Source organism: Pleurodeles waltl, chromosome 9 (assembly GCF_031143425.1).
Source record: "Pleurodeles waltl isolate 20211129_DDA chromosome 9, aPleWal1.hap1.20221129, whole genome shotgun sequence".
Taxonomy (NCBI): domain Eukaryota; kingdom Metazoa; phylum Chordata; class Amphibia; order Caudata; family Salamandridae; genus Pleurodeles; species Pleurodeles waltl.
Window position 1 is genome coordinate 1157723613 of NC_090448.1, and position 1153433 is coordinate 1158877045.

The window sequence follows — 1153433 nt, forward strand, 5'->3', positions numbered from 1 at the left end:
CTCCCTCCTAAATTCCGGCAGATGTCCCCTGCCGAAAGGCACCTGTGGAAAATTGTGAGGCTTGTGATAACTACCCACAAAGCTCCTACTCCTAATTCCGATTCCTGTACAAACAGCAAGGGGATTGGAAAAGAACAAGCCACTCATAAAAAATTGGGGATTTGCCTACCTACCAATTCTTGCAATCTTTGAATAGTGTTTGGTGCTGCCACAATCTCAAGACAGCAAACTGCAGTAGTCCAATGCCAACACAGCCGCAAAGACCAAGTGGTGAATTAACTCCACAGCATAAGGAAAGATCTTTTCACCGTCGAACAAGGTGCAGATGTAGAGCGCATCTTGGATTGGGGCACAAATGCCCCTCTGAGGTTCATTTTGTTACGTGGATGATAATCCTGCTTCCCAGATTAAACTTTCCCCATTACTTTTTACTAAAACTCTTCAAACTATGTTAACACTATGAACAGACGCACTGTTTCAGCGGTCTACACAATTTTATATGCTGACCCCATTAAAAAAAAAAAGTTGGATGGAAAGCGCCCCACCGTCCACTACTAAGTGGTGTTTTGATATTACGAATGTGTAAAATCAGAGGAGTAGCTTTCAATAGTGGCAGAGGTTCCGTGGCACTTAGGCTCAGGGCCTCTTGAACCTCAGTTATGGCTGAAGAATACGCAGTGCTTAATTTGAGCCGGTGGTTTCTGGTGCTCGTCACTAGCGGAATTTATGACAGTCTCCCACGTGATGCAACTGTTTGTTTAATTTAGAGACCAGAACAACAATTGTTAGTTTATTTAATTTACACTATGAATGACACCTGCTGCCAGAGATATTGTTTTAGCTTTTAGAGCCCTGAGCTGTCAGAATTGACACACGTGTACGATTGTGAGGGTTACTGGTTGTCTTGTTACTGTAACTGGCAGCGGCAATGGCCGGTGCCACCAAAAGTGGCCTCCTGAGTAGGGCCCTGCCACTTATTCACAAATTAAGCACTGAATACCTCCACGTCGAGTGGAGTCCCTTTGATTTGCTTACCCTGGAGTCCTGGGCACCCTTGGAGCGCACTGTGTAAAATATCAAACAGGCTCCTTCTTGCCAGCGCCTCCACCCCCCCCCCCCCCCTTGATGCCACCAAATGAGGGCCAGCCCCAGACTCCGATGACCACTTCCCTCTACGGAGGTCAGCGGGATCCCCAGAAAGCCTCTGTTTCCCCCCGCGGGCAGAGGTACTCTCTGGTCCACGTCCTCCAGCGCAGGCATGTGACGCCTCGCCCGGCCTGCGTCGGACTCCAGGGCCCCGGGAACGCCGAGGACAGGGTGTTAATCCGCTAGAATCCCTCGACTCCCTTGGAAATGCGTTTAGCAGCCTTTTGAAGTTCCCCCGCTCGGGCCTTTGAGGAGCTTAGCGGCGGCCATTGTGCGCCACATGGCCCTTGGCGGCTGACCTGGCCCGCTCCCTGCGCCAGGGCGCGCCGCCAACAATGGCAGGAAAGTGCGGGACACGAGCGCAGCTGTGCCCGGGCCGGCCTCGCCTCCAGCCGCAATTACACCTTCCGTGTTTTAAACTTCGGAGCCCTGGACGCGGTGTCCATAAACCCAAGTTTACATAATATTTCCTCTGCTCCGGGCGGAGGGTTAGTTTGGGGTAAAGCGTCGGACGTGCCAAGTTTTACGCAACGAGACCTTTGCATAACCCCGGGAGGCGGCTTCCAGGGTTTCTTTTTCCCACACCAGCCGTCCAGACAGGCGGTTCACGGAGAAGTCAATGGCTGGAGTTTAGCCTTCAAGCGGAAGAGCCCGCAAAGTGCGCGTCCTGGCGACGGACAGGTCCAGGGAACCCGTCCCTCTTTTTACCCAACCAGCCAGATGACCTGGTCTCTGAGCTGGCCAAACACTTTTTAAACAAACTTAATCTGTTCGTTAAATGTTTTTTCATGGTAAAGTTCCGTGATAGCAGACCTCGGGTGTTATCTCTGGGCCTTTCTGCGCTTGGAGCAACTATGCAGGACTCCGTTTTAAACAATAAGCAGTTAAAACGGTCCTGGCGACTTGTCCAGCTTTTGGTTTTCACCGCCTAAGGAAGGAACTTTACAAGTTTGTATTGGGTAGGGTGACTAGATATATTAAAAAACAAAACCGGGACATTGACCTAAAATAGAAGGATTACACTTTTTTTCATCAGTCAAGGGACACAGACTGACAGCACGCACAACCTAGAAATGGAGACGAGGCACTGAACCTAGAAAAACAGGCGAGGCACTGAAGAAATAAATAAAGCGCAATGTTTTAACGCACTATCACACCTGTTAATTAAAAGGCTTCCTGAGAACAGCTGCTAACTAGTCCTGCTTTAGAACATATCAAAACGTGCCTCCCTCGGTTTTCACTCTTTGAAAACCGGGACGAGCCAAATTTGCTAAAATCTGCCTTAAAAAAGGTGCTTAAAAACCAGGACTGTCCCTGAAAAACCAGGACACATGGGGGCATCTCCAGGTAGTGGCATTACCTCAGCATAGGGCTATCAGTGCTGTTGGTAGGGGAACCCAGGTTGACGCAGCCTAGAAAGAACTAGTCATGTTAAACAGTCCCTAGATAAATAAATACAGCAGATGCTTTTGCACTGAGTATGGTCATAAATGCATTAGTAATTTTTTTTTTTTACTTTGAGGCTGGAGTTAGACACGCATCAGCTGCTAGTCGGAGCCCAAAGTCTGTCTTACATAGTCCTCCAGTAAGCGTTACGTTGTCAGATGATGTCTCAAAGGAAAACTGCTAGCCCTTCCAAGGCACATACACCGGAGGCAAGTCTGTTTCTTTCAGGCCTGAGGTCCACTGAGATGTTCACTAATGATCAACAGAGTATGTGGTCCAGAAGGTGATGGTTGGTTGGATGTTGGTCCCACCCATACAGCATTTAACCTAATGGTGATTAACTACAAACTAGCCCAGGTTAATAGAAAGTCACACAACATTTTTGGTCACATTTGTTGGGTTAATTAGGGTGGGCAAAAAATTCTGCTCTGTCTGTGGAGTTTTGCCCACTCCACGTTCCACTTGGACAGCGGTGCTCCATCTAAACTATGCCAACTGTTGCATAATAGTGTTTTCTCAGGGCTGGCTTGCCAACGTTAAGTTGGTGAGCGAGAATCTGCATCTCCTTAGTGATTTTCAAGCACTAGAACCTTCTCTGTTGACAATTCTCAACATGGGTGGTTGCATACTCAAATAGAAAATCTACTTGAAGGGCAGAAAAAAGTAGCACCCTCTAGGGCACCACGGGGTGCAGTTCGCGATGAAGTTATAGTGCAAAACAAGCTCCCGGCGCTAAAAATCATCACTGAGCCTGAATTCTGCCCACTCATGGAACTCTGCGTAATCTTGCAGACTTTTTATGTAAATCTGCAGAATTCTTCGCTCAGGCCTAGTTTTAATCCACTGAAGATAAAGGAACACTTCTGACTGATGAGAGAAAACCAGGAAACAAAACACAAGTCCTTGTGTGATAAGAGACACCAACATTCATCCCCATGAGTGATAGCAAGAAAACCCACCTTTACCGAATGGGAGTTGAAATCCATATCAACCTCAACCCCTATGAGGAAATATTAGAGAAACTAATGCTAAAAACACCTGCGAGAGCAGGGATCCCCGCGTTCGATACAATCAGTAAAAGGAAACATCTCCAAACTCAAAGAAGTCAACAGATATCCACTTGCGATACCAAGAGCACGATCATGGAAATCTACTCTACTTCTCAGGGGAGAGAACAGGGTACCACGAAAACACAACCCCCAAAGGCATTCACAGACACCTCAGATTAGATGGCAATATTACAACCATCCTCTTCAGTGTTATGGGAGAAAAGACATATCAAACACACAAAATGTGATGACAGGTAAACTTGCAATAAGTCTAATCACCGACAATCGCTTGTGGTAGCATTACAACGCAATGTTTTTCTGCCCATCATGTCACCTTAGATTAGACCCTGCCATATGCAAATCTGCCTTAACCCTGCCTCAACAGTAACAGTGCAGACCCAACCTGCCAAGACAGGTTATCCCGAACCAGAACACCAACAACCTAGGACTCCTCTTGTCCTGTTTGGGGCTCCTCAGTTGGATGTAGCACGATTCTAGTGGCATAGTGACCAACGGACTCTCATCTGGCCATACCTACCCATTTATGGCAGCACATAAAACACAGAAAAGGTGATGGGAGAGAAGAAATACCCATCTTCAAACTCACAGAGAAAGGGAGTTAACAAGAGCTGCAGCCTACCTCAAACCCAGGGGAGAGAAAGTAACCAAGAGCAAGAAGCCTACACCCCGACCCAGGGGAGTGAGTAAACAACCAGAAGCCCACCTCCAAACCCAGGAGTAAGGGAGTAAAGAAGAGCTGAAATCCTATTAAACCAGGAGAGACGGAGTGTACAAGAGCCAGAAGCCCCCCCTCCAATCCAGGGTGGAAGGAGTTAACAAGAGTCAGAAGCCTAACTCCAACATTGGGGAGAGAAAGTCAGCAAGAGCTGGAAACCCATCGCCAACCCAACAGAGAGGGAGTTAACAAGAACTGGAAGCCCACCTTCAACCCAGCAGAGAGGGAGTTAACGAGCACCCACATCTAAGCCAACAAGACACAATAGACACCAAACATCTGAATCCACGGAGGACAACAAGGAATCTGCCTCATCCATCATGAGAGTGAACAGGTGCTCCCCTCAGACTAAATAGGTGATAACAGACTCCTAGAGCCAAACTTTAAGATAACACGGAAATACATTTTCAAATTTATGGCAGTATGCAAAGACACCCATATAAAACCAGATGGAAAATATCAAATCTACCTACTTCCAATCTTAGGTGAGAGAACGGAAATCACCATTAACGAACTGCCGGAGAAAGAGCAGAGAGCACCACCACCATGAAACCTGGTGGAGAGAAGAGGAACACCAACCTTCAAATCGACTGGAAGGAATCCACAAACCAGCTGGAGAGAACAGAAACAACACCTTCAAAGCCAGTGGAAGGAACTGGAACCCTCAACATCAAACCCACTGACGAGAACAGGGGTCACCACCTTCAAACTCCTGCGTATAAAATGGACTGATCTTTGGTGAATGAAAAATAGGAAGGCAACTCATATCAATGCACTGTGCAGGAATCTGCATTGCACCACTAATGCAACCGCTGTGGGGTTGCAGCTGATGCCCTTTATCACCGGTATCTCCACTTGACACCTATTCATTAATCTGTGCTGTCTTGGCTTGCAATCTGCCACAACCCATTTACTGCATCTGCCATTCATGCTGTGGTTGCCCAATCAGTGCTCATACTACCCATGCACCCTGTTGCCATCACCAAGCATTGCTTCTGGCACCAGTGCACATAGAAGGCACTTCCAAAGGCAGTGCTTTAGGTATTTGTGCATGCTGTACGCTATGCAGATCTGTAGAGCGTACTATCGCCCAGTAAGGTATTCTGGTGCTGAGCCGGTTTGAGTCTAGTCAAACATAGGGCCTAATGGGATTACTTGAAAAGCCAGGTCTTCAGCTACACGCAGAATTGAGTAAGTGAGGAGGAGGCACTTATGGGTAGCTGCAGGTCTTACTACACCTGGGGAGCTTAATTGGAGAAGGCTGAACCCCCGGATCTGGTTTTCTGTATCTGTGGGATGCGTTTAAGTAAGACTCCAGACGAGAGGTGGTGTCTGGAAGGTTTGCAAAAGCAGATGCGAATGTTGAGGCATGCTATGCCAGAGTTATGTAGTGTCTTGAAAGTGTGGGTGGGGAGTTTGAATTGTGCTTGCTACTGTAGGAGTACTCAGTGGAGCTCCTTCAAGTGTGGTGTGATGTGAGTGGGCCATGGGAGGTTGAGAGCAATGCTGGCCCTTGAATTCTGAATGGTCTGGAGGCTTCTGGTGATTTTTTTGTTGATCCAAGCATAATGGTTTTCTCGTAGCCCTGCTTGCTTGTGACAAGGGAGTGGGTGACCTCGTTCCAGGTGCTGAATGAAAGCCATTTGAAAATCCTTCTCAGCATCATCATGATATGGAAGCATGAGGCAGTGATGGTGTTGACTTGGGCGGCCATGTTGGGTTTGCTGTCAGTGATGATCCTGAGGTTCTTGGCGTGAGTGGTGGGGGTGAGCGTTGGTCCTAGCCCTGTTGGCCATCAGGTGGATTACGACAGTGAAGTACTTTTCCTGAAGATCACGATTTTGGTCTTGTCAGCGCTCAGCTTCCGACAATCGGTTTTCATCGAGTGGGTGTTTTCAGTCAGGCAGGCGTTAAACTTGATTTGGGTACTAGGCGTCTTGTCCGTGAGAGAGAAATGAGTTGTGTGCCGTCAGCGTAGGAGAGGACGTTTATGTTGTGAGAGTGGATGATGCTGGCTAGAGATATCATGTACGCACTGAAGAGGATCGGGCTCAGGGAGGAGCCCTTGTGGAACTTCACAGATGAGGTTGTGGGCGTCCACGGTGTACAGTGCTGAGCTGACTGACTACATCCTTCCAGTCGGAAAGGAGCAGATTAATCAGAGTCTGTGTCTTTGGGTTCAGAAACTGTTTATGCATTGAATGAGGATGGGGTGGGAAACACTGGCAAGCACTGCAGAGAGGTTCAGGAGTGAGAGGAACGGTGTGTCCCCTCGACCCAGTGTCATATGGATGTAATTTGTGGTGGTAACAGGGCAGTTTCTGTGCTATGGTTGGACCTGAAACTAGAGTGAGTGGTGTTGAGGAGTTGGTGGTCATTGAGGTATGCTGCTGTAATCACACATGCACTGCCACAGCTACTCATGCACATGGATATCATTGCGACTGCAACACTCTTGCTTGGTACCTTTGCACACTGCTCTCACCCCTCATGCACTGCTCTTGTGACTAAGCTCAGTGCAATGATTGCTGCTGTCCTGGAGTTTATTCTACCACCACCCACAACCAACTCTTGCCAAAATTCCATTGCATCCAGCAACCAGCTCAATGTGGATATGACCATCTTCAGCACACCACGTCTGCTACACCGATGCACAGCTCTCATTACAGCTAGCCAATGCTGCATCCTGTAACCCTCACCCACCACCACAATCTCTCAATGCACTTCTTTCTTGCCCGATCCATGCTGCCTTTTACTACAGGTTTGCATTACCAAAGCCACAAGGTTTTATGCTTACGCTTAAATTATGACAAATGCAATTAAAAATGTCTTTTGCAGTGCAAAACAATGAAAAGGGATTGCTTTGTGTATACAATGCATGAAGTTAAAGAACTACAGGTGTGATGTCAGTGTGCTTTTCAAATATAAATAGTGCCTCGTGCATACCAGTGGAAAAGAAGGATCCACCTCAATGGCCAACAGAACAAGTTGAGGCTAAAATACCCCTGTGAGCTGACCCAAGTAGTGATTGATAGAATCTCTAGCCCAATGCTTTAAATGGAAAAATAGAAGTGCAGGTACTCTGTAACAGAGTACCTGCTTGTTTCTGAGAAGTGCCGGTACTCTCCAATTAAAAGTATTAAGTTTTTTTTTTAGATATGCCGGTACTCTCCCTCTCAAAATAAAAAAGTGCCGGTACTCAGTACCGGAGAGTACCGGCCCATTTAAAGCACTGCTCTAGCCAATGACCAAAGATTCCTGAAACAAAGAAGCTAACGGCTGACGGAGGCATCCCAATGTCCCTTAGAATGTGTATTGAATACAATATGTTTGGCACGAATATGCAAGCTCATTTTAATGTCAAACCTAATAATGGAGGGCTTCATCTCCCATTTGCAGACTTTCCTAAAACACTACAATCACAGCCCAATGCACTTAAGTCCATGATTGCACATAAGGCAGACACTATCACTATAAGGCATGCCCAGTAGTGTCAGCAAATGTTTATAGGTGAACAAGGGTAAAGTCCAAGTCACCTTCCTCGTCGAGAGGTACAGTCAAACTTAGGCATACACCACCTCTGCCTGTGAGGTACTTGCTCTTGTGGATACAAGGAGGAAATCAATTTTCAGTGCTTTCAATTTGGCCTTAGCATTAAAATCACATAAAAAATTATTTAAGACCAATGTTGATGGACGCCCGGCGCTACCAGCCTCCTTTAAGTCTACAGCTCAGCCAGGTCTACTGACCGGTTCCCATAATGAGCCCTGGCGAGGCTGGCACGTCCTGGTCTTATAAGTAAGCCACATGAAGATGACTATTCTTGGCACTTTCAAAACCTACAAAAGAGTGAGCTTGATGAATGGGGTTAATCCCTACTAAAGAGCATTGAGGCCTCGATAAAACGTGTCAATGGTAGATCTACCTAGAAACGTCAGACATTCCACGTAAAGCAACAACAGATAATAAACTCAAAGTCACTGAATGTGTAACTGTTACAAAAAGTATTTAAAAGGGGACAAGACCAATGCTCTAAATGGGCAACACTCAGTGGGGGCTGCCACTGAACGGGGGTGTTGTTCTCTCCTCCGTCCTCGCCCTCTTCCCAGCACTACACCATCGTCGCGATTGGTGTAAGCGGCCTGGTTTGGTGCTCACACAGGGAGTGAAGGCCTGTGCACTTTCTCCTCCCGGCTGTGCAATACAGCCAGGTGGAGAAATGAAAAGTGCCCATGTGTGTTTTGCCAGCCCAACACAGCCGGGCAGACATGCGCACTTGTGGTGCACATACCCCTCCTCCGGCCCCTTCCAGCCCCGCACACCCTAACATGGCTCACAGGAAAAATAAAATGATAATAACTTAGGGTTATTATCATTTTATTTTTCCTTGTACTCAATGCAGAGGGGCGACGCTCCTCCACCGGTACTGCCTGGTGCCGAGTACCTGCACTTCTTTATTTTGAAAGGGAGAATATCTGCCCTTCTCAGCATGGCCGCATTACTTTTAATGGGAGCATAGTGACACTTCTCATGAGGGAACAGGTACTCTAAATAGCGAGTACCTGCACTTATATACAGTTATTTAAAGCAATGGACAAGACTATCCTTTGAGCCCACCGGTTATAGACCAAAGGCTGATGTACAAACTACCACAAATGTTTCTGTGAAATGTTTGAGCTCTGCGCTACGGGTAGTGACATGTGTCCATTACCCCTCACAGAGCAAACCACTGCAGACATAGCTGTGCTTTCGTTTCATGGAACAACCTAGGCCTAACAATGGACTCCTTGAAAGGGGAAGGGCTTCTGTCAATTGCACAAGATGTCCCTCCCTTGTGCTCTGTCCACCCCTGGTAACTGTCGGCGCAGGGACATTTTAAGGATTTCGGGGGTCCTGGGCCAAACGTATTTTTTGGGCCCCTGTTCAGAACAGCGTTGAATTTATGACCCACTTTGAGCTCTTGCATGCCCTCTTTGGCCAGGTCACTGCCAATGCACATGCACACCTGTGCAAATTCTTTGTGTGTTACAGCTAATATTTAGGGATAGTGTTTTTCCAATATTGTAACAGCAGCAACTCACTAATCTTACTGCAAATAATCTCTGTGACCCCCTCCCTGGAAAGACTCTATGCAGAACAGAATTGGCTCAAGCAAGGCCCCCCTCAAAGGTCGTGGCCCTGGGCCAGAGCCCACTTTGCACATGCCTTAGGACGCCTCGGTGTCAGTGTGGTCTGGATTCTGCCTGTAGAAATAATCTTGGCCCCCCTCTGGACCAGTGGCGAAAGGAACCTGGAAGGGGTCCCTCTGCACATAACAAGGTGGCTCTGGATTCACTCAGACCAGATGCTGTTCTGAGCAGGCCCCCTGGAATGCAGGGCCTCACACACACTGCAGGAGCCCTTGTTACGCCCATGCTCGGGCCACCTCATGGTTAACATATGTACAACAAACTCATTGAGCTTGGCTGTGCCTTTTTGTGTGTTTAGGTGGAAATATCTGGTGAAAACCGACAGACACCTCACCATACCTGGCTGAAAGCACCTGTACCCAATTATTAGCTAGAAAATGCGTTTATTGGGGGGTGTAACACCCCCTCGGAAGCTACGCCCACGGGCACCCCTTGAAATCAAAACACGCAGGTGGCTTTCCCTGCAGAGATAGTGAAAACAAAAAGTTACACTAACGCCGAAGGCACGGGACGCTCTGCTGAGAGCAGTGCTTTTGACAGCGCAAAACCCTCGGTTTTATGGTATCAAAGTTGTGGGGACCGCGGGGAGAGATTAGCGAGTTATATCTCGGCAGATAACCGGGGTAAGCATAGTTCCGCGAAGCTGCTCCTGGCTGCGCGCAGAGACCCGCCAAGCGCCGGCTCTTGCAAGCACCGCCCTGGGCCCGCTTTGAGCGCACGAACTGCCGCCGTCGTGCGCTTTGGGCCCAGCAGGGACTGTGCGGGTCACGAGATGTCGCGACTCAGCAGGACGGGGAGGGGATGGTTGCTTTCGGAGGTGAGAGGTGTCCGCTTGCTGTTCGTTGCTTCTGCTGCCTCTGCGCCGTGCGCAGTCCGAGGACAGATGCGCACAGATGCGCCAGGGACGAGAACCGGCGCGCCGAGGTGATCTCAAGCCTTTCCCGGTTACTGCACACACGAGACGACGTTTTAATTACATTTTCTTTTTCTGCCACTTGGTGGGACGCGAGCCTGGCTCCAAGGAGCGATGGAGCGAGAAAATAGAAACATTTTTAGCATCTGCGGCGCGCAGCGCGCTTCACGGAGCTGCACCGTGTGTGGAGTGCGGATGAGAGATACTGGGGTGCAGTGGGGACAGACTGGAAGCTGGCAGGAAAACGGGGTTCAAAACAATTTGGGGATGGGTGACTCAGTGAGAAAGCCCCGAAACGGGAGGTGGAATGGGACAGTGGGGACAGATAAGGCAGGGGTCTCTTCTGTTGGTGGTAGTGAGTGGGCTTCGGGTACCCCACAGCAGGGAGGGGGCATGAATGTCATATGAGCCCCAGTGTGCCTAAATAAAGCTCAGGAATCAATACTGCATCATTACTCTGTACCATCCACAATACTTGCGCAACAGTGGAGCAGCAAGAAAAGCACCGAGAACACACACCGAGTGCCTAAAACTGGAAGAAAGATAGCGGTGAGCGGGACAAGGCTGCGATACAAACCATCACCGGAGGTGAAGCTCGGTGTACCGAGACTACTGGGAGAGCTCTCCTACATAGTAATTAGCCTTCTTGGAAGGCAGCAGACGCCCCGGTGCAGACCATGGTGCCATTGTAAGGCCCCGGGAGCAGATCATGGTGCCTGGGAGAGGCCCTGGGCACAGATCATAGTGCTTGAAAGAGGCCCTGGGAACAGATCATGGTTTCCTGGGAGAGGCCCTGGCACAGATCATAGTGCTTGAAAGAGGCCCTGGCACCGGTAATGGTTTCCTGGGAGAGGCCCTGGCACAGATCATGGTGCCTGGGAGAGGCCATGGTCCAGATAATGGTGCCTGGGAGAGGCCATGGGTCCAGATCATGGTGCCTGGGAGAGGCCATGGGTCCAGATCATGGTGCCTGGGAGAAGCCATGGGTCCAGATCATGGTGCCTGGGAGAAGCCATGGGTCCAGATCATGGTGCCTGGGAGAAGCCATGGGTCCAGATCATGGTGCCTGGGAGAGGCCATGGGTCCAGATCATGGTGCCTGGGAGAGGCCCTGGCACAGGTCATGGTGCCTGGGAGAGGCCATGGGTCCAGGTCATGGTGCCTGGGAGAGGCCATGGGTCCAGATCATGGTGCCTGGGAGAGGCCATGGGCACAGATCATAGTGCTTGAAAGAGGCCGTGGGCACAGATCATGGTTTCCTGGGAGAGGCCCTGGCACAGATCATGGTGCTTGAAAGAGGCCCTGGCACCGGTAATGGTTTCCTGGGAGAGGCCCTGGCACAGATCATGGTGCCATGACAGAGGCCCTAGCACAGATCATGATGCCTGGGAGAGGCCATGGGTCCAGATCATGGTGCCTGGGTGAGGCCCTGGGCACAGATCATGGTGCCTGGGAGAGGCCCTGGGCACAGATCATGGTGCCTGGGAGAGGCCCTGGGCACAGATCATAGTGCTTGAAAGAGGCCCTGGGCACAGATCATAGTGCTTGAAAGAGGCCCTGGGCACAGATTATGGTTTCCTGGGAGAGGCCCTGGCACAGATCATGGTGCCTGGGAGAGGCCCTGGGCACAGATCATGGTGTCTGGGAGAGGCCCGGGCCCAGATTATGGTTTCCTGGGAAAGGCTCTGGCACAGATCACGGTGCCTGGAAGAGGTCACTGGTGCGCATCATTGTGCTTGGTAAGGGCACTGGGCGCAGATCTGGGTGCCCAGGGAGAGGCCCTGGGCGCGGATCACAGTGCCATGGGAGACGCCCTGGCACAGATCATGGTGCCTGGGAGAGGCTTTGGCACAGATCATGGTGCCTGGAAGAGGTCATGGGCGCGCATCACTGTGCTTGGTAAAGGCTCTGGGCGCAGATTCGGGTGCCCAGGGAGAGGCCCTGGGCGCGGATCACAGTGCCATGGGAGAGGACCTGGCACAGATCATGGTACCCAGGAGAGGCCCTGGGGCAGATCAAGGTGCCCTGGGGGAGGCCCTGGGCCCAGATCATGGTGCCCTTGTAGATGCCCTGACAGATCATGGTGCCCTTGGAGAGGCCCAGACCAGATCATGGTGCCCTGGGAGAGACCATAGGCCCAGATCATGGTGCCCTTGTAGATGCTCTGACACAGATCATGGTGCCTTGGAGAGGCCCTGGGGACAGATCATGGTTCCTGGTAGAGGCCATGGGCACAGATTATAGTGCCTTGGAGAGGCCCTGGGGACAGATCATTGTGCCTGGTAGAGGCACACATCATGGTTCCTGGGAGAGGCCATGGGCACAGATTATGGTGTCTTGGAAGCAGAGAAAAACTGCACAGGTGTTCTGAACCCTAAAGCTGCAGAACCAGCAATAAAAGCCACACAGTGGTTTCTTATGAAAGCCACGAAGGCTGGTGACATCCTGCAGGATAGAAGGACAGTGAGGGAAGCAAGGGCACGCTGGCTACCACAGAACGCCATGCACGACCTCTGCAGGAGGAAGGTACTCCAGGATGCAAGGATCATCATCACTACAAGCTGAACAGACACTCCAAGTAAAGCTCTGGGCAAAAGCAAGCCCTGAATAATCTCTTAACACAGATGACCTCTCCTCCTAAGGGTGAGATGGTTTAGGGCATCACTGAGTAGAAAACCTGCTGGGAAATGTTCTCTGCTGTCATCAATTTCTAAAATACTACACAGAAGGCCTTTCCTTCTTCTGAGCGGATACGCTTACTGTAAAACAATCTCATGTAGTGTTACAACCAGGTACTGTGCTCTCTTCCAGATTGAACTTCAGGATGGTCACTAGTGAACATGGTTATTCGTGAACAGGAGGTTTACCTCCACCCAAGGGTTAAACCCACACGCTGAGGCACATTATACCACGGCTACCCGTAGGAAGCATGAAGTAGGCCCTGGAGCTATGCTGGAGGACGGGGGAGGTGGTCCAGGAGGTGGACTTGTTAGTGTAGGCCTGCAGATGGGGAAGGTTCACAGCTAATCACTATAACTCCTTGGAAATGTAGGGGAAGCGGCCACTAGATGCCTTGGGGGAGCGTAGAAAGGGGATGCTGTCTTCCTTGTATGAGTCTCAGTCACCACTGCCTCCACCACTAACACGTTTATCCCACGTCTTACCTGGACTGGACGGTACCTAGCACCGGCCTGAGCCATAGAGAGGTCAGAGGACCATGGTGTATGTGCCCACCATCGAGATATACTTCACCACAGCTCAGGCAATGCCAGGAGGCTGGAGTTCAGCTGGAGAGGGGGAGCGTCCGCTTTGGGGAAGCTCTGGTTATTATCCAGGAGGATGGGACACAGCCACACGTCAGGGTACCAACTCGGGCAGTTTGGAAGACCAACAACGGCCCTGATCTGGGACAGGGTCAGTGACAGGCAGACATGAAAAGGGGGCAAGGTAGCTGGACCTGGTAGGCTCCTACTTCCAGGTGGTCACTTGAAATCAACAGAAGGAACCAGAACATTGCAGAATAGAGGAAGCTCACTGCAAGGAACTCCACTCACCAGCTGGGGCTATTGTCCCCACCGGCAGTCGTAGCAGCCAGAGGATATAAGAGCCTTCAAAGGGAGTGGTAAAGGCAGTGGTGTAACAAAACTTAAGATGGCTCCCCTGAAAAGTACATGGAGGGTGGACCCCACATTCTGGACCTAACCGGGAGCTCTCAGACCAGGGGCCAGCTCACTGTGTACACTGCTAGAGGTGGCCTCCATGGAGCTTGGGCCCGCCCAGCATCGCGGGGGCTATTTTTACACCAATGGGTGAAGGTGCTGCAGGCCTAGAGGCCTAACTCACGCTACCAATCCAGAAACCTGAAGGGTCCTTGGGAACGATGGAAGTCCATGGGATTGGAAAGACATGACCGCCACCAAACCATCTTCATCTGGGAAACCTAGAGTCGGCCAATATCCGCAATTCAATGTACGCTGCTGCTTGCGCCTTCCTTCAAGCCGGTCTTCATCACATGCGGATCATCAAAAGCAGTAAGAACTTCCTGAATTCCTACTGCGTTCCCAACAAAGAGTATAAGGTTTTGTATAAAACACATTCTACAATTATGTTGTGTAATGTCTTTGATTAGAAACGAGAACACCAGTTTCACAATCCATATCTTGCCCGACTAGTTACTGGCAATCTTCATTACCACTAGTCTTGGTAGTACTCGACCCAGTCATTACTTTTGAACTGGATCCACTTCAGAAAGGATTAAGAAACAGGAAGTGAAGTCATAACTCCGCCCACCATCTAAGTGCCACAGTCCGTAGCCTACAAAGAACTTCCTGTGTCTTTCTCCTGTCTTATAGCCGAGACAGAGTTGGGTCCAGACTTTATTTGAAACAATTTTACCCATCCTTTAAAATATTGGAACCCTTCGAAGACATAGGAAGAAGATATCCCTGACACGGATCAGCTAAACGGACAGTTGCAACAATGGTTGAGTGTGGAATCCCCAAAAATGGATTTCCTCATCTTGCGTCTCAGGTGGTGGTAACAACGGAGAAGGATGGGGAGCAATCTCTGTGACGGGGAAGTCCCATGGAAGATGGTGTGTTAAACAGAGTCAGAGATATTCGACTTGGAGAGAATTAACATTGATCCAGAGGCCATGGTTACATTTTCTAGCATGCATCACCCAGCGCATGTCTTAATTCGAATGGACAATACAGAAGTGGTTAAGATCTATCAACTGGGTCTTCAAGGCGGTTGACTCCAATCTTCGTGAATATTTTCCCATTAGTGTTTATTGGCGCAACCAGCCTGTATAAGGTGCATTCTTCTGGGTCTTTCCATGCTTTACGTATTAGCAGGAGGTTGGCTTAAGACATTGTCAGGGTGAGGCCCAAAGTCTGGTAAAGGTGCTTAAGTGATTTGCTTAAGTGTGGGAGGAATGTTTTATAAAATACGACCGGGAACCCATCCGCCCCTGGAGCCTTGTCGGGGGGCACAAGCTTAAGTGTTTCTTGGATTTGCAATACTTCTACGGGTAACTCAAGGGTGCTGTGATCCTGCGACAGGGTCACCCGCATGCACAAGTCCAGGTAAGCATCCCTATGCTTTCTGGTTTCTTCCCACCTCTGGTAGAGAGCTTGCTAGTATTCCCTCAATGTGTCCTGCTTTTTGTGGTCTCTAATAACCCATCCTCATCCTCCTAGCTTTTTCTAGCTTTGTAATATGTGCCTAGTCCTTTGGAAGTGCAGCCTTCTAGCTAGTAGAGTTATTACCGTGTCTCCCTGGTCATAAAAACTGGCCTCTTTTTAATAGCACAGTCTCAGCCGGGTTGACTCTATGCTGTCTAGTCCCGTAACCACTGGCAGTCCTTGTTAGTTTCTAGTCGGGCCTCTTATCAGTCTGGCTATTTTCTCAGATCTTCTTAGTAAGTTTTCCCTACTTCAGTCTCCTCTCCTGTGTCTATCTCACCACTATGCTGACAGCTGTGCCTCTCAGGGTAGCCTTAAGTGTGTCCCATTTCTTGTTGGGAGACAGTACGGATGTGGTTTTGGTGCCAAAAAGGCCTGTATCCCTTTGGCCATGGCTACAATACGTACTGGGTCCATGAGAGGACCTTCCTGTTGCCTCTACTGTGTTGACCTGGTGGGGCGTTTTCTCTGTCTCAAGCCACCTCTAGGTGTGCATGGTCTTAAATGGAGATCTTTGGGATGTTTGCTCCCGTGAATGTGTGGAAGAGGGATTGAAAAATAAGCAGGTATCCCATATGTGTGGGAATGTGCATCTGAGAAAAGAATAATCTTTTAACCTGGGGTGGCATCTGTTCCAGTGTATGATTTCCTATCCGTGTCCAAGGAGGGTCCCCAGACGATGCTGAAGTCCTTCCTGTTACGAGGTCTCCCTTTGGGGCTCTCATTTGCTTTTGGAATAGTTGTCGAAGGAAGGGGTCATGGGCTGCACGGGGGTCATATAAACTGAGGAAGGTGTAGGGAGTGTTATGCAAGATGAATTGAATTTTGATAAACCAACCCTCCTGATCCTTTTTGACTTTAACTTCCATTCCCCCTCTTGTTTGTACAAAGAATTGTCGTCCCTGATTTATTTCAATTCCAAAATTGGCCTTGCAGTAAGAGGTATGTCAATCAATCAGAGAATTTGTAAAGCGCACTGCTCACCAGTAAGGGTCTCAAGGCGCTGCCAGCTGGGGAAAGACTACATCAGGTCATGTATGAGAATATAGCTCCCAACTTGTTGGCATTAGCTTGGGGAGTTTAACACCTTCACATTAAGAGAGTCTAGCTTGAATGTGTGTGAGATGTCTGAGGGGTTTGCTTCTTGTGCACTTGTTCAGATTCCTCTGTCCCGGGTTGGGTGCACCCGTGACCTCCTGCCTTTTCTCTCCCCTCTAACAGGCCAACATGGTCTAACATAGTCCTCACTAGAAACAATCAGGCCAGTTACATAACTGACCATGGGGAGACCTCCACAGACCTTCACACTATTTGTCCCTACTCCCTGGAGTAGGGACCTATAGTGATGTGGTCTGTGGTGGGCCGGCCAACAGGACATGTTCACCCCAACTAAATAAAATTCCTGGGGGTCCGGACTCTCTGGTTTGCCCTAACTCAGACTACTTTCCCAACCCAATCTGACACTAACCCTTTAAAGCTGTTGGCTGACCCACCACAGACCACATCACTATATGTCCCTACTCCAGAGAGTAGGGACATATAGCAGGGAGGTCTGTGGTGGGTCTCCCCCATGGTCAATTATGTAAGGAGTTTAGAAAAGTTGACGGTTTGTTGATTGTTTCCAGTTGTGACGGTTCCTGTGCAGGTTCCCCCGCTGGCCCCATTGTCTTGAGATGTTGAATCACGTCTTCCTTCGCCTCTGTGGAACCTGGTGGAAGTACTCTCCCCAGTTTGGTCTTGTTTTGTGATGTTCTCTACAATGAGCATTACTTCTTTCTTCCTGCGGGGGACCTGTCCTCCATGTCTTCTTCAACTTGCAGTGCCCTCTGTTTGCCATTCCGATGAAAAATGAGACTCAAGAGATGCCCCCATCGGTAGGAAGACTTCTGGCTGCGGACTAAGCTTGTTACTGGATGGAAAAGAAATTTCTGTCAGCACCAATAAGTCTAGTAGAGCTCATTTTTTAAAATGTTTTAATTACATTTGAGTAGAACGGCTTCATTTTCCATGACTCGTTTCCTTTTGAGTTTGTCAAAGTGTACCCTTGTAAAGACGTCAGGGTGGAGTCCTTAAGCTCCTACTGTGTTCTGTCCAGTTTGATCGGGGTACGTCTGCCTGGTCTCTGATGGTCTGTCAGAGGTTTTGGACAAATCCCTGGATTTCTTCCACTTCTTGGTACTCCTCTAATTCTACTGGTGTTGTCTTGTGTGGTCTGGACATAGATATTCTTCTCCTCTGGCATCATAATCCTGACCCGGAGATGTACCTGCTAGTCGGATCTTCCATCGGCTGTACGTTCCAGATCATCTTACATGTTCCGTGATCACCCCCCACCTGCACCTTTCCTAGATGAATGTCTTCAAGTCTCTCTTGAATTACCTATCGTCTGAAGGAATCTCATTTAACAAGTGTTCCAGGTAGTCATGCGTGATGCTTGGGTATTGTTGCCGGAACTGTTTGGTGCAGACAGGTGGGTCTGGCTTCCAAGGTTTCTCGCAACCCCTTAATGGAGCAGAGAAAGACCACATGTCAGCTGAGTGCTCTTCTAATTCCTACCATGGACTTTGTCTCTGAGCTCCGTGTGACTTTACTTTGTTCCCAAGGGAGGCCCTGCTGCACCACCCGGTTCGGGTTTTCACTATTTGTATCACTTATTTGTATTTTCAAGGACCATTCCTGTAAGCCTAACAGTGTAAAGTCATGTGTCAGTCCTGTCAATCACATGTTTGAAATTTAAGACAATGTGATTGGCTGCATTGGGGCTGAAATATTTTTGTTTACACCACCATGTGCATCTAACTCCAAAGATGGTAGATCCCAAGGCAGTGGTCATGGATACCCATGTGTGTGAAAAATTCACAGCGCATGTGAAACAGAGGTGTCTTTTGCAGAATGTGGCTCATATCAGAGGCAATTCGGATGCTCGCCAGTAGCCATTTTAGATGCTGAAATTGACGGACATTTTGCTGAGTGTCATGCACGTTGGGTTTCGCGGCCATGGCGGGTTGAACCAGACTAAACACCACACGCTACAAGGGTTTAAAAATAAGTAAATCACAGTAAAAACTAAGGTCACCCACTATGAACAAAACATATATTTGGCAACGGCACAGATACCAAAAAACACCAAAGCAAACTCGACAACATGGCTGTTAACCATGATATACGTTGTATGCGTTCCTATATAAATAACCGGCTAATTGTGGCAATTGCATCCCAAACATAACTCACTTTTTACCTATTTTGTAACAGAAATATATCACGTAATTACATATACACACGTTTGAACATACCTTAATTGTCATGTAGTTGTTCTCTTCTTTAGAGACTCTTAGTGTTAATGTTCACCAGATGTTGTGCCTGCGGTGTTATGCCATAAGGAGGTTGCACCCACATTTCAGTCCATGGTCATCTCTTGCAATCATTAGGGTTATGTGCGAACCCTACAGCAGTGCACACTTTGCCATTCGGGGGCTGAAACGTGTCTACAAGCAGCATGAAAAGGCAGGCAGGTACCCTTATGATGTCTTGTAACCAAAAGGACAAGCACATCACACAACCCTACAAGCACTACAGGACACGACTATCCGTCTCTTCTGTACTGGTGTCATTTCTTGCCTTTGATGTAGTGATCTCAGTGAATATTGATGTTGACAAACAGGTCTGCTTGTACCCCAACTGATTACATTTATCAGGGATCCAGACCTGCCAACTTAAAAAAATATATCCCAATGTGGGAGGTGGGCCGGAGACAGAGGGGATGTGGCCTCGAGCTGAGAATTAATTAAGAGGCACTTCTGTTGCTCCCACCCACCAACCTCCTCAAAAAGCTTGCAAACTTAATGGACATTGCAGTGACTTCCAGTCAAGATCGGGCTGCCATATACAACAATCAGGGATCTGGGGTCTGCCACATCAATTTGTGGGTGGTTTGTGGACCTATTTATCGCACCGTGGGCTTGTTTTTACTGTTGATTTTGCTGATATTACAAGAAGCATTGCCTGCAGCAAACACAAAAGCATGCAGTCTCCCATACCTTGCAAAATACCCATACAGCATGCCTTTACAGGTTAAACCTGGCCTGTAAACGCCCGCCATGTTTTCAGCCACGGGTTCGCAAATGGCATCACTTTTTTTGGTGCACGAGCAGATTTTTTGGTCGCAGTCCAACGCAGTTTCCAGATCGTCTTCCCTGCCACTGTGAGAATTCGGCCCCTCTGCAGATGACTGGGTGAAGGGAGCTGATATCCCGAGACACACTGTGGCACCATCTGGGTTGGTAGATTCGAGGATGTCCCTACGCAGCCCTCCACGTGCTCTCCGCCTCTCCGTATCTCCCTTTGCTGCTCCCAATCTACATCCGTCTCAAGTCTATTCGTTTTTCCCTGTGGATCTCTTGAACATCTTCCTGTTCCCGGAACTCTCTCTGGTTTTCAAGTCGGTCTTCTCTCCCATCCTCATGCTGTGCTAAACTGTCTTCATGGACGTAGATTCAAGTGGGGTGTTTGGGGTGTTACACCCCTCCCCAATGTATAATTTATTAAATAATTGGGTACAAGAGCCTTCATTTGGGTATGGTGCAGAGGAGGAGCATCCCCTCTCCCCCCACAGCAGCTGCAAAACTTTTATGATAAAAACATAATAAAATATGATTATTAAGGTTTTATTGTTAAAAAAGAGGGGCACAGGCAATGACAGGGGCAGAGGGCCCTCAGTGCACATGTATGTTTGGCCGGCCGAACATACATGCGCACTGTGCTCGGGTTGGAGACAGCAGGCAGAGGCTCCCGCTCTGCCATGGAGCGCCCTGGCTGGGTGCTCCGTCCAATCCTAACGCTGCTTTCATGTTGCCAGCAGCATGAAAGGAGCATTAAGATTGGTTCCAGGACAGGCTGAGAGCCTGTGCCTGCAGTGAGGACTGCGGAGTGGTGAGTCGAGTGGAGGAAGGTAAGTTTTTTTATAATATTTTTTTCGTCATTCCTACCGCCACAGTCCTCAAGTCCGTTATGTCCCCTACATTTCCCGTTTCCCCAAAGTTGTTCCTCTCTGAGAAGCTCACACACTGTGTTCTAACACTGATACCCAGTTTCAGCTCTGTTGCCAGCCCTCTTACGTCTCCAGCAAGACTTATGTAGTCTCCTTCCTCTCGCTGTGCTGTCTGATGGCTCCAGTTGTACTGTTCTCTTGTCTCCTCCATCACCCTCTAATCTCAAGTGTATCCTCTCTCCCTATTCGGTTCTGAAGCCTCCCTCTCCCTATGTTGTTCTGAAGCCTCAGCTCTTCCTCTGATGTTCTTGACTTCTTCATTCTTCCTGTACCACTGCAGAGTCTGTCCTTTATCTCTATCTTCTGTGACATTCAGATGTCCTCCCTCAGATCTCTATGCTGTAGCATAAGGGAATACAGCCAGATTTCTCCTTCCTAAAGCATCGTCAACTGTCTAACCTCCTCTCAAGCCTCACCACGCTCCCTATGCTGCTATTTTATTTGGTTTTATTTAAAAAAAAAAAAAACGTTATTATGGTGCCTATACTTGAGTCTTTTTTTAATTCATGTGCTGTTTTATAATCTCTCGCTTCTCTTCCAATGTAAGTATCTTTCAGTTGTATTCACTCGTTTCTTTGGTTTTATTCTGTCTCCTTGGGTTCTTCGAGTGTCTTTTTTCACCTGACCGGGTTAGGGGGGGGGAGGGGAGGGGAAGAGTTCAGTTATCACATAACATGGTGCTTTTGTTTCTTAATTCAAATCAGATATCGAACTCCCAATTTTAATTAATACAAAGCAATTATAACAAAAATACACTAACATTGTTTTCCTTTGAACAGAATTTGTTTTTTTTTGGGGGGGGGGGGGGGGGAGTTAAACAGGGGTGTGCCCGGCTCACGCTTTATAGTCTTGAGATTAATTTTCCCACAGAGTTAAAAACTTTGGAATATCACCTCATGCTGATTGTGCAAGTTCTGACTGGAAGCTATTACTGTGTATTGATCCTCTATTGCTGACCTGAAGAAATGAGGATGGGTTTTCTTCCTCATACAAAAATATTGCTGTGTGCATGTGCATACTGATGGTTAATTGTATTTTGCACGTTTTTCAAGTATTTTGCGTTTGCAGATGGATCCCATTTCCCTAAAGACTAGACCGTCCATCGCTCCCTCGCCACTGAAGGTGGGTCTCGCGCTTCCACAGCAGAATCTTTGGATTGCTTGTAACTGTAAATAAAATGTCATCACAATAGGATCCATGTTTTTATTTATATTAACCTTCAGGTTGTTACTGAGTTACTTCCGGTCCTTCTGACACAAGGATGCACCACCGGGGTCAGGTCCACACTTCCCAAACTTGTCCATCTGCAGGTGGTAGACGGTGGGCGCTGGGCAGCAGTGGGCAGGTGTTTAATAGGTTCAGCTTTGATTAAGCTGGCAGGCGTGGCACAGGGTATATACCTGCCCCTTGGCATGCTTCATTCTTGAAACAGGTGGGCGCCCTGGGACAAATGACAGGCTTGGTACAGAGGCATAAGGGCGCAAAGGACTGAGGCAGGGCACACCTGGAGCTGACCAAGGCCTATTAATAGTGTGGCACTGACGTCAGCTTTCAGGGCCAGGAGAGTCTGGTCAGTGCACGGTAAGTGTGAGCTAGACGAGGGATGGGCATTAGAGGAGTGATATCTGACGACCCGAGGTGCTTGCAGTGAGCATCGAGGAGCTACAATGTGGGACACTCAGAAAGAAGGGAGAGACTGGAGAATCAAGGTCGCTTCAAAGTCGGAGCAGCAGTGACTAGAGGTGCTCCGGAAGAGCCATGCGAGGACTGAGTGCAAAGATACCAAGGAGTGAGGTGCTCCGGAGCCATGCGAGAACTGAGTGCAAAGATACCAAGGAGTGAGGGGCTCCGGAAGAGCCATGCGAGAACTGAGTGCAAAGATACCAAGGAGTGAGGGGCGCTGAAAGAGCCATGCGAGAACTGAATGCAAAGATACCAAGGAGTGAGGGGCTCCGGAAGAGCCATGCGAGGACTGAGTGCAAAGATACCAAGGAGTGAGGTGCTCCGGAGCCATGCGAGATCTGAGTGCAAAGATACCAAGGAGTGAGGGGCTCCGGAAGAGCCATGCGAGAACTGAGTGCAAAGATACCAAGGAGTGAGTGGCGCTGAAAGAGCCATGCGAGAACTGAATGCAAAGATACCAAGGAGTGAGGGGCTCCGGAAGAGCCATGCGAGGACTGAGTGCAAAGATACCAAGGAGTGAGGTGCTCCGGAAGAGCCATGCGAGAACTGAGTGCAAAGATACCAAGGAGTGAGGGGCGCTGAAAGAGCCATGCGAGAACTGAATGCAAAGATACTAAGGCGTGAGGGGCGCTGAAACAGCCATGCGAGAACTGAGTGCAAAGATACCAAGGAGTGAGGTGCTCCGGAAGAGCCATGCGAGAACTGAGCGAAAAGATACCAAGGAGTGAGGTGCGCTGAAAGAGCCTTGCGAGAACTGAGTGCAAAGATACCAAGGAGTGAGGTGCGCTGAAAGAGCCTTGCGAGAACTGAGTGCAAAGATACCAAGGAGTGAGGTGCTCCGAAAGAGCCATGCGAGAACTGAGCGCAAAGATACCAAGGCGTAGGGACGAAGCCAGAGGGAGTATCTGCCGAGGGTTCGGCGGGCGAGGTGCACTGAAAGAGCCATGTGAGGACTGAGTGCTAAGACAGCAGGGGGGAGTGAGGTGCAGGGGAACGGGGTGTCCCACTCTGGAACAGGAAGGTGTGAGGTACACTACATCAGGGGGTGAGGTGCACTGAAAGGGCCACGTGAGGACTGAGTGCTAAGACAGCAGAGGTGAGTGAGGTGCAGGGGAACGGGGTGGCCCACTCTGGAATGGAAAGGTGTGAGGTTCACTACATCTGGGGGTGAGGTGCGCTGAAGGAGCCACCTGAGGACTGAGTGCTAAGACAGCAGGGGTGAGTGAGGTGCAGGGGAACGGGGTGTCCCACTCTGGAATGGAAAGGAGTGAGGTGCACTACAACAACAAGGGGTGAGGTGCGCTGAAGGAGCCTGGGTGAGGTGCACTGAAAGGGCCATGCGCGATCTGGGCGCTAGAATAGGAAGGCGAGGGGTCTCAGAGCCGGGGGTCCTCTCTGCGACAGGCAAGTGTGAGGTGCACCGAAGAAGTTGCTATGAGCTCCAGTGTTGAGGGGGTAACACACGTGGCGCCTGACCGAGCTGCACATTTGACATTCTTTTATTTTTTTTTCAAAAGGTTAGCAGGAGTCTCAGCCGGGCTATCTCTTCCTTTTGTTTCTGGAGGGCCGGGGAGGAAAGAGTCGGTCCGGAAGGAAGGCCGCTTAGGGCTCCGTGTGCACGGGCTGCCTGGCACCGGGGCCCGGGATGAGAGGCCGCGGGTCCCGCTGCGCGCTTCTGCCCCGGCCGCGGGGGTTCAGCCCGAGTTCAGGCCGGCTCTTGGCAGCAGAGTGCGGCGGGGAAAGGCCGGATTGCTTCCGGACCCGGCTCCCTCTAGGCCTCGGGGCTGGCCGCCCTGCTGGTGCCCAGGGTGACGATGTCGGTGGGGAAGCCGTCCTTCAGCAGGATGCCACGCTCCCGGTGGCAGTCCAGCTCCTCGATGAAGCCGTACCAGTAGATCACCAGCCCGGGGCCGAACCTGCGACGAGAAGGAGAGGGTTAAAAATGGCACCTGGCACACCACCAGCTCAGAGTAAACAAACTGGTACCAATCCAACACCAGCCCGAGACCCAGTGCCAGTCATTAAGCAGACCCCTGCATAATGCCAGTCACGAACCAGGCCTCGGCTCAGTGCCAATCACAAACCAGGCCCCAGCTCAGTGCCAGTCCCAAACTAGGCCCAGCCTCAGTGCCACCCACGAACCACTGCCAATCACAAACCAGGCCCCGGCTCAGTGCCAATCATAAACCAGAACATGGCTCACTGCCAGTCACGAACCAGGCCCCGGCTCAGTGCCACCCACGAACCACTGCCAATCACAAACCAGGCCTCGGCTCAGTGCCAATCACAAACCAGGCCCCAGCTCAGAGCCAGTCACAAACTAGGTCCAGTCTCGGTGCCACCCACGAACCACTGCCAATCACAAACCAGGCCTCGGCTCAGTGCCACCCACGAACCACTGCCAATCACAAACCAGGCCCCGGCTCAGTGCCAATCATAATCCAGAACATGGCTCACTGCCAGTCAAACCAGGCCCCAAGCTCTGTGCCAATCATGAAGCACTGCCAGTTACAAACCAGGCCCTGGCTCAGTGCCATCCACAAACCGCCAGTCAGTGCCAACTGCACTCTAGCCTGCAGCTCAATGCCAATCACGAACCAGCCAGCTATTTAGTGGCCACCAGTAATAAGTCCCAGCTGAGTACCATTCACAAACCACCCCACTGTTCACTGACAACCACAAACCATCACGCAGCTCAGTACCAGTCACACAGTAAACCCCTGGCTTAGTGCCGTCCACAAACCACCCAACAGCTCGCCAACAACCGCAAACCTTCACACAGCACAGAGGCAACCACAATCTAGCCCGTGACTCAGTGTCAGTCACAAACTACCCCTCGGTTCAGTTTCAACCACCCCATTCGGCTCATTCCCCACTACAAACCACCCAGGCCTAATTTCAATCATACACCAGCCATGAAAAACACATCTAGAGTAGTACCAACCACAAACAACTTCAATCCTTTGCCAACAAGAAACCATCCTGGCTCACAGCCAACCACAAACCAGCTGCACCTCAATGCCCACTACAAACTGCCCAGGTCAAATTTTAGTCACAAACCAGTCCAGAACAAACCACCCCAGCCTAGTGCCAACCACAAACGTCTACAGTCCATTAGCAACAACAAACCAGCCCTCGACTTAGTGCTAATTACAAATTAGCCCGCAACTCAGTGACAACCACAAAACACACCGGCTCAGTGCCAACCATAAACTACACCGCTCATAACACTACAAACCACCCTGACTCAGTGGCAAACTGCAAAGCACCCAGGCCAAATTTCAACTACAAACCATCCTAAAACAAACCACCCTGGACTAATATCAACCCCTCTACCATGGCTCATCACCACAACAAACCAGCTGGCTCAGTGTCAATTACAACTGCCCAGACCACAACCCATTTCAGCACAAACAACCCCTGCCCCAAAATAACAGCCACCCACCTCTTACCAAACACCATAGCCTAGCATCAACCAAAAACTCACCCTAGCCAGTGCCGCAGAAAAAAATGTTTGCCCTGCCCCCAGCACAAACCATTCCAGCAAATTAACTACAGGCCACTTTAACCTGGCCCAAACCATGCTGGCCTGCTGCAGCTGAAAACCAGCCTGGCCAAGCAACAACCCCAGTGCCATACCAATCACAAACTACCCTGGCAGAACCAAGCCATCTCACGGAAAGAACAATGGTATCCAGGAGCGGGTGGACAAGTGTGAATGAGGGCCCCACTGCACCAGGGACACTGCAAGAGCACTGCACCCATGAAACCCTGAATGAGAAGCATCCATGCACTGCTCAAAATACACCAGGTGCCAGAGTACTAGTTCAGCCTTCTTACTGGGAGTGCTGGCTAAGGGCATCAAGCTCACCGAAATTATAGAGGTTATACCAAAAAAACACTAAAGCACTAAATAACCCAAAAATGTCAGGTGGATGAGACAGTAGTCGAAGATATTTCTTATGAAAATGTGGCTCAATGTGGTTTGATGCAAAATCGATACACATGGGGCTAGTCACAAAAGTAATTTACACTTTTGAGCAATTTACATGTGTAATTTACACTTCCAAATCTCCACCTCCTGAAAAAGGGGTGGAGACAAATTTATGAGTGTGACTATAAAAAAATGTTAAGTCCATCACCGTACTTGGCCAAACACTGACACTACAACATCCTCCCGTATAAAACAAGAGGGTTATGGACTTAAAATAAAACCAATGGGAAACGATGTTGGCATTAAATGCCATTTAATTAAACAGTTAAAAATATAAATAAAATATAGTATAATTTAATATTAGGAAAATAAAGCAATGATTTCACCATACAATATTTTGACAATCTTTTTCAGATTTATAAATTAATGTCACATTAATATTTACTTATAAGAAAAAATAGAGAGTAACCCCTCAAACAAAGGGGAACGGGTTATGTAAACCAATATACCTAAAACATTCCAAATATGTTTTTATCAATCCCAAGGACCCCAAGAACCCAACCATATGACCAGTCTAACCATTCTCCTCATGTGTCCCATTACCAACAATTACCACAATAGCTAGTGTCTTGCCGTTACAGTCATTAGACTAAACCTGCCCTCATTTCAAAATTGAAAAAAACATATATTTTGATATTTTTTAAGTGATTGAAAGTGAAGTAACCTGACACCAAAGAGCGAGATGCGTGGATTTTCCCCAGAATAGGATAGACGACTACGCTTTAAAGGTAAAGGCCTTAAGGGGCATATATGGAGGTGACTGTGGCTCATATTGCCTCATAGGGAACATGTTTATCTTACAGGTTTATCTTATATTAAGCCAATACACCTCTGGATGTGTGGAACAGAATGGATTATTTGAGTGGTTTTATGCTGTTTTGTAGGGCTCCACTGAGGCACAGCCACCCTGTGACTGGATACAGAGGATCATTTGGGGACTAATACAGCTCCTGGGGGAACAAAGCGGATCCGAAGTATTATTAATGAAACTCATGGACACCGAATGACGTAAGTAATAGAGGTGCACTTACTAAAAGACAAATTGTATGGTCTCTGAATATCTCCCTCTGTCCTTGTTTATATGTGTTTTTTCATATACGTGTGATTTTAAGATTTTATTAAATATGTGATAGGATGGAAGCAAGATATATATATATATATATATATATTTTTAAACCTTTGAAGTACTCAGTTTATGTGTGTGTATGGATGTGTTTGAAGAAAGACTGACTCTGGAGTGTTCATGATATTGTATTTTAATATCAACTAAGGGGAGTTTTTTTCAGGTATTAGATTAATTTTTATTAAGTCATAATTAAATTACCTTTAATTGTGTGTATATATATTTGTTTTTTACTAATTTATCAATGTGTAATAAAATACTTGGGAAATTATTTTTTAATTTAAACTTCAGAAGATTATTATTTCATTTAATGTATTGTATTTAAATTAAATAATTAAAAATTAAGCTAATAGTGCTGTAGAATGTTTTATTTTGTTCTACATTTAAAATAAATATAAACAAGAATTTACATCAATAGTTGGAAAAAAAATATTTTTTAATGTTCGAGTTTACGGAGCATCTCTTCTGTGGGCACCAGGACAGTGTAATGTTCCTAAGCAGACAGTGGTCAGCAGACAACAGCTGGTTTCGCTGACGCAGAAGGCGACAATATCCAGTAGATATGCATTAAAAAATAACTACAGTTCTCCAGCTTTGGTATCTTTCATACACTCACAAGCTTAAATTATATCCCGACATCAAGTTCTCAATTCTAGGTAAAGAATAGCAAAAACGCTGGGTAGAGAAAACAGTGATTAACACTGCACCTTGGTTGGAACAGTTTAAGCTCCTGCATTGCTCTCTTCAGGAGGGAATTTCCAAAGTATGTGACGGTATAATTGTGAAGAATAAGTGTGAAAATCACAAACTTTTTTCCCCCGACCAATTCTTAATTCCTTCCAGGCCAAATAAATACATGTTACTGTGTTGTGTCTGCTAGACATTGTATGCGGTTCTACAGAGCAGGATTACCTGATGGAGTGCTCTATTATCAGCAGGTTAATGCCAAATGCCCTTGTAATGGTGACAGAGCTAAAAGCTATAGTGCCTTGGATGTCTCATGGCAAATCCAGAAACCGGCAAATCAACCAGCCAGGCTAGATATGCATGGAAAAGGCCTCCTTAACTTTACACAAGAGAAACCTATGGAAATGACAATGCACCAGGTGATGCTAACCTCCAGGAGCACTGCTGTGCTGCAGACCACAACTGATTACAGCTTCTTCTAATGATGGACACTTTGGACCTCATTAGGAGCTCGCAGACGGTTTGCACTGTCCGCTAAACGTGCGATGGGGAGGTTGCGGCCACACTGGCTACCTCCCCGGTGGACCCAGTAAGCTGTTCCTGCTGGGCTGGTGAGTGGAAACCAAGGTTTTCGCCCGCCAGCCTAACGAGAAACAGGCAGCAGCATTGTCTCGGGCTCGTAATCAAACCGGCGGCAATGCTGCCGTCAAAGGGTGCACCAGCACCATCGCATTGTTCACTGTCTGCACAGCAGACAGTTAACATTGCGACAGTGCTGGGCAGGGGGCACCCTGCTCTGCCCATGCCAAGTGCATGGGCAGTGCACGGCCCTCCCGAGGCTCCCTGTACCGGTTCTCTACCAGCCTTTTCATGGCTGTGAAACCACCAGGGCCTTAATGTGGTGGTCAGACTGCCACCGTGAGGCTGTCGGTCGTCAGACCGCCAACCTCACAATGAAGGCCTTTGCATGGTACGAGTACTCTCACTTGGTACAACCACTTGATGGTTGTTAACAGGAGTCATGGGCAGTGCTTACTTTGTCAAATAATACCTGCTGGCACCCACAGTCTTCTTCAGAAGCCCGCAAAGCCCATGCTGAATGTTCTATGCTGAATACCAAGGTTGTCTAGTCTTGATTTCACCTCATACCTCCTTTATCCACCATCACACTCTCCCTGCCCTTTTAACTCGCTAGTGCAGGTTCTTTTCCATTCTTGCTTTCTCCCTCTATCACAATTTTCCCAGATTTTGCTTCCTCCGACTTTCTCTTACTTGGTATAGGTCAAATGTTGATGATTTAAAATAAATATCAGTTAAAAAAAAAAAAAAGTGACCATGGGTCTCACCTGCAACCTTAGGCTCAAATTAAGCACTGGTCATGGACCTGTGGAGCTTCCTCAAGGAACATTGGGTGGTACATCTTAGAGGAGTATTGGGTAGTGCATCTGGGGAACACCAGAATGATACGCCTTTGGGGAGCACCAGCAATGGTTGTACAGGGGAACCCTGGGAAATGCGCATATGGGGAGTACTGCACGATGTGCATGTAGGGAGTAAGTGCATCAGGGTGAGCACGAGGTGGAAGAGCACCGGGTGAGCACGAGGTGGAAGAGTGGAAGAGCAGCAGGAGAGCACGAGGTGAAAGCACACCAGGACAGCATGAGAAGGAAGAGCACCAAGAAAGCACAGGGTGGAAGTACACCAGCAGAGTAAGAGGTGGAAGTGCACCAGCAGAGTACAAGGTGGAGGTGCACCAGCAGAGTACAAGGTGGAGGTGCACCAGCAGAGTACAAGGTGGAGGTGCACCAGCAGAGTACGAGGTGGAAGTGCACCAGCAGAGTACGAGGTGGAAGTGCACCAGCAGAGTACGAGGTGGAAGAGCAAGAGTACCATCTGGTGGAGAAGCACAAGGTGAGCACGAAGTGGAAGAGCATCAGGAGAGCATGATGTAGAAGAGCACCGGAAGAGCACGAGGTGGAAGAGCACCAGGAGAGCACCAGTTGGAAGAGCGCCAGGAGAGCACCACGTGGAAGAGCGCCAGGAGAGCACCACGTGGAAGAGCGCCAGGAGAGCACCACGTGGAAGAGCGCCAGGAGAGCACCACGTGGAAGAGCGCCAGGAGAGCACCACGTGGAAGAGCGCCAGGAGAGCACCACGTGGAAGAGCGCCAGGAGAGCACCACGTGGAAGAGCGCCAGGAGAGCACCACGTGGAAGAGCGCCAGGAGAGCACCACGTGGAAGAGCGCCAGGAGAGCACAAGGCGGAAGAGCGCCAGGAGAGCACAAGGCGGAAGAGCGCCAGGAGAGCACAAGGCGGAAGAGCGCCAGGAGAGCACAAGGCGGAAGAGCGCCAGGAGAGCACAAGGCGGAAGAGCGCCAGGAGAGCACAAGGCGGAAGAGCGCCAGGAGAGCACAAGGTGGAAGAGCGCCAGGAGAACACCAGGTGGAAGAGCACCAGGTGGAAGAGCGCGAAGAGCACCAGGTGGAAGAGCACAGGGAAAGCACCAGGTGGAAGGGCACCGGGAGAGCACCAGGTGGAAGGGCACCGGGAGAGCACGAGGTGGAAGAGCGCCAGGAGAGCACGAGGTGGAAGAGCGCCAGGAGAGCACGAGGTGGAAGAGCGCCAGGAGAGCACGAGGTGGAAGAGCGCCAGGAGAGCACGAGGTGGAAGAGCGCCAGGAGAGCACGAGGTGGAAGAGCGCCAGGAGAGCACGAGGTGGAAGAGCACGAGGAGAGCACAAGGTGGAAGAGCACGAGGAGAGCAGGAGGTGGAAGAGCACCGGGTGAGTGTAGGAAAGTACCATCTTGCCTGGCATGTTACCCCCATATTTCACTGTACATATGTTGTTTTAGTCTGTGTCACTGGGACCCTGCCAGGCAGGGCCCCAGTGCTCATAAGTATGTGCCCTGTATGTGTTCCCTGTGTGATGCCTAACTGTCTCACTGAGGCTCTGCTAACCAGAACCTCAGTGGTTATGCTCGCTCTGCTTTCCAAATTGTCACTAACAGTCTAGCCAAGGTGCCCCCACATCGTTCAGGGCAAATTCCCCGGACTTTGTGAGTGCGGGGACACCATTACACGCGTGCACTGTACATAGGTCTCTACCTATGTACAGCGTCACAATGGTAACTCCGAACATGGCCATGTAATATGTCTAAGATCATGGAATTGTCACCCCAATGCCATCCTGGCAATGGGGGGACAATTCCATGATCCCCCGGGTCTCTAGCACAGAACCCGGGTACTGCCAAACTGCCTTTCCGGGGTTTTCACCTCGCGCAGCTGCCAACCCCTCAGACAGGTTTCTGCCCTCCTGGGGTCCAGGCAGGCCTGGCCCAGGAAGGCAGAACAAAGGACTTCCTCTGAGAGAGGGTGTTACACCCTCTCCCTTTGGAAATAGGTGTCAAGGCTGGGGAGGAGTAGCCTCCCCCAGCCTCTGGAAATGCTTTGATGGGCACAGATGGTGCCCATCTCTGCATAAGCCAGTCTACACCAGTTCAGGGATCCCCCCGCCCTGCTCTGGCGCGATACTGGACAAAGGAAAGGGGAGTGACCACTCCCCTGACCTGCACCTCCCAGGGGAGGTGCCCAGAGCTCCTCCAGTGTGTCCCAGACCTCTGCCATCTTGGATTCAGAGGTGTGCTGGCACACTGGACTGCTCTGAGTGGCCAGCAGGTGACGTCAGAGACTCCTTCTGATAGGCTCTTACCTCTCTTAGTAGCCAATCCTCCTTCCTAGGTAGCCAAACCTCCTTTTCTGGCTATTTAGGGTCTCTGCTTTGGGGAATTCTTCAGATACCGAATGTAAGAGCTCACCAGAGTTCCTCTGCATCTCCCTCTTCACCTTCTGCCAAAGGATCGACCGCTGACTGCTCAGGACGCCTGCAAAACCGCAACAAAGTAACAAAGACGACTACTACAACCATGTATCGCTTCATCCTGCCGGCTTTCTCGACTGTTTCCTGGTGGTGCATGCTCTGGGGGTAGCCTGCCTCCTTTCTGCACCAGGAGCTCTGAAGAAATCTCCTGTGGGTCGACGGAATCTTCCCCCTGCAACCGCAGGCAACAAAAGACTGCATCACCGGTCCTCTGGGTCCCCTCTCAGCACGACGAGCGTGGTCCCTGGAACTCAGCAACTCTGTCCAAGTGACTCCCACAGTCCAGTGACTCTTCAGTCCAGGTTTGGTGGAGGTAAGTCCTTGCCTCCCCACGCTAGACTGCATTGCTGGGTAAAGCGTGATTTGCAGCTGCTCCGGCTCCTGTGCAATCTTCCAGGATTTCCTTTGTGCAGAGCCAAGCCTGGATCCCCGACACTCTAACCTGCAGTGCACAAGCTTCTGAGTTGTCCTCCGGCGTCGTGGGACTCCCGTTTTGTGAATTCGCGTGGACCCCGGTTCACTCCTCTTCTAAGTGCCTGTTCCGGTACTTCTGCGAGTGCTGCCTGCTTCTGTGAGGGCTCCCTGACTTGCTGGGTGCCCCCTCTGTCTCCTCATCCAAGTGGCGACATCCTGGTCCCTCCTGGGCCACAGCAGCATCCAAAAACCCTAACTGCGACCCTTGCAGCTAGCAAGGCTTGTTTGCGGTCTTTCTGCGTGGGAACACCTCTGCAAGCTTCTTCACGACGTGGGACATCCATCCTCCAAAGGGGAAGTTCCTAGACCTCTTCGTTCTTGCAGAATCCACAGCTTCTACCATCCGGTGGCAGCTTCTTTGCACCCTCAGCTGGCATTTCCTGGGCATCTGCCCACTCTCGACTTTGTCGCGACTCTTGGACTTGGTCCCCTTGTCTTACAGGTACTCAGGTCCGGAAATCCACTGTTGTTGCATTGCTGGTGTTAGTTTTCCTTGCAGAATCCCCCTATCACGACTTCTGTGCTCTCTTGGGGTTGTAGGTGCACTTTACACCTACCTTACAGGGCCTTGGGGTGGGCTATTTTTCTAACCCTCACTGTTTTCTTACAGTCCCAGCGACCCTCTACAAGCTCACATAGGTTTGGGGTCCATTCGTGGTTCGCATTCCACTTTTGGAGTATATGGTTTGTGTTGCCCCTATACTTATGTGCTTCTATTGCAATCTATTGTAACTTTACACTGATTGCATTACTTCCTTTTGCTATTATCTGCATAATTTTGGTTTGTGTACATATATCTTGTGTATATTTCTCATCCTCATACTGAGGGTACTCACTGAGATACTTTTGGCATATTGTCATAAAAATAAAATACCTTTATTTTTAGTATATCTGTGTATTGTGTTTTCTTATGATATTGTGCATATGACACCAGTGGTATAGTAGGAGCTTTACATGTCTCCTAGTTCAGCCTAAGCTGCTTTGCCATAGCTACCTTCTATCAGCCTAAGCTGCTAGAAACACCTCTTCTACACTAATAAGGGATAACTGGACCTGGTTCAGAGTGTAAATACCCCTTGGTACCCACTACAAGCCAGGCCAGCCTCCTACAGTGAGCACGAAGTGGAAGCGCACCGGGTGAGCACGAAGTGGAAGCGCACCGGGTGAGCACGAGAGGTGGAAGAGCAGCAGGAGAGAACAAGGTGGAAAAGCACCAGGTGAGCACATGGTGGAAGAGCACCAGGAGAGCACGAGGTGGAAGCACACCAGGACAGCACAGGGTGGAAGAGCACCAGGAGAGCACGAGGTGGAAGCACACCAGGACAGCAAAGGATGGAAGAGCACCAGCAGAGCATGAGGTGGTGGAAGAGCACCAAATGAGCACCAGGTGGAAGAGCGCCAGCAGAATACAAGGTAGAAAAAACCAGGTGAGCACGAGGTGGAAGAGCACAAGGAGAGCACGAGGTGGAAGAGCACAAGGAGAGCACGAGGTGGAAGAGCACAAGGAGAGCACGAGGTGGAAGAGCACAAGGAGAGCACGAGGTGGAAGAGCACAAGGAGAGCACGAGGTGGAAGAGCACAAGGAGAGCACGAGGTGGAAGAGCAAGAGTACCATTTGGTGGACGAGCATCAGGAGAGCACGAGGTGGAGGAGCATGATGTGGAAGAGCATCAGGACAGCACGAGATGGAAGAGCATCAGGATAGCAGGAGAAGGAAGAGCATCAGGAGAGCAGGAGAAGGAAGAGCATCAGGAGAGCAGGAGAAGGAAGAGCATCAGGAGAGCAGGAGAAGGAAGAGCATCAGGAGAGCAGAGGGTGGAAGCACACCAGGGAACTATAGGGGGATGAGCACCAAGACAACCCTGGGGATGTTTCTCAGAAGTGCAGGCTAGGGTGCCACTGGGGAGCGCTGCTTCAAGCGCCCCCCGGGAGTCCGGGGTGGTGTGTCTCAGGGCAGCAGTGCTTGCAGTGCCTCAGCGGAGACCTGGGTGGTGTGTCTTGGGAGCACTGAGGCTGCTTCTCATGGGAGCACTGGTGGCTGTGCATCAGGGTATTCCTGGATGATGCACAATCTAGGAGTTGGGGGGGGATCAGTGAATCATGTGGCAGAAAGTGAGTAGCTGGGGGCAGAAGCTGCGGGTGGGGGGGGGGGGGCATGTTGATATGCCACATGTCATGGCCGACTGGGCCACTTGGCAGCTATGCACATGGTGGGGTGGTTTGGAATGTAAATGTCAATTTCCTTTTCATGACAATTCGAGATGTTTTTGTTTTCCTCTTAGTTATGTCTGCTTTTACTCCATCCACCCTCCCAAGAGAAGATTACATCCTAAGTAAAAATTGCTCCATTTTGCATTTACATTGCTCCTCTTAAACGTTTTCTAGTCCTTATTTACATTTCACTGCAAAGAGAAGCCAGTGGTACTCTGGCAGTGGTACTCTGGCAGTGGTACTCTGGCAGTGGTACTCTGGCAGTGGTACTCTGGCAGGAGTGCCCGGGTGCACAGAGGAGTAGGGGTAAAACCGCAATGCAATCCACGGGCTTGTTTCCTATCCCATAGAGAGCATAATCCAGAGGGAAGGTCAGTGAGTTCATATCATCCCACTGCATGCCAGAAGGGCTGGGGTAGGACAGGTCATATCATCCCACTGCCAGTGGAGCTGTGGTAGGTGAGGTCATATCATCCCACTGCCAGGCCAGCAGAGCTGGGGTAGGTGAGGTCATATCATTACTCTGCCAGGTCGGGTGAGCTGGGGTAGGTGAGGTCATATCATCCCACTGCCAGGCCAGCAGAGCTGGGGTAGGTGAGGTCATATCATTACTCTGCCAGGTCGGGTGAGCTGGGGTAGGTAAGGTCATATCATTACTCTGCCAGGTCGGGTGAGCTGGGGTAGGTGAGGTCATATCATCCCACTGCCAGGTCGGGTGAGCTGGGGTAGGTGAGGTCATATCATTACTCTGCCAGGTCGGGTGAGCTGGGGTAGGTGAGGTCATATCATCCCACTGCCAGGCCAGCAGAGCTGGGGTAGGTGAGGTCATATCATTACACTGCCAGTAGCAGGCCAGCAGAGCTGGGGGAGTTGAGCTCATATCACACCCTGCTGCAACCAGGCGAGCTGGGTTAGGTAGGCGAGTTCATATCATGCCCTGCCTGCCACCCAACAATCTCTGCCCCAGCCCAACTAACTTTTCATAGGTGCACCTGCAGGAAACCTTGCGCACCGACATACCACCGAGTCCACACTATCCCTCCTGGTCTTTCAGAGGTACCTGCCTGCCATTAAACCTCAGTTTTGCCAGCAGGCTAATATGGGGTGTAGCTTCCGTTCGTGCAGCGGCACCGTGACCCAGAGACCTGAGGGACCACTGAATCCTGATTATTGCTGTATTTTACAGTTCGAACAGCAGCCATGGGACCTACTACCTTCCCCCCACTAGGGCCCATGGCACACCGGCTACGCCACTGAGGCCAGCCCTCACTCACTGTGCTCACTCACACTTGGCCTACACATCCCCAAACTCTTGTCCTTCTCACGTGTGACCACCCCGAGGTGACTCACAAGAGCACGCGCTCGGAGGAAGTCCCTGCACGAAAACCAAAGATGCCACAATACAACACGGTTATTTCAGGACCGCCTCGACGGAGCCCCAGGGGGACACTCAGGAAGCGCCTTGCGGGGTGACGGGCAGTACAGGAAGTGCAGGCACTAGGCCGCAAGTTCATAAATACGTAATCACCATCCATCACTTTCTGCAGCCCTAGCAGGGTCCCCACCTCCTGCAGAGGGCACTTCATTAAGGGTAACCCTGCTTCTGGTGTCCTCTTGCAGGAAATTTACAATGCAGTCGTAAATCACCTAGTGCTGGAGTAGGAGGGGCTGGCAGGGGGCGCGCAGAACCAAACTTGTGCAAGTTCAATGTGCCAAGAAGCCGCCCGGGCCGCAGGCTTCATCAGCCAGAGATTCATGGGAGGACGGCGGAGGCCCTGCCAACAATAACACGGCAAGTCCCAGGCACAGGTTCATCGCCATGTCACGGGAAGGGAGCTCTGGGGCCCTGCCCGGCTGATGTCACGCGCCACTGGCGCGAGGAGGCCTCAGCAGCAAAGGGGCGTGTCCCGTGCACACCTACACCTGGCTGCTTCAGCTCTTGGCGCTCAAGATGCTGCGAGATCCAGGGGTGTTCTTTCTGTTTAGAACAGTGGTTGGTTCCCAACCTGTGGTCCGTGACCCCTGGGGGTCCTCGAAGCATCCTCTGCCCCCCTCCCCCACTGCTTAGAAAATTAAGTAATAGTAACAGATTAGTTCTCAAGTTACAGTAATGACTCAGTGGGGGGGTCACACGAATTCCAATAATGATTCAGTGGGGGTCCTGGGTTCCAGTGATGATAAAGTGGGGTCCACAGAAGTCAAAAGGTTGGGAACCACTGGTTTAGAAAATACTAAGAAGATTGTTACATCTAGGTGTTTTATTACTGGCTACAAGATACTAACAAGATTGTCACATCTAGGTGAGTTATTCCTGGCTACAAGATACTAACAAGATTGTTAGATATAGGTGTTTTATTTCTGGCTACAAGATATCAACACGTTTGTTAGATCTAGGTGTTATCTACATGTTTTATTCCTGGTTACAAGATACTAACAAGCTTGTCACATCTGGGTGTTTTATTTCTGGTTACAAGATAGTAACAATACTGTTAGATCTAAGTGTTTTATTTCTGGCTACAGAGACTAACAAGATTGTTACCTCTAGGTGTTATCTACGTGTTTGATTCCTGGCTACAAGATACTAACAATATTGTTACATCTAGGTGCTATCTAAGTGTTTTATTTCTGGCTCCAAGATACTAACAAGATTGTTACACCTAGGTGTTTTATTTGTGGCTACAATATACTAACATGATTGTTGGATCTAGTTGTTTTATTTCTGGCTACAAGATACTAAAATGATTGTTAGATGTAGGTGTTTTCTGGGTGTTTTATTTCTGGCTACAAGACACTGACAGCATCTTGAGTGCAGACAAAAACAAACATGCTCAACAAACAGTATCTCCCATGTAGAAAAAGAAAACGCCTGCATGAAACAGACTCTTGAGTGAAATGAAAACAACATGCTCAAACAAACAGTATCTTGCAGAGAGAAAAATAAACACCCGCATAAAACTGTATCTTGAGTGAACAGGAAACAAGCATGCTCAAACAAACAGTATCTTGCAGAGAGAAAAATAAACACCCGCGCAAGATAGTATCTTGAGTGCAGACAAAAACAAACATGCTCACCCAAACAGATTCTCGCATACAGAAAAAGAAACCACCTGCATAAAATAGAATCTTGAATGGAGGCAAAAGCAAACACGCCCGAACAAACAATAGCTTGCAGACAGAAAGAAAACACCCAGCTCTAATGGCATCTCGAGGAAAGCAAAGATGCTCAAGAAAACAGCATTTTGCCTACAATACACACTGGCATGTTCGCCTTGCACAGAGGAACATGGTCGCCTGTATACTCTGATAAAACCCAGAAGTATTTAATCTGTGGTCTGGGGACACCTGCGGGTCTGCGATGCCCACTCAGGGGGTCTGTGACTGCTTAGAGAGTTACGTAATATTAACAAATGAATAGAGTGTATATGAACAAAGAAGCAAACTCCCGCTCGGTAGAGGATGACCAATGCTAGTTGCTTTGAAATAGGTAAGTATTGTCCTCATTTAGGAGTTCTGATTTCTAACAAGTTATCATTGCGCAGCCACACAAATTCAGTTCTGTAGGACGGGAGTTATTGCAATACTTCATAGCTTTAGGAAAAGATGTGATTTGGCTACTAAAAGTTAAAATTTCTAAAATTCTACCCATCAACTTATACACTGTACCCCTGTGTACTATCAGTAAAATGCACAAGGTAGGATCACCACCTTTCGGGTGAGTCAGTCTATTCCTGTTGAGTGTCTGTAACTGGAACTTGAGATAACCTTGGTTAGTCCGTGAGGGTTCTCTCTGGTGGATCACCATTTTCATCATCTCTTCCAGGCTTCGCCATCAGCCTTACCCCTTCGGAGAGAACGGGGTTTGTGGTGTTGTTGAACCTGAGAAGGGGTAGTGTTGAGAAATACTTGGCTGGTGATGCCATCCTCTAGGCCTGGTAGATTTGCTGTACGGTACACCCTAGGCCTTTTTGTGCGATCTCAACCTTAGTACAGAAAGTGACTTGTGGGTCCCTGAGTTTGTGCTGTTTATTACTCAGACGGGTCCAAAATCTATTTGCCAGTTTCTAGTTGTATAAGGGGAGCTGGTTCTAGATGTCTGGGTGGAAACACAAGAAGACATTAAGTGCTGGCACAAACTGTGAAGACTGGGACCTTCTGAGCAAAGTGTTCCCCAGATGCAGCAGCACAGCACAATATGAGCACCTTTTTCTATTTCGGAGGAGAGCGGTCGCCACTTGGAGAAGGACAGTGCACCAAGAGGCCATTTTCTAATTCAGAGGAGAAAGGTCACTCTATGGAGAAGGACAGGGCACCAAGAGCCCCTTTTCCATTTCTGAGGAGGGGAAAGGTCACTCTATGAAGAAGGACAGTGCACCAAGAGCCCCTTTTCTAATTCTGAGGAGGGGAAAGGTCACTCTATGGAGAAGGAAAGGGCACCAAGAACCCCTTTTTCTATTTCTGAGGAGGGGAAAGGTCACTCTACAGAGAAGGCAGTGCACCAAGAGCACTTTTACCATTTCTGGAGAGGAGAGCACTCACCACATGGAGAAGGATTGTGCACCAAGAGCCCCTTTTCTATTTCTGAGGAGAAATAACACTACACGGAGAAGGTGAGTGCACCAAGAGTCTCTTTTCCATTTCGGAGGACAGCTGTCCCCATTTAGAGAATGCAAGTGCACCAAGAGTCCCTTTTCTAGTTCTGAGTGAGGGGAAACAAAAAGAGGACTGTGGTGAGCAGCCTCCACTCAGGGAAAGCCCTGCTGCAGGCACTGGGCGCCAGAGACACTACCGCCTGGCACCAGGTGCTGCCCACTGAAGGTCGGTGCTGACTTTGTCAACAGTGATAGTCTTTCATCAATCTTGTACAAGAACTTATCACCGCCTCAGTGCCTGCAGGCCAGGTAAAGGCTCCATCAATTATAACTTATTATTTTGTTTCTGGGGGCAGCTTACTTCAAATGGCAGGATGGAGCTAGGAAATCTCTCTCACACACAGAGCATCCGACCGAACAAAGGCAAAGACATCAAATGGGCAGCAAAGGGAACAAAGAGGCTTTTGCGTATATGTTATGTTTCCAATGCACCCAGTGACCGACCCCATCACCAGCCCATCTGATCTGGCCTGTTATGGGAACTCGACATTAACATAAGCCGGGGTACAGCTCACCTGAAAGTGTGATTTCCCGTACGAGCTGAAGGCAGTCAGCTTTAAGGAACATATTGTCTTAAACACTTGTCCATTCTGGGCTTTTACTGGCCGTATACCTCTGTCTGGCATCCTGGCACTTGTTAGGACCCGAGTTCCGATTCGAAAACCTTCAGAAATAAAATCGACTGCCCTTTCGGATCTTCTGTAAATTAGAGTACACGCCTCTCCTCTGAAGTTGTGTGTTGGCTGTTTGCTCCAGGCTGACATCTTGAACGCGCCTCTCCCCTACCCCTATCCCCCCCACCAAAAAAAACACTGCAAAAGACCTATGCAGTGACTTGTGCCCTTTCATATATTTTTCTCAACTTCGCCTCTCGGGTCTCTTTGGCACGCGTGGGCCCTCCTGCCAGCTCCTGTGCTGCCCTCCGTGTGCCCCCTGCCTCGCCTTGTTGGGAGAGGGGCGCCACGCCTCCTTCCCTTGCACGTCGAGCCTTGCATGTGGCTTTGCCAAGAATGCCTTCTTCAAACACTGGGATGAAGGGCAGGGGAGATGCAAAGCATCCCTGAATTGTCTCCAAATAAACAGTCTAGCTGTTTATTTACCTTTCAATCGCTAGTTGGCGATTGGTGGCACCTCTTAGTCACTTCCGCGTGGACGAAGGGAGAGCTGGGATTTATAGGGGGTGTTTCCGTTCCATGTGTGTTTGGTGCACCCTAACTCCGTCCGTCCGCGCCCGAGGGATGCGCAGCGCGGCTCTCTTGCTCACTCCTTCGCATTTCTGCATGCTCTGTGTTTGCGTTGCGCTGTAGATTGTATACTGTGCTTACTCCACCTATGTGGTGCGAGGCATCCATCTGCAGCACGCTACGTATGGCAGGGTGTGTGGTTGGAACGGTGTTGTCTGTTTTTTGATCCTATGTGGGAAGTGTCTCCATGCTGTGCATGATGGCCACCGAGGTGCGGGTATCGTGATATGCACAGTGCTTAGCAGTGTGGTGGATAAATGGGTGGACACAGCGCGTAGTAGTGTGGTGGATGAAGAGGTGGACACAGCGCGTAGCAGTGTGCTGCATGAAGAGGTGGACACAGCGCGTACCAGTGTGCTGGATGAAGAGGTGGACACAGCGCGTACCAGTGTGCTGGATGAAGAGGTGGACACAGCGCGTAGCAGTGTGCTGGATGAAGAGGTGGACACAGCGCGTAGCAGTGTGGTGGATGAAGAGGTGGACAGCGCGTAGCAGTATGGTGGATGAAGAGGTGGACACAGCGCGTAGCAGTGTGGTGGATGAAGAGGTGGACACAGCGCGTAGCAGTGCGGTGGATGAAGAGGTGGACACAGCGCGTAGCAGTGCGGTGGATGAAGAGGTGGACACAGCGCGTAGCAGTGTGCTGGAAGAAGTGGACAGCGCGTAGCAGTGTGCTGGAAGAAGTGGACACAGCGCGTACCAGTGTGCTGGAAGAAGTGGGCACAGTGCGTACCAGTGTGCTGGATGAAGAGGTGGACACAGCGCGTAGCAGTGTGGTGGATGAAGAGGTGGACACAGCGCGTAGCAGTGTGCTGGATGAAGAGGTGGACAGCGCGTAGCAGTGTGCTGGATGAAGAGGTGGACACAGCGCGTAGCAGTGTGCTGGATGAAGAGGTGGACACAGCGCGTAGCAGTGTAGTGGATGAAGAGGTTGACACAGCGCGTAGCAGTGTGGTGGATGAAGAGGTGGACACAGCGCGTAGCAGTGTGGTGGATGAAGGTGGACACAGCGCGTAGCAGTGTGGTGGATGAAGAGGTGGACACAGCGCGTAGCAGTGTGCTGGATGAAGAGGTGGACACAGCGCGTAGCAGTGTGCTGGATGAAGAGGTGGACACAGCGCGTAGCAGTGTGGTGGATGAAGAGGTGGACACAGCGCGTAGCAGTGTGGTGGATGAAGAGGTGGACACAGCGCGTAGCAGTGTGGTGGATGAAGAGGTGGACACAGCGCGTAGCAGTGTGGTAGATGAAGAGGTGGACACAGCACGTAGCAGTGTGGTGGATGAAGAGGTGGACACAGCGCGTAGCAGTGTGCTGGATGAAGAGGTGGACACAGCGCGTAGCAGTGTGCTGGAAGAAGTGGAGGACAGCGCGTAGCAGTGTGGTGGATGAAGAGGTGGACAGCGCGTAGCAGTGTGCTGGATGAAGAGGTGGACACAGCGCGTAGCAGTGTGCTGGATGAAGAGGTGGACACAGCGCGTAGCAGTGTGGTGGATGGAGAGGTGGACACAGCACGTAGCAGTGTGGTGGATGAAGAGGTGGACACAGCGCATAGCAGTGTGCTGAAAGAAGTGGACACAGCGCGTAGCAGTGTGCTGGATGAAGAGGTGGACACAGCGCGTAAAGAAGTGGACACAGCGTGTACCAGCGCGGTGCATGAAGGGGTGGACACAGCGCGTAGCAGTGTGCTGGATGAAGAGGTGGACACAGCGCGTAGCAGTGTGCTGGATGAAGAGGTGGACACAGCGCGTAGCAGTGTGCTGGATGAAGAGGTGGACACAGCGCGTAGCAGTGTGCTGGATGAAGAGGTGGACACAGCGCGTAGCAGTGTGCTGGATGAAGAGGTGGACACAGCGCGTACCAGTGTGGTGGATGATGAGGTGGACACAGCGCGTAGCAGTGTGCTGGAAGAAGAGGTGGACACAGCGCGTAGCAGTGTGCTGGAAGAAGAGGTGGACACAGCGCGTAGCAGTGTGCTGAAAGAAGTGGACACAGCACGTAGCAGTGTGCTAGAAGCAGTGGGCACAGCGCGTAGCAGTGTGCTGGAAGAAGTGGACACAGCGCGTACCAGCGCGGTGCATGAAGGGGTGTGACAGTCAGACGCGCAGTTTATGGTTTTCAGTGCGCCGGCAGCTTGGAGCAGCTCTCCAGGTGCTCTTACGGTACTTCTTGTTTTCATAGTCCACATAGCTGGTTGCGGCATGGTGTTGTCCAAGCTGATATTTTGTTTAACTTTTTTGTTCCTGCGCAGCATGGTTGGTGAGAGAAGTGGGGGGTAGAGCTGCTGGATGGACTTTGTTGCCGTCATCCCATATCGGAGTGTCATTGTGAGATGTAAAGAAGTAGTGGTCGTGTGTAGCTAGTTGGGACCTGCAGTGGTGGATTAGATTAGAGTCCTCCGACTGGCTTGCAGTGAGTAACAGATCTCGTCAGTTTTTCGATGACTGATCGTTAGGTCATGGCTGGTGTATTGGCTGGTACAGTATTGGGTGATATACAAGACCCGCAGCAGATGTGCCTTATGTGACTGCAAGATGATCAAGCTATAATTGGCTGCCGGTGGTTGACTGCTATGGTATTAGCATTAGTGTGGGTCAGAAGGGTTATATATGAATCAAAATTACTATACAGAATCCAGCCTAACCATAGCTCAGCCCTCAATCAATCAATCAATCAATCAGTGTATTTGTAGAGCGCACTACCACCCGTGAGGATCTCAAGGCACTTGGGGGAGGGGGAGTTGCTGCTACTGCTCAAATAGCCAGGTTTTGAGCAGCTTCCTGAAAGTCAGCAGGTCTTCGGTCTGTCGTAGGGGCAGGGGAAGGGTGTTCCAGTTCTTGGCGGCGAGGTGGGAGAAGGATCTGCCTCCGGTAGTCGCTCTTCGGATGCGGGGGACAGTGGCGAGGACGAGGTCGGCTGAGCGGAGTTGGTGGGACGGGGTGTAGAAGGTGAGTCGTCTGTTGAGGTACGCTGGACCGGTGTTGTGGAGCGCCTCGTGTGCATGGGTGAGGAGCTTGAAGGTTATCCTTTGGTTGACGGGGAGCCAGTGTAGGTCTCTCAGAAGGGGAGTGATGAGGCTGTGGCGGTGTGGCCTACTTAGTTCACCTGGTTGTAGAGAGTAATGTGCTAGCTGGTTGTTCCATAGCAGTGGGTTGTAAACTGTCGAATGAACTTGAAGGTATGAATAGCTTTATCGGTTCAATTTCAGGGTTGTAGGATGATCTAGTTACCTTGGAAATAACTTAGGAGCCGATAGGAAGCCAAGCCTTAAACCCTACAACCAATAGAGACCCTAGTCCTAGGTGCTAATAGGAAAAAAATCCTTAACCCTTACAATCAATAAATGCTCCAGCTTTGGGAACAAAAAGGAGGCCAAGCCATATACCCTAAAATCAATAGAAACCCTAGCTATGGGAGCCAATAAGGAACCAAAACCCAAGGCCTATAACCAATAAAAACCCTAGCTCTACAGACCAAGTGACCTTAAACACAAGGGACTCTGCAAGATGGGAGTCGAGGAGGAAGTCATGGTCGGATGACGCAGGGTCCAGCCCAATCACTTAGCCTGTAACTGGTGTGCTAAGGAGGAAAAATACTGCTCTGCTCACAATCTCCTTGGTTGTAGTCAGGCCCGATACATACTTTCAGTTCCTATTCAACACTGCAGGTAAAGCCCCATATTCAAAGACACTTCAAAAAGCTATTGCAAACTTTAAAATCCTTTTCTAACCACCCCAAAAAGAGTGATAAGCAAACTCGTAAAGATAACTAAACACAAACAAAAACAGAGTAAGCTGCTCAACTGGGCTGTCCACTTAGGCTAGGTTTCAGAATATCTTCTTTTTTGAGGTTTGTATTTGGACCCTTCAGTACAGTTTTTAAAGCAAAAACTCTAACAAGGTGCACACGTACGCACAGATTCAAAGTAAAATTCCACAGCAGAAAGCCACCTGCTATTACCAACTTTGATCTGGCCTTGCTCTCTGGCCTGATCAGGGATTACAAAAGCTTGGGGGACCAACTGAAGATGGCTACCTTGGGGTTCCCTTTCAAGCACAGCTACAGCGTGCTGTCACGAGGCTGGAGCATCCCCTAGCACTCGCTCATAAGTCAAGGCTCTTGCCACACAGGCCGCATTATCAGCCCACTTTGCACCAACTACGCACAATGAACAGTTCTTAAATAAGGTCAGCCAAAGAAACTCACCTTGCTCTTCACGCAACAAGGTTATAACACTTTGGTGGTAGATCATTTCATGTTCAAGGCTCCTCCTTCTGGATCATGAGCCCAACTGCTTCTCAAACTGAAGGCAGCTTTCTCAAGCTCAGGAATTCACTTAAGATTTTTGGTCTGTACCCTTGTAGGGAGGGGAATGCCGCGGGTATGGAAAACGGACATACACTCCTTTTCTGAATGCAGATGAAACTAGTAACCTGACCTATTTTAGCAATAACATCATACACATCTAGCATGTGAGCAGACGTCCAGCCTTTCCCCTGACAATGGGGGATCCAGGACCTGTTCTGCGACCTAGAGGGGCCCACGAAGCGTGCCGTTATAGTAGTCAGTGGACTACTGTCCATGTCCTGAGTGCATTACGTTAGGCGGATGATGGCAGCATACCGTGTTTTCAATCTCTTGTGTGACCATTTTCTTGTGCCGCAATGAAGATCTGCTGTGGTTTGAAACCCAGAAACACTCCAGACCTGGCTCAGTGACATGAACCTTGACCGTTTCAAATACCAAATTGCAACCAGTGTCAAGTGACTTGGATTCACACCACCATCACCATCAAGTAACATACTGCCAACAATATAACAAAAACACGGCCTGGTACCAGCTCTCTCTTCCAAAGAAATTAAACCCTTTCTTCTAGACAATGACTTTAGAACTGCTGTTCAAGCCCGCATACTTTAATTTAGATGGTGGTAATGACCTACTGCGTGGCATCCTAGACTCCACAATGGCATCCCTTAAGGGCGTGCTGCAGCTGTCTCATCCAGGGCCTGAAGTCATGTGATCACATCACCCTCACCATCGTAATGGAACTCCATTGGCGCCCCTTGCCAGCCTCCACCATCTTCAAAATCAGCCGTATCATTTACAAAGCTATCACAACCTGCACCACGCCTATTGTGCAGACAAGCTCACGATCTCCGGTGTTTCTTGGCACATCAGTATCCAGGACACCATGAGATTGCAGGCTCAGAAGTGTAAAAAAGAATACACAAGGCAGTAGGCCTTTTCCATCTGTGCACCCAGGATTTGCTAGAAGTGGAGGTCGCTCCTTCACCTGTCTTGTACACAAACTCTGGAGCTCCTGAGAATGGAAGATAATTTCTTAAGTTTCAGAAAGCAACTAAAACGTATCTTTCCCCCTAAATAGTTTATCTACCCTCACTCTAGCTAAAGTAAATAGCGCTGGGAATCCTGTTGCCAGGTAGCCATGCGCTTTACCAAACAGGTGAATAAAACAGAATTTGGTGCAACATCATAGTATCTATCTGAACCGCCCCAACACTGCTCCAGTTTAGGAAAGAGTGGCAGATGCCCCTCTTTAAACAACACTACATCACAATGCATTATCCATCTGCAATGAGCGACCTCACCTATAACTCGCTGACTTGATGCTTGTCCTTCTCCCAGTGCAATGCTTTGCTGCCTTTGGTTTAGGGTTGCGCTATAGAAATGTCACATGCATGCGCCCTCTTTTGCTGCGTTGAAGCAACGTTTGGGCTGCCCCAACACTTTGTAAATACATGAAACAAAAGATTGAAGAAAAGCACTTCCAAAAATGATACATTTGCTGACTGCTCTTCATCGAGGCACATGCAAGTGACCCCATCACCCCACACACCAGTGCCAAATCTCAGGCTGGAACCCATGAACTGCATGGGTGGCAGCAAAACAGGTTCTGCAACAGGTGTCAGCTGGGGGACAAAGGCGACGGAAAGGGAATCGGTCCAAGTATAGCAAGGAAAATTGGAAGGCGTCCTTGGCAGCAGGCACCTAGGTTCCTGGCCAGGTGTGGTTTCCTAATACTCCTTAATTTATACACAAATTACACGGTGTGCATGTTGCGCTGTGGCTTGATTGCATGCTGTGGGTCTGAATGACACAGGGGCCAAGCAGCTTTTCATGCCCACGTTTTCACTTTTCATAGAATTATGAAAAAAGACCCTGCAGCTTCATGAATCTGCTAGTAAAGTGAGCTCTGATTACCTGTGGAGCATGTTTTTCCAGAATACCTGGTGCAGTTGCTAGAAAAACATGTCTTCCTTGGCTAGAAACAGGTGCCAGTTCAGTAGCAGCCTTTAACATGATCCTGGTCACAAAGGACCATCGATTGGATTATAACTCTGGAAAGGAGTGTGGGAAAGGACTTCCCTAGCTGGCTGTCCCCAGGATTGGTTGATCCTATGTCTACTTTACAGGAATCTGCCGGTCGTATGTAGATTTTGGTGTCTGGCCAGTCTTTCTACCTCAAGGGGTTTCGGTCTAATGCCACAATTGAATGATGCCTCTTCAAGAAAACGGAAAGATATAACAGTGATTCCCAACCTTTTGTGGACACCCCACTTTGTCAATACTGAAACCCGGTGACCCCCACTGAATAATTATTAGAATCCAGGGACCCCCCCAGTGAGTCATTACTGAAAGCTGGGGACCCAATCTGTTAATATTTAATTATCAGTCTGACCCCCTGAGGAGACTTCGTGGACTTCCAGGGGTCCCCGGACCACAGGTTGGGAATCATTGATCTAAATATCAACCATTCAGAAGATGTCAATTAAAATATGCCGTACAACACTGCATTGTAAGAAAATACTAAACTGAGAAAACGCTATTTTTCACTTTCTGACTTTCAGTCATTGGGCCTCTCTTGTGTGTTGCTTACCCAACTGCATTTACTTAGTTTAAACTAGATCACGAGTAATGTCCATTTTTTTTTTTAATTAAAGAAAAAAATCTTAATTGGTTTTTAGAGGAAAATTGAAACCAACAGAGATATTACAGCAAAGTAAAATCAAACAAAAACATTAAAGAGAAGAGTAAAAAGAAGGTTCAGGATATCGGAGCAAACATCCGTGCATCCTACATCAAATCTCTCTTGATGAGGCAAAGGACCAGGAAACCGGTATCCATGAAAGGTGAGAACCAGAAAGCAATATATCCATGAAGTTGCGTCCCTGTGTTGATATACTACAATCTACATTCCCAGAAAAGAGTTAGGAGGGAACAGAAGAACATAAAGAGAAGAGTGGAAAGGAGAGAATGAAGATGGAGACTATATGACTCATGTTGCGATGTGAGAAGGGGGCCCTCGATCCAACATAAGCAGGCTTGTACCAGTGTAGTATTGTTGCGTTTATGGGGTTGGGAACACTTCAGGGGGGTTTTGTGTTGCAAAATGGTTGTCTAATGCAGTGGTTCCCAACCTGTGGTCCGGGGACCCCTGGGGGTCCGTGAAGCCTGCTCAGGGGGCCCACAACTGCTAAGAAAATTAAATAATATTAACAGATTAGATCCAACTTTCAGTAATGACTCAGTGGGGTGGTCCCCGAATTCCAATAATGATTCAGTGAGGGTCCCGGGTTCCAGTAATGATAAAGTGAGGGACCACAGAAGTCAGAAGGTTGGGAACCACAGGTCTAATGTTTTCCACCTAGGTCTTGGATGTTCCAGGGAGAGTGTTGTAGGTGCAATGTTATCTGCCCCTCTTATGTGCATTATCCAATTTAACCATGCCTTGAAGGAGGCAGTGGAGGATTTTTTCCAGTTACTAATCACAGACTTACAAGCTGCTGTCAGAAGACCCAACAGTAGTCTACTATTAGTAGATCCTATTTGTGGATCTAAGAATCCATTAATGAGAAAGGAGAATTCTCTTTTGGGCTGGAAGCCAAATAGTGTTGAGATAACTTTGAACACCTTATCCCAGAATGGGGAGACTAAAATTGCAGAGGATCAAAAGATATGCAAGATAACTGGTTTCTTCTTTGCAGTTCCAGCATATCGTATCCTCTTTTAGAGTCAGTCTGCGTAGTTGTGAGGCTGCCCAACATGTTCTGTGTAGCAGCCAATGTTTAGTCTGGGACAAGATGGGAGTGATTTTGTGTGATGCGACCAATTTCCATATTAGATTCCAATCTTCAATCGGAACTCTATTTCTGTCCGATTTCTTCATTATCTCATGATTAATGTGTGTAGTTTTTGGTTGTAAGAATGTATAAAATTTATATATTTGGTTTCCGGATTTAAAATTATAAGGACAGGTCGGCTTGGATCCGTAAGGTTAGTTTTGGCTTTGGAGATACAGGCTTTGAGTTTGAGGAAATCATAGAAGTCAATATTGTCCAATTTATATTGGAACTGGAGATTATTTAAAGTGAGTGGTCAAGTTTGTGTGCCAAGTTGTCATATAAAATAAATGCCTTTAGTGGGCCAAGATTTTCAGTATAGAGGGGAGCCTTCTATTTTAAATTTTGGATTCTTCCAAACTGAGATTAGATTGGAATGTTTTATCGGAATATCTACGAGGATGTCTATCTGCATGTTTATTATTTTTTAATATGTATTTAGAGGGTTCTGACTGGTTAAATTTAGTATATAGTAGCATGATGGGGTCTATATCTTTCAAGATAGCTCTTTCAACCGAAAGACAGGTGGGAGCCTTAACTTCCAATGAGGAAAACCAAGGGGTCAATTGTTTGGCCAGGAAGGCACTCTGATAAATTCTAAAGTTAGCTAGGCTTACTCCACCAAAATTGATTGGAACACAAAGTTTTTTATTGATATTCTAGGTCGTTTATTTTGACACAAAGTTCACCATAAGCTTGTCTATTTTTTTGGTGAAAATCATCTGACAGTGTAAAGGGGGGTTATGCTGATTAAGTAGCGGACTAAAGGCGCTACCATCATCCTAATTGTCTTAATACTTCAAAACATCCAATCGAATGCCCACATTTCAGGTATTCATTTAAATAACGCTGCAGAAGTGTCAGTATGTGCAGATGACATTTTGATTGTTACGGAGAATGCCATCTCATCTATAAATCCCTTATAGACACGCTTGACAACTATGCCTCATTATCACGCTACAAACTTAACAGAGATACATCAGAAGCCAAAGGCTCCATACAGAGAGTGATACCACAGGTAGTCGTGACTCCATTGAGGAGTGATACCAGTCGGTCATAGCTCCATCAAGGAGTGATACCACAGGCAATCGTGGCTCCATCTAGGAGCGATACCACGGTCAGTCACAGCCCATCTAGGAGTGATACTACAGGCAGTCACGGCTCCATCTAGGAGTGATACCATCAGAGTTACTTTTGGCAGAGGGACGGCACCGGTCCCTTGATGAGTGTGGGACTAAGGGGAGGTGCTCCCACGAACTCCAGTTTTGGAGGTTGACAATGATAACTCAGTAATCCTGAGTGTGTACAGTAAAAGAAAGGGGGACAATTGAACCCAAACACATTATTGATCATAAATTGAGTGCACTACAGGTAGGGTATGGAATATTAAGGGGATCGATGGTCCTGATGAAGGCCGAGCGACCCTTATGGGCGATGGAAGTGGCCGAAACATGTCGACCTTTGAACGGATAATTGGGGTGATCACATCCCCATTTCACCACCATCTCTCTATTTCTTTTAATCCTATCCGGTGAATCTGGGAATAAAGATTGAGTATGGATAGTTTTAACTATTTGAGTGAAGTGTTCTATATGTGGTTGGTCCCCATTTCTTGTTTTATGTTAATTGTTTTCCCTCCCTTTTGCTCCATTCCTTAAGTTGTCTAGGGTGGGAATGTGTTAGCATAGCCCTATGATGAAGCATGCCACTATTATTGGGTGAGGGCTGTTTTTTCTAAACTAATATGCTGTATCTCTAGCCGGTGGGATCGTTTCTGGGGTCTCCACTTTGATTTCTTGCCCTTGGAGTGTTATTGATGCCACAGGGAGTCATGACTCCATCAGGGAGTGATACCACAGATGGTCATAGCTTCATCAAGGAGTGATACCACAGGCAATCATGGCTCCATCTAGTAATGATACCACAGTCAGTCACAGACCATCTAGGAGTGATAGCACAGGCAGTCACGACTCCATCGAGGAGTGATACCACAAGCAGTCACAACTCTATCGAGAAGTGATGCCTCAGACAGCCATGGCTCCATCGAGGAGTGATACCACAGGCAGTCATGTCTCAACCTAAAAGTGATACCACAGACAGTCATAGCTCCATCTAGGAGTGATACCACAGGCGGTCACTGCTCCATCAAGGAATAATACCACAGGCAATCCTGGATCCCTCTAGGAGTCATGCCACAGACACTCATGGCTCCATCTAGGAGTGATACCACAGACAGTCACGGCTCTATCAAGGAATGATATCACAGCCAGTAATGGCTCCATCAAGGAATGATACCACAGGCAATCCTGGATCCCTCTAGGAGTGATGCCACAGACACTCATGGCTCCATCTAGGAGTGATACCACAAGCACTCATGGCTCCCTCTAGGAGTGACACCACAGACAGTCAAAAGTTATTACCCACTGTTGCTTCATCATAGAGGCCTTCTGGGCCAGACTGACAGGACTCTCGGGGAGCCTGTGAGCGCAGCTCCACCTGTCTGCTTTGAATGAAGGATGAAAGCGCAGCTGCAGCGTAGGGAAGGAAGGCAGGAAATGTGGTGGGGGTTGGTCAAGGATGGCAGATAGGTTTTTATTTATTTTTTTACCTTTTGGACAGGGTTGCATAACAGAGGCCAGTTTGTGTATGGCTCACCCATTAGTCCTATGCCCCTACGTAGCAGCTGGAAGCAGGGGTCGAAGATCAGGGGCGGGCGGGGGGCAATATAGCACAGAAAATTAAAGGTGGTAGAAAGTAAAGTGCAGTGATGTTTTTCCACTCAGTGGTCTGATTGTCAAAGTCAACTCGAGCTTCGCTCTAGCTGTCTATTGGTGAAAAACATCCCCGTCATTTACTGTTACCCATCTATAATTCTATATGTTATGTACGGCTCTCATCGTTTCAGTTTCTGAAAGTCATAATTACTTGCTATGACATCACAACTGTTGATCACAAAACAGGTTAGCAACTGTTGTGATGTCCTAGTCCGGCCTGCAGGGCCTTTATGACATCACAACAGCTGATAACCTGTGATGTTATCAACTGTTGTGATGTCCTAGTCCGGCCTGCAGGGCCTTTATGAGATCACAACAGCTGATAACCTGTGATGTTATCAACTGTTGTGATGTCAGAGTCCGGCCTAGAAGGCTTTTATGATTTCACAACAGTTGAGAACATCACAGGTTATCAACTGTTGTGATGTCCGAGTCCAGCCTGGAAGGTATTTATGATATCACAGCAGTTGATAACATCACAGGTTATCAGCTGTTGTGATGTCATAAAGGCCCTGCAGGCCAGGTGAGGGGGCTCCCGAGAGCCTGGGAGTGCAGCTCTGCTTGTCTGCTTTGACTGAAGGATGAAACCACAGCTGCAGGAGGGGAAAGGAAGGCCAGGACAGTAGTGGGGTTTGGTTAAGAATAGCAGGTGAGATATTTATTTTTCACATTGGCGCCAGGGAGGAGAGGGCATGTTAAGTATGGCTCTCCCATTTTCTTCTGCCCCTGAGCGGTAGCTGAAGCCAGGGGCAGATGATTTTGGGGCCCTTGCATAGCATAACATTATATATAGGTGGGTAAAAAGTGAATTACGGGGTTCTGAGTGAAATCATGACATCATTCGCAACCCCTCTGTGAAAAACATCCCATAACTCACGGTTACCAGTCTCTAACTCTATATGATGTATTTTGCAGACCACGGTCCACCTTGGACAAACAGCTCTACGGTGTGCAGTCGGCTTGCAGGAGCTTGGCATCAGCACTGGTGCCAGGGCCTTTCCAGGGCACAGCAGTGCTGGGTCAGCAGTACGACACAGGGGGGCCTATTCTGGGATACCTAGAGGTGCCAGTTTAGCAGCAAACCCCAAGATTACTATTTTATGTCCTGTATCCAAGTATTATTGCATAGTCACATTGGTCATTGTGTTAGCAACTTTGGAATAATGAAAGCATGAGCTCGGCTGGCTATGACAAAGACCTGTGGGTCAGAGAAAATTAGGAGCTGAATCACTCCTCCAGAAATCTGCCAAAATCCACAGCACAGGGAGGCTTGTCCCAAGCCTTTAAGTGGGCTGGGTCCCTCCGGGTCTCAGACCCGGTATTAATTAAACAAATGGACATTGAAACGAATCCCTATTAGGCCCTATATTCATATCCTTACCATTAAAAGCAAAAAAGCTGATCGATTCCCGAACAATGAATATAAAATACAGCAAGGTAATCCTTTTCTGCGATTTAGTTCCTGTTTATATTTCACATTTTACTTAATCATGCATTCTCAAAAGTATTAGCTGTTTCCAGGATGTTGTGTTCTGTTTTGTATTCTCGTTGCACAAGAACACTGCTCTTCTATAGTGCATACCTGATCTGAGTCTCCTCCAGGTGTTAATACTAGGCCCGATTGAGAGCTTTGGAGTTGAGGCTAAAGGCAGCGCAACATTGCCTTCCAGCTTCTGAGCACCTCAGTTCACTCATTCACTCAGCTGCCCATCTTTGGAAGGTTACAACACCCAGTCCTTAATGTGTGCTTGTTGTTTCCAGTGCGGCGCAACAGCACTTATTTTTGAGGGCCGGCACTTATTTTTCTGCCTCAAGCATTTGCTGCGAGCAAAAGACACATATGGGAAAGACAAAGGGAGAGAAAAACGAAAAGGCGTCACAAAGGGAGAGAGCAGAAAGCTGCAAGTGTGATCTGAAGGGGCAGAGAGCGGCTGTAAATGGATTAAAGAGGCCCGAGATGGCTCCAGCATTACGCTTCCTCAGTATTCCCTGCTGGCACATTTAATTGCAGCAGCCGCGTGTTTAAGAGGCGGGCTTTGACCACCAGCACGTTTTTATTTACAAATTAAGCACTCTACAACACTTAATGTTTCTGAAAACCGTCTTAAAATCCAACTCTTCTGCAAAGCCGTCAGAAAGACACCTCCTCTGTTGCATTTTCTCCAACCCCGTCTCAAGATGGCGGCTCGAAGAGGCACCAGGGAACTTTTCCAAAGTCCCAGCGAGGTGCCCCGGATGGCAGAAAATGCATAAGCATTAGAAGCTAGGCTTCTCTTTCCTTCCAGAGAGGTATGGCTTGAAAATTAAAGTTAGTCAAACAAAGTAGGGGGTTAGATTCAGTATGGTCAGAAAATTATATATAACCGAGCACCTTTTTAATTAAAGGCTCCAGGCTATGAAGTAATTATTTTTATTATCAAATTTCGGTGTGCAGTTATCCATATTCATTTTTTTTCTTCATTTTATTGTATTTACCAATATTTATTTTTTGACAATAAAATAATGAAGTTGCATCTATTGTGTGTTCACACTTCTTTATCTATCTACCAGATAATCACACGTGATGTCCATAGGGTTTTAGTGTGCTGAATCGTGATATTTATATTAGGCAGGCTCAAAAAAACACATGAAAGTGCCAGCACATGTGAACACCTGCAGCTGGTTATGGGTCATTAGAAAAACGCCTTTCTTTGTTGTCAACGTTCTCAGCTTGTATCTGGTTAGTCATGTCCGACAGCCTGGACAGACCATCAAAAGGAGACCTAACTTCTATGTTTTCTGCTTGTGAAATAAATACATGCATGGATACTAATCACTTTCCACCTGTATTACAAGTAAAAACGGATAAAAATGGCAAACTATCAGGATAAGTTGCAATCTATATTTACTTGTTATAACAGTAATTGAACAATAAAGAAACTTTACGTTTATCAGAAGGCAGTCTTGTAGGGACCGGTCTACCTGGACTTGACTGTCAACCCATCTCATTAAGCACCAGTTGAGCATCATGGGATATCAAGCTGTGTTGCGGATACAAGATCATACAAACTTGTTAGGCACCAAAAGGACATGGCCGGCTTGCAGTCAGCCACTCCCGAGTACAGCTGACGCTCCTACCCCGATTTCATGCTGGGAAGAGAAAGCGACGCACATTTCCAGTTTTCTCGCAGATGATGGACAGCCAATCTCAATTTTTCGAAGACCATAAATTATTGCACTCAATAAAAGCCTCTACAAGCTCGTTTGGCTGCTCCTAAAATAGGACTCGGTCCTTAATGCAGGGAGGGGAAGAGCTATGGCTTCCTTAATGTGCCCCCGCCTCCTCCCCGCGCGGCCCCCACATACATTAGTCTATGTGTGGTTATCGGAAACAGCGCGACTGAAAGTTACAAACGACGGCCCTTCCCGTAGACTGATCATACACGCGAGATGTTAATAACCTCTTTCCACGATTAAACACATCAGGGCTCATCTGGCCCGCGAGAGAGGACGGATCCCGCTTGTCAATGGTGCTCAGCGGAAGGGCGGCCATCTTAGCTGCTCAGCTCAAGCTTTCTGGTGCCATCTGAACTTTCCAAGACGGGTTGGCTTCACTGCAGTCAATTGTCCAATAGCAACAAGACATGTTATGTAGGTTTATTTACAAGTGATCTACAACGCATCTGGGCTGTCCTAAATGCTGGTGGCATGCCTTGTTCTATGCGTGGTCACATTCTAACATTTGGTAATTGAAACACGTGTTGATATAAAGTTATTTCAGAGACCACAGTGAAATCAAGTGGGAAACAAGAGTAAAACTCGAGAGATTTTGCTCCAAAGTCGACAACGAAGCGGCAACACCTCGCCCCTGAAGGTGATCAGGCCAGGAAGACCCGTTGTGCCTGAACCTTTTGTGTAAAGTGTGTGTGAGAGGCGTCCCGTGTTATTACTTTTACAAACCCGTTTATAATCCTGGCTAGAAAATTAACTCTGATTTATTTGTTTGAAGAACCACACAGAACTCCTAAAACACAACCCATGCATGTGGAAGCACGACAATGACGTCATCACCCAGCGCCTGCTTTGGGACCCGATGAGTGTCATGTTGCAAGGTCATGTTATGGTGACACCAGCACCCTGGGGGACAGTATCCTCCCGGGACTTTAGACAAACTTCCAGTGAGGGAGATGCAGGGAAGAGTGAGGAACAAAGGCTATTCCAGTGAAGAATAGCAAAGGAACAGCACGTGCAGGGGCGGGGGTGCAGCCGCCCCCAGAAGTCAAACAAGAAATGTAAGGAGAGGATATCCCAGTAAAGAACAGTTGAGTACCTTGAGCGGTGTCCATGTGTTCTATTCATCCAAAACCCCAAATACAACTGGTGACAAAGGAAAGCAACTTATTTACCCGTGTGGCGAAGATGGCGGACATTTGCAGTAGCTCCTGACACCCAGAGTACGCCTCAGTCTGAGACCTCAACCTGCATGATGAACCCCTCAAGAAAAAAATCAAGGCCTAAATATCCCATAATATGCTGTACTCCATCTTACAATGGGAACATACACCGTCATGCCAGGATCGAGACGGTCTTCCCTAACAGCAGTACCAAACTCAGCAGCTAGATTAATCACCAGGGTAAAAAAAACAGACCACATCTCACCAGTCCTAAAATCTCTGAACTGGCTCCCAATGGAGAAGCGCCGGTTACTCGGGACAGGGTGCGTAACCATACATCCTCACACCGTAAGTCCCTGAGCTACCTAGAACAGAAACTGAAAACCCTAGGGAGAGTGGGAACTCCAGAAACAAAGAAGACTTGGTTTTGAAATCCCAGCAGCCATCAAACAAAAAAACAATAAATCCTTCTCAGGGGCAGCACGGTGGAATGGCAAGAGTAAGAACTCAGGAGGGCCCATCATATATCCCCATCACGAGAGGAAGGAAGGAATTACGATCTAATATAGCCTTAGAACCCGCCGTAGTGGGATCTACCGGCCATTAAAGGCCCGCTCCCACGTTAAACGCTGAAGGCGAGGGCCTTTTGGCTCAGGCCTTTAACGCTGGAACGGGCCTTTAATGGCCATTATAGCCCCCTTCAGCGGGCTACAAAGCTATAATATACACAGTAAACTTACAAACCAAGATATCTAGCCACTAGGAGCTTACTTCCAACCCCTTAAAGCTCTACCCCTACCTGCAATGTAACTAATTCAAGACCCAAAACACTACACCCAAAACCATCTTCTTGTGCTAAGCAGATGTGATCCCACAGGCTAATCACAGATGCCAAAGGTTTCTCCGTGAGTGACAGCCAGAGCCACTATTTGCAGGTGAATAACATCTTTCCTCAGTATGATTGTAATTTTATGTCAAATGTAAAGCACTATGAGGTCCACGTGAGGTGGTCCCCACTACATAAAACCTCAAATGAAAAAAATGTCAGATCAATTTGTGGCATTCCAGGGCTAGCCCAGTCCAGGCACTGAGGAGTGGAAAGGGGAGGCTGGACATGGCTGAGAAGGACTCTCCGAGCCAGCACAAAAGAAGCACTCTGAGCTCTCAGTAATGTCTAAAAGAGAGAAACACAAAAATCAGGCTTTACACTTCCAAAGCCTCCTGCTAAAAACCAATGGTCTCTTTTTCTTTTTTACCAGCACATGTGCACTTATCTACCCAACAATAGTGATGACAACCGAAGTGTGCACCCGTGTGCATCCACCACTAACAAGACCAAATGCACCAAAGGGCCTGTTTTGCACAAGAATGGATTAAAGGGTCTCCTGAACTGGAGAATGCATCCAGTAGCTCAAAAACAGCTAAAAAAAAGAAAAAAAAAGAAGGGTGTGCGAAATATGCTTTTGCGTAACTATGCAAGGTGATCGCAAAATTGCGTATAAATCCACCAAACGCAAATTGGTTATTTTGCACTCTATTTTGGAACAAAATGCATCCTCGCATCACTTTCTAATTCAAAGATATGCTTAAAATGCCATGAACAACAGCCACTCTTGATTTGTTTTTCTTGTGTGCTCACTGTAAATGTTCATAGTCAATCGTTTGATGTAAATTTTTACTGCAAATGGTGCATAATTGCGCAAAGTGCCGTCATTTTGAGAATTTAGGAAACCATGAAATTCTTCAAATTACGCGAATTACCCAGCATAGTCTACATTTTGAAGGCCTACTGAAAATCTAGCTAACCAGGCTCCAGGTGGGCTTGAGTAGTGCAGGGTCCACAGCAGCCATCGGTAAGGAGCAGAGCATCTCCACAAGTATCGATTCTGACCATGGACTACATAAACTCTCTACTCAGTGGCTCTAAGGATCATGGGAAAGAAGGTCAGACCTGGTGTATGACCTCCCTGGCCACTGCACTTGATGGAGGGTGGGTCCGCCACCACTTTAGTTAGTTATACACATAGAGGAGAATAATCTTTGTCTGATGTGGCACCCTTTCCTGGACAAGGCTGAGGTTCTGCCCCTGAATGCCACCTTCTATCCTGGACTCGAGGGAGGTAGGACAGGTCTGCCATGTGCTGTTGTGCAATGTCAGATGGACTGACGAGAATGGAATCAATCATTGGGTCAATGAACAGAAAGCGAGGATGTGAAGGTGTGGAGTCATTGCGGAGAGGTGTTGCATGCATGGGAGATGTAGTAAACCACTAAGGAGGCGCGTGCCTTTAGGGATCCAGGTTCCAGCCCTGCCAGCTGCTGCATCTCCAGGAGGCTCGGCTCAGTAAGCCTGGTCTTGGTTCAGTAGTTCCTGTTGCCAGAGAGCCGATCCTGTTACTGTGCCGGGCCAGATGACCTGTGGTGTAACCTTGCTGCTGAATGGTTCTCTCTGCTGATCCCTTCGAGTCCACGGCACAGGATCAGCCACCGGTCTCTACAGTTGATACCAGCCTAAACCCGGCTTCCACTGGACCAACTCCAGGGGCTACGCCACGGCCTAAACCTTGAATCCCCTGGAAGAACACAAAGCACTGTTCTTGACACAGCATAAACCCTACTTCCAGTGAAGGAACCCAAAGCCTTAATCCACAACCTAAACCCTACTTCCACTGGAGGAACACCAAACCTTAATCCACAGCCTAAACCCTATTTCCAGAGGATGAACACCAAGCCTTAATCCACAGCCTGAGCCCTGCTTCCAGTGGAGGAACACATAGCCTTAATCCACAGCCTGAGCCCCGCTTCCAGTGGAGGAACACCTAGTCTTAATTCACAGCCTAAACCCTACTTTCAGAGGAGGAACACCAAGCCTTAATCCACAGCCTGATCCCCGCTTCCAGTGGAGGAACACCAAGCCTTAATCCACAGCCTGAGCCTACTCCTTTCAGTAGAGGAACACCAAGCCTTAATCCACCGCCTGAGCCCTGCTTCCAGTGGAGGAACACCTATCCTTAATCCACAGCCTGAGCCCTGCTTCCAGTGGAGGAACACCTAGCCTTAATCCACATCTTGAACCCTACTTCCAGTGGAGGAACACCAAGACTTAATCCACAGCCTAAACCCGACTTCCAGAGGAGGAACAGCAAGCCTTAATCCACAGCCTGAGCCCCGCTTCCAGTGGAGGAACACCTAGCCTTAATCCACAGCCTAAACCCTACTTCCAGAGGAGGAACACCATGCCTTAATCCACAGCCTGAGTCCCGCTTCCAGTGGAGGAACACCTAGCCTTAATCCACAGCCTAAACCCTAATTCCAGAGGAGGAACACCAAACCTTAATCCACAGCCTGAGCCCCGCTTCCAGGGGAGGAACACCAAACCTTAATCCACAGCCTAAACCCTAATTCCAGTGGAGGAACACCTAGCCTTAATCCACAGCCTGAGCCCCGCTTCCACTGGAGGAACACCAAGCCTTAATCCACAGCCTGAGCCCCGCTTCTACTGGAGGAACACCAAGCCTTAATCCACAGCCTGAGCTCCGCTTCCAGTGGAGGTACACCAAGCCTTAATCCACAGCCTGAGCCCAACTTCCACTGGTGGAACACCCAGGCTTAATCCACAGCCTAAACCCTGTGTCCAGTAGAGGAATACCTAGCCTTAATCCACCGCCTGAGCCCCACTTCCAGTGGAGGAACACCTAGCCTTAATCCACAGCCTAAGGCCCATTTCCAGTGGAGGAACACCTAGCCTTAATCCACAGCCTAAAACCTTCTTCCACTGGAGGAACACCAAACCTTAATCCACAGTCTAAACCATACTTCCAGAGGATGAACACCAAGCCTTAATCCACAGCCTGAGCCCTGTTTCCAGTGGAGGAACACCAAGCCTTAATCCACAGCCTGAGCCCCGCTTCTGCTGGGCGAACACCAAGCCTTAATCCACAGCCTGAGCTCCGCTTCCAGTGGAGGTACACCAAGCCTTAATCCACAGCCTGAGCCCTACTTCCACTGGTGGAACACCAAGCCTTAATCCACAGCCTAAACCCTGCGTCCAGTGAGGATCACCAACCCTTAATCCACAGCCTGAGCCCCGCTTCTACTGGAGGAACACCAAGCCTTAATCCACAGCCTGAGCTCCGCTTCCAGTGGAGGTACACCAAGCCTTAATCCACAGCCTGAGGAACACCAAACCTTAATCCACAGCCTGAGCCCTGCTTCCAGTGGAGGAACACCTAGCCTTAATCCACAGCCTGAGCCCCACTTCCAGTGGAGGAACACCTAGCCTTAATCCACAGCCTAAGGTCCGCTTCCAGTGGAGGAACACCTAGCCTTAATCCACAGCCAAAACCCTTCTTCCACTGGAGGAACACCAAGCCTTAATCCACAGCCTGATCCCTGTTTCCAGTGGAGGAACACCAAGCCTTAATCCACAGCCTGAGCCCTGCTTCTGCTGGAGGAACACCAAGCCTTAATCCACAGCCTGAGCTCCGCTTCCAGTGGAGGTACACCAAGCCTTAATCCACAGCCTGAGCCCTACTTCCACTGGTGGAACACCAAGCCTTAATCCACAGCCTAAACCCTGCGTCCAGTGGAGGAACACCTAGCCTTAATCCACAGCCTAAACCCTTCTTCCACTGGAGGAACACCAAGCCTTAATCCACAGCCTGAGCCCCGCTTCCAGTGGAGGAACACTTAGCCTTAATCCACAGCCTGAGCCCCACTTCCAGTGGAGGAACACCTAGCCTTAATCCACAGCCTAAGGTCTGCTTCCAGTGGAGGAACACCTAGTCTTAATCCATAGCCTAAACCCTACTTTCAGAAGAGAAACACCTAGCCTTTATCCACAGCCTGAGCTCTGCTTCCAGAGGAACACCAAACCTTAATCCACAGCCTGAGCTCCGCTTCCAGAGGAGGAACACCTAGCCTTAATCCACAACCTGAGCCCCGCTTCCACTGGAGGAACACCAAGCTTTAATCCACAGCCTGAGCCCCGCTTCTACTGGAGGAACACCAAGCCTTAATCCACAGCCTGAGCTCCGCTTCCAGTGGAGGTACACCAAGCCTTAATCCACAGCCTGAGCCCTACTTCCAGTGGAGGAACACCTAGCCTTAATCCACAGCCTAAAGCCCTACTTCCAGTGGAGGAACACCTAGCCTTAATCCACAGCCTAAACCCTGTGTCCAGTGGAGGAATACCTAGCCTTAATCCACAGCCTGAGCCCCACTTCCAGTGGAGGAACACCTAGCCTTAATCCACAGCCTAAAGCCCATTTCCAGTGGAGGAACACCTTGCCTTAATCCACAGCCTAAACCTTTCTTCCACTGGAGGAACACCAAACCTTAATCCATAGTCTAAACCATACTTCCAGAGGATGAACACCAAGCCTTAATCCACAGCCTGAGCCCTGTTTCCAGTGGAGGAACACCAAGCCTTAATCCACAGCCTGAGCCCCGCTTCTGCTGGAGGAACACTAAGCCTTAATCCACAGCCTGAGCTCCGCTTCCAGTGGAGGTACACCAAGCCTTAATCCACAGCCTGAGCCCTACTTCCACTGGTGGAACACCAAGCCTTAATCCACAGCCTAAACCCTGCGTCCAGTGGAGGATCACCAAGCCTTAATCCACAGCCTGAGCCCCGCTTCTACTGGAGGAACACCAAGCCTTAATCCACAGCCTGAGGAACACCAAGCCTTAATCCACAGCCTGAGCCCCGCTTCCAGTGGAGGAACACCTAGTCTTAATACACAGCTGAAACCCTTCTTCCACTGGAGGAACACCAAGCCTTAATCCACAGCCTGAGCCCCGCTTCCAGTGGAGGAACACCAAGCCTTAATCCTCAGCCTAAAGTCTGCTTCCAGTGGAGGAACACCTAGTCTTAATCCACAGCCTAAACCCTACTTCCAGAAGAGGAACACCAAACCTTAATCCAAAGCCTGAGCTCTGCTTCCAGAGGAACACCAAGCCTTAATCCACAGCCTGAGCTCTGCTTCCAGAGGAACACCAAGCCTTTATCCACAGCCTGAGCTCTGCTTCCAGAGGAACACCAAGCCTTAATCCACAGCCTGAGCTCCGCTTCCAGAGGAGGAACACCAAGCCTTAATCCACAGCCTGAGTCCCACTTCTCCTTGACGGGCAACAAATACTATTGTTGGCACCACCCTAAACCCTGCTTCCTGTGGACAAACACAGAGTCCTGATCCACAACCTAAGCCCCACTTCCACCAGGTGAACACCAGGCCCTGATCTGCAGCCTAGCCCCACTTCCACCGGGTGAACACCAGGCCCTGACCTGCAGCCTAGCCCCATTCCACCGGGTGAACACCAGGCCTTGAGCCAGAGCCTAAACCCCGCATCCACGGGGTGAACACCAGGCCATGAGCCAGCGCCTAAACCCCACATCCAGTGGACAAACACCGGGCCCTGATCTGCAGCCTAAGGCTGGCTTCCACTGGACGTGTACCAAGGCTTGATCCCATAAAACAGGACCAGCTCTGGAGGACGCCGCGAGCCCTGCTTCTCATTAGGCTCGGATTCCGCGGGTGCGAGGGACTCACGCCATGCCCACCAGGAATGTTAAATATTTATCCCGCAGTATTTGTAACATCTTCATCGGCTCCGTAAACCGAGAACGTGTCCCCCTTGCACCCGCGCAGGAGAAGGCTCCGTGTGCGTAAAGTCAGGGCGAGGGGGGACTATTTCTGGAGCGGGCCGAGGATGGATACATCGTAAGGAGGGTTCTCTCACCGGTGACGCGCCTTCCTGCCCCCTGCTGTGGCACGACCTGTGAGGGGGGCCTCGGGAGGCTCAGTCTCCAGGTCAGATATTCCCCACCTTATAAAGGAAAAAAACGAGTTTTGGGACCAGGCAGTGACTGGGAGATGGTGACGGCTCTGTAATCAGAAATTTAATAATAGCTGTTTTTATACAGCGCCTAGTGCTGCTGCCAGAGTGCGCGGCGCTTCACTTACCCCTAACAGAAATACCATTATCAGTAAGTGGGATTCTTATCGACCTCTGAAGCATGTGAGACAGAGCCAGCCCGACCTGACCACGGGCAGTGCTCGGATTGCCCCAGCAGCGGGTGCATGAACCCACTGAGCCACCCATCCGCTGATTGGCTCAGAGCATTAGCAGCCGCAGTGCAGGGCTTGTCCCAGAGGGCCAGGAACCCTCCAGGGCAAGAACACGGACAGCACCCAGCGATGGGTCGGGTTCAAAGGTCAGGGCGGCGCTTTCTGCGCAGTGTTTCCATAGAAGACTATTGAACCCAGTAGTGGAGCCACGACTGACTATAGAACGAACTTATGATGCCGGCATCGCGAATGTCCGAGACTGGAAATGGCCTAAAGTTATCAAGTTACTTTCCTCAGTGACAGGTTTTACCCCCACCCCATCCCCTCACCCCCAGTCATACCTAGTGACTCCCAAATCAAGGCGTGGAGCCCAGGGTTCCACTTTACTCTGAGCGGACCTGGGGGTGGCAGCCGAGCATATTGAGAGATAGCACTGCTTCCTACTACCCCAGCTCACCCATCATAGCGTCCGATTTATTGACCGCGTCATCAAGCAGGCGGGTGTGCAGTCCGGGATGCGGGTTGCTGCTGGTGCAATTCGAGCTCAAGGGTCAGTGTACAGGCTGCTGGTCCTAAATATCAGGCTCGGGGCTCTCTGGACAGGCTGCTGGTCCTCAAACTCGCGCTCATGGATCTCTGGACAGGTTGCTAGCCCTGAAACTCGCGCTCAGGGTTCAGTGGACAGGCTGCTGGTTCTAAACTTCGCGCTCCCTGGACAGGCTGCTGGTTCTAAAACTCGGGCTCAGGACTCCGTGGACAGGCTGCTGGTTCTAAACTTCGGGCACAGTGGACAGGCTGCTGGTTCTAAACTCGCGCTCAGGGCATACTGGACAGGCTACTGGTCCAAAAACTCGTGCTAATACCTCAGTGGACAGGCAGCTGGTTCTAAACTTCGCGCTCACTTGACATGCAGCCAATTTTAAAACTCACACTAAGGGCTCAGTGGACAGGCTGTTTCTAAAAGTCGCGTCCAGGGGTCAGTGGACAGACTGCTGCTTCTAAAACTCGCGCTAAGTGGTCAGTGAACAACCTTCTGGTTCTAAAACTCGCGTTCAGGGGTGAATGGGCAAACTGCTAGCTCTAAACGTGGTGCTCAGTGGACAAGCTGCTGGCTCTAAAACTCGCGCTCGGGGAACAGGATGGTTCTGAAACGTCATCAGGTATCAGTGGACAGAATGCTGGTTCCAAAACTCACGTTCGGGGCCTACAAGACAGGCTGCTGGATGTAAAATACGCACCCAGGGGTCAGTGGACAGGCTTCTGATTCTAAACATCGGGTTCACTGAACAGGCTGCTGGTCCTAAAACTCGCGCCCGGGCTCTCTGGACAGACTGTTGGTCCTCAAACTCGCGCTGAGGGCTTTAGGGCTCTCTGGACAAACTGCTGGTCCTAAAACTCGCGCTCATGGTTCAGTGGGCAGGCTGCTAGCCCTGAAACTCGAGCTCAGGGTTCAGTGGACAGGCTGCTGGTTCTAAACTTCGGGCCCAGTGGACAGGCTGCTGGTTCTAAACTTCGGGCCCAGTGGACAGGCTGCTGGTTCTAAACTTCGGGCACAATGAACAGGCTACTGGTCCTAAACTCGCGCTCAGGGCATACTGGACAGGCTACTGGTCCAAAAACTCGTGCTAATACCTCAGTGGACAGGCAGCTGGTTCTAAACTTCGCGCTCACTTGACATGCAGCTGATTTTAAAACTCACACCTAGGGCTCAGTGAACAGGCTGTTTCTAAAAGTCGCGTCCAGGGGTCAGTGGACAGACTGCTGCTTCTAAAACTCGCGCTAAGGGGTCAGTGAACAAGCTGCTGGTTCTAAAACTCGCGCTCAGGGGTGAATGGGCAAACTGCTAGCTCTAAATGTGGTGCTCAGTGGACAAGCTGCTGGCTCTAAAACTCGCGCTCGGTGAACAGGATGGTTCTGAAACGTCATCAGGTCTCAGTGGACAGAATGCTGGTTCTAAACCTCGCACTCAGGGCTCAATGGACAGGCTGCTGGTTTTAAAAGTCGTGCTTAGGGCCCAGTGGACAGGCCGCTTGTTCTAAACACGCCCAGGGCTCTGTGGACAGGCTGTTGGATCTAAAACTAGTCTGAGTGGACAGGCTGCTGGTTCTAAAACATGCGTGCAGTGGGCAGGTTATTGGTTCTTTAACTTGCACACAGTGGGCAGGCTGCTGGTTCTCAATCTCGGGCTCAGGGGTCAATGGACAGACTTCTGGTTCTACAACTCGTGCTCAGGGGCGGCCAGTGGACAGGCTGTTGGTGCCAAAACCTGCTCGGAGCTCAGTGGACAGGTAGCTGGGTCTGAAACTCGTGCTCAGTAGACAGGCTGCTGGTTCTAAAAGTCATGAACAGTGGACAGGCTGCCCATTCTGAAACCCACACTCAGGTAAGTGAGCAGGCTGATGTTCTAAAACTTGTGCTTAGCGAACAAGCGGCTGGCTCCTAAACTTGCCCAGGGCTCAGTTGACAGACTGCTGATTTTAAAAGTTGCGTCCTGGGCCTAGTGGACAGGCTGCTGGTTCTATGGGATGCGCTCAAGTGGCAGCAGACAGGCTGTTGGTTCTAAAATATGCCCTCAGGGGTCAATGGACAGGCTGCTGGCTCTAACTCATTCAGGCTGCTGGCTCTAAAACTCATGCCCATGAAAAACTCACGTTTAGGGCTCAGTGGGCAGGCTGCTGGTTCTAAAACTTACGAGCCGTGGACAGGCTGCAAGTTCTAAAACTCGCACTCAGGGGTCAATGGAGAGGTTGGTGGCGCTAAAACTCGCGCTAAGGGGCCAGTGGACAGGCTGCTGGTCCTAAAACTCGCATTCAGGGGTCAGTGGACAGGCTGGTGGCGCTAAAACTCGCACTCGGGGGTCAGTGGACAGGCAGAGGCTGCAGAATTCCAGATTCACAGAAGAGAACATGGTCGGACACCACAGGAGTGGACTAGCTGTGGCCCAACCAACCGTCAACAAGTGCCTTTCCAGGGATGTTAACCAGAAACAAGGCGGAGCTTTCTTGGCAGAATTAATGGTGGACCTGAGCTGCAGGGGGGCCATTTGATTTTACATAGTAAAGCACACTATCGGCTGCTGAGGCAATGCCTGGACCTGAGGGCCTGCCTCTGGGCGCAGAGCTCTGGATGGGAGCTCCGGGTGTCAGGCTAACATGGCGGCTCTGGTTTTCCTTCGGGCCTGAAATCCCACCAGCTCCTGGCAGTGATGGGTGGCTGGCCAGGGAGTGCGGGCGTCTGTGTCCCCGTGGACTGAACACAACAGGTTGTCAAATGAAAGTTCAGCACTGGCATTAAGGTGTTTTTCTTAGAGATTTATCTTCTACCCGCCTACAAAAAAAATCTACCTCCCTCAAAAATTAGGTTCTTCACAAGTGCTTTTACAAACTGGGAGTCACAATACCCACATAATACTGTCTCCTACACGGGAAAGATACAACTCAACGCATTATACAAAGATTCCTGCAAACCAAGACACTGACACGTACTCTGGATACGTGAAAAGGTTCATGATCATTAAGAGCTCTGCAAGCGCCATCCAGCCACCCGGTAAATGTTGATTTCACTGGGTCATTTCTTTGGGCGTGATTTACATTTAGGCAGACAAGTTACTCAGTCACAACGGTGACCACTATCTGGTGAAATACAAATCCCATGGGAAATAATGGAATTTATATATCAGCGGACGGGATATCCATCACTGGCCAGATGGGTAACTCATCCGCCATAATATAAACCAGGCCCTGAGTAGATCAGACAGCCCAGAACAAGAACATGCACATGTATGCATGCGCAACCATGCAAATGCATAAGCATGGAGATATACGCAGGCATGGCCGAACAAGCGTGGCCACACACATGTGCATGCATGCTTAGCATCTGGCTCCTGGCATGGTGATATACGCAAGCATGGCCGAACAAGTGTGGACACACATGTGCAAGCATGCTTAGCATCTGGCTCCTGGCATGGAGATATACGCAGGCATGGCCAAACAAGCGTGGACACACATGTGCATGCATGCTTAGCTTCTGGCATGGAGATATACGCAGGCATGGCCGCACAAGCGTGGACACACACACACACACACATATATATATATATGTACATGCATGCTTAGATACTGGCTACCGGGCATGGAGATATACGCAGGCATGCCCAAACAAGCGTGGACACACATGTGCATGCATGCTTAACATCTGGCTCCTGGCATGGAAATACACGTAGGCACGACCAAACAAGCGTGGACGCACACATGTGTATGCATGCTTAGCATCTGGCTCCTGGCATGGCAATATACGCAGACATGGCCGAACAAGCATGGACACACACATGTACATGCGCATGCTTAGAATCTGACTCCTGGCATTGAGATTTACACAGGTATGTCCGAACAAGCGTGGACACACACATGCATGCTTAGCATCTGGCTCCTGGCATGGAGCTATACGCAGGCATGTCCGAACAAGCGTAGACACACACATGTGCATGCATGCATAGCATCTGACTCCTGGCATGGAGATAGACATGGCTGAACAAGCGTGGACACACATGTGCATGCATGCTATCAGGCTCCTGGCATGGCGATATACACAAGCATGGCCGAACAAGCGTAGACAAACACGTACATGCATGCTTAGCATCTGGCTCCTGGCATGGAGACATATGTAGGCATGGCCGAACAAGCGTGGACACACACACACACACATATGTACATGCATGCTTAGAATCTGGCTCCTGACATGGAGATATACGCAGGCATGCCTGAACAAGCGTGGACACACACGTGCATGCATGCTTAGAATCTGGCTCCTGACATGGAGATATACGCAGGCATGGCCAAACAAGGGTGGACACACACACGTGCATGCATGCTTAGCAACTGGCCCCTGGCATGGCAATATATGCAGACATGGCCAAACAAGTGTGGACACACACGTGCATGCATGCTTAGAATCTGGCTCCTGACATGGAGATATACGCAGGCATGCCTGAACAAGCGTGGACACACATGTGCATGCATGCTTAGCTTCTGGCTCCTGGCCTGACTTTCCCCTAGGGGAGACTTCACACAGATGCTGGGTCCCCTGACCTCGCAGGGGCCTAGCCGAGGCCTGCTACTGCCTGAACCCCACACCAAGGACAAGCGCCTGGAGTCAGTAATACTTGGGGATCACTAACACCCCGGGGCTGGGATGTGACATGCTCGAAGCACAGGTTGATGGGCTGCTGCAGGATATTGAAACAGCTTAAGAAGTCCAGAATGAGACAAGGTTGGCTCAATCCAGCCGCACATCCTCGCCCCCCTTACCCCGGCACCCGCGTTCTTAATTTTACCAGACAAATTCAATTGTATTCGATTTCAGAAAAATTGCTAGAAAAACAAAAGGTGCAATGAGTGATCTCATGGCTGCCTGGTCCGGGGAAGCCCCGCGGTGTACATTTCCTTCCTACACGTGTCGCACATTAGGGAGGGACCGGTCTATGATTGTGCAGCAAACCTGAGCGGGGCTCGAGCAGAAGTTTATACTTGTGAGTTACCCTATCTGGGGGCAGATCAACAAGTGAGGTGAGGGGATACGCGTCCCTGATAGGTGACCCCGAGTGCGAGGTTACCAGGGGCGTGGCTTAGTCATTATAATTGTGGGGGTTTAAGATTTCCAACAATCACGCTGGGACATCTTGTTAAAACACAAGTTATGAGAAGCAGGACACGAGGGGGCTTAAGGAGCAGCGGAGAGAGAGGAGGGCGGATTTTTAGGGGTACTTAAAACACAATATTTTTCTAACTAATCAACATTTTAAGGGGTTCAAACAGGGATATGTGTGTGTGGGGGTTTTCTTAGGGTGGGCAGCTGAAATCCGCAAGACTTCGCATTACCCTACTGAAAGCACTTCTATCAAACCATGTAGCAAAGAATGCATCTTTTAGGGAAGTGTAACACACCAAACACCCCCATGAGGCTGCGCCACTGTTCTGTCCCTGATTTAGAGGGGATTAGGAAGGTTTACCCCTCAGGGGCGACGGGTGTGTTGTGCTCTGGTCTGCAGGGGCTGCTGGGAGGCGTACGATTGTAGCACAATTCTAAAGTCTGGCTAAGGGAGCGTCTCTCCACAGCACTGAGGACCTCTGTGCGCCTTCGTCCTACCCTCCATTGCACTATGGACTGAGTGACCTCGCTTCTCGGCACCAGGGACACCTGTGTGTCTTCTCCACAGCACTGAGGACCTCTGTGCGCCTTCGTCCTACCCTCCATTGCACTATGGACTGTGTGACCTCGCTTCTCGGCACCAGGGACACATGTGTCTTCTCCACAGCACTGAGGACCTCTGTGCGCCTTCGTCCTACCCTCCATTGCACTATGGACTGTGTGACCTCGCTTCTCGGCACCAGGGACACATGTGTCTTCTCCACAGCACTGAGGACCTCTGTGCGCCCTCGTCCTACCCTCCATTGCACTATGGACTGAGTGACTGCTTCTCAGCAAAAGGGACACCTGTGTGTCTTCTCCACAGCAGCCAGGGCCTCTGTGCGCCTTCGTCCCACCCTCTAATGCACTATGGACTGAGTGACCTCGCTTCTCAGCACTAGGGACACCTGTGTGTCTTCTCCACAGCAGCCAGGGCCTCTGTGCGCCTTCGTCCTACCCTCCATTGCACTATGGACTGAGTGACCTCGCTTCTCAGCACTAGGGACACCTGTGTGTCTTCTCCACAGCAGCCAGGACCTCTGTGCGCCTTCGTCCCACCCTCTAATGCACTAAGGACTGAGTGACCTCGCTTCTCAGCACTAGGGACACCTGTGTGTCTTCTCCACAGCAGCCAGGACCTCTGTGCGCTTTCCTCCTGCCCCTCATGGCACTAAGGACACCTAAGGTGCCTTCCTACAACCCTACATTATCATAGGGACCTTGTTGGAGGCAGCACGCTCTGCATTGGCAGCTGCCACTGAACAGGGGTGGCAGGGCGGCATAGGGCACGATGGGGTGGGGGCAACAGGGCATTAAAAAAAATCCATAAAAAAAATACTTACCTTCGAGGGGTGACGTGTTCATCTTCCCTCCATCCTCTTCCAGGCTGCACAGGCTCCCAGCCAATAACGAAGCTGCTGACAGCAGCGGTGTGATTGGTCAGAGCAGACTGCTTCGCCGCTCAGAATGGGAATGGGAGCCTGGGCATGTTCTCTACTGGGCTGTTCTATACAGCCGGGTAGAGAACATACAAAGTGCGCATGTCTTTTTGGCAGGCCGAACATGGCCGGCTAAACAGGTATGCACACTTTGTGTGCACATAGCCCTACTCCAGCCCCCTTCCTCCAGCCCTGCCCCACCCCACCCTACAAGGAAAAATAAAATAATAACAGTGTACATTATTATCATTTTGTTTTTCCTTTTTGGGAAATCCACTGGGGCAACACTCCTTCACCTTAGCAGATGAGCCGTCCATGGCACTCTGGTTGTCCAGAGCGGCCTGGCTCCGGCATGTAGGTAACCCCCATGGTATTCCCTTTGGAGTGAGTGTGACTACAAGGGAACCCCCCCCCCCCCCGGCACTAGCCAGACCAGAAGCAAATCGCCCCCAACTCTGGGCTATTATAGACCTACCACACCGTGAACTACTTGTTCAGGTAGGCCATACATTATTCACTTTGAGCACCTCACTTACTGCGTGTGCTCCGACCCTGACAAATGCCCCTGACCTACCAGCACTTTGTGAGGGCAGAAACATGTTGGTCATACGTATTTCTTTTTAGACTCCAAGAGACATTATCCTCTAATGAGCCTCTCCCCACCTGTTCTTAGCCTTACCAGCATGCACCCCCATTAAAACTAGCAGTAGCAACTGGTGACATGCTTGGTCATTTTATTTTCACCCCTTCTGGATCTCTGTAATTATCCAGTCAGTCTCATTTCAGCACTCCCTCTGGTTCTTTTAACCACGAGGTTGAGTCCGCCCAAGTAGTATCATCTTACTTGGGTGGGGCTAGGTGGTCAAATGATGAAGCAAGACACTATTATGTGTGTGAGACCACCTAGTCCGTAAGGGAACTGCCCCCTCCCCTGTAGGACAACATAGCACCCCCTTGCTTGGACATTTTCCAACCATGCCTTCCCGCTTTAGAACCTAAAGCGACTTAACTGACACCGCCTACTGAGGGAATACTGACCCAGTCCTACCCTCAGTTCCTACTACCCCACACCTTTAGTGATTATATAGATTTCTCTTGGGAGGTGGTGTGGGTTAGCAACACTCCCAGTGCTCTCCTTTTGTGTATTAATGGTTAAAGCGGGGCCCCAAGCCAGGCAGATCCCGCCATGGATGGGTGATTACACTCACTGTATAACCTATGCTCACCCTTGGGTGGCTTGGCACAGAGAAGTCAGGCTGATCACAGACGCAATGTGTAAAGCAAAGGCACAGCACTTCCCCACCACAACCACGCTGAGCAGCACAAATGAGACTTCACACACAGTGTATGTATAAAAAGATTGTATTAAACACACGTTGTCAACACATGATTATCAAGTAAATCTGGGCCTATACCCCAATGAGTAGAAGTCACAATACGAGGCCCCACTGTGTTACACGCAAGCTACTGTATGTACGCCTGAGGAAAACAGTACATTCCCTCACCGCACCCACGTAAGGTGCCAAAAGTTGTTAGCACGAGACCCACCCTAGAATTCCTCACAATCAGAGGAACACAAATTCAGGGTGCACCCAGTCCCTAACATTATCAGCAAAATGTACATACAAGGTTTACAATACTTTCGCCTAGTGTTGTAAAGGCGAGGCTGCACTAGTAAGATGTAATGCCAACTGCAAGAACTCTGACAGAATAAACGGGACCAGCAGCACCCACTTCCGCATTCACCCCCATTCACTCCCGCACATCCATTCTGCACGGTCGTGCAGTGCCACAAGTATCTGTCGGCGCAGGCACACACTCATTCCTGGCATCCTAATGCGGTGCTCTGATATCCGGATAGTGGATGCCACTGTGTTTGCAAACACCCTGGGTGCCAATCTGCCCTTCGCCACCAACCAACTTCGGCTATACATCCCCTCCACGAACCAAAGATTGCATTAACCTTTCCCTGGTTACTAGGCTACTTGCAGCTACGTCACACTTCTCAGGGTTCAAGGCTCAAGGTAGGGAAAAGGATAGACAACAGCTGGTAAACAAGTAGTAAGGAGATGCTCAGGCTCCCCACAGGAATTTCACTAAGAGGTCTGCAAAACACAGGGGTAAGGTCATAGGGGCCACCGTTAGAAACTGAGGCGTCCAGTTCAGGCAGTTCAATGTTACCAAATAGTTGCCAGTTTCAGCATCTCCACAACGGAGAGGTGCCCTTGGGGGTGTTGACTGGAGTAGCCTTGACACTTCCAGTTGCACATGACAAGTTACTAGGGCCGCACCTCCTAGACCAGGGGATAGCACTTCTGGGGCACAAACACTCAAGTGACACCAGACTGATACGATCCACATGATAAGTGCTTAGTGCTGTACCGCCACAAAAAGGAGGCGCAACGCCAGGGGTCCGATGATGTGAGCCACCTTGAATGTACATTCACTCACAAGCCCATTCCCAACGTGGGACCTCCTTGGAAAGAGGCACTAGGCTGGTGCGTGATGACTTGAAACGTACTAGACGATCCCAGACACCCCCGCGAAGGATGTAAATCCCACACACCTCTGGAAGGCACAACGTCTAGTACGCGATGAATTGAGTAATACTAGACCATCAGGTCACACTCAGAACTTGGTTTGTGTACTGCTCTGGAATGAGGCACACTTTCTAGTATGCACGGACTGTAGTCGCACCAGACTCCCCTCACACACTTCTATGCAAATTCAGCTGTGCCATTTGAGGCCAAGTACAGCACAGCTCAGGTTGCACCCCCACCTCAGAGTGCCGCAACCAATGAACAGGGCACCACAAGCAATGAGCGTGCAACCGAGGCTCACACAAGAGAAATGCGACACACTCAACAATAGCAGGCCCCACAGGGTCCCACATCGGGTGATCCTGTTTACACCAACAAGACCAAAAAGCATGCCACATGATTTTGTGAGGTTCACTTTGAAGCCTGAAACTTCTGAGAAGGATTCAAATTACTTCCACAACGCTTTCGAGGAAGTAGAGCGGTTGGATGGAGGAAATTAAGAACATCATCGGAGAAGAGAGCTAGTTTATGTGTCCTGCCCCCTACCTTGATACCCTGAATTTCAAGATTATTCTGGTTTCTAGCCAGCAAGGGTTCCATTGACAACACAAATATAGATGGAAGGGGGCAACCCTGGTGAGTCCCCGTCGCAAGGGAGATGGGCGGAGAGAGAACACCATTGATCTTTATTTTCACTGAAGGTCGATGGTATTTGGCTTGAATAAAAGTTAGCAATTTGGGGCATATTCGGAGTTTAGTGAGATTTGCCCAGTCCATCCTGCTGAATACTTTCTCAGCGTCCAAAGAAAGAAGAAGTATGGGCTGGCAGGTACACTCCACAACCTCGAGGGCCACCGGTAGACATGTGTTATCATTAGCTTGCCAGTTGCGAATAAAGTCTGATTGTTGCAGGGCTAGGATAGTGGGTATTAAGCACTGGAGGCGTCTGAGCAAGATAGATATAAAAATCTTAACAACACAATTAAGGATGCTTATGGGGCGATAACCGGTAAAACCGGTAGAAGGTTTATTCATCTTGAGAAGTAGCATAATACGCAATTCCATTATAGTATCTGTAAGTGAGCCAGTGGTTAAACAAATAATTAAAAACGTGCCAGCTGGCCCAACAAAATGTGGACACATGCTTTGTAGAACGAAGCCGGAAAACCATCCGGGCCTGGCGCCTTGTGTGCGGGCAGTGCAGAGATAGCAGATCTAACCTAGTCTGGACTGATATCAGACTCAAATTGGAGTAAATACTCACTACAACCCAGGGGACTATAACTATCCAGATAAGAGTCTTGCTGACTGTCTGACAGGGATTGTAACTTATACAGAACTGAATAGTAAACGTGGAAGATTTTATTTACGTCCGGTGTAGTGTAAAAGGAACAATCGTCCTCATCCTGAAGCTTGTGAATAGGATTACGAGTGGAATGGAGTCGTATTTTGTGCACGAGCAATCCGTCCGCCTTGTTTCCCTTTTCATAATAGGTCTGACCAATATAGAGTCATTTCTTGGCCGCCTCCTTCATTAAGAGGTGTTCTAATTCCCCTGTAAGGTTACAGAGTTCTCACAGTGTGCGGACTGTGTCTTGATGTTTATGGTGTGTTTTCTCCGCAGCTAGGTTAGCTTCCAATTCCGGTGTACGCTGCTTAGCCGCCCGTTTGAACGTGGCCGTATAAGATATTAGTTCACCCCGGAGCACTGCTTTTGCCGCGTCCCATAGGGTTGCAGGCGATACATCGCCAGTGTCATTGTCAATAATATGGTGGTCAAGGGCGTCTCTTATCCTATCATAGAGAGAAGGGCCATGAAAAGCCTCCATGTTTAGTATCCAGGGGCGTGGGAACCAAGGCAAAGCAGTCTCCGCCCCCTTATCAAGCAGAACAGGTGCATGCTCTGATAACACTTTTAACCCAATTACATAGTCTAACAGCTGGGGAACCAATGTGTTAGAGACCAGAAAATAATTGATTCGGGAATATGTTTTATGAACATTGGAATAGAACGTATAATCTCATTCTCAGGGTGTAAATGTCTCCAAATGTCAACAAGTAAGAGGTCGGATAAGCCTTGAATCAGGACTACTGGTGAGTTTATGTCATCCCGACGTGTACCAGAGTGATCCAGACTGGGTTCAAGTGCAGCATTAAGGTCCCCTCCCAAAAAGAAGACCCATCGAGTGAAGTGGGAGAGAGCTGGGAAAAGTACATCATAGAATGGAGTACTGTCGGACTTCGGGCCATAGACAGACAGCAGCATGATTGTAGACGGTCCCAGGGTGCCCCAACCCCCTACTACACATCCCTCTGTGTCTCTATGAATGGCATTGAGGTGAAACGATAAGTCTCTACATAGTAATAGGGCCACCCACCGCGTTTTGGAAGAGTGATATTGGGTGGGATACCAGTAGGAAAGTAAGTAGCTGGTATCCTCCTTAAGGAGGTGCGCCTTCTGCAAGAACGCAATACTAATCTCTTGGCAACGTAGCCAATTGGTTAGTGCCCTACGTTTTATAGGGGAATTGAGAGACCCTGTACATTTAGGGTTACTAGTTTAAGTATCATGAAAACAGTAAAAGACAAAACACTGCCTGCCTCAAAGATAGTGCTCAAAGATCCTATTGTATTCTCATCAACCTGCTGGTGTGTTTGTGGCAATGTGTCACGCAACTGATAAAAACAGATAACTATTACAAAAATTAGAAACCAATCACAGGCGTCAAGCACGCCAAATGTGACTGCCCAGAACTGGCCCCCTGCAAAGGGAACTGTGTGCGACAATACGCCATTAAGAGAAAACACATTAGTAAAAGAAAAATTCTCCAAGCAAGAAGGAGAAAAACAGGAATCTGAAGACGAGCTACTATTAAAGACAACTCAATCCCCACCTCCCTCCTATTGTAAATATATGTTGAAGTCACTGGAAGAGGAGCTGCAGCCACGTATAACGGAATAGCAGTCTAACTGCCGCCATCGGCCACAGTCCGACATAGCCTTGTAGGAAACCATCAAGTTACGCTGGGGTTTCATCATCCCAAATAGGGACTCGGCATCACTCTCTTGTTTTCTGGCTTTCTTCCTCGCAGATTTGTGATTCGAGAATCTCCATCCCAGCCGCGGTCCACCAAGGAGTGCTTCGTCGCCTCTGGAGAGGTCTCCAGGTCTCGAGAGAGTGATAAGCCAAGTGCCGCACTGGCCTCTTCCGGCGTGTGTGCCACAACCCACCTGTCCTGAAAGGTAAAATGGAAGCGCAGAGGAAAGCCCCAGTGGTATGGGATCCCTCGATCCCGCAGGTGAAGAGTTGCTGCCCAGAACTCTCTGCAGCATGACAACATGTAAGCGGACATCCTGGAAGATGGAGACACTGTCATCTCTGAAGACAATGGGTTCTTGCTTTCTAGCTGCTTGCATTATTATCTCTTTGACGTGGAAGTAGTGTACCCTAGTGAGAACATCCGGGAGAGGTTCTTCTGCTGTTGAAGGGTCAAAAACACCCTGTGAGTTTGATCCAAAAGCACTGGTTGCTCACAGTCCGGATCCAGCAGGTGGGCGAAGAGGGCCTCGATACGAGTCTCGAGCTCTGCTGCAGGGACGGCTGTGCTGATTCCTCTAATACGGATATTATTCCACCTTGAGTGATTCTCTTAGTCATCCAGCTTATCTTGGAGAAGATCATAGTTCTTTTCAAGTTTCTCTATATGCGTAGTCAAGTCTACATTTTCCAAGGCCTGTTCAGAAGAATACACCTCAATGGTTGTTAAACAGGAATCCAGTTGGTGGGCCGATTCATGAAGATCGGAAAGAGTGTGCATAAAATCTTGGCACAGCTCACAAAACTCAGTCAGCAAAAGGTATATGTCCCACTTAGTATCTGGTGTTTGAACATCTGTTGGCGGTTCGACTGATGGGATTAAGGGATGAGCCTCTGCCCCCTGTGTTGGGCCGCGGAATACATTTTTTGTTGCATGTCTTTTAAAGAAGAGTGTTGGGGAGCCTTTGTACTATTAGTCGCTCTTGTTGATGGGGGAGACCTGTAGGTTTCAATTACGGCGTATCAAAGAGTCACTATCCCCAACAAGGGACCAGAGGATCCGACAATGACTGCTTACGAGTATAGGAGAGACCCGTTCATCCCCCTCAGTCGGGAACCAGACAAACAGGCAACTAGGCACTCAAAAAAGTCACAGTCCATAAACAAAAGTACGCAATGGTCAATATTCTCTGTAGAGGTATGCAGTGATGTCAAAGGGGGAAGGCGTAGCTTGCAGAGGCTGGTCGAGGCGTAGGCAGATTTCCAGGGTCAACGACCACCCTAGGTGTCCGAGTCTAAGAAGCAGGAGCATGCCTGATAAGAGTCTGTCCATAAGTGCAGAACCTCCGAACAAGGTATCCTCTAGAATCCCCCTCGAAGGGTTATAAGCACAAGCATGCAGGTCGATGGAAGTCAAGCCTCCCAGCTTGCGTAACTGGACCGAAGATGAACCCAATCATTGGGTAAGGATTATGAGCCAGGAAGCGGGGCACGCTGCTCTATTATGCCAAGAAAAAATAATGTACCTCTATGTGTCCACTGCACGGTGCTGCCATGCCGCCGGTAAATGTTATAATGCGGTAGGTCTGGGTCTTCCGAGGGTGCCCAGATTCTTCTCATGTGCCACCTTGAGCCGCAACAGGCCTCCAAGGGGTCCCAGCAGGAGACCAACTCTAAATGCGAAGTATAGGGCACGCTGCAACTCCTCTACATGGCCCACTCCGTGCCAACATTACACCCACAGCCCGTCGTATCGTTCGACCCGCCGACGATCTCAGCTCCTCTGAACCTCACCGTGGAAGCTGCCCATGGACCTCAAGATGCCTGCTGCGCCTTCAGCCCTGGCAGGCTCGCAGAACGGGTCCGGCACAGTCTCACGGCAGGATGACCGGCCGACCGCTCAACTCTCAGCGGCCTCCTGGGGGGTTTAATTTCTGGCCCCGGGACATTTGGGGCTGATAAGGCACCCCCTCCATGATTTTATGAAAGGAAGTGGGGGGGGGGGGTGGAATCAAGCACGAACTCAGGGGAGACACGTCTTGTGGGGTCTACCCCCCGGCTACGCCCTCGCCATCTGATACCTTTAAGTATAAATACTTTAATAGCCAAGCACCAGTGTTCAGATCAGTCAATCAGAGTATTAGTAAAGCGCACTACTCACCCGTGAGGGTCTCAAGGCGCTGAGGGGAGGGGGTGGCTGCTACTGCTCAAACAGCCATGTCTTGAGATGTCTCCTGAAGGTAAGTAGGTCCTGTGTCTGACGCAGGTGGGTGGGAAGAGTGTTACACGTCTTGGCTGCGAGGTGGGAGAACTATCTGCCACCGGCGGTCGTTCTGTAGATGCATGGGACGGGGGCAAGGGCAAGGTCGGCAGAGCGAAGCTGTCGGGTCAGGTGTAGAAGGTGAGCTATCTGTTGAGGTATTCTGGCCTGGTGTTGTGCAGTGCCTTGTAAACGTAACCTTTACACTTGTATAGCACACTACTCACCCATTAGGGTCTCAAGGCGCTGAACGCATACCGCTGTGGAACCCATCCTGGCTTTTCCCTGCAAGGCCCCCACTCCTGGGCAACCCCCAGGGTGAAGCCAGGCATCCAAGCGATATTAGGGCCGTTGTGGAGATTAAGCAAGCTATTGCCCAGAGTTACAGAGTGGGACCCATTAATTAGATTAGGCACCGAGGCGACAATTATCTGGTCCAAGGGAATTGAGCCCAAGACCCGCCGAGGCGGGAATTGAACCCGGGTCCCGGGCCAGATCTCTGCATCAGGGTCTGCCGCTCTAACCATTGTGCAACACCTTGTGAGCGTGGGTGAGGAGTTTGAACGTGATTCTCTTGTTGACGGGGAGCCAGTGCAGGTCTCTCAGGTGGGTTGTGACGTGGCAGTGGCAGGGGATGTCCAGGATGACGCATGCGGAGGCGTTCTGTATGCGTTGCAGTCTTTTCTGGAGCTTGGCTGTGGTTCCTGCATAGAGGGTATTGCCACTGTCCAATTTGCTGCTTACGAGGGCTTGGGTGACTGTCCTAGTTTCAGTGGGAATCCTTTTGTACATCTTCAGAAGCATGCGGAGGGTGTTGAAGCAGGAGGAGATGGCGTAGACTTGCTGGGTCATTGATAGTGATGAGTCCAGGATGAATCCCAGGTTGTGTGCGTGGTCGGTGGGTGTCGGTGCGGTTCCCAGTGTGGCAGGCCACCAGGAATCGTCCCATGCGGAAGGGGTGTAGCCGAAGATGAGGACCTCAGTCTTGTCAGAATTCAGTTTCAGGCAGCTGTACTTCATCCATTCGGCGATGGCCTTCATTCCTTCATGGAGGTTGGTCTTGGCGATGGCGGGGTCCTTGGTGAGGGAGAAGATCAGCTGGGTGTCATCGGCGTATGAGACGATGTTGAGGTTGTGAGATCAGGCGATGTTAGTGAGCAGGGCCATGTAGACGTTTAAGAGGGTCTGGCTGAGGGATGATCCCTGGGGTACGCTGCAGATGATTTAGGTGGCTTTAGAGCGGAATGGAGGGAGGGGGACTCTGAGTTCTGCTGGTGAGGAAGGAGATGCTCCAGTCAAGGGCTCTGTCCCGGATTCCTATGTCACTGAGGCGTGTGCATAGGGTATGGTGGCAGACGGTGTTGAAGGCGGCTGAGAGGTCCAGGAGGATGAGGGCCTACAGCTTCGCCGTTGTCAAGTATGGTCCTGATATCGTCAGTGGCAGCGATGAGGGCGGTTTCGGTGCTGTGGTTGTTGCCGAATCCGGATAGGGATGGGTCCAGGGTTGTTCTCCTCGAGGAAACGGGTCAGATGAAGGGCATTGCTGATTTTAAGATAACACAAGTTCTGCCCATCAGTTAATTTTATATTGTATCTCTCTGTTGAAGTTCCAGAAGTCAAATGTAGTCCCAGGTTCAGTCCTGAGGTGCCCAGCAAGCCTTTTCTGGTTAGGTCATAACACTTGGAATTATGTTGCCTCTAACTTTTTCCCAAGGCAAAGCTCAGGATTGGCTGAGGGGTAACACCTAGGGCAGTCTGAGATATACCCTGCCTCTAGGCACGTGCTCCTCCTAGCAAAGTCAATCTTGAGAGGTGCAACCACACACTGGATGGGCAGTGAGCCGCAGGGGGAGTTTGGGGTGTTACACTCCATATTACATTTACTTTTTTTAATATAAATAGTTGGGTAGAGGGGCTTTCAGTTGGGTATTTATTTGTGAGGTGTCAGTCGGATTTCCCCAGGGATTTTTACATAGGCGCAGACAAAACGCACACACACAAACACACACACAAAGTCTTTGTTTTCAAAGCCCTCAAAAATATTGGTTTTTTTACAAACTATTGCGTTTTCTCTTTTAGTACACCTACCAGTCCGTGTTCCTCTCCCCTTCCACTGCCCCGTAGTGCTCTCTCATGCGCCTTGCTTGTTGTATAACGTACACACAAACGCCCCCCACCTGACCAAGGAAGCCCCTGGTGGGCCCGTCCCTCTACGAAGGGGCCATGCAGTCCTTCTCTCACCTCGGGTCATTCAACAGAAACAGGAGACCCCCCCCCTCTAGTGATAAACTGCTCTGCACCTGCCTCGCACACCCACAGCCGAAGCCACTAGAGAAAGGCGGGCTCCGGCTCCGAGGTGCAGCCCTTGACAGGTGCCCTGCGGGCGTCACCTCGCCCTCTCGGTAGCAGCTGAGTTTTGGGTACAGATGGGTGTTGATGGGGTCGAGTGGCCGAGGCCTCCACCAGGCACGTTGACGGGAGCGACACCCGCCCAGCCTCTCCCGGCCACGGTTCACCGGGGCACGGCCGGCTCCCTGCCCTTGCGCAGTCCCCGGTTGTTTCATAGACTTGACGAACCGGAGGCCTTTTCACTTTCCAGCCGAAATTGCCCCATCTCCCTGTCAGGAGCACGGTGGGGGAGTCCATTACTCGTCGCGACTCCTTCTCCCGGCTGACAAGTCGTTTAAGCGGCTCTTGTCGTGAAGGCGGCCCCGCGTCAAATTAGCCGGGCCCCCCGTTGTCACCATTACGCGCGGTGCGCCATGATGGCCGGAGCTCGGAGGGTCCCTGGCGTGTCACCCCTCGTCAGGGCGGAAGGGACTGTGCTTACACATGGCTGACAGGTAATCTCCCGTCCGCAATTAGCCCAATTAGCCCTGTCATAAACAATGCGGTGGGCGCGCAGGCAACACAAACAGACCAGCATAGCCAGGCCTCGCGCCATTAATGGCGGGTAATGGGCACGTCGACTGATATCATGCCTGCCCTTACTTATTTGTTGATTCTGAAGACCCCCGGCTCAGCTGGGGCGCCTGTCAGGGGTACCTGGCCGGCACAAATTGTTCCCATCCACTTTCATTAGCTCGTGGATGTGGGAAGAGCGGCAAAATCAGCGAGCGCGCACCTGCTCGAGCAGAGACCGAACAGAGGCCTGCGCAGTGCTCAGCCGTCGACAGCCTGGGCAAGTGCTCCTTGTGTGGTTGTTCATGGACCAACTGTCCTCGAGCCACTTGCTTAGAGACAAGCTGGTCTTGGGCTGGTTGCTTATAGGCCAACTCTTCTTGGGACACTTAATTACAGACCGGCTAGTCTTTGGACGGTTGTTCATGGGATAACTCATCTTGGGCTGGTTGTTCATAGGCCATCTCGTCTCTGGTTCCAGTTGTCATAGGCCACCTCGTCTTGGGCCGGTTGTTAACAGGCCATCTCGTCTTGGGCCGGTTGTTAAAAGGCCATCTCGTCTTGGGCCGGTTGTTAAAAGGCCATCTCGTCTTGGGCCGGTTGTTAATAGGCCATCTCGTCTTCGGCCGGTTGTTCATAGGCCATCTCGTCTTCGGCCGGTTGTACATAGGCCATATCGTCTCTGGTTCCAGTTGTCATAGGCCATCTCATCTCGGGCCGGTTTAAACAGGCCATCTTGTCTTGGGCCAGTTGTTTATAGGCCATCTCGCCTCTAGTTCGTTGTCACAGGCCATCTCGTCTTGGGTCGGTTTTTAATAGGCCATCTCATCTTGGCCTGGTTGTTAATAGGCAATCTCATCTTGGGCCGGTTGTTAATAGGCCATCTCATCTGGGGCCGGTTGTTAATAGGCCATCTCATCTGGGGCCGGTTGTTCATTGGCCATCTCATCTTGGGCCGGTTGTTCATTGGCCATCTCTTCTTGGGCCGGTTGTTCATTGGCCATCTCTTCTTGGGCCGGTTGTTCATTGGCCATCTCTTCTTGGGCCGGTTGTTCATTGGCCATCTCTTCTTGGGCCGGTTGTTCATTGGCCATCTCTTCTTGGGCCGGTTGTACACATGCCATCTCATCTCTGGTTCCAGTTGTCATAGGCCATCTCATCTCGGGCCGGTTTTAATAGGCCATCTTGTCTTGGGCCAGTTGTTTATAGGCCATCTCGTCTTGGGCCGGTTGTCACAGGCCATCTCGTCTTGGGCCGGTTGTCACAGGCCATCTCGTCTTGGGCCGGTTGTCACAGGCCATCTCGTCTTGGGCCGGTTGTCACAGGCCATCTCGTCTTGGGCCGGTTGTCACAGGCCATCTCGTCTTGGGCCGGTTGTCACAGGCCATCTCGTCTTGGGCCGGTTGTTAATAGGCCATCTCATCTTGGGCCGGTTGTTAATTAGCCATCTCATCTTGGGCCGGTTGTTCACAGGCCATCTCGTCTTGGGCTGGTTGTTCACAGGCCATCTCGTCTTGGGCCGGTTGTTCATAGGCCACCTTGTCTTGGGATGGCTGTTTTTAAGTCAAGAGGTCTTGGGCCAGATGGAATTAAGGAAACAGGACTACAGACCCAGACATGTTTGAGGTAAGTAGGGATGACAGGCTAACCAGCCATAAACTAGTAACCAAGGCCTAGTTTTTTTTTTAGAATTATAGTTTACAAAGGGATAGTCCACCTATATAGATGAATGAGAGTCATCTAAGGTACTAGCGAGGTGGGTCGCCAAATTTCAGAAAAAAATACAATCAAACAATAGAGGAAAATGGCGGGGCGCGTATGCGTTGCAAGGAAATGCCTCTTTTTGCACATTTAACCCCATATTTTGGACTGATGCTGCTGTTTTTTTCCACTCAGTGTCCACTGAGGCCTGCTAACCAGACCTCAGTGCCAGTGTTGTGACTCTATACAAGTTACACCCAATTGGCAAAGACTGACTTAATTATAAGCCCCTAGTATTTGGTACCCAGGGCATGGCAACAGAGTGCCCACTCGGGGCTGCAGCACTGTTTGTGCCACCCCGTGTGGGCCAAAGTACAAAATGGCCCCCAGCTGCCACTGCAGACTGGAAGGACAGTGTTTACGCTGCCAGCTGACTTTGCCATTCACACCAATGGCAAAGCCACCCTAACCCATTACAATATAAATAACCCTTCCCTATGGCAGGGAGCTGTATATGTTAAGTAGAACATATATTATATAAGTATGTCTTAATAGTAACACTGCCAAATTGTTGTTTTGCTGTAAATACGTTAGCAGCGCCATTGACTAACACGGGATAACCTGATGGCACACCAAACTCAGTTAACTCCTAAATGGGACTATCTAACTGGGTCAAGTAAGGTATAAAATTAATCATGGCATTAAACTGACCTGATGCCCAGGTTGCATTTAATACCACAATTAAAGTTAAGCAACATTTAGAAAGTTGCGACTCTGTACTCTAGCTAGTCCAGCAGACTCAAAGGCCCTGGCACACAGATAGCTTTCCGACCACCTGGGGAGACATGTGAATGACTCCCAGGAACAAAGCAGCTGCAGCAGAGGGAGGTGTCACCTCCTCCACCAGGACGGCCACTCGGGTGTCAGCCCAAAATGTGAGCGTCAAGGGAGAAGCCGCCTTTGTAAGGGAAGTAGCACCAACATCCCTGAGCAGGAAGCCTTATATTCCTGCAGACAAAGTGGAGACAGGGCCAAGGAGGGAAAACTCATCCCAAATAAATTTTTTCATGGGCATGTAAGCCCTCTGGTAGCCAAACCTCGAGGGTGAGCTACTAATTTCCTGATGACCGAGGAAGGGGCTTGCCATCTTGAAAGGGGCAAGAATGTGGCACTCTGGGAGAGCCAGATGCCATACATCACAGGAACCTCATCACTAGGTAGGAGGGGACCCTGAAGCACATTGGCTAGTGACCGCGTGGTCCCCTCAGAGCACTTTCCTGAGCTAAATATGGCACCCCTGACCCGTAGACCACATTGGATTTGGTAAGAGGATCTAAGAAAGACTGCCAATCTGCTTCTGAATTTGCACAAAGGCTGAACTGTCGGAAGGACTGCACCTGCTGCACTTTGGGCTAATAAAGATTAGATTGTGCCTGTGGCTCCTGACTCAGGTGAAAAGTTGATTCCCGGACCCACATCAAAGCAGTGACTCCAAGGATCTGTTGGCTGCTCTCCTGTAACCATTTCCAGGGACATAGGAGCTGAGAAAGCCCAAAACAAAAAGTTTGTAACCACCACAGACGTTCTGTTGCTACCAGTTGCTGGGCATCCAAGAGGACAAATCTGAGGTAGCCAAAAGTTGCACATTAGTCTGCCTGACCCGGTAGTTCTATCCAAGTCTGAGTTTGTTGCACCCAAGGGACACTAGTCCCCACTTAAGGATTTCGCCCCAACCATGGTGCAGACTGACCAGCACTGAAGAGCCCAGCACCAAGGAGCAACCACATCAACTGCATCACAGCCAGAGTGTCCTTTCAGTATCTTTTGCCTATATCCTCAGCATCAGGACCACTCTTGATGTCTATGGCGGTCGTCCTGTAAAGTATGGAACTTGCCTTAAAAATTCTCTGGTGGCCAGATAACTGTCCCAAAGTGTCCATTGTGGCCCTCTAAACCTCTGTCCATTAGGAATTGGTTGCCAGTCTGGGACGGAATAGTCAAACTAACTGTTCCAAACTTTTCAAAAGTTTTCAACGTTTTTGTTGACCAACGCTTGTTTGCAGTTGCATTTAAAAGTGATCTTCTAAAACCTGTATCTTCAGAACCCTTCAGTGGATTTTGCTCATCAAGGTCTCTAAAAAAAAAAATCATAAAAATATAATCTATGTTTATAAATTGGTGTCTTCTTTCTTTGTGTGTTGAGACTTTATTTCATTATTTGGTGCTGTTAAATGCTTTACACAGAGTTCCTTTGCAAAGGTTTATTGCTCACAGCCACAGGTACCCGGAGTTGAGCTTAAGGTTAAGTAAACAAGCCTGACTGGACCACAGATTGTATTTGTGAGTTTACTGGAAGATAAGCCCCCCAGCCATATTGTAAAGTACACCCAAACCCTCACCTGGAAGGCATGCCAAGGGTGCAATTTGGTGGCAGCTATTCTGGTTTCTCTAAGTTTCTCCTGGTCAATTCCAGCCCTTACACTAAGCAGATTACACATGAATTCATTTTTGTTTTAAGTAGCGCTAAAAAGCACACCACCAAAATTGACAATCCAGTTGAACTGGAAGGACTTCTGAAAAATACTGACAATTATAGATCACACAACAATCTGTAAGTGTGCCATTGTATGGTACCACATATAACCAGAGAAGTTTACAGTGAGGGTAAACTGGCTTTGCCTTAGGCTGAAATCATATGATGTTTTAAGTTGGCAAAGTAGCTTTGCGGGTTAATGCAACGGCTGCAGTGTTATGCATGTGGAAAGTGACTGCCACAAGACTGAAATCATACAAACGTTCCACTCTTCACAGAAACGACAAACTAAGCATCATGGAGTTTTGTATAGCACAAACATAGCCAAAATGCAGTGGAGCATTGAAGAGGGTCAGACGCAAAAATACTTCCAATAAGTCATCTGACTGACAGAAGCTCTTATTAATCATTCTGCTACCCAAAGTGGGTATCATTACGCTAAAATCATGTAATGCAGAAGCAACAATAAGGAGAGAGGCAACAGAATTAAGAAAAGAACAGTAACATTTTAAGGTATTTTCTGAAAGTCAAATAAGAGGAAGTGGATCACAATGTGGGAGGCAATTTATTCCAGAAGGAGGCAGCCAGATATTGTAAGGAATTGTCACCCATCCGGACTGTCTCAATGCGAAAGACAGTAAGTAGCCTAGCTGACACACATCTTGGTATCAGAGAGTGTTTGTGAAGGATATTGTTAAGATATGAAGGACCTTGCTCTTCACAGGCGGGATAACAAAAACAGAGCGCTTGAAAGGTGCATCTTTTATTTACTGGAAGCCACTGCAGATTACATGAGCGTTGAAGATTTTCTTGCATTTCTTCAGACCTAAGAGTAGTCCAGCTGAAGCACTCTAGACAGCCCATAACCTGTGAAGTTATTTACACAGATGCTCAATAAAGAGAATTACAGTAATCAACACTGCAGAGTAGGGTTGCCTGAAATGTTTTCGTTAGTAGCTCAAACCGATCAAAAGCTACTAAAACATGGGTTTGCGCCTAGTGGAAGGCCCTTTGCAAAGGTTAACTGGTGATCTTTCATGTTATTTCCATACCTAGTTTTTAAACTGACACTAATGAGGTGAAATCTTTGCCCAGACAGTATTACCTTGTGTAGAAATATCAAAATTACAAACAAAAAATGTGTTGCATCGTGCAGCATAATTTGGTGCTCCCCTGACGCATAACTGCAGTGCCCTGTCTACAAAGTACTAAAGAGGTGAAACTTTAGCTGCAAAAGATGTAATTTGTATGGAAATGACAAAATGGCTAGATGATACTGCCCCAGAATAAGTAGCATCATTTTCCCATTTGTCCCACATAGTTCAATCATCATGGCTCATAATCTGGTCCTCAACTGGTGTACAAATCCAGCAGCCCTGTATATACTGCATGAAGTTACCACCCCTTTAAAGCAGCAGTGAAAGCGAGGGAGGAGGGCAGCTGACATTTAGTGGGCAAGGCCTGGTAGGTGCTCATGCCAGCATAAGGTCTATATTTTGAAATATAAAGTGAGAAATGTAAACTTTGAAAATAAGAGCTAGAAAAACTTAAATAAAATATTTTTTTTAAAAACATTTAAATTGGGTTAAGGGAGGGTTAGGGCTAGCTTGACGGTAAGGGTCAGGATGCACGTTAAGGTTAGTTGAATATGTGGGGTGAGGGATAGAGACAGGCTGAGGGTTAGAGATAGGAAGATGGCATGGGATAGGTTAGGACTTACTGAAGGTTAAGATTTGAGAAGGTTAAGATTTGAGAAGGTAAGGTAAGGGCAGGTGATGGGGTAGAATAATGGAAAATGTTAGCGCTGGGAATGGACAACTGAGGTTTCTAGAGATTAAGCACGGATAAAAGACAGGGTTAGCACAATGGGACTGTTTGGATTAGGTTCAGGAATATGGTTAGGACTGTTTTAGGGTGAAGCATAGCGAAAGGGTAACATTTAGGGATAAAGATGGGTAAATATTGAGGTGACTGTTAAGGGTTGGGGTACATAACAGTAAGGTGTTAGTGATGGGGTCAGTATTAGGGTCTCTGTGGGTGAGGGTATCGTCTATAAAGGGTTACATCCTCAAAAAAAGATTGAGAAAAACTTCAACTTTTGGCTTTCAAACAAGTGTTAGACACATGGACTGAATTCAAATTCTAAATGTTGATTCTGACTTTTATTTTCAGAAAGGAGTTTTCTCACTTCTTAATTTTGAATTGTCAACATAGATTCATTCTGTCAAAGCCTGTCCGGGGCCTGGAAAGCAGCAACACCATCTTAGAGATGCCCCCTGTATACCTGTCCAAACACCAGTGTTAGGCTGACCAGTTCCTGCCAGCCTGCCACAACCAGACGGGTTTCTGGCCACATGGGGTGAGTGCCTTTGTCACTCTGTGGCCAAGAACAAAGCTGCTTCTCACCACCCCCTGCATGAACTAACACCTGGCGGTAAGCCTCAAAGGCTCATGCCTGTTACAGCGCCCCAGGGCATCCTAGCTAGTGGAGATGCCCAACCCCTCCGGACACAGCCCCCACTTTTGGCAGCAAGTCAGGAGGATATAATGAGAAAAACAAGGAGAAGTCACCCACCAGTCAGGACACCCCCTAAGGTATCCTGAGCTGAGGTGACCCCTGCCTTAAGAAATCCTCCATTTTGGTTTTGGAGGATTCCCCCAATAGGATTAGGGATAGGGATGTGCCCCCCTCCCCTCAGGGAGGAGGCACAAAGAGGGTGTAGCCACCCTCCAGGACAGTAGCCATTGTCTACTGCCCCACAGACCTAAACACACCGCTAAATTTAGTGTTTAGGGACGACCCTGAACCCAGGAAATCAGATTCCTGCAACCTGAAGAAAGAAGGACTGCTGACTTGAAAGCCCCGCAGAGACGACAACTGACTTGGCACCAGCCCTACCGGCCTGGCTCCAGACACAAAAAACCTGCACAGCAACGCATCCAGCGGGCCCAGCGACCTCTGAGGACTCAGAGGACTGACCTGCACCTAAAGGACCAAGAACCTCCCGAGGACAGCGGCTCTGTCCAGAAACAACACCAAAGAAAGCAACTTTAAAGAGACTAACTTCTCGCCACAAGCGTGAGTCTTCACACTCTGCACCCGACGCCCCCGGCTCGAGTTCAGGACAACCAACACTGCAGAGAGGACTCCCAGGCGACTCCAATGAAGTGGACACCCTGAGTCAACATCCCTGCACCCCCCCACAGCGATGCCTGCAGAGAGGATCCAGAGGCTCCTCCTGAGTGCGACTGCCTGGTAACAAAGGAACCCGACACCTGGACTAAGCACTGCGAGAGGAACCACCTACCTGTGCAGGAGTGACCAGCAGGCGGCCCTCATCCTAGCCCAGTCAGTGGCTGGCCTGAGAAGCCCCCCTGTGCCCTGCCTGCACCGCCAGAGTGACCCCCGGTCCAATCCCTCCATTGTTTTCTACGACAAACCCGACACTTACTTTGCACACTGCACCCGGCCTCCCTTGTGCCACTGAGGGTGTGTTTTGTGTGCTTGTGTGTTTCCCCCAGTGCTCTACAAAACCCTCCTGTCTGCTCCCCGAGGACGCAGTTACTTACCTGCTAGCAGACTGGAACCGGAGCAGCCCTGTTCTCCATAGGCACTTGTTATTTCGGCCCTGCTTTGACCTCTGCACCTGACCGGCCCTGTGTTTCTGGTGCTGTGGCTTTGGGGTTGCCTTGAACCCCCAACAGTGGGCTGCCTATGCCCAGGAGACTGAACTTGTAAGTGCTTTACTTACCTGAAAAAACTAACCATTACGTACCTCCCCCAGGAACAGTTGATTTTTGCAGTATGTCCACTTTTAAAATAGCTTAATGCCATTTTAACCAAAACTGTGTGTACTACTGTTTTAAACCAAAGTTCTATACTTACCTGTATGAAGTACCTTACAATTGATGTACCTACCTAAAATGTGAATCTTGTTGTTCTAAAATAAACTAAGAAAAGAATATTTTTCTATATAAAAACCTATTGTCCTGGAATTAAATCTTTGAGTGTGTGCTCTCATTTATTGCCTGTGTGTGTACAACAAATGCTTAACACTACCCTCTGATAACCCTACTGCTCGACCACACTACCAGAAAATAGAGCATTAGTGTTGTCTAATTTTGCCACTATCAACCTCTAAGGGGAACCCTTGGACTCTGTGCACAGTATCTCTCACTTTGAGATATTATATACAGAGCCAACTTCCTACATCTAGCATGCCAATGCTTCTGATAAAGACAGTGGTAGATGTACCAACTATGTGAAATGTCCCTTGATGACACCAATGACAGGTCTTTCAGCTTCCTTAGAACAGAAGACCGTGAACAGCACAATTCACCTTCAGTACATCACATCTGGGGTTGGTTCTGACCTCTTTAGGATTCACTCCTTCCGTAACGCGAGCACCTCATGAACAGGGTCGTGGTGAGCAGGGGCAAGTGTAGGCAGGAAGTGATGGTGGTTTCATGAGGAATGTGCAGAGATCTGCCCAGCATGAGGCTACAAGTGACAGGCAGGTTGCGTGCCACTGGTGTGAAGTCTGATGGCACCTCTGAGGTATGTGTTTCGGATTAGCACAGCTTCTCAGCACTGATGGCAAGTTGTGCTTGTGAGGCATACAGGCCATGTGGTTCTCTAATGGTGAGCTGTGGTGCTCCGGCTACCTGCTGGGCAGAACAGGGCTGCCTGAAGATTACTACATTAAAAAGGGGGCAGAATATTTTGTTGACACCCACAAGGTATCCAGGAGCGGCTCGTGTGGCTGGGGAGGGCGCTTGGGGCAGGAGAAAATGAATTAAAAAATAATTTTTAAAATCGCTTATCTGCTTTGCTCCCGCCACAGGCTCCCAGCTTGCTCAGAGCAGCATCAGGATTGGCTAGGAGCACCCAGCCAGGGCGCTCCCTGGCAGACTGGTGGCCTGTGCAGGCTCTCTCCAGCCCACCAACCGTGTTGCTGGGCTGGAAAGAGCCCTGTGCGCCTGTGTGTTTGGCCGCCCGAGACGGCCGGCCAAACACACATGCGCACTGAGGGGGGTGCGCAGTGCACTCCCCTCATCAAACCCCATGGCCCGCCCCTTTTACATGGAAAGGATAATAAACAGAGTTTATTATCCTTTCCATGTAATAGGATTTGCAGTGGTTGCTGCTGGCGGGGGGCGACGCTTCTCCGCCCATACGGAGGCATCGCGCCTGAAGACATCGTTTAAAACCGTCTGACTTGGGAAAAACTTTCATGCCATAATGTCCTCACAGCATCTTCTTGAATGTGTTGTTGTGGCAATGATCATGAAAGACTTGGCCTCTTGGCACTTTACATTCTCGTGGGCAGTCACGTCTGCGATTGTGGATTTACTTGGCATAAGGCATGTGTGGGCGGTGGGTTCAGTCTTCCAATGTGGGTGAGGTTGTCAGGATGATTTCCATCATGGCCTTTCTTAGGGTATATACTGCGCTCCTTTAACCAGAATGAGAGTTTTTGGGGAGGGGTTGGTGGGGTGGAGGGAGCTGTTGAGCCTTCAAGCATCCCTTCTAACCCGTGCCACTGAAGGTGTTGCTGTCTGTAGGGCAAGCGACATCTGGGCGCGCATCAAGGACAAACCACCCTCGAACAAGGTCAATGCACGGTAGACATGCGGAGCAGGCGCCATTTTATTCTCCCTCTCTAGGTTGCTCAAGGTCACAGGCGGACATGACCTCTGCAGCACGATGACCTCATCAGAGGCTGAGGGCCCTGGCACCACAGACCCGGCTGCTGGCACAAAGGCGCCCCAGCGGGCATTAGAGCAAAACTGCTCATGGTGCAGGGAGTGGCTCCAATGGAGCGGTTCCCTCTCGTGAGGAAGTGTGGGAGGGCGGGAAACAATAAACAACGATGAAAAATAATAATAAAAAAAATGAACAACAACCTTCAGGAGGCGGCAGAAAAACAGGCCCGTCCCTCCCTGGTGGCTAATCTGCCTGGCGCGGCCTTGTCGAGGCATGACAGTTTACTGAGAGGCGCGGCACAAAAAAAGCGGTAATTACCAGAGTTACAGGGCAATTAATGTATATTACACGCCAGCACTCGTGGCAGGCACTGTCATCCGCCCCACAGAAATGAGCACTCTTCAGCGAGAGGTGACGTTAATTGGGGTGTTAATGATTGCGCGGAGGGGACGGGGGCCCCCCGATAGGAACAAAACCACCACTCGCGCTGAGACTTCAGAAAACCAGAAAATTGGACTAAAAATGAGATTAATTGCTGTTTAGAGAAAGGAGAGAACCTAAAAAGCTATTAAATTGCAGGGTTTGGGGCGCCCGGGTGACGGTTCTGATGGTAACACTGCCCGCCCCGCGGCGGGGAGGGAGACGTGCTGGCTTCAGAGCCACTTGGCAGCGGAGGGGGGCAGGATGCTGGCACACTTGAACCCCAGGCTGGCATCAGAATATCTTCACACACCCGGGGACGAGCGGGCCAAACGCGAACCTCGGGCTGCCTCCAAACTGTGCACATAAATACCTCCAGGACGTTAAAGGGCCATTTCATTGACATCCGTGAGGTGAGGTGAGGAGAACACGGCGCGTCGGCGGTGGAGCCGTGCTCTACAGGCTGCTGCAGCCTCTTGCTATAACACTCAGGGAAATCACACTCACCGCTGGTAGAATGCAGTTTACATTGTTAAAATTATATTTTTATAGAACATACAAGTAAATACAGACTTATATCGTCAAACTGTGTTTTTTGCCCGTGAAGTACGAGTTGGCCCTCATTACTTTCAGAAGACCTTTTCATGGCATGTTCCCAGGCGTGCATGGAGATCATCGGCTGACAGTCCAGTAATTATTCCTAAAATTACGAAGGCTCAGAGGGGTGGCAGAAGCTTCTCCTGGCCTGTAAGCTTTGGAGCTCTATGCCTTCCTCATTCAGGTCTCACGTGAATAGGCCTCTTTTTAGGAAGTCTTTGAAGGCGTGGCTATGTGTCTCCAGCATTAAGTAGGTCCCCTTTGTTCAACCCAGCACTAGGATGTTAGGCTAAAACCCCTAAGCATTTCCGCGCTCTACAAAATTTTACTCACTTACTAAAGGGTCCATCTTCTGTATAGAAAATGACAACCTGGATAGGTGAGGACCACCCTCCAAACCCCCGAAGAGGGTGCAGCGAGCCAAGGAACAACAAAACACATTGTAGGAATAAACCTCCCTGCCCAAAAGGACGAAATTATTAGCCAGAGACCCATCTTATTGGTTCTTAGAAAACACCTCCTCTGATCGTACAGATTATAAAACAAGAGAGAAAACATAAAACACTGCATATACAAATCAGTGACAATACACAACAGTGATGTGAAGCCTGCACAAATAGAAAGTAATCTCCTGACTTTTACTCCACCCAGAGTCTTGGTCAAACACCCAGCCAGACCTTCTCGCACTGGAGATTAACGCATAGGGCCCCTTACTTAATTCAACACAAGGTAAATTCATCTGCTCCCCAACACCAGGAAGCAGGGCAAACTAAAGTAAAAATCCACCGCTCCAAAGATGACCCTAATGTGGGATCTTCTGGCACCCTTTAGGAAAAGGGCCTAGGCAACGGGCCATAACATGGTCTCCTGGCACACCCAGCATCTCCCCACCTCCCATAGCGAACAGTCATTTCCAGTTCTAGGTCCTTCCATGTAGCCTAATGTTATCGCCATTAACATTTTCCAAATGTATGGCAGTGGTTGGTGTGTATCTCAAAAAGCAGAGGATATTTGACTGTCCCCATCTAGACGATTGGTTGATCAAGGCTGCTATGTCAGGGGAAGTCTGAAATAATTTACGGGCGGCATCAGAGACGCTTTACTGACTGCGGCTTCACACCAACCTCAAGAAGTCAAATGCAATATGGTTCAAAGAAGACACTTTTTGGGGCTCAACTATGGATATTCAGGCAGGGAAAGTGTATAGTTTGGATTAGCGTCTGTCATCTGTCCATATGAACTGTCGGAATTTGCAACTAACTTGTCATCCAACGGCACACTGGAGCGCACCTTCACTAGGACTCATGGCCTCTTGTATCTCTGCGATTTCTCATGCAAGTCGCACATGAGACTCCTACAGCAATGTCTCTTAGACCGACGCTGCTACCTAATGGGCAGCTGGGAACACACGTTTACCCTATTCCACTTGTAGACTTAATCATTTCGCTAGTCGTGGTGGTCTCATCTGTTGAAAGGACTTTTTTTCAACAGAAGATTCCAACGCAGACAATCTGCACAAATGCTTCTTTACAGGGAGGGGGTGCTCGCATGGGCCGCCTTCAGGGTCAGAGGACATTACTGGAAAAGTTGAGGTCTTACCATATCAACTATTGGCATTGACAGCAGTCCGCCTGAGATCTAAAGTATTCCCTTCCATTCTCCAAGTCCCCTTCTTGTTCTGAAGGACAACACAACATCAATGTACTATCTGAACATGCACAGAGTGACACATTCCAGCCCACTGACCCTGAAAGGACAAAATCTGGAAATGGGTCAAAGCCAAGACCTTACAGGTAACATATTTCATGGGTTCAGAACGCAGAACTCGCACAGCACGTCATTTAAAAAAAACCTACAAGTGGGTCTCAATAACAAAGGTCTGCAAGAGTTTTGCTTGGTAGCGCTCTCCACAGCCAGATCTGTGCATACACAGGGAAACGAAGAAATACCCAGTGTACACCTCCAGGTAGTATCAATCAGGGTCAAAGGAGAATGCCAGTTTGATAAACTGTTCAGGGACTTCATTATGCATTTCCTCAGAACCCGCTAATTCTATCAGTACTGTTCCACTTCAAGCCAGGATGATCTTGATACCTACTGAGCGACTACACAGGAGGCCGCTGTGCAACTGCATCCCCTTTACAAACTCGCTGGCCAGGCCCTGTGTCCTGACCGTCCATCGCTGAACTTAGCAGCCTGGCTCCTGAATTCATGCAATATAGAAATTTGAATTTGCCAGAAACAGTAAGGACATTCTGAAAGAAGCAAAGCGCCCTTCTACCGGGATATTATAGACAAGGTTCACAGGTTTCTGTTTTTACTAATTTTTACAGATAAATACAGACAGAAAACATTGTGTTTCTTGTCTGTATTTATTTTCAAAAGTGGAAAGACACTGATGTAGGAGGCTGGACTGGTTTGTAGTGAGTACCAAGGGGTACTTACACCTTGCACCAGGCCCAGGTATCCCTTATTAGTGTAGAGGGGTGTCTAGCAGCTTAGGCTGATAGAAAAGGTAGCTTAGCAGAGCAGCTTAGGCTGAACTAGGAGACGAGTGAAGCTCCTACAGTACCACTAGTGTCATATGCACAATATCATAAGAAAACAATACACAGATATACTAAAGATAAAGATACTTTATTTTTATGACAATATGCCAAAAGTATCTCAGTGAGTACCCTCAGTATGAGGATAGCAAATATACACAAGATATATGTACACAATACCAAAATATGCAGTAATAGCAATAGAAAACAGTGCAAACAATGTATAGTCACAATAGAATGCAATGGGGGCACATAGGGATAGCGGCAACACAAACCATATACTCTAGAAGTGGAATGCGAACCACGAATGGACCCCAAACCTATGTGACCTTGTAGAGGGTCGCTGGGACTGTAAGAAAACAGTGAGGGTTAGAAAAATAGCCCACCCCAAGACCCTGAAAAGTGGGTGCAAAGTGCACCTAAGTTCCCCAAAGAGCACAGAAGTCGTGATAGGGGAATTCTGCAGGAAAGACCAACACCAGCAATGCAACAATGATGGATTTCCAGACGAGGGTACCTGTGGAACAAGGGGACCAAGTCCAAGAGTCACGATCAAGTCAGGAGTGGGCAGATGCCCAGGAAATGCCAGCTGTCGATGCAAAGAAGCTGCCACCGGATGGTAGAAGCTGAGGATTCTGCACGAACGACAAGGGCTAGAAACTTCCCCTTTGGAGGATGGATGTCCCACGTCGTGAAGAGTCGTGCAGAAGTGTTTTCCCTGCAGAAAGACCGCAAACAAGCCTTGCTAGCTGCAAGGGTCGCGGTTAGGGTTTTTGGATGCTGCTGTGGCCCAGGAGGGACCAGGATGTCGCCAATTGCGTCAGGGGACAGAGGGGGCGCCCAGCAAGACAAGGAGCCCTCTAAGAAGCAGGCAGCACCCGCAGAAGTGCCGGAACAGGCACTACGAAGTGGAGTGAAACAATGCTCACCCGAAGTTGCACAAGAGAGTCCCACGCCGCCGGAGGACAACTCAGGAGGTCGTGCAATGCAGGTTAAAGTGCCGTGGACCCAGGCTTGGCTGTGCACAAAGGAAATCTTCGTGGAGGGCACAGGAGCCGGAGTAGCTGCAAAACACGCGGTTCCCAGCAATGCAGTCTGGCGTGGGGAGGCAAGGACTTACCTCCACCAAACTTGGACTGAAGAGTCACTGGACTGTGGGAGTCACTTGGACAGAGTTGCTGAGTTCAAGGGACCTCGCTCGTCGTGCTGAGAGGAGACCCAGAGGACCGGTGATGCAGTTCTTTGGTGCCTGCGGTTGCAGGGGGAAGATTCCGTCGACCCACGGGAGATTTCTTCGGAGCTTCTAGTGCAGAGAGGAGGCAGACTACCCCCACAGCATGCACCACCAGGAAAACAGTCGAGAAGGCGGCTGGTGTCGCAGTAGTCGTCTTTGCTACTTTGTTGCAGTTTTGCAGGCTTCCAGCGTGGTCAGCAGTCGATTCCTTGGCAGAAGGTGAAGAGAGAGATGCAGAGGAACTCTGATGCGGTCTTGCATTCGTTATCTAAAGAATTCCCCAAAGCAGAGACCCTAAATAGCCAGAAAAGAGGGTTTGGCTACGTAGGAGAGAGGATAGGCTAGCAACACCTGAAGGAGCCTATCAGAAGGAGTCTCTGACGTCACCTGCTGGCCCTGGCCACTCAGAGCAGTCCAGTGTGCCAGCAGCACCTCTGTTTCCAAGATGGCAGAGGTTTGGAGCACACTGGAGGAGCTCTGGGCACCTCCCAGGGGAGGTGCAGGTCAGGGGAGTGGTCACTCCCCTTTCCTTTGTCCAGTTTCGCGCCAGAGCAGGGCTGGGGGATCCCTGAACCGGTGTAGACTGGCTTATGCAGAGATGGGCACCATCTGTGCCCATCAAAGCATTTCCAGAGGCTGGGGGAAGCTACTCCTCCCCAGCCCTGACACCTTATTCCAAAGGGAGAGGGTGTAACACCCTCTCTCTGAGGAAGTCCTTTGTTCTGCCTTCCTGGGCCAAGCCTGGCTGGACCCCAGGAGGGCAGAAACCTGTCTGAGGGGTTGGCAGCAGCAGCTGCAGTGAAACCCCGGGAAAGGCAGTTTGGCAGTACCCGGGTCTGTGCTAGAGACCCGGGGAATCATGGGATTGTCTCCCCAATACCAGGATGGCATTGGTGGGGCAATTCCATGATCTTAGACCTGTTACATGGCCATATTCGGAGTTACCATTGTGAAGCTACACATATGTAGTGCACGCATGTAATGGTGTCCCCGCACTCACAAAGTCCGGGGAATTGGCCCTGAACAATGTGGGGGCACCTTGGCTAGTGCCAGGGTGCCCACACACTAAGTAACTTAGCACCCAACCTTTACCAGGTAAAGGTTAGACATATAGGTGACTTATAAGTTACTTAAGTGCAGTGAAAAATGGCTGTGAAATAACGTGGACGTTATTTCACTCAGGCTGCAGTGGCAGGCCTGTGTAAGAATTGTCAGAGCTCCCTATGGGTGGCAAAAGAAATGCTGCAGCCCATAGGGATCTCCTGGAACCCCATTACCCTGGGTACCTCAGTACCATATACTAGGGAATTATAAGGGTGTTCCAGTATGCCAATGTAAATTGGTAAAATTGGTCACGAGCCTGTTAGTGACAATTTGGAAAGAAATGAGAGAGCATAACCACTGAGGTTCTGGTTAGCAGAGCCTCAGTGAGACAGTTCGGCATCACACAGGGAACACATGCATATAGGTCACAAACTTATGAGCACTGGGGTCCTGGCTAGCAGGGTCCCAGTGACACATAACAAACATACTGAAAACATAGGGTTTTCACTATGAGCACTGGGCCCTGGCTGGCAGGATCCCAGTGAGACAGTGAAAACACCCTGACATACACTCACAAACAGGCCAAAAGTGGGGGTAACAAGGCTAGAAAGAGGCTACTTTCTCACAACTGAAAATTGAGCTTCTTGTGAGTGACTCTCCATGCTGTTGTTCATGAATTACGGGCTAATAGCTGGGCAGATATAGAGCATGGGGAATTAAAAAACTGGATAAATAGAGGCATATGCTAATTTATAATGGTAATATTTACCTGTGGGTGTAGTGGTATGGAATATTTGGCTGCTTAATTTGCTAAAATGTGACAAGCATTAAAGTATGAATGCATGTTTATCAGTTAAATAAGTGTGGAAATGCACAATTTGTGACACCATTTATTCCATAAACACAAAATACATATGAATAAATACCACTAAGACAGCCAAGAAAATAAATATGGATAAATACAGATGGAAATGTTAAAAATAAAATACCATAAAACTGGAAGCTCTAATTATAGATACTGCCACAGTCCACCATCTTTAGAACTAAGCAGTTTCTCAGGATTAGAGGGGATCCCAATAGTTTAAGGAATAACTCCAGAACATGCAGGAATGTAGAATCCCAATTGGGCTGATATCAACCAGTTACTGTCTCTGAGTTTAGGGAGTGGCTGATAGCAAAATACATCTAAGCTTGATGCTTGCTTTAAGAGAGAGAGACTGTCAATGCACATATGTCCAACAAAAACAGACTAGACAAAAACAAACAAGTGCAAACAAAATAAAGGGGAATAACGTGCTGATTGAAAGATATTTGTACCCACATTTTGGTATTCAAAATGTGTCTGAGAATTGCTCTCAAGCCATGGAGGCTGCTTTGTTCATGGGCAGCTCTATAATATTCAAGACCAATTTCATCTCATTTTCACGGCTGGGCAAACGAAAGGCCTGTCATAATTCTTTGCTGCACCTAATAACTTTTTAGCAACCAAAGACACAAAGGAGAAAAAAGCTGCAGAAACCAAATTACTGTCTCTTCAAATGCATGGATTCCAGCAATAAGGAGAGGGAGGAATTGTACTGGGAGGTCGGCAGGGGAGACATCGAGGGGGAGGAGGCGGTGGGGTTGCCCCACGGAAACTCCCTGTTTCAGAAGTGGCCAATTAGGTCACTGGAAAAGAGACTGCCCAAAATGGCATGGCTAAGCATCACATGGGCAACACAACAAACAAGTTTACACCATACAAAAGTTTTCTCTAATACTTTGTGCAAGTTCTGCATTGGCAAATAGCAATGTGAAAAAGAAAATCACAGCATTGCCAGTAGTAAGTCTGCAAGCCTGTGACCAGCCCATCTTACCAAGAGCGCCACTTCACATTTTTGTGAATTACAGAAAGTTGTAAATCTGATCTTGTTTTTAGAAGTACCACTCAAGTCAAATTTACAATGTTTTTTGTGTGAATGTGGCCCATTATGCATAAAGTGTAAAATGTAGGACTGCCTGCCACCCCAATCAATGCTGCACTTCCCTTGAGGAGTACCTGGCATCTTACATCAGTCTGACCAGAGAGCCTCATAGACCAGCCACGACTGCATGAAGGCACGCTATGATGTTGCAGAAAATGAAGGGAGCGGTTCTACAATTGGCACCGCGTAGTGTCTCAATAACAAAAAACACAAGCAGAGTCTCCAAATAAGCTGGAATACAGAACAAAGAGCTGCGCATGACCACCCAAAAAACGCTGACCACATTAGAAACAAAGCACAACTAACAAATCAGTCAAACATCCACTCAACCGTAAGCGTGATTAAGATTAAACTGATGCCAGGATGCCCACCGTGTAAGTATAGCTTTATAAATAAATACATTTTTAGGACGTTCACTGGCCGCAGCACAACCAGCACCAACAAACACCCATGGAATCTTAATGAAACACATACAAGGAAATCTACACGCAAAGCACCAAGAGAAGCAGACAAAACAGCACTAGACAAAAATGGTAGTGAATCAAGAAACATAATAAAAATATTTCCCCGAAGTACAGACATTCACTCAAATCCCACAATCTACTCCAAGCAAATCATAACATTGCTAAAAACGAACTCCATTCACCAGAACCTCCGACCGGCACTTCTATAACTGATGCCCGCAAAAAATGTTTTTACATACCTGTTACTAAAAATATATATACAGGCTAATCCTATGCTTAAAAAGTTTGTTAGAAAACCAGACATTTGAGGTGAGCAAATCTAGAGTGTTGATGGTGTTGTAGGGTGCTCTATACTGGACCGGTTCTCCACCTAAACTTGGGAACTACCCAGAGTGAGGTGAGTGTGTGAGTGTGAGAGTGTGTGTGTGTGTGTGTGTGTGTATATATATATATATATATATATATATATATATATATATGAAATTGACAGATTTCAAGAAATTAAACATTGATAGAATGCATGTAAGGGAGAATGTCTGTGTTGCAGGAGCCAGGGACCATCTTTTTCTTTAGTTTCAGATTCTGACAACCTGATATGTTTTACGGTGCAGGATACACTACATCGGTACTTTAAATGGACAGGTACTGAGTACCTGCACTTCTTTAATTTGAAGGGGAGAGTACCTGCACTTCTAAGCACAGGTGCAATATTTATATTGGGAGGGTACCAGCACTTCTCTGTAGCAACCAGGTATTCTGGACTAGTAAGTACCTGCAGTTTCAAGCACTGCACTACATATTTTTTCGATGTTGTGGATCAACCACGCTGGGGAGCCCTTAGGGACAGCTGTTGGCGCTTTAAAAATCATCTCATTCATTAATTCAACAACAAGAGGCTATGTTGAGTAACAAGGTTACAGCTAAGATGGCAGCGTGCTGCAGAGGTGAGGCGTGTTCATCATCATCTGTCTGGTCCTAACCGGCCACCCCCAGAGCGGTGTCGGTGAACTTGGGGCGGGAGCAGCCACGGTGGCCGCTCCACCCCGCACTCTGGCACCAGCACCCAGGCCGGAATTCGTGGAGGTGGAGCTCGGTGCTTGCTGGAATGTCACACCCACCGAATCCTGGTGCTGTGATTATCACCAATCCTAACACCCCACTCTTTGTTGAGATTCCCTTCCTCGCTTTGCCCCAACTCTCGCCGCAGCAACCAACCTCAATGAGAATTTGTGTTTGTGGCCCCCACTGTACCTACCCCTGCTGCACAACCCGATAGAGCTGGGTGTGCTGCAGACCCCCGTCCGATCTCTGTCGTACTTTCATCTTCTAATGCCGATTAATACAGACTGTGTTCCGATCTTTGCAACAGGAAGAGTCAGCAGGATGGGATCAAGTGCCTAAAAACTAGCAAGGCTAGCCCGAGACACTGCAACCAGACTTAAAGAAGTAAGTGGTAGAAAGTGGCTATATGGCCTGAATCTCCAGAAACAAGGCAGACAAGGCTTCCGTTCGCTCAGAGCAGACTCAAGCTACAGTATTCAGTTGACTCCACGCTCTCTGCTGACTGGGGCCGGCATTCACAGAAGATTAATTATAAGACGTCTAGAACAGGGAATGACACCTATGGGTTACTACTATTGTAGGTCAATAGCCTATTGCTAAAGAGAAGTGCCACAGTTAAACGAGGGGACAAGGTGAGCGACCAGACAGACAAGATCCCTTAATGCAGGCCAATGTATGCCAGTTAAACAATGTTTTCATTATTGATAAGAGTTCTGGACAGTTTCATGCCTTCCGCTTCGAGCCCTTGACTCAATATTAATCTAATTACATTCTATTAGTTCATAATTAAATTCTCAACCCTTTAATTATGCTGTGCTTGACTTACTTGAATCACTGATCATCTAATTACAAAACAATTGTTTATTTTTTCACATTTTCCAGTGAGTTTAACTGGGATCCATTGGCCCACAGTAGGTTTTTCTGTACTGTGATTTGATTTTTGGCAATAACAACTCACACTTTTGGAAGCCTTTATCCAATAATTATTTAATTATGTTCTATTACAGTCGCTCTTAATTAATTCCTCAACTCATACTCTAACTACAGAGTCCTCACCTTTAGACTATTCCCCAGGTGCCAGACTGGGCTCAGAAGATTTCACTGCAGTGCTCCCACATGACACTAGGTGGCATCATGCAGCTCCGCGTTGGCCTTGTTCCTCCCAAGAAGTGACGGAGCAGAGCCACATATAAGGGCTACTCGTACGTGATGTCAGTTTCTGGCTTGACTCTTTCTGTGCCCTTGGACGTGAAACACAAAACAATCGGGGGTACCAATGTGCAGATTTCTAATATGGGACTTTTTAAATGTTAAAAAACACACATGGAGGCCACTCCACAGAATGTGGAGCTGGGTGAGCAGGGAGAGATCTGCCATTAGATAGAGTATCCACCAGAAAGAGAGTTACTGAAGGTAAGTAATATTTTTTTTTGGTGGCGGGTCTGTGGAGTGGGGTCAGACAAACTCATGCAGGACTAAACGGGTGAAATGCTCTCCCTGTCAGTCTTGGCACTCAGGACAGTAGTGCTGCGCGAATGTGTGCACAAATGTCCATGTGGCGGCTTGGCAGATGTGAAAAAAACTGGCCAAAGTCATGCCAGCACAGTGCTGGCAGCCTTGGCGCTGATGAGATGAACCCTCAGTCCTTCAGGAGACTGCTTACTGGCCAGTGTAGAGCTGATTGTAATACAGAGGACAGTTCACCTTGTACAAGTCTGTTTCTGCACCGACTTACCTTTCTTCGCCCTTGAGAACCACACAAAAATTTGATCGTCCACTCGATGGTCACTGGTAGGATTAATAGGGAGGGTGATGGATTCTCCAATGGGGAAAAAGGCTACCCTGGCCCTCAACACTAGTTTGTCCGGAAAAAAGGTGGTGTAATTGTAAGGTGGCTGCACCGAGGCAGCCTGGAGCTCAATCACACAACAAGCTGACGTGAACATTTTAAGAGAGATTTTTGAAAGCCACATCTTTAATAAAACACATCACAGAAGGCAATTTTAAAAAGGATGACTGGTGGAGCAAGTGCAAAAAGCCCAAGAGGGCTGAGAATTCCCTTTTAACAGTGTCCATTGCAAAACCTTGCTGTGCAACACTCCAGCTTCTCGGAGGTCTGTAATGCGGTCCCCACACCAGGCCACACATTTGTCCCAGTATCCAGCATACATGGACTTTGTAGAGGGACACTTGGCTGTGAGGATGACATCTACACCCCTCTGGGGGAAGAGCAAATGTGTCAACTCCCACAGCGCACGCATGGAAGTGTTTACTGCGCAGGTTTGGGTGCATAACCCTACCGTGCTTCTGCAACAGAAGATCCTCCCAAAACTGTAGACTGATCGGAGGACAAATGCTCAAGCCCAGAAATTCCTGGTACAGCACTCTCCTAGCCCAGTTCAGAGCCACTAGGATGACTTAGGTCCTGTTGTTCCTGATGATCTTCAGACTTAAAGGCAGGGGTGGAAAGGCATACTGGAGTCCTGAGATCCACTCTAGCCTAAGTGTGGCTCCTATGGACAGCGTTCTTGGGAATTCCAACATGCAGAAGTTTTGACTCTGTGCATTCGACAGTGGTGAAAATATCCAGACAGGTCTCTTCCCACTGCTGAAAGATGCCCTGCACCACCTCGGGTTGCAACCATCATTTGTGATCTGTCTGGCATAGCCAGCAGAGCTAATCCACCATGGAGTTTAAAGATCCTGCCAGGTGGTTCGCGATCAGGGAGATTCCCAGATGCTCCAGCCAACTCCAAAGATGTAGTGCCTCATGCACAGGACCACACTCCACCCTGATTGATGCAGTACGACATGGCAGTGGTGTTGACCTTGAGAAACTCTACCAGCCTTCCCTTGAAAGCAGGAAAGCCTTCAAAGCCAACCACTGTCAGCTCTGGGTGGGGAAGGGAGAGGAGTCTGCCGCTGGTCAGGTTACGGTTGAGCAGCCACGACTGTAGATCTTTTGCCGACTCCTCCGAAACCTGGATTACATCAAACAGGTTTCCTTGGTGCTGGGCACTCAGACTTCGGGTCACATGGCACAGCCCACAAATATCACGTGGTGGGTGGACAGGCAGGATGCTTGAGGCCAGCAAACCAAAAAGCCTCCAAGCGACTCTCACCAAGAACCATGGCTGAGGAAGAAAAATCAGGAACACAGCCCAAATGTTCTACTTATTGCAACAGAGGAAAAGGCTTCGGATTGAATTGTGTCCAGGACAGCTCCTATAAAAGGAAGCCTCTGAGACTCAGGTATGACTTTGGCTCATTTATCAGAGAACCCTAACAATGGCAAGAAAGTCTCTGTTGTCTGAAGGTGGTCTATGACTAACTGTGGCAAGTCTGTCTTCGAAGTAGAGGAAAACTGGCATCCCCAATCTGAAGATGGGCCGCTACTAGTGCCATCGCTTTCAAAAACACTTGAGGGGTGCTGGTATGGCAGAAGGGGAACACAGCAAACTGAAAATGCTCTTGGCTAACCTTGGACTACAAGTAACACCTGTGAGACTGCAGGATATGGTCCAAAGCAACAATCCAGTCCCCCGGATCCAGGGCAGATAGAACTTGGGTTACTTTGAGGAATTTTAATTTATCCTTCCCTAGGGATGCACTCAGAGGGCTAACATATAAAATACGACTAAGGCCTCCATCCTACTTCAGCACAAGGAAGTAGCAGGAAAAACAACCTTCCCATACTTCTGCAGTTGCCACCCTCTCAGTGGCTCATTGGCCAGAGCAGCCTGCACCTTCTGCTGCAAGATGGATAGGTGACCCTCTCAAAGCCACTCTGATGTGGGAGGAAGCAGTGGTGGGTTGAAAAGAAACAGGCGGGCGTAACCCTGCTGGAGCATATGAAGGACCTGTCAGTCCAATGTGATGGACTGCCATGCTGGGAGAAAATGTCTAATCCTGCCTCCGACAGGGTGGTTTTCCACCGTTAACATAACAAATAAAGCAGCTTGGGGCTGATGCTGCAATCAATCAGAATTTATGAAGCGCACTACTCACCCGTAAGAGTCTCAAGGGACTGAGGGGGGATCGATCCCCTGTGCTTCAGTCAAAAAGCCAGGTCTTAAGGTCCTTCCTGAATTGAGGTAACAATGGTGACTGCCTGAGGCGCAGGGGCAGAGTGTTCTAGTTTTTTGCTGTGAGGTAGGCGAAGGATCTTCCTCCAGCCGAGGCCTTCCGTATGTGGAGTATTGTGGATGGTGCCTGTAGAGCGGAGGTCTGGCGGGGGAATAGAAGCTGATGCGGTGGTTGAGGTAGATAGGTCCTAGGTCGTGGAGTGCCTTGTATGCGTGGACGAGGAGTTTGAAGTTGATCCTTTTCCAAATGGAGAACCAGTGGAGGTCTCTCTGTGTTCGGTGACGTGTTCGTGGCAGGGATGTTCAGGATGAGTCCGGTGGAGGCATTCTGAATGTGCTGTAGTTTCTTCAGATTCTTCTGGTTGGTGCCGGCATAGAGGTGGTTGCCATAGTCGAGCCTGCTGGTGACCAGGGCATGGGTTACGATCTTGTGGCAGTAGTTTTGGATCCATTTGAAGAAGTTGGAGTATGTGGAAACAGGAGGATGCAACAGATTTGACATGGCGTGGTGGTGGACCGAGAAAAGCGGTGTGCCTGGTGACCTGCACAATAGTGATGTTGACTGTACCCCCTTCCCAAAAGGACCAGGGTGACTTTTGCAGTGGTGGTGAGGCCTCGCACTGTCTAAGCACAAACCTTCAAGACTAGCCTTGAAAGAGTCGAAAGTGGTGAGGAATTTGTCGTGCAGGGGTGGAAAGCCCAAAGAAAGACTCCATGGCTCTGATTTCTTTAAAGCAAAATTGGCTGGATCCATCTAGAGGCATACCCATAAAGTATGTCTACATGTTGCCAGAAAAGCCAGTGGATTACACTACACTAGTGTCTACCTCATGCCCCCCCCCCCCCCAAAAAAAAAAATCTGTAGTATCCAGGCCAGCCCTAATTACATATTTGGTTGGCCAGCATGAATCATCTGACTCAGAGGCCTGAAATGTTTCTGGGGTGGCTAGCAAGATCTTACTGGCATGTCCCATAGGGGGTTTGTACCGCATTAGCTAACCACAATGGCAATAGATGAGCGTTCCATATAGTCAGAGTAAAGTCGGAGGCAGCACAATACATGCGCCGGTGTCAACACAGAAGCCTGCAGCAAGGCCTTCAGTGGGTCAAGTGGAACAGGCAGAACACAAAGCCAGAACAGACCCGGGCACCGACATCAGGCTCATGACCACCAGAGTAGGACATTGCACTGCAACTAATGCAGAGATTGGGGCTGTAGAGAAGCCTCTGTCGAAGCTTGTTGTGGTCTACAGGCACGGTCGGGAGCAGGCCCTGGTGTGTGCACTAAGACCAGACTGCAAACAGAGACACATAACCCAGGACAAAAGTCACGGGAAAGCAGAATAGGCACCTATGGCGACCTGGCCTCTTCCTTGGTTAGGGTGACCAGATGTCCGGGATTTCCCCGGACAGTCACGGTTTTTAGAGGACTGTCCCAGTATCCTGACTCTTCTCTTAATTTTAAATAAATGTCCCAGTTGTTGGGACAAAGGTCATATTATTAAATAAATGTCCCAGTTTTTGGGACAAAGGTCAGATTATTAAATGAATGTCCCGGTTTTTGGGACAAAGGTCAGATTATTAAATAAATGTCCCGGTTTTTGGGACAAAGGTCAGATCATCTAGGGAAGCCTAAGTTAAAGACGGCTACAAAATATGCAATAATTAAAGTATTTTATCTGTTACTGTCAGGCAACACAGTCCCCCGTCTGAGTAGGGGAGCAGAGAGAGGTGGGTGGTGGCGGGTTGGGGGTGCAGGGTGGGAGGTCAACCCATAGCTCATTTTATATATGTAGTCTTGGAAATGTTTTCATGTGTGTACACACACTCTGTATCTCCTCTCCTCCGCCCCCCCCCCCTCTCACTCACAGAAAGCTACGCAAACAAACGGAACAGGACAGATATATAAGTGAGAGTAATTTAGTTCTTCTTTTATGTCTGACCTGTCCCGGTTTTTGCTCCTCAAAATCTGGTCACCCTACGACCTTGGTGGCAGTCTTCCTAAGCACTGCAGCATAGAGAAATGCATAGGATAATTCTGTAACAGGGAGCAGCTCCAGATCTGCATTGAAGAGTGCATAAAAAATGGTACTGATGTCAGAGCAGCGGGGAGACGACATGCACAGCTCCAAGAAGTCACAACCAGAGCAGGACTGGAACTGTGACACAACAACCCAGCACAGGAGAGCCATGTCCATTCTTTCAGAACCTCTCTGGTGCCTGGGGTGGGATTCAAGAGGTGAGAACGTGCAGGTAGATTTAGCCATCAAGGCATTTTTGCTGCTCATCTTTGGATCCAGCTGAAGAATCTGGCAGTGACTTAGCATGTTCAAAGTTTCACCGGTCAATTTTGCAAGCAGATTAATTGAGGTAGCCAAAGTGATCCCGGTGGATTTAAAAGATCCACTTTCCATATTAACTATAGAACGTTTTCCTCTCCAATAAGGTAGAAACTGGAGTTTTTTTTAACCAGAACTGTAGTCGTCTTGCAAAATTACTCGGAAGAAATTATTTTTTGGTTTGGGGTAATCTGCAGTTCATAAGATACAGGGAGTGCAGAATTATTAGGCAAGTTGTATTTTTGAGGATTAATTTTATTATTGAACAACAACCATGTTCTCAATGAACCCAAAAAACTCATTAATATCAAAGCTGAATATTTTTGGAAGTAGTTTTTAGTTTGTTTTTAGTTTTAGCTATGTTAGGGGGATATCTGTGTGTGCAGGTGACTATCACTGTGCATAATTATTAGGCAACTTAACAAAAAAAAATATATACCCATTTCAATTATTTATTATTACCAGTGAAACCAATATAACATCTCAACATTCACAAATATACATTTCTGACATTCAAAAACAAAACAAAAACAAATCAGTGACCAATATAGCCACCTTTCTTTGCAAGGACACTCAAAAGCCTGCCATCCATGGATTCTGTCAGTGTTTTGATCTGTTCACCATCAACATTGCGTGCAGCAGCAACCACAGCCTCCCAGACACTGTTCAGAGAGGTGTACTGTTTTCCCTCCTTGTAAATCTCACATTTGATGATGGACCACAGGTTCTCAATGGGGTTCAGATCAGGTGAACAAGGAGGCCATGTCATTAGATTTCCTTCTTTTATACCCTTTCTTGCCAGCCACGCTGTGGAGTACTTGGACGCGTGTGATGGAGCATTGTCCTGCATGAAAATCATGTTTTTCTTGAAGGATGCAGACTTCTTCCTGTACCACTGCTTGAAGAAGGTGTCTTCCAGGAACTGGCAGTAGGACTGGGAGTTGAGCTTGACTCCATCCTCAACCCGAAAAGGCCCCACAAGCTCATCTTTGATGATACCAGCCCAAACCAGTACTCCACCTCCACCTTGCTGGCGTCTGAGTCGAACTGGAGCTCTCTGCCCTTTACCAATCCACTCTCATTTCATCAGTCCATAAAACCTTATAAAAATCAGTCTTGAGATATTTCTTGGCCCAGTCTTGACGTTTCAGCTTGTGTGTCTTGTTCAGTGGTGGTCGTCTTTCAGCCTTTCTTACCTTGGCCATGTCTCTGAGTATTGCACACCTTGTGCTTTTGGGCACTCCAGTGATGTTGCAGCTCTGAAATATGGCCAAACTGGTGGCAAGTGGCATCGTGGCAGCTGCACGCTTGACTTTTCTCAGTTCATGGGCAGTTATTTTGCGCCTTGGTTTTTCCACACGCTTCTTGCGACCCTGTTGACTATTTTGAATGAAACGCTTGATTGTTCGATGATCACGCTTCAGAAGCTTTGCAATTTTAAGAGTGCTGCATCCCTCTGCAAGATATCTCACTATTTTTGACTTTTCTGAGCCTGTCAAGTCCTTCTTTTGACCCATTTTGCCAAAGGAAAGGAAGTTGCCTAATAATTATGCACACCTGATATAGGGTGTTGATGTCATTAGACCACACCCCTTCTCATTACAGAGATGCACATCACCTAATATGCTTAATTGGTAGTAGGCTTTCGAGCCTATACAGCTTGGAGTAAGACAACATGCATAAAGAGGATGATGTGGTCAAAATACTCATTTGCCTAATAATTCTGCACTCCCTGTATTTAATTACAAACAGGCGTTTGGGGGGGGGGTAATTTTATCTATATCTTGACATCACTGCCCATTTTTGAACTGCAGTCAAACATATGAAAGGTATCCGATTCACTGGGAAAACATGGACATTTTTGCTCATAGACATGAGAAGATGTCACTTTGCGAACACTGGTTTGGGAACTAGAGTTGCAAAAAAAAAAAAAAAAGCTGCTGAGAGCCACTTGGAGAAACAGCCTAACAGCAGAGAGATGTTTCTCTTCAGAAGCCCCACAATATTTGGTAAGAGGAGTCTGCAGACAATTAATATGTTTTTTCTTTAAAATTAAACTTAGGGTGAAGTGGCATTAATGGTTCTCTTCCAACTCTTCAATGGTGATAAATGGTATTTATTGCTCAGAGAGCCAACCTTGCACATAATGTTGGAGGATACCCTTGCATACTGGTATCGGGTGCAGCTGTAGAACAAAAAAATGTTGCTCATAACTTTGGCCGTGTATGAAAAACCTGCTCGAAACTTTCCAAAATCAAAATATTTCCACTTTAGTTTGATCTTGCAAAGTGGGATACAGACTGGCCAAGCCAGCGGAGAACCGGGTGAAGGCCCTGGCTGGAAGCCACATTATGTTGTTCGAAACACCTGGTAGTGCCTAATATAGTGGACTTTGGGGGGTGGGGGAGGGGAAGATAAGGTGAGGAGCTAGGATCAGGGCAACTAGGTACAGCGAGTAGGTGAAGGGAAGGCTGTGTGCCAAGAATCTGCTGTGCATGTCTGTGCACACCATGCTCTGGGCAGGAGCACTGGCTGAAGGGCATCTCCGAGGGCCACATCTTACAAACTGAGCCTGCACAGAAGGCTGGGCTGAGCGGGGAACCACCAGCAGCAGAAGATGGCCGAAGCCCGTGTCAAGTAGATAGTCTGCAGAAGGGAACTTGTATTTAACAAAACAAAGTGCCTGAAAAAGATTTGGCTAAAGGAAAGTTGCTGTTATTTACTCACATAATAAAATATGTAATAAAAATACAAATTCCCCCATGACACTTCAGGTGAATGGATACTGTTATAATAAAAAACGAAAAAAGTACTGAGAATCACCGATTAGAGCGAGTTATGGAACCGTATCGCCTCCCCAATGTACTGATCGTGACCTTACACATCACAGATGACGTCATAAATGACATCAGCAATACTACATAGCGCATCGCCAATGCCATGATCAGTTACACGATTGAAGCTGTGAATAATATCTCTTACACATCTGTTGACTTGCAGTGCAAAAGCAGCCTTCTTTCAGTGGGCATCCTTTGCCATTACAGATACTGAGCAGCAAAATCAAGAACATCGTTCTGGAATGGACGATCTTGAGGACAAGGTCTCCCCTGTCATCTTACAGGAATGTGCTAAGACGTCTCCTCTAGTCTGATCACACTCTCCCGTCTCTACATCAAAAAACGCTTTGAAAGCTTTGAAGTCCTAAACCTTGATTCGGATGACAGTCTAATTAGGGGCGGCTCCTCCATAACGGAGGAAGAGCGTGTACCCACCCCCCCCCAAGCAGCATCAGCTGCAATCCGTTTCCACAAAAACAAACAATAACAAACTTTGTTTTTGTGGAAAAGGGGCGAGGCCTTGGGGTGATAAGTGTGAAGGGGAGTGCTCAGCACTTCCCCTCTGAGCACATGTGTGTTTGGCCGGCCAAACATAATACGCACAGGGCTCTCTCCAGCAACGCAGTTGCTGGGTTGGAGAGAGCAGGCACAGGCTCCCCAGTCTGTCTGGGAGTGCCTTGGCTGGGCGCTCCCAGCCAATCCTGACGCTGCTCATTGGCGCAGGGCAGGCTGGGAGCCTGGACCTGCAGGGAGAGAAGAGGGGCCTGCAGGCAGAGAAGAGGAGCAGCGCGGTGGCAAAGGTAAGTGTTTTTTAAAAATTATTTTAAATGTAATCCTCCTCCCTCCATCCCCCGTTAATTCCCCTCCCCCCACGCGCTGCCCACCCCTTCAGTGTCGCATGAGCCATGAATTAGTCTAATAATACACCTCATACAGCACTCATTACTTGGCGTCCTTGCCCCTCACTTGACAATTTCTGAAATGTGGATTTGACAAGAGATAGTCCTATCCAAGCCCTAGAGACCCAACTCTACAGTTTCTACCACGCTCCCTGATTCACTGGCAATGGTGAGACCTTCTTAAATTCATGTTTCATTCATGCTTTTCACTGCATCTGAGGGGTGCCCAGCCCCCACTGCATATTTAAGATTACTATCAACATCCCAGGTCTTCTATCACTATGCAGACACCACTGACAAACTCTAATAATTTTGCATTCGTCGTCAAATCAGGTGTGCCTTCCACCCATATTATGGTGCTTTGCAACCAATGTAACCTCACATCATTTTCAATCATCTACAAACCGAACATTCACTGCCCAATACACAAACGCCCCGCCCAATCCAATAGCAATCTCCTCGAGCTTTTTCTAGTCTCCGATTGGCTATCCTACATTACCCCATTATCAAGTTATTGTACTACTCCATTCTCCAAACATCAGTGCGCAAACCCTTGCCCCCATCTGCCCCTCCTCAAGCTCTTAATCCAAGCGGACAACCTCTGAACTGAATCCTGAAGCAGATAAACCAAAAGTCTGCTTGTCCGAGTCAATGCCCCGATAGCACCTCTTCTGACCCCCTCAATGCCCCAAAGCTACCTCCAAAGTCATCCTCTGTACTCCCTGACCACAGCCCTGGATTACACCAGCCAGCCATTGTGTCACAAAACGCTCATGAATATGCAAGTCCGAGACATAGAAGAATCATCACTCCTAGAAGGATGGATACTGTGCTCACACCTAATTCAGTCAGACTGACTAGACCTGATCTGATATCATCTTCCAATATCCTAAGAGCAATGCAAGCTAGCTCTTAGTCTATGCAAACAGCTCTTGCCAACATCTCAAATTTGATCATGCTGCTTCCTGAAAGAGGAGGTGTACTCTGCGCATTTCCCTGAGTTTTGGACAACACACCAATGAGCCCCGTGACGTTCAGCTGGTGCTGTTCCCTTGCCAGTGGGGATGCACTACGCGCAAAAGAGACCAGCGAAAGGTGAGCAGACATCCACAAAGCCCTCTCTACCCCACACCAGAGGAGGCTTCTGAAGAACCTACTCTAGGTGGTGAGGCGAGTGGTGATTCTGCCTGTCGAGCACACACTCCGTACCATTGCCTGCCTATTTTCATCTTTGTGAGCCTCCCTCTTTGGATACCTCTGTCTGGTGTAATGTTGGACACACTCCACTCCCACCCTTGTAGGATGAGTGCTGGAGGAAGTGTTCCCAGGTCTCTGTGGTTGTCTACCTGGCTGGGACGTGGTCAGGACCACTTGGCTTGCTTCTTAAACTGATCTAGAGGCAGCAGGAGTCCTTCATGGTCTATCTTTGTCTTCATGGCCTTTCTTTGCAATGTTCCTTCAGGGACAGTATACTTTGCATTATCAATCCTTCCTGGATACAAATCCACTGACTACAGGTCCCAATCCACTTACTGATTTATTCAACTTTCACTGCAGTGTGCCAATTCTGATCCTAAACCTCTGTAGCAAAGGCTCTAATTAAAAACTTCTGAGATCTCTGATAACTAATGTGTTAATGTGTTGTTTAAATTGTCTGCAGGGTGCATGGATTACATTGTTTCCAAGTATAACATTACTAGTGGTCACCCCCACTTGTTGCCTGGTAATCGATGCAAATTTGACTGAAAGTGCACTGGGTTCCAGCTATCCAGATCCCCAGTGCCAGATCTCTTTCTGTAAATCTTTGCAATTGACCCCAGTTGACACTACCTTTGGCACCCCTATAAGTCCCTAGTAAATGGTACCTCTGGTAACTAGGGCAAGGGTACCAAAGAGGGTCCCCCGAGGGCCGCAGCATGTATTAAGCCGCCCTCAGGGACCCCTCATCTAGCACATTCAGGCTGCGTGTCTTGGTTCAACTAAAAGTGAAAACACAACATGGCACACAGCCTGGGTGCCACGTCCCCAGACACTGTGTGCAATATGTGTAAGTCACCTCTAAAGGGTGCATCCCCCAGGAAGGGTGCATTATATTACATGTGAGGATAGATCTGCATGAGCAGATGTGCCCCTGATATGTCCTTGTTGATTCTCAGACATAGCGAGTGAACAGGGAAACCATTTTAAGTACATGTGCTGGACACTGGGCCTTCGAGTTCCCCAGCAACATGATGGCTTCAATGAAAATAGGGATGTTTGGCATCAAACATCTCATATTTATAAACCCTCACTGATGCCAGTGATGGATTTATTAACACATGCACCCAAAGGGCACCTTATGGGTGCCCCCTAAAAACCTACCATCTACCAGTGTGCTGGCTGACTAGTTTGAACTGGCCTGCCACCACCAGACCACCAGCTTCAAAGAGGCCCACCGTCCTTGGTATGCAGATCTGGCTTCACTCACAAATGCTGACTTTCTCTGCCCCAGGGTCCATTTGACACTGGGACAGCTTGGAAAATTAGTAATCAGAGAGCTCCGGCCGTCTCTCATACGAGTCCCACCCCTAAAGTGTGCTTCCAGATGTGGACACAACTTTTAAAAGACTGCCATCTTGGTGATCCAGTGGGACAGGGTTACATCCACTTCCCACAGAAAGTGGTCATTATAGGGGGTGCAGTGACCCCGGGGTAAGTAGCCCACTGGCTGCTACTGAGAGCTCACCTAAATGCCTCCAAAATTAGTATTTAAGGGAGCCCCTGGCACCAGGGAATCAAATTCTACTGACCTGAAGAAAAAGGACACTGCAGAGACGCAAAAGTGAGCACTGAAGACCAGTGACGGACTCACCACCAACCCCGCCAGCCTGCCTGCTGACTTCGACAATCGTGCCAAGGCCACCTTGTCCTGCAGCTGCTTGTGCCTCCAAACTCCTGGGAGGACCAGCAGCCTTCAACTAAGTTGAAGGCTCATGCTATTAAATGCCTGCCTTCCTGCCAAATACGAAAGCTGCGTAGTTTTGAATCCATCTCACGCCTCTTTAACCCAGTACCAGACACTCCCTGCCTCTTTACCTCACACTTGTAGGTTCCTGCTTTCTCCCCTGGTGACAATTTGTTCTATCTTTTTCTTCCTCCTCTCTCCCCCCCCTTTGTGCCAGATGCGGACTGCAGTGGAAAGAAAGGAAATAGCGCAAATTTGTGAGATTCATGTGTGGCTCTTGCGTCACATCCGGGGCGGGCGGGGTCGACAGAGCCACATGATGCCACATGCTGGCATGCAGAAGCAATGCTGAGAAAAAACTCTGGATCCAGTCCGCCACTGCGGGTATTCAGGAGGTGAGGTATATCTGCAATAAGAAGTATGCTTCAGAAAGAACATACGATCAGTCAATCAGGAATTAGAAAGCGCAGCAAATCACCTGTGAGGGTCTCAAGGCGCTGGACTTGCTAGCTGCTTTGTGGTGCTCTGTTCATTGGAACACACGTCTTAAGTCCTTCCCTGAACTCCCAGAGTGTTGTGGCATTACTGAGGTGCAGGGGGAGGTTGTTCCAAACTTTGGCTGTCAGGTAAGGGAAGCAGCATCCACCTAGTTTGATTGGTGGATCCCGGGGGGTGGGAGGGAGGATGTCTACGTGGAAGAGGGGGGCAGATCGCAGGTATCTGATGGGGTAGTGGAAGGTTATTCATTTGCTGATGTATGCCAGCTTCTTCTTACCAACGCTCTAAACCAGTGGTTTAAAAAGACCAGTACTGCAAGGTACTGAGCACCGGCACTTTATTGTGAGCAGGAGAGTACCTGCACTTCTCAGGGGAGGTGCAATACTTGAACTGGAGGGTACAGCCACTCCTCAGGAGCAAGCAGCTCCTCTGACACTGGCACCTGGCTTCTATGTCTCCATTTGCAGCATCCCTCCAAACACTGGCACAATTTCCAAAATGCATCTCCAGCCCCAGCTGCCATCAAGCAAACTGCGGGGATTGGTTCAAGAGACAGGAAACGACAGACTTTTCTCAGCTTCAAATGGGCCTTCATGTGAGAGTCGGGCGGCCTGGGGGCGGGAAAGCACCTGATCAGGGGAGATGGGGGAATAAGTACATACATGCGGAAAAGAAGAAACCAAGGGCCCAGCCCGGGCCCAGGCTCGCGGACCCCGGGTAGCGGTCCGCGAGCCTGCGCGATGCTTTCTTAATTGCACCTCGCACGTAATCAGCGAGAGAGGTAATTACAAGTTCGGGATCGGCAGCTCTTAAAAGCATCTCTCGAGCTGCCTAATTCTCTCAAGCAATTATATAATTGCTCCCCCTTTTAGCCCTTTCCACTGTCACTGAGGCTGTACACATAAAACATCGCCTTAAACCCCTGACATGTTAGACGGATAAACATGCGCTTTGAAGTCAAGTTGCTGCTGCCAGCCAGAAGCATCGGTCGTTTTTTTGCCTCTTTTATTTAGAATTGTTCCCCCTCGTTGAAGTCCTGCCGCTCCGCTGATGCCATGGAAGCTTAGATGCTGAGCCCACAGCATAACACGTGCACTTAATTTGAGGGGGGTGGGGTTAGGGAGTCTGCTGACTTATGGGTTCAGTGTCTCCATTATTGTGTATTTTAAGTGGTAAAAGTAAAATAAATTGGCTGCCTAATGGAAAGCGGGGAGTCCCTTCCGCGACCCCATCTCGAGTGCCCTCTGCGCGCTCTTCCAAACGTGATTCGGCGTCTTAAGTGTGTACATTTGTCATTGTGTTAAAGGCAGTGCTTGAAATGGAAAAACAGAAGTGCCGGTACTCTGTACGGAAGTACCTGCTTATTCCTGAGAAGTTCCGGTACTCTCCAATCAAAAGGATTACGTTTTTTTCTTGAGAAGTGCAGGTACTCCCCCTCTAAGAATAACAAAAAGTGCCGGTACTTCGTACCGGTCAGTACCGGTCCATTTAAAGCCCTGATTAAAGGTGCGCACCGTTTATTCTTCGCGGGGCCACCTGGGCCTAAACTGTCGTGGCTCTGGGGTGTTTGTTGTGTCACGATTTTCACAAAGTACTAGTATTCACATACTTCAGACGTGTCATGACATCTGGATGTGGCTTCATACCGCTGAGAAACAAGATGGCTGCTGCGGGTCAGCGAGGATGGTTTCATAACATAACATAGCACCAAACTGGCTTTCACCCCCCAGGGGGTCTCTAACCCCTCCTGAAGATAACAGATCGACTTTGGAAGGTTGAAAGGCTGGGTGAACTCGCCTGAATTTTTGCTTTTGATCATACGGTCAAAGGTCTCTGCAATAGATGCATTAGTGCAATGACCCAACAGGCCCGGGTCCTCATGGGTAGAGGGTGTGGGTGGGGGGGTGCTGGCATACGGCAAAACCAGAGGCACTGAGGAAGGGAATGACATCTGAAGATGTACCAGTCACTGCTATCTTGAACTAGGTAAAATGACTGCCATTAATAGGGTAATAGAAACACGTCTTGCTCAAAGCGCCAGACATAGCAAAGCGCTATAGAAAAAAAAGTTAGAGTCAGTTTAGTGCATGTGATGTCACAATAAACCACAAGCCCAAGCAGACGTCATCAGACATTCTATAAAGGCTATTTGCTGGTGACTTAGAGATGCAGCACTGGGCGAAGAGGTCCCCCCCCCCCACAAGGTTCAAGTTACCATCTCTCTTGTCCTATCAAATCTGGCTCAAAGGTCTGTACCATGGCTCACCTTTGCCGACTATGAGAAGACATCAAAAAATCCTGAACGCTGCTGCAAGACTCCCCCTACATGAAATGGCACAAGCACACTTCTCTTCTGCTTTGAGGGCACTACACCAGTGACCAGCTGCAAGAAGATCTCCCTTCAAGGTGCTTTGTATCACACACAAAGCAAAGGACCACTCTACATCAGGAAGAAAATCAACAAATGCATACAAGAAAGGAACCCACACTTGAGACTCCCCACTGCATAAATCCTAGCTGAAAAAAAAAACAAAAAACACACAAAACCATGGAATTCTCTACCCATAAACTTAAGACCCACAGAGCCATTTCCACTTCAGACGATTAGTTGAGAGCTGGCTCGTCCTCACATGACGACTACACTATAGCACAACAGTCACTATAGCACAACAGTCACTATAGCACAACAGTCACTATAGCACAACAGTCACTATAGCACAACAGTGCACCACAACGGTATGCTCAGGCATGTCAAACTATGCTCCTCACAGTATGGAAAAGACTTATCGTTATCCAAGTACAGATCATTCTACCTCCTGTGATAACCACATACAGTTATATAATGGAAAAGCTATGTATTACGCTACAAAATACATGATAATATCTACAAGGAGCATGAGTATACATATGTACATATAAGTTTATTACAGTTATTTGAAACCACTAAATAAGTACCACATGCTAAATGTGGACAGCAAACCACGTAAATATTGCCACTTCAGTGTACAAACGGGTGTTTATTTAAGCGTTTAATCAAGCAAACATAAGTTTACCAAGTGTCACGTGCACACATATGTATAAACTATTTATATTTTGCTATTAAAAAAACACACAACCAAAAATTGTTTCCTTCAGCCCCTCTGATCCCTTCTACCTCTGTCAACCCCAACCTTTCTGACTACTATGAACTCCCAAACATCCTCAAACTTTCACCCCTCCTTTTTAGCCACGCCACCCAGCAAGCACACACAACCACTACTTACAAAAAACATAACAACCCCCCTTTTCAGCTCCATCCCTACACTCTATCCCTACTCCAACCCTCCCCCGTTTCAAATCCACTCCTATCATTGTGTCCCTGCTCCAAGCTCTGCTAAACACACACAAAATCAAGAGCACAAACCTAACGCAACTAATGCACTAGACCAGCCCCCCAAAATTGTACTAACCTACTAACTACCAATTTTGGGTTCAGGAGTAGTGTGCTACTCCGCCAAAAAGCACTTTAATGACTCCTCAGGGTTAGTAAGCATATAAATATGAATAAATACATTTACAATGCTTTTACAAAGATGAGTGCATTTTTTTCAAGACTGGACGGACCTTTTAATATCCCCTTAAAGGCCCTGTGGGTGGACTTGAATAGTGAGGAGGCACCCTGGTAGTTAAGAGACCTGATTCTTCTGCAGGTTGTTGGACACTGGCCTGGAGTATGTTAATAACCCTGCATATATGCCGTGACCACCACTTCCGCACAGCATGCTGGGCTGCTCAGAAAGCTGGCAGGGGAAGATGTGAAAAATCTGTAACCCAGCCAATGCAAGTGCCTAGAGCAGGAAGGTTTTTTTTTATTGCAAGTGCCTAGGGCAGGAAGTTTTTTTTTATTGCATGTGACTAGGGCAAGAAGTTTTTTTTTTGGAACTTGCAACGTGCATCTCTGCTCACACACAGAATAACAACAACACAAGGCGTCAGGGCACAATTTGGTCTCAGTTACTCTAGTCTAGGCCTTCACAACAGTAGCTTGCTGAGAAGCAGGGTCTCTGTCTAACCAAGTTAGGCCGCATGCAAGTTACATAATGGCACAGGACATCAAAGCGCATTAAATCACACTGTAGCATCACAGGAAGTGGCATCACAACCCATGACCTCACAGGAAGTGACATCAGATCATAACACCACACGCAAATGCTTAGTGGGTCTATCATGAGTACATTTGAGCACATTACAAGATTTAACAAATTAGATTTTGCGTCAGGGTTGTGCCAAAAAAGTGACGCAACCCCAACGAAAAACCTGAGCTTCAACTTAAACATTTTTTTTATTTTCAAACTCTGCCATAAAGAAATTGGCAACAAGGAGAAACATGGCAGTAAATCTGTTCTTCTTAACTGGTTGCAAAGTCTGCTTTTTAATATATCTTATGGGATAAGGCATGTGCTGCTGAGATCTTTGTATGACGAATAAGTCTCAGGGAACAATAATAATGGTACGATAACTGTGGAGATTAACACATTTACTGGAAAGATCTGACTTTGTATAGTCCCAGTTTTGAATCAGTGTAGTAAACAGGGTTAATGTGTCTCCTGCCAAGCAAATCATGTAACATGCAGGTGACAGATTTTCATTTGACCTAACTATGTAAGTGAGTTACTGCTTTTAACACAGATCTTTGTTACTTGCAGTTTATACATTGTAATCATTCTAATATAGCACAGTGAGCTATGCAGGACGTATGACTCCTACACACTGAGACCCTCACTGTCCTATGTAACATAGACTGTACAGTGATTTATAGACTTATATCATAGGCTGTCCACATATAATGTGTATGTGTGACGTAAAGTGCTCCGACACCCTGCATTGGGATGAGTAGCGCAATAAAAGGAATAAAACAAAATAGTGGTATTTAAATTGTTATTTGTGTAAATACTGGAACAGACCATCGCATCCGACATTCCCACAGCTCGAGCATATCTCTTAAATACAGGGAGTGAACAAAGTCAAAACCATTCCTTAGTTAAGTACAGGTGAAGTAATAAGCTGTGTGCCTTTGTCCCCCCCAACTGTATTTTCCATCTAGGTGTGAGATAGCTCCCACCCACGATACTTGAACACCTTAACTTTCAGCCTTTGTTTTGGTCCCAGCTCGAATATAGCATAACGAAGCCCTCCTCACCCGGCACGTTGCTGCGCCGTAGGAAAGCAGACAGGGCGCAGGTGCTGTGGTCAGGGTGGACAGGGTCCATCCTGTGAAAACAATGGATGGATGGATGGATGCGGTCTACCTGCGTGCACCCCTGGACTTGAACCTTGTCAGGGCCGGACTGGGAACCCAAAGCAGCCCTGGCAGTTTGGTAAGCGCCGGCCCCTGCGGGAGAGGGGTGCAGAGTGGGCGCGGCTGGGGGTGAAGCACTGTTGCTTCTGTTACTGGGGCTGAGTCTGCAGCACTGACGCAGAACCAGGCCTCACCCTGCCAGCCCACCGGGAAAATGCCCGATGCCCGCTACAGTCAGTCCGGCCCTGAACCCGTTCACAGCTATGAAAGGACTCCTTAAGGGCAGTGTAAGGAGGTACCCGAACTTCAGAAGCAGTGCAAGGACACAGAAGCACTATACAAACCTCTAGTATACCCTGACCCTCTGGAGGCAATCACCATGTGGCGAGTTACAGTATAGGAGGATTCTTCAATGTGCAGCTCGAGGCCTTACTCTGAGGTGTACTGCACCCGACCTCTTTCAATGCTGTGCCGTATTGTGTGTTCAATCTGTGGTGTGTTGTACCAAGCTCTTTGAATGCTGCGCCGTATTGTGCATTCAATCTGTGGTGTGTTGTACCAAGCTCTTTCAATGCTGTGCCGTATTGTGTGTTCAATCTGTGGTGTGCTGCACCCGACCTCTTTCAATGCTGTGCCGTAATGTGTGTTCAATCTGTGGTGTGTTGTACCAAGCTCTTTCAATGCTGTGCCGTATTGTGTGTTCAATCTGTGGTGTGTTGTACTGAGCTCTTTGAATGCTGCGCCGTATTGTGTATTCAATCTGTGGTGTGTCGTACCCAAGCTCTTTCAGTGCTGCGCAGTATTGTGTGTTTAATCTGTGATGTGCTGCACCAGAGCTCATTCAGTGCTGTCCAATATAATGAGTTTAGGTTGGGCCTTACTGGACATTCTGTGGTGTGCTGCACCAAAGCTCTTTCAGTGCTGTGCAGTATTGTGTGTTCAATCTGTGGTGTGCTGCACCAAAGCTCTTTCAGTGCTGTGCAGTATTGTGTGTTCAATCTGTGGTGTGCTGTACCCGAGCTCTTTCAATGCTGTGCAGTATTGTGTGTTCAATTGTGTGTTCAGCTCTTTCAATGCTGTGCAGTATTGTGTGTTCAATCTGGGGTGTGATGTACCGAGCTCTTTCAATGCTCTGCAGTATTGTGTGTTTAATCTGTGGTGTGCTGCACCACAGCTCTTTCAGTGGTGTGCATTATAGTGTGTTGAATCTGTGGTGTGTTGTACCAAGCTCTTTCAGTGCTGTGCAGTATTGTGTGTTCAATCTGTGGTGTGCTGCACCAAAGCTCTTTCAGTGCTGTGCAGTATTGTGTGTTCAATCTGTGGTGTGCTGTACCCGAGCTCTTTCAAAGCTGTGCAGTATTGTGTGTTCAATGCAGTATTGTGTGTTCAATTGTGTGTTCAGCTCTTTCAATGCTGTGCAGTATTGTGTGTTCAATCTGGGGTGTGATGTACCGAGCTCTTTCAATGCTCTGCAGTATTGTGTGTTTAATCTGTGGTGTGCTGCACCACAGCTCTTTCAGTGGTGTGCATTATAGTGTGTTGAATCTGTGGTGTGTTGTACCAAGCTCTTACAGTGCTGTGCAGTATTGTGTGTTCAATCTGTGGTGTACTGCACCAAAGCTCTTTCAGTGCTGTGCAGTATTGTGTGTTCAATCTGTGGTGTGCTGCACCACAGCTCTTTCAGTGGTGTGCAGTATTGTGTTCAATCTGGGGTGTGATGTACCGAGCTCTTTCAATGCTGTGCAGTATTGTGTGTTCAATCTGTGGTGTGTTGTACCAAGCTCTTTCAGTGCTGTGCAGTATTGTGTGTTCAATCTGTGGTGTGTCGTACCCGAGCTCTTTCAGTGCTGTGCAGTATTGTGTGCTCAATCTGGGGTGTGATGTACCTGAGCTCTTTCAGTGCTGCGTAGTATTGTGTGTTCAATCTGTGGTGTGCTGTACCACAGCTCTTTCAGTGGTGTGCAGTATTGTGTGTTCAATGCAGTATTGTGTGCTCAATTGTGTGTTCAGCTCTTTCAATGCTGTGCAGTATTGTGTGTTCAATCTGGGGTGTGATGTACCGAGCTCTTTCAATGCTGTGCAGTATTGTGTTTTCAATCTGTGGTGTGCTGCACCACAGCTCTTTCAGTGGTGTGCATTATAGTGTGTTCAATCTGTGGTGTGCTGCACCAAAGCTCTTTCAGTGCTCTGCAGTACTGTGTGTTCAATCTGTGGTGTGCTGCATCCGAGCTTTTTCAATGCTGTGCAGTACTGTGTGATCAGTCTGTGGTGCACTGTCCTACCTGTTGTGTTCTGCACCACAGCACTTTGTTTCTCTGCAGTATCATGTCCGACCTGTGGTGTACTGCAGCAGAGCTCCTTCAGTGCGGTTCAGCATCATGTGCCCAGTCATTGGTGTCCTGCACAAAAACTCATTCAGTCCTGTGCAGCGTTGTGTGTTCAGTTTGTGGTATGCTGTGCCAGAGCTTTTTCGGTGCTGTGCAGTACTGTTCACTCAATCAGTGGTGTGCTGTACCACAGCTCTTTGGGTGCTGTGCAGCATTGTGTACTCAATCTGTAAATACAGGTCTGGGGCTCCTGTGGTACACAGTATCGGGGATCATTATTTTGTGTACAGGCTTCGTGTCGGAGTCGGGAATTATGAAGGGAATGGCGCCGACGTCCCACGGTGGTGGCAATGGAGCGGGTGCCGAGAAAGGGTCGGGTCTGGCCATTGGTTCCGCTCCGTAACCAACATGGGATCCATGGGCCCCAACTGGTGCAGAAGACAAATCCACCGGTGGGGATCCAGTCAGGCCCTTCTTAAACCGATGGCGCCCAAAGGGGCTACAGAGGGACAGGGTCGCCCAAATATGAGGTGCATTGCCTCATAAAATTCTTTAACCTGGGTGGGGGAAGCTCCGGTTCCAGGAAAGTCAGGGAAGAGTGGAGCGGACCCTGACTGAGGCTCCGCTGAAGAGCAATGCCTAGAGTACCAAGGCTTCCACAGCTAGTTAGAAGACAGCTTTGACTTCTTTGATTTTTTTGTACTTTTGAAACATAACAGACTTCCCTGATGACTTTGAATGCGATGACGAATACAGGGTGCGGCTCCGCGAACGCTCCTAGGAACCTTTCGCGCGACCGAGATCTTGAGCATCCTGGAGTCGACTGACATTGGGCGGCGAGGAGCTTGAGGGATCACTTCTTCAGCACCTTCAAATGCATGGTGTGGTAGTTCTTGGAGTTGTGGTCCCTCTCTAAGCACCATAAGCACACCAAGTGTGGGCCTGGTGTCGACAGCTGCCTGCGGCTGACAACATGATAGGGGACATCCTGGCAAACCATGAGAGACTATCTCTCAACAAATATGAAGTCAAAAAGTCAAGAAAAAAGTCAGTCAAAAAACACCTGAGGGCAGCTCTGAGCGGATCAGCGATATCTGGCACAGGAAAGAAAGAACTGACGTCAGCGTGCTGGGGTGGCACCTATAAAGGTATCGCGCATGTCACTTCCAGTGCGGCCAACACAGAGCCAGGCGATGACACCTATCAGCGCGCAGGGGTACTGCTAAAAAATGTCTGGATCCAGTGTGACGCCTAGGGAATATTCTAAGGTAAGGCATATGAGTCTAGAAGTCTCTATCAGATCAACTAGTATTCAAGATTCATCCCAGGAGTACCATACCGAAACACCACAGAACCAATTAAACCAAACATCACACACGTCAACACAGCAGAGATGTGCCACAGTCTACTATGGTGTTACTCCCAACACTTCCAAACGCCAAGATGCACTACACAGACGGAAATGAAATTATTAAAGGTGTCACAGCACACACAACAGATCACACCAATGCAGCCCAGATACGCATTATAGTCAGCTGTCACAAAGACACCACTACGTAACCAGTGAGCCAGAACATTACCACCCGTCTACAATTCACAGATTGCAAGTAGGAAGCAACAAATCCTCAGATGTCTCCCCATTGCAAAGTTTTAACACTTCTCTCCAAAAGAAATCTCATCTTGGCAGCTTCAATAGCTTTGCCCTCTGCTGACCAAGTTATACCAAACCTGGGTAAAATGGCATTCAAATTTCATGTTCAACCTTCCAGCACGCCCCCTTTGCTGCAGATTGGTGAAAGAGGTCACACGTTAGAAAGGGGTCCAAAATCAATGAGTTTTTACCTGCAGACCAATCCCTATGAGAAACGTGCTATAATGGAGTCCACAACTGCTGAACCAAAACACACCAGAGGTTTGCAAGCACAGTGCGTCGCTCCATTCGGTGCTGGTTCTTGGTTTGGGGGATATTAGCTCACGTGGTTTGGAGTTATTACACAAAATCCATGCATTTAGTGCATTTGTCCCAGTACAGTACATATACCCTTGAGAAAACACAAATAATCCCTGGCAAAGGCCACAGTATGTCACACACACACACACTCACACACCAGGTGCATGCATGTTTTTGCACACGCCATTGATGGTGACGGAACATACAAATGACACCGTGCCATCTGTGGGGCAACATCTCGCTGGGAGATTTGTTTCCATTGTTATATGTTATGAATGGTGTTATATCTTTGAAAGCCACAACAAACAGATGCAGTAAAAACACCATACCAGCGCGCGCCGGGCTCTGCTTTTGCACCTGTCCGTGCACATGCCACAAACCATACTTGGGCTGTAAACCACGCATGCATCAATGCACTAAAACCATGAAATAAACCACAGCGGCAAAGTAGGTGTGGGAGACACTCATGGTCTGATGAACCCAACTATCACCCCATCCGTCATACAGGTTGTATGTTACATTATGAAACATGCAGACTAGAAATCAAAACATTGCCATGGCAAAGCCCACTCCTGGGTGAGCCACTTTCACATCTGAACACACATGACACAGGTTATATTGAGATTCATAAAGAAACGACAAATAGATCAGAAAGGAGGTGCTAATATTACTGAATTTAATCCTACTCGCTTCATTCACCTTACGCAAAAGCAGTGTCTGGGATTTGAATGAGTGACCTGCAGATTACGCGCACAGACGTCAGAAGTGAGTGCTTAACTTAGAGAGTCAGTTATAGGCTTCTGCTCAAAGAGGGAAGGGTAGAAACAACCAGGACTTCTGCCAGGGCAAGGTCTGTCCTACATGTACACGGGGTGAAGAAGGAGGAGCCCACTTCTTTGAGTACAATATAAGTACCTATTCAGCGCTCTACAGGATCACCGGCTACTGTGGTATATGTACAGAAGGGGTTTGTTGCGGTGATGCATAGTACAGGGAGCTCTTTATTCTTTGCACAGTGCTGTACCGGCTACTGTGGTATATGTACAGAAGGGGTTTGTTGCGGTGATGCATAGTACAGGGAGCTCTTTATTGTTTGCACAGTGCATTACCAGGAGCTTTGCCCTGGTCCACTGTTCCTCTTTCTGTGGCGGTGCAGTATCGGGGGGCTAGTCTCCTGTTGTATAAGACTGGCTACTAGTTTGGTAGTTCTGTGGCTGTCAGAAAGAGGGGTTCACTGCACCGGTGCACAGTACAGGATCCCTTTCCATTGCTGGACATGCAGTGCTTATTCTAGGGCTGACATTACCAGGAGTCTAGGCCAGGTCTACTGTTGTTCACTCTGTGGCGGTGTGGTATCGGAGTCAAGTCGCCTGTTGTACAGGATGGCTTGTTGGTCCTGTAGATGTACAGAAAGAGGGGTTCACTGCACTGGTGCACCCCAAAAGGACTTTTTTTCCCATTGTTGTGACACTGCTGTACATTACCAGGAGCCTAGGCCTGATCCACTGTTTATTTCATGGCGGAGTAGTATCGGGGTCTAGTCTCCTGTTGTACAGGATGGCTTGTTGGTCCTGTAGATGTACAGAATGAGGGGTGAACTCTTTCCATTGTTTGGACATTGCTGTACATTTCCAGGAGCCTTGGCCTGGTCCACTGTTGTTCATTGTGTGGTTGCACAGCACTAGGGTTGCAATCCACTGATGAACAATGCCAAAGTAACGTGAACTGCCTAAGTCAGCTCTTGAGGAATCATCTTTTGTTCACCACGAAGGAGCCGCTCCAACAGCACAAACACACACCGGCTTGGCAAAGCTGCTGTTGCACTGGGGAGCGATGAGGTGTAGGAATGGCCTGGACAGCCCTTCCTTGCTCCACTGCAAGTGGTCGTGGTGGAGTGTCAGAGGAACAGAGGAGAAGGAGCCTTCCTTAGGCCAATCAGTGTGGCCCGCCTGCTCACGTTTACAAGTATACCTTTTGAGATAAATCACATCAAAGTGTGAATCCCAATGCATGGGACCGACCCGCTTCTGAATTTAAAGGGTGTTTCTACGTCAGTGGGCACACACGGGTAAAAATACGGTGCTGCAAAGTATTGCACCAACATGGTTATCAACAATGGGGCAATTATGAAGACAAAAAAGTAACTTTCCTCGATCTCTCTGCCACCAAATCAAGTGGATTATGGAACCTTTTGCAAATGCGGGAAAACAGGATAATTTCTCAGGCCCCACCTAGGCACAGATGCAACCTTATCTTCCCAACCACGAGGAAACAGGAATTAGATCTTCGAAATCAGTCTCTCGACTAGCATCAAGCACTGTGCCCCAGGGACCACCGCTCTCCTGACAGCTCTACAGCATCTATGTTTGCCTCGTGGTGCAAGTCCTGGAACAGCACCAGGGGAACCTTCACATAAATGCCGACGGCATCCAAATACGATTTAGGCTGGAGAAGGGCCCAGAACTCTAAGCTACCGCTTCATGCCCATCACGCCTTTCTCTGGTTGAAGAACACTTTCCCCTTTGTGAAGGAGAAGATTGAAATCATGGCAATGGGAGTGACTGAACTGCCCTTTGGCCTTGGCACAACCCCAACAACTGCATCTAGATGAAGGAACAGTCCTGCACCAAGTTAGCGTAGTGGCCAAAGAAATCACAAGGCGGCACTCCCTCTGCTGTAAAAGTTTATTTTATTCCCCTGCTCTTTGCATGGAGCTCAGAAGAGCAGTGGTCATGGCATGCCTTGGCTACTGTTATATGCTCAAGGCAACCTGAGAAACTCATGGGCCGTCAGATTGTGAATCAAGGTGGCGAGAGTAGTCTGAACCTCTGCAAACCTGATCACATGAAGCCAACGCTAAGGACACTTCACTGCTGTCCAGAAAATGCAAGGATTAAATTCAGTCTTTTGTGGTCTCCTGAAGGTATCCTAGGGAAAGTTCCAAAGTACCTACATTATCTGGGAAACCACTGATCACCAACCAGGAGTGTGCTCTCTTCCTCCACAGACTTCGCCACCCAACGACCCTTCAAGCAGCTGAAACATGGATGCAGATCCTTAGCAGTTCTGGGCCCTTGGGTAGGTAATGCCCTGGGCCCAGACTTAAGAGTGGAATCAAGTTACATGTGTTTCATACAACTAGTTAAAACTGAACTTTTCAAACATGGATCCAGGGGACTCTAGGCAGCACAGGGGTCTAGACTGAAGAACAGAGAGTGTACTCCCTTACTAGTCAGACTAGCAACACTTTATACTGAACAAGACCAACACAGTAGGCACCCCGTCTCTGCAAGAACTTTCAGCCACGGCAAGTAAGCTCAAAGAGAAACAGAGCATGTGAGAACACTCAAATAAAATTAATAAATACATTGAATGTTTATATCCAAGACACCATAGATTACAGAATAGGTATCAAACGCAATAAAGAGAAAGGTATCAGCCTGAAGTTTCTACCCAAATAACTTGTGCTGCCTTTTTTAATGACCGCTCCGCTATGTTCATGCCATTTTTGCGAAGTAATGTGAACACTGCAAAACCTAATTGTTTTTAGGAACTGAAACACACACTGGCATGCATGAGGGATGGATCTAACGGCGGGTACAGTGATCAGAGCCAGAATTTGGCAGGTCCAGGATATCCTGCTCATGTCCAGTCGTCGTTGGCAATACTTAGAAGCTGGCACGCATGGTGGATTGGTGTGATTCTGGGTACAATCATCGGGATTCGATTTGTTTAGTGCCAGGTCTAGGCATGTCGGGTTTACATTGACCGTGCTTAATTGGCATGAAGGAAGCATAAAACAATGACAAATATTGTAGGTGGGCCTCAGCTGTCAGTCTCCAGTCCATTAAGTGCACCGGCTCAGCCAGTCTCCGTTACCCTGGCCTTGTGTTCTTGGCATCAGCAAGACACGGGGATCTGTAGAATGGATGAAGGAAGGGCTAGGAACCCCTAGCGCCTAGAGGGGATTCCACCAGCTTAAATCACTGTCCAAGAACAGTTATTGTCTCAATAACATACCCTCTAGAGCAAGGCTCTCCAACCATTTTGTTACTGAGAGCTACTTCTGATCAGTGAAAATAGTTCCAAGCTACTAATTACCTTCATCATTGTTATAGTAGGGACTATATCAGGTACAGCCACAATAGTGACCACACCTTGCAGGATCATAGCAGCAACCCCCTGGATGTATATCAATAACTAAACTATTCTTACATGATATACTTTCCATCATGATGTACTGCTTATCAATATTCTGGATAACTGGATATATTATGTTAGAACGCCGGCTAACCCAACACATAGTACAGGGTTACCAACAGCAATGCTGGGAAGAACGTCATCAATTTAAAAGCCTCCACATGCCTACTGAAATAACAGTCACAGCCCACTGGCACAAAATAAATACTGACCGCTATAAACAGCCCAAACACACAAGAATTATCATTCAAAAAGCAGCTTTACATTTAAATGTGCTTTTTTATATCAGCATGTCATTATCTCAAATTAAACAGTTTTCTATCAAATATACACTTTCCATTTTGAGTTAAACACTCCAAGAACATCTAGCGTTTTTCCCACACTCTATGACTGATAGAGTGGGGCTTGCAGAATCACAAACCTCCATGTGACTTTGCAAATAGAGAAAGGAGACAGGTGATTATATTTCAAGTCCCGCAGGATGTCACAGTGTGCAGTCTGCAGATGTATGCAGCTGTCTTCTTCAATGTGGCTGGACCCTCTAAATGACATACTCTGCTGGGCTGAACCTCAGGGAGCTACTTACAGGGTACTGGTGAGCTACCGGTAGCTCCTGAGCTACCCGTTGGAGATCCCAGCTCTAGAACATTATTTGCACTTGCAAAGGAAATCTCTTCTAGGAACTATGGTCAAGTCAATCTTACAAGCTCAGAAATGGCAAACTTTTTCCAGTTACTCCGGGCTATATTCAGGCTATGAGGCCAGAAGCTGGTTTACCTGTACGAAGGGCCACTTTTATTATGCGATTGTGTGGGCACTGCAAATTTGCATATTTATAGATTTGCCTCATTTACCACATAGCCCCCATCATCTGTCCCATAATCGGCAGATTTTAGCAAAAAAAATAGTTTCTAGCTCAAGCGGTTCAAAAGTTATGAAAAATGCAGCAACACGTGTTGCTGCGCGATGGAAAGCTCTTTAGCAAAGTGTGAATGTGTCACCTTTTTGACGCTCATTGCTATATTTGAGTGATAAACGGGTACTAATGAGGTGCAACAATACCCAAGACAGTGCTACCAAGTTTAACAAGCATTTGCAATGCAATGGGTCTCGCATTACGTCGAGTTAGAGCTATTAGCGTTGCAAACTCCTAACCGGACTTTTCTTGCTACATTAAATGAAAAAAAAAAACGAGCGCAATTTACACAGCGCGATCGCGCTGCGAAATAAAGAGAAAAAGTAGTCCAGAAACGATACGGAAAACATGGAGCCTCGTATGTTTCCAGTAGTTCACCGGTGCTCTCGAGGAGGGATAAACACCGGAGAAGGCATGACGTATGCATGCCTTTCACGAATGAAAGCAAGCAGATTTTAAAAGGCAAGCCCACGAACCAATGAAAGTGACTGATGGGCGTGGTTAAAATCCCCCTAAAGCAGTGGTTCTCAAACTTTTTTATGCCACGCCCCCCAGGTGCGGGAAAATAAATCTCCGGGGCCCCCCCTAAAAATTGTTCACAATTATTCAATTAAGTTGGTAATGTTTAAATATGTCTAGAGTTATTTAAACATTGCAGTTAAGTTTTGTTACCTTTTTAAAAATGCAAGAAGTGTTTTTTACTGCTTAAAAAAAAGCACTGTCCTCTCCATAATGCCCCTTTTGGAAAGAGTCTGGTGCCCCCCCCCTCGGATTACCTGAGGCCCCCCCGAGGGGAGCCCGCCCCTCCAGTTTGAAGACCCCTGCCCTAAAGAGAGATTAGAAGAGGGACGGAGCGCTTTGCGCTCACCCCTAAAAATGTAGAAATAATGGAGTAATGCTATCACAAAAAGTGCCCTATTTGCACATTTTGCCTTTTCTTGCCACATCATTTACTCAACACTGCCGCATAATTTGACCATCTCCTCCCGCATAATCCCAGTGGACCTGCCTATATGGTACATTCGAAGTTACCTCGCATCTGCATCTGAGATTGCATTACTTCTACCCTATTCCCTTGTTATTTCGGGGGCGGGGGCATAGCTTCAAGTCTTATAACTTCCATGTCTGATTGCTTGCTTTCAGTGTCACTGGCCTTTCAGAGACCTCCATCCTCAGACAGGCACATGTCCCGGCTGCCCACCCAGGCCAGCGCGCTCCTGCGCCAGGGCAAGGCGCACGGGCCCCTTTCAAGTCAAGGGACCCCATCTGGATCGCTTTAATGACGGCTGAGCGCCGCCCTGTATACAAACGCCCTGTTTATATCAGTATTGCATGGAGCCCGTTCCAAACATCAGATGTGAAACGAGGAGAGCGCAGGGCCCCGTCCGAGGCGGCCCGTCACCCAACCACCAAATTCCGCTTGTCAAACACAATTTGGCCTGTGTACTCCTCGTGTCTGAGCGCGTTTTCGATCCTGTAAAAACAGCAATTACCCAAAACGAAAGCGCTTGGGGTGGAGGCTGCCGAAGTTTGCCGCGGAGGCGCCGGAAAAGTTTATGCTTTAGGTGGCAGAAAATGGCGCGGAGATGCCCGCCTGATGGCCCCCGACTCCCACCCCCTGTCAGGGCGCTGCACTTTCATTTGCGGTGATACATGGCGGCAAGGGTCGGGGGTCAGGGTTGATGGGAAGGCCAGCAGGAAGGCGGATATCTTACAAGGGGGGCTTAGCCTTATGCATTGGGACCGGGCCCTGCCTCAGTCTTTCCCGAGCACATGGCGGCCTCCACCGGTCAGCACTGCAGGCGTGATACTCAGTGCTGCAGGACTCCACTGCCCCAGAAAACCTTCAGCCTGTGATAAGGGATGGGGTGTTTCTCCATCAAGGCAGCACGCGGAACCAACCTGAGGAGGTGGCCATCTCTGCCAGTGTTTGGATTCCCAGTGGCCTAACTGGTTGCTAATGTGTGCTCTTTCTGGCTACTTACTTTCTCACAACTTTGTAACAGTTATGGAGAGGTAAAGTGACTTTCACAAGTTTCACAGGTCGCTAAGGATAAGTTCATTATAGGTCTTTGATCGACAATCGGCCTAGTCACACAGGGTGCCGTCAATCTGAATCTTCGATTGATGATCAACCTAATGGACAAAGATTATGGTCAAGTCAGTCTGCAAAGACTAGGGTCAGTCTGAACCCGCGGTCGATGAACAACCCAGTGGACTAAGATTAGGGTCAATTTGAGTCGTTCTTCGATGATCAAACAGGTCTGAACCTTCTGTCGATAAACAGAGGACAAAGATTAAGGTCAATCTGAGTCATTCTTCGATGATCAAGCCAGTCGGCAAAGGCTAGGGTCAGTCTGAACCCACTGTCGATGAACAACCCAGTGGACAAAGATTAGGGTCAATCTGAGTCATTCTTCGATGATCAAGCCAGTCGGCAAAGGCTAGGGTCAGTCTGAACCCACTGTCGATGAACAACCCAGTGGACAAAGATTAGGGTCAATCTGAGTCATTCTTCGATGATCAAGCCAGTCGGCAAAGACTAGGGTCAGTCTGAACCCATTGTCGATGAACAACCCAGTGAACAAAATAGAGGACAAAGATTAGGGTCAATCTGAGTCATTCTTCGATGATCAATCCATTCGGCAAAGACTGGGGTTAGTCTGAACCCTCTGTCGATAAATGATCCAGTGGATTAAGATTAGGGTCAATCTGTGTCATTCTTCGATGATCAAACCAGTCTGAACCTTGTGTTGATCAACAACCCAGTGGAAAAATATTAGGGTGAACAATTCTATGAAGATAAATCCAGTCGGCAAAGACTATGGTCAGTATTGAACCTTATGAAGATGAAAAGCCAAGTGGACAAAGATTGGGGTCATTCGGAGTCGTTATTCAATAATCAATCGAGTCAGCAAAGACTACGGTCCATTTGAACCTTCTGTAGAACAACCGAGTGGTCAAATAATATAGTCTGAGTTTTTCCAATAGAAGAAAAACCCAATGGACGAAAGTTACAGTCAACCTGAATCTTCTGCCAATGAGACTCGGCGGTAACAGACGATTGTCTTTCTGCGTCTTGTGTTGATGATCAACCTAGTGACTAATCATTACTGTCCATCTCAGGATTTCTTTGACCATCAATGCAGAAGGCAAAGACTATGGTCAGTGTGAGTTTCCATCAATTATCAACTAAGAGGACAAAGGTGAGCCTTTGGTTAACGATCGAGCCCGTGAACAATGACTATGGGCAAACACTCTTTCACTGGTGATCGAACCACAGAAGACAGACTATGGTCATTCTGAGTCTTTCACTAATGATCAACCCAGTAAATAAATACTATAATTATTCTGGGAGGGCCTTCAATGATCAAGACAGCGGACAAAGGCAATGGTAATTTTGAGACTGTCACAGATTAAAAGCGCGGTCGGAGAAAATGGTCATTCTGAACAATCCACTGATGATCAGTGGACTAACACTACTGTGTTTCTGAGTGTTCCACTGATGAGCAACTGAATTGACAAAGACTACTGATATTTACCAGTCTTTCTGCAATGATAGCTATTGCAACAGGACTATCGTCATCGTAGGCTTCCATTGATGATCAAGCCAGTGGACAAAGACTATGGTCATGTTAGTCTTCCACCAATAATCAATGATTAAACAAAGCATTTGCGCCCACTACTGTAATATCAAAAGCCCGTTGAGCCCCCCGGGCACTTGCGTAATACGTCCTGAGGTGTCCAATATACATAAACAAGTCTTAAACTAAGCCCGAAGCACCTGCTTGACCTCATCTAATCTAAGGATGGTTGCAGTGTCATCAACCAATATGGTTAGCCAACGGTGAGTCATATAGATTAAACAGCACAGGACTGAGAGCCGAGCCTTGGGGAACACCCAAAGTAAGGCATTTGGCCAAGGAGCAAAGTTACCAAGGGAAACAGCCTGGGAACGGTGAGACAGGAAAAAATGGAATCAGTTCAATACGGAGCCCTTAATACCAATGTAAACACGTTTTTACCAAATGCACCGATAAATCAAGAATAATTAACTCAGACACACACCTCCAGCATCCAAAATCATGCAGATACCATTTCTGGCCTATGCAAGTATGTGTTCAGTGCTTGGACTTTGCAGCAAGCCAGATTGAAAAGGATGCAAAAAGGGGTTGACTTCAAGTTACGAAGACAGATGACCAAAGACAAGATAGTCAGTGAGCTCAGCTGTCAATGGGATCAAAGAAATAGGCCTAGAATTCCTTGGCTTTGCAGGGCCAGCACCTGGTTGTCTCAGCGATGGGACAATCCAAGCAGCTTTCTGTCAACCACGATTCCAGAATACAAAGAGCAGTTAATTACACAGTACCGTAAAAAGAGGTGCAACTACCTGATCTATAGGTTTCAAAGAGATGACTGGACAAAGGGCCTAGCGAGAACTGGAGAAGCATGCAATAAGCTTTGTAGTAAACTGCCGCAGAGTGGGAGTAAAGAATTCAGCCCAACTTGTACTAGCAGGTAGAGGTTTCGCAAAGTCAGCCTCAGCTACCAAATGAGTTGAAACTGTAGGATAAGGATTCAAAAGACTAAATGGCAGTCCCATAGGGGCCAAGAGGGCCCTTCATGACGGGGTTGCACAATACCACTAGGCACTACATTAAAGTAAACTGCAGATTCATAATCTCTTAAATCCCAATGAGCATCTTGTGAAGGAGTTCTGTAAGCGGGATATCGGCCCAGGAGATGGACACTCCATCCCATAGTCAATCAAGAGACAGGAGACAAGCTAGGGCAGGGGGTGATAGCTGTGCAAGAAACTTCTATCACCGCAAAGTAAAGGACGACTGAAGACGTGGATGATCAGGTGTAGGGCTGGAGCGTTGGCACACCTATGCATTTTAAGCTTTAAAACCGCTCTGTGCAGTTGGAAATAGTCACCTGTAAGTGACCTCTGGCTCCCATCCTAATGGTAGATATCCCAAAAGATGACAGACATCCCAGTAACTACTTACCTTTTGCACAGCATCCGAGAAAGATACCCCATCACTTACTGTGCTACGCACACAAGCCAGGCACTTCTTTGCTCTTGCACAGCATCCGAGGAAGGTATCCCATCGCTTCTTGTACTACGCACACAAGCCAGGCACTTTTCTCTTGCACAACATGCGAGGAAGATGCCCCATCATTTCTTGTGCTACACACACAAGCCAGGCACTTTACTCTTGCACAGCTTCCGAGGAAGATACCCCATCACTTATTGTGCTACACACACCTGCGAGGCACTTCTTTACGCCTGCACAGCTCCTGAGGAAGATCCCCCATTATTTCTTGTGCTGCGCACACAAGCCAGGCACTTCTTTAGTCTTGCACAGTATTCGAAGACACCACCCCATCGCTTCTTGTACTACGCACACAAGCCAGGTACTTTACCCTTGCACAGCATCCGAGGAAGATACCCCATCACTTCTTGTGCTACACACACCCAGGCACTTCTTTACGCTTGCACAGCATCCACTGAAGGTACCCCATTATTTCTTGTGCTGCACACACAAGCCAGGCCTAGCTCTTCTGTAATATTTCTAAAGAGATGTTCTTCTCCAGAAGTACCCACCTCCTGAAGAAGTAACAACTATGAAACACTTACCGTCTTACTAGCTTCGCGTGCTACAGAGCGCAGTGGTTCGTAAGATCCACTACTTCGAAGGTTCGCCCCCACAGCGAGCTACTGTGCGTATTATACACATAGATTATTAATGATGAACACTGAGGATTTGGATTTTGTTTAAATGTGGAAACAACGCCGGATGATGGACAATTCTTGATTCACTCGTTTTTTCGTCTTCCTCCCTCGTCTCATCCCCCTCCTTCATTTGGCTGCCATCATCGGTGATGTCCTCGCCTCATCCTGCTTTTCCAAAGAGCAGTCTCCAAACTGAGCCTAAGAGGGTGGCCTCCTTGGTGCTTCTGGGGACACATGAGTACCTGGAGGAGGCTTGGACCAGAGCCACCTCTGGAAAGGAGTTGGGTCAAAGTGTCTGCAGATGTAGAAGAGCCAAGAGGAACTGACAAGACTTCTAATTAATGCACATTTAATGTACAAAGCTGCAGGCTCTTCCTCAGCAACACAGTGGAACAGTGGGTAGATGTTTATGTTTCAAACCCTTGTACAACACAATGCTTCTGGTACTCAAATGGCCAAAGAAAGGGTGGGGTTGAAAGAAGAGGAGGCCCTGCTCGAAGTGGTGCTTTTCATAGATGGCCTTACTCTTGGAAGTCATGTTTTGCGATGATAACCGGGAAGGGTGTTCAAGGCTGGAAGGGCACTGCACTGAATCGGAATCCGTCATTGTTGCAGAAACAGGGAACAGTATTTTTTCTGGGGGACCATTTTTTTTTTTTTAAACCTGTCACTACATCACGAAGTTAATAGTACACAATATCAGTACACCGGATATAAGGAGAATCCCTGTATATGTCTCAGAGTTACAATACATTTTACAAAGTTATCATTTAATGACCTACTCACAGCATCATGAAAGCATTGGACAGTATATCAAGCCTGGATTCATCTCTGGGACCAGGGCCTATCTAGGACAAACCAACAAAAGCGAAGAGAATCCTGGAAAAAAACAGGGAGAGTAGAAGGATTCAAAGCAAAGGAGTAGGACAGGGGAAGTCTACATGTAGGAGAAGCCCAAAGGGACTTCCATTGCGAGCGTGGGGATAGTTCCCCTTCAGGTAAGTCTGACACCGGAGTGTTCCCTTTGTCATCTACACCTACGGGCTCGGTTTGAATCGAGGGCTATTATGTGCAGAATCCCAGACGCTAGAAAGGAACCAGTAGTGTGGCATATTTCAAAGCAGCAAAGGTCTAGCACATTTCAGTAAGGCATGCTTCCCAGAGAAAAGAGACACAAGTGTAGGCAGGACCAAGAACAATCATTACACAATGCAAACATGACCAGCATCCCCCACTTATCTTTCAGACAAGCTCAGCACCTCTGGTGTTTCTTGGTACACCCACAACCAGGACACCTTCAGACTACAGACTAAGAAATGTGAAAAAAACAAGACAACAGGTCTATTCCATCTATGCTTCCAGCATTTGGAACAACATTCCTGCGTCCATCAGTTCTGCTCAAACACTTTCCAAATTAGGAAAAAGTTAAAGCTGCACATCTTTAAGGAGACCTACATCACAACGCATTAACTGTACTGGTCTTTGACCATGTACAGTATTCAGCTGCTTTTTGGCTCTGTTCATGCTACAGACATATCACATACATACACTGAATAGACCCATCAAACAGTCTTTTTCTGTTTTCCAGGCCCTATTAGGTGCTCCAATATGGTCTTGCAAACCAACAGGTCTCTTTGTCTATTTCTTAAAGGCGTTCAGGTAGGCCTCCCCATCCATATATATGTTGTCCTCATTCTTGGAATGAGAGGACAGGAAAAAGGGTTGAGGCTTGGACCCCATCGGCAATGCCACACTCTATAAATTTTGCATAGTCTGCCTGTCTTTTTAGGTAATGGAACTCAAGACCGGGCAGGACCCCTTGTAATTGATCATCTTCAAGACAACCTTCTTCAAGATGTATTCTTGCAGAAACTCAGTCTCATGTCATCAGCACTGTGCTGCCTTAACTTCTACCATCCTTAGCCTTCCACGACAATAGCTCAGCGAAACAGTGGTTGGGTCCCATCCATGTCTGAGATAACTTCCTTAGAAATAACTCCCCAGCACCATTAGATTAGATCCATCGTCGGCAGTGAGATACCTCACTTCTATTATCACACCAGAGTGCCTTGAGTTTTCAGGCGCTCCACTTGCTCTTCAAAATGAGTTACGCTTTTTAGTGCCCAAGACACAAATTGTCAGATCTCTATGCCTCCACCATTAAAGTGCACACAGAGCGGTCTACTGCCCCGCTGTCGCTTTGTAAAGTCAATTTCTTATCGGATTCATCCAAATGAGCCTCAATTTTTTCAAATCTTCCTCATTTGCTATCATTCTTCAGACGATGGTCTCCAACTCTTACATTTTGCTCATTGTCACCATGAGCATTTGTTACCCCCATGGACAAATCCTGTGTACCCCTCGGCTCTTTGGGAGGCCTCTCTTCAGCCCTCAGCTAGTGGGTGTCCTGTGCACCAATCATGAAGCCACTCTTGGAGAGCCAGCATAGCCCTCCTGTGGATTCTTCCCCCGTCTTCCTCTCTTGTGCCATCATCACAACTGCCTGGCTAGCAGGGGCCGGCAAAGAACAGTGATCACACTTCTCCTGTTCCAGGAAACCCTGAAACTTATGGTTCGTGCGTCTGCTGGGGAGGGCAGTGGGGGTAAAGGAACACAAGGCTCTCTGGTCCATATGCCACTCGGCGACCGCCAGCCCAGCTGCAGAACTCCACTAACCACTAAAACCTCACTTACAGTTTCCAACTCTTTTATTTGTCTGGAGGTCAAACTCAGCTTGTTCACCACAAGGACGACACCTTCTTGGATTCAGTTGATACAGGAGGCCGCATTTTCCACTAAATACTCAGAGCCCCGTGCTGCTTTAGTACTACATGCAAAACCTGTGTGTCTGCTCAATCGAGGATGGTAGTTTTTTTTTTTTTTTTTTTTTACTAAGAATTCAGCAAAAGGGCCGTCAAGGTCTTATCTGTATACACCAGTAGGGAGACAGAGTGAATCATATGTGCCACTGCTCCCTATGGATATTCACACAGATTTTCTCTGCGATAGGATGCCAAGTCTCCCCCCGGGCCACCCAGAAGAACGTCAGTGCTGGGCGAAGAGGCTATGTTATGGATGATCCCTTGACTTGAGTGTAACCATAGTTCGAACTGTCCTTCAGTTTCTGCTCTCAAAGGGTACAGTGCACCAAGAAGCTGCTCAAGAGGACTCCCTCTACTGGAATACAATTTAAGGCAAGGGCCATGCACACATCAGGGCTCCAGTCAATCTGACCTTAGATTACCCACAATTTGCCTGGTAACTGCTCGAGTTGCTGAGTGCAGAGGTGCCATCAGCTGTCAGGGCTAGTCAGGATGCAACCTTTCTCAGACACCCATGCTCCAATCAAGGTGACCCCAGGAATTCCCTAAAATGCACCAGAGTGCTCATCAAGATGGTTGCAGGCACATGCCCATCACAAAAGCAATCAATATAATATAGCGAGTAGCCCAGGTCGCCAAAGGCTTTTCTTCTGACGGTGCACGGCAGCGCCTCTCGCAGTGAGCGCACAATTTACATCTGAAAAGACAAATGGCGCCTCCTCGGTTCCAATCTTCTGCGAATCTGCCCCGGAATCAAAAAGCAGAGGAAAAATATTGATATAAACCTCTGCTCTGTGGATCAAACATAATGGCTCACGGGTTGACTTTCCCCTATTCTTGGGAACGCACAGCAGTCTCTTATGAATGTATTAACATTATGAAATTCCTCCCATCAGTTGAGATAGCTCGCAGAATGAAGAGCCTCTTTTGCTTTTCAATTAAATCTGTTTCCATGAAAGGTCTTTCAAGGCTGCGCAAAGTGCTGTGCGCTCCCATTACTGCTGCCAGTTATCGCGGGCGCGCCTGGGCGCTTCCTTTATCCTCCTGCTGAACAATTGGAAGATTGTGCGCTGGGGGGGCCGCGCATCCTCCCGGCCCCGCAATTAAAGGCCTTCCGAGCTCGTCTTCCCTCGGAGATGTTAATGGCGGAGGCGCGGCTTCCGCTGAGAGGGCACGCGGCCGGAAGTGCACTTTATGGCGGCAAACAGGGCCTGGCCCCGCCTTCTGCCCCAACAAGAGTGCTTACAGGTGAGGGGTGAAGATGGGAGCACTGTGAGGTCCAACAGTGTGGTGAAAATCAAGGGGACGGGTGGCACACGTCCCCAGTGTGGGGTGACCACCAGCAGACCTGCCAACTTCACCAAAAAAAAACCTCACAGTGTGAGGAAGGGGCGGGGCCCTGGAGGGGGCATGGCCTCGTGAAGAAAAGCACCCAAGAGGCACTTTTACCCCCACCCTGAATCCTAAGCCCCCTCCTCAGAAAACAAAATAATAATAATAATTTTAAAAAAAAAAGCTCACTGAGGCTGCTGCCACGTTTTCACACCCATCAATAGACATCCACAGTTAACAGCCTCTGTGTGATATTGGCCCCTCACCGGGAGGACGTGTGAGGGGAGCCAATATCATGTGGCACACGATGGCACCGTGTGAGTTGGCAGGTCTGCACCAGTGGGGTGTAGCCAGTGCATAGCTGCCAAGTTTCCCAGGTCCAGGAATGATGCACTGCTCCAGTCCAGGTTATAACCTAAGAATTCTGGGACTTGAAGTCATGTGTTTATAATGAAATTAACAAGACAATTCGTAGAATTCCAGTACAAATCCTGAACTAGAGCAACACATCATGCATGGATCTGGAAAACTTCCATCATCTGTTGTTTTTGGACCTGGGAAACTTGGCAGGACTGCCAGTGTGTCATAGGCCATAGGGGAAGGAAGGAAATGCTCCCCTGGCCGTGTTCAGCGGGCCCTCGGGTATCTGGGCCATGGTGCCACTGCACCTGCTGCACCAACGGAAGGTACGCCCCTGGTGACCACCGCATGATTTGTGCAAAAATGCTCAATGTTATCTCCTTTGCATGAATAGCAAGTGCTGTATCTGCAAACTACATGTGTGTTGCACTTTACCTGCAACAGTAGTGAGCTGTGTGCAACCCCCTGATGTGTGCACACCACCATGAGTTGCATGTACAAGCTGAACAATAGTATAAACATGCCAACTTACTGCATGAAAAATCAATAGCTGGGTCTATCAATGCCAAGTACAGTGTGGCTATTATGTGGGATGCGTGTGAACATGAATGTTTTATAAGGATGCCAGACCCCTCATGTGTCACCAACATGCCCTGCGTCACATGCCACATTTTATGTATGCAACCAGCAACAGAGCATGTGCACATACCATGTGCTGTTCTGGTAACCCTGACAACCTGATGTAATTTTGTTGTTGCAAAACATCACCCTCATGTTGCTCTTTCAGAGCACAAAGCATGAAATCCACCTTCATCACCAAGAAGGGCGCCCTGAGACCCAGTTCTTAGCTGTAGGTAATGAGGGACAGTGTATATGAGTCACAGTTTGTCCCCTTTTATAAGCTCTGGAATCCATTGTGATCAAGGATCCTTGATTTGTAAGGTAACTGTAACCATTTGTAACCAGGGTGATCTCACTGGACCCTCTTCCACTGATGTGGTTTATTCTACAAAGAGTTTCCACATGGACTGAGGGGCTCTCCTGTTTTCCAGGACTGTGACAAGTGAAGCAGAGTAGATACTATTCCAAGTTTAACCTGGGGAACAACGGAATGGAAGTATTGCTGCACTCTGGAGGGAGGCTCACATCAAACTGCAACCTCTGGATCATATATTTCAAGTTCCTGCAAAAACATGTACTACACAACCACCAGACTGCTCAGGTGGGGCCCGCAGGACTGATAACTGTAGCAGGCGCGGGTCTTCGGGAGAGGATTTCCTGCACTTGGCGTGAAACCGCCAATGTCTATAGTTTTTGGACAAAAGTCAGAAAAGGTTGTGCCGGAACTTATTCCCTGCACCCCACACACGTCTTTTGGGATATGTTAAGCCTTTACAGCCAATGAACCGCAAGCTAGCAGCAGTCGTTTTATTGCTGGCCAAGAGGCAAGTGGCCATTTATTGGGGCAAGAAATCACATCCTCAGCTCCAACAATGGTTCCAGGACATTGCCTATTGGAGAGATCAACTAGAGACAGATGCTAAGGTACTTCCAAGACCTTCATAGCCCAAAGACTTTGGGGCACCTATGTCCACCTATCTGTTATCAGATCCCTGCGAGGAACACGGAGTACTGTGACTCATGAGTATAGCACACGCAATATATGTTATTGTCTAAGCACCTTGACATTACATCTGCACTGTCTAGGAAAGTACCATCTTGCCTGGCATGTTACCCCCATTTTTCACTGTATATATGTTGTTTTAGTTGTATGTGTCACTGGGACCCTGCCAGACAGGGCCCCAGTGCTCATAAGTATGTGCCCTGTATGTGTTCCCTGTGTGATGCCTAACTGTCTCACTGAGGCTCTGCTAACCAGAACCTCAGTGGTTATGCTCGCTCTGCTTTCCAAATTTGTCACTAACAGGCTAGTGACTAAACTTACCAATTCACATAGGCATACTGGTACACCCATATTATTCCCTTGTATATGGTACTGAGGTACCCAGGGTATTGGGGTTCCAGGAGATCCCTATGGGCTGCAGCATTTCCTTTGCCACCCATAGGGAGCTCTGACAATTCTTATACAGGCCTGCCAGTGCAGCCTGAGTGAAATAAGGTCCACGTTATTTCACAGCCATTTCCCACTGCACTAAAGTAACTTATAAGTCACCTATATGTCTAACCTTCACCTGGTGAAGGTTGGGTGCAAAGTTACTTAGTGTGGGGGCACCCTGGCACTAGCCAAGGTACCCCCACATCGTTCAGGGCAAATTCCCCAGACTTTGTGAGTGAGGGGACACCATTACACGCGTGCACTATACATAGGTCACTATCTATGTATAGCGTCACAATGGTAACTCCGAACATGGCCATGTAACATGTCTAAGATCATGGAACTGTCCCCTCCCCAATGCCATTCTGGCATTGGGGGGGGGGGGACAATTCCATGATCCCCCGGGTCTCTAGCACAGAACCCGGGTACTGCCAAACTACCTTTCCAGGGTCTCCACTGCAGCTGCTGCTGCCAACCCCTCAGACAGGTTTCTGCCCTCCAGGAGTCCAGGCAGCCCTGGCCCAGGAAGGCAGAACAAAGGATTTCCTCTGAGAGAGGGTGTAACACCCTCTCCCTTTGGAAATAGGTGTGAAGGCTGGGGAGGAGTAGCCTCCCCCAGCCTCTGGAAATGCTTTGATGGGCACAGATGGTGCCCATCTCTGCACAAGCCAGTCAACACCGGTTCAGGGATCCCCCAGCCCTGCTCTGGCGCAAAGGAAAGGGGAGTGACCACTCCCCTGTCCTGCACCTCCCAGGGGAGGTGCCCAGAGCTCCTCCAGTGTGTCCCAGACCTCTGCCATCTTGGAAACAGAGGTGTCCGTGGCACACTGGACTGCTCTGAGTGGCCAGTGCCAGCAGGTGACGTCAGAGGCTCCTTCTGATAGGCTCTTACCTCTCTTGGTAGCCAATCCTCCTTCCTAGGTAGCCAAACCTCCTTTTCTGGATATTTAGGGTCTCTGCATTGGGGATCTCACCAGATAACGAATGCAAGAGCTCATCAGAGTTCCTCTGCATCTCCCTCTTCACCTTCTGCCAAAGGATCGACCGCTGACTGCTCAGGACGCCTGCAAAACCGCAACAAAGTAGCAAGACGACTACTAGCAACCTTGTATCGCTTCATCCTGCCGGCTTTCTCGACTATTTCCAGGTGGGGCATGCTCTGGGGGTAGCCTGCCTCCTCTCTGCACCAGGAGCTCTGAAGAAATCTCCCGTGGGTCGACGGAATCTTCCCCCTGCAACCGCAGGCAACAAAAGACTACATCACCGGTCCTCTGGGTCCCCTCTCAGCACGACGAGCGTGGTCCCTGGAACTCAGCAACTCTGTCCAAGTGACTCCCATAGTCCAGTGACTCTTCAGTCCAAGTTTGGAAGAGGTAAGTCCTTGCCTCCCTATGCTAGACTGCATTGCTGGGTACCGCGTGATTTGCAGCTGCTCCGGCTACTGTGCACTCTTCCAGGATTTCCTTCGTGCACAGCAAAGCCTGGGTCCCCGACACTCTAACCTGCAGTGCACAACCTTCTGAGTTGTCCTCTGGCGTCGTGGGACTCCCTTTTGTGACTTCGGGTGGACTCTGGTTCACTCTTCTTCCAAGTGCCTGTTCAGGTACTTCTGCGGGTGCTGCCTGCTTCTGTGAGGGTTCCCTGACTTGCTGGGCGCCCCCTCTGTCTCCTCATCCAAGTGGCGACATCCTGGTCCCTCCTGGGCCACAGCAGCATCCAAAAACCCTAACCACGACCCTTGCAGCTAGCAAGGCTTGTTTGTGGTCTTTCTGCGTGGGAATACCTCTGCAAGCTTCATCGTGACGTGGGACATCCATCCACCAAAGGAGAAGTTCCTAGCTCTCTTCTTTCTTGCAGAACTCCAAACTTCTTCCAACAGGTGGCAGCTTCCTTGCACCCTCAGCTGGCATTTCCTGGGCTCCTGCCCACTCTCGACACTGTCGCGACTACTGGACTTGGTCCCCTTGTCTTACAGGTACTCAGGTCCGGAAATCCACTGTTGTTGCATTGCTGGTGTTTGTTCTTCCTGCAGAATCCCCCTATCACGACTTCTGTACTCTCTGGGGGTAGTAGGGGTACTTTACACCTACCTTTCAGGGTCTTGGAGTGGGCTATTTTTCTAACCCTCGCTGTTTTCTTACAGTCCCGGAGACCCTCTACAAGCTCACATAGGTTTGGGGTCCATTTGTGGTTTGCATTCCACTTTTGGAGTATATGGTTTGTGTTGTCCCTATACCTATGTGCTCCTATTGCAATCTATTGTAACTTTACACTGCTTGCATTACTTTTCTTGCTATCACTTGCATAATTTTGGTTTGTGTACATATATCTTGTGTATATAACTTATCCTCATACTGAGGGTACTCACTGAGACAGTTTTGGCATATTGCCATAAAAATAAAGTACCTTTATTTTTAGTACTTCTGTGTATTGTGTTTTCTTATGATATTGTGCATATGACACCAGTGGTATAGTAGGAGCTTTAAATGTCTCCTAGTTCAGCCTAAGCTGCTTTGCCATAGCTACCTTCTATCAGCCTAAGCTGCTAGAAACACCTCTTCTACACTAATAAGGGATAACTGGACCTGGCACAAGGTGTAAGTACCTCTGGTACCCACCACAAGCCAGGCCAGCCTCCTACACACTGTATATCATATTTGATGGCAATGCTGTTTTGTTGTTTCTTGTATTCCACAAGTTGAAGATGGCCAATAAAAATAAAGTTAAAATAAATAAGAAGTCTTTAAAAAAAATGTTTTAAAAAAGTTTAACCTAGGGAACCGCATGACCAGGGTTGAGACAGGAATGTCCCTACATGGTCGACAGGCATGTGCCCCTGCCCTCAGTGACTGACTGCATGTCAAGCTGTTATCATTTGGCCATGGCATCATGCTAATGCAGCGCGTGCAAAAAGGCCTAGGCCTGTGTCTGATAATGCGAGGTTCAGAACTGTTCTGACATTAGAAGCTTAAATGCCTTCATAGTGGGCACAGAACTACGATCCTTGTGTTGGGTGCATCCCAGAGGGTGGTGGCAGCGCTTTGGGTTTTGTGAATCAACAGTATGACCAGACTTTCTCTCTGTGTCATGGAGAGGCAGCCTACCGGCTTATCTTGTGTTAAGGTCTACTGGTAAGTGAAACGCAGAACCCTGCGCTGACATTCTGTGTGTGGGTCAACTGCATGTATGTGCAGTGGTCGTGTAGAACACGTATGGCAGTAAAATGCTGTGTGTCCTGAGAGTCTAGAGTACTAAGACCAGTGGTATTCATTTCAGATGCCCCTGGTTTAGCAATGCACTCGACCGAAGATGGACATACCTGCACTGAGTGTGGAAGTGTATTCCGTACATTTGTGTGGGTGGACACTCAGTCACTGAAGTGAGGGGGATGCAGGTAGGGCCATCTTTAGAAATTCCTTGAGGTTCCTATTATCAAAAGACAACTGATTGGTTCTTTGAGCATTGCCGTTTGGTAGAAGATACTGGTGGGGTGAGGACTGCAGTTTCTGTTGTTCAAGATGAGAAGTTTCTAGGCAGGGCTTGCCCTTTTGCCAGTGTCTGATTGCTGTTTCAGGAAGGCCGATGACAGCCAGGTGCAGAGATCTCATATTACATTGTGCCCTTGGTTTGACACCCCTTCTCTGAACCAAGCCCACTGTACCCTGCTGTGAGTGCCACCACTTAGAATAAGGCTGTGTCTAAGGAGTAGCCTGAAAGTGACATTTGAAAGATAATCACCCCAAACTGATGCTGAAGCCTTTCCAAGTGGATCCACATTTCCTGTCTGGAAAATGTGCATCAAGGTGGGCTCCAACCAACCCACTTTATTCACAGCTCTTCATAACCAGAGAAGGGGGTGCTCTGCAGAGTACTTGAAAGACTACCGTGTAATCAAGGCTGGTATCTGCATGACAGCCAGTCTCCTAGAGATGAGGAGACATCACCTAAAACCTGCAATTTCTCCTGAATGAGTTGAGTGTTACTAGTGACTAGAAGTCTGTCATCCTGCTTGGAGAGGGACGGGACGTGCCTGGCCCTGAAGGAGAGCGAACACACACTGCAGGAGTAGAAGCCAAGTGTTTTTCTGGCATGGGGAACACCCAAAGAAAGCTGACTTCCCTAGAGAGTGAAAGCAGAAACGAAACATACTGTGAGGGTGCCCCGGTCTCTCTCTGTGCTTACTGTTTGAAATGCACTAGGACATTTGCACAACCGTGTCATCTGGCAGCTTACCAGGGGTCTGAAAATGGGTGCTAAATCCGTGGGTCTGAGAAGCAAGGGCACTGCTGATGCAGGAGCTTAATGGATGCTGCAACTGCTGAAGACATCACTGCTTAGCAAGTGGCCCACAAGCCACAATTGCATTTCATGGGTACCAATCTGCACTCTGCCTGGAGGGCCGCAATATAGTTCTATTACACAGAACCTCCATGACACACTGCAAAAGGATTGGGTCCCCCTGCAAAATGTGATGAAGGGCTCCTACATCTCCCACATCTCACAGATATTCCTTGGCCTTGGGCCTAATAGGGGTTGGCTGAAGGTTTGACACCTCTTCTCTCCCCCCCCCCGCTGTGACATGGACATGCCTTACGACCCTGCAGGACCTGCAATCCTTATTTTATTCAGCGATTTCTGTTCCACAGGGAGGTCGCCACGGAGACCCCTGTAAAAAGAAGCTGCAGCTGTGAAGAGCAGGGAAGTAAGCGGGATCCGCTCTGCCACTAGATCCGCCACAAAAAAATTGCAGATAAAATGGGGCTCAACCTGGGAACCCAAAAAGGACTACATGCATGCAGAGGAATCTGGCACAAGGACTTAAGACTTAAGACTTTTCGCCTCATTGAGTGCAGAAAGCATAGCAGTAGTCCCAGTTTAGAGAGTCATAGAGGAATGGACCTTTGGGCGCCAGTGTCAAATTCCCTCACCCACCACAGTTGTGGCTCCATAGCTCCCTCTCTGCCCAATGGTAGAGGAAGATTAGCAGACGTAGTCAGAAACACCTGGAATTGCAGGAGTAGTGTGAAGTAAAACTTTGTTGCTGCTGTATCCTACAGTACCCCAAATGAACAGAACCTCCTCCATAAGAATCAGGGAAGGCCTAACTTTATTCAGTCGAGGGAGAGTGAGAGAGATTCTGAGAAAGGGGTAGAGAGAGAGAGAGAGAGATAGATAGATAGATAGATAGATAGATAGATAGATAGATAGATAGATAGATAGATAGATGGATGCTGCAGAGAGGTGGTTCTCAACTTAGGGATTCCAGGAATGGTTAAATCCACAACTACTGCAAAATGGACAATATCATGACCATCAGCGATGAGCTAAGCCCAGAGGGGAGAACCTTATGTTTATACTGGTCCCCACCAGCCAAACCATGCTGGTAGCTCCTGTGAAGATGTTTGAGGGGAAAATGAAGATATATAATTGTCATTTATGGCATGAAGCCAGCCAATCACACTACGTTTATGGAGCAAGCCGACAATGCTGAATGACCCTTTGGCAAGGAACTCTTATATGGGGTGATTGTGTCCTAATATTTGAAGATGAAAAAAGTGCTTCAGTGCACTGCAATAATGCAAAGAAAATACTTTATATGCTAATAAAATATATGTCTATGGTATTATAACATTACAATCATCTGCACTGTAACGAAGTCACAAACAACAGACCGTCTTCATCCGGTGTTTACTTTCTCTCTTCCGTATGGGCCCACACCTAGAAGAGCAGTATTTTTGGGTCCTTCATCCGCTATGTGTGGTGTCACGCCCTACACGGCAGCACGCTTGTTTACCATGTAGCATAACATGCATTTGCAAAGAGCACATTCACTGATGGGGTATACAGGATTACTGTTCCCTAAATCTCCACTTCTCATTGTATCAAGCTCAAAATGATTAATGGCTGAGTGGGCCCACTAGACCCGAGTCCGTGACCATGAAGTCAAGCATAGACTCCTGAAGTGCAGGCATTAGTCCACTGGGTCATCAGACCCATCCACTGAGCCAACAGGCATGGCTGTACTTGTAAAACCCAAAGCCTCTCCTCCAGATCACTCCTTGTTGAGAGCAGGCAATCTCCTACAGGTGAGCGGTTTCAGGGACTGAGGGCAAGGACAGTACTGTGGGCCAGCTGGGGCCACTTACTTTAAGGCAAAGAAGAGTCACCGCCAGTACTCTTGCGTATTATGGTGTGCAAGACTTCAATCCTTGTATGGGATAGAGTTCACATGTAACAGTGGTGCTTCAGAGGTGGCAAGTTGCACCATACTCCCTGTGCTTACTACAGACAGAGCAGAAAGGTGCAGACCTTCCTGGAGCAGGGCTGAATGCACTATCAGCTCACCAGGCTCTGGAAGACTGTCACTGGCAGCAGCAACTGATCACAGTGGCATGTCTGGACTTTTTATTTGTTGCCTGCCAAGCAGAGTTGCCCAGTGGCCTGTCCTGTGGTTTAAATTGGATTACTAGTCCCCTGCAAACAACCTCTCACTCATCGAAGCTGAGGTTACCAATGGATGAAGACCAGGCTGCTTACAAAGGATGAACTGTGGAAAGTGGGGTAAGGCGGAACTAAAAGTAGCCCGCTACAATCAAGGAAGGATCTGTTCTGCCAGGGTGGGTGGCCTTGAGACCCTGGTCCCACAGCAGCGTGTCAAGAGCCAAAAGCGCCTCTGACAGCTTAGCATTCACAAAATATACAATCATATCCTGCAGTTTCACCAAAAGAAAACAAAGTATATGTGCTGGCGTGGGGCTGGGAAAATCACAACTGCATTCAGTGGTCTTCTCAGAGGAAACCAAAGCACCCGGGCATGGTTGCTACTAACGCCACATCACTTAATGCAATTGACAGGGGCTTCAACCTCTGCTTTTTGATCACTGCTGCGACCCCAGGTGCACGGATGACTTTGCTTGGATGATGAGTCTGGATGAAAAAAGAGAATCCAATTAAGATCCACTTCACTGTAATAGGAGTGATGGAAGTACAGGTCCATTTGGAAATGGTCAGCTAAGTAGTTGTAGGAAAGCTTGTAGTTTGTTGCATATCTACAGACTGACCAGTCAGCCTTATGACCCTTGAAGTCCATTTCTTTGTCCTGGGTAAAAGATGGAAAGCAGGTCCAGTCTTCGAGGCTCTTCTCAGGTCCCAGACAACAGGTCTAGTCCCTTCCTTTTTCTTCCACAGGCCCAGAAAGTACACTGAGAAAGGTCATTGGGATGCTAGGTTTATGCATGTCTCCAGCCTGTGAGTGGGGGAAACTCCTGGCAACTCACTAACTAATGGGGTAAAAGTTCCCAAAGGGAATCATCCCCACTTTTGCAGCATTTTCTGTGTCCTCTCTACCTACCTAAAGCCAATATGGAAGCACCATTCTTCCCCTGTGCAGAGCTCCTGTGCCCAACCCAGAGACGTGGCCATGAAAATTAGCAGCACCTCCTCTGTGGTCACTCTGAACCAGTTCTGGGGGCAGCTCTCCTCTCTCAGATTAGTGCATGTCTGGCTGGGTAAAAGTGGGGGGACAAAGGAAGGGGCAGGCTTTGTGTCAAACATTTGCTTATAACGGTAGAGGACTCTTTGAAGATAATCAAGTATCCGGGCACAGGCATCCTGTCAAGAGGACACAACACATCCCCACACCCAAGGCCTTTTGTCCTTGCTTTGAGTGCAAGGTCACACCTCTCGAATGGGCTATTCAGCTGCTAGATGACAGCTGGAACTCATGCAAACTGACCTCCAGAGCCTTTAGGCAGAGAAAAGAAGTTTCTAAAAGTACCTATTTTAAATCTTTTATAACAAATCTTGACTTCACTAGGGAATTGAGCTTGTAATAAACATTTCAAAAAGTCAAAGAATTTAATTTGTAGCAGTTTCCTACGTGAATATAACATGATTAAATGTAATTTTGTACCGCAGTGCTTTCTTATGGAACAGCCAACCCCACTACAGTAAAAATAGCCTTCTGGACCTTTTCACTGTAAGGACATGCTTAACATTTAACTTTTACATGTCCTACTTTTAAATACCATACATCCTGCCTTATGGACAGCACAGCCTACTCGGGTGATTTATTAATAGTTAAAAGGAGGGTTTAGGCCTGTCCAAAAGGGCTGGTCTGACAGGTCGAATGTGCAGTTTACCATCACAGCCAAGACATAGTGGATGGGCCTGCAGTCATGTTTACACTGTAATGGATGGCACAATGGGTGCTACAGTCCGTTGGTCACATTTAACTTACAGGCACTGGGGACACTTTTGTAACCATATGCTAAGGTCCTATTGGTAAGTCAAATATGGCAAAGAGGAATGCGGCAAGGGCATCGTGTTGAAAGGGGGCACACAAGTACTTTACGATTGGTTAACAGGGGTAAGCAAAAAGAGCTCTACAACCAGCAAAAACAGTCAAAGCAAAAATCAGCTGGCACATCACGCAAAAGATGGTGATTCCCAACAAATGCCTTTCCAACTGAATCATAAAAACAAGGCAAAACCCGTGCAAATATCGCACAGCTCATGAGTCAATTACATAGTACAAGAGTCCACTTACAGCACTGGCTGTGGTGGCTACACCATGAACCACCCCAAATACTTCATGCTGGCAGCTCCTACTGTGTTGAATGTACAGCTAAATTCCAAGTTAGGCATCAGGATAGAATACAGGACCAGATCGGACGCTAAATCACACACTCCAGGCTTGGTTAAAAAGGCTACTTTCTTCAGTTCCCTTAACAAGCCTTAGACCTGCCACTAGTAGCAGGTTTTGTGTCTGTGGTCGGTGCTGTAGTTAAACTAAAAGCTAGACTGGAATAGTGGTTCTAATAGCAAGCAGCCCTTTTGAAAACCCAAAATGCTCAATAGCTACAATTTACATACCTGTTTTAACAAATAAAAAAAGCAAACGACAAATGGTGAAGGTTTACACTGGCTGATGATGAAACTCGAAAAGGAGGGGGGGGGTGGGGTTTATATCGCACCACAAGACAACCAAACCTCTGGAAGATACAGTGACTCCCAACTAAATCTACCACGGCGTTTGCTCCATTCAAAAGGCGACTGCAAACTCTAGACTGATATATATGTTGCTATGAAAAGTCACTTGGCACCATCCCTGATACACAATTTTCTCCTCCGACTGGCTTTACTCACTGCGAAACCAACATACGTTATGTGTATTTGTAAAGCACGTGATCTCCTGCAAGGGTGTCCTGTTGCTGAGCAGGTGTCTGCGCCTCGCCCGGCCTAAGGAAGGTTGGTTAATGGAAAAGCCGGTCTTCAGCTTCTTGTGGAATTGAAGAAGGGAGGAGGCGGCTTTGATTTGGAGTGGGAGGCCATTCCACTCTTTAGGAGTGAAGTAAGAAAACGCCCGTCCTCTTGATCTGGTTCTGTGTATGCGTGGGATGTGTGCGAGCTGGAGGTATGCAGAGCAGAAGTGTACGGGTGGTTGGTGGAAGGAGGCGAGACTGTTCAGGTAGGTGAGGCCTCAGTTGTGTAGTTCCTTTAATATGTGTGCGAGTAGTTTGTAATAAGATTGCTTCTGTATTTGAAGCGAGTGGAGTTCCCTGAAGCGTGGTGTAATGTGAGTTCTGTGTGGGAGGTTGAGGATGTGTCTAGATGTTTTGTAGCCTTCCAGCGAATTGCTTGATGATTCCAGAGAAGTGGGTGTTCCCGTAGTCCAACTTGCTTGTGACTAGGGCCTGATTGACAGTTTTTCTAGTGTTATTTGGGAGCCATTTGAAGAATTCCTTCAGCATCTTCAGAGTATGGAATGAGGACGCAGTGACAACGTTGACTTGTGCGGTCAAGTCGGGATGTTGTCATATTCTATATGTGATGGTCAGTGACAGATGACGGACGCCGTATGCTAAGAGAACAGCACCATAAGCTTTTACTGCCCGCTGGTGAGCTGTGATGAGTTTGATGCCCCGAGTTTGTGAGCAGGTTGAACCGTGAAGCAGGTATACCCACAATAAGGATGACGTCACCTGCAGACCCCCAGATCGTTTTTTACTTATGTTCAATATAAGACAGATCAAAGTGAAAAACTTAAGGTAGAAATATCTGTCAGCCACCGGTGATTACAGTGAAGATAACCTATGTAAGAGAAATATTTAAAATAGAATTCAGTAATATGCACAGGCCAATAGTTGAACAAGTGCAACTGAGAGATTTTTTTTAATGCTATGGTTATGTAATTTTTTGCCTTCGGGAACAGGCTTTTTTCAGGAATCCTGGTGGAAATGATTTCACAGTTCTGCTATTCATAAAGTTTCAAATTTAATAACGAGTGCTCCGCGCTGCCAGGAGGGTAGACAGAATTGGAAGTGCCTGAATGAGTGATCAGGTTGGCCCAGTGAGTGGCGAACGAATGCTGGCCTGCATTTGGGAAATGCCATCCCAGCTGCTCTTCGGGTCCCGTGTTTCAAGGACCCGCAGCCAGTAATTCCAGCTTAATCTATGTGGGTCTATAAACAGTTACTCCCATTACCGACCTTGTAAACAAATTTACGGCCTGTGAAATTTGAAAACCTCACGTACCAAGCCGGGGATGGTAGAATAACAAAAAATTAAGCGAGCAGGGAGCAGGGCGGGGGCACGTTTACAAAGATGCCAAGCACCAATGACGACAATCTGGAGAGCAAATGCAAACCATTAAGCACCCCCCACCCCTTGCACTCTGGGTCCAAGCAGAACCAGGCTGCAAATTTATAAACAATAAAAACAGCGAGCACTGCAGAGGGCGAATCCGCCCCGCCGCCCACCCGCCCCCCAACGCACAGCTTTAGCTAATAAAACTTCAAACGGATCAGAAACGTACACCCCTCGAAAGGCTCTGAATAAAACCATACGAAAAGCCGAAAAAATGAATCCGCGCTAAAAACGGGGCCAAAGAATTTCAGATGAAAGTAATTCGAAGTGAGAGCCATAAAGGGCTATTAAGGCGGCTATTGTGACAATTTTAAGTGGCCCTTTCGAGAAAGGTAGGCCGCGAGACGCGTCACCCCATCTACATAGCGGTGATAAATGAAGCGTGCCGCGTCATTACATGGCCATAAATCATAGCGCTCAACTGCTGACGGCTTGCATCGCGGCTAACCTTTTCAGGCGCCTCGCGCGCGGCGGGCTCGCGGCTCTGGCACGTGCGCGCTAACATGCCCTCCGCTGATTGGCTGGTGGACGGTGCGGAGGCGCGCGGGCCGCGTTGTTTGCGCGCCAGAAAAGGTGTGACTCTAGCGCCGCGTGGCCCTGCAGAGGCGCGCGAGCCGCGTTGTTTGCGCGCCAGAAAAGGTGCGACTCTAGCGCCGCGTGCCCCCATCTTTCTCTCCTTAAATATTGATTAACAAAGTTCCAATATAATGGTGAGAATGTTTTTTTGTCAAAATAGGAAAGATGAACTATTAAGGATGTTACAGCATTATTTAACAGGTATTTGCAATATTCTGTTTTCGATGTTAATTCCAACAGTCGTTATCTCCAAAGGTTCCCTGGTTGAAGATCTTATTTCAAAACAAAATGCAAGCGCTGCATGGCATAAGGCGCTTGTAAATATATTCTGTCACAACCAGGAAGAAAGATGCATGGGTACAAGCAACAGGAGCGTGTGGCTAGGTGCCCACTGCAAGTGAAAGGGACAGGCAGTGTCAGACACTCAAAATCCAAAAGGGAGCATGCACTGCTCCCTGGAACAATAGTCTGAAAAATAATAGAGGATATGAGATCAGGAGAGGAGCAAATAGTTCTAATTAAAAAAAAACAAAGCCACCAGTGAACTGATCACAAGTTTGGGGCGGTGGCATCTAGAAACATTTCCTACTCATGGTCGGGGCAAAGACTCGCACATCATGTTTCCTAGTACAAAAGTGAACTCAAAGGCAGTGAACCCAGTCTTCGGTTTTGCTACACTTTATGGGGTGTTGGTTAAGCACTGGATTAAAAAAAAAATCTGTTTTATTAGTTTCAAAATAACTAATTTATTAGTTTCAAAACATATTAACTGCAGCAACTACAGAATTTATGCATCACAGTAAAATATCATTGTCCAGGGATCTTGATACATGACATATAACATTATTACCATATATTACCATATGTTACATTACCCTAGGAATATCTAATGTGTTGTGAGCCATGACACCAATCTCATCTGCTGGGTAGCACCCCAGGAAGTAACATTTACACATGCATTAACATTTGTCATTACAAACCTTTGTTTGATCAAATCTGCAAGTGGGCAGATTTGAACATCTCGCCTTAGATGTCCCCCGACCCAAATTTGACAAGCCAGTCCTAACAATCCCCTATTACGATTCAGATCAATGTAAAGCGGTCTTTCAAATAAAGGACACTGAAAGGTTTCTCCTATTGCAGGAGTGTGCATAGCCTAGTAGTGATCAGACCACCCTGGGTACGTAAGGGGTGGCTATGTATAATGCAATGATCCGGTTGTCCATCGGACTTTATACTGTGGGCGGTTGTCATTTTTGGCCTCTAGTTTTGTCACTAGTGCTTCCCATGTGTCATAGCCTGTGCTTAGCTGGCCCTGTCGTGGAGGGATCGAAGTATGTGTACTTCTGTACGTGCCCATTTTAATGTTACGTGGCGCCAGCTGGAGACCTCTGGAGGCATAGGTGCCTTCCATTTAATAGCAATTCATCTTCTGTACATGATCAGCAAACCTGTGGATATGTATGTGCTTTTTGGGTCTAGAGCAAAGTCCCAGAAGGCAGGACTCTGGGGGTCGGGGCTAATGTGTAGTCCGTAACATCTGAGATGTGTGCTGTAGGAGGCTGGCCTGGCTTGTAGTGGGTACCAAGGGATACTTACACTTTGTACCAGGTCCAGTTATCCCTTATTAGTGTAGAAGAGGTGTCTAGCAGCTTAGGCTGATAGAAAAGGGTAGCTTAGCAGAGCAGCTTAGGCTGAACTAGGAGACATGAAAAGCTCCCACTATACCACTGGTGTCATATGCACAATATCATAAGAAAACACAATACACAGATATACTAAAAATAAAGGTACTTTATTTTTATGACAATATGCCAAAAGTATCTTAGTGAGTACCCTCAGTATGAGGATAGCAAATATACACAAGATATATGTACACAATACCAAAATTATGCAGTACTAGCAATAGAAAACAGTGCAAGCAATGTATAGTCACAATAGATTGCAATGGGAGCACATAGGTATAGGGGCAACACAAACCATATACTCCAAAAGTGGAATGCGAATAACGTTTGGACCCCAAACCTATGTGAGCTTGTAGAGGGTCGCTGGGACTGTAAGAAAACAGTGAGGGTTAGAAAAATAGCCCACCCCAAGACCCTGAAAAGTAGGTGTAAAGTGCACCTAAGTTCCCCAGAGAGCACAGAAGTCGTGATAGGGGAATTCTGCAAGGAAGACCAACACCAGCAATGCAACAACAATGGATTTCCTGATGAGAGTACCTGTGGAACAAGGGGACCAAGTCCAAGAGTCACGATCAAGTCGGGAGTGGGCAGATGCCCAGGAAATGCCAGCTGTGGGTGCAAAGAAGCTGCCACCGGATGGTAGAAGCTGTGGATTCTGCAAGAACGAAGAGGACTAGGAACTTCCCCTTTGAAGGATGGATGTCCCACGTCGTGAAGAAGCTTGCAGAGGTGTTTCCGTGCAGAAAGACCGCAAACAAGCCTTGCTAACTGCAAGGGTCGCGGTTAGGGTTTTTGGATGCTGCTGTGGCCCAGGAGGGACCAGGATGTCGCCAATTGCGTGAGGAGACAGAGGGGGCGCCCAGAAAGAGAAGGGGCCCACTCAGAAGCAGGCAGCACCCGCAGAAGTGCCGGAACAGGCACTATGAAGAAGAGTGAACCGGAGCTCACCCAAAGTCACAAAAGAAGGTCCCACGACACCGGAGGACAACTCAGGAGGTCGTGCACTGCAGGTTAGAGTGTCGGGGACCCAGGCTTGGCTGTGCACAAAGGAAATCCTGGAAGAGTGCACAGGAGCCGGAGCAGCTGCAAATCACGCGGTACCCAACAATGCAGTCTGGCGTGGGGAGGCAAGGACCTACCTCCACCAAACTTGGACTGAAGAGTCACTGGACTGTGGGAGTCACTTGGACAGAGTTGCTGAGTTCCAGGGACCACGCTCGTCGTGCTGAGAGGGGACCCAGAGGACCGGTGATGCAGTCTTTTGGTGCCTGCGGTCGCAGGGGGAAGATTCCGTCAACCCACGGGAGATTTCTTCTGAGCTTCTAGTGCAGAGAGGAGGCAGACTACCCCCACAGCATGCACCACCAGGAAAACAGTCGAGAAGGTGGCAGGATCAGCGTTACAAGGTTGCAGTAGTCGTCTTTGCTACTTTGTTGCGGTTTTGCAGGCTTCCAGCGCGGTCAGCAGTCGATTCCTTGGCAGAAGTTGAAGAGAGAGATGCAGAGGAACTCTGATGAGCTCTTGCATTCGTTATCTAAAGAATTCCCCAAAGCGGAGACCCTAAATAGCCAGAAAAGGAGGTTTGGCTACTTAGGAAGGAGGATAGGCTAGCAACACAGGTAAGAGCCTATCAGAAGGAGTCTTTGACGTCACCTGCTGGCCCTGGCCACTCAGAGCAGTCCAGTGTGCCAGCAGCACCTCTGTTTCCAAGATGGCAGAGGTCTGGAGCACACTGGAGGAGCTCTGGGTACCTCCCAGGGGAGGTGCAGGTCAGGGGAGTGGTCACTCCCCTTTCCTTTGTCCAGTTTCACGCCAGAGCAGGGCTGGGGGATCCCTGAACCGGTGTAGACTGGTTTATGCAGAGATAGGCACCATCTGTGCCCATCAAAGCATTTCCAGAGGCTGGGGGAGGCTACTCCTCCCCAGCCCTGACACCTTTTTCCAAAGGGAGAGGGTGTAACACCCTCTCTCTGAGGAAGTCCTTTGTTCTGCCTTCCTGGGCCAAGCCTGGCTGGACCCCAGGAGGGCAGAAACCTGTCTGAGGGGTTGGCAGCAGCTGCAGTGAAACCCCGGGAAAGGCAGTTTGGCAGTACCCGGGTCTGTGCTAGAGACCCGGGGGATCATGGGATTGTCTCCCCAATGCCAGGATGGCATTGGGGTGTCAATTCCATGATCTTAGACATGTTACATGGCCATGTTCGGAGTTAGCATTGTGAAGCTATACATAGGTAGTGACCTATGTATAGTGCACGTGTGTAATGGTGTCCCCGCACTCACAAAGTCCGGGGAATTTGCCCTGAACAATGTGGGGGCACCTTGGCTAGTGCCAGGGTGCCCACACACTAAGTAACTTAGCACCCAACCTTTACCAGGTAAAGGTTAGACATATAGGTGACTTATAAGTTACTTAAGTGCAGTGGTAAATGGCTGTGAAATAACGTGGACGTTATTTCACTCAGGCTGCAGTGGCAGGCCTGTATAAGAATTGTTAGAGCTCCCTATGGGTGGCAAAAGAAATGCTGCAGCCCATAGGGATCTCCTGGAACCCCAATACCCTGGGTACCTCAGTAGCATATACTAGGGAATTATAAGGGTGTTCCAGTATGCCAATGTAAATTGGTCACTAGCCTGTTAGTGACAATTTGGAAAGAAATGAGAGAGCATAACCACTGAGGTTCTGGTTAGCAGAGCCTCAGTGAGACAGTTAGTCATCACACAGGTAACACATACAGGGCACACTTATGAGCACTGGGGCCCTGGCTAGCAGGGTCCCAGTGACACATACAACTAAAACAACATATATACAGTGAAATATGGGGGTAACATGCCAGGCAAGATGGTACTTTCCTACACAACCCCCCCCCACCCCCAGACGAAGGACAATAAGACTAGCCATGACCTGATGAGTCTTCATTGTCTAAGTGGAAATATCTGGAGAGTCCATCTGCATTGGAGTGGGTACTCCCAGGTCTATGTTCCACTGTATAGTCCATTTCCTGTAGAGATATGGACCACCTCAACAATTTAGGGTTTTCACCTTTCATTTGTTTTAGCCAAAGTAGAGGTTTGTGGTCTGTCTGAACAATGAAGTGAGTGCCAAACAGGTATGGCCTCAACTTCTTCAGTGCCCAGACCACAGAAAAGGCCTCCCTCTCTATGGCAGACCAACGCTTTTCTCTAGGGGTCAACCTCCTGCTGATAAAAGCAACAGGTTGATCCTGGCCCTCAGAATTAAGTTGTGATAAGACTGCCCCTACCCCTAATTCAGATGCATCAGTTTGGACAATGAATTTTTTGGAGTAACAGGGGCTTTTTAGGACAGGTGCAGAGCACATGGCCTGTTTCAGCTCCTCAAAAGCTTTCTGACAGCTAGCTGTCCACAATACATTTCTAGGCATCTTCTTTGAAGTGAGGTCATTAAGAGGGGCTGCTATGGAGCCATAGTTCTTTATGAACCTCCTGTAATACCCAGTGAGGCCTAAGAAGGCTCTCACCTGGGTCTGAGTAGTAGGGGGAACCCAATCTATGATAGTTTGGACTTTCCCCTGAAGTGGTGCAATCTGTTCTCCACCTACAAGGTGTCCCAGATAAACCACTTTCCCCTGCCCTATCTGGCACTTTGAAGCCTTGATAGTGAGGCCTGCCTTCTGCAGGGCATCCAAAACTTTCCATAGGTGGACCAGGTGATCATCCCAGGTAGAGCTAAAGACAGCTATATCATCTAGATATGCTGCACTGAAAGCCTCCAACCCTTGCAGGATTGTATTCACCAACCTCTGAAAAGTGGCAGGTGCATTTTTCAACCCAAAAGGCATTACTGTGAATTGGTAGTGCCCTCCAATGGTTGAAAATGCAGTTTTTGCTTTAGCATCCTCTGATAACTTGATCTGCCAATACCCTACAGTCAAATCAAAGGTGCTTAGATACTTGGCAGATGCCAGTGTATTTATTAGCTCATCTGCCCTGGGTATAGGGTGAGCATCAGTTTTAGTTACCTGGTTGAGACCTCTATAATCTACACAAAATCTCATTTCCTTCTTTCCATTTTTGGAATGAGGTTTTGGTACAAGTACCACAGGAGAGGCCCATGGACTTTCAGAGTGCTCAACCACTCCCAGTTCAAGCATTTTCTGAACCTCTTGTTTTATGCAGTCCCTGACATGGTCAGGCTGCCTATAGATCTTACTTTTGACAGGCAAGCTGTCTCCAGTATCTATAGTGTGCTCACACCAAGAAGTGGTGCCTGGCACAGTAGAAAAGAGTTCAGAAAACTGACCTAGGAGATTTATGCAGTGGTCTTTCTGCTCAGCAGTAAGACAATCTGCCAAAACTACACCTTCCACTAGAGCATCTTGTTCTGATAAGAGAAGAGATCAGGGAGAGGGTCACTCTCTTCTTCCTGTCCTTCATCTGTTGCCATGAGCAGGGTGAGATCAGCCCTGTCATAGTAGGGTTTCAGGCGATTGACATGGAGCACCCTAAGGGGACTCCTGGCAGTGCCTAAGTCAACCAAGTAGGTGACTTCTCCCTTTTTCTCAACAATAATGTGGGGACCACTCCATTTGTCTTGGAGTGCTCTTGGTGCCACAGGCTCCAAGACCCACACTTTCTGCCCTGGTTGGTACTGAATCAGAACAGCCTTCTGGTCATGCCATTGCTTTTGGAGCTCTTGGCTGGCCTGAAGGTTTTTACTGGCCTTTTTCATATACTCAGCCATTCTGGATCTTAGGCCAAGTACATAGTCCACTATGTCTTGCTTAGGAGCTTTTAAAGGTTGTTCCCAACCCTCCTTAACAAGTGTTAGAGGACCTCTTACAGGGTGTCCAAATAGGAGTTCAAAGGGGCTGAAGCCCACTCCTTTTTGGGGTACCTCCCTGTAAGCAAAAAGGAGGCAAGGTAACAGGACATCCCATCTCCTCCGGAGTTTTTCAGGGAGTCCCATTATCATTCCTTTGAGAGTTTTATTAAACCTCTCAACCAGTCCATTTGTTTGTGGATGATAGGGTGTGGTGAACTTGTATGTCACACCACATTCCTTCCACATGGCCTTTAAGTAAGCAGACATGAAATTGCTTCCCCTGTCTGATACCACCTCTTTTGGGAAGCCCACCCTGGAAAAGATTCCCAGGAGGTCCTTTGCCACTGCAGGAGCTGTAGTGGTCCTTAGAGGAATTGCTTCAGGATATCTGGTGGCATGGTCCACTACCACCAAGATAAACCTATAGCCTGAAGCAGTAGGAAGGTCAAGGGGGCCAACTATGTCAACCCCTACCCTTTCAAAGGGAACCCCAACCACAGGCAGTGGGATAAGGGGTGCCTTTGGGGTGCCACCTGTTTTGCCACTGGCCTGACAGGTTTCACAGGACTTACCAAATTCCTTTGTGTCCTCTGACATTCTAGGCCAATGAAACAAGGGAACAAGCCTGTCCCATGTTTTCATCTGCCCTAAATGTCCAGCTAAGGGAATGTCGTGGGCTAGAGTTAGGAGGAACTCTCTGTATTGCAAGGGAATCACCAATCTCCTGGCTGCTCCAGGTTTTGGATCCCTTGCTTCAGTATACAAGAGGTTGTCCTCGCAGTAAACTCTGTGAGAGTCACTGACATCCCCATTTTGCTGTTTGACAGCTTGCTGTCTTAGACCTCTAGTGTGGGACAGGTGTGCTGTGCCACACTCAGCTCCTCCCTGGCCGGCCCCCCTTCACCCAAAAGCTCAGCAGTGTCTGCTTCCAGCTCCTCTGGTGTAGGTTCTGCACAGGGTGGAAATTCTTCTTCCTCAGAAGTTGAATCCACTGCAGAGGGAGGGATAGTAGGTAGTGTTTTACCTTTACTAACCCTAGCTTTAGGGAGCACTTGGTCCATTGTTCCAGGATCCAAGTCGCCCTGTCCTTTTTGCTTTTTGGCCTGAGCCCTTGTTAAAGCAAAAATATGCCCAGGAATGCCCAGCATTGCTGCATGAGCCTCCAACTCCACTTCTGCCCAAGCTGATGTCTCTAAATCGTTCCCTAGTAGACAGTCTACAGGTAAATCTGAGGCAACCACAACTTTCTTTGGACCAGTAGCCTCCCCTCCCTCCCCCCCCAGTTGAGATTCACAACAGCCATGGGGTGGCTAAGAGTGTTGTTATGAGCATCAGTCACTTGGTACTGGTGACCAAGTAGGTGTTGTTCAGGGTGGACCAGTTTCTCTATTACCATGGTAACACTGGCACCTGTGTCCCTGTAGGCCTGAACCTCAACACCATTTATTAGGGGAAGTTGCTTGTACTTATCCATATTAAGGGGACAAGCAACCAAGGTGGCCAAATCAATGGCACCTTCAGAGACTAGTACAGCCTCTGTGGTCTCCCTAACAAGACCAACCCCAACTAAATTACCAAAAGTGAGCCCAGCTACTCCCTTGGATTGGCTATTAGTAGGTTTGCTCCCACCACCAATGCTATTACTAGGGGCACTAGGTGTAGCAGTAGGGGTTGTGGTAGTGGGAGGCTTGGTGCTTTTCTTTGGACAACTGGCATCAGTTGTCCAATGGCCTTTTACTTTACATAAATAGCACCATGGTTTCTTTACTTTATTAGAAGAGGATGTGGACCCACCACCCCCACCAGAGTGTTTTTGTGGGCCTGATGAAGACTCATTTTTAGATTTGTCCCCACCCTTGTCTGAAGACTTACCATACTTCTTCTTGCCACCCTTGTCACCCCCTGTATGCACTTTTCTGTTCACTCTTGTTCTGACCCATTTGTCTGCCTTCTTTCCCAATTCTTGGGGAGAGGTCAGATCTGAGTCCACTAGATACTGGTGCAACAAATCAGACACACAATTATTAAGAATATGCTCTCAGGATTAAGTTATACAGGCTTTCATAGTCAGAAACGTTACTGCCATGTAACCACCCCTCCAAGGCCTTCACTGAATGGTCAACAAAGTCTACCCAGTCTTGTGAAGACTCCTTTTTGGTTTCTCTGAACTTGATCCTGTACTGTTCAGTGGTTAAGCCATAACCATCTAGGAGTGCATTCTTAAGAACTGTAAAATTATTGGCATCACTTTCTTTTACAGTAAGGAGCCTATCCCTACCCTTTCCACTGAAAGATAGCCATAGGATAGCAGCCCACTGCCTTTGAGGGACCCCCTGTACAACACAGGCCCTCTCAAGTGCAGCAAACCACTTGTTAATGTCATCCCCCTCCTTATAAGGGGGAACTATCTTGTGCAGATTCCTAGAATCATGCTCTTTCACAGGATTACTATCTGTAAAACTGCTGCTGCCACCATGGGGTCCAAACCCCAACCTCTGCCTTTCTTTTTCTAAGTCAAATGCTTCCCTGTCTAGATCCAGCTGTTGCTTTTTAAGCTTCAGCCTGGACTCTTCCACTCTCAATCTATTGAGTTCCCTTTCTAACACTCTGTCATCAGGGTGGGTGGGTTGGGCATGCCTAGACACAGAAGAATGGTGTGAATGGACAGAGGGAGACCTGTCCCTTACAGATGACACTCTAACAACCTGGCCTAAAGGAATAACCACCCTACTGTGATGGGAACTCACATAAGTACCAGCCCTGCTAGGTGGCAGGTTGGGAAGGTCCCCATCTAACACTTTTACTGGGGCTACCCCAGAATCAGAGTGTGAACCATCAGCTAATCTGTCACCTGATGTGCCAGCTATGGCCTTATCATTTTCTATGAGCATATTAACTAACAGTTTTCTAGAGGGATTCTTCCCTACCCCTAAACCTCTATCAAGGCAGAGACTCCTTGCACCTTTCCAGCTAAGGAGGTCATAAGCAGAGCTGGTCAGATCCAGAGTTTGATCTGTACCAGACAAGATAGAAAAAGGTTTAAGGGACAGAAAAAGGAAGAAAAAGTTTCAGAACTTTTTAAGGAACAGGAAAAAAAACTTTTTCAACTTTTAAGAAACTTTTTGAATGTTTAGAGGTACTTTTCAGCACTTAGCAATAGAGTAAGAGAAGAAAAGCAAAACCTTTTGGTTAGGTAAACATACACTGAACTTGTTTTGTATATTTTTCTCTTATGAAAAGTACAATACGACAAAGTGGCAAGTAGTTGCAAGTACTTATCCCACCGCTGCACAACCAATGTAGGAGGCTGGCCTGGCTTGTAGTGGGTACCAAGGGGTACTTACACTTTGTACCAGGTCCAGTTATCCCTTATTAGTGTAGAAGAGGTGTCTAGCAGCTTAGGCTGATAGAAAAGGGTAGCTTAGCAGAGCAGCTTAGGCTGAACTAGGAGACATGCAAAGCTCCCACTATACCACTGGTGTCATATGCACAATATCATAAGAAAACACAATACACAGATATACTAAAAATAAAGGTACTTTATTTTTATGACAATATGCCAAAAGTATCTCAGTGAGTACCCTCAGTATGAGGATAGCAAATATACACAAGATATATGTACACAATACCAAAAGTATGCAGTACTAGCAATAGAAAACAGTGCAAGCAATGTATAGTCACAATAGATTGCAATGGGAGCACATAGGTATAGGGGCAACACAAACCATATACTCCAAAAGTGGAATGCGAATAACGTATGGACCCCAAACCTATGTGAGCTTGTAGAGGGTTGCTGGGACTGTAAGAAAACAGTGAGGGTTAGAAAAATAGCCCACCCCAAGACCCTGAAAAGTAGGTGTAAAGTGCACCTAAGTTCCCGAAAGAGCACAGCAGTCGTGATAGGGGAATTCTGCAAGGAAGACCAACACCAGCAATGCAACAACGATGGATTTCCTGACGAGAGTACCTGTGGAACAAGGGGACCAAGTCCAAGAGTCACGATCAAGTCGGGAGTGGGCAGATGCCCAGGAAATGCCAGCTGTGGGTGCAAAGAAGCTGCCACCGGATGGTAGAAGCTGTGGATTCTGCAAGAAAGAAGAGGACTAGGAACTTCCCCTTTGGAGGATGGATGTCCCACGTCGTGAAGAAGCTTGCAGAGGTGTTTCCGTGCAGAAAGACCGCAAACAAGCCTTGCTAACTGCAGGGGTCGCGGTTAGGGTTTTTGGATGCTGCTGTGGCCCAGGAGGGACCAGGATGTCGCCAATTGCGTGAGAAGACAGAGGGGGCGCCCAGCAAGACAAGGAGCCCACTCAGAAGCAGGCAGCACCCGCAGAAGTGCCGGAACAGGCACTACGAAGAAGAGTGAACCAGAGCTCACCCGAAGTCACAAAAGAAGGTCCCACGATGCCGGAGGACAACTCAGGAGGTCGTGCACTGCAGGTTAGAGTGTCGGGGACCCAGGCTTGGCTGTGCACAAAGGAAATCCTGGAAGAGTGCACAGGAGCCGGAGCAGCTGCAAATCACGCGGTACCCAACAATGCAGTCTGGCGTGGGGAGGCAAGGACCTACCTCCACCAAACTTGGACTGAAGAGTCACTGGACTGTGGGAGTCACTTGGACAGAGTTGCTGAGTTCCAGGGACCACGCTCGTCGTGCTGAGAGGGGACCCAGAGGACCGGTGATGCAGTCTTTTGGTGCCTGCGATTGCAGGGGGAAGATTCCTTCAACCCACGGGAGATTTCTTCGGAGCTTCTAGTGCAGAGAGGAGGCAGACTACCCCCACAGCATGCACCACCAGAAAAACAGTCGAGAAGGCGGCAGGATCAGCGTTACAAGGTTGCAGTAGTCGTCTTTGCTACTTTGTTACGGTTTTGCAGGCTTCCAGCGCGGTCAGCAGTCGATTCCTTGGCAGAAGGTGAAGAGAGAGATGCAGAGGAACTCTGATGAGCTCTTGCATTCGTTATCTAAAGAATTCCCCAAAGCAGAGACCCTAAATAGCCAGAAAAGGAGGTTTGTCTACTTAGGGAGAAGGATAGGCTAGCCACACAGGTAAGAGCCTATCAGAAGGAGTCTCTGATGTCACCTGCTGGCCCTGGCCACTCAGAGCAGTCCAGTGTGCCAGCAGCACCTCTGTTTCCAAGATGGCAGAGGTCTGGAGCTCACTGGAGGAGCTCTGGGCACCTCCCAGGGGAGGTGCAGGTCAGGGGAGTGGTCACTCCCCTTTCCTTTGTCCAGTGTCGCACCAGAGCAGGGCTGGGGGATCCCTGAACCGGTGTAGACTGGCTTATGCAGAGATGGGCACCATCTGTGCCCATCAAAGCATTTCCAGAGGCTGGGGGAGGCTACTCCTCCCCAGCCCTGACACCTTTTTCCAAAGGGAGAGGGTGTAACACCCTCTCTCTGAGGAAGTCCTTAGTTCTGCCTTCCTGGGCCAAGCCTGGCTGGACCCCAGGAGGGCAGAAACCTGTCTGAGGGGTTGGCAGCAGCTGCAGTGAAACCCCGGGAAAGGCAGTTTGGCAGTACCCGGGTCTGTGCTAGAGACCCGGGGGATCATGGTATTGTCTCCCCAATGCCAGAATGGCATTGGGGTGACAATTCCATGATCTTAGACATGTTACATGGCCATGTTCAGAGTTACCATTGTGAAGCTATACATAGGTAGTGACCTATGTATAGTGCACGGGTGTAATGGTGTCCCCGCACTCACAAAGTCCGGGGAATTTGCCCTGAACAATGTGGGGGCACCTTGGCTAGTGCCAGGGTGCCCACACACTAAGTAACTTAGCACCCAACCTTTACCAGGTAAAGGTTAGACATATAGGTGACTTATAAGTTACTTAAGTGCAGTGGTAAATGGCTGAAAAATAACGTGGACGTTATTTCACTCAGGCTGCAGTGGTAGGCCTGTGTAAGAATTGTCAGAGCTCCCTATGGGTGGCAAAAGAAATGCTGCAGCCCATAAGGATCTCCTGGAACCCCAATACCCTGGGTACCTCAGTACCATATACTAGGGAATTATAAGGGTGTTCCAGTATGCCAATGTGAATTGGTGAAATTGGTCACTAGCCTGTTAGTGACAATTTGGAAAGCAGAGAGAGCATAACCACTGAGGTTCTGGTTAGCAGAGCCTCAGTGAGACAGTTAGTCATCACACAGGTAACACATACAGGGCACACTTATGAGCACTGGGGCCCTGGCTGGCAGGGTCCCAGTGACACATACAACTAAAACAACATTTATACAGTGAAATATGGGGGTAACATGCCAGGCAAGATGGTACTTTCCTACATGTGCCACTACTACCTGCCATTCCTTCATTAGCAGGGTACATTCCCATACCATATGGTAGAACCGAGCTGCCGGGAGCCCACCATGAGGACAGCCAGTGCTTGAAGCAGGGTACATGCGTTGGATACGATATGGGGATAAATAAGTCTGGTGAACAAAACTGAACTGTGTAATGAAATCTAGGGTTACGGGATACCCTCTTTACCTGTTGGAGAACTTCCGCCCACATTTTGGGTGTCAGGGGCTGTGGGAGGTTTGCATTCCATCTATTAAGTGCCGCCTCTGGCTGATGGCTTCATTTCCCGATAATGCTCTATACAGGGTAGTTATTACCTTTAAGCCGATGTTTGTCAATAATTTATGAAGGGCAGGAGAGCACGGAGATTCCCTATCTCCTTGTCCCCAGGCTGTTCTGATTAAATGGCATAGGGCGTGATAAGTGAGAAAGTGTCCCGGGCCCAGAGAAGTAAGTTCCATAATAGCTTCAAGTGACATTAATGCTCCATCTTTGAAGTATTCTCCTACCGTCTCCATCCCCGCCTCTACCCAGGGAGTAGTGGAATGAGATTTGAGCAATTGTGTACCACCAGGTATTTCTCCAATCGGGATTAGGGGTGAGTATGGGGGGGTGGGGGGAGATTGGGGGAACTTTCCACTCTGTATATATCGTCACCAGCTTGAATGAACAGCTCTCAGTAGAATGTTGTCTCGCATTTGTGTGAGTTCAAATAGCCAACAGTATAAGGGAGTATCTCCCAGGTATGTCCGCACCCATGTTGCTTCCGTGTTCTTAGGAGCACCCAACCAACACACAGGCCACTTTTGTTGAGCTGCAGCGTAGTAAAGTTCAAAATTTGGTGCACCCAGGCTCCCGCCCTGCAGTGGGCGCTGCAGGGTTGTGAGTGGCACTCAATGTCTGTCTTCTCCCCATATGACTCCCAGTAGCAAACTATTAAGTTCAAGAAAGAAATTCTTGGGAACAATTATGGGCAGTGATGCAAAGTAGTATAATAACCTTGGTAGGATCAGCATGTTGGCTATTGCCACTCTACCTAGGGGTGAAAGCAGTAATGAGCTCCAAAATTGGAGCGATCCTCTCATTGATCGAAGCGTGCGACCCAAGTTAGTGTCTCTCAAGGCATCCGTCTTGTGATACACTTGAATGCCCAGGTATTTAAAGGAGTCCAAACACCACTCCAATCGGTAGGTGGGAAGTGCAAGTGGTATCTCATCTAGAAACAGCTCTAGCTGCTGGTTTTCATGTGCCGTTTGCGCTTGGTATAGCACTGTGTAATAGTTTCTGACTGCGTCGTTAACGGCAGCCTGAGAAGAAACCATTGTGCCATCAGCTAGCCTGATCGCTCCTATTGGGGTATGTTGCCGTTCTTCACGGACTAGCCGGGCCAAAAGTCTGCCAGAACAGTCATCCGCATGTAGTCGAGTTAGATAATATTGGTAATCATAACGACGTAGGCGCCAATCCGCCACATCATATAATTTGCGCATATCACAGAGGCGCTCAAATGGCACTCTACGGTTCGCCATATCTATTTCCAGGGCCTGCATATCCCTTTCCAGTGTGATAACTTCCCTGCGTAATGCACGGCGTACCCCCCATGTAGCCGATAGACAGTGGCCCCTCATCACCTTATGACCGTCCCATTCCGTGGCCCTCAGAGCATTGGAGCCATTGTTTAGCTTCAAGTAGTGTGTAATACAACTGGCTAATTCCTCTCTAAATGGGGCATCTGATTGTGCCTCATTTTGCAGTCGCCACGTGGGTATGGTAGTTTGCCCCACTGTATAATGAGCAATAGCGGGGAATGGTCAGAGATCGTTCTTGTGAGATATTTTGAGTGTATTATTATGTGGCCCACTGAGGTGGTTTCCCAAATCAAATCGATCCTGGTGTGGAGATGGTGTATTGGGGAGTAGAAGGAGTATTCCCTGTGTGTTGGGTGGCCAATACGCCACATATCATGTAATCCATTGTCCTTAGCCCAGGAATCCAAGTAACCAGAGGTTCTCCTGCTTATTGCACCATCTAAGTGAGGGGATGACCGGTCTAGTTCGACATCAGGTACACAATTGAAGTCACCGCCCCAAAGGCCAGGGGCCAGTGGGTCACCTAGGAGGGAAGTGGTGAGTGTCTTAAATCAGTCAATCAATCAGGAATTTGTAAAGCGCACTACTCACCCGTGATGGTCTCAAGGCGCTGGGGGAGGGGAAGGGGGGGACTGTGCTGCTACTGCTCGAACAGCCAGGTCTTGACAAGCTTCCTGAAGGTAAGGAGGTCTTTGGTCTGGTGCCGGTGGGCTGGAAGAATGCTCCACGTTTTGGCAGCGAGGTGCGAGAATGATCTACCGCTAGTTTTAGTTCTGCGGAGGCATAGGATTATTGCGAGGGCGAGGTCGGCAGAGCAGGGATGCCGGGTTGGGGTGTAGAAGGAGAGCCGTCTGTTCAGGTATTCTGGTCCGGTGTTGTGCAGTGCTTTGTGAGCGTGGGTGAGGAGTTTGAAGGTGATTCTCTTGTTGACTGGGAGCCAGTGCAGGTTTCTCAGGTGGTCTGTGATGAGGCAGTGGCGGGGGATGTCCACGATGAGGTGTGCAGTGGCTTTCTGGATGCGTTGCAGTCTCTTCTGGAGTTTGGCCATGGTTCCTGCGTAGAGGGCACTGCCGTAGTCCAGTTTGATGCTTACGAGAGCTTGGGTGACTGTTCTTCTGGTTTTGGTGGGTTTCCGTTTGTAGATCTTTTGGAGCATTGAGAGAATGTTGAAGCAGGAGGAGGAGATGGCGTTGACTTGCTGGGTCATGGATAATGAGGATTCCAAGATGAATCCTAAGTTGCGTCCGTGGGAGTCGGAGCAGCTCTGAGAGTGGCAGGCCCCCAGGAGTCATCCCATGCAGAGGGGGGTGGAGCCGAAGATGAGGACTTCCGTCTTGTCAGAATTGAGTTTGAGGTAGCTGCTCTTCATCCATTCAGCGATGGTCTTTATTTCTTCATGGAGGTGGCCTTGGTGGAGTCCTTAGTGACGGAGAGTATCAGCTAGGTGACATCGGCGTATGAGATGATGTTGAGGTTGTGGGTTTGGGCGTTGTTAGCAAGCGGGCCATGTAGACATTGAAGAGGGTCGGGCTGAGGGACGAACCCTGGGGTACTCCGCAAATGATTTTGGTGGCCTCCGAGAGGAATGGGGGGAGGCAGACTCTCTGGGTTCTGCCAGTGAGAAAGGAGGTGACCCAGTCCAGGACTCTGTCGCGGATTCCTATATTGTTGAGGCGTGAGCGTAGGGTGTTGTGGCAGACTGTGTCAAATGCAGCAAAGAGGTCCAGGAGGATGAGGGCTGCGGTTTCGTCGTTGTCCAGTATGTTTCTGATGTTGTTGGTGGCGGCAAGGAGGGCGGTTTCGGTACTGTGGTTGCTGCGGAACCCAGATTGGGAAGGGTCCAGGGTGCAGTTCTCCTTGAGGAAGAGGGTTAGTTGTCTGTTGACAGCCTTCTCAGTGCCTTTTGCCAGGGAGGGGAGCAGGGAGATAGGCCGGAAGTTCTTGAGGTCCTTTGGGTCCGCCTTGTTTTTTTTTTTAAAGAGGACGTTGATCTCAGCATGTTTCCAGCTCTCCGGGAAGGTGGCAGACTTGAAGAAGCTATTGATGATCTTCCGTAGTTGGGGTACGATGACCGAGCTTGCTTTGTTGAGGATGTGGTGAGGGCAGGGGTCAGCTGGAGAGCCGGAGTGGATGGTGTTCATGATTTCAATGGGGTCGTTGTCGTTGACGGGGGTCCAGGAGAGCAGGAGGTTGGTCGGAGGTGAATCTGTGGTGTTGGTGGCTGCCGGGGGGTCTGGGTGCTGAAGCTGTTGTGGATGTCTGCAAACTTGCGATGGAAGTAGGAGGCTAGGGAGACGCAGAGGTCTTTGGATGTCGTTGGCGCTGGGGTTGGAGAGTTCCTTTACGACGTTGAAGATCTCCTTGTGGCTGTGTTTTGTTGTCGATTTTGTCTTTGAAGGTGGTTCTCTTGGTGGTTCGGATGAGTTGGTGGTGTCGGCGGATGGCGGTTTTGAAGGCTGTGTGGTTATCCAGAGTCTGATCTAGGCGCCACTTTCTTTCGAGTCTTTGGCAGATTCGTGGAGGTCGGCAGTAAACCAGAAGGCCTTGATTTTTACATAGGAGTGTCGTTGGCATTGCACCTCCGCCATAATATCTGGGTAGGCCATAATGGAAGCCCCCTCACAATGCTCAGAAACACTGTTCCATGAAACATTGCAGTATCATGTCCGTATCTCTGTAATTAGGAAAGCATGCTATAAGCGGGGAGGCGATCCTGGGGGCGGCAGCCTTCCTGGAATCCTAGGAGCCCGTTCTATGGAGAACATTTTTGGTATTGACCCTTTCAGCACTGTGTTCATGAGCCAATATTCTAGAAATAGTTCTGCGCTCTGACCTTCCACTTTTTCCAGGAATCCCATGAATCGTGCATTATTACAGCGAGATCTCCCTTCAGCATTCTCAGCTCTTCGGTGTAGAGTTTTCACAAATTAACATCTTGGGAAACAGTCTATTTCATTCTCCAGGGAGAGTTTGGTGTCCATGATGGCTTGCAGTATTTTCTCGAATTGTCCAGAGTGCGACTGTAAGGTGGCCTCCAAGTGCTGTAGAGTCAGTGGGGCCAAGGTCATCGAAGACAGCTCAGGTGATCCCTCCCGATCACACTGTGAAGACAATCTGGCAGCTTTAGTTTTCCCCATCATGTCTTCCACTCAGCTCACTCTACCAATATTTGTACATCAAGTCTTTGCCTAGAGATCTGAGTCTCAAGACTCCGCAGCAGCAACACACCCTAAGTGGTACCCTTTGCCACTCAGATGTTTGTCTCCGGCTGTTACCTCTTTGATCCCCCTTTACAGTTTGTTTCTCGTCCGTCAGCAAGCCCCGTCGGTTGTGGCCACCAATGTGGGGTACATTTCTCAACTACCATGGTGAGCACCTCTTAGAGGTGAGGGGAGGGCGTCCCGTGCTGTCCCGAGTCAATGTGGTAGGAAGGGTGAAAGCACGGCCAGGGGTAAGGGTGCCAGGATTGGGCTGTTCCCTCTTGTCCGGTCTGAACTTCTGCCACCCCCTCGATGTGACTGACTATTATCCACTCACCCTCCCAAGCTCCCCGCATGGCCTTGTTATTCCAGCGCCGGTCTTTGCACCAGGTTCCCATGCGCAAACGTAGCACGTAATGGCCGCCAGAACTCCTCGGCGGAGGACCCAGAGGGGATACCGGGGCAGTAACAGGAGCGCCGACGAGACCGCCGACCCCGACTGCCACACAGTCCTGCTGTAGGCGGTATCACCTCACGAATGAGGGCCGGACCAGCGCTACCCCTGCCCAATCCGATGTTCGCCAATAGCCCAGGCCTAGATTGCGCTCCACGGGCCCCGTGCATTCTGCAGCTCGCCGTCCGTTCCAGCAGCCCTAGTGCCCTGATAGACGTCCACGGCTACAGTCCACTGCTGCTCGGCTCCCACTGCTGTGTGGATGTTCGTGGCTGATGGATGGGTGACGTCTGGCAGGATCTTTCTCGGGCCTGAGGCAAAGCTGTTCTCTAAGCATCCGACTCTGCTGCCATCTTGGCCACGCCCCCTCAAGCCCTGGATTGTTGCAATGTTGTGAGAATGTGCGAGTGTGTGTGAGTGTAGTTATTTAATCATGGTTCTGCTGTAGCACAGTACCCCAACAAGAATGTCATAACTAACAGGATATGTAAAGACATATGCACCATGTAAAGTGACGCCCGACATCATGGTGTCCTCACCTACACCGTAGGACAGGTACAAAATACCTAAACTTTTTGTTGAACTGCGACAAATCCATTCCTCTGGCTTTGAGTTTTGCCTGCGTTTTCCAGGAAACAAGTCACAAGCCCAGGCGGTTGAAGGGTTCCATCTCGAGTGGGTATTTACATGTGACATGCGCTCTCTTTGCTTGTTTGCATCGAGGACAGTCCTTACGGCTCTGTTCTTGCTATGAGTACCAGACCACCTCCAAAAAGGAGCAGTGTAATGGGCAGGTCCCACACTTTGATTTACAGTAGCTGCTGTAAAAAACGAGAATGCACAGCACCAGAATGATGCCTTTGTGGACTATGGAAAGGCGCCCCCCCAACATGGGGGGAGCGCAGCCCCTTAGGGGTCGAGGATGCCGGGGCCCAGCCCTCGCACTAGTTGTGCGCGGGCTGGCCTACGGGCTTCCGCTCGCGCGAGCGGAAGTCCGACGTTTCGGGAACGGCGGCGGCAGTGCCGGACCGGTTTGGGCCGCAGCGCACCAGTGGGGGGGCATAAAAGCTTTCCCCCCCCCCCCCCCCCCCCCCCCCAGAAGGCTCAGCCGCCTTCTTCTTCCTTGCACGGTGGCCCGAACAGACGGGCCTGTTATCGATTCCCACCCACCCACTCCTTAGTATTAGGCTTGGAGGAAGAGAGAATAAAGTAACCGGAAGCAACAGAGGGGACCCCAAGGGTGGGGCCCCGGTATAACAACAGAGATAGGCTCCTGAAGTCCTGGACCAACCTGCGGATGGACACACCTGTTTGGGGGTAGGGAGCCCAGATCACTGGGGTGGTCACAGGGCTCATGCCCTGGGCCGCCCCGGTACACCCCTTGGTTGATTGGTGTTTGTAGAGGGGGCGGAACCCTGAGCATGGGGGTAAGAAACAGAGGAAGCAGGGGTACCGCCCGCCGCCCGCCCCCGCCCCCCCCCCCTCCCCCTCCCTCCCTAAGGATCCAGGTGACGACCAGTCCCTGTGTGGTCCAATGGAGGTTCAGGACAGGAAGGGAACCTGTCAAAATAATTTATGGTTACTAATGAAAAAGTATCGTCTATAACAGTACATATATTAAGTTTGCAGTGAAATGTTTTATTTGAGTAATGTGCATATGTTGACTTGCATAAATTGTTTCTATGAATTTTATTGAAAGTATATATCAAAATAAATACTTCTTCCAATCAAACTAAACTGTCTTGTCGTTTGGTGTATGACCGGTGTTGGGGGGTAAGAGCCTACTGGCGGCTTCCGGTGAGGAAGGATCAGATCCATTCCAGTGCTTTGTCGCGGATGCTGGCGTCGCGGAGGCTGGTGCAGAGGGTGGAGTGGGAAACTGTGTTGAATGCGGCAGAGAGGTTGAGGAGGATGATGGCGGCCGTGCCTCCTTGGTCCAGTATGGTGCATTTGTCGTTGGTGGCTGCTAGGAGGGCTGTTTTAGTGCTGTGATTGTGCCTGAATTTGGACTGGAAGGGGTCTAGGATCTGGTTGGCCTCGAGGTACTCCGTGATTTGCAAGTTGAGGGCCTTTTCCATTACCTTGGCTGGGAAGGGGAGCAGAGAGATGGGTCTGTAATTCTTCAACTCCCTTGGGTCCGGCAGAGGGTTTCTTAAAGAGCAGGTTGATCTCTGCACCCTTCCAGTCGGCTAGGAAGGTGGTGGTCTCGATGGAGCGGTTGATAGTCCGGCAGAGCTCTGGCACGATGGCGATGCTGACCAGGTCGAAGATGTGATGTGGGCACGGGTCTGAGGTTGCCCCTGAGTGTATGGAATTCATGAGTTTCTGGGTGTCTTCTGTGGAGCTGGTTCATGGACTTGTACTGCCTGGGCTCCGTAGGTATGCTGGTGGGTGGTTCTTGAATCATTTGTATATGTCCTGTATTTCCCTGTGAAAGAAGGTGGCAAGGTCTTTGGGGGGTAGGGGGAGGAGGTGTCTGACGAGTCTGTTCCAGGGTTCGTGAATTCTTTGACTAATATGAAGGAGCTCCTTGCTGTTGTGTGCGTGAAGCTTATGCTTTCTTTAATGGCAGCTTTCTTGGAGGCTATGATGCGCTGGTGGTGCATGGTGCCTGCGTTTTTGTAGGCTGTGTGGTCTTTAGTTGTTTTGCTGTTCCTCTGTTTCCGTTCCAGTAGTCTACAGGTGCGTTTTGACTCTTAGAGTTCTGTTGTGAACCAGCTTGGTTTATTGCTGTGCTAGTTTCCAGTGGGTTTTCTGAAGGGGGCTATGATGTTGGTGCATTCTTTGATCCAACGGTGCATGTTATGTGCTGAGTCGTTCGCGGCGTCCAGTGGGGGAGGGAGGGACTGAATGTTTCAGTGAGTTGTGCTTCGGCGGCTTTGCCCCAGCTTCTGCCAGGGGGGGAGGGGGCGTGGTGGCGTGCAGTTGTCTTCGTGAAGGCAAAATGGAGCCACTGGGGAGGGGTTGCAGTGGAGTTCGGAGGTGTGAGAGATGGTGATGTTGTTCCCTGCCGAGAAGACAGGGTCAAGGGTGTGATCTACTATGTGAGTGGGGTGGTTCACTAGTTGCTTGAGAACAAGGGTTCTGAGGTTGTCCAAGAGGGTTATGGTGTTTGGGTCATCATGGATATCGAGGTGGAAGTTGAGATTACAGAGTAGGATGTAGTCAGTGGAGGCAATCACGTGGGGGGGCGACTAGATCGACGATTACTTCTCTGAACTGGGGCGGGGCCCAGGTGGTATGTAGACAAGCGTGCCACAGAGGGGGGTGCTCGGATTGGTCTGAATCTGGAAGTGTAGGTGTTCAAGGGTACTAGGATGGTTCTGTGTCTCCATGGCAGTCGACAGACGGAGGGTGTTCCAGTGTATTCTGGCGATGCCTCCTACCGGTCGATTGACTCAATCTTTCTGGATGATTTTGTAGCAGTCGGGAATGGCAGTGGTGATGTCTGGGGCTGAGATGGGGGTAATCCAAATCTCTGTGAGGAAAGCGACGTCAGGGGCAATCGTGTCGAAGAGGTCCCAAACTTTTACTGTGTGCTTGACAAGGGAGCGGGTATTGAGGAGTGTGCACTTGAGGTGTTCGCCTGGGCCTGGTGCAGGGGCTTGTGGTGGGTGGAGGCAGGTGAAGGGAGCAGCAGCGTAAGAAAGGTCCATGAGTGTTTTTCGGGTCGGCTAGGTGGCAGGCTGAGGATCTTCCAGGGTTGAGGTCGTGTAAAGTGTTGGCTTCGTACCGACGGATGGTGTGGGAACCAGGGTCCATGGCACTGGGTGCGGTCCAGGCGCAGACGGACTTGCCGTTGGCGTACCAGCGGCATACCTGCACCACATGGCCCTTGCGCTGCTGCTTAGTGGCCGCATTAAGCAGAGGAGAGAGGTGGGAGGGACTGGTCAGCTAGGAGGACGGGAAAGTGCTTTGCAGGGAGGGGGCAGGGCCTTAGGGGCAGCAGCGGCAGGGAGGGAGCGCGGGGAAAACGGCACACAGTTAAAGCGCTGAAAAGTGCAAAAGAGATGAAAAGACAGACAAAAATAGTGGGAAAAAAGAGGCAAAAAGCAGGAAGGACAGACAGAAGCAGATGAGGTGCAAGCGGGCCTCAATCTCAGAGGTGGCAGGCTCTTGCTGAGATGGGACCCAGTGGCAGCAACTGGTGGAGCAAATGGTGGAGCTGTGCAGGAGGGAGCGAACAGACGCTGACCAGGTCAGTGGAGTCGCTACTCCAGTAGAAGTGGTTTGTCCTGATACGTGCTGGAATCTTTGACAAAGGCGCACAAGAGCACACAGCGTTCAGCTGCTAGAGCCATGAACTGCACACCTAGGAAGGTGGGAAGATCCTCCGGGCAAGGACAGGTACTAAGACCCACAAGGCCAGTCCGAGCTTGGGCGGAGGCCCCTACTTGTGTCTGCCGCTGTCGCCATGGATATTAGTCAATGGGGGCGCGCAGCCAGGACGGAGGGTTGCCTGCCGCTGCCAGCCTAGTGCTTCACAGGGCATTAGACTTGATATGGACTAACTAGACATCAGCATGAAATAAGGACAAGCTGAAGAGACAGGCCTGGTCCGCGCTCGCAGGAGCAGCCGGGCAGCCGTCCTCAGGCCATCTCCTCTCGTGGATCAACGTCAAGTTCTTGGAGAAATTGCCTGAGAAGGACAACTTGGGTTTTCTCCCCCCACCGCCGGGCGTATGCCTTGCTACGTCACCGTCAGGGCCGACCACGACCAACAGGGAGACCTCCTTCATCGGGGGTCATAACGCCACTTATGGCTGACCCCGCGCAGGCCAGGAGTGGCCCATTCATCCGGTGGCCCAGCAGCGCCTCCGAGAGAGCAAGGAAACGTGATAATTAAAAGAGGCGGGCTCGGCATCTGAAACCCAAAAAGACGAGGTGTCTGGGGCCCGCCTTGAACGGACAGTGATGGATTAGGGGGCGACGACGAGTCCCACGCAGGCAGGCCGAGGAGACAGATGTTTCTGGTGGGTTTATCTGAGGGAACTATTACCATTTCTGAGACGAGGCGAGCAGAAAATAGGAAACGGCCCCCAACATCATCTGCGCTCGTCAGCGCCCATCTGCGCCCCCTTTTTCAAGGGTTCTCGACCCAGGATCGTGGCACAAAGGCGCGCACCAGACCGGGTGCAGAAGGGGAGGCCCGGTCACTTTAGGGCACTTTTTGGGGGTTCCTCCGCGGGGGTCACGGGCCAGGTTGGAGTTTAGATTTAGAAATCTGCCTCAAACCTCTCCTTTGGGTACAATCTCGCCCCCCCTTGTCGGATGTGCCGCCCCCCCTGCACTGAGCCGTGTTTTCAAATGAGGGGTCTTCCCACGTTGGGGGGCGGGGAGGGCACACTTTATTTTTGTCGGTGGTTTGCTGCGCCGGGAACGTATTTATGGAGATGGGTCCGGATTTTTCCTTGGGGCGCTCGGACCCTGTAGCAAGAGAGAGGGGGGCTGCAAAAAAGGGAGAACACCGGAAAACAGCGGTGACAAAAGAGAAACCAAAGGGAGAAGGGGGTGATGGGAAAGAACCTCCAGGAGTGAGGCCACGAGACAGGAAGTGTAGGGGATGGAATGAGCTCTAGGCAGCCTTGGTACTCAGTCACCCCAGCTCTGGGCAGCGCTGGCGATGGGCTCCATAGAAAACAATCTGGGCCGTTCAATTAAAAAAACAAAAGAAGAAATTAAGCAACAAAAAAGCCGATTTTCGTAACTACACGCAGATATCTCAGGGGTTCGTGATCTTGTTAAATTATTAGCGGCCCGAATAGGTCTCCGGATCGGCCGAGAACTGTACACATCAATAAACTATATATGAGCACAGATGCAAGCATGGAAAGAACATGCAAAAGTTGCTTCATCTGTTGGAAAGGGCAGGTAAGACTGATTTGTGCCATTGAAAGGTCACTTTCTCTAGTTCTTAATTTTAGCCGCACTTGTTTTTGGGGCCAGCGCTTACTTTTCTGCATCAGACATCTACCGAGAGTAAGAGATGGGGTAATTAAAGCAGAAAGACGGAGAAAGCCATAAAAACCAGCATTACGGGGAACGCTGGGACCTGCAAGAGTGAAATAAATGGAGAGGGGGTGTCTGTTACTAGATGACAGAGTCATGAGGTGATTTCAAGCTACCAGCTGTGGTATTCGGTGCGCCGATATTTAATTCCACAAGCCACAGACTTTTGGGCACCGCCACTCATTCATTTACAAATTAAGCAGCGACTTTTTCAACAATTGAAAGAGACGGTCTGTCGTGAATGAGCTGAGGCTCACACACCATTCTACGTCGACTGGTGCACGGCCACACTTGTGTCCAAAAAACATTTCCTTCATTTTCATTTCAATTTATCTTTATTCGGTATTTTTAAAGCTAACCAAAGACCAATAATATCATATAAAAATGCAGTTAAATTACATTAATAAGTAAAAAACAGAATACATAGGACCTTTAAAAATTCACAGAATTACGCCAACATATTCCGTTTTGGAGGAAAGCCCCCACTGCAAGACACACAGTAGCATCTCTGAGGTACGAAGAAAATAAAAGTCTGGCCTAGATCTGTGACTGGGGGTGAATGTTTGATTGGTTCCCCATTCCGTCCATCTTTTGTGTTTTGTTTTGCTTTTGCCTACACTGTAAACACCCTTGCTTTTTTAAAATAGATAATAAAAATAAAAAAATGAATAATTGACGTACCCTGGATTGCTGCAGAGCTTGGAGGCGAAAAGGATGCTATAATTGAAATTAATACCTAAGATGAGCCAGTGAGATTCATTCTATTTCTAGACTGGATCGGCAGCTGGCGGAATCCACAGAGTTACAGAGGTGCAGGAGCATCGGGCAGTGACGATGCAGCTAAGGTTGCGATAAAGGCAGCACAGGAGATTCTCCATGACTGGGAGTTTGAGATGTGAAACATTCAGTCTCTGTAGCTTGTCATCGGGAGTGTTCACCTGTGCCTAGACGTCACCCGGCGCCCCCATCACACCCACACCACCGGGAGAGGCGAGCAGGAGTGCAGGGATAGTGGGTGTCTGGACAGGACTGCAGGGAGGATGGACAGGGCAAGGCGAGGAGGAGACCGGAGGACAGGGAGCGAGCCAGACGCACAGGAAAACAGAGGTGGAGAAGAGAGAGAGAGCTAGACAGGCAAGGGATAGAGTTAGGCACGTAAGGGATAGAGTTAGGCACGTAAGGGACAGAGTTAGGCACGTAAGGGACAGAGTTAGGCACGTAAGGGACAGAGTTAGGCACGTAAGGGAGAGAGCTGGGCAAGGGAGAGAGCTAGGCAAGGGAGAGAGCTAGGCAAGGGAGAGAGCTAGGCAAGGGAGAGAGCTAGGCAAGGGAGAGAGCTAGGCAAGGGAGAGAGCTAGCCACGTAAGGGTTAGAGTTAGACCGGTAAGGGAGAGGCCTAGACAGGCGAGCGAGAGGCCTAGACAGGCGAGCGAGAGGCCTAGACAGGCGAGCGAGAGGCCTAGACAGGCGAGCGAGAGGCCTAGACAGGCGAGCGAGAGGCCTAGACAGGCGAGCGAGAGGCCTAGACAGGCGAGCGAGAGAGCTGGACAGGCGAGCGAGAGAGCTGGACAGGCGAGCGAGAGAGCTGGACACGCGAGCGAGCTAGACACGCGAGTGAGGGCCACACGCACAGGAAAACAGGTAGAGAAGAGAGAGCTAGACACGTTAGGGATAGAGTTAGACACGTAAATGAGAGAGCTAGACAGGCAAGGGAGAGAGCTAGACAGGCAAGGGGGAGAGCTAGACAGGCAAGGGGGAGAGCTAGACAGGCAAGGGGGAGAGCTAGACAGGCAAGGGGGAGAGCTAGACAGGCAAGGGGGAGAGCTAGACAGGCAAGGGGGAGAGCTAGACAGGCAAGGGAGAGAGCTAGACAGGTAAGGGAGAGAGCTAGACAGGTAAGGGAGAGAGCTAGACAGGTAAAGCAGAGAGCTAGACAGGCAAAGCAGAGAGCTAGACAGGCAAGGCAGAGAGCTAGACAGGCAAGGCAGAGAGCTAGACAGGCAAGGCAGAGAGCTAGACAGGTAAGGCAGAGAGCTAGACAGGTAAGGCAGAGAGCTAGACAGGTAAGGCAGAGAGCTAGACAGGTAAGGCAGAGAGCTAGACAGGCAAGGCAGAGAGCTAGACAGGCAAGGCAGAGAGCTAGACAGGCAAGGCAGAGAGCTAGACAGGCAAGGCAGAGAGCCAGACGCACAGTAAAACACAGATGGAGAAGAGAAAGAAAGAGAGAGCACTAGAAAGGTAAAGAGAGCGCTATAAAGGTAAGGAGAGAGCTAGACAGGAAGGGGAGGCAGCTAGACAGGGAAGCGAGCTAGACAGGCAAGGTAGAGACCCTGCCAGGCTATAAGGGCGTGAACCGCACCAATAATTTAAGTTAAAAGCTCCAGGTTCAGGCGGGGCTTTCTCACTGTTTACTAGAAAGAGTTGGAGTGCAACAGCGATATCAGCACATCTAAGTGAGCAGGGACACAAGGCACTTCTCTCCCTTGTAGGACCCATAGCACCTAAGCATCACATCAGTAAACCTTTATAATATTAAGTAATTTATAAGGTCAACTACTTCTTCCCATTTGGAAAATATGCATCATTTAAATGTTCTTTTCACACTCCCATTTGTGCTAATATCTAGCTTTCTGTTGTAGAGTTCTCAGCCAATCAGGATAGCTCTTCAAGGCATGTTAGAGGAACAGAAGCCCATGATACGTCGGTGTGAATCTTGTGTATGAAACAGACTTTGTAAATTTGCTACATGCATTCATAGTACAAACTGCAAAGTTTTTACCAGACCTCTGGACTTCTTGCTTGCTTTTGGAGTTGGAGGGAGTGCAGTTTGGGGGAGCGGTGCTGGTTGGGTATCGTTAAACAAAATTAATAAATAAATGGCTTATTGACTGTTCTGGAGTCTGAGAGTGTCTGTTCAGGATGGGTCTTTTGCACAGACTGTCACACGTGGTGGTAAGGAAACCACAGGGGTGCACTCTGGATCTCACAGAAGGGGCTCTTACGGCCTGAACCCCACTAATCATTCACCGAACCTGACCCCCGTGGGAAGGAGGGAGCTATATAGGTAGGAAAAGGCAGACCGACACGAGAGAGGTCTGCCTGGACAGAAGAGACTCAAACAGGGAAAAGGCCAGAAGACGAGGAGAGCGCGAGAGACTCGGACAGGGGGGCCGGATAGGATAGAGAACAAGTGGATGAGAGACCGCCAGGAAGAAAGACGAGCTAAATGGATAGGAAAGAGCAATCCAGTCAGGAGAGAGAACTGGACGGGAATAGCGCGAGATAAGGTGAGAAGAGGAGCTGGAGATGTACATGACCGCTCGCTGGAATGAGGGGAGACGGGCAGAATGGGGAGCTCAACCGATAGTAGAAAAGGCCTAGACAGAGGAAAGTGAGAGGGCTAAATAGATAGAAGAGAGAGGTAGATGGATAGGAGAGAGAGGTAGATGGATAGGAGAGAGGTAGATGGATAGGAGAGAGGTAGATGGATAGAAGAGAGAGGTAGATGGATAGAAGAGAGGTAGATGGATAGAAGAGAGGTAGATGGGAAGAGACAGGTAGATGGATAGGAGAGAGGTAGAAGGCAAGGGGAGACAGAAGGATAGAAGAGAGAGGTAGATGGATAGAAGAGAGAGGTAGATGGATAGAAGAGACCGGTAGATGGATAGAAGAGACAGGTAGATGGATAGAAGAGACCGGTAGATGGATGGAAGAGACCGGTAGATGGAGGGAAGAGACCGGTAGATGGAGGGAAGAGACCGGTAGATGGAGGGAAGAGACCGGTAGATGGAGGGAAGAGACCGGTAGATGGAGGGAAGAGACCGGTAGATGGAGGGAAGAGACCGGTAGATGGGAAGAGACCGGTAGATGGGAAGAGACCGGTAGATGGATAGAAGAGAGAGGTAGATGGATAGAAGAGAGGTAGATGGATAGAAGCGAGGTAGGTGGATAGAAGCGAGGTAGGTGGATAGAAGAGACAGGTAGGTGGATAGAAGAGAGAGGTAGGTGGATAGAAGAGACAGGTAGGTGGATAGAAGAGACAGGTAGGTGGATAGAAGAGACAGGTAGGTGGATAGAAGACAGGTAGGTGGATAGAAGACAGGTAGATGGATAGAAGACAGGTAGATGGATAGAAGACAGGTAGATGGATAGAAGACCGGTAGATGGATAGAAAACCGGTAGATGGATAGAAGACCGGTAGATGGATAGAAGACAGGTAGCTGGATAGAAGACAGGTAGCTGGATAGAAGGGAGGTACAAGGGGAGGAGGGACAGGTAGATGGATAGAAGAGACAGGTAGATTAGATGGATAGAAGAGACAGGTAGATGGATAGAAGAGACAGGTAGATGGATAGAAGAGACAGGTAGATGGATAGACAAGAGGTAGATGGATAGAAGGGAGAGAGATGGATAGAAGAGACGGGTTATTAAACAGAAGACAGAGGTAGAAGGCAAGGAGAGATAGGTAGATGGATAGAAAGGTAGATCAGTAGAAGAGCCAGGTAGATGGATAGAAGAGAGGTAGATGGATAGAAGAGAGGTAGAAGGGAAGGGAAGACAGCTAGATGATGGAAAGAGAAAGAAGCAGAAAGATAGGAAAAGGGCAGGAAGGCTCGAGGTAGAGCAAGTTGGACAGGAGAAAGACTGAGCTAGATGAAGGAGAAAAAGCTGGATGGAAAGGGCTAGCAGGGAAGGAGAGTGAGCGCAGGAGGGTACGGATAGAGCACTAGACACAAGGAACAGCTAGGGAATAGGAGGGGCAGCTAAAGGGACAGCAGAAAACAGCTAGACAAGGAGAGAGAGAGAGAGAGACAGCCTGATGCAAAGGAGAGAAGCCAGAAACAGGAGAAGTAGTTAGGAAAGACTGGCAAGAGACAGTGCTAGACGGATGAATGCGAGAGGCAGGAGCAACAGCTAGGCACAGTTTGAAGAATAGCAGAGCAAGTGATAGCTGCTACCTCCTTCTGGCACCAGGTGACGTATGTGGCTCTACTGTGTCTAGCCAAAGCTTCCCTGGACTCTGTCTTTGCTTCAGAGCCTTCAGCTGGGTGGTTGCGGGATGCACTTGTACTGGAAGTTCTACACGCAGCAATCTGGAGCCAACTATCACAGAAGATGACACTGATGAATCTACATGGGGAGTTTTTCCTAACCTTTAGTTTCTGCTGTATAGCAAATTAGCGGTTTAAAAAAATATATTTTTCACAGTGATGACAAGTTATTCAAAGGGAGAGGGTGTGGCCTAGCGGCCTGAGCTGCTGGCTTTGGAGCAGGGGGACCCAGGTTCGAGTCTCTACGTCAGCTCAGCATCCTGTAATTCTGGGCAAATCACTTAATCTCCCTGTGCCTACAATTCAGCGCCTTGAGACCCTCACGGGTGATTTGCGGTGCTTTACAAATAATGAATTTATTTATTTGTCTATGTACATGCTGCCCAATACAGAATCTAAAAATGTTCTACAAATATTGGACTTGTGCTATCCATACACATAAGAGATTGTTGGAGAACACACTCCTTTATTAAGAAGAGAAGTAGCTGAAGGCCGTCACAGACAGGCTAATGTCTCAACCACTCAGGTAAGACTGAGTTGTCAACATTCCTCTCAGAGATGTGGCAAAACCAATGACCCTCAGGAAGCATTCCTCCTTAACGGGTTGTGATGGAGGGTAGAACCACCTACAATTTTCCAAAAAGACCAGTTGTTTAATGTCGTAATGGATAAATCAAGAGATCCAAGGTTTTCAAAGAAAACTGGGTGACTCAGAGGACTTCTGTGAGTGAAATGAAATCCCAGTGATGACCGTGAAGGGCTGTAGAACCCACCCTTACTAACAGAGAAATGGCTTCCTATTGGTCCTTATTAAAACGTACGACTGGAAGATCCCCGTGTACAATATGGGGTTTTAGCAATGATGACCGAACAAAGGAACCAAAAGATACTCATGTAGGATTGGAGGTTCAACGGTCCTCCTAGAACATTTTGGAGGTTAGAGGGTATCAAATGAATTTGGACGTCTCAAAGCCCATTGTGTGCGACGTGAGGTCTCAGCAATAACTATGCAGGTCTACATGTCAATTTGTGCTCAAAAAAGTCTAAAGTACTCAAAGGCCCTAAATGAAAAACGTATGGCTGAAAGTCACCATGCGTAAACTGAGGTCTGAAAGACCCTAATATACAGTGTAAAGACTCAACGATCATGATGGAGCGATGCAGACATAATGATGATTCGTGTGCAGAACTGGCGAGTTCAATGGCCTCACACATGAGTGGAGAGTTTCATACAGCCTCTGTGGACAACTGGATAGCCCGATGCGATGAAGCAATGGTTGAGTTGGAGGGCATCAGAAACATTTCCTCCTCATGCAGAAGGTAAGAAACCACTGATGCTCATCTCAATGGCTTCAGAAAGACTCACCAGTTCTGGTGGGAGAGTTAAGAAACCATGGACTTCACAGACACTCAGGGGCCCTCAGACATTTGGAAGCCTAATAAAACCCTAAGATACTCACCAAGGACTGGTTGACTCTGTGGCTTTCATGGAGGAGCAGGGAGATAAAGCTTAATTCCAGAAAACTGGAAGACTCAACCTCTGTGCTTTACACGTCATCTCAACAACTTCTTAGAGTTGAAAAACACATTGATCGCCATACAGAAATAGACAGCTAAAGTCTCTGCCAAGAGCAGTGGATCACCTGAGCATCAGTGGAGAATCAGATGGCTCAAAGACCTCAGCGTATCACCTTAGACTTTAGGAGTGACCATGGAGGTCTGCAGTATCTCTTGTTTTTCAATGAGAACTAAATGGCTCAATGCTCTTTAAAAAGGGAATGAAAACTCAACTGCCTCACTTTCAAGGATAAATGGAGAAGTAATTGTCACACAAGGCTACAGAGCATCAACTTACACTTTCTCTTTCAGATTGTAGGTTTTTGGTTAGCCTACAAGTTAAACTGAAAACTGTCAACTGTACCAACAAAGTATAGCCCTGCCAAAGGAACTGTGTTTGTCACCAACTCTGATCACTTATATTGGAACAAAGCAGTGCATGAGTGGTACCAACTCAGCAAATAACCAAGCGATACAACAAAAAGGATGAAGGAAAGAAACCACACAAAGTATACAGAAATAAAAAAAAATGAACGAGGCCCATATAAGATGCATGATTTTTTTTTTTTTTTTTTTACTGAAAATGCTCACATTTCTTCTGGCATCCCCTTACCAAGAAGCACATTAAAGGTATTTACTTAAATATGTTTAAGCCCTCTTCTAGATCACCTAAAAGGCTCTGTGTCACGTGTCCATCCGGGAACAAATCGTTCATAGTGTTGGGGGGGTAATAGCTTTTATTTAACAAAATAAAATGATCTCCTAGAAGCATCAGCTTTCGAGACTGCACAAGTCCTGAAATCCAGGCTACTACCAATGTTATTGTTAGGAAGCACTTGTGTGGGGCACCCTCTTCCCCCAGTGTCACCATGTACCACCGTTCAGTAGCACCGGGTACAGCTTTCCACACATTTATATCCGAAATAGGCCTGTTTTGGTTTGTGAAGTTGGTGTTTGCTCAGTATAGGTTTATATAAGTTCAGTTTTTAGGTTAATGGTTGGGGGGGGGGGGTCATGTGTCAAACTGCCTAGGTAGGCCCTCTATTGGCATGCATGTCCACTGCCTGACAAATGTATATTACATTCAGCAGCTGACAGTAGCAAGTGGTGTTTGATGCCTGAGTAGGCAGCTGATGGTCTTCCGAGGTCTGTCCTAATGCATGGTATTCTAAGGTGTTGGGTGAGATGTGTTGCCCAACAGTGATGTTATGAGCACACTGACCCCCAACTATATAGCATAGCGGTGTGGAGTGGCTGGTTTGTACAGTTGTAGCTATTGTGTTCTGCAGGAGGTAGTGGTTTTGTCCAACTTTAAGACAGCTATTTAGGACATTTTTCAACTGTGTTCTGTTCCACGCAACTTTTATGCAAATGTTGTTGGTATAAGTATATGTAAAGCCTGCCCCTACTGAGATTTCAAAGTTTGGGTTTAAACAGAAAGTTAGTTGAATGACATTGCTAGCTTTGGGGGGCTCTGGGGAATTAATTCCAAACATCTGCTCTGGTCGAGATTATTCGAGGGGGCTGGTCCTTCACGAAAGGTGACACACCGGGAACTAGGTGTCATACATAGCAACCCAGGCTTTCAGTGTTCAGTCGGCTTCCTTGATTCTGCTAATGTTGGGCTGTTTCAATGCTGAGTTCCTGGGTGCACAGGAGAAGTACATTAGTTCAATTTGCAATTTCCCTACAAATTGTGAAAGATATCAGAGAAAAAAAACAGTGTTTCCAAGATTTAGCAATTTCAATGAGATACGTTCAAGCAGCGCGAAGAGGCGTTCGCGTCTACAGCACAATGTCCCCTGCGCTGCTGTCGTTCGCCTGCCATGGATAAATATTCCACACACTTCGCCATTTAATATGCTAAGAGCAGTTTAAATTCCAATAAATAAGGCCCCGTCATCTGGTGGCCTGGCTGGTGAAAAATGCACTGGCATCCCTAATACATTTAATATTCGCCAGCATGTGAGGATAATTTTTATGCAACTCTGATAGTTAGAAAGATAGATAACTCAATTATTGCCCCATCCATCAGGGGATTCGTATGCGGAAGAGGCTACTAGGATGATTGATGGCGAGGAAGGTCCACCCATCCTCGCGCCGTCATGTTCGCGCGGTCCCTTCCCCTCCTCCGCCACAGTCTTTTTGCATCCTTCACAAGCGATGCTTCATTACCCCTCAAGTTCTGTGAACCAAGGAGCCTATGATAAGGGGCGATACCACTCCAAGATGGCCGCTTCAACGACAAATGTCAGCTTATGGTGAGGAGGAAGCAGGCCGCGAAAGGGGGTAAATACATTTTTTTTTTGACAGATAAAACAAACAGCATTAACGTTACTAATGAACTTCAACTTGGCAGTTACAAATATGGGTGGAATCCCGCCTGCTCCCTGACTTGATTGCTTTCTGCGTGAATTTCGGCCTCCATTTATGAAAATGTAAATGAGCTAATTAGCAGGAAGGGGGCATTGTTTGAGAGACTCTGCTTCGCTTCTTCCCCGTCTCTTTTTGACATCCATGATCAATGGCGCCTTTCAATATACCACCCCTACCCTTTCCGTCTCGTTACCGGGCTTCAGAATTCAGCCTGGGTTGGTATTTTCGCAGCTATTTAATGCAAACGCGTCCTTGCAAGAGAAGTCCAAAGAAAGGTGCACAGAATTTATTCACTAATCATTTTCATGTAGGACCCAGCGCAGGAGGCTGAGGTCCCAAGTTCTGATGCAAACACATGAACCTAAAAATGTGATTAGACTCTGAGCAAGGAGAGAGTGAACGAGGCTAAGCATTGCAAAAATTAAAAACCTTGCAAAATAGTAGTCATGGGAGAAAGAGATACTATTCAGGAATACATGAATAACTTGCAACACATTTTTGTGTTCCCCATCAACCGGTCCACTCAGTGGTGATTCCACTGTAAGAAATGCAACTCAGCCTCAATGATTCACTGAAAACGAGGCCAGACTATCAGTTTCTGGAGCAAAGGCCCGGGACCTAATGGTTAAGAGACAAATGTCTACCTACAACTATAAGCCCAAAACATCCGTGTGCACTAAAAATTGACAAATTCGCCTTCATGCACAAAGGACACAACTTGGGAATAGGCAAAAAATCCCTCTCTGCTGGGTGAATTTGAGAAGTTTTGCCCACTGCGCAACCACCTGGAGTGTGGAGTTGTGGCAAAACTCCACCAATGGCCACATGACAAAGTGTTTTCTCACCAACGGCAAGTTGGCAACCAATTATTTGCATCCCTTAGAATGATTTTTGGGCGTTAGAATGCCTCCTGATGAGATTTCTCAACACGAGCAGTCAAGGCAGGCTGCAACTGTCCATGTTGAGAAAGTTGCCACTCAAAAAGAAAAAATACTTGAGCGGCAGAAACAGCGCCCTTTGGCACGTTGCGTGGTACCATTTGCACTGATTTTACAGCGTGGAACAAGCTCCTGGTGCTGACAATTAGCACAACATGCTCGAATTCTGCCCGCTCGCGGAACTCTGTGGAATCTCGCAGAATTTTAATGTAACTCAGTAGAACTCCGCAGGTGAAACTCTGCGAGTTCTGCCCAGGCATAACACAAAACAACCCCAAGCAATAAAAGTCACCCATCACACTTCCACAGGAGCAAGACACATCCTCATGAATGAATAACAGACACCAATCCTCATTCAAACACGAGGGGCATATATCAACCTTTAGGTTAAAAAGCACAAATGAACCCCAAGGCGTAAGGAACACACATTCACCTCCAGGAATAAGGGTCACATTCTTCTTGATGAATATGGGACACAAATCCTCCACAAGGAATACGTAAACAGCACAAATTCTCTTTCCAGACAGGGGTGTGGAATTTATTAAAATATCTACTTGTCCAGTGGACAGGTTGCTTCTCAAATCTACTTGTCCTGTAAAAAGATCTACTTGTCCCTTTGGTGCCATGTAGTGTGGCGACAAATTATGGCAGCAATCTCATTATGTAAGTGCTCTGATAATAGCCTCTCTGATTATGCCAGGGCTACTACCATAGTAGGGCTTAAATACTTGCAGTTTCAATCCCTACTGTAACAATTTCCTTATTTTGCCACCTTTCTGCAGATCTGCATACTGGGGCTGGAGGAAGCAGTAAGCAATAGTTCTAGGGCTGGAATGCCTTTGAGTCTGCAAACCTACTAACCTGCATGTTTTAAAGATTTTTACCAGCTTCTCTCTAATATTTTCCCATAATAAGAAAGGTTGGACATTTACTCCTGACAATGGCAGAATTAGAACTTCTTCCAGGGTTGGGAAGAAAGTGGCTGGAGGGAAAATGAACTTGCAAATGCTCAATAGATTTTTACATGAGCAAATCTACACATCGAATTTACCCATGCTAAAATACAGTTCACAAATATTTTATAGGGTACAACATATACCATGGGTGCACTTTTGTGACTTTCTTTAAGAATTTGGGGCCACATGTAGGTAGGTTCAGATTTGCGACCTGCAAATTGCGAGTCGCAAATCCGAATGTAGGATGGTGTCCCTGACACCAACTGTGATTCGCAAGGGCTTCGCAAATGCCCACCTCATGAATAATCATGAGGTGGGTCGCAATTTGCGACCCCCTCGCGAATGGCGGCCCTCACAGGGATGGTGGCCTGCTGGAGACAGCAGACCACCATGTCTGTGACTGCTTTTCAATAAAGCACTTTTTTTTTTTGTAATGCAGCCCGTTTTCCTTAAAGGAAAACGAGATGCATAACAAAAATGAAAAATGAAACGTTTTCGTTTCATTTTTTCAGAGCAGGCAGTGGTCCACAGGACCACTGCCTGCTCTGAAAAAATGCTTACAGTGACATTCACAATGGGGAAGGGGTCCCATGGGGATCCCTTCCCTTTTGCGAAAGTGTTAGCACCCATTTGAAATGGGTGCAAACTGCGATTGGTTTGCACCCGCGTTCGCGGTCACAAAACAATCCTACATTGCACTGCGAGTCGCAATTAGGAAGGGAACACTCCTTACTAATTGCGAGTCGCAAACCCGTTTTGCGATTCGGTAACCAGGTTACCGAAACGCAAAACTGGGTTTGTGCATCGCAGTGTGCTTTTTGCATGTCGCAAACAGCGAAAGTCGCTGTTTGCGACATGCAAAAAGCTACCTACATGTGGGTCTTGGTCCCTAATTAGGTCTGGTGTTAAAGACATTTTGTTTTTTATTAAACTTCTATTTCTCTCTCTTTCGGCCGGCTTTACTGTGAGTGATCGCATTCTGCTCTTCCACAAGGAGCATATTGCCACACAAAGTAGTTTTGTTCAGTGTCAGGAACTACAGTGGCAATCAGTGACGTAACTAAACTGGAGGGTGCCCCTTTGTAAAGAACATGGATGAGCCCCCTCTCCAGACTCACTCAGGGCAGGTGCTGTGCTGAAGGGGTCCCCTGGAGGGCGGCTGCGGGCCTTCGTTATGCCGCTGGTGTGCTTTTAGAGAGTTCAAAAACTTTTTTGGGGGGGTTTGCCAGTGTTTGTTACAATGTTGAGGGCCTGGTAGCTCCCACAACAATAAAGTGTTACAAAAGCCATGTCAAAACAAGACACGCATTGATGAAACTAAAAGACTTATAAAAATATGTCAGATCAGTTGGCTTTGTCAGTGTTTGTTTATTTTCATGCTTCCCATAATCGTGTTGAAAATGGTTACACTGATTTTCCATTAGAAATATTTTTGGGAAATACTAGCATGCACTAAATGACACTTCATTTGCATATAATCAGAGAGCATTCTGGGAGCATTATACTTAGCCTCATAGCCTAAACTTTTCAAACATGTGTATACACGTTTTTTTTTTTTTGTACTGGAACCAACGTCAGTAGTGAAGTGTGACCTTAGAACATTTATTTACAGCACTCACCCTAATAATGAAGACTTTCAAATAATGAACCATAAATACAAGTTCGAACAGCATTATCGTCAACCTCCAGTAAAAAGCCATCCACACGCATCCTCCTCAATGAATAAGGGACCCACATCTACCTCCATAAACAAGGGATACACCTGCCCCACCATAAGGAGCACAATTCTACAAACATGAAAAAGGGAAAGAAGTCCACCCCCAGCAATAATGGGCAAATCATATCTTCACGCGTACAAGACACATCATACTCAATAGAAATTGGAAATAATTACTCCTGCAGGTATAAGAGATAAATTCACTCCCCAGAATTGGGGGGTGGGGGTGGAGCACAATACCACCTCCAAGAATAAGGGCATAAATAGTCAATCAGAAAAAAAAAGTTATAATCACCAGAAATAACACAAATCCTCCTCCAGGAATACCATCGAGGTGGTAAGGGATATGCAGTTTCCTTCAGGAAAGGGGGACGTACATTCGTCCCATGAACAATTGACAAAAATCCATCTACACGAAAAAGGACACAATTCCCCAAGGATATGGCACATTTTCTTTAGATGAATGAGGGATGTAAATCTATCTAAAGAGATAAGAGGCACATATCCACCTCCAGTAACATTCTGCAGGACATAAGGGACATACATCAACCTTAAAGGACAAACAAACACACAGGGAACAACGTGCAAATACACAACTCTAGGAATAAGGGATGCACTTGCCTCTAGGATAAAGAGATACACATCAACCTCCATGGATAAGAGACACACAATCACCAACACAAAAGAGACTGCTCATCCTCCTCCAGAATGAGGTAGCAATTCCATCTCTAAGAATAAGGGACAAAAAAAGCACCTGGGGCTACGGAACATAAATCCATTCCCAGGAAGATGGACCAAAACAAGCAACCGGAATAGAGGAAAACCTCCAAGAACAAAGTACAATGAGCAGTTTGCTGGAGTCGGGCCTACCAACAAAGATAATGGGCATGGATCCACATTAAGGCAACAAGGTTCTGCCTTACCCGTAGAAATAAGAAACAAAGATCTGCCTGCATGGACACGGATTCAGCGCTGAGAATATAGGATGTAGATTAACTTCCAAAAATTAGGGCGCAACGCTACTCCACTGAAAAAGACCATTGATTCACCTACCAAAATATTGGACACATCCATCTACCCAAAAAGACGATTAGGACCCAGTTCCAGGAATAAGGCGCATGGGTTCTCCTCCAGGAAAACAGAAACAGGAAGGATATGTGTCTACCTCCAGGAATAATTTACTCGCAGGAATGAGGAAGACGGGCACAACTCAGTGGATATGTCTTTCACTTCAGGTACAAGGGAAATCCGCTGCAGGCACACTGGTGCCTCTAGAAATAGCAGAGATAGATTCACATCCAAGATAAGGGTGACCAATGACCATCCTTTCATAAAAGGTCATGGATTCACCTGGGATATAAATCAAAATTCAGAGTAAGGGAGGTGGATTCACTTCCAGAAATAAGGGAGGCAACTCCTCAACCAGAAATAACAACAATGGATTCACTTGCAGGTGTAAGGGAGACAAAGCCCTTCCAAAAATAAAGACCACAGGTGAACCTGCGAAAAAGATTTACCTTCAGGGATAAGAAAAGCGAACTTAATTACAGGAATCCTCAGCCAAGGTTAAATACCATGGAACCCTCCAGAATAAGAGCAATTGATTCAGCTAGAGGAATAAGGGGCAGAGAGCCGCCCATCTCTAGAAATCAGGGCTGCATGGGACACCATTGATTATTACATCCTTTTATATCGCCTAGGACTGGTGGAGAGGACATCCTCCGCACTCTCCTGGTTTAAGTCTTATCTTACAATCCGTTTTCACTGGGACCTTTTTTGTCCCTCTTTTTGTTGAGAGATGGGATTGCAGGCTCTGCACTTGATTGATTCAGGCCCTTTCAACCAGTTCTATTGTCGCTCTCTTCATTCCAGTTGTCTTTGAGCTGCAGCATCCCCCAGAAGTCCTTCATATCATCTGAGTCATTCACAGTCTACGCAGAGCCACTGAAACCTCATTTCTTCCAGAGGTGTTGACTTCTACATGCATCGTTGAAAGCGCCTACTTTATTAGTTCAGGGGTGAACCACTATCAGTGCCCTCGTTTAAACAAGGCATCCTCTGCCTTGGTTGAAAAGTGCATGACCTGCAATGCTGCATGCTGACTTCTGCAATCTTCCTCTGCTGTCAGGGCCAGTTGGCCATTCTGCCTCTCTGGCATTTCTCTGGTGGGCTGGAGGCCAGGGAGCAGCATACAGGGTAGGACTGGCTACCATGAATCAACCAAGCCCCCAACGCTCCATACTAACAGTAGTCTCTTGCTGACTGGGCCTCCTCCGAGCATTTTTGCAAGGGTTTATTTTGGTTTCCAGTCCGACTGTGACCATCTACTCCCCTTCGCCACACCTAGATGTAAAATATCTCGTCTGGGTGCCCATACGTTTTCAGTCATCACTCCCTCTGTTTGGACTTCCTGTTCTTTCAATCTTCGCTTCCACTTCCGACTTTCCATACAGCTTTAAAAACCGACCTTATTTTTCCAGAGATGATCTTTGAGTGCATCACAGTTTTTCAGGGATCTTCTCCATCAAGGGCCATGAAATCATTTAGTGTGAATCTGTGCTGTTTAAGTATTTATTAAAGTTGCCGAACATAACAACAGGAACTATGCTCAGCTATAAGGAACAAGAAACCACTGCCAAAGATAGAGACACTGTGGTTCGCCTTCAGAAACAGAAGCCTTTCACCCATCTCCAGGCAAACGGAGGCCAAACCAGACGCACAAACAGCAGGCATGAATCTGCCTCCAGAAATAAGAGCCACAGATCCAGTGTCAGGAATAAAAGTCACCAATAAGGAACAGGAAATCACTTCCATGCACAGGATACAGCTGTCCAATTCCCAGAATTAGGGCCAAGGAGCCATACCCAGGAAAAGGGAAGACATTGCTATCTTTAGTAATAAAAGACACAAAACACCTTCAAGGAACAATAGTCAAGCGAATCTCTAAGATAAGACAAGCAAATGTCCTTCTGGAATAATGGACTCAGGATCCATGCTAGAGAAATAAGAAGACATTATCTAATGACTGAAATCTCCGCCCTACCAATATTGCCCCTTTCCATTTTTAGCTCTAGCAAAATAACACCAAGTCCATGCTGAATCCACCAAAAAAAAAAAAAAACACACTGAAAAATAAAGTGAGCCACCAAATAAAGCAAGAGGCTTGAGCTAAAGAGGGGGTCACTAGGACATCAAGTGTTAGCATAATTAGTGCCTTAAAATGATGGATGAGGCTCATCACTGAAGGCTTCTGTAAACAGTGCAACAGGAGTTAGCGCTTTATGCATCAATCGATATGCTTAAAAAAGTCCAACCGGATGTCTCGAATTTAATTCAAGCTCTGGCCTAGGACAGAATCCATGAAGCCATCATTTCAGATGAAAGCTCTGCCTGTCTGGGGAGGAGACACCAGGCCAGGGGAATTATGCTGAGAGGCCTTCTCTCCCGGCAGCATCTTAAAGCTGGCCAACTTGATGGCAAACGGATCTCTCCTGAAAAGCGATCCTTTAGAGTGGATCCACTCACTGAAAGTCGTCCCAAAGGAAGCACAGATGTACCTGGGCTTCGTGGCACCAAAGTACTCGCCCACACAATTTAGCATTTTCAAATAATTAAAGGTGGCGACTGCTACACAAACAAACGTCAAAACCAGAGTATTAAAACTAGAACGTTTCCCTACTGGAAACTGTTCAAGATTTTTAAAAAACTCCTTGATAATGTGATCAGAATTATTCAACATTAGGAGGGCTGCAGCATTCTTCAATAAACTAACATTAGCCAGCAGTCAATCTCACAACGTCTCCTAAAGAAAGTAACAGCATTTTTAGCTTGGTCAAAGTACACTACCCAACTCCGAATGGAACCCGAGCTGTAAGGGAAGCTAACATGCGCTATGCCGGCAGGGGGTTTGTCTTTTTGCTAATACTTTTGACAATGATTCAAGCGGCAACATCTTGTGTTGTCTACGGATTGACCGAGGTGGTCCCAATCTCCCTGTGTCTTTGCTCTAGACGTAGCAACGCTAAGAGCACAGACTTCCAACCATGGACGCTAGATTAGATTCTGCATTGGTCGCACCTCCTCACACAGATCAATTTGGCTAGTTTCAAGATAGGAAATGTAATGTTAACTCACCAGCGATGGAATTTGTGTCACTTAGTGCCTTTAACACACAGCATTACATTAATGTAATTAGTGTGAAAAGTTTGAACGTTTTATTTAGCAGTTTTGGTGTGAAACGATCGCTGATCACAGCATAACTGACCATGCAACAACACCACAACGCACAACTCAAGTGATGCTAATAAGGATAAATATTCCCTCCAAAGAAATGCAAGAAGTTGCAAACGCACACATTGTGGAAGTGATTGGATTTACTAGATACAGTGTTAACAGTTTTTACCCTACCGGCGTACATCAGAAAAAGTACCACTGCTTTGGTGACCCTAGGCACATAGTCAGTTTCAATGTATTTCATGGCGTTATATTGACCACCTGCACGAGCCGATTCCCACACTGGAGCCAGCTCTTTCTCCATACGCATTGTATCCTGAACACAACCAGGCACAAGGACTCGGGTGGTCTCTTCTGTCCCACAGAAGGGACGTGCGGATGCCAGTTCGCTATGAAGCTGCTTCCACAAACAGCCCGCACCAGGATTCACCCTTCGCTCCCGAGCGATCCTGAGTTTGGACATCTACGGTTCCGGACCCTACACTTCCTGGAAGACATTGCACGATGGGATGCTCCCCCTGTTCTCCTTGCTGATTCACTGTTTTCTCTCCAGTGAAGATTTGTATAAGACTCCATGGAGGTGCCTCCTCGGTCGCACCCTGGATGAGGAGGGGGGGATTTTATTTCTTTTTTCATCAGATGACTTGGCACAGACATTGGCATGGGGGCACCCTCCACAGTTTACCCCTTCCAAAGCTGTTGGGAGTTGGCAGATGTGAAGCAGATTTTTGATTGAGCCAATACACAGATTTCCGATGCTGCAGCACTGGAGGATTTTTCGGTGGATACATTTATAAGGGAGCGGAAGGGTCATAAAGATGCAAGGTGACCACGTTGGTCCAGGTGATCACAGACACGGTCTCCAGTCCTGGACTCATCACCTAGGAATCACTTATTACAGGTACGTTAATGTAATTAGTTCAACTGAAGCAACTCACGGCTACAGCACCTGGAATACAGTGAGCTATCACCCAAAGGCCCAGAACAGGATACCGTGTCCGGAATGACCTTGGGGTTAGGTCAACCAATGAACATTACTGATGCACTCTTGGGAATCTATATGGGTGACCCATCGATGGAGATTATCGGGTACCAGTGTATTTTCTGTAGTCAACAGGCAGGGTGAAGGACTGTGGACAATGGGAAGATGGAGAATTCTCTATATGGAGAGTTTGCGTCGAAGGAGACCAAGTTAGCCTCGTTGGGATATGACAGTAGTCTATAATTAGACGATGTATCTTTCTGCGAGAAGTTGGAAAGCTGTGGTGCACCATATTTTGTCACAGTGTCAAGATATCCACATCGTGGGGATCTCTTGCGCACCAGGGATTGAAAGGTAAAGACCAATGAATCTCTTCCCACTGCAAGATCTCCCAAGCCAAGGAAGTGAAAGACATCAAGGGCCAGGATCACCCGCTTTAGAAGGCGCAATGAATGAGGAAACCTCACTGGCAATGAATGGAGAGGGCGTGGCGTAACACCCAGAGCTGCGGACTTTGCAGCAGAGGAACCAGGTTCCAGTGTCCGCTCAACATCGTATGATTCTGGGCGAATCAGTCAATCCAGTGCCAGTGTTTAAAGTAACTGATGCTCATGTAAAGCGTTCCAATACCTTTGGGTCGAGTTGGCACTACATAAAACTGCAAAAATGTTTTTTTTTAAACGAATGCAAGAGAGTCTCCGAACCATAAGCATGCAGTCATTTTTGTTTTTAAAGAAGAAGTCCTCCCATCATGTGCTTCCGCCCAGGCAGGCCCTCCCGGCAGTCCTTGCAAGAGGGAAGGAACCAGGAGGACTCTGGGAGATGAACTCGGGTCTTAAGGTGCCAGGCTGACCAGGCGGTCAGCTAGCCTGGCATGCACGTGCCCCCATGCAGATCGCCTCTGAACGATGAGAGGCGCATTGGAAATGTCAGCTGGAAATGTCAATTAAAAAAGTGCGGGGGGCGCGGGTGCGAGGTCTGCGGGAGGCTGACATTCTGTGACATCGCCGAGTGTCTGCGACCAGGCCCCCCGGCTTCCACAGCGGGGCCCGGGCTGTCAGCTCCGATTGCGCACAAGGCCAGACGCTTGTCGGATCCGGACGCGGGGGGCCGGGGCGATGTTGGCGGGAGCCTCGCGGGAATGTTGGGGGGCGCGGAGAGAGGGCCGCCTGCGCTGGCCGCTCCTCGGCGGTGACATGACAGCATCTGAAGGGGACGGGGCGACAGAAGGGGCTCGCTTTAATGAAAGGCGCGTCCAGGATCCAGCGTCGAGGCGCTTGGATCTGAGCGCGGGGAGCCCAAGGACACACTATGGAGCAGTACACCGTCCCTCGGCTGGTGCACCTGGCACACGCAGCGCAGAGACACTTCCAACATGTGCACGGGACATCGGGCTTCTGTCGGACCCGAGGAAGACCCCTCTATCGGCGTAGACAGGTTCAGAGGCGTTTAAGGGCGCCCCCTCCTGCCGCCCCGTCCACACGTCTCATTTATTCTACATCAACGCAGACAAAGGGGTGCGTCGTTTACGCGTAGTAACTCTGGTACTCACTAAAGGTAATGTCTAGCACTGCAACATGGAGAAAAGGGTGCGTCTCTCACTCGAAGTAACTCTGGTACTCACAAGGGCCAATATCTATCATGGCACCGTGTAGGAAGGGGTGTGTGGTTCACTTGTTGTAACTCTGGTACTCACTAGAGTTAATGTCTAGCGTAGCACCGTGTAGGAAGAGGTGTGTGGTTCACTTGTTGTAACTCAGGTACTCACTAGAGTCAATGTCTAGCGTGGCACCGTGTAGGAAGGGGTGTGTGGTTCACTTGTAGTAACTCTGGTACTCACTAGAGTCAATGTCTAGCATGGGAACATAGAGAAAAGGGTGCATCACTCACTTGTAGTAACTCTAGTTCTCACAAGGGCCAATCTCTATCATGGTACCGTGTAGAAAGGGGTGTTTGGTTCACTTGTAGTAACTCTGGTACTCACTAGAGCCAATGTCTAGCACTGCAACACGGTGAAAAGTGTGGCTCACTTGTAGTAACTCCTCGACTCACAAGGGGCAACTTCTAGCATGGCTACATAGGGAAAAGGGTGTGTGACTCGAAGTACCTATGGTACTCACTGCAGTCAATATCTAGCACAGCAATGTAGAGAAAAGGGCGCATAGTAACTCTGGTACTCACAAACAATGTCTGAAACAGCAGCATTGAGAAAAGGGAGTGTCGCTTACGTGTGACCCTGGTACTCACTAGAGTCAATGTCTAGCGTGCCAACGTAGAGAAGAGTGTGCGTCGCTGACTCCTAACCCTGGTACTCACTAGAGTCGATGTCTAGCGTGCCAACGTAGAGGAGGGTGTGCGTCGCAGACTCTTAACCCTGATACTCACTAGAGTCGGTGTCTAGCCTGGCAACGTAGAGAAGAGTGTGCGTCGCGGACTCCTAACCCTGGTACTCACTAGAGTCAATGTCTAGCGTACCAACGTAGAGAAGAGTGTGCGTCGCTGACTCCTAACCCTGGTACTCACTAGAGTCGATGTCTAGCGTGCCAACGTAGAGGAGGGTGTGCGTCGCGGACTCTTAACCCTGATACTCACTAGAGTCGATGTCTAGCGTTCCAACGTAGAGGAGAGTGTGCGTCGTGGACTCCTGACCCTGGTACTCACTAGAGTCGATGTCTAGCGTGCCAACGTAGAGGAGAGTGTGCGTCGTGGACTCCTAACCCTGGTACTCACGAGAGTCGATGTCTAGCGTGCTAACGTAGAGGAGAGTGTGCGTCGTGGACTCCTAACCCTGGTGCTCACTAGAGTCGATGTCTAGCGTGCCAACGTAGAGGAGAGTGTGCGTCGCTGACTCTTAACCCTGGTGCTCACTAGAGTCGATGTCTAGCGTGCCAACATAGAGGAGGGTGTGCGTCGCGGACTCCTAACCCTGGTACTCACTAGAGTCGATGTCTAGCGTGCCAACGTACAGAAGAGTGTGCGTCGCTGACTCCTAACCCTGGTACTCACTAGAGTCGATGTCTAGCGTGCCAACGTAGAGGAGAGTGTGCGTCGCTAACTCCTAACCCTGGTACTCACGAGAGTCAATGTCTAGCGTGCCAACGTAGAGGAGAGTGTGCGTCGCTAACTCCTAACCCTGGTACTCACGAGAGTCAATGTCTAGCGTGCCAACGTAGAGAAGAGTGTGCATCGCTGACTCCTAACCCTGGTACTCACTAGAGTCGATGTCTAGCGTGCCAACGTACAGAAGAGTGTGCGTCGCTGACTCCCAACCCTGGTACTCACTAGAGTCGATGTCTAGCGTGCCAACGTAGAGGAGAGTGTGCGTCGCTAACTCCTAACCCTGGTACTCACGAGAGTCAATGTCTAGCGTGCCAACGTAGAGAAGAGTGTGCATCGCTGACTCCTAACCCTGGTACTCACTAGAGTCGATGTCTAGCGTGCCAACGTACAGAAGAGTGTGCGTCGCTGACTCCCAACCCTGGTACTCACTAGAGTCGATGTCTAGCGTGCCAACGTAGAGGAGAGTGTGCGTCGCTAACTCCTAACCCTGGTACTCACGAGAGTCAATGTCTAGCGTGCCAACGTAGAGGAGAGTGTGCGTCGCTAACTCCTAACCCTGGTACTCACGAGAGTCAATGTCTAGCGTGCCAACGTAGAGAAGAGTGTGCATCGCTGACTCCTAACCCTGGTACTCACTAGAGTCGATGTCTAGCGTGCCAACGTAGAGGAGAGTGTGCGTCGCTAACTCCTAACCCTGGTACTCACGAGAGTCAATGTCTAGCGTGCCAACGTAGAGAAGAGTGTGTGTCGCGGACTCTTAACCCTGGTACTCACAAGAGTTGATGTCTAGCATGGCAACGTAGAGAAAAGTGTGTGTCGCTCACTTGTAGTAACTCTGGTACTCACAAGAGACAACGGGCCTGATTTATATGGCAACAGGTGGCCCATTTATCCACCAGGGTGATGGAGTAAAGGACTCAGTCGCCCTGATGGAGGTGCCGCCTGCCAAATTTAGACATTTCCGCTGGCCAAGTGTACATTTTTGGCACTGGCAGGAATGCCATCAGGGTGGCTGCAGTCAATGCACTGTAGGTTTGACGGACAGCTCCATCAACATGACAACGCTGTATGGAAAACTTAAATTTTTTTTATTTTCAAAAAGAAAAGCCCAAAGCTGGATTTTATTTTTTAAAATAATAATAAAAATTACATTAAAATCAATCCACTGAGCACTTTTCAAAGCCCTTCATGGCCAGGTTTTTCCTAGCGGTGACTGGCATTGAAAATCGGCTGTATGTCCGCCCATCTAAATCAGGCTGGCCGACATACAGGCAAACCTTGGACGGCCCTTACTCCATCGGGCGTTGGAGAGGTTTGACCATGACGGAGATGGAGTAGTCTTTGCGGCCATCAAACCTATGATCTGCCCAAGGCTACATCGGGTGGGAGGACTGCAATGTTGGCAGGGGATGAACACGGTCGCTGTTGCGATGGAGTGCCCTCTCTGCCGACATATAGTGGGCCTGATGTCTAAAACAGCAACGTATAGAAAAGGGAGTCTCGCTCACACGTAGTAACTCTGGGACTGACAACAGTCAATATATGGTGAAGTACTGGGGAGAAAAAGGAGCATTGCTTACTTGTAGTAACTCTGCTACTCACATGAGACGTCTCGGAAGGCAATGTAGAGAAAAGTGTTTGTCGCCTCCTTGCATTAACTCTGGTACTCACAAGAGTATGTCTGGGAAGGCAATTTTGTGAAAAGGACGTGTCGCTCAGTTCAGTAACTGGAACTCACAGAAGTCAATGTCTGGCATGGCCATGTGGAGGACATGAGGCACCGTTCATGCGTAATAACTCAAACCCACTTACTGCAATTCATCCTTTCTTCGCCCACTATCACCTACTGATACCACTAGAAATTAATTTGATTTTTTACTAAGTATCTCTAATGCACAGACTTACATGGCCAAACACATGATCCTTCCCTAGTTAAGGAAGAACAAATGTGCTGCACATGTGTTTTTGCATCCTGTATAGTGGAACACAAGAACAGCAGGAACGAATGCATGAATGTATTACTACTTATGTAGCGCCAACCTAGCTAGAAATCAACGGGGCAATGTATATTAGGTGGGGGAATGAGAGATGATTACAAGATCACCCATACAAGTCCCATGATGCACTTCACATGTTCTTCTCAGTCACAGAGAGATTAAGTGATTTGCCCAGAATCACACAATGCTGAATCAAGCACCAAGGCCAGACCTGCTGCCATAATGCAATTCTGCGGCTGCTGCTTTTTGCGTATAATTGTGATTTGCTCCATATACCACATATTCTATAACCTGCTGCATATTGTGCAGATTTTGATAAAAAAATGTTTCTAGCTCAAATGGAACAAAAGTTGATATAAACGTTGCAACGTGGCAGAGCGGAAGGACCTTGGCAAAGGTTTACTAGTCATCTTTCAGTTGCTTATTTCAGTTTTTCGTTGTTAAACTGGTATTGACGAGTAAAAATGATAAAATACTATAAAAAATAAAGTGCTGCGTTATGCCACATAATTTGCCTGTTCTTGCCGCGTAATGTAGTAAATCCTACACATAAGTCGGTGCTCTCCTGCTGCTTAATTCCAGTGGCCCCGGCCAAGGGCAGATTCAAAACTGGGTCCCCAGGGTCCGAAGTCGGCAGCTCCAGCTGGTAGGTGCTATACAAACTTGTTTTGTGTTCACATGTCAGAGGTACCACGCATGTAGCTGCTCACCTGGGGGCCTGGACCTGGAGAGGCTTAGTAAACCTTTAAACCTCTGAAAAGGTGGTATTTTTGTAATTCTAGGAATGGGCCACCTGTGCTGATTACACAAGATTACTCGGCCCATACAGCCAAAAGAGGACAGGGTCTCAGCTTTAAAAACGCCCAGTGCTTTAAATGGGCCGGTACGGAGTACGGCACTTTCTAATTTTGAGAGGGGAAGTACCTGCACTTCTCAAGATAAACGTAATACCTTTAATTGGAGAGTACCGGCACTTCTCAGAAGCAAGCAGGTACTCGGACCCAGATTACCTGCACTTCTATTTGACTATTTCAGGCATTGAAAACACATCAATGTTTGAGACTCCCAGCAGGATCGGTGTCTCCTGGTTTCAGCTAATCGAAAATACCAAAAATTATCAGACATACTGAAGCAATCGGTTCGAACAGATTTACGAATGAATCAAACGTTCACACAACCGATGCGTACAAACGGCGGACTGACAACCAGGGAACATGGATAAAGGTTAGATAAACATTTTGGGAGAAGGGGGGTTGGTTTGTTTGCGCTGCCGACGAGTCCTCGGCTGTTTATTATTCATTTATTGTCTTGGCAAGTGCGCCGATGAGTGGTAGGTGCTTTGGAGGACACAAAATCAAAGAATATTCAATGCAATCGTCCAGTGCTTAACTTGTAAATAAAAACGTGCCGGTGCCCAAAGGTCTCCTATGAAACACGCGGCTGCTATAATTAAGTGTACAAACACGCAATACTGAGGCAGCGAAATCCGGAAGCCCTCTAGGGGCTCTTCAATCAATTTACAACCACTACCTGCCCCTTCAGCTCACTCTTACAGATTTCCGCTTTCTCCCTTTGTGACGCTTTTACTTTTTTCTCTTCCTCAGTCGTTCCCATATGTGTCTTTGGCTTGATGTAAATGCCTGACGCAGAAAAATAAGTGCTGGTATCCCGCACCGGAAACCACCAGCTCAAATTAAGCATTTACCTCTCTAGCCCTGGCCACCCAATATTACTGCAATCATTTCCTACACAATCATCCAGAGAGGAGACGAATTGGCAGAATGCCGCTGTGCATCACGGGAATTATCACCAACACAAAGCTGGTGCTGACCAGGTCAAAGGGGAGAAAATATGCGTCCAGCCTGTCTTCACCCCTTAAAAGGCGCCTTGAACCACATTTCTTGCGCTGTGATGCTAGGTCCTGGGGTAACACTACACTTACCCCATGGAGTCCAATTATCTCGACCCCTGAATGTAGCATATTTTTCTAACTGGGCGCCTCTTTCTCCAGCAGTAATTATGTGATCTAACTCTACTTTTTAAAATAATTTTTTTAGCTGTTGGTTTTCCTCCGCTTCTGCAAGGATATTATCCCGAATTGTCTCCGGGTGTTAGCTAGAAGTTCGCAAAATTAGTTACCCGCAGGTTTATTGTGTTGCAAGGCGCTGTGCTTTTTTCAGTGGCTGTTCATTTTCGCAGGCCGATCTTGCCTTAACAGGTGGGGGTGGCCCAATTTTTGCTTGTGGGCAGTGGTTGGACAGGGACTCCGCAGGTGGGGCAGTGAGCGGATACTGGCGCACGGACTGGATACCCCAGCATGCTGCAGAGCATCAGCCTCCGATGCTGCCCCAGTGGGGAGTGGCCCAGTGCTTAATTTGAGCTGGTGACTGCTGGTGCTCGGCACCAGCACTTAATTGTCAGCACTGATGCTTGTGACAGTCTGCCACAAGGTGGTGCTGTCTGGGTAATTTAGAGATGACCACAACAACAATGCCAATCTTATAGCTTTGGGGGCCTGGAATAGTCTAAATTGCCACATTCGTAGGAGTGTGACGGTTAGTAGTTGTATTGTTACTATCATTGGCAGCATGGCAGGGGCAATGTGTGGTGCAAGCTGCAGTGGCCTCCTGATGGGAGCTCTGGCACTTTTATTTATTTTTATTTTGGCGTGCATGGCACACACACAGCAGGCGTCGGTGAGTGAGGTGTGCACGCGGAAGCACATGGTAGGGGGTGAATCTCCAAGGTCTGCGTCTGTCAGCCACCGAAGAAGCGAACTGCTCATGCGTTGCCCGCTCTGCTAGTCTTCCCTGGCAGCCCTGCTGCAGAAAGGTCAGACGGGCCCTGCCACGCCGCCATGCTCGGCTGACATCTTCTGACATGCCAGCACGACGTGGAAAGGTTCTGACCTTCTCTTCTTGGACCGGGGGACTTCATGGTCAGCTCCACCCCCTCCCCGCCATCATGTCCGCATAAACAACCATCTTCAGCAAGCGGGGCGGGCTCGCTGACGCGCGAGCTGACGAGCAGCTTTCTCATGTCTATCCAGTCCGCAGACGCACAGCCATTTGCAGACAGGATTACCACAAGCAAGAGAGAGGGGTCCACGGAGGCCGACTGCAGCCCTGGTGGTGGAAATAGGCCTATGCAAAGTATATGGAAAAGTAAAAATCTGTATTAGGCTTGAAAGAAATTAATAGCATTAATAACCTTTTCATGTTAAATATTAATGTAAATTTATTTTATGTCTATTTTAAATGCAGAACAAAATAAAAATGCAGCAGCACTATTAACTTCATTTAAACTTAACATTTAATTATTACGAATATGTTAAATGTAAATTATTTTTCTGGAGACTAATTATAAAATAAACCCTCCTACGGTATAAATATATTTTTATTATGTGTTGATAATGATTACAACTGATGTTTATAATTAAAAGTAATTTAATTATGTTTTAATAATTAATGTAACTTTTTAAACTACAAATCGTATTAAAATGTGTTAAAAAGTTTATTTTAGATGATTCCGTTAATATTAAAAACATTTAATTACATATATGAATATTTAAATAATTTAATTTAAAATTATTTTCTATGGGGGTTTATTTTAAGTCCCTACATCCATTATTTTCTATTGGAGGGTGTTGCCGAACCAGTAGTTGGCCATGTCTGGTGATGGACTTACATTTACAACTGTTTTGGGTCCTTCTGTGCAAGTTAGGTAACTTACGCACAGCTAGGCATCGACGCGACACACCTGGCTTGCTGTGCTCAGGCAGGGAACAAGCAATCACTGCATTGGAACCACAAAAACCACTTGTGATAAGAACCATTCTGTGCAAGTTAGGTTAACTTACGCACAACCACCCATTGACACTACAGACCTGTCTTGCTGTGCTCAGGGAAGGAACAACAGTGACCCCAGTGGAACCACACAGACCACAATTCATGAGAACCTTTCTCTTCAAGTTAGGTTAACTTACGCACACAACCCTCGTCGAAGCTACAGACCCGGCTTGCTGTACTCAGGCAGGAAACAGGCATTCACCCCAGTGGAACCACAAGCACCACCACAAGTCTTAAAAACCATTCTGTGCCAGTTAGGTTAGCTAATGCACAACCACCCCAGCTACAGAACTGTCTTGCTGTGCTCAGGCAGGGAACAAGCATTCACCCCGGTGGAATCACAAACACCACCACAAGTCTTAAGAAGCATTCTGTGCAAGTTAGGGTAACTTACGCACAACCACCCTCCAACGCTAGAGACCTGGCTTGCTGTGCTCAGGCAAGGAACAAGCGTTCACCCCGGTGGAACCACAAACACCACCACAAGTCTTAAGAGGCATTCTGTGCAAGTTAGGGTAACTTACATACAACCCCCCTCGAAGCTACAGTCCTGGCTTGCTGTGCTCAGGCAAGGAACAAGCATTCACCCCGGTGGAACCACAAACACCACCACAAGTCTTAAGAAGCATTCTGTGCAAGTTAGGGTAACTTACGCACAACCACCCTCCAACGCTAAAGTCCTGGCTTGCTGTGCTCAGGCAAGGAACAAGCATTCACCCCGGTGGAACCACAAACACCACTACAAGCCATAAGAAGCATTCTGTGCAAGTTAGGGTAACTTACGCACAACCACCCTCAAACGCTAGAGTCCTGGCTTGCTGTGCTCAGGCTTGCTGTGCTCAGGCAAGGAACAAGCATTCACCCCGGTGGAACCACAAACACCACCACAAGTTTTAAGAACCACTCTGTGCAAGTTATGATAACTTACATACAACCCCCCTCGAAGCTAGAGACCTGGCTTGCTGTGCTCAGACAGGGAACAAGCTTTCACTCCACATACAGCACCACAAGCCATAAGAACCATTCTGTGCAAGTTGGGTTAACTTAAGCACAACCACCCACTGACACTACAGACCTGACTTGCTGCGGCAGGGAACAAGCATTCACCTCGGTGGAACCACATAGACCACAATTCATAAGAGCCACTCTGTGCAAGTTAGGTTAACTTAGGCACAACCCTCAGAACTACAGACCTGGCTTGCTGTGATCGGACAAGGAACAAGCATTCACCCAGGTGGAACCACATACAGCAACGGACATGTTTTCTTTTTCACATTAACCAACAGTATTGTTCACAAATGGTACGTTATTCAAACCCATCTTCGCTATCTTTAACACAAGGCCAAGTGATGGATGAAAAAAACAAAACTCCAAAAAGCGCTAGGAGTCCCGTACAAATCCCAGGGCTGCACTGCAGAGACGGGGAGAAAATAAAATGCGTGTATAATTGAACAATTGGGATGATATAAAACTTAATGGCGACCCTGAGCTGCTCATCAGGGGCAGGCGACAAAAGACATTTACGCCCTGGAGGGTGCAGTACTAAGGACTCGGTGGTGGGGGCACCCCGGCAGCTTGTTAGTCCAATTTAAGCACCAAATGAAAATCAATGTGGCCCCCTCCCCTCTGTGCAAGGCCTGCGCACTTAGCCCCCTCCACGGGGGCCCGCGTTATGAGCCCAATTTACAGCAGGGCCTCGGGTTCACAGCAGTAGTTGCCTGGTTTGCTGCTGACCATAACATTTCAGTGATAAACGAGCCGGCAGAGTTTTGTTACCGGAGCATGGCGGCCTCTGGGGGACCCTGCGGTTTTCAATCACTTCCTCAGCCTGCCAGGCTCTTTATTTTTCAAGGTTTTTCTCCCGACCGTGCCCCATAAACTTTCAAGAGCCCCTTAATTAACCAACCTTTTAAATAGCCCCTTAAAAGGTACAATATAAAAGCTCGTGTTCTACAGCGCTTACTGCCACAGGTGTCACGCTTCTTGGCACTGTAAAAAGAGGTGTTAAGCCTTCCCTACACCTATTCTTTTGGTTGCTGGGTGCACCAAGGAGGGCCAGGCCTGGAAATGCATGTTCTTCCCTCCGGTCCTTGTGTACTGGCTCTTAGAAGAGGGTGTGATAGTCTGAAAGGAGAGATGTGAGTGGCATCCCTTCAGGAGTAAACTTGTGCATGGAGAGTTTAAAGACATTGCAAGAAATCAGTGCTTAATTTGAGCCAGGGGTTGCGGCGGGCAACACCTGCACTTATTTTTGAGGACCTGCACTTACTTTTCTGCAACAGACATTTAGGAGAGTAAGAGAGGGCAAAACACACACGGGAAAGACGGAGGAAGGAAAAGGAAATCTGCCTGAAAGGGAGAAAGCAACCACCTGCAAGAGTGAGCAGAATGGTCAGCAGTGCCTGGCAATGGGTTTAGGAGGGCCGAGGTGGCACTCTGTGCCAGCACATTCCACGCCACTAGCCATACGTTTCAGAGCATAGCTTAGGGTGTTGGCACCCTTTCATTTACAAATTAAGCACAGCATGGAACGGTCCTTCACCCCTACACCCCCCCCCGTGGCCCTCAGGCTAGGTGAATGAAGGCCTGGAGTCTGAGCAAGAGAAGTATAGCTCCTGGTGGTGCCAAGGCCGGCTCGAGGAGGTATCAGATACACTATAACACCAGTTTATCACACCCAACAAACGTTAGTGTTCGGTGGCAGGAATTTCTTTTAATTAAAATGTGTTTAATACATCCTCAGAGATGTTCAAAGAAAAACAGGTTTCTTACCTGTAACTACAGTTCTCCAGTTTTGGTATATTTTATAGATTCACGTTTGTATCATTCCACATAGTTATTTTGAGAGTTCCCTAGTAACTTTAAAAAGTACTAAGAGAATAACCTTACGCCAGCACCACGTTATCAGCAGACTTGCACCTTTAAAGAAGAAATTAACTTCAGCCTATAAAGTAACGGGGTAGTAAAGCCCACCCCTCGCACAAGTCACCTGCCCTCAGATTTCCAGCACGCAGGTGACAACGGCACAGCATGTAAAGGTAAGCCTTCACACTAAGGTTTTTCTTCTCTAGAATTTGATCTTTCATAGATTCACATGCTTGAATCAGATGAATACGCATGAAGCATGGCGCATAACGTGAAAGTGCGAATGGCTGGCAAAAAGTAAAAGAGCCCCTTATTGGAAACGATGACGCAGAACTGCCTGTCCCTGCTCTAACTCTTGATATGGTGCCGCATCAGGCAGTAATGCAGTGTAAATGTGCCACTACAAATATCAGCCAAGGCAGCCTCTACAGCTGTCGATGGTAACACTTCTAATATTGTGCGCACTGGCCGTCTTCGAAACCCACTAATAGAATTCACACCGCAAAAGGTAATGGCCACGGCCAACCACCCGGATATGCCCAGTTTGAACAAGGTAATCAGGAGCAGATCATAGGCTCTGAGGTATTTGGTTCTTTATATTTAAAACTTTAAACATCTGCAGACATCTACTGAGCTCAATTCCCTTTCTGATGCATCTGAAAAGTTTTGGGAACAAAGTTTCCACATGTCTGGCTCACTGAGATGAGTCAGTAAGCATTTTAGGAGTGAACTACGGATTTCTGCGTAATAAGACTCTGTCCTTGCTGAATCTACAAAATGGTTCCTAGACTACATATACTCATATTTCAGCCACTATCCTAGCAGATGTTTGAGCAAGGAACAGTGCTGTTTTCCACAATATGTTTTTGAGAGTTTATATACATACATACATATATATACATACATACATATATATATATATATATATATATATATATATATATATATATATATATATATATATCTCATCCAAAGCGGTCAGTGGGATGCGTGCTCCAATTTGCTGGTGCAAACGTCGGGGCTGCCCATCCCCATTCAGAATGTAGCTGCAACAAATTTGCCACACTCCCAGGAGTTCATTTTCATTGCTTTCATTGCCCAAATTGTTTGAAGTGCTCGATATCCAAATTGTCTCTTCTCATCACTAGCACGTTTCAACATCCGTCTTCTTCAGAGTGCTGAAGATGTCAACTGATGTAAGTCCCTTCTCTACCGTTCCTATTTATCCTTCCTCCTCCACGCAGGGCATTGTGGTTGTCATAGTCCACCCACTTATTTATAGGTGATTACACTCGTGTATGTATATCCATACGAGACAGCACATATGCTGGACGGGCCCCCGAATGCTGGGGGTGCTCGTAGGCAGGCTCGTGCCTGAGCGCCCGAGCGTGTAAGTATTCACAGTCATGGTCCCAAACAATCCAATGAAATGAGAACGGCACTCCTGGTGGTGTGTGCGACAATTCTTTAATGAATAGAGAGTGACGATACAAAGTTGCAAAAGTCAACGCGTTTGGGCGTGGAAGCCTTGTTTGCAACCTTGTACTGCCACTCTCCATTCCTTGAAGAATTGTCACGCACACCGCCAGGAGTGCCGTTCTTGTTTCATTGGATTGGAATGGTTTTCCATGCTTTGTGGTAATACTGTGCTCGGATCCTATTGTGTCAAGGATGTCTGACGGAGGAAATGCTCTGAAGAGTTTTTTAATGAATTCCTTGGTCACCCTTCTGGAATCAAGGAAGGGCAGTTTGATGAGCAAAGAAATCTGCATATAACCAATAGGTGCACTGTCATGCTTGTCCCAGCCTTGATTGCGAATGCTCAAGTGAGTGGGGCAATAGGCGACAAGGCTCCAGTGAGAATGAAACAGGCCTTTTCTAAGGGGATATTGTCAAAGGGAGGGTATTTGTTTGTTGTTTAACACTGAACAGTCTTGGAAACATGCAGTTATAACTGTCCAGATGACAGGGCAGTTGGTTATTTTCATTCTAACCGAACAGCCTTATTATTTTCATTAAATCAGAACAGCCAACATGTGTTTTGTACCTCATGGGACTTTTTCAAGGCTGCAGAGATTATTAACAAGCTTGGAGTATATAGCATTCAGAAGGTGAATTTGAGGAGAACTGTCTGATCAGTACCCAGTAGAACTTAACACAACAAACTTGAGAAAAAAACACAATCTTGTGAGAAGGTCAAACATAAACCCCTATGTATGTTTGCAAGTTAATCGCAAAAGTAACGTCCGGGGTGGTGGTATAGATGACAGAAGAAAAATTACCAATAAGAATGTCTTTTGGTTTCTGGAGTAAAGTGGTAAATAGTAGACTATCTATGTGGCGGTGCTGTAAAGGTTTGGATAGAATATATGGGAGCAGCACTAATGCACCATAGAGGTAGATGAATGTGTAGAGAGTGTGTACTTTTAGGCGCTTACAAGAGAAAGTAAAATGTATATCTTTCACTGTAGAACGCGAATCTTGTATATCCTACGTGTATGCATTGGGCAATGGACTTCTCATCTACTGCCGTACTGGTGAGAAAGAGCTCAGGCGGACATAGTGGTAAAGGTAATTAAAAGAAAATGGGGTAGGCGGAAAAGAGAATGATAATCACTGCAGTCCAATAAGTAGAAAGAGTCGTCAGTGTAGCTTGATAATTGTATATTAACTGAAGTATTCTGGTCTCTGATAGAATCAAACAAATTACTTACCTTCAGTAATGCTCTTTCCGGTAAATACTTTAAGCAAACACAGATTTCTCATATTCCCCAGGCACCAGTCTGAGTCGAGAAGCTTTTCATACTTGTGGACCTGCGCGCCACCAGCTGGTGACATGGTGCTCCACACAGGCTTCATTACCCTCCCCACAGAACCAGTGCACAGATCTCTAATTTAGGAACTTTTTAGATCAGTGGTTCCCAACCTTTTGATTTCTGTGGACCCCCACTTTAACATTAATGGAACCCAGGGACCCCCACTGAATCATCATGGGAATCCAGGGACCCCCGCCTGAGTCATTACTGGAAGCTGAGGACCTAATTTGTCAATATTTGTTAATATTTTGTAATTTTCTTAGCTCTCGCGGACCCCCTAAGAAGGCTTTGCGGACCCCCAGGGGTCCCCGGACCACAGGTTGGGAACCACTGTTTTAGATGGTATACAGAGTCCCCTCCACAGCACACCAAGGGCGGTGAGGAATCTACAGCTAGAAAGATTATCCACCAGAAAGAGGCAGCCAGCGAAGTTTGGGAAGACTGGTATCCCGACCTCCACAGATGGTAGCGACCACCACCATCACCTTTGTGAGCATTCAAGGGGCTTCATCGGCTCAAGGACATAGCAAGAATAGCTCCCGGTCCCCACTACAAAGACCGGTCCCCTTTCTGTTGCTTCTATGGTCAAAAGAGACTACATTTCCTGGCATTAAACACTAAAAGAGTTTAGAGGTTGTTGCTGCACGAGTCAGGGACTGGAGTGCAGGATTGGAAGTGCATTGCCCCTGATGGCCAGATCACTGTCTTTTATCCCACAGGCTTGTTGTGTGGGCGGCAGAGCTTGACACTGTCAATACACTAAGCCATTGGCATATCCCCAAAAAGGGAAACATTGTTGGGGAAATTGCCACACTGGTGCTTAAAGGCCCCAAAATCACGATGAGGCTCCCCAAAAATGCTATATGGCTGAGTCCACCTTTTCACCGAAGATGTGGAAACTGTCGAAAGGCATGTCCATTAAGGAAATTTGGACATATTCGGGGAAGCCTGTGGACCTTTTTCATGAGTAGTTCCAATAGCGCTTTGCAGGCAAGCTGTGGTGTCATGGCCTGAACGTATGACGTATTTGGCTGCATCGCGACCATCCTGAATGAGGCACATAAGTAGACTGTGACCGCTGGTAAGATCTCACCGACCATGTCCCAAAGTGTGTGGGTGTAGAGGCCGATTAGACAGCTTACATTATCCGACTTTGAACAAGGCTGGGCGTGGAAAACATTAGTTTAGAAAAGATATCCGCACGTTTTGACTCAGTGTCAGGAGTGGTTGGGAAGGCTTTAGGGTATACTCTACTCGTGGACGTCTGTATTACCAAGCTTTCATGAGCTGGGTGCTTGATTAAAAAAACTGGGTCGCCTGGAGCAGGTCTACAGCATCGGGCGACTTCAGCGGACTGTGGGTCCAGGGCATGGTTTAGCCAAAGTGTTCAACAGGGTGTCACTGAGTGCTTCACTGAAGAGCAAGAGAGGTTCAGTGGTTACTTAGCCAGGTTGCAGACCTCTGTCAGCACATTCTTTTTTACCCCCATAGTGGGGAGGTGGAGGTCAGCAGTCCTCCTAATCAGTGGCCAAAGATGTATTTTCTTCCATTGCATTGCGGACCAGGGGAATAACAATCCAGTATTGGCTGATGTGTCCAACCCACTAGTATCTGTAATCCCATGTACCAGTTATCATCACAGGGTGAGTCAAACTCTTCCCTATCACCACCACTGTCGTCTCTATATGGCTGGGTCTGGTCTGAGTCTAACAGCTTGTGTAGTGTCCGTGGATGACTGCACGAGAGCAGAATAATCTGTAAGTCTGATGGCTTCAGTATTGGGTGCAGATCATCAAAATCTGGACATGGTCTCGGTCGAGACAAAGCCGGCTCGAAGTTGGATACCATGATGGGTTGCCGCTCTGCTTCCAGCACCAGTGGTGTTGGGGCTCGAGGCCCCGATGCACATTTTGCTGCCAGTCCTGACACAGATACAGAGCCCAAAATGGGTCCAAGGGACACAGATGGCTCCAAGGGTGACACCGCCGGCAGTAATGCGATTGGCGGTCTATGTGCACAAAGGGATGCCAGAGGCGGCCGTAAGTGTGCCAAAGAAATGCAGAATGGCCTCCTGAAAGGCTTAGAGTTGCTGCAGCATCGCTGATGGACCAGGGACCCAGAAAGGAATCTGCTCCTCACTGTAACAGTGATATCCTTGTCCATTCTCTGGAGAACTAGAGGGGCAGGAAAGGGCAGAGTCCCACTTGAACTTCTTTTGTGTCCTCTTTGACTTATCCAAAAAATGTGATCACAAAGAAGATCTGTCGGAATAACTTCAGAAGCGGGAGCAGGTCTGCACCCTCTTCTTCGGCTTGGGGTGCAACCAGGGTACAGTCTTCCAGTGCTTGATCAGGAAAAGCTCTAAATTCTCAGATGCTTTAAGATTCAGCTAGGTGCAGTGGTCAGGGGTTGTTAAGTCTAGCATTGGACCTGGGCACCGGAAGCAAACCTCGTGGGGACCTTTCACAGACATCTGTTTGCGACAGTTCTTGCAAGACGTAAATCCCAGCATTTTAGAGGCTGACGTGCCCTTTCCGAGTGAAGAACGAAAGAGTGGAGGTCTAGATTCATGTCTGAACACACAGAAATATGCTTACATGGTGCTCTGTTTGTCACTTCCAACGCAAAGTCGCATGAGGACACCCACCTGCAAGCGGGAACACTGCTTTTGAGTGTTCGAATCCAGTCTGGTGCCTGGAGATACTCACAAGGTGAGGAATTAGCAATTATAAGCTTCCACCAATAATAACCAAATACCAAAGAGATGTATCATTGACTCAAACAAGACTCCCCCCCCCCCCCCCCCCCCCAAAAAAAAAAACTTTTACGGTATGGTCAACTTTTCCTAATGATGCCATTCTCTCAAAATAATGCAAATGTGCCATCCCCAAAAGAACGTCTAAAGAGGCTAGAGCAGTTGCGGCCCGCTTCGCTCTAAAGAAGGGGGGCGGGTGCAGCGCGAACGGGAGAGCCTAAAATTTAATAAAATGAATAAAAAAAAAAAAAAACTTGACTTGTGGTCCCGCGCCACGCTCCTCTTCCCTGCTGGCTGCAGACACAGGCTCCCATCCTGCCCTGCGGCCAATTCTGACGCTGCTCAAAGCAGGGTGCTCCCAGGCGGACTGGAACCTTGTGCAGGCTCTCTCCAGCCGAAGAGTGTTGCTCGGCTGGAGAGAGGCTACAGCGCATGTTTGTTTGGCTAGCCCGAGACGGGCGGCCAAACACACATGCGCTCTGAGGGTCAGTGCTGGGGCAGTGCTGAGCCCTTATGGAGGAGCTACTCGGGCATCTACCACAATAAGGACCTCCCCACTACTGCCCAATCCTCCGGGCTTTGGATATCCACTACATGTGCTTTTGTGTGTTATTGTAGACGGCTGTGCATGGAACAGCTGGCAAGTGCAGGGCACCAAAGGCAGGCAGCACCCTACCTGTTCCAGTAACTCCAGAACTGGTCCTGCAGGTAGGCCCGATGGCTGGCCTCATCGCCGAAGGAGGCTTTGCTTTCGATCCAGTGGATGACGTGGCCTTCAACAGCTAGAAAATAAAGAGTGACTCTGATAAGTACACAGACACCTGGATCCATTGCCTCTCGGTGCTTCTTTCAATTGTCACCCCACAACTTCCAGGATCCCCAGAATGCCCAATTACCCCATCGAGTCTAGCAAGGATCACAAGGAATTTTAAAAGCACAGTGCTGCGGACCATAACTTCCAGGCTAATGGCTGTGAAGATTGACAGACAGGTGAGCTAAAAGATGGATTCAGTTCCAGAATGGAGCTCAAGTATTTGCAAATGTGCACCTGTGTTTGCTCTGCAAAGGCATTCTTTCCAGGTAAGGGCAGCCATATACTACACATGGCTGGTTTAATTTGCTAAAATCCACCTGGCATCTAAGTGTGAGTGGACATTCATCGGATTAAATATAGGAATATACTAGAAGCAGCTTCATTTGTTCCCCCACCAAACCCAAAATGAACATGAATAAACTAAGATAAAAGATGCAAAAAATAAACATGGGAAAATACAGAGGGAAACATAAAATAGGACTACGACATAAGCTGATCTATAAATATAGGGCCAGAGAACTGTCCATCAACCTCCACAGAGGTGCCCTGCAGCACCAGCAGACCCCTCAGGCGTGGACCTGTGTGGAGGACACCAGGGGTCGCAGCTGTGACCCATAGCTTCCCCTGTGACCCCTGGCACTGTACCTGGCCACAGAGCTGCCCTGCAGCACCAGCAGACCCCTCAGGCGTGGACCTGTGTGGAGGACACCAGGGGTCTCAGCTGTGACCCATAGCTTCCCCTGTGACCCCTGGCACTGCACCTGGCCACAGAGCTGCCCTGCAGCACCAGCAGACCCCTCAGGCATGGACCTCGGGTGGAGGACACCAGGGGTCTCAGTTGTGACCCACAGCTTCCCCCTGTGACCCCTGGCACTGCACCTGGCCACAGAGGTGCCCTGCAGCACCAGCAGACCCTCAGGCGTGGACCTGTGTGGAGGACACCAGGGGTCTCAGCTGTGACCCATAGCTTCCCCTGTGACCCCTGGCACTGCACCTGGCCACAGAGCTGCCCTGCAGCACCAGCAGACCCCTCAGGCGTGGACCTGTGTGGAGGACACCAGGGGTCTCAGCTGTGACCCATAGCTTCCCCTGTGACCCCTGGCACTGCACCTGGCCACAGAGCTGCCCTGCAGCACCAGCAGACCCCTCAGGCATGGACCTCGGGTGGAGGACACCAGGGGTCTCAGTTGTGACCCACAGCTTCCCCCTGTGACCCCTGGCACTGCACCTGGCCACAGAGGTGGCACAATCAATGTCCAGAATCCAGGGGCATTGCAGCTCTGCCCCTCCCTTGCTTTCTCCCCAGTTTTTATCATACTAACAATGAATAAGTCTATTAGTTACTATTAGTGTAACAGAAAATGGAGCATATATGGCCTGTGGATGGGACCTTCGCGGGCAGGTGAGGTAAGTAACTAAATGTAGAATGAGTGTGTGTGCTCGGGCGAGAGTATGTTTGTGCGAGAGCTTGTACATGTGTGTACATGCGTGCCTGCTGATACGTGTAGGCCTGTGTGACAATGCGAGTGAGAGTCAATGACAAGCACTCAGTGAGAGTTAGTAAGGCTGAATGCCAGTAAGCGTATATGAGTAAGATAGAGGCAATGAGAATTAGTCAGTAAGACTGGCTGATTAAGTACAAATGAATGTGCGAGAGAGTTAGAGCGTGTGAGTGATAATGACTGAGTGAAAATAAATGAGTGACAGTGAGTGAGCATAACTAAGTGAGCAGGAGTGAGAATTAGTGAGTAACAGAAGCGTGAGGGACAGTAAGAGTGATTGTGAGCGAGTGTGAATGAATGAGTCAGTGAGACAGAGTGAGGAAGCAAGTGTTAAAATGAGTGCAAATGAGTGTAAGTGAGAAAGTATGAGTGAGTCACAGTAAGAATGATTGCAAGTACTTGTGAATGAGAGAGAAGGAGTAAATGAGAATAAGAGTGATTGCTAGAAGGTGAGTGAGAATGCATGAGTGCGAGTGAGTGAATAAGTGAAAGTGTCTGTAATTGATAATGAGCATGAGTGAATTTAAGTGAGTGTGAGTTAGACTGTGCTATGCTTGCAAGTCTGCTGTTGATCATGGCCTACTGACGGTAATTTGTTCCTTATAGAGGCACCCCATGGCAAAACACTGGCACTAGCATACTGGAGGCAATCACTGGCTTATCAGGTACCCATGGAAAAGTATTGATGCTGGCATACTGGAGGTAATTCTCATCATAGAGGACATCCATGGAAAACTGCTGGTGCTAGCGCACTGGGGGTTATTCTCATCATAGAGGAAATCCATGGAAAACTGCTGGTGCTAGCGTACTGGAGATAATTCTCATCATAGACGACATCCATGGAAAACTGCTGGTGCTAGCGTACTGGAGATAATTCTCATCATAGAGGACATCCATGGAAAACTGCTGGTGCTAGCGCACTGGAGATAATTCTCATCATAGAGGACATCCATGGAAAACTGCTGGTGCTAGCGCACTGGAGGTAATTCTCATCATAGACGACATCCATGGAAAACTGCTGGTGCTAGCGCACTGGAGATAATTCTCATCATAGACGACATCCATGGAAAACTGCTGGTGCTAGCGCACTGGGGGTTATTCTCATCATAGAGGACATCCATGGAAAACTGCTGGTGCTAGCGCACTGGAGGTAATTCTCATCATAGAGGACATCCATGGAAAACTGCTGGTGCTAGCGCACTGGAGATAATTCTTGGCATAAAGGAGTTTAACCGTAATATATGGGAGGGAGGCAACCAAGACAAAACACTGGTCCTGGAATAATGAAGTAATTTTTGACTTTATGATCACCCATGGTGTATGGAAACCATTAATGGAAAAATTCTTACACTGGCCTATTGTATGTTATTTTTCACATCCTTTGCACATTATGAAAAACAGAGGGTTTCATTGGCTTGTGGTGTTTAATGAGTGTCTCTGCAGAGGCTATGGCTCTTTAGCAAATTTAGGTGTACATTGTGCTTTAAAATACACTATTTGAAACCATATATTCAAATTTTTCTTGGGAGAAGGACCTAACCCAAGGCCCTTCACCAGCGGTCTAGCTCACATGCTTCACTCACTGGCAACAGTTAAGGGCGGTATTATATCCCAGCGCTTGCAAACATCCCTAATGTAGGTGGCATCGAAAACAGACATTTGTCTGTGCTGTGTTGTTCTATTAATCATGCAAATATTATGGAACGTCAGTGATGTCAATTACTGTGATGTCATCTGGGTTAAGGTCCTGCGACATGACGTTCTGGGAAGAGTCAGGGTAAATGGTCATATGATGTCACTTCCTGTGATGTCATTAGGATCAAAGGATGTGTGATGTCACTTCCGCTACCCTTGGAATTTTGGTGCATAACACCCATAACGTCAGGCACCATCCTGTGCCCAACAAGGCACCACAGAAGGTTAAGTGTTGCCACCTCAACAGCAAACCCATACACTCTAACAGACCTACAAATTAAACCTAACAGGTTTATGTTTTGTCCTGCACACACAGTACATATTAAACACAACTATTCGCACCACCAGATGCACAACACAGCAGCAAAGCCCCATAGCTGTCAAATCGCTGACACCTCCACTCCATAGCTTAATGCTCACACAACTATTCAGAACAAGTTAATTTAAACACACAACAAAGTCATATAGGCCCTCATTACAACATTGGCGGTAAATGCCGCTTACTGCCATGCAGAAGACCGCCAACACACCGCCGTAGCCGCAGAATTCCGCCACAGCTATTTACGACCCACAGCTCAGAATCTGCCAAAAGCTAGACACCCACACAAGTCCGCCACACCAAAGGTCAGTGATAAACTGGCGATAACAAAACCTCCACTGTCACACCAACAGGAATACGCCCACACTATCACGACCGCGATATTCCATTGGCGGTACACACCGCTGCGCTCAAAATACACACACATTTACAAATCACTACAGCATTGGACAAATCGAAATACAAACACCTGATACACATACACACACCACTCCCACACACCCGATACAATGTAAAACACACACTCACATTACCCACAAACCCTTACTACCAAAAAGTTTGAAGAAGGCCAGAGAGACAGCAAAGCAAAGACAACACCAGCATACAGAGGCACACAAAACCATCACACATACACATCACCCCACACCTCACACATCACCCACACCACCCCATGGCACCGCAAAGACAACCCAGGTTTTCTGAGGAGGAGATCAGGGTCATGGTGGAGGAAATCATCCGGGTAGAGCCACAGCTATTCGGATCACAGGTGCAGCACACCTCCATAGCTAGGAAGATGGAGCTATGGCGCAGAATCGTGGACAGGGTCAACGCAGTGGGACAGCACCCAAGAACACGGGATGACATCAGGAAGAGATGAAACGACCTACGGGGGAAGGTGCGTTCCGTGGTCTCAAGACACAACATTGCGGTTCAGAGGACTGGCGGCGGACCCCAGGTCTTGGCTATACTGCATCCTGAGGGCCTCGCAGGAGTAGCTGGAGGAATGGACTCTGGTAAGTTAAATCTTTAACTACTTCATCCCCCCATCCTACCTGCATCCTATCACATACCACCATCCTCGCCCTCACCCCCATCACTCCAACTCCTCACATATGTCCCACTATCACAAACCACACATCCCAACACCAAGCCCTGCATGCAACAACAAAGCATGGACACCCATCACCAATGCATGTCCACTACACATACCCACACAGACCCCTAAACAATTATCACACAAGGTCCTACACAGGAATGGAAGCACTGGGGTACAGGGTCACCCACCCATTGCACACCATGGCACACACAGATGTAATAATCATGCCTTTACACCCCTGCAGGACCCCTACCCAACGTCACGGACAGGAGGTTCCAGACATGTCCACTCCACCCACAGAAGAGGCCCACAGTGATGACAGCAGCTCTGTCCAACTGGATCTAGATGACCAGCCCGGCCCATCTGGGACCTCGGGACAGTCAGTTCCCCTGACACAGTCATAGGCCACCACAGAGCCTCCCCCCTCATGAAACACCAGCACAGCACCCACCCAGCGGGCCCACACCCCTGTCCCCAGGACAAATCAAGCAGCAGTGTGTCCACCACTACAGGGAACCCAGGCTAACCCACCACCCCAAGAACAGCAGGGACCTGGGGGCAGTGGTAGTGGGCACACGGTTCAGGGGACAGAGGCCCAGGAAAACCAGGGAACTGGGAGGGCTGCTGTGCGACAGGGGGAGGACAGGCCCAGGGAACCCACTCTCCACAAGGCCCTCTCCAACATCATGGGAGCCTACCATCATTCCCAGGAGACGATGGCAACGGTACTGGGCAAGTTTCAGGAGACCCAGCGGCTGCAGGAGGAACAGTATTTGGGGTTCAGGGAGGAACTCAAATCCATCAATACCACCCTGGGCACCATTGTAGGGGTGCTGAAGGACCTCGTGAACACCAGGAGGGACACTGTGGCACAACAAGGGCCCCTGACACTAGCCTGGACGATGAACTGCCCACCACCTCCGCCGGTGCTAGTGGACAGGAGACACCACCACAGGACCACGATACCAGCACCCCACCCCCTGCACATGGAGAACCACCCTGCAAGCAGTCCCTGAGATCCAGGACAAAGACAGAGAACAATGCCAAGACCCCCGCCAAGAAATGAGACCACCCTGAATGTCATCCTTCTGTCCCACTTTGTCACCCTGTCCATCCTTAAACTGCCCTAGCTCCACTTCCTATGCCCCTTTGGACAATGCACCTGTGAGACAAATAGACTGGACTCTGCCATGGACATTCCTCCACCATCACCCCTGACCATTTTACAACCCTCTCCACTATTTAGCACTTAAACACCCTTAAATCACAAAACAATCTGGAGACAGTCTGAGTTTTCACAATTGTGTATTTGCAATAATTGAGGGAAATATCAAAGTCCATTGTATTGTCAACATACCTATGTCACACAGCTCTAGTCCATGAGGTAACATAGCAGAGGTCACACAGTGGGACCCACATATGTGAAATCGAAAGGCAAAGTGACAAATCAGGGTCCATACACTGGGTGAAAGTGACAGACAGATGAGAGGTCGAACAATTTTATCAGATGTAGGAGGCAGTGATGACTTCTTACCTGTGTCTCACTGGAAGTATTGATGGATCATGGTGTTTCTGTTGTCTATGTCCTCTTCTTATCTCTCCTCTTCTTTACTGTCCACAGGCTCCACAGCTGCCACAACACCTCCTTCAGGACCATCCTCCTGCAGAAAAGGCACCTGTCGTCGCAAAGCCAAGTTGTGCAGCATAAAGCAGGCCACGATGATCTGGCACACCTTCTTTGGTGAGTAGTATAGGGAACCACCTGTCATATGGAGGCACCTGAACCTGGCCTTCAGGAGGCGGAAGGTCCCCTCTATAACCCTCCTAGTTCGCCCATGTGCCTCATTGTAGCGTTCCTCTGCCCTTGCCCTGGGATTCCTCACTGGGGTCAATAGCCATGAAAGGTTGGGGTAGCCAGAGTCACCTGCAAATGTCGAGGAACAACTGTTAGACACACACTAACCCTTAGGGACAACCCCAGACCCAGACAACTATTCACACTGTATAGGGTCCATTTCCTCACCTAATAGCCACACATGGTGCCTCTGGAGTTGCACCATCACATAAGGGATGCTGCTATTCCTCAGAATGTAAGCGTCATGCACTGAGCCAGGAAACTTGGCATTCGCATGGGAGATGTACTGGTCGGCCAAACACACCATCTGCACATTCATTGAATGGTAACTCTTCCGGTTTCTGTGCACCTGTTCACTCCTGTGGTGGGGGGGGAGGGGAACCAAGGCCACATGTGTCCCATCAATGGCACCTATGATGTTGGGGATTTGTCCCAGGGCATAGAAGTCACCTTTCACTGTAGGCAAATCCTCCACCTGAGGAAAAACGATGTAGCTGCGCATGTGTTTCAGCAGTGCAGACAACACTCTGGACAACAAGTTAGAGAACATTGGCTGGGACATGCCTGATGCAATGGCCACTGTTGTGTGAAAGGACCCACTTGCCAGGAAATGGAGTACTGACAGGACCTGCACTAGAGGGGGGATTCCTGTGGGATGGCGGATAGCTGACATCAGGTCCGGCTCCAACTGGGCACACAGTTCCTGGATTGTGGCACGATCAAGTCTGTAGGTGACTATTACATGTTGCTCTTCCATTGTCGACAGGTCCACCAGCAGTCTGTACACCGGAGGATGCCGCCATCTCCTCACCTGCCCCAGCGGATGTGCTCTATGAATGAGAACAGAGAGCAGAGGGTCAGCCAACACTGAGGTACGAAATAAACAACTTTATTGCACACATTTGTCAATCCGCTATGTGCCTGTCTTAGTGTGTATGCAAGGCCTATATATGTGTGACGCATTTAAAATTAATGCCATGTGGCCCCCTGAAATGGCAGCTGGCTGACCTGTAATGTGGGACAAGGGGATATGAGGTAACTGCACTGGCGTTGTACACCGTCGCGGTAGGCGGTCGAAGACCGCGGCGCAATCCTGCATTGGTTACATTGGACCCTATGGGTCCCAGGAGCCAATGACTGTACGCCGGCGGTGACGGTACGCACCGCCGCGGACGTGACCGCCATTTTCTCTCTGTTCACTCACTTGATACCTGATCTTCGATAGAAGAGGACCTACCCTGCAAGTGCTGCTGTGACCTCAGTCTGGAAGCAAAAATGGCTCAAGTGTCTGGGGAAAGGGCCCCTACCTTCACATCGGAGGAGTTGGAGAAACTACTGGATGGGGTCCTCCCCCAGTACACGCTACTCTACGATCCTCCAGACAAACAGGTGAGTACTCTGTGAGCATGCTGTATGGGCAATGCCTGCTTGGAGTGGTGTGGATGGGAGATTGGGGATGAGGGGAATGAGGTGTGCATGAAACAACGGTGAGTGGGTGTGCGTCAGGGCAAGGGTGGGAACGTGGGCCAATGATTGTGACGGTCCGGATGGTTATAGTTTTTCCTTTTTGCCCTGTACTATTCCTGTAGGTCAGCGCCCACCAGAAGAAGGATATTTGGCGTGCCATCGCCAAGGACGTCCGGGCCCTGGGGGTCCACCACAGACGGAGCACCAACTGCCAGAAAAGATGGGAGGACATTTGCCGCTGGAGCAAGAAGACGGCGTAGGCCCAGCTAGGGATGGCCTCCCAACGTGGGAGGGGTGCCCGTCGCACCATGACCCCCCTGATGTTCCGGATCCTGGCGGTGGCATATCCGGAGTTGGATGGGCACTTGAGGGCATCACAGCAGCCACAAGGGGGTGAGTATACTCACATCCATCTGATTCAGCGCGCATTGGAGGTGTCTGGTGGGGGAGGTGGGCTGTGGGTTCCCCTAGGCTAGGGTGAGCCTTGTAGGCAAGGACCCTTTGTGAGGCAGGCTCAGTGTCACCCCATCCCTACCAGTGGTAAGAGCCATCTACACCTAGTCAGGCTCCTGTGACTTGCATGTGTGCAGCAATCGGGCATAGGCCTTGTACCCCATGTCCCTGTGATCAATTAGGGAACTCAAAGTGCATGGCGTAGTGCAGAGGGCTGCTGTGTCTGTAGTGTCTGCCAACGGTAGTGGTATTGCATGCACTGAACATGTCTTTCTACTTTCTTTCCCCCCCTCTTTGTGGTCTCCCTGTTCTTGTGTGCATTAGCATCATCAGGCGGAGGAGCTGTGCCACCGGAGCAGGAGGGAGCTGCTTCCCACATGGCCCTGGAGGGCGAGACTACGGACTCAGAATTTACCTGTGGGACGGAGGGCGTGGGGAGCTCCACAGCGGGGACAGGAGCTGAGACCAGCAACTCCTCCTCTGATGGGAGCTCCCTTGCGGTGGCGGGCCCCTCTGTGCCCACCGCATCTATAGGTACAGCCGCCACCACCCCCTACCAGCACCGCCCTCCCAGCAGCCCCTCAGCGTGTGCCCCGTGGCCGCTCACCCAGGATGGTGGGCATCTCCTTCGCCCAGGCACCTCAGCCCCTGCCCCGGTCAGCCCTGCTGCCCTCAGTGAGGAGGCCATTGACCTGCCATTGACCTCCTCAGATCCCTCACTGTTGGGCAGTCTACCATTCTGAATGCCATCCAGGGTGTTGAGAGGCAGTTGCAACAGACAAATGCATACCTAGAGGGCATTCATTCTGGCTAGGCAGCCCAACAGCGAGCATTTCAGACTCTGGCCTCAGCACTGATGGCAGCCATTGTCCCTGTGTCCAACCTCCCCCCTCCAACTTCCTCCACCCAGACCCAATCCCCAGTACCTGAGCCTACCATCAGACCAGCATGCACACACCTCAACACACAAGGGTGGCTCTGGCAAACCTAAGCACCACACATCCCACAGGCACTCACACAAGCATCATACCCATGCACACATACTAACATCCACTGCCTCCACTGTGTCCCCCGCCTCCACGTCTCCCTCCCTCCCTGTCACGTCTCCACTCACACCTGCATGCACTACATCTTCAGCCACTACGTCCATCACCAGCACGTCCATCACCACACACCGCTCACATGCACTCACCACCCCCACTACCATTCACACATCCCGTTTGTCCTCTCCCAGTGTGTCTGTGAGCCCTCCTCCCAAACTACACAAACACAGTCACACACCCACCCAACAGCCATCCACTTCACGACAGCCTCCAGCCCATGCACCTACACCCAAAGTCAGCAAACGAACACCTCCTACAACCACTACCTCTTCCTCCACTCCCAAACCCCCTCCATCTACCCGTCCCAGTGTGTCTAAAAAACTTTTCCTGTCAAACCTTGACTTCTTCCCTTCACCTCCCCCACCCCTTCCGTCCCCTAGGGCCTGCCTTTCCAGGTCCCAACACAGCACCTCAGCCACCACATCACCGGGAACAGTGGTGCCAGCAGTAACCGGCTTCTGGAGTGCACCAAGCAGCAGGGCAGCCAGTGTCCCAAAGAGCGAGGCCAAGGACATTCCCCCACCTCCAAAACAAAAGAAGTTGCCCACATCCCGGAGGGAGAAGGCCAAAACACCTGCAACCAAGGGCTCAGTTGGGAGTGGCAAGACAGCTGCGCCACCATCCAAGGTGGGGAAGGGCCAGAGAAAGAAAGGGACGTCGCCGCCAACCTGCACCGCGGACAAGACGCCACATGCACCGCCACTCAGGACACCGCCGCCAGCAGCAAGCTCAGTGAGGCCGCCCCCAGCACTGCCGCTCAGGACACCGCCGCCAGCAGCAAGCTCAATGAGGCCACCACCATCATCGCCGCTCAGGACACCGCCGCCAACAGCAAGCTCAGTGAGGCCGCCACCAGCACCGCCGCTCAGGACACCGCCGCCAGCAGCAAGCTCAGTAAGGCCGCCACTAGCACCGCCGCTCAGGACACCGCCGCCAGCAACACGCTCAGTGAGCCCCCCACCAGCACCGCCGCTCATGACACCGCCGCCAGCAGCACGCTCAGTGAGCCCCCCCACCAACACCGTTGCCCAATGAGCGCCGCAAACACCACCGCTACTGAGCCCACCGCCAGCGGCCACGTCACATCCTGTGCCAGACATGGCTGCCATCCCCAGTGGTCATTCGTACGAGGCTGGTGGTCAGTTCCAGGGGCCTGGACAGCTTCCATGTTGCCCCACCGTCAGTGGAGTGTCAGATCCACTACCTCTGTCCTTGGCAGGATGAAGCACTCTGGGCACAAAGCCCCCTCCAGAACCAGTGGAGAAAGGCATCCACTACCTCTGTCCTTGGCAGGATGAAGCACTCTGGGCACAAACCCCCCTCCAGAACCAGTGGAGAAAGGCATCCACTAACTCTGTCCTTGGCAGGATGAAGCACTCTGGGCACAAAGCCCCCTCCAGAACCAGTGAAGACAGTTATCCACTTGAGACTGTGGCTTTGTCTTGGGGGGGGTTGGGGGGATGTAATGTTTCAGCATGTATTGGTGTGTATGTTCTTGTGTGTGAGGGTGGGGGTGTTGCGTGTGTGTGTCACTCTCTTTTCCCTCCCCCATCCCCCTCCCCTGTGTTGTAGGTGCAGTACTCACCGTGGTCGTCGCCGCTGTCGGTCGTGCTCCTGGTAGAGGAGCAGGAAGACTATCGCAGGGAGAATTTGGCGTTCCGGCTCCATGGCGTCCTGGTTCCTCGTGGGGTGTGTAGATGTGAGAGTTTTCCCTTCCAAGTCCTGCTTCTGTGTTTTTGTTCGCGTTGAATCCGCCCCGGAAAAGGTGGAGGCTTGGCCTCTCAATGGTGTGGGCAGTACACTGTCTTCCGCCTGTCTGTTGGCGGTGACTGCCATGCTGTTTGTTTGTACCGCCGGGGCAGTCGGAGTGTTAAAGTGGCTGTCTATGTTGGCGGTTTCCGCCGCGGTCATAATTCCATTTTTTTTTACCGCCGCTTTAACACCGACCGCCAGGGTTGTAATGAGGGCCATAATCTGTTATTAATGCTTCTCAACAGAAATGCCTTCTCTGACCGAGAGATGTAGAACCATATACTCCATCAGAAATAAACACTGAAGTCATATGGCACATGTATCCGTGCACACAATGTTTTAAGACCAACCATGGCAGAATGGCTCCCATCCTATACAGTTCATTTCCAACATGAAACATTACTAAACAATAACCTGAACAGAATGACTAACCAAACACAATGACAAGAGACAACCTTGACTCCTGTCAACAAGACACTGCGAATCGTAAAGAGCATCCAGTCACACAATCACTATAGAACCACGTAGGTCATAGACGTGTGCTAAATAAATGCTGATAAATTAACATGTCACTCTCCTGACCTAGGCCAGGTTTTGGAGAAGCCCCTAGGTCCGGTCTTGGGAGCCAGTCTTTTGGCTTTGTCAATGCTTGTTTTATTTTGTCATGTTTTCCTGAAATTTTATTGTTGGGGAATTTTTGGGCCCTTGCCATTATGACAAAAAAAAAAAAAAAAAAAAAACTAACAGCAAAATGTTTTGTGGGTTTTAGACTGCATGCATTTATTGCTTTAGTAGGTCTTGGCAACAAATGGAACTATTTTGTGTTTGATGTGTTCCTTGTGAAAGAGCAGACTACTGTCTGTCACAGCAAAGTTAGCCAATAGGTGAAGTGGGCTGGGCTAGTGTGCCATGCTGTAGTAGGCAGAAGACAAAAGTGATTGACAACAACAGACCAATGGATGAAAGCCATTTTGTGCAACTAGGTTACTTATATAATTTTATTCAAATCAAAAGGTCTAGGACAATACCACACCTAAAAAGAGAAATTACACTGTTCACTTGCTCCTCCACCCTGCCCTCTCAGGGAAATCAGTGGGCTGCATCTGCCCTCACCCTTGTGGGGACAGCAGTAGCGCTCTGAGGTCCGCGTTCCTGTTGTGTTAATTAACTCTGCTCAATGGGCGCACGCACTATAGGAGCACAGAAGCATCCATCGTCCATCCACACACAGGTTAGACTAGTCTCCCAGGAGAGACCTCATTGATACTTCTACTTACAGATATTTCAGATGCAGCAGGCACACAACTTGTTGGTATTTGCTCAATAAATAATTGCACTGTTTTTCCCTTTCTTTTGTTACTAATTTTGCATCCTTATGTTCAGGCAGCTACATAACACTTAGCATCTAAAGTGTTTAAATTCACATCCTACTTCTTAAGACAATTGCCTTTAAATGCACTTAAGCTTTTTATTTATTTACTTTGGTTCCCCCCAAACTCTCTAAAATGTATTATTTGACTACGCTTCTTTTCTTCTTTAAAGTGTTTTGGTTGTTTATATTTTAACAGTATTAAGGTTTAGAAAAGAAAAAAAAAAAAAAAAAAAAAGAAGGGAAAACATGTCTGCCTCAGAGTGCTGCAGAGTATCATGATGGGCTGTCGCTGGGTTTGATAACTCGTGTCCTCAGAAAAACTCTGCAGCTATGGAAGCTAACAAGGTCGCCTGCATCACTTGGGGAACTGGGTGCACTACCTCCTTCGCCCTGAATTAGGTTCCTGACAGCACAGCACAACTTCCTGGAGAGACTGCCGAGATACCAGCTTGAGCGACAGCCAGTGGCTGAGATTAATTCAACCATTTCGTCCATCACCTTGTTGTTTTGCATTTGCCGCCCGAAGAACACCACATATGCCCAGATGTGGGTCCCAGGCTCATTGCGTCACTGAATTCAAGCAAGCCTAGTTGATGAGGAGTGATACCCCGAAACCGGTCCCAGAATGCTTATTTCTGGTAAGGGGAGGACCTGGCTTGGCAGTTTGGACTGGACTGTTCCCATAGGTACCAGGGACAAGACTGATTTGCATATGGCTGGGTTCTGGGGTGACATGGTGGGCCAAAAAACGATGGATTGGCATGAGGCCTGGGCGACTGCCAGTGGCTCAGATTAATTCAAGCGTTCTATCCATCACCTTGTTCTTTTTGCAAACACCAGCCTTGTCACTAGTTACAGAATATCTGTTCCAGCAGTTAAGGTCAAAACCTAGGACAAAGGAATGAATTTTAACTCCTTCTCAGAACTACATCGTGTGATCTTGGGTAAATGGCTGTCAGTGGGTACCTCCAGATCCTTCAACTAGCAAAACTCAGCAATTAAAAATACGCCAACCCCTAGCATTAATCATATCACTTAAAAAAGTGAGCATTTCCATTTTGTGCCTAATCTAACCATTGATGTACCCATGGCAACAAAAACTAAACATCTGTGACAAAGAAAATAACTGAGCATCCTTATTCAACAGGTCAGAGCACCCAGAAGAACTTACCAACAGGGACTTCCAGGATGATGTCAGGAGTTTTGTCGTACCCCTTGGCCCTCAACTGGTCCTCTTCTGCCGAGAGAAAAAAAAGGACTGGTGTCATGATAATACAGGCCTCCGTTTCAGGAGCATCGTTTGTCAAAACGTATGGCCAAATAGGCACCGCATACAGGGAGAACAATCTGAGCTTGGCCGCCATGTTAGGGGCAGGCACACGCAGTCTGACACCAGCACAGGGTAACTTTCAGGTGTCGCACTGACAGGTGAAAAGTTACGGGACGAGGACTTCTAGATCCTAGGAATGGAGAGAGTAATTGTGACACCACCAGGAAAAGCGAACTCTTCAGCACTGTAACACTGTCATCCTCGTCAGCCTTGCAAGCACTGCACTGTCCCACATCACACAGAAAGGCCTCGCAAGCACTCCACTGTCCCACATCACACAGAAAGGCCTCGCAAGCACTTCACTGTCCCACATCACACAGAAAGGCCTCGCAAGCACTTCACTGTCCCACATCACACAGAAATGCCTTGCAAGCACTGCACTGTCCCACATCACACAGAAAGGCCTCGCAAGCACTTCACTGTCCCACATCACACAGAAATGCCTTGCAAGCACTGCACTTTCCCACATCACACAGAAAAGCCTTGCATGCACTGCACTTTCCCACATCCCACATCACACAGAAAGGCCCAGCATGCACTGCACTTTCCCACATCACACAGAAAAGCCTCGCATGCACTGCACTTTCCCACATCCCACATCACACAGAAAGGCCCAGCATGCACTGCTCTGTCCCACCTCACACAAAAAGGCCTTGCATGCACTGCACTTTCCCACATCACACAGAAAGGCCTTGCATGCACTGCTCTGTCCCACATCACACAGAAAGGCCCAGCATGCACTGCTCTGTCCCACCTCACACAAAAAGGCCTTGCATGTACTGCACTTTCCCACATCACACAGAGGCTTCCCACATCACACAGAGAGGCATTGCACTGCACTGTCCCACATCACACAGAAAGCTTCCCACATCACACAGAAAGGCCTCACATGCATTGCACTTTCCCACATCACACAGAAAGGCCTTTCATGCACTGCATTGTCCCACATCACACAGTAAGGCCTTGCAAGCACTGCACAGTCCCACATCACACAGAAAGGCCTTGCATGCACTGCACTTTCCCACATCACACACAAAGGCCTTGCATGCACTTCACTTTCCCACATCACACACAAAGGCCCTGCATGCACTGCACTTTCCCACATCACACACAAAGGCCCTGCATGCACTGCACTTTCACACATCACACACAAAGGCCCTGCATGCACTGCACTTTCCCACATCACACACAAAGGCCCTGCATGCACTGCACCTTTCCCACATCACACAAAGGCCTTGCATGCACTGCACTGTCCCACATCACACAGACAGCTGGATTTAACACAGGACACAGCCCTCTAGGGGGCCAGAACTGCTCTCCTGTACAGTACCGGGCACTGATTGACCTGAAGTGGCCCTTCCCTCACAGGCAGCTGGGTAGCAGAAGATCAAATCCTAGTCAAGACTTTCTCGGAAGTGGGAAGATAAGTTAACTTATGAGGCATAATAAATGATTCAAGTCAAATTATGCGGTACAGCCTGTTATCTTAGTAGATTAATACTTTAACACATTTTGTTTTTTACAGTAGAGGGAGCAAAAGGGTAGATATTCAACATGTCCTCCGACTTGTACTGAAGCAGATCAGCAACATTTTATTCATATTCAAGTAGTTCTTGGTGCAAAACTATATACTGTTCCACTCAGCAGAAAACAAGCCGGCATGTCCATACTTCATGTAGTAAATAGTGTGGTACTGTTTCACACTGACACGCCCTCCGGACATCCCTCTGACCAATGAACAGTCCTTCAGGGAGATACTGTACAGTTCATATTTGTGACTTAATTGCCTCACTAGAAGGCACGTTAAAATCAAGAGATGCAAAATATGCAGTGTTTAGCGAAACTGAAGATTCTCTTTTTAATTAACTGTCGCTATCAGGGCACTACAAGGAAAACAAGCATTTGCAATACAATGGGTCTCGCGTTTGCTCGAGTTAGAGCTATTAGCGTTGTAAATTCCTAGCTGGACTTTTCTTGCCACAGATTAAGAATGAAAAATAAAACAGTTGACATAAGCGAGACGATTCAAAGTGCCACGGCCGCAAAGGAGACACACAAAAGGAAAAAGAAGTTCGCTCGCAGTCAAACGTATCGGCAAATGTGCAATTATCCATGAAACAGGGGCAGTCTGCAAGGTAGTAACAAAACTGCCCCAAGGAGGGACAAGTGTAAAGCATCTGCCAATGATAACAAAGGATTTTTGAAAGGCAAGCCCAGGAACGAGTAATAGTGGTGGGCGTGGGTAAAAGCCCACAGATAGATTACAACACGCCAGAGCGCTTGCGTGCTCGACCTAAAAAACATTTGCACGAAGAGTGAAGCTAAAAAAAGTTGACACCAAAGAACCACCAACGCTCTAGTTTCTTTATGTTTCAATATGTACAGCTCTCATTCCTGCAAGAAAGAAATGTCCCTCCTCCCAAGCCCATCTAATAGTGACATTACCACCACATGCACAAAATGTTTACCTTTTAATGTCTGAATACAGCGGCCATAAACTGAAAGGTCACCACTTAACGTCTGCAGGATGTCGGGAGCTGGGCTGCAGTCTCCGTGCAGCATTTCAGCAGTAAGTTTTCACATGAGAAACAAATGATTTCTGCTGAAATCTGCAGGTGATACACCAGGCGGTACTGCAGCAGGTACAGCAAATGACCAGTGCTTAATTTGTGCTTGTTGTTTCCGGTGCTAAGCACCAGCACTTATTTTTGAGGGTGGGGCTTATTCTTCTGCCTCAAGCATTTGCAGCCAGCAAAAGACACATTTGGGAAAGAAGGAGGAAGAGAAAAAGGAAAAAGCGTCACAAAGGGTGAAAGCAGAAAGCTGCAAGTGTGAGCTGAAGGGGCAGGGAGTGGCTGTAAATGTATTGAAGAGGCCCGAGATGGCTTCAGGATTACGCTCTCAATATTCCGTGTTCACATTTAAACGGCACGTTTTCATTTACAAATCAAGCACTGCAAATGGCAAGGTTCCTTCTTGCAGTAACTTAAACTCCATAGTCACCATCCGTCTAAAGGAGGCGGTGTAAACATCCCTCTTCTAATCGACCTGCTTACACACAGTTGGGACCACAGGTTCGTAATAACTTCTACAACATCCGTGTGCTCATTTTTGTCAGTTTAACGCAGAATACTTTTTTGGCCTGACAGACTACAGCTCTGCACATTTCCCCGAAATAGGTAGTTTCGGTGCCCACACGGGTGGCAGAATCTGCTTCCCGGCTCTCAGAGGGATGCTGTACTTATTCTCTCGTGGTTCCTCTAAAATCCACCACCCACACAGCCAGCCTGGCCCTTCCACGCTTTCCAGAGTGCAGTAAGATGAGGAGAGAACATTTACCAGGGGGTGGTCAATCTTTGGAAGGGTGTAAACCAGGGAGTCCCTTCTCAGAGGACACTGCAGGCCAGTGTGGAATCAATCTTCAGATGGCACTTCTGTTCTGGAGTTTAAACTGTCTAGTGCTACGAAGTACGAGAATGACACTTTCACCACCCTCCCAAGGCAGAGGACGTGTGCTAATGCACTGTGATCTTTGTAAACGTCTCTGAATCCATCACAAGGTGGAAGGATGAACTCTGAGATCTGTTCCGCACCAGAATGTAATGTCGGGAGGTTTCACAGCATTCCCCAGGCCGAGGGTGCTCAAGTCAGCGGGAGACAACACAACAACAACAAACAATAGTGACCCTAACACAACTGCCAGAAAACTTCAGGGAGAAGTGTAATGAAAAATAGGAATCACGCTAGTGGAGTAATTTATTAGATTAATCATCCAGTATTGTAGACTCAGGTCTGGCAGCGGCGGTGCTGATGTCGGCTCGTACAGTGAAGAGCTCTGAGGGTCAGATACTGTTAACATGAGAAGCGGTGATGTAACCAAGCCCCCCGCAGGGTTACTTCAGATCAGGGTCATGTAGAGACATTAAGAGTTGGTCGTGAACTAGAGCCCAGTAAGATTAGAGTATCGGAAACCACAGTTGAATATCACCTCCAAAGCACAGAGTTGAACAGACGATCAGGTGAGATACGGGTGCCCTGGAAGAGCAATGCAAGACAAAATACATTACGGAACCCAGGGGAACAATTCATGCAAGGACCCAGAGAGCAGACGGAGAGAGACACACGGAGGGAAATGGAAGCAAAGACTGACTGTGATGGGGAGGGAACACCCAGGAAAGCATGCCGATCGCAAGAGGGTATAGGGGTCAGAACATAATAGGAACACAGGGAAATTTGGAGCACAGATTAGAGCAACTGAGAAATAATCTTTACACTCTATGGTTTTCCAACAAGAATATCCATCCATCTATCTATCTATCTATCTATCTATCTATCTATCTATCTATCTCGAACAACCTTAAAGAATTCAACCTCAAACAAAATGTTCCCTGCCCAACTCACTCCACAGACACACTCTGGATATCATATTTGTACCCTAAGGACAAGCCACAGTTATAGACAACTCCCTCATAAGATAGAGCGACCACAACATCGTCACCTTGAAGATCAACACTTCTATCAACAAGCGCTCTTACAGACAAAGGAAACAACTGAACACCCACCTTGAAAGAACTATAAACATGCAGCCAAAAGACACACACCTTCCTCAACCGGATCCCCACTACACCGGACAAACAGCCCCTCCACCTCTGCCCGCCACCCCGGAGGCACTGTGGCACACATGATCCGCCTGCTCAGAGCAGGCAGAAAAAGTCAGCTTTGTCTGGGCTGAAATCGTAAAAGCTGCCCAGTTAGGTACCAGGTATCTCTAGGATTGAACAGTTACTCCTCACAATAGCGGACATATTGGCCAGTAAGGTAGAATCTGGTCCCTCAGTATTGCCGCAGCAAAGACCAGCCGCCTCCTAAAGGTGGCCTAGCTGGGGCACCTAGGCACGAATGGGCATCAAGAGTGCAGCTGTGGAGGTAACAACTCAGAGACAGCTGGGGATGGAAACATCAGAAGTGAATGGGTCTCTCTTGCTGGTCCCTGTTTGTGGACCTTCTGCCATCAGAGCGCCATGCGATACAGAGTACACAAAATAGAAATGCAGGGAGCAGAACTCAAGAACTGTAAGCGCGGCAGTGAGTTAAGACTTTGTCAAGATGTGCCCAGATACACTCACAATTTACAAAGGCCAGATTTAAATAGATCCACTGTCTGCCTTGCCCTCAGAAGTACCCAGAACCCGTAGTCTACAGCTGTACCTTGGCTCTGTCCGAACCACTGTGGATTGGAGTTTTTTTTTTTTTTTTTGGGGGGGGGGGGGGGGGGGGGGGAGGAAGGACAAAAAATAGCCCCCCCCCCCCCAAGTTTTGCTAGAACTTTAAAATAGCATTCACTATTTAATGATTCCAAGGTTTCATGTATCAACATGAGGGAAATGGAAAAACTCCAAAATGGATACCACACACATATTTTATTTAATTTTTATTTATATGGCATTAAAATGTTTTTTGCTTCTTTACCTATAATTCATCAATAAAAAATATATGTATGCTAACTCACAGCAGAAGAATTTAAAACAGACTAATTCATCAACCTTTAAAAACATTCACATCTCAATTATTGGGAAACTGTTCAATTCTGAGCTACTTTCGAAAGTGAGATTGTTAAGTGCAGGTTGAGTGTGAAATATATATTAGCTAATTGTGAATTTGTGGACCTTTAAATACTACAGGGCAGTGAACAAGGGCAATGGGCGTAGGGTGGGTCCTTTGTGTCCTTTCAAGCTAATGCAATGTTTATATACTCAACACCCCTGTCCAGAAAGCATCAGATCCATATCTTTAGTAGTTTAGAGGAACTACTTTTTGTGGTGGTAGCTTGCTCAAAGTTATCTCCCCACGCTGAGTTGTTTTAAAAGACGCTGAACAGTCACCCACACGTGTGCCACGCCTTATGATGGAGATGGCTCCTAGCTGTGGAGATGTCCACTGTTATCAGAGGTGTGGGACCTCAGTACGTAGTGAGGGGACACTTCATAGCAAAGAAAAGTGTGGGACCCAGAGGGGAGTGCGGAGACACTACAGCGAGGGATGAAAGGGCGAATCTTTCACTCGCCGAGGGGCTCACACAGTTAAAACTGTGAAATCAAAGGGATGAAGTTTGATTTTAGTTTGTGTTTTGCCACCAAAGCATTTTTACTATTTCATACAGCATGGTTTGCCGGTGTATAGTACGCTCCACTGACGTTTTATGGTATGAATCTTTTTCTGCACCCCCACAGGCTAATGTAATATGGAATGGTCCACTGGTACCGTCACCAAATCACGTTGCTTGAGCCTCTTTTAAATACATTTTTCACACAACTCTTTCTAGACTTGGGAATGCCCTGAGTTTTTGACGACATACCTGTTCCCCAACTAGTTTGTCCTGAAGAATGTCCCTTACACTTGGTGGTGACTTTGTGATGGGCAGAAACATGTTGACACCGACTGTTAAAACTCAGCAGTGTTCTTCATTAATCCTTCAGTGCACCATTTGTTTTAAACCTTGTGTGAGGAAGGTGAAATAAAATTTCACTTCTTACTTTGTGCTGAAGCCTGTTTGTGTTCTAGTGATTTTAACACCAAAAAAAACACCACACACAATAGGAGCACTCACGAGAGCTGCACTGATTAGAGGGAGCCCATATCTGTGTAAGGTGAGCTGAACTACCACTGTGGCAATGAGGTTTTAAAGCCCGTGAAGGTTGTCCTAAAAGTGACAACAAATTGATGCCAGATTCCGGATCTGGAAAAGCTGGACAGGAGATGAGCAGAAATCTAGTCTTTCCAAAAAGGTAAAATTTACAAGAGCCTTGTTGGAAAAAAAAAAAAACACTCCTGTCTGAACGCAGGCTGCAACCCACATACCACCCTGATTAGTACGATTCTCCATGAGGGTATAGCAACTTTCAAGCCTAAATAATTCTGTTTTGTGGCTGAATGTTGGGCTAGTGTGTAGCTTCCTAGGACAGCACACATACTGAAGCCCCTGGTCAGAACCTAAAATCAACATGAGGACCCACCAGGACCTGTCTGAGCACAGACATGACTGATGCCCATTTTGCTTCTGGCTGGAACAAGCTTAATGAACAAGTTACTTACCTTTGGTAACACCCTTTCTGGTAGAGACATCTAGCCGGCGATTCCTCACCTTTTGAATATTCCCCAGGCGTCAGACTGGATCTGGAAACCTTTCAGCAGCACCTCTGGGCATCAGAAAGGGGTGCTTTGCAGCTCCACACAGATGCCGTTCCACTCTGGAAATGACGTGCGGGGCCTATGTAGGAGCCATTCTTGCCCCCTGACGTCAGATGCTTTCGAGACTATCCACACCCCCAGACGCAGAATCCCAAAAGCAAATTGGTAGTACGTGTGCAGATTCCTAGACTTGGGATCTTACTGAAGGATACAAACCAAACACAGAACGGGGGGATGGGAGGGTCGGTGAGGAATCTGCGTCTAGATAGAGTCTCTTCCAGAAAGAGCATTACAGAAGGAAGTAACTTGTTCTTCTGATACAGACTTCTAGCCACAGCTTCCCCACATTTTGAATGGCTACCAAAGCAGCACCTATTTGGAGGTGGGTCTGTGAGTGGACTCAGACTAGAAAGTGCTTCCGGACAGAGCAAGCAAAGGCCCCTCTCAGTGAACCCGACTATCCAGACAATAGTGATTCATGAGCGTGTGTAGGGTCGCCCACGTAGCTGTCTGGCAGATTTCTACAAAATGGACTTCAATTGTAATGCAGCGGTAGCAGGTTTGGACCTGCTAGAATGAACACACAGTACATCTGGAGGCTGCTTTTTAGCCAGTGCATAGTACATCTTCATGCATAGCATGATCCAGGGGGAAGATGGCTCTTTTCTGTGTTGCCTTGACTTTTTTCGCTCCAGCAAACTGCACAAAGAGCTGATACTGGTGTTCCTTGGCACGATCAATGTAGAAGCTCAGTGCTCACCTGGGGTCCAAGTGATGGAGTCTTTCTTCCTCCTCAGGAGCGTGGAACGCTGGCAGATTGATGGTTTGACCGAGCTGGAAAGGCATCCTAACTTTTGGCAGGAAGGACGCCCGAGTCTACAGAACCAGTTTGTCTCAGAAGAAGGCAGTGTAAGATGGATTAACACAAAGACCCTGAAGCTCACTCACTCACCCTCCCGAGGTGATGGCAAAGAAAAAAAACACATTTTGATGGTAAGAAGCCATAGGGACAGCTGTGAAGCGGCTCTAACAGCATACACCTCAGATAAGCCGGGGCCAGATTATGGTCACATTGGGGCATCGCGAAGGGAGAAGGGGTAAACAAGCTGTAGCCCTCTCAAAACGTGTGTCACAACTGATGATTTAAACAGTGAGGGCTGATCTGGCAACCATAAGAATCCGAAAGGGCAGAAAGATAACCCTTAACTGTGCCCGAAGCAAAGCCTTTACTGAGAAAGTGACAGTACAAACAACAGAACGTCAGATAACTTGGCATTATCTGGCGTGTGCCGCACCAAACCACAAATCTGTCCCAACAACAGGCACATACAGTTTTCGTGGACCAATAAAGGTCGAAGGTGTTCAACTGACTCGGCTTAATCTCCAAGCATGAAGTTGGATATTGCAAAGGTCCATGAGCAGAACTCTGCCCTGCCGCTGTGACAGCAGGTCCACCGGGAAGGGCAGCTTGATCGGAGGACATATGCTCTAGCCCAGGAGTTCTGGATACCATAACCATAAACAAGGAAAACCTCCCAAATCCTAAACTACCTACAGGCCTTCTTCATTGATAACTGCCGAGAGTCTCTCTAGTTGTTTGGTCGAAATGATTAGCTCACTAGTACATCCCGACCACAGTGATGTTATGCCAGGCAATGAGGCATAACATTTGCTGCTTACTCAATTGCTTTGGGTTTCTTGAAGAGGATGAAGGGTCTGGTGGTGCTGCTATGGTTGACTTTCAAATGGCATTTGATTCAGTGGAATGGGACCACTTGTTTGCTGTGATAGCAAAAATGAACCTTGGCCCTAATTTCCTACAATACGTTAAATCACTTTATACTCAACTTCCAGCCAGGGGGCCACAATGTTTTCATGGGCCATACAGCTGTTGGACGAACGAGTGAGGTTACACGGAAATACTCTCAGAAGCACTGATCCATTCCAGATTGGCCGAAGCACTCCGCAGCGCAGCCGATTACCCCTCTTTTGTTTCGCCTTCGAGCTGTCGGTGAAGTGGCACAGGGTTGATACCCAACTAGAGGGTTTTGTTTGGTCACCAGGAGGCAGAGGATAGGGTCTCATTATATGCACGCAACCCGCTGATCTACTTACAACATTCTGCTACATCAAGCTGAAGTGCACTGAAAATACTGAGCACTTCCGCAGATTCCCCAGCACTCAAGATTAACTAGTCCAAAACAGTGGGCTACAAGAACCAGAGAGGTGACTTCTAAATCGGTCTGGGCTCAAGACTAAAAAAAGAAACGAGCGACACACGGCTTTATACAACAAGCTGTGCACGTGTCCTTGGAGAAAACTGAGTGCATAGAAATATGGCCCTAATAATTGCTGGATTAAGGTGTAAATGTTTTGCTAACTAACATTATTAAATATTAATGACATTAAGTGTGAAGTTACTGTCTACCATATACCATTCTCGGATTCCATGCTCATCAAAGGGCCATTATCTTTTTAAAAGTTAAGTGTTTGAGCCAACCAACTGCTTGAGAAATGCCATTTTCAATTGTATTTTTTATTTGCAATAATCATACACAAAATGTAAATTGATTTTAACGCCTCTCACATTAATGTGATGTCAACATGTTTCTGCACCCTCCTCCTACTTACTGCACATTCCATAGGACTACACGTTTCTACGCACATTGCCGAATCAATTGCATTTTACGGTCCTCGTAGGATTCTACCGCCTTAGGATATTCTTTATATGTTTTAAATTCAACATCACCAATTCTTGATTAGCTTGCTGACTGTTTTCCCCTCTCAGTGAGCCTGATTGCCCAGCCAATAGTGCTACATTAACAGATGGATGGAAATCCACGTAGCTGCCCGACAAATGTCTAAGACCGAGACTCCGCATACGAATGCAGTATCAGCTTTGGCCCAGGCATAATGTCCTTGTGGAGGCTACTTTTATACCACTGCATAGCAGATCTTGATGCAGAGCACGATCCAGCGGGAGATGGTCTGCTTTTGCACAGTCTTGCCTTTTTTGCTCCACAGAACCCCACAAAGAGCTGATCATCTACCTGGTGGTCTTGGTATGATAGATGTAGAAGCTGAGCGCTCTTTTGTGGTCCAAGCGATGGGAGTCTCTCCTACTCCTTAGAGAGGTAAGCCATAGTATAGAACTCCAGCAGGGTGACGGATTAAATAACGTGGGACAGCATCACAACTTTCCGCAGGAAGGATGCCGGAGTCCACCAAACCATTTTGTCTGAGAAGTCTGAGAGGTGGTGTAAGGTGGAGTGCAACAAAAAGCCTGAAGCTCATTGACCTGTCGTGCTGAGGTGATAGCAATAAGAAACACAGTTTTGGTAAGGAGCCCTACATGACAGCTGTGAAGCAGCGCAAATGGGGTGCACATCAGATAAATCAAGACGCATAAGGGTTCTATTTGGGTGTGACAAAAGGAGAAAAGGTAAACATTTGTTGCAGCCCTTTTAAAAAAACACATCTCAAACATTGACTTAAACAAGGAGGGCTGATCTGGCAATCTCATGAAGTCTGTGAGGGCCGAAAGATAACCCTTAACAGTGCCCAAAGCAAGGCCTCGCTGGGCGAAAGACAAAACAAAAACAAAGTCAGACAGTTTGGCAGGATTGTGTCTATCTGAAGAGTGCAGCCCCAAGCCACAAATCTGGGTACGACAGGCGTATACAGTTTTCGTCGAGGGACACCTGGCTGCCAAGATAAGAAACCACCTCTGGAGGAAGGTCAAAAGTGTTCAGCTGTTGCCGGTCAATATCCACGGATGAAAGTGGAAGTTGTGAGGGCCCGGGTGCAGAACCGTGCCCTGTTGCTGCAACTGCAGGTTGTCCCAGAAGGGCAGCATAATCGGAGGACATATGCTCAAACACAGGAGTTCTGGATATCAATCTCTTCGTGTCCAGTCTGGAGCCACTAGAATGACTTAGGCCCAGTCTGTCCTGATCTTCTTGAGAACGCAGGGCAGGAGTGATATCTGTGAAAAGGTATATAGGAGTCCCAAACTCCACTCCAGGTAGAATGTGTCTCCGAACGTGGGACATCTTGGAAACTCCAATGCACAGAAAAGCAGACATTTTGCATTCTTGGCAGTGGCAAAAGATCAAGGCAAGGTTCTTCACATTCGCAGAAGAGACCATGCAGCACTTCCAGGTGTAACTGCCACTCATGATCTGCTAGGCACCAACAGCTGCAATGATCTGTCCTGGCAGTGAAAGAAACCCCAGGTGGTTCGCCACCAGGAAGATTCCTTTGCTGTACAGGCATTGTTAGAGGCACAATGCCTCCTGGTACAGGGCCTGTGCCACCACCCTGCCCTGTTTGCTGTCGTACCACATGATGGTGGTGGTGCCCAGGAGTGCCAGTACCAGGCTCCTCTTGTCAGAGGGCACGAAGAATTCAGCGCCCAATGGATAGCCCTCAGCTCCAGAAGACTGTTATGGAGCGGGACTCTGCCGGAGACCAATGGCCTCTGAACTCCACCTCTCCCCAGTGGCCACCTCAGCACATAAGTGACGCATCGGTCACCGTGGTCAGCTCTGGGTGGGCAGATGAGGTCTGCTACTGACCTAATCGTGGTCCAGTAGCTACCACTTCAGATCATTCGCAGTTCCCTCTGGAATCTGAAAGTTGTTGGAGATCTCCTTGATGTTGGGTCCACTCTGACTTCAGATCCCACTGCAGAACCCTCATATGTTACCTGGCGTGCTCGATCAGCAGGATGCAGGAGGTCATCTGCATGAGGAGGCTGGGGAGACCAAAGGGGAGCAAAGTAAACTGAAAATGCTCTTTTACCACCACACATCGCAGGTAGCACTGATGGGCCAGCAGGTCCAACACCACATCCATTCTCCAGGGTTGAGGAAAGACAAGACCTGGACCAGCGTGAGCATTTAGATTTTTTTCTTTCCAGAAGAAGGCATTGAGAGGGTGCAGATCTATAATAGACCAAAGACCTCCGTTCTTCCTGGACACTAGAAAGGAGCAGGAATAACAACCAAATCCTACTTCTGGCACTGGTACCCTGCCAACAGCCACTGTGGCCATAACATTTTGCACTTCTTGCTGTAAAGTGGAGACATGTTCCTTCGTCAGTTGCTGGGGGGATGGTGGAAGATGCGGCAGGCATGAAAGGAAGGGAAAAGCATAACCTCTGCAGTCAATATGGAGGAACCACTTGTCCGACATAATCGTTTGCCAACCGAGATAGAATTGGTGGATTCTGCCTCACACCAGGTGGCTGTAACCCATGGTACATTAAAGGGGTTTGATGATGGGGCTGCTGGGGGATATGGGTGGGGGTGGACCGAGTGGCACTCTGACCTTGGCAACTTGGGCTGTGAGCACCTTGGCCTCTCCCACTAAACTGCTGGATTCCCTTGCTGGGGCAGCACAGGCTGGTGGTAAGGAACACCTCGGCCAAAGCCACAAAATGACCAATGGAATTGGTGAGGTTGGCGAGCCTGGGCTGAAAGGCCCAGATAACGAGAAGCAGCCCTACTCTCCTTAAAACATTAAAGGGCAGAGCCAGACTTGTCCTTGAGCAGGTGAGTCCCATCAAAGGGCATATCCATCAGAGAGGGCTCAACGCCGCCTGAGAACCCAGTCGATTGCAGTCACACATGGCAACGAATGGCAACACAGGTGCCTATAGCTCACAAAATTAACAAATTGTGAAATATGCCACATCACCACTATATTAAAGGTGCTTACCTATCTTCTCCACTCGCCTTGATTGCCTGTCAAGGGGAGTGTTAGGAAAATGATTGGGGTTGGTCCGATTAGTAGAGGCCTGCACTTCAAGGCTCTCCGGAGAAGGATGTTGTGACAAAAAGGCCAGGTCGCCCGGAGCAGGACAATGGAGCCTGGCAGTTTGTCTGTTAACTGGGGGGCTAGTGCAAGGCTTGGCCAAATTCCCCAGAAGGGTATCTGTCAGAGCCTCAATGAAAGGGAGGAGGGGCTCAGAAGCAGTCTGTCCCAGTTGGAGCACCTTGTTCAATATGTTAGTTTTTACCTCCATCGTGGGAGCTGGAGATCATCACCCATCCTACGCACATAACCATAGCGTAATGAGGTAGGGTCTTCTGTGGCTAGGTTTGGAGGAGAGAAGAGGGCTGTCTCTGAGGAGATATCCAGTTCACTAGCCTCCTGCATGTCCCCATACTAAGCAAACTCATCACCCTGGTCCTAGTCATTATTAGAGTCAGTCACTAAAAGGGAATGCAAAGAATGCTGCTGGTCTTGAGGTAGTGCACGTGCAGAAACAGGCCCCTTGGATGGATCCAGGCGTGAAATTGGTCGAAGTTGGACCTGCGTCAAATCTGCCACAGAAAGTACAATCGGGGTCATTTCTTCGGGCGGCGAGCTCAGTGTCGACACCTGGCGTGGTTTTGGGCACCAGGGGCAACATTGGAACTGGAGACAAGGGCCAAAGTGACTTGAAGGGTCCAACTTGTGCTGAGGGCGAACCCGTCGGTGGTAATTCAGGTGGAGGGTCTCTTGGCTCAATGGGACCTGAAGGTGTGCCAGAAGGAGTCTGCAGAGATCTGAAGAGACAGAGCATAGGTGCTCCTAACTTTTCGATCCAGAGAAGAACAGCATCAATGCAGAGTGTATGGTGCCACTTTCCAGTGCGCAAAGGTACTTGGAAAAAAGTTTACAGATCCAGCCTGACACCTGTAAAATATTCAAAAGGTGAGAAATCTGCATCTAGAAATCTCTAACAGAAAGGTATCCAGTTACAGACACTACAAGTATATAGTGTGAAGCTTAAACGGTGTGGGGTTCATAGCCTCATCGTAATCCCCCCTTTCTCTTTGAATTCACCCGACTATGGCCTGTGCATGAGGTTAAGTTTCACTGACCTTTCTCAAATATGCCGGCTGTTGGACATGGCCCTTTTTGCAGGGTTATCCCCAAACTTTTAGCATTCCTCCTCCTGTTTTTCTGACCCTCCTTTTTTTGGCTTTAGAACTCTGGGCACTTTACCGCTGCTGATCGGTGCTATAGTGCATGTGCTCTTGCCTTTAAACTTGGCATGATTGGCTTACACTTGTTCGGCACATTTAATTTACATGTACATCCCTTGTATAGTGGTATCCCATATACCCAAGGCCTGAAAATTAAATGCTACTAGTGGGTGCTCAGCGCAGCTTGCACCACCCACAGAAATAGCATTTCAAACCTGTCTCAGGCCTGCACAGCAGGGCCAGCGTGTGCAGTTTACTGCCACACTGACTTGGCATTTAAAATTACTTGCCAAGCCTAGAACTCCCCTTTACTACATATAGGTCACCCCTAAGGTAGACCCTAGGTAGCTCTATGGGCAGGGTGCTGTGTAGGTAAAAGGTAGGATATGTGCCTTCATTGTTCAGCATGTCCTAGAGGTGACAAACAGCCTATTCGGTTTCTCACCTCTGTGATGCCTACTCCTCTCAAAGGCTAGCATTTGGAATTCCCTTAAAGGTACTTAACTGGTCATTTCTGATCTGGGAGGAGTAGTGTGGGCATGTTTGGAATGGTAGTGAGAAATCCTGTTTATTGGTGTAGGTGAAATTTTTATTACCATTGTAGAAATGGCACTTTTAGAAAGTGGGCATTTCACTGTTCTTATGACCCTTGAGCTTTGCAGCCTGATTCCAGTCCACGTCTAGGGTAGAACAACAGCTGGGCTTTCCGCATACTTTCCAGACAGCCATCACACAGGGAGGTTGGAGGTAGAACACAATTACATCTGCAAACTGAATGGTCTTCATGGGCTGGGAGAGAGGGAGGTGGGGCACGCTTACATTTGTATAGGCTGTGTCCTGCCCTCACACAAAGGGCTCTTTACCCCCTACTAATGTCTGGAGCCAGGGCTGGGGCTGAAAAGGGGTGTTGTGCACTTCTAAGGTTCTTTTGAGGTTCTCCCTAGATCAAAGAAATTTTGAGTATAAGTACAGGGGCTGTGACCCCACATTTGGAGACTCTGTGTGAACATGTAACCACAGACTGCACACTGCTAGAAGACACTGTTATGCTGTCAGGAGGAACCGGCATTGGACTGACTTGCTTGTTTTGCTGAGCTGTGGCCTGCTTGGCTACAAGAAGGACTGACACTCTGCTTCAAGGACCATGAGGTGCTGGCCTGCTGCTAGTTCCCTGTATATTTGTGTTCCCCAGTTGTTCTCCGGGGCTGGGTGGTGTGTCCTTGTAGGAAAGTACCATCTTGCCTGGCATGTTACCCCCATATTTCACTGTATATATGTTGTTTTAGTCTATGTGTCACTGGGACCCTGCCAGGCATGGCCCCAGTGCTCATAAGTATGTGCCCTGTATGTGTTCCCTGTGTGATGACTGTCTCACTGAGGCTCTGCTAACCAGAACCTCCGTGGTTATGCTCTCGTTGCTTTCCAAATTGTCACTAACAGGCTAGTGACCAATTTCACCAATTCAAATTGGCATACCCATATAATTCCCTAGTATATGGTACTAAGGCACCCAGGGTATTGGGGTTCCAGGAGATCCCTATGGGCTGCATCATTTCTTTTGCCACCCATAGGGAGATCTGACAATTCTTACACAGGCCTGCCACTGCAGCCTGAGTGAAATAACGTCCACGCTATTTCACAGCCATTTACCACTGCACTTAAGTAACTTATAAGTCACCTATATGTCTAACCTTCACCTGGTGAAGGTTGGGTGCAAAGTTACTTAGTGTGAGGGCACCCTGGCACTAGCCAAGGTGCCCCCACATCGTTCAGGGCAAATTCCCTGGACTTTGTGAGTGCGGGGACACCATTACACGCGCGCACTGTACGTAGGTCACTACCTATGTACAGCGTCACAATGGTAACTCCGAACATGGCCATGTAACATGTCTAAGATCATGGAATTGTCCCCCCAATGCCATTCTGGCATTGGGGGGGACAATTCCATGATCCCCCGGATCTCTAGCACAGAACCCGGGTACTGCCAAACTGCCTTTCCGGGGTTTCCACTGCAGCTGCTGCCAACCCCTCAGACAGGTTTCTGCCCTCCTGGGGTCCAGGCAGCCCTGGCCCAGGAAGGCAGAACAAAGGAATTCCTCTGAGAGAGGGTGTAACACCCCCTTTGGAAATAGGTGTCAGGGCTGGGGAGGAGTAGCCTCCCCCAGCCTCTGGAAATGCTTTGATGGGCACAGATGGTGCCCATCTCTGCATAAGCCAGTCTACACCGGTTCAGGGATCCCCAGCCCTGCTCTGGCACGAAACTGGACAAAGGAAAGGGGAGTGACCACTCCCCTGACCTGCACCTCCCAGGGGAGGTGCCCAGAGCTCCTCCAGTGTGCCCCAGACCTCTGCCATCTTGGATTCAGAGGTGTTGCTGGCACACTGGACTGCTCTGAGTGGCCAGTGCCAGCAGGTGACGTCAGAGGCTCCTTCTGATAGGCTCTTACCTCTCTTGGTAGCCAATCCTCCTTCCTAGGTAGCCAAACCTCCTTTTCTGGCTATTTAGGGTCTCTGCTTTGGGGAATTCTTTAGATAACGAATGCAAGAACTCAGAGTTCCTCTGCATCTCCCTCTTCACCTTCTGCCAAAGGTTCGACCGCTGACTGCTCAGGACGCCTGCAAAACCGCAACAAAGTAGCAAGACGACTACTATCAACCTTGTATTGCATCATCCTGCCGGCTTTCTCGACTGTTTCCAGGTGGTGCATGCTCTGGGGGTAGCCTGCCTCCTTCTTGCACCAGGAGCTCTGAAGAAATCTCCCGTGGGTCGACGGAATCTTCCCCCTGCAACCGCAGGCAACAAAAGACTGCATCACCGGTCCTCTGGGTCCCCTCTCAGCACGAGCGTGGTCCCTGGAACTCAGCAACTCTGTCCAAGTGACTCCCACAGTCCAGTGACTCTTCAGTCCAAGTTTGGTGGAGGTAAGTCCTTGCCTCCCCACGGTAGACTGCATTGCTGGGTACCGCGTGATTTGCAGCTGCTCTGGCTCCTGTGAACTCTTCCAGGATTTCCTTCGTGCACAGCCAAGCCTGAGTCCCCGAAACTCTAACCTGTAGTGCACAACCTTCTGAGTTGTCCTCCGGCATCGTGGGACTCCCTTTTGTGACTTTGCGTGGACTCCGGTTCACTCTTCTTCCAAGTGCCTGTTCAGGTACTTCTGCGGGTGCTGCCTTTCTTCTGTGAGGGCTCCCTGACTTGCTGGGCGCCCCCTCTGTCTCCTCATCCAAGTGGCGACATCCTGGTCCCTCCTGGGCCACAGCAGCATCCAAAAACCCTAACTGCGACCCTTGCAGCTAGCAAGGCTTGTTTGCGGTCTTTCTGCGTGGGGACACCTCTGCAAGCTTCTTCACGACGTGGGACATCCATCCTCCAAAGGGGAAGTTCCTAGTCCTCTTCGTTCTTGCAAAACACCAAGCTTCTTCCATCCAGTGGCAGCTTCCTTGCACCCTCGGCTGGCATTTCCTGGGCTCCTGCCCACTCTCGACACTGTCGCGACTCTTGGACTTGGTCCCCTTGTCTTACAGGTACTCAGGTCCGGAAATCCACTGTTGTTGCATCACTGGTGTTTGTTCTCCTTGCAGAATCCCCCTATCACGACTTCTGTGATCTCTGGGGGTTGTAGGTGCACTTTACACCTACCTTTCAGGGTCTTGGGGTGGGCTATTTTTCTAACCCTCACTGTTTTCTTACAGTCCCAGTGACCCTTCTACAAGCTCACATAGGTTTGGGGTCCATTTGTGGTTCGCATTCCACTTTTGGAGTATATGGTTTGTGTTGCCCCTTATACCCATGTGCTCCTATTGCAATCTATTGTAACTTTACACTGCTTGCATTACTTCCTTTTGCTATTACTGGCATAATTTTGGTTTGTGTACATATATTTTGTGTATATATCTTATACTCATACTGAGGGTACTCACTGAGATACTTTTGGCATATTGTCATAAAAATAAAGTACCTTTATTTTTAGTATATCTGTGTATTGTGTTTTCTTATGATATTGTGCATATGGCACCAGTGATATAGTAGGAGCTTTACATGTCTCCTAGTTCAACCTAAGCTGCTTTGCCATAGCTACCTTCTATCAGCCTAAGCTGCTAGAAACACCTCTTCTACACTAATAAGGGATAACTGGACCTGGCACAAGGTGTAAGTACCTCTGGTACCCACTAAAAGCCAGGCCAGCCTCCTACAGTCCTCCTTCCTATTCTGTCATGAGTTCTACTCCAAGCGTGTGGAGAGCTGGGCTGGACTGCTCCTTCACCCCCTCCCCGCCGATCAGTGAATGAACAGCGTTGTGTACCCTCCCTGAAAACAGCACGTGGAGAGCGCTTCAGGACAGGGAGAACATGTGGAGCCATGACCAGCGTGTACCGAGCACTGCTGCCCAGAGAAGCTAGGCAGCCTTCCTGCATTCCCTCGTGGTTGTGACTCTTTCAGCGACAACACTGGGATCGCCGCGTTGTCCCCCATCCTCTTGAGGAGTGGCCGGGGAGAAGGACGGAGGTGACTGCTGGCGATATCTGGCAAGCGTGGACAAAGCGCACACTATCTAATGCCGGGGCACAAGCAGGCATCCACTTTGGTACCTGAAGGCTTCCAACGACGGGGCACTGCCCTCAGCTGTTCTTCTTCAGGGAGTTTGCATTGCAGGGTGTTCTGGCCCTTCCAACAGGCCCCGGGAGGCCGACGTCCGTGCCCTAGGCTGAGGAAGCCTTGAGGCACTGGGGTAGGTATTGTGTTGTTAGAGCTGCACCGTGCATTTGTGGGTAGCCAGCCTCCATGAGTAGAGGTCCTGCTGATGACGTGGGCCGCGTGTGCGCCTCCCCCACTCTCCCTGTTATGTACATACCTACGGGGCATTCACTAATTAGCTAGCGGGGCGGGGTGGCAACCTTCGATGGAGGTCCTGATCTTTCTGATTCTCGTAACTCCAGTTGTGGGTGTGCAGGAGTTCCTGTGCCCAACATTATGTGTTACTTTACCGTATAACATGTAGTGGGAGCATAGGAGTGGTGTTTCTCTTAGCCTGATGGTGAGGCGGTCGATGGTGATGTTTTGGTGACTCATTTACGTTCTGCATTAACTCTGGCATTTTATGCCTTCAGTTTTCACTGTAATATGTTGTTTTATGCTTTGCTAAGGTAAACATGTAACATAGTGTGACGGTATAACATGTCCAGTAATGGTGTTTTGATGACCTTTGCAATGTAGAAATATTTCTTTTATTGCACTCATTGTGATGTTTGACAATTGCCTAGTTGGCAAGGTACTCATGGTTGTATGAGGTTTTGGTCTATGGTTTATGTATAATACATTTAATATTTTTATATATCATGGTGTGGAGCTTCTTTTGGTGGTGTATTTACTGTGTCACTGGCTTGAGTGTGTTGCGCAAACGATTTACACATGATCTCTGGGAATAAGCCTTTCTGCTCTGGCCAAGCTACCAACGGGATAAGCAGGGGTTATCTGGGGTGTGTAGCTCCATTACCCTGACTAGAGTGGTGGGTTCTGCCTGGCTTAGATGCATCCCCTAGCCAACCAGGAACCCCATTTCTAACACCGGCTCTTTATTCGATACACCAACCTGGTCATTTCTTTGCAAGGTCGGTGTAGTATGTCATGAAAATGTATTAGTTATACTTATAATATAACCTTTAGTTATTGTATATATTTTGTTGTTTGTATTCTATGGTTTGCATAGTAATAGATGGTATAGTCCGTCTTCCCCTCCAACTGAGAACATCTTTGTCTCTTCTGGACTGAGTGTTCCATGTGGATGACAGTTGGAGAGGCGTGAAGACTGGACCTACTGTGGATGGAGTTTCTTTCTCTGAGGATTTATCAATAAAACAGAAATTCAAGTAAATCATCTGCTGTGGATATCTTGAATTACGAGGAGCATACTTCAGTCGCCCATTTTGCCTGCGCTTTTCCTCAGCTAATGGTCGACCCAGTCATCGGGTAGGTTAATCGACATGAGGTGTCTGACAATGTTCGGAAACACTGCATCTGTCTCTGCTGAAATAAATGACTTGCTCCCTCCATTGAGCTGCTTCCTCTAAGCCACTGATGAGACCCGGGCAGTGGCTTCACGGAGGCTTCACAGCTGCCAGACTCTGAGCAGCCAGTTGTGCCCAGTGCATTCTAATTTGTTTAGACCAATAACCTCAAAAGCGCCTGTTCAACCTTTGTGTATAACACAAGGGTGTCAAACCAGTCGATCGCAAGCTACCAGTAGCTCACAGCCAGACTCAGAGCAGCTCACACACAATTGCCTGTCAATTGGCTTCAGACTACAAAACTGCAGACATTCTAAGGCAGCACTTAGAAATATTGTGCGCTCCATTCTGTGATGGCGAGGGAAATGTTCTTTCTCTTTCGTTCGCTGTTCCCTTCTATTGCACTGCCTTCTTTTCCATCTTTTTTCCTTTTGCCTTTCGTTACATCTTGGTGCATGTTTTTCTTCCATTACTTGTTTTTTTTTTCTTCCAGTCTCTCTCTCTCTATTTCTTTCCTTTGCCTTGCCTCTTTTTCCTTATTTTCTCGTTTCCATTTTTTTGCTGTTTTTCTCTCCACATTTTTCCCCTTTCTTCCTCTGGTTCTCTTGTTTAGCTTTCTTTATTCTCTTTTCAGTTTACTTCCATTTTCTTGTTTCTTTTTCATTCCTTTATATTTCTTGTTCACCTTTAACTGATTCCAATCTGTTTTCATTTTTTTAATTTTTTTTTACAGATTTACTATCTTTTGTTTTTCTGCTTTTCTTTTTCCTCCTTTCTTCCTTTTTTCTGTTACTGTCCTAAGTTCCTCACACTCCTTTGTTTTTTCAACTTTTTCTTTCATTCTCACTTCTTTTTTCATATTTCACATTTGCTGCTGCTGGTTTCTTTCTCCCTTTCTCTCTTTCTATTTTTCTGCTTCTCTTTTTTTTCTATTTCTTAATTTCTACCCCTTTTACCTTTCCTTTCTTTTTGCTCCCTACCTAGCCATCCTTTCTTCCCTTAGTCAGTATTTGGTTTCTTTCATCTCCTTCCTTTTGAATTTTGTTTCACCTTCAGCTTCCTTTCTTCCTTCCTTTTCCCTTCCACTTCCCTTTCTCCCTCCCTTACTTCCAACCCTGTGTTTATTCCTTCCCTTTCCTCCTACCTCCCTTTTTTCTCTCCCCTCTTATTTCTCTTCCCTTCCTTTACCTTGCCCATCCCTTTTTTCCCCTCATCAATCTTTCTTTTCTTTCGTGTTGGTCTTTCTTCCTTTCCCTTCATTTGTTTTGTACTTTTTTTTTTATTTTATTTTATTTTTTTTTACTTTCTGCTCCCTCCTTCCTTCCTTTTTTGGCGTTTATAGAGAAAACTCTTCATCCACTAATTTGTGTGGCATGACTACCGGGCCGGTATCTTCTGAGGGGTCACTGAAGAGATAGGATTACTTGTAGACAGCTATCAAGTGTGCATGTGCATTTCAAACTGAATTGTAGACAATGGTCCTAGTTAAGGATGCAATCTATATGTAAAATAATAACCTTCTGATTTACTTGTTTGTGGACATCAACCCATGGACCTCAGGATGATAAGCTAGATAGAGTGTTTCAAGCCATTATATGTATTGCATGACAACTAGAGCCCAATCCGCGGGGAGGCAATTCTTAACAACTGTACAAGTACATAACCCTTCTGGTGATATAGCTGTTGTGGCATCACTGTGTGCACAATGGAACAAACCCTGTGCACTCTAGTGGTGGTGTGTAAGCTGTGTATCCTCCTGGATCCTTGAGCAGTGGCTCAAGGAGGATTTCAGTGATAAGAAGCCGCTCTAACCATAGGAAAAGGTTGGAGACACCAGATCATACGCTCCAAGAAATGTATTTCAAGTGGGTGTTAGTTCATTCTTGGAAGTGGCATTTCAGGACCAGGTACTGCAGTCTGTTTTTAAGGAGGGGGAGATGGGTCTTGCCTGATGCCCTTTGGGATATTATTACTGCAGACCCTGGAAGTAAGATGGATATATCAGGCCCTTTCTTACTCTCAGTCTTACAAGGCAGACACCACTGGAGTTATGTACCTTACTTATCTGGGTGGGTTCAGGGCACTAAATACAATACACCCTACAAGTGCAACTGGCTTTGAGGGCGAACCGCAGAAGTTGTGTTAGCCCAGGCAGGTGGTACGTGGACTTCTGTGTGCCCCACTGCATGATAAGCCGCATTGGTGGGAGGCGGGCCTGTGGTAGGGAGCCCGCTTACGATGCATACTGTACTCCAGCAGAGGGTGGCCAAGACCTGAACAGCCTCCTCAAGATCCTCTGGGGATGGAGGGATGATGGGTGGGAGTAACCTCGACTGGCACTAAGCACTTTTTGCAATATCTGCGATACCCAAGTCAAGGTTTAGCTTGCTGCAAGTAGAAGGGATAAGATTTGCCATTATGTACCCCTTCTGATCAAGGCAGGGGAGATGGCAGTCAGGAGGGTGTTATGCTGCCCTCCAGGCTCTTAGAGTTCAGAAACAATAGCAAATGGACCCAAGCTGATAAAAAGCAAAACACACACAGTGCGGCACTGAAACATGCTTATTTCAGAGAGATGCTAGTAAAACCTTTCTCCAATTGAGAAAGAAGGAAGACATTTTTATCTTTTTAAATTAGTTTTGACTCACTCCACAGGAAGGGCACCAATGGTCGCGTTTCCTTTACACACATTTTTCTACTGATAAATTTCTGGAGAGGAATCTGGTGGCTGCAGGTATCAAAGGAATGGGTGGAGAGTTTGACTTAAGGAAGAGGTTTGACCCAGTCAAATCAGTTATATTTACTTTCTGACATCGCCCAACATTAATTGTGCAATTTGGGAGGAGGAGAAAAGAGCTCTCAGCTTAGAACCTTTCAAAGTTATTTAAAATATCCCAATATCCTTCCAGACATGCATAGGGAAAAGTAACATTTTTTCAACTGCTGCACCCCTCCCTGAACCTTAAACATGGTTAGGTCTGGCTGGTGCCTAATTTGAGCCAGTAATTGCAGATGGCCCACTGGCACTCATTTTTGGGACTTACATTCCATCACCGGACTTTGACCCATATGAAGAAAGCAAAGAGGATGAAGAAAAATATGGAGAAAAAAGTGACAAAGAGAGAAAGCAGAGGTAAGAAAAAGAAAACTGCAGAAGTGAAATAAAACAAGAGGGAGTGTATGGTGGTTGATGAAAGAGTCATGAGGTGGAATCAAGTGTCAGCAGCCGTGATATTCAGTACCGCAGACATTCAGTAACTGCCCGCGGGCGTCTGAGCAAAACTTTGGGCCCAGGGGTTATTCTTTTATAAATGAAGTACTGGGTCTGGCCTAGAAAGGGCTTTAAGTGTCTCGTACCTCAACCAATCAAAAATAATCCATGTATATAAAAAATATATCCACAAGTATATAATTGAGGTTTGAGTCAGCCCTATTAATCCATTGGTCTGTTCAGCTGCCATTTATATTTTTACTTCTGCTTACCGCAGCATCCAACATGGAAGAACTGGCCATTGATTCCCTTGTACTGTGAGCGACATCATCTTGCCTGATCACATGTGCACATCTGCCGCAAACAAAGTGCATTTTAGTGCCAAGGCAGATGGGCCAACACTTTACTTTGCCAATGCTTTTTTCTTTCCATTCTTTAACATTTTTGAGTCACCGTTGTGTGTCTGAACTATCCATTTAGGTCACAGTAACTGTAGACCAATTGTACCTTTGCTCCAATAAGAACCATATTCATTAAATATCCAGGACAGGTACTCTGTGTGTCAACTCAGTGGTAGCAGCCTTGGCCCTGATGGAATGGGTGCTCAAACCTTCTTGAGGCTGCTTCTTGGACAACACGTAGCAGATCTTAATGCAGAGGACTATTCGGCTGGAAAAGGTCAGTTTCCCTTCTTTCCCCAACAGAACCCCACAAAGAGCCGATTGTCCACCTGATGGTCTTTGGTACGCTAGATAAGGAAGCTCAGCGCCCTCTTAGGGGTCCAAACAATGAAGTATCCCCCTCTTTTTCAAAGAGTTAGGAGGGCATAGAACATTTGAAGCGTGGTGGACTGTCTGAACTGAAAAGGAGTCACAACCTTCAGTAGCAAGGCCGTTCTGGTAACATGGCAGGGCTGAAAGCTTGAAGCTCACTTATGCAACAATCTGAGGCCGTTCTAGACCTCAACACCAATTTGAAAAGAAGATGGTAAGATGGCACGGCTGAAAGCTTGAAGCTCACTTGTGCAATAATCTGAAGTTATTGCAGTGAGAAGGATCGTCTTCAGGGTCAAAAGTAGTAGAGGACAGCCGCGCAATGGCTCAAAAGGAAAGCATATAAGAAAAGGACCAAAGTGAGGTCCCATGTGACACCATGAAAGGTTTTGGAGGTTTAGGCTTGAGAAATCGCATCACAATGTGTAATTTGAAAAAGGACTGTCGTTCTGGTAAATGCAAAAAACAGATAACCTTTAGTTGTGCCCACGACCAGCCCTTGCTGGGCCAGAGACAAAAACAACAAGAAGTCAGACAGTTCGGCCTGCAACGGGTCTGTATTGCAAGTGGCACACCAAGACCCAAATCTGACCCAATGTCCAACGCACACAGACTTTGTTGAAGGACACCTGGCCCCAAGGATGCCAACTGCGACTTTGGAAGTAATATCTAATGTAGTCCACTGCTGCTGCTTACTCTCTACACATGGGGGTATAGATTTCACAGGTCGCTGCCCTGATACTATGGCAGAAGATCCTCCTAAAGCTGCGGCCTGGTCGGACGACAGATGCTCATGGACAGAAGTTCTAGGTACCACAATCTCCTCGCCCAATCCGAGGCCACTAGGATGATTTGGGCCTAGTCATTCTTCCGTGTCTTCAAAACGTAGAGCAGGAAATGCAGTGGCAGGAAAGCAAATAGGAGTTCCATGGTCCATACTAGGAAAAATGTGTCTCAGAGAGCAAGAGTGCCTTGTTGAAAATGCTGGCACGCTAGAGTACTGACATTGTGCATTCTCGATGGAGGTGAAGAGATCAAGCCAAGTTTCCCTCGGTCTCTGGAAGACTACCTGCACCGCCTCTGGGTGTAACTACCACTTAAACTACTAGGTGTCATCGGCTAAAATTGTCTGCCGTGTCATTTAAAGATCTTGCCAGAAGCTGCATGATCAGCCAAACGACCTGAGAATTCAAAGAGGTCAAAAGGCGCAGGGCCTCATCTCTGATGTTGTTCGTGAGGACCTGAACTAGCCTCCCCTTGATGGACAGCAGGAACATATCCAGTACCAAGTGAATCGCTCGCAACTTCAGCACATTGATGTGGAGTCGGGTCTCTACCAGATACCAGAGTGCAACGATACTCACCTCTCTCAGATGAACTCTCGAGCCCCGCAGTGACACATCTGTCACCACTATCAGCTACATGTGAGAAAAGAGGAGGGGTCTGCTGCTAGTTCAACTGCAGTCTCATCCAAAACCTGGGGCTGTGCCCACTGAGACTTTAGATCTCACTGCAGAGCCAAATGGCCAAGAAGCCTCAGAGCCGCCCTCACCGAGACCTGGACGGAGGCTCAAACATCAGAATCATAGCCGAATGTCCTGAGCTTGTTGATCTGGAGGTATGAAAATGCACAAAGAGTATCTCTATGGCTCCTTTCACTAAGAGAGCTTGAATGTCCTGCAGGAAAATGGACACACTGTCCTCTGAAAGGCACTTTGATGTGGGTGAGAGATTGGGGTGGGGGGTTGGGGGGCAGAAAGGAATGGATGCTATGGCTCATAACCCATGCAGGCAACTGATCCTGCCTCCCCCAGGGTTGTCGTGGGCCACCAAGGGGAAACTAAGGCAACTTGGAGGTTGTTGCTAGAGTGGCTATGAGGTTTGCTGTCCCTGGGATCCTGTTCATTATCTGATGGGTGGCCTACCCTGAAAGGACTGGTGTGCCTGCTGTTGGGGTGGTGGGCCTTGACGCTGTCTGCAGTTGAAGCTCTGAGCAATGCCTCAAAAGGGGTGAACGTTTTGGGGATACTACCTTGTGGGTGTAGAGAGATGGAGGCAGGGCCCGCTGTGGCCCTACTTTCTATTAAGCTCTCCAGGGCCAAGCAGACCTTCTTGCCAAAAAGGCAAGACCTGTCAAATGAGACATCCATGAGCAACTCTTTAACATCACCCAAAAAGCCTGGGTGTTTCAGCCACATGTGGCGTCTGACACCAGGCTAGTACAGACCGATGTGTCCAGGATATATCTGCCTGCATCCTGGCCATCTTGGATGCTCTATCCCAAGTTGGTGCAGAATTCTTATGAGACTGCTAGCAAGATCTCTGCAGCCATGTCCCATGACGCATAGATGCACCTACCTAGCAAACAGCTGGGTTGACCGACATAAGGTGAGACTACGTGAGGAAAACATCCTCTTCCTACAAATTTCAATTCTTTTTGATTCTCTGTCTGAGAGGGTTGTAGGAAAAAAGATAAGGGTTATCCATGCTAGTAGGTTCCTGCACTACAAGGAGGAGGGTGCTGCATCAGAAGGGCAGAGTCACCCAGAGCAGGTCTGTGGCTTCATGCCACCTGTCTGCTCAGAGGTGGGCAAGAGCAGGGTTTAGGCTCTGCTCACAGGTGGGCAAGAGCAGGGTTTAGGCTGACTGCCGATGAGGGTGTCGGTCATGGATTTGTTAAACACAATGATCAGCGGGGTTACCCGGTATTCCTCAGAGCCTGGGTAGGAAAAGTGCATATAACTTGTTTGAAATACAAATTAATTAATGGTTGGAGGGTAGTAAATGCCCTCACAAATGTGGTCGAATCTCTGAAAGGAATTTACACACAGTTGTAATGGTGGTGAATCTCAAAAGGTGAATCATATATTGTCTATAACAGTTAAACTCCACCTTATACACAATAAAAATCAACAAGGTACCTCATGCATATTGAAAGTAGCGTTGCAGCCAGGCCCTGTCAAATGTTATTTATTCATTATAAATTGTACATCTTGCATGGACTCTCACACTCCAGGAGACCTGTGTCACCTTCACTAAATATTGCATCCATTTATTAAATGCAAAAGAACCCAAGAGAGCCACTATTATATGTACTGTAGGTATTCATTAAATGGCTGCAAAAGGTTGGGTGACGTTCGAATGATGTCTGTCCGGGTGGTAAAACCTCCATGAGCCCAGGGGTTTTCATCTCAACAGACAGTACCCAGTGGTCCAGGGACCCCTGGGGGTCAGTGAGGTCTACTCAGTGGGTCCATGACCACTTACAAAATTAATGATCATCAGATTATTCCAATGTATATAAAAAAGAAGCAAAATGTACAATTGAAAATGTAAAAAAAAATTCTGTAAACGTGAATGAACTTGAAATTGGAAGCTTGATTCATGGAAGAAAGACAAGTCCATCAAACACAATATGGTATTGACAACAAGAGGCCTCAATTGAATATAGAAAAGCTCCAACCTTTCTATTGACATTTAGATTTTTTTTTTATATTTGTGAATTAAATAAAATATTTCATCATTTGTGTATTTGGTTGATGAATGCTTGTTGCTGTATTTTTTGTACATTGTTTTACGGTTCGACTCATCAAAAAAGCTTACGTTGGGGTCCTTTGCTTCCAGTAATGACTCAGTAGGGGTCACCGGCTTCCAGTAAGGATGAAGTGGGGGTCCACAGAAGTCAAAAGGGCAGGAACCACTGCATTATATGGGATGATCCCATATAGCATGCTTTTCGCAAACCTTTTGCCCACCTATTTATTGCACTGCAGCAACATTCAGCAAAGCTGACATACTATGTGGGCTGCAACCGCGGGTGCATGTTTTATACCCTCCTCATGAGGAATGGCGATGCACAACAAATTAATGTCCAGTGTACACATATAATAAGGGTGGTTCTTTGTAGATGCTGATCCTTCTAATTATCTGTATAAAGAAAGTGTCATCTCCTATATCAAAGCAGGTTTGTTGGACTGGATCTTGTACAAAGGAGTTAAACCTTCTTCCTGTTGCCCGATATAGACTCTGATCCAGAGATCTTAAGTCGAAATGGGAGACTGTGCAGACTCATTAATTTTTTTAAATATGTACAACCTGGAGCACCTCTAGGGATGCTCAGTGTTATTAATTTCAAGTTTTTGTTCAAATGAAAACACTTTCTGGTGAGTACTGAAGTTCTCAAATGTGTGATTGAACCAGAAAACCTATCACAAGTCATCCCAGGTTCAAAATATTTTTGCAGCATGCTTTCAGACTTTTTGTATAAAAAATTCAGAATATTCATGATGACACTGTTATAGCTAATTCTGGTCTGGAACCGATGTCAATATATAGTATCTCCTCCATGCTCTGTTTTTTCTCTCCTTTTCCTCATTGTCAAACAACTGCTGTAGCACCAGGATACCAGTTATGGTCACAGTGCACTTTGGAAGTGTCATAAATAAATAAATATCTCCCTATAGATATCCACTTGTTGGTCTTTCTACAGTATACCAGATTTGACGACAGTGGAGACCATTATTATTGGATTTAAAGTTTCTCCCTTAAACCTATGTCCACTTTGCATCTGGCATTCCGTTATTCTATTAGCTAAAACCACCTACAATTGCTTTAAAATGTTCTTGTCTACGGGTGTAGCACCCATTGCCTTGAAAAGAGGTACAGGATATCCCAGTTTAAAAAAGGTAACCAAGATCCCATCAGATCACTAACTATTGGCTTTTACCCTGCTTCCCGCCAAGGGCAAAGCTATAGAGAAATTAGCCAATAAACAATTATTGAATGTTGTTGTATTTTCATTAAAATAAAAATAAAAAAATACTGATGATTATCAATTTGCTTTCTGATCAAACTGAGGCACAAACTTTGCCTTACTTATGGCTCTAAAGAAATTCAGGTCGACTTTAGAAGATCATTCAGTAGACCTTTTTAGACCTCGCCGCAGCCTCCAACACTGTCCATCATGAAATACTCACCACCAGACTAAAAGAAATTGGTTTAGATGGCACCGTTCTTGCCTGGTTCTCTTCCTTTCATCAGGGAACACTAAAGGTTAGATTAACCATATTTTTTCTGATGACATCCTTGACTATGGCAATTCCACAGGCCTTGTCCCTGTAACTATAGATGTCCTAAGATGTACACATTTCTAAAAATTCTTGTCCTTAACTTTTAATGCGTACCTTTGGCCACTGACAGGCTTCATTAAATCTTATGGCTGTAAGACTTCCTCTTATGTGGATGACCCACAAATTCTGATGTGCTTAGACAAAGACTAGAAACCTTCCTTAAACTCTCTCCATGAACCCTTGATGGGGATTCAACGATGGAGGGATTTCATTTCCTGAAACTCAATACAAACAAAACTGAGCTAATTTAAAAAAAAAATACATATTCTGGGCCACAAATGCTGCCCTTATAGTCTTGCCACCCCCTCCTTGTCCAGTTCTTAAAGTAAAATCTCTAGACATTATCTTAGGCTCTCCTCTTGCACTACAATCTCAGACTTGTGCCTTGTGGAGCGCCAGCTATTAAATGCTATGCTCACTTGTTCGTCCTCTGGCGTTCACGTCACGTCATGGTAGTATCTGCTAGAGTATCCTCAAGACTTTACTGTTTTTATGATCTCTTTTTGGGGGTTCAATGTAAAATATCTCATGAAGTTTCAGAAAGGTCAAATTTAGCAGTTAGCCTGGTCTTCTCATCGAAAAGGCGGGACCATGTGTCTGAAGGTCAGCGAAGTCAAGAGTTAAAGCAACAAAACCAACTCAAATGCCTGCGTTTCCCTTATAAGGCTTTGTACCACCGGACCTTCCACGACTAATTCCTCTATCATCCTACCTTATAAACCAAGTAGGAGGTCAAGATAGTTCAAGTACAAAGGATAAGAAACTCATGAAGAGGCAGCAAATCTGTCAGATACTTGGGAGGAAAACTAAAGAAGACGTTAGTTCTATCATAGTTCTATCACTAAGCAAATCTCTCTTCTTTATCTATTTTTAGGAAAACACTGAAGACATATTTATTCGACTAACAACCCTCTATGCTGGTCTAATTCTGGATGTTTTCCCATTGCCAGGACACAAGTGGTCATAGTATGCTTTACATGTTTTTTCAAGCCTTCAAGTGTTCTCCACTTCTCTAGAAGGATATGTGTTAAATTCCAAGCAGGTATGTCTGTAAGAAAAGTGATCACTTTTTTTCTCTTTTTTTTTTCTTCAAACCTGTACCCCTAATCATCTGTAACCCCCTTCCATTTATCTGCAACTTTCAAGCTCACAGTTGGGCCTTTGGTTATTTCATTAAGATATGTATTTTCCCTTGTTGTTAAGTTGGAGTATTTATTTTTCTTATTTCTAGGTAAAAGTTGGAACTCAAACGTACCCTGAATATTTTTTAATGACCAGTGGTAAATGAGTAAATGTTGCTTTGAGCCCTTTATACATGGGTGGGTTGCTTACGTGGTTTTGTTCAGTGGCAAGTACATTCTTGAAAAAAGGGAACCCGTGAATCTAAACAATGAGATCACAATCTCTATGGCAGGGGCGGCTTCTCCATGAGGGCGGAGGAGTGTTGTACCCCCACCAGAAGTGGCAGCTGCAAAACCTTTACAAGGAAACAATAATAAAAAGTGTTTATTATTGTTTCTTTATAAAGGGGCGGGCCACGGAGGTGACGAGTGTGAGGGGGAGTGCTCAGCACTCCCCCTCAGAGCGCATGTGTGTTTGGTCAGCCGTCTCGGGCTGGCCAAACATGCGCAGTGGGATTTCTCCCGCCGAGCAACACAGTTGCCGGGCTGGAGAGAGCCTGCACAGGCTCCCAGTCTGCCTGGGAGCGCCCAGGCTTAGCGCTCCCAGCCAATCCTAACGCTGCTCTGAGCAACGTCAGGACTGGGCGCAGGGCAGGCTGGGAGCCTCTGCCTGCCAGCAGAGGAGCGGGACGCTGTGCGGTGCACGCAGCTTTAAGGTAAGTTTCTTTTTTTTTTTTTTTTTTTTACATTTTATTAATACACCCCCCCCCTGTTTACCCCCTCCCACGCACACTCTGCCCCTTCTAACACTGCGAGCCACGACTGCTCTATGGATTAGTGGCACCATGTTGGCAAAAATGAAGGTCCCTTCTGCAGTATTCTCTTGTCTGTTTCAGTTTGTCATCTCTTGAAGATGTTTAGGAAGAGACTTTGCTCTGACTTTTAGCACCCCTTCTTTGTTTCCCATGGATGGTCCTTTGTTTGGTCCTGGGCAGGTACCACACAAAACTGGTCCGCTAGGTTTTGGTTTGTGCTGCTCTTCTAGGAGTCTGCCTGTCTGTACTAATGTTTTCCCTATTTACATCGACGTGTGTCATATGCTTCTAGGATGCTTTATCACTACCACGTTTGGATGAACTGCTCTCCGCAACAGTACTGATTTTTTCTGTCCTATTCGACCACTTTGTTCTGCACACCTCCATGCACGCATGTCTTTTGCCAACTTAGTAGTCCATAGAGGGTAATTTAAATTTACTGATTTTTCTTTGATTACCTTCCTAAGTGTATGTTTCAATTCTCTTATTGATGACAGCCAACAGTTTATCTAATTTTGGTTTATCCATTGGTTTATGTATGCAACTGGATCGTTATATCCTTCAATTCAAGTTTCCAATGCTGTGATGATTATAAATAACTCAACTATTAGTAAATATCAAGTCTAGTAAGATGCACACCATTTTCAACAAATGTCTCGTCTTAGACAAATTCGCCTTTAGGCAATCCACTGTCCTGTGAGATCCCATTGACTTTGTGGTAATGAACAAATACTTTGATTTCTCTTTTGAGTAACGATTGTACGTGGTGAAGGTTTTTTGTGGGGCTCCTCCGATGTGGTTGACAGCTGCTTTGGTGTATATCATCAGCATAAAATCCTCATGGACTGAGCTCTATTATCAGTGGTATTTTCTATTTCTGCAATTTATATCACATAGGTGCACTCAAAACTATGCTTTTAACCCTCTTAGGTGCTTCTTAGCAGGAGATCAGGGTATTACCCACCTGTCATTGGTCCAATAATAATACTATGCAACAGATTATGGCAACTCCACAATGTCACCACGCGCATTACTTCTGTGCCCCTCAGGGGTACTGTAAATTATTTTTGTTACATCACTTGATTTAGTTCTCTTTGGTAATAATGTACCACGTTTGAAGAAATCAAAAACGAAAATGATGGTTTGAGCAAAGTTAAGTTCTAGGAAGAAATAAAGGTTAGTGTTAGGATTAGGGAATATGGGATGCAGATACCGCCAGGCTTCTGTTTAGGGCTAGCTGTAGGGCAGGACTAGGGTCTGGCATGTGCTTGCGGTTACTTTGGGTGAGGGCGACTGCAATGAATGTTCCATCTAATAGAATTTGTAACAACAGTTTCGATGTGTAATACTGACTCGTGATAGCAACCTTATTTGAGTGCTATTTCAGTTTTCCTTATTGAAGGATACATTAGAAGTGCACTCCTGACTCTTTTGCTCATTTGATGTTGGGCACTGAGCTTTGTATCCACCAGAAATCCTCATTCAATGCCATGACCTTGGCAGAAGGTCATCGCATTGACTGGGTGAGTAAAGGGTCCTTTAAAGCACTTATACAAAAACAGGGGGAAAATGAGTTAATTCCAAGAAACGAAGATTAAATGTCGGGGTGGTGGATAGGGTGACCGGACTTTCCCGGTTTTAGGAGGATTGTCCCGGTGTCCCGACGCTTCTCTTAATTTTAAATAAATTTCCCGGTTTCAGATCATCTGTGGATTTATGTTAAAGAGGCCTACAAAGTATGAATAATTAAAGTAATTTATCTGTTACTATCAGGCAACACAGTCCCCTGTCTGCTTCCAGCAGACACACACATGTATAGGCACACATTCATAAAGCTGCGCAAAAAAACAAAAACGGGACAGGCCAGATATAAAAGTGAGAGTAAAGTCTTTAGTCCTTCTTTTATGTCTGACTTGTCCCGGTTTTTGCTCCTCAAAATCTGGTCACCCTAGGTGGAAGACAGTGGGGCAGCAGTAAAGGGGGCTGAAAAGGAAGTCGGTGCCTCGGGGAAGTAACTCAAACTATAGAGTCCATGGCTCTGGTAAGTGGGGTGAAGTTCTGGCACAGAAAGGGGCGGGCCTGGAGGGGTTAAAGGACCAGAACGGAGCCCGCATTAAACCCTGCAAGCATAGGGTGACAAGACATCCCAGATTTCCCCGGACAGTCTCGGTTTTTAGACGACTGTGCCAGCGTCCTGACACTTCTTTTAATTTTAAACAAATGTCCCGGTTTTTGGGACAAGGGTCAAATTATTACATAAATGTCCCGGTTTTTGGGACAAAGGTCAGATTATCTAGGGAAGCATAAGTTCAAGGTATGCTCTCCTTTAACAAACGCCTACAGAGTATGCAATAATTCAAATATTTTATCTGTTACTGTCAGGCAACACAGTCCCCTGTCTGCACCCAGCAGAGAGACGAGTGTGGGCCAGAGAGGTGGGTGGGGGCAGGTTGGGGGCTCAGGGTGGGAGGTCAAACCATAGCTAATTTTTTATGTATAGTCTTGTAATTGTGTGTGTATATGTATATATATATATATATATATATATATATATATACATATATATATATATACACACACACACACACGTATAGGCACACATTCACAGAGCTACGCAAAAAAACGGGACAGGCCATATATAAAAGTGAGTGTAAAGTCTTTAGTCTTTCTTTTATGTCTGACCTGTCCGGTTTTTGCTTCTCAAAATCTGGTCACCCTATGCAAGCATGTAATGTCTGCTACCGACATAAAATATTCAAATGTTGTTCTGCCACCACGAAAATATAACAGAAACCAAAAACCTTTACAAAAAAAAGGAGAAAGCCAACTCTTGCCTCCGCTGTCTCCCTTCCAGGCTGATAACATCTCCTTCGCTTCCTTCTGGTCTCCTAAGCCCCAGATTAGGGCTAATATCTCATGACACCGCCAGCGACGCTGCAGCAGATATTAAAGCATTTTTTCAACTACTTTATCAAATATTAATTGCGGACCTGGGCCTGTGCGCTGCGCAGGGTATTAGGTATCAGAGTTCCTCGCCGGGCTTTAAATCAATAAAAGATAACATGTTCAGCATCCGTCACTCCTGACTCGGCTTGTATTGTGTGATGCCTCCCTAGTCCGTAGGGGGCACTCGCTTGTACCCAGGGTGAGCCACGGGCGCGCGCCTGGCATCACTAACCACTCCACTGTGGCTTCACCGGCACCCAGCCCGAGCCACGGGCGCGTGCCTGGCATCACCGACCCCTCTCCAGTGGCCTCCCTGCACCCATGGCGAGCCACGGGCACGTGCCTGGCATCACTGACCCCTCTCCAGAGGCCTCCCTGCACCCATGGCGAGCTACGGGCGCGTGCCTGGCATCAGTGACCCTTCTCCAGTGGCCTCCCTGAACCCCTGGCGAGCCACGGGCGCGTGCCTGGCATCAGTGACCCTTCTCCAGTGGCCTCCCTGAACCCATGGAGAGCCACGGGCGCGTACGTGGCATCACCGACCCCTCTCCAGTGGCCTCCCTGAACCCATGGAGAGCTACGGGCGCGTGCCTGGCATCACTGACCCCTCTCCAGTGGCCTCCCTGAACCCCTGGCGAGCCACGGGCGCGTGCCTGGCATCAGTGACCCTTCTCCAGTGGCCTCCCTGAACCCATGGAGAGCCACGGGCGCGTACGTGGCATCACCGACCCCTCTCCAGTGGCCTCCCTGAACCTATGGAGAGCCACGGGCGCGTGCCTGGCATCACTAACCACTCCACTGTGGCTTCACCGGCACCCAGCCCGAGCCACGGGCGCGTGCCTGGCATCACCGACCCCTCTCCAGTGGCCTCCCTGCACCCATGGCGAGCCACGGGCGCGTGCCTGGCATCACTGACCCCTCTCCAGAGGCCTCCCTGCACCCATGGCGAGCTACGGGCGCGTGCCTGGCATCACCGACCCCTCTCCAGAGGCCTCCCTGCACCCATGGCGAGCTACGGGCGCGTGCCTGGCATCAGTGACCCTTCTCCAGTGGCCTCCCTGAACCCCTGGCGAGCCACGGGCGCGTGCCTGGCATCAGTGACCCTTCTCCAGTGGCCTCCCTGAACCCATGGAGAGCCACGGGCGCGTACGTGGCATCACCGACCCCTCTCCAGTGGCCTCCCTGAACCCATGGAGAGCTACGGGCGCGTACGTGGCATCACCGACCCCTCTCCAGTGGCCTCCCTGAACCCCTGGCGAGCCACGGGCGCGTGCCTGGCATCAGTGACCCTTCTCCTGTGGCCTCCCTGAACCCATGGAGAGCCACGGGCGCGTACGTGGCATCACCGACCCCTCTCCAGTGGCCTCCCTGAACCCATGGAGAGCCACGGGCGCGTGCCTGGCATCACTAACCACTCCACTGTGGCTTCACCGGCACCCAGCCCGAGCCACGGGCGCGTGCCTGGCATCACCGACCCCTCTCCAGTGGCCTCCCTGCACCCAGGGTGAGCCACGGGCGCGTGCCTGGCATCACTGACCCCTCTCCAGAGGCCTCCCTGCACCCATGGCGAGCCACGGGCGCGTGCCTGGCATCAGTGACCCTTCTCCAGTGGCCTCCCTGAACCCATGGAGAGCCACGGGCGCGTACGTGGCATCACCGACCCCTCTCCAGTGGCCTCCCTGAACCCATGGAGAGCTACGGGCGCGTACGTGGCATCACCGACCCCTCTCCAGTGGCCTCCCTGAACCCATAGAGAGCTACGGGCGCGTACGTGGCATCACCGACCCCTCTCCAGTGGCCTCCCTGAACCCCTGGCGAGCCACGGGCGCGTGCCTGGCATCAGTGACCCTTCTCCAGTGGCCTCCCTGAAACCATGGAGAGCCACGGGCGCGTACGTGGCATCACCGACCCCTCTCCAGTGGCCTCCCTGAACCCATGGAGAGCCACGGGCGGGTGCCTGGCATCACTAACCACTCCACTGTGGCTTCACCGGCACCCAGCCCGAGCCACGGGCGCGTGCCTGGCATCACCGACCCCTCTCCAGTGGCCTCCCTGCACCCAGGGTGAGCCACGGGCGCGTGCCTGGCATCACTGAGCCCTCTCCAGAGGCCTCCCTGCACCCATGGCGAGCTACAGGCGCGTGCCTGGCATCAGTGACCCTTCTCCAGTGGCCTCCCTGAACCCCTGGCGAGCCACGGGCGCGTGCCTGGCATCAGTGACCCTTCTCCAGTGGCCTCCCTGAACCCATGGAGAGCCACGGGCGCTTACGTGGCATCACCGACCCCTCTCCAGTGGCCTCCCTGAACCCCTGGCGAGCCACGGGCGCGTGCCTGGCATCACTAACCACTCCACTGTGGCTTCACCGGCACCCAGCCCGAGCCACGGGCGCGTGCCTGGCATCACCAACCCCTCTCCAGTGGCCTCCCTGCACCCATGGCGAGCTACGGGCGCGTGCCTGGCATCACCGACCCCTCTCCAGAGGCCTCCCTGCACCCATGGCGAGCTACGGGCGCGTGCCTGGCATCAGTGACCCTTCTCCAGTGGCCTCCCTGAACCCCTGGCGAGCCACGGGCGCGTGCCTGGCATCAGTGACCCTTCTCCAGTGGCCTCCCTGAACCCATGGAGAGCCACGGGCGCGTACGTGGCATCACCGACCCCTCTCCAGTGGCCTCCCTGAACCCATGGAGAGCTACGGGCGCGTACGTGGCATCACCGACCCCTCTCCAGTGGCCTCCCTGAACCCCTGGCGAGCCACGGGCGCGTGCCTGGCATCAGTGACCCTTCTCCTGTGGCCTCCCTGAACCCATGGAGAGCCACGGGCGCGTACGTGGCATCACCGACCCCTCTCCAGTGGCCTCCCTGAACCCATGGAGAGCCACGGGCGCGTGCCTGGCATCACTAACCACTCCACTGTGGCTTCACCGGCACCCAGCCCGAGCCACGGGCGCGTGCCTGGCATCACCGACCCCTCTCCAGTGGCCTCCCTGCACCCAGGGTGAGCCACGGGCGCGTGCCTGGCATCACTGACCCCTCTCCAGTGGCCTCCCTGAACCCATGGAGAGCTACGGGCGCGTACGTGGCATCACCGACCCCTCTCCAGTGGCCTCCCTGAACCCCTGGCGAGCCACGGGCGCGTGCCTGGCATCAGTGACCCTTCTCCAGTGGCCTCCCTGAAACCATGGAGAGCCACGGGCGCGTACGTGGCATCACCGACCCCTCTCCAGTGGCCTCCCTGAACCCATGGAGAGCCACGGGCGGGTGCCTGGCATCACTAACCACTCCACTGTGGCTTCACCGGCACCCAGCCCGAGCCACGGGCGCGTGCCTGGCATCACCGACCCCTCTCCAGTGGCCTCCCTGCACCCAGGGTGAGCCACGGGCGCGTGCCTGGCATCACTGACCCCTCTCCAGAGGCCTCCCTGCACCCATGGCGAGCTACGGGCGCGTGCCCGGCATCAGTGACCCTTCTCCAGTGGCCTCCCTGAACCCCTGGCGAGCCACGGGCGCGTGCCTGGCATCAGTGACCCTTCTCCAGTGGCCTCCCTAAACCCATGGAGAGCCACGGGCGCGTACGTGGCATCACCGACCCCTCTCCAGTGGCCTCCCTGAACCCATGGAGAGCCACGGGCGCGTGCCTGGCATCACTGACCCCTCTCCAGAGGCCTCCCTGCACCCATGGCGAGCTACGGGCGCGTGCCTGGCATCAGTGACCCTTCTCCAGTGGCATCCCTGAACCCCTGGCGAGCTACGGGCGCGTGCCTGGCATCAGTGACCCTTCTCCAGTGGCCTCCCTGAACCCATGGAGAGCCACGGGCGCGTGCCTGGCATCACTGACCCCTCTCCAGTGGCCTACTTCCACCCATGGCGAGCCACGGGGACGTGCGTGGCATCATGGACCCTCTCCAGTGGCCTCCCTGCAAACAGCCCGAGCCACGGGGGCGTGCCTGGCATCACTGATCCCTCTCCAGAGCCTCCCTGCACCCAGCCCGAGCCACGGGCACGAGCCTGGCACCACTAACCCCTCGACATCTGCCTCTTTTCACAGCGCCCTTAACTGGTGCTGAACGGATTGTGAGAGCGCCCGATGGCCTGGCAGATAAAATAACTGAGTCAAAGGGAGATAATGCGGTTTGCCGAGGATCACACAATGTGGTCCAATGGAGAGAGGTAGGAAGGCAGGGCCCACTAGTTCTTGTTCCTTTGGTATATATAAAAAATCGTTAGTTTCATGTTTTTTCTTCCAGAGCCCGATAGTCAAAACTCTATTTTCAGTTTATTTTTTTCCTCCAATTATTACCTAAAGTTTCCCATTTAAGTTTTACTTTGGTTTTACAGGGCGCGTTCTATTCGGCCTGTAAAGGGGAGTGACTGCAGAGAAGGAAGCGTGAGGGTGGGGTGTGCTCATGGCTGCTTCTGCCCTGGCTGTCCCTGCTGTGGGGTGGGAGGGAATACACTCACCTGCAGGTGCTCTCAGGAAAGCGCCCCTCTTCAATGCGGTCATTTTAAAGAAAGCTGCGAGACAACCCCCAAGTGCATGCCCCCCCTATGGGTGTCTGGATCTCACCCGTTCAAACCTTCTGCTGTGAACACCGACCTGATTTTCCAAACTTTCATGACAGAGCCACAATAGGGGAGGGGCGGGTGTTGGAGTTGTGATGGAGAGAGGGCCAGGCGAGCTCTCGCAGCTGATCCGGAGCGCTCTAACCAGCTAAAGAAACAAGGAAGAAAAGCCAATATTCCCACCAGGGATCTCGCAAACAGATGACGAGTACTTCCGGGAGAGGTCAGTTCTCTTCTAGATGAGGCTAGACAGCAAGTCTTGGCAAAGGCACCAGATGTGGCTGCCTCTCATACTTCGGAGGCACACTCATGCTGGGTTACCTCTGGTGGAATAAGCATAACATCCTAGGAATTGGGGCAGGAACCTCACGCCTACGAAGGAGAAAAATAAATACAATCTCCTGGAATAAGTGCTTCACGTGCTTATGTAGCAGGGAAACATAACCCTAAGTGACAAAAAGATTTAAAAGGCTTAATTCTGTCCACGTGCAACTGAAGAGCACAAGAACCATCCCCACCAAAGATCTTAGTTGAAAAAGTCGAACTGTTCTATCCAGAATAGGTTGGCTGACGCTGCTTAAGAAATAGATATGCCTTGTTCTTATTAAAGCCAAAGAAGGGCGCATTTATCATTCTGGCCCAAGTGATGGCCACAAAATTGCAAAGTCTGATGATACAAGACATGTCACAAAAGGTCACTTGTTGAAGAAGTTCATGCAGAAACTTGAAGGAAGTCCTGGATAAGACTGGTATGGGCCCAGAGATAAAGGGATTGATCTTGTCCAGTGACAAAGATACAGAAGCTAGGCTAAGAGTAAATGGCACATCAGCAAAACCCTTCACGTTACAGGGAGGGACAACACAAGAGTGCCCTTGTCTCCATTTTTATTTGACAAAGCATTCAAATCTCTTCCATTCCAAAGGAATAAGCTGGACAGGATCCAGGGACTTCCATTTGGCCAGGGAGGAGTAAAAGATATGTCTCTTTGAAGATGACACATTGTTAACATTGACTAACCTATTGCAAAAACCATACTAGTAGAAACCTTGAAATAAGTTGAACTAATATCAGGGTTTAATGTAAATCAACAGAAGTCTTAGATATTAAATCTGGCCCTCACAGACAGAGAAATAGAGTAAATTAAACCCAATTGCCCGTTTAGGTGGGTCTCATTCAAATAGGTTATTGGGCCTACATTTTAGCAACAAATTGGAGAATTAGGCCAAAGCTAACTAACCAGAACTCAAAAAACATCAAGGGAACTATACAGATGGATTTCTTTTAGTTCCAGACCTGATGGGCTTCACACAATAAAAATGAATATCCTGGCCTGCCTCTTGTACTTTTGTCCAGACCATGTCAGTAGCCATCTCAAATGACAATATTGGGGTCATCCAAAAAGACTCAGTTTCAGTCATACGTGCAGGCATAAATCTCAGGTAAATGTGAAAATAATGGTGGCCCCGGGAGAGAAAGGGAGATTGGGATGACCCACAGACTATCCTATTATAGACGGGCTCACCTCTAAATTCTGGTGGGATGGACTGCACGAAAAACAGAGAAAACCGGTCTCTCAATGAAAATAGGAATAGTTGGGAGATCACAGTGGATCTAGCATGACAGACAAATCCCCAAAACCCTGCAACACATAGGTAGCTATCCCAGTGACGATAGCGTTCAAGGTTTGGCATATGGTGGCAAGGCGGCGCAAAACATTGTTCCATCCTAGAAAACACCAATACATGATAATCACTCATTTAAACGTATGTTAAGGCTAGACTTCTTTAAGTGATGGAAAGAGAGAGAACGTCACATACTCTCAGGCATCTTAAAGAAGGTGAAAAAAAAAGTAATCTGAAAAATGTAAGAAAGAGTATGGCACAACAGAGAAGGGAAGGTGACAATATCAACAACTGAGACACTGAGGGTCTCATTTGGACCTCAGCAGACGGGTTACTCCATCACAACGGTAATGGATATCCCGTCAGCCGAAATATAAATCCCATTAAAGACTATGGGATTTAGATTTTGGCAGATGGGATAACGGAGTAACCCGTCTGCCAAGTTCTAATTCAGGCTCTGGGTATTGAATCTGCAAATCAGGTCAGAGACAACAAAGGATCTGAAAACTTTACCAGGATCCAACTGGGAAGTAAAGGTGGGATATCTTGCATATGGAAAACCCTAACAGATAAGGAAAAGATGGGGGACGGCTAGTGGGAATACCAAAAACCTGGACCCACATACTGAAAAGCAACATAACAGATGAGGAATGGGAAACACCGTGCAGGGACAACCAGAGAATTCACACAAGCATCCTGTACATGGCATCAACTTTCAAAATACAGTGCCACTGGAACAGAACAACTGGAAAATGAAAACTGATATTCCAAACAGTTTTGGATAGGTGCTGCAGATTTGAGGCTTCACGTTTGGTGGGAGTGCCCTACACATCTTTTGGAAAGAGATACTGTGTCACATTAACCGAGTACTGGGCTATGAAATGCCAGCGGACTCTGGAATAATACTATTGGGCTTACCACACAGAGATATTGCACAAATACATTTATCACATAGGGCAGTGCTGTGGCAAATTATGTGAACTGCTCTTTTGCCCATATACGTTTTGGGAAAAGAAGGACCCACCATCTGTAGCCCATTGATGTGGGAAACCTTGGCCCATACTCGCGTACGAAACAATGTAACAAGCAGAGAAGAAGTTCATCAAGATCTTGTAAGCTTTGAACAAAGACCTACTGTTGCATAGATGTAAAATTGACCTGAGACCCTTTGACTGCTTGTAACAGCAAAACAACAAAACACATTCCTTTGCACCTGGCATCTGTCGTCTTTGGATCTCCTGCGGCAGGTCTGTAGGATTCTTCTGAAATTTCATCAGGCCTAAAGGAGAGCCTGGAGGCACGGCGTGTGGACATTGTATCTTGACAGTGTTGAGAACCCAAATTTACTAGGTTGTAAGTGCCCAACAATAGAAAAACAAATTAGCCCCCTGCTTCTGACTCAGGATGCCTCGCCTCTACTGCACAATTGTAGGAGTACACAATGAAGCTCAGAAGGCAAGCTGCATTCTGGGAAGAGGTAGCAAAGTCAGGAGTGATTGAAGGCCAGGAATGAATTTGGGAACAGCCTTGGTGTAAAAGCTATGAAACACTGAGTTTGTAGAGGATGTGGAAATAGTTGAAGAAACAACACCAACAAATTTCCAACTTATCGATAAAGACAAGAACAGTCTTCCAAACAACAGAAGGGTCTAAAACCTTTGTCTTCGCTTGATAAGATAGCTCATAGTAAAGTAGATTTAAAGGTGCACCAGTCATAGACAAGGCAAACAAAGTGAGACCTGTGGAGGGTTATCATTTTATAGATTTTGTCTGCTGCTCTGAACTCTGTGAGTGTCCAAAGCAGAACCTCCCAACAATCTCTAGAGTAAGACAGTTGTGAATCTCATCAAGGCTCCCATAGTCCTGAGAATACAGGTCCATCACAGATATGGGGTCTACCCAGTAGACCAGCAGACATCACAAAAGTTTAATCTGAAAGAGTCCAATACTTTGCTGAGTACTAGATTCCAAACGAGATCCAGACCATGACATAAGACTGTCCTTCTGCCAAGATTCTCATGTTAAATACGGTTACGTCAAGAGACGCAGCCGGTCAAGAAAAATACGAAGTGAAGTTGGCTTAAGAAACAGTCTAAATCCTGATTAGTTTTTGGTGCACTGTACTGTGCAGTTAAGCATGAGGTGTCATCCAAGGTCCTGATTTCTGAGTCCACTCAAGGCTTCTTAAGGGCAGTCGGTGGTGGAAGAGACGTAGGGAGGATGAAGAGGAACCGCAGACCATGCCTCAGCCGGATAAGCTTGCTCAGATAACTAGAACTGCACGACCACACCAACAGTGTGACTCTTGGACATTTCAACGCAAGACATACCCCGACGCACTCTACATATACATGTTGTACTTCAGCTGGGATCCTACTACATGTTAACACCCTTCTTGCATACCCTGCACAATCAATCAATCAATCAATCAATCAATCAAATAATTTCTTAAGCGCACTATTCACCTGTTAGGGTCTCAAGGCGCTGTGGCGGGTGGGGCGGGGGAGTGGTGTTGCCGGTTACTGCTCGAAAAGCCATGTTTTAAGGTGCTTTCTGAAGGTTAGGAGGTCCTGGGTCTTGCGTAGGTTGGTGGGGAGGGAGTTCCAGGTCTTGGCGGCGAGGTGGGAGAAGGATCTGCCGCCGGAGGTGGTGCGTTGGATGCAGGCGACTGTAGCGAGGGCAAGGTCGGCGGAGCGGTCGAGTTGGTATGTGGAAGTTTACTCGTTCGTTGAGGTAGGCCGGTCCAGTGTCGTGGAGGGCTTTGTGAGCGTAGGAGAGGACTTTGAAGATGATCCTTTTGTTGATGGTCAGCCAGTGTAGGGATCTGAGGTGGGTGGATATGTGTTCGTGGCGAGGGAGGATGAGGATGAGACGTGCGGCTGCGTATTGAATTCGCTAGAGTTTTCTTTGGAGGTTGGCTGTGGTCCCTGCGTAAAGGGTGTTGCCGTAGTACAGTCTGCTGCTGATGAGGGCATGGGTGACCGTTCTTGTCTCTAAAGGAATCCATTTGAAAGTCTTGCGTAGCATGTGAAGGGTGTTGAAGCAGGAGGATGATATGGCGTTGATTTGCTGGGTCATGGAGCGAGATGACTCTAGAGCAATGCCAAGGTTGCGTGTGTGGGCGGTGTGTGTAGGGGGTGGTCCGAGGGTGGTGGGCCACCAGAAGTCGTTCCATGCCATCTTGTTGGTGCTGAAGACGATGATTTCTGTTTTGTTTGAGTTTAGTTTGAGGTGGCTTGCTGTCATCCATTTGGAGATGTCGAGGAGTCCGGCGTGCAGGTTTATCTTGGCGGTGGCTGGGTTCCTGGTGAGGGAGATGATGAGCTGGGTGTTGTCTGCGTATGAGATGATGGTGATTCCGTGGGGGCGGAGAATGTTGGCGAGAGAGGCCATGTAGATGTTGAAGAGGATGGGGCTGAGGGAGGATCCTTGGGGGACCCCGCAGATAATCATGGTGGCAGGAGACCGGAAAGGAGGGAGGTGAACTCTTTGGGTTCTTTCGGCGAGGAAGTAGGTGAGCCAGTCCAGGGCCCTGTGTCGAATTTCGGCATCAAAAAGGCATGTGCGGAGGGTTTGGTGGCATACAGTGTTGAATGCTGCGGAGAGGTCTAGGAGGATGAGGGCGACGGTCTCGCCCTTGTCCACTCTGCTCCTGATGTCGTCTGTGCAGGCGATGAGGGCGGTCTCAGTGCTGTGGTTCTTGCAGAATCCAGACTGGGAGGCGTTGAGTATGTGGTTTTCTTCTAAGAAGTGAGACAGTTGGGTGTTGTAGGAGGCTGGCCTGGCTTGTAGTGGGTACCAGAGGTACTTACACCCTGTGCCAGGTCCAGTTATCCCTTATTAGTGTAGAAGAGGTGTTTCTAGCAGCTTAGGCTGATAGAAGGTAGCTATGGCAAAGCAGCTTAGGCTGAACTATGAGACATGTAAAGCTCCTACTATACTACTGGTGTCATATGCACATTATCATAAGAAAACACAATAAACAGATACTTTATTTTTATGACAATATGCAAAAAGTATCTCAGTGAGTACCCTCAGTATGAGGTTGAGAAATATACACAAGATATATGTACACAAACCGAAATTATGCAGGAAATAGCAAAAGGAAGTAATGTAAGCAATGTAAAGTTACAGTAGATTGCAATAGAAGCACATAGGTATAGGGGCAACACAAACCATATACTCCAAAAGTGGAATGCGAACCACGAATGGACCCCAAACCTATGTGAGCTTGTAGAGGGTCGCTGAGACTGTAAGAAAACAGTGAGGGTTAGAAAAATAGCCCACCCCAAGACCCTGAAAGGTAGGTGTAAAGTGCACCTACTACCCCCAGAGAGCACAGAAGTCGTGATAGGGGGATTCTGCATGGAGAACAAACACCAGCAATGCAACAACAGTGGATTTCCGGACCTGAGTACCTGTAAGACAAGGGGACCAAGTCCAAGAGTCGCAATAGTGTCGAGAGTAGGCAGGAGTCCAGGAAATGCCAGCTGAGGGTGCAAGGAAGCTGCCACCGGGTGGAAGAAGCTTGGTGTTCTGCAAGAACGAAGAGGACTAGGAACTTCCCCTTTGGAGGATGGATGTCCCACGTCGTGAAAAAGCTTGCAGAGGTGTTCCCACGCAGAAAGGCTGCAAACAAGCCTTGCTAGCTGCAAGGGTCGCGGTTAGGGTTTTTGGATGCTGCTGTGGCCCAGGAGGGACCAGGATGTCACCACTTGGATGAGGAGACAGGGGGCGCCCAGCAACGTAGGGAGCCCTCACAGAAGCAGGCAGCACCCGCAGAAGTACCTGAACAGGCACTTAGAAGAAAAGTGAACCGGAGTCCACCCGAAGTCACAAAAGGGAGTCCCAAGATGCCGGAGGACAACTCAGAAGGTTGTGCACTGCAGGTTAGAGTGTCGGGGACCCAGGCTTGGCTGGGCACTAAGGAAATCCTGGAAGAGTGCACAGTAGCCGGAGCAGCTGCAAATCACACGGTACCCAGCAATGCAGTCTAGCGTGGGGAGGCAAGGACTTACCTCCACCAAACTTGGACTGAAGAGTCACTGGACTGTGGGAGTCACTTGGACAGAGTTGCTGAGTTCCAGGGACCACGCTCGTCGTGCTGAGAGGGGACCCAGAGGACCGGTGATGCAGTCTTTTGTTGCCTGCGGTTGCAGGGGGAAGATTCCGTCGACCCACAGGAGATTTCTTCAGAGCTCCTGGTGCAAGAAGGAGGCAGGCTACCCCCAGAGCATGCACCACCTGGAAACAGTCGAGAAAGCCAGCAGGATGAAGCGATACAAGTTTGCTAGTAGTCGTCTTGCTACTTTGTTGCGGTTTTGCAGGCGTCCTGAGCAGTTAGCGGTCGATCCTTTGGCAGAAGGTGAAGAGGGAGATGCAGAGTAACTCTGGTGAGCTCTTGCATTCGTTATCTGGTGAGATCCCCAAAGCAGAGACCCTAAATAGCCAGAAAAGGAGGTTTGGCTACCTAGGAAGGAGGATTGGCTACCAAGAGAGGTAAGAGCCTATCAGAAGGAGCCTATGACGTCACCTGCTGGCACTGGCCACTCAGAGCAGTCCAGTGTGCCACAGACACCTCTGTTTCCAAGATGGCAGAGGTCTGGGACACACTGGAGGAGCTCTGGGCACCTCCCCTGGGAGGTGCAGGTCAGGGGAGTGGTCACTCCCCTTTCCTTTGTCCAGTTTCGCGCCAGAGCAGGGCTGGGGGATCCCTGAACCGGTGTAGACTGGCTTATGCAGAGATGGGCACCATCTGTGCCAATCAAAGCATTTCCAGAGGCTGGGGGAGGCTATTCCTCCCCAGCCTTCACACCTATTTCCAAAGGTTGTGGGTGTTACACCCTCTCTCAGAGGAAGTCCTTTGTTCTGCCTTCCTGGGCCAGGGCTGCCTGGACCCCAGGAGGGCAGAAACCTGTCTGAGGGGTTGGCAGCAGCTGCAGTGGAGACCCCGGAAAGGCAGTTTGGCAGTACCCGGGTTCTGTGCTAGAGACATGGGGGATCATGGAATTGTCCCCCCAATGCCAGAATGGCACTGGGGTGTCAATTCCATGATCTTAGACATGTTACATGGCCATGTTCGGAGTTACCATTGTGACGCTGTACATAGGTAGTGACTTATGTACAGTGCACGCGTGTAATGGTGTCCCCGCACTCACAAAGTTTGGGGAATTTGCCCTGAACGATGTGGGGGCACCTTGGCTAGTGCCAGGGTGCCCACACACTAAGTAACTTTGCACCCAACCTTCACCAGGTGAAGGTTAGACATATAGGTGACTTATAAGTTACTTAAGTGTAGTGGTAAATGGCTGTGAAATAAGGTGGACGTTATTTCACTCAGGCTGCACTGGCAGGCCTGTGTAAGAATTGTCAGAGCTCCCTATGGGTGGCAAAAGAAATGCTGCAGCCCATAGGGATCTCCTGGAACCCCAAAACCCTGGGTACCTCAGTACCATATACTAGGGAATTATACGGGTGTACCAGTATGCCAATGTGAATTGGTAAATTAAGTCACTAGCCTGTTAGTGACAAATTTGGAAAGCAGAGAGAGCATAACCACTGAGGTTCTGGTTAGCAGAGCCTCAGTGAGACAGTTAGGCATCACAAAGGGAACACATACAGGGCACATACTTATGAGAACTGGGGCCCTGCCTTGCAGGGTCCCAGTGACACAGACTAAAACAACATATCTACAGTGAAATATGGGGGTAACATGCCAGGCAAGATGGTACTTTCCTACAGGTGTTGACTATCTTCTCAGCTACCTGTGCGGGACAGGGAAGAAGAGAGATGGGACGGTAGTTTGTGAGGTCTTCAGAGTCTGCTTTGGGTTTTTTGAGGAGAGCGCTGACTTCAGCGTGCTTCCAAACATCTGGGAAGGTTGCGGTGTCGAAGGAACTGTTGATGACTGTGCAGAGCTGGGGAGCGATAATTTGGTTGGCCTTGTTGAAAATGTGGTGGGGCAAGGGTCTGTAGGGGAGCCTGAGTAGATGGGGTTCATGAATTTGACGATTTCTTTGTCATTGGTGGGGGTCCAGGTGTGTAGTTGGTTGGTGTGGGAGGGTGTTGTGTTGGTTGTGTCGGTGGTGGTGATGGTGGGTGCTGATGCTGTGAAGCTGTTGTGTATGTCTGCGATTTTGAGGTGAATGTAGTTGGAGAGGGAGTTGCAGAGGTTTTGGGAGGGTGGAGGGTCGATGGTGCTGGATTTGGGTTTGGTGACTTCTTTGACGATGGCAAAGAGTTCCTTGCTGTTGTGTGTGTTGTTGCCTATGCGTTCTTTGTAGAAGGACCGTTTGGTGGTCCGGATGAGTTGGTGGTGTTTGTGCATGGCTGTTTTGAGTGCGGAGAAGTTGCTCATTGATGGTTCTTGGCGCCAGGCTTTCTCAATTTAATGGCATTCTCGTTTGGAAGCCTGGAGTTCTGTGGTGAACCAGAGGGCTGTCTTGACAGTGCGGGTGGTGTTGTTTGTTTTCAATGGGGCGAGGGAGTCTGCATAGGTTGTTAACCAGTGTGTGAGGTCGTGGGTGGCGGTGTTGGGGTTGTTGGTGATGGGAGGTGGAGCTTGTGTGAGGTTGGTGATCAGGTGTTCTTTGGAGATCTTGTTCCACTTTGGTAGGGTGTAGTGTGTTGTTGGTGGGTGGGGGGGTTTCATGAAGGAGAAGTGGACGCAGTGGTGGTCAGTCCAGTGGAGCTCGTGGTGTGAGTGAAGGCGATGTGGTTGCTGGAGGTGAAAATGGCGTCAAGCGTGTGTCCTGCTGAGTGAGTGGGTGAGGTGACCAGTTGCTTGAGGTCGAGGTTTGTGAGGTTGTCCAGCAGGGCTGTGGAGTTGCAGTCATGGGTGCTTTCCAGGTGAAAGTTGAGGTCACCAAGGAGTATGTAGTCTGTGGAGGTGAGGGCGTGGGAGTTGATGGTATCTGCGATGGCGTCGCAGAATAGGGGACGGGGTCCTGGTAGTCTGTAAATGAGGGTTCCTCTAAGGGTGGTGTTGGCGTTGATGTGTATTAGAAAGTGTAGGTGTTCTGCGTTGTCTAGGGTATCGTTGGGGGAGATTTTGATGGTGTTTTTGTGTATTATGGCGATACCTCCTCCTGATTTGTTTACGCGGTCTCTACGGGGGATTTTGTAACCTTCTGGGATGGCTATGGCTTTGTCAGGTTCTGATGAGGGGTTCATCCATGTTTCCGTGAGGAAGGCGATGTCAGGAGAGTATGTTGTGAGCAGGTCCCAAAGCTCGATGGCGTGCTTGTGGACGGAGCCGGTGGTAAGGAGGATGCAGTTAAGGTGGTTGCGGGGTTTGGTGTTATTGTGGTGCGTGTTGGTGTTGCGGGTATTAGTGTGAGTGCAAGAAAAATGGCATGAGTGGCATGTGAATGGTCCATGTGTGTGTTTGGGGTTGGCCTGGGCCCAGGCGGGGTGCTGGCCCGGGTTGAGGGCATGGAGTTCTGTGGAGGAGTAGTGCTGCTTCGGGAGGTCGGAGAAGCGTGGACCAGGGGGACGGGCGCTGGGCGCGGTCCAGGCTCGGACGGGCGCAGACGGGCTTGCCTCTGGCACACCTCCTTTTGTTAATACCAGTCTTCTGTGTGTTCTAAAGAGCGGCCTGATCCACTGTGAGGGCACATTGCAGACCGGATGTGATTCTGGCTTCCATGCGTCATTTCCTTTTCTGTGTGTTTTCTTTGCTTCAATCTTTGCTACTGTGGTGCAATGCAGGCAGCGAAATGCTTGCTGTAATATAGTGTGTAGAGTTACTCTGCATACCCTATACGGTCTTAAAAATGCAACATTTCTGCTGAAATTAACTATACGGGCAAAAGTGCACTTAATGTAAAGGGCTCAAAATGTGCATGACTTTGCACATGTCAGAGAGCCCTGCACTAGAGTTCCAACCCCAACAAACCAATGCTGATTTTTCAACAGGACGGTGGATGAAGGCAAGGCATTTCCTATGCCTATATAGCTCTATAGTGGACCATTTATGTGCCCCCCCCCCATGTTTCCCCCCCCACCAGGGATGATTTTTTTTTGTTAATGGCTTATTTTGACTTGCTAAAAGTTCAAGGATATCATGAAAAAGTGTATGAATATAACTGAAATGTTCTTCACAGCCGAACAGCTTCTGAAATCAGATTCCAATTTCAAAGATTTTGTGAATTTACGCGCACAGTTATATACTCATTTTCTACCTATATTGAGAATTACTTTCAAAAACATTAACCGTATTTACATGAAATCAAATAAATACGCAGACAACAATGGCCTTTGACATCATATGGTTGGTGTTGGAGTCCAGCTCTTTTTTTTTTTTAATGCCTGGGCTAAAGATCCACTGTGGGGGTTAAAATATGAATATTACATTTTGGCGCCTTCCCTCTCCTTATAACTTTACTCATCCTGACCCATTACTGCCAAACATTCCGAAAATTTGTTTATTGTTTTTTAGGGGAGAGCGTAAAGCGCTCCGTTCCCTGTTGTGATCTCTCTTTGGGATTCTAACCACGCCCGTGCCACGTCAGTCACTTACATTGGTTCGTGGGCTTGGCCTTTTAAAATCGGCTTGCTTTCATTGGTGAAAGGCATGCATACATCATGCCTTTTCCGATGTTTAGCCCTCCTCGAGCGCACCAACCAACTACTGGAAACATACGAGGCTCCATGTTTTCCGTATGGTTCCTGGACTACTTTTTCTCTTTATTTCGCAGCGTGGTCGTGCTATGTTTTACACAGCACGATCACACTTTTTTTTTTTCCATTTAATGTGGCAAGAAAAGTCTGGATAGGAATTTACAACGCTAATACCTCTAACTTGACAAAATGCGAGACCCGTAACATTGCAAATGCTTGTTAAGTTTTAAGCATATTTTTGTGCTCGTGTTCTGTAGTGTAGGTCATCCGTTGATAGTCATGATGCGCTAAATTCTACACTCACCCCTAATCTGACACAAAATAAAAAAACGCCACAATTTAGGAATTTTCAAACAGAATACCTTGGAGCAACTGCATACACATTACCCTCACATTAAGTATTTATACAATTTAAAAACCTAGATTTAAAAAATACAAATTCAAAGCTGTCTTGTCTACCAATGATATGAACAAATCTATCATCTAACTAAAGTGGTTATGTTCTCTGGTACTTCTTTTCCTTATAGGATCACTTGCCTCTTTGAGAGCAAGAGAGTCTATGTCGATGAGCTTTTCACAGTCATTAACACTTTCATCTTATGACGACACTTTTGACTCATGCATCACAACACACTGTCCAGCTCGCGGCTGAAAGCTTACCAAGGAAGGACAGGTTATTCTCCAGGAGCTTCTCTCGCAGCAAGACTTCATGCTCATGTCCGATGGAGCTGAGGCGCAATGTCAAGGAAATATGAGACGTTTCAACATGCTCAAAATATGTGAAAAACTGCATCAAGGATGATCTGGACATCTCAGTACTGAATGGTTAACAAAATGGTCACCATCCTGTAGTGTTCCACACAATATATCCTGAGCGCCCCAGCAATCTAGAAATGGAAGTTGAGCAATGCTATCCAATTACTATAGAAATACTACTTGGACTGGTGTGTTCTGGTTTGTAGGACAAGTCAGTAAATATGTAAATAGCCCACTTAATGGTCCTTGGCATGATTATGGGAAAAACTTTGGAGGTTCAATCAACCAAGCCTCTAATCTTTCAAGAAGCAAATAATGCTGGTAAACTGATCAACTGCCTTGCGTAAAAGGGAGGCATCACTTTCGATACGAAGGCTAAGCTAGTCAGCAGCACCAATATGTCTGGGATATGCGGTTATAAGATGGTACTTGCAGTTCACTTACTCAATGAGCTGAACTGATCACCATGAAAAAGACTGTCTTCAAGGTCAAGAAAGGTAGCGAGCAGCTATATGTATTTTCGAAAGACGTACACTTAAAAAATGTCAAGAGTACGTTAAGGTCCCACTGTAGTATCACAAAAGACTGGGGTGGGAACATGTGTATCAAACGTTTAGTAAACATCTTCACAAAAGGCGATTTAAATAAGGACAGTTGACGTGACAAATGACAAACTGCAGAGAAATATTCTTCTACCATGCCCACTGCAAGAGGGTTGAGCTAAAAACGAAACAAACCAAAGGAATGTAAGTGGGCCACTGTCCTGAGCACCACACCAGGTTACACATTTCTCCAATGCCCAGCATAAGTGGATTTCGTGGAGGGGCAACTGGTGTCAAGGATTATATCCACCACTTCAGGCAGTAAACCAAAAGCTGTCAAAGGAGGGCGGTCAAACTCCACCCATGGACACGTAAGTTGCGTAGATTCGGGTGAAGGACCCAGTTTTGCTGCTGAGTCAGGGGGTCCTCCCAAACTGGTAGCCTGACTGTAGGACAGCTGCTTAGACTCAGGAGTTTGGGTACCACCCTCTCCTGGCTCAGCCTGGTCGACTAGCATGAGCTGAGGTTGGCTGTTCTTGATTTTCATCAGAACCCTGAACAAGAGTGGTGGGCTGTTACATTCCTGCTGGAACGCCCCTCCTAGCAAGTGTTCTAGTTTTAAATAATGTTTATTAGTTTCATATTTCAACTACTGTAACTTTTATACATATCTTCGGTCCACTAAAACTACCATAATAAAACTGTAACATCAATACCCCCACCCACAGTTACACCTAATCAAGTAAAGCAGGTGCCAAAATAATAAATAAGGGGCAAAAATATTCCACAGGAACAAGTATATCACAGTATTACCCATTATCACCCAATATATCTGTACCAAACTAGATTTTTCTTTTTTCATCCACATGGACTCGGAGCTATTCGACAAATCGGTGTCCCCTTCCAGGGCGGACGAGCTCTCCACCTGGTGTTCCCAGGCTTTAACCTTTTCAATTTTCCTCGCCCTCTCTTTATCGCGTGAAATAACAACACTCTCCAAGCTTGCCCATCTAACCATTTCCTTACGCCATCTAGTAATGGGAGGACCATGTGCCGATTTCCAGTGCACAGTCAATTCTCATTTAGCCAGAATCAATCTTAAATCACTAAGGGCCTGATTACAACTTTGGAGGAGGTGTTAATCCGTCCCAAAAGTGACGGTAAAGTGACGGATTTACCACCAGCCGTATTACGAGTCCATTACATCCTATGGAACTCATAATACGGCTGGTGGTATATCCGTCACTTTAGGGACGGATTAACACCTCCTCCAAAGTTGTAATCAGGCCCTAAATCTAGTAGTAGTTTTCTTTTTTTGGGGGAGATGGTATCCCCCAAAAGGCAGACTAAAAGGTGTACAAGTGATATCCATTCATATATTATATTATTTCCTTCCAGAATTCCGCTCGTGAAGGGCAGGGCCATACCAGGTGGAACATTTCTGCCCCCAACACCCCCACATCTAGGGCATTTTGCAGCAGTAGTCACATAGAACCTGTTAATCCTGCAAGGTGTAAGATAAGCTCTTTGCAGGATATAGAAAATAATAATTTGAACTTAGCATTACTAGAAACAGCTGGCATCATTAATTTGGAGCACTAAGTCTTTCCCATTTTATTTTAACCTTGGCAAGAGGAGAACGACTATTTGCACGAATCACATGATATACATACGTGACCTCTCTTACACACCAAGTTGTGGTAAAGAGCTGTTGACACACCTGATGCGTGGCAGGTTCAGCATCTCTATTTCTCCAATAATTCCTGATTGTTGCAACCAATGCCTTGTGTACTAAAAAGGATCCTCTAGGTATTGCAAATTCTGCAGTCAGGTTTTCAAACCTAAGCAATACTCCATCCCAATCTAAATCCCCAACACTGTTAACCCCAAAGTACACCATTCAATCCCTGCTCACCCTCTTACCCGGACCATTAATTTAATCCATTTTAATGGCATATCAGGTGAATAGGGCACCTGGTCCAGGGATAGCTGAAGGCAACATCACCAGCACTTCTGCATCACTAGGAGACTCTTGAGAAATTGAAGGCAGTCACCGCTGAGGAAGGAAGAAGACTTTCAATAAATCAGGCATTGAGTCAATAGCACCCTCCTCAGTTTTCGTTTGACAGTAAATCGACTTGATTAACCATTGTAGTTAAGCCGCCAGATAATAAGGTTCAAGATCAGGAGGAGCCAACCTTCCCTCCGTTATACGGCGCTGTAGTTTTGTTAGTGCTACTTTACGGCTACCAGTTACCCTAAACAATTCCAGAAGCAGCAATTCCAGATCCCTAAACAATTGGCGAGGCACCACCAACTGCAACGTGCTAAAGAAATAGAGCAATCTGGGTAACGCCATCATTTTAGCTTCCGCTATTCTGCCAGCCACAGATTCTGTAAGCGTGTCCAAAAATGAATACTACTTCTAAGTGCTCTAACTGCTGCCCCAATATTCCATCTAATAAATCTTGATGGCTATGATATATTATAACACCTAAATATTTAATGAAGGTACACAAAAATGTTTGACACTGCACATCCTTGACAGTGGTGAAAAGATCTAACCTAGGCTTTCCCTACTGTTGGAAGTCACGGTACGCCACAGCGTCTGCTCAGACTATCTGTTCTGGCATTTAAAGACCCTGCCAGATGGTGGGCGACCAGGAAGATGCTGTGCGCTCTTGCCATTTTCAGGGACACAGAGGACTCCGGACCCCACATCCACCCTGCGTGCTGCACATGGCAGTGGTACTATTCGCGAGTCCCTAACCCCGCCTCCCCGTGATGGATGGCAAAGGGTCTTCTGGGCCTGATGAATGGCCTGCACCCCCAGAAGATTGAAGTAGAGTGAACTTCCACTGAAGACCAGAGACCTCTACCATCCCCAAAGGACTACCCAGTTGCCCCTAAAAACTAATAGCAATGCATCTGTCCGGTCTGTCAGCTCTGGGTGGGGAAAGGACAGTGCCCTGCCGCAGGACAAATTGTAAACAGTCCGCCACCACTCCAGATCGTGAGCGTCTCTTCCGAGACGTGGACAGTGTTGGAAAGGCAGCCTTGATACGGCGTACACTGGCATGTAAGTTCCACTGCTGGGCCAGCAGTGAGAGTATTGGGACAGAGGTACCCGTGGATCCTAATGCTACACCACACAATGCTACATGTTCGGAACCACTCAAGGTCAATGCAGTGAAAGCTTTAATACTAAATATAAATGAGGATTCCTTATTGGACCCATGCCCTGCCTCCTGCCATCATACGGCAGGGATTCTCTGGCACCTGTCATTATAGATTTGAGCAATCTTTCTATTGGTTAGGCAGCCTGTCCTCAGCGATGGAAGAACGCTCAAACTCTTCCAATCCTAAAGAAACCTTCTGCAGACCCACTCAAAGTTGTCAAACTATAGGCCTATCTCACTTTCTGTCACAAAAATATTAGACACAGATATAGGTCAACAAAGTGCTTGATAAAACACAAGTAGGTTTTAGACCACTTCACTGCACTGAGACTGCTCTTGTGTCAGTTTTGGATAATATTAAGATGCTATTGGATGGACCATGAAGTTCAGCGTTGATCCCGTTGGAGCTTAGCGTTGCATTTGATAAGGTCTCTTGTTTTGCTCTAGAGGCTGCAGATGTCGGAAGTGCAAGGTAAATATTTAAATTGGTTCTCTTCATTGTTATCCAATCATTCTCAAACGGTGCGAATGGTGACTTTCTCCTATCATAATGAACGACTGTGTAGCATGCCCCAAGGTTCCATATGAAGCCCCTACTTGTTTAATATTTATGAGGCTCCCCTTGCTTCACTAATAAAATAATTTGCATTATCAATTAAGTCGTATGTTAACTATACTCAAATTGTTGTCTCAGTGGTGGATAACGATAAAGCTGCCTCAAACGGATAAATAAATGGATATGCAGCAATGCATTAAAGGTGAAAGGAGATAAGATGGAGCTGCTGTGTTTTGGCCAATGGGCAATCACCAATGCACCAAATCAGTGACTCTCTGAATTAGGAATCCTCCCATTCCAGAAGCTAAACATGTGGGGGGATAAGAAGAGAATATAGTTCAACATTGCTTGTATGTCTCATCGAGCGTAAAATAAGCTGCGTCCTGAAATTATATCAGAGAAACTTCAGATTATTTTCTGAGCCGGCCTTTACGGTTTGCTAATGCTTTCCTTTTCCCTGAATAAGACTGACCCGAAAAGGCGGTAGAGCATTTTCTTTTTTGGCTCCCAAATTGTTGAATGACCACTTCCTTCAAAGGTTGAAGGAAATTACCTAAAGTTTCGTAAAGGTTTGAAGACCTGGTTGTTTCAGTAAACGGGTTGCTGTATCAGGCTTGCAACACCAGGACAAACTTGTCAGGGCAACAGGTGTGCTTTATAAAACTATTTTATTAGCATCATCATGAGCCACCTTGTGTGGTTGACAAGGAGGATTTGTGAAGCTAATATGACGAAAAACCCCTGAGCTATATTCATCTGGATCCAGGGTCAAGCCTGAACCATCAGGGTCATAGCCCAAATGTCCCACGCGAGTTTCAGCGAAGGAATGGCCTTGAGCTTCTCCATGTCCAGAATCACCCCAATGAGTGGAAGTCTCTTTGATGGAATCATATGGAACTTTGGATTATTTATGATAAACCCCAACAATGTTAGGAGTGCCGTCATCATTCGGAGGTGGTCCATGACAGGCTGTAGCAAGTCCACCTCCAGCAACTGGTTGCTGAGGTACAGAAATGCAGGAGCTCCTGACTGCTGAGGATGGGCAGCGACCACTGCCATCACTTTTGTGGACACCAAGGGGGTGCTGATGAGGCTGAAGGGGAATATGGAAAACTGGAAATGCTCCTAGCCTACTTTGAATAGCAAGCAACGCCTGCAGGACAAGTACATGAAGCATCATCGTGCAAGTCCAAGAAACCCATCCAGTCTCATACTGTAAAGGAAGCTACAAAGACCACAAACCTTGCTGCACTTCTCATCTATAGTTTAAAAGGATCAGACTACAACTTTAAAATCACATCACTGGCTGGCTAGGAATGAAAATGTCACTTACCCAGTGTACATCTGTTCGTGGCATTAGTCGCTGCAGATTCACATGTTTAGCACAGTCTGCTGCCTGGTGTTGGGCTCGGAGTATTACAAGTTGTTTTTCTTCGAAGAAGTCTTTTTTGGTCACGGGACCGAAGGACTCCTCCTTCTTCGGCTCCATTGCGCATGGGCGTCGACTCCATCTTAGATTGTTTTCCCCGCAGAGGGTGAGGATGGAGTTGTTTGCTATAAATAGTGCCCATGCAATGGAGTGAATACGTATGTACATAAAAGGTTTATAATAATTATTTACAAATGTACAAATGTTTAAGATTTAAGATTTACTTCTAAACGGCTACAGGCTTCCCGGGGAGGCGGGAGGGCACATGTGAATCTGCAGCGACTAATGCCACGAACAGATGTACACTGGGTAAGTGACATTTTCAGTTCGATGGCATATGTTGCTGCAGATACACATGTTTAGCATAGACTATAAAGCAGTTACCTCCCCTAAAAGCGGTGGTTTAGCCTGTAGGAGTTGAAGTAGTTTGGAATAATGTTCTTAGTACAGCTTGGCCCACTGTAGCTTGTTGTGCATTTAGTACGTCTACACAGTAGTGTTTAGTAAATGTATGAGGCGTAGACCAGGTTGCAGCCTTACATATTTCGCTCATAGGAATGTTTCCTAGAAAGGCCATTGTAGCACCTTTCTTTCTGGTTGAGTGTGCCTTTGGTGTAATAGGCAATTCTCTTTTGGCTTTAAGATAGCATGTTTGAATACATCTGACTATCCATCTAGCAATGCCTTGTTTAGAGATTGGATTTCCTATGTGTGGTTTTTGAAAAGCTATGAACAGTTGTTTTGTTTTCCTGATTAGCTTTGTTCTGTCAATGTAGTACATTAGTGCTCTTTTGATGTCTAATGTATGTAGTGCCCTTTCAGCCACGGAATCTGGTTGTGGGAAGAACACTGGCAATGCTACTGTTTGATTTAAATGGAATGGTGAGATTACTTTTGGTAGAAATTTTGGATTTGTTCTTAGAACTATTTTATTTTTGTGTATTTGAATAAATGGTTCTTGTATGGTAAATGCCTGTATTTCACTTACTCTTCTGAGGGATGTGATTGCAATGAGAAATGCGACTTTCCACGTTAGATATTGCATTTCACAGGAATGCATGGGTTCGAAAGGTGGACCCATGAGTCTTGTTAAGACGATGTTAAGGTTCCATGAAGGAACTGGTGGTGTTCTTGGTGGTATAATTCTTTTTAGCCCTTCCATGAATGCTTTAATAACTGGTATTCTAAATAGAGACGATGAATGAGTAGTTTGTAGGTAAGCAGATATTGCTGCGAGGTGTATTTTTATAGATGAAAAAGCGAGGTTTGCTTTTTGCAAATGTAGTAAGTATCCCACTATGTCCTTTGTAGAGGCATGCAATGGTTGGATTTGATTGGTATGGCAGTAGCAAACAAATCTTTTCCACTTAGATGCATAGCAGTGTCTAGTGGAAGCTTTTCTAGCTTGTTTTATGACCTCCATACATTCTTGTGTGAGGTCTAAGTGTCCGAATTCTAGGATTTCAGGAGCCAAATTGCTAGATTCAATGATGCTGGGTTTGGATGCCTGATCTGTTGTTTGTGTTGTGTTAACAGATCTGGTCTGTTGGGTAGTTTGACATGCGGTACTAGTGAAAAGTCTAGTAGAGTTGTGTACCAAGGTTGTCTTGCCCATGTGGGTGCTATTAGTATGAGTTTGAGTTGGTTTTGACTCAACTTGTTTACTAGATATGGAAGAAGAGGGAGAGGGGGAAAAGCGTATGCAAATATCCCTGACCAACTCATCCATAGAGCATTGCCTTGTGATTCGCGGTGTGGGTACCTGGATGCGAAGTTTTGGCATTTTGCGTTTTCTTTTGTTGCGAACAAATCTATCTGGGGTGTTCCCCAAATTTGAAAGTATTTGTTCAGAATTTGGGGGTGAATTTCCCATTCGTGGACTTGTTGGTGGTCTCGCGAAAGGTTGTCTGCTAGTTGGTTTTGGATCCCTGGAATAAATTGTGCTATTAGGCGAATGTTGTTGTGAATCGCCCACTGCCATATTTTTTGTGTTAGGAGGCACAATTGTGTTGAGTGTGTTCCTCCTTGTTTGTTTAAATAATACATTGTTGTCATGTTGTCTGTTTTGACAAGAATGTATTTGTGTGTTATTATGGGTTGAAAGGCTTTTAACGCTAGAAATACTGCTAACAGTTCTAGGTAATTGATATGAAATTTTGTTTGGTGTACATCCCATTGTCCTTGAATGCTGTGGTGATTGAGGTGTGCTCCCCACCCTGTCATGGAAGCATCTGTTGTTATAACGTATTGAGGCACTGGGTCCTGAAATGTCCGCCCTTTGTTTAAATTGTTGCTGTTCCACCATAGAAGCGAGAGGTATGTTTGGCGGTCTACCAACACCAGATCTTGAAGTTGACCCTGTGCCTGTGACCATTGTGATGCTAGGCACTGTTGTAAGGGTCGCATGTGTAGTCTTGCGTTTGGGACAATGGCTATGCATGATGACATCATGCCTAGAAGTTTTAGCACCAATTTTGCTTGTATTTTTTGGTTTGGAAACATAGCACTTATTACTTTGTGGAATGCTTGCACTCTTTGTGGACTTGGAGTGGCAATTCCTTTTGATGTGTTGATGGTTGCTCCTAGATATTGTTGTGTCTGACACGGTTCGAGGTGTGATTTTGTATAGTTGATGGAGAAACCCAGTTTGTGAAGGGTTTGTATGACATATGTGGTGTCGTTTGTGCACTTCTTTACTGTATTGGTCTTGATTAGCCAATCGTCCAGGTAGGGAAACACGTGTATCTGTTGTCTTCTGATATGTGCTGCTACTACTGCTAGACATTTTGTGAACACTCTTGGTGCAGTTGTTATTCCGAATGGTAAGACTTTGAATTGGTAATGTATTCCTTTGAATACGAACCTTAGGTACTTTCTGTGAGAAGGGTGTATCGGTATATGAAAGTACGCATCTTTTAGGTCTAATGTGGTCATGTAATCCTGCTGTTTGAGCAGTGGAATGATGTCTTGTAGTGTGACCATGTGGAAGTGGTCTGATATGATGTAGGTATTTAGTGTCCTGAGATCTAATATTGGTCTTAATGTTTTGTCTTTTTTTGGAATTAGAAAGTACAGGGAGTAAACTCCTGTGTTTTTTTGTTGTACTGGTACTAGCTCTATTGCATCCTTTTGCAGTAGTGCTTGAACTTCTAGTCCTAAAAGTTCTAAATGTTGTGGTGACATTTTGCGTGTTTTTGGAGGGATGTTTGGTGGGAATGTGTGGAATTTTATGCAATATCCATGTTGGATTATTGCTAATACCCAATTGTCTGTTGTAATCTGTTGCCAAGATTGGTAGAATTGGCATAGTCTTCCCCCCACTGGTGTTGAGTGAAGGGGTTGTGTGACTTGAAAGTCACTGTTTAGGTGGAGGTGTTTTTGGAGTTTGGAATCTTCCCCTACTCCTTGGGAATTGACCCCCTCTATATCCCCTGAAACCTCCCCTGTAAAGAAATGGCTCCCTGTTGCAGTTACCCCCCACTTTTTGCCTGATACTGATGCTGACTTGACTGAGAAGTGTGCTGGGACCCTGCTAACTAGGCCCCAGCACCAGTGTTCTTTCACCTAAAATGTACCATTGTTTCCACAATTGGCACACCCTGGCATCCAGCTAAGTCCCTTGTAACTGGTACCTCTGGTACCAAGGGCCCTGATGCCAGGGAAGGTCTCTAAGGGCTGTAGCATGTATTATGCCACCCTAGAGACCCCTCACTCAGCACAGACACACTGCTTACAAGCCTGTGTGTGCTGGTGAGAACAAAATGAGTAAGTCGACATGGCACTCCCCTCAGGGTGCCATGCCAGCCTCTCACTGCCTATGCAGTATAGGTAAGACACCCCTCTAGCAGGCCTTACAGCCCTAAGGCAGGGTGCACTATACCATAGGTGAGGGTACCAGTGCATGAGCACTGTGCCCCTACAGTGTCTAAGCAAAACCTTAGACATTGTAAGTGCAGGGTAGCCATAAGAGTATATGGTCTGGGAGTCTGTTTTACACGAACTCCACAGCACCATAATGGCTACACTGAAAACTGGGAAGTTTGGTATCAAACTTCTCAGCACAATAAATGCACACTGATGCCAGTGTACATTTTATTGTAAAATACACCACAGAGGGCACCTTAGAGGTGCCCCCTGAAACTTAACCGACTGTCTGTGTAGGCTGACTAGTTCCAGCAGCCTGCCACACCAGAGACATGTTGCTGGCCCCATGGGGAGAGTGCCTTTGTCACTCTGAGGCCAGTAACAAAGCCTGCACTGGGTGGAGATGCTAACACCTCCCCCAGGCAGGAGCTGTGACACCTGGCGGTGAGCCTCAAAGGCTCACCCCTTTGTCACAGCCCAGCAGGGCACTCCAGCTTAGTGGAGTTGCCCGCCCCCTCCGGCCACGGCCCCCACTTTTGGCGGCAAGGCTGGAGGGAACAAAGAAAGCAACAAGGAGGAGTCACTGGCCAGTCAGGACAGCCCCTAAGGTGTCCTGAGCTGAGGTGACTGACTTTTAGAAATCCTCCATCTTGCAGATGGAGGATTCCCCCAATAGGGTTAGGATTGTGACCCCCTCCCCTTGGGAGGAGGCACAAAGAGGGTGTACCCACCCTCAGGGCTAGTAGCCATTGGCTACTAACCCCCCAGACCTAAACACGCCCTTAAATTTAGTATTTAAGGGCTACCCTGAACCCTAGAAAATTAGATTCCTGCAACAAGAAGAAGGACTGCCCAGCTGAAAACCCCTGCAGCGGAAGACCAGAAGACGACAACTGCCTTGGCTCCAGAAACTCACCGGCCTGTCTCCTGCCTTCCAAAGATCCTGCTCCAGCGACGCCTTCCGAAGGGACCAGCGACCTCGACATCCTCTGAGGACTGCCCCTGCTTCGAAAAGACAAGAAACTCCCGAGGACAGCGGACCTGCTCCAAGAAAAGCTGCAACTTTGTTTCCAGCAACTTTAAAGATCCCTGCAAGCTCCCCGCAAGAAGCGTGAGACTTGCAACACTGCACCCGGCGACCCCGACTCGGCTGGTGGCGATCCAACACCTCAGGAGGGACCCCAGGACTACTCTGATACTGTGAGTACCAAAACCTGTCCCCCCTGAGCCCCCACAGCGCCGCCTGCAGAGGGAATCCCGAGGCTTCCCCTGACCGCGACTCTTTGAACCTAAAGTCCCGACACCTGGGAGAGACCCTGCACCCGCAGCCCCCAGGACCTGAAGGACCGGACTTTCACTGGAGAAGTGACCCCAGGAGTCCCTCTCCCTTGCCCAAGTGGAGGTTTCCCCGAGGAACCCCCCCCTTGCCTGCCTGCAGCGCTGAAGAGATCCCGAGATCTCTCATAGACTAACATTGCGAACCCGACGCTTGTTTCTACACTGCACCCGGCCGCCCCCGCGCCGCTGAGGGTGAAATTTCTGTGTGGACTTGTGTCCCCCCCGGTGCCCTACAAAACCCCCCTGGTCTGCCCTCCGAAGACGCGGGTACTTACCTGCAAGCGGACCGGAACCGGGGCACCCCCTTCTCTCCATTCTAGCCTATGTGTTTTGGGCACCACTTTGGACTCTGCACCTGACCGGCCCTGAGCTGCTGGTGTGGTGACTTTGGGGTGGCTCTGAACCCCCAACGGTGGGCTACCTTGGACCACGAACTGAACCCTGTAAGTGTCTTACTTACCTGGTAAAACTAACAAAAACTTACCTCCCCCAGGAACTGTGAAAATTGCACTAAGTGTCCACTTTTAAAACAGCTATTTGTGAATAACTTGAAAAGTATACATGCAATTTTGATGATTTGAAGTTCCTAAAGTACTTACCTGCAATACCTTTCGAATGAGATATTACATGTAGAATTTGAACCTGTGGTTCTTAAAATAAACTAAGAAAAGATATTTTTCTATATAAAAACCTATTGGCTGGATTTGTCTCTGAGTGTGTGTACCTCATTTATTGTCTGTGTGTATGTACAACAAATGCTTAACACTACTCCTTGGATAAGCCTACTGCTCGACCACACTACCACAAAATAGAGCATTAGTATTATCTATTTTTACCACTATTTTACCTCTAAGGGGAACCCTTGGACTCTGTGCATGCTATTCCTCACTTTGAAATAGCACATACAGAGCCAACTTCCTACATTGGTGGATCAGCGGTGGGGTACAAGACTTTGCATTTGCTGGACTACTCAGCCAATACCTGATCACACGACAAATTCCAAAATTGTCATTAGAAATTGATTTTTGCAATTTGAAAAGTTTTCTAAATTCTTAAAAGTCCTGCTAGGGCCTTGTGTGTTAAGTCCCTGTTTAGCATTGTCTTTTAGAGTTTAAAAGTTTGTTAAAAGTTTGAAATTAGATTCTAGAAACAGTTGTAGATTCTTAAAAGTATTCCAACTTTTAGAAACAAAATGTCTAGCACAGATGTGACTGTGGTGGAACTCGACACCACACCTTACCTCCATCTTAAGATGAGGGAGCTAAGGTCACTCTGTAAAATAAAGAAAATAACAATGGGCCCCAAACCTACCAAAATACAGCTCCAGGAGCTTTTGGCAGAGTTTGAAAAGGCCAACCCCTCTGAGGGTGGCAACTCAGAGGAAGAGGATAGTGACTTGGAGGACAATTCCCCCCTACCAGTCCTATCTAGGGAGAACAGGGTCCCTCAAACCCTGACTCCAAAAATAATAGTCAGAGATGCTGGTTCCCTCACAGGAGAGACCAACACCTCTGAAATCACTGAGGATAGCCCCAGTGAAGAGGACATCCAGTTAGCCAGGATGGCCAAAAGATTGGCTTTGGAAAAGCAGCTCCTAGCCATAGAAAGGGAAAGAAAAGAGATGGGCCTAGGTCCCATCAATGGTGGCAGCAACTTAAATAGGGTCAGAGATTCTCCTGACATCCTAAAAATCCCCAAAGGGATTGTAACAAAATATGAAGATGGTGATGACATCACCAAATGGTTCACAGCTTTTGAGAGGGCTTGTGTAACCAGAAAAGTGAACAGATCTCACTGGGGTGCTCTCCTTTGGGAAATGTTCACTGGAAAGTGTAGGGATAGACTCCTCACACTCTCTGGAAAAGATGCAGAATCTTATGACCTCATGAAGGGTACACTGATTGAGGGCTTTGGATTCTCCACTGAGGAGTATAGAATTAGATTCAGGGGGGGCTCAAAAATCCTCGAGCCAGACCTGGGTTGACTTTGTAGACTACTCAGTAAAAACACTAGATGGTTGGTTAACTGGAAATGAAGTGTGTGACTATGTTGGGCTTTATAATTTGTTTATGAAAGAACACATTTTAAGTAACTGCTTCAATGAAAAGTTGCATCAGTATCTGGTAGACCTAGGTCCAATTTCTCCCCAAGAATTGGGAAAGAAGGCAGACCACTGGGTCAAGACTAGGGTAACCAAAACTTCCACTGGGGGTGACCAAAAGAAAGGGGTTACAACAACTCCCCAGGAGAAAGTGGGTGACACTAGAAACAAAGAAAAAGAGTCCTCTGTAGGCCCCCAAAAACCAGAACAGGTGGGTGGGCCCCAAGACACAACCCAAAACAAAGGTGGGTACCAGGGTAAGAACTGGGATGCCACTAAGGCATGGTGCCACAACTGTAAACAGTCTGGGCACCACACCAAGGACACTTCTTGTCCCAAAAACAAACCCCAGAACAAAATTCCAGGGGTAACCAGTGTAGCCATGGGAGATGACTCCTCAGATGAGGAGGTCTTCATAGCTTTCAACTGGAAAATGGGCCCAACAGGTGAGTTGGAGATTCCAGAGGGAAGTAGACACTTCCACCACCTACAGGTGAATGGAATCCCAGCCACTGCCCTGAGAGACACTTGTGCCAGTCACACTATTGTGCATGACAGGCTGGTGCTCTCAAACCAGTACATCCCAGGTGAGATGGCCAGAGTAAGAGTTAGCCCAGACAGGGTCACTAATAGGCCGGTGGCTCTTGTGCCCATAGAAGTGGGTGGAACTTTTAGCTGGAGAAGGGTGGTAGTCAGTACAGACCTCCCCCTTGATTGTCTCCTTGGAAATGACTGCCCAGAGGTTAGTCAGAGCCTAAGAGAAGAACTGGTCCATGGCCAGTCCTCTCCCAAGGATTCTGGAGTGCCTGCCTCTGCAGTAAATGCAAGTAGGCCCCAGAGGAAAAAGAAAAGGAAACAGAGTAGGAAAGGTGGACAACCTTTAGCCAAGGTTCCAGCAAGCCAAGGAGATTCTGCTCCAGTAGGGGAGAACTCCAAAAATGGCTCTGATAAAGTCCAACCTGACCCACAAGAAGTCCTGGCTAGTCAGGCAACTGTTAAGCCTGAGTGGGTGGCTCCTCAGCTAACAGAAGAAAGAGTGGAAGAAGGGTGTTTACTACAAGATGTGGTAACCCCCCACTCTAATACAGCAGACAGGCACCCTGAACCCAAAGAAGCCTGTAACTTAGCCCCTTCCCTTGTAGGTGAAGAGCTAAAGGTGTGGTTCTGGGCACTGACAGCTGTCAGTGGCCTCTGCTGGGTGTTAGCCTTTATGGCTGCACTATCCTTGGCATGGTGGTCTGACCCCATGCCAACTAACAAGTTAGGCCCCCTGACCCTGTTGGTCATGGTGGGGTTACTCCAGCTCTGGGTAACCTCTTTGGGTAAGCTAGGGGTGACCCTGGCTAAGATAAGATTAGCAGAGGTGGATACCTCTGACCTCAAAATAAAAAGAATGGGTGAAGACATAAAAAGCACAGACAAGAGGCAGTTCAGACTAGGTCCTATCACTGTGGAAGTGGGTCAGTTCTCCAGAGGGAATGACCTGAACAGGAGGATGTAAGGCAGAGTAGGCCCTGCAACAAACCAGCCATTTCCTCTACTCTTCCTCGCCTGACAGACTAGGAAGACTCTTCCAGCGTTGGCTGAGTCTCCTGGCCTGTGGGCTGGGGGGGGCTTGTGTAAAGAAATGGCTCCCTGTTGCAGTTACCCCCCACTTTTTGCCTGATACTGATGCTGACTTGACTGAGAAGTGTGCTGGGACCCTGCTAACTAGGCCCCAGCACCAGTGTTCTTTCACCTAAAATGTACCATTGTTTCCACAATTGGCACACCCTGGCATCCAGATAAGTCCCTTGTAACTGGTACCTCTGGTACCAAGGGCCCTGATGCCAGGGAAGGTCTCTAAGGGCTGTAGCATGTATTATGCCACCCTAGAGACCCCTCACTCAGCACAGACACACTGCTTACAAGCCTGTGTGTGCTGGTGAGAACAAAATGAGTAAGTCGACATGGCACTCCCCTCAGGGTGCCATGCCAGCCTCTCACTGCCTATGCAGTATAGGTAAGACACCCCTCTAGCAGGCCTTACAGCCCTAAGGCAGGGTGCACTATACCATAGGTGAGGGTACCAGTGCATGAGCACTGTGCCCCTACAGTGTCTAAGCAAAACCTTAGACATTGTAAGTGCAGGGTAGCCATAAGAGTATATGGTCTGGGAGTCTGTTTTACACGAACTCCACAGCACCATAATGGCTACACTGAAAACTGGGAAGTTTGGTATCAAACTTCTCAGCACAATAAATGCACACTGATGCCAGTGTACATTTTATTGTAAAATACACCACAGAGGGCACCTTAGAGGTGCCCCCTGAAACTTAACCGACTGTCTGTGTAGGCTGACTAGTTCCAGCAGCCTGCCACACCAGAGACATGTTGCTGGCCCCATGGGGAGAGTGCCTTTGTCACTCTGAGGCCAGTAACAAAGCCTGCACTGGGTGGAGATGCTAACACCTCCCCCAGGCAGGAGCTGTGACACCTGGCGGTGAGCCTCAAAGGCTCACCCCTTTGTCACAGCCCAGCAGGGCACTCCAGCTTAGTGGAGTTGCCCGCCCCCTCCGGCCACGGCCCCCACTTTTGGCGGCAAGGCTGGAGGGAACAAAGAAAGCAACAAGGAGGAGTCACTGGCCAGTCAGGACAGCCCCTAAGGTGTCCTGAGCTGAGGTGACTCTGACTTTTAGAAATCCTCCATCTTGCAGATGGAGGATTCCCCCAATAGGGTTAGGATTGTGACCCCCTCCCCTTGGGAGGAGGCACAAAGAGGGTGTACCCACCCTCAGGGCTAGTAGCCATTGGCTACTAACCCCCCAGACCTAAACACGCCCTTAAATTTAGTATTTAAGGGCTACCCTGAACCCTAGAAAATTAGATTCCTGCAACAAGAAGAAGGACTGCCCAGCTGAAAACCCCTGCAGCGGAAGACCAGAAGACGACAACTGCCTTGGCTCCAGAAACTCACCGGCCTGTCTCCTGCCTTCCAAAGATCCTGCTCCAGCGACGCCTTCCGAAGGGACCAGCGACCTCGACATCCTCTGAGGACTGCCCCTGCTTCGAAAAGACAAGAAACTCCCGAGGACAGCGGACCTGCTCCAAGAAAAGCTGCAACTTTGTTTCCAGCAACTTTAAAGATCCCTGCAAGCTCCCCGCAAGAAGCGTGAGACTTGCAACACTGCACCCGGCGACCCCGACTCGGCTGGTGGCGATCCAACACCTCAGGAGGGACCCCAGGACTACTCTGATACTGTGAGTACCAAAACCTGTCCCCCCTGAGCCCCCACAGCGCCGCCTGCAGAGGGAATCCCGAGGCTTCCCCTGACCGCGACTCTTTGAACCTAAAGTCCCGACACCTGGGAGAGACCCTGCACCCGCAGCCCCCAGGACCTGAAGGACCGGACTTTCACTGGAGAAGTGACCCCCAGGAGTCCCTCTCCCTTGCCCAAGTGGAGGTTTCCCCGAGGAACCCCCCCCTTGCCTGCCTGCAGCGCTGAAGAGATCCCGAGATCTCTCATAGACTAACATTGCGAACCCGACGCTTGTTTCTACACTGCACCCGGCCGCCCCCGCGCCGCTGAGGGTGAAATTTCTGTGTGGACTTGTGTCCCCCCTGGTGCCCTACAAAACCCCCCTGGTCTGCCCTCCGAAGACGCGGGTACTTACCTGCAAGCGGACCGGAACCGGGGCACCCCCTTCTCTCCATTCTAGCCTATGTGTTTTGGGCACCACTTTGGACTCTGCACCTGACCGGCCCTGAGCTGCTGGTGTGGTGACTTTGGGGTGGCTCTGAACCCCCAACGGTGGGCTACCTTGGACCACGAACTGAACCCTGTAAGTGTCTTACTTACCTGGTAAAACTAACAAAAACTTACCTCCCCCAGGAACTGTGAAAATTGCACTAAGTGTCCACTTTTAAAACAGCTATTTGTGAATAACTTGAAAAGTATACATGCAATTTTGATGATTTGAAGTTCCTAAAGTACTTACCTGCAATACCTTTCGAATGAGATATTACATGTAGAATTTGAACCTGTGGTTCTTAAAATAAACTAAGAAAAGATATTTTTCTATATAAAAACCTATTGGCTGGATTTGTCTCTGAGTGTGTGTACCTCATTTATTGTCTGTGTGTATGTACAACAAATGCTTAACACTACTCCTTGGATAAGCCTACTGCTCGACCACACTACCACAAAATAGAGCATTAGTATTATCTATTTTTACCACTATTTTACCTCTAAGGGGAACCCTTGGACTCTGTGCATGCTATTCCTCACTTTGAAATAGCACATACAGAGCCAACTTCCTACATCCCCTTTGGAATGAACCCGGATATGGTGTGGTTCTTGTTTGTTGGCTGGTGGTGTCTGTGGGTTGGCCACGAAACCCCCCTCTAAATGGTGTTTTTCTAAAAGAGCCTCTGCTCTGCGGGGAGTAGAGTGCGCCCATGGCTTTGGCCGTGTCTGTGTCCTTTTTAAGTTTTTCAATGGCTGTGTCCACTTCAGGGCCAAAAAGTTGTTTCTCGTTGAAGGGCATATTAAGGACAGCCTGCTGGATTTCAGGTTTGAAGTCTGAAGTGCGTAGCCAAGCGTGTCTCCTTATGGTGACAGCAGTGTTGACTGTTCTTGCTGCAGTATCGGCTGCGTCCAGTGAAGAGCGGATTTGATTGTTTGAGATCGTTTGTCCCTCTTCAACTATTTGCTGGGCCCTTTTTTGGTATTCCTGGGGAAGATGGTCTACGAGAAGTTGCATCTCGTCCCAGTGTGCGCGGTCATATCTGGCCAGCAGCGCTTGTGAATTTGCGATGCGCCACTGGTTGGCTGCTTGTGATGCTACTCTTTTTCCTGCCGCATCAAATTTTCGGCTTTCTTTGTCCGGAGGTGGGGCGTCGCCAGATGTATGGGAATTTGCTCTCTTGCGAGCTGCCCCTACTACCACGGAGTCAGGTGGTAACTGCGAAGTAATAAACACTGGGTCTGTGGGTGGTGGTTTGTATTTCTTATCCACCCTTGGGGTGATGGCTCTTGATTTTACGGGCTCTTCAAAAATTTGTTTTGCGTGCCGTAACATCCCTGGTAGCATTGGGAGACATTGATATTGGCTGTGTGTAGCCGAGAGGGTGTTAAATAAAAAATCATCCTCTATAGGATCGGAATGCAGTTGGACATTGTGGAATTCTGCTGCCCTAGCCACCAGTTGCGAGTATGAGGTACTGTCCTCTGGCGGTGACGGCTTTGTGGGGTATGAATCGGGATCATTGTCCGGCACTGGGGTGTCATACAGGTCCCAAGCGTCTTGATCCTGATCGTCATGACTTATGGTAGTTTGCGCTGGTGAGTGCATTTGTGGCGGTGTTTGTGCCGGCGATGCCTGTGGTGGAGAGGGCGGAGGCGTGACTTTTTTAACCACTTTGGCTTGTGGTTGTGCGTCATCCTTTGGAAGTCCGATCCTTCTTTTCCTCATTATTGGGGGAAGGGTTGATATCTTCCCTGTGTCTTGCTGGATGTACAGTCTCTTTTGTGTGTAGTCCGATTCTACACTTTGGAGCTCTTGTCCAAATTTGTGCATCTGGCCACTTATTCCTTGTTCCTCTGTGTAGGATGAAGATGTGGAACTTTTCGGCGCCGAGAGATCTTTTTTCGGCTTCGGCGCCGACAGGATTTTTGTGGCTTTCGGCAGTGTGTCTCGATGCCGGCATCTTGCTTTTGCCTCTCGGCGCCGCTATCTCGGCTCCGAGGTTGCTCCATGGCGGTCCCTCGACCGGAGTCGGGTGTCTTCGCTATGGGCGTGCCCTTTTTCGGCGCCTTCGACGGCTCGCCGGTTTTATGGGTCGAGCCATGGCCTGGTGGCAGTGGCGTCCCCTGGGCTTTTGTCTTCTCAATGGTTTTACTTTTCGACGTCTTACTCACTGTTTGTAGCTGTTCTTCGACGTCGGAGTCTCCGGATTCTGATTCCGGAACCGAGAATGTTTCCTCTTCCTCGTCGAAACGTTGTTTTGTCGGCGTAGAAGCCATTTGAAGACGCCTGGCTCTTCGGTCCCGGAGTGTTTTTCTGGACCGGAAGGCTCGACAGGCCTCACAGGTATCCTCCTTGTGCTCGGGGGACAAGCACAAGTTACAGACCAAGTGCTGATCTGTATAAGGATACTTACTGTGACATTTTGGGCAGAAACGAAACGGGGTCCGTTCCATCGGCTTCGATGTCGCACGCGGTCGGGCCGACCAGGCCCCGATGGGGGATCGAAACTACCCCAAAGTCTTCCGATGATCGGTGTCGATGTACCTAACTATCCCGATACCGAACGGAACAATACCGACGCTTTCTTCCGAGATTCTGACAAACTTTCCGAACCGAAACACGGAGCGAAAAGGCATACGTCCGAACCCGACAGCGGAAAAAAAACAATCTAAGATGGAGTCGACGCCCATGCGCAATGGAGCCGAAGAAGGAGGAGTCCTTCGGTCCCGTGACCAAAAAAGACTTCTTCGAAGAAAAACAACTTGTAATACTCCGAGCCCAACACCAGGCAGCGGACTGTGCTAAACATGTGTATCTGCAGCAACATATGCCATCAAACACAACATTTAACTTCAAGGCCCACTCTCTAATCCACAAGACACTGCATGTTTCAGCACTGGGCAACCTCTTAAAAATGTTCATACCCTATAGCCCGACCAGATGTCTAAGATGTGCCTCTTAATTGTTTCTCACTGCACTGCCTAGAATGAAATGGTTTTGGGAAGATTTCTGCAACATCCAGGTAGATCCTACTGCATCTCAATCATGAACCCAACATCAGATCTTGTCAAAGGCGCTAAAAGACCGACCACTTCCTGCAAGCGTTCACACGCTCAGGACTTGAATCCTAAAGTTGTCCCCCCTCCTTTCCTTCATGCTCCAGCGCTGTTCAAAAGTCCTTTGGTCTTTTATGCACCTTGTAAAACGTCTAATAATTGACTAAATTAAAAGAATTCACAAGTATGATATCACTCGAGGAAAAGAAACAACATTAAATTGAATAAAATGCGTCTCTAAAGATGCCGACAAGGCGAGGACCGCTTCGAAGAACACCAAACGTGGAGAAGATTTTCTTGGAAGACACTGCTGACTGCTTATACTGTGCTGGCCAATACAAAGGACAGTAGATTAATCTTTGTAGGCACATGATGACAACTTCAATACTACATTCTAACACCTGGTCTGCATGCTAACAAAAGCTGACTCAATATACATGGCAATGCTCATCAGTGCAATAACCAATACCACAACTACATCATATCACAGCCTGTAATCAAGTAATAATGCAGAGTTACAATTTGTATAAGTGCTCTTATGCTGAATGCATTTTAAATGCAGTCAATGATGTACATGCCATAAAGTTCTGCTAACCTTAGACTGCAAGATACTCAATGAAACCTGCCATTAAGTCTAAGGACTGGACACTTGCAATTAAAGTTTTAAGAAGAGTGCCCATTACTAAAAGGCCAGACAGTTTTTAATTACTTATTCATGGATGATGATTTCTAAGGCATCACCTGCAGCAGAGGCATCTCTGGGTTACACAGCAGCCTCTTCTTATAAAGAGAAAGTACTTACTGACACAATTGATTTTAAGACTGCAATTTCTTTCTCTACAGTGTCATGGATGCAGGTGCATCCCCTGACATCAATCATCACTAGAGAAACAAAATGTAAAGGGATCTATCAAGGTTTTCTGCAAATTTGCAGAATATCATGAGAAGCCAAATAGTTGTTCTGTTAGTATATTCACTAAGTTTAGAGTCATTACGAGTGTAGAGAACTCTGCTTTTTAAGGAATTACAGTAGAAAATCCTATAGTCTGGCCTCAGAACTGGGAATAGTTGATTGCACATTATAAAAAAAAAAAAAAAAAAAAACAATCTTTGAGAGGGGGGCCTCGGAGATTCTTTGACAAACAGTCAGCAGGGTTATTTTTTCAGTTTCTTTATTTGGTTGGAAATTCAGCACTAGCGTTAACAAAGGGACCCAAACGTCGATTTGCAATACAAACAAGTGTGGGGGGATTCCATCAGGGCCCAGTGCCTTATTACTGGTAAGGCCCTTTATACCCTTTCCTAATTTATCTAAGGTACAAACCAAATTAGACTTCACACGTTCCATCTCAGCCTCCGTTCCCGGAGCAACCTGTACAGGACAATTAAACATTTTATCATAGTGGTGCACCCAGTCCTGGACTGGTACATGACGTATACTAAGGGTATTCTCCTGGGCAAAGCTGGGCTGGTTAATAATTCTCTAAAACATTGCACTGTTTTTAATTGTGTTAGATTGTACCAATTCCCCTCATGCTCACCCCCTTACTCTGCCCCCTTCCTCCTTTTGAGCCCCTCTTTATAAACATGTCGGCATGCTCCCACACAATCCAAGTCTCTAGGTGATGCTTCGAGGGCATCATTTTACGCAAGGCCTTCGAGCAAGTAGAATCAAACCGTTCCGGGGACTGGTTTAGAGGCCTAGGACAATTGACGGTAAGAAGGGCTCCGACCTTAGCTGCAATAGCTGAAAAGGCACTTATGAGGACTTCATCTGAGGAAGAAGGCTCAAGGCAAACACCAGATCAACAGTACAACTGTGAAATAAGGGTGATACAAAAGAATCGGGATCCACTAAAGACCACCTTAAGCGTCTTCCCTGGCTCTGAATCTGGATTTGGGGCACTACCTGCTGATACAATTAATTTTTTACTGCTCACCTAGGGCACCTCAACCTCAGCACTACAGGGCTATCATCACTATAAGGATGGCCAGCGGTGGCTGGTGACTGAAAGCAGTGGTGGGGCACCAATACAAGACGGAATTGCACCTTGTGAGAGAGCCTCCCTACCCACGTATTTCCATTCACCTACTCACCCACTTCCTTTGGTCACCTACCATTTACTTATTCACATTGTCATCCACTGCCATTCACACAACTTTTATACACAGACACCCACATTTTCTCAGCCACTCTGTCAACCCCTGCAAACACATTCAAACAAACACACATTGCCTCACCCATCCAGTATCCAGCAGTTTCAGTGAGAAAAGGTACACGTTTATTTGAGCTGCAAATTACATGTTTAATATGACATATCACGTCATTAGTCTGCAGAAGAAATAAAACAATAACTAGCCATGATAAATTACTGGAACCATTACTGCCTTTGAGAGACGAAATCACCTACAGAGGCAGTGAAAGGAGAGGAGAGCTGAGCTGAGAAAACAGATTTCTTTCTTATTGTCTGTAAAAAAAGATAGAACTCCAACTTACTTGTGTGCAGGGTTGTCTTTGGCATATTTATGACTTGAGGTCTTCAGGTCATACTCCTGTCTCCCAGAGAGCCCTGGATGGAGTTATTTATTGTATTTATTCAATTTCTCTGCCACAGACTGCTTGTAATGCAGGAAAAGGGGATTTTCTTTGCGCAATGCCACATTCTTTTAATAAAATGTGACCTCTGGTACGTAGACCCTTCTGATCACAACCCACCATTTGAGTATATAGGAAAGGGTGGAGAATAATATCGGAGTAAACCCGGGCTGAACAAAAAACGCTCCAGGCTGTTTACAATCAGGGCTTCTGGTGGAGGAGGAGATAAGCCAGGGACGTCACTGCGTTCTGAGAAAACGTAAGGGCTTTGCGTGGGCAAGCCCTGTCAGCCCCACTGAAGCCCTGTCAGCCCTACTGTGCAGCTTTCAGCCACATACTGACGCAGGCGCAGTGGGGCTTTTCAAAGTGCACAACTTACACTCGGAAAATGTTGTGCAGAAAATGTTTTACTTTCATCATGTAATTAAATATATGCTTCACTAGAGAGGCCAGAAAAGGCTAGGGGCGCAGCCCCTTAGCCCTTGAACACTAGCCGCCCCTGAGGAGGACTACAAATGTCAAAATTAATAATTAAAGGAAATAACGTAACAAACAAAAATGTAGTCAGTAACAGACTCACAGCCTTTCCCCTGATAAGCTGGAACAAGCATCCAATCGTGGTACCATGAGCCTAGCCAAAGCGTGCACAAGATTCTAATCATACAATGTGACATGAGATCTGTGCCTTCACGGGTATGTTCCAAGTGGAGCCCTCGAGTTAGACAGCACCTCCATCGAACGTTGCTAGTCAAAACCTGCCTTTCAGGGTCCAAACCACCAGGACTCTCCACCCCGCATGAGTAAATGTTGAAGTCCTCAACCAACATCACATTTGTTGATCTCCCCCTCAACTGGCGTTCTAATGAGGTAATGAATATGGACAAACTATGAATACAAGAAGTGGTCTGGGACCAGGTTTTTGCATTATAAAAGTTTAACACCACCATGCTCAGGGCTTGTATTATTGCAAACGACAACACTAACTCTCCAACCTGCCCGTTAATCCTAATAGATACAAATACAATCAGGCCCCCTCTGGCTCGGCCAGTAGGGGACTGAAATGCAGGAGTAAAATATGTTTTGTAGCCTTCAAGATGAAAAACGTTGGCACTCTCCCAGGTCCCTCGGAGAGGAATCAAATGATAGCCCTTCATGTACCTTAACCAGGAGGCCTCTTAAAGTTAGATGAAAACCCTGCTATATTCCAACTAAGCAATAATATGTCTGCACCCCTGTTCTTAGGCAAGACAACCACCCTATGAGCTTCAGAGACCAAACAAGTAGGGGGCACTAATCTTGATATATCTGCTGCTGAATGTTCATATCAGTCACAGGCATCCAACTGGCTCAAATAAGCAAATCTATTGGACAATTACACTTGGGAGGAAATAGGCCGCGGAGGAATACAGCTGGAGTTCAATGGCATAGCCCAGCACCCAGTAAATAGACTTCCTGGCAGCGGCCTATAAAAACATCCCAGAGGCAGAGCCTGGATACTAGAGGACAACCTCTCTTGGAATCAGCCGGGGCAATCAATTGTTCTGCCAATTGGGCCCTGTTAAAATGAACGACTATACAGTCACCCTTCAGGGACTTGGGTCCCTTGCCCAACCATTTCACTCTTCTCATCAGGTTGATACTTTCAAATGTTACTGCTCCCAGATTTAAATTAAAGCCAAACAAATGCACTACCTTGTTCTTCAGTTTAAATACAACTGAAAGAAAATTGCAAAGGCAGGTCCTGTATAATTTCATTTTTACTAAGGTTTCCAAGAAAACAAACAGAAATGCATCACATGTGCAGACATCTGCCTGGAAACTATGCGAAGTTAAGCACCTAGAAACTGCTAATTCTATTCTTTATGACGGTCGACTTTAGTTTTCCAAAAAACTCATTAACAATCGCAAGGCTAAACGTCTGGGCTTGCTTTAGGGTAAGGATTAGCACTGGGGGGAATGTTAGCACTAGGTGCAGGGTATGGGGTTGGGTTGATGCTGTATTTCTAGCATTATGGCAGCCTTGGTTTTGCCATTTTTGATAAATTACTGGCTAACAAAGCCATCAACACAAAATCTTTATTTTGCATTTCTTGTTCTAGCTTTGCTGATTTTCTCAAGGATCCTGTCAGAACGCAGAAACTTCAGACGATCACGTGACAACAAATGTGGAAAGAACTAATGGTGCAGGAAATATTCCACGCCTGGGAATCTACACTGCAGGGGCAATCAATAACCTATGTTCAGTGGGAGAAGACTTAAGGAGGAATCATGAAGGATCTCTAGAGTTGAACTACATTTCTGCGTCATATTCTAGTTGAAAACCAGAACGAAAAGGAGATCAGGTACTCATTGACAGTAATGTAAAATAAAAAACGAACAATATATACAATAATAATAATAATCATAATTCAAAGACTAAAATTACAAAATAGCAAAACGACGATTGCAATTTTCTGTGCACTCATAAAAAAAAGATGAACGTTAGATTTCTGCAATCTACACACAAATTATACTTTATAGTTGATGCATTTGATTTTTAGGAGTTTATGATTTTGAAAAGAAAACAAAGAAACTGCAATAAAGACCTCAAAATGACAAAGGAAGGGATTTGTACATTTTTCACACAAAGGGATACCGAAGCCTGGCATTACAAATGGGGGACAAGAGAGAGTGAGAAGAATCTGACAGACAAACCTTGGCGCAAGCCCCAGCGAGCTTTCAGAAACCATAAACCTGTGAAATTTCAGGACTAAATTAAAGATCATATAGAAAGAAATAATGGGTTCCTACTAACAGCTCATACAGGACCCAAAAAGAGACCCCTTAACAGTGCATGTGATTAACCGGCCACATCTATCGCTGAAAGCACGAACTCAACTTGCTGCAACACCTACAAGTCAGTCCACCTACCCACCATTTTTACCATCAGGACAAAGATCTGGGATGTTCTTCAGAAGAAGCAAATTTGTATTGTTTCAAGGAATCTAAAGCATTGAAGAATAAGAAGTGTAATCCTTGCTACGCCACGATCCTAGAGTTTAGAACTTCCTGTTAGAATACGGCTCTCTATTCTCCTGATACTCCGAAGGCCACTGAAAAAGTAAACTGTTGATAAATTAGATATTTATTTGCAGCAATCAAAACCTCCCGAGATAAAAACCACGTTATATTAATGCACATCTCAATCCCACACATCCAACGACATCAGACTCCCCGCCACATTCTCACCAGTCATACCATGAATCCCTCATCAATTTCTCCCTCTTAATCCTTATTTTTGATACTTTCTTTCATTATTTTCTGTATAAAAGATGTCAGTTTTTTTTTCTTTTTCTGCATATACAAATGAGCAATGCACAAATATAGGATGCCTAGACATAATTACTTTCTGAAAACTATGCATTAGTAAACAAATACGATATTTAAATCAGGAAACTTTACTTATCCCAAAAAATCACTGCAAAATGTAAGACATGATTTTAGGTTTTTACACAAAATTTCATAAAAAGTTACTCAACAAAAAGAATTTCAATTTTCATGAACAATACTTTTCCAATGTCTGCCCTCCCATCTCCTAGACGCCAATTTAGATGCTGATTTCCTAATCGCCCAAAGAAAGATTACTCTCTTTCTGTTTTTTTTTTTTATATAAAGTGTTCTGCAACCAACTTCATACATAAATATTCACCATAACACTCTCCCATCGAACGAGAGGCATACATTCCACAACAGCTTCCTAACTTCAGGAACCCTCACTTCTGCGGCCAAGACCCCATACCATTACCCAAGACGTCCAGTATTGAACCAGCGGTTCAAGTCAGCTATGACTGATCTCCAATGGTCCATCCTTAAGAAACTGACTGAAAGTACGGTCTTTGCTCATACCTCAGAGTTCATAGGAGGAAACAACCTACTCTCTGAACATCAAACAGCTTCAGACAGAGAGACTAAGTTTGCCTTGTTATCCACCTGTGATGACCTGAAAACAACCAGATGAATATGTAGTGACTGTCCTGTTTCAGATGGACCTGCCCACTGTTTTTGACACAGTGTACCATTACACACTACTACAGAGGTTACAGGAACTTATCATTAGAGGAAGCATCCTAGACAGGATCTCCTCCTACCTATTCGGAAGGTTGAGTTTCATCTCAGTGCAACCATATACTTCTGCCTCTTTCAGCGTTGACATTGGCCTAACTCAAGACTCAAACATCCTAGCACTCTTCTTCAATGTCTATCATAGGCCGCTGCAGGACCTCAACGTCCTCCAAACAACACTGACAACACTTACATCATCCTAAAAATGGAAAACCAGGAGTATCTAGACACTAGGGGTCTTGGGCGATGAGACGTCCCCGTGAACTCGACTCTTCAAAACCTGAGAACCTAACATGCAGAAAATTGAATGGCTATTAACCTACAACTATCTGACCTCACAAGTTTGACCAACCCACAGACATTGGCTGGAGTAATCCAAAGCAAATCAAATCCAAAGCGAATCACAAAAGCAATTTCTACACATCTCGAGTCCCCACAGACCACAGTCCGCCTGGTCACGTCTTGCCTAGACTAAGCAAACGGATTCTACCTAGGTTCCACGCTCGCTATCCTAAAGACTGCAAAGAATCCAAAACTAGGCTGCAGACTATAACCCTAACATTCACCTTTGAAAACGCATCACGTTGGTGTTCCAAAAGCACCACTGGTTTCCTACGGCCAGATGTTCTCCCTTCAAGGCTCACGACATTGCCCACAGGGACATTCATTGCAAGGGCACATCCTTCATCCAAGTTAAATTCCAAAACTAGGCAACAAGCATGGCCCACCAGTCTAGACTAACACCTTGGCTGATCATTCCCCCCTGCAAAAGAAAAACTATTTTTGGACCTCACTGTCTGTATAAGCAACACAGATATGTATTTCCCTCCAAGGCAAAGACAAGAGAGATCCAGGTTCACTTGGAATGCTGGAAAGAGGTAAAGAGCCAGCTCTTCCCAAAAATATGATGCAGAATGACACCAACCAATAGGCAGAAGCACTTAACCACACATGAATGGTATGGGTATCAGATGATTCATACCATCATCTCCCAAAACCTGGAGCCTATGCCCCCAAAAGTTGGCGGCACAATCATTTGCTAACTGTGCTTCACTTTAGTTCTTTCCACACCCAGCTTAAGAGCAGCCAAACAATCTCAGCAGGATGAGAAGAGAATCCATTACACAAAAGGCAGGACACCAACATACTTTGCACATAGGGCACAGTCACACCACAAACACTTCTATCCAGACACAACAATAGGAAGCTTGTGCAATATATCGCACGATAAGAGCACCGCACTACAACAATACCGTCATACGGCTACACCTCAAAACTTCCTTCCAACCAAGCACAACTCAGAGGGTAGCATGCTACTCATTTTCTAATGTGCTTCTGCAGGGATGCAAAGCGCTATATGAATGCAACAACAATATGCTTCTTAGCAGATAACAGAGTCTGGTAAAAACAGGATTTAAAGTGTGTCACCACATGTAAAAGTGTTTAAGCATCCATATCCAAACTGACAAGCACAACGCTGCACCTCTCAACACACCCTGTATCACCACTGACCTCCATGGAGCGTATTTCTCCTGCTTTCTAAATCCAGAGACGGTGTCCGGTATGGGTAATAGTACTGAAGAAGTACTCTGATGTACTCATACATTACTTTGTGAATCTGCTCTGAAAGGTCCAACTCCCTATTAGTAAAGTGCAAAGAGGACACAAACTTCTTTATTTGTACTAACTGTATGTGCACAGTCACTGAATAGTCATGGTTTTCCCCCATTTTAGATGTTTTGGGACCAATTCACAAAGGCATGTAAAACAGTTCTACTTTACATAGTTCAAAACTCCTTTGCAAATAGGTCCTAACGTGATTTCCTATTGACCCAAAGACTTGCAATAACACCCTGTTGATTGCAGCCAGTTTCAAAAACAGCTGATCTATTGTCCTAGCTTTTACATTCCCTTTCTCTTTCAGTCTCCCAAATGCTGGAACCTTTGGCGGTGCACTGGTACAGTGAGGGCCGTGGTCAAAGGCTGTGCCAAGTGGTCTTTGAGGTGAATTAACTGGGTACAAGCAGAGGTCAAAGGCAAAAGCCCAGAACCACAAGTACACTGGGCACAGCAAACCCTTTGCCCAGTGAGCTCTGGGACAGAGGGCAGGGAGTCCTCTATGCTCGGGTAGGATGTACTACATAAGTGAATGCCACGTCCAAAGAACCAGGACGAGAACTGGCTCAGATTCTGCCCGAGCGATTGGGGTGAATGGTACATGGCTAAAAACAACCTTAGCCAATGGTGTGATCTTGATTTATATCAAGAGCCCAGTCAGCAATGCTGCTGGTTGTGCCAATGGCTACTGCGACTATGTGCACAGGGTACATGGCATGGCCAACAGGCGTGTCCTGTGCCCAACCGGCACAAATGGAGGGGCACAGGCACATTCAAGAGAGTGGCTAAGTTATTACTCATAAAACTTTGTTATCCACTGTTATGGTTCTCCAATAAAACGTGTACACTTAATATTATTAACATCAAATCCCTCAAAATACAGTTGAATAGACATTCTGGTTATGATCCAAAAGCTAAAAACCATTGGTGTTCGCCAGTTGTGGTTAGCGACACAACGGTAACGCCCGAAAGCATGGCTGGTGATATCACAGATGATGTCAAAAATGAGAACACATTTTCCAATTCATGAAATAAAAGGATGGTGTATTTTGTATCATAGGTGCTGCTATCTGGACAGGTGTCGGTCTGCAGTACCACTGACAGCATTTAGATTCTTTCTTTTTTTTTTTTTTTTAAACAAGCAGACAGAAACATCTTGTTAGTTCTGTCCCCCCCCCTGCTCCCACCTACCTCCGTATCTGCTCCCCGTCCTGTATCTCCCATGGTAGATCTTTCGGGATCCCCGGTATGGACTGTTCCTCATTCCTATTCTGTCCATGCTCTTCTTCGTGGTCGGGCTCCCGGGGGCTGGGGGAGGACAGGTCCCCCACTCCGATGTCTGGCATAGATGTCCATGAAAACAGTACAGATATATACATAGAAAGGCTAGTGCAAGTCTTGGATAGCTTCAGTTATGAAAATATCTTCTACTCCCACCCACCCACCGCAGTAACACCGCTCGCGACATGACGTCAGCAGCTTCAGAGCATAGGCCACCATAAAGAGATCCTTGAAAACCCATCAACACCCTGTATGTAGCATGCTCAGGGCAGGTCTTGGTGAAAACGAGCCCTTCCTGATGGACATCCCAAGCATTAGGCAAATGTCCTCCCCCAGCAACAAATGCTAGCAACCTGGGATTCATACTGGATCCCAAGATGTCTTATGAACATTAGGAAACCTATCACTGCTTTCTTTGTTATTATGAAAATCTTAACAAATCCTACTATTTATATCTCAGAAATCCAGACAACTGCTAGTACAGTCCAGATCAGGTGGTTAGATTGCAGTAATGCATTCTTTGTCAGCCTTCCGGGATATCTAATTCACAGCCTGCAGGTCATTCAGAATGCTGCAGCTAAGCTTGTGGTGGACATTCACAAATGTGACGGTATTTCCATCCATCTCAAAAGCCAGCACGGGTCCAACATTCTGAAAATAAATCTTTTCAAGACCCTCTGCTTTTGCCATAAAGTCATCTTTCCTACCCACAGGGGAAAGTATATATCAAAGTTTGAAAGATAAATCTCTTCTGTACTGTTACATTAATCTTTTTCCAATCTCGTAGGTGCTCCCAACTTTCGCTGAGCCCAACTGGGCAGGCAGGAGTTTTCTGTAATTACTACTCAAGTGTGGAACAATCTACCACTCGAGATTCAATCCCAGTCCAACCTCCTAAGATTTCATAAGTGCTTGAAAACTTTTCTATTTCAATAAGTACTTCTGTGTAGGTTGGCTTACATATATAGCGCCAAGACACCACCAGGTAATTCGGTGCTCTATAGATTAGAAGAGAATAGAAGTTAAAAGTGAATTTACAGGCCATTTAGGAATCTACAAATGTTTAGACTTGCGGCATCCCATCAGCTGCCAGGATCATTTCCTTTATTTTACAATTCTTGAGAGAAAGCCCAGGCGTAGAGTGACTAGACATCGGTGAAAGCCAAAGGACCTTGCGTTGTGCCTTCAGTAGAACCTCTCCACCCCCCGAGCTGATGATCAGCCTACAGTAATGCAGAAGAGGTGTGGAGCAGGATTTGGAAATAACCTCACAAGCCAGTTTGCCGTTCTTCCAAATCCAGTAGCGTCATTTCCCGTAAGACCTGCAAGTGCTTCCAGAAACACCAGCCTCTTGGCAGCTGCTGCGAGGTTGGCTTCAGGCTTTCGCGCGTGCATACATAATCAGAGTTATATCTAAAATCAATATGTAATCCTTCAGAAGGCATTATGCTTTTAAAACCTTAACTTTAAATTGATTTCCAACTCTTTCATCTGACCCCCAGTTAACATGTAATTCTGGAACATCTGTGCAGGGGGTAATGGGTTCTGTGCCGGCATGCCACACTTATCTTTTCTACGCCCTACGTCATTGCGAGCAGCTAGTACCAAGTGGCTTCAATTTATCACTATCCAGGCTCCTTATAAATCCTGAATTTAGCATGAAACAAAGGGGTGAAAAGATATTTTGCATGCTAAATTTAGCTGTTATTAAATTTCATCCTAAATTGTTAGTTTCCCAGATTTATTTTTGCAATTGCCCGGCCAAAGATGTTCTGCATTGTGAGAATTTTCAACGCATTGGAAGACAGTTTTCACTTTAATCGAACTCTGGCAAGCTTGAAAACGTACATAGAATTTTGCTATGCAACTTTAGGGGTTGAATCATTACTCAAAAGAAGAGCACTGCCTCTTTTCTGCAAAATATATTGTATGAATGGTTGTTACCTTTTGTCTGTGAACCCCCACTGAATCACTACTGAAGCCGGATACCCCCTCTTCAGCAAATTCTACGATTTGAACCTCAACCCAATGCACAAATCACAGAAATAAATCACAGTATACATCACACAACAGTCATGAAATTCACAAACAGATAATGTGAAAATTGAAATTTTAATGAATAAGTTCAAAGTGTAGTTTTAGTTCTAAAAGGAGAAGTTACATTCTAGATTCTAACAGATCACCGTCTTTTTTGCTCCTAAAACATGCATTCCATTTGTCAGTTCCTAAGCGTGGTTCATTCGCGCGTGCCAATCGTCCATACTAGATTCCGTTTGCAGAACTTACGCTGCTCCCACGAAACAAGACAAGGATACCAGCTCCATTTTTACCTTCCCATTTCCACGGATCACACGTTAAGGCCTGCCATTGCATGCAGAACCATGTTGACCATTCAATAAAGAGACGCACTAAGGATATTTCTGTACAAGTGTCCATTTTTTTTTACACTGATGGGCCAAAACTAAATAACAATTTGCAAGTTGCCAAGATTTCCCACAGATCTTTGTGAGGGTTGCAAAAAAAATCCTGCTCAACTTTGCAAACTCCTTTTTCTATTCTGTTTGGAACAAAACTGAGTAGAATGGCTGAGGTGGAGAGAACTGGAGCTGCTGGTGTTGTTAATGAAATGGAGAACTACCGACTATAATGTATGGGATGGTTGAGAACACGCCATTATTAGGAAACGGAGTCTACTTTTAGGGTAATGAGTAATGACCCCTACTGTACTGACAAAGGTTTAGCACCCACAACAATGGTAAGTTGCCCTGCTATTGCTCCCTAAAAGGAAAATCTTCCGGGGATGTATTGTTATCGGATGTCATTTTCTATAAGGTTATGCTATGTGGCATAATGTTCATGATATAACCTAGAGTCATTTCAGCAAATCCGAATTCTTGAGAGGGTATGTGTAAATCTCAGGGGATGGACAGTGATGGTCTTTGACCCTTTAGTGCACTGTGCCTTCCATTCTTGTCCTTGGATCAGTGTTGCAGTTACGTACTATTGCTACCCGGATTTCTCATTATTGCTCATCGTATGTGGCATGTTGTGTTTGCTCAGTTTCTGGAACCACAGGTTCTTGCAATTTTTGACTCTCTGTAAAGGACTGGTGTGTCCTGCTTGTGAAGAGGGGAGGTATCAATCAAGCACTACTTATAAAGTGTGGCTTATCACCCATAGGGTATCAAGGCACTGAGTTGGGCACGCTGATCATTCGAAGGGCCAGGTCTTGAGATCCTTCTTGAATTGCTTCAGTGATGCAGCCTGTCTGATTTTGAGAGGGAGTGTGTTCCATGTCCAGGCTGAGAGGTAAAAAGATCTGCCTCCAGCTGTGCTTTTCTGGATTTGGGGGATGGCGGCGATGTGGGAGGATTGGAGTTGCATGGCGGGGTGTAGGAGGTCAGGCTGTGGTTGAGGTAGTCTGGTCCGATGTTGTGAAGTGCCTTGTAGGTGTGAGTCAGTAGCTTGAAGGTGATGCATTTGTCGACTGGGAGCCAGTGGAGGTCTCCAAGGTGGGCGGAGGATGTCCAGGATGAGTCTGGCTGCTGCGTTCTGGATTCTCTGTAGTCTTGCTTGTAGCTACTTTGTGATGCAGGCATAGAGTGCTTTGCTGTAATCCAATTTGCTGCTGAGCAGGGCATGGGTGACGATCCTTCTGGTCTCAGTGGGGATCCATTTGAAGATCTTTTGAAGGAGCCGCAAGGTGTGGAAGCAGGGTGAAGAGCCGGCATTGGCTTGACGGGTCATGGAAAGTGTTGAGTTGAGGATGATGCCCATGTTGCTTACATGGTCGTGGGGGCACCTTCCCAGGGCGGATGACCACCAGGAGTCATCCCAGGCAGAGGGGGTTTAGCAGAGTACGAGAATCCCTGTCTTGTCCGACTAGAGACTCATGCCACTGTGGAAGTTTCTCTTGGCTGTTGATTGGTCGTTGGTCAGGGAGAGTATCAGCTGGGTGTCATCAGCATAAGAGACAATGTTTAGTCCATGCTGTCTGAAGATCTTGGCGAGCAGGCCATGTAGATGTTGAAGAGGGTTGAGTTTAGTGAGGATCTCTGGGGTACTCTGCAGCATGTTTCTTTGGGTGCCGGGGTACAGGAAGGGAGTCTGACACGGAGTTCTTCCGGTGAGGAAGGATCAGATCCATTCCAGTGCTTTGCCATGGATGCTGGCATCATGGAGTCTGGTGCAGAGGGTGGAGTGGGAGACTGTGTCGAATGTGGGGAAAAGGTCGAGGAGGATGAGGGCGGCCGTGCCTCCGTGGTCCAGTATGGCACTGATGTCATCTGTGGCTGTGAGGAGGCCTGTCTCTGTGCTGTAGTTGCTCATGAATCAGGATTGTGAGGGGTCCTGAAAGGGGTTTGATTCAAGAAACTGTCAGTTGTACGTTGATGGCTTTTTCCGTTACCTTGGCTGGGAAGGGGAATAGTGAGATGGGTCTGTAGTTTTTCATCTCCCCTGCGGAGGTTTTCTTAAGGAGCGAGTTGATCTCGGACTCCTTCCAGTCGCATAGGATGGTGGCAGTTTCGATAGAGCGGTTGATAGTCTGGCATACCTCTGCTGCGATGGTGGCACTGGCCAGGTTGAAGATGTGGTGTGGGCACAGGTCAGAGGGTGCCCCTGAATGAATGGAGTTCGTGAGTTTCCAAGTCTCTTCTGTGGAGATAGGGGTCCAGTGGTTCAGGATCTGCGGCGTGGGGTCCGTGGTGATGCTGGTGGGCGCAGGTTTTGGTTCTTGAAACCCTTGTATATGTCTGGATTTTCCAATTTAAAAAAGGTGGTGTGGTACACCCTATTCTTTTTGTGGAGAAGGGAGAACTGCCTTTGCCTGTTGATTAACAGTGCTGACGTGTCCTGCTCTGCTTCTCTTGCTGCATATATGTGGGGGAGGTAAATTTTGGGTGGTGGGGTTTTGGACCGGGGACTTTTCACTACTTTGGACAAGTCAATTGGTAGCAGGGCCTTCTGCACACCAAGTTCAACCTACACCGAGAGGCAGTCAATTCAGAACATGATTTGGTATACTCTGTATATGTATTTATCCATTTATTGCAAACACTACTCAAAATCACATGCACTTGAACTTAACACATGAAATATGAATCTCAAATTAACGCTAAAGAACATTATATGGAGTAGACTGTAATAAATTTTAAGAGACTATAAGATTCTTCATATCTGATGCGCCTGATAATCAGTTCTTCTGTAGACAGAAACTAAACAGGTACTAACTCTGGATGTGCTCTAACTCTGCATGTGTTATCACCACACATGTTAATCTGTACTATACGATGCCAGGTGCATATGATTCAAAGATAAGTTCTCTGTGCATGAAAAACACTTTGTCCTTCTCTCATAGTCTCCCTATTACCTTTCCCCAACTATCACCACCGCTTCAGTTCACTACATTAAAGATCCTTAAGAAATGCTGTTACTTGTTCATCAATCTTATATTATTTGAGAACCTACAATTAAACATGTTTGCAAAGGAAAATATAATCGTGATCAGTCACACTTTCCATAGTCCACTCTCTGCAAATCAATCAATTTCTGCAACATAAAATATCCGATATATTAAGGCGAAACAATTATTAATCTCATCATTCACCTTTCATCCATCCTGAGTACAATTAGCTGCTTCGAATGATGTGGGGAGTGTCCTTGGATCCTGGGCAAACTGTAGTTACTAGGCACTAATCTACTGGACCTTGGCTTCAAAGGAACCATCCTCAAGTACATCTCATGCAACCTCTTCGACAGATCCAATAACATTCCCTGCTCACGTCACTTCCTTTCAGCACCGACTCTGGAGTACCGTAAGGCTCTAATATCTCTCCAGTTCTCTTTAGGCCTACCCCATCCCCAGATCTTATGAAATACTCAAACGTAAAATGAGTCAACTACGGCAATCATTTGCACATTCTCTTAAAGTTAAAATTACAAGAAAGCTAGCCATCTAAAGACTAGAGAACGGTTTGTCTCCAAGCTTTGACGCTTAAGAAGTCCGCTCAAAACTATTCATTCATTAAACTTAGCTGTCTGTAGGCAAGCCAGCTTTTAGCTTTCTTTTCTCAGAAGATCTCTTGTGCACCACACCAAAAACTTACAGCGGGATTCAAGCCAGCAAACAACAACATTCTATGGCTTTCATGTCACTCTAATTTGCTTGCTTCTTATTCAATGGCTTTCCTTCCTCTTTGTGTTTGTCCCTTATGCAGCATAGACTCTTTACCATCCTTTTGATTGATGACTTGTATTCTTCCACCACTCACATTCAGGGACTATGTTTTTTCTTTAAGCACTTTATTATAGTGAATGTGTTTTCCTGCTCTTCAAATACCACCCCCCAATACTCAATGTTGCTCCCTTTTCTGCACATCCCATCCCACCCCACTCCATATCTGTCACCTGTTTTTTTTCTCCCAATCTCCTCACATTCCCTACCCTGCCCAGCCCACTGTTCTTAACTTCCATCCTCAGCGTTCACTGCTTCCCGCTCCCTCTTCTCTGCTGCTACAGGGCTGTGTGAATAATTACGCGCAATTATGTGAAATGCAAATATGTCATCTCACACAACATTTTAGAGCAAAATGCACCCTCCCTTTAATTTCTGGTGCAAGGATGCATTTAAACAAAAGCAGTTGAACACCTGCTACTGTTTCTTTGTTCCCGTGTGTTTACTGTAAAGTTTTACAGCACGTTGCATAATTTGTGGTAAATTTGTTTACCACAATTGGTGCCTAATTATGTGAAGTGGTGTAAATGACGTAATTTGAGGAATTCAGTGTAACAAGCATAACACAAAATTCCCAAAATTACACAAATTAAGTCAGTATAGTTTGTTTCACCCAGGTCTCCGATGATCGCCCACCTCGCCTTTTCCAACACAAATAGTTCCTTATTTTCCACTTTTCAAGGGGGCTGTCAGCTGCCATTTGCTGCATACGGCATAGTTTTCATTTAAGGGGCTTTTGTGTAGGAAAAAAATCGTTCAGCCATCTTAGAATAGTAATTAGAAAAATAAATATAATGGCGCCAGTGTTATTGTGCACACACACACACACACACACACACACAGAATGGCGTAGCCAGGAGTATCGTCAGGAAACATATGTGCACACTCATGTCATCAGGCGTTTCTTTTTTATTTTTATTCACTTCATTGGTTGATGCTGCTGAGCACTGGCAAAGCCAATTGGCCAAAATAAAACATTGGTGCTGATTGGCTTTGCCAATGTTTTTTTACTTTGCATCTTTCTTCAACTTACTTCTATTATGACTTTACGGAACACACTTCCTCAAGCCAGGGAGTGTTCAGTTAATTTCAATAGAGTGACAAATCTATTATGCAACCTGGTCTATTCAAATTTATCCAATGAGACAAATCTAGTAAAATAATGTCCCCATTCGGAGTTGGGAGGTTAAAAACCCTCCAATGTAAGCCAAAAACAATTTCTAGAATGTCAGTGTTAGGAAGGACAACGCTGCACTCAACCGAAGAGGCCCACCTAGGACGAAGCGGGTCTTGGGTTGCTGGTGTTCTGGTTGAGAGAGGACCTGGCTTTCCAATTCTGGACTATTCTTATTGGAGCAGGACCAAGACTGAATTGCATATGGCTGGGTCTCATCAGAGGCGGCATCATGGGTAAAACACAATGGCTTAGGATGCTACCCCAAATGATTGCCAGTGGTTAGATTATCACATATTTGTAGGTGTTTGAAGCATCTGGGGATAGATACATCTCAATTATTTCCGTTTAATTTGGAATCTCAATGGTCTACTAATGCTCTGGTTACAGGGTCCACTTCTCACCTCAGTGTCACATTAAGTCAAAAACACTGCCCTGTCCCTACATGAAAGAAGCCACCTCAGGAGATCTGCAGGAAAACAGGTTCATTGCTTTCCAGTCTGCAGCTAAATACCACAGAGACACATACATCTTTCAAACAAAGCAAACCCAAAATTCCAAGATAACATCAAGGTTGTGTCTACTGCAAGAAGGTTTCCAGCCGAATGCGAGCCCTTAGAGTCGCAATGACACACCTAGCTCAATCCGTAAACACCAAAGCATAACAATCTGACTCAAAAACCTACCCTGACCAAGGCAGAATTCAAGCACAGTCCAGTTGTAGCCCAGGCCTACTTCTGCCAAGCAGATCTATGCAAGCATCCTCACCTCACAGCTTGCAGGTGTTACACCTGGACAGCAGTCTTCTCTCTGACTGTAGTGATATGCACAAAGGTCAAGACGAAGACGAGATGGCCAGAGTTTGGAAGAGCTTCAAGGAACACAAGAATCCGATGCCATCCTAACAGAAGGCCCCACCAAGACCGTGTGCTTCACTGCACTTTAAACAGGAGTGGGTAAAGGTAGCCAACCAACAAAGACATTTATAGCAAGCTAAGCCCAGATGCCCCCAAGAACACTGGTAACAAGGTGGACAAAGGATACTGTTTGATGGAGTCCACCATGGAGCCGTAGCAGCAATCGTTCAGCAGGCACTGTGGGAAAGAAAAAACTGCAATAAGGAGAAACGGCAAAAGATGTTTACAAACATTTAACAATCAATGTTCCATAATAGTCATTGCTGCTAACCTCTCAAGAAGATCAGTTATCAATCAGTAGAAAAGTACAAATGAGAGCCTGGCCTTGCCTAGCTGGCATTCCACTAATAGGCAGCAGGCTAGAGGTCTGCTTTGAGAGAAGGGTGAGCTCCCTTGATGCAACTATGTAACTACGGGCCAGATGTAGAAAGCTTTTTGCATGACGCAAACTGCGAAAATCGCAGTTTGCGCCATGCAAAAAGCCTTTTGCGATGCTCATTCGCAAAGTGCGAGTCGGTACCAACTCGCAATTTGTGAATGCGACTCGCAAATAGGAAGGGGTGTTCCCTTCCTATTTGCGACTTGCATCGCAATTCAGAGTTGCTTTGTGACCGCGAATGCGGTCACAAACCAACTCGCAGTTACCACCAGTGTCACACTGGTGGTAACTCATTCGCAAAAGGGAAGGGGTCCCCTTTGTGAATGTCGACAAAAATATTTTTTCAGAGCAGGCAGTGGTCATATGGACCACTGCCTACTCTGAAAAAAACGAAACCAAATGGTTTCGGTATTTTTTTCATTCTGCAACTCGTTTTCCTTTAAGGAAAACGGGCTGCAAAATGAAAAAAAAAAAACTGCTTTATTTACAAAGCAGTCACAGACATGGAGGTCTGCTGACTACAGCAGGCCACCATCCCTGTGAGTGCAGGGACTCGCTATGGGGTCGCAAAATGCGACCCACCTCATGAATATTGATGAGGTGGGTCTTTGCAACCCCATAGCGAGTCGCAGAAGGTGTCTGAGACACCATTCTGCATCCGATTTTGCGACTTGCAAATTGCGAGTCGTTCCGACTCGCAATTTGCAAGTCGCAAAATTGGATTTTCCTACATCTGGCCCTACATTCCCTTTCCATTTGGAGCCTACACAAGTATGGGCTGGTTGGAAGATTTTTTGTCAGGACTTAGTTTGGTTCCAAGGATGGCCTTGGTGAAAGGAGGAGAACATGCTCAGTTCCTATATAGCAGTCCAAAAAGAAGGAGAAAAAGCGTTGCTTGGTATCCTCTACTGACCCAAGTTTGTTTTTTATCACAAGCCACCCCCTTTCTGAATCATTACATCACAGGGCCTTTATTAGCCCTTTTCTGAATCTTCAGAAGTATTATTTTCCTAATATTTAGAGATCTCAACTTTAGTTATCTGGAGGGGTGGATGATAAATTCCGCTGCGTCAGGGGACCTGAATTATTTTGGCCACTTCACATTATGCCTGTATTGCGGAGCTCTGGCCAAATTCCACCAACCTCCATGCATCAGAGCTTTTTCCTGCGCACAGCTCACCAACAGTAAGTTGGCAAGCACAATTGAGATTTGGCATACCCCAGTGCGATTTTTGGATGCTAGGAGGGAACCCGGTGAGATTTCTGCAATGCGAGTTGTCACGACCATTTGTGGTCAGAAATCTGCCACTCGATGAGAAAATCTACTCGAGCTACTGCAAAACCAACTCAAGAAGCATCACCCTCTGCTGGGCCGCGTGGTGCCATTCATGCTGATTTTGCAGTGCACCTGGCATTAAAAATTACCTCAACGTGCCTACTTCAGGCCCTTCGTGAAGCTCCACAGAATCTTGATGAGTTTTGATGCAACTCTGCAGAATTCCTCTGAGGGAAACTCCGCCCACTTCTAGTTATCTGCGGTTGAAAAACTTACAGTGGGCAATACCAATACTTAAACAGGTCTTTGTGACTTATCAGTTGGCTCTCTTGTCAACCACCTCAGTTTACTTCGGATTGCTCCTCTTCTTGTGTTTATGCCTCCTCTCAAGCATTGCTTCTTCCTCCTCTCAAGCATTGCTTCTACCTCCTCTCAAGCATTGCTTCTACCTCCTCTCAAGCATTGCTTCTACCTCCTCTCAAGCATTGCTTCTTTACCATCCTTTCTTCTGGATGTCTTGTATCCACCCACAGCTTACATTCAGGGAGCAAATTTGCTTTTAGCCTCCACAGATGTGTATTTATTTTCTTGCATCCTCCCCTTCTCTCCTCTTTGCTGCTTCCCCTTCACAGACTCCCCCCCATGCTCCTAGTGCTGCTCTCCCATCGACAGCAAATCTGTTACTTCCCCACTGCCCCCATTTTAGGACAGCGGTTTCCGAATTTTCCTTTATTTTTTTTCATCTGCCAGTCAAAGTTGGGCGCCTGCCATCTTGGAACTATACATTAAAAAAGAAAGCGAAAGTGGTAGCCACGCCATTGTGCAAGCATCGTGGCACGTGCGTCATTATGATGGCCCGCTGTAGCATCAAGATGTATGAGTGCATGTGGGATGGCGATACATTATATAGCTTTTTTCCTGCATGGACAAAGCATGTAAGTCTCCATAGTGACGTTCACCAATGTTACCACCAACCTAGTAGCCATTTCAGGTCAAACCATGTCCTATAATCAGTACCATAGTATTCACCATAGCTCTATACGTTGGGAGATCCCAATTTAGGATTTTTTAACCCTCACCCACCTAGGTGGCATGCTTCATCATCGGCCTCAGCTCCACGCTAAGCAGGCGCTGCAAAGCCTAGCAGGCCTCTCACCTCATGAGGGAGTTCTTTTCACTGCCCGTGACTATGATCTCTTCATGAGTGATTTGGTGGGTTATTCTGTGCAGTAAATGAAATGGTAGTAAAGATTAAAACTGACTTTGTAAACCCACATGCATCCGCTTTCTTCCGAGGGAATTCATGCCAAGATTAAAAACAGAACCAAGCGCACACCAACATAACCTAATTTGATCGGTGGTTCCTCTATTTCAGTGTGAATGTTTCACGCCGTGAATCGCCCACACAGGTCATATGGCGTTTCATCAGGACTCAGATCTTTACTCACCCAACTTTATGGGCATCTACACGGAGTTCCCCTACAGAAAATAGGAGTACATCAGAAGTGGATAGTTAAGAGGTGCACACCCCTTCAAGATCGACTCACGCGGATGGGGCCAGGTAACCCCGGTAAGAATAAGTAAGGGTCCCATGGAATTCCAGAGGAGTCAAGCAGTAAAGGCAAGCACCGACTGCTTTATTCTAGAAATTCCCAAAAACAGAATGTGCAAACAGGTGAGTACAGGACTACCTCAGGGAAAATCCAGACTTCCTTGCTTTCAGGGAAAAAAAAATAATAATAAACAAAAAAAAAAAAAAACTTTCCAGACTATATTTCCAAGACTAACTTCCTTACTGTGTGAACCTTTGCTCTGTGATTGTTCTAGACTGTTAAGGTGTAAAGTGCTAGCCTTATGGCTAGGTCTGCAATACAGTAATATGTTAAATACAAAAACAAGATGGCAGCCCTGAAGTAAGCAAGTATAAGAAGCATAAAGTTATACTACACACTTTGATGGAAGGACAACAGCTTTGTTATGGTACCTGCTTGAATCTCACAGGCCTCCACCTCCATACATTGTAAGCCGGTTGTGATCCTACGCTCCATTTAAATCACTTTCAGTAACTAGACTACTTTAAAGAGGACCAAGAGGAAGGGCAAAATAGGTGTCCCACCAACAGCAAGTGAATGACATGACATAAGATTATAAAAAAACAGTTTGGGTGGTAGGTAGATGTAATTTGGGAAATTATTGAGTACATACATATCACCATATTTACATAAGGAGATGTTAGGAGGGCTTTGGGGGTGCACAGGTCAGTGAACCAGGGTTAACTAAGTCCACTTTTCAGCTTTATGAGAGACTTGAGTGGTTTTGAAGGTGGTAGGACAGAGGATGTGTAAACTAATGGTGGGGTGGGTGGTGCACCCATGCTGAGACCCTAGGGGTGATGGTGGTTTGGAGGAAAAGGACAGGAACTGGAAGATGCCAGATTTCATATTTTGCCAAAATTTAAATGCCCTAGATCTTAGAGGAATAACCGTGAGGGAATGGATTGCCACCCAGCAGCATACTGCAGTAAGACTGGAGACTGGGGCTAAAGGTTGGCAAGGAGAGTCATATTCGTGCCCCACCTGCATAAGGACAAAAAAAGCCAAAAATGAGATTGTGTTTCCAAGGGGTTTAATGTAGAGCAAGAAAACCAGAAGTCCCAAAGGCGAGCACTGAGACACTTCGATTGGCAGATGGGAAACCACGAAAGTGAAGAGCACCATGAGAGGGAGAAAGATTAATCCGAGCGATAGGAGGAAAACCACTTAAGTGGCTGATTTGCAGTCTGTGATAAGGCCGACAACAGCGTAAGGAATGAATACCCAGTAAGAAAGAACAAAGCAAAATAAAGAAAATGTGGATTGAATATGTTCATATTTTATCTTCTGAAATATTTTGTGTCTGAGTTTGCCTATTTTTGCAAACAAGTATTTCAGTCAGATGGCCAGAAGGCATGGGCTTAAAGTCAGGGTCAGTTGTATAAACATTCATCCTAACTGAGGATGTGGTGGCTACGTCTGGACGGGGTGGGTGGATCTGTACTGTGCAGTCTGGAGTTGTAGAAATTAGCAAGTTACTTACCTTCTGTAACAAATGACCTGTTAGAGACATATTCTAGTTGCAGATTCCTTACCTTAGAGTTTCCCCCAGGCGTCTGTCTGGATCCAGAAAACTTTTTTAGCAGTACCCTTGTGCACCGTTAGGTGGCGTCGATCGACTCCGCATTCGTCGTTAGCATCAGGGCCACCGGATGTGGCTTTGCGGTTCATACATAGGCACCACCACAGCAAAATGTCAGTTTCTTTTCACAACTTTCCATGCCAGAAGCGCAGAGCCGTGAACACTGACTGGTGTGCCAGAACTAGGGCCCTGAAAGGGAAGTCCCTGTCTCTAGAAATCAGTTTGCAGAGCAGGGAGAGGTGTGGGTCTTCAACAAGAATAGGTCTATACCAGATAATTTGTCACCAAAAGTGCATAATTTGTGAATCTGATAGAGACTTCTAGTTGCAGATTCCTTACCTTAGAATAGATACCCAAGCAATACCATACCCAGAGGTGGGCTGCAAACCAAGATCATACAAGGAAAACCTGCAGGATCAAACAAGCAAAATGCCCATCCCTGTGGACCTGACTATTCAGGCAGGAGTGTTTGGTGAACGTGTGCAAGGATGCCCATGTTGATGCCTGACAGATGTCCAGGACTGGGACTCTGCATGCTAACACAGTGGTTGCAGCTGTGGCTCTCGTAGAAATAGTGCGCAAGCCCTCTGGGTTTGCTTCTTAGAAAATGCATAGCACATTATAATGTCTTGAGATGGTTCTCTTCTGAACTGCTTTAACTTTCTTAGCACCCACATAACCCATAAAGAGTTGATTGTCCACCCAGAACTCTTTTGTACAATCAAGATAGAACGCCAAAGCTATTTCTGGGTCCAGATGGTGGAGTCTCTCCTCTTCCTTGAAGGGATGTGGGGGTGCGTAAAAAAGTAGGAAATGTGATTGTGTGGTCTACATGAAAGGCTGTGACCAACTTAGGCAGAAAAGAAGCCCTAGTACAAAGCATTACCTTGTCAGGGAGGATGGAGATGAAAGGTTGCTTCGAAGAAAGCCTGTAGAGCACTCACTCTGCAGTTAGAGAAGGTAGAGACAAGAAAGACTGTTTTCAAAGCAAGTAGGCAAAGTGGGAAGTTGTAAATTGGCCTCAAAGGAAGTGCACGTGATAGGTAAGAACAAAGTTCAAATCCCATTGGGGAATGATGAACGGGGAAGGATGAAATATATGGATAAGGCCCTTAAGAAATTGTTCAACAATGGGAGATTTAAACAAGGAGGGTTGGTCAGGCAATCGGAGGAAAGCCGAGATGGCAGACAAAACACTTTAGGGTGCCCAGAGCAGAGCCCTGCTGGGCCAATGATAGAATAAACAAAAGAACCTTTGAAAGAGGGGTTTATTCAAACGAAAGGCATATACCGTTTTGGTGGAGGGGCACCTGGCTGCCAAGATAACGTTACAGACTTTGGGCGGAAGGTCAAAACCCGTCAACTGCCGACGCTCAATCTCCACGCAAGAAGACGGAGACTCAACAGGTTCGAGTGGAGAAACTTCCCCCGTTGCTGCGACAGAAGATCCTCCTGAAGGGGCAGTGTGATCAGAGGATCGATGGCCATGCTCAAGGGCTTGGGATACCATACTCTTTGTGCACAGTACGGAGCCACAAGAATGACTTTGGCCCAGTCATTCTTGACCTTCTTGAGAACTCTGGGCAGAAATGGTATTGGTGTAAAGAGGCCTGAGTTCCACCGGAGATCAAAATTGTTGCTGAGTGAGTACTGCCATGGAAACTCGAAAGCGCAAAACAGCTGACATTGTCTTTTCTCTGCGGAGGCGAACTGATCTAACCACGGCTCTTCCCACTGCTGAAAGAGACCTCTTGCCTCCTCCCGATGGAGACACCTTTCGTGATCGACCAGGCATTGAAAGCAGAGTTTGTTTGCTCGGACGTTCAGAGAGCCTCATGACAAAGAGTCCACGACCGCACCCCACCCTGCTTGTTGCAGTACCACATGGCCGTGTTGTTGTCAGTGAACACTTGCACCACTTTCCCTTTGAAAGAGGGAAGGAATGCTTTCAAAACTAGTCTGATCACCCTGAGCTCCAAAAGGTTGATATGGAGCTCAGACTCTGCCGGAGACCAGATGCCTTGGATCTCCACCTCTCCCATGTGGCCACCCCATTCCAGGAGAGATGCATCTGTCACTACGGTGAGATCTGGTTGGAGAGGGAGAAGGATCTGCCTCTGACCCAATCGCAGTTCAAAAGCCACCACTCCATATCTTGTGCAGTCCCCTCCGAAGTTCTGGACCATGTCAGAGAGATTCCCCTGATGCTGTACCCACTGGAACATCAAGTCCAAACGCAGAACCTGCATATGCCACCTGGCGTGCCACCAGCAGGATGCAGGAGGCCGTGAGGCCCAGAAGCCTGAGTCATTCTAACCGAAATCCAGGATACAAGCTGGCACATCGGTATCATAGCCTAAATGTCCTTGACTCGCCGCTAGGAAGGACAGGCACAGAAACAGCACTGTGTCCAAAACAGCTCCAATGAAAGGGAGCATCTGAGAGGGAGTCAGGTGTGACTTCTGCAAATGCAGGAGGTCCATCGAAGTCTGGAGGTGGGAGACCACCGCCTGGGGCGAGCTCGCCTTCAACAGCCAGTTGTAAGGGAAGACTGAAACCCCTAACCTGCGCTAATGAGCTTCGACCACCTCCATCACTTTGGTGAACACCCGAGGGGTGCTAGTCAGGCCAAAAGGGAGCACAGTGAATTGAAAATGCTCTTGTCCTACTGTGAACCGCAAGTACTGCCTGTGGGCAGGCAGGACGGGACTATGGAAATAGGTGTCCTGCAGATTCAATGCTACCATTCAGTTTCCATGGTCCAGGACAGATAGGACCTGAGCCAGAATGAGCATTTTGCACTTCTCCTTCCAGAGGAAAAGATTGCGGGACCGGAGGTTGAGGAAAGGGCGGAGGCCCTTGTCCTTCTTTGGCACCAGAAAGTAGTGAACGCACCACTACCTACTTCTGGCACAGGGACCCTCTCTACGGCTCCCTTGGCCAAGAGAGCCATAACCTCCTCGCAGAGAAGTGCCAAGTGATCCTCTGTCATCCGATCGCAGGATGGTCGCATGGAGGGAGGGGTCATCTTGAAAGGAGTAGCCCCTTCGGACTATTTGCAAAACCCACCTGTCAGATATGATAGCGTTCCTGCAGGGCAGGTGATGGCGAATCCTGCCACCAACTGGTGCCTGGTGGGGAAGCGCCAGATCAGGAAGGCTTGGAGGCTGCAGTTGAGGGGGGTGGTGAACTGGCTAGACGCTGGCTCCCTGATCCACGCGGACACTGGATCCAACATACCCGGCCAAGCAGAGGCTGAGCAACATGCGTGGCACGGTGGCTGGCAGGGAACGGATGTTATTGGGCACCCCTTTCGTAGCCACGAAAGGGGCGAAAAGCCCAGGACTCCTTAAAGCGCTCCAGCGCAGAGTCTGCTTTATCCCCGAAGAGACGGGTGCCATCAAAGGGCATGCCCATCAAAGTAGATTGAACATCCCCAGAAAAGCCAGATGTCCTTAACCAGGTGTGGCACCTCAAAGCCACTGTCGAAGCAACCAATGTGCCCCGGGAGTCAGTCATATCCAGCCCACATCTGATTGTGAACTTGGCTGCGTCTCTCCACTCAGCGCCAGCCTGGGACAGAATGGCCCGGGCCTCCTTCAGGACCTGTGGCAGCACTTGCGTGACCATGTCCCATAATATATGGGTGTAGCAGCCCAAAAGGCATGTGGTGTTCACAGATCGCAATGTCAGGCTAGAGGAAGAGAATGTTTTCCCAAGGTGGACCAGCCTGTTTAATTCCCTATCCGGGGCAGCGGAAGGGAACGCCCCATGGGACGTTGAGGCCTGGATGACCAAGCTCTGCGGGGTGGGGTGTTAGGTCAGGAAACTTGGATCATAAGACGCAGGCCTATGGCGGCGGGCTATCGTACTATTAACAGGAGCCCCTGTGCTGGGTTTGGACCAATTTCCCAGTAGGACGTCTGTGGGGGCTTCATTGAAGGGCAAAAGGTTCTGATGAGGAAGCCCCAGGCTGAAGCACGTCAGTCAGGAGATTGGTCCTGAGAGCCACCGAAGGAAGCTCGAGGCCCAAGACCTCCGCCGCTCTCCGCACCACCATGGAGTAGGAAACCCCCTCCTCCATAGCCACGGTAGGGGGAGAAAGCACACCAGCATCATGGGAGGTATGCAGACTGCTGGCCTCACCCAGTTCCCTAGACCAGTCCATGGGGTCTTCAAGCTGGAATTCTAAAGGGTCCAGCGACCCCCCTATACCCTCACCGAAGTCGTACTCATAGAAATAAGGGTCAGCCAAAGTCCCCGCCGAAGTCTGAATCGGCTCAGTGTCCGAGTCCGCGATGAGTATGGGATCGACACTGCCCACAGGCCCAGGCGATGTTGGGAGCATCTATGCCAGAACAGTCATCAGGGAAGGTCCCAAGGTACGATCAACGCAGTATGGAAGTGGATCCTTGGGTGCCCCTCGGAGCGGAGGCCAAAGCCGCCGGTGCTGAACCCAAAGGTGCCCCCTTCCAACCCTGCGGAGCCCAAAGGCTCCCCGACAGGGCCGGACTGCCCAAAGATGAGGCGCATGCCCTCATAAAACTCTTTTGAATGGGCAGGGATGGCTCCGGCTCCCGGGAACTCGGGTAGGGGCAGAGCTGACCGAGAAACAGACTCCAAATACAGAGGCGTAGAGCGAGGACGCTCCTTCTCCCGCGTCATGTCGTACGACCAACGGGGTGAAGTTGAAGAACGCTTGTGCTTCTCTGACTTCTTGTGCTTATTTGAGTGACCCAATGATTTGGAGTAGGACGAGGTGGAGTGGTGATGGCTCTGAGAGCGGTCTCGGGAACTTCCTCTCAACTGAGACCGGGAGTGATGCAGAGCCAGACGCCAGGCCATGAGCAGCTTTATGGGTCGCTCCCTCAAAGCCTTCGGGTTTATGAACTGGCAGACAGAACACGACTTTGGGTCGTGGTCGAGGTCCAAGATCCACAAACACACCGGTGCGGATCCATCACTGACATCGTGCGGTGGCAGGAGTCGCAGGGCTTGGAACCGGTCTTTCGGGACGGCACCTCGACGCACCAGAAATAAAAAAACTTCAACAAAAGTCTAAAGGCCAGTCAAAAATCAACTGTAACGGTAGCTCTCTCTGGATCTGCGCATAGGCTGGCGAAGAAAGAAACAACATACGTCAGCACGCAGGGGTGGCGCCTATGTACAACCCATGACCTCATATCCAGCGACCACAACACCAATGATGAACGCGGAGTCGACCGAAGTCACCCACCGGCGTGCAAGCGTACTGCTTGAAGAAAGATCTCCGGATCCAGACTGACACCTAGGGGAAATTCTTAGGTAAGGAATCTGCAACTAGAAGTCACTATCAGATATTTACTTGAAATAACTGACCGGGACATTGCAAGACTCTAGACGAGGAAGAGAGGTGAAAGACTGGGTGACAGTCTGAGGCTAGGAAGGGTCGAGTTTGACTTTCTTTTGCTAATTTATTAAATAAAAAAAATATTTCAAGCTGCCTTGGGTGGATCAAGTGAACACCTGAAGCCACACAGCCTACCATAAGGTCTGTCTCTAGGTATCTGCCATTTGGAGCTTGACTTCAGTGCCCATTTATTTATAGATAAACACAAAAATCCTGACACAGAATGGAAATGTTTCATAAACAAGAGAACTTATGCCAGCTCAATAAATACCCTGCTCTGTCCTGTTAAGGTTCTTAATTCATCCACCACCTAATAGCCTGGTTGATACTCAGCAGAGATGGTGACCCCAGCTCAGCTCCGTCTTCAAGTGGGAAGGGGCATAGCTTCATGCGGTGTTTGGGGGGTACCACCCCAATATAATAGGTTCTTAGCTTGGTAGCTGGGTCTGGGTCAGTTTATGATACCATCCCGATTTCACTACCAGGTTTTAAGTTGTACATGAAATATACTTGGACTCAGATTCACACCAACACAAAATCCTTTTGACTATTTACAAAGCTATGCAAATGTTGATCTGAGTGGCGTTGTAAGAGAAAGCAATGCAAGACAGCGTCAGGAAAGCATTACATTGGTGGTTCATGGGCATAGCTGTTCATCCCTCCAGGTCCAATATTTACAAAGAGTTGTACGCATGGTTTTGCACCAAAATGATGCACCTGCCTGAGGCTGGTGTACCCAGGAGAAATATCTTTATTTTACCTCCTTATTTCATCTTTGTATGTGTGCTACAGAAGGATCGTTTTGTGTACTTCTTCGTGCACAAACACTTTCCCAACCATAATGCAGACACCCTTGCACTACGGCGCAAGGGTGCCTGCGTTGTTGCTAGGCAGCCCAAAGTGTGCCAATACATGGAAAGAGCAAGACTTCAAAGTGCATCTTTGAAGATATGGGACAGTTCTGCTTTCTTCAGGTGAAGCAATATGGAGCAGAAAATTTGCTAGCTGCACTGAGATGTGCCACTCCTTTATAAATATGCCTTTTAGTAATGGTTTACCAAAAAAGTAGCAGATCTGCACCCACAGAAATGCTTCTTGAATGAATGTAAATATACTACTTTTTAGAATTCACAAACATTGGCAGTAGGAGGCTTAGAAATCTATGCCAGCCTCAGGTTTCCAGGAATGATACTGGCCATCGAACACCAGTGTAGGAGTGAATGCTTCCAAATAGTCTAACCACTGGCAATCCCTCAGAGTAGCATTCCAAACCACTGTTTTTCATCTTATGTGCCAAAATTAAAAGTGGCCTGATTTAGAAGCTGGAGGAAAGGCATACAGTTTGGAGAAGGACTTCACGGCCTTTACCCGCCTGCCACATTTAGAGATGTCCGGCAGCCGGAAGACACTTCTATAGATTGGCAGGAACCGCCATCATGAAGCTCACTCAAACATAATTGCTGGCCATCAAACTTTTTCAAAGGTTTTTATTTTCCAAAAACAAACTCTCATGCATGAGTCTGCTTTTAAAAAAGAGAAAAGACTAAACACCCTCACCCCAGTTTTCCCCCAATGGAGGCAGCCATGTTACTGTGCAATTTAAATAGGGCAGACAGTCAGGTGGCTTACTTCCGATGGCACCTTCTCGGTCAGGCCAAAGGAAGTTGTACACTTGACAGTAGATTTTACTCCGTCCGCATAAAACTTGCGATCCACACACCTCAAAATTGGGCAACCAGATCTGAACCTCAAATGACAAGTTGTTACTGTGGTATATACTACTGTCCCCGTCTGGGTCATCAGTCAGTACCATACTCCACTGGTATTAAAATGTTGCACTCATTTAGTATACTGCAGCAACATTTGGCTTCTGTCAACCTATGCCAATGAGTTCTGCCTACTTCTGTGACCTTCGCCAATGCTATACTCTTACTCACCATGGAGTGCCAAAGTGGCACAGCCAAAGGAGTGCCATGGCCATCAGGAGTTGCTGCAGCTTAATGTATGCCTCACCGACAGTCTCCATTAAGAGCATCAGTGATGTTCTGAGGTTGTCTTTGTGGCCTATATACATGGGGGTATTTAAATCCCTGAGCGAAAGCAGAGCAGTGATGTATTCCCTAAACTCCTAATGGACTCCCGAAGGACTCCATCACCCACTGATGACTGCACAAACACAGGTGCAGCCTATAAGAATCACCCACGATTAGGCGCTCTCTATTGAGAAGCCAAATACAACAGCCAATAGGACCCACTCTTAAGATCATAGGATCCACTTTCTACATGTCCAAATCCACGAAGGGAGCAAAGGTCCCAACACCCAACAACGTATGGGACACACTAAAGACCTGTGTGCGCCACGTGACCACTATGTCGAATGACCTAACCCCCATCCTAAGGAAACATCAGATGACGTTCTCCTAGCCGAGGCTGTCGCTGGCACCAAGGTACCATAGGAGCAGTAGACATTACATTTGATGAAAGCAGCGTAGTAAAGCGACATAGATACAAAGTAGCAAAAAATCCACATAAAGCTTATACCTGCTGGACTTGGTTGGCGAGGATGGTGTCTGGAATCAGCGAAGAGTCCTTCAGCATGCTGTTCAGGTAAGGCTTTGAGGCTGGAGAGGAAAATAAGCACTTAGCATCAAACTGCACTTTACTGCCCTGCGAGACCATTTAAAACCTATGACATTTGAGGTTCAGCCTTTCAGCTGTAGAGGGCTCCATGCAGTGGGCGCTTAAAAAACAAGACACCGTTTGTTCCCATTTGAAGGTGGAAGGTGGCTGTTTCATCTCTTTCATATGGATTACAAGGATTTGCTGGCACCTTTTAACAATCCACAATGGTGGCACATTCTTAGAGCAGCTGCAGGGGCGACTAGTGTTCATGGGCAAAAGGGGCGGTGCCCTGCCACACTCTGGGGATAGGCAAGAACAAGGAAAAAAACAGAGCAGCTGAAAATAAATCACTGCTCGGAGACAGTGTGCTAAACCTGCTGGGTGAGATCTAGTGAGCTTTGCAGATGTCCTACTGTGCAAGTGCCAGCCGGGCAATGTTTTCTCCGACCTGCAGGAACAAGTCACAGCAGTGACATCTTCGGACAGGAAGCACTGAGTTAAAAAGAAAGTGATCCGGTTGCTTTTGGGGCGCATAAGCAGCGGGCCTGGGAGGAGTTACAAAACTCCATCCACTTAAATGGCTGAGGGAGGGGCAGGCCAATGAGGACAAGGAGGAAGTGGGTGGCAACAATCTGTTGATCATCACAGAGGGGCAGGCTGCAAGAGGGGTGCAGAGGGGCTGCTCTCCTGGAAGTATCCGTGTTTAGTACTACATTTGGTTTCACTTTGAAAAAAACCATCATGGAGCTGAGCACACAGAGTGCTTGTGATCACAACTGGTAGAGGTCCAAGAGAAGGAAACAGCTATGGACAACAATTGCACTAGTGGACTACACAGTAAGTGTGCAGTTAAGCTTCTACATCAGGGGCATCATTACCCCCCACTTCCACCCCAACACCCCCCTGTTTAGCAGCTGTTGGGGGTCTTGATGGGCCTCTTCTGTCTGCAGCTGGGCAGACAAAGGCTCATAATGAACTTGGGAGGGTGAGTGAAAAGAAGGATGGGTTGATGGATGGGTGAAATGATAGATGCATGGATGAATGAGTGAAAGGATACACGTAAGAATGGAAGAATGAAGGGGAGAGGGTGTATGAGTAAGAGGGTATATGAGTGAAAGGGAGGATGGATGGATGAGTGAAAGAATGGCTCTATGGATGATGAGAGAAAGGATGGATCTCTGGAAAAATTAGTGAAAGGATGGATGATGAGTGGAAGTGTAAAAGGATGGATGAGTGGATGAATGGATAGAGAGAAAATATGAATGGATGAGTGAAAAGATGTTTGTAAAGATAGATGAGTAAAACAATGGATGGATGATGGAAAGGCAGGGTAGATGGATGTTTGGAGGAAAGGATGGATGGAGTGAAAGTGTGAATTGATGGGTGGATGAATTGATGGATGAGTGAGTGAAAGGATGGATGGCTGAGTGAAAGTGTAAACAAAGGCATGTATGGCTGGATGGGTGTAAGGATGGATGGCTGAGTGAAAGGGTGATGATCCAAAGGGAGGATGGTGGATGAAGTGAATGGATGGATATAAGGAGTGAGAAGATGGATAGATGAGCAAAAGGATGGATGGATGACTTGATGGATGGAAGGAAGGGGGTGGATACGTGAAAGGATGGATGATTGAGCAGATGGATTGTGTAGGAAAGTCCCTCTTTCTGGCTTGGTTTTTGCCTGTTGTCAGTGTGCTTAGACTGTTTTCACTGGGATCCTGCTAACCAGGACCCTAGTGATTGTGCTCTCTCCTCTAAATCTGGTTGTCTTGGTACTCTTTACACCCCACAATTGGCATACTGGTGTACCCCTGTAAGACCCTAGTACATGGTACTTAGGTACCCAGGGCATTGGTACACCATGGGTCCCCCATGGGCTGCAGCATGTATTATGCCCCCCATTGAAGCCCATGCAAACTGTGTCTTCATGCCTCCCATTTGCAGCCTGTGTGAAAAAGTGCATGCACTCTTTCACTGCTGGTCACTACACTAGGTCACTGTAAGTCACCCCTATGATATGCTCTTCCAGCCCTAAGGGCAGGGTGCAGGTCCCGGTGTGTGTGGGCAACCCTGCAGGAGCAGTGGTGCCCCTACGAACTCCAGTTCCAATTTCCTGGACTCTGTAACTGCGGGGAAGCCATTTTAGCTATGTACTGCCCATAGGTCACTACCTATGGTCCAGCTACATAATGGTAACTCTGAACCTGGGCATGTTTGCTATTAAACATGTCGGAATCATACCCCAATACTGATGCCGGTATTGGTGGCATGATTACACGCACTCTGGGGACACCCCAGTATTGTTCTTAACAGTTTTCCAGGGTCTGTGAGCAGCCCATGCTGATGCAGCCCCACAGCCAGGATTCTGCCCTCCTGCTGCTTGACCAGCTCGAGCAGGGGAAAGCAGAACAAAGGATTTCCTGTGGGAGAGGGGTGCAACCTCCTCTCCTCCTCTCCCTTGGAAATAGGTGTTACAAGGCTGGGGATGGGGTAGCCTCCCCACACCACTAGTTTGCTTTGAAGGGCACATTTGGTCCCTCCTTGCATAATTCAGTTTGCACCAGTTCGGGGACCCCCAGTCCCTGCTCTGGCAGGGAACTACACAAAGGAAAGCGGAGTGACCACTCCCCTGTCCTTCACCACCCTGTTGGGGGGATGGGGGAGGGGGGAGATGCCGAGGGCTCCTCCAGGTAGCCACTTGATTCTGCGATCTTGAAAACCAGATGGGCAAAGGCCCCTGGGAGCATCTGACTGTTCAGGTTAGGATGATAACGTTGGTGACCCCCTCTTATAGGTGGTCACCTTGAAAAGTGACCAAGCCCCTTTCGGGCTATTTAGGCACTCCCTCGCAGGTGGGTCCCCATATTCGGCATACAAGACTTCACAAGGACTCCCCTGCAATGACCTCTTCTGCTCCTGGCCAATGGAACCGCTGCTAGGCTTCACAGGAACCAAAAAAGACTGCAACACCGAGACAACCTCTCCTTGCAACATTGTTTCTGCAGCTCCTGTCAGTAATTTGCAACATTTCCACGACTGTGCATCCTCTGGGGTCACTAAGACTTCAGCTGCACCAAAGAAGCAAGAAGGAATCTCCCTTGGAGTGAAGGAGTCACTCCCCTGCATTTGCAGGCCACCAAGGCAACAACGTCCGGCTGCTTGGATCTGCAGTCCTCTGGACCTGCCAAGAATCTCCGACACAGGTGGTGGTTCTGAGGGGTCCTCTGGATCCCCTCTGCCTTCTTTCCAACTTGGGAAACTGTGAGCCCTGCCTCTTCCACCAAGGCAGAACCCCTGTGCACCGTGATTGTTGCAGCAACCAAGGCTTGTTCACTCCTGGTCCGAGGTATCTTCAGGCTCCAAGTAGCCCCGGCTCCCAGCGCTCCACCTCTGCAAGGACAGCCTCCTCTTTGCTGCTCCAGCGACGTGGGACTCCTCTTCAGGTGTGCTGCCTGGGCCTCACTGCGACTTACTGTGCCTGCTGCAGTGGGTTGCTCATGGGGGCTCCGACTGCTCCTGCTGGCTCTCCTGTCTTTGGCGGGTCAGCCCGGACTCCCCTCCAAGGGTCAAGTCCCCAGGACCTTGCTGGTCCACTTCAGCTCTGCAAATCCCCAACAGCTCTAGTTGCATTTGCTTGTCCTCCTGACCACGGACCCATCTGCAATCCAGGGACCGTCACAGGACAGGTCTTTCTTGACTTCAGGTTCTCCTCTGAAGCTCCTGGACATCGCAGCTGGACTTCATCCACCACCAGTGACCAGGATCTTCACCCACAGAAGGGTGAGCATTGCCTCCTGCTCCACCTAAACACTCCTGCGTGGACTGGACTCTGTCCCCTTCTTTTGCAGGTCATCTTCATCTAGAATCCATTGTTGGGTTCCACTGGCCTGGTCCTGCTTTCGCAATACTCCATTTACGAGTCCCCATGTTGGCCTATGGGACGACCAAATAAATTGCCTCTGCTCTCCTGGTCACTGGGGGTCTCTAGATACTCACCTCTTGAGATTACACTCTCTCCCAGCCCTTGGCTAACTACTCCATGTCCTCTGGTGGGAGACTCACTCTCAAATGTATTAGTATATGGTTTGGTCCCCCTATAGGGCCCTTGTTATTTTATGCTATTTCCTAATGCTTACCTGTGTATGTTTTGTGTGTAATTAGCTCTAGAAGGGGGTTTGCATATAGTAATCTAGTCTGGTGTTCCTGAAATAAAGTACCTTTATTTTTGCAACACTGTGTGGTTCCTTTCATGTGTGATCAGTTACTGGGTGACTACTGTGGGGTTGCAAGTGCTTCACACACTCCTCCTAGATAAGTCTTGGCTGCTCACCACAGCTACCAGTAGAGAGCCCTGGCTTCCTAGACACTAACACCATCTAATAAGGGTTGCCTGGATCCAGTATAACGTGCAACACCATAGGTGTTCACCACATACTGGGCCAGCCTCCTACAGATTGGTTTGATGAATGCAGGAGCGGCTCATGACAGAGAGTGAGAAAAACTAATTAAAAAAAATAAAAATACCTGATCGTCGTTGCAGCCACTACTGTGCCGCTCCTCTTGCCTTCGGTGTAGGCTGCAGTCACAGGCTCCCACCCTGCCCTGCCGCCAATCTGAATGCTGCTGTCATGCTGTTGGCAGCATGACAGGAGAGTATGGATTGGTTGGAGCGCCCAGCCAGGGCACTCCAAGGCACACTGGGAGCGTCTGCCTGCTGTCTACACCCCGGCAACACAGTGCCACGTTGGAGAGAGCCTAGGGCGCATGTATGTTTGGCCAGCCTGAGACATTTGGCCAAACATACATGCACATTGAGGGGGGAGTGCTCGTCACAGCCAATGGGCCCGCCCGCTTTACAATAAAACAATAAGATACCTAGTTTATTATCGTTTTATTGTAAAAGTTTGGCAGCTGCTGCTACTGGTTGGGGGGGGAGCGATGCTCCTTCTCCTTAGTGGAGGAGCCGTGCCTGGATGAATGGGTGTCCCCAGTGGCGTAGCGTGGGTTGGCAGCACCCGGGGCAAGGCAAGTAATTTGCGCCCCCTAACCCGGGGCAAGGCAAGTAATTTGCGCCCCCTAACCCGTGGATTTAGTCTCTTCCAAGATGTTGCGCCCGGTGCGGCCGGCCCCCCCTGCACCCCCCACGCTACGCCACTCGGTGTCCCTGGACCAGTGGCGGCTCTCCTTTAGGGGCTCCACAGCTACACTACACCTTCTTTGTTTTGTGGTCCATTTTTATTGAATTTTCTTGGTATGATAAAAAATAAAATGCAGTCCCGCTTCGGGTCCAGCAAGAAACTGAGGCAGCTAGTGGCATTGTTTGATTGCGGACACATGTGCATGAAGATGCCTGCGCCAGGCATCAGAGGTACTGTTCAGAACTGGTAAAATTCCAGAACCGTAAGCATGTGTGTGTGACTTAAAGTGAGAGTCAGTGAAGCTGTGAGTGAGAGTGAATGAGAATGAGTGCTAGTAAGGACAAGTATGTTTGACAATGACTGTTATTGAGTTAGGGAGAATGACAGTGTAACTGAGTATTACTGTGTGTGAGACACGGTAAGACTGAGTAATTCAGAATGAGTGAGAATGAGTGGCGCCGAGTGAGACAGAGCGGGTCAGAGTAGAATGAGTGAGAATGCGTGAATTAGTGACGCTCCGGTTGTGCAGGCCTCTCAATCATATCTGTGAGGCGATGAAAAGCCACCTTGAGTGTCTTTGCACGGCCTCATAGATAGGGAGTAAGACAAGGCAGTGCAAAGCGTTGCAGTGTTTTACTCTGTCAAGGAGGTGTTCCACGGGCGTTGCGGTGGGTGTTCCTATGCAACACCCATGAATTTGAAAAACGCCCCAGATTTACAAAGTCATGTAAACCTTGGGCAGCACCAAAACCTTGTTCCTCCCCAGAGCAGACGTAACAAGGAGACATTTTTCATTCCTGCATGCACACACTGCAACACCCTTCGACGAGCAATGACCACTACAGAGTTGCCACTGATGTCTGTCAACAGACCATAATGAAAGCCATTCATTTTGGCAGCCTCCAATGCAGATTGCTCCAACCACTTGCAGGGTCTTCTCCCACATTTGGAAATCTATGTCTATTGCCCAAAATAAATATGCCTTTTTATTTTGTTGATTTGCACTAGCAGAATGACGCTCTTGTCTTATAAAGGCACAGGTGAAGTGAATTTAAGGCAGGGTAGAAAGAGGGGCTTAAGCATTTTGAGAATTTGTGAAATCCTTGGCTCGTGCGAGCTTTTACACTACTTAGCCTTGTTAGTCTGTGTGCTCCTCTCCTTGGGGTACAGAGGCTGCTTCCAGCACTGGGCAAAGACCTGCATTAAAGCCCCATGGAGCCCCCTAGGCAAAGCACCCAAACTTGTTCTAAAAACTTAATTAGGCCCTTTTTAGTAGGGTCAGGTCGATTTTTGCAACCAAACATTGGCCAGATTTTCACCCCCAACTCTATCACTGCATGTCTTCCTCATTATCCTCCTGAGTCGGTTGCCTGATTTTTAATTTTTTTCTTCTATTGGTCGCCGCACCCTCTCTCTGGACGACATCCATCAACGTGTCACTTACGGGCCCAGTAGGGTTGATCATAGCAGAATCCTGTTACTTCTGGAGGAAGGCTGGCGAATCCGTCCCCGCTGCGCTAAGTGCCTTTTTAGTTTTGAATAATGAGATGGGACCAGTTCATTAGCTGCTGGAAGATGGAGCGCATGTGAGGGGGTGGAAGCAGGACTAGGCGGATGGGAGCTGGGGGAACGGTCTGGGTAGGCAGCCCGCTACCTGTCTTGACAAGTCTTCTAATTACCCTCTTGTCGCTCCGTGGGGCTGTGGGCACCAACAATGGAGTCTAATGACCCAAGCCCGTGGCCCAAACCCAGGCAGGTGAGAAAGAAACCGCGATAAGCATATTTGTTCAGCTAGAGTAACCCCACTGGAGACACCTCACCAGAACGGCGTAAGAAGGTGGTGGGTTGGTTGGGATATCAGCACTTTTTATTTTTAGCGGGGAAGATAAATTTAAGAGGAGTAAATTGGAAAATCAAATGAGGGCCTCCACAAGCCAGGGAGATTTGCAGAGCTGTCTCCCGGCGTTTGAAGAGCCCATTCATCATGGCCCTACAAGTAGTCAATTCCTGCTCTATCTGTAAATGTTTTCAGATATTAGCCAATTTATATGCTCTCAGATTCATCACAGAAAATCAGCTTCGCCGCCACGTATTATCCCCATCGCGGCTGACGGCTGATGTACGAGCGCCTCTGCAGCTCAATGACTTGTGTTGCGAAGGCAAGAGCGTTTTTAATTAATAAACAAATTTGCCGACGAGCTCATCAGTGCCAAGTGGAATAACGATTGCCATCCATTATTGTTTATTGCGTCCCTCCCTCAACAAATGTTGCCTTCTAATGGGATTTCTTGCCCATTTTTTAATTTACTTAATGGCATTTTCATCCCAGAGAAAAATGCAAATTTCTGATGGGGAAAAAAAAAAATCTAATAACCCACTGTAAGAAACCCATTTAGCATTTTTTTTTTATAAACAGAAGTAGAATTTCAACTACAGTGAAAAAACTTTACTTTGTAATAGTTGTTTTTGGAAACAACAATAATGTGTTGTATAGAGCAGGGGGACTACAGATTGATTTCTGTTGAAATGTTATGCATGATGCGAGCTCAAGGGCAGATACTGCTCTGCAAAGGAATACAGAGTTCTCATAAGGAGGTAGGGCTGGGGAAGAGCTATTTGCATGCCACTCAAAGCCACCTAAAATTTGATTGGCTCAGGCCTAAAATGCCTGTCGTAGGTAATCACTGGCTTTAGGAAAACCGCTCATGATCTCGACAAGCCAGGGACCGACATGCCAGATTCACACCAGAACAATCTCAGGTCCGCGTAGTGTTCAACATTTCCTGATCTTAAACAGATGAGCTACATTGTATGCGATTGTTGTCATTTTTAGAGAAAACCATTCAACTGCTACGTCTAGAGTGCCCAACGCTGACTTAGGCGGGTTGGATCCATAGCACTCTTTTAGGATAACTACTACAAAAAAGAGATGTCTTCATTCCTGTATAAACATTATCGCTGTACCATATGGTACAGCGGTTCTTAATTCGATGAACTAGATGAAAATTTATCGTGAAAATCTGGCATGGATCTGGCGCTCAACAGCAGCGTTAGGTACGCTTAATTCTACGCGACAGAGATTACCACGTGTCCCAGCTGCCGATCCTATTGGCTGATGTTGATGCCAGAGGCCCCTTGGCCGAGGAGCCCGCTATCCATCCTCATCACATGCTCAGCACCAGGCAGTAAGTCACTGAGCATTTCTGTGATTTATGAACTCGGCCACAATCCAGTGGAGAACCAAGCAAACACAATTTGCAATATCCCCTGTTAAAACGAAAGAATGATTTTGTGTTTCCGCCTTCATGCCTGTGAGATCCCAGCATGCACTGCAGTGGAGGCTGTCTGAATTAGGGGGGATAAAAAGCCCTTACATGCAAATACACGAGAGCTTAAAAACAGACTAAGCCCAGTTATTAAGAACTGTCTGAAAGGTGGACATCTCGATTACCAGTGTTCAGAGAGCACAATCACAATCACACAGGATAAGCTCCTGGCATCCACACTGCAACCAGCACCTCATGCGAGATTTCATCTTGGGGGTGCACGCCTCGGCGAAGCCAGCGCCCCAAGCCTTCCCAATGTGTGTGGGTGCTTAAAATATCCCCAAGTGATCCTGCCCAACAGTGACTAGAAAAATCTGCCTCGTGTGCAAGAGAATAAAGCACTCACTCATTTTAAGTGATTTTACACATGAAATTTGTAGGCCGTTTTGCAACTAAATTTACCTCATATAGAAGCGTTACAATTAAGTGACTTTCTGCAAAACAATTCACGTATTTGCTACAAACAAATCTTGACAGTGTATTGCCTTTCTGACAAAATGATACCTTTCCACCTGCTGACGGAGTCCTACAATATTTGATGTCACAGTCTGTGGACAAAGTATATCAAAAGTTTCACTCTGCAGAGAAAAACGGCAAGGTTGCTCTAAACTGAGGCAACTAAAAAAGTGTGCATGTTTCCAAAAAAGATGGACTGAAATACCGTGGAAACAATCCAGTAAAACAGTAAATATCTCAAAATAGGGAATTATTTTTAAGCAATTTAACTTTTTTAAAACCCCTTTAAAAGAGGGCATTCTTTAAATAGTAATAAGATCCCCGAAGTCTGAAAAATATGAATTTAAATACCAATGTCAATGTAGCAAGGCAATGAAGAGTACAAACGCCTCTGATTGTGCACATGGAGGTGGTGTACTCTGACGAGTTATACAATCACACAACATGGCTACGCTCTAGACAACTAAACCTGTAGCTGTCTAAGGATTAAGCTTCAAGGATACCACATCTCGATGCTACAATAACCCGTTTGCAATTCTTAACGTCATAACTAAGGTAAAAGAAGGAAAATACTGGAAAAATGAGGGATTGAGGAACAGAAAAGTAAAGGCAAACAAAGAAAAAGAAGGGACAACTACTGCTGAGGTGGTACTGGGCCTAAAAAGGAAACCAGAGATTACAGCATCTGGACAGGAAGGTGATTTTTTATCAATTTAGTGATGGGTTTTGCATCCTTGTGCACTCAGTTTGGTGCAGGGCAGCGGATTCTCGAAGCTGCACAGAATGTTGGACATGGTAGCGGGAATTCTTGCACACTGAGATCTGTGCATGGAACCAGGTGTTCTTGATCGCTACATTTTGAGTACGGCAGCGGGCATCTTTGCAGGATGCTTGCTGGTAGAAGGCATTATTTTGCCCTCTGCATTTTGCACAGGGCATCAGCCGTTCTCATACCTGCTCCAGTGGACCAAGCACTGATGGTACAGATCACCGGTGTCAGTCCTTTTGCCCTAGGGTGCTGTAGGTAGGTGTACGAGGCCTCCTGTTGATGTGGTTGGTACTTCACTTCAGGAGAAGAGGAGGACAGCGGTAACAACGTTGAGTGGCGAAGCCATGTTCCTCTGGGGTGCAAGGGCAAAATGGGGTTGAAACAAATAAATGTAAAGCTAACTGTACCATAGCTTGGGTACAATAATCTAACACAACCCACCATGGTAGGAAGAGCCACAAAATTTGCCTCGCATCTTTACTATTCGACCAATCACAGTGGCTGAAGTTAGGCCCCTTGATGTCCGATGCTTGCATCCCTTGCGCTGCTTCCATCAAGTACTGGCACAATTCACACTGCAATATCCAAACTTGACTCTCCTGGAAAATGTCAGCATGTCAAGCCTACCGCCTACAGCTCATAGGTTAACACACATCTCTACCTATGTATCAGGAGCAAGTGAAAATCCCAGGTACCCCCACCCTTCAAAGCTGGTGGTCGACCATCAAATCATGCTCGCTGACAAGCTTTCTGAAAGGAATGGCTTAAAATCAGAAATACTGGACCAAAGCTTCACCCCCACAAACCAGTCTCTTCCACCATCGTAGGCTGACGCATCATCACCAGCACCAGGTCAAAACCATGGAAATCACCCTCAACCTAACGAACAGGACAGGGGTCTGTTCGGAATCCACCACCTCTCTCAGCATGCAAGTGTGTCTCCCACGACATCTTCCCTGAAGACCAACAGTAGTGGTGACTATTGATGTCTACTGCCTTGATGGCAAGATCTTTCTCTGGCTGGTCTAGGCAGTCGATCTCATGTCTCCCGGTGATCCAAGATTCCACATCAAGACTGTTAATATATTTATATATATATATATATTTTTTTTTTTTAAAGACTCCTTTGGCTGACTTTTTCTCACTGAGCTTCAAGTCTGTGCACTCGTCTTTGTCAATCCCAGGGTGACCATCAAAGCCTTCTGCTTCTGCCACAAATCCACCCATGAGCAAGCCTTTGACAACCTTACAGAAGGTACAGAGAACTTTTAACTCATCAAGCTAACACCTACCCAACATCCACTGTCCTGGGTGCTGCATCTCTGACTTATGGCAGTCGTGGACACGTGCACCTACACAAAAGGTTCTCCTCTAGCACAGTGGCTCCCAACCTTTTGACTTCTGTGGACCCCCACTTTATCATTACTGGAACCCAGGAACCCTCACTGAATCATTATTTGAATCTTGGCCCCCCCACTGAGCCACTACTGAAAGCTGGGGACCTAATCTGTTAATGTTATTTAATTTTCTAAGCAGTCGCAGACCCACTGAGGATGCTTTGTGGACTCCCAAGGGTCCCTGGACCACAGGTTGGGAACCACTGCTCTAGAAGGGAAATGGTGGGCCACCGCCTCAAACCAGTTTGTGCAACCACTACTCTAGTTAAGTGCCATGAGATGGTTTAGTTATTGAAATGGTGCTATGCAAGCAAACCAATATGTTTAATCTTTATGAAACGTATAGGTGAATGCTTTTAGAAGCGAGCAAGGGCACCAAAGGTGACAACATGTACTTTTAAAAAGTGAGACTGACTCTCCACTGCGGACTAAGGGACAGAGTGTATGTCTGCTCTCAGGACACACCACTTCCTGTTCACTCTCCAGACTGGCCTCTTCTATCCCGTTTTACGGGCCGGGTGTTGCCCACAATCGTCAAGTTTACAACTAACCTTGGGAAAAACAGGAGAAACCATGAGTAGTCTGAGGTCGCTGCAGGAAATCCAGGTCCCGTGATTACGGTAAGAGTACCACCGGATATCACATGACAGCGGTAAGAACATCCGGGTGTGATGTCACCAAAATAAGGCAGCTCTCAGTGTGTAGTCACTGGAATGCTGGCAGTTTCCACTGTGATGTCACTGTGGTAAGAGCGGATCCGAGAGTGACTTCTCCCAATGTGATGTCACTGCAGTAAGAGAAGCTCTCTGTGAGACGTCACTGGATTTCTAGCAGTTTCCAATGTGATGTCACAGCAGTAAGAGCAACTCCCAGTGTGATGTCACTACAGTAAGAGTAGCATCGAATGTGAAGTCACCGTGAGTAGCTCCCAGTGTGATGTCACTGCAGTAAGGATAGCATCCAGTGTGACGTCACTGCAGTAAGAGTAGCTCCCAGTGTGATGTCACGGTGGTAAGTGTAGTTCATAGTAGCTCCCAGTGTGACGTCACTTCTGTAAGAGCAAATCCCAGCATGACATCACTGCAGTAGGAGCAGCTCCCAGTGTGATGTCACTGCAGAAGGTGCAGATCCCAGTGGGATACCAATGCAGGAAGGGCTGTTGCAGTCAGATTACCTATCACCAGTGTGATGTGGTGGCAGTGAGAAGACCCCTTGGTGTGAATACACTGCAACAAAAGCAACTCCGGGTGTGATGTCACCGCAGCAAAGAAGGACCTGGACTAGTGATAGCCATAAACTAGGTGTGGTTTCACAGCAGCAACTGCATAGCTTTCAGCGTCACTTCCTTGCAGTAAGGAAAGCCCTCGGCGTGATGTCACTGATGCGTGATGTCACTGATGCAGAAACCGCTCTGGAGTGACGTCACCGCCACCCTGGAGGCCAGTGGCGGAGGCCACTGCCGCCCTTTCTTGGGCTCTGTGACGCACGCGCCCCCCTGTTGTTATTTACAGCCCGGCCGCGCGCGCCCTCACGCGCTCCCGGGCCCGCGCGCGCCTCCCGCCAGTGATGAACGAGCTGTGGCCCAGCTCATTTCATACATGCCTGATTTATGAGGGCCCGGGCGCGCGGGTCACCGCTTTACTCAAATGCACAAAGTCAGCGCCAAGGTCGGCCCGTTTATGAATTTTTATACATTTCTCTTTTCCCTCCTCCTGCCTTCCCGGCGCCGAAAAAAAAAAAAAAAAAAATTGGCCTCCATCACCTCTCAAGTGGCATTTTCCACCTCTCAGCATGGGGGGGGGGAGGGAAACAACATGCAGGAAGGTTTCCCCGTCAGCAGGCAGTGCACACACTTGCAAAATGTGCACCAAAAGGCTTCTTTAATAGAGAAGGAGGGGGGGATAAAACAGCCGTAGGCCGCGCTGACCGAGCTTCAATTATGACTCCTAGTAAGACACCGGCCTTAATGTCCACGGCTCGCCTTCGGGGGATGCTTATTACACACAACTGCTGTGCAGCAGCCGCGTGGAATCTATAAAACTACCATTAGGCAGCCGAATCAATCAAAATGCCATTAAAGCGGAATAAGGTGCCGATATCAGTGATGGGCTCGCGGCGGCTTTGATTTTCCCTTCAGATTATTAGCCACAGTCCGGTGGTGACTCTGTTACCCAGGCGGGGGCCGAGGGGGGTAATGTGTCCTCGCCGGCTTCATAAAGTTTGCGGCCTCATATTTCCCGGGCTATCGATTACCCATTATCGTTTGTCAGCAGGCATCCTAACTCAAGGGGAGGGGGCTGAAGCCGGCTGCTGTCACCCCCCCTTGCACTGGAGACGGTCTCTGATGAGCTGGAGAGTGGGAGCGGTTGTCCAGTGAGCCCCAAGCGCGAAAGGAGAAACACGGTGGGTGGACATCACCCATGAGCTTGTGGAGGGGTGAACTGGTCAAATATCCATCAACTCCCAGCACTGGAGGCGGTCTTCGTTGAGATGGAGAGTTGGAGCAGTTGTCCTGTGAGGCCCAAGTGCCAGGGGGTACACAAGGGTGGACATCACCCATGAGCTTATGGTGAACTGGTCAAATATCCATCAACTCCCAGCACTGGAGGTTTTCGGTGAGATTGGTACACGAGGGTGGACATCACCCATGAGCATGTGGAGGGCCTAACTGGACAAATGGCTGCCAACCCCCAGCAATGTAGACATTCTTAGATGAGTTGGAGATTGGGATCGGTTGTCCATGAGCATACAGAGGTGTGCACTAGTCAAATGATTCAGTCGACTCTACCATTAGCAAATCAGAATTTTGTTTAAAACTTCCACACACATCTAAAATTGCGTGCTTCTAAAAACAACATTGAGCCCTCTGGATGGCCTACCAGAGGCCCCAACAAGTCAACTAACTCTGTCAACAAACTTGCCACCTCAAATAATCTGATGGTTAAGCTCTGACTGTGTTTATTCTCTTATTCTGTTACTCACTCGGCCTTTCCTTATCAACCCCTGGAATCAAGAAAGAATATACAACTCTTTAAGGCAATTTCTCCATTAAATTACCAATAAAACAATTTATAATACATGTATCATTATTTTTAGCGGCCCAGATGCCCTTAATTATTGTAAAAGTAAACGATTTCAGAACCCCACCTCACTTCAATACATCAAAGGACCAGAGTACAAAAGCTTCAATCTAACATAACTTAACAATAAAACAAAACAAAAAACGTACATTTGCTTTAATTGATAACAAATCAACACACCCCAATGAAATGCTTAAGGGTACACCGTTAATGCTGTATTTCGTAATTACAAACACCAGATTACCACCATCTCTACCAATTACACCTCTCCATTTCTTGATCCTCCACTCCAACATGGCACACAGGTTCATAGATCTCCACCAGGCGCCTGGCCGGTATCCGGCCTCCATCCAAAAGCACATATCAGCCACCAACACACAAAGGTAGCAGAAAGCGACACTACAAGGACTAGAAAATCATCTGCAGTATGATCCTGTTCACCCAGTGAAAGGTGATATAGACACTGTACTTAAATGTTTATAGTAGTAATATTGAGTTGGCATTGGCATTTTCCCTCCCTCAAATAAAAAAAAATTTGGGGGGCTGCAATTGGGGGATGGGTGCACTCATCTTCAGCACATTGTTTCACAGAAGCATGCATGATCAGCAGACTTCAGTTCGCTAACTGTGAAAAAAAATGGTTAACAAGAGAAAAAAAATTGCATTAGCCCCATTCAACTTAGAATTCAGATTTCAGGTTGTGATCTAGTCTAAACCCAACCGACAGAAATACTAATATATATTTTCTCCTTTCATGTTCTCCACAAACCGCTAATCGCATTTGCACTAAACTATTCCTAGGCATTTAAATGAATTAAATACTTTTTTTCTGGTCCAATTTGGTGCAAATATGCCCAGTGGTTTTTGCTCTATAGTTTTGCAGAAATGTATGGTGAATGTGAGGTGCATGCATGCTTTTTTGGAAGTTTGGGCTGTGTCAAATGGTGGAAGGGGTGTTTGCGATGCAAAAGACGGCCTCCAAAAGCATGCATGATAACCAGAAGCACGGCTATCATCGCCATCTCTGGCAATGCCAAGACCAAGGCTACCATTGCCAGGAGCAGGGCTACCATCGCCAGGTCAAGGGCTACCAATGCCAGGACCTGGCTACTACTGCAGTCGCTTTATTATATACTATGTGCTAGGTAGCTATACACTGGGGTCTTAGAACGATATAAAGGTGACAAAAACCACCAGAACCCAAGATGGCATCGTTGGGCCACAATGAGAGTGCAAAGTTATTTCTTTACTGCACCTTAGTATCGGCTGATGAGATCCAGGCAACGTCTGAGGGGGGGTAAAAGATGCAAAAACTAGCTCAGCCCTAGCCTGCCCACCTGCAAAATCCAGAGGAGGTGCATTACTTATTGCAAAAAAAAAAACAAAAAAAAAAAAAAACCAACAGGACCTGGTTAGCATCCCTGTGGAAGCAGGGCAGTTAATAGAGAGGTAATGGTGCATTCTAGAGCCCAAAAGCTATCACTGCATGGATGTAAAATTGTTTCTTAAGAAGCTGACAAGCTATGTTTGCACACAGCTCCAAAACGCGAGGTTTCTTTTTTGTTAACAAAACCATCTAAACTGAACTCAAGATGCGCATTCATGGGTCGCCAGGTAACTTCAGATAATGGAGCCACTGTACAGTAGAAAGGCACTCTGGTGGTCTGTTGCCAAGTCCCAGTCTTCAGAAATGGGGGGCATTAATTTTCTAGTGATTTCAGCACCGTGGAGAGCTCCGCGCCGTCCTTGGCCCTGAAGACGCTTATAATGCATGTTTATAGGCGGCAAGGGGTTTATAGAAATAAGTTACTTATATAACCCGCTTACCCCAATAAACCTGCGTCATACTTAGGCCCCAGTGACATTTCTTTATGTCAACTTAATCTTCACTATATTCCAGCAGTTTGAGGGACGCTTGTTACGTGAAATGCCCGAGATTGAACTATTCACAGGTAAAAATGTTCCCGTGTTCCTGGAATAGGATGCTCCAGTCACATGAAATTTTGTGCTATTTATATATTTTTTTTTTTGCGCAAAATGCATCCTTGCATCCAAAATGAACATGAAAATACATTTCTAGCTAAAATAAGTAGTGCAAAATGGCAGACCAAAATTTTGTGGCATAACATGTATTTCCACATAGTTTTTCTGGGCATTTCACTTATTTTTTGTGGAAGGAAATTACACAAATTTTGACCAGCCCTGGAAATAAGCCTAATTTATTTATTTGTTTACACCCAAGGGGGTTGCTAGATGCATTCTGGCAGTAATGCAACATAAGTAGGTATGTAACTGCACTAGGATAGCACACACCTAGATGGGAAGCAGAGGACAGCGGACAACAATCAGAATATTGATACTGAGCCATTCAGCATGTAAGCACCTCGGAGCAGGACGGTCCATGCTCCTGAAAGAGATGGATCTTCAGTGTTAGTGCTTGCACCGTTTATGGTGAACATACTACAGTCCATGCTTGATTTAAAAGGCTTGGGGTCCACCTCGGCCTGTCAATGGCTTCTTCAGCTCCAGAACCTTCAGCCATTGGTTTGAAACACTCACTATGAACTATCATGAATCCGTACAAATGATTTTTTAATGTCACAGCTTAACTATTGGCAGTTTGGACATGTCCTTCCACCCTAGCTGAAATGTACGAGGGACTATTTTACACTGAAATCAACCGGCAAGCAGCCGAGAACAAACACAAAATCATCTCCAAACAGATGCTACAGAAAAGAAAGCAGACCTTTCATCGCTGCTTTCTGTGTTCCTTCCCCACTGCTCCCAAACAAACAAGGCCCCTGAGTAATTAGTGTGCTCGGGTTGGGCAGTAAGCTTCTTGTTAATCTGTCCTCACTATACGTTGTTCTTACGTACACACCTTTTTGGCCCAGGTTTAGTGGGGTTATGTGGGCATACCCTTAATTTATAAAAGACAAACAAAGCTTGGCAAAACCAACGTTTGACAGCATGCGCACTCCTGAGCTGCCAGCCATACAAACATCAAGTCTCCTGGCTTTGCCAATGCTTGTTCTCAAGTGCAGTGGTTGGCAGCCGTTCTGATGCGGATGCTGTTCCACATTCTGGGTGTGCCTAAGTAGAAGGCTTGCTTTATATTTACTCCCACACTTCTGCTTTATTCCCAGATTGGCATTTTCCTAGCATCAGGGGTATGTCTGCCTGCCACGATTAGCTTCACGGTCAGGTAAGCTGGGGTGTCACTTCCTATGGCGATGCTAGAAGGGATTTTACAGACCTCCAATGGCGGACCCCACAGTGGCCTTTTGAATCAAAACTGCAAGGAAGCAGTGAACACACCAGGGCAGATGTATGAAGGCTCTGTGCATTTCTTAATGGTCCGAATCGCTATTTCGGGCCGTTGAGAAATGCAAACTGGGCTTTTCTTATATACAAAGCCCTTTAAGGAATCGCAAATTGCAATTTCTACCCTGTAGAAATCGCAATTTGCGATTCCCAGAACAGTAAATCACAAATAGGGATTTCCTATTTATGTTTCCTATTCTGATGTACCATGCATTTCCTAAATGAGACTTGGGTATTTAGGAGATGCAATTACCATCACTTTGAAGTCAATGGTAACCACTTGCAATTTAAAAAAAAGCACCCCAAAGTGCATTTTTTTTTAATAAAAAAAAAAAATTGCAATAGAGTACACATGCCCCTTAGGCATACGTGTGCACTACAGTTGCACCACTATTTTTGGGGTGCACCAAGGGGGACCATTTGCCCACTGCCATCCGTGGTTTTGCATTTCCTAAATAGCGATTTTCTAATAAGGAATCAATATTCAGGAAATGAAAAACTGGCCCATTGACTCAAATGCAATGGGATTTCTTAACAGAGATTTCCTAATAGCGATTTTTACTTTGTAGGAATCGCTATTAGGAAATCGGTGTCTTAGTACATTGCATTTTGCATTTCTCAAATAGCAATTTCTATGAAGTCGCTATTTAAGAAATGTAAAATTGCATTTTCGTACATCTGGCCCAAATTCTCACGTGCTAAATTAAGGAAAGGAAAGAAACTGAAAATACACCGGTTTTCTAAGTTCAAATAGTAGACATTGATAGACCTTTTACTCAATGGCAAAAAGTTAAATAACTCAGCCGAACTGAGAAGGATCACTATGTCCATCAGTTCAAGAACGTGCCAGAATTCCCTCTAGGCGGCAGATAATTCCCCAGTTCTGTAAGAAATGTGATTCTTATTTTTTCTGGTCTCATCTTAGCCAGCGTCTCTTGTCTCAGACTTATTCTGTAAGCTACCACTACTTATAGAGAGGGCATTATTTCAGCCGACTGCTAATCATTTGTTGGTTTTCTTATCAATCTAATTTGTTGGTTACTTATTAAATTTCTTCTTCTTTACCATTGTTTCAGCTTGATGGCTTCTATTCTTTCATGGCCACATCACTGAACTACTTTTTTCTTTTTCTTTGAGCACTACCTTGGAGTGCATGTTTTCGTGCTCTCTCTACCCCATATGCTGCTTCCCCCACTCACATCCTCACCCACTCAATTCGTCCATAAATGTACAGCAATGTGCTTACTTTTAGCACAGAATGATTGAAAATAAAACTATCAGGTTTTATCTCCTTTGTTCCACATGTTGCATGAAAGCACAGACTTTGGCACACAAAGACAGCAGGTATGGTGCTGGAGCGGGGAAGGCCACTGCACCCACTCAGCTGGTTTTCAGGCAGATGTGTTTTGCCCCAGGGCTTCTGCGATGCATCAAATGGCTGGAGCATTTGGTCATAATATGACTTGGCTTTGGAAAGCTTTTCCTTTTAATTCTGACACTCCCTTATTCAAGCCCTCACAATTAAGTACCTTCAACTAGTGCTCTGTGATATTTTTAAGCTTATCAAGTGTAACATGCTTTTGAAATTCCTTTCTGGAGTTTCCTGTATGAAAAGGATTTGAAAAATAAACCAAGGCCTTTATAAAGATTGAAAATACTGAAATCAATGTTCATATTCAAGATACCTTAAGTTGTGTCTTTTTTCTCCACTATTTTGAAATGTATTTTACTTAAACCTATTTGTAAAAAAAAGAAAACAATGCTTTACGAACAATATTGCCAAAGCCAATACTTTTCCGCTCACTTTGTAAAGAAGAAACCAAATGGCTTTGCTAACACTTGTCTGCATATGAGTTTGTGAACACTTTAGTGTTTTTGATTAACAGCCGGGTCTTAATTAGCCCAATAGGTTATTTTAAGCCTGCGTTTAGAGTACTTGCAGGTTTTGTTTGCTAAATGAGAGGTACAGCATAACAATACAATCAATATCCTTGGGTTCACTAGTAATTCTGCACAGACCAAAGAGTTTGTTGATGCAGCCAATGCGACAGCCAGTCGAGCAGCTGGCACCGTATGCAGTTTGATTAGGCGCCTCCAGCAGTGATATGCGTAGGGTTATTTTGAGCAGATCTTTGCTAAGAGGTTTCTAAATATGCGTAGCAACCACATATGCTGAGCTCTTTTGACAAACCCGAATTGGGATTGCAAGTAGATATTGAATTTCTCTGTTGCCAGACCACAACACAAGTATAGGAGGATGTTGAAGAACAATCTCTCGCTTCCTAGTACCCGAAGACTATAGCCAAAGCGTACCAGGCTTTGTGTGTTGGATGACACAATATTTGAGAAGTGAAGGTCTGACACAGGTGATACAGCCCTTGCGGGTGGACGATCCAGACGGACAACTCACAGGCTAAACTGACTAAGTTTGTCACTGAATGCAGTTAAGGTATCTCAAAGGCATTTTAATGAGACAAGCTCTATGCATTGGTCACTTGAATTTCCTCATTTGCAGTCAAGTTTTTTTCTGGTTGCCGGCCCTACTCAGGGTCACTGAGACAGCACAACATAAAAATTAGAGGCCTGGGAGTGGAGTCATATCATGGTACCTGGAGGTCGTAGTCACAATTCTACAGTGCTCCTGATTTGGGTCCAACAGGAAGAAGATGATCATCTCTACCTTCATTTCTAATAGTCACACTAATGTTTTTCAGCCCTCCTGGGGTGCCACGAGGGTTAGTGGTCCAAGGAAGAGGTTCATCTTTTAGGCTGTTTGCAGTCAGGATTTAGTTTTTATCCACAGGATCTCAGGCTCAGTGACTGCAAGGGGAAGTAGACCGTGGTGGCTCAAAACTTCTACAGAAGTTAATAATCTCACAGAAAATTAGCACAGGTGCACTAGGGCTCAACGCAGACTACCAATGGTGAGAGGTAGGTATAGCTTGCCCAGTGATACACTCATTGGACAAAGGGTCAAGAACCAGGGTCAGGCACACAATCGGTGCTTCGAAAGGGGCTCAAGGAAGAGGCTTTTTTTCCCTCAAAAGAAGGAACGCAAGGCGAAGTTTAGTGCTGAAGTTGTGGACTATACTATATACTCTGGTGCAGGTACAGCCGCCACCAAAATACTGAGCTGAACGTATGACTTTGGGTTGTTCGGTGCTGGCTCAGCTGGTGACACTCCACTGCGGTCCTGATGCTCAGGCTTGTGAGCATCTTGATGGGTCTCAGGAGGGCTAAAGACTCGCAGTAACCAGAAGCTTCGCAAGAGAGGAGATGGACAGATAAAAAAAAAAAAAAAAAAAAAAAAGTTTCTTTTTAGGTACTAGAGTCCTCGAGTGAATTTTAAGTACTAGTTGGAGGGGTTCAGGAAATGTATCTCCTGGGTTGCAGGAAACTGCTCCAGCAATCAGAGTGGTCAGTCCTACATAACAAACATGGAGAGAAATTACACCCCCAGGAGAAGCTCTTAATTTGGAAAAGAAAAAATGCTGGTGCCCAAAGTTTTGCTTAGAAGTCCATGGCCAGTGCTTCGGAAGGTCAGGGCCCAGAATTCCAAGGATGCGTATTCTTGATTCCACCTAGTGTTTTTTTTCATTCACCACTAGACACCCCCTGCAACTTCATCTATTCCTTGCAGGTTCTTTTTCATACCTGCTTTCTTCCTTTGTCACTGTTCTTTTTTTCATCTTTATTTCCCCTTTTTTGTTTTTCTCTTTCTTGCTGTGGATTAAAGTCTGATGAGGGACATTAGTGCTGGTCCCCAAAAATGAGTGCCATTGGACACCATCTGCACCCACTCTTCGAAATTAAGCACTGCTCATTGCACACTTATGAGTCACTGAACAGGAAATTACACCAATTATCTTCTTATATACCAAACTTATATTTTCGAGAAAATTCACCACATTACCCTGGTATCATGTTATAAGGACATAGACCATTCACCCAGCAATAGTGGCATGCTTCATCAAGTTCCCTCCTCAATGGCCCAACAATATCTTCTGTCCGAATAAGCGCCAGTAGACAAGGACCTCTTGTATGACATTCTTCAGGTTCAAAAGTAGGACGGCTATCTGAAACAAGCATTTTCAATGCAACGGGTCTCGCATTTGCTCGAGTTAGAGCTATTAGTATTGTAAACTCCTAACCGGATTTTCTTGCCACACAAATTAAAAGGAAAAAAAAACCGCACTGCGATCGCAATGTGTAAAATGAAGCGAGATCGCGCTGAAATTGAAAACAGAAAATCCGAGCGCGGTTGCGCTATGCAGACCCCAGGGCGATCGCGCTGCGTGGAAAATAAACAGAGTAGTCCGGAAACCATGCTGAAAACATCGAGCCTCGTATGTTTTTAGTAGTTTACTGCTGCTGTGTAGGTGGGATGAACACTGGAAAAATCATGACGTATACATGCCTTTCACAAATGAAAGCAAGAGGATTTTAAAAGGCAAGCCTACGAACCAATGAAAGTGACTGACGTGCATGGGCGTGGTTGGAAGCCCAAACATAGATTACTACAGGGGACGGGCGCTCGCCCCTAAAAATGTGCGGGGTTCTGATATCCTAAGTACAATTGCCTATAGGTAAACCTATAAGTCCTTTGTACAGAAAGCTGCAGCAAGATAAAAAAAAAAGAGTAATACAGGATCTGCAGGCCACTATTTAGCCCCTACGTCACTGGTTGATATGTTTTGGCCACCACTAAGAGCCAATGACAGGTCTGTGGCCTTCTTCAGGACATAAGGATTCTTTAAAACTGTCTGTGTCATGCAGGGGTGCCAGATAGCTTCAGCTTGTGGGTATAGTGCAAGTAACGCAAAGGCAAATAGAGTAAAAGTACTTGCGTTTACAGATATTCGGCCAAGCTTATTCCGAGAGCGGAGGTTAGGTAGAAATAAACCTTATTCAACATTAGAAAGTTGTGAGTTTGCTGCCTTGGATTCAAGCTGTGAGGTCACGTCTACTTGATACATCAAACTGAGTAAGTGATAAAAAAAAGATTATTTAATAATAAACCAAAGCACTAAAGAGTATCACAGTACATCTTGCTCGCGCACACACACACACACACACACACACACGAGAAGAAAATCCAACATACATGGGTGTAAAATTGGTGTACCAGTGGCTAAATAATTTTTTTATGGCCTTTTACTCGCACAAAGTCGTGGTACCCCCTCTACACACACAATGTTATTAGATATATATATATATATATATATATATATATATATATATATATATATATATATATATATAATAAATTCAACTATCACTGTTCGATATAATGCTTCCATCTGTGTTGCCTAAGAAAGCCCCTTTCATGGAATCATATTAAAAGTTAATAGGGAGAATCAACAATTAAAGAGTCCCCAGGGCAATATACACTAATTTACATCCCGATTGGATTTGAGAACTAGCCAGGGTGCTTAAGAACAATGCGCAGGGTGATGCCTAGATGGCCTCTTCAAATACTGCCCAAATCTGTCCCAAAAAAAAGACAGAGAAGAGAGAGAGATGAAGTTTTCCTACAGCCGCGTTTCACACACTGTTGGTGCACACCAAGTGAACACGACCATATTGAATTCAGGGCAGAAAGGTCTGTGTCGTCGAATGGAACGTGACTCGTGAAACCAGCAACTCCCATTGCATCTAATGTGTTATGTAGAGATTCACAAATGGTCGAACCACAAATAATATACAGATCCCCTAAAGAGCGGGCATCAACTTAGCGCGATCAATACCCACATCGTATTGACCATCACAACTTATTATTGGAAGCAACTGGTTAACATAATATCGTTCAGAGCAGCAGTTATGCAAGTGAGCTCCTATGTGTTAACAAGATTCAACTCAAACAGGACTTAAACCTGGAATGTACAATGGAGGAGTCAATTTTGGTCATCTTTATTGGGGTTCGTGGGCATTCAGACCAAAGTTCATGCATGGACTAAATACTGTTTAAAAGATCATTTTGCGTTGCATTCAGGGGTGCATCCTTCCATCAGCATATTCCATTAGTATATTGTGCTCTACAGGTTTAAGATCTGGAGGCCATCAGGTGATATGCTGGTGCGCAGCTATAAAGAGTTAAGCTGGCTCCAAGGCATGTCATCGTTCAGTCCTGAGATATGTATCTGTAATTTTTATATCCATCTGTGTTCCTTCTGCTGTAGTAGTTTTCTGTTGTTAGATGATCATGTACAATTCTCGTTTTTTCAAGAATGACACAGCTCCGGTCCTTTGCTATGTGTACTTTCTCCAAATAGCGACTGGGCATGCCGGTTGTTCCTTGTTTGCACCTGACAATACTTTTATATTCAGTTTTTCCAATTTATACTCTGTGTTAATATCCCCACATATTTGAGGATACAAGGGCTCTGTATCACATAAAAAAAATTCTCCGAATTACAATTAGTGAGTTTCATGAGCCACCAACGAGATCTGAGGCCAAGTTCTAGGTCTTTAGTGATCTTTTAGTATTTACAATAACTACACCTTCAGCATGAAAAATGTTCCACAACTTGAGGAATCCCCCAAAGTGTGCTACAAGCAATTGGAAGCTTTGGTTTTAAAGGATGTGTGTGTTAATAATCATCTCTCTAAGGCAGGGCCACTGGAATTATGCCAATACGGGAAAACCAAAATATACGGCAGGATTGACTATATTTTATGTCAAGAATAGGCAAATAGTGCTGCACATTTTGTGATAGCATTACTCCAATATATATATATTTTTTTTTTACTCATGTTAACTCCGTAAGGGCCAAGGTTTCAGCTCATTGGAACCAGTTTAACACCCAAATATATCAATTTGAAACTGAAAAGTAACCAGTCAATCTTTGTGAAGAACCTTCCAGTGTGCAGCAACATGTGATGCTACATTTATATTAACTTTTGATCAATTTGAGATAGAAACATTTTTTGGGTAAATTCTGCAGATTATGCATTAGGTTACGCAGCAATTACATAACTTTGCAGAAATCACAGGAGCCGCAGAATCACGTACCTCCTCAGGCCGTGTTTGGAGTTGATTTCTTTTAAAAGAGAAAAAAAAAAAAAATTCCGCACAGTTTAATGATTTTCTTTACATTGTTGGGCAAGGAAGGGAATGTAGTCGCACACGCTAGCTTGTCCTGTTCAGGGCCCGAAAAATTCTACTTCTGGAGGAAAGGCTAATTTTATTGTTCTACATCTATCCTTTGTTGTGTACTGTATTTGTGATCTATTTGCTAGGGATTAGAGAGGCCTGTTTATTAAAATCACCCTTTTCAGCACAATTTTGTATCTGCTGAAAGAACTGGCCAAAAAGGTCACTCTCCCATAGTAACTGTGGAAGGTAACTCTCAAACCTTAGTAAGTTATTCCTATCTGTGGATTTGTGGTAGACATCAGTAATCAGTCCATCATCTTTTGTTGTAATGTAAATCTAAGAATGCTAGCTCTTTTTTTTTTAAATAATCCGTGTAAACATTAGCTATGGATATTGTTTATCGAGCCATGTGATGAATTCTAAGGAGATTTCTGGACCTGTCTAGGTGACAAGTCAAAATGACACACATCTCACCAACCTAAAGAAAATCTCTTGATCTCGTACTTACATCTAGCACACCATTACACACCAAACCCATATGATCAGATGTGCGAGCCCAGTGCTTCCTTCGTTAAATCATCCCAAAGAGGAAGCAATCCCCAGATGTTCTCCCAGAATTCTGAACAAGAGTCACAATTAAGTCATCTCAGCCTTTAACAACACATCTCTTGATCTTTTTAAAGGAGCAGTATGACACTCCCCGCACCCCCACTACCTCGTTCACAATCTGGGACATCATCTATTAACCTTAATGTAAACATTTAAATAGGGACCATCAAGCACATAGTCTTTCCTCCATGTTCACTTATCACCCATCATTATAAGTCATTGACTACTACATACTTAAAAAACATATCTTCTCCATTAGGGACACATTTGGTACACTTGTGTTGCTCCACCATCTTCCTTCACAACCACTGCATCCCAATACGGTTATCGTCACACTTTGTCACAACATTCTCAAATGACTTCTTTCTAATGATCAAAGCCACTAACCCCCTCCTGTGTACCACCTGACCCCACTTAACCCTCACATCAACAAACATCTAACCCTAGAACCAGCAATCTACTTTATCTAGAAGACACCTAGACACCAACCCTGGTTGCAGAGAAGTTTCCTGATTACTCACTGTAGTACTCCCTTCCTTGGTCATAAAGGACTCGGAACTGAAACAAAGTGGAATGGTTTACAACTTCAATATAGGGGTTACGGAGCCACTGCTAAATGCTGAAGAACCAGTCTGTTGTGGTTGTTCTTACAAGTGTCCTTTCCAGACTGGTGTCTAAACACAGCCTTCGTGTAGAGAGGTTTCTCTTTGCAGGTAGCACTGCCTTTAACTGGAGCATCCACAACTGAGGCAACAAGAGGTGTGAGCACCTTGCTGTCATAAGTACAACTGAGGAGTAATCAAGAGAGACAAAAGGGCAGGCCTTACCTAGAAACTCTGTGGCCTTTCGAGACACAGTTCGTAGTCCCATCCCTCATGCCTACCATCCACGAGCAGCGGTGCCCAGGGAGACTAATCACAGCTCCTTGCCAACCAAAGGCTCACAGAATCTCAAAAGGGAGCCACATCTCTAGTCCTTACTTTAGTGTTCAAGTCTCCTCCCTTCAGGTACAGGAAAGCAAGCAATACACTTCCACTGTCTGGGAGCACAGTCCTCATCCTCCATCTTGTGCTAGATCAGGTCAGGGATACCAAAAATAGATCCCACTGTCCTCCATTACCATGGCTCACTGAGAGAATGCATGTGTTACACTTGCTATGCACACGGACACGCATAACACACACTGGGTGTCAGCTAAAGGTCTGAGCATGCACATGGAAACAGAACTTTACACAGGTGGGCCAGAGGGCCTCAACCAGAGACACACAGATTAAAATAAATAAAAAGTTTTGGTCACACCGTTAAATCTTGTAACCACGGTGTGCGGCCATCTCTGCTCTACACACTAAACTCATGAGGGAGAGCAACTCACTCAGTACCAAGGCCATGTTTGGTGTGCCCCTCCAGTTCACAAGACTGGTCCAGGGCCCACAGTAGTCTGAGACAGCCTAGGTCTCTGCACATACGCTTAGATCAGTGTGAAGCCAGGGCCGAACTAAAAAGCCAGGACAGCAGATACGCATGCAGTGGAGAACTCAGGGCATGCATAGGTTTGTGTCAATGTCCAAGAACCTCCATGTCCTTTCTAGTAGATCCCCCTAAATCTGTCTCAAATGCCTTCCCTAATTTTATTTTTAATCTGTAGAGATGTGCTTGACACGCAAGCAACAAAAAACACGCATGAACCAAGATTACAGTGCATAACCATCTCCAAGATGATGTGTGCCACTCTCGCACGTGTTACCATCTCTCCACTGTGCATCTAGTGTAATAAGTAGGCCTCATGATGCGCATGCGGAGCAGTGGAATACCACATTCAGCAGAAGACGTGCAAATGGCAGCCTACCACCACAAACAAAGCCAGAGCATCAAACTCTTGAAGCAATACATTGTAGGCTCCCACTGCGGGCCCCCAAGGTGGAGGCTGCCTCAAGATGGAGGCTAACTCAAGATGGAGGCTAACTCAAGATGGAGGCTAACTCAAGATGGAGGCTAACTCAAGATGGAGGCTAACTCAAGATGGAGGGTGGCACAAGGTGGAGGCTAACTCAAGATGGAGGCTGCCTCAAGGTGGAGGCTGGCACAACATGGAGCCTGCCACAAGGTGGAGGCTGCCTCAAGGTGGAAGGTGGCACAAGGTGGAGGCTGCCACAATATGGAGGCTAACTCAAGGTGGAGGCTGGCACAACATGGAGCCTGCCACAAGGTGGAGGCTGGCCCAAAGTGGAGGCTGATGGGGGCTGCCTCAAGGTGGAAGGTGGCACAAGGTGGAGGCTGCCACAAGATGGAGGCTAACTCAAGGTGGAGGCTAACTCAAGGTGGAGGCTAACTCAAGGTGGAGGCTGGCACAACATGGAGCGTGCCACAAGGTGGAGGCTGGCACAAGGTGAAGGCTGATGGAGCCTGCCACAAGATGGAGGCTGCCTTTAAGGTGGAGGCTGGAACAAGATGGAGGCTGGCACAAGATGGCCACCGTCTCTAGCAGACGCCAGCTCTGCGATGCTCCAACCTGCCGCCAGTGAAGGTGAGCTCCCAACTCCTCAGAAAGCCTTGACGTGGCGCCGTTTCTTTTTATTGATCCGGCGCACGGTCCGCGCGGGCACCCAATCATGAATTTGACAGTTTTATCATGGAGTAATAGACTTCCTTGGGATAATTGCTCTCACCTCCTTCCATTTGCAGCCTCCGCAGGCTCCTCTCCCCCCGCGCCCCGCTGCCCTGTCAGTCGTCGGTGACATTACTATCTCCCTTTTATAGCCACACACACCATTTTAGGGGCTCCACTTAATTATGACAGCGCCTTAACAATTTAAAGCTCGTCATTAGGTTGGAAAGGTTAAATATTAACATATAATGACTTCGTTTATAAAGAATGACAGCGCAATCACATTCGTTCAACTTTAGCTAAATTTACCGCATTCATGCAAATTATATGTTTATCAAATACAGATTTTATTTCCCTAGACGATGATATCCGGCTCGCTCCGCACCCACAGATGAGGCAGCAGGTGTCTCCACACAGCATCAACCGCTCCCCTTCACCTCACAGACCTGAAGGGAAGTGAGAGGACTCAAGGGAGGCCGCTGAAGGGAGGCTAGGAGGCCGAGGCACCAGGGCTCAAGGGAGGCCGCTGAAGGGAGGCTAGGAGCCCGAGCCACCAGGGCTCAAGGGAGGCCGCTGAAGGGAGGCTAGGAGGCCGAGGCACCAGGGCTCAAGGGAGGCCGCTGAAGGGAGGCTAGGAGCCCGAGCCACCAGGGCTCAAGGGAGGCCGCTGAAGGGAGGCTAGGAGGCCGAGGCACCAGGGCTCAAGGGAGGCCGCTGAAGGGAGGCTAGGAGGCCGAGGCACCAGGGCTCAAGGGAGGCTAGGAGGCCGAGGCACCAGGGCTCAAGGGAGGCCGCTGAAGGGAGGCTAGGAGGCCGAGGCACCAGGGCTCAAGGGAGGCTAGGAGCCCGAGCCACCAGGGCTCAAGGGAGGCTAGGAGGCCGAGGCACCAGGGCTCAAGGGAGGCCGCTGAAGGGAGGCTAGGAGGCCGAGGCACCAGGGCTCAAGGGAGGCCGCTGAAGGGAGGCTAGGAGGCCGAGGCACCAGGGCTCAAGGGAGGCTAGGAGGCCGAGGCACCAGGGCTCAAGGGAGGCTAGGAGGCCGAGGCACCAGGGCTCAAGGGAGGCCGCTGAAGGGAGGCTAGGAGGCCGAGGCACCAGGGCACAAGGGAGGCTAGGAGGCCGAGGGAGGCCGAGGCACCAGGGCTCAAGGGAGGCTAGGAGGCCGAGGGAGGCCGCTCAAGGGAGGTTAGGAGGCCGAGGCACCAGGGCTCAAGGGAGGCCGCTGAAGGGAGGCTAGGAGGCCGAGGCACCAGGGCTCAAGGGAGGCCGCTGAAGGGAGGCTAGGAGGCCGAGGCACCAGGGCTCAAGGGAGGCCGCTGAAGGGAGGCTAGGAGGCCGAGGCACCAGGGCTCAAGGGAGGCCGCTGAAGGGAGGCTAGGAGCCCGAGCCACCAGGGCTCAAGGGAGGCTAGGAGGCCGAGGCACCAGGGCTCAAGGGAGGCCGCTGAAGGGAGGCTAGGAGGCCGAGGCACCAGGGCTCAAGGGAGGCCGCTGAAGGGAGGCTAGGAGGCCGAGGCACCAGGGCTCAAGGGAGGCCGCTGAAGGGAGGCTAGGAGGCCGAGGCACCAGGGCTCAAGGGAGGCTAGGAGGCCGAGGCACCAGGGCTCAAGGGAGGCTAGGAGGCCGAGGCACCAGGGCTCAAGGGAGGCCGCTGAAGGGAGGCTAGGAGGCCGAGGCACCAGGGCACAAGGGAGGCTAGGAGGCCGAGGCACCAGGGCTCAAGGGAGGCTAGGAGGCCGAGGGAGGCCGCTCAAGGGAGGTTAGGAGGCCGAGGCACCAGGGCTCAAGGGAGGCCGCTGAAGGGAGGCTAGGAGGCCGAGGCACCAGGGCTCAAGGGAGGCCGCTGAAGGGAGGCTAGGAGGCCGAGGCACCAGGGCTCAAGGGAGGCCGCTGAAGGGAGGCTAGGAGCCCGAGCCACCAGGGCTCAAGGGAGGCTAGGAGCCCGAGCCACCAGGGCTCAAGGGAGGCTAGGAGGCCGAGGGAGGCCGCTCAAGGGAGGTTAGGAGGCCGAGGCACCAGGGCTCAAGGGAGGCCGCTGAAGGGAGGCTAGGAGGCCGAGGCACCAGGGCTCAAGGGAGGCCGCTGAAGGGAGGCTAGGAGCCCGAGCCACCAGGGCTCAAGGGAGGCTAGGAGCCCGAGCCACCAGGGCTCAAGGGAGGCTAGGAGGCCGAGGGAGGCCGCTCAAGGGAGGTTAGGAGGCCGAGGCACCAGGGCTCAAGGGAGGCCGCTGAAGGGAGGCTAGGAGGCCGAGGCACCAGGGCTCAAGGGAGGCCGCTGAAGGGAGGCTAGGAGGCCGAGGCACCAGGGCTCAAGGGAGGCCGCTGAAGGGAGGCTAGGAGCCCGAGCCACCAGGGCTCAAGGGAGGCTAGGAGCCCGAGCCACCAGGGCTCAAGGGAGGCTAGGAGGCCGAGGGAGGCCGCTCAAGGGAGGTTAGGAGGCCGAGGCACCAGGGCTCAAGGGAGGCCGCTGAAGGGAGGCTAGGAGGCCGAGGCACCAGGGCTCAAGGGAGGCCGCTGAAGGGAGGCTAGGAGCCCGAGCCACCAGGGCTCAAGGGAGGCTAGGAGCCCGAGCCACCAGGGCTCAAGGGAGGCTAGGAGGCCGAGGGAGGCCGCTCAAGGGAGGTTAGGAGGCCGAGGCACCAGGGCTCAAGGGAGGCCGCTGAAGAGAGGCTAGGAGGCTGAGGCAACAGGGCTCAAGGGAGGCCGCTGAAGGGAGGCTAGGAGGCCGAGGCACCAGGGCTCAAGGGAGGCCGCTGAAGGGAGGCTAGGAGCCCGAGGCACCAGGGCACAAGGGAGGCTAGGAGGCCGAGGGAGGCCGCTCAAGGGAGGTTAGGAGGCCGAGGCACCAGGGCTCAAGGGAGGCCGCTGAAGGGAGGCTAGGAGGCCGAGGCACCAGGGCTCAAGGGAGGCTAGGAGGCCGAGGCACCAGGGCTCAAGGGAGGCTAGGAGGCCGAGGGTGGCCGCTCAAGGGAGGTTAGGAGGCCGAGGCACCAGGGCTCAAGGGAGGCCGCTGAAGGGAGGCTAGGAGGCCGAGGCACCAGGGCTCAAGGGAGGCCGCTGAAGGGAGGCTAGGAGGCCGAGGCACCAGGGCTCAAGGGAGGCCGCTGAAGGGAGGCTAGGAGGCCGAGGCACCAGGGCTCAAGGGAGGCCGCTGAAGGGAGGCTAGGAGCCCGAGGCACCAGGGCACAAGGGAGGCTAGGAGGCCGAGGGAGGCCGCTCAAGGGAGGTTAGGAGGCCGAGGCACCAGGGCTCAAGGGAGGCCGCTGAAGGGAGGCTAGGAGGCCGAAGCACCAGGGCTCAAGGGAGGCCTCTGAAGGGAGGCTAGGAGGCCGAGGCACCAGGGCTCAAGGGAGGCTAGGAGGCCGCTCAAGGAAGGTTAGGAGGCCGAAGCACCAGGGCTCAAGGGAGGCTAGGAGGCCGCTCAAGGAAGGTTAGGAGGCCGAGGCACCAGGGCTCAAGGGAGGCCGCTGAAGGGAGGCTAGGAGGCCGAGGCACCAGGGCTCAAGGGAGGCCGCTGAAGGGAGGCTAGGAGCCCGAGCCACCAGGGCTCAAGGGAGGCTAGGAGGCCGAGGCACCAGGGCTCAAGGGAGGCTAGGAGGCCGAGGCACCAGGGCTCAAGGGAGGCCGCTGAAGGGAGGCTAGGAGGCCGAGGCACCAGGGCTCAAGGGAGGCCGCTGAAGGGAGGCTAGGAGGCCGAGGCACCAGGGCTCAAGGGAGGCCGCTGAAGGGAGGCTAGGAGCCCGAGGCACCAGGGCACAAGGGAGGCTAGGAGGCCGAGGGAGGCCGCTCAAGGGAGGTTAGGAGGCCGAGGCACCAGGGCTCAAGGGAGGCCGCTGAAGGGAGGCTAGGAGGCCGAAGCACCAGGGCTCAAGGGAGGCCTCTGAAGGGAGGCTAGGAGGCCGAGGCACCAGGGCTCAAGGGAGGCTAGGAGGCCGCTCAAGGAAGGTTAGGAGGCCGAAGCACCAGGGCTCAAGGGAGGCTAGGAGGCCGCTCAAGGAAGGTTAGGAGGCCGAGGCACCAGGGCTCAAGGGAGGCCGCTGAAGGGAGGCTAGGAGGCCGAGGCACCAGGGCTCAAGGGAGGCCGCTGAAGGGAGGCTAGGAGCCCGAGCCACCAGGGCTCAAGGGAGGCTAGGAGGCCGAGGCACCAGGGCTCAAGGGAGGCTAGGAGGCCGAGGCACCAGGGCTCAAGGGAGGCCTCTGAAGGGAGGCTAGGAGGCCGAGGCACCACGGCTCAAGGGAGGCTAGGAGGCCGAGGCACCAGGGCTCAAGGGAGGCCGCTGAAGGGAGGCTAGGAGGCCGAGGCACCAGGGCTCAAGGGAGGCCGCTGAAGGGAGGCTAGGAGGCCGAGGCACCACGGCTCAAGGGAGGCCGCTGAAGGGAGGCTAGGAGCCCGAGGCACCAGGGCACAAGGGAGGCTAGGAGGCCGAGGGAGGCCGCTGAAGGGAGGTTAGGAGGCCGAGGCACCAGGGCTCAAGGGAGGCCGCTGAAGGGAGGCTAGGAGGCCGAAGCACCAGGGCTCAAGGGAGGCTAGGAGGCCGCTCAAGGAAGGTTAGGAGGCCGAAGCACCAGGGCTCAAGGGAGGCTAGGAGGCCGCTCAAGGAAGGTTAGGAGGCCGAGGCACCAGGGCTCAAGGGAGGCCGCTGAAGGGAGGCTAGGAGGCCGAGGCACCAGGGCTCAAGGGAGGCCGCTGAAGGGAGGCTAGGAGCCCGAGCCACCAGGGCTCAAGGGAGGCTAGGAGGCCGAGGCACCAGGGCTCAAGGGAGGCTAGGAGGCCGAGGCACCAGGGCTCAAGGGAGGCTAGGAGGCCGAGGCACCAGGGCTCAAGGGAGGCCGCTGAAGGGAGGCTAGGAGCCCGAGCCACCAGGGCTCAAGGGAGGCTAGGAGGCCGAGGCACCAGGGCTCAAGGGAGGCTAGGAGGCCGAGGGAGGCCGCTCAAGGGAGGTTAGGAGGCCGAGGCACCAGGGCTCAAGGGAGGCCGCTGAAGATAGGCTCGGAGGCCGAGGCACCAGGGCTCAAGGGAGGCCGCTGAAGGGAGGCTAGGAGGCCGAGGCACCAGGGCTCAAGGGAGGCCGCTGAAGGGAGGCTAGGAGGCCGAGGCACCATGGCTCAAGGGAGGCTAGGAGGCCGAGGGAGGCCGCGGCACCAGGGCTCAAGGGAGGCCGCTGAAGGGAGGCTAGGAGGCTGAGGCACCAGGGCTCAAGGGAGGCCGCTGAAGGGAGGCTAGGAGGCTGAGGCACCAGGGCTCAAGGGAGGCCGCTGAAGGGAGGCTAGGAGGCCGAGGCACCAGGGCTCAAGGGAGGCCGCTGAAGGGAGGCTAGGAGGCCGAGGCACCACGGCTCAAGGGAGGCTAGGAGGCCGAGGGAGGCCGCTCAAGGGAGGTTAGGAGGCCGAGGCACCAGGGCTCAAGGGAGGCCGCTGAAGGGAGGCTAGGAGGCTGAGGCACCAGGGCTCAAGGGAGGCCGCTGAAGGGAGGCTAGGAGCCCGAGCCACCAGGGCTCAAGGGAGGCCGCTGAAGGGAGGCTAGGAGGCCGAGGCACCAGGGCTCAAGGGAGGCCGCTGAAGGGAGGCTAGGAGGCCGAGGCACCACGGCTCAAGGGAGGCTAGGAGGCCGAGGGAGGCCGCTCAAGGGAGGTTAGGAGGCTGAGGCACCAGGGCTCAAGGGAGGCCGCTGAAGGGAGGCTAGGAGGCTGAGGCACCAGGGCTCAAGTGAGGCCGCTGAAGGGAGGCTAGGAGGCCGAGCCACCAGGGCTCAAGGGAGGCTAGGAGGCCGAGGCACCAGGGCTCAAGGGAGGCCGCTGAAGGGAGGCTAGGAGGCCGAGGCACCAGGGCTCAAGGGAGGCCGCTGAAGGGAGGCTAGGAGGCCGAGGCACCACGGCTTAAGGAAGGCCGCTGAAGGGAGGCTAGGAGGCCGAGGCACCACGGCTCAAGGAAGGCCGCTGAAGGGAGGCTAGGAGGCCGAGGCACCAGGGCTCAAGGGAGGCCGCTGAAGGGAGGCTAGGAGGCCGAGGCACCAGGGCTCAAGGGAGGCCGCTGAAGGGAGGCTAGGAGCCCGAGCCACCAGGGCTCAAGGGAGGCTAGGAGGCCGAGGGAGGCCGCTCAAGGGAGGTTAGGAGGCCGAGGCACCAGGGCTCAAGGGAGGCCGCTGAAGGGAGGCTAGGAGGCCGAGGCACCAGGGCTCAAGGGAGGCCGCTGAAGGGAGGCTAGGAGGCCGAGGCACCAGGGCTCAAGGGAGGCCGCTGAAGGGAGGCTAGGAGGCCGAGGCACCAGGGCTCAAGGGAGGCTAGGAGGCCGAGGGAGGCCGCTCAAGGGAGGTTAGGAGGCCGAGGCACCAGGGCTCAAGGGAGGCCGCTGAAGAGAGGCTAGGAGGCTGAGGCACCAGGGCTCAAGGGAGGCCGCTGAAGGGAGGCTAGGAGGCCGAGGCACCAGGGCTCAAGGGAGGCCGCTGAAGGGAGGCTAGGAGGCCGAGGCACCAGGGCTCAAGGGAGGCCGCTGAAGGGAGGCTAGGAGCCCGAGCCACCAGGGCTCAAGGGAGGCCGCTGAAGGGAGGCTAGGAGGCCGAGGCACCAGGGCTCAAGGGAGGCCAGGAGGCCGAGGCACCACGGCTCAAGGGAGGCTAGGAGGCCGAGGGAGGCCGCTCAAGGGAGGTTAGGAGGCCGAGGCACCAGGGCTCAAGGGAGGCCGCTGAAGAGAGGCTAGCAGGCTGAGACACCAGGGCTCAAGGGAGGCCGCTGAGGGGAGGCTAGGAGGCCGAGGCACCAGGGCTCAAGGGAGGCCGCTGAAGGGAGGCTAGGAGGCCGAGGCACCAGGGCTCAAGGGAGGCCGCTGAAGGGAGGCTAGGAGCCCGAGCCACCAGGGCTCAAGGGAGGCTAGGAGGCCGAGGGAGGCCGCTCAAGGGAGGTTAGGAGGCCGAGGCACCAGGGCTCAAGGGAGGCCGCTGAAGGGAGGCTAGGAGGCCGAGGCACCAGGGCTCAAGGGAGGCCGCTGAAGGGAGGCTAGGAGGCCGAGGCACCAGGGCTCAAGGGAGGCCGCTGAAGGGAGGCTAGGAGGCCGAGGCACCAGGGCTCAAGGGAGGCCGCTGAAGGGAGGCTAGGAGGCCGAGGCACCACGGCTCAAGGGAGGCTAGGAGGCCAAGGGAGGCCGCTCAAGGGAGGTTAGGAGGCCGAGGCGCCAGGGCTCAAGGGAGGCCGCTGAAGAGAGGCTAGGAGGCTGAGGCACCAGGGCTCAAGGGAGGCCGCTGAAGGGAGGCTAGGAGGCCGAGGCACCAGGGCTCAAGGGAGGCTAGGAGGCCGAGGCACCAGGGCTCAAGGGAGGCCGCTGAAGGGAGGCTAGGAGGCCGAGGCACCAGGGCTCAAGGGAGGCCGCTGAAGGGAGGCTAGGAGGCCGAGGCACCACGGCTCAAGGAAGGCCGCTGAAGGGAGGCTAGGAGGCCGAGGCACCACGGCTCAAGGAAGGCCGCTGAAGGGAGGCTAGGAGGCCGAGGCACCAGGGCTCAAGGGAGGCCGCTGAAGGGAGGCTAGGAGGCCGAGGCACCAGGGCTCAAGGGAGGCCGCTGAAGGGAGGCTAGGAGGCCGAGGCACCAGGGCTCAAGGGAGGCCGCTGAAGGGAGGCTAGGAGGCCGAGGCACCACGGCTCAAGGGAGGCTAGGAGGCCGAGGGAGGCCGCTCAAGGGAGGTTAGGAGGCCGAGGCACCAGGGCTCAAGGGAGGCCGCTGAAGGGAGGCTAGGAGGCCGAGGCACCAGGGCTCAAGGGAGGCCGCTGAAGGGAGGCTAGGAGGCCGAGGCACCAGGGCTCAAGGGAGGCCGCTGAAGGGAGGCTAGGAGGCCGAGGCACCAGGGCTCAAGGGAGGCCGCTGAAGGGAGGCTAGGAGGCCGAGGCACCAGGGCTCAAGGGAGGCTAGGAGGCCAAGGGAGGCCGCTCAAGGGAGGTTAGGAGGCCGAGGCGCCAGGGCTCAAGGGAGGCCGCTGAAGAGAGGCTAGGAGGCTGAGGCACCAGGGCTCAAGGGAGGCCGCTGAAGGGAGGCTAGGAGGCTGAGGCACCAGGGCTCAAGGGAGGCCGCTGAAGGGAGGCTAGGAGGCCGAGGCACCAGGGCTCAAGGGAGGCTAGGAGGCCGAGGCACCAGGGCTCAAGGGAGGCCGCTGAAGGGAGGCTAGGAGGCCGAGGCACCAGGGCTCAAGGGAGGCCGCTGAAGGGAGGCTAGGAGGCCGAGGCACCACGGCTCAAGGAAGGCCGCTGAAGGGAGGCTAGGAGGCCGAGGCACCACGGCTCAAGGAAGGCCGCTGAAGGGAGGCTAGGAGGCCGAGGCACCAGGGCTCAAGGGAGGCCGCTGAAGGGAGGCTAGGAGGCCGAGGCACCAGGGCTCAAGGGAGGCCGCTGAAGGGAGGCTAGGAGGCCGAGGCACCACGGCTCAAGGGAGGCTAGGAGGCCGAGGGAGGCCGCTCAAGGGAGGTTAGGAGGCCGAGGCACCAGGGCTCAAGGGAGGCCGCTGAAGGGAGGCTAGGAGGCTGAGGCACCAGGGCTCAAGGGAGGCCGCTGAAGGGAGGCTAGGAGCCCGAGCCACCAGGGCTCAAGGGAGGCTAGGAGGCCGAGGCACCAGGGCTCAAGGGAGGCCGCTGAAGGGAGGCTAGGAGGCCGAGGCACCAGGGCTCAAGGGAGGCCGCTGAAGGGAGGCTAGGAGGCCGAGGCACCACGGCTCAAGGAAGGCCGCTGAAGGGAGGCTAGGAGGCCGAGGCACCACGGCTCAAGGAAGGCCGCTGAAGGGAGGCTAGGAGGCCGAGGCACCACGGCTCAAGGGAGGCCGCGGGGATCAAGGGAGGTTAGGAGGCCGAGGCACCAGGGCTCAAGGGAGGCCGCAGTGCTCAAGGGAGGCCACAGTAATCAAGGGAGGCCGTAGTGCTGAAAGAAGGCTGAAGTTCTCAAAGGAGGCCACAGTGCTCAAGGGAGGCAACAGAGCCGCAGTGCTCAAGGGAGGCAGCAGGGCCGCAGTGCTCAAGGGAGGCAGCAGGGCCGCAGTGCTCAAGGGAGGCCACAGTTCTCATGGGATGCTGCAGTGCTCAAAAGGAGGCCACGTCGCTCAAGGGAGGCTGCAGCGCTCGAGGGAGGCCGCAGGGCCAGCAGTGCTCAAGGGAGGCAGGCTGCAGTGCTCAATGGAGGCTGCAGTGCTCAATGGAGGCCATAGTGAACAAGGAAGGCTGCAGGTCCACAGTACTCAAGAAAGGCTGCAAGGCTGCAGTGCTCGAGGGAAGTCGCTGTACCAAGGTGAGCGGTACATCAGGACTAAAGTAGTGTGAGGTGTTGGTAAGAGGTCCCTGCTGTGCAGAGAAGTGGGTGGGGCGCAAGTGAGGGCGCTGGGTCCTTCTGCAAGGTGCACTCAGATGGTCAAACACCTGCTGTGGACATGGACATGTTGCAAAAAGCAGGTTTCAGGCTACAATCTCGGGAGGGGAGATTAAGCCTTTCCCCCTTCTAGTGTCGATAAGAAAAGCAGCAATTAATAAAGTGCTTAGATGGGGGAATACTCTGTCCGAAGGAGCCACACAAGAAAGTGTTGTTGTTGAGGTCCAAAATACTGAGGAGGCTAAGAGACCACATCTCTGAGTCGTGTGATATGGTCACCTTTGTTTTGGGAATTTGCCCCTCATTGTGGAGGAGGCAACAGTTAAAGGCATGCTCCAAACTTCCGACAGATATGTTCTCTTTGCAAACTTATTGATAATCAGAGGCATAAAGTGTGTGTCTATTGTGGTTCTGAGCCTGCTGTGCTCATCTTCCTGGCTGTCATTTGAATATTCCTGCAACCTCAGATAGTCTGTCCTTACCCTACACAGAGAGGAATACACTACTTGGAACTAAACAGCAGCCGTGACCCCTCCCCTCTGGAGTGTGTTGGCCACTAGTGGGGTATTAAAAAAACACATTGCTGAGAGCAAACAGCAAAAGTCAGGAGGGGGCCGAGGACAGGGTCAGAAACTAGATTCACAAAATATTCACATAAATATACTTAGGTATGCAAAAAGGCGCACCCCAAAAGTACACATCTAGAGTTCCTGATTGACAAAAGTACTGACATTGACTCCTCGTGGCTTACACCTCGCTGTCCGTGAGTATTTACGTCCGAGTTTACACAAGCCATCGCAGCACATGTAAGTGTGCACTGCCTAAGTGCATTCACCAGCTAATTATTTGGTTCTGATAAATGAGAGTGTTTTCATTTTACAGAAACCTCTTTCCCTAGGCAAACACATTTTGTTAGTGGGGGGTATCTCAATTTCCATTACGGAAAAGGAATTCCTCCGGACCTCAACATGGGTACATCTGTGCCCATCTACCCACCGTGGGACGTGTCTGCAGAAAGATGGCGAATACCCATTAATTTTCACATTTACTGCTGCTCACATGCTCGGGCAGGCGTCCCCAAACTGAAATGTCCACATCTTGCCACGCGAGCAGCTTCTCCTTCTTTGGGAATGACAACTTGTACCTCTCCTTGCCTCATGACACAATGTCCCACTCTTAGATTCTCTGATCATGAATCTGCTTTCTGATCAGCGATGTAAATCTGTATTTACGTATATATTCCATGGTTGGGAGGTCTCTGCACTTCGCAGTTGTCTTTCCTTTCCTCTGTGTTACATTCTCTGTAACCCATGTCCACGCGCACTGCTGTGCTACTTGTAAAGGCTTCTGATGTGCCACAGGTCCAGTCTGTTCTCTATCAAACCACAAAAACAAATGCCACTGCTCGGAGTTACAGCACCACACTGGTGTGCTGCCGGGATGTGTGCATGTGGTATTTCTATAGGGTGAACCTAGCCCTAGTAGGAGTAGCACGTGGCAAGACATGGGGGCGTTTGGTGGTAGTGACATGGTGGAAGGCCTGGGAGCGGAGCATGTCACAGGGATGTAGCGAGAGGTGGTTCCTGCACGGTGTAAGTGGGCAAGATGCCCTGGGGTACAGTCTAAGGTATGGGTAATGAATTTAAGAAGACAATGTTTTGCTGAGAGAGAGGGCTCGGGTCTGCTATGGTGCGAAATACACTTTCTTGGAGCATCGCACCACAGCACTCAGTAAAGCTTTGGGACCTCTGGGTCCACAGCTACAATGAGAATTCCACCTTCTGATAATTAGGGCAACTTTTGAAAAACAACACTTCCAACTATGGGAGGCAGGACTGGCCAAGGAGTGCAGGAAATACTGCTCTCTCTCCAATGCGAGTAGCTGGCAAATGAGGTTTGTGGCTGCAGACACCACACTTGGGTTTTGTATGTTAATGCTCTAGGAGTGTATTTTTATTTGATAAACTTTGTCTCCTACAGTGTGTGCTCTCCGCCCCGTCCACCTGCATGTGTATTTATAGTGAAGATTCAGATGTTTCTCTCTAAAGCACTTGCCATCCATGGGATCTCGCCGCCACTGTAAATAAAGTTCCCATACCGTCTATGGAAATGGCCCCAATAGAGAATGTGAGAATTAAACCAGATAGTCAAGTTTAATATATTTCCATCACTTTTTTGGACATGAACCAGTATTAGGTTATATTCCTGCAGTGGTTAATTTGTAAATAAATCGTGCCGGTGCCCAAAGCTCTCCTCTTAAACACGCGGCTGCGGCAATTAAAAGTGCGAACATGAATTAGTGAAACAGCGTAATCCTGAAGCCATCTCGGGCCTCCTCAATCCATTTACAGCCACTCCCTGCCCCTTCAGCTCACTCTTGCAGCTTTCTGCTTTCTCCCAATGAGACACTTTTTAGTTTTTCTCTTCCTCCGTCTTTCCCATCTGTCTTTTGCGCGCAGTAAATGCTTGAGGCAGAAAAATAAGTGCCGGCCCTCAAATATAAGTGCCGGTGCCCAGCACCGGAAACAACAAGCACAAATTAAGCACTGTATTCCCATCCCCTTAAAGAGTGAAATGGGGCATGAGTTTCCACCAGTGCTCATTTTGTAGAAGAACGAGTGCCAGTGCCCAAATCTTTTTCAGAAGCGCTATTAAATGCAGCGCGCCAAATACTAAGGCTATGTAGTCTTGAATCCACCTCAGGCCTCTTTAATCCACCAGCAGACACTCCCTGCCCCTTTATCTCACACTTGCTGGTTCCTGCTTTCTCCCTTTGTGACGGTTTACCTCTTTCTCTTCCCTCTTCTTTCCCCCTCTTGCACTAGGGAAATGTCTGAAGAGTTCAAATAAGTGCTGGTCCCCAGAAAATGGGTGCCGGTGGTCACCGGCTCAAATTAAGCCCTGCACCGTGGACAGCGTGGAGGGGCGGCGGTGCACAACTGCGTCTCTCATCTAGCAGGGAAGCCAGGTCCATTCATGCAGTGATCGTTAGCCCATACATGGGTGGTGGGGGGCTCGATGTACTTTGCAGGGGGGGGTGGAGGGGGGTTTCCTCAAGTTTCGTTACGCCACTGGCAGTGATTTAGTGAGCGCAGCAGTCTACACTCTCAGGCCCCACAGGTCCATTTCGCTCTCTCTCTTTAGACCTGAAAGGATGAAATTAAAAGTACAAGGATGGAGTAAGCGAGGCATGCAGCTCATTACAGCGGCAGCCAATGGCCCAACGTGGAGCGTTATTGATCGCCACAGCCCGCGCCAGACGAAACTGCGGCCTGGGAGTGGATGACGGATGCACGGACCAACCGCTCAGCACAGACCCACTCACTACTCGCCACCAAAGACAATTACAGTGCCTTGCTTAGGGACTCAACCGCATCACAGGCAATGAACATACACCTTTCAGCTAGAGGCTAACACACAGGCAAAGGGCACGTGCATGCGTTGGGTGACCAGATTTTAAAGCCAAAAACCGGAACATTCCTCAAAAATAGAAGGACTTGAATTTTACTTCAACCGAGCGCACAGATTGGAGGCGCTCATCAGCACAGAATTACAGAAGAAGCACTAAGAACATAGATAAAATGCAATTTTCAATCTGCCGGGACAGCTGATGAAAAACTGGGACTGTTCCGGCAAATTCAGGGCATCTGGTCATCCTACGCATACAAAGTTATAGTGAAAAGCTTGGGGCAGTGTCCATGAGTAGACTTTGAACCTCTCTGCTGCTGAGGATGTTGAGTTCAGTTCTCAACAAAATAGCCTCTCCCCAGTTCCCTCAAGCCGGCGCTGGGGCACATATCAATTAGGTCAATTACGTCACTGGTAATTAGAAATAGGAATTAGCAAAGCTAAGACGGTTTCATGCATGACTCTGCCAAGGGTATTTCAGAATTAGAGTTGCCTCCAGTGGGGTAACCAAGCTTCCGACCACCGGAGAGGCTGGAAGCCGCCTGTGCATCAAGGTCCGAGGACACTTCAGATCATCATGTCTCAGTTACGTCAAGCCTCCTAGACGGCCCATGCTCTTTCCGCTGAAGCATACTGTCATGTACCAAGAACAGAGTGAGGTGAAGCCCGCCTACTGCTTACCATTGGCTTTCTTTCCATGTCACTTTCCTTTGCTTCTTATTGGTGGCCCAGCTTGTCAATCTTGTCTATGTAGCTCCCATTGAGCTTTGTCTCTTTACAGTTTCTTTGATTTGCTGGCATCGTTGCTTGCACTACTTTTTTTTTTTTTTAAAGCCAAATACCAGGACATTTCACAAAGATAGAAGAAGGACTACAATTTTACTTCAACTGAGCGAACAGAACGACATCGCTCATCAGCACAGAATTGCAGAAGAGGCACTGCGAACGTAAAACACGATGCCGGTGTGCTTTCTTATAACAGCTGCTAGCTATGCCCCCCCACCACCTTTTTCAGTCGACCCTCTCTAAAAACAGGGACAGGAGCTAAATTTCCAGAAATTTGGTAGGGCAGCTGGTGAAAAACCGGAACTGTGCCGGCAAATCTGGGGCGCCTGGTCACCCTACATTAGGCGGATTGTGTTTTTGTGCCACCTCCTTCCTGTACGCCTCTTCTCTGTCGCCCGATTGTTTCACACCATCACCTACCTCTTGCGCTGGACTGTGAGCTTCTCCCCATGGCTCCCCCTCCGCCCTGGACACTCTTTCTTACTTGCTCTCCAACTGCTGTGTTGTGTTCCCTCTGGGCCTCCTCCCCGTCGATTTTGCATCCCCTCTTGTGTTGCTTCGCTGTTTGCTCTCTGTTCTTTTTACCCAGTTCTACATTTATATCGATCACCTATAATTGGCGATCTGGCATTTGACTGACGATGTCACAGGAGACGTTTGAGCTGCATGGGGACATCATTCACAGGATTGTCCATTTAGAAGCAAACTGCACTCCTGGTCATGACCAAAACAGCATCATTTTGAGACTAAGCATCAACTCAGAACCTACTGGATCATGTGACAATAGGATATGTCACTTTCTAACAATGTGACACGCTTACAACGTGTTGCTCACGGAAGGTGGGCGCTACACACTACAAAGGAGGGCGCTACACACTACATTAACGTTTCTAATATATATATGTTAAGGTTCCTTTTAGTTGAGTAGTACTTCCCAAGCGTCACATACCCAAGTTGTTTAACTAAATTCTTATAGCGCTGCGGTAGCCGAATCTTGCATCACAACCCTTAAGGACGAGACTAGGAAAGGCGGTGAAATCAGCAGTGACATTGGTCCATCTACTAAGAGACACTGGTCTACCTACTAAGAGACATTGGTCGACCTATGAAGAGACACTGGTCTACCTACTAAGAGACATTGGTCGACCTATGAAGAGACATTGGTCGACCTACTAAGAAGCGTTAGTAGATATCCTATTAGGAAGGGAGCAGACCAAAAGCGGTTTGCAAAAGGAGACCCTTCAGGGATTTCATGGAGAAGCGGTCTTGGTAGTTGACAGAAGAACTAAGTCAATTATAGAAAACAAGGCTGTGAGCAGGTAAAGATCTGCACCAACTGCATTGGAACCTTGCAATGTCGTGAGCACGTAAAGATCTGCACCCATTGCATTGGAACCTTGCAAGGCCGTGAGCATGTAAAGATCTGCACCCACTGCATTGGAAACATGCAGAGCTGCGAGCACATAAAGATCTGCACCCACTGCATTGGAACCTTGCAATGCCATGAGCACGTAAATATCTGCACCCATTGAATTGGAACCTTGCAAGGCCGTGAGCATGTAAAGATCTGCACCCATTACATTGGAACCTTGCGAGGCAGTGAGAATGTAAAAATCTGCACCCATTACATTGGAACCTTGCGAGGCAGTGAGAATGTAAAAATCTGCACCCACTGCATTGGGACCTTGCAAGGCCGTGAGCATGTAAAAATCTGCACCCACTGCATTGGGACCGTTCAATGACGTAAGCATGTAAAGACCTGCACCCATTGCATTGGAAACATGCAAGACCGTGAGTACGTAAAGATCTGCACCCACTGCATTGGAACCTTGGAAGGCTGCGAGCACGTAAAGATCTGAGCCCATTGCATTGGAACCTTGCGAGGCAGTGAGAGTGTAAAAATCTGCACACATTACATTAGGACCTTGCAAGGCTGTGGAGCATGTACAAATCTGCACCCATTGCATTGGAAACATGCAAGGCTGTGAGCACTTAAAAATCTGCACCTACTGCATTGGGGCCTTGCAAGGCAGTGAGCATGTAAAGATCTGCACCCACTGCATTGGAACCTTGCAAGGCTGTGAACACGTAAAGATCTGCACCCATTGCATTGGAACCATGCAAGGCCATTAGCACGTAAAGATCTGCACTAACTGCATTGGAGCCTTGCAAGATTGTGAGCACGTAAAGATCTGCACCCATTGCATTGGGACCTTGCAAGGCTGTGAGCATGTAAAGATCTGCACCCATTGCATTGGGACCTTGCAAGGCCGTGAGCACGTAAAGATCTGCACCCACTGCAGTGGGACCTTGCAGGGGCATAAGCATGTAAAGATCTGCACCCATTGCATTGGGACCTTGCAAGGCTGTGAGCATGTAAAGATCTGCACCCATTGCATTGGGACCTTGCAAGGCTGTGAGCACGTAAAGATCTGCACCCACTGCAGTGGGACCTTGCAGGGGCATAAGCATGTAAAGATCTGCACCCATTGCATTGGGACCTTGCAAGGCCGTGAGCACGTAAAGATCTGCACCCACTGCAGTGGGACCTTGCAGGGGCATAAGCATGTAAAGATCTGCACCCATTGTACTTGGACCTTGCAGGGCCGTGAGCACGTAAAGATCTACACCTACTGCTTTGGGACCCTGAAAGGCCATGATCATGTAAAGATCTACACCCACTGCTTTGGGACCTTGCGAGGCAGTGAGAGTGTAAAGATCTGCACCCATTGCATTGGGACCTTGCAAGGTTGTGAGCACATAAAGCTCTGCACCCACTGCATTGGAACCTTGCGAGGTTATGAAAGCGTAAAGGATTTTCACCCATTGCATTGGGACCTTGCAGGGCCGTGAGCATGTAAAGATCTGCAACCACTGCATTGGAACCTTGTGAGGCTGTGAGCACGTAATGATCTGCACCCACTTCATTGGGACCTGGCAGGGCCGTGAGAGTGTAAAGATCTGCACCCATTGCATTGGGACCTTGCAAGGCCATGAGCACGTAAAGATCTGCACCCACTGCAGTGGGACCTTGCAAGGCCTTGAGCAGGTAAAGATCTGCACCCATTGCATTAAGACCTTGCAAGGCTGTGAGCATTTAAAGATTGGCACCCATTGCAATGGGACCTTGCAAGGCCGTGAGCACGTAAAGTTCTGCACCTACTGCATTGGGGCCTTTCTTGGAGAACAACAAGGCATTTTTGTGAAGTCACATTTAGGCATAAAAATAAAGGCCACAGATCTGACATTCAACCAAACCTGCCCAATAAACAACATAGCTTGTTCTCACTGTGCAGGATTGAAATATTCCTACTTTTGGGTGAAAGAGCTCCTGCTGCTTGTTCTCCCACATTTCTGACGTACCGCACATCTATCGAGCCAGACCCTTTCCAGTAACAGGTGTGCAAAACTCAAGAGATGTTGCTGCTGTGGTCTGATCATCAAACTGAAGCCTCACACACAGCTTACCTCTCAGTTGGCCTTCCCTTGTCTACTGGAGATCACGCTGACACTTACAAATTTCCTAATGAGGACACCTTGCTCGACCCTTTGGTCAACCTCCCGTGCATTGTATGCTCTCTTCCGGAGATGGGTCAGTAATTAGCCGTGTGATATTATGAATGCTTTTGTTATCCATGCTCCCTGGAAAAAGGCCAACGATAGACACTGGTAAAAGTCACACTAGAGGTCCACCAGGAGCTTTTCTTTGTTAATAGGCTAATGCCGCTGCCTCCAAAGATGACAAGAAAACCTGCTAATGAGAAGGCAGGGCTTAGCTGTTCATTCAAACATGTTCTTCCTGGGAGACACATGCGGGGAAAAATGTGCTTCACGCTCTGAAACTGAAGAATCAGACCTCTTTTATATTGGATTCTCTTTACCCGATACACTGTCCTTTTGCGTTTATCCTGTTGAGATGGACTTTGGCCATTACTGGTCAAAGGTAATCCTGCTACAGAATCCGAGCCACTGACTGCAGCCAGCAATGGACAAGGCCTGCCTCTCCTAGTCACAGGACAATGAGGGAGAAACTGAAGTGGTCAGTGGTTCACAGCTATGTTTAAGGATTTGAGAAGCTTTAAAACACATGGGTAACAATACCATATAACTAAAGACTGGCTCAACATCAACGACTGCATTGGGTATGCACCGTGATGAGCATGTGCAGCACACTCACATTTTCACTATCTTTGTGAAATAAAACTGGACTTCCGCTGCCCACAGACCGCAAGAGTAATGAAGGAAGAATTCTACTTCTCGTATCCATGAAGTGGCTAGTAGTAGTTACAGCCCATAGCACATGATTACATATAGTACATATTTAATTCTTTTCATTATTTCTTGGGGAAAAAAACCTTCCTGGCTTAGAAAAGTACCCAGGTGGAACCGCGTTCTTGACTGTACAGACAGAACGGTAACATCCTTTACAAATGCCAAGCATTTGGGGCAATCGTAGTCAAATACCACATAATCATTAATATTATTGTTTTATTAGAAGGTAATTAGACGCTGCCCCATAAACAACTTTTAGAGGTGGATAGAGAACCTTAATATCCAGTGACTCTTGTTCAGTTTGAAGAAGCAATCTTAGAATTTGATGTGAAAGAAACACTTTGGTTACGGAGTCAAATCTTGACAACTATTTAGCTTCTCTGAATCCTGTAAATTCCACTATATAGGTCTCTCTAAACCAACTCTCATCTAATGCAATGTTGTGTCAGTCTAGATAAGTAAATTAAGCCCATGTATCACTTGTTTTATAAAGTAGCAACTAAATCACCTTGGAGTCGGACCATAGCATGCATGCTCTCCAATCGAACCCCCTGGTCTTGGTCAAGGAGAGATCTCATGTTAAGCCTTTGTCTTGTTAACGAGTCTCTCAATGGCCCCACCATCCAATGAGAGGGCTGGGATCTGCATCTCTGAAGTTAACAACCATAATCTCACAACACTTCGATCGGTGTGGCTGCAGACCCATGGATAAATGATCCATCCACTAGAACACTATTTCTAACCCTTGAGTTTTGAGAAGCATTTCCTAAAGTCACGGTGAGGGCCGAAAACACTCCGTTCACTCGATGTCTAGACTGCATCAAACTAGGCTCACCCATGACCCCAATGGATCTTGTAGTCAAAGCTCTTGCCCAACTGCGAGTCAAAGATTTAGATTCAGCCCACGTCATTGTGGGCTACCACACACGAGAGCTTCCATCTATCCTTGGAGCTCTACAACAAACAGCACAGAAGTCCCATCCCACCTGTTAATTCTGGATAATCACTTTATCTGGTGCCTCTTCGTTAAAGTGTTCTACATGAGCAGAAATACGGAATGTTGTGCTTTCCAAAAACTCAAAATACAAAAAAAAGAAATACAATGTTAGAAAGATAAATAAACACTGAGTTCACAGGTACGAGAGTGATATGCAAACGGACAAATAATACTAGGGAAAATAAAAGTTCCTACCGTCTCCCCCCAGATTTCTTGCATTTCCTTACCAGTCTGGGGCACCACCTATAACCTACTACATAGCCTATGATACGCATCCATATCTGTGTAGATTTGTGTATTTTTTTTTTAAATTGCACACAGCTAGCCATATGGAAAGGGAGCATCTGCAATACAGCACTCCTTCCCCTGCAACCATGCTCTTGTGATCTCCTTAGCCTCCTGAGCTTCTCATCAACACTGTTACTAATGATCCTCTCCCTTGGCTTATCCCTGCACACAGATCACTCTCAGCTTCCAGTCGCATTCTTACTAATGACCCTCTCTCTTGACTTCTTGCATCACCATGGATAAGCTTCATACTCCTAAGCTTCCCATCACACTAGGAATAATGACCCTATTTTGACCTTGCTGGGTCATCATGCACATGGCTCACTCACCTGAGATTCCCATCGCACTTTGAATAATGCCCCTCTCTGTCTTGGTTTGTTTGGTCACCAAGTATGCCTTTCTTCACTTTCAAAACAAAAATATTTATCAACTGAACCCAACACACCAGTGAACCACAGAACTGGTGAGACTCACCCTTCACAGTTTTGGAGTTTCTGCCAAACACAATTTGCTTTGCGACATTTGAGAACCTGCGAGGACCATCAGTCAGTCTAATGTCAACATGTCCAAGAACAGACCAAAAATCAGTTCTTCTCTCCAGTCTACAAAGCAGTGATGTACTTATCCAGAGCCCTGACTTGCCCAGTGATGAATACAGAATTTGGCTTTCATCAACTATTGTATATTAACAATTATCCCCAAATCTGGTCAGCTTAAAGGTTCTCAAACGAAACCCAACCCAAGAAGTGCATCCTGATGGCCCAAGAAGTGCATCAGGATGGCATTCTTCTCTCCTGTTCTCAATCCATGTCCAGCTACAGCCTCTTCTTGCTTGGCAAATGTTTCCTTCCAGTGGTAACAGGAACACAAGACTCCTTGTGCCTCCAAGTACTGCAGTGGAGCACCATGCTTTGACGCATGCTGAAAGCCCACACATGGGTAATAACCCAGAAGTAAATAGGAGAGAAGGAAAAGACACTTCAGCAGCCCTGACACTGTGGGGGGCTCATCCTTTAAAACGTGCTTCACCGCTACCTGAAAAAGCGGAAAGGTACAGAGGAAACCATAAGGACAGCAGTAACCAATAACAATAAAGACTGCCCCAGTGCCTTGTATAAAGGAATCGTTGCCCGAGTGCCTGTCCACAGCAGTACTCCTCAATGCACTCCAATGACGGCTGATGTTGATGGGCCCTTCCTCACTGTACCCTAGCCCTGCTCACAATATATTATATTAGGAATTGTAAGGATGCATAAGCACTAGTCCTCTGTGATACTAACAAAGCAGTAGGATTTCTAGGCCACACATACAAAAGAGTCCTCAGCAGCGCCCATTCATCTTTTCTGCTAGTACGCTCTATGGCAATCATCAATTCTCTTCCCTGGCTGCAAGCCCCATAGGACGCAGTGTACAATTCATTGAAACACATCAGACGGATACAAGCACACCCAGTGACTGACGCACAATCATGAGGCGTGTGCCAGCACCACGCATGGTGGTCCAGTGGAGTGCTCAACAGACAATCAAAAGCCAACACACAGAGCAAGTTGCGAGCTCGGAAGACTCCGCTTCAGTGCAATAGAAATGAAGGCCTGGCACTGGGATAAATAACCAGCCAACACCATACAGGACACTCTAGCACGATCTCGTGTGGACTTAAATGTCAACATCCCCTGGTGAGGCACATACGCAACACAGCACTGAAGGTCCCGGGGGCTGGTGATCCACCAAGTGAAGTGAGGATGGAGGTGCAGGGCGCCAGGCACTTCACTGGCTTCTCCAGTATAGTGCTGGCAGGCAGGAGGGGAGCAGAGCAGTAGACCCCTCACTGCCCACCAAAGGAATCTGTCGACACACTTGTGATAGGTGTTTGGTGCCATCACTCCACTTGAACCTGTATCCATGGATCTGTCTATGCCCCAATTACTTAGGGCCCGATTTAAATCTTAGCGGACCGGCTACCCTATCACATAAGTGAGGGTTATTCTATTACAATTTCCATAGGATATAATGGAATTTTAATACGGTGGACGGGATATCAGTTCTGTTTGTGACGGAGTAACATGTCCACCAAGATCTAAATAAGCCCCTATGTCTTGTTCTCTGGCACATTTCCCCTCATTGCCGTCCCCTGATTTACTCTATAGCTGCTCTCTTCCCCCCTGTGCACTTTACTTGGCCTGCAGCTACTGCTTATTTCTAAGCTCCAGCTTCTTTGGTAACTGCTTTGAATGGACTGCTGACTTCCATCAAGTTGCTGTCTGCTGGATTCCCCTCTCGGCTGCCTCCAGCTGGGCCCGCCTGCTCTTATGAACACTGTTTTCGTTTAGCTGCTGAAATCTGTGAATCTGTACTCGTTGCAGGGTGCATTCACTTTTCCTTGGGCACTGCTTGTCTAGAGGCTGCTGTTCATGGCTTGGCTCTCTTCCCGTTCACGCTCGCAATCCAGCCTCCCTCGGCAACAAAAATACAGTTTAAATTGCTAACTACAGGAACCTTTACAGCTGGAAACTGCTAACAATCAAACACTGAAAACACAAACTATCTTTAAAGAGACAGAACTTGAGATGCAATCTCAGTGGCTTGAAGTCTGTGGACCTCCACAATCATTACTGGAATGTGGGGAGCCCCACAAAAAAAGTATGGGACTCTGGGGGGCCCGCTTAATCATTACTGGAATCTGAGGGCCTCCACTGAATAATTATTGGATTCTGGTGGACCACCACTTAATCATTATTGGATTCTGAGGGCCTCTACTGAATAATTATTGGATTCTGGGGGGCCCCACAATCGTTACTGGAATCTGAGGGCCTCCACTGAATAATTATTCGATTCTATGGACCTCCACGTAATCATTACTGGAATCTGAGAGCCTCCACTAAATAATTATTGGATTCTGGGGGATCCCCACTTAATCATTACTGGAATCCGAGGAACTACATTAAATAATTATTGGATTCGGTGGAGCTCCACTTAATTATTACTGGTATATAGGGACCCCCCCCCCCCCCCACTGAAAAACTATTTGATTCTGGGGACCCTCTGAGTCATTACTAGAAGTCAGGGATCCCAGCCTAAACAATTTTGACGATTTGAACAAATATTTTATTTAATTCCGAGACATATGAAAATCACAATGTTTATGGAAATTAGGAGATTTTCTAAATTTGTACGAATGTACAGTGTTCGTCATGCAACGAAAGAGGACTTGAAAAATGAACATGCTCCTGCCTATCTGCAGTCTTCAGGACCTGGCAAAACCTAGAGGAAAATACTGATGACACACTTGGCCGTGCTCGTAGTCTTACTCTCAACAGCTGCGTACAATGGTCTCACCCGATTTCAACAAGCCACCGATTCCATGACTATTAGATGGGCCAACACTGGTTTGTATCAAACCATCAGTGGAGCCCAAGCCAAGGTCTTTTAAGACAACAAATGGCAAACATACCCTTTTTTATTCACTATGCAGCCTCCTGCCCAGTTGAGCACAGGTGGCCCCTGCACATGAAAGGATGTCCCCAAAAGTGACTACACACCAGGCAGAACTAGATATCGTCAGTTGCTTTCATCTGGTCAAATGTAAATCTTCAAGAGGGCATCATCAGGAACGTCACTGGTGAGCATGGTTATTAGGCGATTTTGGTCATTCTGGAGGGTGAATTAAAAAAATAAATAAGAGCCCCAAATGTGTATTTTCTTCCCCCATTTTAACAAGGGAATTATATCTCCTGCAATTCGGACTCATTAAAAATTCATGCCATGTCTTTTCAAGGCTTTCTTCGGAACATCAGGAATTATTCAAGTTCTAGCACATCAAGCACGCAAAGCAACGCCCTTCAGACTTATAACTCAGAGTCTCCATTTGTTTCTTCCTACAGATGTTAACTGTGCCGGGTTTCATCCTCAAAGAGAAAGAAACCACCAAAACTTTGCACAAAGTAGAAGATACTCAGCACAGTGACTCCTGTACTGGAAAGGCTAGGCTGCTTTCCTCCAGTCTCAAGGGAAGTTGTCACCACAGGCCATCTCTTGCAAACCAAACCTGAGTGCCCGCAAGGGCGCACTCCCACCCACATGCTGGCAAAGTACCATGACTGTCCAGCACAGATGAGGCAAAGCGGCTGATTTAGGTAGGAGGGGGGGTAAGAGCTGCCAGTAAATAGTACTCAATGTGCTCCTCCTTTCGTCAGACTCATGGAAAGATTGGAAAGCATGAAATCTAAAACAGAGGCTTATTAGCAAAAGCTGAGCCACAAAAGAACAGATGAGAAGAGCATCAGTAAACCTCAGCCCATGAGCTCATGCCCATAGCTTAGTACTTGCAGACCACACCCGGAGCTGCTCACATGGCTCATTGTAAAATGCCGAGTGCTGACATGGTGATCACTGTCCTTCGACTTTACTCAGCATTACTATACACAATATCTCTACTCCAGCGCCAGGTCTCCTTTGGGCAACTGCAAGATCATAAAAACCTTCTAAATAAAAGAAGAAGAATATGCGATTTTGCATTATTCAGAAATTCAAAAAGCGCCAAGCGAGTCTCAAGATAGGACCATTTGTGGAACAAGGTCTGCCTACAGAAGGATGGATTTGGTCCGCTCAAAGTCATTCCCAAGGGCTCTTCTGGTACTGAGTGATTGCAGATCCTCCTCGAGGATTGGCAAGATAAGTGAATGGGAGCAAAATCTGCTGGTTAAAAGACGGCTTGCCCAAAGATGTGGGTGTGATGAAGAGTGGATATGGACGGTAGCAGTCTCAATGAACAACAGAAATATTCACAACCGGTGTGAGAGTAATTTACTCCTGCGGGGTGCAGAGGTCCTACAACTGTAAATAATTTCCAAACCACCAGCTGAATAGACTTAGGAAATGTCCTCTTTGCAATATGGGTCTAGAGATGCAAACAAATAGACTTGTAACATCATTTATACCAGCCCCTGCTAAGGGAAAACACTTCCTGCACGACTCCACTTCTGCATTTAAACGGCAAGGGCCACATGCAAAACCCCTGTACATTAAGTACAGAAAAGTGGGTTAATGTTCATTAGAAATCCGAGGGCTAAACCTCAGCTGCTTGCACTTGTAAAAGGGCCCTGCAGGATGTTCTCCTAGAGGCCTAAAGATCAGTCAACTTGCTCCTGGAGAGTTCCACAAGGCCTACTACAAGATTTTCTGCCAACCAAGAAAAGGGTTGACATCTTATTACAGATTACTCTTACTCAGCCTTCGGTCCTTGCTTAGGTCCAATGCATCACTGTAGATGTTTTGTGTTCTTTTCTCAGTGGCTCAAGTGAACCCGCCAATGGGCAATCTTCCAAGCTCTGCAGTTGTTGATACAAAGAGTACCTGTAACTCCAGCAATGGGGAAAGTCAAGGCCATTAAGAGGCGGACACTAAAGGTTCACTACAAAACTAGGAATTACAGGGTAATCAGTGATTCTGGGTTTGTTTCCCCTGGTAATTTCTCATTTTGGACAGAACTTTTACCTGGAGATTTCCACTACCTATATCAGCTGGAATCTCTGGGTGAAAGTAAACAGATATGAGAATCTCAGTTTCTTAGAATAATTCTGATGGGGCTACTAACACCCGTGACCGGCCCTATCAAAACTAAATGGGCTCTCCTAATGAGGGCCTGAGGGTTGGATGAGTCCACCGCACCATATCACTGACTGCCCAGACAGTGGTCGAAGGACCAGCGTCTCAGCTTCAGCTGGCCCGAAGATCATCAGCCTTTGACCGGGGGTTGCGGTGCCACAAGTCAGAATTCGAATGAGGGGAATGTAGCAAACTAGTTAGATTAATACATCAAACAAAGTTTGTCACATGTTTTGGAAACATGTTGTGATCGCCTTTAGGTTTTTGTTATGACTTCTGCTAGCTTATATAGGTTTCTCAATGAAACCTCAGGCATTTCAGTGATGACTGCATTGTGGTGCACTTGGGACGCAGCTCCATATTCTCTCAGACTCTTGAAGAACAGAGAAAGGGCAAGAAAAACTGCCTATCCTTGCCTATCAGCATCAACTCTACCAAAGATGAAGAATATACTCCTTTAACAACACTTTGGCCGTCTCTGGATACTGCCAGTACATTCAGGGGAGTTAAGTATTGTGTGAAAAGTCAGTTAAGCAATGTAATGTTCTCTTTGTCTCCTAGACGTGGACAATTAAAAAAGGGCCTGTGTAGCAGCATCATCACATCTAAAATCAAGCTCGCCTTCTTGTTGCAATATGTTGAACAACGCTACCTAACCATAAGGATACTCAGTTTCCTGAGAATATACTACAAGACAAAGGCGACCATTAAATGACATTAACTGCAGATCTGTTACCCTCAAGGGTGAGGGATTGACTCAACCCATATGAACTAGGAGCAAACACTTTGACTATGAGTGACCCTGCATTATTTTTGTGTGCACTAGTCAGCCCCAAGGCAGATGATCCTCAGCGTATTCCCATTAGCCTCCTTGACTCAGCAAAAGTAGTATTATCAATCACAAAGCAGATGTTCCTTCTGGAAGAAGTGATAACTGGCAACCGGCCAATCTAGCACCCATGCAAAGATATCTATATCTTGGGTTCCATTAAACTGTTAAAGCAACAAACTACACCACCTCGGCAGTACCCTGCACCTCTTGCTCTCACTGAACCCAGAACCTATGTTTTCAGGTTACTAGCACCTCTCCTGATTGGACTGCAACAACATCAACCTCTACATTAAAGAAGGGCTCCCCCACCAACCCTGTACCACAGCCAACCTTGGTACACTTAACTAAGTGAGCTCTACAGGACTCTCTTGACCCGCCGTTTATAAATGCTAGCTACGTCGCTAATCATCTATAATTATTAGTTATAAACTAGTGCATTAAGCCCCCAAAAGTAAAAGAAGACAACAAATGATTAACAATGCCAGAGCACTGAAGTAACCCTGGAACAAGCTGTGAGTACTAGCCGTCTGCAGTGAGGGGAGAATACATGCCTGTAGCAAGAATGATTTCCCAGATGCAGAGGATTCCACCAGAGAACTGTTACAAGGCTACAAAGAACCGGTGACTCCAAAGCACTGGGTTCCCAGTATGCCTCCCTCCAAAAATCTCTGTAACAATCTCATGAGATTCTTCAACAAAGGAATCGATATCTTCACTGCTAACACTGCAATATCTGCTGCTGCTATCATTCTAACAAACAAAAAATGATGGACAGAATGTGGAACCAATCAAACATTCATCTCCAGTCACAGATCTGGGTTTAATCCATCATCTGTTTATTTTTGCATTTGTCGCCCCAAGTGGGAAGGGTATGCCCAGGCGTGGGTCCCGTGTTTGCTATGCCACCAGATTCAAGCTAGCCTGGCTGATGAAGGGTGATACTCTGAAACCAGTCCCAGGGTGCTTGTTTCTGGTCCAGACTGGCCTGGCAGTTCGGGCTGGACTGTTCCTATGGGGAACAGGGTCAAGACTGATTTGCATATGGCTGGGTCCAAACTAGAATGGCATGTTGAGCAAAAAAACTGATGGATTAAACCCAGATCTGTGACTGTGGGTGAATGTTTGATTTGTTCTTCATTTCGTCCATCATCTGTTGTTTTTGCATTTGTTACTATAATTCTAGGCAATGGTAAATGCAACATACCGGTGTCTCTCAACGAGCGGGCTCCAGTGCTTAATTTGAGCCAGTGATTTCCGGTTCTCGGCACCAGCACTTTATTCTCAACACCAACTTAAATATCAGTCTACCACATGGTGGCACTGTCTTATCAAATTTTGAGATAAGCAGACAAACAGTGAACAATAATTCAATATACATGAAAAGTAAATAAAATTTGCCACACTTGTCACACTAATGGAAGTGAGATGGTTATTGGTTATGTTGGTATCATCATAGGCAGCTCCGGCAGGGGCAATGGGTGATGCAATCTGCAGGGACCTACTCAGAAGGGCTCAGGAACAAACTTTGTTTCACAAATTAAGCACTGGTGGACTCCTTTGTAAGAGGATAAAATCAGAATGATCCTCTAAAGTTCAGGCTGTGACCTCAACCACATGCCTGCAATACAAATGTCAACAACTTGGACCTGCCAGTACCCACTCCGACCATCAGTAACCTCATCAACAAATCTCTGTGCATGGCTCACTGGCCCAAGTCCCCTTAAAAAAGCTAAATAAACATCATCCTTCTGTTTACAAAACAAGTGCCAAAGCTAAGATATTGTCTAACTACAGACCCAACTCAGACCTGCCATGCAACACTGACAATAGAGGAAATTGTAACACTGGCGGCCTATTATGAATACAGTGCACTTTCCTTGTTTGCGCCATGGCGCACCTTTCAAACATTGTGCAGTGCACTAACAAGGAATGTGCACCGTATTAAAAACAATGCGGTTTCCCCAAGGCAGCCGTAAGCTCACGCTGGCCTGGGGGCAGCGTATTCAAGTAGAAATATAGAGCAGCTGTTTTAAAGCTGCTTTGCGTAGGCAGCAAGCCACCCACACTTACAAGGGGGAACAGAGATCCCCTTGCAGGCTGGTGTAGTGAGTGACTGAACCCACCCATAAGGGGATCTGGTGGGGGGTGGGGGTCCACATGACCCTATTTCTCTCCCCCCCAGCAGGCTGGCTTTAGGAAGCACACTGAAAGTGCACCACCTTTTCATGGCGCACTCTAAGTGCACCTCCTAAGGGCATGCTTGCCTCTGCGCCCAGGTCAGTAATACGGCATAGGTGCAGAGGCAAAGTGATTCCCTCATTTGCATGAGGCCACACCCCCGTGCAAATGAGGAAATGTCCTCCTATGACAGCACTGGTGCTGCATGTGTGCCAGGGCAAGTAGTATTACCGAAGGGGGAGCACAATTGTCTGAGGCCCCTTCTGTAGTACCAATGTGCCACGGGGGCGCAGAAAGCGGACGCCTATGCCAGTTCCGCCCCGGGGCACGATGTATAACCCTGTCCCAGATCTGTTCTTCAGCTGGGTGGGCACTTGTTCTAAGACTCGGAGAAGCTGGCATAAACGAGACCCCTCTCACTTGGATCTCGTCCTACCTACACAACAGGATATTCTCTATAATTCTCCTCTCACATCAAAATCCTACTGCATAAAAGCAGAAGTCCCTCAAGAACATATCTCGCCCCTCCTTGTCAACATTTACGTGAAATCCTTAGCATTCCTGATCACTGTTTTCAGTTGACCTGCTATAAGTACGCAGAAAACACACAGATACTTCTTCAACTGGAAAGACCCAATGACAGTGGATACTCCAGTCTCCAGTTGTCTCTGTGCCGTTGACCAGAGGATGACCCCCTCAAATTGAATGCCTCCAAATCTGAAATACTCACTTGTGGTGACTAGAAAACATATGGCCAACTATGCGCCTGGCCTGATCATCTAGGACCCCCACAGAAAATATCCAAGGAGTTAAATACTTTGGAATTCCCGTGGGCGCCAAGCTATCCATGAATGCCCAAGTTAATAAGCCATCCAGATCATGCTTTCTTACCATGAAAACACAAACTATTCTTCTCGCACTTAGGATTCCCCCACAAGTTCCAGAAAACTAGTCAATAGATGGCTCTTCCCTACATGATCACGATACAACACAGTAATGTACAGCAATAAAATGAACAAGACATTGAATCTATCAATTTAAAAAAAATCTATGTTTTCAATGTGTGTATAAGCCATTTTACACACACACACACACATATGTACATATATAGGTCTATCTAAAAATGCCACATAATTGATTGTATGTACATATGTGGGTGTATATGGGTCTGTACTTTGGACAGGGATAGCACAGTTATCTGTGTGTGTGTGTGTGTGTGTGTGTGTGTGTGTGTGTATATATATATATAACATGTTTGTATGTAAATACACATAAAAACAAATTATGTAAATGCATATTTATACATAACATGTAGATGAACATACAGGGGTTTATGCTTCTATTTATCATAAACATATTAGTGTGTGTATGTATGATTTTAAAGAAGGGTACCTGTATATATGGGTGAAACAAAAATGATCTGAAATTAAAAATAATGAAATATACTATTTATGTGAGGATTTATGTATATTTATGCATTGCATGAATGTGTCAATGTACCTGTTGTGGGCACATGCCTTTGTATCACATGGGTTTGGGCTCTGTATAGGGGATGTCCCTGCATACATGTGTATGCACGTAAATGCAAATAGGTATATTCGAAAAATATAAATATATATTTGTGTGAATGCACACTTATTAAAAAATAAATCATGGGATTATGAATAAATGTATGTTTAAGCATCAAATATATGTGTATGTCACAATATGTAGATGAGCATCTATATGAATTATGCTTCTTTGTAAAATAATACATATATCTCAGAGTATGTAAATGTGATTGCAGGGAAGGTACATGTAAGGTCATGACAGACATTTTTTGTATTTTTATATCTAAATGTATTATGTAAATTTATGCACACCATACATGCGTGTCTGACAATGCAAATATTAATATATCTAAGTACATATGGGTCTTATGACTTGTTCACAAATATTACTGAGTTTAAGTTGTATGTGTGTATGTAAGTATACATGTATGTATTTAGATGTGTGGTTAGTCTGTAGACCTTTTTAATTATTAGTATTATTTTATTTTTAAAAAGCCCTCCATCTGTCGTTCCTCCCTCCACTATGACTCATCTCAAAACCTTCTGGCTACTATAGACTTCCAAACATCCAAACTGTTTCCCTCCTTCTATCCAATTCATCCAACTAACAGGCTCACCTGTCCACCACTCCCAATGACATCTAACATCTTCCCTTTACTAATTTACCTCAATTAATCTACCCCTATTCAAAACACTGGAGAAAATGCAGGATATCACAAGAGCAGAAACTTAAATTTACCAGAGCTAATCCTACGAGGGAAAAAGAAGCACATATCACTAATCCACTACCTACTTACATCTAACCTTGGGTATCGGAGTAGCGTGCTACACACTGCAAAATCACTACAATTGACAAACCCACTGATGCACACACAAAGACACAGTTCTGGACATAGCGAGATTCACACTTCGATAACCAGCGTTCAGAAGATGGCTGCCTCTTGATGAGCAAAAATGCTATCTATACGCTCTCTTAGAGAAATTTAACGACCCTCATGAACTGCAATAGATTTGATTATATGTATCCGTGTTGTATAAGCACAGCACAAGAATACAAATAGGTCCCGCCTCTTGCATTATCTCTTGGGCCGACCCTGCAGAAGTCGTCGTAGACCCGCCTCTGCCCTCCAGCGTATGCTGCGGAGGCATTTTATTCCAGAGTGGCGCGGATTTATTGGGGCTCTGATACACAGTGGCGTACACTAAAAATTACTCTCCTTCCGATTTCATTGTGCAGTGTAAAAAAGGCACCGAATGCAATCAAGTCCCCCCCCACTTCAGTCCCATTCCCTTAAAGGGAAAAAAGGGGTGAGCAGTAAGGGCGCCACAAAGGCGTTATAAAAGATGCATTAAAGGCACTCTCAGATTTATGGGCCTCTATTAACTTCTGTGATTCCCAAGCCAATGAATTTGTGCTTTTTTCTGCCGTTAACGGTGTCTGAGATGGACCTGCCTTGGCTGATCTACCTGCTGCAGACCGCTTTCTTCACGAGCTCCAGAGAGCAGCAGGTCCATAGCAATCAGGGCCCTGACGGTGACAAATGTGCTGCTGCCGAGTCCCAGAAAATAACACACATCCACTTTAATCTCTCTCTTGATTAAATCGCAGCACCCTCAGCCACCCCGCCTCTCCGCCGCCGCCAGCCTGACACCATGTGATTTGCTGGTGAGGCATCACTGCACCTCACTCTACTGCCTATATTCCCTCCTCGCCCAAACGCCCTGATCCTTCTGCAGCCCCCCTGAATTTTGAGGGGGGCACTGGACTTCATGAGCATAGGGAAAACCATTTAACGAAAAAAAAACAGCCGCACACTGGCAGACAGATGACCTCTTTTAGCAAAGACAACACGTTCGTCACACTGGCAGCCAGACAACCTTTTTAGCAAATGCAACATGGCCGCAGTCTAGCATCCAATGACCTGTTTCGCGAATGCAAGATAGCTGCACACTGGCAGTCCGTTGACCTCTACAGCAAAAACAACATGGCCGCACTCCAGCAGCTAGATGACCGGTTCCCGACCTGGGGCCCGAGAACCCATAGGGGTCCGCAAAGCATCCTCAAGGTGTCCATGACTGCTTAGAAAATTAAATAATTTTAGCATATTAATAAAGTGTATAAAAATAAAGTGTCTAAATGTACAATAGAAAATTTCAAAACATACTGTAAATGTCAAGTAGTTGATATTGGAGGCTAAAATTTAAATTAGTATCATCAGATTGATTCGCGTGAGCAGCGCAGGGCATCAAACAGAATACAGTATGGACGATGTCGCTTCAAATGAATTTAGAAAGGCTCCAACCTGCCTATTAAAATTATGTTTTTTTTAAATTTATATTTGTTGTCAAATTTAATTAAATGTGTTATTGTTTGAGCATGTGTTTGATGAAATGCTTGTTATTGTGTTTCTAGGTATTATTTTGTGGTTCAAATCATTACTATGTTCCAGTATTGACTCAGTGGTGGGGTCCCGGGATTCCAATAATGATTCAGTAGGGGGAGAAGGGGGGTCCCCGGGTTCCAGTAATGATAAAGTGAGGGTCCACAGAAGTCAAAAGGTTGAGAACCACCGAGACCTCTTTCAAGGACACAAGATGGCCGCACTCTGGCATTCAGGCGACCTCTCCAACACGGCCACACAGCATCAGGCATTTTCTCGTGTTAGCAAACACAAGGTGGTCCCAACACTGGCAGCCCCCTGACCTCTTTAGCATTCGAGATTCCAGATGCATGGGCCAGATTTGAGTGTAACCCGCGGTCCCCGGCGTCCTGGTCCCTACCACAGCCCCCCTCCACAAAGGTAAACAGCACGCAGGGCAATAAACCCGCTGCCGAACATGGAAACGGCCCTCCTCCCCTCTGCAAGAGACTAGGCAAATATTTATGGGGCAGTAGACTAACTCCTGCCTAGTCCGGGGGAAAAAGGGAGAGCAATTTAGCCGGATATTCATGACCCACTTTGAATATCACATTGAATATTACTCATAAATCTTTTACGAGCCAATCCCCAGAGCTCACTTAACAGCCGGTTTTAATCATGCATCTGACACCGAGAAAATAACACAATGTATTTTTCCAGTGGCAAATTAATTTAGGCGGGAACCGCCTCCCCGAGGCTGCGCGCGCTCGCAGGAAAGGCGTCCTTCACTTTCTCGGGTTATCTTCCAATCCCGAGCCATTCAAAAACGCACATTTTTTAAAAATGTTATTAACATCCTTCTTGCAGCGGTTAATTTCATCGCACAACGGTTGGGTATTTTGTTCTGTTCCTAACCGTGGAGTTGTTGCGTGGATGAATGTCACATTTTTACTTAAAAAAAAGGGACCATGTCATTTCCCCCCTCGTATATTTGAGAAAGGGATTTATTTTTTTACTTTGTTAACAGCCAATTTGCTGACATTTTTTTCGCTTATATTTATTCCGTATTTTTTTTTCATCAATTTCATTTGATTTGATTTTTTTGTTAATAATGCTCAACATCTTTTATACTAGCAATGTGGAATTCAAATGGATTGATACCCTTCTGTCATTATTTGCATTATTTATGCATAGCTCACCCTTTCTGATTATGTCCATCATTTTGCTTGCTCCTGGTGCGCCCCTCTCGTGTGACAGGGTGCACACTGAAGGATGGCGCATGCGCACAGACCTGGGGGTAAGCCACGACAGCCCACAATATGGCAGCTACAGACAAACATGTACTGAGCGTTCTGCATAACATCCCTCTCCTAACAACAAGTTGGAACCTAGAATAATCAAGTGCCAAGTCAAAGTGCTCCATAAAAATGGCCACTATGTGGCATAGTTATTTGATTGCCTCGGCTACATAGAGTACCTTTGTTCTACTTGGGTACTAGGGGCTGCCACTCACATATTACCAGATCATTACACGCGTTATCGCTGGATGGTGGCTCAGCGGTCTTCCCTCTTTTTGTCAACAAGTCCTTTGCATCTTCATCAACAAGTCCTTTGACCCTCAGACTCCTTGTATGCCAGCTCCATCTGCCTCTGGTCTTCTGTATGTCCAGCTTCTGGAACGAGGCGAGGTTATGTGCGACTGCGCATCCTTTCCACCCACGGTCACGGTTCTGTTTCTACGATTTGCATCCGATGACAAGGTATTTGGCATTTTTTTTAGCCTTCCTTTTCTGTGTATCAAGATTTGGTTTTCTTCTATTGTCTTCTGCAGCCTCTATTATTCTTTTGCGTTGTTCCTCATGTGCGCGTTCTATGTGTGGAATTCGTGATGCCAGTGTGTGGCCAAAACATTTTTCTGGTGCCACTCAGATAGTGCAGGGTGGTGAGGTGGGATTTGTAATCCCACTTATCGACAAGTCTGGTTCTAGTGTGATGCAGGGGAGAACCAAAAGTGTATGTACACAGAAAAAACTGCAACAGTTTGATAAGGCAATGAGATTACATGGAAAACATGACCCTACAGATTCGCGAGAAGGAAGAACAGTGACATTTACAAAACTTTGTTAATAAATTAACAACTATTAAAAGTAATGCACTGTCCTCAAAGGTATAGGAAGAAAAGGCACACAAAAGTAGAACTTCATGGAAAACATGTCACTGAAGCATGCTTTTGAAGACTACATATCTTGAAGAAAAGAATAAGTAGAAATGAACTTGGATGAAGAAAACTATAAACTATTTTAGGACTACAATAAAACTAGACATGAGGTAACATGAAACGGAACGTAGTTTCCATCAAATATTGAAACAGCTCTTGGCGGCGGAAGCAAAGGATTTCTGAAGATGTTCAATGTGCAAAGAAACGAGGACAAGTGCTGCATTCTAACATAGAGAGAGCCCTTAACCCAACTGGTTGACCATGCAGAGATGCAGAGATGCAGAGCGTCCCACTTAAAGGCAGTAACGCTTCCAATCTTCTGAGAAATCTGAAAGGGCGTAGCTGGAAGAAGAGGTCTACCCTTCCACTCAACCTGACTCGGGCTGAAGGTAGGCGGATCGTATCGAGTTTGGACAACCAACATTGGAGAAATGCATTCAGGGCAAATCAAAAAATGAAGCCACAATAAGAAACTTGAAGGCAACACCTTTCTCCAGAAGTATGGATGGAGTACATTGATGGACTTATGAATCCTGAATTAAGTTCACCAACTTGAGAGTTCTCAAAGTCTCCAAGGTTGACTTGCACATGTCGGCTTTTTGTTATGGCAAATCCAGCGATCTCCCCTCTAAACTCCTTAAAAAAAAACTCCGCTCCAAAACTTCCAACCACCATTAACTATTAACCTTATGTGTATCTGTCATAACAAAATAAAAACACGAATGCGAGGCAACCATACTATGCTACATAAAAAACAAAAATCTCAATACAACAGTAAAAAATTAGAACATAGGTGCTTCTACAATACAATAATATTGACAGTTCAAAATCAGAGGTAGTCATTTCATGAACCGTGCACGCTGAAAGGCAGAATAGCCCAAGACTGCTTTCAAACCTGCAACCAGCAGGATATTCAGAGAATTACGCAGCACCATTTACGTCTGGTGAACCTTCTGGAAGTAGATGACCAGAGGCAGTAGTTTTCTGGATGACCTGCATGCTTTCAAATTTCATTTTAGTTTCCTTTGTGCTTTTCGATTTTGAGAATCCTCTTCACTTATCAGAGTAGTTGATTGCATTGAAGATGTCTGACCTCAATAATCCATATACATAGGGAATTCATTTTATTGTGTGCAATCTGTTGGGAGTGGGCTCAAACCTCAAACTGATGACAGAGTGCCTTCCACATTTGAACAATTGGCAGGACAGGATGGCTGTTGTAAGAAGTCTTCTAGCAAGAATCTAAAGGGCCATGTGTGTCTGACACAATATAAGGCCTTGAACTGCTTAAAGAAAGAGGGATCTAATTTAAAGAGGGGGGTTAATGTTGTCATCTTGATGAACCCAAATGCTATGTTATATTGACTACAGCATTAAATAGAGAGGAAATCTTTCTCCATGATGTTGTTTCCCACAACATAATTCAAGGTGCATTATATTAAAATTTACTCAGAACTATATTTCTCTAAATTGAAGTGACGTGATCGCTTTTCACATACATCAGCATCGTTCTCTGCTTTGTCTTCATGAATCTCAAACACCCATCCTTTTCCACAAGTTACTTCACTTCTCGATGATTACTCAGGTGTTTCTACTCAATAACCCGGTTTGAGTTTCTGTTTATAGTAATTCCAACCCCTTTTTGGACCAAGGCAAGTAGATATTACTTCACAGTGTACAATTCCTCTCAGACGGTTGCTGATCTAGGGGGTTGATTAAACTAAAACTTACGGTCAACTCCGTCGTGAACTTGAAGATACCGTTCCAGCACAATGCGAGCCATCAGAGCGGGGGAAAAGTCCACCTGTGAGGACAACAAGACGTAGAGGGTCAGAGGGCTCAGAGCTAGGAAGGCATGGCTGTAGGTGGTATCAGGTATGCAAAAAGGAAAAAGGTCTTTGCGGCAACGTTTTTTGTAGGTTGTTCGATTGCAACATATGACACACAGTTCTACTAATGCCCAACCCACCTTGACTCAAAGCCAGTTGGTCAACTTGTTACCTTTAATTTCTACTTCTGGTTATTGTAGCCAAACATGCCTTTGGTTTTGAGTTTAGACGGCCAGCTTCCCAGCAGTATTGAGGATAGTGATTTGACCTGTGGGGGTCTTCTGCAAGCATTTTCCTTTATTGATGTAATTTTGCATAAAAAATGCATCATTTGGCGCTGATTTTAAAGAACTGTTCAGTAGGTGAATTTCACTCTTTTTCCATAAAATGAACAAGTTCTCTGTTTGCCTACAGAACAATTATAGATGCAGTGTCCTGTTCAGAGCAATGACCAGGTGCGGCTCCTCCGTTAGGGTGGAGGAGTGCCACCCCCCACACCCCTGCCAGCAGCGGCAGCTGCAAACCTTTTACTACAAAACAATAATAAACTAAACTATGTTTATTATCGATTTGTAGCAAAAGGGGTGGGGCATTTGGGGTGACGAGGTCTGAGGGGGAGTGCACGGCACACCCTCCTCATTGCGTATGCATGATTGGCCGGCCGTCTCGGACCCGCCAAACACACATGCGCACTGTGCTCTCTCCAGCCCGGCACTGTGTTGCCGGGCTGGAGAGAGCTTGCACAGGCTCCCAGTCTGCCTGGGAACCCCCTGGCTGGGCGCTCCCAGCCAATCCTAACGCTGCTCTGAGCAGCGTCAGGATTGGCCGCAGGGCAGACTGGGAGCCTGTGTCTGCAGGGAATGAGCTGCGCAATGGTGGCAGCAGCGGCGACGATCCAGATAAGTGTTTTGTTTCTTTCCTAAATAATCACCCTGTGCGCCGCCCCGCCCACCCCCAAAAAGTACAGCACACTGCTCCTGGCAATGACTAAACCTTGGTTATTGCTGTATTTGTTACAACCTGAAGGCAAGATGGCGGCTGTACATGAAAAGTATACTGAGCTATGGTAGCGTCCTTCTGCCAGGCAGTGGCCTCACTGTCTCCGATACCTCTGTGCTGTGAAACCCAAAGCAGGAGCATCCATTCCATGTAGCTGCCCCCTTCCTCCAGGAGCCCACGCAAGGATGACACATGAAAAATGATGAAACTGCTCATGGACTGCCAGGCTGAATGAGGACGCCCTGATTAGTGCAGGTGTGAGCCGCCCCCTCTAATTTTCATATTAATCATGTGTCCATCAGGCTTCATGTCGGAGCGCAACCATCATTCACAGCGGCGTGAATCCCCCCATGGTTGCTTCCCTTCGATGGCCTTTTAAATACTTGATGGAATGACAAAATTGCTATTATTTAACACACGTTGTCCTATCAATTTTGTACAAAGCCAGGCTTTTCTTTTTTTTTTTTCCAGCTCACTGGGGCCTGCAGCGATGCACTCCCTGCATGCAATCCTCATCTCAAGGCTACAGCCCTCTTTTTATCGAGGTTTATTGAGCTATGCAAATGGAAGACAGCCAAGCAAACCATAACAAGCATTGGCAATGCCAATAGGTCTGGTTTATGAATGAAAGTGCCTCTTGTGTCACTGATGGGTTTAAACACTCATTAGTTTATCATACATGTATTCTATCGCTTACCTTTGCAAGTATACACAAATTCATTCATTGATTCATTCTTCCATTCACCCTCTGACCCAATCTCAATAAAACAGACAAATTCCACAACATATGGAATAGTATACATTCCTCACAGCTGCCCTCCCACCAGAGAAAGACAAACACCATAAATTATCTGGCTACCTAAGCCACTTTTACATCAACATCACGTGTGCCACCCTGAAAGTTCAAGCTTATACAACTGGATAAACAAACATGATCACAGCTGCATGGAGAGCAGGCACTTTTTGTGGAAGCACACAACTCCTGCCCAATCAAAAAATGTACTTCTGGCTGCCAACATGTGCGCGGAGTGAAAGGTCTAGCCCTTCTCTAGTGCAGCTCACATAATTGTCTGGCAAAAAAAGGAGCAGCGAATAAGGGGTCAGTGGACAACATCAGGTGAAGCGTAACAGACCAGCAGCAGTGCTGTTTTAGGCCTTCAATATCTAGTATTTTGAGTTTCACCATTAAAAAATTTGTGGAGCCCCAAATACTGCAATGTGTTTCACTCTTGTTGGAGTTCACCAAATAAGTATATTCAGTGGGAACTATTCTTCACAAATTAACTTTGGAATAAATTAAACTTCTATGATGACCTTCCAGGCCTTATTAGGTGATATGTTCAGTGACCACAAAACATCCTTTCTTCTCCCAATGCAGTCTCAACACCCCCGTCAAGTCTATGATCTGATGGTGGTTGGAGGTCCTAAGGCATCCGTCCCTATCCCTTTCCAATGTACCCAAAAGCATGATTTTTGCAACACAAACTGCGAGCTCAGATTTCTGAAGCTATGTTAGCCTCCTTTACAATAAGGATTTATTTAATATTCACTGAATCTATTTTTTGTTGCTTAGATAGTTCCCAAGTGGGGTGCTGTGCCAGGTACAGGTGCCATGCTGCCACAGCCAGGAACGTCTCTGTGAAAGCCGCTCTCTCAGGTGGCATCAGCGATGCTCAGAGCATGATCCTACTTAGAGGGCGAGAATGACTGTCATTTTCATAGGATTCACTCACTGATCCCTTTTTTACATCTGTACGCATTAGGACGCGATGTGCCCTTCTCCACAGAAACTGGAAGGAGCAATCATGGACATTTAAATTCCAGAACCCACATGACTGAAAACTGAAATTCTGAATGATAGTTTAAGCGTTCAGGTGGTTGAAGATAGGTTAATTTTTTCCAGCCCGATCCAGTCACCACCAGTCTGGCTTTCCCCACATATGAGAATATCAGCCTGTCAGGTGTGCCTTGAGACTTACTTATAGGCGGCTTAGCTCTATCAGCATTTAAGATTAATACAGCCCAATGGAATGACCTTTTCATCCTCTGTAGACTTACTTCAAGCCTCTCTAGCTAGACGCAGCGATTAGGGAATTATGGAACATGGACATAAGATCTTTGGGTCAAGAGAACAGTCAGATTCTTATGTAGGGTGTGACGTGTTATGATGTTAGAGTTGGTTCAATACTTCATCTTCATGTCCAAACCTGTCAGGTGTAGAGATGATTCATACTACGACATCATCGTTCAAAAACTCAAGGATAGAGGTGATCAATGGTACTCTATTGCCATTCCTAAGCTCATCATACGGAGATGTCACCAACATCATCACCATGTCCAAATCAATCAGGCATAGAGATGATGTCTGCTAATTCGTCATTCCCAAACTCATCAGGGATAGAGACATTCAGTTCTAGTTCATTGTCATTCCCAAACTCTTCATACGTAGCAGTTCCTCAGTGCGACTTGGTCGCCCTTTCCAAACCCATTAGGCATAGAGAGGATCAATACTATTTTTAAATTCCCAAACCAACCAAAAGCAGACGTAGTCTCGCCAGAACGAACAGGTGATCAATGTTTTTGTCTTGTTATTCTGTAATCCACCTGATTGAGGAAGTTAACCCTACGACTACTTTGTTGATGCAAGCCGACCGGAGAGAGGAGCCGAAGTCCTAGTCTGATTCCGGGCGCACAGTGAGAGCAGGTTGGATAATCACTCCTATGTCCCAAAGCGAAATTACTGAATTTCAGTCAGATGTCGCGTTTCACCCAGAAAGCTATACGCTGAGTTTAACAAACCGTTTCACCCAGTTTCTAAAAAAATGAATTATGTCAAAATATTTGATTGGGGAAGAAACATTTATTCTTGATAAAAAAGTAATTGATTTGTGACTATATTTGACGACAAATAACAGATTCATAAAACAGTGAATGACTTCCTGTTGAAAACAAACATTTATGAATGAGACAGCAACAACCCTTGAGTTGCAGAATAGAATCCAATTCCTAAGCTCTTTTTCCTCTGTTACTACTACACAGAAAGGCAGATTCGCAGATGCAGAGGCTGAATCACAGGGTTGAGTTTTCTTAATTTGTGGTGAGCGCCAAATCCTATTCCTGTTCTTGCCTACACTGTGTTCTGGAAGAAATCAGACTATGTGTCTTATTTTGATCTTGGCGGATGGGGACACACTGTCACAAACGTGACTGATATTGCGATTCCATTGTATCCTATGGAAATTGTAACACTGGGGATGGCATAACAGTCAAGTTTGTGACAGAGTAACCCGTCCGCCAAGATCTAAATCAGCCCCTATTTAGTGGCAGTGAAACTATTGTGCAGGCTCCTTTTCTAGGGTTGGTTGTTCAAGTGCTGTGAAGGACCTTACTCGCGAAGTGTGTCTGTGTAGGCGAGACGGAGGCTGACGCGTTAGGCTACGACGTAAATAGTAAGTGATGCTGCGGGGACACTTTTATTAAATCCTCCATATGAATGTTTTAGAAAAGGCATCCATTTCCATGAATGTATCTTCCTGGATCCGTTGGCACCGCGCACAGCTGCACACCCGCCAGTAGCTTACCCCTTTGGGATTTGTTGCAACAACCCATGTCGGCGGATTATTACCTGCCCGCCATCCAGCTGCCACCTTTATGTTGTACTTAGTATTGAAAACGAGCCATCACTGCATCTGCCAGCGATTGATGCCGCACCAGCCCCTTTATGAGTCCGTATATCTTTAATCAGAGGCAACCATAAAAATTGATGAGATGTGTACATTTATATATCAGCATCGCGGAGCCTGGCGGGGCCCGGCTGCCGCTGTGTCTGGCAAAGGTGGTTTGATTTAATTTATTTATATACATCTTTTCTTTTTGTGGCTGCTTTCCCAGTCATTCTAAAAACCAGAGTTTTGGCTCTAAAATTAAAAATATGAGGCTTGCTTGCAACAAACCAGAATTGATGAACCAAAGCATGCTTCAATGTCTGTTCTGCTAGCCTTTTTGCATGGTGGTCCCGATTTTCTTTGCTATAGGAGCACAGTTACATGTGATAAAGTAACTTTCCCATATTTGTGGTAGGGTAGTTTGGGTAAGGCAATGAAGCCAATATTAGAACTTGTATCTCTGATTTCTAAGCAATTAATTGAGCGACTAACCTTTTCACAGGCAGAGGCTGAAATGTGTTCAATCCTACATCTGCCCACTGAACTGGTCAAAGGTTGTGTGTTTTAAAAGTCCTAGCTGCTGTCCAATTGAAGAAAGTCCCCTTTCGCTCGCTTCTTTAAAAAGATAATATAGAAATAGGTTTGTTCAGAGACCAGATGTGAACATACACGCCAATGGTGCCTGCCTGGATTCATGGATCGATCTGTGCTACACAAGCTTAACACTAGCTGGCTGTGCTTTAACCTTGTTTTAGACATCACAGTTGAATATAGTAATAATGGAGTGTCCAATGTAGGATTTGGAGTGCCAGATCAAATCCAGATTTATAATATGAGCACATGATTATGCAAATGATTGATGTTTGTAGTCAGTAATTGTTAATGTTAAATTATGCTATTTAGATCATTCTTTGAAGGTTTATTTCATGCAGATATCCTTAAAATCTGACATGGACTCAGATCTTCTTGACTTACGTTGGTCATCTCTAGTGTAATAATACAATTGCCATTTAGTTACAAAATGCAAATATTTATATAGGCTTATCAAGAGTAAACGGAAAGCCATATTATACGGAGTGTAGCTATAGTGAGGAAGAGTTTTCTAAAGAAAATAGATTTTTTGGTTTGCTAATAATTTTGGCACAGTTTGACAAATCTTCACAAAACTTTCCAAAACAAAAAAAGGTTCATCCACCTCAGATTATTCCTTGAAGGTTTTGGGGTGGTCCATCAAGAGGGGACAGGTAACAAGGGGGGGCAGGCAAAACACAATTTCCATGTGGGAACTTTGCACAGGGCTACAGCTGAATCAAATCAAATCATTAGCATTTATAAAGCGCGCTACTCACCCGTGCGGGTCTCAAGGCGCTAGGGACAAAGGGGGAGGTTATCGCTGCGCGAACAGCCAGGTCTTTAGGAGTCTCCGGAAAGCGGAGTGGTCCTGAGGCTGGTGGGGAGGGAGTTCCAGGTCTTGGCCGCCAGGAAGGAGAAAGATCTCCCACCCGCCGTGGAGCGTCGGATGCGAGGGACGGCGGCGAGTGCGAGGCCAGAGGAGCGGAGGGGGCGGGTGGGGACGTAGAAGTTGAGGCGTCTGTTGAGGTATTCCGGTCCCTTGTCGTGGAGGGCTTTGTGTGCGTGGGTGAGAAGTCGGAAGGTGATCCTTTTGCTGACTGGGAGCCAATGCAGGTGTCTCAGGTGTGCGGAGATGTGGCTGCTGCGGGGTACGTCGAGGATGAGGCGGGCCGAGGCGTTTTGAATGCGTTGTAGGCGATTTTGGAGTTTGGCTGTGGTCCCGGCGTAGAGGGTGTTGCCGTAGTCCAGGCGGCTCGTGACGAGGGTGTGGGTCACTGTTTTTCTGGTGTCGGCGGGGATCCAGCGGAAGATCTTGCGGAGCATGCGGAGGGTGAGGAAGCAGGCGGAGGACACAGCGTTGACTTGCTTGGTCATGGTGAGAAGAGGGTCCAAGATGAAGCCGAGGTTGCGGGCGTGGTCTGCGGGGGTCGGTGCGGTGCCGAGGGCCGTGGGCCACCAGGAGTCGTCCCAGGCGGACGGGGTGTTGCCGAGGATGAGGACTTCAGTTTTTTCAGGAGTTCAGCTTTAGGCGGCTGAGCCTCATCCAATCTGTGACGTCCTTCATACCCTCTTGTAGGTTGGTCTTGGCGCTGGCGGGGTCCTTGGTGAGGGAGAGTATAAGTTGGGTGTCGTCGGCGTAGGAGGTGATGATGATGTCGTGCTTGCGTACGATGTTGGCGAGGGGGCTCATGTAGACATTGAAGAGTGTCGGGCTGAGTGATGAGCCTTGAGGTACGCCGCAGATGATCTCAGTGGGTTCTGAGCGAAACGGAGGGAGGTAGACTCTTTGGGAGCGGTTTGCGAGGAAGGAGGCGATCCAGTCCAGGGCCTGGTCTTGGATCCCGGTGGAGCAGAGGCGGGTGATTGGGGTGCGGTGACAGACGGTGTCAAAGGCAGCCGAGAGGTCGAGAAGAATGAGGGCGACTGTTTCACCGTTGTCCATCAGGGTTCTGATGTCGTCTGTGACTGAGATGAGGGCGGTTTCAGTGCTGTGGTTGGTTCGGAATCCGGTCTGTGAGGGGTCGAGCAGGTTGTTGTCTTCCAGGAAGGTGGTCAGCTGTTTGTTGACGGTCTTCTCTATTACTTTGGCTGGGAAAGGCAGAAGGGGCGGAAGTTTTTCAGGTCGCTCGGGTCAGCCGTAGGTTTCTTTAGTAGGGCGTTGACTTCGGCGTGTTTCCAGCATTCGGGGAAGGTAGCAGAAGAAAAAGAAGAGTTGATGATGGTCTGGAGGTGCGGGGCGATGATGTCGTCGGCTTTGTTAAAGATGAAGCGCGGGCAGGGGTCCGAAGGGGCGCCGGAGTGGATAGAGTTCATGATGGATTTGGTTTCTTCTGTGCTGATGTGGGTCCAGTTGTTGAGGGTGATGGTCGAGGATGTGGGTTCTGTGGTGTTTGGTTGGGTCTGGTGTCCGAAGCCGTCGTGGAGGTCGCTGATCTTGCGATGGAAGAAAGTGGCGAGGGATTCGCATAGATCCTGTGAGGGCATGACGGCGTTGGCGCTGGGATTGGAGAACTCCTTGACGATGCTGAAGAGTTCTCTGCTGTTGTGGCTGTTTTTGTCCAGTCTGTCGGTGATAAAATTCCTTTTGGCAGCGCGGATCAGGTGGTGGTGTTCGCGGGTAGCGTTCTTGAGGGCGGTCATGTGGTCAGCGGTGCGGTCCTTGCGCCAGGCTTTCTCAAGTGCGCGACAAGTTTTCTTTGATTCTTTGAGGGTGTCAGAGAACCAGAGGGGTTTCTTGGTGTTGTTCTGTCGCTGCAAGCGTTTGAGGAGAGCAAGGTTGTCTGCGCAGTTGGAGATCCAGTTTGTGAGGTTGAGGGCTGCGTCGTTGGGGTCGGTAGTGAGGGTGGGTTGGTTGGCGGCGAGTGCGGAGAAGAGTTGCTCTTCAGGGATCTTGTTCCACTGTCGGCGAGGGATGGGTTGAGTGCGGAGGTGGCGGGTCTCGCGTCGGAATGTGAAGTGGACGCAGCTGTGGTCGGTCCAATGAAGGGCAGAGGCGTGGCTGAAGAAGACGTGTTTGCTGGCGGAGAAGCTGAATAGACTTGCACCAAATTTGGAAGAAAGCTACGTTTTTACCTATAAACCATTTTTTTGGTATAAATCTGTTCAGTAGTTTTTGAGAAATTAAGGTTCAAAATTAGAGATCTAGAGACAAAGGAATACAGCGGAACCAGCAGATCAGAAGATCTGAGTGACTGCCTCACAACAACAAAAATGATTGGCAGCCATTTTAGGACATCAGTTCTAAGCCCTGAAAAATAAAACAGATCAGCAGGGTAGGGATACCCTGACCCCTTAGGACATTTGTGGCTGCTATCCCAGTCATTGTAATAATCAGATTTTTGGCTTCAAAATTAAAAATACGAGCTTTGTTTGCAAACTAAACTAAACTAAACTAAAGCATGCTTCCATGTCTGTTCTGCTATCCTTTTTGCATGGAGGTCCCAATTTTCTTTGCTATAGGAGCACAGTCCCAGGAGATAGTGATTATTTTCTATATTGTTTTTAGGGTCATTTTGGTAAAGTGATGAAGCCAGTATTGGAACTTATACCTCTGATTTCTGAGCAGTTAATTGAACCATTAAATGTTTCCCAGGCTGAGGATGAAACTTTGATGTTCACTCCTACATCTGTCCGAGAGGGACCCTCCCTGGGGCCAAATACAAAGAAAAAAATGCTTGCAGTACCACAGTAGTGCACTGCATATGATGTCACGTATTACATCAGTCATGCCATGTTCTATGACATCTTCAATAACATCACTGATGACACCTTCAATAACATAATTGCTGACAACATTATGCACGGGGAGGGGCCGAGTTATAGTTACTTTAGTTAAGTGTACCTAGTGAATTTTAGTGTTTTTTTTCATACGTTTTAAATGTTACATTCTTACTGACATTTTCACCTAACTATAATGCCACTTTAACTTTTGTTTTTTAACTGTTTTCAGCGATATGTATATTTACATACACACATACATATGAAGAAGTTACTTTCCTTCAGTAACACCTTATCTGGTAGAGACAATATATAGTTGCAGATTCTTTACCTATGAATTTCTGGGAACTTTTCTTGAGCAGTACCCCTGTGCACCGATCAACTCCTCATCGGACATCGTTCGCACCATACGAGACGTCGCGGGGCTTATATAGGCACCACGCCAGCGCGCTGATGTCAGTTTCTTTTCACGACGAAGTGCAGACCCATGAAGAACACTAACTACTGGTGCATCAAAACTAAGGTCCTGAAAGGGAATACCTGCCCCTAGAGATCAGTTTGCAAAGTGGGAAAGATGGGTGGGTCAGTAAGGAATCTGCAACTAACTATTGTCTCTACCAGATAAGGCGTTACTGAAGGTACGTAACTTGTTCATCTCATAGAGACTATTACCTGTGAATAGATACCCAAGCAATACCATCCCCAGAGGTGGGTCAGCGAACCAAGACCATACTAGGAAGTCCCGCAGGACTGAATGGGCAAAGGTCCCAGCCCAGTGGACCAGACTGTTCAGGCAGTAGTGATTGGTAAACATGTGCAGAAAGGTCCATGTTGCTACCTGACAGATGTCAGGGACTGGTACTCCACGTGCTAACGCAGTGGCCATGGCTGTAGCTCGGGTACAATGAGCACGCAAACCTTCAGGTGGCTGCCTTTTGGCCAGTTTGTAGCAGATGTAAATGCAGAGTACAACCCATCTGGAGATGTTCCACTTTTGCACTGCTTGACCTTTCTTCGCACCACCTAACCGACAAACAATTGATTATCCACCTCGAACTCTTTTGTACAATTAAGGTAGAACGTCAACGCTCTTTTTGGGTCCAGGTGGTGGAGTCTCTCTTCTTCTTAAGCAGGATGAGGGGTTCATAAAACACAGGCAAGGTGATGGATTAGTCTACATGAAAGGGCAGAAGATCCTCCCAAAGGGGCAGTCTGATCGGAAGATCGATTGACATGCTCAACAGTTTGGGATTCCAGACTCTTTGAGCCCAGTCCAGAGCCACAAGGATTACGTGGGCCCGGTCATTTAATTAATTGGTTCTTGAGAACTTCTGGACAGAAGTGGTATGGGTGGAAAGGGGTGCAGGAGGCCTAAGTTACACTTGAGACGAAAAGTGTCTGAGTAATTGCTGCCTTGGAAACTCCAGTGTGCAAAACTGCTGAGATTACATGTTCTCTACAGAGGCCAACAGATCTAATCAAGGCTCTCCCCACTGCTGATAGAGACCTTGCACCACCTCCAGATGAAGACGCCATTCGTGATCCACTAGGCATTACCGTCTGAGTTTGTCTGCTCTGGCATTCAGAGAGCCCACCAGATGGTGAACCCCCGGGGATATGCCCTGCTGTTCCAGTCACATCCAGAGGCACAGAGGCTCTTGACAAAGTGGCTACATCCCCACCCCGCTCTGCTTGTTGCAGTATTACATGGCACCAGTTTTGTCCGTGAACACCTGCACCATCTTTTCCTTGACAGAGGGAAGAAATGCCTTCAGTGCTAGCCGAATCGCACAGAGCTCCAACAGGTTGATGTAGAGTCCGGACTCCACCAGAGACCAGATGCCTCTGATCTCCACCTCTCCCAGATTGCAGCCCCATCCCAGTCGGCTGTCACTACTGTCAGATCTGGTTGGGGAGGAAACTACCTCTGATCCAATCGCGGTTTGTTAACCGCCACTGCAGATCTTGCGCAGTTCCCTCCGAGATCTGGAGCTTGTTCGAGAGATTCCCCTGATGCCGCGGCCACTGGAACTTCAGGTCCCACTGCAGAGCCTGCATATGTTATCTGGCATGTGTCACCAGCAGGGTGCAGAAGGCTATGAGGCCCAGCAGCCTCGGAGTCTTCCTAACCAAAATCCAGGATAGAGGCTGAAACATCGGTATCATAGCTTGAATATTCTAGACTCACCACTTAGTAGGAGAAGCCTGAAACTGCACTGTGTCCAGAACAGCTCTGACGAAAGGGAGCATCTGAGAGGATGACTTTGGCATGTTTAAAGTGAACCCCAGCAAATGCAGGAGGTTCTGCCATAATCTGGAGATGGGAGACGACAGCTTGGGGTGAGCCCGCCTTCAACATCCAGTCGTTGAGATGGGGGGGAAGACTGAAACCCCTCATCTTCGCAGACGAGCAGCGACAAGCGCCTTCACCTTGGCGAACACCCATGGGGCGCTGGTAAGGCCAAAGAGAAGCACAGTAAACTGAAAGTGCTTGTGGCCTACCGTGAACCACAAGTAACGTCTGTCAGCAGGCAGGACAGGAATATGGAAATAAGAGTCCAGCAAGTCCAACGCTACATACAGTCTCCTGGATCCATGGCAGATAGAACCTGAGGCAGAATGATCATCCAGAGCTTCTTCTTGAAGAAAAGAGTGAGGGATCAAAGGTCTAGGATAGGGCAGAGGCCCTTATCCTTTTTGGGCACCATAAAGTAGTGGGAGTAGCAACCACGACCTGCTTTTAGCACAGGAACCCTCTCAATGGCTCAAGACAGCTGTGACATCATCGCGGAGATGGGATAAATGATCCTCCATCCTCCGATCATAGGATGGTCAAATGGATGGAGGGTAGTCTTGAAGGTGAGGGAGTAGCCCCTTCGGACTATCTGCAAAACCCACCTGGTGATGGACTGCCAGCACAGCAGGTGATGGCAGATCGTGCCTGCAACTGGCCCTTGGTGGAGAGTACGAATAGGAAGGCTTAGAGGCTGCTGGAGAGGAGGATGGCGGGCTCGTCAGACCGCTGGCTCCCTGATCCACAAGGTCAATGGATTAACTCCCTCAGCCACGCAGAGGCCGGGTAACATGCGCAGCCCATTGACTGTCTGGGAATGGGCGAGGTTGGAGAAGTGTGGTGGTGTGCAAGTTATATTTAAATCAGTAAACTATAGCTTGAAAGTTTCAATGGTTTTTCAACATTCTTTTATCTCATTTCAACACCTTTCTATAAGGTCACTTTAACCCTGGTGTGTGTGTGTGTGTTTGTGTCTATATATATATATATATATATATATATATATATATATATATATATATATTACATAATGGTTAACTGTGTGGGACTGTACTGCTATTATGAGATTCTAGTGACATTTACAAACCATGTCGAAAGCCATTTTACACGTTACGTGTTATATATGTTTATATTACATGATTTGTTTTAGAACTCTTTAGAAAGCTTTGGCGTGTTTGAGTGTCATCCGCCAAGTATTCATTGACTGTTGATGTCAGTCAGTGTTTGCGAAATGTGTTTAATGCCACAACGTGCATTATTACAAGTCAAATTGTAACTGAGAATTGAATTGTGGGGAAATTAAAAACATGTATTCTAGGGTGTGCTTTTCTTTTGTGCTACACTGACACAATACACTAGGTCAGTGGTTCCCAACCTGTGGTCCGGGGACCGTTTGGGGTCCGCAAAGCCTCCTCAGGGGGTTCAGTAATGACTTAGTGAGGGGCCCTGGATTCCAATAAGGATTCAGTGGGGGTCCCCAGGTTCCAGTAATGATAAAATGGGGGTCCACAGAAGTCAAAAGGTTGGGAACCACTGCACTAGGTATAAAAGGGCATACGAAGAAAGAAAGTACAGTGCAACGTGGACAGGGTCATTTTTTTGCTGACACACTTCTGTGTTTATAATGTGTATTTGCACACACTGGGAAAGATTAATTGACGGATTCTTCAATTATAGGCGTGCGAAGGTGAGCTTCTCAGACGTGCAAATTCATGTTCTGAGACCCGCACTGTCACTGTGAGAATGCAATGGAAGAAGTAATGCTCTGCTAAGCATCCATTTAATTGTTTTTATTTGTTTAGGGAAGCAAAATATCCTGCAAATGAAGTCAGCTCTTTGAATTACAGAAAATAAATTCACAGTGAAGAGCTCTTTTCTGTGAAATACGAGCTTCGAAACCGCTGGCAGATGTTCAGGAAGCAGGCTGATCCATGTAAAAATATATATATATATATATATATATATATATATATATATATCTATATATATCTGTTCGTGGCATTAGTCGCTGCAGGTTCACATGCTGTGCACATCCCGCCATCTGGTGTTGGGCTCGGAGTGTTACAAGTTGTTTTTCTTCGAAGAAGTCTTTTTTCGAGTCATGAGACCGAGGGACTCCTCCCATTTCGACTCCATTGCGCATGGGCGTCGACTCCATCTTAGATTGTTTTCCCCGCAGAGGGTGAGGTAGGAGTTGTGCATGCTAGTAATAGTGCCCATGCAATGGAGTGAATACGTATGTACATAATGAAGTTTAAAGTAATATATTTACAAATTTACAAATGTTCAAGATCAACTTCTAAACGGCTACAGGCTCCCGGGGAGGCGGGTGGGCGCATGTGAATCTGCAGCGACTAATACCACGAACAGATGTACACTGGGTAAGTGACATTTTCCGTTCGATGGCATATGTTGCTGCAGATACACATGTTTTGCATAGACTAGTAAGCAGTTATCTCCCCAAAAGCGGTGGTTCAGCCTGTAGGAGTTGAAGTTGTTTGAAATAATGTTCGTAGTACAGCTTGACCTACTGTGGCTTGTTGTGCCGTTAACACATCTACACAGTAGTGTTTGGTAAATGTATGAGGCGTAGACCATGTTGCTGCCTTCCATATTTCGTTCATTGGAATATTTCCTAGAAAGGCCATGGTAGCACCTTTCTTTCTGGTTGAGTGTGCCTTTGGTGTAATAGGCAGCTCTTTCTTTGCTTTAAGATAGCAGGTTTGAATACACTTAACTATCCATCTAGCAATGCCTTGTTTAGAAATTGGATTCCCTGTATGAGGTTTTTGGAAAGCAATAAATAGTTGTTTTGTTTTTCGAATTAGTTTTGTTCTGTCAATGTAGTACATTAGTGCTCTTTTGATGTCTAATGTATGCAGTGCTCTTTCAGCTACAGAATCTGGCTGTGGGAAGAACACTGGTAATTCTACCGTTTGATTCAAGTGGAACGGTGAGATCACTTTTGGTAAAAAATTTGGATTTGTCCATAGAACTACTTTATGCTTGAGTATTTGAATAAATGGTTCTTGTATGGTAAATGCTTGAATTTCACTCACTCTTCTTAGAGATGTGATGGCAATTAAAAATGCAACTTTCCATGTTAAATATTGCATTTCACAAGAGTGCATGGGCTCAAAAGGTGGACCCATGAGTCGTGTTAAGACAATGTTGAGGTTCCATGAAGGAACTGGTGGTGTTCGTGGTGGTATAATTCTTTTTAGGCCTTCCATAAATGCTTTTATGACTGGTATCCTAAATAATGAAGTTGAGTGCGTAATTTGCAGGTAGGCTGAAATTGCGGTTAGATGTATTTTTATTGAAGAGAAAGCTAGCTTTGACTTTTGCAATTGTAGTAAGTATCCTACTATATCTTTGGCAGATGCGTGTAAGGGTTGAATTTGATTAATATGGCAGTAATAAACAAATCTTTTCCACTTATTTGCATAGCAGTGTCTAGTGGTAGGTTTCCTAGCTTGTCTTATGACCTCCATACATTCTTGTGTGAGGTCTAAGTGTCCGAATTCTAGGATTTCAGGAGCCAAATTGCTAGATTCAGCGATGCTGGATTTGGATGTCTGATCTGTTGTTTGTGTTGTGTTAACAGATCTGGTCTGTTTGGTAGTTTGACATGAGGTACTACTGAGAGGTCTAGTAGTGTTGTGTACCAAGGTTGTCTTGCCCATGTCAGTGCTATTAGTATGAGTTTGAGTTTGAGTTTGTTTTGACTCAATTTGTTTACTAGATATGGAAGGAGTGGGAGAGGGGGAAAAGATTAAGCAAATATCCCTGACCAGCTCATCCATAACGCATTGCCCTGAGACTGATCTTGTGGGTACCTGGATGCGAAGTTTTGGCATTTTGAGTTTTCTTTTGTTGCAAATAGATCTATTTGTGGTGTTCCCCACATTTGGAAGTAAGTGTTTAGTATTTGGGGGTGAATCTCCCATTCGTGGATCTGTTGGTGATCCCGAGAGAGATTGTCTGCTAACTGGTTCTGAATTCCTGGAATAAATTGTGCTATTAGGCGAATGTGGTTGTGAATCGCCCAATGCCATATTTTCTGTGTTAGGAGACAACTGTGTTGAGTGTGTGCCTCCCTGTTTGTTTAGGTAATACATTGTTGTCATGTTGTCTGTTTTGACAAGAATGTGTTTGTGTCTTATTATGGGTTGAAATGCTTTGAGCGCTAGAAATACTGCTAACAGTTCTAAGTGATTTATGTGAAACTGTTTTTGCTGTATGTCCCATTGTCCTTGGATGCTGTGTTGATTGAGGTGTGCTCCCTACCCTATCATGGAAGCATCTGTTGTTATTACGTATTGTGGGACTGGGTCTTGGAAAGGCCGCCCTTGGTTTAAATTTATACTGTTCCACCACTGAAGCGAGATGTATGTTTGGCGGTCTATCAACACCAGATCTAGAAGTTGACCCTGTGCTTGTGACCATTGTGATGCTAGGCACTGTTGTAAGGGCCGCATGTGCAACCTTGCGTTTGGGACAATGGCTATGCATGAAGACATCATGCCTAGTAGTTTCATCACCAGTTTGACTTGTATCTTTTGATTTGGATACATGGTCTGTATCACATTGTGAAATGTGTGAACTCTTTGTGGACTTGGAGTGGCAATCCCTTTTGCTGTGTTGATTGTTGCTCCTAAGTATTGCTGTGTTTGACACGGCAGAAGGTGTGACTTTGTGTAATTGATTGAGAAACCTAGTTTGTGGAGGATTTCTATAACATATTTTGTGTGTTGTGAACACCGTCTTAGCGTGTTGGTTTTGATTAATCAATCGTCTAGGTACGGGAACACATGTATTTGCTGCCTTCTGATATGTGCAGCTACTACTGCTAGGCATTTTGTAAAAACTCTTGGTGCAGTTGTTATTCCGAATGGCAACACTTTGAATTGGTAATGTATCCCTTGGAATACAAACCTTAGGTACTTTCTGTGTGAAGGATGTATTGGTATATGGAAATATGCATCCTTTAGGTCTAGTGTTGTCATGTAGTCTTGTTGTTGAGCAGTGGGATTACGTCTTGTAATGTAACCATGTGAAAGTGATCTGATTTGATGTAGGTATTTAAAGTTCTGAAATCTAGTATGGGTCTCAGACTCTTGTCTTTTTTGGGTATCAGAAAGTACAGGGCGTAAACTCCTGTGTTTATTTGTTGTTTTGGTACTAACTCTATTGCTTCTTTTTGTAGCAATGCCTGAACTTCTAGTCCAAGAAGATCTATATGTTGTTTTGACATATTGTGTGTTTTCGGTGGGATGTTTGGAGGGAATTTGAGAAATTCTATGCAATAACCATGCTGGATAATTGCTAAGACCCAAGTGTCTGTTGTTATTTCCTCCCAATGTTTGTAAAACTTGGTTAGTCCCCCCCCCCCACAGGTGTTATGTGTTGGGGATTTGTGACGTTGAAGTCACTGCTTGTTTGGAGGAGTTTTGGGACTTTGGAACTTTCCTCTATTCCTTTGAAACTGTCCCCTTCTATACTGTCCCCGAAAACCTCCCCGCTGATACTGGCTCTGGTAAGTGGGCTTTGTTTGTGAGGTTGTGGCTTCTGTGGTTTGCCCTTGAAACCCCCCTCGAAATTGTGTCTTTCGAAATGTGCCTCTGCTCTGTGGGGAGTAGAGTGAGCCCATGGCTTTGGCCGTGTCAGTGTCTTTTTTAAGTTTTTCGATCGCAGTGTCCACCTCCGGCCCAAACAACTGCTGTCCGTTGAATGGCATATTCAGCACAGCTTGCTGTATCTCTGGTTTAAATCCTGATGTATGCAGCCATGCATGTCTCCTTATTGTTACAGCTGTGTTGACAGTTCTAGCAGCTGTGTCTGCAGCATCCATTGCTGACCGTATCTGATTATTGGAGATACCCTGTCCTTCTTCTACTACTTGCTGCGCTCTTTTTTGGAACTCCTTGGGTAAATGTTCAATAAGATGTTGCATCTCATCCCAATGGGCCCTATCATATCTGGCTAGCAAAGCTTGCGAATTTGCAATACGCCACTGGTTTGCTGCCTGTGCCGCCACCCTTTTGCCTGCAGCATCGAATTTCCGACTTTCTTTATCTGGAGGTGGTACATCTCCTGAAGTATGAGAGTTGGCTCTTTTGCGCGCTGCTCCCACTACAACAGAGTCTGGTGTTAGCCGTTGTGTAATGTACACTGGGTCTGTTGGTGGCGGTTTATATTTTTTATCTACTCTTGGAGTAATGGCTCTCCCTTTAACAGGCTCCTCAAACACTTGTTTGGAGTGTTTTAGCATTCCCGGTAGCATAGGAAGACTCGGATATTGGCTGTGTGTGGACGACAGTGTATTAAAAAGAAAGTTGTCTTCAATGGGCTCTGAATGAAGGCTGACATTATGAAATGCAGCTGCTCTTGACACCACCTGTGCGTAGCCTGTACTATCCTCTGGTGGCAATGGTTTAGCTGGATAGCATTCTTGACTATTATCTGACACTGGTGCGTCATAAAGGTCCCATGCGTCAGGGTCATCTTGACTCATTCCTGTATGAGTTGGGGATTGCATCATTGGTGGAGTGGCTACCGGTGATGGTTGCGGAGAGTGATGTGGGGATGGTGGCGGTGTTACTTGTTTAGCCACCTTTGCGTGTGGCTGTTTGTCTTTGTCTTGGAAGGCAAGCTTGCGTTTCATTTTGACTGGAGGAAGAGTGCTGATCTTCCCTGTATCTTTTTGAATAAAGAGCCGTCTTTGTGTGTGATCTGGCTCTATTGCCTGTAATTCCTGTCCAAATCTATGTGTCTTCATTTGTGTGGACAGTCCTTGTTCCTCAGTGTAGGAACTTGTTTTCGGTTCCGAGGCCGGATATTTCGGTACCGAAACCTTTTCGGCTGCTTTTTTCGGCTCCGACAAAACCTTTTTTACTTTCTGCGTCGTGCTCTCTCGGTGCCGACCCGTTTCGGTGCCGCTGTCTCGGTGGTGAATCTTCTCTGAGCCACTATCTCGGGCCAGAGATTGCTGTGTGCCGGTATCTCGACCGGAGTCGGATGACTTCGACACCAGCTCGCCCTTTTTCGGTGCAGATGAACCGTCACCTACTTTTCGGGTTAAGCCATGGCCTGTTGGCGGTGGCGTCCCCTGGGCTTTAGCGCTTTTCTCGTGAGTTCTTGGTTTCGACATCTTACTCACGGTTTTCGGCGTTTCCTCGGGATCGATCTCCTCGGAGTCCGACTCCTGGGTGGAGAAAGTTTCTTCCTCCTCCTCGAAACGCTCTTGTCCTGCCGGCGCCAACGCCATTTGCAGTCTTCTTGCTCTTCGGTCCCTAAGTGTCTTCCTGGACCGAAACGCTCGACAGGCCTCACAAGTATCCTCCTTGTGTTCTGGTGACAAACACAAGTTACAGACCAGATGTTGATCTGTATATGGATACTTGTTATGGCATTTTGGACATAAGCGGAATGGGGTCCGTTCCATCAGCCTTGAAGAGACACGTGGCCGGGCCGACCAGGCCCCGACGGGGATGGAAGAAAACCCCGAAGGGCCACTGGAGCTCTTCTTTATTCGGTATCGATCTGTTGTAACTAACCCGATACCGAACGCAAACAATAGCGACGATTTTTCCGAGATTCTACCTAACTTTCCGACCCGAAACACGGAGCGAAAAGGAACACGTCCGAACCCGATGGCGGAAAAAAACAATCTACGATGGAGTCGACGCCCATGCGCAATGGAGTCGAAATGGGAGGAGTCCCTCGGTCTTGTGACTCGAAAAAAGACTTCTTCAAAGAAAAACAACTTGTAACACTCCGAGCCCAACACCAGATGGCGGGATGTGCACAGCATGTGTATCTGCAGCTACACATGCCATCGAACATATATATACATACATAAGTGGAGCATGTTTATGCTAGTCTAGTTAATGACATCAAAGGTCAGGAAAATTCTCTCAATTAAGTGTGTGGTGAGACCACTGCCAAGAATCACATGAGCTGAAGAACTAAGTTCATATAAGTCAATATCTCAAAGGATCACTTACAACCCTCAAACCTTAAGTAAGTTTCTCGTCGCTAGAGCAAGGTACTAGGTTAGATACCAGTCTGTCAAGAAATGGATGTTTGATTTTCAGTTTACCAGAATTCACAGTCTTTGTAAAATCAAGTCCTCAATGCCTGATTGGATTGGGAATGACTATAAAGTAACAGTGAACAGTTTGGGACTGACAAAGTAGCTTGGATCATATCTCTACGCATGATGAGTTTGAAAGTAACTAAGTGGCACTAAACCATTTGTATGTATGATGAATTTGGAAATATGAATGAAGTAGCACTGATGTCTCTATACCTGATGCGTTTGGGAAGATCTACGAAGAATGGATCATCTATGTCTTGTGGATTTGGCATAATTTGCAGCAAAGTTTGCCTCTATGTTTAATGGGACTGATTACGAAGGGGCACAGTTCATCTCTTTGGCCTCACAGCTTCAGCAACAATTAAAAAGTAACAAGCTGAGCTCCCTGTCTGTTGACTTTGAGAAGGATGGGACAGCAGCATGGTCTGACACACAGCACCAGTGGTTTGAGGAACTTGGAAAGTTCAGGATTGATTAAATAGATTTACTGACCTCTAATTCTGGAAGATTTGTAAAAGACGTGGAATTAGCAAGGCTCCTTTTATCCCTCATCCTTTCAGCTGGGTGCCCAGATCCAACAATAACCATCTCACTTGGCACCTGATGGATGTAAAATTGAACGCGCCACAGAAGCTAAATCAACTGAATATTCCCTTGTCACTCACCTCTCCTTTCAAACATGCAATAGCACAAAAATACAGACGCCATGATATCACCTCTCATTGCTGCACATATTAAAGCCTTACCATGTAGAAGGCGACTCCATAATGACTTTCCAAGCTCCCAAATGAGTAAAGGCCCTTGCTCATTGACATCCCTATGTACAGGTCTGGTCCCAAACACAGTATCTCTGAGGGAACACATCACACAAGAAAGAGGAGTGTCTCAAAAAAAGAATAATTCAGGGTCCTCACATGCTCCTTGACATGATGTAGAGATTGGAAGGTTACAGCTGATGGAGAGTTACGACTCTCCCATGAAAATGACTGGTTTCAAGCAGATATATGGTACATTAATAGCGCACAATCATCGGTGGTCAAGAGCCTACGAAATCAACAAAAAAGCAACAATTTCTTGTAAATCAATCGAAATCAATCAGGGATTTGAAAAGTGCGGCTACTCACCCGTGAGGGTCTCAAGGCGCTGGGTGAGGTAGGGGGAGGGGGAGGGGGGTGCTGAGGATCAGTCGAAGGGCCAGCTCTTGAGGTCCTTCCTGAACTGAGACAGAGTGGGTGATTGCTTGAGGTGGATGGGGAGGGTTTTCCAGGTCTTGGCGGCAATGTGGGAGAAGGATCTTCCACTGGCTGTGGTTTTCCGGATGCGGGGGACGTTGGCGAGGGCCTGGTCGGAGGAGCGGAGTTGTCTGGTGGGAGTGTAGAAGGAGAGTCTGTGGTTGAGGCAGGCTGGTCTGACATCGTGTAGAGCCTTGTAGTGATGGGTCAGGAGCTTGAAGGTGATTCTCTTGTCGATAGGCAGCCAGGGTAGGTCACTTAGAAGGGCGGAGGTGTGGCTGTGTCATGGGGCGTTCTTGATGAGCCGGGCAGAGGCATTCTGGATGCGTTGTAGTCTTTTCTGGGTCTTGGTGGTGGTTCCGGTGTAGAGTGCATTGCTGTGCATAGTCGAGCGGCTACTGACAAGGGCCTGGGTTCGGTGGGGATCCACTTGTAGATTTTTCGAAGCATTCGCAGGGTGTGGAAGCAATCCAATGAGACTGCGCTCACCTGTCAGTCCATTGAGAGCGATGTAAGAGGACACCGAGGTTGGGGGCGTGGTCGGTGGGGGCGTTTCCAAGGGCGGTGGGCCACCAGGACTCGTTCCAGGCGGAAGGTATGAAGCCGAGGATGAGGACTTCTGTTTTGTCCGAGTTCAGTTTGAGGCAACTATATTTCATCCATGCGCCGACTGCTTTCATTCTTTCGTGGAAATTGTTATTGGCGGTGGTCGGGTTGTTTGTGAGGTAGACTATCAGTTGGGTGTCGTCGGCGTAGGAGAGGATGATGAGTGTGTGGTTTCTGACGATGGCAGCTAGTGGGGTAGTTTAGAGGTTGTAGAGGGTGGGACTCAGCGAGGATCCTTGGGGGATGCTGCAGCTGATCTTGGTGTCGTCTGAGAGAAAGGATGGAGTTGGACCTTCTGAGTTCTGCCAGTGAGGAACGAGGAGAGCCACTGCAATGCTGAGTCTCGGATGCCGGCGTCGTGGAGGCAGGTGCGTAGTGTGTCGTGTGAGACTGTGTTGAAGGCGGCAGAAAGGTCCAGGAGGATGGGGCGACGGTTTTGTCACAGTCGAGGAGGGTGCGGATGTCGTCTGTGGCGGCAGGAGGGCGGTCTCGGTGCTATGGTTGCTTCTGAATTCTGACTGAGAGGGGTCCAGGATGTTGTTGGCTTTCAGGGAGGCGGTGAGTTGTTTATTGACTGCCTTCTCAATGACTTCGGCCGGAAAGGGAAGGAAGCAGGGAGATGGTCCAGTAGTTCTTGAGTTCTGTCAGGTTGGCGGTGGGTTTCTTCAGTAGAGGTTTGATCTCGGCGTGTTTCCAACTCCCTGGGAAGGTGGCACTTTTGAAGGAGCGGTTGGTGGTATGCCAGAGTTTGGGTGCGATGAAGTTGCTGGCTTTGTTGAAGAGGTGGTGAGGGCAGGGGTCGGTGGGTGCTCCCGAGTGGATGGTTGCCATGATGTTGTGGGTCTCTGTGTCAGTGATGTTATTCGAGTGGAGGAGGGGCGGGGGGTTGACACTTCGGTCGAAGAGCTGGTGGTGAGAGTTGTGGGGGGGGGGGGGGTCTGGGTGGTGAAGCAGTCATAAATGTCTGGAATCTTGCGATGGAAGCAGTCAGCGAGGTTTTCGCAGAGTTCTTGTGACGGGGGGGATGTCGTTCATCAACAACCCATGCCAAACCACCAGACCTTTGAAAGTGGCCAGACTACATGTTGCCACTTAAAAAGAACTACTAATAAAGTTGTATTGCCGGGTCTGGTGGCTTAGTGGACTAATGCGCCCACTGTAGGGGCCTGTGTTTGACCTCATGGTCACAGGTTCAAATCCCGGCAGATCCACTCAGCCTTTCATCCAAGTTCTGAGGTCGATAAAATGAGTACCATTGAGTTGAGTAACAATATACATCTGTTATTCAGCGCCAAGAGGCCTACGGGTGAACGTGCGCTTTACAAATACACATGTTATGTTATTGTCACTGAAGTATGTCAACTTTGAATAAAACCACAGGGAACCACAAATACGCAAAACTGAGTGAAGGTGCCATATTGTTACTTATTCTGTTACTTCCTTTTAGCTACCCCAGATGTATTGAATTATAGGTTACTTCTTTAGCTATAAATCATAAATACAATTTGGATACAGAAGATTTTTCAGCATAGCCCCTGCATGCACGTAGGCAGAATAATTTGTCTCAGTGTCAACTCGGCTCCAAACTGGAAATGACAACTGGAGCTGGACATAGGAGCCTACCAAGCGCGGAGGTCAGTTTCCTTCTGGACATCACCTGAGCTCTCAGATGCAGAGCCCAAAACTACTCCCATTTCACATAAGGAAAAAAAGAATCCATCTTACAGAAGGGAAGGCGGGAGGGAGGTGAGGAATCTGCGGTTAGCGTATCCACCAGAAAGAGTGATACGAAGGTAACTCCTTCTTATGATGGATTTCTCACCTTTAGAATAGATACCAAAACAGTACCTCCTAGGTGGTGGGTCTTTGAAATGACTCAGGCCAAACAGTCCTGCAGGACTGAATGGCCAAAATGCCCTTCCCATCAGACCAGGCTGTCAAGGTAGTAGGACTTTGCGAGCATGTGCATGGATGCTCACAGTGCAGCATGACAAATATACAAGATGGGCAGCTTGAAGGCTACTGCAGTGATCGCAGTCTTAGCCTGGGAAGAACGGACCTTCAACCCTTCCATAGGTTGCTTCCTGGCTATCATGTAGCAGATCTTATTGCAGAGGACTATCCACCTGGACAGTCTGCTTCGGCACTGCTTTGCCTTTCTTCACCCAGAGAACCCCACAAAGAGCTGATCATCCATCTGATGGTCTTTAGGACTGAGGGTTCTTTTAGGGGCCAAACAATTGAGTCTCTCCCACTATTTCAACAGGTGACGCGAGGAAAAGAACATCAGAAGAGTGATGGATTGCCCCATGTGAAAGGAAGTTACAACTTTCAGGGGAAAAGACGCTCTTGACCTCAGCACCAGATTGTTTGAAAAGAATGTGGTTTGGGGGGGGGGGGGCTGGATTGAAAGAGCTTGAAGGTCACTCATGCAACAAGCTGAGATTATCAAGATGAGAAAGTCTTGAGAGGCAGGAGACATAGGTAACAACTGTGCAACTCAAAAGAAGTGAACTAAGAAAAATTGTGACAAAATTAGGACCGCACTGTGGTATTACAAAAGATTTAGGAGGGAACATGAGGACAAAACCTTTGAGAAAACGCATCACACCGGATGATTTGAATAAGGATGGTTGGTCCGGGAAACAAAGGAAAGCTAAAAGTACAAAAAAAATAACCTTGCAAATCCTTGCTGCAATAAAGACATAAAAAAAAGTAACACATCCAACAGTTTAGCTTTCAACGGTTGCCACACCCATCCACAAACGTGTTACAGCGCTGAGCACAGACTCTGTAGACAGACACCTAGATGCCAGGGTGACATCCGTTACTAGGAAGATTGAATGTAGACAACTCTAAGCACTCAATCCCCATGCATGTCTGCAAGACCCTGCCTCACTGGTGTGGCAGAAGATCCTCTATAAGGAGACTCTTCTATGGAAGGACATTGGGGGAACTATCCCTCATGTTAGGGGAAGTGTTCACTTCACTGGCCTCTTGTAGGTCCAGCTGAAAACTGCCATCAATATTGTGGAGAGAATTCATCCTCACCACCATCACCAAAACCTGGTTTATTCTGGTCAGTCTGACCTGAATACTTGTTGGAGCTCTGAAAGTAACTTCTACGCAAATGTGCTGTCTCAGAATACATGGGGGCTGGATGTGTATGGACAGAGTTTGAGAGCAGCTTCGCCCAAGGTCGAGGCTGATTTGTCTCTGAAGGACAGCAATATGGGCTCAATGACCTCCTGAGGAATCAGTGGCATCAGTGCTGGTGCCAAAGTGGCAGGAACCGGCACGGATTATGGTGAGTGGTGTGGAGTCTGCTCCAGGGCTGAGCCCGCAGCAGATTCGGGAGACACAGAGGGCCGACCCACCTGTGGCCTCCCAGAATCCTGGCGGCCTGGTGATAAGCCAGAGGGAGCTGGTGGGTGCCGAAGATGCAGATCATAGCCTTCTTAAATCTGCTGTCGCATCGCAGATCGACCCAGAACTTCAGGGTGCTTTAAGGGGCTTCCTACGGTGCTTGGCGACATAGAGCAAAGCTTTGAGGCCCAGATCACCATTGTGTGCATCAAGGCAAACTCCTCCCAGGACTTTGAGTCGGACTCAAAACACCAGAGGTACACCTGGCGGGGATCTGTTGCAGGCATTGGTTTGTAACAGTGCCTACCAGGCTTAAACCCTGTAGTTTTAGGAGGGGACATATTCTCTTGCACTGGGAAATAATGTAAGAGATAAGGTTCATAAACTGGTGAGAAAATAGTAGAATCTGCATATGAAGTGCAGAAAGAAAGGAACTGACGTTGTCACACTGGTGTGGCCCCTATATGAGGCTCCAGTAATCACTTTTGGGGCGGAGCAAAGTCGATGTACACAGGTACTTGTCTAAAAAAATCTTACAGATCCAGTATGGCGCCTAAGGATATTAAAAAGGTGAGGAATCTGCATTAGAAGTATTCATCAGAAAAAAATGTTTTTATTACAGGACTTGCTATTGCTAGACTATTTGTGAAAGCCGGACCGTCCCTAGGTCCTGCATCCCCTGCTGGGCTTCAAGATTGGTAAATCCAGGATAGGATTGATGAGTTCTGCAAAAAATAGAAAAAAATAAAGTATTTAGAGCACTAATGCTACTCTTGGTCGCACATGAGGTTTGTTTGAAAGTGACAGGGTGGGAAGAAAAACCTGGTTTGAGTACAGGTGATGCAGTCAACCTCCTGGACAGCATGGCCAAAAGCAGTGCAGGGCAGGGGTTGGCTGCCCAAGGAGAGTTGGGTGCAGGGCCTAGACCCGAGCCAACTCCCACAGCACAGGGCCAAAGGCCGTAAACAGTGAACGTTGGCTGCCTACGGACAGTTTGGTGCAGGGGATGGCAGGAGACAAGGCCCTGCAGTTGATTCCCATGCAGACAGCCAAAGACTGTGCACAGCAGGGTTTACCAGTCTGCCAAGGGTGGAGTGAAGGCCTGGCCAGAGGCAAACCCATACTGCGTATGGCAGAAGACCATGCGCTAAAGGTCCTGGCCGTTGTCAGATTTTGTTGCAGCAGGCTGCAAGGCCCTGCAGCCATCTCCGCTGCATTCAGCTGACGGCTGTGAACACTGGGTCCGGCAGCCTGTAGGCAGTTTGGCTCAGGGCTCGGCCGCAGGCAACACCTGCTTCTGACAGCCAAAGTCTGTGTGCTTGGGTGTTGAGACTGCATGTGCGGGATTGGGGGAAAAATAAAAAATAAAAATCAAAGAATAATGTGAAGTTATGGTTAGAACACATCAACCTGTGTTTTAAATAAACTAAGACATTCAACTTAAAAAAACAGTTAAAGTGCTGTAATGTTTATGAAATAAAAATCAAAAAACCGCTGAAACTCACAATTTATGGTTGGGGCACAATCCATAACTCGCACAACAGCCAGCCAAAGCCATGACTTGCACACCAGATGACCTCACAATATTTAAAACACTAATACCTAAAAGTGAATTATAATTAAACAAAAACACAAAATCAAACCAATTATTGGCACTATACTCATAGTTGTCTCTGTCAAAGTAGTAAGGGTGATGTGATAAGTAATCTCATATGAAGGGTGATTTCAGCATTTGTAATTGCATCTGCTTCATTAAGGGGAGGTGAAGAGCATTGTAGTTGACCTGAGTTATGGTTTGCATGGCGTTTGTGCAAGTTAAGGACTGTGCTTTTGCAAATTTCAGTGTGTTTTTTTTTTTTTTGTTAATTTGCAGCAGTAAGTGCTCTTTAACTGTGACTTTTTTTTTTTTTTTTAATGTTTACATGTTACAAATGTAACTTCACTTTATCCTTCGCTATATGTGTGTATAAATATGTGTTTGTGTGTGTGTGTGTGTGTATATATATATATATATATATATATATATATATATATATATATACACACACACACACACACACACACACACACATAATTTAGGCCTAGACCATATGTAAATTATGTCGGCACAATTGGCTTGTTATGCAAAATTCCCAAAATTACACAATTTTGCACTTTGCGTAATTATGTGCCATTCATGCTAAAAATGTACAGCGAATGTGCCAATTGCTGTAAAAACATTTCAGAGGAGCAACAGAACACGAGCGGCGGCTGTTCTCGGGGCTTTTTTTGCACTTGCACAAGTTAAACGAAAGAAAGCATCATCATTTCAATCAGTGTGAGTTGTTACCTGCACCTCCAGTCTTTCCTTTTACAGACTGAATGTGTTGTCAACGACTCAAAGGGTGGGCTACATTCATTCCTTTTAATGCACACTACTAAAGAGTATAGTTCAGAATTTCAGCTACTATTTTCCATAAACATTTCCCCATTTAAGAAGAAAAAAAAATCTTATTTCAAACAGCCCCAAAATAAACATTTAATATAAAACCACCTACATAATGAGTAACGTTTAATATGGTCCTGAATGGCATCTGAAGGTTCCAATAACATTTACAAATCACTTTATCTATGCCCTAGTGGTTTTTAATATCACCAGAACCGCTCGTTGTCAATATTGGACCACATGATAGGTTACTTATTACGTATTCTCTGCAATTATTATATATTTATACCATTGAAAATTAATGTGGCCAAATAACATTCTGTTTGGATCAAGTGTTTTAGCCCTTTTATTATTACTGTACAAAGGTGAAACTCCATGTTATTTTCACGACTTATATGATTTGAGAAAGTAATATGTATATTTTATAATATTCCATTCTAGTTTCAGGGAGCGGTACATCATCACGTGAGGATTCACCTATTATGAGTCACGGATCCTCCTCACATGAGCTATGATAACATATTATACTGCACAAATTTACAGGGAGTGCAGAATTATTAGGCAAGTTGTATTTTTGAGGATTAATTTTATTATTGAACAACAACCATGTTCTCAATGAACCCAAAAAACTAATTAATATCAAAGCTGAATATTTTTGGAAGTAGTTTTTAGTTTGTTTTTAGTTTTAGCTATGTTAGGGGGATATCTGTGTGTGCAGGTGACTATTACTGTGCATAATTATTAGGCAACTTAACAAAAAAAATATATATACCCATTTCAATTATTTATTATTACCAGTGAAACCAATATAACATCTCAACATTCACAAATATACATTTCTGACATTCAAAAACAAAACAAAAACAAATCAGTGACCAATATAGCCACCTTTCTTTGCAAGGACACTCAAAAGCCTGCCATCCATGGATTCTGTCAGTGTTTTGATCTGTTCACCATCAACATTGCGTGCAGCAGCAACCACAGCCTCCCAGACACTGTCCAGAGAGGTGTACTGTTTTCCCTCCTTGTAAATCTCACATTTGATGATGGACCACAGGTTCTCAATGGGGTTCAGATCAGGTGAACAAGGAGGCCATGTCATTAGATTTCCTTCTTTTATACCCTTTCTTGCCAGCCACGCTGTGGAGTACTTGGACGCGTGTGATGGAGCATTGTCCTGCATGAAAATCATGTTTTTCTTGAAGGATGCAGACTTCTTCCTGTACCATTGCTTGAAGAAGGTGTCTTCCAGGAACTGGCAGTAGGACTGGGAGTTGAGCTTGACTCCATCCTCAACCCGAAAAGGCCCCACAAGCTCATCTTTGATGATACCAGCCCAAACCAGTACTCCACCTCCACCTTGCTGGCGTCCGAGTCGGACTGGAGCTCTCTGCCCTTTACCAATCCAGCCACGGGCCCATCCATCTGGCCCATCAAGACTCACTCTCATTTCATCAGTCCATAAAACCTTAGAAAAATCAGTCTTGAGATATTTATTGGCCCAGTCTTGACGTTTCAGCTTGTGTGTCTTGTTCAGTGGTGGTCGTCTTTCAGCCTTTCTTACCTTGGCCATGTCTCTGAGTATTGCACACCTTGTGCTTTTGGGCACTCCAGTGATGTTGCAGCTCTGAAATATGGCCAAACTGGTGGCAAGTGGCATCGTGGCAGCTGCACGCTTGACTTTTCTCAGTTCATGGGCAGTTATTTTGCGCCTTGGTTTGTCCACACGCTTCTTGCGACCCTGTTGACTATTTTGAATGAAACGCTTGATTGTTCGATGATCACGCTTCAGAAGCTTTGCAATTTTAAGAGTGCTGCATCCCTCTGCAAGATATCTCACTATTTTTGACTTTTCTGAGCCTGTCAAGTCCTTCTTTTGACCCATTTTGCCAAAGGAAAGGAAGTTGCCTAATAATTATGCACACCTGATATAGGGTGTTGATGTCATTAGACCACACCCCTTCTCATTACAGAGATGCACATCACCTAATATGCTTAATTGGTAGTAGGCTTTCGAGCCTATACAGCTTGGAGTAAGACAACATGCATAAAGAGGATGATGTGGTCAAAATACTCATTTGCCTAATAATTCTGCACTCCCTGTATATGTATCTATCTTTACATATATTTAGTTACGTACCTTAATAAGACCTTATCTTATGTTAAAATAAAAACTAGAAATTCACTGAAAAAAAGCAAGAGGTTAAAGCAAAGTTTTAGTCAGGTGTTGAAAAAAGAAAAATAAATATTATGTTCAAAAACAACAAAAATTCTGAAATTCACCAGTTACGGTTTACTGAGCTAATGCTAAATGTGCCCCTGCCACGCATTGGCTATAACCTCACATATTACATCACCAGGTCCTGCAGCTAGCGCTAAAAACATACTGTTTTAAACAAACAAACAAAACTACTGAAATTCACCAGTTATAGTTATCCCAAGTAACTATAACTTGTCCCCTAAAGTAACTATAACTTGTGTTGTCATGAATACAGTGGCTTAACACTAGCCCCTGCAGCGCCCAGTGAAGGGGGGGGACTCCATGCCCACCCCGCCCAGCACAGCTGGCACGGTGCAGCTGGCCCCTGTCCTGAGAGCACCTGACTGGGTCGGAGGGATGGAGGGCCCACTCCATGTAGTTTGAAGCGGGGCTCCATAAAGGTTTGTTATGCCACTGCAAGAATGTTGTCATTTCAGATGTTGCAGTGATGTTATCAATGTCTTAGAACATGTAATGAGTGATGGAATTAGCAGTGCATGTCGAAAGCACAAATTATAGTTACTTTAGGGTACTAGTTATATTTACTTGAGATAACCATAACTATTGAATTTGTTAAAAAGGGTATGATTTAGCTGACATTTTCACCTAACTATAACGTCCCTTTAAACTAGTTTTTTTAGGTGAACTTCTAAGGTTTTTTTTATGCAAACTAACATATTACCATACCTAACAACATCACTTTAACCTTTGTTTTTTCAGTGAATTTCTAGTTTAAAAAAAAAAGTAAAGAAACATTACCATACGTAAGGCCAACCCCACGCCGTCCACGTCTCTGGCTGTGCACTGCATGGGTTTGGCCGCAAGCCGCCAACCCCAAGCTGGTCACGACCTTTAGCCATGCCAGGCAGGAGATTGGCCAGGGTCATGTCTCTCTAATCATTCATGATTTGCCGTACCCAAAAGAACAACAAATGTCAAACCCATAAATACATTATCTCAATAATATCTAATGTGTTGGTGTAATAAATAGTTACAAAAATTGCCCAAGCTAATTTTGAAATCCAGAAACCAAAGTCACCACATCAGGGCCATTAAACAAAGAGCCACAGAACACTGTGGGTAGGCATTTCATTACAGTACGTGATAGTTTGAGTGATAGTCTCAAAAACTGGGAGCAAGTCCGTTCAGCTCCGCCTTCCAGATTGTGAATGATCTGTGCTGGATCTCTCTTTGAAACGCCATAGATGGCAGAGGTTTAAGGACTGATTTGTTCCCACCTTTGAAGTAGCTATGATAAGAGGATCTCACGCCTACCCATAATATTTTTAGGGTCGCAAATGCTCTGTCATAATCTCTCTATGGGTTTTTAACCACACCCACTCTTGCTATTCGTTGTTTGTTGTGCTTGTTTTAAATGCTTAATTTTTATTGGTGCATTTTGTGAAGTGTCCCTCCTTTGTGTACTGAGGTCCCTCCTACAGGCAATTTCACTAAGTGGACATTTTTGTTTGCCATCACACTACGTCACGCTTCCTCCTGTTACAGCGTGTAATGGCCCCTCCTCCGGTTTTAGTTTGCCTTTCATCCCAGCTGCAATCCTTTCTAGACATTCACACAGGGAGCCAATAACTCTTGCGCTCACACTCATGGTGGGGCTTTGAATCGGTTTGCTTCTGTCAACTGTTTTACTTTTCGTTTTCAATTTATGTGGCAAGAAAAGTTGTGAGGAATTTACAATGCTAATAGCTCTAACTCGAGAAAACGTGCGACCCATTGCACTGCAAATGTTTGTTTCATAAGAGGCCGCTGCTGTCATATGGCCTGATGAAGACACCACCAGTATTCACTACCTTGAGGGTCAAAATGTGGGCATAGTCATATGCTAACTGCAACTAATGCATACATTAGTTCTCAAACTTAAGCTTTAATGTTGTCTTTGTTTTCAAATTGAACTATTTAGTTAGCACTATCCGTTTAATGTTTTAAACACCTATGCACTTTTGCTCACTTGTGTCACAAACCACTACACCGTTTTTTTGGAGCACCTGCGTCTTGTGTTTGTAATTACGACAACAGTAACTAAAACATTGTTTATTTAGCTCATAAAAGTTGTGTATGTTCCTGCCAAAGGAGCAAAGGTTCAAAGCTCCCTCGAAGGAGCCAGTATTCTTTTGTAATTATTGTGCACCCAGGTTCCTAGGGATACCAGGTTGCCCCACACTACTGTTTTGGATCTGTGGACTACAAAGCCTATACTGGGGTGACTTATTACTATATGAAAGGGTGATCCTGACTTGTCAAAAGAGTTTATTTTGACAGGTTGAATTTATGTTAATCTACAATGGTAGGCATGAAGCCATGTTTTACACTGTTACTGTAGTGGATGGCACAATAGGTGTTGCAGTCCATAGAGACATTTAACGTATAGGCCCTCAGTACATTTTGTGCCATATACTAGGAACTTATCTTCCAATAAGGAATATGCCATTGGGGACCTCGTTTTACGGGGGAAAGAAGCACTTTACCACTAGTTAGCAGCGTTAAAGAGCACAGAGTTCTAATACTACCAAAAATATAAGGTCCTGCAAAAGGCAAAAAATATGGGGTGGCCAAGCAGAAGCTGCATATTTCCTGCACCGCCTGTTTTGTTTTTTATTATTATTATCAAGGCTAGACTCCGGTAGAGTAGTGATTTATTTCATATACTACCGACAGCTGTGAGGTAAGCCCTGAGTTTCATTACTCACATAAGAACCAAGAACAAGAATGAAACATGTCTCCTTTTTAGGATGTATTTAGGATTTCACTGATATTGTTGGTCCTTCATGCAGCCATGCAGCAAAGAAAAAGTAATGTTTGCTTTCAGTGAATGACACTGAGGTAGTGGTGCCAATATCAGTGAGGATATAGATCACACCATAGACTCAAAGGTTTTTGGCACTCAGTTATTGCTCGCTTCTATGGCGCTCATTTTATCAAACTTGGAAAGATGACAAGCTGAGTCAGTCTGTAATCGTCAGACTTTACACAGGGCTGTATTTTCAGCTCTGTAATATCCCTGGACTAATACCTGTGTCTCCTAACTAAGCCCTTCCAGCTCGTCCCTTGCCATACTTTGTGATGGAGCATGTGTGCCCAATGATAGAACACAAGTTAGAGTTAGAAGTCTTCAAGGGGCACAAAGCGGGAGTGACGGGCGCCAAAATGGACTCCTGGGTGTCAGCCATCAAACTTTATACCCAGCATAAACTGTGAGAAAAGCTTGAACACAAGGACCGTCCTACAATCTGTTCGGGACACCAGAGAGCAGGATGGTGTTGGGTCTGAACACCTAATCTACAGCAGCCCACAGGAAAAATGACAAACAAGTTGCTTACCTTTCTGTCTGGTGGATACCCTGTCCAACTGCTGATTCCTCACTTGTGAATATTCCCCAGGCGTCATACTGGACCCAGAATCTGCAAAGCAGGACTCCTGCGCACCAGCTGGAAGCATCATGAGTCTCCGCACTGACATCGTTCCACTCCAGAAGCGATGAACCCGGGCGTCAGTTGCATCCTTAGGCTTATCCGTGCCCTCGGATGCAGAATCTATTGGGAAATTGGTATGACTGGTGTGCAGATCTCTAGACAGGGAACTTTCAGATGGAAAGGTTGACAGAACAGGGAGGTTTGGGAGGGCCGGTGGGGAATCTGAATCCACCAGAATGTAAGTAACTTGTTCTTCTACTAGTTTATTCAAACCACAGATTCCTCATCTTTAGAAGAGATGTAAAAGCGGTACCGCCCTGGTGATGGGTCTGTGAACTGCCTCATACCAAAAAATACTGCCGGACCGAGCAGGAAACACACCCATCAAGACAGACCTGACGTTCAAGGCAGTAATGCTCATAAACATGAGAACTGACACCCACATACCTGCCAGACAAATATCTAGGACAGGCACCCTGCATGCCAGCGCTGTGGTAGCAGCTTTGGCACTCATGGAACACTCAGGACTGCTTCCTGGCCAGGGGTGAAGCAGACCTTAATACAGAGCACAATCCATCAAGAAATTGTCTTTCTTTGCCCCAAAAGTGCTGACGAGCACCCAATATACCTTGGTGCAATCAGTGCTCTCCTGGGGTTTAAACAAAGAAGTCTCTCTTGCTCTTTTGAGGGATGAGGCGAAGCAAAGAAAGTCAGGAGTTGGCTTTTCTATCCGGCGTGATAGGGCATTACCTCTTTTGGTAGAAAAGAAGCGGGGGTTCTCAAAACTAGCCTATCTGGGAAGAATGTGGTACATGTGGTTGGATAGAGAGTCTGAAGCTTGCTCACATGCCGAGCTGATAATATAGCAATTGGGAAGACCATTTTGAGGGTCAGGAGGTGTAATGGACAGCTGCGTATCGGCTCAAAAGGAATACACATTAAAAAAGTAAGAACCAAGTTGAAATCCCACTGTGGCATCACAACACGCTTTGGTGGAAATGCTGCAAAGCTTTCATGACTGTCACCACACGTGAATGAAACAACAAACATTCAACAGCAGTCACAAAAAAGCTGAGCTAGCTGACAAATAGCCTTTAACAGTGCACAAAGCATGTTCTTGCTGGGCCAGGGATCCTTGCTGGGCCAGGTACAACACAAAACAACAAAACTTCAGACAACTTGGCCTGTAGCAGGTCAGTCTGGCATGTATCACACCAAACCACAAATCTGTCCCAATGACTGGTACACATCTAGTTGGTCATCTTGGCAGAGAGGCGTCCGTATACAAACAACCTCGGAAGGAAGGTCAAATTAGGTCTGATGTTGCAACTCAATCTCCAAGCAAGAAGATGCAGATTATGCATGCATGGGTGCAGCACCCTGACCTGCAGCTACAATAGAATATCCTCCCCAAGTGGCAGCTTGATCAGAGAAGATATGCTCATGCCCAGGAATTCTGAGTACCACACTCTCCTGGCCCAAATTAGTGACACTAGGATGACTTTGGGCCCAGTCGTTCCTGATCTTTTTCAGAACTCTGGCAGGAGAGGCAGTGATGGGAAGGTATGCAGAGGAGTGGGGAGCTCAACTATAGCTGGAATTCATCTCCAAGAGAGCCTGCCAGGGTACTCCAATGCACAAGTGTTTACAATGAGCATTCTCTCCAGTGACGAAAAGATTGAGTCAGGTTTCTCCCCATTAAAGAAAAACTCCCTACACTGCATCCAGATGTAACTGCGATTTGTGGTGCTCTAGGCGTCTGCTGCTGAGTTTGTCCACCCTGTCACTCAGAGTCTAGCAGGTGATTCATTACCAGAGACAATTCCTGGCAGTCCGGCCTCTTCTAGAACAGTAGAGCCTCCACGCACAGGACTCAAGAACCCACCCAGCCCTTTTTGTTGCCGTACCAAATGTTTGCCACTTTTGGAGGAAATGCCAAATCCTGCCCGAGACAGGATGGCTTTTTGTCACGAAGGACAAACTAGGACATACTAAAGAGGTTTTGCAGCTGTGGCAACTGGAGGGCCATTGGACAGACATGCCCGTAATCCTAGGCCCGTTGTACCTTAAGCAGTTACTTTGTGATGCGCTGCCTTAGTCACAAAAGGGCCGAGGGACTTATGGGGCTAGCGGTGGGGTCTGATATTGGTGGGATTGAAGACCCCTCGAGTAGCCTCGAAGGGGCGAAATGGTTGATGAACTATCTAGAGGGGACAGGCCCAAAGAACCTGATGTGGCCACGCTTACCTCAAAACATTCCGGGGCCGAGTCTGCTTTCTCGCCAAAAAGACGAGCGGCAATGACCATGAGGGATGCCTCAAGAAGGCCGCAGACCTAATCCCAGCGTGGTGCAGAAGCACCAAATGTGTGCCAGTTGCACGACCTAAACATCTGGTTGTATCCAAAGCAGAGCAGATCTCACACCTTCAGCTGCCCTGCGGCCATCCAGTATAGCTTGCGTCAGGGATACCCGGAGGTCGTACTTGGTGCTCGTACACCGTGGGCCACTGTGACGTTTGGGTATGACAGTAGTGGCCCAGAAGACAGCTGCTGTTTACAGACAGCAGAGCAAGGCTTGTTGGTGCGATGATGTTCTTGCAAAGGTCTCTATCCAATTAGATTCACCGTTAGGTGTGGTGGTTGGGAAAGCCTTAGGGTTTACCTTACTGGCAGATGCCTGCATCACCAAGCTCTTTGGAGTGGGAGACTGTGTAAGGAAGTCAGGGGTGGTTGTCGATGGCACCGAGCAACCTGCCTACTGAATGGTGGTCCCAAACATGGTTTTGCCCAAGTGCCCAAGAGAGTAACCGTGAGGGCTTTGTTAAATGACAGAGGTTCTGCAGGTGTTTGGCCAGGCTGAAATACCTCTGCAGGAACATCAGTCTTCACCTACATGGTGAGGAGTTGTAGGTTCAGGACTTCTGTCGCCCTCCACATAAAGACAATGAAGGAGGCGCTTTCTTTGGTGGCAAGGCCGGGAGAAGAAATTAGGTCAGAATCTGGGAAGTATCAAGGTCACTGGCATTTAGCTGTTCCTCATAACAATTAATCTCAACATGCTGGGGAACAACCCCATCTCTCAAAAAAATTATCATTGTCCATCAATGGCGAAAAGGTTGTGTAATGTTGGCGCTCTACCATGTGGTAAGGGCAATGTATCCGAATGTGAGGAGTTGCCGGCTGGCTAGGCTCTGATGGGATCAAGATGTGGGCATAGTCAAGATAAGGGTGGTCAAAGCGAAGGGAACCGGCACAGTGGGTGACCTGGGACTGGATCCGGGCTGAACCCAAAGCAGGTGTGAGGGGCGCGCAGTGCAGATGGCAGACCTGCTGAAAGACGTCCGATTGAAGGCCCCTGTGGATTCTTGGGGACCAAAGGCACGCCAGGGGGAACACGTAAAGTGCCAAAATGAGTAGAATGGCCTCTCTAAAGGACTCCACTTGCTGCGTGGTCACAGACAGACCCAGAAATTCAGGGTGCATCAGGACCAGGCTCAGAATAGGCTCTGGTGGAGACACTGATGCCCTCGCACCCTCTCTGGAATTCGAGAATGGAAGGAAGGAGACAATTCCGGCTTGGATTTCTTAATCTTTTTTTTTTTGGACTTATTCGAAGACTTCAACCCCAACAAACCAGGAACCATAGACATACCACATGATGGTCTGTCACGGACATGTTTGAAACAGTCTCTGCAAGCTTTGAACCTTGTCATCTTAGGAGGCGATATCTTCCCTTGCACACCAGAAGAAAAAAATATAATTTTCTGTCGAGAAAAGTATTGAAAAGACAAAGGAGTAGTTCTGACCCACATATGAAGGTGCAAAAAAAAAAAAAAAAAAAAAGAAAGAAAACTGACGCCAGCGCACTTGGGTGTCGCTTATATGCCAGTTCTTCATTTCCCAGTCCCTAAAGCTGCATACACTGGACTACAGATGAAGGTTGTAGTCTCCTGCATATGCGTGTCCCCAGTTGTCGCTCCTCGTATGTCCTTTGCTCCTCTAACATCCCAGCCACCAGATGCCACTACCAGAGGGGCTGGTGTCTACCTGGAACACTGACTTCACAGTGATTGGTGTGTCAGCATATTGTGTTGAAATGGCAATGTGACAACCTATATCTCTTTCCAAGGGGGGGTGAGAGCATTCTGCAGAAGCACACGTGTGATACAAGGCACTCTGCACAAAGATGTTCAAAGAACGAACGAAGAATGATCATTTTCTTAGCATTTGTAGCTCCACGTTAGCATTAGGCAGGCTGACATTAAGTTCAGCACTTCACAATGTCCCTGTGAGCTGTCAGACCAACTCATCCCCAGATGAGGTACTCAGCAACTGAGATGGTAAGTGCAGCTCCTGTTTGATTCCTTAAACTTTTCAAGTTTGACATTTTCAGCCAGGAAGGCCCAGAGAAAGCATGCACAGGACAAGGGGATGAGTTAATGAGTAACCATTCTCACATAGAACAGTTTAATTTACATCCACTCTGTACAAATGCAGTTGCTTTGCCAGGCGGTGCCATGCATGCCACTCGCATGTTTCGAAGACAGTCTCATGTCAGCATGAGGAGCTACACTGGCAGTTTGTTCATGTTAAAGAACACCGCAGTGCTTGGCTCTGAAAGGCCGGGTGTCTTCCAGAATCAGAAAGTTTGTATAGCACATGTTGCAGGGCACATTACCTCTGGGCGGTATCGTTGAGGGCAGCCTCACCCAGAAACAGAGGAGCTCTGTAATTGAAGTAGTGCTGAAAAAGGAAAGGTCTTTTTACAAGTATTTCTTAACTTGATGAGTAGACTGGCAGGTTGAAGCCAGGATGGAAGGCTGGGGCCTGTGGGAGACGCTATACCATGCTTACAGGTGATAGGTATCCTGGACACTGCCCAGCGATGATAACCTCCACCACGTAAGCGGGCTTGGGCAATAGATGAGAGCACCTCCCTAGCTGCGTATGGGAGTACTGCACCAAGCTGTAAATGTAGTGGTGTCCTTCACTGGGCTCACTGCAGGCCTTGGAAGGCAGCTGAGACACAGCCCACTTGTGAGAGCAAAGTGTGAGCCTACAGGCCCAGGAGACACCTTTTGCTGCAAACCCAAAGATCTAAAGGAAGACCAGACACTGGGGATAGGGACAACTTACCAAGAACTGGATTGGCCTCCTAGGGCTACACCTCTCTGATACAAAGGGACAACGGGCATTAAGGGCCTGGTTGCTCAAGCTGCCTACAGGAGCCTAGGAGAAAGACTCTTATTACTAAGACTTCTTGGTCACTGGGCCTGGGCACTGAGACCATCCCCGTTGTGATGATTAGCTCAGTCTAGAGACCGAAGCAGAGATGCCAGATCTGGCCACTGCTTTAGAGATGGTGGGCACTACCAAGATTGTTGGCTTCTCTGAGCAACCTGACTAGAAGCTGCTTTAGGTACGAATAGAAAAACAGGGTGACCAAAGTCTGAGCAGAAAAGCCAGGAGCCTGCTGTCGCTAAACCTGCCATAGGCACGATCAATCAATGAATCATAGATTTGTAAAGCGCTGCTAATCACCCATAGGGTCTCCAGGCGCAGTAAGTGGGCGTGCTGCTCAGTTGAAGAGCCAGGTCTTGAGGTCCTTCCTGAATCTCATCAGTGATGCGGTCTGCCTGAGCTTGAGGGGAAGTGCGTTCCATGTCTTCCATGTGTGCCAGTGTTTGGGCTGCTAGGGAGGAGAAGGATCTTCCTCCTGCTGTGCTTTTCCAGATCTTGGGGATGACTGCAAGGGTGAGCTGGGAGGAACGGAGACATCTGTTGGGCACGATGCACAAAACAGAGTTATGAAAGGCTTTTTGACCATGTGTAGTTATTGCAGCTGCTCAAGGGAAGGACGAGAGTTGGCAAAACAGAATACCTGCTGTGGGGGCCCAGAAAAGACCGATTCTGTTGAAGATGGTACCTGTGTCAGACAAGAAAATGGAAAGGAGATTTGAGGAAGGGGGCCATAATAGTGTTGATAAGTAGTGTTTGTTGTAAATGATAACATTTGTTTTGCTTGGGATAGTTTGACACCACTGTTTGAAATAAGTACTGCCCTAGGGTTTCTATATTCCATATCAATGTAAGAGTGTGTGTGGGGGGCGGAGGCACCTCTATAATGTGGAACATTGGAGCTGGTGTGAACCGTGTGTCTTTGGTCCTCTGGCACATGGGCTACTGGGAAACAGTGCATGTCTGAAATGTGCTCCAGTAAATCCAAAAACTAGGGGCCCGATTCACGAAGGCTGGTTTATGAGTAGGCGTAATTTACTCTTGGGAATTCATAATTTATAATTTACTCCTGGAATTCATAAGTACTAAAGAGTAATCTGGTCCACGGTTTTATGGGAAGGGTGAATATTAAAAGAATGGTTTACTGTGAAAGAAGCACATTTTACTGCATTTGTGAGCAAGACACAGAACCTGGCCTGTGGTTAACGCAACATGTTTCATCTTGGTCACTCGTTTCAGGAGTTCTCAATCAGAAGGCAGAAAACGGAATGGTTCTTCAACGGATTCACAGAGCCCAAAGAAATGCTTCTTATGCCCAGTCAGCAGGAGCCAGGTCACCTGCTATATTATGTTAGCTCGATTACTAAAGCACTGCTTGTCACTGCGTAAGGTATCCAAGCACTGGAGCCGGTGTGGGTCTGCGGGAGTGGTGCGACAGCCACAGGTAGTTAGTTGAACAGCCAGCTCTTCAGCTTCTTGCTCAATTCAAGAAGTGAGGAGGAAACCCTAATGTGCAGAGGGGGGTAATTACAGAATATGGGTGCAATGTGTGAGAAAGCTAGACCTCCTGTTCTGCTTTTGCTGATATGGGGAGAGGGTAGGGGGTGCAAGTGAGAGTGAGGCTGAGCACAGGAGACTGGGCAGAGTTGGTACCAGTGAAGGTAGCTTTTAAGGTGCGCTAACCCTGCAGCACCCTGTATGCATATGTGAGAAGTTTGAATTGGCAGCGTTTCTGTATAGGCAGCCAGTGGGGGTGTGAGGTGATGTGGGCGTGTCGGAGGAGGCCAAGGATTAGTCTTGGTGCAGAGTTCTGGATGGTCTGAAGACGGTGGAGGAGGTGGTTAGAGATTCTGGCATATATTGTGTTGCCGTAGTCTAGTATGCTTGTGATGAGGGCTTGAGTGATGGTCTGTCTGGAGGTCTTAGGACTCCATCTGAAAAGCATGCAGAGTATATGGAAGCAGGAGGAATGGACAGTCTTTACTGGGGTTGTCTTGTTGAGTTTGTCGTCTCAAGATGATTCCCAGGTCTCTTGCATGGTTGGCTGGTGTGGTATAGGACCAAGCTCTAAAGGCCACCAGGTGGAGTCCTAGAGGGAGTTCCTGTTTCTGAAGAGCAACACTTCCGTCTTACCAGAGTTAATTATCAGGCAGTTGGTTTTTATCCACTCTGCTTCATTGATCATGCCTTCGGTGAAGTTTGTTACAGTGGTGGTGGACTTGATGGACACTGATAAGATGAGTTGTATGTCATCCGAGTTGAGCGAACAGAGAGCAGCTGCTGTGTAGCTTTGGGGGCTAAATGGACCAGAGGTCATGGCGCTCAGTGCAATCCAGGTATGGACGAGCGCAGATGGGCTTGCCTGTGGCACGCCAGTAACGCATATGTGCAGCAGCCGCTAATAAGTAGTTCCTGGGAGGGTGAAGGAGCGCAGGGAGGCGGGGGACGGGGATATAATGGCTGGGACGAAAAAAGAAGAGGCGGGAGAGCAGGTAAGGAGGGAGGGGGAAAAGGGGCAGGAGGGTGGTCGGGGGACTGTGGGGGCCTGCAGAGGCAAGTGAGGCAAAAAACAAGGAGAGAAGCGGCATCAGAAGAGTTGGAGGTAGAAAGGCAAAAGGAGCATGAGAAGTTTAAGAAGCTGAAAGAGAGACACCAAAAAAAAAAAAAAAGAGCAAAATAGAGCACAAGCGTGAAAACACAAGAAAAACAGAGCACAGGTGTGGAAAAGCGCAAGACGAGAACACAAGTATGAAAACAATAGAGAGACCAGAGAGGGTGAAAAAGGACCTGGGGGGGGGGGGGGGGGGAGAACGAGCGAGAAAACCAGAGGCCCAGAAAGAGGAGAGCGAGAGAGCGAGAAAACCAGAGGCCCAGAAAGAGGAGAGCGAGAGAGAGAGAAAACCAGAGGCCCAGAAAGAGGAGAGCGAGAGAGAGAGAAAACCAGAGGCCCAGAAAGAGGAGAGCGAGAGAAAACCAGAGGCCCAGAAAGAGGAGAGCGAGAGCAAGAGCGAGAGACACACACACTGCAGGAGGAGCGAGATGAGGGCCCCGAGGGGCAAACGCCAGGTCCGAAGGGCCTAGAGTGCTCAGACGAACAGTCCCAGGTAAGTAGAGGGTGGAGCTAGGCCTAGGCACCTGTGAACTGACTCTCAAACAAGGGTGTAGTTAGTGTCAGACTGCAGACCAAGTCCTTGGTTCAGAATACAACGTAGCAGGGGCTTCATGGAGACTTGTAACTAGCCTGGCTTTAGGGTAGGCCACTGAGGAGCCCGACAGTTGGGGTCCGCCTGCTGAAGACACGATTTACTCGCTCACATTTGGTTCTCTGTCGCAAAGAAGATCCATGAACCAATCTGAGGTGCCCCAAGCAACTCATCCCACTGGGATGACTCACACCATTCCTCTAGGAGCAGGTGAACTTAGGCATGCTCTTGAAGGGTGGAAAAAGAGAAAGAGGGTTAATGTGCAGAGACAGCCAGAGAAGAACCCCTATACCCGGAGAGGTCTCTTTTACAAACCTGTGGTCCAGTGCAAACCAGAGGTCTAATGGGGCCCAGCAGCAATTAGATAGTATGGAACAGTCTCTATCACAGATTCGGCTACAAAGATTTAACATTTGGTGACCCAGGCATGTCCTGGATTATTCCATGGCAGGACTGGGGACACTTTGAATAAGCGCGTTCCAAGAAAGCATCAAAAACTGTGATGGTTTTTGATACCACCAACTTGACTCAAGAGAAGGATGAAAGTTTGGTGTGCTCAAGACACCCTTGTTGCAGGCTTGTTTTCTCTTTCTGGTTTTTGATTACAACAATTTGCAAATGTGAAGAATTATTTGTTACATTCCTCCCTCCCAGAGCTAGTCCAGGAACTTTTCGCTGTGTTGGTGGCTCCTGCCACCGACTCTTCTGTGGTTGCCTCCAGGGGTGCATGGAACTGGGTATGTAATACCCTAGAATTAGTGCAGTCCTCGCACTGAAAGGAAATCATTCTTTTTTAACACTGAGATTCTTCCTCCAATGGTTATTTGTGTTTCGAGATCTCGAATTTCTCGAACATAAAATGCAACTCTTTATCACACCAACACGAAGGAATGTCCTTTTTGTGTGTCTGCTTGTGGAGAGGGAGTTAGAAGGATCTGATGCAGACACTCATCATTTGGTTACAATTCTTGTTATAGAGCTTGGGCAGCAAGGAATGTCACTGTACCTGAGAAGCGTAGACGGGCAAGAAGGCATCCTCCAGCATGTGGGGATGCAGTATTAGTCATTGGGACTAGCACCACACAGGAGGTTGGCTTACCAACTTTTCGGAGGATTAGAGAAGTCTCCAGGCCTTCTCTTAAAGAATTGAGCAGATATGTTTCTGCCTCTCTTTGAGGAAACAGAAATAATCTAAATAGGAGAGCATTACTTTCACACAGCAGACATCTTGGGATCACACTGGACTGGACAATTAATGCAAACTGTGGCATAAAATGTCTGCACAAGAAGCAGCAGCATCTGAACCTTGGGCTAAAGATCCGAAGCACGTTCCTCATTCTCCAGTAAGACACCAGCAAACTGAAAACTGAAGGACAAGACTTCCTAAACCATGCTGTGCAGGCAAAGAATCAAGGCTACAATACTACTTGTTGGACTTAATGCATTGACGCGATCACTTCCCCCATAATCCAACCCCACAATACTGAATAATACATGGACACAGACACCTCTCAAACTATACAGGAGTAGGGAAACAGGCAAGAAGCCTTACCTACCTTGAGAGAATACAATCACAGATGTACAAAACAAACTCTGCTTGAGTGCCCCCAAGACAAATGCAATGTTCTTTGGTCCCCTTTACAGTCACATTCTTGTGGCACAGTTTGCATCCATGGCCGCCCCAGCCAAGAACACGCATACCTTGGAATGCTACATAGCTCTGGGCTGTCCTTCGAACCCTCAGTTAATGGGTTCCAAAGAATCTCTTCTTTCACCCAAGTTTGCTCTGAGGCATCCCACTCTTGCAATCCACCCACACAGGGTTACCCAGGTCATAGTGATGGTAATCTACTACAACACCGGGCTATTAACGAAAATAATTTCCAAACTACAAATCTAAATCAACAAAACTGACCATCTTCAAGCTGTGCTGTTTGGATCACATCACCCTGGTACTGAAGGTTCTGCTCTACGACATAGAGAAGACTGTAGTTCAAAACACTGTGCACTGTCCACAGAGCTCTAAGTGGAAGGGAAACAGTCATCACTTCAAGGTGTTACAGCAATAAGCCTACCAAAAAGCAGAGGCTGTGGCGCCTTCATTGCTTTAGTGGGAGAGGCCCTTTGCCATCCAAGGCTCCAACCTCTAGTATTCTCTTTCCCCACACCTTGCATTGGAAGATTAGTTCCTGTGGCTCTGCATAATGATGAAAACCCACCTGTTCTGTGCGTCCGATGGCCAGGGACACACCTAAATGCCCACCGCCGGAAAGGCAAATCATCATTGTCTAAGTCTTGTTATATATACGGTGGTGGACTGGATCAACCTGTTCCCACGCCCACTCCATGGCTGCATAAGTAACACAATTTCAAAAATAATTCTTAATAAGTTAAACAAATAATAACCTAATAATGGTACTCAGAGTGGCACCCCTGGAGTATACCAAGTAGTCCTATAACATCAAAATCAAGCGGAGTCAGATTCAAACCTACAACCGCAAGGTAACTGCTCCCCCAACTGCAGCGCCTGCCGGCCTCCTCTACACTTTAATATTTACTCTTCCAAACACATTTTAGCAAGTGGCTTTTGCAGATCTGAAACTCAGCAGTATTTCATGCATATTCCCCTTGCAAAAGGAAAAAAAAAAGCTAATTACAAGAACTGATTTATTAATAACAGGAAGACTTTGTCCAATTAATAGAAGCACTAACAGGCCAGGGAACAATTCAGGATGCCTAATGTTCTTTGAAACCATTTTTTAGGTTAATTACATTTCTAAGTAAAGCCGCTCTGGTTCGCCCCTCAGGACTCTGGTGCAGGAAGATGAAAAGACACATTACCTCGTAGGCCAGCTCCAGCAGGACCGGGGCAGCTGCGTTCCTCCTCACGCCGCACAGGTACCTAGGGAAGACAAAGCCACGTGAGACCAGAACTGGCGGGAAAAGGCTTGTGCAGACATGCGTACGTCTCCTAGGAGCTGTGGCTGCGCGAGCCGACCCCACTTGGGTTGGGCTGCAGCGATTCTTTCTTTGTAGCAGATTTACCTTGCTTCGGCCACATCGACATGTCTGACCTGCCTGCCTGCATTGTGTGCTAGAAATGTTGCTTCTGAGACAACAAAGACGTGATCAACTGAAACGTTTTGTTGGGCCTTCAATGGAGAGATGATAAACGTTGGGGAGAAGGCTCAGGTAACGCACACAAGTGCATTTCAGTGGGGGAATCTCTGGGTAACAGAGGTCTAGCACACAATAAGGTCTGTTGTGCTTAATTAAGCCAATACTGAAATATCAGGTGCTTTAATAAGACATGCCATCACTGCAAGGGCTTTACTACAACAAAACAAATGGAGACAAATCAACAAAAGTGCAAGCAGTAGGCATTTATTCCCTTACTAGATCTTAGGTGTCAGGCTGGGCAGAGGGAAGCATCGTGGTCACTGAACCCAACAAAGGTTATGCAGGCCCATAATCTCCCCTGATGAACGGGCGGTAGTGCACCACTTACTACACAGTATTTTAATGTTTGATCCTAACTGATTGACTTATAGGTGATCTAGGTGTCTACACTTGCAAGGCTCACCTCCCCTCTCTGTACATTTTCCTCCCAGAAAGTGACTAAACACCCAGGTGAAAGTGCTCAGAGGTGGTAACGCACATCCACAGCTGAACGAATATGCAGCCTCAAATATAATGACATGAGGCAGAATGACCGCAGTCGAGGAGAACTCTCAGAACCTACTTATCAAACATAAACATATTTATATAGGTCCCGCGCCAACACTACACATTTCAAACTCTATAGCACAATCATGTACATGACAGAACACCAAAGCCCTAAATTTAACAAAAAGCTGCCAACCAACAGCACGTCCGTATCAATGTATTCACATTGCACTTGCACAACAAAGCGTACAGCAAACTTCAAAAACAGTGCATGAAAAGAGATGAAATTGAGCATCTTTAATAGAGGATACAGGTAACAGGGTATGTAAATCACAGAGCTGTGTACCACTAGAAAGGGTCAAGCATGTCATCTTTGTATAAATTGCATCCCTGTAAAATTACTATTTCATAATAATAAAATATATACATACTCTTTAAGCCTGTTTAACAAATGTATACCTACTCACGGTTAAATGTATATATCTGTGTATGCGTGTGTGTGTATACGTGTGCATATTTGTATATATATATGTATGTACACAATGCGTGTGTGTGTGTGTGTGTGTGTGTGTGTATATATACATATATTTATTTTATTCTATGCTTAACATGTTCATCGGGAATTGCATGGTTCCTAGATAAATTGTTATATTAGATACCCATGAATCCCTGCTTTCATTTTTTCAATCAAAATGAGCAAATGTTTTCTTAATTATTTTATCAGCAAGCATTTTGCTATTGAAAATTGATGAAAGATTTTAAAAAAAAAATTAAGTACACAAATAAATTAACTTTCAATATTGCAAATCTTGAAAGACTGTTCATACAACAGAATTTTAAATCTCAAAATATTATATCCATTATTATATTCTTTACAGATATATTCACTTACTATGTATTTATGTATTTATTACTTTAGTCCTACTGTACAAGAGGGAAAAAAATTCTCTCTTGTAAGCTTTACTCGTCTCCCCATCACCCTATATCGGTATCAATCTTCTATCCCCACTCTGACTCATCCCAAACCCATTCTACTGCTATGATCTCCAAAATAACCCTGCCTAAGCTCTTCCCTCCTCTACCGCTCCTGGCTCACCCCAAACCTCAGTTTACTACTGTGATCTCCCAAACTCTCCCTCACTTATCTCACCTTTGACTCATCCAAAACACCTTCTACTACTATGATCTCCCTAACCCTTTCCACAGACTCTTGCCTCCCCCATCTCTCCTTTACTCATCCCAAGTCTCATCCTGTTACTATAAACTCCCAATTAACACTTCTGGATTCTTCCCTCCTCTATCCCTCCATTATTCTACTCAGACCTACTAACAAACTCACATATTCTCTGCTCAAATTAACTCATACTAATACTGTAGTAATATCTCCCTATACTAATCCACCACTAATCCTTTTGGGTTCCGGAGTTGCATGGTACTCACCGAAAAGCGCTTCAATGCCTCATTAGGGGTAGCAAGCGCTATATAAATACAATTACAAATCTTTCACTTACTTCAATGGACCACATTAAAAGCTGTACTCCTAAAGCCTGCAATGCTTCATACAGTTTCCTAACACACATTATGAGCTGCGACAGGATGCTTATAGAAGTTGTCCGGCTCTGTACTGTTTCCCTTGCCTACTTTTTTCCCCTCGAGGTAACTCATCAAAAGCTCTTCCTTGACCCAACACCCCACATGAAATTAATGCAGCTCAGTCTTGATGTGTGGTTCTATTGCCACAAAGAAATGACTGTACAAACCCAAATTCAACCGCACAGACACCCAAACACACTTCAGATAACCCATAATGGACATTCATCTTACACACAGCACCACTATCTACCCATCAGTACCACTAACCAAAATCTTCCAAACTACACCTAGAATTCGTTTTTCGCAAACAGAATACGATGTTCAAAAACCTGGCAAGCTCATGCACACTACATGTCAAAAAAGTTGGTTTGTTGCCAAAACTCCCCCACCACAAGTGTTTTCCAGTACTAGACCTGCATACATTGAAGACAGAATCACTGGACCTTAAACATGCCACTCTCCACAAGCACAACTCTGGATCACAGCAATGCTGGTCTAGAGAAGGGTCCGAACTGGCCAGGAAATGGACAGCTGAACACCCAGTTCAGCAAGTCCTTCATCTCATCCATCCATAAACTCAACAGGCAAACACATACCTTTATCAGGATCAAATTTATTTTATGTTCATAAAACCCATCACACACTTTAGAAATCCAGGCTACTAACACGCCTCCACTGGTGACCCGCCACAAACCACACACAATCGCGTAATCCCACAAAAGCGATCAATGGTGAACCTAGAACGTATCAAAGAGGCTCCTAGATCAAGAGTCCGCTTGGGTGCCATGCTAATGGATGAAGGCTCTTACAGACGATGTGGCACAATGTTGAATGTACTCAGGGGCGCCTAGTTCCACTGGTGAACAGCCTGCAGAGCACCTATCTTGGGGCTGCAGTGCTGCCTGCTGTGAATGCACCATTTCAGCCCTGTAGTTCTGCCTGCTATGCATGTCCCATCACGGGGCGTAGAGCTGCCATCAGTACGTCTTCCACATAGAGGCTACAGTGCTGCCGGCTGTGCACGTTTCATCCAAGGATACAGTGCTGCCTGCGATACAGTGCTGCCAGCTGTATATGTGCCACTGCAGCAACTGCCTGCTATCCATGCTCCATCTCAGGGGCTGCAGTGCTGCCTGCTGTGCATGTTCCATCTAGGGATACAAGTGCTGCCTGCTGTGCATGTTCCATCCAGGGATACAAGTGCTGCCAGCTGTGCATGTTCCATCCAGGGATACAGTGCTGCCAGCAGCGCATGTTCCATCCAGGGATACAGTGCTGCCAGCAGCGCATGTTCCATCCAGGGATACAGTGCTGCCAGCAGCGCATGTTCCATCCAGGGATACAGTGCTGCCAGCTGTGCAAGTTCCATCTAGGAATATGTGCATGTTCCATCGAGGGATACAGTGCTGCCAGCAGGGCATGTTCCTTCCGGGGAGACAGTGCTGCCTGCTATGCATGTCCCATCACGGGGCGTAGAGCTGCCATCAGTACATCTTCCACGTAGAGGCTACAGTGCTGCCGGCTGTGCATGTTTCATCCAGGGATACAGTGCTGCCTGCTGTATATGTGCCACTGCAGCAACTGCCTGCTATCCATGCTCCATCTCAGGGGCTGCAGTGCTGCCTGCTGTGCATGTTCCATCTAGGAATATGTGCATGTTCCATCGAGGGATACAGTGCTACCTGCTGTGCATGTTCCATCGAGGGATACAGTGCTACCTGCTGTGCATGTTCCATCTAAGGATACAGTGCTGCCTCGGGCATGTTCCATCTAGGCATACAGTGCAGCCTGCGATACAGTGCTGCCAGCTGTACATGTTCCATCCAGGGATACAGTGCTGCCAGCTGTACATGTTCGATCCAGGGATACAGTGCTGCCAGCTGTACATGTTCGATCCAGGGATACAGTGCTGCCAGCTGTACATGTTCGATCCAGGGATACAGTGCTGCTTGCTGTGCATGTTCCATCTAGGGATACCGTGCTGTCAGCAGGGGGTGTTCCATCTAGGGATACCGTGCTGTCAGCAGGGGGTGTTCCATCTAGGGATACCGTGCTGTCAGCAGGGGGTGTTCCATCTAGGGATACCGTGCTGTCAGCAGGGGGTGTTCCATCTAGGGATACCGTGCTGCCTGCTGTGCATGTTCCATCCAGGGATACAGTGCTGCCTGCTGTGCATGTTCCATCTAGGGATACAGTGCTGTCAGCAGGGGGTGTTCAATCTAGGGATACAGTGCTGCCTGCGGTGCATGTTCCATCCAGGGATACAGTGCTGCCTGCGGTGCATGTTCCATCCAGGGATACAGTACTGCCTGCTGTGCATGCTCCATCCAGGGATACAGTGCTGCCTGCTGTGCATGCTCCATCCAGGGATACAGTGCTGCCAGCAGGGCATGTTCCATCCAGGGATACAGTGCTGCCAGCAGGGCATGTTCCATCCAGGGATACAGTGCTGCCAGCAGGGCATGTTCCATCCAGGGATACAGTGCCGCCAGCAGGGCTTGTTCCATCCAGAGATACAGTGCTGCCTGCTGTGCATGTTCCATCTAGGGATACAGTGCTACCTGCAGGGCACGTTCCATCTAGGGATACCGTGCTGTCAGCAGGGGGTGTTCCATCCAGGGATACAGTCCATCCAGGGATACAGTGCTGTCTGCTATGCATGTTCCATCCAGGGATACAGTGCTGCCAGCAGGGCATGTTCCATCCAGGGATACAGTGCTGCCAGCTGTACATGTTCCATCCAGGGATACAGTGCTGCTTGCTGTGCATGTTCCATCTAGGGATACAGTGTTGTCAGCAGGGGGTGTTCCATCTAGGGATACCGTGCTGTCAGCAGGGGGTGTTCCATCTAGGGATACCGTGCTGTCAGCAGGGGGTGTTCCATCTAGGGATACCGTGCTGCCTGCTGTACATGTTCGATCCAGGGATACAGTGCTGCCTGCTGTGCATGTTCGATCCAGGGATACAGTGCTTCCTGCTGTGCATGTTCCATCTAGGGATACAGTACTGCCTGCTGTGCATGCTCCATCCAGGGATACAGTACTGCCTGCTGTGCATGCTCCATCCAGGGATACAGTGCTGCCTGCTGTGCATGTTCCATCCAGGGATACAGTGCTGCCAGCAGGGCATGTTCCATCCAGGGATACAGTGCTGCCAGCAGGGCATGTTCCATCCAGGGATACAGTGCTGCCAGCAGGGCATGTTCCATCCAGGGATACAGTGCTGCCAGCAGGGCATGTTCCATCCAGGGATACAGTGCTGCCAGCAGGGCATGTTCCATCCAGGGATACAGTGCTGCCAGCAGGGCATGTTCCATCCAGGGATACAGTGCCGCCAGCAGGGCACGTTCCATCCAGGGATACAGTGCCGCCTGCAGGGCACGTTCCATCTAGGGATACAGTGCCGCCTGCAGGGCACGTTCCATCTAGGGATACAGTGCCGCCTGCAGGGCACGTTCCATCTAGGGATACAGTGCCGCCTGCAGGGCACGTTCCATCTAGGGATACAGTGCTGCCTGCAGGGCACGTTCCATCTAGGGATACAGTACTGCCAGCAGGGCTTGTTCCATCCAGGGATACAGTCCATCCAGGGATACAGTGCTGCCTGCTGTGCATGTTCCATCTAGGGATACAGTGCTGTCTGCTATGCATGTTCCATCCAGGGATACAGTGCTGCCAGCAGGGCATGTTCCATCTAGGGATACAGTGCTGCCAGCAGGGCATGTCCCATCCAGGGATACAGTCCATCTATGGATACAGTGCTGCCTGCTGTGCATGTTCCATCCAGGGATACAGTGCTGCCTGCTGTGCATGTTCCATCCAGGGATACAGTGCTGCCTGCTGTGCATGTTCCATCTAGGGATACAGTGCTGCCAGCAGGGCATGTCCCATCCAGGGATACAGTGCTGCCAGCTGTGTATATTCCATCCAGGGATACAGTGCTGCCTGCAGGGCACGTTCCTTCCGGGGATACAGTGCTGCCAGCAGGGCATGTTCCTTCCGGGGAGACAGTGCTGCCAGCAGGGCATGTTCCATCCAGGGATACAGTGCTGCCAGCTGTGTATATTCCATCCTGGGATACAGTGCTGCCAGCAGGGCATGTTCCATTAAGCGATACAGTGCTGCTTGGTGTGCATGCCCCTTCTAGGCGCTGTAGTGTTGGGTAAGGTGCATATCCCATCTCAGGTAGTAGTGCTGCCTGGTGTGCATGCTCCTTCTAGGGGCTATAGTGTTGGATAAGGTGCACCTCCATCTCAGGTAGTAGTGCTGCCTGGTGTGCATGCCCCTTCTAGGCGCTGTAGTGTTGGGTAAGGTGCATGTCCCATCTCAGGCAGTAGTGGTGCGGGTTGTGCACGCCCCCTCTAGGCGCTGTTCGATAAGGTGCACCTCCATCTCAAGCAGTGTGCACACCACAGCCGCCCCTCGCACAGCGCCACCGGCGAGACAACCTCGGCGCTCAGACTCCAGGCGCCCTGGAAAGCACAAAGCCATCAGCCAAGAGGAGATTTCCAAACCCGAAATGTGATGGACAACAAAATATGGAAACGCATGAGCGATTAGAACGATTCGGCGATTCCTGTAATTAATCTTGTACCGAAATTCTATGCATCAGAATTAATTACAGCATTCCATTAGGAGGTACACGTTTTCACAGTCAATTGAATGATTTAAAAACACGCACAAAGTGAAATCGATTCAAATGACAGGCAGGGACAAGGAGACAAAGGCAGACCCGCTCGGAGGGTCATAGACTGGGGGTCAGAGGATTAACCGAGCAGGGGACCCTCAAGAAACGTGCAACCATCAGAGCTGAAAACACAGGCACAGAATATCCTAAAGTGTGGACGAACAAAAACCTACTGACTGACCTGAACGTGTCACCAGAAGTGCTTAAATACAGATAGAGAAAATGCTATGATCAAGTGTGGACGGACAGACAGAGCCTCCCCACACGACATTTCACCAGCAGAGTTTGGAGGAGAGGAAACGAAAATTATGTGACAAATAATGGGAAGATGCAGAAAGAAAATAATATGACCCAACGTAAACTCAGAATGACAAACACGGTAAATCAGAGAAAAAAGACAAGCAATGTGACAACGTGTCACCAGCAGATCTCGAAATATAGGAACATAAAACGGCAGGATAAGGTGTGGACAGACAGGTACTCCACAGGGCATTTTACCAGCAGAGTTTAAAATACAGGAATAGAAAATGCTACGATAAAGGATGGACAGAAAGACACTGTGAGAAAGTAGCCTCTTTCTAGCCTTGTTACCCCCACTTTTGGCCTGTTTGTGAGTGTATGTCAGGGTGTTTTCACTGTCTCACTGGGATCCTGCTAGCCAGGGCCCAGTGCTCATAGTGAAAACCCTAGGTTCTCAGTATGTTTGTTGTGTGTCACTGGGACCCTGCTAGCCAGGACCCCAGTGCTCATAAGTTTGTGGCCTATATGTATGTGTTCCCTATGTGATGCCTAACTGTCTCACTGAGGCTCTGCTAAACGGAACCCCAGTGGTTATGCTCTCTCTGCTTTACAAATTTGTCACTAACAGGCTAGTGACCAATTTCACCAATTCACATTGGCATACTGGTACACCCATACAATTCCCTAGTATATGGTACTGAGGTACCCAGGGTATTGGGGTTCCAGGAGATCCCTATGGGCTGCAGCATTTCTTTTGCCACCCATAGGGAGCTCTGACAATTCTCACACAGGCCTGCCAGTGCAGCCTGAGTGAAATAACGTCCACGTTATTTCACAGCCATTTACCACTGCTCTTAAGTAACTTATAAGTCACCTATATGTCTAACCTTCACCTGGTGAAGGTTGGGTGCAAAGTTACTTAGTGTGTGGGCACCCTGGCACTAGCCAAGGTGCCCCCACATCGTTCAGGGCAAATTCCCCGGACTTTGTGTGTGCGGGGACACCATTACACGCGTGCACTATACATAGGTCACTACCTATGTACAGCGTCACAATGGTAACTCCGAACATGGCCATGTAACATGTCTAAGATCATGGAATTGCCCCCCCCAATGGCATCCTGGCATTGGTGAGACAATCCCATGGTCCCCCGGGTCTCTAGCACCGACCCGGGTACTGCCAAACTGCCTTTCCCGGGGTTTCACTGCAGCTGCTGCCAACCCCTCAGACAGGTTTCTGCCCTCCTGGGGTCCAGCCAGGCTCGGCCCAGGAAGGCAGAACAAAGGACTTCCTCTGAGAGAGGGTGTAACACCCTCTCCCTTTGGAAATAGGTGTGAGGGCTGGGGAGGAGTAGCCTCCCCCAGCCTCTGGAAATGCTTTGATGGGCACAGATGGTGCCCATCTCTGCATTAGCCAGTCTACACCGGTCCAGGGATCCCCCAGCCCTGCTCTGGCGAGAAACTGGACAAAGGAAAGGGGAGTGACCACTCCCCTGACCTGCACCTCCCAGGGCGGGTGCCCAGAGCTCCTCCAGTGTGTCCCAGACCTCTGCCATCTTGGAAACAGAGGTGTCTGTGGCACACTGGACTGCTCTGAGTGGCCAGTGCCAGCAGGTGACGTCAGAGGCTCATTCTGATAGGCTCTTACCTCTCTTGGTAGCCAATCCTCCTTCCTAGGTAGCCAAACCTCCTTTTCTGGCTATTTAGGGTCTCTGTTTGGGGATCTCAGCAGATAACGAATGCAAGAGCTCATCAGAGTTCTTCTGCATCTCCCTCTTCACCTTCTGCCAAAGGATCGACCGCTGACTGCTCAGGACGCCTGCAAAACCGCAACAAAGTAGCAAGACGACTACTAGCAACCTTGTATCGCTTCATCCTGCCAGCTTTCGCGACTGTTTCCAGGTGGTGCATGCTCTGGGGGTAGCTTGCCTCCTTTCTGCACCAGGAGCTCTGAAGAAATCTCCCGTGGGTCGACGGAATCTTCCTCCTGCAACCGCAGGCAACAAAAGATTGCATCACCAGTCCTCTGGGTCCCCTCTCAGCACGACAAGCGTGGTCCCTGGAACTCAGCAACTCTGTCCAAGTGACTCCCACAGTCCAGTGACTCTTCAGTCCAAGTTTGGTGGAGGTAAATCCTTGCCTCCCCACGCTAGACTTTATTGCTGGGTACCGCGTGATTTGCAGATGCTCCGGCTCCTGTGCACTCTTCCAGGATTTCCTTCGTGCACAGCCAAGCCCGGGTCCCCGACACTCTAACCTGCAGTGCACAACCTTCTGAGTTGTCCTCCGGCATTGTGGGACTCCCTTTTGTGACTTCGCGTGGACTCCGGTTCACTCTTCTTCCAAGTGCCTGTTCAGGTACTTCTGAGGGTGCTGCCTGCTTCTGTGAGGGCTCCCTGACTTGCTGGGCACCCCCTCTGTCTCCTCATCCAAGTGGTGACATCCTGGTCCCTCCTGGGCCACAGTAGCATCCGAAAACCCTAACCGCGACCCTTGCAACTAGCAAGGCTTGTTTGCGGTCTTTCTGCGTGGGAACACCTCTGCAAGCTTCTTCACGACGTGGGACATCCATCCTCCAAAGGGGAAGTTCCTAGTCCTCTTCGTTCTTGCAGAACACCGAGCTTCTTCCAACAGGTGGCAGCTTCCTTGCACCCTCAGCTGGCATTTCTTGGGCTCCTGCCCACTCTCGACACGGTCGCGACTCTTGGACTTGGTCCCCTTGTTTTGCAGGTACTCAGGTCCAGAAATCTGCTGTTGTTGCATTGCTGGTGTTTGTTCTTCCTGCAGAATCCCCCTATCACGACTTCTGTGCTCTCTGGGGGTAGTAGGTGCACTTTACACCTACCTTTCAGGGTCTTGGGGTGGGCTATTTTTCTAACAGTCCCAACGACCCTCTACAAGCTCACATAGGTTTGGGGTCCATTTGTGGCTCGCATTCCACTTTTGGAGTATATGGTTTGTGTTGCCCCTATACCTATGTGCTCCTATTGCAATCTATTGTAACTTTACACTGCTTGCATTACTTTTCTTGCTATAACCTACATAATTTTGGTTTGTGTACATATATCTTGTGTATATATCTTATCCTCATACTGAGGGTACTCACAGATACTTTTGGCATATTGTCATAAAAATAAAGTACCTTTATTTTTAGTACTTCTGTGTATTGTGTTTTCTTATGATATTGTGCATATGACACCAGTGGTATAGTAGGAGCTTTACATGTCTCCTAGTTCAGCCTAAGCTGCTTTGCCATAGCTACCTTCTATCAGCCTAAGCTGCTAGAAACACCTCTTCTACACTAATAAGGGATAACTGGACCTGGCACAAGGTGTAAGTACCTCTGGTACCCACTACAAGCCAGGCCAGCCTCCTACAGACACCTATCCAAGGAACTTGTCACCAGCAGACTTTGAAATAGGGGAATAGAGAATGCTAGGATAAAGGATGGACAGACAGACAGCTATCCAAGGAACTGGTCACCAGCAGACTTTGAAATACAGGAATAGAGAAAGATAGGATAAAGTACGGACAGACAGACAGCTATCCAAGGAACGTGTTACCAGCAGAGCTTGAAATACAGGAATAGAGAATGCTAGGCTAAAGTACGAGCAGACACACAGCTACTCTACCGGTCATTTCACTAGCAAAGTTTAAAAACACGAACAAAAAAATGCTGGGATAAAATACGGACAGACGGCTACCCCACACGACATTTCACCAGCAGAGTTTGAGATATAGGAAAATAAAATTCTGTGACAAACAACGGACAGATGCAGAAACACAAAATAATGTCACACAAGGCAAACTCAGAAAGACAAACATGGAAAATCAGACAAAACACCTAAACGATGAAGGCAGACACTCAGCAATAACAACAAAACGCAAACACTCAGATACTTCTACAGGAACTCGCTAAGCATCTGCGACCCCACTGAGGCACTTTGGTGATTGTGATGTTTGTGCAAGTTGTGCTTCCTGACTACCTGAACAACCGGACAAGTCACACCCGGCTGACGAAACCCTCAGCTGATGCAAAAGACCTTAACAGCACCCACCCTGGATCAGGGGAAAGTTATTGAAAGTTGCAGTAAATCTCCTAGACAATTCTTAGTCTGGAATTGGACATAGCTGAAGCAAAGATATTGCTCTTCTACAAGTTGCTGACAATGCACTCATGAGAATCCTGTCATTTTGTGTTTCTAGGCTCTTGATAAGGTCCATCAATCCTCACTCATCCTCACTGTGAAAGAACTAAGGTGCATCAAAGGTGTAGTGTTAGGATATTTCACCTGCTAGCAGTCATAGCAATCACAAGTGGTTACAATTGTTGACTTTATCTAACAAGGTTAGCCTGCCCCACGGGGATCCTCAATGTCCTATCCTGTCTTTGACACTGTTCAGTCTTTACGGGGAACCACTTGTGGCCATTCTCAGGCACTCCGGGTTGAAATGTCATCTCTATGCAGATGACACCCAGCTCCATCTCAAGATCTTGTATCCTAAACACATTCCTTTAATCACCAACACCTTTGCAAAAGAGATGTCTAATCACCCCCTAAAACTCAAAAACTGAGTTTGTGTGTTCATCTCTCCAAAGAAATCAAAACTTGCTGTTTCAGCCATGGATTCATTCCTGTACTCTCCTTGATTGTAACCTGGTTGTTGTGGATAATGTCAAATCCCTGGGTTTTGTCCTCCACAACAGAATTTGGCCCTGATTTAGAGTTTGGCTGTGGGGGTAACTATCACAAATGTGATGGATATCCCGTCCGCAGTATTACAATTTCATTATAGCCTATAGAACTTGTAATACAATGGACAGGATATCCCCCAAACTCTAAACCAGGCCCTCAACCTCCAAGAACAACTCACTGGTATAAGTAAGAGAGCACATTACCAACTAAGGAACTAATGTAGAACTCTGTAGACGAGTTACTCCGTCACAACGGTGACAAATATCCTGTCCACTGAAATCTAAATCCCATTATATGCTATGGGATTTAGATTTACGGCAGACAGGATATCCGTCACCGTTTTGATAGAGTAACCTGTCTGTCAAGTTCTAAATCAGGCTCTAAATTTGCCAGACAAGTCGTTAAGACCATAGTTGAGACTCTTGTTCTTTACAGGCCTTATGCCACTTTGTCAATGGTCTACCAAAAGTTAACTTGGGTGTCTCAGACCTCGGCTTCATGCGGCCACACACATTGGGTCTTTGTGCAAAAAACCGGAGCAGGTCACTCCTGTCAATCATTATCGAGATCCTAAATATTTCCACACTTCTCTTAATTTCACTGTGAGTATCTTTTAACTTCTGCAATCTATTTTGATCCTTTGTGAAGAGTTCTAATGCCCTTAGGCCGTGTTTGCTCAACAGAAAACTGCATAAATAAAGATAACGGAAAAAAAAGCAGCTACAGAAAGGCAAGATCAGGCCTAAAGGAAGACCTTCCAACAGTGGTGATATAATCTTGTGGAAGGTTTAGTTAAACTCTATTTGAGGTTAAGGTATGTTCAAGGAGGCAGTATTGGAAGCATACCAGAGTGCTGAGGTGGTGTACTCTAGCTGGAGATCATTGCATGTTATAGCAACTAGTTGAGGCCTGTTCTAGAGACTAGTTGAGACCTACTCAAGAGACTGGTTGAGGCCTATTGTGGAGACCAGCCTAGGCCTATTCTAGATACTCATTGAGTTCTATTCTAGAGACTAGTTGAGACCTATTCTACAGACTAGTTGAGGTTTATTCTGGAGACTAGTCAAGGCCTATTCTACAGACTGGCTGAAGCTTGTACTACAGGGCTAGTTGTTGGATCCCCTGCAAGGCTCTGGAGAGCAAGCACCCCTACCTTGAGTTCCCCAAAGATTTTGATTTTTTACCTCCGTACACATGGCAATAGTGCTTGGGCACCAAGAGCTAACAGACTGACACAGAATATGGTACACAGCTGACCTCTGTAGGCTGGTGGGGCACGCTATGTGCACCCTTCTTTACTGAGCGCGACTACTGTCAGCTCACCAGCCTGTAAAGGACTGTCATTAGTGTCAGCAACAGTTTATAATGTCAAAGCAGGTCTTTATACCCGGCTTCTATCCGGGGTGGTTGCCTAATGGCATCTCCTGGGTTTTAAATTGGTCTACAAGCCTGCAAAGCACTATTACTAGAGATGCTTTGCAGATTCTTGCACTTTATTGGCATCTTCCCCCCACTATTTTTAAAAATAGATATTTTTTTATTGCTCTTGTGTTTTTTAAAAATATTTTACATTTAGTAAAATTGGGCTGTGTTTACTGTAACCGATCGAGTCTTGCACTTTAAAACTAAACTCAGAATTGAGGAGAGGGTGAAGGGTTCGCTGAATACGGTCGTATTTGCACTTTAAAAACTTTAAAACTGAATTGAGGATGGTGGGATGTTTCACGAAAAACCATTGCATGTGCACTTTTATTTGAATAATTCTATCGGAGAGAGTTAGGTCAGCAGGGGTGTGTGGAAATCTTTGGTCGGCCATTTTGGTACGGCCCCCCGTTTGATTCCGGTCAGCGGTCTAGTTGGCCACCACATGCCACATTACAATGAAAGCAACAAGCTTAAAAACAGCTCTGATGGGCGGATGCGTACAGTAGGTGTTCTACAAGCGCATTGAAGGCATGCCAAAGGCAAGCTTGTCTGCGCCCATTTGTGCCTGGATGGCGAGGGGCCCTGCCACTTCTGCTGGAAACAGAACAGTCTACTCGCGATCCAAGCTTCTTTCCCTGTAGCAAGTTCCACATAACTGTTTGCGCTCATGGGGCAGGAGGAAGAAAGCATTCAGGTGCAACAACAATTGCAGCTTTAAGCCCAATGCATGCTGTGTTACCATGTCAGCAGATCTGCACGATCGCCTTTAAATTAATTAGCATTAATTGCGCTCCGTTTGTCATCATGCTAAAATCCTTGACTTTATTCAAGACCACTTACCCGATGTATTGTTTCTTACAGAAACTTGGCTAGCGCAATCTACAGTTATGGAGCCAGCACTCGCGATGCAATAGGGCCAGCGGTAGAGGACGTGGTATAGCTACAGTGCATACATTGGCTATAGGATGATATTTGGTCCTGTGCACAATCCAAGACAGTGAAAGTGCCTAGTTCAAAATCTCTTTCAATAATAATTTTACTCTTACAGGGCTGCTAATTTATCAACCCCCCCGGGCATGTCTAAACCTTTTAGAGAAGCGCTCACAGACTACCTTGCCCCACTAGTCATAAAATACTCTAATTTTAAAATTATTGGAGGACTGAACTTACTCAGTGACTCAATCCACAACAGCAAAGTTCGCAATTTTCTGGATGACTTAGAATCCATGCAACGTTCTATTAGTTGTAGGAGGAACACACTCAGCCAGTCACCTTCTACACCCTGTTTTCTCTAACCTAAGCAATCTATGTGTATCCAATCCGTGCCTATGTCCTGGATCGAACATTACATGGTATCCATGACCATCAATACCACCCTCCCTGAAAGCACCACTGTCCCAACACTGCTATGAAGAGGCTATGGCAGAAATTGGAACTCCAGGAATTCAGGAACTAGATTCAGGCTAAAGCCAGTCAGACTCCAATGCGGATGCTGCTGAAGCCAAGGTAAAGATCTGGCTTTCCTCGGGCCTTGAGGCTTTTATCCCTGCTCTTCAAGTCCTGGCCATAAAGAAACCCTCGGCTCCATGGTTTAATGAGACTTTTTTTTTTTTTTTTTTTTTTTACTGCTACAAGACTCAAGTGCTTGAAGTTTCCTGGAGGAAGCTTATACTCCTGCCAAAGCAGAATGCATGAAAGCTATAAAAGCTTACCACAAATTGAGAAGAGGGCTTTCTTGACCAAACAAAATCTGCAACAGTACGAACCTGGAAAAAAAAACATCTTTACCCTAGTTAATAGCTAAATGAAACCGGCTTTACTGGCCGAGCCAAATCGAGGCCTCTAACAGTCACTATAACAAACCAGCAGACTACTATGTCAAAAAAGTCAATGACATTCATTCACACCTTTCTTTGAGCAACACTCCTGAGTCTTCTGACAGCGAATGTCCGTCAGGGGACCCAGCCTCTAGGGTTGAACTGAATGCACCCCCCCCCCCCCCCCCACCAGACTAAACACTGCCTCTCTACAGGCCATCTGCAAACAAGTTAAATCAGGCTCTCCCGATGACCCTATACACCCAACCTCATTTTAAAGCTCCAAGATTTCTTACTTCCAATCATTTTTTAAAAATTGCAAACCTCTCTCTTACTACCGCCATGGTATCCAGTGCCTGGAAACACAGTAAATAAACCCCCTTGCTCAAGAAACCTTTCCTTGACACGGTCAAACCATAAAATTATCGCCCCAGCTCACTCTTGCTTTTTTAACCAAGGTAGTTGAGAAACATATCTTTGGCCTACTGACATAATTTCTGGAGGAAAACCAAATTTTGGATGTCTCCCAAAATGGCTTTAGAGTGCAGATTCTGCACTGTGAGAACGTCTAAGCGGTGTCAGGGAGCATGTGCAGCGCTCCAGATGAAGGCAGGTCACCGGTCTTTATTCTTCTGGACTTGAGTGACGCTTTTGATACTTCATAAGGTACCCCTGCAGCGACTATATCATATAGGGATACCTGGTTTGCCTCCTTGTTGAGACAGCGCTCCTTCCAAGTAATATCCCCTCTGTGTGTATCTCATCAACAAACCCTGCAACATGGCATTCCCCAGGGCTCCTTGCAGAGCCCAACTTTAACATTTATGTTCAACCTCTATCGCAGGGTGTGAAATAAAATTGGAATCTCACTGGTATCATACGCTGACTATATCAAACGTATTCTTTCCCTTTCAGCTGATGCAACTCAAGACACAGCCAATTTCCATAGAGGTATGCTTGTTGTCGCTGGGTGAATAATAATTGTCTAAAGCTAAAAGCTGGCAAAACAGAAATTCTCCTGTTGAGAAAACAAACCCACACTTGGAGGGGGGACTACTGATGGACGGAAGGCCTAGGACCCCCTCCTAAGCCAAAACCGGTCATAAAGAATTTAGGCATCTGGATGGATGAATCTCTCTTTCAAGACCCAAGCTGAATCACTTGAAGGTACCTGCTTGGGTCTCTTAAGAGTCCCTAAACCCATCATTGTTTCTTTGACACTCTGATCAGGTGGGCGATCATTCAATCGGTAGTTTTGTCTCACTTGGACTATTGCAATGGTCTACATTTGGGCGTCAATAAATCAGTCACAAAAATGCTCCAGATTGCCCAAAATGCAGCAGATAGACTACTTTTCTCTCTTCCTAAATATCGCTCCGCCTCCGGGCTCCTACACGAACTCCACTGGCTCCCTACGGATAAGCTCAAACATTTCAAAACCCTGTGCATTGCTCACAAGATCTTACATTTTAAGGAGCTCACATCCTTGCCGGACTTCTTTCACCATTCTTGCCTATTAAGTCCCCTAGCTCGGCCTAACTCAATCTAGCTGTCTCCCCCAAGATCAAAAGGAAAGTAACATGAGGGTGCTCTTTCCGAGCCACGGCCCCAGCAGTATAGAACAAACTGCCCCTTTAACTAAGGAAAACCCCAAACCATCTCAGCTTCAGGAACCTACTCAAGATCAGGCTATTCCCAGATTAGCTGTTCTGATCCTCAGGTTGTTCCCCTCGGGTGTTGGCTTTGTGTGAGTACCATGTGCCTCTGGTTCAGCGCTGGGACGCCCTGATGCTGTGGCAGCTATGCCCTGTACAAGTCTTTTTAACATACCATACCAGCTTGCACTGGTAGACCAATGTAATTTGGTCCGCTAGAGCCATTTGTTCGCCGGCCTGTAACCGGGTCTCTCTCTCCAACCTCGAAGGAGCGGATGAGACAGTGGTGGAAGCTCGAAGTGAAATGTGCAAGGAGGGTGATTGCCACATGTGACTGGGGCCACCCAGCAATCCTTCTGATTTCATGCACTGGAGAGCATCTAAAATATAGGCTGGTTGAGTTAAGTGGACCCCCACTTTATCACTACTGGCACCTGGGGGCTCCCAGTGAGTTACTGGAATCTGGGGATCCCCCACTAAGTCACTACTGGAAGCCAAGGACCCCGGCCTTAACGTTGTTGATCTGAACCGCAAAACAATACACACAAAAAATACAGAAACAAGCATTCATCAAACACGTACACAAATCATAACACCTTTTATTTAATTTTGCAAACAAATGTAAAAAAATAAAACATTCATTTAAAAAAAATATGTTTGAACTGTTTGATTCATATGAAGCCATGCATCGTCCATACTATATTCTGTTTGATACATCTACACTGCTCCCACAAATAAATCTAAGGATACTAATTGGATTTTTATCTTCCAATTTCTAATTCCTTTACATTACGTTTTAATATTTTCAACTGTACATTTAGCCACTTTATTTACAAACAGTTTATTAATCTGTTAATATTATTTAATTTCTAAGCAGTCGCGGACCCCCTGAGGAGACTTCGTGGACCCACTGGGGCTCTCGGACCACAAGTTGGGAAGCCCTGGTCTAGGCAGTAAAGTGAATTGCATGGCTTCTCTGGGGCAATACTGAGGTCCTTTGGCGTGGACCAGGCTTTTAGGAATAATCCTGTCCTTCCCTGTTTCACTGTTCCCTAAAAGCGTTCTACCCCCCGCACCGCCCCCACAGGTTAAGTGGTAGTTAGTTGGGGAAGTTTCTTCTTTTATGTCCTTTTTTTTGGGGGGGTTCCCATGACAGGAGACTCCGACACCATGGACCTTCCTGATGACACTGATACACAGTTTATGATTGGACCAGTCAAGGGAGGAATATGCAAAAGTGACGAACTGCCGGCGTAACGTCCCAGAACTGGACTTGTGGAATACAAACAATTTCTGAAAACTTGGGGTAAGTTTGGGGGAGAAAGCACCAGTTGTTATGCGGAGATGTCTCCTCAATCAGGATCTGGGGGTCCCGCACAAGTGAATACACAGAAAGTCTTTTATGCTCCAGAGCTGATGTAACTGACTGACTGACTACTCCCCTTCGCCAGGTCAGTGAACAGGAAACTGGGATTATGCCATTTTCAAGAAGGAAATGCATTGGACCTGCCTTTAGGGACGGAGCTGACCAACTGTTGAGGTGGAGTTCTAGAGATGCCCTTGCAAGAGGAAGCGGTGACGTAGAAAAGGAGGACTGAGGAGCGGAGGCAGGAGGAGCGGAGGCAGCCTTCTTCCCCCAGGGAAGGTGCTGTGCAGCCGGCCGAGTGCGGAGGCTTGGAGTCCCTGTAGTCGCCTACAACGTGCTCTGAAGACATAGCGCCTGTGGCAGCTTCGCGTGCAAGGATATTGCAACCGCATCACAATGTTTCCCTGTAAGTTGTGAATACACCTGTGGCTGGGTAGCACCTAAAGATTCGTGATCACATTTCAGCGGTCATTCCAGAAGAAGCGAAAGCTTTTTGAAAAGGATGAGACTTCATTAGATCATCAATATCTAGTGGATCACCAATGCGATCGAGGGTGGGCTCGGCGTTCTCTTTTGGTGTTGGCTTTTTGTTTGAGTCCAAGGAAGAATCCCAAGTGAAAATGTACACAGGCACAGTGTAGGATGCTGGCCTGGCTTGTAGTGGGTACCAGAGGTACTTACACCTTCTGCCAGGTCCAGTTACCCCTTATTAGTGTAGAAGAGGTGTTTCTAGCAGCTTAGGCTGATAGAAGGTAGCTATGGCAAAGCAGCTTAGGCTGAACTTGGAGACATTTAAAGCTCCTACTATACCACTGGTGTCATATGCACAATATAAAAACACAATACACAGATATACTAAAAATAAAGGTACTTTATTTTTATAACAATATGCCAAAAGTATCTCAGTGAGTACCCTCAGTATGACGATAAGATATATACACAAGATATATGTACACAAACCAAAATTATGCAGATAATAGCAAAAGGAAGTAATGCAAGCAATGTAAAGTTACAATAGATTGCAATAGGAGCACATAGATATAGGGGCAACACAAACCATATACTCCAAAAGTGGAATGCGAACCACAAATGGACCCCAAACCTATGTGAGCTTGTAGAGGGTCGCTGGGACTGTAAGAAAACAGTGAGGGTTAGAAAAATAGCCCACCCCAAGACGCTGAAAGGTAGGTGTAAAGTGCACCTACTACCCCCAGAGAGCACAGAGGTCGTGATAGGGGGTTTCTGCAAGAGGAACAACACCAGCAATGCAACAACAGTGGATTTCCGGACCTGAGTACCTGTAAGACAAGGGGACCAAGTCCAAGAGTTGCGACAGTATCGAGAGTGGGCAGGAGACCAAGAAATGCCAGCTGAGGGTGCAAGGAAGCTGCCACCTATTGGAAGAAGCTTGGTGTTTTGCAAGAACGAAGAGGACTAGGAACTTCCCCTTTGGAGGATGGATGTCCCACGTCGTGAAGAAGCTTGCAGAGGTGTTCCCACGCAGAAAGAATGCAAACAAGCTTTGCTAGCTGCAAGGGTCGCGGTTAGGGTTTTCGGATGCTGCTGTGGCCCAGGAGGGACCAGGATGTCGGCACTTGGATGAGGAGACAGAGGGGCCACCCAGCAAGTCAGGGAGCCCTCACAGAAGCAGGCAGCACCCGCAGAAGTACCCGAACAGGCACTTAGAAGAAGAGTGAACCGGAGTCCACGCAAAGTCACAAAAGGGAGTCCCACAACGCCGGAGGACAACTCAGAAGGTTGTGCACTGCAGGTTAGAGTGTTGGGGACCCAGGCTTGGCTGTGCACGAAGGAAATCCTGGAAGAGTGCACAGGAGCCGGAGCAGCTGCAAATCACGCGGTACCCAGCAATGCAGTCTAGCGTGGGGAGGCAAGGACTTACCTCCACCAAACTTGGACTGAAGAGTCACTGGACTGTGGGAGTCACTTGGACAGAGTTGCTGAGTCCCAGGGACCACGCTCGTCGTGCTGAGAGGGGACCCAGAGGAACGGTGATGCAGTCTTTTGTTGCCTGCGGTTGCAGGGGGAAGATTCCGTCGACCCACGGGAGATTTCTTCAGAGCTCCTGGTGCAGAAAGGAGGCAGGCTACCCCCCAGAGCACGCACCACCTGGAAACAGCCGAGAAAGCCGGCAGGATGAAGCGATACCAAGGTTGCTAGTAGTCGTCTTGCTACTTTGTTGCGGTTTTGCAGGCGTCCTGAGCAGTCAGCGGTCGATCCTTTGGTAGAAGGTGAAGAGGGAGATGCAGAGGAACTCTGATGAGCACTTGCATTCGTTATCTGGTGAGATTCCCAAAGCAGAGACCCTAAATAGCCGGGAAAGGAGGTTTGGCTACCTAGGAAGGAGGATTGGCTACCAAGAGAGGTAAGAGCCTATCAGAAGGAGCCTCTGACGTCACCTGCTGTCACTGGCCACTCAGAGCAGTCCAGTGTGCCACAGACACCTCTGTTTCCAAGATGGCAGAGGTCTGGGACACACTGGAGGAGCTCTGGGTCACTCCCCTTTCCTTTGTCCAGTTTTGCACCAGAGCAGGGCTGGGGGATCCCTGAACCGGTGTAGACTGGCTTATGCAGAGATGGGCACCATCTGTGCCCATCAAAGCATTTCCAGAGGCTGGGGGAGGCTACTCCTCCCCAGCCTTCACACCTATTTCCAAAGGGAGAGGGTGTTACACCCTCTCTCAGAGGAAGTCCTTTGTTCTGCCTGGACCCCAGGAAGGCAGAAACCTGTCTGAGGGGTTGGCAGTAGCAGCAGCTGCAGTGGAGACCCCGGAAAGGCAGTTTGGCAGTACCCGGGTTCTGTGCTAGAGACCCATGGGATCATGGAATTGTCCCCCCAATGCCAGGATGGCTTTGGGGTGACAATTCCATGATCTTGTTACATGGCCATGTTCGGAGTTACCATTGTGACGCTGTACATAGGTAGTGACCTATGTACAGTGCACGCGTGTAATGGTGTCCCCGCACTCACAAAGTCTGGGGAATTTGCCCTGAACGATGTGGGGGCACCTTGGCTAGTGCCAGGGTGCCCACACACTAAGTAACTTTGCACCCAACCTTCACCAGGTGAAGGTTAGACATATAGGTGACTTATAAGTTACTTAAGTGCAGTGGTAAATGGCTGTGAAATAACGTGGACGTTATTTCACTCAGGCTGCACTGGCAGGCCTGTGTAAGAATTGTCAGAGCTCCCTATCAAATCAAATCAAATCATTAACATTTATAAAGCGCGCTACTCACCCGTGCGGGTCTCAAGGCGCTATGGGTGGCAAAAGAAATGCTGCAGCCCATAGGGATTTCCTGGAACCCAAATACCCTGGGTACCTCAGTACCATATACTAGGGAATTATATGGGTGTACCAGTATGCCAATGTGAATTAGTGAAATTGGTCACTAGCCTGTTAGTGACAAATTTGGAAAGCAGAGAGAGCATAACCACTGAGGTTCTGGTTAGCAGAGCCTCAGTGAGACAGTTAGGCATCACACAGGGAACACATACAGGGCACATACTTATGAGCACTGGGGCCCTGCCTGGCAGGGTCCCAGTGACACATACAACTAAAACAACATATATACAGTGAAATATGGGGGTAACATGCCAGGCAAGATGGTGCTTTCCTACACACAGCTGGAGCGTCGCCTTCTCACCTGTGTGCGCACTGCAGCAGAGGCACGCAGAGGCGCCGGCCCAGAGGCACGCAGAGGCGCCGGCCCAGAGGCACGCAGAGGCGCCGGCCCAGAGACACGCAGAGGCGCCGGCCCAGAGACACGCAGAGGCGCCGGCCCAGAGACACGCAGAGGCGCCGGCCCAGAGACACGCAGAGGCGCCGGCCCAGAGACACGCAGAGGCGCCGGCCCAGAGACACGCAGAGGCGCCGGCCCAGAGACACGCAGAGGCGCCGGCCCAGAGACACGCAGAGGCGCCGGCCCAGAGACACGCAGAGGCGCCGGCCCAGAGACACGCAGAGGCGCCGGCCCAGAGACACGCAGAGGCGCCGGCCCAGAGACACGCAGAGGCGCCGGCCCAGAGACACGCAGAGGCGCCGGCCCAGAGACACGCAGAGGCGCCGGCCGAGTGACACGCAGAGGCACCGGCCGAGTGACACGAAGAGGCACCAGCCGAGTGACACGAAGAGGCACCAGCCGAGTGACACGAAGAGGCACCAGCCGAGTGACACGAAGAGGCACCAGCCGAGTGACACGAAGAGGCACCAGCCGAGTGACACGAAGAGGCACCAGCCGAGTGACACGAAGAGGCACCAGCCGAGTGACACGAAGAGGCACCAGCCGAGTGACACGAAGAGGCACCGACCCAGAGTCATAGGTAGAGGCACCAGTCTAAAGATATGTCGAGGCACTGGTCTAGCGAAATTTGAGACATTGGCTTAGAGACACATTGAGCATTGACCTAGAGACAAGTTGAGGTATCGTACCAGAGACCCAACAAGGCACTGAACCAGAGAGAAGCTAAGACACATTGAGGCATTGGCCTAGTAAAACGTCAAGGCACTGGACCAGAGACCGTCAAGGCACTGGACCAGAGAAAATTGGAGGCAGTGGACCAGAAACAATTCAAAAACCATTTAACCACTTATATCCTTCATTGTTGTTCTGAATGACACCTACGAGTGCATTGTTTGGTTTTCGTATTCACTCCCAGGCCTCACGGGTTTATGGGCAGCTTGTGTAGTTAGTACAGAAACAATTCAAGGCACCAAACCAGTGGTAATTCAAGACACCAGACTAGAGACAATTCAAGGCACTGAAACAAAGAACTGTAGAGGCACAATATGGTTGTGTCTGCCACCTTGGCATAATATGCACATTTCTTCAAACACACAGGATACACCTAAGTGTTATTTTCTTAATCGAGGTAACGTTTTGGTCAAATAAAATAGAGCAATCGAACATTTTATCTGCATCCACAAGGACTGCTAAAAAGACAAAATATGGCAATGACTTGACCTTGTCTATGTGCATTAGCTCATGTACAGCAATCCATGATGAACACTAAAAACATAAATACATAATGAATTCAGTATTAAATGCTTATTTTAACACACTGCCATTGTTTAATTGTGTTATAATGAATACAAGGGGGTGTGCAAATGCTTCTAAATGCTTGGATAGGATTGCTGGGTTTCCACGCATTGATTTGATCTTTAACTTCAGAGCTTGGGCTGCAGAGGGGTGCACAGATGAATGTATTGTTTGGAGAGCTCTACTAACTACAATGTATTGGACAGAAACGTTGAGTAGAGTGCACTTCTTTCACTAGGTGAATTCATTTTTTATGACAGTCTAGAGGCACAGAACTCCACAATGACTTACTAACAAAACCAGACCTGAACAGGAGACTAGGCCAGGTACCCTCTTAAGACACAAATTCTGACAAGTCGAAACCTGACACATGGACAAGGTTAGTCTTGGCCTAGAAGAGAGGGGCAGCCGGTCTAGTAACAAGTAGCATCCTGGTCTCTGGGGAAGCATCCCCTCTGGGGAAGGGGTGCCCTCCTCTTGCGCCAGCAAAGCACCCTGGTATTTATTTGTGCAGCACAGGGTTCAGAGTCCAGTTCGCGCACTGCCCGCATGTTACGGTACATCTGTTTGTAAGGCGCTTGTACACCAACGTTTCTTGGTGCTCAAATACCTATAAGCTTGTTGTTAAATACTGCTACATCACTTGGGGGACAGAAAGATTTCTGTTCCTGCCTTTTGGGTTCGGCAGGCATTTATACAGAAGGGTAAAGAGTCCCAGATCTTTGCATCTACCACTGAAAAAGAGCAGACCCCAAAAGTGACCCATCTACTTCTGAGGAATTTGACCTCTGATTGCGGTTTGGGGGTACTGGCTATTGTACTTGTGTGACAGGCAAACGTGATTGAAGGCATCTGCCTTGGATCAAGGCATCTGCCTTTGGAGCACACTGTGGTGTAACTAGAGGGGCGATGGGTCCACTAGGGAAGGTCACTGGAGAGCATCTACAGGGAGTGCAGAATTATTAGGCAAATGAGTATTTTGACCACATCATCCTCTTTATGCATGTTGTCTTACTCCAAGCTGTATAGGCTCGAAAGCCTACTACCAATTAAGCATATTAGGTGATGTGCATCTCTGTAATGAGAAGGGGTGTGGTCTAATGACATCAACACCCTATATCAGGTGTGCATAATTATTAGGCAACTTCCTTTCCTTTGGCAAAATGGGTCAAAAGAAGGACTTGACAGGCTCAGAAAAGTCAAAAATAGTGAGATATCTTGCAGAGGGATGCAGCACTCTTAAAATTGCAAAGCTTCTGAAGCGTGATCATCGAACAATCAAGCGTTTCATTCAAAATAGTCAACAGGGTCGCAAGAAGCGTGTGGAAAAACCAAGGCGCAAAATAACTGCCCATGAACTGAGAAAAGTCAAGCGTGCAGCTGCCACGATGCCACTTGCCACTAGTTTGGCCATATTTCAGAGCTGCAACATCACTGGAGTGCCCAAAAGCACAAGGTGTGCAATACTCAGAGACATGGCCAAGGTAAGAAAGGCTGGAAGACGACCACCACTGAACAAGACACACAAGCTGAAACGTCAAGACTGGGCCAAGAAATATCTCAAGACTGATTTTCTAAGGTTTTATGGACTGATGAAATGAGAGTGAGTCTTGATGGGCCAGATGGATGGGCCCGTGCCTGGATTGGTAAAGGGCAGAGAGCTCCAGTCCGACTCAGACGCCAGCAAGGTGGAGGTGGAGTACTGGTTTGGGCTGATATCATCAAAGATGAGCTTGTGGGGCCTTTTCGGGTTGAGGATGGAGTCAAGCTCAACTCCCAGTCCTACTGCCAGTTCCTGGTAGACACCTTCTTCAAGCAGTGGTACAGGAAGAAGTCTGCATCCTTCAAGAAAAACATGATTTTCATGCAGGACAATGCTCCATCACACGCGTCCAAGTACTCCACAGCGTGGCTGGCAAGAAAGGGTATAAAAGAAGGAAATCTAATGACATGGCCTCCTTGTTCACCTGATCTGAACCCCATTGAGAACCTGTGGTCCATCATCAAATGTGAGATTTACAAGGAGGGAAAACAGTACACCTCTCTGAACAGTGTCTGGGAGGCTGTGGTTGCTGCTGCACGCAATGTTGATGGTGAACAGATCAAAACACTGACAGAATCCATGGATGGCAGGCTTTTGAGTGTCCTTGCAAAGAAAGGTGGCTATATTGGTCACTGATTTGTTTTTGTTTTGTTTTTGAATGTCAGAAATGTATATTTGTGAATGTTGAGATGTTATATTGGTTTCACTGGTAATAATAAATAATTGAAATGGGTATATATTTGTTTTTTGTTAAGTTGCTTAATAATTATGCACAGTAATAGTCACCTGCACACACAGATATCCCCCTAACATAGCTAAAACTAAAAACAAACTAAAAACTACTTCCAGAAATATTCAGCTTTGATATTAATGATTTTTTTGGGTTCATTGAGAACATTTTTGTTGTTCAATAATAAAATTAATCCTCAAAAATACAACTTGCCTAATAATTCTGCACTCCCTGTAGAGTTACTGCTTCATCTGGTAGAGTCAGACCTTCGGTCTTGGAGGAGTCTCACTTAAGGACATTCTGTGGCACCCGCCTGCACACCAGGTGTAGGGCATGAGAAAGGAACAGGGTGAAAGAATAGTCCAGATCACAACCCAAGATCAGCTGCAGGACATCTGCATACATCTAGAACTTTGTGCCAGCCCTAGTTAGAAGTTGGGAGATGTACTGCAGATGTAAAATAATAATAAAATGTTCAAAACAAGGGTGAGACTATAGAGCCCTGGGGATACCACAACCGAGAGGTCTGGGCTTTGACTCTCAGGGGGGAAGTCAAATAAACAAAGAACAGCCACTTCAAGCTTGCAATTTACTTAAGTATTGTATGTCCAGTGCAAATGAAGTCCTCCCTTCACCAAAAAGGACAGTTTTGGAACCAGCTCAAAAGTGTTCTTCCCAAAGAAACTAGCACAGTAAACACCAGTTACTTAGTTGAAAAGTCTAATTGAGGAGAAAAACACCCATGACAAGCTAGGTGCGTTTCAGACTCAACAAAACAGCACCAGCCTACAGCACTGGACTTTGCGCTGTGGTGGAAATAGATTTATCAGCAGCATTTGATGCAGCAGACCACGTCTGGTGAGACTAAACCCAAACAGAATCAAAGGAAACACCTTACCAGGGGAGACTGGTCTTCATAGCCAGAAGGAGCGTTGCCTTGCCATCCTGGGGGAGAGGCAGGAACAGGGAAATAAACAGAGCAGCTGGTAAGAAATTACTGCTCTGACACAGTGTGCTGAACTCTGCCGATGTCCTACTGCGCAAGCGCCAGCCGGGCGAGGTTTTATTCGACCTGCAGGCACAAGCTAGAGCAGTGACATCACAGGAGAGGGAGTGCGGAGTTAGAAAGCCACGGATTTGCTTGCTTTTGGGGCACATGAACTATGGCCCTGGGAGGAGGTGCCAGGGCTCCATTCACTTGGCTGGGGGTGGGACAGGCTGATAAGGGCATGGAGGGAATGGGTGGCTACAATTTGTTGGTCATCACAGAGGGGCAGGCTGTAGGAGGGATGCAGGGGGCTGCTCTGCTTGCAGTAACACATGTGTTTAGGCCCTGTAGAGGTCCAAGAGAACGAATGAACTTGCTGCTGGCAACAATTGCACTAGTGGACTAAGAGGTAAGTGTGCAGTTCAGCTTCTGCTTAAGGGGCATCATCAAGCAACCCCCCCTGCTTTAGTAGTTACAGTGGGTTGGGGTTCTTGGTGGGCCTCTTCTGTCTGCAGCTCAGCAGACAAAGGCTCATAATTAACTTGGGAGCGTGAGTGAGTGGAAGGAAGGATCGATCGATCGATGGATAATATGGTAGATGGATAGATGCATGGATGAATGAGTGAAAAGATGGATGTAAGAATGGAAGAGAGAAAGGGAGAGAGGGTGTATGAGTGAAAGGGAGGGTGGATGGGTGAATGGTAAGAGAAAGGGCTGATGGAAGAATGAGTGAAAGGATGGATGAGCGGAAGTGTAAATGGATGGATGAGCGAAAGGATGAATGGTTAAAGGATATTTCTAAAGATGGATGGGTAAAACAATGGATGGATGAGTGAAAGGCAGAGTAGATGGATGTCTGGATGAAACGATGGATAGATGGATGAGTGAAAAGGTGAATGGATGGATGAGTGGGTGGGTGAAAAGATGGATGGCTCAGTGAAAGGGAAAATGGAGGGATATATGAGTAGATTGGTGGGTGGATGGATGTGGGAGTGAAGGTGGATGATAAGGGGAAGAATGGATGGAAGAATGAGTGAAAGGATGGATAAGTGAAAGTCTAAATGGATGGATGGAGTGAAAATAAAAATAATACTAAATAATAAAGTAATTTTTAGAGTGAATAGCAACTCCAACCAGTGTCCCAGCGCTAGAGCAAAAACAGCAGCTCCTGCCAATCCCCCCCTAAACCAGAACAACCATAACAATCAGTTAAGCCTGCCTAAAGAGCCATGTTTTAAGTTATTTTGGGACGGCCACTTCAGAGCTTTCCTGACTTAGATCCAGATTTCCAGCATTTAGTGGCAATGAAGCTAAAAGGGCTTCCCTCCCCCATGCGAAGTCTTAATATCCTGGCAATGGCTACTCTACGTGCCCCCAGAGGATCTTAGATTTCTTTGGGATGTGTCTTTTTTAGCAGATTAAGCAAATATCGAGGTCCTTTCCTATTTAAAATCCTGTGGCCGAAGCGGAGAGCCTTAAAGGCAGCTCTCTTAGCTGATTTAGAGCAGACCCAACCGGCGTCCATCTTGGGCTGTTGAGCAAAGGACGAGCTGCGGCATTTTGTTCTCTCTGGAGTTCTGCACGGCTACCATGCGATACACCAAGATACAGCACGTTACAGTAATCCAGCCTTGAAGCCACCAGGGCCTGGATCACCGACTTCCTGGACGCCACAAGGAGAAAGTTAATGATTTTACTTAACATTTTTAGGATGCTGAAGCACTCTCCTGCTAGGCTGGAAATATGTTTTTCAAGCGATAGATTGACATCGAAGGTTTTTCACTTTCGGCTGGGGCACCTGCCCCAACACCTCAGGCCACCAAGAGGTGGACCACATAGTCTGCTGGTTCCCAACCAGCAGCACCGCCATTTTGCCGCAATTCTGCTTGAGGCATCTCTGGGGGACACATTCCGCCAGGTCAATCAGGCAAGATTTGAACTTCGAAGCAGCTACCCTCCATCCGGGGAGTGAGTGATAATCAGCTCGGTATCGTCAGCAAAGGATACAATATTGCACCCATGCTGCTCAATAGCATCAGCAAGGGGGCTGCATTTTCTTTTTTATTATACTAATAAAATAAAAAAGAACCACAAAACAAGGAGGGTGTAGTGTAGTTGTGGAGTCCAAAAAGGAGAGCTGCCACTGGTCCAAGAACCCATATCCATCAAACCTATCCATCCACTCAATCATCCATCCTTTCACGTAACCACACCCTTTCATCTATCCATTCACCAATCCTTTCACTCATCCATCCTTTCACTCATCCATGCACCCTTACACTCTATCTAGACATCCTTTCACTCCATCCATCATCTTTAGAGTAAAATGGAGGGATGAGTGAAAAGATGTATGTAAAGATGGATGACAAACAGATGGATGAGTGGAAGATAGGGTAGATGGATGTCTGGATTAAAGGATGGATGAGTGAAAGGGTGACTGAATAGATGGAAGAGTGAGTGAAAGCATGGATGGCTGAGTGAAAGGGTAAATGGATGGATGGAAGGAAGGGTGAATGTATGGAAGGGTGAAAGGATGTGTTGATAGGAGAAAGGACAGATGGAAGAATGACAAAGGATGGATGAGCGGAAGTGTAAATGGATGGATGAGTGAAAGGGTGTATGTAAAGATGGGTGAGTAAAAATATGGATTGATGAGTGAAAGACAGGGTAGATGAATGTCTGGATGAAAGGATGGAAGAGTGAAAGGGTGAATTGATGAATAGATGGATGAGTGAAAAGATGGCTTGCTGAGTGAAAGGGTAAAAGGAGGGATGTATGAGTGGATGGATGGGACGAAGGGTGGATGGATGGGTGTGAGGATGGATGAGTGAAATGGTGCATAGATGGATGTGCCTAAGGAAAGATGATGGATGGAGTGAAAGGATGGATAGATGGAGCGTAAGGGTGCATGGATGAACAAAAGGATGGATGGAGGATTGGAATAATGGATGAATGAAAGGAGGTATGGATAAGTGAAAGGATGGATGACTAGGTGGATGGATTGGTTTGATGGATGGGTGTCCCTGGACCAGTGGTGGCTCTCCTGTATGGGCTCCACAGCTATACTACGCCCTCCTTGTTTTGTGGTTCATTTTTGTTGTATCGAGAGTGAATAATTATTCACTCTTGATATAGTAAAAATAAAATGCAGACACGCTTCTGGTCCAACAACAAACCGAGGCAGCTAGTGACCTTGTTTGATTGCTGACACAAGAGCATGAAGGTGCCTGCACCAGCCATCAGAGGTACTGATCAGAGCTGGTGAAACCCCAGCACTGTGAGCATGAGTGTGTGCGACTTAAAGTGAGAGAATAAGTGAAGAAGTGAGACTGAGCTACAGTAAGGACGAGTATGTGTGAAAATGAATGTGAGTGACGGAGAACAGCAGTGAATCTAACTGAGTGTTACTGTGTGTGAGGCACAGTAAGACTGAGTAATTCACAATGTGTGAGGATGAGTGGCCCAGAGTAGAATGAGTGAGACTGTGTGAATTAGTCAGAACAAATGAGACTGAGTGAGTCAGAGTGAGGCAGTAAACTTAGTGCAAGAAAATATGAGAGAACCCTTCAAGAAAATGTTCACTGGAATTCGAGCCAAGGATTAAGTCTCCACCACTGTTAAAAGTTACCAGTCACCACTGCATATTACCATGGATTAACTCCTAACCATCGAGAAACAACCCAACAGTGGCACATCCTCCTTGTGAATACCGAGAGGTCAATGACATGTAGAAATACTCAGTTCTAGCAACTTAACATTTACCTGAGAGTACGGGCACCTGTGCCATGGATTTACTTTGCATGCAACACCACACAGATTTCAATCCAATTGGAGAGTTTGAAAACAATAGCAACGTGAACAGTTCTTGTACTCTGACATTGCCACATAGATTAACCAAACCCTACAAAAACTCAGCCCCTCAAACAGAAGTTTTAGTGATCAACTAACATTAATGTGACCATGTCCCAAACCAGTTACTCAAATATGAATCCTCAGAGCATTACTGGATTTTGAGCTATCCATGTGTTCTCAAAAGCAGCTGTAAGTAAATGGTCTCACTTTTACAACTAAAACTTGTGAGAAAAGTGGTGTATTTTATGATACGGTTGTGTGGCTTCACCGTGTAATGCATTCACAATAGTATTAGGCCTAGTCAGGTTTGTTTGTTAAACCTGAGCCCAACCCTTGGTAGCTGGGGCTTCGAGCAGTCCGGCTTAAACAGAGAAACAAGTGTAAAGCATTTAGAAGTACAGAAACAATTAAATAGGAAAGTTACACAGCACGTAAGAAACCCTTTACCAAGTTATAAAAATAGATCATATTTTTATTGATTTTTAGAAGCCACAACAAACAAAAACAACTATAAAGTTCTGGAGATACAGCATTTTAGGTAAAACGTAAATCACAGTTTTTCACTCAAAATGTAAACAAGCATTGGTAACGTCCACGTTTAGCGGAAACTTTGTAAAACTTTCGAAGAGTTGTGTTTGGCTACTCCGGCCCACTTTAGATGACCAGCTCGGGAAGGGAGCAGGTCAAGGGGGGCCAGAAAGGAGTTGAAGGGCAGTTACATTGTCACCAAAACAGTCTCCAGTCCAGGTACTGTGGTAAAAACACCACAGACTTCAATGGAGTGGTCGTGATGCAAGGGATATAGGATGCTGTAGTATGTTGAAGATGCTGAGGATGATGTGCGGTTGTCGGGGAGGCTTCCTGATGCTCTCGTTGATCCACAGTCTTGGAGGGAAGACCAAAGGGGTTGATGTCCCTCAAAGTCCTGGTAGGTCCAGCAAAAGTTGTCACTGGTCTGCTGGGCTTTGGCCATAGTGAATCCAGCGATTCCCTTTTGGTGGTGGCTAGCGTCTTTCCTGGGCTGCCATACTTCACTTTGACGACTCTCCTGGGTACAGTGGAATCGGGTGCAACTTTTGAGAATCAGGACTTTGTCTCCCAGGCTAGACAGCAGCGGTCAGTGGTGGTAAAGTGATTGTGGCTACTAACTTGCCAAGGCGGCCTATTTCTGCTTTTGTGGGCCTGGAAGTGAACCAACTGACTCTTGGAGTTTACCTCTTCTGCCTGGGGCTAAGGGATGAGTTTTCCATGAGCCAGGCACCACAGGCACAGTCCTCCCTTTGCTAGTCCAGGAGTTCCTGACAGTCCTCCTTTGGTGCAGCGTCTTCTTGCCAGGGCAGGGCAGTCCTTCTTCAATCCTCTCTCCAGAGCAGACGTGATCTCAGGTCTGGGTGGCACATTTATGCCCAGAAAGTGACCCCGCTGGGATGCGGAGGTTACTAGCCAATGGGGTACTAGGTCCCTTTCCCGTCTGATGACGGCTTCCTGTGATGTGTGGCATCTAACTATCCCAGAGTGCAACATTCTGCCCACTTCCAAGATGGCAAGACCCCTTCTCTTGGAGCATGGAACTTGGGGTGCCCTAGAGGTGTGGCCAACTGAGACCTACAAACAGGTTTGGCAAATGCTTTACCCTCACTGTCCCCATTGCCAGATTATTTACCAGATCAAGAAAGCAGTGCCCTCACGTGTGAATCCACCATTTGCCCTTCAACGGCTGCTTCCCCTTATACTCAGCCTTTTGGGCTCATACCCTGTGTGTCCTCCTGCCAAGGAGAGGTGACAACTCTTCTAGCTGGCACCTCTTCCCGCTGGCACCTCTTCCCACTGGAGGCCTCCATTGTTTCCCTTCCTGGGAGTTGTTGACACTTCTCCCCAGGAGGGCAGAAGGCTGTCTTGTGACCAGTACCTGCAAACAGCCACTGGAAAACATGGGAAAAAGAGTGGCAACTTTCTAAAGTTGCCTTTTACTTAAAAGTTACATTAAATTCAACTTGGACATCAAGTCGGATTTATTGTAACAATTATTTTGATACCTTGCAGTACCAACTTCAGTAGTCCCATTCACGAGTTAGCACAGTTGAGCTGTCAGCGTGTAACCCTGTACTCGCCAATGGGGCTACTAGCCTTTCCACAGTAAAAACAATAATTTGGTGATTTTACTGTTAATAGCGATAAAAAATATATATATGTCCTGCTTTTTTAATATACCACACAATGCCTTAGAACAGTGGTTCCCAACCTTTTGACTTCCGTGGACCCCCATTTTATCAATACTGGAGCCCGGGGACCCCCACTGAATCATTATTGGAATCCGGGGACCCCCACTGAGTCATTACTGATAGTTGGAACCTAATAATATTACATTTTCTAAGCAGTCGCGGACCCCCTGAGGAGGCTTTGCGGACCCCTAGCGGTCCCCGGCCCACAGGTTGGGAACCACTGCCTTAGAACTCAATAGGCCTGCTGTAGGGGTGACATATATAGTCAAAAGGGAAGTCTGGACTTGGTCATTAGTTTAAATAGAAAAGTTGAGATATCAGTTTAGAGCTACTCCACCAGTCTGCAGTGGCAGGGTTGGATGCATGGTTTACTTTGTCACACTCAGGGAAGCACAATAAATGCTACAGTGATGAGGGACAACTTATCTTGCAGGCTGTGGGCACCCCTGGTACCATAGGCTAGAGACAGATAAGCAAGCTAAGTTATGCCAATTGTGTATAAGCCAATCAAGCTTGCACTTTATTGGGTCAGAGCACTGGCAATGAGGTTTGGTTAGTAGGCCGCAATGCACTCTCAGAGTCGAAAAACCAGCAGCTTCAGTCCAAAACTTTGGGGGTGATTAGGCAAAAAGAAGCATTTCCGTGCACAAATGATGTGACGATTATAGGTTTAGTTCGCATTACTCTATCAAATGTGAGTAGGAATAACGTTTACTCTGTTTTTGTCTTTGAAAAAATACAAATCTATCTAACCTGGTCCACCAAATAAGGATCTCTCCTGATCACAGAATATTTTAAAGGCAGTAGCACATCTACTGTTTAACATAGCAAGGATCAAACATATCTCTACATCACTACAAAAGCTACACTGCTAACAGTATTAAATAGAAAGAATTTGAAATGTGCTTGCATGGAGGGCTGAGCTCTCTCATTTCTCACAATGATCACGCACGCCATCAAGAGATATTCTACAAGACTTACAACACCTGTTGGTAATACTCCAATTTAAGTGACTGAAAATATGAGCAGATCCTTATCTGTTTTAGCAGCTCAAAGAAGAATTATAACAGACTGGGAATCTGAAACAAAACCACCTAAAGTTCACGCAATTACTGCAAAGCTGGCTGTTTGGATAAATGTCATCTGAACTAGTCACCAAAAAAATGTCTGCTCAGATCTCTTACATGTTGCCAAGATGCAAGCAAGTGAAAGATCTTGGAAAAAATATATATATAACATATCACATGGAGGTTATATTTTTTAAACAGGACTAGTTCACATATGAAGGCAGCATATGAAGGGGTTTAGAGTAGACAGTCACTGACATCACACAACTGTCATGGGAAGAAACAGGCCTTACCTTTGATAGTAGGTCTCAATGGCCTCAGCCGTGTGGTGTCGGCTGTGGGTTCGCTTGATCAGTTTCTGAAATGAAGAAAGAGAAATGAAGCAGCAGCTATTTCACCAATGGCCGTGGCCAAAAATACTCAAGTGAAGCGAGAATGTTAGCTTACGACAAGAAAATATGGAGTACATTAAACATTCATGTCTCTGAAGCAGAAGAAAGAATGGATGTGCAGTACATGGTCCCTGAATGCCCCATTCACGCGCCCTAAAGTTATCCTCCTCCTATTACCAACTCTTTTGTGCAAGGACCCATTGCTCTAGCTTAGAAGTGTAAGAAGATCTGATAATAACATTTACAAAGCGCCTTGCAGGTTTCTTGGCACTGTAACAACAACCTTAAATACAACACCTTCCTGCTTCTGCACTGGATATACCTTTTAGATCAGATCCCTCAGTCTTTAGTTTGGAAAGAGCCAGGTTTTTAGGTTATTCCGTAAACTTAACATTTTCACTGGCACCAAGGGGGGCTGGCAGCCTGTTCCACAACTGAGCCACCTTGAACAGAGAGGGCCTTCCTTCTGACCTCACTTTGCTGAAAGTTGGCACACAAATTGTCTGACAAGGACCGTAGATTTCTCTGAGGCCTGTAGTGGCTGAATTATCCTTTGTAGCAGCACTGGACCCATGTAAAGCCTTATAGCCGCACATAACTATTTAAAGGTAATTCTTTCTTTAACTGGAAGCCAATGTAGCTCTCTCAAGGAGCTTGAAGCAGAATTGTATCTCGATTTCTTCAATGCAAGCTCAGTTGCTGTTATTTGTGCCCTATAGAACCCCTTAACTATGTACTCTGGTGCTCCTAGTAGAAGGAGCTGGTAGAATACAGCTAGGCCTTACCCAACTCTCCTCAACCTTTAGTTTAGGCTCAATCCCAAATATTGAAAGCCACGAGCAATCCCAATTATGAGTGTCTGAGAGCCGGGAACAGTAGGTTGGCATTGGTAATGGAATGGAAGACATGGCTTAGTGAGCCACATTTACTCCAGGCAAGTTGGGTTTGCTCTTGTAACAGATCATGCCCATGCCAGCCATTCATAAAAGGTTCTCAAGCAGAAGACAGTGGTGGAAGGCACCAGACCATGCCACAGATGGTAAACACCTCCCAGCTCTTGAGGGACTCTCAGTGTAGAGTTCACAGAATGCTGCAGGTAGGAGGTGAATCCAGCCGCCCTACAGATATCAGAAAGGGCGAGACCGGTCAGAAAAGCCAAAAAGCTACTATCGATCTGATGAAGTCAGCTTGAACGTCATTTTAGAAAATGTGCTACAAAACACAAACCAGCAAGAAACAGAGGTATTGGCAACTTTTCTGCCAGCTGCATTACCATCATACGTCAATGGTATTAATACATTCCTGAAAACAACAGTGTTTTGGATGCATGGTTAGCGTCTGCCTATTTTCCAAATGTTGGGATCTTCCCTGACCTTTCCAGACATTAACTCCTGAAGGAACCTGCATCGTCTGCCCTTGCTTTGATTTCTCTGCTGCGAAACCCTGCAAGAAATCCTCTAAATATCCTGTAAGGGCAACTTCTTTCTACACCAGCGCTTATAGGCTTCCCATAGACTCATCCTGCACATTGCAACCATTCTAGCGACAGGGCTGTACGGCGGCTGGGTGTCGCATGGTGAACTAACAGGACCTAGTGGGATCATCTTTCAGAAAGCGAACAAGATGGAGTTTTACTCCGTACACATGAATACTTTGGATGCTTGGGCAACCTCTAGGCTAGGTACAAAGGAAAGGAGCATCAGACAGAGCTCCCGACATCTCTAGCAATGTAGCGGATCCAGTGTTGGTGCAGAAGCAGGAGGTGGATTTGCTAGATCCATGCATAGGATCCAGGTGGTTGCACGTGAGAAACTGTCGCCTCTGACATAAGGCTTGGTCTTTACTGCTACCCCAGTATTCCCGGAAGGCACCAACCACAGCTATCAGAGAAAATTTTTCTTTGAAGAACCACAAATATTGAGGAGTTTCTCTATTTAAATCTGGTCAACTTTGCCTCACAGCAATGCAGTGGTAAGGAGGCTTATTCTGGGGCTTCAGCAAATCATCAGCCAAGACCACACCTAACTATATCAGAGTCTGCAATCAGGAAAAACAACTCCCCGAATCATCTCCCTGAAGCGTGCTAGCAACAGCATCAGCAGGCAGTCCCGAACCAGGGCGACAATTTTAAACTGCTTTGGCACCCTACCAAGGCACTAAGCCCAATTTTTATGGCTTTAAATAGTGGATTTGTCTGTGGTTTTTCAGGCATTCATTCCCCAAAGTGTGCTAGATGTTTGGAGTTTTCATCAGCTCTCCTGGCTGCTCCCTCGCCAGGCGTGGAAGGTGTTCAGGAGTCCAAGGAACTAGCTAACCATGGGCAGCTGGAACTCAAACAGCTTCATATGATTATCACTGCTGTGGCTTCACCTCAAGATGCCACTCCCCACCCTCTGAAACCATGAAGGATGCAGATCATCCACTCACCACCAAGAACCTGATTTTATATTATGTTATTAAATGGATTCAATGTTTCTTTCTAGCTCAATTCAGAGGGCCTCCAAGTTGCTTCTGAGGCTGGAGCCCATGAAAAGAGAATACAATCCTCTCCACAGAAGAACTCATCTGTAACAAGCCCATAGAATCCGATACCAGTGCAGATGATTGGGAGCACGCATGTCCCAGAACCTGCAACAATTACCTCCATACTTTGTCATGCCTCGCTGCCCCAAGATACAGAACCTTTCATTTTGTTAAACAAGGACTTACATTACAGATGCACTGGGTTTCTGCAGAAAGTCAAAGAAAGTAACCACGGACCATTGGAGATAAATGAAATGCTAATTTTGCTTCCCAAGTTGACGCTATGTGAGTTTGTACTCCGTCTATCCGGAGAATACATTTCTGAACAGAACTGCAATCTCTGATACAGTACAAAATCTATTTAGGTCCATTTCCCCGTTCTCTCACCAAGATACTCATTTCTTGGTCCACACAGAACGCATATTGGTGTGAACTAGGTATTCTGATTGGGCTCTTAAGGAGGTAAAAAGGCACTGATCTGTTGCAGTAAACTGCGAACACTGCTCTCAGGGAAGCTTCTTTTAAAAATGCGAGACAACAGTACCCTCGTAGCCTACAACAGAAAATGTACCAAAAGCGAGCCTGTCTAAAGTGCACACTGTAGCCCGGTCTGTGTATAATGTGCGGACCCAAGGCCTTGGTTCTTTAAAAATCACCAGCTAGACCTGCGATTTTTACAGGGATGGAGCTGAGGACTTATGATGTAAAGGGCATTTCAAAGAAGTGTGGTAGTATCTTGGGCCAGGCAAGACGTACGCAAACATGTTCAACTTCAAAGGCAACTCGATGCAGAGATCCGCTGAATATCATTAATACTCTCAAAATAAAGCACTAGAAACACGAAACCAGCTGCAGGAGACGTCACAAACACACAGGTTCTTATTGTGAGTACTACCTCCCCAGACGACTGCTGCCGACGAGCAATGTCTGCAGAAGGCACGCGTTGAGTCCCCAGTGGCTGCCTTAAAGGTTTCCGATAAGGGTACAAGCCTTGGGAAAAGGGCCAATGACTCCGGCATGGATCCCACTCCAAAAGGTAAGAGATTTTGTGATGCAGAAGACACTAAAGTGAACATTGGATGCAATGGAAGCTTGCGTGCATGGTGAACGAGTGCCATGGTTGCCGAAGGGCAAAGACCTAGTGAATCAGTTGCATCTATGTGGGCTTAAATGCTCTTCCAGCTTTGTAGCTGTGGGAGGACTCTTATGATCTTGGAGCGTTAAAGTGGAAGCCATACACAACTACTGCGGTGAAGGACGGGCAAGAGAAACCTACGTTAGTGACGGTAAGTACAGATGAAGTGCGGGAAGCACGAAGCACTGTTGGAGTGGTGAAGGCTAACAAAACATCTTCTAGGAAACTAGATATATCTCTGCAGGAGCCTTGGGCTTGCCAATAGGCAAAACTAGGTTTTACTCCCAGCTGAGATAAGATAGTCTCAAGAGTCAAACAGGATTTCAAAATGGCTCCTCCTCTTCCGTTCCGCAAAACAAGTTCTCCTGGAGAACTTCAGTATCACTCAGTCAAAGAAAAAAACAAACTGGGGGATGATTCCCCCATTTTATCGTTCCGAGCGGTGCACGGGTGACTTAAGTACCATTATTAGCAGCCAAGGGAATGTGATGGTCTTCCAATACAAAACTTCTGCAAAAAAACACTATCTATACAAAGAGGCGCTGGTCCAGACGTGGAGGTCTTTCATAAATTTCAGCCAAATGTGGGGTGCTGTCAGCAGACAGGCCAAATGTTTCTGAACCCGGGCATCAGAAGCCATGCCTTTAAGGTATCCAGTGGACATGGGTAGTTGTGTTTGCCTCCCTTGGAGGTAGTCTTTCCCAGAATGGCCTGAATGTGTGAGTGATACGGAGAGGGGGAGAGCCCCATAACCTCCCTCACAATCCAATGAAGCATAGCGCCAGAACCCTGGCCCTTAACGTGAGAGGTCTGCATGACATGCGCTTGCAATTTTGACAAAGATGACACTTTGCAGGAGGTTCAGATGCTCACTTTGTGGTCTAACAACACATACACTTGCGTGGGGATTGATTGTTTCCGGATGTATGACTGTGTCGGCATTATTTCTTTCAGCTCAATGGAAGGGTAGAGGAAGATACGGCTCAGCTCCCAGTCAAGGACTAGACTGCACATCTGAACACACGTCATCAGTCCCATCAGTGTCGACCAATGTCTACCTTAGGATGAAGTGATGGTGGCTGCTTTCAACTCCAGAGGACTGAAATTAAAACTATCATCTTCAAAGAAAGTCATGACAGACCCTCCACTCCTAGCTGTAAGGTGGTGACTATTAAGGTCTATGAGGCTGGCTCTAAACAAAACCCCTGTGAAAAGGTTTACATCAATGGTATCATTATAACACAGTTCCGTATTGCGACTCTAGTGACAGAAGAGCTGGAGATCCCAATATTGCATCTGAATCTTTACCAGAACATCCCAGCGCACGGTGCTGAAATCCCTCCTCACATGGTACCCAGCTCAGATAAATAGACTGGAGCTTCAGTGCCGACTACAGGGGGGACTTTGGTGGAAAACAGGAGATAAATAGCCTGTTGTGACAGGTCTAACACTTTCCAGGGCTTATCCCACAACACTTTTCCTAACATTGAACACCACTAAGATGAACCATAACACCCTCTGTAGTGCCACACTGTTAGGAATAATGTCCCCTGTTCTACTTTAGGGTTCTTTAAGACCCAATACAACATATACATTGGAATACACATCCTAGAGTTTCACGGTGCACCAGCAGTCCACACCCGGGATGGACAAACGATTTTGGCCAGTGTCCTGGTGAAGTCATGCTTTACTTATAGTTTTTATTTGGACAGGGCAAGGCGAGGTCGCATATCAGAGTACCAGGAATAGAGGCCAGCTTCTGGAATCTAAAAGAACCTGACATTCCAGAAGTGTGTGCAAACCTACTGTAGGAAGGTAGCCTCTTTCTAGCCTGGTTACCCCCACTTTTGGCCTGTTAGTGAGTATATGTCAGGGTATTTTTACTGTCTCCCTGGGATCCTGCTAGCCAGGGCCCAGTGCTCATAGTGAGAACCCTATGTTGTCAGTGTGTTTGATATGTGTCACTGGGATCCTGCTAGCCAGGACCCCAGCGCTCATAAGTTTGTGGCCTGTATGGGTTCCCTGTGTGGTGCTTAACTGTATCACGGAGGCTCTGCTAACCAGAACCTCAGTGTTTATGCTCTCTTTGCTTTTAAAATTGTCACTGCAGGCTAGTGACTAATTTTACCAATTCTCATTGGCATACTGGAACACCCTTATAATTCCCTTGTATATGGTACCTAGGTACCCAGGGTATTGGTGTTCCAGGAGATCCCTGTGGGCTGCAGCATTTCTTTTGCCACCCAAGGGAGCTCAGACAATTCTTACACAGGACTGCCACTGCAGCCTGAGTGAAATAACGTCCATGTTATTGCACAGCCATTTTTCACTGCACATAAGTAACTTATAAGTCACCTATATGTCTAACCCTCACTTGGTGAAGGTTAGGTGCCAAGTTACTTAGTGTGTGGGCACCCTGGTACTAGCCAAGGTGCCCCCACATTGTTCAGGGCAAATTCCCCAGATTTTGCGAGTGCGGGGCACCATTACACGCGTGCACTACATATAGGTCACTATGTTATGTTATGCAATTTGTAAAGCGCATGGCTGCCCTGAGGCTTCCCAGCGCTAGTGGACCAATCAGGAGATCAAGGTTAACATGAAGGACAGTCAATTCTTAAAACAGCCAAGTTTAGAGTTCCTTACGAAAACAGAGTTCCTGGCTTGTAAGCCGGAGCCTAAGAGGAAGGGAATTCCATAATTTGTCCCCCATATAGGACATCATGGCCCCAACCCATCTAACTTTTTTAAATCTAGGTAGGGAGGCCAAAGCTAGAGAGGTCGATCTAAGCGTCCTATTCGGCCTATAGAAAGATGTGAGGGCTCTTAGGATCGGTGGCCCACAATTGTGTAGGGACCTGTGAATACAGCATAAAGCTTTAAATGTGATCCTCTGTTCGACTGGCAACCAATGCAGGGAGACTAATGCTGGTTTTGCCGATACAGGTCTAGGGATATCTAACAGAAGGCGTGCGGCTGCATTTTGTACACGCTGCAGCTTCTTTATCACATAAAGTGGCGAGCCAAGAAATATACCATTACAATAGTCAAGTCTCGAAAGAATGGTGGCTTGGATAATAAGTCGTTTTGCCAGAAAGGGAAGGATTGTAAACACCTTCCTCAGAAGTCTCAGCATGCCAAAACAGGAAGCCGATGTATGCTTGGCATGCTGATCCAACGTTAGCCAGGGATCCAGCCATATCCCTAAGCTCTTAATGCATTTCTGCGGGGTGGGAAGTCAGCTAGAGCACTAGGGCACGTAAATAACTTATTCAGGCTGGGTCATATCCCAAGATCATAAGTTCTGTCTTGTCCCCATCAAGTTGAAGTCTGCTGTCCATCATCCAATCTGTAACTGCCTGTAAACAAGAAGTCAATGAGGAGCCATCCGTGTTGGTGTTATCTGCGAAGGATCCACCAATTGGGTGTCATCCGCATAAGATACCATAGATAGGCCAAAGGATTCAATTAAGTCCGCCAGGGGAGCCATATACATATAAAAAAGCATGGGACTAAGCAGCAAACCCTAGGGGACACCGCAGCTGGAAAAGAGCTTATCTGAATAATAAGATCGATCAAGGACCTGGAATGTTCTACCCTCCAGAAAGGAGGTCAGCCATGCATGAGCTTGCCCCTCTATTCCTATATTCCTCATCCTTATCCTCAGCACTTGATGGTCAACAGTGTCAAAGGCTGCACTCAAATCCAAAAGTATGACTGGAGTTGTCTGGCCAAGATCCATGGCCTTCCTTGCCTCTTCCATAATTGCAATCAATGCAGTTTCTGTACTGTGCCAGGGGTCTAAAGCCCGTTTGTGTGGGATGGAGACAGTTGTGTGTTTCCAGAAAGGTGGAAAGTTGGGTATTAATATGCTTATCTAGAATTTTGGCTGGTGTCGGTAGTAGAGATATCGGTCTGTAGTTCTTTAGATCTGCCATATCTAGGGACGCCTTCTTTAATAGTGGTTTAACCACAGCGTGCTTCCACTGATCCGGAACCAAGCCTCTGGAAATTGAGGCGTTCAACATGTCCGTCAGGGTTGGACCAATCACTGTCCAGCCCCGCACAATTATCTGTGGGGGGGGGGCTGGGTCTAAGGGGGATCCCGACTTAAGTGATTTGAGCAAAACGTCCGCTTGCTCCTGAAAAAGGGGAGTGAACTGGGCAATCGTGGCTATACCCTTCCTTGTGCTCGAAGTTCACTCTTCTAATGAAGGTGTATTCTCAGGCATGTTAGAGTAGATGTCCAAAATTTTATGTTGGAAGAAACTAGCTAACAGATTGCTATATACTGTAGAAGCTTTAGTAGGGTTCTCTTCAACCGGGACTTGAAGGATTTATTTTAGCACCTGAAACACCTCTTTAGGAGAGCTGGCAGCTTCTCCAATTCTGTCAGCATAGTAGGAGCTCTGAGCTATTTTTATCTCCTTCTGATACACTCTAATAGCTTTTCTGTAACTATCCCTATCCTCTAAGGCATATGATTTTCTCCACCTTCTTTCCATGCTTTTACAATTTTTCTTAAGAAGGTGCAAGTTGGAGGTGTACCACCGAGTACTGTCTTTCCTACGCGGACCATTTTTAGTCCTTAAAAGGTAAGACTATGTCTAAGCTCTCGGCGATCCAATCATTAAAAGTCTTTACGCTGAGGCTCATGTTATCAGAGGCCAAAGGTTTATTGTTTTCCAGTTCCCTCGTCCAATCTCTGATGCTGAGCTTGTGCCAGTATCTACCCACCTGAGGCAAAGGCTTGGGGCTGTTCCCCTTAGAACCAGTGGCTAGATTGATTGCGACTAGGAAGTGGTCTGACCAAGCCAAAGGTATGGAGGGTTTGGTGGTAAGGGAGGTCAAATTACTAAACACTAGGTCGATCGTATGGCCATGTTCACGTGTGGGGCCTTTCACCAGTTGCTTTAGACCCAGCGCCTCCATATCTCCCAGAAGACATCTTGCTGCTAACTGCGCAGGGTTTTCGGCATGAATGTTAGAATCACCTAGGACCGTGAAATTCGGTCTCCTACATACCAAATCCGCAATATTGCTAGAAAGGGAGGTTAAAAAAATCCTCTGGAGGCCCTGGGGGGCGATAGAGAAGAAGTCCTGAGAATGTGAATAAAGGGTTAAGCTCCAAGGAGAAGGCCATAGCTTCCCCTTCTACTACCTGTAAAGGCTGAAAAAGCAGCTTCAAGGAGTCCCTGTAAATGATGGCAATTCCTCCCACCCTGGCTATTAAATATCCTGCGGGTAAAGCCAGAGAGATATCCATCCCTGAGCCTTCATGTAGCCAAGTTTCAGTAAGAAATAAGGCTGAGGGTGCTATTTCACTTAATAGTAAATTTATATCCAGTTTATGGGCTGACATTGATCTAACATTACTCAGTAAGACGTTGCTGTGACCTATTTTGTCTGCGTGAGGTATTATCTCATTAAGATGAGGCTTCCACTGGCAGGCGGGGAACCTCCAGATTTTCCCATACCAGCTAGTACAGACCAGACACTCAAATGACAACGGGGGCCTTAAAGCATATAACTCCTCTGCTGAATAGAAAGTGGGGGAAGTAGCAAGCCCATTTTCGCTAATTTGACCAGGGGGACTGGCCCTAAGGCCCGGTCTGGCGCAGACGGGCTTGCCTTTGGTGCGCCTTTGGCGTGCCAGCGGCCCATCCGATTCGCTGCATCGCAGATTATGTAGGGAGTTCCTGGGCTGCGGAATGCAGAAAGACTAGACAGCTAACCCTGAGAAAAATGGCGGCCGCACCCGGAACTGGCCCACTTAGTCGGGAGAAAGCCGGTTCGGTATAGCGGGTAGCCACAAAACCAAAAAAATTAGCAACAATGCTCCCCCAATGACTGACTGGCCACTAAACACGGGCCCAGGTCAGTTATCACACACCCCAATCATACTCAGCAAGTTCAAAAGTTAAAATCTTAAAAATCTAGCCTTGATTAAAATCAAAGATAAAAACTATTGCATGTTTCTCAAGATCACCTGTGTACCTATATGTAGCGTCACTATGGTAACTCTGAACAAGGCCATGTAACCTTATGGTATTGGGGTGACAATTCCATGCATCCCCGGGTCTCTTGCACAGAACCCGGGTACTGCCAAACTGCCTTTCCAGGGTTTCCACTGCAGCTGCTGCTGCCAACCCCTCAGACAGGTTTCTGACCCCCTGGGGTCTGGGCAGCCCAGTCCCAGGAAGGCAGAACAAAGGATTTCCTCGGGGAGAGGGTGTTACCCCCTCTCCCTTTGGAAATAAGTGTGAAGGGCTGGGGAGGAGTAGCCTCCCCCAGCCTCTGGAAATGCTTTGATAGGCACAGATGGTGCCCATCTCTGCATAAGCCAGTCTACACCGGTTCAGGGATCCCCAAGCCCTGCTCTGGCGCGAAACTGGACAAAGGAAAGGGGAGTGACCACTTCCCTGACCATTACCTCCCAGGGGAGGTGCCCAGAGCTCCTCCAGTGTGTCCCAGACCTCTGCCATCTAGGATACAGAGATGTTGGGGCACAATGGACTGCTCTGAGTGGCCATTGCCAGCAGGTGACGTCAGAGACCCCCCCCGATAGGTGCTTACCTCTTTCAGTAGCCACGCCTCCTTTCTCAGTAGCCAAACCTCCTTTTCTGGCTATTTAGGGTCTCTCCTCTGGGTTATTCCTCAGATAACGAATGCAAGAGCTCACTAGAGTTCCTCTGCACGTCCCTCTTCGACTTCTGCCAAGGATCGACCGCTGACCGCTCCAGGAGGCCTGCAAAACCGCAACAAAGTAGCAAGACGACTACCAGCAACATTGTAGCGCCTCATCTTTCCGGCTTTCTCGACTGTTTCCTGGTGGTGCATGCTCTGAGGGCTGCCTACCTTCACCCTGCACTGGAAGCCAAGAAGAAATCTCCCGTGGGTCAACGGAATCTTCCCCCTGCTAACGCAGGCACTAAACTTCTGCATCACCGGTTCTCTGGGTCCCCTCTCATCCTGACGAGCCTGGTCCCTGGAACACAGGAGCTGGGTCCAAGTGTCTCCCACAGTCCAGTGGCCCTTCTGTCCAAATTTGGTGGAGGTAAGTCCTTGCCTCCCCATGCCAGACAGTAATCCTGTGTACTGCGTGATCTGCAGCTGCTCCGGCTTCTGTGCACTTTTCCAAGGATTCCTTTGTGCACAGCTAGCCTGGGTCCCCAGCACTCCGTCCTGCATTGCCCAACTCGCTAAGTTGGACTCCGACATCGTGGGACCCTCCTTTGTGACTCTGAGACGACCGCTGTCCTCAGATCTTCTAAGTGTCTGTTCCGGTACTTCTGTGGGTGCTGCCTGCTTCTGCGGGGGCTCTGAGTTGCTGAGCACCCCCTCTGTCTCCTCCTCAAGGGGCAACATCCTGGTCCTTCCTGGTCCCCAGCAGCACCCAAAATCCTCAACCGCGATTCTTGCAGCTAGCAAGGCTTTTTTGCGGTATTTCTGCGTGGAAACACTCCTGCAACCTCCAGCACGCCGTGGGACATCTTCTGTTCAAAGGAGAAGTTCCTAGCACCTTCCGTTGTTGCAGAATCTTCGGCTTCTTCCACCCGGAGGCAGCCCTTTTGCACCTTCACCCGGGGTTTAGTGGGTTCCTGCCCCCCCCGGACACTTGCGTGACTGTTGGACTTGGTCCCCTTCCTTTACAGGTCCTCAGGTCCAGGAATCAGTCTTCAGTGTTTTGCTGGTGCTTTTTGTTCTTGCAGAATCCCCTATCACGACTATTCTGTCTTTCTGGGGTAGTAGGGTAACTTTACTCCTACTTTTCAGGGTCTTGGGGTGGGGTATCTTGGACACCCTTACTGTTTTCTCACAGTCCCAGCGACACTCTACAACCTCCCATAGGTCTGGGGTCCATTCGTGATTCGCATTCCACTTTTGGAGTATATGGTTTGTGTTACCCCTAGACCTATGTCTGCCTATTGCATCCTACTGTGATTCTACATTGTTTGCACTACTTTTCCTACAGTTACTTACCTGTTTTGGGTTTGTGTACATTTAATTTGTGTATATTACTTACCTCCTGAGTGAGGGTATCCTCTGAGATACTTTTGGCATATTGTCACTAAAATAAAGTACCTTTATTTTTAGTAACTGAGTATTGTGTTTTCTTATGATATTGTGCTATATGATATAAGTGGTATTGTAGGAGCTTTGCATGTCTCCTAGTTCAGCCTAAGCTGCTTTGCCATAGCTACCTTCTATCAGCCTAAGCTGCTAGAAACACCTCTATTCTACTAATAAGGGATAACTGGACCTGGCACAAGGTGTACGTACCACAAGGTACCCACTATAAGCCAGGCCAGCCTCCTACACCTACAAGTGCTGGGTTCACTTGATGCCATGTCGTCGAAGCATCAGGAGGGGTTAAGAGTCATGATAATGTAAGAACGTGTAGCGCTGGGGTAGTCAGCATCCACGCAGGATAGAAGCACAAACCGGCTACAAGTGGAGTGGAAAGGGACGTTTCACCCGTCACACAAGTCCTCTACGCATCCCTGACAACTTCTTGGAGTTTTCCTGGGAGGCTGGGGCAGGTTTTTCTGCAGTGGGGGACAGTTTTGCAGCCGTGCTGCAATATCGGCCTCCAGTAACAAAAGTATCAGTGCTTCACATTTGCACCAACACCCCCCACCCCCTCCCCGAGGGGGGCTGGTCCAACAAAATCGCTAGGGCAGGTTTGGGTTCCCAATACGGCCCTGCCCCCTACCTCTGCCCTCCCCACCTCCTGCCTCTATCCCGCAGTTCGGTATCAATGCGTCTAAGTAGAAGAAGGTAGAGAAAAATCGAAGAAGGACTGGGTAAACAGGGTGCATCCAACATGGTACAGCCTGGAATTAAATCTAGAGAGGCGGCCAAGAGTTTCTGAAACACAACTCATCCTGCAAACTTTGAGGGTGTCAACCTTTGTGGCCTTGTGGACCAACTGTAAGTTTAAACTGTAGAAGGAAAGCAGAATGGCCCCACCCCACGGGGACAGTGGTCGCTTTCACTGGCAAACACCACCCGACAAGAACCCCTTTAAAGAAAAAGAGCACACCGACTCCCCAATAAATGACACGGAGTATTTCTCTGTGTCGCCCTGGTCACCTGTACTAAAAACATGCGCTACTCAGCACATGGTTTGAACATGCCACATGACCTAGTTCAGGCTGCAGCCCTGACAGCGCCTTGAAGCTCCCGTCTGTGAAAGATGTGACGGCATTCATTGTGTACTTCCCCTGCCGTATCTGGGCGGCGTCCGCATGTTTTGAGCAGGCAGCTACGGGACTTGTTAGGTCCACATCTGTGCTATAAAAATATGCAAAATAAAATTAAGATAAACTGGATCACTCATAAGTTCGAATAGATAGAGATATATAGATAGAGATAGATCTAGAGACAGATCTAGAGATAGATAGACAGAGACCGAGACAGACAGACCGAGAAAACAAATGTATTCTATGTATGCCGGTACAGGAAGGGAAATGGCAGATCTATCCGGCACATTAATTCGGGGCGCTCCTTAGGTCTTGCACGGCATGTGTTCCTTTACAACACGAACACCCCACTGTGTCCACAGCAGCCTTTTCATGCTCACAGATAATGCACAAAGAAACATTTTTGAACTCCTGACTGATGCAGCGCACCTTAGCAGGCATGAGAACGCCCCCAAAGAGAGGGGTCGCGGGGCTATGACATGAGGTGGGATTCGGGAGCAATAATGGGGGTGAGGGGTGCAAAACCTTTTCATACTCCTTCGTTTTACCCCCAGCCCCCCCCTGCCCGGCCTTCCCCCCGTGTTTAACCTTCCGCAGTCCGACTGCATCGTCGGAACCGGGGGACAGGAACTTATTTAAAAGCTATGAGCAGGCGGGCGGCGGAGGGGGCCCCCGCTTGACGGACAGCCGTCAGAGCATGATAAATGACTCCATTGTCCTGCTGCAGAGCCGCCTGCCACTCCGGGCCAGGCCATTCATCATCGTCGCTGTCAGGCCCGGGGAGTGGGCCTGACAGTGCAGGCAGCAGACATTTAGCGCGCCCGCATCCCGGCCGCAGCGGGCAAATTATTATTGTCACAATAATAATGTTTTAGCATAATTTATTAGGGGTCCGGCAAACGGGGGGGAGAAAAGGCGGGACGGCGTCGGGCAGATGGGCTGGCACGCGCGGGACCGCGGTCCCCGGGGGAGGGCGCGCGCGGGAGAGGAGGAGGGCGCGCGCGGGAGAGGAGGAGGGCGCGCGCAGGCGCCGCCCGCAGCCAATCAGAGCGCTGGCACTTCAATTTACAAAGAGAGAAAGGGGCATTCATCATTCAATTAGGCACCTGTCAGGGCGCACAAAAGGCAGAGAAAACTTCTAACCTGGTACTCCTGGGAGAAGATGCTGAGCAGCGTGGACGGCGATTGACTGGAACAAATAAAAGAGGAACAAAGTTAATTACTGCAGTGCACACACAGTCTGATGGGGGGGTTACTCTGGGGCGGGGGCTGATTCAGGAGGTAGCCCTGCTGCCCAGCAGTGTCAGGGGGGGCATGCTGGAGTGGGTCTGCACAAGTTGTTCCAGATGAGCATCTTGGACAAAGGCTGCCCCCTCCTGACCGCAGGTCAAGGATGGAGAGGAGGGAAGCGAGGGTGCGGGGAGGGAAGGGGTGCAGGGAAGGGACAGAGAGCGATGGAGAGGTAAGCTAGAGAGCGGTGGAGGTCCAGCACCGTCGGGAGGAAGAGAGAAGATTAAAGAGTGAAGGAATCATGGGTTGGGGGTAGAGACATTGAGGGGTACACAAAGGGAAGAAGGACTAAGGGATGAAGGTTAAAGTGGGAGTGATAGAGGAGTAAACCGAGGGAATGGAGAGGTGATGAGGAGTAAACAGGGAGTGAACAAGGAGTAAACAGTGAACGAGGAGGGAATGAGAAGTAAAGGGAGAGAATGAGGAGTAAAGGGAGAGAATGAGTAACATTGAACGAGGAGTAAATAGGGAGGGAACGAGGAGGGAATGAGGAGTGAACAGGGAGGGAATGAGGAGTGAACAGGGAGGGAATGAGGAGTGAACAGGGAGGGAATGAGGAGTAAACAGAGGGAATGAGGAGTAAACAGAGGGAATGAGGAGTAAACAGAGGGAATGAGAAGTAAACAGAGGGAATGAGGAGTAAACAGAGGGAATGAGGAGTAAACAGGGAATGAGGAGTAAACAGGGAATGAGGAGTAAACATGGAATGAGGAGTAAACAGAGGGAATGAGGAGTAAACAGAGGGAATGAGGAGTAAACAGAGGGAATGGGGAGATGAGGAGTAAACAGGGAGTGGATAATGACTAAACAGTGAACGAGAAAGGAATGAGGAGTTAACAGGGAATGAATGGGGGGCAGGGAGGGAATGGGGAGTAAATAGAGGGAATGAGGAGTAAACAGGGAGGCACAGAGGGTACAGGGAGGGACAGAATGGTAAACAGAGAATGAGAAGTAAACGGAGGAAATGAGCAGTAAACAGTGAGGGGTAATGGGAGGACATGAGGGAATGAGGAGTAAACTGAGGGAACGAGGAGTAAACAGAGAACGATGAGGAAATGAGGGATAAACAGGTAAGAAATTAGGGATAAACAGGGAGGAAATGAGGGATAAACAGGGAGGGGATGAAGTAAACAGGGAGGGAATGAGGAGTAATCGGAGTGAACAAGGAAGGAATGAGAAAAAAACAGGGAGGGAATGAGGCGTAAAGAGGGATAACATGAGCACGAGGAAGAAGGACCGAGACTGAAGAGGTGAGGATAGGAGAAAGGGGGGCGGAGGTATAAAGAGGTATGGAGGAGGCACAGCTGTGTGGGGAGGAAGAGAAGAGGCTGGGACTGAAGGGTCCGGGTGGAGAGGGCGCGACAGGAAGTTAAACAGGAACATTTAGGAACCGGAGTGTGACAAGGAAGGTAGAGGGGTGACCAACAAGAGGGAAAGGTGGCAAACAGGCCCCCAGAGAGGAAAAAAATGTGCCTGGGGAGGGACAGGCGGGGGTGCAGGTCAGGGGAGTAAAGAGGTCTGAGAAAGGGCCGGGGAGGAAAGGAGGACTGAACCAAACCAAAGAAAGTTACAAGAGAATGAGAATGGAGAGCTGAGGCGGACTGACTGGAGGGGTAAAGATGCACCGAGGGTGGAACTGATGGCAGAGGGGGAGAGTGGAAACATCCATAGAAAGAAAAGAGTGGAGGGAAAAATGGAGGGAAGGAGAGACAAATAAAGGGATGGGACTGTGAAAAGAAAATTTACGGTAGGTACTGGAGGGGCCAACTAAGGCCATAGAGAGGAGAATAATTTATATCCCCCCCCCCCAACCTCAGTGCCTTGAGATCCTCATGGGTGAGTAGTGCGCTTTACAAATTCCTGATTGATAGATTTATAATGATGGTGGCTCTTGATTTTATGACTGCTGTGGGCCTAGGGACCCTGGCCTAAAAAATATCTATGATCTGAACCTCCAAACAATGCATACAAATACAGAAACAGTTGTACATCAACCAAATACACCAAAGATGACATTTTATTTAATTCATCAAAATATAATAATCAAAACTTTACCGGGAAGGTTAGAGCATTAAACAAATTGGCTTTCTTTGTACAGACTGAATGGCTATATCAGACTAGCACATGACTGCCTTGCTTTGCTCCTTGTGAACCCTTGCTGATGTCAGCACATAAATGCACTTCGAGAGGCCACCGACTGCCCATGTTACATTCTGTCTGCTGTACTCGCGCTGCTCACACACATCAAGCTCAGGAGACCAACTTAATCTTTACCCTCAAATTTCATGTACACAGCATTTTAAAATGTTCAATTTTGCTTTTTATGCATACATATTTACTTTATTATTTGCCTCATGTTATTTAACTTTCTAAACAGCCACAGATCCCCTGAGTAGGCGTCGCAGATCCCACTTTAAGAACCAGTGGATTGGGCGAAGGACAGGAGAAGAGCGACTGGTTGGGATCAGGTCTAAGAAGTGAGGAGCTGGGGGGAAAACATGGGAAATTATGGACTAGTGAAGCGAGGATACAGGGAGCGGAGGGAATGGAGGGGTCAGGAGAGGTTGTAATTGGGAACTGAGGGCCTGATCACGACCTTGGCGGAGGGGATTACTCAGTCCCAAATGTGACGGATATCTCGTCCGCTGTATTACGATCTCCATAGCATATAATGGAACTTGTAATACGGCGGGCGGGATTATCCGTCACATTTGGGACTGAGTAATCCCCTCCGCCAAGGTCGTAATCAGGTCCTGAGTCTTAAAAGGGGCAAAGGGTGGACTAAGTGTGAGGTGAAAATGAAAGGTACCGATTACTACTGAAAGGAGAATGTAAGGTAAAGCGAGAAAAACGAGCAAAGGACCTGAGACAGGAGTGTAATAAAAAGAAGGAGGGATGCTCAAAAGACGAGTGAAAGATAGAAGAATGGAGCAGTAAAGACAAAAGGAAAAACGAAAACCTGTGGAGGATGAGAAGCCACGAGGCTTGGAGGCCCCAGCAACGACCAGGGGCAGAGAGGACAGGGCAGAGAGGACAGGGCAGAGATTTCACAGGACCAGAGGTGATGAGAGGACAAGGAGAAACTGGCGGTAAAGGTGACACTATTGTCATGTAACGTTATCCCCGGCGGCACTTGTGAAAACAGACACACAGAGCAGACTCCACTGAGGCCCAGAGAATCTTTAGAAAGATGTCCTCTTCTTCTTTGTGCAAAGAAAACAATCAGAGCATTATGTTATGGGATGCATTTACAAACAGCTCTGCAAACGAGGATACAGTGAGCAAACAGAACTTCTGTCCAGACATTAACAGTTCTCCACTCTAGAAAGTAAACACGGATACTGTGGGGGTACATTATCCTCGTGGAGTACAGTAACTGAGGCTACAGTGGGTATAAATATCTTCATGGTATATGGTGACTGAAGATAAACTGTGTAGGAGTACCCTCAGGGTATATAGTAAGTGAGGGTTGAGAGGGCATATACATCTGGGTATACAGTACCTAACAATACACTGTGCTTGCACATGTCCATGGTATACGGTGACTGAGGATACACTGGGTAAGAGTACCTTCAGGGTATATAGTGAGTGAGGGTCGAGAGGGCATACACATCTGGGTATACAGGGCCAGAGCGCACACTGTGCGTGCACATGTTCATGGTATACTATGACTGAGGATAAACTGGGTATGAGTACCTTCAGGGTATATAGTAAGTGAAGGTTGAGAGGGCATACACATCTGGGTATACAGGACCCGAGCATACACTGTGCGTGCACATGTCCATGGTATACGGTGACTGAGGATACGCTGGGTAACAGTACCCTCAGAGTACATACCAAGTGAGGGTTGAGAGGGCATACACATCTGGGTATAAAGGGCCAGAGAATACACTGTGCGTGCACATGTTCATGGTATATTGTGACTGAGGATACTCTGGGTAACAGTACCCTCAGGGTATATAGTAAGTGAGGGTTGAGAGCGCATACACATCTGGGTATACAGTACCCAACTATACACTGTGCGTGCACATCTTCATGGTATACTGCGACTGAGGATACACTGGGTAGGAGTACCTTCAGGGTATATAGTAAGTGAAGGTCGAGAGGACATACACATCTGGGTATAGAGGACCAGAGAATACACTGTGCGTGCACATGTTCATGGTATACAGTGACTGAGGATACGCTGGGAAGGAGTACCTTCAGGGTATATAGTGAATGAGGGTCGAGAGGGCATGCACATCTGGGTATACAGGGCCAGAGCACACACTGTGCGTGCACATGTCCATGGTATACGGTGACTGAGGATACTCTGGGTAACAGTACCCTCAGGGTATATAGTAAGTGAGAGTTGAGAGCGCATACACATCTGGGTATACAGGACCAGACAATTCATGGTATACTGTGACTGAGGATACAGCAGGCACACAGATGTGCAGGGTTTGCAGTAACGGAGCACACAGCATGCGTACATATATTTAGGGTATACAGCAACAGAGGATACACTGGGTGTGAACACCGTCAAGGAATATACCGAGGATACATTATGTATGTACATTTTCACGATATACTGTGACTGAGAAGGCGTACAGAAACGGAGGCTACATTGTGTACACACCTCTTCAGGGTATACGGTAACTGAGCATACAGTGTGTGTGTAAACCTCTTCACGCTGTACAGCAACAGGATTGAGTATTAACACCTTTAGGGTATATAGTAAGCGAGGGTTCAGAAGGTATGCACATCTTAATGGTATACAGTAACTGAGGCTACAGCGTATATAAGCATATTCATGCTGAGCAGTAACAGAGTATTGGGTAGGGACACCTTCAGGGATTATAGTAAGCGAGGGTGAAGTGGGTATAATCCTCTTCAGGGAGCATATAGTGGTATAAACATCTTCATATGTACAGTAACAGGTCATTGGGTATGGACTCCTTCAAGGTATGCACATCTTAATGGTATGCAGTAACTGAGGCTACAGTGCACATAAACGTCTTCATATGTGCAGTAACAGAGTATTGGGTATGGTCAACTTCAGGGATTATAGTGAGTGAGGGTTAAGTGGGTATATACATCTTCAGGGTATACAGTAATTGAGCATACAGTGGTAGAAACATCCTCATATGTACAGTAACAGATGACTGAGTATGGACTCCAATGTATATAGCAAGTGAGGGTTGAAAGGGTACACACATCTTCAGGGTATAACAGACTATACTGTGCATGAAAATCTTCAGAGTACACTGACTGAGGATACAGTAGCATACAGGAGATTTCAGTTCATGATGCACAGAAACGGAGGGGTGTGCACCTCTTTAGGTTATACAGTAACTGAGTATACCATAAGCATACAGTTCTTCAGTGTTTACAGGAACTGAGGGTAGACGGCGTGTACAACTCTTAAAGGCATGCCGCAATGGACGATACGATAAACGTACAGATCTTCCGCGTTTACGGAAACTCAGGGTACATGGTGTGGACATCTCTTTGTGATATACAGGGAGTGCAGAATTATTAGGCAAATGAGTATTTTGACCACATCATCCTCTTTATGCATGTTGTCTTACTCCAAGCTGTATAGGCTCGAAAGCCTACTACCAATTAAGCATATTAGGTGATGTGCATCTCTGTAATGAGAAGGGGTGTGGTCTAATGACATCAACACCCTATATCAGGTGTGCATAATTATTAGGCAACTTCCTTTCCTTTGGCAAAATGGGTCAAAAGAAGGACTTGACAGGCTCAGAAAAGTCAAAAATAGTGAGATATCTTGCAGAGGGATGCAGCACTCTTAAAATTGCAAAGCTTCTGAAGCGTGATCATCGAACAATCAAGCGTTTCATTCAAAATAGTCAACAGGGTCGCAAGAAGCGTGTGGAAAAACCAAGGCGCAAAATAACTGCCCATGAACTGAGAAAAGTCAAGCGTGCAGCTGCCACGATGCCACTTGCCACTAGTTTGGCCATATTTCAGAGCTGCAACATCACTGGAGTGCCCAAAAGCACAAGGTGTGCAATACTCAGAGACATGGCCAAGGTAAGAAAGGCTGGAAGACGACCACCACTGAACAAGACACACAAGCTGAAACGTCAAGACTGGGCCAAGAAATATCTCAAGACTGATTTTCTAAGGTTTTATGGACTGATGAAATGAGAGTGAGTCTTGATGGGCCAGATGGATGGGCCCGTGCCTGGATTGGTAAAGGGCAGAGAGCTCCAGTCCGACTCAGACGCCAGCAAGGTGGAGGTGGAGTACTGGTTTGGGCTGATATCATCAAAGATGAGCTTGTGGGGCCTTTTCGGGTTGAGGATGGAGTCAAGCTCAACTCCCAGTCCTACTGCCAGTTCCTGGTAGACACCTTCTTCAAGCAGTGGTACAGGAAGAAGTCTGCATCCTTCAAGAAAAACATGATTTTCATGCAGGACAATGCTCCATCACACGCGTCCAAGTACTCCACAGCGTGGCTGGCAAGAAAGGGTATAAAAGAAGGAAATCTAATGACATGGCCTCCTTGTTCACCTGATCTGAACCCCATTGAGAACCTGTGGTCCATCATCAAATGTGAGATTTACAAGGAGGGAAAACAGTACACCTCTCTGAACAGTGTCTGGGAGGCTGTGGTTGCTGCTGCACGCAATGTTGATGGTGAACAGATCAAAACACTGACAGAATCCATGGATGGCAGGCTTTTGAGTGTCCTTGCAAAGAAAGGTGGCTATATTGGTCACTGATTTGTTTTTGTTTTGTTTTTGAATGTCAGAAATGTATATTTGTGAATGTTGAGATGTTATATTGGTTTCACTGGTAATAATAAATAATTGAAATGGGTATATATTTGTTTTTTGTTAAGTTGCTTAATAATTATGCACAGTAATAGTCACCTGCACACACAGATATCCCCCTAACATAGCTAAAACTAAAAACAAACTAAAAACTACTTCCAGAAATATTCAGCTTTGATATTAATGATTTTTTTGGGTTCATTGAGAACATTTTTGTTGTTCAATAATAAAATTAATCCTCAAAAATACAACTTGCCTAATAATTCTGCACTCCCTGTATAGTAACGAGGATACAGTAGGTATTCTAATCTCCAGGGCACACTCTGGCCGATTAGGAGTTCCGAAGCACTGTCCAGGACCTGGTCCTCTCCCGTCTGAAAGATAGCGATGCCCCACTCACACACTGGTGCACCGAGGGCGTCATACAGGGTATATATTGGCATACAATAATCAAGGTGGAAGATCTGTTTCATACCCGGCAGCAAAAGGCTGGAACACCCGACCACCACACCTCAGACTCTCGCCACCGCTGCCTCAGTTCAGGAAGGACCTCAAGCCCTGGCTCTTCAACTGATCTCTGTGGACTGGCAACTCACTTAGGGTTCAGACACCACACCTGAATGGTCTCTCTGACCAATGACGTAGAGGCTTCCCAGGCACATGCCTAGCACCTCAGGGGTGCACATCTCCCTCTGCAAAAGGGTTCGTCAAACTGGGGGGCAGGACCCTATGGGGGGGCACAAGTGATCGGGAGAGGGTGGGGCAGGCTCTGGTCAAAATAAGATTATGCTAATAACAGGGCTTTGTTTTAAGCTGAAAAAAATGAGCAGCAGTAAACCGCTCTGTGATTGGCCTTCACTAATGAGAGTGTGTGTCAAAAGGGAAGGAACTCTTTTCAAAGAATATGTGACAGAATAACTAGGTCCTAAACAACTGTAGCCTAAACCACTACTGCTAAACAGCTAAAAAGTCTCTACAACTAAGTACTGAACAACTACTGTCTAAACAACAATTGTGCCTGAATAACAATTACCTGAACTATATATATATATATATATATATATATATATATATTTATATTCTAAACAACTAATAAACCATAAAAACGAAAAAGAAAGAAAAAGAAAACCTTACCTTAAAATTAATTGTTCAGGCAATTGTTATTCAGGCACAATTGTTGTTTAGACAGTAGTTGTTAAGTACTTAGTTGTAGAGACTTTTTAGTTGTTTAGCAGTAGTGGTTCAGGCAAGTAGTGGTTTAGACCTAGCTGTTCAGGATGTTTCCCTTTTTCAAAACCCCCACTCCTAATAACCATACTGTGTATACTTTTACACCATAGCAACGACTGCCTAACCAGAACAGTATGTTTGGCATCATGTATTTCATTGCATTTTTAAAACAGTAGCAAAACGTAACTGCAATGTTTAAGTAAGTGTAGACCCATTTAAACATTGCTAATTTAATAGAATAATTGTGAAAAAAATTCCGAGGGGGCATCCGATGATGGGGTTTTTTTTCACCGGGAGGGGACGCAGCATTAAAAAGCTTGAAAACTACTGCTCTAGGTGGAGCCTCTCGAGCTCTGCTTTGCCAGCCATGGGCCAAAATCCAATAGCGAGATGGACACCAGGATGCCAGAGTGAGCTTTCTGCCAAAGACTCAAACTCCACTGCTAGGACTGACACCAGGTCAACCTCCACCTACATGCAGAGTAGCTCAAGGATCAGTCCCTTCCAGGCATCTTGTGCCTGAGTCTGGGCTTGTCCAGGCATACTCCGCCAACCTCAGGAGGGAAGGCCAGCAGGACGGCTGACACCACCTAGGATAGGTGAGTACCTACAGATCACGCTGCTGACAGTTGTGTGCAGGTACCACAAGGGTCCACTGCTCTCTAGCATCTTCTGGCAGAGCTTCTTGCAGACTTCATCACCCACAGCACTAAAACCCAGCAGGCGGAGGCCATGCAGCTACACAGAGGATGCAGAATGTGCACAGCTACACAGAGGACGCAGAATGTGCACAGCTACACAGAGGACGCAGAATGTGCACAGCTACACAGAGGACGCAGAATGTGCACAGCTACAGAGGAAGCAAAGGGTGTACAGCTACAGAGGATGCACAGCTACAGAGGATGCAGAGGGTGCACAGCTACAGAGGATGCAGAGGGTGCACAGCTACAGAGGATGCAGAGGGTGCACAGCTAGAGAGGATGCACAGCTAGAGAGGATGCACAGCTAGAGAGGATGCTCAGCTAGAGAGGATGCTCAGCTAGAGAGGATGCTCAGCTAGAGAGGATGGAGAAGGTGCACAGCTCCAGAGGATGCACGCCCAGGGAGGATACAGAGGGTCCACGCTCACAGAGGATACACTTTCACAGAGGATCCAGAGGGTGCCAGCCCAGAGTAAAGAAGGTGGGCCCCACAGAGGATAGGGGGTGCGCCTGCCCACACAGGATAGGGGGTGCGCCAGCCCACACAGGATAGAGGGTGCGCCAGCCCACAGAGGATAGAGGGTGCGCCAGCCCACAGAGGATAGAGGGTGCGCCAGCCCACAGAGGATAGAGGGTGCGCCAGCCCACAGAGGATAGAGGGTGCGCCAGCCCAAAGAGGATAGAGGGTGCGCCAGCCCAAAGAGGATAGAGGGTGTGCCCTACAGGAGATACAGAGGTGCCCTCCCACAGAGGGTGTGACCCACACAGGATAGAGGGTGTGCCAGCCCACAGATGGAGGGTGTGGTCCACAGAAGATATAGAGGTGCCCGGGTAGAGAGGGTGTACACAGGATACAGAGAGGACACGCCCGCAGAGGGTATAGAAAGGGTACCCACAAAAGTTGCAGGAGCTGCACACCAACAGAAGACAGAGGGCACACACCTACACATTATACAGGGGGTCCTAATCCACTCAATACAGAGGGCACGCACCACCGAGAGCCCTGCCAAGTCACACACGCATCCCCTTCGGTAAGAGAAGGTGCCGATCCGTGGCCTCGGTGCTGCACCAGCCCCACCCCGGCAGGAACTGGCCACAGGAACCACAGACGGGCGGGGTTCCCTCAGTGGGAACCTGGGGTGGGATCTTTCCGCCTTTCAATACAAAAACAGAACAATAATCAAGGTCTCCTAAACCGCGGTTTTAACGGGCGTCGCAGCTTCACGGCGCTGTAAGAAATGCAATCACCCTTCGGAACGGTGCGCACTTTATCGACTACGGGAGGAGTAAAGCATTCATCGGCCTTGCGGGGTACAAATCTGGGACCAGGCGCCCTCTGCAACCAGCGGGGCAACTCAGTGAGCGATTTCAAACCAGCCCTGCTTTCCCTCTAAATAAAGAAAGGCCCAGTGCCATGTTGTACTCTCTTGGCGCTCTTTGTATTGTCTTGTGATAGCTTTAAAAATACTTGCGCTTTTCAAGATAATTATTGATATCAAGTGTCGGACAAGAACAAGGCGGGCGTGAAAGAGACCTCGCAGCAGAACGAGCGAGACAGCCAGAGAGCGACGGATGCAGAGAGATCCCGCCACAAAAAGAGTGAGAACGTGGGTTGCAGAGAGACGGCCTGAGAGAGACACCGCCACTGACGGCAGCAGAAAGAGAAACTGAGAGGAGAGATTCCGTCAAAGCCGGAGAGGCACTTGGAGGGAGGAGGAAGGGAGGGGGGGGGGGAGAAGAGAGAGAGTTGCAAATATAAATACTTCTACACACATATAGAGAGAGAGACTGTGATAGATTGAGATATATATATATATATATATATACACACACACACACACACATACATATACACACACACATATACAGAGAGAGAGAGAGAGACCCCCAAGAGAGCTGCAGCGAGAGGGAGATAGATTGCTAGAGCCGGAGAGACGACAGCGACTGCAGAGACAGATGCGGACAGACAGAGCCCGGCAGGAGACCTCTGCCCCTGCTCCAGAGCAAGAGAGAGAGTTTGAGAGACCCCGCCAGAGCCGGAGAGACGACTGCAGAGAACGAGAGACCCTGCCAGAGTGAGTGAGAGATTGAGAGCGCGTGATTGAGAGAGAGTGAGTGGGTTTGAGAGACCCCGTCAAGAGCCGGAGAGACGGCTGCTGAGACCGAGAGACCCTGTCAGAGTGAGTGAGTGAGATTGAGAGAGAGTGAGTGGGTTTGAGAGACCCCGCCAGAGCAGGAGAGACGGCTGCAGGGACAGACGCCGCCAGACAGAGCCCCGCAGGGGACCTCTGCCCCTGGTCCAGAGCCGGAGAGACGGCTGCAGAGAGACCGAGAGACCCTGTCAGAGTGAGTGAGTGAGATTGAGAGAGAGTGAGTGGGTTTGAGAGACCCCGCCAGAGCAGGAGAGACGGCTGCAGGGACAGACGCCGCCAGACAGAGCCCCGCAGGGGACCTCTGCCCCTGGTCCAGAGCCGGAGAGACGGCTGCTGAGACCGAGAGACCCTGTCAGAGTGAGTGAGATTGAGAGAGAGTGAGTGGGTTTGAGAGACCCCGCCAGAGCAGGAGAGACGGCTGCAGGGACAGACGCCGCCAGACAGAGCCCCGCAGGGGACCTCTGCCCCTGGTCCAGAGCCGGAGAGACGGCTGCTGAGACCGAGAGACCCTGTCAGAGTGAGTGAGATTGAGAGAGAGTGAGTGGGTTTGAGAGACCCCGCCAGAGCAGGAGAGACGGCTGCAGAGACAGACGCCGCCAGACAGAGCCCCGCAGGGGACCTCTGCCCCTGGTCCAGAGCCGGAGAGACGGCTGCAGAGAGAACGAGAGACCCTGTCAGAGTGAGTGGGTTTGAGAGACCCCGCCAGAGCCGGAGAGACGGCTGCAGGGACAGATGCCGCAGACAGAGCCCGGCGGGATCCCTCTGCGCTTGGATCAGGCCGCGGATTAAAACACCTTCACTCCACGATACATTTCGGAGCGACAGAAATAAAGGGAGCGGGCAAATTAAAAGGTGCAAACGAATTTCGTATACGGTAAAAAACAAACAAAAAACAGCACTTTCATAAAGACGAATATTTGCATATATGGAAAAGGAGGAAGTTTAGTATATGAAAATGAGATGGGGCTAACATTTCAATGAGATAAACAAATCAACAGGACGGCGGGAAAGCAAAAACGTCTATATTTTCAAAAGCAGAATATGCCCCGATGTGTTTCTTTCGAAACAGGTTAACAACAAAATAAAAATATACATTTTATACAAATAAATAATGGAGATTTTTTTATAGGGAAACGAGGGTATTAAAAAAAGTTTAAACAGAAAGGTGTTCTTGGCGGGGATACGGCCCTGTACACGTCAGAAGCCTGCAGGGAGGCCGCATTCACGCTCTCTTGGCGAATGCTTGGCGCAGACAACATCCCTTCGAGCAGGCAGGCCACATTACAAAATACCGAATATAGTGCTCACAGGCATCAAAAAGAAATACACACAGTGGAACATAGTCCACGGCTACAGCTCACACTGACCTCGCACCCTAATCAGCAGGTATCAGGTATCCTTAATCACCATGAAACCCAACCAAGGTCACCAGGCTCGGGCGACTGAGGCCCCCAAAACCGTATGAAGCGCCGAGGGTGGTACCAGCGTTACCAGACCCCCACCCCCCCGCACACAAAAAAATAACAGAGCTTCACCCAGGCGGTTTGAGGATTCTTAGTGCAGGAACCAGATTGGCTTTAAAATCTGCAGCTCACAGGAAAATGTAATAGTTCACAGGTATGACATCATTCTCGTGAATTATGGATTCCAACCAGTGGGAAGTCCAAAAAAGAAGTTCCCTCTCAGTCATTTAGCCTCTCTGATCTCTGAACCTAAACAATATGCTATGATGATCAACATAGTCCCCTTTCTACATGAATCAGCTCCCTCGATACTGCATGTAATTCAGAGGGTATTACTTTCTGAAAATTACAAAGGCAGCTAAACACCACTCAGTGCTGCAAACAGAATATACTCTCAAACAGGAAAGAAAAGTCTTAAGCAAAACATCTCCCTCTCTCCAACATTAACTGTTATTTATTCTGTGCACCGGAAACACCAAAACATTATACTACAGTTTGGCACTTACTGATTTCAGTAAACGTGGTCCTCTCTGGATAAAAAGATATTTCTTGAGAGAACAGCCCCCTGGACAGTGTGTTAAACCCACTGTCACCCAGCTATAGCGCCTTGGATTCTGTTGCCGCTTACAAGCCATGTGGCTTTGTGGCTTATGTCAGCAGCATCCCTCGGTACTAAGTACATTCAGACATTCATACATGAAAGGTCACCTGTGTATAGGCACGCATACAAGCTGGTGGATTTTGTCTTATTTATAGCAATTTGGCCAATGGTTTAAAAATCACTGACTGAAGAGACTAACATCATTACTGCATGATGGATTAAGAATTCGTCCTACCATTATGAAAATTAATTAAAAACGACTGTAAAATTCGTTTACATTCACTACTGTGATATTGTTAAAACACCCTTGAAACGTCAGTTACCTGGATGTTGTAAACTAAATTATTGCCCAATGTTCATACCATTAAGTTAAATTCCTTAATTTACCATGAAACCATTATCTCCGTAAGGACTGAATGACATCTTGTAGATAAAGCGAATGGTTTTGTTGTCACCAAAACTCAGTAAATGAACTAAGTGACCACATTACACAATTATCTAATCTATACATAGTGATAAAGTAAAACCTTTAAATACATTGACCAATAGTAAATAAATACATAAAAAATGAGGGTTGGATGACGGGGAATAGGAGTATACATCCAGTTAAAAGGTAGTGGTAAGGTGGAAAATACTGTAAAATACAACCATAAAAATGACTATGCTAATTCTAAATAGAATGTGTACTTTCTCCTTTATTTTGTTTAGAAACACTAGAGGTTCTTGACTAAAAAGGTAAACAGACCATACAAAATAGGATAAGACAGGCTGATAACCACATGAGCCCTCACAGGAGAGGTGGTTGGCACTGATGGACCACAATCCCAATAAAGGGGTTGGTGTTATTTGAACACAGATATTGGCATTTGAAGTGCTTTAATTCATTGCTTTGTACTTTCTAACAATAAAGTTGATTTTAGATGTTGCTGGAAAGGATGGTAATTGAATTGATATTTATGAGAGCAGATGGTTTGAGGCCATGAAGAGGAATCCATATATTCCCCGCTCTTTAAATTTCTTTCTTTCAAAGTCATATCTCAGAGTTAACTGAAAGGGATTGGAAAAATAGCTATGAAAACAAGCACATTCTCAGTGACAGTGACCACCAGCGGGGGCTCCGAGAGCGCATTATGTTAAAATTCATATCTTGAGTGGGCACCGATGACACCCCCTCCCGCCCCGGCTCCTGTTAGAGTAAGGGGGAGCCTGGCTGCTGTCATGACGATCAGGCAGCATATGTGGGGTCCCCTGTGAGACAGACCCCGTGTTAGCAAGCGGGGGGCATCCACAGGCCGGTAGCTCCCAGCATCCCTCGGGGGGGCACCAGCTTCCCGAAGTCTGCCAACAGCATCCATCATTTAGCATCAAACACCTGGCGGTGGGCAACCTGGGCAATCTTTCTGTCCGCCCCTCCCCACAACTGTTCTCGTGTCAGAAGGAATCTCCCCGTGTGTCAGGAGACGTCGGACTTGGACGGGCTCTGCCGAGTGCTGGCATTTAAAGCCTCTTTCCTGCAGCTTGTTATGGTATAAACCTGGCTTGATTGAAGTCCCCCGGGCCGGCAGCGCCTCGTGTCTGCTCCTGTGCGGAGGCGCTGTCAGTCCAGCCCGAAGAATGAGGAGTCTTTAATAAACAGGTATGCACCGGGCCCCAGATAAAGAGCACTGGGCCCCACATCACACAAACAGCACAGCCCCCCCCCCCCCCTCCCAGATAAACAGCACCGGGAACCACATCACATAAACAGCACCGGGCCCCACATCACATAAACAGCAGCGCCCCTACCCCCCCCCGTCCCCCCCCCCCCACATAAATAGCACCGGACGCCAGAGAAAACAGCACCGGGCCCCACATCACACAAACAGCACCGGACGCCAGGTAAACAGCACCGGGCCCCACATCACATAAACAGCACCGGACGCCAGAGAAAACAGCACCGGACGCCAGAGAAAACAGCACCGGACGCCAGAGAAAACAGCACCGGACGCCAGAGAAAACAGCACCGGACGCCAGAGAAAACAGCACCGGACGCCAGAGAAAACAGCACCGGACGCCAGAGAAAACAGCACCGGGCCCCACATCACACAAACAGCACCGGGCCCCACATCACACAAACAGCACCGGGCCCCACATCACACAAACAGCACCGGGCCCCACATCACACAAACAGCACCGGGCCCCACATCACACAAACAGCACCGGGCCCCACATCACACAAACAGCACCGGGCCCCACATCACACAAACAGCACCGGGCCCCACATCACACAAACAGCACCGGGCCCCACATCACACAAACAGCACCGGGCCCCACATCACACAAACAGCACCGGGCCCCACATCACATAAACAGCACCGGGTCCCACATCAGGTAAACAGCACCGGGCCCCACATCAGGTAAACAGCACCGGACGCCAGGTAAACAGCACCGGGCCCCACATCACAAACAGCACCGGGCCCCACATCACATAAACAGCACCGGGCCCCACATCACATAAACGAAGCTGGCGCGTCTAAGCCTGGAGGATAAAGATCCCCCACCCCCCCTTATGACTAAGCGCTTCTCTGCCTGGAGGAGGAAGACCCCTGAGTCAGGTTTCAGGCTAAGGCAGGGAAGTAAGACTGCCCTCTGTGAAATCTGGGTCAGTGCCCTGAGATATGCAGATGGGCGACAGGGGCGGCGGGAAGAGATTACTACTAGTCATGTTATGAGTTTGCAGTAATCTGGAACAGATCACCACCCTCTTAGGTTGAGTAGATGAGAAACTGTAGCAAACACGGATTCTAGCACTTCAAAATGGGTGAGTCATTTTTGAAGGATCAGGTCCTGGTAACTCTCTCAAATACATTTTTCTGTGCTTGGAGTTCCTCGGGGCTATCCACTTAATCATCTTTAATGTATATTTGGTGTCCCTTTTAGGCATCTTTCAAGGGACACAATCTTCATTCAGTTCCACATGGACCATGCACAAGTTTACACTAAAAAGTCCCAGGATAGAGCTCCTGAGACAGAACTGCAGAACCTTTGGACTAATGTAGAGGCGCAGATACTGGATCACCATCACCCCAACTACAGATGCAGGATCAGTACCTCCTATGCCGGATCGCCATCCCCTCAGTTGTGGATACTGAAACACCATCTCCTCAACCGTGGATGCTTGGTTACCATCTCCCCAACCATGGATGCATGATCACCATCTTCTCAACCACGGTCACATGAGCATCACCTCCTCTCCCACAGACGCTGGCTCCCCATCTCCTCAATCATGGTCTCCTACTCAACAATACTAAAACTGAGCTCATTTCATGCTAGACTAAAGGCAAACAAAGCATCCTATAACAGACCTCCCAGGCCAACATTTACCTCTTCCTAGTCAAGCTAAGAACCAGGGCTTCCCTTTCATTACTGATATGTCTCTAAAATTTCAGATAGGTCCTCAGGTGGGGGACCTACTGTACTGCGGTTATTACATAATCAAACCAGGATTGTAGGAGCTATTACCATCTCATGTATGCATGCCTCCTATAGCCCATAGGCTGGCTTGCCAACTAGCTGAACTGAATGTATCAAAGCCTAAAAAGCAGCCATATTGGCGATTGACAGTCTTAGGAGAAGTGAACATGTGAATTAGGCCAAGTTAGTCCCGTTCAAAGCAGAATTCAGTTCAAACTGGATTGTTTTATGTTTAAACTAAATCTTGCCCGGGTTACTTGAAAAAGATGATGCGATACCATCTTGGTGGAAATTTAAGGAATCAGGTCCTCTAATTGCTGACTGTGCCACATGCTAAGCTAAAGCCCAGAGAGGCAGGACATTTTCAGTTCAGGGCACATCATTCTGGAATTGATTATACAACATTTGACAATGCGGACAGCTTACAAGGCATACTTATTGTAGGTGCTTCAGTGACCTGCGTCCAAAGACCCATGTATAGCAGTGTGTTATCAGTGCTATGATGGAGTGATTGAAAAATACACAGGATAAAAGAGCTTTAATAGTAAGATAATGTGAACTGGCATCATGTTACAGTTCAGATTGGTGGCTGTGGTGTCAGAAAATTCCAAAGTAACTGATACGACTTGATACTGTGGGGCAACCAGTTGCTAATCCTGTAAAGTATCAATAGTGCAAACACCCACAGTCATAGCAGAACGTTTTGTTTGGAAACAAGCAGCTTATTAAGGATCAGTGCTTTGGATTAATAATCCCCGTAACAGCTGGAACTCCGTACTCCTCTCATTCCCCAGCCCCGTTTCTGAGCAATTTGTTTTGCTACTTGGGGTAGTTTGTGCTTAAGTCTCTGTAACTTTTTTCCCTGAGTAAGGTATTCATGTCAAATTTGCTTCCTTTTTGCCAAAATCCCGTGTATTCTAAAGGGTACCCAGGGTTTGAGGATTTCCCTAAAGGGTACTGAGAAAATAGCCAAAATCAGGGCCAGCCCGGCCGTAGCAGGCATCGGAAGCTTTCCCGGTAGGCTGGAAAGGTGGGGGCTGGTTCTGTTACAGGGGGTCGGTTTTACAGCAGTGCTGCAATATCATCCCCCAGTAACAAAAGAACAAAGGCAGTAGTGCTTCGCATACCCACCCCCGACCCGGGGCCTGGTCTGACAAAATTGCCAGGGCTGCTTTGGGTTCCCAGTCCGGCCCCAGCCAAAATATAGTTAAAATTTGAGTTTTAGGGTAAAATAGGAAAACAATTCTCTGAATAAAAGCGTCTGGCGTTTCCCCCCTAAAAATGGCAACACACTTCCAGTTTGTGGTGGAAACCAGTGTGATACCCATGGGTGAGCCAGGAAAGCTATATATTTTTGAAAAGTAGACAAAATTCCAAATTCAGCAAGGGGTCATGTGTGTAGATCCATCAAGATTTCCCCAAAGCAACTAACTGTTGAACTAGAGAAATACTGAAAAGGAGTAGTAAAAAGTAGCCATCTGTGACAATGTTTTCATCTATAACTTTGTCACTACGGACGATTTACAAAACCAATGTACCATTACGTTCGCTAGACCCTTTTGGTTACGGGGATATATGGGGTTTGTAGGTTCTCCAAGAACTAGATGTACCCAGAGCCAAGAACTGAGCCACAATGAACAATGGTTTTTCATTGTGTACAGAGTGTAGATTAAGTCATATGGTGACAAATGTATAGTGAAAAATAGGCATCAAATCAAATCAAATCATTAACATTTATAAAGCGCGCTACTCACCCGTGCGGGTCTCAAGGCGCTAGGGGGGAAGGGGGGGTTATCGCTGCTCGAACAGCCAAGTCTTTAGGAGTCTCCGGAAAGCGGAGTGGTCCTGAGGCTGGTGGGGAGGGAGTTCCAGGTCTTGGCCGCCAGGAAGGAGAAAGATCTCCCACCCGCCGTGGAGCGGCGGGTGCGAGGGACGGCAGCAAGTGCGAGGCCAGCGGAGCGGAGGGGGCGGGTGGGGACGTAGAAGCTGAGGCGTCTGTTGAGGTATTCCGGTCCCTTGTTGTGGAGGGCTTTGTGTGCGTGGGTGAGAAGACGGAAGGTGATCCTTTTGCTGACTGGGAGCCAATGCAGGTGTCTCAGGTGGGCGGAGATGTGGCTGTTGCGGGGTACGTCGAGGATGAGGCGGGCCGAGGCGTTTTGGATGCGTTGCAGGCGGTTTTGGAGTTTGGCTGTGGTCCCGGCGTAGAGGGTGTTGCCGTAGTCCAGGCGGCTCGTGACGAGGGCGTGGGTCACGGTTTTTCTGGTGTCGGCGGGGATCCAGCGGAAGATCTTACGGAGCATGCGGAGAGTGAGGAAGCAGGCGGAGGACACGGCGTTGACTTGCTTGGTCATGGTGAGAAGAGGGTCTAAGATGAAGCCGAGGTTGCGGGCGTGGTCTGCGGGGGTCGGTGCGGTGCCGAGGGCCGTGGGCCACCAGGAGTCGTCCCAGGCGGATGGGGTGTTGCCGAGGATGAGGACTTCCGTTTTTTCAGAGTTCAGCTTTAGGCGGCTGAGCCTCATCCAATCTGCGACGTCCTTCATACCCTCTTGTAGGTTGGTCTTGGCGCTGGCGGGGTCCTTGGTGAGGGAGAGTACAAGTTGGGTGTCGTCGGCGTAGGAGGTGATGATGATGTCGTGCTTGCGTACGATGTCGGCGAGGGGGCTCATGTAGACATTGAAGAGTGTCGGGCTGAGCGATGAGCCTTGAGGTACGCCGCAGATGATCTTGGTGGGTTCTGAGCGAAACGGAGGGAGGTAAACTCTTTGGGAGCGGTTAGCGAGGAAGGAGGCGATCCAGTCCAGGGCCTGGCCTTGGATCCCGGTGGAGCGTAGGCGGGTGATTAGGGTGCGGTGACAGACGGTGTCAAAGGCAGCCGAGAGGTCGAGGAGAATGAGGGCGACTGTTTCACCGTTGTCCATCAGGGTTCTGATGTCGTCTGTGACTGAGATGAGGGCGGTTTCCGTGCTGTGGTTGGTTCGGAATCCGGTTTGTGAGGGGTCGAGCAGGTTGTTGTCTTCCAGGAAGGTGGTCAGCTGTTTGTTGACGGTCTTTTCTATTACCTTGGCTGGGAAAGATAGAAGAGAGATGGGGCGGAAGTTTTTCAGGTCGCTTGGGTCAGCCGTAGGTTTCTTTAGTAGGGCGTTGACTTCAGCGTGCTTCCAGCATTCGGGGAAGGTAGCAGAAGAAAAAGAAGAGTTGATGACGGTCTGGAGGTGCGGGGCGATGATGTAGTCGGCTTTGTTAAAGATGAAGTGCGGGCAGGGGTCCGAAGGGGCGCCGGAGTGGATAGAGTTCATGATGGATTTGGTTTCTTCCGTGTTGATGTGGGTCCAGTTGTTGAGGGTGATGTCCGGGGAAGCGGGTTCAGTGGTGTATGGTTGGGTCTGGTGTCCGAAGCTGTCGTGGAGGTCGCTGATCTTGCGATGGAAGAAAGTGGCGAGGGATTCGCACAAATCCTGTGAGGGCGTGACGGCGTTGGCGCTGGCGCTGGGGTTGGAGAACTCTTTGACGATGCTGAAGAGTTCTCTGCTGTTGTGGCTGTTTTTGTCTAGTCTGTCGGTGAAAAAGTTCCTTTTGGCAGTGCGGATCAGGTGGTGGTGTTCGCGTGTAGCGTTCTTGAGGGCGGTCATGTTGTCAGCGGTGTGGTCCTTGCGCCAGGCCTTCTCAAGGGCACGACAAGTTTTCTTTGATTCTTTGAGGGTGTCAGAGAACCAGAGAGGTTTTTTGGTGTTGGTCTGTCGATGCGTGCGTTTGAGGGGAGCAAGGTTGTCAGCGCAGTTGGAGATCCAGTTTGTGAGGTTGAGAGCTGCGTCGTTGGGGTCGGTGGTGAGGGTGGGTTGGTTGGCGGCGAGAGCGGAGAAGAGTTGCTCTTCAGGGATCTTGTTCCACTGTCGATGAGGGATGGGTTGAGTGCGGAGGTGGGAGGTCTCGCGTCGGAATGTGAAGTGGACGCAGCTGAGTATCAAAGTAACCTATGTATCTCTGAAATGGGCATAAGATTTAGGCCCTCGTTATGACCCTGGCGGCCTCCTGATCACCAGGGCAAAGGCAGCAGTGTATACCGCCACATTATGAGTGTGGCGGGTTTGCCGCTGGCACCCTGCCACATCACCACTCATACCGCCACAGCGGTATGAACTGCCGGGCCAGAGATGTTCTTCTCGGACCCGGTGGGCCACAGAGTACCGCCGGCGGTATTATGACCCGGCCTACCACCATGGTTTTCGCAGCGGTAGCACCACCACGAAAACCATGGCGGTAGTGCTACCCTGCCACCCCCTGATCCATACACTAGCCCCCCCCCAATCCATACACTAGCCCCTCCCCAATCCATGCACACACCTGCAGACACGCACACACTCACCCACAACCCCCATACATACACACGCAGACACGCACCCACCACACAACACTCCCCACCCCAGCCATACACCCACACAGACACACACTCACATCACCCCCGCATACATGCACAGTCACCCACACACACTACGCATACACCCATTCACCTGCACTTCCAGCCACGCATCCACTCACACTCATCCATAGACGCATTCACTCTCACACACACACTCACGCATTCAGGCACGCATTCACTCACACATACTCTCATGCATTCAGGCACGCATACACACAGACATCCAAACACGCAGACACCACACACTCAGACAACACCTCCCACCCTACTCCCATGACGGACGTCCGACTTGACCTCCTCGCTGGACAAGGTATCTGGCAGGGAACAGCGAGGGCTGCTGCCACCGCCGGCAGCGCCCCGCCAGCAGGACACCGCCAGGCCATATTATGGGCCATACTATGGCGGGCGGTGTCCTACTGGCGGGTCGGTGCAGGTGGTAGCAACACCAGGGTACGACCGCCTGCCTGCATGGCTACTGCTGGACTTCCACTCTGATTGTGGCGGAAATCCCACAGTACCCAAAATATGGCGGGCAGAAGACTGCCAGCACTGCGGTCTTCTGGTGCCCGTGGCGTCGGCGGTATTGGAAAAATGCTGTCAATGTCATAATGAGGGCCAAAGAGTTTAGCAGCAGTGGTTATTGGTATAGTTCTGAATCTGTAGGTACCCGTACGAGCATATGATTTAGAGGCCATTTCTCAAAATCTCTCTTTTTTAACACACTGGCTTACATTTGGAAGACACAAATGAAGCAAAATCCAGTTGGCAATAACAAATATTCTACTGTTCTATGCTCCCGAAGTCTACTGATAAAAATGGTACTTCACTTATGTGGATAGGCCTAGTGCCTGAAACAAGAAACAGCCCAAAAAGCAACATGGATACATCAAATTTTTCCACTCAACACTGACCTGTTTGTTGCAAAGTGGGTAGGTATGGATTTTGGACGCTAGCTCAGCCAGTACCTTGAGAAACCTATCAAGCCTCTACATTTTTGAAAACAAGACACCAAGGAATCGAGGATTGTGTGACATGCATAGCTCTCACCAGGTTATTTTACCCGAACTCGTTTGCAAACGTCAAATTTTGACTAAAAATCACACATTTATCTCACATTTCTGTGATGGAAAGTTCTGGAATCTGTGGGGAGCCACTAACTTCCTTCCACCTAGCATTCCCACAAGTCTTCAGATAAAAATGGTATCTCACTTGTGTGGGCAGGTGTAGTGCCCGCAACAGGAAACAGCCCAAAATGCCACATGGATACATCACATTTTTCCACTCATAACTGACCATTTTTTTCTGCAAAGGGGTAGCTGTGGATTTTGGGCCCCAACTCAAGCGGCACCTAAGGAAACCAGGCTTATTGCACATTTTTAAAAACTAGACAACTAGGGGAGTCCAGGGTGGTGTGCCTTGCCTGGATCCCGTGAGTTTTTTTTTTTTTTTTTACCGACAATGCCCTGCAAACTGAAACCTTGCCTGAAATTCTGCATGTTCCTTACATTTCTGTGATGGAATCTTCCAGAATCCGCAGGAATCCACAAAATTCCTACCATCCAGAAGTGCCACAATTGTGCCGCTAAAGCTGCGCCACTTGGGTGGTTGAGCCTAGTGCCCTGCAACAGGAATGGATTAAGCCAAGGTAAATGGGAGCCCTTGCGTGGGGATTCCTATTGACCTCGGTTTGAGGGCAATGTAAGAAAAATGCGTAATTTCAGGCAAAGTTTGGGGTTTGCAGGGCATTGTGGGTAAGAAACCCTTGCGGGATTCACCTAAGGCACACCACCCTGGAATCAATCCCCTGGTTGTCTACTTTTTAAAAATGGCTGTGGTTAGTAGGTTTCCATGGTGGCGACCGAGCAGGTAACCAAATCCGGCAGTTAGCTACCCCTAATACTAATCTCTCCATGTAGCACTTTAAGGTATTTTGTGTCAATGTCTCTTGGCCCACCCACACAAGTGAAGCACCATTTTTATCAGGAGACTTGAGGGAATGCTGTGTGGTATGAAAATCGTGGCTCCCCGCATATTCCAGAACTTTTCCTCACAGAAATAGGAGGAACATATCTGTGTTTAGTCAGGGTTTGAGGGTTGCAGGGCTATGTGGGTAAGAAAATGGTGGTGGATGCATGGGAAGCACTCCATCCGGGACTCCCCCGGATGTCCAGTTTTCTGAACTGTTTGGGTCTGGTAGGTTTCTCCAGGTGGCAGCCTAACCAAGCCCAAAAAGTGTAGCCGTTCACCATTGCAAGTGGGGAGAGTTTGGGAGTTAGTCACACCCTCCTGGCTCATGTGTAAAAACACCACCAAGAAAAACTAAATGCCTTCATGCCTGCCACTGGGAGGGGATGATTTAGTCTGCCGGCGAGCTAAAAGACTTGATGTTTTAGGGGTGAGAGTGGGGCCTGACGTTGGGATGGGCAAGACCCACTGTATTATTTTATTACAAATATATATTCCTGCCATCCAGTGGGCTTTTTACCCCCCCAGGAAAGCTTATCAGTGGTAATTAGGCCAATCAGAAAGACTTGTTTCAATTACTTAGAGACAGGGGTATGGCTATGTCCATGCTCAGCAGGCCAAACTCCTACATTTAAAAACAAAGGCATTCCCTGGCGTCTAGAGGGCATTGTCGATAATTACCCTCATCTGCCCCCCAGGGGGACAGAAAGACTTTGGTCCCATTTAGTTAGGGTGGGGCCATGTTTTTTTTTTGTGCTTGGTAGCCCCTGACCCAATATATTTTCTATTAAATAATCCCTGGCGTCCAGTGGGTTTTCTGCTCGGGGGTGCGGGAGGGTGGGAATTATCCCATCTGCCATCCCAGGGGAGGGCAGAAAGACTTGCCGCATTTATTTGAGGTTTGGCCATGCCCAGGTTGGGCGGCTCCCACTCCAATATAAAAAAAATTCCTGGTGTCTAGCAGGCGCGGCCCATCCTTTAGGGCGGAGGGACCACGCCCCTCCCACCTTTTGCCCCTCATGAGCAAAGGTCAGCCTGACAGACACTCTTTATGTTCAGATCAGGCAGCCAAGAGTGAGACATGCATAATTTGCACAAACTCCTGGCTTTCTGAGCTGAACTTTGCTGGGCTGAAGAGGTCACAGCTCCTATGGGCGTGACCTCCTCAACTCAGCAAAGGTGCCTCGAGGCCCTTCCCCTCTGTGACGAGGGGAAGCATCACCGACTGACTTCGACCTCGCCTTGAAGTGCCCAGGGAGAGTGTCAATCAGTGACACCTTGACACAGAGTGGGGTGGGGTCAGAAGTCTCACTGACCCCATCCCACACTGTGGCGAAGTGTGAATGAATGAATAAGTGTGAGTGTGCTACCCGCCTGCCCCCTCCCTCCTAAAAGTACCAGCTGCCACTGGTGTCTAGTGGGCTTTCTGCCCCCTGGGAAGGGTTGGGGGAGAAGACTGGGGCTAATTACCTCTATCTGCCCTCCCAGGGGGGCAGAAAGTCCGACATATAAAAATTGCCAAGAGGGAGTGCAAAACCTTTCCCAAGGGGCCGCTCATCTACCCGTGATAGCTCGTGGCTGGATCCCTGCTTTGGGATTTCTCCCCTGTGGCGATCACCAAGCAAGGATCTACTAGGCAGAGGTACCATTGGAAGGGGGACTTCTCCCCTTCCCAACAATACCTATCCCATGAATCAGTGACTAGCGGGCTGAGATATGCCCCTGAGCACTGATGCAGTGGAAGTAAAACAAGCCCATCGTCTCGCTTTACTATCAGTTTTACTGCAATTACGTCATTGCCCTGTGCGGCGATCGTCATGGCAGTTGAGAAAAAAAAAAAAAAACACACACTCACACACAGGGCGCTCGGGAAGCTTTTCCCAAGCAGCCTGATGAAAAAGGAAATAAGGGATACCCTCTGGTGCAGAGTACCAGAGGGGCCTTTATAACCCTACTCAGTGTCTGCCTATGTCCAACAGACGCACTGGGGAGGTAGTGGGCCGTCAGCCACACTTAAGAGGTTAGATAACTGGAGTGAGCAGCCACTCTCCCTTACTGGAAAAGTCAGATTTTGACTCAGTGCAAATTAGTGCAAATTAGTGCCTGCATGGACGATGTAGCCTTTTAATAGAAATGAGAATTTTTAATCAAGCACAGCAATATATCATCATAGGGCTCTGTAAATAAAGACATTAAGAGCTCATAGAGCTGTATAAACAAGTACAGCACTGGGCTATCATAAGGTTATGTTACCAGAGACATGAGCTTATAGGACTCTGTACACAAGTATAGAGCTGAGATATCATAAGGCCATGTTAACACAAATGTGCTTATAGGGAATTGTAAACAAGCACTGATATCACATGGTTCTCTTAAAGCTTAAGAGATTGTGAAGGACTATAACAGAGCATTTGTTCATCATTTCACTTTTCCGATGAAAGATACTACTTTACCCGTCTCTAATCAGATTGGGTCATTTAACCCTGCTATTATAAACTCTCTGGATCCCTGTGCTCTGCTGAAAGTGAATAAATCTACTAGGAACTCCACCTCAGAAAAATGGTATTCAGCGAAGAGTAATGAAAATAAAGTGTAAATACCTTGAACAAAAGGTGGAGGTCCTCAAGAAATAAAATATATCATAAAATGTAAAGAACAGATTTTTTTTTTTTTTTTTACAAAGCTTTGAAAAGAGCCAAGGAATATTTTATTCCCTGATTTGCACAGAATAGTAGCTCTTCGAAAGAATTATTTAAAATTGGGAAGGAACTTGCCCAGCCCACTTACCTCTCTCAATAAATTCCCCACAAAGAGACCTATTGTGAGGAAATTTTGATTTTTTTAATTTTTTTTATTATTAATGATAAAGCTGTAAACATTTACTCATCCTTCGAGAAACGACTTCCTCTTCCTAATGTGGGACCGGCTTTTTTAGACCCCCACCCAGATGCTAAGGTTAATCTGGGAGCCTTTGAAATACTCTCAGAAACATAGGTAGCACAGCTGATGATGGAAGTTAAATCTGGCTCTCCATTTGACCCCTGCCCACATTTTATCTACTCCCAATTAGCTACGATTCTTGACCCCCTATTACACTAAAATTCCTAATCAATCTCTGGCAGAAGCAAATTATCCAGAGATCTGGATTTTACCCTTGGCAAAAAATCTTGCATTGATGTGATGATCTCCTCAAAATTATTGACCTATTTCTCTCCTTCCCTATATGTCTAATTCTAGAAAAATTGGTGAATAAACAACTGACTATTTTTTCTTTGTTTTTTTAGACACCAATAAGGTGCTGGATCCCTCTCAGGCAGGTTTCCGAGCGAATATCAGAACCGACTCCACGCTGCTAGCTGTGATGGATGATAGCAGGTCGGTAGTTTATCACGGCACGCCCGCGGTCCTGATCCTACTTGACCTGTCTGCAGCTTTTGACACCGTCTCTTGCAGCTTGTCGATTGGCGAGGTTCACGAGACTGGCTCCCATTCTTTTGCCCTTAGGTGGATGAGCTCTTACTCAAGAGAACAAAGATAGTGCAGTTGCGTGCTTGCAGATGTTGCTCCTTCATTTCCAATTGTGGAGTTCCCCAAGGCTCTTTGTTGAGCCCCACTATTTTTTAAGTTTATGTGGCTCTGCTGGCAAGAATCATCAGGAAATGGTGTTTGAGGTCACGTCTTAAGCAGACGATAACCAGCTGAAAATATCACTGGGGAGTGCTGGAAACGGCCTTTCTGCAGGGTAACCCCAAACTTTTTGCCTTCCTCCTTCTCTTTTTCTGACCTCATTTTTGCTGGCTTTAGGACTCGGCGCACTTTACCACTGCTAATCAGTGCTAAAGTGCACATGCTCTCTCCTTAAAACATGGTGACATTGGCTCATACCCAACTGGCTCATTTAATTTACTTGTAAGACCCTAGTCAAGTGCACTATATGTGCCCAGGGCCTCTAAATTAAATGCTACTAGTGGGCTGCAGCACTGGTTGTGCCACCCACATATGTAGCCCCCTAACCATGTCTCAGGCCTGCCTTTGTAGTGCGTGTGTGTGCAGTTTCACTGCCACTTCGACTTGGCATTTAAAAGAACTTGCCAAGCCTTAAACTCCCCTTTTTCTACATATAAGTCACCCCTAAGGTAGGCCCTAGGTAGCCCATAGGGAAGGGTGCTATGAAGGTAAAAGGCAGGACATGAACATGTGTATTCTATATGTCCTGGTAGTGTAAAACTCCTACATTCGTTTTTACACTGCTGTGAGGCCTGCTCCTTTCATAGGATAACATTGGGGCTACCTTCGTATACTGTTTGAGTGGTAAATCCTGATCTGAAAGGAGTAGCCAGTTGATATTTAGTATGGCCAGAATGGTGATACAAAATCCTGCTTAATGGTGAAGTTGGATTTTATATTACTATTTTAGAAAATAGAGCATTTCACTTTTAGAAAGTGAGCATTTCTCTACACTTAAAACCTCCTGTGTCTTCCAATCCACGCCTGGCTATGTTTAGTTGACAGCTCCATTGTGCATTCACTCAGACAACCCCAAACACAGGATACTCAGCCTCACTTGTATACATCTGCATTTTGAATGGGTCTCCCTGGGCTGGGAGGGTGGAGGGCTTGACACTTACATGTCAAAAGGACAGTAGCGTGCCCTCACACAAAGGACTGCCACATCCCCTACTGAGACCCTGGCAGACAGGATGGAACTGAAAGGGGACCTTGTGCACTTCTAAGCCACTCTTTGAAGTCTCCCCCACTTCAAAGGCACATTTGGGTATTTAAACAGGGCCTCTGCCCCTACCAACTCAGACACTTCTGAGGTAGACACTCTACCTGACAAGACACTTCCTGGAGAAGAGAACCTGAACCAGAACTTGCATTCTGCCAAGAAGAACTGCCTGGCTGCCCAAAGGACTCACCTGACTGCTTTCTGTGAAGGATGCAGCCTTGCTGTTGCCCTGCTGCCTTGCTGCTCTCTGGCTGTGGTGAGAAGTGCTCTCCAAGGGCTTGGATAGAGCTTGCCTCCTATTCCCTGAAGTCTCAGGACTTCAAAGACTTCTTCTCCACAAGGACTCCTTGTGCGGCGAAAATCGACGCACAGCCTGCCAGAAACAACGCACAGCCTGCGTCCCGGTGAAAAATTCACCACACGCCGAACTAGAACAATGCAGCCAGACTTCGCAACAAGAATATCGATGCAGCGCTAGCGTAGCGACCGGAAATTTGAAGCACGGCCCACTGGATCGACGCACAGCCGAGCTGAATCAATGCAGCCCGACTTCCAGAGAGCAATCGACACAGTGCCTGCCGTGCAGTAGAAATTTCCACACAACACCCATTGGATCGAAGCAGCGCCTGTGACTTTGTCATGTCAGCGCCAGAAATCCACGCATCGTCCCTGGGGCGTCTGAAATCCCCGCATCCCGAAGAGGATCCACGACCGAGTGCCGGAAATTGACGCACAGCTGTGTCTGCATAAAAACGAAACAACATATCGCCATGTGCAGCCCGAGAAATCGATGCACACCTCCCTGTTTTCCACGCATCTCCTCCTCTGCGGTTCCTGGCGGAGATTTTGAACGCAAACCAGGTACTTTGTGCTTGAAAGAGACATTGATTGCTTTTAAAAGACTAAAGACACTTTATATAACGTTTACAGTGATCTCAACATATACTTATTGCATTTTAATTGTTTTGACCTGCATCTTATCAGATAAATATTATATATTTTTCTAAACACTGTGTGGTGTATTTCTGTGGTGTTCTACTGTGTTATTGCATGATTTATTGCACCAATACTTTACACATTGCCTTCTAAGTTAAGCCTGACTGTTCAGTGCCAAGCTACCAGAGGGTGGGCACAGGATAATTTGGATTGTGTGTGACTAACCCCGACGAGAGTGAGGGACCTTGCTTGGACAGGGCCTGACTGCCAACCAAAGACACCATTTCTAACATAATAAACAATCGGACCCGAAGTAAGCTACAGGGATGCCGCACTGAAGTAGCAGGATGGATGGCATCTGATTTGGAACGCCTCTTGGTGGCCTGAGTCATTAGGGGACATGACCACGCCCAAGAAATCAGCCAAATATTTGGGGGTCATTATCGATGACTAACTCTCCATGCAAGAATTTGTAAGGGCTAGGTGTGGCAAATGCTTTGGCATTCACAAGCTTTTTTGAAAGCTGCTCAAATGGATCCCAACAGCTTGGCGGAAAACCATAGTCCAGGCCCTCACAAGATTGCAAGTAATCCAAATTCCTGCGGCCAAACGTATCTGTAATACGGACAGGTAGATTGCCTGCCTATGCATAAGAGAACTAATTTAAAAGTCTTAGGGTATGCTCATAAAGCTGTGCATAATGTGGGTCTGCAAATCTGCCAGAGTGGAATTTTATAAACCCACTTGTGATCTTGGATCTTGCAATATGGCTCTAGCTAAACCAAATGTATAAGGAAAGTCCGATCAGGGGCCAATCTTTTATTTACCTGATGCTGCTCAGTGGAATTCTCTACCTATGGATATTCGTCTCATTGATAATCATACCAGGCTTTGAAAAGTATTAAAAACCTGGCTCTTTCTGGGTTAATGGACTGTATGATGTTTTTTGTTCAGTGAGAATTCTGTGGATAGGTTGGGCAACTACTAAGCGCTGTGACATTCCCCAAGGGGTAAGTGTTGCGCTTTACAAATATGGTAAATAATAATAATAAATTATGTAAATAAAAACATTATGCGCTTATAGGGCTCTGTAAATAAGTACGATACTGAGATATCATCCCCTCTTACCTGTCTCTGCTTCCCCTCTTCCCTCCGTCTCCACTTCCCCTCCTCCCTTCCCTCCGTCTCCACTTCCCCTCCTCCCTTCCCTCCGTCTCCACTTCCCCTCTTCCCTTCCCTCCGTCTCCACTTCCCCTCTTCCCTCCGTCTCCACTTCCCTTCTTCCCTCCGCCTCCACTTCCACTTCCACTTCCCCTCTTCCCTTGCCTCCGCCTCCACTTCCACTTCCACTTCCCCTCTTCCCTTGCCTCCGCCTCCACTTCCACTTCCCCTCTTCCCTTGCCTCCACCGCCACTTCCACTTCCCCTCTTCCCTTGCCTCCACCGCCACTTCCACTTCCCCTCTTCCCTTGCCTCCACCGCCACTTCCCCTCTTTCTTTGCCTCCACCGCCGCTTCCCCTCTTTCTTTGCCTCCGTCTCCACTTCCCCTCTTCCCTTGCCTCCGTCTCCACTTCCCCTCTTCCCTTCCGTCTCCACTTCCCCTCTTCCCTTCCGTCTCCACTTCCCCTCTTCCCTTCCGTCTCCACTTCCCCTCTTCCCTTCCGTCTCCACTTCCCCTCTTCCCTTGCCGCCGCCACTTCCCCTCTTCCCTGGACTCCGCCGCCACTTCCCCTCTTCCCTGGACTCCGCCGCCACTTCCCCTCTTCCCTGGACTCCGCCGCCACTTCCCCTCTTCCCTGGACTCCGCCGCCACTTCCCCTCTTCCCTGGACTCCGCCGCCACTTCCCCTCTTCTGGACTCCGCCGCCACTTCCCCTCTTCCCTGGACTCCGCCGCCACTTCCCCTCTTCCCTGGACTCCGCCGCCACTTCCCCTCTTCCCTGGACTCCGCCGCCACTTCCCCTCTTGCCTCTGCCGCCACTTCCCCTCTTGCCTCTGCCGCCACTTCCCCTCTTTCCTAGTCGCCACTTCCCCTCTTTCCTAGTCGCCACTTCCCCTCTTTCCTAGTCGCCACTTTCCTGTCTTCCCTCAGTCTCCACTTTCCCTCGTCCCTCTTTCACCAATTCCTCTTTCATCTGTATGCAACAGCACCACATGTGAGGTTCCTCAGGGCTCTTCCTTAAGCCCATCACTATTTATGTTGCCGGGCCGGCTGCCCGAGTGGTTCTCTTAGTCTTGCTTTCGATGCTCATACAGGGTTATCGATGGCTTGTGTCCTTGCCAGATGTGAGTTACACAATCTAGCAGTCTGGAGGGAGAAAGGAGTGCAGCCAATGTGTTTCAAAGGAGTTCAGGTGTGCAGTAGATCCTCAGGTGGGTGATATGTTTGAGGGAAATAACATTTTAGGTGCTGGCTAGAGTTGGTTCTGACATATGTGGTTGGTAAATTAAACACAGTGGTGTTGTGAGTGTGTGTTGTGGTGGCTGGCGCAAGTAGTACATTTCCAGCCATAGTGGTTTGGCTGCTCTAATCCTGCAAAACTAGGGTACGAAACAGGAAGGTTTGTGTGTAATGTTACTTTCCTTGTGATGCTTTTCTGCCACTACTGTTGACTTTTCATTTGCAGTCCAAGTCTAAGATGTACCCATACGTTTCCTGCGAGCAGCTGGGTCGGCTAGCTAATCCTTCAATCTTGGATTAATGGTTTGGTTTCCATGTTGCAAAGTAACTAAAAAGTGAGCAGATTAGGATGTGACCTTGTGTGAAGATGGTAACCATACCCTGTAGAACAGTGACTAGTAAAACATGATTTCCACACATTAATAATTAAAAGATCCAATCCAGCGTAGTCCCTGTACCTTCAACATACAAGCTACACCGCTCCACGATGGTGACTGAACTAACCAAGAAAGGGGGCATTTGTTACCTTTTTGACTTTGTATATCCAGGTCAAAATGGGCTCTGGAGGCACAAGACCCTTGCCCACTGTGTCCTACGAACTGGTAATGTTGTGCATTGGATTGGCTTCTTTTTCTTCTGCTCTGGTTAACACCAACCTTCTCCATTGTTGCTCCGGTTCAAATTCTTCCCCTTCTGAAAATATGTAATGACACGTCAAGCTCCGATTCACCAAGTCCACTACTATGGAATCTTGACCCTGGACCAACACTCCAGGTGGGATAGTGATCTTTCCTCAGAAGTCCTCTGCTACTTTCAGAATGCGGTCACTAGAAACCTGAACACAGAGCGGCTTGCTCGCAGGGGTCTAATAAGAACAATCCTTTCTAAAATATACACTGCACCAAATCATGCCAGTCAACACAACCTCTATCTGATTGCTCTGTGCTGGAGTTCCCAGTTCAGTCTGAGGTTTGGTAGATCCAGCATCTTCACCTTTCTGTCATGGTTCCCCAGCATTTTTCTTCAGAAAGTTTTGGAAGGAAAGCTGTGACTCTAGTCAGCAACAGAACATGTATTCTGTTCAGATGTTATTCCTGTGGGTCTAAATAGGGTTGTGTTAGGTGTGGGCAAATGCTAGAACTTGGGACATTTTTGACCCAATACCCTTCTTTCCTTTCACACACAAAAGACTGGTATAAACTGAGCTACTATACTGAGATAAATGAAGAGAAGGTGGTTCTTCACCTCCGGTACTCTGGTGTAAGAATCCAGTGCTTCTGGTTATTCAATGCCTTTAATATCAATTTATTTTGGTTCAGGCATTGGCCCCTAGTGAGAACCTGGTGTCCCGCACCAGTCAAATACCAGAAAGGCATTACAGCTTCTGAAAAGCCAAGCATCACTTAAGATCAGTAAATATAGTGAGACCTTTCTAAAAAGATTGCATATGTCCAATGTGATACTGAATTTAAATTGAGAAATGAGGAACAATTGAGAAATACTACAAATTTTACTGAGAGTGATAGATCACTAAGATGTGAGGGCTACTCTACGCTATGTGGGCAAAAATGGAATTTTTAGAATCAGTTGGTCTTACTTGGTGTCGATGCCGGCATAGGTAAAACTCCCCCAATGCTCTCTGCAAACGCAGAGAAGAAAAAAACAATTTCATTGCAACTCTCAGCATTAAAAAATAAATAAAAAAATCGGTCCTTTACTGTACAAAAACAACCACTTGTGAGGCCAGGACGTGAGCTTACACTGTTCGCATCCACACTGGAGTCTTAAAGCACATGCAACAAGGCCTGTGCATACACACATCTCTATAAATAAACTAACCACATCAATGTGCGCACTCAGTGGCGTGAAAACCTGGTGGGTCACCCAAATAAAGGTAGCAGAAAAAAAACTTTGCCAGGAAAACACAAACATAGCTATTATTAATTGGAAAAAGGTGTTTGATTTCCATGAGTCTACAGAAGGAAAGAAAAAAAAAGAAAAAAAAAAAAAAAGACTACTTCGGTTGGAGTCTTAAGTACACCACGAGGGTGGGGATGATGCTTGATCAGAGTATAATGCATATCAGGGGTGTCAGAAGACATGGCTTCAGGTGGACATATATGTGTATAGTGAAGATGAACAGTTGCAGATTAATGGGTATCCCAAGAGTGCCATATAGTCACCTCACATGAAGTCTCAGCTACATGAGGATTGGGTGTCGCATCCTCAGATGGAGTCTAACATGCGTCATTGAGGGTGGGCGTTGCATCCTCAGAAGGAGTCTAACACAGACCATTGAGGATTGGGTGTTGCAACCTCAGGTGGAGTCTAACATGCATCATTGAGGGTGGGTGTTGCTGCTTCACAATAGGTACTGACTATATCACAAAGGTGGATGTAGCTGGCCCAGAAGGCCCATCATGTATATGATGAGGGTGCCTTGTATCCTCAGAAGGAGGCTAACTTAAGGGGGTGGATTTTGAAACCTCCCAGCATAACATGCATCATGGGGAGGGTGTTCCACTCATAAATGAACCTGCATGCATATCATGAGGGTGGCCGTAGCTGCATACCATGGCCTCATTGACTTCCTTGAGGTAAGGGAACAGTACCATTTGATCAAGTCTAATGTACATCATGGGGGTGGGACGTTGTAGCCTCAAAATGTCTCATATCTAAATCATGAAGATGAACTTAGTTGCCTTATATGGCCTTTTGTATATACCATTAGTGTGTTTTGCAGCAGCCTCATATCAAGTCCAAAGTATTGGATTACGTGTTGTGACGTCAGTGCTTAACCCGGATAATGAATTTGGTGTTAGAGTCTGAGGTGAAGTCACAGGTGTATCAAGAGGTAATTCCCTCAGATGCAGTGGGATGGCGCAGCCTTAGAATGAGTCTCTATATCACAAGAATAGGTTGCTACAACTTCAGAAGGTCTTTGATATATATCATGAGGGTGAAGTAAGGGGTCACTCGATCATGCAATTCATGATAGATGGGTCTTTTTATTTTATTTATTTCTTTACATCAAATGCTGTCTCATGAGAAGAAGGCGAGTGTTTGAAGTCTCTGCTGGGAGAACCATGCCCATCACAAAGGTGAATATACTGGATGTTGTTGCCCTGAGATGGAGTCAACATTTTGACGTGAACAAATAGAAGGATTTTCATGTATACCCAGATGTTGGGAACTTTAGGGAGTAGCCTTTTCACATCATGTTGGTGCGGTGTTGTACCATCAGAAAGGGTTTACTGAATGTCATGATGGTGAGGTGCTGTACCATCAGAAAGGGTTTACTGAATGTCATGATGGTGAGGTGCTGTACCATCAGAAAGGGTTTACTGAATGTCATGATGGTGAGGTGCTGTACCATCAGAAAGGGTTTACTGAATGTCATGTTGGTGCGGTGTTGTACCATCAGAAAGGGTTTACTGAATGTCATGATGGTGAGGTGCTGTACCATCAGAAAGGGTTTACTGAATGTCATGATGGTGAGGTGCTGTACCATCAGAAAGGGTTTACTGAATGTCATGATGGTGCGGTGTTGTACCATCAGAAAGGGTTTACTGAATGTCATGATGGTGAGGTGCTGTACCATCAGAAATGGTTTACTGAATGTCATGTTGGTGCGGTGTTGTACCATCAGAAAGGGTTTACTGAATGTCATGATGGTGAGGTGCTGTAGGCACAGACGAGACCTCACGTATGCCACAAAAGTGGGGCCTTGTATGGAGTTTCATGCATATCACATTGATGTGGGGCCTTGAGAGCCTTGGATGGAGACTCCAGTATATTGTGAGAGCACGTGGCTGCACCTTCAGACGGGGTCTTATTCACATCATAAGTTTTCATCCTTTGACAGAGATGTGTGTCCGTAATGAGGGTGGGTGGCTCCAGTCTCAGATGAACACATGCCAGTAGCAGATTCTAGTCTCGGAGGGTGCATTCATGAAGATACTAAAGATGGAGATGTGTATGCCTAATGAGGGTGGGAAGGTGGGACACATGACAGATGCAGACTATAATCTCACATGTGCAGATGGTTGGTCTGGCAGCCGGAGAAAGCTGAGTTTGCAGAAAGATAGCCCTTTAAGGTGCACAAAGCAGAGGCCTGCTGGGCGAGAAAAAGAACAAGCATTTGCAATGCAATGGGCCTCGCATTTGCTTGAGTTAGAGCTATTGGTGTTGTAAATTCATAACTGGACTTTTCTTGCCACATAAACTGGTCAACCCTGCCTCATAATTTGGTCTTTTCCTGACACATAATTCCAGTGGCCCTGCATATAACTAAAGCACTTCCCTTTACCTTCTTCCTGTATCTGCAGCCAAAAATGAAAATGTTGCCATTTAGCATCCTAATTTAAATCTGCCATGCTAATTCCAATAGAATACCACTTTCACCACCTCACTATCAGAGTTGCCGGCTGGCTAACATTTCCCCAAAACCACACAAGAGAAAAACTATAAGTGTCACCCAAACATATCAACAGTGTTCAAACAGTCATAGTGTAATAAGGATGTTAAGCTGGCCTGAAACATGGCCATAATTGCAATAAGGAGAGATTAATAAAACATATACAAGTATCATATAAACCCAATAAATACCTTTATCAGAAATAAAGTTTTTGCATTAGACTGTAATGCTCAGAACAGCCCCTAAAAGACACCACAATGAAAATAACATTTGTATGAAATATGGTCATGTTAACAAATAGTTAGCCTCTAGCGGGCATAACCACATGAAAAGCAAATTACCAAAAGTAATGCAGTTATATTTATCCCCTGGCAGGCGTAGTGCGTTACACATTTTCAGGGCTAGCAGACCTACTGCAATATTACAAACAAGACCCTTAAAACACAAACTACTCTCACCCGTAAAACAAAGGTTCCAGCAATGAGAGAGGTAAAAAGACACTGAATGGTGGGAGGGGTTATAATTTGGGGGTCCCCACTAACCTATTGTGGGGACCCAGAGATGATCTAAACAGAGTAGGTTGTGGTGAATGTTTTGAAGGTGGTCCCATTGTTCCAGGGCCACCACAGGCTGAGTTAGGAGAAAAATGTTTTGTAAAGGAACGCCCTGCAAACATTATGGGACGACCGAATGCAGTGAATATTATAATATGTTGACTGTGATGCTTAGAACAACCCCTAGAGAACACCACAACAACATTAGCATTTGTAAGAAACATGGTCATGTAACCATATAGTTAGTCCCTAGAGGGCATAACCACATGAAAACAGAATAGCAGAAAGTAATGCAATGCAATCACATATTTAGCCCCCTAGAGGGCATAGTGTTTTCAGGCCTAGCAAGTCTACCACAACTCTAAGGCCCTTAGAACACAAACTACTCCCAGCTGTAAAACAAAAGTTCTAGCCATAACGGAGCTTAAAAAGGCATTGAATTGTGAGAGGGATTAATGTTATTTCAGAGCCCCATCTAACCTAGTGTGGGGACACAGATGACAAAACAGAAAGGGTGCATCGCGCTAAACATTTTGGTGGTCGTTCTATTGCCCTAGGACCCACACAGGTTGAGTTCTGTGCAATAATTTGTTGAAAAAGAATGCTTGCAAAGCATTATGGGGCGAGTTTTCCAGAGTGCGTAGTATTGGCTCTCCAGCTGTGTCTGGAGCGCCACATTGCAATTTCTGTGTTTTTTTTAAAAAGCATTTATTACAAGTCTTTTTGTGAAAGCTATAGAGCGCGAACAGGAGAGCCAAAAGAAATGACTCTGATTAGGTAACAGTGTGAACAATGTGACCAGAGCTCCAATACCACTGATGGAGTTCGAACTGTGAGCGCCATGAAGCACTAAAGGGAAAGACAGAAGAAAAAAAATAGTTCTCCCACGCTGAAGTATATTGGCAATTGTGTAATTATCCATGTAACAGAGTCAGTCTGCAAGGCGGTAACAAAACTGCCCCAAGGCGGGACAGACGTAAAGCATTCACCAATGACATCAGGGGATTTTTGAAAGGCAAGCCCGTGAACAAGTGAAAGTAATGGGTGTGAGATGGGCATGGGTAAAAGCCCACAGATAGATAACACGGGGTCAGAAAAGGCTTGCACGCTCGACATAATAAATGGAAGGGCCTGAGAAAGGGGGGGCTGTGGAAGAGAGGTGAGATCAACTTGCTTTTCTGCACATTATGACACAAACTTGCCTCAGTGGCAGGCATATACCGTCTTGGTGAAGGGACATCTGGCAGCCAAGATAATATGGCAGACTTCAGCTGGAAGGTCAAAAGCCATCAGCTGTCACCGCTCAATCTAAGCATAAAGGCGGAACGTTTCCAGGTTCGGGTAGAGGACCCTCCCCTGTTGCTGCAACAGGACATCCTCCCAAAGGGGCAGCCTGATTGGAGGACTGATGCCCATGCTCAACAGCTTGCGATAACCAACTCTCCGAGCTCAGTCTGGAGCCAGAAGGATAACGTGGGCCTGGTAGTTCCTAATCTTCTTAAGAACTCTGGCCAGGAGCGATATGAGTGGAAAGGCATACTGGTGGCCTGAGCTCCATTTGAGACGAAATGCATCTTCATGCGAGAGCTGCCTTGGAAACACCAGCATGCAAAGCTGCTGACATTGCACGTTCTTGGCAGTAGCGAACAGATCTAACCAAGGCTCTTCCCCACTGCTGAAAGACATCTTTTGTGATACGCTAGGCATCTCCGGCTGACTGTCTGCCCTGGTGTTCAGAGAACCCACCAGGCATTGAACCAACAGGGATATGTCCTGACGTTCCATCCAGGTCCAGAGGCACAGTGACTCTTGGCAAAGGGTCTATGACTCTAGCCCGCCCCGTTTGTTGCAGTTCCACATGGTGGTCCGTAAACACCTGCACTAGACTTCCCTTGATGCAGCATAGAAAGGATTTCAATGCCAGTCGGATCGCTCCAGTAGTTTGATGTGGAGTCTAGATTCTGTCGGAGACCAAAGTCATCCGATCTCTACCTCTCCCAGACAGCCACCCCATCCCAGGAGTGACGTATCCGTCACTACTGTCAGCTCTGGTAGGGAAAGGGTGAGAGGTCTGCCATTGACCCAGTGCAAATTGCATTTTGTTAACCACCAGTGCAGATCTTTTGCAGTGCTCCCCAACATCTGGACCATATTGGAGAGATTCCCCTACTGAGCCCACTGAAACTTCAGGTACAACTGTAGGGCCTGCATATGCCAGCGAGCATGTGTCACTAGCAGGACGCAGGAGGCCATGAGGCCCAGCAGCCTCAGAGTCAGTCCCACTGAAACCCAGGACAGAGGCTGAAACATCAGTTTCATAGCCTGAAATCCCTGGACTCGATGTTCGGGAGGATAAGCCTGAGACTGCACCATGTCCAGAACAGCTCAGATGAAGGGGAGCATTCGAGGGGGAGGCAGGTGTGACATCTGCACGTTGAACGTGAACCCAAGCGAGTGCAGGAGGTCCGCCATAGTCTGGAGGTGGGAGATGACTACCTGGAACAAGCCTGCCTTCAACAGCTAGTTATGGAGATAGGGGAAGACTGGCACCTCAGATCTGCACACATCAGCCGTAACCACCGTCTTGGGCATCACAATGTAGCAGGAATAGCAACCACGGCCTACTTCTGATGTTGACACCCTCTCTATAGCTCCCTTGGCCAAAGAGCTGCTACTTCCTGGCAGAGTAAAGCTACATGATCTTCCATCAGTCTGCCGTAAAAGGGTGGCACAGGAGGAGGGATAATCATGAAGGGGAAGGAATAGCCCTTCTAGACAATCTGGAGAACCCAGCCGGTCCGATGTTACTGACCTCCAGTGTTGCAGGTGATGGCATAGTCACCCACTCACTGGTTGCCCATGATGGTCGAAGGCCCAACTAAAGAGGCTTGGAGGCTGCGGGTGCCAGGTGGGTGGTGGATTGAGGCACCCTCTGGCTGCCCGACCCATGAGGTCTGTAGGTGCTGCACCTACAGCACGCAGAGGCTGAGAAGCTTGCGGGCTGTGGTGGCTGGATGGGTAAAGGTGCAGCTGGAAGACCCTTCTGTGCTCTCGAAAGGAGCAAAAGGCAAAATATGGTTGACGGGGGCCATGGAAAGACCCAAGGCCTTGGTCGTAGCCCTACCGTCCTTGAAGCGCTCCAGCGCAGAGTTCGCTTGTCTCCAAAGAAACGGGAGCTGTCCAAGGGCTTGTTCATAAGCGAAGCTTAGACATCCCCAGACAAGGCAGTTGTCCTCAGCCATTCGTGGCACCTTACAGCCACCAATGAAAAAATTGCTTTGCTTAGCGAGTTGTTAGTGTCCAGTCCACATCCGATTGTGAACTTAGCTGCATCTCAGCCCAGGCGCAGGCTTAACAGCGGAGCCAGGCTATCAATGATGACGCTCCCTTGTCGGATGACTTCCACGAATGGGGTAAAGTCGAAGACCTCTTCAACTTCTCATTCCTCATTTTGTGGGACTTACCAGAACGCCCGGATGACTCTGACGAAGATCAATAGCTCTATGATCAATCCCAGGATCGTTCGCTAGAGGAGGACTGAGACCGTTGTAGCGTTCCACATCAAGAAGTATGAGGGACCGCTACCTCAAGGCCTTGGGGTGCATGGAGTGGCAGTCGACCCAAGTCTTCACGTCATGGTCATGCTCAAGACACCAAAGGCAGACAAGAAGCGGGTCGGTCACTGACATCTGTCGGTGACAAGTGCTGCAAGGCTTCAAACAAGCCTTCCTAGTGGACATCCCTGCCACATCAATAGGAAAATCTGAAGAAAAAAAAAAATTGACAAAAAGTCGAAAAAGTGTCCGTCAAAACATGACTGGCAGTAGCTCTCTCCTGATCTGCGCTGACTGGTGCAGAAAGAAAAGAACTGACATCAGCGCACTGGGGTGGCGCCATTATAAGCACTGTGCACGTCACTTCTGGTGCGGACGACGCCAAAAACATCACATGGAGCCCAATGAGGCACAGGGGTACTGCTCACAAAGCATTTCTGGATCCAGTCAGATGCCTTGGGAAAACTTTAAAGTAAGAAACCTGTGGCTAGAAGTCTCTATCTGAAGGGGGTGAGAAACATGATGGCGGCTGGCGGTAGTCTCAAATGGAGCCTTCATGAGGATAAGAGGGTGCAGCCTCAGATAGTGCATTGTGTACCCCAGGTGAGGTGAAGGCGTAGTCTCTGATGGTACCTTCATGAGGACAGGCGGCTACAGCCTCCAACAGAGCCTTGAGTACCTCACGAGGGTAGGTGGTTATAGTGTCAGATGAAGTCTCATAAACCAAATGACGAGGCGAATGGTGATCGTGGCCTCAGACCCTGACTCTGCAGTGTCCAGGTCAGATTGAAAATCTTATTTTGCAGCCGCCTGTGAAATGGGTCTTTAAGTTCTTCAGACAAAGCAGGGATGACTGCTTGTGTACACTCAAAGAATGCATGTACATATCTGGCTAATATTCACATGGCATTGACTGACTTAAGGGCCATGCTCTCCTTCGAGAACATCTTTCTGGCAAACTGCTACATTCTCTTGACTTTCTATCTGATGCAGTAGATTGAAACAATTATTGAGTCCATTTTTAACAATTGGAAGCCTGTACCACTAAAATATATGGAGATGGATCTGAAGAAAGCAAATCTGGGTCTCCCGGACCAAGTTTGTATCTGCGAGGAACTGTTCTCAAGATGACAGCAGAAGAGGTTGGCATTTCCCATTTGGTCCCTATGGGCTCTGTGAGGGTGTCATTAACTGGCGGAAGAGTTTGTCATGTAGGAGGTGGAATGTAAGACCTCAAAATATTTGACTTACGTTTGGTAGATGGCAGCTGTAGTACAAGCAACAGTGTGATAAAAGGCCACTTCTGATGGAGGCATACTAGTAGGGGACAAGAGCTTCCACTGCAGGGAAATAATTCCTCTGGCATCTATTAAGCCTCAAATATCCAGATGATAAATTGTTTGTCAATACCTTTCATCAGCAGCAGGATCTTCCTGAGTTTCTGAATCCCCAAAGAAGTATCTTCCCTCTTCAATTAATCTCTGAGCCTCTCTCTTGTAATGGTGGGGCCTCAGTGGCACTCTCCGGCTGAATAGCATTTACAGTCCACTGAACAATCTCTAAGTGTGGTTCATTTGGTGAAACGTGCGCATGTGGGAGGCCGATCCTTCGCATTCCAAGGGCCAAAACTTTAGAATGGGCTCCCAGACGCCCTCAGAAACTGTTCATCATTAACGATATTCTGTAAGAAGCGCAAGACATGGTTGTTTGAATGCAGATGCAAAAGAAGATACTTTGTTGTAGCGCCAGGAAACCTCTATGGGGTAGCAGAGTGCCCTGTTAATAATAATAATTATCATAATAATAATTATAATAATACCAACCCCCTTGTGGAAAAATAAGAAATGGAGTAAAGGGTGCCAGTTTGTAGGGCGTTGGCATTCCTCTTATTGAATAGGCCATCTGACCTTTGGGGGCCAGTCCGTGACCACATGGACCATTGTTCGGCTGAACATCACATTCGGGACCATGGATGGATCTGCTCCAGGTGTTGGAAACTCTGGGTACGGTTGCCCAAGCTGGGGCCTTGGAGTCGGCACCGCAGCTGGTGCGCGATCGGATGGAGCCGTAGGCACTGGGTCAGACAGCGTAAGCATTGTGTCCTCCAAGGGAACCTCTGTCAGATGCAGAAGGCATCGGCGACTTACTTCTAGAAGCATGGTGTCAAGATTAGTGCCTTCTCTTCTTCTGTTTCTTTCTAAAAGATCTTGAAGACTGTGGAGATGGAGACTACTTTCTTGGTTAGGACTTTCAACGTTCATGGTGTTTGTCTCGAGCTCTAACCATAAACATCTTGGCCTCTCATTCTTTAAGCAATTTTTGATACATACTCTCAGGATTCACAGGCATCGATGATGTGGTTGGATTCAACATACCAGAGACAGATCCTGTGGCGGTCCATAATGGGCGCCTGACCCTCACAGTCTCCACTGGGCTTGAAACTGGGCCCCCTATGCAGAGGCATGGTGAAAGAAAACTGCACCAAAATGTTTTAGAAAAGTAGAAATCATCGAACAACACTGACAACTTGTGAGTAGACTTTAGAGCTCAGGAATGAGTCCGACGCAGAAAAAAGGGAACTATTGTCAGCATGCCAATGGGGATCTTTATGGCTAAATTTAGGTCATGAAGCGCTGAGCCAAAGTGACTGGGGTGGGAGAGCTATTGAAGAGTTTCCAGATCCAGAATGGCAAAGGGGGTATTCGAAAGGTGAGGAATTCTGCAGGTAGAAGTATCCATCAGAGACACGTGGAAAGTGCAACTAGGCGGTCCCTGAAACAAGACCTGGCACAAACTGTGAGTAAATCTCTGCAATGGGAGTGGGCTGGACTCATTGCATCTAGAGTCACACTACAGCTAGGCTCTGCAACTACTATAAAATGACATCTGAAGGAGCTTGGGGGGCAGCTAGTCTCCCACTGCAGCTCAACTTGGCACCCATTGTAAGAACACATCTGGTGGAGGCGGCTAGACTCCCACCAGCCGGCAGCTAGCATCCTACTGCACTTATACTAGGCATACCCACTATAAGATTGCGTCTCAAGGTGGCATCTGCGATTCCACTGCCACTGTAAGAAAGTGCTTGCAGACAGCAACAAGACTTTGGCATTTAGCTGGGTGTGGCTGCAGTCAGTCACTGTAAGAACACTGCTGCAAAGGGCAACTAGGCTCCCACAGTAGCTAGGATTCAGCACTCTCTGAAAGAAGGTGTCTGCAGAGGCCAGCTAGTCTACCACTACAGCTAGGCCTGGAAGCCACTTGCAGGGCATGTCAGCAGGGTGCAGATAGACTCCCACCGCAGCTAGTCTACTGTAGGAAAGTACCATCTTGCCTGGCATGTTACCCCCACATTTCAATGTATATATGTTGTTTTAGTCTATGTGTCACTGGGACCCTGCCAGGCAGGGCCCCAGTGCTCATAAGTATGTGCCCTGTATGTGTTCCCTGTGTGATGCCTAACTGTCTCACTGAGGCTCTGCTAACCAGAACCTCAGTGGTTATGCTCTCTATGCTTTCCAAATTTGTCACTAACACGCTAGTGACTAAATTTACCAATTCACATTGGCATACTGGTACACCCATATAATTCCCTAGTATATGGTACTGAGGTACCCAGGGTATTGGGGTTCCAGGAGATCCCTATGGGCTGCAGCATTTCTTTTGCCACCATAGGGAGCTCTGACCATTCCTACACAGGCCTGCCACTGCAGCCTGCGTGAAATAATGTCCACGTTATTTCACAGCCATTTACCACTGCACTCAAGTAACTTATAAGTCACCTATATGTCTAACCTTCACCTGGTGAAGGTTGGGTGCAAAGTTACTTAGTGTGTGGGCACCCTGGCACTAGCCAAGGTGCCCCCACATCGTTCCGGGCAAATTCCCCGGACTTTGTGAGTGCGGGGACACCATTACACATGTGCACTATACATAGGTCACTACCTATGTATAGCGTCACAATGGTAACTCCGAACATGGCCATGTAACATGCCTAAGATCATGGAATTGTCACCCCAATGCCATTCTGGCATTCTGGCATTGGGGGGACAATTCCATGATCCCCCGGGTTTCTAGCATAGTACCCGGGTACTGCCAAACTGCCTTTCCGGGGTCTCCACTGCAGCTGCTGCCAACCCCTCAGACAGGTTTCTGCCCTCCTGGGGTCCAGGCAGCCCTGGCCCAAGAAAGCAGAACAAAGGACTTCCTCAGAGAGAGTGTAACACCCTCTCCCTTTGGAAATAGGTGTGAAGGCTGGGGAGGAGTAGCCTCCCCCAGCCTCTGGAAATGCTTTGATGGGCACAGATGGTACCCATCTCTGCATAAGCCAGTCTACACCGGTTCAGGGATCCCCCAGCCCTGCTCTGGCGCGAAACTGGACAAAGGAAAGGAGAGTGACCACTCCTCTGACCTGCACCTCCCAGGGGAGGTGCCCAGAGATCCTCCAGTGTGTCCCAGACCTCTGCCATCTTGGAAACAGAGGTGTCTGTGGCACACTGGACTGCTCTGAGTGGCCAGTGCCAGCAGGTGACGTCAGAGGCTCCTTCTGATAGGCTCTTACCTCTCTTGGTAGCCAATCCTCCTTCCTTGGTAGCCAAACCTCCTTTTCTGGCTATTTAGGGTCTCTGCTTTGGGAATCTCACCAGATAACGAATGCAAGAGTTCATCAGAGTTCCTCTGCATCTCCCTCTTCACCTTCTGCCAAAGGATCGACCGCTGACTGCTCAGGACACCTGCAAAACCGCAACAAAGTAGCAAGACGACTACTAGCAACCTTGTATCGCTTCATCCTGCCGGCTTTCTCGACTGTTTCCAGGTGGTGCATGCTCTGGGGGTAGCCTGCCTCCTCTCTGCACCAGGAGCTCTGAAGAAATCTCCTGTGGGTCGACGGAATCTTCCCCATGCAACCACAGGCACCAAAAGACTGCATCACTCTGGGTCCCCTCTCAACACGACGAGCGTGGTCCCTGGAACTCAACAACTCTGTCCAAGTGACTCCCACAGTCCAGTGACTCTTTAGTCCAAGTTTGGTGGAGGTAAGTCCTTGCCTCCCCACGTTACACTGCATTGCTGGGTACCGCGTGATTTGCAGCTGCTCCGGCTCCTGTGCACTCTTCCAGGATTTCCTTCGTGCACAGCCAAGCCTGGGTCCCCGACACTCCTTCCTGCAGTGCACAACCTTCTGAGTTGTCCTCCGGCGTCGTGGGACTCCCTTTTGTGACTTTGCGTGGACTCCGGTTCACTCTTCTCCAAGTGCCTGTTCAGGCACTTCTGCGGGCGCTGCCTGCTTCTGTGAGGGCTCCCTGACTTGCTGGACGCCCCCTCTGTCTCCTCCTCCAAGTGGCAACATCCTGGTCCCTCCTGGGCCACAGCAGCACCCAAAAACCTCTACCGCGACCCTTGCAGCTAGCAAGGCTTTTTTTTGCGGTCTTTCTGCGTGGGAACACCTCTGCAAGCTTCATCGCGACGTGGGACATCAGTCTTCCAAAGGAGAAGTCCCTAGCTCTCTTCTTTCTCTCAGAACTCCAAGCTTCTTCCAACCGGTGGCAGCTTCCTTGCACCCGCAGATGGCATTTCCTGGGCTCCTGCCCACTCTCGACACGGTCGCGACTATTGGACTTGGTCCCCTTGTCTTACAGGTACTCAGGTCCAGAAATCCGCTGTTGTTGCATTGCTGGTGTTGTTCTTCCTGCAGAATCCCCCTATCACGACTTCTGTGCTCTCTGGGGGTAGTAGGTGCACTTTACACCTACCTTTCAGGGTCTTGGGGTGGGCTATTTTTCTAACCCTCACAGTTTTCTTACAGTCCCAGCGACCCTCTATAAGCTCACATAGGTTTGGGGTCCATTCGTGGTTCGCATTCCACTTTTGGAGTATATGGTTTGTGTTGCCCCTATACCTATATGCTCCTATTGCAATCTACTGTAATTCTACACTGCATGCATTACTTTTCTTGCTATTACCTGCATAATTTTGGTTTGTGTACATATATCTTGTGTATATATCTTATCCTCATACTGAGGGTACTCCCTGAGATACTTTTGGTATATTGTCACTCATAAAAATAAAGTACCTTTATTTTTAGTACTTTTGTGTATTGTGTTTTCTTAGGATATTGTGCATATGACACCAGTGGTATAGTAGGAGCTTTGCATGTCTCCTAGTTCAGCCTAAGCTGCTTTGCCACAGCTACCTTCTATCAGCCTAAGCTGCTAGAAACACCTCTTCTACACTAATAAGGGATAACTGGACCTGGCACAAGGTGTAAGTACCTCTGGTACCCACTACAAGCCAGGCCAGCCTCCTACATCTACCACTACAGCTAGGCCTGGAAGCCACTTGCAGGGCATGTCGGCAGGGTGCAGACCGACTTCCACTGCAGCTAGACTCCCACCGCAGCTAGTCTACCACTGCAGCTAGGCCTGGAAGCCACTTGCAGGGCATGTCGGCAGGGTGCACACAGACTTCCACTGCAGCTAGACTCCCACTGCAGGTAGGCCTGGAAGCCACTTGCAGGGCATGTCGGCAGGGTGCACACAGACTTCCACTGCAGCTAGACTCCCACTGCAGCTAGGCCTGGAAGCCACTTGCAGGGCATCTCGGCAGGGTGCAGACCGACTTCCACTGCAGCTAGACTCCCACTGCAGCTAGGCCTGGAAGCCACTTGCAGGGCATGTCGGCAGGGTGCAGACCGACTTTCACTGCAGCTAGACTCCCACTGCAGGTAGGCCTGGAAGCCACTTGCAGGGCATGTCGGCAGGGTGCAGACCGACTTCCACTGCAGCTAGACTCCCACTGCAGCTAGACTCCCACTGCAGCTAGGCCTGGAAGCCACTTGCAGGGCATCTCGGCAGGGGGCAGCTAGACTGTCACTGCAGCTAAACATGACACGCCGACTGCAAGAATGCACCAGGAGACAGTATCCAGACAACTGAAGCTATACGTGGCCCCCCAACGGTAGAAACACCGTTTCTTCTGAAGGCAGCTGGATTCCTACCCCCTGTAAGAATGCACCTGCGGGGTCTGCCAGACACCCCATTTGCCCCCAACAGCTGGACCCGGCACCCACTGTAAGCACTCGAGTACGCCTCTGCAGAGCACAGCAAGCCCCCCAAGAGCAGCCCCTCTCCCAGTGCAGGCAGTTTCCCCCCCCCCCCCCAATACAAATTGTGAGGTTATATGAAACCCACTGCAGCGGGGAACCCGCGGTAATCAAATTTAGAAAACCACAAATTATATTTAAATGTATTATTTACAAGCAATTAATTATCATAAAAAAGGAAGGCGCTGCCAGGTGTCTTCCATTACGTAAATTAGCGTTAATGGCGAGTGCGCTGGATATGGGCATTAGCATATGTCGCTGGCACATGGGGGCACACGCCGATGCGGAACCGATTTCCGCGGGGCACCGCCGGGCACAGAAGCGTGGAAGCAGTGCCTGGCAGAACTGAGATGTTCCAGATGTGCGTGCAAGGGCGCGCGCCGCCCCTCCCTGTGCGCGAGGCGCTGGTGGCTGCAGCCCACAGGCCTAGGCCTCTGGTGATGCTACAAGGCAACCTTGTGCGTTTCGTATTTATTGTGCTCCTTCCTATTGGAACAGCAGACCCCAGGAGGGCCCCAGAGCCCCCGACAGAGGCAGAAACCTCCAAACAGACTAAAACACCTTCCACAGACGACTGACAAGTGGTATTAGAGTGAGAAAAGGGCAGGACTTTTCAAACAGGAAGTCTTTGACACTGATGGCGAGGTGTGACCCGGATATGGTTAGAACCAGCCTTGGCCATGTGAGTTAAAGCGAACTTCCGGATTGTTGGAGGTGATGTGGACAACGTGGGAAGAAAGGATAGTTACTACAGGGAAGTGGTCGAGGAACGCATGGGGCCGGACTGGAAACCGAAACCAGCCCTGGCACAAATGTTCCAACTAGTCTCACACTACAAGAGGCCCTCTGCAAGCAGCTTTCTATACTGGAGCGCACCAGGAAAATGCCAGCGTGCCAGGATTGCCAGTCCAGCCCTGGGCAGATGGAATGAAGGGACGTAAAGAGGAGAGCGAATAATGCTTGTGTGGTGGTTTTGGCAGCCAATGGGGTGCAACCTGTGGGATAACCAGATCCATCAATATAGCAGCCTGTACTGGTACATAAGTTCTTACAGGTTCGACCAATAGAGTGGCAAGAAATAATGGGTGAACGGGGAAGTGCAGAAGTGAACTGGTCCAATTCCCTTGACTCGGGTGACATTTCATACTTCTATGCTGAAGCTTTATGCTTCAGATCAGTCCCACACAGAAGAACCAGGAGTTGGTTGAACACTCAGGTGCGGTGAGGAAAGGTTCCAAGGCCCAATAACCAGGTTCGGAAGGCCTTGGTGCTAAAGGTGGCACCAGGGCAGGGTGTGGGGGTATTGGAGTTAGCACTAGAAGAATTGAGGGGTGGGGGGGAGGGGGCTAGGTGGGGGCAAAAATATTCCTGCCATGGGGTGACTGGGTAGGACCACTCTTTTGGTTAGGGTGCTAACCCCAAAGCCCCTCCATGTGGTTCATCTTAAACAAAGCGGTTTTCAAGTCTTTCAGGAAGCACATCTCAAATACCTTTTGGTATTAAACCTCTTGGACTGGAATACGGGGGCCAAGGGGAGATCTTCAATTCGGAATAACAGCTCCTGCCCCTAGTGCAATGGACCAACAGGCTTTCCTGTTAACTCTGGAGGAGAAGACACAGATCAGCTGAGAGGGGCGTTTTGTGTGTAGCTAGAGACAAAATTGTAGACATGTTTGTTTACCAGACAGAATAGCTGATCGTTGATGTGCGCCAGTGGGACGTTTCCCTGATTTCAGAGACCTGATCCCTTTTTAGCAGAGCAAAAGGTAGGTCCGGCTGCAGCATACAGGCTCGGATGTAGAGTAGGCTCGCAGAGGCCTTAACATTACACACTGCTGAAGTAAAGTCTGCAATTAATGGCAACATTGACTACCAACAACCGATGTTCACCCCAGAGTAATGGAAAGATGGTGCCAAGTCTCTTGAATTTGGATAAGCAATTCTTGGAAACAGTTATGAGTTGATGGACAATGGCCAGCTCCTCACAACATTGATAAACAAGTTGTTATGAAGTTGTTATCCTTCGTGGACAGGTTCAACTGATTCGCTGGAGGACAAGGTTTCAGAGATGGCTTGCCATAATTAATGAAGGAGAAAGATTTCGGTTTATGCCGTATTAAGTTAAAGCAGGTCAGGATCGATCCAAACATGTGCAGCTATTACACAGCCTTGTTTTACCTTCAGGAATCTAGATTCATTTGTGATTTTTATCATCAATTAGGGTGTCTTCATAAAAAAAAACTGAGTAAATTTACTCAGTCGAGCTGACAAAGGAGCTACGTAACTATTAAGGAGGGGACGGGAGAGCTCCAAGGAGCCCCGCAGTTTAAAGTTGACCATTCAGATAGGTATAAGCCAGATTTAACCAGCAAAAACTTTTTGTAAGAGGAAAAAAAAAAATCTAAGAGACAAGAAAACAAGCTCGCTCATCATAACAAAGCAGGAAGGAAGCAAACCAGAGAAGGTTGTTTTAAGTTGACTTAAAAATGTATTGTAGCTTCCCCTGAAATGGTGGCCTGTAAACCGAAAAAAAGTCTAATGGATTGCAAGGGAGAGAAGCTTGGGGAAACCAAAAAGGCACTCGCACCCAATAATTACTGGCTGGTTTTTACACACTGTAAGGCAGAGCAGAGCCCAGAGCTGGAATCCAGGTTCCCTCACTTCAACAAAGTTGTGTGACCTTTATACCCTTCGGGCCAAGTCTCCTTAGCTGCTAAAACTGTGTTCATAAATAGCCTTACCGCCTCACTCTAAACACTCAATAAAACTCTATAAACCCAAAACCCACTATAAAAAAGGCACCATTCCACTCAGCCTCGGATCAAATCAGTTCTCGCTGATGGACCACACTTACTCAAAGAATGACTCAAAGATTGTGCCACTCTCGCCTTCATGGTTCCTCGCATCATAAAAAAGGCAACAGGATCCCTCACCAAGGCACAGCATCAAACTCAACAACAATTGTGCATTCTCAGGCACCACATATCCACAGTATTTGTCTGACAACCTGTTTGGCTTCTGTTTATCCTGACTTAATTATGCAGGCTTTTAGGCTGCTACTAGTACAAACATAAAAGTCAACTCTCTAATGTTGTTAATAAACTGTCTGTATTTCTATTACTGCCTGAGATTAATACTCTAATCCGAGACTCAGTTTATACCAAGGTGAGAAATAAATTAGTATTGTGCTAGCAGGAACCCTGCAGCTCACCTCAAAGACATCGAGGTAGAATTCAGAAGCCGAGACATAAGTTTCTAAAGCAAAAAACACAAATGAAGCTGAGGTTACATAAGAAACTGCATCACTTGTGTGGGCCATGTCCCTGATGAGCCATGCAAAGTTCCGAAAAACCATACAAAGTTTTCAGTGAGTGATAAAACCTTACCCATTAGACACAAAATGTGGCCTAAGCGAAACAGTGTGGCCACTGAGCCAAAACAAGTGTGGCAATGAGCCACAAAATTGTCCAACAAGCCATAAATCTTGGGCAACAAGCCACACACCTTGGTCACTGTGCAGTAAGATACGTCTTATGAGGCAGAACCATTGGCAATTGTGCTATAGATTTTGGCTAACGAAACCTCGCCCAGTGAGCCACAAAAACAATATATTGTACCAAAGGTCAAAGCATCTTGAAAACGTCACAGCAAGTCATAAATTGGCTCCCGTGTGTGGCATGGAATTGCAGCCATATGAATCACTACAAGTAACCCTGCCACCATGTGATATGGACCTGCTGTGCCTTGATTGCCCTTATCCTCATTCATGCAACGTCAGCATGAGCAGAGCACACAGACGATACCAGCAGGTGCCACATACAGTCCTTCCCTGTGGGGCCATTTGGGTCACAAAGAATCTGGAGAGTCACAGAGGAAGTGGTAACCAGGGGTTACCTAGGAGTGAAGATAGAGGGCGCAGAGTTTCAATTGGCTGTGGAAGAGTGACATCACAGAGACAGGCACTGGCTTAGCAAGGGAGGGGGTGCTCCTCACCAGGGTGAGCGAAGGCATCACAAGTGGGATAGGAAACTTGAGGGCTTTGTTGGGGACGAGCTAGAGCGAGGATGCCATTAATGGGGTCTTGATGTATTCTGAGCTTCAGGCCCACGGGTGGGGGGGGGGTGCCACAATCAGAGGCACACTGTGGACTCCACAGCCTTTTGACACTTTGGTGTTCAGGGCTAGACTGAGAGAAGCTGATGAGAAGCCAGGAGAATGCAGCTAAAGGATGACTAGGCTTCTTGGACTGAGGCATCAATGGATGCATACACATCAGCATCAAGGTCAGGAGAACTTCAAGGACACGTTAGAGAGGGACACTACTTCACCAGTGTGCATGAACAGCTCCAAGTCTTCGCCAGGCGTAGGACAGGAACCTACCAGTAGAGAACATGGTCAAAGAAAACAACAGCGTCTGTTTTTACTGCCCAACAGAGGCAACTGTGGCTACCTCTGGGCAAACCACCACTGCAGAATGCCTATAAACTGGCTCCTTTTCCCAGCAATCAATGCACTTTCACCCTTTCTCAGTAGCAAGAATGACCACACGCTCCCCTTTACTGCCCACACCAGACAGCTAACATTTGAGAAGCCTTCAGAAATGCCATTACTATCCTACAGAGCAGAGCTCCACGGCACCGCCTCGCCTGCTCTTTTGAAATATTAAATCTTTATAGACTGCAAGGGAATTGTAACAAAGTGCTAGTTGGCAAGAGCAGTATCCTGTGGTAGGCTCATCCTTTTAAGTAGCATTATGACAGATTGCAAAGGCCCCATTCTATAGAGTGCCAACTATCTAGAGATCTCATTGTGGCAGAACAGACTTCTCTGCTGAAGCAGCAGTTGCCATTAAATAGTCTTGTGTTCCCCGAACGACAGTCAAACAATGGAACTGTGACTCCTGCATAAGCACTCTTGTGATTTTAAGTAGGCCTACTTTCAAATGCAGCAAGACTGAGCAGCCGTCATAAGTCATAAGATGAGTTTTGTGGGACATTTATTCTCCTGGCTAACCTTCGGCATATCAAACACACAAAAGGTGATGGAAGGATGCTTGCAATAGGTCTAACCACTGGCAAACGCTGGGGATAGCACTCCACTCATCGCTCTTTTGCACACCGGGTCACACGCCAGTTTGGACCCAGCCATATGCAACTCAGTCTTGCTTATGGCTGCTCAACAGGAACGGGCCATCACAAACTGCCAGGTCAGGTGTTGGGACAGGCCTAACATCAGGTCTTATCTAGAATATAATGGACTCAAAACCAGTTGTGCCCTGTTTGGGCCTGGGTCCAGTTGCACGGTGAGCACCGGTCTCACGACTGGCCATACCCTTGTCACTTAGGGCGGTATGTAAGACACACAAAAGGTGAAGGGAGAAATGCTTAGGTCTAACCACTGGCAATCGGGTAGCACTCTAACCCATGGTTATTTTGCACACCGTGCCACCTCAGTTGGACCCAGCCATATGCAAATCAGTCTTGCATATGCTTGGCCAATAGGATAGGACAAGCAAGTACTGCCAGGCCAGTTCCTCCCTAAACCAGAACATAAGCAACCCAAGGCTGGTTTCACCCTAATTGGGGCTTGTCAGTCAGGTGTAGCTTGGTTCCAGTGGCACATACATTTCAAGCCACTGACTAGGGAGGCTGTATCCTCCAGGACAGTTCTATCCAACCTGTGGTCCAGGGGCCCCTGGGAGTCCACGACTTCTTAGAAAATTAAATAAAATTAACAGATCAGGTCCCCAGCTTTCGGTAATGACTCAGTAGGGGGTCCCCGGATTCCAATAATGATTCAGTGGGGGGCCCCTGGTTCCACAGATATCAAAAGGTCAGTAACCAGTGCTCCAGGGCATTCTTACAGCTATTGTGAAAAAAAAAAAAAAAAAAGAGGAAATCCAATATTATGAGATAGAAGAAGCATCCATTTTAAAATTAGGTTATTCCATTTCCATACCCAGGCACCAAGAGGTAAGAGAACAAGATCAAGGTTATAAACAAGATTTCGTTCGAACAAAGGAAGAAAGAGCTAACGAAATAGAGGAAATTTGACGACCAGCTGGAACTTACAAGACGCGGCATGCGATGATCACACATTCCTAGCACTTCTGGTTCATGGTGGTGACTCTAAGCTGGAAGCTTGGCTCTCTGCACCGCTCTGCCATATCCTAAGCTGAGAAAATCCCCAACAGACTGCTCCACATGCTCCTGGACAGAAGAGGTAAGGCTGCTCTGGAAGCCCTTTCTAAGTGGACACTCCACAAGCAGAACCTTCTTTGGTCCAGGAGTTTAGCCAACTTTGGTACAAAGTCCTCTCTCAAGGATAACTCACCCAAGGCAAGTCCTACATTCCCCTTTCTAGGTCCTTTTCAGTTACTGTGCACGTCCAGTTACCACTTCTGGTTCATCGTGGAACTAACTGCTCATTAAATCGAACGACTGCTACATCATGTTTAGAGGTAGAAAACTAGTTATCTGTTAAACTGTAGAGCCTGCTAGAGAAGAACCACACCACCCTGAATTAAACCATCTTCTTCTACACAACACTCCCTCCTGGAACACACACAGGCCAGCGGGGTCTAGTAAACGCACTCTCTCGCCTCCCTGTTGCCCCGTGGTCCGGCACGCGTGGTGGCCTCACACTCAATCATAGGTATCTGCTACCTCACACTATCACCATCCCTTATCCTGGGGTACATTGCCATCTCTGTGATGGTGGGCAGACGGTCCCCTCCCTACCCTGCCAAGGGACGAGGGGGTGGAGGGGCCCCTCCTGTGCCCAGAGGATGCCCATCTAGTCGCAGACTGCATCTTCCAAGTGCAAACTAGGGAAACCATCAGTCATGGATACAGAAGAGGAAGGGATCGAGGTCTGAGGCAGAAGCTGAGGTCATGACTTGTGTGGGGTGCTTCCTTGGAAGACCAACAAGTCCAAAACCATCAGTGTTGTGTTTACAGGGGGGAGATGCTGGTCACAGATGAAGTGATGTCACGCAGGACCCGACAGGAATGTTAACGTCGTTGCTGTGCCCAGATGCTCAGTCTGTCTCTTTCTGTGTGCCATTAATGCTGCGGGACCCTCGCGCGCCACCGCTGCCCTCACATGCCCAGCCTGCGTCGGAGTGTGCCATTCTCGCACCCAGTTGCCTACTCCCAGGGCAGATCTGGCGATCAGAGACCTGCTGCTTCTAGAGAGATGAAAGTTCCCAAAACATGCCAAGGGCAGTGATATTTTGGACGCAATAACCAGCCCAATCTGGGTTAATGTCTCTTTGCCAGGCCTGGCACAGCCCTTTCAGGGGCTCAATTACCAGTCCGTGGAGCCGGCTCCGGGAATGGCTCTCCGCCGATTTGAATCACAAGCCCACCGGTAATTGGCGAGTCACGGCCAGCCATGTGCGAGGCTACCTGGGCGGGGAGCGGACGGCACCCCGACTCCCCAGGCACCCCCTCTCTCATCAGCATCTCAATGGGACATGCCACAGCAGCCAAGCGGCCCTCTCCTCTGATTGATCACGCAAGATAAACGCCAAATAACAGAAGCATTAACAAAAGCTTGACATTTGCTCAACATCCATTATTCTGACAGTGATTTCGGAGCGGCAAGGCCCGGGAGGGCGATTAATTGACATTCATATTCCCCGTGGGCCTGCGGCGCCATCTTGCAGCCCGCCACTTCTTGGCTTTCCAGAAGGCTCCCGGCGCGCATGAGTGACTCTGCCTCCCCGGCCCCGCCTGCGCTCCCACACGCCGACCCTCTGCCGTTAATGAGAAGAGACAAACTTTTCAGATGTGCGTGCATCCGGGGGGTGTCGCCTCGCCAGTGCTTAATTTGTAAATTAAAACGTGCCGGTGCCCAAAGCTCTCCTCTGAAACACGCGGCTGCTGCAATTAAACGTGCGAACACGGAATACCGAGGCAGGTAATCCTGAAGCCATCTCGGGCCTCTTCAATCCATTTACAGCCACTCCCTGCCCCTTCGGCTCACCCTTGCAGGTTTCTACCTTTGTGATGCTTTATCGTTTTCCTCTTCCCTCCTCTTTCCCATGTGTGTATTTTGCTCGCAGTGAATGATTGAGGCAGAAAAATAAGTGCCGGCCCTCAAAAATAAGTGCCGGTGCCCTGCACTGGAAACCACCGGCTCAAATTAAGCACTGCGCCTGGAACTCTCCAACACCAGTCCCATGTTTTACCCCATGCTTTTAAATATTTTATCCGAAATCAAGGCTCCTTTCCTAGTGACAAGGTCTATGGGCAGCATCTACTATCCTGGCTTGACCTTTGACACAGACATAGTTCCCGGTGGTGTTGGGGCTCTTCTTTGACCTAACTCTTGGTGAAGGAATGGGAGATTGTTGGCAGACTAATGGTGGGTCCAGGGTTCAACCGCCCTGTGAAGCCATCCAAGGACGCAGCACCATCAAGCACTTTGTTAACAAGTGTCCATATGATGCAGGCAAGGGTTAAGCCCCCTGTTTTCCAGGACCCTTACTGCAAGCTCTTTTATGTGGCCCTAGGAGCCATGCAGTCCATGGAGACCCCACAATCCTAGGATCTTAAGGAGGTTGGGACATTATCCAACTTTTGAGTGGCTTGAACCAACTTTTAGAGGACAAATTGCAAATGTTTGCATCCAAAAAATTGAAATATATTTAAAAAAGGCAAGTTAGGAACCACCTGCATCTGTCTCACTCTCTGTGTGTCACGCTTATGCAGTGTGACGTTCACTACGCCATGTGTGATGCACATCTTTAAACTCCCTGCACTTTACTCAACTCCAGAGATCAAACTACATCCACCCAACCACCAACCGAGCAGGTGCCAGGAAGAGGGTGCGGTATAAAACTGTCTAATCGCAACTCCGTTTCATCACCTACCTGTGAAGACAAAATATTTTCCCCTGATGAAGAGGCTCAACTCGGAATGTGTAGGCAATATAACGGGAAATGTTATCATTAAAGCACACTGTTCTAAATAAAGATTGTGACGCAAACCAACTAAAACCTTGCAAATCTCCTTTTTTCTCACATAGGAGTGAACCGCTGCCAAGAAAAGGCTTCTGGGATATTCACATTTCTATAAAGATCACTTGACCCCCTTGATCACATACGATCCCAAGTGATCGTGAAAACACCCACCACAAGCCAAAGAGCCTCTTTGCACATGAAGAACAGGTGCTGTTATTACCGGGTTCAATGGTACTTATTTCACTGCTCTCAGAAGGATGATAGGCCTAATAAGCCCTGCCAGGGGTTGGAACCCGTGGGGTACAGAGGACACAAAGGCCTCTGCTGAGAAGGTCCAGCCATGTGGCCTTCTTTCTTATTACTGTGAATCAAAAGCAAGGAGCTGAAAACCTGGAGACAAAGTCAGAAACGAATCACCGAATTACTGGTCTTGGCTGTAGGAGAATTTAAGGAAACAAAGCGCCTGTTTATTGTGGGAGATCATGGGACAAGAGTATACATTTTCTGTGTGTTTTTTGTTGTTGTAAAAGCTGGTGCTGCAAGTGCTGCTATCCTTAAAATGTGGGCAAAAAGAACAGATCATGGACTGAATGCTTAACAATGCAAACATTCACCCCAGTCTCAAAGATCTGGGTTTAATCCATTGATTTTTTTGCCCATCACGCCACCCCAGTTTGGATCCAGCCATACGCAAATCAGTCTTGACCCTGTTGCCCATGGTAATAGTCCAGCCTGAACTGCCAAGCCAGGTCCTGCCTGGACTGGAAACAAGCAGCCTAGGACTGGTTTCAGGGTATCACCCTTCAGCCAGGCTAGCTTGAATCCAGTGGTGCAGTGAGCACGGGACCAACGTCTGGGCATACCCTTTTCACTTAGGGCGACAAAAGCAAAAGGAACAGATGATGGACGGAATGCTGAACAATGCAAACATTCACCCCCAAAACGACGGATTAACCCCAGATCTTTGTGACTGGGGGGTGAATATTTGCATTGTTCAGCATTCCGTCCATCATCTGTTCTTTTTACGTTTAAAATGTGACCATTTTAAATAAGTGCATTTTGTCCCAAAAACATGCAAGAACTAAAGCGGGGCTTTGGGCTACGCTCATGGTATTCCAAATATTAGTAAAGACATGCACTAAGCGTTTCTATTCATGTTCCTTTTTCTACATGTGACGTCATAAACTATCATGGCCCCTCTTGCACAATCTAGCGCCCTCTTTGATTGCTGGTTCTCGGCAGCTAAGTGTCATTTCATATATCGGTTTGTGAACTAGTTGTGTTTCTAACAGTGTGATCCTAAGCAAATGACTTTGTTCTCTTACCCAACAAGTGCTTAGACACAGGCTAGCCACCTCTAAGTTTAAGCGCTATACATAGGGTAAACCTTGGGCCTAATAGTGGATGGAGTCCTTTATGTGGGGAACTGCCCTTTAAAATGCTCCCAGCTGCAATTGCCTGGTCTGGTCTCTATCTGAATTGTCCAACTGATTTTTAAAAGAGCTTTTAACAAGCGGCGGGGGACAGCTGTTGGCCACAAATATATTCATGGGGCAGAAGGAACAAATTGAGGCTGGGAGGGCCTGTTCATCTGAAGGCAGAACGTGAATGCAGCCCCCTCTCAGCACCTCATTTTATCAAAAGGCCCAATTTGAATTTTTCTCCACGCCATGGTGTCTGTGAGAGCCAGGGCACTCGATTGAGCCACCTCAAAAGTGTATTTTTAGGGGGCTGCTGATCATGAATGCAAACTGAACAGACATGAGGCGGGGAGGATGCATATTAGCAATGCGTCACCTCCATTGTGCAGGGTGGGCTGTGACAGCACCAAGGCGAATGCGTCTCCCCCCGGACCCCTGACAGCAGAGGCCTGGCAGGCAGGAGAGAGTCCCTGCAACATCTGTGCAATAAGGCCCTGGACGGGTGGGGATTGGCCCAGCGTTCTGCTGCTGCCACCCACCAACAGAAGGGGCCACAACTTAACCAGGCCTTCTGTCCCCCATATGTCCGTGCCACTCTTACCAGGTGAAGCAGAGCCTTGCACCCCCACAACAGGACACCAGGGAGGAGCGACACATGCACAAGCGGGGATGTGCATTCTCGCTTTCCAAGAGACCAGCCACACAAGGCCATCTTCTAAGTGAAATACTGAGAGCAGCTGCGTTCCGGGAGAAAAATATTCCCAAACAATGCTTCTACCCTACTGCTCAACCCACGGGACTACCTCAGAGCTGCCCATCTGGCAAGGGTACCATAAAACCTTAAAATATTGAAAACCTTACGTGCAGGGGAGGCTGCACCCACAAGTCCAGGCTTTTTAGTGATTAACTTAAAATTCCCCCTTTTCTGTCCTTGTCACTTTCGAGGTTCAGGTGCTTATGCATAGATTTATCTGGCTATCCATCACTCAGTCACCCTGTGACGTCATGACTTACAGAGTGATGTGTGGAGCTGCCCTGTACGTGTATAGAACTGATACACAAAACAGGAGTAGAGATGTGCTACTTATTACTTAAGGCTTAGGAGAACCTAAAGGCCTGCTCATCACAGACTTCATTCCTATGATCAGAAAGACCAGCATGCATTGCTGCAAACTGGCTGAAATGTGGGTGAAGGGCACAGATGGAATAACCAAGTGTATGAATATCTCCAAGTACAGGATCTTGCCACTCTTTTAAACAACATATGTGCCCACTTGTGGCCTACTCCCACCATCACCATGGAGACAGGGGCACAGTGCACAAGCTGGTACCCACTCCTGACTGCCCGACGCACCAGCTCCCTGTCCTCAAGTGAAGGAGCCCATCACCCACATACCGTTGAGCCTGAAAGTGAATACCAGAGACAGAAGAAGCAGGACCTTTCTTCATCGGCTTCTGGATAACAGACCATCCATGAAGAGATCCGGCTCTCACCTCTTCCTAAAGCAGCATACACTGAGCTAAGAAGTGCCCGACACCCTCGCCCACAGCGTCCTGTGCCCGAATAAATCATTCACCCCCTCATCTTGTGTGGCTTGCACAACCCCAGACGTCGCATCATGATTATCCAAATTCAAACAGCAAAAGGGTTATTTCTCAAAGCAAGAAGCCACTTAAATCCAAATCAACATCATTAAACACTGGAAAATGCAGCCTAAAATCAATCGTGCCGAAGTTAGAGGCTAAAATTCTAAATCATACAAGTCTGAAGCAAAAGAGTGATGTAATGCACACTCCCCTCACCGGAAACACAACCACAAGGTCGTGTTACACATGTAACACACACCCACGTCACGTGGAAGATGCAAGACCCTGGCATGTCTGAATGTTCTAAACTTTTCCTACAGAAAAAGTGTAGGACAAAAAATTGTGTAACACCGCAAGTACAAAGGTATGTTACCTATAAAACCCAAAAGTTTCGTGAAAACATGAACATACATAAGAAGATACCACTGAGTCTTGCAGACTAACATCCGGCTCCAAGTCCCAGGAACAATCAAAGTATCAGGGATTATTCACAGATTTCTAAGTGTCCTCAGTACACATTGCTTTCCCTTCCTCCCTGCACGGTGCACCTTTATAGGCCACAGCCCAGCTAAACGCTGCCTGCTGCCAGGCCGGTCCCTAACTCCTTGCCACCCAGGAACCGGGAGAAGCCGTTTGCAGGTTTCAGTTCTTCAGTGTTTGCTGTAAGTCCGCAGTGGGGGGTCCTCGTGCTGTGCTGCTAGAATCAGCTCTCGAGGGGCTCTCTGCTTAGGATATGCAACTCAGTGACCTAACCAAACTTGAGGGGTGGCCCCTGCAAAGTATACGGAGGGGCTCCAAGCCAGACTTACTCAGGAGCTCTCAGGCCCGGGTGGTGTGCTGAGGGCCACCCCTGGAGCTCAGCCCCCCGCACGGGCTGCGGGTGCCTTTGCTACGCCACTGATGCAACTACCACTCAAGCATTGGGACACCAGCCGGAAGGAACACCATGCATTTCCCTCGGTCACAACTAGGCAACACTACAAAGCGCAGGTAAACAACACTTGACTAATACAAATATTAGACCCCTGGAACAGGGAGGATTCAGTTTCAATCCATTGCAACGGGCAGTTGTACGCGGTGCATGTAAGTGATGCTGAAGTTGGAGGTGTAGGGATGTTTGTGGGCAGTCAACACTGGGAGGGTGGACTAATGTGGTTTGGGTGTACACATGGGTTGCGTTAGGCCTTTCGTCTCTTTTTGAGGCATCCATTTCTAAGTTTGGTAGGGCATCACAAATGTTCTTTAAAGTGGTCCTTAAGAAGCTTATCTCTGTTTCACAACTCTTCCTATTGGCAATAAATGCACAAAGTGTAAAGTTTTGTGCAAAGTTGGATCCAGAAATGATTTTGTGGTGATGTGGTATTTTTACAGACCTTCTGCGTGATGTGGTATGTTCACAGATCTTCCTATGCTGAGTGTTTTTGGATGTGCCCCTTTCCCTTGGGGTATACTTTGCTTTCGGTGCCTTGTTCGTAAGCCTAGTCGTGAAGGAGCTGAATGGCCTCTCGTCATTTTCGCACAGGTTTTTGTGTGCGTTCTTTTCTCCTCCTCAGAGCTTTGTGTGTCCAGTGGCATCTTGTGTGAAGTGTGTTATGACGTGGGGAGGTGTGCATGACATTCTATGTTCTCGCAGGTCCTGCTCTGCCGTCTGAGCACGTGGACACATCAGTGGTGCGTTTGTATAACACTCCACAAGCCTCCACAAATACTCCCACTGACCAGGCAGATGTGATTGGTGCTCCAGCAGGACTCTTTCCTTCGAGGTAGCCAATGAAAACAATGGACCCCAACGGTAGGCAAGCCAGAGGAGGTCTGCTACAGACTCCCATTGCCTGCTGCTTGCAGTGTTGTGTACAAGCGCCACAAGTCGATGACTGTGCAACAGCGGAACCATGGACTTGTGTCTATTCCTAGAACCTGAATGTGAGTTATTTCAGTGGAGACTGGTCACACATGACCACTGTGCGCGTCTGTGCACGCCATGGCCAGCTGGTAGCCAAGGAATATTAATATTCAGTAAGGATGGGTGGCTTGCTCAGACCATCTGACGGTAAAGTTGTGAGGTCTGTGCCCCCGGCAGCAAGGATGTAGAGAAACCAGGAACTCCAATGCACAATGACTGAACGTGGCATGTCTGCAGCAGGCTGGGTGCTCACAAGGATGGAGTCCGTGCATGAAGCTGAAGTGCTGTGATCGTGTCCTCTACATTGACTGCAGGTTTGCAGTGTGTTGTGTTTCCCCACATACTGGTCTGCCATGTGTTTCACGGTAGTATATGCCTGCTCACACATGCAGAGCATTCTCCACATGGCTCGTGCTATTTTAAGAGTTCTCTTCTTTCGACAGGGGGGGGGGGTCTCCTTTCTAAGCCAGACATGGATATTCTGTTCCGTCACATCTTCTAGAGAATCTTCACACTGACTGAGAACATGGTCTACATTTACGTGTCAGTCAACACAACTGTTCCGATACACTTTCCACAGTGACCCACCACCAACGTAACCTTAGGGAGGAAGGCCTTTCTAGGAGTGGATTTCTGGGTCACCCAAAAAGTCAGGTAAACTGCCTTGGACCTGCCCTGTGAGTAAGAAATGCCGTCTGGGAACGGAGACCGGTCGCCAGACACACAGGCAACAAAGCCTGTAACGGGGTCCGGTGGGAGGGGACTGAAAGGGACTCCAAAACATCTAGTGACCCCCTGATAGGCCGCTGGACACTTCCCTACTACAGGTGGTCTCTGTGGAACGCCTCACTTCCTGGACCTGCTGATGGGGTGCAGTGGGGGACAGAGTCAAGAGAAGGTAACCTATCTGGAAAAACGATGTATTTTATAGTCTGACTGTGGACATGGGGAGGCGAACCTCTGCAGATCTTTCCAGGCAAACTACACTCAGCAGTTTGCTCTTCATTAGTCTGAAGGGGTTAGTTGCAGGGGTTCAGGGGTGCACGCAAGCGTCTACCTCAGCGATCCACGGAACACAGGTTTATGCGATAAGCTGTTTAGGAGGCTGCGTTTTTTGTTATATTTTTATACAACGAAACTTTAAAAAGACTTAAAATCTATCATTTGCGTATATTCCCAGCGTACCGTTAGCTCATATCTTTACCAGAAATATTAGAACAATTGATGCAGTAGTAGAAAAGAGTACTGGCGGGTAACAGTACCGTTTTATTTAATAATGCAGTCGCAAGCCAGAAAAGTAAAGTGTTTTTTCTTCTTCTTCTTTCAAAATGCATCTCATGACCACCGCCTGTTAGCCTTCAAATCATCTGTAAATATAAAAGTGTTCCGTTAGAGTCAAATGTTTGGGTGCGTCTTCGGCGCTTACTGAAAGCACACCCTTTCTTAACATTTATTCGCTGTAATAGTGTTTTTTTCGACACGTGTGAAGGCACTTTATTTGCCAGCACCAATGGGGGGGTTACAAAATATTCTTGCGATCTCCCGTTTTTCGCCCCCATAAAGCTTCTTAATTAGGAGTGTTAAAATGAAAAATAAACGGCGCTACTAGCGCCGCAATCTGCAGACTCGCTAGCAGGAGTAAACTGAATATACACATATTTCCGCCCTGCCGAGAACTGATCCCAGCCTCCACCACCGCGGCACTTAGTGCGATAACCAGGGCCACAAAAGAGGGCCTCTGTCGCAGGGGCCGGGTTTTTGTATTTTATTTAGTGATGTAATAAGCCTAACAACATATATCAGGGCCAAACCGGTCGTGCTCGGGCAGGCAGGCAATCCATCACTCGGCCTGCCAGGAATGACGGCAAACAGACGCTAACAAGGAAATGCCTTCTCTAATAATCACCCGCGCCGCAGAGAGGCCGGCCTGCTGCACAACACCTCCTAAATTTCTAGCAATAATATGCATTTAATGCACTCCTGTTTCTTTGACACGGCCGGGGGCTGAATTTATAGGCCCGGGGGTGGCGTGGGCTGCGCCCGCAGCGACGGCGGAGGTGGTTCCTAGAGGCTGTGGGACCACATCGAGGGATGCAGGCCCAGGAGAGCCGGGGGCCGCCGGGGTGGAGGGAAGCCGGGATGGAGGGATGCAGGCCCAGGAGGGCCGGGGTGGAGGGATGGAGAGCCGGGGTGGAGGGATGCAGGGCCGGGGTGGAGGGATGCAGGGCCGGGGTGGAGGGATGCAGGGCCGGGGTGGAGGGATGCAGGGCCAGGAGGGCCGGGGTGGAGGGAAGCCGGGATGGAGGGATGCAGGCCCAGGAGGGCCGGGTTGAGGGATGCGGGGCCGGGGTGGAGAGATGCAGCAGGCCCAGGAGGGCCGGGGTGGAGGGATGCAGGGCCGGGGTGGAGGGATGCAGGCCCCGGAGGGCCGGGATAAAGGGATGCAGGCCCAGGAGGGCCGGGATGGAGGGATGCAGGGCCAGGAGGGCCGGGATGGAGGGAAGCCGGGATGGAGGGATGCAGGCCCAGGAGGGCCGGGTTGAGGGATGCGGGGCCGGGGTGGAGAGATGCAGCAGGCCCAGGAGGGCCGGGGTGGAGGGATGCAGGGCCGGGGTGGAGGGATGCAGGGCCTGGAGGGCCGTGTGGAGGGATGCAGGCCCGGGGTGGAGGGATGCAGGGCCAGGAGGGCCGGGATGGAGGGATGCAGGGCCGGGGTGGAGGGATGCAGGCCCAAGAGGGCCGGGGTGGAGGGATGCAGGCCCAAGAGGGCCGGGATGGAGGGATGCAGGCCCAAGAGGGCCGGGATGGAGGGATGCAGGCCCAAGAGGGCCGGGATGGAGGGATGCAGGCCCAAGAGGGCCGGGATGGAGGGATGCAGGCCGAGGATGCCCTCCTGGCCCCAGGTGGTCGGGGATCGAGGGATGGGGACAGGACCACAAAATGGCGGGTCTGCTGTTCTGGGCAGCGTTGCCAGGCCTTGTGCCCCTTTGCCCCCACAAACCCAAACTAAGCCCACGGGGGGCCTGCAGCAGCCCAACTGTAGCCAAAAGATGCAACTCTCAACGATGCATATTTCAGACACAATTCTCGTTTCTCCACGGATCACCGTGCTGGCAGTACTGCATGTATTATGCATATGGAGGGTGAAATTGTGGAATTGTCTTAGTGGGGTGGCAGTGCCAAGCGTAAAGGTAAAACTTTAATTTTAAAGACAATTTTTTCTCCTGGTTTGCTTTATCGTTTAAGGATTATATGGGACAGCTCTCCATCCACCTGAAATAGCTGCTTACATTTCAGAAGGAAAAGGCACTGGCCTGGTGGCAACCCGGTTTTAGTCTGCAGCTCAACACTTCTCTAGCTAGGAGGACACACTGGCAGCTTTCGGCGAATCTTTTGGAACTCTTAAGGGAGCAGGATGTGCACAGATGCCAACATTAGGGAAGAAAAAAGGGGGGGGGGGGGGTAGAGAAAATAAGTAGCGGGCAGCATTTCATCCATTTCAGTTGAAATGTGACCTTAGCCTCGGAGATGGGGGGGGGGAGGCCCGTGGCATGAAAGTTGCAAGCGGACCCCGTATCCTGCCCTCTCCTAACCGGACCGAACCGCTATGGTCGCAGTAACCCCGGCAAGAGCCCCCTCTGAAAGCCTCTGCCACCTGGTGCCCAGGACCCTCCGCAGGGCGCACGTCACCGCAACCGAGGGGGCACGGAGAGCTAACCGAGGGGGCACGGAGAGCTAACCGAGGGGGCACGGAGAGCTAACCGAGGGGGCACGGAGAGCTAACCGAGGGGGCACGGAGAGCTAACCGAGGGGGCACGGAGAGCTAACCGAGGGGGCACGGAGCGCTAACCGAGGGGGCACGGAGCGCTAACCGAGGGGGCACGGAGCGCTAACCGAGGGGGCACGGAGCGCTAACCGAGGGGGCACGGAGAGCTAACCGAGGGGGCACGGAGCGCTAACCGAGGGGGCACGGAGCGCTAACCGAGGGGGCACGGAGAGCTAACCGAGGGGGCACGGAGAGCTAACCGAGGGGGCACGGAGAGCTAACCGAGGGGGCACGGAGAGCTAACCGAGGGGGCACGGAGAGCTAACCGAGGGGGCACGGAGAGCTAACCGAGGGGGCACGGAGCGCTAACCGAGGGGGCACGGAGCGCTAACCGAGGGGGCACGGAGCGCTAACCGAGGGGGCACGGAGCGCTAACCGAGGGGGCACGGAGAGCTAACCGAGGGGGCACGGAGCGCTAACCGAGGGGGCACGGAGCGCTAACCGAGGGGGCACGGAGAGCTAACCGAGGGGGCACGGAGCGCTAACCGAGGGGGCACGGAGCGCTAACCGAGGGGGCACGGAGCGCTAACCGAGGGGGCACGGAGCGCTAACCGAGGGGGCACGGAGCGCTAACCGAGGGGGCACGGAGCGCTAACCGAGGGGGCACGGAGCGCTAACCGAGGGCGCACGGAGCGCTAACCGAGGGCGCACGGAGAGCTAACCGAGGGCGCACGGAGAGCTAACCGAGGGGGCACGGAGAGCTAACCGAGGGGGCACGGAGAGCTAACCGAGGGGGCACGGAGCGCTAACCGAGGGGGCACGGAGAGCTAACCGAGGGGGCACGGAGAGCTAACCGAGGGGGCACGGAGCGCTAACCGAGGGGGCACGGAGAGCTAACCGAGGGGGCACGGAGAGCTAACCGAGGGGGCACGGAGAGCTAACCGAGGGGGCACGGAGAGCTAACCGAGGGGGCACGGAGAGCTAACCGAGGGGGCACGGAGAGCTAACCGAGGGGGCACGGAGAGCTAACCGAGGGGGCACGGAGAGCTAACCGAGGGGGCACGGAGCGCTAACCGAGGGGGCACGGAGAGCTAACCGAGGGGGCACGGAGAGCTAACCGAGGGGGCACGGAGCGCTAACCGAGGGGGCACGGAGAGCTAACCGAGGGGGCACGGAGAGCTAACCGAGGGGGCACGGAGAGCTAACCGAGGGGGCACGGAGAGCTAACCGAGGGGGCACGGAGCGCTAACCGAGGGGGCACGGAGCGCTAACCGAGGGGGCACGGAGAGCTAACCGAGGGGGCACGGAGAGCTAACCGAGGGGGCACGGAGAGCTAACCGAGGGGGCACGGAGAGCTAACCGAGGGGGCACGGAGCGCTAACCGAGGGGGCACGGAGCGCTAACCGAGGGGGCACGGAGCGCTAACCGAGGGGGCACGGAGCGCTAACCGAGGGGGCACGGAGCGCTAACCGAGGGGGCACGGAGCGCTAACCGAGGGGGCACGGAGCGCTAACCGAGGGGGCACGGAGCGCTAACCGAGGGGGCACGGAGAGCTAACCGAGGGGGCACGGAGCGCTAACCGAGGGGGCACGGAGCGCTAACCGAGGGGGCACGGAGCGCTAACCGAGGGGGCACGGAGCGCTAACCGAGGGGGCACGGAGCGCTAACCGAGGGGGCACGGAGCGCTAACCGAGGGGGCACGGAGAGCTAACCGAGGGGGCACGGAGAGCTAACCGAGGGGGCACGGAGAGCTAACCGAGGGGGCACGGAGAGCTAACCGAGGGGGCACGGAGAGCTAACCGAGGGGGCACGGAGCGCTAACCGAGGGGGCACGGAGAGCTAACCGAGGGGGCACGGAGAGCTAACCGAGGGGGCACGGAGAGCTAACCGAGGGGGCACGGAGAGCTAACCGAGGGGGCACGGAGCGCTAACCGAGGGGGCACGGAGCGCTAACCGAGGGGGCACGGAGCGCTAACCGAGGGGGCACGGAGAGCTAACCGAGGGGGCACGGAGAGCTAACCGAGGGGGCACGGAGAGCTAACCGAGGGGGCACGGAGAGCTAACCGAGGGGGCACGGAGAGCTAACCGAGGGGGCACGGAGCGCTAACCGAGGGGGCACGGAGCGCTAACCGAGGGGGCACGGAGCGCTAACCGAGGGGGCACGGAGCGCTAACCGAGGGGGCACGGAGCGCTAACCGAGGGGGCACGGAGCGCTAACCGAGGGGGCACGGAGCGCTAACCGAGGGGGCACGGAGCGCTAACCGAGGGGGCACGGAGAGCTAACCGAGGGGGCACGGAGCGCTAACCGAGGGGGCACGGAGCGCTAACCGAGGGGGCACGGAGAGCTAACCGAGGGGGCACGGAGAGCTAACCGAGGGGGCACGGAGCGCTAACCGAGGGGGCACGGAGAGCTAACCGAGGGGGCACGGAGCGCTAACCGAGGGGGCACGGAGCGCTAACCGAGGGGGCACGGAGCGCTAACCGAGGGGGCACGGAGAGCTAACCGAGGGGGCACGGAGAGCTAACCGAGGGGGCACGGAGCGCTAACCGAGGGGGCACGGAGCGCTAACCGAGGGGGCACGGAGAGCTAACCGAGGGGGCACGGAGCGCTAACCGAGGGGGCACGGAGAGCTAACCGAGGGGGCACGGAGAGCTAACCGAGGGGGCACGGAGAGCTAACCGAGGGGGCACGGAGAGCTAAGCGAGGGGGCACGGAGAGCTAACCGAGGGGGCACGGAGAGCTAACCGAGGGGGCACGGAGAGCTAACCGAGGGGGCACGGAGAGCTAACCGAGGGGGCACGGAGCGCTAACCGAGGGGGCACGGAGCGCTAACCGAGGGGGCACGGAGAGCTAACCGAGGGGGCACGGAGAGCTAACCATGGGGGCACGGAGAGCTAACCATGGGGGCACGGAGCGCTAACCATGGGGGCACGGAGCGCTAACCATGGGGGCACGGAGCGCTAACCATGGGGGCACGGAGCGCTAACCATGGGGGCACGGAGAGCTAACCATGGGGGCACGGAGAGCTAACCGAGGGGGCACGGAGCGCTAACCGAGGGGGCACGGAGCGCTAACCGAGGGGGCACGGAGAGCTAACCGAGGGGGCACGGAGCGCTAACCGAGGGGGCACGGAGCGCTAACCGAGGGGGCACGGAGCGCTAACCGAGGGGGCACGGAGAGCTAACCGAGGGGGCACGGAGAGCTAACCGAGGGGGCACGGAGCGCTAACCGAGGGGGCACGGAGAGCTAACCGAGGGGGCACGGAGCGCTAACCGAGGGGGCACGGAGCGCTAACCGAGGGGGCACGGAGAGCTAACCGAGGGGGCACGGAGAGCTAACCGAGGGGGCACGGAGAGCTAACCATGGGGGCACGGAGCGCTAACCATGGGGGCACGGAGCGCTAACCATGGGGGCACGGAGCGCTAACCATGGGGGCACGGAGCGCTAACCATGGGGGCACGGAGAGCTAACCATGGGGGCACGGAGAGCTAATCGAGGGGGCACGGAGAGCTAATCGAGGGGGCACGGAGAGCTAACCATGGGGGCACGGAGAGCTAACCATGGGGGCACGGAGAGCTAACCATGGGGGCACGGAGAGCTAACCATGGGGGCACGGAGAGCTAACCATGGGGGCACGGAGAGCTAACCATGGGGGCACGGAGAGCTAACCATGGGGGCACGGAGAGCTAACCGAGGGGGCACGGAGAGCTAACCGAGGGGGCACGGAGAGCTAACCGAGGGGGCACGGAGAGCTAACCGAGGGGGCACGGAGAGCTAACCATGGGGGCACGGAGAGCTAACCATGGGGGCACGGAGAGCTAACCATGGGGGCACGGAGAGCTAACCATGGGGGCACGGAGAGCTAACCATGGGGGCACGGAGAGCTAACCATGGGGGCACGGAGAGCTAACCATGGGGGCACGGAGGCCTGCGAGAAAGAGAGAGAATCTGGGGAGAGGAAAAGAGGTAGAGGGAGGAGGAGAGGGCCAAAGGCAGGGGAAGCTGAGATTGTTTCACCAAACTGGATGTGCAATCTCACACAATATGTACGTGTGTGATGTTTATGTGGGGCAAGCCCGGCCTAAGACAGCAAAGCGCTGAGCAGGGGCAAAGCCAGACAGCAGGTGGAGAAGCAGGTTTTCCTTTGTACAATGTACTTTACATATTACTGCATGGCGTCACATGAAGCCCATGTATTCTGCAGAAATAATATACTCCTTTAATCTGTGAAAAAACTAAAACGATGTGTTTATGGCATACTAAAATGATCCTCATGTTCTGAGATAAAATCAGGGAATTTGTAAAGCGCACTTCTCACCCGTGAGGGTCTCATAAAATGATGGCCATCTTCTTTAAAAGCACAATGGACAACATTTTCTAAGCAAAGAAACCAATCAGCGCACTGGAATCATCCTATCCTGCAAAGGCTTTGAATCACATTTAACCTCACCATTTATAAAAAAAACAAACAAAAAAAAAAAAACATGTCCACCATTTTAATTCCATTCAAGCCCAGAGCATTTCTTTTTTGGACGTAATCGTACATCAACCAACGCATTCCGCACAAAGCATGCTTCTCGAGGGGCTATATCAGTGGTTCCCAACCTGTGGTCCGGAGACCACTGGCGGGCCACGAAGTCTCCTCAGGGGGTCCGTGATGCTTAGAAAATTAACTAATATTAACAGATTAATAACGTATATAAAAAAAAGTGGTTACATGTATAATTGAAAATTTTACAATGTACTGTGTCAAGGAATTTAAATTTGGAGGCTAAAAATTAAATCGGCATCCTCAGATTGATTCGGGGAGCAGTGCAGCTGCATCACACAGAATATAGTATGGACAACGTGTGGCTTCAATTGACTTTAGAAGAGCTCAAACTTGCCTACTGAAATTATTTATTTATTTTTTAATTTTGTTTGCAAATTAAATTAAATGTGTTTTCATTTGTGTATGTGTTTGATGAATGCTTGTTTCTGTATTTTTTTGTGGATGAGCACCCTAACTGAGCAGGCAGAACCTAAATCATACAGGCATGCGCTTCTCCTTTAATAAATTATGCTGTATGGGACATCAAGAAGGGGGTTCTCATTCTCTTGAACTGCTCGGGACAAGTTGGTCTGAGTCCTTTCAAATAATATGCAGTAACCAAGTGTGAAACTGAATAGCAGGGTTCAAGCCATGCAAACCTCTGTGTTCATATTGCACAAATGTGAAAGAGTTAGAAAGGGGGGAGGGATATATATATATACACACACACAGATATATATATATATATATATACATACATACATACATACATACATACACACACATACATACATATGTTAAGATATGCCTTTTCTGTCAGGTATTCAAGAAGAATAGACACACCTACAAACCCAAATTATAATTTAGCATCTTCTAGGAATTGCTATTTAAACAAGGGGGTTTGGCGTAAAGCAGGTGCCTCCAACCAGTTGATCGTGAGCTACCAGTAGCTCCCAGACATCTTCTGTGTAACTCACAGCCTTGAGTTTACTTTTAAATAATCAGAGGTCACATTTTTCCTTTTAAAGTTAATGTAAAATAAACATGTCTTTCCCTTATCAGGCTGCAGACAGCAGGGTCTGATAATGAGCAGTGCTGGAGTCAGATTTACCCAGGGCACAAAGGTGAAGAACTGAAGCACTAAGTTATTTAGCTCCCAAATAAAAGTCCTTTTCAACTCAACATTGGATATGGGAACAATATGATGTTTCTCAGTGCTTTTTAATCAGAGAAAATTAAAATGAAAAGTTAACTTAATCATTAAGGTACCTTTCTATTTTAATTTTGTAAATTCTTTTTTTTTTTTTTTTTAGAACGAGTCATTTACAAGGAGCAGGCTAATTGTTCCCTGTAGCCAATAGGGCAGTGTGCCATGTTTTTAACTGAAAAATACAGTCTTTTTTTAAATGTCAGAAGTTTAAAGTGCAGAAAAAGGTTACATATTATGAACATTTTTGCATTGTAAAATCTTCCCATCTAAAAGAAAAATGGTTCTATGTTTGTATTATACATGTAACGTTACCACATTTGGCAAAAGGTATGTCCTGTGCCACAAGAACATAGGACACAGGCCCCCAGTCACCTACACCCAGCGATATCACAGCGCCCCTAGTCAAAGTATTTTGTTCAAACATAGTATCTGGCTCTATGGACATTAGGCTTAAAGTCAGTGAAGCTGGGAATGAGGCTGTCTGGTAACAATGAGCGAGTTGTTTAGCCTTCAGTATCTCACAATGATTTTCAGTGATCAGAAGTTGTAAAGTATCCAATTCATTGGACTTTCTGAAGAGGGAAATTGTTCCCTCCCCCAAATGCAACCCACACCTCTCAAACATAGGCTTTCTCTTATACAGGTAGAAGCTGACTTTCTAAGAGAGCAAACAATCGCACACACCATACTTTTAGCCAGCCAGCCAGTCCTTTATCTGCTGCCCCATCTGTCAGCATCTGGGGGTAACCATTGATTAATGCCACCTGAGGGGATCCTGATAGCTGTGATTACCTCACCTCTACGGGCCATGCTAACATAAGTCTCTACTGAATCATGGCAATATTTCAAGAGCCTGTGACCCCTCTCATGACTGCCAGGTAGGGTGTTAACAGCAAACAGTACTCTGAAACCACACAATACCAGGCGCTTGTGGGGATCTGGATGACATGCTCATGCGTTTAGTTCAATACCACCCTGACTTCCCTCTAAAGTGCCTCACACACAGCTTTCAGTGAGCTCCAGTCCCAACAACCCATGATCTCATCAGACTCTCTGGAACTCCTGGGCGGCCTGAGAATGTTTCACAAGTGCCCACCCTCATAACGTTCATACAGATAGGGCCCAGATAAAATGCACACACAAAAAGCACAACAGTCAATACACTAGGACTAAAATAAAGCCTATGAACTGTCCACCTGCACCCCAAATGTACTTCTGCCAGCAGTTTCCAGATACAGAAATCCGGACTGTGCAACACACTTCACTAGGAGACAGAAATACTTGCCTGCCTAGGGCTTCAGCAGATCTGTTCCTCACTCTTACTGCACCGTACACACATTACCACCAGTCTACACTTCATAACATTTGCAAATGCCCCCGGCTTCATGCCAATACCTAGTCTGATATACTTGACAAGTGGCAACCATCCACACCAGTAATAAGGAAAGCCGCTGACAAACATATAGTCGTATATCATACTCCTATTCCTCGCCTCCCCCTTCATATCCCACAAACACTGGAGGGCAAAGATTAAAGAACTGCTTGGACAGGGTGGGTCAAGAAAACTGGAGAAAAGGATACACCCTTGAAAACAGGGATGAGACGTCCCAAGGGACATGAAGGGCCCCGCTAGAGCTCAGACGCGGCAATCATCAAAAGCGCCTTACTTTAGGCCTTTTAGGAACCTATGAATGAAATATGAGCAGCCTAACTGATCTACAAATGAGCCAGACTGAAATCCACTTGTCCTGAAGCCAGAAGAAAGAGTAAAAAACTTTAATGGCGAACATGGAAAAGAAGGTGGACAAATGTGAGTGGCCAGGAATGCATGTTGCAACTGATACAACACATGAGTCTTCAGGGGGAATAGGAAGGCCTAGAAAAGTTGATCAAGAAGTGACAGTCTTTGCATTTGTGGCACTTCCTGCCGTGTAGAGTGCGCACTTCTTCCAAGACATAGATCAGTAGGTCCCAAATTGTGGTCCAGGGACCCCTGGGGGTCCGCAAAGCCTCCTCAGGGGATCCATCACTGCTTAGAAAATTAAATAATATTAAACAGATTAGGTCCCCAGCTTTTAGTAATGACTCAATGGAGGGGGTCCCCGAATTCCAATAATAATTCAGTGGGGGTCCCCGGGTTACAGTATCAATACAGTAGGGGTCCACAGAAGTCAAAAGGTTGGGAACTACTGGCAGAGATGATCATGGACAAACCCCGATGAGTGGGAGCAATATCCTACTATGGAACACAGTTTCTGATTTTTCAAGCCATGTCAACAGTAACCGTGGGAAAACCTAAGGCTTTCGATTCTATCAGTAATCAAATGACAGACAAGGGCACTGAATACAAATGAGGCCCCCTTTAAGACTCTTTTAGTGGGAGGGAAAAAGTGTCTCTTTCGCTCATTTGAGGAAGCCTACCTCCCCCTCCCCCTGAAATTAGATCTTGGTAACAAGGCCAGGTCTACCATTGGACTGAGTTGGGCCCAATTAACTCAACAAAAGAGTGGGAACAGAGTCTCACACTGTTGCAGCACAAACGGCATGACTCAGCGAAGATCCTGGAGAGCAAGGCGAAAGTGATCCAACAACTCAACCAAGGGAGATTCTGAGAAAAGGCCACAGAAGTGACTACAATAAATGCAAATGGCTGACAATCAAGGTAACAGATCCAAAATACTCCAAGAACATCACAAGGCAGCCTACGAGGAGGGGTGAAGGGCTACATAACTAAGGTGGCTTGGTAGTCTTTGGTCCCCTTGGTGCAGGCAACAAAAGACTCCCACAATTCATATTCTTACTGCTTTGCTCACAAGTTTGATGTATCCTTGGTAGGTCTACACTCTACTGAAAGGTATGCAGCTTGCGGGGAGCAAACTGAAGGTATTTAGGTTGTTGACAAAGCTTAAATGCTGTTTTGTTAGGATATGGTAGTCAGATGGGCGGAGAAGGGCATATATACAGAGATGACGCTAAGAACTTCCTTGAACACCAACAGATATGGGCCAGACGAGGAAACCAACATGATTTGTCTACAGCAGCTCTATTTGCTCTTGGATACCACAGAATTTACGGCCTCATCAGGAGTAGTAAGCGGTACATAAATACCAATACCTGCCAACCAAACAACACATAAAACTTGTTATGGGCTTTAATAGCACGGCTAAATGCCTCACTAATATGAGCAAGATATCCACCTCGAAGGCAGAGGTGTATTGCCTTTGGAAGACACATCTTTTTGCAAGAGAAACAAAATAGACTGGGATCCATACTATTTCCAAAGGGATATTTCCATATTGGCTCCAAAAAAGGAAGGGTGGGGTGTTGATAGGGCCATGACTCCCATTCATTGAGCTGGGAATTAAAAAAAGATATGGGGGTACAAGTGGTGATCAGTGGATTGTGGAGACGCAGGCTTCTGTAGGTGGGGTCCAGGAAAGCATCCAATCAGGGACAAAAACATTACTATGCAAGATATAATAGTCTTTGCTTCGTGACCTCTCATAAAGGGAGTTGACTTTAATTTAGGCATATGCTCACAGCAAGACAAGTCTCGGAGACGGAGGCACGGGGGAAACAATAGAAGGTTATGAAGGGGAAGCAATGGCTGAACAATGTCATCATCATAGAAGCTTGGCAGCGTAGACACCCCAGGAACTGTCCTTCCCATTACTATTAGTCCACCACACAAATGCCAGGACAGGCTTCTTGTCTATAGACAAGAGCCTACTGAGTGTGTTAGTAAATAGATTAGGGCCCTCCGATTCTCACAGATCTTGGTCTTATAATGGGGGATTTCAGGTGGCCAAGTCAGAGAGCGGGGGAGTAGGGGGTTGAGGGAACTGAAAACGAAATGATGCGCTGTTAAAGACCAACTGGTAGCTGATGCACTTAGGACTCAGATTATAGGATCCTTGGCCCATAATGACACGGGAAAGGATTAGAAGGGAATGATTAGGGGTACAGTGGTGAAGTGCAGCCTCCTTAAAGGCTAACAGAGGTCTTTTAAGCTAAGCTTACACAACGACTGCTGGTGACTGAGGGCTAACATAGCGGGGTGGACTAATTGCTTTATGGGGGCCAGATTAGAGCAATACACGGAGATAAGGCTAACTACATATTAGCAAGACAACATGCGGTTCCACAAAGGAGGGGGCAAAGCTGGGAGGTAATTGGTTAATAGGTTGTGCGTATGTCAGGAATGTGCTTATGGAGTTTGAAAGTTGAGGAGGGAATATGCAACCCATCAGGAGGAAAAACGGTTGCACTTTTGATCTTTCTATCAACCCAATAGCCATTAGAAGTCTCAGACGCACACTACAGGTGACTTTACCTAGACTCTATAACTTTTGCCAAACTCTGGTAACTAATGGCCGTCTTCACAGATGCACCAGCCTCCAAAGTGGAGGTACTGTCGGCAATCAATAGTCTGTAATCAGCTAAGGCTCTAGGGCCGGATGTCTTCACAAGCTCATTCTAGAAGACGTTCAGCCCCCAATTAGTCACCTTACTTCTGCCAGGAACCAATGGGATAGGTGAAACATATGGGGTCACCAAGCTATGAAGAGGTAACGTCTGGAGACATCAAGCATTTACAAGACTTCTGTAAGTGCTTCACTTTGGAGGGAAAAACAGGGAATAATTTGGAGACGGTGCACTAAGTACTCTACACAAGGGCACCTGGGGTATCCCATTTTCTACAGGCAACCTATCCCTGCCCATACACACCGCAATTCAGGAGCACCAACTTCACCCCATGACTAGAAAGAGTGAAATAAAAAAATGGGAAAGGTGGTTGCTTCAAACTATGGGACCACTTTGATAGAGTCAATAAAATCCTTTGATGCTTAAAGGGATTTCACACCTTCCGAGGCACTGCAATTCCACTACCTGCAATAACAGCACTGGATGCTGCAATCTGACATAAGAGGAACAAGAGAACTCACTCCATCCCAGAACACCTGTGGATGCTCTTTGCTTGGACATACTGTTTTCTAAACTCCACAAGATCCTAATACACAGGGACCCCGCAGCAAATACCCATTCCAGCTTCAGTGGAAGAAAGAGCTGGGTGTAACCTGTGGAGGTTTTCAAGAGAAAACAACTTTGCCAGACACGCTCAGGGGACACGACAATATGTAAAATTCTATCTAGATGGCGCTGTATTCCTACTAGGCTGCACACAATTTATCAGGCAAAGTTGGAGAGGGTATTTCCCATGCACTCCTTGGAGGGGACTATCTCCCCTCCTGGTGAAGATCAAGCAGGTAACACTTTGGTCAGTGTGTGAGAAGGGAGGAAGGGGTTTGGGTTCAAGAGGGAGGGTTGGTGGCAGACCTTAGGAAAAGGGGCAAGTAATAGGTAGGTATGTCTGCCTTAGGTTTTCCCTTTAAACAAAAACTCAATAATGAATGAAGCCTAAAAACTTCTCTCCTGCTATTTGCAAATACCATGAGGGATCTAAAGAGAAAGGAAATCATTTATTTCTTCTGTCTTTTAACAGCCCTGTAGGAAAAATTAGCTATGGAAATGCAAAGATGCATCCTCATCCAGAGATTTTAATCTCTTTAAAGCACCACAAAGAGAAGCTGTCCTGTCCTCCAGGACCCCGCCTGAAGGAAGCAGACCCTCAGTTCTGAATGACATCCCACCATTCCAACTCCACAGGTCTAATCACTAGAAGGTAGCACTATACCACACCTTCCCCTTCACAGATTGTGAACAAGCCAGCCAAGCCAACATGAAGTTACCCAAGTAATGCTGGAACAATGTACACAATTACTGGTACTTGTTTGTGAAAACATTTGGAACTGTTTAAAGAAGTTAATAATAATTATAAAGGGTCTACCAAAGCTTTTCAGATGGCCACAGTCTCCTTGGTCATATATATATATATATATTTTTTGTTTTTTACTCCTTACACTTTTTCTTGCCATTACTATCTATTTTCCTCTCCAATTCTTCCCCCTTTTGTCTCTCTGCAGCCAAAGTTCTGTGTACTCGGCTCGCTCTCACAACGGTGTTTAAGTTCAGAGCATTTATTTTTTGGACGTATTCATTCAATTGTACATCAACCAACGCATTTTGCGCACAAAGCTTGCTTCTCTAGGGGCTAAATCAGTGGTTCTCAACAGTGGTCCGGGGACCCCTGGGGGTCCACAAAGCCTCCTCAGGGGGTCCGTGACTGCTTACAAAATTAACTAATATTAACAGATTTATAACAGGTATATAAAAAAAGTGGTTACATGCCCAACCTTCATTAAGGACTCATTGGAGGATACCTGGATTTCAATAATGATCCAATGGGGTTCCTCGTATTCCAAAAATGATTCAGAGGATCCCCGAATTCCAATAATGATTCAGTGGGGATCCCCGGATTCCAATAATGATTCAGTGGGGATCCCCGGATTCCAATAATGATTCAGTGGGGATCCTGGGTTCCAATACTGATAAAGTGGGGGTCCACAGAAGTCAAAAGGTTGGGAACCTCTGCCCCAGAGTATAGAATCGATCCCAGTCCAGATTTAACAGGCTGTTTTCCTCCTCTACCTCGTGAAAGGGTTATAGATCTTTCTCTTGAAACAACATCTTGTTACAGAGTAACCAGCGGCTACTGGTCCCACCCAAAGAGTTCCACTTCCATATCCTTGCAGCCATATTCCTTATATCCCCTTAGGCAAACAGCTTTCTCACGCACCCGCACCCTCATCACAGCCCTCGGCTTCCGATCTGTGTGCACGTCCAAGTGTAACCCACTTCTCTAGAGCTGTAATACCCCAGTCTCATCAGCGCTCTGTTGTTCTGTAACTAAGTTTGCAATCTAGTAGTGTCCGCTGCGCAAATGCATAGACTAGATGGATTTGGAGCTAAGGTGCTGGAGACTCACTGTAATGTTGTGCAACGCACTGGCATTGACTCAACAGTTCTCAAACTTATGCAATAACCACAAGACAAAAAAAGAATACGGATTATTACCATCTAGACTGCTCTTGAGTTACCACAGAATCAAAGCAGAACAGGCTGAGAATGCAGCAACTGCATACTTACATGGCACCAAACCTCAGATTGCTGTGGCAACAGGTGTGTCAATTTAATGCGATGTTATGCAAACAGAGGTTCATAGAAAAACCTCTCCTACAGGTGTATTACGTCAGTGAGGTATCTCACCCACAGTGGCTGGCTGGCATTCTATGAGCCTAAAGATGAACCACATAAGCTCATTTTTTAAAATAATAAATGTCCTTCACTGCCTAGTCCTAACCGGACTGGTAAACGTATTCAGCCACAGTACGGTTTAAAAGCTCAGCATAGTCTCCATTTCCGGTACTCCAGCAGTCCATTGGGTCAGATTTCCAAAAAGCAGTGTCCAACCTTTCTGGGTGTGAACACAGAGGCAAGGGCATAGAGGGGCACAGGAGGCGGCAAGTGGTGAGAAAGTACATGGCAGAGGTTGTGACTAAGGGATAGGATGGCAAGCGGGCCAGGGCAACTGCAAGAAAGCTTCAAGTAAACAGGAAGTAGTCAGTGAGGAACAGGAAGTGTGCCAGAAGCAAAGCGGAGGGTCAGTAAGTTCCACCCCAACCATAAGAATACGGAGGAACGAAACAGAAAGAGTTAATGGGGTCCTTCCGCCTACCTGCTACTAAAAATAAGCACTGACAAGCCAATAGGTCTTACCTTTAGGCTTCAGCAATGTTTTTGCCAATGCTGTTCAGCATCGGCAAAGAGAAACAAAATGCTTGATAGCCGATGCCAAAAGGCATTGGAAAAAACAAAGTGTACGCGCGCAGGCATCATTATGCATGTGATACGAACCTACAGTGGCCCCATGTGAGTATGCACAGCCATGGGGCACCACGCATGTGCACATATATGATAGGACATGGCTGCATTTTGTTTTCACCATTCCAAGTTGGCAAAAACAAGAGAAGGAAAGGCACAGACGAAGATGTAAAGAAGCGAGAATGAAAACAAAGCCTACCAATGGTAAGAAATGAGCTGACCGAAAGCCCACTTTAAGTTTTTGTTGACAGTAGTTCTTAGACAGCAAAAGACTGTAGGTGTGAACTATAAAGTAGTGCCACAAGGCCACGTCACATGATCAAAGTCAAATTACGCCAACCCTTGCATGGCAAACCCCATCAGATTATGAGTTTCAAGAAAAGCACTCCGCCATGCACTTTCTGCAACCGTGCATTGCCACTGCTTGTTCACAACTTGGTAATGGGGCTCGGCAATACAGTCATTGATATTTCCATCTCTGAAACCCTTTTTCGACTGTATACTATATAAAAAAAAAAAAAAACACTCACAAAATTGCACCCCCTCTAGGTTACTTTGTTTTCTTTATTTCTCTGATCCTACCCTTGAGATCTTCTTTGATCATCTCCACCTGTCCGTATACACAATATTAGGTCCACCCAGCTCTCCATATGAAGTCTGATCACCTACACGTCTTCTCAGAGGTTGTGGAACTGACTACTGGAGAGGTTGTGAATCACTCTAAGATGGCAATCATGCAGCAAGCAAGCATGAGTAACGCCAACAGGTCTGGCTTAAACTGACAATGCCTCTTCAGTTACTGGTGAGCTTAGGCAGTCAATTACACATGCACTCTGTCACTCACCCTTGCACTCACACATCCATTCACCAAAGCATTGAGTAGTTCTTGCAACCATCCACTTACCCACCCACAATGAACACACACACGCACAAAGCATATACAAGATAAATAGTAAAACAAAAAAAAGATTATGCATTAACTGGAAGGCATGTACTTGCAATTAAGACTAAGTACAAAATTAAATACATCAGTGGGGGCACCTTGAAATAGTGTATTGTATAATGGTAACTGGCTGTGCCTATCCATGATGGCAGACATGTTTCTTACAAATGTGCCAGTGATCTTGGAAACATAAAACTATGATACACTATAGAATATACCCTTCAAAATAGCTGTCCCATTTAAAAGCTGTTGGTCACATGTGATGTAGTGCATGGTAAATGCCAACGCCCTAAACCTTGACTGAGAAGGTGGAGGATGACAAGTCTTATATCGCTTCTCCAGATAGGACCTAGACCATTTCAGGGCATTTCCCCCCCGATACCAACCACTACCAGCCTTGAAAACAAGATGGCATCGAACGCAGCAGATAAGTTGATTAACACTAGAGCCACAGTGACCTTTATCTGCTGACATTCTTAGATCACCCAGGACAGAGACGAAAGCAGTTTGAGGGTCATGAGAAGGGTTAAACCCGACTGAGCAAAATCTAACAACTGATGGTGCTAAGTGAAGCCCAAGACCAGTCGTTAGTCTGTTGCCTGGAAAAGGCAATACAAATCTTGGACGAAAACTGCTCTGTACACACAAGTTAATATTGCTTCTCCAACAGCTGCCCCACCAGTGCAGTTTTCCATCCACCTGGCACCGAAGCTTCAGACAGCCATTCATCACAGATATCCAGTAATGGACTGGCCAAGGAAGAGGACATTCCTCTGCCAACTCTACGAGGAATTAGATCCAACAGTGAGCCTGAGGAAATGGAATCAGCTATTTCCATAAACACTTCTCAGGTCAGCGCCTCTAATTCAGACAGGGTAGGTATGTCACTCAAAACATTAAGAACATTATCCCTGGCCACCTTGTTGCTACACGCCAACCCTTCAACAATCGTTAAAGGAGTAATAGCTTGTACCAGGCTGCCACAAAATGTAATCGTTTTTTCATGAAAGAAAATGGCCAGGTCATCACAGAGAAGATGTATGCGCTCAAACGTCCATCTGAGGTGCAGAAGAGTAGAGCGCACACGATCTCTTGAGGGATTGGGAGAGCCCTGAATTTTGCTGGCAAAACAGTCTGCATCTGTATCTCCGTTGCTCCCCGGAGCAGAAGGTGGGGTACCATTGAGCTCTACCCTCTTTAAAGTGAAGGCTTTATCCAGAGCCTTATTTATCCACTTTCAACAGCGCTGTTACTCTAGTCACTTGTGCTTCCACCAGCCTTGAGGAAAGCACTGAGGATTCGGCCAGCTTTTCAGTTGACAACTTAGCTTAAGGTCAAACCAGAGCAGGCTTATTCTTCATTGTACTCCCATAGCCTCACCTGCGTTGCCCTTTAATCTGAAAGCAAGTCTCAGGGAATGCTCCGTCCATACCGGAGGAGCCCTGCTCACACGGATACCAGGCTAGGACAGGCAAATATTAAGCAGAGCATGTGGCCATCCTTGTGCGTGGGACCTGTAACCTCTTAAAAATACCCCATAGGTGCAGAGGCATTAACAAGACCAATCGCCTGTGTGACACTATCCATGCAGGCCCACACATTAGAATGACCAAGAAGCAGAACAGGTTAATGCAGGCAAACTATAAAGGTTTGTGTGGCACACAGCCACTCTTGGATCGCGGTTGGATCTTCATTTTTGTGGGATAATGGTTCAAGGAGATCTTCCTCAGAGACCAAATTGTGGTTTTAACAAAATCAGGAAAGTAGGGAGATTAGTGCTTTTTGTAAGGCTGGACTCTGGGTGGGGAAATATCTTTTGTTGGCTGAAGGAACATTTTGTCCGAGGTGCTTGAAGTCCTCCATAAGGCTGGTGGATAGTACCTGGTCTAGGACAACTTTGTGAGGTTTGCTCCCCTCTCACAGCAAGTCATCGCCCTGCATGCACAGGACCAGGAAAAGCCAGCACCATCAGCCAGAGCTCAGCCCGTGCTCGATAACGCACCGGTCAACAGTAGCAAAACAACCAGCACTAAACCGGTTAAATGTTGCTTGTTTTACTGCTGCTGAGTAACCAACAGCAAACTCGATGCCTGTTGCTGTAATCTGTGGGATAACAACGCACCCTTGCAGGCCCAATGACTTTAACATATATGTTTCACAGCAAATAAGTCCGGCTTTTGACGCACCGTATCATTGGTGTCTCATCATAACCAACTCAAGCCTACTGTACTGATCATTACATTTCCAACAAGGCATGAAGTGTAATGAGAGCACCTTTTTCAGAGAAGGCACAGACTTCTGCCCAATCAAATGCTGTAGTTACGGAAATCAACATGGTGGAAGAGACAAATCCCTCTCCAGAAGCGCTTCTTAAAGCTTACTTTCTATAATTACAAAGTTGAAGAGACAGCTGTGATGTGAAACCAGATCTACAAGTAAGAGGGAAGCAAAAATATGGCTACACGAAAGAACTGCAAACAGAGAGACTTTAAAATGCAAATTATTACTCTCCGCAAAAAGGACTGTAATTCTACAAACTTCACTGGAAAACCTGTTAGTGATCTTGATTCATACGTTATTGACTTTCAAAGACTGTACAATGAAATTCATTTATGAAAATATTTTATTGGACTCCTAGCATTAAATAAGCCTCTTAATATTTACTATTATTATTTTTTTTTTATTTTGTTTGATTCCATTGACTGGATATGTTTGACCAATCATCTTATGTACGTTTGAAAGGTTTTCTAAAACAATTCCTTCAGGAGTTTTTGCGTTCAAGAGATGTTCCTGTGTCTTAAGTGTAGAGTTACAGTCCTTTTTGCGGAGGGTAATAATTTGCATTTTAAAGTAAAGTGCCCCACTGGACAGAAAGGCGCTTTCTTCATCTGCCTTGCTGAAGTAGATATGGGCTCCTAACACCTGGAAGGAATCGGGGTCACCGCTGGCTGTGATAGGTCTTTCACTGATCAGCCGCCTTCAGACAGCTGCCTCAGTCTGGAGCCTTTTCAAGGCGTCTGAAGGACAGCCGGAGAGCCCTCGGCTCCATGGGATATATATATACTGCTCTCAGTCTCGGGGCTCCCGCTCCAGGCCTCTCATCAGCAGGGCGCAAGATGATGGATGGGCCTGGCAGTGTGTCCTGTCCCGAGCAGGACGTTTCCTGCCTGCAGTAAGAAGAACCTCGAAGCGTCCAGAGATGGTCACTGCAGGTGAAGACTTTCCGCATGTTCTTTCCATTAGGGTCCTCGGCGGGTTTTTGTAGGAAAAACAACCCCTCGCCGCATTTCATTAAAAGGGGGGGCTCGCGCACCTTCCCTGGAATGTGATTTCCCACATGTGGTCATCTCTCGTGGTGCCTCATCTCATAAAAATGACAACTGAATCCTGTGCTCACAACTGCACATTCTCCTTAGAATGGCGTAGGGACCAGATTTTAATAAAAACACAAAACTTAATACCATGCATAACTTCTCGAATCTCGCTCACTAGATCAGGATGAAAGCTCCATCATGGCCAACAAAAAGGACTGCTCTCCTCTGCACTTCCTGACACCCCAACACCCCGTGCACCTCACTCCGGGAGGTGCCATGACTTCCACCCAGATCCTTAGCTTGCGTCACTGTCGGGAGCAGTAACACACACCACAACATTACAGGAGATGGGGCAGGATGTTAGCTCGTGAGCCTTTACCAAAACCACAGTTTCCTGCCCTAACATGGCGAAAATGTGCATGTTAGCTCAAGGAGTCTAGGCGAGATTTGAACTGCTGAAGCTCAGGTCAACAGGTCTTAAATAACTCTCCGAAGACCACTTCAGTAATCTCACACAAGACCCCAACTGCTATAAAAAAAAAAAAAAAAAAAAAAAAACTTTCAAGCTAATTCACACACCGAAGAACGGGCTGCAGAATCAATTATTCATCCCTTACTCCTTAATGAGAACTCTCAAACATCTATAAGTAACAACATTCTGACAAATCAAGCTACCTGCAAGCAGTGCTTAACTTGTAAATAACTAAATGCCGGGGCCCTCCGCAGGAAGCCACCGCAGCTTGCATCACCCATTGTCCCTACCAGCGCCGACAGTCGCATCACAACTACTAACCATCAGGCACCTACAAGTGTGAGATTTTAGGATATTACAGGCCCCCAAAGCTATAATAATGGCTTGTGTGGCAGGTATTTGTAATTTTAAATCTTTGTTGAATTAATAAAGCAACTGTTGTTGTGCTGGACTCTAAATTAGACAAGCAGCGCCACCATGTGGCAGCCTGTCATAAGTGCCGGTATTGACAATTAAATGCAGGTGCCAAGCACCGGAAACCACCGGCTCAAATTAAGCACTGCCTGTAAGAAACCAACAAGGGATCAGCATCAGGTCTAATCAAATTAATAATCCTACGATCATGGTCTCGGAAACCGCTGGGTAAAACGGTGCTTGAGATAAAATCTCATTATTTAAAAAAAAGACAACCAACCCTTTAGCTGAATACACTCAATTCCTCATAATTAAGGCTGCACATCAAGCACGCTTGTTTCCCTCAGCAAACAGAGTAACCTCATGCCATTAAAAGACAGACCAAGTTGACTCACCACTATCGTTCATCTTCTTGAATCCACCAAACATCTCAAACCGACGGGGACAAATCAATCAAAATCCAACAAACGATAGCAAGACTTATTTGTGTTGAGCCCTTTCAGCAGACAATGGCCTGTAAAACATGGATATGCAACTATAAACTGTAATACAGGCAGTTTTCCTGACAATAAGTTATCCTTCAGCTCCCAGGTGAACAGCGTGGTAAGAGGGTGCTTTGGCTTCTTAGATACTTAAAAAAAGTTTCTGTTTTTGCTTCCTTCACACTACCAGAAGATGGTAATCCAAGCTCTCATAACCTCGAGGGTGGATTAGGCCACCACTCCGTCCCAGTGTCTGTCTCCCAGCGTGCCACTTTAAGAAACTTCCACTGGTGCAGAGCACCGCAACCCGGCTCATTCTAAATCTCCAGAAAAAACAACCATATTCGTCTGCACCTTAAGGATCTGCGTTGGTTGCCAGTCTGGGAGAGAATTCCTTTCAAAGGGATTGTGTTGGCCCATAGAACCTTTTTTTAAGTCAGGTCCTTGTTACTTAGCCAACAGACTCACACACTACCATCAAGCAAAAACTCTGCATTCTTCAGATGCCCTGTTGGCTACTGTGCCAAAAATCAAAAAGGAAGAAATGGGGAGGCATCTCTTTCTTGGCCCTTGCTGCCTCTGACTAGAATGACCTTCCACTCTACCTTCAGGCCACTAAAGACGAAGGTACCTTCAAACATAGCCTTATAACTTGGTTGTTCAATCTGACTTTCCATTAATTTCTTCTGACTAGTGTTTAATTGAACCTTAGTGCCAGAACACTCTCTGAGTAGCCGCACGCTATACAGAAAAACAAATAAAAAATGCAAAGAGGAGAAAGTCATAATTTCCACAACCAGAGTAGTAAAGTCACTCTATCCTTCGTTTGCATTTTCTGTTGTTCGCCAAACGCATCACAAACCAATGCACCCAATCAGCCGGTTTCCAAGCTTCTAGCTAACCCAGACTTATCTAAAACCATCCAATCCACACAACTAGGTGAACATGACCTCCCAAGAGCAAGTCATTAAATTTGAGAAGCATATCCGAACATAGTCGTAATGGGCAATTCGCCAACATCTCTCTTTCTCAATAGACAAGCCCTGGGATTCCACAGCCAAACCACTAATACTTTTTCATCTCAGACCCCATAGCAGACTCATAAAAGACCACCAACAGGTTGTCCTTTCTCAAGAGGATATAACATTTTCACCTTGTCTTGGCAAAGCTCTTTATCACAGCTGGTCCCACCATTATTTGCAAAACATTCAAATTCAAACAACTCTCCTCCATTGTCAGCTGCCTCTCATTTGTACCTCTTCGCACTAGGCATCCCACTCAATTAACCCAAGCCAGCCACCTTGGTTCTAGTTGTATTCCTCATTGTGAGGCCCTAAGCGCAATGGGTGGGTTATGCCCAGATACGGGTCCGTCCTCAATGTGCCCCTGGAACCAAGATGCTTCTTTGTGAGAGTTAATGTCGTGCTGGATAATGTAATGTATACCCCTGCCCGGCCTTTGAGCCTCCGCACAGGTTGTATGTCAGAACAATGCATGCCTTTACCACTCATGACGTTACTCCCCAGTCTTTGCAACAAATGCATCTTTACTACGCATTGCTTTACCACTATATTGTTACAACGACATGCCTTAGGGAAAGAGCTGGACTTTGGAGCAGTATAATTAACTGTTCCAACTCCAGTCTGTGTAACAGTAGAGAAAGTGTTGGACTTTGAAGTCCAACGCCATTTTTCCTAAGGTATGTCGTTGTAACGACATACGTGGTATAGAGATGCGTGATAAAGACACATTTGTTGTAACGGCTGCATTGTAACTGCAGCGAGTGGTTCAGCCGCTGTGGTAAAGGCTGTTTCCTCTCCACACAATGCAGAACTCCTGCACCTGTCTCAGAACGCACATTTTAGTGCTCTACACATTGAAATCTTTTGCTGTTCATGGTAATAAAGTTTTCTTTAGGGCTCAACATTCTTTCTTCCTGAATTTAGTACCGATTTTCACACAAATCAAACAATTTCATTAGTTATGCATTATACACTTCCTCCCCAGCAGAAAAAGTCCCTCTACTCTCTAGATCAGTGGTTCTGAACCTTTTGAGTTATGTGGGCCCCCACTTAATCATTGCTGGAAGCCTGGTACCCAGGTGAATCCTTATTGGAATCTGGTGACCCCTATTGAGCCATTGCTGGAAGCTCGTAACCCAGATGTAAGAATTATTTATGATTTTAACCGCAAAATACAAAAAAAAAAAAAATAGAGAAACAAGCATTCATCAAATAAATACACAAATGATACAATATTTTATTTAATTCACAAACAAATATAAAAAAGGATTGTTTAATTTTAAATGGAAGGTTGGAGCTTATCTTAATTCAGTTGAGGCACTCTTCGTACACACTATATTCTGTTCGATGCACTTGTGCTGCTCCCATGAATCGTCTGATGATACTAACTTAATTTTCAGCCACCTGTTTCAAATTTCTTCACATTTACATAGTGTTTTAAAGTGTTCAATGTTACAGTTTGCTGCTTTGTTTATACATACTTTATTAATCTGCTAAGATTATTTAACTTTCTAAGCGGTCGCAGAGCCCCTGAATAGGCTTCGCGGACTCCACGTGGTACCTGGACCGCGGGTTAAGAACCGCTGCTCTAGATGTAAAGAGCGTCAAAGGTATCCTTTAGATGGGACTAAGACGTTTTCAAGGTCAAACTTTGGAGATGTTGGTTTTTACCTCTTCTGAATTGATCATGGTTATATAGACAGGTTTGTGCATGCATTGGCCTCAAGCCCAGAGCTCATTCCACTGTCAAGGATGAACAACAGCTTCTCTTATAGCAAATGTACCAATTCCTGCTGCTTCCTGAACTTTGTCAATACTCTGGTGCACTTTCGTTTGCACAGTAATTCTTCTGTATTTCGAGCTATGCTCCTGACCTGCCCTCTCAGGTACACATGGGCTGGCCCTTTTTTTTTTAATTTATTTTTTTTACTTTTTATGAATGTCAGAGAGAATCCCACAATGGAGAACGGAACGGTACCTACTGTTGGCCCCGGTTCCGCCATCTCTGGGTTTGTTTCTAAACTTGTAAGCATCTGCCCCTCTCGCTCGTGGTTCAAGAGCGGCCCTCGGTTGGTTCTTTCTCCAAGTAACCAACAAAGGTGGACATCAGGAGTGACCCTGCTGTGCGCGATGCGACACTGGAGCTTCCAGAAATCTCTAGGTGTCAGGTTTTTCTTTCTTTTGCTAAAGCTTTCGCAAAAACACACACTTCGTTTTTCTTTTAACATGCTTTTCTGTAATGAAGTTTTCAGTCAAATGAAGTTTATCAGGACTGATTTGATTTGACCCGCTTTACAAAAAACGAAAAAAATTTTTTTTAAAATGTTGCCTCTCACAGGTATGTCTTTTTTGTCGAGTTATTTAAAAAAAAATGCAATATATTTTTTTCATTACTTAAAGGATCTTGCACATGCTCCGAAATATTCTGTTGCTGAATGAAGAGAGAAAACAAATGGTGGAGAACTACTATTACAAGCAAGTACTTTCCCCATTAGTCTAGATTTCTGAATCATTTTTTTCCTACTCTTTCTTTCACGGGGGACAAATTCTGCACCCCCTTCGGCATCTGCTTGCTTTATCAACTGAGCTCCTGGGCCCGGCCTTCCTTCTTCCCTCGAAGAAGGCCTCAGATGTCTCATGTTATTAACATTCAGGCCCAGCCTTTGTCTGCAAGACACCTTTCTAGGGAAATTCATTTCCAGGCTGGTTCGTTTAATAGGAAGGATTATCCTGCCCACTTCACAATTAGCGCTAATTAAACGGGGCCAATTTACCAGCCTTGATGAGCACTTCGGAGCCCTAAAGCAGCCACTTCCTAATTAGGTGGGATGCAATTTGCCAGGGTCTTTTGCCACACACACGGCCTTTAGCGTTGAACAGCCAATCACAAAACAGTACAATCAAACACTTATTGAAATCAAATCAGCACACTTCCAGAACACATCACATGTAGGAATCATACTATTTACAATGCGGTAAACGGAATTGCTGCGGGTTCTCAGAGATCCGCTTCCTTCTGCAAGCCAGCAAATGACGTTTCTGTTCAAGTGGAAACCTCTGCCTTTGGGGGGAGGCCTGGAGGAGACGAAGCAACAATTTGTCAAAGTGGCAGTGAGCCTGTCGCCTTTCAAGACTTGGCGTAGTTCCATCCTGGGGGGTTAGGGGTGAAATGTGTCCTATGTCTGTATTTTTTATGTTCTTGCCCGGTAACGTTAATGTACCCTCGTGTGAAGAGGCTGGCGAACTTTGACAAAACAACAGACTCGGTCAGACCATTCTCCAACTCTATGAAGGAGCACACCCCCCGCCCAAATACCTGCACTCCAGATTAAAAAAAAAAAAAAAATGCTTCAGGAAAAGGTGACCAGATGCTCTAAAATAAATATCTCCTTTACTGCAGGCAGATGATAAACATAAGGTACAGGTCTGCACCTCAAATCATAAAGATGATTTTGGTATATATGCAGAGACCAATTTAATTTCTAGGGCCCCTCGAGGAGACACCCCCCACTGAGCACGCGTCCAGTGGCCTGATCACTGAATTCAGCATTCTCCCCATCATGTCAACTTAAACATATAGGGGGTTATTACAACTTTGGAGGAGGTGTTAATCTGTCCCAAAAGTGACAGTAAAGTGACGGATATACCACCAACTGGATTACGAGTTCCATAGGATAGAATGGACTCGTAATACGGCTGGTGGTATATCCGTCACTTTACCGTCACTTTTGGGACGGATTAACACTTCCTCCAAAGTTGTAATAACCCCCATAGTCTGAGAACCGCAAATGCAAAGCAGTCACGATTCTTTTGCCGCCGAATAGCAAAAGTTCATCTTATGGCAGAACCACATAGTCCAGTAGTAGTAGTTGTCGGCCAGTACATTGCTCTGGTGCTAGGATCTGAGTATTGTAAGAGGCTGAACCCAGAAGTACCCACCACTGAATCGGCAATGTTACAAACCAATACAGAAAACCAACATTCATGGACAACCAAACATATTTTCTTCCCGGAGAAAAGCCATCAAAGTGATACTTCTCAGGCACAAAGTTCATTGCGTTCAGGAGCATTTAGCTCGCCCGTGTGGGCGGCTGTGACTCCCACATTACCGGATAGTTAGGCAAGTGTGCACCTCTCTACCAAGCTTATGAGCTACTTCTCTGATTTTGGCCAAAAACTACAGCCAGTCACTTGCAACCTATGACCAGCTTCCAAAACACCTTTGAAGGTGGACACATCCGCATTCCACTCTGTAGGTCTTCACAAGACCCAACCGCCTTCTACATTTACTGCCAAATGACCAACCCTGCCATGGTGTACAAAAGTCGGAGATAACTGCTATCATCAGACCTCAACAGTTCTCTATATTAGCCAAGATAATGAACAAACTCTCACTAGATTGCAAGATACTATGCATCAATGTGTACTTCCAAGTGGTCAGCTTCCTTGATTTTACAATCAACAATGTGATAGAATAAATTGGCAAATGACCCGTTGCAAGGAGGCTATTGAGTAGTGACCTGGAAAAGCTACCTAGCTGTAGATCAACAGTTTTAAACATGCATTGGCAAAAACCAATCGGTCTCACCTATACAAGAGCTATCGGTTTTGCAATGCGTTTTAGCCATGTGGTACAGAAGTGTGGCTGCCATTCAGCATGGCTAAAAGTTAAAGGCGTGCACTGTTGTAGAGTGGACTGGGGGAACAGAGTTGTAGAGTGAAGTAGAGTCCAGTAATTCAGTGGCAGAGTGGAGTGGAAAGGTCAAATGGGTTTGAGTGGATTGAGGTAGTGGGGTGGATTGAGACAAATGGGGTGGACTGGTTTGGAGTGGGGTAGATAAGCTGGTATTGGAGTGGGTTGGACTGAGGTGGATTGGATTGAGTGGGTTATATTGGAGTGGATTGGATTGGAGTGCAATGGAGTGTGGTGGACTGGAGTGCAATGGAGTGGGGTGGATGGGACTGGCATAGAACGGACTGGATTGAATGGGGTGGACTGGAGTGGGGTGGGATGAGTGGGGTGGGGTGGGATGAGTAGTGAGGTGGAGTGGAGTGGACTGGGGAGGACTGGAGTGGGGTGTACTCGATTGGGGTTGGGTGGCTGGATTGGATTGGGATGGACTGGACTGGACTGGACTGGGGTGTGTGGACCGAATTGGAGTGGATTGGAGTGGGGTGGGATTGGTGAATTGTACTGGAATGTGTTTGAGTGTGTGGACTGGAGTACGTGGATTGTTTTAGAGTACAGTAGATTATACTGGATTGTGATGGATTGAATTGGGGCAGATTGGATTTGAGTGGGGCAGATTGGATTTGAGTGGGGCAGATTGGATTTGAGTGGGGCAGATTAAGGTGGATTGGATTGATGTGGGGTGAGTGGATTGGGTTGCAGTGGACTGGACTGCAGTGGAATGGATTTGAGTGGGTGGGCTGCAGTAGGGTAGATTGCATTGGAGCGAGGTGGATTGGGATGGGGCATGGAAGTGGGGTGGATTGAGAGGGGTAGACAGACAGTGGTGGATTGAGAGTGGTTGATTGGATGGGGTGGATTGGATTGGGGTGGATTTGGGTAGGGTAGACTAGTATGGAGTGAAGTGGACTAGAGTGGGTGGTGTTGATTGGATTGACTGGGGTAGGGTGGACCCGATTGGGGTGGGGTAATTTGGGGTGAAATGGACTGGGGTGGAGTAAGGTGGACGGGGATGGATTTGAGTAGGGTGTGTGGAGTGGACTGGAGTGGATGGGTTACAGTGGATTGGAGTGGGGTGGATTGCACGGGAATGGATTTGAGTGGGTGGACTGGAATAGGGCGGATTGTACTGGAGCAGGGTGGATTGTATTGGAGTGGAGTGGGATGGATTGGAGTGTGATGCATTGGACTGCATTGCGTGGGGGTGGACTGCATTGCGTGGGAGGAGGTTAGATTGAGTCGTTGAATTAGATTGATGTGGGGTGGATTGGATTGAAGAGGGGTGGATTACGGTGGTTTAGAGTGGGGTGGATTGTACTGGAGTGGGGTGGGGTGGATGGGAGTGGGATAGACTGGAGCAGGGTGGATTGGAATGAATTTGAGTGGGTGGACTGGAGTAGAGTGGATTGGAGCGGATTGTACTGGGTTAGTGTGGTGGATTGTATTAGATTAGTGTGTTGTGGACTGAAGTGCAGTGGACTGGATTGGGGTGACGAATATGGTGGATGGGATTGGACCAGGGTGGATGGGGTTGCTGTGGTGGATTCAAGTGGGGTGGACTGGGGCGAGGTGAAGTGGATTGGCTTGGAAAAGGTGGATTTGAGTGCGGTCGATTGGATTGGTGTGGGGAGTACTGGATTGGGGTAGATTGGATTAGGTAGGGTAGACTGGATGAAGTGGGGTGGATTAGACTGGTTGGGTTGGATTGGAGTAGGGTGGATCGAGGTGGTCTGTACTAGATTGGATTGTTGCGGATTGGGGTGGACTGGATTGGAGTGGGTTGGTTTGGATTGGAGTGCGGTGGGGTGTTTGGATTGGAGTGGGGTGGGGTGGATTGAAGTGAGGCATTGTATTTGAGTGAGAGTGGATTGGTGTGTACTGCTTGATTATGTGTTAAAGCATAATTTAGGAAATTACACATCAGAAACAACATTGCTTTGCAATATTTAGAACAAGATAATCTTTTGAGAACAGCGCCCACAAGCAAAACCAAAAAACAGGAGATCAAAGTGAGAAAAGAAGACCTGGCAAAATAAAAATAAAAAACAGTTCACTATAGAAAATTAAACTTTGCAGTTTTGTTTGCCCTGCTGGGCACGTTTTTGCCAGTCACGCACCTTCTGTTTGGACGGGCGCAGATTACATTGAATCAATCAGTGCGTGGTCCCTGCTCCACAGAAAGGACAGGAAACTATGCTAGGCCTCCGGTAACCAATTACAAGGCTGTAAAGAAGAGTGCCATGCAAGTCAACACATGGAAAGCAACAGACTGGCTCAAAGACTTTTTAGGGACGAGCCTGTGAGTGCATGCGCTAGCACATGCATCTCGTTTGCGAGATACTTTAGTTTACAAAAAAGGCTTGGAACCCAACCATTGTTTACCATTTATTGGCATCAGTGAATTTCTTCTTTGCCGCCTTCTAAATGACCAGCGCACGCCACATCCATGCTTACAGTGGACCAGGGATCAAGCATAGATTGATTCAACTTAATCTGTGCCTGTCCACTGCTCCTTATGTGACTAAGGTACCATTTTGTTATTTTTGTTAACTTTTAATGCCATGCACACAGAAAGTGTGTGAATGGCAAAAATGTGCCTAGCAGCAGATACAAAATTGCAAAGATTAATGTGTGTTGGAAATGGCCTTTTCTGCAGGATTATCCTCAAACTTTTTTTTTGCCTTTCTCCTCCTATTTTCTGACCCTCTTTTTGTCTACATTAGGACTCTGGGCACTTTACTAATTTACTACTGCTAATCAGTGCTAAAGTGCGTGTGCTCTCTCCCCCCTAAAACTTGGTATATATGGCTTACACCGGTTTGGCGCATTTAATTTCCATGTAAGTCCCTTGTAAAGTGGGATGCAATATAGCCAGGGTCTGTAAATTAAAAGTTACCAGGGAGCATGCAGCGCTGATTGCGCCACCCACAGCAGTAGCCTTCAAACTTCTCAGGCCTGCCACAGAACAGCCGGCGTGCGCAGTTTACTGCCACATTGACCTGGCAAGTCAAACTACTTGCAACAGCCTAAACTCCCTTTTTAACCACACCTAAGTCACCCATAAGGTAGGTCTTAGATAGCCCTATGGGAAGGGTGCTGTGTATGTAAAAGGTAGGACATATTTTTATTTGTTACATGCCCTAGTAGTGTCAAACAGCCTTTTTCGTTTTTCACTACTGTGAGTGCTGCTCCTCTCATAGGTTTGCATTGGCAAGTCCCTTATATATGTCTAAGTGGTAATTTCTGATCTGTAAGGAGTAGCATTGACATGTTTGGTATGTTTGGAATGGTATAGACAAATCCTGCTTACTGGTGTAGGTGGAATTTACACTACTATTATAGAAATGCCACTTTTAGAAAGTAGGTATTTCTTTGTGCTTAACGCTCTGGTGCTTAGCAGCCTGACTCCAATCCATGTCTGGGGCAGAGTGACAGCTCAATTTTGTGCATACGCTCCAGACAGCCATCAATCAAATCAGGGAGGGTTAGGTGTGACAGAGTTACATATGCATTTATCTACATACTGATAGTCTTCCTGGGCTGGGAGAGGCAGAGGGAGTTCACACTTTACACTTGTATAGGCTGTGCCCAACCCTCACACAAAAGGCTTATTTACCACTACTGAGGTCTGGAGCCAGAGCAGGAGAGGAGGGAAACTCCTGGAACTGGTCAGACCTTGCTGGAAACTTCTCCCACCTTCTAGAAGCAGGACACCAGCACTCTGACCCCATGTGCTAGAGCACTTGTGGAACAGGGACTTAACCTCTGTCAGAAGGACTATTGAGCTGCACCAAGGACTCATCTGGACTGCTCTTCTGTGGTTGCGCTGACATCTGCTGCTTGCTGGGTGGCATAAGGGACTCACTGGATGGCTTTTCTGCCTATTGCCTTGCTGCCTGTTATTCCAACTCTGGACTACCTAGGCAATGCTGAACTGCCAGGAGGAACTGCCATTAAGTGTCTTATTGTGCTGGTCACCCTGCCTACTGCTGCCTGCCCTGTGTTCACCTCAAGTGCCCTCCCAGGTGCCCAGCCTATAGTTATAGTCCCTGGCAGGCGCTCTATGTTCTGCAAGGACAGCGTTTGGTGAGCGGTTTATTTCTGCTTCAGTTGGGAAAGTCAGCCCATGCCTGATTCCCTGGAATTATAGGGCCAAGACTGCTGTGTCTACACAATAAAGAGATGACCACGCTAAAGCACTGATCGAGATCACCAGGTGTATCTCGCCTTTTGTCAGCGGGTGCGACCGCGGCTTCACCCAGGTGACTGTGCCCAGTCATGAACTGAAGACTCTGTATCGAGGAGGCTTGCCGGAGCCGGTTCTCCCTGTCATCCGGCACCCGAAGCCTCTGTGCCGTGACATTCTGCCTGAAAGGACTCCTTCAGATGTGATCCTCTGCTTGCCACCTCCATGTCTGGGCACCCTTGGTGAGGGGGAGCACTATCATCCATATAATGCTTCTGCGCTGCAACAGTGCAAGGTGTGTCCCACCCTTGGCGTTACCTAGACAATCCAGACTACCATGGCCAGCGACATGGAAGCTGCCTGGCTGATCCCAAGTGTTGGGCGCCCTCCCTACTTGCTGCCTGGTGTTGGGGGGGGAGGGGGTGGGAGAGGGGGCACAGGTTGGCCCCTGGCAGCTGGTCCCCACCACAGCTGCACCACGCGACTACGGCCGAGAGAGTTCTTGCCGCAGGTGGGAACAGAGGAGGTCCTCCCTCTACAACTTGCAGTGTGTCCCCCGCTGCATTTCCTTACCTTGGGCCGGGCATAGGGTCACTCCCTGTGGAAATCTCGCCATGTCCCTTGTTGAGTAATTTACCAGCATTATTATGTATGTCATTTGGGTCCTGGTATCACCCGAATAACAAATACTTCTTTGTCATGGTACTTATTTGCGCATTACAGTGAGATATTCTCCTTGTAGGAGCCCAGGCGCTCCGAGGTTTTTGCTCCTAAATGCCCAGGTTTCTGCAAGGCTCACAGAATTGCCATAGTCAGCCCAACGGAAGCACAGGAGCACTGCATCCTATAGATTTAGGGTGAGATAGATGTTCGGTACTAATGGTTCAGTAGTGATGTTTTGGTAACTCTTATATGTTCTGCAACCTAACTACTGTATTTTGGGCCCTGATGTGATGAGTTATGTCGTCTTTATTCTTGCATCGAGAGGTTAATGAGTACTAGTTCAGGGACGGCAGAGTGTGCAGAGTAATTTTGTATCATGATGGTTGCAACATATCAGTCTTTCACTTATCCCACTCATTGTGATGTTTGACAACTGCCTAGTAGGAAAGGTAATCACGGTTATATGATGTCTTGGTCTAAGGTTTATATATAGTATATTATTTATTTTTAATATTTATATTATATTTTATATTTTTTATAGAAGATTGCTTCCCTTAAAGCTAAAAGATAGTCCCAATCTATGGTCCTTTTGAAAATCATTAAAAACCTGGCTTTTTAACAACTAACATCATATTTTGTTTGCCTTTTGCATATCACCTTTTTATAATCAGCGCCAAGACGCCTAAGGGCATTCAAGCCCTTTACAATTTTTTTTTTTTTTTTTTTTAAATGTGGATTCTCTTTTGTGGAGTATTTATTGGGTTACTGATGTGAGTGTGTTGCGCAAACGCTTTACACATTGCCTCTGGAGAGAAGCCTGACTGCTCTATGCCAAGCTACCAGGGGGTGAGCACAGGTTAACTTTGGTGTGTAATTTACTTGCCCTGACTAGAGTGACGGGTTCTGCCTTGCGTAGGTGCAATCTGCCCCCTAACCCCAATCCACCACTCAAAACAATCAGCCCCAGGGCAATCCAAAACAATCTGTCCCAGGACAATCCAAAGCCATCTACCCTTAGGGCAATCCAAAGCCATCTACCCTTAGGGCAATCCAAAGCCATCTACCCCCTCACCCCAATCCACCCCTCAAAGCAATATACCCCCTCACCCCAAACCACCCCTCAATCTGCACCCTCACCACAATCCACCCCTCAAAGCAATCTGCTCCCTCACCACAATCCACCCCTCAAAGCAATGTGCCACTCTCCAATCCAAAGCAATCCGCCCCACTTCAGGCCAATCCCAACCCACTCCACCCCCAACCCAATCCAATCCAATCCAACCCCACTGCACTCCATGACACTGCACTCCACGACACTCTCTGCCACTCAACAACTGTACTATACTCCCCTCTGCTCAGTACTAAGACACTTTACTTCCTCTACTTCACTTTATGGCACTCTACTTCAACAAATCCAGTCTATGGCACTCTACTCGCCCGCTCCACTCTAGGACACTCCATGCCACTTTAAGACATGCTGAACAGCAGCCACACTGGAATACAACATGGCAAAAACACATTGCCAAAAACAATAGCTCTTGTACAGACAAGACCAATTGGCTTTGCCAATACTTGTTGTTAAAAACAATGTTTTGCAAGTGAGGCTCATGCCCTTGCGCATGTTATCGCAGCCTCGATCCTAAAAATTGGCCATTTATGTGCCCCAAACCCAGAGCTTGCTTGGGAACTGAAACTAGCACTATTTCAGAAAATTACAAGGACAAACGGGGGCCAATGGGAAACTGCATGTGTTCATTGTAGAATGAGTCGTATTATTTAAAATGCCTTTCCTGCCCAAAATATTCTACGTACTGCAAAAATCCAGATTCCAAGAGCATTTTTTCCCAAATCCAAGAGCATTTTTTCCCAAAAATAAAGGAGGAAACCCACATATTTCTGTGGAACGCAAGATGCTCGGGTGACGTTCATTACCTGCTTGCTGTCATGGCATGGAAGGAAGGGGTCAGGAGACGGCTCGTGCTCAGCATAATTTCGGGAGCCTCATTCACCTGCACTGAATGACTGTATATTTGCAGGGAGGGATCATCTGGCTACAGGTGATGAAACCATCAGACGCAGTGACAAGCTGTGGAAGGGTGTGCATCAGACTGTCAACACTCACTGGACTAGCTGTTTGGTAGCTGGGATACAGCATTAAAATGGATTGCATGTAACAAACAAATTATACGTGCAACAGCACTGAGGTAAGGAAACTGGCTGAAATATGTAAAAGAGTTTCACGTCATGGGATAGTATAGGCATAGCCAGGTTGTGAGAGGCCTGGAATGTAGATCATAGGATATCCTTCACGGAATTAGCACAAGAATTTGAGCTACATAGAACACAAATGTATAAATATATGCAGCTGGACACACATTATCATGCCATGTAAAGATGACCTATCATTCAATAACCATTCGTGGTTTAGACTAGAGCACAAGCAAAAAAATGTAAAAAAAAAAATAATATATATATATATATATATAAAAATAAATAATAAAATATATATATATATATATATATCACTACCTGTACCCTCTGACACATCTCTCTCTGTTCCTTCCCTGCAAAACTTCAACAGTTGCACCAAGATGTGGTATGTGATAGACTGGTACAGATTTAAATCTTGGCTAAGTCCAATTCTAATTACAACTTTCTGTGAGTTGCCCATCTGGACCTTAAACCATCCAGCCTTCCCAGAGCATGTGTGACTAACGTTATGTCTATACAGGATTCATAATCAGGACTCACAGTTCTAGTGGGAGCCATCATGGATTGGGATGAGTCACGGGAGGCATGAGAGGTCAATGCACGTCTTAATTATAAGTATTTGAATCTCGGGCTGCTTTATATTACGCTTGTAATTGTCCAAACAAGTTTAAACCTTTTTATCCCACATATGTCCAAAGTAGAGATCCTTATCACATCCTGTTTGCCCAAACTCTAGAGCTGGTTGAATTCCTTTAATGTATCACTAACCCACAAGGGGGTGAGATTTATCACTACTTCCTTCTTGGTGTCACAATCTGCTCCACCCTCACTACAGTTCGTGTGTGTTCATGTGGCCGCTTTAACACTTTTGTGCCGTATAAAGCAGTTGGACACCCTTCGCCTCCTAGGTCATGTCTATCCACTCTCAGGGATGGTTCCTACTGCTGGGAAAAGGTCATCATTTACTTCTACCAACTGTAATGCTCATTAGTATGTGACAAAGTGTGGTTGAGATTCTGTGAGGGCCCCTGCCATTTATTGTGTCTGCCCTTTTCAAGAAGTCTTCCAGGCCCTAGCAATGCACACTTTGAGGGAGAGTAAGAATACTGGGAACCCTCATCTCAAACTGTTGGGAGGAAGTGGCAGCGTTCACCAGTGGTGCACAAGGTCCTGGCAGATTTATGCACTGGAGAGTTTACATAGTCACGAGTGGTGAGTACCATGGAGTGAACACGCCTTTGGTTATGCATGAGAGATTGATGAAGGTCTTGATCAATCTTAGCATGTGGTTATCAAAAGGGGCGGGAGTCCTTTCGTACAGTTCACAGACATAGGGAGTTTCTTCAGGCCTACAGTCACCCTTGAGTGATTTTCCTGCTTGTTGCCTCTGATCTGGAAGTCCTTTTAAGTCTCTGGTCTGAAGCCACCTCAACCCTCATGCACTTTGTTTAAAATGATGACACAACCCTTCATTTGTTCTGCACATATGCAACATCCGATCATACTATGCCCCCAGGACAGCTTTCCACCGCGAGCAAGAGTACAGTTTACACTACTGTGCAGCTTCTCTGCCTTTGAAATACAATGTCGCAGGTGGATGAGATGGTTTCCATCTAATGCACCAAGAAAGACAAACGGGAGCTCACTCCATCTTCAACTTGTAAACTCAACATCCCAAACAACTGTCCACAACCTGCACATTCTCTAAAGACATCAAAACACCACCCTAAGAAAATCATCTCTCCAGTCCCAAAAAAGAGAAGCTTTACTACAGATGTACAATGTGGTAATGTGTGTGTGTGTGTATATATATATATATATATATATATATATATATATATATATATATATATATATATATATATATATATATATATATATATATATATATATATTTGCATATGTAAGTGTGTCTTGAGACTTGTATGGTGTGGTAGTGGTTAGCAAGCACTGGAGCACATACAGCGGGGAAAGGGTTTCTCTCAGATCACGTACACAAAGGACCCGATTCATTTTTAGCTGCCCTACACCCCTGCTTCCCCCACCAACTGAGAAGAACCCTAAATTCTGCAGCAATGATGGATGAGATGAAGTCTGAGCTCCCTCGTGGCACAATACCCCTCAGCATGTGGGTGCAGGTTGTTTCCCGCATACTGCGTCAACTCTGACCCTTTTACATTCCTCAACTTTCATTGACCTGTCGCTTCTAGGAAACCCACTAGAACAAAAACTCTGGAACTGTTAGAACAACCTTCCCTGCTAAAGAGGTTATATTTCACATCATTCTTTTTTTTTAATTATTTTTATTGTATAAAGCCTGTTCTCAGTATATAGTAAATACAAAAGTTCTGAGAATCGCAGGACATACATACAATAAAGCGCGGGTTTAAAATGAAACATAGAAATGGCGCTCATCAAATACGGACCATGGCCATAGTGCAGGAGGGCCCATCTGAAAGCACTTAAGTCCACCCATCCTCCCATGTTGTCCACATCCCTCCTCCGCTCCTCAAACATCTCAGTAACCGGACCAGCTGCCCCAAACCTTGTCCCATTTCATAGGCAACCCCTACTCTGGTAGACCACCTGCTCTGCCTTCTGACACCAATCTATGTTGGAAGTTTCACATCATTCTTGGTTCCTGCACTGAACAGCTGTGGTGCGGCTGATATGCTGGGTGCGTCCACAGTCTGGCACTTTTTTCCCCACAAGTTATCGTCTTGATGCTGGGCGGATATGAATTATCAAAATATTCAGGAAGCCATATGCTCTCCAACCGAAGCAGGTTATATCTTTAGAATGTTTTTAATCATAAATATCCATAACCACTTTTGGAACAGGAGATAAAAACTGCAGATGTTCCTTGAGCATTAGGTTTCTAGTACAACGGCCACGACCACCCAGAACACCGAAACTAAGTTAAAATTTATCACCTCAGCCAGAAGAAACTATAAATGCTTAAAATAAAATGTTTTACTGTTTTGCAAAACTCCATTAGAGGAACAAAGTAAACAGAGAAAGTGTTAATGAACCTCCACTGATACAAGAAACATTTCCAAAGTGAGACACACTGGGAGCCAGATGACGGGGTGGACAGGTTGGTAAAGGGTGGGGCGAGTGGGTTGGTAGAGGGTGTGGCAAGTGGGTTGGTAGAGGGTAAGTCTGGATGGGTTGGTAGAGGGTCGGGCGGACCAGTTGGTAGAGGGTGGGGCGGACCAGTTGGTAGAGGGTGGGGCGGACACGGAAGTGTGCTGGTTAGTTGTATTAGGTGAATGAGTGCTTGCAAAGCTGGGTGAGGAGGGGGATGAGGGTGTAAAGCGATCCAGGGAGGGCGGTTAACAGTTTGAGTGAGTAGCTAGTTAAGGGGTTGAGGAAATTGGTGGCTAGAGAGTTTAGTTTGTAGGCGGTTGAGCAAGTATTGGGGCACAATGAGTTGTAGGAGAGGGGTTGGCAGATGAGTGACAGAGGATTGGGTAGGCAGGTGGGAGGATGCTAGTAAGGTGCGCATTGGGGAGGTTTGTTAGTGGGGTGAACATGTTGGAGGACGGCTCTGAGTTGAATGAGCTGGTGGGGACTGGCCCATGCGATGAGAAAGGGCTGGTAGGACAGCCGGGGTAGTCGGTGAGAAGAAAGTTAGCTATAGGTTGAGTGAGTGGACGGGAGGGTGGCTGGGGAGCAGTCATGAAGTCGAAGGGTGTCTGAGTTGAGTAAGCAGTTGGGAAGAGGTGTCTGAACTGAGTGAGTGGACGGAAGTGTGTCTGGGAGATGGGTTAAAAGGCAGTGACTTGAGTGAACATTTGGGAGGGTGGCTGGTGATTTAACAGGTCATGGGTGTTTAAGTGAGTGGGTGGAAGGGTGGTTAAGAGGTTGACTGAGGTTATGGGTTGAGTGGATGCATGGGGGTTGAGTCAGTCGCTGGTTGAGCGCTGGAGTATGTTGGTGGACGAGTGAGCAGGGGTGAGAAAGTACTGGGGCTGGGTAAGTGGGTGATGGGGACTGATGTTGAGTAAGTGGGAGCACTGTTTGGTAAAATGTCTGGGAGGCTGGCTGGTGTTTAAGTTTGTGGAACGGTGGAAGTGAGTGCGTGGGTGCGAGTGGCTTGGGAAGTGACTGGCGGGAAGCTGGCCAGGGAGGTGAATTGATGAGTGGGTTGGTAGGAACTCAATGAGTGTGTGGAAGAAGGGCTATAAACTCTATAAGCTGAGTGTGTGGCTGTGAGTTCTGCAGGCTTGTGGGAGGGTGGCTATGAGCAGAGTAAGCAGGTGTCCGTCACTTCAATGACCAGCTGGAACGGTGATGTGGGTTGGGAGGTTGGATGAGGAGGTGAGTGGATGAGCAGCTGGCTGTTAGTGGGTGATGGGGTGGGAGCATGGCTGTGGGCTGAGTGAGCAAGAGGGAGGGAGTATGCCATTTCAGTGAGTGGCAGGGAAATGACATGCGTGAGCTGATAGGCCTGCTTAAAGTTGATTGAGTGGGTCAGAGAGTGGCTTAGAGTTGAGTGAGTAGGTGGGTAGTACAGAAAGATTATTGTTGAGAGCGAGTGGCTGGGACCAGACAGTGGGTAGGAGGGTGATTGGGGAGGTGAATGGGCGGGAAGGTGCCGGAGGAGGTGAGTGAATGCGAGGGAGATCATGTGTGGTAGGGAGGGTGACTGGACTGAGTTATGTGGGTAGAGTGGCAGGTGGGAAGGGTAGCTGTGGGTTTAGTGAGTGGCACGTTTGTACGTGGTTGGGAGGGTGGCTGTGAGTTGAGTGAGCAGGAAAGAGGCTAGCTCTGGCCTGAGAGTGGCTAGAAGGTGAGTGGGTGCGAGTGAGGGAGGTTGTGGGTTAAGTGAACAGAAGGGAAGGCCGTTGTGGATGGAGTAAGTGCACAGGAGACTGGCAGAGCACCTGGGTGAGTGGGAGGGTGAGTGAGTTGAGTGAGCAAATGGAATGGCGACTGAGTTGAGTGAGGTTCTGAGAAGGTGGCTGAGGGTTTAGTAAGGAGGATGGCTGTGGCACGAGACTGGCTTGGAGGTGAGTGGGAGGGTGGCTGTGGGTGGAGTAAGCGGGCGGGAGCTGAGCTTTGAGTGGAGTGAGCAGGTTGGAGGCTGGCTGTGGGCTGAGTGGGCATGAAGGATGATTGGGGGTTCAGTGAGACGGTGGCTGGGAGATTAGGTGGCTGTGGGTGAAGTAAGTGGGGGAAGGTGGCTGTGGAGCTGAATGAGTGGGAGTTTGGCTGTGAGTGGAGTGAGGGTCTGGGTGGATGGATGTGAGTTGAGTGAGGGCCTGGGAGGGCTGCTGTGTGTTAGTGGGTGGGTGGCTGTGAGTTGAGTGAGGGATTGGGAGCGTGGCTAGTGGTTAAGCGTCTATGCTGGGGTTTAGTTATTTGGAAGCTTGATCATGAATGGTTGACAAAGTGGTAAGATGAGTGGTGAGGGAGATGGGTAAACATAGTATGGGCTTGGTTCTATAGAAATATATAGGAGATATCTGAAAGTTCAGCTATTTTGTTTCGGAGATGACCTCTGAAGAGCCCAAAGACTTTTCGGCAACAGAATAGGAGTGAGGACTAGGTGACTTCAGTGAGCCGGAAGCTCAATACCAGGAGGAAAGCAGGATTGACTGAATGCTGGTGTTGCAGGTTCTGCAGGCTTTGGGCCGATACCGAATCATGCAGCAAGGTTACTAAAGGAATCCTCGTTTGGCAGGGACCAATGCCCATGCATTCAGCAGGGTTACTGAAGGAATAATCGCTTGGCAGGGACCAATGCCCATGCATGCAGAAAGGTTACTAAATGAATCATCAATTGATAGGAACTGATACCCATGCGTGCAGCAAGGTTACTAAAGGAATCCTCACTTGCCAAGGACCAACGCCCATGCGTGCAGCAAGGTTACTGAAAGAATCCTCACTTGCCAAGGACCAATGCCCATTCATGCAGCAAGGTTACTAAAGGAATCCTCACTTGGCAGGGACCAATGCCTATGTATGCAGCTTAGTGGGCAAAGAATACTCACTTGGCAGGGACCAATGCCCATGCATGCAGCAAGGTTACTAAAGGAATCCTCACCTGGCATGGGCAGGGACCAATACCTATGCATGCAGAAAGGTTACTAAAGGAATCTTCGCTTAGCAGGGACCAATGCCCATGCATGCAGCAAGATTACTAAAGGAATCCTCGCTTGGCAGGGACCAATACCCATGCATGCAGCAAGGTTACTAAAGGAATCCTCGCTTGGCAGGGACCAATGCCCATGCATACAGCAAGGTTACTAAAGGAATCCTCGCTTGGCAGGGACCAATACCCATGCATGCAGCAAGGTTACTAAAGGAATCCTTGCTAGGCAGGGTCCAATGCCCATGCATGCAGCAAGGTTACTAAAGGAATCCTTGCTAGGCAGGGACCAATACCCATGCATGCAGCAAGGTTACTAAAGGAATCTTCGTTTGGCAGGGACCAATGCCCATGCATGCAGCAAGGTTACTAAAGGAATCTTCACTTGGCAGGGTCCAATGCCCATGCATGCAGCAAGGTTACTAAAGGAATCCTTGCTGGGCAGGGACCAATACCCATGCATGCAGCAAGGTTACTAAAGGAATCTTCGCTTAGCAGGGACCAATGTCCATGCATGCAGCAAGGTTACTAAAGGGATCTTCGCTAGGCAGGGACCAATACCCATGCATGCAGCATAGTACGCAAATAATACGTGCTTAGTACAGGACTGATCTCCCTGCATGCAGAAAAGTTACTAAAAATTCTTGCCAGGTAGTTTCACAGTTCTGAAACTAGGAGACCTCCAGCTCTGAACCAAGTCAGGAGAGAACGTAAGTTGTGACTAGGAGAGGGAATTTTAAAAGTAAAAACACAATGGAATCTATCAAGGCTATCTGGCCGTCACATCGGATAGCATTCCATTCCAACTTTCCTTTTTTAGGGTCGAGCCTGCGTCGCATGCGCTTGCGTTTCACCAAGCGAGATGCTTTAGTAATTAAAAAGGGCTCGGAGCCCTGTCCACGTCACGTCAGTGTCTGTCATTGGTTCGTGGGCTTGCCTGTTAGAATCTGCTTGATTTCATTAGTGGAAGGCATGCACATGTCATGCCTTTTCCGGTGGATAGCCCTCCTCGAGCGCATCGACCAAGTACAGAAAACATGCGAGGCTCGCTGTTTTCTGTCCGGCTCGTGGACTACTTTTTCTCTATTTTCCCAGCGCGATCTCGCTTGGCAGAAGTCGAGCGCTTTACACAGTTGATTGCACTTTTTCGGGTTACGTACATAAATGCACTTTTGTCGATAGGTGAAAAGTCGGGTTAGGAGTTTACAACGCTATCAGCTCTAACACGAGCAAACGCTAGACCCGTTGCATTGCAAATGCTTTTTTTTTTTTTTTTAGCTCTCCTGAACCATTACAGACAGAGACAAAACATATGTACATAGCTTTTGGCCCTGTCCCAATAGAGGCAGCCTTGCATGAAAAGCACAGCCATGTCTGAGCTTAGCAGGAACCGGACCTACACACATGGCCATAATGGGCACGTCTAGAGGAGGGAATCCCTAGCCACCGATGGCCGCCCAGGGTGTTCTGACCACTGTTTCACGGAGGGCTCCCAAGGGCACCTTCTACACACCATATGACCACTCAGTGACCCCCAGCTGTTTCCAAACAGAGGGACTATCCAGGGAACTTCACCACATGGAGAACAGGGGAGGTATAAATCGAGCTTCGAGTCTCTGACCCTGGAAGTGAAAGCCTGACACAGCACACAAGGGAGCTTCCCGCTCATAAAGACCGATCCAAGATGGCCCTCGTCAGCCCATGCACGTGGAGGGAAGAGATTTGTTGAGTTCTGATTAATGGCTGCAGGGATCGGGGAGCAGCCATGAGCCGGCCTGGGCATCAACGGGGCAGTGTGTACTGGGGGCACCGTCTGTGCACTACCTGGAGCTTGATGAGTGCGTTACTGAAGTGGGGTTGAGATGGGCGAGGAAAGGGAGGGCCACCCTTGGCCTGAAATGGTTAGAGTGAGACAATGAGTGAGTGAAGGGCTGAATGAATTACCCTAAATGCACTTGCATCCATTGCTAGAAGGAAACCTAGCACATGGGTTCTAGTTTGGGCCTTTAGTAAAGAGGCGAGTTATACAGACACTCAGTGCGTGGCTTCCACGCTGCACCTGCTAACAGGTGACTTTACAGATTACTGCGCATCGGAGAACCCCTTAAATTACAGAAACAAGAACGGGTTTAAAAACAAAGAGGTCAAAAAAGGAATTACTACTTATTGGTTTTGTAACAAATGTAATTAATATGATTACATCTTCTGAACAGTCTTTGTTTTCTTATCTATATAAAAAGGGAAAAAACACGTATCATTTACCAGTGTTAACTGCACTAACGGCACAGGGCAGAACACTGCACCCAGCGTCCAGTTGCCCAGTCTCGTGTGGGTGGGACGGGGCAGAGGCGGGAAAGCAGCACACGTCAAGCAGCCTGAAAGGTGTTTGATGAGACAGATCTGCTTTAAAACCCAACTCTTGCCCGAGTGTCTGGTTCGGATCCCCGGCCCATTGCCCATTTTTCTGTAAAGATCCCTGCTCCTCAGGGATGGCTTATTTAAAAAGAGGCGGCCATTTACAGGGTGAAAAACAAGATGCGGTTCAGCAAACTTGGCAAAGGCTTGAACATTCAGAATCAGCACAAGAGAGGCGGAGAGCAGTGGAAACCTTGTTAGTAAGAGAGTTGCAAGGTTACGAGTGTGCCACGTGGACCAGAAGTCCCACACCACATGATGGGAATCCCAGGGACACAGCACTGATTGCAAACTGGCCCTGAAAGAGACCAGGATCTATCGCAGTCACCGATGACCCACAGGGAGTCGGTGATGACAGTGTGGGAGTGTCGGCAAGGAAGGGGGTCCAGCCTTGTCCAGCACTCCGCCGGGCCTGAGGTTTCTAAGTTATAACGTACTATATATTCAGAAGCATATATCACGGAGGTGGCGATGGCCACTCTGTAGTTATGGTTAACCCAGAGCTTTAATTAAAGGACATTTTTTGTTTTCTTAGTTTTTGCGCAGTTCAAGTAAGCTGCACAAAACTCTCCCAAAAAACGTACATGCACTCTAGTTTTCTGTGACAGGTTTCATGTTGATCTGTAGAAGCGGGGCCTAAAAAGTAACATGTGCAAACCCCATTAAGATTTTTTGTTCCTATATCCAGGAAGAAATAGCTGAACGGAATTACAACAAATTTTACATGCAGATAGAACAGGAAAGAAAGTTTACTTGGCTTTGTGAAAATCCGTGTAGTACTAGCAGGGTGAATCTACCCTGGTCCCCATGCACCCACTTGGAGAAGCCTTACAGAACAATTATAAAAGAAATGATTTCCATCACAGGGTTCGTGATTCCTGGGGGGGCATTAAAAAAAAAAAAAAAAAAAAAAAAAAAATGCACTGCTGCTGCGATTCACCAACAGCAGCACACAGCGGGTGGAAGCGGGGCCTGGCCACAGCCCCACCCCTGCAGCCAACCTATGCTGCACATGGACAGCTGGGAGCAGCAAGGGTTGGCTGCACAATGTGGGTTGCATGCATGGCCTGGCCACTTCTGGCCAACACTTCCTGAGGATGGCTCTGATCAGTGTGAAGAGGGGCTTGAGTTCCCATGGGGGGCTGTGCGCCAGAGACCAAGCCCTTCTACCACGCCCCGCTGCACAAAGCCAAAGGCCCCAGGTCGCGGTTACTGGATGCCTGTGGGGAGATGGAGGCAGTTGCTGGAGGGCAGGCCCTGCATCCAAGCACGCTCTGCATGGCAAGAAGCTGTGCAAGTGGTTTGGATGTCTGTGGAGGGTTGAGTACAGAGCTTGGAGCCAGGCCCTGTGGTCAACCCTGCTGCATATGGCTCTTAGCCATAGGAAGCTATGCATGGCTGCCTGCAAGCTGGCGAGTACAGAGGATGGCCTCTGGTGTGTTGGCCACCCAATAAGGGAAGGTTGTGCACTGCAGTTGTTGGCTATTCGCAGAGGGAGAGACAGTGCACTGTAGATTTCAGCTTCCCATCAGGGCCGGAATTGGAACCCAAAGAAGCCCTGGCAATTTTGTCAGACAAGCCCCCGCACGAAGGCTGGAAATGAGAGTGAGTGGATTATGCTGGATTGCTGCTTTGTTATTGGGGGTAAATATTGCAGCACCATTGCAAAACATGCCCACGATGACAAAACCAGCTCCCACCCCTCCAGTCTCCCAAAGAATCGTCTGAAGCCCGCTAGGGCCAGTCCGACCCTGATTCTTATGGAGAGATGAGATGGCTGCCTTTGTAGGGGACCCACGAATATGGTATTACCAACAAATTCCCCCCTTTTACTGCTATGGTTACATCACCTCAACATGTCTAAAGAATTTCAGAAATGTAAGAAACACAGTTAGAATGCCATTATGAGTATAAATTAAAATCGAAAAAACACTGAAATTTGCAAGTTATGATTCAAAGCACAATCCTTAATTGCACAACAGCCATGTAAATCCATAACTAGCAAATTTAAATGTAATGCTTATGACCTCACAATTTTTGTATTAATAAATAACACTGAAAAGCAAAATGTAATTAACGACACATAATCAAACCAATAAATTATACTACAATCATTAGTCTCAGTCGAAGTGGTGAGAATGTGACATGTAATTTTATCTGTAAGATGATTTACAAAATTTATAAATGAAAATGTGCTCCTAACCATAACTTATGAAGTTAGTGGTCGTTTTGCTTATCTATAACTGCACTTAAAACTGTGTGTCTAAAGTGAAAGACAAAAAATGACTCTGCAATAGGTATCTGTAGTTATGGTTAAAGTTTTCAATGTAAAAATGTAGGGCCTAATTTAGAACTTGTCGGATGGGTCACTCCGTGACAACGGTGGCAGAAGTCCTGTCCGCTGAAATCTAAACCCACTGGATATAATGGAATGTAGATTTCGGCGGACGGGATATCAGTCACCGTTGTGACAAAGTAACCCATCCACCAAGATGCAAATCAGACCTGTAGTTTGTTTTCTTCATGCACTGTTCGACAAATCTGCATAACGCTTTCTAAACAAAAAACAGATTTGGGCTCAGCATGTCAATATTCATGCAATTCCGTCAAGTGCTGGGGGATACTGAAAAGTTTGTTTTCCCGTTTTATCTTTAATATGATATTTTGCTCCCTACTGCAGGACACAAGGCTCAGTGCTGCGTCCTTGAAAAAAATAGAAAGAAAAAAAGATAAGGAGCCATAAGGGGGCCAGAGTAGCGTACCTAAAATCCATGGCTCAGGTAGAGTATTCCCAAACAGTAAAATTAGTTAAAAGTACATTTTTCTTCAATGTTCATTGGTCCCAGTGCAGCTCCAATGTCTGCTAACCATGCCATGGACTCCACGAACGCCAAGCAGGGGCCCCTGGATACATGTAGGACCCGCTCTTAGTGCATGAACCCTATCTCAGGTGCTGTGAACCCGCAAAGACTCATTGGCACTTGTTGGACCTCCCACAGGCTTTATGGGCCTGATACAAGTAACAATTAGTACAAACATGGTTCAGAGACATGAACCTTGACAGCTTTGAAGCCCAACTTTCACTCAATGCCAAGACACTTGAATTCATCCTGGACACCAACATCGCCCTCAAAGAAAGCACTGCCAATAAAACAAAGGTGGCCTGATATCAGTTCTCTCTTCTGAAGAAAGCAAAGGTGTTTGTCTCAGAAGTACACTCATAAAACTGTTGATTAAGCCCTCATACTCTTGCACCTGGAAGGTGCCAAAACCTAGCTCCACGGTCTCCCAGACTCCACACTGCCCACCTTTAGTGTCAGGTCACAGCGTGTCAAACCCAGGCCTTAAAATATGATTGCCTCACCCCCACTTGAATGGCTTCCCTTGCTGACCCACACCTTCTTCAAAACCACACGACTAGCACCTACACCTAACTTGCATATAAGCAGACCATCTCGCAGTGGTTCTCAGCACAGCCAGGACAACATCAGACTGGACAATAAGAAGGGTATGAAAGAAAAAACGAGACAGCAGGCCTTTTCCATGTATGCACCCAGGACCTGGCACAACCTCCTTATATCCATATGAGCCACCCCAACCTTGCTCCAGTTTAGGAAAGCATCGAAGATGCAGCATTTTAAAGACCACTACATCACGATGCAGTAACAGTACACACCTGCTGTTAGCATTCGGCTTTCTCTCCAATCACACACAGATTACACCTTTGATTTTGACCCTGTACAGCATTCAGTGCCTTTTGGCTAAGTTCAAAATATACAAATGCCACATACAAACAAATATAAGCGGCAAAGTAGAAGCAGGTATGAGAAGTAAGAGGGCAGAGTAACTGGAGTGGAGAACAATGTTGAGTGAGGATGAAGCAGGATAGAAGGAGGTGGGGAAGGCAAGAGGAAGACCTAGGCTAGAGTGGAGAGTAAGTGTTCGAGTGGGGGAGGAGTAGGGATGAGGCATGACAGGAAAACACAGGGTGGGCATGAGGGAGGATAGGTGAGAGTGGAGGAGAAGGGAACAAAAAGAGTGGGGGGGTTCTGAGAGCAGGTGGAGAATGTGAGGCCTAAGTAAGTAGTGGAGTTAGGAAGGCCAGAGGAGGGTTGAGTAATTAAGGGGGAGCAAGAGGTTGCATTTGAAGGAGTTGGGCGGAAACTCAATGGAGGGAGGGGGGCCAAGGTGAGTGGCTCAGCAAGAAGGGTCAAAAGGTGAAAGGATTTAAAGATCTGTCTGGAAAGGGGGTGAGAAAGCAGGAGCAGGGAGATGAGATGCACAGCTTATGTCTGGCAATGGACAGGAGCCGGACCCTGAAGCTTTGTAAAGTGGGAGGCCCAGCTTCTTAAGACATCAGTCACCGTATTGTATAGAATCCACCTCGAGAAGAGTGGTGCAATCTACAGGAAGGCAGGTTCAGATACCATGCAGTAATTAGAAGTCTATGACATAATCTGGAAACAACACAGAAGTAACCTTCAGAAAATGTTACTTGCAAAAATAAACAAATAAATAAAAAATGTGTAACTTGGAGATCTCTGGGTCCGTTAGCGGTTGTTGGATTATTCTGAAACAAGAAGGGCAACTGGTAGTCATACTCTCGCACTCATTGAATTGCTAGTCCTGTAACTTTGACACAAGCACCACTCCAGCCTCTTCAACACAGTAACCATTTTATGGGCCTTGAACGGCACAGCCATACGCCCACATACAGTAGGAAGAGGTTTTCAAGTGATAAAACATGACAGAAAATATAAGACATCGAACAGTTAGGAACTTGCCCTTACATCATCTACCTTTCGCCACCCTACTTAATCACTCAGTTTAACTACCATAGTCCATCCCTCATAACACCCCTGCTCAATTATAAGAGCCTTTTAACAGATAACCCTGGCGAGTAGGTCATTAATGAAACATGGGACAACCATATCTTCTGCCAGTGTTAGACAAGACCACTTACTTTAGGCATCTCAATCGATGCTTTAAAAAAAAAAACATTGATGTAGCCATATCACAACAGTGCCCTTGCTTGGAGGTTTCTGCATTCGGCATCTTTCAGGTCTTCTCCTGCCATCCTCCCCAGCACTATCCCCAACTGAACCGGTCACAGTCAAAGTATTTTACATCATCATACAAGAGTCCTTCTTTTACCGGGTCTCTATGATCAATCCTGCAAACTACCATTCAGCACTTCAAACAAGATAGTCTGAAATCCATAATATCCCCTCTTGATTTACTCATATGTCATTTCCTATCCATTTTCAACTAGCCCAGTCATCATCCCGCCCTCTTTACGAACCGGCATCACAAACTGATCTTGTTATCAAAGTTCTGACGGGACCTCGCTATGGATCTGCTCAATTTCAAACGACTTCAACATTAATGTGGAAGACAAAACCATGCTGAACGCCTGCAACCTCTTCATCCAGCAGACTGCCAAAACCTGCCTCACCGAATGAATGATGCAGCCAAGAACTAATTGTCAAAGGACAAAACATGCAATAGCTAAAACTCTGATGCAAATGTGACTTACCCTCAGAGCTCAGTGGGCCTAACAGGGTCCACATCAAACACAGAACAGACTTAATTTACCAAGGCAGATGGTTTACACTAGCTTATACTGATGGTCAAATTCCGCTTCAAAGTGATACACCACTTCTTTACCTCAGTCCAGAAACCTCTAACCCAATCTACAGAAAAATCTCCAGCCACCAAGATATCCTATCTGGGTGCTATAAGCATTAATTTGACATAATAGACATTATGCTGATGTCTGTTAGTATCACCTGCATATCCCTTCATCAAAATCAAATTCTAACCAATGACTTGTCGACCCACTGCACACACCGTTAACGCCACATTAACATATAGTACAATCAACTGTGCCCTGAAAACTGGCCCAATCCATACCTTGCTAAGTAAACCTCATGTTGATCAAGCAACCCAGAAACTAAAGGCCCATTACATGCACTTGATTCCTTGAAAACTGTAACCGCAAAACCAATCACCCTCAAACTCCAGGCTCATATTGAAAACCACACCCTTGTAAGAGGCAATAATCAGGCTGCAAGCACAGATGCCGAACTGAGATTGTGGCTCTCCAAGTGGCTGACTGTGTCTTATGGATCCGTGGTAGCAGGGTACTCTTACAGCAGTTTTTGTGACTGTCAACAACAGAGTCAACAAGGTCAAAAAAAAGCTGTTCTGGTAATCCCATGGCAATGCATGGGTAATGCAGAGTGCCCAATAGAAGAGTTCTATCCTAATGACATTTTATTAGTACATGAGACATCTCTGTCCTACAGCAAGACAGAGCATTTGCTAATACAAAAATTACACTGAAAGGCAGAGAGGTGAGCCAAGGACTCACTGATGAGTTCCACGCCCTGCACTATAAATACTCTCTCTTTCAACACAGACCACTGATTTAGGGCTAAAAGGTTCAAATATGCAATCACCAATACCTAAATATGTCATCATCCAAAAGTAACAATTGTCTCGAAGCCAGACAAGATCACGTGGAATCAAGGTTATAATTGCATTCTTTAAATATAATTAGACGGGTATAATGCATTATCCTCTCCAAGGACGACCCTGGCCCAGACATACACATGGAGTTTTACAGCATATGGGCTTCTTCTTCATCCTATTGTACTGAGCTAATTTCCTAGGTTTTCACATGGATGTACTTTATACACAGACATTACCAAAAAGGCTCAGACAGCCTTGTTTCAGATGAGCTAGCGTGACCGAAAGTGCTTACAGGCAAAAGCACAAGCTTGTGTACTGTGCACACGCACAATGACAACACCCTCTTCACAAGCCAACCAGAATGGAAAGCCACCAGTTGAAATCAGTACTCCACGATCTGCCAAGACTCAGCAAAAGCTAGATAAAATATGATCATATCACAGTTGCAAGGTCATGGCAACCAAAAAAACATTCACCTGTGGATACAGATACTCACCTAGACGAAGTATGGCTGGTTCCAATTCCTGTCAGACTCTAGAACTTTCAACCCACCTCCACACCCTCCCTGTCCCTTCCACCCTGGTGAAATCAAGGTTTGTATAACTATGTGCTTTTAATCGCAGACGTGTGCTATGTTCTAAATGATAGATATTTTTTCCAGGAAAATTTCACTTTCAAACTATTTTAATCTATACACACCCAAAACTCCAAATTTGCTGTTTAGCGATAAAAATGATTGATCGACTAGTAAAAAGATTCCACTAGCTCTATTTTCACAGAACCTACCTATCACTATCTTTTCTGTCAATGTAATCTTACATCCCATCTGGTGTATTTACAGGAATAGCTGAAGAGTTTAGGTGCAGTTCGATACTTGGACGATCTCACCTCCCTCAGGCCCTCTCTCAACAATTCCCTAAATTCTGTTTTTATATGCTCCACTTCCTACTTATACCATCTGGTGTGCTGAAAACAGAATCATAACAATCTTTCAATGCCGTTAACATACATACTCCCTGTTTCCACTTACAAACATTTCATTGTTATTTCTACTCTTACTATTTAAAGCAGCCCCAAAGTCTAAGTACTTTAAAAATGAAATTACTTGTATCTCCTATCTCCTCCTCTATCACTGTCAACATTTCAGGATGTATGCATTTTAGGTATGTGTGTGATCACCTACTCACCCACATATCTACAGAACAGCTCCTAGGGCATTAAGAAAGAAAGGGGACCCTGAAACAGCCAATACAATACTATTTATTTACATTCGTTCTACCACACAACATGCAGGCCTACATTCGCCTCTATTTCCTCTCAATGGACAACCACATACAAAAGGCATACACCAGAATATCATCTCTGCACCACTGAGAACAGATTTTACCAATAGTAAATACACATTCTGTCATTCTAAAGACATGGGGGAGAAAATTGAGGGAAAGAGATGTGCAGGGTAGTAATGCAGCAAAAGGGTTCACGATGAAAAACCCTTGAGACCTTCTACTAATCAGCTACATGTTAACCTGGCGAAAAGCATGTAAGGCAGTGGGTCGTCAACTTGTCACCGGTCATCCGCAGCATCATATTTCTGCTGACTGGAACGTCCATTACTTTGCCTACTGGTCACTGTGGTATTCACAGTACAGTGTCAACTGACATGTTGGCCATTATGCAGTCACCTGGCAGGTAAGCCCAGGATGTTTTCATCTGGCATGTGGCCCACTGTGCATCTGGGTGGAACGTAAGCCAGTGTGTTTTCGGCTGGCATGTCAGCTAGTGTGCTGTCATTTGATAGATTGGCTAGTGTATGGGTGGCTTGGAAATTCACGTGTCTCTTAGAATCGGCTCCATTACTAGTGTGCTGCTGGGTGGCAAATATACCAAGGACCGCCAAATGTTCGTCCCTCGACATGCTAGCTAGTGTGCCATTGGGTACAGGCTGAAATGCCCGAGTGCTACAAGCTGACATTGTGGTCAGTAGTTTATCATTTGGCACGTTAGCTTACGTGCAACTGGCTTGCCAGACAGTGTGTTGCAGGAACACTGGTAGTGACAAATCATCATTATTTGACAACTCAGCTCACAACAGACTGATTGAAACAGGAAGGACAAGTGGCGCACATTCCATGTAACACTAGACAGCATTTGACATTTCCCTCAGAGTGGATGTTGAGTTATACACAATTCACATTTTTATAGCTGTATCTGTCTTGGCACAACTTGTGCAACGTCAGGCAATACATCTGCTACACTGACTGCATTTCTGCAGCGAAGAAATGTTTGGTAGCTATCTTTTCTGAGGTACTCTTGTTTTTCTCGTATATGCAAGCTTTCTGTATTTCAAGCTGTAACTGATATTTAGAAACTTGGTCTAAATGAGCAATTAACAGATGATAGTCATCGAAGAGCTCCCCTTATGCAGGCGTGCAACGCAAAACGTTACTTCAGGTAAAGTATTCTTAAAAGTTTTCAAATGCTTTGATAGTGAACGTAGCAACGAAAGTGATCACACACCTGGTGCCATACTTGTAACAGATTGGTAGAAATACGTGTTAAATACCTGAGAAATATATATTTTCTACTAAACACTAGTATGTATTTTTCTTAAAAACAGTTAAACACGGAGTATGAAAGGGAAAACGCGTTTAAAAGTATGCCAAGGGTTCAGTCAAAGGGACCATAAACTTAAAGATAATGTTAATTGAACAACAGAAATCGTGAGACAACAGGTGCCGGGCTTTGAAAGGAGAACACCGATGAATTATGTTAGTTTGAGTTTTGATTTTTTAAATTATAAACACAAAAGTACATGTTCTTGGATACAATGAAAAACAGGACTCGCAATGCTATAATTCCAATATTCCGTTTTATTCAGACAGAATGCCACTCAAAGTGGCTTGCAACCGCCACACATTAGCATACTAGAAATACAGAATGACACATAGATACATTCAGAAACCTTGCAAGTTATGCTTGTCGCGAGGATGGGGACATCAAATGTTTGATGAAACATTGCCCATGTAGAAAATGAGTGAGAGCTTTTTCCTGTACCATTGATTTTTCATACCCTATTGAACTGAGATTCTTACGGTTTACCACTACCAGACTGAAAACCAAAAACCCACTTTTGCTCAGTTCTATGCGGGACTGGCATCTGCTCTCACGAAATCACGGTGAACACGCATGAAAGGATTACGAAAGCATCTGAAACCTCTACAGGAAGGGTAAGAAGGTGTGTTGGCTGTTCATCACATTAAACTCAACGTAAATAAAAACATTTTGGAGGCTGGGAAGGTTCTCAAGGCAGGTGTTGCATCTATGACATCTGTGGGAGGAAATGTGCTTCCTCCCATAGATGTCATAGATGCAATAGAGGGTTTAAGGTGAATGTTTTGTGGGAAGCGGTTAATGCCCATCCACCCTCTGAACGCAGACGCGCCGGAGCATTAAAGGGTGTAGGCACTTACTTGGGGAACTTCTCCTGCAGCCTCCTCATGCACTGCCTGCTGGGCTTCAGGTGGGAGATGAACTTGGCAATCTGGCCATACTGGGCTTTGGTAATCTTCATGTTCACTGAAAGTCAAAGAGCAGAAATCCTGTGAGATAATGAGTCCTACGACACTATCAGCGCAGGGCAACGTATACACACACGGCTACACCTAGGGCAGGTTTGGAAGCCACAATCACAGATGGTTTACAATGCATTTGTTTTGCAAATAAATGGCTGCCTGACACAAGCACTAGACTGCAGCGTGCAAGCACAGCAAAGGAGACTGCTCACTCAGTTCTAGAAATGGTAGCTTGTCACCTGGTCCCCTGCCCTCCACGCGCGGGCCTGACAGGGGCTACCAAGCTCCAAGTGCATTGACAGAAAAACAGGAGCATAACCGTGGCTGACAGTGGCAGCTACACACGTGGACCTGCGAATAGCTATAAACAGTGCACTCTGCAGTGCGCCACACGGGCGAGCTGGACACGGAGCGGCTGCCGGTGTCACTAAGCCCACGCTGCCCCCAAAATCCCACCACAACACGCCCACAAGTCCACAGCTGACTCCAGCCAGGCTACCTGCCATTGCTCAACGCTACTGCCGGCGCAGGCGATGTACGTCACTGCTCCCGCTAGGGGACCACGCTCACATACGGGAGCGTCAGGGACGCTAATCACGTCGTCACGGAGACAGAACGGGTCCACAGCCAATCAGCTTCGAGAATGCGGGGTTGTCCCAAACCGAGGCTTGAATGAGTAGACTTTCCGGAAGACGGGAGTAGCGTCCCTCGCATAGCCAGTGTCGCTCTAGTTTGGCGTCCTCTAGCCTGAACTGTAGCGCGGGAAAGCGCCGCTGAGCCGATGGATGCACAGATGAGCAAAGAGGGGCGAGTGGTTATTGCTCAAAACTATCTGCGCAAAGGGGCGCTGCTTGGAACCTAATGCTCTCTGTTTTAGACCATTCAGGTCAGGCACAAGTCCTAAAAAAAAGAAGTGGGCGGACTAACCAATGTAGGCAGTGTGCAAGTGACATCGCACGTGGCATCTGTAGCGTGGTACTTTAATACTGAATACACCTTGACGGAATACACGTTGCCCATTATCAGGCTTTCCATTTCACCTGCATTAAGTAACTACAAACCATAGCACACACCCCTCTTATAATTAACAACTGTAAAACATAAATGTAACATATAACCAGGTGGGGTTCTTCTTTTAGGTCTGAGGTGTCCTTCTGAAATTCCTACACATTTACATACAAAATATTAGATTGATTTTTTTAGAGATACGATCATAACTCTAAACAAGTCAATGCATTTAAGTCTGGGCTGTCTGTCCCAGGCTGCCCTCCTGCCTTGCTTTGAAGCATGAGACGGACGCCAAGCAGTAAATCAACTTTCTACACTGTGACACACGACGAAGGGCTGACTGCTCTAAAGTCCTTCATTTCTATTGTGGGCTACGGCAGTATCCACGATAAGCCAGTGATGCTTTTAGCGTCATGATTTTGAGTGTATGAGTCTTCATCCCTGCGTGAGGGCTGGGCAGGCGTCCGTCATTAACAGGCATAGATCCTACCCTTTCCACATTCGTCATGCAGTAGAAGTGGATGCAAGCACATGTGATTTAGTGCCATGTCTTCGGTAACAGTGTTTTTCTAATGCTAATCTTGTGTTGTTGTACTGAGACCCCTTGTCATGCTATCCTCCCCAATGTGACACCCCAGGCCCTGGCTGTAGATCGCTGGCTCCTTTAGAAGTGGAGCTGCTGTATTTGTTCCTCGTGTAATTGTTTCAAACGACGAGCACGGTTCTTACTCCCTTGCGAAATGGATCCAAATATCTGAGTCAAGCGCAAGAGGAGAAATACGTGTTTGTAGTAAAGGCACCTATCAGCTGTATGGCGTTAAAATTGGTCCTATATTCATGCCCTTAACATTAATGCCACAAACATGGATTGATACGCAAACAATGAATGTTAAAAAGTGTGTAACGTGTATCAGTGATTTAATTCCTCTTATTTCACGTTTTACTTAATATTGCATTCCTCAAGAGAGTTAGCTGTTTCATCATCCTGTGTTTCTGTGCATTGTATTACTCTTGCATAGTGCATACTTTGACTCGTGACAGGTGTTTATGAGGGGCTTGATTGAGAGCGCTGGTGCTGAGGCTGTAGGCAAAACAAAGTGCCTGATAATGGGTTGGTCTCTCTACAGAGCACACAGAACAATGGTCATGTATTACAGTTGCAAATGAAATTCTGTGTAAATGTGTGGAAGGGGTGCGTAGAGATCAAAATATTTAGAAGGCAAAAGCAAAATGAAGTAAAGTGCTCAAATGTGAATGAGAGCAGAGTAAGTTTGGGGTGGTAAAATGAGGGAGGTGCGAGGGAGTGCATTCAGGGGAGAGTGAAAAGAGGATGCTGAAGAGGACAGAGAACATGTTGAAAATGTGTAGATGGATGGGATGTGAATAGAAAAAGGGAATACATATCTAACGTAAAGTACACATAACTGACAGCCATACTCCTTCCATAGGCCTCAATAATATTTAATTCACAGTCTCCCAACTTCAGAATTGAAACATTTCCAATGTTAATTATTTATAAATAATCCTTGTTGTTACTCATTTATCTTAAACAGCTAACAACCATTGACAAAGCCAATAGTACTGACAGGTTTTAGGTGTATGTCAGTTGTGTTATATTTACTGGATGCAATAACATCTCAGAGAGAAACCAAAATTCAGGCGTTGTGGCACACTATGGAAATATCAGAATTTTGTTTTTACATGTTCTCTTTTAGAGAGCCCCAACTTTTTTCATCCCACTTAAAGATCTGTCTGCACATATTTCTGTATGATTGCTTGCAGCCAGCAGCTGTGGTTGCTTGCTGATGCCTAGTTAGGGCATTTTCTTCCTAAGATGATGCTGCATGCAGTGCAAGACACTGGGCAAGTGCACACTTTAAAGGGCCTGAAGTTGTCGCACTGTACAATTGCACATTAAAGTAACGGTTGAACGTATTAATGCAGTAAGATATGGGGCAGTTTCTAATGTGTATAGTATTTCAAGACTATACGTTCCCACTGCTCTATAAACCCTGCTTTATTACTAAATTTATTTGCTTTCAAATGCACCTTTCGGCAATCTTTTTTAAAAATTTTCTTGGGAGAAGGGCTCACCTTGGACCCCACGTTTGTCCATTATGCTTGCTTGTTTCACTCGCTACATAAAAGTCATACCCAAGTTTTACGCCCCACCACTTTCAAATGTCACCAGCCGCCACTGATAAAAACACAGTAGAGTGATCCCCTAATGCCCAAAATAGAGAGATGAAAAAAGCAAAATAATAAACATAATATATAATGCAAAATAATATGCAGGTAACATGAAAAAGCTCACTCAACCAACCACATAATCTTTCAGCCACCCTGGTAAAAAGCTTCTCCTCTTACCATCATTCTACACATTGGAATTACCTGAAGTCAATCTCAGGCACCACACTCCTTCCACTATCATCATTACTCTGGACCATATCTCCATCCTCATTCCCTTCCTGAACAGTACCTTCACCAAGGCTATTATGCATCCTGACTCCACCTTCCACACTCCTTTCGAAGCTATCAGTACTTAAAGCAGACTGACCCCTCTGTCTTCAAATATGTCCACCAACCGCTCAGAACTTTTTTTTATCATTCTTCCCTCTGCCATTCCTCACCATCCCAAAGTTATTCTCCTTAACCCCTAAGGCCACACATTTAGGGTTCCATACCTTACCATTTTTCAATCAAACAGTATTCCTTAAAACCACCACCACTTCCTCAGGATCGAATAATTGACTCTTCCCTTTCTGGACTTTAATTGGTTTCCATACTTGCACACAGTCACCAACTATTTACCTGAACCAGTGTAACACCTTGAGTTTTGTCATAATATGATTTACTTCTTTCATGCATCTCTTCTAACTTCCCCTTAACCGACCTGAAAGACCACTGTTCCACCTCACACTGCCGTAACCACACAGGGCTGAACTTACAACTCGGTCTTCTACCCCTCATGATCACAAATGGAGATACCCCCGTAGAGTTATGGATGTTTACTCAATATGCTCAAATAGCCTTCTTCACCTCCAAACACCATTCCCTCGGTTTGCTATCTGCACCTTCAATGACACCTTTAACTACATGGTTAAACCTCTACACTGTGCCATTTCCGCTGGGATTATAGAGCGATGTTATTCTATTCTTCACACCTACCCGCTCAAAGTAATTCTTAGCTGCATTAGTTGTGAATTGCACTATATTATCACTCAGCAACACTGCCGGAATACCTTCAGGCACAAATGTTCTATCTAAAAATTCCAACAGAGTAGTGGTATCTGCCCTTTCTACCATCTCTACTACTGGCCACTTAGAGAAAAGATCCATCAACACAATTACATATTCCTGTCAATCCCCCACAGGACCTAGCAAGTCCACTGCTACACACTCCCACTGTTGCCTCGGAATCAAACATTAATTTATGGGTGGCTTCAATGTATATAAAGACTTGTCAGCTGCAAAACCCACTCTATACAATCTCACAAATCACTCCAAGTCTTGTCAGTACCTAGCCACCAGAATACCTCCTTGACTACCGCTTTGGTATTGACAACTCCAAAATGCCCTTCATGGCACAGCTCTAAAATCATTTCTGGCAACCCAACTGGAGGAATAATGTTCTTGTTCATGAAAATCAAATCTTTATCCACCAATATTTCTGCCCTGACTTCCCAAAAAGGTCCTAATACCTTCGTCACTAATTCCTTCTTTAGCCAACCCCCATACATGCACTACAAAACTTTTTGTAAAACCATATCCTCCTTTGTTCTGCTTCCCACTCTTCTTTTTTAATGGCAGGAGTGCCTGAGTCAAGTACCAACAAAACCTTGAAACCATTCCATGGGTCATCAACATACTCCTCCAATGAGGTAGGTATTCTTGAAAGGCTGTCTGCCACCACGTTTTCTCTGCGAGAAATGTACACCATAATGTACACATTGTCCTTCATTCACAGAGATAAGCTCACAATTCTGGCCTAGGCAGACACACTCCCTTCAGCAGTCAACAGTTTATTCAATGGTTTATGGTCAAACCGGGTGGTCACTGGCTTGCCCCAGACAAAAGCAAGAAAATGTTCTAAAGCACATGCAAAAGCCAAAGCCTCTTTTTTATGACTGGGCACTTATCCTCCACTGGTGATAGAGATCTAGAAGCAAACAAAATAATGTTTTCCTTTCTTCTGGGATTTTTTTTGATAGCACAGCTCCCAGACCTTTATTGCTGGCATCAGTTGTGAGCAAACAATCCAGACTAGGATCAAAATGACTTAAGGCAGGCCCTTTCTCCAAATCATTCTTGACTCTATAAAACTCCTCTTCACACATCGAACTCCACACAAATTGTACATTCTTTTTTAGTAATTAGCGAATATTATACACCTTTTCAGCAAAATTGGGAATAAATTTGGTGCAGTATTCCGCCATTCACAGAAACAATCTTACCTCCTCTTTATTGGATGGAGCAGAGACCCCCAAGATAGCACTCACCAAGGAAGGTTAGGATTTGACCCCCTCCTCACTGAATACATGACCCAAGTATGTCACATTCCCCGCCGCAAACTTGTACTTACTCAGTTCCACTGTTAGCCCCACACTCTCCAGAACACTCAAAACTCTCTGCAATTTCTTGTCATGCTTTTCCCGATCCACACCAAGCACCAGAATATCGTCCTGGAAAAACATCACTCAGCATTCCTTTCCAAACTGTTTGTGTGTTAATCGCTGGAAAATGGCAGCTGCGAACACTAAGCCGAATGGCATACGCTTGAACTGATAGCATCTGAAAGGCATGATAAATGCAATGAGTTTTCTTGATTCTGGCGTGAGGGAAATCTGATGGTACGCAGTTGATACGTCTATAGTAGAGAACCACATAGCCCCTTTTAAGGACAAAACCATCTCTGTGTTTCTGGGCAGAAGAAGCCAATCAATGACAATATTGCTGTTCAAGTGGTGCAAGTACACACACAGATGGATCTTTCCATTGCTTTTGCATGCCACAACCACTCGCGAAATCCAATCCGAACTTTCGATTGGTTCAATTACATACATTTCTACCAGCTTATCCAACTCTTTTCACACCTCGTCTCATATCATTATAGGAACCATCCACAGTTTGTGTACTTTAGGAATGGCATCACTTTTCAGCACAATATTTTGCTTGAACCCCTTTAACAATCCTAAATCCTTGCTGAATACCTTAGGAAATTTGTCTGCCATGGTTCAACCAATCACGCTCCCATTATCCACCACCAAAACCTTTTCCACACTTTTTGGATCTAGGATGATGTGTAGGTTCCCTTGGTCGACACACCCCAGGACTGATGGCCCCTGTTTTGCCATGTAGAGTTTCCATCTTGTGTCTGTCCTTGAAAGAGGAAGCCAACCATCTAAAACACATCAATTTTTTTCTCCTGCAAAACTCTCTGGACTAAAATCAGGTGGTAACACATGTGATCCAACCTTCTTGCAAAATTTGTTTTTCCAAATGTCCTCATTCACTAGAGTGAATGGTGAAACTGAGTCTGTAAATATTTCGATGGTTACACCACCTATTAACATATCTTGTCACACATTGGTTTCCTCTTAGAGCTGCCCTCGCTAACATTAAGCACGAATGTGCGCTGCAAACTCTTGACAATATCTGGTTTCAAATTGACCTCCTCCTCATCACTGCCACTAAGGTTGTTACCTTCCACTACACACTTGACTGTTTTATTTTTCCTTCTGCACACCTTTGTAATGTGGCCTCTTACGCTACAACCATGCACTTTTGTTTTGCTGCTGGACAGCTTTTACTATATGCAAGATGATCTCCACTACCACAACGATAGCATCTTCTATCGTCCCCCATTCACTTCTCCTGAATACTACTCCTCTGCTCCTTCCCAGGTGCCTTGTGCCCTGCACCCTGTATATTCCATCCAGGGTCTTGTCTGCGTCAGATTGTTGAAGTTCCGTAGCACATCTCCTAGAAATTTCTGCTTTGCGAATGATCACCAACAGCTCCTCAAGTGGCGAATCACCATTCGTCCACAACTGCTCTTGAATAGTCGAGTTACTAGCGTGCATGCTAATTGATCCCTTGTCAAGTCGTCATGCAGGTTGCCAAATTTACCATCAATGGATACCTTCTTTAGCTCAGTGACATAATCATCAGCAGTTTCCCCTTTCTTCTGTTTACATTGAAAAACGTTATCGCGCATAATGCCCATACACACCTTAGGTGCAAAGTAGTTGTCTAAATCTTCCAATGCTGCAGTAAAAACATTAACGTCACCACTAACAACTGCTTTTGGCATGCAGTTATACGTTTTCAACCCAATAGGCCCTAAAGAGTGCAGGAGAATTCTTTTATTTTCTTCCAAAGACATGTTTTTCTCCTCATCAATGGCACTGATGTAGTTAACAAACTAGTCCTTCCACTCCAGCCATTTCATAACTGGTTCTGCTCCAAATGCCCAGAACGCATGCAGTAGACTGACTGAGAAATTCTGTTGAGCCATCTTAACTGCTTACTTCTCCAAAGTCACAAATGCTCCTCAATCCCACTGAACCTCCTACACAGTAAGAGAGAGTGCTTACTAAAATTGAATGGCAGTACTTTTGGCATCCAGGGTATTTTATAACCCTCACCTGTTTCCTGTATATTTTGTACAACCGTTCCTCTCATAAGCCTTGAATGCGCGATGCGATCGACAACAGTCTAGTCTGTGACAAGACACGATCTCCATGAAGTGATGTGGCCGACGGAAACAAATATGGCCTCCATTCAGGGTCATGTTGCTTGGTCACTTTCTGTCCTGACACTTCAGGGTTACGCATGCCTATGCATGTAGTGAAATAGATGTACACTGCTGCTGCTGACTCACGCTAAGGAGACATGCGGAAAGAATACTGCCACTGTGAAAGGAATCCTGCTTGCCACTCGAAAAATGCAGCCAAAGTAGGCTGTTGACAGCATTCCGAATGTTGTGCCAAGCGATGGGTAACAGTGGCCGCCTATTGACAGTTCAGCATGACCCAACCAGAATTCAACCCAAAGGTTCACGCACTTGCCAGATCTCATCTCTCTGGTTCTCAGTTTCTCTGGTTCCTGCCAGCACTTAATTCCCCTCTCTCCAGTTCTCGGCCTCTCCCCTCCCTGGTACATGCAATTCAGCAGAGGGCCCCTCCTCACAAATTATGCTACCCCACACACATGAGACGTTCATTAATCTCCTCGCAGCGTGGTACTTTATTACAGAACACACATTTAGCCTGTAATATATGAATATGGTTTGTTCAAGCACCGATCATACAGGAAACAGTTCTGGCCGGTCCCACCACATCAGCTGATCTCACACAGAATGCTGGGCAGTGCAACCTTACCATGTCATGCCTACATCAGTCATTCCATGTCACCTGCATCAAGTAAATACAAACCATAACACCATCACAGGAAGTGGCTTCACAACCCATGACCTCACAGGAAGTGACATCACAAGAAGTGACATCAGATCTTAAGACCTCACACATTTGTTTAGCAGGTCTATCATGAGCACATTTGAGTGCATTACAATATTTATTAAATTAGATTTGTGTCTGGGTTGTACCAAAAATTGACGCAACACAAGCGCAAAATCTGGGCCTCAGTTTATATATTTATTCTTTAAAACCCTGCCACAGAGAACTTGGCAATAAAAAGTAACATAGCAATAAATCTGTTTTGCTTAATTGGTTTCAAAATCTGCACTTTAAAATATCTTATGAGGTTAAAGCACCTGCTGCAGAGATCTGTGTGTGCCAACCAAATCTCAGGGAATAATAATAATGGCAAGATAACTCTGGAGGATAAGGTATTTGCTGGAGAGAGCTCTGTTTTGTCTAGTCCCAGTTTTGAAGCAAAGTAGCATACAGGTTTAATATGTCTCCTGCAAAGCACATTATGTAACACGGAGATGACAGATTTTTAGTTTATGTAAATGTGTAAGTGGGTTACTGCTTTTGTCACTCAGGTCTTTTTGTTACTTGCAATTTATAAATCGCAATCCTTCTAATATAGCACATCTGTCGATGTCTGACCTATGGCTCCTACACCTTGCAACCCTCACTGTGTTATCTAACATATCCTCTACACAGATGATTTATTGTCAATGTCTAATGTGTACATGTGATGTAAAGCCCTCTGACAACCTGCACTGAGATGAGTAGCGTAAAAGAAACAAAACAAAATACTGGGACAGATGAACATAGCTGACATTCTTACCATACATCCGTAACTCTTATATGAAGGAACTGAACAAAATCAAAGTGTGTCTCTCTTAAGTACTTGTGAGGTGATAAGCTGTGTGCCTTTGTTTCCCCTCCGTTACATTTAGGTGAGCGAGTCCTGATAGCTTCCAGCCAGGATACTCCAAGGAAAAGAGGCTTGATGGGCTCTTAACTTTGGCATTTGCTGAGGGCCTGGGTGGAAACTGATAAGCCCCCTCCCCACCTGCACGTCCCTGCTCGGAACAACGAGCAGACAACGTGCAGAGGCAACTGCATGTGTCCCGGTGTCTGAAAATTACATCACGACAATTTTAGCACATTTCTGTGGGGCCCAGCCTCTTGGCAGGGTAGACGGCGTTCGCCCTGTGAAAAAGGTGGGTACATGCTGTCTACAAGCGTGTACCCTCGACCTGAGCCCTGATCCAGGTCCTGCTTTTTCAGTTAACATCCTGAAGTATTCTTAGAGTGGTCAACTTTCATCAGCTGCTTTGGACATGTGGAGGTACATTGCACGTGCGGAAACACTTTGTTGCATAGACAGCAGAAGACGTTTGTTGGGAAGCTGGGATACTATGAGTCACGTAGCGCATGTTTGGGGAACCGTTCCCAATCCCCTTCTCTAACTTAGACCATTATAAAAGATCTAACTCAGCCAGAGAGTAGAGTTGATAACAGGCCAGTTTTTTTCAGGTTTTTTTACTCATACATGGCAACAGTAAGAGATTTTGAGAAAAAAATGGGGTAATGTTTTTCCGATTGATTTCTATTCCAGCAGAGGCAATTTCTGGCAGGAGACAGCTAAAATCAAGCCATTTTTGGCTTATTAATATTGGTTGTGAATTGGATCTTTTGGCATGTATTTTGCAATATCCCTTCTGATACAAAAAATTTGAAAAATCACCTAATGCTAGTCTTTTTTCCCTTATCAATATATGCTTTAAACAGTAAATGTAAGAAGAGAACACTTTAAAATGTGTTTATACATGTGTCTCAATGACCAACTGCCTGATAAAGTAAACAAAGACAGAAAGGCCATGTTAAAAATTAATATAGACAATTTCAAATAAAGTTTTATTGAAGAATCATACCCAGGACTTAGCAGAATCTTACAACATGGAGAGGTGGCTGATATTTTATTCTTGGAAAGGGGGCAACCCTACCAGAGAGTGATCTTATTGAGTGTGATTTCTATTCATTCTTTACTTGAGTTCTAATTTCTCTACCTCCACCAAGCGTAAATCTTACAAGGGGAACTGCCAAAGATTACCAGGGAGAACAGAGCCATAGGTAGGATCTTGCTCTAAGACCCTGTGCACAAGCTGAATGCTGACAATATCATGCAACAACCATCATGGTAAAATGATAAAATATAAGGTGTTTTCAAAATTAGTGTATTTCTTTAACACACTGAAGATTTTCACCTTAGCAAATCAGTTTATTTGAAAAGCATTTATTTGAGAATTTCAAAATATGAACCGAGTAAAATTCCTGCTCCTATGACAATGCTGTTAGTGAACTAAACGGCAAGTCAGGGTCATGCATACCGTGTATGTGGTTTAGATTGTTATTCCAGATAGAGCAATATAAATAAAATGTGAGGTTTTTGTACAGCGTTCATTCTGAACTTCCATGTTTGAAGGCTCTCTTCTTTGTAATACTGAACAAAAAGGAGATTTGGTGAAGTAAAGTATTTACCTAGGATTAAAGAGTTTGGTCACACAGCACCTAAATATGCTGAAAAAGAACACTGTATTCTAAATCTGGGCAAGGCTGACAACACAGTGACATTTCCCTGGGAAGATGCTCACTTTACCAAATAGGTTAATTTGAAAAGTATTTTTTTAAATTTAAGAATTTGTAAACATGAACTGAGAAACATTTCTGCCTCTGATGACAATGTTGCTAGTGAGCTAAGAGGCAAGTCGGGGTCATGCGTACCCTAGATTCTTATTACAGATCGAGAAACATTATAGGTTAGTAAGTCAAACAGGAGGTTTTTGTGCAGCGCACATCCTGAACTTGCATACTTGAAGGTGCTCTTCTACGTGGGTCTGAACAGAAAGGAGAATAAGTGAAAGAAAGTATTTGTCTATGATCAAACAATCTGGTCGAGCAGGACCTAAGTATGCTGAAAGTTAAGATGGTATATTAAATCTGGGCAGGGCTCAGAACACAGTGACATTTCCCTGGGAATGGCAGGCCCTTGGCTTTCTCATTATAATCACTGCCACCCAATGTGTGCTCTGTTGGCTGACTGCAAACTCCAGAATACAAAGTAAAAAAGTCAGGACTACATTAGCTAGTCGTTACTGACATGCAAAAATGTCCCAATTCTGCTTTATAATGACACTATTATGTATAGCTTGTATTTTTCAATGAATGCATATTTTGTGATGTACATTAACAATTTTGGTACACTAACATACCCTTAAGTGTAGAAACTTAATAAATTTGCGCCAGGTCGTAGCTATCAACTTTAGAGAATGTGATTGCAGTCACAGGGAGGGTTGGTGATCTTTGAGAACAGTGGGGAGCACAACCTCAAATTTCAGTGAGTATTTCAACTTTTTTAGGGGGGGGGTCGGTAGATTTCTCTCCCTGAGAATAGTTTGAAAAAATGAACTCAAATGTATTTTAATGCAAATGTTATATACATTGCTCAGCAATAGGCTCTGAAAGATCACTAACGAAATATATAATTTTATAGTGTGGTAATGAAGCCTGACACAACCTAGGAGTTAGCCTCAGTTTTCTCACAATTTACGTAGCGTATTCATTCCCTATGTCAAGAATGACCGCAAGTCTACCAAGGACAGCATATTTTAATATGTGGCACCAATGCCAATAATTATCTACAGTATGCCACTGCTAGATTTTTGCAGTTGATGCTGCCCATATATTATGCTTACCCCAATTGTCACAAATTACCTCTAGCATGTTAAGGTCAGCAATTTGTCACGGTTGCCAACCACCCCATAGGATAAGGTTGCCCCCCCCTTGTGCCAAAATAACCTCCAATGTGCCAGTGCTGGCATTTTGCCAGGAGACCCCCAACATGCTAAAGAGGTATTTGCAGCATGCAAGTGCCTGCATCTTGTCACAAATGCCCTCCCTAATGGGAAGAATTACTTCCATTATCCCATCACCACCATCTTGCCCTGGATGCTCCCATGAGCCAAGAATGAGCTCCAGCGGGCCACGATCAGCAGCAGACGCTCAAGCATAACGCACACTCACACTGGCTCCCCATCACTCATTCTCATTCTCTCTCATACTCACTCTCCCTTCCACTCACAATCTCGCCCAGTCACTCCATTATTTATTCACACTTAGAGGGTCATTCTGACCCTGGCGGCCGGTGGCCGCCAGGGCCACCGACCACGGGAGCACCGCCAACAGGCTGGCGGTGCTCCAATGAGCATTCTGACCGCGGCGGATCAGCCGCGGTCAGAAGCGGAAAGTCAGCGGTCTCCCGCTGACTTTCCGCTGCTCTTTGGAATCCTCCATGGCTGCGGAGCACGCTCCGCAGCCATTAGGATTCTGACCCCCCCTACCGCCATCCAGTTCATGGCGGGAAAGCCGCCATGAACAGGATGGCGGTAGGGGGGGTCGCGGGGCCCCTGGGGGCCCCTGCCGTGCCCATGCCAATGGCATGGGCACGGCAGGGGCCCCCGTAAGAGGGCCCCGAAAAGTATTTCAGTGTCTGCCTTGCAGACACTGAAATACGCGACGGGTGCCACTGCACCCGTCGCACCTTCCCACTCCGCCGGCTCGATTACGAGCCGGCATCCTCGTGGGAAGGTCGTTTTCCCCTGGGCTGGCGGGCGGTTTTACTGGAACCGCCCGCCAGCCCAGGGGAAAACTCATAATACCCGCCGCGGTCTTTTGACCGCGGCGCGGTAAATTGGAGGGCGGGATCCTGGCGGGCGGCCTCCGCCGCCCGCCAGGGTCATAATGAGGCCCTTAGTCACTCGCTTTCAATCACTCCATCTTTACGACACACTCAGCCATTCTAACTCATTCTTTCTCAGTCATGCATCCTCACAAACTGTTGCTCTCATTCATTCAGTCACACTCTGGGACCCCTTTTTAATCACTAATTCTGACTCAAATTGTCATGTACTCTGAATCACAATCAAACACTCACACACTCTCAGTCTCACTCACTCCTACACACAGAACGACACTGAGATTATTTTGCCTACCTTGCTTTCTGTACAGAGGGCTCTTCCATGGCAGCAGCAAGGCAGACATTCAGTGCTGCAAACAAGGAGCCAGACAGATGCAGGATGATCCAGGGTAGATGAACATAAGGTTCATGGTCACAGAGACATTGTGTGGAGTTTAACAGGTGTCAGGACAATGCCCTGGCATCACTCTTGACAAGCTGCTGTGGTTCCTGGTATGTTCCTAGTGTGATCTAACATGGTAAATGTGAACATACCAAGGCAGGCATCAGAGCTCAGACAGACTAAGGGAGAGTTGATGGCCCCTTAATTTGTGAGATTTTATCATTTTGCTCTAAATGGTGATAATTTAACATCATTCTGAGCCATGAGGCTGTTTGAATCTATGGCTGCCTTCGAACATGTAGAAATTGCACCCAGTGATGAAGAGTTCAGGTGTCCTCTAAAGCCGCAGAACCATTGCTCAGGAAGGACATGACAGGAGTCCTAGGTCAGCAGAGATCCCCATGAGATGACCTAGTACCACAGTGTACAAAGGAAATGAGATGCCCATTTCACACAGGCCAAAGATGATGGAGCTGGGTTTGAATTAACCAAAGGATGAATGTCCCTGTTCACACAGACTTCATTTCAGACCAGGTTTCCCGGACAGTGGAACATAAGGGTCGTCTAATCAAAACAGCCAACAGAGTTACAAAGGCAGAGTCAGTGGGCAGTCTGCCCCTCAGGGGTGTAGATAAAATGCCCTTACTCAATGCCTGACCAAAGATTGTCCCCATCCCTTAGTCATGCCATGAGAAAAGCACTTTGGGCATTCCACAATTTCCTGACAAAATCTGAACTTTTGGTGAGGAACATCCAAAAACATATAGAACATGTGTCAAGGGACTTCTGCATACCAGAACATACTAGGTGGACCAGATTGATGAAACAGGAGTAGGGTGGCAATCGCACCTGAAGCTTATGAGCCGATAGTTGGCCACAGTTATAAATGAGGCTTTTTCCTTGTTTGAGGTACTGCGTGTTTCCAAGGCCTAGGTGTGCATTTCAAAAACAACCACTATGTTCCAGGCTCTGCACCCTGAAGCAACAATTGGATACGTTTAGCATGGGATATATATCGTTTTTATAACACAACATTAATTGATGAACACATTTATGCAAAGACTCTCCCACTCTGATAGGGCATTCATAGATAATCAAATGTTGTTGCATATTAGAAGCCAGGTTAATCAAATGTTCCTCCATATTAGAAGCCAGGTGCGCTTGCTTGACCACTGAAATTGGGATGGTGTGTTCTCTCACCTTGAACTGTGGCAGAATTGCATTAGAAAAGACCTTCAAAGGAGTACTTGTCTGGTTCAGGTGACAGAGCATCTGTGCAATGATTCACCTCTTTATTTATCCACTGGTAACATGCTCCAGTTGTCAGTACATTAAAGAATGGAAAGAGGGGAACGCCTGCAGCAAAAGCTGTGGAAAGTCTAATGGGAAGCAAAGGAGCTGCAAAATTTGGACCGGCAGCTGGAACGTCCAATCATCATGGTGGTGAAGCTGGCAAAAAACCTCAACTATCCCTTTTGGAGGATAGTTCACAACGATTAAACTTACCAACCTTCACCACAAGTGTTTGCATCAATAGTAGTTTTCACTAGCAGACAGGAACCGCTGTTGGTTCGCTAGCTCGGGGTGCTGTACTAGGCCCAGTATGAACGATGATTGAGATGGCAAGAACCCACACATAAAGCTATGTATAGTTCCATGCTATACAAACCTGCACAGGAGGTTTGACTGAGGCTGAACCTAAAAGAGGTTGAATAGCATGGGACAGTTGCTAAGGTAACAGTTGCTACAGAGGAACAACTTTTTGATGGCGGTCCCACCATGTCTTGAGGGCATGGTGTAATGTTCACTACAACATGTGGGTACTGGAAGTGTACCTCAATGAAGGTCTGGCAATTTTTCTCCATAGATTTTCTTCAGATTTTAGTATTTTCCTGAAACTGGAAGACTTTCCATTATCAACTCTAAAACAGGCACTAGAGTAGTAGTTCTTAACCTGTTGATGTCTATGGACCCCCACTATCATTACTGGAACCCGTGACCCCCCAGTGAGTCATCATTAGAATCTGCGGACCCCCCACTGAGTCACTGCTGGACGCTGAGGACCCCGGCCTAAAGATTGCTGATGATTTGAACTGCAAAACAATACTCAAAATATACAGAACAGGCATTCAAATACACACATGATAACAGATTTTATTTAATTTGCAAACAAATGTAAATAAAAAAATGCAATTTTAATTTTAATAAGGAATATGAATTGGAGCTTTTCTAAATTCAATATAAGCACACATCGTCCACACTGTATTCTGTTTGATGCAGCTGCACCGCAGCTTTGAATCAATCTAAGGATACTGATTTATTTTTTAGCCTCCAATTTCACATTCCTTGACATTACAGAACGTTTTTTAAATTTCGATTATACATTTAGCCACCTCATTTACATGCACTTTATTCATCTGTTAATATTATTTAATTTTCTAAGCAGTTGCAGACCCCCTGAGTGGACTTCGTGAACCCCCAGGGGTTCGCACACCACAGGTTGGGAACCGCTGCCCTACAGCTTAGAAAATCAACAGGACACCTCAAGGCGATGCTGAGGAGGTTATTCATTTGTTCCAAGCCTACTACTCCACAATAAAAAGAAAACATCGAAAAATGGGCGACCGCTTATAAGTGTTTTTCTTAGAAATCTATGAGTGGGTTTAAAAAGTACTATGCAGATCAGGGAGTTGGAATCAACAACAAAATGCAGCCATTTTTAGCAGGTTCTGTGGCCAGTACATTGAGTACCCTTAGATAATTTGTCATTCAGCATGTGGTAATTGCACATGTTCTCGTTTTAAACAAGCTGCCCCTGCTGTGATGCTGGCATAGATTGAACTACGGTGTTCCACGTGACATGGGAAGTATAGGGCTCAACACATCCAGGTGCTTTGTGTAATTTATCTCACCCACCTGATGCGGAGTTTAAATGCAGAGAGGATCTGACTAACCAGAGCCATAGCCAGGAGTGTCTACTTTGGGGGCCTTGGTCCCAGTGATAACATTACAAAGATAGGTATGAGGGGGATTGGATCTGGACTCTTAAACAAGGCTGTCAACTAATATACAGTGCAGTTTGTGACCCGACTGTACCTACACTGTTTGCTCTACTTCTCATCCTTGTTATTAAGCTACGTTTTGTCTCACTATTACTTCCTCATTAAATTTGGCTCAACTCTGTATGTCCAGCACTCTGAAGTGACCAGTCTGAGCTATTTAGGCACTTTAGACCACCTTGAAAAAATAAATATGATAATATTCTGAAAGTTGCCTTGGCTTAGTTCTGCGAACCCTGCTGAGTCAACATGCTGCTGTGATTTGGATGGGGAAGGGGGGCCTGCTAGGCAAAGTCACCTAAACCCTTGGAAATCCTGAAAGAGGCACACTGACTAGAAGAGTTTCGTGATGAACTTTGTGAAGACAGCTTCACGAACAAAGCCTGCCCAAGAAAAACAAGGTTCCCAACAACACTTGGAGGCAAGAATAAGAGCATCTGGATCATGGCGCTGTTGCATCGCTGTCGCTGATGTCAGGTTGACCCAGCATCCTCCCCAGCCCATCATGTGCATTGAAGGGTATCCGTAGCATCCCTTCTTCAGCCCCAGAGGGAACAAGATCAAGTCAGATTTGGTACCCACACTGTAGGTCCTGGCTTCCCACAAGTGAGCCCTAGGAGCCTATCCCGTAAGGTTCCGGAGATGTAAGTCACATTGTTACAAATGGAATCAGCCCAAAAAATTATTTCATGGTCAATGATGCAAGTCATAATACTCCGGTATCATTGCCTATGTTTAGTGACCACACATGAGCGAAGTTTGATGCTACAAAACCAGATTATGCATTTTACCAAACGTAAGACAAACTCAGGCCTAATCTCATTTTGGGTTGTAAATTCTGTCAGTTTAGAGCAGCATTTTTTCCTGCCATGAGGAATTGTGACGGTAATGTATGGTCATTCAATACTTTTAGGTTTCCATCCATGGTGGGTTGAGTGGGTGAATGGTACAGGAAGGACTGTGTTCCAGGTGTGAGCTCTTCCTGGGCCTAGCACACAACTAGTTCCGGTGCAACAGCTTCTGGCCTGGTATGTCAATGAGAATTTATGTGGTGGATCCGGACAGACACGTGAAGGTTAGTCCTTCATACTGTTTCACATACCCTGCCCCTCTATCACAACCGTGGCAACCACAGGTCAGGTGAAAAAGATCTGCTTGGGAGGTAGAGGTTCCCCAGTCTTGATCAGGGGACAGGAAAACCACAAGTGCTCACTACCTTTTTAATGGACTGGCAGGGGATTTCCTGGAGTATGTTCCCCTTGAGTGAATGCAATCCAGTGCATGCAACCCACATATCTAGATGGTTTGATGTCTTTTCCAGATTTGTGGGATCCTTATGGTCAGTGAGACTTTTTATTTCAGGCATCCTCTCTTTTAAGGAGAGCATCATATAAGCACATAATGTGTGACTCCTTATTACATATTGTATTTTGGGGTGGTGGAACTAGGTAGAAGACCTATAATGAAATGACTGACATACGCACCTGCCACCGGTATTGGCCAGCACCTGTTATCGGATACTCGTCACTATGGACCATGTGGGATTAGCTACCAAATGCAAGCCAGACAGGAGCAGCTAAGGGCCAAACAAAGTGAGGGCACTGCGGTGAAATATGAGATAGAGCACAGACATCAGGCTGCGTGCTGGGAAGGATCCTCAAGGGGAAGTCGCCTGTGATGGTTCTCCTATTTATTCCACAGTGGAGACCTTGCCTACCACCACTTATGCGTTTGTATTCAGTTGCCAGTCCACAGCTTCAGTGGCCATCTTGGGTGGGGTTCACCCAGCGGTCTAGTGTTCTTGGACCAACTGGGGATGTGCAAGACTGAGTATATAAGACCCCAGTCTTCATGACTGCCTGTCCTTGTTTTGGCCGCCCATAAAGTCAGGAACGCTGGTTCTTTTTTTCCAATGAGAAGATTTACTCCAGAAAGAGGGTGCAGAAACGTACCCCGTCATCTACGACCTTACCAGATATGGAGCACGCTGCAGTCCTTAACCTACATACCTATGATGCGGGAATTTAGGAAGACCGCAATGATGTGCAACTCCGCGCTTCCTTCACCAATGTTATATCCTCAGTTGAGCACAGGGAGCTTATTGCCTTGTGTATTTCTGATCATAAATTAGATTTTTTTTTTCTGACAGAGACACTGATTAATCACACCTCTTGGTGTTCCTCCTGGCTTTACGTTTCTCCATGTTGACCAATCAGGTAAAAGTGGGTGGCGGTTAGCTATTATCCACTGTGGAGATCTGCTGGTGATGTCACTCTCATTAGGCTTGTCTTCGGGTGAGGAAAACCTTGGTTTTTCAGTCTCACCAGATGTACAACCCCTGTCACTGCTGTTTTTGTATACTTCCCCCCTGGAGAACCTTGAACTTTGGGATTTATTTTGCCAATTATCTGGCGCCATTGGTCTTTGAGGTTTCCAAGTTGTCACTAATCCTTTTGGACACTGATTAGATTTGGTGTTTGTGTCTCGAGATTTTGTGTCAAGTCCCACTTGTCTCCTGATCACCTGGTCGGGCCATTAAGCTTTGGAGCCTGTTGCTGGGTATTTATAATTATCGGATACATTAAATACCTCAATCATCATTAAATTCCGGCAAACCTGCCGAACTTCAACTGGGGGAAAGCATACATATTTGCCGTCTCATGTGGATTTTCGTCATTATTTACCAGGTGTGATAAATAGCACCTAAACTCGTAACCAGGGCCTAAGAGCTTTATTTGCTGCCTCAGTATGTACTTTGCCGGATGATGTTCAGGCCATCGGTGACAATGAGCTGCTCCGGATGCAGTTGCCTCGGCCAGGCCACTGTTTCCCACCGCAACACACTTTGTGGACACCCAGATACTGCAGCCTTGTGAGTGGTTAAGTGGAAGTGGAAGCTGCTTGAAAGGGTTTAGTAGTAGATTTGCACCTCGAAGCCATCGCCAAATATATGTCTGTATTTAAGCACTAGAAAGCCCAGACCATGCAGACCAGGCATTAGTTTTATGTAGGTTGTTTTATCAAAGTTTTATGTCCGTACAAATGTTTCTCAGGGAACCCTGAAATAGTTAAAGAATATCCTAATCCAGCGAGTGTCTATCAGGCTAACCTCATCTCTCTCCTTGTGCGGTTATTGTCATTCTACTTCAGAAATAAAATTCAGATCATCTATCAAGATTGTTCAAACCCCTGGTCTGCAGTACTGGCCACTATACTGGTGGAGATGTATCCACTCAGATCTTACCTGCATTTAGACCTACCACACTAGAGAAAACTGGCAAAATTATGATAACCAGAAATCCAGCTCACCAAATGGTCCCTGTCCTGCAAAACATTTTTTCAGCAGACAGCAACCACCTCTTGTCCACCAACATGCAGGATTGTGAACTCTTTACTAGAGCAGGTGCTCTCCCTATTGACTGGAAAAGGGATTGTATCATTCCTCTGCTTAAGAAACCTTCCTTTGACCTTTTGGTGCTTATAGCCCGATTCCCCTAAGGCCTTTATGTGTCACGATGACTGAAAGAGTAGCTAACTTACAGATTCAATAATTTGTTGTGATTAATTCTTTGCTTAATACTGCCCGAGTCAGCTTTCATCCTCACCACAAAATGGAGGTGGGCCTTACGCTGTTCAGAACAAACTACAGATGACTCTAGTATATGGTGGACTTGTAGCTTATATCCTCCTGGACCCCTCTGCAGCCTTCAACATTGTGTATATTGCTACACTAGTTTGCAAGGATCAGTAGGGTTGGTGTGAGAATTATTGTGCAGAATCGATCAGCAACTTTGTGGTATGCCATAGCCAGACATTTTCTGTGCCTCCGTTTACATCAGCTTCTATGTCAATGCTCTTTGGAGTCTTTCAAGGCTCTTCGCGGAGTCCTACAATCTTCAACCTTTCTGTTGCTCCTCTCGCCTGTATTATTAGCGGGTTCCATCAGACATGCATGTGCTACATCGACGATACCTAGTTGTATCTTAGGCCAGATGGACATAGCGATGATGATCATCTTTGTTTTAGTTATGGCCTATGGGCAGTAGCAGATTGGAAGGCCAGTAATTGTCTGCAACTTAATTCAGACAAACAGAAGTCATGGTGCTGAATGGATTGTCTTCCGTCGGGGTCTCTGGCTGGTGTCCAGATGCACGAGGCCCTGCGTACCTTCTTCTCAGACTGTGAACATCCTTGCCATGATATTTAATGATGAACTTTCATTTAAGGCGCAGATCACTAAATCCCAACCTCATGTTTTTCGTCTAAAGGTTTAAAAAAAATCTTTCCCTTTCTGCCAGAAAAGGCATGCTATCCTAGTCTCTAAGCAGTGTTTGGTTCTAGACTTGATGATGCAAAGGCCTTGAATCTGAGGAAGCCTTATAGTGAGTATTCAACTAGTGCGGAATGTACGGCCCACATTTAAATTAAATGTCTTTGTCATCTCCCTATGGACAATGGCAGCCCCTGGACCAGCTTTTGGTGCATAGGCATATTATCTTCAAGTCTTTTCAAATATGTGGCAAAGGTCTCCACTTCATTCACCAACTGCTGTCCATAGGACATAATGGGATTTATATGTCGGTGGACGGGATATCAGTCACCGTTGTGACGGACCAACCCCTCTGCCAAACTCTAAATCAGGCCTTTAGTGTTGTCTTGACCTTTAAAAATAGATCTTTTATAGTGTTGTCTTTGCGCCCTGGCTATCTTGTGTGTGCACGTGTGCCTCGGTATCCTCCGATGTGCAATCTCGGTTTGTGTTCACACAAATCTACATCCATTTTGATTCCAAAAGGATCCCTTTCCTTGTGCCTCTGATCTTTTATTCAAGTCTGCCATTGTTGCTGTGTCCTTGTTTCATCTTTCAGGCACAGCGCCTCTATCTTTTTTTATCTTTACTTGTAGGACCACCCAATCCGTCATTAATGCCAGAAGTCCTTAGTCATCATCTCCATGGGTCCATCATTTAGTGTAATGGTCAGCTCCTTGCTGCCCAAATGATGATGGGACTTACTGTCTGGTGGCCAATGCTGTGTATGTCACATCTCACTGCCTTCGAGCTGATTCAGGCTGGGCGTTATTATGTTGTCACTAGTGCGCAGTGCATGAGCTCCTCTCTTGGGCTCCCACAATTGGTGTTTGTTTTATTGCTCCCTGGTCGGGAATGGATACCACGGACATGCCTAATTCTTTGGAGGGTTTATCCCCACTTACTCCCTTCTGAAAACCTTATCGGAATCCCTCACCACCCCCGATCCCTCTTGTGTGTGTTCGGCCTGCACCGGCAACAAGACTGCTTCTGTGGTTGCACCCGGGCTAAATGCTGGAGCAGGAGAAGACTCACATGTATGCCACCACATTCATTGGATGCACTTTCTTCAAAGTAAACATGGCCAGTCGCCTGGCCAGTCCTCTACTTCCAGGCCAGGCTACAAGACCAGGTTAATGTCGTCAGCATCTTTCCTTCCCATCCCGCACGCTGCAGCAATCGTGCTTCAATTTCGATCTGGTGGCCCCAGCCGGGTGCAAGATGCCATTATGCCGGTGGCAGGAGCTGTAGATTTCTGCTGTCCCCAGTTGGTTTCAGGGACTCCAGGCTGTAATTTAGCTGACCTGGTTGGAGGAGAGGGAGGTGCAAGGGCCCTGTTTGATGGTCACCATCTTGGCCCCACCCCACACTTGGATTTTAACACAATTATGAACTTTTTAAGATGAATTGATATAGTGTTGTTCGCTAGCGCCAGGTCACCTGAGCTGAACATGGTATTTGTTCCTCCAAGATTGTAATTGATATTTTGTTTTTAACATTTGCAGACAGGGAACCATCCAGAAGTTATCCACTTAATGTCAATATGGGCTGTACCTCCTGCAGCAGACCTCATTGAATGATATGACCTCATTGAATGATAAGCCTATCCTGCTCAAAAGCTAACCACCTGACTTTGCGAGAATGAAATGATTTAACAGCGCTTGTTTTAATTGTAAACTGAGGAAGAAGGGCTAAAGATTTTATATTACAATTTCCCATAATGTATCTCAAGGACACCATAAAAAGATATCTAAGATCATCAATTAATGAGGACCAAACTGCTTCGACAAGATGTGAAGACCCTGTGATTGGGCTTCCGTGACCAGACTGAGTTTGTAACACTGCACCCATATGTGGGAAAGAACCTCCACAAAACATTTGAAGAAGAAAACATTTTTTTCAAGCACTTGCCATCACTGAGACACTCCCAACAGGAAAAGAATATCAAATCTGCTCTCAGCTGCCAAAAAGATAATGAGAAATTGACTGTGTTGCTAAGCAACTTACACATCCTGACGTCCAGCCCTTTGAGGCGGTCGTGATTCTGTGTCGTAGGAATTTTTATGCAGATTGCAGATGCCATTTTGGTGAGGTTCTGTCTTACTACTCTCACGTTCATGCTTTCAAGATTGGCCCACGAGATGGAGAGCGGTGGTTTGTGCCTTGTCTGAATTTGGGGCTGTGCCGTGTGAAGTTATTACTCGAGATACTGAAGGCTTGGCAAAAGAACAAAACATAAACATATAAGAAAAAAGTTCAGTTGACAGGACATTATGGTAATGTTCCAAAGCTTAAAAATTAGCAAAAGTAAATGGTTATCCTGAGCTAGGCAAGCATAACTTACTGCAATGTGCTTCTCATGATGTGACACATAGTATTAACAAATAGCACCTTTGATGACATCACCAGTGACATCATTGATGACATTACGCAAGCTGATCAAGGACGCTGTAGGCACCAGTCAACTGGGCTCAACCTTTAGACATACAGTGCGAGCCTTAGACCCTTGGACTACCTTAGGCCAGGCCCTGTTCTGTGAAGAACGGTGAGCTGATCATACTTTAGCTGTGCCCTATTGACTTAAAGCGCATGGTTCGGGCCTCTAACCACGAATTAGGATGAGGGGAAAGGTGTGTAGAACACATTCTACACAGCTTTTTGTTCTGCCTTGTGTGCTGTAGGCTTAAAGCCTGGTCAGTGGTTAGGCCATGCACATAGGTCTCAAACTCAGAAAACCTCTTTTCAGTGCCCACTGAACGCGACCTTCAGATCTGTACAGCGGGGACAGGGCAGGCCCAGCACTCGAAAGCTCCCTGAGCCATGAAGCACCCTGTGGCTACAAGCACTGCTCTCTGATCTTGCACTCAACACCCCTTCCATAGGTCTGGTAGGCATGACTTCACAAAGTGCCAGAATGCATGGGGCAGCCCACTTGCTATAGTCTTCAGCACGCTCAGTGCCCTCTTGATGCAGACCTGACCTTCAGCAGGGTCCTGCACTCACCACACCTTCCCTTCAGCCTAGAGAGCTTGTCATTCACTAAGCCTAATAGACTCTAGGCAGGACATGGCCTTTTGCCATTCCCTGGGATAAGCCCCTCAACCCTAATTTCATCTTGATCGATGATATAAATGATGTTACTGGTGATGGAATATGTGATTCTAACAGAGATGACATTTGTCATGTTTTCTGCTACATCATGTATGAGGTTATCATCAGTGCAATGGGGAATTTATGGTTGCATGCCACACCATACCTTGAATATTTATGTCATTTTTAAGTTTTACATCCTAATCGCATAAATTGTACATCCTAATCCCATGGAAATTGGAATTTCTATGTGTTTTATTGGATATTATTTTCTGATTTGAGAAATGAACTATAACATTCCTTTAGGTAAATTGTGTTCTATGTTTTTTTAAAGTTTTTTTTAATTGCTATACTTTGACTAGAAGCCAAAATAAGAAGCCACTACTTTCTAACTTGTCGGGCATTATGGATCATCATATGCTCACTCTGCTCCCTCATACCTCTTCAACTTCTTCCCCAGTACTTGTTCTGTAAATTGTTTGCAGATTCTCACGGTAAAAAAACACCAGCAGCACCAAATGTTTTCAAGACCAGACCCAATTATGTCACAGAGGTTTGTAAATGGATTGAAACTGGAGAAAATGCATGGAAGGATTTGCAAGCCTTGCAGTGGCCAATGGAGGGACAGACTCTCTTGGCAAAACAGATGTATTTTTTTAATCTTTGACCCCCAGACATTCAGCGTAACTGAAATTTATGAAGTATCTGAGGACACAATATTTCAAATATACAAGGGATAACTAATTGAAACCTGCCTAACACCTTACCTAAAGAAAGTGGCACAAAACTACATAGGTAATTTACACCAAACCAAAAGAAAGGCTCTCTTCTGGGCGAAGTTCTAATTTCATGTCTAGTTTAGTGTAGTTCAGTTCAGAAATTCTTGCTGGAGTTGAGAACAAAAATTTCTATAAGACTTGCATTGGGACATGCTACGTTTGAGTCACTCTAAACAAACTTGCTTTCACTTAACCAACCTTCAAAAAATTTGAAACAAACTTTATTTGGGGTAAATTAGGTTTCATGCTGTTTGATTTGGCACAGCAATGTTAGCAATCTATGGTTTCCATTTCCTCAGAACAAAATAAATCAATATTAATTCAAAATTTGCTTGTATCTACTCTGTAATATACACATATATTGCACGAAAGAAAGACATAGGCCCTCATTTCAATCTTGGCGGTCAGTGACCGCCAGGAGAAATGTGACGGTAGTACCGCCAACAGGCTGGCGGTACTACTGACCATATTTCGACCGTGACGAAAAGCAGGTGGTATGGCGGCTCGGGGGGCCCTTGGGGGCCACTGCACTGCCCATGTACCTGGCATGGGCAGTGCAGGGGCCCCCAGGGACAGCCCCATCGCGCAATCCACTGCCCGTGCGCGACGGGTGCTGCTGCACCCGCCGCACCACCACATTGCCGCCGGCTCAATGTGACGGCCCAGCTGGGATGTCCAAATGTGCCCGGCGGGTTCCAGGCCGCATAGGCGGCCAAATGGCGGTTCAATATTGGCGGTTGGCGGAGAAATGAGGCCCATACATTACACATCACAGAAAACAATGTCATATGGATCAATCGTAGAATCAAGGGTTTCTTGTTACACGATAAAAAACAAGGCAGGAGGTAACCCTGGAGGCTTACAAAGATCCATGAAATCTTCATAACACTCGGCATCCAGCGATTCACGGACAGTGGAGAAATAAAACCAGAGGTTTACTGAGTTTTGGATACTGTACATCTATCTATGCATAGACAAAGGTGGCGTAATTGCTTCTTGAAACTCCCTTGACTTTCCCTGTAGGTAACAAGAGCCCCACCTGCTACCATAACCCCGCCATGGTTCCTCTGGGAAGCTGGAATCAACAAAAGCTATGAAATATGAAATCTATGTAAATGACGTAGAACTGAAGATCAGCACCAAGGTAAATTGAAAGTAAGATTTAAAAGTTACAGATAAAAAAGAGTGTTAAAGATAACAGTACCTTAACACTCAATAACAAAATGTGTAAAAATCATAAACATCAACTTTAAACTACATTTTATTTTGCTATTGTATTAAACTCTGCCAACAGAAGAGGAAAATGAGCTAAAAGACTACCCTTTAAAAAGTCCAAGGGCTTGATTCAGATTTTCAAGACAAATGAAATTCTTCCAATTTCTGGAAGAAACTCTAAATATGGAGTAACATGGAGTACTTGACTATTCAATTGCTGTTGTGAAGGAAATTAAATTGTGGCTCTTACTCCAAATTTAAAGTTTCCTTCAGGTAACAAAAGATTTTCTATTACCACTGAACACTAATTCAGGCCCAAAAAGTCCAGTTGAGGGTCTATGTGAGCTAGTTTCTTCACACAGGCCAACAAAAGAGAGCCAAGGTCCTTAGATGGGCCACCATCACCACATGACTGAAGTTCCTGGGAAGGTCCTCTCGGTGTACACTCAGGATATACAGAATTAAGATTGTTCTCCTTTAGAGAGCTCTGCGTGTCCAGGTCTATGGAGAGACAAACTAGCTGGCCCATATCAGCCAGTAGAAGAGGCTGAGTATGCTACAGGAAGATCTCTGCCATTTTAGATTCTGCTCTTAAAAGAGCTCACGTCGCCGAGCTCCTCATACCTTGGGTGCTGCACAACTTTCACACAGGGTAGTGGAACACAGAAAATGGACTGACATTCACAGCAATGCCTATGGTTGAAGAGATAACACAAAGTGCTCTTTGGTACCCAAATGGCATCACAGGATGTGATATTCCAATGCATTTGACCCTGATGACATCACAGGAAGACAGACAAAAACAAGGGAGGAGAGTATGGTAAATAAATGCAAATAGCTACAAGTCTATTTTATTTAGCACTCACATGTGAGCTTGTTTGCTGCCGTGATATGTCAAGGGTCCATCCTCAATAAGTCAGGCATAAAAATATGATAGGCCAGAGGCCCATCTATCACATACCAAGGCACATTCACTGTAGGCGCAACCATCAAGCTCTCAAGAACATTCCCACTTTGCTTTTGCAAAGACTTGAGTACACAGCGACCACAGCGCTGAGCTCAGGCATAGGTTTAAATGCAAAAACATAGCCTTCTATACATAAATAAAGCTTCAAATCATGTGTTAGGCAAATGTACACTATGCTCATCCACAGCCTCAGATGTCCAGACATATCCTTGAATGCATCAGAAGTGCATTCTCAACCTCATGCCAAGGAATCTCTTCCACCCCTCAGGTACTGTTTTAGCTGCAATAGAAAACACAATAGGAACATTTTGAAACTTCACCGATGGAGTAATACCAACAACGGTTAGAAATGAACATTTGTCAAGGGTTTCTTGGACATAATGTTTAGGCCCCTCTCTCAACTTCAAGGACACGCCGGCCCCAAAGTCAGGATGTGCCGGGAGAGCTTCCGTGGCCACCACCCCTGTTAGTGGCAACATAGTACAACTCTGTGTCCTCCAAAGGGGAGAGAGCATGAACTAATTCTCACCGGTGCCTCAATCCATGAGTGATCTAGGATGACCCGTGGCAGAACCATGAGGCAGAAAGGATACCAGCTTCAGTGCTTGGTAAACAGGAAACAAAGCAGTGTGGCTTCTCGCCAAGCAATTGCGTCCTTCCCACCCAAACCGCCCTGTGAATTGTTGCTGGTGGACAGCAGAGTTCCTGCCCGGCCCTCCAAAGTCCCATCAGCGACAGTAAGAAGCAGGAAAGTTCCCAGGGAGGAACAGTTACCTGAACTGTAGAAAGTACATCTGGCTCTTGAAGAGCCCCAGAGTTGCCCACGTTGGACACATTAATACACTATGGTGCTAAAATTTGATTTTCTTTGGATTAACAGGTTAAAGCCATAAAGATCTCTATGTATTGTTATTACACTACTGGTCATCCAAACACTCACAGTTTTAGTCTCTAGTTCTCTAAAGCAGCAGACGTAATTTACAGGTTAAGTTCCAGAATCTGGAGCTAGAACATCTGGGCTCAAATCCCGGCTTCTTCCTTGAACAAATAGTCTGATCCTGGGTACAACATTGTCTACTTGCTCCTCAGGCCCTCAAGGTAGCAGAAGTTGGAAGCCCTTGGATGAGGTTAATGTTGCAGTGTGTGCTTTGAAAGAAAATATACTCACTCAGGGGCATATTTACAAGCCCCTTAAGCCGCCGGTAGTGCAGAGTGCAGACCCACATCTACGAGGCCACGCAAAGTCACTTTGTGTGACTTTCCATGGCGACCTAGTTACGGTGTAAGGGAATGCAGTGCAAGTCACTGCGTTGTCTTACACTACATCAGGGGGGTGTTCCAAGGGTGTTACGGTTGGTTTTCCTACTCAACACCCGTGGGTTGTGACACATTCCCAGACTTACAAAGAACTGTAGGGAAGAGGGAAAGGCTGCATGAAAGAGGTTCTGAACTACTTTATAGGACAAACCGTGAAAGCCCTGCTCCTTTCAGGGAGCTAACCCATTTCTTCTGATCTGGACATCCGGGTCTTATCCAAACATTTCACTGGAACACTTTGGGGGAGTTTTGAGGAAGGTTGCAGTAGGAAGCTGGCAACTTTAAAATAAAAGTGTCTTAACAATGGTCGCTTGAGATTTATGAAACACGTCGGAGTGGGGGTGGGAGGTAGTTTTATGGGACAGTGGAGATGTTTATCCCAAATGCATATTTCAAAACAGGAGGAAAGTCTGCATTTGCAGAGCAGTTCCCCCCCTTCACTGGCCAGATAGAATCTTCCTTGGAGACATCTTTGGAGTTATGGTGAGGTGGGAGGCTTTACTGAGATTATGCAGTCTATAGGTAGGGGATTATTTTGCTGCTGCATAAAGAGTAAAGGCCTCCTCAAAGTAGCTTCAGGTTTTCACTTCTTCAAAACTGTACCATTCCACCTAAATATGTGCATGAAAGCTGGACTTCGGTTATGCGCCCTGATTAGCAAACTGACTTGAATGTCCCAATTTTTTCCGCACTTTGTGCACATTGCACGTGCATTCTGTCCGTGCTTACAACTGCACTGACCGTGCACGCACATTCTGTCCGTGTTAACCACTGCAGGGCATGTGCACATGCACTCTCTCCATGCTAACCACTACAAACCTCGTGCCCAGTGCACTTGCTATGTCCATGTTAATCACTCCGCACCTCATGCACATTACGCATGCACTCTGTCTGTGTTAATCACTGCACACCTCATGCACATTACGCATGCACTCTGTGTTAATCACTGCACACCTCATGCACATTACGCATGCACTCTGTCTGTGTTAATCACTGCACACCTCATGCACATTATGCATGCACTCTGTCTGTGTTTGTCACTGCACACCTCATGCACATTATGCATGCACTCTGTGTTAATCACTGCACATCTCATGCACATTGCGCATGCACACTGTACACGTAATCACTGCACACCTCATGCACATTGTGCATGCATGCTGTACACGTTAATCACTGCACACCTCATGCACATTACACATGCACTCTGTCTGTGTTTGTCACTGCACACCTCATGCACATTATGCATGCACTCTGTGTTAATCACTGCACATCTCATGCACATTGCGCATGCACGCTGTACACGTAATCACTGCACACCTCATGCACATTGAGCATGAATGCTGTACACGTTAATCACGGCACACCTCATGCACATTGTGCATGCTCTCTGTCCATGTTAACCACTGCACAGCTCAAGCACATTGCGCATGCACGCTGTTCATGTTAATAACTGCACACCTCATGCACATTGTGCATGTCCTCTGTCCATGTTGAATGTCATTGTCAAAGTTCTGATTTTAATACAAATTGCAGTCTGACAGATGAGAAAGCAGAAATTAAAGCCATAAGCCCCACATTTGTAAATTGAGTATGACCTGCTATAGACCTGATAGCTTAAAAGAGTTATTTTGCTCTCTTGTGATGGCTTCTCGTGCTTCAGCTGCCTAGACTCTATCCATGATTCCAGAGTCTCCTTTTACCTCGGTTTCCTGAAGGAGATTTATTTTCACTGTAGATTACCCTGTCCTGGCTCCTTGTCACAGTGACAGTGGCAATGCCTAGAGATGAAGGAAGGATGCAGCCCTCAGAAGCTCAGGATTACAGGGTGACATACATCTGTCGCGATGTGGTGAGGGATGCGCTTACGTTCACATTCTGGTGCTGCACCAGGCGCTACATGGAGACTATGGAACACGCATGCCTTCATTCGCAAAGTGTGAGGGCACTCCTTGGACAGGAGTCCCACATCTCAGAAGGACGTGTTTCATGAAACACCAGCATAAAGACAAGAAGCACTGCATGCCGCGCGACCCAGAGCGCTCTCAGAAGTCTTGCCGGTGGTGGTGGCCATCTTGAAAGCACAGACTATGGGCCTGATTCAGACCCTGGCGGCCGGTGACCGCCAGGGTCACCGGCCACGGGAGCACCGCCGACAGACCGGCGGTGCTCCAAAGGGCATTCTGACCGCGGCGGTTCTGCCGCGGCCAGAAAGGGTAAACCGGCGGTCTCCCGCCGGTTTACCGCTGCCCTTGGAATCCCCCATGGCGGCGCAGCTTGCTGCGCCGCCATGGGGGATTCTGACACCCCCTACCGCCATCCTGTTCCTGGCGGTTCGCCCGCCAGGAACAGGATGGCGGTAGGGGGTGCCGCGGGGCCCCTGGGGGCCCCTGCCGTGCCCATGCCAGTGGCATGGGCACGGCAGGGGCCCCCGTAAGAGGGCCCCACTGTGTATTTCAGTGTCTGCCTAGCAGACACTGAAATACGCGACGGGTGCAAACTGCACCCGTCGCACATGCCCACTCTGCCGGCTCCATTCGGAGCCGGCTTCCTCGTGGGGAGGGGTTTCCCGCTGGGCTGGCGGGCGGCCTTCTGGCGGTCGCCCGCCAGCCCAGCGGGAAAGCCAGAATGGCCTCCGCGGTCTTTCGACCGCGGAGCGGCCATATGGCGGTTCCCTCTAGGCGGGCGGCAACCGCCGCCCGCCGGGGTCAAAATGACCCCCCTATAAGTGCCTTGTGGTCCATAATGTCCCTGGTAAGGCAATAGTCACACATAGTTGCAGCAGACTGGAGTTTTCGTTGGAGCTCCTGTAATCTTCTCTTCCATTAAATTGAGGAAAGACATCTTGGAAGCAGAGATCTACTTGGCACCACACTTGTAAGAGGACAGGTTTGCAATTGTTTGCTTTCACAAGGAGGCATCCATTAAGAATGATGACGTCTATAGCACTTGTCTATTTTCCTTAGGGGTCATCCATTAGATTCACAAACTCTTTTTACCTGTTTATTTCACATACACTCATCCCTTAGGAATCTGAAATACGTTGCACTGTGTCCTTCCGCGAAGAGGTACGTAAGTGGGCTATGGACTTTTTTGTTGTAAACTCCAGTGGATTTATGTTAACACAGAATTGTTCTTATGTAGTATGCTGCTATCAGTGCTAATAAATATATGATAACCAGGGTTCGAAGCTAAACATGAAATTCTGACAGATGCTTTACCTGTGTATATTATGCTCCTATCACTTTGAACATGAACAAAGCATGGAAAGTGGTTTTAAATACCCCAGGGAGCTCTCTTTAGCAAACAACCTGTGTGGTTCACAGTTATATATCAACCTTACTTCTATTTAGACTCAGAAGAAAGCTCGAGTGTCAATTTATCACAGAGAGTGGACAGAGAGAGAGTGCCAGAAGGCGGATCATCGCCAGTTTCCAAAGTTAATATGTCTAAACTATAGTCATTTCCGACCCTGCAGTGCAGACTGAGCTTGGCTTTGCAACCAGAAGTGTGATGCTGTCCAGTGTCTCTCTTTCTCTGTCTTGTCCCGTTCCCCTTTCCCTGGACCCACTTCGAACCGCCACAATATTGTTGGGATTGGCTGTGGATTTGACAAAGTGTGAAACTACAATTGCTCCCGTTGGATCTGGATTCCCAGGTTAGTGAGTCGACAAGACCCTTCAGTCTACATACGCTCTGCTCCGATATCACTCGCCCGGCTCATCAGTATCACAGTCTTATACTCATACATCGTGGTGCAACGTGCGGTGGGATTGGCTTGGAATCCCTGTGGTATCATAGCTCCAGTGCACGATAAGCGTGTGTCTCTGGCACTCCGCGGCATACTCTGAATTAGAAGACAGTGCTAGAGGAGCACAGAGTTGGCCAGAGGAAGCAAGAAGATGCTCCCTCTAGCAGCTCATAAATGCCACCCCTGAGTTAAACCATGACAGACCCAGTCCCTGTGCCCTTCTCAGGTGCAGACAGGCAGTCAGCATCTCCAAAGGTCTAGGGGCCAGATGTAGCAAAGGGTTTTACCCATTCTGTGTCTATTGGAAAATGTGTTTGTACATATGGCCCTAGCTGTGTTATTTTCTGGCTGCCTGCTTCTATGTTCTTTTGGCTAGAATCTTGCTTAGCACTCACTCTCTGGGTTGGCAACTCATCCCTTTCCCAGGATTGTTGGAGGTTGTGCCAATGCTGGTTGGTAAAGAACTGACAGGCGCCCAATCGCTTGTATGGACCACAAGCGAGAGATTCAAAACTGTGATTTGGCAGGATGCAAACTATCCGGCTTCATGGAATGATGAACCAACAGCTGCCTCACTCAAAAAGTGATTGTCCTTGGAAGACAAAGGTCATGCCTCTAGGCACAAAGAGCCCTTCAGGGGGTCTTACAACAGGCAGATAACAGCCTAGATTCTTAGGGCATGCAGCAGGGCTCTTAACAAGTTCTTGTAGGAATGAGGTGCTCAGGTTCACTGTGGTGTCAAGTAACCTTCATGGAATGGTGTTTTATGTAGAAACCCTAAACGTTGTTAGTTGGAAATATCAAGCCGATTAGCTATCTACCTTTATCATTCCCTTATTAAGCATTCATAAATCTCTATCAGCCATGAGGGAATTATGATCTCTGGGAATGGATTTGTGGTATTCCAAATCACCAGAAGCACAATCTGTGACTCCAACAAATGGTTTCAAGGAGCTAGCTTGGTAAAAATGCCCCATGCTCCATAGTTCCAATGTTGTCTGCTACACCACAGGGCATGACACATGAATACAAGGTGGCGCACATGAGTTCTTCAGCTCGATGTGGAACTATACTGACAAACCTTTCCACCAATCCAGCTCAGTGGGAACAAATTCATCCTTCAAAGAGAACAAAGGCGTACCTCTTGGGGGATCTCCGGGGACCTGGTAATTACTTCACAACTCTTTATAAGACATACCCAAATCACATAACATCATAAAGATATGTTATTTCTTATGGTAGTTACTTATAACCAAATTCATATGTAAGACTTTTAACAGCAATATTAGATGTGCTTCAAAGGTACCAAAGTTATGGGCTACAATCAAAATGATAAACAAATAAACGAGAAACAAGAGGGTTAATTTAGAACATAAACACTATGTTAAGCTTGAGATGTAGGATACAACACAGAGAACACAGCTATTGTAGGAGGCTGGACTGGCTTGTAGTGAGTACCAAGGGGTACTTGCACCTTGCACCAGGCCCAGTTATCCCTTATTAGTGTATAGGGTGTCTAGCAGCTTAGGCTGATAGATAATGGTAGCTTAGCAGAGCAGCTTAGGCTGAACTAGGAGACGTGTGAAGCTACTACAGTACCACTTAGTGTCATATGCACAATATCATAAGAAAACACAATACACAGTTATACTAAAAATAAAGGTACTTTATTTTTATGACAATATGCCAAAGTATCTTAGAGTGTACCCTCAGTGAGAGGATAGGAAATATACACAAGATATATATACACAATAGCAAAAATATGCAGTATAGTCTTAGAAAACAGTGCAAACAATGTATAGTTACAATAGGATGCAATGGGGAAACATAGGGATAGGGGCAACACAAACCATATACTCCAAAAGTGGAATGCGAACCACGAATGGACCCCAAACCTATGTGACCTTGTAGAGGGTCGCTGGGACTATTAGAAAATAGTGAGAGTTAGAAAAATAACCCTCCCCAAGACCCTGAAAAGTGAGTGCAAAGTGCACTAAAGTTCCCCTAAGGACAAAGAAGTCGTGTTAGAGGAATAATGCAGGAAAGACACAAACCAGCAATGCAACAACTGTGGATTTCCAATCTAGGGTACCTGTGGAACAAGGGGACCAAGTCCAAAAGTCACAAGCAAGTCGGAGATGGGCAGATGCCCAGGAAATGCCAGCTGCGGGTGCAAAGAAGCTTCTACTGGACAGAAGAAGCTGAGGTTTCTGCAGGAACGAAAAGGGCTAGAGACTTCCCCTTTGGTGGACGGATCCCTCTCGCCTTGGAGAGTCGTGCAGAAGTGTTTTCCCGCCGAAAGGACGCCAACAAGCCTTGCTAGTCGCAAATCATGCGTTTGGCGTTTTTGGACGCTGCTGGGGCCCAGGAGGGACCAGGAGGTCGCAAATTGGACCTGCAGAGAGAAGGGACGTCGAGCAAGACAAAGAGCCCTCACTGAAGCAGGTAGCACCCGGAGAAGTGCCAGAAACAGGCACTACAAGGATGTGTGAAACGGTGCTTGCCGAAGTTGCACAAAGGAGTCCCACGTCGCCGGAGACCAACTTAGAAACTCGTGCAATGCAGGTTAGAGTGCCGTGGACCCAGGCTTGGCTGTGCACAAAGGATTTCCGCCGGAAGTGCACAGAAGCCGGAGTAGCTGCAAAGTCGCGGTTCCCAGCAATGCAGCCCAGCGAGGTGAGGCAAGGACTTACCTCCACCAAACTTGGACTGAAGAGTCACTGGACTGTGGGGGTCACTTGGACAGAGTCGCTGGATTCGAGGGACCTCGCTCGTCGTGCTGAGAGGAGACCCAAGGGACCGGTAATGCAGCTTTTTGGTGCCTGCGGTTGCAGGGGGAAGATTCCGTCGACCCACGGGAGATTTCTTCGGAGCTTCTGGTGCAGAGAGGAGGCAGGCTACCCCCACAGCATGCACAAGCAGGAAAACAGTCGAGAAGGCGGCAGGATCAGCGTTACAGAGTTGCAGTAGTCGTCTTTGCTACTATGTTGCAGGTTTGCAGGCTTCCAGCGCGGTCAGCAGTCGATTCCTTATCAGAAGGTGAAGAGGGAGATGCAGAGGAACTCGGATGAGCTCTTGCATTCGTTATCTGAAGTTTCCCCAGAGACAGAGACCCTAAATAGCCAGAAAAGAGGGTTTGGCTACCTAGGAGAGAGGATAGGCTTCTAACACCTGAAGGAGCCTATCAGCAGGAGTCTCTGACGTCACCTGGTGGCACTGGCCACTCAGAGCAGTCCAGTGTGCCAGCAGCACCTCTGTTTCCAAGATGGCAGAGGTCTGGAGCACACTGGAGGAGCTCTGGACACCTCCCAGGGGAGGTGCAGGTCAGGGGAGTGGTCACTCCCCTTTCCTTTGTCCAGTTTCGCGCCAGAGCAGGGGCTAAGGGGTCCCTGAACCGGTGTAGACTGGCTTATGCAGAATTGGGCACATCTGTGCCCAACAAAGCATTTCCAGAGGCTGGGGAGGCTACTCCTCCCCTGCCTTCACACCATTTTCCAAAGGGAGAGGGTGTCACACCCTCTCTCAGAGGAAGTTCTTTGTTCTGCCATCCTGGGCCAGGCCTGGCTGGACCCCAGGAGGGCAGCTGCCTGTCTGAGGGGTTGGCAGCAGCAGCAGCTGCATTGAAACCCCAGGAAGGGCAGTTTGGCAGTACCAGGGTCTGTGCTACAGACCACTGGGATCATGGGATTGTGCCAACTATGCCAGGATGGCATAGAGGGGGCAATTCCATGATCATAGACATGTTACATGGCCATATTCGGAGTTACCATTGTGAAGCTACATATAGGTAGTGACCTATATGTAGTGCACGCGTGTAATGGTGTCCCCGCACTCACAAAGTTCAGGGAATTGGCTCTGAACAATGTGGGGGCACCTTGGCTAGTGCCAGGGTGCCCTCACACTAAGTAACTTTGCACCTAACCTTTACCAGGTAAAGGTTAGACATATAGGTGACTTATAAGTTACTTAAGTGCAGTGTAAAATGGCTGTGAAATAACGTGGACGTTATTTCACTCAGGCTGCAGTGGCAGGCCTGTGTAAGAATTGTCAGAGCTCCCTATGGGTGGCAAAAGAAATGCTGCAGCCCATAGGGATCTCCTGGAACCCCAATACCCTGGGTACCTCAGTACCATATACTAGGGAATTATAAGGGTGTTCCAGTAAGCCAATGTAAATTGGTAAAAATGGTCACTAGCCTGTCAGTGACAATTTGGAAAGAAATGAGAGAGCATAACCACTGAGGTTCTGATTAGCAGAGCCTCAGTGAGACAGTTAGTCACTACACAGGTAACACATTCAGGCACACTTATGAGCACTGGGGCCCTGGGTTACCAGGGTCCCAGTGACACATACAACTAAAACAACATATATACAGTGAAAAATGGGGGTAACATGCCAGGCAAGATGGTACTTTCCTACAGCTATTAAGAGTAAATACTAGACACATGAAATTACATTATAACCTGGAAGACGTTCCCACAGTGAAATGAAGAAATGGAGTGCAACCTCCATAATATTGGGTCTCACTATCGGATCAAGGCCCGTATTTATACTTTTTTGTGCCGCATTTGAGCCATTTTTTGATGCAAAAGCGGTGCAAACTTACGAAATACAATTATATTTTGTAGGTTTGCGCCACTTTTGCATCAAAAAATGTCGCAAATGAGGCGCAAAAAAGTATAAATACAGGCTCAGGTGTCTTCATGGAAGCAGAATGGAGTCCATTCTGGCGTATACACTAAATGTGGACACAGTGACTGTGCCAGAATATTGGGGGAAAGTGTTAGAGAAGGGATGGTGAGAAGAGAACCCATGTAGGGTCTGGGAACAACTTGTAATAGTTCAGGAAAGGACCGGGGCGGCTCCTTCGCAATGGCAAAGAAACGTCGCCCCGCTGGCTAAGCCAGGAGCTGAAGGATAAAACAATGTTTCATTATCGTTTTATCTTTCAGCTGCTGGCTCAGCCATCAGCAGGTGCAGGGAGGGGCGGGGCTGGGCCTTGGGAGGGGGAAAGGGGAGTGGAATCCGTGCACTAAGTGCGCATGTGTGTTTGGCCAACTGTCTTAGGCCGGCCAAACACACATGCGCACTTAGGTTTCTCCAATCTGGCTGTGCTACACATCCGGGCTGGAAAACCTTAAACTCCCACATAGTGTCTGAGCATCAGAACAAGTTGCTCAGGCCAATCCTGGCCCTGCTCCCATGCTAGGTTTAGCATGATGGCAGCGCCAGGATTGCTGGGGGGCCTGTGCCGATGTCCCAGTGAATGCTGGGACACCAGATGAAGATCAGAGGAGGAACGTGGCAGGCAGCGATGGGAACAGGTACGCTTTTTATTAATATTATTTTTTTATTCCTCCCCCCGGCCGCCCCTCCCCTTGAGATTTATGGCGGCTGCTGCTGGAAAGGACATCCTCCAGTCCTGATTAATAAGTCCAACCCACTCTTGTAAATATTTGCATGTACTTTAACCATATTGTTGGTACACAGTATGGGCGGCAGCTCTTTTCAGAGGTTTCTCACTATGATTAGAATGTCCAGCCCCCATCGCCGTTCCTTATACTTTGCTCTCACCTGAGTAACAGGGAAAGGGTCTCTTGTGCCTACAACTCATCCCATGGAGGGACAGAGCGAAGGAGGCAGAAAGCGGGCAGACAAGTTTCCCTCCAATTATGTTTCTTATAAGTGATCTCATGGAGGGAGGGGGAAGGGACATCACACTCACACCCAAGGATCTCCTTGCGTTTGACTGTCCTTCAATCAGCATCCAAAAGGACTCGCGAAGGGTCAGCCGGCTAGAACAGAGGGTATTTTTCTCTCACACGTTCATCTTTCAAGGGTCTGTACTTTCTGTTTTCTCCATCACCACACTATTTCTAGAGCCTGCTCACTCTGTTCCCTGCTTTCACATTTGTATTCAATTTCTGTTCTCTCGTCTCCTCCCAGGTCCACCTACTTTACTAACTTCTTTCTCGGTTATCTCGTACCCAGTTGGCATTTAAGTACTGCTTGTACTAGAAAGAGCCTGTGATTGCTTCTGGAATATGCTTATTGTTTCTGTTTCCTGCTTATGGCTTCACATTCAGATGCAGAGGAGCTAGCAGTTTGAGATTTGTCAATGCAACTTTCCTTACACGTGTGGTTTCTGTCTCACCTGCTGAATTTCTGCTTTGGGCTTGGTTTTTGGGTCACTTTGTGCTCCTAATTTTGGCCAGTTCACTAGGCTGGGCTGTTCTCCGTCCCTGGTCCCCTGGAGAAACGTCCACCTTCCCTGTGACACCCGGGGTCATCTTGAAGAGCTGACATCAGGGCTTCCCTCCTTCTGTTTGTGGAGGTGATTCACAGCACTAGTTACACCATCTGTTAAAAATAAACACAACACACCAGGGAACCCAAACTCAAACTTTCATTTGAAATAATTAAAGAGAATAAAAGTAAATACAATTCAGCGCAGTTTACCTAAATGTTCTCTCCATACATGTCTAGGGAACCTAATCACCTAACAGAACCTTGTTATTTTCAGCAAAAAACATATGCAATGAGCAGATGGAAGAATGTTCTTTCAGAGGAAGCACAAGACATCCTTGAGGGCAAGATGGTATCCATGAATACAAGACTGTGCTCATTATTCTTCCAAGATCCTGGTCCCAGTTGCTAGAACTGGAAGCGATGCTACGGTTTGCAGAAATGTGCAAATGTACAACTCTGAATATCAGGGCTTCTGGACATACTAGAGCCATGAAACTTAGCTAGCATATTCGAGCACTATGGATGCTTCACATCAATAAGCAACAATATCCAAATTGTATTCTAAAATACGTTACTATACATTTATTGTATATATATAACATTGTAATACATAGGAATATATGACTGTTTTCAGAGATATTGGAGCCTCTTGTGGGTCTATTTAATCCCCTACATTTGCAAATCTAAATTTTTCATATTTCCTTCCTCATACCTATTCAGAAAAATAATCCACTGCTCGTTATCTATCTTATTTTTAGTATTCTGCAGTCTTCTCCTTAAGCTGTGTAAATGTTTTGAATCAAAAGTACCATCCTCTGGAAAGGACTTATTTTCTGCCTCTGTTACTGAGTCCCACCCACTGCGTTAATTCTCTGCTTGTGCTTTTTCCACACTGATAGTACGTAGCACAGGAGGGGGAGCCTTTCGCTGGGTGCCCTTCAGATTTAGACCCTCATTACGAACATGGTGGTCCGTTCCGCTCCGCTGGCGGTAGAAACCGCCAACGGAGGAGCGGTCCAGAACGCCAAATAATGATCCAAACGAAACACATGCATCCCGCGAACCACCCACCGCCAGGAAAAGAGTCCCGCCGCCGATGGCAGAGTCTGCCCACAGGCCGTCGGAAAGGCCCAACCCGCCCGTCAAATTATGAACCACCATTCCGCCGCCAGTTCCGGGGCGGGAACCACCGCCACACAAAGCCAGGCGGAAATTAACCAAATATAAGGAAACACTCACCGGAGTTCGACAGAACGTGCAGCGGCAGCCATGGACAGAGAGCTGCTGATCATGCCAGCCCTGCTCCTTGCCATATACCTACACGACCGAGACCGACAACGAAGACGATGACGCTAAGTACCACAACATACGACACAAGGGAGGAAAGGGCACAGTTACATACCCACCCACTCCACCCATCAGGCAACGCCCCCCCAACCCTTCCCAGCAGCACAAATCATACACCCCACACCAAGAGGGACGTACCCGACCGAAGGCTAATGCAACTTGACCATAGTATATACAATAGCCCCACACCCATAAAAAAATCAAAACAATCACCAGGGTGTAACTGCGTGCAGCCCAAACACAGGCCACACAGAAACTTTAATAAGAAGCGCACTGAGCCAAACAGTGCTAACAGGGCCAATGGCCAGTCCATAAAATGTACATTGTCCTGGGACACAACTGGCCACACCTGACTCCCACAAGTGCTGGGTACTCCACAGAACGGGGCACCATATGAGGATCCAGGCACCTCACGGAAGGGGGGCAGGTGGGGGTGGGGATTTTCGACGGGGTGGGACTTTGACTTTCTTGTGGAGGGTGGGGTGGTGGGCTTCTCCTTTGAAGGGGGTGGGGGCTGTTTGGCTTGGTGGAGCTGGATGGCCTAGGCTCTGACCGGGCCTTCTTCTTCACCGGGGAAGGGGCACGGGAATAGGAAGGCTGGACCGGGGTGGGCTGTGATGTTGAAGGAGCGGAAAGGGCAAGGAGGTGGGCACATTTGTGGACAATACGGGGTGGGCAAGTGGGTTGGAAGAGGTCAGCAAGGGAGAGGAAACTTTTTTGGGAGCAATTGGGGTGGGCGTTGGAGTGGAGGCAGAGGGGGTTGATGTATGGGGTGTAGGTGTGTGTGAAGTGGGTGCAGGTGACTGCTCAATATGCTGTGGTGTGGTGGATGTCTGATGGGTGGGTGTCTTGGTGCTTTTGTGTGTCTTGGGAGGTGGGGGGTGGACACAGTGGGAGAAGACAGACAGCTAGTGTGGATGTATGTTGGGTGGGTGTCTGCAAGTCTGGTGAGTTTCAACTACAGTAGAGGTGGTAAGTGCAGGTGTGGTTTATGGGGTGCATGCATGGCTGTCTGCTGTTGTGGTGAGTGCAAGAAGAGGAGCGGTAACAGTGAGTGAAGGTGCAGTGCATGAGGGTGTGCATGTAGAGGGGACAGACAGGGAGGCGGAAGAGGTGGGCACATTGGGGGAAGTGGATGTTGTTGTGTGTGTAGGTGTCTGTTGGCTGTGTGAATGCTTGTGGTGGGAAGTGTGGTGCTTGTGTTTTGAAGTGTGCTTCTTGTGTGTTGATGTGCCAGTAAGCGGGTCAGATTGTGTGCCTTGGACGGGTGAAGGGACTGGGGTGCTGGAAGGGGTAGCGGTGGTTGGAGGGGAGACGGAATGGCCAGGGAAACTGGCTGCTGTCGAAGGCGAGGGCAGAGCCTGAAAAGATCTCTGTAGGGCAGGCACGGTAAAGTTACAATAGATTGCAAAAGGAGCACATAGGTATAGGGGCAACACAAACCATATACTCCAAAAGTGGAATGCGAACCACGAATGGACCCCAAACCTATGTGAACTTATAGAGGGTCGCTGGGACTGTAAGAAAACAGTGAGGGTTAGAAAAATAGCCCACCCCAAGACCCTGTAATGTAGGTGTAAAGTGCACTTACAACCCCCAGAGAGCACAGAAGTCGTGATAGGGGGATTCTGCAAGGAAAACCAACACCAGCAATGCAACAACAGTGGATTTCCAGACCTGAGTACCTGTAAGATAAGGGGACCAAGTCCAAGAGTTGCGACAGTGTAGATAGTGGACAGGAGCCCAGGAAATGCCAGCTGAGGTTGCAAGGAAGCTGCCACCAGATGGAAGAAGCTTGGTGTTTTGCAAGAACAAAGAGGACTAGGAACTTCCCCTTTGGAGGATGGATGTCCCACGTCGTGAAGAAGCTTGCAGAGGTGTTCCCATGCAGAAAGATCGCAAACAAGCCTTGCTAGCTGCAAGGGTCGCAGTTGGGGTTTTTGGATGCTGCTGTGGCCCAGGAGGGACCAGGATGTCGCCTCTTGGAAGAGGAGATAGAGGGGATGCCCAGCAAGTCAGGGAGCCCTCACAAAAGCAGGCAGCAGCCGTAGAAGTACTGGAACAGGCACTTAGAAGAGGAGTGAACCGGAGTCCACCCGAAGTCAGAAAAGGGAGTCCCACGACTCCGGAGGACAACTCAGAAGGTTGTGCACTGCAGGTTAGAGTGTCGGGGACCCAGGCTTGGCTGTGCACGAAGGAAATCCTGGAAGAGTGCACAGGAGCCGGAGCAGCTGCAAATCACGCGGTACCCAGCAATGCAGTCTAGCGTGGGGAGGCAAGGACTTACCTCCACCAAACTTGGACTGAAGAGTCACTTGTCTGTGGGAGTCACTTGCACAGAGTTGCTGAGTTCCAGGGACCACGCTCGTCGTGCTGAGAGGGGACCCAGAGGACCGGTGATGCAGTCTTTTGTTGCCTGCGGTTGCAGGGGGAAGATTCCGTCGACCCACAGGAGATTTCTTCAGAGCTCCTGGTGCAGAAAGGAGGCAGGCTACCCCCAGAGCATGCACCACCAGGAAACAGTCAAGAAAGCCGGCAGGATGAAACAATACAAGGTTGCAGTAGTCGTCTTTGCTACTTTGTTGCGGTTTTGCAGGCGTCCTGAGCAGTCAGCCGTCGATCCTTTGGCAGAAGGTGAAGAGGGAGATGCAGAGGAACTCTGGTGAGCTCTTGCATTCGGTATCTGAAGAATTCCCCAAAGCAGAGACCCTAAATAGCCAGAAAAGGAGGTTTGGCTACTTAGGAAGGAGGATAGGCTAGTAAGAAAGGTAAGAGCCTATTAGAAGGAGTCTCTGACGTCACCTGCTGGCCCTGGCCACTCAGAGCAGTCCAGTGTGCCAGCACACCTCTGAATCCAAGATGGCAGAGGTCTGGGGCACGCTGGAGGAGCTCTGGGCACCTCCCCTGGGAGGTGCAGGTCAGGGGAGTGGTCACTCCCCTTTCCTTTGTCCAGTTTCGCACCAGAGCAGGGCTGGGGGATCCCTGAACCGGTGTAGATTGGCTTATGCAGAGATGGGCACCATCTGTGCCCATCAAAGCATTTCCAGAGGCTGGGGGAGGCTACTCCTCCCCAGCCCTGACACCTATTTCCAAAGGGAGAGGGTGTAACACCCTCTCTCTGAGGAAGTCCTTTGTTCTGCCTTCCTGGGCCAGGCCTGGCTGGACCCCAGGAGGGCAGAAACCTGTTTGAGGGGTTGGCAGCAGCTGCAGTGAAACCCCAGGAAAGGCAGTTTGGCAGTACCCAGGTTCTGTGCTAGAGACCCGGGGGATCATGGAATTGTCCCCCCAATGCCAGAATGGCATTGGGGGGACAATTCCATGATCCTAGACATATTACATGGCCATGTTCGGAGTTACCATTGTGACGCTGTACATAGGTAGAGACCTATATACAGTGCACATGTGTAATGGTGTCCCCGCACTCACAAAGTCCGGGGAATTTGCCCTGAACAATGTGGGGGCACCTTGGCTAGTGCCAGGGTGCCCACACACTAAGTAACTTTGCACCCAACCTTCACCAGGTGGAGGTTAGACATATAGGTGACTTATAAGTTACTTAAGTGCAGTGGTAAATGGCTGTGAAATAACGTGGACGTTATTTCACTCAGGCTGCACTGGCAGGCCTGTGTAAGAATTGTCAGATCTCCTTATGGGTAGCAAAAGAAATGCTGCAGCCCATAGGGATCTCCTGGAACCCCAATACCCTGGGTACCTCAGTACCATATACTAGGGAATGATATGGGTGTTCCAGTATGCCAATGTGAATTGGTGAAATTGGTCACTAGCCTGTTAGTGACAAATTTGGAAAGCAGAGAGAGCATAACCACTGAGGTTCTGGTTAGCAGAGCCTCAGTGAGACAGTTAGGCATCACACAGGGAACACATACATATAGGCCACAAACTTATGAGCACTGGGGTCCTGGCTAGCAGGGTCCCAGTGACACATAACAAACATACTGACAACATAGGGTTTCCACTATGAACACTGGGCCCTGGCTAGCAGGGTCCCAGTGAGACAGTGAAAACACCCTGACATATACTCACAAACAGGCCAAAAGTGGGGGTAACAAGGCTAGAAAGAGGCTACTTTCTCACACAATCCCCCCCCCCAAACGAAGGACAATAAGGCTAACCTTGGCCAGTTGAGTCTTTATTGTCTAAGTGGTGATAAGTGGAGAGTAGCTCTGCAATATACTGGTTACTCAATTTATCAACCACTATATGGTTACTTCCCTGTGGGGATGTAAACCACCCTGTTTGAAGTTTTTTAGCTAACCAACAATGTGAAGATATATTTTCAGAGTTTCTATCAGTAAGTTTTAGTTTAGAACAGTGGGAATTGTCCACTGGACCTATTTCTAGTGATGAGAATGCCAGACAGGGATGCTGTCTCAGCAAAGCCATAGCTGGGCAAAAGCTTTGTCCATATGGCTGTAAAAGAGAACAGGGATGCTGTTTCTCTTTAGCTGGAGCAGGGCAGGGATGCTATCCTATGAGCTCCACACTAGGGCAGGGCTGCAGTCCTAAGTGTTGTGAGGCAGTGCAGGGTTTCTGCACTAAAGTTTCTCTGGTAGGGTTGGAGGGATGCTCCATGTTAACTAAAATGGTGCTCTTTTTCTCACCAATATTAGTTATCCCACAGAGAGGTACTTCCACCTCAGGGAGTACAGCTATGCCAGCTGATGATTCCCTTTGTACAGGTGCCACCCCAGGAGAGTTTTCTCCCACCACAGGAATGGTATCCTGAATGGCAGGGTGGGTAGGAGATACTGTGATACCCTTTTTACCTGTTGTTGGAGAGGGATCCTGAGTTTTCAGGCCTTTTTCTCTCCTTTGCTTTTTCATTTCAGTAGAAATGAGAGGGAACAATTCCTCAGGGATACCCAGCATGGTTGCATGGGTATAAAACTCTACCTCAGCCCAACCTGAGGTCTCTAGGTCATTACCTAAGAGACAGTCTACAGGTAAGCTAGGTGACACTACCACCTGCTTAGGGCCAGTAACTCCACCCCAGCTAAACTGAACTATAGCTAAGGGAAGAAACTTAGTGGAGTTATGGACATCAATAATCTTGTACTGTTGTCCAATGATGTGTTGTTCAGGAGCCACTAGGTTTTCAGTCACCAAAGTGATACTGGCACCTGTGTCCCTGTAGGCCTGGGCCTCAACACCATTTATTGAAACTGTCTGCCTGTACTTATCCATTGTAAGGGGACAAGCAGCCAGTGTGGCAAGGCCAATGCCACTAGGTGTGACAGAAACTGTCTTGGGACTAACTACCCCAGTTTCTATGATGGACCCATAAGTGAACCCAACTACACCCTTACTTTGACTGTTGCCAGCAGTCCCACCACTATTACCACTACTGCTAGGGGGACTAGAGTTTGATGTATTAGTGGTGGTTGACTCAGGGGGTTTACCTGGACAGGACTTATCCCCTGGCCTATGGCCTTTATTTTTACACACAAAGCACCAAAGCTTTTTAATGTGTGTATGTTGTGAAGCAGAGGAAGAATTTGATTTATCCCCACCCCCTGAAGAGTGTTTAGGATTTGAAGAAGGATCTTTGGTTTTACCCTTATCCCCATGCTTATCCTGAGATTTCTCACCATCTTTCTTCTTGCCATCCTTGTCACCCCCTGTATGAACTTTTCTGTTCACTCTTGTTCTGACCCATTTGTCTGCCTTCTTTCCCAATTCTTGGTGAGAGGTCAGATCTGAGTCCACTAGATATTTGTGTAACAAGTCAGACACACAGTTATTCAGAATATGCTCTCTCAGAATAAGATTATACAGGCTTTCATAGTCAGAAACTTTACTGCCATGTAACCACCCCTCCAAGGCCTTCACTGAACAGTCAACAAAGTCTATCCAGTCTTGTGAGGACTCTTTTCTGGTGTCTCTGAACTTAATCCTGTATTGTTCAGTGGTTAAGCCAAATCCATCCAAGAGTGCATCCTTCAAAACTGCAAAATTATTGGCATCACTTTCTCTAACAGTAAGGAGCCTATCCCTACTCTTTCCATTGAAAGATAGCCATAGAATAGCAGCCCACTGCCTTTGAGGAACCCCCTGTACCATACAGGCCCTCTCAAGTGCAGCAAACCACTTGTTAATGTCATCCCCCTCCTTGGAAGGGGGAACTGTCTTGTGCAGATTCCTGGAATCATGCTCTCTCACAGGATTGCTATCAGGAATACTGCTGCTGACACCATGGGGTCCTAACCCCAATCTCTGTCTCTCCTTCTCCAGGTCTAGGGATTCCCTGTCTAGAGCCAGCTGTTGCGGTTTAAGCTTCAGTCTGGTCTCTTCCACTCTCAACTTTTTGAGTTCCCTTTCTAACTTGTTGTCTTCAGGGTGGGTGGGTTGGGAATGCTTGGACACTGAGGATATATTGGAATTAACAGAGGGAGATCTGTCTCTAACAGTTTGGACTCTAACAACCTGGCCTCCAGGAACAAAAGCATCCCTACTATGATGGGAGCTTCTATTACTACCAGCATTGCTAGGAGGTCTGCTAAGGGGCAGATTTGGGTGAGAACCCTGTACACCTCCCTCAAGGGGTTCCCCTGAGTCAGAGTGTGAACTATCTACTAACTTCTCAGTTGAAGTGTCAGCTAGGGACTTATCATTCTCAATGAGCAGGTTAAATAGAAATTCTCTTGAAGGATTCTTTCCTATCACTAAACCTCTATCAATGCAGAGACTCCTTAGGCTCTTGAAGCTTAAATTGTCATAAGTTGTATTGACCATTTTAAGAGCAGTTCCTACATCAGACATGATAGAAGAAGGTTTAGAGACAGTGAGAAGAGAGAAAACGTTTCAGGACTTTTTAAAGAACAGAGAAAAAAACTTTTTCAAACTTTTTGAAACTTTTAGAAGTACTTTTCAGCACTTAGCAGAACGTGTAAGAGAAGAAAAGCAAAACTTTTTGGTTAGGTGTACATACACTGAACTTGTTTTGTATATTTTTCTCTAATGAAAAGTACAAAATGACAAAGTGGTAAGTAGTTACAAGTACTTATCCCACCGCTGCACAACTAATGTAGGAGGCTGGCCTGGCTTGTAGTGGGTACCAGAGGTACTTACACCTTGTGCCAGGTCCAGTTATCCCTTATTAGTGTAGAAGAGGTGTTTCTAGCAGCTTAGGTTGATAGAAGGTAGCTATAGCAGAGCAGCTTAGGCTGAACTAGGAGACATGCAAAGCTCCTACTATACCACTGGTGTCAAATGCACAATATCATAAGAAAACACAATACACAGATATACTAAAAATAAAGGTACTTTATTTTTATGACAATATGCCAAAAGTATCTCAGTGAGTACCCTCAGTATGAGGATGGCAAATATACACAAGATATATGTACACAATACCAAAAATATGCAGTAATAGCAAAAGGAAGTAATGCAAGCAGTGTAAAGTTACAATAGATTGCAATAGGAGCACATAGGTATAGGGGCAACACAAACCATATACTCCAAAAGTGGAATGCGAACCACGAATGGACCCCAAACCTATGTGAACTTGTAGAGGGTCGCTGGGACTGTAAGAAAACAGTGAGGGTTAGAAAAATAGCCCACCCCAAGATGCTGTAAGGTAGGTGTAAAGTGCACTTACAACCCCCAGAGAGCACAGAAGTCGTGATAGGGGGATTCTGCAAGGAAAACCAACACCAGCAATGCAACAACAGTGGATTTCCGGACCTGAGTACCTGTAAGATAAGGGGACGAAGTCCAAGAGTCGCAACAGTGTCGAGAGTGGGCAGGAGCCCAGGAAATGCCAGCTGAGGGTGCAAGGAAGCTACCACCGGATGGAAGAAGCTTGGTGTTTTGTAAGAACGAAGAGGACTAGGAACTTTCCCTTTGGAGGATGGATGTCCCACGTTGTGAAGAAGCTTGCAGAGGTGTTCCCACGCAGAAAGACCACAAACAAGCCTTGCTAGCTGCAAGGGCCATGGTTAGTGTATTTGGATGCTGCTGTGGCCCAGGAGGGACCAGGATGTCGCCACTTGGATGGGGAGACAGAGGGGGCACCCAGCAAGTCAGGGAGCCCTCACAGAAGCAGGCAGCACCCGCAGAAGTACTGGAACAGGCACTTAGAAGAGATGTGAACCAGAGTCCACCCGAAGTCAGAAAAGGGAGTCCCACGACGCCGGAGGACAACTCAAAAGGTTGTGCACTGCAGGTTAGAGTGTCGGGGACCCAGGCTTGGCTGTGCACAAAGGAAATCCTGGAAGAGTGCACAGGAGCCAGAGCAGCTGCAAATCACACGGTACCCAGCAATGCAGTCTAGCGTGGGGAGGCAAGGACTTACCTCCACCAAACTTGGACTGAAGAGTCACTGAACTGTGGGAGTCACTTGGACAGAGTTGCTGAGTTCCAGGGACCATGCTCGTCGTGCTGAGAGGGGACCCAGAGTACCAGTGATGCAGTCTTTTGTTGCCTGCGGTTGCAGGGGGAAGATTCCGTCGACCCACTGGAGATTTCTTCAGAGCTCCTGGTGCAGAAAGGAGGCTGGCTACCCCCAGAGCATGCACCACCAGGAAACAGTCGAGAAAGCCGGCAGGATGAAGCGATACAAGGTTGCAGTAGTCGTCTTTGCTACTTTGTTGCGGTTTTGCAAGCGTCCTGAGCAGTCAGCGGTCGATCCTTTGGCAGAAGGTGAAGAGGGAGATGCAGAGGAACTCTGGTGAGCTCTTGCATTCGGTATCTGAAGAATTCCCCAAAGCAGAGACCATAAATAGCCAGAAAAGGAGGTTTGACTACCTAGGAAGGAGGATAGGCTAGTAAGAAAGGTAAGAGCCTATCAGAAGGATTCTCTGACGTCACCTGCTGGCACTGGCCACTCAGAGCAGTCCAGTGTGCCAGCAACACCTCTGGTTCCAAGATGGCAGAGGTCTGGGGCACACTGGAGGAGCTCTGGGCACCTCCCCTGGGAGGTGCAGGTCAGGGGAGTGGTCACTCCCCTTTCCTTTGTCCAGTTTCGCGCCAGAGCAGGGCTGGGGGATACCTAAACTGGTGTAGACTGGCTTATGCAGAGATGGGCACCATCTGTGCCCATCAAAGCATTTCCAGAGGCTGGGGAAGGCTACTCCTCCCCAGCCATCACACCTATTTCCAAAGGGAGAGGGTGTCACACCCTCTCTCAGAGGAAATCCTTTGTTCTGCCTTCCTGGGCCAGGGCTGCCTGGACCCCAGGAGGGCAGAAACCTGTCTGAGGGGTTGGCAGCAGCAGCAGCTGCAGTGGAGACCCCGGAAAGGCAGTTTGGCAGTACCCGGGTTCTGTGCTAGAGACCCGGGGGATCATGGAATTTTCTCCCCAATGCCATAATGGCATTGGGTGACAATTCCATGATCTTAGACATGTTACATGGCCATGTTCGGAGTTACCATTGTGACGCTATACATAGGTAGTGACCTATGTATAGTGCACACGTGTAATGGTGTCCCCGCACTCACAAAGTCCGGGGAATTTGCCCTGAACAATGTGGGGGCACCTTGGCTAGTGCCAGGGTGCCCACACACTAAGTAACTTAGCACCCAACCTTTACCAGGTGGAGGTTAGACATATAGGTGACTTATAAGTTACTTAAGTGCAGTGGTAAATGGCTGTGAAATAACATGGACGTTATTTCACTCAGGCTGCACTGGCAGGCCTGTGTAAGAATTGTCAGATCTCCCTATGGGTGGCAAAATAAATGCTGCAGCCCATAGGGATCTCCTGGAACCCCAATACCCTGGGTACCTCAGTACCATATACTAGGGAATGATATGGGTGTTCCAGTATGCCAATGTGAATTGGTGAAATTGGTCACTAGCCTGTTAGTGACAAATTTGGAAAGCAGAGAGAGCATAACCACTGAGGTTCTGGTTAGCAGAGCCTCAGTGAGACAGTTAGGCATCACACAGGGAACACATACATATAGGCCACAAACGTATGAGCACTGGGGTCCTGGCTAGCAGGGTCCCAGTGACACATAACAAACATACTGACAACATAGGGTTTCCACTATGAACACTGGGCTCTGGCTATCAGGGTCCCAGTGAGACAGTGAAAACACCCTGACATACACTCACAAACAGGCCAAAAGTGGGGGTAACAAGGCTAGAAAGAGGCTACTTTCTCACACTTGTAGGTACCGACCCTTGTGGCGAGGAATGGCACCATTGGTGTACAGACCACTTGTGGATATGGGGACCGTGGTGGAGCGTCAGATCATAATCACTGACACACTCACATGTGCAACTATTCAGGACCTTTGTGCATTACTGGATCCTGCACTCAGCACTGGATCCTGGATCAGCCTGCCATTCCAACTGAGGTGCAGGTGCTCTCCACACGCCATTTCCTGGCCACAGGCTCTTTTCAAGTAACAGTGGGCATGGGTGCTGGTTTCTCACAGCCAATGTTCAGCCAGGTACTGACAAGATTTCTGAATGCATTTGTACAACATCTGAAATCCTATGTGCAATTTCCCCAAAGTACTGACCTCCCTGCCATCAAATCTGACGTCTATGCCTTTGCAAACATTCCCCATGTCATAGGTGCCATCAATGGCACCCACATACCCATCATCCCCCCACGAGTGAGTGAACAGGTGTACAGAAACAGGAAGAAATTTCACTCCATGAACATCCAATTGGTGTGTACTGCAGACCAGTACATTTCCCATGTGAATGCCATGTTTTCGGGTTCAGTCCATGATTCATTTGTGTTGAGGAACAGTAGTGTGCCACAGAAGATGGAACAACTACAAGAGCACAGAGGGTGGATCATAGGTAAGTTTGCCTGTCACTAGCTGACACATTGCAGAAAACCAGCCTGTCTGACTAAGGGACATTGCAATGACGACTCTGTATTGAACCATTTTGTAGGTGATTCTGGCTATCCAAACTTGCGTTGGCTCCTGACGCCAGTGAGGAATCCCAGGACGGATGCACAGAGGAAATACAATGAGGGCCATGGACGTACTAGGAGGGTGATAGAGCGTACTATAGGTCTCCTGGAGGCTAGATTCCGGTGTCTACATACCTCTGGGGGTTCCCTGGCCTATGGGCCTGATAAGGTGTGTAGAATAGTGGCGGCGTGCTGCGTGCTGCACAACGTGGCAGTGAGACATTCTATCCCCATTTTGGAGGTGGAGGGTGCTATAGGTCCTGATCAGCTACCTCAGAGAGGTGAGGAGAGTGATGGTGAGGATGAGGAAGGGCAAGATGTCAATTCCAGGAACCAACTGATACAACTCTACTTCCAATAACTGTGTGGTACTTAAGCCTGTCATTGGGGTTAGTGACTAATACTGTCAGTGTGCTCTGTCATATAGGGGGGATTGGTCATGGTAGGCGATACTTGGACCACTTCTGCATGGTACTGACAGAAAATATATGCATTCCCTCCTTGCCAAAATTTGGCCACACAGTACCACCATCAAGCACAAATTGACAATAAAGTTGTTCTCTGCCAATTGCATCCATACTCCACTTTGTTCACCATTGAAGACAGGGGACAGTGTTACAGGTGTGAAATGTGTTTAATTGGTAGAATTGAGTGAATTGTGCTATATACAGTGATGGGAGTCGTAAGGGTTGGGTGTTCTCAAAACCAACTTGGTGGCAGCCCTGTTGGATGTTTTAGATGGGTCCATTTTGTAGAACAGTACTTCAATTTGCCCTCAGCTAAGTGTTGTTGGTGAATGGGTGGGATGGTTGCTTTGCATTAGTAGCAGTGTGAATTGTTAGAGGGGAAATTGTTCTTAGCTGGGTTTCCAGTGCCATATCTTGGCCTAAGAGTGCATTTGGGCACCTGCTGTGGAGCTTCTTGGGGTGGCATGGTTGCCCTTGTGTTTCCTGGGAGGGTATTTCCTGGGATGTTTCTGCTGCTTGGGTCATCAGATGCTGGTTGTCCAGGGCTGTTGTGGGGGCCTCTTGTCCGATGTGGGTGTCAGACTGTTTTTTTACCAACTGCAGCAGTGCTCCAGACATGGTGGCCATTGTGGCATTGTGCTCTTTCCACTGCTCCATGGCCTGTTGGTGTTGTTGCTGCTGCATCCTCTGACTTTGCTCCAGGGTGGACACAATCTGTGCCAACCTGTCTTGGGTATCTTGGTAGGCCCCCAATACCTGTGCAATAACGTCCTCGGCTGCTGCATCCATCCTGTGGCCTCCCACCTGGCCCACTGGGACACTTGAACTTGCCCTAGCCCCCTGTGCCTGTGTCCCATGCACAGGTCTTGATGTGCCACTTGTACTGGGGCCCTCGCCTTCCTGCATGTTGGGAGTGGGAGACTGGCCTCTGTAGCTATGTTCCACCAGTCTGTGCCCTGGGTACATTGGTGTGGGTACGCCTCACTTGGCCTGTTGGTCTTGACTGGGTGTTAAGGGTGACAGTGGTTTCCTGGGTGTGGCTGCTGCATGGTGAGGATCCAGGACAGTGTGAGGGGCCTGCCTGCTCATCAGTGTCCAGGGATCCTTTGCCAAGGTCTTGTGAGGTGGCTCTGTCTCCCTGGAGGGCTGTGGCACTCCTTGTCCCATCCATTAGGGTTTCACGGGTGGTGGTGCCTGTCGGGGGACATACACATGTCTGCTACATATGCATGTCGGTTGGAGGTGTACAAGACTGTGCTATTTTGTGCTGGCGTTAATTTCAGTGTCCTTCCAGGGTGCCTTTGTGAGGTTGACATTGCATTTAGTGGCAGTGGTGGGGTTGCATTGTGGTGGGGGTATTATTCCATTGTGGGTACGTGGTTGGGTGGGTGGCTGTGCACAGCGGTGTGATGTGGGCCTGTTAGTGGGTTGTAGGTGATGCTGGGTGGTGGATGTGGTGGGTAATGGCTGGTTGGGGTGTAAGTCCAGGTGGGTGTGGGTGGGGTGGGGTGGTGCATGCATTGCTGATTTGTTGTATATGGGGTGATTGTAGATGACTTACCCGAGTCCATTCCTCCAGTGAGTCCAGTGAGTCCCTCTGGGTGCAGGATGGCGAGGACCTTCTCCTCCCAGTCGGTGTAGTCGGGTGGTATTGGTGGTGGTCCTCCCCCAGTCTTCTGCACTGCGATGTGGTGCCTGGTTGCCATGGCCCTGACCTTCCCCCGCAGGTCGTTCCATCTCTTCCGGATGTCGTCTCTGGTGCGTGGATGGTGTCCCACTTCGTTCACCCTGTTGACAATGGTCTGCCACAGCTCCAATTTCCACACGATGGGTGTGTGCTGCACCTCGGACCTGAATATTTGTGGCTTCACCTTCAGGATCTTGTCCACCATGGTCCTTAGCTCCCTTTCGTGAAGCGTGGATCTATGGGGGGGGACATGGTGAGTGTGGTAGATGGCGTTGGGACTGGGGACGGGGTAAGAGTGCTCCTCTGTGGGTCGATATGCGTGTCCTGTATGCTGCCGTTCGCTGTCTGGCTCTGGTGTTCTCCGTCTTCTGGTCCTCATTTTGTTGCAAGGGATTGTGGGGTGTGTCTCAGGGTGTTTTATGGGGTTCTGGATGTGTGTCAGGTGTGTGGGTGATACGCCTATCCAATGTGTGCACTTGTTGCTGTTGTGCCCTCTTGCCACCCGTGGCGGTCGCAGCCGCCAATGGTCGTCTGGCCTCCACAGTCCGCTGAGGTGATTTGTGCATCATTATTTGGAGGGCGGGATGTGGGTGTGCTTGGCGGTGGCGGGGTGGGGTGGAGTGGGCCGGGTTTCCCGCTCACAGAGTCATGGCGGGGAGTGGTGGTCTGGAAATTTTTGGCGGGGTTGGGTTTTTCGTGCATTATATGGCGGGTTTCCATTCACCGCCAACGGCGGGATTCTGTTCACCGCCGACACGGTGGTCGGTGGTCTTTCCCGCCATGTTCATAATGACCGCCTTAGATTTTAGAGCCCTTGTCTTTACTTTCCTGTATGCTGTCACTCTTAGGAGCACATGAAGGTGTCTGCTAGCCCTGTGCTGCAGCTGGTCCAGTGGAGGGGTGGAGGGTATGATGGATAAAGAGGGATGTAGGGTATAATGGATAAAGAGGGAAGGGATGGATCTTTCAGTTGTCCATCTAACTGCTCTTGTGGAAGGAGTATGTGAAGTGTCTCTCACTCATCCCACTGGCCTCCTTGCTTTCGCAAACTTTCTGATCTCAACTGCTAAGCTTGCGGAAACTCCAATGTGGCTGGATTAGTGAGCCTCTGTCGAATGCATATTCATCCTTCTGGGGTCTGCGCTGGGGGCTGCCACTCCTGTTAATCTTCCTCTTTTCCATACATCTTCTGGACTCCACTCTCTTTGTACTGTCGATTGTATTCACGATCTCTGAAATCCTGGGACTCTCCTCCCACTTACCGTCCCAACCTCTCGTCTCCCACCTAGACAACAATTCATATTTCCTTTATTCTGCCTAAAAACATAGATATAAACAAGCACATATCTCACATTGTATTCATTTGGGCAGGCTAAGACTGTCTGACTTGATTGGTGGGTCCAGTGATGGGCTGCACTCCACCCCAGCTCCCCTGGAGGTATCGCCCCCTGAGCTTTGGCACATGGTGTCATCGTGCGAAGCGCGGTTCAGCTCTCCCCACTACCAAGCAGGCCAGTGAGACTGACTCATCAGAGATGAGAAGCAGCACAGGCCATACACAGCATGGGCAACCAAAATGGCAGTAAATTATTCAACATGGCACCAGCTATCATGGCAACCTCAAAGCAAATCTCAATAATTTCTTATTATATAATAATGCCACATAGGTTTACCTTCTAGCACATCATATATAATACTTAATTTTCCTTTTCTTTTCACATACTCTCCCAAACAACTTTGCTTCTTTTACCCAATCCAATCAAGTCCTTATAACAATTGTGAACAAATCCGAATTCCTTTGCCCAACTTAGTGCAACTGGCGAAGAGGAGTCCAATTTGGACACGTGTAGCGGGGAAACAGAATCTGAACATAAGTATAAGCAAAGAAACATTCTGACATTCAGTCATGTTTGAGGTCACAAAGCGTCCAAGGTCCCAAAATATGATGGAGTACACAATCCACTTAACACCGCCACTTCTGCCAACCTTACAGTAGTAAGTTGACTAGTGATTTTGGTCACATTTGAGATCTTGGGTGCATTTGTGTGCTTTGCATCTGTGCTATTTACATAGTATTCAATGCTTCTGGCAGGGGCGCAGCTTGGTCAGTAAAATTGGGGTTGGGTGAGCGTCAGATTTTCCCAACATTCACACTGACATATAATGTTAAAATACATTACCCGGGGGCAGGGCGCATGAGAGGGGCTTAAGGGGCAGTGGAAAGGGTCAGGAATGCAGTTTGGTAGGGGCCTAAGTCAGAAAAAACACTATTTTGTAAACTTACCAACATTTTTGAAGACTTTCAAAACAGACAAAGAGAGAGAGTGTGTGGGCATTTATGTCCATGTAAAAACTCCTGGTAAAATCTGAGACACCTCCCTAGACTCGAATGAAAGCACCTGTACCCAATTATTTAATAGAAAATAAATTTACTTGGGGGGGTGTAACACCCAAAACACCTCCCTGAAGCTACCCCCGTGGCTTCAGGTATCCACACTGCCTGCCTCCGTTGGGGAATGCTGTTGTCCTCTGCCAGAATCAGCGATCACTTTTGCGTATATTGTAATTGTAATCGTATTTATATAGCGCTTACTACCCCTGACAAAGCGCTTTTCGATGAGTAGCACGCTACTCCGGAACCCAACAAGAATTAGTGATGGATTAGTATCGTTAAATAATGAGTACAGTTTTAGTATTATTATGAGTTAATTATATGTGTCTTCTGTTTGTGGTAGAAAGACATTGTCAGTGTTTCTGGAAGTATTTGCGTGTGGGAATGGAGAGCCGGGGGCAGTTTAAAAGTTGCCAGCGTAGCTAGCCATCCATTTGTGGATTCTATCTCACATTGCTGAATTTCTGCTTTAGGTTTGGTTATTTACCTGAACTTTCTTGAAGGGATGTAGGGTTTATCTGCGGCTGTAGTTTGATGGGTCGTAGGAGAGGTCCCTTTAAGAGCGTGTAGACCTTCAAAGTAGTTTTGTAGTGATCATGGACTGGCATCTAAGCATCCGGCTGACATTGAAGAATCTTGACAGACTGTGACACCTCTAACTGGAGCCCTTTGGGATTTTTTGGAGGATGGAAGGATTTGTGGAGAGATCAAGGCGCATGTTTTCATAGTCATCCCTTGTTCTGATAAAGATGTGGCTCACTCACTCTTGATCCTAAGGTGCTCGTTGTGGAGTTTGGCTGTTGTTGATAATTTATCCTGCACTCCACATGTATTTCCAAATTGATGTAAACAGCCCTTCCAGGAAGACTGTGGAGATCGGGCCTCCTGGGAGCCTTTACTGAAGGACAACAGGGTGCAAACGTGTAATCTGTGAAACTTTGTGAAATTGACAAACTTTGCAAATTCACTAAATTGTGAAGTTTGCCGCCTTTGCAACACTTCACCTGTGCAGCAGTTCAACTATTGCAAAAAAAAGCTTCTCTGAAGAATTTTCCGCAAATAATTTTTGGCCATGAAGATTCTTCCGCCCAATAAAGACATTTTCTGGGGTGATGTTTTACGAAACCACATTCACTGGATTTTTCACTGCGATTTATAACAAAACAATTCCGTCTACATAAACGTCTGAAGGCTTGCAAAGTTTTACAGAATGCTTCCTGAAATCGACGGAGGAAACATCTTTGCAACTTTGCACACTTCTACTGTGGGCAACTCCAACTAACTCATACATAGGCAGATATATACATCTCCGCCTGAACATACTGGTACATTTTTGGGAGGTTCACAAGCATTTCCAAAAGTATGCCGAAAGTTGCCCAAGTTTTCCCAGAAGTACGTTGGAAGCTGCCCAAGCTTTCCTAGGAGTATGCTGGAAAGCTGCCCAAACATTCTCAGAAGTATGCTGGAAAGCTACATAAACATTCCCAGAAGTATGCTGGATAGCTGCGATTCCTGTGCATGCTGTTCCAACAAAAGGTATCGCTGGCCTACCGAAAAATATGCATAAAATAGAATTGATGTTAGTTTCACCTTTAGCACGTTTCTGCAGCTTATTCGTGCCACTGCCAGGATGTGGGATGCCCACAACATGCCTGCGCGGTGCACTGCCTGGCATATGTCCCGGTGCAGAGAGATGTTTCTGCCAAGGCAGTTTGACACCAAGAGCTTTACTCTGAGAAACGCTCCCTAAATGATACAATATTGCAAAACCCCATGAATGCCTCCTGCACGCGCTATAAAGTTTCCCTCTAAACCGCAGTAATCATAGATATTGTAACAATCCGCTTACAGATATTTGTATGTAAACAGTATCATCTAGCGCTGGGAAGCGGCTTCTGCCGGGACTTTATGAGCTGTGCAGAACACAAATTGATCTAATTACGCCTCCTTAGGAGCGGCCTGAATTACTGAATATGGAGCTCGTCTCAGCAGGTGCCAGTCTGTTGGCACGGCTTTGACAATTACCCAAGTTAATCAGTTGTGAAGTTAATTTCCGTGTGTGGTGGGGAGGCGGGCAGAGCCGGAGCGCGCTCTGGCGGAGGCACCGCTGGGCGCTCCTCAACGGGAGGGAGGCGGACTGTGGCAAGGGGTGTGCCATGGTGGCACGGGGGCTCACTGAGGCGTGCCAGCATCAGAGCCTTCTACAGTCTGGGCACAGCGAGTGGGGCAGAGAGAGGGAGGCCGAGACAGAATGAATGGGAGAGGGATGAGCTGTGGCGTGCGGTGTGCCATGGTGGCACGGGGGCTCCCTGAGGTGTGCCGGCAGCAGCCACTTCTACAGTCTGGGCAGAGCGAGGGGGCAGAGAGAGGGTGGCTGAGAGAGGGAGGCCGAGACAGAATGAATGGGAGAGGGATGAGCTGTGGCGCGCGGTGTGCCATGGTGGCACAGGCGCCCTCCCTGAGGCGTGCCAGCATCAGAGCCTTCTACAGTCTGGGCAGAGCGAGGGGGCAGAGAGAGGGAGGCAGAGAGAGGGAGGCCGAGACAGAATGAATGGGAGAGGGATGAGCTGTGGCGTGCGGTGTGCCATGGTGGCACGGGGGCTCCCTGAGGCGTGCCAGCAGCAGCCACTTCTACAGTCTGGGCACAGCGAGTGGGGCAGAGAGAGGGAGGCAGAGGGAGGGAGGCCGAGACAGAATGAATGGGAGAGGGATGAGCTGTGGCAGGGGGTGTGCCATGGTGGCACATGGGCTCCCTGAGGTGTGCCGGCAGCAGGCACTTCTACAGTCTGGGCAGAGCGAGGGGGCAGAGAGAGGGAGGCCGAGACAGAATGAATGGGAGAGGGATGAGCTGTGGCAGGGGGTGTGCCATGGTGGCACAGGGGCTCCCTGAGGCGTGCCGGCAGCAGGCACTTGTATAGTGTGGGCAGGAAGAGAGAGACAGAGGGAGAGACAGGGTACAGAGAGAGAGAGGGACAGAGAGAGGGAGACAGAGAGACGGAGGAAGAAAAAGGAAGCCCGACAGAAGGAGGCTGAGGGAATGGAGATGGCCGGTGGTGATGATGGCTGAAGAGGAGGCTGCAGGAATGGAGATGGCCGGTGGTGATGATGGGTGAAGAGGAGGCTGAGGGAATGGAGATGGCCGGTGGTGATGATGGGTGAAGAGGAGGCTGAGGGAATGGAGATGGCCGGTGGTGATGATGGCTGAAGAGGAGGCTGCGGGAATGGAGATGGCCGGTGGTGATGATGGCTGAAGAGGAGGCTGCGGGAATGGAGATGGCCGGTGGTGATGATGGCTGAAGAGGAGGCTGAGGGAATGGAGATGGCCGGTGGTGATGATGGGTGAAGAGGAGGCTGCGGGAATGGAGATGGCCGGTGGTGATGATGGCTGAAGAGGAGGCTGCGGGAATGGAGATGGCCGGTGGTGATGATGGGTGAAGAGGAGGCTGCGGGAATGGAGATGGCCGGTGGTGATGATGGGTGAAGAGGAGGCTGAGGGAATGGAGATGGCCGGTGGTGATGATGGGTGAAGAGGAGGCTGAGGGAATGGAGATGGCCGGTGGTGATGATGGCTGAAGAGGAGGCTGAGGGAATGGAGATGGCCGGTGGTGATGATGGGTGAAGAGGAGGCTGAGGGAATGGAGATGGCCGGTGGTGATGATGGGTGAAGAGGAGGCTGAAGGAATGGAGATGGCCGGTGGTGATGATGGCTGAAGAGGAGGCTGAGGGAATGGAGATGGCCGGTGGTGATGATGGGTGAAGAGGAGGCTGAGGGAATGGAGATGGCCGGTGGTGATGATGGGTGAAGAGGAGGCTGCGGGAATGGAGATGGCCGGTGGTGATGATGGGTGAAGAGGAGGCTGCGGGAATGGAGATGGCCGGTGGTGATGATGGGTGAAGAGGAGGCTGAGGGAATGGAGATGGCCGGTGGTGATGACGGGTGAAGAGGAGGCTGCGGGAATGGAGATGGCCGGTGGTGATGACGGGTGAAGAGGAGGCTGAGGGAATGGAGATGGCCGGTGGTGATGACGGGTGAAGAGGAGGCTGCGGGAATGGAGATGGCCGGTGGTGATGATGGGTGAAGAGGAGGCTGCGGGAATGGAGATGGCCGGTGGTGATGATGGGTGAAGAGGAGGCTGCGGGAATGGAGATGGCCGGTGGTGATGATGGCTGCGGGAATGGAGATGGCCGGTGGTGATGATGGCTGAAGAGGAGGCTGAGGGAATGGAGATGGCCGGTGGTGATGATGGGTGAAGAGGAGGCTGCGGGAATGGAGATGGCCGGTGGTGATGATGGCTGAAGAGGAGGCTGAAGGAATGGAGATGGCCGGTGGTGATGATGGCTGAAGAGGAGGCTGAGGGAATGGAGATGGCCGGTGGTGATGATGGGTGAAGAGGAGGCTGAGGGAATGGAGATGGCCGGTGGTGATGATGGGTGAAGAGGAGGCTGCGGGAATGGAGATGGCCGGTGGTGATGATGGGTGAAGAGGAGGCTGCGGGAATGGAGATGGCCGGTGGTGATGATGGGTGAAGAGGAGGCTGAGGGAATGGAGATGGCCGGTGGTGATGACGGGTGAAGAGGAGGCTGCGGGAATGGAGATGGCCGGTGGTGATGATGGGTGAAGAGGAGGCTGAGGGAATGGAGATGGCCGGTGGTGATGATGGGTGAAGAGGAGGCTGAGGGAATGGAGATGGCCGGTGGTGATGATGGGTGAAGAGGAGGCTGAGGGAATGGAGATGGCCGGTGGTGATGATGGGTGAAGAGGAGGCTGCGGGAATGGAGATGGCCGGTGGTGATGACGGGTGAAGAGGAGGCTGAGGGAATGGAGATGGCCGGTGGTGATGACGGCTGAAGAGGAGGCTGCGGGAATGGAGATGGCCGGTGGTGATGACGGCTGAAGAGGAGGCTGAGGGAATGGAGATGGCCGGTGGTGATGATGGCTGAAGAGGAGGCTGCGGGAATGGAGATGGCCGGTGGTGATGACGGCTGAAGAGGAGGCTGAGGGAATGGAGATGGCCGGTGGTGATGATGGCTGAAGAGGAGGCTGAGGGAATGGAGATGGCCGGTGGTGATGATGGCTGAAGAGGAGGCTGAGGGAATGGAGATGGCCGGTGGTGATGATGGGTGAAGAGGAGGCTGCGGGAATGGAGATGGCCGGTGGTGATGATGGCTGAAGAGGAGGCTGAGGGAATGGAGATGGCCGGTGGTGATGATGGCTGAAGAGGAGGCTGAGGGAATGGAGATGGCCGGTGGTGATGATGGGTGAAGAGGAGGCTGAGGGAATGGAGATGGCCGGTGGTGATGATGGCTGAAGAGGAGGCTGAGGGAATGGAGATGGCCGGTGGTGATGATGGGTGAAGAGGAGGCTGAGGGAATGGAGATGGCCGGTGGTGATGACGGGTGAAGAGGAGGCTGCGGGAATGGAGATGGCCGGTGGTGATGACGGGTGAAGAGGAGGCTGCGGGAATGGAGATGGCCGGTGGTGATGACGGGTGAAGAGGAGGCTGCGGGAATGGAGATGGCCGGTGGTGATGACGGGTGAAGAGGAGGCTGCGGGAATGGAGATGGCCGGTGGTGATGACGGGTGAAGAGGAGGCTGAGGGAATGGAGATGGCCGGTGGTGATGATGGCTGAAGAGGAGGCTGAGGGAATGGAGATGGCCGGTGGTGATGATGGCTGAAGAGGAGGCTGAGGGAATGGAGATGGCCGGTGGTGATGATGGGTGAAGAGGAGGCTGAGGGAATGGAGATGGCCGGTGGTGATGATGGCTGAAGAGGAGGCTGAGGGAATGGAGATGGCCGGTGGTGATGATGGGTGAAGAGGAGGCTGCGGGAATGGAGATGGCCGGTGGTGATGATGGGTGAAGAGGAGGCTGAGGGAATGGAGATGGCCGGTGCTGATGATGGGTGAAGAGGAGGCTGAAGGAATGGAGATGGCCGGTGCTGATGATGGCTGAAGAGGAGGCTGAGGGAATGGAGATGGCCGGTGGTGATGATGGGTGAAGAGGAGGCTGCGGGAATGGAGATGGCCGGTGGTGATGATGGGTGAAGAGGAGGCTGAGGGAATGGAGATGGCCGGTGGTGATGATGGGTGAAGAGGAGGCTGAGGGAATGGAGATGGCCGGTGGTGATGATGGCTGAAGAGGAGGCTGAGGGAATGGAGATGGCCGGTGGTGATGATGGGTGAAGAGGAGGCTGCGGGAATGGAGATGGCCGGTGGTGATGATGGGTGAAGAGGAGGCTGAGGGAATGGAGATGGCCGGTGGTGATGATGGCTGAAGAGGAGGCTGAAGGAATGGAGATGGCCGGTGGTGATGATGGCTGAAGAGGAGGCTGAGGGAATGGAGATGGCCGGTGGTGATGATGGGTGAAGAGGAGGCTGAGGGAATGGAGATGGCCGGTGGTGATGATGGGTGAAGAGGAGGCTGCGGGAATGGAGATGGCCAAGGTGATGATGGGTGAAGAGGAGGCTGAGGGAATGGAGATGGCCGGTGGTGATGATGGGTGAAGAGGAGGCTGAGGGAATGGAGATGGCCGGTGGTGATGATGGGTGAAGAGGAGGCTGAGGGAATGGAGATGGCCGGTGGTGATGACGGGTGAAGAGGAGGCTGCGGGAATGGAGATGGCCGGTGGTGATGATGGGTGAAGAGGAGGCTGAAGGAATGGAGATGGCCGGTGGTGATGATGGCTGAAGAGGAGGCTGAGGGAATGGAGATGGCCGGTGGTGATGATGGCTGAAGAGGAGGCTGAGGGAATGGAGATGGCCGGTGGTGATGATGGGTGAAGAGGAGGCTGAGGGAATGGAGATGGCCGGTGGTGATGATGGGTGAAGAGGAGGCTGCGGGAATGGAGATGGCCGGTGGTGATGATGGCTGAAGAGGAGGCTGCGGGAATGGAGATGGCCGGTGGTGATGATGGCTGAAGAGGAGGCTGAGGGAATGGAGATGGCCGGTGGTGATGATGGGTGAAGAGGAGGCTGAGGGAATGGAGATGGCCGGTGGTGATGATGGGTGAAGAGGAGGCTGCGGGAATGGAGATGGCCGGTGGTGATGACGGGTGAAGAGGAGGCTGAGGGAATGGAGATGGCCGGTGGTGATGATGGGTGAAGAGGAGGCTGAGGGAATGGAGATGGCCGGTGGTGATGACGGGTGAAGAGGAGGCTGAGGGAATGGAGATGGCCGGTGGTGATGACGGGTGAAGAGGAGGCTGCGGGAATGGAGATGGCCGGTGGTGATGATGGGTGAAGAGGAGGCTGCGGGAATGGAGATGGCCGGTGGTGATGATGGCTGAAGAGGAGGCTGAGGGAATGGAGATGGCCGGTGGTGATGATGGGTGAAGAGGAGGCTGAGGGAATGGAGATGGCCGGTGGTGATGATGGGTGAAGAGGAGGCTGAGGGAATGGAGATGGCCGGTGGTGATGATGGGTGAAGAGGAGGCTGAGGGAATGGAGATGGCCGGTGGTGATGATGGGTGAAGAGGAGGCTGAGGGAATGGAGATGGCCGGTGGTGATGATGGCTGAAGAGGAGGCTGAGGGAATGGAGATGGCCGGTGGTGATGATGGCTGAAGAGGAGGCTGAGGGAATGGAGATGGCCGGTGGTGATGACGGGTGAAGAGGAGGCTGAGGGAATGGAGATGGCCGGTGGTGATGACGGGTGAAGAGGAGGCTGAGGGAATGGAGATGGCCGGTGGTGATGACGGGTGAAGAGGAGGCTGCGGGAATGGAGATGGCCGGTGGTGATGATGGCTGAAGAGGAGGCTGAGGGAATGGAGATGGCCGGTGGTGATGACGGGTGAAGAGGAGGCTGAGGGAATGGAGATGGCCGGTGGTGATGATGGGTGAAGAGGAGGCTGAGGGAATGGAGATGGCCGGTGGTGATGATGGCTGAAGAGGAGGCTGCGGGAATGGAGATGGCCGGTGGTGATGATGGGTGAAGAGGAGGCTGCGGGAATGGAGATGGCCGGTGGTGATGATGGCTGAAGAGGAGGCTGCGGGAATGGAGATGGCCGGTGGTGATGATGGGTGAAGAGGAGGCTGCGGGAATGGAGATGGCCGGTGGTGATGATGGGTGAAGAGGAGGCTGCGGGAATGGAGATGGCCGGTGGTGATGATGGGTGAAGAGGAGGCTGAGGGAATGGAGATGGCCGGTGGTGATGACGGGTGAAGAGGAGGCTGCGGGAATGGAGATGGCCGGTGGTGATGATGGCTGAAGAGGAGGCTGCGGGAATGGAGATGGCCGGTGGTGATGATGGCTGAAGAGGAGGCTGAGGGAATGGAGATGGCCGGTGGTGATGATGGCTGAAGAGGAGGCTGAGGGAATGGAGATGGCCGGTGGTGATGATGGGTGAAGAGGAGGCTGAGGGAATGGAGATGGCCGGTGGTGATGACGGGTGAAGAGGAGGCTGAGGGAATGGAGATGGCCGGTGGTGATGATGGCTGAAGAGGAGGCTGCGGGAATGGAGATGGCCGGTGGTGATGATGGCTGAAGAGGAGGCTGAGGGAATGGAGATGGCCGGTGGTGATGATGGCTGAAGAGGAGGCTGAGGGAATGGAGAGGGCCGGTGGTGATGATGGCTGAAGAGGAGGCTGAGGGAATGGAGATGGCCGGTGGTGATGATGGCTGAAGAGGAGGCTGAGGGAATGGAGATGGCCGGTGGTGATGATGGGTGAAGAGGAGGCTGAGGGAATGGAGATGGCCGGTGGTGATGATGGGTGAAGAGGAGGCTGAGGGAATGGAGATGGCCGGTGGTGATGATGGGTGAAGAGGAGGCTGAGGGAATGGAGATGGCCGTTGGTGATGACGGGTGAAGAGGAGGCTGAGGGAATGGAGATGGCCGGTGGTGATGATGGGTGAAGAGGAGGCTGAGGGAATGGAGATGGCCGGTGGTGATGATGGGTGAAGAGGAGGCTGCGGGAATGGAGATGGCCGGTGGTGATGATGGGTGAAGAGGAGGCTGAGGGAATGGAGATGGCCGGTGGTGATGATGGGTGAAGAGGAGGCTGCGGGAATGGAGATGGCCGGTGGTGATGATGGCTGAAGAGGAGGCTGCGGGAATGGAGATGGCCGGTGGTGATGATGGCTGAAGAGGAGGCTGAGGGAATGGAGATGGCCGGTGGTGATGATGGCTGAAGAGGAGGCTGAGGGAATGGAGATGGCCGGTGGTGATGATGGCTGAAGAGGAGGCTGCGGGAATGGAGATGGCCGGTGGTGATGATGGCTGAAGAGGAGGCTGCGGGAATGGAGATGGCCGGTGGTGATGACGGGTGAAGAGGAGGCTGCGGGAATGGAGATGGCCGGTGGTGATGACGGGTGAAGAGGAGGCTGCGGGAATGGAGATGGCCGGTGGTGATGACGGGTGAAGAGGAGGCTGAGGGAATGGAGATGGCCGGTGGTGATGACGGGTGAAGAGGAGGCTGAGGGAATGGAGATGGCCGGTGGTGATGATGGGTGAAGAGGAGGCTGAAGGAATGGAGATGGCCGGTGGTGATGATGGGTGAAGAGGAGGCTGCGGGAATGGAGATGGCCGGTGGTGATGACGGGTGAAGAGGAGGCTGAGGGAATGGAGATGGCCGGTGGTGATGATGGGTGAAGAGGAGGCTGCGGGAATGGAGATGGCCGGTGGTGATGATGGGTGAAGAGGAGGCTGCGGGAATGGAGATGGCCGGTGGTGATGATGGGTGAAGAGGAGGCTGAGGGTATGGAGATGGCCGGTGGTGATGATGGGTGAAGAGGAGGCTGAGGGAATGGAGATGGCCGGTGGTGATGATGGCTGAAGAGGAGGCTGCGGGAATGGAGATGGCCGGTGGTGATGATGGGTGAAGAGGAGGCTGCGGGAATGGAGATGGCCGGTGGTGATGACGGGTGAAGAGGAGGCTGCGGGAATGGAGATGGCCGGTGGTGATGATGGGTGAAGAGGAGGCTGCGGGAATGGAGATGGCCGGTGGTGATGATGGGTGAAGAGGAGGCTGAGGGAATGGAGATGGCCGGTGGTGATGACGGGTGAAGAGGAGGCTGAGGGAATGGAGATGGCCGGTGGTGATGACGGGTGAAGAGGAGGCTGCGGGAATGGAGATGGCCGGTGGTGATGATGGGTGAAGAGGAGGCTGCGGGAATGGAGATGGCCGGTGGTGATGATGGGTGAAGAGGAGGCTGAGGGAATGGAGATGGCCGGTGGTGATGATGGGTGAAGAGGAGGCTGAGGGAATGGAGATGGCCGGTGGTGATGATGGGTGAAGAGGAGGCTGCGGGAATGGAGATGGCCGGTGGTGATGATGGGTGAAGAGGAGGCTGCGGGAATGGAGATGGCCGGTGGTGATGATGGGTGAAGAGGAGGCTGCGGGAATGGAGATGGCCGGTGGTGATGATGGGTGAAGAGGAGGCTGAGGGAATGGAGATGGCCGGTGGTGATGACGGGTGAAGAGGAGGCTGAGGGAATGGAGATGGCTGGTGGTGATGATGGGTGAAGAGGAGGCTGAGGGAATGGAGATGGCCGGTGGTGATGACGGGTGAAGAGGAGGCTGAGGGAATGGAGATGGCCGGTGGTGATGATGGCTGAAGAGGAGGCTGCGGGAATGGAGATGGCCGGTGGTGATGACGGCTGAAGAGGAGGCTGAGGGAATGGAGATGGCCGGTGGTGATGATGGGTGAAGAGGAGGCTGAGGGAATGGAGATGGCCGGTGGTGATGATGGGTGAAGAGGAGGCTGCGGGAATGGAGATGGCCGGTGGTGATGATGGCTGAAGAGGAGGCTGCGGGAATGGAGATGGCCGGTGGTGATGATGGGTGAAGAGGAGGCTGCGGGAATGGAGATGGCCGGTGGTGATGATGGGTGAAGAGGAGGCTGAGGGAATGGAGATGGCCGGTGGTGATGATGGGTGAAGAGGAGGCTGAGGGAATGGAGATGGCCGGTGGTGATGATGGGTGAAGAGGAGGCTGCGGGAATGGAGATGGCCGGTGGTGATGATGGGTGAAGAGGAGGCTGCGGGAATGGAGATGGCCGGTGGTGATGATGGGTGAAGAGGAGGCTGAGGGAATGGAGATGGCCGGTGGTGATGATGGGTGAAGACGAGGCTGCGGGAATGGAGATGGCCGGTGGTGATGACGGGTGAAGAGGAGGCTGAGGGAATGGAGATGGCCGGTGGTGATGATGGGTGAAGAGGAGGCTGCGGGAATGGAGATGGCCGGTGGTGATGATGGGTGAAGAGGAGGCTGAGGGAATGGAGATGGCCGGTGGTGATGATGGGTGAAGAGGAGGCTGCGGGAATGGAGATGGCCGGTGGTGATGATGGGTGAAGAGGAGGCTGCGGGAATGGAGATGGCCGGTGGTGATGATGGGTGAAGAGGAGGCTGAGGGAATGGAGATGGCCGGTGGTGATGATGGGTGAAGAGGAGGCTGAGGGAATGGAGATGGCCGGTGGTGATGATGGGTGAAGAGGAGGCTGCGGGAATGGAGATGGCCGGTGGTGATGATGGGTGAAGAGGAGGCTGCGGGAATGGAGATGGCCGGTGGTGATGATGGGTGAAGAGGAGGCTGAGGGAATGGAGATGGCCGGTGGTGATGATGGGTGAAGAGGAGGCTGCGGGAATGGAGATGGCCGGTGGTGATGATGGGTGAAGAGGAGGCTGCGGGAATGGAGATGGCCGGTGGTGATGATGGGTGAAGAGGAGGCTGAGGGAATGGAGATGGCCGGTGGTGATGATGGGTGAAGAGGAGGCTGAGGGAATGGAGATGGCCGGTGGTGATGACGGGTGAAGAGGAGGCTGAGGGAATGGAGATGGCCGGTGGTGATGATGGCTGAAGAGGAGGCTGCGGGAATGGAGATGGCCGGTGGTGATGATGGGTGAAGAGGAGGCTGCGGGAATGGAGATGGCCGGTGGTGATGATGGGTGAAGAGGAGGCTGCGGGAATGGAGATGGCCGGTGGTGATGATGGGTGAAGAGGAGGCTGAGGGAATGGAGATGGCCGGTGGTGATGATGGGTGAAGACGAGGCTGCGGGAATGGAGATGGCCGGTGGTGATGACGGGTGAAGAGGAGGCTGAGGGAATGGAGATGGCCGGTGGTGATGATGGGTGAAGAGGAGGCTGCGGGAATGGAGATGGCCGGTGGTGATGACGGGTGAAGAGGAGGCTGAGGGAATGGAGATGGCCGGTGGTGATGATGGGTGAAGAGGAGGCTGCGGGAATGGAGATGGCCGGTGGTGATGATGGGTGAAGAGGAGGCTGCGGGAATGGAGATGGCCGGTGGTGATGATGGGTGAAGAGGAGGCTGAAGGAATGGAGATGGCCGGTGGTGATGATGGGTGAAGAGGAGGCTGCGGGAATGGAGATGGCCGGTGGTGATGATGGGTGAAGAGGAGGCTGAGGGAATGGAGATGGCCGGTGGTGATGATGGCTGAAGAGGAGGCTGCGGGAATGGAGATGGCCGGTGGTGATGATGGGTGAAGAGGAGGCTGAGGGAATGGAGATGGCCGGTGGTGATGATGGGTGAAGAGGAGCCTGCGGGAATGGAGATGGCCGGTGGTGATGATGGGTGAAGAGGAGGCTGCGGGAATGGAGATGGCCGGTGGTGATGATGGGTGAAGAGGAGGCTGAGGGAATGGAGATGGCCGGTGGTGATGATGGGTGAAGAGGAGGCTAAGGGAATGGAGAGGGCCGGTGGTGATGATGGGTGAAGAGGAGGCTGAGGGAATGGAGATGGCCGGTGGTGATGATGGCTGAAGAGGAGGCTGCGGGAATGGAGATGGCCGGTGGTGATGATGGGTGAAGAGGAGGCTGAGGGAATGGAGATGGCCGGTGGTGATGATGGGTGAAGAGGAGGCTGAGGGAATGGAGATGGCCGGTGGTGATGATGGGTGAAGAGGAGGCTGAGGGAATGGAGATGGCCGGTGGTGATGATGGGTGAAGAGGAGGCTGCGGGAATGGAGATGGCCGGTGGTGATGATGGGTGAAGAGGAGGCTGCGGGAATGGAGATGGCCGGTGGTGATGATGGGTGAAGAGGAGGCTGAGGGAATGGAGATGGCCGGTGGTGATGATGGGTGAAGAGGAGGCTGCGGGAATGGAGATGGCCGGTGGTGATGATGGGTGAAGAGGAGGCTGAGGGAATGGAGATGGCCGGTGGTGATGATGGGTGAAGAGGAGGCTGAGGGAATGGAGATGGCCGGTGGTGATGATGGGTGAAGAGGAGGCTGCGGGAATGGAGATGGCCGGTGGTGATGATGGGTGAAGAGGAGGCTGAGGGAATGGAGATGGCCGGTGGTGATGATGGGTGAAGAGGAGGCTGAGGGAATGGAGATGGCCGGTGGTGATGATGGCTGAAGAGGAGGCTGCGGGAATGGAGATGGCCGGTGGTGATGATGGCTGAAGAGGAGGCTGCGGGAATGGAGATGGCCGGTGGTGATGATGGGTGAAGAGGAGGCTGCGGGAATGGAGATGGCCGGTGGTGATGATGGGTGAAGAGGAGGCTGAGGGAATGGAGATGGCCGGTGGTGATGATGGGTGAAGAGGAGGCTGAGGGAATGGAGATGGCCGGTGGTGATGATGGGTGAAGAGGAGGCTGCGGGAATGGAGATGGCCGGTGGTGATGATGGGTGAAGAGGAGGCTGCGGGAATGGAGATGGCCGGTGGTGATGATGGGTGAAGAGGAGGCTGAGGGAATGGAGATGGCCGGTGGTGATGATGGGTGAAGACGAGGCTGCGGGAATGGAGATGGCCGGTGGTGATGACGGGTGAAGAGGAGGCTGAGGGAATGGAGATGGCCGGTGGTGATGATGGGTGAAGAGGAGGCTGCGGGAATGGAGATGGCCGGTGGTGATGATGGGTGAAGAGGAGGCTGAGGGAATGGAGATGGCCGGTGGTGATGACGGGTGAAGAGGAGGCTGCGGGAATGGAGATGGCCGGTGGTGATGATGGGTGAAGAGGAGGCTGCGGGAATGGAGATGGCCGGTGGTGATGATGGGTGAAGAGGAGGCTGAGGGAATGGAGATGGCCGGTGGTGATGATGGGTGAAGAGGAGGCTGAGGGAATGGAGATGGCCGGTGGTGATGATGGGTGAAGAGGAGGCTGCGGGAATGGAGATGGCCGGTGGTGATGATGGGTGAAGAGGAGGCTGCGGGAATGGAGATGGCCGGTGGTGATGATGGGTGAAGAGGAGGCTGAGGGAATGGAGATGGCCGGTGGTGATGATGGGTGAAGAGGAGGCTGCGGGAATGGAGATGGCCGGTGGTGATGATGGGTGAAGAGGAGGCTGCGGGAATGGAGATGGCCGGTGGTGATGATGGGTGAAGAGGAGGCTGAGGGAATGGAGATGGCCGGTGGTGATGATGGGTGAAGAGGAGGCTGAGGGAATGGAGATGGCCGGTGGTGATGACGGGTGAAGAGGAGGCTGAGGGAATGGAGATGGCCGGTGGTGATGATGGCTGAAGAGGAGGCTGCGGGAATGGAGATGGCCGGTGGTGATGATGGGTGAAGAGGAGGCTGCGGGAATGGAGATGGCCGGTGGTGATGACGGGTGAAGAGGAGGCTGCGGGAATGGAGATGGCCGGTGGTGATGACGGGTGAAGAGGAGGCTGAGGGAATGGAGATGGCCGGTGGTGATGATGGGTGAAGACGAGGCTGCGGGAATGGAGATGGCCGGTGGTGATGACGGGTGAAGAGGAGGCTGAGGGAATGGAGATGGCCGGTGGTGATGATGGGTGAAGAGGAGGCTGCGGGAATGGAGATGGCCGGTGGTGATGACGGGTGAAGAGGAGGCTGAGGGAATGGAGATGGCCGGTGGTGATGATGGGTGAAGAGGAGGCTGCGGGAATGGAGATGGCCGGTGGTGATGACGGCTGAAGAGGAGGCTGAGGGAATGGAGATGGCCGGTGGTGATGATGGGTGAAGAGGAGGCTGAGGGAATGGAGATGGCCGGTGGTGATGATGGGTGAAGAGGAGGCTGCGGGAATGGAGATGGCCGGTGGTGATGATGGCTGAAGAGGAGGCTGCGGGAATGGAGATGGCCGGTGGTGATGATGGGTGAAGAGGAGGCTGCGGGAATGGAGATGGCCGGTGGTGATGATGGGTGAAGAGGAGGCTGAGGGAATGGAGATGGCCGGTGGTGATGATGGGTGAAGAGGAGGCTGAGGGAATGGAGATGGCCGGTGGTGATGATGGGTGAAGAGGAGGCTGCGGGAATGGAGATGGCCGGTGGTGATGATGGGTGAAGAGGAGGCTGCGGGAATGGAGATGGCCGGTGGTGATGATGGGTGAAGAGGAGGCTGAGGGAATGGAGATGGCCGGTGGTGATGATGGGTGAAGACGAGGCTGCGGGAATGGAGATGGCCGGTGGTGATGACGGGTGAAGAGGAGGCTGAGGGAATGGAGATGGCCGGTGGTGATGATGGGTGAAGAGGAGGCTGCGGGAATGGAGATGGCCGGTGGTGATGATGGGTGAAGAGGAGGCTGAGGGAATGGAGATGGCCGGTGGTGATGATGGGTGAAGAGGAGGCTGCGGGAATGGAGATGGCCGGTGGTGATGATGGGTGAAGAGGAGGCTGCGGGAATGGAGATGGCCGGTGGTGATGATGGGTGAAGAGGAGGCTGAGGGAATGGAGATGGCCGGTGGTGATGATGGGTGAAGAGGAGGCTGAGGGAATGGAGATGGCCGGTGGTGATGATGGGTGAAGAGGAGGCTGCGGGAATGGAGATGGCCGGTGGTGATGATGGGTGAAGAGGAGGCTGCGGGAATGGAGATGGCCGGTGGTGATGATGGGTGAAGAGGAGGCTGAGGGAATGGAGATGGCCGGTGGTGATGATGGGTGAAGAGGAGGCTGCGGGAATGGAGATGGCCGGTGGTGATGATGGGTGAAGAGGAGGCTGCGGGAATGGAGATGGCCGGTGGTGATGATGGGTGAAGAGGAGGCTGAGGGAATGGAGATGGCCGGTGGTGATGATGGGTGAAGAGGAGGCTGAGGGAATGGAGATGGCCGGTGGTGATGACGGGTGAAGAGGAGGCTGAGGGAATGGAGATGGCCGGTGGTGATGATGGCTGAAGAGGAGGCTGCGGGAATGGAGATGGCCGGTGGTGATGATGGGTGAAGAGGAGGCTGCGGGAATGGAGATGGCCGGTGGTGATGATGGGTGAAGAGGAGGCTGCGGGAATGGAGATGGCCGGTGGTGATGATGGGTGAAGAGGAGGCTGAGGGAATGGAGATGGCCGGTGGTGATGATGGGTGAAGACGAGGCTGCGGGAATGGAGATGGCCGGTGGTGATGACGGGTGAAGAGGAGGCTGAGGGAATGGAGATGGCCGGTGGTGATGATGGGTGAAGAGGAGGCTGCGGGAATGGAGATGGCCGGTGGTGATGACGGGTGAAGAGGAGGCTGAGGGAATGGAGATGGCCGGTGGTGATGATGGGTGAAGAGGAGGCTGCGGGAATGGAGATGGCCGGTGGTGATGATGGGTGAAGAGGAGGCTGCGGGAATGGAGATGGCCGGTGGTGATGATGGGTGAAGAGGAGGCTGAAGGAATGGAGATGGCCGGTGGTGATGATGGGTGAAGAGGAGGCTGCGGGAATGGAGATGGCCGGTGGTGATGATGGGTGAAGAGGAGGCTGAGGGAATGGAGATGGCCGGTGGTGATGATGGCTGAAGAGGAGGCTGCGGGAATGGAGATGGCCGGTGGTGATGATGGGTGAAGAGGAGGCTGAGGGAATGGAGATGGCCGGTGGTGATGATGGGTGAAGAGGAGCCTGCGGGAATGGAGATGGCCGGTGGTGATGATGGGTGAAGAGGAGGCTGCGGGAATGGAGAGGGCCGGTGGTGATGATGGGTGAAGAGGAGGCTGAGGGAATGGAGATGGCCGGTGGTGATGATGGCTGAAGAGGAGGCTGAGGGAATGGAGAGGGCCGGTGGTGATGATGGCTGAAGAGGAGGCTGAGGGAATGGAGATGGCCGGTGGTGATGATGGCTGAAGAGGAGGCTGCGGGAATGGAGATGGCCGGTGGTGATGATGGGTGAAGAGGAGGCTGAGGGAATGGAGATGGCCGGTGGTGATGATGGGTGAAGAGGAGGCTGAGGGAATGGAGATGGCCGGTGGTGATGATGGGTGAAGAGGAGGCTGAGGGAATGGAGATGGCCGGTGGTGATGATGGGTGAAGAGGAGGCTGCGGGAATGGAGATGGCCGGTGGTGATGATGGGTGAAGAGGAGGCTGCGGGAATGGAGATGGCCGGTGGTGATGATGGGTGAAGAGGAGGCTGAGGGAATGGAGATGGCCGGTGGTGATGATGGGTGAAGAGGAGGCTGCGGGAATGGAGATGGCCGGTGGTGATGATGGGTGAAGAGGAGGCTGAGGGAATGGAGATGGCCGGTGGTGATGATGGGTGAAGAGGAGGCTGAGGGAATGGAGATGGCCGGTGGTGATGATGGGTGAAGAGGAGGCTGCGGGAATGGAGATGGCCGGTGGTGATGATGGGTGAAGAGGAGGCTGAGGGAATGGAGATGGCCGGTGGTGATGATGGGTGAAGAGGAGGCTGAGGGAATGGAGATGGCCGGTGGTGATGATGGCTGAAGAGGAGGCTGCGGGAATGGAGATGGCCGGTGGTGATGATGGCTGAAGAGGAGGCTGCGGGAATGGAGATGGCCGGTGGTGATGATGGGTGAAGAGGAGGCTGCGGGAATGGAGATGGCCGGTGGTGATGATGGGTGAAGAGGAGGCTGAGGGAATGGAGATGGCCGGTGGTGATGATGGGTGAAGAGGAGGCTGAGGGAATGGAGATGGCCGGTGGTGATGATGGGTGAAGAGGAGGCTGCGGGAATGGAGATGGCCGGTGGTGATGATGGGTGAAGAGGAGGCTGCGGGAATGGAGATGGCCGGTGGTGATGATGGGTGAAGAGGAGGCTGAGGGAATGGAGATGGCCGGTGGTGATGATGGGTGAAGACGAGGCTGCGGGAATGGAGATGGCCGGTGGTGATGACGGGTGAAGAGGAGGCTGAGGGAATGGAGATGGCCGGTGGTGATGATGGGTGAAGAGGAGGCTGCGGGAATGGAGATGGCCGGTGGTGATGATGGGTGAAGAGGAGGCTGAGGGAATGGAGATGGCCGGTGGTGATGACGGGTGAAGAGGAGGCTGCGGGAATGGAGATGGCCGGTGGTGATGATGGGTGAAGAGGAGGCTGCGGGAATGGAGATGGCCGGTGGTGATGATGGGTGAAGAGGAGGCTGAGGGAATGGAGATGGCCGGTGGTGATGATGGGTGAAGAGGAGGCTGAGGGAATGGAGATGGCCGGTGGTGATGATGGGTGAAGAGGAGGCTGCGGGAATGGAGATGGCCGGTGGTGATGATGGGTGAAGAGGAGGCTGCGGGAATGGAGATGGCCGGTGGTGATGATGGGTGAAGAGGAGGCTGAGGGAATGGAGATGGCCGGTGGTGATGATGGGTGAAGAGGAGGCTGCGGGAATGGAGATGGCCGGTGGTGATGATGGGTGAAGAGGAGGCTGCGGGAATGGAGATGGCCGGTGGTGATGATGGGTGAAGAGGAGGCTGAGGGAATGGAGATGGCCGGTGGTGATGATGGGTGAAGAGGAGGCTGAGGGAATGGAGATGGCCGGTGGTGATGACGGGTGAAGAGGAGGCTGAGGGAATGGAGATGGCCGGTGGTGATGATGGCTGAAGAGGAGGCTGCGGGAATGGAGATGGCCGGTGGTGATGATGGGTGAAGAGGAGGCTGCGGGAATGGAGATGGCCGGTGGTGATGACGGGTGAAGAGGAGGCTGCGGGAATGGAGATGGCCGGTGGTGATGATGGGTGAAGAGGAGGCTGAGGGAATGGAGATGGCCGGTGGTGATGATTGGTGAAGACGAGGCTGCGGGAATGGAGATGGCCGGTGGTGATGACGGGTGAAGAGGAGGCTGAGGGAATGGAGATGGCCGGTGGTGATGATGGGTGAAGAGGAGGCTGCGGGAATGGAGATGGCCGGTGGTGATGACGGGTGAAGAGGAGGCTGAGGGAATGGAGATGGCCGGTGGTGATGATGGGTGAAGAGGAGGCTGCGGGAATGGAGATGGCCGGTGGTGATGACGGCTGAAGAGGAGGCTGAGGGAATGGAGATGGCCGGTGGTGATGATGGGTGAAGAGGAGGCTGAGGGAATGGAGATGGCCGGTGGTGATGATGGGTGAAGAGGAGGCTGCGGGAATGGAGATGGCCGGTGGTGATGATGGCTGAAGAGGAGGCTGCGGGAATGGAGATGGCCGGTGGTGATGATGGGTGAAGAGGAGGCTGCGGGAATGGAGATGGCCGGTGGTGATGATGGGTGAAGAGGAGGCTGAGGGAATGGAGATGGCCGGTGGTGATGATGGGTGAAGAGGAGGCTGCGGGAATGGAGATGGCCGGTGGTGATGATGGGTGAAGAGGAGGCTGCGGGAATGGAGATGGCCGGTGGTGATGATGGGTGAAGAGGAGGCTGAGGGAATGGAGATGGCCGGTGGTGATGATGGGTGAAGACGAGGCTGCGGGAATGGAGATGGCCGGTGGTGATGACGGGTGAAGAGGAGGCTGAGGGAATGGAGATGGCCGGTGGTGATGACGGGTGAAGAGGAGGCTGCGGGAATGGAGATGGCCGGTGGTGATGACGGGTGAAGAGGAGGCTGAGGGAATGGAGATGGCCGGTGGTGATGATGGGTGAAGAGGAGGCTGCAGGAATGGAGATGGCCGGTGGTGATGATGGGTGAAGAGGAGGCTGCGGGAATGGAGATGGCCGGTGGTGATGATGGGTGAAGAGGAGGCTGAGGGAATGGAGATGGCCGGTGGTGATGATGGGTGAAGAGGAGGCTGAGGGAATGGAGATGGCCGGTGGTGATGATGGGTGAAGAGGAGGCTGCGGGAATGGAGATGGCCGGTGGTGATGATGGGTGAAGAGGAGGCTGCGGGAATGGAGATGGCCGGTGGTGATGATGGGTGAAGAGGAGGCTGAGGGAATGGAGATGGCCGGTGGTGATGATGGGTGAAGAGGAGGCTGCGGGAATGGAGATGGCCGGTGGTGATGATGGGTGAAGAGGAGGCTGCGGGAATGGAGATGGCCGGTGGTGATGATGGGTGAAGAGGAGGCTGAGGGAATGGAGATGGCCGGTGGTGATGATGGGTGAAGAGGAGGCTGAGGGAATGGAGATGGCCGGTGGTGATGACGGGTGAAGAGGAGGCTGAGGGAATGGAGATGGCCGGTGGTGATGATGGCTGAAGAGGAGGCTGCGGGAATGGAGATGGCCGGTGGTGATGATGGGTGAAGAGGAGGCTGCGGGAATGGAGATGGCCGGTGGTGATGATGGGTGAAGAGGAGGCTGCGGGAATGGAGATGGCCGGTGGTGATGATGGGTGAAGAGGAGGCTGAGGGAATGGAGATGGCCGGTGGTGATGATGGGTGAAGACGAGGCTGCGGGAATGGAGATGGCCGGTGGTGATGACGGGTGAAGAGGAGGCTGAGGGAATGGAGATGGCCGGTGGTGATGATGGGTGAAGAGGAGGCTGCGGGAATGGAGATGGCCGGTGGTGATGACGGGTGAAGAGGAGGCTGAGGGAATGGAGATGGCCGGTGGTGATGATGGGTGAAGAGGAGGCTGCGGGAATGGAGATGGCCGGTGGTGATGATGGGTGAAGAGGAGGCTGCGGGAATGGAGATGGCCGGTGGTGATGATGGGTGAAGAGGAGGCTGAGGGAATGGAGATGGCCGGTGGTGATGATGGGTGAAGAGGAGGCTGCGGGAATGGAGATGGCCGGTGGTGATGATGGGTGAAGAGGAGGCTGAGGGAATGGAGATGGCCGGTGGTGATGATGGCTGAAGAGGAGGCTGCGGGAATGGAGATGGCCGGTGGTGATGATGGGTGAAGAGGAGGCTGAGGGAATGGAGATGGCCGGTGGTGATGATGGGTGAAGAGGAGCCTGCGGGAATGGAGATGGCCGGTGGTGATGATGGGTGAAGAGGAGGCTGCGGGAATGGAGATGGCCGGTGGTGATGATGGGTGAAGAGGAGGCTGAGGGAATGGAGATGGCCGGTGGTGATGATGGGTGAAGAGGAGGCTGAGGGAATGGAGAGGGCCGGTGGTGATGATGGGTGAAGAGGAGGCTGAGGGAATGGAGATGGCTGGTGGTGATGATGGCTGAAGAGGAGGCTGCGGGAATGGAGATGGCCGGTGGTGATGATGGGTGAAGAGGAGGCTGAGGGAATGGAGATGGCCGGTGGTGATGATGGGTGAAGAGGAGGCTGAGGGAATGGAGATGGCCGGTGGTGATGATGGGTGAAGAGGAGGCTGAGGGAATGGAGATGGCCGGTGGTGATGATGGGTGAAGAGGAGGCTGCGGGAATGGAGATGGCCGGTGGTGATGATGGGTGAAGAGGAGGCTGCGGGAATGGAGATGGCCGGTGGTGATGATGGGTGAAGAGGAGGCTGAGGGAATGGAGATGGCCGGTGGTGATGATGGGTGAAGAGGAGGCTGCGGGAATGGAGATGGCCGGTGGTGATGATGGGTGAAGAGGAGGCTGAGGGAATGGAGATGGCCGGTGGTGATGATGGGTGAAGAGGAGGCTGCGGGAATGGAGATGGCCGGTGGTGATGATGGGTGAAGAGGAGGCTGAGGGAATGGAGATGGCCGGTGGTGATGATGGGTGAAGAGGAGGCTGAGGGAATGGAGATGGCCGGTGGTGATGACGGGTGAAGAGGAGGCTGAGGGAATGGAGATGGCCGGTGGTGATGATGGCTGAAGAGGAGGCTGCGGGAATGGAGATGGCCGGTGGTGATGATGGGTGAAGAGGAGGCTGCGGGAATGGAGATGGCCGGTGGTGATGACGGGTGAAGAGGAGGCTGCGGGAATGGAGATGGCCGGTGGTGATGATGGGTGAAGAGGAGGCTGAGGGAATGGAGATGGCCGGTGGTGATGATGGGTGAAGACGAGGCTGCGGGAATGGAGATGGCCGGTGGTGATGACGGGTGAAGAGGAGGCTGAGGGAATGGAGAGGGCCGGTGGTGATGACGGGTGAAGAGGAGGCTGAGGGAATGGAGATGGCCGGTGGTGATGATGGCTGAAGAGGAGGCTGCGGGAATGGAGATGGCCGGTGGTGATGATGGGTGAAGAGGAGGCTGCGGGAATGGAGATGGCCGGTGGTGATGATGGGTGAAGAGGAGGCTGAGGGAATGGAGATGGCCGGTGGTGATGATGGGTGAAGAGGAGGCTGCGGGAATGGAGATGGCCGGTGGTGATGATGGGTGAAGAGGAGGCTGCGGGAATGGAGATGGCCGGTGGTGATGATGGGTGAAGAGGAGGCTGAGGGAATGGAGATGGCCGGTGGTGATGATGGGTGAAGAGGAGGCTGAGGGAATGGAGATGGCCGGTGGTGATGACGGGTGAAGAGGAGGCTGAGGGAATGGAGATGGCCGGTGGTGATGATGGCTGAAGAGGAGGCTGCGGGAATGGAGATGGCCGGTGGTGATGATGGGTGAAGAGGAGGCTGCGGGAATGGAGATGGCCGGTGGTGATGACGGGTGAAGAGGAGGCTGCGGGAATGGAGATGGCCGGTGGTGATGATGGGTGAAGAGGAGGCTGAGGGAATGGAGATGGCCGGTGGTGATGATGGGTGAAGACGAGGCTGCGGGAATGGAGATGGCCGGTGGTGATGACGGGTGAAGAGGAGGCTGAGGGAATGGAGATGGCCGGTGGTGATGATGGGTGAAGAGGAGGCTGCGGGAATGGAGATGGCCGGTGGTGATGACGGGTGAAGAGGAGGCTGAGGGAATGGAGATGGCCGGTGGTGATGATGGGTGAAGAGGAGGCTGCGGGAATGGAGATGGCCGGTGGTGATGATGGGTGAAGAGGAGGCTGCGGGAATGGAGATGGCCGGTGGTGATGATGGGTGAAGAGGAGGCTGAAGGAATGGAGATGGCCGGTGGTGATGATGGCTGAAGAGGAGGCTGCGGGAATGGAGATGGCCGGTGGTGATGATGGGTGAAGAGGAGGCTGAGGGAATGGAGATGGCCGGTGGTGATGATGGCTGAAGAGGAGGCTGCGGGAATGGAGATGGCCGGTGGTGATGATGGGTGAAGAGGAGGCTGAGGGAATGGAGATGGCCGGTGGTGATGATGGGTGAAGAGGAGGCTGAGGGAATGGAGATGGCCGGTGGTGATGATGGGTGAAGAGGAGGCTGCGGGAATGGAGATGGCCGGTGGTGATGATGGGTGAAGAGGAGGCTGAGGGAATGGAGATGGCCGGTGGTGATGATGGGTGAAGAGGAGGCTGAGGGAATGGAGAGGGCCGGTGGTGATGATGGGTGAAGAGGAGGCTGAGGGAATGGAGATGGCCGGTGGTGATGATGGCTGAAGAGGAGGCTGCGGGAATGGAGATGGCCGGTGGTGATGATGGGTGAAGAGGAGGCTGAGGGAATGGAGATGGCCGGTGGTGATGATGGGTGAAGAGGAGGCTGAGGGAATGGAGATGGCCGGTGGTGATGATGGGTGAAGAGGAGGCTGAGGGAATGGAGATGGCCGGTGGTGATGATGGCTGAAGAGGAGGCTGCGGGAATGGAGATGGCCGGTGGTGATGATGGGTGAAGAGGAGGCTGCGGGAATGGAGATGGCCGGTGGTGATGATGGGTGAAGAGGAGGCTGAGGGAATGGAGATGGCCGGTGGTGATGATGGGTGAAGAGGAGGCTGCGGGAATGGAGATGGCCGGTGGTGATGATGGGTGAAGAGGAGGCTGAGGGAATGGAGATGGCCGGTGGTGATGATGGGTGAAGAGGAGGCTGAGGGAATGGAGATGGCCGGTGGTGATGATGGGTGAAGAGGAGGCTGCGGGAATGGAGATGGCCGGTGGTGATGATGGGTGAAGAGGAGGCTGAGGGAATGGAGATGGCCGGTGGTGATGATGGGTGAAGAGGAGGCTGCGGGAATGGAGATGGCCGGTGGTGATGATGGGTGAAGAGGAGGCTGCGGGAATGGAGATGGCCGGTGGTGATGATGGGTGAAGAGGAGGCTGAGGGAATGGAGATGGCCGGTGGTGATGATGGGTGAAGAGGAGGCTGAGGGAATGGAGATGGCCGGTGGTGATGATGGGTGAAGAGGAGGCTGAGGGAATGGAGATGGCCGGTGGTGATGATGGCTGAAGAGGAGGCTGCGGGAATGGAGATGGCCGGTGGTGATGATGGCTGAAGAGGAGGCTGCGGGAATGGAGATGGCCGGTGGTGATGATGGCTGAAGAGGAGGCTGCGGGAATGGAGATGGCCGGTGGTGATGATGGCTGAAGAGGAGGCTGCGGGAATGGAGATGGCCGGTGGTGATGATGGGTGAAGAGGAGGCTGCGGGAATGGAGATGGCCGCTGGTGATGATGGGTGAAGAGGAGGCTGAGGGAATGGAGATGGCCGGTGGTGATGATGGGTGAAGAGGAGGCTGCGGGAATGGAGATGGCCGCTGGTGATGATGGGTGAAGAGGAGGCTGAGGGAATGGAGATGGCCGGTGGTGATGATGGGTGAAGAGGAGGCTGCGGGAATGGAGATGGCCGCTGGTGATGATGGGTGAAGCCGCTCCAGGAGCAGAGACTTCCACAATCTGGGCAGAGCGAGAGCAGAGATGAGACTCGCCACCAGCCACGATTCGAACCATCCAGGAGCATCAACACCTGAGGCGAGAGTTGAAAACACAGCTATTTCCAAGATAACTACATCACCCACAACCTGTGATTGACACAATATTCTGTCCACATGATACCTGTTTCTTCGATATTCTGTCAGACAACCAGTTAGTATTAGTGGGTACTGTCTGTTAACCACAGGTGACCCAGTGCCTCAGGGTTCTACCGCATTCCGAAAGAGTAACCAAACCACATATTTGCACATTGAGTCTCTAAGAGTACTAACTTAAGTACTCACTAAGGGCCATATTTATACTCTGTTTGCGCCGGAATTGCGTCGTTTTCTTTTACGCAATTCCGACGCAAAACTAACTCCATATTTATACTTTGGCGTTAGACGCGTCTAGCGCCAAAGTCCATGGAGTTTGCGTCATTTTTTAGCGTGGACACCTACTTTGCGTTAATGAGATGCAAGGTAGGCGTTCCCGTCTAAAAAATTGACTCCGAGGCATGTGCGCCATATTTACACTCCCGGGCAAAATTCACGCCCGGGAGTGGGCGGGTCAAAAAAAATGACGTACGGCCGCTTTTGCGCCGTTTTTTAGCGCCTGGAAAAGGAAGGCGTTAAGGGACCTGTGGGCTCGGAAGGAGCCCAGAGGTGCCATCCCATGCCCCCAGGGACACCCACTGCCACCCTTGCCCACCCCAGTAGGAGACCCAAGGTTGGAGGGACCCATCCCAGGGACATTAAGGTAGGTTCCGGTAAGTATTTTATTTTTATTTTTTTGTGGCATAGGGGGGGCCTGATTTGTGCCCCCCTACATGCCACTATGCCCAATGACCATGCCCAGGGGACAGAAGTCCCCTGGGCATGGCCATTGGGCAAGGGGGCATGACTCCTGTCTTTGCTAAGACAGGAGTCATTTCAATGGGGGTTGGGAGTCGAAAAAAATGGCGCAAATCGGGTTGAGGCGAAAAATTTGCCTCAGCCTGACTTGCCCCATTTTTTGGCGCCCAAGCTCCATATCCCCCTACGCCGGCGCTGCCTGGTGTACGTCGTTTTTTTCCGCGCACACCAGGCAGCGCCGGCGGCTAACGCCGGCTAACGTCATTGATTAAATACGGCGCCCGCATGGCGCTTCAGAATGGCGTTAGCCGGCGCTAATTTTTTGGACGCAAAACTGCATTAGCGCAGTTTTGCTTCAAAAAGTATAAATATGGCCCTAAGTACTTAAGGGGGTGAAAGAGGAGTTGGATTTCAGAGAATCGATGATACAAGTAAATACACAAAGCTAAATTGTTGAACAAGCATTGGTAAAGCCAACAGGTCTGGGTTTAATGTGTCATGGTATGTACACTTAGGCATTCAAAAATGCTGTTTTCATACTTTGCAGCATAAATGCTGTTGATCATATTAAAATCATGAGTGGAGACTCCTGTCCTGCCTCCCCTTGGCCGCATATCCATCTACTGTTGTTAAGAAGTTCTGACATATAATACACATCATCGATAACAAAAACTCTTTAGTGGGTATGTCACTCCTCGCGTCTCCCATGTGCAGGTGCAGACAAAGACAGGTCTGGGAGGCCTTCGGGTGCCAGCACAGATGAGATGCTGATTGCCTCCCGCCACTGTCAACCAGCACTGTGTAGTCACTCCGATACATACAAAGCGCTGTCGACATTTGCAATAATAGATTGATTAGGCCAGTTACCAATGTTGAGCTCGGAGACTGGGTGAAACCAGAAATTCCTCTGTGGTTGTCACCCGTCTGTTGTTGGTGTCCCCCAGTGGTGCTGGAACAATGTTCAGAGTAGGGGGCGCTGCTATCAAAGTTACATCACTTAAAAATAGGGATTGTGAGAAATCCAAGCCTCACACAAAGAGCAAGCACATATGAGCCACACCCACTCAACAAGAGAGTGGTAAGGTGTGGTACGTAGCCAGCGGTGCATTTTGGAGTACACCGTCGCAAATATATTACTAAATCATGGTCTGATAGCCACTGCCATTGGCAGACCGCACATTTTCTGTTGCAATGCCCTCTAAATTTCCACAGACAATCAGGTTTACTGATAATACTACATAATGAACAAATAATGTGTGGCTATTGGGTTTCAGCGAATATTTATCATTTGCGCACCACCAAGCAAAGTGTCTTGAATTGCGTTGCGCCTATTCAAAATTTTGTTTCCATCACTCTTAAGAATTACAACAAATGTGCTTCATTTCGGTTTCCCCAACTGCTGATATATTTTGAAATATTTGTACAGTTCATTTGCAGGTATTTAAATGTTGTGTGTTAGGAAAAGAGGGCATCCTGCAACCTTTCTTTTCACACTCCCTGTACCCCAGCAAGACTGTCACATATTTCACTTTACAAAATCCTCTCAATTTGCAGTCAGATAAAAAAATGTAAACACCAATCTCCATGTTAAAAGGATAATCAGTAATTTGTCAGTAGACGTAGCTTGACATATGACCTCTGTCTTTGACGGTACCGCAAATGTGACAAGATAAAAACAAAATGTAAAGGCATTTTTATTGCTCAGTCACCTTTTGAACTCCGGCATGCTTATGTTTGGGGTGCTGCAGCACCCCCACATCCGTACTTCCAGAACCTGTAGACTCCCCTGAGACTTCCGGTGAAGGTAGGACAAGCTGGGTGCAGAGAAAGTAATCTGGAAGTGAGGAACCGTTCACAGGCTGCCACAGGCACAACAAGGACGTTTTTTAAGGTTGAGGTAAGGTGTAGGAGATGTGACATCACACACGCTATAACCCCATTTACCTTAACTGGGTGACGCATTCAGTGGCGTAATGAAACTGGAGGGGCACCCCTGCAAAAGCCCCCCCGGAGTCACTCAGGGCGTGTGCTGTACTGAGGGAGGCCCTGGGAGCTCAGACCCCCCGGCCCAGCACTGTGGGGGCTGCGGGGGACTTTGTTACGCCACTGTACACATTGTACTTAGCCCCTTAACAGCCTCTCTATGTTCTACTGAGTGCCCATGGATGGTCAAGGAGTAGAAAAAACACACAGAAGTCACACATATAAAAACAGGGCCATTGATATTATGCAGCTGTGTACAACCAAATTATGTTCTACTATTAACCAAAGTATATGACAAGAAAAGGCAACTTATAAGGCATAATATGGTACATATTGAAGCAGTATTACTTACATATTTGTTACTTTTATCACACATTAACTCTCTTGTGCAAAGGTTTCAACTTAATATCAGTTTGACACCTAAATACACCAATCAGCAACTGAAAGGTGCCCTGAGTCTGCTCGACAAAGGGTCACTGCGCAGCAACACATGTTGCAGTGTTTTTAGTAACTTTTGATCTGTTTGAGCTAAATGTTTTTTTATACATCTGGAAATGTGTCAAAAGATTAATTATTTTGCAAGTGTGGCAAATCCATAATTAAGAGGAAGATGTGGCTGCAATATCACATAGTTGAAATGGCCTGACCTTGTAGCGCTATTCACCTTCCATTCCTGGTAATGCTTTCTTGTCCCATGAGGCTACAGCAGTAAGTGCCAGGAGTCCCAAGCAGCAGGCCTGTGGTGGCAGCTAGCATTGTGGTACCCATGGGAGAAGGTGCCACAGTTGTATTTATTTAAATGTTTTTTGAGCTTGTAGACAAGATGGATCTTTGAACTACCCAGAAACAATACAGGTGAACCATTGTCAGACACCTGAGGATCTTCAACCCACAGGGCACCTGGCAAACAGACCGCTGGAGCGCCCCCTCACACTGAAACATGACTGACAAACTGACACTTCAGCATCTTTTGGGACCTTTTATCCAGATCAGAGGCTACATTCTCAGGTGAAATACTCAAACTCTGGTAGTAAATGCCCGTTTGACAGCATCACCTTCGAGTAGCATTTGCAACAGGACCCAGCCATGACCATTTTGAAACACTGAGAGGTTGGGGGAAAGTAACACATACGTTTTAAGAAGTCTCTAGGGTGTGTCAGCTCACTTAGGTGGTCGAGAAAATGTAGAGCATCTTTGGTACCTACCAAGTGATGGGAGGTGAGATGGATTCATTGATGGTTTTCCCACCGCTGTGTTCACAGTCGCAAGGAGCCAAGCAACTGTTCGTAAAGTTGCAGATATTTTCTCTTGAAAACTTCTGTAATTCTTGTGAAAACTATGCACACTCTCTGTAGTTTGCAAGTATTCTGAATTTGGGATTTCACGTTAAAAGATAGACTTTCACGCCCCTTTTATTTTGTTTGGAGAGAAAAAAGATCACCAACACCTCTGTTTCTTTGTTCATCCCTCTCACCTGCTTCTTTAAAGGTTTCTAACCTTCGATCAGTGGTTCACACCCTGTGGTCCGTGGACCTCTGGGAGTCCGTGAAGCCTCCTCAGGGGGTCCACGACTGCTTAAAAAACGAAATAATGTTAACAGATTAGGTCCCCACCATTCAGTAATGACTCAGTGGGGGGTCCCCTGATTCCAATAATGATTCTGTGGGGATCCCCGGGTTCCAGTAATGATAAAGTGGGGGACCACAGCGGTCAAAATGTTGGAAACCACTGCTTTAGAGTTATCCACCTTTTTTTAATTAGCAGAATGTTTTGAAAAGATGCGCGCCGATTACGTGTGCCTGGTGTGGTTATGTTTGTGTGGTGCAAGTGATCTGTGTAATTATGTATGGTGCTGTGCGCATTGTGTGGTGGTCTTTGTATATGCAGTGTGCTTTGTGTAGTTATGTATGTATACTGCAGGTCCTTTGTTTGGTTATGTTGTATATTGCAGGTGTTAAGTGTGGGTATGTGTATATATATATATATATATATATATATATATATATATATATATATATATATATCCTGCAGTGTGCTTTGTGACATAATGCCTGTGTTCCATGAACTGAGAGTGGTTATGTGTGTATGCTTCAGTTTGCATTGTGTGGTTATGTGTGTATGCTGCTAGTGTTGTGTCTGTGTTATGTCTGTATGCTACAGTGTGCTTTGTGTGGTTATGTGTGTAGGCTGCAGGCATTGTGTGTGGTTATGTGTGTATGCTGCAGTGTGCTTTCTGGGATGGTGTGTGTGCTACAGTATGCTACGTGCTGGTTTGGGTGCTGGCTACAGGTCAAGTGTGTGATTATGTGTCTATGCTGCAGTGTGTTTTTCGTGGTTATGTGTGTGTGCTGCAGTGCGCTTTGTGTGGTTACGTGTGTATGCTGATGCTTTCTGTGGTTGTGTGTGCATGCTGCACTGTACGTTGTGTGGCTATGTGTGTATGCAGAGGTGTGCTTTGTGTGATTTGTGTGGTTATATGTGTATGCTGCAGGTGCTGTGTGCTGTTACATGTGTATGCTGTAGTGTGTTTCGTGTGGTTATGGTTTTATGTTACAGTGTGGTTATGTGTGTAGGCTGCAGGCATTGTGTGTGGTTATGTGTATGTGCAGCAGGTGCTGTGTGTGGGTATGTGTGTGTGCTGCAGTATGCTTTGTGCTGGTTTGGGTGCTGGCTGCAGGTCCTGTGTGTGATTATATGTGTCTGTTGCAGTGTGCTTTGTGTGGTTATGTGTGTATGCCGCAGTGTGCTTTGTGTGGTTATGTGTGTAGGCTGCAGGCATTATGTGTGGTTATGTGTGTATACAGCAGTGTGCTTTCTGGGGTTGTGTGTATGATGCAGTGTGCTTTGTGTTGGTTTGGGTGGTGGCTGCAGGTCAAGTATGTGATTATGTGTGTATGCTGCAGTGTGTTTTTTGTGGTTATGTGTGTGTGCTGCAGTGCGGTTTGTGCGGTCACGTGTGTATGCTGCCTTGTGATTTGTGTGGTTATGTGCGTATGCTGCACTGTGCGTTGTGTGGCTTTTGGTGTATGCGGAGGTGTGCTTTGTGTGGTTGCTGCCGGTGCTGTGTGAGGTTACATGTGTATGCTATAGTGTGCTTCATGTGGTTATGGTTGTATGTTACAGTGTGCTTCGTGTGGTTATGTGTATAGGCTGCAAGCATTGTGTGTGGTTATGTGTGTATGCAGCAGGCGCTGTGTGTGGGTATGTGTGTGTGCTTCAGTGTGCTTTGTGCTGGTTTGGGTGCTGGCTGCAGGTCCTGTGTGTGATTATATGTGTGTGTTGCAGTGTGCTTTGTGTGGTTATGTGTATATGCAGCAGTGTGCTTTGTGTGGTTATGTGTGTAGGCTGCAGGTTCTGTGTTGTTATGTGTGTATGCTTTGTGTGGTTATGAGTGTTTGCTGCAGGTGCTATGCATCGTTGTGTGTATGCTGCAGGTGCTATGTTGTTATGTGTGGGCTTTGTGTGTGTGTAAAGCAGAGTGGCATGTGTTGTTATGTGTGTATGCTGCAGGTGCTGTGTTGTTATGTGTGTATGCTGCTGTGTGCTTTGTGTGGTTATGTGTGTATGCAGCATTGTGCGTTGTGTGGCTATGTGTGTATGCTGAGGTGTGCTTTTTTTGGTTATAGGTGTATAATGCAGGTGCTATGTTGTTATGTGTGTGTGCTTTGTGTGGTTATGTGTGTTTGAAGCAGCATGCTTTGTATGATTATTGGTCTATGCTGCAGTGTGCATTGTGTAGTTTTGTGTGTATGCTGCAGTGTTCTTTTGACCGGTTATGTGTGTATGATGCAGTGTGCATTGTGTGCATGCTGCTGGGCGCTTTGAGTGTGATGTGTGTATGCTGCAGTGTGCATTGTGTGGTTATACGTGTATGCTTCAGGTGCTGTGCATTGTTATGTTTGCATGCTGCAGTGTGCTTTGTGTTGTTATGTCTGCATGCTGCAGTGTGCTTTGTGTTGTTATGTGTGAATGCTGCAGGTGCTGTGTATGGTAAAATGTGTAGGCTGCAGTGTGCTTTGTGTGGTTATGTGTGTGAAGAAGTGTGGTTATGTGTGTGTGAAGAAGTGTGCCATGTGTCATGTGTGTATGCTGCAGATACTGTGCTGTTATGTGCGTATGCTGCATTGTGCATTTGGTGGCTATGCTGAGGTGTGCTTTGTTTGGTTATTGGTGCATGCTGCAGGTGCTGTGTTGTTATGTGTGTGTGCTTTGTATGTTTGATGCAGGGCGCCTTGTGTGGTCATGGGTCTATGCTGCAGTGTGCATTGTGTGGTTATGTGTGTATACTTTGTGTGGTTATGTGTGCATACAGCAGTGTGCTTTGTGTTGTTATGTGTGTATGCTGCAATGTGCTTTGTGTTAACATGTGTGTATTCTGCAATGTGCTTTGTGTTGTTATGTGTGTATGCTGCAATGTGCTTTGTGTTGTTATGTGTGTATGCTGCGGTGCGCTTTGTGTAGTTATGTGTGTGTATGCTGCAGTGTGCTTTGTGTTATGTGTGTATGCTGCAATGTGCTTTGTCTGGTTATGTGTGTGTATGCTGCAGTGTGCTTTGTGTTGTTATGTGTGTAAACTGCAATGTGCTTTGTGTGGTTATATATGCATGCTGCAGTGTGCTTTGTGTTGTTATGTGTGTATGCTGCAATGTGCTTTGTGTGGTTATGTGTGTATTCTGGAGTGTGCTTTGTGTGGTTATGTGTGTGTATGCTGCAGTGTGCTTTGTGTGGTTGTCTGTATGCTGCAATGCACTTTGTGTGGTTTTGGGTGTATTCTGAAATGTGCTTTGTTTGGCATGGGTGAAGGATGCAGTGTGCTTTGTGTGGTTATGTGTGTATGCTGCTGTGCGCTTTGTGTTGCTATGTGTTTATGCTGCAGGTGCTATGTATGTAATGTGTGTATGCTGCAGTGTGCTTTGTGTAGTTATGTGTGTGTGCTGCAGTGTGTTTTTGTGGTTATGTGTGTATGCTGCAGTGTGCTTTGTGTGGTTGTCTGTATGCTGCAGTGCACTTTGTGTGGTTTTGGATATATCCTGCAGTGTGCATTGTGTTGTTATGTGTGTAGGATGTAGTGTGCTTTGTGTGGTTGTGTGTGTATGCAGCATTGTGCTTTGTGTTATGTGTGTGTGCTGCAGTGCATTTGGTTGCTATGTGTGTATGCTGAGGTGTGCTTTGTTTGGTAATTGGTGTATGCTGCATGTGCAGTGTCGTTATGTGTGTCTGCTTTGTATTTTTGATGGAGGGTGCCTTGTGTGGTCATGGGTCTATGCTGAAGTGTGCATTGTGTGGTTATGTGTGTATGCTTTGTATGGTTATGTGAGCATGCTGCTGTGTGCTGCTGTGTGGTTATGTGTGCATGCTCCTGTGTGCTTTGTGTTGTTATGTGTGTATGCTGCAGTGTGCTTCGTGTTGTTATGTGTGTATGCTGCATTGCACTTTGTATGGTTATGTGTGTTTATGCTGCGGTGTGCTTTGTGTGGTTGTCAGTATGTTGCAGTGGACCTTGTGTGGTTTTGAGTGTATTCTGAAATGTGCTTTGTGTTGTTATGGGTGAAGGATGCAGTGTGCTTTGTGTGGTTTTGTGTGTATGCTGCAGTTGCAGAGTGTGTGGTTATGTGTGTATGCTGCAGTTGCTGTGTGTGGTGATGTGTGTATGCTGCAGTGTGCTTTGTGTGGTTATGGGTGTATTCTGCAGTGTGCTTTGTGTTGTTATGGATATATTCTGCAGTGTGCTTTCTGTTGTAATGGATATATGCTGCAGGGGCTGTGTGTTGTTATGTGTGTGTGCTGCAGTTTTCTGATAATGGTTATGTGTGTATGCTGCAGTTGCTGTGTGTGGTTATGGGTGCATGCTGCAGTGTGCTTTGAGTGGTTACAGGTGTACGCTGCAGGTGCTGTGTGTTGTTATATGTGTATGCTGCAGTGTGCTTTTTTTGGTTATGTGTGTATGCTGCAGTGTGCATTGTGTGGTTATAAGTGTATGCTGCAGGTGCTGTGTGTTGTTATGTGTACGTGCTGCAGATGCTGTGTATGGTAATGTGGGCAGGCTGCAGTGTGCTCTGTGTGGTTTTGTGTGTATACTGCAGTGTGCTTTGTGTGGTTATGTGTGTGTGAAGCAGTGTGCCTTGTGCTGTTATGTGTGTATGATGCAAGTACTGTGTTGTTATGTGTATATGCTGCAGTGTGCTTTGTGTGGATATGGGTGTATGCTGCAGTGTGCTTTGAGTGGTTATGTGTGCATGCTGCAGTTTGCTTTCGGTGGTTACAGGTGTATGCTGCAGGTGCTGTGTGTTGTTATGTTTGTATGCTGCAGTGTGCTTTGTGTGGTTATGTGTGTGCTTTGTGTGTTTGTGTGTGTGTGAAGCAGTGTGCCGTGTGTTGTTATGTCTGTATGATGCAAGTACTGTGTTGTTATGTGTATATGCTGCATTGTGCTTTGCATGGTTATGTGTGCATGCTGTAGTTTGCTTTGAGTGGTTACAGGTGTATGCTGCAGGTGCTGTGTGTTGTTATGTGTGTATGCTACAGTGTGCTTTGAGTGGTTACAGGTGTATGCTGCAGGTGCTGTGTGTTGCTATGTGTGTATGCTGCAGTGTGCTTTGTGTGGTTATGCATGCATGCTGCATTGTGCTTTGTGTGATTATGTGTGTCTGCTGCAGTGTGCTTTGTGTGGTTTTGTGTGTATGCTGCAGTGTGCTTTGTGTGGTTATGTGTGTGAAGCAGTGTGTTTGTGTGTGTGTGAAGCAAGTACTGTGTTGTTATGTGTATATGCTGCAGTGTGCTTTGTGTGGTTATGTGTGTATGCTGCAGTTTGCTTTGAGTAGTTACAGGTGTATGATGCAGGTGCTGTGTGTTGTTATGTGTATTCTGCAGTGTCCTTTGTGTGGTTATGCATGCATGCTCCATTGTGCTCTGCATGATTATGTGTGTATGTTGCAGTGTGCTTTGTGTCGTGATGTGTGTATGCTGCAAGTGTCTGTATGGCCATGTGTGTATGCTTCATGTGATGTCTGCCCTTATCTTTCAGTGTATGCCTCAGCAGAGAGAGGAGGAGCTGTTGGCAGGATTTCCAGCCTTGTCTCTTGCAGCAGGGCCTTGTTGGGTGCATTTGTAACCAAAGTGTGTCCATTTGTATAATTTCCGCTATCCCAAGTATAGAGGAATTCCCAGAGGATCTCACACTCTAAGTGAGTGACATGTCCGCTGCACGGTAGTACCGCCTAGTTCAGGTGATGTGTCCACCCATGGAGGAGAGAATCATTCGCTGAGAAGGAGGAGATACCACAGAATAAGTTCTGCTACGATTGTCCTATAATGAGTGTTAGTACCGCCAGTCGGCAGATGGAACATCTAATTTCTGGTGGTACTTCCATTACCGTCTGTCTTTACATCAGGCTCCTAAGGCCTTATTTAGATGTTGGCATACACGTTACTCCCTCACAATGGTCACGGATATCCCGTCTGACGAAATATAAATCTCATTATTTCCTGTGGGATTTATATATCGATGGACGGAATATCCGTCACCGTTGTGGTAGAGTAACCCATCTGCCAAAATCTAAATCAGGCCCAGATTCTAGTGAGAAAACGGACTCATGTTGATTGGTTGCACCGGGGTTCTGAGTATGGTTGGCAGATTACATGTTGGCCATGTTGCTAGGCTTGCAATGTCCGGCAGGACTTTAAGTCTGCAATATGTAGCATTTACCACCAAGGCAGCGCAACTCACTCCACTAAACGGTCTGTAACTGCCAATGGGAGGAGCTCTTTTCATGGAGAAAAATTCTGATAAAAAATCATAAACGTCCATCAAGGCTGGTGGAAATTCCACCAGTATCTGTGGGTTCTGTCGTTGTCACCTAAACTGAAGATGCCCAACCAATATTCACATAGTTGTCTCACTAACACGCCCAGGGTGTTAACCAACATGCTGGGGGCCCTAAACATGCCTTTTCCTCAAGCTTTGTCACCTTTTCCTTGACGGTTATTCAGAGTTTACTCCGTCAGATATGGCGCCATGTATGGTACAGAAATCAACTTTTGATCTTTGCAGAGTCACGGCAAAGTCATCAGTGTCTCTGAGGGTATTCTAACCAGGGTGGTAGCCCTGTCTTAGATTACCATGGAAAATGTTCTGTTTTCAACTCGATCTCCAGAACCCTTCCCCTCGGTACCAGGAGCTTTGCTTTTCTCTAGCTTCCGTGGCTCAGGTCTTCCTTGGAAATCATTCTTGGCAGACTTTAGTTTCTACTTTTGGAAGAGGATTAGAGGTGATATCAAATGATGATCCAACACTTGCGAGTTAATGCTCAGTTATCGACCTTGCGGTTTTTAGTGGTAGGAAGGTTACCTTATTCATTCATCATCTACAGTTGTCATGGGCTTCTCTCTTTCTTGACATTTTTGTTCCCTGAACAATTGTTACTAAAAAACTCACAATACCATTGTGATGATCTCACCTACTGTTGCCTTCAAAAGACAAAGGAGTCCCTCAACACCTAAAAAGTATCTAATTTGGGAAATAAATGAGCACTGTCAGATGCAAGCACGATGCTACCTTTTTTCGCTTGGTAGGAACTCTGCCTCAAGAACGGATGAAAAGAATCCGCACGCAACAAAATCCACCTTTGTTGCACTCCGTCAGCCGTGACATATAACTGTCCAAGATGATAAAAGACTTACCACGGAGTACCGCCCTATCCAAAATGAGATCTTGTCGGCTACCAGCGGCGCATTCATAAAAGAGAACAGGGGTTTATAATTGCTGATCTTATCCGATAGCAGTCGTACGACAATACAGGTACAATGCGGAGCGCGCGGGGAGGTGCAACCTTTGTAAGAAACAGTCTGCGTCCTAGGAGGAGTTATCTTAGACCTGGCTGCAGATGAACTTGCTTAGATCCTACAAGCCATGGTTGGGATCCATGTAGGGTTTTCTAATGTCTGAAGGAAAGTGGACGCCATCTTGGATCAAATATTCAAACTGATTTCAGGAAATATTCTTCACGATAAAGGAATAATACCCAACAATATTGCGAAAATATAACGCCTATATTTGTTGCAACAAAAATGCCAAAATTTAGCCGAGGAAAAAAGATAAACTGCAATAATGATACCCAGATTAATTGCAAGGACATATAATCTATAAACACATTGTAGGTTAAAAAAAAGCGTTAGACTTAATATCACCATTTAATCTCAAATTAATGGGAAAGATTATGTAACATATTGCTTCTGTGATTGAGTTATGACACACCCACGGATAATGGCAGCACATAGTTGTTGTGGTTCTAGAATATCACAGCCAGGAGGGTGTCTGACATAAATACTATGCCCTAAATATTGTGCACACAGATTGTGTCCCATTGTAGTTAATAACAGAAAATCTACACCCAATGGAAAGATACTTGTAAATGATATTTAGGACTCAATAGTTATTTAAGACTAGATCTCGCTATACAGTGTGCTGGTATATAGCTTCACAGCTAGTTAGATATGATGGATTACATAAACAAGAGTGGTGATTGCGTTTTGGTCCTAGACGCTTTAGTGATGAGCAGACAGCAAGATTACAACTGGGAGAGAAAGTAGAAAAAACAATACAAGTGCACGTGATATAGTAGCAGGGTAGATGTAGTCACTGTTGGTGACATGAGGCATCAACTCTCCTGCTGTCCCAGTGGCATGAGGTGGCTTTAAAGTTATGGAGTAAGCGACATGCTTGGACATCAGAAAACAGCGAGCCCCAGGGATGAGGGAGTGGAAAAGACAATGATCGGAATCAGCGCGTTTCAGAGGTGGTTGGGTGTGTCGTACATTCCCAGAGGGTGTGCAGCTTGTCTTTAAGGTGGAAAGTAGACCATGGATGTATTTGAGGACCAGTTTTCTACACATTTGTTAAGAGTTTGCTGAGAGCCTTGCTTTTAGTTGAGAACCACCCAGTCTTGTAACTAAAGGGGGGAGTGGGTGTCTGGACAGATGAAATAATGTTCTAATAGCAAATAGGAGAACTTTATTAAATGGAGAAAAGTAATTTTGAGGGAGGCCCACAAACAATCCATTAGAAAACTCTAACTTACTTGATACTAGTGAGCTAATTAGTGCCTTGGTGGTGTGGAATGGGAGATAAGTGCACATTTTCTTTTATGTAGTACGTAGTAGACTTCTGAAGTGTCAGTCATAATTAATTTCTTATGCATGGATGTCTGAAAACTACACTGAGGTTGCGTCTAAAGATGAGAAACTCACAATCTCTGGAGGAAAGTGGATAGAAGTAGGCGGAGGAAAGGGTGCGGAAGAGGAGGGAAAGTAAAGCACTTCTTTTTGCAGTTGTTCAACGCTAGAGACCTGGGGACCATCCAATATCGAACAGCAGTGAGGCACTGAGAGTTGTTTGAGTGGAGACCTGGGGCAGAGTCTAGGAAGGCAGAAGAAGATTGTGTGTCATTGGTCAGAAGGTGGAAGGATGATGTTCCCAGGGGAGGTGATGTACAGACACTCATCCTAGAGGGACACAGCCAGTAGAGGGGTTGGCAGCGAGAGCTTGGTGTCCCAGGACATTGGCCTGACAGGAGGAAAACCATGTAGAGCAGAGCCCATGGAATTAATCGGATGGAGTGAGGAAAGCAAATTAGGGTGACCTACGGCATCAAATGCCAACGACAGATCAGGGAGCGTGACAATGGAAGACGAGTGAATGTGGCGAAAGGAGGAAATTAAGTTGGCCACAAAAGAGAGTGATGTGTCAGCTGACTGATGGGGCCAGAAGCCCGACTGGAAGGGTTCCAGAGGGATTTTAGAAGATCGATAGGGAGTAAGTTGGTTGACAACAAAACATTCCAGTAAGTGGTTTATTTGTAAAATGATAAGTGCTGGTGCTCAAAGTGCTACTCAGACACTGATGGTCGGCACTATAAAATGTCAGAGCGTGAATAGCAAGGGTGCGCAGCTTCGAATTCACTTCCGGCCTCTTCAATTCACAGCAAGGCACTCCCTGCTACAATGTATCACTCTTACAGGTGTCTGTTTCCTCCGTTGGCGATGCATTTTCTGTATTTCTCTTCCTCCGTTTTTTTCGTTTTATTTGTTTTTCCCTACGATGGTCTCAGGAAATGTCTGATGCGGAAAAATTGGGTGCCGGCCCCCAAAAATAAATGCTGGTGCCCCCCCGGCAACCACTGGCTCAAATTAAGCACAGGTCCCAGTATAGATGCAGTTAAATTAAAAAAGACAGGTTGGCATTGAGCATTGGTTATTTAGTAAGGGAATTACAAGAGCAGATTTGAAAGACTGGGGTATGTTCTAGATGAGAGGCAATGATTCAGTAGGGAGGTTAGGCACTGAAGCGTAGAATCTTGGAAAAGGAAGCCAATGGCGTAACAGCTTGAGGTCAAATAGGGTCACGTGGGGCACATGTTCAGATCCACCCACTTTGGCAGATCTGAACATGGGGGTGAGTTCCATAGGTAAGTAGGAGAGAAACCATTGCTGTGAAGTTTTCTGTATGTTTGACATCTACATTTTTAGTGGGTTTGTTTATGTGTGACATTTCGATACGCATGAGAGGCATTTTATGATAAATGGATAAAAGCAACGCCCACCATGAATGCATGCTGAGGTCTGCGTGCGGCTGTCAGACCTCTGGAATCCATTATGCATGTTCTGCAGGATTTCCTGAGCTCTTAAACAGGGGCGGCCCCTCCACTATGGTGGCGGAGCCCTGCCCCACTGGCGAAAAGCAGAAAAATGAAGAGCTCATAAAAGTATTTTATTTTCCCCTTTATTTTTCCTACTTCGTGGGGCGGGCCAGCCTCCTCCTTGTCAAGTGCAGGAGGAGTGGTATGTGCGCTTCTATGTGCGCATGTCATTTTGGCCGACAGTCCGAGGCTGGCCAAACTGACATGCGCACTTAGAAATTCTCCACCCTGCTGTATTTTACAGCCAGGTGGAGATCAAGCACAGGTCCCCACTCTCCCCCTGAGTGGCATTTCTGCAACCTCAGGCCAATCATGACACTTGTTTCATGCTGTGTAACAACATGAAGAAGCGTTGTGATTGGTTGGGGAGAGAAGACGAGGAGGCTGGAACAGAGGGGTGCATCACAGAGGGGCAGGTAAGTTTTAAAAAATAAATTAACTCCCCCATGCCCCTGCTCTGCGCACTGGCCCCCGCTCCATGCGCTGCCCCCACGCCCTCCCACACCCTTTCCTGGTAGCAGCTGCAACTGCTCCTAAATGTTAGTCTTTTTTACATCAGGCTCAAGGAAAATATATCACATGTACTTCAAGTGCTGGTATCTCATTCTTGAGTAGTTACACATTTTTTACACAATAAGAAGTAAAAATGTTTGTTACTAGGCTGAATCTGTTGGTGCCCTGAATGACAGGACACAGCTGAGCCAACCCAGTGCATGGTGTCCTGCTGAGCTTCAACCTACCTTGATAGCTTTGCAAAGGTAAGTATGACAGCTCAGTATTCTTATGCAGGAGAGCTGCCATCTTCCGACCTGTACAGACAAGAGTGAGAATCCTGGTACCCATCACATATCAGGGATTTCCTGGCACCCAAACACCCGCTAGAGAAAGGAGCAGGCTAGGAATGACATCCATCAAAGGCAGTACAGAGAAATGCCCCCATCTAATAGGGAAGCAAACAAACTTGGTATCCAACTCCTGATACACCGATGTCTGACAGCACAGAGAGCAACCTTCCCCTTGGCCAGGGATCCAACTGAGGGCAACTGAGTAACCTCAGAATCTCTAAGAACTGAGATAGGATAAGTCCCATGGAGCTACTTGACTTTTATGGACCATGGGCGGCTGCACCACTATGGCGGAGAAGCGTCACCCCGCGAGCAGCAGCAGCTGCAATCCTTTAACAACGAAACGATAATAGACTATGTTTATTTTCGTTTTGTTGTTAAAGGGGCGGAGCCATGGGGGATGATGGGGAGTGCACTGTGCACTCCCCTGGGTGCACGTTTGTTTGGCCGGCCGTCTCACGCCGGCCAAACACACATGCGCACTATGGAGAGAGCAGGCCCAGGCTCCCAGTCTGCCCGGGAGCACCCTGGCTGGGCGCCTGCCAATCCTAAGGCTGCTTTCATGCAGCGTTAGGTTTGGCCGCAGTGCAGGCTGGGAGCTTGTGCCTGCCCGCAGTGACCAGGAAAGAGAAGCAGAGCAGGTAAGTTTTTATTTTTATTTTTTCTAAAATTAAATATTTTTGTTCCCTGTCCCTACCCTTCCACCGCTGCACACCCCACCCCTTTACCGCGCAGCGAGCCACGACTGTTATAAACACTTCTAGCTGCTAAATAAACCCAAGTCATTGGTGATATGCTCAGCCAGTCCTGTGATTTTATCCAGGTGCTCTCATCATCCTGGGATTTAAAATCCTTTCCCTGTGTTATGATTGGAGAAGCCAGAAGCAGACATCAACAGACATCAAGACTGGAAGTGGTCGGGGTAGTACGCTCTTGTGCGAATCCACACCCTGTTAATGTGTCGGTGAATCGTTTGCCTTCAATTACGCGTAGGGCATAGAGGAAAGAGCTGAATCACAATTGGTGTACTGTCTCTCTCTACCCAACAAACATAATTGACACAGCAAGGGCACAACTCTTCTTTGCTAAACAAATATCGCACTCATGGCAAGGATAAAATCTTGTTTTTCCAAAACAACATGACATAATCACCAGCCTATCAGCAAATAGCATGACCTCACAAGACCTTTCTTCTTTGCCTAGGAAGAGTGAAATTATCTAACATTAAACATATCCATGGAAGTATTTGTGGATGATGGCCTCTTGCAGCAAAGAATAATGTACAGAAGAGTTTAAGAGAATTCTTGGGCTTTCTTTGCAGTGATATATCAGAATTATTTACAGATTGTTACATACTGTTGGCACGAAGAAGACCAATTGACAAATCTTCAAGGAAATTTGGCTAGTTGATTTTAGGCACAATATCGGCTTAGGTTAATGTGCAATTTGCTCATGTTTGCTAATTCACAAACATTATCTGACTTCTGTACATTACCCCTAGTGTAAACTGTACACAACAAAATATGTGATTTGTACAAAAGGTTGCTTTTGTAGATGAAAGAATTATTTACTAATCCGAAATTGCTTCATGTGATGTTTTGCCTCCTATTATGCTTTCTGGTTTTGCTGTATTTTATTAGCAGCCAGGTTAAGACAAACAGAAACTACATTTCCCAGAACTCTCTGGAAAGGGAACCAACCATTAACAAGCAACAATACCTCCACCAATAGGTACAAACCATGCCTTCCTATATCCTAAATGCACACAGAAGGTACTCTTTTCTTTCTGCTCAGGGTCAGATATTTATGATTTACCCTTGGATTCTTTACTATTCTAATAAACTTAAACTTAATTTGTTCGCTTAGTCATTATATGAATTATTGTATTACCTTTAATGCCATTTTTATTTTTTATATTAAGTCTCTCAGGGGACCCTATGTTCAGTTCCCTACATTCTATTGTACACCATTGTCACATGCTTCTTTGATAGTTGTTAATACGCTTTGAACAAGCAATTAGGAGCCTTCAGTCTTGCCATAATATGTGGATTTTCCTGGCTATTTCTAACGCCTTCCATGTCTTGAACAAGACCGGATATTTCCTTTTTCTAGTAGCTGGTGAAGTGCATGTATGCAGATAAATAGACTGATTCATAAAAGCATTTGTGAGTACAGGAAGTAGCACCGTTTCACATAGTCCTACATGCTGTTGTGAATTGGCCCTGCTATGTCCAGCTCCCTTTTAGTCAAGCCACTGGAATTGTGCGATTGTCTGTCGATTTTCGCATAACTGTAGATTTTCCGCATTTGCCACATGATCCATCATATGCTGCATAATCAGCAGATTTTAACCAAGAGTTTTGTTTCTAGCTCAAACAGTTCAAAAGTTAGTAAAAACACAGCAACATGTGTTGCCGTACTGTGGAAGGCCCTTTGCAAAAGTTAACTGGTCACCTTTCTGTGGCTTATTGCTATATTTGGGTGTTAAACTGTAACTAACGAGGTACAAGTAATGCCCAGACAGTTTAAAACTGACAAAATAATGAAGAAATACCATCACAAAGTGTGCCGCATAATGAAGCATAATTGACTCAACCTTGCCCCTCCCCGCCACATAATTCCTGTGGACTTGCTTTTAGTAAAAGTGTACTGTTGTAATTGTATGTGAATATTTCCTCAATATTTCCATTTTAAACGTGTCGGGCCAATTCAGAAAGACGTACACGGATGTAAAAGAGTCAGACAGGAAGACTACTTTACGTACTCCAAAAGGCCTTCGCGGATAGGCCCTCATATGTCTACCTTGGGCTCAGCTGATACAGGTATAGGTTACTATGAAGATAAACACGAATATTGCTTCAGTATTTTCTGTTTTGTTAGTAATGTGAGTCGTTTGCATTGTTTTTCCCTTGTCACTTCCTGTACGCTTACTTAGCTTAACATAGTCATTTGTTTTACGTTTGTTACTCATGGAAAATCCATACTTACACATGCAATATGTACTTCTGTTCCCCCTTATGAGCTGATAGCATGCTCCTTATTCATAAGTTACTCAGTTTTGGTTGTAGGTATTTTTCCCTGTTACTCAGCCTCTCATACTTTATCTCAGAGTAAGGGTTTTGGCCTACAGGTAACCTAGAGATATATGGGCTGGATGGTGCAGTTCCATATAGAGCTGATGACGTGTTGGTCATGTCAGGTAAACACATCCAACTTCTCTCAATGTAGACTTGTAAGGTTGGTAGCTGTTTCTGGCACTAGCATGTGGCAGACCTTGCAGGAGCTGTGGGTGCTGTGAGCTGTGGTTACCTCCTGAGAAATAATTTGGGCCCTGACATTTTCTTTTTTTTTTTAGAAATTATCCACTGACCTAGGTGTCCTCGCCCACCCCCTTCAGAGAAGCATGTCTTGGCACGAGGCCTGCCACACAGCAACTTCCATTTCATGGCCAGCCGTTGTTAAACATTATGGGGAGATAGATACAATAGCACAATTCTATTTTTTCAGCCTACAGCACACTATATGCTGAGAATTGTAGTTCGGCTTTTCCCGATAGGTATCCTAGCTCCCTTTAAATGATAGCTGCTTTGGGCTAAAACATTAAACTGTGAAATCTAGGCCTTTAGTCAGTTACTCCAGACTGGGGGTTTATTTTCGTGTAAGTGCTCCCAGTTTTGTCCAGGAATGCACCCGAGGCACAGGGATATGAAATGATTTGTCCAAGATCACACAATCTTATTCAGCAAGAGAAGTGTTTTCACCTGGTTCCACAGACTGCAACTTTGCTGTAAGACTTCAACATTAGTCAGACCATGGTACAAAAACAGACTCTGCCCTTAAGACATGCGCTAACCCCTAAAGTTGAAGCCTTGCTGTGCCATGCAACCATTTGGTTTCCTCTTAATGAATATGTTGGTATCCAACACACACCTCCCTTACTTTTTCATGAAATTCTGCAACAGATATGAAGTCTCACCTTTTCCTCTAACAAATCTGTTTTGTACTGGTTTCTCCTTCCCCTTTGCACACATATGCCCTGGAGCATGGATACTCAAAGTACGGCCCGCGGGCCTCATGCGGCCCCCCTGACCTTTACATGCGGCCCCTTGGGCAACAGGGGCACTGGGCAGCTGGTTGCTCGACTCTGCACTAACAATACAAATATTAAATACACACACAATCATTTATTTCAAACTTAATTGGTGTTAAAGAAAGGAAGTAACTAGGGACTCCCGCACTTAACTTTAGAAACGCCTTTATTTTGAAAGACATCTTGCCGCACAAGTGTAAAACTAAGACAGTCTCTTTAAAATTAAAAACGTGTATTTAGTTAACATGCAGAACCTTTTTGCCTTAGTACAATTTATTTTATCAGTGCACTGAGATGTATTCCTTTAAAAGTGATAGTTTTCAAACATACATTTGGAAACATAAATTTTGAAACATTAGTTATTTCCCTTATCCTGAGAACACCACCAATAGTAAATTGAAGAGGCCAGTCACTTGGTATGTGCACTTTATGGGTGGCCTGGGTTCCTATCATACATTAACAACATTATAGTTTATTAAATCAAACATAGAGGCAGATTTTGTGCAGCGCACACCATGAATCATGTATTGCAAGGTCATCTTAAATGTGATAATGCAGAAAAAGGAGTGAAGTGAGACTAAACAATTGCCTAGGATCACACAATTTGCAAAAGTGGGTAAGCCGGGATTCATTCCATGTTTTCTGGTTTTCTGGTTTTCCATTGTTTATTTCAGCCACTAGATGTATATAATTTGCTTCTCCTACATCTACCTTGCCACCAATTCCCCGAGCCACCCCACTTGACCGCCACAGCCCTGGCATCAATGCGGCCCCCAGGCGCATCACAGACCAAACGTTTTGGCCCCTGGGAAAATGTTTGCGAGTACCCATGCCCTGGAGCATCCTTTGGTGGCATTAGTCCTTTTAAAAAGCAACGAACAAATGAATGAATGAATGATTGATGCACGAGATTAATTGCATCTGGCTATTGCATAAGGGCTAACACTTTACAACATGAAAGTGGGAGAATTTGAAAAAATCGTAGGAAAGTAATTTTTCATTTGACCTCTAAAGGCATTTTTAACATAATATAAAGACAATTTTTGCTTCAAAAACTGGGAGACTCACTTGAATGGGGTCTGGTGGCAGGTGTGGTGGTGAATGATCAGGTGCCACACTATTAACCCCTTGAAACCATGGCCCTGCCCATGATTGGTCGGGGGCGGAGCATTACTTGCCATTTTATAGGCCCTCTGTGACGCCTGTCACTTGGGATCCATGAATCAGAGTAGACACAGGCCCTGCTCTGACACTTCCGCTCCCCTATCCCCGCCCCCTCGCCAGGGCGGCGCACCCCCACGCCCAAGCTGGCACTTTGACTGAGATTAACGAGGGCGCACTCACTCCTTTGTTGCCCTCGCAGGCCGTTTAGGGTGAAATACCATCCGGAAGCATTATCCATCCTCTATTAATCCCACAGATTGGCTCACACCAGGCACATTGTTTAGGGCAATTTACAACGCGAAGACACTGAGCACAATTGCACTTAATTACTTGGGTTCTAATTACATTCATTAAAGGATAATAAAATAAATGAAAGAAACAGCTTTAAAAGCTGCCGCGGAGCACATGGGTCTTGTCTCCCGCGTGAAACATAGGTGTCTGCGGCGGCGCCGGGAGCCCAGGCGGCCTTGGATGGCAGCCGGGGAAGGGAGGGGAGGGAGGCATGCCCGCCCCGCATGGCGGAGGACCACCATCGCTCTTCCACGGGGGCCCCGGGCTGCAGGGATGGCCGGGCTGGGGACTCTGTCACTGCCCAGGACTACAGAGAAGGAACCCCAGGGGCTGAGACTGGCACTGCGCACCAGTGAGCGCGCAGGATGGCACCGACGTCTCCAGATTGCCTTAGATGGCACCGGTTCTGCTGTAGTTTTGCACTAGTATTTGCAGTGCAGCCAGGGACATTCTAAAGATTTTGGGGGCCCTGCACTAAATGTATTTTGGGGGCCCTGTTGGAATCAGCTTTGAATTTCTGATCCAGTTTCAGTTCTCTCGTGACCTCTTTGACCAGGTCATTGACGCGCCTCCAAATTCTAAACCTGTTTACATCTAGTGTTCAGGGACGTGTCCTGTGTTTTCACTATTGTGATACAGCAGCCGAAAATAACCTCTGCGACGCCCTCCCATTTTCATTTCATACCTGAGGTCCTGTTTTGTTTCAAAATAATAAACTTTTTTTATGGATGTTTCATGAAACATAAACCACACATTTCTCTGAAAAATGTCTGTTATAGACTTTCACACATCACCCACATTATAAATAAATAGAGGGAAAACAGTATTTAAAACAAGCTGTTTAAGAAAATCAGGGCAAACTCTTTGCAGAACCGAGCTGGCCCTATCGGGACCCCTCCCCCCAACCCCCCCTGCTGAAAGGCGGGGGCGCTGGACAAGAGCGCACTTTGCCCGTGCCTTAAAACATCTCTGACTACAACACAAGTGCAGAAATTACGTTTGCACTCATGCACGCATACACATCCCAACAACTATTTAACGATTTCATATTGCAAAAATAATAATTCTACCCATAATGGTTCTTTCTGTGAATTTATTAGTGCCCAGAAGCAGGAAGGTTTGAAGATTAGCTGCTCACTAATCCGCAAATCATTATTATGCCGTGCCAGCCTGCCGCCGTGCCCATTAGCACCCAGTTTATCAAGGCTTGTGTCTTACAGGCGGTGTGCCTTGGAAACTCACATGTGAATTGAAAACTGCGAATTACTCCACAAATTATGGCACCCATGATATCTTTGATAACATCCTTGATAATATCAATGCAATCTTTGCAGTAAAAATGTTTAGGAAAAAACTGTGCATTGCGAGGGCGCGAGTTATAGTTACCTTAGGACAGGAGTTATAGTTATTTGAGGTAACACTAACTATAATTGCTGAATTTCTATGATTTTGGTGATTTTGTACCCTTGAAATGGGAGCCTAACTATAACGTCCCTCTAACCTTTGGTTTTTTCAGTGAATTTCTATGGTTTAAAAAAAAAATCTATTTCCTAACTATAACATACCTGTAACCTTTGTTTTTTCAGTGAACATATTTATATCTATATAGCGCATACCATGAACAAGATTTCTTTCAGAGCAGGGTGATGGATTCAGATGGGACTAAGTCCCAACATTCCTGAGAAACATCAATACCATATCCTTCATCTGATGTTAGGGAGATGATAAGGGTTTATATACCTCACTGTATCCTGCCATTCATAAGTCTTGGTGTAGAGATCTGAACATTCCTCTTTGACAGTGTTTTGGGAATCTGTGAGGCCTCTGTGGGTTCTATATGGCAGCCTGTGTGCGGAAGGGTTGTAGGTCACGGTATTGAAGTACCTACTGTTGACATGGACATATATTGAGAACCAATGTAGTAGCAGCCCCTTTACAGCCTGACTTTCTAACCTGTATGGCAAAAAATACCCCAAACAGATGCCTAACACTAAACTAACCTCTGCAAAAGGAGCAAGGATGCCCATATCTCTTCCTACATACCTGTATACCATTTTTAATTCATTTGTTTGCTATTTTCTTAGAGGAAGAAAGCTGCCACTGCTCTGTAATGTCTGCTGTGTTTTCCTAATGCACCAGCCTGACAATCCTGAACCTCACCAAGGTCAAACCTCTCCCCCGTCCCTCCTTATTGACTTTCCCATTCCTCACCTAGCAAGACAGGTAACCCTTTTGGTTCTTGATGGAAACCTCTTCCTGTGTAATTCAGTTCACATGAGATTTTACCATTCATTTGAACAATAACAGTCAGCTGCAGAAGAAGATTGAGGTTCAGTCACCTGAGAAGGCCACAAGAATTGCGACTGAGTAGAGTGTTTTACGCACAGGAACCAGAAATATGTTTTCATTCAGGCTGTCCGGTTCTATGTCACCTTAACCCGATTTCCCCCCCCAGCCATCCCTCACCACCTTCCGTCTGTAATCACCTCTACTCTCAGCCAGCAGACATCGCTGAATGCACATAAATCCAAGGACAGCATGGCACAGGATAAGACCCGAGTCGCTGCTAAGAAATACACAATGATATGGAGAGGTCGAGCACCTGAATGACATTGGTATATGTCATAACTGCCTGCTGAGTACATCCAGTGCAGGATCTGTGATCATGGTTCTAAGGTGTCTTCATTTATGGTCGAGAGGGTTTGTTCCATCCGTAATTGGAAGGTTTTGAGATCTGTAAAGATTTGGTGTCCCAGATTCTAAAAGCATCAACGGAAACTTCTTCGAATGTCTCATGTCATTCTTCAACACATAATCATCACTTAAGAAGGTAATATTGCTACATCTGCTTCCCGACTGATCTTCTGCTGTTCCACTTTCCTCTAGCCTCCACCTCTTGTGACAAAAGGTAATACACGTGCACAAACAGGGTAGGCACCATGAACAAGCTGCTGACCCTTTGCTGGATGAGTTGTTTACAGGAAAAAACAGACATTGCTTTGGGAGTTGAAATGGAGGTCCGGTGCTCCTCAAAAACAGGGGCCTAACTTAGATCTTGGTGGATGGAATACTCGGTCACAAACATGATGGATATACCGCCTGCTGTATTATGAGCTCCGTAGGATATAATGGAATCATAATACGGTGGGCGGGATATATGTCATGTTTGTGATGGAGTATTCCCCTCCACCAAGATTTAAATCAGACACAAAATGTGCTATTTTTTAAGTATTAAAGAACTTGAACCACCATCCATTCACTTCTGAGTTCCGTGATATATTGTGCATTTTGCAGTATTGTTTGTAACACTTCAACCCCTGATTTTGAACGGGTCAGAGAGATGGTGCAAGTTATAACCCCCAATAAAATCTAACGTTCGGAATTGAACAAATGTGATAAATTGCAGCTATTCAGATTGTTTGGGGGTGTAGCTTGTGGATTTGCGCTTACCACACCAAAATCTGCTTGTCACATTAATTACCGTGCCCTTTTCCCTCTTTTAAAAAAATTCCAGAATGTCTGTCCTGCTAAAGTTTTACAAAGGGTGAGGACTTTATTGCATCCGGTAATTTCCGGGTGTGTTACATTCCACACATCTTGGAATTCTGACCTTCAAATTCTATTTGATTTCAAAACAAGATATTGCTTTGTACTTCACTGAGGAGCTCCAAGGGGATGTAAGTCCTTATGTATGGATGCATTTCACCATAGGCACAGAATGGGCAAAACCTTTTGATACATAAGGCCCACAGATTGGCACACATTTTAAACAAAGAATATTCTAATATGGGCTTGCTTTAGGGTTACCTACAGAGCACTTTTCTACATGTTACACCACAGCTCATTTCCAGGTCACGTATTACCACATACTAATGTTTAGACATGTTCTGATGAAGAGATGTAAACATTGCTTGATGCACCCAACAGTAACCATCAGTTTGTTGAAACCACACCCTCTCCCCGGTGTGTGCCGGTTTCCACAGCCTGAACAATCTGTGAGTTTCAAGCACAAAGCATAGAACTGCATTCCACAATTTAGCTTCTTTACAGAATAAACAACAATTTCAATGTTTATGACTAGCATATGGAAGAATAAACAATACTTTGCCGGTTCCACACTTACCTATAATAGCTAGAAAGGGGGCAGCCAGGCATAGTTTCCAGCTACATGTTCAGCTTCTGCAGAAAAAAAGAGTTGGATTCTAAACTTGCAATGCCCAGCAGCATGCCAGCCTTGGTGCCCAAAACTGGCTGATCCTTAGGCAGAGTTGGCACTCTGGTGGGGCGCCTCCACATGCTGCCCTGCTGGACCTGTATCACTCCACATTTTGATTTTATGGATCTATTTTCATTTTTATTTCTACGCATTTTCTCTTTTTCTGCCAGTGCCAATGTTCAATAATAAAAGCATCAGTATTTAAGTATTGATTGGTCCCTCCTCAATACTGTGCCAGGAATGGGTGTGGACATCAAATCACTGAAATGCCAGGGGCAGTGAAAGTAACATCTCACACCCTTTGACTAGCGGGGGCTGCTGCAAATGTCAAGGGGGAGGACATCGGGGACGGGGAAATAAATAAATAAACGTATCTTTCCCGCCAAATCCTGCTGCCTCGCTCATCGCTCCTGTTCTTGTGGTGTCCCAGCATTCGCTGGGACACCATCACAGGCTCTCCAGCAACCCTAGCGCTGCTTTCATGCTAAACCTAGCATACAAGCAGCGTCAGGATTGGTCTGAGCGTCTCGGACTGCCGATCAGACACAACCTTGGGGTCTGTGCAGTTTCTCCAGCCCGGCTGTGTAGCACAGTCGGGCTGGAGAAACCTAAGTGCATTTATGTGCACTCTCTCCTCTTCCCCACTCCCACCGTCCGTGGCCCGGCCCCGCCCCTCCCTGCTGGCTGAGCCAGCAGATGAAAAATAAAACAACAGTGTACCTATCGTTTTATTTCTAATCTGCCACCTCAACAGCTTCTTGCGTGGCTGAAAGGCATATCGAAGGACAGGCCGTGGAGCCCGCCTGAAACAAACAGGACGCTCCAGGAATTACTTACAAAGGCATTTTGGGGTACATATAGTGCTACCCCTCTATTACTCATTACTCATCCTCTTGCATGCCTTTGTGAACTGGCCACAAAACATTTAATATGTAAATATTCATATACACTGAGGGGCATATTTATGAGTGGGTTACGCTATTCTTGCACCACCCAACGTGGCACATGCGTGGCGCAAACCACTAAGTTATATTTCTGAAGCAACACAAAGCCACTATGTGTGGCTTTGAATGGCCTTATAGGTATGGAGTAAGGCAACGCAGCGCAAATCACTGTGCTGTCTTACTCTGCCCTGATAGGCGTTCCATGGGCGTTTTGTGGGTGTTCCCACGCTACTCCCCTGGAGTTTGACGCATTCCCAGATTTACAAGGAATGCACCAAAATCTTACACCTACACAGGAGAGACGTAATGGAGAGAAATATCATTATTTCTCCACGTTTTTTTCCTCTTTCTATGTGTGCTGCGTTCTGCGAGGGAAAAGGACAGAATGCGCCGTATTTGATAAATACAGTGTATTCCTGCCCTTTCCCTGTGACGCAGAGGCAGCACAGCAAAGTCACTTCCTACGCTGCCCTGCACCACCACACTCATAAATATGCCCCAGAGTATGAACAGAAAGGGCTGCCCCCTACTTTGTCTAATAGGTAATTGGACAATTGGATTAAAAGTACATAAGGGACTATTCTGTAATACGACTTCAGGTACTCATAAATACGTTTGTTAATTGGCACCTCTAAGTACTATTTATCTGTTGTTTCTGACACCCCAGTGATAACCTTCGTGACCAGGGGTGGTCATGGTAACACTAGAGGCTCCATTCACAAATGTAAATATTGCTTCAAGATTTATTCATGAGTACATTCACTCTTGCACCTAGATGTATATCTACACGTTTTTGTTGTTCACCATTTTCCGATTATGGATTTGCACATCAAGGAAACCTGAGGGAGGGACATCTCAGAGTAAATTTATGAGTGCAAAGTTGCTCCTTGCAACTTTTCACATGTAGGTGGAGATCTCTGCCTCTGCGGTGGATCTCCCTATAGGAAAATATAGGGAAAACTATGAAGGTTTATTATTCTTTAAAAAAGTAATTAAAATATGTTAATATAATATCTAATAGTAAAATAATGTACATTTTTTAGCACAGAATTAATAACATAAAATGTTACAACATATCTGTGTTAAATTAAATGTGTGAAAATTAATTAATGTAAATATGTGTATTTAATTTGTAACTACACTTTTAGAGAATATTCTAACAAAATCCCACCACAAGATACATTTCTATTTTTAATATGCATTATTCGTTTACAGCTTTCTGTTGAGTTATTTTAAATTTTTATTTTTTTAACAAACATTTAGTTTATTTTTTACAATAAAGATTATTTTGAAATGTTAAAATATTAACTGTATTGTTTAAAAATGATATAACTGTTTTTAGCATTAAACAATTTTATATATATCTATAGTTTAATGTCAATTTAATTCTTATTTATTGAACAATATTTCCTGTGGACTGTTACTTTAAGTGCCTGCCTCCTATTTTATGGGAGTGTGTTGTAGAGTGGGCATGTCTGGTGCTTGCCTTACTCCAAGGTTGGACTGAAGTACATTTACTACTGTTTTGTCACCTCTAGGGCTGTAGTAACTAGATTTGTAGTTTGTGAAGAACCTTTGGCTGACTCCTTTGTGGATGGGTGTTTGTAGTTGAATTTTCCTTTCTAAACCACTCCATACTTTCCCATAACCCCTCCCATTTTGTAGTTGATATTCCCTCATTTTCCACCTCTTCCCCGGACCCTCCCACATTTGTGTGGCGTAACGACCAGAGCTGCTGACTTTTGAGCTGGGGAACCATGTTTGAATCTTGGTGCTGGCTCAACATCCTGGCAAATCACTTTATCCCCCTGTGCCTACCAAAAATGAATGTGTCCTTGTGTAATGTAAGTGGTGCTCATGTAAAGCACTCCAATACCTACGAGTCGAGTTTGCGCTATATGAAACTGCAAAAAAATTTAAATAAATTACTAAGTGGTAAACTTGGATAAGTGGAGATCTCCTCGTAGATGAGAGGTGGAGAGTTCCACTTGTGGGTTCTGGAATTGCACTTTGCAGTAAGTAATACAAGTATAGTTTTACTCCATGTACTACAAAATGCAGTTTGCGAGCCGGGCCAATAGTCTCCTGTCCTGCAGCTTTTGTCTCTTTTACCTCTATGACAATCAACTGGTTTATCAGGAGCTGACATCAGAGAAGGGATCCTATTCCTTTTATTAATGTGTGACACTTGGTGAACATCTTATGTTGAACCCAGGATTGGCAGTCCTCTACCTGATGTGATGGGCCAAAGTCTTCACCTACCTGGGATTTGCTCTTCCAAGTGAGGCTGACCTTGTAGTTTTGGTCTTCTAAGTAAACATATCACCGCTGGCATGGAGTCTGTCATGAAACTTTTTCACTGCATATTGAACCAAATTTTGGTTCACGATTATGAATGCATATGATAAATTGACTAGCTAAGAGAATGCCCTTAAAGCTTCCAGGAATGTATCCCCGTGCACAGCTATATTGCCATGTGGGCGAACACTAAGTGTGAAGCTAAAAAAGTTGAAACAAACTGTTTTTCCATTATCCCGCATATTTTTATTTATAGAAAATGATTTCCTAATTCTGAACAAATATTGTCAGTAGGTGCCTGATTTAGAGTTTGGCGTCCATCACAAACGTGACGGATATCCCGTTAATCATATTACGATTCCCATAGGGTATAATGGCATCGTAATAGGGCAGGCTTGATATCCGTCATGTTTTTGGCAGAGTAACCCCCTTCGCCAAACTGTAAATCAGGCCCTATGTATGTAAGCATTGGATTCATCTTGGTGGTCCAATAAATCTCGATACTTGCCGTTCCTTTCCTCTGAGGGCTCTTTTAATAAGCAGGAGAAACATATCTAGTCTGCAGCAGAAAGGATGGAGGGCTTGCCGAACGCAGGGGACCCTTGTACGACCTGCGGCCTGATGATAGGTTGGTCATTATTATTCAAACTATGCTGGTTGCGGGTTGGTTCCTTTGGAATGTTGGGTCTGTAGATTCTTGGTCTTGTGAGACGCTGAGCTTTTCTCCTTGCTCCTCACCTTTTGGATTAGGTTGGAATGGGGTGGGTGGATTGGAGTGACAGGACTGGGGTGGGTGGATTGGAGTGACAGGACTGGGGTGGGTGGACTGGAGTGACAGGACTGGGATGGGTGATCTGGAGTGATAGCACTGGGGTGAGTTGGATTAGGGTGATAGCACTGGTGGTGGGGTGCATTGGAGCAATATGACTGTGTGGGGTGGATTCGATTGGGGTGTGGTGGAGTTGGGTGGATTACATTGAGTGGGCAGATAGGATTGGAGTATGGTGGATAGGATTGGAGTAGGGTGGCTTTGATTGGATTGGGGTGGATTGCACTGGACTGGGGTGGATTACTTTGGAGTGGGGTGTATTGGAGTGGGGTGGGCTGGATGGATTGGATCGGAGTGGGGTGAGGTGAGGTGGACCGTACTGGGTTTGGGTGGATTGGATTGGATTGGGGTAGAGTAGAGTGGAGAAGCCTGTGGTGGAGTGGGGTAGATGATAGTGGATTGGTGTGAGATGTGATGGGCTAGAATGGGGTGGGGTGGATTGGATTGGGTGAGGTGGATTGGATAGGGTGGACTATATTGGATTGGGGTGGGGTTGGTTGGAGTGGGATGGATTGCAGTATGGTGAGTTGCATTGAGGTGGGGTGGGTTGGATTAAGTGGGCTGGATTGGTGTGGGGTAGGCTGGATAGATTGGACTGGAGTGTGGTGGACTGAACTGTGCTAGGGTTGGATGACTGGATTGGGTAGAGTGGGGTGGACTTGAGTGGAGTGGAGTGGACTGGAGTTGGGGGGTGGATTGGAGTGGAATGGGGTGCATTGGGGTGGAGTGGGGTGGACTGGTTTGGGGTGTATTGGTGTGGGGTGGGGTGGATTGCACTAAGGTGAGGTGGATTGGATTTCCATGGGGTGAATTGGATTGGAGTGGGGTGGAGTAGTGGACTGGAGTGCGGTGGAATGGAGTGGGTGGATCAGAAGGGGTTGGGATGGATTGGAGTGAGGTGGATTGGATTGAGTGGAGTGAATTGGATTGAGTGGGGTGGGTTGTATTGAGTGGGGTGGAGCGGATAGGGGTAGAGTAGATTGGGTTAGGGTGGGGTGAACTGGATTGTGGTGGATTGGACTGGAGTGGATTGGATTCGACTGGAATAGGGAGGGAGGACCAGATTGGAGTGGGGTGAATTGGATTGTTGTGGGGTGAATTGATTGGAGTGGGGTGGATTGATTGGAGTGGGGCGGATTGTACTGGAGTGGGGCGAATTAAGGTGGATTGTATTGGAGTGGGATGGACTGGATTGGATTGGAGTGAGGTTGTTTGGGTTGCAGTGGACTTAATTGGAGTGGGGTAGGGTTTGTTGGACTGGGGTAGGGTGGATTGAGTGGCGTGGGGTTGATTGGAGAGGCGTGGTGAATATTGGAGTGGCGTAGGTTGGATTGGAGTGCTGTGGGGTGCATTGGAGTTGGGTGGGTTGGTCTGGAATGGGGTGGTTTGGACTGGGTGGGTTGGATTGGAGTGGAGTGAATTGGGGTGGAGTGGGGTGGATTGGATTGGGGTAGAGTAGATTTGATTGGAGTGAGGTGAATTGGATCTGAGTGGCGTAGCTTGAACTGGGCTGGATTGGGGTGTATTGGATTGGTGTGGGGTGCAATGGATCAGTGTAGGGCGAATTGGAGAGGGGTGGATTGTTTGGATTGGAGTGGGTTGTTTGGGATTGGAGTGGGGCACACTCGAGTGGAGCACACTGTAGTGGGCCAGATTGTTTTGGATTGGATTGGGGTGGATTGAAATTGATTGGAGTGGGGCAGATTGTCTTGGATTGTAGTTGGCAGACTGTTTAGGATTGGAGTGGTTGATTGCTTTAAATTGGAGCAGATTGGAGAGTGGGGCAGATTGTTTTGGAGAAGGGTGGAGTGGGGAGGGGTGGATGGAGTGGGGGTAGATTCGATTTGGCTGGATAGGGGTGGAATGAATAGGGGTGGATTGGATTGGTGTGGGGTATATTGGGATGGATTGGATTGGAGTGGGTTGGATTTGGGTGGTGGGGGTGAATTCAATTAGAGTGGGGTGGATTGGATTTGAGCGGGCTGGATTGGAGTGGGTGAATTGGGATGAAGCTGGTAGATTGGATTGGGGTGAGGTGGATTGGAGAGGAGAGGAAGGATTGAAGTGGAGAATATTGGACTGGGGCGGATTGCTTTGGATTGTAGTGGGGCAGATTGCAATGGGACAGATTGTAGTGTGGCAGATTGTTTTGGATTGTAGTGGGGCCGAGTGGAGTGGGGCAGATAGTTTTGGATTAGAGTGGGGAGGATTGGAGTGGGGCAGATTGTTTTGGATTGGAGTGGGGCAGATTCGAGTGGGATGGATTCAAGTGGAGCAGATTGTTTCGGATTGGAGTAGGGCAGATTGTTTTGAATTTGAGTGGGGAAGTTTGGGGTGAGGCAGATTGGAGTGTGGCAGATTGTTTTAGATCGGAGGGGGGCAGATTGGAGTGGGGCAAATTGTTTTGGATTGAGTGGGGTAGATTGTTTTGGATTGGAGTGGAGCAGGCTGGAGCGAGGCAGATTGGAGAGGGGCAGAGTGTTTTGGATTGGAGTAGATTGTTTTGGATTGGAGTGGGGCAGATTGTTTTGGACTGGAGTGGGGCAGGCTGGAGCGAGGCAGGTTGGAGTGGGGCAGATTGTTTTGGATTGGAGTGGGGCAGGCTTGAGCGAGGTAGACTGGAGTGAGGCAGATTGTTTTGGATTGGAGTGGTGCAGATAGTGGGTCAGATTGTTTTGGATTGGAGTGGGGCAGATTGGAGTGGGGCAGATTGTTTTGGATTGGAGCGGGCCAGATTGTTTTGGATTGGAGTGGGGCAGATTGGAGTGGGGCAGATTGTTTTGGATCGCAACTTTTTGCAGTGGGGCAGATAGTTTTAGACTGGAGTGGGGTAGATTGGAGTGGGGCAAATTGTTTTGGATTGAGTGGGGTAGATTGTTTTGGATTGGAGTGGGGCAGGCTGGAGCGAGGCAGATTGGAGAGGGGCAGAGTGTTTTGGATTGGAGTGGGGCAGCTTGTTTTGGATTGGAGTGGGGCAGGCTGGAGCGAGGCAGGTTGGAGTGAGGCAGATTGTTTTGGATTGGAGTGGGGCAGCTTGTTTTGGATTGGAGTGGGGCAGGCTGTAGCGAGGCAGGTTGGAGTGAGGCAGATTGTTTTGGATTGGAGTGGGGCAGATAGTGGGTCAGATTGTTTTGGATTGGAGTGGTGCAGATAGTGGGGCAGATTGTTTTGGATTGGAGCAGGCCAGATTGTTTTGGATTGGAGCGGGCCACATTGTTTTGGATTGGAGCGGGCCAGATTGTTTTGGATTGGAGCGGGCCAGATTGTTTTGGATTGGAGCGGGCCAGATTGTTTTGGATTGGAGCGGGCCAGATTGTTTTGGATTGGAGTGGGGCAGATTGTTTTGGATTGGAGTGGGGCAGATTGTTTTGGATTGGAGCGGGCCAGATTGTTTTGGATTGAAAGTGCAGGAATGGAAGTTTCAATGATGAGGACCAGCAGCTTTGTTGATGTGGACCTGGAGGGGGCGTGGATGGAGGTCTGGGAACAACAAAGAGATAAATGTTGTAAGGACTAGGGGTGGGGGGTGCGTGATGGAGTGTGACCAGCTGGTGTCTGAGTTGTGTATTCCTTTAAATACTAGAAGGAGTAGCTTGCATTTTGCCCTGCGCCTGGCAAATAACCATCCAGCCACAGAGCTTTGGGTACACCAGAGGGAGGTGTCATGTCCGATTGTTAAAAATTTTCCCTGTGATACATTAGCACAAAAGAGTCTTTGAGGCACTTGCAGAAAAATTGTGAAAACCCCCTTTCAATAGGACAAGCCTTGGCAAAGCTAATAGTACATGCCTATACAAGAGATATTGGCTTTGCTAATGTGTTCTAACTATGTGGTAAAACACTGTGGCTGCTGTGCGGCATGGTTAAAAGTTAGTGATGGTGCAGAGGAGAGTGCCATCAACGGGAGTGTCGTAGAGTAGAGTAGCAAAAAGTGGAGTAGAGAGGAGTGGAGTAGTGTAAAGTGGAGAAGAGTGGTGTAGAGTAAAGTGGTATAGAGTGGGGTAGAGTGTACAGATGAAAAGTGGAGGGGCATAGAGTGGAGTTGAGTGTTTTAGAGTGGGCTACATAGAGTGTCATACAGCAGAGTGGTGTAGAGTGGAGTACTGTGTCGTAGAGTGGGGTGGAGTAGAGTGGTGTGCCATAGAGCAGAGTAAATTAACCTACATTTGTTTAAAGTGGAGTAGAGTGTTGTAGAGTGGAGTAGAGTGGCATAGAGTGGAGCGGAGTAGAGTGTCATGGAGTGGAGTGTTGTGGAGTGGACTGTCGCCGTAGAACGGAGGGGCCTAGAGTGGAGTAAAGTGTCTTAGAGTAGAGTGGCGTATAGTGGTGTAAATTGTCATAGGCAGTGGAGTCATAGAGTGGTGTAGAGTGGAGGGGCATAGAGTGGAGTGCTGTAGAGTGGCATGGCATTGTGTAGATCAGAGTAAAGTGTCAGAGTTGAGGGCCATAGCGTGGAGTGGCATAGAGTGGACTGAAGTTTCTTGGAGTGTCGTAGAGAGGAGTGACATTGAGTGACATAGAGTGTCGCAGAGTGGAGACTCATAGAGTGGAGTGTCTTTGCTTTGAATAGGGTACAGTGAAGTGTTGTAGAGTGGAGTGGCACAGAGTGTTGTGGAGTGTCATAGAATGGAGTGCTGTAAAGTGGAGTAGAGTGGCCTAGAGTCAAGTGGCACAGAGTGGCTTGGAGTGGGCTACAGTGAGTGGTGTTCGATAGAGTGTCATAGAGTAGAGTGGTATATAGTGGAGTACTATGTCCTTGAGTGTTGTGGAGTAGATTGGAGTGCAATAGAGCAGAATAAAGAGGCTTACATGGAGTTGTGTAGAGTGGAGGAGAGTGGAGTAGAGTGGAGTAGAGGGCCATAGAGTGAAGGGGAGTAGAGTGTTGTGAAGTGGAGTGTTGTGGAGTGGAGTGTCAGAGGAGAGTGTAGGGGCCTAGAGTGGAGTAAAGTGTCTTAGAGTGGAGTTGCATGGAGTTGTGTAAAGTGTTGTAGAGTGGATTGTCGTGGAGTGGTGTAGAGCGGAGTCATAGAGTGGTGTACAGTGGAATGTTGTAGAGAGGCATAGCATAGAGTGGTGTAAAGTGTCATTGAGTGGAACAGTGGGAAGTGGTGTAGAGTAGAGTGCTGTTGAGTGGCATAGCATTGTGTAGATTGGAGTAAAGTGCCACAGAATTGAGGGCCATAGCGTGGAGTGGCATAGAGTGGAGTGAAGTTGCTTGGAGTGTCATAGAGTGGAATGCCGTAGAGGGCTTCAGAGTGGAGTGTCATAGAGTCGAGTGTCATAGATTGGAATAGGGTACAGTGAAGTGTTGTAGAGTGGAGTGGCACAGAGTGTTGTGGAGTGTCATAGAATGGAGTGCCGTAAAGTAGAGTAGAATGGCCTATAGCCAAGTGGCATAGAGTGGCTTAGAGCGGGCTAGAAAGGAGTGGTGTAGAGTGGAGTGGAGCATTATACAGTGGAGTGTTGTTGCGTGAAGTGGGATAGAGAGGAGTGGCATGAAGTGGCATAGAGTGGAGCGGAGTAAAGTGTTGTACAGTTGAGTCGAGTAGTGTGTCATAGAGTGGAGTGGCGTAGAGTAAAGTAGAGTAAAGGGGGAGTATGCATGGTTTGGTAGCTTACTGATGTTACGGATAACACATTTTCAATTGAAATGACCATTACATTTACTCATATAGTTTTACTGACAGGGTAGAAACAATAATTTGGGGAAATGGCATCACCAAGTGTATTGATGTGTTTTGATCGTGTTAAAATAGTTGTTGCCACCATACTTCAGATTTACAAAAAAAACTGCTTCATTTGTGCTTTGCTAATTCTGATCTGTTCTGAAATATTTGCAAAGTTCATTTACTGACATTTAAATTTTGTTGTGTGCTAGAACAAAAACGTTTTTTCCCACCGACATTCCTCAGCAAGATTATCACATAACTCCTCTCACTTTGAAGTCAGAGAAAGAAAAGTGAACATCAAGCTCCCTGGAAAGACAGAGCCTGACATTTGAGCTCTGTCTTTAAATGCACAGCAAATGTGACAAGATAAGAACAACATTTTAAGGGCTGTTTACAAAAAGTGATCAATCATGGATGAATACAAGGAGCAGGTCTGGGAGGTGGTAAACAGGCTAGGTTCCACAGGTGCGACAAAGATATGCTGGACAGCCTAAAAGAAATAAAGTCATCAAACACAAAGAAAATAAATGTGAGTTTCAGACCCCACAATGCCAATGGTAAGCAATGGGCAGAATGCATTCCCTAGGCAACCCTTGTGTTTTTGCTCAAGGATTAAAAGATCTCCACAAACAAGGATTAACTCATGCAAATGGTATTTGTAATCTTTTTCCCATTAGTTTATATCTGTTCTAATTTTCTGCTAACTACAGGCAAAAGAATCAGGTGCAACTCATTAAGTTCCCGCTCTTCCCAGTAGTCTGTTCTTATCCCAGCAGTTGTAACAATGGTCTTGCTGGATCAGTTTTGACCCCCTCAGCTTCCAGCACTTCCCAGCGATTTATGCCTCTCCTCAATCTTCAGCAGTTCATGGCCTTCCGATCATACACTCTGTCAAGGAGAAACCAGTATCATGTTTTTGCTGAGTCTAAAAGCGTTATTACAAAAATGAATAGGCTGTGAATCACAGAGATTACCGACAGGGTGTCCCCCATACATCAGCAATGGAGCTTGTCTCCCTGAGAGGGGGCACGATCCACATTTATACCCTACTGTGCACGCACGTGGACACACACACACACACACACACCGGCATATTGACAATAAAGTGGCGCAGGGCAGCACAGAACGTGACCTTGCTGTGCTGCACTGTGCCACAGGGAAAGGGCAGAAATGCACTGTATTTACAATATATAGTGCATTTCTGTTCTCTACCCCTGCACTGGTGCCCTCTATTGGCTGCCTAGCACTAGCGCAGGCACCCTTGCACCACGCTGCAAGGGTACCTGCGTTGCATACAGGATTGTGTTTGTGCAGAAAGGGGGACTTTCCTGCACAAATACGATGCATGGAGGCGTTTTCCTCTTTCTATGCGTGCTTCAGAATGCAGCATACATAGAAAAAGGTAAAAACGAGTAGAAATAGTTATATTTCTCCTTGTTATGGCGCCCCTGGGGAGGCGAATAGTTTTGGCACCTTCCCAGGTTAACAGAGCCTTGTAAATCTAAAAATGCATCAAAAGGCATGTGTTGCTTGGGAACACCCCCTGCAATGCCTATGGAAAGCCCCCCTGGTGCAGAGTAATGCAACGCAGTGACGTGCGCTGTGTAGCCTTACACCATATCTACGAGGCCACGAAAAACCACGCAAAGTGGCTTTATGTGGCCTTGTAGATATGCGTCTGCACTCTATGCTGCCGGAGCGTAAAAAAAATTGACGCCCCCAGTGGCACATGGGGCTTGTAAATATGCCCCACAGTTCCTACCACAGGTCACATGACTACATTGTCACCAAGGGAACAAGCAGGTGCCTAGCTCTGCTCGCGAGAACAAGTCGATGGCCTTTACTAGAAACAAACAAATGAACAGTTTTGGCTGAGCAAGCTGGTTTGCAAATAAACACATTTTCAGTGCCAAGCCACAGCAGTCTAAGCCTCAGAGATGGGCACATCAAGGAGGTTAAGTTTGCTGGAGCAAGAAACATAACAGCAGCAGCTCACTTTTACACTAAAACTGGAGAATGTATTGAAACGTTTCACAGTCCTCTCTTCCCTGGTGCTGCATGTCAATGGGGTCCCATTTGTAGAAACTCTGCTTTCTCCACCTCTCACTTAACTTGGGTAAAAAAGTAAGTAAACTTCATTCGTCCAGTTATTTTAAAGCATTATAAGATTGTATAAAACTGCATTAAAAAAAGAAAAAAAACACAACTATCATATCCTTCAGCATAGTTCTTAACAACTGACAAGTATAACGATTAAGCTGTGATCTCAATAACTTAATACTGTGTTAAGTCAAAAAACACAAATCTTGTTCATAAAGTATTTATGCCTGAAAAGCATATGACCGTTGTGCAAAAATGCTGTAAAATACTGATCCTAAAAAACAGCTAGTCAGTAAACAACATGCACTCACATTAGTTAATTAACTTGCCCATACCATCATAGTTAGTAAGCTTACATAAGGTGTATATGTGTGTGTGTGTCAGCGGCGGCTGGCACCCTTTGAAAGTAGCAGGTCAAGTGAAGTGCCCCACCACTTCCCAACAAAATAAAACACCCCCTCCCTCCAAAATCCAAATGTAAACTGTAGGAAGTTGGCTCTGTATATACTATCTCAAAGTGAGAGATAGTGTGCACAGAGTCCAAGGGTTCCCCTTAGAGGTAAGATAGTGGCAAAAATAGATCATTCTAATGCTCTATTTTGTGGTAGTGTGGTCGAGCAGTAGGCTTATCAGAGGGCAGTGTGAAGCATTTGTTGTACACACACAGGTGATAAATGAGGAACACACACTCAAAGACTTAACTCTAGGCCAATAGTTTTAAATAGAAAAATATATTTTCTTAATTTATTTTAGAACCACAAGATTCAAGATTTGAAGTAAATACATAAAATGCAAGGTACTCCGCACAGGTAAGAAAGGGACTTTGAATTAGAGCAGTAACACAGTTTTAGTTAAAATGGCAATCAGCTATTTTAAAAATGGACACAGTGCAAAAATCAACAGTTCCTGGGGGAGGTAAGTATTGGTTAGTTTTTCAGGTAAGTAAGGCACTTACAAGTTCAAGTTCCTGGGCATAGGCAGCCCACCGTTGGGGGTTCAAGGCAACCCCAAAGTCACCGCACCAGCAACACAGGGCCAGTCAGGTGCAGAGGTCAAAGGAGAGCCCAAAACATATAGGGACCTATGGAGAACAGGGGTGCTCCGGTTCCAGTCTGCCAACAGGTAAGTACCTGCATCTTTGGAGGGCAGACCAGGGGGGTTTTGTAGAGCACTGGGGGTGGGACACAAGTAGGCACACAAAACACACCCTCAGCGGCACAGGGGCGGCCGGGTGCAGTGTGCAAAGCAGGCGTCGGGTTTTGAATAGGAATTAATGGAGGGACCCCAAGGTCACTCTAGCGGTACAGGCAGGGCACAGGGGGGCTTCTCGGGCCAGCCACCGACTGGGCTAGGCAGAGGGTCGCCTGAGGGTCACTCCTGCACTGGAGTTCGGTTCCTTCTAGTCCTGGGGGGGCAGTGTTTGGTCCAGGCGCCTGGTTCCTTGTTTCAGGCAGTCGCGGTCAGGGGGAGCCTCTGGATTCTCTCTGCATGCGTCGCTGTGAGGTCCAGGGGGGTCATCTCGGGTTACTCATGAGGTCGCAGTCGCCTGGGAGTCGTCTCTGTAGTGTTGGTTTTCTGGAGCTCGAGCTGGGGCGTCGGGTGCAGAGGGTGAAGTCTCACGCTTCCAGCGGGAAGAGTGAGTTCTTTAAAAGTTGCAAGAAAGTTGCAACATTGTTGCTGTTTATGAACAGTGCTGCTGTTCTCGAGAATTTCTTTGTCTTTCGGGTTCAGGGTAGTCCTCTGAGGCTTCAGAGGTCGCTGCTCCCTGTCGGATGCGTCGCTGTGCAGGTTCTTTGAGTCTGGAGACAGGCCGGTAGGGCTGGGGCCAAGTCAGTTGTCGTCTCCATCATCTCTGCAGGGCTTTCAGGTCAGCGGTCCTTCTTCTTGTTGTAGGTTGCTGGAGTCTGATTTCCTGGGTTCTGGGTCACCCCTAAATACTGAATTTAGGGGTGTGTTTAGGTCAGGAGGGTACTAGCCAATGGCTACTGTCCTGGAGGGTGGCTACTCCCTCTTTGTGCCTCCTCCCTGGGGAGGGGGGCACATCCCTAATCCTATTGGGGGAATCCTCCAAAACCAAGATGGAGGATTTCTAAAGGCAGGGGTCACCTCAGCTCAGGGAACCTTAGGGGCTGTCCTGACTGGTGGGTGACTCCTCCTTGTTTTTCTCATTATCCTCTCCTGCCTTGCCTCCAAAAGTGGGGACAGTGGTCGGAGGGGCGGGCATCTCCACTAGCTGGAATGCCCTGGGGTGCTGTAACAAAAGGCATGAGCCTTTGAGGCTCACCGCCAGGTGTTACAGTTCCTGCAGGGGGAGGTGAGAAGCATCTCCACCCAGTGCAGACTTTGTTTCTGTCCTCAGAGAGCACAAAGGCTTTAACCCCAGGGGGCAGAAACTTGTCTCAGTGGCAGGCTGGCACTGACCAGTCAGTCCTGCACTGAAGGATTGGGTAAATACAGGGGGCATCTTCTAAGACGCCCTCTGTGTGCATTTTGTAATAAATCCAACACTGGCATCAGTGTGGGTTTATTATTCTGAGAAGTTTGATACCAAACTTCCTAGTATTCAGTGTAGCCATTATGGAGCTGTGGAGTTCTTTTTGACAAACCCTCAGACCATATACTTAATATGGCCACACTGTACTTACAATGTCTAAGAATGGACTTAGACACTGTAGGGGCATATTGCTCGTGCAGCTATGCCCTCACCTGTGGTATAGTGCACCCTGCCTTAGGGCTGTAAGGCCTGCTAGAAGGGTGACTTACCTATGCCACAGGCAGAATTTTTTGGGCATGGCATCCTGAGGGGGATGCCATGTCGACTTTGCCTTTTTCTCCCCATCAACACACACAATCTGCAATGGCAGTGTACATGTGTTAGGTGAGGGGTCCCTTAGGGTGGCACAACACATGCAGCAGCCCTTAGGGACCTTCCCTAGTCACAGGGCCCTTGGTACCACTGGTACCTTTTACAAGGGACTTATCTGTGTAACAGGGATGTGCCAATTGTGGAACAATGGTACATTTTTAAGTGAAAGAACACTGATGCTGGGGCCTGGTTAGCAGGGTCGCAGCACACTTCTCAGTCAAGTCAGCATCAATATCAGGCAAAACGTGGGGGGTAACTGCAACAGGGAGCCATTTTCCTACATAAACCAACCCTCCCTCCAAAAACCCAAACCATAACACTAAGTACAAAATAAATACAACCACTACACTTACATGCACTACACACGTACATGCATTACACACATACATGAATTACATACACATGCACTACAGATTTAAAGTTAAAAAATGGCACTTACCCATGGGCTGTGAGTCTTCCTTGATGCTCTTCATCTTCTCCGAAGCCAGAAGAGCTCCACTAACCAATCCAGACGTTGATGTCATGCAGTTAACCAGCATGAGGGAAGCGCCTGAGTTGGATGGATCGGGCTGGCTGGATGCTCCTTCAGGCCCTAGAGGCCGGTGCTTGGTCCCCACCAAGTTGTCTTAAGATATCTGAGTGGTGAGCTTCAAAGTGTGCGTGTCACTTTGGCCAGCGCAAAACAGCTGGCCAAAGTGACATGCATCCAGTCAAGCCACTACTCCAGTCCTATGCTGCCAATTGGCAGCAGAGGACACAGCCAACGTGACACTGGGCTGGTGTACGCTACGCCGTAAAAATTAAATGGCAATGGAAGCTTTTCATTGCCATTTCATTTTTGCGTGTGTTGCAGCCGGTGGGGAGGGGCAACGCTCACCCCGCCTTTGAGAAGATATATATATATACAACAATCCTGTAAAAGATTGGTTCTAAAATCCACCTGGTTGAGGGCTGAAGTTATTTACATTAATAAATATACATATTGACCATAATCAAATATATAATGAGCTCCTCGGGCGGGTGATCTTTCCCTTTCACCCTACATTAGAACATCTTTCTGGACATGCACAACATGTAAAAACTCTCAACAGGACATGTCAGGCCACAACACGGTGATGATCATCAGCACAGACGCGATATGCCAGATTGTTGACTACCACGGAGCTCTCAACATCAATCTCCACCATAACATACTTTCCATTAGCACAGAATAGAACACATTAAACAAGAACTCCTATCACTCTTCTTGGCTGTTGCAGCACCAGCCACCATTACTACCAACAATTGCCTTACACTCATATACATCTGTGGGCCAATCAGCATATCCACCAGCCTAGAAGAAGTGTGATAAATGTGCCGCAGCCCTGCAGCTCAACCATCAACCACAACACCAAGAACATTAACTCACTGCCAACTGAAGTTGACACATCCACCTAGCACTGGACTATGCCCATTGACACTACTGACAGCACACCTTCACAACCCGAACAAGACTCTGCTTTGTGATGAAAACTGCAGAACTGTTTGGAAACTCATCCCAGATGTCTCAATGTTAAAGACAGAACCCCCAGGGCCAAGACTGTTTCATCTTCACGTCCTCTGATACCTAATCTTTGTGCATGCAGCATCGTTCCCTGGAATGTGGGTGTCGGCCTTCAGGGGTTCCATGTGTGTCTTCTCTGGTGGACATGATTAGACATACCTTTTTCTCAGGTGGTCTGTACTTGACCGCATGGCAGCCAGCAGTCTTACCAGCACCATCCCAATCTCCTCTCGGTTTGGTTCCTGGTCCTTCCTTTTTGTAAACCTCAGGGTTAATGCCAGATATTATTTTGGAGTTACTAAACTTTTGATACATATATATATATATATATATATATATATATATATATATATATATATATATATATATATACTTGCTAACATTCTTCCCAATCCAACATGGAAGGTGAGTCATCACCTGTTTGCTTCTGGTTCCTGTTTAAAGTCCAATTACCTGCTAGCACCTAAAGGGAAAGTGTACAACCAGCTGGATGGGTCCCCTTGTTTCTTCATTCCACCTTCTTCTTGTCCAGGGGTTTGTTCCTGCTTTTCCAGCTTATTGACCTGCATGGAATTTGTAGAGAGTTTTTGCTGTCTTCAATTTTTGCCCTCTTAGAAATGGAAGTTTTTTCCAGTCTGCTTACAAATTCATCACTAGTCCAGTCTTCTATTTTTATGGATTCACTGGTGAAATTGGAATTCAACAGGCCTTATCTGTGTGAGAAGAGGTGTTGGTTACCCCCATCCAGAAGACCAGGCGTTGTGTTATACCAAGTGCCCCAGGGGTGTAACGGGCATGGGTGCCCGCTTATGTACCGTTGGGGCACTTTGGTATTAAGAAAGGGCTGCAGACCTATAACTTAAAAGTATAATAACCGCTGGAAATGCTTCCACCAAAAACAAGGCAGTAAGCAATTTCCACCCTGAAAAAATGCCACCAATAAAGGCCAAGCTCACAAAGATGAACACTATGGAGTCTGCAGATGACACCCGCCACTGCTGTACATGAGTTCACGTACATTGGGCCACATTTACAAGGCCCTAGCGCTTCCCTGCTTCGCATTAGCATCATTTTTTAAATGTTAATGTGGCGCAACGAGGCATAAATCGCCACGCCATATTTACAAAGTGGAGCAATGCATGCATTGCGCCACTTTGAGACCCCTTGCACGACATTATGGCTGCACCTGGCATAATTTATACAAGGGGGCATTCCAGCATTAGGAGGCCCCAAAAATGGTTAGAAGATTTCATTGCGCCATTTTTGGTGTCATTTTAATGCCTGCTCAAAGCATTGAAGTCAATGAGCCTCCTTGCACTTCGCTGCGCTAGCGTCAAAAAATGTTATGCTAGTGCAGCAAAACGCCACAGTAGATTAAAAAATGTTGACACTATTGGCCTAATGTGGTCCATGGTGCGCTGTATTGTAAATACGGCGCACCCATGGTGTCGTTAGGTGGCGATGGGGGGACGCAAGAAATCTGGTGCCTTACTACTGATGCGCCAGATTCTTGTAAATCTGGACAATAGTCTGTGTGACATCAGACTCTTAGCACGTGATCATGCACCGAGTGCCACTGGAGAGAACTGTATGCCGCCATCCCAAGCAGGAGCATTGGCATTCATCCTCACAGTGCAGATATGTACTTCTGTACTGACATCATTGTCATGTGGTCCTTCCATAGGGAAAACTGGCTATGTCTTACATTTGCAGTTAGCCGTACAGACGCGCTAAAATACATTTACCACGGAATATCGAACATAGGAATATTGTGGTATCAGAATATCATAGAGAAAATATCGAAAGACCAAATATTGAAAGGTAAGTGCATGCAGGGGAAGTATAGATTCATTATTCTAAAGCCGACATCTACGCACCTTCAGGATATGTATATCCCCAAGGTACACATATGTGGGGTTAGGTATAGAAAATCGATACATACTTACCTGTCAGTCCTGTCTACTGTGTAAGGTCCAATGATATTCCCTACACATCTTAACACGTGTATCAAAACCTTTTAGGACAGGTGCTGTGTTACCTCACTTTGCAGAAAATTGTGGCTTAAGTGGTAACCAATGAACACAGGAGTCACACTTCACTGACGTGGCACTCTAATCTATTTGGCATAAGTCACCTCCTCAAAAGGACGCTTTTTGTGCAAAAACTTTACACTGCCTTTTAGTTCCAAGGGATAGAGATGAGGTCCATGTTGATATCTTAGAGGCACGTTTGTGCACTTAACGAAACACAAAAATGTTTTTATTGTGTGCAAGAAGGTTGGGTGTGCTTCACAGTAAGTAATACACAAGGAATAATTGTGTTGTTTTATGTTGCGTACCACAGAGCAAAGGAATTCCAAGCAACGCAGGGAGCAAAGTCAGCACTGATCTCTCACTTCGAGGCGCTATTTCTCTTTTCTAACTTGTTCTGTACCTGCCTAGGTTTGTGTGAAGCACTTAACCTTGTAAGATAAAATGACAAAGCTTTAAACAAAACAGCATAGCATTAGATAGTATAGCAGGACAACAGAGCAGAGCGTCCCACAGCTCAGCAGCATGTTGTAAACATGATTATACTAATTTGAAATATTTTCAGCGCTACAGAAGGAATCCTCGTGCACTGATAAATATACTATCGTTCTGGCCTTTATTTGTGTTTTAGCACCACCACTTGATAGCGCCTTGAAGCTGCTTTTTTTTTTTACCACCACCGACCATGCCATGACTCAATATGAGAAGCATTTTCTGTCCATCACTCCTCCCTCTGGCGACATGTTTGTTGCCTTGGAGAGCCTGGGCAAACAGTGGCCCTTGTGCTAAGACTGGCAGCGGAAGGGTGGTGTGACGTCAAAAACAAAGAAATGCAACAGACGTGCCTTTGTGTCAGGGAAGTTTGTCTCCAATGTTTGCACCGTCAATATCCCGGGAGGGTTGTTAGGAAACCAGGAGAGATAAAAGGTCAACAGGCTGAGGACAATCCTATCAGGGTTGTGTTTGAGCGGTCAACACTGCTCTCATTGCTATGGCAGGCACTGATAGCTGGGGCAGGCGGCTTCCGGGTCACACTCATCCGATTACTTCCGCACCGCGCGTACATAACAGGGGATGTTGGGTTCTCAACCTCTTGCGCATCAAAGGCTTCCATGCGTGACACCAACTGTCCTGCGGTTCAAGTGCTGGAGAAATACTTTCATTTTTAGGGTCGAGCCTGCGTTGCATGCACTCGCGCATGCGTATCGCAGCGAGACGCTTTTGTATTTAGAAAAGGGCTCGGAGCCCTGTCAACTTCACGTTAGTGTTTTTTATTGGTTCGTGGGCTTGCCTAATAAAATCTGCTTGCTTTCATTAGTCGAAGGCAAGCATACGTCATGCCTTTTCCGGTGGCTAGCCCTCCTCGAGCGCAACGACCAAGTACAGAAAACATGCGAGGCTCACTGTTTTCCATCGGGCTCGTGGACTTTTTTTCTCTAATTTACGAGCGCGATCTCGCTTGGCAGAAGTCGAGCGCTTTACATAGTTAATTTCACTTTTTCGGGTTGTGTACACAAATGCACTTTTGCCCGATAGGTGAAAAGTCGGGTTAGGAGTTTACAACGCGATCAGCTCTAACATGAGCAAACGCGAGACCCGTTGCATTGTAAATGCTTGTTTGTTTTGTTTTGGCGGGGGGAGCTAAGTGTGGCCTCTGCCACATGGAGATCAATTCACCCAAATGCCAGGGGTAGTGGGAGGGACATCCCACGCTCAGACTTGCCAACTTCACCAACAAGCATTTTCAATGCAACGGGTCTCGCATTTGTTCGAGTTAGAGCTATTAGCATTGTAAAGCAAAAAAAACGCAGCACGATCGCGCTATATAAAATGCAGCGCGATCGCGCTGCGTGGAAAATAAACAGATAAAGTAGTCCAGACTCCAGGCTGAAAACATTGAGCCTCATATGTTTTCAATAGTTTACCAGTGCTGTGTAGGTGGGCTAAACACCGGAAAAGGCATGACGTATGCATGCCTTTCACAAATGAAAGCAAGCGGATTTTAAAAGGCAAGCCCACAAACCAATGTAAGTGACTGACATGGCATTGGCGTGGTTTCAAACCCAAAGAAAGGTTACAGAATGGACGGAACACTTTGTGCTCATCCATAAAAACCTCACAGTGTGAAAAGGAAGTGGGGCCTTGGAGGGGGTGTGGCCTCACACAAAAAGCACCTAGGAGGTACTTTTGCCCCACCCGGCCCCAAACCACCCTCCTCAAAATATGCCGAAGTTCTGGGGTGTTTTCACACCCCTTAATGGAATTTGGCAGTTAAAAGTCTCCGAAAACAAGCTGAAAACCGCTGAGCTCGTTTTCCCTGCCCTTGTGTGATATTGGCCCCTCACCGGGAGTCTGTGTGAGGGGAGCCAATATCGTGGGTCACACAGTGGCACCATGTGAGTTGGCAGGTCTGCACGCCCTTTGACCTCCACTATCACTCACACACCCACACACACATACTTGCGCACACACATAAATTCACACTTACATACACTCTCACATAAGGACACTCACACCCGCAAGCACTCACACAATGTACATTTAAAAGCATTTTTTACTTTCCTCAGCTGCCATGGAAAGACATATTCCAGCTAATTGTACTGCATTTTTATTACACTAAAAGTGAATAATATATTATTATTCATTGACAGAAAACAAAGAGCGGAGCCCCAATCAGATTGGCTGCCACTGTGTTCCTGGCACTGAATTTTCCACCTCTGAGGCCAGGGTTTGCAAATGCAGTGCCAGGGGTTGCAGAGGGCAAGCCAGGGGTCTCAGCTGGGACCCCTAAATGAGGTCCATGCTCAGCCATCCACCTCCAGGTTCCACCACCCTCTTCACTTCCAGTCGATCCTCTGCTTGGATCACACACCTCGATCTGTGCCGGTGCGTCTTCTCTGGAACCTGCTTGAAGCCTGGGACCCACCAATGTAAGACTAATACACTTTCATGGATTATGGGCTTTGCATAGAGAGCGGTCACCTCTGTGTAGAGTGTCAATTTAGAAAACAGAACAAAACAATAGCAATCTATTTCTTAGAATCCACATAACAGAAAAGCATTTAGTAGAAAAATGAGTAGAAATATGATTGGGTGGAAATAATAAAAACACAGTTACAATTGTATTAATTTACTCAAAAAACATCTGTTTTTTAAATTAAAGAAAACAATTGCAGATCCTACATTGAATCCTAGATAGGGCACTTAGATCTAATATTAATGTGGAAAAAGATATAAGGGACAAAGGTAGACTGAAGAAGGGAAGTGAAAGGATTAAGGGGAAGAATGAGGGTGAGAAAGCATCACAAAAGTGGAATAGTGGTGGGGCACGTGAAATTCACTCTAAAAACAAGCATTGGCAAAGCCAATGGGTCGCACCTTTGCAGCTATAGGCTTTCCCAATGGTTTTTAGTCTTGATGAACACCTTTGCAGCATTGACAAAAACAAAGTTAAAAAAGAAGCTTTGACTCAGTGGTTGCATCATTTTGAAGCGTGTGCACCACGCATACATGTGCCTACAAAATGACACGCCATTTTTTTTATATGCACCAATTTGGATCAGTAAATAAAAGGAAATAGGTTGCACGAAAGAGGTTTTTTGATGGGTGGGGAGAACAACATGTAGGGCTAGGGTAGAGTGGAGCAGTGCCGGGGGCAGAAACAGTACAGAGGGGAAGCAATGGGTGAGTCAGAAGTAGGGCGTAGGTGGGGAAGCAACACAGCGAGTGACGGAAGAGAGGGCACAGGTGGGGGGGAAGAAACAGAGGCGGAACTGGAGTGGAAAAGCAGCCGGTAAGAGAAAAGGATGGTGGAGGTCAGGGTTCTGCAAAGTCGGTCCTGGAGAGCCGGATCCATGCCAAATTTTGAGCATATCCACATTTAGAAAAATGTAGATTTCTGAAACATCTTTTTTCTAAATGTGGATATGCTAAAAACCTGGCATGGACCCAGCTCTCCAGGACCGACTTTGCAGAACCCTGGTGTAGGTGGATAGAAAAAACATGAAGGACGGGGTGGGGAGGGGAAGAAATGGGCGAGAAAGAAGGACCGCATGGGAGGTGGAAGCAACACAGAGGGTGGGTTAGGGAGAAGAAGTAACAAATGAAAAAGCAATGTAGAGCAGGAGAGAGAGAAGCACATGCGTCAGAAAGCGACAGGATTAAGCAAAGAAGGGCAAGTGCAACATGGAGGGAGGCGGGAGAAGTACATGAAGACAGACAGCAGCACAGAGGGCACAGGGAGAGAAGTACATGAGGGAGGCAGGTGGAAAACACATGCACTCACATGAAGTGCTTAATCTAATATAAAAAGTAGTGATTGAAAAGCAAGCATACACTTCCATGCACATGCACAGGTGGACTTCTTCCATTCTAAGATGACTACCTGCACCTGTTCACACAGGGATGGCCGTCTTTGAATGCTTTTATAAAAATGTATCGCAAAAACATTTGCATCTGTTTGTGCATGCACTTATATGTGCATAAACGTTGAGCGATGTTTGAAAGATTTTGTAAAAAATGATTCCAAAATCTTTCAACCCACCGCCATCTGTTTTAATAGCAATTCATGCACGGGTGTAAGTAATATTAGTGCAGCAGGTACAATGGTACCAGTGCCGAGGATTGGTAGTGGGCTCACCACACCCAATTATGATTGTGTTTCAGGACTGAAACTCATGCAGGAGTGCCCAGTTTCCTTGTCTGCACTAAGGTTGATGGCATCCTTGTCACGTCACTGGCTTGGGGATGCTCCCCGAAAAGACACACAATAGACCTGCTGTTTGCCCACTTTCAACAATGCTAATAAACTTGCTATTAAAATTGGAATTTACTTAACATGCACATTTTAAACCATGACAAGAAGGGGAAGCGCTGGGCAATGTGACTCATGGAAAGGTGAGATCTCAAAGTTGGATTAGGTTTCAGCAGCAGCGCATATCTATCTATCTATCTATCTATCTATCTATCTATCTATCTATCTATCTATCTATCTATCTATCTATCTATCTATATGTATATATATGTAAAACCAGAAAGGGAGCACCCTGCCTCACACTCCAGCATGCAGTCAGCCCCAGTGCATCATGGTAAATGCAGTACAAGTTTGTTTTTTATCCATAAAGTAAACTAACGTTTTTCACCTTAGTGGGTGCCGCAAGTGCTGTAAATCTCTGGACACTGGTTTCTGGGTAAGCCCTTCATCAGCAGAGAGCAGCTTTGTCTGTGGGGTTGCTATAAATGCTTCCAAAAGTCCTCTCAGGTTTGAGAATGTTTCTAAATACATAGACTACTTTTTGAATCCTTTAGTGCAGAGATTACCAGTGTATTTAAAGGTCACTACAGAATTTTTAAAGAGAGTGTTTGATTTTGGATGGGAGGAAGGGATGATATTCATTACTCTTAATGTAACATCACTTTATACAAGTATACACCATGAAGATGGACTAAAGTCCAAAGTGTATTTTTTGAGAGCAAGACTAGTAAGATGTTACGGGAAGAGTAAGATGCTGATCAACATGATGGAGTGGTGTTGGAGACATAATATTTTCTTTTTGAATAATGAGATCTTTGAACAGCAGTGCAGGACAGTGATGGGGACCTGCTTTGTCCCCAGCAATGCGAATTTGCATATTGGCTGGTGGGAGAAGGAGGCCCTCAATATCCCGCCACTGGATGCCTGGAATATGAATATTGTTGCGTTTTATAGATTACATTTTTGTCATTTGATGAGGAAGTATTAAAAGTGCTGAAGAGTTTGTGGAGTGCATTAATCAGAATGATTTGAATTTGAGATTTTCCAGCAACATCAATAACGAGGAAACTGAATTCCTTGATGTTAAGATCAGGGTAGAGAAGGATGGATTGGAGATAACAGTATTTAGAAAGCCGAGTGCAGGTTACAGCATATTACATGTAGTATGAGTATTTTGGTATCAGGGCCAGCACTGATTTTGTAAAATGTTCATGTTTTAATGTGTTGAGTTAAATACGTTATCATGTGTGGGGATAAAAACTGGGGAAATATGGTGGGGAGCAGGTTAAGAAAGGCAGCAAATGCAGAAACGTGTTCCAGTTCCCCCTCACTGAGAGGAATAAATATTTGATATCACCTCGCCTCATAGAGTGCCTGTCTTCCTTTGAGGGAAAGGAGAGAGTGTGTATTTTAGATGCCGGGGTACGCATCACAATTCGGGCACCACTGGCGTTTAGGAACAGAGTGCAACGCTGTTGTAGAAATTATTTATATATATCTATATATATAGATATAGATATATATATATATATCTTCTAGTGGCAGTTGCCACTAGGTATATATAGTTAAGACCATGTTTCCATAGAAAAAGCATTTTTGACTTGCCTATATCTTTTGCACCGTTTGATGAATCTTCATGACGTTTCCCCCAAAAAAGTGTTGCAATGATTGTTGGTGCACATGTAAAGTTTCAGGGTGATCCGTCAAGCGGGGGCTGAGCAAAAGGGGGCCAAAAATATGTTTCCCAAGTTAATTCCCATAGGATTCTTTAGACACGACCACAGGCTGAACCACTATACGGAATTACACCAAATTTGGCAGAAAGCTACCTGTTTGTACGCAGATCATGCATTCGCTTTATTTGGTGTGAATCTGTTCAGTAGTTTTTGAGATATTAAAGGGAAAATAAATTTGTGTGTCTCTGGGCACAAATATTTTGTGAATATTTCATGAATAATTTGCGAAATTCCTGAATATTTCATGAATACACGTGCGAAAAGAAGCGTTGCAATTGGCTGACCACAACCTGACTAGAAAGTTGTGTGCAAAGTTCTTCCCGCCAATACTCCAATCACATCCACCTATTCGAGGCCGGTGCAAAGCAGTGGGGTCAGAATCCACTACAAATATCAAGCAGCACTGTGTCACCATAAACGACAGATAATACTCGCACTCTCAGGGATGAAGAAATCACCAAAGATTTATTCCAAAGGCTAAAAGTTTTGGGATGATCTGTAAAGAGGGGTCAGAGAAAAAGGGGGGGGGGGGGGGAACATGCATTTCCCATGTTAATTCCCATAGGAATTTTGAACACGACTACAGCCTAAATCACTGGATGGAATTACACCAAATTTGGCAGAAAGCTAGATTTTGTTCTGCAGAATGTGCTTTTTGTTACTTGGTGTAAATCCGTTCAGTAGTTTTTGAGATATTAAAGGGAAATAAATGTATATCTAAGGCTGTGGATCCATCGCAACATTTTCATGATTATCGCGGCAAATTTGAGAATGTGCTTGCCAACAGGAATGCTGTGATCGGCTGGCAGCAACCTGACCAGAAAATTGCAGCCACCATTTTAGGTTTCCGGGACATGGTCCGTGGGGCTGAAAAGTAAAATAAAAAGTGGCATAAAGAGTCAGAGTGGGGGTACCCCGACCCCAGTGATGTGATATGGGAGTTTTGAGGGTCAAATTATGACCTTAAAATTATTTTTTCACAACGCATGATATTTCCGAATAAGTCGCAATGCTCTGCGTGGCCCTCCGAGTAACATCACGATGAATTCTCAAATATCGGTGAAAAAAAAACCATTCACAGGCTCTCATACACTAATTCATTCACTCATGGATGCACCCAGAGACTCATGCAGCTACTGACAGACCCAGTCAGACACTCACACACCCACTAACAGACCCACACAGACACTCAGACCCTTACGCACCCACTCACAGACCCACTAAAACACTGTCACACCCACTTAAAGACCCACTCAGACTGACGCACCCACTCACACACCCACTCAGACACTGACGTACCCACTCACAGACCCATTCACACATCACACATCCACTCACAGACCCACTCAGACCCTAAGACACCCACTCGTAGACCCACTCAGACCCTCACATCCTCACTCACACACCTACTCAGACACTCATGCACCCACTCACAGAGCCACTCAGACACTCATCAGTTCTGCGAGTCCTTCGGGTAGCCATGCACTTTATAATTCATCCAGACTAGACTAGACTAGACTCACGCATCCACTCACCGACCCACTTATACCCTTACATACCCACTCACAGACCCACTCTGACACACCCACTCACAGACCCACTCAGACCATCACATGTACACTCAGAGAACCACTCAGACCCTCACACACCCACTCTCACATACTGACAGACACTCTCACACCCAGAGACACCTTCTCACACCTATTCTCACACCCAGAGAGACAGACCCTTTGGCTGTGCGTGGTGTGGGGTTGGGTGGTTATGGGGGTTGGCTGCAGGCCAGGCCCTGTGGCCAACCTCCGCCACGCATTGCCAAAGGCCATGTATGGTGTTGGGTTAGGTGGTTATAGGGGAACCCATGCTTCCCATGGCCGTGCATGGCCCAGGGTTGGGTGGTTATAGGGGGCTGGCCGCAGGCCCTGTAGCCAACCCCTGCCTTGCACAGCTAAAGAGTGGTTGGATTAACGTATAGTAATCAAAATAACTTTACGTTTAAAAAAAACATAGAAATTCGCTAAAAAAACAAAGGTTGCAGGACGTTATAGGTAAGAAATACAATTTTAAGAAAACAAGACATTCACTTAAAAAATCAAAGGTTACAGGGACGTTATATTTAGGTTCTGAATTTACTCGTACAAAAACCACAGAAATTCAGCCGTCATAGTTTGAGATATTTCAAGTAACTATAGCTCCCGCCCTAAGGTAACTATAACTCCCGCCCTCGCCATGCACTAATTATCCCAGATATTACAGCATCATGACAACCTCTATAACATCATTAAAAATAAAAATGAAACATTAGGAGTCATATTATTGTAGAAAAAACTGTGCATGGCGAGGGTGCGAGTCATAGTTACTTGAAATAACTCTTACTATAACTACTGAATTTCTCTGGCTTTGTGCAAGTAAATTCAGAGCCTAACTATAATGTCCCTGTAATCTTTTGATTTTTAATGCCACAATATAAAAGAGGGGTTACATCACGTGGATATTTTAAAACTGAAGCACCTATGATTAAGGCTGAAACTGAGATGCCGAAACACGTCAGGGAAATGCAAGAACTTTTGCTTCTGTGAATAAATAACGCCTCATTTCACTTTTAACCGGAGTTCGGCGCTTTTCTTCATGGAGGAGAAAATTGTTGGAATGTTTGAGAGGGTTCTTCGTCCCTCTGTGCCGTGACCGCCCTGTTTGGATCAGGCTTTTCATACGGAGAAAAGTTGATGGTGATTTATATATATATATATATATATATATATATATATATATATATATATATATATATATATATATATATATAAGTATATATATATATATATATATATATAAAAAAATATATATATATATATATATATATCTATATATATATATATATATATATATATAGATATATCTATATATATATATATATATATAGATATAGATATATATATATATATATATCTCCATGGCACCCCATGCTTTACCTTATATAATAAATGCGTTTAGGGTGAATTATGACGTACCACGCAGTACACTGCAGCTGTTTAAAGCGTGACATCCATTTCCGGGTTCAGCCGACCCCTTCAGGGTAACACATCCGGTCATCACGCGGCACGCCATGCATTACACCACCTAATTGGAATACAGGCGAACATTTCTGCAGCCCAGATGTATGCACTTGTCCAGAGAGTTCCAGCAGCAGGCTTCGTGTGGATTACCGCCTTGTGTCACACAGCAGCCCATATATTATCCATAGAATAGCTACGTGGAGGACAACGTATGGCCAGCCGCGCAGCAGCACATGGCCGCAATCGCTTTCATTGTTTTTAAAACCACGTGGTGAGCTGAGGTCAGCAGAGCTATTTGGGTGAAAGGTTGAGCTGTCTCGCGTGGCAGTCCATACATCAGCCTATATGTTAGCTATGGCTTGAGTCACTTCTTTTGGGAATGCCATACATTCTGTATTTCACAGATAGCTTGCTGGTTCTGTCAACTAGTGTGGTAGAATCCTGGATTAAAATGCACCACAATGTGTTTTTTGGGCTGCACAGGGAAAGTCTCCCCTTCCGCTTTAGAGCGTTGAAAAATTGCCATTTTCCCCCCAAGTCAAAGAAAATTTGTGGTAAATTAATGAGCACTTTTTTTCAGCTCCCGAAAATTTGCATTTATCGATGCAGCACGTTTTAAGTAGCCCTCCATCCTCAAATCTGTAACAAAAAATACTCAAATGACGAGAGGGAGAAATACCTCTTGATCGATGTCAATTTCCGTGGTTTGTAGTTCAAACGAAATTTTTTGGGAGGGATTATCTTTTCTTGGCATCCGTTGTCCTAAATTTCACAATCAGGCGGGTACCATTTTAAAGCGCTCCTACCTTTAGCCAACGTGTGAGTAAACAGCAATATAACCAACCCTTTGCCTGGCAAACTTCAGCAAACTTTTCCAAATATATTTTTTGTGTAGAGTGGGACCGGCGCAGCAGTCCCCACTGGAAGATAAATATGAGAAGATGGTGCATGATGTCGAATCATTGCCACCAGAATCCAGTTGATTCCTTGTGAATTGCCCACTCAGCTGCTTGGCCATGGTTTTCAGACAAGGTCTGCACCTTGTGACCACCCAAGTGCCAGCAAGAGCATTACAGCTACCCCTACTAACAGTAGTCCCAAGAGGAGTTTGTTAAAGCCCTACAAACCGCATATTAATGACCTTCTCAGTTGACTCTCACGGTGCCAGGGCATATGGACCTGATCGGTGATCATTGAGGAATCTGTGGGTTGATGTTGCCCATTCATTCCCCACAGCCAGGCTCCCTCACAGAGTGGTTGGTAGATTAAGGGACGAGACCCAGATTTACCAGGGGTTACCAGGAATGCTCATGCCATAGGAACCAACACACGAATGGCTGGGATCAGTGCTTAATTTGTAAATAAAAAAGTGCCGGTGCTCAGAGCTTTCCTCTGAAACACGCGGCTGCTGCATTTAAATGTGTGAGCACAGAAGACTCAGGCAGCGTAATCCTGAAGCCCTCTCGGGCCTCTTTAATTCGTTTACACTCCCTGCCCCTTCAGCTCACTCTTGCAGCTTTCTGTTTTCTCCCTTTGTGCTGCTTTTTCGTTTTTCCCATGTGTCTTTTGCTCGCAGTAAATGCTTGAGGCAGAAAAATAAGCGCCGGCCCTGAAAAATAGGGGCACCGGGAACCACTGGCACAAATTAAGCACTAGCTGGGCTGATCAACCTTTGCACCCAAAAGCTAAAGGTAAGCAAAGATATTAGACTGAGATACCTCGAACAAACTGCCCCCTCGTTTGAGTATACCCTAGGCCACTGTAATTATGCCGCAACAGGGTTAAGTAAATTATGTGGCAAGAAAAGCCAAATTTTGTGGCATAATCCTGAACATTTTGGAACAGTATTACTTCATAATTTCGGCATTTTTAAACTTGGTAGCACTGTATGGGCATTGGATGCACCTCGTTAGTACCAGTTTAACACCCTAATATAGCAATAAGCATCCGAAAGTTGACCAGTCCAGCTTTCCAGAGGGCCTTCCACTGCACAGCAACATATATCGCTGCATTTTTTGTAACTTTTGAACCATTTGATCTAGACTTTTTTTTGTTAAAACCAGAAGATTATGCAGCAGATGATGGTTTATGTTGCAAATGCGGTAAGTCTATAATCATGCAAAAATTGCCGCAGCTGCACAATCACATAATTCCAGTGGCCCTGAGTATACCACGGGTACGTTGCATGTAACATCAGGTCACTTAAACTGTCTTTCTATGCTGCATGTAGTAGCAATAGGCACTTCCTTCCATGAGTATCTGCTTGCAGTCCTGTGCATCTCACCAGAAAACATCAATCTCTCCAAACTAGGCACCGATCAAAGTCAAGACAGACCTCTATGCCACTGCCAACTTCCCACACGCCCTGTGTATCCTTGACTGCACACTTAACATTGGTCCATCTCTGATGTGGTACACATACAGAGAAACAGCACACAGAAGCACTTGTGCACATAGTTCTGTCTCTTGCTGTGCCCCTCTCTCTCACACACACACTCGCATTCTACTTTTTTTTCTCTCTCTCTCCTTCTTTCCGGACAACTTTGATTCCAAATACTGCTTCACCAATATTGTAGCCAAGTACTCAGGAAGCACACATGATTCATACATATTCAGGCACTGTACCAACAAACAACACCTTGAAAGTAGTATTTATGTATGTATGTTTGTACAAGATCTAGGTATGGTACATATGACCATCAAAAACCATAAATAGTTGACAAGCTGAAGGCAATATGTATGAACAATGCCTTTCATCTTCCAAAGGTGACCAGGGTTATGCCTCGAGACCATGGTGGATGACATCCCTTTGAACTCTAAAGGCCCCAGCAGGAGAAGCTCACAACTCAATACACAAGTGAACATACAACATCACTGAAAATTTGTTTTGGCCTACTCAAGTCAATATTCCAATGTCTAGACCTCATTGGGTTTAGACCTATAGAACTCTCTACCGGTGTCTGTGTAACAAGTGTTAGATGTTGCACATAACACAACCTACCTATGCGAGGTGAAGTACCTCTTCAGCAACAGTAGGCAGCAATATGCTTTCTCAGAAGGATGACAACAACACAGGTCTCAACGACAACAGAGGCTCAAACGATGAATGGATAAGGAGACAACAAATCATACTGCACTTCCTTAGTTTTATATTTAATTGAGCCACATTGTGTTTTTTGACATTTTTCACAGCACTATGCCCAACAGCCTGAGAAATCATACTGTGCTACAGCAAGTGAGAGATGTCAAGCACTTGTCCAGTGTTTATTCCTTTGCAGATGTTGTTTTTGCAGGTCCCAGGAGTCGAGTGGTGAACTTAAAGTGGGTTCCAGGAATTGCCAGAAATTTAGTGGACAAGCAGACCTTGCTCCCACCCTCACGATCAGGTGTTCTTCTTCTGCATCTCTCCGCAAAACACGTGTAAACACCTTTCGCTTTTACTCAGCGTGGATGGAAGGCTTTTTGTATGGCATGGAGGTTCCGCAAGACTACGGTTACTGAAGGAACTGTGTACAGGACACTTTCTGGGCAATCATCTGTTGATGGAGCCCATATGAGCAGAAAAAAAGGTGATAGTCCGAGGGAGGACCGCGAGGAGTTGTTACAAGCAAATTTGGCTAATGAAATCCTTCGGTACCAAGCACTGGATCATCCATAATAAAAAAAGCACAGAAGGCGCTGCACTAGTGACTGGTTTAGGCATCGGGTTTGTCCATCGGTCTGCAGAAGGTAACTACTAGTAGATCTAAAATGCTTGGTACTAGTCCTTTTCATCCACATGGTCCAGAAAAGGATGTGAACTTTGCTTCTCTGCTTGAAATAATGACCTCAGGAGTCCAATGGAAGTGAAAGACATGCACAGTGAGGGTTCTGTCTAATTCTACATCTGAGGAAAACATTTTCAAAGGTTCAAAGGAATGACGTCCCATTTCGGTGAAATAGTCTGTGACTACCAACACTGTAGTGTACCCTTGTGATGGAAATAAGTTGACAGCATAGTCCAGGATTTATGAGGTGTAGAAAAAGGTTGTAAAATCCTGCAGCAGGATGTGAGGGGCTTCAGCTTTTGCACATACGGAACATGTTAGGATAAAGGATGATCTTCCTAATACCAAGCCACCAAGAGTCCCAGGTGGTGAGTTCTGTCACTTGTCTCTGCTGTAGGAGAGTTGTGGTGCCATCTAAGACACTTGGACTGAATCACTTCCCCCTACTGTGATGAGTAGACCCTTGAGAGCTGACCTTCGTAGAGGTACTTTCTTCTATCCATTGAGGAGTGGGAATGCCCATTTGAACTTGCCTAAAGAAGTCCTTCTGATGACAAAGTGTGTCTGCTTTTCCATGTCGTTTATGAGGTCATTGCATGATGACATAATCAAAAGGAGAAAAGAACATAGTCCATCTAGCACAGTGAGAATTGACTAATTTCCCTATGGTGAGATATAGCTAGTTCCTGTGATCTGCCGGTGCTGAAATTTTATTTCGAGCGTCTTCCAGAGGGTGCCTCCAATGTGAAATAGCTTTCTTGATTGCTAGGAGCCCTCGTTCAGAAATAGTATAGTTCTGTTCTGCCTCTGATAGAGTTCATGAGTAAGATGGTATTGGAAGCAGTACATCAGTTTCTGAATCCCTTTGTGATAGTGCGGCTCCCATGGCAACGGGGGAGGTACCTGTTTCTACTACAAATTACGATAAGTTATTGGGATCCCTTAATAGCAGAGCACAGATTAGTTCTCTTCAAGTTGGTTAAAGGCATGTTCCTGATCTTCTCCCCAGTTGAACTTCACCCTCTTTCTGCTTAATTGAACGCTTGGATAAATGATTGGTTGTTGAGAAGTTCTGTATGACTTGGTGAAAGTTGGCAAAACTAATATATTTCTAAACTTCCGTTACATTTCTTGGAGAGGGTCATTCTAATACTGCTTTCAAAGAGTCCATTTCTGTTTCCTGTATGGACTTTCAAACCCAAGAAAGGAGAATCCAGAAACTTCAGAGATTCACTTCTCAGCTTTAGCATTCGGGGAACGGTTTCTTAACTTTTATAGCACTTCTCATACCTTTGCTTCTAGGGAAGATGAGTAAACCAGGATGTCATTGAGATGTAGCACCACGTACACATCCAAGATGTCTCTGATTATGTTGTTTACAAAATGCTGGAAGGTGGCAGGAGCATTACAGAGGTCAAAATTCATCGCCGGCTGTTCAAAATGCTCTTACTTGGTTTTGAACGCAGTCTTCTGCTCATCCCGTTTGTGGTAATTCTGTGTGTCCTACATGTGTAAATCTGTAAATCCCATGTGGAAATCTTAGAAATGTGCCTTGGATCCAACCCTCAAGGGCCTGCATTTGACACCCCTGCACTAAAGAATGACTAAGAACTGAGTGATACTGACAATGGATCACAAATGCTCTGGCATGGTAAAATACCATTCACTGAATTCATGTAGATTGAGACACTTTGATATACATTGCATCGGTGCTCTCTTGTCCTTCTCGGCGGATCACTGCCGCAGTGTGTGATACATCTGGATCAGTGTCAGACTTTCGGAAACACAAATATCGTGTGGACATAATATTGTGTAAACAAATATCGAGGACGAGAATATCAAGAAGGTAAGTGCAAACAGGTAAGTATAAATGTATTATTCTTAACTCTAGATACACATACCTTGAAGGTATATATATTGTCAATGTTCATATATGTGGAGTTACATATAGTAAAACTTTACTTACCCATGGAAAACGACATTCACGGTACTCTTGCCTTCGATATTTTTGACACAATATTCTGTCCCACAATATTTGCGTTTCCGATATTTTGTCCAAACACCATATACCTAACAGTGCTCTCAGCAGTTGCGTGAGTTTGGGCACAAAGAATTACCAAACTAACCCTTGAAGAATCCTCTGAACCCTAACCTAACTAGTTGACTGTTCTTATACAGTTCATACCGTGGGTGACTCTAAAAGGCCCCATCTTTGTGTGCTTTGGGTCATTTTGTCCATAGGATGGCATCAGATAGATTCATACGTCTGTACATATGCTAAATAGGAACCATATCCATTACTTTTGTCTGGTTGTGTGACTTAATATCCATCTCAAAAATATTACCAACATATGGTAGCCATCCTTCTAGCCCCAGCTGCCCACCCCTTACTACAAACTTGAAAAATAATATAGAATTGTTCAAAGTTAAATACAAAACCGGGAGCTAGAAGTTTATAGGGTGGTGGCTGAGAGACTGGTAGGCAATGAGCTAGGGGACTGGTTTATTTCACAGGAGACAAAACATAGGTTGAAAGGAGTGCCATGGCAACATCACTTTTGATAGGCCCAGTATTGCATCAGAGCATTCAACCCACCAAAGACAAAATGCTGAGACACCTGGCTCATGAAGTGAGGATGTAGGAGCCAGGGACCTGGGCTGGTCCATGAATTGATAGGGCCTCGAGCAAAGTGGACATCTGCAGGCCCTCCCTTGCAAGAGGGTTGCAGAGATGGCCTAGCAGCTCTTTCTTTGCTCTAGCAATGACCCAGCACAGGAAGCAAGTGCGACTGAGTGACCACAAAAGATGCTTTGCCCATTGAGCTGTCTCCAAGATTGGGGGAATGGGTGATTTTGTTTTTCTTCAGTGTAAACATAAGTTTTAAGTTATGCATTGTCTCTCATCTCTGTGAGTTCAATCCTTGCGTGAAAGAAAAGCGTCCCTCGATTAGAATTCTTATCACTCCTGGGAACAGAAAAGATTACAGCATCTGAAATCCAAAATCCATAAAAATCTATAAGGCTCAGCCCAACTCAGCCTCAGAAATCCTCAGGGATGCCTGGTCTTTAAACCTTAATTTATCCTTGATGGAGGAATATTGGCCTGCTCTGTTGGTAGCTAATTTTTGTTTGCAAATAGATCAGGGTTTATCCTTGATTCAACACAAATTTGTGACATTTGTATATTGCTCTCCAACAATCAGAGCTTGAGGGACTGAGCGGGAAGGAGGGTGCATGCAGGGGGCTGAAGGCAACACTTTCTCAGTTGGTGCCCCAGCTTTTGCACAGCACCTTTTTTGTCTAAGGGTAATCACAGGGAGTACCAGGCCTTTTTACAAGTGCACCAGTGTGGAGGGCACGAATTCCACACCCCAGGAAATAAGATACTGGGACTCCGTTAACTTCAGAGTTGTGGAATGTACAGGGATTTCAGGTCAAACCCTGAGAATCCCCTGAGTGATGAGGAATTATTAGGGGGGCGATTGGTAATTCCACATCTGATTTTCCAGGTAATTCCTCATTCTTACCACAGTTTTACCCAGAGATTTAAAAACCTGACAATTACAAGATACCTTTTTGGACCTCCTAATTTCTGATGGCTACTAGAGAGGATGTGGCGTGACGGACTTAACTGCCGACTCCGGAAATGGTGGAACCAGCTTCAAGTCTCGGCTTCGGTTCAACAGCCTGTGATTCTGGGCAAATTGCTTAATCTCCCGCGCCTGCAATTCAGCGCCTTAAGACCCTCACAGGTGATTTGCCACGCTTTACAAATACTGGATTTATTTATACCAATGTTACTGCCCCCTAACCCGTAAGAAATTGTCTGCCAAAATGAGGGTCTCAGTGTCATTAAGCAGTAGATCTTTTTGGTCATGGTACTCTCTGGATGTTTCTGAAAGAGAAAGAAAACAAGCATTTTCAATGCAACGGGTCTCGCATTTGTTCGAGTTAGAGCTATTGGCGTTGTAAAGCAAAAAAAACGCAGTGCGATCGCACTATGTAAAATGCAGCGCGATAGCGCTGCGTGGATAATAAACAGATAAAGTAGTCCGAACTCCAGGCTGAAAACATCGAGCCTCGTATGTTTTTGGTACTTTACCGGTGCTGTGTAGGTGGGCTAAACACCAGAAACGGCATGACGTATGCATGCCTTTCACAAATGAAAGCAAGCGGATTTTAAAAGACAAGCCCACGAACCAATGTAGGTGACTGACGTGGCATGGGCGTGGTTGGAAGCCCAAAGTGAGATTACAGAATGGACGAAGCGATTTGCGCTCGCCCATAAAAAAGGTGTGCTGAGCGATCTTAGTGGCTGGCAAAGATGATTCTGCTCCTGATTGGAAGAGCCATACGCAACTGAGCATTGACAGATGTGCATTCGAATTCAAACTGATGCACTTGAAAAAGCATATGTAGAAAAAATCTAAATGTATTAACTTTATGAGTGCATGGTCTCACTGTCTAGAGAATACGCTGCGCAATGGGTGAAGCACAGTCTGCCATTTACAGGGTGCACAATCATTGGGAAATGTCTTTGGGCGTCTAAAGAGAAGTCTTTGCTTAGGTCGTCTTTATCTCTTCAACTTTCTTTTCTTTGTCTTTTTCCTTCCTCACTTCTCAAACTTTCTTATCGGAATTATTTTATCATTACGTAAATTCAGATGTCTTGCAGACATATTGACTTCTATAATAGGTTTTCCTTTTTCATATCAGGCTATCTGGATAAAAGAGATGGCTCAAACCTTTTTTATAACGAGAACAACTTCTAGCCAAAGAAAGTCATTTGCAAGCTACTAACAAGTATTATCTCTATTCAATAGTGACCACAGAAATGTCAGGAAAAGTATGGTCAATATGCAATGTCTCCTCATGACTAATGAAATAGCACCTGAAGCAGCACGCGCCCTCAGGCACAAAATAAGTCTCCCCAACTCAGCTTTAAACATGTTTTTGAAACGCAACCATTTTGTTTTTAACGGCATATCACTTTCTGAAAATAAACACTTTTCTACCAAATACCTTTTCCATTTTGGGCAATCAAACTCAATTTTCTAAATTTCTTTTCAGAAAGAAACACATTTTTTGACTTCAAAATACTACTTTTAACTTTTTAGTAAATACCTGGTCCTCAGACTCAGCTTGCCGCTTCTATCAAGTACTCACATGTTTAAATGCTGCGCGTGGACAGGCTTTACGAGCACATACAATGGATGCTCATTGCAAGGCCAAGGAAGCCTACAATATGCCAATAATGGTCACCAATATATCAGAGGCACCGCTGTGTCACGGGAGGACACCGTAACAGCTTGCACGTATGAAGGTGCCTACAGAGTGAGTCTCACACGTGGTTCTCAGCACTGCAGTCCCCCCACCCACTCTCCTCGGCTCCCGAGCTGATCACGCACCCAACTCCCACATTTTCTTTCTGGCTCCTGCCAGCCCACACTTGGATGTCTCTGTCCCATCTCTGGCGACTGCGGGCACTTACTCCTGGCCCATCGCTCACACAATTAGTGACTGATAGAGTGGGGTCCAATCTCTTTCTGATGTTACTCGATTGATAGTGGATAAATCTGGCCAACTAGCTGTCCCATAGGCCAACATAGTGTGTGCTTGTGTCAGGCATGACTCAGTTCCTTTGGTTTGGATGGCTACCTCTCCAGTGTCTGGATATGAGCAGTACAGTTTTGTTTAAATTGCATGAACTCTCTGAATGATGTACTGGGCTGAGCTTCACTCTGGAGAGCTCCTTGAAGGATGCTGGCGAGTAGCTCCTGGGTTACCATTGGAGGTAAGGTTTGTTACCTGTCCTAGCTTGCAGAATCAAAATTGGGCAAATTTACCAGTGCAACGTGCATTTGTGAATGTAAACATCCCACCAGAATGTCATTAATCACAAAGTCAGGGCTAGAGGGTGATTTGTGAGTGTGTTGACGTGGGGCCACCTGCAAAATTTGGCTAACACCCACAGACTCATGGTTGTATGAGAGTTTACATATTCCTTGCTGTTCATATCCCCCTTCCAAACCTTGACATACTCACACCTGTTAATTGTAGGAATGGAGAGGGAACACTTGCATGTTCAGTGGGTGCGTACAGAAAGGGATTCCTCCTTGAGGAAAAACATTCTCATTAAAGAGAAACAAATACAAAAATAAATTGGCAAATGCAAATTTGTGCTGCACTTATGTATGCAGAATTTTCCACCTTATGGGAATTCTACGTATGTGAATTTTATGCTTGTGAGGACTCCTGCAAATCTAGGACTGAGATATTTTCTTTGAGTGCCTCCGTGATTCTTTGTGGATCCCATAAAATTTATAAATTTGCTCCAAAGGTTGGAGTAGTCCTACGAGAACAAATGAGTGTCTTCCCAAAGTAGCCCTTTGCAATTGTAAAGCATCTGGGAAGCATGGAAGTAAAAATGATGAAGGCGGAAGAGGCCTTCCAAGAATTGGCTTACATGTCCCCTTTTTCTCCCCTCAAATGTTCATGTGTAGACAGTGATTTGGGTAGAGGCTGGATCTATGCAATAGTTCAGAGTTGGGAAATATGATGCTGTTAGTCTGTTGGCCCAGTAGAATGCCCTGCCTTATTCACCATTTTTGTGATACTGATGCCTAGCGTTGGCCAAGGAAAGAGTGGGAAGGCGTGATATTCCACGTTTGTCCATACTGAAGTAAATATTTGGGCCAGCTTTACATAATTCTTTGTTCCTCTGGTCAGCTTCCATGTTGCTCTATTTTGAATGCCCCTCATTGTCTTGTTTGGGCAAAACCAGTGCTTAATTTGTGCTTGTTGTTTTCTGGTGCGGAGCACCGGCACTTATTGTTCGAAGACTGGCGCTTATTTTTCTGCCTCAAGCATTTACTGTGAGCAAAAGACACATTCGGGAAAGACGGAGGAAGAGAAAAAGGAAAAGCGTCACAAAGGGAGAAAGTAGAAAACTTCTAGAGTGAGCAGAAGGGGCAGGGAGTGGCTTTAAATGGATTGAAGAGGCCCGAGATGTCTTCAGGATTACACTGCCTCAGTATTCCGTGTTTGCATATTTAATTGCGGCAGCCGCGTGTTTAAGGGGAGGGCTCTGGGCACCAGTACGTTTTTATTTACAAATTAAGCACTGGCCAAAACATGTGACGCACCAACATTTTGTACCGCCATTTTGCAACTTGAGCCTCACAACGCCATCTCAGGGCATGCGGCCTACTGGACTCCGCCGCCCCTTTCATCACCAGACAATGCCGCCTGCCACCGACGCCATCCATCTCGCCATCCTGGCCCTTTTGTTGTCCCTGGGCATTTAAGAATTTGTAGACTGTGTACTCTGGGCGGGCGGCAGCAAACGTGCCCCCAACGCACATTTTAAAAATGAGTATCGATCTGGCACAAATTCATTGCCTCCTCGCCGGAAGAGTTTATTATTATGCGGCCCACGTGCCTAGGTAGGCCTTTAATTAAATGCGACTCCATAAATAGGCGGGTAATGGAAGTTAGCAGAGGGAAGCTGATCTAATCACGGCGGCGGCTCATTTATCACTGTCCTAACAAGACAATGAGAGGCGACACTAAGCTATTCTTTCCGGTGCACCGGGGCGGCGCTCCTCCTGAACAAATGCAGTGGGGGCGGAGGGATACAGAGAGCAGAACTGGCCCGGCTTCCTTCGCGGGCGTGGGGGCATGGCAGAGGGCAGGGGCGGTGGCAGGGGCCGCCCTGCTGGGGACAAACACACAGACCCTTGGTGGGGCCAGATTGAGGCCTGCCTGCCCCTGACACACACAGTCACACACACCCCTCGGTGGGGCCAGAGTGAGGCCTCCCTGCCCCTGACACACATAGTTACTCACACCCCTCGGTGGGGGCGAAGTGAGGCCAGCCTGCCTCTGACACACACAGTCACACACACCCCTCGGTGGGGCCAGAGTGTGGCCTGCCTGCCTCTGACACACACAGTCACACACACCCCTCGGTGGGGCTAGAGTGTGGCCTGCCTGCCCCTGACACACACAGTCACACCCCCCCTCGGTGGGGCCACAGTGAGGCCTGCCTGCCCCTGGGGGCCGCCCTTGCATGGCTGTCACATCCGGGCTCCTGACGTTAATCAAAACCAACGCCATCCCGCGTCACTTAGCTAATTTGTGTATTATTGTCAGTGTTGCCATTAATTATACGACGACGAGGAGCGGGGAGAATTAATGGGATGTCACAGGTAATTTGCAGTGATCCGGGCTCCTCGGGACAGTGGGAGAGCGCGAGGCGGGGAGGGGGCAGAGTGCCGCGCGGTGGGGGCGGCGGCCAATCTCCGGCCTGCTCGGAGGGGCCGTGGTATGTCTTCCCTTTGTTACACACTGCTGGGCGTATCACTGCCACGCTCATACCCTCACCTAGAGTGTGGTGATAACTCAACATTTCTGCAAAATCGAGCTTGCTGCTAGATTTTCCTAAACTAGTGCAGGGATTGGAAAACAATTACTACCGGAACCCATAATTGGGGGTCAAGGTGTGACACTTATAGGGGGTGCAGTCAAAAGGGGAAAGTCATTAAACTTATAAATAAATGTAAAAAATCATAAAGAAATTGGTTAAGAGGTGTGGTAAATCTGTTCTAGCTACCCAATTGGTCACAAAGAGGCTACATTTTAAAATATGGGGTTGCCAGCAAATTTCAGGGGATAGTAGATAACGTTGGTGGTTAATGCACGTGCTGGAGAGAAGTATGTTTTGTCTGGTCACAGTTGAGACTCCTAATAGAATAGACGGGTAGTGTCATGTTTACATGCACATTTCCAATTTGTATTTTATGTAATAGGTAAGTGGGTTACTGCTTTTGGCATACTTTGTTTCTTGCTTTTCATAATTTGCAGTCATTTAAATATATCAATCACAGTGAGTTATGGCCCCAAGAAGCTACATCCAAATGTCAGGGCGTGGGTTTAGAACCGTATTGTTTTTTTTTTCTCACACTATTATGGTTGTAACAAAGTCTTACTGCATTTTAAATCCAGACTTTGGGGCTCATTCCGAGTCCGCCGCCCGCCGGGCAGAAATCGCCCAAAGACCGCTCCGCGGTCAAATGACCGCGGGGGACATTTTGACTTTCCCGCTGGGCCGGCGGGCGATCTCCAGAAGATCGCCCGCCGGCCCAGCGGGAAAGCACCTGCAACGAGGAAGCCGGCTCCGAATGGAGCCGGCGGAGTTGCAGGGGTGCGACGGGTGCAGTAGCCCCCGTCGCGATTTTCACTGTCTGCATAGCAGACAGTGAAAATCTTTGTGGGGCCCTGTTAGGGGGCCCCTGCACTGCCCATGCCAGTGGCATGGGCAGTGCAGGGGCCCCCAGGGGCCCCACAACACCCGTTCCCGCCATCCTGTTCCTGGCGGGTTTTACCGCCAGTAACGGGCTGGTGGGAAGGGGGTCGGAATCCCCATGGCGGCGCTGCAAGCGCCGGTTCCCCTTTTCTGACCGCGGCTTTACCGCCGCGGTCAGAATAGCCCTGGAAGCACCGCCAGCCTGTTGGCGGTGCTTCCGTTGCCCTCCACCCTGGCGGTTTCAAACCGCCAGGGTCGGAATGAGGGCCTTTGTGTTTCTGCCGACCATGCACCCGTAACACCTTGCGTAACAAAACTTGAGGGGTCCCCCCTGCAAAGTACATGATGGCAGTGCTTAATTTGTAAATAAAAACGTGCCGGTGCCCAAAGCTCTCCTCTTAAACACGCCGGCTACTGCAATTAAACGTGGGAACACAGAATACTGAGGCAGCGTAGTGCTGAAGCCATCTCAGGCCATTTCAATCCATATAAAGTCACTCCCTGCCCCTTCAGCTCACTCTTGCAGCTTTCTGCTTTCTCCCTTTGTGATGCTTTTTCATTTTTCCCTAGCTCCGTCTTTCCCGTATGTGTCTTTTGCTCGCAGCAAATGCTTGAGGCAGAAGAATAAGACCCAGCTCTCAAAAATAAGTGCCCGTGCTCAGCACCGGAAACAACAAGCACAAATTAAGCACTGCATGAAGGCCACCCCCCTCACCAGTGCCTAATTTGTAAATAAAAACGTGCCGCTGCTCGAAGCCCTACTTTTAAACACGAAGCTGCTGCAATTAAATGTGCGTACACGGAATACTGAGGCAGCGTAATCCTGAAGCCATCTCGGGCCCCTTCAATGCATTTACAGCCACTCCCTGCTCCTTCAGCTCACTCTTGCAGCTTTCTGATTTCTCCCATTGTGACGCTTTTTCGTTTTTCTCTTCCTCTGTCTTTCCCATATAAGTCTTTTGTTCGCAGTAAATGCTTGAGGCAGAAAAATAAGTGCCGGCGCTCAAAAATAAGTGCTGGTGCTCTGCACCGGAAACAACAACCACAAATTAAGCACTGCCCCTCACCTTGTCAGGAGCCTTCAGGCTCGGGCCCTCCACCGGTACACAGCGTACTGTGCTGAGGGAGCCCCATGGAGCACAGGGCTCCCCGTCACCGCTGAGGCTGCAGGGGCTATTGTTACATCACAAACTCCTTGTAACCCTCATTGTCTTATGTAACATATACTATGCATTGATTTAAACATTTGCATGATTTATTGTCTCTATTTAGAGTGAGTGTGTGTGTGTCGTGGAACATGCTCTGAGTACCTACACTGGGATTGAATAATGCTATAAAATAATTGAATAAAAAATGTGTAATTTTTTTTAAATCATAATTTGTGTAATTACTCATATACAATACAATACACCGAATTTGGAACCGGGCTTCCCAGCACGAAACGGTAGCAGTGAGCAACAAGCATATCTCCTTAAGGGAAAAGTTAAGTATTTAGCTGCTTCCTAAAGTGCAACCACTTTTTTTCACCTCTCTGCTTGAGCATAAGCGAGTTCCAAAGCTTGCGAGCCAAATATGAGAATGATCGACCGCCACACCTAGACATCTGACATACTTACAGTGTGTGCATCTCCCTTACACACAGGGGTGAACAACATCAAAAACCTGCCTCCAAATCATATTATCTCTGTACAGATAACAAGCTGTCTGCCTTAGTGCCCCTCCTTTGCATTAGCACTTAGGCAATAGTCTTCAGGTGGGAAGCATCCCGAACAAATACTCCTTAACAACAAAGTCGTGGAACAACGCTTTCGTTAACCACAACTTCGTTGTTAAGGGGCCTTAACCACACACATGCGTTTTAGGGGCGGGGAGGGGGGGGTCGGGGCATTTTTAGTTTTAGGGGCGGGGTGGGGGGTCGGGGTACTTTTAGTATTTGGTGGTGGGGGTTGGGGTCGTTTAGGTTTTAGGGGTGGGCTGGGGGTTTGGGGTGGCCTGGATCCAGGTCATTACTAGCCCCTGATTCCGGGTCCGGCTGGATCACCCTCATTTCCTGCTATGTACTGAACACGTATTACCCCGCATGAGGTTATTCTGAATATACTGTAAAAGTGTGTGGTAAATCACCCGTTTTACAGCCCACTACCTTTAAAAGGGCATGAGTTTACCTCATATAAATAATAACGCCTAAAATCAAGTGGTAAATGCTTTTTACTATCTATCAACAATGTGTGCCTGTGCAGGTTGCCCAGTGACTATGTTAAAATATGCAATGACATAAGCAGTTGCAAAAGTTTGGTCTGGTTCTTACACTGAGGCCAGATCTACAAACGTTTGCCGCAGGACAGCGCCGCCCTGCGTCAAATGAAAAAGGAAGGAATGCGCTGTATCTACAAGATACGGCGCATTCCTGTCCTCGTCCGCTGAACTGGTGCACAATGGTCTGCAATTACCCAACGCAGGCACCCGTGCACCATAGTGCAAGGGTGCCTTTATTGCGGGGATGATTGCTGTTGTGCAGGATGGATACCTTCCTGCCCAAAAACAATCACGAGGAGCATTTTCCTCTTTCTGTGTGCTGCAAAATGCAGCACACATAGAAAAAGGAACCAGATGAGGAGAAATAAAGGTATTTCCCCTCATTGCACTTCCCTTTGGTTTGCAAAACCTTGTAAATCTGGAAATGCGTCAAAATCCATGGGTTTTGCGTGGGAACACCTACCGCAACACCCATGGAACACCTCTTTAATGCAGAGTAAGGCGCTGGTTGCCTTAAACCATATCTACAAGGCCATGGCAAGCCACGCAAAGTGGTTTCACATGGCCTTGTAGATATCGGCCTGCGCCGTTGGTGCATCAAAAGAAGTGACGTACTGGCGGCACAAGCCGCTTGTAAGTATGGCCCTGAGAGTTTAAGAGAGAGCAACATCCTGAAAGCCTTATTCTGAGGAGGCTGCAGATTTCAAAGGCAAAGGCAAATGGTCACCATTTGTGTTCTTACTACTGTTATGAGCTGAGCATAGGTACCATTTGCGCTAGTGTTTGCTCATGCAATTATTAAAGGATCCTACCTGAAGAAAATACGATGTACAAATCTGTACATTGGGAGTAATAACTTGCAAAACTTCGCATAGGAAACGTGTATTCATTTTATTCCTTGATTTCAGGGCACAGGTAATAATCAGGTGCGAAAACACACATCTCGTTACCAGAGCCCAAATAATATTCATGTGTCAGGCACCAATGTGAGTTTGTTGCTGCATTGTGATCACCAGCAAGGCTGCCATCAGTGACTACATTGGAAACATAACAAGCATTTGCAATGCAATGGGTCTCAAGTTTACTCGAGTTAAAGCTATTAGCTTTGTAAACTCATAACCAGACTTTTCCTGCCACATAAACTTAAAAGTAAAACAGTTTCACATAAGCAGGCCAACGGCAGCAATAAGAGCTAAGCAAACACACAAAAGGAAACAGAAGTTCCTTTGCAGTGAAACATATTGGCAAAAGTGCAATTATCCATGTAACTGGCAAAAGTGCATTTATCCATGTAGCTGGCAGAAGTGCAAATATCCAATGTAACAGGGTCGATGTCATGCAAAGCGCTCGACTACTGCCCAGCGAGGTCACGCTGCTTATGAAATAAAGAGAAAAAATAGTGCAGAAACCAAACAGAAAACATGGAGGGGGTCATTCTGACCCTGACGGGCGGCGGAGGCCGCCCGCCAGAGTTCCCCCCTCCAGAACACCGCTCCGCGGTCATAAGACCGCTGCGGTGATTCTGGCTTTTGCACTGGGCTGGCGGGCGGCCGCCAAAAGGCCGCCCGCCAGCCCAGTGCAAAAGAGCCTTCCCACGAGGACGCCGGCTCAGAATTGAGCCGGCGGAGTGGGAAGGTGCGACAGGTGCAGTGGCACCCGTCGCGTATTTCAGTGTCTGCAATGCAGACACTGAAATACAATGTGGGGCCCTCTTACGGGGGCCCCTGCAGTGCCCATGCCATTGGCATGGGCACTGCAGGGGCCCCCAGGGGCCCCACGACAACCCATACCGCCATCCTGTTCCTGGAAGGAGAACCGCCAGGAACAGGATGGCGGCATGGGTTGTCAGAATCCCCCATGGCGGCGCAGCAAGCTGCGCCGCCATGGGGGATTCCCAGGGCAGCGGAAAACCGGCGGAAGACCGCCGGTTTTCCCTTTCTGACCGCGGCCAAACCACCGCGGTCAGAATGCCCTGCGGGGCACCGCCAGCCTGTTGGCGGTGCTCCCGCCGACCCTGGCCCCGGCGGTAGTGAACCGCCGGGGTCAGAATCACCCCCGGAGTCTTGTATGTTTTTATTGGTGACCGGTACGCTCGAGGTGGGCTAAACACGGGAAAAGGCATGACGTGTGCATGCCTTTCAGTAATTAAATCAAGCAAATTTTAAAAGCAAGCCCGCGAACCAATGAAAGTGATGGGCTTGACATGGGCGTGGTTACAAGCCCGCAGAGAGATTACACCAGGGACAGAGCGCTTTGCGCTGAACCCCAAAAATTGGCAGTTTTTAGCACAAAGGTCAAACAAGTGCTCTCCCCGTCTAGCTTTGGATGGTTTTTAGCAATGCTGTACAGCATCCCTGATGCTGTGCTGCATGGCTAAAGATGAACAAATAAAGCCTATGACGCAGCCAGACCATTTTGTAGGTGTGCACTGTATGCATACGCATGCCTACAAAATATCACAGGCATTTTTTTTCTTTTCATTTATTGATCTGAGCTGAATCAGTAAATAAAAGAATGCATCGAAGCAAACACATGGGGAGGAAGCAACACAGGGTTGGGGCGAAAGAAACAGAGGGTGCAGGTGTGGAGAAGCAACACAGGGCGCTAGTGGGAGGGAACCAAAGCACACAAAGAGAGAGGACTGTGGAGTGGGGGGAAGCAAATGGGCGAGAGAAAAAGAGAGAAACGTGGAGTGAGGGGAGAAGCACAAGGGCGAGAGAGAGTAACACTGAGTGTAACAGAGGAGGGGAGAAGAGAAGTACATGGGCAGGTCCTCATACTAGCTCCTCCTGCTGCTGCACGAACAGCCATTTGTACCTTGACCCTGGCTGTCTTGTTTTGCTTCTTGTTTGCCTGTGTTACCTACTGTTGGCTATATTTTGATTTTCCTCTGCAATTTGTATTTTGTTTTTCCTCTTTGTTGTGTTTGGGCCGTCTTTTCCTGCTGTTTTCCCTCCTGCTTCCCGCCTGCCACACCCACCGCCTCAGCATCCCTCCCTTCTCCCAGGACCTACTTAATGGCAAGCCTGTCTGCGTCTGAACCGCAGCCATCAAGCTCCAGGCCCTTGACTCAGCAACATCAACTACTGCGCACCTCGCCTCCATCTTTCCTGCAAGACCAAAGCACCCACACAGCCAACGACCACCGCCACAGAGACCACAACCTCTTCTGAATATCTCCACTGCCCCCTGCTCAACGCACGATCACTTTGCAAGCACGCCACCGAGATCTGGGACACCATCACCTCCCTCTTTCCGAAACCTGGCTCAACCCTGCATCCGTGCCCAACATCACCTCAGCTACTCCCGGCGACTACAAGATAGCACATCGGGACTGCTTCAACAAACATGGAGGTGAAATCGACATCATCCACAAAGAAACTATCCTCTGAACTACGGCCTCAGACGACACTACCCCAGTCATGGAACACCTCAATTTCCAATTCTAAACCAACGTCAAAACCACCATAAAAGGCGCCCTTGTCTATAGACCTCCAGGACCACGGCCCAGTTTCTGTGATGCCATCCCTGAATTTATCGTTCCTCTCACTATTGACTCTAAATACTAAATCTTCCTTGGAGGCTTCAATTGTCACCGCAACACCTTAACAACACTAACACCCGAACCTCCTCGAAAGCATGAACAAGGCCTCACTCAAGTAGTCATCAACCTCACACACAGTGTAGGACACATGCTCGACCACATCTTCAGGCCAGCGACAGAGTCAAGCACAGCCATGTCACTGAGCTCACCTGGACAGACCACGCCATCATCCACTTCACCATCACAGGATCTTCCAGCACCACCAGTGAGCCTCCCATCACCTCACACCACAGCTGAAACAAAGTATCATAGAGTCAGTGGACCAACGCCCTCAACACCTCCAACCCTGGCACAGCAACCAATCTAGAACAGACTGCCAAGAACTTCTCTGCCTGGATCACCGAATGTGTTGACAGAGTTACCCCCGTCAAACCCACCAAGCTCAAGAGATCCAGCAAGCAGGCCAGTTGGTACACAATGGAACTGAGAACCACTTAACGCAACTGCAAGCAACTAGAAAGGAAATGGTGCACCAGTAGGGAGCCCACAGACCGAGCCACCTTCAAGACACCTCTCAACAAATACCACCAACTCCTGCAAAAGAGTAGAAGGAGCGCCCTAGCTGTCTGCATCAAGGCCAGTTCTAACCACAGCAAAGAACTCTTCAAGATTGTCAGAGAGTTCACCAACCCCTCAGGAAATGAAAACACCATCATCTTCTCCCAGGAATTCTGTGATACTTCGGTGGACTTCTTCCATGACAAACCCGCCGACTTCCTCAGCCTCGTCACTCCCTCAGATGCAAACCCCGACCATCTGCTCACCACCTGCGACCAGCTCACCACACAAAACACCACAGGCATAATGAAACCTGTCCACTCAGGAGTTCCCACGCACACCTGTACCAAGCACATTTTCAACCTTGGGAGCAAGATGATCAGCAACAAGGTCAATACCATCTTCAACAAATCCATCACCATGGCCACCTTCCTCAATGAATGGAAGTACGCAGAAGTCAAACCCCTTCTCAAGAAACTGCACACTGACCGCAGCAAACTCAAGAATTACCATCCCCTTCTCTCTGCTTCTCTACCCACCCAAAGTCTTTTAAAAGGCCATCAATCGCCAACTTACAGAACACCTGGAGAACAACAATCTTCTGGACACCTCCCAATCTGGATTCCACACCAACCACAGCACCGAAACCACCCTGTTCGCTGCCATAAACAACATCAGAACCCTCCTTGACCTTGGAGAAATTGAGGCCCTGATCCTCCTCGACCTCTCAGCAGCGTTCACCACCAGATCCGACCATACCCTTATCAAGAGGCTTCATTGAAATCTGAGGAGATGCCCTCAAATGGATCACCTGCTTCCTCACCGGAAGAACCCAAACAAACCGCCTACCACCTTTCACCTCCGAATCCAAGAACATCATCTGTGGCGTTCTTCAAAGGTCGCCCCTTCACCTTACACTGCGCAACATCTACATGACATCCAACATCATCAGAACCCATGGACTAAACATCATAGCCTACGCAGACAACACACAGCTCAGCCTCTCGCTATCAGTAAACACCTCCACCACAATGGCCAACTTCCACAGGTGCATGGTGAGTGTCGCCTACTGGATGAAAGACAATGGCCTAAAACTCAACACAGACAAAACGGAATTGCTGATCTTCTGAAACAACACCTCCCCGTAGAACTACTCCTGCTGGCCCTCCAAAAAAGGACCCTCACCCACTCTGACAGACCAGGCCTGCAACCTTGGCATTATTCTGGATATTAAGCTCACCATGAAAAGCCAGATCAACGCAATCTCTTCTGCCAGCTTTCTCACTCTTCACATGCTCCGTAAGATCTTCACATGGCTCCCCTTGAACACCAGATGAGCCATCACTCAAGCCCTAGTCACCAGCCGGCTGGACTACGGAAACACAATCTACGTAGGAATCACCACGCTACTCCTGAAAAGAATGCGGACCATACAGAATTCAGCAGCCAGACTCATCCCCGACCTCCCCAAACAGACCCACAACACGCCCGCACCTCAGAAGCTCCACTGGCTTCCCATTCAGAAGAGATGCCAATTCAAAATGCTGAGTCATACCTACAAAGCCCTTCACAGTCAAGTACCAGCATACATCAACCATCGCATGAACTTTCACCAACCCTCCAGACATCTGCGCTCCGCCTTCCTCTTCCTCGCACCCCCCGCATCCGTCGAAGCAACAGTGGAGGATGTTCCTTCTACGTTACTGCAAAGTCCTGGAATGACCCCCCTTCACCTCCAGACCGCATCCTCTCTTCTTGAATACTGGAAGAGACTCAATACCTGGCTGTTCAACTGAACCCTCCTAAAGCAGCAAAGCTCTCAGCGCCTAGATACCCTCGCATTGAGTAACTGCACTTTATAAATCCTGTTTGACTGATGACGAAGACAGCTGGAAAACACATGCACTCTTGTAGAGTGCTTAACCAAAAAGAAAAAAAGTAGTGCCGGAAAAGAGAGCAGAGTAAGGACATGCAAAAATAGTAAGCAAGCAATTGAGAGTGACTATAAAGCCAGCCAGTGGTAAGAAGTGGGTGGGCTCTAAGCCCACTGTAAGCACTGACAATTGGTCTTTTTTGCAAACAGACAGCGTGTGCTGTCTGTTAGGAGGGGCCTAAAAATTACCTCTATGGTTGGTATTTTTCGCTGTGGCCAATAGGAGGCACTGATGCCCTTCTAGAGGAGTTGCTTTCTGAAAGCATCTGAAGCTATCATTGTAAAGTTTCAGAGAAGAAACTGATATGAAAAGAGCAGGAGGAGCCAGATCTCTGCTCTTTTACTGTTTTGATTAGAATATCTTTGATACATAGCTAGGAACGATGCACCAGGAGAGAGCCAGACAGACTTCCCCAATACTGCGCCTACTTTTGTTTTCAGAGAGGACCATTCAACAACGAAAAGCAGAGCAAAATATCCACGCTCTCAGTAAGGTTGCCACATTTCTTGGAAAAATATACCAGCCATTTGTTTTCATTTTGCTAGTGTGGAACAGCCAAACGCGGGTAGATGTGTAAAGTTCTGTAAAATGTTCAGGCTTCTTTTGTAACATGTTAATTGTCCTTTTTTTTACTCTAATAACCATTTAGAAATTATTTAGACATCTTTCAAGTACGTTTTAATTTTTGTGTGTGTTTACTGTTTTAGGATTGTAGGAAAGCACCCTTTTGACATGGTTAGCCCCCACTTTTCTCCTGGTTTCTGATGTGGCTTTGATTGTTAGTGCAATGGGTCACTGCTAACCAGTGCCAGATCTCTTTCCCCAAAACTGCACAGTTATTTTGCACAATTGGCAAACTCTTTAGCTACCACTGGAAGTCCCCAGTAAATGGTATCCCTGGTACAAAGGGTCTGGGGTACTAAGGAAGGTCTCTGAGGGTTGCAGCACCAATTGTACCACCTCTCAGGGACCCCTCACCAAACCCACACAGTGCTACCACTGCAGACTGCGTGTGTTGGTGCAGGCTAAATTGAAAACATGACCTGTCACCCACCCTTGTGTGCCAGGTCCCACATCACTGCATGCGCCAGGTGTAAGTCACCCCTAAGGCAGCGTGCATCCAGACACATGTAAGGGCATATATGCATGAGTAGATATGCCCCTGCTATGTCTCTGTTGATTCTGAAACATAGAAAGTGCACAGGGAAGCCATTTTAAATGCATGTGCTGGACACTGGTCATTGCGAGTTCCCCAGCTGCGTGATGGCTTCTCTGAATCCTGGGATGTTTGGTATCAAACATCTCAGAATAATAAACCCTCACTCACCCCAGTGATGGATGTATTAAAAAATTAACCTAGAGGGCGCCTTAGAGGTGCCCCCTGAATACCTACCAACTACTAGTGTGTTGACTGACTGGTCCAGACCTGCTCAGCCACCACAGATCCATTTCTGACCCCCCAAGGTGAGAGCTACCACTCTTGAGGGCCTGAGACAAAGGCCTGCACTGGGCGGAGGTGTGACCTCCTCTCCCAGGAAGGATGGACATTCCAGGGCGGGAAGCTTTAAAGGCCTTGCCACCTTTGTAATGTGGCCCAGGTCTCTCCAAATGGCAGAGATGACCAACAACCCTGTCCTGGCCCCACTTTTGGGTGGCAGCACAGGCAAGAAAATTAGATACATTAGGAGGAGTGCCCACTTCATACCCAACCCCTAGGGTGGACGAGCTGAAGTGGACACTACTTTTCAAATTCCTCCCTCTAGCTTGGAATTAATTAGGCCAGTAGGGTTAGGATTATGCCCAGCGGAATTGCCCATAAGGAGGGTATAGTCACCCTGAAGGTGGTCAGCCCATTGGCTACTGCCTGGCACTCTCTATAACGCCCTTAAATTGAGTATTTAGGTGGCACCTCTGAACCTTAGAACTCAGATTTTGACAGCCTAAGAAGACCCGGACAAAGAAGAGTTGCACCCGCAGATGAGGAAAAGATGAAGCAGCTGACCATGTCTGACTGCCTGCTGACCTCAAAGGACCCTGCACAAGAAGCCAACTCGTCCAGCCTTCAATAAAGACTCAAGTCTTCTGTGGGCAGCAGACCTGCCCTGCAAGAAGAAACTCCAAAGAAAAGACTCTTCAGCTGCTGGAACCCAAGAAACCCAACACCAGAAGAGCCACAGCATCCAAAGTCCATGACCCGAGGTGAATCCAACCAACGGTGCCAACGTGGGTCCCCAGCTGCCCAGAGACTGAGTCCAGTGTGGTCCCACCCATCTTGGACTCTCCCGACAAGCCTGCAGCCTCAACACGCAGGACCCCCTGACCACGAGTGCTCCAGGACGTGAAAACCCAAACCTAAAGACACCCCTGTATCGGTTGCCCTTGGGCACAGGAGAAGAGGACCAAAGATGCACCTACATCCCCGGGCACCCCAAGTCTACTACCTACTTGTTTGTTGCCCCTGACTGGCTTCCTAACTGGAGCCTGCAGCCTGTTTTTCACAAGCTTCAACCCCCATGGAGAACCATTGGGCACCCAATGCCTTCCTGCACTTCTGCACCAGCCACCTCAGTGCCGCCGGGAGTGAACTGTTGGTGTGGTTCTGATTAGTGCCCAGTACTTACCTTTGCTCCCTTTGTAAGTAGTTGTTAACCCTGTGTTTGGCGAACATTGTTTTCCTCCATAGGTAAACATTGAGAAGAACTTTGAAAACTGATTTCTGAAACTGCTAAATATTTATGCTTAAAAGTCTACTTAGCTGATTATGAAAGTCTTGTTTTTGAAACATATATAAAAATAATTATTGTGTGTGTCTAGTTTATTGCCTCTGTGAGAACAACAAATGCTTAGCACTACCCTCTGATAAGCCTAACTGCTCACCCATACTGGCACAAATAGAGAATTAATCCTATCTACTTTTGTGTCTGCAATGCTAATTGGGGATCCACTGGTCTCTCTGCAGAGTGTACTTAATTTTAGTGCACTATATAGCAGCGGCGGCCAGCAGCTTTAGGAGGGAGGGGGGCGGGCGGGAAGCACACACACACACATTCTTTCACACACACATGCACGCACGCACATCCATTAACAAAACTCATAACATTCAAACATGCACGCACACACCAAACATTCATTTTAAAAGATCACACACACACACATTCTTTCACACACACACGCACGCATATCCATTAACAACACTCATAACATTCAAACATGCACGCACGCACCAAACATGAATTTTAAAAGATCACACACACACACTCATTCTTTCACACACAGATGCATGGACGCACACCCATTAACAACACTCATAACATTCAAACATGCACGCACCAAACATTCATTTTAAAAAATCAATAACAAACACACACTTACCTTCAGCCTCGGAAGTCCCAGGAGGGTTGGGACTGCTGCCTTCCCTCATTGGCTGACCTTAGGTGAGGGAAGGCAGCAGTCCCAGTTTCGTCACAGAGTGGGATGGGGTCAGTGAGAATGCTGACCCCACCCCCCTCAGTGACGAAGTGTCACTGATTGACACTCACCCTGGGGGCTTCAGGGCCTAAACCTGAAGCGCCCAGGTCGAAGTCAATGGGTGGTGATTTCGTCTTCACCCAGGGGAGGGCCTCGAGGCACCTTTGCTGAGCGGAGGAGGTAACGCCCATAGGAGCTGTGACCTCCTCAGCCCAGCAAAGTTCAGCTCAGGCATCCAGTAATCTGCGCAAATCGTGCATGTCTGCTCCTGGCTGCCTGACCTGAACATGAAGAGTGTCTGTCAGGCTGACCTTTGTTCATCCTGACCAGCAGTCTTCATGAGGGGCAAAAGGAGGGGGGGGGGCGTGGCCCCTCTGCCCTAAAGGAGGGCCTCACCTGCTATATAGAGAGCCAGCTTCGTACAAGGTTTAAGTTTCAGAAGGCAAAACAACAGATTTCACTGCTTTTCTCTACATCATATTTGTGTTGGCCTGGGCTTAAAAATACAGGCCAGGTCCATAAAAACACAACTGAGACCCCAGAGAATGTTAAGGGGTCTTCCAAATGTCTCTGGTTTTGGATACACCAGGAGGCGGCCCCCGCTACACTAAACGTTCTGAAGAAAGTATTCCCTCACCTCAAATCCTTAGCCCCAAACTTTTGCTTTTCTTTGCTAAACCGCGTCACTTTAGATTCTTGCTCATATTCTGACTGATTTATTTAATGCGCTGGTCTTGGATGCCCTGCTTGGCACAAAAAGATGCAGCTAGCTGTGGTTTATTTATTTATTTGTATTCATTTATTTCAGATGTATATGGTGCGAGCATGACTCAAAGTGTATCAGAGCACTTTATATGAGCACAGGAACGACTGCATGCAGAGTGTTTACATGGTACTGTTACAAAGCTCCAATACAAAAGCATGGCAAAGTTTACATTTTCCTAATTACAAGATGTGCCGAAGATCACTGCCAGAAAAAGAGGGGCATATTTACAAGCCCCTAGTGCTTTCCTGCATCACACTAAGGTAATTGTTTTACGCTAATGTGGCATTAGGAAGGCTTATTTGCTGCGCCGTATTTACAAAGTGGTGCAATGCCCACATAGTGCCACTTTACACCCCTACGCACACATTATGCCTGTGCCAGGCATAATGTGTGCGTGGGGGAAGTTCCGGCGCTAGTAGGCCCACAAAAATGGTGCAGTGAAAACTACAAGATTTTACTGCGCCATTTTTGGTGTCATTTTTAACGCCTGCTCAAAGCAGATGTTAAAATGACGCTCCCAAAGACACCTACGGGTCTCCTTGCACTTTGCTGCACTAGCGTCAAAATTTTTCATGCTAATGCACAAAGCGCCACAGGAGCATCAAAACTTAAGATGCTATTGTCCCAACGAACGCCATGGTGCGCCGTATTGTAAATATGACATTCCCATGGTGTCATTAGGTGGGGCAGGGGTGACACAAGAAAACTGGCGCATCAGCACTGTTGCGCTAGTTTCTTGTAATTATGCCGCAGAGTGCCCAGGTGCTCTGAGGGGAAAGAAGTACTGGTGACAGTCCTCATGGCCCAGTTCTGCATTTCTGACAATCATTTAAAGCATTTAGACGGGGCGGCCATTTTTAAATTCCAATTGCTGCTGCCATTCAGATACCACCAACAGAGGGTATCCAGAGCTGCCACTAAGGAGCAGTGGTGCTGAAGATACCACTCCAAAATTGCCCACGAAGATTTGCATGTGGAAAGGTCATGAAGGCCATCCCCTATGAAGCAGGTGAGGGCACGAGTGTAGACTTCAGTCCCTTAGAAAAGCAGGAGATCTATCACACACACAGTCATCATGGACGTGGCAGCTCGTCTTACCGTCATCTTGGAGCGCTTTTCAGAATGGTGGACATTAAAGTGACCCTCTATAAGGTGGCAGTGGCCTACCATTCACTATTGCACCGGTCAGTGTCCTCCGGTCGTGGCAAGAAGCGAGACCAGCAGGTTCACTGATCCTCGCTCTGCGCTGGCCCTTGGAAATGAGAAACAGTTCTTCGGTGCCAAATGTGGATGTGTGTTGCACAGGCCTAGAAGGACATTGGATCACAGAAGAACAGAGCGCCCAATGGTTTACTTCTGGACACGGACCTTGCAGGGACCTCACGTCACAGAATAACCCAAGATGCAATGGTAATGTGCTCATGGGCACATGGGCTTTACACGGTAATCAGGTCACACTCAGTGGGTCTTCTAGTCTGTCAAGGAGGTGAAGTACAGAGCTGTCATAAGGCATTGACACTACTTGCAGGGCAGATGAGACACAACTCAGACCGGCCGGGGATTACAGGCTCTGGGTCTTGACAAGCTCTGAATATTTGACCACAACAGGGCAAGGTTTTGTGGTACTGGACTTGAGCTCTGAGCTCTGGGTAGAACAAATCAGGTGGGAGTAGTTCACCTTGTCTGTTTCAACAGCAGTCAGCGTCTCCTGGGGGTATAGTCCTTACCTTCCAAAGAGACACTGCCAGGAATTCAGCCTCCAGTCATCCTCTACACGGGTGTCCACAGAGCATGGAGTAAAAGGTGAACACAGGATATGCCACAGGAATCTGTGTAGGTCTGGATGCCCTCAGCGGCAGGTCTGGATGCCCTCAATTCAATTGTCCACTCAGATTTAAAGTTAGCCCCAGTTTTATGTTGGGGGAGTCAATCCTGTCAAAGTTCTGTTTCTTTCAGGTGGGCCTCAGCTCCATGGCAACCAGTCACAGGACAGTGGTCACTTTTGTTTGTGTACGGGCTTCCAGATGACTCTCTGACCAGTCGGGTGCTGTTGTCTCCTCTCTCTAGCCAGACATCTCAGAGGATGTGAGTGTTGTGTGCAAGTTCGACCATGCATTCAGCCACTTTATTGGTCAAGCCACAGGGTGGCCAGTTGGGACTAACCTATCCCACACGCAGTGAGTACCAAAATAATCTTCTGCTCTACTCGCTGAAAGTGTATTAGAAAGCAGACACATGTGGTGTTGCTACAAATTCTACATGCTTGAGTGCTTTGATGCACACAAAACACATTCAGGGGAACTGACAATGCTTAGTCATTACAAAACTACATAGGATTACCTGGGAGTGCCAGTAGGCAGTGTCCCCACTGGGATTCAAATCGGAAGCCCAGACAGGACCCAAATGAGCTGCCACCGAGCACTAGCAGTGTTGTGGCCTGGTCACGGACGTGGTAGTCGCACACACTAAAATGAGTACCACTATAGCCTTGCAGCATGTCGTAGCGACCTATACCATCCATTTGTAGGCCCACTCCAGCATTAAAGGCTCGAGCCAAAGGCGGGGGCCTTTAACAAGGGAGCAGGCCTTTAATGGCCGGCATAGCCCTGTGACGGCGGGCTATAAGGTTATTAGAACATTCCACCCCTTTAGGACAGAATGTTCTAATTAGTAAAACTAAACCCCTCGGGCTCCATGAGGCCTTTTTTCACAGCAACACAGGGTGACATACCACAAATTAGAACATTGGAATGTTGGGATCGCCATTGCAGGCGATGGAGCTCTCCAGGGTTCTAACGACTGGTAGAAGCCCGGAGCTCCAACATTCCAATGTTTGCCTTTCATAGCTGACCAGTATTGCCCGCTGCAGGCCCCTTACATCGCTATAGCTACTACCATCAAAAAAAAAATCTAGCAGTGAACTGAAAAGCAAGATCCATGAAGATGCAGAGAATTTGTCAAGAGACTCCTCAAGCAGTCTCCTGCACAGGAAAACATACCAGTATGTGAGAATGATAAAATGAGGAGGAGGTTCATCATGTATACAGCTTCAAGAACATGCATCCCTGATCTAGCTAGCCATCCATCCATCCGTCTGTCTGTCTCCCCTGTCCCTCTCTCCCTGCCTAGTCCTCCTACTCCCCCCCCTCCCTGGTCATTTCTGTTCCCCTACAGCAGATGTCTCTGCCCACCCCTCTTGAGCCATCTGTCCATCATGCTCTCCCTGTGATGGGCGATTTATTTCTGACGCTGGAGGGAAATGTTTTTGTCTCGACATGAAACACCTGTGCTGACACATGAGTGACAGGGACAGATGTGCAGTGATGGAGCAGAAGGGACAGGCACATCCATCACTGGTAACCTTCCTCTGTTTACCAGCCTCATTCACGCCCCGCTCTCTGGCCCCTGCGCAGGGCGTGTCACCCAGACACATGCAGAGCAGAGAGACGCTGACAGCCGGATCAATCAGGCACGCGCGCAGCGTGGCAGCGGCCCTGGAGGAAGTGACGGATGAGGCACGGGGGCGTGACGCAAGAGCCCAGAGTGAAGGACTCTACGAAGTGTCCTTCAGTAGCCAATCAACGCAAGGTCAGCCGCGCGGACGGACACCTGCTCCTTACAATGTACCTTACAAGCAGTGTCCGTGTTGTGCATTATTGTTACTGTTATAATTACTAATAACCAAAATCTTATTCATCATTCATATCATTATTAGTCATATTATTAGTCTCATCAAAGTCTTTTTTTTGCATTTGACAGTTATTATTATTATTATTATTACTATTATTACTATTATTACCCTTATTATTATTATTATTATTATTATTATCCTTGATAATATTACCACTACTAATACTAACACTAATAATAATAATAACAATTATTATTATCAACAATAACAATTTTAATAATAACCAAAAATCGTCTTCATTGTTACTATTATTATTAACATTACATAATTAATATTTTTACCTAATTTTTCTTAGTTTTCTTGTATCATCATTACTGTTTTTCTTCTTATTAGTAGTAATATTGTTATTGGTATTACTATTATTGTTATTATACTGCTGTAAATAGTAGTTTATTATTACTATTGCCAAAACCTAACAATAAAAATATCAACAACAATAATAATAATAACCATAACCACATGTATTATTATTATCATTGTTATTATTATTATTATTATTATTATTATTATTACTATTATTATTATTATTATTATTATCATTGATAATATTACTACTAATAATACTACCACTAATAATAATAATAACAATTATTATTATCAACAATAACAATTTTAATAATAACCCCAAATCGTCTTCATTGTTACTATTATTATTAACATTACATAATTAATATTTTTACCAATTTTTTCTTAGTTTTCTTGTATCATCATTGCTGTTTTTCTTCTTATTAGTAGTAATATTGTTATTGGTATTAATATTATTGTTATTATACTGCTGTAAATAGTAGTTTATTATTACTATTGCCAAAACCTAACAATAAAAATATCAACAACAATAATAATAATCATAACCACATATATTATTATTATCATTATTATTATTATTATTATTATTATTATTATTATTATTATTATTATTATTGTTATTATTATTATTATTATTATTATTATTATTACTATTAATATTATTACTATATTTATTGATGTTGTTATTATTATGGTGAGTCTATAGGGCTCACTAGCCAGGTCCAGCATGGTTCCAGTGTCAAAGTGCGCGACCCGCGTCTCCCACGTAGGCTGACACACTAAAGGGTAGAAGAAGTGATGGATGGAATGCTTGAATGAATCTCAGCCACTGGTAATCACTCGAGGTTGTGTCCTAGTCCATCCCACTGCACTGCTGACCTTCCAATAAGCCTGGCGGCGTGACCATGAATTTGTGAGACTTTCTTGGTATAGTTTTAGGCCCTGGGTTGTTTGTGCTTGTATGTTCTCCAGAAGCCTCCATCATCCGTTTCCTGGGTCCGAGGCACTCCCTGCCTTCACATCTTTGACCAACCCAGTCACAGTCATCTTCGCCTATCCACAAACCCCCACCAAATCTGCATTAAACTTGTTTGAGCGCAACAGTGAGTGAAAGGAAAGTGAGGCTCTTATCCACCACTCAGCCACCTGACCAATCCTCTTGCTTTCTACCTCTGATGAGGGTGTTTTCCAATTCAACAATAAGGACAGATCGATGGAAAGCGCAAAGGATGGTATCGGTACCATTTCGGATTTGACGCGTCCCTTCCAGCCGCACCCAAGTTGTAGACTGATAAATGCATGTTTAATGAGTAAAAACTAATGAAATATCATTACCCTACTGCTGGAGACAGAGCTGGATGTATTATTCATCCCAGAAACAAGGTTGGTAGAGGACAAGACACCAATACTTCATGATGCTACCCTATCTGGATATCAAACCATTACCCAGCACAAACTGAGAAGGGAAGAAGGCAGATTGGCTGCAGGAAACAATAACAGTCACCAAACTGAAAGATGTGAAGACCTTCTTATTAGATGCCCCCCCAGTCTTATGTTTTCCTCCAATTTTCTCCTGCTCTACAGATCTGCACCCAGCAAGGGATAGAGACATTTGTGGAGGCACTGTCAGACAAATCAAGTAACCACTGTAGTTAATCTGTGCAATCCTGGTGACCTAAACATTTAGGGCCAGATTTACAAGGCCCTATCACCAGTGGAGCGTAACGTTTTGCAACGCTCCAGTGACGCTAACTACTTCTCCATAGTTACAAGGAGGTGTAATGCCACTTTTTGTGGATTTACGCCTCCTTGTGAATATAGGCCCCTCCGATGCAGTTTTCTGCATAAGAAGGGCATGCAATGGGTGTTGCAGTGGGAGTTCTATCGCTACACCCATTGCTGTTGACACTGCCCCAGATTTACGAGAAATCGTAAATCTGTGGCAGCACCAAAAACTAACGCCACCCCGAGGGTGGGGTTAACATGGCAAAACGAGGAGGAATACTTTTATTTCTTCTCAGTTTTTGTTTTTTCCATGTGTGCTGAATTCTGTAGCACACATAGAATAAGCAAAATGCCATGGATGATTGTTTATGTGCAGGAAGGTATCCCTCCCTGAACATAAACAATCATTCAAGAATGACGCTTTGGTACTTCTATGTGTGCATTCTGCAGAACACATAGAAGTGACAAATCACCATTGTAGATTGTTTATGTGCAGGGAGAAAGACCTTCCTGCACATAAACAGTCCCTTCCCTCAATGCAAAAACCCTTGCACTATGGTGCAAGGATGCCTGAGTTGGCGCAGGCAGCTTAATTTAGCTCCAGCGCAGTGGGAAATGCAGGGCTGCACTGTATTCTTGTAAATACAGTGCAGCACTGCGTTTCAAAACTGGTGCAACACTGCGCTGCACCAGTTTCTTGTAAATCTGGCCCTAGGTTTTATAAAGAAAATGCATCTCAACCAAAGGCCAGTCTGTCTGGTCTAAATACACGTAATCTATAGCAGATCTTCTTGCTACCTCCCTGCACAGCAGGCCATACTTTATATGTCATCTTCTGCCATCCAAAACTAATCACTACCCACAAAAACACATGACTGATATGGCCTAATAACCATATTGTCTTCTTTTTATATAGGATTTTAAAAAATGTCAATTAGAACCCTCCTTGCTGCAATAAGATATGAACCTTGGAAAAAACTGAGGTCCTCATTGACAGGAACTGATGCATTGCTGCATTGCCACAGCGATTTGTCAAAAATATTTGCGCTCAGACAAGACAGCTTATGACGCCGCGGATGTTTGGTATTGACAATAATAGGCACCATGGCTTAGGGTCACAGAATGCGTCAGAAATACTGATGCATCCGAGGGAAGTATGCCGCAAGGCATCCGCTGAAAAAGTGATGCATTCCTGAAGTTGGTCTTAAAACTGACGCAACTTCAACAGTGCGTCAAAAATCTGAGGCGAGGCATCAGTTCAGATTGACGCACATACCCTAATGCGTGGGGACCAATGTAAAAACTTTAAAATGGTGGAATAGCACCTGCTAAACTTTTACATTAGTCCTGATGTACGAGGTAATGTATGATGTATGGCTATATGTCACATTATAGCAGACATAGGGGGTCATTCTGACCCTGGCGGTCACCGACCGCCAGGGCCAACGACCGCGGAAGCACCGCCAACAGGCTGGCGGTGCTTCCTGGGCCATGCGGTCAGAAAAGGGGAACAGGCGGTTTCACGCCGGTTTTCCCCTGGCCCAGGGAATCCTCCATGGCAGTGCTGCTTGCAGCGCCGCCATGGGGATTCTGACCCCCTTCCCGCCATCCCGTGAACAGGATGGCGGGAACGTGTGTTGTGGGGCCCCTGGGGGCCCCTGCACTGCCCATGCCACTGGCATGGGCAGTGCAGGGGCCCCCTAACAAGGCCCCATAATGATTTTCAGTGTCTGCTTAGCAGACACTGAAAATCGCGACGGGTGCCACTGCACCCGTCGCACCCCAGCAACTCCGCCGGCTCCATTCGGAGCCGGCTTCATCGTTGCTGGGTCTTTCCCGCTGGGCGGGCGGGCGGCCTTTTGGCGGTCGCCAGCCCGCCCAGCGGGAAAGTCAGAATGACCGCCGCGGTCATTTGTCCACGGTGCGGTCTTTTGGCGGTCTCCGCCCGGCGGGCGCCGCCCGCCGCCCGCCGGGGTCGGAATGACCCCCATAGTGTACACATGCTACTTATGTGTATGTAGAGACCTGGGTATGTGTGTCATAGTGAGTGACAGAGCAATGTTAGTGAATTCAAGTATATGTTGCAATGTAAAGTGGCAATACATGTTTCACCTACCTTATATGTGTACGTACCTGCTGACCTTTGGAGTACGCAGGCCTGGTCTTGGGGACCCATTCCTCCATGGAGAAGTGACAATCCTGGCATGTCCCTTACAAAAAGTACACAACGACACATAGCCTTGCTGCAGTGGATGATAAAAGTTAAGGTGCCTTTGTCCTAGGTTGGTCAAGGGGTCCTACAACATGATTGTCACATTGTGCAGACATACAAAAACTAGTGGGGATGTAAAATACAGACAACCTCTAGGGTGTAAAGTGACTTCAAATGGTTAGATTCCTATTATAAAGCCACTGCATCTGTCCCTACACCTGGGTTTTGGAGGCGTAGGAATTCTGACTCATTGCAGACTTTACAAGATGCATCTGGAAGAAGCGTCAAACAGTGAAAATCTTGTAAATATCACTGCGTCAGTTGTAAGTGACATTTTCCAACTGAACTTTCACTTTGCATACATTCAAATCTCCATCACACAGCAGGGTCCTGCAAAGGTTTTTTTGACACAGGCCTTGGAGAGCAGATGCATTGGGCCACATGTATCACCTTGTAAATATGGAGCAGCCACAGCCCGTAAAACAAAATTATGCAGCGCAAGCCCCTTGTAAGTAGGCCCCTGAGCATGGAACCCTTGGAATCTAAACTACAAACAGCAAACTGGGGCAATACACTCAGTGGCAAATCTTTAGCAATGAATGACATACTAATTCCAAACACAACTTAAAGCAACAAAAATACAAAGCAACATGGATGAACGAAGAGCTAAAAAAGATAAAGGGACAAATCTCAACATTTCAATCAAAATCTATGAACCCCGGGGGATAAATGTATCTTCACAGACTCAATTAAATGTACAAATCTTGCATAAAAAGACGAAAACACCTACTTCTCAACATGATTGACAATGGTAAATGCCTAACCAAGGAACTCCATAAAATTATCTTGGAATTCCGTAACCAAGAACGCAGTTAAGTATCCTATATTCATCTACCAAGGTTTCGGGAGTAAGTTAGTAACTGATTACATCATCAAAGTGCACATGTTGGGCTCATATCTAAAAGCCAAGAATTCACCTGTCTACCAACTGCACCACCCAAATCTAGACAGAAACAATTCTGCCATCTCTCTCGTCCCTGTATGAAAATACTTTGGCAGAACTCCATGATATTGTAAAAGCAAGCAGTGCAGGTAGCGTTCCATTGGATTCTAGCCACCACAAGTCTTTTAGAAGATCCTATGAACATCGGCAGAGATCCCAATCAGAAACATAATCAATAACCCCTCGTCTGAGGGACATTTTCCTGAAGGCATAAAGAAAACAACCATACGTCCATTGCTCAAGATAAAGAACTTGAACTTGCAACACCAATCTCTAATGAACCTTTACGTGGCAAACTATTGGTAAGAGCAGCATTTCTAGATATCTCAAAGTTCGTAGGAGAAAAACATTTACTCTTGGACTACTAAAGTAGATTCTGCCTAGGGTGAGGTACTGAATCACCTCTAATTGCGATTTGGCCCGACCTAAAAACATAGTCACACTCAGCACAAAACACCACAAAACCTTGATTCAAAGACTTAAGAAATGGATATTGTGGCCACCAGTTGTGCTTGGTTTCATCCTACTTGCACAACATAACTAACTTGATTCTTATCCTCCCCTTCAGGTTGAGCCTTTACAACATAAAGCTGGAATTCCACAAGGATGTATCATACACCCCTCCTCTTCGACATTTACATGAAAAACTTACCAGAGCTAATCAACAGCTATGAGTACCTGTTACAGTCATGCCAACGGCACTCGGATACTTCTAAAATTGGAAAACCCCAAGAACATAAGAAAATCAAAACTCAATAGCTGCTCCTCAGCCGAAGATCAAGGGATGACACAGAATCCTCTGAGACTTAATATTTTCACATGTGGCAAATTGAAAAGCTATGACCCTTTATCTTTCTGGCCAGGTGAACTGGGACCTCTAACAAAAGTAGCCAAAGGTGCATGCAATCTTGGAATTGTCATGGACTCTGATCTGTCTAGTAAGACCGAATTAACAAACTGTCTAAATCTACCTTCTGTACCATGTAAACCGTATGATGCGTCTTCCCACATCTTGGATTCCATAAACAATTCAAGCAACAACATCACTCATCCTTTTAAAATGTTGGTAATGGTCTATAGCATATCATCACTAGCAACTGTGAGAAAGCTGCAGAGAATTCAGAACTCAGCATCAAGATTACTCCTACACGTAAAGATACAAACCCACATCTTTCCTTTCTGAAGGCCCTTCGCTGGCCGAAGGCCTCAAGAAGATCTTCTTTCAACTATTACACATTACTCACGGAGCAGAAAATGGAAATGGTTGCAAATTCTTACAGACAAAACTCACCAAATACCTGTAAGTCACAAACTTACTTTCCAGACTGGTACAGTGTTTAATCATTTCCACGTACAAATAAAAAATATTAGGTGGCACTACATTCCCTTTACTGGCTGCCGAGTAATGGAATTCCCTCCAAACAAAGATAAGAGCCACTATCAATCATTTTGACTTTGGAAGCATAGTGAAGAGCTGGTTATTTCCAATGTGATTACCATGGAACACTGGTAGATTTTCTCAGCAAAGATGAGAATCATTGCAAATACAGACTCCTCTATGTGCCAACAGAGGACCACATGCAGTATCTGTCTAAGACCATGAACACATCAGTGCTACCACCAGATACACATAGGCCCTCATTACAACTTTGACGGGCGGCGGAGGCCGCCCGCCAAAGTTGCGCCGCAGGAATACCGCACCGCGGTCTGAAGACCGCGGCCGGCATTCTGAGTTTCCCGCTGGGCAGGCGGGCGGCCTCCTTAAGGCCGCCCGCCAGCCCAGCGGGAAACAACCTTCCCACGAGGACGCCGGCTCGGAATCGAGCCGGCGGAGTGGGAAGGTGCGACGGGTGCTACTGCACCCGTCGCGTATTTCACTGTCTGCTATGCAGACAGTGAAATACAAGCGGGGCCCTCTTACGGGGGCCCCTGCAGTGCCCATGCCATTGGCATGGGCACTGCAGGGGCCCCCAGGGGCCCCGCGACACCCCCTACCGCCATCCTGTTCCTGGCGGGCGAACCGCCAGGAACAGGATGGCGGTAGGGGGTGTCAGAATCCCCAAGGCGGCGCAGCATGCTGCGCCGCCTTGGAGGATTCTGACGGGCAGCGGAAAACCGGCGGGAGACCGCCGGTTTTCCTGCACTGACCGCGGCCAAAGCGCCGCGGTCAGAATGCCCTAAGGGGCACCGCCAGGCTGTCGGCGGTGCTCCCGCCAACCGCGAGCCTGGCGGTCACAGACCGCCAGGCTCGTAATGAGGGCCATATTGTCTTAAGTCTTGTTTGAACAGAACATAAGAAAATGGTGGATGCCACCTGGTAGGAGTGCCTGTTCCTTTACATCTCGACTTCCATAACTTCAGGTCAACTCAACCAGACAAGTACCCAGCACAGTATGCTACACTGTGAAGTTGCGGACTATGAAGCCGAGAAGTTTAGACAACTGTATTGCAGTCTATGTCAAAGAATGCAACTCACCACTAATGTAGATCAAATCTATTGATCAAGTTGACAATTGCAGTGACCTCCAAATAAGAAAAGAGAACCACAGATTACTCAAAGACATTTAAAACAAATGCCTGTTGAATAATATTATGACACATAGAAACAGAAATTGATTTAAAAGCGTTAAGAGTAGGCTTATTGTGGTTGGCATTTGACAAGGTTCATAGAAGATGGGGCTCAGGTGAAGGGACCCCACCCCTCACCTGTTTCGGATAAAAAAGAGGGTCTGTCAGGCTGAGCAAAGGTCAGCCTGACAGACACTCTTCTGGTTCAGGCCAGGCATCCAGGAGTTGCACATGCCATCAATATGTTGGCCCTGAGCTTCCTGAGCTGAACTTTGCAGGCTGAGGATTTCACAGCCCTGTGGACATGACCACCTCAGCCTGGTAAAAGTGCACTGAGACCCTCCCCCTCATAATGAGGGTGAGTGCAGTGCTTAATTTGAGCCAGTGGTTTCTGGTGCAGGGCAGCAGCACTTAATTTTGAGGGATGGCACTTATTTTTCTGCTTCAAACATTTACTGCAGGGAAAAGACTCATATGGGAAAGACAGAGGAAGAGAAAAACGAAAAAGCGTCACAAACGGAGAAAGCAGAACGCTGCATGAGTGAGCTGAAGGGGCAGGGAATGGCTGTAAATGGATTAAAGAGGCCTGAGATGGTTTTAGGATTAAGCTGCCTCAGTATTCCGTGCTTGCACATTTAATTGCAGCAGCTGCATGTTTCAAGGGAGAGCTTTGGGCACCGGCACGTTTTTTTATTTACAAATTAAGCACCAGGTGAGTTTCACTGATTACCGAGATCTGGGAGCTTCAGTTTTAAGCCCTGAAGTGCCCAGGGCGGAGTGCCAATCACTGACACCTCGTCACTGAGTGGGGTGGAGTCAGCAGTCTCACTGACCCATCCCACTATTTGACGAGTGAAGGACTGCTGCCTTCCTTTACTGGCTGACCTAGGGAAGGCAGCAGTCCCAACCCTCCTGGTACTTTCCAAGGTTTTCTGCTCCAGGTGTTGCAGGACAGTCAACCTTTATGTTTTTTAATGTTTGGTGCATGCCCGTGTGTATGTATAAATGAACAAATTTGTTATGAGTGCTGTGAATGGGTGTGTGCGAGCGTGTGTCTGAATGCATGAGTGTGAGTGAGTGTGTGTATATGTGTGCATGTGTGGCCCGCCCGTCTACCCCCGCCAATATTGCTGGCTCCCACTGGTTCATAAAACACCCTCCTATATTCTGGAGTGATGTGATCCTGGTAATCAGGCAGTAGGACAGAGGGATGATGAATCATAACAATAGACACTTGCATTCTCCTGTTGTGTTTTTACATCTGCAAATGTAAATACCAGTGCCTCTACTGAGGGATAGTACACCATAGGCGAGGTTTTAACCTCCGATCATGTGATGAGCAGCCTCCTTCTTCTCATGCTTGTGTACAAATCAGATATGGCTCTGTTTGAAGCCTTGGGCATACATTACACCTTGAGCACTAAGTGGTTGGCAGTAATCTGTACAGCCATGGATGCACACCGTAATCCACAGTGCAGACAGCAATCCACAGATCACTCTCCAATGTGCACAGGGCCAATGTAGATCTCACAACTTGTACCATACTTTGAGCCAGATTTACAAGGCCATAGCGCCTCCTTGCACCGCATTAGCGTAATTTTTTTATGCTAGTGTGCCTCAACAAGGCAAAAATCACTACAGCATATTTGCGACCCCTGGCACCACATTATGGCCCTCATTCTGACCCTGGCGGTCCTAAACCGCCAGGGCCACGGGCAACGGAAGCACCGCCAACAGGCTGGCGGTGCTTCAGTGCCCATTCTGACCGCGGCGGTAAAGCCGCGGTCAGAAAAGGGGATCCGGCAGTTTCTCACCGGACTTCCCCTGGGCCAGAGAATCCTCCAGCGCCGCCATGGGGATTCCGACCCCCTTCCCGCCATCCTGTTCCTGGCGGTAAAACCCACCAGGAACAGGATAGCGGGAACGGGTGTCGTGGGGCACCTGGGGGCCCCTGCACTGCCCATGCCACTGGCATGGGCAGTGCAGGGGCCCCCTAACAGGGCCCCACAAAGATTTTCACTGTCTGCTATGCAGACAGTGAAAATCGCGACGGGTGCTACTGCACCCGTCGCACCCCTGCAACTCCGCCGGCTCCATTCGGAGCCGGCTTCCTCGTTGCAGGGGCTTTCCCGCTGGGCCGGCGGGTGATCTTCTGGCGATCGCCTGCCGGCCCAGCGGGAAAGTCAAAATGACCCCCGCGGTGCGGTCTTTCGGCGGTTTCCGCCCAGCGGGCGGCACCTGCCGCCCGCCGGGCTCAGAGTGAGCCCCTATGTCTGCACCATGCATAATGTATGCAAGGGCGACGTTATGGCGCTAGGGGGTACCCAAAAATGGTGTAATACAATCTACAAGGTTTTATTGCGCCATTTTTGGCGTCATTTTTAAAGGACTCACCCAATGGACATCAATGGGCCTCCTTACACTTTGCTGCACTTGCATCAAAATGTTTGACGCGAGTGCAGCAAAGTGCCACAATAGCGTCTAAAATGTTGACGCTATTGGCTTAATGTGTGCCATGGTGCGCCATATTGTAAACACGGTGCACCCATGCTGTCAGGTGGCGGTAGGTGGGTGCAAGAAATCTAGTACAGATGTGCCACATTCTTGTAAATCTGGACCTTTTTTATTATGTTAAATAGGGCTCGGGCAACACCAGCGACAGCCACACCGAACAACCGGATGACCATAAACCATGGTAAGTGACTTGAGTGCTTCAGCAGAGATGTGTAAGTGTGGGCATTTTACAACTGAAGTCCCCTTAACTGACCTCATGGGGGTGTAGAGGTCACAGAGGGGTACATGACTTGAGCACTTCATCAGAAATGGGTAGGTGCAGGCTTTTTATAACAAAACCCACCTTCACTGATATCCTGGAGAGGTGTAGGGCTCACAGAGGGGGGAGTGACGAGTGCTTCATTAGGGGTGAGTATGTGTGGGATTATTATAACAGAAGTTCCCTTCATTCAGGGTCACACTATGGAGGAAAACCGACCTGGCCACTAAAATAAAAGATAGGTAAAAAAAGTGGCCACATTTGGAAATCAGGCCAGCTTTGAACCTGTAGTGAAGCACTGAATGGGTATTTTGCAAGGTTTCGGCGACTGCATTTAGTATCAGGACAATTAAAAGTGAAAATATGACCAAACTGGCCATAAAATAGTCCCACACACTGTTAAAAGCAGGCCCACACACTGATCTGACAGACCAGTCAATCGTTCACTACCTGACTGTCCTGAAGGCCAGTCCGACCCTGCCTTCCCTGCCCTACGGGAGTGCACGGGCCACAGAGAGGTTAGTGACTTGAGTACTTAACCACAGATGGGTAAGTGTGAGCTTCCTATGACAGAGGTTCTCTTCACTGACCTACTGGGGGGCTGTGTGGCCCACAGAGTGGTAAGTGACTTTACTTCAGGAGAGATGAGTGGGTGGGCGGCTCTGTGGTCGTTTGTATCACAACTCCTACTTTTGTATGCAATACCATGGTTGAGTCCACCTTGACTGTCCACCAAAAAAGTACTTGTGCAAATAGTATCGAGTCAGGAAGCTCACAGCAGAACACAAGATAATAAACAACAAATGTAAGAGAGCACACGGGACAGGCTCCACAGCTGTGCGCATCAGAGATGACAGTGGTTTATGGATGTCCATGAGTGCACAACACCACCTTGCACTGGGACAACAACACACGTTATCCAATAGGAAATATTACACAAGGCAAGCAGAGCCTCCTTCCTCAGAGAAAAATTCCAGCCAAATACACCGGCTCGTTCATTGAGATTCTGAAGAATCCAGAAGATGGTACTTGAAAAGAAGTTTCTGTGCAGACACCTACATTCTTTTTTAAGCATGTTACATCTGATTTTCATTTTTTTTTTGTTAATCACTCAGGCAAAGGTTTGGCATTTCTTACATACCTTTGAATGTATTTGTTTTTTTATAAAACTTTTCATTTTCTTTATTAAGACGTACATATATATAAACCTTAAAAAAGAAACCCAAGAACACGGTTTTCACAGCTTCTCCTGTGTATAAATTGATATTGTTATAGTTTATAAAGCGCAAAGAATTCCCGAGGGCGTCTTGGCGCTAGCACATGAAAGGAGAGAACAATATAAAAGGCAAGAGACAAACATTTAAGTAAAGCCTGGACCAATACTGTAGCTCATAAATCCAAGTTTTTAGATGTTTCCTTGAAGCATGTCAAGTTAAGCTGATTTTGTAACCTGGGTGGGCAGCTTATTTCAAAGTGTACATGTTAAAAAGACAACCCCTCCCCCCAGGCACTGTATTACATTTGGGTATAATTACCCTTTTGTATGCGTGTAATAAAGGGCATATACCAGGAGAAGGGCTTCCTTATACCTGGAGAAGGACTATCTCAGTTACTCTGGGTCTGCTTTATGCAGAGATTTGTGGGCCACACAGAGGCCCTCATTCCAACCCTGGCGGTCTATGACCGCCAGGGTGGAGGGCAACGGAAGCACCGCCAACAGGCTGGCGGTGCTTCCAGGGCCATTCTGACCGCGGCGGTAAAGCCGCGCTCAGAAAAGGGGAACCGGCAGTTTCCCGCCGGTTTTCCCCTGGCCCAGGGAATCCTCCATGGCGGCGCTGCTTGCAGCGCCGCCATGGTGATTCCGACCCCCTTCCCGCCAGCCTGTTTCTGGCGGTTTACACCGCCAGAACCAGGATGGCGGGAACGGGTGTGGGCAGTGCAGGGGCCCCCTAACAGGGCCCCATGAAGATTTTCACTGTCTGCTTTGCAGACAGTGAAAATCGCGACGGGTGCTACTGTACCCGTCGCACCCCTGCAACACCGCCGGCTCCATTCGGAGCCGCCTTCTATGTTGCAGGGGCTTTCCCGCTGGGCCGGCGGGCGGCCTTTTGGCGGTCGCCCGCCGGCCCAGCGGGAAAGCCAGAATGGCATCCCCAGTCTCCTGACCGCGGAGCGGCCATTTGGCGGTGACCGCATGGCGGGCGGCAACCGCCGCCCGCCGCGGTCAGAATGACCGCCAGAGTGCCTTAAAAGCGACTCACTTTCTGAACAGCAGCCAGTTGAGCTCCACTAGCTTGGAAGAAACCGATTTAAACCTGGATACCCTCAAAAGAATACAAGCAGCATTCTCTGTTCACTTTGTAATCTATCCAAAAAGCATTGCTGAATGCCCAAATAAAGGGCATTGCAATAATCCAGGCTAGAGAGTACCAGTGCCTGGACCGCTGCTTTCTGCAGATCAAAAGACACCAAAGGAAAACTCTTCCTCGACATTCTTAAAAGACCGAAACAGGTGGAAAAAAGCTTATAGATCTGATCAGAGAAGGTAAGATCGGAGTCATAAATCACTCAAACTTCTTAACTTTTTGAACAGGAAGAGGAAGGGGACTCAAGTGTTGTAATCACCAATCAATATCCCAAAAGGAAACATCCTTAGCAAAAAGGAGCACCTCGGTTTTTTTCAGAATTTAGTTTAAGGGAATTTTGTCTCATCCAGTCAACCATTTCACTCATACAGCTGTTGAAGCACCGCGAAACATCCTCCACATCGCTGGAAATTGATACCGCAATTTGGGTATCGTCAGCATAGAAAACAGTCGAAAAGCCAAAAGAGTGAATCAATCTTGCCAATCAATTTTAACATACACATTAAACAATGTGGGGCTCATTGACTAACCCTGAGGAACACCGCAGGGCGCTGAAAATGGTCTAAACGTGAACTCTCCTAGGGCAAGAGACTGCTCCCTGTTACTTATGAAAGAGTGAAAGAGATCCAACGCTGTTCCACAACTTCCTATCTTTTTCAAACGATACAAGAGGACAGGGTAACTCACTGTTGAAGGCAGCAGATAGGTCCAATAGGATAACGGCATCCTTCCCTCCCTTGTCCATAAAGGATCTGATCTCCTCAGAGACCGCCACCAGAGCCGATTCTGTACTATGATTTCTCCTCAAACCAAATTGGTAGCCGTCTAGATTTTGTTTTTCTCTAGGTAATCAAAAAGAACCATACTAAGGTGCTTTTCGAGAATTTTCGCCGACATCGGCAAGTGTGATATTGAGCAAAAAATTGTTTCCTCCTTAGGGTTGAGAAAAGCTTTTTTTAATAAAGGGATTATCAAGACCTTTTCCAGAGAGCGGGAAAGAGTCCGGATCAACTAATATTGTACAACAGGGAAATGAGGGGGGCCTGCTACCGTCCCAGCAATTTCTTGGAGGAGTTTGCAGGGGGAATTTTGAGAGTTTGGGATACATGGGTCCTGAATTCCCAGCACTAGAACCAGAAGCATTAGCAACACAACTAATGCCAAATTCCTCATAGCGGCCTCTGCCATATAAGGTATGATCGGCCATATGAGCAGCAGTATTTACCAATGGGTTTAGATTAAAACAGCTCATATTATCCAGGAGTACTACATTTTCATTATTAGTGGAATCCTCTAAGTGAAGGTTAAACTCTCCTAAGATGGTGTAGTTTGAGTATTGAAAGCAGGTCAAGCGATTATAGTAGCCACTGAGCATGTCATATATCAGCGACAGAGAAGAACACGGACCATTGACTAGTTGCACACACTGCTCAGCAGCTATAGCACAATAATCCATTCCACGCCCCCATTCTATCATTAATGGTACTTTTTTTCGTTGTTTAAGTTTGTATTCCGAAAGGGGATATTAGAGGCTTTTGCTCATCTTTTCGGTTATTATACAGACTTTCAATTGAAAATAAGAAATATATATATATATATATATATATATATATATATATACACACACACACACACACACATATATATATATATATATAGCTGAACATTACATGAGGAGGTTGGGAGACAGTCTACAAGATTGTGCACTTCAACTGAGGATTACACACATACACTTCACACTTTCATATTTCACGTTAAGGCACAGTGAGAGAGTGCCTTAAAGTGGCGTTCCTACTGCCTCTGCAAACCTGTGGCTGTGCTACACCATTTAAAGTTGAGGGAATCGCTGGTTACCCTCAACAGAGCTGTTACCCTCACCAGAGCTGCAGCTGACTCCACCAGTGGCACCCCTGTCCCTGTTATGTTACGGTATGTGTATTTCGTAAAGCGCACTATCCCCAGCAAGGGTATCCTGGCACTGAGGAGGTGCGTGCGCCTGGCCCTATCTATGGTAGGTTGGTTAGTTGAAAAGCCAGGTCTTCAGCTTCTTGCTGAATTCAAGACGAGAGAAGGATGCTCCGATGAGGGGTGGAAGGTCGTTCCATACTTTAGGGGCGATGAAAAAGTATGCTCGACCTCCTGATCTGGGTCTTTCTATGCGTGGGGTGTGTGCACGTGGGAGTCTTGTAGAGCAAAGGTGTCTTGGTGGTTTCTCTGCCTGTGAATGCCATTCGAACGATGGTGGCCACGTGCAGGGAGAATACAGAATGGCCTTGACGTGCATCGAGAAAATGTTTGATTCCCAACTTGGCATCCAGGTATTCCTGGAGATTAGTTACACTCTTCTCCACCCAGAAGCCAGTAAGCTGCATATTTCTGATTTCCTCGTGCCTATACACTGCACATCGCTACAACCTTCAAGTACCATTCCCAGACACACAACATACACTTACGGCACTATCCCTGTATTGATAGGCACACACACTAAACACATGCTGTGCAGCGCTGCCCACCAAACCGATATAGGCCAAGGGCGAGTTAAGCACACAGCAGCGGAACTTTAAATTAATGAGCCCCTAGGCCTCACTCCGGTGACACAGGTAAAAAGTTCTGTCGATTCCTACTGATGACTACACGCCTTGCTGAAACCACCCTGTTTGTGCTCCTTGTGTGCTGGTAAAGGCAGTAGCTTTTCACGACCATGAGGGTAGTGCTTTAGATGCCACCCTCAGTCCAAAAAGACCACAATATATAACATTGGCCTATGTCATGGCACACACGCTTGATCCGTGTTCACCCATGACAACAAAAATCAGCGTCAGGGATCCAGACATCATTACAGTTGGGGCGCTAAGTGCAGGGGTGCACATCCTTTACCATCTGAAGGACTTTTCTGTTCCAACAACTTCCCAAATGGCTGCTGTTTTTTTTTAAATCTCCGCAATTTGAAAACAATTAGCTGAAAATCATGAACCTGATGCACAGAAGCTTTGCCAAGATTTAAGATGGTTTTAAGACTGTCTTAAGCCAAGAAACAAGGCTGTTTTGCAAAGGTTTAGACCAGGTTTAAGACATCTTAATTCACCGTTTTTTAAATCACAGCTCTCTAAGCTAGGGAAAATATTTTGTAAACCAGCCCATTCCTTCTTGATTTAAGGCAGGTAAAAAATCATCAGATATCAGTCAGTTCCATTCTCCACTCATTTACGTCATCAACCTGAAACCCTTTTCACTGATTGCAGAGCGATGCAACCTGTCTCAGTTTTGCTACCAGAAACTCTAAAATGAGTGTAGACTTTGTGTGATCCTTCACTGATTTTGTGAAGGTTTTTCCATTCCTCACCTGTGAAGGTCCTATTTTTTCTGGAATTTGATTCTGCAAACATTGGGGGTCATTCTGACCTCGGCGGTAAAAGGCTCTTAACGCCGGTCAGAAGACCGCCAACATACCGCCGCGGCCGCGGTAAACCGCCACGGTCATTCTGACCCACAACTGCCAAACCGCCAAAAACCCGACATCCACTGAAGCCCGCCTCATCAGCGGTCAGCGATAAACTGGAGATGACCAAACCTCCACCGTCACGCCAACACAAACACGCCCATGCCATTACGACCCACGAATCCACGCGGCGGTCTTTCAACCACGGTATTCCATTGGCGGTACACACCGCCGCGCTCACAATACACACACCTTTACAAAACACAGCCACATTGGACAATTCGAAATACACACACCTGATACACATACAAACAACACACCCACACACCCATCACCATATAAAACACACACCCACATCACCCCCAAACCCCCACAAATCGAAATTCAGAGACAAGGCGCAATACACAGAGAGAGAGCACAGGGAACGCAAAGCACAACACACACAGGAACCCAACATCATCACCCACACCACATCTACGCACAAAACACCACACACCACCACACTCATCACCACAAACACCACCCCACACCTCATCCACACCACCCCATGGCACCCCAAAGACACCCCAGGTTCTCGGACCAAGAACTCAGGATCATGGTGGAGGAAATAATGAGGGTAGAGCCCCAGCTCTTCGGCACACAGGTGCAGCACACCACAATAGCCAGGAAGGCTGAGCTATGGCAAAGGATCGTCGACAGGGTCAACGCTGTGGGACAGCATCCCAGAAATCGGGAAGACATCCGAAAGCGCTTGAACGACCTACGGGGGAAGGTGCGGTCGATGGTGTCAAGACACAACATCGCTGTGCAGAAGACTGGCGGCGGACCCCCACCCACTCCACCCGAATTCACAGCATGGGAGCAAGAGGTCTTGAACATCTTGCATCCTGAGGGCCTCGCTGGAGTAGGCGGAGGAATGGACTCTGGTAAGTCTAATCTCAACTACTTCACCCCCCCCCCAACCACCAGCATGCCAACCCACACCCCCACCCTCACCCCTAACCCCCCAGCACACATACTCCCTGATAATGTCTCACCAGCACAACCCACCCAACCCAACCCCAACCCCTGAATGCCAACACAAACCATGGACACCCATCACCTAAGCATGACCACTGCACATACCCATCCCCCCCCACAAACCACCCTCACAACTCCTCCCACATGGGACTGCCAGCACTGGGGGACAAGGGCACCCACAAATCGCACGCCATGGCACACACAAAATCAATACCCATACTATTTTACCCCTGCAGGGCCCGAACGCCAACACACCGGCCAGGAGGGTCCAGATTTGTCCATCCCACCCCCAGAACAGGCCCCCAGTGATGACAGCAGCTCTGTCGACCTAGAACCTGATGACCAGCCCGGACCATCGGGGACCTCTGGACAGTCGGTTACCCTCAGTCAGCCACAGGCCACAGCAGACCTACCCCCCTCTGGGAACACCAGCACAGCACCCACCCAGCGGGCCCATGCCTCTGTCTCCAGGACAGGTCAAGCAGCGGTGTGTCTACCAGTACAGGGCACCCAGGGTAACCCACAACCCCAACAACAACAGGGACCTGGGGGCACTGGTAGTGGGCACACCGTCCAGGGGACAGAGGCCCAGGAACAAAGAGGAACTGGGAGGGCTGCTGTGCGACAGAGGGAGGACAGGCCTAGGGAACCCACTGTCCAAGAGGCCCTCACCACCATCATGGGAGCGTACCACCACTCCCAAGAGACGATGGCGACGGTCCTGGCCAGGTTGCAGGAGATCCTGCTTCTACATGAGCAACAGAATATGGGGTTCCGGGAAGAACTGCGCAGCATCAGTTCCGCAATGGGTACAATGGTGGTTGCACTCAACCAGATTGTCACCACTTTGCGGGACCATGTGGCCCCCCACAGGGCCCCTGCCACTAGCATGGAGGAAGAACAGCACACCACCTCCGCCGGCGCTAGTGGTCAGGAGGCCCCGACACAACAGCAACGGCCCTCCCGGACCCCACCCTCTGCAGAACAAGAACCATCCCGCAAGAAAGGCCTGAGATCTAGGAAGAAGACAGAGTAGGATGTCAAGACCCCCGCCATGCACGGAAACCCCCGGATGTCATCCCACTGTCCCACTTGTTCACCCTGTCCAACCTTCAAACTGCCCCTGCTCCACCTTCCACAGGCATATGGACAATGGACCTGTAGGACCGACAGTCTGGACACTGCCATGGACATGCCTCCACCATCACCCATCACCCTTTTTGAACTATACACATATTTGAAAACTTCAATAAACACAATTATTGCACAAAAACCAACTGGATTCTGCTATCTATTTATTTAAACCAAATGTATTCGATATAACCAACAAAACATTTCTATTTACATTGTGATGACAACATACCAGTGTCACACAGCGGTAGTCCATGGGGAAAAAAACCAGAGGGCACTCCGTGGGGATCAGATCACTGAAATAGGAAGTGATATACACAACTAAGTTACCATACATTGGGGTGAAAGGTCAGACAGTAGAGAGCCACTACAGTTACAGATACAATACAATGCAGGAGTAGATTATTACCTGTGTGTCACTGGAAATACTGCAGTATCACTCTGTCCCTGTTGTCTGTGTCGTCCTCTTCGTCTTCCTCCTCTTCACTCTCCGCAGGCTCCACAGCGGCCACAACACCACCATCTGGACCATCCTCCTGCAGGAAAGGCACCTGGCGTCGCAAAGCCAGGTTGTGAAGCATGCAGCAGGCCACGATGATATGATACACCTTCCTTGGTGAGTACATTAGGGATCCACCAGTCATATGCAGGCACCTAAACCTGGCCTTCAGGAGGCCGAAGGTCCGCTTAATCACCCTCCTGGTACGCCCATGGGCCTCATTGTACCGTTCCTCTGCCCTGGTCCTGGGATTCCTCACGGGGGTCAATAGCCAAGGCAGGTTTGGGTAACCAGAGTCACCAATTAGCCACACACGGTGTCTCTGTAGCTGTTCCATCACATAAGGGATGCTGCTATTTCGCATGATGTACGCGTCATGCACTGACCCTGGGAACTTGGCATTTAAATGGGAGATGTACTGGTCAGCCAAACAGACCACCTGGACATTCATCGAATGATAACTTTTTCGGTTCCTGTACACCTGCTTATCGTCTTTTGGGGGAACCAAAGCCACATGGGTACCATCAATGGCACCAATGATATTGGGAATGTGTCCAAGGGCATAGAAATCACCCTTCACTGTAGGCAAGTCACCCACCTCAGGGAAAATGATGTAGCTCCGCATGTATTTCATCAGGGCAGACAACGCTCTGGACAACACCTTTGAAAACATAGGCTGAGACATCCCAGATGAAATGGCCACGGTAGTTTGAAATGATCCACTGGCAAAAAAATGCAGTACTGACAGCACCTGCACTAGAGGCGGAATCCCTGTGGGTTGGCGGATGGGTGACATCAGGTCTGGCTCCAGCTGGGCACACAGTTCCTGTATAGTGGCACGGTTGAGTCTGTAGGTGAGTATGACGTGTCTTTCTTCCATTGTCGACAGGTCCACCAGCGGTCTGTACACGGGGAAGATTCCTCCGTCTCCTCGCAAGTCCCAGCGGACGATGCCTAGGAAGGACAACATGGAGCACAGAGTCAAGCAACCCACAGGTAAGTGCCCACAGCATGCACAGTACACAAATCTCTCGGGATTGAATGGCTAGTATGATTGTCGGTGCAAGGCCTAGCCATGTGTGACGCAGTAGGAATTAAGCCATGTGGGCCCTTGAAATGGCGGCTGCCTGACCTGTGAAGTGTGACAATGTGAAGTGAGGTCATTGCGCAAGCGTGGCACAACGTGGCGGTAGGCGGTCGCAGTCCGCGGCGCAAAGCCGCATTGGACAACATTGAACCCTATGGGTTTCAGGAGCCAATGGCGGTGAGCGCCGGCGGTCGCGGTACACACCGCCGCGGTACGCACCGCCGCGGCCGTAACCGCCATTTTCTCTCTGCTTGATCACACGAGACCTGAGCATCCACAGGAGAGGACCTATACTGCAAGTGCTGCTGTGACCTCGGTCTGGAAGTGACAATGGCTGCTGCGACTGGGGAAAGGGCCCCTGCCTTCAGTTCCGAGGAGCTGGAGAAGCTCGTGGACGGGGTCCTCCCCCAGTATGCGCTACTCTACGGACCTCCAGACCAACAGGTGAGTACACGGGGGGCAATGCATAGTGCCCAATGCCCGGGTTGAGTGGGGAGGATGTACGATGGAGGGGAGGGCAGCGAATGACGAATGCATGGCACGACAGATGAGAGCATGTGCCACATGGCAAGGTTGGGGAGGGGGGGCCACTCACATCGAGCATGCAGAAAAGTGATGATGTTTCTCTTCCCCCCCTGTACATGTCACATAGGTCAGCGCCCATCAGAAGATTGACATTTGGCGTGCCATCGCCAAGGACGTCCGGGCCCTGGGGGTCCACAACAGAAGGGGCACCCACTGCCGCAAGAGGTGGGAGGACATCTGCCGCGGGAGCAGGAAGACCGCGGAGGCTCTGCTGGGGATGGCCTCCCAACCTAGGAGGGGTGCCAGTCGTACCTTGACCCCCCTGATGTCCCGGATACTGGCGGTGGCCTACCCTGATTTAGATGGGCGCTTGAGGACATCACAGCAGACACAAGGGGGTGAGTACCAGCACATTCAGCTATTTTGCGCGCAGTGGAGGTGCCTGGGTGGGGCAGGAGGGCTGTGGGTATCCCTAGGCCAAGGCGATTTCTGTAGGATAGGCCCGTCCGTGAGGTATGGTCCTGTGCACCCGCCCCCCACCTCAGTAGGGTGCCTAGTAACGCGATTCATGGACCAGTGTATACTGTGTGGGCAGTTGTCGCCCATAGGCTTGTAGGGCATGTCCCAGTGAATGAGTAGTGTACCCCAAGTGCGCAGCGTAGTGCAGGGGGCTTCTGTGTCTGTCCTCTCCGCCAACGGTGTCCCCAATGCATGCACTCAACTTGTCTTTATGTTTTCCACCCCCCCCCATTTTCTTTGTTTTTCTGTGAACGTCCTCGGAAGGGAGCTCCCTTGCGGTGGCGGCAACATCCGTGCCCACCGATCCTACAGGTACAGCCGCCACCCAGCGCACCAGCTCCGCCCTCCCAGCAGCCCCTCGGCCTTCGGCCCGTGCCCGCAAGGCCAGGAAGCCGGCCATCTCCTTCGCCCCAGGCACCTCAGGCCCTGCCCCAGTCACCCCTGCTGCCCTCAGTGAGGAGGTCATTGACCTCCTGAGGACCATCATTGTTGGGCAGTCTACCCTTTTGAATGCCATCCAGGGTGTGGAGAGGGAGGTGCATCAAAGCAATGCATACCTGGAGGGCCTTCATTCGGGTCAGGCTGCCCATCAACGATCGTTCAATGCTCTGGCCTCAGCACTGACGGCAGCGATTGTCCCTGTCTCCAGCCTCCCTCTTCTGACTCCCTCCACCCAGTCCCACTCCCCTGTTCCTCTGCCTATCCCATCCACACCTACAGACCAGCCTGCACACACCTCAACACCCAAGGGCAGCTCATCCAGACATAAGCACCACAGGACACACAAGCATTCACCCAAGCAACATCCAGATGCAGACATGCCAACAGTCACTACCTCCTTTGTGTCCCCCACCTCCTCGTCTCCCTCCTCCCTCCCTGTGACGTCTCCACACACACCTGCAAGCACACCACCATCAGCCATTGCACCCATCACCAGCACACCCTCCAGACCAGTCCGCACACGTGCAGTCACCACCCCCACTGCCATGTACACGTCCCCTGTGTCCTCTCCCAGTGTGTCTGTCACCCCCGCTTCCCAACCACACAAACGCAGGCAGGCACCCAAACAACAGCCATCCACCTCACGTCAGCCTCCTGCCCAAGCACCTGCACCCAAAGACAGCACACTTGACTCTCCTACAACCACATCCTCTTCCTCTTCCTCCACTCCCATACCCACTCCAGCTACCCTTCCCATGGCTCCAAAGAAAATTTTCCTCTCTAAACTTGACCTCTTTTCCTCACCTGACCCACCCCCTCCATCCCGTAAGAGTTCCACAAACACCTCAGCCACCACCAGCCCAGCAACTCCCAAGAACGTCGTGCCTGGTTTTTGGAGTCCGCCCTTTCCTTGGGCTGGGACATCGTCCAGCAGCAAAGGCACAGCCAGCCCCCCCCCCTGGGAAGAGGAGCAAAAAACTGAAGGGCAGGCGCGACAGGCCTGATACGCCTGCCCCCAAGGAGGGTAGCCTTGAACCGTCACCTGCCACATCGGGTAAGGGAGCCAAGGGCCACGGACAGTCTGCCAAGGAGGGCAAGGGCAGCAAGGAGCAAAAGGCAGGGAGCAGCCGATCTGGCCATGAGGGCCCCACCAGCCCCATTCCGGGGGTATCAGAGGAGACCCAGGGCCCCAGGACTCCATCACAGGAGGGCCCCGCAACTGAAAGGTCCGATGCAGACTGAGCGGCAAGTATTGGCCAGGTGTGGTTCACTGGAAACCCAAGACAGGCACCGCTGAACAGGGCCCCGCCGTCTCAAGCACCGCTCCGCTGGGCCCTTCCTGTCAAGCACCGCTCCGCTGGCCACCGCCGTCTCAGGCACCACTCCGCTGGGCCCTTCCTGTCAAGCACCGCTCCGCTGGGCCCTTCCTGTCAAGCACCGCTCCGCTGGGCCCTTCCTGTCAAGCACCGCTCCGCTGGGCCCTTCCTGTCAAGCACTGCTCCGCTGGGCCCTTCCTGTCAAGCACCGCTCCGCTGGGCACCGCCGTCTCAAGCACCGCTCCGCTGGGCCCTTCCTGTCAAGCACCGCTCCGCTGGGCCCTTCCTGTCAAGCACCGCTCCGCTGGGCACCGCCGTCCCAAGCACCGCTCCGCTGGGCCCTTCCTGTCAAGCACCGCTGGCCCATTGGCAGTCCCGGTTCTGTGTCGGGCAGGCCTTCACGACGCACTCTGCCCACCATGCCTCCTCCATGACCAGTGGTCTCTGTAATCCACCTGATGGACTGTGGCTTTGCACTCCCCAGGATGTAACAGTGGGCAATCCACCCACTGTAGAGACTTGTGAGACTGTGGCTTTGCACTCCCCAGGATGGCACAGTGGGCAATCCACCCACTGTAGAGACTTGTGAGACTGTGGCTTTGCACTCCCCAGGATGGCACAGTGGGCATGGAGGGCCTTCGTGGATCTGGCGTCGTGGACTCATGTGGCTGAGGTGCCCCCCCTTCCCTTCCCCCTGAGGTGCCTGTTTTTTATTTTTGTGATGCCCCAGCAGTGTTCTCTCCAATGGACTCAATCTCGTGTGTGGGCTTTGCCCATGTGTTGCTGCACATTGGCCCACGGACATTTGGACTTTGAAAGACTGGGCCGGACTTTTGCTACTTGTATGGATATAGTTATAGATGTGTATTAATTCTTCATATATTGCTAAGGTCGCTATACTTTATTGTTGCAATAATATAGTTCTACTTTTACATTCATTGCCTTTTGTCTTTGTTTTTTTTTGGGGGGGGGGGTTTGGGGGTGTCACTCTGACTTTTTTATCTGCATAGGTGTGTAGGTATTTCGGTGGGGGTGAGGGTGGGGGTGGGTGTGTGGCGTATGTGTGTGCCCGTAACCTTTCCTCCTCCCCCCTCCCCTGTGTCGTAGGTGCAGTACTCACCGTTGTCGTCTGCGGCGAGGTTCGTGATCCTGGAAGAAGAGCAGGAAGGCAATGGCTGGGAGGATGTGGAGTTCGGGTTCCATGCTGTTCCGATTCCGCGTGGAGTGTGTCGAGGTAAGCGTTTTCCATTGGAGATGTCTGTTTCCGCCGTGTTTTTATCGGCGGGCTCCCGCCCCGGAAAAGGTGGCGGATTGGTGAGTCGTGATAGGGTGGGCGGTACATTGTCTGCCGCCTGCCTGTTGGCGGTGACCGCCGCGCTGTTTGTTTGTACCGCCGTGGCGGTCGGAGTGTTAATGCGGCGGCCTGTGTTGGCGGTTCCCGCCAGGGTCAGAATTCAATTTTTTGGGCCGCCAGCCTGTTGGCGGGTTGGCCGCCGCTTTAACACTGACCGCCAGGGTCAGAATGACCGCCATTATTATTTAGTGCTCAAAACGATGCTCTTGAAGGCACACTCTGTAGAAAATAGAAAGCGCTATCCTCCCCTGCAGCTCCATTGCTTGCAAAAAATGAATTTGATCGAAATTTCGACTTGTTGAACAGTAATACTGAATCAAATTGAGGAATGAGTAATAATATTAATGAAGACTCAATTCTATTGTTGGTGAACCTCTTGGCATCCTGCCCAACTGTATTTTGTCTGTTTTGATGCTCCATGTATTTCCTGTTTATGTTTGTTCTCACATTTAACCATGGCACCAAGGAGTGGCAGATGTTCCAAGAGGAGGTGTCATGATAGGTTTGGTTCTGAATGCTGGAGGCAGTGTGGAGACCTTTGAGAGGCTTTTCACTACAGAAAAGGATGGCTCGCTGGGAAAAACTTCTCACGGAAATGTGAAAGGTATCAGGAGTGAGCTACAGCAAAAAGCAGTCATTCACTCATTCACTGATCCCTCAATCAAGCAATTGCATTTGTATAGCGCTCAGCTGCTTCAACAGAAGGTCCCGGCGCTCAAAGCAGCGACTGAGAACAAACCGGCAGCAGGAGGGTGATCTTGGTCAAACAGCCAGGTTTTTAGCTCTTTTTTGAAGCATTGCAATTGACGGGCAGGCGAAGTTTAAGTGGTACAGAGTTCCACAACTTCGCCGTCAGTACCGTAAATGGCCTGCGTCTGCGGCGAGATTTAACAAATCTGGGAATACACATGATCCGGAGTTTATTGGATCTCAGTGATCTCTCTGGATGAGATCGGCCGAGTCCGTTTCTCAAATAGAGTAGACCTTTGGCATCATTGGATCAAAAAGCAAGGGTAAAGGACTTAAAATTGATCCTTTTCCCCAGTGGGAGCCAATGTAGCTGCTTTAGGTTGGGTGAAAGATGTTGGCAAAAAGGGATCTTCCGTATCAGCCTGGCTGCTGCATTCTGAATGATTTGGAGTCCGAGAGTCCAATAGCAAGGGTATGGACCACGGTTTGGGTGGGTTTCCTCCGGGACAACATGCAGCAGCTTGCTGACAGATCTAAGTTTCAGGAAGCAGATCGAAGAGATCTGCTTGATTTGTGTTGCAAAAGAGAGGTCGGAATCAAACATGATGCCCAGGTTCCTTGTCGATGTGGAAGGCGATGGAGGCAGGTGAAGTTCCTCAGGCCTCAATCAGAAGAAGGATCTCCTCTGCTTCTGATGCATTCAGGTCCGTGCCCTGACACCAAGATATAGACATGAATGAGTGATATGTCATGGTCCTAGGTATTTCTTTTTGTCCTTGATCCATACTAGTGATATCTCATCAGGAGAAGGGTGTATTTCCCTGAGGAAGTAAGTGATTATTTGAACCTAAGAATCTGATACAGGAAACCCAGAGACATGTAAAGCACTGAAAACAATATAAAACTTGTGGGCTGCTTTACTAAGGAGTTTCCTAAACTTAAGTCTGTTCTAAGAGTGTCTTAAACAAAGACATTTGGATTTGATTGACTAAGATATTGTCTTGGCTAAAGATAGTTTCCTTTCTGATTTAAAATATTCTTGAAACTGTTGTGGATGTTCTGCAAAAGTTATTCCCTAGTTTATTAGCCATAAGTCGTTCCTTCTAGTCTTAATACAGCTTTAAGAGGATCATAAACCAGGTATTTTTATATTTGACATCATTTGCTCCTTGCTTAAAAAAGTGTTAAACGTCTGTATGTTTTAAGTGTGGAAATGTCTTAGTAGATTAGGTCCTCTGGCCTCACAGCTCAAGAAGGACAACAATACTGGTTATGCTGGGAGGTATGGGTTGAACTGGGAGACATGATACTGCTTATGGTGGGTGGTATGGGTCATGCTGGGAGGTATTGGAAGGGACGCAGCCTGGTCAGTAAGATTTTTTTTTGGGGGGGTGAGCTGGCATATAATGTTAAAATACCTTATACAACAAGCAGGGTGTCGTAGAGAGGGGCTTAAGGGGCAGTGGGAAGGGAGAGGAATGCAGATCGATAGGGGTACAAAGTGAGAGAAAGCATATTATTTTGTGAATTAACCAACATTTTGAAGTCTTTCCAAACAGAGAGAGAGAGAGTGCGTTTTTGTTTGTGTGTGTAAATATTCCTGGTGAAATCCAATAGACCCCTCACCATACCCGACTGAAAGCACCTGCACCCAACGAAGTATCACACATTACATTTATTAGGGTGATGTAGCACCCCAAAACCCCCCTTCCCCCCGAATCTACGCCCTTGGGTATTGGTTATGTTGGGAGATATTGGTCATGCTGGGAGATAGTGATGATGGTGGGAGGTACTGGTCATGAAGGGAGGAATGGCACTGGTCATGCTGGGAGATACTGGTTACGTTGGGAGATATTGGTCATGCTGGGAGATAGTTGTCATGCTGGGAAGAATGGCACTGGACATGCTGGGAGATACTGGTCACGCTGGGAGATATTGGTCATGCTGGGTGATAGTGGTCATGTTGGGAGGTACTGGTCATGATGGGTGGAATGGCACTGGTCATGCTGGGAGATACTGGTCACGCTGGGAGATATTGGTCATGCTGGGTGATAGTGGTCATATTGGGAGGTACTGGTCATGATGGGAGGAATGGCACTGGTTATGCTGGGAGATAACGGTCACGTTGGGAGATATTGGTCATGCTGTGAGCTAGTGGTGATGCTGGAAAATGTTGGTCACAATGAGAAGAATGGTTCCGGTCATGCTGGCAGATACTGCTCACACTGGGATATATTGGTCATGCTGGGAGATAGTGGTGATGCTGGGAGATATTGGTCATGATGGGAAGAATGGCTCTGGTCATGATGGGATATACTGGTCACGCTGAGAGATATAGGTCATGCTGGGAAATAGTGGTGATGCTGGAAAATGTTGGTCACGATGAGAAGAATGGCTCCGGTAATGCTGTGAGATATTGGTCATGATGGGAAGAATGGCTCTGGTCATGCAGTGAGAAAGTGGCCATGCTGGGAGACATTGGTCATGATGGGAAGAATGGCACTGGTCATGCTGGGAGGTATTGGTCATAATAGGAAGAATGGCACTGGTCATGCTGGGAGGTATTGGTCATAATAGGAAGAATGGCATTGGTCATGCGGGAGGTATTGGTCATAATGGGAAGAATGGCTCTGGTCATGCTGGGAGATACTGGTCACACTGGGAGATATTGGTCATGCTGGGAGATAGTGGTGAAGCTGGGAGGTACTGGTCATGATGGGAAGAATGGCACTGGTCATGCTGGGAGGTATTGGTCATAATGGGAAAAATGGCTCTGGTCATGCTGGGAGATACTGGTCACACTGGGAGATATTGGTCATGCTGGGAGATAGTGGTGATGCTGGGAGGTACTGGTCATGATGCGAAGAATGGCACTGGTCATGCTGGGAGGTATAGGTCATAATGGGAAGAATATCTCTGGTCATGCTGGGAGATACTGGTCACACTGGGAGATATTGGTCATGCTGGGAGATAGTGGTGATGCTGGGAGATATTGGTCATGATGGAAAGAATGGCTCTGGTCATGATGGGATATGCTGGTCACGCTGAGAGATATAGGTCATGCTGGGAGATAGTGGTGATGCTGGAAAATGTTGGTCACGATGAGAAGAATGGCTCCGGTAATGCTGTGAAATATTGGTCATGATGGGAAGAATGGCTCTGGTCATGCAGTGAGAAAGTGACCATGCTGGGAGACATTGGTCATGATGGGAAGAATGGCACTGGTCATGCTGGGAGGTATTGGTAATAATAGGAAGAATGGCACTGGTCATGCTGGGAGGTATTGGTCATAATAGGAAGAATGGCACTGGTCATGCAGGAGGTATTGGTCATAATGGGAAGAATGGCTCTGGTCATGCTGGGAGATACTGGTCACACTGGGAGATATTGGTCATGCTGGGAGATAGTGGTGAAGCTGGGAGGTACTGGTCATGATGGGAAGAATGGCACTGGTCATGCTGGGAGGTATTGGTCATAATGGGAAAAATGGCTCTGGTCATGCTGGGAGATACTGGTCACACTGGGAGATATTGGTCATGCTGGGAGATAGTGGTGATGCTGGGAGGTACTGGTCATGATGGGAAGAATGGCACTGGTCATGCTGGGAGGTATAGGTCATAATGGGAAGAATGGCTCTGGTCATCCTGGGAGATACTGGTCACACTGGGAGATATTGGTCATGCTGGGAGATAGTGGTGATGCTGGGAGGTACTGGTCATGATGGGAAGAATGGCACTGGTCATGCTGGGAGGTATTGGTCATAATGGGAAGAATGGCTCTGGTCATGCTGGGAGATACTGGTCACACTGGGAGATATTGGTCATGCTGGGAGATAGTGGTGAAGCTGGGAGGTACTGGTCATGATGGGAAGAATGGCACCGGTCATGCTGGGAGGTATTGGTCATAATGGGAAAAATGGCTCTGGTCATGCTGGGAGATACTGGTCACACTGGGAGATATTGGTCATGCTGGGAGATAGTGGTGATGCTGGGAGGTACTGGTCATGATGGGAAGAATGGCACTGGTCATGCTGGGAGGTATAGGTCATAATGGGAAGAATGGCTCTGGTCATCCTGGGAGATACTGGTCACACTGGGAGATATTGGTCATGCTGGGAGATAGTGGTGATGCTGGGAGGTACTGGTCATGATGGGAAGAATGGCACTGGTCATGCTGGGAGGTATTGGTCATAATGGGAAGAATGGCTCTGGTCATGCTGGGACATACTGGTCACACTGGGAGATATTGGTCATGCTGGGAGATAGTGGTGATGCTGGGAGGTACTGGTCATGATGGGAAGAATGGCACCGGTCATGCTGGGAGGTATAGGTCATAATGGGAAGAATGGCTCTGGTCATCCTGGGAGATACTGGTCACACTGGGAGATATTGGTCATGCTGGGAGATAGTGGTGATGCTGGGAGGTACTGGTCATGATGGGAAGAATGGCACTGGTCATGCTGGGAGGTATTGGTCATAATGGGAAGAATGGCTCTGGTCATGCTGGGAGATACTGGTCACGCTGGGAGATATTGGTCATGCTGGGAGATAGTGGTGATGCTGGGTGGTACTGGTCATGATGGGAGGAATGGCACTGGTCATGCTGGGAGGTATTGGTCATAATGGGAAGAATGGCTCTGGTCATGCTGGGAGATACTGGTCACACTGGGAGATATTGGTGATGCTGGGAGATAGTGGTGATGCTGGGTGGTACTGGTCATGATGGGAGGAATGGCACTGGTCATGCTGGGAGGTATTGGTTATGCTGGGAGCTAGGAGTCATGCTGGGAGGGCCTGGGGTCTGCTGCTTTTAAACACCCTTGGCCCACGCACACCCCAGGAGAACCCGGTTTACAGAATAGGAACATGCGAGCTGACAATGAAACATAAAGGTTGAATATTAACTCCAGGCTCCTCCAGATCCGCGCGCCTCCCCAGTCTGCAGGTCTCGCGCCCCCTCGAGTGATATATATCCAGTTAAATTCATCGCAGCCCATACATTATTCTCTATATATGAACACACACACTGGCGCGCGCACCCACAATCGGAGAATAAACTGAATTTTATGCCTCCAACTTTATTAAATGTAATGACACGTTGCGGTGAAATATCTTTTTTCCTCTCCGGCTGCCGTGCGGTAATATATTAAAATATACACTCCCGTCCCTCATAGTTGGAGTTTATTAATTCTAACAGGTAATATTCCACTCAGGTAAATGTCTCGTTCCCGGGGGGCCCCGAGCTAACGCACATGATAGATCTCGCTTAGGAAGCCAAAGAGATATTTTTATTTGAAATCTTGTTCCCTGGGCCGGAAGAGAAGTGAGATGGAGACACAGGCTTGCGAGAACACCTGGACAAGGAGTCTCGCGAGGGAGGGAAGGACGCGCGTGGCTCGCGTGGCCACGTGGCAGGGGTGGAGCTCACGGTTACCGAGCGACAGGGGCGTAGCTATCATTAGTACAACCCTAAGGCGGTTTGTGGTCCATGGGTGCGAGGGGTCTCCTGCACCCAATTATGACCCGCTTTAACCACCTATTAGGAAGTTCGGGGGACATTTTTGTTGCTTGTTTTAGGACCCATGGAACCCCGCTAGATGGTAGTTAGGCCCAAACGCCTCATTCACTCTACTTCACACCATCAGGATCCAGCGGTTGCTGGATTTGCCGCACTGGTATGTGACTGGAAGCCATCCACAGCAGAGCGCTTTACGTATGGGGTCATAGTTCAGTTTAACAAAGTGATACTTAACTCCACAATGAACTGCATCCCCCCTACAAACTAGGCGCTGTAAAGCATCCCTTGGTAATCCACCATTTGTAGACTCCAATTGCATTTTTTAGCCTACAAACATCAGAAATGTGTTATCCTTATTACCCACAAACTATTACCTGCTCTACGACCACCTCTAAGTCAATGTGACTCTTTAGCATCCTGGTTACCTTCCATGTGATGCTCCACCCGGCTGGAAGCTCATCCCTGCCCACATGTTAGCATGCCCCCTTAGTGCCCTCTCGTCCTTGTTCTCTCGTTTGTGCCTCTCCATTGCAATTTAGGCTTGAATGCTTTATACCAGTGGTTCCCAACCTGTGGTCCGCGGACCCCCAGGGGTCCCTGACACTTTCCCAGGGGGTACGCAGGCCTGGGCTGGGAGGAAGGCACTTCTCCAGCTGGGGCCTCTGACAAACACGTGTGTGCGTGTTTTCATATTTATTACTTCCTTTGTTGAGCAGTTTTAAATGCACTGAAAAGTTCCTTGTACTGCAAAAATAAAAGTGTCAAGCTAACTCAAGTGATTAATGTATCTGCTGGAGAGAGGTGGGAGTTTTGTGCAGTGCAGTTTTGACTCAAAGGTAGCGCAGATGGTTAATATGCCTGCTGCAAAGAATGTGTATCATGCAAAAAACAGTATTTTATGTGCATGGCACAGTGGGTAACTGCTTTTGCCACAGAGATTCTTTTGTTACTATGCAGTTCATAATCATAATCTAGCACAGTGAGCTGCCATTAAAGAGCTGCATGCAAACCGCATGGTACAAATTAGAAAGTTGTTTTTTCCCTAGTCTTTCATTTGCCTTATGCTGCTAAAAAGGTTTGCTTGTGTAGAAATACATTCTTATTGCTAACGCAGTGCTTAATTTGTGCTTGTTGTTTCCGGTGCTGAGCACCGGCACTTATTTTTGAGGGCCGGGGCTTATTCTTCTGCCTCAAGCATTTGCTGTGAGCAAAAGACACATATGGGAAAGACGGAGGAAGGGAAAAATGAAAAAGCATGACAAAGGGAGAAAGTAGAAAGCTGCTAGAGTGAGCTGAAGTGGCAGAGAGTGGCTTTATATGGATTGAAGAGGCCCAAGATGGTTTAGGATTATGCTGCCTCAGTATTCCGTGTACCCACATTTAATTGCAGCAGCCACGTGTTACAGAGGAGGGCTTTGGGCACCGGCACGTTTTTAGTTACAAATTAAACACTGTGCTAACGTCATTGCTAATCACTGTGCTGTGTTCTGAATCCTAAATTTGTGCTTCTCCGGACCAAGCACTCTTAGAAAATGCCTACCAGTGTGGATGACATGTGAATCCTACATCTTGTAGTCCCCTGTAAAGTGCCCTGACACCCTACAGTGGTATGAGAGGTGCTATAAAACAAATTAAGTACATGTGACAGAGAGGCTAGGGAGAGATGAGAGGCTCTTATGGTTTACTTCCTTTCCCCTTCACTTATTTATGTGAAAAAGCTATCTCAGATCTTGCATACTAAAAAATAAAAACAGAAATCACTCCGGAAATGTAGAATCTGACCTGAGGATTCACCTTGCCTAAATAAAACCAAACATTGAAAAGGTAGTTGCCGAGATGCAGCGTCAACCTTCCCAATAAAATGTTTCGATTTTTGCATATTTTTTCAATATAAAATAATTTTATCTTTAGGAATTTGAGTATTTGTTTGGTGTGTACTTGTTATATTTTTTGCGAATTACTGTTTTAATGTTTGAAAATTACATCGTACAAATTGTTGGGGGTCCCCGGCTTCCAGTAATGATTCATTGGGGGTCCTCAGGAGTCAAAAGGTTGGGAACCACTGCTTTATACCAACATCTCCTGTGCTCCTTGTCCAGCTAAACAATTCAGACAAAGCATTAAACCTTCACTCCACAGCATTTTGATTTTCTCCCTGAGCCAGGGCCACATCCCTTTCCATATCAAATAAGACATTGTGGTACTGTTGCTGAAAAAGCCATGGAATTGACCCTGTCTCTTCTAAGCTATGGCCCCACCTCCTAAATCCCTTCATCAGCTAAAATCTTGGAGGGTCCTGTCACAAAGCAGCTCAGAAACTTCTTGGAAAATAGTAACCTTCTGGATAACTTCAGGCAGGCATTCTCATCATAGAGGGGAATCAGTTTTTGTTCCACCGTAGCAAATGATGACGCGGGCAGTACCTGCCCCTTTAAATCTGTAAGCGCCATTTGACAGCGTCAACCGTGATATTCTCAAACACTGACTCCAGGGGATGGGCATAGGTGTCAGTGTCCTCAGACAAGTTATTTCCTTTTTGACAGACATGAGTCAAAGAAACTATCTCCTTCCATTATTGCCATCTGATCCTCAGGCTTTGGCCAGTGGGGTCCCACAGGGTTTTGCCTTATCTCCTTACGGGGCGGATGTAAGAGCCCGAGCACCTCCTTGCGCCACATTAGTGTCAATTTTGTGTTACGCTAATGTGGCCCAACAAGGCAAAAATCGCCGCAACAGGTTACAAAGTGGCGCAATGTATGCATTGCATCACTTTGTAACCCTTTGCAGAACATAATGCCTGCGACAGGGATAATGTATGCAAAGGGGGGTTTTCCCCCATTAGGGGGGCTGAAAAATGGCACAAAGAAATCTAAGAGATTCGGCACGTTTAACGCCTGCTCAGAGCAGGCGTTAAAAAGAGGCTCCCGTTGGTTTCAATGGGCCTCTGGGTGCTTTGCAGGATTAGCATCAACATTTTTGACACTAACCTTGTAAAGGGCCGAACTAGTGTCAAATTCTGATGCCAGTTCCCTAACTACCTCCATGGTGCCCCGTATATTAAATACGCTGCACACATGCTGGCGTTAGGGGGCACTAAAGGGCACAAGAAAAGTGGGGCTGCACTAAGTGCAGCGCCATGTTTCATAAATCTGCCCCTATGTGTTTAACATTGACTTGGGCCTTTGCTCAGGGTCATTTGTTCCTAAGGACTCATTTCTTTCATGTACACATGTGACACACATGTTGCATGTAGGTATGACTTGATACCCGGGGTCACCTGGTTGTCTCCTTCCAGAATTGCATGAAGGAGGTCAGGAGCTCAATGGACTCCAGTTGGCTTACACTTAGTACTGGAAAAACCTATGTTTGCTTATTGAGACCTTGTCCAGTACCAGCTAAGAACCTCTGCTCTAAGTATGGCTTGGCCTCACAATCTTCTACGTCAATACAATCATACTGTTTCCTATCATACCACACAAAGGGAAACGTGAGCCCTTCTCACTATTATTGGGTCAAGACTTGACCAAGCGAATGGGCTCTTTGTGGGATCACTAAAACGCCTTCAGCGACAAACCTTGAATCTGTTTAGAATGCATCACCCAGAATCACCCTGGGAACTCCGCACTTCTGTGACACCACCCTTCATCTGCGGACTCCCTTGGAATCCGGGATTTCCCTTAAGACTCTGGGATTGATTGTGAATTTCATTAAGGCTCTGAGGTGACTGTGATTTCCCTTAAGCCTCTGGGGTGACTGTGAGTTATCACAAGCTTCTGGGGTCACTCTGAGTTCCCTTAAGCCTCTGAAATACATGTATACATGTGAGTTCCCTTAAAACCTCTGGGGTCTCTGTCAGTTCCTTGAAGACTCTGGGGTCACTGTGATCTCTCTTAAGGCTCTGGGAGTCACTGTGGGTTCCCTCACAACAATGGGGGTCACTGTCAGTTTCATTAAGACTCTGGGAGTCTCTGTGACTTTCCTTAAGACTCCGGCAGTCACTGTGAGTTTCCTTACAACACTTCGGGTCACAGGGCTCTGGGGTCACTGGAGTTCCTTAAGCCTCTAGGGTCATAGTGAATTCCCTTAAGCCTCTGGGGTCACTGTGATTTCCATTAAGGCTGTGGGGTCACTGGAGTTCCCTTAAGCCTCTAGGGTCACTGTGAGTTCCTTTAAGCGTCTGGGCCCACTGTGAGTTCTCTTAAGCCCTAGGGGTCACTGTGAGTTCCCTTAAGCCTCTGGGGTCACTGTGATCTCCCTTAAGGCTCTGGGAGTCCATGTGAGTATCCATATGGGATCACTGTGAATTACCATAAGCCTATGGGGTCACTGTAAGTTCATGTAAGCCTGTGGGTCCCTGTGAGTTCCCTTACAACACTGGGGTCACTGTGAGTCCCATTAAGGCTCTGGGGTCACTGTGAGTTCTCTTACGACACTGGGGGTCACTGTGAATTCCATTAAGCCTCTGGGGTCACAGTAAGTTTCCTTAAGGCTCTGGGGTCACTGTGATCTCCCTTATGACTCTGGGAGTCGCCGTGATCTCCCTTAAGACTCTGGCAGTCCCTGTGAGTTTCCTTACAACACTGTGGGTCACTGTGAGTTCCATTAAGGCTCTGGGGTCACTGGAGTTCCCTTAAGCCTCTGGGGTCACTGGAGTTCCCTTAAGCCTCTGGGGTCACTCTGGGTTCAATAAAGGATCTGCCGTTACTGTCAGTTCACTTAAGCTTGTAGGGTCACTGTGATCTCCCTTAAGTCTCTGGGAGAACCTGTACATATACTTAAGCCTCTGGGGTCTCTGCGAATTACCTTAAGCCTCTGGGGTCGCTTGAAATACTGAGGGTCACTGTCAGTTCCATTAAGGCTCTGGGTTCACTATGAGCTCCGTTAGGACACTGGAGGACACTGTCGGTCCCATTAAGTCTCTGGGGTCACTGCGAGTTCCTTTAAAACTCTGGTGTCACAGTGAGTTCCTTTAAAACTCTGGTGTTACTGTGAGTTCCCTTAAGCCTTTGGGGTAAATTTCCTATAAGCATCTGGGGTCACTGTGAGTTCCCTTAAGCCTCTGGGGTTACTGTGAGTTCCCTGATGACTCTGTTGTCACTGTGATCTCCATTAAGACTCTGGAAGTCCCTATGAGTATCCTTAAGCCTTTTGGGGTCACTGTGCATTACTTTAAGTTTCTGGGGTTGCTGTAAGTTGTCTTAAGCCTCTGGGTCCCTGTGAGTTCCCTTACAACACTGGGGGTTACTGACAGTTCCAGTAAGCTTCTGGGGTCACTGTGCGTTCCCTTAAGCCTCTGTGATCACTGTGAGTTCTCCTAAGCCTCTGATGGTCACTGTGAGTTCCCTAATGCCTCTGGGGTCACTGTGAGTTTCTTTAAGCCTCTGAGGTCACTGTGTGTTCCCTTAAGCCTCTTGGGTCTCTGTGAATTCTGTTAAGCCTCTGGGGTCACTGTGAGTTCCATTAAGCTTCCGGGGTCACAGTGATTTCTCTTAAGACTCTGGGAGTCACTGTGAGTTCCTTTAAGTCTCTGGCAGTCACTGTGAGTTCCCTTATGCCTCTGGGGTCACTGTCAGTTCCCTGAAGACTCTGGGGTTTCTGTGATCTCCCTTAAGGCTCTGGGAGTCACTCTCAGTTCCATTAAATCTCTGGGGTCATTGTGAGTTCCCTTAAGCCTTTGGGGTCACCTTGAGTTTCCTTATGCCTCGAGGGTCACTGTGAGTTCCCTTAAGCCTCTGGGGTTACTGTAAGTTCCCTTACAACAGTGGGGTTTGCTGTCAGAAAATATGTAAATAAAACAATTGAATATAAGTTTAATAGAACAGTACTTGTGCTTCCTAACATGCCGGTGACTTTTAGAACAGGAATTAAAAACCCTTTTTAGTACGAATGTGTAACCCAAGGGGATATGGTTCTTAGTAGTACAAAGAACAGCACTACTGGCTTTGAATTACTGTAATCTGAAGACGTACTGCCTGATTTACGTTTGGTGACGAGTTACACTGACACAAAGCTGACAAATATTCAGTCTGTCGTATTACAAGTACATAGCACATAATGCACTTCTGGGAAGGCGGACCGGTTTTCTGCTACGTTTGTGATGAAGTAACCCTTCCATCAAACTCTAAACCAGATCCATAGTTCCAACAAGCACAAAAAATAGAAGACATTAAGAAAGAATGAAGACTGGAAAGAAAAAGAAATGGAAAAGTGGAGACGTGGCACTGAAGTTCATTTCGGTGAGTGTGCATGAGCGAGCTGGACAATGCCTTCTCTCACACATTAGTATACAAGGAAACTGGAGTTCAACACTACACTTTAAAGCAGTGGTTCCCAAAGTTTTAACTTCTGTGGACCCCCGCTTTACCATTACTGAAATCCGTGGACCCCCACTGGATCGTTATTGGAATCCGGGGACCCCACACTGAGTCTTTAATGGAAGCCGGGGACCCCGGCCTGAACACTGTTGATGATCTGAAACGCAAAACAATAAGCAAAAAATACACGAACAAGCATTCATCAAACACATACACACATTATAACACATTTATTTAATTTGCAAATCTAAATAAAAAAATAATGTTAATAGGAAAGTTGGAGCTTTTCTAAATGCAATTGAAGCCACACATCGTCCATACCATCATGCTGTATTCTGTTTCATGCGCCTGCTGTGCTCCCACAAATCAATCTGAGGATACTAATTTCCTTTTTAGCGTTCAATTTCAAATTCCCTGGCAATTACAGTACATTTTAAAATTTTCATTTGTACATTTAGCTAATTTATGTATATACACTTGTTTTGCTTCTCACTAATAACCAAGATGAAATAATCATGCACTGACAAAAAATTTCTGGAATGCACTTCTTAGTCCAAGAAGACGTTTATTATTTCACTACGCAAGGCTGCTAAAAGGAGATTAGCATGTTGAAAGCACACGTTTAAAAATGGTCACAATTAAATGAAAACATACAGGACTGGTTCTCCACTGCAATTTACACAGCAAATATATATATCTATATTATAATGCAACGCAAATAATCAATAAAAATGCATCACTGTAGGGCTGGTGCTTCATCTTTCTCCTGCCAGCAAGCCGATGACCCTGTTCGACTGCGAAAGAGAAAGAGAGATCTCTACCCTCACAGGAAATCTGTATCAGCATCTGACGTCTGAATCCTGATTGAGGTCTCTGAATATCCTACTGTCGAACTGGGTCTCTTATATCTTAAACAAAATGAAGAAGAAGCTTTGTGGAAAAACCCCTCCTGCTGGCGCAAAAAGTTTTCAAACATGCTGACTGGTTTAGGTATGCTTTGAAAATCCCAAGATGTCAAGTCAAAGCAAGGTCGTTCCCTGCCGTCTGAGTACATTCTTATCAACCAAAGCTCTTGGTGAGAAAAAAGTACGAAAACAAGACAGAATGCACAGTTTACAATGTGGAAAATTACGGCCAGCGTTTAACATGGTAGTGTCTAATGCTACGATAAAGTCAATATCTACACCATTTGTGGTTTGGGCCCTTATAACCCAGCTGTATCTGGGCCAAATATCAATACAACATTATAAATGTACAGAGGGGATAGATATGTATATAAAAATATATATCCTGAGTGAAAAAGACAATTAATCACTGGGGACAATTATTGTCTTTCGTCTTCCAAATATTTATTCGTTTTTTGTCTCTTTGTTTTGCTCTTATCAAAAAAATAAAATTGACAATACTATACACATAGCTATATTTCAAACACTACACAAATAAACATATAATGTATAACAATTAACAAACAAAATTCTAAAACAATATTAAAAAAATAGGGAAAAATAATTCTTTAGCACTGAAATCCTTCCTTGACTAAGCTGCTGAACCTTTTTTCGGCAAACAGTCTTATAACTTGAGGTAATGGTTTTTGGTATCGTCTTTTCTAAGGTTCTTTGTTCCTAATAGTTATACCAGATACCATCTCATCTCCATTGTTTCATTATTCCATAATTTCAAGGACATTCCTCAAAAGTGTGGTCGACGCGTTTCGGCCTTTCAACTTCTGGCCTCCTCAGGACATCAAAACCAGTGCCTATGTATACGAATTCACAAAACATTACTACTAATCAACATCATATCACAATCATTACCACCGGTGCTGCGAACAGCACTGTTCACCCTTATCTACACCGTGTGTTTGCCAACCTTGACCAACCACAAAAGCAAGCAGTGTCACCCCATGAACTGTGACATAACCATCAAAAACACTTTGGTTTGCATTTTATGCAATAATGTGCTCTTAATAGATGTCCAATTTTAAGTACATGCATGTTAATCCATCTTATCACACCTCCTTTCTCTATATACCAAATTATTTTTATCCACTCCCTTATAATACTATTGTTGTTTAACCAATATAATAATAACCATTGGCTGATCTTGTCTTTAAAGGTGGACTTTACTTTCATAAAGCTTTTATTCAAAGCACTGTTATTATGCAGACTTGAAAGCTTATTATTCTACTTACAGATAGTGTTCAGTATTCTTTTGGAAACAGACGTCAAACGCATATCTAGCACTGCCTTTTGGACGGTGCTTCCTAGATCTTAAATCGCTTGCATACTGCTCCGCTCGTGTGTTTAAACACAACGTTCTCGGAGCTAATACTTTCCGACTGCGAAGCGAAAAAGGAAGAGCGAGAAAGGACAAAGAGCTTACTGACATGAGTCAGACTCTTTTGTAGTCCTGTGGCGGCCATCTTAACATGCCATTTCCGAGGTTAAAACAACAATTTTAAAATTCGTATCGTTTTACCTCTAACTCCTGTGTACAAAGAGGTAAAAACAAATGCAAAATCTTATGGAAATCTTGAATGGAAAACTTTATCATGAAAACCATTTTAGCTCAAAAAACGCCCAAATAAGTATAACAAAAATGAAAACATAGTACATAGTACATTCTTATCAACCAAAGCCCTTGGTGAGAAAAAAGTACGAAAACAAGACAGAATGCACAGTTTACAATGTGGAAAATTACGGGCAGCCTTTAACATGGCAGTGTCTAATGTTACGATAAAGTCAATAGGCAGAATGAAGCTAAGGCTAAACTGAATACAAAATGGAGTCTGTAACTGGTGATCACTGGACAGCTAGGCCAGGTGCAAAGTGGTGCAACACGAAGTCAGTGCTCAAAACACACATTTCACTACAGCACTTTATTAATCTATTAATATTATTGAATTTTCTAAGCAGTCGCGGACCCCCTGAGGAGGCTTCGTGAACCCCCCAGAGCTCCCAGGACAACAGGTTGGGAACCACTGCTCTAAAGAAGAACCATTATGTGCGATGGAAGGCAAATGCTAATTTGTATCAATAATGCATTGGACATGACTATTCTTTCAAAAAATGCAGTGATTTTTAGGTTTTCTGTTATGTCCAATTTGATAAAAGAAGTCCTATTTGTAAAGAAAAAAAATGCTTGCAAGAAGTTTAACCTTCTGTGCACCCCACAAACTCAAATTATTTCATTTTGATTTGTTAACTTCACGATTAAGAGGTGACATCCTCATTTGTCTATCCCATTGCATTGACAGGTAATCGAGAAAGGTGTGCATTGTGCTTGTAGAGCAAGGGTATGCTTTTATTCACCTGCGAATTTCAAAATCTTCAGCATACTGTAACCTCCTTCCAAGCTCCTATGGGCAGTATCACTTTGTTCAAGCTGCACAATTTTCCCATTGTACAAACAAAATTCAGAGTGAACGCAGATGTCCTTGAACATAGTACATCAGCATGTTTGACACTGGAACACAACTCAAATGCTGCAAGAAAATTAACATGTCTTATCATTCCCTTTCTGCATCTGACATCCTTAGGGAATATCTAGGGGTGCTGAAGCACACCCCACACTCCTATTTCCAGTGCCGGTGCCCTTTGGACTTTAGGGGTATCTCTGAATAACTGTAAAGCTCTGGGGATCACTGTGAGTCCCTTAAAGACTCTTGGGGGTCACTGTAAGTTCATTAAAGACTCTGGAGGTCACTGTAAGTACTTTTAAGACTCTGGGGTCAATCAGAGTTTTTTTTCACTATTTTGCATCGGAAATTACCACTCCTGCAGGTTGCATGATTATACTGTGCACAATTACCGCACTGATCTCAGCATTACACTCAGATAGTTCCACTGGATCTTATAAGAATGCTTTTTCCACATCAAAACTCACCAAAAGGTGCTGCACAACTTTGTCCCTGGTAAGTTATAAATAAAACTCCCAGTTTTCCGTTTTTACTGATTTTTACAGATAAATACAGACAGAAAACAAAGTGTTTTCTGTCTGCATTCATTTTTACAAGCAGAAAAGTACAGGAAATTGGGTTTCTTTTAAGTTGCTCTCCACACTGCCTTTCATAAATTCCTGGCCAACAGCTGAGCAGAAAGACAGCTTGAGGAGTTAAAAACAGGATGAAATGTCATTAAATGATCTCATTTGTCAACGCATAAACATATATTTGTAGACTAATGCTCATATATACCTAGGATGTATTGTTATGCTATATTTGGCTGCTTAATTTGCTAAAACACGACAGGCATCAAAGTATGAGTGCTCTTTTATCAGTTAAATAAATGTTGAAATATACTATTTTACAACTTAATTTATTCACAAAACACAAAATAAATACTGACATTTACTGATAAGATGGCTAAAAAAATAAATATGGTTATATAGATACGGAAACCTTAAAAAAAAAAAAAAACCATAAAACCGGGAGCCTCATTTACACACTATCCATCTGGTGCTAAATTTTGTTAGCTCCCCTTATTTGCATATTGAAACTTGACTTATCTTGAGGGCTAGTTTTATTATTGGTCGTGTTCGTTCTATGGGGCAGTTCCGTTGTTTGTTCTGCTATTTCTGCGGACTAGTCCCGCTATTATACTACTCAGCAGATGTGGCTGCCGCAAATCTAAAGGGGAGGAGGAATGAGACAGAGGGGGGGAGAAAAAAATAATACAACAAAAAAAAGTACCTGTCCCGACGCCACCTGCAACCTCATGCTCCTCTTCGAATGGTGTCCCAGCAGACAGTGGGATGCCAGCACAGGCCCCCATGCAACCTAACCTGGTGCTGCTTTCATGCTATGCCTAGCATGAGAGCAGCACCAGGATTGGTTTGAGCGGCTTGGTCTGCCGCTCAGACACTGTTTGGGGGTCTCTGCAGGTTAGGAAACCTAAGTGCGCACGTGTTTTTGCCCGGCCTAAGACGGCTGGCCAAACACCCATGCACACTTAGTGCATTTCACTCCTCCTATCCACTCCCCCCTCCCATGGCCCAGCCCTCCCTGCACATGCTGCTGGCTTAGCTGGGGGGGTGACGCTCCTATGCCATTGCGAAGGAGCCTCTCGTGCTACTCAGACTGCTTGCTCCGATTTTACTATCTTTGCATTCAGATTTTTAAGGAGATTTGTCATTCATTACAACAATTCAATCAATCTTTGTCTGTCTTAAGTATGAGGATCCCTTGAGAGTGCTTTGTATATCTACCAAGGCATTGTGAACATTTATAGGTAATAATGGAGAGATTTGTGCAGTGAAGCCTTCATTAGATGGAATATTAGTCCATCAAGGCTTGGTGATTCCAGCATTTTACATTTTTAATAGAGTGTTGAACCTGTAACTTAACATGTGCATTTGTAAAGATCACATTCACCCCTTGAGGCTTCTTCACACTGAATAGCAAGTGTTGAATGATACCCAAGTCAATGCTACTTATGTTAGTGACTTGAGAAGGATGAAATGCTAAGTAGACCTGCTGGAATTCAAATGAGGAGCCTGATTTCAAACACAGATTTCTGGAATGGATGCAACTGTCCAGTGACCTACCAGGTAAATCACAGATACTTCTGGTGAGTAGTCCCTTTCTTTCTTATTTCAATTTTGTGTCCAAAAGGTGAATGTCGTGGGTTATCTTAGAAAGAAGGAGTCATCATGCGATTTCTTATTGTGCGGTTCTCTTTATTTCTCTTGTTTTCTTGTTCTCCCTTTTGGTTACTTATTGTCTCCCTTTCTGTTTAATGTAGTCTCTTGCAGTTCTTCTGTACTTTCTGGGTTTTCCAGGTTGGGGCATCGTCGGGCCGCTCTTGATACTGCACCCGTCCGCCTCGAAGGAAGAGTGGAAGGAACAAGGACCCGGCGTTAGGTAAGTGTTTCAGAGCTTGGGGTTGTGGGGTGGGGAAACCTTGGGAGGTGCTAGTGAGTGACTAATGGGGGATAATTTACCCTTAGGTGACATACACCCATGTGATGATCCCATGTACAAAAAGTGTCTCAAAGAGGGGCCTTCGCCATCACCCATTCAGTGGTTCTCTCCCCCTGTCTCTACGCCTCCTCCCCCGGTTTTAATATATGTTGCGGTTTGATACAGAAAAGACCATACCTTGTTTAGCCATGCTCCTCCAGGAATGTGGCGGGACGGTCTGGTAGGGATTCTTCCTCCGTTGGGTCCCCGCTTTCTCCCCTGGGCAGGCTCTTCTGGGGTCGTCGTTTTGGTCCCACGTCTTCCTTCCTGCACGTCCCCTCCTCTCGCTCAGGTCTTGCACCTTCTCTCTCCTCGTTCCGATCCTGCTTCTCCTCGCCAGCACGTGCTCCTCCTTTCCTCTGGTCCTGCGCCGTCTTCTTCCTGTCGGCACCAGAAGCAGTTCACCCCTCGTACAGAGCTGCTCATCGAGGTACCACCGGGGCACCTATCGGGGATGTCTGCTTGAGCCGACCCGATGAGTCTTCCTGTAGTCGCCACGGGAACCCTGTCACAGTGAACATAAACAGGTGTGGATGGAATCATTCCAGGTTTGTTTTTTTGGAATAAAGTATGAAAGTATAATTAATGCCCCTAACATCAGTGTGGACATTGCCATTTTGATGTCCAGCTGCATGTGTACTCTTGCTAGAATCCATTTTACTTTAGTTTATGTGACACTTTTTTCATGCCTCTCTTTGCACAAACATCTACCCACATCACTTCCCATGGCTTGGTCTTTGAACGATTAATTATTAACACAATTGCAATCGCCATGACAACAAAAGGAGAAAGCTGTTAAACTGGGGGGCGGGGGGAAAGGGTTGGATGAGTACAAGCATCTCTTACTTGCTGATGATGTTACCCTCCATGAACCACCTACATTTCTCTCTGCTGCTCCAAGTTACACCCGTTGGCACACTATTACGTGGCACAATCCACTGGCAAGATTCAGCCTAATGCCTATGTGTAAATTGATCAATAATTTAGACTACATTCCTTTTCATTCTACATGGGTGGCAGAGTAAACAAAACACCTTGGAATCCAGTTTCAAAGAACACAGAAAATAGTCTTCCCCTGAGTCTAAAACAATAAGGAACCAGATGTACGTAGATGCTATTTTGCATTTCCTAAATAGCTGCTCCTTAGAAATCACTAATGATAAAATGCAGAATGCTTTGTACCAGAATACAGATTTCCTAATAGCGATTCCCACTAAGTAGGAATCGCTTTTAGGAAATCGGAAATAAGAAATTCCATGCCATTTGTGGAAATGGGCTGGTTTTGCATTTCCCAAATAGCGATTTCCTATTATGAAACAGCTATTTGAGAAATGCAAAACCAAGGATGGCTATGGGCAAAAGGCCCCACAAAATGCACTCCAAAAATAGTGGTGCACATGTAGAGCACACGTATGCGCAAACGGCATGTGTGTGCTCTATTGGACTTTTAAAAAAGCTTTTTGGGATTATTTTTTAAATTGCACATGATTACCATCGACTTCAAGTCGATGGTAACTCTATTTCCTAAATACCCAATTTTCATTTAGGAAATGCATTGTACATCTGAATAGGAATCGCAAATAAGTAATCCCTGTTTGGGATTTCCTATTCAGAGGATCGCAAATTGCGATTTCTACTAGTTAGAAATCGCACTTCACGATTCCCTAAAAGGCTTTGTACATCTGAAAAGCCCATTTTGCATTTCTTAATGGCCTGAAAAAGCTAATCGGACAGTTAGGAAATGCAAAATGCCTTTGTACATCTGGATCCCGGTGTTTTGAGGTTGTCAAAACCCACCTTAGATTTTTGAGCAACAATAAACACACTCAAAATAAGGCTGCTTTACCTCTTTTGAAATTTAAGGGCCCCATGCAGAGGGCCCCAGTAAAATGCTTAGGAAAAGACCTCTAAATTTGTCTGGGGTTCAACAAGACCATGGGCTAGATGTATCAAGATATTTTGCATTCCCAAATGGTGCGAATCGCAAGATTCCACCGGTTGCGAACGCAAACTTGCCTTTCATGATGTATGAGAGGCATCACAGTGCAATTTTAGGGAATGGCAATTTTTTGCCATTCCCTAAAATTGCGACTTCAAATAAAGAATCGCAATTTGCGATTCCTTAAATAGGAAATCACAAATAGGGAATGCATCAAAGGGGGCCTTGAGCCCCCAGCACCCTTGGATTTACATTACCTAAATTGCGAATTCCTAAGAGGAATTCGCAAATTAGCAAATGCAAAACCATTCGCACCTATGGGCCTTCAGGCACATAGGGATGAATGGAGTCCCATTCCCTAATAGCAATTCCTTAATAGCAATTGCAAATTTTAAGAAATCGATATTAAGAAATCACTATTTTCTTACATACCATTTTGCATTTCTCAAATAGCGATTTCTTAAAATTCTCTATCTGGGAAATGGTAACGGGACTTTGATACACCTAGACCCAGGTGCTTTATCTGTGCCCAAACTTAAGGTTCCTTCACTGAAAGGTGATTGTGACTTCTAAGACCTGAAAGTACATTGTTATTCTTTCATTGTGCACAACACAAGGATTCCACGCTGGAGCCCAGGGAATCACAAGTTGAGTCTGATAGTAACAAATGCCTCAGCCGGTGGTGCTTTTAAATTGTAATCACTGCAGGACAGCTAGAGCTCAATCCCATTGGTTAGATTATTTTAAAGTTACACAGTTAGTGTTAGGTCAAATTGGGTTGAAATTCAAGATGAGTGTTAAGTTTTGCTTCACTTTTGATAACTCGGATAAACCTAGCTGTTAAAAGACTCATCTGAGCTTCATAGAAAGATGTTTTAAACTTCTCCAGGGGAGCACTATTGTCTCATGCAGAAGATTACAACTGCTGGACCCCAGTTAGCGTTTTTCTTTGCACATCGGGCATCACTTAGCCACGCCCTCTATGACAGGCTACTTGGTGGGCCGGAGAGCGCGTCCACACAATGGATGTGTGCTGCTGGCATGCCAAAGGCGTTCCAAAGGCAAGCACGCCTGCGCCCGTCTGTGCCCAGATTGCACCGAGCGCCGGAACCCCTGGCCAAATGGAGAGCGTAGTCTACTCCAGGAAAGCACTTCTCGGCCTTGGAGAACTAGGTAAATCGATTAGTTGCTCATACTGTACGTTTTGAAGTGCTTTCCCGCCCCAGCCAATTTAATTGCTCGGGCTATGGTTTTAGTACTAATCCAACATTAAATTCTGATCCACAATTTAATTCCAATACGATGGGACGTTACTTGTCGTTGTTGAGGAAGCATATTGAGAAGTCTCTGTCCTGTATGCTGTTAAACACTAGATCTTTAGTAAAACATTGCTATGAGTTTGCTCAACTAATAGAGTGCCAGGCCCCGGACATAGCATTTCTTATGGATTTAAAAATAGCCATACCTGATGGTTATAATCTTTACAGACATGACAGAGTTGGAAAACACGGTGGGGAGTTGCCGTTATCTTCTGGAGTAACCTGAAAACAAGCTTTACTCCAATACCGGATAGTGAGGTAGAAGCTCTGGTGTTCACATTAAAATCTAACAATAAAGTAGTGTTCAATGGCGTACTGATCTATCGCACCCGGGCCCCAGAATGAACTTCATTAATACATTGCATGAGCTGTTGGATTCTTTTGGAACACTCAACTTTTACAGTACCAGAGGACTTCAATTTTCATTTGGACCTTGAAGAGAATCGGGAAACTTACTACCTGGTTGACTGTTGCAGGAGCTTTGGCCTAACGCAAGAGATTAAGGAGTTCACTCATTACCCCAATCATATCCCAGACGGTATTTTCACTAATAACCTTGACCTCACCATCAACAAGGTTTTGCCTCTGATTTGGACCAATCATTAGGCTGTATTTTTCAGTCTAAAGGGAGATGGTCCTAACCAAAGTCCTACCGGGACTGGCAAATTGCTTGCAGTGAAACCCTGGCATAAGGAAGACAAATCCAAGCTTGAACAGGCCTTACTGAACGGCAGGCCTCTAATACATGGCGCAGACGATACCACCGTTGAGGATTATCATGGCCAGATCGAAGAGGCTGTTACCCCGCTCGCCCCAGAAAAAAGTTAAAAGCCATCATCCCACCACTCCTTGTTACTCCTTGGAGCTTGGGAAAATTAAGCAAAAATGTCGTACTTTGGAGCATCAGTGGAGGAACGAATATGAGAGCGTACGAGTATAAAGCTGCAACTGTAAATGCAAAGTCAAAATATTATGACAATAGGATAAGTTGTGCTGAAGATTCCACAGCTGAATTATTTAAAACTGTCCCTTGTCTCTCCAGGGTTGAACAAAATAAAAGTTTTATTCCTGACCAAGAATTTTGCAACGAAATAGCAGAGTTCTTTCTGGATAAAGCCAACTGTGTTTTCGAGTCATTTGTGGCTGGCTCAGGGGGAAACAATACTAGGGTCTCCTCCTGCTCTAGAGCAGATATGTCCCATCACAGTAAGGAGGATACTGGCAACATTGAAAGCCTGTATAATTTTCTTGCGTTAATGGTAGGTAAAACCGTCAAATTGTTGGAAACGACCAAATCAGGTTCTCCCGCAGACCCATGCCCACCTTATGTGCTACATCCGGTCTCTAATATAGCCATACACTTGACTAAACTTTTAAATAATTTATTGAACATTACTTATTTTCCCACAGTTTGGAAAAAATCATCAATTCTGCCCATTTAAAAAACCCTCCTCTGCCCTTTGATAGTTTTTTTTTTTTAACATGTTTTTATTGAGTTTTCGAAAGAGCCATACATTGCAATGCACACATATATCAGCAATAGTAGGAAGCTGTCAATTACAGTAATTTGCTAGGCTCTCATCGTTTAAGGTTAACTAACAACTAAGAACTTTCGTACACTTCCAGGTCCGCGCAGTTAGTCGATGCTTTCGGGCGATGCTATCGCAGGCATTACGGCTTTCTTTTGTAGGAGGGTTTCATTACCGTCTGAGGGTTCTAGGTGGGGGCCCCAGCCGCCACGTGGGGAGCAGGAGGGGGGGGGTTTGGTGTTCCATGAAGCCTGTGTCTATTGATTGGGTGTGGTGGTCTGTGTGTACTGCTTGACGTGTGTACTTGGGGGGTGTAGTGTGTTGATATTAGTGTTGAGGCGTTGTTGGCAGGTGTATACGCAACCCCTAGTGTATTGCCGCGTTACAGCTGGATCCAAGCCCGCGGCTATCTAGGTAATCGCAGCTATCTACGGTTCAAGGGGGTCTTTCATAGTTTTTTGTCTCTAGTTTAGAGACTAAAATGCCCCAAGCTTCGCAGCCTGAGTGCCGCAGTCTCCTTCGCGCCAGTTTCGTTAGTACCTGATGTTCAGCACGTGCCCAGCGAAGCGTGAGGGTGAGCCAGGCCCCAAGGTCGGGAGCCTTGGGGGCCTTCCAGTTCATGGCTATCAATCTTTTGTACATTGCATAAGCCAGATCTACGAACCTGTGCAAATGTTTGTTTCTTTTCGTCCTTGTCCTGAGGCCAAGTAGGCAGGATTTGGGATTCGCATCAAGGTTTAGGCCAGTCATTTCCGATAATGCTATGGCCACCCCAGCCCATTCCCCTTGTAAGCGCGGGCACTCCCAAACCTTGTGGTAAAACTGTGCTACTGGGGTTTTGCATCTGGGGCAAGTTGGGTCCGTCCCAGGAAACATACGTTTAATCCTGGCTGGCACCAAATATGTCTGATGTAAGTAATTAAACTGTGTGTATCGGAATCTGGGGTTTCTTGAGACCTCACGTGTGTGTCTCAGGGCTTTTGCCCATTCTGTCCCTAAAATCGGGGTAGGCAGTACGGCGTTCCACCTCTCGCGAGCTTTTTGCAGATTAGATTCCGGGGGTTTGTTCAGAAGTTTATATGTATTTGAGACTGCTTTTTCTTGGGTGTCGTAGCTCAACATATGGTGCAGAGTAGCTGAGGCGTTTGGCTCAGAGTCTCCAGACGCCCATGTGTTTCTGATGGCGTGGCATATAGCGTGGTGCGCCAGAAATTGCCCTAGGCTGATCTCTGTGAGGGCCTGTATGGCTTCAAAGGACATTAGTTTTCCTTCCTCGAAGCATTCTCCGACTGTGTTTATGCCTGCATCTACCCAGGTTGAGGTCGAGTGGGATCCGGCTTCCACCCATCCGGGGAGCCGTTCTAGTGGGAGGAGCGGTGAGTAGGGAAGTTTTTTGGCGTCTTTTTGGATGTACTTCTTCCAGCATGCGTGTGCTGCTGCCATCAATGGGTTTACGCGTGTGCTTTTGGTTCGCTTGTCCATAAGCCACTCGAGCAGGGGGACTCCCTGAAGTCGGGTTTTCAGCCAAGTAGCTTCCGCTGAGCTGGGTCTATGGATCCAATTTAAAATCCACTGCAGCTGTGCGGCCGCGGAATATACCTCAAAGTTAGGAGCGCCCAGTCCACCCGCAGCCACCGGGTGATATAGTGTGGTGAGTGCGACCCGCCTTCTGCCCTCACCCCACACCAGCTGTACCAGTGCAGAATTTAAGCTGTTGAAAAAGCTTTTGGGGATAATGATCGGCAGGGCCGCGAAGTAATACAACAGTCTGGGTAGTACCAGCATGTTAGCTATGGCAACCTTTCCCAGTGGTGAGAGTGGTAATTTATTCCAGAAACGCAATGAGCCCTTTATAGAGGTCACCGCTCTCCCCAGATTACCATCCCTGAGGTCTTCTGCTCTGTGGTAGACGTTGACCCCTAGGTATTTAAATGTGTCAAAGCACCATTTTAATTGGCCTGATGGGGCATTCTCTTGTCTCGCTGGGGGCCAGCTGATCAGCGGGAATATGCAGGATTTTCCCCAATTTACTATCAAGCCTGAGATCCCTCCAAACTCAGACAGCAGTGACATCACCGAGGGCAGCACCTCCTTAGTTCTGCGTATGTATATCAAGGCATCATCTGCGTACAATGATATGACGTGGGAGGTGCCGCACCTTACCACCCCCATTCTGCTTTTTTTGCGCGGACGCGCGCGGCCAGTGGTTCCATCGTCAGGGCGAATAAAAGGGGGGATAGGGGGCACCCCTGTCTTGTTCCCCTGCTGATCGAGAAGCTCTCTGATATGACTCCCCCTGTCTTCACCCTGGCCTGTGGGTTAGTGTACAGAATGCGTACCCAGCGTGTGAATTTTGGGCCAATGCCCATTAGCTGCATTGTGGCAAACAGAAAGTCCCATTCTAGTGTATCGAACGCTTTTTCGATGTCTAGTGAGATCACCGCTTCCTCAAATGCACTCGGAGGGGTGTCACCCATTACACTCAGCAGTCTGCGAATGTTGAGAAAGGTGTTGCGTTTTGGGATAAATCCATTCTGATCCTCGTGTACCAGAGTGTGCATGTGAGGAGCTAGCCTGTTGGCCAGGATTTTGCCAAGTATTTTGCAATCTAGGTTTAGCAGGGACAGGGGTCTGTAGGACTTAACGTCAGTGGGGTCACGCCCCTGTTTCGGGAGGACCACTATCATTGCCTCTCTCATTGTAGTGGGCAGAGTCCCACTGACCCCTGCTTCTTCAATTACTTTTAGGAGGTGTGCGTTGACATGTGTCGCAAAGGTGGAATAGTATTCTGATGGCAGGCCGTCTGCCCCTGGGGCTTTATTCCTAGGTAGTTGTTCAAGGGCCTTGTCGAGTTCTCCTAGTGTGATGGGGGCCTCTAGTGTCTCTCTGTCAGTGTGTGTGAGTTGGGGCAGGGAGGAGTCCTCTAGAAAAGACCTGAGTTGTTGGGGAGTGCATGATGTACGTGTAGTGTATAGTTGTGTGTAGTATTCCCTGAACGCATCATTTATTTTTTCCTGCGTAGTTGCTAGTGCGCCTGCGCCTAACCCTATTGCCCCGATTGGAGGGCATTGCCGTTCCTCCCGCAGGAGCCATGCGAGTAGCCTACCCGATCTGTCGCCTTCCGCTTGTAATCTAGTCAAGTGGTATTTGTAGTCATGAAGGCGTAATGTGGCGTCGGCGGTTGCGTATTCTGCACGCGCATCTTTTAATGACGTGTATGGCGCTTGATTGCGGGCTACTGCATTTTCTAGTGCTCTTAGTTTCGTCTCCAGCTTGCTAACCTCTGCATGGAGTGTGCGTCTCACACCCCATGTAGTAGAAATACAGTACCCACGAATCACTACTTTGTGTGCGTCCCACTCCACTGCTCTTAAGTTTGTGGTGCCAGCGTTCAATTCCCAGTACTGTTTTAGCGTTGTTCTCAGTGTGTCTGTAAATGCTGGGTCCTGTAGCGCTTCCACTTGTAGCCTCCAAGTTGGGATCGCCTGACGCTTCCTGCCCCAGTCCAGAGTTATTTTAAGCGGTGAGTGGTCCGATAGTGTCTTAGCTAGGTATTCAATCCCGCCGGTTACTGTGCAAATTTCCCGAGTGCCCCATAGTAAATCTATCCTGGTGTGCACTTTGTGTGGTACTGAGTAAAATGAGTATTCCCTGTGTTGTGGGTGCTTCATACGCCATATATCATGGAGGCCCATGTCACTGGCCCATGTTGATAATGGGCGCCCGGGAAATCTGTTGGCTACTAGGTATGTGGGGGGGTTAGACCTGTCCAGTGTCGGGTCCGGCGTACTGTTGAAGTCTCCACCCCATATTGCGGGTGTTCTGGGGTTTACTAATAATGCTGGGGAGAGCGTGCTCAGAAACTCGGGCAGCGCAGTGTTGGGGGCATATACCCCTATGAGTGATAGTTGTTTGCCGTCTAATTTACCCTCCACTACCACATACCTACCTTCCTGATCTATCCTATATGATGTTTGGAGAAAGGGGACACTCCCTGCTATCCATATAAGGTCCCCCGTCGCAAAAGTTGAATAAGATGTGCCTACAATCTGTCCTCCCCATTTACTCCGCAGTACTTGTAAGTCTGGATCCCGCACGTGGGTTTCTTGTAAAATTGCGATATGTGTGCCCTGGCGTTTAAGTCGTGCAAGCACCCTGGACCTTTTGCTTTGGGTCCCGAGACCCCTGACATTCCAGGTGACTATGTCATATTTGTGTGTGTTATAGGCTGTAAGTTGGGCCATATTCATTTTGTGAGGGTGCGTCTGGCACTCTGCCCCCCGTCAGGACCCAGACGGGCTCCCCCGCCGCTGCAGCCGCCCGGCCCCCCACTCCCAGCCATGTATCCTGTGCTGTGCGCAGACCTGTAGTGTACAAACTAGTAATTACCCTCCCTCCCTCCCCAACTGGATCCCATCCCCAACTGTGAACTAGCAAGAAGCTACGCACCCCGATGGGGTGCGATCTGGACTGCGTCCATGTGGATATCTGCAGGGGAGTAATAATACTATCCGGGTGCGGCTCATTGTAGGGGCTCGCATCCTTCTGCAGACGCGGTCTGCGGGTGGTGTGGGGCGCCCCTAGGGCGCGGCAACCCGTCCCCCCCAGCCGTGCATCGCCACCAATTACGCGCAGTATGAATAAAGGAGTTATCTCTAAGAGCAGAGAGATAAGGATACATGAGTTCAGGCGGTGTGTCCATCCACTACCAGTGGGGCACACAATGTTCAGTTCTACGCTCCAACTGTGGCGGCGGGTCCTGCCGCGGAGGTGGGTCGGTAGCGCTTATTCAGAGTGTATCTGGGGTCCGGGGGGTGAGCTCCGGGCCCCTCAGTGCCTCCGTTAGTGTGGAGTCCGAGCTTATCGAGTCCGACTCCGAGCCTTCCTCTGGGTGAGTCCTGAGAGTCTCGAAGGAGTTCTGTGTCAGCAGGGGAGTTTCTTTCAGGGCTTACTAGCCAAAACGATGAAAACTGAAATGCTTGAATTATTCTTAGCTGCTGGTAATTACTCAAGGCCACGTCCTTGTCCACTATTTTTGTCCATCATGTCAACTCAGAGAGGGATCAGACATTTGCAAATCAGCCTTGGCTATCTCCATCGAAAATAACCCAGCCTGAACTGCCATGTCCCACCTGAATGGGAACACGAGCAACCCTAGACCAGGTTTGGTCTATTTAGGCCTTGTAAAAGGGTTTTAGCTTGCTTGAGCCCTGTGGTCCAGTGAGCACAAGGCTCATGTCAGGACATACCCAATTCAGCGCCTTGAGAGCCTAACGGGTGAATAGCCGCGCTCTACAAATACAATAATTGATTGATATTGGACTGAGGAAAACAAAAAAGTGATGGGTGGAATTATTTAATTAATCTCAGCCATTGGTAAACGCTTAGGTATTTTCATGCAGCCCTTTGGTTTTCATTCTCTATGGCACCCCTGATAGAGACCAACCACCTCCAAATCAGCCTTGCCCCTGATTCAAAATGGAGAGGCCAGACAGAGCTGCCAAGCTAGGTCATGAATATGGGTAAGACAAGATTGGGTTTCGCCTCCTTAAACTGATTCAGTGATTTATAGCTTGAATTAAATAAATGTTTTACAAATTTCCTTTACTTTGCCATAGGCTGACTCTGTAGTCAGGGCAGAGATAGCCACACGGTAAAATATAGTGGAAAATAAAAAAAGTTTATTTAACTTGAAAATAAATATTACAAATATGTTTTTGTTAAATAATAATGGAAATTAATTGTATTTACTTTAAACATAGCACAAAATAAAAACAATCTGCATCACTATTGAATTAATTTTGAATTAGAACTATGTTAGAAATATATTTGATTAAATTACATTTCTTTTCTGAAGCTTAAATTGAGAAATAAATTCCCACTTAAAGTAAAAATAGTTATTAAAAGTGATGTATAAAATTAATTAAAATTCATGTAATCATGTTTTAATAAAATGTGTTGTATCTTTATATTAACAGGTTAGTAAAATATATTACAGTTAAATAATAAATATGTGCTATTTTTGTGTATTTATTAACAATTGGTACCAGTGGCTGGCCGTGTGTAGTGTTGGACTTAATGCTGATTTTTATTAGCAACTTACACCCTGAGTTTGTGAATACTGAAATAGTAATAAATGTATTCAAAAGTGTAAGTTACCTTAGTGAATGAGGCCTGCAATCTTTTTAATTTAGGTGGGAATTTATTTTTTAATTGAAACTTTGGAAAAATATTTCTTATTTAATATTATATATTCAAATAATTGAATATTTAATTACAAATTAACAGATAGCCCTGTAGCATTTTTACTTTGTCTGAAGTTGAAATAAAAATCTAAAATTGATTTACGATCATATTTAAAATAAAACAAATATTTTTACTAATGTGATATAAAGTTCAATAAACCTTTTTAAATGTTCTGTGTACTTTACATAAGGAGATTTTCACCTGACTGCTTCAGCCACTGTGCAACTTATATTTGTATTTTCTCATTGGAAAGTCTGAATGGAGAATTCAGAACTGATAAAGGCTGAGCCTGAAACAAATAGTGTTTCTCGCACCAAAATTACCCAAACTACTTCATCGCCATCTCATATTCTTTTTATGGGCGAGAGCAAAGCACTCCGTTCTATGCTGTAATCTCTCTTTGGGCTTCTAACCACGCCCATGTCACGTCAGTCACTTTCATTGGTTCGTGGGCTTGCTTTTAAAATCTGCTTGCTTTCATTTGTGAAAGGCATGCATACGTCATGCCTTTTCCAGTGTTTAGCCCACCTACACAGCACAGGGAAACTACTGAAAACATTCGAGACTTGTTTTCAGTCTGCGGTCCAGACTACTTTATCTGTTTATTTCCCACGCAGCGCAATTGCGCTGCATTTTTTTTTCTTTTCAATGCTAATAGCTCTAACTCGAGCAAATGCGAGACGAGTTGCATTGAAAATGCTTGTTTTCTTTCTCTTCTCTTGTCCATCCTCACACTTATGTTTCCCGTGCCTCCCTGCAATCCTGGTGTCACTCGCCTTATTTATACTCAGGGCCACTGGAATTTTGTGCCGTAATGCAACAGATTTTGTGATAGCATTACTTCATTATCTTGGCATTTTTTCCTCATGGTAATAGTGTCTTAGCAAAGGTTTCACCTTATTAGCACCTGTTTAGCAACCAAATGCAGCAAAAAGCAACTGAGAGATGACTTGTCAACTTTTGCAAAAGGCCTTCTCCTGTGCGGGAACACGTCACCACCTATAGAATAACTTTTAATCTGCTGGAGCTAGAAAGATTTTTTTGTGAAAATCTGCAGAATATTTAGCAGATGACGTATTATGTGGCAAATGCAGCAAATCCATAATTGTGCGGAAAATGCTGCGGTAGCAGATCCGCATTATTCCAGAGGTCCTGCCTGTACCCGTTTCCCCATCCCTGTCTCTCCTCTCCTGGCTGTGCATGCCCTCCTCTGACTTCTGCAGGGCTCTCTCGCCCCATCGCATGTTTGTCCCCTCAGCATACCCCCAAACGCCCGCCCACACACACACGTGCTAAGGCACAGTGTCGGAGATGCATGCGCGCCCAGGCAGGGCGCCAGCCCCATTGAAGCTCTCGGTTGGTGAATGCCAGGCCCCCGGTGCCTTCCTCCCAGGCTGGCAGCATTTCTTCAGCGGGCTCCGTCCTAACATCGTTGTGGTTTGGAAGCTTTCACCGCATAAAAACAGCTGACGCTAATTACCCTGGTAATAACTGCATCCGAGGGCATGAAAGTGCCGTTTAGTGGTTACCTCTCCTCCCTGGCATTCATTCTCCTCACTGCGCGCCTGGCAGTGGGTGCCACGTGCTGCGCGTCCGCGGCGCCTGTGGGCGCGCCAAGACCATCAGTGCCCAGCAAATTAATAATTGAACAAACGTGTACACTGCACAAACTGAATTGTTTCTTTGCTGATGCCTAGCAGATGTCAGCATTTCCCATGGTCATAGCAAGCCTTTCAGCAGCTGCGGAGGATGAAAGGCAGAGCGGCCCTGCCGGGATCCCAGAGCCACTTACAGGTCGCGCCCAGGTCTGTGCAGCAGGCACTGCACCCACTCAGCTGTTATCATCTTAATAATTCTTTCTTCGGAGCCTTAGGGAGCTTCTGGTGTTGGCCTGACTAGGCTTAAAGCGTCTGTAGGGACGCAGCTTGTTGGACGGGGTGTTACACTCCCCCCCACCCAAATAAATGTCTTTTCTGATAAATAGTTGGGTACAGGTGCTTTCACAGGGGAGTGGTGAGATGTCTACCAGATCTAACCAGGACGTTTTGCAGACACAGGGACAAAAACGCGCACACACTCTTTCACTCTCTCTTTTGAAAGTCTGCAAAAATATGGGTATTTTTACAAAATAGTGTGTTTTCTTCCAGAGTACTCCTGCCAATCCGAATTCCGTTCCCCTTCCACTGCCCTAAAAACCCCTCCCATGCACCCTACTTGTGGTATAATGTACTTAAACATTATATGCCTGCCTGATTGTCTCAAAATCTGAACCTCACCCTGCCCCAGTGCTTAATTTGTGCTTGTTTCCGTGCGGGGCACCAGCACTTATTTTTTAGCGCTGCCCCTTATTTCAAGCATCTACTGCAAGCAAAAGTCACATATGGGAAAGACAGAGGAAGAGGAAAACGAAAAAACGTCACAAAGGGAGAAAGCAGAAAGCTGCAAGAGAGAGCTGAAGGGGCAGGGAGTGGCTGTGAATGGATTGAAGAGGCCCGAGATGGCTTCAGGATTACGCTGCCTCAGTATCCTGTGCTCACACATTTAATTGCAGCAGCCACATGTTTAAAAAGAGGGCTTTGGGCACCAGCACGTTTTTATTTACAAATTAAGCACTGCCCCACTCCCCGCCTCCAATTTTACTGACCAAGCTACGCCTCTGACAAACCAATCCTTCAGATGCACTGACCACCGCTGAACTCATCTGGGCCAGGACACATTTCCAGAGACAACAACTAGGGGTAGGGTTGTGAGGATCTGCACCAGTGATTTTACATAAGCAGAAGGATGGTGAATCTCTTGCAGGGAGGGAGGATGCTTTGAGAATTGTAGATTTGTCGAAGTGAGGTAATAAGATAGCGTAATTGACTGACTTTTGGAGGGTGGCTGATAGAACTTCCAATGCTGGCTTGCATGCGTATAGATTTTCAGTGGTCTTATTTTTGTGCCACTTATGAAGAAACTGGTGCGTTGCAGCTCTGAAGGTGCATGTGTAAAGCACGATCCGCGACTGCAGAGGTGAGGCTGTTGGGGAGGAAGTGCAAGGGGAATAGCGAGGGTTAAATGAGTCTTCTTTCAAACTAGGGTGACCAGAGACCCAGATTTCCCCGACTGTCCCAGTGTCCCAACGCTTTTGTTAATTTTAAATAAATGTCCCTTTTTTGGGACAAAGGTCAGGTCAACCTGCATACGCTTTTGTTAATTTTAAATAAATGTTCTGGTTTTTGGGACAAAGTTCAAGTCATCCTCTGAATCAGAAGTGAAAGGTATGCTCTCCTTTCACATGCACCTCTAGAGCCTTAAATAATTGAAGAAGTAATTTATTGGTTTTTGCCTGTCCCCTGCCTGCTCCCATATCTGCTCCCATATCTATCTGTGTTTGTGTAGGACAGGCAAAATATAAAAGTGAGACTAAAGGCTTTAGTCCTACTTTTGTGTCTGACCTGGCCCGTTTTTTTCTTTTCAAAATCTGGTCACCCTATTTGAAACAGTGGATGTTACAAGATGGCCGCCTCCTTGCGTAATGTAATCTCATAGGTCAAGTGACTGGGTAACCCGCGGTAGTTTTATCCTCTCAAGGCCTTGCACCACTTGACCCTTTCAGCACCACTTCCAGGCGGTAATGCTCCACAGACCCCACCGCTTTTCTTTATCTCTCCTCGCTCAAGCACTTGTCCAGCTATCTCTGGTGTGCATTCTTTCACCCCAGGCCTCCTGCTGCTGGAGATACCACCATGTGCCGGAAGCCTGCTCATGGGCCACCAGCAGCATGTGTTCGTGCATGCTGAGGTAATGGTCCGAATCAGCTAGGGCAAGAAGGAATAGTTGGGTCTACGAGGAAGGGAATAATGCTCGTGAGAGTTGATAGCTCAAGCATGCGTCAGCCGGTCCCACAGGCTTCCTAGAAGGAGGCGGGGTTTTCAGAAAAAGCAGCTTTCCGGCCAAGACCCCTCACCAGCCATTGGAGGGCCACTCCAATCACTTTCACAAAACTGGAAACAAATTTCATTCTTGCACCTCTACCAACGTAGGGGCGTAACTTCAGGTGGGGTGTGTTTGGGGTATTACACCCCCCAATAAATGTATTTTCTGGTAAATATTTGGGTACAGGTGCTTTCAGTCAAGTATGGCGAGGTGTCTGTCAGATTTCACTAGGAATTTTTACACAAAGAGAAACGCATACACACTCTCTCCCTCTCTTTTTAAAGTCTTACATTTTTTTACTTTTTACAAAATATTGTGTATTCTTCAAAATAGTACCCTTAACCAATCTGCATCCATCTTCCTTTCCACTAGCCCCTAAACCCCTCTCATGCCCCCTGATTGTCGAATAGGGAGCTTTAACATTAAGGGCCTCATTACGAGTTTGGCGGACGGGAAGACCCGTCCACCAAACTTCCGAGGGGGAGGTTGCCACCTTATTGGCTACCTCCCGCCGGCCCCATTAAGACTTTCCCGCGGGGCTGTCTGCAGCATTGTCGTTGGCTCCTAATCAAGCCGGCGGAAGTGCTGCCGCCTGCAGGGGAGTCCAGCACCCTTGAAATGCGCACTGTCTGCGCAGCAGACAGGTAGCATTACGAGAGCGCTGGGCAGGAGGTCCCTGCACATGCAGGCCCCCCAGTGGCCCTCTGCATCTGTTCTCCCCCAGCCATGAAAAGGCTAGGGGAGAACCAGATTGTAATCAGCAGGGCGGCGTTGACTTCAACGCCACCCTGGCCGATTGTGACCTTCACGTGCCGTCACCCTGTCGGGATCACCGATCCCAGTGGAGACGGCGGTACCCTGACGGTCTGATCGCCAGGGTCATAATGTGGTGGTTGGACCACCACAGCAGCGGCACTCCTGACCGCCACCGCGATTCTGGCGGTCTAGTGACTGCCAGACTCGTAATCAGGCTCTAAATGCCAGCGTGATTGCCGGAAAATATGAAGCTCACCCCCACCCCATCCTACTGCCCAAGCTATGCCCCTGCTCCCAGGTGCACTTAAGTAAACTCCAAACAACTAATAAACGTGGGATTTTAGAAAGGGTTTTTGTCAAATATCAATTTACCTACTGTTGAGTGGAAAGCATGGCTGGAGGCGTTTGCAAGGCCTGGCTGACAGCAAGGGTAGTTACCCTCCTGAAAATCAGAGATGAATTGAACATATCAGGCGTTTAAAATCCATATTCTGCATATTTAGAATTTGAAGCAGTCATTATCTAGTGTATTTAACTCAAAATAACGATTTTCTGATGAATATGTTCCACCTAAAGTTTTCCAAAGATATTTTAAACTCTGCCCTGCGGCTTCCTCGTTCACTGGCTTGACTAATGTACTTTCTTTGCTTTGGTTATATGTAGGCGGGGTACAGAATGTCATGGAAAGTCACTGTTATGTCCCAGCTCCAAAGTGGTCTCACAACGCTGACGCCTCCCCAAGCAGCAGCAGACGCTGCAAACCTTTCAGAACCAAAGGATAATAAACTATGTTTATTATCCTTTCATTCTGAAAGGGGCGGGGCCACGGGGTGACGTGCACTGAGGGGGATTGCTCAGCACTCTCCCTCAGAGTGCATGTGTGTTTGGCTGGCCAGACACACATGCACAGTAGTCTGTCGAGAGCCTGCACAGGCTCCCAGTCTGCCTGGGAGCGCCCTGGCTGGGCGCTCCCAGCCAATCCTGACGCTGCTTTGTGCAGTGTCAGGATTGGCGCAGGGCAGGCTGGGAGCCTGTTCCATGTAGTGACACTGAAAAGGAGAGCGGCGCCGGTCGGTGGATCAGATACGTTTTTAATAAAAAAAAAAAATTAAGTACCCCCCCACTTCCCCTCACCCCCGTCCCCCTTTCCCCTCCCTGTTGCTCCGCACCCACCTGCCCTTTTAAGCACTGGGAGCTGCGACTGGATCTGACAATACTGAAATAATGTCAAAAGACAGATGATGTAACAATGCATAAGTGATGCCACAAAGCTGAACTTTGCAGAAGTTGGGGCAGATTTACTAAGGGGCGCTTGGGAGGGTGAAAGAAGAACAGCGCCCTATCTACTAACACAATAATGTAATCCCGCTCTCTTCCCTAGTGCGGGTGCACAATCAGGCTGCCCAGAGCTACGGACACACCTTTGCACCATCGTGCAAAGGTGTTTGTGTCATGGCTAGCACAGGTTGTGTACTGGAAAGGTATCTTCCAATACAAAATAGTATGTCTAGACAAACTTTAAAACTTTTCCCACTTTGGATATGAGTGATGTTCGGTACAGTACACATGTAAAATGAGAAAAGTTTGAAGAAATATAAACATTTCCTCTTTTTACCACCTGCCCCCAGATTTACTTACGTTTTGTGCCGGGTTTGCATCACAAAAGTGATGCAAACAGGCGCAAAATGTTTACTTAGGATTTACTTTCCAGTGCAAAACTTATTTTGCACTGGAAAGATGCCTGAAACTAACACAAAGTTGCCCTTTGTGCTGCTTTGCATTACTAATTCACATTAAGAGGGCATTCCATGGTTGGTACGCGGGTCTTCCCACGCAGGTAACTGTGGTTATTGACGCAATACCTTACGTACAAACAATGGTAGCCAGAGCTTTGCACCAACAAATAGCACCTTATTGAGCCAGATTTGATAAAGGAAAAATATAAAATATTGTTACTTCTCAAAACTTATCTGACTTTAAATGTGTGGCGCACTGTACAGCACACATCAAAAGTGAGAAAAGTTTTAAAGTTCATCTAGACATAGTAGTTTCTGCTAGAAGGATACCTGTCCAGTACAAAACCTATGCGTTGGTGCCTTTGTCTGTTGCAATGTGCTTCAGAGAACCCTCATTAGGAAACACTCATTCTAAGAACTTATGGGCATATTTATAGTGACGTAGCGCCACCTTAACGTCATTTAAAAAAAATATATATGTGGACCAACGAGGCCAAAAGCTGCACGCCTTATTTACAGGCTGGCGCAATGCATGCATTGCATCACCCTGTAACACTTTGCGCTACATTATGCCTGCGCCAGGCATAATGCATGCAAAGGGGGCGTCCCCCCGTTAGGGGAGCCGGAAAAATGGCGTAAGGAAATCTATGAGATTTACTTACGCCATCCTTTACGGCACTTTTAATGCCCGCTCAAGATCAGGCGTTAAATGGGGCCTTCCATTCTTTATAATGGGGCCCTATGTACTCTGCAGGAGTAGCACCAATATTTTGGCACTACTCCTGCAGAGTACATCAATAGCGTCATGAATAATGACGCTATTGCCCCCTACCCTGCACCATGATGGGCAGTATTTTAAATACGGTGCATACATGGTGGCAGTAGGGGGGTGATTAGGGGAGCAGGAAAAGTGATGCTGCACTCAGTGCAGCGCCACTTTCCATAAATCTGCCCCTTAATTGCACTCTTGGTATTAGGAGACTCTACAAAAGAGTAGTAAATCCACTTAAAAAAATAGTTGACTAAACCAATTAAATCCTCTTGCCAACAGTGGTAAACTGAAAGAACCAGAGAAGTCCAAAGCAGCTTTGTCCTAGGACCAGTGGGTAATTACACAGGAAAAAGAGGTTTGTTTACCATTTCCAATGTTTGTCAAAAACAATACTCTGAGGACACTCCCCAATGATACCAGATACCTGATTGCCCATACTAGGCCGCCAGTGAACCTGGCATAGTTTTTTTACAAGTAGCAGAAATTCCCAGATGGACTTCATGCGCCACATTCATTATAAGTTCACGTAAATCAAATGCAGACACAAACAAACCATTCCTAAAATCAGATTTTTCCATGTCAGCTCTTATGAAATTTGACAAAAACTCCTCAGACCAATGAAAGATTTTACCCAGAAGGCCAACCTACTCTGATGTACTGAAACACTTTTTGCGGTGTATCATCATTTGCTGTTGCTGTCATCCATTCATTCTCAGATATAACTGCCTTGAGGCAGAAAGAGCATCCACAAATTTGGGCCTGTATTTATACTTATTTTGCTCCGCATTTGCATCATTTTTTGACGCAAAAGCGGTGCAAACTTACAAAATATAATTGTATTTTGTAAGTTTGCGCCACTTTTGCGTCAAAAAATTACGCAAATGCCACACATAAAAAGTATAAATACGGGCCCTGCTATCACTGTCATACACACAAGATTCAGAGAGGGGTAAAGGCAAGCGTGACAAACAATCCGCACAAAAGTTCTTGTCACATTCTTGTAATTTGGAAAACAGTCATACTAATCGTGTCGATGCTTTCCCCAAACCGTTACCACTCAAGAGATAGTCAGATTATGATCAGTGTATACATCAAAAGGAGAAACATCAGTTACAACGCAGCAAGTTCAACACAATGCAATTACCACAATGCCTTTACCACGCATATGTGTTTACCACGCATGGCTTTACCACGCATGCCTTTGCCATCAATATGCCTTTACCAGGCATGCCTTTACAACTAATTTCATTGTAAAGGCATGAATAGTAAAGGTGTATGTGTGGTAAAGGTTTTAAAGGTAAGTACAGGTAAGTAGTAAGTGGGTTGAGTAATATATATATATTACTCAACCCACTTAATACAGATATATATCTATATCTATATCTATATATATATCTATATATATATATATATATATATACATATATATATATATATATATATATATATATATATATATATATATATATAGTGTTTAGGGTGGGTATGGGTTTTGGAGTTGTAAGGGCATTTTTAGGTTTAAGGATGGGTATGGGTTTTGGGGTGGTAATGGCATTTTTAGGTTTTAGGGTGGGTATGGGATTTGGGGTGGTAAGGGCATTTTTAGATAATACTAGCATATCTCCTACAACCACTGGAGTTTCATGCCTTGGGCACAAAAGAATTCCTATCTTTGCTAAATCCATCCAAGCTATGATGGCCAAAGTTTAACAGCAAACAATCACAGCGGGGGCAAAAAGGGAGGTTCGGAGGAAAAAGAGAAGAGGCACTCCTGGTCCCGTGTGTAGGTCTCCCAAGTATAGGTAAAACCACAGTAATATACACACGGTTCCAAAACATAAAAAAGGTTCTCTTGAAAAGACGGTATACCAGAAAAAGCAATTTGTTTTAGAGCAAGAGCCCTCACTCACCAGCCGGTGACATGCTTCATCATTGGGCCGTGCTCCTCGTCAGGCCGGCACTGCAATGCCTGACGGGCCCCTCAAGGGGGCTCTTTGCCGGAGATCTTTTAGAGGATGGTGTTGGCCGGTCAAAACATGCAAAAAAGGAGGAAGGATTGGTAAAGAGAGATGTATAAAAATGTCTAAAGGAAAAAACTGATAATTTATTCAGATGTTAATGCCTTTGACATGGTTAAAAACACTGTATAGGGATATGGCAAAATAATGTTTACAATCCCTCAACAAAGAAGCATACAGTTCGTAAATCTTGTTGAAAAAAAGTAGTACGAAGTGGGGTAACACAGAGTTCTTGTGTCACTCAATCAAAAACAGAAGGTCAACATGTTTCTCGCTATTCATAGTCATGTGTATATTACTGTTGTTTTACCAAAGTTTAACAGCCACATAAACTTTTGTCCAAATCTTTCTCCCCAGACACTCCAAGGGTGACAGAAAATACCCAAGAAGGTCAATATCCTGTTCTCCAAATGCTTTTGGCTTGACATCAGGTTGAAAAAGATTTAATGTAAGGAATTTGCCCCAGTTTATAAAAAGTTGTGTCAGCCAAAATCATGACAGGTGCTCCTGAATCTGCCATGGCATCACCTGCTTCCCATCAATTGTGGCTTGACACAAAGGTGCTTGGATTTTTAAGTAAGTCTTAAGACCACCTGGCATTTCCACAGTCAAAATAACATTGGGTAATTGTTTTACACATTCCTGTAGCCCTTCAGTATTGTCACACACATTGACATTACTAATTTTGACCTTGTCTGCACCATTTACCAATCCCTTACAAACACCCTAAAATGCCCAATACTTCAGCAGCGATAACATCTTTCTCCCACAGCAGGGCAGGATCCAGTATTCCTCATGTGATTTCTGGAACCACACCTGTAGCAAGTATTTTGGCGTCTTCTACTTTTGTTGTTCTTTTAATTGACAGCACGAATGGGATTGTCCTCCGCTACCTTACAGGTGATAAAACCTTCCTGATTCATTATAACTTATGTAGAATAATAAACTTTTTATGTTTTTAGCAATATCTATAGTTTCTGATAATGGAGGGTTTCTGCATATTAGAAGCTGCGCCTGGATTTGTTTTTGGAAAAAAACAATTAAAAACAAATTGGTCTCGTTTATTAATATCAACATTGTTCTTGAATTCACATGCTGAAGCCAGAACTCTCAACACAGCAATATTCTCAATGTTTTCATCACTAGATTCCTTGCATTTAAAAAGAAATGTGTCTCTCCAGAAACACACTTGACTCTTCAGAATGCAGTCAGCGATTCTTTGTTTTGCTTCCAAATGAACATCCTAAGGCACATTTTTACCTGTAGGCACAGGAGTTATAGGCAAATTGTCAAGCTCTCTTTGACCCTCTATAGCATGGGTACTCGCAAACATTTTCCCAGGGGCCAAAAAGTTTGGTCTGTGACGTGCCTGGGGGCCGCATTGATGTCAGGGCAGTGGCGGTCGGGTGGGGTAGCTGGAGGGATTGGTGGCAAGGTAGGTGAAAGAGAAGCAAATGATATACATCTAGTGGCTGAAAAAAACAATGGGAAACCAGAAAACCTGGAATTAATCGCAGCTAACCCACTTTTCCAAATTGTGTGATCCTAGGCAATTGTTTAGTCTCACTTACCCTCCTTTTTCTTCATTATCACATTTAAGATGACCTCGAAATACATGATTCATGATGTGCGCTGCACAAAACCTGCCTCTATGTTTGATTTATTAAACTATAATGTTGTTAATGTATGATAGGAACCCAGGCCACCCATAAAGTGCACATACCAAGTGGCTTGCCTCTTTAATTTACTATTGATGATGTCTCAGGGTAGAGGAAAGAATTTATGTTTCCAAATTTATGTATGAAAACTATCACTTTTAAATGAATACATCTCAATCACTGATAAAATAAATTGTACTAAGGCAAAAATGTTCTGAATGTTAACTAAATACACTTTTGTAATCTTGAAGAGACTTTCTTGGTTTACACTTGTGCTGCAAGATGTCTTTAAAAATGAAGGTGTTTTTAAAGTTAAGTGCAGGAGTCCCTAGTTACTTCTTTTCTTTAACACCAAATAAGTTTGAAATAAAAGATTGTGTGTCTATTTAATATTTTTATTGTTAGTGTGGAGTTGAGCAAACAGCTGCCCAGTGCTCAAGTTGCCCGAGGGGCCGCATGAAAGGTCAGAGGGGCCGCATGAGGCCCGCGGGCCGTACTTTGAGTATCCATGCTCTATAGCCAAATGAATAAAAAGAAGTGCCCTTTTCCTTGAAGGCTCAAAGCTACTGGCATCAATCGCTGTAAGGTAATTCTCCGATATGCGCAACTATTCCTTCCATGTAGTTGTACAACTCCTTGACTTGCTACCAGGAGTAAAAAAATGTGACAGAACTTAAATACAAGTCCCACCTTAAGTTCTCAAAGTTAGTTGAGTTTATCAGTAGTCTCCACAAAAGAAGTCATCAATCAGATGACATCCTAAGTGGTGAAAAGACACAACGATATGAACATCTGTAGTCTTTCTCAATTTATACTGATGTCAGCCCAATGCAATTATTGTGGCATTCTTGTGCAGCGTCAAGCGCCTCGCATCGGATGCATGCTACACTCCCCACAAAGCCTCGTCAGGGACTAAGCGGTGGCGCGAGGAGATTTACAAGCCGCACATGCCGAAAAACAGTCACTGAGGTCGCTCTTGCACCTGAGTGACTATTACCGCTTCACTCAAACAAGTAAGTCAAAATATTGAAAATGAAATTCTCACCACTGACTGGGTTCCGGGGCAATCCAACCAGTGAGATACACCTAGTTAGCAGGAACCCTTTCCCTGTCTGCTCAAAACTCAAACCGGCTTTTGGCGGGCACGTTTTCAGGAAACCTGCTGCCATCACACCTCTGCTGGTACCGATATGTAGTAAACTGTTAGCAGGTTTGTTCCAAAGACTCCAACACACTATGAGATGGAAGAATAAGGCTTCATTTGAAGAGAAGACCCAGGACAACAGGACCATCCAGGGCAAGTCAAGGAACCACAGGCAATTGGTAATACCTGAGAATTCCAGAACCCACCAGGTGTTCCAAGAGAAACACACACATGCACACATACGTGCATATACACACACACACACACACATCCACACACGGGTGCAGCACACAGAATTACATCCTGAAAGAATTAGAGTAAACATAACACCAATACTACACCCATATCTGGGCTCCCATTCAGGGTTCACCATGTGATGCTGGGGAAATGATGCAAGTCTGACCTTGTGTGTATCATGCTCATGGTGGACAAGAGAATCTCTTCTTAGTGAAAGGGTCAGCATTAAGCAGGAGGCTGCTCACACCAAGAAGCTAAACCCAATCTATTCTGTTAACTACACGATGCAGGTTGTGTTCATTTCCAGGGCACATTAGCAGAGCCAGTACAAGTAATGATGCAGGCCTTAGCCAGATGTCCAGCAACATGCGTGTGAAGTTTTGGATCTCCACGCTTAAGCTTAGTTTGCAAGTGTGTTCCCAGTTCCCTCATGTTTACTGTTTTCATCCTATTCATTTCCCTTGCATGTGATCAATTGTAGTTAGAGTTTATTAGTTCCCTGTCTGTGACTTTCTGCTTTTGTTTCTTCAGAGCTCTCTGGTCTAATCTGGTACCAAGGTTAGTGTAAAGGCCTTCTTTGACCTCATCATCGCTCACACAAGTAACTGATATATATATATAGTAAATACTTAAAAGATTCTACCAACATATCTTTACCAATATTTTACATAATGGTCCATGTTAGACATCTTGATACAAATCTTGTTGTAGGTTGATGCTCTTGACTACAACCTAATGCGAACCCGAACAGTGTCCTGCAGTCTACTTACAGGAGACTGTTGCTTTATTTTCTCTCTCTCTCTATCTGTCGCCCTCTCTCTCCCTCGCTCTCTTTCTCACACTCTCTCTGTTACGCTGTTTGTTTCATGAAATCTATTGCAGGAAGCTCAAACCTTTATCATCCCACTGCGGAGTTCCAAGGAAGATCTGGAGTCACATTTTGTTTGTTCTTCCCTGGAATTCTAACAGGGGGACCTCAAGAGGCCCCACGTATCTGTGGAAGACCACATGGGAGAGGATACACCTTGGAGGCACTCCACACGTCGCCATCAGAATGTGGATAACTTGTTGTTGGGTGGACAGGTACGAGGACCCGTAGTAGGGTGTTGAAAGGAATGTGTATTCACAGGATAATGCTCACGACAGGACAATGGTATCAAATGCTGCCAAGAGATCTAACAGCTCCAGGGACCATTTTTGTCTTGGAAAAGCAGTGCATCATTCACAACTTGGGCAGTCTCCATCTCAGTCTTGCATGAAGGTCTTAAACCACACTTCTGGGATGTGACTGTTGCTAATTTGATCTTAAAGTTGGGTATGGTACTAAGCACTCCTAGGTGGGTGATGGCTCGATAGCTAATGAGGTCATCGGGGCTGAGATTTGCTTTCTCGAGTAGTAGGGGTACCTGTCTTCTTATAACTGTTTTAGTGTTGTGCCCTATGCCGGGGTGGGGGAGGGTGGTGACCATGTTAAAATGAGGTGTATGCACTACTCTGGGAAGGGATGTCACAACTGAGGATGTCACCTTCACGTGTGGTAGCCATAGTAGGAGTGTGGTGTCAGCGAGGCCTGGGAATGAGACTGTCTTGCAAATTGCTTCCGGAAATAGAAATAAAATCTGCCTTTCTACGGAATGCCAGTGATCTCAACATATCAGGTGATCTCAAAAGCATTCTTGCATTTCTATGTGCATGAGAAGTTAATACTGAGCCTGAATTACTGGGATTCTTGCAAAAAATAATGTAATGCCATAAAACTTTGGAATCCACCCCTATTTTTTAGGTCTGGCCTTTGAGAGAGCTCTAGCTGCCTCGAAAGTCTACTGTTTTCGCAACAAAATCATAAATATTATTCATACAGAGATGCGCTTTTAGTAGTAGGCTTCATCCAATTGACTATTAAATTGTTCACATTTTGCTTCAGCGCACTACAGCTCACAGCACGGTGCAAAGCCCGCTTTACCCACAGGCTCTCTGTATTGTGAGAGACCGCACAAAGAATGCGAAAAGTGTTCCCATCCACCTGAAATGAGTTCCTTTCTCTTCTGTGAGGATTGTAGGGATTGGGTGGAAAGAGCTATTTGAGAGTTGAATGGGGCCTTGAATTTATTGTCAAAAAGTGCAAGGGCCTCATCCATTGATTTCTCCATGATCTTGTCTTTATTGAAGATTGAGCGCTTTCCACCAAAATGGAGGCGCGGGGCGCACCGCTAGTTTCTTTCCATGTGGAATTTTTCTAGCCTCCTTCACTTTCAGTTCTTTGGAGAGGATTTCTTCCCAGTGGAAAGGGTGGTGAGAGAAGAAAAGGACAACAGTTTGTAGACATTCAGTAGCATTGATCAGCAAAGCATTTTTGGAGAGTTTGGGAGCAAAGATTATTTTGCAGAAGATAGGCCAGTGTTGGATAGCTGGTCAGGGAGGTGGGAGGGTTGGTAACTTGTCAACTTAGGGAAAGCAGGGATTAAATACTTGCGCTAAGGGGGTGTTAGCATTTAAAAAAAGCTGTGAGCCGGGACGCTTTAGCGCTGGTGGCGCCCTGTGCGACAATCTTTTTGGGCGCCCCCCGCCCCTTGACCACCTCCTCTGATTCTCTCACTGCCACCCGGCAAATGTGCCCCTCGTCTCTCCATAGCCTCCCTTTCACATACATTCATTTGCTTTAAAGGAGGTTGTAAAGGCTGGCTTTACTGTTCCACTCAGCTATCCACATAAAATATAGGGGCATATTTATACTTTTTGGTGCAAAACTGCACTAACGCAGTTTTGCACCAAAAATGTTAGCACCAGTTTGCGCGATTCCTGAGCACCAGCCGGGCACCATATTTATGGAATGGCACAAGCCGGTGCAAAGGGTGGGCTAGTGTAAAAAAATGACGCTAGCTGGGTGGGGCTGGCAGTATAGGAGAAGGGGGTTTTGCACCAAAAAATGATGCTAGGCTGGTTAGAGGCAAAAAAAAGATGACTCTAACCAACCTAGCGTCATTTTCTGATACAAAACCATCCATACCACATGACTCCTGTCTAAGAAAAGACAGGAGTCATGCCCACCACCCCAATGGCCAGCACAAGGGACCAGTGTCCCCTGGGCATGGCCATTGCACCCTGTGCCATGCAGAGGGCCCCATATTGGGCCCCCAATGGCACATCAATAAAAAAAAAAAAAAGTACTTACCTATACGTACCCTACTTACCTGGGATGGGGGCCCCCATCCTCCGGTGTCCCTCTGGTGTGGATGGTGGTGTTCCTGGGGATTGAGGTGGGCACCTGGGGACCGATTCCATGGTGTGTAACCATGGAAATAGGTCCACAGGTCCCTTAACGCCTGGTCTGACGCAGGCATTAACTAATGGTGCAAAGCAAGCTGTGCACCATTATTTAGCCCCTCCTCCCACCCGTTCGTAATTTTAGCACAGGGGGATGAATATGGGCTATAGGGTTAGCACCATTTTTTAGATGGGAACACCTACCTTGCATCTCATTGACGCAAGGTAGGTTCACACATCTACAAAATAGTGCAAACTCCAATATTTTGATGTTAGACGGGTCTAACATCAAAATATAAAGATGGAGTTAGTTTTGCACCCAATTTATGTAAAAAAAAAGATGCTAATTCGGTGCAAATGGGGTATAAATATGCCCCATAGTTCTGTTCTTTGCAGCAGGGATATTAACCCTCTACACTACTTTATGGTGAGTCAAAGCTGCCACTAGACAGAACTCACATCACTCTCCCTAGCAGGAACATTAATCACAAGAGGTAAGTTGACATTTGAATTGCTTCCTAGAGGCTGGATGCACAAGAAACTTTTCAGGAGGTGCTTTTAAATGGCAAGTTTCTAAGTTATTGCTAAACACAGCACCCCTGTGAGGTCAGCGCCCCCCAATCCAGGTCAACACCTGGTGAGGCTGCACCGCCCTAAAGCCGGCCCTGGCTGTGAGTATCATTAGGTGATCCTTAGGCAAGAGTAGGTCAGAAAGAATGGTATAACCGTGTCACAGAAAACAGGGCTTCTTTTTCTTAATTTTTTGTTTCTTTTTTGCTTGATTCCAAAATAAGTAATATATTTGTGATGGAACACTTCGGATTTCCATTACTAGCTTTGGATTTTCATAAATGATTATACTCAGGACAAATGGATGTAGGCACGGGACTCGACTATTAAGGAGGCAGGATCCAAGGGGGCAGGGCGGAACAGATACTGAATTAAGGGGCTGTCGGCCCAACAACGAGTAGATGGGGACTGTGCGGAGAACCGACCCGCTCTGACGTGTCTCTGACGAGGATCTACCCCAGCAAGTGAAATTACCTACTCGCATTGGCACCATTGTGTGACTATGTTGTTCAGTTTTAGTTCAAGTCTGTTATGGGGCTACGGACCCCAGAATGGCTGCATGGCTCTCATATGCCTTATACGAGACTCAAACAAATCTGGTAGTGAGAAACTACGAAATTAAAGTAAAGATATAACGTAAAATGTTGTCATTTTTTAGTTCAAGTAACATAATGAGACTCAGAGAACACCAAGGATTATGGATTGGACGAGAGCCATCTCCTGTCATAAACTGTACTGTATTTGTATAACAGCAAAAAGTTAATAAAAATACATTTGAAAAAAAAAATGATAATACTCAGGACTGATCAGGTCCTTACATACAGTTGTAACTTTTATTGTCAAAAATCATAGTTGCCACATCTTTTATTCCCGAGTAGCTTTCTAGGACTATAATTCCTTTGTGTTTTCTCAGCTCCTAATATAATTATTAATTTGGACAAACAGTACTAGGCAGTGCTTAAAATGTAAATACAGAGGTGCGGTACTCACTTTTTAGAGTATTTGTTTGCGCCTGAGAAGCACTGGTACTCTCCCATTAAAGGTATTGCTGACGAGACGTGCAGGTACTCGCCTTTTCAGATTAAAGAAGTGCAGGTGCTCAGTACCAGAAGGTACCTCCCCATTTAAAGCACTGGTATTAGGAAGTCCTTTTCCTCTTTCCTCTGAAATCTGGGAAGTCTTTTTTCTCTCTCAACAAAATGCTTCTGTTTATGCCAGTGGGTATGGCTGCACGAGCCAATATCCCTTTACTGTACTCTTGTCATTATATTGGCCCCTTGAGAGTCTTTTTTCAGTATCAGTCGCAGCGCACTAGTGATTTTGAGAATGTAAGGGCACAATGAATAGAGTCCTATGTCTGTGTTTACTGGCTCCTCAGTATCTAAGCATAAAGAAAGCCTCAGGCTTCCCAAGATGCAATAAACGATGCCGGATGGCGGTGGTGGTCTTATAGTCAATGAGAAATGGTCCCGCCCACATGCAGAAGACTATTTGTGCAGGGTTCTCTGGGAAAGGTGTGTACCATGCATCATTTGTGCGGTCACAGGCTCGTGCACACGCTGATGTCTCCCCAGTGGGCTCACATGGGGACCAGTCCTTCACAGTGGCATAACAATATCCCCCGCAGTGAGGGGGAGCTCGGACCATGAGCCAGTGGTGTAACAGAGAACCCTGTAGCCCCCCACAGTGTGGGGTACCCCGATCCCCAGGGGGCTCCCCTCAGCACAGTACCCTGGCCTGAGAGCTTCTGAGTGTGTCCTCGGTGGGGGGAGGGCTCCATGTACTTCTTAGGGTGGCCTCAAGTTTCATCGTGCCACTGGCCTGAGCTCCCAGGGCCCCCCTCAACACAGTACACTGTACATGGGTGGGGAGACCCTGGCCTGAGAGCTCCTGAGTGGGTCAAAGGGGGAACTCCATGTACTTTGCAAGGGGCACCCCTCAAGTTTTGTTACACTACTGCTCCTTGCATTAACGGGGCGACAACCCTCAAAGTTTCCAGAGACTAGGGGTGGCAAGGGCAGTGCCAACTGCCAATAGTACTATAGTGCAATTGAGGGGCTGCAGTTACTCCAAATTGCCTACGAACATGGCCATTTTGTCCAGGGGCAGGATCACTTTTTGCAACACGATGCTCCCCATTGCAAGTGACACAGCAACAACTGTTAGTCCCGCCTTCCACTGCCTGGGGCCTGTCACTCCGAGGAGGCTGCGTGAATAAAATAAGAAAAGAAAATTCATTTTTCAGCCCCAACAAATATCTCAAACTGGTTCAATTACACCGTGTCAATAAAAATGTAAAACAGACATGGGGCTTAGTGGACACGATATTAAAACCTGTTTGTTTGACGCTGTCAGACAATATATATTAAAAAGAGGCTCTCTCTTATGATACAATAATTTCCAAGTCATTTCATTACTGCAGGCGACGCATAATTCTCGGGCAGGGTCTCATTTCTGCGCATTTTTTCGATTCTGCGATCTGCTGGTGTGCGGCGTTATTTTCTTTCTCTCCCCTTCTGGAAGCTAAATTAATTACTGTGGGTTTATCTCGCGAGCTTGTCAGAGGGAGATGATGAACAGCTCCTAATATTGAAAGATTAGAAGGGGCGCACGAGCTGTTAGATCTCAGATACACGCGCGTGCACAGCTCTGCGCCGCATCTGGAGGCCAGCGAGGCGCGTGCTCGGCGGCCCCCTCCCTCAGCTGTCTTAGGCCCCAGGGACCCATACCCCAGGGCCAAATAGCACAAAAACTGCTCCATGGACTTGAATTAAAGTTGGCAGGATTACACATTATGGTGCAGTTTTGGGTACTACAGATAAGTTGAGTATTTTTTTACGTAATAAGCTATTTTAACTTAGTGATATCTGTATTTACAGTCTTTTGCATGACATTTTGCAGTATTTCACAGCATTGGTACATAGCAATGTAAAGTCATTGTGGGATTGGCTAATGAAAAGTTAAAGCCAGCAATCCTGTTTTTAGGTACATTTTCCTGTGTTCTGCGTTTCACCCTTAGATGTAGGTAAATATTAGGTTTGATATTTTTCCCCTACCTATTACAACTTTGTCAAAATGTTATGGAGTATTGCAATACTGCCTCAGGAGTACAGCTGCACCAAAAATAAATAAAAAATATAAAAAATATCTAAAAAAAATAAAAATAGAGAGTAATGCACTATAATGTACAAATATAGTGTACTACAACATATTATCTTCTTTTAACATATTTAAATATGCACAAAAAAATCTAAGCAATACCGCGGTAATAACTATAAATCACAACTCTAAATTTTTCTACTTATTACCACTTTAATAAAAGTGATAATAGGTACTGAAGATCAATAAAAGCACTTACCTATATATATGACGATAACCCAGAATGCAGAGAAACACAGAATGTACAATGCAGCTAAAATGCGCCAAAAATCACATCGCTGCATTTTATCTTTGGTAAACACAGCCATTAGCCAGTCACATATTGACTTCTCATTCGCATGTACTGCGGTATACCGCAAACATACCATGGTACACCTCGGCACATTGTACAAGGGAATGTTTTAAAACGTATAACTTTAACACTGCTTAGACTATTCACACATACTAACAAAAGTTGACATTTACACCTTACAATGTACATATCAGGCACATTACACCTACATCCGTCCACACACCTCTACACTACTTCTGTTACCACAGTCCACTCTACTCCACTCCACTCTATGCCGCTCCACTCTACTCCACTGCACTCTACGGTATTTCACTCTATCACATTTCACACTTTGTCACTCGACTATACGTCACTCCACTCCACTTCATTTGACAGCACTCCACTGTACACTGTTACGTTTTACGGGTCACTCCTTTCTATCACAGTCCAGTCTACTCAACTCCACTGTTCAGTCCTCCACTCTACGCTACTCCACTATACACAGCTCCACCCTGTGAAACTGCAGTCAACGCTATCGTGCTCTATGCCGCTCTACTACATGCCACTCCACTCCACTACAATGCACTGTATGCTATTGCACTGTACACTACTGCATTCTATGGCACTGACTCCATGCCAATCCACTCTACTGCACTGCACTCTGCGCTACTACACTCCATGCTATGCCACTGTACCACACGCCACTCTAAGCCACTCTACTCTACTCCACTATATGCCACACCACTCTATGTCACTGCTCAGTACGACAGTAAACACTACGTTATTCTGATTTACATTAATCCACTGTACACTACTCCACTCTATGCCACTCCGCTCTCTGCAAATCCACAGCACACTATTACACTGTACGCCCCTAGGGCCTACCCCACTACACTCTACCCTACTCCTTTCTACAACACTCCACAGTATTCCACTCTACAACATTCCACGCTACGTCACTCCACTATACACCACTGCACTGTACCTCACTACACTCTTCGCCACTCCACTCTACATCACTCCAGTGTATGCCACTCCACTCTATGCTATTCCACTCAACACCACTCCACTCTATGCCCCTCCCATCTACACCCTCCCAGTGTACTCTATTCCTCTGTACACCACGCCACTGTTTGCTACTCAACTCTACTGCACTGCACTCTACGTTGTTCACCTGTACGCCGTTACACTGTACCTCTCTTGACTGTACGCCACTCCACTCGTCGCCACTCCACTGTACACTATTTCACTCTACGCCACTCCTTTCTATCAGAGTCCGGTCTACTCCACTCCACTGTACGTTCCTCAACTCTATGCAGCTCCACTCTACCATTACTGTATACTATTTCTATATATGGCAGTCCCATGTATGCCACTTAACTCTATGCCACTCTACTTTACCCCACTCCACTCTACGTCACTCCACACTATGACACTCCAGTCTATACGACTACCCTGTATGATTCTCCACTCTAGGCTACTCCACTCTACGGTGCTCCCCTCCGCGCTATTCCAATGTACACACCTCCACTCTCACTACTCCACCGTACACCACTTCACTTAACAGCACTTCACTGTGCACCATGCCCTATATGCTAATCCAATCGATGCCACTCCACTGTGCACCACTGCATTCTACACAAATACATTGTATGCTATTCCAATCAATGTCACTCTGGTGAATGCCACTACGGTGTACACTACTCCACTGATGACACTCCACTCTACACTACTCCACTGTACGCTATTTCACTGGATGCTACTTCACTGTAATCTATTCTACTGTATGCAACTGCAGTCTACCTCACTCCACTATATGTCACTATATGCCACTATACTGTACACCACTTGACTATATGCTATTCCACTCTACACCACTACACTCCATGCTATACCTACTGTATGCCACTACTCTGTACCTCACCCCACTGTACTCTGCTCCACTCTATGCCACTGCACTGTACAGTACTCCCCTATGTAGTACTATATTCTACCACACTTCATTCTGCCATTGCAATGTTCTCCAGTCCACGCTACACTAATGTACTGTATGCCACTCCACTATACGTGTTCCACTCTACTCCACCCCACTGTACGCCAATCCACCCTGCGTCACTCCAATGTAACCCACTCCATTCTACACCACTCCAGTTTACAGTATCCGCTGTACAAAAGTACACTTGACGCTATCAACTCTACACTATTCAATTGTATGCCACTCCACTGTATGCTCCTCCAGTGTATGCTCTTCCACTGTACACTATTCCATTGTGCCCTACTCCACTCTATGCCTCCCCACTGTACTCCACTGCACTATATGTCACTCCACTGAATGCTATTCTAATTTACTCCACTCTAGTGTACACCAATCCACTGTATGTCATGCCAATGTAAGCTACTCCAGTGTTTGGTAGTGTACTGTATGCTAGTCCACTGTATGCCACTCCACTGTAGGCCACTCCCCTGTACGCCACGCCAGTGTACGCTATTCCACTGTATACCACTTTACTCTACCACACTCCACTCTATGCCGCTCCACTCTACGCTAATCCACTATACGCCATTCCACTCTACAACACTCCATTCTACACTATGCCACTCTACGCCGTTCCACTTCACTCAACACCTCTCTATGCACTACACTCAACAGCACTATATGCCACTCCACTGTAGCACACAGCACCACACTTTAGGCTACTCTACCTCACTCCACTGTACAGAAACGTACTCCACACTATGCCGCTACACTATACTCCACTCTATGACAGTTTTACACACTCTACACCATGGCATACCATTCCACTGTACAAGCCATCACTCTACTCTATAACACTTTATTTCACTGTATGCTATGCCACTACAGTGTTTTATTCTCCATGGCACTGTATGTTACGACACTCCAATCCTCTATATGACACTTTAGTGCACTCTGTGCTACCCCACTCCACTTGGCTACACTGTACAACAGTTTAGCCCACTGTATGACAATGGATGACACTCTAATGTACGCCACTCCAGAACTCTCTACTGCACTCTATAAAACTGCACTGTATAACTCCCCACTGCACTCCATGCCGCTATATAACACTGTACAACACTGCATGCTCCTACACTGCACTGTACAACACTCTATTCCACTTTATGCCATTCTACAATACTCTGCTCAGCTTTGTACCACTTGATAACACTCCACTCCACAACACTTGACTCCATGAAACTACAGTCAACGATACTCCAATGTACGAAACTCAACTGTACTGTATGACATGCCACTCCATGGTACAACACGCCACTACAGGCTACAATATTCTACTATATGAGATACCACACCACCCCACTCCACTAAATGATAGTTTACTCCACTATACGCAGCATCACTCCTCTCTGCTGTATTCCACTCCACAACACTAGACTCTACGGTACTACCCTGTACAACACTGGCCTTTACTAAGCTCTATGACCCTGCACATAACAACACTCAATTGAATGACAATCAACACTATTATTTCTAACACATTTTTATTAAGAAATAAAAACTTTTAAAATTAAAATGGAAAAAAAATCAAATGTTAAAACTAAGTTATAGTCAGGAAAACGTTATTTATGCTTTCTATAGAAATCCAACTTAAAGCATAAAAACAAGAGAAATTCTAAAGTTATACCTATAACTTACATTTCTGAATTGGGGACCACTAGCTAGAACTTACATTTATAATTTATGCACCACCTATAATTTACTATACATCGCAAACCTTCGTACACATTCTTCTCGCATCAATTGCAACACCTATAACTCGCCACTCTACTATGCTCAGTGTCCCTGAGAAATGATGTCATATTAAATGTCATAGGGCCTGATTGGTGGATGGGATATGCCGTCGCAAACATGACGAATAGCCTGTTGTCCGTATTACAAGTTCCATAGAATATAATGGAACTTGTAATATGGTGGATGGGATAGCTGCCCCATTTGTGACAGAGTATCCCATCATAATCAGGTCCATAAGTCTTAATATAACTGCTATGATTTCACATGCTGTAAATTATATGATATGCAAGAGTATAACCAGTGCATGGACAAATGGCTGGTGTTTTGGGACTGAGAAGAAAATGAGGGGTCCTAAAATATGTTTCCCTGCTGCTGCCATGCCCCATACGAAAATATAACATGGCCACAGGCAAACAGCTGACCAAAATGACAACTAATTTGGCAAAAAGCTAGATATTTAACCAGAGAGCATGTTTTTGTGATTTGATGTAAATCTGTTCAGTAGTTTTGGAGAAATAAGGCTTCAAAATGTATAGATATATCAGGCCACGGTAGGGAGGAAAGGTAGATCAAAAGATAAGATCTGATTGACTGCTTCATGTCAACAAAGATGTTTGACAGCCATTGTAGCAGTCAGGGACTGAGTCATGTGTCTTAAAAAAACAAAAAGCAGCATATGAGGGTAACGTAGGTATACAAAGTGGACCTCTTTCGGTGTCGGAACAGATTTATTTTTAACTGTACTGTAGTATTTTTTTAAAAGGGACTTTTCTATTTGAATCCTCCTGGGGTGGGCCATGGCCCAGTGGTTTGGTGCACATGTTGTATAATGGGAGCAGTTCATGAGCACCCCCCCACTCCACGAGCCAGTAAATTGACCCTTTGACCCGGGCTTGTGCTGATTTAAAATTAGTCATGATGAGGGATGTGCAGCTCCCATCTCCTAGCCATTTCCTGGCCCCAGGAGCCCCATCCACCAAGACTTGATGTATTGTATGGAAGGGGTATGGACCCCATCCCTGAGCCACAGTATGGCCCCTGGGAACCTATCCCTGGAGTCCAACCGTCCTGAGACAGTGTCCTGAGGAACCCATCCCTGGGACACTGAGGAAAAAGCAGAATTGCAGTCGAAGACAAATAAAATACACTAATACCATTGATAAGTTGAGAAATCATTCAGACATAGTAGTTAGGAGTTCAAATAAAGGTGGAAATGTTGTCTTGTGGCATTTGACAGAGGCATACAAACAGCAGAAGCATGCACAATGCTGTAGGGGGATTACTATGGCTGAATACCTCGAAGTAAGGCAAGATTGTGACAACCAGTTGAATGAGTGGAAAGATCAGGGCCTGTTAAGCTGGGTTGAATATAGATTCCTCAAGCAGCAATCTATATTTATCCAAAATTACCAATTTCCCATCTAATTCCCAAAGTGCATAACAATGTCTACAATCCACTGGGCCGCCCAATAATTGTGGGACAGGGTAGTATATTTGAGAATGTTTCGAGATCAATAGACTTTCTGAACCAACTTGTAGACAGTCTACCCTTCTACATAAAAGACACTGCAGACTTTTTACAGAGAATTTTTTATGTAAGTTGGGAGAAATATATGTTGCTTATGACACTTGATATCACATTATTGTAATCAAGTATAAGACACAGTGATCGGTTGAAGGCTGTGAAACGTTTCATAAGAGCAAGACCAATGAGAATATAGAAAAACTGTAACTTGCTCTTCAAGATGATAGAATGGGGTCTTTCAAAAAGCATTTTTATATTTCATTCTAAGAGGGACGGCTATGGGCACCCGTTTCATCCCCAGCTATGCTAATTTGAAAATGTGCTGGTGGGAGGAGCAGGTGGTTGGGGGAGCCCCAGTGGGAAAGTGGATGTGCACGTTACACTTTGGGCACGCTTTATAGATGGCCGATTTTTTATATGGAAAAGCAGTAAAGCAGAGGTGGACCTGTTGGTGGAGGAGATAAATAATATTGACTTGAAATTGTCCTTCACTGGTAAGATAAGTGAAAGGGAGTTGGAGTTTTTGGATGCATCAATGCGTGTGGAGGGACATAGATTAGTGACCGTACTATGTAGAAAACCAACAGCAAACAATAGCATTCTGCATGCCCACTTATCAAGTGTATGTCCTTTGGCGAGCTCTACAGAGCTAGAAGAGTATGCAGTACCATTGAGGAATACCAAGAAATAGAAAAACAGATGCTAACTAGATTTAAGGCACAAGGATACAATGTTAACATTTTGAATGCAGCATCAAACAGAGCGAAAGATTGTAAGAGAGAAATAGCGCTGTTTACAGCTAAAAAGAAGAAACTGATGAACAAAGAGCATAGATTCATCACAATATATAATTGAGAGCATTCAAGAGTAGAGGTTGCCCTAAAAAAACATTGACACCTCAACAAAAGCGACACTAAAATAGGTTAGGAGATTTCCAGGAGGCCCTCATAGCTACAGGCTTGTTAACTCCATGCAAGACCATCTCGTAAAGAGTGATATGAAATATGACTAGAAGAAAGAGGCATGGCTTTCGTCTGCAGAGGAGTTTATGAAATGCAATAAACAGAAGGCATGCCAGCACAGAGTAAACATTACCATAGTTAAAACACCATTCAATAGAAAAATCAAGGTTGGAGGCAGATTGACATGTAAATGTACACATGTAGTATACCAATAAACGTGTCGTTGCCCAAAAGTATATAGAGGTAGCACTAAGCTACCAGTTCACAAGAGAATTTTGCAACATCCCAGTACGCTGAAACATGGTGCTTTTAGCTACCTAGTTGCCAGACATTTTAGTAGATTTCATGAAGGTGATGAGTCTCAGTTAAAATATAGTGGCTTAGCACAGGTACTTAAGAATGTTACGGGAGGTGATAGAGAGCACCAACTCAGACTTTTAGAGACTAAGTTAATCCTAGATATGGACAGAAAGGAACTGCATGGTCTTAATACTGATGAGGAATTGCATACAAACTTGAGATACATTTGCTGCTGGATTTCCAGCAGGACAGTAGATGCACTTATATAGGTGTTTTTTAACAGACGATGTACAGCTAAATAAGTTAAGAAATATGTTGATAAGTCACCTACTTTTTTTTCAATGAACTGTTTTTGTTTACTTATTTATTTGAAATGTTTATGCAGCAAAGTATGTGGTATTAATTTTCGGCTAGTATACCCACTGGCGCTATATGTGAGACACTGATTGATTGCTAAGAAGCGGACAAATTAAATGGAATCAAACTTAATTTTGTATAGAACTGACCTGGTTTAATGAAGAAATTACAAGACTGATATTATGAATGGCAGAATGTGATATTAACAGATGACCATTATGTTTAATATTTTGATTAAATTAAGTGAAAAGAGAAGGCATGTGATGGGAAATTAATTGTAATTACAAATATTAATTAGTAAGATGGAGGTTGCTCTAGCAATATATGTTCAGATTAATTTGCTTGTAAATTTTGTTTCAATTTTATTTTTCCCATTCGAATCATAATGTATTAATGTTTGAGATTTACGTTTAATATAAGGAATTGAAACAGACTTGTGCATTACAAGATAGCTCCTGATTTTCACTATTCTTATTGTGCTTCGTTTGTGCTTATGGTTCACAAATGGTTTAAATGTAGGTAATAATAGTGGCATGTTTATCATGACCAAGGCTGAACAGTGTAGCTGAAGTGCGTGGAGATATAATCCTTAACTAATAATAGTGCTGCTCTCATCTTTACGAAGTGTGAGGATTGTTTATTTAGTAATGCGCAGGCGGATGTGTATTTTTTCGGCACCTCCAGTGATCGAGAAGCACACCGGCAACTGCAGCTTGATATATATATATATATATATATACATAAAACACAAACTGGAGTCCAGCGACTCGTAACTTCGGACTCAGGCTCCCCTGAGCTATATATCGTTTTTTATATATATATATATATATATATATATATATATAGATAGCCTGGGTCCGAAGTTACGAGGCACTGGACTCCAGTTTGTGTTTTATGTTTACCCACAGGTTTTTGAAACCGATGTGCTGACTTGCGCGGTCTTTAGCTATGCCCCTGGACACGGCAACCATCAGCCTTCAAAAGGGACTTCAGAGTGAGTCTGCAAAGCTGGTGCTGGCGCACATAATGTGCACCACAGGTAAGCCTGTCTACACCCACCCGTGCCCGGACTGCACTTGCACCAGAACCCCTGGCCAATTCTCTTCCCAAAGGTACTCCAGAAAAGAGCTTTATTGGTTTAACAACCCAGGTAGGAATACCTTGTGTGATTCCCTTGATTTCAACAAGAATATCTAGTGTTTCTATTATGTTAGTTGTCAATTCTCATGTAAAATAGACACCTCACTCGTGCTCGGCATACCGAGCCAAAATCAAACAGCCCCCTCCCTCAACACTGCTGCTTGGTCCACAAAACTTCCCTGTGTTTTGATTAACTCTTGATCTGTAATTAACCACAAATACGAATTGAGTATTTAGACACATGCTCTAGAGATAGCTTTTCTTAGGGAGAGTTGGGATGATGACGCCTCTCGCTTGACGTAGTAGCTGCGATTCCAGCTGGCTATGCCATTTTCAGATGAGATCGCACCTCAAAGCAAGGAGGAGGCTTATCTGTTATTTATCTCAATCATCTGAAGATTTTGTGGGAGTCAACCACTCAAATTAACTATGAGGGGGGATTGGCCATCATTTGTAAGTCGGATCTCACCTGTATTTTGACTGGTGGGAGCACTTTCTCGGAGGTATGTGAACTGATGGCCTTTAAACTTTTTGATGGCTATTCTTTAGTCGCAGAAGGGCTCTTAGTATATTGCCCTCCTGGCCCTCTCTCTAATTTCCTTGACGAGTGCACAGACCTGCTGGAACCGCTGGTCATGGCACCAAAGGCAATTATATTGGGGGATTTTAACATTCATTTCGACGACAGTAGCAACCGGCTGGTTACGGAATTCCTCAATCTGATGGTTTCCTTAGATTGGATTCTAAAGGAAGGCTCGGCCACTCATGTAGCTGGCCACACCCTCGATGGTATTTTTACCCACCCTGAGGTGGATATACAACTCACTATGACCCCGGTTGCGTGGACGGATCACTCTCTTTTGACTTTTCTCTTCGCACATACACATTTTTTTCCGACACGTACACCCTTGAATAAACCTATTAGACAATGGAAAAGTATTAAGGCAAAACCCCTGGAAACAGCACTAAACAACAGCTGGAACAATCCTAAGTTGTCTGTATTACCGCCATTGGCCCATTTTAATCAGGGAATCTCGGCACCGATTAACTCTTTAGCCCCTCAGAAGGTACATGCACCACGACTGGGGAAAAAACCTAGTCAACCTTGGTTTTCCCAGGATCTTAAAACACTTCAGAGGAAATACAGGCAACAGGAGTGGTGCTGGAGGCTTAAGCCGGACCCCAGCGAGAAATCTGATTTAAAAACGGCCTTAAATTGTTATAAGGAGGCTTGTCTTAAAGCTAAATCAGAATATTTAACGAGTAAAATTAGGAACGCAGCTAATTCCTCTAGAGAGTTGTTTAGAGTTATTAATGTCCTGACCACCCCACCTTGTGCGCCTAAGCTGGACAACTCACAAGATTTCTGCAACAAAGTTGCAGATTTTTTTGAAAGTAAAATTCTAAACATCCATTCTAGCTTTACCTTAGCTAAGACTCAGGGGTCCTCCTCTCCGCCCAACACCGTGGCCAGGGTCTCTCCTGGTCTATGCTCAGCCACACTTAACAACCGGAGGCTACTGTCCAAGTTCAACATGCCGTCTCAAGATATGCCCGGTAAGCTGCTCCGCGAATGCAAATCGGGGTCGCCACTGGACCCATGCCCGCCGGCCATTTTGCATCTGGTCCCGGAACTGACAGTATCGGCGCTAATCCCTGTTTTCCAAGTTCTTACTTCCTGTATTTATCCATCTGCATGGAAGGAAACTACTATTATTCCTTTAAAAAAGAAGGAAACGGGGAAACATGATGATCTTACCAATCTTCGTCCTATAGCTTTGCTTCCCTTGCTGGCTAAAATATTTGAGAAATTTATCAACAAAGAACTGGTCAATTTTCTGTCAGTTTCAGAGGGTTTTGATACATCTCAACATGGATTTCGGAAATTCCATAGCACGGAATCGGCCCTCATCTCCTCATCTGATAATATTCAGAGGTTGGTTGATGAGGGACAGGGTGTTGTGCTGGTTCTACTAGACCTTTCTGTGGCGTTTGACACCATTGCCCCCCACATCCTGTCAGAACGCCTACATTATATGGGGATCAGGGACCAGGCTCTGAAGCTGCTCGAGTCCTTCCTCACGGACAGGTGGTCTACCGTAAGTTGCGGAGACTTTAGTTCCCCGGCCTACCTTCTGCCCTGTGGGGTCCCTCAGGGATCCCCACTTAGCCCCACTTTGTTTAATGTTTATGTGGCCCCTCTGGCAGAACTTATACGTTCTTTTGGTTTCACCCACACCTTATATGCAGACGACACGCTGATTATTATTCCTATCAACAATGATGGGTAGATAGTTGCGGCTCGGTTTAACACCTGTATGTCAGCGGTAAGCAGTTGGATGAAGGCCAACTGGCTGAAATTGAACTGTGAGAAGGCAGAAGTTCTCTGTTTTCGGACAAGTAAGGCACTATGGTCCCCTAGTTGGTTGCCTAAAGAGTGCGGCACTCTGCCCCTACCGGGTTCCACATCCAGAAACCTAGGATTTCTTTTCGACGATCATTTGTCTTTCCAACCGCAAGTTAATCTGACTATAAAAACCTGCTTGTGGACGTTGAGGAAGCTGAAGAAAATTTTCCCTTTTCTAACTAAAGAATGGAGAGTGACGGCTACTTTGGCGTTGGTCGGATCCAGATTGGACTATGGTAATGCCCTTCTGCTTAACTTGGATAAAAAATCTCTTAAAAGACTGCAGCTGATACAGAACACAGCTGCTAGACTAATTCTGAATCTGCCACGATCTGTCTCTGCTAAGGAAAGCCTTAAAAATCTTCATTGGCTTCCAATAGCCCAACGGATATCCTTTAAGGCGCTCTGTATTTCCCATAAAGCCATGCACGGATTGGGCCTAAGTATCTTACTACTAAACTTCATTGGCACCGACCCACACGGTTGCTGCGGTCGGCCAATACCTTTCTCATCCAGGTGCCCCGCACTAAGAAGGTGAAGTGGGGGGATAAAGCCTTCACTATAGCAGCTCCGAGGACTTGGAATTCTCTTCCGCTGGAGCTGCGGAAAGAGCATAACTATCTGATCTTTAGGAAACGGGTCAAGACTTGGCTGTTTCCTCGATAATTGTCTGATTTCTTTCTCTGACATTGCCGCTCTCCCTTAGTCAGCGCTTCGATGCCCCCGGGCCGGAATGCGCTCTACAAATACCTCCATACATACATACATGATGCACTCACTTTTAAATGCAAACATGCCAATAATTATGTCTTTAATGGCCTGTAAATTTATAGGCCTCTGGGTCTAGAACCAACTTCATATTGTCATTAAATAATTTTACTGAATCATGAATGTGGTTCACTATCTTCATCATTTTAGGGGATTTTAATTTCCACCTAGAAGATTTAACTAATAAAGTAACAGAACAACTTATAGACAATATGACTTGCCTTGACCTCTAATAATTGACAATTCTGCCACACATTTGTCGGGCCATATCTTGGATGGTGTCTTTTCTAGAAGCCCTGACCTAGAATTTGAAGCTGTGTCACCGCTAGAATGGCCTGACCATAAAGCAACCAGCTCTAATTTAAATCTCCTGGCTACAAGCACATTAGTTTAAAAGACCCCGCAGATCATAAAATCCTGTGCATGGAACAAAACTAACAAAACTGAACTCATTGAAATTCTAGCAGCATCACAGCCCACCCCTATGGATGATCCTAATATAACCACATCTAGCTACTCTGAATGGATTAATCTAGCGGTTACGTGGCTAGCTCTCCCTAAGGTTTTTAGAAACCATAGAAACAAACCCTCTGCTCCTAGGTTTCCCCCAAAGTAAGATCACTAAATCTAAAATGCCAGAGGTAGGAGAGAAAATGGAGGGAACATTAGGCCAGATGAAAGAAACAAATATAAACAATACATATAAGAATTTGATTAATACTGAGAAAAACAAGTTATTTTAGTGAGGAAATCAACCTAGCAGAAAATTCGGCAAAATAATTATTTAAAACAGTCAAAACTATCTCAAGTCCCAATTCCATTAATTTCATGACACCCAATCAACCCCAATGTGATCAATTAGCTGATGTCTTTCAAGTCAGAGTAAAGGAAATGCACTGTGAATTTGACTGTGGCTGTAATACCAACTGTTATGCTTTCAGGACAGAATCTTTAGGTACCAGGAACACAAACTTCATGTTTACTCCGTTCTCAAGGTAGAAGGAGTGATCAAATTAATCGAAGCCACCAAGTCAGGTGGCCCCTCTGATCCTTGTCCCCCGACAATCCTTCATGAGATAGCTGGCTTGGTAGCAGTTCCCCTCACCAACCTATTGTATGGTATTATTCTCTCCAGACAATTTCCCAATGATTGGAAAAAGGCATCCATCCTTTCCCTGATTGAAAAACCCTCCCTCAATTCCAATTAGGTAAAAAGTTATCTCCCCCATCCCGCACCTGCTGATGCTGGCAAAAATCCTAAAAAGACATCTTAATACAGAACTTTCAGCCTTCTTGGACAAAAATGAAGTTCTGAACGGTGCTGAACATGGTTTTAGAAAAAAACGTGGCACTGAATCTGCCTTGATACTGGCTACAGAGGAAATCAGCTCAATTGTGGACAGAAATGGAAGGGATCCTTTTGGATCTATCTGCAGCCTTCGACACCGTGAGCCATACTGTGCTAACAGATCAGCTAGAAAAGATAAGTATCGGAGGGTCGGAGCTCGATCTGTGCTGCTCCTTTCTTACAAACAGAGAACAGTTGGTCTCTCTTGGAGAATTCACATCAAGTCTTTTTCACTGCCCTGTGGTGTCCCCCAGGGGTCTTAATTGAACCCTTTGCTCTTTAATGTATATGTAGTACCACTAGCTAGGCTCGCTCGTTCTTTCGTTTTTTCGACAATCTCATTTGCAGAACACCCAGATCATGGTGTTGATCTCAAGCAACACAAATGAGCTTTCAAGCACCTCAAGAGCTGAATGAATGAAGCAATAAGATGGATGAGATAACTCTCTCACATTAAATTCGGAGAAAACTGAGGTCCTTCTCTTTGGGAAAGATACCTCCTACTGGAACTCTTCCTGGTGGCCCCAACACTTGGCCCCCATCCTTCTCCAGTCCTAAAAGTTAGGAATTTTGGAGTAATTTTTGATTTGCAGAACATACATTTGTGGATCAGAATAATAAACGTAATTCCTCTTGCTTTCTCCTCTTAAGAACCTTGAGAAAGATTCTCCTGTTCATTTATTTTGGACTCCAGAAAACCGTATGTAAAGCACTTGTACTTTCCAGGTTAGACTACAGTAATGCCCTTCTTATGGGCATTCAACAGCCGTTCCTGAACAAACTTCAAGTATTACAGAATGCAGCAGCTCGTCTCCTTATGAGAATTCACAAATTCAATTCAGTCTCTCAATCATTAGTGGAGCTACATTGGCTCCCAGTCAAGAATAAGTAGCTTTTAATGCACCCTGCATGGCTCACAAAGTTACTTGAAAGAACTCTAACTATAACTGCTGAATTTCTATGGTTTTCTACTATGAGCTAATGAAATAGTTTCTGGGTGCTATTTTGTTGTTGCAGATAATTGTGAATTTGTCATAACATTAAACGGGGGGCCGCACTGAGCATCATGATGTATTTGTGAATATCGCACAGCGTGAAACAATATGTTTTTAAGGGCTTATTTAGACCCTCAAACACGCCTACATCACAGCACTGGCCTGACCCCTTATACCATTTATCAAATTTATTTTGAGCACCCTGGACTGTGTCCTGTAACATAAAATGGCAGCTGCAACTTTCTAGTCAGGCTGTGGAAAGCCAATCATAGAATTCCTGGTGGCCCATGCATGTGTAAATTCGCTGAGAAAACGTTGTGATGGATCTACGGCCCTAGATATACAGATGTATTTTCCCTTAAATATCTCAAAAACTACTGAACAGATTTACGCCAAATAACCAAAAGCACAATATGCGGAACACAGTCTAGCTTTCTGCCAAATTTGGTGTAATTCAGTCCAGCAGTTTGGGCTGTAGTCATGTTCAAACTCTTATGGGAATTAACGGGGGAAACACGAGTTTTTTTTAACCCCCCTCCACTTTTTCTCAGCCCCCACTTGATGGATCATCCCGAAACTTCCCATGTGCAACAAGGATCACACTTTTTCTATGGAAAAATTGTCCTAACTATAACTACTTAGTGGCGGCCCCCACTAGGTAATATATATATATATATATATATATATATATATATATATATATATATATATATATATAAATATATATATATATGTGTGAAAAAACTAAAGGTTAGAGGGATGTTATAGTTAGGTTGACTTTTACCCATACAAAACCTTAGAAATTCAGTAGTTATAGGTATACTTATGTTAAGAAACTATAATTCATGGCCTAAAGTTACTTAACAGCATGTTATAGTTTCCTCAGATAAGTATAACTATAAGTATAACTATAACTGCTGAATGTCTATGGTTTTGTATGGGTAAAATGCCGATCTAACTAACTGTAAAGTCCCTGCGACCTTTGTTTTTCCGGTGAATTTGTTTTTTTTTTTTAACATAAGTAATATATAATTACTGTACATTAATACAACCACTAATACCGAGTGGAGCAGGCTGCAGCCAACCCCCCCCCGCATGTATCCAACCCCATGTTGCACGTGGCCTTTGGCCATGTGCAGTGGGTTTTGGGGTGAGAGTGGTGTATGTTTTTCCAAAGGATTTGGGATCCGCTGGTCCCTCACAGATTTACGCTAGAGGTCATGCTGAGCACTGCGGTGGATCCGTGGATTGGCCCAAATGAATATTTGGGCAATATTGTCCCATGAGGAGTCCCTCGGAGTCCTCTCCATCTGTCCTATGGGGTCAGGACATCTCTATCCTGCCCCCCTTGTATCAGTTTTTTATTATCCCCTCTCCAGCCCGATCGAGAAAGAAAATGGTGGCCACAACTTTTCTCTCAGGTTGTGGCCAGCCACTCAGGGTCTTGCTTTTCCCCTATACCTCCAGATCCTTTGCAAGTGCATCCACGAAGGATCAGCGTCCCTAGATATCCTTATTTCTTTTTCCTTTAATAATTACAAAACTACTGAACAGACTATCAGCAAATCACATAAAGCACTCTTTCTGGACCAAGATCTAGCTTGCTGCCAAATTTGGTGTAGATCCGTTCACTGGTTCGGGCTGTTTAAAATTCCTATGGAAAATTGTATAGGGAAAATGCGTTTTGGGACGCCCTCCCCTTTTTTCTCGGGCCCCTGCTCGACAAAACACACCAAAACGTTCTGCACAGCAGCTAAAGTGACTTGTGTACTAGTTTGAAAATGTTTTGAAGTTTTGTCAAACATATATATATTAAATATGTATATGCATGTATATATATATATATATATATATATATATATATATATATATATAGTAGATAGATAGATAGATCTCCCGTCCTTTAGTTTTCAGTTTCCCCTTTTGTAGTTCCCCCTTCATTGCTTTGCTTCTCCTCTTTCTATTTTATTTTTTCTTAGGGTACCAACGCTCCTCTGGCAGTCCTAATGGGCCTCTTGCTTGCCCCCTATTTCCATCTGCAGTGCGCCACTTCCAGCGCGAACCATGAGACTACTATGGAATGCTGTTGTCCATAGTGTATCATTGTTTGACCGTTTCAAGATTGGCAACACATTAGTTCTAAATGTGGTGGCCATGATGGAACTATAAAACAGCAACAGACTATGTAGAACACCACTGCAAGATGGACACCAGCTGGAATGCTTAGTTTCATTATTGCCTGCATAGGTGCACCATGTTTAGAGGACAGCGTGTTTTCTTTTTTCCATTTGTTTTCTTTTAATTTATCTAGCATAGTTTGTGTGTGTTTTATTATGGTTGTATCAGAAAGATGAACGCAAAAACGAGTCAATGGGTGAATGAGTGGAAAGATGAATGAAAGAGTCCATGTATGATGACTTATTGAGTTTCTCAACCCATTAAGGACATAAAAGGCACTTTCATTCATAAGCCAGAACACTTGACGTTGCCGGTGTTTGTTACTGTTTAAATAGCAGTTTTTATACTGATGCATGGCCTGACCTTCACATAGTCTGTTGGCTCTGGCAGTAGGCATTGTGATGTCAAATCAACTGTAATATTTTGTAAAGTGGAGCAGATGCACCACTTTCTTATTACAAATGACTAGTGATGTCACAATTAGACTGTAACAAGAAAATTACAGACAAGCTTTTTGAAAAGAATTGCAGACACTTGTTATAAGTCTATCATATGAAGTCGACCTCTTTCTTTGAACTGAGCTGAAAACCTGAGCTCCTTTTACAATATTATCGTCAGAATTGTTGCACAATCTCCGCCATTGTAGCTGAAATGTGAATTTAATGTAGTTTGTGTAAAACGTTGAGGCAGTTGAGGTAGTATGGGGAGAGTGGGAGGCCACATACAGCCCTCAGCATAACAGGAAGTAGAACAGAGGCCATTTTGAAAGGACCTTGAGCTGCTTGTCTAATCTCAGTTCCTGCTTCCCTCGTTTTGTTCATAGTAACTCACACATAGCCGTTTGCCCCCCCCTGAATTCCTTTTTTTAGTAAAATCTGCGATAAACTCGTTTTTCCTTGCGATCAAATGAGAGCATCGTCCAGAGAATCTAGAGGAGAAAAAAGCCCTGGCGGACCCGAAAGCCTGAGTCAGAAATGCTTCCGGTGACGAGATCAGAGACTCCGCGCATCTTCAGTTGAGAGGCAGAAACACTCTTTTTTTTCATCTGGATAAAAACAAGATATAATCCAGATGCTGAGACCTCACGGGGAGGAGGCGGCGGCTTTTATTTTGTTCTGTTCTGGAAGGCAGTTTTGTCAATTCTGAAAGCTCTGCCGCCTGGGGTTAAGCGCACCAAAAGAAATGTTTTTCGGAGTTTCATTTGCAGCCAGTCGTACCCTCTGGACGCTGGCAGCGTTATTACCACCTCAGCCGCCTTCCACAGTTTTTGAATCCTCTCTGAAGCCTTTGCGGCTGAAGCTGCCGACAGAACTACATAATGTGGTGTTTAAACCCAAAGTCCTTCCCTGTGAGAGGCAGCACCGTTCAATCTCTACAACTGCCCAAAGATATTGTGCATATTTGAAGGAATTCTGAAGAACTTGGCCCCAAGGCTTCCTTTCCTAAAAAGTCCCCTATATTAAATATTAGTTGAATTCTGTATCTTTTCCATGCTCAGTGGAATGACCATCATAGCAGTTTTTTAAAATAAAAAGTGATTCCGATTGATGGAAGTTTTGAACAAATTTCGGGCAGCAGAATCACGACTGGTTTTAAAATCCAAAAGAAGTCTTCAATTGACTACAATATTTAAAACAAGCATTTGCAATGCAATGGGTCTCGCATTTGCTCGAGTTAGAGCTATTAGCGTTGTAAACTCCTAACTGGACTTTTCTTGCCACATAAATTGAAAATAAAAAGTAAAACAGTTTCACATAAGTGAGCCCATTCAAAGCACCACGGCCGCCATGAGCATGAGCGCGAGGGAGAGATGCAAAAGGAAAAAGAAGTTCACTCGCAATCAAACGTATCGGCAAACATGCAATTATCTATGTGACACGGTCAGTCTGCAAGGCGGTAACAAAACCTCACAAAGGAGGGACAAACGTAAAGCATTTACCAGTGATAACAAAGGATTTTTGAAGGGCAAGCCCATGAACAAGTGATAGTGGTTGGCGTGGTTCAAAGCCCAAATAGATAACAACACGTTGGAAAAGCAGCACTTGCGTGCTGTTAAGCTCAACTTAACAATCATGAACAGCTGACACATGTTTCGCTCTGTAGCATGGTAGAACTTCCAGCTATGTCAGGGCTTAAAGGTGATGCTGTGCTTTTGGTAGAAAAGCAGGGTTCTTGTTTGGGTCAGCAGTTTGTGTCAGTGGTTGCATGTGGCGAGCAGCAGTTTTTCTGGGATTTTGGACTTAATTCCTATCTTCAGACTTTGACACAGAGTAAGAGAGGTAAATGCAGCAAAAGGGAGCAAAACAGAAGGAAGGAAAAGTAACAAATGGGAAAATCATGGCTGAATAAGGACTGGGCTAGAGTGCGTAAGAAGTAGAATGACCAGATTTTGAAAACCAAAAACCTGGACATTTGGCAAAAATAGAAGAAGAACTACAAGTGTACATCGACGAAGGACACAGTGCGACTGCACTCATCAAAACTGAAATACACAAAATGAGTCACTAAGAAAATAGATCCAGTACCATTTTTAAACCCAGTATCATCCTGTTAATTACATTTCTTTCTGATAACAGCTGCTAACTAGTGCAGCTTTTGGACGCATAAAAACGAGCTTCCCACTGTTTTCAGTCAACCCTGTCTGAGAACTGGGACATGAGGCACATTTACTAAAATCAGCCAGGACTGCTGGTGATAAACCGGCACTGTCCTGGCAAATCCGGTAAGTTGGCACCCTATAGGAAGTCAAGAAGTGTAGGTAGTGGAAGATAGAGTCAGGAGGCGAAGTCAAGACTGGGCAACTTTGCTACACAGAAGCTGCGTTGCTAGAAAGCAATAACCTTATATGCTGAATCCAATGGGAGCAAGAGACTACGTCACCCCTCCCCGCAGCCACCACTAACCGCACACAATATAATATGTTGGATGATCACCAAAACGGGTAAAAGAAAATAACGTACGTGAGTAAACAAATGCTGGATAACACCACTCTGGCTTGCCACTCTGCTGGGCTCTAACGACTACAGATCGGAATGGGTATCTAAAGAGAACCAAATATATCTTAGTAATCTGTTATGATTGTTCTGCATCTAACTTTTCTACACAATATAGCAGCTAGGCCTGAAAACAAAGGGAGGGCAAAATATCGGAAAATATGTTACATTCACCATTTAGTCATCCCAGAGAAATGGAGTAGATGCCTCACCCACTGATAGTGGCAAGCTTCATCATCAGCGCCTATCCACACCCTGGTAGGTCAATACCACTAGTGCGGACTCACCAAACCTTTGGAAGTTCTTAGATAAAGTACCACCTGGATAGAAGCAGGGATCCAGAACAAGCTGTTAAAAATACCCACAGGAGTTGCGTTTTATTAGAGGGTATCAGGGGTATAGATAAAAACAAATCAGTTGTGGTTTCTTAAAGGAAATAATATTCCTAGAAACCTTCATTCAAGCAAACATGTTTCGCCCTCGCCAAGAGCCCATCCGGGTCTGGGGCCTTCTGCAGGGCTGTCAAACTATCCCTGCCTCTCTACGCTCATAAATTCATACGGAAAAGTGAGGCCTATTGCTCTCACCTGAGCAGGAAGACACTTCACATTCGGAAGTACCCTATTGTTGAATGGTACATATATCATGCACATCTGGCGACAGGTGCCGTCCTGTAGTCACACATTCGACGAGCATCCCACACCGCTAATCAACCTACTCACACCGCTGCAGACCGCCGATGAACATCTAACTTTAACAGTGAATGGATGTCCCTTAAAGATATTTCTGTGTTAGTAACTCTGTGGGTTCTTGTTACGATTGTGACTCCCTGACACTGAAGGATAACAGGGCTTCAGTAACTCCCTTTAAGCTCACCAACCCTTCTTCTCTTTTGGCAAGATAGCTACCTCTGGCTTCATAGAGATGTACCTTCTGATACCGACTGGCCTAGATTCCAACTTGTCTCCTGTGCCACACACAAGTAATAAAACATCCATAAATTTCCAGTGATATCTATTCTTTGCAATACATGTATCACTTTCTCAATACTACTTGCACATTCAGACATACGTAGAATAAAGCAGGCATCTGCAACCAGTAGCTCGTGAGCTACTGGTATCTCTCCCGCTACCTGTGAGTAGCTCTCTGTATGCAGCCGAGCCTACTAAATGAGAAACGTTTGTGTGGCTGAAATAATATATTTATACCAAAATTGAAATCTGTGTATTCGAGACAAAGATGTGTGTAATTTCAGAACTCATAAGATGATTTTGGAGAAAAAGCGTTTAATTTCAAAAATATTTTAAACTGATATTTGAGTGATAAATCATGAGGCATTGGGGAGACTTATTACTAATATTATTACCTTGGTGCCACAAGCATTGGAGCCACGGCAATTATGTTTTAGCTATGTAAAGTTATTCCGATTTGACAAAGCCTCTCTATGTTATTGCTGGGGTCCCCGCCTGACGCAGCGAGGTGATCACGGTTGATAATCTATCACTTCTTCCTATAGTGTGATGACTAATGTAATCTTGTCTGATGCAGCTGGTGTTACAACATTAATACTATTGTAGCCCGGGATCGTCTTCATTGAAGATTAGTAGCTCTCTTTACAGAAAAGGTTGGAGACCCCTGGCATAAAGTAGTCACAGTCCTAATGCTAGGAATCTTCCTGTTGCTGGACTGAAAATTCCAAAATTCAAATTGATTGGTAGATGGATTTAGAATACTGAGAGTCGTTAGCAGTAAGCCATGCGTCGTGAACTGCCTCCTAACAAGCTCTTGCCGTGGATTACACATTCTAACCACACGGTTAAAGGTTTGGAGTGAACACACAGGTGTATAACTCTGTCTGTCACCTGCTATTGGACAGGTATGATGAATGCACGTTAGTTGGGATCACCAGGGTATCCCTGGCTGGGTCTTTGGGATCCTGGCACTGCCCTTGTACTTCTGATTTCAGGTGCCCTAAATGCAGAGCTATGACCTGGAAGTGAACAAGGGTTTGACATCCATGTTTACCTTCTGTAGTTTGAACTCCTATCCCGCCTCTAACTCATCTACAGCCAATAGGAAGCTGTTTAGGGGCTAGAAATGGGACTAGTTAATCTGTGAGGACTTTGGGGGCCAAAAGGTGCATGACGTAATTTCTATTACCTCTGGAACTTTGGTGGGTCTCCATCTATGAAATACTGAGACAGTATAAAAGTATGTATTGTTTGTTTTTGGAATGAATACACCTGGGGGTTGTTTTGCCCAGAGAAAATAGATGAGGATGAGAATGGCTTCCCATTGACGAAGGTCTGATGATGGCTAGTGAGGAAGTTAGAATTGTTGTTTTCATTATTCAGGGCGCACCAATGATAAAATAAAATGATAATAAACTTTGTTTATTACCATTTTATTTTTCAGCGCCCTGTCCTGAACCGAGTGTCAGGAAAGGGCGGGTCAATTGCTGCAGAGTGGCAGCAGGGAGCTGTGCACTTTTTTAAAGTGCGCATGTCCCTTTGGCCGTCCGTCTTGGGACGGCCAGCCACACATGCACACTTTAAACATCTCTAACCAGGGCTAGAGCAAGCACAAGCCTCCAGCGCTCTAGTGAGTGCTGAGAAAGGCCGCTCCCACCAATCCTGATGCTGCTTTCATGCTGGTTACCAGCATGAAAGCAGCGTCAGGATTGGTTAGTGGTGTTTCCAGGTCCCGTGCGTTGCAGCTTCCAGGAGCAAGAGGACACCGTGAGTAAGACGCCTGCAGGTAATTGACTTTTTATCTTTCCTTTTTTATTACTGTTATTGTGTTCTGGCTTTTCTGGGTTTCATAATAAATTCGGAGAGTAAGAAACATCATCTTCATTGATTATTTAAAAAACTATCATAAATGGTCTATAAAAGTAGCACAGAACCAATCAATAGAACCCCTTCATTTAGGCACAGACAAAAACATAACAAAAATTAAACTTCCTCTCAAAATGCAGATAAACGTAGGGATGGGCATTTAAAAACGTATCCATTAAGTGAATTTAGTAACTTCAGGCTCAGAACATTACATTGTTGGGATATCTAATTGCTGCTTTTAAAAACAAAGCCACACGGAGCAAACTTTGAGACAGTTATTAAGAGGCAAGTCAGTTGTTATGTGGCCCTTTAAGTAGCCTGGGTTCGTGTTATAAATGAACAACAATATTGTTTAAATCAAACACAGGAGAAAGTTGTGTACACCACTCATCCTGAAGTCCTGTATTTCGAGTCCTTTTATATGTGAGAATGGAGGGGAAGTGGAATCAAAAATGTGCCTGTATCACACAATTTGGTAAAGTGGGGAAGCCGGGATTAATCCCTGGTTTTCTGGTTTCACCTTGTGCAATTCACCCACTAGATGTTTATTCTTTACTCCCCTAAGCCTACCTTACCTCCAACACACCCCTCCCCCAAGTGCCTCCAAGCATGACTGACACCTTGTTCGCTTCAATGCGCCCTCAGTCACATCACAGACGAAATGTTGGCCTCCAGCGAACATCTTTGCGAGCTCCCATGCTCTAGTGTAATGTGAATGATTTACCTGACTACGGCTTGTAATCTGTCCCCAAATGTTGCCCAAAAGCACAAACAGATGGAGCTGTGGCCCTTTGCTGGGCGGTCACCTGCCAACACTCTTCCTATAGGAAGAAATTAATAAAGGGGGCGGAGCCCCTGCGAGAGGAGCGCAAATGCGTCCACCAAATTTTGCAGGGAGGAGAGTGTTGGAGACTGCAGGCCTGGTTTGTAGTAGAACGGCAGCCACATCTTCCGATCCAGTCCAAAATATATAGATATACAAATATATAAACTTCAAGAAATGCCCTTTGCTTGTGTTCTGCTCTCCCCAGCATTAAAACCTTCATCAGCAGTTCATTTAATACTCTCTCTTCGGGACCTCGAAGTCCATTCTTTCACCTCCAGCTCTAAGGGACGGCGGTAAACATCATCGTATTCTGAGCCCAAATGTTCTTCATGAATTCTGCTCCGGGCGGATCTAGGTCCCGCGGTTCTAGGTCACGTGCTTCTAGGCGCTGCGGTTCTCAGATTCCAGGGTTCCAAGGTCTCGCGGTTCTAGGTCCTCCGGTTCTAGGTCCTGCGGTTCTAGGTTTCGTGCTTCTAGGTACCACTGTTCTCAGATTCCAGGGTTTCAAGATCTCGCGGTTCTAGGTCCTGCGGTTCTAGGTTTCGTGCTTCTAGGTACCACTGTTCTCAGATTCCAGGGTTTCAAGATCTCGCGGTTCTAGGTCTCGCGGTTCTAGGTCCTCCGGTTCTAGGTCCTGCGGTTCTAGGTTTCGTGCTTCTAGGCGCCGCGGTTCTCAGATTCCGCGGTTGCAAGATCTCGCGGTTCTAGGTCCCCCGGTTCTAGGTCCCGCTGTTCTAGGTTTCGTGCTTCTAGGTACCACTGTTCTCAGATTCCAGGGTTTCAAGATCTCGCGGTTCTAGGTCCTGCGGTTCTAGGTTTCGTGCTTCTAGGTACCACTGTTCTCAGATTCCAGGGTTTCAAGATCTCGCGGTTCTAGGTCTCGCGGTTCTAGGTCCTCCGGTTCTAGGTCCTGCGGTTCTAGGTTTCGGGCTTCTAGGTACCGCGGTTCTCAGATTCCGCAGTTGCAAGGTCTGGCGGTTCTAGGTCACGTGCTTCTAGGCGCCGCGGTTCTCAGATTCCAGGGTTCCAAGGTCTCGCGGTTCTAGGTCCCGCGGTTCCAGGTCTCGTGCTTCTAGGCACCGCGGTTCTCAGATTCCGCGGTTGCAAGGTCTCGCGGTTCTAGGTCCCGCGGTTCCAGGTCTCGTGTTTCTAGGCACCGCGGTTCTCAGATTCCAGAGTTCCAAGGTCTCGCGGTTCTAGGCCCCGCGGTTCCAGGTCTTGGGGTTCAAGGAACCGCGGTTCTCAGATTCCAGGGTTCCAAGATCTTGCGGTTCTAGGTCCCGCGGTTCTAGGTCCCTCTCGTCGGTGGAGTTGAAAGTAAACCCGCTTCCTGTTGTTTTCAGAAAACAGCCTGGTGCACCGGGGGGCTGCTTTTCTATCTGAAAAAAAGATGGAAATAGATTTGCACGATACAAAGAGGATGGGGGGTTTGGTGCCCCCTCCTCTGAGACTGGCTGCTGAGATCTGAGCAAGACAGCCACCCACCAGTGACCTGTGATTGTGTCCAGGGGTTTGTATTCTATTTGGGTCCAGGGGGTTGAATATTGTGCTCCGGCGTCCTTGGAAGCACAGATGGGCCTGGGGATGGGGGGGGGAGGGGGCTCTGCTACCACGAGCCCAGGGCCCCTTGTCAGATCTTCAATCATGTAGCTCAGTTCAGAAGCACTGGCATTCCTTTGGTATACATTATTATCTATACATTGAAGGTGCCGCTTATTGGACGTCAGCAGAATGCAGGTCAGACGTGGCCCAGGAGTAGGTGGTTAACAGAGGAAGACTTATTGTTGCCCCGGGCATTACGGTGAGAGAGCTGGGGAGGCTAGCTCCTAGAGTCCGACGAGCATCAGCAGGGCAAGGGCCCTGTTCCACCTCCTGTGAGTGCTGAGGTGCACACGTGTACTTTCTGCTGTACTACCTGTGTCTGCCCAGTTAAAGCACCTTTGTTTCTCCCCTTCTCACACCTGTGCACTTGTACTACCCGTGTCTGCTCAGAGCACCTTTGTTTCTCCCCATGTCCCACCTGAGTACCTGTACTACCTGTGTCTGCCCAGAGCACCTTTGTTTCTCCCCATCTCACACCTGTGTACTTGTACTACCCGTGTCTGCTCAGTCAGAGCACCTTTGTTTCTCCCATCTCACACCTGTGTACCTGTACTAGCCGTGTCTGCTCAGAGCACCTTTGTTTCTCCCCATCTCACACCTGTGTACCTGTACTAGCCGTGTCTGCTCAGAGCACCTTTGTTTCTCCCCATCTCACACCTGAGTACCTGTACTACCTGTGTCTGCCCAGAGCACCTTTGTTTCTCCCCATCTCACACCTGTGTACTTGTACTACCCGTGTCTGCTCAGTCAGAGCACCTTTGTTTCTCCCATCTCACACCTGTGTACCTGTACTAGCCGTGTCTGCTCAGAGCACCTTTGTTTCTCCCCATCTCACACCTGTGTACCTGTACTAGCCGTGTCTGCCCAGAGCACCTTTGTTTCTCCCCATCTCACACCTGTGTACTTGTGCTACCTGTGTCTGCTCAGAACACCTTTGTTATTCCCATCTCACACCTGTGTACCTGTACTACCCGTGTCTGCTCAGTCAGAGCACCTTTGTTTCTCCCATCTCACACCTGTGTACTTGTGCTACCTGTGTCTGCTCAGAGCACCTTTGTTTCTCCCATCTCACACCTGTGTACCTGTACTAGCCGTGTCTGCTCAGAGCACCTTTGTTTCTCCCCATCTCACACCTGTGTACCTGTACTAGCCGTGTCTGCCCAGAGCACCTTTGTTTCTCCCATCTCACACCTGTGTACTTGCACTACCCGTGTCTGCTCAGTCAGAGCACCTTTGTTTCTCCCATCTCACACCTGTGTACTTGTGCTACCTGTGTCTGCTCAGAGCACCTTTGTTTCTCCCATCTCACACCTGTGTACCTGTACTGGCCGTGTCTGCTCAGAGCACCTTTGTTTCTCCCCATCTCACACCTGAGTACTTGTACTACTTGTGTCTGCTCAGAGCACCTTCGTTTCTTCCCTTCTCACACCTGTGCACTTGTATTGTCGCGTAGGTTCTCATTAGGGTAATGAGGCTACTGGATTTGGGCGGTAGGATCACCTAGGTAGTGGGTACTGAGTACAATTCCACTCCAGGGGACACCTGACGGCCTAATCCGGGTTCTCTGGCTAACTATCAGCGCCTCATCTCTGGCCGAGATGATTGTGGCAACCGGGCACATGGCAAGATAGACTCCTCACGGAATCGTGGTAAATCAGATCGCATCCTTTTCTCTCAGTTACCTAAAGTCTCACGCAGGCAAAGACAACAGAGACAGAATATAATTCAATAAGCGTTCATTGAAATAACTGTATCTTGGATAAAAGCGTATGGATAGCTATAACTAGGATGATAAAACCCAATAAATGCAAGCATGTGACTAGAAGTGTAAAACACAAAAACAGTCCTACCATACTGTCAAAAGGGGGGTGGATCTATAATCCTCCTGCCTACGCGATGTATGCGCACAGCATACTAAAACTAATCTGCCCTTTGGGTTTCCCCCTGGGAGAACATCATCCCTCATACCTAGAACGACAACGTCCCCATATGGATCAGGGGATCTCCAAGCAGTCAGCATACAGTCGTGGTCATCTGGCTGGAATCTCCCGCTAACGTGTTTGGGACAAAAGGGTGTTCTTATAATAAAACAGTTAACATTCTGAGAAATAGTCCCTGCTTTCTGTGAATGTTGGAGACACAGCAAACCACGTTTGTTGGCAATCCTATCTGACTGTAGCCTTGGAAAGAGCACCTAGCTTCTGCTAAGTACACAATGTTTTCCTAGGCAAAAGGACAATGAGATAGAAATCATAAAAGCAGCACCGCAAAAGTGGCTCTTGCTAGAAAATAAAAAGCATGCTGAAGAAAACGTATCTAGGTGAAAGTGTACAGCTGCAGGCCTAGGTAGCTAAAATAATGTGTATAAAATATGGCTAAAATGGCTATACAACAGTACTACCTGTGTCTGCTCAGAGCACCTTTGTTTCTCCCCATCTTTCACCTTTGTACTTGTGCTACCTGTGTCTGCTCAGAGCACCTTTGTTTCTCCCCATCTCTCACCTGTGCACTTGTACTACCTGTGTCTGCTCAGAGCACCTTTGTTTCTCCCCATCTCTCACCTGTGCGCTTGTGCTACCTGTGTCTGCTCAGAGCACCTTTATTTCTTCCCTTCTCACACCTGTGCACTTGTACTACCTGTGTCTGCTCAGAGCACCTCTGTTTCTTCCCATCTCACACCTGTGTACTTGCACTATCTGTGTCTGCTCAGTCAGAGCACCTTTGTTTCTCCCCATCTCACCCCTGTGTACTAGAGCTACCCATGCCTGCTTAGAGCACCTTTGTTTCTCCCCATCTCACAACTGTGCACTTGTACTACCTGTGTATGCTTAGAGCACCTTAGTTTCTCCCATCTCACACCTGTGCACTTGACCTAGCTGTGTCTACTCAGAGCACCTTTGTTTCTTCCCATCTCACACCTGTGTACTTGCACTACCCGTGTCTGCTCAGTCAGAGCACCTTTGTTTCTCCCCATCTCACACCTGTGCACTTGTACTACCTGTGTCTGCTCAGAGCACCTTTGTTTCTCGCATCTCACACCTGTGTACTTGCACTATCTGTGTCTGCTCAGTCAGAGCACCTTTGTTTCTCCCCATCTCACCCCTGTGTACTAGAGCTACCCATGTCTGCTTAGAGCACCTTTGTTTCTCCCCATCTCACAACTGTGCACTTGTACTACCTGTGTATGCTTAGAGCACCTTAGTTTCTCCCATCTCACACCTGTGCACTTGACCTAGCTGTGTCTACTCAGAGCACCTTTGTTTCTTCCCATCTCACACCTGTGTACTTGCACTACCCGTGTCTGCTCAGTCAGAGCACCTTTGTTTCTCCCCATCTCACACCTGTGCACTTGTACTAACTGTGTCTACTCAGAGCACCTTTGTTTCTTCCCTTTTCACACCTGTGCACTTGTACTACCTGTGTCTGCTCAGTCAGAGCACCTTTGTATCTTCCCATCTCACACCTGTGCACTTGTACTACCTGTGTCTGCTCAGAGCACCTTTGTTTCTTCCCATCTCACACCTGTGTACTTGCACTACCCGTGTCTGCTCAGTCAGAGCACCTTTGTTTCTCCCCATCTCACCCCTGTGTACTTGTACTACCTGTGTCTGCTCAGAGCACCTTTGTTTCTTCCATCTCACACCTGTGCACTTGTACTACCCGTGTCTGCTCAGAGCACCTTTGTTTCTTCCCATCTCACACCTGTGTACTTGCACTACCCGTGTCTGCTCAGTCAGAGCACCTTTGTTTCTCCCCATCTCACCCCTGTGTACTTGTACTACCTGTGTCTGCTCAGAGCACCTTTTTTTCTCGCATCTCACACCTGTGCACTTGTACTACCTGTGTCTCCTCAGAGCACCTTTGTTTCTTCCCATCTCACACCTGTGTACTTGCACTACCCGTGTCTGCTCAGTCAGAGCACCTTTGTTTCTCCCCATCTCACCCCTGTGTACTTGTACTACCTGTGTCTGCTCAGCCACCTTTGTTTCTTCCATCTCACACCTGTGCACTTGTACTACCCGTGTCTGCTCAGAGCACCTTTGTTTCTTCCCATCTCACACCTGTGTACTTGCACTACCCGTGTCTGCTCAGTCAGAGCACCTTTGTTTCTTCCATCTCACACCTGTGCACTTGTACTACCTGTGTCTGCTCAGAGCACCTTTGTTTCTCGCATCTCACACCTGTGCACTTGTAGTAACTGTGTCTACTCAGAGCACCTTTGTTTCTTCCCTTTTCACACCTGTGCACTTGTACTACCTGTGTCTGCTCAGTCAGAGCACCTTTGTTTCTCCCCATCTCTCACCTGTGCGCTTGTGCTACCTGTGTCTGCTCAGAGCACCTTTATTTCTTCCCTTCTCACACCTGTGCACTTGTACTACCTGTGTCTGCTCAGAGCACCTCTGTTTCTTCCCATCTCACACCTGTGTACTTGCACTATCTGTGTCTGCTCAGTCAGAGCACCTTTATTTCTCCCCATCTCACCCCTGTGTACTAGAGCTACCCATGTCTGCTTAGAGCACCTTTGTTTCTCCCCATCTCACAACTGTGCACTTGTACTACCTGTGTATGCTTAGAGCACCTTAGTTTCTCCCATCTCACACCTGTGCACTTGACCTAGCTGTGTCTACTCAGAGCACCTTTGTTTCTTCCCATCTCACACCTGTGTACTTGCACTACCCGTGTCTGCTCAGTCAGAGCACCTTTGTTTCTCCCCATCTCACACCTGTGCACTTGTACTACCTGTGTCTGCTCAGAGCACCTTTGTTTCTCGCATCTCACACCTGTGTACTTGCACTATCTGTGTCTGCTCAGTCAGAGCACCTTTGTTTCTCCCCATCTCACCCCTGTGTACTAGAGCTACCCATGTCTGCTTAGAGCACCTTTGTTTCTCCCCATCTCACAACTGTGCACTTGTACTACCTGTGTATGCTTAGAGCACCTTAGTTTCTCCCATCTCACACCTGTGCACTTGACCTAGCTGTGTCTACTCAGAGCACCTTTGTTTCTTCCCATCTCACACCTGTGTACTTGCACTACCCGTGTCTGCTCAGTCAGAGCACCTTTGTTTCTCCCCATCTCACACCTGTGCACTTGTACTAACTGTGTCTACTCAGAGCACCTTTGTTTCTTCCCTTTTCACACCTGTGCACTTGTACTACCTGTGTCTGCTCAGTCAGAGCACCTTTGTATCTTCCCATCTCACACCTGTGCACTTGTACTACCTGTGTCTGCTCAGAGCACCTTTGTTTCTTCCCATCTCACACCTGTGTACTTGCACTACCCGTGTCTGCTCAGTCAGAGCACCTTTGTTTCTCCCCATCTCACCCCTGTGTACTTGTACTACCTGTGTCTGCTCAGAGCACCTTTGTTTCTTCTATCTCACACCTGTGCACTTGTACTACCCGTGTCTGCTCAGAGCACCTTTGTTTCTTCCCATCTCACACCTGTGTACTTGCACTACCCGTGTCTGCTCAGTCAGAGCACCTTTGTTTCTCCCCATCTCACCCCTGTGTACTTGTACTACCTGTGTCTGCTCAGAGCACCTTTTTTTCTCGCATCTCACACCTGTGCACTTGTACTACCTGTGTCTCCTCAGAGCACCTTTGTTTCTTCTCATCTCACACCTGTGTACTTGCACTACCCGTGTCTGCTCAGTCAGAGCACCTTTGTTTCTCCCCATCTCACCCCTGTGTACTTGTACTACCTGTGTCTGCTCAGCCACCTTTGTTTCTTCCATCTCACACCTGTGCACTTGTACTACCCGTGTCTGCTCAGAGCACCTTTGTTTCTTCCCATCTCACACCTGTGTACTTGCACTACCCGTGTCTGCTCAGTCAGAGCACCTTTGTTTCTTCCATCTCACACCTGTGCACTTGTACTACCTGTGTCTGCTCAGAGCACCTTTGTTTCTCGCATCTCACACCTGTGCACTTGTAGTAACTGTGTCTACTCAGAGCACCTTTGTTTCTTCCCTTTTCACACCTGTGCACTTGTACTACCTGTGTCTGCTCAGTCAGAGCACCTTTGTATCTTCCCATCTCACACCTGTGCACTTGTACTACCTGTGTCTGCTCAGAGCACCTTTGTTTCTTCCCATCTCACACCTGTGTACTTGCACTACCCGTGTCTGCTCAGTCAGAGCACCTTTGTTTCTCCCCATCGCACCCCTGTGTACTTGTACTACCTGTGTCTGCTCAGAGCACCTTCGTTTCTTCCATCTCACACCTGTGCACTTGTACTACCCGTGTCTGCTCAGAGCACCTTTGTTTCTCCCCATGTCACACGTGAGTACCTGTACTACCTGTGTCTGCCCAGAGCACCTTTGTTTCTCCCCATCTCTCACCTGTGTGCTTGTGCTACCTGTGTCTGCTCAGAGCACCTTTATTTCTTCCCTTCTCACACCGGTGCACTTGTACTACCTGTGTCTGCTCAGAGCACCTCTGTTTCTTCCCATCTCACACCTGTGTACTTGCACTACCCGTGTCTGCTCAGTCAGAGCACCTTTGTTTCTCCCCATCTCACACCTGTGCACTTGTACTACCTGTGTCTGCTCAGAGCACCTTTGTTTCTCGCATCTCACACCTGTGTACTTGCACTATCTGTGTCTGCTCAGTCAGAGCACCTTTGTTTTTCCCCATCTCACCCCTGTGTACTAGAGCTACCCATGTCTGCTTAGAGCACCTTTGTTTCTCCCCATCTCACAACTGTGCACTTGTACTACCTGTGTATGCTTAGAGCACCTTAGTTTCTCCCATCTCACACCTGTGCACTTGACCTAGCTGTGTCTACTCAGAGCACCTTTGTTTCTTCCCATCTCACACCTGTGTACTTGCACTACCCGTGTCTGCTCAGTCAGAGCACCTTTGTTTCTCCCCATCTCACACCTGTGCACTTGTACTAACTGTGTCTACTCAGAGCACCTTTGTTTCTTCCCTTTTCACACCTGTGCACTTGTACTACCTGTGTCTGCTCAGTCAGAGCACCTTTGTATCTTCCCATCTCACACCTGTGCACTTGTACTACCTGTGTCTGCTCAGAGCACCTTTGTTTCTTCCCATCTCACACCTGTGTACTTGCACTACCCGTGTCTGCTCAGTCAGAGCACCTTTGTTTCTCCCCATCTCACCCCTGTGTACTTGTACTACCTGTGTCTGCTCAGAGCACCTTTGTTTCTTCCATCTCACACCTGTGCACTTGTACTACCCGTGTCTGCTCAGAGCACCTTTGTTTCTTCCCATCTCACACCTGTGTACTTGCACTACCCGTGTCTGCTCAGTCAGAGCACCTTTGTTTCTCCCCATCTCACCCCTGTGTACTTGTACTACCTGTGTCTGCTCAGAGCACCTTTGTTTCTCGCATCTCACACCTGTGCACTTGTACTACCTGTGTCTGCTCAGAGCACCTTTGTTTCTTCCCATCTCACACCTGTGTACTTGCACTACCCGTGTCTGCTCAGTCAGAGCACCTTTGTTTCTCCCCATCTCACCCCTGTGTACTTGTACTACCTGTGTCTGCTCAGAGCACCTTTGTTTCTTCCCATCTCACACCTGTGTACTTGCACTACCCGTGTCTGCTCAGAGCACCTTTGTTTCTCCCCATCGCACCCCTGTGTACTTGTACTACCTGTGTCTGCTCAGAGCACCTTCGTTTCTTCCATCTCACACCTGTGCACTTGTACTACCCGTGTCTGCTCAGAGCACCTTTGTTTCTCCCCATGTCACACGTGAGTACCTGTACTACCTGTGTCTGCCCAGAGCACCTTTGTTTCTCCCCATCTCTCACCTGTGTGCTTGTGCTACCTGTGTCTGCTCAGAGCACCTTCGTTTCTTCCATCTCACACCTGTGCACTTGTACTACCCGTGTCTGCTCAGAGCACCTTTGTTTCTCCCCATGTCACACGTGAGTACCTGTACTACCTGTGTCTGCTCAGAGCACCTTTGTTTCTCGCATCTCACACCTGTGCACTTGTACTACCTGTGTCTGCTCAGAGCACCTTTGTTTCTTCCCATCTCACACCTGTGTACTTGCACTATCCGTGTCTGCTCCGTCAGAGCACCTTTGTTTCTCCCCATCTCACCCCTGTGTACTTGTACTACCTGTGTCTGCTCAGAGCACCTTTGTTTCTTCCCATCTCACACCTGTGTACTTGCACTACCCGTGTCTGCTCAGAGCACCTTTGTTTCTCCCCATCGCACCCCTGTGTACTTGTACTACCTGTGTCTGCTCAGAGCACCTTTGTTTCTTCCATCTCACACCTGTGCACTTGTACTACCCGTGTCTGCTCAGAGCACCTTTGTTTCTCCCCATGTCACACGTGAGTACCTGTACTACCTGTGTCTGCCCAGAGCACCTTTGTTTCTCCCCATCTCTCACCTGTGTGCTTGTGCTACCTGTGTCTGCTCAGAGCACCTTTATTTCTTCCCTTCTCACACCGGTGCACTTGTACTACCTGTGTCTGCTCAGAGCACCTCTGTTTCTTCCCATCTCACACCTGTGTACTTGCACTACCCGTGTCTGCTCAGTCAGAGCACCTTTGTTTCTCCCCATCTCACACCTGTGCACTTGTACTACCTGTGTCTGCTCAGAGCACCTTTGTTTCTCGCATCTCACACCTGTGTACTCGCACTATCTGTGTCTGCTCAGTCAGAGCACCTTTGTTTCTCCCCATCTCACCCCTGTGTACTAGAGCTACCCATGTCTGCTTAGAGCACCTTTGTTTCTCCCCATCTCACAACTGTGCACTTGTACTACCTGTGTATGCTTAGAGCACCTTAGTTTCTCCCATCTCACACCTGTGCACTTGACCTAGCTGTGTCTACTCAGAGCACCTTTGTTTCTTCCCATCTCACACCTGTGTACTTGCACTACCCGTGTCTGCTCAGTCAGAGCACCTTTGTTTCTCCCCATCTCACACCTGTGCACTTGTACTAACTGTGTCTACTCAGAGCACCTTTGTTTCTTCCCTTTTCACACCTGTGCACTTGTACTACCTGTGTCTGCTCAGTCAGAGCACCTTTGTATCTTCCCATCTCACACCTGTGCACTTGTACTACCTGTGTCTGCTCAGAGCACCTTTGTTTCTTCCCATCTCACACCTGTGTACTTGCACTACCCGTGTCTGCTCAGTCAGAGCACCTTTGTTTCTCCCCATCTCACCCCTGTGTACTTGTACTACCTGTGTCTGCTCAGAGCACCTTTGTTTCTTCCATCTCACACCTGTGCACTTGTACTACCCGTGTCTGCTCAGAGCACCTTTGTTTCTTCCCATCTCACACCTGTGTACTTGCACTACCCGTGTCTGCTCAGTCAGAGCACCTTTGTTTCTCCCCATCTCACCCCTGTGTACTTGTACTACCTGTGTCTGCTCAGAGCACCTTTGTTTCTCGCATCTCACACCTGTGCACTTGTACTACCTGTGTCTGCTCAGAGCACCTTTGTTTCTTCCCATCTCACACCTGTGTACTTGCACTACCCGTGTCTGCTCAGAGCACCTTTGTTTCTTCCATCTCACACCTGTGCACTTGTACTACCCGTGTCTGCTCAGAGCACCTTTGTTTCTTCCCATCTCACACCTGTGCACTTGTACTACCTGTGTCTGCTCAGTCAGAGCACCTTTGTATCTTCCCATCTCACACCTGTGCACTTGTACTACCTGTGTCTGCTCAGAGCACCTTTGTTTCTTCCCATCTCACACCTGTGTACTTGCACTACCCGTGTCTGCTCAGTCAGAGCACCTTTGTTTCTCCCCATCGCACCCCTGTGTACTTGTACTACCTGTGTCTGCTCAGAGCACCTTCGTTTCTTCCATCTCACACCTGTGCACTTGTACTACCCGTGTCTGCTCAGAGCACCTTTGTTTCTCCCCATGTCACACGTGAGTACCTGTACTACCTGTGTCTGCCCAGAGCACCTTTGTTTCTCCCCATCTCTCACCTGTGTGCATGTGCTACCTGTGTCTGCTCATAGCACGTTTATTTCTTCCCTTCTCACACCGGTGCACTTGTACTACCTGTGTCTGCTCAGAGCACCTCTGTTTCTTCCCATCTCACACCTGTGTACTTGCACTACCCGTGTCTGCTCAGTCAGAGTACCTTTGTTTCTCCCCATCTCACCCCTGTGTACTTGTACTACCTGTGTCTGCTCAGAGCACCTTTGTTTCTCCCATCTCACACCTGAGTACTTGTGCTACCTGTGTCTGCTCAGAGCACCTTTGTTTCTCCCCATCTCACACGTGAGTACTTGTACTACTTGTGTCTGCTCAGAGCACCTTTGTTTCTTCCCTTCTCACACCTGTGCACTTGTATTGTCGCATAGGTTCTCATTAGGGTAATAAGGCTACTGGATTTGGGCGGTAGGATCACCTAGGTAGTGGGTACTGAGTACAATTCTACTCCAGGTGACACCTGTCGGCCTAATCCGGGTTCTCTGGCTAACTATCAGCGCCTCATCTCTGGCCGAGATGATTGTGGCAACCGGGCACATGGCAAGATAGACTCCTCAAGGAATCGTGGTAAATCAGATCGCATCCTTTTCTCTCAGTTACCTAAAGTCTCACGCAGGCAAAGACAACAGAGACAGAATATAATTCAATAAGCGTTCATTGAAATAACTGTATCTTGGATAAAAGCGTATGGATAGCTATAACTAGGATGATAAAACCCAATAAATGCAAGCATGTGACTAGAAGTGTAAAACACAAAAACAGTCCTACCATACTGTCAAAAGGGGGGTGGATCTATAATCCTCCTGCCTACGCGATGTATGCGCACAGCATACTAAGACTAATCTGCCCTTTGGGTTTCCCCCTGGGAGAACATCATCCCTCATACCTAGAACGACAACGTCCCCATATGGATCAGGGGATCTCCAAGCAGTCAGCATTCAGTCGTGGTCATCTGGCTGGAATCTCCCGCTAACGTGTTTGGGACAAAAGGGTGTTCTTATAATAAAACAGTTAACATTCTGAGAAATAGTCCCTGCTTTCTGTGAACGTTGCAGACATGGTGCCACCAGCGTTCGGTCACTAATATTCAGATCCTCCTAAGTATCTCTGTCTCACTAAAGGCTAAAGACACCTTGATACTATACACGGAGACGCCTGTGGTATAGAGAATTTCCTCCTCAGCTAGGTTGGTGGGACCTATCTTCAGCTGTAGGTTGTTGAAGCTTGAACCTTAAAAGGACAATCCCCAGTTGGTTTCCTTATCTCTGAATGCAAATACCAGTAAAATGGCGAACCCTCAACGGGTAGCAATTGCAGTAAATACGAGACCCCCCTCTTATTGCACATTTATTGGCAAACGGCCTAACGGATCAAAGGGGTCCAGTTACTTTTGTTGTTGAGGCTCATGCAGCCGACAGAACAGATTTGTTTTTTTTTGGGTCACCTTTTCAGCAGCACATGGGAACACACAAAGATTTCATTATTGCACAGCTGCAAATATACCTGCACAATACAGAGCTTATGCATAATTAAGGATACCTTTATCCTATCGAGACCATAATAATTGGCTTGATGGGGCCCTACCCCATACAATACTACCTGTTAGGTCAGGTCCTTTGACTAATGCTGGCCCGAACTGACCTTTATTGGCCACATATACACCTTATCCTGACGCAGCAATCTTGGCGATAACTGAGGTCCGCCGCTTATATACAGAGCTTACAACAATGTACAGACTGTTAGTACAATTTGTTATGCGAACATTAAATACAAACCCAGCACGTGCTGCTCCAGCGCAACCACATGCAGTAACGTCAGGCATTAATCCTTCTACTGTACGTTCAGTCATGGGTAAAATACCCGCCAAGCGGGAGGAAAATCCGTTTTGGCTAGCTCAAAAAATAAATGCACTGGAAGCAGTCTTTCCCCATACGGGACCTCAGGATAAACATAGAATTCTGACAGTGTGCTTGCCATTCGGGATGGTTCCCACAGTTGAAAACTGTAATACATGGGGCACGGTATTTGCCACACTCTATACTACCGCAGATGGTACATCTACACTTGCCAATCTTCCGGAGGTGTTGAAACAAATTCAAGAAAAAGGGTGTTCTTACAATAAAACAGCTAACATTCTGGGAAATAGTCCCAGCTTTCTGTGAATGTTGGAGACACAGCAAACCACGTTTGTCGGAAATCCTATCTGACTGTAGCCTTGGAAAGAGCACCTAGCCTCTGCTAAGAACACAATGTTTTCCTAGGCAAAAGGACAATGAGATAGAAATCATAAAAGCAGCACCGCAAAAGTGGCTCTTGCTAGAAAATAAAAAGCATGCTGAAGAAAACGTATCTAGGTGAAAGTGTACAGCTGCAGGCCTAGGTAGCTAAAATAACGTGTATAAAATATGGCTAAAATGGCTATACAACAGTACTACCTGTGTCTGCTCAGAGCACCTTTGTTTCTCCCCATCTCTCACCTGTGTACTTGTGCTACCTGTGTCTGCTCAGAGCACCTTTGTTTCTCCCCATCTCTCACCTGTGCACTTGTGCTACCTGTGTCTGCTCAGAGCACCTTTGTTTCTCCCCATCCCACACCTGTGCACTTGTACTACCTGTGTCTGCTCAGAGCACCTTTGTTTCTTCCATCTCACACCTGTGCACTTGCACTACCTGTGTCTGCTCAGGTAATGTTGTAGATATGTTTCCCTTAGTGTACCCGTTAGTGTATGTCACTCAGTCTGTCTAGCTGAACAGTACATGTAATGCTAAGCTCCCCTGCACTATGCTGATTCCACAATAGGTTGAGAGTCTCTGTCGCCTTATATCAGTGATATGTCACAGGCGTGTGAACGACCCATTGTTAAACTAACCACATGGTCTTATACAACATTGTCCATCATGTTGTTCAGTTGCCTGCATGACTCGTTATAGTCTAACCGCTTGTTTGACACATTTGAGATGCGATGTACGATCCAATCCTCTCACTATCAAGGTTTCTGGTATGTGCTAATATCAGTCTTACTCCATCATTTGGCTGGGGAAAATGAAAGTCTCAGTCATTCATCATCTCTTTCTGCTTTCTTTGTCCTACAGTCATTCGGTGATCTATCTAGTTCTCCATAAGACTGAGAGAACCAATCTGTCCTCAGTATAATGTCTTAAGAGTCTTAAGGCAATCTCTAGGTATGGGAGCTAGGAAAACCTGGAAGCCCTTTTGCAGCATGGTATGTGACCTCAGTATCACACTGAGTGACATCACCCTGATCACTGATTAAAAGCAAGGGGATGTAAAGCTCTCTATATATTTTTTTGAAGCGAGCACTGTAAAAAGTTAAAGTATGATTTTCATTTTTGATAATATTCTACTTCTTATACACTGTGGCCTAGGTGGTGGTGATTGATCTAGTTTGGGAAGGAGAACACATTTATACTAACCGCATGTTCAAGGTGGGGGTTCTGACTTAGTATTCATTAATAGAAGTGAAAAATGTACAGTTCCTTTTTGGCTCAGCAGAATATTGGATTCATTTTTTTAGGTTAATTACATGTGATGTATGTCTGAAGTGGCTTTCCTGAAGAAGGCGTAGTCTCGCCAAAACACGTGTAGAAACTGAACTTGAAGCCACAATATTGAAGAACAGGACACTAGCCACAATATTGATGAATGCAATGCAAAACATTTAAAGCAATATACAACAAAATACGGTATTATGAATTAAGGAGGAGATGATAAAAATAAATTGTTCAGAAGTGTTAATGACTTAACTGAATATATATATATATATATATATATATATATATATATATATATATATATATATATATACACACACACATATGTATATGTATGTTTGTGTATATATATTTGTGCATGAGATTCAGCGAAAGGGGATATAGTGCAGATGTTATACGTCAGGCGGTAGAAAAAGTTGAGGAAGTGACAAGGTCAGAAATATTATATCGTACACAGCACCGCACTACCAAGAATGAGAAGATTAGGTTTATTACGACCTACTCCAACCAAACATTCAATCTAAGGAAAGCACTCACTAGGAGCTGGCATATCCTTCAGACAGATCCTGACTTACATGAGGTTGTGGGTAACAACCCAGCATTAACTTTTCGTAGAGGCAGATCGCTCAGGGATAGCCTCAGTCCCAACATAGTGTTGAGCAGCATTCAATCTGAGAGTGAGAGATCAGATATCTTGTTTTTTTTTTGCTGCCACCAATGCAAAGCATGTAGATACAGCAAAGACTGCAAAAATGTAACATGGGGTGGTGGGCAGAACCAATATGCTATAAAGGGATTCTTTACATGCAACACTGAATTTTGTGTATACTGCCTACGATGCCCATGTGATAAGATATATGTGGGTAGCACAATCCACAAGGCGAAAAAGAGAATGCTGGAGCACGTAAGAGCTATTCATAACTTTGATCGTAATTAGCCTGTGGCACGCCATTTTCACGAAGTACATCAAGGCGATGAAAAACAACTTACATATGTGGTTTGTGATCAAATTAAATCTAACTTGAGAGGTGGAGATAGACAAAAAATGCTACGTGCCCTTGAATCTAAATACATTATTAAATTCATGACTCTGTCGCCTAATGGGTTAAATTTAAGTGAGGAAATGAACACCCACCTTGGCAGTTAGTCTGATTCTGATTCCAGTAATGTTTTAGTCTTCGAGCTTCTATGTTGATATTTTTACACGTTTTTAAGTGTTATGTAGTTACGAGTGTTCAATCAGGATAAAGTTAGTAGGATCAGGCGGGAACATGAAATGCAGACTGTATTACTAGTTATTTAATTAACATTACATTGAATATGTAACTCAGAACTCATGGTATGTATTTATGTTCATATACAAGCTGAGTTAACACGATGTGTTAAATTCATATGTATTGGTTAAATAATAGCTCTCACACGTATATGATTTTTTCTTGGTATGCATCTCGCTTTATATACCTCTACAAGATGGCACTCATGTTTTCCTAGAAGGACCTGTATTTATACTTTGTGATTAGTCCTTCTTTTGTGTTTATGAATATGTATTTATACCTGTTGTTTGTTACACCCCCCCACCCGTGAATAAGGCTACGGCTGAAACGCGTTGGGAGGAACACCATTTCTTTCTTTTTTGCAATATATTTTGGAACTATTCGTTTGGTGTCTTGATCTCTCGTTTGATTGAATGAGAGAACTTACAAATATATATATATATATATATATATATATATATATATATATATATATATATATATATATACAGGGCTTAATTAGTGCTTGTTGTTTCTGGTGCTGAGCACCGGCACTTTTTTTGAAGGTCGGGGCTTATTCTTCTGTCTCAAGCATTCGCTGCAAGCAAAAGACACATATGGGAAAGACGGAGTAAGGGAAAAACAAAAAAGCGTCACAAAGGGAGAAAGTAGAACATTTCTAGAGTGAGCTGAAGGGGCAGGGAGTGGCTGTAAATGGATTGAAGAGGCCTGAGATGGCTTCAGGATTACGCTGCCTCGATATTCCATGTTCCCACATTTAATTGCAGCAGCTGCATGTTTAAGAGGAAGGCTTTGGGCACCGGCACATTTTTATTTACAAATAAAGCACCTGTGTATATATATATAATATCAATGGAAATCTTTTTCAATAGAAATGCTGACATTTTGTGAAATTATGACCAGTATGTGCAGTATGTGTGAGGAGGGAAAGGGAGGTATGTGTGGATGTGGATGTAGTGGCATGAACTGTATGAGTTTTAAAGAAAATTTATTGATCAGTTGTATCGACAAACTGTTTAAGTGGAAAGTATTTGTACACAGGGAATATAATGATGGATATAAAGATACAATATTGCTGATTTTAAAGATAATAAAGATGATGATATAAGAAACAATTATTCTGTCTGAGCCATTAATACTAGAGTATTGAGTAGGTAAGAAGAGGTTAGGTTGTCAGGGGTTTCCTTTATTAATTGTTATTTTCCCCTGTCCCAGGAACCGTCATTTAGTCCAGGGGTCCCTTGTTTAAATTCAAATATGACCTCACATATGACATTACTCATGACATGTTAAATGGCATCATTGATGACATCACTGATTATGAGTAAATAACAACATTGTTGAAATTACTAATGAGATCAATCAATGATCCTGACAATCTAATCCACTACAGGCTTTCTGAATGAGGAGTAATATAACACCTAAATCGATGGGTGGACTCTTATGAGCTTGTCTGTAAGCTTTCGAAAGATGCAAAAGAACTTAAAAATGTCAGAAGTGAAGCACTTTTTATGGTTGTCACTGTCTTTTTACCTGTATTCACTCAAAGGAACGGTGAATTAGGGGGAGAGGAGAGGCGGAGGCCTGACCACCGAACATTATTGAACAATAAACTCTTTGGTCAAGTTGGGTGTCCGGTGGACACTGTGCAAGTGGAGGTCAGGTGGTCACAGAGGTAAGGGCAAGGCATGCCCACTGGAGAGTCCCAGTCATGCAGCGGGGGTTGGCCGGAAGCAGAGAGTTGGATGCAGGGTCTGGGCAAACAAACTGCCCAAACCCAACTGTCTGTTGGATGCAGGGTCCGGTGTGACACCAGGCATTACAGACAACCTCCACTGTGTGTGTCCAAAGTTTGTGCATGGTGGGGGTTGGCCATTTATGAAGGCCTAAGCCCTGTGTCGAGCTTGTCCTATGTATGGCTGAGAATCGTGTGCATTGGTGGTTTGACACTTGTTGAGTGTCGGGTGTAGGGCATTGAAGATGCCTAGGTAGACTGAATGGATGTTCCTGCAGGAGGCTTTGCCTGAACTGTCATGAGCGATTTCATCAATTTAACATATCATTTAACGTTATTACTGATTTAAAATGTGAGGGCATAGGCAGTGCATGACGAGAATCTTATGTTATAGTTAGTTCTCGAAACCATAACTGGCATATTTCAGTGTGTTTTGGATTTCTTAACATCAGCTTGTGTCTCATTCCAACACCTAATTACATCGTCTCTATAATCGTTGCTTTTCAGGTGAATAAGTTAAGGTCTTAGCACCTAAGCTAGCTATAACATCACTTCAACCTTCCTTCTTTCCTTTTTCAGGGATTTTATATATATATATATATATATATATATATATATATATATATATATATATATATATATGTGTATAAAATGTTCTGTCCCTACACCGGTATATAAAAGAGCAAGCCACACCAGAGCACGTCCCCTCCCCTTTTAGATAATTTTCAGGCCTCCCTCCCTTAAGTATACATGTGCTCTGCCCGCCCTGGGCCCTGACCCACCCCTGTTTTTTTTTGCAAATAGGAGAAAATGTCAGTTAAAGCATACTATTTTAAAAGAACAATTCACTAAGAAGTCACCAGCTATAGTTATCTCAACTAACTATAACATGTGCCCTAAAGTAACTATAATTTGCGCCTGCAACTTGCACTGCTAAATACGTCACATATTGCATCACTTATGACATGTTCTATGACATCATTCATAACATCACTACAACATCTGAAATTACACCATTGATGACAACACTGTGCATGGCAGGGTACATATTATAGATAGTTTAGGGCACAAGTTATATTTACTTGAGATTGTTATAATTGGTGATCTTCAGTGGTTTTGTTGCTTTAAGACAGTTTTATCTGACATTTTCACCTAACTGTAACTTCCCTTTAATGTTTGTTTTTTCATTGAACATATATAAATCTTTTTCTACCAAAGTGTTACTATTTTAAAATTAGAGTGCTGGTAAGTGACTGAGAAAATGTGTAGGCTGAGTAAACTGATGTGCAAAGAGAATGCTGTACTTATACAGACATCTCACTTTAACTATTTTCATCCACTTTAAAAATACCACATGCCTCAAATTACTGAATATCCATACATCTCCACACATGTTTAATCCTCTGTTTTCATGCCTGCACTAATATCTCAATTCTTTTTTACTTCAACCTGCTCCTTGGGAAATTATTTAAATTCAACAGCTCCTATTCTGACAAAATGATGCTCAGGAGTGGCACACGTTTGAGTTCAAATGCAATTACTTTTGTCGTTCTTGCATTTGATTGTCAGGGAGCTGACTGACAGACTGCTGTGATGTTGGAAGTACATATTGCTCTCTGCATGTCAGACTCTTTTACTGAAATGGATGAAGAAGATATTTCGAGAACACATGGACAATATGTCCTTATACAAATGCTTTTGAGTTTTAGAGCTTTGATTCAATCAAGATGGCGTTCAGGTGTGCCACAATTGTGTCATAAATACAGAATGTTAACGTTCTAGTTGTTTTTAAAAATATTTTATTTGATTTAATTTAAAGGTTTTTATGAAGCAAGAACATGATCCTAGTGTATCAGAGCCCTGTACATAAGCAAAGTCATAAATATAAAAATAACAAAACCTGTTATGTCACAAATATTCTCAAAACAACTGTGCTTCAGTTCCAAGCCCTCATGTGGTTCCACTATGGCTGTTCTCCTGAAGCCATTGGTGATTCAGTGCTAATGCACCCAAATGATCCTTATTCAGTTGTTCATTAGAACACTGCAGGAAGCTGCATTAGAATACTGGGGGAATCTGGCATACTGAACCCGCTGTTGGAAGTACATGTATTATTCAGAATATCAAACTTTAATCTTACATGGCCGACGAAGATAGTGTGAAGTAATAAAAAATGTGTTTCATTTTAGCTTCTGGAACAGATTCAATAGCTGCTCTGAGAAAATTGTGGAAAAGAGTTTTCTCTCAAACATGGTTCATCAAATCCCCACAGAAAATAAGCAATTTTCTCACGGTAAAATCACTTGAGAACTCACCAGAATACTTATAAACAAGTATATCACCCCCAACAAATGATTTGTAGTGACTAAAATGCTATCAACCTTTTATGTGTTCTTTTTTGTGACCCTCGAACCTGGGCATTCACTGCATTGCATTTCATTCAGAACAAATGTACCCAAGCTGGTAATGGCTGCCACAACATGTTGGCCCGTGTAGTGGCCAGGCAAGTCTGGGTGTGCTCATCCTACCCCTTATATTAAATTCATATAGAGGATGCAGGGACCGTGTCCCTGAGTTCTGTAGTGGCTGCTGCAACGTATTGTTCATGTTGTGGCCAGCCAATCAAGATTGACTAGCCCCCTTTAAACTGTTCAGTCCTAGAGCTGAAGCATGCCGCCTCCTTGACTGTGCCACAAAACACCACCAGACCTGTGGGAATGACGTAAGGTGGCGGTCAGGATGCTGCCGGCTCGATGACGTTCTCCTGACCGCCGCCGCAGCGGACTGGCAGTCCAACCACCAAACTCGTAATTGGGCTCTGTTTAATCCCATCGCTCGCAACCCAAGCCCCTCTTAAAACATTAATTTCTCGAAAACGCCTGAATTGATTTACACCAAATCACAAAAGCATACTTTCCAAGTAAAGTCCTTGTACCAAATTGTATGCAGTTCTGTTCAGTCTTTTCTTTCAGTATTGGAGAGCAGTTTCCTCTGAAAGTTAAAATTGAAAATTACACTTTTGGGGCCCTTCTTGTTCCTGGCCCCACTGGATGGATCAGCGTGAAACTTCCACGAAGGAGCAGAGGTGGATGAACATTTTTTTGGATTGTTTTGTGCAGATTCATCAAATGCCAATAAATTTATTAGCAAAAGAATAAAATACTAATCTATCTATCTATCTATCTATCTATCTATCTATCTATCTATCTATCTATCTATCTATCTATCTATCTATCTATCTATCTATCTATCTATCTATTTATCTATGTGTTAGAAATGGGGTTCCTGGTTGGCTAGGGTAGGCACCTAAGCCAGCTACCCCCTGAACAAAGGTATTTTTGAGTATAAGTTGAGGGGCTCTGCCCCCTGAGTTTAGAGCACTTTTGGAACTGGGACTGAACCTCTACCAAAGGGACTGCACAAAGGACTCATCTGGACTGCTCTTCTGTTTGCTTCCCTGCTGACTGGTGTCTGCTGGGTGCCCAAAGGACTCATCTGGATTGCTTTTCTGTATGGTGGCCTGCTGCCAGCTGCTCCCCGACTGTGTGCCTACAGGAGGAGCTGCCAAAGAGTCAGGTGCTGCCTTATGCTGGCCTGCCCCGCGTACCCCCACGTGCCCCCGCGTGCCCCGCGTGCCCCCTCAGAGCGCAGAGTAGGATCACTCTCCTCCTTTTTCTGAGAGTATGAAGAGAGCTTTCCCTTATCCTTGTCCAAGTGTGGGGTGAGCACTGCCATCTTTGGCTGGAGGTGTGCCCCCCAGTGCGTGGTGACTCCCACCTCCTGCAGTCTCTACTGAGTGTGGGGAGAGTGTTCTGCCCGCTGTGGTCCCAGGGGCTGTGCCGCGTCGGCTTCCCGAGCGCAGACGAGGAGCGCTCCCACCAGTGACCCCGGGGCACATGCGTTCCCTCGTTCCTGCTGCGAAGACGCGGATCAGGACAGTGCTCCTCCCCCCTGAATACACCACTGCAGCCCAGGATAACAAAGGAGCCTTAGCTGAGGAGCCAGATCCAGCGAGGAGGTATTGTGGGCTCCTCAGGACTGGGCCACCCCCTGGAGAGGAAGGCAGCGGTCTGCAAATCGCTCGAGGGCTCTGGATGCAATCCCATTTGGAGGCGGATGGTCAGGAAGCCGCCAAAGTTGGTGGTCGTCCCGCATGGATGCGGGCAGCTGCCTGTTGGTTTGCAGGGTGCTCGGCTCTATGTGGGGGACCAAGAGAGATTTCTCCGCTGTTAGGAGAGCCGTGTGCGCCCTATTCCCCCCCCGTTGTACATCTCTTCTGGGGGCAGTGAGTGTGAAGCCAGAAGTACGGGGCGGCGACCCTCGATGGAGGTCGCCGATCCAAGTAGCATGACTGGACAAGTACTGCCCTAAGGTGTTAGGAGTGCAGGAGCTCCTGCGATTGACATATGAGCCTCTGTAGTTGCCGCCTATCATGTAATATAAGCACAGGTGTTCTGTATTCATGCACTGAGTCCAATTGTGGGGGAGTATCGGGTGATTCCCAGGCTGTTATATTTACTTGCTGCATTTCTGCATTCCAACATAGATGTATGCCATGCTTCTCCCAGACAGGAGTAACAAATACGTTTGCAGGGGATAAGTAATATGAACAGTAATGTTGAATTGGTAATATTTTTATCCTGACGTGCAAGATGGAAATGATTCTCATTGTGCATTGGTAATGATGATGATGTGACAGCTGCTTGCCTAGCAGGGTATTACTGATTTATGTCATTTTTGGTCTACTGTCCTATGCAATACTGTTTATTTTTATATAGCTTGTTGTGGAGTTTCTTTTGTTGTGTATTTATTGTGTCACTGGGTTGTGTGTGTTATGTAAACGCTTTACACATTGCCTCTGAGATAAGCCTGACTGCTCTGGCCGAGCTACCAAGGGGGTGAGTAGGGATTATCTTGGGTATATAACATCCTTACCCTGACTAGAGAGGTGGCTAATTGCCTGTTTTAGGTGCATACCCTAGTCCACCAGGAACCCCATTTCTAAATCTATCTATCTATCTGTTTGTCTATATATATATATATATATATATGTATATATATATATATATATATATGATTCTATGAAAAAGTATTTGCTCTCCTTAGTTTATGCATTTACACAATTATGTTGATGTTTCTACTGTTAATCCACATTTGCTTATACTTAGCACTCAGGGCATTTTCCAGCACATTACTGAATATATATATATTTTTATTCATCCTCTGCTTATGAAACGTTTTATGCAATTTACAGTTTCAGTCCTTGCTTTTACATGTGTGTAGCAAAGATTAGCCATTATCTATGAACTGTAATTTGCAGTGTTGTTAATTTGTGCCTTCCACGTACACATAATTTGCAGTCTCTGCATACCACTTACTATTGCATACTAATAGAGTTGCATTAATGCACTTTGATGCTCAAACTACTTTTATGACCTAGTGGGTGCACATTCACTTTGTGAAATTGTTTCTAGTTGTTCTCTTTTTGTGCTGTGATGATTTAACACACATTGATTCCTTTGTGGGTTGCACCTTCATAGGCAAGTTTGTGGCTATAAGAGCAGGTTTCATTGCTCTTGAAAGTTCATTCAGAACTAGAGTTTGAAAGCAGGTTGTGTTCTTATGTAGCTATAGCTGCATGCTAGATGACTGCTGGGGTGTCAGGTACAGGTCTGGGGTTCGATCCATGCCACCTATGGACTATGACTATGCATCTGAGCTCCATTAAGAGTCCATTTGTCTTATGTAGTTATTTCAAAAATGTCCCACAAAAGCGGAACTCCTCGACCTATATTGGACACCCCAGGATTAGTTCTACCTGAGCCTGTGAATTCTGAGAACTTGTCAATAAAGATACATATGATTACATCTTAGCCTGGATGTCGGAGGACTTTTTTAGAAGTTAAAGTTCACCTTATTGAAATGCTACATTACCCCACGGTAAGGGCGGTAATGCACCAACTCTTGCAGGCTGATTAGTGCACGAGACAGTAGACCAAAGGACCAGAGTATTTTTCTTCCACACTCATACCATCTTGCGAACTGTGGGCATGTTACCTTTCCTTCCTAGTCTCTGCATTTGTATGTTTTACAAATCCATAAACATATGTAGGTACATGCACACACACACACACACACATACATATAAATAATATGTATTTCTGCAAAGCTGTCGGCGGCGCGCTCTGCAGCTGGTGCCGGTGTAGGGGTTTGACAGTACCCTAATTATGTGGAACAGCACACATTCCGCCGCATTCTCTAAACTTTAATCCAGCAATTATTTACTTCAAAACAAACACAATCGCACCAAAGAGTTTTGACCACACCAGGTCTTTGTCACGGTTAGTGAGTCCTTTTTCTATTGTTCTTGTATAGCACCAACTCATCCTGCCTGTAAATGGGGCACTTTGGGGCTTGTAGTTCGAATTGAACACAATTTAAAAACATTACATGAAGTTTTTACATCAATATTGTAAAGTGGTGTCGACTGCTATGCAGGTGTTTTGACATAATTGTTGACTGGCATTTGAATGTTTGATTGACCATTAAGGAGCTCTACCTTGAGGTACTGTACCTGAGATAGCCTTTCAGATCTCTCTCTAGATAGTCTGTATTTTTAAAATTCTCATAATAACTTAGATTGTAAAATCTGAGCGTAACTATAAGCCCCCTGTGACCTTTGTTTTTTTTCAGTGAATTTCTAAGGATTTTTAGATTATATTTTCTAACTATAGCGTCCCTGTAACCTTTGTTCTTTCAGAATATTGCTACTGTTTTAATGCTGTTTCCTAATTATAACATATCTTTAACCTTTGGTTTTTAGTGAGTTTCAGGTTTTTTTATGTAAATTGTATTACAATGTGTAAATGGGGTTGCGAGTAGCTGTATGGGTATGTGATTGGGTGTGTGAGTGGTTGTGTGAGTGGGTACGTGGATGTGTGAGTGGTTTTGTGGGTCTATGATTGGGTGTATGAGAGCGTGAATGAGTGTGTGAGTAGCTGCGTAGGTCTATGAGTGGGTGAAATAGCAGTTTTGTTGGTCTGTGAGTGGGTGTGTGTGACTAGATGTGGGAGTGGGTGTGGGAGTCTGTGAGTGGGTGTGGTATTGGTTTTGTGAGTCTGTTAGTGGGTGTGTGAGAGGGTGAATGGGTGTGTGAGTAGCTGTGTGGGTCTGTGACTGGGTGGGGTTTTGTAGGTCTGTGAGTGGGTGTGTTAGGGTTTGTGAGTGTGTGAATGGGTGTGTGTGGGTGTGTGAGTGGCTGTGTGGGTCTGTGGCTATGTGTAGTAGTGATTTTGTGTGTCTGTGTGTGAATAGGTATGTGAGTGGGCGTGTAAGTGGATAGATGGGTGTGTGGGTGGCTATGTGGGTCTGTGAGTGGGTGTATGTGTTTTTTTTAATTGGGGTCTGGATCTGTAGATCCACCGTGGACCACACCGGGGAGCTGGGCATGAGCACTGCGGTGGATCCGTGGATCCTCCCGTGTGTAAAAGCAAATGTTTTCACGCAATCTCTTCTCCTTGGGAGGTCCCTCAAAAACCCCTCCATCAGTCCCATAGGATCAGGGTACCTCTACCCTGACCCCTTTGATCACTTTTAAGTTTTATTTCCACCCCCTAGGACCAAGTTCTGATACACAAAATGGCAGTTGTAACTTTCCTCTCAGGTTGCGGCCAGCCAGTCAAGGCATTGCTATTGGGGTGTGGATCTGCGCATTCACTACGGTGATCCGCGTCTCTATATATATACGTAATTCTTTTTACTTTAATAACTCCAAGACTACTTAACAGAGTTCCTCCAAATTACACAAAGCACTCTTTCTGGACCAAGATGTAGCTTTCTGCCAAATTTGGTGTAATTCCATTCAGCCATTTAGGCTGTAGTGCTGTTCAAAAGTTCCTGTGGAATTGAATGAGGAAATTGCATTTTTGCCCCCCAGTTTACCCTGAAACTTTCGAGGAAGAAAGTGAGGTGGATGAACTTGTTAGTTTGGAAAGTTTCATGATGATTCTTCAAAGGGCACCAAAGTTATTAACATAGATATATATATATATATATATATATATATATATATATATATATATATATATATATATATAGCAAAGGCGCGAGTTATAGTTACCTTAGGGCGCAAGTTACAGTTACTGGAAATAATTTTGTACGAGTAAATTCAAAACCTAACTATAAAGTCCCTATAACCATTTTTTTTCAGTGAATTGATATGGTTTTTTTATCGTAAAATATTTGCAATTACTATTCGTTAACCCAACCACCGCCGCACACGGCCTTTGGCTACTCTGCCTCTCTGTCAGTGGATCTGTGAGTGAGTGCCTGAGTGTCTGAGTGGGTCTGAGGGGTGCATGAGTGTGTGAGTGACTTGCACCCACATTCCCTTACACTGTACCTAACGTATTTACAGTGGTGCTGAGGACAGAATTTCAGTGGGGCAGGGCATAGCTTTGTCAGTAAGATTAGGAGGTTGTGGGCTTCAGGTTTCACTACACTCATGCTGGTTAAACTGCATTATATGAGAAGCCGAGCATGAGGGGTGCTTAAGGAGCAGTAGGAAGGGAGAGAAGTATGGATGGTGAGGGGCAGTTAAAACTCTATGGGCCTCATTACGAGTGTGGTGGTCTATAGACCGGCACACTCGCAGTAGTGGTGGCCACCGCACTCCTCGCGGTCCAAACGCCACATTACATCTTTGGTGAGTGGGACCGCCTAAAGACTGGTGTCCCTGCCAGGATCTCAGCATCGCCGTGCTGATCACAACTCAGCTTTCTGCCAGCCTTTCCATGGCGGGCCCCTGCACTGCCCATGCCCAGCGCCATCGGATGAACATTGTCTGCTGTGTAGACAGCGCACATTCCGATGGTGCTGTTGTGCTATGCTATTGTCCTTGGCCCCCTTAAGGGAGCACTATTACCACCAGTCAGCCCAGCGGGAATGTTGTAACACAATTTTCCCACTCGTCAGCCCGGCGGGAACATTGTAATATGACTGGGGGGGGGGGAATGCCAACATCATGGTGGTGGCGTCCTCCCCATGACTTTGGCGCCCAAAGTCGTAATGAGGCCATATAGTTTGTAAATAACCATTTTTAAGACCTTTATAACTGAAATGAGACTATGGGACTAATTTAGATTTCGGCAGCAAGGGTATCTGTCACCATTGTGATAGAGTAACTTGTCCGCCAAGTTTTAAATCGGGCCCTATCGTGTACGTGTATGTTTTTTTCTGCATGTGTATGTAAAAATTCCAAGGGAAATCCGACCATCACCTCACCACATCCAACTTAAAGCACCTGTACCTAACTATTCACTACAGAATACATTAAGCGGGTGTAACACCTCAAACACCCCTCACCCGTAGTTACACCCCATGCAGAGTTCATCTTCCTGGGTCATGTGCCATCTGGTGCCTGCGGAGGAACTGAGAGGTGTCCATGGTGATGGCGGCAGCACAGTACCATGCAATGGTGCTTGAAGCATTGAAACTGCCTAGAGGGGAATGTTGAATGAGGACCCTGACCACTGTAATAATCAGCGTAGGGTTTCGGGGTCCTCTAGAGAGGGTGTGAACCCCACAGAGCCTGTAGAAAGGGTTAGAGAGCTAACACAGGTGCAAAGGTTTTCTAAATACTTTTTGCTGAATTTTGAACTCTCTGCTGATATGTGTGTGTGATGTGTGGGTTGTTTCTTTTGGTCGTTGGGCATTGTGGTGTCTGTGGTGGGTTTGTTGTTTACCATTGGTGTCTTCCACCACTCATACCACTTGTACTGATTGTGGATGACCAGTTCGCTTACTTTGCAAACTTGATGCTACAAAGGTAGCTGGGTAGAGCAGTCAAGGCTTACTGCAAGAGGAGGCGGAGTCTTGAAACTCATATACTGTATGACACAATTGCACTCAAAGTCCAGCCAGAGATATGTCTTTAGAAAGACAATTTATATTATTTAGATGCTGGAACAACTATGGTTTTAGACAGAATAATACAGTCTATTAGGCATATCTCCCTACATCTGTGCACAAGTTATGGCAAAACCCCCAAAGCAGCCTCAAGAAAGTAAAATCACCCAAAGGACAACTAACTAAATGGAGTGCCAAACAAACCAAAAATGATATTTTCTAGATGCCAGGGGCTAGTTCTCAAAGTCAAAGTGTCTTGTAGTGCAATTTAAGGGGCCTGCCCAGGGTCCAATAGTTGGTGTCTAAGATGCAGGAGACAGGTTAGGGAAGATCCTGAAAGGGGAGTGGGAAGAAGGCAACCAAACTGTTCCCTATAACAGGGCATCTGCAGAAGGCATATGTCTGTGTGGTGCCAAAGTAGGTCACCTGGATGTACCAAAAATGTTTGTATTGCAAAACTGGGCAGTGATGTTCCTGACTTCTGGCTGAAGTAGGCACCACCAGGCCAAGGGAATCCAATGGATTCAGCAGATCACTCATGGAGACTGGTGATCTGGGATTGAGGGTTGGGGCTCAAGTGCAACTTCAAGCAGCATCATCTTAGGACACTGATGGAGAAGGCTCTGAAGGTTCTGGACTCGGGTGATAGGTCACAACCAGTGAAATGCTACAGTAGTCCCAGGACAAAGGGACAAAGCTCTGTGCCCCTCTCAAGATGGGAAGCGGAAGATGCGTAGGGTCCTCAACAAAGTCTGGCATGGTTGGGGGGGTCGAAGGATGGTGCCATCTCAGCGTTCTTTCAGTCTTGGGATGCTTTCTCCCAGTCTTGGACTCGCTGGTCACAAAAGATATTTATAGTTGGTTTTGGCCAGCTGGGCTACAACCTGCTCTTGCCTTCCGCATGCCTCATATCCTTGAGACAGCCTCCTTGCAGGCCTCTGTTTTGGCTCTATTTGGCCAGGGGCCAGCTCCTCTCCAGTTCCTAGCAGCAGGACTTCTCCAGAGCCCCAGCCCTGTTTATGGCCTCTTACGACTGGTGGATGGGGGGAATAAAAAATTAATTAAAAAGTAAACACCTTGCTCGCCGCCGTACCGCTTCATCTGCTTCTCATCAGCAGGAACAGCCTCCCAGCCTGCCCTGCGGCCAATCCTGACGCTGCTCAGAGCAGCGTCAGGATTGGCTGGAGCGCCCGGCCAGCACACTCCCAGGCAGACTTGGAGCCTGTGCATGCTCTCTCCAGCCCGGCAACACAGTGCCGGGCTGGAGAGAGCACAGTGCACATGTGTGTTTGGCCAGCCCCAGACAGCCGGCCAAACATACGTGAGCACTGAGGGGGAGTGCTGTGCATTCTCCCACAGTGTACTTCACAGCCTGTGGCCCCTTCCCTTTTACCAAAAAATGATAATAAGCATAGTTTATTATCGGTTTTTGATAAAAGGTTTGCAGCTGCCGCTGGTAATAGGGGGCCACACTCTTCCGCCCTAATGGAGGAGCCGCCCCTGATATGAAGTATTGTGAACCGCTGCATCTGATTAGAATTGGCCTATTTTAGGGACATATACCTATGCATAGTGTCCTAGTCACAGAGCAACTGCACACTAAATCACAAACAAGGTATAAAGGACATGGGTATTGAGAGGAGATGTGGACCCCAGTCACTGTTATTTTGGGGAGTACAGATCTTTAATCAGCCACAGGTGACTCTGGTCATTTATAGGTGACACCAGGGGGGGGGCACCACTGTAACTCCCGTCAATAGGTGAGGGACAGGAAGGGACAGGAAGTGTGGAATACAGTTATGTGGCTGCCTTACAGGAGCTGGTAGACCAGTGCTGCGACACACCACTAAACAGTGCACGCCAAAAGTGTGGCTTCTGCAGGGGATGGTCATTTCACATTGGGACCATTGCCAAGTGGGCTGGGTTGGTCATCTTGTGCTCAGTCCCTGACCCAACTGTGCTACATTAATCTTGAATCAATCACAAATGAATAGAAGTCGCCAGTCACTTACGCGCTCTCTTGGATTATTACAAGGATCTGTCTGAGACTAAAAACGACTGAGCCACTGAGGTGGCAGGTGGTCCCAAACCCTTTGGGCCAAACTCTGAGCTGTATCCGTAACCAAATGCTCCTTTCTGGATCGAAAACTGACCAGAAGTGTTGGCCATCCAAAGCCTTCTCCCTTCTTTTACAATTACTACAAGGGAGGAGCTGAAGCCTGCCATTTTAATGGTTCAGGCACTCGCCCGAACGAACTGTGTTCCTCCAGCAAAAACTGGAGATTAGCTGTGCTTCAGAGCTATAATCAGAGCTAGCAAAATCTGTTCGTTCCTCATTAAATAAGTCAACAGTTTGTACATCAGAGAAGAGCCCAACTTTCTATTGGTTTCCAGCTAGGGTCAGCGCCAAGAAGCCACGGTATAGGTATTCATGTGCTTTTAAGTAAAAACACTAAGTGGCATATTTACAAGCCCCTAGCGCCACTGAACCATCACTTTTTGTGGCGCTTATATCGCGCTGTGCACTGCGCTATATTTACAAGGCCGCGCTAAGCCACTTTTTTGGTGCTTAATGACACTTTGCAAATATGGGCCCCTTCGATGCAGTTTTCTGCAGCAGAGGGGCGTGCAATGGGTGTTGCTGTGGGTGTTCCATCTCAACACCCACTGCTTTTGACTCTGTCCCAGATTTACAAGAATTCGTAAATCTGTGGCACCGTCAAAAACTAATGCCACCTCAGGGGTGGCATTAGCATGGCACAACAAGGAGAAATACTTTTATTCCTCCTCGTATTTGCTTTTTCCATGTGTACTGCATTATGCAGCACACATAGAAAGAGCAAAACGCCATGAATGATTGTTTATGTGCAGGAAGGTATTCCTTCCTGCACATAAACAATCATTCAATAATGACAATTTGCTACTTCTATGTGTGCTGTAGAATACAGCACACATAGAAGTGCCAAATCACCATTGTAGATCCTGCACATAAACAATCATTCCCCTCAACGCAGACACCCTTGCACTTTGGTGCAAGGATGCCTGCTTTGGCCAGTGCTAGGGGAAACACAGGGGTGCGCCGTATTTTTGTAAATACGACGCATCCCTGCGTTTCAGAACTGTTACAGCGCTGCCAATTTTGGCGCAGAACCGCGTTGCGCCAGCTCCTTGTAAACCTGGCCCTGGGAGCCTTGGAACTCCTTCTTGGCTTGCAATATCCTTATAGCGTGCAATACGGGGTATTGCAGCCCATGTGCAATCCCACCCCAGGTCTGTGCGGGTCTGTATTTACATCTGTAAATCGAGATGCACTCTTTGAGGGACAGGACTCAAACGTTCTGCCCACCTGTGGCACACACCCACGAGTCTGACCACACGCCAACATGGCCGCCGCCATGGCGAAGATGCTGCCGCATCCGAGAAGACATCTGTCAAACCCTCCTGCATCAGGCGCAACACAGAAGGATTAGGCTAAATTAATTAAGCAATATATTATGGTTTATCCACGTCTCCGTTACCGCTCACTGTTTAACACTTGAGGAATAAAGTGCTGTACGCAGGCGGAACCCATTAGGCGGAATCCCCCTCCTGAGAGCAGAGCTCGCGGAACAAAGTGATATTTAATGCTTTAGACGGTATTTATTTAACTAAAAATGGCTGATTAGACGTCAAACATAACAGAGGTTAATGATCTTTGTTATTGGCATTATAAAAAAAATATGTAAAAAGTATAAAATCGGGTTAATGGTGTATGGCTTTATTGTTCTTAGGGAGATTAAAAATACGCAATTGCCTCGTGCTTGAGAGGCGCAGCCTCCAGCTGTGGGTAATTAGCAGCGCGATTTTACCTCTCACCCTGTAATAAACAGCTTCTAGGCTCAGCCCGGCTGCTTTTGGGCTCTTGCCATCAGCTTCTTCCAGGTGCCTTGGGCAGCTGGAGCACCGAGGCGGGGAGGAGGAGGGTGCTGCCAACGCTGGGGTCCAGGGCGCCACTCCGTGGAACTGGGTACAGGCCCTTTGGGGGGTGGGGGGTCGTTTCCAGCACCGCCCTTTGAAAATGAAATGCCACTGGGCCTGTTTACTGTGATGGGAACAGATGTAGTAAACACTATGAAAAGTGGATGAATGAATGGATTAGGGTTGGGATGGGTGGAGAAGGAGATGGAGGGCAGAGAACTGGAGAACCAATCTGTGATAGGTGGAGAGAAGGGTTGAGTCAGAGAGTAAAAGACCTAGCGAGCGAAAACGTAAATGAGTGCATATTAGACTGAGTGACTTGTCAGGCATTAAGAAAAAGTGAGCTATAATTTGCATTTCTGAAAATGGAATGAGTGGGGTGTTGTGTTAGAGCAGAGATCTCCAACTTTTCTATCACTAAAACCCTCCTGGAGCTACTGCCCCCATACGGGTTCAAAAGGGGGCAGAACATAAACACCCCCACTAGAGTACCCATAATAGCTGTATCACAAAAGGGTTACCTGTGGGGACCAAAAGAAACAGGTAAAAAACTGTAAACTTCACACTTGTATAGCCGCACTACTCACCCGTTAGGGTCTCAAGGCGCTGTACGCATACTGCTGTGGAACCCCTCCTGGCTTTTCCCTGTGAGGCACCCACTCCTGGACAGCCCCAGGGTGAAGCCAGGCATACACGCGCTGTGAGGGCTGTTGTGGAGATTAAGCAAGCTATTGCCCAGAGTTACAGAGTGGGACCCATTAATTAGATTAGGCACCAAGGCGAGAATTATCTGGTCCAAGGGAATTGAGCCCAAGACCCGCCGAGGCTGGAATTGAACCCTGGTCCCGGGCCAGATCTCTGCATCAGGGTCTGCCGCTCTAACCATAGTGCCACACTTCTCCTAGGTATGCACGTGTACTGTTGTTTATTAATCACTTCTGTGAGTGTCTCCTCGAGCTTGTGGCCTGCGTCTGATTCAAAACATATAGGTTTGAAGAGGGCAGAGCCATCCATAAGCAAATTAGGGGGAGTGACGATGTGCTGTAGAGCATAGGCTGACCCTCCTCTGACACAGAACTTTACACAAACTATAGGGCTATGCTCGATTGGGTCAATCTAAGAACCCCCCCCCCGTGGACCTAAGGAGAAAAAAATAATTTTGCTTTAAAGAACTCTCCCCCACCAGGGGTACCCCTTGGTGGCATGCTTCATCATAGGGCTCTTCTTGTTCTGTTGTGGAACCAGGCGTGCTACAACCTTTGAGATGCAGGGGGGCACTTTGTTGGAAAGGGAATAGGTTAGTGAGCCGGTCAGGGTACTCTTTAAAAGTACCTTCCTGGTACCCTAATGTTTTAATCTGGGTACCGGCTGGTATGATTAAAAATATGAAAAATTAGGAAGTCCCGGGGCCCTAGTTACCTCTACTTCCTTACAGGTTGTAGCACGCCCCATTCCGCAACTGAATGGTACGGAACTCTGCAGTGAACCGTGCCACCAAAGGGCCATCTCTTCGAAGAGACCACACAGTCCTGCTCTTTTCTAGTCCTAGCACGCTTTTCTAGTCCTAGCACGCGCAGGCACCCTTGCGCCATAGGGCAAGGGTCTCTGCGTTACAGTTATGGTAGTTTTTGTGCAGGAAGGTGCAACTTCCTATACTAAAGCTATCTTTGGAGCCTCTTTGCTCAGTGGATGCGTGCTGCAGAAGGCAGCACGCACTCAAAGACGAATCATTGTGGAGAAGTAAAGATATCTTGCCCGGTCACACCAGCCTCAGGCGGGCGCACCATTTTGGTGCAAAGTCATGTCTACAACTCTTTGTAAATACGGGTTTGTGGCAAAATCCATTGGTGGATTCTTGGAATGTCCATGCACCACCCACACAACGCCTACCTGAAGCATATCATCGCAAGGCAGCCCATTCACTGCCTTGCGTTACTTTTCTTAGAAAATCAGCGCAAATCAGAATTTGTGTGTCTTATAGATACCAAAAAGAATGTTGCATTGGGGCTATGACAAAAAATCCAGACACAAAATCTTTGTATATCTGGGCCTAAATATAGTTAAGTTCCTGATTCAAAAAATAAACAACTTAAAACCAGTTAGGGAAATCGGGACAAGAAAAACTGACACAGACATAGGAGATTCTACCCAGGGCCCCCAGAACCAACTACCAAGCTAAGAAATGTTGTATTTGGGGTGGTGCTGCACCCCAAACATCCCCTCCAAAGCTATGCCATGTATGAGCAAGGTGCTCGGAGGCACGCTGTGAATTACTGGTAGCTCACAATCGACTGGTTGGAGACCGGTGCTCTAGGCCCACAATATCAGGCAGTGGTTGAAATGGAATTAAATAAGTATAGGTACTCATTGCCCCAGAGTGTTCGTGTGCTTCTGAGAAGTACCAGTACTCTCTTAATAAAAGTGTTGAAGTCCTTTCAAAGAAGTGCAGGTTCACTGCCTTTAACATTAAAGATATTCATGGATTCTGTCCAGGTAAGCACCTGCCCATTTAAAGCACTGCATGAAGGACAGATGCTTGGCCAAGGAAAAGCCCTTGGGGACCGAACATCCCACACAGGGTGTCCTCCCCTCTGGAAATCCACCCCCCAAACACAACAAACACGTCACACGTTGTATCCACAAATCATATCTGCTCACAGTAGACCCTTCCCATAAGGACTCGGGGACACTAGCGCTCACTAAAAACTGAACCCCAGAACAGCGATTCAGATACCCCCTGCTTCCCCTCCTTTCACGCCCTTCTCCCTGAAGCGCTTGGAGAAGGCAGAAGCGCTATACAGAAAATCACGATTAAATTCATTACACTGGGCCCGTGCAGGTTAGAGTGATAATATCAGGCCGCGTTATTCCGCTGCTGACCCGCCTTCTACACCCCTCTCAGTTTACTCAGCGCCTTCCATCACATACCAAGGCAGGCCCCGTTATTCCCCTTCAAGCCCCCTTCTCCTCCCTCTCACTCTCCACAGCTCCTTGCATCATAGCGCTCGTTAGATGTAAGCTCCCCGATCCGACAGGCGGTTTCTTGTAGCCCAGGGGCGGACATCAGAGCCGGAGATGAACCATTTGTGTCTGATGTGGGGGCCTAGGGCCAAGGATCCAGGCTGGCCCGACCCTCGTACATCTCCTTCCAGAGGAGAGCTGGAGATCTCCCACCACCGACACTTATTAGGCCTGCTGTCAATCATCGCCTCCCGGGAGCAAAAAAAAGCGCCTAGGCGCACGTCTTGGCGCACAGCAGGCTTCCATTGAAGTCCCGATGATGAGAGCGAATGAGGCCCGGAAGGGTCCGGAGACGGACACCCGTCTCCCACCCTAATGCGCGCCTTGACGCGCCGTCCAGGCCTCTTGGTGTGAGTGATGGGGCCGGGCGTGTGCGTGTTTATACACCGCTCCTTTAAAGCAGCGCGGCGGTGTCTCACTCCACGGGACACCGGCCAGATTTACTGAAGCTTGTCTGATGCAAAAAAGCGAAAACAGCGGCGTCGTTCAACTTTCCCAAGCGCAAAAATATTTGTCATGGAAAACTTAATATGAGCTCAACGCTAAATGACTCCGTGTAGCGCCAAGCCTAGGATAATGATTAGAAAGGGTATACAACGGGACTGTAACAGTGCTTAATTTGAGCCAGTGGTTTCTGGTGGGGGGGGGGGGGTGGGGTACCCATTTATTTTTTAGGGCTGGCACTTGTATTTCTGCATCAGGCATTTACTGCCTGAAAAGCACACATATGAGAAAGTCAGATGAAGAGATAAACGAGAAAGCGCCACAAAAGCAGAAAGCTGCAGGAATGAGCTGAAGGGGCAGGGAGTGGCTGTAAATGGATTGAAGAGGCCCGAGATGGCTTCAGGATTACGCTGCCTCAGTATTCCGTGCTCGCAAATGTAATTGCAGCAGCCGCGTGTTTCAGAGGAGAGCTTTGGGCACGGCACCTTTTTATTTACAAATTAAGCACTGGACTGAAACAAGCTATCCCTCCCCCTTGACACAAGCCGGCTCTACTGAAGTAGTTTGTGTTAGAAACCTGGCGCTACATGCAACCAAGAGCACACAGTGCGGAACATCTCGAGGTGCTCACACCTGTAAGATTTATATCCGCCACACAACACATTTCACAGGGGTTGCCACTGGGCTGTGACCAAGTATGTACTAGAGGGTGTGCATGGGGGCAAATGTCATGACCCCGCTCTCTCTCCTTTCCTGAAGGTGCATTATTGTAGCTGTGGTGTAATGCAAAAAGATGCCCCCCCGGAGAATGTAATTAGGGCACCCCGACCTCCAATATCTCAGACATAGGGTGAATGTGATTCGCCTGAAGGTTGGGCCCCCCCTGAAAATGTAGGGGCCCCACTTCGCAGCTGGGGCGGCAGGTGCTTATTTCACGGCCTTGTGGACCAGCGGAATGACGAAGGTGCCATTTGCTTCAATTTTTTATCTACTGAACCAAAATGGCGGACGCCACTTGGCTCTGTAAATAAAAGAATAAACATGTTTTTTAGTGTGAAAGCACTAACTGAAGAAACAAAATGCAGGTTTTGGGGTAGAGGGTAATGGAGGAGCAGGAGGGCAGGGAAGGGGAGAGGTACAAAAGGGGGAGAACACCATAGGGACACAGATAAGAGAGAGCACAACAGTGCCGTGGTGGGGGAAAGAAGCACAATGCAGTGCACTGTGTTACATTGCATCAAGGAGCATCCCATCGATGGTGCATGAGTGTTTCAGTGCAGACACCCATGAGTTTCGACTCAAATCCCTATGTACTAAGAAATGTAGACAGGAGTTTTGAAAGATGCGTAGCTTCAGGGGGGTATTTGTGGTGTTACACCCCGCACCCCAATAAATGTGTTTTTGGTTATATCGCTGGGCACAGTGCTTAATTTGTAAATAAAAACGTGCCGGTGCCCAAAGCTCTCCTCTGAAACACGCGGCTGCTGCAATTAAATTTGCGAGCACGGAATACTGAGACAGCTTAATCCTGAAGCCATCTCGGCCCTCTTTAATCCATTTACAGCCACTACCTCCCCCTTCAGCTCACTCTTGCAGCTTTCTGCTTTCTCCTTCTGTGATTCTCTTCCTCTGTTTTCACATATTTGACTTTTGCTCGCAGTAAATGCTTGAGGCAACAAAATAAGTGCCGGCCCTCAAAAATAAGTGCTGGTGCCCCGCACCGGAAACCACCAGCTCAAATTAAGCAGTGGTTGGGCGCAAATGCTTTCAGTCGAGTATGGCGTATGGCGAGGTATCTGTTGGATTTCATCAGGGATTTTTAAATATACACAGAAAAAACCGCACACACTCTTCCCTCTCTGTTTTGAAAGTCTTAAAAAATCCTGGTTATTGGACAAAATATTGTCTGTTCTCTCACTTAGGCCCATATTTATACTTTTTTAGCGCTGCATTTGCGTCATTTTTTTACGCAAAAGCGGCGCAAACTTACAAAATACAATCCGCTTTTGCGTCAAAAAATGACGCAAATGGGGGGTTAAAAATGTATAAATAAGGGCCTTAGTACCCCTACCAATCCGCAGTCCTCTCCCTTTCTGCTGCTCCTTAAACCCCTCTTATGCACCCTCCTTATTGTATAATATATTTTAACATTATATGCTGCATGATTATTGGAAAATCTGAAGCTCTCACCCTCCAAACTTACTGACCATGCTACGCCCCTACTTTGGACCAAAATCCTGCTCCTCTCTGAGGCAGGCGTGATGAGGAGGAATGTTCTTATTTCTCCTTTTTTCTCAAAGAGGAAAATGCCTTAAAACATAGTTGTTGAACAAGAAGGGATCCCTTTCAGCCCAAAAACTATGATGACCACAATACAGACTCTCTTAAACTATGGTGCAAGGGTGTCTGTGTTGGTGCATGGCAGACAAAATGTCAGGGGCGGCCCCCTCCACTATGACTTAGGAGTGTCGCCCCCGCTGCTGAAAGCAGAAAAATAAAGGGATAATAAAAGTGTTTTATTATCCCTTTATTTTTCCGCTTTCGTAGTGCAGGGTGGGTCCAGCATCTTACACGTCAACAAGTGGGGGAGGATTTGTGGTGCGCTTCTAAGTGTGCATGTCAGTTTGGTCGGCCGTCTGAGGCTGGCTAAACTGACATGCGCACTTAGAACTTTCCACCCGGCTGTGTTGCACAGCCGGGTGGAGACCAGGTGCAGGGTCCTACTCGCTTCCTGAGTGGCATTTCTGCCTGCCTAGGCGATCCCGGCACATCTCTCATGCTGGTAACAGCATGAGAGAAGTGTCAGGATTGGGTGGGGACTTGGCCAGATGAATTCTCAAAGTTGCTCTTGTGGTCAGGTTTTTGCTGCTTATCTTTCTTTCTCGACGTTTGCTTCCTTCCTGTCCAGTTGATGCAGTGAGTGGTATAATACAGGAGAGGATTTCCGTCACAGTTCATTTTGGGATAGTTTGGCGCCCTCTTGTGTTTTTGTTTTGAAAAGTGATTTATTTGAATAGAATGTTCTGCAAGAGGTTCTGGGCCATACATACCACAGGAGGCCTTAGCAGTAAACAGACGTAAACAATAAGGATTTAAAGCAGTTATTAGACATTTAAGGATGGCAAATGGCTGAGATATGCTCTCGCTGCTGACATATGTGTGTGACTTTCAGATCATGTGCTTGACCTCTGGCAGGGCTTACTCTGTCCTTTATCCGCCAGAGGCCGATAAGATGACTACTATTAAGTTGGGTATTAGTAGGAAGCACAATTCTAACTGGCATATGAAAAAAAAACGAATTTTAAAAATAGCAACAAAAATGTCATTGAGCCACTGCTAAGAGAAAGTTTATATTCACACATATTCCACCACATACGACTTCGTTTCGATACATATATCAGAAACTGACTTTGAAAAAGGACGAGAGAGTTTTCTATTTTAAGTTATATTTGTCTTTCGAATATTTTCTTTGAATTTCGGAGATATTTGGAGGTCTGACAAGCAAAGAGCTGATGAAAAATCGCAAAATGTAAGGAATATTTGCAATAAGTGGCAAATCGAATTGCAAAAAAACACAAGTTTGACCAAAGTGGTGCATTTTCCTTTCCAGCGAATGAAAGATATTAGGCATACCTGCTGAGTATTACAGATCCTAGAAGATACACGAATTGAATCTCGATTCTTCCAGATCATTTTTTTTCAAAGCACTTTCTTATTTACCGCACTAGCCCACCAAAGCTATGGTGCTTGTACTGCTTTTCAGAATAGCGCAAAACTTAGTTAAACTCAGTACCGTGTCTCTACAGCCCTGCTGCAGCTTCACCAGGACAGCGCCTGGCCTCCTGGGAGGCCTGGTATACTTCCAATGGGACAATATTTCTGTCCTTGGCAGGACTGTGCTAGATGTAATGGGATAACAACGGCACTTCTCAGGTGGGCTGGTATATATTGAGAGGGCATTTTTAACACCTGCACAAAAAGTGTTTTTATTGGGACAGTGTCCAGCGCCTAGATCTAATGAGGTTCAGAATGGCGCTAGGCAAAGTTAAAGACTCACGAATCTGAACTTCTTAAGAGAACGGGTGTCTGCGCGAAAAGCAGGAGTTTTACAAAAACTTTCCCCTGTGGGCCACAGTGTTTCGCCATCTGTTCACGTATATAAATGATCACACGTAGTTCTTCCTCTTCACTGATCACGTACATCGAGTCACAAACATTTTATAAAATGCAGATTTGCGCATTAACATTCCCTAAACCGTGCACCAGGCTCAACGACCCACTTGAACACAATACACTCGTTGTCAGGACGTATAGGTGGGATGGGACGGAGGGTGGGGCACACTGAAGAGATCTGGCATCCTGCTACAGGCTCAAAACCGTTGATTCTGTTTTGTTATGTAACTGACGTATCACAGATGTGAATGGAAGGAGCAGCGCTTTACAGAGAACATTTTTGTTGCAGCAGGGGCACCCGGGTCCGAAGTGCTGCCTATGAGGGGTGGGGGAAGCTGTTGGACGGCAGAGATGCCACCAGCTCACAGGAAACAACTGATCTTGAGTCGAGGGGTTAGGAGGTAGTTGGCACCGGATAGCACCCTTGGGTTTTGCAGATTCACTTTACACAGAGTTACTGTTTGGGGGTTTGCCTAGAATCACACAATGTTCTGGCCGAGCGCCGAAGTCACGCCTCTTCCATGTCTTCAATCTATCTATCTATCTATCTATCTATCTATCTATCTATCTATCTATCTATCTATCTATCTATCTATCTATCTATCTATCTATCTATCTATCTATCTATCTATAGTGCTATTTGTTGAGTGTGATCCTAGATGAGAAGAAACAGGTCTGCCGAAGTCTCTCCACTCTCAAGAGCCAGCCTTCCTTGCCCTCATCCTTGGACCACCCTTGGACCACCTTGGACCACCCTTGGACCACCATTGGATCAGTTAATCAGTCACCTTTCTGATGCAAGTATTGCCAAGAGCTTTAATTAGTGGAAGCCAGAGGGAGCACCTGGTCCGAAAGGCCTGCCTCTGGTTCGTCTGACACTCTCTGTTCTCACCTGAGCTCAGAGTTTATAAAATATATTCCTTTCTACAGGTTGCTCTCCTTGCACTTACCCTACACACTGAACATCAAGAGCGTAAACCGGCTCAAGGGACCATTTGGGAGCTTCATGGAAGAGAGAGAGTGGAGGGTAGCCCTGGAGATGAAACCATCAGCCAATCAGCCAAAGCCGCCTTGATCAGCAGTCCCATCCACGTGTGGCAGAGGAGCACTGATGTTGCTTTGGAAGCAGGGGTGTAGCTGGCCCTGGTGCAGCAGGTGCAGTGGCACCAGGGCCCAGTTCCCCCACTGACCCATTGAACCCTGACAATGCTGTATTTTACTACCTCAGCTGTCAAAGGGGGCATTGGCTTGCACCAGGGCCCATGGCATCCATACCACGCTACGGTTTGTAACAGAGTAAACCATATTAAAGGCAGGTTGGAGCATAGAAAGCTGGCGTGGGTCTTGAGGTCTGACCGGCCTCTGACCGGAGACATAATGCCTGAATGGATGCCTCTGAGACAACAGGTAAACCCGCAATGTATCAAAGATGAAATTATACCTTATATCACTCTCACCTCAGCTAACATTTGGCTTAATTGGCCTACACTACAGGTATTTTACTGAATGGAGCCTCCAGAACCTGCTGTTTTAATCCCCAATCTCCCACTTAAATTTCTGTTGAAAAATCATTTGGTTGATTTTCTTCATGCAAAGAATGCTTGAAAAATCAGTATTTATTTTGTAGAACACATTTGCTCCAGGCTCGCGTCAACACGTTTCGGCGGCGCCAGAAGAAGGCCATTTTGCGGTCAGTGACTGCTGCAGGGCAGCTGATGCAATACACACAAGAAAACTCCTGGAAACCCATGCAGCTATCACTGCAAGCCTGGACTCGGTGGCTTTCCATATTTTTTCTTTCAGACACCTCCTCTACCTCACAAAAAATAGGTTTGATGGAAAGCTGGTCGGGGCACTGACCCCGCAGCCCTCCCCTGAGGAAACCAGGCTGACAGGTAGATATATAGCCGGCTTGTTATTGTGAATTCCTCATTTCCTGATTGTCTCTCAGGCTCCACATTGGTCTTTTTAAATCTGGAATTCCTGCCAGGGGTCAAGCTACGTGCAGGGCTCTTGTCTCCAATTCCAGTCTGGGTTTAAAAATACACCTTTTCGACTGCCTCTACCTTCATATGATATGTAAGTGGCAATACCTAATGTGTAGTTATGTTTAGGTCAGAGTTTCCACTGAAAAGCAGTTTTTTTTCTCCCAAATATCTTTTCCCCCTTTCAAAGTAACAAATACAATTAAACATTCTGTAAATGATCTTTGGTTTCAGACCATTAACACTGTCAGTGAGACAACTGTATAGTTTATTTATTGATTTGAATGTCTTGCTATTTAGTGACATTGGGCCTGATGTGCAAAGCAATTTTATAGTCACAAAAGTCAAATTTGAGCTTTTGTGACCATAAATGGGTGTTTTTAAATGTTCAAAACCCAAACAGCAATTCGGTACACGTTACCGAATCACAAATTGAGTTTCAGACTAAATACAGAATTGTTATTTGTAAGGGGTGTGTAAGGGACGTCCCTTCCAAATGCCAATTCCTTAACATATGCATTAATGTTTTGTGACTGAAATCCGGTCTCAAAATATTAACATTTTACCACTAAATTCAAACTGGCGGTAGCCATTTGTAAACGTGATGTGCTTTCCAAGGGACTTCTTCCCCTTTGTGAATGTTGACAAAGACATCTTTTAGGAGCAGACGGTGGCAGAGGTCCACGGGACCACTGTCTGCTCCTAAAAACTGTTTGTAAAATTATTATTATTTTATTTAAATTCATCCTGTTTTCCTTTTACGAAAGTGGGCTACATTAAAGAAAAACAAAAAAGGATTGCTTTGTTTAAATGCAAACACAGACATGGTTGTCTACCGGCCCCAACCTCAAACCAATCGAGGTGGTCTCAAATTGCGTCCTAACTCATGCATATTAATGAGGTAGATCGAATTGCGACCCACTATAAATCAGTGTTTTGAGAACCAACCTATTAATACATAGGTTGGTTAAAAAAAAATACCAGTGCATTCGGTAGCAGTCGCTGTGCATTTTTCATCCATTCCTACCAAATTTATTCAAGTAGATTCTTAATAAGAAATCACATACTGAAGAATCATTATTTGATGCAATTTATGATTCCTTTGACATCAAGCCCATGTTTTAAAGTGCTCCCACTTATTGGTATAAATTTTGTTAGGTTATGTACATTGTTTTTTGTATGAGTGTTATGTATTCATGACTATTGTGCAAGTTATAGATTGTGGGACTAATTAAAAACTGTACTTTAACTGTGTTTTTTAATAATTTCAGAGGAGTTTTAAAACATATATTAGGGTATTATAACCAATCCTAGCTGTAACTTTAATTTATCTTTAGTTTTTTCACTGAAAAAATATATATTTGTGCCATGGAAGTGGAAATATATGTGGACCATTAAAAGATGTTATTTAAGCAAGTTTGCTAATAAGTGCATTCGCACAATTATTTCTACAGCGCAAAGGTCACTTTTGATTTTGTTATCAGAGTGCAGCAAGTTTCACACAAGAAAAACACTTCACTGCCTCATGGATTTCATATGACAAATACTTTACACAGGGAAACAGGTCTCCTAATTGCCACAATATCTCTTCCATGTGATTTTAGCATACTGCACAAATCTAACCCATGTGCATCTTGGTCATAGTTAAATGCCTTTTATTGAGAGCAGTACACATGAAAACATACCACAGCACAAAGCATATAGGCAGAGAGTATTATATTCTATTTATAACTGTTTTTTGAGGGAGGGGATGGACATCATGGCCCTCCCTGACAAGTAACAATTTTAGTAATTAGCATATTACATGCTGCACATCTGAATATATACAGTTTTTACACGCGTATTATGTAATCTGCTATTTATTTATTTCTAAAGTTCAGTGTGGGAAGGGACCATGAAGAATGAGGCAAAGCTTTGAGTGCGTCACAATGTCCCTTCCCTATCGTACCACTGTTAAATGGGATATTGTTCTCTGCGCGGCTGTATTTATGGTTTATGTATGCCATGACATGTTTGCATATGTATTCGTTTTGAGAACAATTATATTTTACTAAGATGCCAGGGCTTAAATTTGTGCAGTGAGGTAAAGTCACATTTCAAAGCTCAAATGGCAGGGAGGTTTACTTCTGCAAAGTCAGTGTAACATACATTATGTTATGTGTATTTGTATAGCGCACAACTCACCCAGGCGGGTATACAGGCGCTGAAGCTTGTACCCAATAGAGCCACTCACATGACCTGGCACATACAATTTGTGAGACAGTGTGTAGTGTTGTTCTCATGCCGTTTTACTGAACTATGTGAATGTGGAATTTTTATCTGGTCTGTAGTAATGCTTATAATGGTTAAGAGTACTTTGTACTTTCCATAAGGTATTCAAGCATTATTTATTGCCTATAGATCTGGCAGTTTTGCCCACAATTCTAACGCCTTTGCTGTCACATGCATTTGCACATGTTATGTTTGGTGAACTAACTCAGTATTATGGGCAAAATATTGATGTGAAACAATAGTCTCAACAGCAAGTTCTAAAATATTGTGAAGGGAGGTTTGTACAGATACATGTACACTTAACTCCACAGCTATAAGGAGCAGCAATGGTAAGGGATAAAGTTAAGTGAAGTAATTGGTTATGGTCCATCTCCCCCTTACGTTTTATTACAGAAAGGTAATTCTGAGATTTACTTCCAAATTCCAGATTTAAGAGCCCCAAATTACAACAAATACAGAAACGAGCATCCATGTACCTGAACTGTGTGCGTGTTTGTGTGTGTCTATGTGTGCGTGCATATATATATATACATGTGTGTGTGTATATTATATATATATGTGTATATATATATATATATATATATATGGTCCTTTCACACATTACCCTGAATTTTTACCTTTAGACTTTTTTGTTTTTTGGCTTTATGGAGGACCTGTACCCTCTTTCTCCTTTTCTTTACATCTCACTCTTACCAAGACCTTTATACTTTCCTTAAAAATGTCTCCTTTCTCATTTTCCTTACCTGTATTCTACCCATTTTCCCTTACAATAGTAATTTCATTATTATGAGATTTTCACCTCATAAGGAAATTAAACTGAAAAAAGGACGTCACCCAAACCCTGAAGATGGTAAAATAAAGTTGGTACCTCAAGTGTGTTGATAAGATAAAGATGGATGGCCTAAAGGCGTTGATAAGACAAAGTTGAACAGTCCAATTGTGTCCACTTCTTTTAAAAGGTCCAGATATTGGCTTCACCTGAACTCTCAGTTGGCCATGCCAGTCCTTGCCCACCAAGATTTTGATGCTGATTTCTTTATGGAATCCTACATGGAAGCCAGTTGTATTAGTTTCAGGGCTGGCTGAAAACCATCAAGCCATTATCAGTTTCAAGTGCGGCTGAGGGAAAACCGATTGAAAGCTAATAAGATAATTCCAGAGTTATTGCTTGAAGACACTTAAGCGATTAGCAGTAGGATCAAGACCTCTGATTTCAGTTCCGTAGGGCAAGGTGCCTTCCTCCCTATGCTTGGTTCACTTTGACCTCCTGAGGTGTTACCTTACTGCAATATTTCCAGACAAATCTCCCTAGGCATTTGCTGATGATACAGCTTTCTCCTCAGTAGTCATCTTGTGTTTTAGATCCACTTGACTTTGTCACTGATATGAATTTCTGGATAGTGCCTGAAATGACTTCCCCTAGTTCTTCACTTTCCAATTAGAAAGCTTTTAATTTTCCTCTTTGTGCTGCTTTGCCAAGAACTATAGGTATAGACATTGTTATTTGATTTTTTAGGCTGCAAAATGTGTTTACCACTGAAATTTGAGCCAGTCACCATCCTAGTTACTCAGTAGAGATAAGAGCTGAAAATCCATCTCTTCAAAACCTCTTTACTTTGTGGTCTCTTGCTCCCACTCCATCTAAAGTACACCTGTATCCTTTGACCTCCTTTCAGCATCCTCTTCAAGCTACCTGCCCACCATTCTGGGCCAAAGCCCATCACCTCCATCCCGCTTCACCTTCCTACCCTACCTGCATCCTTGCTCCCACCGCCCCTCCGGAACACCCTTTGCAGCACAAGTGCATTCCTCAAGAATCCCATTAATGTCCCTTGACATGGTTGAGAATAATATGTACTATATTTTCCTTGGCAATGATATGCAATTTCCTTGCTGTCTGAGAAGTCCATGTTTACACCGTGATTGATGTGGTTGGGCCGACAATGGGTTGCTGGAAGGGACGGACAGACCTCATTGACGGCGCATGCTTGGTATCTCACATGGCCCGCCCCGTCACTTCCTGGAAAAACCACCTCCTGTCTGAATTCCAGGGCAGCCTTCATTGTTTTAACAGAACAAGATATGCCCTATCTGGCCCCTCTTAGATGACTGCCAAGATAAAAAAAAGTTATTTTCAGTGAAATTAAGCATACTTCCAGTTTCTGCCGATTTCTGGCCTGAAATCAGGGGTGTAGCTTAGTCAGTGAGATTTAAGGGGTACGAGCCTCAAATCTTCCAACAGAAAAGGGAGTTGGCTGCAGGGTGGATGAGTGAGAAGATCAGGTTTGGGGATGGACTGTTTCCATATGGAAGAGGGTCAGCACAGATTTGTATTAGTTGAGCCTCTGTTTATAGTTGCATGGTGGGTAAAAATGATGGGTTTGAACGTTACCTGAGCAATCGTCACTGGTTAAACTATTTGCAAGCATTCCTCTCACCAACTTTTAGGTGTATAATTGTGTCTAGTATGCATGAAAATGTGGGAATGGCACAGCTTTCCAAGCCTATTACTGTCAATGTTGGTGAGTTCCAAAGAGTTGTACATTTTTACTCATTCAAGGAGTACGTCTATGCATAAAGATTTACCACTTTTTTGACTGTCTGGTCACTATATATATATATATATGTATTTATATATATAAATATATATATATATATATATATAAATACATATATATATATATAAATATAAATACATATATAGATATACATACAAATATATATATATATATATATGTATATATACATATATATACAAATATATGTATATATATATAGATACATACATATACATATATATAAGTATATATCTATATCTATCTATCTATATATATATATATATATCTATATATATATATATATATATCATCTTTACCCAGGGAGCCTGCTTCACTCTGCGATTTATTCTTCGAGCAATCCCAGGAAATGGCACAAATCCGGTACGACTTATTGCTTTTTTATAAAGAATTTACTGTTTCATAACACTGAAAGTGCAAAGTGTGAAGTGCCACCAGAAAAAATGGCCTACGCATTTCGGCAAAAAGCCTTCGACTGAGCCATGATATATATATATATTTATTTAAGATCCTGATCCAAAAAGAACACATCAGAGGGTGTCACGCCCCAACTGAAGCTACACGTCTGTCGATTCCACCTGGGCCTGGTAGTTCCCCCTGGGAACCCATGACTGTGGTTACGTACAACACAATTGCTAGGAGTACTTCCCTTAGGATCACTTATTTTAAATGTATTTTCATTCTTCATCTCTGCTACAAGAAGCCTTGCTGGTAGAGTTGTCAAATCAGTGAATGTGGTCAGGGCTCCACGTTTCTAGTCCTCGCCTATTACAAATGATTTTATCAAGTGACTCCCAATTCCATGTACTAAGCCCACTTCGCAGACAGAGGAGGATGCACAGGGGAATGAATAAGGCGACTTGAACCAGAGCCGCATCATAGGTCTGTCTTGGCTCTAAGACCCCGTAGATGACGTGAGCTGTGAAAACGTTCGGAATGTACATTTTGCATCAAACATGTAAGTCTACATAAGATTATATCACTGCAGAGACAAACAGTTATTCAGGGTGAGTTTTTAGAAATATGCATTTCTCACTCCGCCCGCCCTAGCGATAATGCCATTAGTGAGCTAAGAGGCACATCAGTTGTTATGTAAACCCTAAAAGTGGCCTAGATTCTGATTATAGTTGGAGAAACATTATAGTCTATTTACACAAATTTAAAAGGTATTGTACTGCTCACATATTGAACTCAAGCATTTTAAGGTGTGTTCACATATGCCAATAAAGAAAAAGGAGGCCCTGTGAAATAAATACAAGTAGAAAGATACATTTTAGGTTGTGTTGAAGCCTGGTAAATCAAAGGGTTTTACCCACTCTGTGTCTATGGGGAAATGTTTTGATACAAAATTAACATAGGGCTAGCTGTATGAAGCCTTTTTGAATTTGCAAACGGCCATATTTGCAGAATCAGCCCGTTTTCAAGTGCAAAAGTTTTTTTTATTCTGTATGAAACCCAAATTGTGATTTGGTAATATGTTATTAAATAGAAATTGGGTTTGTGACCAAATACCAATTCAGTATTTGGAAGGGGAAGGGGAATGTCTAGGTCGTCTCTTCCATATACCAATTCGGATTGGTTGTGACTGAAATTTGATTTAAAAAATCATTAATACTTTACATACTAGTGAAAGATAGTGTTATAGCATTTTCAAACTGGAAGGGATTCCAAAAGGACCCCTTTCCCTTCATGAATGTTGAAAAAAACTATCCGCACCATTGCCTATTCTTAAAAAATAGTAGTACATTTTTTTTCAGCACATCCCGTTTTTCTTTGAGGAACATGGTCTGCATTAAAAAAAATGCTTTATTTAAAAGCAGTCACGGACATGGTTGTCTGCTGACCCCAGCAGGCCACCATCCCTGTGATTGCTGCGATCTTTAGTAAGTCACAATTAGCAAACTCTCTCATTAATATTCATGAAGTAGGTCAAATTGCGACCCACTAGGAATCTGTATTTTGTGAGCCAGCCTATTAGTACATAGGTCCGTTCGCAAAATAAAGCACTTGTCACAAAAATACTGGTTGCAAATTGCGACAAGTATTTAGCAACCAGTGCTACATCTAGTTCAAAGTGTTTTGTCATCAGATGACCTCAGTCTTGCAATACAATGTAACCAGGACATATAAGGGGAAAGAAGATTTATGGAGAGGAAAAATCATCAGAATAGCCTCCAATCAAAATCCTTCCCTTGTATGTCAGTTACAGCCTCAATATACCCTCATGAATCCAGGCATAGCATCATCGGCTGAAGGCAGCAATTGCATGGTGTGTGCAGCGCCAATGTCCAGTTAGCACCACCATATGTAAGGATAGGCCCTATCTGTCCAAGTACTGCCAGCAAGTGCAGCCTCATAAGCCCATGCCCTTGCACATCATATACCTGGGGTTCAAACTAAGGTTTGACCACATGAAGTCCGGGAGTGAGTTACAGCTAGTTTGTGCCTCAATTGTTTCTATTTGTTGTAGGGGTGGTATTATGCTTTGTGTGTGTTTGTGCAGCATGGATGCACTGAGACAGAGCCTTTTAGTCCATGGGCCATGTGTCTCAACCGTGCATGCATGCGATATCATCATAGAATCTTCAGGCCGGTTACAACTCTTGCCCTAAAAAGCGACCTTAGCGAGTTTGAGTTTGGAGCTTGATGGAAGAAGATGACAGGAGAGTGTATTGGAGGCTCTTCTTTCAGAACAAGTTTTGACAAAGCCAATAGATCAAGTCTTTGTGACCTATTGGCTTTGTCAATGGTTTTTAGCCACTCGGCCTGCTTCCGCGATGCAGCGCATCACAGACACATCACAGGAGGGGATGTGAAAGCAACCTGGGGGAAAGGCTGGAGCAGACATGAAGGCAGTGAAGAGGCAGGCGGAAGCGAAAGCAGTGCGGGTGGGGAGCAACAAAGAGGGCGGAAGCAACAGAGAGAAGAACATGGCCTTGCACAAAAGAGAGTAGGCAGGAAGAAACAGGAGAGCAACATGGAGTGCAAGGGGAGGGAGGTGCATGAGAGAGATGATTTTATATCCCATGCATTTTAATGGAGTGCTTCACACAAAAAAGAAAAGAGTAGTGCTTGAAAAGAAAGCAGTGGAAACAGCAATGCCAACCAGTCAAAGAGACTGCAAAGAGACAATGCTCCATGGGATGGACAAAGACAGGATTGACAAGCTGGGTCACAAATAAGAAGCAGGCAAAGGGGAGTGACAAGTAAAACCAACCAATTGGTAAGTAATGGGCTGACTTCAATCCCCTGTATGTTCTTGGTAAACCACATTATGCCTCGGAAAAGGTATCACATGTGGTGTCTAGTGGGCTTGACCTTAAAAGTGCACCAAGGGAAGCCTTAGCTTACAGCACTACTCAGGGACCCCTAATACTATGCCTCAGAGTGGGTCCCAGGCTACTGGATTCATGCCCAACCCAGCTCGGGGTGATGAATCACTCATGGTCAGAGGTGAACCCTGAAGGCCTAGGCCTTTGGGCATGCTGCTCTGATCGTAATATGCATCATTACCATACAACTCCCTTTGTACTGATTGTGACTGGGCTGTAGAAGCTATGGCATATGACTGGTGATTGACTAGAGTGACTGAATGCTCTGGGAAACCCGTGCATACCCGAGAACCAGGCAGCATTGTGAAGTATTCCAATTCAAGGTCCTATCTCCTTCTGGCCTCTTTGATGCACTCAGGTTACTCCAAAAGGAATAAATACAGAGCCTGTTTCGGCTGGACCCTGGGAGGTCAGCGAGTGATCTGGTAAACAATAAATCTGGAGTTTTTCTTTAGAAGGACCATAGCTTATCTGAGGTTAGTGGCAGCCGTAGAGATTTCAGTCATTGCAGATCTCCAAAAGATCAAAAGTAGTGGGTGTGGGAGTAGTGAATGTAGGACGGGGCCCCCTAGGGTAATCCTGCACCTCTACTAAACCAGTGACAGAGAAGCACAAAGCCCGGGCATACAAGGTGCCAGAGAGGGGGTGCAAAGATGGCCTGACAGGAAGTCTCAAAAAAGGGGGAGACGACATGCTAGGATTCTATTTGAAGGCCCCCTATAAGTATCATGTCAACTGTGAACCCCATTCAGTAGAAGACCCAGGGCGGAAAGGTGTTGATTAAGGATGGGTGAAACTCCAGTAATTCCATGTAGTGTGATCATGCAGAATTACCCGAAAATTCTGTGAGATTACACAGAATTACACAAGAAGAGCAATTCTGTATTTAGCTCTATTTTGGTAGTGCAAAAATTGCCCCCTCACATCAAATATGGACACAATGTTGCATTTTGCGCTAAGAATATAAATTATACGTCTATAAATACCAACATGAGCAGTTGGTCACACTCACTAAATGTGCACTTTGGTAGGATTTTCCCTCAACTTGCTGCCGGCATTTAGCGTTAGTTTCTTAGTGCAAAATGCACCTTTCGTCTACATAGAATGCAATATACAATGAGAATTGAGCTGTTCATAGATGCTCCAAGAATATTGGCTGCAGTAAGCGTGTTCATTTGGGAAAAGTAGTGACCCAGACTTCTCATGACTTTGCCAGCCGTGCATGTATGTCGCCTGCAATACAGAAAAGGATAACATTTTTGTAGTCCATCAACAATGTGGGGACCCATACATGTATAAACATTTAAGTATGAACTAAAACATTTGTCTTTCACATAACAAATCAGAGGTTCTTTTTACAGAGGTGATGAATTCATAGTTGGAGAAATTTGACAGGATGCCAAATTGTCTCAAGATAAACAAATAGGGTAATATTGAATGTTTTTTAAATTGGTTACGGGGAATATGCAGTCTGTTTTCTATTTTGTTTACAATGCTAATCAAGTGGGTGTAGTAAAGGCGGAAGAATGGCGCTATGCGTCATCTGATCAAAGCTGATGTGGCCGAAACAAGTCATGGTGAAATGACAGCAAATGAAAGATGGTGAATAGAAGCGGTCTGCACCTAGTTTTTTTGAGCAAGGAGTGACAGGACGTTACTTTATATATATATATATATATATATTTATCTATTTATTGTTCGTTCTATCTATCGTTCTATCTATGTATAAATATGTATATCTATATATGTATAAGAAATATATATATGTGTGTGTGGATATATATATATATTAGTACTGTTATTTGCACTTCGGTGTACTGCATATTACAAAAGTATTAACGTATATATTTGAAAAATATGTATAAAAATAACTTTGTTTGCACTTACAAAAACAACTGTATTTATGCATTCCCCCAATCCGCCCACAACTGTTTCCATTTAAAGAAGCGATCTGTGTGATCTGAAAATCAAATTTTCTCGAGTGCTTTTGCACTCCTGATGTTGCGTCAGTAAACATCACTTAATACAACACCCGGAACTACTTACTCGATTGACACAGAGAGAAACAATGTATTTGATTTAAAAATAGTTCTACTTTTTTGCTGGTTCCTTAAGAAGAACGTTGTATTGTCAATGGAGGCCTTTTGTTTCTACAGAGTCTATAATAATTCACGTTTTCTATAAATAAGCCTGGCTTACGTATTCCAGGTTTGTGAGAGTCGTGCCTGCAATAATTAACCGGTTATCCCTGCCACGGTGCGCTTGGCGGCTCCTATATGTAGACAGTATTGTGATGTCAGATTAGGCTCACGGCAGCACCTCCACAGATCCTGTTTTTGTGGGTTTCAGGGGCGAGGGAAGATGTTTGTCCCCCGAGGCCGGAAGCGGAAGTTCCTTGCTGAAGGAGGGAGGCCTTGGTGCTCTGGCGTCCCAAACATGACGCCCAGCGTAGCCACGCCATGAGGAGACACCGTGCAGATCTGCAACACAGGTTTCTCTGCAGGAAAAATCCCTGCAGATCAGGGACATTTAGCAAATTCCCCAGAGATTTCTGAAAAATGGGGTATTACCCACATATTTTCTATGGCTGAATATCCAGGCAAATCGAACTTGTGTGTTGTATCTCAGCTTGAACAAATGTCAAACCATAAACAGGCAGTTTAAGTTAGTTCACTGGATGTTACACTATCACGTGTGCCCGTACTTTTCACCTCTGCCTGCCATCTTGTCCCCCATGTATATTCTATATACAGTGGTGTCATCTATCTGATTCTGGTCTCCACCTAAGAGGATCTTGCCTGACCCATGCATGTGGATAGATATTACCAATGGTTGGGTGTCCCTTACACATTAGGCTGGCCTCTTTCCTATTCTACAACTAGTCAGAGCAGTGGGGAGAGGGGTTGACTAGACCTATGTTACCACCCACCTCTGGCTTTATAAATAATCCAGCGAGGTCTCTGTCTGTTACCATCCTTTTAAGCTAACTTCATTAGCCGAGTCTAGTTTCCTAGGTCCATGCATGACAAGCTGATCCAATTCACTCTTTTTCTTTGCATTCTGGGCCTTGTAGTCTTGTTTATGCATTTACAAAATAGGACTACAAGTTCCAGAATGTAAAGAAAAATAAATCTAGACTAGACCAGACTGGATCACACATGGACCTAGGAAGCTTGCAGCTATGATTCAGTTGAATCCCATTGTTCGAGACTGCCCCACCCTTGTGTTTTCACTAATCGGCTAATGTTTCCTCTTCATTTCTACCCACCTGGGGCAGTGGTGTAATATATGGGGCCCATATGCAGATTGTCATGATGGGACCCTGAGTCTGCCATATCTCACAGAAGGAGCACGTATACGTATAATCCTTTGGATGATTTGGATTTTTATACAATTTACAAAGAATCCCATAACTGTTGAGGAAATCTAGGGCAGACATAGATGCCAATAAGTAATGCAAACTTAGAACATCTTCTCTTGCAAATGTTAAACTTGATGTACAACCTGGATGAGTAAATTACCAATAATATTTTAATTCCCTGTCTCTTTTGTTCTCTATGGGAGTGTGGAGCAGTATTCCTGATTGCACTTTTGTGTTGCATGACGTACCCCAGGGCTGTGCTGGAGTACATTTGAGCCTGTTTTGACACATTCAGAGCTCTAATTGCAGTTGCCGTACCCTTTTGGAGGCGTGCGCCTTGTATCATCTTATCCTCCACAAACCCCTCCATAAATTTCCATAACTCTTTCCATTTAGTTGTAATTAGTGCCCATTTTCCCACCAGCACTGCCCCATGTCCCTCCTACATTTACTACTAAGATGTACGCTTATGTGTGCACTTATCTCCGGCAGTGTGGAGGAGTTCCCCGTACAGAAAATATACGGGAGACAGGGGCAGGGGTCTCTGGCCGTAGGTTTGTGAATTGTGTTATGTGTAAGACTTTGAGTTTTCCGTTTTTACTGACTTTTACAGATAAATACAGACAGAAAACAATGTGTTTCCTGTCTGTATTTATTTTTAAAAGCTGAAAAATACTGAAAATTGTGCTTCTAATGAGTAACTTTCCATGCTGTCTGCTTTGAATTCCAACACAACAGATGAGCAAATAGACAGCCAGCAAGGGGAGTTAAAAACCAGGTTAAGATATCTTTAAATACAGGTATATGTTAAAATATATTTGTAGGAAATTGCTAATATGTACCTGTACTTGCAGTGTTTTGCTATATTTGGCTACTGAATTTGCTAAAACATGACATGCATCAAAGTAAGGCTGCATGTTTATCAGTTAAATAAATGTGGAAATGTACAATTTTTGACCCCACTTATTCACAAACCACAAAGTAAGTACAGATCAATACTAATAATATGGCAAAAAAATAAATATGGAGAAATAGAAACGGAAATGTTAAAAAATAAATACCAAAAAAGAAGGAGCCCTAGTTATGTGCTACTTTACCTACTACAATATGCAAATTGTGAATCTGGACCTATTTTATCTAAATGTTAATATATAGTTGCATGAAGTTATATACATACTAAATATAAACACATTCACTGCAAAGCTGTGATAACCTATCTCTTGTTTGTTCCCCTATGCATTACAGTATTAATGTTTACACACATGATCAAGAATGAGTGTCATTTTCCAGAGGTTTGGAACTTCCTGCAGCTTTGAAGCATGCTGGCTAATTTTCATGCTTCAAGGAGGCCCAGAAGCCCCGTAATGAAGGTTGTACATTTGCACATTTCCAAGAACTGCAACCTCGCTTTTGAAACTGGCAAGTGGAAACGGAATTGTAGGAGAATAATGAGGCTGGTATTGTATTTATGAATGATATCTTTTCTTCAAGGACGTTCTGTTCTTCCTCATGGAGAGGATCCTTCCACCCATTCATACTGGTCTTAAATGTTATGTATTTTAGTTTTTATGTTCCAACTGATCTTCTCTAGTGAAAGCCCTTGTCAGTTGAATTGGCAAGTGCCCTTGATTCTTTTACTCTGCTGTCTGCTTTTTGCACTAAACGCTAGTTGGACTTTAGGTTTCTGATGCGTTGTGTATTACTTTTAACATAGCCATGGATAATGTAACTATGCGTATGTATCTATATATAACAATGCAACTAATGGAAAATACACCTATCTTCACTACAAGTACATTTACTATGTTACTCTAAATAATGTAACTTTATGCATTTATCTGTCATATGAGCCTACGCGACATACAAATAATTAAATTTACTAACAGTATAAAAATCTACAACTGCTAATAAGTAAGTGTTTAACAGCAAGCAACATTTTAAGGAACATTCAATTTAAATGTACTCTTCTGTTTAAGTTAGAGCTCATCTATATCTTAGCCAGTGCTTAATTTGTAAATAAAAACGTGCCGGTGCTCAAAGCCCTTCTCTTAAACATGCGGCTGCTGCAATTAACTGTGCAAACACAGAATACCGAGGCCGGGTAATCCTGAAGCCATCTCGGGCCTCATTAATCTATTTACAGCCAGTCCCTGCCCCTACAGCTCACTCTTGCAGCTTTCTACTTTCCCCCTCTGTGACGCTTTTTCGTTTTTCCCTTCCTCCGTCTTTCCCATGTGTGTCTTTTGCTCGCAGCAAATGCTTGAGGCAGAGGAATAAGCCCCGGCCCTCAAAAATAAGTGCCGGGGCTCAGCACCGGAAACAACAAGCACAAATTAAGCACTGATCTTAGCACCTTAATTGCAGATGTGTTTCTTGGCTTTAATTGTCGAAAAAAAACATCTGTACTGTGTGTTTGGGATGAGTCTGTAAAATGTACTTATTGAAAAGCTGTTATCACAGAAAGATCAAGCAGCCACTATAGAGATGAGCTCTCCGAGATGAGTTAAAACTCACATTTAGAGCAAACACTGGCAGTTCTAAGATTGGGTGAAATGATTTTTAGTTTCATTACTCCAGGAGGCAGGTGTCTTGAGTGAGAGCATGAAAAAACAGTGACTCAGAGAGGACATGTCATTCAAAACCATCCAAACAAGGAAATGGACTCAACATCGATCTTCAAACACAGAAGTTTGTAAATTTCACTTCTCAAAAGCCAAGTGCAATCCATGTCTCTCTTTCAGGTGAGGGCTTCCAGTTGATGCCTTAATAAGGCCTGGCAGAGCGTGGCTGTTGCAAGACTGGCCTTAGCATGATTATATTTTGACATAATTTAAATTGCACGTGATATGTGTGCAACGTAATGGGTCATGTGCCGTTCCACGTGGCCTATCAATGCAGGGCTTGCTGCTACCTGTGAGGAACCTGGGCAACCTGGCATCACAGTGGGGGTGCCATATATCAGAGTTCTCGAAGACTAAAGGCCAGATTCATGAGAAAATGATGGAGCGCGACACTGCGCCAAATTTGGCAGTGCAGGGCTCCATCATTTTCAAAACACGGGGTTGTGTTGTATTTAACAGAATACGGCGCACCCCTGTGTTGCCCCCTGCGCTGGCGCTAACTTTGATGCCAAGCGCCAACGCAGCCACCCATGCGCCATGGTGCAAGGATGGCTTTGCTGCAGGAGAGATTGTTTTTGTGCAGGAAGGGACACCTTCCTGCACAAAAACAATCTTCAATGGTGATTTACTCCTTCTATGTGTGCTGCAGAATGTAGCACACATAGAAAGAGCAAACAAGCATTTGCAATGCAATAGATCTCACGTTTGATTGAGTTAGAGCTATTAGCATTATAAATTTGTAGCTGGAACTTTTTTGCCACACAAGCTGAAAATAAAAAGTAAAACAGTTGACATAAGCGAGGTGATTCAAAGCGCCACTGTGAGCGCAAAGGATAGAGGCAAAAGGACAAATAAGTTTCCTCGCAGTCAAAGTTATCGGCAAATGTGCAATTATCCATGTAACAGGGTCAATGGCCAAGGTGGTAACAAAACCGCCCCAAGGAGGGACAAACATAAATCAGTTACCAACGAAAACAAAGGATTTTTGAAAGACAAGCCCATGAACGAGTGATAGTAATGGGCGTGCGGTGGGCATGGTTAAGAGCCCAGATACATACCAACACGTCCGAAAAGTAGCACATGCGCACTGCTATGCTCGACCTAAAAACGAAGAGAAATTAAAGCATTTCTCCTCGTTGTGCCATGCTAACATCACCCATGCAATAGCGTTAGATTTTGGCGCTGCCTCAGGTTTACAAAAACTCATAAATCTGGGGCAGTGCCAAAATGCAATGGATGTTGCTGTGGAATGCCCACAGCAACACCCACTGCACGCCCCTTCCACGCAAAGTGCTGTGTGTGAAGGGGCCGTATTTACAAGATGGCGTTAAGCCACAAAAAGTGGCTTAACGCCACCTTGTATATACGCGCAGTGCATAGCACCACCTGAGCATCACTAAAAGTGACGCTCCGGAGGTGATGGGGCCTTGTAAACCGAGCCCTACATTCGTACATGCATGACAGCCGGAAACACTACAATATTGCTAATTTAGCAACAGGGATTGGAATCCTGAATAACAAAAAGTGCTCTCTGTTGTCTAATCAGTGCAAGAAACAACGCAACACGTTTAAAGGGATTCCAACACTACCTAAACATTTACTTCACTGTTAAAACATTGAAAATGTGAATACAATTAACTGAGTATTCTACAAAGACCATAATGCATTGGGGTTCTGGTGGAACATGTCCAGCGCTGTGTAAAACACCCTTGAGAGAAACAGAGAGATAATTAGGCTGAAAGATCAGGTTATGATTATAGCTAAATTAGGGTTAGATTAGCGCATGGACTTGTGTTACGCTTAGAAATGTGGATATAACTGAGATAACTTAAAGAAATAAATGTAAATTAAAATAAAATGGTTGACACTAATATCCATCTCAGTAGAAATGGGTGATTGCAAACCATTCACAAAAGAAACCTTTGATTAGAAAGATGCTATTCTCTTCAATTAATTCCAGCTCTTCACCTAGAACCTGGTAAGGTAAGTACCAAGAAACTTTGTAATGGTAACACCTGTTATTTACCACTCTAAAACATTTTAAATATGCAATTGCAAATAACATGGTGAAACGGAATTAGGATGCCTCAAAAAAGCGAAACCCTCAAACAAACGTCTACTTTACAAGAAAAAGCTGTATATTGTATGTAACCGATTTCAGAAAATTGGATCCGATTAATGAGAATTGACTTCTAGGATTTGGTGAGATAGCTCTGTTGGCTAAAGTCCTTGCTGTTGATATTAATTTACCATTTGGACACTAATACAAAATGTTTGTTTCTAAAATCCTCAAAACCTTTGTAATTCCTGGACATAGACAATGGTATTACTAATAGAGCCTTATCGCCCGCCGTGGCAGGCTATACCGGCCATTATATGCCTACCCCAGCGCTAAAGACCCGACTGAAGGCAAGGGCCTTTAACTAGGGAGCGGGACTTTAATGGCCGGTATAGCTCAGCTACGGAGGGCTATAAGGCTATCAGAACATTCCGCCACTAGAGGGCAGAATGTTCTAATATACAAAATAAATACCTCACGGAGTCCAAGGGGATTGAATCCACCTCGGCTCTGTGAGGCTTTTGTTCAGAGCTGTTGCTGTGAACAAAGAACATCGGAATGTTGTAGCTCTGGGCTTCTAACGGCCATTAGAAGCCCGGAGCACTCCAGTGTCTTCAATGGAGCTCCCGACATTCCAATGTTCTAATAGTCGGTACGTTCTCATTAGTCAGAGGCATCAATCTTTGCACAAAAATTGAGGATCCAATAGTGAGGGCTGCTTGAAGAGCCCACCGACACTCAAAGGCGCAGCTTTTGGGAGGTGGGGTTTGGGGTGTGAACCCTCTCCCCAGTAAAGCATTCTTGGCTTGATAGATGAGTTTGGGGCCCAAGTCCAGTCTGCTATGTCTTGGTTTATCTCCTTGTCCTGCTTTCAGTAACATTTTAACTTGTTCATTTTTGGATCAGGACCTTAAATATATTTAGTGACTTGTTTACCTTAAAAGTAGCAAATCTCAACCCATAGATGCACATTTACTACTTTTTGGAATTCACTAACATTGCCAGTAGACATTGCCAGAGAAAAGCAATCCCAATCTAACAGCATTCACATTATGGATTTGGGGTGTGGAGTACATTGACTCACATTTGGAAAGTTTTACACTGAGGGGCAGTGTTATCATTCTTTCACATAGCATAACTCAGCAAGCCACCTTACTGTGCTGCATGAAATGGAAAGGGCAGGAATGCATTGTATTTACCATTATACAACACATTCCTATCCTTCCCTAGCCCTGGGGCACTTTTGGTGACCTAGTGTCAACGCAGGCACCCTTGTGTCATGTTGCAAGGGTGCCTGCGTTGTAGGCAGGTTTGTTTTCTGTGCAAGAAGGGACCTGTTCCTGCACAAAAGCAGTCCTCTGAGGCATATTCCTCTTTCTGTGTGTGCTGCAGGATGCAGCACACATAGAAAGAGTAAAAAACTAGGAGACTGTAGCAGAGCCAAACAGTACAGACACTCAGTAGAGGCAGCTGGGGTTGTTCAGGTAAGTATTTATTTGTTGTTTTGAATAAGTGATGTATATGGTTCGGTACAGTGAGTTGAGGATTAGTTCTTCATTGAGCGAAGTTCGTTTTCCTAACGTGTTTCTCTCCCTCTTCTCCTTTTACTTGGTGTTTGACATCTCCTCTCGGGCTCCCGGGTTGCATATAGGGGAAAGAAAAGGATAAATATCGATGGTGAGTGGGATGACAGCCGTTACATACGTCCTTCGCTTAGTTATACTACTGGGGAATGGGTTCGGGAAGGGGGGGGTGCGCCAGTGAGGACGGTGGGCTATGTCTTTGTTTCCTTATCTCCTAAATGTGTTTACTTTTGGTCGTGCTCGTTACATGCTCCTTTTGGTGCCCTCTGACTCCCTCCCTGTCCTCCCCTCACCCTGCCTCCCTCCCTTCCCCAGCTCGTTCCTCTTTTAAGGTGCCCCTCTGTTCGCCCACAAGGACCGTACCTTCCAGAGCCACGACCCTCCGGGGCCGTGGCTGGCTCTATGGTGGTCCCCTCATTGCTCTCTGGTCCCCTCGGGCTCCGACGCCACTCCGCTTCCCCTGGCTTCGTCGGCCCAAGTTCCTGGACCGCGGGGCCGCCCTCCGTCTTCGGGGTTGTCCCTCAGATTGCGTGGCTCTCCTTCCCCGCCGTTGCCGCCGCCTTTCTCCTCGCTCGTAGCTTTCTCCGTCGCCGTCTCCTCGTCCGCCGCTTTCTCCGTCTTCGTCTCCTCGCTCGCCGCTTTCTCCGTCGCCGTCTCCTCCTCTCCCCCTTCCTGGGGAATCCACGGTCTTTGACCTCCCGCCGGCCAATCCGCTTTGGCCCCGTCATCGGTGGTTGTCAAGGCAACCTCCGAATGCCGTCCTCGTGGTGGACGCGTTCCCATGGCAACATGGGAACGCAACAACACTTGCTCTGCCGGTGCCGTGCCTCCGATCGGGCTGACCCGGTCACACACCCTTCCCCAGGAGCTGTCCTGCTCTAGGACAGTGGTAGACAGGGGAAAACGAGACAGATAATCTGCGGGGGCTTGGTGAGATCCGGGTACGTGTCGCACCTGAAAAGAGAAGGGTTGGAGTTCAAGGAACCAGCGGAGTATTCTGGAGTTCGAGTCCTTATGTGCAGCTAACCATGTCAGGGGAGCGTGATCCGTGAATAAAGTAAAAGGTCGGCCCAGGAGATAGTATTGTAGACAGTCTATGGCCCATTTGATAGCCAAACATTCCCTCTCAATAATCGGGTAATTACGCTCCCGAGGACATAACTTCCTGCTGATGTAGACTACGGGGAGGTCAAGGCCTTCCGCATCAGGTTGCGCTAGAACCCCTCCAAGCCCAACATCCGAGGCATCGGTGTAAAGGTGGAAGGGTTTCGTAAAATCCGGGCAGCGTAGTATGGGGTTGGAGGTTAAGGAGGCCCTAAGTTGTTCAAAACTCGCATTCTGTGTCTCCGAAAACGGCAAAAGCCGATTGGGATGGTGTTTAGCGAGCAGGTCCGTGAGGGGGGCTGCTATGGAGGAATAGTGTGGAATGAAACGTCGGTAATAGCCCACTAATCCTAAAAATGAACGTAACTCTTTTTTAGTGTGTGGAAGAGGGGCATGCAGGATAGCCTCCACTTTTGGATTCTGAGGTTGTAGAGTACCCTGATTAATCCGATAACCTAGGTATGAGATGTCCGTCTTACCTATGATACATTTCTTGGGATTGGCTGTTAAGCCGGCTGATTTGAGGGCATGGAATATCTTCTGTAGGTGTATCAAATGTTCTTCCCACGATTCGCTAAAAACGACTACATCGTCAAGGTATGCGGCAGAAAATGTCGGAAAGGGTTTTAAAATCCTATCCATCAACCTCTGAAAGGTTGCGGGTGCTCCGTGAAGACCAAAAGGCAGTACAGTGAACTGATATAACCCTGATTGGGTGGAAAAAGCTGTTTTCTCCTTGTCCTGAGCGGCTAGGGGAATTTGCCAGTATCCTTTGGTTAAGTCGATAGTGGACATGTATTTGGCTCTCCCTAGTTTTTCGAGAACGTCATCTACTCGTGGGATGGGGTAAGTGTCAAAGAGGGAGTTTGTGTTAAGTTTGCGGAAATCGATACAAAACCGGACGCTACCGTCAGGTTTTGGTACTAGAACTACCGGTGAACACCAGGGACTCCTGGAGGGTTCGATGACTCCTAAGACTAACATCTTTTTGATTTCTTCTTCAATTATTCGTTTTCTAGCTTCTGGAATGCGATAGGGATGCTCTCTAGTGATTGTACTGGGATTTGTTCGTATGTTGTGGTAGATTAGGGAAGTTTTTCCTGGCTTCTCGGAAAACAGCGGTTGCCACTGTTTCAACATTGTATGTGCCTGTTGTTTTTGTCCTCCAGATAAGTTATCGTTCACCAAGGGTAAACTAACCTCTGGGGATGAGGTGGTGGGGTAGAACTCGATATCTAATCTCTTGTTGGGACATATGAAGTGACCCATTTCTATGGTTTGGTTAGGCTGTTCGGGTGTTTCCCATTTTTTTAGTAAGTTTACATGATATATTTGTGTTTTCCTCGGATGGGAGGATATTTCAATAAGGTAAGTGACGGGGGAAACCGCTTTGATAATGCGATATGGCCCTTGCCATTTGGCGAGGAGTTTGTGTTCGGAGGTGGGCCTCATTATTAGGACTGGGTCTTCGGGTTGGAAAACCCGTAGTTTGCTTCCTTTGTCATATTGGAGTTTCTGAGCTCGTTGGGCCTCTTCCAAGTTGGCATGCACGTCCGCCCATAAACTGTGTAGGTGTTTTCTCAATTTTTTTGCATATTCTAATAATGGAGTTCCCTCTTCCTCCGCCTCAGCCTCCCAGGCTTCTACCGCCATGTCCAGTAGGGAGCGAGGTTGGCGTCCAAACACCAACTCAAATGGGCTATGCCCCGTGGATGCTTGTTCGTGGGTTCGTAGGGCGTACAGAACCAGTGGGAGCTTTTGGTCCCAATCTCTCCCTGTCTCATTGATGATTTTTTTAAGTAACGTTTTAATGGTTCTGTTATATCGTTCTACCAGTCCATCTGTTTGAGGATGGTAAACGGACGTTCTGATCTGAGCTATTCCCAACGTTTTGCACACTTGTTTCATTAGGGTGGACATAAAGGGGGTACCCTGGTCTGTAAGGATTTCATGGGGAAAACCAAGTCGAGCGAATATATTAATCATGGCTTGGGCAACTGTTTTGGTCGTCATACTCGTCAGGGGAATAGCCTCTGGGTATCGGGTGGCGTAGTCTACAATGACCAGGATGTAGGTGTGTCCCTTTGATGAAGGAATTAAGGGCCCGACCAAGTCCATCCCTATTCGTTTAAAGGGAATATCTATAATGGGAAGGGGTAACAGGGGTGCCTTCCTGGGCCTACCCGGTTCGGTTAACTGACATCGGGGACATTGGGTGCAATACCTTCGTGTATGAGCATATACCCCAGGCCAGTAAAATTTTCTGAGTAAATACTCTTCGGTTTTCTCTCTTCCCAGGTGTCCCCCCCCTGGATGACTATGTGCTAGTGCCAGAACATGATCACGATAATCGGTAGGTACTTGAAGTTGGTGTTTACGTATACCCAACCGAGTGGTAGTGACTCGATACAATAAGTTATTTTTCACTACAAAGTAGGGACCCACCTCCTCAGTCTCTTCTGATACGGCGGACCTCCAAGCGTGGGTAAGGGAGGGGTCCTCTCTCTGCTGTTGGCTAAAACTACTAGGGGCTTCTTGAAGTTCTGCCACTATTTCCCCACACGATCTTTCCCCTGCCGTCTTCCGATATTCCTCCCTCTCATGTCGTTTTTCCTTTCGTGATAATCTTCTACGATCAGCTGGACACTCAATACAACTCTCTGCGAAAGGAGCCTCTCTCCACCAATCTGGGACCACCTTGTTATCTCTAACGTGATCCAACAACTCTTGGAAGTGGATATAATCTGTCCCAATGATACACTCCTCGATTAATTGGGGCATTAGTCCTACGGTTAGGAAATCCTGATAGGGTCCCCACACGATTGGAAGCACCTTTATAGGATACTGGACCTTGTCTCCGTGTATACAACATATGGTTACCCATTCTTTCTCCTCGGTGTCGTCCTGTATCAAGTCTTTTCTAATCACCGATTGGCTACAACCAGAATCAACCAGGGCGTATACTCTTTTCCCGTTAACGGTTATCGTTAGTTTAAATTTGAGGGCACCCTTTCCTGTACATAGTACCCTCCTCCTTGTCATTCCTATCTCCATTGGTTCCCCAGTATCCTGTTTTTGCGGACACATACGTGCGATGTGTCCCCATTCGCCACAATTATAACATTGGGGCCCCATTGTAGGTGGACCTTCCGGAAATCTTCGTGGTACTAGGTGGTCGGGTGGGCTTTTTACCAAGGTCTTTGGGCTCGGAAGAATTGGTTTAAGGATGTTTCGTGTCGGAGGGTTCCTAACATCAGTAGACCGGTGGAAAGCACAGGCTAGATCAATGGCCGTTTCAGTGTCCACTTTTGGGTGTTGCCTGATCCAGTGTTTTGTAGACGGTGGCAGACCGTCTAGGTATTGTTCTAGTATGATGGTCTTGAGAACCTCCTCTCGACTATTTCCTACATGGCCTAACCACTTCAACGCCAGATCTTTCACTCGAAAATAAAAGGTTCTAGGATCTTCATTGATTCCCCATTTGATTTTACGAAATTTAACTCGGTAAAATTCTGCATCATGGCCCACCCTTTCCAGTATACTAGTTTTTATGTCTTGATAAGGGGTGTCACCACCCGGGTTGGCGGCTTGGTATGCTGACTGTAGGATACCTGTGAGTAAGGGAGCAACGTACTGTCCCCACTTATCTTCGGGCCACAGGGCGGAGGAAGCCACTCTTTCAAAATTGGTAAAAAAGGACTCTGGATCCTCTCCCTCCTGGTATTTCTGTAGTACCGAACTAGGTACGTTCGGATGTACCTTGCTAGCGGCAATAGTCTCAGTTAGTTTTTTCATCGCGCTTTCATGGACTAACTGATTATTAGCCAATATGGTCGCCTGACTCTTCAGAGCAGATTGGAGGGCCTCCCGATCCTCTTTAGCTTCCCGCTGTTGGGCTTCCCAGACCAGCTGCAAGTGCCGTTGCCCCTCCGCTAGCTGTTTGACCATGGTCTCTAAGGACGGACTTTCACTCATAGTGTATACTGTTTGGTCCACCACGAGGGGGGGGGTTGAATCCCACTTCTGACACCACTGTAGCAGAGCCAAACAGTACAGACACTCAGTAGAGGCAGCTGGGGTTGTTCAGGTAAGTATTTATTTGCTGTTTTGAATAAGTGATGTATATGGTTCGGTACAGTGAGTTGAGGATTAGTTCTTCATTGAGCGAAGTTCGTTTTCCTAACGTGTTTCTCTCCCTCTTCTCCTTTTACTTGGTGTTTGACATCTCCTCTCGGGCTCCCGGGTTGCATATAGGGGAAAGAAAAGGATAAATATCGATGGTGAGTGGGATGACAGCCGTTACATACGTCCTTCGCTTAGTTATACTACTGGGGAATGGGTTCGGGAAGGGGGGGGTGCGCCAGTGAAGACGGTGGGCTATGTCTTTGTTTCCTTATCTCCTAAATGTGTTTACTTTTGGTCGTGCTCGTTACGTGCTCCTTTTGGTGCCCTCTGACTCCCTCCCTGTCCTCCCCTCACCCTGCCTCCCTCCCTTCCCCAGCTCGTTCCTCTTTTAAGGTGCCCCTCTGTTCGCCCACAAGGACCGTACCTTCCAGAGCCACGACCCTCCGGGGCCGTGGCTGGCTCTATGGTGGTCCCCTCGTTGCTCTCTGGTCCCCTCGGGCTCTGACGCCACTCCGCTTCCCCTGGCTTCGTCGTCCCAAGTTCCTGGACCGCGGGGCCGCCCTCCGTCTTCGGGGTTGTCCCTCGGATTGCGTGGCTCTCCTTCCCCGCCGTTGCCGCCGCCTTTCTCCTCGCTCGTAGCTTTCTCCGTCGCCGTCTCCTCGTCCGCCGCTTTCTCCGTCTTCGTCTCCTCGCTCGCCGCTTTCTCCGTCGCCGTCTCCTCCTCTCCCCCTTCCTGGGGAATCCACGGTCTTTGACCTCCCGCCGGCCAATCCGCTTTGGCCCCGTCATCGGTGGTTGTCAAGGCAACCTCCGAATGCCGTCCTCGTGGTGGACGCGTTCCCATGGCAACATGGGAACGCAACAACACTTGCTCTGCCGGTGCCGTGCCTCCGATCGGGCTGACCCGGTCACAGAGACATAGAGATATTTCCCATCGGTATGCCTCACCAGGGGAGGTGTAGCATTTTGACGCTTTCCAAGGACCACCACTAATGGTAAATCTGGGAATGCGCCAAAATCCACAGTGGATGTGTGGGAAAACCTACAGTCCACCCATAGGACACCTCCATGCCACAGAGTAATGCAATGCAGCGATTTGCGCTGCCTTGCATTACTCTGGATTTATCAAGCCATGCAGGGCACTGCATGGTGGCCTGCGCGGTTTGATACATTTCACTAAGGTTTTCCGTCGCCCTTGTGTCCCATTACAGGGGGCAAGGGCAACACAAAACCTTGCTAAATACGGGCCTAAGATTTACATGACATGACTCCAGCTGAAAAATAATGAACTCACACTCTGTTTACTCCCAGATTTGGCCCTGATTTAGATCATGGGGGAGGGAATACTTTATCACAAACGTGATGGATATCCCATACGCCGTATTACGATCGCCAAAGTATATCATGAGATCGTAACACGGCAGACGAGGTACCTGTCATATTTGTAATAGAGTTTCCCCTCTGCCAAGATCGAAATCAGGCTCCAAGTCTTTACTCTGAAACAATGATTAGTCCATGTCTTTGTTATAAGTTTTCCAAATTTGTTCCTGATTTGGCATCTAAAAAGCAACCTCACTCATTAAGCTGCCTTGGAGAGAATTAGCTTCAAAATCACTTTTTCCCACATATGCTCATGAAAACGTATGCAAACAAGTCAAAATGCATACAAAACATTTAATTAAAAATGAGGACAGTGTACACCACTTTCACAGCCCTACACCTAAACCAAGTGTCCAACATCTTCACTCGGGTCTGTGCAGCCGCTGGTCTGAAAAGCAGATGTATCGACATCTCAGGGTTAGCAAGTCCACCAAAACAACAGAGATGTTTTATCTGCCCCCTGTAAAGACTGAAAACCCTTGTAACCCCAAATACCAGCGCCATGGATTACTACTGGTGGGGGTTAACAAAGAGATCATCAACAACGCCCGCAAGAGATCCCAGTTCAGGTTGTCATGAAACCATCTCTCTAGAACAGTGGTCTTCTAACTTTTTAATGTTGCCCCACTCAGTGCGTAAAAAAAATCATTGTGCCCCCCCAGAATTTTTCACAGTTATTCTATTAAATTGACAATGTTAAAAATGTCTAGAATTAGTTACAAACTGTTAAGTCTGGTTACCTGCTTTAAAAATGCAATCAAATACTTGATTGTCAAACAATACCTTATTAAATTATCTAAGTATCCACAGTGTGATTATCACAAATGGCGGGGGTGGGTGGGGCGGGCATTGGAGTTTGAGGAATATTTTGATTCACTCCCCTTTTGACACATACTCCCAGCCAGAGGTAAATTACAAAAGATGTCAGTGATGGCCCATTATAGAGTGGCTCATTGCCCATAATTTTTTCAGCTTAAAAAAACACTTTCATCAGCATGATGCTTCTTTTGGCCAGAGCCTGACGCCTCCTGGGATCAGTGAAGACCCCCATGCAGGGCCCGTCCAGCAGTTTGAAGACCCCTGCTCTAGAGGACGATTATTGATACACCGTGGCCCTCAAGGGGCCTGAGTGACCTACAGTTTGTATCTGTCCATCATTCAGATCAAACATCACAAATAATTCCCACTAGGCTGTATAATTCTTGCTAGGAATAAACCCTTAATCATTACGGTCCCACCAGTATCTTCAGAACTCTTTTTTATTACATTAGTTACAAATTGTCTGAAAACACTTATATTCCTGACAAAAACAAGCATTGCAGATCTATATATCCAACATTGTTTTTTTTCTTATTGCAATAAAAACACAATGTTTCATCATGACAATTTGATCCCCACATAATAAAGCAAAATGAGAGACACCGAAAACATTCTCACATTCCTATCAAACACACGCATTCTCACACTCTCAAAAAACGTCTCCCTCGGATACAGGGGCGGCTCCTCCACTATGGCAGAGGAGCGTCGCCCACCCCTTCTCCGCCAGCAGCAGCAGCTGCAAAACATTTAGTATAAAAGGGTAGGGCCAGCGGTGATGACAGGGATGGGGAGGGAGTGCACAGCGCTCCCCCTTAGTGCACAGGTATGTTTGGCAGGCTGTCTTGGGCCAGCCAAACATACATGCACACTGGGCTGTCTCCAACCCAACAACTCAGGCACTGCGTTGCTGGGTTGGAGACAGCAGGCAGAGACTTCCACTCTATCGTATATATATATTTTTTTATTGTGCCCCGTGCCCTCCCCGCCACACGCCGCCCCACCACTTTTCCCTCCTGCGAGCCGCCAGTACTCGGAGATCTTCTGAACAACACAACATGGAGACCCTCCTTTTGGTCTTTCATCGCCGTGTCTTAGCTAAGGGACTCTATCAACGGTCAACACGCGTTTCGGTGGCACAGATGATTGTAGACCACCTTCTTCAGTACCTCTCATTTAGTACCAGATTTGCAAGGTCCCAGTGCCTTTTAGTGTCACTTTTTTTACACTAATATGGCGTTAAGGCATCCATTTTCCTTCCCCAAATGCTTGCATTGAGCCACTTTGTGCCCCATTGCGCTACATTATGCCGGTGCCAGGTATAATGTATGCAAGGGGGGTGTTCCCCCATAGGGAGGCCCTTAAAAATGGCTCAGTGAAATTTACATTTCACTGTGCCATATTTACCGTAATGTTTAAAGCCTGCTACTTTCAATGGGCCTCCCTTTACTTTGCAGGATTAGTGCCACAATTTATGGTGCTAATCTTGCAAAGTACCACAATACCACCATAAATTTGGACGTTATTGTCCTAACGTGCGCTATGGTGCACCGTATTGTAAATACGGTGCACACATAGGCCCTCATTACGAGGCTGGTGGTCATTAGACCACCAGCCTTGCTGTGGCGGTCCTTCCGCTGTGCAGTCGGCGGTAAGGACCGCCACATTAAGAGTAGTCTGCCAAGCCTCCACAACCCCACCTGGCCCACCGGTGCGGTCGCACCACTGTGGCTGGCGGGGAGCACCTTCAAACCAGTGGCATGCCTGAGCCTGCCATCCGCATTATGAGGTTGCACACAGCCAGGCTTTCCGTAGCGGTCAACCTGCCACGAAAACCCTGGCGGTCACGCACCCGGCGACAGGAATCTTCATTCCTGTCGCCCGCACACACATACACACATGTCCCCACACATCCACACACTCAAACCCCCCACCGCTTCTCGCTCGCATGCATTGACATACACACACATGCAGCACATGCACATATGCACTCGGAAACTCGCACTCACTTGCATTCATTCACACAGACACCCCAAATAACTCGCATTTATCCACACAGACACCCCCATACACGCGCACATACACACACATTCATATTCACTTGCAGACACGCACACATTCAGCACTCCCCTCCGCAAACACGCACACACACACCCAGTCACACAGACCCCCTCCCCACCTTCTGGATGCCCAGTTACCTTCTCAGTCGAGGTGGACGTCCGGGAGGGGATGGGTCCTGGCGGTCTTCCCTCGTCGCCACCACCACGCCAGCAGGACTCCGGCAAGCCGTATTATGGCTTGTAATATGGCGGGCAGAGTCCTTCTGGTGTGGTGGTGCTGGCGAGGGAACTGCCTCTGCAGCGCCGACCGCCAGCACGACTGCTGGCTGCTTTTCGCCTCAATAATGGCGGAAAGCAGCCAGGACTCGTAATATGGCGGTCTGCTGACTGCCAGTGCTGGCGGTCATCTGGCGGGTTGTGCTTTGGCGGTCAGTGAAATTGACCGCCAAAGTCCAAATGAGGGCCATAGTGTCGTTAGAGGGGGGTACAAGAAAAGTGGCGCATCACACGCGGTTCCCCACTTTCTTATAAATCTGGCCCTCAGCATCCTTTTTCTCAGAAATATACAAGGGGTTTGTTAGATTACAGTGCACTATAGTTCTTGTACATAGCATATATCTTCAGACTTTGCCAGTGATAGTAAACAGAACATTATGAATACAAGGGCCGTCATATTAGAGATTCATAAGGCATATGTCGACTTCATTCCCATCCTTTACAGATGCCACAACCAGACATAGGTAATGTATTTACTATTTTTTCAGGGTTACCTAAAAGTTGATTACGCCATACTCGTCTGAAGCAGTAATCCTCCTCTGGCGATTTCACGGTCCACCATGCAGATAAAGAAGGCAGTTCTATAAAGGCTGAATAAAGGGAGCCTTATTACAAATATTGTATGTGCATGTCACCATAAATAAGGCCAGGTACTGCTTCTGTGTGCCAGCACCCATTTTAAAACTGAGTTGGGCATCAGTCCCATCACTTTACTTGGAGTCTCAGGCCTGCATCCTGTCCCACAAAAGCATGAGGATAATGATGGGGGACACCCATGCTTCAGGGAAGGCTGGCGACCTGCGTACAGTATGAAGGTGTTTTAAAGTGCCACTCATAAGCCCATATTTAAGAAAAAGTGGTGCATCAGGTATGATGCGCCACTTTTCTTGCGCCTTGCCCGGCACCTAACGACACCATGGTTGAGGCCTATTTACAATACGGTGCACCATGGCAGTCGTTAGCACAATAGTGTCAAAATGTTTGACTCTATTGTGGTGCTTTGCTCCACTAGCGTCAAAAATGTTGACGCTGGTACAGCAAAGTGAAAAGAGGCTCATAGGTTACTATGGGAGCATCACTGTAATGCCTGCTCTGATCAGATGTTAAAAATGATGGCAAAAATGGTGCAGTGAAATCTTTTAAATTTCACTGCACCATTTTTGCAAGCCTCCTAGTTTCAGAACGCCCCCCTTGCGTGCATCATGCCTGGCGGAAGCATAATGTGGCGCAAGGGGTTACAAAGTAGAGCAATGCATGCATTGTGGCACTTTGTAAATATGGCGCAGCAGAAAAGTGCCTTAGCGTAAAAACAAAAATTACACTATGGCGGTGCTAAGGTGGAGCTAGGGGCTCTTAAATATGCCCCACAGGCTTTAAAAACTCAATGGGGACCCCATCCAGTCTTTGGACCCTAGGACGACCTCTGATGGACGTCTTGACCTCACCCAGGCTGAGTGAAATATTGATGTTGCCTTAATAGACTTCTGTACCTTTTTCTGAGGATCCCTTAGTAGATTACCAAAACAAGCGAGTCGTCAATCATCAGAAATGATACATTCCAGAACCTCGTTTAGAGAGGGCTTGTCTGCACATCCAGAAATAAATCTCGGCATGTCCTCCCATTGAGGTCCTTACAGGTCTCCTGGACCTCACTCCAGACAAACCTCCATGGCCCAGCTTTGCCTTACTAACAGTTTCTTTGAGAGAATTAGAACCCTCCTAAGATGCTCTTGATCCCCAGCAAGTCTTACTGTGTGACTGTCTGTTCTAGAGCCACACTTTTGCTAGAAGATTCTCACATTGTTCATGTTTTCTGTCCCTGGTATATTAAAATATATCTGATTGGTTGCCTCTCATCCCCCAGCACTTCTGGTCTCTCCCATCCCTCCCCCCATTCCTTTTCACAAGATTTCTAATAACCGACCTTACATCACCACAGGAATCTTCTCTAAACTTTCTATAATCTGACTTTATTCGTCTACAGATGTGGCCTCGAGAGTTAGACACAACACTCTAGACGTGATCTCCAAAACAGGGCAGAACACACACCTCTGATCACCTCTGAGATGACCTGCGGAACTGGACATAATACCGTAGAAATTGAACACGGTACTTCAGATGTGTTGTCAAGAACTTGGCACAATATTGTACAGTAGATGCACCCCAAGAATTAGGGCACAAAAATCTATATGTAGTTTATAGCACTGGATGCAAAACCCCAGATGTGGTCTCTAGATCTGGTCACAACACTTCAGATATTATGTTCAGAACTGAGAAGTATACTTCAAGTGTGGCCTCAAGAACTGGGCACAGTACTGCAGATGTAGCTTATAACAGAAGATAAAAGGTGACACCTCCCCAACAGTGGCACCTACAACTGAATAGGATATTCTAGGCGTAGGGCATAGCGCGGTAAGGGAGGCCTCATGTGTAGCGTGAGGACAGAACGCAATACTGCATACGCACTCTCTAAACATAAGCACATTAACCAAGGGTAGCCTCCCCAGTTGATTAAAGAGTAACTAGGTGGCGTGAAGGGAATATCCCATACATTAAACCCACAGCTCATAACATGACATCTGTACCCTTTTCCTGCAATCAAGGACTGTGATTGCGATCTAGTGATGGAAGGCCTGTTTGAGAAAGCAGAGTTCTAGTATGTGGTTGTGGCCGATAACTATGTCTCACTGTGCCTCAATGCTCTTCCCTGCCAAAACTGTGAATTCTAGGAAACAGGTTGTATAAACACTATAAAAAGCACTGTAAGAAAAGTAGGGTGTGAAGTTGCTTTACCTCTTTCCATGGAAAACTTTGCAAACAGATCTAGGCTTTTCACTTTGACGAGTTAGCCTGAAAATTACCACTTTTGACATAATGTATGCGGTACATATCTTTATTTGAGTCCTAATGTATGCTGCACATAACTTTATTTGACTCCTAAATGCTACACATATCTTTATTTGACTCATAATGTGTGTTGTACATATCTTTATTTGACTCATAACCTGTGTTGCACATATCTTTAGTTGACATGTAATCTATGTTGTACATAACTTTATTTGACTTGTAATGTATGTTGCACGTATCTTTATTTGACTTATAATGTGTTGCACATATCTATATATTTCTTGCATGTTTTACATATCTTTACTTAACTCATAATGTATGTTGCACATATCTTTATCTGACTTGTAATGTATGCGTATGTTGCATATATCTTTATTTGACTCCTAATGTATGTTGTAGATGACTTTATTTGACTCGTAATGTATGTTGTACATATCTTTATTTGACTCATAATGTATGTTGCACACATCTTAATCTGACTCGAAATGTATGCGTATGTTGCACATATCTTTATCTGACTTGTAATGTATGCATATGTTGCACATATATTTGTCTGACTCACAATGTATATTGCACATATCTTTATTTGACTGGCAATGCATTTTGCACATCCTTTACCTGACTCATAATGTATGTTGCATATGTATTTATTTGACTCTTAATGTATTTGTATGTTGCACATATCTTTATATGACTTGTATGTTGTACATACCTTTATTTGACTCATAATGTATGTGTACATTAACCACATCTTTATCTGACTTCTGACTTCTAATGTATGTTGCACGTATCTATATTGCTTTATAAAATAAGTGCACATATCTTTATTTGAATTAATGTATGAAGCACATATCTTTATCTGTCTCATAATGTATTTTGAATGTATCTTTATTTGACTTGTAATGCATGTTGCACATATCTTTGTCTGATTTGTGATGTAATATCTTTAACTGACTCATAATGTATGTTGCACATATCTTTATTTGGTTCGTAATGTATGTTAAACATATCTTTATTTGACTCACAATCTGTGTTATGAGTATCTTTATCTGACCCATAATGTATGTTGCACATATCTTTATTTGACTCATAATATATGTTACACATAACTTATTTGATTCATAATGCAGGTGTATATTGCACATATCTCCATTTGACTCACAGGAGGTCATTATGACCTTGGTGGGCAGCTCAAGCCGCCCGCCATGGTCTGACCGCCGGGCGGCCGCACTCTCACCACGGCCATTATGAGATCCCCGCTGGGCCGGCGGGCAGAAACCTGGTTTCCGCCCGCCGGCCCAGCGGGGATCTCAGCCGCAACACAGGAGCCGGCTCCAAATGGAGCCAGCGGTGTTGCGGCCGTGCGACGGGTGCAGTTGCACCCGTCGCGCTTTTCACTGTCTGCATAGCAGACAGTGAAAAGCTGCACAGGGCTATGGCAGGGGGCCCCTGCACTGCCATGCCATGCCCAGGGGCCCCTCGACTCCCCTTTCTGCCAGCATTTTCATGGCGGTGCAAACCGCCATGAAAAGGCTGGCGGGAGGGGGACTCGTAATCCCCTGGGAAGCGCTGGATTACTCCCACCAGGACTAAAGTGGCAGGAAACCGCTGATCCCGGCGGTGCGATCCTGGCGCTTCCGCTGCGGTCGTAATACCAAGGATTTCACCGCCAGCCTGCTGGTGGTGAAATCCGCCAAAACAACCATGGCGGTCAAAGACCGCCAGGGTTGTAATGACCCCCATAGTGTACGTTGCACTTATCTTTATTTGACTCACAATCTGTGTTATGAGTATCTTTATCTGACCCATAATGTATGTTGCACATATCTTTATTTGACTCATAATATATGTTACACATAACGCATTTGACTCATAATGTAGGTGTATGTTGCACATATCTCCATTTGACTCATAGTATATGTTTCACATATATTTATTTGACTCACAATGTGCGTTATGCGTAACTTTATCTGACCCATAATGTATGTGGCACATTTCTTTATCTGACTGGCAATGTATGGTGCACATATGTTAATTTGACTCACCATGTGTGTTATGCATATTGCACATTATCTTTATTTGACTCATAATGTATCTTGCACATATCTATATTTGACTTGCATGTTTTACGTATTTTTATTTGATTCATAATGTTTGTCGCACATATCTTTTTCTGACTCATAATGTATATTTCATGTATCTTTGTTTGACTTGTAACGTATGTTACACATCCTTCATCTGACCCATAACGTATGTTGCATATATATTTATTTGACTCAATGTATTTGTATGTTGCATATAACTTTATATGACTCATGTATGTTGTACATAACTTTATTTGATTCATTATGTATGTGTACATTGAGCATATCTTTATCTGACTTCTAATGTATGTTGCACATATATTGCTTCATAAAATTTGTGGACATATCTTTATTTGAATTCATGTATGAAGCACATATCTGTATCTGACTCATACTATTTCGAATGTATCTTTATTTGACTTGTAACGCATGTTGCACATATCCTTGTTTGATTCATAATGTATGCTTCAAATATATTTAACTGATGTATGTTGCAAATATCTTTATTATACTCATAATGTTTGTTACACATTACTTCTTTGACTCAAAATAAAGTTGTTTGTTACATATATCTTCGCCTGACTCGTAATGTATGTTGCATATAGCGCCTTGAGACCCTAACGCAGCGCCTTGAGACCCTAACGGGTGATTAGTGCGCTTTATAAATCTTATGATTGATTGATTGATTGAATCTGACTCGTAATGCACGTTGCACATATCTTTATTTGGCTCGTAATGTATGTTGCACATAACTTTATCTGACACACAGTGTATGTTGCACATAACATTATCTGACTCGCAATGTATGTTGCACACATCAACTCATAATGCGTGTTGCACATATCTTTATTTAGTCGCAATGTATGTTGGACATATCTTTATTTGACTCACAATGTGTGTTACGAGAATCTTTATCTGACCCATAATGTTTGTTACACATTTCTTTAGCTAACTCGCAATGTATGTTGCACATATCAGCTCATCATGCGTGCTGTACATATCTTTTTTACTCAAATAAAGTGGTTCTGCTTCACCTACACTTCATATGACAGTTACTGGCTCACTCTGGGTCCCTCGATGAATCAGGAATCAGCCTCAAATTGAGTTTGTCCCAATCTTATATCCAGCGTGAGGAGAAAGTTGTGTGGGGAGAACATTGAAAAGGGGCAAAGCCTGAAAGGGCATATTTACCGGGATCTTTTAAAAGACACAATTCCAGGCCATCTCCAGATTAGAAGTTCTTCACCCGCAGGCTTTACGAAAAACTAGAAGGTAAAATGCAAACTTGAAGAGAAACTTGTGAATGCCCCGGCAACTTGCATAGAAAAATTCTGCAAATGTTTAACGTGAAGAGAAAATGGCCGCATATATGTTGCTGCTCGATGAGAATGGAAATGATCTCACAATGTGCAGAAAATCTTTGCATGGTCAATGGGAAAGCGAAAACGGACACCTTGTAAAGTGTGCAAATCGTGAACTTGGCAGAAGTTTGCCAGTGAAAGATAACTTAGTGCTCTGATGATTAAAAGCGGATTCTGACTTGCTCCGGCTGTCTCAGCGGCGAGGCAGCCGCCCCCTCGCGTGGTCGAGTCCTCCAGCCGCAATCCCGGAAGTTCATGGTCTGCTCCTTCTATGGCGCCCTGCTGCTTTCAGAAGTTCCTAAGTGACCCTTGACCCCCAAGAGTGGGCCTGGGACCTGGAGAACAGAAATAGAGGCAATCATTTGAGGCTCTTCGGTGCCTCCGGATGGGGGGGGGGGGGGTTACCCCTCTCTGGGCCCCTCCTGCCCAAGGCAAACAGAGGCCGCAGGGTTTGGGAATCCCAGAGGGCCCTGGAGGAGAGAGAAACGTGATGAAGTGCTCAAGTGCGATGAGGAGGGGTGTTTATACAAACCCTGGGGTGAGTGATGACTTTGGCCGCACGTCTGGCACTTTTAAAGATTCCACGCCTGGCTCAGGGCTCCCCCCAACCAGCTCCAGGCCTGACTGCAGCAGAGGTTCCCAGGCAGCTGGAAGCAGGGAGCCGTCTGGCCTGCAAGGGGAATTTATTTTCGTGTGTTTTGGTTGTTCTTGAAAGTGCACATGGATCCCACAGGGGTGATTGATCGTAGTACATGGAAAGTGAGCCTGGGATCAAGTCACACGTATGCGAGGGGGGGGGGGGGGGGGCTCTGGTCCCATGCGTGGAAAGAACCGAGATGTCACTCAGAAGTCAGGTCAGGAGAACACAGCAGGTAATGTACTCATGTATTTACAAGGGGGAATTAGAACACAGCATGACACATATTCACATAAAACATGTCAGGAGAACACGCACAGAACATGTCAGGAGAACCCAGGATGCGATATGTACTTACAAGAGGTCAGGGCACAACAGGGGGTCTAGGCACACACATACAACATGTCAGGGGAACACAGGGGTGGGATGTAGTAATGTACTTATAACAGGTCAGGAGTACACAGCCTGGGGCCTAGATACACGGATACAACATGTTAGAACTCAGGATGGCATGTAGTCATGTATTTACAAGAGGTTAGGTCTACACAGCATGGTGTCTAGACACACACAGAAGACATATCAGGAGCACACAGGTTGGGATATTGTCATGCACTTAGAAGAGGTCAGGACTACACATCATGGGGTCTAGACACATACAACATGACAGGGAAACACAGGATGGAATATAGTCATGCAGACACAATAAGCCAAGAGCACACAGCAGGGGATATAGTGGTATATATAAAAAGATTCAGGAGCACACAGGATGGGACATAGTCATGTACTTACAATGGCCCGTAAAACAAAGCATGGGATCTAGACACACTTAAAACATGTCTGGAGAACACAGGATAGGATATAGTCATGTACACACAATGGGTCAGGCATACAGAGCAGGGGATGTAGTGGTATATATAAAAAGATTCAGGAGCACACAGGAAGGGATATAGGCCCTCATTGTGACATTAGTGGCAAATGCCGCCTACCGCCACGATGACGGCCGCCAACATACCGCCGCCGTGGCTACCGACCGTCCATCGAATTATGACCGTAGCCGGAATTCCGCTAGAAGGCTGGCGGAATTCTGGCTATGGTCATGTCAGCGGACTGCGGACGGCGGACTGCCAGCAGCAGCGCCACGCCAGCAGACCGCCGCCGACCGTATCGTGAGCCATGATACCGTCTGGCGGTGTTTTGCTGGCGGACGCTGCTGCTGGCAGCAGCGCCACACCCATCTTCTGCTGGAGGACCCCCTGCAAGCAGGTAAGTCAGGTTCTCCTACAGGAGACGGGGTTAGGGGTGTTGTGTGCGTGTGTGTGTGACTGTGTTTGAATGCGTGCATGCGTGTGTAATGCGTGTGTGCATGAATGGATGTGTGTGTACGTGCATGTTATGTCGGGTGTTGCGTGTGTGCCTGGATGTATGTTCGTGAGTGTTGCTTTGAGTGTGTATGAATGTATGCACATGTGGGTGAATGTGTGTATGCGTGTGTGTATGTAGTTGCGTGTATGTGTGTATATGTGGGGGGGTCGGTGGTGGGAGGTGGAGGGGGAGGACTCTAGGGAGGGGGGCGGGGGAGACCCCTATCAGTGCCAGGGAAGAAATTCCCTGGCTCTGATAGTGCCTACCGCCATGGTTTCCGTGGTGGAACCAAAACCACGGAAACCATGGCATTGGGCGGGGTCAAAATGCCATGGGCAGCCTAGTGACGGCCATGCGGGATGGAGACTGTAGTCTCCAGCCCGGCGGTCGTTCCCGCCGTGGTGGTCGTGTGTTGACTTGGCGGTTTGGCTTTGGCCAAACCGTCAATGTCATAATGGTGGAGGTATGTACCGCCAGCCTGTTGGTGGTAGTACCTCCACTATTACACCGACCGCCGGGGTCATAAAGACCCCCATAGTCATGTACTTACAATAGTCAGGAGTACAAAGCATGGGATCTAGACACACATAAAACATGTCCGGAGAACACAGGATGGGATATAGTCATGTACTTACAAGAGGTCAGAAGTACACAGCATGAGGTCTAGACACACATAAAACATGTCAGGAGAACACAGGATGGGGTATAGTCATTTACACACAATGGGTCAGGAGTACAGAGCAGGGGATACAGTGGTATATATACCAAGAGAAAGGAGTACACAGGATGGGTATGGTCATATGCATTCAACATACTTGGAGTACAACAATACAGCCATGCATATTAAAAAGGTCATTTGTGCACAGCAGGGGATATAGTCATGCACATACAATGGGGCAGGAGAACACAGCAGGGGGTATAATCATGCACATACATGCATGAGTACACAGCAGGGGGTATAGTCATATACACACAAACGTCAAGGGGATATATTCATATACACACATGGATAAGGGTACATAGCAGGAAATGTAGTCACGTGCTCACAAACGGTCAATGACACACAACAGGGGATATATTCATACACACACAATGGAAAAGAGTACACAACAGGGGATATATTCATATACACACAATGGAAAAGGGTACATAGCAGAGAATGTAGTCACGTGCACACACACGGTCAATGACACACAGCAGGAGATATATTCATATACACACAACGGTCAAGGGTACACAGCAAGGGTATATATTCATGTACACACCATGGAAAAGGGTACATAGCCGAGAATGTAGTCATGTGCACACAAACGGACAAGGGTACACAGCAGAGGCTATATTCATATACACACAATGGACAAGGGTACACAGCAGGGGATGTATTCATATACACACAATGGACAAGGGTACACAGCAGGGGATGTATTCATATACACACAATGGACAAAGGTACACAGCAGGGGATATATTCATATACACACAATGGACAAGGGTACACAGCAGAGAATGTAGTCACGTGTACAGAAACGGTCAGTGGTACACAGCAAGGGTATATATTCATATACAGACAATGGACAAGGGTACACAGCAAGGGTATATATTCATATACACACAATAGACAAGGGTACACAGCAGGGGATGTATTCATATACACACAATGGACAAGGGTACACAGCAGGGGATATATTCATATTCACACAATGGACAAAGGTACACAGCAGGGGATATATTCATATACACACAATGGACAAGGGTACACAGCAGAGAATGTAGTCACGTGTACAGAAACGGTCAGTGGTACACAGCAAGGGTATATATTCATATACAGACAATGGACAAGGGTACACAGCAAGGGTATATATTCATATACACACAATAGACAAGGGTACACAGCAGGGGATGTATTTATATACACACAATGGACAAGGGTACACAGCAGGGGATATATTCATATTCACACAATGGACAAGGGTACACAGCAGGGGATGTATTCATATACACACAATGGACAAGGGTACACAGCAGGGGCTGTATTCATATACACACAATGGACAAGGGTACACAGCAGAGAATGTAGTCACGTGTACAGAAACGGTCAGTGGTACACAGCAAGGGTATATATTCATATACAGACAATGGACAAGGGTACACAGCAAGGGTATATATTCATATACACACAATAGACAAGGGTACACAGCAGGGGATGTATTCATATACACACAATGGACAAGGGTACACAGCAGGGGATATATTCATATTCACACAATGGACAAAGGTACACAGCAGGGGATATATTCATATACACACAATGGACAAGGGTACACAGCAGAGAATGTAGTCACGTGTACAGAAACGGTCAGTGGTACACAGCAAGGGTATATATTCATATACAGACAATGGACAAGGGTACACAGCAAGGGTATATATTCATATACACACAATAGACAAGGGTACACAGCAGGGGATGTATTTATATACACACAATGGACAAGGGTACACAGCAGGGGATATATTCATATTCACACAATGGACAAGGGTACACAGCAGGGGATGTATTCATATACACACAATGGACAAGGGTACACAGCAGGGGCTGTATTCATATACACACAATGGACAAGGGTACACAGCAGAGAATGTAGTCACGTGCACACAAACGTCAAGGGTGCACAGCAGGGGATATATTCATATTCACACAATGGACAAAGGTACACAGCAGGGGATATATTCATATACACACAATGGACAAGGGTACACAGCAGAGAATGTAGTCACGTGTACAGAAACGGTCAGTGGTACACAGCAAGGGTATATATTCATATACAGACAATGGACAAGGGTACACAGCAAGGGTATATATTCATATACACACAATAGACAAGGGTACACAGCAGGGGATGTATTCATATACACACAATGGACAAGGGTACACAGCAGGGGATATATTCATATTCACACAATGGACAAAGGTACACAGCAGGGGATATATTCATATACACACAATGGACAAGGGTACACAGCAGAGAATGTAGTCACGTGTACAGAAACGGTCAGTGGTACACAGCAAGGGTATATATTCATATACAGACAATGGACAAGGGTACACAGCAAGGGTATATATTCATATACACACAATAGACAAGGGTACACAGCAGGGGATGTATTCATATACACACAATGGACAAGGGTACACAGCAGGGGCTGTATTCATATACACACAATGGACAAAGGTACACAGCAGGGGATATATTCATATACACACAATGGACAAGGGTACACAGCAGAGAATGTAGTCACGTGTACAGAAACGGTCAGTGGTACACAGCAAGGGTATATATTCATATACAGACAATGGACAAGGGTACACAGCAAGGGTATATATTCATATACACACAATAGACAAGGGTACACAGCAGGGGATGTATTCATATACACACAATGGACAAGGGTACACAGCAGGGGCTGTATTCATATACACACAATGGACAAGGGTACACAGCAGAGAATGTAGTCACGTGCACACAAACGTCAAGGGTGCACAGCAGGGGATATATTCATATTCACACAATGGACAAAGGTACACAGCAGGGGATATATTCATATACACACAATGGACAAGGGTACACAGCAGAGAATGTAGTCACGTGTACAGAAACGGTCAGTGGTACACAGCAAGGGTATATATTCATATACAGACAATGGACAAGGGTACACAGCAAGGGTATATATTCATATACACACAATAGACAAGGGTACACAGCAGGGGATGTATTCATATACACACAATGGACAAGGGTACACAGCAGGGGATATATTCATATTCACACAATGGACAAAGGTACACAGCAGGGGATATATTCATATACACACAATGGACAAGGGTACACAGCAGAGAATGTAGTCACGTGTACAGAAACGGTCAGTGGTACACAGCAAGGGTATATATTCATATACAGACAATGGACAAGGGTACACAGCAAGGGTATATATTCATATACACACAATAGACAAGGGTACACAGCAGGGGATGTATTCATATACACACAATGGACAAGGGTACACAGCAGGGGCTGTATTCATATACACACAATGGACAAAGGTACACAGCAGGGGATATATTCATATACACACAATGGACAAGGGTACACAGCAGAGAATGTAGTCACGTGTACAGAAACGGTCAGTGGTACACAGCAAGGGTATATATTCATATACAGACAATGGACAAGGGTACACAGCAAGGGTATATATTCATATACACACAATAGACAAGGGTACACAGCAGGGGATGTATTCATATACACACAATGGACAAGGGTACACAGCAGGGGATATATTCATATTCACACAATGGACAAAGGTACACAGCAGGGGATATATTCATATACACACAATGGACAATGGTACACAGCAGAGAATGTAGTCACGTGTACAGAAACGGTCAGTGGTACACAGCAAGGGTATATATTCATATACAGACAATGGACAAGGGTACACAGCAAGGGTATATATTCATATACACACAATAGACAAGGGTACACAGCAGGGGATGTATTTATATACACACAATGGACAAGGGTACACAGCAGGGGATGTATTCATATTCACACAATGGTCAAGGGTACACAGCAGGGGATGTATTCATATACACACAATGGACAAGGGTACACAGCAGGGGCTGTATTCATATACACACAATGGACAAGGGTACACAGCAGGGGATGTATTCATATACACACAATGGACAAGGGTACACAGCAGGGGCTGTATTCATATACACACAATGGACAAGGGTACACAGCAGAGAATGTAGTCACGTGCACACAAACGTCAAGGGTGCACAGCAGGGTATATATTCATATACACACAATGGACAAGGGTACACAGCAGGGGATATATTCATATTCACACAATGGACAAGGGTACACAGCAGGGGATGTATTCATATACACACAATGGACAAGGGTACACAGCAGGGGATGTATTCATATACACACAATGGACAAGGGTACACAGCAGAGAATGTAGTCACGTGCACACAAACGTCAAGGGTGCACAGCAGGGGATATTCATATACACACATAGGACAAGTGTACACATCACGGGATGTAGTCATATACACACAATGGACAAGGGTACACAGCAGGGGATATATTCATATTCACACAATGGACAAGGGTACACAGCAGGGGATGTATTCATATACACACAATGGACAAGGGTACACAGCAGGGGCTGTATTCATATACACACAATGGACAAGGGTACACAGCAGGGGATATATTCATATTCACACAATGGACAAGGGTACACAGCAGGGGATGTATTCATATACACACAATGGACAAGGGTACACAGCAGGGGCTGTATTCATATACACACAATGGACAAGGGTACACAGCAGGGGATGTATTCATATTCACACAATGGACAAGGGTACACAGCAGGGGATGTATTCATATACACACAATGGACAAGGGTACACAGCAGGGGATGTATTCATATACACACAATGGACAAGGGTACACAGCAGGGGATGTATTCATATTCACACAATGGACAAGGGTACACAGCAGGGGATATATTCATATTCACACAATGGACAAGGGTACACAGCAGGGGATATATTCATATTCACACAATGGACAAGGGTACACAGCAGGGGATGTATTCATATACACACAATGGACAAGGGTACACAGCAGGGTATATATTCATATACACACAATGGACAAGGGTACACAGCAGGGGCTGTATTCATATACACACAATGGACAAGGGTACACAGCAGAGAATGTAGTCACGTGTACAGAAACGGTCAGTGGTACACAGCAAGGGTATATATTCATATACAGACAATGGACAAGGGTACACAGCAAGGGTATATATTCATATACACACAATGGACAAGGGTACACAGCAGGGGCTGTATTCATATACACACAATGGACAAGGGTACACAGCAGGGGATATATTCATATTCACACAATGGACAAGGGTACACAGCAGGGGATGTATTCATATACACACAATGGACAAGGGTACACAGCAGGGGCTGTATTCATATACACACAATGGACAAGGGTACACAGCAGAGAATGTAGTCACGTGCACACAAACGTCAAGGGTGCACAGCAGGGTATATATTCATATACACACATAGGACAAGTGTACACATCACGGGATGTAGTCATATACACAGGGCTTTAAGTGTGATGAAAAAAGTGAGAGTCCCAAAGAGGGGCGTGGCCTGTGTAATTAAGGGTGAGGAATAAACAAGCAAACTAAACCCCCCATAGAGTGCTACGCTACCCCAGTACTTGCAGAGAATCACAAGTGCAAATGACATACATGATCAACGCTCTGTGCGCTCTACAGAGAGGCCAAGGATTGGATGTCCACGTGTTCTGAACACATTTTCGATCCACGGACAAACATTAAGAGAAACTTGCCTTCAGCCTCAACTCAGTCGTGGTCCCTATAATCCTTTGGATGCGACTCACTTTAAAGCGTGCACTGTACAAGAGAAATATTCTGCAGTAAAAACATACTGTAACACAAATTCCTGCAACTAGCTAATATATTGAGAATGTTTCAAATCTGAAATGATTGGACTGTGAGTTGCCATTACTAATGTCTGTGGAAGGGATAGTGGTTTTCAAGCGTCTCCCCACTCCTGTTCTTCCAATCACAGAACTTTACACTGCGTCAGACACTTGCACCCTTTATCTCTAGAGCTTCGTGAAATCCTCCGTCTGCAGACCTCACACGTCATCTCTTTCCTCTTCAGCACACTTTTCACTCTCTGCTCCTTTGCATCTCATACCCTTCTCCATCCCCAAACACAGCAGCTAGCAAGGATGCAAAGGGCCTTGGTGCAAGCAAGGTAAACCGCATCTTTGGAGACAATAAAATGCAGCAACTTTCAGGGTGCAATGGGCCCCTAAAGGCTTTGGGCTATAGTGGCACTCAGTTGTAGCTCACGGTGACACAAGGGGCGGGTGCGGTGCGAATGGGGGAGCTGGGTGATGCGGAGGGTGGGTGTACATTTAATAAATAAACATTTTGTACCTGATCCGCTGATCCACGCCGTGCTGCTCCCCTTTTTATCGTCGCTGCAGGAACAGGCTCCCAGCCTGCCCTGCGGCCAATCCTGATGCGGCTCAGAGCAGCATCAGGATTGGCTGGGAGCGCCCGGCCAGGGCATTCCCAGGCAGACCTGGAGCATGTGCAGGCTCTCCAGCCCAGCACCTGTGTTGCTGGGCAGAACCCACTGCGCATGTATGTTTGGCCGGCCCAAGACGGCCAGGCAAACACAAATGCACTCTGAGGGGGAAGTGCTGAGCACTCCCCTTCACTGCTCATCACCTCGTGACGCCACCCGTTTACAAAGAAACACTAATAAACAAGGTTCATTATCGTTTCCTTGTAAAGGTTTTGCAGGTGGGGAGAGAACGCTCCTCCGCCCTAATGGAGGAGCCGCCCCTGGTGGCACTGCACCTGCTGCACTAATGGTGGCCTCAACCTAGCCCAGACACACAAGGCACACACTCACCTGTAACCCCCATCATTTTCTTTTATTTTCAGCTTTTCAATATTTTAACAGCCATGTTCCCCCTTCACACACATTTGCTTAGAGTCACACCTGCAGCTGGCATAAGTGACTTTTGCTCTGGGTTCTGCCGAGAGGACAGGAGGGGGTGACCAGGTATTCTGGACACCTTTATGACCCAGTGACAAGAAGTGAGAGAAACTCACACTGCTTTCAGCCTCAGCTCCACAGTTCTCCACCGAGGCCCCTTATAAGCACCTGGAGGCCACTCCCTTCAAAGTATGCATCATACAGGAGTAACATGCTGCATAAAAAGTTCTGTTACACAACATCTGGAAAAAAGCAACCACTTTTAGGGAATGCAAGATTAAGTGAAGCATGTGAAATATAAACAGAAACTTCATGTATTACCTAAACGTATTTACACTTATTGTTCGGCAATCAATCATTGTTTTTGCCTGTAAAGTTAAGGACATGGGTATAGGGCTCAAAAGTGACTAGTTTCAATGTCAGCATTTAAATGCTACTGGTTCAGAGTACTGGAGAGACCCAGCCAACGTAAAGCCAGCATAGACAAAAAACAAAACAAGGTCGGGAGTAAACAGCAGGAGACATACATAAAACCGATCAGGAGAATATAGTCATACACATACGATGATTCAGGAGTACACAGGGGAACATATAGTCATACACATAAAACAGATCAGGAGTTCACAGGAGAACATATAGGCCCTCATTATGACATTGGCTGTAAGTACCGCTTACCGCCATCCTGACTGCCGCCAACATACCGCCGCAGTGGATCACCACTACCGATATTATGACACACGCATAGCAATCCGTCACTATACAGCCACACACGCAAGTCCGCCAGCCCAAAGGTCGGTGATAAACTGGCGGTATCCAAACCCACACCGTTACGCCAACAGAACTACGCCCACAACATTATGACCCATGAATCACCACGGCGGACATTCAATGGCAGTAAACAATGGCAGTACATACCACCACGCTCAAAATACACACACACACACAAAACAACATCACATTGGACAATTCAAACTACACACACCTGACACACATACACACACCACACCCACACACCTCCACCACTATAAAACATGCACCCACATTACCCCCTACCCTTTACGAATACAAACAAGTGCCACAAGAGAGATAGCAAGACCACAGACAAGACTACAGCCACACACCACCATCACCTATACACCATCTACGCACCTAACAGCACACACCCCAACACATCACCCTACACACCCTCACCCACACCACTCACACTACATCCATGGCACCACAACTACACCCCAGGTTTTCAGAGGAAGAGCTAAGGGTTATGGTGGAGGAAATCATCCAGGTAGAGCCGCAGCTATTCGGATCACAGGTGCAGCAAACGTCCATTGCTAGGAAGATGGAGCTATGGCGGAGAATCGTGGACAGGGTCAACACTGTGGGACAGCACCCAAGAACAAGGGATGACATCAGGAAGAGGTGGAACGAACTGCGGGGGAAGGTGCGTTCCGTGGCATCAAGACACCAAGTAGCTGTACAGAGGACTGGCAGTGGCCCCCACCACCTCCCCCACAACTAACAACATGGGAGGAGCAAGTCTTGGCAATCATGCATCGTGAGGGCCTAGTAGGAGTAGGAGGAGGACTGGACTCTGGTAAGTCAAATCTCTATTACTATCACCCCCCACCACCTGCAAGCCATCACATACCCCTACCCCTACCCTCACTCCCATCACTCCACCACCTCACACACACCCCACCATCACAACCCACCCAACCCAATACCAAGCCCTGCATGCAACACCAATGCATGGACACCCATGACAGATCTGCATGGACACCTATCACTAAAGCATGCACACTAGAGGGAGACAGCTAGCCCACCAAATAACAACTCACACAAGGCAAAGCTGCCAGGGCAATAACAACCTTAGAGGGCAACACACCCATGCACAATATGTCACCTGCAGAAACAATAACACTGCATTTACTTCCCCACAGATCCCCCAGCCAACGTCCAGTCCCCCCCCAGAAGAGGCCCACAGTGATGACAGCATCTCTGGACGCCTGGATCTGGATGACCAACCTGGCCCATTAGGGATCTCTGGACAGTCGGTTACCCAAGCACAGTCCCATACCACCACAGAGCCTTTGCCTCAGGAAACACCAGCACAGTACCCACCCAGCGGGCCCATACCTCTGTCCCCAGGACACATCAATCAGCAGTGTGGCCACCACTACAGGGACCCCAGGCCACCCCACAAACACAGGACGGTCAAGGACCTGGGGTCAGTGGCAGTGGGCCCCAGATTCAGGGGACAGAGGAACAGGACAACAGGGAAGCTGGGAGGACTGCTGTGCAACGGGGGAGGACAGGCCCAGGGAACCGGCTCTCCAGGAGGTACTCACCAAGATCCTGGGAGCATACCACCATTCCCAGGAGACGATGGGCCAGATACTGGACAAAATGTAGGAGAACCAGCGGCTGCAGGAGGGACAGTACCTGGGGATCAGGGAGGACTTGAAGGATATAAACACCACCCTGGTTACCATTGCAGGGGTGCTGGCAGACATGGACAACACTATGAGGGAGGCAGTGGCACACCACCGGGCCCTTACCACTAGCCAAACCGATGAACAGCCCTCCACCTCCGCTGCCGCTAGTGGACAGGAGGCCCTGCCACGGGACCTACAGGCCACGAGCACCCCTCGGCCTGCACAAGGAGAACCACCCCGCAAACGTTCACTGCGATCCAGGCAGAAGCCAGAGACTATTGGCACGACCCCCACCAGGAAATAAGACTCTCCTGAATGTCACCCTTGTGTCCCACTCTGTTACCCTGTCCACCTTGAACTGCCATTGCTCCCCTTCCTTTGCCCCCTTGGACAATGCACCTGTGATTCACATAGACTGGACTCTATCCTGAACTTTCCTCCATCATCACCCCAGCCCTTTGCACATCCCCCTCTACTTATTAGCACTTAAATAAACACCCTTTGAAAAAAATACAAGTATGGAGTATGTCAACTGATTTAACTATGTATTTGTTTAACAAGGTATAAACACTGCAATACAACTGTACAGTAATGTATACACAGGAATGACCTGTAGTTGGCTGCAGTCAATACACCAGGAGCGATAGCGGGGCACAAATATCTGCAAATAGAAATGCAAAAGGGTATAGTGAGTGGGCATAGAAGTGGGAAAATCAGCCTGCCAGTGACTATGTCATACACAAAACTGTCAATTAAAAGTGAAGTTACACTGTCTTACCTGTGTGTCACTGGAAGTATTGACAAATTATTGCACTTCTGTTGTCCTCATCCGCCTCCTCATCTTTACTGTCCACAGGCTCCACTGCTGCCACACGCCCATCTCCAGCCTCATCCTCCTGCAGAAAAGGCACCTGGCGACGTAACACAAGGTTGTGCAACATACAGCATGCCACGATGACCTGGCAGACCTTCTTGGGTGAGTAGCACAGGGAACTACCTGTGAGATGGAGGCAACGAAACCTGGCCTTCAGGAGGCCGAATGTCCTCTCTATAATTCTTCTTGTTCACCCATGTGCCTCATTGTAACGTTCCTCTGCCCTTGTCCTGGGATTCCTCACAGTGGTCAGTAGCCATGAGAGGTTGGGGTAACCAGAATCACCTGCAAATATCGAGGGACAACTGTTAGCCACACACTAACCCTTAGGGCCCACACCATACCCATACAACAACATATACTGGGTGGGAACCAGGGCTCACCTATTAGCTACACCCGGTGCCTCTAAAGTTGAGCCACCACATATAGGATTCCTCAGGATAAAGGCATCATGCACAGACCCAGGATACTTTGAATTGACATTGGATATGTACTGGTCCGCCAGGCTAACTATCTGCACATTCATTGAGTGAAAGCTCTTTCGACTTCTGAACACCTGTTCATTTCTCCAGGGGGGGGGGCAAATGCAATATGTGTACCATCAATTGCCCCGATAATGTTTGGGATATGTCCCATCGCATTGAAATCAGCTTTCACTGTGGCCAAATCCTCCACCTGGGGGAAACGATGTTGCTGCGCATGTGTTTAATCAGGGCAGACAACACTCTGGTCAGCACTGTTGAGAACATTGTCTGTGACATTCCTGCTGCCAAACCCACTGTCACTTGGAAGGAGCCAGTTGCCAGCAAATGGAGCACAGATAGGACTTGCACAAGAGGGGGGATTCCGGTGGGGTGACGGATAGCTGAGATCAGGTCAGGCTCCAATTGGGCACACAGCTCTGTAATTGTGGCCCTGTCCAGTCTATAGGTGAGGATAATGTGCCTGTCCTCCATTGTTGCCAAGTCCACCAGGGGTCTGTACACGGAGGATGTCCCCATCTCCTATTCATCCGCCGCAGTTGCAATCTATGGAGCAAAACGGTGAGCAGCTGGTCAGTATCTCATATTTACAAACACTACACTTCATTGCATGTAGTGTTGTAACAGTTTATTGTTGGATAGGTCCAAATGGTGCTTATGTGTACTGTGACGCAGTTAGGTGCCATGGCCTGCCCCCCTCCCTGAAACGGCGTCCGCCTGTCCTGTATGGAGGGACACGTCGAAATGAGGTAATTCTGCTGACGTTGTGCACCGTTGAGGGAGGCGGTCGAGAACCACCGTGCAACTCCTCTTTGGTTGTCATTGGGCCCTATGGGTTACAGTGGCCAATGGTGATGTACGCTGGCGGTGGCGGTACGCACAGCCACGAACGTGACCGCCATTTTCTATCTGTTCACTCACTTGATATCTGACCTTCAACAGGAGAGGACCTACACTGCAAGTGCTGCTGTGACCTGTGTCTGGAACTGACCATGGCTCGTGTCACTGGAGAAGGGGCCCCTGCCTTCACCTCTGCGGAGTTGGAGAGACTGGTGGATGGGGTCCTACCCCAGTACCGAATGCTGTATGGGCCTCCAGACCAACAGGTGAGTACGCTGTGAGAACGATGCATTGGGCATGACTGCATGGAGTGCTGTGTGTGAAGGCATTGTGTGGGGGGGCGGTTGGTGGAACGGCACTGGGCAGCGTGCTGCATGTATGTTTGGCCATGTCTGTGCGTAAGGGGATGTGAAGGGCTATGGTGGGCCATGAGTGTAACAGGCAGGACGGTCGGACTAATACCTTTCCCTGTGTCTATTTCCCTGCACGTCAGCGCCTATCAGAAAAAGGGTATATGGCGTGCCATCGCCAAGGATGTGCGGACCCTGGGGGTCTACGGCAGGCAGAGCACCAACTGTCACAAATGGTAGGAGGACCTGAAACGCTGGGCACGGAAGACGGCGTAGGCCCAGCTGGGGATGGCCTCCCAACGAGGAAGGGGTGCCCGTTAAACTCTGACCCCCCTGATGGCCTGCATACTGGCGGTGGCCTATCTGGAGCTGGATGGGCACTTGGGGGCATCACAGCAGACACAAGGGGGTGAGTACAGTGCCCCAATATACTACGTGCACATGGTGGGGTGGTTTCAGGGTTGGGGATGTGGGCCTGTGGTTGCCCCTTGGCCAGGCCGGACATTGCAGGGTAGGTCCCATGTTGGGCAGGGTCTGATGTAAACTTCCTTCAACCAAGCTAGTAGGCATCCACTACTGGGCAGGGGTCTGTGGGTCTCAGGTATGCTGCAATTGGCGTTAGGTGTCCATGGGCTGGTGACTAGCATTGTGACTGGTAGTGCATTGCCCAGTGCGTAGGACTGTTCCCTGTGCGTGTGTGTCATGTACGTCAACGGTGGTGTTGTTGGTGCCATTGACCAAGGGTAACCTTTGTGTCTCCCCCCCCTTTTTGTTTTGTCACCCTGTCCTTATGTGCATTAGCATCATCTGGCGGAGGAGCAGAGGCACTGATGACGGAGGGAGCTGCATCCCACAGGGCCCAGGAGGCCGAATCCACCAACGGTGAGGACACCAGTGGGACGGAGGGCGAGGGGAGCACCATGGCGGAGACTGGAGGGAACAGTTCGGACAGTGATCCCTCCTCCGATGGAAGCTCCCTAGAGGTGGCGGATACCTCTGTGCCCACCCCAACTACAGGTACAGCCGCCACCCCGTACCAGCACCGCCCTCCCAGCAGCCCCTCCGCTGTTTCCCATGCCCGCTCACCCAGGAGGGTGGGCATCTCTTCTCCCCAGGCACCTCAGACCCTGCCCCAGTGAGCCCTGTTGCCCTGAGTGAGGAGGCTATTGACCTTCTGCGATCCATCTCTGTTGGGCAGCCAACCATTGTGAATGCCATCCAGGGGCTGGCAGCCCAAATGCAACAGACAAATGCATTCCTGGAGGTTATTCACACTGGCTCTGGCCTCCTCTCTGATGGCAGCCATTGTCCCTGTTTCTAGCCTCCCCCCTCCAACTTCCTCTACCCAATCCCATTCCCCTCAGCCCCAACCGATCCCAAGCACAAAGGCAGACCAGCATACGCACAAGACAACACACAGGAGTGGTTCAGGCAAACACAAGCACCACACATCATCCCACAGGCACTCACACAAACACCATCCAAATGCAAACATACCAACATCCACTGCTTCCACTGTGTCCGCCTCCCCCTCGTCATCCATCTCCCTCCCAGTTGCATCTACACTCTCACCTGCATGCACTACATCCTCATCCACTACCTCCATTACCATCACGCCTATCACTACACGCCCCTCACTGGCAGTCACCCCCCCACATCCATGCACACTTCCCCTGTGTCCTCTCCCACTGTGTCTGTGCCCCCTCCTCCCAAAGTACACAAACGCAAGCACTCAGACACCCCACAGCCATCCACCTCACAACAGCATCCAGCCCATGCACCTGCACCCAAAATCAGCAGACAGACACCTCCTACAACCACTTCCTCTTCCTCCACTCCCAAACCTTCACCCTCTTCCTGCCCCAATGTCCCTAAGACGCTTTTCCTCTCCACAGTTGACCTCTTCCCTACCACTCCCCCCCATCCTTCACGTCGGACCAGAGTGGTCAGAACCCAGGCGAGCACCTCAGCCACCCAGTCCACGGCCACAGTAGTGTCGACAGCTACTCCAGGTGGGAGAGGATCCCGGGCACCAGGCAGCCACACTGAAAGGGTGCCTACACCAGGTGCTTCAAGGAAGGGCAAGGAGGCACCCCCAGCTGCTACAGGGAAGGGCAAGGAAGCACCCCCAGCTGCTACAGGGAAGGGCAAGAAGCAATCCCTGGCTGCTGACAGGAAGGACAAGGGGCCTGCACCAGCAGGCAGGAAGGACAGAAGGCCTGGTGCTGGGACTCATTCGGAGCTCCCACCACCAACCATGGTGGTTCAGCCGCCCGAGGCTTCAGGGGAAGGGCTGGAGCCTCCCCCCACCACTGCCAGCACCGCCATCAGCAGCAGCAGCCCCAGTGGGCAGCCGTCCGAGGCTGCAGGGGAAGGGCTGGAGCCTCCCCCCACCACTGCCAGCACTGCCACCAGCAGCAGCAGCCCCAGTGGGCAGCCGTCCGAGGCTGCAGGGGAAGGGCTGGAGCCTCCCCCCACCACTGCCAGCACCGCCACCAGCAGCAGCAGCCCCAGTGGGCAGCCGTCCGAGGCTGCAGGGGAAGGGTTGGAGCCTCCCCCATCACTGCCAGCACCGCCACCAGCACCACTGCCAGCAGAAGAAGCCCCAGTGGGCAGCCGTCCGAGGCTGCAGGGGAAGGGCTGGAGCCTCCCCCCACCACTGCCAGCACCTCCACCAGCACTGCCACCTGCACCGCCACCAGAACCGCCACCAGCACCGCCGCCAGCAACAGCAGCCCCAGTGGGCAGATGTCCGAGGCTGCAGGGGAAGGGCTGGAGCCTCCCCCACCACTGCCACCAGCACCACTGCCACCACTGAGCGGCCGTCACCGCCAACGGACAGTGTGTAGTCCTGTATCCATGGGCTGTTGTGCGGCCTGGCCCCTGCAAATCCTGTGGGTCTGACACCCAGGTGAGAGACTGTGGCCTTGCACTCCCCAAGATCTGCATCACAGGGCACAATGCCCCATCCAGAACCAGTGGAAGAAGCCATCCACTCACCCCATCCTCCACAGGATGAAGCTCACTGGGCACAATGCCCCCTCCAGAACCAGTGGAGAAGCCATCCACTCACGCCATCCTCCACAGGATGAAGCTCACTGAGCACAATGCCCCCTTCATAACCAGTGGAAAAAGGCACCCACTTGAGGGACTGTGGCCTTGCACTCCCCAGGACCAAGCAGTGGGCAAACCACACACTTGAGAGTATGTGGCCTTGCACTCACCAGGACAGTGCACAGAGCATGTGTGCCCCCTCCAGGACCAGTAGTGTTGTACCATCTTCCGGCTGAGGTGCACCCCCATTCCCCGTCCCCCTGAGGCACCTGTCTAATTTCGACCTGATGCCCCTGCAGTATTCTCTCCGTGTTGTTGCAGGAGTGAGGTGGGGCCTTGGCCTATGTGTTGTGGCCCTGTGGCCCACAGACATTGAGGACTGGGCAGTTTCCCTACATCTGTATAGATGTATATACGTTTTGATTTTGATGCACTTATTCATAGTATTTTATCGTATTACACTCACTTTCTTCAAATCAATTTGTCCTTGCATCTTTCCTGAGGGGTACGAGGTAGATTTGTTATGTTGCTGCTTCTGGTTGTGTGTATGGTGTTGGGGGTGGGGGTGTGTGTTTTGCGTGTGTGTGTCACTCTCTTTTTCCTCCCCCCTCCCTTGTGTGATAGGCGGCTGTACTCACTGTGGTCGTCTTCGCCAGCGTTGGTGTTCATAATGTAGCAGAAGGTAGACAAGCATGGGGAAAACTTGCAACTCGGGCTCCATGGCGTCGTGGTTGTTCCCTGAGTCTCCACAGGTGAGTCCTTTGACTTCTGAGATCTGTTTCCGCCAGGCTTTTGATGTCGTTGGTACCGCCCCAGAAAAGGTGGCGGATAGGCCGGTCATAATAGGGTGGGCGGTACATTGTCTTCCTCCTGGCTGTTGGCGGTTACCGCCGTGGTGTTTGTTGATTCTGTCCTGGCGGTCGGTTTGTTAAATTAGCTGTCTGTCTGAGTGGTTTCCGCTGTGGTCATAGTTCCATTTTTGTTACCGCCGGCCTGTTGCCGGTGTTACCGCTGCTTTATCACCGACTGCCAGGGTTGTAATGAGGGCCATAGTCATACACATAGAACGGATCAGGAGTGCACAGGAGAACATATAGTCATACACTTAGAACAGATCAGGAGTGCACTGGAGAACACATAGGCTTTCATTATGACCCTGGCGGTTGGTGATAAAGTGGCAGTAATACCGCCAATAGGCTGGCGGTAACTACAGTCAAATTATGACCATGGCGGTGATATCTCCGAAAGGCTGCCAATGTAACACACCGACTGCCAGGGCAGAAACAACAGTCACCACGGCGGTAGCCACCTACAGCCAGGCAGAAGACAAAGTTCCGCCCACCATATTATGACAACACAATTCGCCACCTTTTCCGGGATGGTACCAACGCCATCAAAAGCCCGGCAGAAATAGAGCACAGAAGTCCAAGGACTCACCATTGGAGACACAGGGAAGAACCACGCCCCCATGGAACCAGAAGTGCAAGCCTTCCCGATGATCTTCTACGTCTTGCTCTACCACTAACAACAACGCTGGCGAAGATGACGACGGTGAGTACAGCCGCCTAGCACACAAGGGAGGGGTGGAGGAAAACGAGAGTGACACACACACGCACAACACACAGCCCACACACACACACCATACACACAACCAGCTTCACAAGAAAACAATTTGTCCCCGATAATCGGCTGAATAATGCAAGAACAACAGGAATTGACTAAAGTGATTGTAATAAGATCAACATCAAAATAATAAGTTGATGTGGCAATGCAACAGATATGTACAAATGTACAAAAAAGGGACACTACCCAGTCCATAGTTCACAGGGGCCACATGACCACAGGGTAAAGTCCAAGGCCCCACTCGATTCCTCCACCAATACGGAAAGAACACTGCAGGGGCATCAGTTGGCAATTAGGCAGGCACCTCAGAGGGAGGGGGGGCACCTCAGCCAGATACCGAAACAAGACCACTGCTTCTGGAGGGGGCAACATGCCCTGTGCTTGGTCCTGGGGAGTGCAAGGCCAGAGTCTCTCAGGTGGGTGTCTTCCCCACTGGTTCTGGAGGGGGCTACATGCCCATTGCTTGGTCCTGGGGAGTGCAAAGCCACAGTCTCTGGAGTGGTTGTCTTCCTCACTGGTTCTGGAGGGGGCAACATGCCCATTGCTTGGTCCTGGGGAGTGCAAGGCCACAGTCTCTCAAGTGTTTGAATACCCACTGGTTCTGGTGAGGGCAGGCTACGCAGCAGCCCATGGAGGCTGGACTATATGGCGTCCGCTGGCGGTGACGGCTGCACTGTGGTGGTGGTTGTTGGAGGCTCCTGCTTAGCCTCTGCACCATCCGATGGCTGCACTGTGGTGGTGGTTTTTGGAGGCTCCTGCTCAGCCCCTGCACCCTCTGATGGCTGCACTGTGGTGGTGGTTGTTGCAGGCTCCTGCTCAGCCCCTGCATTCCCTGACGGCTGAACAGCCACGGCAGGCGGTGGGGGCTCTGTGACAGCTGCTAGTGCAGGCTCCTTCCCCTTCTTGGTGGCTTGTGCAGGCTCCTTCCCCTTCTTGGTGGCTGGTGCAGACTCCTTCCCCTTCTTGGAGGCTGGTACAGGCTCCTTCCCCTTCAGTATTTGTGGCCTGGAATCCCTTCTACCATGAGTAGATGCTGCTGAAACTGGGCCCGTGGACTGCTTGGCTGGGTCCTTGACACCCAGGCAATACATCCAGGATGGGGGTGTAGGGGTAGGGAAGAGGTCAGTTGTGGAAAGGAAGAGCTTTTTAGGGACATTGGGGTGGGAAGAGGTAAGAATAATGGGCGTGGAGGATGAGAGAGTGGTTGTTGGGGGTGTTTGTCTGCTGGATTTGGGTACAGGTGCATGGGATGTATGCTGTTGTGAGGTGGATGGCTGTTGGGTGTCTGAGTGCTTGCGTTTGTGTACTTTAGGAGGGGGGACAGACAAGGTGGGAGAGGACACAGGGGAGGTGTGCATGGATGTTGTGGAGGTGTCTGCCAGTAAGGTGTGTGTTCTGCTTGGTGTGGTGATGATGCAGGTAGTGGATGATGATGTAGTGCATGCAGGTGTGAGTGTGGACGTGACTGGGTGGGAGGTGGAGGAGGAGGAAGGGGAGACAGTGGACATAGTGGATGTTGTTATGTCTGCAAATGAATGGTGTTTGTGTGGGTGCCTGTGAGATGAAGTGTGGTGCATGTGTTTGCCTGTGACACTCTTGGGTGTTGTCTTGTGTGCATGGTCATCTGGCTGTGTGCTTGGGATGGGTTGGAGTTGAGGAGAATGGGACTGGGAAGTGGTAGTTGGAGGGGGGAACGGTAGAAACAGGGACAATGGCTGCCATCAAAGAGGAGGCCAGGGCCTGGATTGATCTCTTTTGGGCTGTCAATCCACCTTGAATGCCCTCCAGGAACGCATTAGATTGCAGCATTTGGGCTGCCAGCCCCTGGATGGCATTCACAATGGTTGACTGCCCTATAGAGATGGATCTCAGGATGTCAATAGCCTCCTCACTCAGGGCAGCAGGACTGACTGGGGCAGGGCCTGAGGTGCCTGAGGCAAAGGAGATGCCCACACTCCTGGGTGAGCGGGCATGGGCAACTCGCTGAGGGGCTGCTGGGAGGGCGGTGCTGGTAGGGGGTAGCGGCTGTACCTGTGGCTGGGGTGGTCACAGAAGTGTCTGCCACCACCAGAGAGCTCCCATCAGAGGAGGTATCAGAGTCTGTGTTGTCCCCTCCAGTCTCCGCTGTTGTGCTCCCCTCACCCTCCTTCCCACTGGTGCTCTTAGCGTCGGTGGACTCTGCCTTCATGGTCCTGTGGGATGCAGCTCCCTCTGTCGCCAGTGCCTCTGCCCCTCCGCCAGATGATGTTAATGCACATAAGGAGAGGATGACAAAACAAGAAACGGGGGGAAGAGAGAAAAAGGATACACTGGGTCAATGACTGCACCAACACCACTGTTGGCATACACAGCACCCTCACACACAGGGTACAGGCCTATGCACTGCACTACCAGTGATATTGCTAGCCACCAAGGCATGAGGAGGAGCACACGCCCAACTGCAGCAGACCTGGTACCCACACAGCCCTGACCAGTAGTGGATGCTAACAAGCTAGGTAGCCAGTCTTTCCCCTTCAGACCCTTAGCCACCAGAGGACCTACGCTGCTATGTCTGGCCTGGCCTAGGGGCCCCCATTAACACACAACCACCACCCGGATACCACCCCTCCAGCCGCGAGCTTCACTGATGGCCACTGTACTCACCCCCTTGAGGCTGCTGTGATGCCCTCAAGCACCCATCTAGCTCAGGATAGGCCACCGCCAGTATGTGGGCCATCAGGGGGTCAGGGTCCGACGGGCACCCCTTCCTCGTTGGGCCTCTGCAGTCTTCCGTGCCCAGCATCTCAGGTCCTTCCACCGTTTCAGACAGTGGGTGCTCTGCCTGTCGTAGACCCCCGGGGTCCGCACCTCCTTGGCGATGGCACGCCATATACCCTTCTTTTGATGGGCGCTGACATCCAGAGGCAATACAGACAGGAGAACACAATAAGACAAACAGTCCAGCCTGTTACACAAATGGCCCACCATACCCGTTTCCATCACCGTTGGCACACACATAGCCCAGCACACAACGTGTACACCGCCAAGAGGACATTCCCCCCCTTACATGATGCCTCACACACAACGCCATGCATTCATGCCACATACATCGTGCCCACAATGTACTCACCAGTTGGTCTGGAGGCCCATACAGCAGTCTGTACTGGGGTAGGACCCAATCCACCAGTCTCTCCAATTCCTCAGTAGTGAAGGCTGGGGCCCTTTCCCTGGTCACACGGGCCATGGTAGGTTCCAGACACAGGTCACAGCAGCACATGCAGTGTAGGTCCTCTCCTATGGAAGATCAGGAAACAAGTGAGGAATCAGATAGAAAATGGCGGTGACGTCCGCGACGGGGTATACCGTCACCACTGGCATATATCACCATTGGCCACTGTACCCCATAGGGCCCAATAATAACCAATGAGGATTTGCACTGCAGTTCCCGACCGCCAACCACCACGGCGCACAACGTCGGCGGCATTACTTCACTTCCACCTATCCCTCCACACAGGACAGGCGGACACCATTTCATAGGGGGGAACAGGCCTATGGAATAATGCTGCGTCACAGGATAAATAGGCACATACTTCACTAATTACACTGTCCCATAACATGTTTACAGATTGCGGACTTCTGTTGTGGCTCCATTGTTCAGTTTGTGACAGCCTCCTCACTCTTTTATCCCTTAGATACCTACTGCTGCGGATAAATAGGAGATGGAGACATACCCCCGTGTACAGACCCATGGTGGACTTGGCTACACTAGAGGACCTATAGATTGGACAGGGCCACAATGACAGCACTGTGTGCCCAACTGGAGCCTGACCTGATATCTGCTATCCGTCAGCCCACTGGGATCCATCCTTTTGTGCAAGTGCTATCAGTTCTCCATTTCCTGGCAACTGGTTCTTTCCAAGTGACAGCGGGCTTGGCAGCAGGAACGTCACAGCCAATGTTCTCAATAGTGCTGACAAGAGTGTTGTCTGCCCTGAAAAAACACATGTACAGCTACACTGCATTCCCCCAGGTTGAGGATTTGGCCACTGTGAAGGCCGGGTTTTATGCAATGGGACATATCCCCAAAATAATTGAGGCGATTGACGGAACACATATTGCATGTGTTCCCCCTGCCAGAATGAACAGGTGTTCAGGAATCATAAGAGTTTCCACTCAATGAATGTGCAGATGGTGTGCTTGGCGGACCAGTACATCTCCCACGTCAATGCTAAGTATCCTGGGTTGGTGCATGATGCCTTTGTCCTGAGGAATAGCAGCATCCCAAATGTGATGGCTCAACTACAGAGGCACAGGGTGTGGCTAATAGGTGAACCCTGTTTCCCACCCAGTATATATTGGTGTATGCCTATGGTGTGGGCCATATAGGATAGTGTGTGGCTAAATGTTGTTCCTCAATACTTGCAGGTGACTCTGGTTACCCAAACCTATCATGGCTGCTGACCCCTGTGAGGAATGCCAGTACAAGGGCAGAAGAACATTATAATGAGGCACATGGGTGAACCAGAAGGATCATTGAGAGAACCTTTGGCCTCCTGAAGGCCAGGTTCCGGTGCCTCCATCTGACAGGTAGATCCCTGTGCTACTCACCCAAAAAGGTTTGCACAACCTGACCCTCAAATGCAATGTACCTTTTCTGCAAGAGGAGGAGACTGGGTTTGCCCCTGTGGCAGCAGTGGACCCTGTGGACAGTGAGGATGAGGAGGCAGAGGATGAGGATGTGGACAACAGAACATCTGTGATCCGTCAGTACTTCAATAACACACAGGTGAGACAGTGCAACTTTACATTTCAATGACTTTGGTTGTATTCTGTGTGGCATTGGCATGCTGGTATTTCCCACTTCTATGCCCACTTACTGTTACCTCTGGCTATTCATTTTGCTGGTCTGTGTTTTAACAAATACCCCTGGTGTGATCTTTACAGCCAGCTACAGGTCATTGATTCTATGTGCATTCTATGTACAGATCATTTGTAACGGTTGTACCTGTTTCAATCAATACATATTTATGAAATACGTGACATACTCAACATTGATTTATATCAAAGGGTGTTTATTGTAGTACTAATATTTAGAGGGAAAAGTGCAGTGGGATGGGGTGATGATGGAGGAAAGTCCAGGGCGCTGTTCCAGTCTGTTCGTAGCACAGGTGCATTGTCCAAGGGGGCATAGGAAGGAGAGCAATGGCAGTTCAAGGTGGACAATGTGACTGTGTGGGGCACAAGGGGGGCAATCAGGAGAGTATCATTTCCTGGCGGGGGTCTTGGCAAGTGTCTCTGGCTTCTGTCTGGATCGCAGGGAATGTTTGCGGGTTGGTTTACCTTCTGAAGGGGGAGGGGTGCTGGTGGCCTGTGGGTACTGTGTTGGGGCCTCCTTGTCACTAGCGGCAGTGGGAGTGGAAGGCTGTTTAGATGACTGGCTAGTGGCAGGGGCCCGCAGGTGTGACACTGCCTCCCTTATAATGTTGGCCATGTCTTCCAGCACCCCTACTATGGAGATCAGGGTGTTGTTGATGGCCTGCAAGTCCTCCCTGATCCCCTGATACTGTCCCTCCTGCAACCTCCTGTTCTCCTGCACGTTGTCTAGGATCTGGCCCATTGTGCCCTGGGAATGTTGATAGGCTCCCAGGATCTCAGAGAGTGCCTCCTGGAGAGTCAGTTCCCTGGTATTGTCCTCCCCCGGGCGCACAGCAGTCCTCCCTGTGTCCCTGTTGGCCTGTGCTTCTGTCCCCTGAACAGTGTGCCCACTGCCACTGACCCCAGGTCCCTGATTGTCTTGGGGGCAAGGTGTGGCCTGGGGTCGGTGTACGGGTGGGCAAACTGCTGATTGACATGTCCTGGGGACAGAGGTTTGGGTACGCTGGGTGGGTGCTGTGGTGTTGGTTCCTGATGGGGGAGGCTCTGTGGTGGTCTGTGACTGGGCTTGGGCAACCGGCTGTCCAGTGGTCCCTGATGGGCCAGGTAGATCGTCCAGATCCTGAAGACCAGAGTTACTGTCATCACTGTGGGCCTCCTCTCCAGCGACATTGGTTGGGGTACCTGTGGGGATGTAAATGATGTATTATGCTTCATGTGTTTTGACATATTGTACATCCCTGGCTTCCCCTCTATGGTTGGTGTTGTCCTGCCACCTTTTACTTGTGTATGTTGGTATAGGGTGGGATTGTTAATTCTCTCTGCTATGCATGCTTTAGTGAAGAGTGTCCATGCAGGGCAATGAAAGGTGCCCATGCATTGGTACATCATGCAGGGCTAGGTATTGGGATTATTGTGATGTGATGGTGGAGTGTGTGGGATGGAGCGGAGTGATGGGAGTGAGGGTGAGGGTATGTGATGGCATGCAGGTATGGTGGTGATAATTGTTGAAAGTTGACTTACCAGGCTCCAGTCCTCCTCCAAATCCGGCCAGGCCCTCAGGATGCAGTATTGTCAAGACTTGCTCCTCCCTTGCTGTGAGTTGTTGGGGAGGAGGTGGGGGTCCACCGCCAGTCCTCTGGATAGCAAGCTGGTGTCTTGCTGCAATGGAACGTACCTTCCCCCGTGGGTCGTTCCACCTCTTCCTGATGTTGTCCCTTGCTCTTGGGTGCTGGCCCACGGCGTTGACCCTGTCCACGATTCTCCGCCATAGCTCCATCTTCCTGACTATTGATATTTGCTGCACCTGTGCTCCAAATAGCTGTGGCTCTACCCTGACGATTTCCTCCACCATGACCCTTAACTCCTCCTCAGTGAAACGGGGGACCCTTTGTGGTGCCATGGGTATTATGTGATGTGTGTTGGTGAGGGTGTGTTGGGTAATGTGTTGGGGTGTGTGAAGTGGGGTGCGTAAGGGATGTATGGGTGTATGTGGTGTGTGTGTGTAGTTGTCTCAGTGGTCTTGGTGTCAGTCTTGTGCCAATGATTTGTATTCGTAAGGGGTTGAGGGTAATGTGGGTGTGTGTTTTATAGTGGTGTGGGTGTGGTGTGTGTATGGGTGTCAGGTGTGTGTTGTTTGAAGTGGCCAATGTGGTGTTGTTTTGTCGGTGGGTGTCTATTGTGAGCGCGGTGGTATGTACCGCCAATGGTTTACCGCTGTTGAATGTCCACTGTGGTGATTCGTGGGTCATAATGTGATGGGCGTTGTTCTATTGGCGTAACGATGTGGGTTTTGATACCGCCACTTTAGCGCTGACCTTTGGTCTGGCAGATTTGTGTCTGTGGCGGTATTCTGTGGAATTGGTGTGTGTGTGTCATAATATGGTGAACGGATATCTGCCGCGGTAAGTTGGCAGCTGTCAGCGTGGCAGTAAATGGGATTTACCACCAGGCTCATAATGCGGGCCATAGTCATACACAAATAACGGGTCAGGAGCGCACAGGAGGACATACACACTCACACATACAGCGGGTCAGGAGCGCACAGGAGGACATACACACTCACACATACAACCGGTCAGTAGCGCACAGGAGGACATACACACTCACACATACAGTGGGTCAGGAGTGCACAGGAGGACATACACACTCACACATACATCGGGTCAGGAGCGCACAGGAAGACATACACACTCACACATACAGCGGGTCAGGAGTGCACAGAAGGACATACACACTCACACATACATCGGGTCAGGAGCGCACAGGAAGACATACACACTCACACATACAGTGGGTCAGGAGCGCACAGGAAGACATACACACTCACACATACAGTGGGTCAGGAGCACACAGGAGTAGAGACACACACGCACATTCATTGGGTCAGGAGTGCACAGGAGGACATACACACACACATATACAGCGGGTCAGGAGTGCACAGGAGGACATACACATTCACACGTACAGCGGGTCAGGAGTGCACAGGAGGACATACACACACACACATACATTGGGTCAGGAGTGCACAGGAAGACATACACACTCACACATAGAGCGGGTCAGGAGCACACAGGAGGACATACACACTCACACATACATCGGGTCAGGAGCGCACAGGAGGACATACACACTCACACATACAGCGGGTCAGGAGCACACAGGAGGACAAACACACACACATACTGCAGGTCAGGAGTGCACAGGAGGACATACACACACACACATACAACCGGTCAGGAGCGCACAGAAGGACATACAAACTCCCACATACAGCAGGTCTGGAGCGCACAGGAGGACATACACACTCACACATACATTGGGTCAGGAGCGCACAGGAGGACATACACACTCACACATACAGCGGGTCAGGAGTGCACAGGAGGATATACACACACACACATACAACCGGTCAGGAGCACATACACACTCACACATACAGCAGGTCTGGAGCGCACAGGAGGACATACAAACTCACACATACATTGGGTCAGGAGCGCACAGGAGGACATACACACTCACACATACAGCGGGTCAGAAGTGCACGGGAGGAGAGACACACACACACAAATACATTGGGTCAGGAGTGCACAGGAGGACATACACACTCACACATACAGCGGGTCAGGAGTGCAGAGGAGGACATACACACTCACACATACTGCGGGTCAGGAGTGCACAGGAGGACATACACACTCACACATACATCAGGTCAGGAGTGCACAGGAGGACATACACACACACACATACATTGGGTCAGGACCGCACAGGAGAACATACACACACACACATACATTGGGTCAGGAGTGCACAGGAGGACATACACACTCACACATACTGCGGGTCAGGAGTGCACAGGAGGACATACACACTCACACATACATCGGGTCAGGAGTGCATAGGAGGACATACACACACACATACAACCGGTCAGGAGCGCACAGGAGGACATACAAACTCCCACATACATCGGGTTAGGAGTGCACAGGAGGACATACGCACTCACACATACATCGGGTCAGGAGAGCACATGAGGAAATACACACACACACACATACAACCGGTCAGGAGCGCACAGGAAGACATACACACTCACATATACATCGGGTCAGAAGTGCACAGGAGGACATACACACTCACACATACAGCGGGTCAGGAGTGCACAGGAGGACATACACACTCACACATACGTCGGGTCAGGAGCTCACAGGAGGACATACACACTCACACATACAATTGGTCAGGACCGCAAAGGAGGACATACACACTCACACATACAGCGGGTCAGGAGCGCACAGGAGGACATACACACTCACACATACATTGGGTCAGGAGTGCACAGGAGGACATGAACACTCACACATACATGGGGTCAGGAGTGCACAGGAGGATATACCCACACACACACACACACACACATACATCGGGTCAGGAGTGCACAGGAGGACATACACACACACACATCCGGTCAGGAGCGCACAGGAGGTCATACACACACATACAGCGGTTCAGGAGCGCACAGGAAGACATTCACACTCACACATACATCGGGTCAGGAGCGCACAGGAGGACATGCACACTCACACATACAACCGGTCAGGAGCGCACAGGAGGACATACACATTCACACATACAACCGGTCAGGAGCGCACAGGAGGACAATACCACTCACACATACAGCGGGTCAGGAGCGCACAGGAGGACATACACACTCACACATACAGTGGGTCAGGAGTGCACAGGAAGACATACACACTCACACATACAACCGGTCAGGAGCGCACAGGAGGACATACACACACACACATACAACCGGTCAGTAGCGCACAGGAGGACATACACACTCACACATACAGTGGGTCAGGAGTGCACAGGAGGACATACACACTCACACATACATCGGGTCAGGAGCGCACAGGAAGACATACACACTCACACATACAGCGGGTCAGGAGTGCACAGAAGGACATACACACTCACACATACATCAGGTCAGGAGCGCACAGGAAGACATACACACTCACACATACAGTGGGTCAGGAGCGCACAGGAAGACATACACACTCACACATACAGTGGGTCAGGAGCACACAGGAGTAGAGACACACACGCACATTCATTGGGTCAGGAGTGCACAGGAGGACATACACACACATATACAGCGGGTCAGGAGTGCACAGGAGGACATACACATTCACACGTACAGCGGGTCAGGAGTGCACAGGAGGACATACACACACACACATACATTGGGTCAGGAGCGCACAGGAAGACATACACACTCACACATAGAGCGGGTCAGGAGCACACAGGAGGACATACACACTCACACATACATCGGGTCAGGAGCGCACAGGAGGACATACACACTCACACATACAGCGGGTCAGGAGCACACAGGAGGACAAACACACACACATACTGCAGGTCAGGAGTGCACAGGAGGACATACACACACACACATACAACCGGTCAGGAGCGCACAGAAGGACATACAAACTCCCACATACAGCAGGTCTGGAGCGCACAGGAGGACATACACACTCACACATACATTGGGTCAGGAGCGCACAGGAGGACATACACACTCACACATACAGCTGGTCAGGAGTGCACAGGAGGATATACACACACACACATACAACCGGTCAGGAGCACACAGGAGGACATACACACTCACACATACAGCAGGTCTGGAGCGCACAGGAGGACATACACACTCACACATACATTGGGTCAGGAGCGCACAGGAGGACATACACACTCACACATACAGCGGGTCAGGAGTGCACGGGAGGAGAGACACACACACACACATACATTGGGTCAGGAGTGCACAGGAGGACATACACACTCACACATACAGCGGGTCAGGAGTGCAGAGGAGGACATACACACTCACACATACTGTGGGTCAGGAGTGCACAGGAGGACATACACACTCACACATACATCAGGTCAGGAGTGCAGAGGAGGACATACACACACACACATACATTGGGTCAGGACCGCACAGGAGGACATACACACACACACATACATTGGGTCAGGAGTGCACAGGAGGACATACACACTCACACATACTGCGGGTCAGGAGTGCACAGGAGGATATACACACTCACACATACATCGGGTCAGGAGTGCATAGGAGGACATATACACACACATACAACCGGTCAGGAGCGCACAGGAGGACATACAAACTCCCACATACATCGGGTTAGGAGTGCACAGGAGGACATACGCACTCACACTACATCGGGTCAGGAGAGCACAGGAGGAAATACACACACACACACATACAACCGGTCAGGAGCGCACAGGAAGACATACACACTCACATATACATCGGGTCAGAAGTGCACAGGAGGACATACACACTCACACATACAGCGGGTCAGGAGTGCACAGGAGGACATACACACTCACACATACGTCGGGTCAGGAGCTCACAGGAGGACATACACACTCACACATACAATTGGTCAGGACCGCAAAGGAGGACATACACACTCACACATACAGCGGGTCAGGAGCGCACAGGAGGACATACACACTCACACATACATTGGGTCAGGAGTGCACAGGAGGACATGAACACTCACACATACATGGGGTCAGGAGTGCACAGGAGGATATACCCACACACACACACACACACACACATACATCGGGTCAGGAGTGCACAGGAGGACATACACACACACACATCCGGTCAGGAGCGCACAGGAGGTCATACACACACATACAGCGGTTCAGGAGCGCACAGGAAGACATACACACTCACACATACATCGGGTCAGGAGCGCACAGGAGGACATGCACACTCACACATACAACCGGTCAGGAGCGCACAGGAGGACATACACATTCACACATACAACCGGTCAGGAGCGCACAGGAGGACAATACCACTCACACATACAGCGGGTCAGGAGCGCACAGGAGGACATACACACTCACACATACAGTGGGTCAGGAGTGCACAGGAAGACATACACACTCACACATACAACCGGTCAGGAGCGCACAGGAGGACATACACACTCACACATACAGCGGGTCAGGAGCGCACAGGAGGACATTCTCACTCACACATACAACCGGTCAGGAGCGCACAGGAGGACATACACACTCACACTTACAGTGGGTCAGCAGTGCACAGGAAGACATACACACTCACACATACAGTGGGTCAGGAGTGCACAGGAGGACATACACACTCACACATACAACTGGTCAGGAGCGCACAGGAAGACATACACACTCACACATACATTGGGTCAGGAATGCACAGGAGGACATGAACACTCACACATACATGGGGTCAGGAGTGCACAGGAGGATATACACACACACACATACATCGGGTCAGGAGTGCACAGGAGGACATACACACACACACATCCGGTAAGGAGAGCACAGGAGGTCATACACACACATACAGCAGGTCAGGAGCGCACAGGAAGACATACACACTCACACATACATCGGGTCAAGAGCGCACAGGAGGACATACACACTCACACATACAACCGGTCAGGAGCGCTCAGGAGGACATACACATTCACACATACAGCGGGTCAGGAGTGCACAGGAGGACATACACACTCACACATACAGTGGGTCAGGAGTGCACAGGAAGACATACACACTCACACATACAGCGGGTCAGGAGAGCACAGGAGGACATACACACTCACACATACAGTGGGTCAGCAGTGCACAGGAAGACATACACACTCACACATACAGTGGGTCAGGAGTGCACAGGAGGACATACACACTCACACATACAACTGGTCAGGAGCGCACAGGAAGACATACACACACATACAGTGGGTCAGGAGTGCACAGGAGGACATGAACACTCACACATACATGGGGTCAGGAGTGCACAGGAGGATATACACACACACATACATCGGGTCAGGAGTGCACAGGAGGACATACACACACACACATACGGTCAGGAGCGCACAGGAGGTCATACACACACATACAGCGGGTCAGGAGCGCACAGGAAGACATACACACTCACACATACATCGGGTCAGGAGCGCACAGGAGGACATACACACTCACACATACAACCGGTCAGGAGCGCACAGGAGGACATACACATTCACACATACAGCGGGTCAGGAGCGCACAGGAGGACATACACACTCACACATACAGTGGGTCAGGAGTGCACACGAAGACATACACACTCACACATACAGCGGGTCAGGAGCGCACAGGAAGACATACACACTCACACATACAGCGGGTCAGGAGCGCACAGGAGGACATACACACTCACACATACAGTGGGTCAGGAGTGCACAGGAAGACATGCACACTCACACATACAGCGGGTCAGGAGCGCACAGGAAGACATACACACTCACACATACAGTGGGTCAGCAGTGCACAGGAAGACATACACACTCACACATACAGCGGGTCTGGAGTGCACAGGAGGACATACACACTCACACATACAACTGGTCAGGAGCGCACAGGAAGACATACACACTCACACATACAGTGGGTCAGGAGTGCACAGGAGGACATACACACTCACACATACAACTGGTCAGGAGCGCACAGGAAGACATACACACTCACACATACAGTGGGTCAGGAGTGCACAGGAGGACATACACACTCACACATACATTGGGTCAGGAGTGCACAGGAGGACATACACACTCACACATACATTGGGTCAGGAGTGCACAGGAGGACATACACACTCACACATACAGCGGGTCAGGAGCGCACAGGAAGACATACACACTCACACATACAGCGGGTCAGGAGCGCACAGGAGGACATACACACTCACACCTACAGTGGGTCAGGAGTGCACAGGAAGACATACACACTCACACATACAGCGGGTCAGGAGCGCACAGGAGGACATACACACTCACACATACAGTGGGTCAGAAGTGCACAGGAAGACATACACACTCACACATACAGCGGGTCAGGAGTGCACAGGAGGACATACACACTCACACATACAACTGGTCAGGAGCGCAAAGGAAGACATACACACTCACACATACAGTGGGTCAGGAGTGCACAGGAGGACATACACACTCACACATACAGCGGGTCAGGAGCGCACAGGAAGACATACACACTCACACATACATTGGGTCAGGAGTGCACAGGAGGACATACACATTCACACATACAACTGGTCAGGAGCGCACAGGAAGACATACACACTCACACATACAGTGGGTCAGGAGTGCACAGGAGGACATACACACTCACACATACATTGGGTCAGGAGTGCACAGGAGGACATACACACACACGTACAATGGGTCAGGAGTGCACAGGACGACATACACTCACACATGCAGCGTCGCAGGTGTACACACAGTGGAACAGTCATACACATACAACATTGCAGGAGTAAGGCAGTCTGGTTCCCCGGTTTCCCTTGTCTTGGTGATGCAGGGCTTGAGCTGGGAGGGCCGGTGCACGCCCTCCGCGGTGGAACAAGGGTGCGTGAATGTCTTTTGACCCATGGTTGGGGGGGGGGTAGAGGACTGAAATAAAGAGCCTTCACAGGAGCTAGGGTGTGTCTAAGGGCCTAGATAGGTCAGTGCCGCTGAAAGGCTGCTGGGTCTGGGGCAGAATCAGTCACCTGCCAAGCCAAAGGGAAGTGTCTGGTGGGGCTGGGGCGCTCGCTGCTTCTTCCTATGTGCCTTATAGCGCACACCCTGTTTACATCTCTGGGACCCCTTCGGAGGTGGCATTGGGTAAGACATCTCCCCATGTACATATAGGCCTGCTTACCTCTGAGCCCTTCGCTAGCAGTGGCCAGGGGTGGTATCTCCCAGGTGGATACCGCTCTGGGCTCCTCGTGTTTATGGGGCTTGAAAATACCAGCCCCGGTAATCCACCGAAACCCTGGACCCGCAGTCCTGCGCTGAGCCCTCCCGTCCTCCTCCTGCACAAACGGGGGGTGATCGGGTGCTCCCCCCAGCTCTCCACTGCCCCCCCACTGCCTCCTCCCGTCACCCATTGACCAGCTGCTGCAAGAGCGTGCTACATAGATGTGGATTTGAACCCGTTATTTTCACAGGAGGAGGAAATACTTGAAGGATTGGAGCAGATATTCCTGGGGAGAGGAAGGGGGGGGGGAGGTGAGTCGGCCCACCACCCCCATAATCCCCGTACCTAATATTGGGGGCCCCATTCAACTGAGATGTACTTGATGAGCCAGACGTACTATAGGCATTTCCATTACCCATCCTTCTTTCATCCATCCATCACAGCCACCTTGCCATCCATCCATACATCAATCAGTCGTCTGTCCATTCATCCATCAGCTGTCTGTCTATCCATCTCTCCATCCATCCTCCTTCCATCCATCTGCTTCTTTACCCCTTCTCTATCCACTATCCCTCATTGCATTTATCAACACAACCACCCTTGAAACTTGATTAGGTAGTGTGTTCAATCCATCCATCCCTTCATTCATCCATCAGCTGCTTGTCCATTCATCCACTATCCGTCCATCGATCTATCCATCCATCCATCATCCATACATCCACCAGCCGTCCCTCCATACATCGGCCCATCCATCTCTCCATCCATCTGACGTCTGTCCTTCCATCCATCCATTCATCCATCCATCAGCTGTCTGTCCACCCATCCATCCACCCATCCATCCATTCATCAGCCATCCATCCATTCATTCATTTATCCACCGTCTGTCCATCCATCCATCCATCCATTCACTATCCACTATCTCTCCCTGCATTCTTCAACACAACCAACCTTCAAGCTCGGTTAGATAGTCTGATCCTTCCGTCCGTCCACCCGTCCGTCCATCCATCTATCAGCTGTCTGTCCATCCATCCCTCCGTGCGCTAAAATCTCAGTTCTATAAACTCATACAAAATTGACTTTGAATCTCTTTGGTGAAAGCCGTGGAGCAGATATGCCAGTGATGGCTTATGGGTTGTCAGAGAAGATATTAGTCATGACGGCAGAAGGTAATATATCAGTGTCGCCTAGAGGTAGGGGTGTGGGATTGTTGGGATCCCAGCTGGCATCTCCTGGCCAGTCAGAATCCTCCTTACACAGCAGTATATGCAGCAGTGACTCCTAGTGGTCAGTTAAGGCATGATCCCAGCAGAGCCTTCGGGTTGATTCTCACCACACATGGTCACTGCTCTGCCCTCTCGTATGAGAGAGAGAAGATTATTGGCCCGATCAAGGAGGGCGACCCCTTTTTGGTTATCAGTGGCCCTCTCTGCCCCCGAGCCAGGGAGGCCCAAGACAGCTGGAGATCAATTAGACTCCCAAGAAATACCAGCTAGGGACATAATCAGATAAAAAATCTGGTGGTGCTTTGTGACGTGTATGTCTGGAGAAGCGTTATGAAACCATGCACATAAAAGGAGGCGCTAGATAAATGTCCTCATAATAACTTGTATGTTGTGGTCAAGCATTTTTACTACGGAGGTAGGGGGCTTGGGTCAGCAAGGGAGTGGGGTACGCCTGCACTGCACCCCACCACTCACAGGGCCGGGCGCAGCGCCATCTCAAAGTTTGTTCAGCAGATGAAAGCGGGGCACTTCCCCTCCGCCATCACGGGCCTTCTCTGGCTCCGGTCCAATGAGAGACCAGAGCGCCCCTTCCACAGTCTGCAACGAGCCCTTCCTCCATCTCACCACACCCCCTGAACTCGCAGTGCCCCACGTGTCTTGATATCGTTTTATCAAAATATGTCCGTGGCAATTAATGTAGCGCTGTGATGCGGTAACGTGAGCAGGTAGCGTTTAGGCGCTGTGGGCAAGCAGTCCTTCCAGAGCCTTTGTGGCCGAATAAAAAGCAGGCCTGGGGCCGTCACAGGTGACCGGCGGCGGCGGCGGCGGAGCACTGTCTTGGCACTAAGTGCAGGGCTGGGCCATATTATGCGGTAGGGTTGAGTAAATTATGCGGCAAGAAAGGGCAAATCATGCTGCATCATGCGGCACATATTGTGATAGTATTTACTTCATTATTTACCAGTTTAACACCCAAATATAACAATAAGCAACAGAAAGCTAACCAGCAAACCTTTGCAAATGGCATTCTACTGAACAGCACCACGCGTGGCTGTATTTTTAGTAACTTTTGAACTGTTTGAACTAGAAGGAAATATTTATTTTTGTTAACCACTGCAGATGATGGATTATGTGGCAAATGCAGCAAGTCTATAATTATGAGGAAAGTGCCACAGCCGCACAATTGCGTAATTCCAGTGACCCTGACTAAGGGGCACCAGAAGGGAGGGCCAGGAAAACGTCCATATCTCACTGTTCCCGCCCTCCCTGTTCGGTTTAGGAAGACACTAACAGACTGATTTATTTAAAGCAGGCCCCATCAGTAAAATGATTTGGTGGCAGGCCACCTTCAAAGTTTTTTTGCAAGAATTGGGGGAGCGGGAGAGGCAAAGCTGAAGAACTTATGAGATGATTTGAAAGAAACTTTTTCTGTAGCTCATAGTCCACTCTAAGAGCCTGATTTATACTTAGCGCAGAATTTGTGTAATTTTTTGACGCAAAAGTGGTGCCAACTTATAAAATTCAATTATATTTTGTAAGTTTGCGCCGTTTTTGCATAAAAAAACAAGGTAAATGCAGTGCTAAAAAAGTATAAATCAGGCCCTAAACGTGAGACTTTATAACAAATATATGGAACAAAAACAGGCCTTTTTGGGAAAGTTAAGACAGTTGTGGTGCAGCGGGTCTCTTTCAACCCTGGCCCCCCTGCTTCACTAATGACAGCTACCTCTTTGCAAAGTGGGCAGTTTCCTCTGCCCTTTGGTACAAATGCAGACACCCTTCTTGCTTCATCTTCCTTTCTGCCACCTCTCTGAGGCCCAGCTAAGGTGCCAACTCAGCTTCAAGTGTACCCTTCTTTGGGCCAAGGCTCCAAGCGACACTGGCGCAGCAGGGATGCCCCAGGCCCTGATGCAATTAAGGAAAACTGGTAAAACAGCCATAACTGTGTCTAGTCTCCTCACACCCCTGCAGAGCACTGATAGGTGCAGCCCTGCGTCTAGACATTCCACTGGACCATCAATCCCAGGCCTGGGGCCCAGAGGAGGCTGTCTTATTCAGTTAATAACTTAGGGCCAGATGTAGCAAGCCATTTGCATGTCGCAAACTGCGAAAAACGCAGTTTGCGCCATGCAAACGGCCTCCCGCGATGCTCATTCCCAAATTGCGAGTCGGTACCGACTCGCAATTTGGGAATGTGACTCGCAAATAGGAAGGGGTGTTCCCTTCCTATTTGCGACTCGCATCGCAATTCAGACTTGCTTTGTGACCGCGAATGCGGTCGCAAACCAACTCGCAGTTACCACCAGTGTCACACTGGTGGTAACTCATTCGCAAAAGGGAAGGGGTCCCCATGGGACCCCTTCCCCTTTGCAAATGTCGACAAAACATTTTTTTCAGAGCAGGCAGTGGTCCAATGGACCACTGCCTACTCGGAAAAAACGAAACCAAATGGTTTCGGTATTTTTTTCATTTTGCAACTCGTTTTCCTTTAAGGAAAACGGGCTGCAAAATGAAAAAAAAAAACTGCTTTATTTATAAAGCAGTCACAGACATGGAGGTCTGCTGACTACAGCAGGCCACCATCCCTGTGAGTGCAGGGACTCGCTATGGGGTAGCAAAAAGCGACCCACCTCATTAATATTAATGAGGTGGGTCTTTGCGACCCCATAGTGAGTCGCAGAAGGTGTCTGAGACACCATTCTGCATATGCTTTTGCGAGTCTAAAATTGCGAGTCGCACCGACTCGCAATTTCAGACTCGCAAAAGCATATCTTGCTACATCTGGCCCATACTCTCCACCATGTGCAAAAACATTAACAAAGACAAATAGAGTTGGCATTGGTGGTTTTCATATTTTAGCAAAAAAATAAACTTGTGTCAAGCCCAAACAGTTTAAGAGTTACTAAAAATGCAGCAACACGTGCTGCTGGTCAGGCTCTTTGCTAAGCTGGACTGGTCACCTTTTTGTTGCGTATTTAAAACAAAGGAAAACCACCATCACCAATCCGTTTCCTAAAATCCCCTCCAAGAGTAAGCCAACCCAGCCTCTGCACTCTTTCAAACAAATATCACAGAGTGAATTTATGGATTTGGTCAAAGCAAGCAGGCCTTCCGGCTGCCCTTCTGACCCTTGCCCACCACACATCTTCAAGAACATTCTTTTATCTGCTTCTGCTGTCACACCAGTAAGAAGAATCATCAATAATTCTTTAACTACTGGAACCTTCCCTGAAGTCCTTAAAAAGGCATACATAGGCCCTTTATTGAAGAAAACAAACCTGGACCCACATAACCCCAACAACTACAGACCAATTACAAATAGACCTTTCCTGGACAAACTGATAGAGCAGCATTTGCCCAGATGTCACAGGTCATTGAAGACAACTCTATACTTTCAGACTACCAAACTGGATTCCGCCCAGGAAGAGGCACTGAGTCTGCCCTCTCAGCTGCCTTTGACACAGTTGACCATGACACCCTAATTTAAAGACTCCACGAAGCCGGCATAGCAGGAACTGCTCTCAACTTGATCACATCCTACCTTCAAAACAGAAGTAATGCCATCTATTCTCCCCCTTTCCCGTCCAAACCCAACTTCACAAAAGCAAGGGTCCCCTCAAGGATCAATCATCTCACATATGCTTTTCAACATCTACATGATGTCATTACACAAATTGGTCAATTAATTTTAACTCACATGCTACAGCTATTTAGACGACACACAAATACTCCTTAAATTGGAAATCTCCCAAGACATTGGAAACTCACAAATCTTCAGTTGCATCCGAGCCGTTGATCAGTGGGTGACATGGAGCCATCTCAAACTGAATGCTTCCAAAACAGAAATACTCACATGTGGTGACTGGAAAACCTTTTGACCCACTCGTCGCCTTGCCTGACGATCTGGGACCACCTCCTCAAGTATCCAAGGAAGTAAAAAACTTTGGAATTACCATGGACTCCAAGTTAATGAATGCCCAAGTGGACAAATTAGCACGATCAAGCTTCATCACCTTGAAAACTCTGCGACGCATTTTCCCCCACCTCAGATTTCCACACAAGGGCTAGGGTACTATCTCTCTTGTACTATCTAAACTGGATTACACCAATGGCCTCTACCATGGATCATCTCTATCTACTATGAAAAAACTACAAAGTATTCAGAACTCTGTTGCCAGACTGCTACTTCATGTAAAGCCACAGGCCCCCATCTCCCCTGCCTTGAGGGCCCTACATTGGTTACCCGTTGCCAGAAGATCCACCTTCAAGCTGCTTTGTATCACCCACAAAGCAATGCTTTGAACAGGACCACTTTTCATCAGGAATAAAATCACCAAATACATTCAACAAAGAACCCTCTGCTCCAGATTGGCACCCCGCCTTAAAACACCACCACACACGAAAAAGACTATAAGTAATACATCCTTCTCTGTTCAAGCTGCCAAACTACAGAATTCATTACCCCCAAGTATAAGATCCATGGATAACTATCTTGTCTTCAGAAGACTACTCAAGAGTTGGCTCTTTCCTACATAACCAGCATATCCGGACTGCATATGCCTGTGTTGGTAAACATTTATAATGTGATTATGTGTATATATCTAGATATGTGTATTTCTTTAACAAATATGTATAATTACTATTTTATAATAACAAAATATATACATACTCTCTAAGCCTGTTTAAAAACTGTATATTTTACTCAAGGTTAAATGTATATATGTGTGTATGCGTGTGTGTGTATGTATATATGTATATGTATGTATATATGTATGCATAAGTGTATATATAAGTATGTATATAATGTATGTTTGTGTATATACATATATATATATATATATATATATATATATATATATATATATATATATTATTATTTGCTTAACATGTTCATAGGTCATTGCATAGTTCCTAGAGAAGTTGTTAGATACTTTTGAATCTCTGTTCTCATTTTATCTATCACAATCAGCAAATGTTATCGTAACTATTTATCTGCAAGCATTTCACTACTGAAATATTGAGGAAGGATGCAATAATGTTGGAAAAGTACATAATTAAATTAGCTTCAAATATTTCAAATCTTGAAAGTCTGTGTTTATACAATACAACTTTAAATCTCAAATTAATATATCCATTATTATATTCTTTACACATATATTCCCTTACTATGTATTTACATAGCTATTTATTACTTTAGTCCTAGTGTACAAGAGAAATACAAAAAAAAGCTTAACCTGCCCATTCAAAGATGAAAAATTAGGCCCTCATAGCACCCCCTGATCTGGGCCATCTCTTTGGCCCTACACATTGACCTTGCTGTTTTTCTCTTTCTCCTGGAGCATTTACTCTGAGGCTGCAGGGTCCAGATGACCAGGGCTCTGGGCCTAAATGTGTCCCTGCTAATCTCCTCCCTCCCACTGTTCCCCTTCGACTCACCCGGAAGAACATCTGAACAGAGGTCCAAGTGGTTGAAATCTATGAGGACCTAGCTGCCCATGCTTTTTTAATTTGACAAAAATGGGTCCCATGCTTTTTATTAAAGAAATGGGCGTCTCTCATTGGTTATGGCAGACCTTGAGGTGCCTCTGGGTGAAAGTGAAGGCAGGGCGAGGGGGGGTGTAGGACTTGGTGGGGTCTCGTGTGCTGTGAAGCCCAAGAACAGACAGAGAGCTAAAGCAGAAACAGGCCTTGCCACCAGGGTGCCCCCTACCTGAAAGAAATGCAAACGTGCATTTGGTTAGTGACAACATTTTAGGGCTGGCTAGGAGCCAGTATATGCTTTAATGGATGGAGTTATTTGAATTTTTATGGTTACAAAGATTGATTCTTTTTGAGAGGTAATGTGTGGGTATCAGCTGAGTTCTGAGAGCGTACCTTTTAATGGACACTTATAAAAAATATCTATGTGAAGCCTCTCTAATACTTAAATATATACTTTGGAAGCACTTGGTTTCTCCTAAAAACTAAATACTTTTTAAACAGCCTAGCTTGCACTGTGTGTAACACAATTTTAAAATAATGATTTATATATTCACAGTATTTTTTGTTAAAGAGTGGGACCTCACAGCGCTATAAATGCACAGGTCACAATTCCCAGTTATGCCGATCGGGATTCCATTCTGTGACTCTCTGATCACACATACAGACATCTGCAGTGATCACATTAACCAACTGAGCTTTCATAACATAAAAGACTGTATTTCCACATGATGGGTTTAATTCGCATCTATTTTGCCTTAAGATTTTGTTTATACACAGTTACCTGGAGGTGAAAAAACAACAAAGCGCAATATTTGGTTCTTTTTAGTTAAATGTTTGACCCCACCACTACAACACAGATCACAGTTATGCAACTTGTCTAAGCGCTGCAAACCCTACATGTACATGAGGCAGGCTGGAAACACAACAGATGAACAAGGGGGCACATCTTCATTTGAGGACACATTTGCACCCCGCCCTTGGGAATGCAGCCATGGACCCGGGTGGGGGGGGGGCACCCCAAGTTTGTAGACCCTGATTTAGAGTGTTGTGGGTGGACTTTTCAGTTGCCAATGAAGCAGAATTTGTGGCCCTGCTAAGCTGGGTGCTGGAAATATATGACATTAAGGGCCTCATTATAGCACCCCGGACATTCTGTGGGTCATGCCAGTATTCCTGCACCTATATCCAGCAATTACAAGTTATTTCTTTTAGAACAGGGAATAACACATGGACCCAGGATTATCAGGTTCAATTTCGTGTGATTTTCTCACATCCAGGGAAATAAGACACCCAGATCTGCACACAGGTGCCACCTGCTGGCAGCCGGTGGTAAACGACTGGTGGCCTTTTCTCTCTGCTATGGTGTGGGGGCCCTGGGAGGGCTGTGCAGCTCTAGTTTTACTCGGCGGGGGTTCTACTCACCATGATGCAGGATACTGGTGGGTGGGACCCCAAAAGGTCTGCACAAAGGTCCAGCAATGGTGTCTCCAGGTCTTTAATGATCTGATCTGGAGTTTGCAGACCCAAAAATTCCATGCCACGATACTGGTAAACTCGTAGCAGCCAGGAATGGTACCCCTGGAGTGCAGTTGCATAGAGTACAGTGGTGTAGAGTAGAGTGGCGTAGAGTGCTACGGCATAGGGTGCAGTGGCCTAGAGTAGAATGGTGTGGCATAAAGTACAGTGCTGTAGAGTGCAGAGGCATAGATTATAGTGGTGCAAAATAGCATGTCGTAGAGTGCAGTGGCATAAAGGGCAGCAGCGTAAAGTGCAGTGGCGGTGAGTGGTGCAGAGTAGCGTAGAGTGCATTTGCGTAGAGTAGAGTGGTGCAGAGTAGAGTGCAGTGGCATAAAGTGCAGTGGCATAGAGAGCAGTGGAGTGCAGTACCACAGAGGAGAGCATGGTGGCATAGGGTACAGTGGTGCAGAATTCAGTGATGCAAAGGGCAGTCTCAGAGTAGAGAAGAGTGGCATACAGTACAGTGGCGGAGAGTGGTGAACAGTAGAGCCGAGTGGCGTAGAGTGCAGTGGTGAAGAATACAGGGCATGGACGTGGAAGGGAAAAAGAAGCAACATGGAAGCAGGGTGGGTGGAAGGGAATAAAAGCTACATGGACGGGGATACAGGAGACATACTGAACCCATAAGCACTCATATGGAGTACTTGAACACGAAGAAAAAAGGAGCTTCAAAAAAAGGCACAGTGGATGGACATCAGCACTTGGTCCATGCTCCAGGGGAGGGCCAAAGACAAGAAGAGGACACAACACCCCATGCCATGGTAAACGGGAGTGAAGAAACTGGGAGTGAAGCTGAAGCCAACAAATGGTAAGCTGGGGGCGGGCTGTAACCCCAATGTATAGAAACAAATGTCTTGCAGAGACAGCGCATGCACTGTGTTGGAAACCTAAAAAGTAACTCAATGTGTTTAGGCCTAGAATATACTTCTGATAAAAATGTCATCCATTGTAGGACATTACATGTTTATTCAGACCGTGTGTGGTGGCATTAGGACATTGACAAGGTCATCATGCAGACCCTGTCTACCAATCCGATGACTTCATGTGCAGTGTCGATGCCTATGTTGTGTGAAGGATGCCCTTGTGATACCGGTTCTATGTGTGTGAGGGAGAGTTGCACTGCTAATGCCCATATGATTCCATTTCCATTTAGGTGAGGGAGACTTGCACTGCTAATGCCCTTGTGAAACTATTTCTATGTGTTGTGAGGGAGACTCGCACTGCTTATTTCCATGTGATTTCCGTTTTATGTGTGTGAGGGAGACTTACATTACTGATGCCCTTGTGAAACCGGTTCTATGTGTGTGAGAGAGACTTGCACTGCTATCCCTCTGTGATTCCAATTCTATGTCTGTGATGGAGACTTGTACTGTTAATGCCCATGTGATACGAATTTTCTGTGTGTGAGAGAGATGTGCACTGCTAATGCCCATGTGATTCCAGTTCTATGTGTGTGAGGGAGACTTGCATTGCTATTGACAATGTCATTCCAGTTCCAAGTGTGTGAGGGAGACTTGCCCTGCTAATGCCCTTGTGAAACCAGTTATATGAATGTGAGGGAGACTTACACTGCTTATGCCCATGTGATTCAATTTCTATGTGTGTGAAGTACACTTGCACTACTAATATCGATGTGATTCAGGTTCTATGTGTGTGAGGAGACTTGCACTGCTAATGCACGTGTGATTTCAGTTCTATGTGTGTGAAGGAGAGATGGACTGCTAACACCCATATGGTACCAGTTCTATGTGAGTGAGGGAGACTTGCACTGCTAATGCCCTTGTGACACCGCTTCTCTGTGTGTGAGACTTGGACAGCTAATGCCCTTGTGAAACCAGTTCTATGTGTGTGAGGGAGGCTTGTACAGCTTATGCCCATATGGTACATATTCTGTAGTGTGAGGAGAATAGCACTGCTAATGCCCATATGTTTCCAGATCTATGTGAGTGAGTGAGACTTGCACTGCTAATGCCCTTGTGAAACAGGTTCTATGTGAGTGAGGGAGACTTGCACTGCTAATGTGCATGTGATTCCAGTTCTATGTGCTTGAGGGAGACTTGCACTGCTAATGCCCTTGTGACACCGGTTCTCTGTGTGTGTGAGACTTGGACAGCTATCGTCCTTGTGAAACAGGTTTTATGTGTGTCAGGGAGGCTTGCACTGCTTATTATCATGTAATTCCAGTTCTATGTTTGTGATGGAGGCTTATACTGCTAATGCCCATGTTAAACTGGTACTATGTGTGTGAGGGAGACTTGTACTATTAATCCCCATGTGATATAGATTCTATGTGTGTGAGGGAGACTTCCGCTGCTAATGCACATGTTATATCGGTTCTGGGTGTGCGAGGGATTCTTGCAGTGCTAATGCCCATGTGATTACAGTTTTGTGTATGTGAGGGCGACTGGCACTGCTAACGCCCATGCAGTACAGGTTCACGTTCTATGTGTGTGAGGGAGACTTACACTGCTAATGCCCATATGGTACCAGTTCTATGTGTGTGAGGGAGACTTACACTGCTAATGCCCATGTGATTTCAGTTCTGCGTGGGTGAGGGAGTCTTGCACAGCTAATGCCCGTGTGATTCAGGTTCTATGTGTGTGCTGATTCTAGCACTGGTAATGCCCATGTGTTTCCAGTTCTACATGTGTGAGGGAGACTTGCATTGCTAATGGCCATGTCATTCCAGTTCCATGTGTGTGAGGAAGGCTTGCACTGCTAATGCCCTTGTTAAACCGGTTTTATGTGCGTGAGAGAGACATACACTGCTTATGCTCATGTTATTCCAGTTCTATTTGTGTGAGGTAGACTTGCACTGCTAATGTTGTTGTGATTTCAGTTCTATGTGTGTGAGGGAGACTTGCACTGCTAATGCCCATATGGTACCAGTTCTATTTGTGTGAGGTAGACTTGCACTGCTAATGTTGTTGTGATTTCAGTTCTATGTGTGTGAGGGAGACTTGCACTGCTAATGCCCATATGGTACCAGTTCTATGTGTGTGAGGGAGACTTGCACTGCTAATGTTGTTGTGATTTCAGTTCTATGTGTGTGAGGGAGACTTGCACTGCTAATGCCCATATGGTACCAGTTCTATGTGTGTGAGGGAGACTTGCACTGCTAATGCCTTTGTGAAACCGGTTCTATGTGTGTGAGGGAGCATTGCATTCCTAATGCACATGTGATTCTGGTTCTGTGTGTATGTGAAGAAGACTTGCACTGCTAATGCCCATGTGATACCCATTCTATGTGAGAGGAGACTTGTGCTGCTAATGCCCAGGTGATAACGTTTCTATGTGTGTGAGGGAGACTTGCACTGCTAATGCCCGTGTGAAACCGGTTCTATTTGTCTGAAGGAGACTTGCACAGCTTATGCCTCTGTGATTCCAGTTCTATGTCTGTGATGGAAACTTGCACTGCTAATGCCCGTGTGATACAGAGTTTCTGTGTGTGAGAGAGATGTGCACTGCTAATGCCCATGTGATTCCAGTTCTATGTGTGTGAGGGAGACTTGAATTGCTAATGCCCATGTGATACAGAGTTTCTGTGTGTGAGAGGGAGACTTGCACTGCTAATGCCCATATGATTCTGGCTCCATGTGTATGGGGAGACTTCTACTCCTAATGGCCATGTGATTCCGGTTCACTGTGTGGAGGGAGATGTGCACTGCTAATGCCTGGTTCTGTGTGTGTGAAGGTGATTTGTACTGCTAATGCCCATGTCATTCCAGTTCTGTGTGTGAGGGAGCGTTGCACTGCTAATGCCCTCGTGAAACTGGTTCAATTTTTGTGAGGGAGACTTGCACCAGTTATGACCATGTGAAACCAGTTCTATGTGTGTGAAGGGGGACTTGCACTGCTAATGCCCATGTGATTCCCGTTCTATGTGCGTGAGGGAGACTTGCACTACTAATGCCATTGTGAAACCTGTTCTCGGTGTGTGTTGGAGACTTGCTCTGCAAATACCCTTGTGAAACCTGTTCTGTGTTTGTGATGGAGACTTGCACTGCTTATGCCCATGTGATTCTGGCTCCATGTGTATGGGGAGACTTCCACTGCTAGTGCCCATGTCATTCCAGTTCTGTGTGTGAGGGAGCGTTGCACTGCTAATGCCCTCGTGAAACTGGTTCAATTTGTGTGAGGGAGACTTGCACCGGTTATGACCATGTAAAACCAGTTCTATGTGTATGAGAGAGACTTGCACTACTAATGCCCATGTGATTCCCATTCTGTGTGCGTGAGGGAGACTTGCACTGCTAATGCCCATGTGATTTCCGTTCTGTGTGCGTGAGGGAGACTTGCTCTGCTAATGCCATTGTGAAACCGGTTCTCTGTGTGTGTTGGAGACTTGCTCTGCAAATACCCTTTTGAAACCTGTTCTGTGTCTGTGATGGAGACTTATTGTAGGAAAGTACCATTTTGCCTGGCATGTTACCCCCATATTTCACTGTATATATGTTGTTTTAGTCTATGTGTCACTGGGACCCTGCCAGGCAGGGCCCCAGTGCTCATAAGTATGTGCCCTGTATGTGTTCCCTGTGTGATGCCTAACTGTCTCACTGAGGCTCTGCTAACCAGAACCTCAGTGGTTATGCTCTCTCTGCTTTCCAAATTTGTCACTAACAGGCTAGTGACCAATTTCACCAATTCACATTGGCATACTGGTACACCCATATAATTCCCTAGTATATGGTACTGAGGTACCCAGGGTATTGGGGTTCCAGGAGATCCCTATGGGCTGCAGCATTTCTTTTGCCACCCATAGGGAGCTCTGACAATTCTTACACAGGCCTGCCAGTGCAGCCTGAGTGAAATAACGTTCACGTTATTTCACAGCCATTTACCTCTGCACTTAAGTAACTTATAAGTCACCTATATGTCTGACCTTCACCTGGTGAAGGTTGGGTGCAAAGGTACTTAGTGTGTGGGCACCCTGGCACTGTCCAAGGTGCCCCCACATCGTTCAGGGCAAATTCCCCGGACTTTGGGAGTGTGGGGACACCATTACACGCGTGCACTGTACATAGGTCACTACCTATGTACAGCGTCACAATGGTAACTCCGAACATGGCCATGTAACATTTCTAAGATCATGGAGTTGTCACCCCAGGACAATTCCATGATCCCAGGGTCTCCAGCACAGAACCCGGGTACTGCCAAACTGCCTTTCCGGGGTCTCCACTGCAGCTGCTGCTGCTGCCAACCCCTCAGACAGGTTTCTGCCCTCCTGGGGTCCAGGCAGCCCTGGCCCAGGAAGGCAGAACAAAGGACTTCCTCTGAGAGAGGGTGTAACACCCTCTCCCTTTGGAAATAGGTGTGAAGGCTGGGGAGGAGTAGCCTCCCCAGCCTCTGGAAATGCTTTGATGGGCACAAATGGTGCCCATCTCTGCATAAGCCAGTCTACACCGGTTCAGGGACCCCCCAGCCCTGCTCTGGTGTGAAACTGGACAAAGGAAAGGGGAGTGACCACTCCCCTGACCTGCACCTCCCAGGGGAGGTGCCCAGAGCTCTTCCAGTGTGTCCCAGACCTCTGCCATCTTGAAAACAGAGGTGTTTGTGGCACACTGGACTGCTCTGAGTGGCCAGTGCCAGCAGGTGACGTCAGAGGCTCCTTCTGATAGGCTCTTACCTCTCTTGGTAGCCAATCCTCCTTCCTAGGTAGCCAAACCTCTTTTTCTGGCTATTTAGGGTCTCTGCTTTGGGGATCTTACCAGTTAACGAATGCAAGAGCTCACCAGAGTTCCTCTGCATCTCCCTCTTCATCTTCTGCCAATGGATCGACTGCTGACTGCTCAGGACGCCTGCAAAAATGCAACAAAGTAGCAAGACGACTACTAGCAACCTTGTATCGCTTCATCCTGCTGGCTTTCTCGACTGTTTCCAGGTGGTGCATGCTCTGGGGGTAGCCTACCTCCCTTCTGCACCAGGAGCTCTGAAGAAATCTCCTGTGGGTCAACGGAATCTTCCCCCTGCACCCACAGGCAACAAAAGACTGCATCACTGGTCCTCTGGGTCCCCTCTCAGCACGACGAGCGTGGTCCCTGGAACTCAGCAACTCTGTCCAAGTGACTCCCACAGTCCAGTGACTCTTCAGTCCAAGTTTGGTGGAGGTAAGTCCTTGCCTGTCCACGCTAGACTGCATTGCTGGTTACCGCGTGATTTGCAGCTGCTCTGGCTCCTGTGCACTCTTCCAGGATTTCCTTCGTGCACAGCCAAACCTGGGTCCCCGACACTCTAACCTGCAGTGCACAACCTTCTGAGTTGTCCTCCGGCGTCGTGGGACTCCCTTTTGTGACTTCGGATGGACTCCGGTTCACTTTTCTTCTAAGTGCCTGTTCAGGTACTTCTGCGGGTGCTGCCTGCTTCTGTGAGGGCTCCCTGACTTGCTGGGCACCCCCTCTATCTCCTCATCCAAGTGGAAAACATCCTGGTCCCTCCTTGGCCACAGCAGCATCCAAAAACCCTAACCGCAACCCTTGCAGTTAGCAAGGCTTGTTTGTGGTCTTTCTGCGTGGGAACACCTCGGCAAGCTTCTTCACGACGTGGGACATCCATCCTCCAAAGGGAAAGTTCCTAGTCCTCTTCGTTCTTGCAGAACACCAAGCTTCTTCCCACAGGTGGCAGCTTCCTTGCACCCTCAGTTGGCATTTCTTGGGTTCCTGCCCACTCTCGACACTGTTGCGACTCATGGACCTGGTCCCCTTGTCTTACAGGTACTCATGTCCAGAAATCCACTGTTGTTGCATTGCTGGTGTTTGTTCTTCCTGCAGAATCCCCCTATCACAACTTCTGTGCTCTCTGGGGGTAGTAGGTGCACTTTACACCTACCTTTCAGGGTCTTGGGGTGGGCTATTTTTCTAACCCTCACTGTTTTCTTACAGTCCCAGCGATCCTCTACAAGCTCACATAGGTTTGGGGTCCATTCGTGGTTCGCATTCCACTTTTGGAGTATATGGTTTGTGTTGCCCCTATACCTATGTGCTCCTATTGCAATCTACTGTAACTTTACATTGCTTGCATTACTTCCTTTTGCTATTACTTGCATAATTTTGGTTTGTGTACATATATCTTGTGTATATTTCTCATCCTCATACTGAGGGTACTCACTGAGATACTTTTGGCATATTGTCATAAAAATAAAGTACCTTTATTTTTAATATATCTGTGTATTGTGTTTTCTTATGATATTGTGCATATGACACCAGTGGTATAGTAGGAGCTTTACATGTCTCCTAGTTCAGCCTAAGCTGCTTTGCCATAGCTACCTTCTATCAGCCTAAGCTGCTAGAAACACCTCTTCTACACTAATAAGGGATAACTGGACCTGGCACAAGGTGTAAGTACCTCTGGTACCCACCACAAGCCAGGCCAGCCTCCTACACTTATACTGCTAATGCCCATGTTAAACTGGTACGATGTGTGTGAGGGAGACCTGTACTGCTAATGCCCATGTGATACTGGTTGTATGTGTGTGAGGGAGACTTGCACTGCTAATGCCCATGTTAAACTGGTACGATGTGTGTGAGGGAGACCTGTACTGCTAATGCCCATGTGATACTGGTTGTATGTGTGTGAGGGAGACTTGCACTGCTAATGCCCATGTGATACTGGTTCTATGTGTGTGAGGGAGACTTGCACTGCTTATGCCCTTGGGAAACCAGTTCTATGTGTGCGAGGGAGACTTGCACAGCTAATACCCTTGTGAAACTAGTTCTATGTGTGTGAGGGAGACTTGCACTACTAATGCCCCTGTGAAACCCTTTTTTGTGTGTGTGAGGGTGATTTGCACTGCTAACGCCCATGTGAAACCGGTTGTATGTCTGGGAGGAGAATAGCACTGCTTATGCCCTGTGATTCCCTTTCTATGTGTGTGAGGAGACGTGGTCTGCTAATGCCCAGGTGATACTGGATGTACCTGTGTAAGGAAGAGTTGCACTGCTAATGTTTAGGTTGTACTCAGAGCTAATTTAAGCTGGTGGTTGCAGCTGGGGCCCATTGGCAGTACTTTTTGGAAACCTGCATTAATTAGGTCGAGCATAGCAGTGCCGAAGCACTGTTTTTCGGCCTGTTGTAATCTATTCTGTGGTCTTCCACCACACCTTTCTCTCGCCCATCACTTTCATTCATTGCTGGGCCTACCTTTCAAAAATGCCTTGATGTCATTGGTAAATGCTTTATGTTTGTCCCGCCTTGAAGCGGTTTTGTTACCGTCTTGGAGACTGACCCTGTTACATGGATTACTGCACGATCAGCCAGATAGCTTTGTGTCGGCACACTATATTTACTTTTGCCACGCCGCGTTGCACATGGCGGTATGTTGTTTCTTCGTCTTACTTGGTTTTGGGCATCTTGATGTTTCTTTGTGATGTCTGTGGGGTCTTTTTTTTTTTTTTTTTTTTTTGTCGTTTTATGCAGCACGAACTCGATACGAAAGGTATTACAGAGCTTTACATGAGCACCGGTTACATTACAGAAGAACACATTAATTTTTGGTAGCAAGGGGAGATTTAGTGATTTGCCCAGAATCACAGGATCTTGAGCCGGTGCCCAGAACCGAACCGTGTTCCCCAGCTCCAAGGTCGGCATTTCTGGCCCTTATGCCACATCCTCTCTCCTGGGGTTCTTTTTCAGGTGCGTGCTGGGGCAGTCTGGGAATAACTCTTTTTTTTTATTATAGCGCTTGGTAATACAGATTCTGCCTTTTCATAGCGCTGCAAAGCAGGTGCCATTCTTAACAAAATCGCTGTAATTCATTTGAATCGCCCTTGCAGAGATGAAGAGATGAAAAAACTATGTCAGGATTGTAATCTGTGACATTCTCGTTCTGTCAAGACCTCTGCAGTGTGTGCATTAACCAACTGACTTAAGTAGAGCGTAACAGTAGGCGATAGCACATGCTCTTGATAACCTCTGGAGGGTCACCAACCAAGCACACAGGTTAGTTCTAGGCAAGAAGATGACGAAAGGTGTTGTCTCCAAAATGGTGGAAAGGGAGTCGTGACTCCAGACCCAAACATTTCACGGCCTCAGGCTTGATAGCAAAAAACATCTAGGCTTTGGATGTAAATTGGGCCTCTTCAAATGGAGTTCAGTTAGCATGACCCCAATACAAAAGTATTACAGCACTTTACATGAGCACCAGTTACATTGCACAAGAACACATTCATTTTTGGTAGAAAGGGGAGGTTAAGGGGGTCAGTGGAAATGTGGCGGTAGTACCGCCAACAGGCTGGCGGTACATACCACCACATTATGAGAATGGTGGGTTGGCTGAATCCAACCCGCCACATCTCCACTCATACTGCCATGGCAGTATCAGCCGCTGGACCAGAGATGTCAATCTCCAGCCTGGCGGCCGGCATATTACTGCCAGCGGCATTATGAGCCTGCTTACCACCACAGTTTTCGTGGGGTTAGCAACACCATAAAAACCATGGCGGTAGGCCCTACCGGTGACAGGGAACGCCTTCCCTGTCTCTGGTAGGCAGCTCGCCCACCCCCTCAACACTTTCCAGACATCCCCCCACCCCCATACAGGCACACACCCGAAGACACGCACCACACATACACCCAATCACTCACACTGGCATACACGCATTCATACATGCATACTTCCAGACATTCTCGCACACATTCTTACACACAATCACACTGACATGCAGACACGCACTCACTTCACCATTCTTACACGCATTCACTCACACGCATACAACCACGCAAACAACACACACAGATGCATTCACACACGCACTCACACATTCTTGCACACAACCAGACACACACTCACAACACCCCCGATCCCCCCTGCACTGTCGGAAGCCCAACTTACCTTTGTTGAGGAGGTTTTCTGGCAGTGAAGGGGCGCTGCTACCGCCAGCAGCACCCCGCCAACGGAACACTGCCAGGTCGTATCACAGGTCATGATACAGCTGGCGGCGTTCTACTGGCTAGCGGTGCTGGTGGTAGCAGTGCCAGATTACCACCGTCCGTCAGTATGATCACTGCCAGATTTCTGCCCTTCTTGTGGCGGAAGTCCGGCAGTGATCATAATATGGTGGACGGATGGTAGCCGCGGTAGCCGCGGTGACGGTAAGTTGACAGCCATCACCACGGCAGTAGGCGGTTTTTACCGCCATTGTTATAATGAGGGCCTAAGTGATTTGCCCAGAATCACAGGATGTTGTGCCGGCGACAAGACTCGAACTGTTCCCCAGCTCCAAGGTCGGCAACTCTGGACCTTACGCCAAAGGTTTCTTTGTCTGGTGCATGTTGTGGCAATCTGGGAATAGCTCATTTTTTTAAATATAGCGCTTGGTAATACAGGTTCTGCCATTTCATAGCGCTGCAAAGCAGATGTGATTCTTAACAAAATCGCTATAATCCATTTGCAGATAAGCTGCCTCTTCTGTTATTCTCTTTGTGTACAGTCAATGTTTTTAAAAGTTAGGCTGGTATTGCCAAAGTAGAGGAATAATTCCTTTAAAAGTTTAGCCCAGAAATATATGGCTGCCCCCTTTCTTTGCTCCTAACTCTTTTGACCCCATCATTCTATGGGTTAAATGCCACAAGAGTGCCTCTTTATGGCTTGAATGGTGCTATAAAGGTTTAGGTAAACACACTAGAAAGGGTTGCATCACTAGGGTATCACAGCCAGTCTGTAAGAAAGAGGCAAAACACTCTAGATGGTGGCCTTGTTATGTCCTCTCTGCTGCAGCGACAGGCCTGGGTGTTGCTGTGGCCCTTGGCATACATCCCCTACATTGCAAACCGAAACACATAGGTAAAGGACATTGGGGGTCATTCTGACCCCGGCGGGCGGCGGGAGCCGCCCGCCTGGAGGAAACCGCCAGAATACCGCTGCGCGGTCAAAAGACCGCCGCGGGTATTCTGGGTTTCCCACTGGGCTGGCGGGCGACCGCCAAAAGGCCGCCCGCCAGCCCAGTGGGAAACACCCCTCCATGAGGATGCCGGCTCCGAATGGAGCCGGCGGAGTGGAGGATGTGCGACGGGTGCAGTAGCACCCGTCGCGAATTTCAGTGTCTGCTAAGCAGACACTGAAATTCAGGGTGGGGCCCTCTTATGGGGGCCCCTGCAGTGCCCATGCCATTGGCATGGGCACTGCAGGGGCCCCCAGGGGCCCAACGACACCCCATACCGCCATCCTGTTCCTGGCGGCCGAAGCCGCTAGGAACAGGATGGCGGTATGGGGGTCAGAATCCCCATGGCGGCGCAGCAAGCTGTGCCGCCATGGAGGATTCTACAGGGCAGCGGAAAACCGGCGGGAGACCGCTGGTTTTCACTTTCTGGCCGCGGCTGAACCGCCGCAGTCAGAATACCCTGGGGAGCACCGCCAGCCTGTTGGCGGTGCTCCCGCCGACCGCCGGGGTCGGAATCAGACCCATTGTCATTTACAATGCCAATAGCTCTAACTCTCACAAATGTGAGATCTATTGCATTGCAAATGCTTGTTTTTCCATATCAGACTTTGATGCAGAGCAGCAGAGAAAAATACAATAGGGGGAAAGAAGATTAAAGAGAAAGATGGGAAAATCAGTGACAACAGAAGCACAGATTAAAAAGAACCAGAAAGAGTGAGATGAAGGGGGAGGGAGTGTCTAGTTCTGGATGAAAGAGCCATGAGGTCGATTCTGCTTTGAGCGAAGTGTTCAGAGCTGAAGCCAATGCTCTAACTGTTGTGTAAGTGAGGGAAACTTGGGTGGCAGAGGCTCACAATCCACTTGTGTAATTGAGGGAAGCTTAAGTGACTGATACCCATGCTGTAGTTGTGTAAGTGAAGGAAGCTTGGGTGGCTGATTCCCAATCTGTACCTGTGTAAGTGAGGGAAGCTTGGGTGGCTGATGCACATGCTGTACTTGTGTAAGTAAGAGAAGCTTGGGTGGATGATTCCCATGCTCTACTTGTGTAAGTGAGGGAAGTTTGAGTGACTGATACCCATGCTGTAGTTGTGTAAGTGAAGGAAGCTTGGGTGGCTGATTCCCATACTGTACTTGTGTAAGTAAGAGAAGCTTGGGTGGCTGATTCCCATACTGTACCTGTGTAAGTGAGGGAAGCTTGGGTGGCTGATGCACATGCTGTACTTGTGTAAGTAAGAGAAGTTTGGGTGGATGATTCCCATGCTCTACTTTGTAAGTGAGGGAAGTTTGAGCGACTGATGCCCATGCTGTAGTTGTGTAAGTGAAGGAAGCTTGGGTGGCTGATTCCCATACTGTACTTGTGTAAGTGAGGGAAGCTTGGGTGGCTGATTCCCATACTGTACTTGTGTAAGTGAGGGAAGCTTGGGTGGCTGATTCCCATACTGTACTTGTGTAAGTGAGGGAAGCTTGGGTGGCTGATGCTCATGCAGTACTCGTGTAAATGAGGGAAGCTTGGGTGACTGGTGCACATGCTGTACTTGTGTAAGTGATAGAAACTTTGGTGGATGATTCCCATGCTCTACTTGTGTAAGCGAGGGAAGCTTGGGTGGTTGATGTTGTGGTTGATGTTCACAATGTACTTTTGTAAGTGAGGGAAGCTTGGGTGGCTGATGCTCATGGTGTGCTTGTGTTAGTGAGGAAGCTTGACTGGCCGATTCTCATGATGTACTTATGTAAGTGACGGAAACTTTTGTGGCTGATGCTCACACTGTACTTGTGTAAGTGAGGGAAGCTTTTGTGGCTGATGCTCACACTGTACTTTTGTAAGTGAGGGAAGCTTTCGTGGCTGATGCTCACACTGTACTTGTGTAAGTGAGGGAAGTTTGGGTGGATGATGCCCAGGCTTTAGCTGTTGTGTTAGTGAGAGAAGCTTGGGTGGCTGATGCTCATGTGGTGCCTGTGTTAGTGAGGGAAGCTTGAGTGGTCGTTGCTCACAATGTACTTGTGTAAGTGAAGGAAGCTGTGGTGGCTGATGCTCACAGTGTACTTGTGTAAGTGAGGAAGCTTGAGTGGTCTTTGCTCACGATGTACTTGTGTAAGTGAGGGAGGCTGTGGTGACTGATGCTCACAGTGTACTTGTGTCAGTGAGGGAAGCTTGGGTTGTTGATTCCCGTGCTTCAAGTTTTCTGTTAGTGAGTGAAGCTTGGGTTGCTGATTCCCGTGCTGCAAGTTTTCTGTTAGTGAGTGAAGCTTGGGTTGTTGATTCCCGTGCTTCAAGTTTTCTGTTAGTGAGTGAAGCTTGGGTTGTTGATTCCTGTGCTTCAAGTTTTCTGTTAGTGAGTGAAGCTTGGGTTGTTGATTCCCGTGCTTCAAGTTTTCTGTTAGTGAGTGAAGCTTGGGTTGTTGATTCCTGTGCTTCAAGTTCTCTGTTAGTGAGTGAAGCTTGGGTTGCTGATGCTGACCCTGTGCCTGTGGTATTGAGAGTAGCCCGTACTGCTGATATAATGTTGCATGTGATCTGTAAGGGAGCGCAGCGCGTACTGATGTCATGATGCACCTATGCAGAGGATGTTTGTATTGTTTATGTCACTGTGGTGCATTCTTCTGTGAGGGAGGTAGGCTTGCACAATGTCATCATATACCTCTGTGCTCTGCATGCGTCAATGCGAAGCCTTATTCTGTGGGGGAGGGAAGCTTCCGTGATGTCATGATGCCCATGTGTGTGCTGCTAGTATCCATGAAGTGCCTACTTCTTTGAGGGAGGGAAGCTTGCACGATGTCATGATGCACATGTGTGCACTCTTTGTTCCCATGTGGTGCCTTCTTCTGCAAGGGAGAGACGCTTGAGTGATGTCATGATGCAACTGTGTGCACCGCAGGTGCCCATGTGAAGCCTTCTTTTCTGAGGGATGGAACTGTGTGGGATGTCATGATGCACCTGTGTACACTGATTGTGTCAATGTGCAAGGGAGGGAAGCTTGATTGATGTCATGGTGCACATGTGTGCACTGCTGGTGTCTATGTGGTGCCTTCTTATGGAAGGGAGGGAAGCTTGCATGATGCCATGATGCACCTGTGCGCACTGCTTGTGTCCATGTGAAGGCTTCTTTTGCATGGGAGGGAAGCTTGCACTATGTCATGATGCACCTATGTGCACTGCTAGTGTCTATGTGATGCCTTCTTTGGCGAGGGAGGGAAGCTTGTGTGATGTCATGATGCACCTATGTGCACTGCTAGTATCTATGTGGTTTCTTCATGTGTGAGGGAGGGAAGCTTGCACGATGTCATGATGTGAACTATGTGCACTGCTAGTATCTGTGTGGTTTCTTCATGTGCGAGGGAGGGAAGCTTGCACAATGTCATGATGTGAACTATGTGCACTGCTAGTATCTGTGTGGTTTCTTGATGTGCGAGGGATGGAAGCTTGCACGATGTCCTGATGTGAACTATGTGCACTGCTAGTATCTGTGTGGTTTCTTCATGTGCGAGGGAGGGAAGCTTGCACGATGTCGTGATGTGAACTATGTGCACTGCTAGTATCTGTGTGGTTTCTTCATGTGCGAGGGATGGAAGCTTGCACGATGTTGTGATGTGAACTATGTGCACTGCTAGTATATGTGTGGTTTCTTCATGTGCGAGGGATGGAAGCTTGCATGATGTCATGATGTGAACTATGTGCACTGCTAGTATCTATGTGGTTTCTTCATGTGCGATGGAGGGAAGCTTGCACGATGTCATGATGCACCTGTGTGCTCTGCTTGTGTCCATGTGGTGCCTTCCTTTGTGAGGAAGGGACGCTTGCACAATGTTTTGATGCTCCTCTGTGCACTGCTATTATCCATGTGGTGCTTTTTCAGTGAGGGAGAGAAGCTTGTATGATGCCATGATGCAAGTGTGTGCACTGCTAGTGTCCATGTGGTGCTTTTTTCTGGGGGGGAGGAAATCTTGCACGATGTCATGATGCACATGTGTGCACTGCTAGTGTATGTGGTGCCTTCTGCAAGGGAAGGAAGTTTGAGTGATGTCATGATGCACGGATGTGCATTGCTAGTGTCCATGCGATGCCTTCTTCTGCAAGGAAAGGAAACTTGCACAATGTCATGATGCATCTGTGTGAACTGCTTTTACCTAAGTGGTGCTTTCTTTTGTGAGGTAGAGATGTTCGCATGATGTCATGATGCTCCTCTGTGCAATGGTTTTATCCATGTGGTGCTTTCTTCTGTGAGGGAGGGAAGCTTACACAATGTCATGATGCACTTGTGTGCACTACTTGTGTCTATGTGGAGCATTTTACTGCGAGAGAGGGAAGCTTGCACAATGTCATGATGCACTTCTGTGCACTACTTGTGTCTATGTGGTGTCTCTTTCTGTGAGGGAGGGAGGTAAGCTTGCACGATGTCGTGATGCACCCTGTGCGCTGCTTTTATCCATGTGGTACCTTCTTCTGTGAGGGGGGAAGCTTGCAGGATGTTGTGATGCACCCTGTGTGCTGCTTTTATCCATGTGGTACCTTCTTATGTGAGTGAGGAAAGCTTCAACGATGTCGTGATGCACCCTGTGTGCTGCTTTTATCCATGTGGTACCTTTTTATGTGAGTGAGGGAAGCTTGCACAATGTCATGATGCACCTCAGAAGTATACAAAAAGGGATGGATAGAATGGTTGAATTAATCTCAGTCACTGGCATTTACTTGGGACTAGATCCCAGCCCATTGTTATTTTGCACACCATCCCACCACAGCTTGGACACAGTCATATGCAAATCAGTCTTGACTCTGTTCCAATGGAAACAGTCCAGCCCGAACTGCCAAGATGGGTCCTCCCTGAACTGAAACACAAGCAAACAGGACCGTTTTTGCCCTGATTAGGTCCCATCAGCCAGGTGTAGGCGCCCGAGTAATTACCTGTGGCTGAGAATAATTCAAATATTCCATCCATCTTTTTTTGTATTCTTTAGTATGTCGCTCTCAGTGGGGCATGCATTCCCAGAGGTGGCTCCCACTCACACTGTGGGACTGGAAACAAGCTCTGGTTTGGTAAATTTAAATTTCTCCCGTGTACCATGCAGTGTAACTTATCCAAGCAAGGCAAATCCTTCCTTGGGTAGGGTTGGTTGCTGAAGGAGATGGGTGGTATTAATTTAGCTCGTAGAGCTCGTATAATTGCTTCAGTCGAGGGACTATGTAGATGATTATTTGGTTTGCAAAGTGCAAATGGCACTGCTGATGCTTTTCTCGTGAGTTGTTGTAAGTGCACACCGGCCTTCGGCTTTCCATGACCCATACTCCCAGATAGTTGTATTTGAGGGTGTGGCTAATTTGTAGTTCACCTAGGGCCTGATTTAGGCTGATGATATCCCATCCACTGAAGTATAAATCCTATAGGATATAATGGGATTTGTATTTCAGCAGATGGGATGTCGGTCACCGTTGTGACGGAGAAACTCATCTGCTGAGATCTACCGCAGGCCCCTAGGCTCCAGGAGTGTTAAATTTGCTTTTATGCTTCCCAAAAGCCACACCTTGGTCTTCCAACAGTTTATTATTTTCATTATAGATGTTGAGTTCCCCAGAGCACTCTCCGTGCCTATTGTGGTGCGATCATGGGTGATGAAGTCATCTGTGTACCGTACAACAAGAAGCCATGTGTCCAATCCTTGGTGGTACTATTTTTGCCTTTGAGAGGGTCTGGCCTAGGTTTGCCGTGTAAAGATTGAACAACAAGGGCGCAGCAATGCTTTCAGGCCATGACTTGTTGATATTTGAGATGTAACCGTGTTACCTTTTCCCAGTTTGATACGAATCCATGTGCCAGAATACAAAGAGATGATTGCCTTTAGTAAAGTGCCTGAAATGCCCCATTTTGTAAGCGTGGCCCATAGTAGGTTTCGGTCTACTCCTTCAAGATGCAGAATAGTCTATGAAGCAAGCCAAGAGAAGTGGCTGAGAGTGCAGGGAGGCGCAGGACGCCAGGTAGGACAGGGTGACTATGTCGTCTACAGTAGACAATTTGTGCCTAAAACTACTTTGATAATAGGGAATAATGTCTTCACCACCAGTTTGGCAGTAGGGATTATGGGGGTCATTCTGAGTCTGGCGGGCGGCGGAGGCCGCCCGCCAGACTTCCCCCCTCCAAAATACCGCTCCGCGGTCGAAAGACCGCTGAGGGTATTTTGGCTTTTGCACTGGGCTGGCGGGCGACCGCCAAAAGGCCGCCCGCCAGCCCAGTGCAAAAAACCCTTCCCACGAGGACGCCGGTTCAGAATTGAGCCGGCAGAGTGGGAAGGTGCGACAGGTGCAGTTGCACCCGTCGCGAATTTCAGTGTCTGCAAAGCAGACACTGAAATTATTTTTGGGGCCCTCTTACGGGGGCCCCGCGACACCCCATACCGCCATCCTGTTCCTGGCGGGAGAACCGCCAGGAACAGGATGGCGGTATGGGGTGTCAGAATCCCCATGGCGGCGCTTAGGGCAGCGGAAAACCGGCGGGAGACCGCCGGTTTTCCCTTTCTGACCGCGGCCAAACCGCCGCGGTCAGAATGCCCTGCGGGGCACCGCCAGACTGTTGGCGGTGCTCCCGCCGACACTGGCCCCGGCGGTCCGTGACCGCCGGGGTCAGAATCACCCCCTATGTCTTCACTACCAGTTAGGCAGTAGGGGTTATGTCTTCACCACCAGTTTGGCAGTAGGGGTTATGTCTTCACTACCAGTTTGGCAGTAGGGGTTTATCTCTTCACTACCAGTTTGGCAGTAGTGGTTATGTCTTCACCACCAGTTTGGCAGTAGGGGTTATGTCTTCACCACCAGTTTGGCAGTAGGGGTTATGTCTTCACTACCAGTTTGGCAGTAGGGGTGTATCTCTTCACTACCAGTTTGGCAGTAGGGGTTATGTCTTCACCACCAGTTTGGCAGTAGGGGTTATGCCTTCATAAAGAGTCAGGCTCTGTTATGGTAATGTGTGCCTTTTGAGGCCAATAACATCTTTTTGTCTCATTCAGTATTTTGTTTATACTGCTAAAGGCCCAGCTGCTCCCCCAATTACAAAACCCATGTCAAACAAAGGAAACATTGACAAAGCTGGGAGATCTGCAGCCCACGCCAGCCTAATGGCTTTGCCAATGCTTGTTTCTTTAACTGTGGCTCGTCTTTCCAGCTCAAAGCACAGTCTGTACAGTGCACTGACAGGGGGAGCAGGTGCTGCAGGGTGCACTTCACGGTGTTTCCATGCAGGGCTCGTGCCTCACCCAGTGGGTGCCCGCTCTAGGCTGGGGATACCTGGTGTAGGCCTTGGTAGGGCACTCCTGGGGCCTGCCGGGTGACTGGTCTGCGGCACAGCCCTGCCAAGAGCCGGTGCCCATTTCTGAACAGTTGGTTAATATGTCTACCTGCAGACTGCAGCCTAAAGGTTCATGCCACTCAGCCTTTCATCCTCTCAAGGTCAACCAAGTGAATGCCTTTCAGTAAGTAGGGTATTAGCAGCAGTGGCGTAATGAAACTTGAGGGGGTCCCCCTGCAAAGTACCTGGAGGGGCCCCCTGGACCCAGCCAGGGGCCTGCCACCTGTGCACAGTGTACTGTGCTGGGGGGACCTGGAGCTCGGGCGCTCCCGCACCATGGGGGATGTGGGGGCCTTTGTTACGCCATTGAATAGCAGCATTTGTATACAGTGCTACGAAGGCCAAGAGCGCTGCAGCGCATGCTCTGTGCCACAACAGGGCATTACTGTAAAATGCCAGAAGAAGGGCCCTCATGACGCGCTCCAGTGGAGCTGTTCCACGGCATTTCGCATTCCCTATGATTTATGCATTAAGCTGACAAGCCCAGAGCCACTTTATAACCTGACATGACATATTGTAATCGCAGAGAGTCCTAACACTCAGGGCGGGCGCACAGCAGATCCTTATTCTGCTGTCCTTTCTGGAAAGTGTTAAAGGTCCTGTCGGCACACTTTATCTGAGAATATAATGTAATATAATATAATATAATATAATATAATATAATATAATAAAGTATTATATAATATAATATAATAAATTACAATACAATATATATAATATAATATAATATAATATATAATACAATATAATATAATATATTATGTAATACACCATAATCTAATCTAATATAATATATTATTGTACAATATGATATATTACAATATAATATAATATAATAAAATATAATACAAATAAAATAATACTGCAACACAAACCTGTAACTTTTTTTTAAATTAAAGTCAAATTGTGAAATCACCACTCCAGCTTTCTTAAGAAAATGACATGACTGCTCTGATAAAATACTAGCCTATGCTTGGCAGCCAGGTGATCCACCGTCCCAGTGCTAGAACTCTTGCCATGAGACTTCCAGCAGCATGAAATACATTGCTTAATTTGTAAAAAATAATAATAATAATAAGTGCCCGGACCTTCGTCAGGAAGCCACCGCAGCTGGCAGCACTCATTGCCCCTGCCAGGAGTACCGATGGCAGTACCTGCACAACTGCTAACCATTACACTGCTACAAGTGTGACAATATAGACTATTCTAGGTCCCCCAACCTATAAGAATTTCTAAGGCAGCAGGTATTAGTCATATGTAATATATGTTGAATTAATAAACAACTATTGTGTGCTTCGCTCCAAATTAGGTAAAGAGCACCACCATGTGGCAGGCTGTCATAAGGGCTGGTGTTAAAAATGAAGTGCCAGTCCGAGCACCAGAAACCACTGGCTCAAGTTAAACACTGGTGGAATAGATGTGTGCAGCTACACCAGCCTCACACAATAAGAGTCCCCGAGTGATGCACTTACGGGTCTACATAATAACATGAGGGTCATGCTACCAAACAAGGATCTGTTTCAGACCCCACTTTGGTAAAAATATACATCCTCAAGCATAGTCATATTTCGTGATGCTGCTGAAGCTTACAAATGTGAGAAATGGCAAGTTCTCAGTCTTTGCAACATGTCACACTCGTTGTGACATCAGAATGACGTGTGCCAGAAGACAGTGGGCCAAGCTCCTGCTTCTGGTTAAACGCAGCAGACCTAGCGTATCAGCTCTCTTGCCCTGGAAATTCACTTCCCATATTTAATGAGGAAGCATTTGTGCAGTATCTTTCTTTAGTGAAATGCTGGAAGTTTAGGCAAGAATCTGTCTATAGGTTACCACACACTCTAACCGGAGGCTAGTTCTGAAAGTGACATATTATATTGCAACAAATGAAAAACTAGATATTGTTGTGTGATTATGTTCACAAAATTGATTCCACATCTATTCTAAATATCTGTACCCAGTGACGAGGTGATATGTGTGACTATGTTATATACAGATTAAAATCAGGCTGCAACAGAATTCCGATTACGCAGGAGTAATAGGCGAAATTTGGGTCATTTTGCATTACTCTTTGATGCGGAATTACTGATAATTATGCAATTATTCCAGCTTGTGTAAGGAACAGTATTTTTTGGGGAAAAAATCCTACAGCAAGAGCCGGTTTCGGGGTATGACCCGTCCTCAGCCGGGTTAGCTCGAATCCAGGGGCGCAGTGACCCACGTCTGCGCCTACCCACTTAGGGCGACAAAAGCAGAAAAAAACAGATAACGGGCGGGATGCTGAACAAATCAAACTTTCGCCCCGAGTTACAGATCTGAGTTTAATCCATCATTGTTTGTCCACCACACCACCCCAGTTTGGACCCAGCCAAATGCAAATTCTTCAGCATTATGTTCATGATCCGTTCTTTTTGCTTTCGTGCAATATTCATACGACACAGAGAAAGAGGCTCTTTCTCACTCTTATAGTATAAAGTGACGTTGCATCATGTGGTAAGAAGAATTTCCGATATGGTTTGAATTTCTATGGTCTACTCGGTAAAGTGTCAGAGCTCTGATAACACAGGTTACTACGCCCTCACTTAGAGGCTCTTACTTGCCGGCCGGCCATCTAACTTCTAACCTTCAGGTTGCTCGCGCCTTGCAGCAGGCGCACCACCCCCCTGAGCTTCACTTTAATACCGTCGGATCCGGTTTAGTTGGCTTTGGCCGCGCGTGACTGTGAGTGGCCCACCATCACTTCTGGCGCGCAGAGCTGCAAGGGAGAGGGGTCGCCTCCTTCTTTTCCTGTTTTTGTTGTTTTTTAACACCCACCTGCTTTTGCGGATGTTGAGACCAGGGACGTAGCCTGGTCAGTGAGATTGGGTGGGGGGTCAGGGGGTTTATCGTGTGAGTTTCAGATTTCCCAACAATCACGCAGGCACGTACTGTTAAGATATATTCCTGCTGACATCCGAAGCACCTGTACCCAACTATTCATTATAAAATACATTTATTAAGGGACGTAGCACCCCCAAACACCCCCTCCATCCCGACAAAATACTCCACTGGTTGAGACGGAACAGAGCGGCGATTCAGTCTTTCTATGGACAAAACTCCCTTGACGTCCACTATAAAATCCACGCAGGGATTTTGCAAAATCTCGGTCTGAAAGTGAGTAACTTCCGAAAAATAAAATCCGGCGCATGAGAGAATTAAAGGTGCGCAATTTTTATTCCCACACCCGTGTACGCACAGAGGATATAAATACGATTTAGTGACAGCAACGAAAATACATAGCTTCTATGTAACACAAAGAGAGGAAGAGGGTCGAGATTAAGATTAATAGATTTTCGGTTATTTTAGCATAATCACGTAGTGATCTTTAGTGAACCGGAAGAGAATGGGCCCCGTTGCTGCTCCGCCAGTCCAGGGTGTTAGGGTTGCGGGTGGACCCTGAAAGGTTCATTGTCTTATAATATTGCATGATATGCAAACGGCTTCCTGTGGCTCGGAAGCAGCGCCCCCCCTCTCCCCGCCTGGGCCCGCCGCTGTCGGATGCCATTAGCGGTTTTGCCGCCTGGAACCGTAACTACCCCTGACATGTACTTATTACGGCTGGAGATGAGGGAAGGTCCTTTCCGTGGAGCTTTCACAACCTATATTTCAGAAAACCTGAGCTGGCCAAGTGCGCAGAAGGTTCCAGAAGAAACGACCTTGTGGCTATGCAGTGACCTCCATCTTCAATGACAAGCCCCTGGCCAGGTGTGGGAGAGGAGGCCCATCCCTGCCTGGGAAGGCGGGAGGAATGGAGGTGTGTGTGGGGGGGTTTATCATTAGACGCACGGGCCCACGTATCCTTCATCCTTGTGTGGCTCCTGATTATCTTTGGGAGTGAGGCCCCATCTCTGCCGGAGGGGCTCCTAGTTACCTGTGAGGGTGAGGACCCACTCTCTGACCGAGAGACCCCTGGCCAGGACTGGGATTGAAGGATCATTCCTGCCTCAGAGGCTTCAGGCCAGGAGTGGAATTGAGGGTCCGTCCACATCTGGAGTGGAAACAAGGGCCCGTCCATATCTGGAGTGGAACTGAGGGCCCGTCCATAACTGGACTGGAATCAATGGCCCTCCACATCTGGAGTGGAACCGAGGGCCCGTCCATATCTGGACTGGAACTGAGGGCCTGTCCATTTCTAGAGTGTGTGTTGTTAATATGGTTGAGTGAGGGCCCATTCCTTCTAGAGAGGCCACTTTTCAGGAGTGAGACTGAGACCCCACCCATGCCAGAGAGGCAATTGCCAGGACTGGCAGTGAGGGCCCATGCCTGTCGGAGAGGCCCCCTGGTGAGGAGTGGGACGGAAGGCCCAACCCTGCGTTGGTGCAAGGCAGGTGCTAACTATCTAGGAGAGATCATGACCCACTCCTGCTTAGGAGGGCCCTGACATCGCCTTCTTCATTGAGACCTGGATCACCACCTCGCCAGCACTGGACATCGCCACTGCCATCCCCGACAGCTACAAAATTATACATCAAGACGGCATCAACAGACCAGGAGGAGGCGTCACAATAGTTCACAAAAGCTCACTCCGTCTCACGTCCAGCGTTGATGTCCAGATCCCAGTCGCCGAACACCTGCACTTTCAGATCCAGACAAATCCAAACACCACCGTCCGCAGCACCCTCATCTAGAGACCCCCCAGAACTCACCCACCCTTCAGCGAAGCCCTGGCCAACTTCATCACTCCCCATGCCATCCCCTCAACAGACTACATGCTCCTCGGCAACCTCAACTTCCACCTCAACAACCACAGCGAACCGAACACCTCAACCCTCACGGAAAACCTCTCAACCCTCGGGCTCAAGCAGCTGGTCTACTTGCCCACACACTCAGCAGGACACACCCTCGACCCTGTCTTCTCTGCTGGAAACCACGTCTCCTTCTCACACACCTCCGAAGTCCACTGGACCGATCACCACTGCATCCACTTCTTCACCAAGACAATCAAATGGCACCATGTCCACCGGCACCCTCGCAGGAACTGGACTACAGTCACCGAAACCCAGCTCGCTATTGCTTTCCACCACTCCCCACCACCGACACCGCAGACTCCACTGTCTCAGCCCACAACCTCCACCAATGGATCACCAACTGTGCCGACACCCTTGCCTCCCTAAGGAGTCCCACCAGCAATCAACAGCAAAGGAGACACAGCTGGTTCTCCCCCGACCTCCAAGAATCCAAGAGCGCATGCAGCCGACTCAACAGCAAGTGGAGAAACAGCAAATGCCCAACAGACCACAAAGCCTTCAAAGACGCAGTTACATCACACCACCGGCTCATCAGATCAGCTAGAAAATAGGCCATCCAGGAGAAAGTCAACACCAGCACACACAACACCAAGGAACTCTTCACTATAGTCAAGGAATTTACAAAACCCGGCGAGGACACCACAGACATCCCGCCCTCCCAAGACCTCTGCGACAACCTCACCACCTTCTTCCACTGAAAAATACTGGACATCTACGAAGGATTTGCAAGCAATTGTCTTCTCCCCCCCACAGACTCCAACCACCAACCGATCGTGAACCACTGGACCCTCCTCACCCCAGAAGACACCCTGAAGCTCATGAATACCATTCACTTTAGGGCACCATTGGACCTATGCCCCCACCACATCTTCAATCAAGCAAGCACCACCATCGCACCCAAACTATGCTGGACCATCAACCACTCTATAGAGAATGGCAGTTTCCCGGACGCCTGGAAACACATACAGATAAATCCTCTACTGAAGAAGCCCTCCGCAGACCTAAATGGAAGTGAAAGACTACAGATCGATCTCACTGCTTCCTCTTCCAGCCCAGGTAATTGAAAAAGCAATCAATGCACTTCATCGAGACCAACCGCATCTTTGACCCCTCGAAATCCAGATTCAGGAGCAACTGCAGCACCAAAACCGCACTCCAAACAGCCACGGATGACATCTGCACTCTATTGACTACAGCGAAACAGCACCCATCATCCTCCTCGACCTCTCCACCGCCTTCAACACCATCTCCCATACCACCTTATGCACCAGACTATGCAACGCTGGCATCCGCTGCAAAGCCCTGGAGTGGATCTGCTCCTTCCTCACCAGCCGAACCCAGAGAGTCAGGCTCCCACCTTTCACCTCGAAGTCGATGGAAACCAGATGCAGAATTCCCCAGGGCTCCTGCCTTAGCCCCACCCTCTTCAATGTCTACATGACCCTGCTCGCCGAGATGGTCAGACACCATGGGCTCAACATAGTCTCATACACACAGCTCATTTTCTCCCTCACCGACGAACCATCAACAGCCAAAAATAACTTTCACAATGGAACGAAGGCAGTCGCCGACTGGATGAGAGACATCTGCCTCAAGCTCAACTCATACAAGACGGAGATCCTCATCCTGGGCCCCACCACTACTGCCTGAACAACTCCCAGTGGCCCAGGACCCTTGGAACTTGGTCATCTCCTACGGACCGTACACGCAACCTCAGCATCATTCTCGACTCGTCACTGTCCATGGCCCGCCAAGTCAATGACATCTCATCCTTGCGCTTCCACATTTGTCACTGCTCCGGAAGATCTTCAAGTGGATACCCATCAACGCTAGAAGGACAGTCACCCAGACACTCATCAGCAGTAAATTCAACTACGGCAATGCACTCTATGCCAGAATCAACAAGAAACTACAAACTAGATTTCACAGAATACCAGGGCCAGACTGATCCTGGACATCCTCTGCCACAGCCACATCTCCACCCACCTGAGAGACCGACACTGGCTCTCCGTCAACAAATGAATCACTTTCAAGCTCCTGACGCATGCGTACAAGGCCCTTCACAACATCGGACCCTCCTACCTCAACTGGGATAGAATTGCTATAAACGTATTATTACAATTGGGGTGGGTTGTGAGCTCTGCTCCGCTGTCGTAGCTAATGGAGTTTTTGGCACTCTGCGCTCCTCTTGTAGTGCAGAGTTCAGCCCAAAACTCCGCTAGCCCTGCAGCAGAGCAGAGCTCACCTCGTGCACACTGAGGCCCAGTTATGGGCCACACAGCGCAAGCGCAGACACTCTGCGCTTGCACAGTGTAACCCATAACTGGGCTGCAGTGCTCACTCACCTGATGTGGCATAGGGCTTCTCGCTGGTGGCCCAGCTCAGCAGCTCCGGATCCAGGACTAAGAGGCAGGGAGCAAGCCAGGCTGCTGGCAACGAGGACCCAGGTAAGTCCTCGTTTTTTTTTTCAGTGTGCACACTGGTGCACAAAAGACCTGAAACTGCAGCTTTCGCTGCCTACAGCCCTGGCCTGAATTCAGGCCAGGGCCATTTCAGGCCTCTTGTGCATTGGACTGCCACGTGTGCAGTCAGTGCACATGGGGCAGGCCGATGCACAAGAGACCTGAAACGGCAGCTTTTGCTGCCTATGGCCCTGTCCTGAATGCACCCAATCTCGGAAGTGCTAAGCAATGTCGGGCCTCACAAGGCCCCACACTGCTTAGCGCTTCTGAGATTGGGCGCATTCAGGTCCACTCCGCAGCTCACGGAACTCCGTCTCTGCAGAATTCCGCTGAGTTGTTAACCAACTCCGCGGAATTCCGTGGAGTGGAACTCCATCAGCTCCGCCCACCCCTAATTACAATCATGTTGGATTACTTCCTTTTTCTTTACACTTTTAGTAAAGTGTTGCTGCTGTCATTCTATTTGTCTGTATTGTGGTTACAATTCAGATCAGGAGTATTAGATTAGGATTTTGACTTTAAAATAAAACTTTAAAATGGATTCCTTATTTTCTTGAGTGTGTTATTCATTAATGAAAGAGGATTGGAGTTTGAGGTTCCACTGACATTCATGTCAACATTTTAGAAGAGTGAAGTGGGAGATTTGATTTTTTTTCCGGGAGAATGCATTTCGCCCATTGAAGCAGATGCAATTTCAGGCGGGACAAAGACAAAAGACGTCACTTTTGGCTTTAAAATTCGGGAGTCTCCCACTTCAATCAGGTCCATTGGCAAGTAAGCACTAACTATCCCTGTAATGTTACTGGCAACACATCTCACTCGAATATTACTGAGAGGGATGTGGGGTGGTTTCAGGTTGGCATGCTGACTGAGTCCTTGGTGCTAGGGAGTCTAGAAAAATGAATTCAATGTTTCTAGAACATTCTAAAAATCGTATCAGATATTCCCACTGAAATACTCGGGTCACTTGCGGGAGTGAGGTTCTATCACAGACAAAATGCCCTGTATCACCTGTGGTACGAAGGAACGAAGTCATCTGATAGATTCCACTTCACTAGTCAGAGTAAGGGCTTATTTTTGCCTGAGGGACATCTGGTTATCTGTGGGACTGAAGGCACATTCTTCAGTACATGAAGGGCATTCGTTTTCTGTGGGAGTGAAGGCCCATCTCTCCTGATGGACCATTGGCTATCTGTGGTAATCAGGGTCCCTCTCTGCCTGAAGGGCAACTCACTATCTGTTGGAGTAGGGTAATACCTGCTGAAAGATTCCCTGTCACTTGAGGGAGTGAGATTGCATCACAGGCTACATACATGCCCTGGGACCCGTGTCATAGGAGGGGAGATGCCATCTGATGTACCCTGGTCACCAGTCAGAGTGCTTGCCTGCTGAAGGGCTCCGAGTCGCCTCTAGGTGTGAATGCCCGTTCCTAATGTTGGGGCCTGTTTTACAGTCGAGATATGGTCCCCCTGAATGTGAGCTAAATGCAAAAATAACACAGTGATGGATGGAATGCTTGAATTAATCTCAGCCACTGAGCATGCCACATCAGTTTGGACCCAGCCATAAACAAATCAGTCTTGACCCTGTCCCTTATGGGAACAATCCTGCCCGAACTGCCAAGCCAGGCCCTCCCTGAACCAGAACACAAGCAGCCCAGGATTGTTTTCACCCTTGTAACGGGCTCTTCAGCCAGGCACAGCTTGGCTCCAGTGGCACTGTAAGCCCTGGTTCCACTTCTGGCAGATTGTCATAAGTGGTGGTGTGACCCCTGATTGTGAGGGCACATCCTTGCTGAAGGGCCGCTGAGAGTGAGAGCCCCTGGTCACGTTAGGAAATATGGGCCAATCACAATATAAGCTACAGGTGACAGGCAGGAATCTGCAGTTCTTGCTCTCGGGCCTGATCATCAACGGGACCTGTGTGGAAAAGGCAAGATCGCTCCACCAGAATGACATGGGCGCCATTTTCTTAAATTTTTTTATTTATTGAAAATGCAAGGCGATTCCATCACTTTACATATGATAACAAAAGGGAGACATCCAAACATTCAATGAACCAGGAATGGAAATTGCAGCTGGTTTGGGAGGACATAAAAAAGATGAAGCTCTACTTTTCCCAACTAGTTTGATTTTGTTTGCCTCCAAGAGATATGGTTAATGGTTACATTGTATTATAAACGCTTTTAAACCTTTTAGAGATTGACAAGCCACCCACATTTAGGTAATTGGAAGGGTAGACAACTCATTTTAAGCTTCTTACATTTAGAGATACTGCTTTCTAAATTTAAAATAGAGAAAGACTATCTAATGACAGTGCACTTTTCTATAGGAAGTGTTTCAGGTGTTCCTGCATCACTTATCCTAGGCTGAATATTTACCTCAATAAGTTTATAGATGAATTCACTTAATTGAGTGATTTACATTTGATGTATGTGTAGTATAGTATTTTGTATAGTATTATTTTAAGAAGACTAAATGGTAGATAATGAAACACCATCCTCTTTAGTCTGTGCACTTTTCAAGTACCCCGAGCAAATATTGTATTCCGTTAGATGCTGCCCATTTCATTACGATAAGAGATTTCTACATCGACATGTAGCTTAAAAACTTTAATTATAAAAACTTAATAAAATGCACTTCTTTGGGTAAACACAAGTACCAAGATCTATCTGGAAGTTTGTGAGGCTAAGAGAGGTAATAATTGCTTATAATACATGATATTGGCCTATTTTTCATACCCACCCTTGCAAGAGTGGTGTCAGAAGTGGGAAAAATTGGCATCAATAAATGGAGCAGAGGGGCAGAAGAACCCGCAATGGGCCTTAGAGAGTGCTATTAGAACCGCATATCAAGAAAGGGAGAACACTTTCCAAACCTTGCAGACAGTCACAGAACATTAGTCTTTGGAAAGTTGGCATATACTTTATCTCATTCAAGAGAACAAGGTAACATGCCTTCAGTTGCATTGCAAACGTATGCTGCTGGGGAGGACCCAGATTTTTTTCTTCACAAACTTGACCAAAGTGGATCATGGTCAGTAGAAAAACTGGGCCAGCGTCTTGCTTCACTTTTAACCGGGTAACTCCAAGTGACACCTGACTACTAACCTGGGGGCAACTCTGTATAGGGGATTAAAAATGCATCCTTGAAAGGTTGGGAACAGTCTTACAGAATCGGTTTTAGAAGAGTGAGAGAATGGGGCGTCCCTTCACGCAGTGTACTACCATACTAAGGACCAGATTTAATGGAAAGTGACAGTGTACGGCGCTTCGCCAAATTTGGCAGCGTCGTGCCACATCATTTTCAAAACGCATGGATATGCTGTATTTACTAGAATACGGCAAACCCCTGTGTTTCCCCCTGCGTCGGTGCTAAATTTGCTGCTGTGCGCCAACGTAGCCACCCTTGCACCGTAGTGCAAGGATGGCTCCGTTGAGGTGGAATTTGTATTTGTGCAGGAAGGAACACCTTCCTGCATAAAACAATCTTAAATGGTGATTTGCTCTTTCTATGTGTGCTGCAAAATGCAGCACACATAGAAAGAGCAAGAATCGAGGAAAAATGAAAGCATTCTCCTCCTTGTGCCACTTGATGCCACCTCTTGGGTGGAATTAGATTTTGGTGCTACCCCAGGTTTACGAAAACTCATAAATCTGAGGCAGCGTCAAAATGCAATGGGTGTTGCTGTGGCACGCCCACAGCAACACCCATTGCACGCCCCTTGCACGCAAAGTGCTGCGTGTGAAGGGGCCGTATTTACAAGGTGGCGTTAAGCCACAAAAGGTGACTTTACGCCACCTTGTAAATATGGCGCAGGGCATACCGCCACCGGAGGGTCACGATAAATGGCGCTCTGGTGGCACTAGGGGCTCTTAAATATGCCCCCAAATACGCTGGAGGTAGCTGGCTTAGGCCAGAGACTTCTTCTAAAGCTGAGATTTTACAGGCAATTTGTTGTGTATGGGTTCGTTGCGCGTTCTTCAGAACGCTTGTGTTCAGAGCATTCTGGAGATGACAGTTTAACCTGTTTCTCCGAGTGGCTGGACGCTAGGTCGCGCATTACGAATAAAGTTGTTTTAACAATACCTTTATTAAGAGATCGATACTTTCATTCACCACAGTTTGGCGACGAGAGACTTAGCGCGACCTAGGTGTGTTCCTGCCATCAGCTGGTGTTTTCCTGGAGGTGCGGATCCGATCAACACTGTCGTTTCCCGAGGGAGAAGTAGGAGAACCTGCGTTGTCATTAACACCGTGGTTTCCAGTGAAGCAGCAGAGCAGCTTCCTGTGTGCTGTTTCGTGTGTGTGTGCGGAGAGCTGGCGCTGAGGAAGGAGAGCCAGCGCCGATATCTATACCGCTGTTTCCTGTGCATAGGAAACGTGCACAGTGTTTTCAGGAACAGCAGAACGGCTGTTGCTTTGCGTGTATGCGCAGGAGAGAAAGGAGAGCTGGCGCTGATGTGACATCTTCATTTTATTATATTTTATATGCAACAACTTCTCAAAACCGGAACCTCTTGTGCAGGAAGTGGATTTTCTGGGATTTACCCCGGAAGTGTTCCTGCCTTGATTCGCCTGTGTTTTAATTAGAAGTGGTGGAGTTGTGAGGTCATTTCTGTTGTTTCTTCTCGTTTCCATAGTGACAGGATGCCTCTTTGAAACTCCTGGCTGCATATGAGTGCTTCTAAAGGAAATAAGGAATACTGTGAGAACTTTCTACTTGCTTTTATAATGTTCATGTAATGGCTGCATAGCTTTTCTATTCACTGCATTGCATTGTTATTTTGTGTTTAATACTTATTTGACAATTGCTATGATGGCCAACTACTCCAATATTTCTCCACCACCTTTATTTCTACCTGTTCCAGGTGTGCCAATTCTTCCTTGAGAGGATTGGGTGGAAATGCTGGAGAATTATATTGTTGCCTTGGATGGTCAGGGTTACTCTCCTCAATGGAAAAAATCTATCCTTTTGAGTACTCTGGGGTGTGAAGGTCAAAGGATTTTTAAATATCTTCCTCCTTGTATGGGGCCCAATGGGCAGCCTATGGATGATGCTTATAAAGAAGCGATTAAAAGGTTGGAGAACAGGTTTGCAAAAGAGACTAATTTAGTCTTAGCTAGGTACAAACTTTACACTCAAGATCATCATGAGTCTATTGATGATTTGGTGTCGCGGTTGAGGGAATTGTCTGTTAAATGCAAGTTTGGTACCATGACAGATGAACTGATACGTGATCAACTCATTGTGCAGTGCCGCAATAAAAACATTCAGGAGAGGTTGTGGGCGGCAAAGAATCCCACGCTACAAGAAGCAATTGACTTGGCAAAAGTGATGGAGGAATCGAAACGCTGTATTAAGGAATTGGAAAGGAAAGAGAAAACTGTGGAAGTTATGGCCTTAACGAATGATTCTGCAATTTTGCGGCCAGAAACTGGAACTACAACAAAGAAAAACATGCTAGTTGGTAGTAAGGGGAGGGAGTGCTTTAGGTGTGGTAGTACTTCGCACTTGGGTGACTCCAAGAAATGTTTTGCCATCAATAAGGAGTGTCGCAAGTGCGGTCGCAGAGGACATTATGCCCGCGTGTGCAGAGAAAATAATCGGAGTACTAAGGAATATAGATCAAGCATAAATTTGGTTGAGGAATGTTGTGAATCTTCTTGTGAGGACAGAGTACTTGTTGTTGGAAAAGATTCCAACGTGAAAGTGAGTGTGAGTGATCGTCGATGTTCTAGACCGACAGCTTCTTTCCTAATTGGGGAAGTTCAACTAAATCTCATGGTGGACTCGGGTTCGTTGAACACCATTATCCCTGAGAGTCTTTTTAGACGTTTTTGGGGTAAAGAAGAGTTATTACCTAAAGATATATCCCCGGGGGGATATCAAGGGGTGGAAATTCATTTGCTGAGTTATATGTTGAAGGAAATTCATTTTGGTGGAAGGAAAGTTCTTGGAAAAGTTTATGTGTCTGTTGAGGGCCCACCTATATTGGGTTGGATGCATCAATATGATCTCAACATTGTCATCAGTCCCAGAGCGCCCAATCAGGTTTTGTTGGTGGAAAATATACATTTGGAAGACATTTTGGAGGGGGCTGGGGATGTCTTTAAAAAAGAATTAGGATGTTTAAAAGGTTATGTGCATAAAGTAGTGTTGAGAGAGGATGCTCACCCTATTCAACATAAAGTCCGCAAGATACCATTTGTGGTAAGAGAGGAAGTCAAGAAAGTGATTAACAACATGTTGACTGAGGGTACCATTGAACCGATTGAAGTTTCTCCATGGATTTCCCCGGTTGTTATTACGCGGAAATCGGATGGGAAGGTTAGATTGTGTGTAGACTTGAGGTCTGTAAATCAGAACATTGTGGTTGATACCTACCCTTTACCCAATATAAATGAGTTGTTATCTGCGGTCAAAAATGGTAGGTTTTTCTCTAAATTAGATTTGAGGAGTGCTTACCATCAGATTAGACTTCATCCTGATTCTAAGCATGTCACTACATTTGTCACTCCGGAAGTACCTTCCAATTTACTCGTATGCCTTTTGGTCTGGCTTCCGCTGCAAGTGTGTTTCAGCGATTGATGGGTCAGATGTTTGGTAATTTCAAGGATGTATTATTTTTTTAAGATGATATACTTGTGATGGGTGATACCGTTGATGAGCACAATGTCACACTGAGGAAAGTACTCAAGATCATTGGAGAATCTGGTCTAAGCTTGAATAAGGAGAAGTGTATTTTTTTGGTAGAGGAAATTGACTATCTTGGGTACTCTATTGCTAAAGGCAGTATTAAACCAAAGAAAAGCCTGTTGGAAGCCATCAAATTTGCACCTGCACCAGCTGACAAAGACCATTTGAGGTCCTTTTTGGGACTGGTGGAGTATTACTCAAAGTTTGTAAATAAATTTGCGAGCAAGACTGAGTGTCTAAGGAAGTTGTTGAGGAAAGGGAGTAAGTTTTGTTGGTCTGAGGAACAGTTGAATTGTTTTAATCGAATCAAGGATGAGATTTGTGGTGCAGGTATTTTGTCAGCTTTTGATATTAATTTACGTTCTATCCTGACTGTGGATGCCAGTGGCACGGGTTTAGGAGCTGTGTTGTCACAAGTACATGGAAAACAAGAGAAGACAGTCGCGTTTGCTTCTCGTACGTTGACACAAACAGAGCGTAACTATTCTGTTATTGAGCGTGAGGCTTTAGCGGCTGTCTGGGGCACGGAACATTTCAGAACGTATTTGTGGGGGTTAGAATTTACTTTAAGGAGTGATCGCAAACCCTTATTGAGAATATTATCGGCTGGTGGTGCTGGTAAGGGGTCAGCGAGGTTAGCTAGACTATCTGCAAGATTGCAAGAGTATTTGTATTGTGTAGAGTATGTTCAGGGTTGGAAAAATGTTCAGGCTGATTGTCTGTCCAAGTTGTCCCTTGACTGGGAAAAGGTGGATGCCCAGTTGGTAAAATCTTGTGATACAGATGATGCTGTGGCTTCTATTTGTAATGTTGTTGAATGGGGTTTAGGTACATTTACACTGGATGAATGGAAGAATGAGATGGCAGCTGATGATTGTCTTAAATGCGTCTTTAGATTAGTTTCCTTGGGAATTCGAATGGAGAGTATGCTTCCACTGTCTATTAGGCCTTTTTTGGATGTATTGGATGAGCTGTTGTGTTGTGGGGGCAGTGTATTGATGCAAGGGGAACATTTTGTTCCGCCGGTGGGTTTGAGGTTTAAGTTATTTTCTTTAGCTCACGAGGGTCATTTGGGTCAAGGGATGACCAGCAGAAGATTGAAAGAGAATTTTTGGTGGCCTGGTTTGGATGGGCAGGTCAAGTGTTGGGTGGAGCAGTGTACACTATGCAAAGTGAGTGAGAAGAGGTTGAAAGTGGGAGTTGGCAGGGTGGAAGGCCATATTGAAGATCCAGGGAAACCTTGGCACACAATTTGTTTAGATTTCATTGGTCCGTTGATGGAAGTTCCCTTTCAAATGCGTTTTGCTGTGGTAATTGTGGATGTTCACTCAAGATGGTTAGTGGTTAGGTTTGTACATGATGTTACCACGACCACAACTATAAAAGTTTTGGAAGACATTTTCATGGAGGAAGGCATTCCCAGAGTCCTTATCACGGACAATGGCACTCAATTAACTTCGAACGAGATGTGTTTGTTTTTGAGGAATTGTGGAGTGCGACACACCAGGACGTCCCTCTACTACTCACAGGGTAATGGAATTGTTGAGAGGATTAACAGATTAATCAAGGGAACTATACAGCTAGCTTTGGCTAATCACTGTAGTGGGCAGAAAATGAGAATTGATGTGGTACGAGCATATCGCTCCACGGTTCATAGTACTACCGGCGTGTCTCCTTTCCGAGTGATGAGAGGGAGACCGATGGGGACGAAATTGATTCCTTCTTGGCTTCAGGAGTGGGTTGCATCTGGTGGTGGTAACAAGACGGGTGTTCCCTGTCAGCATAATCATGGACTTAGGGTGGGTGACTGGGTCAAGGTTAAGTCAGGTAGAGTAAGAGCGGGTGTTTCAAAATTTAGAGGCCCTTTTCATGTGAAGAAGGTTGGAAAATTTCAAGTTGAGACTGAGGAAGGAGAGAAGTGGAATGTGAGAAATGTGGCTCTTTATCAGAAGGGGGGGAAGTGTGTTTCTAGTCAGGTGGAGGATGAATGTTCTAGCTCTTTCTTCTGGCGTGATGATGGAGAGTCAGATATAAGTCACAGTACTAATTCTGATACTGGAAGAAATTATGAAAGAGAATCTACTTCTGGTATGGGTCATGTTTCTGAGGCTGGAGAGAGTGAATCACAAAGTGCAACTCAAGAAAACGAGAATTCTCCAACAGAAGGAGCGGTTCGTGAGCAATTGATGAGGACTCGCAAGTGTCCTGGTTATCTTAAAGATTATATTTTGAAGTGATTAAGTATTATAATTGTTTATTTATTTGAAAGACTGCAATATTAAGTAACAACTTGTTTTCTGTTTTAAGTTGTATGTTTTATGCTAGATATTTCCTTTAGTACACTATTTATGTGAAGGCAAGAGGATATGTTGTGTATGGGTTCATTGCGCGTTCTTCAGAACGCTTGTGTTCAGAGCATTCTGGAGATGACAGTTTAACCTGTTTCTCCGAGTGGCTGGACACTAGGTCGCGCATTACGAATAAAGTTGTTTTAACAATACCTTTATTACGAGATCAATACTTTCATTCACCACACAATTCATATCAAAGTTTTTAAGTACACTCTGTACACGTGTCTAGAAATTGGTTAGACAACATAATACTCTGATTTCAAGTACTGCCATTAAAAACAACTTTTTCTCGAGTACAAAATAACACAGACTGTAAGAACAATCTTTTAACTAAAAAAACACGAGAGTCTCTGGTTCCAGCAAACCACTTATGATGTTGGTTTCTTGATCAGGGGAAGCACTGTCAGACTCCAGTGCTGAGCCAACATTCCTCCTGCCCAGGATGCCACCGTGCTTCAAGTGCAGTGGGCGGGAACATAAGGCCAGGTTTTTCCCAAGAAAATATAAGGAAGAACCTTAAACATCAGACTTGCCTCCAAACCCATTTTTAAGATGGAAACAAAATTTTAAATCTTACCGCCACGTAAAAACAGTGGGAGAGATTTTCAGGATTTAATACAAACTGGTTGTGGGCAGTTCTTTAACCATCCACTGTGTATACCTCAGAGTCTTTATTACACAGTGAAGTGGCAAAGGAATCAGAGAGAATATAGCTTCTAACAAGAGCTAAGTATTTGCTTATAATAATTGACTATGCAACAAGATGTACAGAGGTGGGAAAGCGCCTTGAGCCCGTAGGGCCAGTCCGGGCCTGTGCGAACCACCCTTTTCTTTACTCAGCCCGTGGACCATGAAAACTGCCAAAGTTCATTCTGCAGGTCGGCTGGAGAAAAAGATGGCGTCACTGAAAGATGCTCGTGCTGGGGCGACCGCCACCTTCCTGCAGTTCTGGACATGGTCTCCGTAGGCTTGAACTATTCTGATTGGCTGCTAGCAGTCGAGTGAGTGGACTTAGAAACACCTACTTTTATTGGTTGAAAAGGGAGTGCTCTTTTACCAATCGGAACAGTGCCTTGGATCATTCAGACAAGGTGGTAGCAGCCATCAAGAATAGCTGTAGCAAGGACTGCCCACATCTTGGTGTGAGCTGGGAAGGTGAGAATGGTCAGCAAGATACCAGGCTCATGACAGGTGGGTGCAGATCCCCGGAAAGGTGGATTGATGCAGGCATTGGCTTCTGCCTATTGCAAACTACATTTTAAAAGAATTACACAACGGTTCTCAAAATATCTATCTATCTATCTATCTATCTGTCTGTCTGTCTGTCTGTCTGTCTGTCTGTCTGTCTGTCTGTCTGTCTGTCTGTCTGTCTATCGATCTATCTATCTATCTATCTATCTATCTATCTATCTATCTATCTATCTATCTGTCTGTCTGTCTGTCTGTCTGTCTGTCTGTCTGTCTGTCTGTCTGTCCGTCTGTCTGTCTGTCTGTCTATCTATCTATCTGTCTATCTATCTATCTGTCTACCTATCTATCTACCTATCTATCTATCTATCTATCTATCTATCTATCTATCTATCTATCTACCTATACACATACAATCTATGTTCAGGTGCACTTAAGTGTAAACAAACAACCATTCTCCGGGGGAAGTTAACATTCTATCAACAAAATAAAATGCAACAGTGATTTGCTTTTTTTGGGCTGACTTCTGGGAGGAGCATAAAGCTGCCGAGTATCTTTGCTGCTGGGCGCCTCAGCACGCTGCGTGTGAAGTGCCTGATACGAGAATGCCCCTGGTCCGGAGTTAGCAGCGTGACATACGACGGCCTCACTGTGCCGCATACTGCCTGGAGCTTGGGTAATGGGGGCCGCATGAGACGTTCGGGGCACACAGACGGACAGAATGTGGAGCCTTGTGTCACATGACTAGTCTGTGTGAGGGGCTTCAGACACATGGGTGTACAGTGTAAGGAGCCTTGTATCACATGAACAGTCTGTGAGGGGCGTAGAGCACATGGATGTACAGTGTAAGGAGCCTTGTATCACATGGACAGTCTGTGTGAGGAGCTTATTTTACATGGATGTACAGTGTAAGGAGCCCTGTATCACATGAATAGTCTGTGTGAGGAGCTTGGGACACATGAGTGGACAGTGTAAGGAGCCTTGTATCACATGAATGGTCTCTGTGAGGAGCTTGGCTTACACGGATGGACCGAGTAAGGAGCCTTGTATCGGGAATAGTCTAGTCTGTGTGAGGGGCTTCAGACACATGGGTGTACAGTGTAAGGAGCCTTGTATCACATGAACAGTCTGTGAGGGGCGTAGAGCACATGGATGTACAGTGTAAGGAGCCTTGTATCACATGGACAGTCTGTGTGAGGAGCTTCTTTTACATGGATGGACAGCGTAAGGAGCCTTGTATCACATGAATAGTCTGTGTGAGGAGCTTGGGACACATGAGTGGACAGTGTAAGGAGCCTTGTATCACATGAACAGTCTGTGTGAGGAGCGTGGGGCACATGGATGTACATTGTAAGGAGCCTTGTATCACATGAATAGTCTTTGTGAGGAGCTTCTTTTACATGGATGGACAGCGTAAGGAGCCTTGTATCACATGAAGGGTCTGTGTGAGGAGCTTGGGACACATGAGTGGACAGTGTAAGGAGCATTGTATCACATGAATGGTCTCTGTGAGGAGCTTGGCTTACACGGATGGACCGAGTAAGGAGCCTTGTATCATGAACAGTCTGTCTGAGGAGCGTGGAGCACATACATGGACAGTGTGATGAGCCCTGTATCGCGTGAAGAATCTGTCTGAGGAACCTGCAGCACATGGTCAGTGTGAGGAACGTGAAACAGACAAACACTGGACGAAGCTTGGAGCACCTGGGCAGATAGGATGAGTAGCTTGTAGTGCATGACAAGAACGCAGGAGGAGCTTTGTATCTCATGAACATCAGTGTGAGGAGTGTGGCACACGTGGACAGTGAGAGGAGCTTCTTCAGACGCTTGCGCAGACACTGTGAGAAGCTTAGGACATATGGACCGAGAGCGTGACAAGCTCAGGCCCCTTGGACCGCTTGCGAGAGCTTGGGACACATGAGCCAGACTGTTTAAGAACAGATAGGATGAGGACTTATTTATCACAGCACACATCCGTGTGAAGAACCAGGGGCACAGTGTGAGGGGCTTTAGAGACATGGAGAGACAATGTGAGAAGGTTGGGACGGACAGTGTGAGGAGCTTGTAGCAGACAATCTGACGAGCTTGAGCTCATGGAAAGAGGGTGCAAAATTTTGGGGGGCAGATGGAAAGCCAGCATGGCGTGTGGACACACAATCCTGAGTCTGCCCAGGCCAGTGCTTAATTTGAGCCGGTGGGTTCTGGTGCTCAGCACTGGCACTTAATTGTCAACACCGGCACTTATGGCAGCCAGCCACATGGTGGCACTGTTTGTATAATTCAAAGATGAGCAGAGCACCAGTTATCAATTTAATATGCATTTAAAACAACTAATACCTGCCGCCCAAGCTATTGGTATAGCTTTAGTGGCCGTGAACAGTCTGAATTGTCTCACTTGTAGTAGTGTGATGGTTAGTAGTTGCGTAGGTACTGTCATTGGCAGTGCAGCGTTGGGGTGCTTCCGGGTCGCCATGCGCTCTACAAACCCTATAGTATGGGCTGTGGCAATGTGTGGTACAAGCTGTGGTGGCCTCCTCAGCAGAGCCCAGGCACTTTTTTTTTTTTTACAAATTAAGCACTGTCCCAGGCCTTGGCACCCCTGAGGCCTCTACCACAAACCTTCACACACCCCCTGCAGGAGACCCGACACCTCAGTCTCCCATTGCTTCCACCTGTCTGCAGTCCAATGAAAACCACGCCGAGCACAGCCTGTGTCGAGTTCATCCCGTCCCCCTCCCCTAAACACTGATTTCACAAAACCTCCAAACTTCTTCCAACTCTGAGAAACACATACCTACGGGAACACAAATGACTCTGGCGCTGTGATGTTGCCAAAGTAACTGTTACACCATGCAATTAAATCTCCCTTTTTAAAGTACTTTCTTTCAACAAACACCGGCTTCCTGCGCGAGCCGGAATAATGCATGTTATTATCTGGTCGCCAAAATAGGGAACGTGTCTTGCAATGCATTATGTTTCGCGAACGAATTAAGCCCCCCCCCACCCCCCCCTGTTTTCAAAGTCATCTCCTTATTAATGACTCACCGGTTTCTTTTATGGTATGTAAATATAATGTAATTATAGGGCCGAGCCGGGAGCACGTGACACGTTCGACGCTGAAGCACTCCGGGTCGCGCGCATTATTTAGAGTACGGTGGAGGAATCCATTATCCCAGATAATCCCCCCCTAATCCTTTTTAAATAGCAAGATACCGTTAATCCTCCGCAAAACATCTTCATAACAAATCGTTTGAATGCGCAATGCTTTATGGGATCTTTCTTCTTGGAGATGCGCGGGCCCATTCCATGTCCCCTGGCGCTTGTGTCCAGGTCTGGTGCGAGGCTGGTTGTGTCAGCCTTAAGAAACTCCTTTTTGGATTCTCATGGTCCCTCTGTGCCCCCTCTGTCTTTGCTGCCCATCCCAGCTCACCCTACTACATATACCTTGAAGGTCTCTATGAAAGATGGCCGCCACTCAGCGCTAAGGGGCCTAATTTAGAACTCGGCGTACGGGTTACTACCTCACAACGGTGATAGATATCTCCTCTGGCAAACTGTAAATCCCATAGAATATAATGGGATTTAGATTTCAGTGGACGGGATATCCCTCAACATTGTGACAGAGTAAGCTCTGAAGTTCTACATCAGGCCCTTAATCTGTGCTTGCGGTTGCTGTGCTATGGAAACTATAGCTCTGTAATCGTCACCGGGTTTACCAACATACCAGTTTGGTTATGCTGCCTTACTAACTGTGCCACAACCACCCTCTCGAGCAGACTCAGACCACACGAAGGACCGATCCACCACCTTCGTTGGGGCTCCTAGTCGCTCTTCAGTTCCCGAATGCATCAGGGAATTCCCCTTCACCACAGCCAGAACAGCGAGACAACAGCATCTCAGTATCATAAGGACCTGCCCTCACCTTCGATTCCAGCACTGACCTGGTGATGGGTACACCTGACTACAGTCATCGACTTTTTCTCAGCCTTCCACTTTTAGTTCCATTGGAAGAGGTTAGTCAAAGCCCTCCAGGGCCATGCTCCAGTCCCCCTGCAAAATAGGACCAAAAGATACCCCTCAGGTGCCTTCGCTCCTCTTCAGCCAATCTTGTCCACGTTGCTGAATGTAGAAAAACAAGACGAGGTGGACGAGCCTTCATGATCAGGGCAGCCCAGCCATGGAATCAACTACCTGCCTCCCTGCGATCCCTGGTCGACTGACTGCATTTTAGAATGGCCTTAAAAACACGGCTCTTCCCGAAATAGGCTCTATTTCATTTCAGCACCTTTCTAGTCGCAGTTATCATCTCTTTATTCTGGTATTGATATAGCGCCAGGGTACCAGTTTGGTGGCAGTGCGCTTTATAAATAACATAAATAAATAAATAGTAAACTTAATACAGGAACTCTCTTTGGTCTCCCCAGACATGCTCCCACCTCTTTTCACCAAGCTGGTGGCTATCAGCAAACCCAGGGCCCTTTACAAATTCTTAACGCTGGGCTAGAAGGCCATCCTTGGTAGCTTCCGTGCCTACCCTCTTCCATAAGTATTTCCTCTAAATTTGTTCCTGACATCTGCACTACACCAGTCCTCATTTCTTCACAGTCCCAAAACTGACCCGTGCCTCATCCTGACTCAGAAGATTCAGTCTACTCAGCCCCCTCAATTAGACAGGACTTCCAAGCCAATGGATGGACATTTCTTTTCTCTTCAAGTTCAAGACCTCTCTGGAATCACATCCCCTCCATTTTTAGGACCAATATGACCCGGGGCTCACTCTATCAAAACCAAGGTGCAACAAATACAAAGTCTGATGGTCTTACCCACCACCCCACACCCCTACTCCTTTACCTCACCTTTGCAGGTCTCCCCTTTTCCCATTTGTGACGTTTTTACCGCTTGTCTCTTCCTCTGTCTTTCCGATTTGTGCATTTTCCCCTCTCATGCCTTTGGTAATTATTTGACACTGAAAAATGAATGCCTCAGACGGCCGGCCAAACTGACATGCGCACTTAGAAGCGCACCACTACTCCCCCTCCACTTGTTGACGTGGGTGAGGCTGGCCCCGCCCTACGAAAGCAGAAAAATGATATTATTATCCCTTTATTTTTCTGCTTTGAGCAGCGGGGTGATGCTCCTCCGTCAAAGCGATTCACTTTTGCATGGGCACAAACAGAAAAAAAGGGTGAAGATGTAACCACAGCTAAAAATAGTAGAGGTGGCCCTAGAGAGGAAAACCAAGGGGGGTGGCTCTGCCCTGCCCTGCCTCTTCCTGGCGCTGCTGGGTGCTGGATGGGCCTGCCTTCGGCGAGGGCACTGTCTGCGCACATCCCATGCTGCGGTGGGTAGACGCAATGTTATAAGCGGACACCTCCCCCTGTCAGCAGCTGCGGGCAATACTAATCAGCCAGATAGACCCTGGGACAGTGAGTCCCAGCAGGGCAACGAATTGCAATCATAGTGGCCAGGAATGCAGAAAAGACACTTGTGCCTTGGTGGGAGAGGCAGAGCTATAAGCGCGATGTCGGGCGCTTCCCCCTCTCAGCAGCTGCGGGCAACCCAAGTCAGTCAGGTGGACCCTGGAACAGCGGGTCCCACCAGGGCAATCGAGTTGCAGGCGGAGTGGCCAGGAATGCAGAAAACACATCCCACTCTGCAGGGCGAGAGGCAAAGTTATAAGCGGGCACCTCCCCCTATCAGCAACTGCGGGCAATCCCAATCAGGCAAATGGACCCTGGGACCGCAAGTCCCACCAGGGCAATTGAATTGCAGGCAGAGTGGCCAGGAATAAAAAAGACTGCAAGCGACGAGACACTCACTCCACGATTAATCAAGTAAGGTTACTCTCCGGATGAAAGTCATGTGGGAAGGGCCACTTTGAAAAACTAATCACAGGCCATTTACAGCGCAACACACCCATCAAGGTGGAAAACATACATGAGAAAACACAAGTAAAGTTAGCGACCTCTACTACATCTAGACATTGATTTTTATCCCATCGCTTCCATATCCTAGTTTGGAACAAGACTAGACCGTGGCAGAAGTGTTTTTATCTTCTACGCAAGGGACCTTTCTTGAAAGTCCGTAATCGCTGCCTTCACTCAATCAATCATAGCATTTCTAAAGCGCAGTCCTATCACCCCTATGGGTATCTGGGTGCTGGGGTTGCTGTGTCTCCATCGAAAAGCTGTGTCTTAAGTCTCCTTCTGAAGTCCGCCAGGGAGGGAGCTGTTCAAAGGTGGAGGGACAGGCTGCTGCAGGACTTAGGTGCTGTGTAGGAGAAGGAACGTCCTCCACTGTGGCTGCAATAGATGTGGGGGGTGTGGCAACATTTAGCGAGGCAAAGTGTAGTTGTCTTGCTGGGACGTAGAAGCTTAGTTGATGGCTGAGGTAGGATGGCCCTAGATTGTGGAGAGCCTTGTATGTGAGTGTGAGCATTTTGAACTGACATCTCTTCTGGACGGGGAGCCAGTGGAGGTTCCTGAGGTGTGGGGTGATGCATGAGCTCTTTGGGAGGTTGAGTCTGGCTGCAGTGTTTTGTAGAGTCTGGAGTCTTTTAAGTAGCTGAGAGGACACTCTGACATAGAGACCATTGTTGTAGTCAAGGCAGCTGGTGACCAGAGTGTGTGTGACTATCTTTTTGGTGTCAGTAGGGATCCATTTTAAGATTTGGCAGAGCATACGGAGGATGTAAAAGAGGGAGGAGGTGACTGAGTTTACTTGTCACTTCATGGATAGTTGGTAGTCGAGGATGATGCTGAGGTCTCATGCGTGGTCTAATGGAGACGGCGTTGGTCCGAGTTCTGCTTGCCACCTGCTGTGGTTCCATATGGAAGTGTTCTTCCTGAAGATCAGCGCTTCCATTTTGTCGGTGTTTAGTTTGAGGCAGCTGTTTTTCATCCATGTTGCTATGTTGGTCATGACATTGCAGAGGTTGGCTTTGGCATTGTGGGGATCTTCGGCGAGGGAGAGGATTAGTTGAGTGGTATCAGCGTAGGAGATTATATTGAGTCAGAAAGGATCTGATGATGTCTGCGAGGTGGATACTGTAGATGTTGAACAGGGTTGGGCTGAGGGAGGATCCTTGGGGTACACCGCAGGTGATGTTCTTGGGTGTAGAAGTGTAGGGATGAAGGTGGATGCTCTGCGTGTGGCCTGAGAGGAAAGAGGTGACTCACTTAAGGGCATTTTGTTGAATGACTATGTTGTGTAGTCTGTTGAGGAGAATGTGGTGGGAGACTGTATCAAACGCTGTGGAGAGGTCCAGAAGGATCAGAGCTGTCAACTCTCCTCACTCGAGGAGTTTCCTGATGTCATTTGTGGCAGTGATCAGTGCAGTCTCCATGCTGTGGTTGGCCCTGAATACTGATTGTGAGGTGTTAGAAGGTGATTTCGTTCGAGGTAGTCGGTGAGCTGTTGGTTGATGGCTTTCTCAAGCATTTTGATCGGGAAGGGGAGCTGGGAGATTAGTCTGTAGTTTTTGAGGTTGCTGGGGTCGGCAGAGGGTTTCTTTAGGAGGGGACTGACCTCTGCGCACTTCCATTCTTCCAGGAAGGTTACTGTGGAGATGGAGGTGCTGAGGATGCAGGTTAGCTCTGTGCTAATAGCGTTAACGGTGAGGTTGAAAAGCCAGTGGGGGCAAGGGTCGGTGGGTAGGAGGAGTGGATGGATGATATGATGTGTGCAGTGGTCTGTGCTGTGTGGTAATCATGTACCTTGAGGTTATCTTGTGGCTGGTGTTTGCTGCTTGAAAGATGTTGTCTAGGCTGGGGATGGAGGGTTGGGGGCCGAAATTGTATATGGTGATGATCTTGCTATGGAAGAAGTTTGAGAGGATGTCTCAGAGTTCCTGGGATGGGTGGATGATGGTCTCTGTGGCTATCGGGTTAGAGAATTCCTTGATGATTCTGAAGAGTTATTTTGTGTGGTTGGCTGGGGTGTCGATGCGGGCAGTGATTGCTGCTCTTTTTGCTGCCTTGATGTGGTGGTGCTAGTTGTTGAGGGCTGCCTTGTAGGTCGCTGTGTTGGAGGGGTCCTTGGTCACGCGCCATTGTTTCTCGAGTCGGTGCCAGTCTCGTTTGGAGTTTCTGAGCACCGGAGTGTACCATCTTGCTGGCTTGGAGGTGTTAGTTTTAGCTGGTTTCAGCAGGGCAACTGTTGGCAGATTTGGTGATCCAGATGGTAAAGTTTTAGACGGCCTGGTTGAGCTCGAGGTCCGCTGTGGGCTTGGGTTGTGGGTTGCCTAGGGCATGTGCCCATAGGGTCTCAGTTACCTTGCCCCAGCTTCGTGGGGGATGCTGAGGTGCTTCGAGCTGGTGTGCTGGGAATAAGAGAATGTAAAGTGGACAATGATGTGGTTGGTCCTGGTGAGTTCAGTCACGTGGGTAAAACTGATTGTCACTTGAAGTGAAGATGGCGTCCAGTGTGTGTCCAGCTTTGTGCGTGTGTTTGGTGACCAATTGAGTGAGGCCGATGTTGCTGAGGTTTTCTATGAGGGAAGTGGAGTTGGTGCCATTATGGTCACTAAAGTGGAAACTGAGGTCGCTGAGTAGGAAGTAGTGGAGAGAATCGATGGTGAGGAAGGCAATGAGGTTGGTGATGGAGTCGCAGAAGTCTGGACATGGTCCCGGTGTCTGTATGTGAGAATGCCTTGCATGAAGGTTTTGGCACTGGTCTGGAGTCGGAAGTTATGATGCTCTATGAGGGGCGTTGGGTTGTCGTGGGTGATTGTGCATTGTATGGTTTCCTTGAAGATGATGGCAATGCCACTGCCATGTTGTTGGTGTGGTCTTGGTGTATCATCTTGTAGCCATTGGGGTGGCCGTGGCGATGTTGGGGTTTGAGGAGGGTGTTAGCCATGTTTCGGTGATGAAGGTGATGTCCAGGTCGGTGATGGTGTCCCATATTTCCGTGGCGTGTTTGCATAAATAGTGGGCATTTAGCAGGATGCACTGGAGTGGTGCTTGGCTGTTTGTAGTCTTCTGTATGGGTGCAGTGTGGGCATTAGTGGTGCAGTTGGGCCCGCATTGCAGGAAAACTGGCAGTGGAGGCAGGTAAAGTGTCCTTTGGTTGAGCATGGGGAGGCCGTGAAGCAGCTGTTGATGGGATGTTCGACGTTCAGGGCCTGGAGCTCCTTGATTGGTGTAGCGGTGGGTGGTGGGAGGACCAGGGGTCCTGGCGCTGGGTGTGGTCCAGGCATGGACGGGAGCAGATGGGCTTGCCTTTGGCACACTGGTGGCGCACCCACCGTGCACGGCCCCTGTGCAGCTGTGCTGCAGCCTCCATTATATGTCCTGAGAGATAGGAGGGGCTGGTTTGGGAGGTGGGCTGGCGGGGGTTGGGAGCGGCAGTGGCCCGAAGGAGGCATCAGCAGGGGTGTCAGCAGATGCAATCAGACACAGCAATGCAGGCGGAGCTGTCAGTGGCAGGCAGGAGGGTTGTGGAGTGGCTATGGAGCTGTGACTGGCCCAGATGTTCTAATCTTACATTTTACAGCGAAGTAAAGAACCTGTTCAATTACAGGGGCTGCGAGGTGAGTGCTATGTATCATGCTTTAGGACTCAGGTGTAGTTATGCGAGGGTAATGTGCATTGTTAGGTGGCTACAGGGTGATGCATTGTGGGAGTCGTAGTGCTTCATGCTGTACATGCATCAGGTGCATTTGGGAGCGTAGACTTTGGGATTGGCGTTAGTGGGGTAGGGTGTGCATGCAGAGGATGGGGATGCATGCATTACAGGTAAAAAAGGACTATAGGTGTCTTACCAGTTTCCAGTCCTCTGGGGATTCCACTGAGACCATCAGGGTGCTGGATCGCCAAGACCTTCTGCTCCCATGATGTGAGCTCCAGGGGAGGTGGTGGGGGCCCACCGCCAGTCTTCATGAGGGCGATTTGGTGTCTGGACATCAAGGACTGGACCTTCCCCCTTAGGTCATTCCACCTCTTGTGTATGTTGTCCTTTGTGCGTGGGTGGCTTCCCACTGAGTTCACCTCGTCGATGATCCTCCGCCATAACTCCATCTGCCATTGACGTTTGCTGGACTCGTGCCCTGAACAGCTGTGGCTCTACTCTGATGATTTTGTCCACCATGGTCCTTAATTCATCATCAGTGAAACGGGGGTGATTTTGTCGGGACATGGTGCGTGTGATGTGTGTGAGTGTAAAAATATTTAAGTGAAGTGTGATGCGTGAGAGGTGTGTAGGTGTCTGTGATGTCTGTGTGCAGTGCAATCTTCAGCGTGGTCGTGCATTGTATGTCAGTTTTTTGTCATGGCAAGGGTTTGTGTGTGTTTTATAGGGGGGTGATGTGGTGTGTGTATGTGTTTCAGGTGTGGGGTATTCGAATTGGCCTATGTGGTGTTGTGTTGCAGTGGAGGTTCCATTTCGGCTGCCGCGGTCCCGACCGCCAATGGATTACTGCTGCGCTATGACCGCTGTGCTGATTTGTGAGTCGTATTGGGGGGCGTGGTCTTGTTCTGCCTTGGCAGTGTGGGTGGTGGGACCGCATCTCTGCCGCCGCCGTTCGCCCTGATGGTGTCAGTTTTGTGGCTGTGTTCTGGCGATTTTGTTTTTGTGCGTCGTAATTCGGCAGGCGGATTACCGCCGCCACTGTGGTCTTTTGGCGGTCGCCAGCAGGGCGGTCTTCGGGAAAGACCGCCAATGTCATAATGAGGGCCTAAGTTTTGAAAGTCTTCAAAAATGTTGGTTACGTTACAAAAATATGTGTTTACTCTCACTTACTACCCCTACCAATCCCCATTCTTCTCCCTTTCCACTGCCCCTTTAGCCCCTCTCATGCTCCCTGCTTGTCGTGTAATGTATTTTTACATTACATGCCAGTGTGATTGTTGGAAAACCTGAAGCTCACATGCCCCCAAACTTACTGACCAAGCTACACCCCTCCCAATACAAACTAGACAGAGAGTGTATGCACTTTAACACTGGTTAGCAGTGGCAAAGTGCCCAGAGTCCTAAAACCAACAAAAACAGGTCAGAAAAAAATAGGAGGAAGAAGGCTAAAAGTTTGGGAATAACCCTGCAAAAAGGGCCAGGTCCAACACTTTGTAACATAAGTTCACTCCCAAGCTAGAGGGAAATCTTTTGAAGTTACAAAAATATTTCTAATTTTCAAATGCACATTTTTGGGTTTTGTTTTTCTCTACGGGGAAAACGTTGTTTTTTGTGTGAAAATCTGTCTCCCTACACTGGCAGCAAATCCATGGAATTTTTGTTCTACCCTTTATGGAAGGGATAGTTACCCAAATGTCTTCGCTGCACAAATTTCCAGCCACAGGGAAAAACCAATCAGCTCACAAGAAGACTGCAGACCTTCTAAAACCAGTGCTTAATTTGTAAATAAAGAGGTGCTGGTGCCCAAAGCGCTCCTCTTAAACACTCGGCTGCTGCAATTAACTGTGCGAACACGGAATACTGAGGCAGCGTAATCCTGAAGCCATCTCGGGCCTCTTCAATCCATATAACGTCACTCCCTGCCCCTACAGCTCACTCTTGCAGCTTTCTGCTTTCTTCCTTTGTGACGCTTTTTCATTTTTTCCTTCATCCGTCTTTCCCATATGTGTCTTTTGCTCGCAGCAAATCCTTAAAGCAGAAGACCAAGCCCCGGCCCTCAAAAATAAGTGCCGGTGCTCAGCACCGGAAACAACAAGCACAAATTAAGCACTGTCTATAACGCAGCACCCAGATTAGTTATCAACCTCCCGCACCAAGCGTCACCCCTCAAGATGGCATTTCGGTCTCGCTGTGTTTTGATTGGTTGATGTCAGACCTCTCATTGTGGTGCACGCCACAGGTTTCATGACTACTGGCTTTGCCAATGCTTGTTTCTTTTTGTTTTCGCTTTCCTGGGATTCCCAGAGTGTTTCCACATAACCGCTGACGACAGCAGGGCGGGTTGCTAGCCGTCAGTCACTGTTCTTGTGTACCCACCCCAAATCGGGTGGCTTAGCTATAATTAGCCCTTGAGGCAGGAGCCCCAGGATTAGATAGGGTGGCAGAGTGAAGTGTCGCGGTCTTTGAAGAGGTCACGACCCTGTCAGCACCCTCTTGGCCTGTCCTGGGAATGCTCGGGCTGAGAGCAGGTTTGTGAGGGAGGCAGAGAAACCTGGCCTTTGTCAGGACTTTTTTTCTTTAGAAGGGCTCGCTACATTTAATGTTAATACCGCTGGTGTGAAATTACATTCTCATGTGTTGAACATGCGGTATCGCCACATATTTAGCACTTTTCTCCGGTAAATACAGGCGAATTATAGAAATACCGTTTTCACGCGTCTTTCTGCGTTGATGTGACAGTCTCTGTAAAGGGGACCTTAGTTTCGGTATCGCGGAAGTATAAAATAATATTTAGAAAGGGGGAGGAGTCAGTCTTAGGAGGAGAAAAAAGCCCAACTGGGATCTTCGTGGCCTGCCACATATTTATTTATTTATGTGGTTATATATAGCGCGGACATTACCCGGAGGTGTCAGAGCGCTTTACAGTAGATTTACCGCGTGGGGTTACCATGGTGAGACGCAGAGACGTGGTCCACAGGGTTTCAGCATCTTCTTCCTGCTACTGTAACTTCTGCAAACACCTCTAGCCAAATCCGATTCCTGCAGGGGTCGTAGTCCCCCCCAGAAGCACCTGCAGAAACCCAAAGTTTCTGCTTGCCTCCTAACAAAACCTACCTTGTCTGGAACCCCGTTTTTGCATCTTCCTTGCACCCTACACCTCTTACCTCTTTTCCCATGTTTGCAGGATGTTTTTATACCTGCGTTCACACTTTGGGGCATATTTACAAGAAAGTGTGCATTGGTCCGGATGCGTTATTTTTCTTGCGTCGCCCCTGCCCCACCTAAAAAAACCGTGGTTGCGTTATACTTACAACCCTGCGCACCGTGGCGGTCGTTTAGCACAATAGTTTCACATTTTTTTACATTATTGGGGCACTTTGCTGCACTAGCATCAGAAGTGTTGAAGCTAGTGCCGCAAAGCACAGGGAGGCTCACTGATTAAAATGGGTGCGTCATTTTAACGCCTGCACTGTGCAGGCGTAAAAAATGATTGAAAAAAGGGTGCAGTGAAATGCAAATTTCACTGTGACATTTTTTCGGGCCTCCCTGCGTCAGAACACCATGCCTATATTATGCCTGACGCAGGCATAATGTGGCACAAGGGGTTGCAAAGTGGTGCACCGCATTGTAAATATGGCACAGGGGAAAAGGCACTTTGGCGCCGCCTTAGCATAAAAAAAATGACTATGGTGGCTCAAGGTGGCGCTAGGGGCTTGTAAATATGCCTCTTAGTCTCTGTTTTCTATATTTTCCTATTTCTGCCTTTCTTGCTCACAGTCAAAGTCTCATGGCCGGGCCTGAACCACTGGCACAAACTAAAAGCTGAGAACAACTGCGCAACAAAGGCTGCGGTGGTGGTCCTTGGTCACCGGGAAGTGCTACTTACTGGCTGATGGCTTTACTCTTTGGAGGGTATATTTACTAACATGTAACGTAACGCAGCACAGCAAGTACAATCTTTCATATTTTCAAAGACATGGAGCAGTTCTGCTCCCGCCCGCACCAATGCAGACACCCTTGCGTCATGTTGCAAAGGTGTGTGCGTTGTGGTCAGAATACTTTTTATACAGAAAGTGATCTCCTGCCTGCACAAAAAGAATGCTTTAAGGATTTTTTCTCTTTGTATGTGTGTCACGGAGTTCAGCACTCATGCAAACAGGAAAAAACAAGGAGAAATAAAGATATTTATCCTCAACGTTCCAGCCTCCGTAGACACACTATTTTGTCGCAAATACATGTTTACAAGTCTGCTATGAGCCGCATTCCCATACCCCACCATGTAATTCGCAGCTGATGCTATGTAAAGCGAGACAGCGCTATACGCTGCGTTATGTTACTTCGGGATTCGCACTGTGTCGTATGTTCTAAAATAGATTTTGCATTGGGGCTGTGTCAAAACAGTGACTCAATCCCAACACAAAATCTTGCTAAATTGCTTATATCTTTGTTCTTGTTCGAGGTAGGCGGAAGGACTGGACTTTGGTGCTTCTTTCACAGGACACCCTCTGACTCTAAGCAGCATCAACAAGGTATTTTTTTTTAATGTGTGTGGCGCTCTGTTTCACCTTGTGGCTACCTTAAGGTGCTGCTTGTGAGTAGACATCTGGATATTGTGATGGGGAGAGTGGGGTCCGAGTCCCATCACCAGAAGGGAATCATCAATCTGACATTCTTCAATTCTACCACCAATTTTGAGAAATCAATTTGGAACTCTTCTGCTTTAAGGCCTTTACTGAATCACAAGTCATGTGACCCAGTCCTCTGACTTAGAGGCAGAGCTCCCCCCATCCTGGGGCACTAGGCTCTCAGTGAGCTCCTGGTTTCAACAATTTCAATAACTATGGGTAATAAGCTTTGTCTTTGTCGAGAGCAGCTTTCTGTTGCTCAGGTGTATAATGCGCATAGGTTTTGTTGTTACTCTCCTCCTTAGCTATCAGTAGTGCAGCAGGTGCAGTGGCACCAGGATCCAGGGATCTCAGGAGCTCACCGAACCCAATTATGGCTGTATTTTACTGTCCACCCAGCAGACGGGGGCCCACTTCCTGTGCTTGCAGCAGGGCACATGGCACCCTTGCTGTACTGTAGGTTAGCTCAGCAAGAACACATGTGTCAAAGCACAACCACTGCCCAGGAGTCACTGAGGAAGAACATGCCCTGCACTTCACCAAAGGGTATCCCTACATCAGCAGTACAGGTCTGTCCCTGGGTGAACAGCGAGCAGGAGTCAGTGCGCCCCCTCGCTCGTGGGTCTTGTTTCATAGTTATCCAGATTCACAACTTGTCGCCCTGCCCCAATGTCCGGAGATTAGGCCCCATTGGCACTCAAGGACCCTGCGACTGAAGAATGAGGGTGCAGAAGCATGGGGGGCAGGGGCCAAGTATCCAAAAAACTCAACCATGAAACCAGGAACAAAGATCGAGACCTGTTCAGTGGCCAATAAGCATAATCGTGAGGGAACACCTTCTTAGGGACCCTGGAGTTTAAAAAAAGTCTGATTTTGACTGTAAAGAACTGGATATGGGACTATTTGGCCTTCCTTTACCAAAGACCCTAAATGTGATGTACCTGGCCACAGCTACCCCGGGGTTCCTAGTAACCCCTAACTGAAATCATGAAGAAATTAGATGCACTATTGCTTCCCAGGGGCTGCTAACCATAACATCAAGTCTCAGAGACACAAGGGCTTACAAAGTGGCGCAATGCATGCACTGCACCCCTTTGTAAATATGGTGTGGCGATTTTTGCCATAATATCGTCACATCAGCTTAAGAAAAAGACACTAATGTTGCAAAATATTCAGTTAGGCTCTCTTAAATCTGGGCCGTAGTGTCCCTTGTGAGCTCCTGTGTGCTCCCTACAACCTCTCCATATAGGATTCGAAGATACACCCAGGTGCAGCTTGCAGTAGGGAAAAGGGATAGCGCGTGGAGTGGAGGGTGTGGGGTGACCTGGCGGAGGATCTGCCCCTGGATACACCTGGCGTTGGTGACCAGCAGGGACATCTCACATCAGACCACATTAAACCTTCTTAACACTCTTTACAACTGCAGCATTTCTGCTATGAAAGAGAGAGAGGGGCTTGTTCTGAAGTAAATGCTGGTGCGTACATTGAGGGACTCCCTCATAGGCTGAAAGTGTGGCCCAAGCAGTCCTGGATCAATACCTGCTCCATCACCTTTTAGCACAGAGGCGCGGGCTGACAGGCAGCATTGAAGAAGCCTGTGAGGCCTTTTCTACTGGTCCTGGGTAGCCAGGGGGCACTGAGCAGTATTGGGGTAAACACTGCTGTTTACCACTTGTTTCTCTGGTACTATGGACTTTAACTGGATAAACAAGTAACCCCTTTTGCACACCTGACTCTCCAAAGGTCAAGCCTTAGCCCAGAAAGTGGCTGAAGTTTAGAAACTCAGAGAAGTTATCACCCATTTATTTAATATCGCAAAATAATCTGAATGTCCTGTCAGGTCTATACCTTTTGTTCTGTATTTACATAAATGAAAGGCAGAGCAGTTAAATTGATGATTGAACAAACAAGAGGGTCCCTGTGTCCCTTGGGGTTGCGGTGTCCATAGTAGGTATATGCAGGGTCACTGGAATTATGCAGCAGGAGAGGGCCAAATTATGCGTTCAGGGTTGAGTAAATTTTGCAGCAAGAAAATGCAAATTATGTGGCATAATGTGGCACATTTTGTGACAGTATTACTTCATTATTTTGTCATTTTTAAACTTGTTAACATTGTCTGGGTATTATTGGACCTCATTACTACCAATTTAACACCCAAATATACCAACAAAAATGTAACTTTGCAAAGGGCCTTCCACTGAGCGGCAATGCATGAACTCCACGTTTAGTAACTTTTGAACCATTTGAGCTAGATACATATTGTTTTTTGCTAACATCTACAGGTTATGTGGCAGTTGATGGATTATGTGGCATATGCGGCGCATGTATAATTATGGCTAAATCACTGCAGCCACACATTCGCATAATTCCAGTAGCCGTGGGAATACGGCACTGACTCGGAATGGTGATTTAATAAAGGTTACATGGGAGTTTATGGACAGTGTTATCAGATGGAACAGACTGCCTCTCCCCAGTTCATGGGTCCAGACAGTTGAGTTTTAGCTCTCATGCTATAGTTTTGTGTACAGCCCTCCTGCTAAGGAAAATGTGTCAGACTTCTGCAGTGTACCAGGTATGCTGCACTCTGCACTTTACTTTTTGCCTAGTTTCTCCAGGATGGAAGGGGATGGACAGCACAGCAGGTCTGAGTTTAAGAAGCTGCTATTCTACGACAACCTCCGCACAGCACAAACAACTTAAACTCCAGAGCCCACCAGTAAAGGGTGACCTAGAATTCCAGTGCCTATGCCTGCAACCACTGGCTCAAATTAAGCACAGTGTTCACCCTGTTCTGGATTGTCCCAGATAAGCAGAAAACTATGGAATAGAATACTACATGGGGGAATTCATAGTTATTTTAGTGCCGGAGAGCCCAGCAAAAGTGGAGTATAACCCTTCACTGCACGCCTAAGTTCTTTCATTCAAAATAATTGTGTGTATTTTATCTTATGTGGATATCCTGAAAAACCTGGCAGGTGTTTGGCCGGACTGGACATAGTGGATTCTCTCAAGCAGTTGCCTGTATCACATTCATGTTGTCGCAGTACTACACTACTTTCCAGTGAAAGTCCACCCCAACCATAGACATTATAAGGTATGAGCAAAGTGGTTGGGAAGATGGTTTTCCCCTCGATATCACCTCTATTTCTCTATCTCAACCCCTCTCCCTCCCTCAGCTTACCTCAGGCTCTGTCTGTCCGTCTACCCAAAGTCATCTTAATGTTTTTGTGTGACCCTGTTTCTGATAATGTATCCATGATTCAGTTTCGTTTGGCAACATCTGCTTATGTGTTTAAATTGTATTTGTATAGCTCCTACTATTCTCCGATGAGGCGTCGAAGCGCTCTACGGCGACTAGCACACTACACGGGAGCTCAAAGTTAGTGGTCAGTCCATTAGTTATTGGGGTTAGTTTTGCAGACTCATTCCATGCATCCAGTCCAGTTTCTTTATGGTGCGCTGTTGACATAGATATGATCTTTAGAGGCGGCCATGTGAGACGCACCTGCTTGCTGGATTTAATAGACACTGTTATGGTTTCCAAAAAGAGCTTTAAGGCAGAAAAAGACAGAAGGTAAAAGGAAGCAGAGGTCCGTTAAAAAAATAAGGGATGGAAGGTCAATTTTTTATGCAGGATGTTCAGGAATAAAACAGGTTTAGAATTTTTGCATGCAATTTGTGGATGTAAACTTGATGAAAAACACAGTTTCAAATTCTGCTCCTAAGGAACAATCTTTCTAGAAACACTTCAGAGGTGACAGATGCTTGATTAAATGATCAGAACATGGGTAATAAAATGTAAACACTGCCAACGGTGGGGCCCCAAAGCTGCCTTAACCAGGGCCACAAAGAGCCTTAGGATGGCACTGGCCCCGCCCCTTCTCCCCCGCACTCAGGACATCCAGATGGCTGCATCAGCACCACGCCTCCCGCCAGCCAATCACTCCCTCCGCTTCCGAGGATGCTCCATTTGAGCAGGGCGGGGGTCTGTTTGCTCGGCGTCACCTCCCGGAAGCATTAGGAGGGCCTGGGCTCTGCATGTCGTCTGAACAAACACCACTTAAGGCCGGCTCTGCTTCCCAAACACGTATTTAATCCCCTCATTAAAGATGCATGACCCTGCCGGTCGATGCGGGCAGCGGTTAGAGGTTTTAAGCCACGCTAACAGCTACACCTTGTCTAACATTAGGGACCCCGCCTGCGGTTTTTAACGCTAGGCCGCACTGCGGGGGGCGGGGGAGGCCCGGCCTAGCCCTGGCCTATCTCACGCCTGTCCAAGGAGATTTCCTCCTTATTGCGGTTATTGCACCTTCTTGTGGTTCCAAACTGAGGTGGTCACATGTTAATATATGTATTTTTAATATTTGGCTATTATATATTTAGAAACACACGCGCTGGATGTCCAAGATGCTCAGAAGTGTGATTTCAAGATAGCTCAGTGGGTTGATGCGCCTGTTACAGATAGGTTTGTGTAGCATGGAGCTCGTAGAGTGCAATCCTGATTGGGCCATACAGTCCTTGTAACCTGACTCTCAGGTAAAAAAAACCTCACCGGCTGCTTATCCGCTATTGCTTTTGAGAGCTTTTTAGTATATCCCCAATAGATTTATTTACATGTGAGGTACCTGCTTATTTACCGGGTTACCTACATCGTCCATTCACCAAGTGGTAGGGGTAGCCTGTATGTCACACCACGCACTCTTTGACCACCAATGACAACCCAGAGTTGACCTCTTGGCCCGCCCTTTGTCCCTCAACAGACTCCTATTTGCTGCCAAGGAGCAGAGGGGAGGACAGTGGATGGAAACTGCAAATGGTAAACACCCTGTTCCCTTTCTCTGCCTTCGGCTGCCTCAATCACCACTGTGACCAGGGGTACCCAGGCGGTGCCCGGGGTATCAAATGACAAGGTGAGGGCAACAGCTGCCATCCACACTACCCCATATTGATGGCCATGTGGTTACTTTATGAAAACCTGGCATGGATCTGGCCTTCCCAAACTCAGGGCTCTCCAGGAAGGACTGACATCCAGTGGGCTCGAGGGCCGCCTTGTACAGAACTTCCTTGCCTCCCAAGTACCCTATCCAGGAGGTAAGGAAGAATTGGAACAAGGTGGCCACAGGGCAGAAAGTAATGACTGAAGTCCAAGTATAAGGCGCGGGTCCGGGAGGGGAGAAGCGTGGATGGATACAGTGAACAGGCAGATCCTCCATTGATGACTGACAAGGTGGTCTTGCTCATAATGATCTCAGAAAAGATTCCTCCGGCCTGATATTTGGGTTGAGGCGGAGGGATGTTGTCCTAGAAAGGCAGCTCCCCTGGTCATTTTTTCGCGTTATAGAATTTCAGGTCGAGTGATGTCCTGGGCATGAACTACAAGTACCGTGGAATAACAATTGCAACCTCCAGACGTTACTAGTCCTGCTGTCAGGTGTTATGAGGGCAACAGCAGCAAATGTAAGTAAAGATAAAGCTAAGAGCCTTCTGATGGTTATTCTCTTCTTTCCACTCTGCCCATCTACTGGCCATTTGGCAACAAGCCCTAGTAAAGCCAAGAGAGCTTGTCTGCGATACGAGGGCGCAGACCTATTGGCTTTAACAATGCTTTTCTTCCCAGGTGTCCTGATGGCCATCGTGTCGGCACATGAATTGGGGCCGTCTTGGAATAATTTTTCATAAAGTTTATGAAGAGGTTTTTCAAAAGTGCCCATATGACTGTTCTGAAGTCTGGTTCCATGAGAACAGTGTTCAAGTTTGGTAGCAGGGAGAGTTGATGGCAGGTGGTTTTAGACTTCTTCAGAACATTGTTTTGTGTCTAAATGTGGCGCTAAACTGTCTGTCTGCAATGAACTTTAATAGCATTGCTCGACAGTGCGAAATCCTGTGTCACTGGTGATGTGAGCTAACTTAGTGGCAGATTTAAGAGTCCCTTGCGCCATTTTGTAACCCTTTGCGCTACATTATGCCTGCGCCAGGCATAATGTATTCAGAGGTGGTGTTCCCCCATTAGGCGGGCGATTTCATTGCGTCATTTTTTTTTCAGTACTATTAAAGCCTGCTCAGAGCAGGCGTTAAAGGGAGGCACACCATTGTTTACAATGGGCCTCAATGGGCTTTGCAGGATTAGCGTCAACATTTTTGACGCTGAACCTGCAAAGCACTGAACGAGTGTCCAAAATTTTGATGCTAGTTCCCCTAACTACTGCCATGCTACACCGTATCTTGAATATGGCGCACACATGGTGGCGTTAGGCGGGGCGCTAAGGGGCTCAAGAAAAATGGCACTGTACTGGGTGCAGGCCTGAAGTCTAAAGTCCTGGTGGCCCACGGCCCTCGGCACCGCACCGACCCCCACAGACCACGCCCGCAACCTCGGCTTCATCTTGGACCCTCTTCTCACCATGACCAAGCAAGTCAACGCCGTGTCCTCCGCCTGCTTCCTCACCCTCCGCATGCTCCGCAAGATCTTCCGCTGGATCCCCGCCGACACCAGAAAAACCGTGACCCACGCCCTCGTCACGAGCCGCCTGGACTACGGCAACACCCTCTACGCCGGGACCACAGCCAAACTCCAAAATCGACTGCAACGCATTCAAAACGCCTCGGCCCGCCTCATCCTCGACATACCCCGCAGCAGCCACATCTCCGCACACCTGAGACACCTGCATTGGCTCCCAGTCAGCAAAAGGATCACCTTCCGACTTCTCACCCACGCACACAAAGCCCTCCACGACAAGGGACCGGAATACCTCAACAGACGCCTCAGCTTCTACGTCCCCACCCGCCTCCTCCGCTCCTCTGGCCTCGCACTCGCTGCTGTCCCTCGCATCTGCCGCTCCACAGCGGGTGGGAGATCTTTCTCCTTCCTGGCGGCCAAGACCAGGAACTCCCTCCCCACCAACCTCAGGACCACCCAGGACCATTCCGCTTTCCGGAGACTCCTAAAGACCTGGCTGTTCGAACAGCGATAACCCCCCCTTTTTCCCCTAGCGCCTTGAGACCCGCACGGGTGAGTAGCGCGCTTTATAAATGTTAATGATTTGATTTGATTTGATTTAAGGGCCCAATTCACAAAGGTAAACTTAGACCTGAAGTCTAAGTTTAGACATGAAGTCGAAGGTTAGGCCTGAAGTCTAAGTTCAGATCTAAAGTCTACGGGCTCAAGTCACAAAGGTAAACTTAGACCTGAAGTCTAAGTTAGACCTGAAGTCTAAGTAAGGGCCTGAACTCTAAGGGCCCAATTCACAAAAGTAAACTTATACCTGAAGTCTAAGTTTAGACTTAAAGTCTAAGTTTAGGCCTGAAGTTTAAGTTTAGACCTAAAGTCTAAGGGCCCAATTCACAAAGGTAAACTTTGACCTCAAGACTAAGTTTAGGTCTAAAGTCTAAGTTTAGACCTGAAAGCTAAGGGTCCAATTCACAAAGGTAAACTTAGACCTGAAGTCTAAGTTTAGTCCTCAAGTCAAAGGGCCCATTTCACAAAGGTAAACTCAAACCTGAAGTCTAAGTTTAGGCCCAACGTCTAAGTTTAGACCTGAAGTCTATATTTAGGCCTGAAGTCTATGTTTAGGCGTGAAGTCTAAGGTCCAATTCACAATGGTAACCTTAGACTTCAGGGCTGAGTGAATTGGGTCCTTTAACATGATGCCTAAACTTAAACTTCAGGTCCAAACTTAGAGTTTAGGCCTAAACTCCGACTTCAGGTCTAGGCTTTGCTTTGTAAACTAGGCCCTGAGAATCACTGGAACAGGACAGAGGCCTAGGTACACCAGCTTACAGCGATATGACGGGCCTGAAGTTGCTGGTATAAAAGAGTTAGTATTTGTCCTTCAGGTATAATGCAGGATCCATGGTACCCCAGAAGACATTGGTGTTCCTAAAAATGATAGCTGTTTACTGATAAATCTAAGATTAATCCCTCAACAGAGGACAGCAGTGTTCCTGAAATAGAAACAATTTTTGTTGAGTTCAAAGAGTCATTCCTCAACAGAGGGCTTTGGCTAGTCAAGAAATTGGTGATCTTTTTACAGCAATAAAATATTCAAGCTTTAAGAGAGGATATTGAGTCTTTGGAAAATCAATCCCTCTCACCATAAATCATGGACGGATGCCTTGATAGGGACTGCTGGCTTTGAAGATCATGGATGATATTCACCAAGGACTTGGAGATGTGTCCCTTCATCAGGACCTTAGATTGACAGGAAATCAATCTTTTTTCATCCAGTATTCGAAACTTTAAGTCTCAATGGAGGACATGGAAACTCTGGAAAATGGAGAAAACCTCTACTGTGAGCATGTATCCCTCAGAAGAGGACACAGGCGTCTATAAAGAAGTTATAGAACCTTCCCGGAATCTAAGATGACTATCGTAATATTTGGTTTCCAATCTACATCAATAAAATATAAGGAATATTTAAAATATGGAGAATGCAGTTTCTGAGAATTAGGTTCTCCTGCAACAATAAAGTATGCATTTGACATATGGAAAGACGGTTGCCAATTGTTACTTCACAGGTATTACACTGGGCGTCTTTACATCGGAGTAGCATTACATCATAGTACTCCATATCGGGAGTACTGTATTTCATAAGTAAATATTTCTACCTCTCTCTCTCTCCCTCTCTCTCTCTCTCTCTCTCTATATATATATATATATATATATATATATATATATATATATATATATATATGTGTGTGTGTGTGTGTGTGTGTGTGTCTGCGTGTGTGTGTGAGACTGAGCATCTTCTCACTGCTGAATATCCTGCTACTCCAGGCAAGTAGCATGCCTCCTGTTTAGTTTAATTTGTGTCTCCCTTGCAAAGCATCACTTGGAAGTTTTTAACGTTTTACTAGATTTTAAGCCAGATGCTTTTTTTCTTACAGAAACTTGGATGAGTAAGCATTCCAGCCCTCATGCTGCCATGGCACCTCCTGATGACTATTGCGTGGTTAAATGTGATCGTTTGCACAAAAAGGGAGGGGGGGGGGCGGATTGTGATAATTTTTAAGTCCAAGCTCACTTGCTCGATAAAGAAGCTTTCTCTTCCAGAGTGTGATGGTCTGGTTTTCTCACTCCGCATCTCGAATAATTTTATTTTTTCTTGCTTTCTGATCTCCACCAGGTCCTGCATGTAGGTGGAGCTTTTGGTCTTATCTCCTTTTATACTTAAATGTGCTAATTTTTAACATACTAGGCATTTTTAACATTCACTTAGACAAACCTAACTGCAGTCTGGCACCCTCCCTTATTGGAAATTTTAAAACACTTGGTGGTGCATTTACAAGCAGCCTGCGCCGCTGATGTGTCACTTTTTGTGAAACACTTGATGGCGCCGGCTGCTTACCCATATCTATAAGGCCACGCAAAGCCACTTTCCTTGGCTTCTCGTGGCCTTGTAGATATGGAGTAAGGCAACACAGTGCAATTCGCTGCGTTGCCTTACTTTGCGTCAGAGAGGTGTTCCATGGGTGTTGCGTGGGTGTTCCCACCAACATCCATGGATTTTGACGCATTCCCAGATTTACAACGTTTTTGTAAACCTGGCAATGTGTCAAAAGCCTTTGGCTCCCCAGGGATGGCGTAAGGGTGATGCACTGGGGAGAAATATATTTATTTTGCATTTTGCAGAAACACATAGATAGAGGAAAACCCCTCTCATGATTGTTTTTGTGCAGGAAGGTGTCCCTTCCTGTGCAAAAACAATCATCCCCGCAACACACCCACCCTGGCACCATGGTGCCTGCATTGGCGCATGGTAGCACTCTGTGCACCAGCGCAGCAGAAAAGGACAGGAATGCACCATATCTTGTAGATACAGCATATTCTGCCCTTTTGTTTTGATGGAGGGGTGTGCAGCAAGAAGGCTTGCGGCACAGCCCTGCGTCAAAACGTTGTAAATGAGGCCCTTGATTTGCAGCAATTAGTTCATCATATCATGGTAAACTCTCTGCATCCTATCTTTTCAAATCTGCCTTTTGTGACTGTTGATCCCTCACACCTCTTGTACGACTGACCATTTTGCAAACCCTGTTTCAGTAGATGTTGCTGAGGCAGGAGGTTCCATGAGAGAGAACTACTCTTTATCCCAGACAGTGGTCTAAGCTCAACTCTGGGGTGTTCTGCTCCCATCCTCAGGATAATGTCCTGGATTTAGTGGGCTCAGCGGATGATCGTACTAGAGCCATGGACAAGTGGATACGCTCCACATTAAATTATCAGTCACCACAGACAATATGCAGTAAATATAAAGCTTGTTTGCCGGCCCCTTGGTTTGGTGACTCCCTTTTAGTTCTGAAGAAAGATTGCAAATGCCTGGAGTGTGCTTGTTGCACAAAATAAACCCAGGATGACACAGTTAAGTTCAAAACTGCTACTAAGGAATATCACAGAGCTTGCCGGGCAGCCCGAGCTAACTTTTATACTGAAAAAATTGATAATGACAATAATTGTTCCAAATACATATAGTGACATCTTTTATGGATCCAACTAAAGTTTTGCAATGTCTTTCTCTTGTGCAGACAACAGGTAATGAACTTGCCGACTTTTTCTTCAGAATGTTCGCTGACATCTATGCCTCGTTTTTTGAGGGAGAAACGACCTACTGTCTCCGTCCTCACCCACAAATTCACCTTAGCAACTTTTAATCTCATAGATGAAGCCAATTTCCTGGCTCTCCTGGGCACTATCAAATCTGGATCTCCACCGTATCTGCCCATAATTTTGAAAAAGGTTAGCTCTTCTCCAACCCAGTCTGCCTGACTCCAATCCAAAACAATCTGCCCAACTCCAATTTGCCCCACTTCAATTTGCTCCACTCCGGTCCACTTCATCCCAGTCCACCCACTTCATCCCAACTAAATCCACCACAATCCATCCCAATCAAATACAGCCCAATCCAATCCACCCCACTCCCAAACCAATCCACCCCACAGCAATCCAAAACAGTCTGCCCCACTCCAATCTGCCCCACAACAACCTACCCCACTCAAATCCAAAACAATCTGCCCCACTACAGTCCAAAACAATCTGCCTCACTCAGTCCAAAACAATCTGCTCCACTTCAATCCAAAACAATCTACTCCACTCCAATCCCAAACAATCTGCCCCACTCCAATCCAAAATAATCTGCCCCACTCCAATCCAAAACAATCTGCACATCTCTAATCCATACCACTCCAATTTGCCCCAACCCAATCCAGTACACCTCACCCCAAACCATTTAATCCATCCCAACTCACCCCACTCCAATCCATCACAATCCACCTCACTCTAATTCATTCCATCCCACACCAATCCAATCTGCCCAACTCCAATCCAATCCTCCTCACCCTAATCCAATCCGCCCACCCCCTCCACAATCCACCCCACTCTAATCCAATCCACCCCACCCTGATCCAAAACAGTGTGCCCGCTCCAATCTGCCTCACTCCATCCCAAAACATTCTTCCCCACTCAATCCAAAACAGTCTGCCCCACTCCAATACAAAACAATCTGCCCCACTCCAAACTTCCCCACTCAAATCCAAAACAATCAGTCCCATCCACTCCAGTCCAGAACAACCTGCCTCACTCCAATCTGCCTCACTCCAGTCAAAAATAATCTGCCCCACTCCAGTCTGCACCACTCCAATTTGCCCCATTCAAATCCACAACAACCTGCCCCAATCCAGTCTTCCCAACTCCAATCCAAAACAATCTGCCTCAGTCCAATCCACCCCACTCCAATCCACCCCATTCCATTCCAATCCACCTCACCCCAATCCAATCCACCCCACTCCAATCCTGCCCAACCCACCCCAATCCAATCCACCCCAGTCCAGCCAAATCCAATCTACCTTACTCCAATTCACAACACCTCACTCCAATCCACCCCAGGCCCAATCCAATCCACCTCAATTGAATCCACCCCATTGCAATTCAATCTACTCTACTTCAACCCGCCCCACCCCACTCCATTCCACCCCACCCCACCCACTCCAGTCCACCCCACTCCAATCTACCCCACACCACTGCAGTCCAATCCACCCCACTCTACTCCAATCCACCTGACCGTACCACAATCCAATCCACCCCACCTCAGTTCAGTCCACCCCACTCAATCCAATCCATCCAGCCCACCACACTCTAATCCACGCTAATCCACTCCAACCCACCCCATTCCCATCCACCCCACTCCAATCCACCCCACTCCAATCCGCCCCTCTCCAATCCACTCTACTTCAAAACACCAACTCTAGTCCAATCCATTCCAATCGACCTCACCCCAAACCAATCTAATCCACCACACTCCAATCCACTTTGCCCCATTTCAATCCACTCCACTCCCATCCAATCCACCACACTCCAGTCAATCCAACCCACTCTACCCCAATCCTCCCCAATCTACTCCAATTCAATCCACCCCACTACCTCACTCCACTCCAATTCACCCCATTCCACCCCACTCCACTCCACTATGTGGCAGTCCATTCTATACCACGCACTCCACTTTACAAGACTACATTCTATGACACTGCACTGTATGGCACTCTCTTCCACTGAACCCCATTCCCCTCTACTCAATTCTACGACACTATACTCCCCCAATCCACTGTATTCCTTTTAAAAAATATATATATTTCTCACTATACCTTACAACAAAGCATTGGCAATGCTAGTAGCTTAGCTTTACAGACCTTGCCAACTTCACCAAAAACCTCACAGTGTGAGGAGGGGGCAGGGTCTTGGGGGGTGTGGCCTTGTAGTGAGAAGCACCTAAAAGGCACGTTTTCCCCAACTCCCGCCCCGGCCCCAAACCCCCTCCTCTAAAATAAGTAAACAAAACTTTGCTGAGGCTGCGGCCCATGTCCTAGGGGTGTTTTCACACCCATTAATGGACCTCCGCAGGTAAAAGCGTCCGAAAATGAACTTTGTACGTTTGTGCCGTTTTTGCGTCAATAAATGACGGTAATGCAGGGCAAAAAAAGTATAAATCAGGGCCACAGTTTCCAGCAGTTTTAAGCTCGTTTCCCCTGCTACCAGCGCCGGCTTTAGGGCAGTGAGAGTGGTGCGGCCGCACCGGGTGCTGACCTAGATTGGGGATGCTGACCCTAGGGGCGTTGTGTTTAGCAATAACTTCGAAACTTGCGATTTGAAAGCACCTGCCGAAAAGATCCTGGTGTGTTCAAGAAACAATGAAAATGTCAAGATACCTCTTGTGATTAATGTTCCTGCTAGAGAAAGATTTTTTGTCTAGCGGCAGCTTTGACTCTCCATGAAGTAGCGCAGATGGTTAATACGCCTGCTGCAAAGAACAGATCTGTATTTTATGTGGATAACTGAATGGATTAGTAAAATCAGCCCTTACCAGCGCTTTAAAACAAATGAATGTATGTGAAAAGGGGGCTATGGAGAGATGAGGGGCATATTTTCCGGGTGGTAGTTGGGGAATCCGAGAAGGTGGTCATGGGGTCGAGGGGTGCAAAAAAAGACTGTCGCACGGGGTGCCAACAGTGCTCAAGCTGGCCGTGCCTGCCACCATGTGATATTGACCCCTCAGTGGGAGACCGTGTGAGGGGAGCCAGTATCGTGTGGCACACTGTGGCACCGTGTGAGTTGGCAGGTCTGGTAGTATTTTAAAAGGCAAGACCTATTAGTTCTACCATGCTTGTTTCAATTTCTAAATGTTTACTGCCATCAAGCCAGATGTGGAATTATCAGTGCAGTAGGTGCAGTAGCACCGAGACCCTACAGTGTGAGGAGCCCTTGCACTGAATTCTACTACTCGAAAAGGAGTACGAGGGCCCTATTCTTTGCTTGCCCTCGCACACCGCTGCTAGGCCCTACACGGCACTACTACCAAAGGTTTTTGAGAGACCCTGCGACATTTCAGTCATCACCCCTGGCCGCCTTCCCATGCAGGTAGCCGGTTCCTGCTGCGTTGGATGCATTTTAAGTGATTTCGGTCGGCCTCATAAATTGTTGTAGGTCTAACAATAGTGAGCTAAATCTGAACAGCCTTGTTTTTAAGACACATCCACTTGTGTGTTATATGACAATACAACACCTTGGTGGTCATTCTGACCCTGGCGGTCTTTGACCGCCAGGGCGGAGGACCGCGGGAGCACCGCCGACAGGCCGGCGGTGCTCCAATGGGGATTCCGACTGCGGCGGTAAAGCCGCGGTCGGACCGGCACCACTGGCGGGCTCCCGCCAGTGTACCGCGGCCCCATTGAATCCTCCACGGCGGCGCAGCTTGCTGCACCGCCGCGGGGATTCCGACCCCCCCTACCGCCATCCAGATCCCGGCGGTCCGACCGCCAGGATCCGGATGGCGGTAGGGGGGGTCGCGGGCCCCTGGGGGCCCCTGCAGTGCCCATGCCACTGGCATGGGCATTGCAGGGGCCCCCGTAAGAGGGCCCCTACATGTATTTCACTGTCTGCTGCGCAGACAGTGAAATACGCGACGGGTGCAACTGCACCCGTCGCACAGCTTCCACTCCGCCGGCTCGATTCCGAGCCGGCTTCATCGTGGAAGCCTCTTTCCCGCTGGGCTGGCGGGCGGTCTGAAGGCGACCGCCCGCCAGCCCAGCGGGAAAGTCAGAATTACCGCGGCGGTCTTTCGACCGCGGAACGGTAATCTGACGGCGGGACTTTGGCGGGCGGCCTCCGCCGCCCGCCAAGGTCAGAATGAGGGCCCTTGTGTCTTATCCCATGTAGGATACCAATCCATATTGTTTTCTGTAGAGGGTACATCAAAGCCTGCTCTTCAAAAAGCAACTAACCATAAATAAATGGAGTGGGAGCGATGCCGGTTAAAAGGATTTCACGTTATCCCTCACTTGAAGCAACTCATCAAACCAGGTTTGTTAGGAGAAAAGTCAAACTACAAACTATCATTGGAAGAAAGGGGAAACTACAAAGTATCATTGGAGGGAAAGGGAAAGTCGAAAGTATCACTGGAGGAAAGAGGAAACTACAAAGTATCACTTTGGGAAGAAGAAACTACAAAGTATCATTGGAGGGAAGGAGAACCCACAAAGTATCATAGGAGGGAAGAGGAAACTACAAAGTATCATTGGAGGGAAGAGGAAACTACAACGTTTCATTGGAGGGAAGAGGAAACTACAAACTATTGTTGCAGGGAACAGGAAACTACAACGTATCATTGAAGGGAAGAGGAAACTACAGAGTATCAGTGGAGGGAAGAGGAAACGACAAAGTATCATTGCAGGGAAGGGGCAACTACGAAGTATCATTGGAGGGAAGAGGAAACTACAGAGTATCAGTGGAGGGAAGAGGAAACGACAAAGTATCGTTGGAGGGAAAGGGAAACAACAACACGTCATTGGAGGGAAGAGTAAACTACAAAGTATCACTGAAAGGAAGAAGAAACTACAAAGTGTCACTTGAGGGAAGAGGAAGCTCCAGAGCATCATTGGAGGGAAGAGGAAACTACAACTTATCATTGGAGGGAAGAAGAAAGTACAAAGTATCCCTGTAGGGAAGAGGAAACTACAAAGTATCATTGGAAGAAGTGGAAACTACAAAATGTTATTGGAGTGGCGGGGAAACTACAAAGTATCATTGGAAGAAGTGGAAACTACGAAGTATCATCGGAGAGACGGGGAAACTGCAAAGTATCATCGGAGCGACGGGGAAACTGCAAAGTGTCATCGGAGGGACGGGGAAACTACAAAGTGTCATTGGAAGGAAGGAGAAACGACAACGTATCATTGAAGGGAAGGGAAAAGTACAAAGTATCACTGGAGGGAACAGGAAACCACATAGTATCATTGCAGGGAAGGGGGAACTACAAAGTATCATTGGAGGGAAGGGGAAAGTAGAAAGTATCACTGGAGGAAAGAGGAAACTACAAAGTATCACTTTGGGAAGAAGAAACTACAAAGTATCATTGGAGGGACGAGGAAACTACAGAGTATCATTGGAGGGAAGGGTAAACTACAAAGTATTACTGGAGTAAAGAGGAAACCTAGAACGTGCGAAAGAAAACAAATGAATAAAGGGTGCAGACCCTTTATTTCTGAAATGAGGGAACTGAGGTTGAAGCGCGTTGGCGTCATATCCCAGAGGCGCGTGGAGTAGGCACTTGTCTGTTTACTGTTCTGGCCCTGCTTCTCTCATTTCCTGGATTCTCCCTCAGCTGGACAGCTCAAGGTTATCCTCCCTTCTGGCTCCAGAGACACTGATGAATGTGTTCACTATCACCCGACGCTCATTAGAGGAATCAGCTCATCTGTCTGTGGTCGCTGACCGGCCATCAGGACACCACGCTCTTCAAAGGGAGTGGGTGGGTGCTGACAGGGGGGGGCTCTGGGCGCTTCAAAATGCCCCTAGAGGTAAGTGTTGGCACGTGTTGGATAATTTGTGTGATGGGGTGTTTTTGAAACACCCCCTCTGTCTGGCCCCCGCCCTGGGCCAGGGTTGATGTTCTGGAGGGGCGGGGGGGTTGCGTAGGGGAAGTGATGGCCTCTCCTCTCCTGCTTTCTTTCATGTGACAGAAATTTTATTTTTGTTTCATTTTAACCTTCTGTCATCAAAGTGCCTGGTCAGATTCTGTGCACGTGTTGTGAGGACATTATTTGAGCTGGGGTGGGGACTCCACCATCCGGCATTACCTTTGAGGATGCAAACTGTTATTTGTACAACACTGTGAAGGCTGATCGAAAACTAGAGCTTCACAAAGTGAGACAAAATCTTCGCCTCGTGAAATACCTGCGAAAATCATTTTTTCAAAGTTTATGTTGTGTTTATTCATATCTAACCCAAACTAAATGGCCTGCATAAGATATACCGCAAAAACACCAGCAAAAGCCTCGTTGCCAATGCTGCTTTCAAAGTTTAGTAGAAATTACCACAAATGTGCTTTTACATGCATGATTTTCGCTGGATAAAACCTGCCAGAATTTGTGTGGCAAAAAACCCACAACATTCCGGGGTTACACCCCTTGCAGCATTTGAAGAAATGTGGAGGTAACAGGTTTATATCACTTTCTATGGTTTGGAAATCGCACGGGTGAGTTAACACACACCGGGCAAACACAATACACTGCGGTAAGGCAAATAAATCACCTGTCACATAATCTGCAGAATTTATCAATAAAAAAGTGCTTCTAGCTCAAATGGTTTGAAAGTTACAAAAAATGCGAGGACATGTTGCTGCGCAGGTGAAGGCCCTTTGCAAAGCTGGAGTGGTCACTTTTCTGTTGCTTATTGCTATATTTTGAAGTTTAAGTGGCACTAATAAGGTATAACTAATGACGAGAGTGTGTAACCAATTTTTAAAATGATGAAATTATGAGGTAATACTATTTCAAAATATGCCGCATAATTTGCCTTTCTTCAGGGGCGGCTTCTCCAGTATGGTGGAGGGGTGCCGCACCCCCCCTCTAGCAGGAGCAAAACCTTTACAAGAAAACGATAATAAACTATGTATTGTTTTCTTGTAAAAGGGGTGGGGCTACGGGCTGTGACGAGCACAGAGGGGGAATGTCAGATGTGTTGGTTTGTCTCAATGTTTACACAAATAACAATTTAAATACCATTAGTTTATTTCTTTTATAGCGCTACTCATCCCAGTCCAGGATGTCAGATCGCATTACATCACACGTGCACATTATACATGGACAATAAGTCATGTGTGTAAATCCATGTACGGGATGTGTTACATAAGACAGTGAGGGCTACAGGGTAGGAGTCACACGTCCTTAACAGCTCACTCTGCTATATTAGAAGGATTACCGTTTATAAGTTGCAAGTGACAAAAGGATCTGTTTTAAAAGCAGTGACCCACTTACCCATCTACATAAACTAAAAATCTGTCACTTCTATGTCACATGATGTGCTTCGCAGGAGACACTTAACCCTCTATGCTACTTTGATTCAAAACTGGGACTAGACAAAAGACACATCTCTTCAGCAAGTGCGTTAACCTCCAGAGTTGTCTTGCCATCAGTATTATTATTCCCTGAGATTTACTGGGCACACAACGATCTCTGCAGCAGGGGCCTTAACTCCTTAACATATTTTAGAAATGTAAACTTTGCAACCAAGTAAACAGAACAGATTTACTGCCACCTTTCTCTTTGTGGCCAATTTCTTTTTGGCAGTTTTAAAAATAAATGTAGTTACGTCCCAGATTTTGTGTTGGGATTGTGTCACTTTTTTGCACAAATCCGACACAAAATCTCATTTGTTAAATATTGTAATGCTTTCAAATGTATTCAAGATAGACCCGCAAACATTTGTGTGAGGTCTCAAGATCTGATGTCACTTCGTGTGAGGGTGCGATGCCATTTCCTGTGATGCCACATGCGACATCAAGCTCTGTGATGTCACGCGCCATGATGTCACTTGCAAACTGCCGAACTTGTTTAGTTCCCGCACTTCATGGGCCCGAGTCACAAAGGTAAACTTAGACTAAAAGTCTAAGTTGAGTCCAAGAGTCTAACCTTACTATGAGTAAAGTTAGACTTTAGGTCTAGGCTTTTGGTCTAAGTTTACCTTTGTGAATCGGGCCCACGGTTTTTGGGCCTTGTGCCCCGCTGATACATGAGGAACCACTGGCACTTGGCAATGTCTTTCCTGGGTATTGATATGAAGCAGGGGTCGGTGGAGAAGGGGTATATAAGGGCAGCTGTGAAATGGCCCATGTTGTGCATCAAGGTCACCTTGAAGTCGCTGCAGTTGTAGGTCAGGTTTACTTCCCTGCGGAGGAGGTGACTCTGAGACCTCGCCAGACCCAGGTGGGCCTGCACCCGGCTCTCCGGGGGCACTGAAGACGTGGGGATGCTGGACAAGTGTCATTGCGTGAGGAACGAGGGTGCGACCAGCAAAGGGAAGGAGTAGAGCGCGTGATGGAGCGAAAGCATCAGTTTTGGTGCAATGGCGGAGAATAAAATCTGTATTTCGCACGATAACTAGCAGGCAGGTGTGCCATTTTCTGTGCGTGGGCGGGGCACGGGGCCCTCTTTTCCTCAAGCCTTTGCAGAAATGCTAAAATGTTTTGGTTTATTTCATACTTTTCGCTGTCCTGGTGCATGAATTACCGAAGGCTGAGAGTCGTGACATGTCGTGCATGTCCAGCCAAGTCCACGGGCCGCACAGTCTGAGCTCCTGCGCGCGCACGTATGCGTCTCGGTGTAGTTGTGTGCGCGCGCACGCACGGCTGTATTTGTGTGCACACGTGTTTGTGTGTGTGAGCATTAGGGTGACCCGATTTTTGAGACCAAAAACCGGGACATTCGGCAAAAATAGGAGGAGGGCTACAATTTTACATCTACTGAGCTCCACAGAATGACAGCGCTCATCAGTATAGAAAGACAGAATAGGTACTAAACAATACATGCAATGCTATTTTTAAACCCAGTATCTCAACTTTTAATGAAATAGCTTTCCTATCATTTCTCCTAACTAATCCCGCACTGTTTTCAGTTGACACTCTCTTAAAACCAGGACATGAACCAAATTTGTCAAAATCTGCCGGGACAGTTTGTGAAAAACTGGGACTGTCCCAGCAAATCCAGGTTGCCTGATCACCCTAGTGTGCATGCCTGTGTGTGTTTGCACGTATCCAGGCACGTGTGTGTGTGTGTTTGGCGCCAACCTCGGGGATCTGCTGAACAAGAAATCCTGGAGTGGAAGAAGCAGAGGGCAGCCCAGCTGAGATGGAAAGGGTTCTCCCCAGCGGCACACCTAGAACTCTTGGTCTCTCTGGAGAACGTGCCATAGCTGGATAGGGTTGATAGACTGCTGGCAGCCTAGGCTAGGCCACCATGGGATAAAAGAGTGCCAACATCTGCCCCAAGTGCCACTGGAGAGGATTTCTCTTTCAAACTCTGCTGTCTTCAACAATCCCAGGAAAAATGATCTTTTGCCCTTTAGTTGCTCCCTTTCCACTGGCAACAAGGTCATTTGTTGCAGTCTGGCACCTTTTGTGGCCAGTTAAGGTGGCGTCTTAAAGCATCTTCCTAGAGTGGTCTCCCCATAGCACGAGCCCTGCGTCAGGTTTCTGTCATCCAACAAGCTGTAGTACTTAGGAAAAGATAACAAGAGTAACTGAGGGCATCCAGTAAGGCTTGTTCTTGTCTCTCTCTTCAGTTCTGCACAGGTGCATACTTATATGGGATTTGTGTAGTGTCAACCTATCCAAAGGCAGCGGCGGACCGGTGTGCAGTGTCAAAGAAACAGTCAATGAGCGATTTGAGAGGTAGTTGGTTTGTGGACGGCTACTGCATCATGATGCAGGGGCGTTTCCTCTATAAGAGCGGAGGAGCATTGCCCCCCAGCGGTAGCTGCAAACCCTTCTAACAAAAACTATAATAAACTATGTTTATTATAGTTTTTGTGGAAAAGGGGTGGGGCCACAGGGGTGACAAGCAATGAGGGGGGATGCTCAGCACTCCCCCTCACTGCGCATGGATATTTGGTCGGCTGTCTCGGGCCGGCCAAACACACAGGCGCGGAAGGGTCTCTCCAGCCCAGCAACACAGTTACAAGGCTGAGGAGGGCCTGCACAGGCTCCCAGTCTGCGTGGGAGCGCCCAGCCAGGGCGCTCCCAGCCAATCCTGATGCTGCTCTGAGCAGCATCAGGATTGGCTGTAGGGCAGGCTGGGGGCCTGTGCTGGCGGAGACCGAAGAGCAGAGTAATGTCGTGAGAGAGCGTCGTGTCATAGGAGAGGAGGTAAGTGTTTTTTAAAAATATTGCACATCTCGCGCGAGCGTCGCCATTTAGGTGTCAGGCAGCGGTTAAGCTGACATCGGAGCCCTAAGTTACCAGAACAGCATGAAAACTGCTTTCCTAATACCTTCGGACTTCAGGAAAAACTCAGACCCCATTTTCCTGGTTAGCAGGTGCTAGGACCCATAAACCAATAACCTGCGCCAAAAAAGGGCCCACTATCAGACGAGCCTCTCAGCCCCCACATATGTTTAAAATTACTATGCACATCATACACCACACATTACACATAGTATTCCTACCACTAGCCATAGTTATTACCGTCAGAGTAAAATAGAAACAGGAAGAGCTGGATGGGGGCTTCCACTTTTGTGGTCTCCTGGAATTAGCTAACAGGAAGTGGGAGCCATCTTGGGATGGGAATTGTTAAACTTTGGCCAGGGACTCGCTGTATTCCTCCGAGCCCCACACGGGGTCATGGCTGGACACGACAGTCGGTAGGAGGAGTAGTAGCGTCGAGCTGGCACACTTCTTCCTCCAGGGCCTTCTTACACCACGGCACATGCCAGCCCACATCGCTGTTCCAGTGCTCCATGGCCTGCTGTTGTCTTAAGGGTTTGATATAATATTACAGAACACGCTTGAACCGAAAGCCCTGGAGGTCACCGTGACGCATCCCACAAGCGATTTTAATGCATTGTGTGTAGAGTTACAGATGCGACAAGGCAACCGGATCTTTTTTTTATCCTACACCGGACATCCGTGAGGATAGAATGACAACTCCATTTAAAAATAGTGCGGGTAGGTTGTCGGTCTTAGATTGTAAAGTAATAAAATATTCACACAAAACACCGCAAAGTAATATAATAATTAGGGCTCCCAGTTTTCTGACATTTATTTTCTGACATTTCTTTCTGTATTTATCCATATTTTTTTTTTGTTGCTAATTTTAGCTGTATTTATCCGTATTTATTTTGGGTTTTGTGAAAAAAAATGAAGCTGAACTAGTATATTTCCATAATTATTTAACAGAACCATATTTATTTAACAGAACAATGTACATTCTTATTTGAATGACTACCAGTTTTCAATGATATTGAGACCTGTAAAATGATAAATCAATACACTTTAAAGAAAATATGAAACTTTTAGTATCAATCTTATGCATATACACTGCTCTTTAAGCATCATTATTAAAATGTCTTTATTTTTTACCCTATGTACCTGACAATTGACGCAGCTATTGGCCTGACAGTCATGACTTACAGTATTTATAATTGCTCAGAAAAGATCCACATTTCAGTTTTTACCCACATTTAAAAATAAATACAGATAGGAAAATAAAAGGTTTACTGTCTGTTTTTATCTGTAAAAATCAGTAAAAGCGGAAAACAGAGAGCCTTAGTAATAATACATTTTAAAGTAATAAATTGATCACATTTTAATTTAGCAAGATTTCAGGTTATGCGCTTCCCTAATTTTTGGATCCTCCAAAAATCACTTTATTCCCTCTGATCTTGCTTGTGTGCAAAACTAGGAAGAGCTATAAAGCAAGTTTTAGCAATATATTAAATTGGTCAAGCGCTGATAACCGTATCTGAATATTTAAGAAATTACCTATGTGTATCAATAGATTCTGTTACTAAATCAATATGATTAACATGTGTTAGAATAGATCAGTGATAAATTAATGCACCTGATACAGAGAGTGCACAGGTTTGATAGTTTCAATCCATGCACGACTGGCTCAGCCTTTATCCAATGAGGGCATCTTTTGTTAGTGCATAGGGAGACCAACAGAGGTTGATTCCCCACTCGATTTTCTCCCAGCCTTTCATCCTTGTGAGGTTGATAAAATGAATGCACATTTCATTGCATAGTACACATTTTACCTTTGCAGAGAATTTAGGCATCTACATCAAGATATGAAGCGCTACACAAAAGGCAATAAATAAATGATTTCTCTGACTCATGGCAACAACGTTAATCGTTAACTTTAAACTTAAAGCAGCATCTTGTCAAATGTATTTTGATCACCAGAAAAGCAGGAGGGATGAAGAAACCTTAAGAAACTGCTAACAACATACAGTGTGTTTTTTGTTCTCCCCTTTCAACCATTGGCTGTCCTCTCTTCTCCTCTTTCAGACATTGGCTTGAGGCTTTGTCAGTCAGAACGTTGGCTCTGCCCAATGCCTAATGCTATTGGCTGTTTGTTTGTATCCTTCTGCCTCCACTTGAACATGCACTGAAGTGCATGAGGGACTAATTTAAAACAATAGCTCCCTCTGTCCCCTCCTGTTGGCTCCCTCCTCTATCTCCCCATAAAAGGCTACGACTCCATGCTTTAGCACGTTAAACTCAAACCTATTGGCTTTGGTTATTATTAAGAATGTTTTGAATTTAGTGAACAGCCAGAAAAGACCATCGTAAGTGGGTATTGTGCATGGCGCAGCGAGTGCGGTGTGCTTCAGATACAGTGAATATAACCGAATGAGGTTGGATTGTGAAAAGGATGCAGACAGTTCTTAGGATCCAGGCAGTACTGGTGCTCTGACATGTCACAGGCATGTAAGGATCCCATGAATAACACTTAAGGGAATAGGAGGCTTTTCTTTAATAGGAACACACAGTGCCATACAAGGCAACAGGGCACCCAGAGGATGGGCATACCTGAGCACTGCTGTAGGCTGAAGAGCAATCACTGGCTTAATGTTTCAGAATTTGTATTCACTCTTTTCAAAAGGATGCCCGTAATATAGTTGGTTACCCTCCCCACTCCTAGTGGCATGCTTCATCATCTGGTACCTCCTTACTACAACCACCTTGGGAGCTCCTAGTGGGCAGTAGTGTTTTTGTGTACCCAAGCATATACACTCTTGTGGAGTAAGATGATTTCTACTGCACAAGACAAGTTGTGAAAAGTTTTGAATGGCTCTTTTTTTATCCTCCCTGTTAGTGTGGTGATGAGATCAAAGAACGAGTTAAAAATGTGTTAATTGCATTTCGATTTCAATGAACTTATGGTCATGTGACTGTTCTGGAGGTTGCTAACCACTGCTATAAATGTGTGCTTTGCTTAGTGTGACATAATGAATTTATTCGCATAACTATAAGGTTCTCCAGCCACGTCTTTCCGCTCATGCTAACAGATGCCTAAAGGAAGTGCTTGTCTCTGATGTTTCCAGCCTCTGTTTCTGGTCTTGGCCTGAGAGATGAGAATGTGTTGATTACCTTGCTCAGCCGAAAAAGTTCATTTTCTTGTAACTACTAAAGGTTGCCTTCTTCCTTCCTCATGGCCTCAGCCTCCAGACGCCTCTACACTTTCTTTGTTTGGTTGTAACCATGGGCCAGATGTAGGTAGCCTTTTGCGCCTCGCAAACGGCGAAAAACGCCGTTTGCGATGCGCAAAAGGCCACACGCGATGCAGAAACACATTTTGCGAGTCGGTACCGACTCGCAAAATGTGTTTCCGACTCGCAGATAGGAAGGGGTGTTCCCTTCCTATATGCGACCGCATCGCGATGTAGAGTTGATTGTGACCGCTGTATTTTTTCTATTTGCAGCTCGTTTTCCTTTAAGGAAAACGGGCTAAAAGAGAAAAAAAAAAAAACTGCTTTATTGAAAAGCAGTCACGGACATGGTGGTCTGCTGTCTCCAGCAGGCCACCATCCCCGTGAGTGCCTAGACTCGCTATGGGGTCGCAAACTGCGACCCACCTCATAAATATTTAGGAGGTGGGTCTTTGCGACCCCATAGCTAGTCGCAGAAGGTGTCTGAGACACCTTTCTGCATCGTGAATTGCGAGTTGCAATTTGCGAGTCGCTATGACTCGCAAATTGCAAGTCGCAATTTGTGACTTACCTACACCTGGCCCCAGAAGCATCATAAAAACTCTACAAATGTGTGTCCTGCCTCTGTACAAGCAGAGTACGTCACCCCATATTTCAAGGGGACTCACTGGTTGGCTGGAACTGGGATTTACTGACCATCATTTTTATTTTCATAATGCACCTTTTCAAACTATGGTTGGACGTGTGAGAGGACACTGACTTTGCAAAACCTCCTCGTCTTAGCTGCTGCCAGGCACACCCTGTCCGATTTTTCTGTATTTTCAGCTATTTTAATAAATACATTTTACAGACTCATCCATAATTCCAAATACAGAGGTTTTTCTTTGATACTCCACCCCCTGCACCCAGATTCTTACCCTAACAGTAACTGAAACTCCAACCCAAATCATAGTGACCTTCACCTACACTGTTGATTACACAACAGATTAAGACTGTCGTTATGACGTTATGACTTACCTGAACTTTCCTCTGTAATGACTTTGGCCCTCATTACAAGTCTGGCGGTCTTCACACTGCCAGACTCGCGGTGGCGGTCCCACCGCCAACAGACCGGTGGTGTGGACCACCATACTACGAGTGTAGCGGTGTGGCCAGTGCCAGACTGCCACTTTCCTGTTCTTACCGCCAGGGCAGTTGGACCGCTGGGCCGGAGATAAGCATCTCTGACCCGGAAGTCCACCTAAGACCGCCGCCAGTTTTACAAGTCCCCTTTCTGCCAGGAAAACCCTGCGGAAAGGCTACCAGCGACAGCAATTTGCATTCCTGTCACCGGTAGATGACTCCCTCCCTACATCCAAGAGCCCCTCACCCCCCTTCCCTTACAACATTATCACCCCCGCTCACCGTAGTAATATCCCCACCCGCTTCCATCACAACAGTCTCACCCCACCCACCATAATATCTCCCCAACCCCCTGCACCCCGTACTTACCTCCCACATACACGCACACACCCAAAAGTACAAACCTCTGCATACTGACACACATGCACACCCTTACACTCACTCACAACACCCTTATATTCACACACGCACACACAGCACCCCTCTCCCCTAAATCCATAAACACACACACAGTCACACACACACACACAGACCCCTCCCGAATCCATACACACACTCACAGTCACACGCACACATGCACACACACACAACAAACCCTCCCCTTCACCATCCCCTTTCGGACAGTGACCTAACCTGGTCGTTGAGGTGGTCATCCGGGAGGGAACAGGTCCTGGCACCCCGCCAACACAACACCGCCACACCATTTTTCAAATTGAAATACAGCGGGCTATGTTTTATTGGCATGGCAGTGTAACCGCCACTAGACCACTGACCTTCAGTACGATTGGTGGCGGTTTTCTGCCTGGGAAATAGCAGAAAGCCACCAGCAGTCGTAATACGGCAGTCTGAGGACTGCCGTGCTGGAGGTCTTTTGGCAGTCGTCAGCACGGCGGTCGGCGGTCTTCCAAGCCGAAGTCGTAATGAGTACCTTTGTGTCTTGGGGTGTTCTCTTTAATGATTTTCTATGTCTGGAATGGATTACACAACATAATTCCCATCTCTGGTTGTTATTTGTTTGTTCTTACATTCACATATATATCCCAGTGGCGGTCACCCCTCGGTGGTTATAGTTAGGTCTGCGTTTCTATAGAAACTGCCATTTTTTGGTTTGCCAATAACATAACTTTGGTTTTAGGGTGATCTGTCCTGCGGGGGCTGAGAAAAAGGGGGAACCCAAAACGCAAAATCCCCATTCATTTTTCACAGACTTCTTTAGGAAACAGTAACGCAAAAACTGCTGACTGAAATTACACTAAATTTAGCAGGAAGCTAGAGCATGATCCAGAAAGTGGCTTTTCGTAATTTGGTATAAATATCTGCAGCAATTTGTAAGAAATTAAGGATCAGAAATATTTGTGTACCTGGACGTTTGGGTTGGATGACTCTCTAAAGTGTTCCTCAAACACAATTAAAAAAAATAGAGCATTCTGATTGGCATAGTGGGCTTTTTTCCTCTTGAGCCAACTCACTCCTACAGGAGTCAGGCTCCCGTGGGAGCAAGCGCTCTTATTGACACCGGTACCATGAAAAAAGATATTGCAGGCAGCCATTACAATACTCAGGGACTAGGATTAAGAGTCTGGCGGTCACTCGACTGCCAGACTCGTGGTGGTGGTCCAGACCGCCACAGCTTTGACAGCCTGACCATTGAATTAAGAATCTGGTTGTGACCCCGACGGGATGGCAGCAGTCGTGGTTGTAATCAGCCACAGCGGCGCTGAAGTCAAAGCTACTGTGCTGATTACAACCTTGTTCTCGGCCATGAAAGGGCTGGTGTAGAACAAGTGCAGGGGTCCCCCTGTCCAATACCCTTGAAATGCACACTGTCTGCTGCGTGCATTTCAAGGGTGCTGGTGCACCCTCCATGCGGCAGCATTGCCGCCAGCTCAATTATGAGCCAGGAACAATGGTGCTGCACCTCTCCCACTGGGCTGACTGCGGAAACCTTGGTTTCCACCGGTCAGCCCAGTGGGAAAGTTGCTATAGGGCCAATGTGGAGATCACCAGCACCGTGGCAGTCTCTTCATCTGGAGTTTGGCGGAGAGATGTTTCCATCTGCCAAACTCCTAACTACCCCCTAAGTCTCCTGTCCAGAATTTAATCCATAAAAAATATATAAGAGGGCAGGATAGGGATAACCTGCCCCTCTAGCCCTTGTTGGGGGGGCATCCAAAAGCTTCAATCCTGCAACGTATATTAAAAAAGTAAAACGTCAACCAGTGTTTTTGATTTTAATAATGTGACCCCTAGTGCCCAAAGGGTCTTCATTTAAAATATTTGGTGAGAGGGGATAAGAGGGCCTTCCTCCCCGAGTCACACATAGAGGGTCATTTGGACCCCCCAGAGGCTGTGCTGGGCCTCAGGTACCCCATCCCCCAAGGCAGAATATTCACAAAAGTTGGGACTCCCCTTACCTTGCTGCTATCTGTCCCAGGGACCCCCTCACCCGGGGGTGATTCTACACAGTACCCCCTGGAGCTCAACCCAGGGACACCGTGGTTCTCCGCCCCGGGAGAGAGCCGGCATACCCTACCTGCACTCCCCCAGGCAGGGAACTCCAGTTTGCACCCACCCAGCGGGAGCAGTTAAAAAATTCTGCTCTCACCCAAGCGGGAGCAAAGGAAAGATGCCTGGTCCTGCCAGCACCCAGTATGGTGGCGGCAGGGGCCGCAGAGGTAATTGGCTTCAATCCGCAGCCCCCACAGCAGCAGCCCATGTAAAAAAAAAAAAAGAGGTTGGGCAGTCCAGGAGTGGGCTCCACATCCTGCCCGTTAAAAAGAAGAGAAGCTGGGCACCCCAGGAGTCGGATGCCCACGCTGCCCATAAAAACAAAAAAAAGCAAGGCAGCGTGAGAGTATGATCTCCATGCTGCCTATTGAAAAATGTATAAAACAGGCAGCACGGGAGTGGGCTCCCCGCACTGCCTACAGAATAATTTTTAAAAAGGCAGTGGATAGCACTGAATATGAAATGAGTAGAATAGTCACTCGTTTCATATTCACTGATTCTGGCAGGGGAAGGGCTGATAATACTATGTAAGGGTTTTACCTAGTTATTTTTGGTTCCCGGTGATGTCCTAAAAAGGGGTTTTGGCACCACCAATCATTTTATTAACATTGTGTGGGGCTGCAGAAAGTGCAGAGCCCCTCAGCAATAGTAAAAAATGCAGTAAGTTTCCTGGGTCATTAAATCCATGACCCAACCTGGATAGCTTGCCATAGTTTTTAAAGCACTCCTAGCTAAAGCGCTGTGCTCTTCCGCTGGAGTGCAAGGCCTTCTTGTGTTTGTTTTGTGATTGTATTTTCTGGTCTGAAAAAAGTTAAAAGAAAGACTCAGAGACTTGTTTTTTTTTCTTTTTATAAATATCTCTGACTATTTATTTCAACATTTTTCACTCACATAATGTAATAATAAAAACTATGCGAGCAACTTCCTGCTGGGCAAGGCCGAAGGCCATGTGCGTCAGGGAGGTATCTTTACATATGATCATAAAATCCTACTTTACGTAAAAAAAAAACTAGAAATCCAGTGAAAAAACGAAAGGGTAAAGTGACGTTATAGTTAGTTGAAACTTTCAGAGACAACGTAACATTTTAAACTAAAAATAAACACTGAAATTCACTATTTACAGTTATCTCTAGTAACTATAATTTGTTCCCTAAAGTAACTAAAATTTGGGCACTCGCCATGCCTCACATATGACATCACTCATGACATGTTCTATGACACCACTGATGACATCACTGCAACATCTGAAATTACATAATTGATGACAAAACTGTGCACTGTGGGGGTGTGAGTTATAGTTAATAGAGATAACTATAACTAGTGAATTAAAACATTATGTTTTCACTGAAATTTTCACTTAACTATAACACTAGCCTTTGTTTTTTCAAAGAATATATATACATTTTTTACATTAAAAATACATTATATTTTGCTGCAAACAATAAAACAATAAACAACACAGCAACAAAGCTTGCATGACCTTCAACACACCTGCTACTGCAGTGGGGGTAGAGTGACCAGTCAGGACTTCATCATATCCAACAACAGGTGAAACTCATTACAGTATTAATAAACCACATACAAGCTGCCTATATAAGAGAGCAAGGTACAGACCAACAAAAAATCAATATTGGATAATAGCTTTTTTGCTTTGCCTCTAATTTTGAGGAAAGGTTATTTGAGGAGAAGTGAGAAGATTTGCAGGTAGAGCCTCAACATCTTTGGGATGTCCAAGGAAGCCCTCATTGCCAAATACAGCTTCTCACATTAACTTTTCCATGACATGGCTGCAGACTGGGAACAGCAGCTCAATTCAGCTACAGCTCTTGCTACCCCCCTGCTCATGTCAAAATACTGGCTGCACTTCTTGGGGGCTGAATTGTTCCAGAGGGTCAGTGAGGACACATGAGCATCTCACAACAAAGCCAATCACACTGCTTCCCAAAGATGCATCCCTATATGAGTGCCCCACTTTATCACTAGGTCATTGTCATTAGTGGAATGGCAACAGGTGTAAAAATGTTATGCCACTGCCCACTTCCCTTAGGTATAAAGCAGGGGTTGGCATCAGTTGCATAATTCAGTGTAGCATGATCACTCGGAATTGCCTACAAATTGTGCAAGATTATGCATAACTAAGCTGGAAAAGTAATTCTGCATTTAGCACTATTTGCGAATGCCCCCTTGTGTCCAAAGGAGCGCGAAAATGCATTTTGCACTAAGAAATAGCACTAAATGCAACAGACCACAAAGAGTGAGTGCAAACAGCTGCTTGCGCTTGCTAAACGTGCTTTTGGGGTAGGATTTTCGCCTAACTTGCTCCCGGCACATAGGAGTATTTGCCTCCTTTGCATGTAAAATGGGCGCGAGAATGCATTTTGCAATAAGAAATAGCACTAAATGTGCTCTTTGTGTTGGATTTTGCCCCAACCTACTCCCAGCATTTAGCACAATTTTGTTAATGCAAAATGGATGCAGGGATTATTTTGTGCTAAGAAACAGTGGTAAATGCAGCAGAAGATGAATCGCGAGTGGCCACTCGCGGTCGCTAAATGTGCTGTCATGGTGGGATTACTTTTTCCCAAATTACTTTTAACTAAACGAGCAGGAGCAATCATGTTATCATCAGTAATTCCACATTAAAGAGTAATGCCTAGTTACTGAAATTACTCTGATTACTCCAGCTTAATTAAGATATCGCCCAGACCTAGTATTAAGTGTCATTGATTGCACTCAGGCTGTATTTCATCCAATGGCCCACAGGAAAGACCATTCCTGTGACGGACTCTGCCGGCACAGCATCAGTATGCAATCTGCCAGCTACACTTTCCGACAGTCACCTCTCACATGTCAGGTAGTTGCTGGGAATTTCCATGACATGAGACTCCTATGTAAGTTTTAATATTTCACAATGGAACCAAATGTATATCTAGGGAATGGCATACAAATGCAATCATCCATTACTATATCACAGTGCGTGCCCTTGTGAATAATATTAAATGCATGCATAGATTATCTGCAGAATTGTCAATAAAAACACATACACAAGTCTCATTGCTTTGCTGATTGTGATGCCAGGTATGCCCGCTCTCCCCCCTCCTCACCCTCTTCTGAAATCTAAACACACTGGGGGTCATTCCGACCTTGGCGGGCGGCTACCGCCACCCGCCAGGCGGAAACCACCATGGGCCGCCAATACGGCCGCACTCACGCGGCCCCCATTCCGACATTCCCGCTGGGCCGGCGGGCGCAAACCAAGTTTGCGCCCGCCGGCCCAGCGGGAATGAGGCCGCAACACAGAAGCAGGCTCCGAATGGAGCCGGCGGTGTTGCGGCCGTGCGACGGGTGCAGTTGCACCCGTCGCGCTTTTCACTGTCTCTAGGCAGACAGTGAAAAGCTGGCCGGGGCCCTGGTAGGGGGCCCCTGGACACCCCTTACCGCCAGCCTCTTCCGGGCGGTGAAAACCGCCAGAAACAGGCTGGCGGTAAGGGGGTCATAATCCCCAGGGCAGCGCTGCAAGCAGCGCTGCCCTGGTGGATTATCGCCGCCGGGGCAGAAATGGCGGAAAACCGCCGGCCCCGGCGGACAGACCGCGGCTTTACCGCCGCGGTCAGAATGGGGAAAAAAGCACCGCCAGCCTGTTGGTGGTGCTTTCAATCATACTAGCCCTGGACCCCCACTGTCTCAACAGAGGCACAATAGGGCACACCTACCCAAGGGTAGGTCGCTCCCCCTGCCGCTGCAGCTCCTCCAGGTTCCTGAGTTCCTGAGACCCACCTCACAGTAAGTACCCCCCCCCCCCCTTCCAGCCCCTCGCTCTGCCCCACGCTACTCACCCTCTCTCCTGCTCCTGCTTCTTTTCTTCTTTTCTTCTTCTCTGTTCTTCTGTTCTTCCTCCTCGCTCCTCGTCTGTAATCTTCTTCTGTACTCTTCTTTCCCCCGTCTTCACTCTTCTTCTCTTCTTCCTCATCTTCTTCTGTGGTCTTCTGCCCTCTGTTCTTCGTTTTTCTGTATCTTCTTCTATGTTCTTCTGTGTTCTTCTATGTTCTTCTGTGTTCTTCCAGTCTTCCTTTCTTCTCTCCTTCCGGTCTTCTGATCTTCCTTTCTTCTCTCCTTCCGGTCTTCTGTTCTTCTGTTCTTCTGTTCTTCTTGTCTTCTGTTCTTCTTGTCTTCGGCTCTTCTGCCTCCTCCGTCCTCTTCTCCCCACGCCTGCCCTCCTGCTCCTGCCTCATCCCCCTCCCCCACTTGCATCCCCCTCTCTATCTCTCCTATCTAACCCGTTCACAATCTACCTCCCTCACTCCTCCTATCTACCTATCTCTCTATCTCTCTATCCCACTATCTAACTCCCTCACTCTCCACCTCCTCCTATCTTCCTATCTCTCTATCTATTTCCCTATCTATCGATTTCCCTATCTATTTTCTCTATCTATTTCTCTATCTCTCCCCCCCTCCCTCACCCTCTCTATTACCTATCTTCCTATCCTCTCACTCTACCTCTCACCCTCACCCACCTCTACAACCCCCCCTCCCCTATCTTCTCAACCCTACTCCTATCTTTCTCCCTTATCTCCTAAACCTCCTAACACTCACCCCCCTCCACCCTTAAACTCCCCTCCCCCAGCTCTTCTCACTCTACCTGTCCCCCCCTCCCTCGCGCTTTCCCGCCACGACCTCCTGCACGCCCCCGCCCCCCAGCTCCCATTCGCCCCCACCTGACCCCTCCCCCCCTCCTACCTCATATGGCGGCCGCTGCGCGAGCGCGCCACTGGCGCGCCAGAGGCAAGCCCGTCTGCGCCCGTCCACGCCTGGCCCGCGCCCAGCGCCACGACCCCTGGTCCCCAGCTCTCCCAAGCCCCGCTGACCCGCTACGACCCCACCACCCTCCACGCCCTCAACCCAGGACGCTCCAACACCTGCTTCCAAGCTCACCCCAAACGCACCCATGGACCCTTCGCCTGCAACTCCTGCAAACGCACCTTCCACCACGCAACAACCACGACCACAAGCCCACGCGCCATCAACCACCTCAAGTGCATCCTAGTCAACGCTCGCTCCGTCCACAAACACGCCATTGAACTCTGGGACCTCCTGGACTCCATAGCACCGGACGTCACCTTCATCATGGAGACCTGGATGAACGCCTCCTCGGCCCCTGACATCGCCACTGCCATCCCCGAAGGCTACAAGATCTCCAGAAAAGACCGCACCAACCAGATAGGAGGAGGTATCGCCATCGTCTTCAAAGACTCCATCAGCGTCACCACCTCCACCGAAGACACCCCTCTCGCCGCTGAACACCTGCATTTTCAGATTCGCACCGATCCGAGGACCACCCTCAGAGGATCCCTCGTCTACCGTCCTCCCGGCCCACGCGCCCCTTTCAGCGATGCCATCGCCGACTTCATCTCCCCGCACGCCCTCGCCTTGCCGGACTACATCCTCCTAGGCGACCTCAACTTCCATCTGGAACAAAACAACGACCCCAACACCACCACCCTGCTCGACAACCTCGCCAACCTCGGCCTCAAACAACTGGTGAACACAGCCACCCACATCGCCGGACACACGCTTGACCCCATCTTCTCCGCCAGCAAACACGTCTTCTTCAGCCACGCCTCCGCCCTACACTGGACCGACCACAGCTGCGTCCACTTCACATTCCGACGCGAGACCCGCCACCTCCGCACCCAACCCATCCCTCGTCGACAGTGGAACAAGATCCCCGAAGAGCAACTCTTCTCCGCACTCGCCGCCAACCAACCCACCCCCACCACCGACCCCAACGACGCAGCCCTCAACCTCACAAACTGGATCTCCAACTGCGCAGACATCCTTGCTCCCCTCAAACGCATGCATCGGCAGACCAACACCAAAAAACCTCTCTGGTTCTCTGACACCCTCAAAGAATCAAAGAAAACTTGTCGCGCCCTTGAGAAAGCCTGGCGCAAGGACCGCACCGCTGACAACATGACCGCCCTCAAGAACGCTACCCGCGAACACCACCACCTGATCCGCGCTGCCAAAAGGAACTTTTTCACCGACAGACTGGACAAAAACAGACACAACAGCAGAGAACTCTTCAGCATCGTCAAGGAGTTCTCCAACCCCAGCGCCAACGCCAACGCCGTCACGCCCTCACAGGATCTGTGCGAATCCCTCGCCACTTTCTTCCATCGCAAGATTAGCGACCTCCACGACAGCTTCGGACACCAGACCCAACCATACACCACCGAACCGGCATCCACGGCCATCACCCTCAACAACTGGTCCCACATCAACACGGAAGAAACCAAATCCATCATGAACTCTATCCACTCCGGCGCCCCTTCGGACCCCTGCCCGCACTTCATCTTTAACAAAGCCGATGACATCATCGCCCCGCACCTCCAGGCCGTCATCAACTCTTCTTTTTCTTCTGCTACCTTCCCCGAATGCTGGAAACACGCCGAAGTCAACGCCCTACTAAAGAAACCTACGGCTGACCCGAGCGACCTAAAAAACTTCCGCCCCATCTCTCTTCTGCCTTTCCCAGCCAAAGTAATAGAGAAGACCGTCAACAAACAGCTGACCACCTTCCTGGAAGACAACAACCTGCTCGACCCCTCACAAACCGGATTCCGAACCAACCACAGCACTGAAACCGCCCTCATCTCAGTCACTGACGACATCAGAACCCTGATGGACAACGGTGAAACAGTCGCCCTCATTCTGCTCGACCTCTCGGCTGCCTTTGACACCGTCTGTCACCGCACCCTAATCACCCGCCTCCGCTCCACCGGGATCCAAGGCCAGGCCCTGGACTGGATCGCCTCCTTCCTCTCAAACCGTTCCCAAAGAGTTTACCTCCCTCCGTTTCGCTCAGAACCCACCAAGATCATCTGCGGCGTACCCCAAGGCTCATCACTCAGCCCGACACTCTTCAATGTCTACATGAGCCCCCTCGCCAACATCGTACGCAAGCACGACATCATCATCACCTCCTACGCCGACGACACCCAACTTATACTCTCCCTCACCAAGGACCCCACCAGCGCCAAGACCAACCTACAAGAGGGTATGAAGGACGTCGCAGATTGGATGAGGCTCAGCCGCCTAAAGCTGTACTCTGAAAAAACGGAAGTCCTCATCTTCGGCAACACCCCGTCTGCCTGGGACGACTCCTAGTGGCCCACGGCCCTCGGCACCGCACCGACCCCCACAGACCACGCCCGCAACCTCGGCTTCATCTTGGACCCTCTTCTCACCATGACCAAGCAAGTCAACACCGTGTCCTCCGCCTGCTTCCTCACCCTCCGCATGCTCCGCAAGATCTTCCGCTGGATCCCCGCCGACACCAGAAAAACCGTGACCCACGCCCTCGTCACGAGCCGCCTGGACTACGGCAACACCCTCTACGCCGGGACCACAGCCATACTCCAAAATCGCCTGCAACGTATTCAAAACGCCTCGGCCCGCCTCATCCTCGACATACCCCGCAGCAGCCACATCTCCGCACACCTGAGACACCTGCATTGGCTCCCTGTCAGCAAAAAGATCACCTTCCGACTTCTCACCCACGGACACAAAGCCCTCTACGACAAGGGACCGGAATACCTCAACAGACGCCTCAGCTTCTACGTCCCCACCCGCCTCCTCCGCTCCTCTGGCCTCGCACTCGCTGCTGTCCCTCGCATCCGCCGCTCCACGGCGGGTGGGAGATCTTTCTCCTTCCTGGCGGCCAAGACCTGGAACTCCCTCCCCACCAACCTCAGGACCACCCAGGACCACTCCGCTTTCCGGAGACTCCTAAAGACCTGGCTGTTCGAACAGCGATAACCCCCCCTTTTTCCCCTAGCGCCTTGAGACCCGCACGGGTGAGTAGCGCGCTTTATAAATGTTAATGATTTGATTTGATTTGATTTGATTTATGTACATGATCCATCATTGTATGTACTTTTGACCTCACATTTGACCTGAGACGCAAGTTTAGTTGATGCGTTGCAGTGAGTGGACAGTGTTGAGTCAATGGTGTTTGGCGGACTGTTACACTACCCACATATACCTTACTGAGACCCCACAGTTTCAACACTATGCTGTCACAACCAAACCTGCTTTAGAACAAAATACATCACTTTTTCCTACCCACATTAATGAAAGTATTGATATTGTAATTGTGTTATGACACTACTAAGGAAAAATTAAAAACCCATACTTAAGTCATCCTTATTTTTATTTTTTCCATTTATTCCATCTACATGGTAGATTTCTCTGCTATATAGACGCAGGATTCTGTAGCCAGCCGACAACTCTGTACTCGGGTGGGAGTTCTCTGCCAACCTTGACAAACAGGAAGTGACCTATAGCAACAGGAGGAAGGCCATTTCTGAGAAAATTGGAGATAATTTAGGAGGAGGTCCCCCAAAAATATCCTTAGCTCTTGGGAGGATCAATGCAAAGTAACGTACATGCAGCGTACACGTAGACGTATCAGCCATCATAGTTACAAGAAAATAGCCATGCTTGCTCCACCTATAAATAAAAATAATAAGGGGCAACTCAGTAACCCCAGGAGCTGGGTAAGGAAATTAATAATGTGCAAATGGTCCTATATGTGGGATTATAAGCCTAGACTCCCATGGCAATATCTTTGTACTACGCCTTCAAAAGATAGGGTAGCCTATATAACAACTTTGCCGCTGTAAAAATAAAACTTTATTCATAATTAATGGACCTTACTCGAAATTTATATAAAGTCATACAAAATAAACCTAATTTGAGATTTGAAATTCAAGAATTAAATTGGAGAAATAGGTGCTCCACACAGAGATACAGGGAGCAAGTGAGTTAGTGAGACATAAGGTGCACAAAAGTATCAAATGAGGACAATCACCTCCATAGAAAAAGCATTACTGAAGTCCTTTGTTCAACTCTTTTTAGAACCAGTCCATCATAAAACAATTGTCCACGTTTCGACCCCTGGGGACAGTTTAATAAAGGGTCATTATCAGGAGTACGAACTTCCATCAGGAGACACCCAGAGAAGGTAAGTGAAGTAGAAACAAAATGGATGTAATAGCAGGTAAATGGGGAGTAGAACTGAACTATTATCAACAAAAATCTGTACGTATGAGGGTGATGAGGGCGTACTCTTACGCACCACCCCTTGGGATCGAAACCAACTGAGAAAGAAGAAAAGAAAAGGGAGAAACGCCCCCTGATCAACAAGATAAATTCAAGGAAGGAGGACGGTCTTCAGGTCGTCAACTCCCATATGATGTGGTATTTGAAACCCCAGTATTAGGTTAAGGCAACAATCGAGCCTATTAGATTCACATAGTAAGCCCCGGGTGAGATTATCCCATGTAGGCAAAAGCGGTCCACAATATACCGCGATGAGGAAGAACAGGACCTCTGAAGTTATCTCCATCTCCCAGGTGAATGAAAAGTCAGCGTTGCACCTATGTTGGGTCACTAGGACACCTGTAGGCTGAGGTGTGGTTTAGGCAGAGTCCTTCGTAGCTGGTACAACCATCCATACAATAGTAGCTATTGGCGGGGACTTGCCATCTGTAGGGCCCATTTAGGAGGAGGCTACTTGCTGGACCAGGGGTCTTTTTTAGATGTTTTACTGCGTGGGACCAGACATTCCCTCCTCTTCAGCACTGGCGGTCACAGACTTTGCAGTTTGGATGAGGAGAGGGTTTTCTCTGGGTATTGCATCTTCTGTTTATGGTAAGACTGTCAGGCTCTTTGTCCCCAGGATTTTCGTTTTTCATTTCTTTACTAAGCAGAATCCCAGAAACGAAATAAAGACATGGTGAGAGCTTGTACAGTCTGCCTGCCTTATGGCCATTGGTACAATAAGAATCTTGCAATACTAACGCATTACAATCTTTACCATCTTAAGTGATCAGTGCATGGAGGGGGTCTCCGAATCAGTACCGCTGCATTGTAAAGGGTATAGTGGGACAACAAAAACCTAGGGTACAATTCAGGGGGACACTTGTAACTTGCAGCGGGCCACTCATCTGCTCTCTCATGGGTGTGACTCAAGTCATCATTAATGTCATGAATAGACATGGTCTGTCCAGTCTGTGGTGGTCTTGTATCATCTTTTGCCTTCAGCACCTACGCCTCCAGTTTGTGCATGTTTGTGTCCCATAGCATGATCCCCCGTCCACCCCACCACTATACCGAGCCTCTGTGGGAGCTATTGATTTCACCTTTGCCCATCTCAGCATGGTGTGAAGCCATGTCGTCATGTCTGGCGAGGCTGGTGACTTCCATGCCAGTGCGAACTGGCGATTGTATACTATGAGCGTCAGGTCAATGAATCTGTGAAGGTATTTATCCCCCTTGGCTCTAGGCCGAATACCCAGTAAACAGGACTCAGGGGTAAGTTGGACCAGGGTGTGAACCAGGGAAGAGACAGTCCTTGCATTTCTTCCCAGGCCCGCTGAACACCTGGGCAGTCCCATGCCATATGGAGAAACCCTGCATCTATGACCCCGCATCTTGGACAGCCTGGGTTAGTCATAGGGAACATGCGTGATATGCAGTGGGGTGTAAGGTATGTTTGATGGAGTAATTGAAATGGGTAAATCAGAAGCGTAAGTTCTGAGAGACATCTTTGAAGTGCTGCAGGGCTTGAGTCCATTACTTGTCCGGGAATGGGAGGTGAAGATCTGCTGTCCAGCACTCCTGAACCCTAGCGCCTGACTCCTGTCCCTGTTGCAGGAGAGCTATGTATAATGGTATGATAATTATGTGTGTACCCTTGTATGTAGGCATGGAGTGGATGTGTAGTCTTGGGTTCCATAAGTTTGCGTCTCCGTGTGGAAACCAGCATGTGGCAGCTAGCCCCGTAGGTGAGGAACTGCCCAGTCAGTATATGGGATGTTCCTCTTAGTTCTGGAAAGGGACGTAGCGTCCCATCTGTGTATGGTGACCCAGCCGAGTCACCCTTGCTTCCTTCCAACTACTCATGTCATAGACATAAAGGAAATCTTGTAGTGAGAGCAACTGCCAAAGCAGTATCTGTGGTGAGTATGAGGGGTCGCTGCATCCGTGAATATGTTTCTGCCAGCAGCGGCTAGCTACTGTCATCTGTGGTGAGTCTCCTGGCAATGCAGAGCTGGGGGACAAAAGCCAGGTATATATGGGGGTGCCTGCAAGAAGATATGTGACCTCTGGTCTTTCAGAACATAGAGCTGTCCCCAGGCATCAGAGGGACCATTATAACTGGGCAGCAGTGAAGTAGAATTCAAAGTTAGGGGTGCCAAGTCCTCCCTCCTGCAAGTCCTTGCCCCAGATCAATTCAACTGAGAACTATCATAACTCAGAGAAAAAGCATCTGGGAGAGCTGAAAAATAATACAGAAGTCATAGCAGCACCAGCATCCTTAGTATGGCTACCTGGCCCATGGTTGAGACGTCCAAAAAGGCAGCGAGCTATGCACCGAGTTAAGGGCCCTGTTGAGTTCGGCTTCTGACATATTTAAGGGTGTCACACTGCCCTTGTAGGCATGCCCTGGGAAGAGCGCTTCTATCCAGTTCAGGAGTGGGACAGATGGGGAATAGGCAGTATTTCTCTGAGTTCACCTGCAGACCCGACATTACCCCAAAATCTTCCAGTAATGTAATCACCCACAGTAATGCAGTGTCCGGGTCCCTCAAGTAGGTAAATGCATTATCTGCATTTAATGAGAGCACATGATGAGCACCTAGGTATCTCTATCCCCTAGTCCTCAGCTCGTATGCACAATCAACAAGCCAGAGGCTCCATAGCCAGCGTAAAGAGAAGGGGGATAGTGGGCAGCCCTACAAGGTACCTCGACAGATATAGAATTTATCAGATGTACTGACCTGTTTTAACTGTTGCGCAAGAAGGCAGTAGAGGGTTTTAAGCCATTTGAGAAAGCCTGGTCCCACTCACATCACCACAACATGGATACACCGCCAGATAAGAGTGGATTCAGCTGCCTATTTTCCAGGTCATGAAAATGTATTCTGGGGTCACGTACATGCACAGGGTAGGTATGCACTTTGTATGGTTAGGTGTAAGAAGTGGCAAGCTAGTGTGCAGGGTGTCGGAACAGTTGCAGGAAAAACATTTACCCGTACCCTCCAGTGTCTGATCGTCTGTGCCGTACATAATAGATGGTCAAGCCATTGAGTGACTGGAGCTCTAATCATTAAAAGCAAAGTTAATTATAACAGTATAAATAGCCCCCCCCCCCAGCAGGAAGAATACCCCTGTCCCTGCTATACTACAAATTATAAAGCAAACAAATTAGTAAACTGAACAATGTAATAAACAAGTCCATTACTGTAAGCCGGGGCGTTGGCTGAAACAGAACGGGTAGGCCGGTGTGTAGTGTCTCCACTAAGTAGTTCTCCAAGCTGTGACTGATTGCCTGCTCTCCCCCAACAACAGCCATAGCCCAGTCTTACTGTGGTGCATTCAGCTTACAACCTTGAGAGAAACAAAAGGTCAATGTCACAGGTCATCAGCACTGCAGGGTGTCAGCAGCGGGCCCCAGGCATCACCGTCAGCGGAGATCACTGGGCAATCAGAGTCCGATGCGGCCTCGGACCTCAAGACCTTAAAAGGGTTGTAGACATGTTGCAGTACCTCATATACTGCTCAAACTGTTCTTCAGCTGCCTGCCTGCTCTGATGTTGGCATAGATCATGGCTTTGGAGGGTGATGTTGCCATCGTCACAGAGTAAGCCATTCCCCAGATTCAGGAGGCAACACCAGCCGCTCAGCCTGACCTTTGGTGTGTAACCATGTCCAAGTGTCTTCCTGGGTCAAGAAGAAACGAGTGTGGTCTCCACCCAGGACTCAAAGTTTGCAGGGAAACATGAGAGCATATTTAATTCTCAATGCTTGTAGTTGGGTTTTCACAGCTGTGTAGAAGGCACGCTGCTGCTGTGCGTCTGCAGTGTAGTCCGAGTATGCTGTGATCTTGCTATTTTTGTAAGCCATGGGCCTTTTGCCTGGAAGAGCTGGAGAATCAAATCCCTGTTCCTGTAGTTGAGGACTCGTGCAATCACCGGGTTTGGGTGGCAGAGGTCGACCTGGCACGCAGTGGGCTTGTTCAGTAGTAAAAACGTTGTTATTCTGTTGGCCAGCCCTGTCTCTAATAGCCACTGTTCAAGAAAGTGTTGGATAATCGGACCTTCAACGTGTTCTGGGAAACCAACATAGTGCACATTGTTATGGCGAGATCAGCCCTTGGCTTCCTCCATTTGATGTTACAGGGATAGGATATCAGTTCTCAACTTCTTTATCTGGATCTGTTGATTTTGCACTGTGGGACACAAAGCAGTTATTGTAGATTCTGCATCGTCCCCTCGGTCCACCAGTTTGTGGTGGCCAGCCCAGAGAAGTCTGACATCTAAAGATGCATTGTCAATCTTTGATTCAAAGGATGTTTTGATGTCGAGTATGGTAAATGTGCGCACATTGGGTGGCGTGGCAGTCAAGGGCAAATTTGAGGTAGCGCAAGAACCTTCCTTGGCCATATTACCCGGGGCTGGGGCTGTCCCCATAGGGCTGGGATTCTTGATGGATTTGGGTTTCATCATGATCAGTAGAGGCCTCGGAGCTCAAGCACCAAGACGTCAAGATACACTCTGTCACAGAGGGTGTCATTAACACCTCCATGGGGCAAGTGGGCAGCGACAGGTAGGGCCACCAAGGCATGAAATTGAGTGATGCCCAGTCAAGAGAAGTTCACAGGCAGCAGATGGGGGCCATTGTTATTGGCCGCCTCCAAAAGCCTCAGTCCGTTCCGATGAAGGGCCCTCTTCCATGCATTGGGGCCGCAGACTCCAGAGAGGAAGCAGCTCAGTCCATTCTCTTCCTGCCAAATCGGCCTGACACACCCAGTGAGGGACCCCAAGGGGATCCAGATGGGCTTATTTAGGAAACTAAACAATGTAATCAACCAGTCCCCTACAGTAAGCTGGGGCATATGCAGCAACAGAATGGGTAGCCCCGTGTGTAGTGTCTCCAGTGAGTAATCCTCCAAGTTGTGGCTGATCATCCGGTCTCCCCTCCACCAATGGCCATAGCCCAGTCTTAGTGTGGTGCATTCAGATTATCACCCATTACAGTTAGCCGGAGCATGGGCAGCAACATAGGGGCTTCCTAAACAAGCCCAATTAGATCCCCTTGGGGCCCCTCACTTGGTGTATCAGACTGACTTGCTGGGGTATGATCTCGACCACACGGGGTCACAAGTGAGGGGAATCCCCTACCCCCAGCCTCACTCAAGGGACTCGCTGAGGGGCCAGATCTTCAACAGGAGATGTAACCGGGGGCCCACATAGGCGCATATATTCAATCCAATAATGGGGCCCATGGCAGGCGCACTGTTGTTAATGCACAGTCTCTCCCCGGGACCCCGCTAACGTGTCAATTACCTTTTACAGTACCTCCTCCATAGTGCTAAGCAGTGACTCCACTCCAGTCTGCTTCACCATCACCACAGGTCTAAGTTGGGGTCTCCATAGTGGTCTCGCATGGCAGTGTCCATCCTCTGCTGCTCACAGGGCCTTGGGCAAGCTAGGCTGGTGTCTGGGCACCCTTTCACACCTCAGCGAGCACACAAGTACTAGGAGGCCTAACCGGCTGACTGGGAGGCCCCATATGCAATGCAGGTGCCTGATAGGCAGAAGCTCTCCGAGAGTTCCAAATGTGGCCGGTGGACCCGCCCAGCTGTGGTGCATCCTCCGGGCTATGCGCTGTACGTTAGTGCAGCATTGCAGCCACAAACTGGATTTAGACCTCGTGGCTGCAAGGATTAGCCACAGGTCGGCCTTCTCTATGCCGACAGCCGCAGATGTCGCCAGGTGTGGTGGAGGGAGTTCAGGCACCTCTAGTTGTTGTTGGGGTGTCTGGGAGCTGCTCGTTAGGTTACGTCATGGCTGCGAGTAGAGTGTGGGCCTCGCGGCTGCTTGAAGGAATGTCAGCACCGCAGGCCGGTTCTCACCCCGTGGTGGGCAGGAGGGCTGAAAATGTCCCTGAATATAGTGTAGAGAGTTTGAAGTGCCCCTTGCCATTGTTGGGGTGTCTGGAGGGCCCAGGTTTGTGCCGGATGATGCTGAGGTCTGTAGGAGCTCAGGCAGGTAACGTCCCCCCTTGACCACCATCTTGGCCACGCCCCTTGTCCCCAGGAGTTAAAAGTAAAATTGCTTTAGAAATATTACGTTACACATTAGAGATTGTGTACATTACTAAAATTGACAGATTGTGCAATATTTGTCGTCAATAGATGACACATGATCATATTTACAGAATTAATTTAAACCTTAGGGCCCATATTAATACTTTTTTAGCGCCGCATTTGCGTAATTTTTTTACGCAAAAGCGGCGCAAACTTACAAAATTCAATTACATTTTGTAAGTATGCGCCGCTTTTGTGTAAAAAAATGTCACAAATGCGACGCTAAAAAAGTATAAATATGGGCCTAGGTCTTTTAGATTTGTGGTTATTATAAGGCCCAAACATAATGCAAAATAAAATCTTTCATACTCTTGCTATAGATGCTTAGGTTGTGGCCAGACTGTCGGCTGCTGAGCATGGGTCATGATAGACAGTGACAGATGTGTTTCTACACCCAGCAGCTGATAGATAAAAATAAATTTTAAATTTTAAAGTACATTTTTGTCAGTGTGACTGAGATTAATATCACATTTGTACATATTTAATTTTCTTCTAAGACAAATAAGTTGATCAGTGGACAGGCATTTGGTTGAAAAGACTGAGGGAACACCTATGTTAGAAATTACTTCAGATAGTAGTGCATGTAATGATGTCATAGGGTTACCTGACTTACCGATGGCAGATGGCCAAATTGCTGCAAGCAGGAAGTTCTGTGATACCTGGTGGGGTAGCATTAAGTGTTGACACCAAGGAAGCCTGGATCAATGAAGCTGTTAAGTTAAAAAAGACAATGAATGTACACAAAATGTACACAAAATATATCAGTGTGTATTAACCCCTTCGCTGCCAGGCCTTTTCCTGTGCTGAGCCTTTTTTTGGCTATTTGGGGCAGTTCGCGCTTAGGCCCTCATAACCTTTTGTCCACATAAGCTATCCACACTAAATTTGCGTCCTTTTTTTCCAACATACTATGGGTTCTAGGGGTATCCAGAGTTTGTGAATTCCCCTGAAGGAGACCAAGAAATGTGCCAAAATACAGCAAAAAAATAGTTTTTTAAAAAGAAAATGGGAAAAAAGGGCTGCAGAATAAGGCTTGTTTTCTTTCCCTGAAAATGGCATCAACAAAGAGTTTTTGGTGCTAAAATCACCATCTTCCCAGCTTTCAGGAACAGGCAGACTTGAATCAAAAAAACGAATTTTTCAACACAATTTTGGCATTTTACTGGGACATACCCCATTTTTTACTATTTTTTGTGCTTTCAGCCTCCTTCCAGTTAGTGACAGAAATGGCTGTGAAACCAATGCTGGATCCCAGCAAGCTAAACATTTCTAAAAAGTAGACAGAATTCAGAATTCAGCAAGGGGTAATTTGTGTAGATACTACAAGGGTTTCCTACAGAAAATAACAGCTGAAATAAAAATAGATTGAAATTGAGGTAAAAAAACTGCCATTTTTCTCCACGTTTTACTCTGTAACTTTTTTTCTGCGATGTAATATTTTCAAAAGCAATATACTGTTACGTCTGCTAGACTATTCTGGTTGTGGAGATATATAGGGCTTGTAGGTTCATCAAGAACTCTAGGTACCAGGAGCCAATAAAGGAGCTGCACCATGCAACGGGTTTTCATTGTATACCGGGCATACAGCAATTAATTTGGTGAAATATAAAAAGTTCGAAATAGGTATCAAGAAAACCTGTGTATTTCCAAAATGGGCACAAGATAAGGTATTGAGAAGCAGTGATTATTTGCACATCCCTGAATTCCGGGGTGCCCGTACTAGCATGTGAATTACAGGGCATTTCTCAAATAGACGCCTTTTTTACAAACTGTCTTACATTTGGAAGGAAAAAATGTAGAGAAAGACAAGGGGCAATCACACATGTTTTGCTATTCTGTATTCCCCCAAGTCTCCCGATAAAAATGGTACCTCACTTGCATGGACAGGCATAATGCTTGCGACAGGAAACGCAACATGGACACATCACATTTTTACATTGAAATCTGAAATGTTTCATGCAAAGTGCCCAGCTGTGGATTTTGGCCTCTAGCTCAGCCGGCACCTAGGGAAACCTACCAAACCTGTGCATTTTTTAAACCTAGACACCTAGGAGAATCCAAAATGGGGTGACTTGTGGGGCTCTCACCAGGTTCTGTTACCCAGAATCCTTTGCAAACCTCATAATGTGGCTAAAAAACACTTTTGTCTCACATTTCTGTGACAGAAAGTTCTGGAATTTGAGAGGAGCCACAAATTTCCTTCCACCCAGTGTTCCCCCAAGTCTCCCGAAAAAAAATGGTACTTCACTTTTGTGGGTAGGCCTACTGCCCGCAAAAGGAAATGCCCCAAAACACTATCTGGACGCATCAAAATTATCAAATACAAAACTACCTGTTTTTGCGGGGGTGTGCATCTGCATTTTTGGTCCTGGGCTCAGCAGCCATCTAGGGAAACCTACCAAACCCAGACCTGGACTGAGGGAGTCCAGTGAGGTGTGACTTGCATGGATCCCCCAATGTTTTCTTACCCAGAATCCTCAGCAAACCTCAAATGTAGCTAAAAAATCAAATTTTTCCCACATTTCTGTGTGGGATCACTGCACTGGGACACATTTCCAACCACCCAATGTTCCCCTCAGTCTCCCGGTAAAAATTATACCTCACTTGTGTAGGCGGGCCAAGTGCTTGTGACAGGGAAGAGCCAAAAACATGTCGAAATTGGGGGGGAACCAAAGCGTGTCGAAAAAGGGCAGTTTGAAAAAATAAAAATGTTGGCTGACAGTGCAGCAGAATTTTTATCGGTAAAGATGAGACAATGCTGGGTGATAGGAATTTTGTGGATTCCTGCAGATTCCAGAAATTCCATCACAAAAATGTGGGAAAAATGTGTGATTTTCAGCAAGATGGAGGTTTGCAGGGCATTGTGGGTAAGAAAATGGTGCGGGGTGCATGTGAAGCACACCACCCTGGAATCACCCAGATGTTTAGTTTTCAGATGTGTCTAGGTCTTGTGGATTTTTCTACATGGCAGCGTCCATAAAGTGCAGCCCTTACCATTCCAAGTGGGACGATTTTGAGAGTTAGCCAAGCTCTCATGGCCCAAATGTCAAACCAAAACCCCCAAATAATCAAATGTCCTCTTGCTTGCCGTGGGATAAGATGTTTTAGTGTGCGGGGAGGGCTGAAAGACTATTACCCCCTTCCGTTGGGGTGGGGGCATAACCAGGCCCATACTGGTTGGTAGCCACCACCCCACTATTTTTTTTTTTTTTTAATGACCTGGCATCTAGTAGACCTTCCGCCCCCGGGGTGTGGATTGGGGGTAATTGCCCCATCTGCCCACTGGTGGGCAGAACAACTTTGGCCCCATTCATTTGGGGTGGAGGTATGGCCATACACCCACCCTCTTATTTTGAAAAATAAAATCTTCCCTGGTCTCTGGTGGCCTTCCTGTCCCCTTTGGGGGCGGATGTGCCTTCCAAAAATAGGCCAATCTTCCCCCAAGGGGGGCAGATATGGCCAACAGTAATGTGCCCCAATGGGGAGCAACCCTTGCCCAAGGGGCTGCCCCCCAAACAAAACACACACATACATTAGAAGATTTTGGGTTAACAAGACACCTATATATAAGGTACTACCTATATACACAAATATAATAAAGAGACAATCATATCAATGTTGAGGTATGAAAAACCAAGTCATATAAACTAAGGGACTGATTTAGATCTTGGTGGAGTGAATACTCCGTCACAAACATGATGAATATCCGTCCGTCCACCTTATTGCGCTCTCCATAGGATATCCTGGGATTGTCGTAGTTGGACTCTCGTTCCTAGGCGGGATTGCTGGTTTAGGGATGACAGCACTTTTGTATGTAGTTGACTAAGCCAATCCTACAACAAGTCGCAACTGTTGGCCCAACCATCCCCGCTCACAAGCAGTACCTCAGCAAAAACCAAAACAGTAAAAGGTAATTTTGCCGCCTTTACACATGGACTCAATCTCAGGGGAGTTGTGGTTAAATGGAGATTATCCTTAGCAGTAAGTCTCAGTCACACACAGGCAATGAATTAGATGCAGTAAAGTTTTCAATAGGTTTATTAAAAAGACTGCAATCTACTGTAAAATGCATGAGCTGCAATGATTAGGATAATGAACAATCCAAGAAGCAGAATTGTAAAGATGAGAGTCATGAATACAAAGGCCCCCACCATCTTGCACTAAACATGAAATGTAAAATATCCCTAAAATCGTAGCATAGAGATTCAAATCTCTAACCTAATGAGAGCTAGGTGTGATAAACCTAATCTGCCACTACAGTGTCCATGAGAAGCACCCCCCCCAACCCTTGTTACCTTGGAATTAAGTCTCTAGCTCACACTCTGTGGTGACATGAAGGCTGGGTCTGCATCAAGGTGACGTGCAACATATATGGCATCGATAGCTTCTGGTAGGAATCCCTCTGATAACCTTGTCTGTGTGAGATGTATTTATTAAGATCTTGTAGGACCCCTGATGCAGGTATGTGCCCAAACAATAGATAAGGAACCATGCTTGGGGCGGCAATTATATAAACAATTCCCTCCAAAAGCACATTATGTTCCTGTCTCACGTAAGTGGAAAGGGACATGATGTGAATACCTACATATTTCACTTGACTTTGACGCTGATAGTCCAATAGGCCACTACCATGTGTGAACCTGGACCATTGTGACCCCTTACAACCTGATGGTGCATACAAATATATCTTAGTTGCTGTAGATTCTTGTTCTAAATTCCTGTGGGTATTTCCACAGCGGTTCGCTGACACTATCTGTGATAAAAGACTTGCTGATCTTCATCGGTACATATGCAGTTGCAGCTTTCCATTCGGGCCAGGGCCCTGCCTTTGCCTCTAAGGCATTTAGGGACAGCATGAGGATGATGGGTGTTGAACTCCATTACTCCTCACCCTACCATCCCAAGGGTAATTAGGTCATGGAGAGGAGAAACTGAGATCTAAAGCAGTCCTTAACAGCTAGAATATTAGGCATCTGCCAAGACGGTCCTTAGGAGGGCGCACTCCTTAGGTACGAGATCCTCTTTGGGATACCTATGTAATGCCCAGATCTAGATGGCCCTAGTTTGATGGCAGCAGACACACATTTTGACATAAATGAACGTCTCACTGTCTTACAGGAGCTTAAGCAAGTTTGTGATGATAATTAATTCACCAGTGTTGCCACCTTAGGAATAAGGGATTTGCCAACAACTTCTTCAGGTTGGATTCCTAAACTTGGGGATCTGGTTTGTTAGAAAACTGCTGTGAAGAAGGAATTCAGCTCATCCTACAGGGCACCAGTCCCGAATCTGGGAACACAAGGCACCAGAACAATAATCTTACCACAGCTGCCAGGCTCCAAAGGCAACATATTTGTCTCCATTGGCAACATCAAATTGCACCATGTGGCTGATCCAAAAGTCCCTTGGGTAGTTCCCGGTCCCCTCTCACTACCCAACAGGACATACCTCTTCAAAGAATAAACATTAACTCTTCTGAATACACCAGCATGTTCACAATGCTACAAATGCCTCACCAGTATGGGGAGGGCGGAACATGAGCTTTTACTGATTCCTGTTAACACTTCACCGACAACAACTGTCCAAGATGTGGCTGTCTTCTACTCCAACTCAACACAAACAGCCAACATCATCTACTATGAATCTCCACGCGAAGTGGATTCATCCACCAGTAATGCACCAGCTCATGTGCTTGCAGAGACTGCTTCTAGTTATTTCATCGACCTCGATGACTCTTCTTCAGCTTCATCCACACCTGCAACTGAAACTGTTTCAAAGACACATAGGCTCTCATTACAACTTCGGCTGTCTTTTTAAAAGACTGCTGGAGCTGCGGGTGCCAACATACCGCCAGTGCTGGCGGTATCTTTGGTGCCCTCTTATGACATTTCCGCTGGGCCAGCGGACAGAAACAGTTTCCACCCGCTGGCCCAGTCGAAAACTCACCACAACTGTGAAGCCGGCTCGTAATCGAGCCGTGGCTATGTGCGTCGGGTGCAGCAGCCCCCGTTGCGCATTCCAGTGCCGTAAATCGGGCAGTGGAATGCGCAATGGGGCTGTGCATGGGGGCCCCTGCAGTGCCCATGCACCATGGACAGGGTGGCGGATGGGGACTCGTAATCCACAGTATAACTGCCAGGGCTGCCAGGCTGTAGGCTGGCGGCAGCCTGGCGGTATCGGCGGTATTACCGTCGTGGGTCCGGTACAGTCATAATGTGGTGGTAAGTACCGCCAGCCTGTTGGCAGTACCACGCCACATTATCGCCTCCTGCCGGGGTCATAATGACCCCCGTAATCTGTACATATGGCTTAAAAATAACTATTTAATTTATCCATGGAATTATCAGTGGATATTTCTGACATTGCTTCGCTTTCTGTTATGGATTGGTTTTGTGACTGTTTTCTTTCTCTTGATAAATGGTCATTATCTTCCTGGACACTCTTCTGTCAAGCCAGTGGATGAAGCTCCGAAGAGGCCTGTCTCTTGTGAACATTTCAGCAGTACCAATTCCAGATCAGATTGTTTGGGATAAAGTTCCCTTTGATACATCCTGGCCTACTGAAGTTATACAAATTCCATATGTAGAAGGGACAGGTCATTCTGAATGATGTTAATCACAGATGACACTATGTTATTAAGGGTGTATTTTCTGTTGAACAGAGCATTCATGCCATTGTCGACAACAACTAAAGCCTTTTTCAAATGTTCCTTATCTACCTGCCTCAAACGTGCAGCCGCTTCTATTTGCGAAAGCTTCCAGATCTCATTGTATATGGCATACAAAAACCTCTTGGAGTGGGGCTTTCTGGTACCCAGCAGGAAATCCTGTAGGTCCATTTCCTCTGAAAGGAGGTGAAGATGTTCTTTCACTGCAGCTAAGGTATTAGTCTGTAACCATTGCCGGCACAGTTTACCCCCAATGTATGTGGTAACTATACCCAAGTGTTGACCCGAGGTGAAGTGAGGATCCGGCCGGCTGATCTTGAAACCCCCTGAGGAATTAACAAAATGCACCTGACACCCATTTGTGTTTATTGGCCACAATAACCCCCCACACAAGAGATAAGAGTAGCAGAAATGTGATCTCACATTGATACTACTAATGTCAATTATGACAAGCTGAGCAGACGCTACTGTTCCGGAAACAAGTTGCATTGACACCGGCTAGAGAGACGTATGCTCACCAAATCATCAGCCGAGATACAATCCCTATTAAATACCAACTACCTCAAGCACTTTGGAGAGCTGGTTTCCAGGATATTTAACACCTCAAGCACTACGGGGATTGTGCACTTCTTTAAGGCTGTTAGGTTTGGATTTGTTTCCATCTTCCATGCTGTCTTAGGAGTCATTCCATGAGCAATCCATTCATTTTATTCAAGTTTGTTTGGCAGCTTTCCGTTGTCTTTGGCATTGATTGGTGGGATACTGCTGCTGCTGTTCCGGATACGCAGTGGTTGTGCCTGCTCAGCTAAGCGAAGTGATGGAGGTACTACCACCAGCCCAGCTGTGCATGATTGCATGGTGTAGTTCTTTAGTGCTCCATTGCGGGAAGAATTGGAACATGATTGGTCACTCTCATTGCAGCCAATTCTAAGGTGCGTGCAACCAGACTTCCATTGCACCTGGTGCCTCTTTGAGTTTCTACCTTCGGTGTGCCTTGCTGTTCCGCCAGTGCCTCCTGTGGACTGAGAACTGCTGGTGTTCCCGATGAGGGTTAATTTACAGTCGTGCCCCATGAGACTGAGGCTGATTTGTGAGGTCACCTATGAGTCACCTCTTGTCAACTATCTGGCTCCTTCAGGCACTTTGGATGGTACTGCCTTCGAGGGTGATCCTGCGCTTGAGGCTGCTGCACACTTCTGCTCCGTGGACCCCTCTGCCAATCCTGTCATCTATCTGACGATGTGGAGTCATTCCTGGATGCACTTCCTTTTGATGACTTCGGAGACATTCTTCAAGATCATGACTACTGTTAACTGATTTGACCATTGGCTTTATTCCAATGTTTCAAAAGTATTATGCCAAATTGCCTTATTGATGGCTTTGGTCTGCTGTGCTTGTCTTGGTCGAAATTTTTTATCTCTTTGTATGTTTTTAGCTGTTTTAGCTAGTTTTTAATAAGATTTTATCTTGTTTTTAGCTCAGAGCATTTTAGCTTGGACTCATACACCTTCTCTGGCGTTATCACTATGGCGTCATCCTTGTTCCGGCAATGGGGAGGGTGTAGTGGATCCTATTTAGTTTTAATGGGAATCAGGAGGTTAGCTTAGCCTTCTGGCTTGCATGCCTGTGCCCCCGTCACCTAGTGACTTTGAACTTACTTAGCTTGCTCTGTCTTAGCCTATTTACTTAATTATTTCTTTCAAAATGGCTGCTATGTTTATAGTTAGTGAAATGTTTGGGTTTTACGTTATCAGTCCAATGAGTGATGTCTGCAGAGGGTGTTTGATGTATGAACCCTTAATCTGTTGGCAAATGTCGCAGCAAAGGATATATTGCTTGGTCTGTTTATATAGACCTGGCCACCAGAAGCTTTTATGTAAGAGTGATATTGTGGCTGCAACATCAGCATGTGCAGAGGTGATACCCTCATGTGTTTCTTTGATTAGATCTAATATTAATCAATCAATCAATCAATCAGTGCTTGTAAAGCACAGTTATTCACCTGTTAGGGTCTCAAGGCGCTTAGGGGGGGGGGGAGTGTAGCGTATACCAGTGAGGTGGTTTAAAAAAGCGATGTCTTCATTTCCTTCGTGAAGCTGAGGAGGGAGGTGGTTTGTCTGATGTGGATAGGTAAGGTGTTCCAGGCGGTGGCTAGGGGTAGGAGAAGGAGCGTCCTGGTTGGTGATCACTTGATCCCCAACCCCAGGAATTGCTCCAAAGGCAACATTCTGTGCTCTGATGTGGTAAGAATATTTAGTAGGGTATGCTTTTGGAAGAGGCTTGCCTGCAGCCGAAGGCTTCACGGCAGCCAGAATTTCATTATCCAATCTCGTCTGTGAACGGGTCCCTGCAGCAACAGAAGCCGTAGCTACTGCAGATTTGTCCGCTTCATCAGCCAAAGTATTGTCAGTAACGTGTACTCTTACACGTTGAAAGCCGAATGTATGAGCTACATGAACACTCAGTAGCTTATCCTTCAGATCAGCCACGCTGCTTCACAGAGTTCTGTGTTTTATGGTGTTCCCTTTGGAATCTCTGAACCCATTCAACCTCCAATGATTGAGAGAATCATTGTAAGACTGGTCACAGTAGTACGAATCACACACTATTAATCTAAGGTGTCTTGGATCCTTATGTTCCAATGCCAAGATGAGGGCTTCGAGTTCAGCCAATTGTGCTGTGCAGTGCCCTAGGGTCTGCATGTAGGTATTGTGAGGTTGGAATACACCATCCTTCATCAGTCCACTCACAGCTGCACAAGCGGCTGAGTATTGATGTGTTGCACCTACAGCTGGTTGTGCTGAACCATCAGTGTAAATGTCAGTTTGGTATCTGTCAAGTGGCAAGATGTTAAGAGATGGGGGGTACTCCTGTTCGTACTGGAGAAACTCTTGCATTTGAAGTTTTGGATCAAAGATGTAATAAATTTCGGTGGCAGTCAGGGAGGTTGCCCATTCGATCCAGCGTGGATGTAAAGCTTTAGCATTAGGAATGCTAGCTTTGGTGACAGCCTGTAAGGCTGGCACCTGGGTAATGACAGTCATGCATTTCCTTGGGCAAGTGCCCGCTCCTTGATGACAGCCATCTGTACAGCAGTTAGAATTTTTTCTGTGGGTGCAAAGCATTATTCTGCATTGGAGTAGAAATGTGATTTTTATGCTATGGGCACCGTGTCGCCTTTGTTAAAGGTGACATAGTGGAACACAATGGTACCAGCAATTATTTTGATGATCAAATTTGTTTTGTTATCACATGTGTGTAAGTGTTTTGCTTCTAGCATACCTGGTTGCAATCCTCTAAGGATACGCATGTGTTCAATTGCCCAATGTCTGCTTGAGAAATCGGGCTGAATTAAATCATAGCGTGGTTTGATGCGTTGTGCGTAATCAGGACTGTACGTTCTGCGAAAGTTAAAGAAACCAAGTAAAAACTGCAATTTCTTGATAGTGTTTGGTGGTTGGAGTTGAGCACATTTTTCTAAAAAGTGCGGGGCTAGGCTCTTGCCCTCGTTTGATAGTTCATATCCCAGGAACAATACATTGATAAAGGCTATTTTAGGTTTCGTAAAATGACATTTGTTGCTAAGGGCTGCGAGTCTTAGAACGATCCGATCGTCCCTGGTAAGATGAATGTTGAGGTCGTCATCTGTAAGATAGATATCATCCACATAGCACAACGCTGCGGGGTCAGTATCATGCAATATTGATGTTACTCGGCTTGAGAACAGCCCTGGACTGTTCCTATAGCCTTGGGGCAAACGACGGATGCCTTTTTATGAGCTGAATGAGAATGCACTCAGGTCCTGACTTTCATGTGCTGTGTTCTGGCAGTAAAAAACGTTGGAAACATCCAAGGTTGTTTTTTACTTTTTACGCACCATGGGGTTGATTTAAGAAAAGTGACGCTGCACTCAGTGCAGCGCCACTTTCCTTGCAGCCCTTTGAGCCCCTTTACTGCCACCATGGTGTAGGGGGCAACAGCATCAGAATTCCTGATGCTATTGATGTACTAAGCAGGAGCAGTGCCAGAATCTTGGCGCTACTCCTGCAGAGTATATAGGGGCTCATTGTATTCAATGGCGTGCCCCCTTTTAACTCCTGCTCTGGAATGTCTATGGCGTTAGCCATATTGTGAAAAGGGTAAAGAGATGGAATACCAAATGGGGAGAAAAGACCTTTTAAGAGTTTGAGCTTGAACAACCTACAGCCTAGTTAGGCGCTCCCTGTTCAGCTGAGGAAGATAATCCCCAACACCACGGACATCTCCGTATCATGGTATTTATGGTACCTGTTGAGTGTGAGACAGAGATACTCAGGGCATCCGTACATTAGTACCAAAACACCATAGTTGGTGGCTCCCTGTCATAGTTGGACTCTCGCTCCTAGGAGAGACTGCTGGTTTAGGGATGACAACATTTTTGTTTGTAGGCGATGAAGCCAATCCTACAACAAGTCGCAACTGTCGTCCCATTCCTCCCGGCTCACAAGCAGCACCTCACCTAAAACCCGAACAGTGAAAGGTGATTTCTGGCAGCCTTTACGCATGGACTCAAAAGTACGACATCTCAGGGGAGTCTGGGTTAAATGGAGATTACCCTTTTCTCGCACGAGCAATAAGTCGCAGTCACACACAGGCAATGAAGGAAATGCAGTAAATATTTCAATATGTTTATTAAAAAACTGCAATCTACTATAAAATACATGAGCTGCAATGATTAGGATAAAGAACAATGCAAGAAGCAGAATTGTAAAGATGAGAGTTGTGAATACAAAGGCCCTAACCATCTTGCAATAAACATGACATGTAAAATATCCCTAAAATCCTAGCATGGAGAACCTAATCTCCCACCTAACGAGAGCTAGGTGTGATGAACCTAGTCTGCCACTATCGTGTCCATGAGAAGCACCCCCCAAACTTTATTACCTTGGAATGAGGTCTCTAGATCAGACTCTGTGATGACACCAAGGCTGGGTCTGCATCAAGGCGACGTGTAGCGTAAATGGCGTAGATAGCATCTGATAGGAATCCCTCTGATAACCTTGTCTGCGTGAGATGTATTTATACAGATCTTGTAGGACCCCTCATGCAGGTATGTTCCCAAACAATAGATAAAGAGGCGTGCTTGGGGCAGAATTATATAAACAATTCCCCCCAAAAGTACAATATGCTCCTGTCTCATGTAAGTGGGAAAGGGACATGATGTGAATACCTACGTATCTCACTTAACTTTGACGCTGATAGTGACACCTTCATTTCACTAACTATAAACATAGCAGGCGTTTTGAAAGAAATAATTAAATAAATAGGCTAAGATAGATTGAGCTAAGTATGTTAAAAGTCACTAGGTGACGGGGCAAAGGCCTGCAAACAAGAAGGCTAAGCAAACTCCTGATTCTCATTAAAACTAAATAGGATCCAATATAGGATCCTAATAAGGCGGATGGGAAATCTGTCAAGTTTGTGACGGGTATTCTCCTCCACCATGACCTAAATCATGGCCTTAATGGTGATAGCATTGTTTACATAAGTGAGTGAGTGTGTGTGTGCTGTGTGTGTGTGTATGTGCGCGTCCGTGTGTGTGTTTGGGGTATTTTGTGGCATTTTCTCTGGTCGTGCTCCTGCCACAGTCGCTTAGACTCCTCTTGATACCGTCGGACTATATTAAAAAGGACGGCATTAACATAACTGTCATCAGTATAAACCCAATTAAGGGGAGCAGGGTAAAGTTCTTTGTGAGTGAGGAGTGTGGGGTGTGTGCTAGTCTGTGTGGCGAGAGAGAGTATGACATGAAAGTGGAATAGAACCATAGTTATAAATTAGAGGGGGTATAGGTGCTTACCTGGCCTTATGTTTAGATTGCACATGACAGGCAGGGCTCATAGCAGTGCAGAGTACATGGCGGAGAGGATACCTTTATCAAAGGTGGTGAGACACAGAAGGGATCTGGATGGTCCTCCAGGAAGAGCCTTTCCTAGCTGAATTCTGGAGAATCTCCATCATCTGTCTTGTTTCATCCTGCCACTTTCTTCATGCCGCCCATGGTGCGCACCTCTATCTCCATGCATTGAGAGAAACTGCTGCACCATGCCACATGGCCGCCTTTTCCGCTCTACTGATGGTGTACGAGGCAGACCATGTAGTTCCCTTGAATAATTTACAACCAAGGACACTACAACATGTGTCTCCTCCTCACTTTTTCTTCCTCATGAGTGGATCCAGGGGTGTTGCTTTGGGGGGGGGGCGCGTTTTGGGGTGTTACCCTCTAATAAATGTATTTTCTGGTAAATAGTTGGGTACAGGTGCTTTCAGTGAGATATGATGAGATGTCAGTTGGATTTCACCAGGAGTGTTTACAAACACAGACAAACATGCACAGACACTCTCTCCCTCCCTCTGTGTTTTGAAAGAGTTAACAAATTTTGGTTATTTAACCAAATATTGTGTTTTCTCTTTAGCGCTCCTAATAATCGCATTCCTCTCACTTTCCACTGCCCCTTAGGCCCCTCTCATGCACCTTGCTTCCTGTATAATGCATTTAAACATGACATTGTCCGAAACTCTGAAGCTCAACCAATCTTACTGACCAAGCTACGCGCCTGAGTGGACCTGGCTGTGTTCTAGATGCTGAAGCTGTAGTATGGTATCCTGAAAGTCATAAAGTCCCAAGGGAGCAGGGGGAAACTTGTTGTGAGGGCTGTATTTATAGGTTTGGTGGATTCATGTTAGTGTGTAGTAGAGGTCAGGTGAATGCTGCTTGCCTATAATTTCCATTCTGTGTTTTCTATAGTGCAGGTGCAGATCTGTGCTGTAGAGAGCTTCACCTACAGGCCAGGGTCAAAAGTACAATTGCAAAGTGATTAGTAGAAACTGAAGAGTTGGGATTTCTGTCAAAAGAGTTCATCACCTGCTGTAGATCAGAGGTTCAAGAGGCTATCTATCTATCTATCTATCTATCTATCTATCTATCTATCTATCTATCTATCTATCTATCTATCTATCTATCTATCTATCTATCTATCTATCTATCTATCTATCTATCTATCTATCTATCTATCTATCTATCTATCTGTCTATCTATCTGTCTATCTATCTGCCTATCTATCTGCGTGTCTATCTGCCTGTCTATCTATCTATCTATCTATCTATCTATCTATCTATCTATCTATCTATCTATCTATCTATCTATCTATCTATCTATCTATCTATCTATCTATCTATCTATCTATCTATCTATCTATCTATCTGTCTATCTATCCGTCTATCTATCTACCTATCTGCGTGTCTATCTGTCTGTCTGTCTATCTATCTATCTATCTATCTATCTATCTATCTATCTATCTATCTGCCTGTCTACCTGTCTATCGGTCTCTTTGTCTATAATTAGTTTGATGCAATGCTTACTAAAGGTTCTTTGAAGTTAGAAGGTGCTAGAAAGGACTACGCCTCCACCACGGCTGCCCCCTTCCACCCCCATCCTTTTGACGTCTTGGTACAGTCTTTGACTCCTGTGTAACCTCTCCTAGTTACGTCGTTTCTCTGTAAATAAATGTCTTTTTTATTGCGAACATCTCCGCTGCCAGAGACAGTGCAGGTGCAGGCAGCTGTTGGAACAGCTGAAATGCTCTAAATCTCCCTTTTTTTTACTGTCTGACACATTCATCATTACAGAAAGATGGTCCACACCCCCTCACAGGCGGGTTAGCATTCACTGTGGCTTTAATTCATCTCTCAGCATTGTTAACCGAGAAGCTTTGGGAAGCCCAGTCCCTGCCAATTTTCATTTTAGGAAATCCCCTTTCCCTCTTCATTTCATTAAAGCGTGTTTTATTTCTGCGCTTTAGGTATTTGCTATTTTTTTTAAAAAAGTTTCCGTGAAACACTTTTTTTAACATTAACGCCTCTTCAAATTTTCCTAAATTTACGGGGAGAGCTCCAGGCCTATCTTTTAAGATACTGGCATTTGTATAGCGCCCAGTCTGACTTTGGTATCACCTCGTAGCACTTTCGACTGTCTGGGCTGTCATTCCAAGGTTTCGTCTCAGACTGGAGCCTGGAGGTCATTGTGGTGCATGTTTGTTTGGGTCTGGTCGGTGTAGGACTGTGCAGTATGACGTGCTTGGTGCGAGGTTGTTGCTTGGATTCATCAGTGCGCAATCATTCACAGGCCTCTTGGGTGGATGCAGGGGCTTTGAAATCACTCTTCGGTGGGAGTATGATGCTGTCACAGCCAAGGTGGCTGCAGGGCTCTACTGATTCATTAATGCCTGGTGCCTAGTAAGGAGAAGGTCTCAACTTAATAGTGTTTTCAGTCGTGGCGCGCGGGGATTCCTGGGGGCGGGGTGAAGCGTAGGGTGGGGGGAAGAGGGTATGGGGGAGGACGGGGTCACGTAATAATTAAAAATTCAATTAAATTTTTAAAAACTTACCTTGGCTCCTCGCGCCTCTAAAGGCTGCAGGCTCCCAGCCTGCCCTGCGACCAATCCTGACGCTGCTCAAAGCGGCGTCAGGATTGGCTGGGAGCGCCCTGGCTGGGCACGCCCAGGCATACTGGGAGCCTGTGCAGGCTCTCTCCAGCCCGGAGGCGGCCGGCCAAACATACATGCGCAGTGAGGGGAGTGCACTCCCCTCTGCTCATCACTCCCGTGGCCCCGCCCCTTTCACAGGGAAGGGATAATAAACATAGTTTATTATCCCTTCCCTGTGAAAGGATTTGAAGCGGTTGCTGCTGGTGGGGGGGGGGGGGGGTTTCGACGCTCCTCCATCCATATGGAGGAGCCGCCCCTGAGTGTATTCTATTGCTATTGTACTGAAACTTACTTGCATTAATTTAGCTCTTCAAGCACCTGGAAAGGCCTGCAACCCATTCGCGAATGGGAAGCACGCTACTCCTTGGGAGTGTCTGGATGGAAGGCTGCGGCCTGTGTGGGTACTGTTTTGATGTGCCTGAGGAGCAGAGTTGTGCTTTTATTGTGTTTTTGTCCTTGTATCTTGGGGTGCAGAGAAGAGAATGCATTGAAAGGTCACTTGGGCATAAAGAGGCTAGTCTATAGATGGAGAGAGAATGTCTGTGGGCAGTGTGGTCTATGTGGGAAGTGCTTTGGTGTCTTCCATGCAAGCTACTCATAAAGTGTTGCTGCAGATGTGTAGCTGCGTGGAGTGAAGCCAAGGAGAGTGAGAGACAACTGTGCATGTGGCAGCTCCTACCATCATTAGGGAGAGCCGAGTCTTGCCTGCCTTCCTGAGGTCCAGGTCGTCTTGGATGTATTTTGTCATTGGTCGAAAGGAAATCCTACCTTTTGCTTCTTTCACAGAGAAAGGCCCAGCTGCAGCTGCTGCATCGCTCTTGCTCCTGTCTTCTTGCTTTTTCCTGCGTTTTTGAGCGCCTTGTCCTTGCTTTTCCCTTATTCTCACTGCTTTCTCCTTGCGTTTTCCCTTGTATTTTGTGTGCCTTCTGCTTGCTTTTCCCTCATCTTACTGCTTTCTCCTTGCGTTTGCCCTTGTATTTTGTGTGCCTTCTGCTTGCTTTTCCCTCATCTCACTGCTTTCTCCTTGCGTTTGCCCTTGTATTTTGTGTGCCTTCTGCTTGCTTTTCCCTCATCTCACTGCTTTCTCCTTGCGTTTGCCCTTGTATTTTGTGTGCCTTCTGCTTGCTTTTCCCTCGTCTTACTGCTTTCTCCTTGCGTTTGCCCTTGTATTTTGTGTGCCTTCTGCTTGCTTTTCCCTCGTCTTACTGCTTTCTCCTTGCGTTTGCCCTTGTATTTTGTGTGCCTTCTGCTTGCTTTTCCCTCGTCTCACTGCTTTCTCCTTGCCTTTCCCTCCTTACCTTGCTTTTCTGCCCGGTTCTTGTGCAGCCTCCCCATGCAACTCCGGATCATCACCTCACTTCCGGAATTATGAAGGGCCCGAGACCTGGCTGGTCGAATGAGCTTCTGGGATCTGCAAGTGCCTGGATACCCTATTGAGGGATTCGCTGTGCTTTTCTGATTGATTGATGGTATGGGAGATGTTCCATCAATAAAATTCTTGTAGGGATGGATGTTCATCTCAGACACGAGGCTGGGGTTCAGTGTCTCTTTGGTTAATATCTTTGCAGCTTCACTTGATTGAAGCATGGACCTTGGCAGTGAGGGGCCCTTTGGGTGAAATTATTTAATGCTGAGTGTGTTTCCATGGGAAGCCACTGCAGTGCTTGGAGGAAAGGTGAGATAGGGTCATATAGATGGATGTGTAAAAGTAATCTTGCTGCTGCATGCAGGATTCTTTGCATTTTACAGAGAAGAGTCTGCTCTTAGGGTCATCATGAGACAAGTCGAGGAAGATGGTATCCTGGAGTTTCAGCAGCCATGAAAACTAGATGCAAATAATATTGTGAATATCCTTTTTATTCCCTATCTTAGCTATTAAATATGCTTTCTAAACTCCATTAGTTTACATTGGTAAATACAAATGCACTGTCCAGTTTGAGTCCTCCCTGTTGTTTCTCAACATGATAGAATACAACCCAGTCTTATAACAGTTACGATAAATATTCAAGAGAACATTGAAAGGTTTGTTTTCATCTGCAGCAGAACTTCAGGATAGTTGACTGTAATTCAGTTGTCTATTCTAAACAATCTTTAAGGAAGCAGAGGTTCTTTTTGAGAATATTCTAAATCCATGCAGCAAGGCTTTGGCTACAGCAACATTGTAGGATGACAGTCTAGCAAATGCCACTGTGACCATTAGGAGAGCTATACCTGATTAGCCTAGATGTCTTAGTTCTCTCTGGAACATGCAAGAGTTTGTGGCCTGCTGGGATGTGTAGTTCATTGCCAGCACGATGATGGGCAGCGTGTCCTTCAGGTACACAGCTTGGGTCTAAACAGCACCTGCACTCCCTGCTGACGGCCTTCCTTTCCTATAGCTGTTTCAAGCCAAAAGGTCTTCCAATGTATGTGAAAAGTATGTGATTGTGCGTACTGGGTAGCCAGTGGGCTATATCTTTCCTTTGTTGTCTTTTGCGAGGGGCCTACTACTTTTAGCCATCTCTGCATTGAGCTTGAACCCTCACCTGAGCTCCTCTTGTCAACTGTATTGACCATGGCTTGTGGATCTTCTACCACCTCTTCTGACCTTGTCACGCCAGATCATTCTTAAATTTTATGCCCTCAATTCTAGGACACGCCTGATTTGCTTTCATCTTCTCTGTCATCCTGGTTTAGGCAATCTCTCCTCTTGGATTTCGTCCCTTAGTACCCAGGATTAACTTTATCCCCTCTCACGTGACCCTTTGCCAGCCTGATGCTCTCTGTCTTCTGCTTTGGCCGTATGGGCTTTCCATTTTTTCATCCTGCATTTTCTGGGCTATCCTTTGGCCCTTGCAGGGTCTCCTCTCTTTGTTGGTCTCTAGGCTTTGTGTGATCTAGACTCACTTGCTGACCTAAGGAAGGAGATGGACAGTGGCGGTGTCAGGGGGCTCATCCTATGCAATCTGCCGCCAAGCTTCGACAGAGCTGCTTCGGTTGAGATGCTGAGCTGATGCCGGGACATGGGAGTAGCAGCCGATGAGCAGGCCCATTTCTTTTAGATTGTTCCCAAATTATGACCCTACTTCAACTTATGCCCTCATTCACCTAGACTTTTTCAGAGGATCCCCAAGGGTTTGACTACCTCACACTTCTTGCTAAACTAGTTTTTACAATCTTAGACCAACCGCCTGATTAGGATCTCGTCAGAGGGTATACTCCGTCCCAACGGTGACTGATAGACCATCCGCCAAAATCTAAATACCATTGTTTTCTATGGTACTTGGATTTCGGCAGACGGGGTATCAGTCACCATTGTGACTAAGTGACCGTTCCTCTGAGATCCAAATCAGGCCTTAAGTTCTTGTAAATTTTAAAGCTGAGGTTCTTTATGCATGTCGACAACACTGATTAAGGGCCTAATTTAGAGTTTGGCGGATGGGGTTTGTCCGTCACAAATGTGATGGATATCCTGTCCGCCATAGTACGATCCCATTATATCCTGTGTGAATCGTATGTAATACAGCGGACGGGATATCCATCAAGTTTGTGACGGAGTAACTCATCCACCAAACTCTGAGTCAGACCCTTAATCATGAATGTCCTAAACGACACAGCAGGTAAAAAATATCATTTGTGACACGCTAAACTCAAGTTTAAGGTGGACGGCCTATAATTTTGAATAACGGATTCCCACCAAATGTAAGGTTTTACTGATTCCAGCAATTACTCCCAGATGAGATTCCGGTCTCTGGCCCCGTCTGTGGGATCCTGTGGGACTCTTGCATCAGTGGTCCGCACCTTCACGATTCTTGTTGCTTCAGATCTCTTCATGACCCAGTGCGGCTAGAAAGCCTGGTTGCACGAACTGGGCTATTTTAGACAGTGCAACGGTTCCTAAGATTGAAATGTGTAACGCTTGCACCTGGCTGGCTGTTTACACTCACCAAACATGCTGGACTTTTGGTGGCCACCTACATCCACTCCGCACTGCCTACTGAACGTTTTTTCTTTTTACCTGGTCTGAGAATGATGGACGTAGGGATCAATTTTGGATATGTTTGCTTGGCACACTTAGCCTGGAACATCATCAACTAGTGTGTGCAGACTTCTCAAACCCTGACCTTTTATGGTCTGAGACCCCAGCATTCTGCCTTCTGAGTCCGGGGTCAACAGCACCAATATACCAGCGCTGGTTGGCTTTGCAAATACTACATAATACTGCACTTGTTAGAACCTAAAGTGCATTGACGACCTAGAACAGATTAGGAAGTATTATCAACATCTTCCAGCTTTTCCATAAAAAGATTGGACATGTTTTGGTCCATTCGAACCAAGTTATTTTTTTTACCACTTATTTCCCTAAGATTGTCTTCCCTCGTTTCACTGTTTTTGCAAAGCACATTTTGCTATTTTCCTTTTTTTCCTTTGTGTGAATTATTGCTTTGCTGTATTAATGAAAACCTTTTCTGGTTCATACAGACTTCCAAGGTGAGCCCATACGCTTGTCAGAGAGACGTGGATCGAGAACATTGAATTTTGGGAAACTCGGGCTATGGACTCTAGACTGTGATGACGCTGCCACGGAGAATCGCTAGAAGCCCGGACTCAAACTGCGCAAGGTGTTCCGCGTAGTCCTATGAGGGCGGAACCTACGCTAGATTTACTGGATATCTATATATGAGATAAATCTGCACCCAGTGGCTCTAAGTGGAAATTATTTACTTAGTGGCATGGGTCCGGCCATCTTGGACTGAAGTTGGAAGTTTCCAATACTACGCCTGCACCCACCACAGTGTACTCTACCAGCAGAGCGAAAGGCGTCATAACCGTTCAGATCATGACCAAGCAAAGCAATGTACGCAACACTACATTAATCATATTCAATTAATTATTAAAGGGAAAATCCTAATTATAGATGCACCAATCTTGATGGCAAGACCTGTGAAAGAGTCTGCCCCATACCTACCGTCCTTTGCAGGAAGCAGCCTGGATTAAATCTCTTTGTCTCCCACTCTACCTACCAGGGTATTTGAACTAACACTTAAAAAAAACAGAATATTAGCTTGGAAGCAAGGCACAGAAATCATTTATAAGAAGAAGGACGGTCGGTCCATATAACCTCCTGTTTTGCTTCATGGCCTTTCATAACTCCCAGGGCAAGCTGCATTTGCTCAGATTCTGCTTTGCTCCAAAACAGGTGCAGCTAAGCACATTCCAGGGTGCAATCCACATCGGATCTTCCACTCATCCGCAAGTCTAGCAAAGTTAAACTCTCAAAAAAGCCAGGAGATCATGCATGGGAGCAATCAGTCTATCAAAAGAAATTCAAATCTTCCTCTGAGGCGCCCATAGATGAAGGCTTCCGCTGTGGGCTAATGGGAACCCATAATGTTTCAAGATGCAAATCGGGCGTTCCAGGTTGGCTGTCCCTGGCAGGGCGACGCCATGTTCCCTGATGACTCATAATGTTCTTCCTGGAGAGGGAAACGAAGGCGGCGCGTGCCTGGCTCCCTTGCACGAGGGGCTGCAGCGCGGGAAGCCCGAGCCCTCGGCTCAGATATTTCTTTCTGCAGCAGAGTGACATGTAGAAGGCTTGGTTGAGGAGCACGAAGTGATAGGCCGCAGCTGTGCAAGCAAGTTTAATCACTTGAATGAGACGGGAAGTGAGTGAGAGCCAAGGACATGTTCAGCAATCGCTTACCATCCTCAGGGGCGTAGCTTGGTCAGTAAGATGTAGGATGTGAGCTTCAGGTTGTCCAGCAATCATGTTGGCATAGAATGTTAAAATACATTATACAACAAACAGGGTGCAGGAGAGGGCCTAAGGGACAGTGACAAGGGCCAGGAATGCGTATTGGTAAGTGCAAGACAATGCACTATTTTGTAAAATAACCAACATTTTTGAGGACGTTCAAAATAAAGAAGAGGTGTGTGTGTGTGCGTTTTTGTCTGTGTGTAAAAATTCCTGGTGAATCAGACAGATAGATCACCATATCCGACTGAAAGTACCTGTACCCAACTATTTATCAGAAAATACATTAGGTGGGTGACACCCCAAACACCCACCCCCCCCCCGAAGCTCCACCCCTGACCAGCCTCCTATTCCCTTATTTCTAGAACTAAGAAGTTTTTGTTTCATCAGCGAAGTTCTGAGACATTTTTTCTGCAGGCCACTGGTTCGGGCAGCACTTTCTGAATCTAGTGAAATTTGCTAAATTCATACATGACAACATTTTAGGAGAGGAAAGTGGGAGATTTTAAAACAATTAATCAGGAGAATGAATTTTTCGCATTTTCTTCTGTTGAAGCAGAGGCAATTTAATTCGGGAGTCAGCCAAAAGAAAGCTATTTTTGGCTTTAGAAATTGGGAGTCTCCCACCTGAATAGGTTCTATTAGCATGTATGTAAATTTCTCTTGGTTTTCCTACGCACTCTCTGTTCATAGCAGCAACTGCAGGAGGGATGGAGTTTTATTATTTTCACTTCCAGCTTGGCCCAAACCAAAGGGCTGGATTAAAGGGACATCAGCCCTTCTTTTGTAGGAGTATCACCCTGGCTGTGAGACATGTGGATTTTAACACCTAGACAGAGTGCTTAATTTATAAAACATAAAAAAATAAAAAATAAGTGCCAAGGCCCTCGTCTGGATTTATCAAGCCACTCAGGGCCATGCAAGGTGGCCTTGCATTGCTTGACAAATCACATTTTGGGCTTGCGTTGTGCATGCACCACGTTGCGTGATGCAAGGGTGACGGAACCTCTCCCATAAATATGGAGCTATATGTAGAGTGCATGGTCAGAAGAAAAACAAAGTCAGGATTTCAAATGTAACGCAGTGATCTGGGTTTGTACTAACAAGTCTAAATTATTAAAGCACTTCTACTCCTCATCAGGGGTAGTAGGCACTACAGAAATGAAACTTCAATACAATACTACTCTTCTTTGCAAACTCAGAATAACAACAGATTGAGAATAATAACAATATGGATCTAAACCCATGCCTTACAGTTTGCATGCAGCTCCTTGATGCCAGTAAATAGATCACTGTGCTATATTAGCAGGATTGCAACTTATGAACTGGAAGTAATAAAATGATCTGTGGCAAAAGCAGTAACCCACTTACCTATCTCCATACAATACAAATATGTGAACTGCATGTTGCACGATGTGCTTTCCAGCAGGCACATTAACCCTCCAGGCTACTTTATGAATCAAAACTGTGACTGGACAAAAAAAGAAGTATCCGAGAACTGTGTTAACCATTAGAGTATATTGCCTCTATTACAATACCCTCAAAATTGCTGGGCACACAAAGATCTCTGCAGAAGGTGTCTTATTCCTGTAAGATATTTCAAAATCCAGCCTCTTTGTGGCTAATTACATAAGCTAGAACTGTCACGTTTGTTCTCGTTGACAACTGCTTTGCAGCAGGTTTAAACAAATATGTATAAATTGACTGTCAGACTCCACTTTTCAAGACTTTCCCCTGCTGCACCATGACCCCCAATTTATGGGGTGCTGGGGTATTTTTTCCAATTCCACCACTGTTTTTGCTCTTAGTCAAAGTTGCCAAGTTTCCATGTTTACCATTGTCTTCACCCTTGTGATGTTTTTTGTCACTGTCAGGCCCATTTTGCAGCCCAGGAAGATAATTTCACTCCCATGCAACACAACCAAAAATGGAAAATGTATGCAGAGTTATTTCTCTATGAGAATGACTTTTGCAGACTTTTCTATGAACAATGCCAAACCATATCAGTATTTGCAGAGTTTATCCATGAACAGTGGCACAGCCCTGAAAAAGGACACAGCTATCTACAAAGTATATATTTTGCAGAACCATTTAGTTACTATTAAATAAGGAAACATGCAACATAAATTGTCACAAAAGCTATGATTTCCACGTGGTTCCAAAGTGCAAGACTTTGCAACATTGCCAAAGTGAAAAGTTCCATATAACTTTGTAAAGGCCGGTGGCGCGGTTATCATTAGTGCAGTAGGTTGAGTGACACAGGGGTACGCAGGCATTAGGAGTCCATTGTACAAGAGTTTCCCCTTTTTGTCAACATCACAGCTGGGATCTGAAGTCATCGGGACACTCAAAGTGTAGTTTTCAAACTCTGCATTGCCTATGAAGCATTCCTCACTTGGAGTCCAAGTCATCTTACTCACAAGCAGCCTACCTTGGGTGACCAACAAACTCTACAGAAAAGTCAACCACCCTCCTGCTGGAAACTACGGCAAGGAAGATAACCGGTAAATCAGGCTTCCCTGGAAGTGCATCCAAGGTTAGGAATCCATCCCTCCACCAATCAGAAGATTACAATCATGCAAACTGTCCAAGAAATAACTAGGTTTCTGTTCCAATGCCATTCCCACTTCTAGATGTCCCTACTCAGAGGCTTGGTGATTTAAGTAGCACCCAGATAACCCCTCCATCATAAGACTTTGTATTCTTGTATATTCATTCCAGGGTCTATTCTTCAGACTCTCCCCAACTGCTGTGAGGTTGATACCTGCTTGCTTGATTACTCCTGAATACTATACCTGTTGTTCTGTAATAATTAACATGATCCTGTGTAAACCATTATATCAATGCAGCAAAATCCCATATCAAGCTTTCTGTTGCCTCCTAGGTAGCTATTGTGCAATATGAAGCTGCTAACAAACACATAAATAATACTGCTGCTGACTCTTGCAGGTTTGCAGCCTCTTCCTTTGTCAGCAGATGTTTGGAGGAGTGAGTGTGGCTGAGAAAAGTGGGTATTGAGTGGAGTGTTGGTGGGTGAGTACTTGGAGGGAGCCTGTCATTAACCTATGGTTAGAATGAGGATGAAGTGTTGTAGAGAGCTATGGACCTGGTGCAGTCCCTCAGGACCAAACATGGAATGACGAAGGCACTTTCATCAAGTGCCTCTTGTTTCATCCATGTGAAGTGCTGCTAAGGCCAGTTCGGTCCACCGGATCTGGTTTTCTTCACCGTCACCATGTCTAAGACATGTACGAAGAATGCATGTAATGTGAGGTGTGTTTGTGCTCAGGGTTTTCATGCATTTGGACTGGTGAGTGCTGGAGCCCATTGGACTAAATGTGGGTGTATGTGTGTGTTTCACGTTATGTTGGTCTCCTTTGTGCTTTGTGATTGGCTGTCAATGCCCATCTGAGACATTGCAGCCTGCATGTGCCCTCTCCTCCCCGCCCTCCTAGAAAGTCAGTGTATCTGTTCGGTAGCCGAGGTAGGAACCACAACCTTTGTGTAGCCCATTATTCTCCAGCCACAGTAAAACCTACGTCTTACCCCATAGCCTGCACTGTGGTGGTCAGTCAGGAGAATGGGATCCGACCATACAGAAGAATACATATCCCCAGCTGGGCACGCCGAAAACTAAACTCGCTAGGAGAGTAGGCCTGCAGGAAGATGCTCCTCCACACTGAAGGGACCTTGGGACATCTAATGATTTAATTCTCTAGAAGACTGAAGGCTATAAGTACTGGCACTCTCATTCATTACTTCATTCATATACATCGATCGGACACCCAAGAACCCATGTCACTGTCCAGGAAAGAAGTACTTAGCTGGATTTTCTCCTTATAGACTGGGCCCCTTCTCCTAAGACACCATCATCCTCATCTGTGAAGTTCCACAAGGATCTTCAGTCAGCCCCACCCTCTTCGATGCTGACATGATTCTGCACGCCAGCATCATCCGTGGCCATGGAATCAACAGCAGTTCCTACGCTGATGACACCCAGCTCAAATTCTCCCTCTCCAGTAGGATGCCAAACACCTGGACCAATTTCTCTGCCTGCATGACTGAAGTCACCAACTGGATGAAAATCAACTGCCTCAAGCACATCACAGATAAGACAGAAGTAATAGTCTTGAGCAAAGGCACCTTGCTCTGCGGCTCCACCTGGTGGACTGCTGAACTCAGACCCACATCCCACACAAATAATGTCAGAATAGTAGTTGACAGCCAACTCACACAGTCTCCATCTCTTGCTTCCACACACTCAAGATGATCAAGAAGCTCCTTAAACTGCTCCACCACCAACAATCGCACAACCGTCATACACGCCCTTATTTCCACCCAGCTGGATTGTGGAAATATACTCTATAAGGAATCAATGCTCACCTGGCCAGAACAGTCCAGACTATATAAATCTCTGCAGCCAGGTTCACCATCAACCTACCACCCCTCACGGACATCACCCACACCTCAAAGAGCTACACTGGATCCCAGTCCACAACTGAGCATTCTTTAAACTCCTCATGCACACATGCAAAGTCCTACACAACACTGCCCCATATACCTCAACAACTGTGTAAAGTTCGACAAACCTATCTGACACCTTTGATCAGTGGGATTCCTGCTCTCACACAACACCTACCTACGCAGAACCAGATCTGCTGGTTGTGCCTTTGCCTACCTCGCTCCTAAAGTCTGCAACAGCCTGTTCCTGCACAGCAGAGCCGCCTCCTCGGTTCTTGAATTCCGCAAGAAACTGAGGACCTGGCCATTTCAACTAGCCCTGGCTATGTCTCAGGCCATACAGCTCCTGCTTCTGTGCAAGGTCACCCTCTTGGATAAGTCATGCTCTGTACAAATACATATAACATAACATAATAAATACAAGAGCTAGGAGCTCCTAAGCTTGGTGCCATTCTTCATCCAGGCAGACACTAAGCCTAGAGGATCATCTTGCAGCTGGGTACTTATGTCCCTGTGAGAGGAGCTTGGCTGTACCTGCCAGGAGGTGTGACCTGGTTCACAGGAAGTGAGCTAAGGACCAGCTAACTGTCAGGACATGTGCAGGGGCAGCTTAGTCGAATGAGATTGACCAGTAAGCATGAGGTACCCCTAGTCTACCTCCACAGCAGAAGCCAGACCTGTGCCGGGAACAAGGGAGTGGTCCATGGCCTGCAGACATCAAGGATGGTGAGCCTACTGCATCCTGTACCCTCAGAATGCCAATTGGGTGCCCCTAACTACTTCCTTTGAAGTCCAGTGGAGGAAATTCCACTGTTTCAGGAACCATGAGAATAATTTCCCTAGCTGTAGCTGCCCTAGACACATTGCTGACTCAAGCTGCAGTTGAAAACCCTGTGAGAAAGTGGATTATTATTTGGGGTGGGAGACTGCCCACCTCAAGCAATAATGACACTGACTTTTATGGGTGGACCTCAAAGTCACTAAATTAACCTAAGTCTAACTCCCTGGTAGTTATGGCACAGAGGAGACTGCTTAACTTAATGTATAAAGGATTTATGCAGCACTAAAAAAGAAACAAAGCCAAAACAATAAAAAATCTCAAACCAAATTAGAAAAATAAAGTAAAATGTAATGAACAAAATGACACCTAACCAACAAAAATCCAGTAAGAGGATCCGGAGATATGAATTGTTTAATTTTTAAGTAAAAATAGCATCAAAAAGCACTGCGTGCCCATGACAGTCTAAGGAGGATCAAATAGTGGCTATTTCAGGCATATTGTGATGGAATGGGTGTCAAATAAACAAAGCTGGGCTGTCCCATTCACCAATTTTATGTACTCACTTACACCCTGATTTAGAGGTTGGGGTTACTCTGTCACAAACCTTTCAGATATCCCGGCCGCCTTACTATGATCTCATTATATCCTATGGGAATCCTAATACGGCAGACAGAATATCCCTCACGTTTGTGACAGAGTTACCCGTCCTCCAAACTCTAAGGGGGTCATTATGAACACCGCAGGATTCCGCGCAGTGTTCATTCTGGGGGTCTAAATACAGACCACTAGCCTGAGGAAGACCCGCTGGCCCAATAATGAACATTCCACTGGGCCGGCGGAAACAGTGTTTCCGCCAGCCGGCCCAGCAGAATGCTGGGCCTGGACATTGCCGACGGCTCCACATGGAACCGTCGTCAATGCCGCAGTGCGGCAGGTGCAGCAGCACCCGTTGCGCATATCACTGCCCGTAAATCGGGTAGTGGCCTGCGCGACGGGGCTGTGCACGGGGGCACCTGCACTGCCCATGCCAAGTGCATGGGCAGTCCAGGGGTCCCCAGGGGGGGCCCACAGCACCCCTCCCGCCAGCCTTTTCCTGGCAGGGGAAACCGCTAGGGAAAGGCTGGAGGAACACGAGTTCTTCCCTGTCGGATAGAGAACTCTGCCATCGTCAGGCTTCTGGTGGAGGTAGCCTGGCGCTGGCGGAGGACCACCTTTGGTGGTCTCCCTGTGTTCGGAATATGGCAGTCCAGCCCGCCATGCCGGTGGCGTTAATTTCCTCCACCGCCGGCATGGCGGTCTGGACCGCCAAGTTCATAATGAGGGCCTAAAGCAGGCCCGCATGCTTTTTTATGGAGCTCTAAGGCCTCTGGTGGGGCAAATCTGACGTTGTACCTGAGGAAGTTGCATCGAAATCACACATGCTTCTGGCGAGAACCCCTGACACCTCTGGAGGTCTTGGAAGTCCAAAACGTTTAAAGTCCCAAACTTTCATGTTTATTTGAGCAGTTCTTCTGTGTCACTTACAGGGCTCGGGGGACCAGGACTCACTACAGCAGAGGATACCAGAAAGGTCCAATCCTGGTGAACTGGTAACTCAGGAAAAGGCCTCTTGTAGCTTGTTGTGCCCCTGTAGCCACACAGGAGGCCAGCAAACTGGCCTCTGGAGTCCACTCCTTTGTCCTCGGTACAAGACAGAGCACGCCCAGGCCTTCAGTCTCTTCTTAGGTTACGGACAGGAGGTCCTTTATTCCTATGATCTTCTTCAGGCCCAGAAAGTGTTCTGAGAAAAGTAACATGTGGTATCACAATTATGGTTGTCACTAGCCAGTGGGTGGGAGTGACTCCTTGGACAGTCCATACCTGATGGAGAAAAGGTTCCTGGTTAGAGTGACCACCTCGGGAGCTGGAGATCTGAGTTTGAGCCTCGGTGTCGGTGCAACGTCCTGTGATTCGGGGCAAATCACTTAATCTCCACGTGCCTATGGACAGCACCTTGAGACCCTCATGGGTGATAAGCCACGCTATATAAATCTACATTTCATTTCACTTCAGCCCTACCCACTTTTTCAGCAGTTGCTGTTATCCTGATTGCAAATAATCCCATAATGCTCCTCACTCATAAAATCAAAGATGGAGAAATCCTTTCTTCCTGTGCAAATCTCTTGTATCCACTGAAATATGTGACCAGGGAAATGAGCAGTCATCCTCCCTGTTTCCACACCAAACCAATTCTAGGGGTAGCTCCCCTCCAACTGGATTTAGAGCCAGCCTGGCTAGTGTGGGCCTTGTGGACAAAAGCTTTGCCGTCTTCATATCTTTCCTATGACTGAGCAGGCCTCATCTCTGTCTCGTTCAAGTTAATTGAGTTCCTAGGCCCTCTTCCCAACTATCCTTCCTTGTCTGAAAGCGATACTCAACACCCAGTCCAGCCTATCACCTGGCCATTGTTCAGCTCAAGGAGCAGTTTTCACACCTCATTAAGGTTGCATACTTGCTGGGTTGCTGCTAGCAGGCTAATGTCAATAAGTCTCCCTGGGCTCCAGGTGACTTTCCAGATTATTAATTAAAAGCTACCTCCATCAATGAACTGTATTTGTGATAAATATGAAAAAAGACTTTTCGATGATGTTTGAGCTGTTTCCTGTCAAAGATTACAGACTGAAGTTTATAGTCTCTACTTTGACATTTTCAAGAATCAATTTGCAGCTCTGCCACTGAAAATAGCTTTTTGGGTCTAGTCATTGAAGGGGCATGCCAACTTTATTTTTGTTCATGTCCTCCTCTTAAACATCAGGCAGCTTACCTTATGGGTGACAGAGTGTACTTATGGTGGCTTATTACTATTATAAACAAGGGTTCCCACATGCCAAAGGGGTTAATTTGACTGGTTTGACAGCAGGTTTTTAGGCCGCTCACATCATCTTACACATTGAAGACCTGAAGCCACGTTTTAGAGGCCTACAGTGTGACATTTAACTTCAAGGCCCCAAGTGTATTCTCTACATCATATACTATGGACATTAAGGAAACGTAAATATGGCAGCCAGGTTTACCCCAATTTAATCATGTTTAAAGGGGAAGCATAGGCACTTTTGTTCCTCTTTAGCAAGGGTAAACTGCACAGTGTTCTAAGTCCAGCAAAACAGATAAGGCACAAATTGGGGTGGTAGGGCGGCGGAATCACACTAAAGATGGTCATTTCCTACAGATGAGTAGTACCCACTTGCCACAGGTCCCTCCATGGCCCACTTTGGGTGCTTCTGACCCTTGGGTTCTCCGAACAGCATAGTGGTTTGTAAGTTACATTCTCCTACTCCTAAAAAATAACACCTAATGACACATTTAGTGAGCACAGGCCCTCTAGTCAATCACTGTCCCCATCATACAGTCCAGTGCAGCACCTAGAATGTGGACACCAGTGGACTACTGGACTGTGTCCTTTACTGGACACAGGTGTTCAGAAAAAAGTTCGCCCATAGACATCACCCAAGATTTCCTTAGAGTATATAAAACATTATTTTCAAGGGTGATATCTGGCTTTACATGGCAGGTTTCGGACCTTTTTTTTACTTTTGCATTCTTGTGGACAAAGGCCAAGCTCAAATCACTACCCTTGATTCAGAAGACCAGACATACTCTAACAATAGTTACTTGAGCCAAAGCACAAATGCATCGAAACTTCCAAGCAGACCCAAAGAATCCCCCATTGATTAACATTGCATAGAGCTGAATGTTAATATTTCTAGACCAGGATAACTATAATGACTTTTGGTGGGTATAGTGGGTACATTGATGGCATCATACCTGGTATTTGGACCTCTAATTTTCTTTGTAGCTGATATCTGTAAGTGTACTGTGATTCCTCACTTGCTAATAGAATGCACCAGCAGAGCAATGCTTAATTGCGGAGAAGTGTGGCACAATGGTTAGAGCAGCAGACCCTGATGCAAAGATAAGGCCTAGGACTAGGGTTCAGTTCCTGCCTCGGCGGGTCTTGGGCTCAATTCCCTTGGACCAGATAATTCTCGCCTCTGTGCCTAATCTAATTAATGGGTCTAACTCTGGACAATAGCTTGCTTAATCTCCACAATGGCCCCAACAGTGCTTGGATGCCTGGCTTCACCCTGGGGGTTGCCCAGGAGTGGGTGCCTCACAGGGAAAAGCCAGGAGGGGTTCCATGGTGGTATGTGTACAGTGCCTTGAGACCCTAACAGGTGAGTAGTGCACTATACAAGTGTGAAGTTTTACAGTTTAATTTGTTAAAAAAATGAAGTGAAGGGGCTCAAAGTATTTCTCAGGAGTCCATTGCAGCTGGAGCTGCCCCAGCTCCTGCCACTTCTTCCATATTGCAGGGACAGAAGTACTTATGTATATTAAATTGCCACTGAGGATTTCTGCTAACAAAATATATGCAAACGGTGCCTCCATGTGGCGAATAAATATGTGCCAGTGTTTATAAACAGGTGCCGAGCACTGGCAAACACAGCCACAAATTAAGCACTGCAGCAGAGGGAATCACACACTGCTGGGGAGGAGAGTTACAGCCCAGCTTAATTGTCCTGGGACCCAGTCACAACAAGGCATAAAACTTGAGTTCACAACAGCAGATGAGCAGAAGATAGTGTGGATCACAATAAGAAAGTTTCCTGAGAATATGTGCAGGTTGCCAGCTAGTGTCATTGCCTCTTTTTTAAATACTATTGTGTACCTGGCTGCACGTTGTGTACCTGGCTGTTATATACTGAGATTCATCTGTATTTAAGTCTGGAAAAACAACTTGAATTGGCCTGCACTGCAACAGCCGTGCCATGGATGCATTATTGGAGTACATGGGGAAATGCCATGTCAGTGTAGTTGTACATTTGCAGAGCTGTGTGTGTCTCTGGGGTATTCGCTACACCATATACTATGGACTAATAGGAAACTTATATATGCCAGTCAGGGTACCCTAATGTAATCATGCTAAAAGGGGAACATAGGCACCTTTGCTCCTGTTTAGTAAGGAGAAAGTGCACAGTGTTCTAAGTCCAGGAAGACAAAACAGAGAGGGCAAGAATTGGGGGAGGGAATCCCACTAGCGATAGTCATTTCCTATAGATGAGTAGTAGCCACTTGCCACTGGTCCCTCGACGGCCCACTGTGGGTGCCCCCGACCCGTGGCTGCTCCAAACAGCATGAATTGTGAACGAGAAACCTATAAAGGCGCAGGTACTTGGAGGAGTGCGTGTAGGTCTTAAATCTGGAATTGCAAGGGACGATGTAAATCAATATTAGGATGGATTGGGTGAAAGTAGAGAAAGACAGTGGCCAGGAGTGATTAGGCGAGAACTGAGGTGCACCAGGAGAGTTGTTTAAGGTCCACAGTCCAGTATAGCAGTGGGACTAAAGTTTGGGATTGGGATGCAGCGACCTTGTTGGCCCATTTGTTAACTAGGTGCCACTGGGTCTCAGAATGCCTCTGCCAATGATGCACTAAGTCCACTGTAGGCAACTGCCTTATGATGCTCTGGAGATTGACTGTTGTGACAAATGACCTTTCTGCATATGGAAACTGAGCACCCAAAAGTCAAAACATCATTTTACCTAGTGCTTGAAAACCCTTGCACTGAGGGTCCTGTTATATTCCAGCCTGGTAATGGAGAGCCATTTGGGTGCCAGGGAGCAGGTGCTTGAGAGATGCTCAGAGCACATGTCAGTGGGAATAAAGAACATGGAGGTATATTGTAGTAAAGGTGCGGGAAAGGACTTAGAGGTAAATGGGAAGGACAGAGATGTGCAAAGGGGAGAGACAGTGCATGATGTCAGATGTGCAGGAAAGAGACAGAGGTACCACGCAGGGATGCAGATGAGAGAGAAAGAGAGACCGAAAGAAGGCATGGGTAAGGTGGATGCTTCAGAAGTATGTGCATGGAGGAAACACCTGAAGGAGACAGTCCTTTTAGACACTCAAGAAATCTGCCTGGTGCCCTGCACTAAAACTGATTGTGGGGGCCCCACTAAATATGTTAACCCCTGGCCCCACAAACGTCTATGGCAACCATGGAGTAACACTGCAGATGTGAAGGACTTTGAAATACTTGAGTTTTCTCTGCAGTTCCCTGTACCTGTGGGTTGCAATGTGTTTTCTCTATTCTGCTCTCAATTGAGGACCTGAAGCACGTTGTGTTTCATCCCATCAACATTCAAAGCATTTTTCGATCTGCAAAAATTGTTTTGTGTTGTGGAACCCATCATCATTTCTATTCTGTTTTCAAATAACTACAAATCTTTCTTCAGATTTATAATAATAATCCCATTGAAAAATGGGTCAGTTTTAGGAAAACTATTTTGTCAATTTTATTAAATCACATTTGCCTGTGCCTTTCGCTGTCTCGCACAGTCAACCATTGTCATTTTGCTAGGAAACCTGAACCAGGCAATTTCCATTTGTGAAAGTGATAGTAAAGGAACTGAAGACGGTGTGACAGATGGATGAGCCGTTTAATGCCATCAATCCGAGAGAGGCCTTTATGTAGCAGCCACCCCGAGCATCCAGGGGATTCTTAGATTCTTACATTGTAATGTAATCGTATTTATATAGCCATTAGTACCCCTCCTGGGGCAGCACTCCTGACGCTCTGCAAGTAAGCCCTGTTTTACAGAAACATGCAAACCAACGCAGCACCTTGGATTAAAATATCAAGAGAATTGTTATATTTGTATTTTATAAATGTAACGGAAATGCAAAATAAATGTGTTTTGCTCTTGTATAGGTGCCACCAACAGGAGCAAGGATTACAAATAAAGATTTGGGAGAACAAACTGCAAGTTCCAGGAGGTCATTGTGTAACCTTCGACCTCCAGCCAATTGACGCCATTTCATGATGCTTGGTGTGCTTTTTAGGATCGAGCCTGCGTCACATGCGCGTGCCCATGTGCGTGCGCATACGTTTCGCTAGCGAGACGCTTTAGGGATTAATAAGGACTCGGAGCCCCGTCCACGTGACGTCAGTGTCTTTCATTGGTTCGTGGGCTTGCCTGTTAGAATCTGCTTGATCTCATTAGTGGAAGGCACACATACGTCATGCCTTTTCCGGTGATTAGCCCTCCTCGAGCGCATCGACCAAGTACAGAAAACACGCGAGGCTCACTGTTTTCCATTCGGTTTGTGGACTACTTTTTTTCTATTTTCGCAACGCGAACTCGCTTGGCAGAAGTCGAGCGCTTTGCATAATATCGACCCTGTTACACAGTTAATTGCACTTTTCCGGTTACGTACATGGTTTATGTCGTAAGAAAAGTCCGGTTAGGAGTTTACAACGCTATTAGTTCTAACATGAGCAAACGCGATACCCGTTGCATTGCAAATGCTTGTTTGCTCTTTTGATCAAAAACACTCTTCTAGAAAGCAAAACTGTTAACCTGTTCTTGTAAATCAAATGCCCAGCTTCTGAAAGTCAGACACCGGAAGCTCTCCATGTGAAAACTTCAGACTGCAAGAAAAAGAGGACTCTCGATGGGAAGAGTCCCTTCAAGACAAAGAAAATGATGTCCACATCATTTTTCTGTGTCCTTGCATCATGGATGAAAGGAGAGCCTATATATCAAGTAACCATTAGAAAATGCTTCCTCCACTGAGATTTGACACACTTCAACGACATTCAATCTTCAAAGACAGCAGGTCCACATATTCATGGAAGAACCTGTGGTGGGTATAGGCGTGACCCAACAGGCCCTTATGAGAACCACCACCGATACATTCCCATAGCTAGCGCCTAGATACCAGCAGTACAACTCACAGAATGCTTAACCATGCCAGATTCCCACATGATCACCTTAGTACATTTTTACAAGGTGTGTGTGGGTTTGCAAAACTCAGGAATGCATTGGCAACACATTCAGGCCAAACTTAGGTAGTCATGACTAGGAAAACTTTCACAAACCATAAGACACTTGCTACATCTTCCTGGGGAAAGACTGCAAAAACATAGAAGAAATACTGAGGCGAGGGCTACCTTTAAAACTCTGGGACACTAACACGCTTGGTGAGATTATCAGCTGAGCAACCTCTGAAACCATCAGGTCTGACAACATGCAAAACTCCAAAAGATCATTTAAAAACTGAAATCACCTGAAATAAATTTCAAGAACAAGCATTTGTTAGGATTGCATTTGGGGAGGTGTGTCAAAATATTTAGGTTAACAATATTGACCTACATTTGCCCGACTATCGACCACCAGTACATTGTTAAGGTAAGCATACAGAGGAAAGTAGATTTACTCTTTCTAACTCCACGACCACCCAACCTGAAGTTATGGTGGCAGTCGATTCTGTATAGGAGATGCACATGCAGGTCCGTATAAACATGTGGTGCTTGGTAGATTAGAGACTTGTGCTTCTTTACGCGGTATGTACCCTATAAAGGAGGCCACAGCAGTCACGATGGGATCACGCCCCCCAAAAAATGATTCAATGTCCAAGAGACAAGCCACCTGAAAAAACAGGGAAAATGCAAGCCTTTATTGTTTGCAAAGATTAAAATAGATTATAAGACAGACCACTTGCCAGCTGCACCTTTTTTATAGAACAGGCTTTCCTAGTGCCTAGGAACCAGGAATCTCAATTGAAACCTATGATGCCCGACAAAAGAATTGAAGGATTGCAGGATCCCTTCCAATCCTGGAAAAGGCCAGGAGCAGACCTCGTTGCGGCACCAGGGGATGCAGGAGATCCGCTGCCTTCTTCCAGTCCCAGCGGTCTGCAGGTTACACCTGGATGGGAGGACAACCAAACGATGCACCCAATGTCACAGCACCAGAGTTAACCAAGGTTGGATCAGTGCTACCAAGTCCAGCAATGCCAGACGACACACAATCTGAGATAGCATCCTCTGGACATCGCGAATGGACGAAAGGCAGGGGGTCGTGTCTCCATTCCTGGAGGAAGGTGTGCATCCTTCGAGCCAGGATATCCAATCTCCAGGCGAAGCGGATGGGAAGCTGAACACTTAGTATGTCACCAAAAACTCTCTGAGGCAGCAAGAAAATCATCCTGTGGAGTTTGTGCAGGTGCTGGAGATTGGTGCCCAGTTGCGAGTTGAGGGCTGGTGCACGCGGTGAAGCCTGCTGAATGATAGAAACGTGGAAGAAAAGGTGAGATTCGTGCCCAGTGAGAAGACTGGTGCACATGGTGAATACTGGTGCACAAAGTGAAGCCTGATGCCTCAAAGTGGAGACTGGTGCATGAGGTGAACACAGGTATATGAGATGAGGACTGGTGCACAAGGCACTGAGGTGACGACTGGTGCATGAGGTAAATACTGGTGCACAAAGTGAAGACTGGTGCGTGAGGTAAATACTGGTGCACAAAGTGAAGACTGCTGCATGAGGTAAATACTGGTGCACAAAGTGAAGACTGGTGCACATGGTAAATACTGGCGCACAAAATGAAGCCTGATGCCTCAAAGTGGAGCCTGGTGCATGGGGTGAACACAGGTATATGAGATGAGGACTGGTGGACAAGGCACTGAGGTGAAGAGTGGTGCCTGAGATAAATACTGGAGCACAAAGTGAAGACTGGTGCACAAGGCACTGAGGTGAAGACTGGTGCATGAGGTGAAGACGGGTATATGAGATGAAGACTGATGCATGAGGTGATGGGTGCACAAAGTGAAGACTGGTGCCTCAAGGTGGAGACTGGTGCATGAGGCGAACACAGGTATATGACTGGTGCACAAGGCACTGAGGTGAAGACTGGCGCATGAGGTGAAGATGGGAATATGAGATGAAGACTGGTGCACAAGGCACTGAGGTGAAGACTGGTGCATGAGGTGAATACTGGGGCACTTGGTGAAGATTGGTGCCTGAGGTGAATACGGGTGCACAAAGTGAAGACTGGTGCCTCGAGGTGAAGACTGGTGCACAAGGCACTGAGGTGAAGACTGGCGCAGGAGGTGAAGATGGGTATATGAGATGAAGACTGGTGCACAAGGCACTGAGGTGAAGACTGGCGTAGGAGGTGAAGATGGGTATATGAGATGAAGACTGGTGCACAAGGCACTGAGGTGAAGAATGGCGCAGGAGGTGAAGATGGGTATATGAGAAACAGACTGGTGAACAAGGCACTGAGGTGACGTCTTGAGCATGAGGTGAAGACAGGTATATGAGATGGGACTTGCAGGTAAATTAAATATGCCAATTATGTATAAGCAAATCATACCAACTTTAGAAGGGAGAGCACCAGCACTTTAGCACTGATCAGCAGTGATAAAGTGCTCAGAGGCCTAGAGAAAACAGCGAGAGGTCCAAAACAAATAGGAGGAAGGGGGCAAAAAGTCAGGGTTGAACCTTCCAAAAAGGCCAGGTCCAACATGCACAAAGTGAAGACTGATGCCTCGAGGGGAAGACTGGTTCATGAGGTGAAGACAGGTATATGAGATGGAGACTTATGCACAAGACACAGACATGAAGACGAGGCCCTGAGGTGATGACTGACGTATGATGTGAACACCACTGCACTACATGAAGACTGGTGTCTGAGGTGAATACTGGTGCACAAAGTGAAGACTGATGCTTCAAAGGGAAGACTGGTGCATGAGGTGAAGACAGGTATATGAGATGAAGACTGGTGCACAAGGCACAGAGGTGAAGACTGGTGCATGAGGTGAAACTGGTGCACTAGGTGGAGACGGGTGCTTGAGCTGAATATTGGTGCACAAAATGAATACTGATGTCTCCAGGTGAACACTGGTGCATGAGGTGAGGGGTATATGAGATAAGGAATGGTGCACAAGGCCCTGAGGTGAGGACTGACGCATGAGGTGAACACCACTGCACCACATGGAGACTGGTGCCTGAGGTGAAGACTGGTGCACAAAGTGAAGACTGATGCTTCAAGGGGAAGACTGGTGCATGAGGTGAAGACAGGTATATGAGATGAAGACTGGTGCACAAGGCACAGAGGTGAAGACTGGTGCATGAGGTGAAACTGGTGCACTAGGTGGAGACGGGTGCTTGAGCTGAATATTGGTGCACAAAATGAATACTGATGTCTCCAGGTGAACACTGGTGCATGAGGTGAGGGGTATATGAGATGAAGAATGGTGCACAAGGCCCTGAGGTGAGGACTGACGCATGAGGTGAACACCACTGCACCACATGGAGACTGGTGCCTGAGGTGAAGACTGGTGCGCAATGTGAAGACTGATACCTCAAGGTGAAGACTGGTGCTTGAGGTGAAGACTGGTGCACAAAGTGAAGACTGATTCCTCGAGGTGAAGACTAGTGCATAAGATAACTCTGGTATATGAGATGGACACTGGTTCACAAGGCATTAAGGTGAAGACTGGTGCAAGGGGTAAATACTGGTGCACTTAGTGAAGACTGGTTCTTGAGGTGAATATTGGTGCACAAAGTGAAGACTGATACCTCGAGGTGAAGACTGGTGCATGAGGTGAAGTTAGGTATATGAGATGAAGACTGGTGCACAAGGCACTGAGGTGAAGACTGGTGCATGAGGTGAAGTTAGGTATATGAGATGAAGACTGGTGTACAAGGCACTAAGGTGAATACTGGTGCACAAAGTGAAGACTGATGCCTCAAGGTGAAGACTGTGCATGAGGTGATTACCGGTGCACTAGGTGAAGACTGATACCTGAGGTAAATACTGGTGTGCAAAGTGAAGACTGATGCCTCGAGGTGAAGATTGGCGCATGAGGTGAATACCGGTGCACTAGGTGAAGACTGACACCTGAGGTGCGCGAGGTGAAGACTGGTGCATGGGATGAAGTCTAGTACACAAGGTGAAGACTTGTGTGTGAGGTGAAAACCGGTGCATGGGATGAAGTCTAGTACACAAGTTGCAGACTTGTGCGCGAGGTGAAGACTGGTGCATGGGATGAAGCCTAGTACACAAGGTGAAGACTTGTGCGCGAGGTTTGAGGAAATTCGATTTTTAATACGATCGTATCGACCCGCCATTTTGTGGCCCGCCGCCATTTTATGTTGCCTTCACTCAGGCAGCACAGCGAACGAAGTCCATTCTGCCTTTTCTGCTTATTCTGCAACATGGTGTTCAAAACAGCCTTCTGCCTCTATCTTTACAAGGCTGGTATTAAGGTCTGACCGAGTACACTAATCCCTGTCTGGTTTTCTAATCCTTGTTTCAACTACCTGTAGGCTCACACTATTCTCCGCCGATCTTATCTTATCGTCTGGCCTTCGCTGTCCTTTGCTAGTATTCTCTCATTTCACAACTGTCCTCCAAACGCACACAAACTTATCGCACCACATGCAACTTCGTTGTGGATCGGTTAATGAATTAGTTCAAGGGAGGGGTGACAAACACAGCTGGAGAGGAGGCAACCTTAAGTCACTTGATACTTTGTTTTCCAATTCCTTCTATTGGTGCTGTCTTGTTTTCCGACATTTCTATTGGCTCTGTTCTATCTTTACATTATTCTTACTGGCTCCTTTCTATGTGTTCTGGGAGTGTATGTAGTTAATAAATGGTTTTTATACGGTATATAAGATTGTGCGCCACAAAGTAAAGTGCCAGTCTCCTGAGAACATACCTTGTGTACTTCTTGGACAACTGTACTAGCTGCAGCTAATAAAATCTGATCTTTTACGCCTGACAGAGTGTCCCGTGTCTCTGTTAGTTGAGGCAGGTGAATCCAAGGAGATTTCAGGCGTACCCTGCGCCGCCAGGCCCATAAGGTTCTGGTTCTTCAACTGGCGCCCAACGTGGGGCGGCTTCAGCGGTACCGGTTCTGCCTGAAGGTTGTGAGGAGCCCCGCAAGAAAATTCTGGAGGAATCGCGAGCCACGTCAAGCGACCCCTGTATGTCGAAGTGGTCCGAAGGTCTTTTTCAGCGCGGTTACTCCTTCCTGACGGCTACTGACGACTGCTGCCCTGACTACCGCCCTGCCTTGGCCCTTTCTTTGATGATGTATGGTAAAGCGAGACGATAGACGGGCCTCTGTTGGTGTAAGAAGACATCCTTAGGTTAAGTATTTGGTGGGTCGCGCCCACAAATTTTGGTCTTTGTTTTGTCCTTAGGTCCTTAGATTTGGCCATTGCAGTGGCCAAAGCCGAGGGGTAAGTGCATTTGTGCTGTGTAAACTGAAAGTTTTACCCCCTTGATGTTTGTGAACAGCCAGTAAAAATCGTGAGATGTCTGGTCTGACTAAGTTTGGAAAACTTTGTTGCTTTGGTTGTAATAGGGACTCCCAGCTTGAGGACTCCTGTCCGATTCCTTCGGTTGGAACTCCCACATATGAGCTCTATTCTAAACATGGTGTTGGTCCTATTGCCTTTAATAAGACATGGACCCGATATACAAAGAAAGATGGTGTTTTAAAATGGCCAGAAAATGGTAGTTTCGAAACTGATGTGCTAGATAATTTAGAAGCAACGTTATTTAAAAGAAAAGCCCGGCCGGCAATGTTTGACTCTTTTCGCCTTTGGCGTAAGGAAGCCAAACAGAGAGAAATTAAACAAGCGAAACGAGATAGGAAAACACAGGGAATGACGATTATACAGGCTGCTCAGCAATTCAAAGATGATGAAATAGATAATGCAATGGAAATTTCAGACAGACAGCATCGAATGGCAATAGATAAATGCTATCCGACGTTGCCTATCTCTTCCCTTGATAAGAGAAAAGATTTTGAGGAAGATTCCTTAATGTCCCACTTATTGAAATTGCCTCCGCCCTATGTACAAGGTGCTAATGCACCCCCGATGTTACAGCCTGTTCAGCCGCCAGTTGTGCTTCCGCCTGCTCCAGCTTTTCCACATTTGCCTCCTCAAGTATTGCCTATGCCAGCTTTGCCTTTAACTCCTTTGCCTTCTGCTCCTTTGGCAATTCCTAATGCTCCTTTAGTTAATTCACCTAATACCTTGTCCCCTATCCTTATGTCAAATTCTCCATCTATGCGTAAGCGATTTGCAGATACTGTCTCTGGTCTCTTATCACCTTTCTTTGAAGCTTTAAATGTGTCTCCAGCTTTTTCTCGAAGACAGTCTCGTAGTCAATTCCCAGACTCCGAAGAGCGAGAAAAATTGGACTCACTTGCTTGTAGATGGATCAAGAAGGGTCCCCAATATAGTACGTCTGATATTATGTCCACCTTTCTGCAATGGAATGCACCTACGCAGAGATATGTTTTTAAAGTTATGTGCGATACTCTCGCTAAAGAATGGGAGGATATGAATTTGGGTTCGGTCCCACAGGATCTGTTAGATGTTCAGGCTGACTTTGACAAAGGACTTATTGTGGGTCCTAAGGTTGAAAACGCTGTCAGAACACTTATTTCTTTCAGATCCCTATTGTTCTCACAGACTTTTCCTGATTCTGATCCTTCAGTTAGGACAGCACTGAAAAACTATCCCATGAGAGAGGTTTCTCCAATATGGAAGGAAGAAGTTGCAGCAGCAGGTGCTAATCCAGCTATTCCTGCGCATTTTCAGCGCATATGGATACATGTCCCCTGGAAAAGGTCTGAAGTTTTAGCACTTAAACAGTCACTACCAGATTCACGCAAAAATCCTGCTGGTTACTATAAAGAGTTGTCGCAAACAGTTGATGCATGTACTATGAATCTAGCAGATATTGACATGTTGATGGGAAATGTAGTTCCACAGACAATATGGGCTAAAATTCGTAGAGAGGATCACGCTCAAGAATTAGGCGGCGATTGGAACGCTATTATTGCCGCAGATAGAGGTCAAGTAGGTGGTGCAAAGCCCGACGCTTTGATCTCAGAACTCCCTGGTAGGATTATTACATTAATGAAAACAATGATGCCTGCTTTGAGAGTTAATTGGGATAAGCTAGCAGCATGTAAACAAAAGAAAGATGAAAGTGTTTCCGATTTCTTTACCCGATTCGAGGAGACATTCATTGATCACAGTGGTCAAGATATGGCTACAGAAGGGGGACAGCGATTATTTGTGGATAAGTTCGTATATAACTTGCTTCCTGAACTATCACACAAGCTAAAAGACTCCGAGAGTTCATGGGCAGTTTCTTCTTCCGCCCAGATATTGGCTACTGCACAATATTATGAAAATAGAGACAAAGAAGAAAGGGAAAAACAAGAGAAAAAGACGAAAGAATTAAAAACTAAAGTTCTCTTACAACAGGCTTATCCTCCTCGTTATGTTCAGCCTCAGTTTCAACAGCCTCTGCAGTTTCAGAGGTTGTATCAAAAGCCTGAACCATTCATTCCAAGACCTTTGCTAGGTCCCAATCAATGTGCTTATTGTAGGGAGGAAGGCCATTTTAAGAACAGTTGTCCGGCATTGTTGCAGCGTAATGGAGCAACATCTGCTTCACGAGGTCGTGGTGGTCCTCAGTCAGCAAATAGAGGTAGAGGTCGAGGTGTGTTAACCCAAGAGCAGCGTTCTTTTGTTCCTCCAAATTCCGGAAATTACTTTGACCAGCAAAATGTTAGGTCTACACAGTATTACAGTGAGGATCAGTATATTGAAGGAGGGAATGAAAGTCTTCATTTTGAATAGGACAGCCATGGACAAAGTAAGGGGGTTACGTCAATTCCAGTGGATCAGAATGGACCTTATGTTAATGTCACTACAATGGGTGTTTCAGAGCCATTTCTTTTAGATACTGGTGCCATGAGAAGCTCTATCATTCATTCTAAACTCCCTGGCGCACCTTTGTCTGGCTTAACGAATGTATCTGTAGGATTTTCTGGCGCCCCTGTTCGCAATCCAGTTTCTTGCCCTTTGCCTGTTTCAATAGGCCCTTATGATTTAGAAGCTCCGCTTCTTCTGACGAATGGTTGTGGTGAAAATCTGTTGGGTTTAGATCTATTAAAAAGAATGCATGCTACGATATATTGTTCACCTTCTGGTGTATACCTCACTCTAGGGCAGAAAATGACTAGTCCAATGTACTTATCAAAAGATCAATTCCCACCTGAATTGCTTTCTCTTCCCGAAACGCTTTGGGCTACGGGTCCGAATGACGTTGGTTGTCTTGAGATCCCACCTTATGTTGTTACTCTTAAGCCCAATGCTGAAATGCCACGTATTCCGCAATACAGAATCTCTACTGAAGGTGAGAAAGCACTTCTGGAAATTGTCCATGATTTGATTCAGAAGGGTGTGGTTGAGGAAACGAGAGGAAATACATGTAACAGTCCTGTTCTTCCGGTTCTTAAACGCACTGATCCTTCTCAGCCTCCTGTTTATCGTTTTGTAATTGATCTTCGGGAGGTAAACAAGATTGTCGTACCGCAGTTTCCTGTAGTCCCAGATATCACTGCTCTGTTGACGATGATACCTTCTACAGCGACTTGGTTTTCAGTTATTGATCTAAAGAATGCTTTCTTTAGTACTCCCATCGCCGAAGAGAGTAGAGATATTTTTGGTTTTTCCCTCGGAGGCCGAAGCTTCCGGTTTAAACGCGCACCTCAAGGTTATTGTGAAAGTCCCTCTATTTACAGTCAAGCTCTAAAATGTCATCTTGATGCCTTTTCCTTACCGTCCGGTGCCGCTCTCATTCAGTACATGGATGACTTATTAGTTGCAGCTGATTCAGAGGAGATTTGCAAAAACGTGACCGTTGCACTGTTGCGTCATTTGTTTGATCTGAATCACAAGGTTTCTCCTTCTAAATTACAATATGTCTGTCGCGAGGTGACTTATTTGGGTCATCTCTTGTCAAAGGAGGGACGACGATTGACCCCCGAACGAATTCAGGCAATTGCACAAATGTCAGTGCCATCCACACAAAGAGAGGTACGTGCCTTTTTGGGCATTACTTCTTATTGTAGACAGTGGATTCCGAGTTTCTCTTTATTGGCTAAACCGCTGTTGGCGCTAACTTTAAAAGATACGCCTCAGCCTCTTCCGTGGACTGACGAGTGTCAGAAGAGTTTTACTGATTTGCGTATTGCTTTGTGTTCTGCTCCTGTATTGGGTACTCCTGATTACAGTAAGCCCTTTACGCTCTATGTCCACGAAAGAGAGGGTTGTGCATTGTCAGTCTTAACGCAGCGTTTTGGAGATCAACAGCGACCATGCGCATATTTCTCAGCTACGTTAGATCCAGTAGCTAAAGCATTGCCTAGTTGTCTTAAGGCAACAGCGGCAGCAGCAATTTCTATTCGACAGTCTGCTGGAGTAGTGCTAGATAATACTCTCATTGTTATGGTGCCACATGCAGTGGATACTTTACTAAATAGGACAAAAACGCAGCATCTTACGAGTGCTCGGTTGTCCGGATATGAGCTGACGCTTTTGGCTAGTCACATACACATCAAACGATGTAATACCCTGAATCCAGCTACTTTGTTGCCTCTTCCAGAAGAGAGAGATGTCTCTGAACAGCATGATTGTTTTCTCCGTACTGAAGAAGAGACTAAGGGTAGAATTGACCTAAAAGACACGCCATTAGTGAATCCAGATGGAACACTATGGGTAGATGGTTCTTGTTTCAAGCTCCCGAATGGAGATACAGTTTCAGCCTACGCTATTACTACTTTGCATACGATTGTGGAGACAGCACGCATTAGACATAATTCAGCTCAGGCAGCTGAATTGATAGCCTTAACTAGAGCGTGTGTGTTATCCAAAGGAAAAAGAGTAAACGTGTACACTGATAGCCAATACGCTTTTGGTGTAGCGTTTAACTTTGGGCGCTTATGGAAGGAAAGAGGATTCTTTACTTCCCATGGTACTAAGATACAACATGGTCAATTAGTGACTGAACTTCTTGAGTCACTTACAATGCCTACTCAGATAGCGATCGTGAAGTGTAGTGCACACAAAAAGATTGTGGACGATGTTGGTCGAGGAAATGCATTTGCAGATGAGGTAGCGAAAAAGACAGCCAGAGACAACACAAGTCGAATGTATGTTGCAGGTCCCGCAAACTGCGTAAGAGAAAAGGGAATGTGTGAAGATACAGTAGAGAGTGTGAAATCAATTCAAGGAGAGGCTACGGAGAATGAGTTGAGAAAGTGGAAGGAAAGTACAGGAATATTAGATGAGATGGGATGTTGGGTTGAATTATCAGAACATCAACGTTGGCTGTTACCAGATGCTTATGTACTACCTGTAGTTACTATGACACATGGTCCAGCTCACCTAAGTGCAAAAGGAATATGTAAACTTCTGGCTCCAGTGTGGCAAAATGAGGGGATCCCAAAGTGTGCAAATAATGTAGTAAAACATTGTATTGTTTGCTTGATGTACAATCCGGGAAAGGGAACCCCAACTCCAGCAGGTCATTTTGCTCCTCCAACATATCCATTTGAGGTGTTGCAGATCGATTATATTCACATGGAACGATGCAACAACCTCAAATATGTTCTGGTGGTAGTATGTGCTTTTTCTAGATGGGTAGAAGCCTACCCCCTGAAGGACAATACTGCTTTATCAACTGCCAAAATACTTTTGAAAGAATTCTTCCCTAGGTTTGGTTTGCCGCGCATTGTCTGGAGTGACAATGGGAGCGAATTTGTGGGTCAAGTCATGCAAAAAGTTTGTGCAGGTCTTGGCATAAAACAGAAGTTCCACGCGGCGAATCACCCACAGTCGGCTGGTTTAGTAGAATGCTACAATGGAACCTTGAAGCTTAAAATTGCTAAGGTGCAAGCTAGCACAGGACTTAATTGGCCTGATGCTTTACCATTGGCTCTTCTGTCCACCAGAACAGCAGTACACTCTCGTTTGGGGCTTAGCCCTTACGAAGTGATATTTGGTCGCCCAGCTAATGTATGGGGAGTTCCTCGCCCTAAGAAATACTCAGACTTGCCATACCCGATGTTGATTGACTACTTGCATGACCTTACAACTAAATTGCGTGTTCTTCATCAACAGGTTCAGAGTGCTCTACCAGAGGCTTCCACAGACCCAGGTCATTCCATCCGACCAGGTGACTGGGTCTGCACGAAAAATTTCCAACGACAGAGAAATTTGGAGCCCAGATGGAGAGAGCCACGCCTGGTTCTTTTGACCACAAGAACAGCAGTTAAAGTCGAAGGAAAGAAAAACTGGGTGCATGCCGTGCACTGCAAGAAAGTGCCTTTGCCCTTGCCTTTCGATCAGTGGGTCCGTAGAGGCATCAGTGACTCTGAAAGTGAGAAAGTTCCGCAATTTGTACCATTCAGTGATGCGCGTCTAATTGGAACACTTTCTGAGAAAGAGGACGACGACATCCTTCAAGAAGCAATACCATCGCATCGTCGCTTGAACACGACAAATCCAGGAACATTGTTTCAAAACCAGACTGCCTCTGGACAGGAACGCTATAATTTGAGACCAAGACCAAAGAACTTGTAAATTTCTCTCCTATGTAGTACTCTATCCCGGTTGCAGGGTCACGGTAGGAGTCTTAGTTACGACCTGAGTAAGTGGCAATAGGCCTGCAGGACCTCACAGTGTCATAGGACGGTAGATAATCGTGACTACAGTGATTGAGGAAGATTGCCGTGAGCATCCACTTAGAAAGATGGAGGCTACATTAGATAAAAGAGAAAGTAAAAATGTAAAGAATAATTGTAAAGAAATATGTAGTCGTTGTAGTATTGCTCTATGCGTCATTATATTGTCGTGTATTCTTTTGGCATCTGTAAACTGGATCATTATTACTCTGCAGCAAAAAGTTGTCTCTTCTCCTACCTCTACATCTTCTTCTACTATCTCTCCGCACCTATTTCACACTCTTCCCCAGCATGAACTCATCAGAAGAACTGAATACTTTAACAATTCCTTCGTCCAGTTGTTACATCAACATCAGTTAGTGATCAATACAACTGACTGTTGGGTGTGTGGACTCATACCACATACGGTAGAAAAAGGAATGCCATATTTAGTTCTTCCATTCTCCTATGAAGGTTCCGCTTGGGCTTATTTTGTCATTTTCAATAATGCATATCAAAGTAAAATTAAACAACCTGTCAGTTCACATAGTGTTGGTTCAAATTTCAGTCATAGTTTATTGATAAAGGGAATGGTAGCTATGGCTAAAATCATGGAAAAAAGTGAAGCTTCCATAGATGAAAGAAAAGCATATACCAATTGGAACATAACTAATTACATTTCCAGCCTCAATGATAAGGTTAAGCAAGGAAAATCTCTTCCGATACGGGTCATACCCCAACAAGGAAATTTCTGTCTGCAAATAAATGGTAGAACTCCAAACACCGGACAAAGAGAAAGTTTATGTTCCCATACATATGTTTATTCAGCCCTGAATTCACTGCCGTTAGTACCATCTCAAGGTACATACTTCGTTTGCCACGATAGGGCTTATACATGGTTGCCAGCTGATTTCTCTGGTACTTGTTATATAGCCTTTCTTCTTCCCCCTACATACACCGCTCCTGCGAACCATCATAAAAATAGATATGGCAGAGGGATTGTGGATTCGAAAGACACAGCAGGACAAGAGGGAGAGATTTCCTCAAAGGATTTCTTCCCTTCTGGGGTCCAATGGCCAACAGCAGAAATATAAGGCAATTGGTTCGTGTCGTAGAAACCACCATAGACATCACTGTAGGAGTTTTAAGTAACATTACAGCTGAACTACAGGCTGATCGTCTTATGACCTTGCAGAACCGTGTTGCCTTAGACTTTGTTCTTGCGGACCGTGGTGGAGTATGCAAATTGATCGGATCAAGTTGCTGTATTTTCATACCTAATGACGCTCCGACAGTATACCAAGCTATCTCTAAGTTACACATAATCTCCGAGTCGATTCATCAGGACGAAGGAGATTGGTCCTTTTCAGAGTGGTTTTGGGGATTACTGTCCAAATGGGGTTGGAAGGTATTGACATTCTTTGGAGTAATTTTAGCTTTTATATTCTCTTGTTGTCTTTGTATGCACTGCGGTCCTGCCATCTGCAACCTATGTGCTACTGCATGTATTCCCAAACCCAAGTCACAAAGAGCAGAGAATATCAAAATGATGGTACAGCAACAGCTTGATGACCTCATGGCCATAGACATCGACTCAGATTAACATGAGTTTGTGTATCTTGCCTGAGTTCTGGCAAAAGGAGGGTCTGAGGAAATTCGATTTTTAATACGATCGTATCGACCCGCCATTTTGTGGCCCGCCGCCATTTTATGTTGCCTTCACTCAGGCAGCACAGCGAACGAAGTCCATTCTGCAACATGGTGTTCAAAACAGCCTTCTGCCTCTATCTTTACAAGGCTGGTATTAAGGTCTGACCGAGTACACTAATCCCTGTCTGGTTTTCTAATCCTTGTTTCAACTACCTGTAGGCTCACACTATTCTCCGCCGATCTTATCTTATCGTCTGGCCTTCGCTGTCCTTTGCTAGTATTCTCTCATTTCACAACTGTCCTCCAAACGCACACAAACTTATCGCACCACATGCAACTTCGTTGTGGATCGGTTAATGAATTAGTTCAAGGGAGGGGTGACAAACACAGCTGGAGGGGAGGCAACCTTAAGTCACTTGATACTTTGTTTTCCAATTCCTTCTATTGGTGCTGTCTTGTTTTCCGACATTTCTATTGGCTCTGTTCTATCTTTACATTATTCTTACTGGCTCCTTTCTATGTGTTCTGGGAGTGTATGTAGTTAATAAATGTTTTTTATACGGTATATAAGATTGTGCGCCACAAAGTAAAGTGCCAGTCTCCTGAGAACATACCTTGTGTACTTCTTGGACAACTGTACTAGCTGCAGCTAATAAAATCTGATCTTTTACGCCTGACAGAGTGTCCCGTGTCTCTGTTAGTTGAGGCAGGTGAATCCAAGGAGATTTCAGGCGTACCCTGCGCCGCCAGGCCCATAAGGTTCTGGTTCTTCAGGTTAAGACTGGTGCATGGGATGAAGCCTAGTACGCCTAGTACACAAGGTGAAGACTTGTGCGCGAGGTGAAGACTGGTGTATGGGATGAAGCCTAGTACACAAGGTGAAGACTTGTGCGTGAGGTGAAGACTGGTGCATGGGATGAAGCCTAGTACACAAGGTGAAGACTTTTGCGCGAGGTGAAGACTGGTACATGGGATGAAGCCTAGTACACAAGGTGCAGACGTGTGAGTGAGGTGAAGACTGGTGCATGGAATGAAGTCTAGTACACAAGGTGCAGACTTGTGCGCGAGGTGAAGACTGGTGCATGGGATGAACCCTAGTACACAAGGTGCAGACGTGTGAGTGAGGTGAAGACTGGTGCATGGGATGAAGTCTAGTGCGCGAGGTGAAGACTGGTGCATGGGATGAAGCCTAGTACACAAGGTGCAGACGTGTGAGTGAGGCGAAGACTGGTGCGTGGGATGAAGTCTAGTACACAAAGGGGAGACTTGTGCGCGAGGTTAAGACTGGTGCATGGGATGAAGCCTAGTACGCCTAGTACACAAGGTGAAGACTTGTGCGCGAGGTGAAGACTGGTGCATTGGATGAAGCCTAGTACACAAGGTGAAGACATGTGCGCGATGTGAAGACTGGTGCATGGGATGAAGCCTAGTACACAAGGTGCAGACTTGTGCGCGAGGTGAAGACTGGTGCATGGGATGAAGCCTAGTACACAAGATGCAGACTTGTGCGCGAGGTGAAGACTCGTGCATGGGATGAAGCCTAGTACACAAGGTGCAGACGTGTGCGCGTGTGCGCGAGGTGAAGACTGGTGCATGGGATGAAGTCCAGTACACAAGGTGCAGACGTGTGCGCGTGTGTGCGAGGTGAAGACTGGTGCATGGGATGAAGTCCAGTACACAAGGTGCAGACTTGTGCGCGAGGTGAAGACTGGTGCATGGGATGAAGCCTAGTACACAAGGTGCAGACGTGTGCGCGAGGTGAAGACTGGTGCATGGGATGAAGCCTAGTACACAAGGTGCAGACGTGTGCGCGTGTGCGCGAGGTGAAGACTGGTGCATGGGATGAAGCCTAGTACACAAGGTGCAGACGTGTGCGCGAGGTGAAGACTGGTGCATGGGATGAAGCCTAGTACACAAGGTGAAGACTTGTGCGCGAGGTGAAGACTGGTGCATGGGATGAAGCCTAGTACACAAGGTGCAGACGTGTGCGCGTGTGCGCGAGGTGAAGACTGGTGCATGGGATGAAGTCCAGTACACAAGGTGCAGACGTGTGCGCGTGTGCGCGAGGTGAAGACTGGTGCGTGGGATGAAGCCTAGTACACAAGGTGAAGACATGTGCGCGATGTGAAGACTGGTGCATGGGATGAAGCCTAGTACACAAGGTGCAGACGTGTGCGCGAGGTGAAGACTGGTGCATGGGATGAAGCCTAGTACACAAGGTGCAGACGTGTGCGCGTGTGCGCGAGGTGAAGACTGGTGCATGGGATGAAGCCTAGTACACAAGGTGCAGGCGTGTGCGCGAGGTGAAGACTGGTGCATGGGATGAAGCCTAGTACACAAGGTGCAGACGTGTGCGCGAGGTGAAGACTGGTGCATGGGATGAAGCCTAGTACACAAGGTGCAGACGTGTGCGCGAGGTGAAGACTGGTGCATGGGATGAAGCCTAGTACACAAGGTGCAGACGTGTGCGCGTGTGCGCGAGGTGAAGACTGGTGCATGGGATGAAGCCTAGTACACAAGGTGCAGACGTGTGCGCGTGTGCGCGAGGTGAAGACTGGTGCATGGGATGAAGTCCAGTACACAAAGGGGAGACTTTTGCGCGAGGTGAAGACTTGAACATTAAGTAAAAACTCATATCCAAGGAAAAGACTGGTGCACATGGTGAAGACCGGTGAGTGAAGTGAAGACTAGATAATAGGAGAAGACTGGTGCATAAGATGTACACTGGTGCATGAGGTGAAAACTGGGGCACAAAGCAAACAGTGGCATATGGTTTGAAGACTGGTGCACGAGACGAAGACTGGTGCACCCGGCAAAAATTGGCACACATTACACAGATTGACTCATGAGGAAATGTCTGATGCGCAATGCGTAGACTGGTGCACAAGGTGAAGTTTGGTAAATAAGGCCAAGTCTGGCGTACAAGGCAATGAATGGCGCGTGACACAAAGATTGGCACACAAGGTGAAGTCTGGCACAAAAGGTTAAGACTAGTGCATAAGGTGAAGAATTGCACCTGCACGAGGTGAAGACCAGTGCGCGAGGTGAAGACCAGTGCACGAGGTGAAGACCAGTGTATGAGGTGAAGACCAGTGCACGAGGTGAAGACCAGTGCGCGAGGTGAAGACCAGTGCACGAGGTGAAGACCAGTGCGCGAGGTGAAGACCAGTGCACGAGGTGAAGACCAGTGCGCGAGGTGAAGACCAGTGCACGAGGTGAAGACTAGTGCACGAGGTGAAGACTTGCGCACGAGGTGAAGACCAGTGCACGAGGTGAAGACCAGTGTATGAGGTGAAGACTTGTGCACGAGGTGAAGACCAGTGCATGAGGTGAAGACGTGTGCACGAGGTGAAGACCAGTGCACGAGGTGAAGACTTGCGCATGAGGTGAAGACCAGTGCACGAGGTGAAGACTTGTGCACGAGGTGAAGACCAGTGCACGAGGTGAAACGTGTGCACGAGGTGAAGACGTGTGCACGAGGTGATGAACTGCGCACGATGTGAAGACTTGTGCACGAGGTGAAGACCAGTGCACGAGGTGAAACGTGTGCACGAGGTGAAGACGTATGAAGCCTGGTCCACGAGGCGATGCCACTCAGGCCGGTGGAATTAAAGAGAGGAGTGAAAATAGTAGTGGTCCCAGTACCTTTACTTCAAAAGTCCTCTGGTAGTGCCAGAGGTGACCGAAAGTCATGAAAGTAGAGCACTGCACTGAAGACCCGCGGAGTTAGGCTCATGCTGTGCTCCTGTGACATGGCGTCCCTAACAGTGGTCCTTCACTGTGGTTCACGTGATGCGAATTGAAATACTAATGCTTATGGTTCCTTTGCTTTCCAATCGGTGCTTCTTAGATTGTTTATCTTGCATTTTTTGTTTCCACGTGGAAGGTTCTATAGTAGGCTCAGGTGTAATTAGGCCGGAGAAATTTCAGTTACTCCGCATTACTCTTTGAAGCGGGATTATCGATAATTACGTGATTACACCTGCTTGCGTAATTATGCGTAATGTGGGACGGAAAAATCCAACCACAGGAGCACATTTTGTGACTGCTCACACTCGCTATTCGTGTTCTACTGCATTTAGCGTTATTTCCTAGTGATCAATTCATCCTCGTGTCCATTTTGGACAGTGGCGCATTTTGCACAATTCAAATTGCAAAAATGCTGCGAGTAAGTTGAGGGAAAATTCTACCCCTAGAGCACATTTAGCGAGTGGCTGCTTGTGCCCACTATTCTTGTTTTGTTGAAATAAGCGCTATTTTGTCAGCGCAAAATGCATTCTCACGCCCATTTTGGGCACGAGGAGGCATTTTTGGCACTAAGAAATAGTGTTAAATGCAGAATTACTTTTCTCACATAATTAAGCATACTCTTACAGAATTCTGGGGTAATTCCATGTGATTACGCTACACTGAATAATGCAAGATATGCCCACCCGTAGTCTATAGGTTGGTTTAGGATGGCTTAGGGCTGGATTAGACTGAGGGTCAGGGCTAGCTGAAGGCCATATTGTCAAAATACTATCCTCTGAAAACTCCTCAAAATTTATGTAATCACATCTTAATCCCCCTTCTGTCTTAATCTTACATTTAGCACCTAATATCAAGCACCAAGGCACCCGTGTGGCTGACAGTGCGCTTTAGTAATGCTGCAATGACTCACTCAAGCAACCAATGTATAATTATGGGTTCTTGAGTACGGCCTGGGCCAGCAGTGGAGGACGAAATTATGCGGCAGGGTTGGCTAACTTATGCAGCAAGAAAACTGTAATTATGATGCATTAAATGCCAAATTCTGTGACACTTGAACACTATGGCCATACTTCATGTAGAAAAGTGTAAAAGGACAGCTGGAGTTCTACAACTCTGTCTGAATGCACTGGTACAATTTTTTACCATTCACAAAACAAGTGTAATAGTCCTTCAGGTGCAGGGTTTCACCTCTAAGACTGCATTTTGCTTGTGTGTGGAACTGTACATAGCATACATTTCCACACAGAGGGAAAGGCAGTCACATGTGCAAAAGCACATTTCTAAACAAATGTTTTTCTCCTTGGGGAAAATATTTTTCCCTTATCTTGGGCCCCCCTGTAAATCTAGGGGTGATCCATTTCTCTTCTCATCCTGGAAGGTTTGCATTACCTAATTTGCTAACAGGAGTTCGCAAATTAGGTAATTCAAAACCATTCACACCTATGAATGGAGTCCCATTCCCTAATTGCGATTCGGTATTTTCCAAGGTAAGTAACCGAAACAACCACATGCTTGTACGCGTTCACAAACTTTCAAGGCAAACCACAGGACGATGTCTCCAACTGAAATAAGGCAACAATGATATCTTAGTCGCACATCTCACAACTGTTACAAACGTTTATCGATAATGGGGCCCTAAGATGCTATAACACATGTGTTGCCACCAATGCGTATGTTTGCAACATGGAAACTCCCTGTCAACTCAATATTATACAAAAAAATAGCAGAGCACTCATGACTATATATTCAAGAATGTGTGGTCCGGAGAACGTAATAAAAGCCTAGTGTGTTTAGGACAACATTAATAATATAAAATATTCAGCAGTCAAACTGGAAGTCCATAGTTTACTTAAACATCTAAAAAAAGACAGCATTAACAAATCCATACAGTGAACAAACAGTTGCACGTGTGTTGATGTTCTTTATCACATGAAGAGTTCAGTCGACACATGTTTCGTCCCCCCATTTGGGACTTCTTCAAGGCTGACAATAAAACTTAGCAAGGTCTACATAAACAGCTCAATAAAAGCTATACATCAAATTACATTTATAATTTTATAAACAAGATAATAAAAATCACACTTCAAATACCAACACCTAAAACCATAAATATTGCTAAGAATACAGATAACAATATCTCTAAAGGTTCTACCTTTAGAGATATTGTTATCTGTGTTCTTAGCAATATATATGGTTTTAAGACAACTGAATTCTCCACGCTCGCAGCGGATTTCACAAATCTCTTTTGTGAATTCCTAGCAGGCACAAATTATGTATTTTCAGTGTTAAACGTAGTTTAATGGCCAAAAGACCTTTGTCAATTGCGCCCCTTTTTGATGCAATCCGAGTTGAATTGTCTCCGCTTTTATTGCTGGATCACAGGAATCAACGCCTGAATGGGCATCAGTTCAATGTTGCCACATCTGTCATGGCATTTTACCCTGCATGCAGCGATTCTGATAACTTTTAGTCTGTTTAAGCTAGAAACAAATTTCTTTTTTTATTAAAATCTGAGAATTTTGCAGCAGATACTAACTATGTGGTGAGTGAAACCCCATATTCATTCAATAAGAAATAGCAACTGCCCATACCTGATACTCTGCCTTTGATGATTGTGGGACCTGAGCTCATCCTAGGTGGAAGAGGGGCCCTTTTGGGTCTGCCTGAGTTAGCAACTTTCATCTTCTCTTTTTACTGCAGTTGCAGATTTCTGCTTAACAAAGGCCTCTCCCTGACCCGCATATTCCATAGCTGGTAGATCAGTTTCAGCTCAGGTGCAGGAATATTACCAAGCGGGTGCTGCACCTTCACCAGCAAGAATGCCATATTCAGTCCATTTAATGTAACATGGTGCCCTCTTGTGGTCTTGTGTTGTAACACCATAAGACAGCAATGCACAGTGGCCTTACTTTAGCATAAATACTCATCAACGTACCGACAGACCAATCCTTAGATCCATCTCTGTTCGGCTCATTGTATTAGCCTCTTCCAGTGATGGGTCACTCAAGTGAGGAAGAGCAAGGGAGTAAGCAAACTGGTTAGTGCCATGTATCTGTGAGGTGTGGATATACTGTACGGAGGAAAAGCGATGCCACGTGTATGTAAAATTTAAGGTAGGGCATTTATTTGAAAGGGAAGCTGGGAAGAAGAAGTTAAGATCAAAAGGGAGGGTATGCCCCCTGTATATCGAACCCACAATTTTAGTGGGACAGAATGGCAAGGATTAAGGGGCTGATGTATCAAAGGATTTTGCATTCGGAAACGGTGCGAATCGCAAAATCCCACCATTTGTGATGCAAAATCGCCTTTCATGATTTATGAAAGGAATTCGGAGTGCAATTTTAAGGAATAATAGCGATTCCTTAAAACTGCGACTCCGATTAGAGAATCGCAATTTGCGATTCCCTAAATAGGTAATCGCAGATAGGGAATACCTACTTGCGATTACCTACTCACATGTATCATGCACTTCCTGAATGCAGATTTGGCATTTAGGAAATGCAATTACCACAAATTCAAGTTTGGAGGTAAGCATTACAAATGCAATTTTAAAAACAAAATGTAGCGCACACATGCCCTTTGGGCATGTGTGCGCTTTACATGTCCACAAATATTTTTTGGGGGTGCATCACAGGGGGCCTTAGGCCCCCAGCACCCTGGGGTTTGCATTACCTAATTTGCTAACAGGAATTCGCAAATTAGGTAATTCAAAACCATTCGCACCTATGAATGGAGTCCCGTTCCCTAATTGCGATTCGGTAATAGCAATTGCAACTTTTAAGAAATCGCTATTACCGAATCGCAAATTTCATACATCCCATTTTGCATTTCTTAAATAGCGATTTCTTAAAAATCGATATATAGGAAATGCAAACCGGGATGATGATGATGATACGTCTGGCCCTAAATATCGAAAACAAATATCAACAGGTAAGTTAGTCCAGATTTGTTGTACCTAACTTCACACATACGCCCTACATATATCTTCAAGGTACGTACCTGCTACGCCTGGGAATATTATGTAGTATTCTGCTTGCTCATTGCTTGCACCTGCTTACATTTTACTCCAGGATTCACACAAAGCCAGGTCATTTTACTTTAGAAGAACTTCTCGAGTGTGAAATCCTAGGAATATTTGCACTGTTTCGACCCCACAATGCCCTGCTTCAATTCACTAACAGGGATTTGGCATTGCATGATGCAAAGTTATGTTCCAAATATGTTTTGCATAGGAAAGTTGATTGACACTAGTGTCTGTGCTGCTTTCCATTGTGCAGCGCTGCTTTGCACCATATAAGCCCTGGCGCAAATGCATAGTAAATCTGGCCTCTGTCTCAGCACCGCAGAGTCCCACCAATAATGCATGTGCCATAACATCCCTGTTGGGTGCTGGAGAAGGCTGAATATTCTGCAGATTTTTTTTCTGAACAGCATAATATGGCTTTTTTTTCTTATTGATGCTCAGATTTCAGTTTAATAGCCTTCCTTCCCCCCCTTCTTGGTATATGTGAGAAGCTTTACGTCCCAGCGCGCCATGTCGTACGCGGGTATATCAAAACCGCAATGTGCGCTGTCAGCGGGTGAGTGAAACCCACCGCCTTGGTAGCAACCCCTGGACCACAGTCAGATCATGGCTGCACAGCTCAGAGATGCATTACAGCTCCTCTGTTCTCAGAGCCTCACATTAGGCCAAGATTATCTATTTCCCAAGTGAAAAAAAAACCTTCCAGCCTTATCCATTATTAATACCTTGCTTGCAGCTAATGTTTTATCTGAATTATTTAAATGCATCTTCATTTATCAATAAACATAAAATGTTAAACAAAGAGTGGGGATGAAGGGCATTATTTGGGCCATAACATTTTATGAGCTTTCTCGTTTTTTTCCCCTCCCAGACGCCTTCACTGATTTATTGGCACAATATATTTTTATAATTATTTTTCCATTTCTTCAGATAAAAGAAAACGTGTACCAAAAAAACCCCAGAGAACTCTGGAGACAGGGCTAGTGCTGGGGAGGGCCAGATGATAAGTGTTGTGTTATTTTGTGTGATTTTTAAGAGTGGAAATAGTTTTCAAGAAATACCAGTTCGTGGATGTTTTTGAGAAAGACGTGTGTAGGGTTCATTTTGTTATTTTCTTGGATCTGAATAAATGTGCCATACACTTTAATAATCTTGTGCATGCTGGTGAGCTCCAAAAGGGGCGAATCGTGGTTGTGATGTATGTACATCTTTGGGAGATTCTGTCCTTGGCTCAAAAAGGCATGTTTTCTAATGCAGTGGTTCCCAACCTTTTGACTTCTGTGGACCCCCACTTTATCATTACTGGAACCCCGGACCTGCACGGAATCATTATTGGAATCAGGGGACCCCCTACTGAGTCATTACTGGAAGCCCGGCCTAAGCATTGTCAATGATTTGAAACGCAAAAAAATACACACACACAAAAAAAACATTCATCATACGCATACACGAATGATAACATATTTTATTTAGTTTGCAAACAAATATAAATAAAAAAACTACAAAATGTAATTTTAATAGGAAGGTTGGAGCTTGTCTAAATTCAAAGCCACACAACGTTCATACTATATTCTGTTTGATGCACCTGCACTCCTCCCACCAATCAATCTGAGGATAATAATTGAATTTTTAGCCTCCAATTTCAAATTCCTTGACATTTACGTTACTTTTGCAATTGCACACTTAGCCACTTTATCTAAATACACTTTATTAATCTATTAATATTATTTAATTTTCTAAGCAGTTGCAGACCCCCTGAGGAGGCATCGCGGACCCCCAGAGGTCCCTGGACCACAGGTTGGGAACCACTGTTCTAGTGTGCTGCCTTTTGGACAACCCACACATCTGCGCTTTTGTTTGCAATTTTTGAAGGAAGGAAGGAATACAAATATTGACAGACAAAGACTGTACACCCAAAACTTTAATTCAGGGGGTCAAATTCATCCAAAATAGCCAACAAAAGTGATACTGTGTGTCATTTATCATACTGAGTGTAGCTTATGTACAGCACATCAGCCTGGATTTGTACATCACTTTCTGAGCCACAGCACTGAGGTCACATCGTAAATTTCGTGCTGGGTTCTCAAGATTTTTTGTGTATAATTTGCCCTGCAAACAAAATTGCAGGTGCTACTGAACAGCACCGCCCCCTGTTGGTTGTGTGTGTTTCTGGAGGAATGGAGTGTGATTCGTATGCATTCTCCAACAGAAAATCTACTGAGCACAATGCAGATCAGCAGAAATGATCTGACCTGTTTTGATTAAATATGGGTAGTATTTGAAAGTAACAAAAATTACACCTGCATAGTGGGACAGATGAACCTTTCCGCCCACTGCCCTGTGTGGAGACATCCTTCCTGACTGAGTGATCTACCCACCCACTCCCCTGTGTGGTGATATCCTTCCTGACTGAGTGCAGTAAGATGGTCCATCGAGCTCTACCAGCCCACTGTCCTGTGTGGAGACATCCTTCCTGACTGAGTGATCTACCCACCCACTGTCCTGTGTGGAGACATCCTTCCTGACTGAGTGCAGTAAGATGGTCCATCGAGCTCTACCAGCCCACTGTCCTGTGTGGAGATATCCTTCCTGACTGAGTGATCTACCCACCCACTGTCCTGTGTGGAGACATCCTTCCTGACTGAGTGCAGTAAGATGGTCCATCGAGCTCTACCAGCCCACTGTCCTGTGTGGAGACATCCTTCCTCACTGAGTGATCTACCCACCCACTGCCCTGTGTGGAGACATTCTTCTTGACTGACTGCAGTAAGATGGTCCATCATGCTCAACCTGCCCACTGCCCTTTGTGGTGACATCCTTCCTGACTGAGTGCAGTAAGATGGTCCATCGAGTTCTACCAGCCCACTGCCCTTTGTGGGGACATCCTCCCTGACTGAGTGCAGTAAGATGTCCCATCGTGCTCTGCCCATCCACTGCCCTGCGTGGAGACATCCTTCCTGACTGAGTGCAGTAAGATGGTCTATCATGCTCAACCCACCCACTGCCCGGGGTTGTGACATCCTTCCTGCAGTAAGATGTCCTGCCGTGCTCCCTTGTATCCACGAGAGATGCAGAACCCCTTCTTCAGATCCATCACAAAAGGTCTGAACTACTGACACATTGGAAATCATTGAAATACAATAATGGAAATGTATGCTGGTTAATGGTGACAGAAAGTGCTTAATTTGTAAAAGAATGAGTGCCAGTGGCCAAAGTTCTGCTTAGAATCCATCACCGGCGCTATTAAACATTAGTGTGACTGATCCCAAAGCTACGTAGACTTGTATCCAACTCAGGCCTCTTTAATTCACTCCCAGCTGCTTTTTCTCACGCTTGTGGGTTCCTGGGTGAAAAGACTTATTTTTACCTTTCCTGATGACAGCACATCAATCAATCAATCAATCAGGTAATTTATATAGCGCGCTACTCACCCGTCAAGGTCTCAAAGCGCTGGGGGGGAGAGCTACTGGTCGAATAGCCATGTCTTGAGACGTTTACTGAAAGACAGGAGGTCCTGGGTCTGGCGTAGATGGAGTGGTAGGGAGTTCCAGGTCTTGGCTGCAAGGTGAGAGAAGGATCTTCCTCCGGTGGTGGTGCGGCGAATGCGGGGGACAGAGGCGAGGGTGAGGCTGGCAGAGCGGAGCTGTCGGATGGAAGTGTGGAAGGTGAGTCTGTCGTTAAGGTAGGCCGGACCTGTGTTGTGGAGGGCTTTGTGTGCGTGGGTGAGTAGTTTGAAGGTAATCCTCCTCGATACGGGTAGCCAGTGTAGGTCTCTGAGGTGGGCAGAGATGTGGTTGCGGCGTGGGACATTGAGGATGAGTCGGGCGGAGGTGTTTTGGATATGCTGCATTTTCTTTTGTATTCTGGCCGTGGTTCCTGCATAGAGTGTGTTGCCGAAGTCCAGTCGGCTGCTGACTAGGGCGTGGGTGACTGTCTTTCTGGTTTTGACAGGAATCCACTTTAGATCTTGCGGAGCATGCAGAGGGTGTTGTAGCAGGAAGAGGAGACTGCGTTGACCAGTTGAGTCATGCTGAGTGCGGAGTCCAGGATGATTCCTAGGTTCCGAACTTGGGTGGTGGGGATGGGCGCGGCTCCAAGGGAGGTAGGCCACCAGGAGTCGTTCCAGGCGGATGGGTTGCTGCCGAGGATGAGGATCTCTGTTTTGTCTATGTTTAGCTTGAGGCGGCTTGATTCTATCCAGTTGGCGATGGCGTGAAGTCCATTGTGGAGGTTGTTTCTTGCGGTTGTGGGGTCTTTCGTGAGGGAGATGATCAGCTGGGTGTCATCTGCGTAGGATACTATGTTGATGTGGTGGGCTTGTGCGATACTGGCGAAATGAGCCATGTAAATGTTGAAGAGTGTTGGGCTAAGGGAGGGTCCCTGGGAGACGCCACAGATGGTTTTGGAGGATTTGGACAGGTAGGGCGGAAGGCGGACTCTCTGAGTTTTGCCAGAGAGGAAAGAAGAGATCCAGTTGAGGGCCTTACCGCAGATCCCAGATTATGGAGGCGTGTTCGAAGGGTGTGGTGACAGACGGTGTCGAAGGCTGTTTAGAGGTCCAGAAGGATGAGCGCTGCGGTTTCTCCTTCATCGAGCATGATTCTGATGTCATCTGTGGCAGCAACGAGTGCTGTCTCCGTGCTGTGGTTCTTGCGAAATCCAGATTGGGAGGAATCAAGAGCTTTGCTGTCTTCCAGGAAGCGGATAGTTGGCTGTTCACAATGTTTTCAATGACCTTCACAGGGAAGGGGAGGAGGGAGATGGGCCGGTAGTTTTTGAGGTCGACTCCGGGTAGGTGGCTGTCTCGAGGGAGCTGTTGATGATGGTGCAGTGACATGTGCTGTCACTGCAAGGAGTATTATTTACTATAAAGAGCTTGGAGTTCGCCCATTGCTTACCATTCGTTGGCATCATTGCCACTCTTCTTTGCTGCCTCACAATTGCCTAGTGAGTGCCGGCCATCACTTCATTTTATTTCCATGGAGCATGGAGCAAGCACAGATTGATTCATCTTAATTAATGTCCATCCACTGCTTGAGCTGTGATCGAGGTACTATTTCTTCTTTCCCCTCCCATCCATTCCTTCTCCTTGTTGCTTCTTCTCATCCCACCCCAACACACCAACATCTGAAAGGGTCGTCAAAGAGATTACTGATCTTCAGCTCTGGAATATCTTTGGTTTAAACCTCAGTCGGTCTGTTGTTTGTCCCTTCTTGCAACAAGGTAATTGTTACTCACTATCATTCTATCGTGATTGAGCACTGAGCACGTGTGCTACTTCAGTTTGACAGAGGCTTTCAAGATTTGAAACTCCACAACACTGCCTCCTCCCCACTCCATCTGGTTTATCTCCAACAGACAGCATGTATGATGCTCCCTCACCCACTAGCACACACCCAGGGCTTTTACACCAGCCTGAAGTCCTGAATGGGACTAGTGTATGACATTGTAATTCAAGCTGTATCCCGGGTCCATTTTTATAACTAACATCATCTGTCCATCCATTTGCTGTATCGCTTGGGTTCTCAGAGACCCGCAGTGAGACAGCAAGCATTTCTTAACATAAACCATGAATACATTTGAGTGCTGCTGTGGATCCAGCACCGAAAATATCCAGCATTTTGGAAGAAAGTTCTATTTCCAAGGAATCGAGGTAAAGAAAGAGCGCACAGGCAGGAGCTCTTTTAGTCCTTTGGCACCAAAGTTGTGGAATGCATAGCCCCTGATCGCTGGTCAGGTTCAATCGGAAGATCCTCTTAGGAAAAAAACGTAAAACCTGGGGCCTCATTTAAAAGCCCTTCACGCCACCACTGCATCATTTTTTTTGATGCAGCGTTGGTGCTAGCAATGCACTGCTCCAGATTTACAAACTGAAGCATTGGGTCCAATGCGTCCGTTTGTAAAGCCCTGCATCAAATTATACCTGTGCCAGGTATAACGTATGCAAGATAGGCGTTCCCAGGCAAAAAAAAACGCACAACTGACACAGTGAAATGTACAACTTTTCACTACGACATTCTGCAAATTCACTACGTCAGAATTTTACCGCCTGCTCAGAGAAGGTGTAAAATTGATGCAGGACTTTTCGTATTGTTGGAGTAGCATGATTTTCGTGATGCTACTCCAGCAATGCATGAGTTTAGCGCTAACAGATGTATCAGAATTTCTGATGCATCTGTGAAAACGTGCACCCCGAGCTCTGTATTGTAAATAGAGAGCATCCAGGACGTCATTAGGGGATCTTAGGAAAGCAAGAAATCTGACGCATTGATGTCGATGCGTCAGGTTCTTGTAAATGAGGCCCTTGGTTCTTTAGCTCAGGATTCATGGGGGTTTAAAAGCTGCATTTAGGCCTGCGGATACCTGTACCTAGCACTAGGACACCTAATATGAGGTAACTGCGCTTTACAAATCATATTATTATTATTATTAGAATTACACATTAACTCGAGAACACAGAACATAGCACCTTGAGTCCAGTTTCTGCTGTCGTTATTTATTAATCTATCTCTGTTTATTTGTCCCTTTTCAAGCACCTTCATAGGTCCCAGCAGCACTTACTGTTCAATGATTTCCATGCCTTCCCCCTTCACCAGGGTCTCTAATTTGGTTATTCTTTAAAACAGGAAAAGAAAATAACAGCTGTTTACTGAGCATAAACCATGGAATGCGTATGGTGGCACCACAGCAGTGATTTTAATGCGCTAGTCTCATTTGCATCCAAACGTGTTTTTTTAAATAAAATATACTATTGTAACTTCATTAATTTTGCATAAGGGACAGTATTTTAATTGGAATAAAATTGCCTGCTTTAAGTAGCTGGAGATCAGCTTGTTTTACACCATTAAAAAGAATCTGCATTATTAATCTAAAACATTAGGATTTACTAAAGGACTCTTTTTCCACATTATTTGCCCTTCCTTAATTAAGGCCCTTCATAGCACTGACAAACTCTGACCCACTCCAGGCGAAACAGGGCCAGTGCTGTATTAAAGCTACCACAGGACTTCTGGTGGCCTTGTAAGGTACCTCCCCTACAAGGTACCTTCCAAGGCCAGCACAAGACAAGAGGCCACAAGCAGGTGTCAGAATTGGCATCAGATATGGTCTTATTGGTAAGGGTGGGTCGCCATATGGTAAAATGTAATTTTTCCAAGAGCACCGAGTATCAAGGCCCAAGGATGCTGTGGAAGGACCACTGGCGTGAACTAGCTTGAAAACTGTGTGTATGCAATGTAGATATACTTAGGGCCAGATTTAAAGAAAAGTTGCGCAGCGCGGTGCTGTGCCAAAATTGGCAGCGACGCGCTGCGTCACTTTAGAAACACAGGGATGCACCGTATTTGAGGGAATACGGCGCACCCCTGTGTTTCCCCCTGCACTGGCGCTAAATTTAGCTGCCAGTACCAACGCAGGCATCCTTGCACCATCGTGCAAGGATGTCTGCGTTGAGGGATATGATTATTTATGTGCAGGAAGGGAAACCTTCCTGCACATAAACAATCAATAATGGCACTTTGGCACTTCTGTGTGTGCTGCAGAACGCAGCACACACTGAAGTGCCAAAAAGTCATTTTCAAATGATTGCTTATGTGCAGGAATGGACACCTTTCCGCACATAAACAACCATTTCTGGCATTTTGCTTTTTCTATGCGTGCGGCAGAATGGAAAAAGCAAAAAAAGAGGAGGAATGAAAGCAGTGCTTAATTTGTAAATAAAAACGTGCCGGTGCCGAAAGCTGTCCTATGAAAAACACGGTTGCTGCAATGAAATGTGCGAGCACGGAGAACCAAGGCAGTGTGATCCTGAAGCCATTTTGGGCTTCTTTAATCCATTTACAGCCACTTTCTGCCTCTTCAGCTCACTCTTACAGCTTTCTGTTTTCTCCCTTTGTGACGCATTTTCCCTTTTCTCTTCATTTAGCTTTCCCGTATGTGTCTTTTGCTCGCAATAAATGCTTGAGACAGAAAAATAAGCGCCGGCCCTGAAAAATAAGTGCTGGTGCTCCGCACCAGAAACAACAAGCACAAATTAAGCACTGGATAAAAGTATTCCTCCTCGTTGCACCTTGATAACGCCACCCCTGGGGGATGCGTTCGAATTGGCGCTGCCTCAGGTTTCCGAGAGTCATAAATCTGAGACAGCGTCAAAAAGCTATGGGTGTTGCTTTGGCACACCCACAGCAACACCCATTGCACGCCCCTTCCACACACAGTGCTGCGTGGGAAGGGGCCGTATTTACAAGGTGGCATTAAGCCACAAAAAGTGGCTTAACGCCACCTTGTAAATACAGCGCAGTGCTTAGCGCCACAGGAGCTTCACAAAAAGTGATGCTGCTGTGGCACGAGAGGCCTATAAATACGGCCCTTAGTTTACACGGGTGTGTATGACGTGCGATAAAACCCCTTTCATACCTTGTGCTCAAGCGAGAAGTATACATCCGTAACTTACAATTTAATTCAGATATAAATAGATTTACTCTAGGAAAAACACTTTCTTGGCACGTTGGTACCACTCACAGAGCCAGTATAGCCAGTGTGTCATGAGCCACTGGTGCAAGTAAGGGAATGCCCCCGACTGCTGTTTGAATTAGAAAACACAGCAATGCTGAGGGTTCAGTGCCCCCATCAGGTCTCTGTCCCCTGACACCACTGCACCTGCTGCAGACATGGAATCTACTTCTAGATTAGAGGCCAGATGTATCAAAGGGTTTTACCTCTTCTCGGTCTATGGGGGTATGTGTTAATGCATAAGGGCCCTGATGTGCCTTTCCAAAGGACAGGGGAGCTGTTAGCCAGCCTGACGCCTTCTTGCTGGGAACTCCACATGGTGTGCCCAAAACCGAACATGCTCAGCATCTTTGGGGTAAGGGTGCAGCAGAGGTGGGCCAACAAATCACAGAGGGCACATGGAGATGATGCAGTGCACTGTACTTCTCTTTAGGTAGAGAACTTTCATTTCAGGTTTCATCAAACAACAAACGCTCCTTTAGATTTCCCACCCAATCACAGAAAGTATCCCAGGCATAGAATGGAAGCAGAGAGCCGAGTGCAAGTTGTAAGTAACCAGTGGCCACATGTACAAAAGTTTTTAGTGGGCACAAACGGTGAATTGGGCCATTTGCGACCGCTAAATAGCCTTTTGACATGTGCCAAACCTATTATGGGATTCAGTAACCAATTACCAAATTGCAAAATAGGGTTTGCAAGGGTATTAGAAAGGGGCGTGTTAAGGGCACCCACTCCTAAAAGCGAGTCGCAGGGGCACGTATGTATGTTTTGTGACCGGATTGCAGTCGCACAACATTCATCTTTTAACGACTCCGTGGAGAAGGAGGTAACCCATTCTCAAACGGGAAGGGGTCCTCATGGAACCCCTTCCCTTTGTGAATGGGGGCGCTAACATTTTTTAAGAGCAGGCAGTGTTCGCACGGACCACTCATTTAAAATTTTGAAATGCATCCCGTTTTCTTTTAATGAAAACGAGATGAACTTCAAACAAAAATATTGCTTTATTTAAAAAACAATCACAGACATGGTGGTCTGCCAACCCAAGCAGGCCATCATCCCTGTTAGTGCGGCCATTCCCAAAGGGTCACTAATTGCAGCCTGCCTCATAGATATTGATGAGGCAGGTTCTTTGTGACTCATTTGGGAATTGCAAACAGTGTCTGAGACACTGTTGTATATTGCATTTTGCGACTTCCTAATTGCAAGTCACATAAAGTCACAATTAGAAACGTGCAAAATTTAGATATAGTACATGTAACCCCAGGAGTTTCTGCACCAGCCCCTTCACTTCTGCCGGTCCATATTTTATTAATATGCAAGTTCAAATCTTCCATCAAAATACGTAGGTCCCATTACAATTCAGCACAAATATCCCATGTTGTTCTTGCAAGATTTTCATCAAGCAAAAAAAACAAAAAAATTCTAGCCAAATAGTGCAAAATACTGGAAAATAAATGCAATTTGCAAGGTGTCCCCCATTTTGCAATCTGAAATTGTGCACATGCTAATTACCATGCTCTGTGCAATTGGTCCCTCATTATGAGGTAAGGGGTAAATTGGGATCCCTGCGCAAACACATGGTTCCAAAGGTTTCAGAATTACGAGTTGTGCGATAATTATCACAAAATCACAGTTTTTCCCGATGAATTCCAGCAGGTCAAACATGGCAAAGTTTAATAAGGGAACATGCTGGAAAAAAAAGCATAGGCCCTCATTACAACCCTGGCAGTCGGTGATAAAGCGGCGGTAATACTGCCAACAGGCCAGCGGTAAAAATAATTGAATTTTTACCACGGCGGAAACCGCCAACACAGACAGCCACTTTAACACACCGACCGCCACAGCGGTAGCAACAAGCACCGCGGCGGTAACCACCAAAAGCCAGGCGGAAGACAATGTACTACCCACAGTATTACAACAAGCCAATCCACCAGCTTTTCCGGGGCGGTACCAACGCCATCAAAAGCACGGCAGAAACAGTACACAGAAGGGAAACGACTCACCTCTGGACACTCAAGAAAGAACCACGACGCCATGGAGCCCGAACTGCAGATCTTCCCCATGCTGGTATACCTCCTCCTACACCAGGAACACGAACGGCGGCGAAGACGACCACGTTGAGTACCGCACCTATCACACAAGGGAGGGAGGGAGGAAAAAGAGAGTGACACACACACGCAACACCCCCACCCCCAACAACATACACACAAATAGATGCAACAACATTACGTATCCACCCCGTACCCCTCAGGAATAACGCAAGGACAAAAGGAAGTGAGTAAAGCCAGTGAGGGGGGCACCTCAGCCAGAAGATGGTAAAATGTCACTGCTCCTGGAGGGAGCTACATGCCCTCTGCTTGGTCCTGGGGAGTGCAAAGCCACAGTCTCTCTAGTGGGTGGCTTCTCCACTGGTTCTGGAGGGGTCTTTCCGTCTTTCTGCCCAGTGTGTTTCATGCTGGCAAGGAGGGGGTGAGTGGATGGCTTCTCCACTGGTTCTGGAGGGGGCCTTGTGCCCAGTGTGCTTCATCCTGGCAAGGAGGGGGTGAGTGGATGACTTCTCAACTGGTTCTGGAGTGGGCCTTGTGGCCAGTGTGCTTCATCCTGGGAAGGAGGGGGTGAGTGGATGCCTTCTCCACTGGTTCTGGAGGGGGCCTTTTGCCCAGTGTGCTTCATCCTGGCAAGGAGGGGGTGAGTGGATGACTTCTCCACTGGTTCTGGAGGGGGCCTTGTGCCCAGTGTGCTTCATCCTGGAGGGGGCTACATGCTCTCTGCTTGGTCCTGGGGAGTGCAAAGCCACAGTCTCTCTAGTGGGTGGTTTTCCCACTGCTTGGTCCTGGGGAGTGTGTGGTATTGTACTCTTATTGATGTACCAAGTTACTTGTTGTTAAGCACTGTACATGTACTTGTTTGTATTGGAAGCTCTATGTGTTGTGAACAAGACCGTTCTAAGAATATGGAACATAGAATGTGAAAGAACCCAACAAGGTTCCTAACTGGGGCAGTTGGAGTGGAAGGTCTTGTTGACAGGATGAGGCTTCTATACACAGGACTTAAACCTAATACAATAGATCAAATATACAAGAAATGGAATCCTGATTACTTCATTTTGGCGACGAGGACTTAAAAGACTCACGTATCTGAAGCCTCAACTGGATGCTGCCTCTTTCCCTGATTTCGTGAAGCAGGTCGCTCAAGATCCGGCACAACATGTGGAACAGAGGAAGACAATCGCAGCTCTAAAACGCCGGTGAGTGATCAGCCAGAATTATAGTTATAACTAATTGTGGCTTAATACGGCGAAGAAACTGAAATTGTGCTCGCGCACCAAGCGCGAGGCATAGACACGTCTTCACCAAGCGCGAGGCGTAGACGTGTCTCCAAGACAACGGAAAGCTGCGTGGGCGTCCGTCTGCATGCTCGCGTCTCCAGGACAACGGATGGCGACTCTTCAAGGCAACCAGGAAGTGTATCGAGACACTGTTTAAAGTGGCACGCGCACAGTCTTGAGCGCGCATTGTGTTCGCTCTATCAACGCGTCTCCAAGGCATTGAGAGTACGCGTCTCCAAGGCATTGAGAGTACGCGTCTCCAAGGCATTGAGAGTACGCGTGTAGACGCTACAGAGACACGCTTGCTGCATTCAAAGAACGGTTAAATCGGAAATAATTTTAGAGGGTGGAGAGATACTATTTCAACATCAAATTTCACCCTTCATTGTAAAATCTTGATTTGATTCAACGGATACCACAAAATAATTATATATCAGAAATTGTTTAACTTTTTGGATACAGATACGGGAATATTGCTGTTTTCTATTCAAATATCAACTCTATCATACTAGAATAACTTCAACATGCAAAATGTACCAGCAGCACCTTTTTTCATGATATCTCCGGGGGAGCCTCCTATCAAATGGCAGAAGTGGAAAAAAGTGTTCACGAACTACGCTAAAGTTTGTGGCACGTCTCTTAGTGCTGAGAGGAAGACTTCCTTACTAATGCATTGTTTAGGCACAGAAGGGCAAGACATTTTTGAAAATCTGCCAGAGTTATCAGAGAGTGACTCCACTGGACTCAATGAATATGAGATTTGTATCAAAAAACTTGATTTGCATTATTTACCAAAGATTTGCACAGTATTAGAACGTTATCAATTTGGAAAGAGGTTACAACGACAAGATGAAACAATTGAACAATACATCACGGCACTACGTGGTCTGGCCACTAACTGTTCTTTTGGGTCTTCTTATGAAGAGCGACTAAGAGATCAATTCATGTTGGGTTGTTCTTTAGAAAAGGCCAGAGAAAACATGTGGCAAAAAGACAATCCATCCTTGGATGAAGTGCTTACCATGGCTAAAGCCTGTGAACACTCTAAAAATTGTGTTCAAATTTTGAAAAATCAGAATACGACCATGTTTAATAGTGACGTGGAAGAAAGGGGGTCAGTAAAGACTGTATACGATACTAAGACAGAATTCAAACATGTTAGAGAGAAGAATGATGGTAAAGGGGTAAAAGCATTTAAGGGTAAATGTTTTAGGTGTGACAATGTAGGTCATATGGGCAATAACAAGCAATGTCCTGCTTGGAGGGTAGTGTGCAAAAAATGTGGCAAGAAGGGACACTTATCAAAGTGTTGCAAGTCAAAAATGGGTATTAAGGAAGTTAGTGAGGTGGATTATCAAGATACCACTGATGAAATAGATTTGGTGAATGAAATAGATATATTGCAGATGGGGTGTACATTGAATGGTCCTCTTGAGACTATTTTAGTGAATGATGAAAGAGTAAAAGTTTTGTTTGATTCTGGTGCTAAAATAACCTTAGTCCCTAAGAGCTTTTATGATCAACACTTAAAGAACAAACTAAGCTTACAAAAACCGGACATTTCTCCCAAAGGTTACGGGGGGGGTGCCAATCAAACTACTTGGGTACTTTTGGGGTACAATTGAGTTTAAAGGACGTGTAATACCAGCAAAAGTGTATGTATCATTGAAAGGAGATTCCTTGATAAGCTGGTTTCACCAACGTGACTTACGGGTTTATCTTGACCCGAATGAGGACCCATCTGTACTTCTTAAAGATTCCCTCAGTATTGACCAAGTCGAAGGACAAGGGAAAACATGGATAGAAAAATTCCCTGGTGTTTTTAGGAAACAAATTGGCTGTATGAATAATTATCAACTTAAGATTAGTTTGAAACCTAGAACTCAACCCAAAGTAGCAAAATTAAGGTCAGTCCCTTTCACTGTTAGACACAAAATGAAGGAAGAGATAGATAGGTTACTCTCTAATGGTATCATTCAAGAAGTTGATGCTTCTGAATGGGTGGCCCCAGTAGTCATGACAAAAAAGGCTAATGGAGAGGTAAGACTTTGTGTGGATCTCAGAGAATTAAATAAAGCTGTGGTTGTGGATCATCATCCTCTTCCCAACATTAATGAAATGCTGTGCTCTCTTAATGGAGCTAAGCACTTTTCTACTCTTGATCTTTCTTCTGCATATCATCAAATAGAACTACATCCTTCTTCTCAAGATCTTACAACTTTCATCACCCCTTTTGGTACCTTCAAGTATCTCAGGATGCCTTTCGGCTTAATCTCAGCGGCATCTGTATTTCAAAGAGCACTTGAAAGGGTATTAAGAGGGGTGGAAGGTGTTAAGATCTATCAGGATGATATTTTGGTATTTGGCAATGACTTAATTAAACACAATAAGTGTTTAGAAACAGTTTTACATCGTTTGGAGAATTCGGGTCTAACTCTGAAATTTGAAAAATGCAAATTCAACACCTCTACTATTGAATATTTGGGACATGAGATCTCGGGAAAAGGGATTCGTCCAAAATCGGCTTTAGTTAACACGATCATAAATATGCCAACTCCAGACAACAAAGAGGAACTTATAAAGTTTCTTGGTATGGCTGAGTTTTATAATAAATTTGTATCAAAATTTGCTGAGAGAACAAGAAACATGAGATGTTTATTGAAGAAGGGTAGTGAGTTCTCCTGGAATGACCAATGTTCAAATGAGTTTCATGAGATTAAACGGTTATTACACTGTGCAGTTGATTTAGGGAGCTATGATCCAAATGATGAAATTAAATTGATGTGCGATGCCAGCTCCAAAGGCATTGGTGCGGTGTTGATGCAAAGGGCTGAGGGTGTTGATAGGACAATTTTATTTTTATCTAGAAGTTTGAAAGGAGCAGAACTCAATTATTCTGTTATTGAAAAGGAAGCACTGAGTGTTTATTGGGCAATAAGAAAATTGAGGAAATTTTTGTGGGGCTGTAACTTTGAAGTCATCACGGATCATAAGCCTCTAAAGGAAGTTTTCAAGAACAAGGGAATTGATTTAGTCTCACACCGCATTCGCAAATGGGTTGTGGTCCTACAAGAGTTTGACTATACAGTTGTTTACATACCAGGAGTACTCAACATACAAGCTGATTGTCTCTCTAGACTATGTAAACCCTATTTCTCTGAGGAAACAGAGTGTGAGCATGATACTGTTGATGATGAAGGCTTGTTCAGTGATGACTTTGATCAGGATATCAGAGTTTGTTTAGTAACAAATGCTGTTATCCATGAATCAGAATGGAGAAAAGAACTACAGAAAGATACCACCTTACAAAAAGTGATGGAATGTACTAGAAACGGGTGGGGTGTTAACGGCAGTTATGGGGAAAACTTGATGCCTTTCTGGCAAGTAAAGGATGAGTTAGTGATTGTGGATGATCTTTTAGTCAGAGGTAGTAAGTTGATTCCTCCCATTTCTTTGAGGGAAAAATTATTGACACATGCTCATTCTAGTCATATGGGTATTTCAAAAACTAAAGAAAGGCTCAGATGCACATATTGGTGGCCTGCAATGGACACTATGGTAGAGAGAGAGGTAAGGGAATGTCGCTTTTGTGTTCAATCAGACAAAGTCTTAAAATGTAGAACACAACCCATGGTGATAAGGGAGGATGCCTTAGGACCTTGGATGGATATAGCCTTAGATATTTTGGGGCCAGTGAGGTTGGGCTCAGTAGACAGGTATGTACTAGTTTCTATTGATATGTATTCAAGATGGCCAGAGATAAAGATAGTAAGTTCAGTGGAATCTAAGGATGTAATTGCCTTTTTAGAGGAACTTTTTGAGAGGGAAGGGTTTCCCTCTTCCGTTCTTACAGACAATGGGGTCCAATTTGTGTCAAAAGCCACGGAATCCTTTCTAAAAGATAGAGGGATTAAACATAAAAGGGCAGCTTTATATCATCCTGAATCCAATGGGGTAGTGGAACGCTTCATTAAGGTACTCAAAGAAAGTATACAACTGGCACAAAGACAAGGTAGTAAATGGGAGAGCGAAAGAAAAAAGAAAGTACGGGAATATCGCTTGACTCCACACTCATCCACAGGGGTGACACCCTTTCGCTTATTTAAGGGAAGGTTACCTTGTCATGAGGTAGCTCCTCGTTGGGTACAAGAGAAACGTTTGGGTATAGATCCTCTTTGCGGGGATGTGAGGGGATGGAGGAAGAAAGAACAAGAGAAAAAGAATTTAAGGAAAAAATGGTATGATGTGCACAAAAGTGTAAAAGAAACTAGAATAAGTGTTGGAGATTGGATAAAGATAAAATCTCCTAGAAGGGAGAAAACAGATACCAAATTCATAGGTCCATTTAAGGTTTTGAAACTTTTTAAAAATGCAATAAAGACGAATGATCATAAGATATGGAATTTAAACAGAGTGGCAAAATGTGGTATCAGTAGACTGGAGCAGTTTCATAAATCTGTCACTCCGGAAGCAAGTACTCCGGAAGTAATTGATGGGAGGTCTCATGTTGATGCAACAAAGAAGGTGGGTTTCAGACCTGTGAGATCAACACGGAGACCAGAGAAACTAAGGGACTATGTATAATTGTATTGTTTTATAGTCTCCAATGGTACTATGTTTTTAGTCTGTAATGTAAGGGAGGTGATGTGGTATTGTACTCTTATTGATGTACCAAGTTACTTGTTGTTAAGCACTGTACATGTACTTGTTTGTATTGGAAGCTCTATGTGTTGTGAACAAGACCGTTCTAAGAATATGGAACATAGAATGTGAAAGAACCCAACAAGGTTCCTAACTGGGGCAGTTGGAGTGGAAGGTCTTGTTGACAGGATGAGGCTTCTATACACAGGACTTAAACCTAATAAAATAGATCAAATATACAAGAAATGGAATCCTGATTACTTCAGAGTGCAAAGCCACAGTCTCTCTAGTGGATGGCTTCTCCACAGGTTCTGGAGGGGTCTTTCTGCCCAGTGTGCTTCATCCTGGTAAGGAGGGGGTGAGTGGATGGCTTCTCCACTGGTTCTGGAGGGGTCCTTGTGCCCAGTGTGCTTTATCCTGGCAAGGAGGGGGTGAGTGTATGCCTTCTTCCACTGGTTCCGGAGGGGGCTTTGTGCCCAGCGATGCAGGTCCTGGATGGTACAAGGTCACAGTTTCTCACCTCGGTGGCACACCTACAGTTGTTGCGGGGCCAAGACGCACTACAGCCCATGTAGGCAGGACTACACACTGCTCGCCGGTGGTGATGGCTGCTCAGTGGTCGCAGTTGCAGGGCTGGCAGCGGTGCTGCCAGTGGAGGGGGGAAGCTCCAGCCCTTCCCCTGCAACCTCGAAATGCTGAACATCAGAGGGGTCAGGGTAGGACGGGCACCCCATCCCCAGCAGGGCCTCCACCATCTTCCTTGCCCAGCGGCGCAGATCCTCCCACCGTTTGCGACAGTGGGTGTTCTGCCTGTCAAAGACCCCCAGGGTCCGCACCTCCTTGGCGATGGCACGCCAAATACCCTTTTTCTGATGGGCGCTGACCTGCAGAAAAAGATACATAAGAAAAGGTAATAGTCATACCGTCCTGCCTGTTACACTCATGGCCCACCATATCCCTCCCATCCCCTTACGCACAGAGATTGCCCACCATACATGCAGCACTCTTCCTAGGACTCCTCGGTCACCCCCCCACACAAGGCTTGCACACACAGCACTCCATACATTCATGCCCCACGCATCATGCTCACAGTGTTCTCACCTGTTGGTCTGGAGGACCATAAAGTAAACGGTACTGGAGTTGGACCCCATCCGCTAGTCTCTCCAACTCCTCGGAAGTGAAGGCAGGGGCCCTTTCTCCAGACACTTGAGCCATGGTTGCTTCCAGACACAGGTCACAGCAGCACTTGCAGTGTAGGTCCTCTCCTGTTGAAGGTCAGGTAGCAAGTGAGTGAACAGATAGAAAATGGCGGTCACGTCCGCTGCAGTGTGTACCGTCACCGCCGGCGTACGTCACCATTGGCTCCTGGAACCCGTAGGCCCCAATGATAACAAATGAGGTGTTGCACGGCGGTCGCGACCGCCTCCCGAACGGCGCACAACGTCAGCAGAATTACCTCATTTCCACTTGTCCCTCCTCACTGGTCAGGTGGCCGCCATTTCAGGGGGAACAGGCCATGGCACCTAACTGCATCACAGCAGACATAGGCACATCAACGGACCTACACGGTTCACATACTGTTTCTGTAACAAAATGCTAGGCATTTTACTCAGAGGATGCTTTGAATATGACCATCTGCTAATATGGAGACATACCCCCAATCCAAGAGCTGTGTGCCCAATTGGAGCCAGACCTGATCTCAGCTATCCGCCACCCCACTGGTATCCCCCTCTTGTGCAGGTCCTGTCAGTGCTCCATTTCTTGGCAAGTGGCTCCTTCCAAGCGACAGTGGCCATGGCAGCTGGGATGTCACAGCCTATGTTCTCAAACGTGCTAACCAGAGTGTTGTCAGCCCTGATGAAACACACGCCCAGCTACATCGTATTCCCCCATGTGGAGGATTTGGCCATAGTGAAGGCTTACTTCTATGCACCGGGACATATCCCCAATATCATTGGTGCTATTGATGGTACACATATTGCCTTTGTCCCCTCCGGAGAAATGTGCAGATAGTGTGCCTGGAGGACCAGTACATCTCCCATGTCAATGCAAAGTATCCTGGGTCTGTGCATGATGCCTTTATCTTGAGGATTCACAGCATTCCATATGTGATGGCTCAACTCCAGAGGCACAGGGTGTGGCTAATAGGTGAGCCCATGGTCCCCACCCAGTGTCTGTTGGTATATGGGTGTGGGGTTGGCCCTAAGGGTGAGTGTGTGGCTAACAGGTATCCCTCGATATTTGCAGGTGACTCTGCTTACCTCAACCTCTCATGGCTACTGACCCCAGTGAGGAATGCCAGGACAAGGGCAGAGGAACGCTACAATGAGGCACATGGGCAAACAAGGAGGATCATTGAGCGCACCTTAGGCCTCCTGAAGGCCAGATTTCAGTGTCTCCATCTGACAGGTGGATCCCTTTGCTACTCACCCAAGAAGGTGTGCCAGGTCATCATTGCATGTTGCATGTTGCACAACCTGGCCTTGAGACACCAGGTGCCTTTTCTGCAGGAGGATGAGGCTGGAGATGGTTGTGTGGCAGTGGTGGAGCCTGTGGAGAGTGACGAAGAGGAGGCAGAGGATGTGAACAACAGAATAACTATAATTCAACAGTACTTCCAGTGACACACAGGTAAGACACTGAAACTTTACATTCCATTGCAGTTTTGTGTTGGACATTGTACATGGCAGCCTGACTTTCCAAATTCTATGGCCACTTACTGTACCCTTTGGAATCTCTATTTTAAGATATATCTGTGCCCCACTCTGGCTCCTGGTGCGTTTACTGCTGCCCACTACAGGTCATACTTATGTATACATAACTGTGCAGTTGAATTGCAATGTTTACAGCTTGTTAAACAAATACCTATTTCAATCAATTGACAGACTCCATACTTGTATTTGTTCCAAGGGTGTTTATTTATGTGCTAATAAGAAGAGGGGGTATTGCAATGGGCTGGGTTGTTGATGGAGGAAAGTCCAGGATAGAGTCCAGTCTATTGGTATCACAGGTGCATTGTCCAAGGGGGCATAGGAAGAGGAGCAATGGCAGTTCAAAGTGGACAGGGTGACATAGTGGGACACAAGGGTGACATTCAGGGGAGTCTTATTTCCTGGTGGGGGTCTTGGCAATGTTCTCTGGCTTCTGCCTGGATCGCAGGGACCTTTTGCATGGTGGTTCTCCTTCTGCAGGGGGAGGGGTGATGGTGGCCTGTTGTTCCTGTGGCGGGGCCTCCTGTCCACTAGCATCAGCAGAGGTGGAGGGCTGGTCATCGGTGTGGCTAGTGTCAGGGGCCCGGTGGTGTGCCACTGCCTCCCTCATGGTGTTGGCCATGTGTAGGAAAGTACCATCTTGCCTGGCATGTTACCCCCATTTTCCACTGTATATATGTTGTTTTAGTTGTATGTGTCACTGGGACCCTGGTAACCCAGGGCCCCAGTGCTCATAAGTGTGCCTGAATGTGTTACCTGTGTAGTGACTAACTGTCTCACTGAGGCTCTGCTAATCAGAACCTCAGTGGTTATGCTCTCTCATTTCTTTCCAAATTGTCACTAACAGGCTAGTGACCATTTTTACCAATTTACATTGGCTTACTGGAACACCCTTATAATTCCCTAGTATATGGTACTGAGGTACCCAGGGTATTGGGGTTCCAGGAGATCCCTATGGGCTGCAGCATTTCTTTTGCCACCCATAGGGAGCTCTGACAATTCTTACACAGGCCTGCCACTGCAGCCTGAGTGAAATAACGTCCACGTTATTTCACAGCCATTTTACACTGCACTTAAGTAACTTATAAGTCACCTATATGTCTAACCTTTACCTGGTAAAGGTTAGGTGCAAAGTCACTTAGTGTGAGGGCACCCTGGCACTAGCCAAGGTGCCCCCACATTGTTCAGAGCCAATTCCCTGAACTTTGTGAGTGCGGGGACACCATTACACGCGTGCACTACATATAGGTCACTACCTATATGTAGCTTCACAATGGTAACTCCGAATATGGCCATGTAACATGTCTATGATCATGGAATTGCCCCCTCTATGCCATCCTGGCATAGTTGGCACAATCCCATGATCCCAGTGGTCTGTAGCAAAGACCCTGGTACTGCCAAACTGCCCTTCCTGGGGTTTCACTGCAGCTGCTGCTGCTGCCAACCCCTCAGACAGGCATCTGCCCTCCTGGGGTCCAGCCAGGCCTGGCCCAGGATGGCAGAACAAAGAACTTCCTCTGAGAGAGGGTGTTACACCTTCTCCCTTTGGAAAATGGTGTGAAGGCAGGGGAGGAGTAGCCTCCCCCAGCCTCTGGAAATGCTTTGTTGGGCACAGAGGTGCCCAATTCTGCATAAGCCAGTCTACACCGGTTCAGGGGACCCCTTAGCCCTGCTCTGGCGCGAAACTGGACAAAGGAAAGGGGAGTGACCACTCCCCTGACCGGCACCTCCCCTGGGAGGTGTCCAGAGCTCCTCCAGTGTGCTCCAGACCTCTGCCATCTTGGAAACAGAGGTGCTGCTGGCACACTGGACTGCTCTGAGTGGCCAGTGCCACCAGGTGACGTCAGAGACTCCTTGTGATAGGCTCCTTCAGGTGTTGCTAGCCTATCCTCTCTCCTAGGTAGCCAAACCCTCTTTTCTGGCTATTTAGGGTCTCTGTCTCTGGGGAAACTTTAGATAACGAATGCAAGAGCTCATCCGAGTTCCTCTGCATCTCTCTCTTCACCTTCTGATAAGGAATCGACCGCTGACCGCGCTGGAAGCCTGCAAACCTGCAACATAGTAGCAAAGACGACTACTGCAACTCTGTAACGCTGATCCTGCCGCCTTCTCGACTGTTTTCCTGCTTGTGCATGCTGTGGGGGTAGCCTGCCTCCTCTCTGCACCAGAAGCTCCGTAGAAATCTCCCGTGGGTCGACGGAATCTTCCCCCTGCAACCGCAGGCACCAAAAAGCTGCATTACCGGTCCCTTGGGTCTCCTCTCAGCACAACGAGCGAGGTCCCTCGAATCCAGCGACGCTGTCCAAGTGACCCCCACAGTCCAGTGACTCTTCAGCCCAAGTTTGGTGGAGGTAAGTCCTTGCCTCACCTCGCTGGGCTGCATTGCTGGGAACCGCGACTTTGCAGCTACTCCGGCCCCTGTGCACTTCCGGCGGAAATCCTTTGTGCACAGCCAAGCCTGGGTCCACGGCACTCTAACCTGCATTGCACGACTTTCTAAGTTGGTCTCCGGCGACGTGGGAGTCCTTTGTGCAACTTCGGCGAGCACCGTTTCACGCATCCTCGTAGTGCCTGTTTCTGGCACTTCTCCGGGTGCTACCTGCTTCAGTGAGGGCTCTTTGTCTTGCTCGACGTCTCCTCTCTCTTCAGGTCCAATTTGCGACCTCCTGGTCCCTCCTGGGCCCCAGCAGCGTCCAAACACGCGAAACGCACGATTTGCGTCTAGCAAGGCTTGTGGGCGTCCTTCCGGCTGGAAAACACTTCTGCGCGACTGTCCAAGGCAAGAGGGATCCGTCCACCAAAGGGGAAGTCTCTAGCCCTTTTCGTTCCTGCAGAAACCTCAGCTTCTTCTGTCCAGTCGAAGCTTCTTTGCACCCGCAGCTGGCATTTCCTGGGCATCTGCCCATCTCCGACTTGCTTGTGACTTTTGGACTTGGTCCCCTTGTTCCACAGGTACCCTAGATTGGAAATCCACAGTTGTTGCATTGCTGGTTTGTGTCTTTCCTGCATTATTCCTCTAACACGACTATTTTGTCCTTAGGGGAACTTTAGTGCACTTTGCACTCACTTTTCAGGGTCTTGGGGAGGGTTATTTTGCTAACTCTCACTATTTTCTAATAGTCCCAGCGACCCTCTACAAGGTCACATAGGTTTGGGGTCCATTCGTGGTTCGCATTCCACTTTTGGAGTATATGGTTTGTGTTGCCCCTATCCCTATGTTTCCCCATTGCATCCTATTGTAACTATACATTGTTTGCACTGTTTTCTAAGACTATACTGCATATTTTTGCTATTGTGTATATATATCTTGTGTATATTTCCTATCCTCTCACTGAGGGTACACTCTAAGATACTTTGGCATATTGTCATAAAAATAAAGTACCTTTATTTTTAGTATAACTGTGTATTGTGTTTTCTTATGATATTGTGCATATGACACTGAGTGGTACTGTAGTAGCTTCACACGTCTCCTAGTTCAGCCTAAGCTGCTCTGCTAAGCTACCATTATCTATCAGCCTAAGCTGCTAGACACCCTATACACTAACAAGGGATAACTGGGCCTGGTGCAAGGTGCAAGTACCCCTTGGTACTCACTACAAGCCAGTCCAGCCTCCTACATTGCCATGTCTGCCAGCACCCCTGCAATGGTGACCAGGGTGGTGTGGATGTCCCTCAGGTCCTCCCTGATCCCCAGGTAGTGTCCCTCCTGCAGCCGCTGGATCTCCTGCAACTTGACCAGTATCTGGCCCATGGTCTCCTGGGAATGGCGTTATGCTCCCAGGATGTTAGTGAGTGCCTCGTGGAGGGTCGGTTCCCTGGGCCTGTCCTCCCCCTGTTGCACAGCAGTCCTCCCAGCTTCCCTGTTGTCCTGTGCCTCTGTCCCCTGAACCGTGTGCCCACTGACCCCAGGTCCCTGATCGTCCTGGGTGTGTGGGGTTGCCTGGGGTCCCTGTAGTGGTGGACACACGGCAGCAGATTGACGTGTCCTGGGGACAGAGGGATGGGCCCACTGGGTGGGTGCTGTGGTGGTGTTTCCAGAGGGGGAGGCTCTGTGGTGGTGTGGGACTGTGCCTGGGTCACCGACTGTCCAGAGGTCCCTGATGGGCCAGGTTGGTCATCAAGATCCAGGCGTGCAAAGCTGCTGTCATCACTGTGGGCCTCTTCGGGGGGAGGACTGGATGTTGCTTGCACCTCCTCTCCGGTGACGTTGTGTGGGGGTCCAGTGGGTATGCGAAAGCAGTGTTATTGTTACTGCGTGTGACATCTTGTGCATGGGTATCTTTCCCCCTATGGTTGTTATTACCAAGGCAGCTTTGGCTTGTGTGAGTTGTGATTTGGTTGGCTAAGTGATTGTCACTAGTGTGCATGCTGTGGTGATGGGTGTCCATGTAGGGCTGTGAGTGGTGTCCATGCATTGGTGGTGCATGCAGTGCTGGCTACTGGGATGGGTGGGTTGTGATGGTGGGGTATATGTGAGGTGGTGGGGTGATGGGGGTGAGGGTATGTGATGGCATGCAGGTAGGGGGGTGAAAGTAGTAAAGATTTGACTTACCAGAGTCCAGTCCTCCTGCTACTCCTACCAGGCCCTCAGGATGCTCCTGGTGTCTCTCTCTCTCTGTTGTAAATTGTTTGTAGTGGTAAAGGGTTGTGGGTAATGAGGGTGTGTGTTTTATAGTGGTTTGTGGGTGTGGTGTGTGTATGTGTGTCAGGTGTGTGTAGTTTAATTTGTCCAATGTGGTGTTGTTTTGTTAGGTTGTGTGTATTTTGAGCACGGAGTTATGTACCGCCAATGGTTTACTGCGGTTGAATGTCCACCGCAGTGATTCGTGGGTCATGATGCTGTGGGCGTATTTCTGTTGGCATAATGGTGTGGGTTTTGGTACCGCCAGTTTATCACTGACCTTTGGGCTGGCGGACTTGTGTGTGTCTGTATAGTGGTGGATTTTTTTGTGTGGGTCATAATACGCGTAGCTGTATACCTCCCCGGTCGCGGTATGTTGGCTGCAGTCAGCATGGTGGAAAGTGGCACTTACCGCCAATGTCATAATGAAGGCCATAATGTGGAATTCAGTGTGTAAAAAATCCATCTTCACTTCAACTTAGTCAATTCTCTGATAAGCTCCTCCTCTCAATCTGTCAGAGTCTGAGTAAGCTTTTTTGGCAGTTCTGACTGTCTCCACGCCTATCCATTCTCTTCGACACCGGTGCATCATGATGCTGCGGCTGCCACCCTAAGCATGCTGGATATGTGGGCAAGCATGCATAGGGCCATATTTACATGCCCCTTGAGCTGCCTAGCACCGCCATAGTGTCATTTTTTTTATTCTAAGGTTGCCTTTCCCCCATGCCAGATTTACAAAGTGGCGCAATGCATGTATTGAGCCACTTTGCAACCCCTTGCACCACATAATGCCTGTGCCAGGCATAATGCATGCAAGTGGGGCGTCCGATGCAGGGAGGCCCGAAAAAATGGCTCAGTGAAATTTACTAGATTTGACTGCACCATTTCTTCCATCTTTTTAGCGCTTTCTCAAGGCAGGGGTTTAAATGACGCACCCATTGAAATCAATGGGCCTCCCTGTGCTTTGCTTTTCTGCACTATTAAAAACATTTTTGATGCTAGTGCAGCAAAGCGCCGACCAGCGTCAAGAATTTGCTGTTGTGGTAGCGACCTCCATAGTGCGCCGTGTTGTAAATATGGAGTAACCATGGTGTTATTAGGTGGGGCAAGGGCGACGCTAGAGAAGTGGCGCATCGGGACCAAAGCGCCACTTTCTCATAAATATGCCCCATATTGTTCTAATATGACTAGTTACAGTTTTTCCACTAGGGTGTAGGGGCCCTTCCCTTCACACACTATGAAAACCCATCACCAATTTTTGTAAGTGTAACTAGGGTTGGTTGTGATTTGCTGTAGCGTAACTGTGTGAAATTACAGCAACATTACACAGAATTACGCAAGAAGCATAACCCAGCATTTAGTGCTATTGTCTTAGTGCAAAATGCGCCCTCACGTCCACAGTTGCACCAAAAGATGCGTTTTGTGCTAAGAAAATAGTGCTAAATGCAGCAGAATACCAAAAGCAGCAGCTGCGTGTGCTCATTAAGTTTATTGTTTGTGTGGTACAACTTTTGTGACAAACTACTCACAATTACACAAATAGCATAATCGTGTCGGGTTTGGTAATTTTGAATCACAAAATTGCGCCAATTACTCTTGCATAATTAAAATTTGGCCAGCCATAATTGTAACTGAGTAAGCATTAGCAATACAATGATGCACATGTGACTGAGCCTCTCTTATCCCTAAGGTCATGCAACCAGACACTTCCTGAAGTACCAATGTGCAGGTGCCAGTCAGTAATATTGTGATAACGTCAGGCAAACCATAGTTCAGCCCTTCACTTTCACTTCAGTGGGTGGTGTATGAAACAGCAAGCAGTGTCACAGCCAATAGATGCAGTGCCTAATTTGTGAAAACATAAGTGCCAGGGACCTCGTCAGGTGGCCACTGCAGCTTCCATCACCCATGACCGTACCTATGCAGCTACTAAGCATCACATTCCTACAAGTGTGACAATCCAGACTCTTCGAAGTCCCCAGCGCTATATACATTTCTTGAATGGCAAGTATTATTAATTTTTAATGTATATTGAATTATTAAGCAGCTGTTGCTATACTTATCTCTAGATTACTTAAACAGCACCACCATGTGGCAGTCTGTCATAAGTGCAGGTGTTGACAATTAAGTGCCGGTGCTGAGCACTGGAAACCACCGGCTCAAATTCAGCACTGGATAGATGTAGCGTCAGGCGTTGTAAAATGAGCTGTACATGAGGCTCCATGTCACTCATCCGAGACTCAAAACATGTTTACTCACGCATCACAAGGTGGGAAGTGATCAGCAAGCTTCACCAGTTCCACCCCACCCAACTGTGTGAAGAAATGGAGAAGGGTGGAGTTAAAAATAAAACTACCGGGCTAGGGTGGTGGCATGCATGGCAAGGGTGTGTAGGCGTGGGCCGGAGCTGGGGGCCAAGTGGCGCATTTTGAACATCTGGGGTGACACAGATCTTACCCGTATGGACCCTGGGTCTGGTGGTGGCCAAACGGAATATAGCCAGCCTCTGGGGTAGTGATAGCGTAGCTCGTTAGGGGGCATGGGAGAGAGGTATGGACTGGTGTACACAGGCACAAAAGGCAGTCTTTGAAAGTGGAGATGTTGAAATAAATGGAACAAAGTGTGGGGGATATACAATGAACTTTGGGGAAATGTGTGCACTCCTGTATTGGTTGCCGCCTGACATGCTTGGGACTGAGGACAGACAGAGATGTGTATTGACTATGGGGTTATTATTGAGGAGGGGTGATGGACTTGGATAAATGTTTCCTGTTTACTTGATGCATAATGTCACTGCTGTGCTCGTATTGTATGTCACCGATTCACAAAGTGCACTTCTGACTGGAATGCCAATAAAAAGAACTTATATTTAAAAAAGTATTCCTGTCTGTCATGTGGTGTTTTGCCAGGCTACCCCTCTTTGTGGAGAAGAGCACTGATGGGCGTGATTTTTACATTAAATGAAAAAAACACAAGTGCTGTGGAGCTAAAATGAGATTCTTTCTGCCTGTTAAAAGTTAGAGCAGTGGTTCCCAACCTGTGGTCTGGGGACCCCTGGGGGTCCGCGAAGCCTTCTCAGGGGGTCCGCGACTGACTAGAAATTTTTGTAAAAAAACAAACATATGAGGTCCCCAGCTTTCAGTAATGAATCAGTGGGGGGTTCCCGGATTCCATTTATGATTCAGTGGGGGTCCCCGGGTTCCAGTAATGATAAAGTAGGGGTCCACAGAAGACAAAAGGTTGGGAACCACTGAGTTAGAGGCATTCCGCCAGTATGACTCTTGGCTGCCAAAAGAAACAAGTCAGACTTTTATTCAGGCTGACTTCAGACATTTGCACCACAAACTTGTGTGTGTAAGGTATGGAAAATAAAGTGCCCATTTGTCATAGTTTGACTCTTGCTCTAGGCAAGACTGCTGGTTTAAGGATTACAGTACTTATGTTTGTAGGCGACTATGCCTATCCTACAACAAGTCCCAGCTGTTGTCCCAACCCTCCCGGCTCACTAGCAGCACCTCACCAAAAACCCAAACATTAAAAGGTGATTTGTGGCAGCCTTTACGCATGGACTCAAGAGAGTGACATCTCAGGGAGTGTCGTGGTTAAACGGAGAGTACCCCTTTCTCACATAGACAACATGTCTCAATCAAACACGTGCAATGAAAGCAAGGCAGTAAAGTTTCTATAGGTTTTATTTAGTAAAACTGCAATCTGCGATAAGTTGCATGGGCTGCAATGATTAGGATAATGAACAGTGCAAGTAACAGAATGGTAAAGACAACAGTCATTAATACAAAGACCCCCTACCATCTTGCAATGACATGAAGTGACATGAAGTGTGAGATATGTCCTAATACCCTAACAATGTGAACCTAATCTCTAACCTAAAAGAGAGCTAGGTGTGTTAAACCTAATCTGCCAATGCCATGTCCATGAGGAGAGCCCCCAACCCTCATTACCTTGGAATGAGGTCTCTAGCTCAGACCCATAGGGACACGAAGAGTGGGTCAGCGTCAAGGCGACGTGCTGCATCGATAGCAGCGATGGAATCTGGTCGGAATCCCTCTGACTATCTGTCTAGGTGAGGTGCATTTATACAGATCTGCTTGGACCCCTGACGTGGGTCCGTTCCCACACAATAGATAACAAGACATGCTTGGGACGGTAACTTATATAAACAATTCCCTCGATGGCGTGAAGAGGGAAAGTACCTAATGTGAATACCTACAGTTTGTTTATCTTTGTCGCTTGATATTGACGCCTTAGCACTGATGTCGTGAAACTAAAACATAGGCCTAACTAAAAACAAGGCAGCCATCTTAAAAGAATTAATTAAATAAATGCGCTTATACAGAGCAAGCTAAGTAGGGTAAAAGTCACTAGGTGACGGGGCACGAGCCTGCAAGCCAAAGGCTAAGCTAACTCCTGTTTCCTTTTAAAACAAATTAGGATTCACTACACATTGACCGGTTTGTCATTGGGGAAATGTAAAAAATGTTTTACAGCAGTTCTCTGCAGTTGTGGGATTCTGACAAGTTTGTAACAGGTGAATCTTTATTGTTTTAACTTAATAAAAACCATCACAATAACATGCACGTACAAAGAAGGTGGTCACTGACTAATACAGTATATTTCTATTAATTATATAATATATAAACTATAAAAAACATATAAAATACTGAAGTCTAAAATCGTTAATCAATAAAGCAAAGTGCAACGGTGCTACTGGGTTCATTCAGGGGCCCCCATTGTTCTGTCAATTCAATCCCAAGGCGAGGTTTCTATTGGGTGCGGCGAATTGCTGGTGCCTATCTGCCCTGAGACATTTTAATGCGTGGGCAAAGCAGGCAATTGCCCAGGGTCCCACCTTCCAAGGAGCCCCCTGGGAAAATGAACTTTCCCTATCTTTGACCCGTTTTGTCTCTCTACATACCTCTGTCTCTGACTCGCTTTCTCGACCTAATGTCATCTACAGCAGTTTTGGGGTCCCGGGGAAGGCATATTTCAACTACTTTTGTGTGACCCTAGTAAAGTTTAACAAGGAATTTAGAACTGTTTGGTTGCATGCATGCTTGAATTAGCAGGAAATTGGTAATACAGTTCAGATTTAGTGTACCACAGGGCCCCCAAAATATGTCTTGCTCTGGGCCCCCAAAAATCTCAAGACAACATTGTAACTGCAGTGCTCAGTGTCTTGCACACTTAGGCCACGGTGGGCCTTTCTTTTCTAGCTCACCACGATTTCCTGTCCCCACATGTTCTGAAAAATAATATTTGGTGTTTTTGTTATCAGACATGTGTACATTTATGAAAAGTGGAGCATCATGTCATGATGTGCCACTTTTCTTGCGCCCCATTGCGCCCTCTTAACGCCACCATGTGTGAGCCCTGGCCCAGATTGCGGTGCACCATGGCGCACGTTAGGGAACTAGCTTAAAAAATGTTGACGCTAGTTTGGCACTTTGCAGGATTAGCACCAAAAATGTTGACGCTAATCCTGCAAAGTGAAAGAGGGCCTATTGAAAACAATGGGACCGTCATTTTAACACCTGCCTTAGGCGGGCATTAAAAATGACGCTAACAATGACGCAGTGGAATCTTATAGATTCCACTGCACCATTTTTCTGAGCCTCCTAATGTCGGAACGTTCCCTTTGCATACATAATGCCTGGCGCAGGCATAATGTGGCGCAAGGGTTTACAAAGACGCACAATGTGTTGTGCCACTCTGTAAATATGCACAACATTTTTGCCAATCTAACGCCACATTACCGTAAAATAAATGATGCTAAAGTGGCACAGAGTGACCTTAGGGGCTTCTTAAATCTGACCCAAAGGGTACTGGTCCATAAGTTACTTTCAAGTATGACTTTCAAGGGCCATAGAAACCGTAAGGAAGTGCCCACCGCGAGCCTCTTCGCAGAGATAAAATAGAGCATGGACTTAAGCTACACCTGGTAGGTAACTATGCGCTTGACTTCACCGCGATGATGCGACTGTAGTCAGGGAAAGAACGCTGTCAAAAGTGACATGTGTTGAAAGGCTATGTGTCTGCCTTTTCTGTGCTGTGTGAAGGAACATGCACATCCATGTGCAGAACAAAGTGCACAACAACCTGGATTCAGTAGGCTCAGCCTTTCCAAGACGTTACTTTGCAGAGAGCGTCCCAGGTAGACCTGAAAGGAGCCTTCCCGAGACCTTGGCCCTTCTGAGCCAGGCACAGGTGCACTCTCTGGACAGGCTCTTGGAATGAACACAGCCCAGACCTCACTGCTGGGCCAGGCACAGGTGCACTCTCTGGACAGGCTCTTGGAATGAACACAGCCCAGACCTCACTGCTGGGCCAGGCACAGGTGCACTCTCTGGACAGGCTCTTGGAATGAACACAGCCCAGACCTCACTGCTGGATTCATGGTCATCGCAACCTTGGTGAGACCTTTCATCGCCAGCCCTCATCTGAGCATCACTGTTCTTAGGATTGTCCTATGGTGTGACCACACCCAAAGTTTCATGCCAATGCCCCATGAAGCACTCAAAGACACCGTGCAGTAGTGGATGGGTCTCTGCGGAGATAGTTAGAGGCACAGTATAGACAACTAATTGGTTATCCCTGCCACTACTGGCGTACTTCTGGAATCCAGGAGTATGCAGGCATCCTAGAGAGGTAAGCCGCGCCCACTCATAGCAGCATCTTTCTGAATAAAGCCCATTGCTTCTTCAGGAGGCCGCCTTGGCTACTACTGAGCCAAAAGTTTGGCCTCATCTTAAAATGACTATATCGTCTGCTCTCTATTCACCAGTGTTGACTGCTTAGGACTTTCTTCCTTACTCCCTTTTCATTGCTTTTATATGATCTGGGTTTTTACTTCTGGAAACTGACATTTTAGTCTTTCTATATTTAGGCCTAAAAAGTGGCTATCAGAGAGAACTATCCATCCATCCACCCATCCTTCCTTCCTTCCTCCCTCCCTCCCTATCTTTTTCTTTCTTTCTTTCTTTCTTTCTTTCTTTCTTTCTTTCTTTCTTTCTTTCTTTCTTTCTTTCCTCCTTTCCTCCTTTCTTTCTTTCTTTCTTTCTTTCTTTCTTTCTTTCTTTCTTTCTTTCTCTTTCTTTCTTGCCCCTCCCTCCTCCTTCCTTTCCTTCCTTCCTCCCCCTACCTTCCTTTCTTCCTCCCTTCCTTCTACCCTCCCCCTTCCTTACCCTTCCTTCGTTCCCTTTCTTTCTTTTTTCTTCTTCCCTCCCGCCTCCTTCCTTTTTCTTCCTTCCTTCTTTCTTTCCTTCCTTCCTTCCTCCCCCATCTTCCTTCCTTCCTCCCTTCCTTGTACCCTCCCTCCCTTCCCTTCCTTCTTTCCCTTTCTTTCTTTCTTTCTTTCTTCCTCCCTCCCACCTCCTTACTTTCCTTCCTTCCTCCCTCCCCCTCTCTTCCTTCCTTCCTCTTTCCCTCCCTTCCCTTCCTTCCTCCCCACCTCCCTTTCTTCCTTCCTTTCTATTTTAAGACTTTGGCTGACGGTTAGCTGGTGCAGCTAGCGCCCCTGCTTGGCGCCCGCACTGCAGGGGAAGGTCCAACTCTTTTGGCAAGTCTAGAAGGCTTTGAAATGTTTCAGCTGTGGCCCTGCAGATTGCCTATAAATAATAATGCCTTTGGGAAATGGAAATTGTACTGAAATACATATCATTATGACCATTAAAAGCAGGCTATAGTCTTGCCCTCTTCCCGGGCTCCCTATCGGAGAGGGCTACAGACACTCCAAAAATGAAGTTTATGCCACCACCCCACACTTTCAGAGTTCACCAGCAGTCAATGAATATAGCAGACATATATCTTGGAGATCTAAAAGTGTAATAACTTGTTTGAAAGCACACAATAAAGAAGTAGTGGCTCGATAAGAAATTACAGATGCTGGACCATCCAAAAAAGATAAAAACAAAAAGAAAAAAATCCCCACTAGAAGGGGGCAACACAGGAGTGGGTTATGGGACATGGGACAAGGAGTCAACACCTCTGAGTGTTGGAAGGAGCTGACAAGCTTGGGGTGAAGGATCCGAGCAGGTGGCCGGTGGGGGGACAGAGATCGCGGGGCAAGGATGTAAGGTAGAATGCAGTAAATGGGGGAGGAAGCAAGAAACAAAACCATGCTCACGGAGTGATGAAACCGAAAAAAAAAGTAGTTCCCTGAAGGCAGCTGCCGAAGGATACAAGGCATCCAGTCAAAAGGATGGTAAGAAGCTATGCTCCAGGGGAGGGACAAACACAAGAGGAAGGCAAGCCATTGAATAAGAAGCCACCTATTGAGATTGACAAGAATCCCACCAATGCTAAGTAATGGGCTGACCCAAAGCCAACTTCAAATGTTGTTATAGCACACAATAGGTCTTCAACAAACTGGCCAGACATAACAAAAAGATTAAAAAACATTATATAAGAAGGGGCTTTGGATCCGTCTCTCTGATTATCCTTTTAAACGTCAATTAAGATGGACACCTGTATTAGTTAACTTGTAATGGGGTTTTGGAGGGCTGGGCAGAATGCCCTCCCCGTGATCTTTGGGCAGGTAATAGGGTCCAGGGACAAGGGGCAGCTCTGATTGGTTGGAGGGCGCAGAGCAAGATATTCAAGTCGTTTTAAAGCTAGGTAGACGGTTGCCGGGAGCCATTTTAGTTTATGGTGCACCCTAGCTGATGGGGAAGATTAATTGGGGTTTTCCCCAACCCTTGCACCCTGTTTTCAATTTAGTGCCTCAGGTGCACAAGTAAAACTGTTGTTCGGGGTTGACTGTCGCTGTTGATGGGCAGGTGCCTTGGCGGGTGTAGATAAGTTTATACATTATTTCTACAAAACGTTGGTCAGGTTGAGACCCAGTTGATATTTTGAGGGGGGTGGGCAGGAGTGTTGCAAGACAACACTGGTGTAGTCACTAGGTTGGGATAAAGAGGGTTTGAATGACGAGAGTTGTCATTGGATTTTGGTTGTGTTGGTTTGTAAAGGGTTGTTTAGGGGAAGGGGAGGTAGGTTTTGGATTGTTATAAGATGTATAGTGAGGACAGTTTGATTTAGTATGTAAGGCGTTTAGAGCCAAGGTTCATTAAAAGCTTCGTGCAACTGTTGCATTAAAGTGGCCTTTTGCACGCTCTCAAGTAGTGAGTTGTTCTTGGAGGCTCCAACCCGCCAAAGTAATTCTGTGCCAGTGCAGGGACAGTGAATTCTTCTTCGCAAAGCTGAGCTTTGGTTGACCTGTCAGGTT

At 47.4% G+C, this 1153433-nt stretch overlaps 1 protein-coding gene across 2 annotated transcripts; it reads right to left on the minus strand.

Annotated features, from left to right (window-relative positions):
• Positions 1-23877: 23877 nt before the first annotated feature.
• CDIN1 (CDAN1 interacting nuclease 1) lies at positions 23878-598045 on the minus strand. Of its 2 annotated transcripts, none has more exons than XM_069209034.1 (12): positions 597971-598045; positions 597370-597475; positions 482744-482789; positions 468638-468702; positions 434582-434642; positions 390534-390606; positions 327099-327178; positions 314467-314516; positions 276529-276596; positions 225740-225805; positions 211817-211922; positions 23878-24310 (listed from the first exon to the last, which is right to left on the minus strand). In XM_069209034.1, exons 1-12 carry the CDS (start codon positions 597975-597977, stop codon positions 24166-24168), a joined length of 873 nt encoding a protein of 290 aa, XP_069065135.1. In that variant the 5' UTR covers positions 597978-598045; the 3' UTR covers positions 23878-24165. The 2 variants fall into 2 exon arrangements, with proteins under 2 accessions (XP_069065135.1, XP_069065136.1); XM_069209035.1 differs by lacking the exon at positions 597971-598045 and adding an exon at positions 597684-597807 and having other exon boundaries at positions 24027-24310.
• Between the last annotated feature and the right edge of the window lie 555388 nt (positions 598046-1153433).

Excerpts from the sequence above, each read along its gene's own strand:
- CDIN1 (XM_069209034.1), bottom strand. Across the intron at positions 390,607-434,581 it reads TGCTGGAGCTGGCCTACGAG|GTGGACTTTTCCCCCGCTCT; the intron begins GTAATGTGTCTT and ends TTGTCCTCACAG. Across the intron at positions 327,179-390,533 it reads AGTTCACGACGGAGTTGACC|CCTCAAAGCCTTACCTGAAC; the intron begins GTAAGTTTTAGT and ends TTTCCTCTCCAG.